Here is a 1,153,433-nt window from a genome sequence, read left to right on the forward strand (position 1 = left end):
AAGACATTCCCAGGAGAATCACTTTATTGTGTCTATCTTGAATTATGGTGGCAACTATCATGATTTTTCTAGTGTTTGAGTGTTCATTGATAATAGAATATCGTCTTTCCTGATGGCTTGGGTCACACACATTAACTCCCAGGGTAGCAATGAATATCTCAGATTGGCACAGTTGGTTTTGCCAGCTCGTGAAAGTATTTAATCCTGTCTTGAATTAAGGCCATGAATATGTTCTCTGTGAATAAATAGGTTCCCTGTTCAATAGTTTCTTTCATCTGAGGCCTATTTCCTGGGGGTGAAAGTGGAGGGTGTTTTAACCAATCAATATCTGTCTGTGATTGCTTAATTGTACCCAGTAATATTTTCTGGTCCTCTTGCATAATTTCCATTTGGTTAAAAGACACATGTTCAAATGAACTAATATATTCTATAGCAAATTGGAGAGGAGAGGGTTTCCTTCACACAATACTAATTCCTACCAATTTAACATTAGATTATCTAGCAATCATCACATTTTGTCACATTCTCATTATTGTATTACCTAATATTTGTATTGGGTTTTATAACTTTATAAAAGCCTTTCATTTGTTTTGTTCCTTATTCATTCATTCACGCATTTGACAAACATTTATGGCATTCCTATAGTGTACTAGGCACTGTGCTGATGTCCAGCAGGAAGCCAGGAACACATAATCTCTGCCCGCCTGGAGTTCATGGACTGTCAGAGAAGACCTTAAATAAGTAATCACTGTAAATAAATCATGGTGAGGGTTATGAGGGGAATTAGAGAAAGCTCTGGGATCTTCTAGCAGGGAGAGGAGTTCTAGATCAGGAGAGGCTTATTTGAGGAAATAACATTTGAGCGGAGGCCAGAGGGAAGCTAGTAGGCAAGCAACACAGACAAGAGTGTGCTGAGCAGAGGAAAGAGCCCACCTGAGGGCTCACAGTCAGAGAGAGCAGGGTGCACTAGAGCAACAGAAAACCGTCTAGGGAGAAGGGAGAGTGCCAGAAATGGCAATAATAGCCAGTGCTTAAATACTGCTTAATTATGGCCAGGCCCTGTCCCAATGCTTTATATATATATATTAACTCTTAATTCCCATAACAACTCTAAGAGGTAGGTACTATAATTTTCCCTATTTTACAGACAAGAAAACTGAGGCACAGTGTAAGCTAGCCTAGGTCAAAGAGGCAGAGCTGGGATTCAAACTGAAGTAGGTAGTGTTCCATGAGAGGGCCCTATATGCAAAGTGGCCCCCAAATGCCAGAGGAGCCAAGACACCAAAGGATGAGGCAGACAAATCCAGTTTCTTGGTAAGGGTGTTTTACTGTGGGAATTTACAGACAGAAATGTGGACTTGGGTGGCAGATTTCTGTACATGTAAGCTCCACACTCACAGTTTATATACTGTAGGGAAAGAGTCAAACTGCTGTGTACAAGACAATTAAAGGTAGCCCTCCAGAACAGGCAAGAATGCTACATGTGTAATAGATAATAATTTGTGCAATAACATCAAGGTTGACATGTTCTTACACTAGGGACAGTAAATAAAGTAGGAATCAGGAGATATTCACAGGACTGGGGCTAATCAGAAGTCAACATTGCAGATTAGCATACCAGATGCAGTCACTTTTGTCCCCCAAGTTGTATGCAGGGTCTATTGTGCCCTTAACTATTGAGCTATATTGCCAAAAGATGAAGCTGGAAATTTCTCCCCATACTTATGTGTGTTTGCATATCCATATAAAATTTGCATATAATTTCAGGTGGTTTATAGACACATTGGAGCCATTAATGGAATCCAGATTAAAAACAATTGATTACCTCTACTGAAAAATTAGCCAGGCATGATGGTACACATCTGTAGTCCCAGCTCTTTAGGAGGCTGAGGTGGGAGGATTGTTTGAGTCAGGAGTTGGAGGCTGCAGTGAGCTAGAATTGTGCCACTGCACTCCAGCCTGGGTGGCAGAGCAAAAACCTATCTAAAAGCAGAGGGAAGCCTTGAGGAACCCTAACATTATGAAATGTGTAGAGGGAGGGGAGCCCAAAAATTGACTGAGAAACAGCCAGAGAGGTTCTAGATGAATCAGACAGGGTTCAGTCGGAAGTGAGAAACTACACAACAACTTGAACAGGGAAAGTTTAACATAAAAAAATTATTAACTATAATGGGATTGGAATAATGAGGAACTGGATAGTATAGGTGCTGTTATACTTCTGAAAAGAAAAATAAATATTTTATGCTCTGAGGAGGATTTGGTCTCTGTTGCAGCTACTCGACTCTGCTGTTGTAAATGTGAAAGCAGCCATAGACAATATTTGAACAAATGTGTTCAAATGTTATTGTGTTTACTGTTCAAATGTTACTGTGTTCCAATGAAACTTTATTTACAAAAACAAACAGTGGGCTGCATTTGGCCTGTGGGTCATGGTTTGCCAACCTGTGTGCTAGTAAGAAGAAAAGAGAACTCTAAAGAAGATAAAAGGGCCAGGCACGTTGGCTCACGCCTGTAATCCCAGCACTTTGGGAGGCTGAAGTGGATGTATCACCTGAGGTCAGGAGTTTGAGACCAGCCTGCCTAACATGATTCATCATCTCTACTAAAAATGCAAAAAAATTAGCTGGGCGTGGTGGCAGGCACCTGTAATCCCAGCTACTTGGGAGGCTGAGGCAGGAGGATCGCTTGAACCCGGGAGGCAGAGGTTCAGTGAGCCAAGATCGCGCCATTGCACTACAGCCTGGGCGACAAGAGCAAGACTCCATCTCAGAAAAAAAAAAAAAAGATAAAAGGCTGGATGTGGTGGCTCATCCCTGTAATCCCAACACTGGAAGGCAGGAGGATCACTTGAGCCCAGAAGTTGGAGACCAGCCTGGGCAATCTAATGAGTCCCTGTCTCAACCAAAAATTTAAAAAATAAATGAATAAATAAACAAAAATAAAAATAAAAAAATAGGCAGTGTACTGGTGTGTGCCTTTGGTCCCAGCTACTCTGGAGGCTCAGGTGGGAGGATTTCTTGAGCCTGCCAGGTTGAGGCTGCAGTGAGCTGTGATTGTGCCACTGCACTCCAGCCTGGAAGACAGAGCAAGACCCTATCTCAAAAAAAAAAAAAAAAAAAAAATACAAGAGAGAGAGAGGAAGAGAGAAAGGTATGTGGATGTAAAAAATCTTCACCTTTTTAAAGCTTTTTTTAAAAAAGTGATCAAAACACAGTAAGTCACAGGAATTACCTTGATAAAACATTAAGAAAAATTTTAGGATAGTTACTAAAAAGTAAAGAAAAACCTTTTGTAATATGATTGTTTTTCTTTATTGGAACTCTATTTAGATAACCTGGAAGACAAACTCAATGAAAAGAATACTTGGATTTAGGCTGGGCACGGTGGCTCACGCCTGTAATCCCAGCACTTTAGGAGGCCGAGGTGGGCGGATCATGAGGTCAAGACATCGAGACCATCCTGGCCAACATGATGAAACCCCGTCTCTACTAAAAATACAAAAATTAGCTGGGTGTGGTGATGCGCACCTGTAGTGCCAGCTCCTTGGGAGGCGGAGGCAGGAGAATCGCTTGAACCTGGGAGGCAGAAGTTGCAGTGAGCTGAGGTGGTGCCACTGTACTGCAGCCTGGAGACAGAGCGAGAAAAAAAAAAAAAAAAAGGGTACTTGGATTTAATTAAAATACAGGAAGAGTGTGTCCAGGGTTATGAGTGTACACTATATTTTTGAGGAAAGTAAACAAGGAAACTTGTATCTTAAGCAGGACAATAAATATATCTTAGTAACAGCATCAAAATTTCCTAAATTATAGGAAATAATTTAGATATATCGAGAAAAGCCAAGACTACAGAATCAAGTTATATTGGAGGAAAATGGTTTTGTTCCAGACCTTTAAGATAAACATTTTAGCATCAGGCCACACCAGAGTTAGAACCAGAGAAAAAGATTACAGAAGGCCGGGCACAGTAGCTCACACCTGTAATCCCAGCACTTTGGGAGGCCGAGGCGGGCAGATCACGAGGTCAGGAGATCGAGACCATCGTGGCTAACACAATGAAACCCCGTCTCTACGAAAAATACAAAAAATTAGCCGGGCGTGGTGGCGGGCGCCTGTAGTCCCAGCTACTCGGGAGGCTGAGGCAGGAGAATGGCGTGAACCTGGGAGGTGGAGCTTGCAGTGAGCCTAGATCGCGGCACTGCACTCCAGCCTGGGTGACAGAGCGAGACTCCGTCTCAAAAAAAAAAAAAAAAAAAAAAAATTACAGAAGTTGGTTGGGCATGGTGACTCATGTCTGCAATCCCAGCACTTTGGGAGACCGAGGTGGGTGGATCAGCTGAGGTCAGAAGTTTAAGACCAGGCTGGCTAGAATGATGAAACTCTGTCTTTACTAAAAATACAAAAATTAGCTGGGCACGGTGGCGGATGTCTCTAATCCCAGCTACTCAGAGGCTGAGGCAGGAGAATCGCTTGAACCTGGGAGGCTGAGGTTGCAGTAAGCCGAGATCGCGCCACTGCACTCCAGCCTGGGTGACAAGCAAAATTTCATCTCAAAAAAAAAAAAAAAAAAAAACCTCAAAGATTACAGAAGTTGACAAAAAGGTTGAAGGAGAGGATTATCATTTCAACCAAGAAAAAGATGTATCTTTTTAAGGGTACAAAGAACGAACAACAATGATTCATGACTTGGGAATCATGTGCAGCGAGGTATAGCACAAGTAGAATTTTTTGAGATATAAATTTGAGAAGTTTTAGAAAAGAAATAGATTGTAGAATTTAAAATCAAAACCTCTTGTAATTCACTAAGAGCAAATTTATACTTTAAGACAATGTTATTTTAACATAGAGGACCAAAATCTCAATCTTCAGAAATACTTATAACTTCTTTTTGATTATAGCCAACTTAATCACATATAAATTTTAAAAAATTTTAAAGAACTTTATTATAATTTCTTTTTTTTTTTTTTTTTGAGACGGAGTCTGTTGCCCAGGCTGGAGTACAGTGTCACACTATCTTGGCTCACTGCAAACTCCGCCTTCCGGATTCAAGCGATTCTCCCGCCTCAGCCTCCCAAGTAGCTGGGACTACAGACATGTGCCACCATGCCCGGCTACTTTATGTATTTTTAGTAGAGACGAGGTTTCACCATTTTGGCCTTGCTGGTCTTGAACTCCTGACCTTGTGATCCACCCACCTCGGCCTCCCAAAGTGCTGGGATTACAGGTGTGAGTCACCACGCCAGGCCTATTATGATTTCTGTAGACTATTTATGATGTGTTTGAACTTTTGTTTTGCCCTACACTTTCTCTTTTATAATTAACCTGTCATTTTACTTTAGGAAAATAATTTACCATGTAATAAATTATCATGCAGTGGCATGATCAGCTCATCGTAACCTCAACTCCTGGGCACAAGCAATCCTCCCTTCTCAGCTTCCTGAGTGGCTAGGACTACAGGTAAGTGCCACCATGGCAGACTAATTCTCAAAATTTTTGTAGAGACAGTGTCTCACGGTGTTGTAGAGACAGTGTCTCACTATGTTGCTTAGGCTCGTCTTGAACTCCTGGTCTCAAATGATCCACCTGCCTTGGCCTCCTAAAGCATTAGGATAACAAGCATGAACCACTGTGCCCAGCTTTTAAAAAAATTTAATATGTATATATATATTTTTAAAATGGAGATGAGATCTCATTATGTTGCCCAGGCTGGTCTCAAACTCCTGAGCTCAAGTGATTCTCCCACCTTAGCCTCCCAAAGTGCTAGGATTACACACATGAGCCACCATGCCTGGCCTGTGCTCAGTTTTTTAAGTTTTTTTCCATTAACCATTTTTATAGCCTGTGAATGTCAGATATTTACCTAAGCAAGAAATTTAAAGTTAAATACATGGGTATTTTGTTGATAACTCAGAAGGTTTAGCTGTATTTCTTAAACCAACAATATTAAATTAGTCTTACTTATAAAAAAATCACACAAAGATTATTTTGGTTTTGGCTGGGTTCGTAGTTTTATACCTTGGTGCCAAATCCTGACCCTGTAAAATATTTAATAAGACAAGTATAAAGCTGACCATAAATCTAGGCAAATATGTATGTTGACAATTTTGAAGACATTTTAATATTTAATTTACTAATAATTTTAAAGCCAGTTTATTTATTAAAGAATTACTTAAGTCATGTGAACTTGGAAAACCTTTGGGCTTACTAATTTATGAGTGCTCATATATTTATAAGTCAATTGGGTATCATGTAGATACAACATATAGCATATTACATGTATATATGTAAACACATCTAAACACACATGTATATGCACAAATAGAGATCTTATACCTTTTTTTTTTATTTGTTTTTTGAAACAGGGTCTCACTCTGTTGCCCAGGGTAGAGAGCAGTGGTGTGACCGTGGCTCACTGCAGCCGTGACCTCCCAGGCTCAAGTGCTTCTCCCACCACAGCCTCCTGAGTACCTGGGACTACAGGTGCATGCCGCCATGCCCATCTAACTTAAAAACGTTTTTTTTGTACAGTCAGAGTCTCACTATGTTGCCAAGGCTGGTCTTGAGCTCCTGGGCGCAAGTGACCCTCCTACCTTGGCCTCCCAAAGTGCTGGGACTGCTGGCATGAGTCACCTCACCTGGCCCTTATAGTTTTCATTTTAGAATTTTAGTCATGAGATAGTAATACAAACTCACCAGTTTATAAAAGATAGTTGGATCTAAATTATTTTTGGAAAAAAATTAGTTCACATGGCTAAATTTTATTTGTCCCAATAGGTAATCTAATGAAGGCTGTGAGCCAAAATTTTTGGGTAAGGTAGTTTGATGGCAGTTTTATTTTAAAAATCTCTTTTATCCTTTTATTCAGTTTCAAATGAGTTTAGAATTAGATTTTTAATGTTAACATTTTAGCTTGAACTGGCTGAATTATAAAAGAAAAACAAAACTTCTAAGTCTTCTTAAGTTAGTAATACCATAAACAGTGAGCTTTATCTCAACACAAGTAGAAAAGTCAGTAGTTTCAAAGTAGGCAGAAAAATTATATAGAGGTAGACAGAGAACTTAGAAGATCCTACATGTTGACTCTATAGTTCTGGGTGGACCACTTGAGTTCTAATCTGTCTATTACTTTAAGATGTGCACAACAATGGGCCACAATATGTACCTAGCTGGAGTCTCAGAAAACCCAGTATGTCTTTTTTTATTTTTCCGAGACAGAGTCTCACTCTGTTACCCAGGCTGGAGTGCAGTGGCATGATCACAGCTCATTGCAACCTTTCCCTCCTGGTCTCAAGTGATCCCCCCACCTCAGCATCCCTAATAGCTGGGACTACAGGTGCATACCACCGGGCTTGGCTAATTTTTGCCTTTTTTGGGTAGAGATGGGGTTTTGCCATGTTGCCCAGGCTGGTCTCGAACTCCTAGACTTAGGTGTTCTTCCCACCTCAGCATCCCAAAGTGCTGGGATTACAGGCGTGAGCCACTGTGCTTGGCCTGGCATGTCTTAATGTTTGAGAATCTCATTTTTAAAATATTAATCTCTCAGTTTAGAAAAAACCGGTGGATTCGTATTTTTATGATCTCAGTAGCTCTATTTTCATTCTGCAGTTGTTTTGTTTGTTCCGCTTGTTTTAAGTTTAAATATATTTCTCCCTTTTGAGGGAAGGAAATGTGTGTATTGTGAAATTCTAAAAAAATCCATGCCTAAGAGGTGTATGGGAGCCAGGAGAACAAACAGGAAGAGCTGAGTTCTGATCGCGGGGGTGGAAGGAGGAGGAGCAGCCGGAGGCAAAAAGGAGAAAGCCTCCCAAATCATTAAAATTTACTAATCGTTTCACATATCTTTTTTACCTCTTGAATTGAGGCATTTTTAAAATAATTTTTTTAGAAGCTTGTAGGTGTTATCGGAAGTAAATCTTCCATTCAATTTGTCTGGATCTAAAACCAGCTTTTTTTCAATTGTGTGTGCAAATAAATTATCTTAGGCATTTTCGGAACAGCTCCATTTTGGCCACTGCTGCTTATAACCATCCTGGGTTAGGGGATCTACTACTTATCTAGGCACTTGCAAGTGGAAGGATGGTAAGTATTATACGTAAAACTCAGCAGGTGTCTTAGAGTGCACTTCCCATCTTAGCTTTGTGTGAAGACAAGTTATGGAGTAGAGTAAGAGTGCCCTCACGTGACTGGAAAAGGAAAAAGCTAAGGAAAGGTCTCACCCCAAATCACCAGGGAAACAATTTACAAAGCTTCTATTTTACCCTGCCCTAGTATTCAACAAAAGCCCTTATGTTGAATTTGTAGCAGTAGCTCTCGTTCTGAGACAGTCATTGTACCACGTAGCCAAGGAGGAAACCAGCTTTAATAAACCAGAACATCAACCAAGACAGGAACTTCATTGATTGCAGGAGGAACTCATCTGTAGCACTCAGCAGGGGCATCTAAGTCCAGGAAAACAATGGATTTTGTTTTGGCACATGCACAAAGGTTGGAAGCAGGTCTAGGTAGTCCAGGGAGGTCACTCTGAAATTCTGTCAGCTATGCCATTTTGTTGATGGAAATTAAGGCTGTTGAGGCAGAAATAAATTGATAATGGTTTATTGGAAGCCAAATGTGAGGATCAATCTGGGAAGACACGCCAATAAAGCTGGATGTATTCCAAAGTCTGTCGTTACAAGTTGGAATGATTTTATAGGAAAGTTTTGGAGAAGGGATGGGGACTCTTCATATGGAGTTGTCCTTTTTCATTGAATGACACAATACAGAGGTTACAGTCATTGGCTACAGATGACAACATACAAGTTAAAATGTCCATGTTTAAGACAATCAGTAACACTTCATGATTCAGAAACAAATCAGTGTCCTTTTCAGTGTCAGTAGGTTACATATTAATGTGTACATCAACAGTTTGAGAAACTTTCAATAAGATTTGAGAGACTCATCGTAAGATTCTTTACTCGGAAATGGGATGTAAGCCATGAATCATAAGACTTGCCCCAGGTAGGCTAATTTGGAAGACTGCCAAACGTGACCTGTAGGTTATCACAACTAAATGCAATATGGGGTCCTGAATTCAATCCTGGACCAGAAATAGGACATTAGTGAGAAAACTGGTGAAATTAGAACAAAGCCATTAGTTTAGTTAGTGGTGGTGTACCAATGTTAATTTCCTGGTTTTGATCATTGTTCTAAGGTTATTTAAAATGTTGACATTTGGGGAAGCTAAGTGAAAAGTATGCAGGAATTTTTTTGTATTATTTTTGCAACTTTTTGTAGTATTTCAAAATAAGATGTTTTAAAAGACACATTTGATCAACCATGACAGAGGAAAGGCTGAATTATCTTTTTATTTTCCCTATGGAAAATTATATTTACAAAATAATTTTTATAGGAGAAGGCCCTCAAAAAGTATGCAGCCAAAAATATAAGAAAAAAAATCATTAACTATGTCAAGCAGTTAATTAATAAAGATATCAGGTGCAGTGGTGTGTGCCTATAGTTCCAGTTACTTGGGAGGATGAGGTGGAAAGATCCCTTTAGCCTAGACATTCTGGGCTTGTAGTGTGTTGTGCCAATCAGGTGTCCACATTAAGTTCAGTATCAATATAGTGACCTCCTGGGAGCAGGGGACCACCAGGTTACCTAAGAAGGAGAGAACTGGCCCAGGTCAGAAACAGAGCAAGTCAAAATACAGGTGCTGATCAGTCGCAAGATAGTGCCTATGAACAGCCACTGCACTCCAGCCTGGGCAACATAGCAATGCACATCTCTAATTTTAAAAATAAAATAAAAATATAATGTCATTTTCTGGATTTTGTGATATTTGTAGTGTGAACCCAGAAAATTTGTGACAGGTCTCAGTTAATTTAGAAAGTTTATTTTGCCAAGGTTGAGGACATGTCCCCATGACACAGCCTTCGGAGGGCCTGACAACATATGTCCAAGGTGGTCAGAGCACAGTTTGGTTTTATACATTCTAGGGAGACATGAGACATTAATCAACATATGGAAAATGAACACCGGTTTGGTCTGGAAAGGAGGGACAACTCGAAGCATGGAATGGGCTTCAAGGTCACAGGAAGATGAGACACAAACAGCTGCATTCTTTTGAGTTTCTGTTTAGCCTTTTCAAAGGAGGCAATCAGATATGCATTTATCTTAGTGAGCAGAGGGATGACTTTGAATAGAATGGGAAGCAGGTTTGCCCTAAACAGTTCCCAGCTTGAATTTTCCCTTTAGCTTTGTGATTTTGGGAGCCCGAGATCTTTTCCTTTCACATTTTCTCCACCCTTTAAAAAAAATCTTCTGGAGAAAGCATTTTAGAAGCAAATGAGTCTCTGGTCCCAGCTTTTGTCTAATCTCTCGTGGTTAGGATGGTTTGTTCCTAGACAGGTAGGTCCTAAGTTATTAGCAAAGCTCATTTTTAGAAGGTTGTGAAGTCTCATGTCCTATGCAGAGAAATTAGGGGGAGGAAGGGATACAAACAAAAATAAACAAAAGAAAAATCCTGGAAAATTGATATAGGCCACATTACTCTGTAGTCCATACATCAGTGGGCAGGTATGAAAGTGGTTTATGTATGTAAATAGGTTGCTGTTATTTTCTTCTGAAGTTAAGTTGTCTAGCTTCAGTTTGCAGAGCTTTACGAAGGCACATCTTAGTTTTTTAGTGACTCCAAATTAGGAAAAATGGGGAAAAAAGAAGGAAAAAAATTGAAAACATTATTTTGAAGACTTGTAGCCAAGAAAAATTAGAATTCAGTCCAAACTGTAGAAAACAATAAAAATTGCAAAACATTAGGCAAGACTAAAATCTAACAATAGGTGTACTATACTTTTTGAAACAATTTTTTCTGTCTCCAGTTTCCCATTTTTACTGAAGACAAATTATGGTAGGACTTGTTTGCTTTATTATACTTGGCCTAATTATTTGTATACAGAGCAGCAAGAATATATATGTATTTTTTTGAGATGGAGTCTCACTCTGTTGCCCAGGCTGGAGTGCAGTGGCGTGATCTCGGCTCACTTCAACCTCCACCTCCTGGGTTCAAGTGAGTCTCCTGCCTCAGCTTCCCAAGTAGCTGAGATTACAGGTATGTGCTTTCACACCCAGCTAATTTTTGTATTTTTAGTAGAGATGGGATTTCACCATGTTGGCCAGGCTGGTAAGAATAATTATTTTTTAATAGGCTTTTAAATTGGCTTTGATGAAACTGTGTTGTATACAAAGAATCTCAGATAAGACTTCTTTAAAGCTGAGCCCAGCTGTGGATTTGTGCCATCAAATACCTATGAATTGAGTTAACCTCTCCTCCTGAGGTTCCAAGGTAAACTTAGGGCTCCTGGGCCTGTCAGAAAGTGACATTCTTTACCTACCACAGATCAGGAACCCTGTACAGGGTCTGTGTAGATAAAGGTAAGAGGCCAATTTTTCCAAGGGGCTATCTTGGCTCCGTAAGTCAAGTTTGATTCCAAGGGAAAGCACACCATTCCAGTCAAAGTCTTGATAAAATAACCAGTTTCTCCAGGTGTGTCCTGTTACAAATGGAAACAGATTCTTCCTGCACTTATGTAAATAGCTGTATTGTTATAAGTTACAAATACTCACAAATAATTTCCAAATTCTGGAGAAATTAGGCAGAGAGACACAAATATGCCCCAAGTTTTGTTCATGGGAGTATACTTTACTCAATTGCTAAAAGCTGTAAATAGCTTAAAAGAAAAGTTTTCTTGACTCTGAAAAACAACAAAAAGGATCAGCAACATTTTAAGCAAAAAGTTAAAAAGATTACTTTAGTCTTCTATCAGTTTCGTTTATGCAGTTAAGTCCTGTTCTGCTTGATATTCGTGAACACTTCAGCTCTCCATGAGAGTCCTGAAAGTTTTTTCCTCTATTCTCAGGTTATGATCTCCAAAGTTATCAGAAACCTGCCTTTAAGAACAGCTGTTAGAGTTCTATAGCTGATTATAAAACCACCTTCTAACAAGGACCAAAACAAGACAACAATTGTCTGTGGATGATGAAAGGTTTTAGGGCAGCCATAAAGAAACAATTGACAAGGAAATTTGTTATCTCTGTGGCATATGATAATTTAACATAACAATTATAATTATTACTGATAATGAACACTAAGTCATATCAAAATTATAGGAGTTTCCCATGATTTTGGAACACATACCAGTAACATATTTATACAAATATAGCCCAAAGAAAACCAAACACCATTTCATATTTGACTATGCTTCCTGTATAATTTTTATACCAAATAAGCCAAATATGTCATTTTTGGACTCTAGGGAACCTATTAATAATATGTTCTTTTTTTTTTTGAGAGGGAGTCTCATTCTGTTGCCAAGCTGGAGTGCAGTGGTGCAATCTTGGCTCACGGCAACCTCTGCCGCTCTGGTTCAAGTGATTCTCCTGCCTCAGCCTCACAAGTAGCTGGGACTACAGGCACACGCCACCACACCCAGCTAATTTTTGTATTTTTGGTAAAGATGGGGTTTCACCATGTTGGCCAGGATGGTCTCGATCTTTTGACCTTGTGATCCACTGGCCTTGGCTTCCCAGAGTGCTGGGATTACAGTTGTGAGCCGCTGTGCCAGGCCCAACAATATCTTGAAGGATTAATTAGGTCAGAAAAAGACATAATTTATCATTTGATTTTGGAAAGTTTGTCAAACATCAAAGGTTTAAAACACTTGATATCACAAAATAGAATTAATAGGTCATTGTGAAATAAGTTATTCATTTAACCAAAGTGATAACTCAAGAATTTCCCAAAAAAAGGTGAAAACCTTCATTCTTTGAGAGAGGAGACTTAATTTTCCAAACAATAAGCCCTAATAAAAACAGCATGAAGCCAATTAAATTCATTTTTCAAAATTTTATAAACAATCTATAAATTTTAATCTTGACCATAAGATATAACTTTCATAAGCCTTTCATAACCTTTATAACCTTTAGGAGCTGGTTAATGCTTCAAGAAAACCTTGTTAATTTGACACAGGGGCCCATATGCTGGTCTTGCATCAGTGTGCCTTTGACATTAATGATTAACATGTAGAGAAACAGAACTTATTCTATCTCTTAAAATTGGCCCTCACAATCTCACATGCCCATCTCTTCTGTGATAGTCCCTGGGCCTTGAGGAGTTTAATAGCTTTAATTTCTGGCCCTGTGTTTCAGGAATACAGTTTATTTTGATTGGCATCTTCTACCAGGCCCGAAGATGGGGCTTTAATGGCTGTCAGTGTTTAAAAAATTAGCAGGACTTTGATGTCCTTTTTAGACCAAGGTGTCAAAGCCCTGTAACTCAATGTCACAAGTACTTTAAAAGAGCATAAAGAGTGTGAAAGGAAAATATCTTGGGCCCCCAAAATCACTAAGGAAATCTCAAGCTGGGAACTGCTTAGGGCAAACCTGCCTTCCATTCTATTCAGTCACTCCTCTGCTCACTGAGATAGATACATATCTGATTTGCCTCCTTTGGAAAGGCTAATCAGAAACTCAAAAGAATGTAACCGTTTGTTTACCATCTATTTGTGACCTGGAAGCTCCCTCCCCACTTAGAGTCTTCGTGCCTTTGTTTTAAGTTGTTCCACCTTTCCAGACTGAACCAATGTACTCCTTACATATATTGATTGATGTCTCATGTCCCCCTAAATGTATAAAACCAAGCTGTGCCCTGACCACTTTGGGCACATGTCATCAGGACTTCCTGAGGCTGTGTCACAGGCATGTCCTCAAACTTGCCAAAATAAACTTTCTAAGTTAACTGAGATCTGTCTGAGATTTTCTGGGTTCACAAGAGAGATACACAGATGTAATAACCTTAATTTAAAAAAAGTTTTAATTTTTTTTCCTAAGCAAACCAAAACTTAATAATAATATGACAACTTGATCATATAAAAGTTTTTGGTTTTGTTTGTTTTATAAATCCTCTTATTGTGACTTACATAGACTGTTTGTGACATGCTTGGACTTTCCAGTTTGCCTTGAACATCCCTCCTTCTTAAATAACCAGTCATATCATTTTACTCTAGAACTAAATTTACCACACAATATTCTTTTTCATATGAAATTATTTCCCTTTAAGCTTTCTTACAAAAAAATCTTTATTTTTATAACTTTCTTTACATCTCTTTTATTTCCTGGTTCCTTTTACCTTGTTTTATACATGATCTTTAAATAAGCTTTGAATTAGACAAAAATTTTTCACTTTTTTTTAAAGGACACACTTTTTTTTAGAAAGAATGTTTTCCTACAAATATATTTTTATTAGAAAATACCCACATAAATAAATATCTATTATTTAATTTAATATAACTTTAGATTCTAAATTATGATGAATGTGTCTACAAGTATTTTTTCTATTACATTTACCTAATTATTTTATTTTAATTGTTTACCTAGATTATTTATGAAAACTGTGATAGTCATCATTTAAAGTTACGGAACCACCATTGCAAAATTATAACTGAGACAGTGAAAAAGATTTAACTTAACTGGCCCCATCTTGCTTTTAACCTTCAAGCTGTCCTTGTTCATTCCTGGGCATAGGCCAAACAAATTTTGGGAGGAACTTAGTTTATAGTTTAGCTTTGAAACAAAGATGATAACAAACCTTACTTCCTGTGGACTAGACCGCCTAAAGCCACAAAATTAAAGTTATGGTAATCTTACTAAATTTAAGATTTAGCTATTTTTGTTAAACCAATGTCAATGTCTTATTTATTAAAGATTACACAAGCAGATATCATTCTGTTTTGGTCTGAGTTTATAGTTTTCTAATCCCTATGCCAAATTTTGATACCTTATAGTGTTTGGCAGTGATAAGTATGAAATTGCTTGATTAATAAATGCAAACAAAAATGTATGCTGGCAATTCTTAAGACATTTCTAATATTACTTTACCAATAATTTTAAAGCTAGCTTATTTATTAAATATTTTACTTAAGTTACATAAACTTGAAAAAGCATTTGACTAGTCTTCTTTTTTCCGATAAAGTCTTTGATGATTTAAGTGCTTTTATTTTTCTTTAAGCCAATTAATTAGAGCTCTTTTATATATTTTCAGTAGTGAAACGTTGTGTACACAACACATAAATGCATTGACATATTAGTCATGCCAATAGAAGTACATCTTATAGATTCATAAAGACCTTTTTTCTTTCCTATCTTAGACTTCCAGATTCTTGATAACCTGTTTCACAGCCCTAAGCAGTTCTCAGCTAAATAGCCTTAAATTTTCATATTAAAGGAAACAACTCAGGTGAAAAATCAAATAGCAAAATTTACACTATAAGGACAAAGAGAAAAAGTCTGATGGTGCTAGAGGGAGATTGAAGATGGATGTCAAATCAAATGCAAAATTACAGAAATCTATCATAGGATTGTATAAGGAGACAAATTTTATTTAGATAGGGACTACCTATCTTTTTTTTTGAGATGGAGTTTTGCTCTTGTTGCCCAGGCTGGAGTGCAATGGTGCGATCTAGGCTCACTGCAACCTCCTCCTCCCAGGTTCAAGTGATTCTCATGCCTCAGCCTCCTGAGTAGTTGGGATTACAGACATGTGCCACCACACCCAGCTAATTTTTGTATTTTTAGTAGCGACAGGGTTTCACCTTGTTGGCCAGGCTGGTCTTGAACTCCTGACCTCACGTGATCCACACACCTTGGCCTCCCAAAGTGCTGGGATTACAGGCATGAACCACTGCACCCGGCCTGGGACTACCTGTCTTTTAACTGGATCTCTGAGATCTGGGAGGAGCCCACACTGAATCCTGGGTCTCCAAAAAGGGAGAATTATTTTGAGGTTAAACCATGTGATGCTTTTATAGTGCACTTAAAAGATTTTTTGTTGTTGTTATTGTTTTTTGTTTTTTAATAAAGACATTTCTAAGTGTCTAAACTACATTCTTCCTTAAAAATCCCAGAGTGGCCTCTGTTGCAATAGCTATTAATGAAGAAAACAGAATACAGTCAACTGAGAAGAAAAAACTTGCAAAAAAAAAAAGACAATGTCCTGGGGGAGAAAAAAACAAAACAAAAACATGAAGGCCTTTTAAATACAAACACATCTTGGATGTCAGCTTTTAATTAAGCTGAATTTTAACCATTGAGCTCCTTTTAAAAAATCTTTCAAAATCTCATTACTATATTTCATCTAGGACAAATTGCTGCTATTTCAGAAGTACCAAGTATCAAACCAGAAAGGGTTTGATTTAGGAACCAAACCTAGGCTGTTGTGATAGGGAAAAAAAGAAGGCAGAACTTTAGCTATTGAACTGCAGGGTGAGGTGACAGCCATTGCTTTCAGTTGGCCTGGCTAGCAAAAAGGTGGCCTTGTTATGAAAATAAAGCCCCTTTAGTAATCAAAATAAAAAATGTTCAGTTCTCTTTTTTTTTTTCTTTTGCTGGCCATTTTTCTCTCACGCCACCCTTTTTTTGTGTGTGGGAATTTAACCACTTCAGAGGCCTTATTCCCCATAATTTGGAACTTTCCTTTGGATTTGATCAAGTTGGATAGAGTTGATGAAAACCAACAGGAAAAAGACTGAAACAACAACAAAAACAGAAACAAACAACGGCACAACTTATATGATCACTGAGCACTCTAATGGTAAGCAGAAATTAAAACCAGCTTTTTGTTAACTTTAGCCAAGACAAAACCCCAATTCAGCTACATACCTAGGGATGGGTCACAGGCTGAAAACAGCTCTCTACCATCCTAGAAGCAGGAAACAACAACAACAACAACAGCAACAACAACAAAACCTCATCTTCCCTATTGGAAGTGAGCTCAAACTCCACAAAGGAGTTACCTGCTTTCCATCGTCATGGAAGCAGAAAAACTTGCCTTTCTTGTTGAAAGCAAGTAAAACTCCAGGAAAAAAAAAAAAAAGAGGAGATGTACAGCAAAATAAACTTTAGATCTTGACCACATTTCGGGACATCAGGGATTCTCTGGAGGGGATATTCCCAGACGTCAGCAAATTGTCCTTTTGGTTTGAGCCATAAAGTTAGCTCATGCTGGTACCAGGCACTGATACGAGATTTGTCAAATGTCGGGGGCATCTCCATTGAGAATCCTTTTGTGGTTACCAAAATGTAAACCCAGAAAATTTGAGACAGGTCTCAGTTAATTTGTAAAGTTTATTTTGCCAAGGGTGAGGGCGCGTACCTAAGACAGAGCCTCAGGAGGTCCTGACGACATGTGTCCAGGGTGGTCAGAGCACAGTTTGGTTTTATACATTCTAGGGACACGTGAGATATCAATCAACACGTGTAAAATGAACATCGGTTTGGTCTGGAAAGGAGGGACAACTCAAAGCAGGCAGGGGGCTTCCAAGTCACAGGTAGGTGAGAGAAAAACAGCTGCATTCTTTTGAGTTTCTGTTTAGCCTTTTCAAAGAGGCAATCAGATATGCATTTATCTTAGTGAGGAGAGGGATGACTTTGAATAGAATGGGAGGCAGGTTTGCCCTAAACAGTTCCCAGCTTGATTTTTCCCTTTAGCTTAGTGATTTTGGGGGCCCAAAATGTTTTCCTTTCACAGTAGCAACTATTAGATTTAAAAAAATTGTAATTTCCTATTTACTTTTTTCTTGTAATTAACTTCTTGCTTTACTTTTGAGACAGGGTCTTGCTCCGTCTCCCAGGCTGGAGTGCAGTGGTGTGATCACAGATCCCTGCAGCCTCCACCTTCAGGGCTCAAGCTCTCCTCCTGCCTCAGCCTCTCGAGCAGCAGGGACTGTGGGAGTGCACTCCATGCCCAGCTAATTTTTTTTTTCATTTTTTTAGTAGAGCTGAGATCTGATTATGTTGCTCTTGGTCTCAAACTCCTTGCCTCAATCAATCCTCCTGCCTCGGCCTCCCAAAATGCTGGGATTACAGGTGTGAGCCTCTGTGCCCAGCTTTGTTTTATTTTTGTACCTAATATTTACTCATAGTTTTATATTCTTTTTATTAAAAAGAGCTCCCTAGCCTTTCAGAAGGAACTGCCGTCTTCCAGTAATTCTCCAAAATGAGGAACACTAAGGGAAAGAGGAGGGACACCAATATATGTTCTCTAGGCCTTTTAGAAAACACAGAGTTGTTCCTTTGGCCACAATCATGCAAATCTACAAGAAAGGTTATGTTGTAGACATCAAGGGAATGGGAACTGTTCAAAAATGCCCCACACATGTTACCATGGCACTGGGGACTGAAATGGGATATAAAGTTGAAAAGAAACTAAAGGATTTTTGAAATTAAATGTTAGGGAATTTTTTTAAATAAAAAAAGGCCAATAAGCCCAGGCCTTACACCTGCACTGTGGTGAGGTGCTCAAGATGGCAGAGGCAAAGCGGTGCAAAGCTTCTGCCAACTCAAGGCATTCACTGAATGCCCCACACATGTTACCACAGCAAAACTGGAAGAGCCTATCAACAGTGTTCTTGGACACAAACAAGTTAAAGGCAAGATTCTTGCTGAGAGAATTCATGTGTTTATTGAGCATATTAAGCAGTCTAAGGGCCAAAATAGCTTCCTGAAGCATGTAAAGGAAAAGGATCAGAAAAAGAAGGAAGCAAAAGAGAAAAGTACCTGAAGTGCCAGCCTTCTCCACTTTGTGAAGCTCACTTTGTGAGAACCAACGGAAAGAAGCCTAAGTTGCTTGGAACCTATTCCCTACGAATTCATAGCAAAATAGCCGTAAAAAAAAAAAAGGGGGGGAGCCCCCTAAATTGAATAGACTTCAGGCCCTACAATATCCAGATGTACTTCTGATGATGTTTTATTTCATAAGCTGGGCAGTAAGTCATGCTGAGTATTCTTTAAATGATTCTCTATACTATTTGGTTTACTCCAAACAGAAAACAGCAAAACATTTTGTCTAAGAGGCATTTCTTTATCTGTCCTTGTCCTGATGTTGGATGCCTATGACTTCACCGATTGCTGTAAGCCCTTGAGTTGGCAGAAGCTTTGCACAGCTTTGCCCCCAGCCGTCCTGAGCACCTCACCACAGTGCAGGCGTAAGGCCTGGGCTTATTGGCCCTCTTTTATTTAAAAAAATTTCCCAACATTTAATTGCAAAAATCCCTTAGCTTCATTTCTACTTTACTCTACTCTATTTCAGTCCCCAATGCCAAGTTTGTTCCTTTTGTAAGTATCTTCTGAAGGAGTGACTCACCATTCACTTCTATTGGAATCCAAATTTTGCAATACTCACAAAGTTGCAAATAATTAAATTAGGATATCTTAGAATCTCATAACCAGGGAGAGATTACTATAAACTCAACCATATTCACCACTATTTATTGCATGTCTGCTTCATGCAAACCTTGGTTCCATGTGCTGGGGGAACACAAATGTAGACCTTATTTCTGTCCCTGAGCTGGTGAGAGAAGAAGCCTAGAGGCCGGGGGCAGTGGCTCACGCCTGTAATCCCAGCACTTTGGGAGGCCGAGGCGGGCAGATCACGAGGTCAAGAGATAGAGACCATCCTGGCGAACACGGTGAAACCCCGTCTCTACTAAAAATACAAAAAAATTAGCCGGGCGTGGTAGCGGGTGCCTGTAGTCCCAGCTACTCTGGAGACTGAGGCAGGAGAATGGCATGAACCTGGGAGGCGGAGCTTGCAGTGAGCCGAGATTGTGCCACTGCACTCCAGCCTGGGCGACAGAGTGAGACTTCGTCTCAAAAAAAAAAAAAGAAAAAAGAAATTGCCTAAGTTATAAGTCAAACCGTTGTGACTGCTGTACAGAAAAGGTAAATATAGTGTATGGGAGCAAGAGAAGTGAATGGCTGATTAGGATAGGTGAAAGCTGCAGAGAGGAGATATATTTAAGTTGGACCTTAAACACAATAAAATATTTCTTCAGCTGAAAAAAAAATTCCCTTTATGTTAGAAAGTTTTTTAAAAAGTGAATATGGCAATTTATAACAAATTTTCATTTTGAAATGTTATGCTTCTTGATTTTCCATGACAGAAAGTGTGTGCACACACATGTGTTTGTGTGTGTGTCTGCATGTGTACTTCCATTACATTTTAATCTGAACATTTTCAAACATTTATAATAGTTTGAAGAATTTTACAGGCTGAGTGTGGTGGCTCACACTTGTAATCTCAGCACTTTGGGAGGCCAAGGCCAGCATATCACTTGAGGCCAGGAATTTGAGACCAGCCTGGTTAACATGGTGAAACCCCATCTCTACTGAAAATACAAAAATTAGCCAGATGTGGTGGCAGGCACCTGTGGGTCCAGCTATTCAGGAGGCTGAGGCAGGAGAATTGCTTGGGCCCGGGAGGTGGAGTTTGCAGTGAGCCAATATCACGCCACTGCACTCCAGCCTGAGTGACAGAGTGAGTCTCTGTCAAAAAAAAAAAAAAAAGAATTTTAAAATAAACATCCATATATCCATAACCTAGATTCTACATTAACATTTTACTATACCAGTTTTATCACATATATAAAACAAATAAAGTGAAATGCCTGTTTTACTTCCTTCTATCAAACTATTTTATTTTATTAACATACTTCAAAGTAAATTACAGACATTGGTACCCTTCGCCTTTAAAAACTTCAGCCTGTATATATATCATTCATTAACTAGAGTTCAATATTTATTAGTTTTTTTTTCCTTTGGATGTAAAATTTATATACAGTGAAATGCACAAGTATTAAGTATATATTTGCTGTTTTGACAAAGGCATAGACTCATGTAACCCAAAGTCCTGTTGAGAGATAGAACATTTCCATCACCTCAGAAAGCCACTCAGTGGAGTTGTGTTTTTGAAGTATATGTGCACACAGATCCCAGCCATTGTAGACTAATAGAGTGATTAGAGGTAAACAGAATTAAGCTGGGAGAAGGTAAAGTTTCTAAGGACAAAAGGATTAGTAGATGGCCAGCGTCCCAGGCCCTGAGAGGATATTAATAACTTACTGTGGACAGTAAGCAGGTTAGCTTGGCTACAGCTGAGTGAAAGGCATGGGATACTAAATAAAACATTACTGTCCTCTAATCCTTTTCAATACTACATACACCAGGGTTATCCTGTAGGCCTACATTCTGGAGGGCAGTGGTTCCCAAACGGGGGTGATTTTGCCCCATAGTGAACAGTTGGCAATGCCTGGAGACATTTTTGGTTGTCACAAGGGGATAGTAGTGCTCCAGGCATCTTAGTGGGTAGAGGCCAGGGATGCTGCTAAACATCCTCCTTTACTCGGAACAGCCACTCACAGGAAAGAATTATAAGGCTCGAAATGTCAATAGGCTGGGTGTGGTGGCTCATGCCTATAATCCCAGCACTTTGAGAGACCAAGGTGGAAGGATCACATGAGCCTAGGAATTCAAGACCAGCATGGGCAACATAGTGAGACCCTGTCTCTATTTTTTTTTTAATGTCAATAGTGCCTGCTGTGAGTTAAGAGTAAGGGTTGCTGATCTTGAAAAATCAACGGAAGTTACATACTAGCAGCAAAAATTCTTTTTCTTTGAGAAAGACAGTGTGTTTATTTTAGCTTTTAAAATCAAGAAAAAGGAACAACAAGTCATTATTATTGGTTAAAACAAATACAAAAAAATGTGCTTCCATTTTGGTTTGCTGTTTGGGGTCGGGGCATGGGAAGAGGCAGCAGCAAGTTCCTCATGGCTGGAAATGGAAATAACTGTGGTGCTGTACGGGCTCCTTAGGGAAGCTGGGCAAGGGCTGCAGTAGAAAGATGGAATCTGTCATCTTCCACCTGTCTCACCTGGCTTCCAAAATATGTGATTTGAAGAATAGGGAAGAGGAGAAGGAGGAAGGGAGGAAGAAAAAGAAAGGTTTACAGTTTGCCCTCTCACTCTATTTTGTAAAAGGCTCTATTCTTAGTAAGGTATCCAGGACAGGGATAACCAGGAGACCAGTACAGTATGAGCTGCTAGATGATTTATGACCAAAGATCAAATCAGCAAGCAGCTTCCCAGCTCTGCTTCACAGCAGGTGATCTCCATACATCCCTGCCTCAGTGTCAGCCCTGGGAGGATGGCTGACCTGTGATTCACTCACGGTGAGGCTAGAAGACGATCCTTCTCAAAGGTGTTGCAAGTGATGAGTGCTCTGTCATCACTGAATTTCAAGCCTATTCCTACACTGGTTCCGCTGGTGTTTTCATCTCTTTCTCTCTGTGACTTATGTCTATATCTGTCTCAGATTGAACATCCCTAAAGAGCAGGTATCCTATTGGTCCCTGGCTTTTTTGATGTTGATTACAATGATGAAGTGGGTGATGATTATGGCTTTGCTTATGTGCCAAAGCATGTTTAAGAATGTCTCAACACCAGTTTGAGAAATTGCTTTATTTGTGATACTGCAATGATTAATTTAACAAAGATAAATATGTAAGTTGTTGCAAAATGATACGGTTTTCAACAGAAATTAAGGCCATTGGGGCAGAGATAAATTGGTAAAAGTTTATTGGAAGCCAAATGTGAGAATTTATCCAGTAAGATACACCAACAAAGGTGGACATGTTCCAACATCTGTTACAAGTTGGAATGCTTTTATAAGACTGTTTAGGAGAAGGAAGGGGGACTCCTCAAATCGGAGTTATCCTTTTCCATTGGAGGGTACAATACAGAGGTTACAATCATTGCCTATGGATGACAGCGTACAGGCTAAAATGTTTTATGCACAAGACAATCAGTAAAAACAAATCAGCAGAGCTTTATGATTTAGAAAGAAAACAATGTCCCTTTCAATGTCGGTATTAATCAGTAACCTGACAATTAATCAATACATAGTTTGAGGAACTCGCAATAGAATTTGAGTGCCTCATGATAAGATTCTTTACTCAGAGACAGGATGTAAGCCATCAGTCTTAAGACCTTTTCCAAGCAGTTCCTTTGGAAGCCTGTGAAATGTGTCCTGTAGGTTATCAGGGTCTCTTTGCTGAAAACTTTATTTATTGTTTCTTTTCTTTTTTTTAGAGATAGGGTCTTGCTCTGTTGCCCGGGCTGGAGTGTAGTGGCATGATCATGGCTCAGTGCAGCCTCAACATCCTGGGCTCAAGTGATCCTCCTGCCTCAGCCTCCCAAGTAGCTGGGACCACAGGTGTGTGCCACCAGGCCAGCTAATTTTTAGTTTTCCTTTTTGTAGAGATGGGGTCTCACTATGTTGCCCAGGATGGTCTTGAACTTCTGGTCTCATGTGATCCTCCTGCCTCGGTCTCCCAAAGTGCAGGAATTACAGATGTAAGCCACAGTGTCCAACCAAAATTTAATGTTTATTTAAGTTATTTATTTATTCTGTTTCTTAATTATTTATTCTTTTTTTTACAGCTGTATACTATCTATTATGTGGCTTTACATTGATGGACATTTAGGAGGTTTCCAAACTTCTGCTATTATGTACAATGCTATAATGGTAACCTTATAAATACATAGAAGTTGAATGTTCAGGTGAATGAGTGCATGCACAGCTTTACTAGACATTACAACACTTCTCTCTATGGAGGCTGTAACAATGTACTCTCCCACGAGCAATGCATCAGCATTATTTCTTCACATGCTTGCCAGTGGATCATACTACAATCTTTCTGACCATTGGCAATCTGATAAGTGAAAAGTGGCTCCCAGTATAATTTTAATTTGCATCTCTCATATGAGTGAGGGTGAAGAGCCACTTGTATTTCCTTTTTTGTAAACTGCTATTTCAATTGGGTTGTTATTCCTTTTCTTATTGATTTGTAAGAGTTCTTTATCTACTAAATCAATTAGTCTCTTGTGTTCAAAGCCTGTTATGAATATTTCCCCCCAGTTTCTCATTTATCTTGCCTTGTGTATGATGGTTTTTGTCATGCTCATTTTTTAAATTTTAGTTTTTGGTTTCCTGTCTTACTAGAAAGGTCTTACCACTCTAAAAATGTGTCCAGTGGTTCTTCTTAATACTTCAGTGGTTTCATTTCTCATACTTATATCTTTGAGCTATTAGAATTTTGGAAGGATCAAATTTGCTTTTTCCCAGCTGGATACCTAGGTGCCACAATACTTTGTTAATTAATTCATCTGTCCCTTCCACTGATTTGAAATGGAATTTTCATCATATCTAAATCCCCATGTGTATTTGGGTCTATTTCTTGCCTTTCCATTCTGTTCTATTGATTTGTCTGCCTATTCACCTACCTGTACTTAGTAGTATGGTTTAGCATTTTGGTACAACTTATCAATGATATGATGGTGGTCTTTGGATTATAATATTTAACATTTTATTTTAGCAAAGTGTTTGTGTATTTTCATAATTCTAGATGCCTTATGGTCCTTCTAATATCTTCTCTCCAGAGGACTATATGCTGTTCTTAAGGACTCTCTGCTTCCTGGACAAGCTCAAGATAAGGTGAGTACCATCTTCATAAATGCAAGGATCTTAGATTTGAGTCAAGAAGTGTCTGCTGGGAATGATCTGATCACTCCTTGTTCTGTTGGTCAGGTCCATGGGTTTCCCCAGGGGCAGAAACTGTGTCTTCCTAGTATGTTGCACAATTCCTGGTGCAGGGAAACACTCAGTAAGTGTGTGTTGAGGATGAATTGACGAATGAGGACATGAACACCTGCCTGCCACTGAAGTCTTTCATGCATGGGTATTCCTGGAGGCTCCTCTGGCTTCACAGGAAGGGACAGAACTGGGAAATTATTCCTGGGGTCCTGTCCCAGCTCCTTGCCTATTCATCTGTCCAAGAGAGGAACACAGAGCAAGGAAGGGCAATGAATCCCACTTACCCTTCTCCCATCTCATACACATCCAGAGGCACGATCCTAGCTCACTTCAACCTTGACCTCTGAGCTCAAGTGATCCTCCCTACTCAGCCTCCCGAGTAGCTAGGATTACAGGCACGCACCACCATGCCCAGCTGATTTTTTGTAGAGACAGGGTCTCACTAAGTTGCCTAAGCTGGGTCTTGAACTCCTAGCCTCAAGTGATCCCCCTACCTTGGGCTCTCTACCAGCATTTTCTTGTGTTTCTCCTCATCTTCAATAGCATTCAACTGAAACATCACCCACGTTCATCATCTCTCCCTTTTCTACACCATGGTCTTGAGTAAAGCAAGTGAGGTAGCAAGAGAGATAGGAATCAGAACAGCTAACCGTAACAGCTGACCCTTATACACTGTTTAGCATATGCCAGTTTCGTTTTCCACCAATGTAATAATTGAACACTTAAAACAAGTGGGGATATATATATATAAAACATATATATATATATAACACACACATATATATATAACACACATATATATAACATACATATATAACATATATATAACATACATATATAACATATATATAACATACATATATATATATATAAAATCATGCCCATTGTACAAGTGAGAAAACTGAGTTAACAGAGAGGTTTAGTAACTTGCCCAGGGCCATGGAGCTTTTAAATAGATTCAGAGCTAGAGTCCATGCACTTAAACACCATACCCTTTCCTTGTAATACGCATGTGCGTGTGTTAACTTCATTGAAGTATAATATAAAATGCAGAAAAGTGCACAAGTCGAAAGCATATGACTCAGCAGATTTTCACAAAGTGAGCACACCTGTGTAGTAGCACCCAGATGAAAGAACAGAGCACTCTCAGCCCTCCAGGAGTTCCAGTCATCTCCCTCCCAGTCACTGCCCCCTCCTCCCTGAGGTTAACCGCTCTTCTGACGTCTCTCTCCATTTTTCTGGGAGTTTCCTTCCTGTCCTATTTTAATCCACTCATATTTTAAGCATCATGGGGTTTGTGGCTAAAGTTAGAAATATTCTATATATTCCGTCTTGCAGTAGAGGTGGAGTGGTTGGGAGAACACATTTCCTAGAGAAGAGAAACAATTGAGGATGGGGGGTTTAGGCGGTACTTGCTTTAGTTTCCCCACATTCTCTTAGCCAGTAAACTAAGTAAGCTTCTAACCTTGACTCCATCCCCTCCCCACCAGGACTACATCTCCCAGCAGGCTGTGCTCTGACAGCTCTCGGATTTAAATAGGATTCTGGGCTCTGCTCGGAGTCAGACTGCTGCTGAGCACCCAGGACGGAGAGGAGCAGAAAAGCAGCAGAAGCAGCGAAGAGCTGGAGCCAGACCAGGAACCTGAGCCAGAGCTGGGGTTGAACAACGCTGGAGCAGCAGCAAAAGCAACAGCAGCTACAGAAGTTGGGACGATGCTGGTCACCTTGGGACTGCTCACCTCCTTCTTCTCATTCCTGTATATGGTAGCTCCATCCATCAGGTTTGTCTTAATTCAGCAACTCAAACAATCGTTTACAAAGACCTGCACTGGAAGCCGGTTCTCAGCTGCTGAAAGAAGAGAAAGGGAAGGAGGCTGACAGAGAGAAAGTCAGGGCAGGAAAAGCAGGAAGGAAGGGGTTGTTGTGGATACCATGGTGGAAAACCAGAAGGAAGCATCTGCGGCCGGGTAGAGGTGGGGCTGAGTTCTGGCCCCACCTGAGCTCTGGGGAGAGTTCTACTGCCAGCAGAAGGCTGCATGGATGACTCTGTCAAGTAGCTCAACAAACACCTTAGGTGGGAGTCCTTGCTTTTTCATTTTATTCCTTTGGGTGTCTCTGAAGAACTCAGAGACTCTGTCCCTATTCAAGCTGGCCCTGCTGGCTTGTCATGCTGTTAAGTACCAGGTAGTTTGGGAAAGAAACAAACTCTCTTGCCTTTGAGACTACCCTCAATTAATGTTTTGGGATGGCTCTTTTGCTGTGGGATTTCTAGAGGCGTCAAATAAATGTGTGTTCTGAGTGGAGAATTTTAAAATTTCTCTTTTTAAATTTTTGCCCTGTCACCCCAGGGTGGAGTGCATTGGTATGGTCATAGCTCACTGCAACCTTGAACTCTTGGGCTCAAGCAACCCTCCTGCCTCAGCCTCCCAAGTAGCTGGGAATATAGGCATGTGCCACTACACCCAGCTACTTTTAAATTTTTTGTGGAGATGGGGGTCTCACTATGTTGCCCAGGCTTCTCTCAAACTCCTGGGCTTAAGCGACCATCCCACGTTGGCCTCCCAAGATGTTGGGATTACAGGCATGAGCCACTGGGCTCAGCCTAAAAAATTTCTGATGATAAAGGAGGTTAAATGGACCTACCAAGCACAGTGTTATTCTAGGTTCTTCATAGAGATCTGGGTTCAAGTCCCACTTCTGCCACCACTATGTGACATGAACCTCCCTGAGCCTCAGTTTTCTCTACTGTAATGTGGAAATAATACTGGAGAAGTTGAGAGGATTAAAATAAATTACATATGGAAAGTGCCTAGCCTAGTAATTGGCAGTCAGATGATATGCAGGAAATGTTAGTTCTGTCCCTCTGTATTCTGTTTTAGGACCTGTGAAGTCTACTTCATGTAAAAGAGTGCTCTCTGCACAGAGGTCTGAACAAAGGAGGTTTTCTCTCTGTTTGCCATCGCCAGAATGAAATCTCTAATACAGTGGCTGAAAGCCTCGGAAATGACCCACTCCCTAAAACTGGAGAGGCAGCCTAAGATCAGTACCTGTGTATGCCATCCCCCAGAGTGCTAAGAGCAGTACCTGTGTGTGCCACCCCCCACAGAGTGCTGTTCACCAGTTACTCATGATGATGGTTACTGAATATTGACTCCGCTAATGTTTATCATGCATATGTTTTGAATGTAGGTTAGAGGGGAAAGCTTTCCTCTAGAACCTCTAGAGATAAGAGCTAGATGTATTTATTATCTAACAAGGAAAGTCTCCATTGGCCCTGACTCCAGCATTTACTCTGTTTGCTAATATGATTATTTGTGGCTTCTGGGCAAGTGATCTTCCCACCTGCACTGATGAACAGGCGACTACCTTGCCCCATGGAAAAATGTTGTCCCATGAAGATTAGCTTTTACGAGTCTCCTGACTGCAACTTAAAGATACCCTTCTTTGAGGCTGGATAGAGTTTTTTTTTTTTTTAACGTATCTTAGTGTGAGCTAGTGAAGGATGGTACGTGATGCTCTTGTTTCCGTTGCCGATAGGAAGTTCTTTGCTGGTGGCGTATGTAGAACAAATGTGCAGCTTCCTGGGAAGGTAGTGGTGATCACTGGCGCCAACACGGGCATTGGCAAGGAGACGGCCAGAGAGCTCGCTAGCCGAGGTAAGTGTTTCCCCTTTAGTCTCCAAAGGGCCATGCCTCCCACCCTTCTTCCCACTGGGGCCTCTGTCCATATTTCTTTGTGTTTCCTCCTAGGCTTGGGGGCTCTGACTAGAAATTCAGGGAACCTGGGATTCAAGTCCAACTGTGACACCAACTTACACTGTGGCCTTCAATAAACTGCTTCTTCCCTATTCCTTCTCTATTAAATAAAATAAGGAAAACAATGATGTCTGTGTATAGCCAAGTCAGTTATTCTAAAAGGAGATACTAAGCGACATTAAATATCAGAATGTAAAACCTGGGAACCAGGTTCCCAGCCTGGGATTAAACTGAGAGCAAGAAGACTGAACAGTACTACTGTGAAAAGCCCAAAGTGGCAATATGTTCACTCTACCGTTGAGGGATGGCTGGGAGAATGAATGCTCTGTCCACCAGTCCCAAGCTCACTTACTATACCTCCCTTACAGCCTAGGATATGAACATACTGCTCTTTTTTTGTCTTGGACCCAGGAGCCCGAGTCTATATTGCCTGCAGAGATGTACTGAAGGGGGAGTCTGCTGCCAGTGAAATCCGAGTGGATACAAAGAACTCCCAGGTGCTGGTGCGGAAATTGGACCTATCCGACACCAAATCTATCCGAGCCTTTGCTGAGGGCTTTCTGGCAGGTGAGGTCCTGATGGGTAGGTAGAAAAGCAGGAAATTGGGTATGGGAGTGGCTGCTCCACCCTGGACCATCTATGGCCCTTACATCAGAACCATCATCCACCCCACTAGACAGGTTCTGCCACATAAACCAGCGGGACAGGGAATTGGCAAGAGGATGGTGGGTAGATAGACGGGGCAGGATCCTTATCATCTTTTTGCCTCAGCAATGGGAATGTCGGAGGTGCCAGCTCCCTGTCTGGGCTTGCACCTTGGCATCAAGGTGTGGCCACAATGCCACTCTCTTCTTTCATCCTGAGAATCAACCTTGTGTGGCCATAGGCATGAGATGAAGTTGTGCTGCTGGCAAGTTCTTCTGGATCTTGGAAAATGACCAGCTTCTACCAAGGACTATGAAATCCATGAGGGACATCCTGGGACCATGTCTGGCTTATGTTACCACTGGATTCCTAGTGCCCAGTAGAGTGCATCTGGCCCAGAGTTGGTAGTTAGTACACATTTGCTGAATAAATGAATGAACAATGTCCAGGAAGATATGAGTAACTAAAATTACTCATTAGAAACTCAGTGACAATGCTTATTGGATGTCACTGAGATAGGTCCAAATGAAGGATAGTTACTGACTGCTGAGGCAATACCTTGTTTTAAAAGGAAGGGGCAGAGCAAGTGACTATCAAAATCTTACCCCAACAAAGACAACTAATGAACAAAGGGAAAGGGCAATTATGCAGGTCTGTTACAGGCAGCCAGGGGACTCCTTGCTAACCCATAGGATCTCTTTGGTTGTGCCCTATAGAGGAAAAGCAGCTCCATATTCTGATCAACAATGCGGGAGTAATGATGTGTCCATATTCCAAGACAGCTGATGGCTTTGAAACCCACCTGGGAGTCAACCACCTGGGTAAGTATCTTTGGGTGACTAAAAAATGAGGAACACCCACTATCTTTTCTTTAGGAAGAGGACACTGTATAAATGTGTAGAATGTCCAGGGGCCTTCATAGAGCCTAGGAATTCCAATAGACTGGACCCATTGGCTTGTTGTTCACTGTACCTCTCCTGATCAGTCTAAAAAAGTGAGATCCTCCTACCCACACCATTAAGAAGCCCCAAATTTCAGGAAATACCAGGGAGAAGAATGTCATTCTTGGATGGGGCAGTGGCAGTACGAGGCTTGCCAGGCAGGGCCAGGCCTGGGGGTATGCAGGCATCTGGGCTTGGGTGGAGGGGTCACATCTATGTGATGGCCAACCAAGCCATGGGTTGGTCCATGGAGGTGGGCAATCCTTGAGAACTTGAGGTACGAGGCAGGGTGGGGTTCAGTGTTCAAGGTGAAGACTTTAGGGAGGAGAGCATGGAACATGTTTTCTGATCCTAAGCAAATGTTATCTTCCCTGACTGTTCTATCCTTCTGTCTACACACAAGTGTACCTGGGTCCCTAGTTATGCGATCATGGGCAGAGTGGGAGTTGGAAGCCAGCAGGTGGGTCAAGGGCAGAGGTACAAAGCAATATAAATTAAGTATGATTGCCTTACTTGTAGTCTAGCTCTGGCTCTTGCTTTGAGGAATCCACAAACTCAGACCAAACTGACCATTAGAGTTACTCATGGCATCAAAATTGGTTCACACCCAGAAGATAGTGAGCTAACACTGAAGTCCTCTTGGCTCCCACATGCTGAGCCTGGGCTGCCATTCCACTTTCAATCTTCCCTGCTGGCTCTCCTCACAGGCCACTTTCTCCTCACCTACCTGCTCCTGGAGCGGCTAAAGGTGTCTGCCCCTGCACGGGTGGTTAATGTGTCCTCGGTGGCTCACCACATTGGCAAGATTCCCTTCCACGACCTCCAGAGCGAGAAGCGCTACAGCAGGGGTTTTGCCTATTGCCACAGCAAGCTGGCCAATGTACTTTTTACTCGTGAGCTGGCCAAGAGGCTCCAAGGTAAGTCTGGAGAAAGAGGAATAGCAAAAATGGTCCTCAGACCAGATTAGAGGTCCACAGCAACTTGGGAAGTCAGGCTGTCAAACATGCACGTGTCAGTAATATCTCTGTGGACTAAGGAGAATGAAGTTATGAATGGAATAAAAACAGAGTCCTTGCCCCCAGGGAGCTTAAAATCAAACAGGGGTTAAGAACCTCATAAAGTTACCTTGTATTTATGTCACATCTTATCTCTCATCTCATTTGATTTTCACAATAGCTTTTTGCAACAGGCAGAGGCTTTTTGTTTTTTTGTTTGTTTTGTTTTGTTTTTTTTTTGAGACTTGAGTTTCGCTCTTGTAGCCCGGGCTGGGGTGCATTAATGCGATCTTGGCTCACTGCGACCTCTGCCTCCTGGGTTCAAGTGATTCTCCTGCATCAGCCTCTTGAGTAGTTGGGATTACAAGCACGCAATATCACGCCTGGCTAATTTTGTATTTTTAGAAGAGATGAGATTTCACCGTGTTGTCCAGGTTGGTCTCAAACTCCTGACCTCAGGTGATCTGGCAGCAGAGGCCTTTGGTAACAGGTATTATTACTCCTAGTTTATAGAGCAGAACTGAGGTCCAAGGAAATGGCCAGCTAAAGAGTATATGGCAGGTGAGGGCATCAGAACCGGAATGTGGCTGCTCAGCTTTAAACCTAGGGTGCTTCCTTCTGGGTGCCATTTGCTGAGGTCCACATGGTGATCTGAGCTACAGAGCTGCCACTGCCTGGACTCAGGGAGTTAGGGCTGGATTTCAGACCCCTGGGTCCAAGTTCTTGCTCTACCACATGCTAGCCCCATGTGAATGTGGACGTGCCCCTTTAACCTCCCCTGACTTCATCTTCTCAGCTGTAAAATCAGGTCAGGCCAGTTCTTATTCCTTAATGATTCTGTGCTCTCCTGGAGCATTGGGTGAGCTGCTGGCTCTGACATCTGCGGATCTAGGGGCCCATTTGTTACAGTGAATAAGCCAGAGTTTGGGAACAATGATCTTTACTTCCAGAATGCCTACAGTAGAAGAAGACAGTAATCATAAAAATAAATAATAACAATTACAATAATAATTGAGAGGTTTATGTGTGCCATGTACTACACATCTTAACTCATTTAATACTTGCAACATTCCTGTGAGGTGGGTGCTATTATTTTCCCCCACTCTAAATATGAAAAGACAGGCACTGACAGATTAAGACATTTGCCCAAGGAAGGTTCCTAGCTGAGCCAGGATTCAAATGCAGACAGTCCATTCCATGTTTTTAACTTTACATCAGAGTTCAGACCTTGGCCCTGTACCCTGCCAGGTATAACCTTAGGCAATTTACTTAAAATTTCTGTGACTTAGTTTTCTTTGCTGTAAATGGGCATCATAATATTCTATTTCACAAGCCTCTTTAAGAATTAAATGAAATAATACATTTAAAGCATGTTTTATAGCCCTGGCACATAATTGGTACTGAAAAATAGTGATGGCACCAGGGATATCTTGGGGGGGGTGTTAATCCCCCATAATCTGCATCACCATCCCTCAATCTATACCTCATAAAATGTGCTTGCCAGGCAAATGCAGCTCAAAATAAAGTCCTACCCACCACCTTCCAATCAGATTGCTACCCCTAAACTCCTCCTGTAGAAATGATAAAGATACCACTGTCAATAATTGGTACTACTCACTACATGTTGTCATGTTTATTAGTAGTACTAAAGCCACAGTATAAAAACGACATTGAAATAGAAGGACCTTGAACCAGGCACTCCTTTTGGAACATAGAAGGCTGAGAAGGCTATAGATCTTTCTGAAAGATCAATTCATTCCTGTTCAAATTCCGCCTGGCCAGGAGTGGTACCTGCTGAATCCTGGGGTTATGTTTCCTGAGTCCCTCCTTCTCACTTGTGTATTTTGCTGCAGGAGATAAGCTGTTTTCCTGGACTCAGAGTGTGTCCCTGATCTAATTGTGCCCTCTTTGTCCTAGGCACCGGGGTCACCACCTACGCAGTGCACCCAGGCGTCGTCCGCTCTGAGCTGGTCCGGCACTCCTCCCTGCTCTGCCTGCTCTGGCGGCTCTTCTCCCCCTTTGTCAAGACGGCACGGGAGGGGGCGCAGACCAGCCTGCACTGCGCCCTGGCTGAGGGCCTGGAGCCCCTGAGTGGCAAGTACTTCAGGTGTGTGAAGGCAGTGCGGTTCTCTCCACTACCTGTGTGCATGGGAGGTGCCGGACTCGCTGGGCTGTGCATCGTGAGCAGCTGAGTTTGTGCCTGATGATGCAATCCAGGTTTGGGTTGGGCCTGCAAACAGAATGCCGTTGCTTTGTTAAGGAAACTTACGGTACAAACTTATGTGTTGGGAAGAGTTGCTTTTCTAGCTCTATTTTATACCCGTGTGCCGCTTTATTTACCATGTAAACTTCGCAGCTTTCTGAAAGCTTTTAAAGAAGACTGTCGCTGTTGATTATGCCATGGAGAAAATGTTAGCAGGCCCCCTGGATCCTTTTTCTCCTTCTTTAAGCTTTTGGCTCACTTGATTCATGAATTTTTTAATACCAATTAGCACAAAGTGCTAGGGGACTGTCCTCTCTCTTCGGTGTGAACTCTGTCCCTCAATGCTGCCAAGATTGGCACTATCTGTTGAAATATACAAGTAGAAATTTTAGTGCTGAATCTTATCATGAACTCAATGAGCAACTAGAGTCTGGGAGTAAAGGGAAGCCCAGGGAGAAATCTCTTTCCCATTCCATGACAGAATCCAGCCCTGTCTGCTCTGTTGTCCCGCTTTGTTCAAGGCTTTTCATCAGTGCAGTGTTTATTCCGTGAAGCATTGGAAATAATCTTAGTGTCTGATGAGAGGGGAATGGATAAGTGATAATAGCTAATGTTGCTTGGGTTTTTATAATGTGTTTGGTACTCAGTTCTGAGTGTGTAATGTGTATTAATTCGTATAATCATCACAACCCTGCGAGGCAGGTAATATTACCCCAAGTTTTCACATGAAACTGAGGCACCAGATAATTAAGAAACTTGCTCAAAGTCATATAGCTTATAAGTGGTAGATCTGGGATTTACACCCTGGCAATCTGGCTCTAGAGCTGTGCCATTCAGTATGGTAGCCACTAGCCACATGTTGCTATTGAGCACTTGAAATACGGCTAGTCCAGATTGAGATGCACTGTAAGTATACCAGATTTTTGAAGACATACAGGTTCAGCATCACAAATCTGAAAATTCGGAGTCCGGAATATTTCAGTAAGCATTTCCTTTGAGTTGCATGTTGCTGCTAAAAATGTTTTGGATTTCAGAGTATTTTGGGTTTTAGATTTTTGGGGTTTGAGATGCTCAGCTGGTAAGTACAATGCAAATATTTCATAATTCAAATAAATGTAAAATCCTAAATACTTCTGATCCCAAGCATTTTTTTTTTTTTTTGAGATGGATTTTCACTCTTGTCACTCAGGCTGGAGGGCATGATCTTGGTTCACTGCAACTTCAGCCTCCTGGGTTCAAGCAATTCTCCTGGCTCAGCCTCCTGAGTAGCTGGGATTACAGGTGCCTGCCACCACACCTGACTAATTTTTGTATTTTTAGTCGAGATGGGCTTTCACCATGTTGGTCAGGCTGGTCTTGAACTCCTGACGTCAGGTGATCCACCTGCCTTGGCCTCCTAAAGTGCTGGGATTACAGGCGTGAGCCACCGCACCCAGCCCCAAGCATTTCTGATAAGGGATGCTCAACCTATAGTATAAAAAAAGAAGTGTAAATTATCTCATTTTATATTTTTAAATGAGATAAAAGGTATCTCATTTTTTATATTGATTGCATGCTAAAATGATTTTGCTATTTGTGGGTTAAATAAAGTACATATTTATTAACTCAATAAATTAATGTATAATTAAATGTTACTAAATAAATTTCACCAATTTCTTTTTACATTTTAAATGTAGCTGCTAGAAAATTCAAAATTACATATGTGGCTCACAATTGTGTTTCTCATCATATTTCTTTCTTTCTTTCTTTCTTTGGTTTTGAGACATAGTCTCACTCTGTTGCCCAGGCTGGAGTACAAGGGCATGATCTTGGCTCACTGCAACCTCCACCTCCTGGGTTCAAGGGATCCTCCTGCCTCAGCCTCCCGAGTAGCTGGGATTACAGGTGCAAGCCACCACGCCCAGCTAGTTTTTGTATTTCTAGTAGAGATGGAGTTTTGCCATGTTGACCAGGCTGGTCTTGAACTCCTGACCTCAAGTGATCCACCCACCTCAGCCTCCCAAAGTGCTGGGATTACAGGCGTGAGCCACTGCGCCTGGCCTTCCCATCATATTTCTATTGGACAGTTGCTACTCTAGAGTCTGAGTGTTTAACATTGCTGCCTTAAATATGTAATAAAATATACAGTCATTAAATATCATATTTTTATATAATATGTAATTAATAGAAAAAATGTTAGTGATATAATGTTGTAAGGAAAAAACTAGAATACAAAACTATATGATTATTTATACATAGAGAACAGTCTGGAGGGATACCCAGCCACTGAGCAGTAGTTGTTACTTCCAGGGAGTTTTACGGAGAGCCAAGCAGAGTGTGAAGGGTGATTTTTATCTTTTTATTCTAGGTGTTTTTTTATTATTTAAAAATTTTGCCAGGCGCAGTGGCTCATGCCTGTAATCCCAGCACTTTGGGAGGCTGAGGTGGGTGGATCACTTGAGGTCAGGAGTTGAGACCAGCCTGGCCAACGTGGTGAAATCCCATCTCTACTAAAAATACAAAAAATTAGCTGGTCATGGTGGTGGATGCCTGTAATCCCAGCCACTCAGGAGGCTGAGGCAGGAGAATCACTTGAACTTGGGAGGTGGAGGCTGCAGTAAGCCGAGATCGCTCCACTGCACTCCAGCCTGGGCAACAGAATGAGACTCTGTCTCAAAAAAAAAAAAAAAAAAAAAAAATTAAGGCTGGGTGTGGCGGCTCATGCCTGTAGTCCCAGTACTTTGGGAAGCCAAGGCAGGAGGATTGCTTGAGCTCAGGAATTCCACACCAGCCTGGGCAACAAAGTGAGACCCCCATCTCTACTAAAAATCAAAAAATTAGCCCAGCATTATGGTGCATGCCTGTAGTCCCAGCTACTCAGGAGGCTAAGGTGGGAGGATGGCTTCAGCCTGGGAGGTCAAGGCTGCATGATAGAGCCACTGCACTCCAGCCTGGGTGACAAAGTGAGACCCTATCTCAAAAAAAAAAATCCTCCTCAAACTAGATACAGTATGATCCCGGTTTTATGTAAGAGAGAAAGAGAGAGACTACATCTCTATTTATATCCAAACAAAGCAAAAAAAAGACTGTACAGAAAGCAACTAAATGATAGACTTTTCTTTTCTTTGAGACGGAGTTTCGCTCTTGCCGCCCAGGTTGAGTGCAGTGGCGTGATCTCCACTCACTGCAACCTCTGCCTCCTGGGTTCAAGCCATTCTCCTGCCTCAGCCTCCCAAGTAGCTGGAATTACGGGTGCCCACCACCACACCTGGCTAATTGTTTTTTGTATTTTTAGTAGAGGCAGGGTTTCGCCATGTTGGCCAGGCTGGTCTTGAACTCCTGACCTCAGGTGATCCACCCACCTCAGCCTCCCAAAGTGCTGGGATTATAGGTGTGAGCCACCGTGCCCAGCCATGATAGGCTTTTCTTCTTTTATCAGCACTGCATGTTCCGAATGTTTTACAGGACTTTTATAATTAGGAAAAAGGAACATTAAAAACAAAAAACATGAGGAGAACTGTGTTCTGCTCCCACCCCATATCCCTCTAGTCCTCAGGGCCCCTGCTCATTCCAAAGCAAATCTGGAGGGCTTGGTCTGGGGTTCATAGTATGCAAGTGTGTCTGTCCACAGAATTCAAGGGGCCTGTGAACTTGGATGGGAAAATAACTTCATCTTTAATTTAACCTCCAACTGAGATTTGGCATTTTCTTCAATTACGAATGTAGGCACTGAACTGTAGTAGTAGTAGTGATACCTGTGACTGTCACCAACAGAATTATAAATATTTTCATATCACATTGCAGTTGTAGCAGATATCCTAGAATGTCACTTCTGCTCACCACTACTTTGAAATCCTTTGATTATTAGACCTGGTACTAGATCTTGTTATAGAATATATTAATAAATAAGCCTGTGTATTACTATATCACAGATTTGTTTTTAAAATATTTTTAGAGTACATTTTATATAATTAGTTTCTTTGAGTCTGGCATATATTGTATTTTATACATTTAGAAACATTCTGAGAAAGGGACCATAAAGATTTCCAGACTGCTAATTCCCATTCCTGGAATTTAGTGTCTTTCTCTGCCCTCCAGTGACTGCAAGAGGACCTGGGTGTCTCCAAGGGCCCGAAATAACAAAACAGCTGAGCGCCTATGGAATGTCAGCTGTGAGCTTCTAGGAATCCGGTGGGAGTAGCTGGTGGAAGAGCTGCAGCTTTATCAGGCCCAATCCATGCCATAATGAACAGGGACCAAGGAGAAGGCCAACCCTAAAGGATTGTCCTCTTGGCCAGCTGGTGCTGCGAATCCTGCCTGCTCTGATCCTTTTGACCCTTCTGGGAATGTTTGCACACCTCACACTCTTGTAGGACTGGCTTATGGCATGAGTTGTGGACACCTATAGAGTGTTCTTCTCTGAGACCTGGAAGGTCAGCAAACCTCTGGGGTAGCAGGACTGGGCAGATCCCAGGCTGGGCATGGGGGTGGCAGAAGAGCCTGAGAAATTGGGTCAGTTCCCTTATCAGCACCAGATGCTCAGCTGAGGCAAGAAGAGCATCATCACTGCCTATTTCTAGGGGCTATACACTCCGACTCTTCGTTGATCTCTTTTCTTTTTAAAAATATTTGCCACCACCCTGGAGTCTGGACCAACACACAAAGATCCTGGCTAACCCTGGCCTAGTTAGATTCCTTCCTCTCACCTGGACCTTCCCATTTCAATCATGCAGATGGTTTCTTTTTGTAAAGAGTTCCCTTTACCTTTCAATTTTTAGAGAAAATAAAGACTGCATTCATCTTATTGTCTTATTTATTTTCTCAGTGCAGCAAGGGAGAGAAATGGAACAAATCAGGGAAACCAACCTGCTAGTTTAGTGAGTAGCATTTCACCCTACCCAGCCACGGGAACTGGGGAATAGAAAGGGAGCAGACCTAGGCCTAGAACTCAGGGCAAAGACAGCAGCTGGAATGTAAGATCCTCGGAGTGTGTAGCTGCTGGGAGGAATCCATCTGAGTTAGGTAGACAGAGAAAAAGCAGTTTCAGTGAGAATCTGGCACCCAAAAGGAAAGGATTTTACTCCCCCATGGCCTAACTGCCTTAGGAAATTTGAGTGCTGACGGAGACACTCTTCCCCTTGAGTTTTAGGAAAGGGGTGCTATTCTCTGCGTTATCCCCATCTCTTTCCTTCCTGAAGGAGGCTCCACTTGCAGAACGCATCATTTCCTGCCATCCTCAGCAAGGATCACAGCTTGGCCAGCTCACAGTGGTACAGGGCTGGGAGTGGATACTCCTAACCGCAATGCTGTACTGCCTCTCATTTAAAGACATTTTGTTAAATATCTGGCTAGAGAAAATATTTTAAATCTGAAAGTTTCCATCATATCCCAAATTATTAGATGCACTTACAACCAACAGCAAATGACACCAAATATCGGGAAGCTGAGCAGCAAAAAATGCAAAAGAAAACAATGATAGGCATGGGTATTGATTCGACATGTTGTTGGCATTTTCAGAATATTAAGCCATAGTTGTTCCCCTTGTTCAGATTCCAGACTCCATCATTTCTCGTGGTGTTCAGGTGCTTCCACAAGACAGCCTCCCTCAGCACTACTTCTTCAGAATCGCCTCATGCTCAGGCTACATCTCACCTCTCTGTAGTGTCTCATCCAACACCAAAAGGACCATCTAATCTGCTCAGCCTGGGCAAGGAACATGTGCCAGTCTTGGCCTCTTGTCATGTTTCCAGAAAAGACTCGCCCCAAGTTAACATCTGAGCAAGTGAAAGGCCTTGACTCTGCACAAACAATGCTGGGGGATTGGTGGCTGAGACACCGTTCGACCTTCCCATCTTGGCTCCCTGAATTCCCCTGCAACCATTGGGGCTGTTTTTCTGCTATTGACTTGTGCTTGGATATGGATATGGCTTCCTGCCTTGGCAGAGTGCCCCTTAACATACAGGAAACAAGATCCTGGATGAGAAGGGCTCAGGGATTTCAGTTGTTCCAGACTTCCCTCCTAGGTGCTTCTCTAACTGCCCCAGTTCCACTGCCTTCACTATTCCTGGCTTCTCTTAGCCTCTGACACCCTTAGCTAATCTAGCCTGGGGTGGAAAATCTTTTTCTTTTGGCTTGGCTGAGACTGTCCTAATTTCCTAAAAATAACAGTTCAATGGGAAACTAAAGGAAAAGGAAATCAAAGAGACATATGAAACTCAAGAAACAAACAGTTTCAGAGCACCTATTTCCTAGGTGGTGACTAGCTGCCACAGATTACCTTGGTTGGCACTTGGCCCTTGTCCAACTCAACTTCGTATACAATGTCGCCATGCGTCCCAAGCCCAGGAGGATATACCCTGTGTATTTGGTCTCTTTTAGTTATAAGATGGACACTCAATTGGAGCAAGCTTAAGTCCCAAACCATGGAATATTTTGCTCATAAACTCAAGGAAGGGTTGAAACTGGAAAGTGGGAGTGGGCAGAGATGTATCTTAGAAATAACTAGAACTCAAGCGCCAAGCAACACCAGACTCCTCTCCCTCTACCATTGAAGAGTTCCTGCAGCCATTTCCTATTTTTAGAATTTAAAAAATTCCAGGTTTGGCTTGGGTCAAATGCTCACTGTGAAGCATTCAACTGTAGTTGGGTATTGGGTATTGAAACGCCTCTTCTACGGCTATCATATTCTCATATATGCTATTTTGATATCGCTATCATATTCTCATATTGTAGAAGAGGCATTTCAAATCAGTCAGAAAAACATAGACAATGTCATAAGTGGTGCTGGACAAATAACTATCCAAATGAAACATAAAGTTAGATTCTTTGCCTCACACCATTCATACAAATGAGTACTATGTGGATTAAAAGGCAAAAAAAGTTGTGAAAGTATTAGAAAAAAATATAGAAGAATATCTTTATGCCCTTGGAAGAGGGATAGCATTCTTAAGACATGAAAAGCAAAAAGCATATGGGAAAAGAGGAATACATCTAAAAAGCATACCACAAATAAAGTTCAAAGTCAAGTGATAATAGCGAACATGTTTGAAATGGTTTTAGGTTAGGTATTCTAGAAAACGGACTTTGAGATACAGACATTTGCACATAGCAAATTTATTAAGAGGACTGTTAGGATTGGTATCTATAGGGGAGTGAGAGAAGCGGGACAGGGCAGAGGGTGAAGTTGATCTGCAATGCAGTCACACTAAAGGATTAGGTGATCCTGTTCCACAGGGAGCTCTGGAGCTGAGCTGTCTTGAATTGAGGAAAGGAGGTTGGTCTTTAAACACCCGCAGTGACCAGTAATTGGGTGTGGGCAGCTTCCAGGGAGGGGGCATGACCTGAGTGAGGGCAAGTTCTAGATAAAAACTCAGCTGAGAGTTGGCAGCTGTGTACATTTCCAGCATCTGGGAGAATAAGTGCTCCATTTCCTTTTCTTTTCTTTTTTTTTTTCGGTAGAGACAGGGTCTCTCTCTGTTGCCCATGCTGGCCTTGAATTCCTGGGCTCAAGCAATCTTCCTGTCTTGGCCTCTCCAAGTGCTGGGATTACAAGCATGAGCCACTATGCCTAGCTGTATGCTTCATTTCTAAAGGGAGTATATTAGTCCATTCTCACACTGCTATAAAGATCCTACCCAAGACCGGGTAATTTATAAAGAAAAAAGGTTTAATTGACTCATACTTCCACATGGCCGGGGAGGCCTCAGGAAACTTACAATCATGGTGGAAGGTGAAAGGGAAGCAAGGCACGTCTTCATAAGGTGGCAGGAGACAGAGAGAGTGCAGGGGAAACTGCCACTTTTAAAACCGTCACGTCTCATGAGAACGCTCTCACTATCACGAGAAGACAATGGGGGAAACCACCCTCATGATTCAATCAACTCCCACCAGGTCCCTCCCTCAACACGTGGGGATTACAATTTGAGATGAGATTTGGGTGGGTACACAGAACCAAACCATAGGAGGGAATCTGGGTGGTGCACCACAGCATCTGCTGCAGATGTATATGTATATATGACCTATCTTATATTTATATAGATAATATGTATCACACAAAAGAGTAGTACCCATATTTTTATTCATTTTTCTTTGGATTTGGGGTCTCGCTTTATTGCCCAGACTGATCTCAAACTCCTGGACTCAAGTGATCCTCCCACCTTGGCCTCCCAAAGTGCTGGGATGACAGGTGTGAGCCACCACTCTCAACCTATTATCATATAAAGAACTTCTACTTCTCAATAAGAACAAGACACAGAACCAAACAGAGAACTTTGCAAAAGTTATAAATACGAAATTTTCAGAAGAAATGCAAATGACCAATGTACCTAAGTCAAGATATTTAACCTGACCAGTGATCAGAGAACTGCAAATTAAAACAAGATGCCATTATACCATTTTAAACCATCAGATTGTCAAAAATTTGAAAGCTTAGCAAATACTGGCAAAAATATAGAAAAACATATTTTTATACACTGCTGCTATGAGTGGAAGAAATGGTGAAGCCATTTCTACCAGCAATTCAGCTTCTTAATATCTGCAGTAACATTAGCCTATGTATGTAAAGAGGAAGCATTGTTCATATTAGCAAAAAAATGGAAATAGCCTAAAAGTCCATCAGTTGGTGAAAAACTAATCTCTGGTATGATTATACAATCTGACATGATTATATAATAATTATATACTAATATACTTACATATAGTAATATACTTATAAATATATACTTACAAAATATATACTTATAGAAATATACTTATATACTTATAAATAATTATATACTAATCTCTGTATGATTATACAATGAAATAATTATTTTGGAGTAGTTATTCCAAAAATCATTAGATTTAAAAAATAATTATACACTTACATACTTGGATAAATCACACTGAATTTCAGAATGATGTGTTCTGTGTAGTAAGACTTATATTTTGAAATTACACACATGTAATATATATTTTCTATGAGTACATATATAGGTATGTAAAAGCACAGAAAAAGATATAAAACAATATAATGAATGTGTAAGAGAGGTTATCCTGGGGAAGGATTAATGGGAAATGATTTTTCAATATTTTAAGAGCAGAATATTCTTATATCTTACTTGAAAATTAAACATTAATAACTTCAGCAGACACTGTTAGCTGTCACCCAGTAGTCATTCCCTACTCTGACTTTGTTCCAGTGTCTACCTCTGCTTTCTGTGAATGATTAACTGATCACAGTTGTCCTCAACTCTGGCTGTGTATTTTTAAATATTTAAGATGCCAAAGCCCAGGCCTCACCACAGAGATCCATATTTAATTGTTCTCACCTTGGGAAAATGTTTTTGAAAGCAACCCAGGTGATTCTGATGGGCTGCCGGGGCTGTGAACCACTGGCCCAAGACAACCGTGCGGATCACATTCTCTTGCAAGTGACAGTGATGGAAAAGTCATGTGGCTCAATCATGGCCGGTGGGATGTGGAAGGAGCCTCTTCGGTAGCTTCTAGGAAAGGCTTCCTCATTGGTTAAAACATGAGGCACAGGAAGAAGTTTTCTGTCTCGTGTTGGATGCTGTCATGGCTAAACGTGACACCTGAATCTGCCACAATCATCTTGAGACCGTGAGTGAAGCTGGCTGGCCCAAAAAGTAGCTCACATGCCGAGGGTGGTGAAAGGAAAGATAGAGAGAATTTGGGTTGCTGATGACATGGTGGTGAGTCACTGAATTAACCAAGACTGGAGCTGTGCTTCCTTGGGACTTCTTGTTACACAACATAATAAATTGACCTTATTAAGTCTGTGTCCTACTGATGCTATCGTATTATGTTGAACCCTATAAAGTTGCTGACATTCTACCATTTTTAACCTTTTTAATTTTTTTTTTTTTACTTTTTTTCTTACCATTACTGCTAGTCCAAGGCAAATATCTTCCTGACCTACTTTTATCACCCTCAATTTCCTCATCTGCCAAGTGAATATTTGACAACTTTTTCATTACATTTTTCTCCACCCCCAAGTTCTGTCATCTTCCATTGATTTCTGAATATGACAGATATCCATGGAGAAAACTGACCTAATATCCTAGCACAGAGAATCCTAATAGTCCTGGCACACCCTCACAGGAGTTCACCCAAGTTTTAACCTATATGTACAATCTATTTTTTCTACATATGGATATATAATCTATATTAGCCAAAATGATCAGCTAAGAAAATCTCAGGAGATGAGGTACAACTTGCTCTGATAGGAGGAGATTAATTGCTGTAACAAACAATGTTAACTTTAGTGGTACAACATAATAAAAGTTTATTTCTCGCTCATGTCACATTCCAATGCAGGAATGGGGGTGGGAGGGTGGTTCTGCTCCCCATGGCCAAGAAAAAAATCAATGGTTCCATTATTTCCCAGGGCCTCAGTGTTCTCTATTGGATCCCCTGTATCCAGCTGCCAGATGATGCAAAAGAGTGCATCCAGCTATATCCAGCTATTCCATTTCTTGGCCAGGGATGTACAGTAATAAAAGCCCATAAAATTTGTTTTTCCTGTTTTCATCTTAATAAAATCACTATGTTGTTATAGTCATCTAATAATTTATGTTCCAATGACAGCAGTTACTTAAAGGATTAAACCAACATAATTGTATTGAAAGTATACACAATTTAATATATTCTCATAAAAATGGAAATCAAAGAAATGCAAAAATAAAAATTATTTTTAAAATGTTTTAGGTTATTTTTCTTTTAAAATATTTAAATTATCTATTATAATTAAAAGACAAATTATAATTTTGAGTATCAACATTTTAAATCCAAATTATTTAAATAATGTGGAATATTTTTATTTTTTGAAAATTTAGTTAATTCTATGATTTTTGTAAAATAAAACAATTCACAATTCTGACGTTCATTGTCCATTTAGTTGCTAATGTAAACAATGGATATCATACTTCATGCATGTTTCCTTTACACCTATACGCCTACCAATTTAAAAGTGCCAGGCACCGTGGCTCATGCCTGTAATCCCAGCACTTTGGGAGGCCAAGGTGGGTGGATCACGAGATCAGGAGTTCGAGACCAGCCTGGCCAAGATGGTGAAACCCCTATCTCTACTAAAAATACAAAAATTAGCCAGGCACGGTGGCAGGCGCCTGTAATCCCAGCTACTCGGGAGGCTGAGGCAGGAGAATCATTTGAACCTAGCGGGGCAGAAGTTGCAGTGAGCCGAGATCGCACCACTGCACTCCAGCCTGGGTGACACAGTAAGACTCCGTCTCAAAAAAAAAAAAAGTAATATGAGTTGTTTAATATTGCAAATTTTTAAAGACTCCATAGACAAGTGTTGCAAACACACATTGGAATATGAAGAAGGACAAGAATATAGACCCTTCGACTACTGAAAATGATACCCGTTTTAATGCAAGTATTTATTATACTCATGCTGGGGAAGAATTTGACAAGTTAATGAATTTGTCTTTTCTCTTCCCCAACTGCTTCCTTTATTCCAATCCTCCCTATGCTCAGAAGCAGAAGCACAATCTGCACACCTTCAAAGCCTTTGGATGCAGTTAAGAAGAGTTTTCCTGGCACCTAAACAGTGTTAATCATGAGAGTAAATGTTTAGGGTATCAGGTTGTGTTATGTCAGCACTGAGTTCCAGAGCCTCATGTATTTGTAAATACGCTTATTATTTTCTTGTGCATTCTGGTGAAATATAAGGCTTTTAAAATGGCTGGCCAAGGGAAGGAGCCCTTCTTGCCTGGGTCTAAGGGCAATACTATTCATGTAGTTCATATTCACGTAGTCTTCACATGTCCACTGGGGGCCTAACCCTAGGAATTCTCAGAGAAGAGGGACCTTTGACGTGCCAGATAGAAATATGGTAGACGCCAGACCCTAACTAGCATCTGCCATAGACGTTTAATGTCAATCTGGCATAAAAGACCAAGTGTTTATTGAACATATGAGAATTTTGCCTTATAAAGTATCTGAGAAAGTATGATTAAAGAGTAAACAACTCACCTCAAATAACAACATGGTACTGAAGGAACACCGAGTGAATGGTGTGATAACTGTGATACACATGGGTTGCCCAAAGCACTACTATTTGAAAACATGACACATATTCACTCAGACTCAGTTCCCTGACCTTCTCCTAATCACTGACTCCTAACCACTGACTTCTACTCTTCTTCAGTCCTCAATTCCCATGACAAAGACCACACCTGGACATCTTGCCATCACATGAACTTTCTGCTCTCCAGATAACTTTTAACATCCCACTCTAGCCACAACCTCCTATTCTTCCAACTTCCTTCCTTGCTGATTCACTTGCCCCATTATCATCCCTGTCTAGTGAAGGACAAGCACCCACGGAGCGGTCCATCTCTCTGATTTCTATATACCAAGAGTATGGCTGGAGAAAATCACTCAGTCTCACAGATTGGAGCTTCCATGAATCACTGGTCACCAACATCAACTGGGGTTTCCATTATGCTAAGTGAAATAAACAAGACACAAAAGGACAAATACTGTACGATTCCACTTGCCTGAGGTACCTAGAGTAGTCAAATTCACAGACAAAAAATACAGTAGAGGTTACCAGGGGCTGTGAGGAAGAGTAAATGGGGAATTAGTGTTCAATGGGTGCAGAGTTTCAGTTGGAGGATGAAAAAGTTCTGGAGATGGATGGTGGTGATGGTTGCACAACAATGCAAATGTACTTAATGCCACTGAAGTGTACACTTAAAAGTGGTTAAAATGGTAAATTTTATGTCATGTATATTTTAGCACAATAAAAAATATCAAGTCTTTCAAGGATCCTAGGCTCTGTATCCGCTTAGATTCTCCATACCTCAATATTATAGAGAAGTCCTTTGATTCTTCTAGAATTATTATTTGTTCATATGGAGTTGGTAGAAGGTGCAACTCTAGGGTGAATGTTTGAGATGAAGAGGCTTCTGCAAGTCAGGGGAGGAGGTGATAATGATCTGAACTACAGTGATGAAGTAGAAGGGACAGGCTGGGAAGGTAGGATGATAGGATTTGGGTTTGGACATAGCTTGGACATAGCTTGATGCATGGCAGGTACTTGAATGTTTTCAAATGAGGAGGTGGGGGAAAAAACAGTCAGCACAGAGTTCCTTCCTTCCTTCCTTCCTTCTTTCCTTCCTTCCTTCCTTCCTTCTTTCCTTTCTTCTTTCTTTCTTTTTTTTTTTTTTTGTTTCAGGGTCTTACTCTGTCTCCCAGGCTGGAATGCAGTGGCACAATCTTGGATCACAGCAGCCTCTAACTCCTGGGCTCAAGCGATCCTCCCACCTCAGCCTCCCGAGTACTGGTACTGCAGGTGCCCACCACTATGCCTGGCTAATTTTCTTATTTTTTGTAGTGAGGGTCTCATTATGTTGGCCAGGCTGGTCTTGAACTCCTGGGCTCAAGTGATCCTTCCACCTCAGCCTTCCAAAGTGTTGGGTTACAGGCATGAGCCACTGTGCCTGGCCGGCATAGAGGTTTCTAACCAGGCAGCATGCACAATAGTAATAATAACACTCCTTAATACTATATATTAACAGCTGGGTGCAGTGGCTCACACCTGTAATCCCGGCACCTTGGGGGGCCAAGATGGGCCGATTGCTTGAGCTCAGGAGTTTGAGACCAGCCTGAGCAACATGGCGAACAAACCCTGTCTCTACAAAAAATACAAAAAGTAGCCCGGCCTTGTGGTGCACACCTGTAGCCTCAGCTACTCAGGAGGCTGAGGTGGGAGGATGGCTTGAGCCCAGGAGGCAGAGGTTGCAGTGAACTGTGATCACACCACTGCACTCCAGCCTGAGTGACAGAGCCAGACCCTGTCTCAGTAAAATAATAAAATAAAATAAAACAAAACTATATATTCACGGAAGAAGGAAGTTCAGGTTTGTGGGTAGAATTGAACGCATTCCATTTTGGACATGCTAATATTTTTAGATGCATGTCAGCCTTGTGGTGAGTTCCAGGAGGTAGTCAAAAGGCAGATCTGGTGTGGGAAAGAGTTAAGGGGGGCAGTCAAGATGACTGCTGAAGCTAAGGGATTATATGGGAGAGTATGAGTGTCAAGAGGTAATGGCTAGAACCTTGAGGAATTTGTCTTTAAGTGGGATGAAGAGAAAGCATAGGCAGAGAAGCGAATAATCTGTACAGGAGATGGCACTCGATGCAGGACTGAGGGAAGAGGTTTGACAATGGTAGACTGGAGGGTAGGGTAGAGGAGGTGCTGAAGGAAGAGCTCCAAGCAGAAATAACAACATGCAGAATTAGCGAGCAGGAAAGCATTCCACCAAAGAATGCTTTGAATTCAATATCAGTGACCAGATATTGAATGAATTTGTTGTGGAAGAACTGAAAATTTCAGGGATAGGTCAGTCAACATTATCACTGTGGAAGAAGAGATGAAGGCCAGGAAAAGGCCATTTCCTCTGGGGTTATTGTGACTATCGATATTTGGTTGCTTGGGTATTCAAAGAGTCTAATAGCCTTTGATCTACTTTGCTTAAGCTCCAGCCAAAGATATCTGGTAACCTTGGAGTGTCTCAGGTTTCTAAACATAGCAGTCATCTGTCCTAGGTTTAGAGTGAGTGTTCCAACTTTCTCTGTTGTGACATATCTTTGTGCTATGTCCACTACCAGGTGGTTTTCAGGTCTACTTTAATCATTGCTGTTGTTTGTTTTTAGAGCTTTTTTAATTTTTAAATTTATTATTTATTTTACTTTAAGTTCTGAGATAATGTGCAGAACGTGCAGGTTTGTTATATAGGTATACATGTGCCATGGTGGTCTGCTGCACCTATCAACTCGTCAACTAGGTTTTAAGCCCTGCACACATTAGGTATTTGTCCTAATGCTCTCCCTTCTCTTTCCCACCACCCCATGACAGGCCCCAGTGTGTGATGTTCCCCTCCCTGTCTCCATGTGTTATCATTGTTCAACTTCCACTTATGAGTGAGAACATGCGATGTTTCGTTTTCTGTTCCTGTGTTAGTTTGCTGAGAATGATGGCTTCCAGCTTCATCCATGTCCCTGCCAAGGACATGAACTCATCCTTTTTTATGGCTGCATAGTATTCCATGGTATATATGTGCCACATTTTCTTTATCCATTCTACCACTGATGGGCATTTGGGTTGGTTCCAAGTCTTTGCTATTATAAATAATGCTGCAATAAATATACGTGTGCATGTCTCTTTATAGTAGAATGATTCATAATCCTTTGGGTATATACCCAGTAATGAGATTGCTGGGTCAAATGGTATTTCTGGTTCTAGGTCCTTAAGGAATCACCACACTGTCTTCCACAATGGTTGAACTAATTTACACTCCCACCAACAGTGTAAAACCATTCCTATTTCTCCACAGCCTCGCCAGCATCTGTCGTTTCCTGGCTTTTTAATAATTGCCATTCTAACTGGCATGAGATGGCATCTCATTGTGGTTCTGATTTGCATTTCTCTAATGACGAGTGATGATGAGATTTTTTCATGTTTGTTGGCTGCATAAATGTCTTCTTTTGAGAAGTATTCGTTCATATCCTTTGCCCACTTTTTGATGGGATTGTTTTTTCCTTGTAAATTTATTTAAGTTCCTTGTAGATTCTGGATATTAGACCTTTGTCAGATGGATACATTAAAAAAATTTCTCCCATTCTGTAGGTTGCCTGTTCAGTCTGATAGTGTCTTTTGCTGTGCAGAAGCTCTTTAGTCCGTACTCTACACATTCAGAGAAACTTTTCTAGTAATGAACTATAGAAATGATCCCTGAAAGTATAGTCTTTTTTTTTTTTTTTTTTTTTTTTTTCACATGAGAAATTGGATGAGATCATGTTTCCGGGGAAAGGAGATAATGAGCAGTGATGCGACTGTCCATGGCTCAAGTATCATACTGCAAACATATGCCTGAAGTGGGTGGCAAGAAAACAGTTTAAGCTAAGGTTGAGTTCTGCTTTCCCCAAAGACCCTACACCTGGTTTCAAAGATTGACAATTTGGTTGATATTGAAAAGATATGTAGAGCTTTTAAAATGACAACAGCTTTTTAAAGCGTTTTAGAGGGCTGGGGCACAGGGCCAGGGGAAGTGGCCCTGTAATTCTAGCACTTTGGGAGGATGAGGAAGGATTGCTTAAGCCCAGAAGTTCAAGACCAGCCTGGGCAACATAGTGAGATACTGTCTCTACAAAAAATAAAAAAAAAATTAGCCAGGCGACTGCACTCCAGCCTGGGTGACAGAGCTAGACCCTGTCTCAAAAAAAAAAAAAAAAAAAAAAAAAAAAAAAAATCACTAAAGAAGAAACTTTACACCCATCGGACTAGCAAAGATCCAGAATATTTGGTAATGGTTGGGGCAAGGGTGTGGGAAAGCAGGTACTCTCTACAATGCTGGTGGGAGAATTAATTGCTACAACCTCTTCGGAAGGTAACTGGCAATATTTGTTAAATGCACTTATTCTCTGACCCACCAATTCTGGACAAGATAATTCAATGCAGCATAATCTGTAGCGGCGAAAGATGGCAACAACATAAAATGTCCATCATTAGAAACTGGTTAAATAATAGTGGTATATCTTCACAGTGGAACACTTGAGTCATTAATACTTGTTTATGCATGAGTAGCTCTGGAACTATACGCTAGATACTGATAACAATGGCCTCTGGGAGGGGACTGGGCTGGGTGGACAGGGTGGAAGGGACTTTTCACTTACCTTTTGCACCTTATAAATGTATTACCTATCTCTACCTATCCCCCAGCTGAAGCAAAAAAAAAAAAGTTTTCTGGTGGTAGAGGGTGCACTAATAGTGTTAACATACGGGAAATGAGATAAATCCTAAGCAGAGTCATTAGTCATTACAGGGATTGTTTAGACTAAGTCTGAATTGAAGGCCATCTGATCTTCCCCACCCACCTTTTCTTTCCACAAGGAAAAAGGATGGGAAGGGTAGGAGCAAGACAGCACAAAGAAGTTATGAAGCCAAGAAACATGTTGATAGACACTTTATTGTGGCTTGTTTGTAGTAAAACATTCAACCCCTCAACATGGATATCTGTTTTGGTGGTGTTTTTCTGTTGGAGACTACAGGGTGGTGTTCAAAGGCTTTTAGCCTCATCTTATATCAGTCTAGTCAGTGGTTGCCTATAATTTGATAGTTCAATGAGTTAGAGGAAAATGTCAGGAAAATCTGGTCTTATCCCAAATTAAGGGCTGCAAGATTTGTGATCCATTAGTATAAAGTGCTTATGTTCAGTGCAAAAAAGGCAGACTCAGAAGGGCAAGCAGATGCCAGAGAAGGACATTTCCTGGGAGATGGATACGTTCTATGACTCAAGGAAGGAAAAGCCAAACTTTAGCCCAAATGGGTCTAGTAGTTTCATTACAGTCTTTCTCCTCTCTAACAGGACCAAAACTTCTCATCTGACAGATGTCCATGAGTTGTTTATTTTACTACTAAAAATCTTGGTTCAGAGGGAAATCCACAGGGTTTCTAAGCACCAGAGAGACACTGACTTCAGCTTCCAGTTTCTGTTTGTCTCAGCATCATGGATGGGACCAATAGGCTGAGCTCTGGCCAGTGAGAGGTTCAGAGCTGCAGAGCTTTCTTTAGGCCCCTCATTTGCAAATTGAAGTCACTGAGTATGACACACCTTTTCTCAAACATTGTCACATCTTGCGTGGGGACACAAGACAGTGCATATTAAAGAAGCACTTCACCTAGTTTTCCACCAACCGGATGTGACCTATTCATTATCCCCTCATTCTGACTCTGTCCAGAGGCCCAATTCCAAAGCCAACCCTTGACTCCCTTTTCTAAGACAGAGAAAAGAAGCGCACTCCCTTTCCAATGACCCCACATGCCTACATATCCATCCTGTGGTCCTGAAGAGACTGAAGGGAAGCAGGAGGGAAAAGGAAGCAGCTTCCTAACCAATTCAAGGAGCGCAAACAGGACTGCAGCTCAAATAGGTAAAATCGAGTCATTCAGTCCTAGGATCCTGGCCACCATTTCTCTCCCCAGACTCTCAAAGAGGAAGTCCCATTCTCTCACCCACCAACTTTGCAGCAGGGACATTCACAACAGGCAGCTCTGTGCTTGTGAGCATCCGCTCCCCCCCCACCCCCCCACCGCCACCTCCCTTGTATCCCTGTTTGGATGTTAGCCTTTCTTTCCCTCTAGCCTCACAGACCTGATCATCTATACACATACCCACAGCTCTCAGATGCCTGCACCTGAAAACCCTTCTATTCAGACTACCTTCCAAAGACTCCAGGACTTCTTGTGCTTGGGAGAAAAGACACCTGGAAAACAGGTTTATTCCACAGGTAGCACTTGCCCCAAAGCCATCTCTGAATTTTGGAATGGGAAGGAAGGAAAAGAGGCAATCCTTTTGGTGTTGCTCTAATTCTCTGTAAAAGCCCTCTAGGTAAGAGGAGCTACTAAAGCACGTCCACAGGGAGGGGACTGTACAAACAGGACAACCCGGGTCAAGAACCAAAACGCAGGGAAGGTTTTCAGAGCGGCAAGTCTAAAGTGCCTCTTTTCAATGGAGAAGAGTTTCATTTGTTCAGAAATGCTTGGGCGTAAACATCAGTGCACAGGAACATGCACGTGTGCGCACACACTCACTCACTCACTCTGAGGTAGAAAGAACTGGCCATCTCCAGACAAACACACATAGATTCCACAATTTTAGAGAAACATGGCACTTGCGTGAAAGGTCCTATCCTTGCCCGGGAAGGCAAGTAGGGTCCAATCCAGCTCTTTCCAACCTAGGGCAGAGCCAGAGAAGTCCCACTCCACAGGAGGAAAGAGGTGGAGGGCATCGCCATCACTGCTGTTGCCCAGCTCTCAGGCCACGTGTTCCTAGCCCCACTGTCCAAGGTCACTTCCTGGAGCCTGAGCCATGGGCACCCCGGGGGTGGCTTGTCAGAAGCCATTGGGCACAGATGTCTTGCACTACTGCATCCCCGCTGCTCTTGGCGGCCTGCTGCACCTGCTGGACGAGGGCTGTGGCCCGTGAGTGTTCTTGCTTCACAGCAATCAAGTAGGCAGAACGCAGTTTGCAACATATCAGGTAGGCCCGAACCTGGCAGTCAGTTATAAAAGAGACAGCGGAAAGGCATCCATCACTGACAAATCAAGTATACAGAGCTGCAGCAGAAAGCTCGGGCAGACAGATACCACGTCTCACCTGCCACGTTCATAACGGGATTCGTGCATTTTATGGTATTATAACAACTCTTTCAATATTCTGGACATACGCTATAACACTGTGTTATTTCATAGTGTAAAAAGTTATTACAAACAAGCTAAGAATTTAAAAAAGAAGGCAGGCCAGCAGGCAGTCTGGCCTCTGTCCACTCCCTCTGACACTCTCCTCCTCACTCTCCCCCTCACTCTCCCAGGCTCTCCAGCATCTTCTGGGGTTCAGGATCAGCATTGCTCTTGCCCAGAGTTGTGATTTTGTAGTTACTTGGGTGATTATTTGATTGATGCCTGTCTCCTTGACCAGACTTTAAGCTTCATGAGGGCAAGAGTAGTGTCTGTTTTTTCTACTCCTGTAGTATTCCTGGCACCTAGCACGGGGCCTGGCATGTAGTAGATGTTCAATGAATATGTATTACAGGAATGAATAAACCATCAGAACCCTCCTAGAATGGACACATAGATCCTCCTCTATTTTTCTGTTTTCAGCCTGCTGAATCTAAAGTTTTTTCAATAAATACAGGAAATCTGGGGAGGAAGACACACACACACGATTGGAAAAAGTCGAATTAAGGTCTAACTCCACTTAGACTTGATTTGACTCTGCCTGTTTGGACCAAAGGCAGCTGTTGCAGGATGTGCGTATGTGTCTATGTCCCAGGATCGCTATCTCATGAATCCCCAGCTTGGTGGAGACAAGAGTCCCTTCCTTCCCGGCCCTGGTCTCCCCAGCACCCCCTGGTTAAACAGTGCTCTAGGCTGGTGAGCAGAGAGGCCTTCATAAGCTGCCACAGAGCTTCTGCCAGCAGCTGACTTTCTGCTGCAATAATCCCTGTTGGTTAGTGGAGGGGACTCGCCTTGCTTCCTGTGTCAATGCTCCATCTGTTATTTGTTTTGGTCACTAAAGTGTTTCTTTCCTCTCTAAGCTGAATTATAAATAATCTCCTACAGCTAGATGATGTCTGGCTTGTTCTGAGGTCACTAAAGTGATCCAGTCCTGTGCTGCTTGGGTATCCGCTTGCTGCCCTAGGATGTTAGCTCTCCCCAGGCCTTCAGCTCCCCTTAGCATCTACGTACGCTAAGCGAAATATATATCACAAGTTGGCAGGCAAAATTCCTACCAAGAGAAGAAGGGCATTTTGCCAGAGAGTCTGGAATGGAGTTGAATGAAGCTGTTTTTTGGCAAGCCCTCATGGACTAAGATCATTTAACTCCGTTAGACAGCTGCTGAGAACAAAATACCTGAAAAAGTAATAAGGACTGTCTCTATTTTAGTGCATGTCTTTCCCAGAAATAGAGTCTCTGTCCTGCTGAGTGGGAGGCTCAGTGAAGGCTTGAGAAAGAACTGCAGTCTGGGAATCAGAGGACCTGGGCGACTGTCCTGGCTGTTAGGTTCTCAATCTGACTCTAGAAAAGTAATTCTCTACATTTCAGGATGTCAGAATTTCATCCTTTCCAAGGAGCTCATAATGATGTTACAGAAATAAATGAAGAAATGTTTAGAACTTGTTCTCCTTAACCCTGGAGACTGAAAAATGCCCATTAAGTTCAGTCCCGGATTAGCAATACTGTCATGGGGAGCGTGTAAGAAGCTCTTTGCCTGACATCAGTTTTCGTCACAGAGGACTCAGCTGTCAGATAATTTTTCTGCCACTGGCTTTCTCATGCCCCTCCTGGCCTGGGGCCCTTCCTGCAGATGGCAGAAGGATCAATCCAGGGGTCAGCCACAAATGGGGGCATCTGGGAAGATTTTTATTCTGACTGGCACTCCTCCCAAAGGCAACGGGAAGCAAAGGTTCACCAATTTCCCAAACAGGGATGAGTTCTTTGGCCCCTGAGGAGAGGTTCATTCTGGAGACCCAGACATTGGTGGACATTGTTGGTCAAAGTGTGGGGTGGGTTTTTTTTCTTACTGTACCTTTTTCCCTCTAGGATAAAGAGATACCTGCTTACTCTGGGAACCTCAATCCATCAGTCCACCCAAAGATGGAGGTGAGGTGAGGGATTTCCTAGGGCTTTCTGAGAGAAGACACCAGTATAAAATAGAGATTCAAGAGCAGCCTAGGACATGTTTGTCTTGGGGATAAAGACTTGGGAAGGCAAAGACTCATGCAGTCCATGTTCACCTGCTCCTCATCTATTCCTTCCTTTCTACACCCCTATCCAAGCCTCAGCTCCACCTCTGATAGTAAAGAAGCTGAGATACGGGTTGTATGGAGCTATTGTGGGGAGCGAGGGATAAAGGTGACAAGGCAAGCCTGAGACACTATTCATTGGCATCACCAGGGTTTGGAGACAATTCCGCTCACCTTGTTGTCATCATTGTGTATTGCCTGGATCAGGCCCTCCAGCTCCTGTGCAGAACAGAAAGAGCACTGTGAGAGGGAGAAGAGTCCCGCAGTCTGGGAGCCAGGGCCCAACCCAGCCTCAGCCCAACCATTCTGACTTCAGAATGAAAATGTCTGCCTGACTTTTTTTTTCTCAAAGACATGGGGTCTCACTATGTTGCCCATGCTGGAGTGCAGTGGCTTCTCACAGGCATGATCCCACTGTTGATAGCACAGGAATTTTAACCTGCTTCATTTCCAATCTGGGCCAGTTCACCCTTCCTTAGGCAACCTGGTGGTCCCCTGCTCCTGGGAGGTCACCAAATTGATCATGAACTAAGTGCAGGCACTAAGTTCTAACACTAAGTATGTATCGGCATAATACACTATAGTCCAGAACTCCTGGGCTCAAGTGATCCTCCCGCCTCAGCCTCTAGAACAGCTGGGATTACAGACATGTGCCACCACATCCGGCTGACTCTTCTTTTTAAACTCAACTCCTGCTTTAAGAACAAGAAAGAAGGCCGGGTGCGGTGGCTCACGCCTGTAATCCCAGCACTTTGGGAGGCCGAGGCGGGCAGATCATGAGGTCAGGAGACGGAGACCATCCTGGCTAACATGGTGAAACCCATCTCTACTAAAAATACAAAAAATTAGCCGGGCATGATGGTGGGTGCCTGTAGTCCCAGCTACTCAGGAGGCTGAGGCAGGAGAATGGCGTGAACCCAGGAGGCAGAGCTTGCAGCGAGATACTCCAGCCTGGGCGACAAAGTGAGACTCTGTCTCAAAAAAAAAAAAAAAAAAAAAAAACCAAGAAAGAAAATTTAACCATAACACTAAGCTTCAGAATTTAGGGAGAAGGAACAGTTCCCAAGAGGCCTGTCCTCGGCCTTCACAAATGGATGTGGCTCTGTTCACTCCAAAAACCCACCATGGGAGGACAATTCCGCAGGTAATAGGCTCAAAGTTCATCTGCTGGCCCACCCTGACCTCCTCTAGAATTGCAGGAAGAAGCTCAACTCCATAGACACATCCAGGTGCAAACAAATTTACACAATGGGATGCTGAGGTCCACTCTGGGTATAGACATCATCTCCATAAATTTTCTTTACAGGGAAGGGTCAGTTGTGGTGAGGCCATTATTGCAGAGGGGTTCAGAATGATAAAAGGATCTTGTAGAGTTTCAGGCACATTATAGGAAACAGAATAAAGATGGGGATGTGAAGACACTGAAATTGATGGAGGAGCCAAGAGGTACGGGAGGGAGTGTACCTGGGGTGGAATTCTCTTGAACGCTTCCAGGCAGTTGAGGAGGATGGTGTCCCCGTCACTTTTGGCTGCCACGCCTGACTCACTGACACATTTGAGCAGTTGCTGGATCTCACTGTACTTCTCTTTCTCCACCAACTGGCGGGCAGCTCTGCAGTAGGTCATGGCAGCATCCAGCTGGAAGTCCTAGAACAGAACACAAGACGATGGGCTTAGGAGCAGGAAACGTTAACAGTGGGGAGGGAGGCAGCATTTAAAAGCTCTCGCTATGCTTGGTATAGATAAGCCATATTGATTGTGGTCACAGTAGAAAACATAAATATACCAAACAAAAAGCAAGCGTCAATTCCTCTTTGGAGTTAGGTAGACCTTTAGGAGGCATCCACAAAAACTGCAGCTGTAGTATCTAAAATGGTACATTTCACTTGCTGCGGTGGCACTCACTGAAAATATTCTTATCAAAATCCGAAGACTAGTTCATTTTCTAATAAGTCTGCTTTTTCTTGAGAAATCGGCATTGGGGGCTGGTATTTGCTGCCCTGGACACCTGGTGCTCTGTTAAGAGGCAGATGACTTAGTGTTCAGAAACAGGCCCATTCACTGAAAGACTCATTTGCTGAAAACTGCCAGATAAACACCTTAAACCTGGTTTAGGAGAACCTTTATGCCACAGAGCCTGGGTGGAGCTGCCCCTCTGCCTGCCTACCAGGGTATCTGTGTGTGGTGAGCTCTGTCCAACACCGAAAATAGATGGGAAGAAAAACACCTGACTAATCATGTATGAAGCCACTGATCACTGACACACGCACAATGCATAAATACCCTGCCTGCCCTAAGCTGCCTGCTCTCAGCTCCTGGGGTATCTGCATGGAGCTGTGTGGTGGTGGGCAGGTCTGTAGAGACTCTGCCCTTCATGGTCTCAGTGCCCTGCTCCAGCCCCTGCTCCAGTGCCACAGCCCCACCTGTGTCCTTTTATCACAAGCAATAGGAAACATATTCCTCCAGCCAGCTCCTGTACAGACCAAGGATGGGGAACAGCCCTTGTGGCCAGTGGAAAGCCCCTGGCCACCCCTCCAGCCATGCTCCCTGTGAGAACCAGCAGTGTTTCTCAGGGAAACAGCCATGGGGAACTGTCTGAGACCTGGCTCCTGGTATTTATTTGGTAGCTTTTGATGAATTTGTCATGGGTTACTTGGCTTCTGGCGAAGTGGCCTAGAGTCCTGAATTTGACCCAGTTCTATAACAGTCACCTCCTTGATTTCATCCCTAATGTGCATGTAAATCTACTTTTCTTGGGATAAGAATTTCCTAAAGAATAATCTCTCCCGGAACTGTGGTCAGGTGCTGATTGCCCTCAGTATGATTTGAATGATCCAAGTCATACCTGCAGAACACGGAAAGCAATTCCAAAACCATCTTCTACATTTTTCCCTCCCAGCATGACCTGAAAAGGAAAGGGAATCATGCTTAAAAACATGACAATTACTACAGAATCCTCTTGACCAAGAACGAAGGCCTCTATTCAATTATTCAACAAATATTTGTTGAGACCCTGCTAAGTGCCAGGCACTAGGGATACAAGAATGATCAAAATGGACCTGATCACCAGTCTTCGGTGGCTTATATTCCAGTGGGGAGGCAACCATCAAACAACTGAAATGATCACTAGACAACTGCAATTATGATAAGTGTTCTAAAAGATGACAATAGTCTGCCAGAGGTCTGAAACGCTGCATGTACCTTGCAGGCAACATCCATTTTCATGTGGTTATTTCCAAACAGGGTTGGCAGAGGCAAAGTGGTGATTTGAGAGGTCCCAGCACTTTCACACCGATGCAAGAACCTGGTCACTTCCATCTGCAGCTGAAGTGTGTTCATGTGCCTGTGGTGACAGAATATGCACAGTCCAGCCTCATGAGGGGCCCCAGGAGTGAGGTGACTGAGGCCAGGAGACTGAGAAGTCGAATAATACGGCAATGAAAAAGAGAAAACAAATGATGCAGTGGGAAAAGAGACCTCAAATACCTTGTAAGCAGTTATGACAAGACCAAAAAAATGGTGATCTCGTGTCCTGCACAGACTCACAATATTACGGTGCACTGTGGAACCAGATAGGGTCCAGTCATTTAATCGATAAGCATTTATTGAGCACCTATGTGCCAGGTACAATCACAGAGGTCAAGAGAGATGAGCCCTGCCCTCAGAGTTTATAGGCTAGAAGAGAAATGAATAGTAAACAAAACACATAGAATAGTTAGCAATTAAGCCTCTGGAGGCAATAAATGGTAGTGGTAGAGCATTTACTCCAGATGTTGTGTTCTATGTAGAGGGACTGGCAAGTATAAAAGCTGAGAGGAATTAAGGACTTGGTGTGTTGAGGAGCCCTGAGGAGGCCAGGGATCGATGCTTAGCAAGAAGAGAGTAGCAGGAGATAAAGATGGTGACATCAGCAGGGGCCAGAACATGCAGGAGCCTTTTTGCCTACTGTAAGGAGTATGGAGTGTAGTCTGATTGTAGCCTGTGATGCTAATCCTCCTTCCAGTCCCACTCCCCCTGCCAGCTCCTCTGTAGGCTTTCCAGGCTTGTACTAGACACTGTCATCCAGGGACGATTCCCTTTAGATTTTTTTTCAGGATTCGGGGAATGGACAAGGGTAGCTTCATCACCAACAGACAACTGCTCCCACCCTTTCTGCCCCACACCAATGGTCCCCTGAACCTCCAGCTACCTTGACACATCAGCTGCAGTCATCTTCTTTCTGAAGAATGTGGTTTTCTTCCTTCCAGAGCTGCGGGATGTTTCTTGGAGGTAGATCTTCAGGTGGTCCTTGGCCTTAAGTAGCCATGAGAGCTTCTCTCCCAGTTCTGTATATGACTTTGCTTTGTGACTGAAGAACCGAATACAGGTCATGGCGGCCCGAACTTGGTCCTAGAAGAGGAAAATAAATGTTCAGGTCAAAGTAGATCAGGGTTTTGGAGGGTGGGGTGTGATGAGAATTCTCATCTGATTTCTGCCTATGAGAACTCGTTTCCAGCACCCACTCCCACCACCAGCTGAACTGCTATTTTGAGCCCGTCACCCCAAGGTCCAAGAGATCCTGAAGTGCACTGACTGGTGGAGATCTTGGGTAGGACATTATTCCACCACCAAAGAGATGCTAAAAGAAGATATTTCTGATTCTCCACTCAAATTGGCTTTACCTGTACTTTGGCATTAAATAATTCAATTTAGTAGTGACAATCCCCAGGCAGATTGGGAGGAACGTGTTCCTTCTCCCTTCACATATTTTCTCTAAAAACACTAACTTTTCCATCATTCCTTATGAATTCTACATTCATGCCTCATGCTTATCTTGAAACTACCATTCATTTCTTTTTTTTACCTGTCCATTTCTTGCTTTCTGAAGAATGCAGTTATTGACAGGATTAAAGTCTGCCCCCAAACTCAGGATGGAAATCCTAATATTATTTAACAATGCTGGAGAGCAACATGGATTTGCTCTAGGGTCAGCCAAATAGCAAGGCCAGGGACCAATGACAGCCTCATTCCCTCATCGTGTACTGCCTTTCCTGCAGGGTGGGGCACCATTAACAGAGGTAGAAGGCAGGAAGGGGCTGACATTACCTTCATAAACTGCTGCAGCTCATACAGAATGTGGTAGTAGTTCTTCTTCTGTAAATGTTGGCAGGCAGCAATCAAGTACTTTCCCCAGCTCTCCAAGGTTGGATCAATGGATTCTAGCAAGTTCTCCAAAGTGTGTAGCTTCCCACTTTTATAACTTGGCTGGAAAATGCCTTCTATAAAAACTTCTGGAGGACTCTCCTGGAGCAGGGCAGGGCGAGAAGTCAGAAGTCTTGAGCCTGGTTCTGGCACTGTCTGGGATCCACTCTGAATTTCCTTCTATTGATGGACCTTCAGCATCCTCCCAATGCAGTGCTTCTTAATCTTTTATGTATCACAGATACCTTTGAGAATCTCACTCTAGCGACTGCTTCACTTCTCTCCTTCCTTTTACAGAGAAGCCCCTAGACAGGGTTATCTACCCTCACTGTGTCCAATTCTCTCCTGTGATTTTTCTCTTGAACCCACTCTAATCTAGCTCTGTACTCAAAACTCCCATTGAAACTGCCCTTAGGTCACCAGTGACCACTAAACTCTAAATCTAACAGTTAATTCTTGATCCTCATTTTCTATCTGATCAATCAGCAGCTTTTGACAGAGATGGCTTCTTCCTCCTTGAAAAGCCTTTTTAAAATAATTGAGAAAAAACTCTCCTCAGTTGGCCTCCAGCACACTATCCTCTCCAGATTTTCTGTCTATGTCTCTGGCTGCTTCTTCTCAATTTTCTTAGCTGATCCCTCCCAATCTCCCCAGGGCTTAGGAGGAACCTACACTCTTTTCTATTTATACTCACTCTCTTGGTGATTTCATCCAGGCTCATTGTTTAATATACTGTTGATTTGCTGATGATGCCTAAATCCCCATCTCCAGATTGTTCATTCCTCCTGAACTCCAGAACTGTACATCCAACTTATATCCAATTGTCCACTCAACATATCCACTTGGAGATCTAACTGAATACATCTACAACTACATTCCTGCTTGTTTCTTGAAACCTGCTCTTTCCACAGTCTTCCCTTTCTCAGTCTGTGTCTCCATTCTTTTAGTTGTACAGGTCAGAAACCTTAGTCATCTTTTCCCTCACACTCCTTCATCAACTCCATCAGCAAATCCTATTGGCTCCACCATCACCATTACAGCACACAGAATCTGGCCACTTCCCACCACCTCCCCTGGACCACACTGGATCCCAACATCATCGTTTGTCTGGATTATTGCAACAGACTCCTCCCTGGTCTATCAGCTTCCATTCTTACCTCTTGTCAGTCTAACGCCCACAAATGAGCCCAAGTGACTGTTGAAACTGAAGCCAGATCACGTTACTCCTCTGCTCACAGTCTCCCAGGGGTTTCCCTTCTCATCCCTCACAATGTCCACAAGGTCCTGCGTGATTTGGCCTGTGACCTTTCTGACCTTATCTGATAGTACCCTGGCCCAGCAGACTCTGCTCTAGCCACCCTGGCCTTTGCCCTCATCACACCCTCTGCCTTCCCTATAAATCTGCATGATTCACTCCTTGTGTTCTTTGGCGCTTTACTCAGATGTCACCTTCCCTGGGCACCCAGTCTAAAATTATACAAGCCACCCCTTCCTCCTCCCTGTTTTATTTTTCTTCTTCTTATTCATCATCTACAATATCTACTTTATTTCTCATGTTTACTATCTCTCTTCCTACTATGGGGGCAGATATTTTTGTCTTTCTTTCTTTCTTTCTTTTTTTAAGACAGAATCTCACTCTGTAACCCAGGCTGGAGTGCAGTGGTGCAATCTCAGCTCACTGCAACCTCCGCCTCCTGGGTTCAAGCGATTCTCCTGCCTCAGCCTCCTGAGTAGCTGGGAATACAGGCTCGTGCCACCATGCCCAGCTAGTTTTTGTATTTTTAGTAGAGACAGGGTTTCATCATGTTGGCCAGGCTGGCTCAAATTCCTGACCTCAAGTGATCCACCCGCCTCAGCCTCCCAGAGTGTTGGGATTATAGGCATGAGCCACTGTGCCCAGCCTTTTGTCTGTTTTTTTACTACTGTATCCTTAGTGCCCAGAATAGTCCTTGGCTATTTAATAATCATCTTGGCATTAGACTTGAGGTTAGGAGTAATTAACGGAGAGTCAAGGATGACTATAAAGTCACAGTGGTATACCATGCTAGCATAGTGGCACTGGGCACAAGCTGTTTGGAAGCAGAATGGATCTGGGCTTTGAGAACATTCATAGTGGGTGAGGGTTAGGGGCTTCTTTCCTGATTCAGGTTGTTCCTAACAGAGAAAACCAGACCTAATCTAAAAGTTGTAGGCCACATTTTAAGAAGCAGGGGCATTAGCTCTCTAGGAGAGATAGAACACCTCAGAAGGGCAGCCCCTCAAGAACTTCCATGCCATCCATTCATCTATCCACTCACTCATTCATAATTGGTACTAGGTCAGGTGCCTGAATATACAGATAAGTAAAATATGGGCCTTCTTGGTCCAGATGGAAAGACTCAATTGTAAACAAACAGTTGCAATCCAGTAGGATAAATGCAGTACCAGGGGCAATGGTGGCTAATGCTGCTTGAGTGTTCTGTGAATGCTCAACAGAGAGGGCCTGAAAGGATACTAAAAGGATAAATAGAATTTTATTTATTTATTTATTTATTTTGAGACGGAGTCTTACTCTGTCGCCCAGGCTGGAGTGCAGTGGCGCAATCTTGGCTCACTGCAACCTCTGCCACCCAGGTTCAAGCAATTCTCCTGCCTCAGCCTCCCGAGTAGCTGGGATTACAGGCACCTGCCACCCCACCCAGCTAATTTTTGTAGTTTTTAGTAAAGACAAGGTTTCACCATCTTGGTCAGGCTGGTCTTGAACTCCTGACCTAGTGATCCACCCGCCTCAGCCTCCCAATGTGCTGGGATTATAGGTGTGAGCCACTACTTCCGACAAATGAATTTTTTAAGAAAACAGGCTGGGCACGGTGGCTTATGCCTCTAATCCCAGCACTTTGGGAGGCCAAGGCGGGCAGATCACGAGGTCAGGAGATCGAGACCATCCTGGCTAACATGGTGAAACCCTGTCTCTACTAAAAAAAATAAAAAAAATTAGCCAGGTATGGTGGTGGGCACTTGTAGTCCCAGCTACTCGGGAGGCTGAGGCAGGAGAAGGGCGTGAACCCAGGAGGCGGAGCTTGCAGTGAGCCAAGATTGTGCCACTGCACTCCAGCCTGGGCGACAGAGCCAGACTCTGTCTCAAAAAAAAAAAAAAAAAAAAGGAAAACACGGAGAGGCAGGGGGCACTCTAGGTAGAGGAAATAGCACATAAAGACTCGTGGACATAAGACAGTGCATGGTGGCCAGGCGCGGTGGCTCACGCTTATAATCCCAGCACTTTGGAAGCCCAGGCAGACAGATCACAAGGTCAAGAGATCGAGACCATCCTGGCCAACATGGTGAAACCCCGTCTCTACTAAAAATACAAAAATTAGCCAGGCTGGTAGCATGCGCCTGTAATCCCAGCTACTTGGGAGTCTGAGGCAGAAGAATCGTTTGAACCTGGGAAGCGGAGGTTGTAGTGAGCTGAGATCTCGCCACCACACTCCAGCCTGGCAACAGAGCAAGACTGTGGCTCAAAAAAAAAAAAAAAAAGACAGTGCGTGGTAAATCAGGAAAATTTAAGTAATTTAATGAGTCTGGAATGTAAGGTACAGATAGGATTTGTGGTGAAAATAAATTAGAGAAATAAGGAGGCCTGATCCTGGTGAGTTCTGTAGCATGCTAAGGAATCTGGAGTTCTTCCTGTGGCCATGGAGATCCTCTGAAGGCCTTTTAGGGAGGGGAATAACATGAGTCTATTTATGTTTCAGAAAGCTCAGTCTTTGGGCAGAGTGGGCAAAGGGACAAAATACACAGGGAAAAGGCTAGGGACAGAATGTCTTCCATGCTCCAGGCATTCAGGTGTAATTTTCACAATGTCTTTTCTCCTCTCCCTACCTGCTTGAGAATAAATGTAAGATATTTCAGTTCAAGGGTAATTATGATTACAGCAGAAAAAAAGAAGGCTTATTTCCTAGCTCTGACAAATATAAAGCAAGGGCACTGCTGTCGTCAGCTTATACCAAGCTAAGGAAGTAAGCAGCTTAGCTCTCTGGATTACAGCTGTCAGAGGGAACGGAACTAGGTGATTTCCATTCTCAATTTGTGCCTGGGAAAAGCATCTTTACTGCTAAACTCGTCTGGAAACTGAGGAAAAGGAAAAAAGTTGGCAACTCAACTCCATATAACATGACTTCTACGTTGTTCTTAAGACCTGGTTAGTAGCTAAGAATAGTCAGTAGCTAAGCACTGGTAAAAACACCCCCTTTCACTGTCCTGTAGGGGTATAGTCATAATAACTTTGTGAACTGCTGATTTCACTTGGATCAATCTTAGAAAATATGTCTATCTGTACATTTGCATTGGCTGCTGTTTTGAATTAGGGTGGCAGAGTGAAATTAAAGTCTGCTTTGAGCTCCTTCAATTTCCTACAAAATTTGGTACATCTCAGCCAATTTCTCCAAAAGTTATTATGGAACATTCAGATAAAAAAAGGAAGGTAGCTGGGTGCAGTGCATGTGCCTGTAGTCCCAGCTACTCAGTAGGATGAGGTTGGAGGATTTCTTGAGCCTAGGAGGTCAAGGGTGCAGTGAGCTGTGATCGTGCCACTGCCTTCTAGCCTGGGCAACATAGTGAGTCCCCATCTCGAAAAAACAAAAACAAACAAAATGGGTCACGGTAAAATGAAGTCCTGATTGCTTATCAAGGGCTCCAAAGATATAATGTTCTTCAGTGGTGCCTTTGCTTCCAGTGGGAGGGGGGCAGAGGATGGGAGAAGAAAAAAAGAAGAGCATACTCTCCTTTCATCATCTATTTGGGGTTCAACTATAGGATTGGCGCCATGGGTGCTTCCTGGCCCTTGTAGTAACAACTCTGAATGGACCAGCAGCTGGGTCAGAAGCTGGACACCATCCCAGGCCAGGTAGGGAGGCGTGTGGAAGCAGACTGTAAGCAATATGCCCAAGGCCACACAAGACTCACACTGAGCATCTCATTCCAGAGACCATGCTCTTAACCACTATCCGATTCTGCTGCATGTTGTGGGAGAAGGAATGAAACGTGCCTTTGCTGGTGAGGGCAGTGATTTGGGACCTAGGCTAAGACTTTTCACACTCACTGAATAACAGTTGTGCAGAGTCCTCTGTTTTGACCTGACTCTGCTAGAGATGGCCCCATAGCTCAACACAGGGTTAAGTGTCAGGGGGTTATTGTCCCCCTTAAGGCTGAGTGGTCCAAGCCACAGGAGTAAGGCAGGCACTGCCTTTTTGAGCTGTGTCCATGTCTCACCTTGTTGAGAAGGTGCAGAAGAGCTTCCCGCAGGCAGCTGTGCCTCACATAGAAGCTGATGATGGCCAGGTTGGTGCTATAGTTGTGCAGGTAGAAGAGGCATTCCTGGTAGTAGGTGTTGTTCATGATTTTCCCTTCAGGAATCACTGCCAGAGAAAGGCTCTGCGTCCGAAGGGTAGCTTCCAGTTCCCTCAGGGTGGCAAAGTAATCGTCATCTTGCTGACAGCACAGGAGAGGGAGAGAGAAAAATGAAACTCAAAAAGTTCTCAGCAGACACTGAAAATATTGCTTGCAAAGAATATTTAACAATGTGCACACCAACATGGCACATGTATACATATGTAACAAACCTGCACGTTGTGCACATGTACCCTAGAACTTAAAGTATAATAAAAAAATAAAAATAAAGAAAGAAAGAATATTTAACAATGTGGAAAAATGTTCACAATTTTTCACAGTGTCAAAGGTAGAACAGGCAGGATACACAATTCTATATATTATGATATGGTACAACCCCTGTTTCATTAAATAACGTAACATAGAAAATTCACCAGAATCTTAACACTAATCAGTCTGTGTATGTATGGGATTATATGTCATATGTCATTTTTATCTTTTTAAAAATTGTTTCCTTTTTTTTAAAAAAAAATTGCATCTATTACTTATCTAACCATGTATGGTTACTTATCTAACTATATGTGATGGAAAAAAAAATTTTAACCTGGTCGATGCTGAGCCAGGACTGACACTGTTAGCTGAATTTCCACTGATTCTTTTCCCAGGTGATTGCTATTCCTGGGCCTCCCTCCCTGAGCCAGGCACTCTTCCTGCTTTGCTCTTACCAAGGATACAAGGGGCCTCACTGTGGACTCTAGGTACTCGACCACATCCTGCACCAGCCTTGAGCCATGATTCAGCTGATTGAGGTCAAACGGGGGCTTCAGACAGCGACTAAACTTCTCCCGTGCAGCAGTGAGGTTCCCGGCTTTGAGGCAGGCCATGCCCCAAGCATGCCATGCCCCGGTGGTATCAAGCCCAGTCTTTGTGGAGACCTGGGAGAAAAATTGCCCCTTTTAGTGAGTGGTAGCTACATCCAGGCCTAAATGTCCCAAAGACCTATTCTATTCCCAAGTTGCCAACCACCTCATCCCCACTATCTGCCATTACTTCTCTGCTGGCAAACTAGTCATGCTCCCGATTCTACCCCATGGGCAGGACAACTGAGAGACAGCAATACCTGTTTGCAAGGCTAAGCAAAAGCAACTTGCTACAGTGGGGTGGAAGTAAGCTTTGTCTTTGTCTCACCTCAACGCCCAGTTGGTAGTACTCGGCTTCCAAAAGCTGGTTCCTTAGCCTGGTTACCGCAGCTGGCTGCAAGATCTGATCCAAAGATGGCACGTGGCGATAGGCAGCAGCAACTAAAATATTCAGCACGTCTACCTTGCTGATGTAGCTACAAGGAGGAAAAGGGCAAGGCCATGAGGCTCCCCAGAGTCTTACTAAGAGTAGCCGCTTAAAGGTTTCCTATTCCATTTTCTTTTTTCTGTTTGTTTTGAAACAGAGTCTCGCTCTGTCACCCAGGCTGGAGTGCAGTGGTCCAATCTTGGCTCACTGCAACCACCACCTCCTGGGTTCAAACCATTCTTCTGTCTCAGCCTTTCCAGTATCTGGGATTACAGGCGCCTGGCACCTCGCCCAGCTAGTTTTTATATTTTTTTAACAGAGACAGGGTTTCACCATGTTGGCCAGGCTGCTCTCGAACTCCTGACATCAGGTGATCTGCCCACCTCGGCCTCCCAAAGTGCTGGGATTACAGGCCTACTCCATTTTCAATGTGAAAGTGATCATGAGAATTGAGAGTTGCATAGCATAGATGCCATGAGTGAAAGCCCTGGAGTCACACTGAATTCTGGCTCTATTACTTAGTAGCTCTATGACCTGGGGCAAGTTAGTTAACCTTTCTCTGCCTTAATTTACTCATCCGTAAAATGGATATACAGTCATGTGCCACATAATGACGTTTCAGTTAGCAATGAACTGCATATACAATGGTGGCCACATAGGATCATAATATCATATTTTTACTATACTTTTTCTATATTTAGATACACAAATACCATAGTGTTACAATTGCCTACAGTATTCAGTACAGTAACATATTGTACAGGTTTGTAGCCTAGGAACAATAGGTCATAACCTAGGTGGGTAGAAGGCTATACCCTCTGGGTTTGTGCAAGTGCACTCCATGGTGTTTGCACAATGACGAAATCACCTGACAATGCATTTCTCAGTACATACTCCTGTCGTTAAGTAATGCATGACGTGACAGTGGAGTTTTAAGGATAAAATGAAATAACCCAAGTAAATGAGCTTAGGATAATGTCTGGAACTTTTCTGGCACTCAATGAATGTTAGATATTAATGTTTGGAGTGGGGATGCTCAGGAGTATTTGAGGCAAGGCCTTTACACTGTGTGTTGGGGGCTTACAAGTGACCCATCTGCTTTTTGGTCCTTTTGAACCCTCCTTCATGAGTGAGAGAGCACAGATTCAGTATCAATGGCCTGTACTCCTGGTCAGTGCACAGGCCACATCACTACCATTCCCTGGAGATGCTGCTGGGTGGAGGCATCCTGGTCCTTCACTCTTATTCTAGACTTGACATCCTCACCCTGGGTTAAGGATGGGCCCTCATTATAGCCTAGTAGGGCTGCCTTCTGTGATCTCACCTGATGCTTGTAAAAACCTTATAAGGATAGAAAGCCCAGAGGGCTGGATTATACTGTCTAGTGCTGCTGAGACAAGCCTACATTCAAGGTTCCTGAATCTCGTCTCATAACTGCAGCAAAAACCTCTGTGGATCCTGACTTATCCACTAATTAACTAGAGAGGGATTCTGTACGTCAGTGATTCTTAACAATGTAGGGATGGGGGAGAGGAAAGTATAGTGTATAAGAGTATCGGCACTCATTTTTTTTTGCATATTTGGGAAATGAAAACATTTGTAGTAGGTGGTGAGTTTATTTTTATGTTTTTAGAGACAGGGTCTCACTACATTGCCCAGGCTGGTCTCGAACTCCTGGCCTCGGGATCCTCTTCCGTCAGCCTCCTGAGTAGCTGCAATTACAGACAAGAGCCACTGCACCCAGCTGAGTTTTGTTTTTAAGCCTATATTTATTTATTTGTTTGTCTATCAGAAGGGGGTATGAGTTAAAAACATTAGAAAAATACTCTGAAAACCAAGAGTTTGTAAGTGATTTGCATGGCAACACGTGAGCAATGAATCCACTCCCATCAACAAACTGGTGCAAAGGGAAAGATTCTTAGAGTGGGAGTGTCTGAATGCAGGATCAGAGAAAAGATTGTTTAAATAGAAACCATTGCTGTAAACTGTCAAAGACGCGCAAGACACCTTGGGGTGGGTGAGAATCCTAGTAAAGTGAGGACTTCCTTACTTTCTGCTGCCCTGAGCCTAAAAATGGATATTTCCTTCATCTGTATTACATTTTAAAGGAAATACAGGACTTGATGTGAAGTTTGTTTTCCCCCCAATCTAAATATCTTTTCCTTTTTTCATTTACATTACTGATATTTGAGATACATTTGAATATATTTTCACTTTTGCCTTAAGTCTTTTTTCATGTTTCCTTTGTTTTCCATCTTTTTTTTCCTCCTCCTGTCCTTTTCTCATAATTAGGTAGATTTTTTATTCTTTTCATGGTTATTTCAAAAATTTAACACATATCTGTTTCTTCATTTATCAACTTGAAAAATTATGTAGAATCTATTAGCTCTTGATATAAAGGAATCAGATTAGTTCCTTTTCACTTCCTTCTACTTTGTTTCACCTCCTCCTGCTTTTCTCAACCTTCTAGTTTTTGTTATTAACAATAATAAAAATTACTAACATTTTCGGAATACACAGTATATACCAGGCTTAGTTCTTCACCATTTACATGGATGATCTCATTTTATCCTCGTAACAGCCCCATGAGATCAGTATTGCCACCCCATTTTATAGAGGAGGAGACTGAGGCCTAGAGGGGTTAACAGAGCTAGGAAGTCGTGAAGCTGGGATTTGCTGTGCTCCATGCTGGCTGCTGAGTTTGTAGGCAAGTATTCCAAGCAAATGTCTGAGGGAGGCAATGATACTGCAAAGAAAATTATGCTCCCTTCTCCCAAATCTGGTTAGGACTGAGTGCTGGGAACACACAATCTGAGTCACGCATCTGAGTGGATAAGCAGGGAATTAGGAGTCACTGTCAGGTTAATGGATGGAGTCAAAACCGGTTGTACAGGAACCTGAGGGAGGTCTAATCATACCTCTTCCATACACACTTCTACTTTATGACCCCGGTTCCTACCTGGGACACAGGAATAGACCAATTCCCAGAGTGCTTTTTAAAATCTATTATCCAGAACTCACTGAAGTCACAGTTTGAATTTGGTCAGGATTGGAGTAGAGTTTTGTTCAAGGCTAATCACTGGACATTCAAGGAGGACACATTTTCTTTAAAAGCCAGAAAGTCCCACAGAGACTAAGGGTGCTTCCCTACATTGACTTTAATGACAAATCAACTAATGAAAGTCTTTACTCTCTTTCTGACTGGTATAGCTAGAGTAAACTCTGCTTTGAGGATCTGCTCTGAAAAAGAAAAGGACACAGGGTGTCAGGTAGGATGGAGAAGAACACTTGAGATCTGGCAACACTGTTTCATCAACATTACAGAGATGAAAAATCTTTCAGCATGTCTTGTCAGAGAGGATGGTGAGATAAAAAAATCATAGTGGGGTCAGAAAAAGAAGCTGGCTAGAAACTGCTCCTATGTAAAAGAATAGAGACCCATTGCCCTCTACCTGTCACAAAGAGCCAAGTCTTGGCTCTGGCCGGCTTTGACGAACATCATCTTGGCGCTGAACAGCAGCTGCTTCATGATGTCTGTGAGCAGCCCGGCATCCACCTCTGGGTTGGTGAGGCCCTTGGAGAGCCTGCAGCAGTGCTCAATCAGCTGGTGACCACAGGCAATGCTGTCCCGGTGCAGATTCAGGATGGCAATGCACAAGGAGGCGCTGGGGGCCTGGCCGGGGTGGAAGAAGGGAGAACACACGGTGAGTCCAGGGGCCAGAACATTCTCCAAAGGCAGCTGGGTGGCAGAAATTATCCTTCCCCTTTCAAAAGGCTGAAAGACCCTGGAAGAAGGAACCAGATTCCACAAGAAAGCAGAAGTGGAACTAAACAAATTTCAGATGTTCTAAGTAGCACTGCCAAAACTCTGGCTTTTAAGTTATGTCATTTTACTGGGAAGAAGGGCACTGTGTCCACTTCTTACCTACTTCTTTATTTTTTTGAAACAGGGTCTCACTCTGTTGCCCAGGCTGGAGTGCAGTGGTGCGATCTCAGCTCACTGCAACCTCTGCCTCCCAGGCTCAAGCAATCCTTCCACCTCAGCCTCCCGAGTAGTGGGGACCACAGCTTTGTGCCACCATGCCCGGCTAATTTTTGTATTTTTTTTTTTTGTAGAGATGGGGATTTCACCATGTTGCCCAGGCTGGTCTCAAACTCCTGGGCTCAAGTGATTCACCCACCTCAGACTCTCAGAGTGCTGGGATTACAGGTGGGCACCACTGCGCCCAGCCTTGTTACCTACTTCTTGACAATGTCCATAGGTCCCCTCCTTTCTCTGGTCCACTAGTGCAAGTCCTTATTGCTGACTTGGACAACAATGGTCAGCTCACTTGTCTGACCACCTAGAGGAGTTTCTGCTTTAAGCCATGGACACACTGCTGCTAAATTAATATTCCTAAAGCACACTTGGAAACCTTTCATAGGCCCTTGATACCTATCAAGTAGATAGTCCTTACTACAGAATGCAAGGCCCTATATATAAATAATCCTTTTCAAGCTTACCTTTTATCAGCTCTCTATTAACCCTATTGACTCTATGTTCCCTTCAAATTAAACAGCTTCCACTTCTCCATTCATGCCTGGCAATTTTGGACATGGTGTCTTTGCTCGGATGTTTTAATTTTGTATTCTTTGTCCTTCCCCATCCCCACTTTCCTCACAACCCCGAGCTTTCTGCTTGTCACACTCCTACCATTCTTCCAAAGCTCATCTTAAATGCTGCCTCTTCCAGGAAGCCTTTCCTGGTCTCCCCTTGTACAATTCCCAAGATGTTCATTATTTTCTGCCTTAATGGATTTACTGGTTTAGCTCCCATATTATTGCACTATAAACAAGTAAAGGCCAGGTGTGTTCACCTACCTCTGTATTTCTCGTCATACTGCTACACATCATAAAGAAACTTAAGTGACCACTGCATTTTATTGCTATTACCTGCTCATAGTAAAATTCACTCCGCACCAGCTCATTTTCCTCCTCTTTGAGATCCAAAATCCATTCCACCTCATCTGCTTTGGGGACTCTCACCACAAATGAGTATGGAGGGCTTTCACTCTTGGAGCTGTCTAGAGCTGAGAAGAGAAATGCCATTCATGTGTCATTCACTGGCTGCCAGTTCAGTCTAACCCAGTCCAGTAAGCTGGCATGAGTTGCAGGTAGACACTTGCCTGCTATCTCAGGGCCCCTTTCTTTCTCGTTGGTTCTTTTTGTTTGCTTTAGGACACCCCACTAAGCACCTCAAACCGTCTTCTCCAGGCGTAGACCTGGGGTGAGTGTTACAGTATTTGTCACGTAACCTTCTTGCTTCACACAAGAAACCTTAAAAGGGGCATGTTTCTCAAATAGATGGCTGAGCCACTGGATACTCTAAAAACTAACCTGTTGTGGACAGATACAGGCCAAACTATTAACAGGGATTACCTAGGGGTAAGGAGGGAGCATGGGAAGGTAGGATGCTAAAGGGAAACTTAAGAAAAACTAAAATAAAATCACCTACTAAAAGTTAAGAACCAAATTATTTGGTTGCTGGCCTTCTCAACGCTGTAAGCTAATGGGCCAGTGTAATAGGTTAATATGATGAACTTCAGAGGAAACAGGCTGATACAAATGCCAAGAATTTGCTTTGGCAAACAAGTTGGATGGAGTGCATAAGTTGGACAAGTATATCAGTCACAGCTGATATGCTGAAGATAGAGTCAACGTAAGTACACAAATGAAGAGTCACAGAGAACGAGATTTGGCCTTACCTTCTGGTTTTCCTGAAGGCTCCTCTGGTACACTGAAAACAGAGAAAGAAAAATTATTAAATAAATGCCTGAGTCACTTCTTTGTTTTGAGCTTAGTAGACAGCATCAACTTACGGTGTCTCCCTGGTACAATGGAGGGCTCTTTGAGGGTAGAATTTTTGAATGAAAGAGTCCCCCATCAATACTAACTGCCCATTTCAAATCTCAGCAGTATGGTGTGTGGGTAATTCCTCCAGGAGTGAGGGAGGCAGTGGTATGCTAGGGTCACGGAAACTGTAGAATAAATATGGTGTGTCTTCCTTCCTATGAGATCAGTAATCATTATGGTAAATAATGACCAAAAATGTTCATATCAGGACAAACACAATAATGCTATGGAGGAGAATATAAACTCTATTTAAGTTTGTAAATAAAACATGCAGAATTCAAAGTAACTGGTTTTGGATGGTTGCTTTGGCCCATATTCCTAGATGCTCTGGGAGTCTTAGGTTCATGCTTCTTTGCTACTAGAAGTAGTGGAAACAATTGGGCAACACTGAGCCAACAAACAAAGTCTTGATCTGTCTCGCCAGAGGTATGGGCAGTTTCTGAAATTTGTTACAAGGTGAACTCTGTGTAGGCAAGTATGGAGGCTCTTCTAATTACGGATTACAAGCAAGAATGACTACCTAGATCAGAGTTGATATAAGCGATGCCCAACCATTCAGCAGGTGTGAACATGTCCATTTGAGTCCAGCTGAGACCAGTTGAAGCAAGAGAGGCTAGAAAATAGGTGAGTTGGTGAACTAAGCTCAATGGCCTCTGTCTGGGGAAGGGCTAAGGAACCAATGTCCTGATTTCAGAGAGAACATCATGTAAGAGCCTTGAACACCTCTTCCTCTCACCCTACTTTCTCTCTTAGTGGTTTCTCTGACCAAGGTCAGTGTACAAACACTTCAGTGTAGAGTTAATGGCATTTCAGTGTGAATGTTAAACATTTCTGGACTTGAAATGCTCTCCATAATGAGACTCCTAGGAGTGTAGGGACCTGGGGGAGGGTGCAGCGGTCAATAATAGCAACAGCCCTGCTGTAGGACACTCACTCTTTGTTGCAGTAACTATAGCACTGATCACACACACGAGCAGGGTTCTCTCTGCAGCCTTCAACCACCATTTTCTTAGTGGAGCAGGAGCTGCACACTAGCCGGCCACAGCGGCGACAATGATGACGCCTGTTAAACTGAGGAATGCCATCAGGAGGAGAAGAAAGAGGGAGGAGAGAAGGGGAGATTGCCATCAATCCATTTATACATGGTATTAACTACCAGTGGCTTACTTACTAAGAACACCAACTGCTTGGGTCTCTATTGGAAAAGGACACACCAGTCCTTGCCCTCAAAAATCGAACATTTAAAAATATCTGTCAGCTGATGGGCAAAGGTGCCAAGTCGTGGAGCTTTGCAATAGCTCCTGACAAGTTCTACTTGTGTATGGAGGCAACATGTGGAGAAACAAGAAAAAGTAGTGGGGAAGAAGTCACTTTCTGAGCCAGTGCAGATCACATTTCTACTGGTATTGATGACAATGATTAAAAAGTATCCCTTTCAAAATGCCTTTATTTGTTTTCCCCAAGGTTATTTTAGCAGGTGCCATTTGTAACACATGATAAACATGAAGCAAGACTTTTAGGCTGGGCGTGGTGGTTCACGCCTGTAATCCCAGCAGTTTGGGAGGCAGAGGTGAGTGGATCACCTGAAGTCAGGAATTCGAAACCAGCCTCGCCATGGCGAAACCCCATCTCTACTAAAACTACAAAAATTAGCCAGGTGTGGTGGTGGGAGGCTGTACTCCCAGCTACTTGGGAGGCTGAGACAGAAGAATCGCTTGAATCCAGGAAGCAGAGGTTGCAGTGAGCAGAGATCACACCACTGCACTCTAGCATGGGTGACAGAGCAAGACTCTGTCTCAAAAGAAAAAAAAAAAAGACTTTAAAAATATAAACACTTAGGTATAATTTAATTTTACACACAAATTCTTAATTTGTATCAGTCAATTCAGAATTTCTCATCAGTCTTCTCCAAATTATATACCTTCTCTATACATCCATATTCTGATGTGTGTAATACAGTAATAATATTACCAAGCTCATCAGGTTATTGTAAAATTTAAGAGAGATAACTTAAGCAAAGCACTTAGTATCATGCTTGGAACATATACAGTAGGCAGTCAATAAAGGCCAACTGTTATCATTATTAGAATTTAAAGATTAGAAACTCTTTCTATAGTCTACCCTATATGTAAGTAAACCTTCTATATGGTGGTTTCAAAGCTAGAGAGCAGCCTGTCATGCAAAACTCCTTTTGGTGGCTTGTCATATGTCTCAACAAGCCACAACCAATTGTCCTCCTTGAAGACTTGTAAGTTTAAATAAGGAAAATATCTGACTTTGCTTTCCTAATATCTTTTTTTTTTTTAAATCAACTTTTATTTTAGGTTCAGGGGTACACGTGCAGGTTTGTTACATAGGTAAACTCGTGACTCAGGGGTTTAGTGTACAGATTATTTTGTCACCTGGGTACTAAGCATGGTACCTAGCAGTTTTTCTTCCCTGAACTTCTCCCTCCTTCCACCCTCTTCTCTCTCAAGCACACTCCGTGTCTGTTGTTCCCCTTTTTCTGTCCATGTGTTCTCAGTATTTTGCTCCCACTTAAAATTGAAAACATGTGGTATTTGGTTTTCCATTCCTGTGTTAGTTTGCTAAGGATAATGACCTCTGGTTCCATCCATGTTCCTGCAAAAGACATGATCTTGTTCTTTTTTATGGCTGCATAGTATTCCATGGTGTATACGTACCACTTTCCTTTATCCGGTCTACAGTGGATGGGCATCAAAGTGACTTTAAAGTACTGCTTCATTTCATTCTAATAGAAATATTACACCTCTTTTATAGATGAGGAGGAAACAGACACAGAGCAATTACATCACCATCATTTTCATCAGCATTGAGGTGATGTGGCATACTGGGCAGGTACTGCGTTAAATATGGTGACACATATTATCATATTTAATCCTAACAGCTCCATGAGCCTAAGAATATATCATCCTTAGTTTACAAGTAGGCACATGAGACCAAAATAGTGTACAGTCACACTGTCATTAAGAGGCAGAGCCAGGATTAGAACTCAGGCCCTCTGTCTCCTGAGTCAGTGCATATAACCACTGCTAGGTCACCAGTCTTACTGTCAAAGACATGGGAGCTGGAAACAAGATCCACTGACACCTGGTGACTCCTCCTGCCTCTTTTTTATTATCTCATGACAATGGCAAAGATTTTAGAATTTATGGCTGTTTGAGGGTGTCTACTGCCTGTCGGAATCCAGAAAATACATTCTGATCAGGTCAAAAATAAACCCAAAGTCTTAGATTTGGCAGTTCTGAAAATATCGATATTCTCTTGGGGACAGGCGGTGACTGTAAACTCAGGCTCATGAACTAGAATTCTCCTTTACCTTCTCCTGAGGGTGACAGTAGAGACCAATGCTGCTTACCATGGTGAAGTGCTCCCTGCAGCAGACCATGCAGATACTCTCAGTCTCATCCGGTACCCACTGGTGCCTGGCAGGGGGTGTCGCTGGGGGCACAAATTCCTGTGGGGGCTGGGTTGGTGGGAAACTCCTTTCTCTTAGACTAGGGGAATGTACACTGGAGATACCTGGGAGGCAGAGCCAGAGGTCAGAGTAAAAGCTAATCAATATACCAGCTTATAGATGAAGAGAGAATGATAGAATTTCACCATTTTACAAACCGTTATTGAAAGAATAGATCCAGTTAATGATCATCAGTGGCTGTTTGTGTCATAAAAGAGAGACAACTGAACATTGTGTGCCTCCTGATGGACGTGCACACCACCTGCTATCAAGTATACTTACTAAAAAATATTAAGCCTGAATCAAGTCCAGCTTCTAGATCTAACTACAAGTGTCCTGGAAATTCTGGGGATGAAGACGCAGATTGCCACAGGAAGGCAGTCACCAAATTCCAGCATGTGGGAAGCTTCAGGGAACAAATGACTAGTCTCCTTCACAAATAAAAAAGAGGTAGGGGGGATAAACAAGAAAAGAGGCAGGGAACCTATTGATTAAAGGTGCTTTAAGAGGCCGGTGCAGTGGCTCATGCCAGTAATCCCAGCACTTTGGGAGGCTGAGGCAGGAGAATCACTTGAGGCCAGGAGTTCAAAACCAGCCTGGGCAACTAGGCTGGCTCCATAGATGGATAGCAAGACTCCATCTATACAAAAGAAAAAAATACAGAAGTTAGCCAGACATGGTGGTGTGTGCATGTAGTCCCAACTACTAGGGAGGCTGAGGCAGGAGGATTGCCTCTGCCCAGGAGCTCAAGGTTATAGTAGCCATGATCATACTATTGCATTCTGGCCTGGATGACAGAGGGAGACTCTCTTAAAAAAGAAAAAGAAAAAAAGAATTAAGAGATATTTCGCCAAATGCCATGCCATGTATGGACATTATTTAGATCTTGAGTCTGGAAAAAACAACTATAAAAAAATCTTGATGAGACAGCTGGAGAAATTTGAATACTGACTTGACATTTGAGAATAATAAGGAATTATTATGAATTTGTTTCTAGATGTGATCATGGTATTATGGCTTTGTTTTATGAAAGTCCTTACCTTTCAGAGATTTATACTGAAATATTTATAAATGAAATGATATGGTATCTGGGATTTGCAAATTTTGCATAATAAAAAGCTCATATAGGCTGGGTGCAGATTATGCCTGTAATCCCAGCACTTTGGGAGGCCAAGGTGGGAGGATCACATGAGTTCAAGAGTTCGAGACCAGCCTAGGCAACAAAGCAAGATCTTGTCTCTACAAAAAATAAAATAATTAACCAGGCAATGGTGGTGTGTGCCTGTAGTCCTAGCTACTTGGGAAGCTGGGGCAGGAGGAACCGACCCGCAGTGAGCTCTGATGGCACCACTGCACTCTAGCCTGGGCAACAGAGTGAGATCCTGTCTCCAAAAAAAAAAAAAAAAAAAAGGCTCACACACACACACACACACACACACACACATATCAAAGCTGCTCAGGCTGCCATTTATTCAGATGCATGAAGCTGCTCATATACTTGCAAGGCTGAGCCCTCTCCTCAGCTCGGCTGGTTACCATGAAGCATGGCTAATTCTCAAAGTATGGCCAGAAAATGCCACAGTCTGCTTTATGATATGTAAAGAGATTTCTTATCATTTAGCAGAGCAACATTGGCTGGTCACAGAAAAAGAGAGATGTAAAACATAGTGACTCTTAGTAGCACTCAGAAGAAGAGACCTTAGAATCCTGCTCCTTTGACCATTTGGCAAAACAAAACACTTGGCTGAGCTTCTTTTGAGAGTAGGCCATTGTGTCGGGGCTGGAGACCGGGGGACTGGAGAGGTGGTGAAAAGGGTGACCAAGACATGGCTGAGGGCTTCAAGGAGCTTGTGCTTTGTGTGTGACAGTATGAACTTGAGGGCTAAGTACAGTCAATCCTCATTAATACCAGATTGCATATTTGTGAAGTGCTTGTTTGTTAACATTTGTAACCTCAAAAACAATATTCATCTTGCTTTTGTGGTCATTTGCAAACACATGCGGTCATGAAAGTTTTGAGTCACCCAATACTCAACACTCAGATTCCCAGCTGAGGTTGTTTCAACCTCTATACAACAGTGACTTGGCTGGGTGTGGTGGCTCATGCCTATAATCCCAGCATTTTGGGAGGCCAAGGCAGGTGGATCACCTGTGGTTCGAGACCAGTTTGGCCAACATGGTAAAACCCCATCTCTACTAAAAACACAAAAATTAGCTGGGTGTCGTGGCACACGCCTTTAATCCCAGCTACTCGGGAGACTGAGGCAGGAGAATTGCTTGAATCCAGGAGGCGGAGGTTGCAGTGAGCCATGATCGTGCCACTGCACTCCACCCTGAGCGACAGAGCAAGACTCCGTCTCAAAAAAAAAACAGTGACCAGAAGATGGAGATGGTAGTGGACAGTGTGGGGTAGTGCCAGAAGCTCAGTGCTGGGGCTAGTTGAATGGGATTTGAATCCCAATTCTGGGACCTGTTAGTGGGGGTGGCCTCAGGCAAGTCACTTAACGCTTCTGAATCTCCTTTGTAGAAAAAAGGAAATAGAGTAGAATCGTCTAGGAAGAGTTGTTTTTAGGATTTAAGATGACCAACTATGTGAGATACGTGTATACATGTACATATTTCCCTTAGGAACAAGAGTTCTGGATTTGCTAGTTCAGTGTGGAGACTTTATAGACATACTGCCACGAATAACAATAGTTGACTGTATGTTGAATCTTTTGAGATATATACAAATCTGGAACGAACCAAGATAAACAATTAATAATGTTGTAACTGGCAATGAAAAAAAGAAGCAAAAAAAAAAAATTCTGAAGGACAGAATAAGGCAAGACTAAACTGAAAAATTTTAGTGAATAATCAGAGCCAGTTCTTACCAGGAGGAGCAGCAGGAGAGAACTCTGCTGATGGTGATCTAGGGAGGGTCTCGGGATCTGCAGCCTGGTGGACAATTTCTTGGAGGTGAATCACAGAATCTGTAGAGAGGGAAAATGCTGACAAAATATGGTTCTACCATAAGTATCTTGATTCACCACCCTAGGCATTTAGAACAAAGCTCTGTTGGCTTCTCTGATTGTCATTCCATGACTCTACTAGGTATTAAGAGAATGGAGGAGGTACCTCTAAGCCCACAGCACGCATGTTTCTTAAATGCCTCGAAAAACAAACCATGTTTAGGCATATGAGATAATGAAATGGACACTAGGATTCTACAAAATAAATAAAAAAATGCCCAGAGGGAAGTGGAAGACATTGAAATGATGCCCCTGGAGGGTAAGGAGTAAGAAAAAAGAGCTGGCTGGGAACATCAGTCCTTACTTATTTCAGTTTCTTCAATGCAGAAGAGGCTGAGTCAGCTCACATACAAGTGATATCTGATGTGATCCTGGGAATAAGGCATACTCTCAGTACCAAATGATGGCACTAAAGAGCCCGCTATATCAAGGCCAGACAGAGACCATTTCCAGCATATTTTGCTTTCCAAACCTTTATGTTATTATGCGCATGCAGTGGTTATCTACCACCTTTTAATTCTGCTCATTATTCTACTTCCTCCAAGACCAAGATCTCTCCTATATAATAAAGAGATAGCTCTCCTGAAGTGTATTCATTCACTCTAGATCAACCCAAAATATTAAAAGGGGAGAAAATTGAAACTAAGAATGAGCATGGCATTTCTTCCTCCATGTAGAATCCCCTTCTAGGATGCTAGCAGTTACCTGATCGTTTCTCCCTCTGAGGGTATGGAAAGTCCAGGGCTTTCTCTGCGTATCTGGAAAGCAGTGAGTCCACCTCGTCCATAGTGAAGCCAATCTCCTGTCCAACCAGCAGCTGCTGCAGAGTCTGAACAGCCACAGTGGCCCAATCCACCTTCATGTTCATAAGCAGCTGCTCCAGCATGAGCAGGGGATTAGAGGACAAGTGGGAATAGCTGGCCCGGTGCTGCTCAGGCAGGGTCAGCAGAATCTGTTTGTGGGGTAGATCCATAGAGTAAAGAAAATAGTACACAAATTTCAGAAAAAACTCAAGATTCTCACTGGAAGGGTGCATGAGAACAAAAGGCGCATAGCCAGCTACTGAAACAGACTCTCAGTCTTTTAGGAAGGCTGAGCTCCCCACTAAATTCTGCAGATGGTAATTGAGAAGTACTCCAAGTACCTTCACCAGATGAGGGGTTAGTAAACTTTTTCTATAAAGGATCAGAGAGTAAATATTTCAGGCTTCATGGTCCATAATGTCTGTCTCAAACATTCAGCTCTGCACATGTACCTTGAAAGCAGCCATAGGTAAAATGATAGTTGCACGTGTGTTCCAATAACACTTGCTTTACAAACGCAGGCTGGGGACTGGATTTGGCCCACAGGTGGTAGTCTGCTCACCCCTGGCCTGGACCCTCCAGGTATGACTGAGGTCTTCCTGACCCTTAATGCCACCATTCTGTTTATTTGAGGCTTTACTCAGAATGAGAAATACAAGGTGGTGTCAATGGTCTGATGAAACCTGGCACCTCCTATGTCCCACAGGTAAATGATGAATCTAAGTTCTCCTTAGAAGTCACGATCACTAGGCTTGAAATATGTTCACTGACCCTGTTCACTGCCAGTTTTCAAGGGTTCCCCTACTCAGCTACAGCGCATTGGGTGTATCTTCTTAAGGAACATGTTATGTAGTTTAACTCTTAGTAAGTGGGTCAGTGGTTATATTTATGGCTCTCCTAGCACTCGTTCTATTTGTGGGGTAGTATATAGGACTGCCAGGCAGAATAATTAGAAGAATGCCAGAGGGTCCTAGCTCTCTTCAAACTCTGCTTCACTGGATTACTTTTTCTAGCTGGCGGTTTCTTCTACTAATGTCTCCAAGGTTATACATCAAAGGTAAGAACTTATCTCATCTAATTACATAGGCAACTAACCCTCTTCCATTAGCACAGACAAGTTTATCAAGCAGTCGTTTTAAATCCTCACATCAGAAGCCCTTTGGAAGATGTCCAGTCCCTATCCCAAGATCAGTTTTACTTGATCTGGGGTAGAGGTGAATAACCTGGAATTTTTTTTTTAAGTCCAGGTGATTCTAATATATTGTCAGAATTGAGAAGCATTGATATAGCAGATGCCATGGAAACCATAAAAGCAACTTAAGAGGACCAGGTAGAATTCACTATGGAGGCAGGACAGGAAGAGAATGACAAGTCCTAGGAGACTCAACTAGGATACAGCGGGCTTCTAGGGTAAAGATTTCATATAGCACAGGCCAGGGATGGCAGGTGCCTGGCAAAAGAGCCATTGAAAAGGCAAGTTCTGAAGAAGAGCTAGGCTCGCAGTCTCTCCCTCAGGTATGCCTTCCCAACACCTCCTTTTCCTCCTTACCTTGGATCCCACATACAGCGCCTGGATTTCACGGTGTCGGATAGCAGTCAGTTGTCCATAGAAGTGGGTGGTGAGGTAGTTGGCCAAGAAGTGAGAAGTGGCCAAGCTAGTGTGCTGGTCGAGGGATTGCTCTGTCACTTCAAGGCACATGTTGGGGTCAGGGATTCTTCGCAGGAGCTATTGTCAAAGGGTAGAGGAGGAAGGTGAGGCCTGCAGAAGAGCTCTTAGACCAGCTTTGTTTTGTTTGAGAATAGAATATTTAGGTTTACTCATTTTGGACTAACGCTTTCTCTATACTCATTTCTTTTTTTAACCACCTCTGTAGTTTCCCAAATGCCATGGCTTTGACAGGACCAGAATTCAGCAGAATTCTGTACCCAGCCACCCCATCTGGCACCTAATGCAAGGCTGGGCCCCTTCTGCTCAAGATGACTATAACCAGCTCCTGAAAGATTGGAAGAGGCATAGCTGAGATTGCATGGGATTCAACATGAAAATAAAGCCATCTGATTTGACTAAACTTCTTGTCCCACCCCAGAAGAAAAATGGAAAGAACTGGGGGCTTACTTGCAGAGCCTTGTCATGATCTCTTCTTTCTAGAAGGTGGAGAAGATGCTTTTGATGAAGGCTGATTAAATGTTCTCTTGGAATGGGGTACAGGCAGCCCCACTCTTCACACAGTTCATACTCCTGGAAGGAAACACACATGCTTTCAACCCCTGTACATGACTGCCTGATTCTTCTCAGCAGTCTTGAGTCTACAAAGCCCCAGGAATGTTTATAAGTGCTGATGGGAACTTCACTATGATGAAAATGATTGAAGCAGGCTTGCTGTTCATATCACTTTCCTCTTAGCACTACCATAAAAAAAAGCAGATGACATGTGGCAACAGACACTTGGTGTCAACCCTGGGGAGATTCTAAGGAAGTAGGAAAGACTGAAAAGACTGTTTAAAGGACATAGCCACTCATGCTATAAGAATGGGCAGGTCCAATGTTGTCAGACTTTTAAGTTACAAAACTTTTTAAAAATCATAAAATTTCTGTATTTTAAAATTTTGGCAATAGAGTCAATACGAAAAAATAAAAATTCTGTAGACCAATATTACAAAGGCCAAATAAACATATTGGTGGTTAGATTCTACCCATGTTCCCCCTCACAACCCCCCAACCCCAACTTGTGAACTGTAGATGAAGTTTGAGAGAACAGAATTCCTAGGGCTTTGTTCAAATATTCCCACATGTTAGTATCTGGAATGTCCTCCCCACAACTCTGCCTAGGACTGCCTTCTTCAGGATGCTTCCTTGTTTCTCAGGCTATGTTAGGTGCCCTGCCTGTGCTCCCACAATCTGAGCTTACTTCTGTCATTTGTATATTATGTTGCAGTCACCTGGGGATGCATCTTACATCACCCACTCTCCAAAATGTGAGCCACTCCAGGTCAAGGACAGCTTAATAATTTTTGTTTCACCACCATCTACCACAGTGATTGGCAAATAATAGGCATGCAATAAGTACTTCCTGAATGAACAAACATTTGAATGAGCATCTACAGTCAGCTTCTTAAAAGGTAGACAAAATCCTACTTAGCACTCGGAAGTCTAATAAACATATGAACAGATATTCAAATTTATTAGTAATCATGTAAATTAAAACAACAATGAGATAGCATCTTATTGCAAACAGTGAAAAGTTGGACAATATAAAAAGGTAACAAGGGGCCGGGCACGGTAGCTCATGCCTGTAATCTCAGCACCTTGGGAGGCCAAGGTGGGCAGATCACTTGAGGTCAGGAGTTCAAAACCAGCCTGGCCAACATGGCAAAACCCTGTCTCTATTAAAAATGCAAAAAAAAATAGCTGGGCATGGCGGTGGGTGCCTGTAATCCAAGCTACTTGGGAGCCTGAGGCAAAAGAATCATCTGAACCCAGGAGGCTGAAGTTGCAGTGAGCCAAGATTGCACCACTGCACTCCAGCCTAGGTGAAAGAGCAAGACTCTGTCTCAAAAATAATAATAAAGATAAATAAAAAGGTGACATGGTTATGGAATAATGGGAACTGCGAGTGGGAGTGTAACTGGGGTGAGTGTTTTGAAGAGTGAGTTGGTAATATTCTAGCAAAGGTGAGGACGCTCATGACCAATGACCCAGCAAGTCCACTTCAAGAAATACATTCTGTACCTAATGTACACAATGTAGAAAATCTCAGGTATGAACACAGGGTGATAATACAAAAGAGTCAATTGTATTATTCTCTATACTTATCTGGATTTTGGCAAATTTCACAATAAAAAAGAATGTGGTATAGTTATTTTATTTTATTTTATTTTTTGAGATGGAGTCTTGCTCTGTCACCCAGGCTGGAGTGCAGTGGCACGATCTCAGCTCACTGCAAGCTCTGCCTCCCGGGTTCACGCCATTCTCCTGCCTCAGCCTCCGGAGTAGCTGGGACTACAGGCGCCCGCCACCACGCCCAGCTAATTTTTTGTATTTTTAGTAGAGATGGGGTTTCACAGTGGTCTCGATCTCCTGACCTTGTGATCCGCCCGCCTCGGCCAGAATGTGGTATGGTTATTTTTTAAAAAAGTGAACATTGATATGCAGAAAGGGGCTTATACAGCCAGCTAAGGGGTTGCAACTCTGAAAGGAGGATGAAGGGGAACAACACCCAGGAAAATGTTACCTGTGCTTCTAGAATCATGTTCATGACAGTTGATGGGTCCTCAACACAACAGCTCCTCAAGGTCTGCCAGTCACACCACACTGGGGGAGACTGCAAACCCAGAATCTAAGGAAAGACAGGAAAATCCGTCAAACCACACTGCAGCTTCTCCCTCCATGAACAAGTCACTGGGCATGCCCACAGATGGGCCATCCCTAGATCTCTGCCCCAAAGTCAGGCTGTCAGAACTTGCCAGAAAAGACAGCAAATTGGGCAAAGATTATTTAGAGAGCAGAGTGAACCTATCCAGGAAGAAGAAGCAGGGAGTGAAGGCTGAATATGGAGGCCAGGACTGGGGCCTTTCACTAGTGAAGACAGTGCTCTCATGCTTCCCAGATTGTTCTGGGGTCACCTGTCGCATGTTCCTCTACCCCAAACTCCACCCAAGATATTCTTCTGGCTTGAATGCTCTGTGGGATCACCTTTCATATATTTTAGCTCTGCATGAAAACTGCCAAGGAAGAATAAAAAGAAACCTTTTTTCACCTGCCATTTTCACTGCCCCTGGTAGGGTTCCTGGACTCTGTCTGCTCCAAGGATATGTTGGAAAATTAGCATCTATTTTACACTTGTTATGTAGCCGTGCTTCCTAAATTTGTCTCCCTAAGCCTCTTGAGCTTGAACATAACAAATATCCCACAAGAATCTTTTACTTTTGAAATTATCACCTTCATGCATCTTTTCAAAATAGCTCTTGAAATTTTGCTGAAATTTAAAACAAGCTTTATAGAAGACATAATATACAAAAACATACACAAAGCTCAAAAAGACATGTGAAAAAGCCTTTTTGGACTGTAATACACCATTCCAATGTTAATTTTGTTATTTTTACCCTCACTTCATGCAAATGTATTTAAAATTATAGGAATAAGTAACACAGGAACCAGCTAGGAGGCCTCCCTGCTGTTCACCTAAGAACTGAAGCCAGATGCAAAGCAAAACCCAGACCTATATTTTCTGTTTCTTAAAGTCCCCCATCATATGAGAATAGGTTGGGGTTGATCATAGAGTGAGAAGCCTGTTCCCTTTCTCTTGATGCAAGGGCCCATACCTTCTGATACACCTGCAGCTCCGCCAGCTTCCTCTGTAGCTCACACTTTAGTCCTTCTTGGACAGCCGTGTCTGAAATGCAGTAGGCCAGAATCTCCAGGCATGACTCCAGGGGCCACCTGTCCACAAACTGTAGGGCCAGCTGACTTCTCAGAGATGCATCCTTCACGGGAAACAGGTATTGCCAACCTTCTTTGTCTATAAGACAAAAAAGATGCTCAGAGGCAGCAGGCGTGGGACCAGAAGAGTTCAAGAGTCCAGGTTACTTCTTGAGAAAGGGCTTTCTTCAATTTCGTAAAAGAGGAGCTTGGAGGATCCTTAAGATGCATGTGATCTTAACTAGTTTTTACACTTGGAACCATTATATGACAAGGAAAATGCTGTATCTCTACCCTATGTTTATCTTTAGGTAAACCTGATAATAGTCATGAGACTTTCAGAAGGAAGAGAGGGAAAGAGAAAGGAAGAAAGGATGAAGGAGGGACAGAAGAGATGAAGCTCTCCATGTTTTGGCATCCTGAACATATAGGACTGTTTCAGACTCACCTTGTCAGTGAAACTTTCCTTTTCCCTGTAATTTCCACCCTGTGCCATACATAACCACTTGAAAGTTATTCCAGGTAGACTAGTTTCACTCCCTGACTTAGATCTCTCTCTTCCACACCCATTTCAGAGATCTGATCTTGGAGATACAAAAAACAGACTCCAAGCAATTAAGACCACACAGCCAGTCGGTGGATTTCTCCACCTTTTCAAGGATGGATTTTCTCCTTTCCAAAGGGAGCCAAGCCTCCTACCCAAAAGTCATTCCCTACATCACACCCAACTCTTGCTGCAACACTGCTAGGAAATCCTAGCAGTGTTACAGCTCATTGGCTTTCCACTCCGGTTACACGTCAAAATTTCCTGGGGAGCTTTCAAAGCAGTGGCCATCAAACAGACCCACAATCTGCTTTTATAATACAGTTTTATTAGACTATAGCCATGCTCATTTCTTTATATATTGACTCTGGCTGCTTTCATGCTGTACTGGAGGGGCTGGGTAGTTATGAGCGAGACTGTGGCTTACAAAGTCCTTTATAGAAAAAATGTGCTGATCCCTATTTTAAAGTAAACACTTGCCTGAGCTCCATCCTGGGCCTCTGGGGAAGGGACCCAAACATTTGTAGTCTGTAGAATTTCACAAGAATTGCCATATACAGTATTGAGAATACTGGTTATGAGTGGCTGTTTAAAGTCAGATGGACTTGGGTTCTAAGCTCTACTCTACCACTTACCACCCTGAGTAAGTTTCCTAACCCCTCTGAGATCTGGTCTCCTCTTAATAACATGAGATTATAGTGGGGCTTCTCTCTAGAGTTACCGTGAGGATTAAATGTGATAATATAACCGGTGAATACCAAATATTACCACTAGTGAAAAAGGGAGGCATAGCATTCTGCTCACCACATGCCACAGCACAGCTCAGGACTGCATCCTTTATGCTGCTCAAATCGTCCACATCTCGCCCGTACACTTCAGTGAGCTGAAGGGCCCGGGACCAATCTCTGGCCACCAAGGATTCCTCAAAAGCCTCACTCAGTACATCTAGGGCAATGGGAGAATGTAGGCCCAGGAGAACGGTAGAAAGACTGGCCCAGCCACAGAGATTCACTGCCAGACTCTGCCCCTGCTGCAAAGACCCTTGCAGGGGCTCCCAGGCAGCAAGGAGGAAGGCCTCAAACAGAGGGAATTGTTCCAGAAGGCGCTCACACTCCCGGGCTACCTGCTCTGCAGCCAGAGGCACCTCCCTGCAGCCACGAAGTTCCTTCCATGACAAGCTGGGCTTGCCGACCTTTAACCTCGGGGAAGCCCCCAGGCAGGCCACCGTAGCTAGGAGCTTTGAGCGTGACTTAAGAAAGGCCAAGGCAGAGGAGGTGAGGGCTGGGAGTGATGAGTCCCTTGGGGAGGAGTAGGGCTTTCTTTCCAATGTGGGGTTCTCAGTTGGCCTCGGGGAGCTCGGTGTAGAAAGTGGGAGGTCATCCAGGCAGTGGGAGGCGTGTAGCTGGGCCAGAGTACCCAGACGAGTCAGGAGGGAGGAGGTCTGCTGGCTTTGCCGGGATGAGCAAAGAGCAAGGGGCTCACAGCAGCAGCTGACGATGACCTGCGGCACACTTAGGCTGAGATTCTCTTGGGCCAGAAGGGCTGCCAGTCTGGAAGGAGAGAAGCAGAAAGCATACAAGGCCTGAATACACAGGCACCATTACCCAGTCTTACAATTTCTTTATGCTTACATGAGCAAATGTAAATAAAAGTTCCTAATCGTCACACTATTTTTTTTAAAACACAAAAAGTAGCCTATTAGACATATTGCTCTGCCCTTTGTGTTTTCACTGAACACGTCTGCGAGATCTATCCATATCCCTCTATGGAGAGGATCCTCTTTAGTTTTTGCAGTTACATAGTATTCCATTACATAAATGAACCATAACTAGGCTCCTGTTAGTGGACAATGAATTTTCTGATTTGTTGGTACTATATACAAGATTGCAATGAAATGATTTTGCACATAAATCATTTATGTATAATAAAGCTGTAGGATAAATTATCCAAAATGGTTTGCTAAATCAAAGGGCATATGAATTTGCAATTTTAATAAATATTGACAAACTGCCTTCCGACAGAGGCTGTACAAATTTATGTCCCACTTGCATTCGCTGAGAATGCTGTTTTCCTACAGTCTAATCAACTATCATGTTATTGAATTTTTAGATTTTTGCCTATTTTTAAAGTACAGAGTCACCCATTGATTTCATACTTAACAATATACATGCTAAAGGTATCAAGAGAGAAAGGAGGAAACAAGGCACATTAAATTTTCAGTTATATAAGGATAAAAAATTCCGTCAGGAAGAAATCCCCACTCTCTGTGCTAACCCCAAGCACCACCGCACTGAGCCCTTGGCTATATTGATGAAATCATCCGGAGGCCCATGGCTGACTTGCATGGAGGTGGCTCCTACCTCTCTGGGGGAACTTGTCTCTCAAACAGGAGATGTGACACCAGTTGGGAAGAGCTCTGTTGCAGCAGAACAAAGGGATTTCCTACCTTGACCTCCACATGATCTGCAAAGGTAAAGAACAGGATCTGTTTGCACCACTGACTGCAAGAGTTCAGAGCCCTGTTTCCCAGAACTGAGAAAAAAAGTACAGTGTTAAGATGAAGACAATATTGAGAGCCTGCTGTTAATTCATTCTAGGTAAAGGGTATTCTCAACATGAACCTGATCACAAGTTTTATCTATATCTTAGCACTGCTCTAAAGACTTCCAACCCCAGACGAACTTCAGTGGGCAGGTCTAGCCACGGACAGCCAACTCCTGCTCTCTTCAAGCTGACTGAAGTGCATGTAGTACTCACTCTGTGGACTTAAGAATCTGGTACTCATATCAGAGACTTGATTCCTCTGCTGGCTCCTCAAATCCACAATGGACCACAGGTCTGACAGAGATATTTTTGAGTCGCTAATTCCAAGAAAATTAATTGAGTACTCCCATGTGCTATACAGCTATACTAGCACAAAGATGAATAAAATAGCCAGAGATGAATAAGAGAGGACAACCTTACAAATCCAGTGTTCTTGGCTACTGCTGTATCCAGAGCCTTTTAATCGTGCATCTTTTCTCTTCCTTGCCCTGAACACTTGCAGGTCTTCCATGAATCTATTGCCTCTTTCTTGCTACCTACCAGGCTCAGAGCTCAAACTTTGCAGGAGAACTGCAGCAAGGGTGCTGCAGTAACTGAAGAAGGTGCCCAAGTAGTCCATCTGCCTGCTGCCTGATGGGGTCTGTTTGCCCAGGTTCTTCTGGAGGAGCTGAGTCTGGATCTGCACAGGGTGGGCCTCTGCCTCTGGAGCTTTCTGGGCTGCCTGCTCCACCAGGGAAGAGAGTGGAGAAGTCCTGGGCTCTGAGAGGAGGATGGCAGGAGAAAGGACACAGGCTTCAGTCTGTGAGTCCAGCTTTGGGTCAATTTCTGACTGGATATGTGAACTGCACCTCCTATACACTGCCTGGGGCATCTGATGGCCTGGGCACTACACTTACAAGGCAAATATAAAATCCTAAGTCAGTCATTTGGACAAGTGATTCTCAGCCAGGAAAAGCTTTGAGTCTGGAGTGTATAAAATTACTCTCATGTGTATAGTTCTATTTTTATCCTTGTTTCTGGGGTGGAACAACTTTATGAAGAACACAGCAATCTTTTGGGGAGGGTTCATCAATATTTACTGAGCACCTGCTGGCTGTATTTCTCATTCATCATGAGAAAATGTATCAGCTAATGAAGTGTTCACCATTCTTTCAATTGAGAGGCGGGAAAACAGGTGAAGTTAAGTTACGAGACATTGAGACATGCCCTGGCTAACTAAAGGGCTGATAGAGCCCAGTTCTGGAGTCCCAAGCCTCTTCTCCAAAGTGCTTCGTTACTCTCAGCTGTTTCCTCTCCCAAGTTCGGCTTTTATTTGTTCCCAAGCAGACAGCCTTATACCTGCCAGCTCTAGTGCCTCTCTCAGTGACTGAAGGACCTGATCTAGCTGCTGGGAGAGGGTGGTGTGGCTGGCAACACAGTCCTCGGTTAGGCTGGGCCAGCACATCTGAAGCAGTTCAGTGATGCTGCACCGTGGAGGGCCTCCTCCCTTTTCTTCCACACTGTCTATGGAAAGCAAATGAGAAAGAAAAAGTAAAGTCGGTTGCTGGCCTAATGTTCCAAGTCCAGGAGAAGAAAAGAGAAAAAAGCAACTCACCTGATTTGGTTTGACTGGCTGACATAAGCAGATAATTGAGACTCTTACTGATTTGCTGAAGAACAACTGGAAAACCTCGAATGCCATCAGCATTTAGGAGTACGTGGTCTATCCGTCGACCTGGAAATAGATGAAGGAAGAGGGAATGCAAAAAAAAAAAAAAAAAATTGAAGTGTTTTCAGAGATTGGCACTCAGTCCTGTATTTACCTGTGAAATTTTATCCTCTCCAATATTAAGGAGGAAATATATGCTGTGCCATTTTGGGTGACAACCAGCATACTTGGCTTATTTCATGCCTGAGATTCTAGGACTGCCTCTGGCAAGATGCCTCAGCTGTCAACAACATCAGCAGATTCAGAATCTCTGGCACTCCTATGGAATTGTTGTCCCAAGCCAAATAGATTTGCCTTGGTACTGCCTTCAGTTGTACTCAACTTGAGCGGAGATCATATGTCTTCTTTAATTGCTTTAAGTGGTATCTTGATACTCCAACTAGACTATAAACAACTTTATGGACACAGATTATTCCTTACATCTCTGCTATACTCCCATATGCTCAGGATAATCTGGAAACACAGTCGTCACTAAATTCCTAAATCAGTATATTGAAGAGATATTTGCACTCCCATGTTTCTTGCAGCACTGTTCACAATAGCCAAGATTTTGAAGCAACCTCAGTGTCCATCAGCAGATGAATGGATAAAGAAAATATGGTACATATGCACTATGGAGTACTATTCAGTCACAGAAAAGAATGAGATCCAATCATTAGCAACAACTTGGATAGAACTGAAGATCATTGTGTTAAGTGAAATAAGCCAGGCACAGAAAGACAAACACCACATGTTCTCACTTACGTGTGGGATCCAAAAATCAAAATAACTGAATTCATGGAGATAGAGAATAGAAGGATGGTTACCAGAGGCTGGGAAGGTAGTAAGGGGTGGGGGAAGATGGAGATGGTTAATGAGTATAAAAAATAGTTACAGGCTGGGTGTGGTGGCTCACACCTGTAATCCCAGGACTTTGGGAGGCCGAGGTGGGTGGATGGTGAAACCCCTTCTCTACTAAAGATACAAAAATTAGCTGGGTGTGGTGGCACACACCTGTCATTCTAGCTACTGAGGGGTTGTGGGGGAGGGCTGAGACAGGAGTATCACCTGAACCCAGGAGGCAAAGGCTGCAGTGAGCCGAGATGGCACCACTGCACTCCAGCCTGGGTGACAGAGTGAGACTCTGTCTCAGAAAAAAAAAAGTTAGAAACAATGAATAAGGCCTAGTATTTAATAGCATAGCATGGGGGCTACAGTGAATAATAATTCAATTGCACATTTAACAATAACTAAAAGAGTGTAACTAGCTTGTTTGTAACACAAAGGATAAATGCTTGAGGGGATGGATACTCAATTTTCCATGATGTGATTGTTAAGCATTGCGTGCCTATACCAAAAAATCTCATATACTCCATAAATATATACACCAACTATGCACCCCCCCACACACACAAATTCCTCATTGATTGACCTGAAATTGTTTCAGTGATTAAGAGCTTGAATAACATTTTATTTTAGGATATAAGTATAAGATGAGGGGAAGGGCAGATCACTGGACAAAAACAGCATTGTATAAGCCACTGTGTACTTTCTTTGAAGGACTATGTAAACATTAAAGGACATTTTAACCAACAGCTCAGAGGTGATTTGGAGGGGTGTATAGAAAAGAGTTAAACAGCAGGCTTGACACTGCTATCCTTGGAACATCTGCTTGCAAGGTTGGCCCTTGGCTGGCACTGTGGACTTGACTGGTAAGAAGTTTCCTATGCTTATATACTTTCCCTAAATAATGACAGTGGCTCACTGGCCCTAAACTCTTTGTACAATGTGGTTTATGCTGTACACCTGCTTTCCTTTTGGGAATCTGGAATTTGCTACATGCTAAGCAGAGGGTGTTTTTGTCACCAGTCCTCAAAAAAAAAAAAAAAAAAAAACCTTGGGCGGCTGGGCGCGGTGGCTCATGCTTGTAATCCCAGGACTTTGGGAGGCTGAGGCAGGCGGATCATGATGTCAGGAGTTCGAGATCAGCCTGACCAACATGGTGAAACCTAGTCTCTATTAAATATACAAAAATTAGCCAGGCGTGGTGGCATGTGCCTGAAATCCCAGTTACTCGGGAGGCTGAGGCAGGAGAATCGCTTGAACCCGGGAGGTGGAAGTTGCAGTGAGCAGTGAGCCGAGATTGTGCCACTGCACTCCAGCCTGGGGGACAGAGCGAGATTCCATCTCAAAAACACAAACAAACAAACAAACCTCGGGCCTTGAGTCTCTAATGAGCTTCCCTTTATACAACACCTTGCAACTGCTGGCACAACTCATTGCTGGAGAAATAGGCATAGGCATGCCCTGTGTAGCCACAGGGAGAGGACTCCTGGAAGCTTGCACCTGGTTTCCTCCAGATTTTATCCTATGAGCCTTTTTACTTTGCTGATTTTTCTTTGTATCCATTTGCTGAAATAAATCTTAGCAATATGACAATACGCTGATTCTTGAGAGTTCTCCCAGAGAATCACTGAACCTGGGGGTGGACTTGGGGACCCCAGGACACAAGGGGCTACTCATATCATAACCTATTCACCACTCCTCCTTCTACATTACTAAGGCAGAACAGGTTCCTTTCTCCTCCACTGCTCAGTCCTTCCAATGTTTGGTGCCAGTAGCAAGGGCAGGTGTGGGGAGTAGAACGTTGCTTAATTCTACCTTCATATCCGATGCCTTCACATACCTGATTTCTCTAAGAATTCCATATGCATATTCTGCACTGTTATTCACCTCAAGGTATGATCATCCCTCCAACTGTGACTCATTAAGTTTTCCCTTACACCTGGCTTACAAATTCAAGATGCTCTCAGGTTTTAGGTTAAGTGAAGTTCACCAAGGAGAGGGCATGGAGTCTTAAGGCTCGAATTCCATTGATACCATTTTAAAATGTATATTTCTTCTTTGAATTCACCTATAATTCAATAAAGAATTTCCCCAAATTGCTATGTCTATTTTGTCTCTCAACAGACTGTATTTATGCCATCAGATTGTATGTGACAAAATTTCATAATCCATTCACCATCTGCCTTCTCCAATAACTGCTTTCTTCCTGGACAATTTATCAAGACTCTCAGAAACCCATCTCACTTGAGAATGAAGGGATACAGCTAACACAGCACACTCACCCCGCCTTTCAAGGCTACTATTCAAACGTCGTTCAGCCGTCTCCAAAAGCTGCTTGCAGGTTTTCCAGAGCTGGCACTGAGAGCAAGCTAGGTCAAACGCAGCCATGGCAGGAGGACTGAGGTCTTCCAGAACCTCTCTCAGAGGAGCAGTGGGCTCCACTAGAGCCGTGCTTATCCAAAAGTCCTCCTGGAGCGTGGGGATGGGGTCTCCAGAGGTGTTGAGCAGCTTGTCGGTCACATCAGAGATAGAGTAAAACACCATTCCTGGACGCCCAGCAGAGGAATAAAAAGCAAGGGGTTAAAAGGATTCTTACTACAACTTTTATTAGGTAAAGTAGTTACTTTCAAAATGTTTGAGGTTCATCTGCACAGGGTATCTTCTATGTATATTAGCACTATCATTATGGCCCACTCTTATAGCTTCAAAACAGTGGCATGAAAGGAAGACCAAGAGAAGCTCAGAGTGGTCCAGATGAGGGACAGCTTCTTCCAAATGGAGTCTCAAAGTAGGTTCAGAAAGAATGACTCCATTTTTCCAAATGGAGTCTCAAAGTAGGTTTAGTAGATCTGTGTGTGCTAATCAGAAAAGATCTCTAGAACGCATCGCTAAAAAGCAAGGTAGACTATAGTATTGTCCTAAGAACCTATTTATATTAAAAACAGAAAGGATGTGTGTATGTTCTTGTGAATAGGCATAGAAAATTTCTGGGATAATATGTAGGAAGCAATATGTGATGGTATCATGGTATGTAGGGCCTAGGTCAGTAAGAGTTGTGAAAATGTGGAACAAGATTCCAACTTCAAGAAGTAACGAAAGGATGGGCTCTTTTGCAGTGCATCCAAGGTTGGGAAATTGAGACCTGTGAATTCTAGGCCTTAAATTTTAATACCCAACTGCACTTTATAGAACAGTAAAACAATATGCTTTATCCCTGAGTAATTACATGGGAAGGAAATAAACTCCTAAGCATTTCCTGAAGCCAGAGACAGTGGCCATCAAAACACAGGTTAAAAACAGCATTCACAGTCTTCATTTAAATCACACAGGATAAGCTTAATGCAGTAGGTCGAGTGGTGGTATCTGAACAGCCTGGGCAAGGAGGATGGGCACAGCTGGAAAACTGGATGTATCAGGTTTGCTGTTTTTCAAGGCAGGTGTCCTGTATTGAATTTCTGCTCACCCTCATGAGGAGCCTAGGATTTTAGTGGTTTCTCCCCTTTTACCCCCTCTCCCAGCCATCTCACCACTTATGGTGTTAGCAGGGAAGCCTGACCTGCTGCCGCAGCGCTGCCAATGGCCTGTAGAGTTGAGCGGCCACTGCCAGTTCTCCGAATGGTGCTGCTACCCCCATCTGAGTTCTGGTTTTCAATCTTGTGCTCTACTTGGGCCAGTTCTTGGATCACTTCCTGGTAGCGCTCCATGAACATCAGTTCCCCTGAACTGGGTGAGGACTTCAGGTTGAACGTGAACAGCACCTGTCATAGGAGAGGGAGAGTGTGGGCCCTGGTGGTTCCACTGATTCAGGGAATGTCCACGGATGGGATATCTTGCCAACCATTAGACTGTGGCCCTAAGATGTCTTTGTGCTTTGTAGGGGCAGAAGAGCACTGAATGTTAGAAGAGCAGGTCAACTATAAAAAATAATTCATAAAAGTAAGAAAACCACCAAAGCCTCAGTAGAAAATAGGCAAAAGATGTGGACAATTTCAGAGGAAATATATATGACTAATATATAAATGAGAAAATATTTTTTCCCTTGTCAGTAATCTAGGAATTTAAGTAACAATAACATTTTGCATCTATCACAATAACAAAGTGCAAAAATAAATCCTCAGGAGATGGTGTAACATTAAGTGTCACAACTTTTTTTGAAAAGCAATTTGGCAATCCATAGAGCTTTAAAAATGTTTACATCTTTTGACTCAGTAGTTTTTATGAGGAACTTTCTTAAAAAAATAATTCAAAAGGCTTAATGCCTAAATGTAATCACCTTGGCAGTATATATTACAACTATTACAAGGTTAAAAATAATCTAAATCTTGAGCAGCAGGGAAATGGTTAAATGCAGCTACTTGATCAGACTATTGTAAGGTCACTAAAATCAAGGTTAAAAGACAAATGCTAATATTAAAATGTAAAAATGCATGATATAAAGTTTTAGATTTGAAATAATCTCAGCTATATAAAAGTCATACATATTTTGGAGAAATATTGGCCAAAAAAGTAAATTTTTAATATTGGTTGTTCCATACTATAGGGTTAAAAGTAATTTTATTTTCTTGTTAATATTTTCTGATATTGTCTTATATGTACAACTTATTCTGTCTGTATCCAGGTCAAAAAATAAAAGTTTTTATTGAAAAAAAAAAAAAAAGACCACGGCTCAAGAAAAGGAGGAGAAGTGGAGGACATTTAGGGGTAAAATATCATGGGACTCCTAGCTAAATTCCTCTGGATTTGAGCATTAGAAAGGCTGGGGAGGGGCTGGCGTGGTGGCTCGTGCCTGTAATCCCAGCACTTCAAGAGGCCAAGGAGGGTGGATCATTTGAGGTCAGGAGTTCGAAACCAGCCTGGCCAACATGGTGAAACCCCGTCTCTACTAAAAATATAAAAATTAGCCAGGAGTGGTGGTGTGCACCTGTAGTCCCAGCTACTCGGGAGGCTGAGGCAGGAGAATTGCTTGATCCCGGGAGGCAAAGACTGCAGTGAGCCGAGATCGAGCCACCGTACTCCAGCCTAAGTGAGAAAGTGAGACTCTGCCTCAAAAAAAAAAAAGAAAAAGAAAGGCTGGGGCTGGGGAGGGTCCTATCCTCCTCCAAGGATCATAATTATCATTATCATTACAGTATAAGATCTAAAATGATCAGAGAAGGTTAAGTAAAAATTGTCCTATTACCTAGAGTTCCCTAGATTTATTCCTCAACAACTGAACTCACATGAAAGAACAATTCTGACCTACATGTTAAGTAGATAAACTACCAAATACGTTACTACCAGTAAAAGTATCATTAATATGCCAAGAGGGTTTTGAAAATTAGAAGAGTACTATTTTATGTTATTAAGTTTAATCAACAGTAGAGGATTTTTATATTTCTCACAGCTAGAACATAATCCTCTTAACATTCCTATGAGGTAGAAAAACCAGGTATTACATTTAACTCCAATTTTCTTTTTTTTTTACTTATTCATTTTTTATTTATTTATTATTATTATACTTTAGGTTTTATGGTACATGTGTGCAATGTGCAGGTTAGTTACATATGTATACATGTGCCATGCTGGTGTGCTGCACCCACTAACTCGTCATCTAGCATTAGGTATATCTCCCAATGCTATCCCTCCCCCCTCCCCCCACCCCACAACAGTCCCCAGAGTGTGATGTTCCCCTTCCTGTGTCCATGTGTTCTCATTGTTCAATTCCCACCTATGAGTGAGAATATGCGGTGTTTGGTTTTTTGTTCTGGCGATAGTTTACTGAGAATGATGATTTCCAATTTCATCCATGTCCCTACAAAGGACATGAACTCATCATTTTTTATGGCTGCATAGTATTCCATGGTGTATATGTGCCACATTTACTTAATCCAGTCTATCATTGTTGGACATTTGGGTTGGTTCCAAGTCTTTGCTATTGTGAATAATGCCGCAATAAACATACGTGTGCATGTGTCTTTATAGCAGCATGATTTATAGTCCTTTGGGTATATACCCAGTAATGGGATGGCTGGGTCACATGGTATTTCTAGTTCTAGATCCCTGAGGAATCGCCACACTGACTTCCACAATGGTTGAACTAGTTTACAGTCCCACCAACAGTGTAAAAGCGTTCCTATTTCTCCATATCCTCTCCAGCACCTGTTGTTTCCTGACTTTTCAATGATTGCCATTCTAACTGGTGTGAGATGGTATCTCATTGTGGTTTTGATTTGCATTTCTCTGATGGCCAGTGATGATGAGCATTTTTTCATGTGTTTTTTGGCTGCATAAATGTCTTCTTTTAGAAGTGTCTGTTCATGTCCTTCGCCCACTTTTTGATGGGGTTGTTAGTTTTTTTCTCGTAAATTTGTTTGAGTTCATTGTAGATTCTGGATATTAGCCCTTTGTCAGATGAGTAGGTTGTGAAAATTTTCTCCCATTTTGTAGGTTGCCTGTTCACTCTGCTGATAGTTTCTTTGCTGTGCAGAAGCTCTTTAGTTTAATTAGATCCCATTTGTCAATTTTGGCTTTTGTTGTCATTGCTTTTGGTGTTTTAGACATGAAGTCCTTGCCCATGCCTATGTCCTGAATGGTAATGCCTAGGTTTTCTTCTAGGGTTTTTATGGTTTTAGGTCTAACGTTTAAGTCTTTAATCCATCTTGAATTGATTTTTGTATAAGGTGTAAGGAAGGGATCCAGTTTCAGCTTTCTACATATGGCTAGCCAGTTTTCCCAGCACCATTTATTAAATAGGGAATCCTTTCCCCATTGCTTGTTTTTCTCAGGTTTGTCAAAGATCAGATAGTTGTAGATATGTGGCGTTATTTCTGAGGGCTCTGTTCTGTTCCATTGATCTATATCTCTGTTTTGGTACCAGTACCATGCTGTTTTGGTTACCGTAGCCTTGTAGTATAGTTTGAAGTCAGGTAGCGTGATGCCTCCAGCTTTGTTCTTTTGGCTTAGGATTGACTTGGCGATGAGGGCTCTTTTTTGGTTCCATATGAACTTTAAAGTAGTTTTTTCCAATTCTGTGAAGAAAGTCATTGGTAGCTTGATGGGGATGGCATTGAATCTGCAAATTACCTTGGGCAGTATGGCCATTTTCATGATATTGATTCTTCCTACCCATGAGCATGGAATGTTCTTCCATTTGTTTGTATCCTCTTTTATTTCATTGAGCAGTGGTTTATAGTTCTCCTTGAAGAGGTCCTTCATGTCCCTTGTAAGTTGGATTCCTAGGTATTTTATTCTCTTTGAAGCAATTGTGAATGGGAGTTCACTTATGATTTGGCTCTCTGTCTGTTGTTGGTGTATAAGAATGCTTGTGATTTTTGTACATTGATTTTGTATCCTGAGACTTTGCTGAAGTTGCTTATCAGCTTAAGGAGATTTTGGGCTGAGACAATGGGGTTTTCTAGATATACAATCATGTCATCTGCAAACAGGGACAATTTGACTTCCTTTTTTCCTAACTGAATACCCATTATTTCCTTCTCCTGCCTAATTGCCCTGGCCAGAACTTCCAACACTATGTTGAATAGGAGTGGTGAGAGAGGGCATCCCTGTCTTGTGCCAGTTTTCAAAGGGAATGCTTCCAGTTTTTGCCCATTCAGTATGTTATTGGCTGTGGGTTTGTCATAGATAGCTCTTATTATTTTGAGATACATCCCGTCAATACCTAATTTATTGAGAGTTTTTAGCATGAAGGGTTGTTGAATTTTGTCAACGGCCTTTTCTAAATCTGTTGAGATAATCATGTGGTTTTTGTCTTTGGTTCTGTTTATATGCTGGATTACATTTATTGATTTGCGTATATTGAACCAGCCTTGCATCCCAGGGATGAAGCCCACTTGATCATGGTGGATAAGCTTTTTGATGTGCTGCTGGATTCTGTTTGCCAGTATTTTATTGAGGATTTTTGCATCAATGTTCATCAAGGATATTGGTCTAAAATTCTCTTTTTTGGTTGTGTCTCTGCCAGGCTTTGGTATCAGGATGATGCTGGCCTCATAAAATGAGTTAGGGAGGATTCCCTCTTTTTCTATTGATTGGAATAGTTTCAGAAGGAATGGTACCAGTTCCTCCTTGTACCTCTGGTAGAATTCAGCTGTGAATCCATCTGGTCCTGGACTTTTTTTGGTTGGTAAGCTATTGATTATTGCCACAATTTCAGCTTCTATTATTGGTCTATTCAGAGATTCATCTTCTTCCTGGTTTAGTCTTGGGAGAGTGTATGTGTCGAGGAATTTATCCATTTCTTCTAGATTTTCTAGTTTATTTGCATAGAGGTGTTTTTAGTATTCTCTGATGGTAGTTTGTACTTCTGTGGGATCGGTGGTGATATCGCCTTTATCATTTTTTATTGCATCTATTTGATTCTTCTCTCTTTTTTTCTTTATTAGTCTTGCTAGCTGTCTATCAATTTTGTTGATCCTTTCAAAAAACCAGCTCCTGGATTCATTAATTTTTTGAAGGGTTTTTTGTGTCTCTATTTCCTTCAGTTCTGCTCTGATTTTAGTTATTTCTTGCCTTCTGCTAGCTTTTGAATGTGTTTGCTCTTGCTTTTCTAGTTCTTTTAATTGTGATGTTAGGGTGTCAATTTTGGACCTTTCCTGCTTTCTCTTGTGGGCATTTAGTGCTATAAATTTCCCTCTACACGCTGCTTTGAATGCATCCCAGAGATTCTGGTGTGTTGTGTCTTGGTTCTCGTTGGTTTCAAAGAACATCTTTATTTCTGCCTTCATTTCGTTATGTACCCAGTAGTCAGTCAGGAGCAGGTTGTTCAGTTTCCATGTAGTTGAGCGGTTTTGAGTGAGATTCTTAATCCTGAGTTATAGCTTGATTGCACTGTGATCTGAGAGATAGTTTGTTATAATTTCTGATCTTTGACATTTGCTGAGGAGAGCTTTACTTCCAACTATGTGGTCAATTTTGGAATAGGTGTGGTGTGGTGCTGAAAAAAATGTATATTCTGTTGATTTGGGGTGGAGAGTTCTGTAGATGTCTATTAGGTCTGCTTGGTGCAGAGCTGAGTTCAATTCCTGGGTATCCTTGTTAACTTTCAAATGAGGAAACCAAAGCTCAGAGAGGTTCAGAGTCTTTCTGATTACCATTCCAGTGCTATTTTCTCTCTACAATACAAATATTCTAGTCTGCTAGCTCTCCATACTTCTTGTATATTGAACTGGCATTCTATTTATTATTGGGACTGGGAGCAATGGCTCATGCCTGTAATCCCAGCATTTTGGGATGCCGAGGTGGGTGGATCTCCCGAGGTCAGGAGTTTGAGACCAGCCTGACAAACACTGTAAAACCTCATCTCTACTAAAAATACAAAAGTTAGCCAGATATGGTGGTGCATGCCTGTAATCCTAACTACTTGGGAGGCTGAGGCAGGAGAATCGGTTGAACATGGGAGGTGGAGGTTGCAGTGAGCTGAGATCGCGCCACTGCACTCCAGCAGCCTGGGTGACAAGAGCAAATCTCTATCTCAAAAAAAAAAAAGAAAAGGAAATTGTATTATAATTTTTAACTAGATAAAAACATGGGCTGGGTGTGGTGGCTCATGCATGTAATCCCAGCATTTTGGGAGGCTGAGGCAGGTAGATCACTCGAGGTCAGGAGTTCAAGACCAGCCTGGCCAACATAGCAAAATCCTGTCTCTACTAAAAATACAAAAATTAGCCTGGTGTGGTGGGCACCTGTAATCCCAGCTGCTCAGGAGGCTTAGGCAGGAGAATTGATTGAACCTGGGAGGTGGAGGGTGCAGTGAGCAGAAATCATGCCACTGTACTCCAGCCTAGGCAACAGAGCAAGACTCCATCTCAAACAAACAAACAAACAAAAACCCATGTATATGTGCAGAGAAGGAGTCAAGGAGAGAAACAAAAGTTTCCATGTTTTTAAGTGGTGGGAGTGTGGCTGAATATTTTCTGTCACCTTTTAAAAACACTGCTTATGTTAAGAACCACAAACAATTCAATATCTTTCAATCCGCCCTGCTGAAGACTGGGCCTGGGCACATGGAAATCCCCTCTTGCTTCTGCTTCTTCTGCTTGATGTGGACCCCTGAGTGCTCCCAGGTGGTTCTGGTTGTACATGCTCCGAGCCTTACCTGATGCTAAGTCATTCAGGGGCTGAAAAGGTATGGCCTAGGCTCCCCTCACCTGATGGGCTTCTGCGAAGTTCCCACGAAGGATGCAGGATGCCAGCAGTGACTCAGGTGGGGAGAACATCATGGGGATGAGTGAACTTTGAGGATGGGGGTGCAATCTACTGTCCAGCTCATTCCGGCCGGACACGGCACTCAGACTTCCCTCTATTGAGACACAAGAATGTGTGGGGCCAGAGAAGCAAGAGGAATTGAGGAAATGCTATATTGCTGCCACCTCCCACCAAACTTTTATCTCCTCAATGTCCTTCTGTAAAAGGTCTGTAAATAGGTCTTAATTTTTCCTCAAATGAAAGGCAAACCTATGCTACCGTCTTTGAATACAAGATGCTAAGTGCCAACTACCTTCTTTGGGTATTTACCTCTATTTCTCTCTGTTGCTGGATAACTAAATTGAGAATGAAACAGTCCTTTCCCTTCTCCCAGCTAAAATCTGGCCATCTGCCAACCTTGAATAACAACCTTGACTGCTCAATCCTGGCTTTACACCATGGTGTATGGCAACTCTATATCAGGGCAAAGCTGCTCAAAGTTGGCAACTGGTGGAAATTTGCATACCTGACGTACTTGTGCTCAGCTCGCTACTTGTACTTTCCAGGGATGGGTTTGAACCTCTGTCTCGGCCATCTACAGGTATTGGGAAGAAGAGAGAAAGTCGATCATCAGCTCCTTACAGAGGAGGAAGTGTGAAGTTGGCTTGACAGCCAAGAACTGTGTAGTTAGAGACAGTGGATAATAAATAACTATGACACCTGCTGCTCCTTCTACAGTAAAACACAAGCTCCTATAGACCAAAGGCAAAGGGTGGGCTGAATATGGCAACAGGGTTCACCTGGGTAATAGCCTATACCAGTGGTTCCCAATCTGTGGGTCTCAGAGCCCCAGGAACTTTCAAGTGATTTTTAAGGGTCAGTGATCAGCACCTGCTCAGTAAGCACTGGCAGTATTCTGAAAAAATAAAAGCACAACTGTTATGACCAGGAAGTAGTAGGGACACAATATTTCCTGACATAGAAAAAGGTATCTTCATACTTGAAAAGGCAGACAACTGGCTGGGTGCAGTGGTTTACACCTGGAATCCCAGCACTTTGGGAGGCCATTGTAGCAGGATAGCTTGAGGTCAGGAGTTTGAGACCAGCCTGGGCAACACTGCAAGACCCTGTCTACACAAAAAATTAAAAACAAATTAGTTGGGCAAGGTGGCATGCACCTGTAGTCCCAGCTACCCAGAAGGTTGTGGCATGAAGGATTGTTTGAGCCCAGGAGTTCAAGGTTACAGTGAGGTATGATTGTGCCACTGCACTTCAGCCTGGGTGACAGAGCAAGACCCTATCTCTATTAAAAAAAAATGTAGGGAACCAAAGTCTAAGACCTGGCTGGCCAAAGACCATGATATTCAAAGTCTCAGAGAAAAAGCTTCTTCTCTTCTCAACACCAGGCTTCCTAACATGCTAGAGCTTTCTAACAGAGGCTCGCTATTCCTTAGCCTGGTCATTCGAGGGGCTGTCTCAGCCTCATGCAAGGGAGGCACCTCAGTTCACTGTCTGGAAGCCCTTTAGAAGGAACAGCTGTAGAAAAGAGATGATGGGTTGTACATTCTTGTGCTGAATGGGTCAAGTGGATGCAAACTCTGCCTTCTGACCCAAACCAATTAATGTAGCAGCTTAAGGGACTTAGCAACTCAACCTTGAAGCTTTCTCTCATGGCATCCTCCACCCCACCCAGTATGCTCACCTTTCATGTTGCCACTTAGCTAGAGCCTACTCATTCTCTGGAGCTTGGTTCAAGAGTCAACTCCTTCATGAAATCTGTTGCCCTGACATCTGCAGGTCATGCTGATATCCTCTTTTAAGACATTTCTTCTGTTTTCAGGCAGGGTCTCAGGTCACTTTAAATTTTCCATGTATACTGTCTAAGCAGGTACATTACAAATTGTTCGAAGTCAAAAGCCTAGCTTGTGCTCATTTACCTCCCTCAGGATACCTAGTATTGTTTAGCCCATAGGAAATCCTCATGAATTCCTTTTAATTTTTAAAAGATCAACACCAAAAGCCATAATGAAAACTTGATTCTCTAAAAATTTAATACTCCTGCATAATGCGCCTGTATTAACTTCCCTAAGGAAAGCCTATAAGTGGAATCAAAAGGCAAAATAGAGAAAAAATAATAGCACATGATGAGAAAATATTTTCTGTAATGTATAAAGAGCTTTGTAAAATTCAACATAAAAGAGCTTCCTAAGAGAAAAATGGACCTTAGACATTAGGCAGTTTACAGAAAAATATAAACAGCCAATAAATATATGAAAAGATATTCAATCTCAAACTAAAAAAATACTGCTAAAGCAATGAAACATCATTATTATATTAAACATATTGGTGAAGGTTTTAAAAAATCTAATACTACTGACTGATGAGAGTATGTGCAAACAGGCAATCACATACAGCTTGCAGAACTACAAATAATAGCAGGGAGAGAAGGATGGGGAGAGGGTGATTAATGAATATAAAATCAGAGCTGGGTAGGAGGGATCAGTTCTGCTGTTCTGTAGCACTGCAGGATGAATATGGTTAACTATAATCTATTATATATTCTCAAAAACCTAGAAGAAAGGATTTTTTTTTTTTTTTTTTTTTTTTTTTAGATGGATTCTCACTCTGTCACTCAGGCTAGAGTACAGTGGCACAATCTCAGCTCACCGCAACCTCTGCCTCCCAGGTTCAAGTGATTCTCATGCCTCAGCCTCCCGAGCTGGGCACCCACCAATACACCCAGCTAACTTTCATATTTTTAGTACAGACAGGGTTTCACTATGTTAGCCAGGCTGGTCTTGAACTCCTTACCTCAAGTGATCCATCTGCCTCGGCCTCCCAGAATGCTGGGATTACAGGTGTGAGCCACCGTGCCCGGCCGAAGAAAGGATTTTGAATGTTCACAACAAAAAGAAATGACAAATGTTTGAGGTGATAGATATTACTCCAATTTGGTCATTACACATTTTATAAACATATTGAAATATCACTGTGTATCCCTTAAATATGTACAATTATTATATGCCAACTAAAAATAAAAGGGAGGCTGGGCCTGGTGACTCACGCCTGTAATTCCAGCACTTTGGGAAGCTGAGGCGGGCAGATCACTTCAGGTCAGGAGTTCAAGATCAGCCTGGCCAACATGACAAAACCCCATCTCTACTAAAAATACAAACATTAGCCGGGCACGGTAGCGCACACCTGTAATCCCAGCTACTCAGGAGGCTGAGGCACAAGAATCGCTTGAACCCAGGAGGCAGAGGTTGCGTTGAGCTGAGATTGCACTACTGCACTCCAGCCTGGGCAACAGAATGAGATGCCATCTCAAAAAGAAAAAAAAAGGAAATAAAAATAAAAGGGGAAAAATAATAAGACCTACTTCATAGTATTGTGAGGATTAAATAAGTTAACAATTATAAATATAAGGAATGTAGAGCAGCATCTGGCATACAATGAATACTTAGTATTAATTCTTATAGAAAAAAGAAATACATATTGGTCTACCTTATTTTTAAGGCAACTGGGTAATATCTATATATTATATCCATATACATGTGACCTAGTAATTCTGCTGCTAGGAGCTTATCCTGTATTTACACAAGTATGCATAGACATGTACAAGGTTGTTTACTACAGCACTGTTTATAATAGTAAACAACTGGAAACTTAAATGTCTATGAACAGGGTGTTTCTGACAATGGAATACTAAGCAGTATTTAAAATGGTAAGTGAAAAAAGTTCTCAATTAATAGTATAATACATCTGTATATATAAAAGGATATAAATGAAAAAAGCAAGCTGCAGTTCTTAATATATAGTATAATGTATGTGTATATATAAAAGGATATACATGTTTATATCACATGGAAAATTTCTGGAAGGATACATAGGAAACTATTAACAACGGTTACCTTGAGGGAGTGGGAATAGGATAATTTTACAACGCTTTTGTTGTTTTTGACCATGTGCTGTTTCTTAAAGAGTATTAGACAAGCAGCATTACACCACTTGCGTAGTGCATGGGAATGAGCTCTTCAGATTACCTGCCTGGCTCCTTCTTGTCCGATGACCCCGGCAGAGACTGGGATGACGTGTGGTAGGCTGGTATCTTCGGGAAGGTTGCTCTTCTGAAAGAGCAAACCCAATGGAACATAAAGGAGAGTGATCAACTTTGATTTGGCCCTTTCTTGGCGTAACAGGTTGGGGAAGATTTGCACTGAGCTCTGAGACATGGAGCATACCCCAGTGTTCTGACACTGGTTGTCATGGTGATGATATGCCCTGAGTTATGGGGTGACTCCCATGTACTCCTAGCTCTCTCCCATATTCCCGGGATCTTTCTCCCTCCCCACCTTCTGGTCCCACCAGTTCCACCCTTCTCTCACCTGAACGATGGTTGCTTGTCACCACCTTGTGTCTCCACTGGGCCTCAGAGACAACCTTGGAAAGTCGATGCAGGCGGCTCTGCAGTCCATCTCTGCTTCCTGAGCAGCTCTGACCTTCTTGCTTTGGCTTCTCAGGGGGGCTGCGGCTACTGATCTCATCCAGTTGCTCTTGGAGAAGCCTGAGGAAGGCCCCTATTGCAAATTCATCAGCCAGAAATCCACTGATACCACTAGTAAAGTGTTTTAAGTCCAAAAAGCTGTGCCTATGAGGCCCTGGGTAACTGTCTTTTGGCTCTGCCTTCACACGGCTTGGCATTGTATAAGCAAGGGTCTTTGGGACTCCCAGGGAACCCCGTTCTGACTTCCTTTCAGGATGTGCTATGTGCTGAGGGCTCTCTGATGGGGACCTCAAACCTGAGGGGCTCTTCCCCTCAATGTCATCATCCTCAGCATAGTCCTCAGGCAAGTGAGGCTCTGGGTGAAGATCAGCAGAGGTGATGAGAAGCAATGAGAAGATGTTTTCCAGAAGCTCCAGGCACAGGGAGTCAGGAATACTGCACAGATACTGTTGACACCTGGCCAGGTAAGTTGAGAAGAGATTTGCAGCACCTACAAAAACATGTACAAGAGAAGAGGCCAGAGAAAGAGAAGACAGAGAATGCAAACATTAGAAACGTTACCTCCCAGCGTCAAACATTCTCGCAACTTTAGCTCATTTATTTATTTTTTAATTATAAGGGAACTGAGGTTACAGTGAGAAGAATAAGAGACTTCTTAGGATGTCTTTTCATGATTTGCAGAAAGATTTTGCTATTTTAAAAGTACAGCTGGCCGGGTCCCGCCCCGAGGCCGACGGGCCGCCTGGGCCTCTCCAGCCTTTTGGCCACCAGGCCCCGCGCCCGGGGAGCGCGCTGAGCTCCGCTTAGCGCCTCTGATCTTTATTTCTTGCGCCGCGGTTTCGGTGGGAGGGGCGGGGGTGATTTACGGATACTCTCTGCCCTCAGATCCTGGGAAAAGTCTATTCCGTTCTCAGTGACAAAGAACAGAGAGCAGTGTACGATGAGCAGGGAACAGTGGACGAGGACTCTCCTGTGCTCACCCAAGACCTAGACTAGGAGGCGTACTGGCGGCTACTCTTTAAAAAGATATCTTTAGAGGACATTCAGTCTTTTGAAAAGACATACAAAGGTTCAGAAGAAGAGCTGGCTGATATTAAACAGGCCTATCTGGACTTCAAGGGTGACATGGATCAGATCATGGAGTCTGTGCTTTGCGTGCAGTACACAGAGGAACCCAGGATAAGGAATATCGTTCAGCAAGCTATTGACGCCAGAGGGGTCCAATCCTATAAGGCCTTTGTCAAAGAATCGAAACAAAAGATGAATGCAAGGAAAAGGAGGGCTCAGGAAGAGGCCAAAGAAGCAGAAACGAGCAGAAAGGAGTTGGGGCTTGATGAAGGCGTGGATAACGTGAAGGCAGCCATTCAGAGCAGACAAAAGGAGCGGCAAAAGGAAATGGACAGTTTTCTGGCTCAGATGGAAGCAAAGTACTGCAAGTATTGCAAGTACTGCAAGGAGGAGGGAAAAATCTGCTCTCAAGAAATAAAAGAAATAATAGAATTTTTCTCTTCAAATAATAGAATTTTTCTCTTCAAAGGTCCTTAGGTGTAAATTGATGCCATGGTAGGCAAGGTGCAGGCAAGATTTGAAGGCAAAAGTCAACTCAACTCTTGAGAAAAGATGTCTTTCCAGCCTGAATTTTTCAGATTGACTAGACTAAGCAGAATCTCTCAACCTGATCTTAGTATTTCCTAGAAAGCACTTGACATTGTGTGAGGTCTCACCTGAAGGAACTTGGTGGTGACAACTGGGAGGGTGGAGGGAGGCAGTGTCTTTCCTGACAGCACTTGCCTCCATGGGTCTTCTGTGCACAGAACTCTATCTAGGATGTGGTTCTGTTCATGCTGTTTTCTGTGATGTGTGTTGTCTGTTAGAATAGGCTCTCTACCCAGCTAGAACACCTTCCAAACACTTGCTGGACAGCTATCTTCCACATCCCTCCCAGTTTACATTTGGTCTTAATGATTTTGAATAGACCCTCTCTTCATTTTACTCAGCCAGGTTTTGTACTGATGTACAGGTATTAAATTACTTCAAGCATTTTTGTAAGAGTTGTATATGATTAAATAAAAAAAGTAAAATGTGATGGTTAAGTTCTGGGGGCTTTGTAAATGATCCCAGTAAAATGTGACCTAGAAAAAATGTGAATGGTGTTTAGGATGAGAGAAAAGGGGAAAACAATAGCCCTGGTCAGCTTTATAATAGACAGCCTGGTTTCCCTAGCATAAAGAGATGTATGTTATAGTCCTGCCACTAATTGCTGAAGGTCTTTAGTTGGGTCACTGAGCTTGTCTGAATCTGTTTCCTTTTATAAAAGAGTTATTACATCAAAACAAAGAGTGAAATCCAAATTTTCAAACTGTATGTATTAAATATGTCCAGTTTTTTGGTTAAAAAATACTTGCATTGGCTTTGAGAGAAAACACACAGGGTGAGGGAATTGGGCTAAATGACTTCTTAGAGGCCCATTTCTGACTGTTTAACTTTGAAAGGCAAGCCATATTGATCCAGTTGTTATAGTGAACTCATAGTAATGGTTTGTGAGAACAATACAGAGATTTTCATTTCTATGTAGATGAGTTGGTATGAGAATATATAGAATTTTTTTAGGGACTGTTTGAATCTTTGATTTGTAGACTATTAAATATACCATATGCATAAAGTAAGCCTTTAGCTCTAAGGTAGAGATGACACATTTTCAGTTTGTGGCTACAAATAGGTTAAACATAGTTTTTAATTGTATTAAAAATGTAATTTAATGCAGGTTGTTTGAAGCATCTGTCTTCATATGATGGCATTAGAACACCTTGGTATAATAAAAAGTTACCATAAAAATAAATAAATAAATAAAAGTACAGCTGGCCATGGGCAGTGGCTCATTCCTGTAATCCCAGCAGTTTGGGAGGCCGAAGTGGGCACATCACCTGAGGTCAGGAGTTCGACACCAGCCTGGCCAACTGGTGAAACACCATCTCTGCTAAAATACAAAAATTAGCCGGGCCTGGTGGTGGGAGCCTATAATCCCAGCTACTCAGGAGGCTGAGGCAGGAGAATCACTTGAACCCAGGAGGCGGAGGTTGCAGTGAGCCGAGATCACACCACTGCACTCCAGCCTGGGCATCAGAGCAAGACTCTGTCTCAAAGAAAAAAAAAAAAAGTACAGCTTACTGAAAACTAAAACTCATTATTTTGTATCTGCTTTGTAAATGTTACATTTTTCCTCATCCCTGATAAGGACTCTATATTTCAGTTCCAGGAATGAAGGTAACATGCAGACCCTTTACTCCTCAATTCTATTTCCACTTATTTTTACACTAAAGATGATCATGCCTACTTAGATCTCTTAAGAAATCCTTAATAGGCAAAAATGACCATGCTAAGAGGTAAAGATCTATTCCAAAGCTAGGAGAGAGGGAAAACTGACCACTAGTCACAGAAGGCAAGTTAAATTATTCAGAAAAATGAGAGAAGATAGGACGATTAGGTTGGTACTTTTCACACTGTAGGCTGTGACCTATGAAATTGCCTTAGAAGGCTACATTTAAAAAGATGAAATAGGAAAGAAAAATAATCAGGAGTGTGCTCTATGAAGTAAGCATTGTTTTTAAAACTTAGTTTATATATCACATATATACACATACATATGTAAACACACAAATTATATACCTAGGTGCAAACTGGAGTAGGATGTAAAATGCCATTCCTACCGTGAAATATAGTTTTTAAAAAAAGCATTTAGAAAACACCATACTAGGTGATCAGACTCTGTTAAAACTTAGGCAATCACTTGCTTTTTCCATGTCCCTTTGATTCAGAGGCTGACAGATGGATGAAACTATCCCTGGGTGAAATAAAACCAAGGCCATCACCCCACTTCCAATCTTGGTAGAAGAGGGTAAATACACGAAGCACCCACTGGCATAGGTTGTTACCAGCTTATCTCAGGGATGGAGGGAAGTGCCGTACCTGGGGAGGAGAGAGAGTCATTCGCTGGCTCTGCAGCTGAGGCCAGGTCCTCAGAGAGGCTGTCTTTGCAGTCCTGGCACTGGGAGTGCTGGTGTGAGTTTACACAGAGGGCATAGATGGCATACTTCATGGCACAGAAGCCCTGGTAGAGTGTCAGGTTCTGACACTGGCTCAGGTGCTCAGGGACTGGAGCATCAACTGCATCTGAATTACAAAGAGAAACAGGCTGAACTTGAGAGTTAATTAATTCAGGCTGCAAGTATGGGTGAAGCAAAGAGATGCTGTGCCGTACTTAGAGGTCCACTTGTAGGTTCTTACCCTCTCTCCTTTCTGTCGGTCTGATCTGTGTCACTTCTAGGGCTTTTCCTCTAGTCAGTATCAACTTTCAGTTCCCTGCACTTCCTTTCCCCCACTCACCTCCCTTCTACATATCCCATGACTTCTACATGGCATTATTGCCCAGGGCCAGGACTTGCACCTGACAGTGAGTGCCTCCTTAAATTTTGCACCTTAAATGTCTCTCTTGCCTCACCCTAGTTGCAGCCTTATTATTACCTCTTTTTTGCCTTTTTGAAGTGTGCCCCAGTGGGTCCAGGGATCAGATTTAAAATACTGTATTTCTTTGGAAGGCCTGTATACTTACGTGTAGGAGCAGAGTTCCCATTCCTACAGGAAATCTGCTAAACAAGCTGCCTATCTTTCCAGACAAAAAAAAAAAAAAAACATGGAATGTAATAACACTGGTTCTCCAATTAGTAGTAGGTTCTTTTGAAAAGTAAAGCAACATCCAGGCTGGGAAATCTCAAATGCCATAAAAGAAAGTTTGTGTCTCTCAAAGGTAAGTGTCTCTGACCTGTGTGGCAGATTGTGACTATACAATGATACGTTTCTTAAGAACAAAAAGAAACGTATACATTCCACAATGTATATATGCATCAACACATCACTTGTATTCCCAAAATAGACACAATTATTATTAGTCAATTAAAAATAGGGTAAAACTATATGGGGTATAGTGATAAGTGCCTGTAGTCCCACCTACTGGGGAGGCTGAGACAGGAGGATCACTTGATCCCAAGAGTTTGAGACTAGCCTGGGCAACATAGCAAGGCTCCTTCTCAAAAACAAACAAATGAACAAAAAACCTTGGTGAGAATTCATCTGAGAGGGGAGGGAAATAAGATAAAACTTAAAGAAAAAGAGCTTTTTAATGGGGTCTTGAATTTAAGCAAAGATTTTAGGTTAAAAAAAGGCTTTGTTCCTGTTTCAGACAAGTCTTCTTCTTTTTTTGAGACGGAGTCTCCCTCTGTCCCCCAGGCTGGAGTGCACTGGCACCATCTTCGCTCACTGCAACCTCCACCTCCCAGGTTCAAGTGATTCTCCTGCCTCAGCCTCCCGCGTAGCTGGGATTACAGGCGCCCACCACCACACTCGGCTTATTTTTTATATTTTTGGTAGAGATGGGGTTTCACCATGTTGGCCAGGCTGGTCTTGAACTCCTGACCTCAAGCGATCCACCTGCCTCGGCCTCCCAAAGTGCTGGGATTACAGGCATGAGCCACTGCGCCCAGCCCAGGCAAGTCTTTCTTCTAAACCTCCTGATCTGTTATATGGAGTATGAAGTGGAAATGGGAGAAAAGGCACAAAACATGCTATCAGAAAGCTTATAAAACATGAAGCCACTCACTAAGAATTTGCACAAACACTGACTAACAACGCTGTGTATTCAGAAGGCAGTTTCTAATTCTGTTTCACTGGAATGAGGCTGTAGTAGTGGTTCCTGTGATGGTTCCACAAGGACAAAGAATGCAGGATCATACTCACAGGATTCCCTACACCTCACCAAGAAAGAGGAGGAATGCCCTATATCCCATAAACTGATTAGGACAAACAGCGCTCATTTACAGGAGACTTCCTCACCACCCTCTTGAAATATCTCAGCAATCACATCTGGATAAATCTCATGCTGGAAGAAATGTGTAAGAATGTCCTAAGAGGAACTCCTGGCCAGGTCATTCCATCCCAACTCACCAGGCTCTTGCTGGGGTTCCTTGGCTGGCACTTTCTGTAAGAGCTTGAGAACATCTTCCTCCCTGAGGGCTGGAAGGTTTGTAAGGTGATGGATAGTGTAGAGTACTGAGTGGCTGTCTCCACCGTGTAAATGACACAACAGATCTCTCTTTGGTATGGGGTTGCTGAATGGAAAAGTTGGGAGGATGGAAGAGAGGCAGTTTATATTATTGCTCGAAGAAAGATCAATCTCCATTCCCTCTTGTTCTTCCTCTCTGGACCATAACGCCACAGGTTTCACTTCCCTACAAACTAAATTTTAGTTGGTTTGGGACTGAGCATTAACATTTATTTACCCTCAGGGAAGTACATCTATCAAACCAGCTCTAGTTGTCTAGAAAGGGCCTAGAAAGGGCCTTTCAGATCAGTAGGGTCTAGAAAGGTCCTACAGATTGAATTTTCTAATTTCTACACCCTCTCTAGCTTCAAATGAACACAAGTTTCTTTGACTATACTTTAAGTAAGAGCCCCTTGCTACTTCCCCCTCTGCCCACTCTACTTCAGAAAGTGCTGGTGAAGTGGGTGAAGAACAAGATAGAAACCTAGGTCCAGGCTAAGTTACCAGAGAAACACAGGGCCTCATGCACAGTTCAATAAGCATTTGTTGAATAAAAGTGTGATCCAGGATAACACAAGACCAAGAATGTGGATGACATTATGAGCTGTGTGACTTTGGACAAGTTATTTTATACCTATGGGCTTCAGTTGCCTGACTTTTATAATGAAGATAATATTGGTATCTACCCATAGGATTATTGTGAGGCTTAACTGAAATCATCCATGTAAACGGCTTACAACAATGCCTGGCTTATGATAAGCGCACTGGAAATGTGAGCTATTGTTCTTTTTATTGCTGTCTTCCTAAAATTATCCTCTAGTTATGACCTGGTGGTCATGGTGAAGGTAATAATTACTTGTGTTTCTTTCTTGGTTTAATAGCTGGAACAATTTTTAGTAGCTGGTCAACATTGCCAACTCAAAACATTTATGTGGAAAACGCCTTGAAATGGCCACACATGCGGAACACAGGGTCAGCTGTGCCCTGTGGTGGGCAGGCACTGACTGCACAGGGCCATACCTGCTATGCTGTATGCACCACTCCAGGACCTCCAGGTGAGCCCACAACCCATCACAGGCATCCCTGAGGAGCTCATCACAGCCTGGGTCCTATGTTGATATGGGAGAAGAAAGAGATGCTGACTCAGGCATCTGGGGTTACAGATTATGACTGATTTTAGGGCTTTGCATTCAGCCTAAGCCCAAAGCCCCATGGCTCTCACTTCCAGAGCAGCCTGGGATGCTGAGTGAGAGTTACCTGGGTCCTGTGCAGGGTCTGGAGCAGCCTCTTGGCTGACTCTAGGCTCTGGCAGTGTGTCCAGCCCAGGAGCACAAGCAGGCAACTAAGAGGCCTGAATTCTCTATCAAGTAGGCAGCCAAGATTTGGGAAGTCTTCTTCTTTCAACAATGTTAGTGCTGTTACCTGTAAGTCAAAGAAAGCTGTTATAGGAAGCTATGTGGATGAGACAGAATGGGTTCTAGCTTACTGCTCTTTAGAGAAAGAAGTATTTGAGTACAGCAGGGAGATTTCTGACAATAACAGGAGTGGTTGGCTGGGCGTAGTGGCTCACACCCGTAATCCCAGCACTTTGGGAGGCCAAAGCAGGTGGATCACTTGAGGTCAGGAGTTTGAGACCAGCCTGGCCAACATGATGAAACCCTATCCCTACTAAAAATAGAAAATTAGCTGGCATGGTGGCACATGCCTGTAATCCCAGCTACTTGGGAGGCTGAGGCAGGAGAATCGCTTGAACCCAGGAGGCGGAGGTTGCAATGAGCCGAGATCGCGCCACTCCACTCCAGCCTGGGTGACGATTGAAACTCTGTCTCAGAAACAAAAAAACAGAAGTGGTGAATTGAGTAAAATAAATGTTTATGAAAATACAGACTGTGAGCTCCCTGAAGGCAGAGACTGACTTCTGTTGTAACTCCAGCTCCTATTACAGTACATGGCACACAGGATGAGATTAATAAATATCTGCTGAATTAAACTGAAGCTCAGTTGCAATCTGGAAGGAAAAGGTTAAAGTAATTAAATTCTTCTGTCAGCTAGGCAACATATTGTTGCCACTGCCTTTTCTTTCTTGCATCCTCCAGAAAGCACACACATATACAACATTTTAGTTTCTGCCAAAGGACCGACGTAAAATGACTGCAACTGTAAGTATGAATGGTACTGATTCTCAGAGTCTCCTTTCCCATGGGACTGTGGGAGGGACAAAACCAAATGACTCAACACTAATTAGACTGCTTTATGGTGGCTAAATGAGTGGGAGAGAAATGAGGAATGAAAACGTCTGGGGAGAATCCCTGGGTACCTCTGTGATGAACAATTAAGCTTGACTTACCAGAATCTGCTCGAGGAAGTGTTTGTTGTTGCTCAGGCAGTAGAAGTAGGCCACTTTCCAAGCCTCGGCTGGGTCGGGATTGGAGAACAGGGCTAGCATTGCCCGCTCAGGATCGAGATGATCTGGTGAGACTGAACATCAAACAAGATGGTTATCAGGAAACCAAGAGCTCTTCTTTTCTAAGCTAGAGCCCATTTGAACAACCAAGTGATGTAAGAGTTTGCTCTTTTAAAAACTTAGGCTGGGTTTTCCGTACTTTATCTTAAAGAATCTTTACTTCCCTTGGGAGCTTCTGAAAAGCTGTTTCCTGCTATTGCCATTACTTTATTTTTTTTCCTCCCAGCACCTCTATCTTACACTAGAAAACCTATACTTTTATTTATTTATTTATTTTGAGATAAGGTCTCACTCTGTCATGCAGGCTAGAATACAGCGGTGCAAACACGGCTCACTGCAGCCTCGACCTCCTGGGCTCAGTGATCTTCCTGCCTCAGCCTCCTGAGTAGCTTGGACCACAGGTGTGTGCCACCACGCCTAGCTAATTTCTAAATTTTTTTTGTAGAGATGGGAACTCACTATGTTGCAGAGGCTTATCTTGAACTCCTAGCCTCACATGATCCTCCTTGCCTTGGCCTCCCAAAGTACTAGGATTACAGGCCTGAGCCACCATGCCAGGCCTGTACTTTTACAAAAGAGCATCATACCCACTTTTGCTTAGCCTCCCCTATTAGATGTCCTGAGCCACACGGAAGGCACCAGTCTAGAGCCTCCAGCAAGGCTAGGCATACTGGAATTACTGAAACTAAAGGAGCAGCAGCAAAGGGAACACACCTTTTCCCGAGGCTGTAGCCCTCAGTGGCTTTTCTGTGACCTTCTCTGCATAGGTATGGCCATACAGGGACAGCAGGCCCCGGCTGGCCTTGTGCAGCAGGCAGCTGAGCAGCTGCTCCTCCCGCAGGGGATTCCCCTCGGTCCTGCAGGCCTCTAATAGTTCCTCACACAGGAGACGCAACTCAACTCCAGGTGGTTCTGCAGGGCAACGCAGAGTCCGCAGGGCTCCATAGATGGCATCGACTACCCCAGGGGGCACCGAATCAGGGCCCTGCAAAGCCCGCAATGCCTTTCGAATGAGGTCCACCAGTGCATTTTGCAGAGGCCAGTGACAGAGGCCAGTGCCGTCATCCTCCCCAAGCAGGAGCTCCAGCAGGGCCTGTGCTGGCTGGGGAGACTGCCTCAGGAGATCCCAGAGCACAGAGACAGCTTCGGAGCTGAGACAAGGAGTCCAGCTCTCCCTCCTTGGATTTCCGTCAGGCACGTGGCCTACTGCACCCTGTGTTAAGGTCTCATACAGCTCCTAAATAGAGGATGAAGAAAGGGTGGATTTCCGTCAGGCACGTGGCCTACTGCACCCTGTGTTAAGGTCTCATACAGCTCCTAAATAGAGGATGAAGAAAGGGATGGGTGGTGGGCATGCCTGGAATGGTATCACTTGTGTGCCTTCATGCTTTCCTCTTTTTCAGTTTACTTACGTAATAGTAGCAGTAGCAAATACTTATGTCTTAGTTACTATGTGTTAGACATTGTTCTAAGGCCCTTGACACAGAAAAATCAAATTAATCCTTACAACAGTCTTCAGAGGAAGACACTACTATTACTCCTATTTTATAAATGAGGAGTTGGAGGCTGGAAGAGATGAACTCAATTGCCCAGGGCCTCCATGATCCAGCTAGTCCCACCTCACTGCCTCCAAAATGTGTACTGGTGATGTGAATCAAGGTCTGCCAGCTCACAGACCAGGTAAGACATTATGCCCATCTAAAGGCATTTACATTCAATTTTTAAAAGAATGTCAGTTTTTAACCCTTGATCTAAATCCCAACCATGCTTTCAGTCCATTCTTTATCCTTCCATAAAAAACTTCTCCAATACCTCCAACCCATACAACTTCAATGTACTTAAAATTAGTACCATATGATTTAATACATAATAGTGTGTGTTTTAGTCCTTCTTCCTCAGTCACCTAAAAGCAAGAACCTCTAGAGCCTATCCTCTGTTTGCAGGGTGAGGGTACAGGGAGAGAAGGGGGTGAGAAGTAGGTTATTTCCCACACTTAAGCATCATGCCTATAGATGATGCTCAATGATGCCTCTTCATTAACTGCCTTAGAGATGGACTGCAAGACCATGAGTCCTTTACCTAATACAAGTGAAAGTCCCGCTCTTAAATCCTACTGTAAATATGTCTTTAATTAACTGGTGTCAGGGTCATTAAAAAAATAAGTATTGGGCCTCAGAGCATATCTCAGGCACTAAAGTAGTAACTGATACATGCTATAACAATATAATTAAGACTTAATTTGAATCTACCCCCAGAAGGTTGTTATGAGAATTAACTCTAACACATTCAGTGACCCTGTTATAGAAAAGATAGTCAACGAATACTAGTTCCTTGTCCCCTTCATATTCCCTGCTATCTACTAATAAATCTTTAATTCCCAGTTATACTTGGTACTTCTGGAGAACCACCTCAAAAATTCTAAAATCATATAAGTTTACCCTAACTCTAAACTCTCCTCAAAGGAGCTTCTGTGTTGCTTTGCCTGAGAACAAAGTATGGGCAACATCTTGGAGACCTCTCTCTTCTGCGTCCCTGGAAGCTAAGCTGCTTGAGTGACTGTCAACCCTGGGCAGATGGCACCAGGGCCCTCTCTCACCTCGAGGATGTTCTCTGGAATGTCACCTTGGAGGTCTTCTGACAATAAAAGAAACTCAAGCTTTCTCCGGAAAACAACTGGGAGTAACTTCTAGAAGAATCAAAAGAAGGAGGCATAGAGATGAGATATATGTTTTAGTTGACAAATTATAATTAAATATTTCTGTCCAGTTGTCCAGTTAGTCTTATTTCTGCTATTTCTCTAAGATAAAGCACTCTTTTTTTTTTTTTTTTTTGAGACAGAGTCTTGCTCTGTTCCCCAGGCTGGAATACCGTGGCATGATTTTAGCTTACTGCAACCTCCACCTCCCAGCTTCAAGCGATTCTCGGGCCTCAGCCTCCCAAGTAGCTGGGATTAGAGGTGTGCACCACCATGCCCAGCTAATTTTTATATTTTTAGTAGAGACAGGGTGTCACCATTTGGCCAAGCTAGTCTGGAACTCCTGACCTCAAGTGATCCACTCACCTCAGCCTCCCAAAGTGCTGGGATTACAGATGTGAGCTACCACGCCTGGCCTGTCTAAGATAAAGTATTTTAAACACAACATTCCTGGATATGTTTTCAGTACTATTCTTTTTTTTTTTTTTTTGAGATAGAGTCTTGCTCTGTCGCCCAGGCTGGAGTGCAGTGGCACAATCTCAGCTCACTGCAACCTCCGCCTCCTGGGTTCAAGCGATTCTCCTGCCTCAGGCTCCCGAGAAGCTGGGACTATAGGCGCGTGCCACCACATCTTGCTAATTTTGTGTATTTTTAGTAGAGATGGGGTTTCACCATGTTAGCCAGGATGGTCTTGATCTCCTGACCTCGTGATCCGCCTGCCTTGGCCTTCCAAAGTGCTGGGATTACAGGCATGAGCCACCGTGCCTGGCACAGATACTATTCTTTATAAACAAAAATAGCTAAACTTGGACCTACACTTCTCTTAAAAACTAATACTTAAAGCCCACACTGATCAGCCGTAAGTTCCAAGGTTTGTTCATTTCATTAACCTTTTTTGTCACTTGAGGTCTTTCCCCAAGAATCTCTCTTGCTGTGTTCAAAACACCCAGTTATGGGTAAGCCTGGGAGGGTATGGCCCACATGATCCTCTTTTGGTCCAAACCTCTGTTTTTGTCATTCACTATCCTTTGCATAGCAGTGAAAGAAGAACAGTATAAGGGGAGAAATCCAATGTTTATTAAACACTTATTATATGCCAGTACCTCACAGGTACTGTGTGCCATATTTTATTCTTAACACATTTAATTTCCAAATCAAACAAAACTGTGGCACATACTTATATATTTTTTACAAATAATCTTTACTAGAGATAAATTGGTTAGAAAGCATTTTTCCCAATTTTTTCAAACAAAAAGGAAAAGGTGATCCCAGTGTTTGTTAATGACATGTGCCATCAGAGAGGTCTAATGTATAGAGAGAAAGGCTCTGACTCTTCCTGTGCCTGCTTGTTTCACAATAACTTACCTTCACCTGGTTCCTAACGCTCAAATTGGAGTCTCCCCTTTTCCAGACACAAATAAAAATACCAAGAGTCTGAGACTTATCTTGATAAACACTACCTTAAATATGAGACATCTGTCAATCTTGCCTCTGGTTAAAGCTTCCCAAAGATAAGTTTTATTGGAAGGCAAGGAACACCTGCAGGGATATGTGTGTGTGTCTGTGTGTGTGTACACCTGCAGGTGTGTGTGTGTGTGTACATGCGTGAAGAGAGTTTAGAGCACAAGACCTAACTATCTCCATTCATGTACCATTCATCACATCAGAGGCTAACATGATCTAACGTGTTCTTGGTCCAAAATCTTATTTCTTCTAACCGTGTACTTCCCTAATATGTGCATCAAGGCCATGTGAATGCTTGTATAATGCCTGTGATTGGAAGCTGGTGGATAAAATTCATGCTGGGAAGCTGAGGATTAGTGCTTCTATTGAAGACTAACAGAAAAGAATAGATAAGATGTCTAGGACAGCAGACCTTTAATAGTCTGGCTAAGATTTTATTTAGAATCCTAAAGACTGAGTAGATTATACTTATTTTACTGCTGAAACTACTTTAAACATATTCAGGGTCATAATTGACTAACATTTATCTTCCTAAAATAGGCAAGAACTTGCTCAGCATTTCTAAACAGGGATGTCATGCAAAAGTGGAACTAAAGACAAAATTAATTTTGGTGACCAAGAGGAGCAAAAATTTAAAAAACTGGCAAAATTATAGACATCTTAAAAGTAGAATTTGTGGTTTCTTAGTTTTAAGTCCATCTGGGCTAAAAAAGTAGTGTTAAGGTGGAAAAAGCAGAGGATTGAGGTCAGAAGATTTTGGTTTCAGCACCAGTTCTGTCAAATAACTTTAGGGTTATAAGAGCAAGGCATGTTCAATGTAGAAAAATTGAATATACAAATAAGTAAACTAAAATATGTTATATATATATATATAAAACATATGTATGTCCAGTTAGTCTTATTTCTGCTATTTCTCTAAGATAAAGTGTTTTATCCTAGAGAGAGATATATAACATATATGTTATATTTTAGAGTGCAATATAATATATATAACATATGTTAGTCTGCTTATTTGTATATTTAATTTGGTAATTTTACAAATTTAACTTGTGTATTTAGTTACATATGAAATATATAATATATAACATGTATGAAATTTATGATATATAACATGTATTATATATGAAATATATTACATATAATATATATTATACATGAAATATATGTTTTATGTATATTCTTACTGAAGGAGAACAATTATGGAAACTGTGGTCTAAGGCCATTCATTCAGACCATTTGCTATGCACATCTCTATGCATGTATACCAAATGTACTTTTTTCTGAACTGCCTTTTTTCCCATACAGCAGACCATGAGCCCTCTATGTTAGTGAAAACTCATTTGCCAAATACTTTTGAATAGTGGTACAGTATTTTACATATAGATATACTTCCATTTATTAACCTGTCCTATACTGTGGACATGGGAGTTGTTTCAGTTTTCCTCTAATAGAAGTAGCATAGACGTGAACATTTCTGCAGCTAAATCTTCGTATAAATGCTTACACATGTAGAGATACATCTCTGCAAGATTAAAAGGCAGAAGGCAAAAATGAATGGAGGAAAGGGAAAATAGAATCACTATTTCATCTAATAATTAAAAGGGAAGCTTTTGGCAAAAGGTGGGAGCCTGGAAAAGGACAGGCAGCCAGTAAATTCCTAGATGATGAAGGCACCTTCAGGATAATGACTGGACTTGGAAAACTACCCCAAGAATTCACTGGATGCCATGGTGCTTATATAGTTTTAAAATTCTATGAGGAACTAAAATAGTCCCACAACTGTTTAAATAAGCAAGTCATTGAAGCTTTAAAGACCAAATAATCTATCTGTGAAGCTGGGAAAAACAAGAACGGGAAGTGGAATCCATCTCCTGACATAGTTGAGCAACTGTCTAGAAAATAAGCAACCATTCAGACATAAAGTAAGCAAATAGTCTCTACTGAGGGGAAAGTTAATTTGATTTGACAAATTCCATGTTTGTACTAGAGAGATCCTTAATCAGTAACAATAGTTCTTTTTCTCTTTGAAGATACTATTGTAACTATAGGTTACTATTTTAGCTCAAGTTTTCTCTTTTAAATCTGAAACCATAGCCAACTTTTAATTATGCTGGGTTTCATTATTTTTCAATCTTGTTTTTCTTTCTTCTCACTCCTACTAGTCTTTCTGTCATTTTTCTTTCCTAAACAACTGGCTAAATCCTGGATAAGAGATACATTCAGATTAGCAATTTCTGTTACTTTTTGACAGCTCTGTGAGGAACGATAAATATCATGCAAAAGTGGAACTAAAGACAAAATTAATTCTGGTGACCAAGAGGAGCAAAAATTTAAAAAACTGGCGAAATTATAGACATTTTAAAAGTAGAATTTGTGGTTTCTTAGTTTTAAGTCCATCTGGGCTAAAAAAGTAGTGTTAAGGTGGAAAAAGCAGAGGATTGAAGTCAGAAGATCTTGGTTTCAGCACCAGCTCTGTCAAATAACTTTACGGTGTGTCCTTGGGCCAGTCATTTCTAAGTTAGAGGTTCTTCACTTAAATCTCAAAGTCTGAGGTTCAATATGAAAATGTCTCAGAGTAATTCTTTTATAGATATAAATTTCTGATAATTAACACATACTTCTAAAAGGACTCTTAATGGGAGTTTATCTTTAAAAAAGGTAATTCCTTACTAGGTTTTTTTTTTTCAATATTAATTTGCTTACTTGTTTTTATATCTGGTAATTTTCTGTTCAATTCATGTGAATTATTAAACTACAAATTAATGGAATTTGAATCTATGAGATGTCATGGAATTAGGCTAGTTAAAATATGATTTTTGGAAGAAAAATCAAGTTTCAGCTCAGCCCATTCTCTATTGCTTAAATGTTGAATAGATCCAAATGTTACAGATTCATATTTTATTTGCTATTTTGTTACTTTCACTGAGTTTCCAAAAGTTTTCTTTAGGCACAAGACTCATGGTGGTATTTAACAAACGGTAATATATGCCAATATATATTAGTGCATTAATGAATGAATTTAGGTAAGGAGAGAGCAATAAAAATTTAAGCCATTCTCTGAGAACGAGTATGATGAATTTAATGATAAAGGAAGTAACAGACAGAAGGGAAATCCCACAACTACTTTCAAGTTCTTCTCAGTCCTGGCCTTGGGGGAAAATTTAATATAAACCTACTTACCTTTTCCCGGGCCAACCATTTCTCCAGTACAAGAAGCCAGACCCAGGCTAATCTTTGAGGGTTGATGTCCTGCCCACATCTGAAAAAGGTAAAAAGAAAGACTTGTAAAAAAGAGTTTCTACTGATCTTTCATCTTTTGTCATCCCAGACAGATTTCATTGCTCATTCTGTTTTAAACCCGAACAGGCAAGACACTGCCCTAATGAGATATTTTTAAATATATATGACAGTTCAATAAAACATTGGAACCAGGCCAGGCAAGGTGGCTCACACCAGTAATCTCAGCACTTTGGGAGGCTGAGGTGGGTGAATCACCTGTGGTCATGAGTTCGAGACCAACCTTGCCAACATAATGAAACCCCATCTCTACTAAAAATACAAAAACTGGCCAAGTGTGGTGGCAGGCGCCTGTAGTCCCAGCTACTCGGGAGGCTGAGGCAGGAGAATCTCTTGAACCTGGGAGGTGGAGGTTGCAGTGAGCCTAGATCATGCACTGCACTCCAGCCTGGGTGACAGAGCAAGACTCTGTCTCCAAAACAAACAAACAAACAAACAAACAAATTAGAACCAGAACAGAGCTAGCAGCTTTCATAAAAAGCCTTAATCTCACCTCCACCTCCCTTAGTTTAAAACAAAATAATATTGCAGAGAAAACCATAATAGCTAATACTATCTAAAGCATATTTTTAATACAGAAAGTGAATAAGATAGTCTTAAAAAAGGAACTTCATACAAATTTATTTTTAACTATATGCTAAAAACAGGACTTTAGGAATTCATAAGCCTTTCTTTGAAGTTAGGAATTTAGACGGTAACTGGCTAGATCTCAAATTAAAGGAGAAAAAGAAAAGGAAGGGATCACTTAAGTTTCTCCATTGTATATGTGCTAATACAATATGTAAACAGTATAGCATAACAGTCAAAGGAAGGAAAACCCAAGGAAAGACTTAAAACAGTACATTTGACTCCTACATCACCAGTGGTTACTAGCATCACCAGGAGGAACTTCATTGAAAATCGAGGATGGAGAACTGTGGTTGCCAGGGAACAAGGAGGGGTTGTTGTATAAATACAACGAGGTAGCACCAAGGAGTGGGGGAGTTCTTTTGTGGTAATGGAACAGTTCTGATCCTTATTACAGTGGGATTACATGAATCTATATATGGATAAAACTGCATAAACTACAAATGAAAAAATGAAGGCAGATTAAGAAAATGCTGGAAACCAAATAAACTCTGTAGTGTCATTAAAAGTAATGTACCCATGTCAATTTCATGGTTTTGCTATTGTACTACAGCTGTATGAGACGTCGCAATTGGGGGAAACTGGGAAAAGGATACGCTGGACTCTATTATTTTTGCAGCTTCTTGTGAGACTAATTATTTCGAAATAAAAAGTTTTAAGTAAAGCGACAACAATACCTTCAATCTCATAAGCAAGAAGAGAGCAGGGTTTGCTTTTTTGGAGGCAAAGAAAATAGTTTTCAATGCAGTTCCACCATCTATGTTAACGAGGATAAACAAGAAATGGCAGTTTCAGGCACACTTTGGTAGCCAGGCTTACATTCAGTTGCAGATGATAATCAAAAGCCAATATTGACTAAGTAATGGATGTATACTATAGAGGTAAAATTTCAGAGCATGTGAAATACACTGTGCCTCTGCTTATTCTTCAGAGGGTAGCTGAGTGGGGGCACATTGACCAATGCCGAAATATTGAACCACATGTCTCTCATCCTGGGACTGTCTGGTAGGAAAAGAGATCCCTTACCTCAGCAGATTTGGACACACCACCAATGCCTGAAGTATGTCTTCTACACTCTTTGGGATATCCCCTTGTCCCTCCTGTAGCTGAGGTACACATGCCTGTGCCAGCTCCCATTCTCCCCTTCGCAGGCATTCGCAGAAAAATCCAAAAAGCTGCTTCTGCGAAGCAGCTTCCTCTTTTCCAAATGGATGATTCATTTTCCCAGCACAGAGTGCAGGGAGATACAAAGAAATGAGTTATGCCGAACACATTCTCAATGTTCTCATTCGCGGAGTACCTCCTAGAAACAACACAACGCCAGTGAGAAGAAACAGAAGGCACTGTATTAAGACAAAGCAGCAACTACTGGTCCGCCTGGGAAAGGCGGGACTTGCTTGCCTAAGTATCGTTTTAAGTTTAATTTCCCACGTTACTTTTTGAAAACACTTTCTTCAAGGGGTGGATCCCATCTCTTCACGCGGATTCCTATATTTTATAATGTTAATAGTCATATTTGCTCCGGGCGCAGACCCATAACTCTACGTCCGTATTCCCTACTGAACGTTATGCCAAGTATTGACTCCAAATCCCCAGGTGGTCGCCTCCTCAAGAATGAGAAATTCAGCAGGAACCTCCCTAGTTTGAGCCCTCTGTTAAGGCAGAGGATTGACGATCAGGAGACGAATCTGTATCATAAGTGGAAAGCAGTGTGGGGGTGGGCCGCAGGGACGCTCTTTGCGGGGGTCCTGGAGAGGGGCCCCTTCCTCTCAGGGCTGTCTTACACTCACCTGCTCCCGGCGCCCAAAGCAATAGAGCTCTCAGCGCAGCCATGTTTGAGCCGAGTCAGGTGACAGAACCCACTCCGAACAGCAGTGGTGGGGGTGGTGACAAAGACTGAAAGCCCCACTCCTATTGGCTCAAGGCAGGGAAGATGAAAATTAAGTGCCATATTTGTTTGAGTCACGTGACGCCACCTCTCCGGGAGTAGGGAAAGCTAGAAAGCTCTGAAAGAGGAAATCAGCTACCTGGCTGCGGACCATCTCCCTCAATTGTGACAGCTCCGGCGCTCGATACTTTCAGTTCTGCATTCGGCCGAGCAGGTGGCAGGAAGAACTGTGACCCTGGATTTTTTTTTTCTTCCACTCTCTTATCTCCTTAACATGTGAAGTCAACATTTATTGAACGCCAACCAGTGATGGTGTTTTGCCAGGCGCGGGGGATACCCGGAGCTAGGAGAACTGGGTTCTCCTCCATTATTATTCTATCTACTGGGCTCTTTTGTTCCGGAACTCTGCGGTCTGAATTTCCATATTCTTCTGCTTCACTCCATTCATTTATTTGCACATTTACCCTACAACTGTTAATTGAACGGTGTGCTAGGCTTTATTTTATTTTTTTAGAGACAGAGTCTCTCTCTGTCGCTGGAGTGCGGTGGTGTGATCTCGGCTCATGGCAGCCTCGAACTTCCTGGATCAAGTAATCCTTCAGCCTCAGCCTTCCTGTAGTAGCTGGGACTAGAGGCGTGTGCCACTACACCGGGCTTAGTCCCTATTCTCTAAGTTGAGTAAATGGAGGTCCTTCTTCTCAAGGGAGATGCAGGCCAAAAATTAGGATACGGTGGGCTAAATTATAAGACAGAAGTATGCATAAGAGATCAGAGAGCAAAGAATGAGCAAAGGCTTTTTCGCAAACATAATAATCTGAAACCAAGCCTTTTTTTTTGAGACAGTCTCCCTCTGTCGCCCAGGCTGGAGTGCAATGGAGCTATCTCGGCTCACTGCAACCTCCGCCTCCTGGGTTTAAGCGATTCTCCTGCCTCAGCCTCACTGAGTAGCTGGGATTTACAGGCGCGTGCCACCACACCCGGCTAATTTTTGTATTTTTAATAGAGACAGGGTTTTACCATGTTGGCCAGGCTGGGCTCGAACTCCTGACCTCAGGTGATCCGCCCACCTCGGCCTCCCAAAGTGCTGGGATTACAGGCGTGAGCCACCGTTCCCGGCCTGAAACCAACTATTAAAGTTACGGCTTACTAGGTTTCCTCACCACAGCTGCCTTATACCAAGCCTTTTGTTTGGTTTCCCTGGTGTGCTTTCAATCACAGACTCTCAGCTTTCCTCAGTATGTGTGTTTCAGGTTTAGTAATTTCATTCAGCATTTCCCAAACTATTTAATCACCAAAGGGTAGTGAAAAGAGCAAATTAAAACAAACAGAACGTTTTCTTCCAACGTTCGATTGTCCTCAATTCCTGAGAAAACTAACATGCCTCTCTGGCCTATTAAGGTTTTTTTTTTTTTGAGGCAATGTGTGGCTCCTCTCACCTCAGCCTCCCAAGCAGCTGGGATCATAGGTGCCTGCCACCACGTCCGGCTAATTTTTGTATGTTTAGTAGAGGCGGGGTTTCGCCATGTTGGCCAGGCTGGTTTCAAAATCCTGAGCTCAAGTGATCTGCCCGCCTCAGCATCCCAAATTGAAACCTCCTTTGCAAAATTATAACTGAGGAAATTATGACAGTGAAAGAAATCAGACCTAATCGACTCTATGTTGCTTCTAACCGTTAAGCCGTCCTTGTTCATTCCTAGGCATAGGCTGAACTAACTTTGGGAAGGAATTCAGTTTATGGTTTGACTCTGAAACAAAATTGATAACAGCCCTTTCTGAAAAGACCCACTTCTGCCTGGGGACCAATCTGCCTTTGCAGGACAAACAAATTAGCTACAAGATTAGAAATTACAGTTTAGGGGTTATGCAGCCTCTGGCTCCAAGAGTCTGAACCTCCCCAAATTGCTTCTGGGGGTGACATCACTATTGTAAGCCCTAAGATCAGTGCTTGAGATATTTTGCAGACCCTGCACTCGATGGATCAGCTGACTCCACTCAGACCAGTAATCTGGCCCAACCAGTTTTGCCATCACACCCAGGAACAGAAAACATTAAGAAAACCTCACTTCGACCCCTTATGATTCCGCCTCCAACCTGACCAATCAGCACTCCCCACTTCCTAAGCCCCTACCAGCCCAATTATTGGTAAAAACTCCGATCCCCAAATGCTCGGGACAACTGATTTGAGTAATAATAAAACTCTAGTCTTCCGCACAGCTGGCTCTGCTTGAATTACTCTTTCTCCATTGCAATTCCCCTGTCCTGATAAATCGGTTCTGTCTAGGCAGCCGGCAAGGTGAACCCACCGGGCAGTTTCAAAAGTGCTGGGATTACAGGCATGAGCCACCGCGCCCGGCCTATTTTTTGTATTTTTTGTAGAGGCGGAGGGGTGGGGGAGAGTGTCTCACTATACTGCCAAGGCTGGTCTCGAACTCCCGGGCTCAAGTGATCCTCCCGCCTCGGTCTCCCAAAGTGCTGAAATTACAGGCTTAAGCCACTGCGCCTGACCCCTTTAAGCCATTTTGAAAAGTGATGATACACGAAAAAAATATTTCTAGGGCCGAGAGCGGTGGCTCACGCCTGTAATCCCAGAGCTTTGGGAGGCGGGCGGATCACGAGGTCAGGAAATCGAGACCATCCTGGCTAACACGGTGAAACCCCGTCTCTACTAAAAATATAAAGAAATTAGCCGGGCGTGGTGGTGGGCGCCTGTAGTCCCAGCTACTAGGGAGGTTGAGGCAGGAGAATGGCGTGAACCCGGGAGGTGGAGCTTGCAGTGAGCCGAGATCGCGCCACTGCGCTCCAGCCTGGGCGACAGAGCGAGACCCCGTCTCAAAAAAAAAAAAAGAAAAATTTCCAAACAGGGTGTTCCCTTGTTTCACATTCTCTTTGGTAATGATCCTCCAACATATTTTGATAATCACTATATTGAGAAACTGCTTCAGATTCGATCTGTTAGGCTGATCACCATATTAACTACAATTCCCAGCAAGCCGCGGAGCCAACCTGGGCCTCTGCCGGCCTCTGACTGGATACAGTAGCCATAACGACGACCCAATCAGTGCTTCGGTTGTTGCTTTGCGGCGTTTTCCGCGGGGAAACTGTGTAAAGGGTGGGGAAACTTGAAAGTTGGATGCTGCAGACCCGGTACTGGAAAGTTTCATGTGGGGTGCCGTTGTGGGCAAGTGGGGTTCGCTCATTATTTCTTGCTCCTTCCCTAGGCCCGTGGGTTTCGATATTGGGGGAGCGGAGATTTTCTCTTGGGTGCTGGTCACGCCCCCTTAAGACGGGATCGTCACTAAGAACCCCGCTGTGAATTGGGGGAGCTTCGGGCCTTCTTTTGGTGGTGAATGCTTGGAAGCTGCTCATTGTTGGAAAAAGCTTTTTTTAGGGGATTCTGGGTGATGTTTCCGCCTGTTGATGCCCATCTTCCTCCCCAGCCCCTTCCCGCTTCAGGCAGTCTGTCATTAGGGGAAGTTGAGGGACTGTCCCACTTCAGGTGGTGTTGGAGAGCGTGGAATCTGGAGTCCGGTCCCTGGATTCGAATGCGAGCTTCACACCAATTGTCAGCTGTTTAACTTTGCCCAAGTTTCTCAACTAGTTGCCTCAGTATCCTTATCTGTAAAGTGAGGTAAAATATCCGAAGCCTTTGGAACAGTGTGGCACGTAATAAGGGCTCAATAAATATTAGCTAATATTGTTCCTAAACAGTTGTTGAACATCTAACATGAAGAATTTTCTTTTCTTGGTGGTAAGGAGGACAGGTTCATTCTCCAGGGTTGACCGTCTCCCCTCATGTGCAATACACATACGTGCGTTCGCGCACACATACGCCACAGGAATTTACGTGCTCCGGTGGCGGCAAACAAACTTGCAAGCCATAATAGTATTTTGATAAGATTATCGAATAGATATGTACGAAGTTGATGAGAACATTGGAGAGGAAAAGACTTGACTCTGGGGAAGGTTTTGTGGAGGGAAGTCAGGGAGACAGGATGCGTGACCTACCAATACACATACCATGTGGCTGGAGGGCAGATCGTGAGAGTCACTACATGATGATTGCTGACCTTAAGTACTATGTGCCAGGCACTCCCCGAGTCCTTTAACCTCCACTACAGTCATATGAAGTAGTAAATTCATATGACTGTAAAACAAGGGTTTTAAGGAAATTAAGACACTGAGAGGTGAAGTAACTGCCAGGAAGGATAGGAACTGAACGTTGCAATGTGATGTATGAGTGAGAAGGAAGCGAGGGACCAATTTTTGATGTTTCTCTATGCTACCCTAAGAAGTTTGGAATTTATCCTGTGGTCGACCAGTCCCATGGGAAGTGTTAAAGGATAAGCGTGACTTTTTAGGAAGCTACTCAGGGCAGGATTGTGACACTGATCTGACTTTTGCAGGCGAATTTGGGGCTTCTTCCTGTCTGCTCCCATAGCACTTTTAAATAGCAATTTTAATACTTACTGCATGGCTGTAGTTATTTGTGTGTACCACTCTTTTCATCTCGACTATGAGTATTCAAAGGGGAGGGAATATGCTTTAATGATTCTTGTACCCCAGACCTCAGCAGGGTGTGTATTTAAATGCCTGTGGAAAGAGTAAATTAAGGAACAAATGAATGGAGTGGTCAGAAACAATATGCAATAGTCCAGGCAAGTGATGGGAGTGGCCCTATAAGGCAGAAATGGCAGAATTGGTTGTTGTTAAAGTCCCTGTAGTTTAGAATTTATAGTTTTTTGTTTGTTTGTTTTTTGTTTTTGATAGGGTCTCAGTCTGTTCCCCAGGCTAGAGTGCAGTGGCATGATCACAGCTCACTGCAGGCTCGACCTCCTGGGCTCAGGTGATCCTCTCATCTCAGCCTCCTGGGTAGCTAGGACTACTACAGGTGTGCAGCACAATGCCCAGCTAATTTTTGTATTTTTTTGTAGAGACAGGTTCTCTCTATGTTGCCCAGGCTGGTCGCAAACTCCTGGGCTCAAGCAATTTGCCTGCCTTGTCCTCCCAAAGTGCTGGGATTATAGGCGTGAGCCACCTCGTGTGGCCTATAGTTCTTTTCTTTCTTCTTCTTCTTTTTTTTTTAAATTGAATTTATCAGTCTAAATGATGTCATTACCTGAAACTACCTGATCTGAAAAGACACTAGGCAATGTTATAGCAGGTATCACTTGGTTTTCTACCGGGGGAAACAAGTCAATGCTAACAAATTCCCATAGAGAGAAATAAGGAGGATGTATTTTGTGTTTGTGAGAGGTGTGTATGTATGTATATTGTGTGTGTGTGAGAGAGAGAGAGATTGATTCAGTCTGATTCAGAGAATTTAAGTGTTAAATAGAAATTTGGGCCATGGTATTGGAAATAAACAGATATGTACATTGTCAGTATACATATATTTTCATTCCAAAATGTTACTTCTTTTCTGATAACTATATTACTTTATTCCTTGGATCCATGAAGAGTTCCTGTTTCAGTTCTTTCCAGAGGATACTTCTTTACCATCTCAATGAGATATACAGCTTCTCCTGTGTGTGTATTAAGAGACTCACAGTAATTCTTTTTTAGCTCTGTGAAGATAAATTTTTCATGAGCCTCACTTACCCCTAGCAACGTACAATAGTAAAATTTAACTGCTTGTGAGAATATAAGCAACTAGTGTAATAAAGAACATTTTGGGCTGGGCCTGATCGCTCATGCCTGTAATCTCAGCACTTTAGGAGGTCAAGGCGAGAGGATCATTTGAGCCCAGGAGTTCGAGACCAGCTTGGGCAACATGGCAAAACCCTGTCTCCACAAAAAATACAAAAATTGGACAGGCATGGTGGCAACCCTGTCTCTACAAAAAATACAAAAATTAGCCAGACATGGTGGTGCACACTTGCGGTCCCAGCTACTTGGGAGGCTGAGGTAGGAGGATTGCTTGAGCCCAGGAGAGGGAGGTTGCAGTGAGCCGAGATCGAGCCACTGCACTCCAGCTGGGGTGACACAGCCAGACCTCTCTCTGTCTCTCTCTCTCTCTCTCTACATATATATATATATATTTAAAAAGAACATTTTAATACTGCAGTGATAAAATCTCATTTGATTCAGAAGGTGTGTTCTGACTCCTAGAAAAAGGAAGAGTTAAACATGATTATGGACTTGCAGTAGAGTATAATGGTTAAGAGGATAGGTTTCAGAATCAGACTGCCTGGGTTCAAATTCTGGATCAGTCATTTATGTTTTCTGGTGACAATGGACTAGCTAACTTTTCCAGGCTTTAGTTTTCTCATATGTAGAAAAGGGGCTAATAATCTACTTTCCTTCTAGGGCTATTGAGAAGATTAAATGTGATAATTTAGATAAGTTTTGGAACAGTGCCTGGTATGTGGTAGGTGCTCAATAAATATACTTATTGCTGTTACAGTGCAATGTAAATTGTTACAGTGCAATAGACTTTCTAGTAGTTCTGTTTGGAAATATGCCTTGAAAGTTAATTACATTTCCAAATAAAATTTAGACATGCATTGAACATTTTAAGGTGCTCTACAAATGTGAAGTGGTACTATATTCATGTAGTAAATATCAAATAATTGTGTGAAATTATATTTGAGGTTGCCTTGTTTCTCTGTGTGCCTGTTTGACGAACAAATGTCTCTCCTATTTAAAACATTTAAAAAGGTTCTATAGCATTCCTTTATCAGTAATATTTTTAACACAATATGTTTCATTTTGCATATGGAGAAACTTGAGGAATTTTTAATTTTGTTTTGGATAGCCTATTCACTATCACTTATGTTATATTCTGTTGTTTTTTTCATGGTTCTTCTTTTCTTTGCTGGATCTGGAGGCATGGGTAGCAAGAAACTAAAACGAGTGGGTTTATCACAAGAGCTGTGTGACCGTCTGAGTAGACATCAGATCCTTACCTGTCAGGTAAATTTTATTTAACATTTTTATTGAGAAGTTTTATGCACAAGTTAACTTTATACCTTAATACCTCTTAAACTTGAAATATGAAAATGTAGGCTTACAAAAAAAAAAGATAAATGCTGGTGCTTTTCCATAGGCTAATTGTAAATATCAAGCCTCCTTGGATGCATTTCCAATTGCGATTTCATTTACCCAAATTTAGTATTTTTGCATTTTGAGGGGAGAGTGGTCATGGCATAAGGTGAAGTAACAGCTTTACTGTTTTATAGTTACATGAGAAATATGACTCAAATGAGGAGATACTATTCAACATGTATCATTTCTCTTAAAAGCAAAAGAAATTAATAGACCATTTTCTTGTTGATGGAGCATGAGAAATATATAGAGCAGATCTTGCATTTTTAAGCAAGGTGCTGAAGCAAGTCCTCCTTAGCAGGGTAAATAAGATTTAAAGGTTTTGGTTGGTTGTTTTTGTTCTTTGTTGTTTTTGAGACTAGGTTCTCATGTTGCCCCAGCTGATCTTAAACTCCTGGCCTTAAGCAATCCTCCAGCCTCAACTCCCAGCTAGCTGAGATTACAGGCACACACCACTGTGCCTGGCTAGATTTAAGGTTTTATCTTAGGATTTTATCCTTTTTTTGTTTGTTTGTTTAGAGTCAGTGTCTCACTCTGTTGCCCAGGCTGGAGTACAGTGGTGCCATCTCGGCTCACTGCAACCTCCTCCTCCCCAGTTCAAGTGATTCTCCTGCTTCCACCTCCTGAGTAGCTGGGTTTACAGGCACATGCCACCACGCCTGGCTAATTTTTGGATTTTTAGTAGAAACGGGGTTTCACCATGTTGGCCAGGCTAGTCTCAAATTCCTGATCTCAAGTGATCTGCCTCCCTCAGCCTCCCAAAGTGCTGGCATTACAGACATGAGCCACCATGCCTGGCCTGATTTTATCTTTAATAAGACATGTTCACAGAGCATTCTGCAATTTTTTTTTTTTGAATTGCTTTCTGTGTTAAAGATAACATCGGTTCCTTTGTTATACATTTAATTATTCGCATATTTATACTCGGAAACATTCTTAAAAGTATGAAATTTGTTATTTGATCCTATAGTCAGTTTCATTCTTTTTCAACTATGAAATATTATCTCTGAGTGAACTTCTAGCTTAGAAAGAAACTCTTTCGGCTGGGCACGATGGCTCACACCTGTAATCCCAGCACTTTGGGAGGCCGAGGTGGGCAGATCATGAGGTCAGGAGTTCGAGACCAGCCTGGCTAATAGGTGAAATCCTGTTTCTACTAAAAATGAAAAAAAATTAGCCAGGCATGGTAGTGAGTGCCTGTAGTCCCAGCTACTCAGGAGTCTGAGGCAGTAGAATCGCTTGAACCCGGAAGGTGGAGGTTGCAGTGAGCCGAGATCGTGCCACTGCACTCCAGCCTGGGTGACAGAGCAAAACTCTTGTCTCAAAAAAAAAAAAAAAAGAAAGAAACTCTTTCAACCTGACACTTTCTGGGCATATATTTATACCCAGATTCTTTTTGGCACAAGTGTAGCGCTCATACACACCTGGATTGGATGCTGGTGCTATGTGATATTATTTGGTGTATCCTCTGGTATATGCCAACTAAACAGGATAATTAGAAGATAAGTTTGTGTCATTACAACTTTTAGTTAAGGCATATTTATGGGGAAAATACTACAATGAATGTATAAATCTTTGATCTGCGATAAATTGTACTTTTGTCTACATAGGCAGTATCAATTGAAGGTTTCCTTTTAACTCTAGTATCTTTGTTACACATATATGTTTAAAATACTCTCTTTATGTTTCTTTAGGACTTTTTATGTCTTTCCCCACTGGAGCTTATGAGGGTGACTGGTCTGAGTTATCGAGGTGTCCATGAACTTCTATGTATGGTCAGCAGGGCCTGTGCCCCAAAGATGCAAACGGTATATTTATATTTTATTATGATTTGATTATGAATGATTCCTCATCTCATTAAACATGTTTTTTTAGGGATGAGGCACATGCAGAAATAGAGATGAGTACCTCAAAAATACTGAGTTTTCTACCATAGAAGTTAGTTCTCTAAGGAAAATACATGTGAAATTTTTTTTTTTTCTTTTTTGAGACGCTCTGTTGCCCAGGCTGGAGTGCAGTTGCACGATCTCGGCTCACTGTAGCCTCTGCCTCCTGGGTTCAAGTGATTCTCCTGCCTCAGCCTCCTGAGTAGCTAGGATTACAGGCACGGTGCCACCAAGCCAGCTTATTTTTATATTATTAGTAGAGATGGGATTTCACCTTATTGGCCAGGCTGGTCTCAAACTTCTGACCTCAAGTGATCTGCTCACGTCAAACTCCCAAAGTCCTGGGATTACAGGCGTGAGCCACCGTGCCTAGCCTATATGTGAAAAATTTATGTAGTTTATAAACTCATGGGAGATAATTTCTAAATATAGGAATTAGGGAGCAACAGAAAGTTTTTATTTTTTTTCTGTAGCCAATAGCAGTAGTTCAAAAGATCATCTTTCTCTGATTGATTAGGTAGTATTTGAGGGCCTCATTGTTAACTTATAATCTTAATTTTAGAATGCCCCTTTCTTTGATATACTGACCTTTACCATCATCACTTGCTCTAGATCATAAAGTACACATAATTGTACTTATACTTGCTTATTGATTGTATAAAAGGTAATTAAAAATTTATCCTTTTAAGAAAATTTGAAGTCTTTTACAAAACCCCTCATCAAATTGTGCATTTTTTCAGACTTTTTGTCATGACTGTAGCTTTTCAAAATGTAGATTTGGAGCATGATAGAAATATCTTGTTTTCTCACAGTAAGAGTTTCCTAAAATTCTGTTCAGTGCTTTGCAAATGTATTTATTTATGTGGACTGTAAGTTTCTTACCTTACTACCTTATATTGAAATTTACTGAACACTGAACAATGAAGTACAATTCTCTGAAGAAGGGGAGAAGGAAGGAATGTTAGTGTCATTGGAAACTTCTAAAAACAATGAACAGATATTTGAACAACAGATATTTTCTTTCTTTCTTTTTTTTTTTTGAGATGAGGTCTGGCTCTATTGCTCTGGCTGGGATATAGTGGTATGATCTCGACTCAGTGCAGCCTCTGCCTCCTGGGCTCAGGCCATCCTCCCACCTCAGCCTCCCGAGTGGCTGGGACTGCAGGTGCACACCACCATCCCCAACTAAGTTTTGTGTTTTTTGTAGAGATGGGGTTTTGCCACATAGCCTAGACTGTTCTTGAACTTATGAGCTCAGGTGATCCTCCCGCCTCGGCCTCTCCAAGTGCTGGGATTACAGGCATCAGCCACTGTGCCCGGCCAAACAACAGATATTTTCTTTTGTTCAGATTTAGCTTGTGATCTGAGGAAAATATTTTAAAGACAGGGTAGTCAGAAGGAGAATCAGAATTGGAGTTAGAAATTGGCATTAGTCTTATCTTTATCATTGATTTCATTGCTTGAACAGCTTTCTTTGTTTTATGGGAGAAAACAGAAGTTAAAATACTATGCAATGATTCTGTGACTAGATTCAAATTAACTTATTATTTTGAAGGTTGTAAAGCACCAGAAAAACCTTTAATTTGTCATCTGTCATTCTAATTGGTCAATATCCATGGCATATTTCCCATTAATAAATAGAGAGCATGGTCCCGAAATTCAACTTTAATTTCTACTTCCATCACTACCTTCAGCTGCCATCTTAATACAATTCCAAATACAGTTCAAGAAGCCATCTTTCTCCTATGGTTTACATTCATTCTTGTAGCATTCCTTATATTTCAGCACTGCCTTAAACACTGGCTTAGTTTTTTTTTTTTTTCCAACTTTTATTGTAAGTTCCAGGGTACATGTGCAGGATGGGCAGGTTTGTTACATAGGTAAATGTGTGCCATGGTGGTTTGCTGTACAGATCATCCTATCACCTAGGTATTAAGCTCAGCATCCGTTAGCTATTCTTCCTGAAGCTCTCCCTCTCCCCCACAACCTCCAACAGGCCCCAGTGTGTGTTGTTCCCTTCCATGTGTCCATGTGTTCTCATCGTTCAGCTCCCGCTTATAAGTGAGAACACACAGTTTTTGGTTTTCTGTTCTTGCATTAATTTGCTGAGGATGATGGCTTCCAGCTCCATCCATGTCCCTGCAAAGGACATAATCTCATTCCTTTTTATGGCTGCATAGTATTCCATCGGGTATACGTACCACATTTTCTTTATTCAGTCTATCATTGATGGGCATTTGGGTTGATTTCATGTCTTTGCTATTGTGAATAGTGCTGCAATGAACATATGTGTGCATGTATATTTATAATAGAATGATTTGTATTCCTTTGGGTATATACCCAGTAATGGCATTGCTGGGTCAAATGGTATTTCTGCCTCTAGGTCTTTGAGGAATTGCCACACTGTCTTCCACGATGGTTGAATTAATTTACACTCCCACCAACAGTGTAAAAGCATTCCTGTTAGTCTGCAACCTTGCCAGCATCTGTTGTTTCTTGACTTTTTAGTAATTGCCATTCTGATTGGTGTGAGATGGTATCTCATTGTGGTTTTGATGTGCATTTCTCTAATGATCAGTGATGTTGAGCTCTTTTTTTTTGTTTGTTGGCTGCATGAATGTCTTCTTTTGAAAAGTATCTGTTCGTGTTCTTAGCACACTTTTTAATGGGGTTTTTTTTTTTTTTTTCCTTGTAAATTTGTTTAAGTTCCTTATAGAGTCTGGATATTAGACCTTTGTCAGATGGATAGATCGAAAAAATTTTCTCCCATTTTCTACCATGATAGTTTCTTTTGCTATGCAGAAGCTCTTTAGTTTAATTAGATCCCATTTGTCAATTTTGCTTTTGTTCCAATTGCTTTTGGCATTTTCGTCATGATATCTTTGCTTGTGCCTATGTTCTGAATGGTATTGCCTAGATTTTCTTCTAGGTTTTGTTTTTTTCCCCTATAGTTTTGGGTTTTACATTCAAGTCTTTAATCCATTTTGAGTCAATTGTTGTGTAAAGTATAAGGAAGGGGTCCAGTTTCAGTTTCCTGCATATGGCTAGCCAGTTCTCCCAGCATCATTTGTTAAAGAGGGAATCCTTTCCCCATTGCTTGTTTTTGTCAGGTTTGTTGAAGATCAGATGGTTGTAGGTGTGCGGTCTTACTTCTGAGTTCTTTATTCTGTTCCATTGGTCTATGTGTCTGTTTTTGTATCAGTACCATGCTGTTTTGGTTACTAGAGTCTTGTAGTATAGTTTGAAATTGGGTAGCATGATGCCTGCAGCTTCATTCTTTTTGCTTAGGATTGTCTTGGCTATACAGGCTCCTTTTTGGTTTCATATGAATTTTAAAATAGCTTTTTAAAATTCTATGAAGAATGTCAATGGTAGTTTAATGGGAATAGCATTGAATCTATAAATTACTTTGGGCAATATGGCCATTTTCATGATATTGATTCTTCCTATCCATGAGTGTGGAATGTTTTTCCATTTGTTTGTGTCCTCTCTGATTTCTTGGAGCAGTGGTTTGTAGTTCTCCTTGAAGAGGTCCTTCACGTCCTTTGTTAGCTGTATTGCTAGGTACTTTCTTCTCTTTTTTTTTTTTTTTTTTGAGACAGAGTCTTGCTCTGTCGCCGAGGCTGGAGTGCAGTGGCGCAGTCTCGGCTCACTGCAAGCTCCGCCTCCCGGGTTCACGCCATTCTCCTGCCTCAGCCTCCCGAGTTGCTGGGACTACAGGCGCCCGCCTCCATGCCCGGCTAATTTTTTTGTATTTTTAGTAGAGACGGGGTTTCACCGTGTTAGCCAGGATGGTCTCAATCTCCTGACCTCATGATCCGCTTGCCTCGGCCTCCCAAAGTGCTGGGATTACAGGCGTGAGCCACCGCGCCCGGCCCGGTATTTTATTTTCTTTGTAGCAATTGTAAATGGGAGTTCATTCATAATTTTGCTCTCTGCTTGCCTGTTGTTGGTGCATTGGCTTAGTTTTAGTTCATTTCTTCAGGAAATTTTTTTTTGCTCATTTATTCAATCTTTATTCTTTTGACCTGTATTTACTGAATGTCAAGCATGTATTAGGTACTTTGTCAGGCACTGAGGCTATCATGGTGAACAAGTTTATACAGTCCAGCCCTCTTGTAGTTTACAGTCTAGTGGGGGAAGCCAGACATGAAAATATTAATTCAGAAATAATTAGTTAATTATAATAGTGCTAAATCCTATCAAGGAAAAGCATAAGGGACTTTGAAACTTTATGATAAGGGACATTACTTAGTTTGGAGGTCAGGATGGCCCTTCCAAGGAAGCAATACTTTAGCTAAAACATGAAAGATGAATTGGTGAGAGATAGGCAAAGGAGCTGGGAAGGGAAATGGGCAGGGAAGAGTTATTGGGCATTGGGTATAACAGATGCAAAGGCCCTGGGAAGAGAAGGAGAATGGGGCTTGCATGAGTGGAACATAACAGCGAAGAAGAGAGTGGTAAGAGATGAAGCCAGAGAAGTAAGCAGCAGTCAGATTATTAGGCTTTGATTTGGACTTTATTCCAAGAGCAATGGAAACTCATAAAAGGGTATACTGTAATGTGTGTATTAAAAAAAATCAGTCTTGGACATGGACAAGTGATTGAAAAGAAGCAAGAAAATATTCATGAAGATTAGTTAGGTACCTATTACTGTATTCCAAACAAAAAGTGATGGTGACTTATATTATTAATGCAGACTTATATTATTGTGTTGATTAATATGAGAGATATTTAGGAGGGATAATTATTTAGGAGGGATAATTTTTTTTTTTCAGATAGAGTCTCGCTCTATTGCCCAGGCTGGAGTGCAGTGGTGCGATCTTGGCTCACTGCAGTCTCCACCTTCTGGGTTCCAGCAATTCTTGTGCCTAAGTCTCCTCAGTAGCTGGGACTACAGACACGCACCATCACACCCGGCTAATTTTTGTATTTTTAGTAGAGATGGGGTTTTGCCATTGTCCAGGCTGGTCTCAAACTGCTGGCCTCAAGCAATCCACCCACCTCAGCCTCCCAATGTGCCGGGATTACAGATGTGAGCCACTGTGCTGAGCCTAGGAGAGAGAATTAATGGGATTTGGTGATTGTTTGGCTGAGGTGGTGGTGAAGTATAGCAAAATGTCAGAGATGATTCCCTGACTTTTGCTTTGAGAAACTGAGTGGTACCATTTCCTGAGATCAGGAATACTGGAAGAGGAGCAGGTTTGAGGGAGGCAGATCATACATTCAATTTAGTACTTGTGTAATTTTTTTTTTTTTTTTTGAGATGGAGTTTTGCTCTTGTCACCCAGGCTGGAGTGCAATGGCGAGATCTTGGCTCAGGCTCCCAGGTTCAAGTGATTCTCCTGCGTTAGCCTCCCGAGTAGCTGAGATTACAGGCACCCACCACCATGCCCAGTTAATTTTTTATATTTTTAGTAGAGACAGGGTTTCAGCATGTTGGCCAGGCTGGTCTCGAACTCATGACCTCAGGTGATCCACCTGCCTCAGCCTCCCAAAGTGCTGGGATTACAGGCGTGAACCACCACCCCCGGCCAGTACTTGTCTAATTTAAGATGTTTATAAAACATTTAGTGAAGATGGGAAGTAGGCAGTTAAATATATGGACCTGGACCTTGAAGGCGAGGCATGCACGTGGGAGTCATTGGTGTAAATATGATAGTTAAAGCTATCGGAATGGATGAGTGATTGCCTATAAAGTGCATACAGTAAGACGATAAGTGTACTTAGCCTGAAACCTGAGTGATGCCAACAGTTACAGGTCAGATTAGATGATAATGAGTCTGAGAAGAAGCAGCCACCAAAGTAGAAGAAAAATTGATAGTGTCATATCACAAAACTCTTCTTTGTCTCATTTATATACATACTACTTTTCTGAAGTTTTGTTCTGTTAGTTCATTTTATTCCTTTTTTTGAGACGGAGTTTTGCTCTTGTTGCCCAGGCTGGAGTGCAGTGGCACGATCTTGGCTCACTGCAACCTCCACCTCCCGGGTTCAAGTGATGATCCTGCCTCAGCCTCCTGAGTAGCTGGGATTACAGGCATGTGCTACCATGCCCGGCTAATTTATTTTTTTTTGTATTTTTAGTAGAAATGGGGTTTCTCCATGTTCGTCAGGCTGGTCTTGAACTCTCGACCTCAGGTGATATGCCCGCCTCGGCCTCCCAAAATGCTGGGATTACAGGCGTGAGCCACCGCGGCCAGCCGATTATTCTTTTTTTGACTTACCGAATCTATTATTCTAGAAATTACACTTAAAATTGCAAGTGAAGTGCTTTAATTTTGACAGATTGGGCTGCCTTTGCATGTTTGAGAAAGTATCCCCACATGCGTCCACGTTGCCTGATGATAGGTTATAGACAAAAATGTCTATGTAAGGATGCCGACTAAAATATTTCTTATATCAAAAAATTGGAAACAATAATAATAGTAAGGAAGGAGATAAATTGTATTACATTTATGTTAGGGAATATTACGTAGGCACTAAAATCTTTGAAAAATATTTATTTATGTATTTATTTTTATAGAGACAGGGTCTTGCTGTGATGCCCAGGCTGGTCTTGAAATCCTGGCTGCAAGTGATCCTCCTGCCTTAGCCTCCCAAAGTGCTGGGATTACAGGCATGAGCCATCATGCCCAGCCAATAATTTTTAATAACAGGAGAAATGCCCAGGATATAAATGCTTAGTGAAAAAAGCAGGCTACAAAATTGTATATAGTATACATGCCAATTTTATTAAAATGACCGTTATAAAGGTATTTGGTGTATATTGTTAATAATGGTTATCTCAGGATTGTGGAATTTTTTACTGACTTCTGTTTTCTTTAACTTTTTTTTTTTCTTTCCAAATTTGCTTTAGGTAAGTTATGTTCTTTAGGAAAAAAGCAACAACAGTTCTTGTTTGTCCCCTTGCAGTAATATCTGGCAAATCTCTAAGTCTCAGTATTTTTACCATTTGCGAAATGGAGATAATTATACCTGTGTGTAAATGAAATAATGTATGTAAAGTACTTAATACAGCACATAGTAGACGTGCAACAAATGTTCATTAGCTTCCTATCCTTGCCTTTTCCTTACTGTTCGTGATTCCTGAAACGCAGCAATATCTAAGAGGGGCTGATGTTATTTGCTCCATATCCTAGCATAGCGATTGGACAGTGCTCTGGAGCAGGCAAAACTAAACTGAAATGTAAAGCAGACCATTAACAAAGGGAGGTTGTCAAAAGCCCTTAAAAGAATAAAAGGAACATTAGAAAATAAACATCTTTTAAAAATCAGGTAAAATTTTAATAGTCCAGAAGATTAATAAAAGTAATTTAGAAAACAATTTTCCTTATAGAGTATTAACTTTTGTAGTTCTAAATACATCCGAATGATCAAAACCAACAAATGAAATCACCAGAATTCTTTGTATAATTTCTTGTGGACAAACACAACACCAAGGATAAGAAAGGAGAATTTCGGGCCAGGTGCAGTGGCTCACACCTGTAATCCCAGCACTTTGGGAGGCCGAGGCGGTCAGGTCACTTGAGGGCGGGAGTTCGAGACCAGCCTGGCCAACATGGCAAAACCCCATCTCTACTAAAAATGCAAAAATTAGCCGGGTATGGTGGCAGGCACCTGTAATCCCAGTTACTTGGGAGGCTGAGGCAGGAGAATTGCTTTAACCCAGGAAGTGGAGGTTGTAGTGAGCTGAGATCGCATCACTGCACTCCAGCCCGGGTGACAGAGTGAGACTCTGTCTTGAACAAAGAAAAGGAGAATTTCAGAACTGTATTATATTGGAAAAACTTCAGATATGTAGTGTTTCTCCCCTTGTTCACAGGGAATATGTTTCAAGACCCTCAGTGGATGTTTGAAAATTTGGATAGTACTGAACTATATGTATACTACGTTTTTTGGATCTGATAACTGAGATGATAACTGAGATACTGACTAATGGGCAGGGAGTGTCTACGGTGTGTATACACTTGGCAAAGGGATGATTCACATCCAGGTGGGATGATGTGAGATTTCACCATGCTACTCAGAGCTGTGTGCAATTTAAAACTTACGAATTATTTCTGGAATTATCCATTTAATATTTTCAGATCAATGTTGACCAGGGGTAACTGAAACATGGGAAGTGAAACCGTGGATAAGGGGGACTGTTGTACTGTGTACCTGGCTTTAGATATAGTTGCTAGTACCAAAAGTTTTTATCCCCACTACTGTTACCTTCTTCTAGCTACCATTATTTTTCTTTGGAATGACTGTAATGTCTTCCTGACAGATCTCCCAGCTTCAAGCTGTTCTTCACAAACTAATCTGAGTATGTCTTTGAAATTATAATTTGTTGTATTAGTTTCCTGTGGCAGTTCTAATACAAATCACACCCTGGGTGGCTTCAGACAACAGAAATTTATTCTCTTACAGTTTTGGAGTTCAGAGGTTCAAAATTAAGGTGTAGGCAGAGCTGCATTCTCTCCAGAGGTTCTAGGGGATTATCCGTTCCTTTCCTCTTTCAGCTTTTGGTGGCCATTAGCATTCCTTGGCTTGTGGCTGCTTCTCTCTCTATACCATCTTCACATAACCTTTTCCTGTGTGTATTGAATTCCCTCTGCCTCTCTTTTATTAGTGTGGGTATTTAGGGTCCATCTGGATAATCCATGATTATCCCTTCATCTCAAGGTCTTTAAGTTAATCACATCTGCAAACACCCATTTTGCAAATAATGTAATATTCACAGACAGGTTCTGGAGATTTGATTTGGATATCCAGGGGTGGGGATGGGGGGTCATTTCTCAGCCTATCACACCTTCCTTCACACTGTTCTTCACAAACGAACCCAAGTTTGAAATAACTTGTTCATGCCACTCCTTTTTGCATCTTCAACAGGGCTGTTTATGGTTAGGCCCCTACTTACTTCTCTAGCCTCATTGCTTGCTGTGCTGCACCCACACTCCATCTTTCAGCCATTCTAAATGAACTGTATATTTACAGTTTGTGTTAGTCCCTGTTTCCTCTCTTGCTTCTTGACCTTTCTTTGTACATTTTGTCCTCTTTGGCAGGAATAGTCACATTTCCTTTGCTTACCTAACAGCTCTTTCAGATTTTAGCTCAGGCATCCAGCAATTCCATTAAGTTTCCAAAATCTGTATCAGTTATACTTTCCCTATTACAATATCTCTTATTAATTGTGTTGTAATTGCCTGGTTTCTAGTCCTAATTTCATAGTCCCTGGTTGACTTCACAAGACTGTGAGGGCAGCGTCTCTTTCTGTTAGGTCATATCCCCGTAATCTAGCACAGTCCCTGGCACAGAGTAAATATTTGTTGAACAAATAAATAATAGAAGGGAAAAGGATGGATTAGGGTTAAAGTTGCTAAAATTTAGAGAATTAAAGTTGGTTTATGTTTTTGAATATATATAGAGGTTGAAAAAAAACTTAATCATTTTCTTGTTCAGGCTTATGGGATAAAAGCACAAAGGGCTGCTGATTTCTCACCAGCGTTCTTATCTACTACCCTTTCTGCTTTGGACGAAGCCCTGCATGGTGGTGTGGCTTGTGGATCCCTCACAGAGGTAAAGGAAAAATTTTTCATACCTTCTTCCATTGACCTATAATCTTCAGAGCTAGGGAAAAAGTTTAGTTAAAAAACATAAATTATTTCTGGAACAGTAATCTGAAATAAATTATAAGTACTTCAAGGATATGGTTCTCCACTCAGTACTTAGTGTGGTTGTTCTGCAAACAGAGATGTTAAAAACAAAATCCTTGCTGACTGATTAAAATCTACTTAGGTTGCTATTTCATTGAATTAACTTAGAAAGTGATAAATATTGCTGGGTGTGTTTATATATGTGTTTTATATATAATGCATACGTATATGTTATATATACATATATACATGCATACATATATTTATATGTACACACATGTCACATATGTAATATATACACATGTCATATATGTAATATGTATGCATGTAAATAACATTATACATTTTTTATATATGATTATATCATGCCTATAATCCCAGCACTTTGAGCAACAAGGCAAGACCCTGTCTTTACCCAAAAAAAAAAAAAAAACGAAAAAACAAACAAACCAGAAACCATTTAGCCATATGTGGTGGTGCATGCTTATGGTCCTAGCTACTCAGGAGGCTGACCTTGAGCCAGGGAGGTCAAGGCTGCAGTGAGCTATGGTCACACCACTGCATTCCAGCCTGGGTGACAGAGCAAGACCCTGTCTCAAAAAAAAGAAAGTGGTAAATATTATGAAATAATATTATGAAACAATTGGGGGAATTAAAAAAGGATCACTCCTTATAAATTAGGAAGGACAATTTAAACTTTTATTAACATATGGAAAAATTATAGTATTAAACTAAAGTGAGCTGTTTTTACTTTCTGTTATAGATAAAATTTCTTCTAGGAAGTGATAGGTTATTGGATTAGTTAATACTGTTGCATAACAAATTATCCCAAAACTAAGTGGCTTAAAACAATAAACATTGGTTATTTCTTAGTTTCTTTGCGAGTGGCTTAGCTCAGCATTGTTGGTGAGGGATGCAGTCATCTGAAGCTTGGTAGGGGCTGTAGGATCTGTTTCTGAGGGGCCCACTTACATGACTGGCAAATGAGTGCTGGTGGTTGGCAGGAGGCCACAGTGCTTCCCCAGGTAGGCTCTCCACAGGCTTCTTGAGTCTTATGACATGATGGCTGACTTCTCCCAGGTGAGTGGTCTCGAAGAAGGCAAGATGGAAGTGGTGATATCTTTGGCAACCTCGCTGTGGAAGTTACACACCACTACTTCTGCCACTTTTCGTCATTAGAAGTGAGTCATTAAGTCAAGCCTACATTTAAGGAAAGGGAAATTAGCCTCTACTTTTTTTTTTTTTTTTTTGAGACAGAGTCTTGCTCTGTTGCCCAGGCTGAAGTGCAGTGGCACAATCTTGGCTTACTGCAACCTCTGCCTCCCAGGTTCAGGTGAGTAGCTGGGATTGCAGGCACACATCACCATACCTGGCTAATTTTTTGTATTTTTACTAGAGATGGGGCTTCACCATGTTGTCCAGGCTAGTCTCGAACTCCTGACCTCAGGTGATCCACCCATCTGGGCCTCCCAAAGTGCTGGGATTACAGGTGTGAGCCACTACACCTGGCCAACCTTTTGAAGGAAGAAGTGTCAGGAATTTGAGGGCATTTTAAAGCCACTGCAGTTATTTTCCTTGAAAACTGCTTGCAATGTGGTGACTTGATAGACAATGTTTATCAGTGCACTCCTGAGGACCTCTTGCTTGAAAGTTCTAGGGGCATAAATACTTTCAGGAAACTTCTAAACAAGAACAGATTATTTTCTTACATTCTGATAGTCATAATTTGACTGGATTTTTTTTCCTTGGAGATAGAGACCCTGTTTTAGGTACTATATTTTATTTCCTGTCTTCCAAGAGAGATTTAAAGATTTATATGAAGTACGCCTAGCAGATGCCTATTAAATAGTTGGTAAATAAACGAGTGAATTTGTTATTAATAAAAATGCACACACACACACACACACACACACACACACACACACACACACACACACACACACACACACACACACACACACACACACACACACACACACACACACACACACACACACACACACACACACACACACACACACACCCCTTCTTTTGGAATATACTGCCACCAGGTGGTGCCAGAATCATATGATTTTACATAAACTTTTTGGGCTGAAGTTCCACTTGCTTAAATGAGGTTTATTACAATGTGATCCACAGTCGTAAACTTACTTATTTAAATAGCAAAAACATTGAACTTAAGGAAGATTAACTGGGAAATTCTTTTTACTTTTTAAATTTTAGAATAATTTTTAATACTTTTTCACTTAGCTTTTATTAATTATTTTTTAAAATCCAAACAGAAGTTACAAGCCTTTTAGGTGTTTTGTTGTTATCTAATTGGCTGACTTGGAATAGGAATATAAATACTTTGACTCTTTAGTGGGGGCAAATTCTCTCCTTTCTATTCTAGCTACAGGTAGCTTCTTCAATCTTTTTTGTTTTTTGTTTTTCAACTGAGTACAGGGAGTATATCAATTTATCTTCAAACAAAGAGTTTTTTTTTGCTTTTATTACAATTTTTAATTGATACAATAATTGTATATATTTATGGGGTACAGTTTGATATTTTGATATGTGTGTACAATGTATAATGATCAAATCAGGGTAATCGGCATATCCATCACTTCAAGCATTTATCATTTTTTTTGTGTGTTGGGAACATCCAAAAGCCCCTCTTCTAGCTATTTGAAAATATATAATAAATTGTTGTAAATTATAGTTTCCCTAAAGTGCTATAGAAAACTAAGACTTATTCCTCCTATCTTGCTATAATTTATAACTGCTAACCAACCTTTCGCTGTCTCCCTCTAACCATCTCAGCCTCTAGTAACCACTATTCTACTCTCCACTTCTATGAGATCAATTTTTTTAGCTTCTACATATGAGTGAGAACATACAAGGTTTGTCTTTCTGTGTCTGACATTTTACTCAACATAATGACCTTCAATTCCATCCATGTTGTTGCAGATGACGGAATCTCATTCTTTTTTATGGCTGAAATAGTACTCCATTGCGTGTATGTACCACATACTTATCCATTTGTCTGTTGATGGACACTTAGGTTGATTCCATCTCTTGGGTACTGTGAATAGTGCTGCAATAAAAATGGGAGTGTAGATTGACATACTGATTTCATACTGTGTATCATACATGCACATGCACATACACACATGTGGAGGTAAGAGAGAGCTAGCAAAACGATAAAGTAAATTGGGCAAAATGTTAACAGTGGGTGGATGTGGGAAAAGAATGCATATATATATTCTGTATTTTGTTTTTATTTATTTTTAATTTATTTTTATTTTAAATTAAAAAAAAAGATACATGGTCTAGCTGTGTCACCTAGGCTGGAGTGCAGTGGCACAACCATAGCTCACTGCAGCTTCAAACTCCTGGGCTGAAATGATCCTCCTTCCTCAGCCTCCCAAGTAGCTAGGACTACAGGTGTGCACCACCATGCCTGGCTAATTTTTTAAATCTTTTGTAGAGAGGAGGGCTTGCTATGTTGCCCAGACTGGTCTTGAACTCCTGACCTCAAGTGATCCCTTCTGCCCTGGCCTCCCAAAGTGTTGGGGTTACAGGTGTGAGCTACTGCGCCTGGCCTTCTGTTTTTATTAATACCATTTTCCTGTAAGTTTAAAATTATTTCTAGATAAAAAAGTAAAAAAAAGAACCTGTGATGTTTGCTGTAAGTAGATATCCTTGATCAGAAATAAGGAACTGTCCTTCATTTCCTAGCTAAAATACTAATTTGGTGTTACATTTTATCAAAAACTTTTTTTCTGCATTGATTGAAATGATTGTATTATTTCTTCTTTGGTCTAATAGCGTGGTGAGAAACATTTAACAGATTTTTCTGATGTTAAACTACTATTGCATTTTTGGAACAAGTTCAAGTTGGTCATGATATATTATCTTTTTTTATAAACTGTTGGATTCAGTTTGTTAATATTTAAGATTTTTCAATATTTAGGATGGATATTGAGCTGTAATTTTCCTTTTAGTAGTGTCTTTGTCTGAATTAGTATTTATCTTATACTAGTTTGGTAGAATGGATTATGGAATATCTCTTTTTTTAATATTCTGCAATAGTTTGCATATGATGGGAATTATTTGTTCCTTGAAGATTTGGTAGAACTTTTCTGAAAAATTGTCTGGTCTTGATATTTTTCATTCTGAGAAGATTTTTTAAAAATTCAATTCCTTTAATGATTATAGGACTAATCAGGTTTTCTATTTCTTCTTGATTAGTTTCAGTGAATGAGATTTTTAGGAATTTGTCCATTTTCTTTATGTTTTCAAATTTATTATAATAAAGTTATTCATTATAATCTTCCAGCTCTTAAATCTGGTTTTACATGTGGTTTTTGTCCCCCTTTCCATTTCTGATATTACTTACTTTGTTTTATTTCTCCCTCTCTTTTAAAAAAAATCTTGTCAGAAGTTTGAGTATGTATGTCATCGTTTTAAAGAACTCTGCATTTTGTTGTTCTTTGTTGGTCCTCTCTATTATTTCTTCATCTTCTACCTCCTTTATTTCTGCCATTTTCTTATTATCTCCTTTTATTTAATTTTTTTGTGGGGTTATTCTTTTTTTCTAACTTCTTAAATTAGATATTTAATCTATTAATTTTCAGTTTTTCTTTTTACTCTGACCTTTTAAGACTGAATTTTTCTTGAAGTATTCTATTTTGATATATAGTATTTACATTCTGTTCTAAAAGTATTTAAACATTCCCATCACAATTGCTTCTTTGACTCATGTATCATTTGGAATTTTAAAATATCGAAATTACTTAATTAAAAATATTTATTTTAATTACATTATTAATCTAATTGCATTTTTGTCAGATAACTTTGCATGATATTGATTCTTTGAAGTTCCCTGAGACATCTTTTAAGGTTAAATATGTGATCAACTTTGATAAATGTTGCACGTGTGCTTGAAAAGAATGATTATTCTCTAATAATTGGGTGCCCTATCTTATTTTAGGTTCAGGGGGTATATGTACAGGTTTGTTACATTGGTATATTGCGTGATGCTGAGGTTTGGGGTACGATTTATACCATCTCTCAGGTACTGAACATAGTCCCCAATAGGTAGTTTTTTTAGCCTTTTTCCCTGCTCCCTTCTTCCTCCTTCTAATAATCTCCAGTGTTGATTGTTCCCATCTTTGTGTCCATGTATACCCAATATTTAGCTCCCACTTATAAGTGAGAACATGCAGTCTTTGGTTTTCTGTTCCTGTGTTAATTCACTTAGGATAATGACCAAGAGCTGCATCCATGTTGCTGCAAAGGACATGATTTTGTTCTTTTTATGGCTGTGTAGTAGTCCATGGTATATATTTACCACATTTTCTTTATCTACTCTACCACGGATGGGCACTTAGGTTGATTCCATGTCTTTGCTATTGTGGATACTGTGGCAGTGAACATACTAGTGCATATGTCTTTTTGGTAGAGTGATTTATTTTCCTTTGGGTATATATCCAGCAATGAGATTGCTGGGTCAAATGGTAGCTCTGTTTTAAGTTCTTTGGGAGATCTCCAAACTCCTTTTCACAGTGGTTGAACTAATTTATATTTCCACCTACAGTGTATAAGCATTCCATTTTCTCTGCTGCCTTGCCAGCATTTATTATTTTTTGACTTTTTTTTTTTTTTTTTTTTGGGACAGAGTCTCATTCTGTTGCCCAGGCTGGAGGGCAGTGGCACTTTCGGCTCACTGCATCCTCTGCCTCCCAGGTTCAAGCGATTCTCGTGCCTCAGCCTCCTGAGTAGCTGGGATTACAGGTGTCTGCCACCATGCCCAGCTAATTTTTCTTTTTATTTTTTAGTAGAGATGGGGTTTCACCATGTTGGCCAGGCTGGTCTCAAACTCCTGGCCTCAAATGATCCGCCCACCTCAGCCTCCCAAATTGCTGAGATTATAGGCATGAGCCACTGTGCCTGGCCATTTTGACTTCTTAATAATAGCCATTCTGGCTGGTGTGAGATGGTATCTCATTGTGGTTTTGATTTGCATTTCTCTAATGATTAGGGATGTTGAGCATTTTTTCATATATTTGATGGCCACGTGTATGTCTTCTTTTGAGAAGTGTCTGTTCATGTCCTTTGCCCACTTTTAATGGGGTCGTTTTTTGCTTGTTGATTTGTTTAAGTTCCTTATAGAATCTGGATATTAGACCTTTGTCACATGCCTAGTTTGTGAATACTTTCTCCTATTCTGTAGGGTGTCCATTTATTCTGTTGATAGTTTCTTTTGCTGTGCAGAAGCTCTTTAGTTAGGTACCACTTGACAATTTTTGTTTCTGTTAGAATATTTTTCAGGTCTTAGCCATTAGTTCTTTGCCAAGGCTGATGTCCAGAATGGATTTTCCTTGGTTTTCTTCTAGGATTTTTATGGATTGGGTCTTACATTTAAATTGTTGATCCATCTTGAGTTAATTTTTGTATATGATAAAAGGTAGGGGTCCAGTTTAATTATTCTGCATATGGCTAGCTGGTAATCTCAGTAGCATTTGTTGAATAGGGAGTCCTTTCCCCATTTTTTATTTTTGTTGACTTTGTCAAAGATCAGAGGTTGTAAGTGTGTGGTTTCATTTCTGGGTTCTCTATTCTGTTCCATTGACCACTGTGTCTGTTTTTGTACTAGTACCATGCCGTTTTGGTTGCTATAGTTTGAAGTCAGGTAGTGTGATGCCTCTAGCTTTGTTCTCTTTGCTTAGGATTGCTTTGGCTTTTCAGACTCTAACTTCCCATATGAATGTTAGAATAGTTTTTTCTAACTCTGTGAAATGACATTGGTAATTTGAATCTGTACATTGCTTTGGGAAATATGCCATTTTAACGGTATTGATTCTTCAAATCCCTGAATATGGAATGTTTTTTCATTTGTTTGTATCATCTATGATTTCTTGTAGCAGTGTTTTGTAGTTCTCCTTCCAGAGATCATTCACCTCCTTGGTTAGATGTATTCCTAGATATTTTATTTTTTTGTGTAGCTATTGTAAATGGGATTATATTTTTGACTTGGCTCTCAGCTGGAATGTTATTGGTGTATAGAAAAGCCACTGATTTTTGTGCATTGATTTTGTAGCCTTCAACTTTACTAAAGTCATTTATCAGTTCTGGGAGCCTTTTGGAGCAGTCTTTAGGGTTTTCTAGGTATAGAATCATATTGTCAGTGAAGAGAGATGATTTTACTTTTTCTTTTTCTATTTTGATGCCTTTTATTTCTTTCCTTTTTTTTTTTCCTTTTTGAGATGAAGTCTCACTCTGTCACCTAGGCTGGAGTGCAGTGGCACGATCTTGGTTCACTGCAACCTCACCTCCTCACCTTCTCTTGTCTCAGCCTTTCAAGTAGCTGGGACTATAGGCTTGCACCACCACTCCCAGCTAATTTTTATATTTTTAGTAGAGATGGGGTTTCACCATATTGGCCAAGCTGGTCTTGAACTCCTGACCTCAAGTGATCTGCCCGTCTAGGCCTCCCAAAATTCTGGGATTACAGGCATGTGCCACCGTGCCCAGCCTTATTTCTTTCTCTTGCCTGATTGCTCTGGCTAGGACTTCCTGTACTATGTTGAATAGGAGTGGTGAGACTGGGCATCCTTGTCTTGTTCTAGTTTTCCCAGATTTTGCCTGTTTAGAATGATGTTGGCTGTGAATTTGTCATAAATGGGTCTTAGTATTTTGAGGTATGTTCATTTCGATGCCTAGTCTGTTGAGGGTTTTTATCATGAAGGGGTGTTGGATTATGTTGACAGCTTTTTCTGTGTCTATGGAGATGATCATATGGTTTTTGCTTTAAATCTGTTTATGTTGTGAATAACATTTATTGATTTGCATATGTTGAACTAGCCCTGCATCTCAGGAATAAAGCTTACTTAATCATGATGTATTAACTTTTTGATGTGTTGCTGGATTCAGTTTGCTCATATTTTCTTGCAGATTTTTGCATCCATGTTCATCAGTGATATTGACCTGACGCTTTCTTTTTTTAAAAAATTTTATTATTATTATACTTTAAGTTTTAGGGTACATGTGCACAACGTGCAGGTTTGTTACATATGTATACATGTGCCATGTTGGTGTGCTGCACCCATTAACTCGTCATTTAGCATTAGGTATATCTCCTAATGCTATCCCTCCCCCCTCGCCCACAATACTTTCTTTTACATTGTGTCTCTGCCAGATTTTGGTGTCAGGCTGATACTGGTCTTATAGAATGAGTTATTGAGGAGTCCCTCTTTCTCAGTTTTTTGGAACATTGTCAGTAGGAATGGTATAAGCGCTTCTTTATACATCTGGTAGAATTAGGCCGTGAACATGTCTGGTCCTGGGATTTTTCTGCTTGGTAGGCTTTTTGTTACTTAATTCAATTTCGGACCTCATTATTGGTCTGTTCGTTAGTTTAATTTCTTTCTGGTTCAATCTTGGGAGGTTGCATGTTTCCAGGAATTTATGCATTTCTTCTAGGTTTTCTAGTTGGTGTACATAGAGGTGTTTGTAGTAGTTCTCTGAGGGTTTTTTGTATTTCTGTGGGGTCGATGGAATATCACCTTTGTCATTTCTGATTGTTTATTTGGATCTTTTTTTTTTCTTATTAGTCTAGCTAGCAGTATATCTTATATATTCTTTCAAGGAACAAACTCCTTGATTCTTTGATCTTTTTAATTATTATTATTATTTTTTTTGCATCTCAGTGTTGTTCAGTTCAGCTCTGATTTTGGTTATTTCTTATCTTCTGCTAGCTTTGGGGTTGGTTTGCTCTTGCTTCTCTGTTTCCTCTAGGTGAGATGTTAGGTTATTCACTTGAGAACTTTTGAACTTTCTGATATGGGCTTTTAACAGTATAAACTTTCCTCTTAACACTGCTGTAGCTGTGTCCCAGAGATTCTGGTATGTTGTATCTTTATTCTCGTTAGTTTCAAAGAATTTCTTGATTTCTGCCTTAATTCCATTGTTTACCCGAAAGTCACTCAGGAGCAGGTTGTTTATTTCCATGTAATTGTATGGTTTTAAGTGATTTTCTTAGTATTGATTTCTATTTTTATTGTGCTGTGGTCCAAGAGTGTGACTGGTATGATTGCAGTTTTTTTTTTAATTTGTTGACGATTGTTTTATGGTTGATCGTGTGGTCAGTGTTAGAACATGTGCCCTGTACAGATGAAAATAATGTATATTCTGCTGTTTTTGGGTGGAGAGTTCTGTAGATGTCTACTAGGTTCATTTGATCAAGTGTTGAGTTCAGGTCTTGAATTTATTAGTTTTCTGTCTTAATGATCTGTCTTATAATGTCAGTGGGGTGTTGAAATCTCACACTATTACTATGCAGTCTCTTCATAAGTCTTTAAGAACTTGCTTTACGAACCTGGGTGCTCCTATGTTTGCTGCATATATAGGATAATTAGGTCTTTTTGTTGAATTGAATGCTTTACCATTATGTAGTGCCCTTCTTTGTCTTATATATATATATAATATATATATTTTTTATTATAGTTTAAGTTCTAGGGTACATGTGCACAACGTGCAGGTTTGTTACATATGTATACATGTGCCATGTTGGTGTGCTGCACCCGTTAACTCGTCATTTACATTAGGTATATCTCCTAATGCTATCCCTCCCCCTTCCCCCACCCCACAACAGGCCCCAGTGTGTGATGTTCCCCTTCAAAAATGATGAGTTCATGTCCTTTATAGGGACATGGGTGAAGCTGGAAACCATTTTTGTCTTTTTTTATCTTTAGTGGTTTAAAGTCGGCTTTGTCTGTTATAATAGCAACCCCTACTTTTTTTCTATTTTCTGTTTGCTTGGTAGATTTTTCTCCATCCCTTTATTTTGAGCTTATGGGTGTCATTGCATGTGAGATGGGTCTCTTGAAGATAGCACACCATTGGGTGTTGACTCTTTGTCCAACTTGCCACTCTGCGCCTTTTCATTGGGGCATTTAGCCTGTTTACATTCAACGTTAATATTGACATGTGGATTTGATATTGTCATTATGTTGTTAGCTGGTTATTATGCAGACTTGTTTGTGTTGTTGCTTTATAGTGGCAATGGTCTATGTACTTAAGTGTGTTTTGTTTATTTATTTTTTCATGAAGCTGGTACATTCTTTTTTTTCTTTTTTTTTTAAATTAAGTATTTATTGATCATTCTTGGGTGTTTCTCGGAGAGGGGGATATGGCAGGGTCATAGGATAATAGTGGAGAGAAGGTCAGCAGATAAACACATGAACAAAGGTCTCTGGTTTTCCTAGGCAGAGGTCCCTGCGGCCTTCTGCAGTGTTTGTGTCCCTGGGTACTTGAGATTAGGGAGTGGTGATGACTCTTAACGAGCATGCTGCCTTCAAGCATCTGTTTAACAAAGCACATCTTGCACCGCCCTTAATCCATTTAACCCTGAGTTGACACAGCACATGTTTCAGAGAGCAGGGGGCTGGGGGAAAGGCCATAGATCAACAGCATCCCAAGGCAGAAGAATTTCTCCTAGTCAGAACAAAATGGAGTCTCCTATGCCCACCTCTTTCTACACAGACACAGCAACAGTCTGATCTCTCCTTCCTTTCCCCACACTTCCACCCTTCTTTTCAACAAAACCGCCATCATCCTCATGGCCCACTCCCGATGGTCGCTGTCTCTTCGGAGCTGTTGGGTACACCTCCCAGACAGGGTGGCCGGGCAGAGGCGCTCCTCACCTCCCAGACAGGGCAGCCGGGCAGAGGCGCTCCTCACCTCCCAGACGGGGCGGCCGGGCAGAGGCGCTCCTCACCTCCCAGACGGGGCGGCCGGGCAGAGGCGCTCCTCTCTTCCTCCCAAACGGGGTGGCAGCCAGGCAGAGGCGCTCCTCACCTCCTAGACGGGGCGGCCGGGCAGAGGGGCTCCTCACCTCCCAGACGGGGTGGCCGGGCAGAGGCGCTCCTCACCTCCCAGATGGGGCGGCCGGGCAGAGGCGCTCCTCACCTCCCAGATGGGGCGGCCGGGCAGAGGTCCTCCTCACTTCCCAGATGGGGCGGCCGGGCAGAGGCGCTGCTCACCTCCCAGATGATGGGCGGCCGGGCAGAGGCGCTCATCACTTCCCAGATGGGGCGGCCGGGCAGAGACGCTCCTCACTTCTTCCCAGACGGGGCGGCCAGGCAGAGGCGCTCCTCACTTCCTCCCAGACGGGGTGGCAGCCAGGCAGAGGCACTCCTCACCTCCCAGACGGGGCAGCCGGGCAGAGGCGCTCCTCACTTCCCAGACGGGGCGGCTGGGCAGAGGCGCTCCTCACCTCCCAGACGATGGGTGGCCAGGCAGAGGCGCTCCTCACTTCCCAGACGATGGGTGGCCGGGCAGAGGCGCTCCTCACTTCCCAGACGGGGCGGCCGGGCAGAGGCGCTCCTCACTTCCCAGAGGGGGCGGCCGGGCAGAGGCGCTCCTCACTTCCCAGAGGGGGCGGCCGGGCAGAGGCGCTCCTCACTTCCCAGAGGGGGCGGCCGGGCAGAGGCGCTCCTCACTTCCCAGATGGAGCGGCCGGGTAGAGGTGCTCCTCACTTCCCAGATGGGGCGGCTGGGCAGAGGCGCTCCTCACTTCCTCCCAGATGGGGTGGCCGGGCAGAGGCGCTCCTCACTTCCTCCCAGACGGGGTGGCGGCCGGGCAGAGGCGCTCCTCACCTCCCAGACGGGGCGGCCGGGCAGAGGCGCTCCTCACCTCCCAGACGGGGCGGCCGGGCAGAGGCGCTCCTCACCTCCCAGACGGGGCGGCCGGGCAGAGGCGCTCCTCACCTCCCAGACGGGGTGGCGGCTGGGCAGAGGCGCTCTTCACCTCCCAGACGCGGCGGCCGGGCAGAGGCGCTCCTCACCTCCCAGACGGGGTGGCGGCCGGGCAGAGGCGCTCCTCACCTCCCAGACGGGGCGGCTGGGCAGAGGCGCTCCTCACTTTCCAGACGGGGCAGCCGGGCAGAGGCGCTCCTCACCTCCCAGACGGGGTGGCGGCCGGGCAGAGGCGCTCCTCACCTCCCAGAGGGGGCGGCCGGGCAGAGGCGCTCCTCACTTCCCAGAGGGGGCGGCCGGGCAGAGGCGCTCCTCACTTCCCAGATGGAGCGGCCGGGTAGAGGTGCTCCTCACTTCCCAGATGGGGCAGCTGGGCAGAGGCGCTCCTCACTTCCTCCCAGATGGGGTGGCCGGGCAGAGGCGCTCCTCACTTCCTCCCAGACGGGGTGGCGGCCGGGCAGAGGCGCTCCTCACCTCCCAGACGGGGCGGCCGGGCAGAGGCGCTCCTCACCTCCCAGACGGGGCGGCCGGGCAGAGGCGCTCCTCACCTCCCAGACGGGGCGGCCGGGCAGAGGCGCTCCTCACCTCCCAGACGGGGTGGCGGCTGGGCAGAGGCGCTCTTCACCTCCCAGACGGGGCGGCCGGGCAGAGGCGCTCCTCACCTCCCAGACGGGGTGGCGGCCGGGCAGAGGCGCTCCTCACCTCCCAGACGGGGCGGCTGGGCAGAGGCGCTCCTCACTTTCCAGACGGGGCAGCCGGGCAGAGGCGCTCCTCACCTCCCAGACGGGGTGGCGGCCGGGCAGAGGCGCTCCTCACCTCCCAGACGGGGCGGCTGGGCAGAGGCGCTCCTCACTTTCCAGACGGGGCGGCCGGGCAGAGGCGCTCCTCACTTCCCAGACGATGGGCAGCCAGGCAGAGGCGCTCCTCACCTCCCAGATGGGGTGGCCGGGCAGAGGCGCTCCTCACTTCCCAGACGGGGTGGCGGCCGGGCAGAGGCGCTCCTCATCTCCCAGACGGGGCGGCCGGGCAGAGGCTCTCCTCACTTCCCAGATGGGGAGGCTGGGCAGAGGCACTCCTCACTTCCTCCCAGACGGGGTGGTGGCCAGGCAGAGGCGCTCCTCACTTCCCAGATGGGGCGGTCGGGCAGAGGTGCTCCTCATCTCCCAGACGGGGCGGCCAGGCAGAGGCTGTAATCTTAGCACTTTAGGAGGCCAAGGCAGGCGGTTGGGAGGTGGAGGTTGTAGCGAGTGGAGATCACGCCACTGCACTCCAGCCTGAGCAACATTGAGCATTGAGTGAACGAGACTCCGTCTGCAATCCCAGCACCTCGGGAGGCTGAGGCGGGCAGATCACTCGAGGCCAGGAGCTGGAGACCAGCCCGGTCAACAGGGCGAAACCCCATCTCCACCAAAAATGCAAAAACCAGTCAGGCGTGGTGGCGCGCACCGGCAATCCCAGGCACTCGGCAGACTGAGGCAGGAGAATCACAGGAGCCCGAGGCAGGGAGGTTGCAGCGAGCCGAGATCATGGCAGTACAGTCCAGCTTTGGCAACAGAGGGAGACCGAAGAAAGGGGAGAGGAAAAAAGAAGGAGAGGGAGACCGAAGAAAGGGGAGACGGAGAGGGAGAGGGGGAAGGGGAGGGAGAGAGGGAAGGGGAGGGAGAGGGGGAAGGGGAGGGGGAGGGGGAGGCAGAGGGAGAGGGAGAGTTAAGTGTGTTTTTGTAGTGACTGGTGATGGTCTTTCCTTTTTATATTTAACACTCCCTTCAGGACCTCTCATAAGGCAGGTCTAATGGTAACAAATTCCCTGAGCATTTGTTTGTCTGAAAAGGATCTTATTTCTCCTTTGCTTTGTTTGGCTGCATATGAAATTCTTGGTTGGGGCTGGGTGTGGTGGCTCACACCTGTAATCCTAGCACTTTGGGAGGCTGAGGCAGGTGGATCGCTTGAGCCCAGGAGTTTGAGACCAGCTGGGGCAACATGATGAAACCCTGTCACTACAAAAAATGCTAAAATTAGCTGGGCATGGTGGCATGTGCCTCTAGTCCCAGCTACTCATGAGGCTGAGGTGGGAGGACTGCTTGGGCCCAGGAGATCATTGCTGCAGTGAGCCGTGATCATGCCACTGCACTCCAGCCTGGGTGACAGAGTGAAACCCTGTCACATATACACACACACACAAAACACACACACGAAATTCATGACTGGAATTTCTTTTCCTTAAGAATGTTGAATATAGTCCTCCAATCTCTTCCAGCTTGCAGAGTTTCTGCTGAAAGGTTCACTGTTCGCCTGATGGAGTTCCCTTTGTGGTGACTTGCCCCTTCTCTCTAGCTGCCTTTAACATTTTTTTCCTTCATTTTGACTTTGATGAATCTGATGACTGTGTCTTGGGGATGATCATCTTGGATAGTATCTCACAGAAGTTCTCTGCTTTTCTTGAATTTGAATTCAGGCCCCTAGCTTTGTTCTCTGGGCCCTTGAGGTTAGGAACCTTCTGTGCTGGAGGGGCCCAGGTGTTCTTGGATCTCTGGCCACAACACTGATGGGTCGTGCCAGCCAAAATGCATTGTTGGGGTGGTGGCAGTGGGATCTGTGCTTGTTCACATGTACCAACAGCAGCTGCATTATGGTGGGATGCACACTCCGTGGCTTGGACGGGGTGCTGGTGGGTGCGGGGCTGCCAGCCTCTGTGTGCATACTCACACTGGTGGCGGTGTTGGCGCATGGGGTAGTGTGGTGCTGGCAGGTACAGGGCTGCCAGTCTCCATGTGTGTGTTCGTGCTGGTGGCAGTGTAGGGGGTGGCGTGTGGGTTGCTGTCCTCCATATGCGCGTTTGCAGTGGCAATGGCCACGCAGTGGTGGGGTTACACTCTACACCACAGCTGTGGCACAGTGGGATGCATGTGCACATGGGTGCCGGTGATGGAGGGGAGGTGAGGTCTACCCACACATGTGCCAGTAAAACGGTAGGGCGGGTGGGGGCGTGGCCATGTGCATGTTCCTGCTGGCAAAGCAGCACAGAGGAGGCTGCAGTCAGTGGAGGGTGTGGGTGGTCTGGTGTGCCTCAGTGGAGGCTGCTCTACTGGAGCTCTTGACGGTCAGCACTATCTGCCAGTGAAGGAGCTATGATGTAGGCCCCCTGGAGGCACCTCAGTTGGGCATCCGAGGGTACACTGCAAGTGTGCTCCACCAGGTTGGGACCCTGGGAGAGGCCAGCAGACAAGGGGTGCTTCGATTGGACTGGCCCCATTTCACATGCAAGACCACCATGATCTGTTCACATTTGACAATTGCCCTAAGGCTAAAGTCTCCTAGGAGAGCATGGTGAGCCTTGGGAGATGGACAACCCTGGTTGTGCTCCACTGCAGACATTACTGCACCAAACCCTCTGGGTTCTGCACTGCATTCCTACCCCTACCACCTCTCTAAGCACCTCTCCCAGCCAGCTCAGGTGTCCACACCCTGGGGTCATGGGGTCTCCTGCTGCTAGAATTTCAGAGGTTTGTGGTGAGAGGGGTTTGTTTTTCACCTCTTCAACTCACCCCTTCCTCAGGAGTCCTTGGGGGCCAGAAGTAAGTCTTAGTGTGTGATAGCCCAATGCAGGGTTCCCAGTTTCTTCTTTCTTCAGCCCAACATCTGTATCCTCCCTCCATCCATTCTCATTGCCTTACCTCCAAAGATCTCAGAATGTGCCAGTCTTCCCAAAGTCCCAGTCACTTGGTGGCATGTGTTCCTCCTGGCTGCATCTAGTTGGCCATCTTGCCCCAGAGTCTTCTCTCTAATTATAGGCATTTATTTTCTTCTGGTAGTTTTGGGGTTGGTTTGTTCTTCTTCTGTTTTTTTTTTTCTAATTCCATTAGGTGCAAAGTTAAATTGTTAATTTGAAATCTTTCTAACCTCTTGATGAAGAAATTTAGTGTTATAAACTTTCCTCTTAATACTGCTTTAGCTGCCTCCCAGAGATTTTGGGAAGTTGTGTTCCTGTTTTCATTAATATCAAATAATTTTTTGACTTCCGCCTTAATTTCGTGTTTACCCAGGAGTTATTCAGGAGCAAGTTGTGTCCTTTCCATATTTGCGTAGTTTTGAGAGATCTTCTTGATATTCATTTTTATTTTTTTGGCACTGTGGTCTGATAGTGTGCTTGGTATGATTTCGATTTTTAAAAAAATTTATTGACACTTATTTTATGACCAAATGTGGTTGCTCTTAGAGTATGTTCCTTGTACAGATGAGAAGAATGTATATTCTATGGTTGGTGTGTGGATCGTTCTGTAGATATCTGTTAGGTTTAATTGGTCAAGTGTCAAGTTTAAGTCCAGAGTTTCTTTGTTATTTTTCTGCCTTGATGATCTTTCTGTCACTGTCAGTGGGGTGTTGAAGCCCCCCCATTTTTGTGTGGCTAAGTCTTTTTATCAGTCAAGAAGAACTTGTTTTATGAATCCGGGTGCTCCAATGTTTGATGGGTATATATTTAGGATAGTTAAGTCTTCCTGTTGGATTGTACACTTTTTTGTTGTTGTTGTTAAGACGGAGTCTCGGTCTGTCACCAGGCTGTAGTGCAGTGGCACGATCTCTGTTCACTCCAACCTCCGACTTCTTGGTTCAAGTGATTCTCCTGCCTCAGCCTCCTGAGTAGCTGGGATTACAGGCACATGCCACCACACCCAACTAATTTTTGTATTTTTAGTAGAGATGGGGTTTCACCATGTTGGCCAGGATGGTCTCAATCTCCTGACCTCATGATCTCCCTGCTTCGGCCTCCCAAAGTGCTGGGATTACAGGCGTGAGCCACCATGCCTGGCCGGATTGTACCCTTTATCACTGTGTAATACCCTTCTATGTCTTTCTTAGTTGTTATGGTTTAAAGTCTGTTTTATCTGGTATAAGAATAGTGACTTCTGCTTGTTTTCCATTTGCCTGCTAGCTCTTTCTTCATCCCTTTTTACTTTGAGCCTGTGGGATTACATGTGAGATGGGTCTCTTGAAGACAGCAGATGGTTAAGTCTCGTCTTTTTTTTCTAGCTTACCATTCTGTGTTTTTTAAGTGGGGTGTTTAGACCATTTACGTTGAAGTTTAATAATGACATGTGAGACTTTGATCCTGTCATTGTGTTGTTGGCTGGTTGTTATGTAGACTTGATTGCGTAGTTACTTTATAGTGTCTGTGGGCTATATACTTAAGTGTGTTTTTGTGGTAGCAGGTGTTGTTCTTACCATTCCATGTTTAGCATTTCCTTAAGGACCTCTTATAAGGCTGTTCTAGTTGAAACAAATTCCCTCAGTGTTTTCTTGTCTGAGAAGACAAGAAATAAATTTATTTATTTTTCACTTATGAAGCTTAGTTTGTGGGATAAGAAATTATTTGTTGGTATTTCTTTTCTACACTGAAAATAGGTCCCCACTCTCTTCTGGCTTGCAAGGTTTCTGCTGAGATGTCTGGTGCTAGCCTGATGGGGTTCCTTCTGTCCATGCATTACCATTCTCTCTTGCTGCCTTTAAGACTTTTTTCTTTTGCATTGACCTTGTTGAATGTCTGTGTGCCTTTGGGATCATTATGTTGTCTGGATTTCTTGTACCTGGATATCTACATCTCTAGCAAGATTAGGGAAATTTTCTTGAATTATTCCATCAAGTATGTTTTCCAGGTTGTCAACTTTTTTTCTCCTTCTCTCTCAGGAATGCCAGTATTTCATAGGTTTGGTTGCTTTACATAATCTCACACTTCTCAAAGACTTTGTTCATTTTATAAAATTCTTTATTCTTTCTTTCTTTTTTTTCTTTTTCCTTTGAGATGGAGTTTTGCTCTTGTTGCCCAGGCTGGAGTGCAATGGCGCAAACTCGACTCACTGCAACCTTCACCTCCTGGGTTCAAGCAGTTCTCCTGCCTCAGCCTCCCGAGTAGCTGGGATTACAGGCATGCGCCACCACACCCAGCTAATTTTGTATTATTTTAGTAGAGACAGGTTTTCACCATGTTGGTCAGGCTAATCTCAAACTCCTGATCTCAGGTGATCCTCCCACCTCGGCCTCCCAAAGTATTGGGATTACAGGCGTGAGCCACTGCACCTGGCCTAAAATTCTTTTTTCTTGACTTTTGTCTATATGTGTTAGTTTGAAATATCAGTCGTAATTCTTTTTTCTGCTTGGTCTAGTCTATTGATAAAGCTTTCAACAGCTTGACAATCATAAAGTGAAGTTTTCAGTTCCAGAAGCTCTAATTGATTCCTTTTTATCTCTTTTTTCATTTCCTGGATTGTTTTAGTAGGTTCTTTGTGTTGATTTTCAGTCTTTTGCTTTATATCTTTGAGTTTCTTTCAATCCATGCTTTGAATTATTTATCTGACATTTCTGAGTTTCCATTTTGGTTGGGGACCTTTTCTAGAGAGCTACTGTGATTCTTTGGTGGTGTTACAAAAATTGGATTTTTCTGGTGCCAGCATTCGTATGTTGCTTCCTTCTCATTTGTAGGTGTTGGCACTTCTAAATTTTTGTTTTTTGAGACAGGTTCTCACTCTTTTGCATAGGCTGAAGTGCAGTGAATCATGTCCTACTGCAGCCTTGACCTCCCAGGCTGAAGCAATCCTCCCACCTCAGCCTTCTAAGTAGCTGGGACTATAGGCGTGTGCCATCGTGCCTGGCTAATTTTTTAATTATTTGTATAGACAGTGTCCCACCATGGTCTTGAACTCCTGGGCTCAAGCAATCCTCCTGCTTTGGCCTCCAGGATTGGAGTGCTGCGATGGATTACAGACATGAGTCACCATGCCTGACTGGCACTTCAAATTTTTGTAGATATTTTCATGCAGGTAGATATTTTGTAGATATTTTCTTGTATTATTATTGTTTTTTCCCCCTTTCCTTCCCCTACTCACTAAAGGGTGTGACTTAAGAGTATGTCGAGTAGGATCTTTTGTCTTTGTTTCCATGGCCTTATGTTCTGTCAGCAGGTTGTATATTGGGCTGTGGAGTTCAACCTATGGGCCAGTAGATGATGCTTATGGGTGAGAGTCAGCTGTGGTGGAAGCAGACAGTTATGTACTTGATATTTGTTTACTGTGAAGAACTCTCTGTTGTTTCAGGTGATAGGCTAGACTGTGGAGGGCTCCATACCATGTACTTCCTCTTTTATGGGAGTGCTAGGGACATAGCTGGGTAGAGCTGGATCCCCTGGCTTGTCCACAAATACCCCTATGTCAAACGTAGAAGTGTAGTCCCCAACCCTGATGAGGGTGGCTAGGAAAAGCTCCCAGTGAATTGTGCCACAGTCTCTGTGGGGGTTTGGGGTGCTACACAAAGCCCTTCTGGATAGACTGGAATGTAGATTGTTGCCCAGTCACACCCGTGTTCTAGAGCTCTTGACTCCTGGATCAGACACACACTGCAGCCTATCTCCAGACCACCATGTGGTTGAGAGCCTTAGGAAATGTCTAATTTTTGACTCTCCAGGGGAGTGGTTTTTGGGGCAGAACTTCATCACTTAGCTTAATATAGGTAGCCGTGTGGCTCCTCTGCTCTCCGATGTGATGACTCTTCTTCATTTAAGAGTGGGGTTGGGGGACTCCTTCTTTGGGCCTCTGCAGGGGTGTGTTGGTTGTGGTGGTGTTGGCTGGTTGTGTCGGTTCAACCTCAGGCAATGGGAGATGTGGTAAAGTACTAGCAAAATTGGAATAGGGTAGGGAGATCTGTAACTCCCTAGTTAGTCCCTAGATGGCCGGCTGGATTTCCTCTATGAGTCTTGATGGGGCTGGATTGTTGGGGAGCCTCAGGTCCTGGCTGTGATAGGAAGGGGTGAGGGCTGATATCTGGGTGAGAGGCTAAACTCTCAGGCAGGGCACTTAGGCGGTGGGAGCCCCAGGGAAGATCACAGGTCTATGGGGGTAAGGTTTTTGACAGGGCTTTGGGCCATGACTGAAATGCTCATGTGGGGGTGGGGTATGTGCAGTAGAAGCCAGAAGGCAGCAGCTCTGGTTTGGGAGTGGGCAGTGGAGGAAGGGGGTCATGTGGAAAGCATCCTGGCCACCTCTCTGAAGGGTAGCTGCTGGCCCTGGAGTTTCTCTCCCCAGCCTGGGGGCAGCAGGGGTGGCCACGGCAGAGGACATGTTCAGTTGCCTTTGGGAGTGATGGTGATGGGGGATGTACCTGGGAAGAGGGAATGGGGAGCAGGTTGGGTACTCCTCTCTGCTGATGGAGGTGCTTGAAAGCACCTTTGTTCCCTCCCTAGCCTAGAAGTAGCAAGGGTGGGTACTGCAGCAGCTGCAGTGGCAGAGGGCCTGTCAGTTGCCTTTGGAAGCTCCACCCTAGAGAAACAGAGCTGCTGCTCACTGAAGTGATCATGTGGGGGTAGGGGTGGCTGTGCTGGCGGCCCAAGTCAGGAGGCCCTGCCCTGTGAGGAGCAGCAGGGGGCTGGGCCTCTGAGACCAAAGAGTCTGGCCACCTTTCCTGAAGGCAGCTGCATCCTGCTGGAGGTCTACTTACTCTCAGGCTCTTCACTCCATCCCCAGCCTGAGGGCCTCAGGAGCAAGGACCTGGCAGAGGCAGTTGCAGTGGGCCTGTCAGTTACCTCCGGGAGCTCTGACCCAGTGAAATACAGAGCCAGAGCCGTGACCGACTGACCGGAGTGCTCAGTTGGTGGTGGAGTGGGCGTGCTGGGGGGCCAGGCCAGTGGCCTTGCCTGGCAAGGAACAGCAGAGGCAGGGCCTGCAGTCTGACTGCTCCTAAACTCCATGGATATGGCTTCTATCCTAGAGCTACGCGAAAAAACATAGCCTCCCTTGGTGGGGCTATAACAGCTGGTACCAGGGAACTCGGGGATCCAAGGTTGGTGGGGATCTCCGACTCCATGTGGGGTTGAGCTTCCAAGAAGGCTTCCTTACATGGCTTATATGGCTGGGAAGCTGGTCCTGGCTGTTGGCAGTTCTTTGCGGTGTGAACCTTTCCATAGGACTGCTTGAGTGTCTTCATGACACAACAGCTGACTTTCTGCAGAGTATGTGATCCAAGAGTACAGGGTAGAAATGACAATTTCTTTTTAAGACAAAGCCTTGGAAGTTACATACCATCATTTCTGCTGTATTCTATTAGTCACAGACAAACCTGATACAATGTGGGAGGAGACTACAGAAAGGCATGGATAACAAAGGTGAGCATCATGAGTCTTAGAGGCCACCTACCACTAATATATGCATGTGTGTAAACATATGTACTTATGCATATGTGTATGTGTATAATTAAAAAAAAACTTTATGACCATTCTAATCTCAGAAATGTTGTAGTAGGCAGAATTTCTTAAATGGCCTCTCAAAGATGTTCTGCCCTAATCCCTGGAACCTTAGAATATGATGAGATGTCATTCCCATGATTATTATATGTTATATGGCATAGTTGACTTTAAGATGGGGAGATTATTTGGATCTAATCATATGAGCCCTTAGAAGTAGTGAGCTTTCTCTGGCTGTTAAAAAGGGGAAGGAAGAAAAGTTTAAAACCCAAGAAGGACTCAGGATGCCATTGCTGCCTTGAAGATGGAAGGGCCATGATTGAAGGAATGTAGGCAGCCTCTAGAAGCAGTGAGTGGCCCTGATATAAGAGCAAGAAAGGGACCTCAGACCTAGAGCTGCAGAGAAATAGATTTTTGCCAACAGCTTGAATGAACTTGGAAGTTGATTCTTACTCCCAACCTCCAGATAAGAGTCCAGCTCAGCTGAGATCTTGATTTCAACCTTGTAAGACCTTAAGCAGAGAACCTAGCCAACCCTATCTGGACTTCTGACCTGATTGTCTCTGATTTCTCCTCTGCTGCTTCTGCTTTAGGAATGAATAGCAATTCTCTCTTCCACTTTTCATCTTGGTGTTGTAACTGAATATGTAAGTATACCCAGATTCAGTGACATTCATGTAAGTCAAAACTGACTTACAGTGACATAATAAATGGATGCTGTTCAAGCTGCCAAGTTTGTGGTAATTTGTTATGAAGCAGTAAAGAACTAATAAAATACAGGTGTCAATGAAGGTGCCTAATTAACTGCATTGCACGGTCTTTGTTTCTGGTAAAAAGGTCAAGCCTAGTGTCCTAGATAGATGTCAGATAGATCTGGTGGATGGGTGGGGTAAGGCAACTGATTGAATGAACTTAGAGTGGATCTGGAGATTGAGAGAGTAAGAATCAACCTGGAATATTTTGCTGTCATTTTTATAGTTGCTCTTTCCTGACTTTAACTTAAAAATTTCCTAGGTTATTTATCATCAGTTTTGACTTACGTGAATGTCACTGAATCTGTGTATGCTTACGTATTCAGTTACAACACCAAGATGAAAAGTGGAAGTAGAGAAGTGCTATTCATTCTTAAAGCAGAAGCAGCAGAGGAGAAATCAGAGACACCAGCTCTGCTGACCTGCTGAAGGAAGTGAACTACAGGGCATTGTTCCGTTCCCTGAGAACAGCAAACTCCTTAAAGTTTGTATTATGTGGAGATCAAATCAGTTTGGTAGCCTTCTCATATGAGATAATATAGATCAGTGTTCCTCATTCATTTTTTCATTATTGTCTCCTAAGAAGCCTTTTTAACAATTTTTTCTTAACCACACCCTCCAATGAAATTTTTCTACCACACATATACTGTATATCTGTTTTTGTACTGTATAAATATCTGTGCTTTATACATAAAAGAGTAAAATCTTCCCCTTCCTCCAAAACCAACTTTTACCCTTGGGGTTAATATCGCCCATGCTGAGAATGCATAAGATAGATGCTATTGTGAATAGGTAAAATTAAAGTTGTATTTAAAGATACAGTTGAGGTGCAGTGGCTCACGCCTGTAATCCCAGCACTTTGGGAGGCCGAGATGGGCAGATCAGTTGAGGCCAGGAGTTCGAGACCAGCCTGCCCAACATGATAAAACCCCATCTTTACCAAAAATACAAAAATTAGCTGGGTGTGGTGGCATGCACCTGTTATCCCAGCTACTTGGGAGGCTGAGGCATGAGAATCACTTGAACCCAGGAGGCAGAAGTTGCAGTGAGCTAAGATTGCACCACTGCACTCCAGCCTGGGCAACAGAGTAAGGCTCCATCTCAAAAAAAAAAAAAAAAGAAGTATTCAAAGATATCATCAAAAAAGGTATTTTCAGCTAGGTGTGGTGGCTCGTGCCTGTAATCCCAGCACTTTGGGAGGCTGAAGCAGAAGGATCGCTTGAGGCCAGGAGTTTGAGACCAGCCTGAGTAACATAGCAAGACCCTAGCTCTACAAAAAGTAAAAAAAAAAAAAAAAAATTAGTTAAGTGTGGTGGTGCATGCCTATACTCCCAGCTACTTAGGAGACTGAGGCAGGAGGATCACTTGAGCCAGGAGTTCAAACCTGCAGTGGGCTATGCTTGTGCCACTGCACTTCAGCCTGGGGTGAGATCCTGTATCTTAAACAAATGTTATTTTCATACTGTAATATAATCTAGAGTACAGGACCAGAGAACTCAGTTCAACACAGAGAGATGTAATATCTGCATAGTTCAACTCATGAGTACCTCCAGGATAGTAAAACGGAAGCACTGCTAAATCTGTGCAATGCTAAGAGTGATGATTACATCTGGATCCTTGCTCTAAGTAATGAGAAGTGACATAGCACATTTCTGCATTAATTGTATTTCTGGAGTCATTTCTATGCTTTGTTCATGATTTTGGGAGGTGAGGTATCTGCTTTTAGTGGAGCAGTTTGGCTTTGGAAGTGACTCCCCTACTATTCCCAAATGTTAGAGACAGGATGCCAGAGTTCTGTTTTAGCATCTTAGTTTTTTTTTCCTTTTTCTTTTTTTTTAAGACAGAGTCTGTCTTTGTCGCCCAGGCTGGAGTGCAGTTGTGCGATCTTGGCTCACTGCAAGCTCCGCCTCCTGGGTTCACGCCATTCTCCTGCCTCAGCCTCCTGAGTAGCTGAGACTACAGGTGCCCGCCACCATGCCCGGCAAAGTTTTTGTATTTTTAGTAGAGATGTTAGCCAGGATGGTCTCGATTTCCTGACCTCATGATCCACCTGCCTCAGCCTCCCAAAGTGCTGGGATTACAGGCGTGAGCCACCGCGCCTGGCCAGCATCTTAGTTTTTTCTTGGAACAATTACTATTATAGTTCTTTTTTTTTTTTTTTTTTTTTTTTTTTTTGATACAGAGTCTTGTTCTGTCACTCAGGCGGGAGTGCAGTGGCGCGATCTCGGCTCACTTAAGCTCCGCCTCCCGGGTTCATGCCATTCTCCTGCCTCAGCCTCCCCAGCAGCTGGGACTACAGGCGCCCGCCACCAAACCTGGCTAATTTTTTTTGTATTTTTAGTAGAGATGGGGTTTTACCGTGTTAGCCAGGATGGTCTGGATCTCCTGACCTCGTGATTTGCCCGCCTCAGCCTCCCGAAGTGCTGGGATTACAGGTGTGAGCCACCGCACCCAGCCTATTATAGTTCTTTTTATAATTGGCAGGATTAGCTGTGGCCTACATGACCACAGGAAATAATAAGGCAGGGGTTGTAAACTCAAATGCCTATAAGCACGAGCCATGTAACAGAAGTACATGAAACAGTTAAGTGTAAGACATAGATATTTATTAGTTGATTTTAGCTGCTGACAACAGCAGCAAACATTTATTTTTTTGCTCATGGGTCTCCAGGTCTGCAAAGGTGGATCCTGTCTTCTTCAGGCTGCAGTGAGGTTCATATGTGCCCCACAAGTTGTAACAGCAGCAGGAAAACCAGAGAGAGATTTCATATGGATGTTCCTTGAGTACAGTCTGCTGACATTCTTTTATCCTGCCCTGTGTTTTGAGAGGCAGATAACTAGGCCTCTGTTCTAATACAGGCGTTTAGCATATGCAGTTGATTGGACCATTGTTCCCAATTCTTCACTTACTCTCTAATTTAGAAATAAACATTCTGCTCTGTAATGGTTTACTGGAGTCTTTTATGTGGCACATGTTCAATAACTGCTGTTAAATGAATGATTATATCCCTTAATACTGTTTGATTTTTGTTAATGGTGGAACTTGGGGTACTTGTCATTTCCATTCCCTCCTGCTTTTTCTGCGCTTTTCTCATCCCTACTCTTCCTCTCTCCCTTCCCATTTTCTTCCCAAACAGCAGCTATCAATATGAAAAAGGAGGGAGTGGTAGAGAGAATCCAAGACATAAACTCTTCCACATGTTGGTGTAAAGTAATTTAAGATCAAGGTTTCTTTCACAAGGCAAAATGCAATGCAACCTGGCCTTTCTGAGTTTCTTTTTTTTTTTTTTTTTCCTTTTTTATGGTTTTGGCTTTAGGATTTAGAATGTTAGTTATTTTAAAAATGAATTTTATAGGTCTGAAGACCTACTCATATTTCTACATAATTGTTGAGCAAATGGAGACAAGTAGTTAGATGCTGGAGGTCATTAAAAAAATATTTTTTTAATGAAGCGTTTTTAAAACGTGATCACTGGTTTCAGATCAGAGCCAGGCATCCTTAAATTGTCTTCTGCTAGGTCTTGGCTTGGCAGATTACCCTGTCCAGTTGCCCTCATCTTGAATGTGAGGAGAGTTAACTTGATAAGATTTTAGGTCCTAACTGGACCAGATTTTACATTCCTCTCAGCCATGAAAAGTTTAAGATGAGGAGGCTTCATTTTTACTTTAGTACAATTAGACCTTTTCTTGGGAACAATTCTCTTTCCTCTTCAAACCAATTATTAACATTTGCTTCCTTGCTGATATTTGAGTGATGTTCACTACTGACTTTTTTTTTTTTTTTAGTTCTTTTACGTTTCTCAAGCAGGTTGTTGAAACTTTGGCTCTAACTATATGAAGTGAATTGTTTTTTTACGGTGTTTTCGGTGTGTAAATATTGTATTCAGTCTGAGTTTCCAAGAAGCAAATAACTTAGCCTATTCTGGTTTGGCATGTTTTCTCTTTCTAACCACCACTGGGGCTGAAGCTGAGAACTGAACACAACTTGAAATTTTGTGGTTTGGGTGCTAGAATTCAGAGCTAGACTATCTGAAGCTAAAAATTATTAATGTTGAAATGTTTTCACCCACTAAATAAACCTGAAAAAAAATGAAATTTAACTCCAGGCAGCCCATAAAATCGCATATGGTATAATTTTTTTGTGTCTAGGAAGAGAGGAAAAAAATTTGTGAGCAGGATCTGAGATTGCTAAAAAGATTAGAAATTGTTTATTATAGTTTAAAGTAAATACTACTATCCAAACTCTAATCCAAACTCAACAAACAAACCCAGAAATCTCTTACTCTTATTCACATGATGTTTTATTTTCTCCAAGACTATACTGAATCAGTACATTAAAATAATGAAGTAGGGAAAATGCCAGTTGCCCTTGTTTAACTTTTCAGCTATTTTTTACATGTTTTCTTTAAATATGGAATAGTAAAGTAATACTTTACATTTTCAAAGTATTTGATACTTCACTGAATATTTCCAAATATATCCTCTTAATTAAAATAATGGCTTGTTTCACCCTTTTAAAAATCACAAAGCATTGAACAATTTTAAGCTCATTAAATCTGAGAACATATCCAAAACCTGGCACATGGATAGTATGTATAGAAAGGCTGGTCCTTTGTTCCTCTGCTAGTTAGCACTCTAATGATATTAATGATGGAAGATTTTTCTCAGCCCCTTTGCTGGACTTATGACGGGGTACCCCATTTACTCGGCCTGCCATGCTCAACCCCTTGCGGGAGGGAGCACGTGAGTGAGCGAGTGCGGGATCTGGCTGGCTGTTCCAGGCACTTGTAGGAGCAGGCTTCATGTGCTGGTGTGAGTGAGCAAGTGCGGGATCTGGCCAGCACAGCTTCGAGTGCCAGCAGGAGCAAGCTCTGTGTGGGGTCCGCGGCCAGACCAGGCATGAGCTAGCGAGTGTGAGATCCGGCCAGCCACTCTGGGAGCTGCCAGGAGCAAGCTCCATGAAGGTCCCGTGGAGGCACCCAGGTAAGGGTTCCTGTGACCCCAAATCCCCAGAGTGGGTGTTACAGTACTCTCTTAGTTCTGCCCTCTGCAGACGGTGGTGTGTTAACAGCTCAGTTGGCCCCTTACCTTGTTATGTGGGGCAGTTGCCCTCTGCTGGTGAGGGCAAAGGGCCAGCGTGACAGCCTTCTGGGTACCCGCACTTGGTGGGTCCCTGTCTGGCATCCAAGAAGAAAGAGGTCAGTTGGACAATTGAAGGATGGTGAAGGCAGATAATTTTATTGAGCGATGAAAATGACTCTCCGTGGAGAGGATAGCTAGAGAGGGGACAGGAAGGGCAGGTCATCTTCCCCAAAGTCGGGTCATCTCTTCCCCGAAGTCCAGCTATCTTACCCAAAGTCTGGCCATCTCCCTTAAATTCCGGCTGTCTCCTGTACTGATTAAGTTTGGGTTCTTTATAGGCACAGAATGGGGAGTGCATGCTGATTGGTTTGTAATTATGCAAAAAATTTTAAAGCAAAGACACCACTCAAAGGTGGGCAAGACAGTGTAGAAAACAAATTAGGAAAGGGTAGGTATATGTAAAATAGGTGAAGGGTGAGGATAGTCCAGAGGAAAGTGTGCCAAACAGGAAGACAAGTTCTCACTCTGGTCCGGGGATTTAACATGTAGCTTGGCTTTCAGGCTTTGAACTGTATCTGGCTTGGAGGTGGGGTTTCACCAGATACCTGGCCCTACCCTATCTGCCTAGGCATTTCACTGCCTCCTGTCCCTATCATTAGTAAGCATAAGCATTTCTTTATTTCAAGATCCACTTTCAACTTTTAATGACAGAAGTTTCCCTTGCTCTGATATCTGGTGACTAATTTGATCCATGTTGTTTTTGAAAATGAAGAAAGTTCCATAAAAAATGTTTAGAGCTCTGAATTTAGACTAGCATTCTCCAAAGCAGGGTATGTAAAATGTTTCATTAGGTTGTGGGAAGAAAATATTAAAACTTTTATTGTTTCAATCGAAGAAATGAAATTTACCTTAATTAACATTTAATCAGTGGATTAACACTGACATCCTTACTTGGTCTGGGTGTCAGACTGTTGGGTATCAGTTATAGTGCATGAGGAAAGCATGCAGGGGTTGACAAAGGCCCCTTGCTTGTACCTTTATTTTCAACATACTGGGATGAATTATAAGTCTGCATATATCTAGTTAGGTGGATTTATGGATTTAACGAAATCAAAGCTCACAAAACAGATAAATGGCAAGAAAGATTCCTGCAAAGAAACTGTAAATTGTGTGCAATACTAATAATGAGAGTGGAAGTGAGCCACACACATGTATAGGTCAGAGCAGATGCTTCTCCTATGAGACATTATTAATGTTGAAGTAAAAATCAACAGCAATCTAATCTCAGCTGAGAAGATGTCCAGAAAAAGTGAAATTATAAGCAAGACAATTATTTGATAGATGGAATTATATCCACTATTGTTAATAAAGAAATACTTTCTGATATTTTATTCCCTTGAAATACTGGCTAACAATAGTAGGAAGCCATCATAATTAACGAACATGTAGGACAGGAAGTTAAACTGACAAAAGTTTTTCCATGACATTTAAAGTTATGTGACACATAACTCAGTATCTAGAAAAATGTCATTAAAATTAATGATAGATATTTAAAAGCCTCTTTTGTGCTTTCTTAACAGCAAAAGACCAAATACAGTACATTATTAGTAATATTAGGGACACGCTTGTTCATAAAATGGATGAAATAAAACATGGGAAACAATATGGCAACAACTTAAATGAATTTTTTTTTTTTGAGCGAGTTTTGCTCTTGTTGCCCAGGCTGGAGTGCAATGGCGTGATCTCGGCTCACTGCAACCTCCACCACCCAGGTTCGAGCGATTCTCCTGTCTCAGCCTCCCGAGGAGCTGGGATTACAGTCATGCGCCACCATGCCTGGCTAATTTTTTGTATTTTCGGTAGAGACGAGGTTTCTCCATGTTGGTCAGGCTGGTCTCAAACTTCTGACCTCAGATGATCTGCCCACCTCGGCCTCCCAAAGTGCTGGGATTACAAGCATGAGTCACCGCACCCGGCCTTAAATGAATTCTTTCATGAACAAATACTTTCAGAAGTTGCAAAGAAATCTTTGAAGATTATTTGAATCATTGAGAACTTAAATTATTTAATGTGAGAGAATGCTATATATTTGAAGTACAGATGTTTCTAACAAGGCTCAGATTATCATAGTAGCTATATTTTGTTTCAATAATGAAATACATGAAGAACAAATTTCATTTTGTGCCATTAAAATAAAGATGTATCAGGGAAGATAAATTCTTGAAAATAGTGACTTTATGAATACAAAACAATGTATATGAGAGAATTTCCTGGGATAATGATAGTGTTTTGACTTTGTAAGAGTTTAGGTTGCATACATGTATGCACTTGTTCAAGTTTATGAAATGGTAGACTTATAATTTGCACATTTCATTGCATGTAAAATTTACTGCAAAAGGAAAAAAAGGAATAATACATGTTAAATTCTAGTTAATGCTGTGCATGCTGGACCATTGGGGGAAACTATATTAATGTGTTTGACTTACTTTGAAATGCATTATAAAAACCCTAAGATGGAGCGAGATCGAGCCAAGATGGCCGAATAGGAACAGCTCCAGTCTACAGCTCCCAGCGCGAGCGACGCAGAAGACGGGTGATTTCTGCATTTCCATCTGAGCTTTGAAGAGAGCAGTGGTTCTCCCAGCATGCAGCTAGAGATCTGAGAACGGGCAGACTGCCTCCTCAAGTGGGTCCCTGACCCCTGACCCCCGAGCAGCCTAACTGGGAGGCACCCCCCAGTAGGGGCAGACTGACACCTCACACGGCCGGGTACTCCTCTGAGACAAAACTTCCAGAGGAACGATCAGACAGCAGCATTCGCGGTTCACGAAAATCCGCTATACTGCAGCCACCACTGCTGGTACCCAGGCAAACAGGGTCTGGAGTGGACCTCTAGCAAACTCCAACAGACCTGCAGCTGAGGGTCCTGTCTGTTAGAAGGAAAACTAACAAACAGAAAGGACATCCACACCAAAAACACATCTGTACATCACCATCATCAAAAACCAAAAGTAGATGAAACCACAAAGATGGGGAAAAAACAGAGCAGAAAAACTGGAAACTCTAAAAAGCAGAGTGCCTCTCCTCCTCCAAAGGAATGCAGTTCCTCACCAGCAATGGAACAAAGCTGGATGGAGAATGACTTCGACGAGTTGAGAGAAGAAGGCTTCAGATGATCAAACTACTCCGAGCTACAGGAGGAAATTCAAACCAAAGGCAAAGAAGTTGAAAACTTTGAAAAAAATTTAGACAAATGTATAACTAGAATAACCAATACAGAGAAGTGCTTAAAGGAGCTGATGGAGCTGAAAGCCAAGGCTCGAGAACTACGTGAAGAATGCAGAAGCCTCAGGAGCCGATGTGATCAACTGAAAGAAAGGGTATCAGTGATGGAAGATGAAATGAATGAAATGAAGCGAGAAGGGAAGTTTAGAGAAAAAAGAATAAAAAGAAATGAACAAAGCCTCAAAGAAATATGGGACTATGTGAAAAGACCAAATCTACGTCTGATTGGTGAACCTGAAAGTGACGGGGAGAATGGAACCAAGTTGGAAAACACTCTGCAGGGTATTATCCAGGAGAACTTCCCCAATCTAGCAAGGCAGGCCAACATTCAGATTCAGGAAATACAGAGAACGTCACAAAGATACTCCTCGAGAAGAGCAACTCCAAGACACATGATTGTCAGATTCACCAAAGTTGAAATGAAGGAAAAAATATAAGGGCAGCCAGAGAGAAAGGTCGGGTTACCCACAAAGGGAAGCCCATCAGACTAACAACGGATCTCTCGGCAGAAACTCTACAAGCCAGAAGAGAGTGAGGGCCAATATTCAACATTCTTAAAGAAAAGAATTTTCAACCCAGAATTTCATATCCAGCCAAACTAAGCTTCATAAGTGAAGGAGGAATAAAATACTTTACAGACAAGCAAATGCTGAGAGATTTTGTCACCACCAGGCCTGCCCTAAAAGAGCTCCTGAAGGAAACACTAAACATGGAAAGGAACAACCGGTACCAGCCACTGCAAAATCATGCCAAATTGTAAAGACCATCGACATGAGGAAGAAACTGCATCAACTAACAAACAAAATTACCGGCTAACATCATAATGACAGGATCAAATTTGCACATAACAATATTAACTTTAAATGTAAATGGACTAAATGCTCCAATTAAAAGACACAGACTGGCAAATTGGATCAAGAGTCAAGACCCATCAGTGTGCTGTATTCAGGAAACCCATCTCATGTGCAGAGACACACATAGGCTCAAAATAAAAGGATGGAGGAAGATCTGCCAAGCAAATGGAAAACAAAAAAAGGCAGGGGTTGCAATCCTAGTCTCTGATAAAACAGACTTTAAACCAACAAAGATCAAAAGAGACAAAGAAGGCCATTACATAATGGTAAAGGGATCAATTCAAGAAGAAGAGCTAACTATCCTAAATATATATGCAGCCAATACAGGAGCACCCAGATTCATAAAGCAAGTCCTGAGTGGCCTACAAAGAGACTTAGACTCCCACACAATAATAATGGGAGACTTTAACACCCCACTGTCAACATTAGACAGATCAACGAGACAGAAAGTTAACAAGGATACCCAGGAATTGAACTCAGCTTTGCACCAAGCGGACATCTACAGAACTCTCCACCCCAAATCAACAGAATATACATTTTTTTCAGCACCACACCACACCTATTCCAAAATTGACCACATAGTTGGAAGTAAAGCTCTCCTCAGCAAATGTAAAAGATCAGAAATTATAACAAACTGTCTCTCAGACCACAGTGCAATCAAACTAGAACTCAGGATTAAGAAACTCACTCAAAACCGCTCAACTACATGGAAACTGAACAACCTGCTCCTGAATGACTACTAGGTACATAACGAAATGAAGGCAGAAATAAAGATGTTCTTTGAAACCAACGAGAACAAGGACACAACATACCAGAATCTCTGGGATGCATTCAAAGCAGTGTGTAGAGGGAAATTTATAGCACTAAATGCCCACAAGAGAAAGCAGGAAAGATCCAAAATTGATACCCTAACATCACAATTAAAAGAACTAGAAAAGCAAGAGCAAACACATTCAAAAGCTAGCAGAAGGCAAGAAATAACTAAAATCAGAGCAGAACTGAAGGAAATAGAGACACAAAAAAGCCTTCAAAAAATTAATGAATCCAGGAGCTGGTTTTTTGAAAGGATCGACAAAATTGATAGACCTCTAGCAAGACTAATAAATAAGAAAAGAGAGAAGAATCAAATAGACGCAATAAAAAATGATAAAGGGGATATCACCACCGATCCCACAGAAGTACAAACTACCATCAGAGAATACTACAAACACCTCTACGCAAATAAACTAGAAAATCTAGAAGAAATGGATAAATTCCTAGACACGTACACCCTCCCAAGACTAAACCAGGAAGAAGTTGACTCTCTGAATAGACCAATAACAGGCTCTGAAATTGTGGCAGTAATCAATAGCTTACCAACCAAAAAGAGTCCAGGACCAGATGGATTCACAGCCGAATTCTACCAGAGGTACAAGGAGGAACTGGTACCATTCCTTCTGAAACTATTCCAATCAATAGAAAAAGAGGGAATCCTCCCTAACTCATTTTATGAGGCCAGCATCATCCTGATACCAAAGCCGGGCAGAGACACAACCAAAAAAGAGAATTTTAGACCAGTATCCTTGATGAACATTGATGCAAAAATCCTCAATAAAATACTGGCAAACTGAATCCAGCAGCACATCAAAAAGCTTATCCACCATGATCAAGTGGGCTTCATCCCTAGGATGCAAGGCTGGTTCAATATATGCAAATCAATAAATGTAATCCAGCATATAAACAGAACCAAAGACAAAAACCACATGATTATCTCAACAGATTTAGAAAAGGCCTTTGACAAAATTCAAGAATCTTTCATGCTAAAAACTCTCAATAAATTAGGTATTGATGGGACGTATCTCAAAATAATAAGAGCTATCTATGACAAACCCACAGCCAATATCATACTGAATGGGCAAAAACTGGAAGCATTCCTTTTGAAAACTGGCACAAGACAGGGATGCCCTCTCTCACCACTCCTATTCAACATAGTGTTGGAAGTTCTGGCCAGGGCAATTAGGCAGGAGAAGGAAATAAAGGGTATTCAATTAGGAAAAGAAGAAGTCAAATTGTCCCTGTTTGCAGATGACATGATTGTATATCTAGAAAACCCCATTGTCTCAGCCCAAAATCTCCTTAAGCTGATAAGCAACTTCAGCAAAGTCTCAGGATACAAAATCAATGTACAAAAATCACAAGCATTCTTATACACCAATAACAGACAAACAGAGAGCCAAATCATGAGTGAACTCCCATTCACAATTGCTTCAAAGAGAATAAAATACCTAGGAATCCAACTTACAAGGGACGTGAAGGACCTCTTCAAGGAGAACTACAAACCACTGCTCAATGAAATAAAAGAGGACACAAACAAATGGAAGAACATTCCATGTTCATGGGTAGGAAGAATAAATATCATGAAAATGGCCATACTGCCCAAGGTAATTTAGAGATTCAATGCCATCCCCATCAAGCTACCAATGACTTTCTTCACAGAATTGGAAAAAACTACTTTAAAGTTCATATGGAACCAAAAAAGAGCCCTCATCGCCAAGTCAATCCTAAGCCAAAAGAACAAAGCTGGAGGCATCACGCTACCCGACTTCTAACTATACTACAAGGCTACGGTAACCAAAACAGCATGGTACTGGTACCAAAACAGAGATATAGATCAATGGAACAGAACAGAGCCCTCAGAAATAATGCTGCATATCTACAACTATCTGATCTTTGACAAACCTGAGAAAAACAAGCAATGGGGAAAGGATTCCCTATTAAATAAATGGTGCTGGGAAAACTGGCTAGCCATATGTAGAAAGCTGAAACTGGATCCCTTCCTTACATCTTGTACAAAAATTAATTCAAGATGGATTAAAGACTTAAACGTTAGACCTAAAACCATAAAAACCCTAGAAGAAAACCTAGGCATTACCTTTCAGGACATAGGCACGGGCAAAGACTTCATGTCTAAAACACCAAAAGCAATGGCAACAAAAGCCAAAATTGACAAATGGGATCTAATTAAACTGAAGAGCTTCTGCACAGCAAAAGAAACTACCATCAGAGTGAACAGGCAACCTACAAAATGGGAGAGAATTTTCTCAACCTACTTATCTGACAAAGGGCTAATATCCAGAATCTACAATGAACGCAAACAAATTTACAAGAAAAAACCAAACAACCCCATCAAAAAGTGGGCGAAGGACATCAACAGACACTTCTCAAAAGAAGACATTTATGCAGCCAAAAAACACATGAAAAAATGCTCACCATCACTGGGCATCAGAGAAATGCAAATCAAAACCACAATGAGATACCATCTCACACCAGTTAGAATGGCAATCATTAAAAAGTCAGGAAACAACAGGTGCTGGAGAGGATATGGAGAAATAGGAACGCTTTTACACTGTTGGTGGGACTGTAAACTAGTTCAACCCTCGGATGTGATTTGTGTACTTTTCTGGCTGATGGTCATACTTCAATAAAAATAAATAAATGTAATCAAAAAAAAAAGTTTCAGTGGGTTTTTAAACCAGTTGTTAAAAATGTTAAAATGTGACATGTTTTGATTCGTCTGCAAGAGCAATCAATTGACGTGAAGGAAGATCAATAAAAACTTTTGCATAATTGATGGAAGGTATTGAAAAATGCAAGTAGTAATTTAGTTAAGTCCAACAAATGATGTATTTCTTTAATTTCAATGCTTGCATCTTTGTAATTATCCCCTTCTTAGCTTACAATTAAGTACTGAAGTAAGTGGAACTTAGGACCTGACATTTCAATCACTGAATCACAAAATATTTACATTATTATTTTTAAAAAATACAATTTGGTTTCTTATTATTTTCATTATTATCATTGCTCTACTAAAAATGGTAAGCTTTTATGAGAGCAAAAAGATCTTTTATATAAGTAATAAATATTATAAAATGATTTTTAATGTTTATAATTTTTAATTCATACTTTGTGTTTTATACTGTATAGGACATATTAGTAAAATAGTATGTTTATAATAAATATGCATATATTGGAGGGCTGTACTAAATTTTGTTTTGATTTTTTTTTTGGCTGGTTTGTTGGGGCATGTGGTCATTTAAGTTTGGAGAACTCTCTTTACTGATCACTCATAATCTGGCAAGCTATTATTGACAGGAGTAATTATTTATTCTTAAAGTCTAAATGATCATTGTAAAGATTATAAACCAGCACATAGTTTTAAATATGGGATTTTTTTTTTTTTTTTTTTTTGAGACATGGTCTTGCTTTGTTGCCCTGGCTGGTCTAGAACTCCTGGGCTCAAGTGATTCTCTTGCCTTAGCCTCTGGTGTAGCTGGGATTACAGGCGTGTGCTAAACATTTGTGTTTTAAGGTTGAACTTTGATAAATGAAGTTTACCTTTAGACTAAATTTGGAAACAGTGGTTCTGAAAGTATATAATAACATCAGCATTACCTGGGAACTTACTAGCGATGTAAATTCTCAGGCCATAACCCAGACCTACTGAACCAGAAATGCTGGTTAACAAGCTTTCCAGGTGATTCTGATGCTCACTCAAATCTGAGAACCACAGATCTAGATGATTTAGACTCATGAATAATTCCTACTTATTTCTTCCTACTTCATAAGGTATCTGAGACAGTTTCTTTATTGTATGTCTCAGTTTTAGCCCAGACTTTTTTCCCTCTCTTAGATTTTTTTTTCTTTTCCCTTCCTCTCCTCTCCCCTTCCTCTCAATGTTAAAAAAAAAAGTTCTTTAGTGTTATTTTCAGAAAGAGTGCATTGGTTCTAAAAATTTGGCTGCCACAACTAATGTGACAAATAGCATGTGTTTAAAGGAGATATTTCTAAATATTTTCAAATTAATTTTGTTAACTACTGTATTAGTTCTTTCTCACATTGCTATAAAGAACTACCTGAGACTGGGTAATTTATGAAGAAGAGAGGTGTAATCGACTCACAGTTCTGCAGGCTTAACAGGAGGCATGGTTGGGAGGCCTCAGGAAACCTACAGGGGAAGCAAGCACATCTTATTATGGCAGAACAGGAGAGAGAGAGAGAGAGAGACAGAGACATCTTACTGTGGCGAAACAGGAGAGAGAGAGAGAGAGAGAGAGACAGAGACATCTTACTATGGCGGAACAGGAGAGAGAGAGACATCTTACTATGGCAGAACAGGCGAGAGAGAGAGAGAAAGAGAAAGTGCCACACACTTTTAAACTATCAGATCTTGTGAGAACTCACTATCATGAGAACAGCAAGAGGGAAACTGCCACCATGATCTATCTAATCACCTCCCACCAGGCCCCCTCCTCCAGTACTGGGGATTACAATTCAACCTGAGATTTGGATGGGGACACAGAGCCAAACTACTTCTAGTTACACTTGAATATGGATATAATTAATTTCCTATTATTTCCTGTCTATACTCTTTTGATTTCAACTTTTATAATCTCTAAATAGTTTTCTGCCAATGAAGATTTCAAAACAGACATTTCAAAGTAGGAATCACCTAAACTCAACAGTTGTTTATAAAGCAATAAATTTGCTTTATTTCTCTTTCTACACACATATGTGCACACATATACACATTTTTATTTGCTGAACTGTTTGAAAGTAAATTGTATACATCAGTACCCTTCACCCCTAAATACTCTTAAAAATATGGATTAAAGTAGCCCTTAATGGGACTAGTACAACATTGTTTTGAAATGCTAATTTTTAACAAATGCTCAACCATTTATTAAAGACTCTTAAATATTTTAAGGTCCTATTATAAATATCTTCATGAGGAAAAGGTATAGAATGCCAAGTTATGATGGTATAAATGAGTGAATGTTTCAGCCTTTCTCAACTGAAAGTTTCTCATCTGAACTACAAAATACAGTGGATGATTTGAGTGACTATTTTCTCAATTCCTCCAAAGATGGTACATAACTAGTGCCAATTCAGATGCAGAGGGGAGAAGTTAATTCATTCCGTACAATGGATGTCTTGGGCTTAATTCTCTCCTGGGAACCCAGGTTAGTTGGACTGCATATATGGCAAAGTCTTAAAAGGATTTTGCTTTGACTGGCTTGTGATGTTTATCCAAATAACATTTTTTTTTTTTTTTTTTTTTTTAGGTTACAGGTCCACCAGGTTGTGGAAAAACTCAGTTTTGTATAATGATGAGCATTTTGGCTACATTACCCACCAACATGGGAGGATTAGAAGGAGCTGTGGTGTACATTGACACAGAGTCTGCATTTAGTGCTGAAAGGTATGAGATTTTATTTTCTATTATAATGTTTTACTTTTGTAACTTATATACAGCATGAAACATTTACACATAGGTTAACATTTACCACCCCCCTGCCCCCGCCTTTTTTTTGTTTGAGATGGAGTCTTGCTCTGTTGCCAGGCTGGAGTGCAGTGGCACAATCTGGGCTCATGGCAATCTCCGCCTCCTGGGTTCAAGCGATTCTCCTGCCTCAGCCTTCCTGAGTAGCTGGGACTACAGGTATGCGCCACCACGCCTGGCTAATTTTTGTATTTTTAGTACAGACAGGGTTTCACCATGTTGGCCAAGCTGGTATTGAACTTCTGACCTCAAGTGATCCGCCCACCTCGGCCTCCCAAAGTGCTGGGATTATAGGCGTGAGCCACTGTGCCTGGCTTTTTTTTTTTGAGATAGAGTCTCTCTCTGTCACCCAGGGTGGAGTGCAGTGGCGTGATCTCGGCTCACTACAACCTCTGCCTCCTGAGTTCAAGTGATTCTCCTGTCTCAGCCTCCCGAGTAGCTGGGATTACAGGCGCCCTGTCACCAGGCCTAGCTAATTTTTGTGTTTTTAGTAGAGACAGTGTTTCACCTTATTGGCTAGACTGGTCTCGAACTCCTGACCTTGTGATTCGCCTGCCTTGGCCTCCTAAAGTGCTGGGATTACAGGTGTGAGCCACTGCGCCTGGCCTAAATTGGTCTTTTTATAAATGTATCCCAGTAGTAAATGAATAAGGAATGATAGAATATCACCAAATTACAAACTCTGACAATCTAATGGATCTAGGCATTTAACATCACAAAAAGATGACGAGTCACTGGGGTACTTTCTGATGGAAGAACAATCAAATTTGAATGTGATCAAGGCTTCAGATCCAGCCACCAATTTACAACCTAGCTAGAGAAGAGAGGAACACATCAAACTGCTCTAGAAAATGCAATTAGCAGAATCCAAACTGTGGGAAATAACAGAACAAACAACTTGGTTTCTGTAACAAATAAATTGTAAGATTAAAAAATAGTTGGAAGGGGAACCTTTGGATTAAAACAGGTTTAAAAGCCTTATTGATCAATTGCTGTATGATTAACTTATTTGGATCTTGACTTAAATAAATGGTTAAAAAAAAAGAACAGAAGAATAAACATTGAGACTACTGGAAATTTGAACATGAAAATATATTTGAGATTAAAGCTGATAAAGACAGTGGTTCACTCAAATTGTCCAAGTACTCTTTAAAATGCCAATGACTAGCCTTTGGCTAACAAGCCAAGTAGGTATTAAATAGCCAGTTATGTCATAAATAGCTAATGTGCAAATAGCTCTTACAAAGGTCCTGGGGAATTTGGGTAAAGAATTCAAAGATTAAGATTATTTTTATAACAGCAGTTCAGTTCACTGTAATGGATTTCTGCTTTCTTTGCACCACATACCAAACAGAGTTTAGGATGTCTTCTTAAGGAGGAAACTGTTGCATGATAGTTTATTACCAGTATTAGAGTTCAGAGCAGTGTAAAAACCTTATCAACGAATTGGGTGATATCAGCATACATACAGAAGACTAGCAGGTGACTTGTCTGCATTTTCCAAATGAATTTGTGGAGAGTCTTATGTTTTTTGTCTTTGCATAGAGCCTTGATTATTTACTTTTTGAATCCTCCATATTTACTTATTTCTCCTTCATATCTTTTTCTGCCAATGTGCATGTTGGTATTTACATCAGAGGCAGGTTGGAAAATGAAGAGGTAAGATTTTAGCTCCTTTGTTGGAATTACATTGCATAGTTCACAAGGAGCTCTTATGAAGGTCATTTGAGAATAGGGGTTGAACTTTATATTGTATTTGGTTTTTTATTCCATTCTCCACAAGTCTTCAAATGAGTGATCATCTGGCTCACACATGGAATGGATTTTGAGGTCTGGTGATAGGGCCAGGTAGAATAAAAAATATGAATGCTCTTTAATATATATGCCAGATTTGGCATTCTTATACTACCTTCTAGTTTGTCATGGTGGGTCATAGAATGGAGCTGTCCCTGTAGTGTCTGATCACATTTCATTCATTCTGTTACAGGACAGCTTAACCCCTATTTGGAATTATCAGGAAAGGTTGGTCAATCGGTTAGGAAAGCTTACTGCTGCAGATAACTGACTATCCAAAGAACAGTGGCTTAAACAAAAAGAGGTTTATTTCTCTCATATAACAAGACCTGAGTAGGTGGTTGCTGGCACTGGGTCACTCAGGTTTCAGTAATGACAGAGAGAACTAGGGCATGTACATTTTCAGACATTGGATTCATTCTGTGCGCAAGTCAATGGGAAGGAAAAGGGCCAACTATATCTTTTATCAGGAAAGTGTACTTTTATTCATAATATCTGCCTCCTCACATCTGTGGATTTCCTTTTTGTTGCCTGTAGTCCTCTTGTAGATTTCTCACTGAGTCACCTCTATATGTAAAAAGAGGCTGGGAAAGTGAGGGGAGAAGATCGTCGTAACAATTACGATGAGTTGTCTGGTTAATATTGCTGCCTGAATAAAACTGGGGCTCTCATAGCGAAGAAGAAGTGGAAATGGATATTGGATTGTAATTAACAGTTTCTGTCCCAGCCCCAGCTGTTTCTGGACTTAGAGAAGAGGTAAGGCAGGGAAATAGGAGACTCAAAAAGGACTATGTTGTAGCTCTGTATGTGTTCACATTGTCTCCACTTTGTGCTTACAAAGCTAGCTGGCTAACCAGCACAAATGAGAAAGTGTTTAAAGGATTCACATATATAGAATTTAGGGTAAGTGAGAAAAAGTTGAAAATAATTTCTTCCTATAAATATCTAGATATCTTTTTACTAAGAAGGAGAGAGAAATCAAAGGAGGAATAAATACAAACTACTTAAGTTTAAAATGTATTAAAGAAAACAAGAAAAAAACCCTGCAGATGATATACTTAAAAGCACTTTGGAAAGGTCAGTTCTATTTTTAGAAGCAATGCACTAACCAATTTATTTTACATGTCTTTTAGAAGATAGTAATCTAAAATAGTTGTTAATCATGCTTGTTCATCATAGACTGCAATTGTATCTCCAGACTATTTAACAATTAGAACAGGTTTGTCCAACCCACAGCCCGTGGGCTGCATACAGCCCAGGATGGCTTTGAATGTGGCCCAACAAATTCATAAACTTTCTTAAAGCATTATGACTTTTTTTGTGATTTTTTTTTTTTTTTAAAGCCCATCAGCTGTCATTAGTGTTAGTGTATTTTATATGTGGCCCTAGACAATTCTTTTTCTTCCTCTGGGGCCCAAGGATATCAAAGTTGGACACCCCTGAATTAGATAATTGTGTAGCCTGGCACTAACCAGACTGAGTTACAGAGACTGCCTTGGGGAGAGGGGAATGCTATTCAGGCAAAGATCTAGATCCTCTTCTGATTGATCCAGAGAAGAACTGCTGTTTTTTGTTTGTTTTGTTTAACCTACTGGACTTCTGCTTGAGATCTGATGTAGTCTTAGGCACCATATGCTTGTATATACCTTGAGAATGTAGATAAATAGATTAATCCAGTGACACATCCCCATATTCTAGTCTATGAAAATTTTGGCAACCATGAGAATTCCAGTTTACACGAACTGAGTTAACAATATATTTTCCATATTAGAGACAGTTACAAAAAGATGGAACTGTGGGTTAAGAATAAAAAATGAAGGTAATATGGATGGCAAATAGTAATAGAGGTATTGAAATAATGCTTTTGGAGAAATAAAATGGATAAAGGAAAATAAAGTTGGGTCTTAGAACTGCAAATTGAAGGGGATCAATAAGTATGTGAGAAAAACTGAGGGATGTAGGGAAGTAAGAGATGAGAGCCAGGACTCTGGAAGGTGGGGACCTGAGGAGGTAGGATATACGACTAGAATTTTAGGAGGTAGAAGTGGATATTCCTGAGTTGTAATGAAATCAGAAAAGCTTTGAAAATTGAGAAGACAATTAGTCCAGCAAGGGAGGAAGACATTAATCAAATAATCACTAAAATGCGAAACTGTAAATATTATAACTTAGTATACAAAGGAGAGGTACTTGTATTGGTAGTGTGTGGGAGCAATGGCTAAGCTTAGATCTGAGGACGCTGCTGTATTTGGTGTGCATGTCACCTCTCAGGGTGCCAAGTTCCCCACAGATAGTTATCTTTAATACCTAACAAACTACAGTCATGTGCTACATAACAACATTTCAGTCGAGGATGGATTGCATATAAGGTGGTGGTTGCCTAAGATTATAATACCATAATTTTTCTGTATCTTATTAAAGTTTATATACAAAGATATTTGTCACTGTGTTACAATTGCCCACAATATTCAGTAAGTAACACTCTGCACAGGTTTGTAGCCTAGGAGCAATAGGCTATACCATATAGCCTCAGTGTGTAGTAGGCTATACTATCTAGGTTTGTAGAAGTACACTTTATGATGTTTGCACAATAGTGAAATTGCCTAATGACACATTTCTCAGTACATGTCCCCATTATTATGCACCATACAGCTGTATTTAGAGTGTCATTCTTTCTGGATTTGTATATAAAATTGGAGGCATGGCAGGGAGTGGTAGTGGCCAGCCATGACTCGGGCTGATTCTGAAGGTAATACCAGTGTAGTCTTAAGACCATTGACATATTGACATATTTGCTTGTTGGTATAAATTTGGAATCTTTGACCCAGAAAGAAACAATAGGGGAGATAAATTTCCTCTTAATCATTTTTTTGAGATGGTTTCATGACACTGGGTAGGTTTTCCTCATTTCAGTTCCAGCTGCCTTATCATTTGTGAATCTAGGTGAATTAATGGGGAGGGAGATCCTGAAAAGTTTCTAGGATAGAAATAGAATTAGTCATAAGTACTTATTACTGTAACAAAGGTTTGGAATATTCTGGAATCTGTAATGAATTAATAGATTCATATCATTATATTCAGTAATACATATTGAATGAATGAACAGAGATACAGTATGTATGTACAAGAAGCTTTGAGAAGCAATAAGCCTACATTTTAGCACATTTATGATGCTATATTTTAACTAGGATTTTGGAAAACTTTTTACATTAAGCGTATGTTTTATTTCAAGTTGGCATGTGGTCACTAATGAAAAGCTTTTATTTTTCCTTTTATATAAGAGCTATGAAGTCACATAGGGAACTAATAATTTTGTACATGGTTTTGCTCCTTAATTGACATATGCCTTTTGATTCTGGAACTGATTCAGAAAGAAGTCTATCTGTATCCATGAGCAGTTAACTCTTTCCAGAATTGGAATCTTTAAAGTGCATTGTAGCTGTCAGGTCCAAATTAAGGCATAGATAGTCACTTGCAAGGTGAGATTTGATGGCAAAAGAACAACTAAAATGTGGCCTAGAACTTCTTTTTCTTTTAAAAGAGGGGCACTTCTAACCATTTTCTGAGGCGTTCTACCACAGTAAATCCTTTGATTGTGGGATTGATAGTTAGCATTATTTGGCTATCAGAAATGAGTGGTTCTGGGCAGTGGGACATTGAGGGTGGATGTAGGGTTAGGCTAAGTTAGATGATATGGAAGGGGAAGTTGGGAAGTCGGTGGTGTTTTACCTCAGGACATCTCCACTAGCAATTGATATGCAAATGATTCATCCAGGGAGGAAGGAGATTTTAGAAATAAAGCTCTTAATAGGTTTTCAGGGATATTGTTTTGGGGTTTGATGGACTAAGAGTATAAAGGTAGCTTTTCTGACAGCATGGCCCTTTAGAATGGTACTACCTCCATTTTATAAATTAGTAGTTCTCAGTTGGGGGAGTAAGGCAGACAGTTTCCCCTTTAGTAGGTACTTTGGGAATTTGTAGGGGGGTGCAAGAATAAATTTTTTTTTTTACAGTAATAAATAGATGTGGTCCAGGGATGCTAGCCATTCTGTAATGTGAGGGTCATTAAGACTGATAATGCTATAAATAATATTTTATAAATTAGAGCATATTGCAGCATGATATAATTGACATTTATCTCAGTTGATGCATACAACAGCACTGTCAGGTAAGGAGCGGGGTATTATGATCTTCATTTTAGAAATAAGGAAAATGGGACTCAGAAACCATGTGATTTGCCCAAGATCGTATGGCTAGTAAGATAGCTGAGAGGTGAACTCATATCCTCTTTCCACTGAACTGTGGTTGGAAAAAATGATTGACTCCGAGAAAGGATCCAAGTAGTGTTTTCATTCATTCATTCAATAATACCTGTTTGACATTTGGGCTTTCTGTCTATGAATCTATCTTTATCCCATTTCTCATTGGGCTTCCAGTCTTTTTATTCTTGATTTGTAGAAGCTTTTTGTGTGTCTTCTAGATATTAACTGTTTGTCAGTTTTACACATTGAAAATATCTCCTCCTGCTCTGTTATCTGTCATCTTTGTAGTGTCCTTTGTTGAAGATAAATTTATAATTTAAAAAAATTTATTAGAGACGAGGTTTCACTGAGGCTAGAGTGCAGTGGCACAATCATAGCTCACTGCTGTCTCGACTTACTGGGCACAAGAGATCCCCTTGCTTTAGCTTCCCAAATAGCTGGGACTATAGACGTGTGCTATCACGCCTGGCTAATTAAAAAAATTTTTTTGTAGAGCTGGGGTCTCACCATCTTGCCCAAACTGGTCTCGAACTCCTGGGCTCAAGCAGCCCTCCTGCTTCCGCCTCCCAAAGTGCTTGAATTCCAAGCATGAGCCACCATGCCTGGCCAGAAATTTGTTAATTTGAAGTTGTTGCCTAATGGTATTGGTTTTCAGATCTTAATTAACAAGTTTTCCCGCACTATTAGTTATCAAAGATATTGTCTTACAGTTTTTTCCTAATATAGTTATAGTTTTATGTTTTATGTCAATATCTTTAATCCATCAGAAATCCATTAAGGATATATTTTAAATTTTTGTATAAACTGCCACATTCTCTTCTAGAAATATTGTACATAATTGTATCTCAACCAACAGTACTTTGAGAGCCTTCATCACTGTTTTTAGTTTCTTTAATTTTGTCGTAATTACGGGAAAAAAGTGATAGCTCATTGTTTTAACTATTGTGAACCAACATCTTTTCATATATTCATTGTCCATTTATATTTCTTTGGCAAATTACCTAGAAATACGCTTTGTCCATTTTTTCTTATTGATATATATAAATACTTTGTGTATTATGGATATTTATGTTTATATGATTTTTTTTCCTAGGCTATAATTCTATAATTTATCTTTCAACTTTGGTTATGCTATCTTTTGTTATCTATGATTTCTTTGGTGGTTGATCTTTCAGATTTTGCTTTATGGCTGTAGTTTTTAAAGTTTTAATTTTCAGGGCCCTTAAACTCTTTAGGTGGATTATATCAATTGATATTTATCATATTAGGAATTTAAACTGGATAATTTAAAGAATATTTAACTATTATCTATTATGCAGTAAGTCCATTACATGGTGTGTGTTTTTTTGTTTGTTTGTTTTTGTTTTTGAGATGGAGTCTCACTGTCGCCCGGGCTTGAGTGCAGTGGTGTGATCTTGGTTCACTGTAACCTCCACTTCCTGGGTACAAGCGATTCTCCTTACTCAGCCTCCCGAATAGTTGCGATTACAGGTGCCCACCAGTGTGCCTGCCACCATGCCTGGCTAATTTTTGAATTTTTAAATTAAAGATGGGGTTTTGCCATGTTGGCCAGGCTGGTCTCAAACTCCTGACCTCGAGTGATCTGTTCATCTCGGCCTCCCAAAGTCCTGGGATTACAGGTGTGAGCCACTGTGCCTGGCCATTACATGTTAGCATATTGTACCAAACAGGGCTCCATTAGAAAAATAGAACCAGTAGAACACATATATTAAGACAGTTATTGCAAAGAATTGACATATGCAGATGTGGAGTTGTCTGAAATCCATAGGGCAGGCTGTTGGAAAGGGCAGGTTAGAACTCTCAGGCAAGGGCCTAAGCTGTAGTCCATAGGTGGAATTTCGTCTTTTTAAAGGAAGTCTCAGTTCTGCTGTTAAGGCTTGTCAAGTGATTGAATTAGCCCACCCAGATTATGTAGGATAATCTCTTGTACTTAAAGTCATCTGTTTATGGACATTAATGACATCTACAAAATCCTTTCATAACAATGCATAGATTAGTGTTCGATTGAATAACAGGAGACTGCGGACTAGCCAAGTTGACACAAAACTGACCGTCATATATTTTTTGTTTGTTTTTTGTTTTTTTTTTAAGAGACAGGACCTCGCTCTGTCACCCAGGCTGGAGTGCAGTGACATGATCATAGTTCACTGTAACCTCCAGCTCCTGGACTTAAGAGAGCCTCCTGCCTCAGCCTCCTGAGTAGCTGGGACTACAGATGTGAGCCACTGCACCTGGCCTTTACATGTATTTTTTATGGAAAATAAATACATTTTTGACTAAAAAAAGTGAGAAAAGAGTCGCGTTGTTTTATGTTTTTGCAAATCTCTTTAGTGTCTGACTTAATAGACGACAGCCTGATTCTAATATCTGCTTCTGCATTCAGTCTGTTGCAATCTGTTGTTTTGGTTGAGATATGAAGATCTGACCTTATACTGGTTATAGTTGGAAAGAGAGGAATATTTTAATAGTCTCTTCAGATAATTAAAGATATGCTTCTTTGATACTACACCAGGAATTGAGTAATAGTTGCTTAGAGGTTAGTTGTGATATAGAATCTGAAACCGTATTATTGCATTTTTTCTACAGTTACATTAAAATCTATTCATCTGTCTTAGGCTCTTAATGGATATTTACCTATGCATGATTTTGTAGTATTATACATTTATCACTCAGAAAATATTGGTTCACTGTCTTATGGAGTTCTTCTAAATGTTGACACATTTTATTACTCAATATAAAAAAATTTCATTAGTATCTCCACTGATCTGAACAAAAAGTATTTAAGTATTGGGATGCAGTCAAACTCATGGTAGCAGATGTAAGTTTTTTAGAAATCTGATTTTTCATTAAAAGCTTGAATTTTATCATTGGCAATAAATATTGCCACTTGTTTTTCTTGAAGTGTCGGGCTTACTTTGCTCATTTTGAGAAAACGTCTGGCAAATACTTAAGTCAGAAAAACCGTAACTTATCTGTCAATCATTCTTTCAAGTAAAAATGGTCTCCCATGGAAAAAGTGACTTCTTAGGCTGAGAACCCACTTGTACAGGTGTTTTTCCTTGAGACAATGGTTGTACTTCAGAATGTAGTAGAAGCACTTCTATTTTGTCAAACAGAATATTAAAAATACATCTGTGTTCTAATAAAACTCTATTGACAAAAACAGGCAATAGGCCAGGCAAGGGCCATAGTGCACACTTTGACAACCCCTGCTTTATTTACCTCCTTGAGCAAATGTAGAAGATTAATAATAGCCATTTTGAGGTTTTTATCTATGAATGCCATCATATATATAATTTTTTAAATCTGTTTTTATTGACTGATTTTTCTCCTGGTTATGGATCTTTTCCTCTTCTTTACTTGTCTGGTAGTTTTTAAATTTGATGTTAAACATTGTAAATTTTACGTTGTTGGTGGGTGCTGGATTTTAACATGTCTTTAAAGAGTGTTAGGTTTTGTTTTAAGGTACATTTTAGTATTAGTTTGATCCTTTTGCAGGTTGCTTTTCTATGTTGTTATGGAAAAATCCCAGGCACAGACATGCTTCGCTTAACAATGGGGATATGTTCTGAGAAATGCATTGTTAGGCAATTTCGTTGTTGTATTAACACCATACAGTGTACTTACATGAACCTAGATGGTATACCTACTGCACACCTAGACTATATGGTATAGCCTATTGCTTCTAGGCTATAAACCTGTACAGCATGTTACTGTATTGAATAGGCAATTACAACACAATGGTAAGTATTTGTGTAGCTAAACAAAGGAAAGGTATTGTAAAAATATACTATATGAGCTTATGGGACCACGGTTGTATTAAGTGATGCATCATTGACTGAAATGTCGTTATGCAGCACATGACTGTGATTTTTTGTTCTGAAACTTATTTAGCTTCACTACTAAGGTAAAATCCTTCTGAAAATTCTGCCCAATGCCCAGTGTATAATAAGGTCTCTTTATTCTTCATCTTGTGTAAACCCGAACTGTTCCCACCCTGTGTGGGCACTAGGAGCTGTTCAGTCTGATATTTTCTGGTGGTTCTTTCCTCAACCTCAGGTAGTTTCCCTTCACACATGTGCAGATTAGTTCTCAAGTGGCCGTCTCTGCAGATCTTTGCAGTGCTCACTCTGCACACCTGCTTCCTCTCTGGTACTCTGCCCCATAAGTTCTAGCCACCTTAGCTTTCCCAAACTCCGATCCCCATCTCCTCAACTCAGGTTGTCTACCAGGCTGTGTTTGCTTTCCCTTTCTTGTGTTGCAGCCTGGAAACTGCCTGTGGAGCAAACTGAGGTGATTGTAAGCTCATTGTGTTTGTTTCCTTTCTCTCAAGAATTACAGTCTCAAGCTTTCTATTGTTCAGTACTTGAAAACTGTTATTTCATGTATTCTGTCTGATTTTCTACTTATTATTTTAGTGCAATTCGTGTACCAGTTAATCCTTTGTGGGCTAAAGTGGAAATCCCTTCTTTCATTCTCTCTTGAGTTCACTCTATCCAGGCTTTAGTTCCCAGCTCTATAAAGCAACTGATTTAAAAAATTTTATCCAACCCAATAGCAGCATTCGAAAGAGTTGATCACTCTCTTTTTCTTGAAAAGCTTTCCTCCCTTGACTTTTTATTTTTTTAGACAGGGTCTCACCTAACTCTGTCACCCAGGCTGGAGTACAGTGGTGCTATCATGGTTCACTGCAGCTTTGACCCCTCAGACTCAAGCAATCCTCTCACCTCAGCCTCTCGAGTAGCTGGGACCACAGGCATATGCCACCATGCCCAGCTAATTTTTTAATTTTTAGTACAGATAAGGTTTTGGTATATTGCCCTGGTTGGTCTTAAACTTCAGGGCTCAAGAGATCCTCCTGCCTTGGCCTCCTAAAGTGTTGGGATTATAGGCTTGAGCCACCATGCCCAGCCCACTTGGCTTCTTGGAACCATTCTCTCTTATTTTACACCCACATTCTTGGTCACTTCCTCCTCTCAGTCCCTTTTGCTGGATCCTTCTCATCATTTTAACTTCTAGGCTTTGGGGAATCCCAGAACTTAGTCCTAGGACCTTTTCTCTTCTATATCTGTACTCAATCCCTAATATCATCTAGTCTTATGATCTTTAAAATCTTTTATAGGCTGTAACTCCTATTGATATCTGAATTCTGAGCTTTCCCATGAACTTCAGATTCATATTCATTTGCGTAATGACATGGAACTTGGATAGGTTTACATACATGGATTTCCTGATACGTCCAAAACTGCATTTTTGATTCCCCCATGAAGGAAATAAAACTTGCAAATAGCACCAATAACCAAAACCTTTATCTGAATCTTGTCTTTTCTGCTTCAATAAAGTTGTGATTCCATTCTTCTAGACACTCACCTAATTAGTCAAGAAATTCTTTCTTTTTTTTTGAGACGGAGCCTCACTCTGTCACCTAGGCTGAGTGCAGTGGTGTGATCTTGGCTCACCGCAACCTCCATCTCCCAGATTCAAGTGATTCTCTTGCTTCAGCCTCCTGAGTAGCTGGGATTACAGGCGCCCGTCACCATACCTGGCTAATTTTTGTATTTTTAGTAGAGATGGGGTTTTGCCATGTTGGCCAGGCTGGTCTTGAACTCCTGACCTCAGGTGATCCGCCTGCCTTGGCCTCCCAGGGTGCTGGGATTGCAGGCGTGAGCCACCGCACCCGGCCAAGAAATTCTTTCAGCTCTTCTTTTGAACTATATCTTGAGTCTAGTTACTTCTCATCACTTGACCTGTTACTTCCCTGGGTGAGGTCACTACCAGCTCTTATCTGTGCTAGCTGATCTCCTTGCTTTCATTCTTGCCCAAGCCTCTTCTCCGTTGGGCAGTTAGAGCAGTCCTTTTAAAAAAAAGAAGTCAGATCATGTTGTTCCTGCTTCTAGGCTTCCTATTTTGCTAAATAAAAGCTAAAAAAAAAAAATACCACTTTAGCAAAAAAAAAAAAAAAATACCACAGACCTAAAGGTCTTATGTGATCTTGGCCTTGGCTAGCTCTTTGTTTTCTATTATTCTCCCTCTTACTCCCTGTGTTCCAGATACTTTAGTCCCTTTCTTGTTTCTCAGACACACCAGGCATCTTTCCACATGTAAAGTTTTGCACTTGTTATAATTCTCTATTCTTGTGTGCTGTTTCACTGGGTATCCACATGGTTCATTTTCTTATCTCTTTTAAGCTTTTGCTCAAATGTCACCTTATTAATGAGGCTTTGTCAGTTCACCTGACATAAAATATAAAATAGCACTAGCCCCACCTGTCACATTCTATTCTCTCATCCTGCTTCATTTTCCTCTAGAGCCTTATTACCTCGTATATAATATATATTTATTTGTTTGTCTTCCTCAGTAGAATGTAAACCCCATGAGGGAAGGGCTTTTCTTTTTCTTTTGGTAGTGGTGGTTGTTCATTGCCATATTCTCAGCACCCAGAACAGTGCCTGGCATATAGTAGGTCCTCAATAAATATTTGTTGAATGAATGGATCTTAGTGCTCATTTTGAAAAGAATGCTTTTTATAAAAAGATATCCACTAGATGGCATTATTTTCAAACTTTATGTAATTAATGTCTGGGAGCAAATGATAGGTTATTTTCTGTTTTTTGCCCTAAACAAAAATGATCTTTGCGATGAAGATTGTCGCAAGAAGTTACTAGGATGAATGTGAGGCATGTCGAATACAGCATTTATATTTGGTTTTTGATTTATATATTTTTAGATGTTTATTATAAAATAAAAAACATTTAGAGAAACATAGAAAATTACAGCATATTGGTGTGTAAATGATCCATTTAATACAGTTATTTAGCATGGTAACTGTGAACAAATGTTGTTCATGTCTATCCATTGACCACCATTCCTTTTGTGAGGCCTTCAGCAATGGGAAAGCAGCAATAAGTTCCAGAGCCTTTCACTACTCAAGCCACTAGTGGAAATCCAGAAAATTGTCAGCTGTTCAGTTCTTGTTGCTAATGAGCTAGGTACTCTCAATCTGGTTCCTAATCAACTTGGGCATTCAAATTTTGAAAAACTTCCATGTTTCTAGAAGATGTTGCCAGACCTATCCTGTTAAAAACTGGTAGGTTCTAAGTGCCAGAGGTTTTTAGCTGACTTCTCTGACCAGCATTAAACTCAGCAAATAGTTTCCCTAATCAAACATTTACACTTTTCCCCCAAACCCTCAGGATTTGGCTGCTCTGCCTGTGCCAATGCCATCTCATTTCTTGATTTCCTCACTTACCTCATTTCCTTCTTCCATTTCAATCCCTGTGCCTCTCTTAAGCTCTTTTCCTGGATGGTTATTTGATCCATTTTATTCTCACTCTTCACACCTCTTTTGGTACTATTCCTTACTCATGAAGTATTTTTTCCTCTTCCTGTTCAACTTAGCTATGTATATTTTTCTTTTCAAATTGTTCAAAAATATACTTAAAAACAGTTGTTGAAGTTCTCTCTTCTCTTTTCCTGTTTTGGGTTTTTCTCTTTTATTTCTGATCATAGCAAATGTAAGGACTTGTTTTGGTTATCTTTTTAAAGTTCCCGGCCTCTTCTCAGAACTCTAACTGTTTAGAAATGAAAACACTGTTCTTTTGTACTTTTGAGTCTCTAAATGGAACACAAAATATAGGATGGTTTTCGAGTTTACAGCCTCTCCTCCCAGTTCCCCTGGGATGGCTAAGTTCTAGGGCTGATAAAATGTCATTTCATTTAAAATGAAATGTGATGGTTAAACTCAAAACATTTAAAATGAAAAGAGATGGTTAAACTCAAAGACTTATATTTTTAACATTTTTAACCATAAATATGAGAAATTTCTAGTAATGCTTTCCATATCTTGTAATATGAATGATGGCATTTTAACTTGTCACTCTCTTGTGTTTGGCCTACTGCATATATTAAACTGGCTTTGAGGCCAGAATTCAGTGTTTAGAAAATCATTTTTTGTTTACTAAGAAAGTGTTGGAACATTAATTTATTTGGGCCATAATTTTCTGTTTACCAAGGAATTATTGCATAGCATTAATTTGCATGAATTGTTTCAATTGAGAAAGTGTATTTTTCTGGAATGAGACATGAAGACTTACTGATATCTATTATAATACAATATACCATATTTGTTCAAATATACTTATTTCATTCAAGAAAATGAAAGCATTCTTATTTAGTAAACATATCTTATAGCTGCTCCTCTAAATATCACTTACAAAAAACATATTTAATCCCAGAAAGATAAATCTCAAGAGACATTGTTGTTTGCTCAAGATTAGATGAGATCCAACAGCCCTTGCTGGTTGCATGCTCTGACTGCTAACCTCTGTTAGTGCTTACAAAAGAGAGCTTAATTCTAAACCTGTATATTAAGCCATTTTGCTTATACCTGCTCTATTGATAAGGCTTAGGAGTTTCTCAGGTAAAATTAAGTAGAGATTCAGCAATGTGGCTTTAAATGGAATTGACTATTTTCGTTTGTGCAATTTTTTTCACCCACAGACTGGTTGAGATAGCAAAATCCCGTTTTCCCAGCTATTTTAACACTGAAGAAAAGTTACTTTTGACAAGTAGTAAAGTTCATCTTTATCGGGAACTCACCTGTGATGAAGTTCTACAAAGGTATGCTGCTTTCGATTTTGATTTTTTAGTAATGCGTTGAAGGTTTATGTTTTATCTTTTATGTTTCAGCTTCTAAGTGAAAAAAGTCTTTATAGGTTAGAATTATGTGGAGTAACTTTTTCAGTGTTCTTCTTTGTTATAGCCTTTTGGTTGAAGTCTTTCTTGAAAAACAAAAAAAATTAAATGAATAAAATGTTTTATATTTAATTAATTAAGTGGTGTATTACTTATCTATTATTTCATTAACAAATTGTCTCACAGTTTAGTAGCTTAAAACAGCAAATACATATTATTTCACATAGTTTCTGAGGGTTAAGTGTCTGGGAGTAGCTTAGCTGGGTGTTTCTGGCTCAATGTCTCTCAAGAGGTTATAGTCAAGCTGGTGGCCAGGGCTGCAGTTATCTTAAGGCTTGGCTGGAGCTGGAGTACCTGCTTCCAAGCTCCCTAATGTAGTCGTTGGGAGGCCTCTGTTTCTTGCTGGCAGTGGGCAAGAGGCCTTTGTTCCTTACCATCTGGGCCTCTCCATAAATCACAACATAGCAAGTTGCTTCCCTCAGAGTAAGTGACCTGAGAGACTGGGCAAGTGAAAGAGTACCCAAGATGGAAGCTGTAGTCTTTTATAACCCACACTCAGAAATAAGGTACCATGATTTTGTCATATGCTTGTGGTCACACAGATCAAGTCTGGCACACTGTGGGAGGGACCTATACAAGGATGCGAAATACCAAGAGGAGGGAGTAAGTGGGGGCCGTTTTGTAGACTGGCTACCACAAGTAGTTTTACCCCAGAATTGGAGCGTTAACATTATCTTAGGAGAATCAAGGAATTCTGAAACTACACAGAAACAGTTTGCTCTGTTTCCAGAAAAGTATGATATGTCTACAAGTTAGGTTTACTGAATTCTTGCAAATCATTACTGTAACTTAGGAAAGAATAGTTTGTTATTGTTTTTAAGTTGCTTAGCCTTTGCAATACCTTTATTTATTTATTTTATCTTAAATTTATTGACTATTTTATAAATTCTTCTTTTATAGGATTGAATCTTTGGAAGAAGAAATTATCTCAAAAGGAATTAAACTTGTGATTCTTGACTCTGTTGCTTCTGTGGTCAGAAAGGAGTTTGATACACAACTTCAAGGCAATCTTAAAGAAAGAAACAAGTTCTTGGCAAGAGAAGCATCCTCCTTGAAGTATTTGGCTGAGGAGTTTTCAATCCCAGTAAGTTTTTCCTTTTTTCTCTTTTTTCTTTTCCTTTCTTTTGTTTCTTTTATATTACATTCACTGACTTATAGTATCAAATAATAAAATTAGAGGAAGATGTAAAACAGATGACTTTTTAAAGGTAGTACAGTCTAATTGCTATAGCAAACATCACCATCATCTTAAATTAGCTCATCTGCTGAGATTATTTTATTCTTTTAATAATTTGAGCCTGGAGTAGATTTAAATGATGTTTTTAAAAGTTCCTTTAGTCCCTCCTTTTCTTCCTTCTCATTGTTTACTCTTTGTGTATGCTTTGTATCACATTTCTCACATTGCAGTAAATATAAAGTAGTAAAACTTCATGAAATTGCCTAGATCTATTTCTATATAATTAAAAAAAATACTGCAGTTGTTGGTAGTTTTGTTTTAAGTATTTTAGGTTTAGATACTGTGTTATTGTGTTCAGTGCTGTTTTGTGTACAATAGGATTTGGTTTGCTTCAAACGGTCAGAGGTCAACCATTAAGGGATGTTGGAATGATAGTAATGAAAGTGTCAGTAAGAAAACCTTGAAAGATTATTTGTGGCATGGCTTTTTGTAGCGGGCATTGTGATCAGAAATCTGAAGATGACAGGATATTGCAAGGGCTTGTGATGTGTAACCTGCAAGACATAAGTGTGTACTAAGTTATACTCCCATCTGCAGTGTGTCAGGGAGTTTTAGTTGTTGTTCCACTGCCTCATCAACATTCAGGCTTCTCAATTTTAGTCATGCTTCATCTCAAGAAAAGACAGTTCCTTAAACTGAGATAAAATTTGGTTATGATTTTATAATTTTTAGATTTGTTTTTGGAAAATTAAAATCTTGGATCTTTGCAACATAAAGAATATGTATAAGTAATATAAACTACCACACAGCCTTTGAGATTTATAAAACCGAGGAAGAAGTCAAGGGAGAAAATATGACATTCAAAAAGTTCTGCATACTTTAATAACTTTTTAGTTTATATTTTGAATTAAAGTCAAGTGCTGCTAAGTTTATCTTGGGTGATGTTCATCTTTTACATTTTATTGTAGTTGGTTAAAATGATAAATTCAAATTCATATTTTTCCTGGTCAAGGAGAATAAGGGAACTTTGAAATACTGTATAAAGATACTTGATTGAATAGAAATTTATGTGTATAGTTGGCCCTCTGTATCTGTGGGTTCTGCATCCATGGATTCAACCAACTAAGGATAGGAGATATTTGAAAAAGCAATGGGTGTGGTAGTGTGCGCCTGCAGTCTCAGCTACTCAAGAGGCTGAGGTGGGAGGATCACTTGGGCGCAGGAGGTTGAGGTTGCATTGAGCCATGTTCATGTCACTGCACTTCAGCCTGGGAGACAGTGAGACCCTCTCTCTAAAAATATATATATATATATTTGAAAAAAAAGAAAAGGATTGTTGTCTTTGTACTGAACATGTACAGACTTTTTTCTTGTCATGATTCCCTATAGTTTAGCAGAGATTTACGTAGTGTGTACATTGTATTGGGTATTATAAATAATGTAAAGTTGATTTAAAGTATACAAGAGAATGTACATAGATTATATGCAAACACTGCACCATTTTATATGAGGGACTTGAGCATCCATGGATTATGGTATCTGCAGAGGAGTCCTGGAACCAATCCCCCATGGATACAGGGGGATGACTATATATTCTTATTTTATTATTAATTCATACTGTTGCTTGACTTAATTCCGTGCAAAATAAAATTCACTTTTTAAAAGTTGTGTTTATTTGCTTTTAAGTAGTAACTGTAGGCTAATGCTTTTCAGTTTTTCCTAAGGTGATTTATTTTCCCAAGTGAGAAAGGGGCACTGCTTTTCTTTGTTTTTAATAGAACCCTCTGAAAAAATAGGTACTAAATATCCCATTTCTCTGCCTTTGGCTTTGTTTCTCTATTTAGAGATAAATGCAGATTATACTATGTACTTATATAACTGTGATATCTGTTTTTTGTGACAATTAAGATTGTAAGATTGGTTTTAAAAGGATTTTGAAAAATATTTTCTTTAGAAAATGTTGGAATTTTCCTAGCTAAATTGATACATTTAAATGCAAAATCTCACACAGGTCTGAGATTTAATTAAAAAAAAAAAGGGGAAATCATGAACTTTTACACATTTATACTATACTTTGAACAGGCACCATAGTACTGTTCAAATTAATTATGTCAATTTAATATGTTATATATGATAATTTGCTAAATTAAATTATTGCTTGCTATATATATAAGCTTATCTCACAGATTGTCTTGAAATATATATAAATGTAAATATATAAAAATAAAAATATATAAATAAAAAATATATAAAATCTGATTATTCAGCTTTTCCCCCTTTCTCTATTTGAACTAGTACTAAAAAACCTTTGTCTTTTGGGAAGGGTGACATTTGGCCCTCATGTGGGCATGAATGCGTTTAAGTTTTAAGTATGCTGTTGCTTTTTTCTACGTTAGTCCCTGAGAATTAAAGAGGAATTAATCGATATCACTTGATTGAAAACAGATGTATTAATATCGTTCGGAAGTTTTCAATTATAAGATGGCTTTACTAATATTTTGAGGCTATCACTGAAATGAAAACATAAAATTAAAAAATTTTCACAGAGAATTTTATAGACCTTTGAATATGTTCAGACTGCAGTTTTGAGAAACAGTTGTAGAAGTCTGGTAGAATCTTTTTTCCTGAAGTTTATGGAGGAGGTGTAAGTGATACTCTGCTATTGGGATGGAAGATGCGGAACCTTTGTCTTTTTAAAGTGTTCACACTAGTATTGAAAAAACAGTAGGCTCTGAAGCTGTTTAGAGATACTTGATAAAAGTAACCGAAAAAAATTTAAATACTGCTTTATAAAATAAATTGTGGTTATGGCTATTTATGTTGACTTTATCATTGACCTCTAATTACCACATACAGAATAGTTATTACACATATTGTAAATTATGTATCAGATTAAAATAATAGGATGTTTTGGCCAGAAAGGACCTTAAAGAAAATTTAGTTTGGCGCCTTCATTTTGCAGATGACAATGAGTCCGAAAAGTGACCTGATTTGCTCCAGGACACTCAGCATAGGAAAGGACAAGCAGTGGGTAGAATGAGAGATCTTTTAGCTGCCAGTTAGGGGATTTTTTTTTTTCCACAGCAGAATTTTCTTTTTTTCTGAGACATACAGAATTATGGTGGACTGTAAACTTAATGACAGGATTATAATTTCTGTTTCTCTGATTTCCAAGACCTAGCACTGTGGATAACTAATATTTAGGAGGTAACAGCTAATGAAAGTACAATTAAGGTTTATGAAAATAGTCTTACCATATGTATGTCATATTTATATTCATTGGAATATTTTTCTTTATCTTTTAAAACATAATTTGAATTTTTTTATGCTTGCTGCTGAAATTCTTGTTATGTTTTTGTTTTTAAATTGACCTTTGTAGTATGCCATCTTAGTTGTATTCTTTTTATTTATTTTCCATTCCAGAGTTTTATAAGTTGTTGGAATAAAAGATAATGAAAATGCATTGCTTAGATAACAGGACTTTCACCTTTTGAAAATTCTTTGGAAATGCTTTTTACTGGTATTTCCAAGGTCTACATTTTTACTTTTTCAGAGAATTCAACAAATCTATTTCAGTTGTTATATGAATAATATTGAACTTTTTTGTCTCCCCTTAATCTTCTTCTACTTCCTTCATTTCTTGATATTGTACAAATGTTTTCTGTTGTAAGGGGAGGAGTACCAGTTAACACCATTTACAAAAGAGGTATATGGAGATAAATTTGGATATATTATTAAATATTCTAAGAGGGAAATGCCTTATTTTCATTGAAAGTTGTTGTTAAAATCCAAGTTATTTTACTAAGATGTGCTTATAATCCGTTTTTCTGTGGCCATCTGTGTTCTTGATTACATGCCTTTTGAGAATATCCATTGCTCTAATTTATTGCTTATTAAGGTTTTTGGAATATTAATGATTATTTTTATGTTTAAAGCTGCTTAGAAAAATGAATCAAAATATGTACATTTTTAATTTTGCTATTTTAAAGACAGTTTTAAATCATTAACAAATGGAAAGAATTTGTTCTGGTTTTAAAGTGGACATATAACAAGGTTAAATTTTTTATTATTATTTGAGACAAGCATAAATTTTTTTTTTCTCTTTTTAATGGTGAACTTCATGTGGGCCTGGATTTATTTATTTATTTATTTATTTTACACCATGAGCTGTTCCATTATGCCAAGTGGGTTTAATTTATGTAGGATTATACCTTGTCTTAGATACTAATAAATATTGAAAATAGAAAGATAAGAAACTAGGCTACTTCATTTAAAATAATTAAGGTTTTATTAATTATAAATTGGGAATATTGTGTTTATAACTGATGAGATAAGAGGAAAAAGAATGTATGTCCCCAGTTTCAACATTTATTTTTATCTTAAACATAAATATTCAGAACTGTCACTTTTGTGAAAGCCTGATGAAGTTACTCTGATTGTAAAGTAGGAATCCTAGACCCTTGATGTAGACATAGATATACCATTAAAACTGCAGTCCTATTTTGCTGTGTGTAACATTGTTGTATCACTTTTCTAGAAATGTAATTTTTGGTTTACTCTTATTACTTTCATATTTTTACTGAAAACAAGCACCATAGGACTTCTGAGGTAAGAAAAGTCCTTTACAGTGTTTTTCTTTTCCATAAATGCCTACTGTTGGCTCACTCACATTTGAAATTAGATTGTTCTTAAACCTATCCTATGTTCATTCAGGTCCCTGAAACTCACAGTCTAGACTAAACCTTTATCAGTTAGTGAAAATAATTATAGAAAAAGTGTATCTTTCTTTTATGTAGCTCTTTATGACTTCTGAAACTTTGTTTTTATTGTTTCTAGCAAAAACCTAGAAACAACTTAAAAGTTAGTAAGTAGGTGATTGGCTAAATTAATGTTGATATATCCATACAATATTATATTGTACCACTGTTACAATGAATGGGTTAGCCCAGAAATGGATTCATAGGTTATGCAGGCAAGGGTTAATTCAGCTGGCATGGGTTACTCATATCCAGCCATTCCCAAAAAAGGCCTCTTTTCAGGACTGCCCTTGACTGGCTCCTGGGAGATGAGTGCTGGGCCCTGGGAATATTCTGCCCAGTAAGAGTGTTATATGCTTGAGGACTTGAGCCACAGGTACTGGTTTGATCAGATAGTTTATGCAAACAGTGTGATTTATGGTGAAGCCTATTTTTCTCTGGGGATCTGGGGACTACAATCTAAATAGCTGAGGTCATTCGCATGCAGGCATTGCATGCCTAGTGACTGACCCTCATTAAAAATGCCAGACATTAAGGCTTGAGTGAACTTTCCTGGTTGACATTACTTTGCATGTGTTGTCACACATTGTTGCTAGGACAATTAAGCACATGCATACAACTCCACTGGGAGAGGACACCTGGAATCTTGCACCTGGTTTCTCCTGGACTTTGCTTATGCTCCTTTTCTGTTTGCTCATTTTGATCTGTATCCTTTTGCTGTAATAAGCCATAACTGTGAATATAACAGCTTTTCTGAGTCCTGTGAGTCCTTCTAGTAAATCATTGAGCCAGAAGGTAATCATGGGGAACCTTGACATGCAGGGGTGCTAATAGATACGTACAAGAGTATCTATGGCAGCTTAATTTCTAATTGCTCAAACTGGCAAGATGTATTGTAGTTAATAGTATTGCATCACCCTTAATACATTGGCTTTGATAATTGTATTATGGTATGTAAGATGGTGATATTAGGGGAAGCTGGGTGAAGGGCATTTGGGAACTCTACCCTTTCTGCAACTTTTTGGTAAATCTAAAATTGTTTCAAAATAAAAAGTTAAAAAAAAAAAGGAGGTCAGGTGTGCTGGATCACACCTGAAATCCCAGCATTTGGGAAGCTAAGGCAGGAGGATCACTTGGCCAGGAGCTAGAGACCAGCCTGTGCAACACAGCAAGACCTCGTCTTCACACACACACACACACACACACAAAACAATTAGCTGGGTGTGGTGCTGCACACCTGTAGTCACAGCTACTTGGGAGGCTGGGGCGGGAGGATGGCTTGAACCCAGGAGTTCAAGGCTGCAGTGAGCTATGAACATGCCACTGCATTCCAGCCTGGGCGACAGAGCAAGACCCTGTCTCAAAAAAAAAAAAAAAATAAATAAATAAAATAAATAAATGAAAAGGAGAGTAGGGCGGGTTTTATGAGTAGAAGTTGGCTCTGGGTAGTCATAAAGAAATGGCACTGGCTGTATTTGGAGAAGGGGACTTGATTTTGATGCACTGGTTCTCTTCCATTTAGTCATCTGGTCCCATACATATTATCTAATACCTCTTCAATTTAAATCCTGCTCTTCATCTTTCAGGACATCCTCTTGGCTCCACTTTCAAAATACATTCAGTATCTGATTACTTTCTACCACCTTCATTGCCATCATCTTGGTTCCTGGAGGCTAAAAGTACTGGCTTTGGAGTTAGATGTTGGTTTGAATCTTAGCTCCACTATTTGCTAATTTTATGACCTTGAATAAGTATTTATCCCAGCTCTAACCTTTCGTTTCCATGTTTGAAAAATGAGGATAACAATATCTGACTCATAGGGCTGTGAGTATTAAATGAGATAATGTCTGTAATGTTCTTCACAATGTTTGGCATATTCAGTAAAAAGTAGCCTTTAATTATTAATTTTACTAGTTACCTCATTCCAGATGCCTGGTGTATTTTATCTCTTTCCTCCTAAAATATTTTTTAACAAGGCTGCAAGTGCCTCAGAAGGAAAGATCATGTCTTATTCACTATTATATCCCCCTCTGTCTGTCTCATTGGTGGATGCTGTTACTGCCTGAACCCTCCTTTATCTGGTTAACTTACACTTATTTTTTGGATCTCAGACTCTTTTTGTCTTTCCTTTTCGATTCCACCTTCAGCACTTGTGTCCAAAACTCCATGCTAGGAACAATGGGATAATAAAGATGAATAAAACATAGTATTTGCCCTTAAGGCTTCTACAAATAAGGTAATTGTAGAGACAAATCGCTCTCTGTGATATAATGGAGAATAAAATAAGTATCTTGTCTACTGTTCCTTTTCTGTTTCTTAAAATATGTAAGTAGCTTGTAAGTAACTTCTCTGTCTGTCCTTTGTTTGGGACTATAGATTACACAGAGGGAATTAAAGGGAGGTAGTAGAGACCTTCATAGTCTCTTGGGTAAACGCTTTATCATGTCTAGCTTTGGTCCTTAAATGTCCCATTCTTTTTTTCTTTTTATTTTTTGAGACAAGGTCTCTCTGTGTTTCCCAGGCAGGAGTGCAATGGCTTGGTCATAGCTTACTGCAGGTATGCCGAGTTCTAGTGATCCTCTTGCGTCAACCTCCCAAATAGCTGGGACTACGGGCATGTACCACCACATGGTACATGCTAATTTTTTTGATTTTTAGTAGAGACAGCTACTAATTTTTTTGATTTTTAGTAGAGAAAGATCTTGCTATGTTGCCCAGCTAATTTTTTTGATTTTTAGTAGAGACAGGTCTTGCTATGTTGCCCAGGCTGGTCTTGAACTCCTGGGCTGAAGCAGTCTGCCCACTGTGGCCTCCTGAAGTGCTAGGATTACAGGCATGAGCCACTGTGCCTGGCCAGGGTTCCATTCTTATTTAGAAAGTGAGTGTTCTTTTGGAGACTGATAGGTAGTGGTTAAATTCATAAAGCACATGCATAATTCCAAAGTTGTATTGCTAAGAAAACATTGGAAAGGAAGGCCAGTTGTAGCTCTTAGTCTTTAGCGTTACTTTACGTATGTTATACAGTACCTTGATTTGTTTTAGAATTTTCTAATTGAAGATCTTAAGGTTGTAGCTGAGTGGCAATCTTGTTTTCCAATGAGTACAGGGATGCAGAGAATGAGGTGATTTATCTAAGATTGCTTAAGGAGTCATTTGGATAATTGAATAATATCACTTGCCACTTCCATCCTGGGTTGTTATTGTAGTATCTTAATGGGTCTGCTTCTCTCTTTTCTGTATCGGTAATAGTACATATGGGTACATACCATTGCTACATCATTTCCCAAAGTGTATCTCTAGTCACATCCCTCCTATGCTCAGAAGCATTGTATGGTACCATGATGCTTATAGAATTAAGCTACTAGACTATAAGCACTGTGGGGGCAGAGAAACTATTTGTTTTGTCCACAGTTGTATCCTTTGCAGCTAGGACAATGTATGGCACATAATATATGCTCTAATTAATATTTATTGCATGATTAAGGCTTAGTTTAGGATATGATGTAATATTTAAAGTTCTCTTCCTTCTGGCTCCAACCTACTCCTCCCATGTTGTCATTTCTCTTCTGTGCAGACTGCTGGTCTACTACCCCGAGACCTCTCTGTGGCTTTTTAGCTGTGGATGTCCTCCTTGTTCATATCTTCCTTTCTAAATTTTTTTCTTTCCTATCTGAGCTCTCAAGTTCTGTCTGTCCTCTGAGATTTTTGTATCACTGTTTTAGCCCCAGTTAATTCTACTTTCTTTTGTAATACACATGGTCTTAACTTCTAATCGGAACTTTAATTATGTATTTGCCTTGCAGTGTCGCTTAAATATTTGCGTGTATATATCTGAGCTCCTCAGTTGTATTATAAAGCCCCCTGAAAACAGAATTATGTTCTTATGCATCCTCCATAGCTGCCTATATTGAATAGTGTCATATATTGAGTAGGTGTCCAATACATATTTGTAGAATGATGTATCACACTTTTTCTAGTTAGGCAATTTTTGAAATGCATGTCTAATTAGATGCCTACTTCAATTCTTACACTACTTAAAGGGAAAACATCCTAACATTCATTCTAAAAATTGAAAAGATACTGGGAAACTAAAACTTAAGTGTCTCCCCTGCACCCCTTTAAAACTGAATATAGAAGATATGTTGATAATTTGACAGCTCTGTACCTTTAATTTAGTGTGATGCATGAACTTCTGTGAGACATCAACCAAGATTTTATACAAAGAGCTGTGATCATCAAGGTGGGAATTTAACATTGGTGCTCTGTCCACATAATATTACTGTAATGCCTTCTTTAGAAGTTTAACAATGTCAGATGATATTCTATGTTATGATTTTTAACTTATCAAAGGAAAGCATTGTAGAGAAATTAGATCATCTCTTGAATAGAGTCTGATAACCCCTCACTGTTTAATTAAATTCAAATAAACAGTTTGAAGTAGAATATTGGCTGTATGAGAGTTTGGTCAAAGGATATTTTCTTGTGTTTTTCAAAGACAAAATTTGTTTTTTTTGGTTGATATTGTTACATATCCTTTGCGTTTCTTGAATGTAGTTCATTTAGTTAATACAGTACAGTTAATACAGTTACCTTCCAAGTAAAGCTGGAGGGGAAATACTTTCTGATAACAAAATATATTTCAAATAATAAAACAGAATGATACTAGCATAAAACAGATATACAGACCAACGGAACAGAATAGAGAGCCCAGAAATAAAGCTACGCATGTGTGGTCAATTGATCTTTGACACAGGTATCAAGAATACACAAGGGGAAAAGGACAGCCTCTTCAATAAATGGTGTTAGGAAAACTGGATATTCACATGCACAAGAATGAGATTGGGCCCTTATTTTATACCATACACAAAAAATAAATTCAAATGGACTAAAGACTTAAACATAAGACCTAAAAACTAAAAACTCTTAGAAGAGAACATAGAGGAAAAGCTTTGTGACAGCAGCCTTGGCAATGATTTATTGGATATGACAACAAATGTACAGGTAACAAAAGCAAAAATAGACAAATGGAACTATGCCAAACTTAAAAGCTTCTGCATAGCAAAGGAAATAAGAAAACGAACAAACAACTCACGAAATAGGAGAAAATATTTGGAAACCATAAATCTGATAAAGGGTTAATATCCAAAATATATAAATAACTCCAAAACTCAATAGTAAAACAAAAACAAGCAAGCAAACAAGAGACAATACAATTAAAAAATGGGCAAAAGAACTGAATATAAATTTCTCAAAAGAAGACATACATATGGTTCACAGGTATAAGAAAAGATTCACAAAATTACTCACTAATCATAAGGGAAATGGAAATCAAAACCACAATAAGATAACACTCACATCTCTTAATATGGTTATTATTTAAAAACCCGCAAAAGATAGTAGGAGTCAGCAGGATGTGAAGAAAAGAGAACCCTTGTTCACTTTTTTTTTTTTTTTGAGATGGAGTTTCGCTCTTACTGCCCAATCTGGAGTGCAATGGCGCCATCTCAGCTCACTGCAACCTCTGCCTCCTGGGTTCAAGTGATTCTCCTGTCTCAGTCTCCCAAGTACCTGGGATTACAGGCATGTGTCACCACGCCCAGCTAATTTTTTTGTATTTTTAGTAGAGATGAGGTTTCACCATGTTGGTCAGGCTGATCTCGAACTCCTGACCTCAGGTGATCCATCCACCTCGGCCTCCCAAAGTGCTGGGATTATAGGCGTGAGCCACCGTGCCTGGCCCCTTGTTCACTTTCGGTGGGAATGTAAATTGGTGTAGCTACCTGCTATGGAAAACAGTTTGGAGGTTCCTCAAAACATTAAAGATAGGACTACCATATGATCCAGCAGTCTTGCTTCTGGCCATATATCCAAAGGAATTAAAATCAGGATCTCAAATAAATATCTGAATTCCTATGTTCATTGTAGGATTATTCCCAATAGCTAAGTCATGGAAGCAATCTAAATGTCCATCCATGGATGAATGGAAAAAGAAAATGTCATATATATACACAATAATATATTATTTAGCCTTAAATAAAAAAGAAGGAAATACTACCATCTGTGACAACATGGATGAACCTGGAAGACATTATGCTAAATGAGATAAGCCAGACAGAGAAGAACAAAGAATACATGATCCCACTTTTACTAGTATATGGAATCTTAAAATAGTCAAACTCATAGAGCAAAGAGTAGAATGGTGATTTCCAGGGGCTGGGAGGAGGAGGAAACAGGGAGGTATTGGTGAAAGCGTAAAAGTTTTAGTTACACAAGATGATAAGTCCTGGAGACACAGTGCCTATAGTGAACAGTATTGTATTCTTAAGCATTTGTTGAAAGGTAGATCTTACATTGTGTTCTTATCCCATACACTACATAAATAAAGAGCACAGGTGGAAACTTTTAGAGGTAATGGATGTGTTTATGGCATTGACCGCAGTGATAGTTTCACAGTGTACATTCTCCAAGTTGTATACATTAAACGTACACAGTTTTGTATATGTCAAACAAATAAAAAGCCAGAAAACAACTTTAATTTTCCTAGTTAGAATGTTTTCCCTTTATTGAATATAAGAATTCAAGAGGCACTTAATTAACTTTGTAAGATTAAAAATATTTCCCAAACATTTAAGAATCTATGTAAAACATAACAGCTGTGGTTTAAAGGTTTTATTATCTTCCAATACAAGTAACAAAATGTAAATTAGAGGATATTAAAAATTATGTATTGTTCACTTGAACATTGTTTCCTACCCCTTTTTTGACTTCTGTTTATCTTTGATATTGAAAGATAAATATTCTTGTTGATTTTACATGTCTATTAATTTAGATTCTTTTTTTTTTTTTTAGAGTCAGAGTTTTGCTCTGTCGCCCAGGCTGGAGTGTAGTGGCACGATCTCGGCTAACTGCAACCTCCGCCTCCCGTGTTCATGCCATTCTCCTGCCTCAGCCTCCCGAGTAGCTGGGACTACAGGCATACGCCACCACGCCTGGCTAATTTTTTTTTTTTTGTATTTTTAGTAGAGACGGGGTTTCACCATGTTAGCCAGGATGGTCTCGATCTCCTGACCTCGTGATCTGCCCGCCTTGGCCTCCCAAAGTGCTGGGATTACAGGTGTGAGCCACTGCACCTGGCCTAGATTATTTTAATGTTGACTCAGTTTCTGCAGGGAAATATCTTCTTAAAAGTGAAACATTTGCATTAGATTATAGCTTTTTTAACCTTAAGGCTGTTTTGATGGTTATAGGAGAGAAAAGTATGTATGGCTAGACAGAGCAATAGTTCTTTTTGTATTACCATTAATGGTTTGAACCTAAGCGCCTTTTAAGATTAAATTTTGATTATAAACATTTGGGCTTTGAAGTCCCTTTTAAGATCAGCGTCCTTATTTATTGTCTCAGAGTTTGTGTTAATTGTTTTACTGGAAAAAATAAGTAGTCATTGATATTGAAAAAAATTCTACAGGTTTGAAATGCTGTTAAGAAGAAATAGCTACACCTTATTGATAACTACTTTTTTTGTTTCAGGTTCTGTAGTGAGTACATTTCAAACATTTTCCATTTCATATTCTAAATAAGTTTGTGAGGTAGGTTATATTATTCCCTTTTTATAGTTGAAGAAATTGAGGCTTATAGAGGTTAAATAACTTTACCAGAGTCACATGGCTAGTAAGTGGAAGGGCTCGAGTTTGAATCCAGATATGTGTGATTACAATGCATGTGTTCTTATTCATAATGGAATACTGCCTCCTAATGCAGTAGTCAAAATTATTCTATTCCCTTGCTGCTTATCATACTAAAAACTTTTCAATACTTATTGTTTCCTCTAAGCCTTTTTCAATGGAAAGTCTCTAATTTTGCTTTATGCTTTGATTGCTGCTTATAAGTGTAACCACAGTGTTGCTTCTGTATTAGTGTTATCAGTATTTAAAGTAAGAGAAATATTTGATTACTTGCAGCTTTGATTGCTTTTTCACAAACATGCAAATCACACATGTAATGTTAAGAGTATAATTAATGCCTTTTATGTGCCAGTGAATATACTGAAGACTTTTAGGTTTTCTGAACAATATTCTCAGAATTGGCAAACTTGTAGCTTAAGTCTTGTAATAAGGATGCTGTCTTAGGAAAATAATTTCAAAATACTTGCACTTTAGACCTCTCTTGGGGAACACATGAAGTAAGACTGCCTCCTAAGATTCTGCTTTGAGGTTTTATGAAGACACAATACATGCTGTTACTGGACAGAAGACATTTTAGTTTCATGACATTGCCAAATGTATCTCATAAAATTCACTGTTCATGAATTTAATTAAAAGTTCTTAGGAGCTTAAAACTTAAAGTAGGTATTATAGACTCATGACTCAAAGGATCTTTCAGTTTGTGTGTGTGTGTCATACATACACACACACACACACACACATAAATATATGTATTTGAAGGAGATACAGTTCTAAACTAAACTGGAATAAAGTAATGCCCATAGTTATAAGTACTAAAGTACAGTATTTTAAAGAAATGTTGAAATTGTTATAATATGAAGTTTCTTAGTGCCCCTAGCTTACAGCCACTAAAGTTAGTTTTATTTCTGACACCATATTGTAATGAATTTACTTTTTTGTTCTGTATGATCTTTAGCTTAGTTTACTGGGTTGCCCGATAACATGGGATCAGCCTGCCTGCTAACCTTGTGTTGGAGTCTGCTTAGTCCCTAGTTCAGCTAGGTCCAAGTTTTTGTCCCATGACCAAGAAGAATAAGGCTTGCAGCCACTGGAGAGTAAATAGAGTAGAATTTATTAAGCAAAAGGAAAGCTCTCAGCAAAGAGAGGGGACCTGAAAGCAGATTGCCAGAAATGGGACTGAGTTCTGGGTCTTTTATGTGGCAAGAGCAAGGAAGACTTCTGTGGGTTCTGCCCAAAATGGGATAGCTAAAGTTCCCTCCTAAGGATGTTGCATCTGTGCATGCCTGGGGTTGACTTCATCTTAGTTATTACCCCTGAGTGCCTAAGCGAAAGCCACAGGGGTACTAAAACCACAATGCTAATGTCATGTTAATGGAATTATAATGAGTTGGGCCAAGTTAAGGACATTTAGATTGACTTATTGCGCCTGCGCCTAAGTTGGGATGGTCCCTTCTGAGCAACATCCTGGCATAAGGGTAAGTTCTTAATCATATTTCTTCTCATTAGCTACAGGGACAGTGCAGGTGCAGTCCTGTGGGTATTTTTCCACTCCGAAGACCCTCCCTCTCTATCTGCCTAAACTGCCTCCTCTGTCACTTGGAAATGGCAGTTTACTGTTGAACAATAGACCTCTCCTTATGCTTTTCTCTTCCAGTCTTTGGGAGTCACACTCTGAAGATTAAACATTTCATTGAGACAGCATGATGCAGTAGAAGGTACCCAGAATTACAATACAGTTCACAGTAACAAAGATATGGCATCAACCAAAGTGGATGATTGGATGAGGAAAATGTAGTATATATACACAATGAAATACTATTCAGCCATAAAAAGAATGAAATAATGTCTTTTGCAGCAACATGGATCAAACTGGAGGCCATTATCTTATGTGAAATAAGCCAGACACAAAAAGACAAATACCACATATAAGTGGGAGTGAAATAATGTGTACTCATGGATGTAGAATGTGGAATGATAGACAATGGAGACTGGGAAGGGTGGGAGGGGGTTGGATGATGAGAAATTACTTAATTGGTACAATGTATGTTATTCCAGTGATGGATACCTGGAAAGTCCTGACTTCATCATTATGCAATGTATCCATGTAACAAAATTACACTGTATCTCATACATTTATATAAATGAAATGAAAAATGAAAGAAAACAGGAGTTTAAGTACCATATGTATTACAACTAGCTGTGCAATCCTGGACGAGTCAGTTCTCATTTCTGAGCCTCAGTATCCCTATCTGTAGAAAGTGGCTAAAAGTTGCCACCTCATAAGGCTTAATATTATTACTAATAATATTAATAGATGAATAGTAATATATTTCTGATTACTAAACTTTATAGAGGTTTTTATAATTTATAAGCACTTTCATATGTAATAATTTTATAGGGATGTATATTTATCTATATTTCTGAAAAGACTTTGTAAATTCTGAAGCACTATGTAACTTGTTAGTTGATAGTTCCATATCCAGCTAAATCTGATTTAGTGACTGTTTTTATCCTTAGTTATTTGAACAATGAATCAGAGTTTTCTAAGCTCAGATAATGCACTTAACTCAATTTGTTCAGCTAAAATAAAAGTTTTAGAATGTTTTTTAACTAGTGTTAAGATTTATTTTAAAATTAGATTGTAATGACATCTGGCTTTTATATTATTATTTAAAGATGTAGAAATGGTGATGCAGTAAAAATCATGAGTGGTTAGTAGTTGGGGGCTAGTGTCATTTTTAGGAGTTGCAGTGATGAACTCTGTCCACTAAATTTAGTGATGAATCAGTGTAGTTGTTTTAAAATAAATATTTAGTACTTTATGTTTACAGAGGACCCTGCAATTATTAGTTAGCTTATACCAATATTTATTGCTATATAAAGGGCTGGGCAAGTGCCTATAATGGCCACCTTTGGAGAGGATTTACAGGCAACTTTGAGAAAACTTCTTTTTTTTTTGAAGATGGAGTCTTGCTCTGTTGCCCAGGCTGGAGTGCAGTGGTGTGATCTCGGCTCACTGTGACCTCCACCTCCTGGATTCAAGCAATTCTCTTGCCTAAGCCTCCTGAGTAGCTGGGATTACAGGTGCCCACCACCACGCCCTTTTTAACAGCTAATTTTTGTATTTTTAGGAGAGATAGGGTTTCACCATGTTGGCCAGGCTGGTTTCAAACTCCTGACCTCAAATGATCTGCCCGCCTCTGCCTCCCAAAGTGCTGGGATTACAGGCGTGAGCCACCGCGCCTGGCCTGAGAAAACTTCTAACTCTGGGTTTAGTTGGTTTGTCTGTATACTGTCAGGAATCTACAAAGCTTATTTGATCGTTTATTTGTACCAGCATTTTCCCTGAGAAGTTATTCTGAAAAATACTCTCTCTCAAAATCATAAAAACCTTTTCTGTGCATTTGTTTCAGAATCTTACCGCTTCTAGGACCTAGAACTTCTTTCTGAAGTGTAACCTAAATATTTCCCTTAAGAAGTTAAATAACTAATATTTTTAGTGTAACCACCATTTAAGGCATTTAAAAAAAATGAAATAGCTTTCAAGACTCTTGTTTCTATTATGGATATAAAACATATTTTTAAAAAGATCAACATTATAAGGTAGTAGATAGTAAGTACTAATTAGGTGTTTGTGGCAGATACTGTTAGTTGCCTACCCAAAACTTATTTCCGTTTTCACCTTGTTAATAGAACCCTAATCGTGTTTTGGTAGCTGTGTGTCCAGCCTCGGTTCATGACAGTCGTGTTTTCTGATTTCCCAACTTCTTCTACAACTGAGGATAGCCATGTGATCGAGTTCTGGACAGTGTTACCTGTTTAGCTCTCCGTTTTTTTTTCTTTCCAACTTTTATTTTAGGTTCGGGGGTACATGTGCAGGTTAGTTATGTGGGTAAATTGCATGTTGTGGGGGTTTGGTGTTCAGATTATTTCATTACCCAGGAAATAAGCATAGTACCCAGTAGGTAGTTTTTCAGTGCATACCCTCCTCCCACCAGACACCCTCAAGTAGGCCCCAGTATCTATTGTTTCCTTGTTTGTATTCATGAGGACTCAGTGTTAAGCTTCTACTTACAAGTGAAGACATGCAGTATTTGGTTTTCAGTTCCTGCATTAATTAGCCTAGGATAATGGCCTCCAGCTCCATCCATGTTGCTGCAAAGGACATGATTTATTCTTTTTTAATGGCTGCATAGTATTTCATGGTATATATGTACCACATTTTCTTTATCTCGTTCACCATTAGTGGGCATTTAGGTTGATTCCTTGTCTTTGCTATTGTGAATAGTGCTGTGATGGACATATGTGTGCTTGTGTCTTTATGGTAGAATCTTTATATTCCTTTGGTTATATACCTAGTAGTAGGATTGCTAGGTTGAGTGATAGTTCTAAGTTCTTCGAAAAATTGCCAAACTACTTTCCACAATGGCTAAACTTATTAACATTCCTACCAACAGTGTATAAGCATTCCCTTTTCTCTGCAACCTCGCTAGCATCTATTATTTTTTGAGTTTTTAATAATAGCTATTCTGACTGGTGTGAGATGGTATCTCATTGTAGTTTTAGTATACATTTCTCTAATGATAGGGATGTTGACTTTTTTTTTTTTTTTTTGAGATGGAGTCTTGCTCTGTTGCCAGGCTGGCGTGCAGAGGTGCCATCTCGGCTCACTGCAATCTCCGCCTCCTAGGTTCAAGTGATTCTTCTGCCTCAGGCTCCCACGTAGCTGCCAAGCACGCCACCACACCCAGCTAATTTTTGTATTTTTTTCATATGCTTTTTGGCTGTTCTTTTGAGAAGTGTCTGTTTATGTTCTTTGCCCATTTTTAATGGATCTGTTTGTTTTTACTTGTTAATTTCTTCAAATTCTCTATAGATTCTGGATATTAGACCTCTGTTAGATACATAGTTTGCAAATATTTTCTCCCTTTCTTTAGGTTATCTGTTTATAGTTTCTTTTGTTGTAACAGATCTTTTTCGTTTAACTAGATTCTATTTGTCAGTTTTTTTTTTTTAATTGCTTTTGGAGCCTTTGTCATGAAATCTCTGCCATCACCTATGTCCAAAATAGTGTTTCCTAGGTTTTCTTCTATGGTTTTTGTAGTTTTAAGTTTTATATTTAAGTCTTTAGGCCATCTTGAGTTGGTTTCTGTATATGGTAAAAGGAAGGAATCCAATTTCAGTCTTCTGCATATGGCTAGCCAGTTATCCCAGCACCATTTATTTAATAGAGAATTCAGTAAATGCTGCTGGGATTACTTGTTTTCATAAACTTTATCAAAGGTCAGATGGTTGTAGGTATGTGGCTTTATTTCTGGGTTTTCTAACTTGTTCTGTTGTTCTGTGTGTCTGCTTTGTACCAGTACCATGCTGTTTTGGTTACTGTAGTCTTGTAATATACTTTGAAGTTGGGTAGTGTGATGCTTCTGACTGTGTTATAATATTTTTGCTTAGGATTGCTTTGGCTTTTCAGGTTCTATATGAATTTTAGAATAGGTTTTTTTCTAATTCTGTGAAAAATATTGGTAGTTTGATAGAAATAGCATTGAATCTGTAAATTGCTTTGGGCAGTATAGCCATTTTAACAATATTGATTCTTTGAATCCATGAGCATGGAATGTTTTTCCATTTGTTTGTGTCATCTCTGATTTCTTTCAGCAGTGTTTTGTAATTATTGTTGTAGAGATCTTTCACCTCCCTGGTTAGCTGTGTTCCTAGGTACTTTGCGTGTGTGTGTGTGTGTGTGTGTGTGTGTGTGTCGCTATTGTTAATAGGATTGCATTATTGATTTGGCTCTCAGCTTGGCTGTTGTTGGTGTATAGAAATGCTACTGATTTTTGTACATTGATTTTGTATTCTGAAACTTTGCTCAAGTCATTTATCAGATCTAGGAACCTTTGGGCAGAGATTATAAGGCTTTCTAGGTGTAAAATCATATCACCTGCAAAGAGAGATTTCCTCTCTTCCTGTCTGGATGCTGTTTATTTCTTTATCTTGTCTAATTGCTCTGGCTAGAACTTCCAGTATAGGAATGGTAAGTGTGGGCATCCTTGCTTTGTTCCAGGTCTCAAGGGGAATGCTTCAAGCTTTTGATTATTTGGTAGGATATTAGCTGTGGGTTTGTCATAGATGAGTCTTATTATTCTGTGGTATGTTTCTTCAGTACCTAGTTTATTGAGGGTTTTTAGCACAAAAGGATGTTGAATTTTATTGAAAGCCTTTTCTGTGTCTATTGAGTTGATCATGTGGTTTTTGTTTTTAGTTTCGTTTATGTGATGAACCGCGTTTATTGATTTGCATGTGTTGAGCCAACCTTGCATCTCAGGAATAAAGCCTGGTTGATTAGGTAGATGAGCTTTTTGATTTGCTGCTGGATTTGATTTGCTTGTATTTTGTTGAGGATTTTTGCATCTATGTTTATCAGGGATATTGGCCTGAAGCTTTCTTTTTTCATTGTGTCTCTGCCAGGTATTGGTATCAGCATGATGCTTGCCTCATACAGTGAGTTAGGAGGGAGTCCTTCCTTCTGGATTTTTGGGAATAGTTTCAGTAGGATTGGTATCAGCTCATTTTTTATACATCAGGTGGGCTTTGGATTGAATCAATCTGGTCCAGGGTTTTTTCTGGTTGGTAGGCTTTTTATTACTGATTCAATTTTGCAGTTTGTTAGTTATCTGTTTAGGGTTTCAATTTCTTCCTGGTTCAATCTTGGGTTGTTTTATATTTTCAGGAAATTATCCATTTCTTCTAGGTTTTTTAGTTTGTGCACATAGTGATATTTGTAATAATCTCTGAGGGTTTTGTGTATTTCTGTGGGGTTGCTGGTAATGTCCCCGTTGTCTGTTGTGATTGTGTTTATTTGAATATTCTCTCTTCTTTCCCTTCCTTCCTTCCTTCCTTCTTTCTTTTTCTTTTTCTTTTTTGATGAAGTTTCGCTCTTGTTGCCCAGGCTGGAGTGCAATGGCACCATCTCAGCTCACCACAACCTCTGCCTCCTGGGTTCAAGTGATTCTCCTGCCTCAGCCTCATGAGTAGCTAGGATTATAGGCATGTGCTACCATACCCGGCTAATTTTGTATTTTTGGTAAAGACAGGGTTTCTCCATGTTGGTCAGGCTGGTCTCGAAGTCCCGACCTGAGGTGATCCACCCGTCTTGGCCTCCCAAAGTTCTGGGATTACAGGCGTGAGCCACTGTGCCTGGCCCTGGATCTCTCTCTTTTACTTATTAGTCTACCTGGTGGTCTATCAATCTTACTCATTTTTTTCAAAGGACCAACTTTTGGTTTTGTTGATCTTTTGTATGGTTTTTTGTGACTCAATTTCATTCAATTCAGCTCTGATTTCGGTTATTTCTTGTCTTCTGCTAGCTTCGGAGTTGGTTTGCTCTTGTTTTTTTGGTTTCTCTAGGTGTGATGTTAGGTGGTTAATTTGAGATTTTTCTATGTTTTAGTTCTCTACTGCTACTTAATATTTTGTTATAAAATATAGTACCTTAAAACAACAATTATAATTTATTATCTCTCATGGTTTGTGTGGGTGAGTAATTCAGATAAGGACTTGTTTCTGCTCCATGATGTCTGAGGCCTCAGCTAGAAGACTCAAAGACCGAGGCTGGAGTCATATGAAAGCTTGTTCATGCCATTTTTTAGTTAATGCTTGTGCCTGCTGGGGGTCCAGCTGGAACATTCACATGTGGTTTTAATATTATCACTGGGTTTTTTTATGACCCTGCCTCCGGAGTTATTTAGCATCACTTCTGCTGTACTCTATTAGACAAGACTGTTAAAAATCTCCTCCTAGACTTACAGGGAGAGAATATGTCCCCTTCTGTCAGTTAGAGGAGCATCTATCACGTTGTAGAAAGAAAGTATTAAACAGAATAAATATATTGAGGTGGCCATCTTTAGAAAATACAGCTTACTACAGCATTTAAGGGAAGGTTTATTGTTGGGGGCTGTGGCACTGTTGGGCAGTGATGTTTTAGGCATGATCCTTTGTTGCTTATTCCTTCTTCATGCCTCAAAGGAGCAGCAACCATCTTGTGCCCATAAGGTGATAAATCAACCTGCTAAGGATTTTGACATCATTGGAAGTCAGTCCTGGATGATCCATTTCCAGGCTTCTTTTTTTCCTGTGTGGAAAAAAATACCTGTTTGTTTAAATTACTATATTAAGGATTTTGTTTTTTATAACCAATCATAATCCCCAAATGTCATGGTTGTCAACTTTGAGCATACATAGGAATCGCCTGTGGGGCTTATTAAAATACAGATTGCTTGGCCCCATCTTAGAGTTTCTGATTCACTAGGTCTGGCATAGGCTGAAGAAGTTGGATTTGTAACAGGCTCTCTGGTATTGTCAATGCTATGGTCTTGGGACTGAGGTATGGGCTTTGAGACTTCAGAGAAGAGTGGGTGGCTAGGGATGACCTTAAGGGAAAGATGGAATTTGGGATAAATAGATGAGATTTAGACAGGATTAGGGAAGCAATTCCAAGTATTACAAATGGTATCAACAAAAACCATGAAAGCAGAAAAAGTGTACTTTTTTGTTTTTTAGGATTTCTGTGAGTAAATTAGCTTACTTGGAGCAGGAGTTTTTTTTTTTTTTTTTTTTTTTACTGAGGATGGGAGATTAGGTTAAAGGCAAAATAAGGACTGGATTAAGGTCCTTGGAAGCCAGAGAGACATTTGTTTTTTTATTTTGTAGCTAGTTAGGAACTGTTAGAAGTTTTCATAGAGAGTAATGTGGCCAGAGCAGTATGTTAGGAGACACCTATGTTTGGTGGTGATATGTTTCGTGGTGGTAGTGGAGTGCATTTAGTTATTAAACAAATTTAAACAAATGGTTCTTGAGCATTTGTGATGTCTTGGACTCAGTTCTATGAACTGGGAATACAAAGGTAAATAAGACATGGATCCTGCCATCAAAAAGCACGGTCTAGTGCAGGAATTCTCAGAGTGTGGGTGAGTACCCCTGGGGGTCCCTGAGACCTTTTCAAGGAGAAAAGGTTAAAAGTATTTTCGTAATAATATTAATAATTCTAAGAATTCTGAGACACTGTTTACTCTTTTGTCATTCTCTTTCATTAGGGTACAAGTTTTTCAGAGGCTTTGTAACATAGGGATGTGATCATTGCTCATATAGCTAATGGAATACATGCTTGTGTATTAAGACTTTTGTTTTAATTTCTTAATTATATCTTGGTAAATACTGATAGACAAACCCCCTAAACAAAAGCTCTTTGGAATCTTCAGTAATTTTTTTAAGAGGTAGAGTCGTGAAGCCATAAAGTTTGAAAACTGCTGTTCCAGAGAATAGATTGGAGGAGAAAACACATGAAAAACAAAAGACTAACAATCTAGATGTGAGGTAATAGGAGCTTAAACTAGAGTTATAACAAATGAAAAGTGGAGGAAGAGATATTTGGTAGACACTGAAGAGTGGAAAAATTGATAATACCTAGTGTAAATTATGATGTGGGTAAATGGATACTGCTAGTGAATATGTAAATTAGTACCAGCCTTTTGGAGGAACAATTTGACAAAACTTATTACAGACTTTAAAAATGAATCCTTCCAGTGACTTATTCTGTACTTATCATAAGGAAACAAATAAGAATATATCTTTGTGGTTTGGTTTGTAGTATCAGTAAAAATTTATAAGAAGCCTAAGTATTTATCAGAGGAGTTTGATTAAATAAATTATTACATCAATTCAATAAAATGCTGTGTAGTCACTAAAAATAATGATGTGGGTGAATATTTAATGTAAAAAATTATATACTTTTTTGTTGCTGTTTTGTTTTGGATTTTTTGAGAGAGGGTCTCTGTTGCACAGGCTGGAGTAGCGTAGCACGAACATGGCTCACTGCAGCCTTGACCTCCTGAGCTTAAGCCAGGGACTACAGGCACACGCCACCAAACCTGGCTAACTTTTTTAAAAAAGTTTTTTTTTAAAGATGCGGGCTCACCATATTGTCCGGGCTGGTCTTGAACTCCTGGGCTCAAGCCATCCTCCCATCTTGGCCTTCCAAAGTGTTGGGATTACAGGCATGAGCCACCACACCTGGCTAAAAAATACTTTTTATAAATACCTCAGTTGCGTAATGTTTTCTCCATTATCAACTTGACAGGCCTTGGTTTAAGGTTTACGGTTATAAGTACTTATTTGTGTAAAATTTAAGATCTGTCAATATGTATAATTTTTCGGAAATTTTTTTCTTCAACATTTTAGCCTTTGGCCCATTTTCAAATTGTATGTAGGCCAAGGCATACACAGTGGACATTGTGCAGCTGTGTATACGAATATAGCCAACACTAAGAGGTCCCTTGCAATAATGCTGTTTCTGAAAGGATGTTTACTGTTCTTTTGAACATAGTTTTCTTGTTTCTGCTTTAATTTATAAATATTTAAATAAAAATAATGTTTCATTGAAGAAATTGTAAAAGTGAGCTATATGTTAAAAATAATCTAGGAAACTAAATTACTGCTATTCCACTTTGCAGTTTGATATTGCTCATTTTTCAACTCCTAAAGTCAGTGTCGATGCCTTTTAACTTTTTAAAAAAATTTTACTGGATTTATATTGTACCATATTTGTGCAGTGACTTTGATTAGGTACCAATTGAATTCAGATTGAAAAGCATAAACCTACATCTGAAGGTAGCCTAGTATAATTTATATTGTGCATGGTTCTGATTTTGAAATAATAATTCTTCCTTTACAAAGTTAGTGCTGAATAAAAGATAGAATCCTTATGAAATAGTGAGCCCAATGTCATTTTTTTTTTTTTTTTTTTGAGTCAGAGTCTTGCTCTGTTGCCCAGACTGTAGTGCAGTGACACAATCTTGGCTCACTGCAACCTCCGCCTCCCAGGTTCAAGCATTTCTCTTGCCTCAGCCTCCTGAGTAGCTGGGACCACAGGCATGCTTCACCACACCCGGCTAATTTTTGTATATATATTTTTAGTTAAGATGGGGTGTCACCGTGTTGTCCAGGCTGGTCTCAAACTCCTGGCCTCAAGTGATCCACCCACCTGTGCCTCCCAAAGTTCTGGGATTACAGATGTGAGCCACCGTGCCCAGCCCCAATCTCATTTTGGACATAGAGCAGAGACAGATGGAAAACTGTTAGCCCTTGGTGATGTTATTGAGCAGTGTTATCTGTGGGTTTCCAGATGTGTTAATATATGTATTTTCTTATTAAGTCCGTTGCATTGAAATGGTGGTGCATGGACTGGCAGCATTAGCATTACCTATGAGTTTGTTGGAAATGAGGAATTTTAGACTGTACCCTAGTTCAATTGACTCAAAATCCATTTTAATAGGATCCCCAGATAAGTCATATGCACACAAAAGCTGGAGAAGTATTATTTTAGGCCACTTTGAGTTGGATTTTTATTTACTTGCAACTGGATGCATCCTGATATGACATTCTAGAGTTGTTTGTTTTCTTGTTTGTTTTTCCTGAAAAGGTACAACCTTCTCCAGCCATGCTATTGTGAATATTGGAGGGGTGCCATTTCTGATTATAATAGAAACAGCATTTGTTGAGTCATGATACAGTTTAAATAGTTCTTATTATACTTTGATATAATTTTTTTCATTTTTTTAAATGGTTATTTTTAGATGAAACCTAAAACTGTACTCTTTACTACTTGTGGTAAAAAAGACCCTACTGTTATTTTTGGCAAGTCAGGAGATGTAACCTTAGCTGTGCTGGTTAAAAGCCAGCTTTGAGAGTTGCATTTTACCTCCCTTAGAATTACTCCTTCCCATTCTTTCCTCAGCTCCGTTCCTATTTCAACTAGATAGTTTTGTACTGGACCTGTATTCCAGAACCATTACTGTCTGGGGAGCGACTCTATAAACTACTGCCTTTTAGACCAGATGTGTGTTTCAGTTACATGAATAGAGAAAAGAATGTCATCCCCCAGCTACATCTGTGTATATGATAGCATGAAGAAATTAAATCCACCAGCAATCCAGGAATTTTCAGAAAATTTATTTTCTTCTACTCTTTATACAAAGCCAGGTGCCACATTCCATAAAAAGCAAAGCATATTTTAAAATTGTATTTCTTGTTTGTCCATTTATTTAGAGGGCTTAGTGAGTCTGCAGCCAGATATTTTGGATGATTCAATTCACAAACTAGATTATCGTTCTGTAATTAACTGAGAATGATCTCTCTGTGGTGTGCTTTATAGTGAGAATTACCAAAGGTCTGTATTCACTCAGAAAGGTCTTAGCTTTAAAAGCAGTCCTTTTAAAGGAAATGTAACTATGCTGATTGATTTCGTTATTGTTATCCTTTGAGTTGTTATGGTACACTAGGCATTATGCTAGGTACCATGAACATATGTCTCTAATCCCTGTTTTAGACATGATAACATTGAGGCTAGAGAGATTATGTAACATGCAGAAAATTGTATAGTTATACGAACCCATGGCTGTTGCTCCCAAAACTCATTCATCACCTTGAGGAGTTCAGATTCTACTGATTGGGAGAGAAAGAGCTCACTATAATAGAATGCAAAAGTAGTAAAAATTTTAAATGAAGTAAATTCTAAAAGTAGAGATACAAACAATTTAGTGAGAACACAGCGGAAGAAGGGATTAATTATGATTAGGAGGATCAGGAAAAAATAATTTATCTTCCCTCCTACTTCTGTAGGTTTTTTTTGTTTTTGTTTTTGTTTTTGTTTTGAGATGGAGTCTTGCTCTGTTGCCCAGGCTAGAGTGCAGTGGCGCGATCTCGGCTCACTGCAACCTCTGCCTCCCAGGTTCAAGCGATTCTCCTGCCTCAGCCTCCCAAGTAGCTGGGACTACAGGTGCCTGCCACCATGCCCGGCTAATTTTTGTATTTTTAGTAGAGACTGGGTTTCACCATATTGGCCAGGCTGGTCTCGAACTCCTGACCTTGTAATCTACCCAACTTGGCCTCCAAAAATGCTGGGATTACAGGCATGAGCCACTGCACCTGGCCTTACTTCTCTAGGTTTTTAAGCTCCTCCTGACTTCTTAATCTTTTAATGGTATCATAAGTTTTTCAGTAATCAAGATTTAAATCTTTGACTGTTTGTCTTCATATTCTTACATTTCATCAATCTGTAATGCCGTTTAGTTCTTACTGAATACAGTTTCTTGGTAGTTATCCCCTACTATTTCCACTGCTGTCACCCTAGTTTTACTTATCACTGTATCATCTAGGCCAGTGATTATCAACCTTTGATGGACATAAGAATCATCTAATGGTGCTTTGTCAAGGTATAAAGAGATTTTGACTTATTAGTTTAAGGTTATGGATGATTCATCAAAGTTGAGAAATACTTATCTAGGGCAGTGATCTTCAAAATGTGATCCTGGGACTGCTGGGTGTCTCTGGCACTTTATCAGGTATCTGCAAAGTTAAAACTATTTTCGTAGTTAGACTAAGATGTCATTTACTTTTTTCATTGTGTTGACATTTGCACTGATGGTGAAGAAAATAGTGATAGATAAAACTTGTAGTGCCTTAGCTCAAATTAAGACAGTGGTACCAAAACAAATTAGTAATCAATGCATTCTTCACTGCCACATACCAGTTTTGCTTAATAATGTCTTTAATGAATCAGTTAAAATATTATTATTAATTTTTTTATTTTTAATTTTTGTGGGTACATAGTAGGTATGTATATTTGTGGGGCAGATCGGCTATTTTGATACAGGCATACAGTGTGTAATAATCACATCAAGGTAAGTGGGGTATCTGTCACCTTAAGCATTTATCCTTTGTGTTACAAAAAATCCAGTTATACTGTTTTAGTTATTTTTAAAGTACAATTAAATTATTATTGACTATAGTCACCTGTTGTGCTATAAAATTCACTTTCTGTTGTTTTGCACCCATAAACCATCCCCACTTCTCTGCCCCACTCTCCACTACTCTTCCCAACCTCTGGTAACCATCATTTTACTCTCTATCTCCATGAGTTCAATTTTTTTTTTTTTTTTTGAGATGGCTTCTCGCTCTTTCACCCAGGCTGGAGTACAGTGGGTGATCTCGACTCACTGCAACCTCCACCTCCCATTTTCAAGCGATTCTTTTGCCTCAGCCTCCAGAGTAGCTGGGATTATAGGTGCATACCACCACGCTTGGCTAATTTTTGTATTTTTAGTAAAGACAGGGTTTCACCATATTAGTCAGGCTGGTCTTGAACTCCTAACCTCAAGTGATCCACCCACCTTGCCCTCCCAAAGTGTTAGGATTATAGACATGAGCCACTGTGCCCGGCCAAGTGTTTTAATTTTTAGTTCCCATAAATAAGTGAGAACATATGAAGTTTGTCTTTCTGTGTCCGACTTATTTTACACAACACAGTGACCTTCAGTTCCATCCATGTTGTTGCAAATGACAAGTTCTCATTGTTTTTTTATGGATGAATAGTATTCCATTGAGTATATGTACCACATTTCTTTATCCATTCATCTGCTGATGGATACTTAGGTTGTTTCTTTTCTCTTGTTGCTTTTAAGATCTTTTTGCACTTTTTTGCCGTGCATAAATTTTTATGTAGTAAAATATATTTATATTTTATTTTATTATGTCTAAATTTTGAGTCATAGTTGGAAAGCCTTTCATTGCACTGAGGTTAGAGAGGAAGACACTCATATTTTCTGCAATTATGCATATACAGTTGATCCTCATTTCTTGTAGACTTGGTGTTTGTGTATTTGCCTCCTTGTCAGAGTTTATTTGTAACACCCAAATTAATGATCTTGTTGCTTTCATGGTCATTTGCAGACATGTGCAGAGCAGTAAAATATGGAGTCACCAATGTGCATGTTCCCATCTGAGGCTGAATAAGGTGATATCTACCTTCTTGTTTTAGCTGTCATATTGTAAACAAGTGTTCTTTTTGTCGGGGATGCCACCCCTCCCAAAACACATGGTCTGAGAGTGTGGAGGAATAGTTTTCCAAAAGAAATAGGGTATATCAAATACTACATGTTCTTACTTCTAAGTGAGAGCTAAATATTGGGTATTCATGGACATAAAGATGGGAACAGTAGACACTGGGGACAACTACAGGGGGAAGTTAGAGGGTGGGCAAGGGTTGAAAAACTAACTACTGGGTACCATGCTCACTATCTGCATGATGGGATTATTCGTATTCTAAACCTCAGCATCATGCAACATACTCTTGTAACAAACCTGTGCATATATACCCCCAAATCTAAAACAAAAGTTGAAATTATGTTTTATAAACGAAATGGAGTATGTTTATCAGAAGAAGGGGGGGATTAGGTGTCAGTCAGAAACAACTGTTTACTGTAATACCTGAGTAAGCTTTTATTGGATAGATTTGAATTGGTGAATGAATAAATTGGGTCTTGGAGAAAGGAAAGGGCTTGAATGAGTTCTTTCAGAATAGGCCTTTTCTTTTCTCAAAAGTACCAGCAATAGCTTCCCATTTTTTCAGAACTGATACCTCTAGCTTTATTGGCTTTTATCATCTTTGCTGGAGGGAAATGATGTTGGGTTAAGTATTGAGTGTGAAGGAAGATAGCATGAGGATCTTGTTTGCCTGCAGCTTTATTCCTGCCTGCTAGACCTACTGCCCTTTAAAGACACTTGAAAGGCCTTGCCCCAGCTTTCCTCTTGACTTTAGGGGGCAAAAGTATGTCATTCTTATATAAGAGTTGGATTTATAAGATTGTATATCAAGTTACATACTCAAGAGTTGGATTTTGTTTGTTAGTATTGTCTAAAGTTACAACATGTGAATAGTCTGTGTCCTTACTTTCTAAGCCTGCCATTATAAAAAAAAAAATTTCCTATTAGAGCCTGAAGCTTTTTTCCTCCCTAGCTTTTATTTAGGGAGAATATATAATTTAAATGTTTGAATAGGAATAGAGGAAGTACCCAAACACTTTTCAATAGTCCAGCTAAAATACGCAATAGCGCATGTTTAAAGTAAATCTTTGGAAGAAAGATTGGAAGATCCTGGATAAGATAATATATCATGTACCACAAAGGCATGCCCTGCTAAGTAAAAGTGGGAAGAAGCAGTACATATTCTATTAGGGGGTCAGAGATCTTTAAATAGAAGTTTCTCTGGCAATCTGGTTCCCATATAGATAGTTGAAGGCTCAAAGAAATTTCCAAGCTTGCTAGAAATTTCCATCTGCTGGCTTTTGTGTTGAGTTAAATGCCATCATATTTTATTGCCTCATACATTTACATTAACACTTTCCCTTTAAATTTACACAAAGGATTTTTTGTTTTGTTTTGTTTTTGTTTTTTTTGAGACTGGTCTCACTTTGTCACTCAGGTTGGAGTGTAGTGGAGCTCACAGTTTACTTCAGCCTTCTGAGTACCTGGGACTACAGGTGCATGCCACCATGCCTGGCTAATTTTTGTATTTTTTGTGGAGACGGGTTTCACCATGTTGCCCAGGCTGGTCTCAAACTCCTGGCCTCAAGTGATCCTCCTTTCCTTGGCCTTCCAAAGTGCTGGGATCGCAGACGTGAGCCACAGTGCCTGGCAGTAATATTTTTTTTATTAGACACATAAGAACCCACCTCAAAGCTTGGGCTTGGAAGTCTGTGGAGGCTTTATTCATTTTAGCCACAGACATGGATAAGAGGCAATCTAAGTTAAATGTGTGCACTTTGGTACCAGGCCAACCTGAGTTCTAACCAAATTTTTAATGTTTTAGATGTGAGACAAGTTGATCTTCTAGGCCTTACTTCCTTCATGTATAAAGTAGTTATTATTAATTAATTCAATAAATATTATTAGTCACTCTTCTATGTGTTGGGGTATTCCAGTGAATAAAATAATGACAGTCTTTCCCTTTGTGCAGTTTCCATTCTAATGGTAGAAGAGGGAGGATGGGGGAGGCAATAAAAAGGAATTGTATGTTAAAAATAATAATTGCTGTAAGCAGAGAGGAAGTAGAGCAGGGTAAGGGAGATACTGAATACGGAAGAAAGGAGGTGCAGAATTAGGGTAGTCAGGGTTGGCATCATTGAGCCAGTGACATTTGAGCAAAGACTTGAATGAAGTTTTAAAAGGCTTGCTCTGGTATTGCTGAGTTGAGAATAGACTGTAGGGCGTTAAGGATAAAAGAAGGGAGAATCATTAGGAGGTTTTCCTAGTAACCTAGGCAACAGATTTTGTTAGGCTGTTCTTGCGTTGCTGTAAAGGAATACCTGAGACTGGGTAATTTATAAAGAAAAGAGGTTTCATTGGCTCATGATTCTGCAGGCTGTACAGGAAGCATGGCACCAGCATCTGCTCAGCTTCCGCGGAGACCTCAGGGGAGCTTTTACTTATGGTGGATGGCGAAGTGGGAACAGGCCCGTCACATGACAAAAGCAAGAGCAAGAGAGAGAGTAGAGGGTGGGGTGCCCAACACTTTTAAACCACCAGATCTCTTGAGAACTCACTAGCGTGAAGACAGCAGCAAGCCATGAGGGATCTGCCCTATGTGACCCAAGCACCTTCCATTAGGCCCCATTTCCCATGTTGGGGATTAAAATTCAACATGAGATTTGGGTGGGAGAGTATTTAAACCATATCACAGATGATGATAACTTAACAAGTATTATCAGTGAAGATGGTGAGGAATGATTGAATTTTGTATATATTTTTGAGATTGAGACAACAGGATTTCCTGACGATTTGAGTATGTTATGTGAAACAAAAAGGATCCTATGTTTTTGGCTCAGGAACTGAATGGATGGAGCTGTTATCAACTGACAAGAGGAACACTGGGGACAGAGCGGATTTTAGGGGGAAGATCAGGAGTTCAGTACTATATATATATTGAGTCTGAGATGTCTGTTTGGCATTCTTGCAGAGATAATGACATCTACCAGTGGGTTGGTTGTGATGATTAAATATGGTGAATGTAAATTACTGAGCACAGAATCTGACGTAATTATCTCTGTGAGATCAGAGAATAAGTTGCTATATGAAACAAGAATGAGAGATTGCAAAAGGGAGATACTTAGGGAAAAAGAAGCTCACAGAATGTGATAGAAGAAAATTTTAAAATGATGGATGGGAAGATAAGATTGAAGAAATCTCCCAGAATATAAAAGCCAAAGAGATGTAAGAATATTACAGAAATATTAAAAATAATGGAGAATCTACTCGGTAGGCCCATCTCCTTTCTAAAAAGACTTTCAGAGAAAGAGAGAGATCAAAGAAAAGGGAAGGGAAATAATTTTATTTATTTATTTATTTGAGATGGAGTCTGACTCTGTTGCCCAGGCCGGAGTGCAGTGGCATGATCCTGGCTCACTGCAACCCCCACCTCCCGGGTTCAAGCAATTCTTCTGCCTCAGCCTCCCGAGTAGCTGGGATTGCGGGCATGCACCACCACACCCGGCTAATTTTTGTATTTTTAGTAGAGACGGGGTTTCACCATGTTGGCCAGGCTAGTCTCGTACTCCTGACCTCAGGTGATTCGTCCTCCTCGGCCTCCCAAAATGCTGGGATTACAGGCATGAGCCACTGTGCCCAGCCAAGGGAAATAATTATCAGTGAAACAATGCAAGAAAAATTTCCAGAACTGAAGGACATCTGTTTCTAAATTGAAAGTGCTCAGCACCATTAATGAGGGGGAAAAAGACATATTACCAAGACATTTCAGAGCGCCAGAGAGTAAAAACAAGTCACAAGGAAAGGAATAGGGATTAGTGGAGTGTCAGACTTAACTCAAAAGTAACACTGGAAGCTAGTAGACAAGGAAGCAATACCTTCAAAGTGCTGAGGGAAAATTATGACAAACATAGATTTCTAATGCCAATCAAATAGTCAATCAATTATGAGGATAGCCTAAAGTTTTTTTTAGCATGCAAGGTACCAAAAAATTTATCTCCTACGCATCTCCCCACAGGAAGCTATTGAAGTATATGAAAGAAGGCATGACATCTAGGAAAATGGGGAATGTAACACTGGAGAGAGAGGAAATTTACAAGATGATGGTGAACAAAAGTCCAGGATGACAGCTGAGTAGCAAGCCTAGAGATGACTAGTACAGATTGGAGCAGGAAGGTGGAAACTCCAGGGAAGATGTCTGTACAAACCAAATTAAACTGATGCATGTGTTTGATTATTCTGAAAGAGTTTCATAGTTTGTTCAGACAGTTAGGGAATAAACTGTCCCTAACTTAAGGGAGCTTACACTGTAATAAGGGGTACATGCAAGTAGGCAGGCAATTATAATATTCTGTGAAGGTTTGTAAAGTTTAGTACTGTAGGAAACCAGAATATGGCTCTCCAAAATATGAAGGATTCTCGAGCTGAAGACAGTTAAGATGCAGTAGAGCTCTCTGCCTAAAAGCAGGACACAGATTTCCAGAGAAAAAAGTCTTGCTGTCTTCCCTCCTCCCTTTCTCCCCTAAAGACAGGATGTTAATTCTTTACTGGAAAAAAACCCTTTGTCATCTCAGAGACGGCGCCAGAGGAATCTGCAAGCTGACTTTACTCCATTAGTGCCTTCCATATATTTACCTTTCCACGGTTTCCCGCCTCTGGAAGTCTGGGACTGCTTTCCTTTGCCTTGTCACTTCTCTAAAATTTATTGTTCTTTGTTGGATATACTATATAAGCCAGACTCATAAACCACTGTCTTGAGTTACTTTTCACCTAGGGCTTTTCCTGTGTGATATGCACTGCACACGTTAATAAACCTATCTGTTTTTCTCTTGTTAATCTGCCTTCTGTTATAGAAGTCTGTGCTAAGTACATACTTATGAGGGTTGAGGAAAAAATACTTTTTCTCCCCTTCAGTTCTCTGCTGCTAGATCACCCATAGTTGGAATGGAGGCTCAGAAACCTAGTATTTAGCTCCTTTGAGCATCTGTAATTGAACTGGCAAACCAAGAGCTTGGGGCTGACTGTTGGGTTAGCTGAAGAATAGTTTCTGTCACATTCTAGAAAAGAAAGCTTTTTTTTTCTTTTTCTTTTTCTCCAGGGAATGAGTGGGGTTATCCATTTATTTTAGTTTAAAGGATTTAAAGTCCATCTGTATATTGATAAGCATTCATCAATTTTTATTTTAGTATATATGGTGCTATCACATTTATAAGAATATTTTGTTTTTAAAATAACTAGAGCGGTACAAAGGAAAAAACTTTAGTTGTTAATTTTAGATGAAAAGCAACTGAATTTCTTAGGTAATAATTACTTTACCCTCCCAAGATACGTTTTCTATACTCCATTGACTTATGCCAATAAAGTAATGTTCTTTCAATTTAATAATGGATTTTTCTTCTTGTTGAATTTTTTTCAACTCTAACATTATTTTGTTGTTGGAGATTGATTAAAAAATACAAATTTTACTGTTTAAAAAATGTTGCCTAATTAGTTATAAATCTATTTCATCTTTGCATTTTTTCTTTTATATACTCATATAAAGTGTAGCAGTTTGTATCACATCAGTATTTCTCTTATATAAATATGGTTTATGGTTATGTCTAATCTCATTTCTCATTTGGCCATTTAATATATGCACAGATAAATGGCCCATAAAGAAAAACTTCAAGAGGAGAAAAAGGTAATCTAAATGCATATTATTATTTTAAAGTTCTAATACTGTGTACGATTTTATGAAGTTAAGTTTCTGTAATATGTGGTCACCCAGGGGTCTGAGAACATTAGTTAATCCAGTCAACAAACATTGATGGAATATGTGCTGTATGACAGGCTCTGTGCTTGGTCTTAGGAATATAAGACAAGTTAGGGCATCATTCCCACCCTCCAATAATGCTTAGTCCCCAGGAAAAAAAATTGACATATAAACAAGTAGAGGTGGTAAACAGAAGATTAAAGGTCCTATAGATGATATTTACCAATGAATAAAGAGAGAAGGCTATCTTAAGAAAAATATGTAGTAAGAAGAAAGAAATGGAGATAGAGAACATTTGAGGAAATGGCAGACATTTATTTGTATTTAGTTGTAGCGTAGAGTAATGGGGAAGACCGGGGAAACATTGAGAACCATCTCATAGAGCAAGCATGCTACATGCTGGAGTTTAGTCAGTTTCTCCTGGAACAGTATTTCTCAAATATGTGGGATCATATGAATCACTGAGAAAGTTTGTAAACAAACAAAAACAACCCCAACAGATTCCTGAATTTCACTCCAGACCTGGAAAATCAGAGTCCTTAGAGGAGGGCTAGGAATCTATGTTTTGTTATGTCATGTTATGTCAGACAGGGTCTCTCTGTTGTCCAGGCTGGAGTTCAGTGGTACAGTCATAGCTTACTGCAGCCCTGAACTCCTGGGCTCAAGTGATCCTCCTGCCTCAGCCTCCAGAGTAGCTGAGATTACAGGCATGAGCCACTGTGCCTGGTGGAATCTATATTTTTAACAAGAGCTCTGGTAATTATTATTGTAACCAATTTATTTTTAACAAGAGCTCTGGTAATTATTATTGTAACCAATTTATTGAACAAGTACAACCTATTAGGGTATAAGCAAATATTTTTCCTTCAAATGTTCTAGTTGATGTGAGACTTTCCTTTGGCATGTATTAATGAAAGCAGGGACATAACCCACAAGTTTCCTATGTGCATGTGCATATGTGCACATCATACACACACACACACACACACACACATATATATATTTTGTTGTTACTAAACAGTCCAGGCCAAGACAAAATTTAGGGAATTACAGCAGGTCCTCAAATATTGTTGTTTTGGTATAACGTTGATGACTGAAAAAACAAAAAACAAAAAAAACCCAAAAAAATCCCAGTTCCCAACTGGTGCCACTCTCTCTGTGGAATTTGCACATTCTCCCCATGTCTGCATGGGTTTTCTCCTGATACTTCAGTTTCCTCCCCTGTCCCAAAGATGTGTGCATTGGGTGAATTAGCGTGGCCCCTGTTTGTGTGTTTATGGGTGTGTGTGTGTTAGTGTGCTGTTCGATGGGATGGCATCCCCTCCATGGTCAGTTCCTGCCGTGTGCTCTGACTACCAGGATAGGCTTTGCTTTCAGAAATCTCCAGATAATTAGCTTCATATATTTCTGTGTTCAGATGCTTTCAGTTTCTGCAGCTCAGCAAGCGGCCAGCTTTGGATCAAGTTGCCAGTGTGTCCTTCTTGCAGATATCTTCACCTTGCAATCTGTATGACCAATTATTTTGAAGTGCCAGCTTAATGAATGACCCTTCATGGTGCCAGACTCCCAAGCTCTCCCTTGCCTTCTCTTAGTTCTCTCTTTGGGAGAGTTGGTTGAATGCACCAGTGAGTTTGTTACTTCTCAGCAAACCTTGGGGGAGATATCTGAACCTAATTGTTGGTGTTCTCCCTCAGATTTGGGCTTTATTGCCTCTTGCTATGAGCTGTGGGCTCTAGTTACTGATTCTGGAAAAAGTGGAAAAATACCCCTTAACATCTTGTTAGATTATGAATAGTTAAGTTTAGGAAATATTGCAGGTAGAAGAAAACCTAACAGGTTTTTATTTTCTAATGTTTAAAGATACATTTAAGTAAAAGATCTCAATGGAATTATACCTTTCTTTTTGTTGTTGTTGTTGCAGATAGTATGTACTTAAATTTTTTTTAAAAATTTCAATAGGTTTTTCAGGAAGAGGTGGTATTTGGTTACATGGATAAGTTCCTTAGTGGTGATTTCTGAGATTTTGGTGCACCCATCACCCAAGCAGTGTACACTGTACCCAATATGTAGTCTTTTTTTTTTTTTTTTTTTGAGATGGAGTCTTGCTCTGTCGCCCAGCCTGGAGTGCAGTGGCATGATCTGGGCTCACTACAAGCTCCACCTCCTGGGTTCAAGTGATTCTCCTGCCTCAGCCTCCCAAGTAGCTGGGATTATAGGTACCTGCCACCACGCCTGGCTAATTTTTGTATTTTTAGTAGAGACGAGGTTTCGCCATGTTGGCAGGCTGGTCTCAAGCTCCTGACCTCAGGTGATCCACCTACCTCAGCCTCCCAAAGTGCTGGGATTACAGGCATGGGCCACTGCGCCCAGCCATAATATGTAGTCTTTTTTCCCTCACCTGCCTCCTGCCCTTCCCCTTAAGTCCCCACAGTTCATTTTATCATTCTTATGCCTCTGAGTTCTCATAGCTTAGCTTTTACCTGTAAGTAAGAACATACAATATTTGGTTTTCCATTCCTGAGTTACTTTGCTTAGAGTAATGGTCTCCAGTTCTATCTAGGTTGCTGTGAATGCCATTGTTTCATTTGTTTTTACGGCTGAGTAGTATTCCATAGTGTGTATGGGGTGTGTGTGTGTGTGTGTGTGTATATATATCACAATTTCTTTCTTTCTTTTTCTTTTTCTTTTTTTTTTTTTGAGATGGAGTTTCACTCTTGTTGCCCAGGCTGGAATGCAATGGTGCGATCTCGGCTTACCACAACCTCTGCCTCCCGGGTTCAAGCAATTCTCCTGCCTCAGTCTCCCAAGCAGCTGGGATTACAGTCATGTGCCACCACGCCTGGCTAATTTTGTATTTTTAGTAGAGACGGGGTTTCTCCATGTTGTTCAGGCTGGTCTTGAACTCCCGACCTCAGGTGATCCACCCGCCTCGGCCTCCCAAAGTGCTGGGATTACAGGCATGAGCCACTGTGCCCGGCAATATATCACATTTTCTTTATTCACTCGTTATTGATGGGCATTTGGGCTGGTTTCATATTTTTGCAATTGCAAATTGTGCTGCTGTAAACGTGTGTGCAAGTGTCTTTTTCATGTAATGACTTCTTTTCCTCTGGTTAGATACCCAGTAGTGGGATTGCTGGATCAAATGGTAGATCTACTTTTAGTTCTTTAAGGAATCTCCACATTGTTTTCCATAGAGGTTATACTAGTTTACATTTCTACCAGCAGTGTAAAAGTGTTCCCTTTTCACCATATTCACCCCAATATCTATTATACTTTGATTTTTAAATTATGGCCATTCTTGCAGGAATAAGGTGGTATCACATTGTCGTTTGGATTTGCATTTCCCTGATTATTAGTGATGTTGAGCATTTTTTCATATGCTTGTTGGCCATTTGTATATCTTCTTTTGAGAATTGCTTATTCATGTCTTTAGCCCACTTTTTTGATGGGATTATTTGTTTTTTCTTGCTGATTTGTTTGATTTCCTTGTGGATTCTGGATATTAGTCATTTGTTGGATGCATAGTTTGCTAATATTTCCTCCTGTTTTGTGGGTTGTCTGTTCACTCTGCTGATTATTTCTTTTGCTGTGCAGAGGCTTTTTAGTTTAATTACGTCCCATCTATTTATCCTTGTTTTTGTTGCATTTATTTTTGGGTTCTTGGTCATGAAAACTTTGCTTAAGCCAATGTCTAGAAGGGGTTTTCCAATGTTATCTTCTAGAATTTTTATGTTTGGGTCTTAGATTTAAGTCTTTGATCCATTTTGACCTGATTTTTGTATAAAGTGTGTCTTAGTCCATTTTTACGCTGCTGATAAAGAGATACCTGAGACTGGGCAATTTACAAAATAAAGAGGTTTAATTGGACTTATAGTTCCACATGGCTGGGGAAGCTGCACAATCATGGCAGAAGGCAAGGAGGAGCAAGTCGTGTCTTACATGGAATGGTAGCAGGCAAAGAGTTTGTGCAGGGAACCTCCCGTTCTTAAAACCATCAGATCTCATGAGACTCATTCACTATCATGAGAACAGCACAGGAAAGATCCACCCCCGTAATTCAGTCACCTCCCACTGGGTCTCTGTCACAACATGTGGGAATTCAAGATGAAATTTGGTGAGGACACAGCAAAACTGTATCATTCCACCCCTGGAGCCTCCCAAATCTCATATCCTCAAAACCAATCATGCCTTCCCAACAGTTCCCCAAAGTCTCAACTCATTTCAGCATTAACTCAAAAGTTCACAGTCCAGCATCTCATCAGAGACAAGGCCAGTCCCTTCCACCTATGAGCCTGTAAAATCAAAAGCAAGTTAGTTACTTCCTACATACAGTGGGGTACAGGCATTGGGTAAATACAGCCATTCCAAATGGGAGAAATTGGCCAAAACAAAGGGGCTCCAGGCCCCATGCAAGTCAAAAATCCAGCAGGGCAGTCAAATCTTAAAGCTCCAAAATGATCTCCTTTGACTCCATGTCTGACATCCAGGTCACGCTGATGCAAGAAGTGGGTTCCCATGGTCTTGGGCAGCTATGCCTCTGTGGCTTTGCAGGGTACAGCCCCCCTCCTAGCTGCCTTCACGGGCTGGCATTGAGTGTCTGCAGCTTTTCTAGGTGAATGGTGCAAGCTGTTGGTGGATTTACCATTCTTTTTTTTTTTTTTTTGAGACAGAGTCTCGCTCTGTCACCAGGCTGGAGTGCAGTGGTGTGTGATCTCGGCTCACTGTACCCTCTGCCTCCTGAGTTCAAGCAATTCTTCTGCCTCAGCCTCCCGAGTAGCCAGGACTACAGGTGCCTGCCACCACGTCTGGCTAATTTTTGTATTTTTAGTAGAGATGGGGTTTCACCATATTGGCCAGGTTGGTCTCGAACTCCTGACCTTGTGATCTGCCTGCCTCAGCCTCCCAAAGTGCTGGGATTACAGGCATGAGCCACTGTGCTTGACCTGGATCTACCATTCTGGGGTCTGGAGGATGGTGGCCATCTTCCCGCAGCTACACTAGGCTGTGCTCCCCAGTAGGGACTCTGTATGCGGGCTCTGACTCCACATTTCCTTTCCGCAGAGGTTCTTCTCCATAAGAGTCCCACCCCTGCATCGAACTTCTGCCTGGGCATCCAGGTGTTTCCATACATCTTCTGAAATCTAGGCGGAGGTTCCCAAACCCCAATTCTTGACTTCTGTGCACTGGCAGGCTTAACACTGCATGGAAGCTGCCAAGGCTTACAGCTTGCACCCTCTGAAGCCATGGCTTGATCTCTCCTTGACTCCTTTCAGCCATGGCTGGAGTGGCTGGAATGCAGGGCACCAAGACCCTGGGCTGCACATAGCACAGGGACCCTGGGCCCAGCCCATGAAACCACTTTTTCCTCCTAGGCCTCCTGGCCTGGGGTAGGAGGGGCTCCCATGAAGACCTCTGACATGCCTTAGAGACATTTTTTTCCATTGTCTTGGGGATTAACATTTGGCCCCTTATTACTTATGCAACTTTCTGCAGCCAGCTTGGTTTTCTCCTCAGAAAATGGGTTTTCTTTTCTATCGCATTGCCAGGCTGCACATTTTTCTAAACTTTTATATTCTGCTTCCCTTATAAAACTGAATGCCTTTAACAGCACCCAAGTCACCTCTTGAATACTTTGCTGCTTAGAAATTTTTTACATCAGATACCCAAAATCATCTCTCTTAAGTTCAAAGTTCCACAAATCTCTAGGGCAGGGGCAAAATGCTGCCAGTCTGTTTGCTAAAACATAGCAAGAGTCACCTTTACTCCAGTTAACAAGTTCCTCATCTTTATCTGAGACCACCTCAGCCTGGACCTTATTGCTCATGTCACTGTCAACATTTTTGTCAAAGCCATTCAACAAGTCCTTTTTTCTCTTTTAAAATAGACAGATCATGCCAGTGTTGAAGGGATATGTTTCCCTTTTTTTTTTTTTTTTTGAGACTGAGTCTCGCTGTGTCGCCACACTGGAGTGCAGTGGTGCGATCTTGGCTCACTGCAGCCTCCGCCTCCTGGGTTCAGGCGATTCTCCTGCCTCAGCCTCCCAAGTAGCTGGGACAACAGGTGTGTGCCACCACACCCAGCTAATTTTTGTGTTTTTAGCAGGGGTGGGGTTTCACCATGTTGGCCAGGCTGGTCTCGAACTCCCAACTTTGTGATCTGCCCACCTTGGCCTCCCAGAGTGCTGGAATTACAGATGTGAGCCACCACGCCTGGCTGAGATATCTTTTCTTAACACTGGACAAAGAATCTCAGTTTATATAGCTCACTGGACAATTTATAGATCCTGAGATCAGGGATAATAGTAAGTATGGATTGTGAAAACCTTCAGTAACTCGTAGATTTTAGCCAATGACATGTTACAAAGTATTTTATACTGTGATATTATTTCCTATGAGTCATCCCATTCCTGTTATTTAAGCAGGGCTCAAGATCACTATGGTTCATATCCATGAATGTATTTCAGGGTAGAATAATTCTTGAATCTTATTTATAAGATATACTGTTGACTTTAAATGAAAGCTACTCATTTAAATAGGACACTTTATATACCTTGGACATGGATATTTGTTTTTTTTCTCTTTAATTGTCATATTTTATATATTTATGGAGTTCATGTGAGAGTTTGCTGCATGCATAGAATGTGTAATGATCAAGTCTCCGTCATCATGAGTGCTTATCATTTTTATGTGGTATCATTTCAAGTCCTCTTTTCTAGTTATTCTGACATATACATAATATTGTTACTAAGTGTAGTCACTCTGGTCTGCTATCAAACATTAGATCTTGTTTCTTCTATCTAACTATGTGTTTGTACCCATAACCAACTTCTCCTGTCCTCTCCCCTTGAACCACCCTTCCGAGTCTCTGGTTATCTGTTGATCTATTCTCTATGTCCATGAGATGAAGTTTTTTAGCTTCCACATGTGAATGAGAACATGTGATATTTGTCTTTCTGTGCTGGGCTTATTTTGCTTAACATAATGACCTCCAGTTCCATCCATATTACTTCAAATTACATGATTTCATTCTTTTTTATGGCTGAATAGTATTTCATTGTGTGTGTGTGTGTATGTATATATATGTATATATATAATATAATATATTCATTGTGTGTGTATATATATTATATAATATACACACATATATAATGTGTATATATATAATATACACACACACACATATATATACACATTGTATTTCATTGTATATCTATATCACATTTTCTTTATCCACTCATCCCTTGGTGAGCACTTAGGTTGATTCCATACCTTGGCTATTGTGAACAATGTTGTGATAAACATGTGAATTCAGGAATCCCTTTGATATGCTGATTTCTTTTCCTTTGGATAGATTCCCAGTACTGATATTGTTGGATTGTATGGTAGTTTTAGTTTTAGTTTTCTGAGAAAACTTCATACTGTTTTTCCATAGCAGTTACTAATTTGCATTTCCACCAACAGTATATAAGAGTTCCCTTTTCTCTGAATCCTCATCAGCATCTGTTGTTTTTTATATTTTCAATAATACCCAGTCTAATTGGGGTGCTTTGATATCTCATTGTGGTTTAATTTGCATTTCCCTGATGGTTAGTGATGTTGAGCATTTTTATCCCTATTGGCCATTTGTATGTATTCATACATTTTTGAGAAGTGTCTATTCATATCCTTTGTCCCCCCACCCCCCCGGCTTTTTTTTTGAGACAAGGTCCTGCTCTGTCAGCCAGGCTGGCTGGAGTGCTGTGGCATGTTCATAGCTCATTACAACCTCGAACTTCTGGACTTAAGTGATCCCCCCTGCTTAAGCCTCCTGAGTAGCTGGGACTACCTGTAGGTGCATGCCCCCATGCCCAGCTAATTTTTTTATTTTTCTTTTTGTACAGACGGGTTCTTTCTGTGTTGCCTAGCTGGTCTCAAACTCCTGACCTCAAGTGATACTCCTGCCTTGGCCTCCCAAAGCACTGGAATTATAGGCGTAAGCCACTGAGCCCAGGCCCTTTGCTCATTTTTAAATGATATTATCATATTTTTACTGTTGAGTTGTTTGAGTTCCTTGTATATTCTGGATATTAGTCCTCTGTCAGATGAGTAATTTGCAAATATACTCTCCCAGTCATGAGGTTGTCTCTTTGCTCTATCTATTCTTTTACTATGCAGAAGTTTCTTAGTTTAATATAGTCTCATTTGTCTATTTTTGTTTTTGTTGCCTGTGCTTTTGAGATCTTAGTTGTAAAATCTTTGCCCAGACAAATGTCCTGAAAAGTTTTCTCTATGCTTTCTTCTAGTAGCTTTATATTTTTGGATCTTATGTTTAAGTCCTTAATCCATCTTGAGTTAGCTTTTTTTTTTTTTTTTTTTTTTTGAGACGGAGTCTTGCTCTGTCACCCAGGTTGGAGTGCAGTGGCACAATCTCGGCTCACAGCAAGCTCCACCTCCCGGGTTCACACCATTCTCCTGCCTCAGCCTCCTGAGTAGCTGGGACTACAGGCGCCCGCCGCCACGCCCAGCTAATTTTTTGTATTTTTAGTAGAGATGGGGTTTCACCGTATTAGCCAGGATGGTCTCGATCTCCTGACCTTGTGACCTGCCGGCCTCGGCCTCCCAAAGTGCTGGGATTACAGGCATGAGCCACCGCGCCTGGCTTGAATTAGCTTTTGTATGTGGTGAGAGATAGGGGTCTAGTTTCATTCTTCTGAATAAATATATATATAATATATTCAGTTTTCCCAGCATCATTTATTGAAGAGGGTGTCCTTTCCCCAATGTATGTTCTTGGGGGCTTTGTCAAAGATCAGTGGGCTGTAAATATGTGGATTTAATTCTGGGTTCTCTATTCTGTCTTATTGGTCTCTGTGTCTGTTTTTACACTAATACTATGGTATTTTGGTTACTATAGCTTTGTAATATGTTTTGAAATCAGATGGTGTGTGTGATACCTCCAGCTTTGTTCTTTTGGCTCAGGATTGCTTTGGCTATTCAGGGTCTTTTATGGTTCCATACAAATTTTAGGATTTTTTTTCTATTCCTGGGAAAAATGACATTGACATTTTGATAGAGATTGCATTGAATCTTTACATTGTTTTGGGCAGTATGGTCATTTTAACAATATTAATTCTTCTGATCCGTGAGCGTGGGTTGTCTTTCCATTTGTTTGTGTCCTCTTCAGTTTCTTTCATCAGCGTTCAGAAGTTTGATTTTTTCTGGAGATCTTTCACCTCCGTGGTTAAATTTATTTGTAGGTACTATATGTATTTTCGTATTTTTTGTAAATGGGATTGCCATCTTCCTTTGTTTTTTGACTATTTCATTATTGTTGTCTAGAAATGCTACTGATTTTTGTGTGTTTATTTTGTATCCTGTAACTTTACAGAATTTATCCATTCTATGAGTTTTTTGTGGAGTCTTTTGGTTTTCCTAAAATATAAGATCATGTCATCTGCAAAGAGGGACAATTTGATTTCCTCTTTTCTAATTTGGATGCCTTTTATTTCTTTCACTTGCCTATTCCTCTGTCTAGGACTTTAAGTACTATGGTGAATAGGAGTGGTTAAAGTGGGTATCCTTATCTTGTTCTGGTTCATAGAGGAAAGAGTTTCAACTTTTCCCCATTCAGTGTGATGTTAACTGTGGAGTTGTCATATATAGCCTTCATTATTTTGAGGTATGGTTCTTTTATGCCTGGTTTGTTGAGACTTTTTGTCATGAAGAGGTATTGAATATTGTCAAATGCTTTTTCTGCATTTATTGAGATGGTTATATGATTTTTGTCCTTCATTCAGTTGATGTGATGTATCATGTTTATTGATTTGCATATATATTGCTTTTTTTTTTTTTTTTTTTTTTTTTTTGAGGCAGGGTCTTGCTCTGTTGCCCAAGCTGGAGTGCAGTGGTGTGATCATGTCTCACTGCAGCCTCGACTTCCTGGCCTCAAGCAACCCTCCCACCTCAGGCTGCTGAGTAGCTGGGACCACAGGTGTGTGGCACCGTACCCAGCTAATTTTAAAATTTTTCTGTAGAGACAGAGTCTCCCTGTGTTACTCAGGCTGGTCTTGAATCTTGGGCCCCAGCAATCCTCTGGCCCTGACCTCCCAAAATGCTGGGATTATTGGTATAAGCCACCATACTTGGCCTATTTGTGTATTTTGAACCACCTTATATCCTTTGGATGAATCCCACTTGATCATGGTATGTTATCTTTTGGGTGTGCTGTTGGATCTAGTTTGGTAGTATTTTGTTGAAGACTTTTCCATTTATCTTCATCAGGGTTATTGGTCTGTATTTTTTTTTGTTGTAGCTTTGTCTGGTTTTGGTATCAGGGTAATGCCGGCCTCATAGAATGAGTTAGGGAGAATTTCCTTCTCTTAACTTTTTGGAATAGCTTGAGGAGGACTAATAGGAGTTTTTCTTTATACGTTTGGTAGAATTCAGCAGTGCCTTTATTCAGTACTGGGCTTTTTTTCTTGAGAGACTTTTTGTTCCTGGTTCAATCTTGATACTCATTATGTTCAGATTTTATTTTTCCCGATTCAATCTTATTGGATTGTATTGATATGGCTCCAATGAATGGAGGAACACCGGGGTCCTTGGTCTTGTGCTGATTTAGATAAAATGACATGGACACATGTGGAGTGGTTTTAAGGAGCGGACAGTTTAATAGGCAAGAAAGAAGGAAGAAGCTCCCCCATACAGAGACAGAGGGAGGAGGGCTCTGAGAGAGAAACCATGTGTGCGGTGGCAAAGTAGTTAGTTATATTAGCAGGCTGGAGGAGGCGGTGTCTGATTTGCATACAGCCCAGGGATTAGTTTTACCAGATGTGTCATTCATGTGGCCCGTGAAAAACCTGGCCCTCCCACCTTAGTCCTTTAATATGCAAATGCGGGTCACCATGATGTCCTGAACACGTGTGAGTTATCTGGAGGCGGCCATGACACTTGGTACTTGTGGTGACAAGGAGAAGAGGGCGGGAATCACCATGTTGGCCATGTTGGCTGTGTTGGCCATGTTGGGTGGACCTAGTTTCTAATCGCCAGAATTTGCATATCAAAGCTTGCCGTCTTTAAGCCGTCTTTTCTGTTAGAAAAGAAATGGTTTGGGGGTTGCTTCTTACAGGAAAATTTCCACCGAGAACCTTTACCCTTTCTACCTGCCTAAAAATTATTTCTTAGTAGCTCCTGTATTAATATGTTTCCAGGAATTTCTCCATTTTCTCTAGGTTTTTCACTTTGCTAGCATATAGTTCATAATAGTCTCTGATGATCTTTTGTACTTCTGGTGTCAGCTGCAATGTCTCCTTTTTCATTTCTGAGTTTGCTTATTTGGGACATCTTTTTTCGGTTAGTCAAGGTAGCAGTTTATCAATTTTGTTTATCTTTTCCAATGATCAACGTTTTGTATTGTATTTTTAGTCTCTATTTCATTTAGTTCTGCTCTGATCTTTATTATTTCTTTTCTTCCGCTAATTTTTGGTTTGCTTTGTTCTTGCTTTTTAGTTTTTTGAGGTACATGGTTAGATTGTTCATTTGAAATCTTTCTGTTTTTCTGATGTAGGTGTTTATTGCTATAAACTCCCCTCTTAACATACTTTTGCTATGTCTCACAGGTTTTGGTATGTTGTGTTTCCATTTTCTTTGTTTCAAGAAATTTAAAAAATTTTTATCTTGATTCTTTCATTGACCCAATGGTCACTCAGGAGCATGTTGCTTAATTTCCATGTATTTGTATAGTTTTCAGAGTTCCTCTTGGCATTGATTTCTAGTTTTATTCCATTGTGATCTAAGATACTTGATATGATTTTAGCTTTGTAAAGATTAGTTTTATAGCCTAACATATGGTAAATCCTGGAGAATTTTCTATGTGCAGATGAGAAAAATGTGTATTCTACAGATGTTAGGTAACATTTTCTGTACATGTCTGTTAGGTCCATTTGGTCTAAAGTCCTGTTTAAGTCCAATGTTTCTTTATTTTCTGTCTAGATGATCTCTTAAATGCTGAGATTGGGATGTTGAAGTCCCTCACTATTATTGTATTAGAGCCTGTCTTTTTCTTTAGATCTAGTAATACTTGCTTTATGCATATCCTCTTGCTGGATTGATCCCTTTGTCATTATATAATGACCTTGTCTTTCTGTGTCTTTTTTTTTTTTTAAGAGATGGGGTCTCAGTATGTTTTCTAGGCTAGTCTTGAGCTCCTGGCGTCAAGTGATCCTCCCACCTCTGCCTTCTGAGTAGCTGAGATTACAGGCAGGAGCCATCGTGCCCAGCTTTGTTGTCTTTTATTATTGTTTTTGACTTAATGTCTGTTTTATCTGATGTAAGTGTAGGTATTTCTGCTCACTTTTGGTTTCCGTTTGTGTGAAATATCTTTTTTCATTTATTTACTTTGAGTCTATATGTATCTTCACAGGTAAAGTGCACTAATTGTAGGCAGCATATAGTTAGATCATTTTTTAAAAAATCAATTCAGAGAGTCTGTATCTTTTAAGTGGAGAATTTAATCCATTAATATTCAAGGTTATTATTGAGGTTTTTTTCCTTCATATTGTTAATTGTTTGCTGGTTTTCTATGGTGGTATCACTTGAATTTTTTGGCTTTTTCACTTGTATATTGCTTTACCAGTTAGTTTTATATTTTTGTGTGTATATTTTGTGTGTGTGTGTTTTTTTTTTTTCACTCCCTTGAGCATTTCTTGAAGAGCTAGTCTAGTGGTGATGAATTTCATCTGCTTTTGCTTGCTTAGAAAAGACTTTATTTCTTCTTTATTTATGAAGAATAATTTTGCTGGATATAGTATCCTTGGGTGGCATTTTTTTTTCTTTCAGCACTTTGAATATATAATCCCATTCTTTCCTAGCCTGTAAGGTTTTTGCTGAGAAGTCTGCTGTTGATGTAGTCTCCTTTATAGGTGACTAGACATTTCCTTTTGCTGCTTTAAGACTTTTCTCCTTGTCGTTGACTTTATACAACTTGAATACAATATGTGTCATGGAGAAGACCTTTCCATTGGATCACTGGTCTTCCTGTACCTGGATGTCTAAATCTCTTGGTAGACTTGGGAAAATTTCATCTAGTATTTCATTAAATAGGTTTTTGAGCGTTTTTGTTCTCTGTTTCCCTTTGAGGATACTGATAATTTATATGTTTGGTTGCTTTATGGTTTCGTATGTATCATGAAGACTTTGTTCATTCTTTTTTATTCTTTATTCAATTTTTTTTTTTTTTGGTCTGGCTGGGTTATTTCTTTTTTTTCTTTTTTTTTCTTTTTTTTTGAGACGGAGTCTCGCTCTGTTGCCCAGTTTGGAGTGCAGTGGTGCGATCTCAGCTCACTGCAAGCTCCGCCTCCCACGTTCATGCCGTTCTCCTGCCTCAGCCTCCCAAGTAGCTGGGACTATAGGTGCCTGCCACCACGCCCGGCTAATTTTTTTGTATTTTTATTAGAGACAGGGTTTCACCGTGTTAGCCAGGATGGTCTCCATCTCCTGACCTCGTGATCCGCCCGCCTCGGCCTCCCAAAGTGCTGGGATTACAGGCATGAGCCACCACATCCGGCCTGGCTAGGTTATTTCAAAAGGCCCATCTTCAGGTTCTGAGACTCTTTCTTTTGCTTGGTTTAGTCTATTGTTGATGCTTTTGAGTGTACTTTGTATTTTTTCAAGGACTTCTTCAGTTCCAAAATTTTGGTTTGTTTCTTTTTTATTCTATCACTGTGGTAAACTGCTCCTTTATTTCCTGAATTGTTTTTCTGATTTCTTTGTATTGTTTTTTGAAATTCTCTTGTATCTCATTGGGCTTCTTTAGTATCATAATTTTGAATTCTTTTTCTGGGATTTCTTTTTTTTTTTTTTTGAGACAGAGTTTTGCTCTCGTTGCCCAGGCTGGAGGGCAATGGCACAACCTTAGCTCACTGTAACCTCTGCCTCCCGGGTTCAAGCAATTCTCCTGCCTCAGCCTCCTGAGTAGCTGGGATTACAGGTGCCCACCACCACGCCTGGCTAATTTTTTGTATTTTTAGTAGAGATGGGGTTTCACCATGTTGGCCAGGCTGGTCTCAAACTCTTGACCTCAGGTGATCCACCTGCCTTGGCCTCCCAAAGTGCTGGGATTATAGGCGTGAATCACAGTGCCTGGCCCAGCATTTCTTGAATTTCTTTTTATTGGGATATGTTGCTGGAGAATTATTATGTTCCTTTGGAGGTGTCATAGTTCTTTGCTTTTTCATGTTTTCTATGTCCTTGTGTTGACATCTGCACACCTGGTATAATAGTTGCTTCTTCAAATTTTTTATTTTTTTATTTTTAACTTTTCTTCAACTTTTGTTTTAGATTCCAGGGGTACATGTTCAGGTTTGTTACAAAGTTATATTATGTGATGCTGGAGTTTGGAATACGATTGAACATGTCACCCAGGAAGTGAGCACAGTATTCAATAAGTAGTTTTCAATCTTTGTCTTCCTCCCTCCCTCCTACCTCATGTATTTTCCAGCATCTGTTGTTCCCATCTTTATGTCCATGTGTACCCAATGTTTAGTTCCTGCTTTTGGATTTTCTTTCATAGGAGATGTATCAATGGTGCTAGTTGGGTGGGCTCTTTGGCTTTGATTCTGGGTGCATTCAGTTGTGTAGTCTCTGTATGATTTCTTTAGCTATAAACAGTATCTGTGTTATCTGTGATTTCCTCCATGGTTTATGGTGTGGTTATTAGTGGAGCTTATAGTGAAGTTTGGTGGGATAGGGATGCTAGGCAGGCCACTTTTTGGGCCCTATTGGTAGCAGCGGTGGGCTGATCATACTTGTTCTTAGGCCCCAGGACAGTGTGCAGTGGCACTAGTTTTAGTGGGACCAAGAGGTTCAATTCTTGGCTCCCCAGGTGGCTTGCTTAGATGCTGAGGTGGTGGTGGCAGAGGTGGGCTGGGCAGGTGAGCAAGTTCTCAGGTCCCTGAGAATTTGGTATGGTGTGGGCAGTGGCAGCAGCAGTGAGGAGAAGACCCTCTGGGTCCCAAGCAGTATGCGCTAATGTTGATGGTGGCTGTGATGCAGGGTCACTATCCACAGCCCCAGACACACAGCTCTTAGACTTGTCCACTCTTGGCGGCAACAGTACTGTACTGCTATGCCGAGGAGGGGAGGGGCCCCATGTTCACGTACGAGTCTAAGCATGGAGGCCACACCACCAGTGGGGGCACAGTTACTACTTACAGCCCCAGACAGGCAGCCCTCTGGCTTGTCCACCCCGGACCCTGGCAATAGCAGCAGTGGCAGCGGCTGTAGTGGTGTGCAGAGGAGGAGAGAGGCTCCTGTTGTATATGTGTAAACCTGAGCACAGAGGCCACTCCATTGGTGCAGGCAGGGTCACTGCTTCCAGCTCCAGACAGCTATCATGCTTACCCATCTGGGCTCCTAGTGACAGCTACTGCTATAGCAATATGCAGAGAAGGGGAGGAGATCTTCCCACTTGTGAGCTTGAGCACAGAATTTGTGCTGCCTTTCCGGTAGAAAGCACCTTTGGTACCCTGTAACTTTTTGGTACACTGCACCATTCCCTGAGCAGTAGTGTTTTCCATGGGCTAGAATACTGGGGACCCTGAGCACCTTTGAGTCCAGCCAGCGCTATGCTGCTGTAGCCATTTGGGTCAATACTGGGGTTGTTAGTGGGAGATCCCAGAATGTGGAGATATGGGGCCTCTGATTTCCAGGTCAGGATGCAGTCCTATGACAGCTGTGCTCTCACAGTGGTGCTCTGCGGTAGCAGCTTAGGCCTTGGAGGTGTGACTGACGCAGCATGAGTTGCTTGTCTGGTGCAATGCCCTTGTGGGTCTCCAGATCACCACACTTGCTAGTATCAGGGTTTGTGTGGATAGAGGAGCTCTCCCATGGTTTGGATTGCTGCAGTCCACAGTGGGGACACGGATTGTTAAGGTTCTTTCACTTACCCTTTCCTGTGATAGTGAGTCCTTTGGGGCTGATAGCTGATCTTGGCTGAGTTGATCACTTGCTTCCTTCTCCTTCTTCGCCTCAGGTGTTTCCTGTGACTAGAGCCTGTTGGACACTAGTGTTCTCTTTTAGATGTTCTATTTGAGGTGTGATTATTTTGATTACATATTGGTAATTTTGGTTCTTTCTGGAAGAGGGTGAGTGTCCAATCTCTCTAGTCATCCACCTTGAATACATCTCTGCTGAGGAGTTCAGGAAGAGCAGGAGCTACCTCTATGCTCCTGCCGAGTCAGGCAATGCCTATACCTTTAATTCTACCAGAATTGAAGTAACAAATTTGTCTACTTTAGGGCAATAAATAAAGTCAATATACACCTGACTACAAAGCTTCATAGACTATCAACATCAGTTACTTCTGACAGCTTGGTTGTAGATGTGAAAGGAAATGGGTTCATTGTATCTGATGCTGCCGTTAGACCAAGCTGGCACCATAGAAGACCTGGAATTTGTTAATACTGCTTAACTTTCATGTTTCCTGGTACAATCAGGATGGAGGGAACTGTAACCACTAGGTGGCACCTTTTAATTAGAAAACGTGAATACTCCATTGCTCACTAGGATCCTTGTGGCCTACTTAGCAAAGCAATTGCCCGTGAGAGCAGCTGGTGGCAGTCTTTAAGATGCAGATTTCAAATAGGAGAGAAAGGAAGAGATTAAAGATAAAAAGAGAGGAAAGAAGTGGGAGGGCAAGAGAAGAGAAAAGGAGAAAGTAAACAGGCGTACTGTGAAGGAAGTAGTAAAATGCCATCAATAATTAGCTCAGGAAAGTGGTATTTATGGCATTTGTTGCTTACCATTGTTTCATTTCTTTATTTATTTGACACCTATTTAATAGGAATTAGGAATTCTGGCTGAGGATACAAGATGCTGTTTCTGCCCTCAGAGAGTTGATAGCTAAAGGGAGTTTAAAATATCTCAACTTAAAATCTTGACCCCCTTCCTGTAGAGTATGTTAAATAATACGTGGAAGAATACCTTTTATTTTTAGTTTTATTTGTTTTGTATTCTCTATTTCATTCCCCTATCAGAGAAAAGAGTTTCTGGAGTACTCTAGTTGACATACTCTGAAAATTAGCCCCTTGAGGGCAGGGAGTGTATATTATTGAGGAATCTGGAGCATGTTGTTCAATCCCTGACTCTTATTGATGGGGGGAAATATCCATACTTTGAATGAATGGTAGGATCAGATGAGAAACCTCAGCAAGGTGTCTCCTGGTTATAGTATACAGCCTTCCTGGCTCTTTGTAGAATTTAGGCTTCTGACTTTGAATGCTTTCCTGACAGCACCATACTCTCCTCTGCTATATAGCACACCATCATATTGCCTGTTTACAAGGCATTTGTGTTTCTCCATAGTGATGAATTCTTTTATGGTAGGGTCTGTTTCTAATTTAATTTATTTATGTAGTTTCAGTGTTTAGCAGGTGGTGAGTGCTCAATAAATTTTGGTTAAATGAATGAATAAATCTGACTAATTATAGTGTACTTGGTATAAGATAAATTTGTATAGGAATCCTTTCGGAGAGAGTTAATTTTTGGATATGCCAGGAAGACCATCCTTTAACATTTTTTTACATATGTGAGGATGATTAGGCAATTACTTTGAGTGTAAGATATGGTGCACTTTCAAAGATAACCAGAAGATTTATCAGTTGTATGCTAGAGATGGATTTGTAGTGCCAATTCTACAAATACAACTCTTCAAAAAATTTTTTTTCGGAGACAGTCTTGCTCTGTTGCCCAAATGGGAGTGCAATGGCTCGATTATAGCTCACTGCAGCTTTCATCCCCTGGGGATGGGTGATTTTCCTGCCTCAGCATCCCATGTAGCTAGGACTACAGGTACATACCATCATGCCATGCTAATTTTAAAATTTTTTTGTAGAGATGGGGGTCTTGCTGTGTTGCCCAGGCTAGTTGTAAATCCCTGGCCTCAAGGGATCCTCCTGCTTTGGCCTCCCAAAGTGTTGGGATTATAGGTGTGAGCCACTGCCCCTGGCCAACTTTTAAATTTTAAAGTGGATTCTGTTGCATTGTCTTAGATAAATAGCCCAGCTGCAGTCTTCTTGTTTCTTATTTCTAAAATAATAGGCACTGATGACATCTATTATTTGCTCCTTCAGGATCTAGGGCCTGCTGAGGACTTCATCTTATAAAGATGAGCATGAGAACTAAGACAAGGTCAGGTAGAGTAGTAAAAGGTGGGCAGAGAGGGATTTCACTATGGCGGAATTCTACTACACCAGAGGATAATGTCAGTAGGCCAGCGTCTGTTTGTTGAATGCCAGAACTGTCGTATTCAAGAATACGTATTAGAAAATAGATGTCATTTTATTAATAGACCTTTTTAGAAAGGTCTATTTGATAAAGAACACATTATAAAAGGCCTTCAAAAAACAAAAAATTTAACAGCTTTTTGAGATATGATTTACATACCATACAGTTCACCCTTTTAAAGTATACAATTTAGGGTTCTTTTTTTAGCATATTGACAGATTGCGCAACGATCACCACAGTCTAATTCCAAAACATTTCACCACCCCAAGAAGAAACCCTGTACCCAGTAGCAGCCACTCTCTCACTCTGCATTTCCACCTTCCCTAAGCCCTTGGAAATCTCTATTTTCTATCTCTATAGATTTGCCTGTTCTGGACATTTCATGAAAGTGGAGTCATATAATATGTGTTCTTTTGTGACTGACTTCTTTCATATAGCGTAAAGTTTTCAAAATTAGTGTTGCAGCATGTTATCAGTATTCTTCATTCCTTTTTATTGCCGAATAATATACTGTTGCATAAATAGAACTCATTTTGTTTATCCATTTATCAGTTGATGGACATTTGGTTTATTTTCACATTTTGGGTATTATGAATAATGCAGTAATAAGCATCCATGTACAAGCTTTTGTTTGGACATATGTTTTTATTTCTCTTGGTTATCTCCCCAGGAGTAGAATTGCTGGATCATATGGCAGCTCTGTGTTTAATAATTTGAGGAACTGTGAAGCCACTTTTCCAAAGTCCTACCAGCGGCGAGTTAGGGTTCCAGTTTCTCCACATCCTCACTAATACTTGTCATCTTTTTCTTTAAAATTACAATAATCCTTGTAGTGCTTGTGAAGTGGTTATGTCATTGTGGTTTTTGTTCGCATTTTCTAATGGCTGATGATGTTGAGAATTTTCAAGTGTTTATTGACCATTTGTATATCTCTTTTGGAGAAATGTCTATTTAAATCTCTTGCCCAGTTGTAATTGGATTGTCTTTTTATTATTGCGTTTTAAAGTGCTCATTTTATATGTTGGATACAAGACCCTTAATAGATATTTGATTTTCAAATATTTTCTCCCATTCTGCCCTTTTACTTTCTTGATGGTCTTCCTTGTAGCAGAAATATGTTATATACGCATATATGTAAATGTAATATTTATAGCATAATGAAATAAAGTAGTTTAGAAGTATTTGCAGTAGGTTGCCATGAAGAGGATAACAGTTGTCTTTATTGAAATTCAAAGCTGAGCCCTAAATCCATATGTAATACAATTATGGGAAGCCAAAAAAGAACAGAAGCTGCTCAGAGTGAAACATAATGTCCTACAACACATGACACACCTTCTTCTTTCTGTCTTTGTGATATCCTAGTTACAAGCTAGTTAGAGAAATGATAGGGATTGGGGTAGTGAGAAAAGAATAGTTGTTTCATTTGGTGTCTCAGGTAAGATATACTGTTAGAGATATAGCTAAAAATAAAACCAACTGGTTCTAGCAGAGATGACGATAATTCTACTTTTGTCAAATCACCACCAGACAAATCTCTCAGTTGATTAACATCACATGCTGCAAGATGTTCTCTTTCTTTTACTTTAGGTATAGTGGGAGTAACCCATTGGCAAGAAAAACTCATATTTAGGTGGTAAGGGGAAGGTAGGTAGAGAAAATGAAGTGTGTCTTTGACACAGTATGAATGGAGGTGCTCCCCATTAGGAATTGAGCAGGTAGACTGTGTTGATGAACATGGAGTAACACACTGGGATGGTTGTGGCCACTTGTCTGTCTCATTGGTCCATCTCTCCCAGTATTCCATTTCAGATCCTTCTTCAGCCCCTTACTACAGCTTCAGGTTGATATTGAAATACAATGGTAATAGTGAGGGTATTTTAAAAGTGGACTTTAAAGCTGAGTTACATTAAGAAATGGGCATATCTGGCAAGTTACAGGCACAGGTAAGTAACTTTTTTTTTTCTTTTTTTGCATTAGGGGTTTGAAATAGTGCACTGATGGCCTTCTGAGAAAGGTGTCTACCTTCTCAAGGTTTTTCTATAGAATGACTTATCAAAACCCATATGGATTCTTGACCGAGGCTTTTCAGCTGGATTATGTGAAAAGGTGTGAGTTTTGTAAAGAAGCCTGGCAATGTGATCCAGTGTGTTTCAGTTTTTAAATTTTCATTTTTTACAGTGTGAGAACTAATTCCAGACTAATAACATTTATGTGAATAGTTCTCTCAGCTTTGCTTCCTAAAGTGTAACTGTTAAGCCTTCTGGAATAACAATGCAGTTGTCCTTTCAGAAAGATTCTTTATGTTGATGTCTTGTGACTGGCTTAAATTGTTCAGGCACTTTCTCTCCTGGTTCCTGTCCACACCCAGAGAGAGATTTTAGATAATCTTGTGCATTGAGCAGAATCAAGAGATGAGTCAGGAAAGTTTTCTAACAAACAATACTTTTGACAGAGGCCATACAACTTAATTTCGATTTTGAAGTGACAGTAACTGTCAGTATTGCTCCTTCAAGTGGATGGACTAATTTGTAATCATGAGCATATTGCATAATGGTGACATAATTGAGGGCGTAGGCCTATCCTTTAGAACATAGCCCCCAAGAGAATTGTGTTCAGTACATAATGTAAAGATATGTTAAGGTGGTTGTGAAACTCCTTGCTGTCAAATAGTAGGGGCTTCTCCATCATTTTGTGTATAATTTGCTTTGTAGATGATGCTGTATTTCAGTAGAAAACAGTTGATGTCTCAATGTCATATTGGCATCTGTGGTTGAGAATAGCTCAAATACTATTGAATTAAACTTGTGTGTGTGATAGTGTGCTTGCCCAGACGGACTCCTTAGCACTGTATGACTCTTGAGAAAATGGTCTCACTTGACAATTTCATTGCTACCTAAGATTTTTATTTAGTGGCTGAGGAAGTGAAGTAGTGACTTACACTGATTTGCCATCTAGGGAGATAATTGGTAAACTTGGGCCTGAGAAAGGAAGAGATCTGTTATGTAAGAAAAATACTGATCAAAAGAACAATATTTGTTGTTGTTGTTGACCAGCTCTGACTGTGAAACATTTAAAGCGTCTGGGCTCTAATTTGAGAGACTAGTTGAAAAATAATCATTTGACATTTAGCACTCTGCTAGGTACCGGGAAATTAGAGTAAGTAAGAAATAATTTCATATCTTGAGGTACTTATATTAGGGGGAAGACAGACATACAGGCAGATATTTTTTTCTGATATATTAGATAAAGGCTTTACTCTTCCCCGCCCCGCCCCCCCCCACGTGGAAACACACACAAACAGGAACAAAAAAGGGAATACCAAATTCATTTTAAATACTTGTAGGTACCCAATATGTAATATGTGTCATCTTACTCTAGGATGTGAGCTTTAAAAAGGTGGAAGCCAAATTGTGCATGCTTTTGTATAGATCCTTGCATAAACTGGATAGTATATAGAAAATTGACAGTAGTAAGTGAAATACTTAATTCCTTTAAGAAAGAAAACTCCAACAGTTATGTTAAGAACTTCTTTAAAAAAAGGCAAGAGTGAAAAAAATGCACAATTCAGAATAGTGATGATCATTGCAGGGAGGCAGGTAGATGGCTTTTGGTAGGGGCCCATGTATAGCTTCACTGGGATTGTGTTTTAGTTAGCTTGGGCTGCTGTAGCAAATTACCATAGATTAGGTAGCTCAAATAACAAACATTTATTTCTCACAGTTCTGAAGGCTGGAAGTCTGAGATCAGGGTGGAAGCATGGTTGGGTGCCCTCTTCCTGATTATGTCTTCACATGGCTGTTCCCATCATAGGGACTCCAACTTTAAGACTTAATCGAACCCTAATTACCTCCCTAAAGGCCCTAGGTCTAAATGCCATTACATTGGGGATTAGGGTTTTAATACATTAATTTTGGGAGGACACAAACATTTAGTCCATTTAGTCCATATTTCATTCAAAATATTTATGAATTAAATTTTTAATTCAAAATATTATGAATTAAATATTTTAATTCAAAATATTTTGAATTAAATATTTAATTCAAAATATTATGAATTAAATATTTTAATTCAAAATATTTATGAATTAAATATTTTAATTCAAAATATTTATGAATTAAATATTTTAATTCAAAATATTTATGAATTAAATATTTTAATTCAAAATATTTATGAATTAAATATTTTAATTCATAAATTAGGTGTTGGGTTCATTAGGTATATATTCTGTAATTATGCCTCATAACATACATTATATATATATAAAATAAAAAGTATATATATAAAACTGTAACATTTGATAGATGCATATATATATATATATATTTATTTATTTATTTATTTTTTTGAGATGGAATCTCACTGTGTTGCCCAGGCTGGAGTGCAATGGCGCGATCTCAGCTCACTGCAACCTCCGCCTCCCAGGTTCAAGCTATTCTCATGTCTCAGCCTCCCAAGTAGCTGGGATCATAGGCACCTGCCACTGCACCTGGGTAATTTTTGTATTTTTAGTAGAGATGGGGTTTCGCCATGTTGGTCAGGTTGGTCTTGAACTCCTGACCTCGGGTGATCCACCACCTGCCTTGGCCTCCCAAAAGTGCTGGGATTACAGGCGTGAGCCACCGCGCCCAGCCTTCCCAGTCTGAATTTCTTAAAAGCTTTTGCTTAGGTTAAGTTGTGGGAGAAAAACTGAACTCACCCAGCTAGCCAGACTATCTCTCTGCTGTCTTTCTACTTTATCCATCTATTTTTTACTTTTTTTGGAAACACAATAACAATAGTGTAGAAGTCTTTTCACATTGCCTGACTCTCCTGTTTGTGTCCCATAAGGTTCCATGTACTCTGTCCAGACCTCAGCTTATATGTCAAAGGATTCTGTCTGGACTGGTCAGTCAGAGATATAAGTTCTCATTACCTCGGTGTGTGTGTTTGTATCTGTATTTAATGATGTTTGTGCTTGGCTTAGGCTGGGGATTTTGAAATCTTTGCAGAGTTTCCCAATTTGCTGGGCAGTTTTAGAAATGAGAGTATCAGTAGGAAAAAAAAAAAACCACAGAAAAATACAATTTCCTCTTTCATCTATGTCCCATATTATACAAGTGTTCGCTGAAAGCACCAATTTTCTGGGAAGGGTTTTGACTCAGACTTTTTTCACCCTTTACCTCTACTCTCCAATTCATGTTTCCTTCTTACAATGTGGTCATGTGCTTGCCCAGGCCTGGCTTATGAACCATGCAGAATATTTGTGGGGTTTGTTTTTTAAGCCCTAAACTGTGCACATGATGCAGTATTTAATTTGGAATGAGCTCTAAGTTTAGTCACATGTGCTTCTTGTGGTGTTTATCTTGGAATCCACAAGTAGGAGGGAAGTATTTTTGCATTTTATACATCTGGACATTGTTCATGGTCTTTCTGTAACTTGGGAATTCTGTGTGAGGCAAAATCCAAAGAAACAGCATTAAAAATAACATGGAGTTATAATGACATCTGAGTCAAAACCCTTGAGAATACCCTTCTGATCCCAGCAGAGTTTGTTTTTGAGGTAGTGAACTTTTTCAATTGTGTGTGGTTTACTGCTGGCCTGAGGAGAATGCTGGGATTATAAGGTTACGTGACACCCTTGCATGTAGACTAATGGGTTTCCAGACATTCTGAAAGTCTATTGCAGATTTGGCATAGGGGGAAGATTTTGCTTTTTGGCTTAGGGGGAGGATTTTGCTCTAATTTTGCATGGGGTAAAATAGGTGAAGTGAATTCTGCTCACTGTTGCTATGCCTCTGCCACAAGCATTCTAAGAGACCTGTGAGACTGTCTCTATTTCTCTCTTAAACTTGCCTAATTACAGCCAGCTTAGAGCTAAAGTTGACTCTGAGAATGCCTTGGGCTCTGTGTCAGGACTGGGGGTTTAGTAACCTTATCCTTCCCCTGATTTCACATGAGAAGTTGTTTTAAACAGGATTGGACATACAGATATAGCACAGTACCTCCTCCTTTTGGCTAGGGGTCTGCTAAAATGGAAAAAGTGGGAAAGGATGTACAGAAACTCTTGCTCTTTGAGTGAGTTTGCATATGGACAGTATTGCTTTTTGGCCCCAGCCTAGTTTTCTTTCATTCCCATGTCTCATCTTTTATGCAGCTGCAGAGAGCAGGCTGCGAAAGCAGAATGAAAGCTTCAAACAGATTTGCACTTGAATAAAAGAAAGAGTGATTTCTCTTGTTCAGAGTACAGACCAGTTTGGGTAGAAAACTGTTTGCTTTTTTACTTTCTGGGTAAGGACTGTTTGCTTTTCTCTCTTTAAATGTAGTAAAGAGAGGAAAAGCTAATAAAGTAGTTGGACCTGCTGGTTAAAATTCATAGAGAATTTTCAAATGTGTTCAATAAAGTCTCTCATATAATTATAACAGAAATAAGTAATTGGAGGGGAAAGGTTAAAATCCTGTAGAGGTTTAAGAATCAGTTAAATATGAGGCAGTGTGCTTGGATGAGACAACCAACTAGGAGCTGCTTCTCTTTGCTGATTTCTCTGACCTTTCCTTTGAGATTTTTTTCCTCTTTACTTTCGTAATGCATTTTGCAACTTTCATTAAAAAAATCCATCAATGTTTAAACTTCTAGCAAATAAACACATCCTAGTCCTATTATGGAAATCACAATGTAGCAGAGAATAGCTTGACTTCAGCTGGAGAGAGGTTAATGATAGGAACCCTAAGGATTGATACCAAGATCATGCTTGTTTAGTGTTTTAATGACTCCAGAAGGAAATGGTGAAATCTGCTGATGACACCAAATTGTTTTTGCTGATCCAAACAAGGATTTCTGGGAAGCTTCTTCAGAGTATTTGGAATAGTAGAAGAATTGAGCAATATGGTGGCAGACACACTGAACTTAAAGTGAAGGTTTACGTGAAGTAGCAGGAGTAACGTTAATACGTTGAAGTTACAAAGCCTGCCAAATCTTCCAAAAGAAGATTACGGAGTCTCTATAGTTTCATGAAAGGAAGACTTAAGACAAAGAACATTTATATGTATAGCAAAAGAAAACTATTATGGGAATAGTTGCAATTATAAAGTTCAGTGACTTAAAAATATGATGTCTGAATTTCTTTTTAAATGTCAGCAGTAGTATATCTAAATAGGTGTTGTTTCTCTCGAAATGGTCATAGAAGATTATATACCCATTTTATGCATGCTCCTTTCTTGGTACGTTCTTTTGTTGGTTTTCTGTGGTGGCAGGTCTTTATTTTGCAGGCTGTTTTGAATTTTGAAACAGTCAACTGTCATTTAAAGCCAAGTGTGATAAATAAGACAGGTGGTCAAACTAAGTAATAGATTTAAATATATTAAATGAAATATAAAGTAGTAAAACTTATTTTCTTTTATTGCTTTCAAAAGTGATTCTAAACGACATTACCAATGAGAAATTGCAAAAATGTTTGTGTGCTAGTAGTGTTAGATTAAGTTCTTGGTTGATACATTTCACAAACATCACTTATTTAGATATGTAAGTTACGGGGCTTGTACTAATATGTATTTTATTATATTGGAGACAAACCATGTTTATAAGTGACCTTTTAAAAATTTTTTCCTTATGCTCCCTAAATATACAGTTAGGGAGGAAGAAGGAGGTTTTGAATGAACTGGAGATTTCCCTAATGTGTTGAATTTTCTGGCTAAAGCCTACATTTTTGTAATGAAAAAGACTCTGTGGGATAAAAAATATGATAGGCACTATCACAGGAGCTGTGGGCTGGCCATCTATATCCATCCATCTATCTATTATTCCACCCATCCCTCCCTCCATCCATCCATTTATTTAATTAAATTATTTTTAATGGTTGGCTCTGGAGTTGACATTCATTTATTTTAAAAGAACAGTGAATCACAGCTCTTTTCCTCAAGATGCTTGCTTTTATTTGCATGGTGGCATATTGATTAAGTACTCAGAACACTATTTGACATATGGTAAGCCCTCAATAAAAGTTTGTTATTATTATGACTGTACCTCTTCCCTCTAACGTATAGAGGTAAACATTTTGGTTCCTATTGTGATACGTGGGTTTTAATGAGTTAGGGCCTACTTAAGAAGAAAGTGGAAAGAAAGCGGGTAAAATTGTTGCTCAGATACTAGCATGTGGGTGGAGATATAGATATAGATATAGGTATAGGTATAGATATAGGTAGTGTAGGTATTTACATCTAAGTATATTGTATAAACTGACGGATTCTAAATTTGCTACGTTTCTCATTTCTTCAGCACTCTGGGATAAAACCAGCAAAAATGATGTGATCTGAACAGACACAGTAGATGGCGCCGTAGGACTTAGTTTTTAAAGAAAACAGTACAGGCAGGGGGAGTGGGGGCATGGAGGGGGAAGAAAACTAAAGCACATTTTAATGGGCTCTTTTGTACCACCAAGACAATTTCATCTTAGAGTACGTGCCCCTAAGAAGTAAAGATTTTTTTTTTTTTGACAGAGCTGGAGAATAATTTTAGGAAAACTAAATCTCCCAGTTGCTATGTTTGTGCCAGCTTTGTCACTTGGAAAGTATTAGTTGTGTTTTAAGCCACAAATATATAAGGAAGTTATTTTCTTTCAAAACATTGCCTTATTTATGAGGGTTTTTTTTGTTTGTTTCTTTTAGCTGTCTTTGTCTCTGTATTTTAATATTTTTGCTCCTAGCTTTTTTGGCCCTTTGTTGTTTTGTAAAAATGTGGTTGTAAAGTTAATTTGAACCATATCAATGTGACTATAATGTCATATTTTAAAATTCAGCTATATTTTAATAGGCCTTAAAAATATAGGTTTACATTAAAGAGTAACATAGTGTTTTTGATACTACTGTAATGTGTTTATGTACTTGATCTTATTTAATCTTAGTACTAATTGTATGAATATTATTATTCACTTTTCTAGGTAAATAAACTATCTCAGAGATACTTAGTGACTTGCCACGCTCACATACGTAGCGGCTGAACTAGTAGTTGCTGCAAGAGTTTCGCCAGCATATTAAAGTTGTATTTTTTGAGCACTTACTGTAACCACTGGAAATACTATAGTGACCAAAGCTGACCTGGACCCTGCCTTTATGGACCTTACAGTTATTAAATACCCAATAGACATTTTTTGAAACCTGCTGGATTGAGAGTGGGTCAAGAAGATGAATTTGAATCATTGTGATTGTTGGATAAGCCAGAGAGCCCTTTCACCAAAAAGAAAGTAAGAATCATACCTACCTTGAATGTATTACTGTATTAAAATATTTGTTTTAGTTGTACTCCCTGTAGCCAAGGGAAAGGCAAGACCTCCCTTGTCTACAATGAGTAACTAAACTGTCTTCTAGATAAGAATCAGGAAGAGTAAGGAAAATCTGGCTATACTATAATGTCAAAGTTTTCCACTGATTAAATGGTATTAAAATATCTAAAGCAAGAAGGTGTTAGTTAGCAGTGGAAGTCTGAGAGATTAATGTGGTTTGTGCACAGCCTAAGACCATGTTAACTTCTAGTTGGCTTCTCTAGTGCCATTTGGTGAGATCTTTTAGAGTACAGCCAGCTTAGTGATACCCTAAATTGCCAAGTACCCCTTTCATCTTGGGACATTAATTGTCAAAAATCTTTGAATTGATTTTTCTTCAAAAAGCTTCACTTTATTATTTTCACACGATACCAAGCTCTCGTGATATTGAAAGGTATGTGATTGGTGAAGAAACAGACCAAGAGTTGTTTTTTGTTTGTTTGTGACCAAGTGTCGCTTTGTCGCCCAGACTGGAATGCAGTGGCATGATCTCTCCTCCCGGGTTCAAGCGATTCTCGTGCCTTAGCCTCCCGAATAGCTGGGATTACAGGCACACGCCACCACGCCCAGCTCATTTTTGTATTTTTAGTAGAGATGGGATTTCGCCATGTTGGCCAGGCTGGTTTCGAACTCCTGACCTCAGTTGATCCACCCACCTCGGCCTCCCAAAGTGCTGGGATTACAGGCATGAGCTACCATGCCCAGCCCAGACCAGGAGTTTTAAATTGAGGTCCATGATTGGGTTTTAGTAAGTGTATGGAATGTCTAAAATTATATAAAATTTTATGTGTATGTACTTCGAATTATTCTGGGAAGAAAGTCCATAGCCTGCACAAGTTTCTCAGTGAGTTTCATAACCCTTAAAAGGTTAAAAGTGGTTGTAACTAGACTTTATCGAAAGGGGTGTTCAAAAGTCATTCCAGTTCAGGAATGTGGAAAGATAACTGTCTTCTCAAACAGGCATCTTAGAGGAAGGGCTATTTGGGTTCCTTTTAAGAACTGTAATCTTGAGATGTGGAATGAATTTTGGATTTGAAAATCCCAAAATAGAGTTTTGGAACTCTCAGCTCTTAGTGATACATTCTGTTTTGAAATGAGGGATACCTTTTGGGGAATTTGAAAATACTTTTTTCTAATTCAGCTTTTAATCAGATAAATGATTATTTTTGAAAAATGAAATAGAAAGGAATAGGAAAGGGGGAAAAGTTGTTATGTCTCTTCGTGGAATAAATAGCTAAAGAAATTAATTTCTAAATTTTAAATTTCATCCCTGGTTAAAATAGTTCCTCTTTTTTTTTTGTTGTTGTTGTTGTTGTTTTTTGTTTTGAGATGGAGTCTCGCTCTGTTACCCAGGCTGGAGTGCAGTGGTGCAATCTCGGCTCACTGCAACCTCTGCCTCCCCGGTTCAAGCAGTTCTCTGCTTCAGCCTCTCAAGTAGCTGGGGCTACAGGCACTTGCCACCATGCCCAGCTAATTTTTGTATTTTTAGTAGAGACATGGGTTCACCATCTTGGCCAGGCTGGTCTTGAACTCCTGACCTTGTGATCCACCCGCCTCGGCCTCCCAAAGTGTTGGGATTACAGGCGTGAGCCACCGCACCCAGCCAAAAGAGTTCTTTTAGAGAAAACAAAAGTCTTTGATATAAGCAATATGATCATACAAATGGGTATGGTGCTTTTTTAAAACAAACAAACAAAACACACAGGTTTAAGGAGAGAAGGGATGGATATACTACTTCTGTCTTCCCTATCTTCTGCCATATTCTAAGCTTTGCATATATTCTCCTGAGGAACAGGATAGTTATAACTTGCATTTATATATTTCTGATTAAGTTGTTAACTATGGTTCTAGATAGAAGAATAAAGAAGTAAAATTAGATTTCTTAATTTGATATATTTAAGTCCCTTATTTTGATCTAATATATTTGATAAAAAAATAATCTTTTAATAGTAGCCCTGTTACACATAATAATAATACCTATCAGATAGGGTTGTGGTGAGGATTAGACCAAATAGTAAATGTAATGTGTGTAGTGCTGTGCCCTGAACTTAACACGTGCTTATTAAATATTAACTATTGCTATTACCATTATCATCATCATTAATAAACATCTATATTTTATATCGCCATGACTTAATGTACAGTATAAAGCATAAATAGTAAAATTACCCGAAGACAAAGAGGAATGGGAAGGTCCAGTTGATTAGCCTCTTGTTTAGAGAAGCAGATTATTCCGGGGGTTAGGAAATAGTTTCCTGTAAGGCATGTTTAGCTTTCATTCATGGATTGATGGCAATATAAATAGCTCCTTTGATGTGAGAAAAATGTAATAATGGCATTACATCAATTATAAATTTCATGAGGGTGGGGACTGTGTTCGGTTTACCTTGTGTCCTTAGCTCCCATTTTAATGTCTGGCCCATGGAAGGCATTCCATTAAATATTTGTTGTCATCTGTCTATGTTTTCTTCTTTGTCTTTCTTTAGCTTCCAAAAAGAGTTGTTTTCATATTCATAATTTCTTATTTCATCAGTAATATGACTCCCCTAGAAGTATTGGTTAAAATACAGATCTTTCTTGGAAGGAGACTGTTTTGTTTGAAGCAAATGACTTGGGAGATGACTTAAGAACGTTCAGGCTTGAGGTGTTTTTGTAGAAAGACTAATATTTGGTCCTAAAAAACAAAAATACTTATCTTCATCTGTCAGAAAATTCCTAATGTTTAACACTTAAGTTGCTTTGCGTTCTGATGTATATATTATAATGGAAAAATCTGCACCCTAAAAGGCAGTGTTTTCAGTTAGATATTTAAGAAACACTTTCTACTCTCCTATTTTAGAGGAAAACTTTACATAGCCCATTTATCTTCATGTCTTCTTGAGTCAGCAAAACATTTACAACTATAGGAAAGAAGATGTTTTTCAGAAATGAATGCTGATCAAAAAGAAGTATAGCTACTGTGGCAAAATTAGATAAATAGTTCTATTTGTTAAGGAAAAAATCTGTCTTGTGGAGTTGTATATAAAGTACTAAATTGAATATATAGTTATAAGTTAGTGTTCCTATTGCATACTAGAGTCTGGATATACATAGGCTCAGAGTAATTTGTTATGGTCCACAGGAATATATATTTTAAGATGGATTCTCCTAAGAGTGAGAGGTGATCCTACAGCCAGTGGCTTGCTTGGTTGTAGGATCAGATGTGATTAAGTTCAGATAGGAGACATTTTGAACTTCTCTGGTCATAGAAATGCTGCCTCCCTGTTTCCTACAAATATAGAGTGAACTCTGGATGTCTTCTGGGACAGAGTAGAAATACTTGCAACAGGAATTGGGGTCTGGAGATATATGCAACCCAGCAGCACTGTTGTAAGTATTTTGATTTTGGTAGCAAATTTGCTTACAGTATACAGCCATACGTTGTAGATATTGTGGGTTCGGTGTCAGACCATCACAATAAAGTAACTATTGCAATAATGTGAGTGATACCTTTTTTTTGGTTTCCCAGTTCATATAAAAGTTATGTTTGTACTACACTGTAGTCTATTAAGTGTGCAATAATATTATGTCTAAAAAAGCAATGTACAGGCCGGGCATGGTGGCTCACTCCTGTAATCCCAGCACTTTGGGAGGTCGAGGCAGGCAGATCACGAGGTCAGGAGATCGAGACCATCCTGGCTAACACGGTGAGACCCCTTTTCTACTAAAAATAAAAAAAAATTAGCCGGGCGTGGTTGTGGGCACCTGTAGTCCCAGCTACTCGGGAGGCTGAGGCAGGAGAATGGCGTGAACCCGGAAGGCGGAGCTTGCGGTGAGCTGAGATCACGCCACTGCATTCCAGCCTGGGTGACAGAGCGAGACTCTGTCTCAAAAAAAAAAAAAAAAAGCAATGTACATACCTTAATTTAAAAGTTTTTATTACTAAAAATGCTAATGATCATCTGAGCCTTCAGTGAGTCATAAGCTTTTTGCTGGTGGAGGGTCCTCTCTTAATGTTGAGAGCTGCTGACTGATCACGGTGGTGGTTGCTAAAAGTTGGGGTGGCTGTATCAATTTATTAAAATAAGACAACAATAAAGTTCAATGAATGACGCTTGAATCAATTGACTCTTCCTTTCATGAAAGATTTCTCTGTAGCATATCATACACTTGATAGCATTTTACTCACAGTAGAACTTCTTTTAAAATTGGGATCAGTCCTCTGAAACCCTGCCACTGCTTTATCAACTAAGTTTATGAAATATTCTAAATCCTTTGTTGTCATTTCAACAATGTTCTTAGCATTGTCACCCGGAATAGTTTCCATCTCAAGAAAATAATTTCTTTGCTCATACCTTATCCCTCATCTGTTCAAGTTTGGTCATGAGATTGTAACAATTCAGTCACATCTTTAGGCTCCACTTCTAATTCGAGTTCTCTTGCTATTTGTATCACATCTACAGTTACTTCCTACACTGAAGTCTTAAAACCTTCAAAGTAGTCCATGAGGGTTGGAATCTTCGTTGCTCCTGTCAATGTTGGTATTTTGACCTCCTACCATAAATCAGAAATACTCTCAATGGCATCCAGAATGGTAAATTCTTTCCAGAAGAATTTTAATTTTCTTTATCCAGATCCATCAGAGGAATCACAATCTATGGCAGAAATAGGCTTACGAAATGTATGTCTTAAATAGTGGAACTTAAAAGTTGAAATTATTCCTTGATCCATGGGCTGCAGAATGGATGGCTGTGTTAAGAGGCATGAAAACAACATTAATCTCCTTGTGCATCTCTAGCAGAGCTCTTGGGTGGCCAGGGGCATTGTCAATGAATTCTTTTCAAAATATTTTGAAAAGAATCTTTTCTTCTGAGCAGTAGGTCTTAACAGCAGGCTTAAAATATTCAGTAAACCATGCTATAAACAGATGTCCTGTCATCCAGACCTTATTGTTCCATTTCTAGACCACAGGCAGAGTAGATTTAGTGTAACTTTTGAGGGCCCTAGGATTTTCAGAGAATGGCCGGGGAGTACTGGCTTCAGCTTAGAAAGTTGCCAACTGCATTAGCCCCTACCGAGAGAGTCAGCCTGTCCTTTGAAGTTTTGAAACCAGGCACTGACTTCTGCTCTCCAACTATGAAAGTCTGAGGTGGCGTTTTCCCCCCACCTAGTGTGAGGCTGTTTTATCTGTATGGAAAATCTGTTGTTCAGGATAGCCACCTTCATCAGTGATCTTAGGGAGATCTTCTGGATAACTTGCTGCAGCATCTACATCCACACTTGGTGCTTTGCTTGCACTTTTACGGAATGGCTTCTTTCCTTATACCTCATGAAGCAACCTTTGCTAGCTTCCAACTTTTCTTCTACAGCTTTCTCTCCTCTCTCAGCCTTCACAGAATTGAAGAGAGTTAGGGCCTTGCTCTGGATTAGGCTTTGGCCTTAAGGTAATGTTGTGGCTCGTTTGGTCTTCTATCCAGACATTTGGTCTCCTCATCAGCAATAAAGCTGTTTTGCTTTGTTAGCATTTGTGTGTTCACTGGGGTAGCAGCAACATTTAATTTCCTTCAAGAATTTTTTTATTTGTATTCACAGCTTGGCTATTTGGTGCAAGAGGCCTAGTTTTTGCCCTGATTCAGCTTTTTGATACGTCTTCCTCATTAATCTTAATTATTTCTAGCTTTTGATTTAAAGTGAGAGATGTGTGACTGTTCCTCTTTCTTGAACATTTAGGGGCCATTGTGTGGTTATTTCATTTTTTTTCCGTTCTTTTGTCTAACCTGATTCAGAGAAATGTAGAGTTATTAAATGGACTAATTTTCATATTTTTATGTCTCAGGGAATAGGGAGCCCAAAGGCAGGCAGCAAGACAAGGGAATGGCTGTCCTGGTGGAACAGTCAGAACACATAGACTTATCTATTAGGTTTGACATCTTACAGGAGTGTGGTTGGTGGTACCTTAATAGTAATATCAAAGATTGCTGATCACAGATCATCATAACAGGTATGATAATAATGAAAAAGTTTGAAATATTGTGAAAATAAGCAAAATGTTACACGGACATGAAATGAGCACATGCTATTGGAAAAATGGCACTCATAGACTTGCTCAGTGCATGGTTGCCACAAACCCTGAATGTGTAAAAGACCACAATATATGTGAAGTACAGGTAAGGTATGCCTGTACGTAGTTGGTGCCTGTGGTTTTGTATCCACTGAAATATACTGTCACTCATTGGGTCTGCAATTGGGTGTAATAATAATATCATTTTATTGTTAATGGGCTTTGAGTCTTCCTCTTTCTTCTGTGATAGTTTGCCATTGTCAAGTTAAATTTTTATGAGCTTTTTCAGAGCAGAAATTGAACATTAAATGGTTTATTAACTAAAATAAGGCAACTGCCTTCAGACTTTAATGTAGTACCCATTTTTTTCCTACAGCTTATCGTCTTCCCAGTTTAAAAGGCTTAAGCAGAAGAGTAACAGTATGGTTAAAAGTCTTTAAGTTAGAAAGTTGGAACTTGCCTTTTTTTGATTATATGATCCCAAGAGTCACAAGAGAGTAGGCAGAAAGATTACTGCTTTATCAATAGGTGAAAGTTCAGGTTTATCTGAATTTAGAATATTAAATTGTACTTTAACCATACCGCATGTTTTTATAACATATAAATCATAACTGACTTCATACTATTCTGTTGTTTTATGAGGTGATCTGATGTGGCTGCAAAGTTGTTGAAGTTAACCTTGAAGAAACCTCCTATAGCTTAGTGTTTATTTGCAAAATCAATCACATTTTTTCCTTCTGCCTTATTAGACTGATGAAATCATTTTCTAGCATATGGAAACATTCCTGGACCTCCTGTTCTTTTGCGTAAATAACCCCATGTGACTCACAAATGTTGAAAAAGCAGTAGATATTTCCAAATGCTATTAGAACCATCAAACTAATATATCCTACAGGTACTGAACAAAAAATTCTTCAGTGGGACAAATGAAGACCAGAATGAAGTCTAATTTACTGTTTCCAGTGAAGATTAGTCACTCTTTCCACTCTAATTCCAGAATTTCTTTAATTTGTGTTGCTTATATTAGCAACAGTATTGTCACAAAAGATTCAACAGTCATCTCCTCAGGTAACCAATTGTTACATAAACCATACGTAGAAAATGCTCCCTGGCTTCATTTATAGAAAAAAAAAAAGATAACTGGAAGTTAGAAACAGTTGTCCAAACTTTTGAACTATAATAAGCTATTTTGAAGTATCATTATCAATACAAAGTACATACCAGTGTGAGATTTTAAGCAGTAATAAAATCTATGTGTGGAAGAGTAAATGAAGCGTTTCTGCAATATTAATGAACGGACAGATATATGGGAAGAAGTGATATTAAACCTTGCCATACATTCTGACAATGTACATGAACAGAGCCAGATTGCTTGTAAAGATTAGTAACATATCATTGCAATAGATGTGCATCCTATGGTCTAAACTTGTTCCTAAATGACATCTTGAAGTTTGGCCTGTCCAAAAACATCTTTTGAGGAGGGACAGATGCTATAGCTGCTTTCTTCAAGGAAAAAAAAGTAAGTGACATCACACCTTGTTTTAAACTTAATGAGGTGAAGTAAGGATGTCTTCTGAAAAATTGGCTGAAAGTAGGAGTAGTAGGAGGGGGAGGAAAAGGAGAAGGAAGAGGGAAAGAAGCTCTTTAAGAAATAGAAATAGTTGAAAATATTGGTATCTAATATTGTCAGGAGCACAACATATAAGAGATTATTGGCAGAGGGCAACTTCAGAACTCTTAGAGGATTCTAAAAGCAAGGGAAAAAAGTTTTTTTGGTTTTGTTTGTTTGTTTGTTTGTTTTTATAAATGCTTACTACTTCTGAATCAGACATTCTTTGGCATCTTAAACTGAATGCCTGTAATTACACTAGCTGTTTTGTGAGACTTATATATATTCTAGTCCTGTCTAGTATAGAACACTATGCTAAGTATTGCAGAAAAAGCAAAATGGATAAGATGTTACTTCTGTCCTCAGAGAACTTATCTAGGAAGAGGTAGAATATAAATGTTCAAACATCTATAGAAAAAGCAGAATCAACCATCTAAGAGGACTGTGTAGACAAGACAGATCTAATCTTTTTATTAACATAAGTGCTTCATGAAGGAGGTAGATGTGAACTGGACATTATGGTATGTGTTGAATTTGGACAGATTAAGATGGGATTGGGGTAGGAGTTAGGCTTTTGACAAAGAAAATAGCATGGGCAAAGATGGAACAGAGGTGGGGATGTAGGGGATATTTGGGAACAGGAAGCCTGATTTAGGGTGAAGTATAACTTCTATAGAAGAGAATGGTGGGAGATAAAATAACAAGTAAAGCTTAGAGCCAGGTCATGGAGGGTTTTAAAAATGAGAATGAAGATTTGAACCTTATTCTCTAGCAGTGGGGAGTCCATGAAGGCTTTTTAGCAAGGGCATGGTAGGAGCTAGTAGCTGTGCTTTAGAATGATTAATGGAAATGATATAGTGGAGTCGGGAGAGGTTAGAATCAAGAATTAAAATTAAGGGGCCATTGCAGAGGCCCAGGTGAGAGAGAATAAGGCCTAACATAAGGTGTGGCAGTGGAGATGGAAAAGAAAAGTGAAGCATCTGGTAGACAGAATTGGTAGAACTGAGCCATGATTGTATGTGGGAAGTGAGGGATAAGAGAATTGGAACAGTATTTGCATCTGAGTAACTAGGGCACTGATTGTACCATTAACAGAAAGAAGAAAATTAGGAAGAGGAGATGATTTGGGGAATTAAGAAGATGTATTAAGTGTTTGAGATGAATGTGTAGGGGCCTATGAGAATTGCAAAGAAGAGAAAGGGACAGAAAGAAAAGACTGAAAAGAAATGTGTGCTTTGAGAAATACACACATTTTTGAGTTTGAATAGAAGAAAAGAAGGTGGCAAAAGTGGTCAAATCGGGGAGAAAGAAATCAGGACAGCATATTATTAGGAAGCCTCTCTTAAGGTTTGTGACCCTGTTTTACTCCAACTACTGTGGTTTTCATTGTCCTTGCAGACTCTTCTGTACTCCATGGTTATAGTAACGCTCTAACTCAAATTAATTCCATTGTTCTTTCTATTGAATCATCACAGAAGCTGTTAGGACTGATAATCCACAGAATGATATGAGGGATCAGAGGCTTACATTCTCAATGCCAAGATTATATATACTATTCCTGACCTTACCAGATAGGTAAGATTCTTTGTGCTTAATTCCCCACTCAGGACAGACTCGGTGAGTCTGTTGCTTATTTTCCTGTATCTTATGAGTGAGGGAAATAATGTTAGCCATTTTGTAGGTTTGGATGCTGGCTCTCATGTTTGCTTTCTAAATCAGCACCTGATCTGGAAACCAAGAGATCAAAGAATTTCAGTGAGAGGCTAGTCAGAGCATCATATGGTCCACTCTCCGGAGGAGAAGACAGATGAAGATTAAGAAAAGACTCCACTAGGTTTGGTGGTTTTGAGGTCACTGATGGCCTTTAAGAAGATAGTTTTAATACTATGATGTGGGTGAACGAATCCAGGAAGTTAAAGAATAGGTACATTTTAAAGAATAAACTTTCCAACCTAGACTACTCTTTCAAGGATTTAGGAGATGAATGGGAGGATAGAGATGAAATGTTAGCTATAGGATCACTAGGGTCAAGGGAAGACTTTTTTCTTTTCTCTTTAAATTGAAAAAAATAAGCATAGTTGTAGGCAGAGGTAAAGGAGTATTTGGAGAAGAAGAGAAAGAAGGTACTGGGGAGTAGGGGGTTAATTGTTGGCTGATAGATCTTGGAGGAATCTGGAACAAATGATATATAGGTTTGAGTTATTGACCTTGGGAAGGAATGTTTAGAAATCAGAGGAGTAAGAGGACAGGAGATGGGTGGAGGTATAGGGAGAGGACAGATGCTGAGGGAGGATATACCAGACCTCAGGCATCTCATTAAAAAAGATAAGGCCATTGGTCAAGAATGAGGAAAAAGGAGATAGAAGAAAAGGTGTAGAATAGTTGCAGTGGGAAATAATTAAAATGAGGTAAACTGCTGAGTGTTAGTGAGGACTCAGCTGAGGACAGATAGTTGATTTTATTTCTTGCCTTTCTCTAGTAAAATTCAGTTTTAATAGAATTTGTTTTTGCTTAAGAAAGTTCCATGAAAGGCTGCATTAAGAAATATGAAGAATTTTATTGTCAGCTAATTCATGCTGATGTACGTATCTTAGATCCAGAAATATAAATGATGATAGTACTATTACTACTTAGGGCTGGATCGCAAAAAGCCAATATGCACTTAGGATTTGAAGGTACTTTCAAATGTTATAAGGAAACAGTTTCATCAGGGAGTAGTTCTAGGAATGTAGTTTGGGATTTTGTCAAGCATATCTTTTCTGTCAGTCAAAGGCATGGTTTTGTATGACACAGTGTCTGACTCTTGCTTCTGATTATATGAAAGATATTTCTCTAGGTTTGGAAGTATACCAAATTACATGCCTAATGTGTAAAAGATGTTTGACTTAATTCGAGAAGACCTTAATTTTCAGAACTGGTGATGATAAAAATGAAATACTACATACATCAATTGCTGATAGTTCAGAAAAATAAAACATATTAGATTCTATGTAGCTAAAATTAATTGTATTTAATGAACTTGACAAACACTATAGAACAAAGCAGAATTTGCCAGCTTAGAGGACTGTGTAGACAAGACAGATCCAATCATTTTGTTAACATGAATGTGTCATTAAGAAGGAACATGTGAATTGGACGTTGAAGTACATGTAAAATTTGGACAGATGAAGATGGGATTGGGGTAGGAGTTTGGCTTTTAGCAATGAAAATAGTGTGGGCAAAGATGGAACAGAGGTGGAGATGTAGGAGATATTTGGGAACATTCTTTCCTTAGTTCCTTTCCTGAAAGTAAGGACTTTAGGTAGCTGCTTGACACTGTGGTGGATACTCAGTTCAGGTAACATCTTTTTTTGTTTTACTTTAACTTGGTTGTCTGTTTTTTAGTTTTCACTTGTTATACTTAAACTGGGAAGAAAATTTAAAAAACAGAGACACCAGATTCTTTAAATTTTAAGAGTCAGTATTCCCCTTCAGTTTAACTGAATGTTAAATGTTTTAAAATGTTAAGTATCTGGCCAGGTGTGGTGGCTCACGCCTGTAATCCCAGCACTTTGGGAGGCTGAGGTGGGTGAATCACTTGAGGTCAGGAGTTTGAGGCCAGCCTGGCCAACATCCCTACTAAAAATACAAAAATTAGCCAAGTGTGGTGGCGGGCACCTGTAATCCCAGCTACTTGAGCGGCTGAGGCAGGAGAATCGCTTGAACCTGGGAGGTAGAGATTGCAGTGAGCCAAGATCATGCCAATGCACCCCAGCCTGGGTGACAGAGCGACTCTGTCTAAAGTACAATATGATAGGATACGATACGATACGATATGATACGATATGATACGATACGATACAATACGATACAATGTTATGTGTCTACTATATATAAGATGATAAGCAAGATAAAATTCCTTTTTTCGAAAAGTATGTACTCTGTTAAGAGACATTTCATGTAGGAAATTTGAATTATTTCAGTAAACTATACTTTAAAGGGCAATCAATATATTAAACAATATAATCAAACCAAATCATGCATAATATCTTATATTCCTGTTGTAGCTGTAGAGTTGCACTGTCCAATATGTTAACCACTAACTGTATGTGGCTATTAAAATGAATGAAAAATAAAATTGAAAATTTAGTTTCACTAGTTACATTTCAAGCATTCAGTAGCTACATGTGACTAGTGGCTAGTGTAGTGGACAGCATAGATAGTGAGCATTTCCATTATTGTAGAAAGTTTTGTTGGGTAGTGCAGCTCTAGAGCTATAGAACATATTTTAATTGTTTTGGACAGGCCTGTTCTTCATCTCTTCAACAAACCTTCATTAAATGCCTACCATATGCCAGGTGTTGTGATAGAGCGAGATGATAAAGTCCTAGTTCCTCCTTACACAAACTTTTCAGTCTTGTGGGACATGAAGTCAGTGAATGGGCGAATAAGATAGAATGTGATAAGCATCACTATAAGAGGAGAAATACAAGAGGATGTGAAAATACACAAGGAAAAATACAGAAGCAACACTTAAGGTTTCCTTTTGTAGAAAAGTGAGTAGGTGTTGGCATGGTTAAGTTGGAGATAAAGCAGAATCCAACTACAGGAAATGCTTGAATGTGAAAGAACATGACACATTTGAGGGACTGAAAGTTGTTGACTGTATCTGGAGCCCAGATAACCTCTAAGGTCTCTTAATTCACAGTCATTATTAGGATACATCTAAACTATTTAAAAAACAGACTCCTTCCTTTTTCAAAACCAAAGGGACAAAGATCCCCATGTACCTTCCATCTATTTGGGGAGCTTCTTATTTTTATATCTGTGGATCCTACAGTCAAAGGAGGGCAAGAGAAAGTGAAAAGAAAATAAATTTGAAAAAGAAGGACCAAAGAGATGAAGATGGCCAGAGGAAGTTTTAGAGAAGTAGAACAGGTAACATTTGATGGAGAATGATAGTACCATTTATAACACTTGGATCCCTGTCTCCAATCAGAAGTTAACACCAACCATTCCAAAAACTAGTGACCCCAAATAGTTTACTTGGTATGTGAAGTATAATATGTGAGAATATTTTTTGATATGGGATTTAAAAATTGAATTTCTGCCCTGGTTCATTTCAGCAGAAATCATACTAGAATTTGCTTTACTGTATTTTCATGAATCTATACCTTTGTAGTGTATGCAATATGGAAGAAATTTACATTCTATTATTTTGTTTTTATAGAATACAAAATAGTCACTGTCAGGTTAAAACTTACATGAGAAGTCAGAGAGAGTAGGATCAGGAAACAAAAGAATTGTACGTTCATTCAGTCCTCACCAATTACAGAGAATATTATATGTATTATACAAAATACATTGCACATAATAAATCTCTCACATTTTGTAAATATTTAGCTGTTGTTGATTTATTTCTGGGCTAGTGGCAGCCGTCATGTCTCTGGTCTGTGTTGGGAATGTCTGTTTATATGTCTGTGTCACATCATCTGCTCTAGCATGGAGGCTTCATGGAAGACAGGAACCATGTCTGTTTATTTTGTGTGATAGTAACATAGAGCTCTATATATGAAGCTTTATTTTTATTTGATGATGATGATGGTAATGATTTTCTGTATGAATTTTTCCTGGCTTCAGATTGATTGAATCTTCTGATCACTATTAATCCAGTAGAACTCAGAAGTGGAATTTACTTTTGAGTGCTTAGCCTGGCTGGGCAGCAGGCTTTCGCAAACACAGCTATATGAGATCTTATGCCACCACAAAGAGGCACCCTCTTGAAAAAAGATGAAAAATACAGAGAAGCCACCCACATTGGTTTTCATCAAGGAAAAGTTTGGTGTCTAGTCTTACCACCAAGTGCTTGTCAAATAAACTTGGTTTGAAGTCAAGACTGAATACAGTAAACAAAAAACTCAGATAAAAGCTATAGTAAAAAACTATTTTTCTTTATTTTCATTCCTTTTCTTATTTGGGACAACCTTTTGAATAGTGTGGGATGATTGAATGTAAATTTGATGAGGTGAAACTGTAGCCAAGTGAATAAGGTCTCAGTGCCTTTTAAAGATGCTCTAGCTCTAAACAAATTTTACTATTGTGTCCTATCTGTAAAACGTTTGTCTTTGTAAACTTGCATCACTAAATTATAAAACTGGGCATCCAAAGTCATTCATGTGGACACAACTATTAAGTTTAGTTTTATTTGTTAGAATGTTCAAGATACTACTGATAAGGACGCTTTTAAAATTTCCTTGAAAACCTTTCTTTCCCCTTTCACCTTACCTCTACTGCCCTTTCTCTAGATCGATGATGAATTGTTCTATTATATTTCAAAGAATCTTTAGGGTTTACTTGCCACATCTTCTATTGGAGTCCATTTTTCACATCATATTTTTTTGTATTAACCCATTATAAATGATACTACTTCTTGTATTATTTGATTTCTATATTCATTTTTATGTTTTATTCTATAACCTATTGAGGTTTATACATATAAAATAATAATCACCTGCTAGTGTTACCAATGCTGATTATGATTTTTGAATTTTTAGAATGTTTGTGTTTGATTCTCCTGTATTCCTTTGGTCAATACTTTTTTTTTTTTTTTTTGAGATGGAGTCTTGCTCTGTCACCCAGGCTGGAGTGCAGTGGTGCGATCTTGGCTCACTGCAAGCTCCGCCTCCTGGGTTCACGCCATTCTCCTGCCTCAGCCTCCCGAGTAGCTGGGACTACAGGTGCCCGCCACCACGCCTGGCTAATGTTTTTGTATTTTTAGTAGAGACGGGGTTTCACCGTGTTAGCCAGGATGGTCTCGATCTCCTGACCTTGTGATCCTCCTGCCTCAGCCTCCCAAAGTGATAGGATTACAGGCGTGAGCCACCACAGCCGGCCAATACTTTCTTTTGAAATTTATGTTAGCCTTGAAAAATAATGATAAGCCAGGTATAAATATGCTGATCTATAAGTGTTATTAGTTGACATAGTTAAAGTTGATAAAACAGTCAAAATTTACCATGCTGTCTTCTTTCTAGTATATCTATATTTTGACAATGAAAACAGTTCTTTATTAATTATCTATTTGCTTATTCCTGCCAATAATAAGACAATCTTTGTAAAAGCACTTTAAAACTTTATAGAAATATGACCGGGCGCAGTGGCTCATCCCTGTAACCCTAGCACTTTGGGAGGCCAAGGCAGGTGGATCACTTGCAGCCAGGAGTTTGAAACTATCCTGGCCAACATGGTGAAACCCTGTCTCTACTAAAAATACAAAAAAATTAGCTGGCCATGGTGGTGGTGGGTGCCTGTAATCTCAGCTGCTTGGGAGGCTGAGGCAGGAGAATTGCTTGAACCTGGGAGGCGGAGGTTGCAATGACCTGAGATCGCGCCACTGCACTACAGCCTGGGCAACAGAGCGAGACTCCATCTCAAAAAAAAAAAAAGAAGTGTGTGTGTATGTTTGTGTGTGTGTGTATAATAGAAATATGCAAACATAATGTTCTATGTTAAGTGTATAAATATACTACTTGACAGAAATAATACTGTTTCTGTTGAGCAGATGCAGAATCAAGTTCAGAGAAGTTGAATTGCTTGTTCAAAGTCATGTAATAGTAGGAGCGGAGCCTCAACTTTATAAATGGTTTGACACTACTTTACTTGATCTTTCTATAACATCATTTCATCTCTTCCTTTAAAAATTCAGAATTGTTATGATTGTTCCTTTGTCACCTTTATTTTCTTAGTCATCAAGAAGACTCTTGTTGTTTTCAGCTCAGCACTTCAGGAGAGCCTATAGTTTTTATCTTTCACTTTAGAAAAATAGATTTTTGTTCTAGGACCCTGTCCGAAGATTTTAGGAATTTGATAGCATCAACATGAGTTTAGATATAGCAATTTACCCACAGTGTATCTAGGAGAAAATAAATTTAAGATAAATATATTTGCAAGAACACTGGATAGAACTTAGATATATTAATTAACAATTTGCCACACTCAGAGGAATTGCCTTTTTTCTTTCTTTCTTTTTCTTTTTTTAGAGACAGGGTCTAGCTCTCTTGCTCAGGCTAGTGTGCAGTCTTGCAGTCATAGCTCACTGCAGCCTCAAATTACTGGGCTCAAGCAATCCTCCAACCTCCGCCTCCCAAGTAGCTGGAACAACAGGCACCTGCCTTTATGCCTGGCTAATTTTTTAATTTTTTGTAGAGACAGGGTCTGACTTTGTGGCCCAGGCTGGTCTGGAACTCTTGGTCTCAAGCAGTCCTCCCTTCTTGGTTCCCCCAAAATGTTGGGATTACAGGCATGAGCCACTGTGCCTGGCCACAGAATTTCCTAAGTTATTATTTGTTCGTTTGTTCATTCATTCATTCATTCATTCATTTATTCAAGACAGGGCCTCGTTCTGTTGTTCAGGCTGGGTGCAGTGGCATGATCATGGCTTACTGCAGCCTTGACTTCCTGGGCTCAAGTGATTCTCCCACCTCAGCCTCCCGAGTAGCTGGGGCCACAGGTGTGCACCACCACACCTGGCTAATTTTTTTATTTTTGTAGAGGCAGAGTCTCACTGTGTTGCCCAGGCTGGTCTCAAACTTCTGGGCTCAAGCAATCCTCCTACCTCTGCTTCCCAAACTGTTGGGATTACAGACAGAAGCCACCATGCCCGGTTGGAATTTCCTTTTTTCGATACAGTTTTGATGAAGAAATTTTCTGAGGGCTATACTTGCTAAAGCTTGAAATAGAAGAACAAAATTTGTCACTAAGAAAGTAGGAGAGGTTTTCATTCATATCCACTGTGTATCTGTGTCTCAGACAAAGATTATATGCTGGCTATCAGAATGCTGACACTGCTTACTTTCTTATTTTTCAAAGACAACACCATACACATAGCTTGAGGAAGGATATTATTCTTGTATACATTTTACATGACTGACATAAAGATGTTTAGTCCTTGGCTGGATATTTCAGTTCTCTGAAAATGTGTAGCTATCCTGTGATAAGCAAACATCCTGGAAACAGTATAGTATAGTTGAAGGCAACAGTCCTACCAACTGACTTGCTTAGACAAATCATTTCATCTCTTCTCTTCTCAGTATTTTTTTTTTCTGGAAATGTACTCTTTTTCTAGAAATATATATACAACATTTACATTTGCATGTGTCTGTCAACATCTGTGTGTAAACATATTATGTTCACTATGAAAAAATTTAGGAAATTCAGATAGGCAAAAAGGAAAAGAGATCGCTGACTACAGCAGAAAACTATAACATTCTGATAAAGTAGATAAAAGCCTTTTGGGCTTTTATAGTACATGTATATGCACATATACACATAGACTCACACACATACGTGTACCTACAAATAACATCTTAAAATGAGTTCATATTGTTAAAAAGTGAGTTTATATAGCTAAGGAAACACATCTGAGGACAAGAACACCTCTATTGCAAAACTAATAGATGATATAGAACTAGTATGGAATAGAATAGAGGTGACTAAAAATTTAATGGTTTGGAGTGAAAGCTTGGAATAATCACAGTAAACACAAGAGTAAGACACAAAGATGAAAGCAATTTGGTTAACAATGATCTGATATGAAGTTGAAAGGATTACTGGTGTCTTTGAGGAAGTGGACCCAACAAATCAAACTAAAAAAGTATTTGGAGAAGTGATATAGCAAAACTTCACTGAAATGAGGAACTGAACCTGCAGATCAAAAGATACATTGAATCCTGAACACTGGTAGAGAAGGTTCAACATCAAGTCATATCCTGATTGTTGCCAAACAGGAGAAAGGTTTCTTCAGTCATGTAAGCAAAAGCAAAAGTTATCTACAAGGAAGAAGTTTAGACTGGCCTCAGACTTCACAACAATGTGCAATACTACAGGAGCTATGTCAACACAGTTCTGATAAAAGAAATTATGGCCCAAGAACAGTGTACCCAGCCAAGTTGTTGTTGAGGTGTAAAGGCCACAGGCGTATGCTCTCAAATGTGAAAGAACCCAGAGAATATAGCGTCTGTGAGACTTTTCTGAAAAAGAACTAATTGTTAAAATTTAGCCAACCAAGAGAGGAATCAAACCAAAAACGGGTTGTGATATTAAATACCTTCATATATATATATGTAAGATTTAGATACTGTAGAAAGTGTGGCAGTACAAGAGACTGTCAACACTCTACATCATGGCAAAGTAAAACAAATATATACAATAAAAATTGGAAGGTAGGTAGAAGGGAAATGGGAATAAGAGATTATTAATCTTATTCATAGCAGCAATTCAATCCGAACTGTCTCAAATGTAAAGTAGTTTAAAAGTGATGTTAATCTGTTCTTTGTGGTTTTGATCATTTTTCTTAAAGTTAGGGGACTTTTTCACAATTAATGTTTCCTGAGTGAAGAAACATTTGTCTAAGATTTAAAATTTCTTCAGTTTCATTTCGGCTTCTGTTAATTGCAGGTAAAATTAGAATTGATATTTTTTATTTTTAACTGTGACTATAATCTCATCCCAGAAAGAATATATTTATTTCTGTCCATCCATTATCTATGTGTATATGTGTATCTATGTGTATAGAATTGATATTTTTTATTTTTAACTGTGACTATAATCTCTTCCCAGAAAGAATACATTTATTTCTGTGCATCCATTATCTATGTGTATATTCCAGTTGCCTGGAATAATGTCACTAAATGCTAATCTAATACCTAATGTTTCTCAATGGTGAGATTTTGGATGATTTAATGCATCTTTTCTGTGTATTTTTTGTAGTATTTGAATTATGAGAATATTTGAAGTATGAGAATATTTTAAAGAAAGTGATACAATGAATTTATTGCTCTGAAAAATGAATAAATACTTATGCAGTTTTATAGCCTCATTTCTTTTTTAACTTATCTTGACCCCTTTTCTCTTACCATCATTTTAAATAGTAGCACAGTATTTTATGGATGTGTTATATTTCTTCTTTCATTCCTGATCTCAGTTTCTTCATCTATAATGACAGAGCTGAACTAGATTAGCCGGTTGCAATCTTTCTCTTTAAACTGTGGAATCCTTCCAAGAAATAAACAGTTTATAACTCTTGGCTTAGGCATTTCCCATAGAATGTAGTTTCAAAGCTGTACAGATTAGATAATTTGTGAGGCTCATTTCATTTTACCACCAAAAATTAGGGTTTTTCTTTTTTTTAGGATTTGTTTTTTGAGTGACTTTTTCATGTGTTTAAAAAAATCGGTAATAGACATAATCTTATGAATCAGAATTTTAAAGTGAAAGGGATTTTGAAAACCATCTAGTATATTTGCCTAACTTTTATACATAGGGAAACCAAATTTAAGTTTTTAAACTAACGTCATACAGCCAACTGAAATGAATGAGACTTGAGTGCACATCTCCTGACTTTCTATGCTGTTCTTTTCCCTACAGTACACATAAATATATATACATATATATTTATACAATGATGGGCAAAGAAGATGACAATTTTATTGTATTCATGTCACATTTAAACCATCATGTAAATGTCAGGAAATATACTTAATTTATAGTGTATTTATTTTCTTGTTCATGAAAAGAGATCAGTACTGCAGCCATTATTGAACTCCTAGAGTTAGAAAGGAAAGTGAGTGGGATTCTGGCGAGAAAGAAAGCGTTTACTTGTCAAAGATTTGGAATTTACTGTGGTTACCAAGATTAAAATAAAACTAAAACTTGACTTGGCAGAAGATTAAAAACAAAGCAGCTCCAAAGTGTGTGCACATCATGGAGAAGATGCCATTATTCCTTCAGGCAGCCAAAGGGGAAGGGAATATTGTTTCTTTGTGTTGCCAGAGCTGATTTATTTAGTTATGATTTCAACATGCCTACAGGGCAAACCCCAGAAAACATTGCACAACAACATTAACCGGAACAAATGGTGCTTTTTTTTTCTGTACCTCCCCCTAAGGTTTTTTAACAGCAGTGAGGTTTTTTCTTTTTCTTTTTTCCCCCCATATTGTTAAAATGGCTCTGATTATGTTTGACTATTGGGTGTGGCAGGTTTTAGAATGTTAAGTGGTAGTACAGGTTCCTGAACAAGAAAGAGAATTAGAGGTGATGTGACTTGATTATTGGAATGTGTAGAACGTAAAGTTGTGAGACATACAACGGTCTACCGCCGGTTGCTCTTAGTAATGGACCTTCTTGTTAAAAGCCCTGTTATTATTGGGAATTTGTTTTGGAAACTACTAAAGAAGAAATTTGACAGAAAAGTAAAACAAACCACCTTGTCTGATATTTCCTTTCTACACAGGCACTTTGAAGAGATATCTTAAATATTGTCAAGTCTCAATTATCCTGGCACACGTTAGCATTATCACCATTCTCACAAACTTGAATTAAATGCACATGGTATTGCAGTAGGTGCAGCACAGAGAAAATTAGCAAACAAGATCCGTATCCTTTTGGAGCTCAGTAAGGGTTGCTATCCTAGTAAGTAGTTCAACCAATCCCAAACTCATTTTTCCAGATACACTCCAAACACCCTCCCTCCCTTCCTATATTCTCTGTCTTCATTAATGGCCTCTCCATCCTCTCAGCTGGAAACCTCACATTCATCTTGAGTCTTTATGTTCCCTTGGTCGTCACAACCAATCTATCAACAAGTCCTGTCTCTTCTATCACTAAAATTGCTTTTTGACTTTATTGGTACTCTTCCCTCCATTCTCCTAGCCATTGCCCTGTTTAGGCCCTTTTCATCTTCCATTTCAGTTCTTTGGAGAGCTGCTTATCTACTTTTAACCTTTCCATTTTCTAATCCATCCTCCATACTCTTGTCAAATCTCTTTCTTTAGAGACAGCTTTAATCATATCACTCTCTGGTTTAAAAACCTTTGATGGGTCCCCATTAACACGCAAGGGATAAAGTCTAAACTCCTTAGCTTGTCATGCCAGGGTTTCAGAGTCTGGCTCTGATCTACTTATTCTCATCTCATTACCTGCCATAATTTCCCCCTTACCCTATTTCCCATTGCCAGACACACACACACGTACATTTACTCCAGTCCCACAAGCTTCCTCATAATTCTCCGAGCTTGCTATGTAATTGTGCTTTTGATTGTGCCTTTCCTTGCCCCATACACACAGAACACTCTTCCCTGACAAACTCCTGCTTGTATAGAGGAACTGAGGAAGCCAAGATTTTACAAAGAGTACTCTTGACAAAAGAAATAAACCACGTGCATAGAGCAAGCAGTAGGGCCACAGTTAGAGCAGAGTTCAGACTAGTGGCTGCCGACTAGTTTCTCTTGGGCAAACCAGGAAGAAGGACTCGATCCCAGAAGGTACTGGCATTATAGCAGTGATGAAACTGGTTTGTAATAATATTAAATGAATGCCTCCTTCCTGTTTATACAGCCAAGAGTTAGCATTTACTTTTATAGCTAAAGGATAGAGGAAAATAGCCACAGTAGATTTCTGGCATAGTAGTTAATTTCAAGAATTAAAAGAAAACTCATTACCCTCATCTACCTACTACTCCTACCTTATCTCATGTTCCAAAGGTGTAAAGAATGGCTAGGAACTCACAGGACCACGAGCCTTCACACTCACATTGGTGCTTTTTAAAAATCACCAGGATAGAGCCAGAGATGATGGGTTTAAGGAGTAAATTGAAGGAGGGAAATAGCAGCTCTTTACCTCAAGTTACTGAGGAAGTGGAGGCCTTTTTCATGCTCTGCCTAGTCATGCTTCTCCCTAACCATTGCATCTTTCTGCTCAACCTTTGTCCTTTTTATCCACATATGATTCTTTTAAAAAATTAGTTCTTACTATATAAGTAATGTATTAACATATTATCTTCAAAACGTGGAATGTTTGTAAAGGCTTCTCTGACATTCTCTCACCACCATCATCCCCAATCCCAGCTGCCTACCCACCAATGCCAGAAAATGACAACTATTTTCAGTTTGGTTTTCTGTTGCTTCAGACCTTTTTCTATGCATTGACTTAGAGATACATGTTGTGGATAGATAAATAGACTTATGAAGTATAGTATTGCTGTGTGTATGTTTGTGTGTGTATGTGTGTGCTAGCCTTCCTCACAGAATCAGTATCATACTTACTCTGCCTCTCAGTTTACAAACTTGCTTTTTTGACTCTGCCAGTAGATCTTGGATATCTTTCCTATTAGTACATAGAGATAATTTATCACAGTTTTTTCAACTTCTTACATACAGTATTATATTTAGTTCTAGCTTAACCCTTTCCTCTTCTCATAGCAATCTGATATGGACAATTAGAAGAGAAAAAAATTTTAGTAATTGTGTTAGTTTGTTTTCACGCAGCTGATAAAGACATACCCGAGACTGGGAAGAAAAAGAGGTTTAATTCGACTTACAGTTCCACTTGGCTGGGGAGGCCTCAGAATCATGGTGGGAGGCGAAAGGCACTTCTTCCGTGGTGCCAGCAAGAGGAAAAATGAGGAGGATGCAAAAGTGGAAACCCCCGATAAAACCATCAGATCTTGTGAGACTTATTCACTACCACGAAAACAGTGTGGGGAATACTGCCCCCATGATTCAAACTATCTTCCACCAGGTCCCTCCCACAACACATGGGAATTATGGGAGTACAATTCAAGATGAGATTTGGGTGGGGACACAGAGCCAAACCTTACTCAGCCTCTGGCCCCCTCAGATCTCATGTCCTCACATTTCAAAACCAATCATGGCTTCCTTATAGTCCCGCAAAGTCTTAACTCATTTCAGCGTTAACTCAAAAGTCCACAGTCCAAAGTGTCATTTGAGACAAGGCAAGTCCGTTTCATCTGTGAGACTGCAAAATCAAAAGCAAGCTAGTTGCTTCCTGGATACAATAAGGGTACAGGCATTGGGTAAATACAGCCATTTCAGATGGGAGAAATTGGCTAAAACAAAGGGGCTACAGGGCCCATGCAAGTACAAAATCCAGTGGGGCAAATTCTAAAGCTCCAAAAGGATCTCCTTTGACTCAATGTCTCACATCCAAGTCATGCTGATGTAAGAGGTAGGTTCCCACAGTCTTGGGCAGCTCTGCGCCTGTGGCTTTGCAGGGTATAGCCCCCCTCCTGGCTGCTTTCACAGGCTGGTGTTGAGTGTCCGTGGCTTTTCCAGGTGCAAGGTGCAAGCTGTCGGTGGATCTACCATTCTAGGGTCTGGAGGACGGTGGCCCTCTTCTCACAGCTCCACTAGGCAGTGTCCCAGTAGGGACTCTGTGTGGGGGCTCCAAACCCATATTTCCCTTCCACACTGCCCTAGCAGAGATTCTCCATGAGGGCCCTGCCCCTGCAGCAAACTTTTGCCTGGGCATCCAGGTGTTTCCATACTTCTTCTGAAATCTAGGTGGAGGTTCCCAAACCTCAATTCTTGACTTCTGTGCACCTGCAGGCTCAACACCACATAGAAGCTGCCAAGGTTTGGAGCTTGTACCCTCTGAAACCATGGGCCGAGCTGTACCTTGACCCCTTTTAGCAATGGCTGGAGTGCCTGGGATGCAGGGCACCGAGTCCCTAGGCTGCACATAGCATGGGGACCCTGGGCCCAGCCCATGAAACCATTTTTTCCTCCTAGGCTTCTGGGTCTGTGATGGGAGGGGCTGCCATGAAGACCTATGACATGCTCTGGAGACATTTTCCCCGTTGTCTTGGGGATTAGCATTCAGCTCCTTCTTGTGCAAATTTCTGCAGCCAGCTTGAACTTCTCCTCAAAAAATGGGTTTTTCTTTTCTACTGCATCATCAGGCTGCAAATTTTCTGAAGTTTTATGCTCTGTTTCCTTTTAAAAATGGAATGCTTTTAACAGCACCCAAGTCACCTTTTGAATGCTTTGCTGCTTAGAAATTTCTTCTACCAGATACCCTCAATCATCTCTCTCAAGTTCAAATTTCCACAAATCTCAAGGGCAGGGACAAAATGCTGCCATTCTCTTTGCTAAAACATAACAAGAGTTACCTTTGCTTCAGTTCCAACAGGTCCCTCATCTCCATCTGAGACCACCTCAGCCTGGACTTAATTGTCCATGTCACTATCAGCATTTTTGTCAAAGCCATTCAACAAGTCTCTAGGAGGTTCCAAACCTTCCCACATTTTCTTGTCTTCTTCTGAGCCCTTCAAACTGTTCCAACCTCTGCCTGATACTGACTTCCGAAGTTGCTTCCACATTTTCAGGTATCTTTATAGCAACGCCCTACTCCACTGGTACCAATTTACTGTGTTAGTCTGTTTTCACACAGCTGATAAAGACATACCTGAGACTGGGAAGAAAAAGAGGTTTAATTGGACTTACAGTTCCACTTGGCTAGGGAGGCCTGAGAATCATGGTGGGAGGTGAAAGGCACTTCTTACATGGTGGTGGCAAGAGAAAAAAATGAGAGGATGCAAAAGTGGAAGCCCCTGATAAACCCATCAGATCTCATGAGACTTACTCACTATCACGAGAGCAGTATGGGGGAAACTGCCCCCATGATTCAAACCATCTCCCACTGGGTCTCTCCCACAACGTGTAGGAATTATGGGAGTGCAATTCAAGATGAGATTTGGGTGGGGACACAGAACCAAACCATATCAGTAAGCAAGTACTGGTTCTGATTAAATGCAAAAAATGTTGCAATTGCTGGTTTCAGGAGGAGTGTTATCGTTAAAAATTAGACTGTCTTAGAAACACTTGTTGGACCCAGTTCAAAGGACTTCACTAGCATTAACACTCTCTCTCCTTTCTTTCTCCTTAACCCACTTCTACCCAATTACTGACATTGATGGGAATTAAATGTAACCAGGCCTCTTTGTTTATATATACATCTGGTTTTCCCTGTTCCGTATGCCTAAGTCCTCCCTCCATTGCTTCTGTTTAGCATTTAATGTAAATTTCCAAGTTAATTCAAGAAGAAAATTTGAAATATATAAGATGAGGGCATTAGGTGATCTCTGAGGGCTTTATAGCTCTAGGATTCTATTAGGTTATTAATAATTTATTTCCAGAGGATACATTCTGATAAACTAAGAAGTTTTCTGTGCTTGCTTTAGGTTTTACTTAATTAGGAATATAAATAACTAAATAATATTTAAATAGATAAAACTTACGCTATTTGTCACTTTTTCTTGAAGCATATTTATAATGATCATTTAATGTTCAAAGTAAACCTCCAAAAGGACTTGGTAACTGCCAAATATTACCACCAAACTGTAGACTAATCAATTAGACCACTAGTATTTGAATTTTTTTCTTTTACTATATAAAACTAAGAAACATAGGACTGAATCAAAGTGAATGGGAGCTTTGGATAAAATATTGGTAAGATGTTTGCACTTACTGTCTGCTTTTGAATGTTCAGATATTTAAGAGGGACTATCATATACCACGAACAAAAGGTTGGGAGTCAGGAATCAGGGAATTAGTCCCAGCTCATCACTGTCTCATTTTGTGATTGCAGGTCATGCTTTGCCCTTAAATTTTCCCATCTTTAGCATGTAGTAGATTATTTCTGACCCTTAACTTACTCAGGGATGTTTTGTGAAATAATAAAGATAACCACTGCCAGTTATTTTGTGCTGCTCAGTAAAGATTCTACACAAATTAATGGTAGCAGTAGGGTGGTTATTTCATTATTTAAGAAAGTTCTTCAAAGTGAGAGAACTACCCAGCGTAGGTCATTTGGAATTGCTATTTATTATTTCTTTTAGGCCAGCAAAAAGTGTTCTATGTTAGGTAGAACAGTGCTAAAAACTTACATAAAAGCAAAGGTTTTGTAAGTTGTAGGAGCCAGTCCATGGTGGATCTAGTTCTTTCCAACTCTTGTTTTTAGTCATCTGCTTTTATAAAAGTGAGTGGTCTTACCTTTTAGTTTTTTTTTTCCTAAGGTAGATTTTTATTTTTATGTTTATTCAAATATTCTGTATGAGTTCTGTCATCTTGATAAACCTTGGAATAGAAAGTCATATGTAAAATTTGCCACTTTACTTGAATTCTAACACTTTCTGTGATGTTAGCCTGTTAGACTGTCATTCTAAATTCCACTTCTCACCTTCTTGTGATTGGTTGCTGTTTGTTAGGAAAACATGTAACAGATTCTTACCCTCTGTGAAAAATCACTGTTATTCTTTTTGTTGATGCAGAACAGCAGTAATTTATTTTTTCTCTTTAAAGGAAAAACAATTTAGACAAAGGAGATACTTGAGAAAAGAGTTTAAAGAAATTTACTGTTTCTTCAGTGTACTTCTTTTCAAAATGATGTCACCCCAAGTGTTGTAATTCTTTCAAAGCTTAGTGTCCAACTGGTGAACAAAACTAACACTTAATTGCCTCAAGTTCAGCAGTGTTTGCTGTATATTTTCTACATCTGTGGACTATTCTGTTATGACGTAAAAGCTATTAAAGATTATAATTTTTAAACTATATATTTCAGTAAGTACTTATAAACACATATGAAACTCGTTCTAAGTATAACCTGTACTGAAATGAACTGTTCATGTTTATGACTCAGTAGGTAAATTGCTCTGGAGTGCTTCAGACCAGGCTCAGATGAAGCAAAGCATTTTGAATTGATATTGTTAGGAAAGGTTTGTTTCCTTATTCAACAGTTACATGCGAATTTTAAAAGATTACTTGTGTTTGATTAGTTCTAAATTTAAATTTGTTACACTTCTTATACTAGTAGAATGTTTCCTTTCTATCTGGGGATTTGAGAGTTGGTCTTGGAATATGGCTTTGCAGATTAAAAAAAGGTTACTTTTAAAATTCCTCTTAAACTTTCTAATTCAAATCGGTCAAGTAACCAAGAAGAGAAATTAGAGAGGATACCATTGACTTGCTTTGTATCTGTTGTTTTTCCTTTCCTTGTCTGCAAAGGTAAACTGAATTGCAGCTTTGTACTTAGAAGTAAATTACTATTAAAATAAAGACAGTTTAATAGTATTTTAGAAAATGTGGAAAATGGAAAGATGGGAATGAAGTATAAAAGACAGAATTTGAGCTGAGTCTTGAAGAATACATAGTTCTTGATGTATTCCAGACTTCCCTTTAGATGTTTTTTATTCTTTGTGACTGTTGTGTGTTATATGACTGCTTAGGTCATCCTCCCTCAGGGGGAATAGTTGAATGTTTATTCTCCAACTACTATGTAAGCACCATCTTAATATTTGCCCTTGGATGAGTCACATCACTCTGCTTTGCCTTAATTTCTCCATCTGTAAAATGATAATGGCTATATAATTTTAGATTTATTGAGTTCAGTGGAGGCAAACCTTTAAAGTATAGAGATGGCTTTCACTGTGAATGAATTTAAGATAGAAGATAGCATTACCACAATAGTGCATTTTTCTACCTTTAACACATATGTTAACCACATTTTGGGGGGGCACAAAAATAAGGATTTGGCATACAAGATAAGTTGAGTGCTTTGTACGTGTTCTAGCTGGCAATAATCCTAACCCTTGTACTCAGCATCTGGTTTATTCATGAGATCCCCTGTAATTAACCAGTAGTACTTCTCGGTCTTGTCTTTTAGGAAGATTTATGGTATACCTCAGGTGGTGTCAGATAGCAGGCAGAAGACAGATGAGTAGCTAGTTCTCTTTATTTAGAAAAAAATTCTGTCTCCTTGACACCAATGTTGTTAAATAAGATATGATTTCTAAAAAGCCATTTTCCCTGTTTATTTGACATGATTGGCAGCTCTACTATCTGAACAACCTAAGAAGTTTAAGTTTCTTAGGTGTGGTTTTAGAGTCTTAGGAAAGCTGGGAAGGGCCTAGACTTTAGAGGGGACAGGCTTATGGTGTGTCCTGGAGTGTTACACAAGGAAGAATTATTAGGGCCAGGTGCCTTTCATGTCTATATCTGCCAAAGTAAAAAATGCAGGGCAAGAGTTTGTCTCAGTAATAGTTTCATACATTATCTACACAGAGAAAAGTGACTTTTTAATACTGGCAAGAATTCAAATACTTTCTATGTAATCAATATCAAAAGAGGGTAAGTTTGTTTTTTGATTGGTTATCAAGTTGATATACAGTCCTATTGCTGTGGTCTGCTTAACCTGTAATTATCAGAGAAATCTTGTCAAACAAGATTTTCTGAAATGAAGCCTGTTAATTATATCAGATCCTTTGGTTTTATGTGGAACTATTATCATGTCATGAATTGGGAACTGTTTGAACAAAATACTCATTTGGAAAACTCTTTATCTCAAATTTTGCTTAAAACCCATGACATCTAATGGAAAGGGCATGGTGAGAGGCAAAACTAAATTTTTAAGCTGAACTCTTTTCCTAAACATCCCTCAGTGATCATTCTCTTGTATGAGTAGATCCCAACAAGGGTAGGGATTGGTTAGTTTCAGGGCATCTTATCTAAACATTCTTCTAGAGGCAGGTCTATGCTGGTTAGACATATAGAAATCAAAATTATCAACACAGTGATGACAATGTAATTAGCCATATCTATCAGCAACTTATAATCAACCATATCTAAGGCTGCTGAAAAGTACACCCTGGTAAAAATTCTGGCTCTACCTTTGACTTTCATTAATGACCCTAAGGATTTTGGACTTAAGTCTGTAAGTGAGCTTGAATTCAACCTGGAATCTGCTTTGACCTTGTAGGTAAATAGTGTGCAAAGTTAGGAAATTAGAACAAAATGAAATTTACTTTACAGATAGGATAAATTGTGATAAAATGAGAAATTGGCAGCAAGAAGTTTTAGTGAATAGGACCCTCAAAGGAAACTTAAACAATGTTTAAGTGATGTTTGCTGCCATCAGACTTAAAACACACACACACAAAAAACTTTGTCTAAACTGTTAAAGTGGATTTTATGTAAATTATTCATGATAAACATTTGCATTATATATTCCTATTCCTTTGTACTTCCCATTTGATGAAGTTTTCAAACTGTGGTTTGCTGGAGGGGAAAAAGAAAACCCAAATCCAAACCACATAGGACAAATTGAATTACAAACCTGGTGTGGTCCCTTAACTCAATTACACCTAATTTGTGTTATTTTAGTCATCCTGGGTGGCAGCTGTTCTTAGTAAATGCCCACAAACATTTTCAATGTAAGAATTTGTCCTGATTACAGCTCTTTAAGATCAGTAGTAGCCTATTTATATTTTAAGTGGCAAAGTTTTAGATTAATTTGGTGTATCAGGACCATTTTAAAAATTGAAAATTTAGTTGTTTCACAAATAGACATTTAAAAAGCAAGCATCCAATGTTTATTTTAAATGTTAATTTTTGTAACTTCACCTCATTTTCTTATTTCTTATGTTTCTACTTATGTTTCTTCTAAACATAGCCATTTAATTACTTTATTCAGGCAATTATCAACTTGCATACACAAGGGAATATGGAATTTTAGATTCAGATAAATATATTGACATTCCAAGTCAAAATTTGAGATGATCTGGGAAGAAAAACATGAAATAATATGGGTTCGGGATTGCTCAGTTCAATATAATTGAAACGGAGGTTTGTGTTAGAACTAAGTTAAGATTGAATATTAAATACAAAAGAAATGAAGACCTTGAAACTCATGAAAGTCTTGTGGAAGGACCTTGACTAGTGTTCTAAGGTAGACAAATGGGACCAGGCTAAATTTTAGGGATGCAATGAAGAGATACTGTCCAGCAGAGACAGAAATGAAAGAAAACTCCTAATACTTCAAAAATGTTAGATGGTTCATGAATATGTTTAGAAAGCCATTGTTTTTCTACTAAATTCAGTAACTTTCAGTTAGCAACTGAATATCTTTTATGGACTAGATATTGATCTATGTACTGAGACTTCAAAGATAATAAACTAAAGGTTCCTACTTTGGAGGAACTTATACTGTAGTTAGGATGGGGAACATGTAAATAATTTATAGCAACATATGGTAGGTGATATGATAAAGGTTTGAATAAATTCAAAGCTTTTTCTTTTGTTATAAGGAGGGTATAAGCCTAAAGTTAGGGTATTAGATCAAAACAAGTGAATTTTTTGTTTAAACTTACTACAGTACATGAGACTTATACTTCACTAAATATTTAATCGGTTAATGGTCGACCCATAGACTTAGGAATAGAAATTGTTTAAATTTGAGGTGTTTATCAGTTGTGTATACTTTTTCCCTACTCATTCTCTTTTTAAGGAAAAAACAATTTGGTAATCAGTTATGGTATGTATTTTCTTGTATATCTCTTAATTTTTAATTAGTTGTGAACTGTATCAACTTTAATAACATTTTAAAAAATGTTCATCATCCTATATTCCTCTTTTATATCTGATACTGACTACCAATCTACTATTTATTTTTGAAACTTTTTTATTTTTGGTCTGCAGTTGTAGTGTGCTTTTTTTGGTTTCTCTCCTGCTTTTGGAGATTTGGTATCTCCTTTGCTGGCTTCACATCTGTATTAGTTATCAATTGCCATAACAAATTACCCTAAAACTTAACTGCTTTAAACAATGAACATTTATTACCTAATGGTTTCTGTGGGCTAGTAATATCATATCTGTCTTATTCACGTGTGAATGATGAACATTCAGACATCCGATAAATATTATTGAATGGTGCACAAATGAATGCTGTTATTCAAGTTGAGGTTCTTATCACTTAGCACCTAATGGGCTCCACCATCTTCTTTGCTGGCTTCCAATCCTTACCCCCATGCTGTTTGTAAAACCACCCTTTCAAAAGAAATTTATGCTGCTGCTTCCCTTATTAGTAACCAGTTGTGACTCTCATTGGCCTAATCAAATTTCTGTTGGTCTCCTTGGCATTCAAAGCCTTCCATAAAACAGCCTCATCATATTTATTCAACCATAAACCTTAACAGATACACCTATTTTACTTAAACTGGTTGTTTATACTTTAGACCTGTTAAAAGACAATCCTTAACCAAATTAAATATAACAGAGTTTAATTGAGCAAATCGGGCAGCTTCTTAAACCAGAGTAGTCTCAGAGAGACTCCATTGCAGCCACGTGCTGGAAGATTTATGGACAGAAAAAGGAAAGTGACATACAGAAAACAAAATAGAGGTACAGAAACAGCTGGATTGGTTACATCTCCGCATTTGCCTTATTTGAACATAGTTTGAACAGTTGGCCCCCTTTGGCCAAAACTCAGTGATTGTCACAAGAGCAGGTTACAGTCTGTTTACACATCCTTTTAGATTATAGTTCACACTGTATAGAGAAACCTTTAGGCTGAACTTAAAATATGTAAGGAGGCAGCTTTAGGATAAACTTGATTTAACAGACCAAACCTTATCCCCATCCCTAATACCATGTTCAGTTTTACTTTCTTACCTTTATTAATGCTTTATTCCCTCATCTGTAATGCTTATATTCCTTGCTTTTTCAAATCTTATTGATTCTTGTTCTCCACTCAAATCTCTTTATGTTCCTTCCACCTCTTTCATAAACCCAGTTTGGACTTTTCTGGCCCACTCCAGTTGTTTTTGTTTTCACTGATTTTTTTTTTTTTTTTTGGTTGTTGTTGTTTATGTTTTGAGACAAGGTCTCACTCTGCTGCCCAGGCTGGAGTGCAGTGGCATGATTATGGCTCACTGCAGCTTGGACCTCCTGGGCTCAAGCAGTCCTCGTGCCTCAGCCTCCTGAGTAGCTGGGACCACAGATGCATGCTACCTTGCCCAGATAATTTTTAAAAATTTTTGTAGTGATAGGGTCTCCCTATGTTGCCCAGGCTGGTCTTGAGCTCCTGAGCTCAAGCGATCCTCCCATGTTGGCCTCCCAGCGTGCTGGAATTACAGGTGTGAGCCACTCCACTTTGCTCAACTCTAGTTTTTTTTTTTTTAAATTTTATTTTATATATTTATTATTATTATTATACTTTAAGTTTTAGGATACATGTGCACAATGTGCAGGTTTGTTACATATACATGTGCCATGTTGGTGTGCTGCACCCATTAACTCATCGGATTAAAGACTTACATGTTAGACCTAAAACCATAAAAACCCTAGAAGAAAACCTAGGCAATACCATTCAGGACATAAGGCATGGGCAAGGACTTCATGTCTAAGACACCAAAAGCAATGGCAACAAAAGCCAAAATTGACAAATGGGATCTAATTAAACTAAAGAGCTTCTGCACAGCAAAAGAAACCACCATCAGAGTGAACAGGCAACCTACAGAATGGGAGAAAATTTTTGCAACCTATTTATCTGACAAAAGGCTAATATCCAGAATCTACAATGAGCTCAAACAAATTTACAAGAAAAAAACAAACAACCCCATCAAAAAGTGGGTGAAGGATATGAACAGACACTTCTCAAAAGAAGACATTTATGCAGTCAAAAAAACACATGAAAAAATGCTCATCATCACTGGCCGTCAGAGAAATGCAAATCAAAACCATAATGAGATACCATCTCACACCAGTTAGAATGACAATCATTAAAAAGTCAGGAATCAACTCTAGTTTTTAATCTTTGAATTCTCTTTGCATTAACACTCAGTACCAAACAGTGCCTTTCTTTATTTTTAATTAGTTTAAGTGGGTGAATATGTCTTTCCAACTAGAATTCCATTTTTCTGACAGCAAAATCCTTTTACTTCTCGCATCTTTATTGTAGTGTGCTATGAGTGTATGCTGGTTGATTGAAAAACTAGAAATGTTGATTCAGCTGTATGTAAAAAACCCTTTTTGAGTAAATTTTGACTGCTAGAGACATTCCTGAGGATGAACTGGGACTGCAGGACAGTTTGGAACTACATTTTATTATTTTCCTGAAGAAACATTGCTGTATGAAGAGATTAACTTTAAAAACTTCCCTCTGGCCGACTATCAGAATTGGCTTTTAGCCTTGAACTATCAAAGCAAAACTTTCAGTGTTGCCTAGAGCAGAACAGGTATTAAGTAGCAAGCAATTCAAGGTCTCTGATCCCTAGCCTGCTTCAGCTATGGGCCTGGCCAAGCCCTTTGGCAAAGATAAGTTGAATAAGGAATTTACTTTTATCTTCTCCCTCTTGGAAGTTTTATGGATTTGATTCACAAAGAAAGGGCAATAATTGAAATTTTGTGTTAGCGTCTTCTTGTTATTCACTAAGAAAAGTTAAAGTCAGGTAATGATATCAATCAAAATGTAAGTCCACCTACTGCCTAAAAATAACATTGTGGTTAATTGTGTTCCATAATATTCTTGGCATACTTTGCACAAGCCCTGGAGAACGAAGCCTGAGAGCCCATGGGAAATAAAGCTCCAGTTCTTTCGGCCACTTTAAATTTAGTTCTGTGATCTTGATAAGATATCACTGTATTTACATTGTTAGTTTCTACCAACATTCCCTTGTATCTTCTTTTATGGCTTTTTCTATTTCTGTGCCTTTTTGTTCCTCTTCCTTATTTTCCCCCTAAAGCCATAGGTAGCAGTGAGCTCATGTCTCATCTTGAAGGTCAAGTTCCCGGGAAGCAGCTCCTGAGATGGAAATCTGCATGTGGGTGGTTTTCCAGGTAGTGCTCTTAGGATCTTGGAGGAGTCAGGGAAGCAGGCTCAGGCAGTTGCAATAGAGGCCTTGACCAGTCCTATCAGCAGCTGGGCCAGCCCTTAGGACATGTCACAGCCTGAGACAGGGAGGTCACGCCTCTGTACTCTGCAATGATCAGACTTTGGAGTGGTTGCCCACAGGAGAGATGTTATTAATATCTTGGGTGAAGCAGCCCCTTTAAGCTGGTGCCTTGATCTGGGTGATGGCTTTGAATGTTTGGTTTTAGAATTTTATAAGAGGAGTATTTGACTTTTCCTTATAGCGATCTCGAATTTCATTAAGTTTGTGTTTTAGGATGATTTATAATATCAGTCTATGATTTGGGCTATTATTTGCACATTTTTGGCTTTCCTGTGGCTAAATTACTGGTGTTTATACAAAAAAGATTTTTTCTTTTTATTTATGCATGTAGGGGTTTCAGCCAAGATTCCTGTCTTTAGTACTGGAATATTTGAATTAGAGAAATTAAGAAAGTGAAAAAGGCTAAAGTTCTTGATTCTTACCTTTCATCCTTATAGGTAATGACTTATAAATATATTTCTTTGGGAAAATAAATAATATCAATTGACTATCACCTCAGTTAATCCCTCCAGCCTCTGCGTTTTTTCCTCTAGATGACCTGTAAGGGCCTGCTCAATAAAGCCAGTGTGATGATGTTAGCTTTGTTGCATCTTTTAGTTTTTTTCTTTACTCATCCCACACTTCCCGTACATATCCCACTTCCCTTCCCTGGTGTGTTTAAAGGTAAAAGAAGTAAAGAAGTGGGAGAAGAGACAGTGTGAAGGAGGTGCAGAGGCAGACATGAAAAAGTGTCAGGAAGAAGTCTGAGTGTAGCCCTTAAAAGACTATTGCTTTCTCTAGCCACTGCCCTATTCTACTTTGTTCCTGTTGCCACTACTTTAATATTTCTAAAAGGAGTTTAAAATAAAAATGAAATCCATTTGAATTTCAGTCTTGAACACTCAAATAAAAGTGCTTTTCTGAAAATCTACAATGATGTTTTTAAAACACCTTCCTTGATCACCCTGCTGCATTTTATGCAAAGATGAGCATTTCCTTCTTGAAAAAAGGAAAACACTTATTGACTAACTTTTGCCACATGAAACTGTCTAATCAACCTCATTTGAAAGTGCACGTTTCATTTGATGGCATTTGCAAATTGTTCCTTCCCCCCACCACCAGAACTTGCAATGTGAAAATGCTTCCATATGCTAAAAGCTAGTCTACTAATTTTACTGAAGGAGAAGAAAAGAAAGTATGGCTAGCCATTTTCTAAACATGAAGCTACAGTGTGGGCAGATTTGGCAATGGGAGCCCCTCAGAGTTCACTGTAAACAACTCTGCAACCCCCAGGCCTCACTACTGTTCAAGATGAGTGTAGAAAGTTGTTTTTGCCCCACAAAGTAAATTTTTAAAAATGCAATTGTAATGTATATATGGTTTTAAAATATCTAAATGCAGTTAAAATATAGTATTAAACTCTGATTTCTAATAGATTTGAACATTTTAAGTGAAGAAATACTTTTGCTTTCAGATTCTTTGTGTATCTCAAGACATTTTAATAGTTTTCAAGACATTTAAACTGAGTTTTCACTCTGGTTGGTGGGCCTCCAACCCCTAATGCGTGGATTATAGCAATAGTTTTCTCCCTGATTTTCCTAATATTAGTCATTCTCCCTTTTAACACTGCGCTACTTGGTGCTACTAGGATAATCTTTCATAAATAACATTATGCCTTTTCCTGTCAACTGATCTCATTTACCCTAATCTCACCAATATTTCTCCCAAATCTGATTTATAATTTTCTTTAAGGAGTCTTCGTGGTAATCCCATCTGGCCCCATTTTTCAACAGTACTTTTGAACTAAGCTTCTACTATTATTATTTTCATGTTGATTTATTGAAGTTTTTAAAAAAATTGTATTATGTCTGTTCTTTTTTTCCCAAGTAGATATCAGTGTGATAGAAACACTATCTTCTATTTCTTTTGACTGGAGTCTTTTATACTTCTGAGTACATAATAGATGTTAAATATATACTCTGTTAATACATATTAGCAAGTTTAAAATGGTGGCTGTTTGTTTAAGTCACATAAATTATCAAACAAAAGAGCTGAGTGATGGTACCTGCACAATGCTTAATATATAGTAGAGATGATAAAATAAATTCTACTGAAGTCTGTACTTTGTCTTTTTAAAAGATTTATTGCTTAGCTTTTAGAATTAATGGTTTTATCTTTGAAATAGAGAAACAAGTCTAGGGTTCATGCAGTTATAAATAAAAATTCCTTAATTTTATTTCTATTACTGTAGCATCTTATGCCAAAAAAAAATATCGTAAAGAGGAAGAAGTGGCCAGGCATGGTGGCTCACGCCTGTAATAACAGCACTTTGGGAGGCTGAGGCAGGTGGATCACCTGAGATCAGGAGTTTGAGACCAGCCTTACTAACATGGCAAATTCCTGTCTCTACTAAAAGTACAAAAATTGCTGGGCGTGGTGGCAGGCGCCTGTAATCCCAGTTATGGGAAGGCTGAGGCAGGAGAATCTCTTGGACCCGGGAGGCAGAGGTTGTAGTGAGCCGAGATCGCGCCATTGCCCTCCAGCTGGGCAACAAGAACGAAAGTCTGTCTTAAAAAAAAAAAAAAAAAGTGGAAAAAGTTAGAGGACTAACATTACCTGATTTTAAGACTTATAAAGCTAGAGCAATCAAGGCAGGGTATTGGCATAAAGATAGAGAAACAGATCAGTGGGAAAGAATGGAAAGTCCAGAAACAGATTCATATGTACATGGGCAACTGAGTTTTCACAAAGGTATAAAGGCAATTCACGGGTGAAGGGCCAAATTTTTTAACAGATGGTGCTAAAACAATTGGATATTCATGTGAAAAAATTATTTATATCACATACCATATAAAAACTAACTCAAAACAGATCATAGACTAAAATGTAAAACCTAAAACTATAAAACTCCTTAAAGAATACATAGGGAGAAAATCTTTGTTATCTTGAGATAGGAAAAGATTTTTTTCTATATGCCTCCGAAAGCACAACTCATAAAAGAACAAATTGATAAGTTGAACATCATCAAAATTTAAAATTTCTGCTCTTGAAAAGAGAATGAGAAGGCAAGCCACAGATTTGTGGAGATGATATTTGCAAAACATATTATGATAAAGGACTTATATTCAAAATATATAAGGAACTCTCAAAATTCGATAAAAAATCAAACAACCCAACAACAACAAAAAGTAGACATCAGATAGACCATGGTGGATTACATCTGTAATCCCAGCACTTTGGGAAGCCGAGGTGAGAGGATTGCCTGAGCCCAGAAGTTCGAGACCATAAGCACATGAAAAGCTCAATGTCATTAATTGTTAGGGAAATGAAAAGTATACTGCAATACCACACCAAATATTACTTCCTTTTCTATAAATATGTATAATTATTATGTGTCAACTGAAAATAAAAGGAAAAAAATAAAATTAAGAAGACTAACCATATGAAATGTTGGTGAATATGTGGAGGAGCTAAGTCTTATACCCTGTGGGTGGGAATGTAAAATGGTACAACCACTTTAAAAAATAGTTTGGCAGTTTCTTAAAATGTTAACCATGTACCCACCATATTCTTCCGCCATTTCAGTTAGCTTTTTACCCAAAATAATTGAAAGCATATGTCCATGCAAGGGCTGGTACATAAATGTCATAGCAGCCTTATTTATAATAGCCAAAAATGAAGTCACCCACATGTCCATCAACAAGTGAATGGATAAACAAACTATAGTATATCCATATAATGGAATACTATTTACAATAAAAATGAATGAATTATTGGTACATGTAACAACATGGATGGCACTTAAAATAATCATGCTGAGAGAAATAAGTCAGTCAAAAAAGACTACATGCTGTTTGATTTCACTTGTATAATATTCTAAAAAATGAAAAATAATTCATACTGATAGCAGATGAGTGGCTACCTAGAGATGGGGAATAGAGGAGGAGAAAGGAATTACAAAGAGGCACAAAGAAACTTCAGGAAGTTAAAGAAGTTTTTGCTATCATCTTAACTGTGATGATAGTTTTGCAGGTATATACATGATTCAAAGGTTATCCAATTGTACACTTTATTTATTTATTTATTTATTTATTTTTGAGATGGAGTCTCACATTGTCACTCAGGCTGTAATGCAGTGGCGCAGTCTGGGCTCACTGCAGCCTCTGTCTCCCAGGTTCAAGCAATTCTCCTGCCTCAGCCTCCCAAGTAGCTGGGATTACAGGCACACACCACTATGCCTGGCTGTTTTGTATTTTTGGTAGAGACGGGGTTTCACCATGTTGGCCAGACTGGTCTTGAACTCCTGACCTCAGGTGATTCACCTGCCTTGGCCTCCCAAAGTGCTGGGATTACAGGCATAGGCCACCATGACTGGCCCCAGTTGTACACTTTAAATATGTGCAGCTTTTTATAGCTTAGCAAAATTATACCTCAATTTAAAAAAAGAAAAAATTGTAAAGAGGTGTTAAACATGCAGTTCACCATCGAAAGCAATATTATTTAACATATGCACTAGTGTATTGTAAGTATAATAAATGTAAATATAATTTATGTATTTATAAACATAAATATAACAATGAACATATACATTATTGAAGAGTCCCATATGTCACCTTCCATCTTGGGTTTTATAGAGTTACTAAAATGTTATCAAAGGAGAAGACCATTTCATAAAGGAAATTATTACACCTTGACCATCCAATACTTCAGTCTTTCATTTTGCATGGAAGTTCTCTATCAGCTACCATAGTCATTTTTAAAAAATAAGAGCAATCTTCGTTTTTTGAAAAACTATCATGGGCCATCTCAATCTTTATCTATCAATATTTTCCTTCTTTCACTTTCTTGATAAAGCCCCATATTTTGCTTCTGCTTCTGTGTTTTTTTTTTTTTAAACCAAATGATTACTAAACAGGGAGTCCAGGTGTGGTGGCTTATGCCTTTAATCCCAGGATTAATCTTTGGGAGGCTGAGGCAGGAGGATCACTTGAGCCCAGGAGTTTGAGACCAGCCCAGGCAACATAGTGAGACACAGTATCTACAAAAATTTAAAAAATTAGCCAGGCATGGTGGCACGAGCCTGTAGTCTCAGCACTTTGGAGGCACAGGTGAGAATTGCTTGAGCCCAGGAATTTGAGGCTGCAGTGAGCTATTACTACATCATTGCACTCTAGCCTGGGTGACAGAGGGAGAAAGACCCTGTCTCTTAATCTGTAGAAACTGTGTAATACTATTACTACTGTATTAGTTAAATGACTCATTTACAACATAATTTGGGAAAGGAAATTCTTGGATTTTATCCCAAGTGAGGACTCAGAACCAAGTGATATAGTGGTTAAAATAAGAGTCTCAGCCAACTAGAGGGTTAGAATTTTCTTGGTATTTAATGTATTGTGCTTAATTTATCTATTATGTAAGTAAGCTCAAATCTCATTGGTCTTTTTATATAAAAAGGAAAAAAAGGAAAAAGAGCAGAAAAGATAAAGCCCCATATTTTGCTGCTTCTGTTTTGTTGCTATTGACATAAGAAGGCCTATGTAGTTCTATGTAGGTCTTTTTATGTCAATATCAGTCTGAGTAAAAGCAAATAATGAATTTATGCTGAGGTACAAAGATACCATTTGGACAGCTTTATATTAACATGTGACGATGTACAAAAGTTATACAAATTTGTTAGCATTTTCTCACTGCAAAATATTATCCAATTAGGAAATAGCAGACACTAAGGATGGTTTTTACTATATATAATGATGTTTAAGAGATACTTAAACTTGATTTAAAAGCTCTGCAGTGATTTATCTAAGATGAGCCTGAAGAGCTAATAGTCTAGTTTTTTTTTTTTTTAATTTTCATTTGTAGCAACAAGCACATTAACCATTTGATTTTTTTTATATTTTGGGAGAAAGTTGTGACCATGTGGCAGTTTGGATTTGAAATAATAATGGCAAATAAGTGGCCTGTGCTGAAAATTGTTAGGCATATCTCTTTATGGAAAACTACTTTGGTGATATAAAACCACCCAGGTCTATAGTTATATAATTTAGGCAAGTAGAAAAATCAGACAGGGCTGTTTTTTTTTTCTTTCTTTTTTTTTTCTTGACAGTGTCTTGCTCTGTTGCCAGGCTAGAGTGCAGTGGTGTGATCTTGGCTCACTGCAACCTCTGCCTCCCAGGTTCAAGTGATTCTCCTGCCGCAGCCTCCCGAGTAGCTGGGACTACAGGGGTGCGCCACCACACCCAGCTAATATTTGTATTGTTAGTAGAGACAGGGTTTCACCATCTTGGCCAGGCTGGTCTCGATCTCTTGACCTCGTGATCTGCCTGCCTCTGCCTCCCAAAGTGCTGGGATTACAGGTGTGAGCCACCATGCCTGGCCAGGGCTGGGTTTTTATTAAAGATTTAGTTTCATTCTTAGAAGTTATGTCAATTTCTGATGAGTAATCTACTAATAATCTGTCTTTCTGAATTAATTCTGCAAAACACTACCACATACTGATTATTGTAAACATTGTTGGTTTCAAGACAGTTTCTTATTTTAACCCTCCTAACCTTTCAAAGATTCCTCATTACTTATGGTTTAAGTCATTCCTCCTTGTTTTTTATATTCAAGACCTTTCACAGTTGATCACTGAGCTATCCTTTAATCCTCTGTGTCACTGCTTTTCAGTATGAATTGCCAAAGTTTCTATGATTTTTCTGTTTCTTTGCCGTTTGTCAATCTTTGTTCAGTCTGGACTCTCTGCCTTTCTCTCATCTCTACCTACTCTTCTAAGCCCTAGAATGCTTCAGGTACCACATAAACCACATCAGCATAAAACCTTCCATGACATTCTATTCATACATATTATAAATGCCTCTTTTGTGCTGAGCTGTCAGTGATCACCAAGGTAAGGACAGGAGCAAAGGATGCTCCATGGTACTCCACTCTGATGCAAGAGGAAAAATGATAAATTTACAAATATTTTTATCTCATCCTATATACATTTTACTTTTTATTTGTGTCTTATAATGTAAGCAATCAATTGGTACCCAAATAGAAAGGGTAAAATAATTAAAATACATATGTTGAGGGAGTGCATGCCCAAAATGTTTTACTGATGGGGTATAGAACAAAAAGTTAAGAAACCACCGATCTAATTGTCAGGTCTGTTTCCGCATTTGTAAAGTTAGGTCGAGGATTGGACTAGATAATTTCCAAGGTCTTTTTTAAGCTTAAATGTTCATGGAGTTAAAAAAATTATTTTGAAAAACTTTAAGTATACAGAAGAGTTGCCAGTGTAGTACAGTCAGCTCCCATAAGCCATTCATGTGATTTTATCCATGGTTAACATTTTGCCATGTTTCCTCCTTGTCTTCTAATACACATATATACATATTACTATACTTTTGTTATGGACCATTTGCTAGTAAATTGCAGAGGTTGCAACCGTTTAAGCTAAGTAGTTTAGTATGTGTCCTTTAAGAACAAAAATATTATCTTGTAAGATGTTATGTAAGAGACTCAGCACAAAAGAGGCATATGTAACATGTATGAAGAGAATAACAATAATTGATCAAGTTCAATATACCATAATCTAACATAGAGTCCACGTTCAAATTTTGCCTATTGTCCCTTTATGACCTTTATAGCAGTTTTTTCACTAATCTAAGGATTGGAATAGGAATTTTCTTGCCATGTCTATTTAGTTTCCTTTAATACAGCAGCTTTTTAGCTTTTCGTTGTCTTTTGTGACACAGACAGCTTTGAAAAGTAAAGGCCCAACCAGAAACAGTGGCTCATGCTTGTAGTCCTAGCACTCTGGGAAACCAAGGTGGGGTAGATCGCTTGCGTTCCAGACCAGCCTGGGCAACATGATGAAACCACATCTCTACAAAAAAAAAAAAAAATTCAAAAATTAGCTAGGTGTGGTAGTGCGTCCCTGTAGTCCCAGCTACTTGGGAGGCTGAGGCGGGAGAATGGCTTGAGCTCAGGAGGTGGAGGTTGTGGTGAGCCGAGGTCGTGCCACTGCACTCCAGCCTGGGCAGTAGAGCCAGAACTTGTCTTAAATAAATAAATAATAAAAAAGAAATAAAGAAAAGTAAAGGCCCTTAATTTTGTAAAATGGCTCATTTGGGTTTGCATAAGTGCTTCCACTGTACCTTGATTTTTGTGTGTGTGTGTGTAGTTTAATTCTGTGTGTGTATGTGCATTTGGGTGCACACAGTGTATGCCTATGTGCTATGGTGCTGTGTGCACATGTTGAGTCCTCTTTTCCAAAATAGATTGTAAATTGCTTATAGACAGAGATGATTTATCTTGGTAATTTTTATTCCCCACACTTCTAAGCACGTATGATACTTAGTCTATGATTCAAATTAAAAATATTCATAAGTCAAAAGTTCTTACATATCCCACGGGTTAAGGAGATGATTTAAAACAAACAGGGAAGAACATATCAGATTAATTAACTCTCAGTGATTGAGGATGTCAAAGAATACCATGGTAACAATAGAAGCATTATGTTTTATTTTATTGAATCTTGAAGGAAATTGGATACTCCAAAGTAAAATATAATATGGAACGTGCACTGTGAATACTGTACTAGTTGACATGTGTGATTTCTTTTCATCATTTCTCTGTGGAAACCCTTTGCAATAACATTTGACCTTTTTTCCATATACAGAGTCCCAAAATAGTATTTTCATCTGACGTGTATTTTAGTGGGTAGTTAGCACGAAAGATCTTTGTCTTTTAAAAATATGTTTCTCAAGATTGGAAATATCTTAGGTTGTCAGTAAAAGATCTCTTATTATCCTTTTATTATCAAATAAGCATAGTTGTAAGACAGTGACTCATCCAAAGATTTGTTATGGCTCCTTCTATCTATGGTTTTTTTTGAGATGGAGTTTCGCTCTGTTGCCCAGGCTGGAGTTCAGTGGCGTGATCTTGACTCACTACAACCTCTGCTTCCCAGGTTCAAGTGATTCTCATGTCTCGGCCTCCTGAGTAGCTGTGACTACAGGCATGCACCACCATGCCCAGCTAATTTTTGTATTTTTAGTAGAGATGGGGTTTTACCATGTTGGCCAGGCTGGTCTCAAACTCCCGACCTCAGGTGATCCACCCGCCTTGGCCTCCGAATGTGCTGGGTTTACAGATGTGAGCCACCACGCCTGGCCCCCTTCAGTCTATTTTTTATTTTTGTGGGTACATAGTCAGCGTATATAGTTACGGGGTACGTGGTATGTTTTCATACAAGTATATAGTGTGTAATAATCACATCATGGAGAATGGGGTATCTATCCCCTCAAGCATTTATCCTTTGTATTACAAACAATACAATTAAACTCTTAGTTATTTTGAAATGTACAATTAAGTTATTATTGAGTATCGTTACCCTGTTTTGCTATCAAGTAGTAGGTCTTATTCATTTCTAATTATTATTATTTTTGTACTCATTAACCATTTCCACCTCCCGCTAAGTCCCCACTACCCTTCCCAGCCTCTGGTAACCACCATTCTACTCTCTATGTCCATGAGTTCAATTGTTTTGATTTTAATGGTTAGTACAACTAAGAAGTTTTTCATTTTAAAGTCAGCATCTGAAAAGATACATTGTAGCCTTTAGAGGCTCTGATTTCCTTGAAGCCTGTTACTTATTTGTAAAGGTCCATAGTCAGATTGAACTTACTACTTGGAATTTTAAATTGGTAGCTTCAAGAACTCTTAGAAGATCTTTTTTTTTTCCTATTTTAATAAAGAACATTTAATATACAGGTTTTCTTAGTATTGACTTTCATAAGTATTATCTGGGGCAATTACTATCTCAGTTGATTATCTCTGAAGGCCTATTTTAACTCTACATTTATCTGAACTTAACTGAATAACTCCTCATTACTCAGCACATATTTTAGTGAAGAGATTCTTAGGAGTAACGGCTGACATTCACCATATTGTGGTTTGTCTGTGTGTATGTTCCTGTGGATAACTTGGCAATCGCTTCCTCAGCAAAATAACAGCCAGTGTGGTTCAGCCAAAGTTTAGAGGAATAAAATAACTGAAGTGGGAGGTTTTTCTGTAATGCCGAGTGATTTTATTCTTGGTTCTTTCTTTTTGAATTGCTCAGGTAGTGTTTGCCGTGGTAGGTATTAAAACCAAAACCAAGCAAACAAACAAACAGTAAAAACCCAATAACAACCAACAAACAGGAAATACCAGGTAATTCAGATTATCTAGTTATGTGCCATAGTATGAACCCAAGAACTCTTCCTATAACTCAAAAATAAATGTATGCTTAGGTCAGAATCTGATTTAGAAATGAAAAACAAGGCCGGGTGCGGTGGTTCACGGCTGTAATCCCAGCACTTTCGGAGGTTGAGGCGAGCGGATCATGAGGTCAGGAGTTCGAGACCAGCCTGGCCAACATAGTGAAAGCCTGTCTCTACTAAAAATACAAAAATTAGCCAGGTGTGGTGGCGGGCGCCTGTAGTCCCAGCTACTTGGGAGGCTGAGGCAGGAGAATTGCTTGAACATGGTAAGCGGAAGTTGCAGTGAGCCAAGATTTCGCCACTGCACTGCAGCCTAGGCAACAGAGCAACACTCCGTCTCAAAAAATAAATAAATAAATAAATAAATAAATAATAAAAGAGAAATGAAAAACAACATCTTGTCTATTTTTTCCAGGATCAGGTTTAATAGGAAACTGGTGATGCACTAAGTTTTTCACAGACATGGCTTGAGAATATTTTCTGTTTTATATGCTTGTTAATTTTTTTAAAATAGGATTGTTTGGGAGCTTATTTCCATTGCAGCAGGAAGAGGCACTGTGATTCACTGAATTGTGTGGATTAAAGGCATGATCAAGGAACAGGCCATTGAAAATGATGGCCCTGCAGTATTAAAAGTGCTTTGATCTTCGTTTTGACACATTGAATTTATCTTTAATTATATGTGATGACATTTGATTACTATACACTTAGACTATTATAATGTGGTTTGTAAAATATAGTTTGTAATGTATAATAACTTCAACACCGATATTTCTATAGATACGAATTTACAGAGTCATGTTTTAGTTTTGTTTAAGAGGAAACTATTAGACTTCTGAATTAACAGACTTTTAAAAGGTAAATATTTAGTAGTCAGGCAAAGTATGATTCCTATACAATAAGTATTAGGACTGTACCCTGTGGGACTCAGTGCCTTATTTTAATAGAGGTAATAGAATTCTATGTGGTGATTTCCTGATCTATCCGCTACTGGCTGCTTCACTACAGGTAAATCACTTAATTCTCTGAGCCTTTGAAAAATGAAAGCCTTAGACTACATGATATTCAAGATTTCAATTCTGAAATTCTTTGAATCTACTATTCTATGATGTCTTTGATGGACATAATATAGAATTCCATGGAAATTACTGACACATTTTCTAAAAGAAAGATATTTTTAAAATATTGAGTGAATTAATGGGTTTTGACCTTGCATTTAAATATGAAAATGAGGCCAGGTGCGGTGGCTCATGCCTGTAATCCCAGCACTTTGGGAGGCCAAGGCAGGTGGATCACCTGAGGTCGGGAGTTCAAGACCAGCCTGACCAACATGGAGAAACCCCATCTCTACTAAAAATACAAAAAAATTAGCTGGGCATGGTGGTGCATGCCAGTAATCCCAGCTACTCAGGAGGCTGAGGCAGGAGAATCACTTGAACCTGGGAGGTGTTGTGGTGACCCAAGATCACGCCATTGCACTCCAGGCTGGGCAACAAGAGCGAAACTCTGTCTCAAAAAAAAAAAAAAAAAAAGAAAAAAGAAATACTTTAAAAATGCACTATGGGACAGTGGGTTGGGGGGCAACCCCCCTATAGGCCACAATTGTAGAGAGAACTTTCATTCAGAATTTCCTTTACTATGCCAGTACCTTAGCCTTGAGGGTATGAGTCTGTCTTTGAAATTATCTGCTTTGCTTGCAGACAACCCTGGATATTTCCCAATTTAGGGAGTTTTATTCCCCAGCAATGAGAGTCCTTAAGAGTTTGAACCTGATCCTAATTCTCTAGGGGAAATTACAAATTATTCTTTCTTTTCAAATGGTAGCCATATACAGTGATTTTACTTTTAACATCTTTTTTTTTTGTTTTTTTGTTTTTGAGACAGAGTCTCGTTCTGTCACCAGGCTGGAGTGCAGTGGTACAATCTTGGCTCACTGCAACCTCTACCTCCTGTGTTCAAGCTATTCTCCTGCCTCAGCCTCCCGAGTAACTGGGACTACAGGTGCATGCCACCATGCCCAGCTAATTGTTGTATTTTTAGTAGAGATGGGGTCTCACTATGTTGGCCAGGATGGTCTTGATCTCTTGACCTTGTAATCCACCCGCCTCACCTCTGAAAGTGCTGGGATTACAGGCGTGAGCCACCACGCCTGGCCATTAACATCATTTAATCAATTTTGTCAATGTCCCTAATGGGATAGTCAGGCAAAAACAAAAGCAAAAACAAACCAACAAAATTCTATAAGAAAAGTGGCTAATTATACATTATCATTAGGAAGTGTAATATTTCATTTGTTTTTATCCTGAATTTTGTTTCTTTTTGCCATCCAACCCGTTCCTTACTTTGTAGGGAGGACTTTTATTGTAAAATAAGATCTGCCCCACACAATTATTGGTTATGACTATTTATCGCCTAAGAACTAAACAGTGGTGCTTTGATTTGAGTTTGTTTAATCGAGAGGCAGAGTATGTTTTATCTGTAAGTACTTTGGGATTTCTTTTGAACTAAAAATATACAAATACAATTATTGGTTATGACTATTTATTGCCTAAGAACTAAACGGTGGTGCTTTGATTTTAGTTTGTTTACTAGAGAGGCATAGTATGTTTTATCTGTAAGTACTTTGGGATTTTTTTTTAACTAAAAATATACAAATATGTATAGTTTGTGGTAAGTAGGTGACAGTGTGAAAACCAAAACTGGAAAGCTATGATCCTACAGATACATATCAAGCTACACTTTTTTTCTCACAGACTATTGCTGTGTTAAGATTTTATTATAGCATTTGTTTCTTTTTAGAGAGGGTAGAAGGGTGAAGCCTTACTGGAAACCATTTCAGAGTAGTTAACTCCAGACTATATACTAATGGAGAAGAAGAGTAATACAGATAAGTTAAAACATTAGATAATGATTGCTCTTTATTGCTTTAAAAAAACATAGGGAAGAGCAGTTGGGAATAGGACCCAGGTACTTAAATCTGGGAAACTCATTTTTGGTCTTTTTTTCCCACTGCTTCAGCAGCTTGGGCAGTATCCCTAGAGACACAGCCTTCAGGCAGGAAGATGGAGGAGAGAAAGCAGATCACAGACTCTAAACTAATTTGTAGGTTCTGTCTCTTTCTTGTTCCCTACAGCTGGTGAATCTGAATTGAATCCTTAGTAAAGTTTCATATTAGGTGATTTAGTAGATGCTGGTTAAGGAAAAATGATGATCTCTAAGAATTAGCCTGATTTTATAAAAAAAACTTTATGGAGATTAACCTAATTTCCTTCTTCTTAGGAAGGCTATTAGACTGTTGATCACAGCAGACAGGGGTCTGAATTTCATGAAGCTTTTTGACGTGGTCTATCATGATATCACTGTGGGCAGGATGGATGAGAAGGATATGATATAATAATACAGTTATGTTGTTATACAGCTGGCTGAACAGCCATCTGAAAGAGTGATATTTAATGGTCTGTGTTAACCTGGAAGGAGAACTCTGGGATACCATAGGAATCTGTCTTCACCTTCATTATATATATCAACAAAGAGTTAAAAGAAATATAGCTGACATACTAATTAAATTTGTAGATAATATACAGTTGAGGAAGGATGGCTAAATTATTGGGTGATATAGACAGGAGTCAAAATTATTGGATGATATAGACAGTCCCAATAAATATAGGAGTGCAGATACCTCTTTGATATAGACAGGAGTCAAAAAAGCTCTAAAAATATCAGGATGATAGGCTTAACCAGTAAGATAAAATTTAGAGAACAAGTTTATAATATAATATATAATGCTATGTATTACAGAATAGAGGAGAAATGGCTTAGATGTAGGGGTAGAAAAAAAGGCTTAACATTCCTAAGTTAACAGAAAACTTAATATGGGCAACTTTGTCATGTTTCTTTCAAAAAATGCATTGTGATTTTAGGAATGTCTAGAACATTAATAGAATGTCTAGAATAAGATTAGTAGTAGTCCTGCTTTATTCTATGCATTGGACTATTTTGTTCTGATTATCACAGTCTGAGAGTGATGAGCTTCAAGCACATCCAGAAGAAAATGGCTAAAGTTTTTCACATAACAAAGCTACAAAAAGAAGCCTATAAGGAGTCATAATAGCTATCTCCTAATATTTGATGGGCAACCCTTTGGAAGGAAGGTTAGAATGAGACTGTGAAGCTCCAGAAGGTAAAGTGACAACCAATTGTTACATGAAGATGGATTTTGACTCCATATAAAGAATAGTTGTCTGATCCTTAAAGCTGTCCAAAAAATGAAATAGACTGTGCTGGGAGTTAAGTAGTGAATTTTCCATGGTGTTGCCAAACTACCTTCCGGGTATGTGGTAATAGAAGAAATTTATTCATCAGAAAGGGGGTAAAACTAGTTGATGTTTAGATTCAGTCTACTCTTTTTGGTGGTGTGTTTCCTACTTGTTTATACCAATTTACTCTCTGTCGTTTGGCTGAGAGGCAGAGAATGTCTTTGACCATAAATTGATAAACAGGATTCATCTGTATATGTTATTATCAAAACATGCCTGTTACTTTTCCAAGAAGCTATATTGTTATCTACTCCTAAAATATCTTTATGAAGTTAAAAGGACTTAAGTATTTAGAAGGAAAAATTTTTTTTTTTCTAGGAAGCATTATTTATATTTGGCACTTTTTTATTAGTGTCAAAAACAATGTGATCACACTGCAGCTATAAGAAGATAGTGCTATGAAATGAATATGTGCAGATACATCAGAGTAACCGGGTTCATTGGTTTGTTCACTCATTTGTTTTTTCCTCATTCATTAATTTATAAATATTTTTTCGGATACCTGGTAAGTGCTGGTCGCTCTGCTAGGTACTAGGAAGTTGATATATACTACAGTTTCTCTGACCATTTACCTAAACATCTGTTAATAGGCTCCATTTCTTCTAATCTTCCAAGAAACATTTTTTTTTAATTTTTAATTTTTGTGGTACATAGTAGTTCTATGTATTTATGGACTACATGAGATATTTTGATACAGATACACAATGTATAATAATCACATCAGGGTAATCATGCTTGAGGGTATGGATACCCCATCTTTTAGTTATTTTAAAATGTACAAAAAATTATTGTGAACTATACTCACCCTGTTGTGCTATTTAGCCCAATATTTTATTAATTCTATCTAATTATATTTTTGTAGCCACTAACTATCCCACCCTCCTTCCATCCCGCTACCCTCCCCACCCTCTGGTCACCATCATTCTACTCTCTATTTCCATGAGTTCAATTATTTTAATTTTTAGCTCCCACAAACAAGTGATAACATGTGAAGTTTGTATTTCTGCATCTGGCTTATTTCACTTAACATAATGACCACCAGTTCCATTTATGTTGTCACAAATGACCGGATCTCATTCTTTTTTATGGCTGAATAGTACTCCATTTTGTGTATGTACCACATTTTCTTTGTCCATTCATGTGTTGATGGACACTTAAGTTGCTTCCAAATCTTGGCTATTGTGACTAGGTCTCCAATAAACATGGGAGTGCAGATATCTCTTTGATATACTGATTTCCTTTTTGTGGATGTATACCTAGCAGTGGGATTGCCAGATCATCATATTGTAACTCTATTTTTAGTGTTTTTAGGACCCTCCAAACTGTTCTCCATAGTGGTGGTAATAATTTACATTCTGTCAACAGTGTATGAGGGTTCTCTAGTAAACAATTATTACTTTGTTTTTTATGACGTAACCTCTAAAGACAAGTATAAAAGAAACACTGGAAAATACTGATTTTTAACACTGTATGCTAGCTATTCTAACAACTATATGTTAATAACTTAATATATAACTATTAGTATATATAATAACATCTGTATTATAACTATTAGGTATCCATAAAAATATCATGCCTTTATGTACTTTAATATTAATATTGCTTTGACTCTGAATGCTGAGGTAGAATTTGTTTTTTCAGGTTTCTGTTCATTTACTGTTAGAGTTTTCTATATTTTATTCCTTTTCCTTTTTTGGACTGTTGTTAATTTCCATATTGCTTTTTGAAAGGAGAAATAAGATATTGTTAAGGGGCTCAAAAATATACACTAACCACTGTTTTTTTCAAGAAGAAAAGCCATTTTTGTTCTCTTGGATAAATATTTTTTAGCTGGTTTTAATTTTAATGTGCATCATTGGTAGGTAGGCAAGAATGATCTTGAAAAAGGAAGCTTTTGTAATATTAAGCCAACAAAGACACTGACTGCAGGATAAATGAATAGTTGAGCATATTCACTGGTTACATAGTCAAGTTTTATCTTTAACTTATTTTAATATAAGATGGTTACTATGTTTCATATTAAGGGTATACCCTTTTAACAGTACCTTATAAATAATTCTTAAGCCCAGGTAGGGTAAGTTAGAAGTATCTAGTTTTACAATTAGAAATATGAAATGAGAAATCAGTGCTCCTTTGTATGACTAAGCTCAAGCAGAATTTAAGGCAGGGAGGGGTCCCCACTGATTGATCTTCAAATCTTACCATGTCTAAGACAGTTGCTGCTGCCATTTGTCTTTCTCTGGTTTTCTAGGATTCTTTGGCAAGATGTTAGCTCCTTTTCATCAATCTTCCCATCTGCAACTGATGATTTTCTCTAGCATTTCCCATAATCATCTCAAGATTGCAGAGAAATAGAAGAGATATTTCTACACTCATGTTTATAGCGGTGTTAGACACAATAACTAAAAGGTGGAAGCAACCCAAATGTCATCAGTAGATGAATGAATAAACAAAATGTGGTGTATAAATATAATTGAATATTCAGCTTTTAAAAGGAAAAAAAAATTCTGACACATATACAACATGATGACCTTGAGGACGTTATGCTAAGTGAAATAAGCCAGTCACAAAAAGACTAATAATGTATGATTCCATTTATATGTGGTACCTAGACTGCTTAGCAGATTAAGGGATCTTCAGGATTTGGAGTATAAGACACACTTGGCTGGGCACTGTTGCTCACACCTGTAATCCCAGCACTTTGGGAGGCCGAGGTGGGTGGATCATAAGGTCAAGAGATCGAGACCATCCTGGCCAACATGGTGAAACTCCATCTCTATTAAAAATACAAAAATTAGCTGGGCGTAGGTGGTGCGCACCTGTAGTCCCAGCTACTCGGGAGGCTGAGGCAGGAGAATTGCTTGAACCCGGGAGGCAGAGGTTGCAGTGAGCTGAGATCATGCCACTGTACTCCAGTCTGGCAACAGAGCGAGACTCCGTCTCAAAAACAACCACAACAACAACAACAACAACAAAAAGAACACACTCACAATAGGATATAACTAAGTCATCTACTCCACATGTCCAAAACTGTGAACTTAGGATCTTTTTCTCACAAATTTATCCTTGCTCCTTCCATCCCAAGTTAGAAATACGGATGTCAACCCATACTGCTTTTATTCCCCCTCTGAATACTATTGGAGACCAAGCCCTGCTGATTTTATATTCTTCTTCTTCTTCTTTTTTTTTTTTAAACGGAGTCTCGCTCTGTCACCCAGGCTGGATGGAGTGCAGTGGTGCAATCTCAGCTCACTGCAAGCTCCACCTCCCGGGTTCACGCCATTCTCCTGCCTCAGCCTCCCGAGTAGCTGGGACTACAGGTGCCCGCCACCACGCCCGGCTAATTTTTTGTATTTTTAGTAAAGACGAGGTTTCACCGTGTTAACCAGGATGGTCTCGATCTCCTGACCTCGTGATCTGCCCGCCTTGGCCTCCCAAAGTGCTGGGATTACAGGCGTGAGCCACCGCGCCCGGCCTATATTCTTCATTTTTAAAAAAACTGCCTTCTCTACATTACTGGTACAATTTATTCATTCAAGGAGTACTTAATTATATAGCATTCCAGATGGTGTCAGTGCTGTGAAAAAAGAAAAAGTAGGGTGGGATGGGAGTTTGGGAGTGTGGGAGGTGGGGAGAGAGTTGCAATTTTAAAAAATGGTGGTAATGGTGGTCCAGGCTTGGTGCGGTGGTTCATGCCGGTAATCTCAGCACTTTGGGAGGCCGAGGTGGGAGGATCGCTTGAGCCCAGGAGCTCAAGTCCAGCCTGGGCAACAAAGTGAGACCCGGCCTCTGCACAAAATTAAAACATTAGCTGGGTGTGATGGTGTGCGCCTTTGGTCCCAGCTACATGGGAGCCCGAGGCAGGAAGATTATTTGAGACCAGGAGGTCGAGGCTGCAGTGAGCCAAGATCGTGACACTGCACTCCAGCCTGTGTTGACAGAGTGAGATTCTTTCTAAAAAAAAAATAATAATAATAATAATAATAAATAAATAAATAAAAGATGGTCCATAACGATGAAATCTCAGCAAAACCTGAAGGAAGTAAGCCATGAGAATATTTGGAAAAAAGGCTTGCCAGATAGAGAGAACAGTCAGTGCAAAGGCTGCAAGATGAGAGCATGCTTGGTGAGTTCAAGGAACTCCAAGGAAGCCAATAGATCTGAAGTGGAGAGAGGAAGAAGAAGAGCCGTGGGAAATGAGGTCTTAGAGGTAGCAATGGTCTGCTTATGGAGAGCTTTTGTGAGGCACTGAATGGATGGATGCATTGGGCAGAGGAGAGACACCTAATTTATATTTTTAAAAGATCACTGGCTGCTGGTTGATACTAGGTTGTATGAGCAAGGGATGAATTAGACAAGCTAGGAGGTTGTTGGAATATTTCAATCAAGAGGTGAAGGTAGCTTAGACAGAGTGGTCAGTGAACGTGGAGGCAGTGAGCTGTGGATTCTAGAATTTGGAAGATAGAGCCAGCATGAGTTTCTAATAGATTAGACGTAGGATATAAGAGAAAGAGTTAAGATAAATCTACATTTTTTTGTTTGTTTGTTTTTTCCTGTGTAAGTGCATTTTACATCAACTTAGATGGGAAGGAAGGCTGTAGGTAGAACAGGTTTAGAGGGGAAGAACAGGACTTGTTAACTTTGAGGTGTATGTTAGGTATCTAAGTGGAGATATTGAGTAGAAAGTCAGATATATGAGTTCAGAATTTCATTGGAAGTTAATTTGGGAATCGTATGAAAATACATAGTATTTGAAACAAAAAACTAGATACAATCCCCAAGAGAATGAATAGACAGAGAAAAGGAACAAGAACTTAGCCCAGGACATTTCCACATTAAGAAATACGGATTCAGGCAGAGTAGGGGAAAAGAGGGAACCAACAAAGGAAACTGAGAAGAAGCAACCAATGAGATAAGGGATGAAATCAAGAGTATAGTATTCTGGAAGCCAAGTGAATGAAGAGTATCAAGGAGGAGAGAGTGATGCATTATTGCCTTAGTTTAGGTCTTAGTCACAGTCACTTCCTAAATTATGACAGTTTACTTTGGTCTTTCGGCCTCTAGCTGCCTCCAACCCCTTCTCTATACCTCATCTTTTTCCTATTGTCTGTGATCAAAATGTTCTTTAAAACGAACACAGAAGGCACAAAAACACATAGAAAATGTGATTCTGTAATTAAAAATTTGTCAAGTATTCCCAGTTATCTATGAAATCCATATTCTTTTTTATGATGTGGATCTTCATGATTTACCATCTCTGTTTTTCTAGTCTCTTTCTTTTCTATCTTCTGGTTCCACCTTATTGAATTATTTACTGACTTTCATACTATCTCATGCCTATTCTCTCCTTCTGGAATTGTGTTTGCTATTATTTACCTGTCTGTATACCTCATAAGTTTTTTGAAGGCAAGTATTATTCCTAGTTCATTTCTATATCCCTGCACAATATGTGAAACATAGTTGTACAGGTTGTACATCCTTAATCTGGAAATCTAAAATATAAAATGTTTATAAAATCAAAGAGAGACTTCTAGGACAAAAACCATTGTTAATGAGTCATATGACTTTGGGGGAGATATTTTAAAAAGCCATGCAACAGAATACTCTCTCCTCCCTGTGAGGAACACTCCCTGGTCCCTTAACTGCTTCTGATGTTTCTTCTCACCTAAAAAAATAAAATACAGTGTACAGTAATAACCTTTTAATCAGAACACAATATCCCATGTGGAGACCAAAATCCTACCATTGTTTGTTGTTGCTGTTGCTCAACAGTTATACAAGTATTCTGGTGATGCTACTGTGCTGCTTAGTTGCTCTGAACACATTATTTTTCAATGTATATCTCATTTTTTACTGTTAAGTATTTATGTGTGAATAAGTGTAAGGAAATGATTCCTTATTGATTGCATATAAATTCAATCAGGAATGATGACAATGGCAAATAACAACAGATTGTCCACATGAGTGGCTGAGATTGAATGTACACATACTTTGTTTTATGCACACAATTATTTAAACTATTGTATATAACTACCTTTAGCCTATATATATAAGGTATGTATGAAACATAAATGAATTTTGTGTTTAGACTTGGATCTCATCCCAGAGAGATCTTATTGTGTATATGCACATTTTTCAAGATCAAAAGAAGTTCAAAATCCAAAATACTTCTAATTCCAAGCATTTCAGATAAGGACTACTCAAGCTTTACCAAACAAATGCTTGTTAAAAGATTTTTTGTTGCCCAGGCTGAAATAAGCTTCCTGGGCTCAAGCTGTCTTCCCTCCTGAGCATCTGAGTTGCTGGGACTACACACGTGTTCTACCATGCCCAGCTAAACTCTGTTATCTTTAAAGGAATTAAATAAATGAGGGAAAAAGTCTTTGATATTTAATTTAATACCAGGTACTAATATTTCAATTTAAGTTAAATGTATTAAATTAAAATTAATTTCAAAATATATAATACAATATTAAATATAAATAAAATAATTTATAAATAATAATCATAGATAAATATTAAATATTTAAACTAAATATCGATGTTAAATGCCACATATTTACCATTCTGGTATTTTCATTACTTTATGTAGATCCAGGCTTTCATCTGGTATCATTTAACTTCATCTTGAAGAACATTCTTTATATTTCTTATGTTGCAGATGTGCTTGCAGTGAATTCTTTCAGCCTTTGGTTTTCTGAAAGTTTTTATTTAGCCTTTATTTTTGAAGCACATATTTGCTAGAAATAGAATTCTAGGTTGACAGTGTTTTTTTTGTTTTTTGTACTTTTAAGGTTGTCATTCCATTGTATTCTGGTTTGCATTGTTTCTGATGAGAAGTCATGATATTCTTAGCTATGTTCTATTCTATATAATGCCATTTTTTCTTCTACTGATTTTATACTTTTTCCTTTTTTCTTTATAACTTGTTTGTTTTTAGCATTTTGATTATGATGTGTGTGGTTTTCTTTGTATTTATCCTGTTTGTCATTTGTTGAGATGCTTTTACCTGTTTTTTGATATTTTGTCAAATATGGTAAATTTTTGGCCATTAATTTTTCATATACTGTCCTGCCCCTCTCAGCCTACCCATGGTACTGTATTTACATGTAAGTTCAACCAGTTAATACTGTTCCACAGATCAGTGAATCTTTGCTAATTTTATTTGTCTTTTTTCTTTCTGTGCCTCAGTGTGGATATTATTGTTGTGCTTCAAGTTCATTATCTTTCTCATGCCAAATCTGCTATTAATCCCATTATTAATACTAATATGGAAATTGTGAATGTGATGCTGATGAATGCAGAACTCTACTGTCTTTCTATAAAGAACGTTGAGCTTTCTTCTAGGAAGTAGTTTGAGTGAATTGTGGATCAGTACAACCCTTTTGACACTTGTTAGAGTTTGTCCAGAGTTGTTTTTATTCTAGGGCAGTGGCTCTCAAAGTGTGGTACCTGGACTAACAGTGTCAATGTCACCTTGGAGTGATGCTTAGCAATCTGTGTTTTAATACATCTCTAAGAGGTGTGATGTACTCTTAACTTTTAACCTTTTTCCCCTTTAGAAAAAAAAAGTGCAGCTTACTGCCAGTGCTTTTTTAACGTTACGTAAACATGGTCTTTGAGGCTGAAGCAGATCTGACTGATTTTCAATGTGGAAATAAAATATAAAAACTGTTCTTAGAGTTATTTTTAAACTGAACTAACATCAGAATCACCTGAATCATCAGAATCGTCTGTTTCGGAAAAATTAGATTCAGCCAATAACTGTTTGAGAACTGTGTTAACATCATGTGTAGGAATGCTATGTTTTCTAGGATTTGACATTTTTAGTGATCGAGAATTACTACACTTTGTAAATGGATATATCACTACTAAAAACAGAATGGTACAAATAGAATGATGTATTTTGTTTCCAAAGTTGATATACTAGAGCAATGTGAAAGTAATAATTAAAACGAGATATTACATGGCAAAGTTATCTCAGGGTAAACGCTGCAGCCTCAAGTGCCACTGGCGAGTATTCTCCGGGCAAATGGGAAAAGGATCAAGAACCACTACTCTGGAGCTAGTTCGGCCTTACTACTAGGATGTAACCCTTCTGGAGTCTCTGTGCAGTGCTCTAGATATTCAATGAGGTCTCTCTCCTTTACCTTGTCAAAATGTCTCGCAGTCTTATATGAGTACTGGAAATTATTTAGATTAACATTCATGGTACTTTGTTCTTATGGAATTTACTGTATGTATGTGCAGCTTAATTTTCAGTCATAGTCTCAAGGGGAACCCTGTGTAGATTTCCTGAGCTCTTCTCTGCATAGCTCTTCCTCTTTAGCACTCTGCCCTGAGGAGTCCATCTCTTTCCTCCTCTTTAAACTCTGAACTCTGTCACCCTAACTTAGTAAGACCTCTGTACTCTGCTTGGGGTTATCATTCCTTGTGGTGCATTCCAGAAAGTGCTTCCAGACAGACATCAGGGCGACCTTGTTCATTTTCCTTTTCTCAGGGATCACAGTCTTAACACTAACTTTTGTCTGAGGTGTGACAGTAACTTTTTTGTATATTTTTCCAGTTTTTTCAGTGTTTACAGTAGGACAGATCTGGTACCAGTTATTCTGTTATAGGTGGAAGTCCAGGTACTTATTTTTTTATGGTCACGAGGCTACATAGAAGCTAGTTATATGAGGAAAATTAATGATGTACTAATTTCTTCACATGATTTCAGGCAGCACTAGAGTGCTAAATGATACATATTAGGCACTGTGCTAGCATAGGAGGATTAAAACCCAAATGGGATAGTGCCTTTGTCTTCAAAGATCTCATGACCTACAAGAGTGGACTGGTATATAAACAACACATTCCAAGTCACTTTGTGATAAAGGCAGCATGAAATTATATAAAGGCCGTAGACTTTGAAATCAGATAGGCTTTGGTTAAATCCCAACTCCATGACTTACTATTGTATTATGCAACCTCTCACATCTTTAGTTTTCCATCTGCCGAATGGAGATAATAGTACGTTATAGGACTTTTGAGAAGGTTAAATTAAAATTCTTTTATAAAGCACTTGGCATATCATAGAGGTTCATTAAGTATTAGGTTTATTTCCCGTTAGAATAAACATAGGATAGAGGAGCAGTTAATTTTTATTATTACTATAGAATTCTTCAGGGAGGAAATGATATTTAAATTGTGCCTTGAAGGTTGAGTAGGGTTTTGATATGTGTTAGATGGGTTCCAAGGACATTCTACTTTTAAGGAACTAAATGAACAAGGGCTCAAAGGTGTAAAATGTGGGAAAGCCTGTAAATACACTTATGAATGTCAGCGTAGTCCAGAACATTAGGAAAGGCAGTTTGGGTCTTAAAAACAAACAAACAAACAAAAAAACAACAAAAAACTAGTAGTAGGAATGTAAAAATAAAGAAAAAAGAACAAACAAAGTCTAACCCCATAGTAAAAGTATACTTCCTTAGGCCATTCCTATTTATTGCCATGACTAATAAATTTGGGAATGCCTGTGGAAAATTCCTGTGGGCTGATCTTTTCTTAACCACTATTCAAGACTGCTTTACGTTGATAGTCTAAGCCGATCATTTCATTAATATTAAACTCCAGAGCTCATTCCCGAGTTTCCAAGAATTTGCTGAATTGCTTTTCTCTGTTATCTGCTTCTTTGGGTAACTTCCATATTTTTCTTTCTTGCCCTGTAAAAATTGATTTCCTAGGTTTTCCAAGTGATTGATAATGTGACAGTACTATAAAGACTTTTCTTAGACTCTGGTATGTTCGCATTTAGTACAAATACTGTCAAGGGTTTTATAAAGTGTATAACTAATATACTTTCTACATATCTTTTACCAGGGAATTCTAAGCTTAAGTATTTTATTTCATTGAGGTTAAAATATGTCCTGTTAAGATTTTTTTTCTCTTTTAAATTATTAGTGTTTTGCATTGTTAAAAATCAGCTGGCTTCTTGGATTGAGTTTACTTCACTTTTCCAGTGGGTAACTTTTATCTGACCTTTAGGTCTGTAACTGTTTGGTTTGTTTTCTGAAGCTATGGAATGTTTTGGAAAAAAATAAGCCTCATGGAGAAGGGCTATTATCCCTGAAAGTGATGAGACCAGAAATGAGAAAAGCAAAAATCAGATATCACCCTTGACATGTGGATTTCAGTTTTTAAAAAGTCTTTATCCTCTGTCTCTGAAAACCATAATTTGGAAGACTGTTTCTCTGCTTCTCTGTGATAAGTTCTCACCAAAGATACTCTTGTGTTTTTATTAGAATTACATTGAATTCATAAATTGGGGAGAATTTACGTATTTATAATATTGAATCTTTTCATTTATGAAAATGGTTTATTTCTCTATTTAGGTATTCTATAATATTATAGAGTTTTGTCCTCAAAGATCTTACAAATCATACTTTGGTTAGATTTATTCATGGGTTTTTAATAGTTTTTAAAAAATGGGATCTGTTTTTATTATGTAATCAAATCAGTTCTTGGATCAGAAAATTGATTTTTATATTTAAAGTCCAGCAAACCTGCTTTGCATGCTTATTAAAATGGCTTGCAAACTATCTTATATTTTCTATGGAATCATATATGCAGTAGCAGTTTTTCTTCTGTTCCAAACCTCCTACTTCTTTATTCTTGAATAGAAGTGTCATAGTGAGATTTTTTCTTGTTCCTGATTTCCGGAGACTCCTAATATATCATTTTTCATTTTAGAAAGTTTATTTTTCTTGCTATATTGGTGGAAGCTTTTTTCTTAAGTGATGAATCAATGTAAAATTTTATACTTTTTTATTTTGGAAATTTCTAGTTTATTAGGATCCTCTTTTAATGGACAAGGCAGTAGAGACTCAAAAAGGTAATGGAGTTTATTTATTTATTTATTTATTTGATTTTCAACTTTTAAGCTCAGGGGTGCATGTGCAGGATGTGCAGGTTTGTTGCATAGGCAAATGCATGCCATGGTGGTTTGCTGCATAGATCATCTGATTACCTAGGTATTAAGCCCAGCATCTGTTAGCTATTCTTCCTGATGCTCTCCCTCTTCCCATCCCCCACCATCCAAGGCCCCACTATGTATTGTTCCCCTCCATGTGTCCCTGTGTTCTCATCGTCCAGCTCCTACTTATAAGTGAGAACATGTGGCGTTTGGTTTTCTGTTCCTACATTAGTTTGCCGAGGATAATGGCCTCCAGTTCCATCCATGTCCCTGCAAAGGACATGGTCTCATTTTTTTTATGACTGCATAGTATTCCATGGTGTATATGTACCACATTTTCTTAATCCAGTCTATCACTGATGGACATTTAGGTTGATTCCATGTCTTTGCTATTGTGTATAGTGGTGCAATGATCATATGTATGTATGTATCTTTATAATAGAATGATTTATATTCCTTTGGGTATATACCCAGTAATGGGATTGCTGGGTCAAATGGTATTTCTGCCTCTAGGTCTTTGAGGAATCGCCATACTGTCTTCTACAATGGCTGAACTAATTTACACTCCCACCAACAGTGTAAAAGTGTTCCTTTTTCCCTGCAACCTCGCCAGCATCTGTTGTTTTTTGACTTTTTAATAATAGTCATTCTGACTGCTGTGAGCCATTGTGGTTTTGATTTGCATTTCTCTAATGATCAATGATGTGGAGCTTTTTGTCATATATTTGTTGGCTGCATGTATATCTTCTTTTGAGAAGTGTCTGTTCATGTCCTTTGCCTACTTTTTAATGTTTGTTTTTTTTTCCCTTTTAAATTTGTTTAAGTTCCTTGTAGATGCTGGATGTTAGACCTTTGTCAGATGGATATATTGCAAAAATTTTCTGCTATTCTATTAGAAACTATCATCAGTTTGATGATAGTTTCTTTTGCTGTGCAGAAGCTCTTTAGTTTAATTAGATCTCATTTGTCAAGTTTTGCTTTTGTTGCAATTGCTTTTGGCATCTTCATCATGAAATCTTTGCCTGTGCCTATCTGCTGAATGGTATTGCCAAGATTTTCTTCTTGGGTTTTTATAGTCAGGGTTTTACGTTTAAGTCTTTAATTAATCTCGAGTTGATTTTTGTATATAGTGTAAGGAAGGAGTCCAGTTTCAGTTTTCTGCATGTGGCTAGCTAGTTTTCCCAGCACCACTTATTAAATAGGGACTCCTTTTCCCATTGCTTGTTTTTGTCAGATTTCTTGAAGATCAGATGGTTATAGGCATGTGGTCTTATTTCTGGGTTCTCTATTCTGCTCCATTGGTCTATGTGTCTGTTCTTGTACCAGTACCATGCTGTTTTACTTACTGTTGCCTTGTAATATAGTTTGAAGTCAGGTAGTGTGATGTCTCCAGCTTTGTTCTTTTTGCTTAGGATTGTCTTGGGTATTCAGGCTCTTTTTTGGTTCCATATGAATTTTTAAATAGTGTTTTCTAATTCTGTGAAGGATGTCAATGGTAGTTTAATGGGAACAGCATTGAATCTGTAAATTGCTTTGGACAGTATGGTCATTTACATGATATTGATTCTTCCTATCCATGAGCATGGGATATGTTTCCATTTGTTTGTGTCATCTGTGATTTCTTTGAGCAGTGGTTTATAGTTCTCCTTGAAGAGGTCCTTCACTTCCCTTGTTAGCCTAGGTATTTTATTTTCTTTGTAGCAATTGTGAATGGGAGTTCATTCATGATTTGGCTCTTGATTGCCTGTTTGTATATAGGAATACTAGCAATTTTTGCACATTGATTTTTATATCCTGAGACTTTGCTGAAGTTGCTTATCAGCATAAGAAGCTTTTGGGTTGAGAGGATGGTGTTTTCTAGATATAGGATCATGCCATTTGCAAACAAAGATAGTTTGACTTCCTCTCTTCCTATTCGAATATCCTTTATTTCTTTCTCTTGCCTGTTTCCCTGGCCAGAACTTCCAGTACTACATTGAATAGGAAAGGTGAGAGAGGGCATCCTTGTCTTGTGGCAGTTTTCAAGGGGAATGCTTCCAGGTTTTGCCCATTCAGTATGATATTGGCTGTGGGTTTGTCATACATGGCTTTTATTATTTTGAGGTATGTTTCTTCAATACCTAGTTTATTGAGAGTTTTAACATGAAAGGATGTTGAATTTTATTGAAGGCCTTTTCTGCATCTGTTGAGATAATCGTGGTTTTTGTCTAGTTCTATTTATGTGATGAATTACATTTATTGATTTGCATATGTCGAACCAACTTTGCATCCCACAGATGAAGCCTACTTGATTGTGGTGGATAAACTTTTTGATGTGCTGCTGGATTCAGTTTGCCAGTAAAATTTTATAATTTTTTATATCTACTAAGATAAATCATATGGCTTTTTTATCCCGTTAATGTGGTAAATTATGTTAATGGCTTTTGTAGTGTTAAATCATCCTTGCATTGCCAAATAAACTATACTTAGTTATTTAAAAAGAATATATTGCTGTAATCCCAGCACTTTGGGAGGCCGAGGTGGGCGGATCACAAGGTCTGGAGATCAAGAACATCCTGGCTGACACGGTGAAACCCCATCTCTACTAAAAATACAAAAAGAAATTAGCCGGGTGTGGTGGCGGGTGCCTATAGTCCCAGCTACTTGGGAGGCTGAGGCAGGAGAATGGCGTGAACTTGGGAGGTGGAGGTTGCAGTGAGCCGAGATCGTGCCACTGCACTCCAGCCTCGGCAACAGAGCGAGACTCTGTCTCAAAAAAAAAAAAAAAAAAAAAAAAAGAATATATTGGTGGATTTTTTTGTTACTATTTTGTTTAAGAATTCCTTGTAGTTTTTGTTTGTAGTACCAATTTTTCTTTCTAGATTATAGAAGAAGCTCAGCAGCTTTCTTCATTTTCTATTCTCTGGAAAAATTTTTATAACGTAGGATTTTCTCATCATGAAGATATGGTAAAACTTATTTCCACATCCTACATACTTGGTGGGGTTTCTAAGTAGGAGGGCTTTTAAAAATAATTTATAAATTGAAATATAATGTATTTATGGGAAAATTGCACAAGTGATAAATGTACAGCTCAATGAATTTTCACAAACTGAACAATCTCATGTAACCAGAATCCAGATCAAGAAACAAAAAATTACCAATGTCCCAGAAGCCCCCACTGTGTGCCCTTTCAGCCACTGCCTTTTCTGAGGGTGACCACCTACTCCAGTTTCTAAACCGTATATTTTAGGGGGATTTGGTTCGTTTTTGAACTGTATACAGATGAAATTATACAGAATGCTTTTTTTTTTGGCATATGGCCTTTTTCACTCCGTAGTATATTTGTGAGATTCATCATGTTGTATTGTGTAGTTGTGGTTCATTCTGTTTGCTGTGTAGTGTACTATTTTGTGATTATTCATACAATAGAATATATTACATATTTATGTATCCATTCTACCATTCTACTGTGTGTTGTTTTTGTTTTTGTTTTTTTTTTGTTTTTTTTTTTTGAGACAGTGTCTCTCTCTGTTGCCCAGGCTGGAGTGCAATGGCATGATCTCAGCTCACTGCAACCTCCACATCCCAGGTTCAAGCGATTCTCCTGCCTCAGCCTCCTGGGCAGCTGGGATTACAGGTGCACGCCACCACGCCCAGCTAATTTTTGTATTTTTAGTTGAGGCGGGGTTTCACCATGTTAGTCAGGCTGGTCTCGAACTCCTGACCTCGTGATCTGCCCGCCTCGGCCTCCCAAAGTGCTGGGATTACAGGCGTGAGCCACCACGCCCAGCTTATTCTACTGATAATGGAGTTTTGCATGCCTTCTAGTTTTAGCCTAGTGTAAATAGGGCTGCTATGGACATTTTGGTGGACTTATTTGCACATTTCTTTCAACCTAGGAGTTGAATTATTGGGTCATCAGTTATGCATGTATTTAGCTTAGTGATGTTGCCGAACAGTTAAGTTGTTGAACTAATTTATATTCTTACCAGCAGTGTTGGAGTACTGGTTGCTGCACATTCTTGTTGGGCTTGATATTTAACTACTAGATTTTAGCTACTCTAGTGGGTATATTGAATAACATATAGTATGCTGTTAACTTGCCTTTCTTTGATGATTAAGCACATTAAACACTTTTTTCATATACTTATTGGTCATTTGTATAATTTTGGTGAAGTGATGTATTGCTTCTCGACATGCTATAAAGAAATACCTAATACTGGGTAATTTATAAAGAAAAGAAGTTTAACTGGCTCATGGTTCCATAGGCTGTACGGGAAGCATAACAGCTTCTGGGGAGGCCTCAGGAAACTTTGAATCATGGCAAAAGACAAAGGGGAAGCAGGTGCATCTTACATGGCAGGTGGAAGAGAGAGAGGGGGGATGTGCTCTACACTTTTAGCAGGAAGAAGAGAGAGAGGAAGGAGGTGATAGCACTTTTAAACAACCAGGTGTCGTGAGAACTCTATGAGGAGAACAGCACCAAAGTGATGGTGCTAAACCATTTATGAAGGATCCACCTCCATGATTCAAACACCTCCCACCAGGCCCCACCTCCAACATTGGGGATTATACTTGAACATAAGATTTGGGTGGGACACAGATCCAAACCATACCAAGTGCCTACTCAAGTTTTTGTCCATTTGAGTTGTCTGCCTTTTTCTTAATGACATGCAGAAGTTCTTTATATATTATTAATACCAATTCTTTATTGATTTTATGTACTACAACTAGCTTCTCTATGGGTATATTTTTATTAGTTACTCAATTTTTAAATAGTTATCCAAACTTTCTATTTCCTTTTGAGATCTTTTTAATAACATTTTTCCAGAAAGTTGTTGATTTATCTTAATTTGTAAACCTACTGATAAAAAGTTGTTTAATCTATTTTTGGTATCCTTTCAATTATTCTTCTAGAAAATTATTAGTTGCTATCACTTTAAATATTGCATATACAAGAATATATGAGTGTGTGTGTATATTTTTAATATAACTGGTAGCATGCTTTACATACTGTTTTGTACCTTATTTTCTTCACTTAATATTTCTTGGAAATCCTTGCATTTCATTACATAAGGAGTGCATCATTTAAAAAATACTTTCATAGTATTTAATGATATTATGTGATAATATATTTACCCAATTTTTTATTGATAGGAATTTGAATAACTGCTAGTCTTTTGCTGTACCAAGCAAAGTGGAAATTAGGATGAATACATAAAGTGGAATTTCTGGTCTTTAAACTCCTGTGCTGATGATAGAGTATTAACTTTTATGTTTATGTTCCATTTTTAATGTTTTAAGTCTTTTAGAAATTGAGATATAAATGACATGCAATAAAATTCACCATTTTAAAGTGTACAGTTGAGTGGTTTTTACTTTATTCATGGAGTTGTGCGACCACTACCAGTATATAACTCCAGAACATTTTCATCATCCCAGAAAAAGACCCTTAGTAGTCACTCCAGATTCCTGCCTTCCCCCAGCTCCTGGCAACCTCTAATCTATTAGTTTTCTGTCACTGTGTATTCATCTATTCTGGACCTTTCATATAAATATAGTCATACAAATGTGATCTTTTGTGTTTGGTTTCTTTTACTTAGTATAATGTTTTCAAGGCTCATCTATATTATAACATGTATTTATGCTTAGTTTCTTTTACGTATGGTCAAATAATATTTCAGTGTATGGATATACCACATTTTATTTGATGGTTATTTGACTCATTTTTACTTTTTGTCTATTATCAGTAGTGCTGCTATGAATACTTTTATCTACGTTTTGTTTGGACATGTGCTTTTAATTCTCTTGACTCTATATCTGGGAGTAGAATTGCTGGGTTCTATAGTAATTCTATGTTTAACTATTTGAGGAACTGCCAAACTGTTTTTCTCAGTAGCTGCACCATTAGCACTGTGTGAGGTTCCAATTTCTTCACATTTTTATTAACCCTTTTTATTTTCCTTACAAATTAAGAAAAAATTATACCTGCTATTCTAACGAGTATGAAGTTCTATCTCATGGTTTTGATTTTCATTTTCCTAATGTCTAATGATGTTGAGCAGATTTTCATGTGCTAATTGGATATTTACATCTCTTCTTTGGCAAACTGTCTTTTCAGAGCGTTTGCCTCTTGTTTAATTGGGTAATTTGTCTTTTTATTGTTGAGTTGTAAGAGTTCTTTATGGAGATACTTGTATTATGTGTGTTGATAAAGGGCAAATATCTCCATATGAAGTGTTCCTTTATGTTAATGAGAGAAAAAATGCTAACTTCCAAATAGAAAAATGACCAAATAATACAAAAAGGAATTCATAGAGGAAGAAAAGCAAGTAGCTAATAGTAAAAAAAAAAAAGAAAAAAGAAATTACATTAATGAAATAAATGCAAATTGGAATGATGACTTTTTTGCCTATTATATTTTTAAAAATATGATTTTTTTTGCAGGTGAGTACGGGGTGAAACTCTCAGGTAACATAAGAAATGTAAATTGATTACCTTTGTAGAGGATATTTGGCAACATTATAAAATTTTATAGAATATGTCTATATAATTTGAATCAGTTTTACTTCTTGGAATTTATTCTGAGAAAATAATCATTATTTTTTATATAGATTACATACAGTGATACTCATGCCAGTATCATCTTTAATGGCATAAATTTATAATCAGCAAGAGGATGGTTAATTACATATAGTACAATATTTTACCATTGTTAAAATTTATATTTTAAAATATAGACAAATTGATTTTCATATAAATGTTAAGTGAAAAGTAGTAAGATACAAAGCTGTGTAAAATGTATGATAACAATTCATAAAAAGCAACATTCACCCACACAAAAACCTCCACCACCACACATACACAGAAATAAGAGTGGAAACAAACATTCCATCGTACTGACAGTGATTATCTTTGGGTGGTGTAATTAAGGTTGATATTTATTTTCTCCTTTATGTAGTTCTGAATTTCCCAGATTTTTAAGATTAAATATGTATTGCTGTCTAATTAGGGAAAGAAGTAAAATAATTATAAATAAGATAGATTAAATGGATTATTATGGTGGGGTGAGACCTTTTCCCATTGGCCCTGGGATTTTCTTCCTTTGGTTTATGAGTTTAAAGTGTTGACGGTTGTGAACTAGTTTGCTAAGTGATAGGAAGCAGTGTTGAAATGAAGTACTTTAAATCCTGAAGATTTATAAGGAAGAAAATACTTGGGCAAATAGTGTCAATGAGTCCTGATATGTATTGCTAACTTGTCACTAGTTCACTTTACATCTGTGTAGTGATAACTTTGTTTTTTCCTCCCTCATTGATTATAGTCTCTCATCCCACCATTTGCCAAGGCCATGTAAATAGTTTGCTGTTGTAGAGATAAGCAGCAGGCCCATTTGAGTAGTTCTCTTTCACTCTGATCTCCTTAGAAACCTATCACTTTTACCTTTAAATGATACATTTTTAAAAAACTCTTGTTGTCGTTGAATGGGATTTCCCTAAATAAGAAGAGCCATCTCCCTAGTTTCAGGATTGTGGCTTCTTTAATTGTAGTGGAGTTTTAATATTATATCTACCGTGGAAATCAGAGTCAATTCAATCTTATTTTGCATCCTCTGTATGCTATCATACTGATTAGGGGTATAACAAAGAATGGACTGTGATCTTTGCCATTTTGTGGTTTTCACTGGAGATTTTATAGTACAGAGGGAGAGAATGGCATAGTAAATGAAAGAATGAGCTTAGAAGTGAGACTTCATGGGTTTAAATACCTGCTCTTTAATTTATCAGTTTGTATTTAACTTCTCAATATCCTTATCTGTAAAGTAGAAATAACAGCACTATCATCCATCACCTTCTATTTCCTTATCTTTTTGCCTTTTCTTCATGGAAGTTTTCACTTCCAAGACATTATGTTTTTGTTCATTTATTTATAGTATTGTAAAATCCTGGAATACATGTACCTTTTTGGTTCACTCATGTATTTTTAGTGTCTAGTGTATGGTTTGCTACATAATAGCTCCTAATATTCGTTCCTTCTTCTGGGAACTTCTTCCAACATGAATATCCATATAGCTTATCCCCATGCTTTATTTAGTTCCCTGCTCAAGCATCACCTCACTAGACAGAACTTGCTAGATGACCTCTTCTATAAAATGCACCCTTTAGTTTTCTCTATTTTTTCCTGCTTTATTTTTCTTCATAATACTTTACTGATTGCTAAATAGTAACATCGATTTATTTTTATATTTTTGAGTGCCTTGCAAAAATTAGGGTCCTCATAAATGTTTGTTTAACTGAAATTAATTATCTTAGACTATTCTATCTTATTCTCATATGTAATAAATTACCAGCTTGTGACTGTTTATTTCTAGGCTCCTTCAACCTATTCATTTGTTTCTATGCTTATTTCCACTTCTTTTTTCACTACACTAATTCAGTTAACTGCCACCTGTTTTGTGAACAATTGAGTAGTTTCTCAATTTCGTTTTGTTTTCCTCCAGTTCCTCAACCTGCACAAAACATCTAGCTTACTGCTCTTCAAATATGCTATTATCATTTCATTCTTTTTCAATGGCTTGCCATAATCCATTGAATTAAATGATATTCAAATCTCTTTATATCTAATTGGAACCTACCTTTCCATAGCACTAAGGAGAGTTGTAAGGAGGTGAGTACTTGCTATAAAAATTGCTTATAGATGTAGTTAGCTTGCTGTGAGATTAAAACAATTTTTAAAATACAGAGAAAAATAAGAAATGACTTTAATGCAAATCAGTATATAATCAACTGATTATATGTGATTTAGTCCACAGATTTATAGAAATTCAGATAAAAAGATCATTGAAACCTTGGCTCATCAGAGAGAGCTTCATTAGAAAAACTGGTAGTTGTTTGGGATCCTGTATCATTTATTCATTTTATTTATTCAGACCCAATTTCTCCCTGTTTTTCTAATACAAATATATAAGATTTTAGAGTAATGGATTCTGTTTTGTTAATATAAAAATATTTCTTGTGTCAGAAGAATTCAGATGCTTATAGATATTCTTGTAAAATGTTATTATTTTTAATGAGATTGGGTCTTATTCCATTACTTTGAAAATGTATACAACTGAGCTGTTTCTTCTGATCAGCTTGTACTATGGACACTTAGTTTGAAGTCATATTGGGATAATTTGGAGAAAGGTAGAATTTAGCAGATATTATAGAATTTAGGTATCTATTGTAAAATTTAGGTTTTATATAGGGCATGGTATTTTTTAAGCCAATTTATAATAAATAGAGCTTTTTCAATTATACAGTAATGTAGGTTCCAAAGTGCTATTTTGTGGGTTTTCTGTGTGTTTAGCTGTTTTGTCTGTACTTATATTTGTATTTGTATTGTACAGAGGATATAAGTTTCTTTGTAGTTTGGATAATCTTTTGGATGAAAGAAAGGTAGTGAGTCATACAAAATAGTGAAAAAAATCAGATATTTTGAAATAATACTTCTAATTTTCCAAGGATTTACCAAAATAGAGGATGTTAATTTTTAGTATGAATTTTTAATGATTGGATTGGTTTTCTGATGACTGTTTTAACTAGTTCTTCAGGGCAACCCATTTCTATCAACATAGTGTGTGCAACACCTTATTTACCAGTAATCAACTCATATCTACTCTCAGTCTGTAAAGAGGGGTGTATATGAACCTTTACTTGTTATTTTTTACTTACTTAAATTTATTTACTTTTACATTCCTGGTCAAAGTGAATAAACATTTTTTATACACATGAGTTCATTTCCTCACTCCCATATCCATTCCAGTTTCTAAGAGCCTTCTGATTTACAGGCTCCCAAAAATTTTTCCCTTCCAATTTGAATTTAAGTAATTAGCTTTTTCCTAATTTGGAACCTTGGTTTGAAAACACATTTGTTTGATTTGTCATTAGTTGGGGCATCTTACTTCAAATGAGGTCATGTAGCTTTGAGTTTAGATGATCACAGAAGTGTTCACTGAGCAGCATCTTCGTAGCTTTGAGGAAACAGAAAAACAACTTTTTTCTACTTTGATTATGATTCTTTTTGACAGTTGCTTTAACTACAGTTAGGTACTGGCTGTACCAGTTCCAGTTTAAATAACTGGACTCTGAACCTGTTTTTGTTCTGATTAAGAAGTTTATTTATATGTTCAGGAATACAGAGGCACAACCTGTTAACAGCTGTAAATTTGCTTGATTAAGCTGTGTGTAGACAAATTTACTAGAGGCAACTGTTCCCTAAAAATTCCAGTTCACTTACATATGAAGTTAGTCTGGCTGTTTCTCACCAGTTTCCATCATTTCCTGCCAAGAATAATAAACATTTTCTTGCAAAGCATCGACACTAAAGGTTAGAAGTGTTCAGTGTTTTATCAATCACACTGGGCTGTCATGAATCTCAGTAAACAAACACAGAGATATCTGTGTGGATGCCTGGAGAAGCAGTTAGACCCTAGAAAAATAATTTCTTTCAGACAGTATTCTAGACCTTTTCAAAGTAGATATATGTCAATTATGAAGAGACATTTATTGTAATGGAAATAATGGATTATTGGGTCTAGATTTTCGTTTACTGACCTAGTTCAGGGAAGCTTGTACTTTTAGTGGATAATAATAAGCTAGAGCAAGAAAGTGTGTTTTCTTAATTTCATATAACTGTAGATGCTATTATGAGTATTATAATAAAGATGGGTTTATTAATTTAAACTTACCGTATTAACATTTCTCTACCATGGTCTGTCAGGCAAACTATGGCTCACGACTGGTCCACAGCATGTTATTGTAGCACTCACAAGTTAAGAATGGGTTTACAGTTTTAAGTGATTGTAACAAACATAAAACAAAGAATTATATATATATATATATCTAGAGAGAGAGAGGAGAGAGAGCCCTCAAAGTCAAAAATATTTATTATCTGGCCTTTTAAGATAAAGTTTGCCAAACCCTGGTCTATATTAGTAGTAATAGTTTACTACCAGCATTGAAAAAGTGCCAGCAACAAAGCAGGATGAAATTATAGTCTTAGTGTTAGGGTACTTTATTTCTTATTTAGTGGTTAGGATATTTTATTTCTTATTTGCATGTGGTATATAAAATAAAAATATAACAGTATCCTTATAGGGTTATTGGGAGCATTAAATCGTGACTTTTGGTGGTGCTTCTTACACATGGAGGACAATAACTGTTGTGTTAGCTGTTGCTGTTGTTATATGTCAGATGCCTGACAGTTGTTTCAACTTTGTTTTATGTGTGTATCTTCTGTTTATTCTCTGCTCTATTTGCATTATGTTTAATTTTGTAAGTCTTCTAAAAATCTTTTTGATTTTAGTTGCAATGCAAATTTTAAAAGTATAGCAGTTTTATTGTTTCCATTCCTGTGGCTGTGTAACAGATTACGCCACAACTTAGTGACACAAAACAATCAGTTATTATGCTCACAGATTCTGTGGGTCAGGAATTCGTACAGGGCACAGCAGGAATGGCTTCTCTTAGTTCCACAGTGTTTGAGGCTGGAACCTCAAAGGCTAGGCACTATAATCATTCATTCATTTATATGTCTGGCAGATGTCACTGGCTGTTGGCCCCAGTTCCTCTCCACATGGGTCTTTCCATGTGACGTCTCCAAATGAACTAGTTTGGGCTTCCTTAAGTAGAGTGTCTGGGTTCCTCAGAGCAAATATTTCAAAAAGAGAAAGGCAGAAGCTATATCTTTTTTATGACATAGCCTTGGAAGTCACAGAACATTATTTCTATTTTGCTCTGTTGGCCAGAATAATTAGAAATCCCCCTAGGTTCAAGAGGAGAGAAATAGACTCTACCATGTGATGGGTGGGGGTGGCAAGATTCTGAAAGAGCATGCTGGACCAGAAATATGGCTGAAGCCGTTTTTGGAAATATGATCTACCACAATGATGTTACTTTATTTAATAATTGCTTATGTAGCATTTAATCTATATGCTAGGGACTACTGTAAATACTAAACAAATATCAATTCATTTAATCCATAACAGTCTTATTTTACAGATGAGGAAACTAAATCAGAATATCGTATTACCTAGAATATAACTTTCTCTGCTCTTGATGGACAACAAATAATTTACTGTGATTTTAAAAACTTGTCTAGTATTATTTAAACATTAAATATTTCGGATGCAAATGTGCATTTCCTGCATGCATCATATTAGAATAGATTTGAGAGGTGCAGTTTCTATTAAGTAATGTCTTAAATGAGTGCAAAGGTCAGGCATCGAGGAGTTCATCCTTCCATATTCTTAGAATTGGGATGTGGTAAATAAGTCAGAATTTTTTCATGAAGCAGCGCCCAGATGAGTACATAAGTTATCAAATATTTTATTTGATAATAATCCAGGACTGACTGACCAAACTTGATTTATAAATTAGTTCCATGTCCTTTTAGAAGAATAAATACAATATCTTGGTCTTGTGATAATATTACCTAATGGCTATGTTTTCCTTCATTGGTATTGAAATCAGAACTGATTTTTGGTAGGGTTAGTAATTTGCATTATTTTTAAATCTCCATTATTATTAAGATATTTTATCAGGGACAAAGATTGCCTTTTCTCTCTCCCTCTCCTTTTCTTTTCTTTCTTTTTTTTTTCTTTTTTTTCCATTAACAGCTGATGGAGAAAGGTAACTTTTTATGAGTGATTGTTGGACATGCAAGCCCTGTTTTTTTACATTTGTTGATTCTGCTTTGGAGATTTATCAGTCTCTGAGCAAGTTGCTTTGAAGCATTTCAGTCTTTGTCTCTCAGAACCCAGTAGTGCTATCTTCAGGATGTGTCAGAGTGACTTTTACCCTGGTACATTTGTGACACAGTTACACCGTATCTCTTAGTCTCTACTCATCACTGTATAGCAAGTACAAGTTACCAGATGGAAGCATATTCTTGTTGGATTATCAAAACTCAGGTGGAGTGTTTAACATCTTTTTTGAATATTTAAATAGTGTTTTTCTTTCTAATTGGCAAATTTGGGGCATTCTTTAAAAACGATATTTGATTAGGAGATCATGGAGAAATTTGTATGGTCAAAACTTGCCAAATTTGAGACTCACTTATTTGTTTAAATTTAAGGATCAGTAAAAATAAATAAATAAATAAATGTAGGAATCTAAGAGACCTGTACTATTCTGAATGTGAATGAACTGATTACATTGATTGGAATACGTAATTTAGGAGCATTCATTATTACTTTTTGACTTGGAAACAATATAAGAATTAATGCAAAAAAAAAAAAAAAAGGAGCATGTGGATTCATTGCTATCTTGTTTACTGCTCAATCACTTATTTGAGAGTGCCAAACCCTACCCACTAAGGCTACCCGGGATGCTTTGTTCATTTGAGAGGGGGTGTGGAGGCATGGTGAAGGGCAAGAGCTCCAGAGTTAGGCTGACTGGGTTTTAAACCCAGCCCTCCTGCCGTCTGTGCAATCTTGGTCCAGTTACTTAAAACACTCTGTGATTCAGTCTGCTTTTCTGTAAAATGGCTGAGTTTTCTTATTGGTAGAAATGGCATCTACTTCATGGTGTTGTAAACATTAAATGATTAGATATATGTAAAGTGCTTAGGGTAGTGCTTAGCACATCATAAGCTCATAAATGTGAGCTCCTATTCATTAAACATTCTTTCATTCACTTATTAAAAGCATGACATTTATTTAACACCTACTATGATGGGGATACAAAGGTGACTACTCAGGAGATATGAATAGTATAATGGGGGGAGGCAGAGGTATATTATAGTCATTACAACATACGATGGTGTATTAGTCTGTTCTCATTTTGCTAATAAAGACATACCTAAGACTGGGTAATTTATAAAGGAAAGAGGTTTAATGATTCACAGTTCCACATGGCTGGGAGGCTTCATAATCATGGTGGAAGGTGAAGGAGGAGCAAAGTCATGTCTTACATGGCCACAGAGAAGAGGGCGTGTACGGAAGAACTGCTCTTTATAAAACCATCAGATCTCAGGAGACTTATTCACTATCATGAGAACAGCATGGGAAAAAACCTGTCCCCGTGATTCAGTTACCTCCCACTGGGTCCCTCCCACGACACGTGGGGATTATGGGAGCTACAATTCAAGATGAGATTTGGATGGGGACACAGCCAAACCATATCAGATGGAGAGTGATATATGTTATAAAACAAATATGTCAAAGTGCCATGAAAAGAAGAGGACAAAATTTTTGATAGCCTTAAACAATCGTTTCACTTTTCTCTGACACCATTTATTCATTTATAAATGCCTTACCTTTTATGGAACTTTTACAGTTCTTCAGCAGGAAATAATCTCTCCTTTATTGGCATCCCTATATCATTTTGCCTTATGGCAATTATTATTTTCTATCTTTCTTTTGGCAACTGTTGATAGTGATCATTTTGTATCTTGTTAAATCATTATTTGTTCCTATCTTGTCCATTTTACTTGAAGACAGTTCACAGTCACTCAACACAGTACTTATCAAAAATGCTTCAAAAATATTTACTGAGTGAGTCAGGTAACAAAACGATTAAAATGCTTAGCCATCAGCCTATGCCTCTATTTTTAAAGGGCTTTTTATAAGCAAGTATGGGTAGAAAAACATTGGCAGTTTGAGAGTAAAATAAACATATATAACTCACCAACTGACTGATCAGGATAATTATCTGGGAGTCTCTGGGGGTAAAAAGCCCCAATTTGTTCCATTTTACAACTCCCACCATGGCCTCAGTCAGGCCACCAACATGATACAACTAGATATGGAGTTTGGAAGAGGTGTGCACTGGAACACCATCACATAGTAATCCTGCCAACTGGATACAATAGTGTAAGCAACCCCAAGAGCACAGATAATAGAAATGTCCAACATATTTAACAAATGAGGTGTTTTGAGTATTTATTATCTTTGTTTTAATATAATTTTTATTTATTTGTACATTTATAACATTTAGCTTTAAATGATGGCTGTGTTTAACAACTGGCTTAGAAAATTCCTGAAAATTTAGTAGTCAGCTCTTGTGAAAGAGTAAAAGCCAACTCACATACACTTTTACCCAGGCTCTGCTGACTGTGTAACTTTTGCTAGTAATTTCACTCCTAGAATCTGTGCTAAGGAAATTATCTGTGAATTGGAAAAAGCACAAAGATGTTTATCATAGCATTAGTAGTAATAGCAAAAAGTTGGAAGCAACCTAATTGTTTAAAGTGAGCTGTGGTTAAGTAAATTCATTGGAATGTTTTCTGGAATTAAGTGACTTCTTTGAAGACTTTATAACAACAAGGGAAAATGCCATAAAGTTAAATGAAAAAGAAGAAAGAAAGAATGCTAAATACCTAATTTATATAGAATGATCAAAATTTAAAAATATAGAAATATGCTAATGGAAGAAGGAAATGTCAGTGTTTGGAGCTGATAAGGACATGGCTTTTTTTCTTTAACCCTTTCTTCATTTTCCAAATTTCTAATAATGAGTATATTTTATAATTATAATGAAAACATATATTATTTTGTCACAAAACCAAATTCTAATATATAGCTCTAGTTTTTTTGTTGAATTACAAGGCATTGTCAAAATAAATCTTTTTTATTTTATTTTATTTTTTTGAGATGGAGTCTCATTCTGTTACCCAGACTGGAATGCAGTGGAGTGATCTCAGCTCACTGCATCCTCCACCTCCTAGGTTCAAGTTACTCTTCTGCCTCAGCCTCCTGACTAGCTGGGACTACAGGCACGTGCCACCATACCCGGCTAAATTTTTGTATTTTAGTAGAGACAGGGTTTCACCATGTTACCTAGGGTGGTCTTGAACTCCAAAGCTCAGGCAGCCTGCCCACCTTGGCCTCCCAAAGTGCTAGGATTACAGGCGTAAGCCACCACACCCAGCCTATCTTTTTTATCTTAGAAATTTAATATTTTCCTCTAACAACCAATTGAGCATATACCAATTGAGTTTGTTTTTTAGAGATCAATGCTGAATTCATTTTGCCCCTAGATTTTATTTACAGTCTATCATAGATTTTCATGGAGGATTTTGATTTTTGAATTTTTCAAAAGTATCCTACATTACAAAATAAATTTTACGCCAGGCGTGGTGGCTCATGCCTGTAATCTCAGCACTTTGGGAGGCCAAGGCAGGCAGATCACGAGGTCAAGAGATTGAGACCATCCTGGCCAACTTGGTGAAACCCCGTCTCCACTAAAAATACAAAAATTAGCTGAGCGTGGTGGCGCGCACCTGTAGTCCCAGCTACTCGGGAGGCTGAGGCAGGAGAATCACTTGAACCCGGGAGGCGGGTATTGCAGTGAGCTGAGATCGTGTCACTGCACTCCAGCCTAGTGACAGAGCAAGACTCCGTCTCAAATAAATAAATAAATAAATAAATAAATAAATAAATAAATTTTAACTGCAGAATTACCTATTTAAAAAGCTGCTTAGTAGTTAAGTAGCTAATTGTCCCTTTAAAACAATTGATAGTTATATTGTTCTAAAATTGAGTCTGGGTCTGTGTGTCCCACATTCGTGTCTAAGCTATGCATTGTTAAAATTTTATTTGACCATTTATATCTTGTCTCACTTTGTGAAGGAATTTTTCAGACCTTTTCAAAATACATTCAAATATAAGCAGATAATCTAATTTTACACACTTTCTGTCCCTTTTTAATCAGTAATTGGTTAACTTTAATAGACAATTTAGACAAGCTAAGCTTCTGTGTAATTTTTCTCCCTAAAGATTAAGATGTGATGAAATAAATCATCTGTAGTGTACCTTGTAGAAGGAAAATGCTTTGCTAATTACTTTTTAAAGGTACTAATTTAACTGTCAAAGCAAGTTCTGTTAAGGTTTTACTTCTATTTTAAGGTTGTAATATCTGTTACCACTCTATCTACTTGGTGTGGGTGAGTTTCAACAAGGATTAGATTTTTAAAATTAATTCTCTATATTTTTATGGGGGAGAAATTGAAGCATTCCATTATATTGTAGGAATTCCCAGAACTTCTTAGTATTCCTTTTCTACCTTGTTAAACCATTAATTTGTTTCTATCTTATTCATTTTACTTGAAGACTTAAACATTTCTGTATCACTGACAGCCACTCAAAACAGTACTCATAAAAAATGTGTCATAAACATGTACTGAGTCAAGTAGCAAAACCTTTTAAATTATTCAGCTTTTTATGTGTCTGGATTTTGAGTCATAGACTTGTGTGTGCCATGGGGTATAATGAATGGGTAATGGACTTTGGAGTAAATAAGCCTAAGTTCAAAGTCTGATTCTTCCATTTACCAGCTATGAAAACTTGGGTAATTATTCTTTGGGCCTCAGACCCATCTCTGAAATGAATATAATAATCCCTAGCTTGTGGAGTTGCTGAGAGGATTAGAGATAACATATGTAATGTTCCTTGCATATAGTAAGCATTCAATACATGGTTAGTTATTAGGCATTCAGTAATAATTGAGTGGATGACTGCTTCAGGGAAAATTTGGTGGCTGATTTACTGAAACACCCAGTAAACATATATGAAAAAAAAAAAACCACACCAAAACTGACTTTTAGTTAGAACAGTTTAGAGAAACTGACAGTCAGTTTATAAAGGAGCCTTGCAATGAGACTGAAAAGGTGAAATAGATGGGAACAAAACCTACAGAGTACCACTGCAGTGGAGAAAAGAAGTTCCAGAATGCTAGAATGGTGGCAGTGGCAAATTCTTTAGTGAATTCAAACAAGAAGGTCGAGAATTGGTCAACTTTGGATTTGGTCACCTTTGTTATTTCCCAATTTCTGTAGTATTCTTTTTATGATCATGGTTGACAAAAGTATAGTGCTGAACATAAGACATGCTAGGAAGGAAAATGATTTAGAAGGTACAGTTGATTCTTGAAAATCATGGGTTTAACTGCATGGGTCCAATTATATGTAGATTTTTTTCAAGCAAATTTCCATTGCAAATACAGTATTTATGAGACGCAAAACCTGCATGTATGGAGGGCTGACATTTCATATATGTGAGTTCCAGAGGGTGGACTTTGGAACTTGAATGTGTGTGGATTTTGGTATATGTGGTGCAGCAGTGGCCCTGGATCCAATTCCCAGTATATGCCAAGGGATGACTGTAATTTTATCAGTTAAGATTAGGATGACTGCATATAACAAAAAAAGAGACATCTATCTTATTTCTTGTTCATTCTTACCGTATTGCCACATTGTCCAATATGGCTGCTAGAGATTCAGCCATTGCATCAGTATTACAGCTGGCAAGAGGAGAAAAGACCAAGAAGAATGTGCCCCTTCCCTGGAAGGACACTTCTGGGAAGTTACACATTGCACTTTCTCTTTGGCTAAAATTTAGTTCTATGGCCACAACTAACTGCAAGAATGACAACCAGAAATATTGTCTTTTGGCTGAGCATCAGTGTACCCAGCTAAGCTTTGGGGTTCTTATTTTTAGGAAGCAGGGGAAAGTTACCAGATCATAACAAGGTGATGAGCATGGCTTCTAATCCTGCTTTTCTTTTCTTTCTTTTTCTTTAATGGGGTCTCACTATCTCACCTAGACTGGAGTACAATGGTGCAATCTCAGCTCACTGCAACCTCTGTCTCCCGGGCTCAAGCAATCCTCCCAGCTCAGCCTCCTGAGTAGCTGGGACCACAGGCACGTGCCACCATGCCTGGCTAATTTTTTATATTTTTGGTAGAGACAGGGTTTCGCTATTTGCCCAGGCTGGTCTTGAACTCCTGAGCTCAAGCAGTCTGCCCATCTCAGCCTCCCAGAATGCTAGGATTACAGGTGTGAGCCATTGCACCAGCCTCTTTGCTTTTTTAATGGTTTAACTCTCAGCATCTTTTAAAAATGTCACTTAAAGTTACTTTAAAATTACACTAGAAATACACTTCCTTTTAGAAAAAATTCGGAAATATAGAAGACTAAAAAGTAGGAAAAAACTACCTAAAATTGTCCACTATTAACATTTTTGGTGTATATCTGTTCAGACTTTTTTTGTTAATATGTAAATATTCATATTACTTATGTATATAGAGTTTCAGTTTGGGATGATGAAAAGGTTCTGGAGATGGATGTTGATGGTTGCACAAGACTGTGAATATAGGTAATGCTACTCAACTGTACACTTGAAAATGGTTTAAATGGTAAATTTTATGTATACTTTACTGCAATTTAAAAAACATTGATTGTTTACAAAAAGGAGATCAAACTCAACATATTGTTTTCTAATCTGCTTTTTAGAGTTAAGAGAATTTTACCTTTCCATGTAAAAATATATATACTTGCAGCATGATTTTTGTGGCTGAATATTTATTTTATCCTTTAGGTGTACCACCTTTTATTGACAAGAGTGTTGAAGCAAATAAACAGGAGGGTTAGCTCTTTCTTTGTTAAGTGGATTCACAGAGAGCTTTGTGATGCATGACAGAGGGCCTGGGGAAATAACCAGATGATGGAAACTGAATTACCCCGTGGGACCTTACACTGTGTCTGCCTTTTTCAAGTGACTCTCTAAATAAACAGTTTTACTGCTCTGAGGACAATATAGTACCCTTTTGTTTTTTTCACATATAATTATTATTTTTAGTTCGTCTAAAAGAATGTCCCAACTAAGTTAATGTTCTATTAGAGGAGTCAGGGCAAAAGAGAGGGATAAAGGGAGAACATTGCCTCCTGAGAAACAATGCCTTCACACGAGGATCAGATGCCAGTGATGGCAGCAATGTCTGAAATTTCGATATTGCTAAGCCACTCTCAGGAAGGTTTTTCCTGATTGGAGGTCTGGCTCTCCCGTGAGATGCTGTTTCTCTTACAGCCAGGATGTTTGTCATTTTCCCATATCTTCACTGTCACAGGGTCATTGTCCTTCTAAGTCTTCCCTGCCACTTTTAGACCATCATTTTTTCACCTACTATAAAATACTCTGCCTCTTTGTTACATGGGTAAACAAATTGCTACCTAGCTAAACTAAGTGTTATTTCTTTTCTGTGCTGTTATTGACATTTGTCCCCCAACTCTCTTCCACTTTACTCTTCATCTTATTTACAGGCATACCTTGGAGATATTGTGGGTTCAGTTCCAGACTGCTGCAATAAAGCAGTTATAGCAATAAAGTGGGCAACACAAAATTTTTTGTTTCCTAATGCATATAAAACTTATGTTTGCACTGTACTGTAGTCTACTAAGTGTATCATAGCATTATGTCTAAAAAATGTACAAGCCTTATTTTAAAAATATGGTTAAAAAATGCTAACAATCATCTGAGCCTTCAATGAGTTGTAATCTTTTTGCTGGTGGAGGGTCTTGCCTTGATGTTGATGGCTTCCAACTAAACAGGCTGGTGGTTGGTGAAGGTAGGGTAGCTGTGGCAATTTCTTAAAATAAGACAACAATGAAGTTTGTTGATTGACTCTTGAATCAGTTTATTTGCTTGATAATAAGAATAGTACCCAATAGGTAGTTTTTCAACCTATACTCCTCTCCATTCCTCCCACCTCTAGTAGTCCACAGTGTCTATTGTTCCCATGTTTATGTTCATGTGTAGTCAATGTTTAGCTCCCATTTATAAGTGAGAACATGTGTTGTTTGGTTTTCTGTTCCTGCATTAATTTGTTTGGGATTATGGCCTCCAGCTTTCTCCATGTTGCTGCAAAGGACATGATTTTGTTCTTTTACATGGCTGTATAGTATTCCATGGTATATATGTACCACATTTTCTTTATCTGATCCATTATTGATGGGCACCTAGGTTGACACTATATCTTTGCTATTGTGAGTATCCTGGTGATGAACATATGAGTGCCTGTGTCTTTTTGGTAGAATGATTTTTTTTTTTGGGTATATCCCCAGTATTGGGATGGATGGGTCAAATGGTAGCTCTGTTTTAAGTTCTTTGAGAAATAGCCATCTGTTGTTTTTTGACTTTTAGTAATAGCCATTCTGACTGGTGTGAGATGGTAGCTCATTGTGGTTTTGATTTACATTTTTCTGACTTTTAGTGTTGATGAGCATTTTTTCATGTTTGTTGGCTGCTTGTCTTTTTTTTTTTTCTTCCAACTCTTACTTTAAGTTCAAGGGGTACATGTGCACATTCATTACATGGGTAAATTGCATGTTGTGGGGGTTTGGTGTCTAGATAATTTTGTCACCCAGGTAATCAGCATAATACCTAATAGGTAGATTTTCAGTCCTCACCCTTCTCCCACCCTCCACCCTCAAGTGGACCCTATTGTCTATTGTTTTCTTCTTTACGTCCTGATGTACTCAATATTTCGCTCGTACTTATATGTGAGAACTTGCGGTATTTGGGTTTTTGTTTCTGCATTAATTTGCTTAGGATATGGTCTCTAACTCCATCCATGTTGCCCCATTATGCCTGGCTAATTTTTGTATTTTTAGTAGAGATGGGGTTTCACCATGTTGTCCAGGCTGGTCCTGAACACCTGACCTCAAGTGATCTGCCTGCCTCTGTCTCCCAAAGTGCTAGGATTACTGGTGTGAGACACCGCACCTGACCTATTTTTTGGTATGTCTTCTTTTGAGAAGTGTTTGTTCATGTCCTTTGCCCATTTTTTAATGGGGTTGTTTTTTGCTTGTTGAATTGTTTAAGTTCCTTATAGATTCTGGATATTAGACCTCTGTTGGATGCATAGTTTGTGAATACTCTCTCCCATTCTGTGGGTTTTCTGTTTACTCTGTTGTTAGTTTCTTTTGCTATGCGGAAGTTCCTTACTTTAATTAGGTCCCACTTGTCAATTTTTGTTGTTGTTGTTGCAGTTGCTTTTGGGGACTTAGCTAAAACTTCTTTGCCCAGGTTGATATCAAGAAAGTTATTTTCTGGGTTTTCTTCTAAGATGTTTATAGTTTGAGGTCTTACACTTAAATATTTAATCTACCCTAAGTTAATTTTTGTATATGGGGAAAATTAGGAGTTCAATTTCATTTTTCTCCATATGGCTAGCCAGCTATCCCAGCACCATTTATTGAATAGAGAGGTCTTTTCCTATTGCTTGTTGTCAGCCTTGTCAAAGATCAGATGATTGAATGTGTGGCTTTATTTCTGAGTTTTCTATTCTGCTGTATTGATCTATGTGTTTTTGTACCAGTACCATGCTGTTTTGATTATTGTAGCCGTATAGTACAGTTTGAAGTTGATTAGTGTAATGCTTCCAGCTTTGTTCTTTTTGCTTGGTATTGCTTTGGCTATTTGGGCTCTAAAATTCTATATGAATTTTAGAATAGTTTTTTCCTAATTCTTTGAAAATGACATTGGTAGTTTGATAGGAATAGCACTGAATCTGCAGATTGCTTTGGGCAGTGTGGCCATTTTAATTATATTGATTCTTCCAATTCATGAGCATGGAATAATGTTTCTTCATTTATTTGTGTCATCTCTGATTTTTTCAGCAGTGTTTTGTAGCTGTCCTTATAGAGATCTTTCCCCTCCTTGGTTTGATGTATTCTTAGGTATTTTATTTACTTTGTGGCTATTGTAAATGGGATTGTGTTCTTGATTTGATTCTCAGCTTGGATGTTATGGGTGTATAGAAATGCTACTGATTTTTATACATTGATTTTTAAAAAAATCCTGAAACTTTACTAAAACTGTTTATTAGCCCTAGGAGGCTTTTGGCAGAGTCTTCAGGGTTTTGTAGGTATGAAATCATATTGTCAGTGAAGAGAGATAGTTTGACTTCTTCTTTTCCTATTTGGATGCCTTTTTATTTATTTTTTATTTTTTTGCCTGATTGCTGTGGCTAGGATTTCCAGTAGTATGTTGAATAGTAGTGGCGAGATTAGGCACCTTTTTCTTGTTCCAGTTCTCAAGGGGAATTGTTTCAGCTCATGCTCATTCAGTATGACATTGGCTGTGGGTTTGTCATAGCTCTTATTTTGAAGTATATTCCTTTGGTGCCTACTCTGTTGAGGATTTTTTTAATCACAAAGGGATGTTGGATTTTATTGAAAGCTTTTTCTGCATCTATTATGATCATATTTTTGCTTTTAATTCTGTTTATGTTGTGAATCACATTGATTGATTTGCATATGCTGAGCCAGCCTTGCATCTCAGGAATGAAGCCTACTTGATCATGGTGTATTAAATTTTTGATATGCTGCTGGATTCAGTTTGCTAGTATTTTGTTGAGGATTTTTACACCTATGTTTATCAGGGATATTGGCCTGAAGTTTGCTATGTTTATTATGTCTCTGCCAGATTCTGGTATCAGGTAATGCCGGCTTCATAGAATGAGTTATGGAGGAGCCCCTCTTCCTCAATTGTCTGGAATAGTTTTAGTAGGATTGGTACCAGTTCTTCTTTGTATGTCTGGTAGAATTGGCTGTGAATGCATCTGGTCTAGGCTTTTTTTTTTGGTTGGTTGGTAGGGTTTTTATTATTATTATTATTACTGATTTAATTTCAGAACTCAGTATTGGTCTACTGAGGGTTTCAATCTCTTTCTGATTCAATCTTGGGAGACTGTGTGTTTCCAGGAATTTATCCACTTTCTCTAGATCTTCTAATTAGTATGCATAGAGTTGTTCAAAGTAGTCTCTGAGGATCTTTTGTTTTTCTGTGGGATCAGTTGTAATGTCATCTTTGTTATTTGTTTACTAATTTGATCTCTCTCTTTTTTGTTAATTTAGCTAGCAGTCTATCAGTGTTGTTGATTCTTTCAAAGAACCAGCTGTTGGTTTTATTGATCTTTTGTATGGATTTTTATGTCTCAATTTCATTCAGTTTTTCTCTAATTTTAGTTATTTCTTTTTTTCTGCTAGCTTTGAGGGTGTGTTTTTTTCTAATTCTGTTAGTTGTAAAGTTGGATTGTTAATTTGAGATATTTCTAACTTCTTGATGAAGGAATTTCATGTTATAAGCTTTCCTCTTAATGCTGTTTTAGCTGCATCCCAGAGGTTTTTGGAAGTTATATTTCTATTTTCATTATTCTCATTTTTTAAATTTCTGCCTTAATTTTGATGTTCACCCAGGACTTATTCAGGAGCAAGTTGTGTAATTTCCATGTATTTGTGTAATTTTGAGAGATGTTGTTGATATTGATTTCTGTTTTTATTGCACTGTGGTCCAAGAGTGTGCTTGATATGATTTTGAATTTTTTGAATTTATTGATACTTGCTTTATGATTAAACATATGGTTGATCTTAGAATATATTCCATGTGGAGATGAGAAGAATATATATTCTGTGGTTATTGGGTAGAGTGTTCTATAGATGTCTATTAGGTCTAATTGGTCTAGTGTCGAATCTAAGTCTAGAATTTCTTTATTAGTTTTCTGCCTCAATGATCTTTCTAATGCTGTCAGTGGGGCATTGAAGTCCCCCTCTATTTTTGTGTAGCTGTCTAAGTCTTTTCACTGGTCAAGAAGAACTTGTTTTATGAATCTCGGTGCTCTAGTGTTGGGTGGGTATATATTTAGGATAGTTAAGTCTTCTTGTTGATGTGTACCCTTTATCATTATGTAATGCCCTTCTTTGTTCTTCTTTGTTATTGTTTTGAAGTCTGTTCTATCTGATATAAGAATAGTAACTCCTGCTTGTTTTTATTTTCCATTTGCATGCTAGATCTTTCTTTATCTCTTTACTTGGAGCCTGTGGGTTTCATTACATGTGAAATGAATCTCTTAACAGCAGACGGTTGAGTCTTGTTTTTATATTTAGCTTTCCACTCTGTGTGTTTTACGTGGGACGTTCAGCCCATTTACATTCAGGGTTAGTATTGATATGTGAGATTTTGATCCCGTCATCATATTGTTGTCTGGTTTTCATGTAAGACTTCATTGTGTAGTTGCTTTATAGTGTATGTAGGCACCATGCTTAAGGGTGTTTTGTGGTAACAGGTGTCATTCTCTTGATTCCATGTTTAGCACTCACTTATAGGCCTCTTATAAGGCTTCTCTAGTTGAAATGGATTCCCTCAGCCTTTGCTTATATGAGAAGGATTTTATTTTTCCTTAATTTATGAAGCTTAGTTTGGTGGGATATGAAATTCTTGGTTGAATTTCTTTTCTTTAAGGATGCTGATAGTAGGTCCTCACTCTCTTCTGGCTTGTAAGGTTTCTGCTTAGAGGTTCCCTGCTAGCCTGATAGGGTTTTCTCTGTACGTGTCCTGACCCTTCTCTCTAGCTGCCTTTACAATTTGTGTCTTTTACATTGACTTTGGTGAATCTGATGTCTGTGTGCCTTGGGGATGGTAATCTTGTATGGTATCTAGCTGAGCTTCTCTGTATTTCTTGAATTTACATGTCAACGTGAGATTAGGGAAATTTTCGTGGACTGTATCCTCAAAAATATTTTCCAAGTTTCTTACTCTCTTTTTTTCTCACTCAGGAATGCTAGTGAGTCATAGATTTTATCTCTTTACATACGCTCATATTTCTTGAATATTTTGTTCATTTTTAAAAATTCTTTTTTCTTTGTGTCTGACTGAGTTGATTCAAAGAACTGGTCTTTGAGCTCTGGGATTCTTTCCTCAGTGTGGTCTATTCCACTGTTAATACTTCTGATTATTCCAATTATGAAATTCTAGTAGTGAATTTTTCAGCTCTAGAATTTCAGTTTGGTTCTTTCTGAAAATGGCTATTTTGTCTTTCAGCTCTTGGATCATTTTACTGGATTTCTTGGTTGAGGTTTCAACTTTCTGCTGAATCTAGATGAGCTTCCTTGCCATCTAGATTCTGAATTTTATATCTGTCATTTCAGAGTGATTAAGAACCATTGTTGGGGAGCTAGAGGACTCATTTGTAGTTAAGTGGACACTGGCTTTTTGAACTGCCAGAATTCTTGCACTGATTTTTTTCTCATCTGGGAAGTTTGGTGTTTCTTTATCTGTGATGCAGGTTGAGTATAGTCAGTTGGTGTCATTTCTGGGTATTTTCAGAGGGTCAGGACTCTGTACAGGGTCTTTGTGGCTGAATTCTTGCCCCTGGTTTCATGGAGTTAGGGGGGCATATTACCAAAATATTTTTGGTGGTGTACTTCAGGCTGTCATCTGGTAGATGGCGCTTAAGAGTAATGATCAGTAGCTAGGCTTTTATTCATCTGTGTGTCTTCTTTGTATTTCCTCATGTTGCAGACATGCCCTCTCTCACCAGTACGTTGGGGAGAGAGATGACCTTTCCACCAGGTTTGCTTCTGGCCTTGGGGGAGCCCCCTCTGATCACTGTTACCATGCCTGCCTTTCTTTTGCTAGGTGTTCTGGGCCATGAGGCTCCCTTGGGCAGAAACCATGGCAGGGAGATAGGTCACACTCTTTCTATATTGACCTTGCAGAGGGATGCATACCCCGCTTTCATGCCAACCCACAAACCCACACATCTCACCCCCTCAGTGCTCTGTGAGTATGGGCTCCTCCTCTGCTCCAGTGCCAGCCACATAACTCGACTTGGCACTCCTGAGCTGTCCACCACAGCCCTGGGGTGCCGGGACTAACTTGGGGCTCATCTGCTGGACCCTCAGGGTTGAGTTTTGGATATTTTGGGGGATCTGAAGTGCTCCCAGGCTGCTGGAAATGTACTCAAGAGGAGCAGAGCATCCAGGCTGGACAGGAGAGGCTGCCCTGCACACATGCTCTTGCGGTGGGGGGTCAGGGAGGGGCCCTGGAAGGAGATGGCAGGCAAGTGGTCCTGTAGCACAGATGTGCCCCCATGCTGGCCCTACTTTCTCTTGCCTCAGCTGTCAGCTGGGTTAGAGCTTCTTGGAGGGAGATGGGGAGCCCTGGGAGATGAGTGTCTATGACTGTGCTCTGCTGACCTCTCCCATGCACAGAGGTTGAAGCCCTGATTCTGTCTACTCTCTGGGCATATCCCTTTGCCAGCTGAAACATCCATGGTGGATGTGGGTTCCCCTGTAGCTAGGATTCCAGAGGTCCACAGTGATAGTGTGCAGTCCCACAGTCTCTTCATTAACCTTCTCCCCTGGAGCTGTTCAGGGCTGGGAAGTAGCCCTAGGCTTTGGGTAGCTCACACAGGGTTCCCAGCTTCCTGACTCTTCAGTCTCAGTATCTCTGTCACATCTCCATCTACTTTCAGTGTTTCTTCTCTGAAGATCTGTTCAAATTGTGTTGGTTTACTTGAAATTTTGGTCTCTCTTAAGGGGAGCAGTGCTTCTTGGCTTCATCTAGTCAGCCATCTTGTCCTTTTTCAAACTTTTTTTAAAATTTGGGTCGTCCTCTGAAAACCTGCCACTGCTTTATCAACTAAGTTTATGGAATATTCTAAATCTTTTGTTGTCATTTCAACAGTGTTCACAGCTTCTTCGCCAGGAGTAGTTTCCATCTCAAGAAAAAGAGTGTTTTCCATAAGATAGATCCATAACTCTTTTTGGTAATCCATAAGAAATAAATGCTTTTCTCTCTTTTGTTCAAGTTTTATGATGAGATTGCAACAATTCAATCATATCTTCAGGCTCCACTTCTCATTCTAGTTCTTTTGCTGTTTTTCCTGCATCTGCAGTTACTTCCTTCGCTGGAGTCTTAAACTCCTCAAAGTAATGCATGACAGCTGGAATCTTCTTCACTCCTGTGCATGTTGCTATTTTGACCTTTTCCAGTGAATCAGGAATGTTCTGAATAGCATCTAGAATGGTGAATCCTTCCCAGAAAGTTTTCAATTTGCTTTACCCAGATCCATCAGACGAATCCGTATCTATGGCACCTACAGCCTCTTGAATTGTGTTTCTTAAGTAATAAGACTTGAAAGTTGAAATTAATCCTTGATCTATGGGTTACAGAATGGGTCTTGTGTTAGCAGTCATGAAACTGCTATTAATCCCCTGGTACATCTCTATTAGAGTTCTTGGTTGACTGGGTACATTGTCAATAAGCAGTACTATTTTGAAATGAATCTTTCTTCTGAGCAGTAAGTCTCAACACTGGACTTAAAATATTCAGTGAACCACACTGTAACCAGAGGTGCTGTGATCTAGGTTTTTTTGTTCTATTTCCAGAGCATAGGCAGAGTAGTTTAGCATAATTCTTAGGGGCCTCGGATTTTTCGAATGACAAATGAGCATTGGTTTCAACTTAAAGCCACCAGCTGCATTGGCCCATTTAAAAAAAAGTCAGCCTGTCTTTTGTAGTTTTGTAGCCAGGCACTGACTTTTCCTCTCAAGCTGTGAAAGTCTGAGATGGCATCTTCTTCCAAAAGAAGGCTGTTTTGTTTACATGAAAACTCTGTTGTTTAGTATAGCCACCTTCATTAATGATCTTAGCTAGATTTTCTGGATAACTTTCTGCAGCTTTTATATCAGTACTTCCTGCTCCACCTTGTACTTCTATAATATGTTATGGAATGGAATGGCTTCTTTCCTTAAACCTCATGAAGCAACCTCTGCTATCTCCCTACATTTCTTCTGCAGCTTCCTCACCTCTCTCAGCCTTCATAGAATTGAAGACAGTTATGGACTTGCTCTGAATTAGGCTTTGGTTTAAGGTAGTGTTGTGGCTGGTTTCCTCCTCTATCAGATCACCAGAACTCTCCATATCAGCAATATGGCTGTTTCACTTTGTATTATTTATTTGTTCACTGGAGTAGCAGATTTAATTTCCCCTAAGAACTTTTCATTTGCATTCACAGCTTGGCTAACTGTTTGGTGCAGGAAGCCTAGCTTTCAGCCTATCTTGGCTTTCAACATGCTTTCCTCACTAAGCTTAATTTAAAGTAAGAGACGGGCAACTCTTCCTTTAATGTGAACACCTAGAGGCCACTGTAGGGTTATTAACTGGCCTAATTTCAATATTGTTGTGTCTCAGGGAATAGGGAGGCCTGAGGAGAGGGAGAGAGATGAAGGAATGGCCAGCTGGTAAAGCAGTCAGAACTCGCACAACATTTATCAATTAAGTTTACTGTCTTATAAGGTGTGTTTGATAGTGCCTCCAAACAATTACAAGATTACATCTGTATTAGTCCATTTTCACACTGCTGATAAAGACATACCTGAGACTGGGCAATTTACAAAAGAAAGAGGTTTATTGGACTTACAGTTCCATGTGGCTGGGGAAGCCTCACAATCACAGTGGAAGGCAAGGAGGAGCAGCAAGTCATGTCTTACATGGATGGCAAGCAGGCAAAAAGAGAATGGGAATCAAGTGAAATGAGTTTCCCCTTATCAAACCATCAGATCTTATTCACTACCATGAGAACAGTATAGGAGAAACCACCCCCATGATTCAATTATCTCCACCTGGCCCTGCCCTTGATACCTGGGGATGATTACAATTCAAGGTGAGATTTGGGTGGGGACAGAGCCAAATCATATCAACATCAAAGATCACTGATCTTAAATCACCATAACAGATAAAACAATGAAAAATTTGAAATATTGTGAAAATTACCAGAATGTTACAAAAACACATGAAGTGAGCACATGCTGTTGGAAACATGGTGCTAATAGAGTTGTTCAGTTCAGTGTTGCCACAAACCTTTAATTTGTTAAAATATCAGGGAGGCTGAGGTGGGAAGATCACTTGAGGTTAGGAGTTTAAGACCAGTCTGAGCAACATGAAGAAACCCTGGTATCTTAAAAAAAAAAATTGTTCAATGAATGAATGAATGAATGGCAGTTTCAGATATTTTCCACTCTTCTCAAACATCTTACATGACAGTTCTATCTTGATCCTCAGCAAATAACTATTTCCAAGTCAATGGTAAGAATAGAAATCTGAGATGGAAAATTTCTTCCTCATCTACCATGAAAACTACAAATATTCTCCTATGATTATTTTCCTCGGTTGCTTGTGCTCTGGATGATATGACTTTTTTTCATTTCCTAAAGCCCTAGGTTCCATCCACATTCACCTTAGAAGGATTTTGATTTTTCTCTGATTCTGTCTTTCTCCCAAATTTTGTATGTAGCCTAGTGATTATGAGCATGGACTTTACAATCAGGCATACTTTGATTCAAATTTGTGTCTGTTACTATGAAATCTTGGGCAAATTATGTGTCTGTCAGCCTCAGTTTTCTTGTGTGTTGAAGATAATAATACCTAGGTCATGGAGCTGTCGTGAAGATCAAAAGTGATGTCTTTAAAGTGCTAAGCATAGCAGATACACAGTAAGCATGCAAAATAAAGGTCCTTGCATTATTTTTACCTCCCTTTCTAGTGGCCCCTAACCTTATTAAGAGTCCTTGTCTTAAGAAATTGTTCTACTACTTCAGTATTTAGCACTCTCTCTCTCTCTTCACCATCACAGCTATTCTCCACTTTTTATCTCCTATTTATTTTGGCTCTCACATCAGCCTGGCTTCCCAAACATTTCAAATTTTATTTTTCATCTTATTTCTTTTCCACCCCTTTCTCTCCAAATTTGCTCTGCTTCCAATAAGTTCATCTATCATGGCTCAAATCAGAAAAATAGGAGATGCCCTTGCTCTTTTGCCCTCTCTACACTTAATCATCAAACAGAGTTCTGATAATTCTACTGCGTAAATAGTTCCTAAATTTTTTTACATCTCTTCTTTGGGTGCTACCATTTCAGTCTAAGGCACTATCATCTCACACAGTACTGTGACAATAGCCTTCTACTATTCTCCCTTTTGCCACACTATTCCATACTCCACACTGTAGATAGAGTGGTAACAAGATAATGTTATTTCCCTTTATAAACATTCTAATGAGTTTTCTTGCTCTTAGGGCAGAGCCCTTCTTGATCAGGTCTTATTTATCTCTTCTTTCAGCTCTATCTTACACCAGTATTACCCTGTGCATGCCCTAGCTCTGATGAGTTTCTTTCAGTTTCATTCAGATCTCTCTTATTTCAGCTTTTCCACATAGTGTTCCTCTGCTGCCTTCCTGATCCTTCTTGGGGATCATTGCTACTTGGCTTCTGGTTTCAACCTAAACTTTACTTCCTCAAGTGACCTTCGCTTAGGCTAGGTACTTCTGTGGTCTGTTCTTTATTACTGTATCATCATGGTGCTTATGACACTTTACTGTTCTTTATCTCCCCCCAAGATTCCAGAAGGCAGGAGCCGTGTCTTTTTCATTCTCGACCACAATGCCTGGCCTATAGTAGACACCCATTAAAATTTTGTTAAATGTTGTTAAATAATTAAAGCAAGAGAAAAATCATCCTATATAACATGTTAGGGTTTAGAGCTACATATGGTATTCCTGTATTTAACTTTGAATATTTCTTTAAACACAAGTAAATGTGGAAAATAATAATGCTGCTTTTCAACACATGTTTTTATTTTTCTATCTTCACACATTCCCTAATTTTAAAATCTCTTAATGTTTGTTTTTATTCCAGACTACAAACATCAAATCTTTTTTTTTTTTCTATTTGGATGCTTCTAAGTATAAAGTGTCACTTAATATCAGCACTTCTGCCAACTCTCATTCATTTTTCCAGCTATATTTGGACAACATTTACATAGATAATTTTTTGAAATTTTCAACTAGAAGTTGAGATAAATCATGCAGTTTTCAATTCACTGTATCCTGAAAGATAACAAAACTCACTGAGCTGCCTGGTTTTCCAACAAGCTACATAGAAAGCATGAGGAGGGCAGAAGGCTATGGCTTCCACTGTTTTGACCACTTCACAGCCCTTCCCGCAGACTGCTTGAAGATGGCTCAAGTGGAACCTGTTGATAAATTAATGATCCTCTTTTCCCCAGTCACCACTGAGCCAAAGTAGGCTATGGGGCTGAATCATCCCAGACAGGGATGAATGAATGTTCTGAAAAGACCTGAGTAAACATAAACTGTCAGTTAAGATGCATTTTCTTCAAGTTTATTTGTGACAGATGATGGAAGGTAGTTGATATTGACTGAGTTTGATTGTTTCTTAGGAACAATCACAGTCATTTGATTGTTGTTCCTAAGAAAGTAGTCTTTTTAAAAAAACAAAATCTGAGATAAAAATGAATCACTATATGTTAGTTTTCCTTGCCCTTCTTAGGTGACCACTGACTATATTTTACCAGTTGTTAATGTAGCTTTGGGGGGGATTTTGTTCATTTTTTTGGTGCACCTTGGATAAAAAATAATTGGAAATATTTCTCATTTTGCAATTACTGACTTTTCATACTACTGGAATATAGGATTTGTCAGAGTTCTTATCTGACCCAGAATAGATTAGACATGTTTTAAGATCAGTAAGAATCATCTGCTTTTTTTTTTTGGTGGGGGGGGTGGGAACATGGTCTTGCTCTATTACCCAGGTTGGAGTGCAGTGGTACACTCACAGCTCACTGCAGCCTCTACCTCCTGGGCTCAAGCAGTCCTCCTACTTCAGGCTCCTGAGTAGCTGGGACTACAGGTGCTTGCCACCATGCCCAGTTAATTTTGTATTTTGTGGAGTCAGAGTCTCACTGTGTTTCCAAGACTGGTCTTGAACTCTTGGGCTCAAGTGATCCTCATGCCTTGGCCTCCCAAAGTACAAGTATTGCAAATGTGAGCCATTGTGTCCAGCCTATTTGTCTTCTTAAGCCTACAATAAGAATGTTGAAAAGATAGTTTATTTATATAACCCCATTTGATACAAAATTCACATCAAATAGAGTTAATTAAATAATGGATGTCCCTTCTTCATCATTTCAGGCAGATACAAATACCACTTTTAGCAAAAAAGGTAAATCTCTTGTTTTAAGTTACCCAGACGAAGATTATATAGAAAGTTAGGGTAATGACGTTCCCAAAGCAAAAGTTCTTTAGGGAAAAATAGTAAGCCATTTCAGTTTCTCAATTTCTGGAGGGCTTATCTGAAGGGATTGGGATGTCTAATATTGCAAATTAGGCAAATTGTGCACATTTATCACCATGCACCTTGGATTTCAAGCACAAATAAGAGGAGGATTTGACTGAAGGGAATTAACTTTCGTCATCCAAACTTAAATATATACCAGATGTGTACTGTGGAAAGATCTTCCTGGTTACAATATAATCTCTGGTTCTTTTGGACTCTTGCTAACTTAATTTACCCAGTTCTTTTCCCTTAGAGAAATTAAACTGCGAATTATTTCTGTGGATTATACTCATGGATTTCTGTGGATTATACTCACAGATTTTATTGTTTTATCTTATTTACAGATTCTTTTTTCTTTTCTTTCTCTTTTTAAAAATAACTTAAGATGTTTGTTTGGAAGATTGGCAGGATGTTCGTTTTACAGTGTTTAAAAATGAGTTGTTTGTGTTTTATGTATATGCCCAAATACTCTGTGAAAACATAAACTGATAAAAGGAAAATTAATTCCTATCTTTACAAAGTGAAGAATTAGTTTTTTTCTTTCTTTCTTCTTTTTTTTTTTTTTTTTTTTTTACAAATTAACGTATCCTGAGTTGCATTCTTGAGTGAGATATGAGAATTTCCCCCCAGTTTTGAGTGCTAATATGCAAGGAAAGGCTTTCCTCATTACTGTTTTACAACTTTTATGCGCCATAAGGTTGATTCTCGGTGCTAGTTCTCTTTCAGAGAGAAGATTCAGTAAAAAACACTGTATACCAGTCCTTAATAACTTAAATGCAAATACTGGCGTATATCCAGAAGCTAAGGTTCAATTAGGTGTAGTTGTTTCATCTTACAAAATTATTTTCCCAGCAAGAAATCTTGGCAGTTATATTGATGACTTCTCATGAAAGAGGCAAATGGGACAATAAAGAGGCCTGAAGACTATTTTTTAATACTAATTTTCTAATTCCTCATTTTTTTTTTAAATGTCAGAAGCCAGGCCTTGGAAATCAAGCAACTGAATTTTCCTCTGATTTTCTAATCATTACTGTGGTTATTCTAGTTGTCTCTTATCTGTTCAGAAGTCATAATGTGTAATGATGGCATAAGTGAATGTTAAAGAAGTGGAAATTTGATATGATCTAGATGGCAGTTTATTGGTTTAGTTTCAAAGACAATTTTACCTGGAAAATAAATAAGAAAGCTTATCAGGCTTTTCCCTGTGATCCATGGTTTATCTGTTCCTTGTGTTTCATCTTGACCACCACTGGTCTTCCAGAAATCGCTAAAATCTCTCCTGCCTATGTCATTTTTTTTTCCTTACAAGGTCAAAGCTTTTATGAGCATTATTTATTGTAGCCTCACAATATTCTAGAGAGCAAAGTAGAGGTTATGTGTCTCCATCTTTATTTTTAAAGCCAAGTGAGGAACAGATAAATCTCTTCGCTAACGTTACAAAATGAAGCAGTGGTAGAGGCAGAAATAAACTCCTTAGTCAGAAACATCTCCTAATTCTGGCCCTTACGTCTAAGATGCAGTAGACTGTTTGGCCTTTCTCTAAACAGGCCTTTGACATTAGGGTGTGTGGAAAGTATGTGCTCCCGTCAGAGTTTCGCTGTTTAGTTATTCTTTGCCTGTTAAAGTAATGACTAGAAGACTGGAGAAAGCAGAAAGAACATCCAAGTCTTATTTCAGCCTCTGCGTTTAGTACATGTGAGCTTTGGACAGAGAGTGCCTTTATTTCCTGGGAATTACTTTTCTCTCTTTATACTTAGAAGGAATTTTTCTTTGGGGCACTGCTGATATTGAGAATTTGGGGGAAATTATTATTTTTTTCATTCAAGTTTTATGTGTGAAAACATATATTCCAATACTAGACCACACTGAGAGGATTTGGGGAGATGATGGCAAAGTTTTACATTTTAAAATATAGGTTTAGTGCCTTTTTTTTAAACCTGAAAGTCATTGCAAAAATGGATTAAATTTTAAAATTGACTTAATTCATCAATCTATATTGCTATAAGGTTTTTAAAAAACTAACAACTTGTTTGCCCTATGACAAATATTTTTAAAAATAATTTTCAACTGTATTTTTATTTCAATATTTATCACTCTGTGGTTATTTTATTTTATGATTTTAGCTGTTTCACTTTTTTTTTTCTTTAGTATCCATAATTGCTGATTGGGAATTCTTAACACAAGACAGGAATTGTTACCCTCCCTCCCCTCCTCCGTCCCTTCCTTCCTTCCTCCCTCCCTTCCTTTCTCCTTTCTCCTTTCTCCTTCCCCTCCCCTCCCCTCCCCTCCCCTCCCCTCCCCTCCCCTCTCCTCTCCTCTCCTCTCCTCTCTTCTTTTCTTTTTTCCCTTTCTTTGTCTCGCTCTGTCACCAGGTTGGGGTGCAGTGGCACAATCTCGCTCACTGCAACCTCTGCCTCCTGGGTTCAAGCAATTTTTGTGCCTCAGCCTCCTGAGTAGCTGGGATTACAGGCACGTGCTGCCACACCCAGCTAATTTTTATATTTTTAGTAGAGACAGGGTTTTACCATGTTGGCCAGGATGGTCTCAATCTTCTGACCTCGTGATCTGCCTGCCTTGACATCCCAAAGTGCTGGAATTACAGGTGTGAGCCACCGTGCTCGGCTACCTCTTTCTTTTTTTAAAGGGCTGCTTTTCATATTGACCTACATGACTAAACCTGAGTTATAATTCAGAAGGAACAGTTGAACTATTGTGTGCCATCTTGTCATAAAGCGCAGGTTAACACAAATGTCCTGCCAATGTGTTAAACGTTGCAATTTTTGTAAAATCTTCCATGTGCCTCCAGCATCTCCAGTTGGTGAACAAATCTCACCGTATTTATCCCTGTTGTGTTCTTCCACATGTTTGTTTTGCAGCATAATAACACTTGACAGTTGTAAATTTTTCCGTATGTTCCATTTTGTAGAGATAAACAATGTATGTGCTGTGTATTTCCCTGAGCTTTGAAGACTTAACTTTTGAAATAAACAATTCCATAGGATTTTATAGGAGGCCTTGGTACGTTATTCACACAAACGATTCTCTATGAAAGGGAAGGTAGTTGAATGTTCATCCTTTTGATACAAACTGGTTAACTGAACTTTTCCAAGGGATCAAGCACAACTTAACTGCTTTTAGCTTTTCAACCAGGGCAATGCAGACCAGTGTTTGAAAGTCTTTAAAAGTATTAGTTGACATCATAAATGACCATTTTGTGGAATAAGCTCTCTAATTCTCTGAGTGGTTTACTTCAGTTAGAGGGATTAGTGAATTAGCTTTGGATTTGCTTATAATTTCCTCTTTCATCTTTTACAAATTAAAAAGTTGGTATCGGCATGTAATGATAGCATCTAAAACATTTCTGTTGTGGTGGTTGTCTCATAGAAAACATTCTTTAGGATTCAGTTATAAGCAGCCTCCTTCCATTAGCATGTCAAGTTTTTCTGAGCAGTTTTATTTGTGAAAAATCAGTACAGATATTTTTATTCATAGCTTGATATCCTTTTTTTTTTTTCTTACTCAAATGAATATCTGTTTCCTACCTTTCTCCCTCAAGATGCAGTGGTGCTTTTATTATTTGATTTTGTAAAGCCTGAAGGGCAGAAATATTCCTTAAGTTTTCCATTGTTAACCACAAACTTGGCTATATAAAATATACAAACCATAATATCTGTATGGTTATTTTTATTGTCATTTAACACACAAAATTTATCACATTTATGCAAGAATTTTTTAACTTAGAAAACTCAAAATTGATAGGTAAATCGGGTAGTAGCAACAATGTGTGGGATGTGGTACGTGGCCAGTGATGTGTTGGAGGCAGCCCCCACCAACTCCCAAGATCTAGTGATTAAATTTTCAGAAATTTTGTGAGCCAGTTATCAGTAAAAATTAAACTATATAAACTTACAATTAAATAAATTATTTAAAAACAAAGATAATACTCAAAACTCAGTAATTATGTTTTACTACATTTTATTATCTGTGCTCTTGAGGTTATTTGTGTCTCTTGTATCTGTATTGGAAATACTATATAATGGTGTATACTATTGTATATCTCTTCACAGCTTCATGTTCATTAACATCATGTTGATAGCTTCAAATTAGCCGTGGTAGAAGTATTAACACCATGGAAATCAGCAAATGCAACCAGTCGGGCTGATTTATTGTTTTGCTGATTGTCTAGACTTAAGAAAGTGATGGAAAAATTGTTAATGACACATATTAAACTTAAAAGTGTGTTATATCTGGCCGGGTGTGGTGGCTCATGCTGTAATCCTAGCACTTTGGGAGGCCGAGGCGGGCAGATCACAAGGTCAGGAGATCGAGACCATCCTGGCCAACATGGTGAAACCCCATCTGTACTAAAAATAAAAAATTTTCCGGGTGTGGTGGCGCATGCCTGTAATCCCAGCTACTTAGGAGGCTGAGGCAGGAGAATTGCTTGAACCTGAGAGGCGGAGGTTGCTGTGAGCCAATATTGCGCCACTGCACTCCAGCCTGGTGACAGAGTGAGACTTCGTTCCAAAAAAAAAAAAAATAAAAGTGTGTTATGTAACTATTATACTATGAATAGCACCAAAAACTTGAGAAAATATTCTTTCAGGACAATATTTGAAAACTATTATCTAATTCATTGGAGAAGTGGTTCACGTCACAGACAAATGAATGACTGAAGTTTGGCCGTATGCGTGTGTTTATCTTTTATTTATTAACTAAACAAACCCATCAGCCTTCTACGGCAAAATTGTAAGAATGAGATGTTGCTTCAAGTACATCAGACATTAGATGCTACGTACATCAGGAAGCCTTTTATAGTTCTCTTTTGAAAACTGTACTACTCATAATATGCTGTTTCCTACTCATCTATGACCCTAGACTTCCTGTTTGCTCTAATGGTTGCTGTTAAAGGTATGACAGATTCAGCTGTAAAGTGTTCAGTTATCCACATCCATCTCTTTGACCACAAATTACCTAAGAATGGTGTTACACTACTTTTATGGGAAAAGAGAAACATCGTAATACTGGATACGTAAAATCATAGCTTTTCCTTTCCTTGGGGGAATAATTCTGTTATCTACCCACTGTTGGGAGGTAGTTTAGGTTGGTTAATTTAAGTATCAAGGGGGAAAATGGCTGTATTCAACAGAATTTGTTTCCCTTAATCTTATGGATAGCTTCACAATTCATGATAACATAGTTATGCAGTATACATGAATAAGGATGAAGATGAGTATCATTTGATTAAAGTACAGCTTCTAAGACTTAAATGACCAGAAAGAATTGAAATGCATTTAAACTCTACCACACACCTGCTCCTTATAGTAGGATAATCTGATCAAGCCCTTGACTTCAAGGAGCTTGCTAACCCTGATATTAATTGATGTTTCCCCAACTTTAGTCAACTGAGTATCATCCTCACCATATTTGTTCTTTCTCTGTACCGCTTGTACTTTTATTTACTTTGTAATTTTTAAAATTAACTTTTTCTTTTAAACTTAGCTTTATCTTAAGTGATAATACTCATGAAATCTTGGGTTTAAGGTAATAGTTATGTTTTTTCTAATATCTATTAACATATTGCCTAACAATTACAATTTTAAAAAGATTTTTCTTTTTACCACCAATGGTATGTCTATTATGCTTTGGGAACTATAGTGCTAGTGATGATAATAGCTAGGCATTAAGTTAAATTGTCTTGTTTGTTCCTCACATCAATGTGATAAGCATTGCTCTTAAAAAAAATCAGAGAAGTTCAACAACTTGTCCAGGGTCATGAGGCAAGCCAGAACTTAGCTGGGTAAGGTCCATATGGACCCTTGGTCCTCACAGCATTCTTAGAGCATCACCCGGGAGCTTTTTGAAAATGCAAAATCTCTGGCCTCACTCCAGACCTCCTGAATCAGAATCTGCATTTGAACAAGATCCTCCAGGTGATTCTCATGCACATTAAAGTTTGAGAAGCACTGAGCTTAACATCTGGGTATGCTGCCTCCCATAGGAGAAGATGGGTGACTGGGTCATTAGTTTGGTTGTTCTGTGATCTGGTTTGGCTCTGTGTGCCCACCCAAATCTCATGTTGAATTGTAATTCCCAGTGTTGTGGGAGGGACCTGGTGGGAAGTGATTGGATCATGGGGGTGAATTTCCCTTTTGCTGTTCTTGTGATAGTGAGTGAGTTCTCATGAGATCTGGTTGTTTAAAAGTGTATAGCCCTTTCCCCCTTTGTTCTCTCTCCTGTTCTGCCATGTGAAGATGTGCAGGCATCCCCTTCGCCTCCTGCCACGATTGTAAGTTTCCTGAGGCCTCCTTAGCCATGCTTCCTTAACAGCCTGTGGAACCGTGAGCCAACTAAACCTCTTTCTTTATAAATTACCCAGTCTCAGGTAGTTCTTTATAGCAGTGTGAGAATGCACTAATACAGTCTCCTTGTCTCTCTGTAGTGTTTTCTTCATGCCATGCTATTCTGAGCTGCAACTATTTTTGAGCATTGTGGTATTGATGCTAAGGTAGAAGATAATATTCTCAATCCTTTTGATTATTTTTTCTCTCCTAAAGTCATAATTTGTCTACTTTCCTTCCTTCCTTAATTGGAGTACCAGGACTAGCCTGAGGGTCAACATTTATACTCTCTCTTTTTTTTTAATTCTTGTTTTCTTCCCCAGCAGCCACAGGTCAAGTTCTTGCCCCTTGTAATGGTCTGGTCATTTCTTTTCCTGTCTGCCTGAAACTGGCAGACCCTGAGAACTGTCTACAGGCCTATAGCTAATTCTCAGTTTTTCCTGGATAGTTTTAATAGTATGGATGTCTTCCTGACTCTTAGCTTCTTTTCCTTCTCCCACCAGTTCTCTGCCACTCAGCTATTTTACTGCTGCTTTTCTTTTTACTAAGATGTGCCTATCTCTGCATCCATGAGGCCTCTGTTTCCATTCTACCTTGCAGCCATCTGCTTCTCACTTTTGCTATTGTTGCTCGTAATTGTAAGTTTAATATAAGCAGCAGCCTCAGGAGACCCCATGAAAGCAATCTTCTGGAAACAGTCAAAGTGCTGGGAATTCGATAGTTGGATCTGGGAATATCAATAATGTCTACAACTGATGAATGTAGCTGGCTATAGATTCTGAAGTACTCTAGTGCGTCATCAGCATTTCATGAGTATACTGTCTTTGTGATTTTTTCACAGTTTCCCTTTGAATTTTATGTCTGCAGAGTTTCTAAACACTGCACCTGGCTCATACAGTTACAAGCCTTCTTTCTTGGTATTTATATAGTTGTTTATTCAGTCTCCAAGATGATTAGTTATTTGAGATGAGTAGAAGTTGCATCTATTCATGTAATCAGAGCTTGTTTTCTTGCTCAGTGGTGGCCAGATACAGGTCATAATAGTATTTTATTTTCTTAACTTTGAATAGTGTTAAAGGGGAGTGGACTCATTTGAATTACAGGAGGTACTGAAAGAAAACTATATTATTCATTACATTTTGTAAAGCAAGAAACAAAGAGGAATAGTTGTTTTCTACCATGGTAATTTCAGACTCTGAAATATCTGTTTATAAGCCAAATGTAGACATACCTATCCCTAACCCAGATTTTTTTATGGTCTTCAATTTTGTAATTATTTAGAATTGAAGGGTTTTTTTTCCTTTCTGCCACATACTTTTGTACACACCCTTTCTCCCTCCCCTTTCCCATGCTTTTGTTTCCTTGAGAAAAGGAGAGTCCCTCTTAGAGAATAGAATAAACATTCTTTGTGAAGTGTGACTTATTTATGCTTCAGGGGTTGTCAGTGTATACACAATAGAGAAGGTGATGGAGGCTCCGAGGCATGCCAAGTCAGCACTTTGTGCATGTTGAGGCCAAAGAGCATGTTAAGCAGGCTTAAAAAATTTTAACAAGTCAGAACATTTTACAATTTCCATATTTATCAAACATGTCAGGGGATGGGATCACAAAGCCTTCCAGGGATTAACTGCCTCTCTGACTTGAACTGTTTTATTAAGATGGAGGAAGCCAAGTTCTCAACACCCCGTGATTTGCTCTAATAACCACAAGAATCAGAATGTAGGTGATCCTTGCTGAATGAAAGCAATCCTAAGGCTAAATGCTCTTTGAATGGAAAAAAAAAGTCTCTCAACAGATGAACTATGTGTGAAACTTTCTAACAGAGCTTAGGAGTTTGAAGTTTATTTACCTAGAGCTTCAGTTTTATTAATTCTCTGGTTGGTGGTTCTTGACCTTTGACACCCAAGGACTTAGACTATGAAGCCTAAATAGAAGGCATTCAGAAACCTGAAGACATTCTCAAAGAGGGGTGGCCATTGGCTTTTTTGGGGTTGGCAAAACATCCTAGAGTTATTATTTGTTTTTACATGTTTGGGGTTTGGCAGATCCTAAGATGCATTTTGCCAAGCACTTTCCTTTGAATTTTAGTACAGGAATATCTTCGGTGGAATTTAATTGGTGATTCATTTGCATTATACTGATCAGAATGCTGTTTTGGAAAAGATATCTGATGACTGAGAAATATTAGGAGATTTACAATTTTTAAGTACCAACTTTTTCTTAGATGGGAAGAAAAATGGAATTCAAGCCCCAGTTATTTTCAGTGAGATTTGGAACTTGGAATCTTGAACTAAGTAGTAGTTTCCAAATGTGTCTGTATCACTTTCTCTACAAAAGCGAACCAGACTACTTCCCTGGCTTGATCTGCAAATCTTTAGAAAAGTTACAGAGCTGATATGCAACCTTGGGACGGTATTTAATTTGAAAACTAATATTAAAAAGGCTTTCTGATAAGTAAGTAGGGAGAGTAACCCTCTTCTGAAGAAATAGATTGGAATTAAAAAACAAACTAAGACTAAGCATAAGTGAGATCTTGGGTTTGAAAGCCAAATTGCCAAAGATGGCAAAACCCCTGGAGGGCTAAAGTTATGTGAAGTGCTATGAGATAGCTTTTCCATTACTGTTTGCAGAAAAGGTTGTAAAAGAAGGAACTGTGCTGAAACTTTACAAAGGAGTACCAAACCATAAACTTTTTAAAGAACAGGGAAAGCACATAGCTAAATATGGTACCCAACATTATTGCCCATCAGGCTGCAACAAACATGATGACAAAAACAGGTTTTTTCGTGTCTACTGTCAGCTTCCTTTTGTTTGTAACTGGCCCAGGAAAAGCAGTGCCAGCAACTCAAATGACTGCTCTCACTGTCTTCTTGAGAAAACAGCCGTGCAAGCAAGCATCCATCAGGAAAAGAAAGAAGCATTTTAAACAAATTTACATAGATATCTTTAGGTTCAAATTATTTTGAAACCAAAGGATATGAAGTGTTGGGAATTCTAGTTCTGAATTCTATAAATCAGTGTAAGGAGAATGACAGTGTGATAGAGACTCTTTTATTTGCTTCAAATAGTGGGGTGAATAAGTTATAAGGGTATCACTGGGCCAGTGTTGATGATTTTCTTTTCTCTCTTGTTCCCCATGTTTTTCAAACTGCTTGAAAGTCAAAACACAAGAGGTATTTTGAGTTCTTGACCTTATCCTGGCCCTGACTTAGCTCGTCAGAATATTAGGTTGTCTACAGAGATCCACCCTGGTTTCCATCTAAATTTTTTTAGATTTTGGTCAACTTTCTATATCTTTCTTTAAATAACTGTAAGTATTCCTTTCAGTATAATAAAAATTTATGTTTTTCTTCTTCTTGAACTTTGGTCCTTGTCCTTGTTACTTTAAAACAGAGAACTTAGTAAAGATAACTTTTTCTTTTATTTCTCATTTTTATCTTTCTCTCTCTATACCCCTCTTTGCTTGCCCCCGCCCCCAACCTTGTCTCTTTCTTACTGGCTATAATCTAATTAGTGCATGCTTATCAATGACCAATGAGAACGTTGTCACATTTTACATTTTGCTTGTTACCTAACTGTAATCTCTGTTGCAGAAAGCAGGATTTTTGTGAGGTTGAAAGGAAAGTGTGGCATCCCATGAGTCTGATGCTATTACGTTTTAGAAAATTGAAATGACTGGCCAGGCGTGGTGGCTCACGCCTGTAATCCCAGCACTTTGGGAGGCCAAGGCGGGCGGATCACCTGAGGTCAGGAGTTTGAGACCAGCCTCATCATGGAGAAACCTCGTCTCTACTAAAAATACAAAATTAGCCGGGCATGGTGGTGCATGCCTGTAATCCCAGCTACTCGGGAGGCTGAGGCAGAAGAATTGCTTGAACCTGGGAGGCAGAGGTTGTAGTGAGCCAAGATCGCGCCATTGCACTCCAGCCTGGGCAACAAGAGCGAAACTCTGTCTCAAAAAGAAAAAAAAAAAGAAAATTGAAATGACTTACTACATTATTGAGAGCATATCTTAGCCTTGGTTAATAAAGAATATAGGTAAACATTTTAAGAGCAGCTCTTGTTTCATACTTCTTATCTCACACACAGTGCCTTTTACACAATAAGGGCTGAATAAAATTGTTACCCATTTTAGTTCAGTTAATTTTTTAATGTGAGGGCAGATCATTTAATTCCGTAACTTAATATATAATCCAGGACTGGTGAATAATACTTCCTGCCAAAAATCCATTAACCTTACAGGAAACAAAACCCAGTGAGGATCACAGAAGTAAAAATAACTTAATTTAGATTTCATAAGTTGTTTTTTTTTAGAGAAAAGCATAAAATGTTCTGTACCTCCACATTTGAAAATAAAATCAAGAAGCAAAACATTCTCATGAGTAAGAATATGAAACAATAATTTGAAAATACCAAAACTCAGTATTTATTACTGTTCTACAGTAGATATTAGTGACTAGGGAAAGGACAAGGTGGCTATGGGGTAGTAGAAAAGGGAGCAAGATATGCAAACCTTTGGGGATGATGATTTAACTGCTTCATGACAGTTAAGAAAAGCTTTATTTTTTTTAGGGTTTACAATTACTATATTTAAAAATATATGAATATTTGAGTTTTTTCCTCAAGTCTGGAAGCAGAAGCATTCCTCAGTCTTTCTCTCCTTCGACATGGCAGCAACAGCAACAGCAACAGCAGCAGCAGCCACTGCCGCTGCCACCGCCCTGGCTCCACCTAGGGAAAGTGCAGAAGACCCTATCTCATTCTAGTGAGGAAGGTTCTGTGAAGTAGATAGTTCATCTTGTAGACTTTTTAGACCATTGCTGTAAAAGACTGTTTTTATTTTTTTATTTTTTGAGACAAGGTCTCACTCTGTCACCCAGGCTGGAGTGCAGTGGCACAATCATGGCTCACTGCAGCCTTGATCTTTCGGGCTCAAGCAGTCCTCTCACCTCAGCCTCCCAAGTAGCTGGGACTACAGGCACATGCCACTATGTCAGCTAATTCTTTTTGTAGAGACAAAGTCTCACTTTGTTGCCCAAGCTGATCTTGAACTCCTGGGCTTAAGTGATCCTCCTGCCTTGGTCTCTGAAAGTTCTGGGATTATAGATGTGAGCCACCATGCTTGGCCCTAAAACTTTTAGAGCCATCTTCAAATGTTGTGATTGTCTAGCTGGACATGGTGGCTCATGCCTGCAATCCCAGCACTTTGGGAGGCTGAGGCTGGTGGATTGCTTGAACCCAGGAGTTTGAGGCCAGCCTGGGCAACATGGTGAAACCCTGTCTCTGCAAAAAATTTAAAATAGTTGGGGATGGTGGCTCAGCGTATAGTCCCAACTACTCCGGAGGCTGAGGTGGGAGGATCGCTCGAGCCCAGCAGGCTGAGGCTGCAGTGAGCTGTGATCATGCCACTGCACTCCAACCTGGGCGACAGAGTGAGACCCTGTCTCGAAACCACCCCACCCCCCAAAAATGCTGTGGTTTTCTGTATAAAATGGGACTAACTATTGACACTTCTTTATAAATCAGATAAAATTATATTGAAGTCCAGTTTAAGCTCATTGGATGAAGGATATTGCATTTCAGTGTAGTGTTTATAAGAAGTCTACTTTAAAAATATTTTTTTAAAAATGATTCTAGGATCCTGTTTTTTTTTTGTTTTGTTTTTTGCTTTTTGTTTTTTTTTTATTCTAACATTTCCTATGTTCCCACAATATTAAGAGACCATTTCACATCACAGTCTCACTGCTGGAGACTTTTACTATAATATATATTTATCTCAATAAGGTTTTATTTATTTGTAGCTACATAAATAAGGTTTCTACTTAGAAGGAAGCCTCTTGAGAGCCTATATTTGTTTTTTGTACATTTTAAACTCCTATTCTTTAACACCAGAAAGCAAAAGAATGAATAGCAGGTGGACAACTCTAAAGAAGTAGAGATAACAAGTAGAAGGAAAATAAAGTTTATGAAAAGAAAAGTGGTCTTGTTATTGAGGGAGCCAAGCTGCTAAACAGAGTGGGAAGAGAACATTTGTTCAGTCTCTACTTGCTGGGGCAATAAAGCCTTCTATCTGCCCCTGTTCTGTGTAAAATCCTGTTAATATTAGATATTTTAAATTTATGATGATAAAAGAAATGTGCACCTTTTGTGGGAAATTTGAAAAGAATGAGGAAAAATAAAGAAGAGCAACCACCTCTAACACCACCACCCAGAAATAATGACAGCTTTCTAGTGCGTTTCTTTCTAATCTTTTCTGTGTAATTTAACATAATTGAAATCATACGGAATAAACAGTTTCTTGGCCTGCTATTGTTTTCATGGACTACAATTTTGTACTCTCATTTTGAGTAATTATAATGTGCCAGGCACTGTGTTAAACATTTTACAAATATTAATATTATCTCCTCTCAGCACTATGAGGGTGGTATTGTTATACCTTGAGCTTATATTTCAGGGAATGTCTACAAATGAGTCTACTGCTTTAAGTTGGCTTCACTGTATGAAGAAAATGCAGACAACAGAAAAGAAAGCTAGATGTTTTTCATGGATGTTTCTTTCTTTCTTTTTCTTTTTTTTAGGTTTTATTTTGGAGGGAAGGAAGAGGAACCTGTCCTCTTTAAAAAAAGAAATATTTTTAACCGAAATCTTATCTAGTGTTTAGTGTGTCAACAAGTTCTAAATTGTGGAAAAGTCTTATCAGAAGAAAGGCTGCTTTGAAAACGATACGGAAATATTTGTTGGGTGTTCACTCCTTCAATGTCTAAATGAAATATACCAGGGAGTACTGAATTTTACAGTATTTAGATAGCTACATAGTGAGCAATCAAAACATTCTTTAAGTATTTAATAAGAGGTTAAGATCGGCCCGCCTAAAGCTTATATAATAGAAGTGAGTCAGTGATGATGAGCATTTTTTCATGTGTCTGTTGGATGCATAAATGTCTTCTTTTGAGAAATGTCTGTTCATATCCTTCGCCCACTTTTTGATGGAGTTGTTTTTTTCTTGTAAATTTGTTTGAGTTATTTGTAGATTCTGGATATTAGCCCTTTGTCAGATGAGTAGATTGCAAAAATTTTCTCCCGTTCTGTAAGTTGCCTGTTCACTCTGATGGTAGTTTCTTTTGCTGTGCAGAGCTCTTTAGTTTAATTAGATCCCATTTGTCAATTTTGGCTTTTGTGGCCATTACTTTTGGTGTTTTAGACATGAAGTCCTTGCCCATGCCTATGTCCTGAATGGTATTGCTTAGGTTTTCTTCTAGGGTTTTTATGGTTTTAGGTCTAACATTTAAGTCTTTAATCTATCTTGATAATTTTTGTATAAGGCAATCAGAGAAATGCAAATCAAAACCACAATGAGATATCATCTCACACCAGTTAGAATGGCGATCATTAAAAAGTCAGAAAACAACAGGTGCTGGAGAGGATGTGGAGAAATAGGAACACTTTTACACTGTTGGTGGGACTGTAAACTAATTCAACCATTGTGGAAGTCGGTGTGGTGATTCCTCAGGGATCTAGAACTAGAAATACCATTTGACCCAGCCATCCCATTACTGGATATATACCCAAAGGAATATAAATCATGCTGCTATAAAGACACATGCACACATACGTTTATTGCAGCATTATTCACAATAGCAAAGACTTGGAACCAACCCAAATGTCCAACAATGATAGACTGGATTAAGAAAATGTGGCACATATACATCATGGAATACTATGCAGCCATAAAAAATGATGAGTTCATGTCCTTTGTAGGGACATGGATGAAGCTGGAAACCATCATTCTCAGCAAACTACTGCAATGACAAAAAACCAAACACTGCATGTTCTCACTCATAGGTGGGAATTGAACAATGAGAACACTTGGACCAGGAAGGGGAATATCACACCCCGGAGCCTGTTGTGGGGTGGGAGGAGGGGGGGAGGGATAGCATTAGGACATATACCTAATGTAAATGACGAGTTAATGGGTGTAGCACACCAACATGGCACATGTATACATATGTAACAAACCTGCACGTTGTGCACATGTACCCTAGAACTTAAAGTATAATAAAATATATATATACATATATATAAAGTAATAGAAATGAGTCCAGGAATCAGTAACTTGGATACTTTGTTAGCTGTTCGAGACCCTGGGCCAGGCCAACACTTCCTAAAGGTGCCAGAGCACATCAGAGAGCATAGAGATGTACTGATTGCAAACCTATCCAAGGGCCCCAGCTCCTCTGCTAACACCCAAGGCCTCTCCACCTGTTTTTCTCCGAGTTGCTCATCACCCTGTCCTTTACCTTCTAGATTCCCCAGGGCTCCTGGTCTCCTTGGAATTACTATTAAGACTTTGAGATTTGTAGTAAGAGTTTCCAAACAATTCTTCACAATATCTCTTGGGTTTGTCCTTGTTTATCCAGGCCTTCGTTACTCCCACAGCCTCCTTGTCAGCCTTTTTGATGCTTCCTTTGCTGCTCACCGCCTTATATACCCATGCCATCTCCAGGTCTGTATTTCTAAAACATTTCTCTTGTGTCATTCCTCTGCTCCAAGAAGGCCTTGAATGTCAAGCCTGTTTTTCAGCTTGTCTTTTGAGGTCTTCTGTAATCTGGCTGTACACAACCTTACAGTTTTATTTCCTGCTCCAACGTAAAGCTTCCTATGCAGTCCAGTGGTGTGAATTTCAGCTTGTATACCTTGATTGTATTTTTCACAGGTCTAGAAAATCTTTACTTTACAATTTATTTAAATCTTTCTAATCTTAAGTCTTATTCTTTCTATGAAGTATTCCCTGATTCAGTCTTCCTAGGTCTTTTCTTTCTCTGTACTTCTCTTACAGGCAATATCATAAAGATGAAGTCATGTTTTTATGGAAGCCATTTTTCCCCAAAGAGATTATAGCTGTGATGGTAAAGCTGGTACCCTTTAAAAGCTTATTCCTTTCCTTTCCCTTTCCGTTTCTTCTGTTTTCTCTTTTCTCTTTTCTTTTCTACCTCTGTCCTCTTTCCCATCACCCCCTTGATAATTAACATCATTGCACTGTATATCCTTTTCCTCCCATCATCTTTCATTTTCTCCTGACTCATCAATATACCAGCATAACATAGCGTGTATCATTTTTTAGTCTACAACAAAAAGATATTATTTTTTTCTTCATAGCATTGCATAATATATTTTCATGTAATACAGTTTTGAATCCTACAGAAAAATATGAAGAAATAAAAATACCTGAAGAGCCATCACTGCGAGTAGTCCACCATCAAAATTTTGATAACTGTCTTTTTAGGCATCTCTATTCACACGCATGCATGTGTGCTCACACATCGACTTGAGTACCATACTGCTTTCTCATGAATGTCTTTTTTAAAATGCAGATTTTTTTTGGAGAAGGAAGTTTACCTGCCCTCTTTTCCTCCCCCTCTCCCCACCATTTCTTAACACACTTATGTTAACAAGCTGTGTGTTTTTGCATTCATCAAAACCATTTTATTATATACAAATACATTATATATAATGGTATAAATGGGGAGGGGGAGTGTGTTTTGCCAAAATGGGATCACCTTATATACAGTTATTTGGATCTTGCTTTTTTTTTAAATTTATTTAAACCTATATGTTAAGAAAATCCTTCTAAGAAAACATTTTATATCCAACTACAGGAGAAATATTAAAAAGGGAAAAATTTGATTGGATGAGCAGATATTAAATATATATATGGCAGTAAGATTTTCTCTGTACCATTAAATAACCAACTTAAAAAAATAAAGAATAATTGTCATTCATAGCAGCGTCAAAAATCTTTAAAATGCCCAAGAATAAACTAAAAGGGAAAGTTACCAGATTTCTAGAATCCTGATTTTCTTAAAAACTGGATAAAATAATGTTAAAATTTATATAGAAAAATTAATATTTGAAAAGAACCAAGAAATTCATGAAAAAGATTATCTACTTAAATTTAAATAAAAACATATATTGCATGTTTTCTTGGCAGTACTAAATTATTCTACAACATGACTTAATGACTGCAGAGTATTTCAACATTGGAATGTACTCTCATTTATTTTACTAGTCTACTTTTGAAATTTAGGTTGTTTCTTTGTTTTCAACATATATATTTTTGCTATATAAATATGCTGTAGGGAATAGCCTTATGGACAAATTCTTATATACAACCCTGGTTGTTTTTATAAAATAAAAACCTAGAAGTGAAATTGCTAGGTGAATTTTCACATTTTTAAAACTTTTGCCACAGGAGTGCTCATTATTGCACTTTGCTAATAATAGAGTTTGTTAATCTAATTTTTTTTTTAAGAATCAGGATCTTGCTTTATTGCCCAGGCTGGAGTATAGTATAAGCATGATCATAGCTCACTGTAACCTCAGACTCCTGGGCTCAAGCAATCCTTCCCCTTCAGCCTCCCAAGTAGCTAGGACTACAGGTGCACATGACCATGCCTGGCTAATTTTTTTCATGTAATTTTGTAGAGATGGGGTCTCACTGTATTGTCCAGGCTGGTCTTGAACTCCTGGCCTCAAGTGATTCTCCCGTACGCATATATATCCTCCCACGTGTGTGTGTGTGTGTGTGTGTGTGTGTGTAAAATGCAGTGTTTTTAGGAAAAATATAAAGAGGTCAACTTACTAGCTTTCAAAACTAAGAAGAAAAGAAGAAAACTCCCTTGAGGTTTAAGGCATTTTGACATGTAAATGGTACACCAATAGATAGGCAAATTACATGTAATAACCAGACTATAGACTCTTAATTTTGTTGAACATGCCCAAAAGCTCTGGTGTGTCTTTATCTCAGTCTGCTTCCGCCACTAGGGCAATGAGGACATTAACTATCATATCTTGAAGTAACTTACAAACAACACTTTGACATTTGGAGCATTTTATACCAGAAATCTCTTAAATTACAATTTGTTTCTTAGGTCTAGCATGAGTAACATCATCAAAGTGTATTTCTTTAGCTCCTGCTATAATCAACAATAACAGTAATAATAACTAACATTTAATATATACAACAAATGCTGTGTCAGGCACTGTGCACTGTAACTGAGGTGGTATATTTACTTTTTTTTTTTTCTTTTTTTAACTGATGAGGAAACTTACCCGTAAGAGCATTTAACTAATTTGCCAAGCCAGCAAGTGAGGATAGAGCCCTGGAGTTGGTCCCATTACCACTATAATCACTTCCTCTAGTCATTCTTTCCTTACTCCAAAGTTTACTTCATCATCTCTAGCCATTTCTAGATACCTTTATTCTTTTCTTTTCTTGATGTCTTCCTTTTATCTGTCTCACTTCCATGACTACTTCTTCTTCTTCTTCTTCTTCTTCTTTTTTTTTTTTTTGGGGATAAGGTCTCACTCTGTTGCCCAGGCTGGAGTGCAATGGTGCCATCATAGCTCACTGCAACCTCTGCCTCCCAGGCTCCAGCGATCCTCCCACCTCAGCCTCCAGAGTAGCTGGGACTACGGGTGTGTGCCACCATGCCTGGCTATTTTTGTGTGTGTGTTTTTTTTTTCTTTCATAGAGACAGGTTTCACCACGTTGGCCAGCCTGGTCTTAAACTCCTGAGCTCAAGTGATCTGCCTGCCTTGGGCTCCCAAAATGCTGAGATTACAAACGTGAGCCACCGTGTCTGGCCAATTTCTTGTACGGATACCAAACTGTGTCTTATCCTGCCTCTTTTAGTTCTATGTCTTATCACCCATTAGTTTTACAGGTAGCCATATTTATATTTAACCTACGCAAACTTGATCTTCATCTGCAGAAAAAGGGAATCAAATCTACTGCTCATTTCATTGGAAAGAATATTTATTTATCTTGATGTTTAATCGAGCTGTGGGCTCTGCCTTTTAAATACTGATTAGTTCTCCAATAGAACAGTTCTTTCAGGAACTGGGAAGCTTTTATTTTAGACCTTTAGAGTATAGTTTTGAATTAAAGGCTATTTTTCCATAAGCAGTTCTGAAAGGTTAAGTTTTGTATGAAAGAATGGGCTCTAGAAATTTATTTTGGAACTTAGATCACTTCATTGGGAATGCCTAAGTCAATCTTTGACATAAGTTGTCCAGGTGTCTTTGCTTTATTCTTTGGAATGAAAAAATGTATGGGTCAAAGAGAACCCATCTGTTTGGAATATCTTTAGTATCCAGACTCTGACCTCCATGTTTTTGGATTGTGAGAATGTCAGCATAGGACCTGGCTTCTAGAAAATGCTCAATAAATATAAATTGCCTGGGTGAATAACTGAATTAATGAGTGACTTAATGATAGAGACTGAGAATGAGAAGATAGAATGGTTGTTCTGGAAGTGATTGCTTCTCTCCAGCTAAGCCTTTAACTCTGGGCTGTACCGTCAGTAGTCCTTGCATACTGAAGTCAGAGTTTTCTGGTCAAGAAGAACCTTTTAGGTTCTTGATAAAATACCTTTTATTCTTAATTTTCCTGTAAGTACCTGAATGTATTATCTTGAATAACTCCAGTTCAGGTCCTTAGATTCCTCACGTTACTTGAAATTCTTTGTTTCCTCTAACAGTTCACTGTATCTCACAAATATCCTGATATAATTCTGTTGGTAAATATTGATCTCACTTTGCTCTGAGATCAGGCTGATGTATATGTGTGATAGGTAGTAATCCCTATTTAGGCTGATACATTCTTCACATATGCACATATTATAATACACACAAACATACAGAAATACACACTTTTTCCCTCTGAATTTTTGGAATTGAAGACATGATACCCTTTTATCCTTAAATGTTTCCATGCATGTTTCCTGAAAACAAGGACAGTCTCTTATACAAACATGATGTAATTATTAAAACCAGGAAATTAACATTGATATAATACTATTATCTAGTCTGCAGACTGGATTTGGGTTTTTCCAGTTGTTCCAGTAATGGCCTTTATAACAAGTTAAAATCCCTGAGCATGTGTTGCATTCACTTGTCGTGCCTCTTAATCTTTAGTCTGGAACAATTTATTCTTTGTCCCCTACAACTTGACATTTTTTATGAGTGTAGGCTTTTTATGTTATAAAAGGCTCTTCTTTTGATTTTCTCTAATGAGTTCCTATTATTAGATTCAGGTTATGAATTTGGGGAAGTAACACCACAGAACTGAGATTTTGTTTTTATCTGTTGTTATGTAAAACTATGAATTCATATTGATAACTACAATTTCCATTCAGCATCACACCGTTCATTCTGTCATTCCTCCCTTCCATGTTTTTAGCTTCCTTCTTCAACAGCAAGAAGCCTGGTTCCATTACCCTCAATAAATTTACTTATTTACTCAATCCTAGATATGAAAAAGCAACTTCAGAATTGCTAACCCATACGTCTTTAAAAAGGAATCCTGTTAACTAGTATTCAGTATTTGTTTAGGGTGCTTTTTGGTTTTAGTCTGAGGACATATAGTGTAAATACTATCTTTAAATAAAGTTACTTGGGTTAGTTTTTCGTTCTCTGTTCTACCCCCAACTCTGTCAGTTGGAAGCATAGGCAAGACAACCTGGGGCTTGTGATTGATCATCAGAAGTTTGGCGGGGGTGGTTGGTCTTGGGGACTGAGCCCTCAAACTATGGGATCTGACACTATCTCCAGGTAGTGTCAGAATTAAGCTGAAGTAGTGGACACCCAGGTGGTGTCTACCAAAGAACTGATTGCTTGCTTGGTGTGTGGGGGGAAAATCCCCACACATTTGGTCACAGAAGTCTTCAGTGTTGATTGTGGTGTGAAAACAGAAGAAAAACAGTTTGTGTTTTTCCACTCAGTGTATTATAATAATCCCCCTTAACAATTTAGGAATAAACTGATATTCCTGACAAGCAAAAATAACTTACCTAAACATATAATCATTTGGGCTTTAGTTTTCACATTCATAAAAATGAAGGCATTGGTCTAGGTGATCTGTAATGTCCTTTCCATCCTTAATATTTTTTAAAAAATATCTGTGACATGTTCAGTATAGCTAATTTTGACTAAATAAACATATTTTAAACCTATTTTTAGAACGAGTTTTGGGGAGAATTTTTGCCTTTAGTGATAGAGAATTTTTCCCTTAATGTAGGTAGTAAATGTTATAAGATTATATTGTTTATCTACAAATCAGCAAGTATAACCAGGGTTCTGAATTCTCATGTCATATGTAAATCAATAACTTTTCAGAGATTAAGTGAGAGCAATCATGTGATAGCAGCAAAAGATCAATATGCAATGCTAGATACAGAAATCTTCTTGTATCTTTAATATGTATCTTAATTTTAGTCCTTGTATTATTTATCTTGTGCCATGTAACAAATTAACTCAAAACATAGTGACTAAAAACAACAGTAATATGTATGAGCACTCATAGTTTCTGGCTGGGTACTTCTAGCATTGGATCTCTCATGAGGTTTCAGTTAGATATAGGTTAATGAAACACGCTTCTGACAGCTTGACTGAGCATGGAAGATCTTCTGTGTTGGTCACTTGTAGGCTGGCATGTTGATGCTTATTCTTAATGCTGGCTCTACACAGTGAGCAAAGAGATCTAGTGTTAGAAGTCACAAAACATAAGTTTTATATTCCATTGGTCATACTGACCAACTCCAATTCAATATGGAAGAAAAACTACCCAAGAGCATGAGCATCACTGGGAGTCATCTTGGAGGCTGGGTTTTAGTGTCTGTCCTTGCTTTTGTTTTCAGTAGAAGAAATGACTTTTTTAGTGCCCTTGAAATAATTGCTAAAATGGTCCTCAATGAGATATAATCCTTTTGCACAGATAATGGTACATTTTTTTCTTACTAGAAACTAGAGCTTACTTACTATACTTACTTACTAGTACTAGAGCTCAGTGTGATTTGCTAAAGAAAAGTTTTGTTTTGTTTTTGAGACAGGGTCTCGCTTTGTCACCCAGGTTGGAGTGTAGTGGCAAGATCTTGTCTCACTGTAAACTCTGCCTCCCAGGCTCAAGTGATCCTCCCACCTCAGCCTCCCAAGTAGCAGGGATGCCACCATGCCTGGCTAATTTTTTGTATTTTTAGTAGAGATGAGTTTTTGTCATGTTGGTCAGGCTGGTCTCTAACTCCTGAGCTCAGGTGATCCCCCCACCTCGGCCTCCCAAAGTGCTGGGATTACAGGTGTGAGCCACCACACCAGGACTTAAAGAAATATTTGTGGGGCTGGGCGCAGTGGCTCATGCCTGTAGTTCCAGCACCTTGGGAGGCTGAGGCAGGCAGATTGCCTGAGCTCAGGAGTTCGAGACCAGCCTGGGCAACACGGTGAAACCCCGTCTCTACTAAAATACAAAAAATTAGCCGGACGTGGTGATGTGTGCCTGTAGTCCCAGCTACTCGGGAGGCTGAGGCAGGAGAATACCTTGAATCCGGGAGGCGGAGGTTGCAGTGAGCCGAGATCACACCACCGCACTCCAGCCTTGGTGACAGACCGAGACTCCGTCTCAAAAATAAATAAATAAATAAATAAATAAATAAATAAATAAATAAAAATAAGAAATAAAATAAGAAATATTTATGGCCAGGCGTGGTGGCTCACACCTGTAATCCCAACACTTTGGGAAGCTGAGGCGGGTGGATCACCTGAGGTCAAGAGTTCGAGACCAGCCTGGCCAACATGGCGAACATGGTGAAACCCTGTCTCTGCTAAAATTAAAAAAATTAGCCCACCATAGTAGCGAATGTCTATAATCCCAGCTACTCAGGAGGCTGAGGCAGAATTGCTTGAACCTGGGAGGCAGAGGTTGCAGTGAGCCGAGGTTGTGTCATTGCACTCCAGCCTGGACAACAAGAGTGAAACTCCGTCTCAAAAAAAAAAAAGAAAGGAAGAAGGAAATATTTATTGGGTTGGGTGGAGTAGGCTCAGAGCCATGAATGCTCCAAATGACAGTAAAATTGGATCCCAGCTTCCTATTTTATGGCAGATGAGGTGATTACCGGTAAAATAAATGAATAAATAAAAAATAATAAAAATAAAGCCTTTAAAGAGAAAATGTAATAGTTCTTTCCAATGATCTTTAGATTTTTTACCATAATCATCAGAATTATCTTTGATGGTTTCTAAAATGTGTTGTATTAATGTATAATGTAAACTTTAATAAATATGCTTTTAAATGCCAGTTGCTGACATTAAAATATACTTATATCTATAATGAAGTTCAAAGATAAATGGAACTTTCTGAAAGCTCTTTTGCAAGTTAATTTAGATATAGGAGGTAGGATTTGAAAACAGGATCATATTATAAACTCAATAGTCCTAGAATTATTTAATATATAAAATATATCAAAATGCATTTGTAAACATTTGAAAGATAACAGAATTGGAAAATTATTGTTCATTTAATACAAAAATGCTTTCAGAATCTCTTAGCTTTTTTTGTCATTTACTAGAAAAATTGCTGGTTTCTGTATTTTTTCTTTTTCTTCTTCTAACTTTTTAATTTATTATACATCACTGTACTAACAGTAAAGAAAATTTAAATGATGAAAATGAAATCTGCCATCTTATCAAGTTCAATGTGACTGTAACCTTTTAGTTCTTTGTGTGTGTGTGTGTGTGTGTGTGTGTGTGTGTGTGTTTGGTTGGCTTTTATTGATATATATAAAAAGATTACAGACAGCAAGAGAAGAAAATCAGAGACCTTTTCGTTCTTATCAAGTTAAGTTGCTTTATAGTTGTATTTTTCTTTTATATTTTAATATGCATTTGTAATTGATAGAGGAAAGAATTTGTCTTTCCTCTATCTCCTCTAATTTTGTGCCAAGGAAAATCTGGCACAGAATTAATCAAATTTTTGCCTAATTTTTATCACGATATAATTAAAAAATTGAGTATATGATACTCAATTTTATCTTTATTGTGTTTTAGCAAGGGCTTATTTATTAATGTATACCAGGTTTTGGAGAATGACTCTCAAGTATAATCTGTTTATTTATTCACAATTGGTTTACCAGTTTCCTGATGTTTCTGTCCCTTTGCATTTTTGGTCACGTACCTTTGACCCTTTTTGGCCTTTCCAGTAGAGGGCAACTATAGATGGAGAAAAAATTCAATTCATCATTTGCCTTCCAATTTAATTAGTAGAGTAGGCAATACATGTACATTTTTTGTTTGTTTTTTAAAAGTCTCTCTGCCATGACATTTCCAATCCCCTAGCTCCCTCTTTACCACTGTTATCAGTCTCAGAATTATACTTCCAAAGATAATCTGTGCACAAACAAGCATGTGTAGGCATATCTATTTTTCCTTTACACAGTTAGTTGCATATCATACATACTCTTGTGCACCTCACTTTTTTTACTTATAAATCTGACTCATTTTTTAAGGTTGTATAGTATACCATCATATCTCTTTGGTATCATTTCTTTAACCAAACATTATTGCTGGACATTTAAGTTATGTTTTGATTGTTAGTGAACAATGCAGTATGTATATCCTTTTAAATTCTTAGTGTATATATGTGAGATTATCTGTGAGATGAACTCTGAAAAACGTAATTTCTAGTCAAAGAACAGTGCATATTTAAAATTTTGTTAGATTCTATGAAATTGCCTAAGAAGTTGAACCAATTTATATTTCCACCAATAACACATAGGCATATTCTTTTGCCAACACCTGCCAGTTGAAGATATTTCAAGGGCCAGCATTTAATGTCATACAAGAGACATCAAATATACCACTTAGTGAAAAATACTTTGTTCTATCCCAAAGAAAACTATTGATAACCCCTCTATTGATAACCCCTCCACCCTCCTAACTTTTTATTCTTTCATGGGTTATTCATGGCTAGTGTCCTCTTTCAGCAAGCTTAAGCCCCCAAATCAGTCCCTTTGTTCCCTTTCTTTTGTCCTCCACATCACTTATGCGTGATCCCAATTGGATTTCACCTCTGCATTTAGTACCTCCTTTCCATTTCCACTACCACTGCCCTAATTCTGGCCTACTTATAACATCTTTGGATTATTACAAAGCCAACTAATCTTCCATTAAAAAAATTCTCCCTGCTGTAATTCCGTCTCCCAAGTGCTGTAGTTATCTTCACAAGATCTGAGTATGTAACTGCATTACTTTTTAACTATTTCTTACCCACGCCTAGAGTTTTCACGTTGACCTTCAAGACACAATGGCCTGGCCTTACCTTTCCTTTTCAATTTTATTACCCACTACTCTCTCTCATGTCTTCCTTGCATGCACACATAGCTGCAGTTATTCTGGATTTTTCATCATTTCCTGGATAACCCTCCATTTTCCTGCATGATTCCTTTGCTTTTGTTATTTGTAACATATGCCCGTAATATGCCCTTTTGCATTTCTGCTAGGTGAAATTCTACTTTTTAAAACTTAGGTCATATACAACTCCTTCCATGACATCCTGTTTCCCTGGCCAAAAGTAGTCTTTTCTATATGTGTCATAATAATGTATTTTGAGATATTGCTAGTATCAAACATATTTTATTATGTATTTTAGTTGTACATGTCTTTTTCCCTCAGGAGATTACAATCACTTTGAGAGCAGCGGCAATATCATATCCATTTTGGTATACTTCTCTATCCCACACATAATATATGTTTCTAGTAAACTGAATTATAAATCCTGTATTTAAAATTTTTTATTTTATAGTGATTTTAGAGTTTTCCTCTTTGTTACAGTTTTTAGAATGCTGTAAAAGATTTAAAAGTGTAGTATGTGCAGAGAAGAATGTCTGAATTAAAACTTGAAATAGCTTTCAGATTCAGTGCCAGAAAGGCAGTGTGATGCCAGAGGAAGAATAAGGTCTTGGAAGTCATGTATGTTTAGACAAGAGTCCCAGTGCCATGACCACTTTTTAGCTATGATTATATAAAAACCTGAACCTTTTTCCTTGTCTTTAAAATAAGGTGACTGGAGTAGGTCAGTGTTTCTTAATACATTTCTGTTATAAAGCATATGCCAGATTATATGTATGCACATGTTCCCATCAGCATACTTAGATTTTGATAGAAGATAAAAGAATTAAAATGTTTTAATTTTAATTGGATTTTGTAGTTACCACAACTATTTCTGCTATACTTGGTATAGCAGTAAGTGGCCAACTTCAGAATGCAGCACAGGAAAGATAGGTTGCTATTTATATGTGAGCCTCTCTCTTGCTTCCCAGTGAGCTGCAGCTACTTTCTCAGAATGCAAGTGGGTTAGTGAGGTTGTTATAGGAATAACTTTGAATGTAATCTAAGTTATGCAGACATTAATCAAAACAGTCATAGTATTTTAATTATTTATAGGAATAAATTACTTCTTACAGTTGATCTTGGCTCCTGATCTTGTTACATTGTTATGAGCTGCTGAACAAGAAGATCTTGAAATTTTCTTCCAACTTTCCAATTCTGATTGTTTATTCTCGTTTCCAAAGTATAGTTGGGAATAAGAAGACATTGAAGTTTTCAGCAGTTCTTTTTGACCTGGGCTTATGGTAATGTAATAGGGTAAAAAATGCTTTCAGTTAAAGTAATTGGACATCTAATTAGCATTTCCTATTGAAGGTTAAATATTAAATATTTTTCCCAGCACCATTTATTGAGAAGACAATTCTTTTCCCAATGTGTGTTTTTAGTGCCTTTGTTAGAAATTAGTTGGCTATAAATATGTGGATTTATTTCTGGGTTCTCTATTCTCTTGCATTGGTCTGGGTCTGTTTTTGTGTCAGTACCATGCTGTCTTGGTTATACAGCTATATTTTAAGTAAGGTAGCATGATGCCTCAAGCTTTGTTCTTTCTGCTCAGAATTGCTTTAAGTATTTGAGGTCTTTTTTTTTTTTCTTTTCTTTTGAGATACAGTCTTGCTCTGTCACCCAGGCTGGAGTGTAGTCTCTCAATCTCGGCTCACTGCAACCTTTGCCTCCCGGGTTTGAGTGATTCTCATGCCCCAGCCTCACCAGTAGCTGGGATTACAGGCATGCAGCACCATGCCCAGCTAATTTTTTGTATTTTTATTATAGATGGGGTTTCACTATGTTGGCCAGGCTGGTCTCAAACTCCTGGCCTCAAATGATCCACCCACCTTGGCCTCCCAAAGTGCTGTGCTGACAGGTGTGAGCCACCACACCCAGCTATTTGAGATCTTTTGGGGTTCCATACAAATTTGAGGATTGTTTTTGTCTAATTTTGTGAAAAGTGTCGTTAGTATTTTGAGGGGGATCACACTGAATCTGTAGATTGCTTTGGGTAATATGGTCATTTTAATATTTTTTAGTCTGTCAATTATGAATATGGGCCGCCTTTTCATTTTTTTGTGTTCTCTTCAATTTCTTTCATCAGTGTTTTATAGTTTCCATTGTTGAGATTTTTTTCACCTCCTTTGTTAAGTTTATTCCTAGGTATTTTATTTTATTTTATTTTATTTTATAGCTACTGTAAATGGGATTGCTTTCTTGATTTCTTTTTCAGCTAGTTTGTTATTGGTGTAGAGAAACACTCCTGAGTTTTGTATGTTGATTTTGTATACTGCAACTTTACTGAATTTGTCTATTCGTTCTAAGAGGTTTTTTGATGGAGTATTTAGGTTTTTCTATATGTTAAATTATGTCTTTTGCAAACAGGGACAATTTGACTTTCTCCTTTTTGATTTGGATGCCTTTTATTTCTTTCTTTTGCCTGATTGCTCTGGCTAGGACTTCTAGTACTAAATTGAATAAAAGTGGTGAATGTGAGCATCTTTGTCTTGTTCTAGTTCTTAGAGGGAGAACATTCAACTTTTTCACCATAAGGTATGATGTTGGCTGTGGATTTGTCAGATATGGCCTTTATTTTGCTTAGGTACATTCCTTCTATACTGAATTCATTGACAGTTTTTACTATAAAGGGATGTTGAATTTTATCAAATGCCTTTTCTGCATCTATTGAGATGATCTTTTTTTGTTATTTATTCTGTTGATATGAGGTGTCATGTTTATTGATTTGCATATGTTGAACCATCCTTGCATCCATGGAATAAATCCCAGTTGATCATGATGCATAACCTTTTCGATGTGCTGCTGGATTTAATTTGTTAGTATTTTATTGAGGATTTTTACATCTGTGTTTATCAGGACTATTGGCCTGTAGTTTTCTCTTTTGGTTGTGTCCTTGTCTGGTTTTGGTATCAGGGTAATGCTGGACTTATAGAATGAGTTTTAAAGAATTCCCTTCCCTTCAGTTTCTTGGAGTAGTTTCAGAAGAATTGGTGGTAGTTCATCGTTAAAAGTTTGGTAGAATTCAGCAGTGGAGGCTAGGTGCGGTGGCTCATGCCTGTAATCCCAGCACTTTGGGAGGGTAAGGCAGGCGGATCACTTGAGGTCAGGAGTTCGAGACCAGCCTGGCCAATATGGTGAAATCCCGTCTCTACTAAAAAAACAACAACAAAATACAAAAAATTAACTGGTCGTGGTGACAGGCACCTGTAATCCAAGCTACTCAGGAGGCTGAGACATGAGAATCACTTGAACCTAGGGGGTGGAGGTTGCAGTTAGCTGAGATTGTACCACTGCACTCCAGCCTGCCAGCCTGGGCAAGAGTGAGACTCTGTGTCAAAAAAAAAAAAAAAAAAAAAAAAAAGAATTCAGCCTTGAAGCCATCTGGTCCTGGGCTTTTCTTTGTTGGGAGACTTTTTATTGCTGATTCAATTTTATTACTCGTCATTGGTCTGTTCATGTTTTCCATTTATTTCTGGTTCAATCTTGGTAGATCATATGTGCCAGAAGTTGATCCATTTCCTCTAGGTTTTTAATTTGTTAGTATATAGTTGTTCATGATTGTCTCTAATAATCCTTTACATTTCTTCTGTATTAGTTGTAATGTCTCCTTCATTTTTTATTTTATTTTAGGGGGTTTTCTTTCTCTCTTTTTTGGCTAGCTAAACGGTTTGTTGATTTTGTTTATCTTTTTGAAAATGCAACTTTCCATCTTGGTCTTTTGGTTTTTTAAGTCTCTATTTTGTTTATTTTTGCTCTAATCTTTATTATTTCTTTCTAATATGATTTACATATTTATTCTTGGCCAAATCTCATGTTGAATTGTAATCCCCAGTGTTGGAGGTGGCGCCCACTGGAAGGTGATTGGATAATGGGGGTGAATTTCTCATGAATGGTTTAGTATCATCACTTTGTTGGTGTTCTCATGACAGTGAGTGAATTTTTGGGAGATCTGGTCATTTAAAAATGTATGGGGGCTGGGCGCAGTGGCTCATACCTGTAATCCCAGCACTTTGGGAGGCCGAAACAGGCGGAAATCATGAGGTCAAGAGATTGAGACCATCCTGGCCAACATGGTGAAACCCTGTCTCTACTAAAAATACAAAAATTAGCTGGGCGTGGTGATGCACGCCTGTGGTCCAGCTACTCAGGAGGCTGAGGCAGGAGAATCACTTGAACCCAGGAGGCAGAGGTTGCAGTGAGCCAAGATCGTGCCACAGCACTCCAGCCTGGTGACAGAATGAGACTCCATCTCAAAAAGATAAATAAATAAATAAATAAAAAGGTGTCGGGCACCTCCTCTTGTAGGAAGCATACAGTCGGGTCTTGTTTTATTATACATTCCACCAGTTCATATCTTTTAGATGGGGAATTTAATCCTTTTACATTCAAGGTTATTATTCACAGGTGAGAACTTACTCTTGTCATTTTGTTATTTGTTTTCTGCTGTTTTGTATGTCCTTTTTGTTTTTTTCCTTTTTCTTAATTGTTTATCTTGCAGTTTGGTGGTTTTTTGAAGTGATATGGTTTGATTCCTTTTCCTTTCTCATTTGTGTATCTGCACTATCAGTGTTTTATGCTTCCCCATGTTTTCATGATGGTAGTTATCATTCTTTTGCTTACAGATGTAGGACTCCCTTAATCATTTCTTGTAGTGCCAGCCTAGTGGTGATGAATTCTCTCAGTGTTTGCTTTCCTAGGAAAGACTTTATTTCTTCCTTATTTCTAAAGAATAGCTTTGATCAGTATAGTATTCATGGCTAGCAATTTTTTTCTTTCAGTGCTGTGAACATATGATTTTATTCTCTCCTGGCCTGTAAGGTTTCTACTGAGGAATCTCTTCTTAGTCTAATGGGTATTCCCTAATATGTGACCTGATGCTTTTCCTATGCTGTTTTACAATTCTTTCTTTGTCTTTGACTTTTGACAGTTTGACTATAATGTGCCTCAGAGAGGACCTTATTGGTTTGAAATTTTCTGGATTTTTGAGCTTCCTGGATTTAGATGTCCATATCTCTCCCAAGATTTGGGTAGTTCTCAGCTATTATTTTATTAAATAGTTTTTCTAGGCCCTTTTCCGTGTTTTCTTTTTCTGGGATTCTCATAATATTAATATTTGTTCACTTAATGGTGTCCCAAAGTCTTGTAGGCTTTCTGTGTTCTTTTTTATTCCCTTTTCTTTTCTTCCTGTTTTTTCACTTTTATTCTTTTGTCTGAGTTATTTCAAAAACTTGTTTTGAAAGTCAGGGATTCTTTTTTCTGCTTTATCTAATCTGTTATTGAGATTTTTCTGTTCTATTTTTATTTCATCCGCTGAATTCTTCAGCTCCAAGTTTTCTGCTTGGTTCTCTTTTTACTATATCTATCCCTGCATTGAATTTCTCATTGAGATAATGATTTTTTTCCATTTTATTGAATTGTCTATTTGTATTATTTTGTATTTTGCTGAGTTTAAGATTTTTGCTTTGATTTCCTTTTTTGGCAATTTATAAATTTTCATTTTGGTGGGTCAATTACTGGGGAATTGTGTCTCATTGGTAGTGTCATGTTTCATTGCTTTTCATCTTGGATCCCTGTGTTGATATCTGTGCATCTGGTGGAACAGTTGCCTATTCCAATTTTGTAGAGGGGCTTTCGTTGGGGAAGACTTTCACCTGCAGATGTGTTTTAGGGTCTCAGTTGGGTGGGGTATGTTGCTTTGTTCTGAAGGGGTAGCATAGTGTAGTCTCCATGCAGTTTCTTCAGCTGTAGTCAGTGTTGGCAAATGCCTGCAAGTGTCTCAGAGGCTTAAGCTGCAGAGTTGTGTGAGGCTGGCCTACCTACTCAGGGTCTACTCCCTTGAGAGTGGGGCACTTGGTTTGTTAATGCTCCAGGGAAGTGTGGGGCTGCTGCTCCCCTGGGGCCATATGGTGGCCTGGTCTCTGCTCAGGGAAAACGTGGAAATGGTTGGCCTACCTCTTGGCTTGGGCACTGCTTCCCTAGGGGTGAGGTGTCAGGCTAGTCCATTCTCCAAGGGAGTGCAGGGCTGATTGGCCATCGGAATGGCTTGCATGCTGCTCGCCTAGGGGCGGGACACCAGGGTGGTCCGCACTCCAGGAAAGCAGGGAGCTAGCTGGATGGTGGTTCTGCTTGGATGCCAGTCCCCTGTGGGCAGGGCACTTGGACCAAAGGTGTTCTTGTGGATTTAGGTTCTGAGTGGCTGGGATTGAGGTGCTGCAACCCTTGGGATGGGGAATATGGAGCACCCTGGGCAGCTTGTTTTCAGGAGTTTGGAAGCTGTATCATCTCAGCTTGGTACACACTTAAAATTTAGGTTTTGTGTTTTGGTTATGTTTAGACATAATGCCTAGTACTGTATATGATATGGGAACTCTCATATACTTCTGGTTGGGAATATAAAATGATACAACTTTACTGGAATGTAACTTGGTGTTATAATATCAGAAGCTTTACATTGTCTCATATATCTTCTTTTACTTCATAATTATTTGATTAGAAAATATGTCTTGATGGAATAATTATATATGTATATAAATATTTATCTGCAAATATATTTATTGCATTATTATTTATGATTAATAATGTAAAACAACCCAAATATTCAACAGTGATTAAATATTATTTTATATTTATACAGTATAGTCTTATGAAGTCATTAAATTATTTACAAAACATTTTAATGATGTTGGAAAACACTTATGTTGTAATAGTAATTAAATAAGGCAGGATAATAAAACTGTAAAGAACATGATTTCATACATTTGAGAGAGAAGAGAGAGAATTTGAAAGATTGTGTTTGAGTGTAATGGGGGAATTGGTAAAATTTTTTAAAAAGATTCTGATTTAGTTTTCTTTTCTATTTTCTGTTTTAAAATTTTTTTCCTCTAAAGTCCATGTACAATTTTCATAATAAGAAAAGCTAATGCATCCTGTTTTTAAACTAATATTATTAGAATTAGGGAGAAGATGGTTCATTTATAGGAAAGGATATCATGTTTGCAAGAAAATTTGTAATGGCATGAGGAAACATAATAAAGGGAGAAATCTAAAAAAGTATTAATAATGCATTGAAAAAAGTATAGAAGGGAATACAGAGACATATTAGTCTTTCTTCTGGTTCTATAACATGATAAAAACATTTATAAAGCTGGGCATGCTGGTATACACCTATGGTCTCAACTACTTGGGAGACTGAGGCAGGAGGATTTCTTGTGCCCAGGAGTTTGAGTCTAGCCTGGGCAATGCAGTGAGACCTTATCTCTAAAATATAAAACAATAAAAATATAAAATTTAAAAAATTTTTCTGCTTTTCAGTTTTTCTGGAAAGAAATATATCTTAATTAAAGGAAAAGAATTTAAAAGCAGGCTGATACTCGAGCATTTTGAGGTCATATTTGATGTGAAATGACATTCAAAATTTCAGGGAATTAATTTTTTTCTAGCAGCGCATTGAATGATGCTAAAAGGAAACAAAATGGGAAAAAATGGAAAGAGCATTAGACTGTTGCACAACGTTGATTTAGTATATTTTGTTTATTCATATGGAAGGGCAAACTCATTCAGCAAACTTTATAAGAGTACCTTGTAGGTACAGAGAAAAGTACTGCTCACTTACGGAATGAAGTGGGAAAAAAGTAAAAACATTTTTACTTTTCCATTTTTCTGGAAAGAAATACATAATGTTTTGGCTGGTCACGGTGGCTCATGCCTGTAATCCCAGCACTTTGGGAGGCCGAGGCGGGCAGATCACCTGAGGTCAGGAGTTTGAGAGCAGCCTGGCCAACATGGTGAAACCCCATTTTCTACTAAAAATATAAAAATTAGCCAGGCGTGGTGGCAGGCTCCTGTAATCCCAGCTACTCAGGAGGCTGAGGCAGCAGAATTGCTTGAACCCAAGAGGTGGAGGTTGCAGTGAGCCGAGATTGTGCCACTGCACTCCAACCTGGGCAACAGAGCAAGACTCCATCTCGGGAAAAAAAAAAAAACAGGAAAAGAAAAAGAAATACATCATGTTTTAATTAAAGGAAAAGTATTGAAAAGCACACTGATACTAGAGAATTTTGAAGTCACATTTGATTATGCACAAAGAAGGCATGATCCTTGTTCTCAAGGGTCTTACTATTCAGTTGGAAGATAAAAGGTATTCACAAAGAACTAATAAAGTTAACGTATTTAAAGTGACATATTTGGGTGGCCAAGGATTGCTTGAGGCCAAGAGTTTGAGACCATCATGGGCAACACAGCAAGACCCCATCTTTACAAAAAATACAAAAAAATTAGCCAGGCTTGGTGGTATGCACCTACAGTCCTAGCTACTAGGGAGGCTGAGGCAGGAGAATCCCTTGAACCCAGGAGGCAGAGGTTGCAGTGAGTCGTGATCATGCCACTGCACTCCAGTCTGTCTGACAGAGCGAGATTCCATCTCAAAAACAAAAACAAAAACAAAAACAAAAAAAAAAGAAGGACACTATGGAAAGAGTGGTATTTGAATGAGCTCTTAGAGAATGGGTCTGATTTCAACAGTTTTTCATGAAGACGATGTGCATTCCAGGTAGAGGAAAGATATGATCAGAGAAACAAAGGTGACAAGGTATGGGAGCAATTTTTAGATCAATGAACACTCTTTTAAAAACCAGCTTTTAAATAATACTTTCAACGTACAATTTAGTGGTTTTTTAGTATATTTAAAGAATTGTGCAACCATCACCAATACCTAATTGTAGAATATCTTCATCACTTTAAAAAGAACTCTGTACCATTAATAGTCACTCTGCATTTCTTCTTCTGTCTCACCCCTGGCAACCACAAATCCATTTTCTTTCCCTGTGGATTTGCCTATTCTTGACATTTCATAGAACTCTATCATACAAACTGTGGCCTTTTGTGACTAGCCTCTTTTCTCTTTGTAGAATGTTCACTCATGTTTTAGTATTTATCAGCACTTTATTTTTATGACTTCACTGCCAAATAATATTCCACAATATGGATATACCACATCCATTTGTTTCCCTTTTCATCAATTGATAGAAATTTGGGGTGTTTCAACTTTGTGGCTGTTATGAATAATGCTGCTCTGGATATTTGTTTTAAAGTTTTATATGGACATGTTTTCAATTCTCTTGGGTGTATAGCTGGGTGTTTACTTCCTAGGTCATATGTTAATTTTTTGTTTAAATTTTTGCGGAACTGTTAAATTGGTTTCCAGAGTGGTGGTAACATTTTACATCCTCACCAGCATGCATGAAGATTCTGATTCCTTCACATCCACACTGATACTTATTATTGTATATCTGCCATGGTTACATGACTGTTGGTTTTCTAGTGTACCTTGGAGTTGGAGAATGGAAGATGGGAATAGAGAAAATTAAAATGCCATAGAGCTCTCTATTCTTAGCAAGATTCACTCATTTTTCTTGAATAAACACTTTTCGATTATTGCAAGTCTTTGGTTAATTTCCAGAGCTCCAGAAGAATTGATTCTGACAATTTTGCTGGTGTTCTTGTTGTTTTTACGGAACAGCAGATTTTCTAAGATTCTTACACCACCATTCTAAAGTTGCTTTAGTATTCTTCTAAAGTTGAATACTCCTTTTTGTTCGTTTTTATGCCAAAGGTAGGTTGATGCCAGACATTGATGAGAATTGCTCTTTCTTTTTAGGCTACTGAGCAGGGGTATGACCTGCTATGCCTTGATCAGAGCTATGGTTTATAAATTGGAGCAAGGAATAAAGGCCTCTGTATATTTAGGAGTGCTTTGGTTTTTGTTGTTGGTTTTTTTCCTTTCCAACTTTTGTTTTAGTTTCCAGGTATACATGTGCAGGTTTGTTACATGGGTAAATTGTGTGTGTGTCACAGGGGTTTTGTGTACAAATAATTGTGTCACCTGAATAATCAGCATAATACCCAATTAAGTAGTTTTTAAAATCCTCACCATCCTCCCACTCTCCACCTTCAAGTAGGTCCCAGTGTCTGTTGTTCCCGTTTTTGAGTCCATGTGTGCTGAATATTTAGCCCCCACTTATAAGTGAGAACATGCAGAACCAAATACTGTTTTTCTTCATTATATCTTAGGATTATGACCTCCAGCTCCACCCATGTTCCTGCAAAATGACATGATCTCACTTTTTTAATAGCTGCATAGTATTCCATGGTATATATGTACCATATTTTCTTTGTCTAATCTACCATTGCTGGGCATCTAGGTTGATTCCATGTCTTTGCTATTGTGAATAGTGCTGTGATGAACATATGCATACATGTGTCTTTATGGTAGAATGATTTATTAATACATTTCTTTGGGTGTATACCAGTAATGGGATTGCTGGGTTAAAAGGTAATTCTATGTTAAATTCTTTGAGAAGTCTCCAAACTTTCTACAGTGGCTGAACTAATCTACATTCTCACCAGCAGTGTACAAGCATTCCCTTTTCTCTGTAACCTCACCAGCATTTTTTTGGATTTTTAATAATGTTTAATAATGTTCTGTTTATATGATTAATCACATTTATTGATTTGTGTGTGTTAAACCAACCTTGCATCCCAGGAATAAAGCCTACTTGATTGTGATGGATTAGCTTTTTGAGGGATGTGCTGCTGGATTGAGTTTACTAGTTTAATAATATTTTTTGAGTTTTTAATAATGGCCAATCTGACTGATGTGGAATGGTATTTCACTGTGGTTTTGATTTGCATTTCCCTAATGATTAGTGTTATTGAGCATTTTTTTCATGTGCTTGTTGGCCATGTGTATGTTTTTTGAGAAGTGTCTGTTCATGTACTTTGCCCGTTTTTTAATGAAGTTTCTCATTTTTGGCTTGTTGATTTGTTTGAGTTTCTTATATATTCTGGATATTAGACCTTGGTTGGATGCATAGTTTGCAAATATTTTCTCCCATTCTGTAGGATGTCTGTTTACTCTGTTTATAGTTTCTTGCCATTCAGAAGCTCTTTAGTTTAATTAGGTCTTACTTGTCAATTTTTGTTTTTGTTGCAGCTGCTTTTGGAGTCTTTGTCTTGAAGTTTGTCTTTGCATGGGCTGATATCCAGAATGGTATTTCCTAGATTTTCTTTTAGGGTCTTTATACTTTTAGGTTTTACATTTAAGTCTTTAATCCATCTTGAGTTGATTTTGGTACACAGTGAAAGGTAAGGATCCAGTTTCAATTATTTGCATATGGCTAGCCAGTTATCCCCAAAACATTTATTGAATAGGGAGTACTTTCCCCATTGCTTGTTTTTATTGACTGTGTTGAAGATCAGCTAGTTGTAGGTGTGTGGCTTTATTTCTGGATTCTCTAACATGTTCCATTTGCCTGTGTGTCTGTTTTTGTAACAGTACCATGCTGTTTTAGTTACTGTAGCCTTGTAGTATTGTTTGAAGTCAGGTAGTGTGATGCCTCCAGCTTTGTTCTTTTTGCTTAGGATTGCTTTGGCTATTCAGGCTCTTTTTTGGTTCCAATTGAATTTTAGTGCTTTTTTTTTTCTAATTATGTGAAAAATGTTGTTGGTTGTTTGATAGGAACAGCATTGAATCTGTGTATTGCTTTTGGCAATATGGCCATTTTAACAATATTGATTCTTCTTATCGATGAGGATGGAATGTTTTTCCATTTGTTTGTGTCATCTCTGATTTCTCTTAGCAGTGTTGTGCAATTCTTGTTGAGAGATCTTTCACTTCCATGATTAGGTGTATTCCTAGGTATTTTGTTTTTTTTGTGGCTGTTGTGAATGGGATTGCTTTCTTGATTTGGCTCTCAGCTTGGATATTGTTGATGTATGGAAATGACATTGATTTTGTATCCTGAAACTTTGCCGAAGTTATTTATCAGATCTAGGAGCCTTTGGGCAGAGACTGGAGTTTCCCAGGTATAGTATCATATTGTCTATGAAGAGAGATAGTTTGACTTCCTTTCTTCCTATGTGGATGCCTTTTATTTGTGTATCTTGCCTAATTGCTTTAACTAGGACTTCCTGTACTGTACTGAATAGGAGCAGTGAGAGTGAGCATCCTTGTCTTGTTCTGGTTCTCAGGGGGAATGCTTCTAGTTTTTGCCCCTTCATATGATGTTGGATGTGGATTTGTTGTAAATGGTGCTTCTTATTTTGAAGTATATACCTTTGATGCCTAGTTTGTTTTTAGCACGAAAGGATGTTGAATTTTATATAAAGCCTTTCTTGCGGCTATTGAGATAATCATGTGGCTTTTGCTTTTAGTTCTGTTTATATGATTAATCACATTTATTGATTTGTGTATGTTAAACCAACCTTGCACCCCAGGAATAAAGCCTACTTGATTGTGATGGATTAGCTTTTTGAGGGATGTGCTGCTGGATTGAGTTTACTAGTATTTTGTTGAGGATTTTTTACGTCTATGTTCATCAGGAATATTGGCCTGAAGATTTCTTTTTTCATTTCGTCTCTTCCAGGTATTGGTATTAGGATGATGCTGGCCTCATAGAATGAGTAAGGGAGGAGTCTCTTCTCCCCAGTTTTCTGGATAGGTTTAATAGGATAGGTAGAACTCTTCTTTATCTGGTAGGATTCTGCTGTGAATCTATCTGGTCCAGGGCTTTTTCTGGTTGGTAGTTTTTGTATTACCGATTCAATTTTGGAACTCATTATTGGTCTGTTCAGAGATTCAATTTCTTTCTGCTTCAATCTTGGGATGTTGTATGTTTCCAGGAATTTACCCATTTCTTCTAGGTTTTCTAGTTTGTGTGCACAGAGATATTCATAATAGTCTCTGAGGGTTTTTTGTTTTTCTGCAGTGTTGGTGGTAACGTCCCTGATATATATATATAAAATAAACTCCTATATATATATATAATGCTTAATAAACTGTATATATAGGAGTTTATTAAGTATTATATATATATATGAGTTTATTAAGTATTAACTTACATTATCACAAGGTCCCGCAATAGGCTGTCTGCAAGCTGAGGAGCAAGGAGAGTGAGTCCAAGTCCCAAAACTGAAGAACTTGAAGTCTACTGTTTGAGGGCAGGAAGCATCCAGCATGGGAGAAAGATGTAGACTGGGAGGCTAGGCTCATCTCGTCACTTCATGTTTTCTGCTTTACATTCGCTGGCAGCTGATTAGATGGTGCCCACGCGATTAAGAGTGGGTCTGCCTTCCCCAGCCCTCTGACTCAGATGTTAATCTCCTTTGGCAACACCCTCACAAACACACCCAGGATCAATATTGCATCCTTCAATCCAATCAAGTTGACACTCAGTATTAACCATCACAGGTGCTATAAACTTTCCTCTTAATACTGCTTTAGTTCTGTCCCAGAGATTCTGCTATGTTGTATCTTGTTTTGATTAGTTTCAAATAATTTCTTGATTCCTGCCTTAATTTCATTGTTTACCCTAAAGTCATTCAGGAGCAGATTGTTTAATTTCCATTTAATTGTATGGTTCTGAGAGATTTTCTTGGTATTGGTTTCTGTTTTTATTGTGCTGTGGTCTGAGAATGTGGTTGGTATAATTTCGGTTTTGAAAAATTTGTTGAGAATTGCTTTGTGTTCTAGTGTGTGTTCAATTTTACAGTATCTGCCATGTGCAGATCAGAAGGATGTATATGCTGTTTTTGTTGGGTGCAGTGTTCTTTAGATGTCTGTTTAGTGTATTTGGTCAACTGTCAAGTTTAAGTCCCCAATATTCTGCCTCGATGGTTTGTCCAATACTGTCAGTGGGGTGTTGGAAGTTTCCCACTATTATCATGTGGTTATCTATGTCTTTTCGTAAGTCTCTAGGAATTCATGTTATGAATCTAGGTGCTCCAGTGTTGGGTGCATATATATTTAGGATTGTTAAGCCTTCTTGTTGATTTGAACCCTTTATGATTATGTAATGCCCTTCTTTGTCCTTTTTGATCATTGTTGGTTTAAAGTCAGTTTTGTCTGAAATAAGAATAGCAACCCCTGCTCTTTTTTATTTTATGTTTGCTTGTTGGATCTTTCTCCATCCCTTTACTTTGAGCCTTTACTTTCCCACTGTAGTGAGATGGGTCTCCTGAAGACATTATAGCGTTAGGTCTTGCTTATTTATTCAGCTTGCCACTTTGTGCCTTTTAGGTGGCGTGCTTAACCTGTTTTTCTTCATGGTTAATATTGATATGTACAGATTTGATCCTGTCATCATGTTGTTGGCTGGTTGTTATGTGGACTTGTTTGTGTATTTGCTTTATACTGTTGATGGTCTTTGTATTTGAGTATATTTTTGTAGTGGTCAGTAATTGTCCTTCATTTCCATAGTACTCCCTTAAGGACGCAAGGACTTCTTGTAAGGCACATCACTAGATAATAGGTAATAAATTATCTTAGCATTTGCTTGCCTGAAAAGGGTCTTATTTCTCCTGAAGCTAGTTTGGCTGGATATGAAATTCTTGGTTTCAATTTATTTTCCTTAAGGTTGCTGAATATAGGCCCCCATACTCTTCTGGCTTGTAAGGTTTCTGTTGAAAAGTCCACTGTTAGCTTGATGTGGTTGCCTTTGTAAGTGACCTGACCCTTCTCTCTAGGTGCCTTTAATATTTTTTCTCTCACATTGATGTTGGAGGGTTTGATGACTGGGTGCTTTGGGGATGGTCATCTTGTATAGTAGCTCACAGCGGTTCTTTGAATTTTCTGAATTTGTATGTCAACCTCTCTAGTGAGGTTGGGAAAATTTTTGTTGACAATATTCTCAAATGTGTTTTTCAAGTTGCTTGCTCTCTCTTTCTCTCTTTCAGGGATGCCAATAAGTTGTTGATTTGGTCTCTTTACATAATTCCATATTTCACGGAGACTTTGTTCAGTTTTTTAAAATTCTTTTTTCTTTATTTTTGTCTGAGTTAATTTGAAGAACTAGTCTTTGAACTCTGAGATTCTTCTCTCAGCCTTGTCTACTCTGCTGTTAATACTTCCCTTTGTGTTATGAAAATTTTGTAGTGAGTTTTTCAGCTTTATCATCTCAGTTTGGTTCTTTCTTAAATTGAGTGTTTTGTCTTTCATTCTCTTGAATCATTTGATTGGATTCGTCAGATTCGTTGGAATAGGTTTCAGTTTTCTGCTGAATCTTGATTAATTTCATTGCCATCCAGATTCTGAATTCTACGTCTGTCATTTTGGCCATTTCCTTCTGATTAAGAACCATTGCTGGGGAGATGTTGTAGTCATTTGGAGGTAAGGGAGACACTCTGGCTTTTAGAGTTGTCAGAGTTCTTGCGTTGGTTCTTTCTCATATGTGTGGGCTGATGTTCCTTTAACTGCGATGTAATTTGAGTGTAGTCAGTTGACTTCATTTCTGGATGTTTTTAGAGGGCCGAGGCTTTGTGCAGAGTTTGTATTTGTGCCTGAATTCTTGTCCTTGGTTCCCCAGAAGCGTATATTAGCAAAGTATTTTTGGTGTTGATGTTTGGGCTATGATCCAGTAGACGGTGCTTAAGCATAATGTCCTGTAGGTAGGTTCTTGCTCAGCCTTGTGGCTCCTCTGCATTTCCTTGCATGTGCAGCTGTGCTCCCTTTCAGTGGTCTGAGAATGTCAGCTCCTCTCACACTTGAGTGCTGGCTGCAGATCTGTTTGGCAGTCTTGTGCTATATACTGTAGCCCTAGATGGAGCTCAGGCTTTGTGCTCCCTCTCAAGCTTGGAACCTTGGCAGTGGCAATGGCAGAGAGCCTTTCACTTGTTTCTTGAGGCTCCACCCCAGAGAAACACAAAGCTGCCTGACAATCAGAACAATCAGCCTGAGGTAGGGTGGGTGCCTTGTAGGCCCAAGCCAGGAAGGCTTGCCTGGCGACAAACAGAGGGGAGTGAGAGATTCACAGGGAAGACAGACAGGCCTCTTCCTTGTAGGGTGGCTGTGGCATACTGGAGGTATGAGTAAAGTACTCAGGGTCTTTATTTCTTTCCCAGTCTGAGGGCAGCAAGGGTAGTGCCACTGCAATGGTACTGGCGGAGGGGCTTTCAGTTGCCTCTGGGAGCTCCACCCCAGAAAAACAGAGCTGTTGCCAGTGGGAATGTTCAGCTGGGAGTAGGATGCCTATGCTGCGGGACCAAGCCAAGGGCCCTGCCTGGTGAAGACTAGGGAGGTGGAGGCTGACAGGGAAGAGAGACTGGGCTCCCCTCCACATGGTGGCTGCGGTGTGCTGGAGGCACAAGTCAAGCACTCATGTCTTTGTTCCTTCCTCAGTCTGAGAGCAGTAAGGGCAGTACCACTGCAGTGGCAGTGGCAGAGGGGTTGGCAGCTGCCTTTGGGAGCCTCACGCCTGGGAAATACAGAGCCATTGCCAGTGGGAATTTTCAGCCAGGGGTAGGATAGCTGCTTTGTGGGTCTGAGCCAGGGGCGCTGCCTGGTAAAGAGTAGGGGGTGAGGGCTCACAGGGAACGGAGACTGGGCTCCTCTCTGTATGGAGGCTGTGGTCTGCCAGCAAAGCAAACAGGCAAGGCCCTTTGTTCCTTCCCCAGCCTAGAGCAGTAAGGGCAGTCCTGCTGCAGCTGCAATGGCAGGGGGGCTGTGGGTTGTCTCTAGGATGTTTTCTCCAGAGAGATGCAGAGTTGCTACTGACCGAATTGTTCAGGCCAGGCCGAGAGGCCCTGCCCACTGAGGAGTAACATGGGCAGGGTTTAGGGCTACTTTCTACAGACTAATGAAAATCATTTCATGGGGAAATCATGGCTCTATGACACACTGGATGGACCTGGGGTTAAGAAAGGAAATACTGAGGAGAGTGTCAAGCTTTACTATTGCTTGTTTGGAATTGGGCTTCTATGTGTCAGTTTCCTAACTGGGATGATTTTACCTCTCCATCCAGAAATATTCTGTGGGCCTAGAGAAACTTTTTCAATGCCTTGTCTTCACAGATGGAGGAGCTATAAGTAGAGTTTTCTTTAGTAATCACATCTCAGTAACCATGTGCAGAAATCAATTATCTTAATATATACCTTATCAAGTTAATTTTTCAAGTACAGGTAAGAATGAATGAGCTTAGAAAGTTTAATTGGGAAAAGAGTGAATATAAGAAGGTGATAGGATACTTCCTTCAAAAGGCTAAAAGATTAGCACATGGAAAGTAAAAGAAACTTATTTAAATTTCTGTAGAAGATAGAAGTAGCACCAGTGGATCAAAGTTACAGGAAGACGGATTTTTAGATCTATCTAAAAAAGGACCAAGAAATTAGAACTGGCTTCTTCTGTTCAAATAGTTATCAGTGTGAGTCACTTAGGGAGGTTGTCAAAGAAATTCCTGATTGGGAGTTGTTTGAACTAACACACCAAAGGACCTTTCTTACTTGAAGAATATGTATGATATTTTACATGTGTTGAAACAGCTGTAAAGAGAAATGACTCGCCACAATTTATTGCTTAAAGCTTTAATTCATTTCTGCTATTTATTACCCAAAAGTGAAATTTTCATTTAAAAATATAAGAAACGGTACATCTCAGAATTCAAGGAGATATTGTATAGATAGGCCTTAAAAAAGGAGGGACCAGTATGGTTCTGAGAAACTCAGCCGAACCTTTCTTTTAATGCTCTGCCACTGAGATGTTTAGCTTCCAGTTGACAGTCTATGTGCCTTTAAATTCAAATTCTCAAATGAGATACTCTAATTTATTTAGTTTAAGTTATAAGTCTACCCTTGATTCAATCATCTGTAGCCAAAGGAGTAAGGGTCATATAACAGCAACAGGGTTAAAATGGTGGTAGGGATGGGCTTTTTTTCTCTGGATGGTGGTCAGTTGCTGCTCTAAGTGGAGAGTTGAAGTAAGTCATGGGCTAGATATCTCATAAGATATTTATTAGATTTCCAAAAATGTTAATGGTAGAAGTAAGACTATGATTTAGACTGTTTGTTGTCGATTTCAGACAACCAGTATTTATCATATGTCTACTATGTGTAAGGCACCATGCTGGATGATTGCCAGAATGTAGAATACAAGATGTTGTCCCTGCCCCAAGGTATTTATAAGCACTCTGTCCAGTAGACTGGTCATTATTTAATAAATCATCCTGCTTAGGTTTTACTTTGGAAGGGCTAGCCTACTGATTATGTAGAAAGGTGTCTTATTAACTTTTGAAAAAGTTTTAAGTTGAATATTAAAGCTGTTTGCCTTTTCTAAGCATACACACATTTAATGTTTGTGTAGACCAAGCCTAAAAGACCATCACAAGCTCATACTCCAAGAACAAAACCCCAATCCATTCTCCCCAAACAAACAAAAATATGAGTTGAATATCTTATTTGCTAGCAGTATGTTACATTAAAATTTGTGCTTGGCCAGGAGTGGTGGCTCATGCCTGTAATCCCAGCACTTTGGGAGGCCAAGGTGGGCGGATCACCTGAGATCAGGAGTTTGAGACCAACCTGGCCAACATGGTGTAAACCCTGTCTCTACTAAAAGTAGAAAAACTAGCCGGGTGTCGTGGCGCACGCCTGTAATCCCAGCTACTGGGGTGGCTGAGGCAGGAGAATCGCTTGAACCTGGGAGGTGGAGGTTGCAGTGAGCCAAGATTGCGCCACTGCACTCCATTCTGGGTGACAGTCAGACTCTGTCTCAAAAATATAAAAAATAAAAAATGTGTTCTTGTTCTTATATGTACATAAGGTGGAAGATAAACATTTTAAGTGTCTGTGAGCTACCTAGTATTCTAGGCATGTCATATATGTAACATGCATATAATATGCAGATACACTATCCAATTATAGTCTTTATTTTCATTATCTTAAGGATATTTATATGGTTCAATTGAGTCACTAGGAAATAAAAAAAAGTTTTTTAGGGGTGGGGCCTTGCTATGTTTTCCTGGCTGGTCTTGAACTCTGGACCTCAAGTCATCCTTTTGCCTCAGCCTCCCAAGTAGCTGGGACTACAGGTATGCACCACTGTGCCTGGCCAAGAATATTTCTTTATTTCCTGTTTCTGCTTTTAAGCTGCATTTAGTTTTGCAGTGTTTGAAAGGTATCATTTCTGGTTTACATTCAGCTCTTGTCCTTTCTACCAGCTGAGCGACTTACGAACAGAAAATTATAGAGTAAAAATAATGTGACATATATGTTAGGCTCTAAGCCCTTCACCTTTTTTTTTCTTTCCAAATAAAGATGAAGCAGCTTGTCTAGGTGCAATGCCATGTTAATATCCTGTAAAGATAATTAGTAGCTGACTTAGCAAATTGCTTGGAGATTTCCTAAGAGACCAACTTTAGCTATGATGCAAGAGATATTTGATTTCTATTACTACTTGAATAAGTCATTGGTTTTATCAAGATCCTATATTTAATTATAACTTGGGGCTGGACACGGTGGCTCATGCCTGTAGTCCCAGCCCTTTGGGAGGCCAAAGTTCTGGAAGGATTGCTTGAGCCCAAGGGTTCCAGACCAGCCTGTGCAAAAGAGGGAGCCCCTGTCTCTACAAAAAAATAAAAAATTAGTCGGGTATGATAGCTTGTGCCTGTAGTCCCAGCTATTCAGGAGGTTGTAGTGGGGGAATTGCTTGAGCCTGGGAGATTGAGGCTTCAGTGAGCCATGATGGTGCCACTGCACTCCCGCCTGGGCAATAGAGCCAAGACCCTGTCTCTAAATAAATAAATAAATCCTGGTCTATTTAAAACCCTGGATTTGTTTTAAATAGCCATCTAATTTTTATGCTACAAAAGAGTTAACATACTTTCTTGTTTTTGGAATCTCTCTGACCTTAGAACCATACTAACTTTGCCATGGATATTTCTTGGGGCCTATTTTTCCAAAATAATCATTCTGTTTTTTAGCGTCTACTGTGCATTTTAATTAAATTGTTTCCCACTCTGCTGGTATGATTTCAGGAAAGGAGCGTTTAAGTCATATGTTCAATCAAAACTTCTGCAGGTAAATTATTACTTACTTTTCTTTTTTATTTCACGTGGTCTTGGCAAATCATGTTTTAATTGTGGTCAAAATCTGCATAGAAACATATTGTTTCATTGATTTGCATAATATTTTGGGGCATTTAAAAAATATACATCAATCCCCAGAGATCTTAAGCTCTACTTGACAGTATTTAGCATTTACTTCTGCTTAAACTCTGATATATTTGAGAAAGCAGAAGGTACCATAGTATAATAGTATTTTTCCCTTTATTATTAGTTGTAGTATATAATATTACTAGCAGTATTGGTAAATATTTTAGAATTTGAATGAGCCTGCCTCTCTCAATGAAATCTAAATCTTTCTGTTGATTTTTATTTGATTACTACTGCATCCAGTGTTATCTGAATATTTAAAGTATATTAAAAACATTAAAGACAAAAAGACAAAAGTTTTTTAAAGTATGTATTTTTTTCTCACTGCATAGGATATTAGATTACATACGTACCATCTATTTTAAAACTAATTTCATTCATCACCATCTGTTTTCAAGAAAGATTTAAGGTGGCGTATGTGCGCTCTTGTACTTGGTCTCACAGGCTCTGTCTCTCTAACATACAAATCTCCTGGAAGTCAAAGGTCATGTCTTTTCTTCTTTCTCCTCCATCTTTTACATCTGGCTAAAATTATATCCTGTATGCATGATAATGATAATTACATATTACCTGGTAGTTATCAGATAGTTCACAAATTTCCTGGAGAAGACATAGGAACAAAACAGGGCCTTCTGTGATGAAGAAAGATGAGAACAGTGGAGTATGACATCAGGACACTTAGCCTTAGTGTTCTTACTTGTTACTTTTGTAAACCTGTAACATTTTTTTCCCATGCTGTTCCTTTTCTGCTTCATGTCTTGATTTTCCCATTTGCAAAATAAGGATGGAAACAGTTGCTTCCTGTTTATTTGATGGGGAATTTAAGGATGAATGGGCTAGTGTTTCCTTCCCCAGATGTATCAACTTAATCTTATTTATTTTCTGTCCATGCTTCTGATTCCATAATGTCCAATTGTATATGTGTTTTTTATTCTTTTATTTACATTCTTTTTCTTTTCTGGGATTCTTCAAAATCAAAGCATGTTAATCACATTTCATAGTGCACTTGAGTACCCAAGATACTCTTCAGATATGGGCTAACGTTTGAAAAGCTCTATTTGCTTTTGAGTGTCTATCAAAACCCAGGCCCCAGACCATCAAAGCATGTGATATGAGAGGTGTCCCCAGCCTGAAATGCAGATCAGTTTCCAAGGTGTTAAAGCTTTTTCTGAAAGCCTCACTCTGGTCTGCTCAGATGCCTTCTTTTCTTTTAACCTAGATGAGCAGTTATGAACCAATGCCATGATGAACAGTTGGGTTTGATCAGTGCAGGGGTCTCTTCAGGAGCATTAACCGAAAAGTCTACTTTCTCATCTGAAAAACAGATGTTTTACCGTGATCCTCAACATGTATGTGCCTGGCCTCTCTGATACTGATTGGGAAAAAGAAAAACAGTTTAGTAGTCAATATCTGGGGTCTTCATCAGCTCCAAATAAACTATTAACAGTTAAATTTCAACATAAGAAAAAATAGAGGGCACTGGGACTTTGAAACAAACCACTCATTGATAGAATTTCACTGAAGATCAGAGCCAAAATAATGCCTAACCATTTACAAGGCTGTGCAGGGGAAGAAAACTGGTCCTGATCTGATATAGGGAGTCCAGTGAGAGCAAGCACTTAGTTGGAGACTCAAAGTTCTGTAGCATGGCCTGGAAGAAATTAGCTTGTCCTAGAAGATTTTGAAGTTAGGCGCTAACAATTATAAGCATCTATCACTTTGATATGGCTCTCAAATAATTAAAGAAATTTTGTCCTATAATGAGGTGCCTAAAGGATATAATTGTTTAGTAATATTTGAGTCCTATAGAATGTCTTCCAGAGAGCATAGTTGGGTTGCCATAACTGATACTGAGTTGTTTTTTGTTTTTCTGTCTGAAGTGGCCAGAGATTCAAATGCCTCTTGAGACTCCTCCTAGCATGTGCAAGTAGGACTGTGGTCCCGGCCCACAGGAGCCTCTTCAGCTTTCCTCCAGCTGTGGCACAGGACATGTGTTCGGTTCACTCGATCACATTATTAAGTAACATAGGTATTATTTAAAAGGAGAAGAGTGAGGGCGGAGTCCTATTTTATGGCATTTAAGTTTGGAACCACTTATGTCAAAACTTATTTTTGTGTTTATATGTACTTCCTAATTTATTTATAATAAGCATGTTGAATTATGAAGGAGAATGTTATTTCAAAATTCTATTGGAGGCTACTTGGAGGCTGTGGTGACATTGAATGAGAGCTCTGAAGGAAATCATAGTGAAACAGGAAAAGTTCCCTTGTCCCCGTCGCAGGGCATGTGACAAGGTGGAGTGGCTTGCTTCTTCAGTGCCCCACTACTCAAACCTCTAGGGGAGCACACAGGCAGGCTGTGGGGCTCTGACCCCACGGCAGCGTCTAGGGGTAAATGTTTACAGCTGAAGCCACAGTGAATGTTGAGGAATACACTTTGACCTACATATTGACAGAATTTACTGAGTTATAGAGTGATAAATACTTATTTTTTTTTCCTAACAAACAATTTATGTGATGTTTTGGCAAATAATATTTCTTTTTTCTTTTTTTTTTTGAGACAGAGTCTTGCTCTGTTGCCCAGACTGGAGTGCAGTGGTGCGATCTCGGCTCACTGCAACCTCCACCTTCTGGATTCAAGTGATTCTCCTGCCTCAGCCTCCTGAGTAGCTAGGACTACAAGTGCATGCCACCACACCTGGCTAATTTTTTGTGGTTTTATTAGAGATGGGGTTTCTCCATGTTAGCCAGGATGGTCTCGATCTCCTGACCTCGTGATCTGCCCGCCTCGGCCTCCCAAAGTGCTGGGATTATAGATGTGAGCCACTGCGCCCGGTCGCAAATAATATTTCTTAATTTCAGTTGCGTTTATTTTTAAATAGGAAATACATTCACCTGGTTCAGAATTTCAGAGGTTACAGAGCTGTACGTAGGAAGTTTTTTTTTCTCCCAATTCCCCAAGCCATCTGATTAGCCTCCTTGAAGGTAGCTTAAGTTACTAGTTTCTTTTATTTCCCTCCATAAATATTTGATATGCAGAGGAGAAAGATATATGTATATATGTATTTATGTATGTATATATGTATATGTATATGAGAATGAATGGATAAATAAACATTCCTCTTTCATACAGTTACTTGCTTACCATACCTGCTGTTCTAAACCTTGCTTAATTTCACTTAACACTATATCTTGGAATTCATTCCATGTTAGTACATAAAATGCTTCTTTTTTCTTTCTTGTGGTTTTGTGGTATCTATTGTATAGCTGTATTATAATTTTTTTTAACTAGGCCCCTACTGATGGACATTTATGTTGTTGCCAGTCTTTTCATTACAATGACTAATGTTGTTTTCTTAGTTTTCACTTTTCAATTCATTTCCTAATTTAGTCTGAGCCTACATATTAGTGCCAAGAACTGAGGTATTTATTGTGTTCTGACACATCTGAGGTATTTGCATATAGACATCTGGGTACATATGCACACTGCTGAACTGTCTAATAACAGTCTCTTTCCCCAGGACACTCTCCTAAGGTAAAACCTATATATTGGAATTCTTATGCTGTACCTATATGCTGGATCACAATTCTTCCTGTCAGACTAGAGAGTTTCAACTTTTAACCTGTGATTTCAGTTATTGTGACATATCCTATGTTTCAATTAGAAGAGACAAACTTTATTTGGTGAGATTCAAATAGCGTTAATGAAAACTGTATCTTTTAATAAAGTGAGGTTAAAAAAATGGGAACCACCTAAGATCTTAGAGTGAGAGGAGTAGAGATTATGAAGCAGTTTTACTTTTTGATTTTAGGGTCTTTCTATATAATTTCAGCCTGTGTCAGATAATTCTGTTTAGGACACAGCTGGTACATTTAATGATCACAAACTCTGAAGGTAGTAACTGGATGCAATAATCAGACAACAAAGTCATTGAGTAGGTTTGTTGACTTATGTCAGATTACTCTAAATCTTGATGATATTGCCTGGAGCACAAAAAAGGAATATTGTCACAGCAAGCAATGGCGGTTTTGATACTCGATCACTGGAATATTCTTTTCCCCTAAATTTTGCGCTCATTGTATCATAACTGCTGGTTTCTTAGCCTACTCTGATGTTGTGCAGAAAATTGTACAATACTTAAAAACGTGATATCTAGGAAAGAAAATTAGTAGAAAAAAACCATTAGAACTGATATATATTAGCATTGGTTTGGTGGTTACTTATTAAAGATAAAAATGGAGAATATTTCATATTTCTTGATAGAAAAAAGTAAGTTGCCATTCCTGCAAGTAAATCATATTAATTTAGATTTTTGGCATTTTTTTTTTGTTTTCTGAGAGAAACATGAAGAATTCTGCTTATTTATTTTTTATCTTGAGAATGGGAACACATTAACAAGTACAACCAACAATAAAACTTACTCCATAACTACATTATGAACTATATTAACTTACTCTACAACTCGATAACCAACATTATGGTTGGTTAAATAAAGAGAGTGAAAAAGACAGAGAGGGAACGTGAGAAAGAAACAATCTTTTTGTTTCCCAAAGCTGTAAGAAGCAATGATAAGACATTGAGTGTGTACGTGTGTGCATGTTGGGGTATTTTAGTATTGTGTTTATTTTTGTTGGGAGTGAGCAGAAAAAGAATGAAGCCTTCAGTAAAGAAATTAATAAATCTTATTAGAACTTGTTGTAAACATTTTTTAAATTCCTAAAGTTGGAACACTAAGGCATTATTTAAACTTTATCTCTGTTTTTTAAAATCTGAGAAACCCATTAACTTTTACCCTAGAAAATGGAAAGTGTCATATCTCATTTTACAGAGGAAGTTAACAGGTTTATTGTCTTGTTGTAACACCCTAATCCTGTGACATTTTGAAATAGTGCTTTTGGTAGTGCCTTGCTTTTGAAACTATAGACCTCTGGGGCACTATTGACATTTTGTACTAGATAATTCCTTGTCACTGGGGGCTGTTCTGTACATTGTAGGATATTTAGCAGCATCTCTGACTTCTACCCACTAGATGCCAGTAGCAGCACTCCCTTGGGGGACAAAATTGTCCCCAGTTCAGAAGAACTGCTGTGGACATACATGGTGGTCCTACACAACTGGAGTTTAAATATGGATCCTGAACAGCTTTCATCAGTCTGAGGCACTGCCCCAATATTTGTAATCATGAGGAGCAGAGCAAAACAAAAGCATAAATGTTGGGGTAATATTTTGTTTTCCAAAGACCACCGCTCAATTTGGGGGAGATTTTTGAAGAAACAGCAAAGGTAACCCTTGGAGTCTGGATTGGTTGGTTGGTTGATTGATTCATTCATTCAACAAAAATATATTGAACCCCTGCTATATATATGCCTGCCTCAATACTGATGACTTATACGCTGCTGTGTGTTTCTTATGGCAGTATGTTAAAAAAAATCAGTGGATAATAAGTCTGATGGTAGACCAGTTAAGAAGCTGCTGGCTGTGACATTGGTGAGAAATGATGGTTGCCTGGGTTTTGGTAGTGACAGTGGAATTATAAGAAATTTTATACAGAGATATTTAGAAGGTAAAACATTAGGATTTGGTGATTAACTGGAGAAAGGAAGGAGTCAAGAATAATTTCCAGGCTTTCATTAAGATGAGGACTAGAGTAGGAAAAACTGTCCTTTCTTTTGGAATAGGAGCAGATAATTGACTTCAGCTTTTGACATTTCCAATTGGAGGTGCCTTTGAGACATCCACAAGGAAGAGTTAGACAGTGAACTTGGGAAATAAATGGATTGTGTCTGTTTTGTTCCTTATTGTACCCCCTGTTCTTTAGACAGTGTCTGCATTTCTAGAGACACAGAGAGATTTAGGCTGGATGTATAGATTGGGTGTTCTTCAGGGTATATAGCTAGTTTAATTGAAATCAAGGAAGTAGATAACATTATCCAAGGAGAATACATAGAGAAGAGGGCCTAGTATAGCAACATTATGAGCAGCTTATTCAAGGAACTGAAGAGAGGAGGGACTGGAGAAATATGAGGAAAATCAGGAGCGTATAGTTAAGGAAGCCAAAGGAAGAGAGAGTTTGAAAAAGAAGGGAGTGTTTTATTGTTCTGAATTCAGCTAAGAGTTCAAGTAAAATACAAAAAGATTGTTTAAATAAAAAAAGCCATTGGATTTTGTAACTAAAAAGCATCAGTGGCCTTTTAGAAGCCTTTTTGGTAGTCTGGTAGTTTCAGGAGTTCAGTAAATTTGGTTAAAGAGTAAGTGGGAGGTGACTGGATAGGATCATGGGAGGTGGGAGGTCATATTTCACGCATTCTGTTTACAAAGAAGAGACTGAAGATGGTATGTGAAGGTGGTATTGAAATGGGAAAACTTCCCCTGTCCCCCTTGCAGGGCGTGCCACAGTGGGGAGTGGCCCGCTTCTTCAGTGTCCTGCTGCTTAAACCTCTACGGGAGGCTAGATGGGCAGGCTGTAGGGCTCTGACCCCATGGCAGCCTCTAGGGGTGAATGTTTACAGCTGAAGCCCCAGTGGGCGTGTGTCACAGAGTGCTCTTTTAGTTTTGCTGTCTGTAGGCGGCTTGTGTTAGCTCAGTTAGACTCCCTTCCTTATCTCAAGGACAGAGGGCTTTCTGTATCCCAGAGTTCTTGCCTTGGTGTAATGGAATAATTGAATCACTCGTGGGCTTGGAGAATGAGTGCAAGGTTTTGAGTGGAGGTAGCTCTCAGCAGATGGGGGAAGCCAGAAGGAGGATGGAGTGGGAAGGTTTTACCCTGGAGTTGGGCGGCCCGGAGGCCCGGGCTCTCCAACTACTGCCCCAGCCAAACTCCGCGTTGTTGGCTTGCCGGTGTGCCGGTGCCTGTTGGTGCATTCCTCTCGCTGTCCGGCTGCCCGTGTGTTCCTCGGCTCGTGTGCTCCTCTCAACGTCCAGCCACCTGTGTGTCCGCCTGCTAGGGTCTCGGGGTTTTTATAGGCACAGGATGGGGGCGTGATGGGCCAGGGCGGTATTGGGAAATACAACATTTGGGCACCAAGGCAGAGTAGTAAATAATAGTTAGTGAGCATTTATTGTTAGAATTTATTGTTAGAATTCCAGATCACAGTCAAGGATCTCATTTCTCCATGAATCTAAGAGCTGTTATTGGTGATGTCTTTGGTGTAAGTTTTTGTAAGGACAAAGGTTTTGTTACAATCCTGGCCCTACTAAAACATCTTTTATTGACCTGCATGCTATCATAGTAAATAGAGAGAAAAGAGATAAAATTCTGGACTTTTTAAGGTATATGGAAATAAATCAAATTTACTTATTTACTTTTTTACCATGACCAATTTGGATCACTGTCATTTTCCATGAATGTGTCTCAGTTAGGTTGTTGTTTTTTTAATAGAGAGAGTTAGCTGTTTCAACCTCTCTTTCTTTTGTCTAATAACTCCTCATTTTTTTCTCCCTCTTTTTTCTTCTTCTTCCTTTCTTTCAGATTATTGGAAACTTTCTCATGTTGCAGCATTTGCTGCTATCAATTATGCCAGGAAAGCTTTCTGTGTACTAGCAGTGTTATGGGATCGTGTGTGTGTGTGTGTGTGTGTGTGACAGAGAGAGAGAGAGACAGAGAGAGAGGTGGGGGGAGATTGAGATGGAAAGAGTGGTGGGGGATGAAGGAAGTGGGGGAGAGAAATAAATGGTGTCTGGGATAATTGTGCTGGTGTTTTTTCCTGCATGAGAGAAGCTTCAGATGTCTGTCTGGCTTTGGCTCAGTTGCTGTATGGGCGTAACTGAAGAAGGAGGTTGGGGTAGGGGAGAAGGCAATTAAAACTTTGAACACCTTAAATGCCCTTCCTAATTAAATGGTGAGGATGGAAAATGAAATACCTTCTTATGCTTCATTTCTGTTCTCCGTTTAAAAGTCTGTGGAGGGATCAGAGTTCATGTCCTTAGAAAGGACAGAACTTTCAAAATAATCACTCTGAAAAGCAAGTTTAAAAAAAATTTCTCATCATTTTCTGCTTTTCATGAACTTTTCATATAAAGCCATCATTTTTTTTTTTCCTGGGCCCCCTTACCTATATCCTCTCCCCACTCTCACTAGTCACTCCAACTTTGAAGCACCCAGTTCTCTGGAGTATTAATGGAGACAGTTCAAGTATCTAACTGCTGTTTCCTTTGTTCAAGTTGCTTTTGGTCCTTGCTGGGAAATGCTGTGAAAACTGAACCAGCTACTGAACACAAAGGCTGACGGTGTTGTCCCTCCTGGTAATGTACTGTGTGATTTGTTCCCCTCTCCTGTTCACGACTCATTAGTTCCTAAGTACAGAAAAGGTTGCTCCTCTGGAATAAAGGGAACGGACCCAGCTCGGAGTCCTTTTTCGCCTTTTCCTGTGTTTTATTTGGGTGCACTCACAGTTCTCCATCTTCATTAGTGACCCAGCAGGGGGCTGGCACAGGGTTGAGACTAGCTTTTGCTGGTTCCCTGGGGTGTATCAGAGACCTCAGAACTCAATACCCTACTATAAAAATAAAATACTGTGCTTCAAACGACCTTTTGATGGAACAAAGCCATACATCCCAATCTGCCTGGGCCTCTCAAATTGAGACCATGCCAAGTGCCAGATTTGCATTTTGCACATGCCCTCCCATCCCCTTTCCCCGCTCCTCTAAATGTGGTTCTTTTGGTAGTCTCAGTGTCAGGTAAATGTTTATGTGTGTGTGAAAATGCGGACTTTGGCAAAGACCTTTTGTATTTAAATTACACTTCAAGATAGTAGTTTCTTGTAAGAGATGTAGGCAGCAGATATTTGTGGGCTTTTATGCCCTAAATGATATCATTTTAGATTTATATATGTGGGCTTTTATGCCCTAAATTATATTATTTTAGATTTATATATAAAGTTTAGGAAAGTAAGCGGAAACTAGAGGTGCTATAAAAAACTGAGTTACATATTTAAAATTCAAGTTATTTTTTCTGGTTTTCCAGAGCGGCCAAATTATTTTCTTATTTAAAACCTAGGCACTCTAGAGCCATGTGTGTGCATGTGAACTCTACTAAAGTGAGACACTGACATGAACATAGAGTCCATCAGACCTTTATATCAAGAGCTTGGAGTATTCAGAGCATCGCATCTCGTTAATCTTCCAGCATTGATGTGCTTTAGCTCTTGGGAACAGATTACTATACTTATTTTAAAGCAACATGGGCAAATAAAAATAGAGATCTTTTGGTAATGAATGACCAGCATAACTTTAGAAAATCCAACTCTCTTATCCTTCATTTTTACATCATAGTTACAGTAACAGGTTAAGATTAGCTTTTAATAGATTGTTCTAAATTTCTTTAGGTTTCAAAACATATTGCTATGACATTTAAGTAATACTTTTAAGACTGTATGAGACTTAGGGTCTTGGTTTGTAGAGAATATTCAGTTATTTAAGAAAAGTTCACTTTGATTCTATAGTAAAATAATATACAGGTGCAAATGTGTGACGTTATTTTTGGTTTGTACTTCAGGTTTGCAAACATGCCCTAATTTTTTACAGAAAGTATATGGTAGACTCTTTATTTTAAAAAATGTTCATAGTCTGGGTCTGTATGATTTTTTTAAATTTATTTTTATTTATTTATTTATTTTTTTATTATTATTATACTTTAAGTTTTAGGGTACATGTGCAGAACGTGCAGGTTTGTTACATATGTATACATGTGTTAAGTTGGTGTGCTGCACCCGTGTCATTTAGCATTAGGTATATCTCCCAATGCTATCCCTCCCCGCTCCCACCACCCCACAACAGCCCCTGGTGTGTGATGTTCCCCTTCCTGTGTCCATGTGTTCTCATTGTTCAATTCCCACCTATGAGTGAGAACATGCGGTGTTTGGTTTTTTGTCCTTGCGATAGTTTGCTGAGAATGATGGTTTCCAGCTTCATCCATGTCCCTACAAAGGACATGAAATCATCATTTTTTATGGCTGCATAGTATTCCATGATGTATATGTGCCACATTTTCTTAATCCAGTCTATCATTGTTGGACGTTTGGGTTGGTTCCAAGTCTTTGCTATTGTAAATAGTGCCTCAATAAAGGTATGTGTGCATGTGTCTTTATAGCAGCATGTTTTATAATCCTTTGGGTATATACCCAGTAATGGGATGGCTGGGTCAAATGGTATTTCTACTTCTAGATCGCTGAGGAATCGCCACACCGACTTCCACAATGGTTGAACTAGTTTATAGTCCCACCAACAGTGTAAAAGTGTTCCTATTTCTCCACATCCTCTCCAGCACCTGTTGTTTCCTGACTTTTTAATGATCGCCGTACTAACTGGTGTGAGATGGTATCTCATTGTGGTTTTGATTTGCATTTCTCTGATGCCCAGTGATGATGAGCATTTTTTCATGTGTTTTTTGGCTACATAAATGTCTTCTTTTGAGAAGTGTCTGTTCATATCCTTCACCCACTTTTTGATGGGGTTGTTTTTTTCTTGTAAATTTGTTTGAGTTCATTGTAGATTGTGGATATTAGCCCTTTGTCAGATGAGTAGATTGCAAAAATTTTCTCCCATTTTGTAGGTTGCCTGTTCACTCTGATGGTAGTTTCTTTTGCTGTGCAGAAGCTCTTTAGTTTAATTAGATCCCATTTATCAATTTTGGCTTTTGTGGCCATTGCTTTTGGTGTTTTAGACATGAAGTCCTTGCCCATGCCTATGTCCTGAATGGTATTGCCTAGGTTTTCTTCTAGGGTTTTTATGGTTTTAGGTCTAACATTTAAGTCTTTAATCCATCTTGAATTAATTTTTGTATAAGGTGTAAGGAAGGGATGCACTTTCAGCTTTCTCCACATGGCTAGCCAGTTTTCCCAGCACCATTTATTAAATAGGGAATCCTTTCCCCATTGCTTGTTTTTGTCAGGTTTGTCAAAGATCAGATAGTTGTAGATATGTGGCGTTATTTCTGAGGGCTCTGTTCTGTTCCATTGGTCATATCTCTGTTTTGGCACCAGTACCATGCTGTTTTGGTTACTGTAGCCTTGTAGCATAGTTTGAAGTCAGGTAGCATGATGCCTCCAGCTTTGTTCTTTTGGCTTAGGATTGGCTTGGCAATGTGGGCGCTTTTTTGGTTCCATATGAACTTTAAAGTAGTTTTTTCCAATTCTGTGAAGAAAGTCATTGGTAGCTTGATGGGGATGGCATTGAATGTATAAATTACCTTGGGCAGTATGGCCATTTTCATGATATTGATTCTTCCTACCCATGAGCACGGAATGTTCTTCCATTTGTTTGTATCCTCTTTTATTTCATTGAGCAGTGGTTTGTAGTTCTCCTTGAAGAGGTCCTTCACATGCCTTGTAAGTTGGACTCCTAGGTGTTTTATTCTCTTTGAAGCAATTGTGAATGGGAGTTCACTCATGATTTGGCTCTCTGTTTGTCTGTTATTGGTGTATAAGAATGCTTGTGATTTTTGTACGTTGATTTTGTATCCTGAGACTTTGCTGAAGTTGCTTATCAGCTTAAGGAGATTTTGGGCTGCGACGATGGGGTTTTCTAGATATACAATCATGTCCTCTGCAAACAGGGACAATTTGACTTCTTCTTTTCCTAATTGAATACCCTTTATTTCCTTCTCCTGCCTGATTGCCCTGGCCAGGACTTCCAACACTATGCTGAATAGGAGTGCTGAGAGAGGGCATCCCTGTCTTGTGCCAGTTTTCAAAGGGAATGCTTCCAGTTTTTGCCCATTCAGTATGATATTGGCTGTGGGTTGGTCATAGATAGCTCTTATTATTTTGAGATACATCCCATCAATACCTAATTTATTGAGAATTTTTAGCATGAAGGTTGTTGAATTTTTTCAAAGGCTTTTTCTGCATCTATTGAGATAATCATGTGGTTTTTGTCTTTGGTTCTGTTTATATGCTGGATTACGTTTATTGATTTGCATATATTGAACCAGCCTTGCATCCCAGGGATGAAGCCCACTTGATCATGGTGGATAAGCTTTTTGATGTGTTGCTGGATTCGGTTTGCCAGTATTTTATTGAAGATTTTTGCATCAATGCTCATCAAGGATATTGGTCTAAAATTCTCTTTTTTGGTTGTGTCTCTGCCAGGCTTTGGTATCAGGATGATGCTGGCCTCATAAAATGAGTTAGGGAGGATTCCCTCTTTTTCTATTGATTGGAATAGTTTCAGAAGGAATGGTACCAGCTCCTCCTTGTATCCCTGGTAGAATTCGGCTGTGAATCCATCTGGTCCTGGACTCTTTTTTGTTGGTAAGCTATTAATTATTGCCTCAATTTCAGAGCCTGTTATTGGTCTATTCAGAGATTCATCTTCTTCCTGGTTTAGTCTTGGGAGGGAGTATGTGTCGTGGAATTTATCCATTTCTTCTAGATTTTCTAGTTTATTTGCATAGAGGTGTTTATAGTATTCTCTGATGGTAGTTTGTATTTCTGTGGGATCTGTGGTGATATGCCCTTTATCATTTTCTATTGCGTCTATTTGATTCTTCTCTCTTTTCTTCTTTATTAGTCTTGCTAGCGGTCTATCAGTTTTGTTGATCTTTTCAAAAAACCAGCTCCTGGATTCATTAATTTTTTGAAGGGTGTTTTGTGTCTCTATTTCCTTCAGTTCTGCTCTGATCTTAGTTATTTCTTGCCTTCTGCTAGCTTTTGAATGTGTTTGCTCTTGCTTCTATATTGCATTTACAAAAAAGTAGATTGTCTCTTCCTCCTTGCTACTGCAAACAATGATGTGAGGAACATCCTGGTACTCTCCAGGGTATGTACTGAGGGGTAGGATTGTAGGGTCATCAAGCATACACATCCTGAAGGTCACTAAATCCTGCCAAATTTCTTCCTGGAATGGCTGCACCAGTCTGCAGCCCACCAGTTGTGTAAGAACACTCCTGCTGCCCTACTTCTTTGCCAACATTTTATATGTTTAGACTTTCTCTTTTTTCCAAACTAATGGGTGTAAAGTGGTATTTAATTTTAAGTTGCATTTCCCTGATTACTAATGAAATTGAGTACCTCTTTATATTACTAGTTAGTTATTTGGCTTTTTATTGTTGTGACTTGATTTAAGATTTCATGTTGATGTAGATCTTAATTTTCAGTTGGTCAAACATATCACTTGTTAAAATCTTATACTTTATAATTTTAGGGCCCAGGGCCACAGAGTTATTTTCTGACATTTTTTTTTCTGTTAGTCACATTTACATTCAGGCCTTGATTCATCTTGAGGTCACCTTTGGTTATAGCAGCATTGTTTGAGGTAGCACATTCAGACTCTCAAATACAGTGTGATAGTTTGGTATGGACTAGAGGGCCGTACTGTATCATGGATTCATTTTGAAAGAGTATTTAATGAAAAATATAAAAGAAGGCTATTCATAGCATATTGCCATTTATGAAAATTTAAAACACACACACGTACATGTAAAACAACACTTAATGTTTTTCAAAGAAATACTCCATATCCAAAGACAGATGCCAGACAATTAAGTTTTTGCTTACGAAGGCTTAGGAGAAAATGGGGGAGTAGTGATAAAGGGGGTAAAAAAATAAAATAAGCCAACAGAGGTCTTGGACAGACTGATAATAATAGTATACCCTGGATTGAGGAGTATGATTACCCCCACAGTCAGGGTGAATATAATTTAGGAGAGATGACCAGAAAATAGGTTAGTGATGAGCAAAGCTGGAAAAAGTTAATTGAAGAAAAGTAGAAATCAAATATTTCAATTGTTCTGATTCATCAGTAAGATGCCTATAAGGAAGAAAAATGCTCCTAAATGACTACATCTGGTCATGCTTTCTTAGCTTTTAAAGTATTTTGTGATAAACAGGAATTTATGTTTTTTTCCTGAGGTGAAGCTCTCTATAAGAAGGAAAGCAGATGTTTCTTTTCAAGTGCTTGTATACACCTGCCACAAGGCAGATTGAGTAGTTTCTATGGAGAGCAGGCTCCGGTTATTTTTTATGTTGCTTGTGAAATTAAAATTCTTTTCCTGGCAAGCATAGGTTTATAATTAAGTAATTTATCATAAGAGTTCTTTTAGCTATATCAAAAATTTGATGATATACAGAAGCAATATGTGAGTGGTTACTTAGAAATTAGATGAATGAGTTATTTCATTGGCATTTATCATTTGATGTGTAGGTTTTTCCTATTTATAACAAACATTGAACACTGACTAATTACCTGCAACTGAAAGAAGGTTAAAAAAAAAAAAGTCTTAGTTGAGAACTGTATTCTCAACTTATTTTCAACCCACCAGTGCTCTTGAAGAGTATGATGCACTCCAATTAATAGAAGTTGTGCTCTCTTGAGATCATACTTAATTGTGTTACAATATAAAGAAGTCTTCCTCCCTGGTATTTATGGGTATGAAAAAAGAGAAGTCTTTGTTTGCCAGATATGGATTCTGTACTTCCCTCCCTTCAATTTCATGTATACTGTTTTTTGTTTTTATTTTTCTGATTAGTTCCCTTGGTATCTGCCCTGCCCCATCCCCATTCATTTTGGTATTCACATACCCAACACCATAGTAGCACTTTATATTGACTTTGTTTACTCCTAATTACAACCTGCATATTGTAGATAAAACAAACAGACTTGGCCAGGAACGGTGGCTCACGCCTGTAATCCCAGCACTTCGGGAGGCCGAGGCGGGTGGATCACGAAGTCAGGAGATGGAGACCATCCTGGCTAACAAGGTGAAACCCCATCTCTACTAAAAATACAAAAAAATTAGCCAGGCGTGGTGACGGGTGCCTGTAGTCCCAGCTACTTGGGAGGGTGAGGCAGGAGAATGGCGTGAACCAGGGAAGCAGAGCTTGCAGTGAGCCAAGATCGCGCCACTCCTCTCCAGCCTGGGTGACAGAGTGAGACTCCATCTCAAAAAAAAAAAAAAAAAAGAAAGAAACAGACTCAGAAAGGTTAAGTGATTTTTCGAGAGTCATAGAGTAATAAGTAGCAGAACCAGAAGTGAAGCCAAGCCTAACTCTAAAGCTCATCTTTTTCATACTTGACTATCCTATATTTTTCATGGATATTCTACAAAATCCATATTTTTGTAGAGTATGATGTCTTCATTAGGCTCCTTAATCTTTGAAGAGGATTTTAGCCCTGCTCTTTGGTTCAGCTATTGCTGAATATGGACACCTTTAAGCTGCACCATAGAAAATTTGTATTCAGGCTCCTTTTAGAGATGAGTACTTTGAACTCTCTGCTATCCAGTTGCTCAAATTCTGTTTCCAAATGTATTTATAGAACATTGTGTGAATGATTTATTCTCCATCCCTTTTTCTGGATTGTCTGCATTTTAGTTTCAGGCCAAGTCGTACCATCCAAGAGCTATGTGCTTAACTCAGCTGCTTTTACCTCTTGCAGAGGTACTTTCTTCCTTCCTCCTACTCCTTTTCGATATTAAATCACTGGCCTTCAATGATGGATGTTATAGCAAACAGCTGAATAAAATTCAGTATTCTTTCTGTGGTTGAGCTTTCATTGAGGAGCCCACCTAGTATACCACATCCCATCGTTTTTGAAAGGACTTACAGATGAAATTCTTCTCAGATCTCAAGGTCAGGAAACAACATGCTTATTATGAATCTTATATTTGATTGTATTTTCCTCTTTACTTTGGTTGCTAGGAAGATTAGAGCCAAATTTGCAAGATCATCTCTAATAGCTGCAAAGGAATAAATGATATGTGTGTGTGTGTGCCAGTCTTACTCCTGGCATTATTTTCTTATCTATGTTCCTGTTTGATTTCATCTTTCTTAATTATTTATTTTGTCAGTAATGAATGAATTGTCATAAACTGCCACAAATCATTATGCTGGTGATGGATGCAAATATACAAATAACATGTGTAAGGACAGTTAAGCTTTCCTGACTTGATAGTTAAATCTCTTTCCTCCTAGGAGTATCACATGTATACATCCATCTTCCTCATTTGTTTTCCTCCTTTATTTTACTTCCTACACATTTTCAGTTGTTTATTATGGATTTCTCTCTTGATGAATGCATTAATACAATTTTAGAATTGTTGAGTATCAATATAAAAAGGTATTTTTTCTGAAAATTAGTCTCCTTATAATTTGTATTTTTCTTAAGTTCACATTTTTTAGTAAAAGTGTAAATTTCATAATTTTTATGAAAACATTTGCCTCCCTAAAGAAATTTAACTAGTTTTTTTTAATCTGAGAATAGGAGTAGAGAAATTTGGAGTCTCTAAGGAATGCCATGTAGAAGTTTTTGAACGTTTATATAGAATGGATTGACTTTCTCTGCTTGTTCTTCTGTATGTTGCCTAGTAGATGTCTCTAACTGGATATTCAAATGATACTTCATACCATCTGAAACTTCACATATTATTTCCCTCCCAAGTAAACTAGTCACCCAAACCGTATACACAACAGTCAGACTCATTTGCTCACAGCTTTAAAGCAGGTTCTTTTCCATTTCTACTGCTATTACCTATTCCAAGTGCCTTGCACAACTTTGCCTAAGGAGACACTAAGAATTCTTCATTGAAGAAAAGAAGAAATGAATGAATACAGGGATGGGTTTTCTTCATTTCATTGCTTCTGTCTAGACCACTGGAAAAAGTGTCTTCCTTTATTCTGACCTCTTCTAATTCATGTTCTACAAAGTTATCAAAATGTTATTCTTAAAATGCAAATCATTCTTAAAATGATATACAAACACACATCATTCCAGGATTCATTTAGTTTAGTGCCAAGGCCTTTCATGCTAAGTTCCCTGCATCTTTCTGGTCTTACCTCCCACCATGTCTCTCTACTGACTTTGTTGCATCATCACGTGGCTGCATGCTCCATTTCCTCCCATGTGCTGTTCATTCTGCAGAGCACCTCACTGAAGCTTCACCTGGAGAACTCTACTCACTTTGCCTGTCGGATTCAGATGTCTTTCCTCCTTGTTTCATAGCCATTTATGCACAGTCTCGTGACTCTTTTCATATTAAACTGTTATCATGACTGACTTACTTATCTAGGGGCTTTCTCTTAATCAACACAAGTTCTTTATTCCTGGATGGTATCCAACATTCCATGAATAACCAGTGATTGTTTATTGGCTGTTTGACTGAATACAGCATAGAATAAGTCTGTAGCTTATAGTCCATTCTAACCACTCATTCTTTTCATAACTTTTATTGAGTACTTACTATGTGCCAGCTTTTGTTTAAGAGATTGGCAATACTATAGTGAACAAAATAGCACCTGCCCAGGCAATTAAAAAGTAAGCAATTAGACATACAGTGTTGGGTAGCATTATGTGTATATTAGTCCAGTTTCACTCTGCTGATAAAGACATACCTGAGACTGGGTAGAAAAAGAGGTTTAATTGGACTTACAGTTCTACATGGCTTGGGAGGCCTAAGAATCATGGCGGGAGATGAAAGGCACTTCTTACATGGCAGTGGCAAGAGGAAAAATGAGGATGATGCAAAAGTGGAAACCCCTGATAAACCCATCAGATCTTGCGAGACTTATTCACTACCATGAGAACAGTATGGGGGAAACTGCCCCAATGGATTCAAATTATCTCCCACCAGGTCCCTCCCACACACATGGGAATTATGGGAGTACAATTCAAGATGAGATTTGGGTGGGGACACAGAGCTAAACCATATCACAGTGTTAGGAAGAAAATAAAGAGGGATAAGGAAATTCTAGAGCATATGCTCAAGCAAGGCATATCTAAAGAGGGAGCCTTTGAGCAGAGACCTGAATGCAATGAGAGACGAGTTGTGTCCATGGTGGTGTTGCTGGGGAGGTGGTTCTGGGCAGAGAGAACAGCATTTCTGTGCTCCTATTATGTACCAGGCTCTGTTCTAGGGGTTCTGGAGACAGCAATGGACAAGGTTGATAAACATCAGCATTGTTTATTATTTAACCATGCAGTCTGTTCTTTTTCAATATTATGTCATAGTTCAAAAGTCCTCCTTTCTTTAATTGCTAGATTTAACGAAGTGAAAAACCCTAACTTGTGAAAGTCTCTTTGTTTTCCCCAGCTGCTAATCACTTCCTACTCTTTGTTGTGAAAGAGAACCCATAAAGTCTTATTATTTAGAGGCCCCTAACACAATAGGATCCTGGTCCTGGGGACAGATCCCCAACTATCTGAATTTAATCATGATGCTCAGGGATGTGTGAAAGTGTCTTAGGTGTTCATGTCTTTGACGTTTGACCTAGGTTATAGATGTCTGTGAAATTCTCTCACCATAATTAGATATAGATACTACTGATTTCCTTTTCCCAGTCTTCCAACCCAGCCTATGACCCTGAGTAAAGCCTTCTTAAATTCTTTTACTTCAGTAGCACACAAAAAATCATAATTTTGGATCCTGTTCCTTGCTCTGTCACCTGCTTGCTGCAGTTAAGTCTGCTCTGTGGCAGTTTTCCATTTGCAAGCAGGGCACCCTTCCAGTTAAGTTGTAAAAATTTATGTTTAAGTAAGCCCCTGTGCCCTTGAAGAATAGGAGCTACAGGAATGTAGAGTCCAAAGAGAAAAAAAAAGAAAGAGCATTCCTAAGAAAACTGTGTAAATTTGCAAATTCGTTTTCCTCTGGTGGCAGCTGACAGGTGGAATGACAACCCAACCAAGTAACACTAGGCCCTTGTGATAGGAGGGAACTTAATGCTGCGGTTGTTCTGCTTAGATGGAATTGTGTGGGGCTGTGCCAACGCCTGTATTGAGAAAGCCCAGTTGAGCAGAAGAGTTTTTGGTTTCTGCATTTAGAACTGCCAAACAACTGAGGAAAACCGATTAAATCTGGAAGGTGGCCGCTCACTCGACAGGCTTCTCCAGGCACCTTTGAGGAGAATCAAAGATAAATAAACACATTTTATGAGAGGAGTATGGGGTGAGAGGGAGTGTTCGGACAAGAGTTAAAATTTCAAAGGGAGGGGGAAGTTCTTTTTGACTTTTCTCCTGATTAGACTCTTGTCTTATGTCTTTGTTCATGTGCAGATTAGAGTTTGTCTCTGTCAACATGGGTAAGCTTGATGGGAAAGGAAGAAGATAGAAGTGTATTTTCAAAGACCTCAACTATAGAAGGTAGAAGGAAACTGATCAAATATGAATTTCTTTATTAGAAAAAAGTGACTTTAAAACTATTTTATAAGTCATATTGGATACTCATGTGCCTGTGGAACATGCAAAAACTCTGGCCTGTTGCACAGAGGTTTAATTTTGAAACTGTCTAATTTTATTTATTTAAATTTTTTTAGAGACAGGGTCTCACTGTGTTGCCCAGGCTCTTGTCTCAGCCTCCCAAAGTGCTGAGATTACAGGCATGAGCCACTGCACCTGGCCCAAAGTCTGTAATTTTTTCCAGTAAAGATTGATGGACTTTCATTACGGCTCTGTCTAGTGTGCAGTGAGTTGCCTTGAGGTCAGGTGGTACTTGACACCTCTTATTTACTGGGTATGCACGCTGTTCTCTCATCCTTCCATTGTGCTTTACTCTTTTTTTCTCCATGAACAATTTTTACTTGAGCTTGACTTACCTCAAAGGGGCTATGAATATTGAATTGGTTAAAAATAATTCATAACATTCTAGATATATGGAGCCTTAGAGATCATTTCCCTCTTCCCCATTTTGCAAAGAGTAAATAAAGTGAAGCCCAGAAGCATTAAATTGCTGCTGGTTTAGGGGCATTCAGCTACCAAATATGTATGCAGGAACTCCACCCAGATCCTGACCACTCTATTAGTCTGTTCTCACCTGCTAATGAAGACATACCTGAGACTGGCAATTTATAAAGGAAAGAGGTTTAATTGACTCACAGTTCTGCAGGGCTGTGGAGGCCTCAGGAAACTTAGAATCATGGCAGAAGGGGAAGCAAATATGTCCTTCTTCACATGGTGGCAGGAGAGAGAAGAATGAGCTAAATGGGGAAAAGCCCCTTATAAAACCATCAGATCTTGTGACAACTCACTCAGTATCACAAGAACAGCAGCATGGGGTAACCACCTCCAAGATTCAATTACCTCCCACCAGGTCCCTCTCATGACACATGGGGATAAGGGGAACTGTAATTCAAGATAAGATTTGGGTGGGGCATGGCCAAAACTATATCATTCCACCCCTGGCCCTTCCCAAATCTCATGCCCTCACACTTCAAAACACAATCATGCCATTCCAAAAGTCTGGCAAAATCTTAACTCATTCCAGCATTAACTCAAAAGTCCAAGTCCAAAGTCTCATCCGAGACAAAGTAAGTCCCTTCTGCCTAAGCCTGTAAAATCAAAAACAAGTTAGTTACTTCCTAGATACAATGTGGGTACAGGCATTGGGTAAATACACCCATTCCAGATGGGAGAAATTGGCTAAAATAAAGGGGCTACAGGCCCCATGCAAGTCCAAAATCCAGTAAGACAGTCAAATCTTAAAGTTCTGAAATGATCTCCTTTGACTCCGTGTCTCATGTCTAGGTCACACTGATGCAAGAGGTGGGCTTCCATGGCCTTGGGCAGCTCCACCCCTGTGGCTTTACAGGGTACAGCCTCCCTCCCAGGTGTTTTCACAGGCTGGCGTTGAGTGTCTGTGGCTTTTCCAGGTGCACGGTGCAAGCTGTCAGTGGATCTGCCATTCTCAGGTCTGGAGACAGTGGCCCTCTTCTCACAGCTTCACCAGGCAGTGCCCCAGTAGGGACTCTATGAGGGGGCTCCAACCCCACATTTCCCTTCTGCACTGCCCTAGCAGAGGTTCTTTATGAGGGCTCCACCTCTACATTAGACTTCTGCCTGGACATCCAAGTGTTTCCATACATCCTCTGAAATCTAAGTGGAGGTTCCCAAACCCCAATTCGTATCTTCTGTGCATCCATAGGACCAACACCACATGGAAGCTGCCAAGGCTTGGGACTTGCACTCTCTGAAGCAATGGCCTGAAATGTACCTTGGCCCCTTTTAACCATGGCTGGAGCGAAGCAGCTGGGACACAGGGCACCATGTCCCAAGGCTGCATAGAGCAAGGAGGCCCTGGGCTTGGGCCACAAAACCATTTTTCCCTCCTAGGCCTCTGGGCCTGTGATGGGTGGGGCTGCCATGAAGACCTCTGATATGCCCTGGAGACATTTTCTCCATTGTCTTGGCAAGTAACATTTGACTTCTTGCTACTTATGCAAATTTCTGCAGTCTGCTTGAATTTCTCCTCAGAAAATGGGTTTTTCTTTTCTATTGCAATTTTTAAAAACTTTTATGCTCTGCATCCCTTTTAAACATAAATTCCAATTCCAAACCATCTCTGTCAAGTTCAGGGTTCCCCAGATCTCTAGGGCAGGGGCAAAATTCTGCCAGTCTGTTTTCTAAAGCATAACAAGAGTCAACTTTGCTCCAGTTCCCAAAAGTTCCTCATCTTTGTCTGAGACCACCTCTACCTGGACTTCATTGTCCATATCACTATCAGCATTTTGGTCAAAGCCATTCAACAAGTCTCTAGGAAGTTTCAAACTTTCCCACATCTTCCTGTCTTCTGAGCCCTCTAAGTCTCTAGGAAGTTCCAAAATATCCCACATTTTTCTGTCTTCTTCTGAGCCCTCCAAACTGTTCCAAACCCTGCCTGTTACCACTTCCAAAGTTGCTTCCACATTCTTGGGCATCCTTATAGCAGCACCCCACTCTACTGGTACCAGTTTACTATATTAGTCTGTTCTTATGCTGCTAATAAAGACATACCCAAGAGTGGGTAATTTATGAAGGAAAGAGGTTTAGTTGACTCACAGTTCCACAGGGCTGTGGAGGCCTCAGGAAATCATGACAGAAGGGGAAGCAAACATGTCCTTCTTCACATGGCAGCAGAAGAGACAAGAATGAACAAAAAGGGGAAAAAGCCCCTTATAAAACCATCAGATCATGTGAGAACTCACTATCACAAGAACAACATGGGGGTAACCACCCCCATTATGCAGTTACCTCCCACTGGATCCCTCCCATGACACATGGGGATTATGTGAACTACAAGAAAAGATTTGGGTGGGCACACAGCCAAACCAGTCAACCCCCACACCAGTGCATGTCTTTTGAGTTTCTTAGAGCTCAATATTGCATAAGTGGACTATAGCAGTTTGCTTTATTGACTTATAAAACATAATTAATAAAATAATTAAATGTATTCCCTGTGTAATTCAAAACCTCAGGAGTTATCATAATAGTTTCAATCTCTTTTTCTATCACACCTCTTATGAGAAACTAGAAAATAAATTACCACATTGAGTTTCAGTTTGTGTTTATTTTCTTGCCATGAAGAGTATGATGATAAAAAAACATAAAATGAATTGGCTCAGAGGCAGGCAACCAGAAGATGAGGAACAAAACCAAAAGTAATAGATTATTAGATGCCAGTAACTAAGATTCTAAATTATTACTCTTACGAATATAGTGTGGGTTGCTTTAACTATTTCGTTATAATGTTTATGTCTGCACCCATTTCTCATTTCTTTTTCCTAGTGTGCAAAGTTAATTTAAAGTGTTAGTACAAATTGAGGAAGGGAAGTCTCTCCAGATTTCATTAGAGGATAGATTGAATAAGAACATGTCCTACCCGCAAGGACAAAGGAGAAGAAAATATATTCTTGACTGTTTCAGACCACTTCAGATAAGGAGGAGACAATTTAAAAAATTAATTTAAAAAAATACATTAGGATCAAATAACCTCTCCAAAGAAAGGTGTTCTATGGATGAGAAATGAATTACTCCTGTAAAAATGTAGGGAATTTTGCACGTTCAATGTATTTTGTCTCCTATTAGAAGCACTAGTTGGCATTTTTCAGTATTAGGGTTCTGGCTTGCCAGGCCCACCCTCCTGCTGTGTTTGTTTCAGGGAATAGAACTTACCCAGTCGCAGGTTTCAGAAGAGCTGAGGTAACCTCCTTCAATGTGACACAAGTACTGTTTATGTTGGAGACAAATCCCAGAAACTCAAGGTAACAACGTACATAGAGTGAGAGAGTGTATGCAAGAGATTTTTATTTGGCATTTTTACTGCCAACAGTCTACAGAAATTTTAGTATTTAGTGCCAGTTCAGGCTTAAGGGGCAGTTTCTATTTCTGTGTGATTTTGAAAGGTTTAAAGAATCAGCAGATTATTATATAATAGATAATAAAGAATAAAGATTCCAGCTTCTATGGAAGCTTTCAAATATGTGAGGGAGGGCAAACAACTGCTTCTACGTGTTTTGTTTTCTTTTAAGAACTCAAAAAAGCATGGTAGGTTCTTTGAGCAAGGCCTTTGTTGTCAAAAGTTGCTGAAGCCCTCAAACCAATAAATAGTATTATTACTAATTAAAAGAGCAGATAAACTGAGAAACAAAGCACTTAGACCTAGGGTGACATGGTGAGACCAAAACTGAATTCTGTGTCTTAAAATTCAGTTATCTAATCTCCCCACTTCATTGCATATTCTACTAGCAGTCATTCAGTGAAGTACCTTTCATCACTGCAGGAGTCTCTCTGAACACAGTGGCTTTGGAATAGGGTTATCTCCAGACACTGTTGACATCGTGTCTCTGCTCACATACCAATTGGGTGAATATTGGCCCACATGATTCTTGTAAGTGGATTACAAGAAATCCATGATAGACTTCATTCACTTTTGATGAAACCAAGAACTTTCCCTCTTGAGCTACTTAATGAGATACTGTTATTTGTTTATTATGCAGGGTACAGGTTGGGGCTTGTTAGCTCTCTGAATTCTTAAGCGCTCAACTGAGAAAATCAAATGCATGATTTTACTATGCCTGCACAGGAGTTGGAGAAATTCATAAAGTTTATACTTTATTTTTACTAGTTTTCTTAAGAATACAGATGTAAATAGGCTGTTAAGTCTGCCCAAGCAGAACTGTTGTTTCAGATGAAACTTAATGACCACACACCCTCCCACCCCAATGGAGATTGAAACAGTTGGAGAAACTTTAGTTTGAAACATATTTACTTTAAACTAAACTCTAGGAATCTTTTTTTTTTTTTCCTGTGTGAAAAAGATATTCTCAGGTCTATTCGGAGATAGCAATATCTTTAAAATCATGCAAGAAACAAAATTTCGGAGCTTCTCAGTGATTAGGAATAGCTTCGGACAATTTACCTAATTGGGCTTCAGTTTCCTGACCTGTATAAAACAAGAGGATTGGTAAATGCTCTCCAACATTGCTTGAAGCTCCTAGGTTCTCTAGTTACTTTGTTATTGTCATAAAATGATAATTTAAAAATTTATGTATATGCATGATTTTATGTATGTATATTATATATGTATGATTGATTATACTTGCCTATGTATGGAAAATTTCAGGTTGTTAATAAGCAACTCGTTTCTTTTGGGGAGGAGGACTATGGGCCTGGGGGTCAGGATGGGAGAATTTTACATTATTTCATACTGTTTGTTTGCTTGTTTTTTTACTAAGTATGCATTGTTTAAAGATTTTAAAAATAGATTGGTTTTGTTATTATTTTAAAAGGATGAAAGGAAGACTCAAATTATTGTAAAATGCATACCAGGATAACAATAATTGGAATTTCATTTCAGACTCCAAGTTTAAAGTATTTGTAATTATAAGTAGACTTTTGCTTTTATTATAGTAAGAAAGGTCTTTTAAATTCTCTTCTTCAATGAAAGCAACCACTTTTGTTTGGTGAAACAAGCAGCATTTACAAGCACAGAAACAAGGTTTAGCAATATTAGTGACAGGATTATATACCTTCTATTTATTGGGTCCTCTAAAATATCATCTTCCTTTGATTTGCAACTATGGGAATGAAATAGAAGTGGGAAAAATTAGCTTTTAAACCAATTAGTTAGTAATGACTAGTGTCAAGTTTAAAGTGTTTCAGAGTCTTATTGCCATGTTTTAAATGTAAAACACTAGCTCCCTCTTAATCTTTTTAGAAGATAAAACTGCAGGAAATGAAAAAGCGGTCAGTTGAAACAGCAGAAGGCATTTTAGAGGCTGCATGTAGTAACTGGATTTGAATTTTTGTTTGAGCATTCGTTTTGTTCTATTTTCCTATTTTTACAAATATTTGTATTAGGTTTTGGGAAACTATAAGAACCCAGAAACTAGATGTTTCTAGCTTGACATATTTGTGGGGTTCTTTTTATTTTTATCATTTCTACTTTTGTTTCTTACTTAAAAAAATGAACTTAAGGAAATATACAGAAAAAATAACTCAACAATCATTTCATTAAAAAACATTAGAGTACTTTCTAGCATGGTTAATATATTATTATAATCAATATGAAGTAGATGTGGTAGGTTTTTTTATTTCCAGTTGTTCTGTCAAAGCTTGAACATTTTGCCCTATCTGGCACAATGTTTTCTAGCCTTTTCCATATTCAACAATATCAAGTAAGTAAAAGTTAATTTAAAATGAACTTCAGTGTTTGTGTCACATTGGAGTTGTTAAAGTTCTCCTTTGTTCTTTCCAGGTTTGCATTGCCTCTGGCTAAATTTATTTGTATTTCCATTCCATGCAGGATATGGCAGCACTGTGATTCAGCTTACTTAGTACTTCATTGGAACATTGGGTTATTTATGCTAAAGTCAATAATCTCATGGTGATGATGATGATGATAACCATTGCTGTCACTTATTGAGTCCTTACTTTTGGTAGATACTACATTAGACTTTTTAAAAACTCATTTAACGGGTATTCATTGAGCACCTTTTATGCCCCAGGCATTGATTTAGGAGCCAAATACATAATAGTTAACAAGACAAAGTCCTGGCCCATAAATATATTGTTTCTAATCCACATAAAACCTTGCAAGGCAGATATTGTCTTAATTTTATAGATGAGAAAACTGAGGCTACAGAAGGAGAACAAATTTTTCAGCATTTTATAGCCTGTGAGTGACCAGTCTATTTGATTCCAGTCTGTACTTTGCTGTTCTCCTGCCTCAAGATAGATCAGTATTATTTCCCTCTTCATTAAGATGTTTATAAACATTCAGGACTGGTATAAACATGCTTGGCTATGACATAGTTAAGCTGACAGGGATATAGCATAGGATGTGAAGTCTATAAACAATTATTCCTTTTTTACCTTAGTGCTCCATGAGAGCTAGAAGAGATGCCAAAACCTGGTACTTTGCACATCAAAAAACGTAAAATACTAAGGAATAAATTGAACCCCCAAAAGTATAAGATTTGCACACTGAAAATTATAAAACATTGTTGAAAGAAATTAAAGAAGCCTAAATAAATGGAAAGATGTCCTATATTCATGAATCAGGAGACTTAATATTGTTAAGATGGAAATATTATCTACATGAATCTACATATTCAACAAAATTCCTATCAAAACCTTAACCAATACTAAAATTCACTGGGATCCAGAATAGCCATAACAATCTTAAAACAATCTTTTAAAGAAAAAGAAAGTTGGAAGACTCACATTTTCCAGTTTTAATACTCAGTATAAAACTATAGTAATCCAAACAGTGTGGTCCTAGCATAGGATAAAAATACAGATCCATGAATTATAAATGAGAGTTGGGAAGTAAACTCTTTCATTTTTGATTAATTGAATTTTTACAAGGGTGCCAAGACAATTCACTGGAGAGTAGTCTCTTCAACACATAATACTGGGACAATTTACAGCCACATACAAAAGAATGAAGTTGAATTGGTACTTTACAGAACACATCAAATGGATCAGACACCTAAATGTATGATCTAAAACTATAAAACTCTTAGAAAGAGGCCATAGAGCACAATCTTTGTGACCTTGAAAGACAGTGCACAGAAAAGAAGAAAGTAATTGCAAATCTTACATATGATAAGGGTCTAGTATCCAGAAAATATGGAGAACCCTTATAACATACCAATAAAAAGACAAATAATTAAAAGTAGATAAATAATTTTAACAGATTTTTTCCAAAGATGATGTGCAAATGGCCAATAAGCACATGAAAAGATGCTCAACAGCATTAGTCATTGATGGAATACAAGTCAAAACCATAATAAGCTACCACTTTTTACCACTAGGATGGCTATGATAAAAAAGATAGACAATAACAAGTGTTGGTAAGGATATAAAAAAAATGGGAACTCACATTCCTCAAAAAGTTAAACATAGAGTTACCATAGGACCCGGCAATTCCACACCTAGGTATATACCCAAGAGAACTGAAAATATGTTTACACAAAACTTTGTACATAAATATCCATAGCAGCATTATTCATAATAAAAAGTGGAAACACCTAAATGTCTCTCAACTGATGAATGGATAAACAAAATGTGGTATATTTGTACAGTGAAATATTATTTAGTAGTGAAAGGAATAAAGTAGTGATACATGTGTCAACATGGATGAACATTCTGTTAAGTGACAGAGGCTAATCACAAATAGCTAGATGTTGTATAATTCCTTTTATACAAAATGTTCAGAATAGGCAAATTCATAGAGACAGAAGAGAGATAAGTGATTGTCAGGATCTAGAGAGAGGGAGGAATGGGAAGGGAGAGTGACTACTAATGATTATCAGGTTTCTTTTCAGAGTAATGAAAATATTCTGGAATTAGATATTGGTGATGGTTATAAAACTCTGTGAGTACACTAAAAACACTGAATTATATACTTTAAAAGGGCGAATTTTATGATATGTGAGTAATATCTCAATAAAATTGTTACATATATATTTTTTAAACCTATTAATTTGGCTTTGGTGGTTTGGATTTAGTCCACCACTTCAATTATCTGTTTGTGTCTGGGTTATTGCAATTCAAGTACAATGTAGTCTCAACCTTTATTGTCTGTGAGGATCTTCAATTTTCATTATTTTATCAATCTGCTTGTCTATTGCCTTACTTTATACCAGCTAGCCTTATTATATACAGGCAAAAACTGATACAGAGCAATATGATATATTTTCTTCTTGATTCCTTTTTTTAAAAACTTAATGTTATATTACTTTTCAAACCAAGAGTGGCATATTTTTGTAATTATATCATTTAAAAATGTGTTTATTTTCAAGAGTATGGATTTGATTTAGAAACTGCTTTTCCTGCATTCTCTGTTATTCATGGCATTTGATGGCCACACACTTGAAATGCTCCCTGGCCAGAGCATAAGAGTCTTGGGGGTGGGGTCAGTGTAGAAATGATTAATGGTTTGATAAAATGCAGGCAAGTTTAATATGACTTTTATAATGTGGCTGTGAGACCAGCTTATGGTATGAATTCATACATGTCTCTCTCTTTTGTAAACATGGTATCGAAGTAGGTTTTATTTCTTGAATGCTCTGGCCTGGTGCTAATGAGATGTGTGAGTGTCCTACCCAAAGCATTATGTAACAGGAAGCAAAGTTTTCTGAGGGAAATAAGAAGCTTACTAGAAAGAGAAGATAAAATCTTTGCTGGGGTATGGTTCTTTTCCATTAGCATTCCCAGTGCATTTCTCCAGAAGTGTGCCTAGGAATCCTCTGCTGTAGTTGCTAGATAATATTCCCTCTTTTTCAGGGTGATTGGAGAAAGAAAGCAGTTATTTGGGGCCTGGAGTATATAGATAGCAAGGAGCCATGGTTCTGAATGTGGTGATTGGTGATTGGCCCAGGCATTCTTGCTAGTGATGGAAATAGAGGGCTGGACAGGAAAGAGTGGCAGCAGTACTTGGTAACATGAGGCACTGGTAATACCAACTTCATGTTTGGTCTTCCCATTTAAAATGGATTATATTTTAGCCTCTCGTCAGATTGAATGCTAAGTATCCCTACAGTCAATGCCTGCCAAATCTTTGGCATACTTACTTCAACCAAAACTTAAACTCAAAGAGGAATATAGTGTAAACTTTGGTTGAACTGAACATAGAAAGATCACACAGAGAGCCCTGGCTTTATTGCTTGGAAAGATGATGAGATGTAAGTACTGTCAATAGATTGGAGACTCTAGGCCCAAATTTCACTGAAGTTCATAAATGTTTGCTAATTTCAGGGACCATCATACTTAGGAGCTAGTATACTAAGAAATTGGAAAGTAAGTTTACCATGTCTTTTGTGAAAGGTGGAAATTTAAGATAGGGACACAGCTGTCTGCAAGGGACAGTAGGCTTGTTCTTTGAGGCACTCTGTGGCGTTCAAGATCCTAGGGGATTTGAAACTCAGAGAATGGTACCGTGAACATAAGAGGGGTGGAAAAAAGTGGAGGATGAAGTGGTTATGTGTGTCGAAAGAAACTGAAAGGTGTTCATACTGTTCCACAATCCCCTCTTCTTACCATTATTATTTAGGTAAAGAGACAAAACTGAATGGCTTCCCTTTCTCCGTCTGTCTCAAGATTATTTCCTGCCTTGGTTGAAAGGAAAAGAGGGAGGGAGCAAAGTGGCATTACTTACTTTGGTCTCTCTTTTTAGATCTTTGGGTCCCAAAAGTCTTATTGGTGAGAATATCTGGTTTCATAAGCAGAAGTGGGAAAATAATTATTACTATTTATTGAACATAAGAACTGTGCTAAACACCCTAATAACATTATTTAATCCATACAACTTTATTGTATAAGCATTTATCTATAAGTTAATACATGTGAAGCACTTAGAACTTAGAACGAGAGCCCATTAAATGTTAATACCCATTTTGGAGATAAGAGAACTATACCTTAGCATTGGTAGAATTTTAATCCATGATTATTAAACTCAAAACCCCATGATCTATTATGCGATATTGTGGCTCTCTTCTTTAAGAACTCAGCTTCCTTTACAAAAATCTTCCCGGATATTCTCCTATATATGCATTTAGAATCATACCTGTTTTTCAATTCTATATTTTGACTAATTCCAGGTTGTGAGTCCTAAATCCTCTTACTCTCCCTGCACTTATCCCTGAGGAAGTTCATTCTTCAGATTATCAAGGCCTGGACCAAATTTATTTAGTGAGAATGTGGAATTTTTCTTACAAGATTTTAAAGTGACAAGTAAAATAATTACATGAAAGGATCTGTTTAGGCTCTTTTTGCATTGTAGGGGGTGGACCAAGTAACCTTTGGATCACTTCCACTTGTATAATTCACCATTTCGGCAGGACAGCAACATTTCAGGCCAAAGTTCAACTTTTTTTTATTATTAAATTCTTTTATTGTCGCCAGGAAACTAGAGAAAATGAATTCTTCACAGTATGCTTGTGCATGCAACTTGAAACGGTTTGCACACTAAATGAAATTAAATGAAAGACAGCTGTTTGAGAAAGAGCTGTCAGAAACTGATTGGGTTCTATTAGAGAAGAATAGAGGCCAGGAATAAGTTTTTAGAAACAGGATATCAGTGGTTTTAAAAGCAAGCAAATTTATACACACAAAAGCTCTCATGTGGTTGTGCTGTTACATGTCTTTTCAGTTCATCCATCTTAAATTATTTGCTTTTGGTGAGTAGGTGTCTGCTTTCAAGGCTTTCTTTCACATATTGAATGTGTGGCAGTTCTCTCTTTTCTGAGAAGTAAATACAACACAACCCCACTACAATACCATCCTACGTACTTTGGTTTTGGGTAAACTGAAAATCCAGTAATGTTCACCAAACTACTTCCTTTGTCCAGTACCTCTCTGTTCCTGCCAAAATACAAAGGGAAAGGACCATCTTGGGCAGGTTGCCAGAAGTGCCACCTGGGTCTCCTGAAATGGCGTCAGCAAGAAGGGAGCAACTACATCCCATAACAGACTCAAAGCAGATGGTCACCTGCGGTGATAAGTATTACATTATTAAGCCTTTGATTTGTGATTGTACTTTGTGCTTTCCAGGCACTGAAGTTATGTTACTTGTGCGATGTTCCTCTCTGTTGCCCTAGACCTCATTGCTCGTTGTTTGGCCATGTGTTCCCATGGCTTATCCTCCAAAAAGCTTTACTCTGCAATCTTCTAACTCTCCTGCAAGAGGCTAGCTCATAGTAGGATCTCTGCCAGGCCCTCCAGCAGTAGGTATGGTGTTATTACATGGAATTGCCTTTAAAGGAATTTTTAAAAGCCTTTGGGGCTTTACTGTGGAAGCATAACTTAGTCACAGTATAACCTCATATGTGAAATTCAGTTAGCGTTCAGAGTTAGGAGTCCTAGTATAACATTGCATTCATTGATATTTAGTCTCTGGAGTCTCTTCTTCCATTGAATTTTTATGTTTTCAGCCCTATTTAACAATGGTCTTCCATAATGCATTGAGGCTCAATCTCAACTGTCCTCCTTTGAGATCTCGCTTGCCATCCCCTCCACACCTTTTTTATTTTCTGAAGATTTAGAATACAAATTTATAGTCTCTCCTATAGCTGAAGTTAGGAGTCACTTGATTCATAGGGTGCCTAGCTCCCTGGACTAAGATAGATGGCAGAATGTGCATAGAGATACATGATGACACAGTCACAAATCTAATTCTTTATGCAGCTAGTCTTTCAGAATTCTTAGCAAATTTTAATTTTTAATATTGTGAGCCTCAGCTGTAGTAATTCAGATTTAATTATCATGTGATCATGCTGGGGTGATTGTTTTTAGTGCAGCCATAGGAAAGCAAAGTTGGCAGCTGGGCTGCAGCTGTGCCCCAGCTGGTTTTATCTGAGTTGAATTCAGAGGGAAAAGTGGCAGCATGCTCACCAGCTCCAGAAGATAGTCTTCTTTGGTCATACAAAGCAATACTTGCTAGATGTTTTTTGAGCTAGTGCAATTAATACCCAATTAGTGAGACTTCACTATAAAGGTATTAAGAACATAGTCCATGTGTAGTGGACATGTCATCATTGTTTCTTTACAAATTAAATAAACTTGCTACATAGAAAATTTACTTTATATAATTAGACAGTGTTTTCCCTAAAGTACAAAAACATGCTCTTAAATTTGGCTGTCTTAAAGTTCTCTGAACTTGTAAGATTTTGACCTACCATATCTGATTTTTGCCTGAAAATATTTTATAGATGCTGAGTACAATAGCATATTTATGTTTAAAAATACTAAGTTGGTTTATTGATTTTTTAAATTAATTTTTACTAGAATTTCCATCAGCTACTTTTGGCTTTCCTATAGGAAAAGAATTCTTGCAGCTTAGATTAATCAATATTGTCCCTATTGTAAAAGACACTATATTGAAAGCTGTAATACAATTTTCACCATGCATAATAACAAAGTGTCTAACATCCATAATTATTAAGAATTTTACCCATCAAAGTAAAATTATGAGTAATTTTACTCATAAGAAAAATAGCTAAGAGTTTTGAACAAGTAGTTCATAGATGAAGAATTATAATTTGCAAATCATAAAGTCACTAATATTTAAAGAAATGCACATTTTAATATGTTCTACAAGAAGGCTCTTCCTCATGCATTAAACTCTCAATGTAAATGTGATACTTAGTGAGGCTGGTGCAAATAAGGAAAGGTTCCCTCATGCCAGGCATTCCTAAAATTCTCTTGGGAATGAGTTCTCACAGTACGACTTCTGGTTGAAGGCTTTCCCATATACAACATATTCATATGATCTGTGCAACATGAATTCTCTGCTTTATGATTAGATCTGATTGAATGCTCTGATGCATACTGAGAACTGATTATCTGGATACCAGGGTAACTGAATGGAGCCCTTATCACAGTCACTGCATTGATAGGCTTTATCTTAAGTATGAGCATTCTGGGTTTCTTCATATTTGACATTTGAAGGCTTCCTCACAGTTAGTTCACATATAGGTTTCTCTCCTGTATGAATTTAGTGACGTAGTTGAAGATGTGATTTCTTAGCAAAAGACTTCTCACAGATGCTGCATTCATGAGGTTTCTCTGAAGTATGAATCTTCTGATGAGTAGGCAACTCTGATATCTGTCTGAAAGCCCACCAACATTCCGTACAAACAAAGAGTTTTTCTCTAGTATGAATATTTTCTGGGATGAAAGAAGACTTAATCTTTTGGTGAGAGTTTTCCACACTGAATACATATATATGGTTTTTCTCCTGTGTGAACTCAACAGTGCCCTAGGAATTGTGGTATCTGGCTTGTTTTCTTATTTTATTCTAAATACTTGGGATCATTGCTAGTGACAGCCTCCTAGTCCTGAGCCACAGCCAACCCTTCAGCCTCACTGAACAATGTGATTGGTACCAGATTATATATATTTTTGTTTTATATCTGAATACATTAAGGTGAAGTTGGATTATTTTCTGTCACATAATTGAAATGGTTCCACATTACATTATTGGAAAATCATTTGTTTTATATTGACCCATTATCTGATATTTTACCATTGAATGGCATTTTTATTATCTTTGTGTGATTGTCTTTCAATTGAAGTTTTTGAGGGATATATGCAGCATTTTGTCATTAAATTTGTGCAGATACATATGATGGTTTCTCTGTTATATTTTATAATATATAAAACATGCTAAAATTGTTACAGCAAGAATATTTGTTTTCTTAATCTTGTTACTCTCATTGTGATAAGTTTCTTATTATCAAAAATGGCCCAAATAGTTATCAACTTGTGTTTCATTGTCATGGGTTTAATGTACAAATAGAGATATTATTAATAGTATTTCCCAAGTCTTTAATATTTCATTTTTATTGGATGTGAGATCATCTGCCAGAGTTAATTATTAATTTCATATTATTTGTGTAAGTATCATTTCTTGAGTGTTTATACATAACAGATACTGTGAAGAATATTTTATGTACCATCTCATTTAATCATCTTAGTAATTTTTAGTATGAAACTAGGTTTTCAAGTTGGTAATGGTTTCAGACTGGCTATGTAAAGCGTAAGTAGCGTGGTTTGAAGTGATTCATTCAAAAAATGTATAAAATCAGAATAATAGAAGCTAAATTACTCAAATCTTGCTCAGATATAAGATTTTTTTTCAGCTTTCATAGGAATCTGCCCTTTGATTAGTGAGAAAATACAGTCTTCTGTTGAAGCAGAGAATTTGACAGTCATGACATTATATTGTGAACTTTTAAGTTTTACTGCTTTATTTTCTATAAATTACTGCATTTCTCTAGTAATTTCGCAGTGTAAATGCTGAATGAATGTGATTAGCAGGCTTAGAGCATCTGTGAATACTGCCTGGTTTTTGGTTAGTTGTGTTTATTCCTAGTTCTGTGTTCTATTGAATTGGACTTTGCTTATATAAAGAAAAGTCTATAAAGCTACAGGTAAGAAAAGTTGGAATTTCTTCCTTGGGGAAATCTCAAATGTAGAGTTATAAGTAAATATTAAGGTTCAAAATGGGCAATATAATGAGCACATTCAAGGAATTTGTAAGTATTTATGTAACACTTCATGTTTACAAAATGTTTTACAGCCATATTCATTAATTTACATAAGTCCCTTGGAAGGTAACAATGTTATTACATGTGTTTTATTAAGCAAGACAGGTAAAATATAGGCAAATTAAGTGGCAGAAAGGAAGAGACATTAAAACATTTATTCTGTGACTTGCGCCTATATCCTAGAGCGTGCTGCTGCATTAAGGAAATAAAGAAATAAAATGCTTCTGTTTTGTTATAGACTTGATCATGGTGCCTATTTGGGTAATTGTTTATATATATTAATATAGTTTTATATATTTTTTATTTTTTGATTATGAGACACAAAGGCCTTCCAACACAAATTTCAATGTATGAAATATCTCAACTTAATAACTGAAGGATAAGATCCTGGGTTATAAATTCTCCATTAAATGTTGCAGTTATCATGATCAACAGATTGGTGAATATGTCTGGTGCCTGCTCAGTATTGGTCTAGATAGAATATACCATGGGACCAAAAAAGATATGACCCTGGAGAGCTCACTTTGGTGGCCACACACTGCCTGCAGGCTGCTTGTTCTCTGCCACTCTGTTTTTTTGGGAGGACTTTCTTTTCCCTCTCATAGAATAGCAAATTTCTGCTAAAAAGTAATAAATTTGCTCAAAATATCAAAAAGGTACGATTAGAATATCTTCCATAGTAAAAGAGATTAAAAATAACCTAGACTCTTTCATTAGAAAGCAGAGGGAGACATGACAAATTATTGCATTCAATTAACTTTTCTTTTACTTACTGAGTGCCCAGAAATTGCTTTAACACCCTGAGGTGTGACCATAAGGTAATGAGGAGTGATTTTTAAAAATAAATATACCATAAGGTACACTGTTTAAATGAGTGCTATTCTTCAATGTAGCCACTCTTTACACTAATCCAACGATGCTGTCATTGCAAGAAATATTTTTAGAACTTGTCCTTTTTAATTGCCGTTGGAAGCCATTTATGGACTGTAGAAGAAAACAGTCTCACATTGACTTAAAGTCACACCATATTTTTTAAATCAACCCCTCCCCTGCAAAGAAATTTATTACCCAAATAGATTACTGACCTTTTCACTAACCTTTGTTCTGCATTTTTTTCTTTTCAAAATCAGTTCTATAATTTAAAAAATAACAATTTGCCATCAACAAGGATATTTATTTCCTTTTTATTTTGAAAAAAGTTATTAAAAAATCTATATCACAAAACAGTAGACAAAATAGTAGTTTCCATATATCCTTCACCCAGCTCCCTCTAATGTTAACATCTAACATAAGTATAGTACGGTTACCAAAATCAGGAAATTAACACCAATAAAATACTATTTGGTAATCGGTAGACATCATTTAAATTTCTCCAATTTTCCCCACTAATGTCCTTTTTCTGCTTCAGGATCTGATCCAGCATCCCGCATTGCATTTAGTTGTCATGACTCCTTATGCTGTTCCAACCTGTGACAGTTCCTAATGAGGACATTTAAAGGAAGTGTGCCCCTCCCCCACCAAAAGGGAGAAAGAGCCATAGACTCTGAATGTAATTCCAAAAATATCTTTGTCTCTGTAGCTGTCTTGTCAATTACTTTCTTTTATTTATTGGATTTTTTGTAACCTGTGTACCAAATTTATGCATATTGCAGCAATGAGAAGAACGGTAAGATATGCTTGGGCACAAAGGAGTTGTGAGGACAACACATCTGTCCATAGCCATGGTGCAGGTGTATTTTGAGCTCTGCGGATTTTTTTATAATGCTTTCACATTTGGTTCAAAATAGTTTTAAATCTTCATTATGATTTCTCATTTGACTTGATCCTCATTTATAATAGCTCTTGTGTGTGTTGTGTGCGTGTGTATGTGTGTGCGCGTGCGTGTGTGTGTGTGTGTTCATTCATTTCAGGAACTTTATCTGTTAAAATTCTTTGAGGCCAGTGTTTAAAGTATGTTCTTCAAGGGAAGATTCCTATTTGCTCCCATCAGATGCTTGTGAACACTTCAAATGCAGGGAACTGCCAAACCAGTTCTTTTTTTTTTTTAATTGAGACAAGGTCTCTGTCACCCAGGCTGGAGTGCAGTGTGCGATCGTGGCTCACTACAGCCTCGACCTCCCTGGCCTCAGGTAATCCTCCCACCTCAGTCTCCCCAAGTACAGGCATGTGCCACCCACTAATTTTTCTAATTTTTTCTGTAGAGACAGGGTGTCACCATGTTGTCCATGTAGCTGAGACTGTAGGCACGTGCCACTGTACTCAACTAATTTTTCCAGTTTTTTTTGTAGAGACAGGGTCTCACCATGTTGTCCAGGCTGCAGTTGTTGATGTTAATTTCTAAGCTGCAGGTTTTTAGGCCATATAAGTGGTTTAAGTTTCTAGCCCTAAATCACATTAGGCAGGTTTTAGATAGAAATTCTCATTAGGGCAGAGATCTTTGTTACCCAGTGCCTGGAAAGGTGCCTGACAAAAACAGGCCCTCAATACATATTCATTGAATGAAAAAATGAATGAATGGGGAAGACCCTTGTTCCCTGCCCCTTTTTTCCGGATATATCCAGAGCCACATCTGAGAAGGGCAGGTCTGCTGCTTCAAGGTGGGTTTTTTGTGGGTTTTTTTTCTTAGTTTGCCCACTGAGGGTGTCACCCTTTGGGAGCCTGGAAGTCTCAACTTTAAGTAAGGGTCCTCATTTAATGTCTTATCCTGCTTGGGCCCAGGCTCTGTCTGCTATCCTCCCAACTCTCTTGCCATGTGCCCATTTAGAACCCAGGCTCTAGTTCATTAAGGATTGGCAACTGCTCTCAGGAAAGAATCCTCCCAAGTTTTTTTCCTTTTGAGAAATGTTATTTTTTTCAGTTGTTTCTGGCTTACATTTATTTCTGTTACTCTCCAGCTGAACCATGCTTAAAAAGACATATTTTATGTTTTAGATGTGATGTACTAGTCTTCTATCATATTGCTAGGAGTGTGATTCTCTGTAACAATTTCTTTAGAGAAGGTATAATGTGAAGTAAAAATTAATATGGAGGAATGGGTTATAGGGAAGTTAGTGTCCCTGAGTTCATGAGATTATCTCTTTACGCCCTGGAAGTTATTTTTTTCTCTTGTGTTTCAAGTTAGAACTTTTTATTATCTCATAGATTAATCACACAGCTGTCACTTATTGAATGACTCTTGTGCATCAGGCATTTTACATATATTATTTCTAATCATTATAACAGCTTTGCAACCAGGCTTTAGCAGCTTTATTGTAAAAGTGAAGAACCTAAAGCCAGAGCATTTATGAAACTTTTCCAATGATTCCAGGCAGTGAGAAATTGTAGTAGACATGTTTTATGGCACCTGCTTACCATGCTTCTAAGAGGCGTTATTCCTCCTTGTTGAGGAGTAACAGCCCTGGTTTGTACCATATGACCCCATCCCCATCTCCTAGTCAAGTGATCTAAGGATCCACAATCCTTAGCTTGGTAAGTGCCCTCTTGCTAACCTAAAAATGAAAAAGTCAGCACCTTGCTTTATAGGGAATTCCAGAAGCATTTCCATAAACTTATTAAGCCAATGATCACCTTTATTCCTACTATCATTTAGTATTGTTATAGTAGCACTAGACAAAGGAGTCTTACAAGAAAAAGAAATTAGAAATAAAAAACTAGAAAGGAGGCATATTAACCATACCTTCTAAGTAATATGATTGTATATTTGGAAAAACCAAGTGATTCAACTAAAAAATTTACAAAAATAAAAGAATTCATAATGACAGATTCTGAGAAAGAAGAACATTGAGGTGGGACTAGACCAATTTTTGTAAAATGTATTAAGCTACAATAACTTAAAGACTGTGGTGCTGGTATAGATAGTTAAATGGAAAAAAATGGGACATCCAAAAATAAATTTGGAAGGAGTATAAGATATATATACATATCTTATATATATATTTCACATAAGATAATGTTGGCATTGCATATCACAATAAACACTGGAGCATTCAATAAATCTTACCATTAGGCAAAGAAATGGAGTTGAATTTATATCTTAAGCCTTATCCAAAAATAAATCCTTGGGTAGAACAATGATTTAAATGTGAAAAATAAAATCAAAAAAGTATTGGAAGACTATCTAAGGTTATTTAAGATAATTTCTACATTAGAAAGTCTTTTCAAGTATAATATAAAGCACAGAAGCCATAAAATAACTAACTTTGAATACTAAAAAACAAAGTTTATGCATAACAAGAAAATCCATTATAAGCAAAGTCAAATGACAAATGAAAATCTGGAGAAGATATTTCACATGTATCACGGACCAAGACTATTTTCCCTATTGAATAGAGAGCATCTACAAATAAACAAGAAAGCAATGACCAGCGATGGGTAAAGGATAAGGACAGATCACAGAAAAGTAAGCACAAGTGCTTTTAAAATTTAAGAAAAAGATATCAGACTTCACTCATGATGAAAATTAAATGGAAAACATGACATATCATATTATTGAAGATAAAGAAGCTTAATCAAAACTGGCTATAAAGGGTTTGAGAAAGCAGTTGGTTTTATACTTTTTGGTGGAATGATAAATTGATAGATACAACTTCTGTGAAGGCCAATCTATTAAAAAAAACTTAAATGCATGTATCCTTTGACTAAGCAATTCCACTTAAGGAATTTTCCTACATTTGTATTTTTCATTTGAGCAAAATGACTGACATAAGTATAGTTATTGCATCAATACTTGTAATAGCAGAGGACTGGAAACAATTGTCATCAATAGGGGACTGAATTAGTATATTATGGTACTCCATGGAATATACTGTGCAACTTGTTAAAAGAATGAGGAAGTTCTGCAGTGGTAATGGAACAAAATCCAAGATGCATTATTAAATAAAGCAAAATGAGAACAGTATGTCTAACATGCTCTCCTTTGTATAAAACACACACACACACACACACACACACACACACACACACACAAATGCATAGCTTATCTTTGTTGTAAGGTTGTTTCCAGGGAGGGGTTTTGCTGTGTGAGAAACAGGAAAAAGAGACTTTCTTTTCAGTGCAAATCCTTTTATATTTTATCATTTTCAGGCTTTGCCTGTTCCATAAAAATAAAATTAACCATATAAATGTCAGGAATGATCTTTTCTTTTCTTTTTTTTTTTCTGAGACAGAGTCTTGCTCTCTCCTCCAGGCTGGAGTGCGGTGGCATGATCATGGCTTACTCCTCAACCTCTCAGGCTCACGTGATCCTCCCACCTCAGCCTCCTGAGTAGCTGGGATCATAAGCGTGTACCACCATACCTGACTAATTTTCTTCTTGATTTTTAGTAGAGTCAGAATCTCACTATGTTGCCCAGGCTGGTCTTGAATTCCTGGGCTCAAGCAATCTTCCCACCTTGGCCTCCCAAAGAGTTGAGATCGCAGGCATGAGCTACCATACCTGGACAGGAACTTAGTCTTTTAAAAAGTTAGATGATATCAGCTGGGCATGGTGGCTCACGCCTGTAATCCCAGCACTTTGGAAGGCCGAGCCGGGTGGATCACTTGAGGTCAGGAGTTCAAGAGCAGTCTGGCCAACGTGGTGAAACCCCATCTCTACTAAAAATACAAAAATTAGCTGGGCATGGTGGCGCATGCCTGTAGTCCCAGCTATTCGGGAGGCTGAGGTGGGAGAATTGCTTCAATCCGGGAGGTGGAGGTTGCAGTGAGCCGAGATTGCACCATTGCACCCCAGTCTGGGCAACAGAGGGAGACTCCGTCTCAAAAAAACAAAACAAAACAAACAAGCAAAAAAAAAACTGTTGGTTGCATTTCAAAAATCTAATTGAAAAGACTTTGTGCACAAGCAACTGCATGGAATTTCATTTATCCGTCTTGGATAAAAAGCCTAGTTGGTCCTGCTATGATTTGACTCTGTGTTTCTTCAGGCTCTAAGTATTCCAAAATGATGCATTAGCTCCCTGGACTCTGTGCATCAGAGACCTATGATGTGCTATTTAAATCATCTGGCAAATTGATGTCTGGGGGAATGGAATTCTTTCCCCCATTTTTTTAAAAAATTAAATTTTGTAATGGTGACACATTGTATAATAAGGACATATGAAGATTGGAGCTATCATTTTGGAAATGTCCTTAAATGGAAGGAGGAAATGATAGACTCATAGTACCATCCAACAGTGTGGGTTCAGCCTATTTTCCATTCCTACCACAGAGCTGCTGGGTGACTCTGAGTAAGCAGTTTCATCCAATTTTACTGTAAGCCTTTCCATTCCTAATAGAGGTGCAATAGTATTGGTACCTGTCTTATTCAGAGAGTGGCAGATTAAGAAGACTTTGGGTGATTTCTAACTTCTAGCAGCCGTACACACAAAAAAATCTGTACAATATAGTGTGTTTTTGTACTTAGATATTTCGTGTGATGGCTCTATTTTTTGAAGCCATAGAATAATTCTTCCTTAAGTGAAACAGTGAACTAGCTCCTTGATGTCACTGAGTTTGTGAATTATTTTCATTCATTTTGATTAATACAGAGGCCTCACAAGCTATTAAGGAGAAAAAAAGAAGACAGGTTTTCTTATTCTTATTTTAATGATGAGATATATACAGTTGAAAGGAATTATGTAAGGCTGGGTGTGGTGGCTCACACCTGTAATCTCAGCATTTTGGGTGGCCGAGGTGGGTGGATCATGAGGTCAGGAGTTCGAGACCAGCCTGGCCAACATGGTGAAACCCTATCTCTACTAAAAATACAAAAATTAGCTGGGCATTGTGGTGGGCACCTGTAATCCCAGCTACTTGGGAGGCTGAGGCAGGAGAATCACTTGAACCTGGGAGGTGGAGGTTGTAGTGAGCCGAGATTGTGCCGTTGCACTCCAGCCTGGGTGACAGAGCAAGACTCTGACTCAAAAAAAAAAAAAAAAAAAAAAAGATTATGTAGCTTTCTCAAGCTCTCATGAGAAACAGGTGACAAAGTGAAATTTTCCTGCATAATGTCACATTGGATGAGAAATGTATCCTCCTTATTTAAAATGTTACATCAGGGAGTCATATGCTTCATGGTGCACTCATGCCAGCAGTAACATTATTGAGCTCCATATGAGACACACAGCAAAGTGGTTTAAAAATTGCATAGGGCTGTAGCATTCATTTACACAACATTCAAAACAAAACAATTACTGAATCAAGCAAGTGGAAATGCAGAATCTAAGGGGGTGAAAAAAAAGATTGTCTTGTGTTTATTTCTTTTTTAATTCTCTCATTGTCTTTAGTTGATATTCCTCTCAGATGCCAGATACCCGTCATTGTTGCCAGATGACTGGGCTGTGCTGGCTCATCAAGGGGCTGTGGCAGTGCTTGTTCCATGAGAGCTGGAAGAAAAACTGCAATGGAAAAGCACACGCAGTCGTTTGTAAGTAGCTGGCTATGCAATTCTCAGTGCCCTGTGTTCATCTGAATGCGAACTTAATCTGATATTGCTTAGAACTGGGGCTTCATCAGTGCAAATGACTGTGCTTGCACGCTGAACTTCAATATTTGTGAGCAGTGGCAGGGCACTTTGGTTAATGTGTACATATCCAGGTTTGTAGAAAAAAAAATCTGTGCAATTTGACTGTGGTCAGTTTAGTTGCCAGGAGAATTGGATATTCCTGGGAAAAGAAAAAAAGTGTCTCACTTCTGGAGCCATTGTAACCATGTAGGTATTTAAGAGTTTTTTTTTTTTTCTTTTAAAATATATAAATCCCTTTTTGGATGATTAGTCAGTTGATCTTAAATATCATGTAATCTGCCATGAAAATTGATGGAAGGCTCTGTTCTTAGAACTGTAGCTCCATTGAAACTCATTCTCATGGTGTCATTTAGAAAGCACCAACGTCCCATAGGACCACATGAAAACCGAGTTTATAAAGGAGTTATCAAAATGATACCTAAGAAGTTGAAGCAAGTCATCCCATACCTGATCTTCATGATGACTATCAACACTTATGTTAGATGGGTACTCTCATTAATCCTGGTGTTTTCCCATGATTTCTCTGGTGCTAGATCTGATATGAATAACTTGGTTGCAATAATTATAATATAAGGGAGATTGAATTATATACATCTTTGTTTTATAGCTATATGGTTTTTTTGTGCTAATAATTTTTTACCATAGTAACAACAAAAATCATTCTTTTATCAGTTTTTAAATATTCATATTCATACTTAGCGCTTTCCTTAGTTTATGTAGCCTTGTTTCCTGAGCATGTTTGCTGCCTTGATTCTATTGTTGTGCATGCTCTTGTTCTGGGGGAGCCATTTAGGTTTTGTGTATGCCAAAAAAAAGTCTCATACACAGCAGTTACAAAATTACTTTCCGCCTTTATGGATTATTTTATATTCAAGTCTTCTAGTCCTAAGTCGTTGTCAGCAAAGATTGGAATCAGCAGTCAGAAGTGTTCTACTCCTTTGAATAACTGCATAAAACTATAGCCCCTCACCAAAGAAAATGGGTTTGCATGTATGACACATTGATCAGCATGAGATTGCTGCTGAGCTGGAGAAGAGACTGTGCAGTGACTTACTTGACAGCAGAGGTGCTTTTTACTTCCTTAGTGCTTAAACTGCAGCATCTGTTCCATACCACAAGTGAGCAGCTTGTTTTCCAATCAAAATGGATTCTTCTGCAATTCGACCTTTTTTGGAAATTAGGTACACTTTCCAACATATATGTTTTGAGGCCCTTGAGTATTTGAAACATTTCCTAGTCTACTTTCCCAGACTTAAAAGATATCATGTGTGAAATATGTGGAATGAGAATCTCAAGGTGTTTGGGTGGATTCCTTCTATGGAGAATATATTTGCTTATTGCAGTTTCTCAATAAAGACTTTAAAGTAGCTAAGGGAAAATCTAAAAGCACCTCTTCAGAACTGAAATAATTTATGTCTGCTGGTATAAATACAACCTTCCAGAGTATAAGCTAATGAGCCACCTCAGATACCACCTCCTTTGTGAAGCCTTCTCCACCACCCTTAAAAGAAAGTAGTCATCCTCTGCTCTGCTTTTCCAAAGCACTTTGACCCTCTGTAAAAGGGCTTATCTCATATATGTGCCTCAAATTATATTTTTTCATCTCTCTCCCTATTTACCATGGAAATCAGGATGGAGATTTTGTCTTATTTATTTTTGTATTTCCCAAACTACTCCACCCAGACCATTGAATGTAGCTATAGATCAGGCAACCACCCCAACCCACCTGGTTTCCTCCTGAGTGGTCTGTTGACTCCCTGTGCTCTGCTAGGATTATATGCTCTTAAAAGCACTATTCACATACCGTTTCAACGATTTGTTTATATAGCTGTCTCTTCTATTAGACTGCAAATTCCATGGGGATAGGACTAAGTCCTCCATCTGTATTAGCCCAGGGCCTAGCATAATGCTGCAACACAGAGTACTCATTAATTTGTATTGAATGAATGTTGGATTTATTCAGTGAATGGTGGCCTTGAGTATATGAATGGGAAATATAGGGGCTCATTTTCCAAAGTTAGCGGTACTGTATAGTGATAATTCATAAATAACAATTGTACATTGTAACACACACACACACACACACACACACACTATAATGCTTTTTGTCCCTGTAGAACCACAAGTAACAGTGAAGTATTCTGCTTTATTATGTTGATATCATCATGATAGGAAGGATATGTTGCTTATTCACTCTTTTTTTTTTTTTCTTTTTTCTTTTTTTTTTGTTGAGACAGAGTCTCTCCCTGTCGCCCAGGCTGGAGTGCAGTGGCGCGATCTCGGCTCACTGCAAGCTCTGCCTCCCGGGTTCACGCCATTCTCCTGCCTCAGCCTCCCGAGTAGCTAGGACTACAGGCGCCCGCCACCACGCCCAGCTAATTTTTTTTTTGTATTTTTAGTAAAACCCAGAGATGGTATTCTGTCATTTCTTAGAAGGTTAAGTAGAATTTATCTGTTATCAGATAGAATTAAATTTTAGAGTTTTCATTGTATCTCATGATGGAATTGCCTGTTAGTTTGTGTCCCCCAGGAATGTAAATTCCCTGTGAGTAGGTGCTATACCTTCTATGCTGAGGTTCCTAGCATAGGGCTTGGAGAGCATGGTAGATGATCAACAAATATCTGTTGAATGGAATATAAAAATGAATGTATGGTACAATTAGAAAAACCCATAAAAATTCGTTAACTTTAAAGTGAAAATTCTTTTTACCGCTTGGGAAGTATCACTGGGACCAAATGGCTTTTAAGATAAATGTAGAAACCTTCTGAACATGGCAGTATTTAGAAGCTAGAATATGGGTTTGGTTTTGATTGTTCCAAGTTCTTCCTTTGGAAGATCAAACTTCATTCCTTTAGAAGCTTAATCCTTTTTGTGTCTCTATCTTTAGCTTAGATTCTCACCCAGAGAAATAGACCTTCAGAAAAGTGAATGTGAAGAGAAGTCAATTAGATCGTAAGAGTAAAGTTTCTTTGCAATCAAATTACCTGTAATTTTCAGGTCAAACCTGACAGAGTGTAGGTTTCATTAAAAAGGGGCTTACAGGCCAGGCACCAGTGGCTCACTCGTATAATCCCAGCACTTAGTGAGGCCAAGGTGGATGGATCACTTGAGGTCAGGAGTTCGAAACTAGCCTGGCCAACATGGTGAAACCCCGTCTCTACCAGAAAATACAAAAAATAGCTGGGTGTGGTGTTACACGCCTGTAGCCCCAGCTACTCTTGAGGCTGAGGTGGGAGAACCACTTGAACCCGGGAGGCAGAGGTTGCAGTGAGCCAAAATCATGCTGCTGCACTTCAGCCTAGGTGACAGAGTGAGACCTTGTCTCAAAAAACACTTGAGTGGGAGGGCTTATAGATACTGCTCTGTATCTCTGCTCTCAAATGATATGAACTTGGTAACAAATACATAGCTCTTACTAAGTTAGCATTCATAATTTTAATTTAAACTCTCAAGCTAGTTTTGGTAGCTCTCTATTTTAAAAGAGTTAATATGTAGTTTTTCATTGAAATTAATTTTTCTTTACTCTGAAAGGTAATTTCCTAGAGATGAGAAGGTATCTAGCCTTTTCCTCTTCTTAGGAGACACAAACTAAGCCAGTTGCAGTATCATTTACTACTTTGTATCTTGCTCTTTTTTGTCATCAAGGGCACTGGTCTTGCTTCTGGAAGAATGCACTGTGAATGAGAAAGCCACAGAAGGATTTAGCTGTAGGAGATCCTTTACTTAGAGGCTTTTATTTTACAGGTGAGGAAATCGGCTCTGAGATGTTAACTTACTTGTTTAAGGTTACACAGCAAGTCCATAGTAGAGCCTAAACTAGAACCTAGGTCTCTTGGCTGCTTGTTCAAGCCTCTTTCTACTATCCCTTATGAGTTTTCTTTGTATACTGAGGTAGGATGCTCACTTCCAGGCAAACACTGATTGCTGAAACTGAGAAACTGAGAACTCTATGAGTTTAGAGTTTGGGCTGACAACACAGCTAAAACTTAAAGACTTACATATGTCACATTATTCTTTAACTAGAGAATAATTTAGTTTAACATCAATTTGGTAGTTTAACTACAACTACTACATTATACCTAGTGTCTGGTTCAATGTAGATACCACAGGGCAACAGCAGTGAGGTGCCTGTCACTTAAAAGGGGAAATTAGATTTTTCCCTAGAGTTAAACTAGAAATCGATAAGCACAGGATCACAGTGGAAATTTACACAATTTTCTTAAATACTATGATCTTGAAAGAATAAAAGACTTGACTGCAACACTAAATAACAGATATTAGTCAGAAAAGATGTTGGTCATCTATAGAAGCATGGACAAGATTAAATCGCAAAGTAAAGGTTGCCTGTGCCTACAAGCAGAGTGTACTTCAGTGGTTCTCAAACTTTAGTATATACTTTAGAATTAACTGGAGGCCTTGTTAAAGTACCAATTGCTAGGCCCTATCCCCAGATTCTTATGGCCCAAGAATTTGCATTTCTAACAAGTTCCTAGATGATAGTGATGCTGGTTGGGGAACAACATTTTGAGAATCATTGGTCTGTAGGTGTGTTAGTTTTCTACTGCAGTGTAACCACAAAATTAACAGCTTAAAACAACAGCCATTTATTAGCTCACATTTCTGTAGACAGAAATCCAGGACAGTATGGCTGAGTTTCATATTCAGGCTGAAATGAAATCAAGGTGTTTGTTGGCAATGTTCTTACCTGGAGCTCATGGTCCTCTTCCAAGATCATTCCTTTTATTGGCGGATTTCATTCCTTTGCAGCTATAGAACTGAAGTCTTGTTTTCTTGGTATCAGCCAGGGACTGCTCTCAACTCCTAGAGGTTGTTCTCTGGTCCATAGAGGGTGCCTTCAGAGGAGAAAATACACTAGTGTGGCTGACTCAAGTGTTCCTGGTCTATGTAGCAATTGATTTTCTCTGAGGAGATTAATAAATCAACATTCTGATTATATACATCAGCCTCTGTGAATCTGCTTAATGTGGGTCTCCTCTTGCTGTGTTTAAAGATTGGGTTTTGAAACTGATTAGCTGAGATTTAGATCCTGGAATGAAGATAAATTCACCAAGATGAAAACCAATGTTGGGGAACAAACTGGGCAGCCAGCCCTCCCTTTTAGGAATCATCTCTCTATTGATTTACAACTGTATTTGTTCTTCAAACTTCTCATTGTATAGCATATCTTGGATTAAAGCCATGGTTAAAATTAAAATGGAAAAGAACTCAGAAATTCAAACAAAATATCTAATAATTTTTCTTTAGCCAATCTCCTCTAACTCTTTTTTTGTAGAAGTTGATTCTTTTACTGAAGCCTTGAGATCTCTGAGCATTATAAACTTTCTGAACTAAAGTAAGAATCCTGAAAATAAAATTTTAAAGGTGAAACGGTGGCAACTTCACTTCCTATGGAAATTCCTGTAAATATCAGATAAAAGTGCTTGGCAGTCACAAATTGTTGAGAGTTATCAAGTAAGCCTCCATAATCTACTAGTTCTTAATGCCTGATCTATATGGCTGATTTTGTGTGTGTGTGTGTGTGTGTGTTTGTGTGTGTGTGTGTGTGTGTGTGTCTTCTATTTACCAAATTTTGTTTTTTCATCCCTTAGGAAAAGTCTGGCTCTATTTGAGTATCAGTGGCTCAGAGGTTCTTTTATACAGATGTATTTAGCTAATTACTTTATGTGACTCAAATATCCAAATTTAGAATTATTAAATTCCTTTAGAGCAGATTGATAAACAGGATTATTGTTATTTTATTCTGTTGTCACATTGTTAGAGAATAAAACTCAATCTGTATTTGTAAAGTCAGTGACAACCATATCATTACATTGGCAAATTTTGTAGACTTAACTGAAACCACATCAAGCCTAAAAGGCTGCAGTGTCACTTAGAATTTTAAAAGTAAACTGCATACTATACAGCTGAAAATATTTAATTTTATAGAAGTTAATATAAAATGACTTAAGATTTTAGTTGTCTATAAACTCAAAATCTGCCTCAGTGTCATGTGCTTGTGATATGGGCTTTGGAGCTGCATTAACAAAAGTATATGTCAAGATCAAAGACGGACACATTCGCCAGGTGCGGTGGCTCACGCCTGTAATCCCTGCACTTTGAGAGGCCAAGGTGGGCGGATCACCCGAGGTCAGGAGTTCGAGACCAGCCTGACCAACATGGTGAAACCCTGCCTCCACTAAAAATACAAAAATTAGCCAGGCATGGTGTCGTACGTCTATAATCCCAGCCACTTGGGAGGCTGAGGCAGGAAAATCACTTGAACCCAGTGGGCGGAGGTTGCAGTGAGCCGAGATCTTGCCACTTCACTCCAGCCTAGGTGACAAAGCAAAATTCTGTCTCAAAAAGAATAATAAAAAAAAAAAGATCGACATATTCTTCCTATCTCTCTCTGTTCTGGTCAGACCACCTTTTGTTTGACTGCCATGTGTTCACAAAGATTTTTGATAAATGTTCATTTAGGAAGGAACCAATCAGATTATAGATTGGAAATCAAGTCACCTGAAGTACAGTTCAACAAGCTGAGATTACTTAGCCTAAAAAAGAGAAAACTTTGGGGATATGTTTAAGATAGACTTGTTTAATTATATAAACTAACCAGTTAATAGCATTTCTTATTGGAAGGATATTAAAGAGTTTACAGAGTCCAAGAGAAGGAGGAAGAATCAGGCTCAGAAAGGACAGGGAAAGAACAGCTTAAGAGGGCTCAGTAAACCTGGCAGTCACATTCTTCTGGGCTTCACTGCCAAAGTTATCACACTCCAGCAACTTTCAGTGTTTTTGTTAAGATTCAAAACTAGGGGATCTGGCTTGGGTCATATGTTCACTCTTTGGCTAAAGAATGGCAGGGAGTCTTGATCCCATTAGGCTGCATTCAGTGGGGTAGAGGTAATTTCCCTCAAAGAATTGGGGTGCTATTATCAAAATAGTAAGGAAATATATGCTGTACAGACAAAAAGTAATGAATATCCACAAAGGTTATGTGATCATCATCTTTGAATATTGGAAAGAGGAGGATGAACCTTGGTAAGGATGTAAGGCAATGGTTGGAATATCCATGGAGGCATATGTGTTTCAACATCAGGAAGAACATTCTAACAATTAGAGCTCTTAACAGGCTGTATTGTGAGTTATGGACTTCTTATTCATAGTAGGATATTCTTTTCATTGCATGTGGTGGAAACGTGACTTGAATGAACTAGCTTGGTAAAAAGAGGAAATTAGTGGAAAGATATTAGGAATGTCTCATGTGAACAAAGAAAGGATTGAACAGCCAAACTGTGGAGAGGGCAGACATCCCACTGGGCCCCAGAAACATCTAGAACCAGAGACTCAAATGCAGCTTTCCTTATTTCTCTTTCTTTCATCTCTGCTTCTCTCAGAGTATTAGCTCATTTTTCCTCTGCAGACTTTCTCTCTCATGCACATTATGTGAAACATGATTGCTAAACATGCCTGGGTTATACATCTCCCAGCAATGAAGAGAAACTCTCTCTAGCACATTTAGTGAGAAAAACCTTGGAAAAATTCTCTGGTCCTGGTTGGGCCAAGTGCCCAATTCTGAGCAAATCAACCAAGGCCAAGGGGCAGGACCCCTAGTTTGGTTCCAGTGCCTTCTCTGGACTGATCTCGGGATGGAAAAAATTGGCTCTTAGGAGAACTATAATTGAGAAAAGCAGTTCACAGAAAAAAGAAGGATGCTTTTTCCAGAAAAGAATGTGGTGGGCAGGCAATATAGTAACTGCATGTATTCAAAGGTTAGCTCAATCAGAAATATTAGAGAAATGAATCTTATGTTGGTGGGAATTTGAACTGGAAGAACTTGAAGTTCTTTCCAACTCAGAGATGATGTGATTCTAGTTGTTTTTCAGGTAAGGCAGGCACATATTGGTTTATATTTGGAATTTTCTTTTTCCACGTATTTCAACTCAAGGATTACTCTGTTTGGAAACTGAGGAATATTTATTCAGCTGTTTTTGAATTTGAGGATAGAGGAAAATGTTTTATTTTCTAAAAATGAATGTCTGGTAGAAGAGGAGTCATGTATGCTTTTTAAAAAATGGAACCTGTGGATTTAAAGTCACATTACCTTCAGAGACAGTACTCTTAAATCTGAATGATTTTTTTTTTTCTTTTTGAGACGAAGTCTCACTGTCGCCCAGGTTGGAGTGCAGTGGCGTGATCTCGGCTTACTGCAACCTCCACTTCCCGGGTTCAGGCGATTCTTCTGCCTCGGCCTCCTGAGTAGCTGGGACTACAGGCGCACACCACCACGCCCAGCTAATTTTTGTATTTTTTTAGGAGAGATGGAGTTTCACCATATTGGCCGGGCTGGTCTCGAACTCCTGACCTCGTGATCCTCCCGCCTCAGCCTCCCAAAGTGCTGGGATTACAGGCGTGAGCCACCATGCCTGGCCAAATCTGAATGATTTTTTTAAGATTATTTTGGCTTGTTAAGAAAACTTTTTTTTTGAAATAATTATATATTCATAGCAAGGTACAAAGAAATGTACAGCGAGGTCATATATATCCTTCACTCAGCCTTCCCCAGTGTTGACTTATTTCGTGGCTCAAGTACAATATCAAAACCTGGAAACCAATATGGGCACAACCCATAAAACTTATTTCACCAGTAATGCATGCATTCATTTTTGTGTGTCATCATGCGTAGCTTTGAATAACCACTAGCATCCATCAAAATGCCTCACTGTATTATCAGAAGCCTCTCATGCCACATCCTGCTAGCCACACCCACCCCATCTCATATTCCCTAACCTCTGGTAACCGTGAATCTGTTCTCCATCTCTGTAATCATGTCATTTCACAAATATTATATAAATGAAATTATACAGTATGTAGCCTTTTGTGATTGGCTTTTTCCACTTTTCTTATGGTTCATCCAAGTTGTTATGTGTATATAGAATTCATTTATTTTTATTGCTGAGTAGTATTTTGTTGTATGGATGTACCATAGTTTGTTTAACTGTTCACCCTTTTAAGGATATTTGGATAGTTTTCAGTTTGGGACTATTACGAATAAAGCTGCTATGAACCTTCATGTAAAATTTCTATGAGAAAAGTTTTCATTTCTCTGGGATATGTATCAAAGAGTACAGTCCTGGGTTGTATAGTAAATCTATTTTTAGTTTTAAAAGGAATTATCAGACTGTTTTCCAGAATGGTGATTCCATTTTACATTTCCACCAGCAGTGTATGAGTGATCCAAAATCATTTAGTGTTATCATTAATTTTTAAATGCCATTTTTGATAGGTGATAGTAATATTGTGATTTTAATTTACATTTTTCTAATGACTAATTGATGTTAAACATATTTTCATGTGTTTACTTGCCATCTATATATCCCGCTTGAGTGAAAGGTTGTCTGTGTATATTTTTTGCTAATTTTCTAATTGGATTATTTGATTTTTTAATGTTGAATTTTGGGAATTCTCTTCGCATTCTAGATACAAGTTCTTTGTTTGATATATGGTTTACAAATATTTGTCTCCCATTCTGTAAACTACCTTTTCATCCTGTTAACAGGGTTTTTCCAGAGCAAAGGTTTTACATTTTGATGAAGATGATTTTATGTTATTTTTATGATTAATATTTTAAGGAATGAAGTATACATTTTGCATACTTTTTATTGATCTTAAGAATTTTAAATTGCCAAATTACCTGCTCTACCTTCTTTTTCAGCTCAGATGTGTTACCAATGCGGATGCAGTTAAATTTTAAGATGAGTAAAACCTTTCAGTACATAGTGTTTAAGTGTAGTGGAATGTCTGTGTGTTCTACTCTATTCTAATATCTGCTTTTCTCTGGTGTTTTAATTAATGTGGCAAAGGAAAATCTCACTTTCTGAGGTAGTTTCATTTTGAGTTTCAGCAAGATTTAGTAACAGACTGGAAAGAGGACATGTGATTCTACTTGTACAATGGATTATTGTAAATAAACACCTCATATTACTAATATTTTTCTTTCTACACAACCCCAACCATATTAGACAGTGCAGCAACATCCCATGTTGCTTTGTTTATATAAATTTAGCCTTTAGCTTTTCCTTTTGGCAGCCCATTTGTTCATTCCAGAAATACTGCACACCTACCAGCTTTGTCAAGATTGTGCTGGGTTCAGGGTTATAATGGGGAATAGTATACACATAGACATAGGTTCTGCCCTCATGGAGCTTACAATTTGGTTCTCATTTCTTATTATGATAAGCTTGTGTTGCCTGTCAGTATTTCATTGATTTGATTGAATATCCTTACTTCCCATCTTCTGTCACAGAATCTTCCTCATTCATCCAAAATGCAGTATGTCCAAATCTTAGTGAATGCTTTCAGTGCTTTGGGAGTGGTTACATTCCATTAAGATTAAATCCAAGCCAAGCAAGTAATACTTACAAGCATGCACAGGAGAATATGAGATGAGGAGAGAAATCCTCATACTTAGTTAATTTCTTGCCGAGTAGAGAAATTTTCAGTAGAGCCTTAAGTTACCTCAGGGATGGCTGAAGATTCTAAATATGAGATTCCAAAGTCCACCATTCAGCATATTCTATAAAAAGAGACTCAGCCATTTGAACAAGCTAGCTAATCAAATGCCCTCTGCATAGTTCATATTTTTAAAAATCTTGGTCCTGTTATATTATTTATAAAAAAAGTGACTCTATATTAGTTTTAAGGTATAAATGAGACAGTTTTCCTATCTGTAAACTAGCTGATCTGTTTGTAGTCTGGCTTAAAATGTGACTTGCCCAAACATAGGAAAATCTTCCAAAACAGGATCTAGACTGTGCAGTTAAAAATCAAAATTAGTTAAGAATCAAACGTCTGAATTGAAAATTTAATTTTTAGTTAAATTATTTGCTATCCAGTCATCTTTAATATTTTGTTTTGCTGTGAGCAGGGTCACATATGACAAATTAAAGGTGGATCAGGCCGGGCACAGTGGCTCACACCTGTAATCCCAGCACTTTGGGAGGCCAAGGTGGGTGGGTGGATCACGAAGTCAAGAGATCGAGACCATCCTGTCCAACATGGTGAAACCCCATCTCTACTAAAAATACAAAAATTAGCTGAGCATGGTGGCACACGCCTGTAGTCCCAGCTACTCGGGAGGCTGAGGCAGGAGAATCGCTTGAACCCGGGAGGCAGAGGTTGCAGTGAGCTGAGATCACACCACCGCAACTGTAGCATGGTGACAGATGAGGCTCCATCTCAAAAAAAAAAAAAAAAGTAGACCAGCCATACTTTTAAAAGCTTATTGTAACAAACACATACTGCTTATTCCATGCTGGTGTGTTTTATGTTCTTTGCAAATGTTAACTAATTAAATCCTGACAATAAACCTTTATAAGATAGATATTATTAACCTCATTTTACAGATGATGAAACTGAGACAGAGGGAGACTAGATAACATGCCCAAAGTCATACAGTTAATAAGTGGCAGAACCAGGGTTCAAAACCAGTCCAGAGGCTATGCTCTTAACCACTATACAATGGTCCCATATTGTGGTTAATCAGGTATTTTTCCATATAACACAATAAAAGCATTGAACTCGGATTTTCATATATTTGAGAAAACAGTATGGAAAGGACAGATGGAGGTATAGAAGTTTTTGATAAGCTAGGCATGTTGGCTCATGCCTGTAATCCCAGCACTTTGGGAGGCCGAGGAGGGTAGATCACTTAAGGTCAGGAGTTCGAGACCAGCCTAGCCAACATGGTAAAATTCTGTCTCTACTAAAAATACAAAAATTGGCCTGGCGTGATGGCACACGCTTATAATCCCAGCTAGTCGGGAGGCTGAGGCAGGAGAATCACATGAACCCGGGAGGTGGAGGTTGCAGTGAGCCGAGACAACGCCACTGCACTCCTGATAGAAGGAAAATTGGACCTAAGGATTTGAGTTTTGACATTACTAGTACAAGCTGTGTGTAACTTTGGGGAAGGCTGCTACATTAGTTTCAGTTTCCTATTGCTATGGTAAGAAATTACCACAGATTTAAGTTACATAAAACAACCCAAATTTATTATTTTACAGTTCTTGAAAATTTTAAAATCAAAGTGTTGGGAGGGCTGTGTTCCTTCTGGAAGCTTCAGAGGAGAATCCATTTTCTTGCCTTTCCAGCTTCCAGAGGCCACCCGCATTCCTTGGCTCACGGCTTCCTGTTCCATCTTCAGAGCACATCACTCCAATATCTGGTTCCACTGCTACATTTCTTTTTTGTTTTTGACACTCTTGCCTCCCTTTTATAAGGTCCCTTATAATTACATTGAGTCTGTCTGGAAAGTCCAAGATAATCTCCTTATCACAAAATGTTTAATTTAATCACATCTGCAAAGTTCCTATCTCCATGTAAGACAGTATATTCACAGGTTAGAGATTAGGGCATTAACATCTTTGGGGGACTGTTCTTTTACCACAGTTACTTTATCTTTTTGGACCTCAGTTTCCTCGATTGCAAAATGAAGGGGCTAAGTAGCCGATCTTTGAGGATCCTTCCAATTCTAAGAACTCTGAAACTTCCAATCCTACCTTTGAATTCTTCTCGCTTTTATCAAAAGGAAAAAAGCTTTTGCTATTGAAATCCTATTTGCAAAGTATTTTTTCATATTGTATTTTAAACTTAAATTTCTCAGACTAAAAGTGTCAGGATAAACAGAAATTAGTAACAGAGGGGAAAAAACTAAGATGCTCACATCTGTGAGAGACAATACTCTTTAGCTGAGGTTTAAATGTAAGAGGTTTTGTTGTAGCCAAACTTGTGGACCTGCATTAAAGTGGAGAGTCATTTTGGATTTTTAGCAGTACATTGACTGATTTAGAACTCTTTTATTAGAGAGAAATAGAGAAGTATAAATAAAGCTCTATTATTAGTTTGCATCTGGCTATGAATTATAAAAACTTCAACTCCAGTGGCTTAAACAATAGGTACATTTAACATCCTATTATCTCACATAATGAGGATACAGGGCTGGTAACAGTTCAGTAGCTCAGTGATTTCTTTAAGAGCTCATATCCCTTCCATTACTCTGCTCTGCCATTTTTAGTGGGTAGGCTCTACTGTTAAACTGGGTCTCCTCATGTTTGCAAGATGGCCCCAACATTTCCATCACATCCTGAACTAACATTATCCAAAGGCAGAAGAGACAACATCTGCTATGTGATATTTTTAGGCATAAGGAAACCTTGCCCAGAAGCTACTTAACAGACTTCCCTATGTTCTATTGACCCGAGTTCTGCTGCATGCCCATTTTAAAATCAATTTCAGGTAAGGAGAATGAGATTACTGTTGTTTGACTGGACCTCGCACTGTAACTTTTTGTAGTGATGGAAATGTTCTATATCCATGCTGTCCAATACAGTAGCCATTAGCTCCATGTGGCAATTATGGAACAATTGAAATATAGCTAGTGCAATTGAGGAACTGCATTTTTAAAATTAACTTAAATGTATATAACCATGTATGGCTAGTAGCTACCATATTTGATCACATAGGACTAGATAAATCATCTGGGACAGAATGCATGTTGGGTGGTCAACTACCGTGTTCATTACATCTTTAAATAAAACAGTGAATAAGTGATGCATTTGTGTTTAGAACTTTATTCTAGTTACTGACTCACCTGGGAGGGTCTTTTGGGGACAAACCAACCAACCAACCAACCACTTGGGTAAAACCAACGTGCATGCTTACAAGGACTAACAGTGACAACATCTCCTAAGTGAAGGGAGAGGGTGGGAGATGATGACAGTCAACATGCGCCAGCATGTGGCATGGCTAAACTAATAGTGGAGGTTTGATTGGGATTTTATTAGCTGGGGAGGGACCCTGCTGGTAAGAGAGAGTCTGCTCTTTTCCATTAGGAAGCTGGTTTGTTTTGCAGTATTGTAGACAGGGAATGACACCTCCAAAGCCTGCCTGACCTGGAGGTCATAGAGCTAGGGAAATACACAGATGGCATCTGGTAGGATTTATTCATCCAGTTAATGTTTACAAATCACTTTCTATGAGCCAGGTACTGTTCTAGGAACTGAAAAGATAGTAAACAAGACAAAGTTCCTGTCCTCATGGAACTTAGAATTGTTACAAGCAAGTAAATAATACAATTTTGAATTGAGATAAGTGTTGAGAGGAAAATAAAGCAGGTAACAGAATAGAGTCAATGAAGTAAACCTTAACAAATGCCTAGATCTGTGACTTTCTTGTCACTCAGGTGATTTTTTTCCTTGGTGAAGGAGACATTTAGTTTATAGGCTTATTTAGATTCACAGCCAAAAAAATAAAAGGGCTCTGTTTAGATTTGCTATTTGCCAAAAGAAAGAAAAGTTAAATTAGTCCCTGAGTTAGCAATATATTTTTCTGCCACTTGAAAATTATATTTTGCCTGTGATACTGTGGCAAGCCTTGCATGGCCCAACAATAGGATGAAATTTATTTCTAGTTTGATTGTGTTTGTCTATGTCCTTTGCCTTATCTGGAGAACTTTGGCTATCTAAAGTAAACTTCTGGGCTCCAGCTTTCTCAACCATAAAATGGAATTATTAATAATAATCACAAGTCAGTTGGGTTCTCAAAAGATTTGCCATTAATCAAAATAATTATGAAATGATCCACAAAGTTGTGGGCCAAAGGGAACATTAAACATTTTTTATTAAAATTGGGCCAGTCATTTAACCTCTCTGGGCCTGACATTTTTCAGGTTACAATAGTTGTACTGTTGTCAAGAAGATTAGGAAACAGATCTTTTCTTTCAGTGATGGTAGAAATAGACGTTGGTATAACCCTTCTGGAGAGCCATTTGGCAGAACAACTATAAGTTCTTTAAAATGTGCATACCTTTTTGCCCCAATGAATAAAATTGAACAAGTATTCAAAGGCACATATTTAGGGATGTTCATCATAATATTGTTTACAATGGCAAAAGACAGTAAACAAATGTTCAACATAAGATTTTGATTCATTTGTGGTGCATTCCATGTGGAGTTCTGTGCAACTATTAAAGATAATGATGGTATTAATAGAATTGGAAAGAAGTTAACAGTGTATTAGCTTTTGTAGTGATCTGTGTCTCTTTATTTTGGGCTACTACAGCCAGGTGTGGTAATTATAATCACTTTTAAAAAATCTAGGATGAATAGCCTATTGAGCACTATGGTGTCCTAGGCACTATGCCTAAGCTTTGTTCGTATGTTATCTCATTGAAATTTCATATTAACTTCACTGAGTAGGAACAATTTGGAACCTTGTTTTGCAGATGAAGAAACCAAGGCTCAGAGGAATGAAGTAACTTGTCCAAGAACTTAAATTCAGAGATGGCAGAGTTAGAATTTATACTCACCCATTTGACTGAGCCTACATTTTGAAACCATGGGCTAGACCGCCTCTCTGTGACTATCTTTAGGTGCTAGATGGGATAGTCATCACAGGTATATTGTAGAAACTCCTTCACATCCTTTTCTGTAACTGCATTCTTATTTAAGAGTACTTTGACCCAGGTATATAGCAGGGGAAGAGGTAGTCCAGTCTTTAATACAGAGATCAGCAAAACCATGGGCCAAAACCAGCTCAGATATCACATGGCACACAAAGCCTAAAATTTTTATTATCTGGTCTTTTGCAGAAAAAGTTTGCTGATCCCTGCCTTAATACATTAGAAATCTGGAAGGATGTGTGTCTTATTACAATGACCACTTTTCTTTCCTTAAAGAGAATAATGAAAAACAAGCCAACAAACCAGTTTAAGGGTTACTGTCCTGCAGTACTACAGTCCACAGGTGTCTATGCAGTTGCCGAGGGTTTTCTGAGAAGGTGAACAAGAGCAGTCTATTTCAAAACTACTGAAGCCCTTTGTGCATGACTGACTGGCATTCCCTAACTGGGCCTTCTTCGTTGCCCTGACACTGCCTGTTGCTGCTCCTCTGAGAAGGAATGTGTATTCACAGATGAGGCGCTCCATTAGTCATGGTGCATTTCCTGGGCCCTGGAGACATGGGCATGACATCACCAAGGGCCAACGAGAAAGGATTCTCTGTAGCAAGCTCTCAAAACTCTTTAGAGGATTGTAGACTGTGTGTTCTGTTCCTAGCCCTCAGGGTGTGATTTGAGCTTGCCTTGCTCATCCAGCCATAGTCTGGGCACAAAAGTCTAGCTTACAGACCCAAGAAGCCAGGACAAGCTTGAAAATCTGCAGAGCTGCAGGCAGATTCCCATTTAGTATTTTTTTTTCCAGGGCTCAGGTTTTTATTCCCAGAGTTTTCTACTCCTAATGATGTTGTTACTTCATGTGGTAATGGGTGGGTGGTGAAAGATGAAGTCTGCATTAGATAAAAGACATTTGGCAGTTAAAATTTCTGGGTAAGTATAGGTTGGTAGCATAACAAAATCAGAAGTGTATTTTACCGTTTTGTTACATTGCTTTTGTGTGTGGTTTCACATAATAAAACAACATCTTTTAACAGCAAAGGCTCCTAGCAAAATGAGTGTGGCTTAAAATAGGGCAATTACCAAAGAACTTTACTGAGGGGATTAGTAACTCATTAAATCTTTTCTCTTCAAGGAGAAAAGAAACTTAAAAAAAAAAATTCTCTTTTCTTGGGTTTTAAGCATTTTGGATAAAAACTTTTCTGTCTTTCTCTGTGTCTGTCTCTCTCTCTGCCCCCTAATTTATGTATTTATTTATGAAAATAATTTGTGGAATTTAGTCAGGGATAACTTTGTTAATTCTGCGTACCAGGAAGTCTATTGAAAGACTTATTTCCTAATTGGCCCGATCTTTTGCTAACAAGGTATAATTGTAAAATTATCTTTTTAAAAAATATTCAAGGAAATCAAGGCTCAAAACTCAATGTGAGCTTACACTGAACAGACTTTTATAGCTTAACTCAGTAGTTGAACCTAAGAGCTGTGCTTTTCTATCTTCATTCAATCTATGATTGAATGAGAATGGTTCTTTTAGTATTTTTTCATGTTTGATTCCTTTTTGATGAAGTCAAAGAGAAATTGGGAAAAGTAGCCATTTTTATTAGTGTGTTATCTGTGGCTGCCATATACTATGGAAGAACCTGTCTCTACCACTTTTTAAAAAATGTTTCTGCAAGATAAAGATGATTTTTTTTTTGTAATTATAGTGGCTTTTATTTTTAAAAATCACTTGAAACCGCATGAATTTATCCTTATTTCCTAACATATATACCAGTAATTAAAGGACTTTCCTCTAGAACTGTAATATACTATAAGACAGGGCACTTTTTAACACTTCAGAGATCCTCCTTCAAAGATTTCTGTGCAATTCAAAACATTTATTACTAAAATTTCAAAACATCTCTGAAGATATTCTAAGTGGTTTTTTTTTTGGCTTGTATAGATGAGAAAGTTGAGGTGCAGAAAGATTGAACCTTGTACTTTGTGTCAGTCATAGAAGCAGATACTGAATGCATAAATCATTCTTTTATCAAAACTCTTAAGAGGACAGTTCTTTGTGTCTGTGTAAAATTGTTCTTGTTTTCCTTTGACAGCTTCAGGCTTTGCCTTATTAACAGCAGTGCTTATTTTTCAAAACCCTTTGATTGAGACAAAAAAAAAGCAGGTTCATCTAGCCTAGGCAGAACTGGAAGAAGCCCTGAAAGGGATAAATTACCTAAGGGTGGCAGTGTGGGGCATGGGAGCGCTCCCACTGCCTCACTCTTAGCAGAGTACTTGATTCTTCTCAATCCCGTCCCACAATTTCTCCCACCTGAACCAATATTTGCCAGTTTTCTACTCAGAGGGTTGTCATGACTACTGATGAGTTAATATTGGTAAAACCCTTTAAGCCTTTGGAAGAAAGGTCTCATAAAAGTGTACAGTTGGCACTGGCCCTGATAGCAGTCACAGGCTTTTTGAGTGGACACTAGGCGCCCTCAGATAAGGTTAACCAGATCTCTGTTTTTGGCGAGGACAGGCTCTAGAATGAGGTCTGCTGCTGCCATCTTGAGAGAACACATCTGGTTTGAAACGTTGAAAGCCAGGTGACCCTTGAAGCAACCACGCAGTAATGTCTCCTCACTGCTTCTGCTTCCTGCTGATTTGGGGAGCAGCAGGTGCCTCCCTCAGAAACCCTGCCAGCGAGTTGACTTGCCATGCTGATCGTCTCATTAAGCCCTAAACTTTTTCTACAGAAGAAAACTCTCAAAAGGCGATTCCAGAATATGACAGAGAGAGGTCATGACAGATAATCAGATCGGTTTATAAAAAATTAAGGATGAGTCATGTCACTCCTAAAGGAGCTGGCATCAATTTATTACACAAGACCAAACACTGAAGGAAGAAAAGCCTTTAGTCTCATTAAGGAGCCCAGACAAAAATCCCACTTAATTCATCTTGCTTTTCCTTTTCCTCCAACTCAGCTGGTGTGCAGGTGTAGGGCAGCTTGGCAGAAGATTTGAACGTTTGGAAAAGGGAGTCATTACTGAAAGTCACTGACACACACTTCCCTTGGAATGCTGCTGATGTCATGGAAAACCAGGACCTTAGCAATAACCCCTAACAACCAGAGCTACACTAAACAGTAAATGTTACCTCCACCAAGGCATTGGTTTTTAAAGAGTTTTAACAGGCCAGGGCTTGCCAGCCACCACTCATAAAAATGTTCTTATAATTTTACCCTACTCTCTAAAAGTGCTGGATAACTGCTGAGGTTTCTCTGCCACTCGGGATGCAAAGCCAAATTCACGTCACTTTCAAGGTTCACTAATCAGAATTTACAGCATTTCTTTTGCAGTCCTCTTCATACCCCCTGCCATGCTCACAGAGTTAGGTTTGGTAGATTTCATACTTTTTCAAAGAAGTCTCTTGTCTTACTGAGTTGTCTCAATTTCTGGTGATGGTGTGAATTAATGTGCCAGGTTTTGACTAGTATTTTATTAGTCTAGAGGTTAAGCAAATCTGGTTAATTGATAGCACTCAATCCATAGGTTATATTCCGATCAATTTGAGACAACCGGGCAAAGTGGCACTCTGTAGTTCAAACTCTGAACTAGGTATTGTCAAGGTGACCATATAATTTATCATCAAAACTAGAATATTTTTGAAAGTAAAGGGGCTGTATTAATAATTACTCTGAGATAACAGCAATAAACCGGGACTGTCGAAGCAAGTTGAGCATAGGGTCACCCTTGTTATTGTGCCAAGAGTCACCATTTAGCTGTCATTTATTAAGTCAGACATTGAAGAAACTTGCAAGAATGCAGAACAGTGCCACTCTTCTCATGAACATTTTTTGTTTTAGAAAATCTAGTCATTCTCATAAAAATATGTTATTTATGATAAGATGTTATGAGTTTATTAGTGTTAGTTTTAAATAAATTAAATAAATGCTTTAAAATTCATCTATTTTAATTTCTAATATGGTAAATATAACCCTCCCAAGTAAAAGCTCTATAGGTCTTCAATAATTTTTATATTCTTAAAGGGAACCCAAGACTAAAAGTTTTGAGAATTGCTGCTTTTTCTCTGCATGGGAAAGAATATACTACTAAAGCAAAATGATAAATTCCCTGGCAAGAGAGACCAGCTTAATCATGACTGCATCTGCCACAGCACTAGCAAAATGTCTTGCATATAGTTAGTGTTCTATAATACATAAATATGAGTAGACAAAGCTCATGTGACAGCTGAAAAGTTGCTGTGTTTTCTGATGTTTGGGTATTACATTAACATTATTATTTGGTTTAAGTCTTCGTTTTTTGATATTCAGTATGTTTGGTACTCTTTGTTAATCTTATTTTGACACAACAATGATGATGTCATTTTTCCTTTGAAAGTTTTATGGGATAGATCAAATTTCCTATGAAGTGAGTATGTTAGATAAGAAAACATAAAGCATAATAGAAGTAGGACTGCTTTCTTTTAACCTGCCTAACTGATGTTTATCCTTTATCTCAGGTGTAATCTTCTTCATCTGGCATTCCTAGACCTTCCCAGGCTGGTCTGCAGCCCCTCCCATGTGCTTGCAAAGTACCTTTTATCACAAGACTTACGACTCAGGGTCATTCCATTCATATGTTGGTTTCCCCAGTTAATTTTGAGTGCTTTTATTGTCAGAAGCATCCTTTAATTTCCTTATTCCCAGAATTAAATGTTGCTTGGTAAAGCTATTAAAGACTATCTGCTACACTGAAATGAATATAAAGAAGGAAAAACTAGTTACTTTAACTTTTACTAGTTAATGAAGTGTTTTTTTTTTTTAAATGTCATATGACATGATTTCTATAGTACGGACAGAAAAAATTTTTTTAGAGTAAAGGAAACCACAGTTTGAGGAAAGAAGATAGATTGCTTTGTTATGACCTTACATGCAGATTGATTTATATCTACCTACCTCTCCACTCTCAAACTCCTTTTCAGAGTTAGACTCTTTTAAGCCCTTTAAGGATTACGTATTTCTGAGTATGTGATTTCTGTCAACATCAGAAATTATCTCCATTGGCAAAAAAAGTTATGAAATGATTTCTATAATACAGGTTTACTTTTGTTGCAAGTAACTTTTCATTCTTTATGTTTTTCTTTCTTTCAAATGAAAATATTATCTTCTGTATTTAAATTTGTTCCTTGAGTTAGAAATACAATATTTTAAATCCATGCTTAATTTAATTTAGAAGATATCTCCAAGGTCTAAAATTGACTTGCTGTTTTGTAAATCAACATGACAGGATAAACAGAGGCCATAGTTTATTTGGGAAGCAGCATGATCATCATGATTTAATAATAGTGATAATTATATATAATAAGTAAAAGTAGGAATCTAAGTTTTTTGAAGATAGTTTTTAATGCCATGTGTTTTGCTTGGTTTTAATTTGGGTCTTTTCTCTGAGTGCTGTTCTGTGCCTCCACATTTGTTTCTCTTTTTGGAGACCACACATTTTGGATAATTACTTACCAAACTTATGTGCAAATTATTGATCAGAGTCAGAACACATCACAGTTTTTATCAAGTCTCCACTAAAAAAGGGGTTGGGGGCTTGCAGTGAGCTGAGATGACGCCACTGCACTCCAGCCTGGGCGACAGAGCAAGACTCTGTCTCAAAGGAAAAAAAAAGTGCGGGGGGTGGGGGGTTGGGGGAGAATTATTATGCTGTCTGAGATGGAGTCCTAAAGGAACACTGTGATTTCTCTGGACAGGTGACTGGCTGGATGGGGATGAGAGAGCTGGGTACTTGCCCAACTTTGCCACTGTCTAAGTTTTAGTGTGTTTTTAGTATGTCACCTTACTTCTCTTAGCTGCTATTGGTGTCCCCATCTGTAAAATCAGCCTGATCAAGCTGGGTTAGATGATCTCCAAGGTCTTTTACAAATCATCTAATTCTATAGCTTGTTTAGTCCTGTGTCAGGATTTCTTGTTCTTGAAGTCCCTAGTTGACAGATAATGGTGTAGAAGGAAATGATACATGGCAGAGTCCTGAATGACCAAAATGGACTTTGTCCACACTTATGTGCTAATCCCCAAAGAAGAAGAAAATACAAATGGGCCAGCGGCCAAAATGAAAATGGTGACAGTGAGCAAAACATTGAAGCAGACAGCTGAAAGCTTCATTTCCTGGCCCGGCTGCCATGAGAAAGGCTGTGCTTGCCAAACCCTTCAGGCCGTCAAGGCCAGAACTTTGGCTAGGTCTTAATTTGAGCACCCCCCACACCACACACACAAACCACACAGGAAAATTGTCTCTCTCCCTTTATATTTGTGCCTTTTGGCTACACTTCTATTTATGCCAAGTCCTTGCCTAATCTCCTTCCTTCCAGCTGTCACTATACTCTGCCTGTTGCTTTCTGGGGGCTTTGAAAAGCAGCTGCAACCTTCAGAGGAAGCGCAGGGTGGTTGGCATTGGTGGAAGGGTATTGTAAGTGTGTGTGGACTCTATCAGAAACAACAGTCACTTTTACCTGGTTTATGGACAATCCAAATTCTCACTCTCTTTCCTCGGCAAATGTTAGAACTGATGGCTTTAATTTTTTCTTCCTCCCTTCATCTTCAGGGATTTTTTTTCCTCCTCTACATTACTCAGCCTTTTTGTCTGTGAACATCCTGTGGAAGATTTCATTTGTCTTAGGTTCTTTGGCCAGGCTGCTCATCATCTTTTTTTTCCACATAAAACATATTTACCTAATGAGAGAACTTAAGATGGATAACCAGAGCCTCTGTACTCTCTCACAAGCCTAGAAATTTGACCCTTTCTCAATTCTGACAGTTCATCCCAAACCATTGGCCTCCTAAGGCCCAGAGAGCTCTTGGTCATTTGCTGTCTGTCTAGCCCCAGCTGTTGGAGAACTAGTTTTGGTGTACTTTCACCCCTGGCCTGTGTTGTTTCCCCACAGAGCTTGTCTGCATATGTCTCATATTGGCTCTTAGTGATGGCGGCTGAGCAAAGAGGCACTTGGTTGTCATCATTTTAGAAAATCAAGGAAGAATCTCAGGAAGCCCGATTGAAGAATCTTGGCTCAATATAGGGAAACACCATGTACTATGAAGGTTTTAAATTATTGCACTGTGCACAGACTGACTTTGTGGCCTGAAGACGGAAAGCAAAACAAGATTAAAATCTCACACAGTCATTGTCTTTTGTAGTAAAGCATTGTCTTTCCTTAATGAGTAGAGCTTTTTGAGATACAATGAGTTGTTCTCTGCTGCTCTTTCTGGAAACTTCATTAACTATCTTGCCCTATACCTGACAGTGCCAACCCACATTTCTGTTTATATAAAAGGAACTCCATATCCTCTTCAGAAGCTAGTAAACAAAAAAACCTCAAAGCATATCTGTGTTGGGGTTTGTCTATGTTTTCTCATGTCTGTATTTTGTGTTTTATTTAAAATAATTCAAATGTTAATTGATTTTAACTTCAAACAGGTGAATTTGTTTGCTAAAATTCTTTTTTTGATAGGATCTTGTTTACCTTTTTGTATATTATATAAAGTCTTTTTTATTCATATTGGGAAGATAACACTACAAAGCCATTTTTTTTCCATTTCTGCCTGTATAATTTCCTCCATCTTTGACTTGCTTGGCTATATTGTTTCAAATACCCAGTTAACCTTTTTATTACTCATTTCCTTATTACATGCTTTTGCATTGTCTACAATTCATAGAATCAGTATGGTAAAACATTAGAGCTGGAAGAGCCATTAAATATTAACTATCCAAACTTCCTATTTTGTATTAATAGATGAGAAAAAGCCTGCAGAAGGAACATGATTAGACCAAGGTCACACACATGCCACAGCCAGGCTCACAAGTCTTCTGACCCATTATCTAGTGGTTTTCCATTATAACACCTGTGTTCCATGTGTCAGGAATTTTCCAAAGCACTAGTGGGAACTCCATCAGAGACTGCATCCTACTGGAAAGAGCACAGGCTTTGGAGCTGGATAGATCTGGGTTTGAATATCTTGTTCTGCCATCTACTGGCGGGGTAAATTAGGCAAGGAACCAAAGCTTTTGGGGACTTGTTTTTTCCTCTGTTATATGGCAAAAGTAACAAGAATACTTTATGGTTATTGTGGATATTAAATTATATAACCTACATTAAAGTACCTGTTACACATATTATGTTTAATAAGTTATTATAAAAATCTGCTGGTCACAGAAAAATGTGATATGTGTAAATAATAACTTAAAATAGATATTTCATAATTGGTTATTCTGAGCCTCTCTTGTTCAGTAGTATTTTCCTGAAGTCAGTGTTAATGTGTGAATTGAGTGAATTGTCTGGAAATGAATTACTGAAAGTTATTTATATCTTGATTGTGATTCGTACATTTCCCTTTTCTTTATGGCTTTCCTCTGTACTTAGCTGCAGTGCATCTGCATCCTATCCAAGAACTTTTGTACAAGTTGAACTCACCCAAAGAAGACGTTTGGAGAGTACTTGGGTTTGGCCCCTGCCTTTCATCTGGCTAAACACTATTAGATAAATCTAGAATATATAGTCTATGTAGAATATTATGTTTACATTTTTAGAAACTTTGGATATTTAGTGTTTTTCTGAAACTTACTGAACTACATGATGAACAGCTTCAATGTGAAATTATATGTACTTGGTCTGGGTATAGGTAGAAGTTATGTTCAATATAAAGGGGCCCAGGACTGTTCTGTTAAAAAGGAATAAGGACTACATTATTTAACTAGTAGTGTGGGGAGATGGAATGAGTTAGGAAACAAAAGCTAAGATGGATTTAGCAAAGGCCAGAGCAAGAAAAGAAAGTTTAGGCTGGGCGTGGTGGCACATGCCTATAATCCTAGCGCTTTGGGAGGCCTTGGTGGGTGGAATGCCTGAGCTCAGGAGTTCAAGACCAGCTTGGGCAACGTGGTGAAACCCCTTCTCTACTAAAAATACAAAAAATTAGTGGATGTGATGACGTGCACCTGTAGTCCCAGCTACTCGGGAGGCTGAGGCAGGAGAATTGCTTGAACCAAGATGGCGCCACTGCACTCCAGCCTGGGCAACAGACTGAGACTCTGTCTCCCCGCCATGGCCCCCTCACCCCCAAAAAAGTTTAGACTCTTCACAGGAGGTGACTCAGGGGAATTTCAGTTAAGGGCCTCTCAGATTGCTTGGGTGTTGTTGGCTTACTGGAATGCCTTAAGTTTGAATTAGAGGGAAGGACCTTAAGGAACTAGACAGAATTTTGCTTCTCTATTAGAGGGCCCTGGCTTAGGTTTTAAACAGAAGTTAAGTGCAATTAGAAAGAGGCACTATGTACCTAACACATAGTGGATCCTTCATATGAAACCATTAATTGTCAGGGGACTTTCAGGCTCATATGATTTGGCTCATAACTATGGCTAGATAAGTAAAAGCTGTGAACACTCTTAGGGTTTTTTTTTAAATTGTTTTTTCAGTAAAGGTGAAAGTATAGCAGTGTTGGGAGGGGGTGTTCCTTGTCCCTATTTGTACACAATGTCTTAGATTAGATTAAGAGCCTTAGGCCAATGTTTGCTTAAAGATAAAAAGCAGGCATGATTCTGGAGGGATATTGGATAATCAAATATGACCAGGAAATAGAAGGTCCTATTTTGCTGTATTTTGGGTTCATCCAGATGGGATCAGACCAGAGGAATTTGGCAAGCATTGAGACTCGCCACTTAGAACCACACTGAAATAGTTGTGGTGGCAAAAGAATTTATCCAGGAGTCTTATTCCACTTGAGGCATAACAGCCAGAGATTCCTGGCCTTTGAGGGGAGAGTGCCAAAGTTGATGTATTTCAAAAACATCAACTGAGATCTATAAACCTAGGAGAAATAGTTGAATTGGATGACACTGGGACTATGTGTTTCTGTACTTTTCTTACAGAAGACATACTATGAGTAAATGTGTCCTGGAATCTACTTTTAAAAATTAGTTCTATGCTCATCTCATGTCCTCACATTGAGATTTAATGTATTGCAGTTTAATAAATAAGAACATATAAAATAATTTAACTGTAAGGACCTGTCTATGGGAACTTCTATATTCTGCTTGAAATTCTGACACATTAACCTGGCCATTTCCAAAAACTTTCTGGCAAGAGCTCTTCATGGACCTAATATTTGCTTTACTGTTTAATCATTCCCTGAGCCTTTTTATACTCTAGTAAACTACATCTGTCACTAGATTTCATCACCATCTGTATTATTTATCCCTTGTAATCTGATATCTATCTCTATAATGCCCAATTGTATCCCCTTCAAGAGGCCACTTCATTGGCTTTTATACATTAGGTTTTCAATAAATATTTTTATATAATGGTAAATGAAGAAGTTGTTCTTTATATTTTAAACAACTCTTATGAAAGGAGATTACAACACAGCTGGAAGGAATTATTGTGAGAGTGAAACATGGAACCAAAAAAGATAAAGCAAGGGAAATTAAAAAAAAAAAGAGCTTTATTGAGTTATAACTGACATCCAATAAACAGCACATATTTAGTCCAATTTGATGTTTTAACATATTTACATACCCATTAGATCATCACCACACTCAAGATAATTAACATGTCTTTTATCCTTAAATGTTTCTACATGACCTTTGCAATCCATATCTCTTACCCTTCCCTACCTCACCCTCATAAGCAAAACACTGATCTGTTTTTGTCACAATAGATTATATTACATTTTCTAGAGTTCCTTATTAATGGATCATACAGTATAAACTCATTTTGGTCTTGCTTTTTTACTCCAATTTATTTTGAGATTCATCCATGTCGTTGCATGTATCAGTACTTCATTACTTTTTACTGCAAAGTAGTTTTCCACTGTATGTATATACTACATTTGCTTATCCATTCATCTGTTGATGGACATTTTGGGTACTTTCTAGTTTATGGCTATTACAAATAAATCTACTACGAACATTTGACTACAAATTTTTGAAAAGAGGTATGCTTTCTTTTTTATTGGGCAAATACCTAGGAGTGGAATCACTAGATTATAGGATTGCTGTATGTTCAGCTTTGTAAGAAACTGCCAAACTGTCTGTACCATTTTGCTTTCTCACCAGCAATGAATGAGAGTTCCTGTTGCTTCACATCCTTGCCAGCATTTGATGATGCCATTGCTTTGGATTTTAGTCATTCTGATACAAATGTTCCCCAACTTACAATGGTTTGACTTACACTTTTTTGATTTTTCAGTGATGCGAAAGTGATATGCATGCAGTAGAAACTATACTTTAAATTTTGAATGTTGATCTTTTCCTGGGCTAATGATATGTGTTACGATACTCTCTCATGATACTGTGCAGTAACAGTAAGCCACAAGTCCCAGTTAGCCATGTGGTCAAAGGGTAAACCATCAGTACTGTGCAGTGTACTGTTCAATAAATTGTATGAGTTATTTGGCACTTTATTATAACATAGGCTTTGTGTTAGATGATTTTGTCCAACTGTAGGCTAATGGAAGTGTTCTGAGCATGTTTAAGATAGGGTAAGCCAAGTAAGGTATGATGTTCTGTAGGTTAGGTATATTAAATGCATTTTTGACTTATGAGTTTTCAATTTACAATGAATTTATTGAGTCATAACCCCACTGTAAGTTAAGGAGGATCTGTAGGTGTGTAGTGGTATCTGCATATCTTCTTTGAAGAAGTGTCTGTTCAGCTCTTTTACTCATTTTTAAAATCAGATTGTTTGTTTTCTTATTGCTGTTTTAAGAGTCCTGTGGATGCAAGTCCTTTATCAGATAGGTGTTTTGTAAAAATTTTCTCCTAATTTTTGGTTTGTCTATTCATTATCTTAACAGTGTCTTTGTCAGAGCAGAAGCTTTTAATTTTAATGAAGCCTAACTTATCAATTTTTTTTCATGGATTGTGCTTTAGGTGTTATATTCAAACTCATTGCCAAGCCCAAGATCACCTAGATTTTTTTCTTTGTTATCGTCTGGAATTTTTATAGTTTGCGTTGTATATTTACTTCTATGATCCATTTTGAGTTAATCTTTGTGAAAGGTATAAAGTCAGTGTTTAGATTGATGTGAATGACTATTTGGTCCAGCACCATTTGTTGAAAAGACTATCCTTCTGCATTGAATTGACTTTGCTTCTTTGTCAAGGCTCATTTAACTATATTTATGTGAGTCTGTTTCTGGGCTCTGTTTTGTTCTGTTGATCTAGTTATCTATATTTTCACCAATATCACATTGTCTTGATTACTGTAGCTTTGTGAATGTATGCATGTATTCATTTAAGAGATGAGGTCCCACTATGTGGCTCAGGATGGAGTGCAGTGGCTATTCATGGGCGTGATCCCACTTCTGATCAGCATGGGAGTTTTGGAGTGGTCCAGTTCCAATCTAGGCCAGTTTATTCCTCCTTAGGCAACCTGGTTGGTTCCCTGCTTTCAGCATATTGATGCTGAACTGAATGTGGACACCCAATTGGCATAGCACACAACAACCCAGAACTCCTGTATTCAAGCAATCTTTCTGCTTTAGCCTCCCAATAGCTGGGACTACAAGTGCATGCCATCATGCCTGTCAGATTACTATAGCTTTATAGTAAGTCTTGAAGTTGAAGCCTTTTTTTTTTTTTTTTGAGACAGAGTTTCACTCTTGTTATCCATGCTGGAGTGCAATGGTGCAATCTCAGCTCACTGCAACCTCCACCTCCCAGGTTCAAGCGATTCTCCTGCCTCAGCCTCCCAAGTAGTTGGGATTACAGGCATGTGCCACCATGCCCAGCTAATTTTGTATTTTTAATAGAGACAGGGTTTCACCATGTTGGTCAGGCTGGTCTCAAACTCCTGACTCAGGTGATCCACCCACCTTGGCCTCACAAAGTGTTGGGATTACTAGCATGAGCCACCGTGCCCTGCCTGAAGACTTTTATTTCTCCAACTTTGTTTTTCTTTGTCAGTATTATGTTGGCTATTAGTTTGTTTCCTTTCTACATAAACTTTAGAATTTGTCCATATCCATAAAGTAACTTGTTTGGATTTTGATTGAGATTGCACCAAATTTATGGATTAGGTTGGGAAGAACTAACTTCTTAACAATATTGAGTCTTCTTATCCATGAACATAGAATATCTCTCCACTTATTTAGATCTTCTTTGATTTCTTTCATGAAAGTTTTATAATTTTCTTACATAGATCTTGTACATATTTTGTTTGGTTTATACCTAAGTATTTCCCTTTTGTTGATGCTAGTCTAAATGGTATTGTGTTTTTAATTTCAAATTCCAATTGCTCATTGCTGATATATAAGTAAGCAATTGACTTATGTACATTAACCTTATATCTTATTTGTTTTTGGATTAGTGTTTTTATGATTCCATTTACCTCTACTATTGTCCTATTAGCTGTAACTCTTTGTGTAATTATTTTAGTGATGGCTGTAGGATTTGACAGTATATATCTTTAACTTATCACAGTCTATCTTGAAGTGATATTATACCACTTTACATACAGTATAAGAACCTTACGATAGTCTTAAAGTAGTTGTCATACATTTTACTTACACATAAATATACTTTAGTTATAAATCCCACACTGAGTTTTATTTTAGTCAATTATCTATAAAATATATTTTGATAATAAGAAAATAAATTTAATAAGTATATATTACCCAGTGGTTACCATTGCCTGTGATCTTTCCTTTGTATAGACTGATTTACTGAATGAGATTTACCTGAAGAATTTGCTCTATCAGGTCTTGTAGTGTAGGTCTCCTTGTGATGAATTATTTTAGCTTTTGTTTATCTGAGAGGTCTTTATTTTACCTTTGTTTTTGAAAGATATCTTTGTTGGGTATAGAATTCTAGGTTGATAGATTTTTTTTCTTTTAGCTTTTTGTAGTTATTGCTTTATTGTATTTTGACTTTTATTGTTTCTGACTAGAAACTGTGCTTATCCTTATCTTTGTTCCTCTGCATATATATATAATTTTTTTTAATCTTGTTGTTTTTGAGATTTTCTTTTCTCTTCGATTTTGAGAAATTGATTGTGATGTGCCTTTGTGTCCTTTTCTTTGCTTTTTATGCTTGGGGTTTTCTTGAGCTTTTTTTGATATGTGTGTTTAGCATTTTCATCAAGTTTGGAAAAATCTTGGCCACTATGTTTTCAAATATTTTTCTTCTCTCTCTACCTTCTCATCTTTGGGGTCTCTTACTACACATATATTAAGCGAATTGAAATTGTCCCACAGCTCACTAATGTCCCACAGCTCCATTCATTTTTGTTGGTTTTTGTGTGTGTGTGTGTGTTTCAGTTTGCATAGTTTCTATTGTTATGCCTTCAAGTTCTCTAATCATCTCTTTTGCCATGTTTAATCTCCCATTAATTCTATCTAGTGTATTTGTCACCTCAGACATTGTAGTGTTTACCACTAGAAATTTGATTTGGGTATTTTTAGTATTTCTATTGACTTTTCAAACATGGACTATAGTTATAAAGACTTTTTTTTTTTTCCTTTTTTTGAGACGGAGTTTCACTCTTGTTGCCCAGGCTGGAGTGCAATGGCATGATCTTGTCTCACCACAACCTCTGCCTCCTGGGTTCAAGTGATTCTCCTGCCCCAGCCTCCTGAGTAGCTGGGATTACAGGCATGCGCCACCATGCCTGGCTAATTTTTTTGTATTTTTAGTAGAGACAGGGTTTCTCCATTTGGTCAGGCTGGTTTCGAACTCCAGACCTCAGGTGATCCGCCCACCTCGGCCTCCCAAAGTGCTGGGATTACAGGCGTGAACCACCATGCCCAGCCGTAAAGACTATTTTAATGTTCTTGTGTTATGTAGCTTTGAAATGATTCCAGATACATAATTTGCTGCATGAATGATAAAAGTTTTGCTGTGGTAAGAACACAGAGTGTAATCTTCCTCCCCACAGAAATGTTATATCACACCTTATCAGACCACATATATGAACTCATATATGAGTAGTTGTCCTCAACTGCTGGATTCTAAAACACATATAAACCCAAGATTTTGACAGATACGTTGAGAACGTAGGCTGTGGCAGGGCTACTCTCTGTTAGCCTTTGAGTTATTCTCTTGAGCCTGGCCAGCCAACACCAGCACTACTTGCTAGTGTTGAGGGACTTTTCATGTTGTTGTGGATCCCCATTGTGTTGGTCAAACCATCACTCCCTAGAATCTCTTGTAAAAGATATGCCTCAGATGTTGTTTTTTGTTTGTTTTTGCTTTTTTAACTTAACAAATTGGTAATTGTTTTAACTTTTATATTAGGTTCAGGGGTACATGTGCAGGTTTGTTATATAGGGAAATTCGTGTCACAAGGTTGGTTGTACAGATTATTTCATTACCTAGGTATTAAGCTTAGTACCCAATCATTTTTTTTTTTTTTTAGCTCTTCCCTCCTCCCACTCTCTTCCTTCAAGTAGGCTCCAGTGTCTCTTGTTCTCCTCTTTGTGTCCATCAGTTTTCATCATTTAGCTCCTACTGATAAGTGAGAACATGTGATTTGATTTTCTTTTTCTGTGTTAGTTCACTAAGGATAATGGCCTCCAGCTCCATCCATGGTCCCACAAAAGACATGATTTCATTCCTTTTTATGGCTGCATAGTATTCCATAGTGTATATATATATATCTCATTTTCTTTTTCCAGTCTGCCATTTATGGGCATTTAGGTTGATTCCATGTCTTTGCTATTATGAATAGTGCTGCAATGAACATACATGTGCTATGTCTTTATGGTAGAATGATTTATATTCCTTTGGGTAGATACACAGTAGTAGTATTGCTGGGTCAATATTTTTAAGTGTTACTGTGCCACTTTATGTATAGTATAAGAACCTTAACAATACTCTTACAGTACTTGTCATACATTTAAATATACATTAGTTATAAATCCCACACTCAATTTTGTTTTAGTCAATTATCTGTAAAATATATTTTGATAATAAGAAATAAATATAATAAATAAATTTGAATTATCCAGTGGTTATCCTTTCCAGCGATCTTTCCTTTGTACGCATTGATTTACTGAATGGTAGTGCTATTTTTAGCTCTTTGAGGAATTTTCACACTGCTTTACACAATGGTTGAACTAATTTACATTCCCACCAGCAGTGTATAAGTGTTCCCTGTTCTCCTCAACCTCTCCAGCATCTGTTATTTTTTGACTTTATAATAATAGCCATTCTGACTTGTGTGAGATATTATCTCATTGTGGTTTTGATTTGCATTTCTCTGATCATCAGTGATATTGAGCTTTTTTCATATGCTTGTTGGCCATATATATGTCTTTTTTTGAAAAGTGTCTATTCATGTCCTTTTTAATGGGGTTGTTTTTTTCTTGTAAATTCATTTACATTTCTTATATATGCCGGATATTAGACATTTGTCAGATGCATAGTTTTATGCCTCAAACTTTGACTAGACTTTGCATTCATGGAGGCCTACTTCCACCCTAATTGAGCAAATAGACTTTAATAATTAGAGTCTAAATGAAATGGAAACTCACACACTATGAGGTTAGTGTATCTCATTTATTGAGTGTATTCCCTGAGAGGTTTGTTCTCATTATTCTCCACCTGTTTAAGCATTGTGGGGGAAAAAAGAATCTCTTTGTCAATAAGCCATGTGATTCATGAGTCATATTTTAATCATCTTCTTATTTTAACTATACAAAGCACCTTGTCTGCTAATTCTAGTATCTGTGTCAGTTCTGAGTTAATTTCAATTGGTTGATTTTTCTCCTCACTATGAGTCGTATTTTCTTGCTTGTTTTGCATGCCTGGTTATCTTTGATTAGATACCAGACATTGTGAATTTCACCTTTTTGGGTGCAAGATATTTGTATTCCTATAAATTTTAAACTTTGTTTTGGGATGCAGTTAAGTTACTTGGAAACACATCCTTTTGGATCTTGCTTTCAGGATTTGTTTAGGCAGAACCATTTAATTTAAAGCTAATCATTCCCCACCATCAAGGCAAGACCCGTCTGAGTATTCTACCCAATGCTTCATGCATTATGAAGTTTTCCATTCTTATTGGTAAAAATAGGCATTATTCTTGGTCCTGTGTGAGTGCCAGGCACTCTACCCTCTACTCCTCTCAGATCATTCTTTCTCTAACCTCAGGTAGTTTCCTTACATGCATGCACTAATCAGTACTCTGATCAATATTTAAGGGGGACCCTCTAAGCTCTCTTCTGTGAACTTTAGCTGTCTTCTTTTCTCTGGATTTTCAGCTCCTTCTCCTCACTTCAGGGAGCCTGTTGGATTCCACCTGTGTTCCCTCTTCATGCAACACAACCTAGAAATTCTCTTAAGGTAGTGGCCTGAGGAAATTGTAGAACTTTCCTTTTTTTTTTTTTCCCCTCATCTCTTACCAGATGTCCAGTGTCTTGAAAAGAGGTTGTTCCATGTGTTTTGTTTCTTGAAAAGTATTGTTGGTTGTTTTAGGTGGTAGGGTAAATCTGGTCCCTGTTACTTAATCTTTGTCAAAAGCAAAAGTGCTCAGAGATCTTCCTTTAAGTTTTCAATGGTAGTTCTAGAAATGACCAGTCACAAAACAGGGAATCTCTAACTGAAAGATCCATGACATTTCATTATAGAGAGTTAGGAAAGAGAATTAATCTGAGAATTACCATTATCTAGTCTTCCTCCCATTCATATTCTTCACAAATATTTGCATAACACAATTTTTTTGTACCATTGTTGACCATATCAATGGGTAGATTACTGAATTTTAGGGGGAAAGACATGCACAAGCTACTAGAATGATAAGTTTTATTGAACATGTTATATAAATGGAAATTATGCAAGAGGAGCTGGGTTGGTATAGTATAGTATTATATTTCTTTTCTTTTTTTTTTTTTTTGAGATGGAGTCTCACTCTGTCTCCCAGGCTGGAGTGCAGTGGTGCGATCTCAGCTCACTGCAAGCTCCGCCTCCCAGGTTCACGCCATTCTCTTGCCTCAGCCTCCCGAGTAGCTGGGACTACAGGCGCCTGCCACCATGCCCGGCTGATTTTTTGTATTTTTTAGTAGAGATGGGGTTTCACCATGTTGGCCAGGATGGTCTCGATCTCTTGACCTCATGATCCACCTGCCTCGGCCTCCCAAAGTGCTGAGATTACAGGCATGAGCCACCGCACCCAGCCTATATTTCTTTATAGAGGTAAAATAGGTGTGAGATTTTTGTTTTTACTTATTTTGCTTTGTTATTTGGGCTTCACTGGGGAACCAAGTGGTTTTTGGCAAGAGAAGAAGCACAAAAAATACAGAAAAGCCGCTTCTTATGGTTCCTATAATGGCAACCAAGTCAATAAATTGTTGCAAAATTCAACTAGATTGCGATAGGGTAGTTACTGCAACTGCTTTATCCTTTTATAAATAGTCAGTTTGAAAAGTAGAAAAGTTCATGGGTAAAGAGCAGTAGCTAGAATGCAAATGTGAATCCAGGATGCAATATACAAAGGTTTTTGCAGTTTTCAGCAAGTGTGAATTTCTGATTGACGAGACCCTCAGAGCAGAAAGAGACCCTCCTCTGTCTGTGTGTAGGATTAGTAACATACAGAGACGTGGTGTTCATCTGCCCAGTTTATGTGGCTAATTAGCATTTAGAGTTTCTTCAATAGAAGCTAGTGAAGTAAGAACTAGATAATATCTTGGAAGATCTTTTTGTTTCTTCTGTCTTGCACTTCGAAGAGGGGCTCAGACTGTTGAATTGGAACAGAACAATTAAACAGACTGTAAAATGAAGTCCTGACATGCTGGTTGCTTTGCCTGCTGTGTCAGAGCAAAGCTGACACTGGTTCCAGGGAGAGAGAATACTAGTTTTGTTTATTTGTTTGTTTCCAGACAATTTCCTATGTCATCACTTTTTGTGTGTGTGTGTGCGCCAAGTGTTTGAGGTTGATAATGTTGACGGAGGCCTTGCAGAATGGAAGTTCATCTCCACAGGGAAAGCCTTTGTATTTCAAGTTTTAAAATTCCAAAATATTTTGCTATAACATTGTTATTCCTAGTTTTTTATGCCTTTTTGTGTGGAAGGTTGGTTTCTCCTTTATCTAGTTACCAGCTTTTAGGGGAATCCCTTTGTAAGTCAAGAAAGCACTTTAGAAAATTTCTGTCTCTCTCTCTCTCTCTCTGCCTTTATGAAACTGACAGTAGCATATCTTGCTATTCTTGGGTCTTAGTTTGGAATTAAGTTGTGCATGCAGTATGCCCAGAAGCCTCAGTTTTTAAAAAATTTCTGTGTTTATTCATATTTAACTTCATTCTAACAGGGTCATGCACACTGTGATATTTATTCATGAAATATTTAGGAAAAGATAAAATGTTTGAACTATAATGAATTATGATTTTATTATCCTTTTATTAATGATAATACACCCAACGCTATTCTTGAAAGTTTGAAAATGGAAACCTTGGTAAATTTTTTTTCTTTTGGCAGAATTTTGAACTTTTTTACATAAAAATGTAAACCTTTGGTATTATGGGTCACCTGGTTCCGTAGCATCTCTTTGATTTAAAGAGGATATCATCCATTTAAAAAGGACTCACAGCCAGGCATGGTGCCTCATGCCTATAATCCCAGCATTTTGGGAGGCTGAAGTAGGCAGATGCTTGAGCTCAGGAGTTTGAGACCAGCCTGGGCAACATGGCAAAACCCTGTCTCTACAAAAAATACAAAAATTAGCGAGGTGTGGTGGCATGCACCTGTGGTCCAAGCTACCTGGGAGACTGAGGTGGGAAGACTGCTTGAGCCTGGGTGGTTGAGTCAGCAGTGAACCGTGATTACACCACTGCACTCCAGCCTAGGTGACAGAGCAAGAACCTATCTCAAAAACAAAATAAGCAAAAGGGACTTACTTTGGGGATTTGGGGAACTAGAAAATATTATTATTCATATTAACCTACACCCATAAAAGAGTGCTATTAAAAGTTCACTTAATACAAGGACTTCTTTTTCTTTGCTTTGGATTTAAGCAAAAATCCAAAGCAAAAAAATCCAAAGCAAAAAAAAAGGAGATTTGATTAACATACTTAAGCATGTTATATGAAAGGGATGACATTGTGAAAGATGGGGATACTATATAGAAGTAATAAAATAAAAGGTATGGAATTAGGTAGTGTAAGAATTTCAGAACTAAAATAGTCTTAGAAATCATTTGGAACATGGATTTCTTTTGATAGAAAACTTCTGTCCTGCAGTATATCAGCCTTGTCCAGCAGAGCTAGTTAGTGCAGATAGAAGAACCTAGGTTACTTAACTACCAGTTCACTGTCCTTTCTATTATATTGTAATTCTGTTTTCTGTTTTATTTTAGAAGCAGCAATCCAGATGAGCTCTATATCCTGAATAAAAACAATAATAATGGCAATAACAAACTATTATTTTTTTGAGAAATATGACTTAAACCTATTTGTTTTTATTTATTTGGTTTGTTTGTTTATTTGTATGTAGTTTGTCAGAAAGCCATAGGAGTCAGGCGTTGGGTAGCTCGTGGTCACTAGTATTATTTTCAAAGTCAGAAATCATTGGAGAAGAATCCCCTTCTAATGTAAATTTTTAAACTATTCATTTGAGTGTTTAGGAAGCTGTGATCTCTGCTGTGATAATCCTGGAAGACATTGCTCAAGCCACAGCTGGCTATTATTGAGACTATGGGAAGAAAAAGAGCTTTTTGCCCTGATTTATCCCATAAAATGAATAATAGGCCACATTCAGGGAGACCTAGCTCATGGCAGACTATTCTCACCACACCCTTCACACAGCCCTTTTTTTTCTTCTCCCATTCCAAGCCACCATCCCAACCTGCCTTGACTAAACTCAATGAACAGGAACCATTGTATGAATCGGAAGGAAAATGTCTTAAATATATGAAGTTATAATGAGTTGGTAAGTGCTGTAAAAATACTCTGTAACTTAGTTGGAAGTTGCATCATCCATGCCTGTGGCACTATGGACTGGACCCAAATGGTATAATTCTTCAGTGTAACACTGAAGTAATTTTTGCATCTGCCAAGTAAATGGTTTAGATTTCAAACCTATGAAATGCCAAACTGTAATTGTTCAATTCTAGTGAACCACAGATGTGTTTAATTTCCTTCCTTTACTTTTTGCTGTCTTCTTTAGGTAAGCTGAACCAAATAAAGAGTGGCCTTATGTAAATCTACAAAGTGAACTTTAACGTCAGTCAGTTAATATACTTAATGCCTAAATGTTATATAACACTGCTCTATATAGCACTTTTAAGTGTATAAAATTTTTGATAGAGGATAAGTCCATTTCATTTAGGGAAAACAATTGTTTCAACCACATATATTATAATAGGAGTAGAAGTGGCATATCGTAATGAAAGAACATGGGAAGTCAGAAAACCTGGATTTATTTTTGCCTCTCCTGTTGATTCTTCATTTGATCTGGCCTGAATAATTTCCTTTTTCTTTAATTTCCATATCTGCTGAAGGTGAATAATAATACTTTCATTGGCCACATAGAGGTGCTGGGAGAATGAAAGATAAATTCTCCCAAAGCACTTTGAACTGCCTAGAAGAAAGACTTATTTAAATAAAAGTTGATTCTATTTTCTATCTTTTTATTTCTTACAAGCAGACACCACAGTAAGTGTTAGAAGAGCCTCAAAGATTTGTTTTTTTTTTTTTTTTTGCAACTTTTATTGTAGGTGAGAAGGTTAATATAATTGCCTTCACTTTATAAACAGAGAAACTAATGCCCCCAAAAGGTTTGTTTTGGGGCTTAAAATGAGTAGCCTTGTATGGGAATAGGGGAAATTGGTGGGGGTATAGATGTAATAACATCAGCCATGAGTTGATAATTATTAAAGCTGGTAATGGGTGTGTCTGTTTGGGGGGCGGTTATCATGAATACTATCATGTCTACCTTTGAAATTTTGTATAAAAAAGTTAAAATTTAAAAAATTGATTAAAAAATATCTCATTTTCATTTGCAAGGTTCTTTTAAAAATGCTATTGAGGCTGGTCATGGTGGCTCACGCCTGTAATCCCAGCACTTTGGGAGGCTGCGGTGGGTGGATCATGAGGTCAGGAGTTCGAGACCAGCCTGACCAACATGGTGAAACCCCGTCTCTACTAAAAATACAAAAATTAGCCAGCCATGATGGCGTGTGCCTGTAATCCCAGCTACTCGAGAGGCTGAGGCAGAAGAATCTCTTGAACCTGGGAGGCGGAGGTTGCAGTGAGCTGAGATCGCACCACTGCGCTCCAGCCTGGGTGACAGAGCAAGACTCCATCTCAAAAAAAAAAAAAAAGACAAAGTATATGCTTGGACCCTGAACACAGACATTTTAGTTTTTTGTACTTAGTTTTTACATTCTATTTCCAATGCTTTCTAACCATTTACTACTTTTAACATATTATGCTATTTCTTTAGTGTTAATATATTACACTTTTTTCTTATTCCCGTTCCAGATGTTTGTCATGTGCTTTGTTGTCAATTTTAGATTTTCATTTTCCTATTTTCGGGAATTATAAACAGTCACTTATTAACCCAATTACTTTCTGCTTCAATGGGCTTGTCATTGGGTAGCCATGTGAATTATTTCAGCTTTTAGAGACACAGATCAACCTGCTACCCTATACCCACAACAGAAAACTGCCGACTTCCCCATTGTAGGAACTTACAATCAAATGGCATTTGAAACATGTGAGAACACTCCTATTATTAAAAAAAAATCACCCTCAACCTGGGTTGTTTTCACTGATAGACTTGCATGGTTAAAGCTTGCTATTTGATGAGCTCCCAGATGACGCGAATGCTGGGAAATGCAACATACTCACTGTGATTTGTTTTTAGACATCAAAAGAAATCCATTTTACAAAGGAATCATATAACTTTAGAGCTAAGAAAGATCTTAATAATCATCTGGTATAGACCTTTCCGTTTATTTATGCCAGAACCTAAAATTAGAAAGGCCAGGTAATTTGCTCAGTGTTACATACCTTAGTATGGCAGAGCTGGAACTTGAACCTGAGTTCCCTAGCTTTTAATTCAGAGTTCTTAACTAGGTTGCCACTCAAGTGCATTCAGGTCTTTGATGCTATTTGTGAACACTAAATATGTCTCTGCTTCTTACAACTTAGAAATCTTACTCTATTTTGCAATGCCCTGCCAAGTCATATTGGATCCTGAGGCAAAATGAAAGACCAATGGCACTGATCCTGTCTTTATTTAAAATTCTGATATTTTCTTCACTATGGATTTGTGGGATTAATTTTGATTTTTTAAAATATTGCATTAAGATATTATATCTTGACTACTGAGTTTTTTAGTAGCTCCTAAAATTTTGCATTTGAAGTGGGTGCCTCGCTTGATTCACCCTAGTCCCAATCCTATTATTTTTGCTTTAATCTATTAAATCCCTTTTTCAGCCTTCTGGCAATAAAATAAAATCAACCTATGGAACCTTTATAAGCAAACCCTTACTATTGGCCACTTACAAACAATGGTGGCAAACAAACCAGAATCTGCAAGTGCTTTTCATTGGCTTGATTGTTGGTAACATTGCATAGTAATTACATAGTCATTTTTGGCTCCATGAATTGAAACTTTCTTGGAATGTCTAGCAGTTTATTGAAAAGAGCTCAAAGCCAAGACGTGAGTTCTTTTGTTTGATCCTTCACATTATTGTGTTTTAGGCTCTTATATCGTTGTGTTTGTTTTGATTTCTATAAATTGGGACTCAAGGGAAGGAAGCTCTTTATAGGCCTATTATTTTCATTTTACTTGGTCCTCTCAACACCTGTTTGAGATAGGTACTTCATAGGATAAAATCAACTCACACTGACTTAAGTTAAAAGAGAATTCACTAGCTAACATAATTGAAAAATCTAAGGAGTAGATCTGACTTCGGGTATTACACATCATTTTGTCAGGGCTTTCTCTCTCTTGTTTTCTACTGGGTTGGCTTTATTATTATTCAGGTTTTTCTTATGTAGTAGCACCAGGTGTATACTCTACTAGCTTAGCAACCTTAGTAGAAAGGGAATGAATCTTTCCTGATTGCTTGAGCCAGAGTCTCAGAATTGAGTATAATTGGCCCAGCATAGGTCACATGTACATCCCTGCACTAGGCATAAAGGCCTGGCGAATGCAATTAAATCACCGGCTGAACCTGGTTCATGTGTTCAGCCCTGGGTCAGGGACTGGATTGAGAGTAGAAGAGATCTGTTTCCTCTAAAGGAAGAGACGACTTTTTAAGTCTTTTCCCCCCAAAAGGGATTCTGGACAGGGAAAGACAAATGTCAACTAAAATGTTACTATTCTCACTTCATTTATGAGGAAGTTGAGGATTAATTAAGTGAATTTTCACGAGGCTATATAGCTAATGAGTGATAGGATCTTAACTTTGACCCAAATCTGCCTAAATCTAAAGCCCATTCTCTTTTTTCCACACCTTGTGTCCCTAAAACACCATGCTCCTTCCTCCTTCTCCTTAATGTGAAACCATGATGGTTGCCATCACTTTACAGCAGTATTCTTCAAAAAGGAGGGATTTTGCCCCCAGAGGAAATTTGGTAATTTCTGGAGACATTTTTTTTATTGTCACAACTGTGCACAGAGGTGAGTGTGGTGCTACTGCATAGAGGCTAGGATGCCTATACCTCCTATAGTGCACAGAACAATTCCTCACAACAAAGAATTACCCAGCCTAAAATGTCAGTAGTGGTAAGGTTAAGAAACCCTGCTTTTTAGGTTCAATTTCTCGGCTGTCACTATTAACATCAGTTTTGACAGAAATAAGTAATAGAGAGCAGGATTGAAATAATTCAAACGTAGGTATAATTAAGTTGTCTCTTAATTCGGGGAAACTTCCTTTAATTTCCATAGAAGCTAACTTTAGAATATTGAATTATCTTGGTTAGTGGGTAAATTGCAATAGAACATAAATTCCTTTTTAAAATATTGTTTTATGCAAGTTTAAGCTAACTTCCCAGACATAATTTTTATTCTAAAATAAATCCTATAATTTTTTCTTAAAATATAAATCTAGGGATATTTTAAATCGAATACCGAATGTTTTTAAAGGAAATATATAAGTTTATCTCAAAAGCCTTTTAATATTTCATATAGAAGGTTCTATAACAGGGGAAATAATTATTTTTTAAAATCCGAGCTGCCAGGCGCAGTGGCTCATGCCTGTAATACCAGCACTTTGGGAGGCGGAGGCAGGCGAATCATGAGGTCAGGAGATCGAGACCATCCTGGCTAACATGGTGAAACCCCGTCTTGACTAAAAATACAAAAAATTAGCCGGGTGTGGTGGCAGGCACCTGTAGTCCCAGCTACTCGGGAGGCTGAGGCAGGAGAATGGTGTGAACCCAGGAGGCAGAGGTTGCAGTGAGCCAAGATTGTGCCACTGTACTCCAGCCTGGATGACAGAGCGAGAATCCGTCTCAAAAAACAAAAAACAAAAAACAACTGAGCCAAAGCATTTCTAAAACCTCGGATGATAATAAGAGATTTAATGTACTAAAAAGCATACAGAAATTTTCTTCCTGTAAGCAAGTGCTTTATGAAAGAATAATGAAAGCAGAAGAATGCGTTAAATGTATTATAGTTGCTAGTTATTGGGTTTGACACTTCAGAGAAATCAACCTTCTTGTTAAATGACATGAAAATAGTTTGTACTGTCTGACTCCTTGAGACTTGCAAGTCGTTTCTGAATTGTGCATATCTGAATGAATCCAAGGAAAGCTGTGCTTCTGTAGTCAAACCACAGATAATATTCTACTAGAAGAGCTGAATGAGTAGAGTGATACTACAGATGGATTTCATATAAGAAATCTTTTACAATCCAGCAAGTCAAATTTATTGTTGGAGTTGGAAGATTTGAGGCTTAGCATTTTCTCATTTTGCTCGTTTTATACAAATAATTCTTCTTGTTTTCCAAATTCTCATGACTGTGTGCAGCATGGAATTACAAGTCCATTCCTTTCTCTGGTTCTTTTTAACCTTATCAGACCCAACCCAGATCAATGAACATTCCTCTGATTTCAACTGAATAATTCTGATTTGCTTTGATATCTCACATGGATGACTTTCTTCCCATCTCTCCTGTCCCCCAATGGTCCTCCAGTTCATGCCTGTCGTGCCCATTTTTTTGGCCTCACTTCTTTACCTAATCTCAGGAATACTCATTGCTTTTTCTATTTCTTCTATTTTTCTTTGGCCTCTCTTTCCTCTCCCGTATTAAATTTCCTCCTTGGCTATAATGCCTGCCTTCTTCTGTTTCCCAAGTCCTATTTACTGGCTCTGTATCCTTAGACTCACTTGTTTCTTAATTCATATCCTCATCTACTAAGGTGCCTAATGGCCACCCACCTAGCATATTTTAGTAAGGCATGTGTGTACAGACAGGTCACCTATTTGTTGTTAATAGAATTCAATTTGCAGTTTCCTTGGAAATAAGGCAGTTGCTGATCTTCAAATCACCCAAGTTCTTACTCGTTAGAATGCAGGTTCCTTTGTCACATTAGGAAGGACAGTAATATTTACTTATGAAAAAGTTGGAAAAATACTGTAATAAATGGTGCTGAGTTAATTAATATATTATTAATATAGTCGTACTATTTTTCTTGAGAAGAAATGTTCTTGAAGATTTGAAATTTCTTATCTGTTTACAAACATTTTCCTGGTGCCATCAGCAGTTTATTCCTCTTTACTGCTTTGTGATAGGGCTTGGTATTCCCAATTTTACAGAGCAGAGATGAGAGGTCACTTGACTAAACAAATGACTTATTTAGAATTTCACAGGAAAGTAATTACAGAGCCCTTGAATTTCCTGTTTCTTACTTCTATGATATAAAACAATTTACTTTGCATTGCTTATTTATATAAATGCCTTAGAGCATTCCTTTCCTTTAATAAAATCATGAAGACTATCACCTGGTAATGAAATTGTTAGGATAGAAGAGAAATGAACTAGGCACTGTGTACCTGAATTTGATTATTGCCTTTTCAACTGTCTAATAATGGGAGCTGTGGGCTCATAGGCTCTCCTTTTGAATTGTGAAAACTATACTTGTTTTATCCTACATTGGTGAAGTTCCCTGAAGTCCTTAAAAAACAAACAGGATTTAAAGTGCAAAATGTTATTGTTAAAATGACCCTTGTGTGTTTGCAAAGCTCCGCGGGCTTTCTGGGGCTAGTGATCCCCTTGGTGAGCATTGTGGAGTGTGGTGGGAACCAGCCATGTTTTGGTGATTTCTTTTAGATTTCTGAAACTGTTTTTCTGTTGGGTTGAAGTGGGAAAACAGCTTTGGAACTGCTTTTGGTGCTGCTCTGAGTGTGTTTGGGAGTGCATTCCAATAGTTTGTGAGGGGATGTTAGCTGTTCAGGAAAAATAACCCTTACCAAAGGTAATGTTTCCCACTAGCATTTTCAGTAACATGTACCAGATGTGGGTAGTTAATTATTCTCAGATCTGATAAATACCTGCCAGCCAAGCCTAATTTTATTTTCAGTAAACAGTGGCCAAAGGTCCTAGCTGTTCATTTGATAGGATGGGCCTGTTTGCACTTATCTGTTAATAAAAGCACAACACTCCTTTAGTTTTCCTTTCCCAGGGCCAGATAAAACATTTTAGACACTCATGTATTTGTCTTAGTAAATCAGACAAAGTAAACAAATCTGGTAGATTAACTTGGTAAATAGAGTGTGGTTAAGTGTTACCTTTGGAGTTGAACTCAATGCCATATAAATAGCATTAATCGCATGGTATTTTCAATAATCTTTATGGAGTAAAACAGAGGGTTGTTTTTTTTCTTTCAACCAACAGGGACTTAAGTATATTTCTTAAGTACTTTCAGATGTCCTTCTGTACGGAGATTTTAAAATCACTTTAAAATGAAATTTATTCTTTTGTCCCATTAGTAACTTGTTGGGAACTTGGTACTAGTTAACATTATGTTTAAAAACCTGGAAACCTCTATAGTTCATCTCAGAAGAAAAATAGGACTACACAGTGGCATGCAAGCTTTGCCAGACAGAGATAATGGTCATCTAGAGGTTACTGATTTGGGTGGAACAGTGAAAACGGGGCCTGCTTTTATGGGGAAGACAGTGGCTGGTAGGCAGAAATTCACTTTATTCATATGCATTTTTTTTTCCTCTTGGGTAAAAAGTTCTATTAGGGTCAGAAGTACTATTTATTTTTGTGAGGTAGATTCTTGTCTTGTGAGAACTGACATGAAACAGACTCATTATTTCACACTAGCCAACAAAACAGTATTTTATCAAAGTAACTTCTAGTCAGTCCAAGACTGGACTGGATTTGTACTGGTAACCTGGTGGTGCACGGCTGTAAATCTCATGCCAGATCTTGTCTCCCTCATTAAACTTCCTTTTTTAGTAATGATTAAAAACAGCTCTCTTTACTACAATATATTTTCTCATTGGCTTTATACTCGAAGTTGCAAGTACTTTATACAATTATTTTTAGTTTTGCATGCTGTATAATAATCCATCTAATTTGGTAAGCATAGTACATAAAAGAAATAGCTGAAAGGCTTTAGAGAAAGTTCCCTACTCACACCTCCCCTTTTACAATGATCTCAGCATTAATATCTTATGCCATAAGAGGGTGGCCTGGCACAGTACCATGAATATAGTGCCGATACCCGGTGGTAACATACCAACGATTGTTATGGAAATGATGGTGATGATAGTGTAGGGGAGAGAGTGTAAACCAAAAATTTAGAGATCTGTATTCTGTTTTCAGCTTCATTTTAATGGCCTACTGGGAGACCAGGTACATTATTTCTGCTCTTTTTTTTTTTTTTTTTTTTTTAGTTTCTCCAGCTATACATGAAGAAAAAAGTCCTAATCCACTAGCCAACCTGACAGGCATGTTGTGAAAACTAATGAAAGTATAAAGTTCTTATAGTCCGAAGGATAAAAGGTGCTGTAACCAATAGGTACAAAATGCTAATTATTATTTTTACAGTTCAGCATAGTAAACCTTTGGAGTAAATTTTTTTCTATTATATTTACTAGTCTTTCCTTTAAGAATTATTTGCCAAATTTAACTCTTTTTCTCTTTTAATTAGACCCAGAGTATAGTAAAAAATTGATGGTTTGGCTTTCAGAAAGAGTTATTTTGTTATCTGTACCAAATTTTCAATTAAACATTTTTAGCTGTGAATCAAGTTTCATCTTCAAAGTGTCTTCAATTTTAAATAATCTGAGAATACTTACCTGGTTAGTAGGCTAACTAACGTAGTAGGGAAGAGAGTGTTAGAAAAGTGCTGTTGAATTCATCATTCCCATTAGCACCAGTCTACGGATTCCCAAACATATATTTCTAGGCTCAGATATTTTTCCTGATCCCCAAACTTATTAATCCAGGAACTAGTCAACTTCTTTAGCTGGATGCCCTGTAATGATTTGTAGCACAACATACATAAAACAATATTCTGTTCCTGAATTTGCTCTCTCTGTGAATGGAATGTCTAGCCACCCCATCTCTCAAGCTGAAAAACCCTCACCCCATTTCCTCAACATCTGTAGATTTGACTGCCTTAATACTTTATGCCCCTTATCTCCATCCCCCGATTACTACCTTAATTCGGCTCTTGCTCTTCTGTCACCGGGCAGCTGCAATTGTCTTCCTGCCACCAGTCTGGTCTCATTAGTCTACTCTCGATACCATTTCCAGATTAACCTTTACAAAATGCAAATCATAAAATATTACTGTCTCATTTTAAAAATATTTAGTGGTTTCTTGTGTGCTATAAGACAAGGTTTACACTCTTTATATTGGTTATTGAGGTCTTAATGATCTTTACCTTGTTTCTAGTCTTGAATCCTCTTATGACCTCTGTTCTAGCCACACTGAAAGTTTGTGGGTTCCAAAACATGCCATGTTGTTGGACATTCTACATTCTCTCCACCCACTTCTTTAATTGCCAACACCTGTTTTATATTTTAAAACCTAATTCCAGTGTGAAGTCTTTTGTAACTCCCTCATTGTATCTCATCATACCCTGTATATACTTCTTACATAGTTCTTATAAAACCTATAGCACGTATTTTGTGTATATCCTTCCCTTCCTGCTTTATTGTATGAGAGATTATGTCTTATTTATTTTTGCCTTTCAACGTCCAGCTCAGTGGTTGGTACAGAGGTAGCACTTGGTAGATTGATTAGATAGAGGGTGGAGTAAAATTCTATGACCATATTTTCCTCCTCAAGTTCTACTCCCTTTTCAGTGTTTCATGGAAATGGCTTTTTAAAGTACTCAGATTAAGATTTGATGGGTAGACGAGGTCTTTACTTAATTGGTATGATTGATGGGACAACAGGAATACTCCTGTGACCACTATACCTACCCAAAGATTTCGTAGACAGTCTGACATTTCCCCATGAAAAGTCATTTATTAGAGTTCTGATATTCTACTTATTATACTCCCTGCCCTCTTTAGCACTTTATAGGTACAAAATCCTCCCATAAACATTATCTTATTTAATTTTTAAAACAACCTTATGAGATGGATTTTATTGTATATATTTTAGAGATAAACTATATACAATATAATTTGCACCCTTAGGCAGATCTGTGAATTGCTTTGAAGAATAACTTGCTATTCTTTTTCATGATTTGGACTACTCTGATAGTGACACTGTTTTGCTAGGCTGTGAGAGTTTGAAAGTGTCTCCCATAATTTTGACACTAGATTTTATTGGGTACAGCACAAATATCACTCCTTGGGGTGGGCCACATAGTCATGGACCCACAGACACTCAGATAGGAAGAGGCTCTAAAGGACATTTTCTCTTTGTATATGGAATTGTATGAAATTTAATAGAAATGGATCTCTAGAATTTTACTCCTTTTAATCACGACAAAACTACAAAGCAAAACTTTTGTACACTGCCTAGCATGGTGCTCAGTTCTGCAAAGGTCTTTTATGTCTTTGATAGTGATGGTGGTGATGATTTAGAAGCAGTTTTTGCCCATATACATATACCATGGTAAAGCAGTTTTCTCGTTTACCAACGGTCTATGAGGAGCATTATTTTTATAGATCTTAGATATAAATTCTCTCCTTCAGACTGTTTGCCTGAACCTTAAAATGTAGCATGATTACACAAGCACTCTGGAATTTAGATTAAACAGCATTCAATTTGAAAATCTAATCATATCATCTAAATATCATTAAGTAATAATAGGCTGATTGATAGGGACCAAAGCTGTTTTGGCCTGGTGTTGCATGCCTTTCACTCAGCCAGCCTTTTCAAACCAAGATGTTGATAAAGGCGTCTATAAATCTTAATAGTTGGAGACAGTTTAAAAGCATAGTTCACTGGATAAGGTCACACCCACTTAAGTGACCTATTTTGTATACTTTTCAAAAATAGGTTAATTAACTTAATAGAAATAATAGGACTCTCATATTGATGTGCAATTACTACTAAAACAGCTTTTTTTTTTTTCTTTCCAAGTGAACATGATGTTCATGAAATGGAGGGCATAATAGCCATGACAAGGACCAGGCTTAGCAAGGCAGGTCATGTTCAGCGAGTACATTTCAGACTTGCCCTTTAAAATCCTCTTTTATTCCAGGTCCTAGGACATAAGCATACACCTCCATCAGAGCAGTTTGTTCCTGGCCCTCTCCTATTTCAGTTTTTAGGAGGGATTATTCTAGCTGTTGTTGTTTTCCTAATCACTATAACAGCACTTTATATAGTTTCTGATCCCTGAAGACTCCAGCTTGCATAGTAAGCTCAGTGAATTTTGGTCTCTTTTTCTTTTAATCTGAGGCTTTCTTCATTTTTCTAACAGATGCATGATTCATTTGCTACCCTGGGAGAAGATGGTTTCAGAGGAGGATACAGTATAAAAGGGCAAGGGAGTAGCCAGACCAGAGTCATATTGTAGTTATATTCTCCTCAAGCAGCCTGCTTTCATTTGTTGTTGTCGTTTAGTGCCCATTTCAAATTTTCTGCTCCTAAAACATTTTATCTACTCTTAGTCTTCTTATTGATGATTATAACCTTCTTAGTCTATTATTGGTCACTAATTTTGCATAATTTGATTTTCCCATTCATCTATTCCTTAACATATAATCCCTTAATGTTTTACATTGTAAGTTGAGTACATGGGCATTTATTATTCTTTGAACTTTTAAATATATTTTAAATAACATATACATTTAGAAAAGTTAGCCTCCTCCCCCAATCTGATATCTCGTATCACAAATAACTCTCTGTGTAGATGTTGCTGAGTCCTGCTGGCTCGAATTTTCCTGTGGCCAGATGGTCTGAGAGGCAGTTAGTGATGCACATTCATGGAAGGGTGGGTTCTTGCAAGGTAGCCATGATGGATGTATTTGAATTTATGGATATATGTTGATCTGATGGGCGTATTTGGAATTAGAGGTTCTAATATATATATTAGAGGTTCCAGATAACCTCTTTGTTCACCTTACAGTAGTGTCATTTCTCTGCTTGTTTGCACTGCCCTTACAACAAAGCCTTTTCTAAATTAAACAAGTCTTGTTTATATGTTTTGTGTATGTGCTCACAAAAAATAGCAAAGAATACTGTTCTATGGACTCTTAGCTGTGGTGGAAAGAACCATTTAAACTCTCTCAGCTTTTGGCTCTTCGTTAGGAAGATGCCTTTCTTACTGAGGGTTGTAATGATTGTGAAGTCCAGTTTTCTGACTTATCCATTAGGGAATAAGAGAACTCTTTGATTTTAAATTGAATGATGGAGTGATTCACTCTCCAGTGTAGGAGGGAACCTACTCTACTTGAATTTGCTATATTTCTTTATTTCCTAGGAAAATGTTGGTGGTTTTCCCTCCCAAGCATTCTCTCTAGAGTTTAGCAGCATCCTTTCCTTGAAAGCAAAGACCTCATTTCCTATTTCTTTCATATCCTTTAATTTGCCTAGTACAGGGTCCATTTCAGAGTAAGCATTCATTAAAAACATTTTAGTTAATTAACTACAAAATGTCTGGCTCAGGTTTAGGAGAGAATGAAAGATTGGGCAGGGGAAGTACTGGCACACAGGAGAATTAAAATCAGAGGATATCCTTTTTATTACTAATTTTTTTCCAATAATAAAAGTACTCTATTTTCCTTATTTAAGAAAGCTATCATTTAAAAAATTAGCCTTCTAAAACCACACCCTGAAATGACTACTGTTAACATTTTGTCATATTTCTTACTAGTCTTATTTTATACACATTTAAAATTTTTACATAGTTTAGCTTATATTTTACGGTTTTTATATAGTATTTTTTACTTATTTTATCATCTCACCCCATTAAAAACTCTTTTGTCAAAAGAATTTTAATGGCAGCAGAATTGTTTATTTCACAACTGTAGCATGAATTCTATAATCATTCTAGATGTTGGACATTTAGGCTGAATCTATTTTTTCATGATTATAATGAGCAAGTTGCCTTTTGGAAAGGCTATACAACTTTTTATTCTCATTTCTGAACATAAAATGTTGATGAAAAAAGTGTATTGGGAATGGTGACTTCACTGAGTTTTAGACCAGGGTTTCCAGAAGTAAAATCTTCATGTCTTGGTTTTGACCTTTGGGTAGAAAAAAGTAAGTTTTTACCAGGAGTCCCTGAAAGGGAAGGCCCTGCTGGCCAGGGGTTTTAGGCTCCTCCTCCATAACCCATCAAGTGGCCAAAGTCTTGATTTTCTGTGTAAACAGGTAGACAGCTTCTCAGCCTGATCGAGTTCATGTATTTATAGAAGAGGTTCTCTTTTTCTTGAAGAATTTCTAACTTACTTGATCTGTCATCATTGTCTCGTATTTGTAACTTTAGAGCCTGACAGAACAAAAAAGAAGCCATTTCTGTAGCAGAATCTTATTTGGAGAAAAGGATTCAAGACTACAGTGTCCTGTTTTTTTTTTTTTTTTTTTTTTTGAGACGGAGTTTCACTCCTGTTGCCCAGTCTGGAGTGCAATGGCGGCAATCTCAGCTCACTGCAACCTCTGCCTCCCGGGTTCAAGCGATTCTCCTGCCTCAGCCTCCCAAGTAGCTGGGATTACAGGTGCCCACCACCACGCCCAGCTAATTTTTTGTATTTTTAGTAGAGACAGTGTTTCACCATGTTGGCCAGGCTCGTCTCAAACTCCTGACCTCAGGTGATCCACCCACCTCGGCCTCCCAAAGTGCTGGGATTACAGGCATGAGAACTGCACCCGGCCTACAGTGTCTTTTACTAGAAATTGTAATGTTATTAGTTTCTAAAGAAAATATTAAATGCAGTGTTTTGTAGGCAGTGATTACCTTTCATCTTGTTTGTCATATTTCTCATTCTTCTTTTTTTTATGTGTGACGGAGTCTCGCTCTGTCGCCCAGGCTGGAGTGCGATGGGGCGATCTTGGCTCACTGTAACCTCTGCCTCCGGGGTTCAAGAGATTCTCCTGCCTCAGCCTCCCAAGTAACTGGGATTGCAGGTGCCCACCACCACGCCCTGCTAATTTTTATATTTTTAGTAGAGACAAGGCTTCACCATGTTGGCCAGCCTGGTTTCGAACTCCTGACCTCAAGTGATCCACCCGCCTCAGCCTCCCAAAGTGCTGGGATTACAGGTGTGAGCCACCACACCCAGCCATATTTCTCATTCTTATTTTAGGCTGATGAAAATACTCAGTATTTTCATCAATAGGACACTGTACTTACTATTTTAACACCTTTGTATCATAGCCATGTTTAAATGTGCATATCCACCAGTCAATTTTAATACATTCCTTTCCAGTACATTCGGTTAGGTCTTCAGTTCAACTGTACCTCCCTCAATGTCACTTTTTACCTTCCCTCCTCCCTTAAATCGCCTAGTTCTCATTTTGAGAAGGTAGAGAAATCCTTTGTCAGTAGTTAAGAGGAGGATGTGTATCCTGTATGATTTTCTGTCATTACATTCTTAATCTATTACATGTGTATTTGTCCCGTCCTTACTGACTTAACCTCTGACCACGTTGCAAAATGCAAACAGAGCCAGATACTGACGGGTTTGTCCCTTCATTAGCCAGGGCCCAATTCATAATTTCTATTTTCTAATTTTGGAGAATAAGAAGCTTAGCTAGATTAAGAGGCTTTCCTAAGTCACATAACCATTTGCAAGTAGCTAAGAACAGGATTGTGAACTCTTGCCAAACTCCTCCATAAAATTCCATAAGCTTGTGGGAGCTCATTTATACAATATATAAGAGGTTATGTAGGCAAGGAGAATAATTGAATTTCTGTATATTTAGATTGACTGATATCTCCCAAACTTCAAGTGGAAAAAAAAAGCCCTTAAAGAAAGAACTTGAGAGAATTAAAATGATGTGACCCGAACCATGGTTCCTTTCTCATTCAATTATTTTCTTTTAACCACTGATGGCTTTTTGTGCTTGGCTGGGTAAGTTTCTAGCTAGTCAAGCCTATGTTATGAAAGAGAAATAAGACACTTAATCCTGTGAATGATTAACTAGTATTGGCCTCCCTTCCCAGTAGTTTGCCCTTCCTGTATTGTAGTCTGTTTACTCATTTCTGAGCCAAATCTCCAAGGTCTCTTATTATTGAGTGTAGGGACACCTGGATTACAGGGAGTTAGGCCTTTGTTTTAGTCTGAAGATGATGTGGCTAATTATACAGCTCCAGGCATTTGCATTTTTTAAAGGCATTTTAAAGTTTATTGCTTGTGAAAACCTAGTTAGTAAAGTATCATTTTTAAATTTTACAGGTGAAGAAGTAGAACTCAGAGAAGTTTTACTTGCCAAAAGTTCCGCAGCAAGTCAGTGGCAAATTAAAATGAGTGTACACTCATGTATACTTAGCTCAGTGTTTAAGTCATGGAGGTATTGTTTTGTTTCCTATTTATAAAGCCAAGTAGCGCTGGCTAGAGCCATTTGTAGTTAATACATTTTGGTCTTTGATCTTTTTCCACATAAGGTCAGACTTCAAGATAGAAAAATATTGTTTATATTCTTTGCAAAGAGCTGATTGCCATCTTTCTATACTGTCTGTGGGAACACTCTGGCCTTAGAATCCAAGATTTTATTATCCAAGACAGCAGCCAGTAAGTACAGTGAGATCTAAGTGGGGAATTAACTTTTGGGCTGTAGATTTTGAATGAGAAGTCCTACTCAGGATCTGAGAGGTGACAAGAACAGGTGACTACTTATTGATTTGGATTCCTGGGTCTTGGCACCTTCTGTGGGATAAGAATCACTTGCAATATGAGTAATTTTGTGGAAAGGTCTTGGTCCTGGTTCATAGACTGCCTCAGTTCCTCGATAGAGAGAACTTAGAGGAGAAATGACTCCCTTGTTGTCATATTGAAGCAGCAGCAGACTATTAGGGAGTACCCATGTTCCTGGCTTCTTTCCTTGGGCTGGAACCATTCAACTGCACAGATAAATATTTACTCAAGGAAGAATGCATAGCTTTGAAACAGTCTTAAGATGAGTAAAAGTCTTAAGATCAGTAAAATATACAAACTACTCCTATGTAGGTCATTATATTAACATCTGTGGCCACATATTGGTCCATGAAAGGGATACTTCTAGCCACTGAAATCTTAACCACTAGAAACTTACTCTGCAGGGCATCTTTGTAATTATGGCACTGACTAGCCCAAGTCTTAGATTATTCATTGTGATGTTTCCAGTGTACCATCAACTGTATATGTGATTAGCATTTGCCTATTAATTCCTTCTTCCTCTCTTATCTTCTTAATGACTCTTACACATTTTGTTATCTTTTCTTACTCTCCATGTACTAGTTCTTACTCTGCATGTTCAGACTCTAGTGGAGGTGCTAGGAAGTTCCACTTTCTGGTAGATTATTTAGAGTACAGGATAGTCAAGGGAATAAGGATGGTGCTAAGGCAGGCTGTGGTGGTTTAAGCCTATAGTGCCAGCTACTCAGGTGGGAGGATCCCTGGAGCCCAGGAGTTCCAGGGTGTAGTGGAGCTGTGATTGCATCACTGCATTCTAGCTTGGGCAAAAAAGTGAGACCATGTCTCTAAAAAAAAAGAAAAGAAAAGTGGTTATAAGAACCAAAGGAAAGAGAACAACATCATTTTGACTAATACAAAGGTATAACCTTGACAGATCTCAGTGTCTCCAGGCTAAGAGAAGAGCAACTTAGATATAGTACCTTGAGCCTTTCAATGATTGCTATTTAAAAAGTATATGACTATAGGATAGGATACATTGGAAATACTGAACAATGCTGGAGGAAAGCCAACAGCATGTGGATAAGTCCATCCCATGGGGCCAAGATGAGGGGGCAGTGGATTGAATCAAGGTTAATGACTAAAATGCTCTGCTTCTAATATATGCATGACTAACTCCCTTACTCACTTCAAGCCTTTGCTAAAATGTTATCTTCTCAACGGGTCTGCAAACCTATTCTGACCTACCTATTTAAACTTGGAATTAATTGAATGAATTAATGGAAGCCTCATGTTGATTAATCCTCTTTTCAAGGACTGAACTGCATTACATAAGAAAATTTAATTCTATTAATGGTGAGCTCAGTGGCACAATCCACATCTAAGTTTTTAGCTTTATCCTCCTTGCAAATAATGATATTAAGTTAGTGTAAATATTAATAATATTTGCCCATGAGAAAGGAACAGAATGTTCTCTACCTTTCTCCAGCCATACTTTGAATCCTGGGGAATCAGCATTTGCCAGAAAGATCAAACTATCGATGACATAAAGCAACAGATTGATTCCATTGATGATCTTTTTATAATACTGACGTACCACATTCTTCCCCATGGCTTTTGCATTTCTAGTTTTCCATCTGAGACTTACAACTTCAAACTCCATTTTCCATCCTTTTGCTGGCATGAAGAAGGAAAAAAGAAATCATGGTGCATTTACTGGCCTTAAAGAAAGTTGGTATGTTTATAAAAGAAATAAAGCCTACTAAAGAGGAACAGTATTTGAGTTTCATCAGTTAAGCAGAGCAATTTAAGTACTGAATGCTTCATACTGACCATTTCCATTTTATTCATTGTAGGCAGGTTTATAAAGATGGCTAGGTGCACTTGTTCATGGTTCTCCCACCCGTGTTTGGGATGTGCTACCTCACAAGCATAGCTGGCTGGGGATAGTCTTTAGGTGGAAAATAGCTAAGAAACACCTATTTTTGGTTGTATTACATGAGCTATGGCTGACATAATCTGTGATTCATTTCTTTCTAAATGAGTGCTGGGGCATGATACTAAGTGTGCCAATGTCTCACTGGTCTTGGGTTCTTCTATGGTTCCCCAGCCAAATTCAAGTTGAATTATGGTGTCTGTTTAACTTGCAGGTGTCTGAGATAAGTTGTCAGTTAACATTTATACATGAGATCACCATCTCCTAGTAAGTACAGAGTACTGGTAGAAAATGTGTGGCTCAGTCTGACTTGGGTTCAAATCACTCTACTACCTCTTATTACATGAATTCCATCAAGTGAACCTCTCTCAGCCTCCATTTCCTCATCAGTAAAGTCTGACAGTTCCAAGCCAATGGCTTAATGATTTCTCTACTATATATGCACTTCCTAGAATAGTTGCATTCAAATTTGCAATATCTTTCATCAAAATGTTGCCTCTCTTTCCGTCTCTTTCTCTTCCATCACAGTAAGTGATATAGAAACCTGCTTGCTGTACTCATAAATAAATTGCCAGACATGTGCTATAATAGGCAGGATCCTCCTGCTGAGCCTGGACTCCATTTGGATGCTGTGTTCGTTAGTTGGAGTCTCAGAGTATGTGCCAACTCACCAATCTAGCTAATCCTTAAATATCCCTAGGAGATGATGAGGAGGCAGATTTTATCTCTTAGGCATGCATCTTGGAAAACATACCAAGTAACATGTATCTATTTTTCTGGGGCTTTGTATGGATGGGTGGCAAGTGAGGCACAGAGAGGTTAAGAAACTTATCCAAGATTCACAATAGTAAATAGTAGAACTGGGATTCAAACCCAGGTCCAACTAATTCCAAAACCTGTACTCTTAATCAGTATGCTGTTCTCAAAGACTTAGCTCTTAAATCCTTAGTCATTTCTCAAAATAAGATAATACATCCTAGTGCTGAAATAGTGGGTCAGAAAATTTAGAGTTTACTTCTCAGCTTTACCAGTGACTTCACCTCAGGCAACTCAATCATCATTAGATGATTTCTCTACAAGGAAATGAGGATCATGATGTCTGTCACTCAGGGATAGAATGAGCATTAAAAACTAAAACAATAGCCTCTGTAAAAGCCCTTTGGTCTCCAGAATTGATGAACATTGCATTAATCTACAGCATTAATATTTTATATTGAAGACTTCTGAGCAGGTCATTTTGAACACAAAAATGGTAAACTTTGGATCATGTATTCCCTGATTCTAGAAATTAAAGGTAACCAACCTTGAAATAAATAGTTATAGCAGTGCCAAAAGAGGATAGGATTATGGAACAATATCACCCAGGTATCTTACACAGAAGGCTTCTGGATTGTTTCAGTTAGCAGCAAGAGTATGTATTTCATGGACCTGGGGCATATTAATCAACTGCACTATGACAAGATGGAGTTCTGTTTTTTACTAGAGATCTGTTCTAAATCACTCTGTTCATAATATTGTCATCAAATTTGCCATCCACAATTGAGACATGTCACAAAATGAGCAAAGGAGTCCTTTTCTCTAGAGTGTAACTACCAGAATGGGCCAAGAAAGGTGATATTGGACTAAGACTTGCTTCTGAGAAAAGTTTTTCTTCCAGATTCGAGACTGACACTGAGTGTACAATGGCACATTGACTTCCAATGGCAAACAGCACATAATTCTGTACACAAACACTTAGTGATGTTTTCCTTTAAAACTTTTAAAAGCACCATCTTTTTCTGGGTGCCAGAAAGGCACTCAGCCCAACAGTATATGCCTATGACTGCTCAAGCACACATGTGTGCGTGCACTTGGGTGTGCGTGTGTGTGTGTGTGTGTTTACACAGGTAGGCACCTAGGTGTTTTGTTCTCAATTTTTAGAATGATCTTTGTTGCTGGCCAGTACCAGAGTAATCTAATTATACATGCTTTACTGATTTCCATCTACCAAAATTCATGTTTCAAGTTTAACTAGATATCCTTAGTGGATGTTTCCTTAAAAACATGCGATCACATGTGCTTATCTTTTTTCTCACTAGGTTAGAGCTTAAGTCCACTTATAAGGAGAAAATATATAAAAGCAACTCTAAATTGGTGAGGGCGAAGGAGGGGGGCAGTGGGGAGTGAGAGAAAGGGAAAAAATGAAAATAAGAAGCAATTAAGTTTTTTTTTTTTTTAATTAGCCTAAGCTCCTGGAAACACATATAAATAAATTTAAGAAAGCCTTCCAAAAGTCAAAAGAATTTAACTCTCCAGCCGAGATGTTCAAGCTTTCTGGCATTTGACTAATGTTTTATGCTCTCTTGTCTATTGATCACTGAGCCACTGTTGAGATGACCAGATGACCAGGTGCTAAGCATACTTTAAGGAAAGTTACCTTGCCTGAAGACATTTTCCTACTCAGATATCTTTAACAGCTCAATGCACATGACCTTGGCATTGCTTCAAAGGTGGCAGCTCATCCAAGTAGGCAGAATACCTGGTCTCTCAGCACTGCTTTTATAATGCCCTTTTTCTAACGTTGAGCTGGTGACCATGCTGCCCTCTTCATTTTGCAGTAATCAGGGTTGTCTTCTTTTTTCATATCCCTTTCCTGCCTGAGGCTGCTTCAACAAACAGCAAGTATAAACTGAAACCCTATCTCTTTGCGGATCAAACACACAGCTTGAATACATTGATAAGTAACTTTTTAAAAAAATAGTTTAGCCTGTGGACCTATTTATCAGAATGCTATATAAAATTATTGTTTTCCAGTGACCCAATTAGTTGAAATATTTTTTCTGAAGCTATGGGAAAAAGACTTATTATTGTTTGATATGATTTTATCATTTGTTTAGTTATGTATCACTTCCCACTTTACAGTGTGTTATGCATACTTTCTTTTTTTCTGTCATCCTTCCCCCATGTCTCTACTCTTCAGTCTTATGCATAAAGAAACAGGGTTCCCTACTTGACAGTAACCACATGAGGAGTTGACATTGGAAACTGGTTTAAGACTTCGATCATAAGTCATCTAAGTAATTGGGCTATGCATATCCTGTTGAATGACATTCCTTCTCAAATCCTTCTTTGTTAAAAGTTTGAAGCCCAGGCCTTTCAATTTTCTCTTATCCCTTTAAGTCCACAAAGGAATTTTTAGGCTGTTTCTGGAGGGTTGTAACTTCTCCCCAGTGCTGTCCAATAGCTGGCATATTGGAAACTGGCAGAATGTGGGTGCAAGAGAGAAGGGAGTTCTCAGTAAAGCACCATTAGAATTCTCCCACAGTTTGACACATTCATTTCATTGCCCCTGTTTTGTGTGGCTAGCAACTGATGTTGTTTGGCTGTGACATGCATAAACAGATGTTGTAAAAAACCTGAAAAACAAAAAATCATCTTTCTCTACTTTTTCAGGCAGACTGAAGACAGCATCCTTTTTTGGTTATCTTGAAGAGGCTGAAATAGGAAACACTTTGAAGTGTAGATAAAATTTCTGCTCTGGTCACAGTGGATGCCAAGTGTTATAAAATGATTGTGGGAGTGTGTTTCTATATTGGCATTTTGATATAGAGGCAGGTGAGAGCAATGCCACCTTCCTGCAGAGTACTCTAAAACCCTTTCTTCCTTCATTTTTTTCCTTTGAAGATAAAGGAACTGCTTTCATTATGTGTGAAGCATTCCTTTTACAGTTAAATTACTGTTTATTGGTGCATGGTTTCCTTGCTGCGCTAGTATGCGGCAGATGTTTCTCATGTATCTCTAGGTTTTCAGGCTTTTTCTTTTCAGGATTAGGCTCTGTTGCCTTTTCTTTTTTTCTTTCTTGGCAAGAATCTGATTGGGGATAAAACACATTTTATGCAGCAAATTAAAAATACGTATTTAAATTTTACCTTTTATTTTTTACCTAAAAAGATCACAAACTACTTGTAGCTATTATTACTCTGAGGTCATTCCTCTGATACAAATGTATTTATTATTTTATTTCTGAGCTACAGATAGAAAATCTAAATACAGAATATTAAAAGCATGTAGTGTAACATGACTTGTACTTAGTAGGTACTCCGTAAATGTTTGGAACTTATGAATTGCAGGTTTCTTTCTGATCTTAGTCTAGAACAGTGCTTCACAGCCTTTCTTATGTCATAATACACATAGAAATTGATAATATTTATATGTCATATGGAATTTTTTTCAAAGAACATCTCTAGTAATAACATAATACAGAGAGGGATACAAGTTGAAAAATGCTCTTCTATGTTGTTATTGTAACTGTTAGGAGTAAGACTACCATAGAAAGCATGCATTAGAATGCTAGGCTATGACATGGGTAAATAGATGTTACATCTTTCAGGGCATCACACCATAAGAGTGGTATGCCTTACATCACATAGGAGATGTGAATGGCTTATAAGGAGCCCCAAACACTAGGACGCCAGCCAGTTGAGGTCTGACTTCAAGACAGTTGGGTCTTGCACAGATGGTAGAATGTATATTTGTGTGTGGGGGGAGAGGGTGCCCTGTATTCCACCCTTTATTCCCACCTTGCATTCTGAGACTAGAGCTTGGTCTATGGCACCGACAATTCCTCAGTCCTGAATAACATGTATATGCTAGAGCATTGCCTAGTTCCATAAGTCACCCTAATGGTTAAAGTTTTGCCACCTGTCACCTTAAAATACCCCAACTTTGAATGGATTCCGAACCATAGCCTACGTGTTTAGAATGTCTAGTTTGATGGAGCACAGATGGTTTGGGGAGCGCTATCATTCATCTTTACTTTGCCTTCATCTATTATTTTGCCCAAACCTGTTTATCCTACAGCCTGCTTACTAATGGCTCAGTTTGCTCTAGCTAGTTGTGGTTTGGGAGTAGGAGGCCACTCTGCCCACTGTTAGATGAGGGGGTTGTAAATGTTAGAGAGGGCCGGGGTAGAGGAGTACTCTTTTTAAGAAAAGTAGTTGACTTTGATAATGAAAAAGTATCATCATGATTATCATCATGCTGTTGAGTGCTTTACTACACTTCAGGCACTATAAGGTTATATATTTAATACTTACAACTTTATGAGCAGCTGTCATCATTATCGCCACTTCACAAATATGGAAACCCAGGCAAAAAGAGGCTAAGTAACTTTGCCAAGGTCTCACAGGTAGCAAATTGCAGAGCCAGAATGCAAAAGCTACTGCCTTATGATCTGCTTCTCTAAGTAGCTGGGAATGGAGAAAGACAGCGAGCAGATGTATAGAATGCACTGATTAGGGTGGCTGGGTGAGCTCTGTGCTGAGTTATACTTCAAGATGTATAGGACAGAGTTAGGGAAATGTGAGAAGACCAAGGGCTTTTCTGGGCAGGAACAACCATACTGGCTGCTGTGGCAAGGTTAGAACCTGCCAGGTAACTACAGTGAGACTTCCTTTTCATACAGATTGGGGAAACTAGCAAGACAAGCTATCATCACCTCCACATAGCAGGTGAAGGAAGGGAAGCAACAGCAGAGGCATTGGTGTTTTGTATTTAGAAGAGCACATAGCCCAATGCTGAAACTCACCCATTAGTTACACCAACGTTTGGATGCTCTTCAAAAGACTTCTCAGGAGAGGTGTGAGAATGATTTGATTTGAAGGTGGGTTTTAGTCTTGACCGTGTGCCACAGCAAACAAAATGAAACTCCCCTTGAGCTAAAGGTAATCAAGATGAAGGTGTATTTACAAAGATGAGCAGTGGGATTTATCCAGTGACTCTGGAAGGTAATCCCCAGATTTAGTGCTCCATGAATACCATGCCGTGTTCCTAAGCTGGTAAATTACTCTGAGTTTTAATGAGAGCGGATTGTGGGAAGCATCTAGATGAAATTCAGCCTGTTTCACCTCGAGTCCAGGGCTCACTAATGCACCCCAGGTGTGCAGACTGCCCAGGCTTTCTGCCTTGGAAGCCTCAAGGAACTTTCATCCCAAAGGGAAGCTTTGAAGAATACCAAGGGCCTTTCTAGCTGTCCTTGATTTTTTGTCATTTTTCTGCCCACATTTGGTAATTGGAGATATTTGTGGTGTTAAAGCCGGACTTGTTCCTTCTCAGCCTGCCCCCTCCAGTAGTGAAATTTTAAGCCTGTGGCTTTGATTGTGCAAAGCAGTGATTTCTCTGCAGTGTCCCTCAGATGTAAAAGGAGAATGACTGAAATACTAGAAAGGAGGTTATGGGAAATCACCAAACAACAATTTTCCATGTCTACAGATCCTTTCATCTGAGGGCAAAAGAAGCTGGAGAGGGTGCCTCCAAAGGTGGGGGTTTGGAGGAGCACAATTTAAAATTCTCTGGGTTGTAGGCTAAGGATCAAAGGGTTATGTCCTCAGAATTACATGGTGAGTCACTGGAAAAACTCTGAGTAAAAGTCAGGCATCCTGTTTTCCAATCTTATATGCCTAATAATTTCAACTGGCTTTAAAACAGTACATTTATGTATATTTTTCATTTAGATCCATTGCCACCTAAAGAATATAATGATATATGCATTATATAGATTATGGTTTGCATGCCCTAGAGCATCATGAGGTGTTTTGCCATGAGAATACAGTGGGTTAGGTGAAGAGGTGCTTGAGAAGCCTTGGTGTCTAATGTGTGTTCTCAGTACTCCTGTGGAATCTCCTCCTCCCTTACAAACCACTGCCTCTATTCAAGCCATCTTGTGCTTCAATTTAGAAGTTCTCCTTTAAGAGAGTTTTCCAAAGCTAAATTAACAGCTATGCAGTGTACTGAGTAACTCTGTGATTTACCTTTTCCAATTTTGACTGCTGTAAGCATTTCAGTTTGTTTCCCACTAGTTTGGATCAACATGTTGGTTTTAACTTTATCTCCAAATGTAATGATTTTACATATTATAGACAAATGTGTTTGCACAGTTAAGGGCAGCAGGATTTGCTTGAACAGAGAATATGTGAGTTCTGTAACTTTTAATATTCAATTCAATTTAAATTCTTTTTCATATGTCCTTTTATATATTCCAGTTTCTGATTATGGGTAGCCTGACTTGAAGGTCAGACCATCTGAAGTGAAGATGGTTAAATTGTGTGTGTTTGCACACGCATACACGTGTGTGTGTGTGTGCATGCATCCACGTACACATGGGTGTTCATGTGGTAAAGGAGAGCCAGAGAGATGTTTAATTTCCTCGCTACATTGCAGAAACTGGAAGAGACATGTACTGCAGAAACAAATTCTGAGATACCTTTGCTAACCACTTTTTTAGGTTTCACCTTCTGGGGAAAATGTTAAGGCATTTGCAAGCATGCCTAGTTTCTTAGCGATTTAAGGGGCATAGACTCTCTGTGACTACACCTAGAGAGATAAGACATGGAAAAGAACATAAGCTTTGAGCCACCTGGATTAGGGGCTTAATCTGGCCGCACCACTTTTTAGATGTATAACTTCAGGTTGATTACTGGACCTGTATTCCTTTCCTTTCCTTGGTTGACACTTGTTCCAACTTATGATGTTGTTTATGATTTTAATTTTAGTTTGGTTAACTTCTTATTTGGGGGATTTTGACTGACTGAATTTGTTCTCATCTTGTATTAGGGTTCTCTAGAGGGGCAGAACTAACAGGATAGATGAATATATGAAGGGAAATTTATTAAGTAGTATTGACTCACATGATCACAAGGTGAGGTCCCACAATAGGCTCTCTGCAAGCTGAGGAGCAAGGAAGCCAGTCCGAGTCCCAAGACCTCAAAAGTAGGGAAACCAACAGTGAAGCTTTCAGTCTGTGTCCAAAGGCCCAAGAGCCCCTGGCAAATCACTGGTGTAAGTCAAGAGTCTAAAAGCTGAGGAATTTGGAGTCTGATGTTCAAGCGCAGGAAGCATACAGCACAGGAGAAAGATGAAAGCCTATAGACTCAGCAAGTCAAGTCCTTCCAACTTCTTCCTGCTTCTTTCTAGCCGCACTGGCAGCTGATTAGATGGTGTCCACCAAGATTGAGGGTGGGTCTGCTTCTCCAAGTCCTCTGACTCAAATGTTTAACTTTTTGGCAACATCCTCACAGACACACCCAGGAATAATACTTTGCATCCTTCAATCCAATCAGGTTGACACTCAGTATTATAACCGTCACACATCTGTTATCCTATTGATCCTGATTCTTGACCTCTAGCCGCAGTTCCATTCAGAGAAGATTAGAATTGTTTCAGAGTTGGGCTAGACACAGTGGTTCACACCTGTAATCCCAGCACGTTGAAAGCCCAAGGCAGGAGGATTGCTTGAGCTCAGGAGTTTGAGACCAGCGTGGGCAATATAGTGAGACCCCATCACTACAAAAATTTTTAAAAATTACCTCGGTAAGGCCGGGCGTGGTGGCTCACGCCTGTAATCCCAGCACTTTGGGAGGCCGAGGCAGGCTGATCACGAGATCAGGAAATTGAGACCATCCTGGCTAACATGGTGAAACCCCGTCGCTATTAAAAATACAAAAAATTAGGCGGGCGTGGTGGCAAGCGCCTGTAGTCCCAGCTACTCGGGAGGCTGAGGCAGGAGAATGGCATGAACCCAGGAGACAGAGCTTGCAGTGAGCGGAGATCACACCACTGCACTCCAGCCTGGGCGACAGAGCAAGACTCCATCTCAAAAAAAAAAAAAGAAAAAGAAAAAGAAAAAAATTACCCGGGTATGGTGGCATGCACCTGTAGTCCCAGCTACTTGGGAGGCTGATGTGGGAGGATCACTTGAACCCAAGAGTGCAAGGTTATAGTGAGCTTTAAAAAAAAAGTTATTTTTTGAGACAGGATCTCACTGTGTCATCCAGGCTGGAGTGCAGTGGTGCAATCACAGCTCACTACAACCTCTGCCTCCTGGGCTCAAGCAATCCTTCCATCTCAGCCTCCTGAGTAGCTGGGACTACAGGTGCATACCACCATGCCTGGCTAGTTTTTTGTATTCTTTTTTCTTTTGTAGAGACAGGGTTTTGCCATGTTACCCAGGCTGGTCTTAAACTCCTGGACTCAAGCAATCCACCTGCCTCATCTTCCCAAAGTGCTGGGATTACAGGCATGAGCCACTGTGCCTTACTGCTTAGAGTGAGTTTGCTACTGCACCACTCCAGCCAGCCAGGGTGATAGAGCGAGACCCTGTCTAAAAAGAAAAAAAAGAAGAAGAAGAAGAAGGAGAAGGAGAACAATTGTTTCAGAGTTAAAAAGAATCTTAAAAATCATTGTGTTTGACAACAATTTTTATGCTGCAGGTGCTTCTCTCCAAAGACCATTGGTAAGTTTACCTGTAAATGGAAACAAAATATGAACAATCCCCAAATCTGTGTTTCTGAAGATTTATTCTTTCTAATGCTTGAGCATTTTGAAAGAGAGACAGATTAATAAGAAGGAAGAAGCTTCCTAGTATGAGGGAAAGTGTTCATGAGTTTCAGTCCTAGCTTTGACTCTCATTACACATGTGAAAATTTTCTCATCTTTAAACAGGCTTAAATACAAAGAATAACTGAAAATATTGGAAACCTAAGTGGTTATAATGTTGTATCTAGTAGTGGGACTAGGAATGATTCTTTGTTTGGTTTGGTTCTGTTTTTATTTCCAAATTTTATGCACTGGGAGTGCACTCCTTTCATATTTACTACTTCACCCCCACCAGCCAAAATGTCTTAAAATGTAAAATCATGAAAAATAAAAGGGTAGGGATGATTTTCAGCCCCACTACCTCATAGGGTTTCTATGAAAATCAGATGAAACAGTGTAAGAGTGCGCATTGAAAAATAAATAATAACTACATAATAAAGTATTGCCAACATGTTAGATTTAGCCTTAAAGAAATTCAGTTTCTGTATAGGGCAAGTGGAATGGCATGCAAATTCTTGAATCTCTTGAATTCATCATTTCAGCTTGCTATTCCTGCAAGAGGAAAGAATTTCATAGATCCAAAATGCATATCTATTTGTTGCAAAGACACTGACTAAAGATTATTTGCTGCTACTACAGACTGATAGCAAATTTATCAGCATTAAAATAATTATTTTAAAGGCTACAGGAAAAACATGATCATGGCAAGGAATTATATCATGTTCTTGAGTAGATTAGGGAGAAAGAATAGAATTCAGGCAGACGAGGCTTGCCTATGGTCCCCAACCTTTTTTTGACACCAGGGACCAGTTTTGTGGAAGATAATTTTTCCATGGATGGGGGCGGGAGTGGTGGTTTCAGGATGAAACTGTTCCACTTCAGATCATCAGGCATTAAATTCTCACAAAGAGCACACAACCTAGATCCCTCGAATGTGCAGTTCACAATAGGATTCGTGCTCCTATGAGAATCTAACTCTGCCACTGATCTGACAGGAGGTGAAGTTCACCTCCTGCTGTGTGGCCCAGTTCCTGACAGGCCACAGATCAGTGTTGGTCCATGGCCCGGGGGTACCCCTGCACAAATCTAAAAACTCTCCCTTTGAGGCATCACATTACCCAACTGGAAACTATAGTATAAGGCTGCAGTAAGCAAAACAGCATGGTACTGGTACAGAAGCAGACACATTAACCAATGGAACAGAATAGAGAACCCTGAAATAAAGCCACACACCTACAGATGTCTAATCTTCAACAAAGCTGACAAAAATAAGCAATGGGGAAAGGACTCGCTGGTCAATAAATACTGCTGGGGTAGTTGGCTAGCCATATGCAGAAGAATGAAACCAGACCCCTACCTTTCACCATATGCAAAAATTGACTCAAGATGGATTAAAGATTTAAATGTAAGACCTTGAAATATAAGAATCCTAGAAGAAAATCTAGGAAATACCATTCTGGACATGGGCTTTGGTAAAGAATTTATGACTAAGTTCTCAAAAGCAATTGGAACAAAAACAAAAATTGACAGGTGGGACCTAATTAAACTAAAAATCTTCTGCACAGCAAAAGAAACTATCAACAGAGTAAACAGACAACCTACAGATAGGGAGAAAATATTCACAAACTATGCATCTGACAAAGGTGTAATATTGAAATTCTATTAGGAACTTATTGAACAGTTGAACAGCAAAACCCAAATAACCCTATTAAAAGATGGGCAAAAGACATGAGAAGACACTTCTCAAAAGAAGACATACAAGCAACCAACAAACATATGAAAAATACTTATTATCACTAATCATCAGAGAAATGCAAATCAAAACCACAATGAGATACCATCTTACACCAGTCAGAATGGCTGCTATTAAAAAGCCAAAAAACAACAGTTGGCAGGACTGCAGAGAAAAGGGAATGCATGTACACTGCTGGTGGGAATGTAAATTATTTCAGCCACTGTGGAAAGCAGTTTGGAGATTTCTCAAAGAACCTAAAACAGAATTATCATTTGACCCAGCAATTCCATTACTGGGTATATATCCAATAGAAAACAAATTTTTCTACGAAAAAGACACATACACATACTCACATGTTCATCGCAGCACTATTCACGATAGCAAAGACATGGAATCAGCCTAGGTGCCCATCTGATAAAGAAAATATGGTACATATGGATCATGGAATACTATGCAGCCATAAAAACAATGAAGTCATGTCCTTTGCAGCAACATGGATGCAGCTGGAGGCCATTATCCTAAGTGAATTAAGGCAGGAACAGGAAACCAAATACTGCACATTCTCACTTATAAGTGGAAGCTAAACATTAAGTACTCGAGAACATAAAGATGGCAACAGTCAACACTGGGAACTACTAGAGAAGGGAGGGAGGAATTGGGGAGAAGGGTTGAAAAACTAACTGTTGAGTACTGTTCTCAGTACCTAAATAAGGGGATCATTCATACCCCAAACCCCAGCATCACACAATATATCCAGGTAACAAACTTGCACATGTATCCCCTGAATCTAAAATAAAAGTTGAAAAAGAAAAAAAAAAAGAACTCTCCCTTTGGGATGTTATGTTGACCACATAGAAATGTGGGAAACCTGCTTGTTAGTGGTGACACCCACATGGAAGTGCTTATTTTACTTATCCAACTTCCCACAACCTTTGTGATTATGGGCCACCATCAAGAGATCTCATTTAAATTACATTTATCCTTCATATGCTTTTATGTTTGTAAAAGTAATACATACTCATAAAATTCACACCTTTCAGAGATACATTATGGAGGAAGGGAAAAAGTTCCCCATAATCTTAGACTTAACTGATATTAGCATGTTTGTATACAGTCCTTCAAATTTTTTCAATGCGTATATTAACATATTTAGTATTCATTAGCTTCACAAAGAATGTGTTTATATATTATATACTGTTTTGCATCTTTTTCTCTTACTACATCTTGGACATATTTTTATTTTATTTGTTTATTTTTCTTTGTTTTTTGAGGTGGAGTCTTGCTCTGTCACCCAGGCTGGAGTGCAGTGGCACAATCTCGGCTCACTGCAACTTCTGCCTCCTGGGTCAAAGCTATTCTCCTGCCTCAGCCTCCTGAGTAGTTGATATTACAGGTGCACGCCACCATGGCCAGCTAATTTTTGTATTTTTAGTAGAGATGGGGTTTCACCATGTTAACCAAGCCTGTCTCGAACTCCTGACCTCAAGTCATCCTCCCACCTCGGCCTCCCAAAGTGCTGGGATTACAGGCCTGAGCCACCACTCCCAGCCTGGACATATTTTATAAAACCCTTTGTAATACCAGTTGTCTTAATTTTTCATATTCTTTCAGAGTCATTTAGTCCCTGATTTCAGTGGTACATACCTTACAAAGTTAAAAAGGAGAGCTGGATAGTGATTTCTTTTTTTTTTTTCTTTGTTGTTCTTTTTTCTTTTTCCTTCTTCCCTTCTTCCTTTTTTTCTTCCTCCTCCTCCCTCCATTACCTCCTCCCTTTTCTCTCTCCTCCCCCCTCCTCCTTTCTCCCCTTCTCTCCTTGTTTCTCCCTCCTCCCCCTTCCCTTTCTCCCATCTTTCTTCTTTCTCCTCTTCTTTCTTCCCCTTTTAGGTAAGAAAGGGCTTTTTAGAATGATCATTCAGAAGCAGTTGCTATAGGCAACAGTGTTAGGTTTGTCTGTGGCTCTACTTTTGTATTAGCCAATCCATTACTTGTGATTGTTGTATTGATAGTGGGAATTGTGAATTGATTACTTCATCAAAGCAATTTTTTCCACACTGACATTCTTTCTAGCAATGTGAAATCAAATGGAATTTAGAGGTGATGCTCCTCTGTTTTGGAAAGGTGGAATGAGTTATCTACCTAGAAACAAATCTGATCTAGTCACCCTCCTATTTAGAGACCTCTTTTGACTTCTTCTCTAAAGAATAGAATCCAAATTTATTCTCTTAGTTTGTAAGATTTTCTTGGGTCACCTCTCTAGCCGTGTATGTGCTTCAGACACACTGATTTCTTGCTGTTCCTCACCTTTGTGTTTTGCATCGACTTTTCTTCCACTAGGATGCTTTTTGCCAGCTTCTCTGCTTGGTGAAACTCGTATGTTTATAGCTCTTTGATAAGGCTTTTCTCCTCCCCCTAGGCACAGCTCCTCCTCCTTGTTCTCTACTTCTATTGTAGTGGTTCTGCTGCTATAGTTTAACTTACCTTACCAGTCCTAATCTTTCTTTTAATTTTTTATTGTGTAATTTATTGTTGCATATGTATTATATTTTACAATAATTAATGTTATATATTTGTTACTATATAATTTACATATCATAAAGTACACAAATCTTAAGTATACAGTTGATGTATTTGCCAGGTCTGAATTTGTACCTGGACTGTGAGCCTTCAGAGGGTAGGAACAATATTTTAGTCATTCTTATATCACCAGAGGTACTCAATAAGTACTTGAATGAATATGAATGACCACTACATAAATTCCTCAGTTCATCTAGTGTCTATTTCTTTATGGAAAGGGGACATTCACAGGTATTTTTTTGTAGAAGTTTCAAACCAAGTAATATTTGTTCACTGTCTTGCTACTAATCTCAAAAGTTGAGAGATTCAACCTAAAATATTGATTTCCTAGTGGCAATTATAGATCAGTGACTACAAACAAATTTCATCTATTTTTCTACTCACTTGATAATGTTTTATTAGAAACTATAAATCTTAAGACTTGAGGTATTAAACAGCAGAGAGATATGGTTAGGATCAAACTTCCTTTTCCTCACTATTTATTCCTTATAGAAAAGAAGCAACTACACCTTCCCTTAAATTTATTATTATTATTATTATTATTTGAGATGGAGTTTCACTCTGTCACCCAGGCTGGAATGTTGTGGCGTGATCTCAGCTCACTACAACCTCTACCTCAGGGTTCAAGCGATTCTCCTGTCTCAGCCTCCTGAGTAACTGGGATTACAGGCACCCACCAACATACCCGACTAATTTTTGTATTTTTAGTAGAGATTAGATTTCACCATGTTGATCAGGCTGGCCTTGAACTCCTGGCCTCAGATGATCCACCTGCCTTGGCCTCCCAAAGTGCTGGGATTACAGGCATGAGCCACTGCACCTGGCCTCCCTTAAATTTAAATTCCCTTAAATATTCCTTTTGAAAGATGCTTTTTACCATTGCTAAAGAAGTGGAATGATGTTTAATTTCAAAAGTCTCCCACTAAAAGTTGCTGACATATTAAAGGAAATGATATTTATGCATGTTTTCTAAAAGCTAGATGTCAGAAAACTTGCTCAGAGTAATTTGATTCAACAAAAGAGTTTAGTAGTTTTCCTTGAAAGATAATCCTGAAATTAATACCTTTAATTTACATTAGGCACTCAAAGGAAATAAACACATTTCCCTACTTAAAAGGCTGGTCCAGATACTTTTTTTTTGTGCTAGAAAATCAAGGCTGAAATATCTTTACTTTGTATTGATTCAGATTTTAAATTGTTCTTTGAAAAGTATATATGGAAACAGATTTTTAAAAATGTATAAATAGATAAAACATGTATAAGCAGAGTTTTAAATGTATAGAAAAACAGATTTAAAAAACATGTCCACCAAATGGACATTTTTTTCCTGCTATATTCAGTAACCTAAATGACCCTATCCCTTCTCAGCTTATCTTAATTTTAGCATACAGTTGCCCTTCTTCCATTAATTAATCAACTAACTCATTCATTCACATAATCAGTCATTGTTGATGCCTGTTATATCCAAGGCACTCTATATTCTATATGCTTTATATTCTATGTACTCTATATTCTGGAGACATCAAGATGAAAAGTTCAGATTAAAACATTTCTTGACTCTATTTTTAAAAAGTTAGTTGTTACTTTTATGGTTAATTGGCTCAATTTAACAAGTGTCCATTTAGGATGTAATCTATGCTCAGTACTGTTGAACATCATAATCCATAATCTCTCTAGAAGCTAGCATTTTATCCTATTGATTTAAATAATGTCTAATGAATTTTAAGTTCTTCATGTGGTTAGTGTTTTACATTTTATGAGTAATAATGAAATGGAAGATTCAAGCAAACTCCTTTTTCCTGAGAAATATGCATCTCCTTATTTCCCAATGTTAATTATCTAAATGCTATTAGTTAATGCTATATTACTACAGGCTTTAAAAAAAAAGACAATATCCTTTCTTAAAAGAATGTTATAAATATAAAAAAGTACTTGCGTTAAATAAATGTTACTGTTCTTTTTTAGAGAAATTGAGTGTTTTCTTGGCAGAGATGGGAGAAGAAATGTAATTGCTTAAATAATTAAGTATTCATGCTTGGAAACCCAACTTCTGTTGCAGAGTTAACATATGAACTGGTGATAAACCGACAAAAGTTAAGCATATGTGTTTGGATCGTGGTTTCTGTGGAGGCCATAGATTTGCTTTATGGAAACTTGAGCTTCTGTATAACAGAGTTTGAAACAATTACATGATCAGGTCATTTAGTAGGACAACCCAATAAAAGGTAACTTGAGGCCCCATGATAAGAAAGTGTCTAAGAACTAAGTGATATGGTTACTTACCAATTAAAATGAGAAAAGTCATACTCTTAGTTTTCATCTGTTGTGGTCATGGGGAAAATAGTTCTTAGAATTCGGTCCTGAACCCATCTGAGACTTGGGGGACATTAGCAGCTTCTCAGTGCATACTTTCTAGGGAAGGAGATAATGGAAGACCCTTTCTTCCTGTCTTCTGTGGTCTCTCTTGGGAGCCCAGGTCTTACTCAGAATAGGTTCTCATACTTAGAGGAAACTCAGATTGCTTTGGTCTTAGCCTGTAAATCAAAGGGTGAAGCCTTTTTCTGTTTTCCTTAAGAGAGTTCTGCCCTCAGTACAGGGCAGAGAAATAATATGTGTCATTAATCACTTGAGAATTGTTTACAACTATAATCTAGAGAGCACTTACTTGCCCATGGCAGGCAGTAAAGTTACCTTGGTTGTGTAAGAATAACCTGAGTGGTTTACTCAGACTGTTCACAAATGTTTGGACATCATTCAAGGGCTGTCCAAGTCTGACCAGTTAGCTTTATGATACACTCAGATACACTCAGATTCACCTTTATACCATCCAATCACATTGAAAGGAGGGTGTTTCCTGAAATTGCAACATTACTGACTTCCCAGCCATGTGACATAGCTTTTCAGACTCTAAGTTAAATTTTAACCCAGACATCCCTCTTCAATTCAGGTCACCTACAGGCCAGACAAAGCCAAGGTCATGTATTGAGTGAATATAAGGAGTTTTGTTGGTTCTAATAACTGTAATGTTATTCACTGGTTGAAATACTATACCATGGTTAATCATAAGTTGCAGCTGTTGTGTCCTTTTATTTATGAACTCTTAATCAAGAGGACACAGCAAGAGTCACTGTTTGAAAGGAGCCTTTCATGAGGTCTTCTCTTTGGGTGCTCTTTCCTCTATCATTGTGAAAGAAGAGAAGTTTATATTGACTTGCAAAAGTTATTAAATAGTATATGTTGGCTTCTCTGAAAACAGATTTTTCTATTCCAAATTTGAAAGATCAAATTATAATCTTTATATTTCAGCTGATGATAATAGAAACACTAAGCCTGTGCTCTCCAAACAATGTCTTTTAATTGGTGCCAAGTTTGATTGAATCTCAATGTCAGCCATCAAAAGTTACATGTTGGCTCTCTGAAAACAGACTTTCCTATCCAGAATTCAGGTTTTCTATTTGTGACAATATGTCTCTGCTGATGTTAAGGTAAACAGACCAGAGCTCCTTGTGCAGCCCTTTTTACTGGTCCTAAACCTGATGAATGAGATTTTAAATGTAAGTCAATCTCTCTCTCCTTTTTTAACTTTTTGGTTTTATATCCTCCCTTATTTTATGAGAATTCATCTTGTGAGTTACCCTTGTTACAATATTGGCATATCCAGGAGTTTGAATAGGGTCATTTTCTGAATGGATTTTGGAATAATTATGTAAACGGATTTTTCTGATCAAGGAATTTAGTGATAGGTTATATTTTCAAACGTGTTGATTGTCAGCTTCATCCTAAATTGCATATGTAACACAAAAGCTGGTACACAGCTCTTTTTTTTGAGACACTCAAAATGTTTCCAAACTTTAAATTTATACTTTTTACTGATAACATTTTTGTAGATCTCATTCAGGTAAACTTTTCTTCTTCACTTGTTGATCCCGCGTGACCCCTCTGCTCTAGCCACACAGGTTTCATGTGCTTCCCTGAATACAGCATACACTTAGCACCCTTTATAGCCTGGATAGTGTTGTTACCCCAGACTAGAATTCTTTCCTCATCTCCATTACAATACTTGACATCCTTCAAGACAACACTCAAATGCTACTTATATCATTAAATTTCCTCCCTGATTTCTACTTGGACTTAAATATTGCTCTTTGTACCACTTTATTTGACCTGTTGCTGAAGCACTTAGTTCACTGTACCTTTTGTTTTAATTGATTTTGTATATTTTTTTCCCTCAACAAGAAGCAAACTTACTGAGGTCTGGGACCATATCTTCAAGCAGCCTCCAGATAATTGGCTTGGCACAAAGTTGCATGCATCTCGTTTTCTCATAACTGGTTGGAAACAATGATATTTAGATTTATCAAAACTGCTACAAAGGGCTAAAGGGATGCAAAAACACTTGGTAAAATTCAAAATTCTCTTTAAAGTAGTCAGTATTTTTCTCAAAACAATTATATCAAACTTTTAGTGACTGAAGTGTTGTAACCATTTGTGATTTTCAAAGATACTCAAAATTTAAGATGAACAGTGAGCCAGAACACAAGATGATATACCTAATCTCATACACCAGTCTGTTTTGACCAAGTCAAGTTGAGGCAAGAATGCTGAGAACAAGCTTTTCTGATTGAACGTGTTAATTTAGGCCGCCTCCAAACTTCTTAACCAATGGCTTCCACTCTACCACCTTTCAACACTTTTTTTGTGTAAGATGGCATGTTATCTGTTAGAAATAATGGGGATTACATTCATTATACCAGCAGTAGTCTCTCTGTGGTCACACTCATTGGACTGTTTACTACCACGAACTCTGGGAGAAATGGCCTGGGACATTAAAAGAAACAAACAAGCTAAGAGGGCTGTCTAGGACCAATGACAGTTATTGGATTTGTTTTAGGAATTAAGCTTATGAGTTACACTTTTTTCCTTTGCAGCATAGATGAAAATCATCACTTGAGGAACATTTCAACATCATAGTTGCAAGTATAACTTACAATGGAAAATGTTTTTCATTTTGAAAAGAGGCAATTGCTATTTTGTAATGGAAGGCAAGGACTGCTGGAGATAAAACTTGCATGCAAGACCAATACAGCTTGATGAAGGGAGCAGAGTCTAGTTTAACCTCTAAATTAGGAGATGTTTGTTTTAATTTTACTGCTAGTCCAGGCAAGAAATATTAAGTGTCTGCTCTGTTCAGGACTGCTAAACATTATGGACAATACAGTAATAGTAGAAGACATGGTGTCTGCCCTTGAGGGAGTGAAAATTGAATAGACAACTCTTAACTATCAGGATCAACAAAAAAATGGTGTTAGTTAGGGAGTAATAAAAGTGCCACACGGCTAACTACAAACCAGAAGGCCAGGGACGGATTGCTGTGAACTCTGCTGCTGTGTAGCTTTGGGTTTCTTGAATATTATCCATGACCCATTTATTTTGTTTTAAATAGAGAATTATATCTGCCCTCTACCAAATACACAGGAATAATCTGAGAAATGTTTATAACTGTGATCTAAGAACTTTTTGAGTCTTTTGCAAATCTGTAAACAGAGTGAGAATGAGATATGACAGTGTGGTAAAAGAGTACTTTTGAGATTTATTAATATTTAGAAGTAAAAGGGGGAAGAATACTTTTATAGTATGATTATAATGTTAAAGATATTCTTCCTTTAGTTTTATAAAATGTGGCTTTTGATCAGTAAGTGGCAACTTCCAAGAAAAGTCTATCCTAAGTTGATTTGCTATTCCTTGACCTTAAGAACTATAGAACACTTTATTTTCTCCTAAGACTACTTTTTTATTTTTATTTTACTCCATTCATTAATTCACTCAGCACATAATAACGAAGTATGTACTTGGTGACAAGCCCTGTGGTAGGACCTGGGGATATGAAGTTGAAGAAGACCTGGGCCATATCTCTAAAAACCTTGTGAGGGGAAACCAAGGGGGAAAAAAGTTTCTACTATTTTAAATAATTAGAATAGATTTTATTTTATAGTTAAATTTGAAGAAAACTACAATTTTAGTTAGATTTACTATGCCGTCTTTACTCATTTATTCACTCCCATTTGTTCATTTTTCAAGTTAATGGGTGCTGGAAACCTGAGTCATCCTTGACATGTCCCTTTCATTTGCCCTCCAAATACAAACAACCACCTGTTGTTTCAGTCCTTTCAAATGTCTGTCTCCAGAATGAGCATTAAATCTGTCAACATATTTACCATCTCAACTTCTCCAGTCACCTCCTAACTGCTCTCCCAGTTTCCACTCTTACTTCCCTCTAATTAACAGCTTTCAGACTTTTATGAGGATGACCTACAATAAAAAATACATTCATGATACTCCCAGTACACATACTTGTGTTGCTATGTATCTATAAGCAAATCCAAAATCAAAGATTCACAGAATAATATGTATCTTTTCTCTGTATCATCCATTTTGATATTTTTAAAAATTATATTCCTGGCCGGGCATGGTGGCTCACACCTGTAATCCCAGCAGTTTGGGAGGCCTAGGCAGGTGGATCACCTGAGGTCAGGAGTTCGAGACCAGCCTGACCAGCAGGGAGAAACCCTGTCCCTAACGAAAAATACAAAATTAGCCAGGCATGGTGGCACATGCCTGTAAACCCAGCTACTCAGGAGGCTGAGGCAGGAGAATCCCTTGAACCCAGGAGGCAGAGGTTGTGGTGAGCCGAGATCACGCCATTGCACTCCAGCCTGGGCCACCAGAGCAGAGCTCTGTTTCAAAAAAAAAAAAAAAAAAATTTAGGGGCCAGGCGTGGTGGCTCACACCTGTAATCCCAGCACTTGGGGAGGCCAAGGCGGGTGGATCACGAGGTCAGGAGATCGAGACCATCCTGGCTGACAAGGTGAAACGCTGTCTCTACTAAAAATGCAAAAAGATTAGCTGGGCGTGGTGGCAGGTGCCTGTAGTCCCGGCTACTTGGGAGGCTGAGGCAGGAGAATCGCGTGGAGCTTGCAGTGAGCAGAGATCGCGCCACTGCACTCCAGCCTGGGCGACAGAGTGAGACTCCGTCTCAAAAAAAAAAAAAAAAAAAAAAAAATTATGTTCCTTTGTTGCTTTCTTGCTGGGCATGATTAATTAAATTCACTTTATGATCCATTAATGATTTGAAATGTACTGTTCTAATCCTTTTAAACACAGCAACCATGGTGTTAGGTTTATATTATTTCCCTGCTTAAAATGTTTCATTGGCTTCTGGTTGTACTTTTAGAATTCAACGTAGAAATCATTGTATGGCCTACAAAGTCCTGCATGGTCCCACTCTGCCTCCTCTTCACTCTTTCCTACTTCTCCACATCTTCACACAGGTTCTTTCCTCTCCATGGAATAATAGTCTTCCTTCCCCAATCTTCACCTGGCCAATTGCTGTTATCCTATGGGTCTCTGTGTAAAAATCACTCCTTTAAGAAAATTAGATCTCTCCTTATAATTCCTCTTCCTCCTCTTTTTATTCACTGTATTTATTATAATTGTATAGTTATATATTTATTTGTATGACTTTTTTATTTAATATTAGTGGCCTGCACTAGATTACAGGTTCCCCGATATCTAAGACCAGGTCCGTTTTGTTTATTGCTATATCTACAGTACCTAGTATAGTCCTAGCATAGTCAGCAAATATTCTTGGTGTGAACTTTGGATCAAATGCTATGCTTGCCTCACAAAGGTGAATAAGACATAGACTTTATTCTCGAGGAGTTCTACTCTTCTGACATGGAGTATACTTTGTTTGAAGACAGGTATCTAAAAGACAAAACAGGTTAATAAACATCTTAGAAAGGGTATTAGAATGCTGGAAATCTATAAACAATGGCTTCTTTAGTTTAAGACTAACTGGAGGGAAGTTTTCCTTATTTACTCATGATACTAACTCAAGGAACTGCAATGATTTTTTTTAAGGAAGCAGAGATATTATTCTTTTATTGAGGTAAAATTTCTAGAGAGTGAAATGCACAGATCTTAAGTGGACAATTCAATGAGCTTTGAAAAAAAAATTTTCTTGTGTTCCCTTCCAGTCAATCTCAAGCCTCCTTAGGCAATCACTCTTCTGATTTCTATCACTATAGATTAGTTTTTCCTGTGCTTGAAACTCACATACGTAGAAATCAAGCACTGATATCTGGCTTCTTTCAGACGGCATTGCTTTTTAGATTTATCCATGTTTTGTGTGTATTTTTTGTTAATTCCTTTTTTAGTACTGAGTAGTATGCCATTGTAAAAATATAAGACAATTACTTTTTAGCCATTCTCTTAGGGATAGATATGTGGGTAATTTTCACTTTAGGGTTATTATGAATAATGCCATTATGAATATGCTTATAGAAGTTCTGTTTTTGAAATTGGTGGGTCAGAGGGTAGACGAATGTTTAACTCTAAAAGAAAGTGCCAAACTGTTTCCAGAGTAGGTTATACAAATTTTACATTACCAATAGAAATACAAAATAATTATGTTTGTTCTACAATTTCACTAAGAGCTTTTTTCTTTAATTTTAGACATTCCAGTAAGCTTGAAACAGTCTTGCACTGTGATTTTAATTTTGATTTCACTGATGACTAATGATATTGAGTACCTTTTCATGTGCTTATTAAGCACTCACATACTCTTTTGTGAAGTGTTTCTTCAATCTTTTGATCAGTTTTATTGGCTGTTTGTCTTTGTATTGTTGGTTTTGGAGGTTTTTAAAAATATATATATTCTGAATATAAGTCCTTTTTCAGATATATGTACTATAACTATGTCCTCTCAATCCGTGGCTTGTCTTTTTACATTCTTACTGGTGTCTTTTCTATTGAGCAAGTTTTAATTAAAATGGTTAGTTCTTTTTATAGCCTTTTTAAGAAATCTTTGTCAACCGCATGGTTGCAGCAATCTTCTTCTACACCTTTTTCTAGAAGCTTTATTGTTTCATCTCTTATGTTTATGATCAATCCTGAATTAATCTCTATGTGTGTCATGAGGTAGCTATCAAGATTCATTTTTTTCCCATATATTTTTCCAGCATTCTCTAGCTATCTTTTGAAGGGTTTTCTCTTTTTATTAAATTATCTTGGAGCCTTTGTAAAAATTATCAATTTACTGCATATGCTTTACTTTAACTGGACTCTCCATTTTGTTCCACAGCAGGATTTGCTATCTTTACACCACTCCTATGTTGCTTAGGCTCTGAGGCTTTATACTAAGTCTTCATATCAGGTAGTGCGAGTTCTCTGACTTTGTGAGTTTTTTAAAAAATCAATTTTTTTGGTATAAATCTTTTGCACTTCGTATAAATTTTAGATTCAGCCTGAAAATTTTGAGAAAAAACTGTTGAAGTTTTCACTGGGATTGTAATGAATCTGTGTTGAGCTCAAGGTGAATTGACATCTTTAATAATATGGAGTTTTCCATGACCATGATCATGTTTTCTCTCCCAATTTATTAGGTCTCCTTTAATTTCACTCAGAAATATCTTATGGTTCTCAGTGCAGAGGATTGCAATGGTATTTTGAATGACTATGAACAAATTTTTGGCTGATATATTAAGCCAATAATAGATGCCTTTGATTTTTATTGTTATTTCTATATTGTTATGCAATTCTCAGCCTCAAAGTTTGAAAGACTTTAATAAGACATTGACACCAGTCTCCCACTTAATGCTGGAATGCTCAATTACAACATCCCTGGCAAATGTTCATTAGACTTTGAACTCTTCCAATGCTGGAGAAATAACTGTTACACAAAACACTCTATTCCATTTGGGGACAGTTTGAATTGTTGGAAACGTTCTTTTTATATTGAGCTAGTTTTCTGCCTGTTTGTCTACCCTTTGGAGTCATGGAGATAAGTTTGCCCTCTCTCCTACAGAGTACTCTCCAGCTATTCGTAGATAGCTAATCTGCCTAATGAATTCTTTTTTCTCGTTGAAACAATTCTAGTTTCTCTACTTATTCCTCGCATGACATGATTTTTGTATCTTTTCTCTTCCTCTGACTCTTTTGACATGCTCCAGTTTTCTGTATTTTCTTTAACTCTTGGCATCCAGAATAGAAGCAACACTCCAACTGTGTCCAGACCAGTGCAGAGCACAGAAATACTATTTTTTTTCCTTACTCTGAATACTATACTTCTGCTAATCTGGCCTTAAATATCATCGGGGTTTTCAGCAGCCAAGTCACACGGTTGGCTCATGTAATGTTCACTGTCAACTAAAACCCCTAGATCTTTTTCACATGAACTCTTATTCAGACTGGCCATTCTTTCATCCTGAACTTAGGCCTGTAATAGTTTTCTTTCTTGTATTCCTGTAATAGAGTTTACATTTATTCCCATTCAGTCTCAGAACTTCAGACCAATCTTCTAGTCAGTCTTTTGTGGAGTCTATAGGCTTGACAAAAGAAAAAACTCAGACTCCAGTGAATACCACAAACAGTTATTTGCTTTAGGTTCAGGAAATGAAAACGTGCTAGTTTTAAGTTTCTGAAGTTGCCTCCCTCCTTCATCTCATGCCGTCCTCCCCCTTCAGTTCTTTGGTCCGAGGCCCAGTAGAGGATGTCTACAGCCAGTCTCTCTTTAGGGAGGGCCTGGCTCTCATCTTCCACCCACTGCCATTCAGTAATAGCTTGGGTCTGTCTTGGCTAAACCAAGGGAACGGGAACATCCAGCTTCACTGAGAAAACCTTTGCTGCCTGGTGATACGCCACCTACTTGCACTGTAGCGTTGTCTGGCAGGTTTGGCCCATTGTCTCCCAGAGGAAACAGAAAACAACTCCCCAGCAACCCCCCAATCTCTTTTGTCCCCACAGTCGAGCTCTGGAAAATATCTGAATGCCGCAGAAGTGGGAGTACCCTTTGATGTTTATATTGGCTGGCTCCTTTTCCTTTTTCCTTTTTTTTTCTTGTTTAATAATCAGGGTAGTAGAAAATGCGGAGAATTAACCGCATGACAGCAGCAGAGGAATTCATTAGAGAAACGGAGATGAATTCTGCTCAGATTTCAAGCTCTCAGGCAGGAGACACAAAGGAGTAATCGTCTTCTAGTTGTTTTTAATCATTTCTTTTGTGGCACCTTCCTTGTCCATGAAGGCAATCTCAGCATCTGGAATGGGGGAGCCCAAGAACATAGGCAGTGCAAATGGTGGTTTTGATTTGGGGATTATTACAGCAATATTAACCACTTCCTTCTTACCTCTCTTTGGTAAGATGGAGCTTGTCATTCTTGGAGAAGGCAGTGAACAGTGCTATGTTATTGCTTTTATTTAAAGTATTACCCACTAAAACTTCATTTTAAAATTGGGAAAAATGTGCATAACATTTTACTATGGAAAATTCTTGAATAGAGCAAAAAATGCTGAGGAGTATAATTTTGCAAATGTGTTCTCTTCTAACTTAATATCCTCAGAGACCCTTCCTTTTATGAGCCTCAAAGACAGCTTTAGTGATGGCTTACACAAAACTGAGTAAATTTACGCATACAATTTTACTCGAAGGAAGTTGGTAAAATAAATTAATAATTTTTTTTTCTTCTTGAGACAGAGTATCACTCTGTCACCCAGGCTGGAGTGCAGTGGTGTGATCATGGCTCACTGTAGCCTCAACCTTGCAGGTTCAAGTGATCCTCCCACCTCAGCCTCCCAAGTAACTGGGATCACAGGCATGTGCCACTATGCCTAGCTAATTTTTTTTTATTTTTAGTAGAGATGAGGTCTCGCTATGTTGTCCAGGCCGGTCTCAAACTCCTGGGCTCAAGCAATCCTCCCGCCTTGGCCTCCCAAAGTGGGATTACAGGTGTAAGCTACCATGCCCATCTAAATGGTTTTTTCTATAATTGTACAAAGGCAGCAGCTGGATCCCCAGAAGCTACTGGTAATACTAAGATTTCCCTCCCAAAGTCGAAAGTAGTCCTGATTGCTTTGCTTAAGTAGTAGAGTTTCATTACTGTTTTAATTCCTCATGAATTTTTTAAAAAATACAAATCATATTAGGAGTTTCATATTGAAATTATTTAAGGGAAAATTTTTTTCTCAAGTACTGTTACACACTTTAAAAGCGCGTATGTAATTTATTGATTTTATAAATATAAATGATTTGCATCTTATTAGAGCAAGTTCTATAAAGCTCTTTCTTGGTTACAATTTTTAGCATAGTTTTATTTTTAAGTAAACATATCTACCTGAAAGCAATGAAAAGAACAGTTTTGAATCTTAGTGATATTTCTGGAAAGAGAACTCATTAACCTGAAGTACTCATGCATATAATTAATTTAAAAACCATTTGGTTTTAACCTTAAGCTAATCCAATCAACTTGTGCTTTCATCAAACATTTAAGGCTTAACAGGGACAGGTCTGGTATCACAAAAACTTTCCCAGGGAATACTCTTCTTATGATTCATCTTAGGACATAAGCTGTAGAACTATGTCCTAGAACCAGACCATTAGCAAGTAAGTCACCTTTTCATACCATGTTTCTCCTACCTGTCAAGCGAAGATGCAGGCACTTGCCACCTGTCAATGGGGGGAAATACTGTATATCAATCTTTTTTATATCAGTGATAAGGAGGAAGGATAGTGATGACTGTGGCCTGTAGAGGATATAGGGAAGGCTCTGTGGAAGAGGAGAGATTTGAATAAGGCTTAAAAGAATATGTAGGGTGTTAGTCAATGACCGTTTTTTGAGACTATTGATAAAAAGGCATTTAAGATATGTTGCCTGCTTCTGATTTGGATTGGCATAGAGAAGGCATGAAGACAACATCAGAAAGGGAGTAAAAGCATAGGAGTGTCAAAGCGCATGCAGGCATATCTTGGAGATATTAAGGGATTGGTTCCAGACCAACACAATAAAGTGAATATGGAGAAAAAGTGAATATTGTAATAAAGGTACTCACACAGTTTTTTCGGTTTCCTAGTGCATATCAAAGTTATGTTAATGCTATACTGTAGACTCTTAAGTGTACAGTACCATTATGTCTAAAAAACCAATGTGTATACTTTAATTAAAAATAATTTATTGCTAAAAAATGCTAATAATCATCTGCGCCTTCAGCAAGTCGTAATCTTTTTGCTGGTGGAGTGTTTTGCCTGGATATTAGTGGCTGCTGTCTGATCACGGTGGTGGTTACTGAAGGTTGGAGTGGATGTGCCACTTTCTCAAAACAAGTCAACAGTGAAGTTTACTGCATTAATAGACTCTTCCTTTCATGAAATATTGCCCTATAGCATGTCATAATGTTTGATAGCACTTAACCCATAGTAGAACTTTCAAAATTTGAGTCATTCCTCTCAAACCCTACTGTTGCTTTATCAACTACGTTTATATAATATTCTGAATCCTTTGTTGTCATTTCAGCAATGTTCACAGCACCTTCACCAGGAGTAGATCCCATTTCAAGAAACTACTTTCTTTGTCCATTCATATGAAGCAACGTCTTTTTTTTTTTTTTTTTTTTTTTTGAGACGGAGTTTTGCTCTTGTTGCCCAGGCTGGAGTGCAATGGCGTGATCTTGGTTCACTGCAACCTCTGCTTCCTGGGTTAAAGTGATTCTCCTGCCTCAGCCTCCTGAGTAGCTGGGATTACAGGCATGTGCCTCCACGCCTAGCTAATTTTGTATTTTTAGTAGAGACGGGGTTTCTCCATGTTAGTCAGGCTGGTCTTGAACTCCCGACCTCAGGTGATCCGCCTCACAAAGGCTCACAAAGTGCTGGGATTACAAGCATGAGCCACTGCGCCCAGCCATGAATCAACTGCTCATCAGATTTTATCACGAGATTGCAGCAAATCAGTCACAGCTTCAGGCTCTACTTCTAATTCTAGTTCTTTTACTATTTCCTTCACATCTGCAGTGACTTCATCCAGTCTTAAATCCCTCAGAGTCATCCCTGAGGGTTGGAATCAGTTTCTTCCAAACTCCTGTTTATACTGATATTTTGACCTCCTCCCATGAATCATGAATGTTCTTAATGGCACCTAGAATTGTGAATCTTTTCCAGAAGGTTCCCAATTTATATATTTTGTGAAGATCCATCAGAGGAATCACTATCTGTGGCAGCTATAACCTTACAAAAATTTATTTTTTAAATATTAAGACTTGAATGTTGAAATTATTCTTCAACACATGGGATACAGAATCAGGCATGAAAACAACCTTAATCTTATGTATCTCCATCAGAGCTCTTGAGTGACTAGGAACATTGTCAATGAGCAGTACTATTTTGAAATAAATCTTTTTCTCTGAGCAGTAGGTCTCAACAGTGTGTTTAAAATATTCAGTAAGACATACTGTAAACAGATGTGCTGTCGTCCAGACTTTGTCGTTCCATTTCTAGAGCACAGGCAAAGTAGCTTTTGCATAATTCTTAGGGACTGTAGGTTTTCAGAATGGTAAATGATCATTGGCTTCAAGTTAGAGTCATCAGCTGCATTAGCCCCTATCAAGAGAATCAGCCTGTCTTTTGAAGCTCTGAAGCTAGGCATTGACTTCTGCTCTTGAGCTTTGACAGTCTGAGATGGCATCTTCTTCCAATATGAGGCTATTTTGTCTACATGAAAAATCTGTTGTTTAGTTGAGTCACCTTCATCAATGATCTTAGCTAGATCTTCTGGATAAATTTCTGCAGCTTCTGCATCAGTGCTTGCTGCTTCACTTTGTATTTGTGTGTTACAGAGGTGGCCTCTTTCCTTAAACAACTCATGAAGCAACCCCTGCTAACTTCCAACTTTTCTTCTGCAGCTTTCTGATCTCTTTCAGCCTTTGTAGAATTGAAGAGAGTTAAGCCCTTGCTCTGGATTAGACTTTGGCTTAAGGGAATGTTGTGGCTGGTTTGGTCTTCTAGCTAAACTGCTAAAACTCTCCCTATCAGCAATAAGGTTGTTTTGCCTCCTTATCATTCATGTGTTCATTGGAGTAGCACTTCTAATTTCCTTCATGAACTTTTGCTTTGCATTCATAACTTGGCCAACTGTTTGGCACAAGAGGCCTAGCTTCCTGCCTGATTCGGCTTTTGACTTTCCTCCCTCACTAAGCTAAATTATCTCTAACTTTTGATTTAAAATGAGAGAGGTGTGATTCTTTCTTTCACTTGAACACTTAGAGGCTACTGTAAGGTTATTAATTGAACTAATTTCAATATTGGTATTGTCTCAGGGAATAGAGAGGCCCAAGGAGAGGGAAAAAGATGGGGAAATGGCTGGCCAGTGGAGCAGTCAGAATACACATATTTATCAATTAAATTTGCTGTCATATATGAGTGTAGTTCATGGCACTCACAAACAATTACAAGAATAGTATCAAAGATCACTGATCACAGGTCACCATAATAACATAATCATAATTTAAAAAGTTAGAAATATTGTGAGAATTACCAAATATCACACAGAGACATGCATGAGCACATGCTATTGGAAAAATGGCACTAATAGACTTGTTCGATGCAGAGTTGCCACAACCTTCAATTTGTAAAAGTTGCAGTATCTGTGAAGCATGATAAAGTGGAGTACAATAAAGTGAGGTATGTTTCTAGTGTGTTTGTGTACATTAAGTGGTGGAAGATGTGATTTAATTTTTTAAAAAATAGCCATTTACCCTAGATAAATCAGTAAGAGATGAGTACAAGTATGTATCTACAAATTATTTTTATTTGTGCTCTTTATAAGAATTAAAAATTGAAAAACTCCCAAATAATTAATGAATTAAATTATATTTCAAGTATATACTGTATTATTCTATAGCTATTAAAAATCATATTGTATAAAAATATTTATTCAAATGGGGAAATACTCATGATATAGGAAGAAGTGAAAAGTAGGTTATAAAACAGAATGTATAGTATGGTCCCCATTTTGTAAAATATATTTACACTTATGACAATAAAAAAATCAGAGGATACATAATGAGTTGTTAGCAGTGGTTATATATACTCTGAGACCGTGAGTTATTTTGATTTTTGAGATGTGAGTGTGCTCTTTGGTGTTTTCAACTCTTTCCTACCATAAAATGTATTAATTCACTATTCAATTTTTTTAAGTTCTAAGAAGTTAGCCACTTATTTATTTTAGGTGTTATACAGTCCATAGTGGAAATTTGAGATGAGTGACAGAATGAAAATAATATGGTTGCAGACAAATGTGATAAATATGTGTAAGATGTTTTTGAATAGACAAAGCCTATTTTAGGAGTGATGAATTGTAGCAATAATTTATTGTAAAATGATAGATGTTTGAAATAGGGTGGGAGTGGTAGGAATTCGAAGGAAGGGATAGATGTGAAACATTATGAAGGATGAATAGGCAGTATGTGGTGAAATGGCTCTCAGAGGTGAGAGAGAGAAGACTCTTGAGGACAAGTGCAATGTTTCAACCTGCTTAGGATAATAAAGCCAATAAAAGATAGAGACAGCTTGTTTGGGGGCTGAGATAAAGGGTTTCAATCCAGGCTTTTTTGGTTGTTTTTGGTGTTGTTTTCATTTTTTTTTTTTTACTTTTTATTTGGAAGTAAGAAAAGTTGCAAGAATGAAAACAGTCCACATAACAGTCAAATACCTTTACCCATAGTCACCTGTTGCTAATATTTTACCATATTTGCTTTATAATTTACTCTATCTACATATGCATATATATGTATAATATTTTTCTGAGCCATTTGAGGCTAAATTACTTTCATCATGATTCTATACCCCCAAATACTTCGGTGTGGTATTTCCAAGAAAGGGGATATTCTGTTATATAACCTTAGTAGAGTTATCAACTTTGGTAAATTTGATTAAATACTTCTATCTAATCTACCATTTATATGCCAGTTTTGTCAGTTGGCTCAAAGATACGATAGTGTTGTTTATAGCACTTTTTCCCTCCAGCATAGGATCCAGCATAGGATTAGGTATTGCCTTTAGTTGTCATGTTCCTTTAGTTTCCTTTAATCTGGAACATGTCTACAGCCTTTGTCTTTTATGACTTTGACAGTTTTAAAGAATTTAAGCCCCCCCTCCCCCTTGCTTTTTAAAAATTTGTCTGTTGTTCCTTATGATCAGAATCAGGTTATGCCTTGTCATCCAGGTGATGTTTTGTCCTTGAGTTATCATATCTGCAGGCACATAATGTCCATCTCCCACTCATGGTGATGTAAATTTTGAACTCCAGGTCAAAGCATTGTCTAATTTTTCCTTTGTATAGGTACTGTTTTTCCTTTAAAAGCACTGAGTAATCAGTGGGAAACAAACAGCTTGCTCTTCATCACTACCCCCAAATTTATTATCTATTAATGATTCTTATATAGTCCAAACTTTATGACTGAAAAATCATGATTTTCCATCTTTGACATTCCTTCCACATTCGCCTGTCAACAGTAGACATTTTCTAATAAGCAGGAGCTTTTTCTTCTCTCCATCCAAACATGCATCTCTTACCAGTTTGTACTGGTCGTGGAATCCACTGTTCTTTTCAGTGGTTGATACTGTACCAAATCATTTTGGTATATAAACTGTCTCAGATTTAGCCAGTATGTTCTTGTATCATATCTCCACCATCTTTTTTTTTTTTTTTTTAACACTTCCTTGATTTTTGGCATAAGTTATTCTAGGCACACCTTGTACCTATTCTGCCTAAGCTCTGAAATCACCCATTTTCCCAAGAAACCCAGTTCTTTTTTTTTTTTTTTTTTTTTTGAGACGGAGTCTCACTCTGTCGCCCAGGCGGGAGTTCAGTGGCGCGATCTCGGCTCACTGCAAGCCCCGCCTCCCGGGTTCACGCCATTCTCCTGCCTCAGCCTCCTGAGCAGCTGGGACTACAGGCGCCCGCTAACATGCCCGGCTAATTTTTTTGTATTTTTAGTAGAGACGGGGTTTCACCGTGTTAGCCAGGATGGTCTCGATCTCCTGACCTCATGATCCGCCCGCCTCGGCCTCCCAAAGTGCTGGGATTACAGGCTTGAGCCACCACACCCGGCCACCCCAGTTCTTTTTTGGTGGAAATAGTATTAAAGACCAAGTTCTGGGCATAGGTGTGCTCATTACTATTGAGGTATCTTGCTTGGCTCTTGGCTCTTTCAGTGAAGTGAACTTGGGGAAAAATACACACATACACACACACACACACACACACATATATATATACACACACACATACACCTACATATGCATATATGCATATTTTAGAAATCATGAATTGATTCATTGATATCTCCAATTTTAATTCATTCCCACAGGTTTCTTACTTGCTCAATTCAGTTTTACATGGCTTCTGAATTTGAAATAATAAGGCAAAATGGTAGAGATGTTCAGCTTGCAGTGGGGGAAGATAGAAAATTGAAATTCACATGACAGGGTGAAGCATAGTGATTAAGATTAGGAAGTCATCCACACAGAGATAGGAGAAAATACATCTAGAGTTTGCCAAATCCAAAGGCAAGACTGTAAGAAAAAGATACTAAAAGAGAAAAGAGCAGAGGATGGCTCTGCATTTTGTGATACATTAAAAAGTTATGGTAGGAGAAGAAGGAGATAAATTAAGAATAGCCTGGGGAAAGAGATGTAGAGAATGAAGTCAAAGAAGCAGGGGAGCCAGTACTAGGTAGAGTCATGGTGGTCAGGATTAGAAAGAATTCCAGCAGTCCAATATTGCAGAGTGGTCAAGGAAAATTGAAGACCGAGACTGGGCCTTTGGATTTGATATTTGGTTACCAAAGGTTTTTAAATCTGGATTTAGGAACTCATTTGAGATTTTTTTTTTGAGAATATAACTTTAAAATAACAAGTCAGCTCACATTAATGTTTAATGTTTTGGGGACATTTACATTTAGTTTTTCTTAACCTTTTAAATGTGTTCACTAAATATTATTTTATTTCTAATTGCAGGCTAAGCAAGTTATACTATGTGTATAAAGTGCCCAAGTCTAAGAGGCATTGTAGACAGGCTATTTTTAGGGGAACTCATGTTTTTCTTTAAAAGTTCAGCTAGCATTTGGAATCAATATACAGTATAATATTTAAAAGAAAAACAACATATTTCTTCATCCCCCAAGAGGTTTCTTAAAATAGCATGTAATCTTACCTACAGTGGGGAAAGCCTCAAATTTTATAAATTGGGTTGGATCTAACCCAGATTACCTGACCAAGAGAGTCCCCAAGAAAAACAAGGTGTAGTAAAGGTTATAGTAATGGTAATTAAGAAAGTCGTGTTGTGCCTGCTGGGCCTCATTAAAAGCAATGACCCAGCCTGTGGCTACTGGCATCATTTTGACTGCTGAGACATGCTTTCTTTTGGAGAGAAGTCCAAACCAAATCTTTGCCCACTTTGAAAGCCAAGATATTCTCATTCCTTTCAGCCACAGAAAGGGCTGGTTTTTCTAACAGGATCATGTCCGTGTGACCTTCTGATCTATCAACTTGTTTTCTATGCAGTATATAAACAATAAAGGGTTTAATTTTAGTTGCTTTTCTTCACAGAGTCATGGAGTATTACGAATGTTAGAAGCTAGAGAGGATCTTTGAGTTTATCTGCTTTAAGCCCCTTACTTTCCACAGGAAAACACCAAGGCTCAGAGAGATAAAATAATGTGTCCATGCTGGACACAGCTGGAAAATGATAGAGCTTGAACTCAGGTTAACTGACCCTCCGTGCAGGTCTGTAGCTGCACCATACATTACAGCATCTCTATTCAACAGTAAAACTCATTGGGGTTATATATTATACCCTAGTGGATATCACATCTGTGGGATGACAAGCTGCATTATGATAGGGTTGCACTGTGCTCAGCGGCAGTTGAGTAGCCAGCACCCACAGGCAACTTCTATGGGCAATCCGAAAGTAAAATCTTTACTGAATTGAATGGAATCTGTGGAGATTGTTGATAGTCTCCCCTTGAGGTGAAATCTTGTTTTGTTGTGTAGTTTAAGATGTTTTCTAGGGTGTAGCACTTTGCAGAAGTGCTTTCCTCTTTCATGATAGGTGACCCAGTTTGAAGATCAGGAAGATTTTGTCATCCTTCACATTGCAAGACTTGAAGACTTGCAACTCAAAATAGTATATTTTTTTCTTTTCTTCCAATAGAGAACAATTCCACTCTAGCACTCAAGTATCTAATACTTTTGGGACATGTTGAACCTGTTTCCATTTCATCTGATCTCATTCAGCAATTATTTATAGATAATTGCTTTCTAAGTTGAGGCAGTGACAGAGGGCACAGCAGCCATTGCTAATGGTCCTTGCTGCAGCCTTGTTGGGTGACACCTCTGGCTTCCAGGACCTCATATTTTCAGAGCTTCACTGATAACTCTCTGAGAGGAATTGTCCCTCCCACTAAGATTCCCTTCTAGAAGATGAGTTTTTCCATGAGCATTTTAAAATTTTCTTTGTTGCCTTGTTCACTTTTTTTTTTTTTCAACATTTAAAAGAGCAGAAGTGAGGGCAAGGAGAAAGGAGAATATTTAGATCTGACAAATGCACCAGTCCACTTTAAATCTACTTTTGGGAAGATGATTGTAAGATATTCTTTACCCATTTAGGGATCTCCTGCCCTTCGGATGCACATGCCTTAACTACCATCTTGCTAGAATAGAAGGTACTGTGTTTAGGCATCAAAGAAAGGAATTACACTGAGAAATTTTAGTGATAATTCTTTTATTGTAATCTTGATTTTCTTCCTCCTGCTAATCTTTTTAAGTGGTATTAAAGGAAGCTTCTTGCCAGGCAGTAATATTCCTCCACAAGCACACGATCTTTTTCCTTATTTGGCGCTGGAATTCCATCAGGCTGTATTAGTCTGAGTGAAACACACTCTAGGAATATCTTTTTTTTTTTTGAGACAGAGTCTTACTCTGTCACCCAGGCTGGAGTGCAGTGGCGCCGTCTCAGCTCACCGCAACCTCTGCCACCCGGGTTCAAGTGATTTTCCTGCCTCAGCTTCCTGAGTAGCTAGGACAACAGGCGTACGCCACCACGCCCAGCTAATTTTTGTATTTTTAGTAGAGACAGGATTTCACCATGTTGGCCAGGCTGGTCTCTAACTCCTGACCTGAGGTGATCACCCGCCTCAGCCTCCCAAAGTGCTAGGATTACAGGTGTGAGCCACCGCACCCAGCCAGGAATATCTTTAGAATAGTTCTATAGTTAGGAATGTTGAGACCAGGTAACAAGGGATTTATTCAATGGGATGACAATTTTTATACCCCTTGCCTGAAACAAATAAAGGTGATCAGTATTTACGTTGCAGTGTTCAAATACTCTGGAGCCAAATAGATAGGACTACCTTAAAAATGTTCTTGTACATGTGGGTTTGATCTTAAAGATATTAGGGATGGTAACATACCATTCTATGTATATACATGACCAGGCCTTAGGTTACTTAAGGGTAATGGAATGACCATTGTGTGTGTCTTGTGTCTTGGTGGCCTTCAGTGAATTCTGGGTGAGCTGTAGTAGTAACTGCCACTGCTGTAGTATCATGGAAAAAACACTGAACTTAAAATAGTTTCCTTACCTGTAACAAAATGGACAACAATCTCAGAGTCTGTGTGAGAATTAAAGGAGAAAATACTTGGGAAGAAGTGCTTTGAAATCTCCATAGCACTCTGCAAAAGCAAGGAAATGCGCTTGTGATCAGTATCATGTTGACGTGGAGTGAGTTGCTCCCCAGCTGTTCACAGTACACTCGCCCACAAAGAGCAAGTAGGTCACTTCACCAAACAGAATTCTGTATGTATTACAGAAACTCCCAGGCTGAGTCACCAAGTAAAATGAAGGGCAGTGTGCTCTATTTAAAGTGTTCATTTCATTTTCGCGTTCCATTCTTTACTAACAGAATGGTTTCACTTCATTTCCAGTCACTTTCATTTTCAGGTTGTCAAGCTTCACTTAGTGTCAGTTGTGTTCCCACACTCAAACATGTGCCTTGTCTTCCTTGATCTTCTCTCTGAGGTTGTTTCTCTGACTAATGTGCTGTGGTCAGAACAAGAGCATTGCTACATGGTGCATTTCCTAGGTAGGCATGTCTAAAATCATTAAGTGGCCTAGCTCAGAACATTCTTTGTGACCTTTTCCCCTCCGCACCCAGTGCCTAGTGACTGATTTATCTGAATATAAGGCTACTTCCACTTTTAGTTCAAGGGCCTTGCTCCCTGCGTGAAAGAATCTCTCTAATCACAATGTTTGGAGAAGATAGAAGAATGAAAAGAACATCTCAGGTCCTGTTTTTGTACCACCTTCACTATTGTAGCACCTCTTTTGTGTTGCCAACTGAATATGGTATACATGGCTTTAAGGGGGAACAAAGAAAAATAAAACATAAGAAAGTAGGAGAGCTCCTAACTTTCTTAAATGAATTAAAGGCCTTAGGCCAGAGTGAATTATATTGTAGATTGTAGACTAGATACGGTGGGGAAGGTTACTCAACAACTTGGTTGGGAAATAAATTAATATATAAAACCATCAGATATCAGAGCATAGTTGTGGAAAGTAACCTAAGGAAAGTCATTGTCTCTAGGCCAAAGACTGGCCTACATGTAAGTAATGCACCAGTGTGTCAGAAAGGGGATTGGTCGACATCAGAAGCACCCAGAGGTAAACACTGGTTGTGCCCTCTGCCCACAGTAACTGTCCATAGAAATGTGAATGTTGGCAGTCTTCAAAGTTTCAGTGTCACTGCCAACAGTCTTTCTTTGTTGGACATTCAATTTAACATTCAAGTTCTGTAGCAAATGCCTCCTATTCTGATGTCTTGTGTTTACAGTTTGCCTCTGTAAGTAGAACCCTCCAAAGGGAAAAATGCTGTGGTCAGATTGTTATGGTCTGTATGACAGATACATAACTGTTGTAAATCAACACATTGGCATTCTCGTTTGCTCCACCAGTTTATTGTGAACTTTGTCAGGGGAAGGCATCATGCCTAAGTCTATTCAACTCTGGGATACTGACAAGGTCAAGTTTCTGTGCCTGCAAGGCTGGGACTGGACCCAAGCTGTACAGTTCATACAACGAAATAGTGCCATTTAGTAAAAAAGGGAGATAATATGGCACTTGGTTGGAAGTTTGGGCTCTAGAATCTGATTGAACTGGGTTTGAATACTGGGTCAGCCACTTACATGCTGTATGACCTAAGCCCCCCCTCTAAAAAGGATATTATCATAACACTAACCTCAGAGGGTTGTTCTGAGAATTAAATTAGACAATCCATGTAAAATACTTGACTCAGAGCCTTACATAGAGCTGTTAGCAGCAGCAACAACAGCAGCACCAGCAGCAAGGTAAATACCACCATGTGTGTCCTTTGGATGGTCAGCAATTTGCTGAACAATTTGGACTGGTTTAGAACCCTCCTAACTCACTACTGGGGACTTTCCATTGGAACCACAGCACTGGGCAGTGACAGAATTTGCCAGTGTAATCACATCATTTATGAGAAATGATAGCAATAGGGTTTGGTGTCATAGTAATGGAAAATGGCACTGGACACTATCCTAATTTTGAAAAAATGGAGTGAAGAAGAAGATATGTTCCAGAATGTGCAGGACATTGATCTTCAGCAAATTTTTAGAGTGGATCACTGAGTGATTACATGTGAGAAAAATGTGATCATTAGGAGTCAATATGAGCTCATTGAAAACAAAACATTCCTATTTCTAACATCCTTAAAGTCTTTCACAGTTTGTCTTATTGGTTATGGAAATGTCAAGGGATAGATTTTTATTTCTGGAAGGAGTTTGGCTAAGATTTTTATGATACTCTTGTTGTCTTGTTGAGGTTAAGTAGATTCATAGCTGGTTGAACAAATGTCCACTGGCAGTTTTGAGCTGATGGATGGACTAATGTCCATCTGGAGAGGGGTCCTCAGGGTAAGCCTCAGGAACCTGTCTACTGATGCTGTTCTGTCCACTTTTCTCATTAAAAATTTCTGACGAAACACAAATAATGTGCTTTTGCAACAAGTAAGATAGGATTTTTTAAAGATCTGTGTAGGTTGATGGGTGGATTTGCTAATAACCATACGTAGCATCTATTGAGTACTTACTGTGTGCCAGGCAAAATGCTAAATGTATTGTATGACTTCTCTCATTTAATCCTCACAGTGACCCTCCGAGGTATATACTAGTAATATTCCATTCTATAGATAGCTGTAGAGGCACAGATATACTAAGTCATTTACTCAAGTCCCACAGCCAATAAGAGGCACAGATGGCACAGGAACCATTTGTCTATCACCAAAGCTCATGCTCTTAACCACTGTATTATGCTACTAGAACCAGTGAGTCAGAATTTTACACAGATTAATGTGAAGTCCTAAGCTAAGGTTAACAAAGTAGTATGTTAAGTCTTGAAGGAGGAAGCTTGGGTTGATAGCAAGTAATGAGGAAAAGGTTAGGGACATTAGTGGGTAGGAAACTCAATGTGATTCAATACTAACGTATACCTACTTTTAAAAAAGAACAACTAATAGGAGGGTGCATTATTAGAATATAACATCATGGATCATGGTGGCAGTAGTTCTTCTTCTCTAAGAGTCCATGTCCAGAGTACTAGGTCAGGTCCATCATTAAGGGGGTCCTTGACCATTATAATCAAGAGAATAAGAGGTCTGGATTTACATCCTAAGAGGAAAAATTGTGAACTAATGTCAGCCTGGAAAAGAGAAAAACCAAAGAGGAATATGAAGACAACCTTTAAATATTAACATAGTTATATGATGAGAAAGAGTAGATGCCATTAGGGTCTAAGAGAGTAAAAAATCACTTCTCATTCCCTGTTGAGAAATGGACTCTGGCATCAGATTGATGGAGAACAAAATGTCAGCTTTATTCCAGTAAAACCATATTAGAGAATGTGGCCTGATCTGTGGCTACAATCAGGCCTTTTATACCCTTCCCTAAACACACTCTCAGAATCAGGTAAGGCCCTGGACACCTGTTCTTTGCAGGAGGAGGGTAGTTCCTGTGTGAAGGAGAAGGAGAAAGTGTGCATCCAGAAGCCAGGGGTGCACCTGACTTCTCGACTGTGAATGAGAGAGGAGGAAACCTAGTTCATATCTGCACAAAAATTCTTTTTGGTGTCCTTGAAGTGGGCTGAAAAAAAAAATGATCAAAATGTTACTCTAGCAGGAGGCCACTCATGGAAACCTTAGGCAGGGGAATTGTGTTACCCCTGGTACTTATCAGCTTTAACTTCAGTGGGGCAATGAAGCCAGTGGAGCACTCTTATCCCTGAAATATTTGGCCTCTGTACAGAATGATGTGAAAAAGAATCTTCTAGCATGGGGAGGTGGGGGGAGGGATGTCTAGATTACTTCTACGGCCCCCACTGCCTAAGATTCTTTTGAAATCAGTTAAGACATGCATAAATAACAAAAACTCCAAGTAAAGCACATCAGTATTTTAAAGGCTTATTTGTTTGAGCAATGAGAGATGATCAGTGTTCTAAGCGCTATGGTTCATCGTGTTCTGGAGTTGGCTTTGTTCCAACTGTTTGTTCACGAGTGTTTTGAGTTAAAGGGAATTACGGTCTACAAATTTATGCACATGGCACTTCACAGAATAGAAGAGGCCAACTTCTGGCCTCTTATATCCACATGCAACAAATATAGCTCGTGTCCTTCCCCCAGGACTCAATTTGTAAGCCTCTTTATTGCATTGTGCTGTAGTAAAAAATTCCCAGTTTTGTGGGCAATCTGTGAAACCAGCCTTCCTTTATTTCAACTTTGTTGTTTTGCCTTTATACTGTGAATTAAATGAATCCTTGGGGGTTCTAATTATATTATGGAAAAAAAAACTTGATATTCTGAGAAGCCGAAGAACAATTTGTTTTCCTCAGCTAGGTGTTTAAGACTTTTAGGATTTAGTTATCATTTTCAAAAAACTTGAAGAAGATTAATTATCCCCATTGCCTCAAATGACAAAGATAGTATATTCAATTCTCTCCTGAGTTATCATCATAATAACCCTATATTCTTAATATGGCCTTTTATATTTTACAAAGTTTCTCAATAGGGAATGAGAAGAAAGTGATTTTTTAATCTCTTAGACACCAATGGCATCTACTCTGTCTCATCATATAACTGTCTTAATATTTGAAGGTTGTCTTCATCTTCCTCTTCAGTTTTTCTCTTTTACCACAATAATCATCACAAATAATCCTGTTTGGAAGGTAGAGAAGAGGAAGCAAGACAGATATTATTGTACCCATTTCAGAAATAAGGAGAATGGAACTCAAAGAGCGGTGGTGGGAACAATTAACAAATGTTTTCTGAGCACCAATCTGTTCTAACTACCTGCAGTAGTGCATTTAATCCTTATAATAGTTCCGGGAGTTAGGTGCCATTATCCCCATTTTGAGATGAGGAAACTGTGGCTCAAAGTGTTACTTGCCCAAGGTCATGCAGTATTAAATAGAAGAACCAAAATTAGACCCAGACTTTCTGGTTCTGAAATCCATACTCTTAAGCACTAGGTTATTACCACTGGAGAGATTATGAACCTGCCCAAAGGCACTGGCTGCCTAGTAGCTGAGGCAGGGCCAGAACCTGTCTTTAGACTGCTTAGCACATCTTCTAGATCCTGTAGCTGCTTCACTGGTTTTCATTAACTTTGGAGTTTTTCAGTACAAAAAGAGGAAACAAATGAGAGCTGAGCCAAATTTTGCTTTTGTAACATAGAGGAACTTACTCAGTACAAAGGATAATCTGAGGCTCTTATGGGATTTTTTTGAGTGCCCAGTGTTGTTTCATATTCTGTTTATTCTTCACCACCACCACCAGTAAATGCAGGTGGTTCTTATCTCATAGTGATTCACATGTGGGTTTATGCCAGGTACACCTATTTTACTACTTTTGGCATTTATAAGGGCAATATGTTTCTCAACTAATTTGGGGAAAATAAGTTCTTAAATTAACTGTAGCAGAAAAACAAATGGGAAAGTCAGTGAGGTTCAATGCAAAGAGCTCAGACCAACCTTTGGCATCAGCCCAAGCAGAGTTAGAAATCCCAGCTCAGTCTCTTCCTAAAAGAGGGACTTTAAGTGAATTACTGAAGCTCTCTGAAAACCTATTTCTTCATTTTAAACTGGAGATAACACTTGACTCATGCGTTTGTTAGAGAGAACAAATGAAAAAGGTGGTTAAGTGTTTATTGGCAGTGAACTGTATGGTAGGTGCTGTGCTTGTGTTTGCTTCACTTAATCCTCATGACAGCCCTAGGAGATAGGTATTATTATCACCTCCTGACAGTTAAGGAAATTGAATCTTAAGGACATGTGATAACTTTCCTAAAGTGAACTCTACCTTAATGTGTTGGAAAAGAGTGTAACAAATCAAATATATCATTTCAGTTTCTCCAAAGCCATGAAATATCTTTAAGTCTCCCTGAAAGATTTCCCAAATAAGGCTGTCAAGGTCTTCTTAAAGAACCCCATCTAAGTTCTATTATCCCAGTGGTTCTTTTATCTTTTTATTTCTTGCCATAAAATTAAATCTAGAATTACGAAAAGTATTTCAAAGTATATATAATATTTCTCTGTTTTATGGATTTACATATCACCTCTTCCATCAGCAGGGATTAAGAGGGGTGTAAATACTTGGATAGGGCTCTTTTCCTTGGACTTCCTCACCTGCATCAACAGGGGTCAAGAGGAGCCTGGACAGTAATCCCTCTCCGACCCCTCTCTCAGCCTAATCACCACTATTTGCCTCAAACAATCTTATTTCATGAGGCCTTTGATCAATGTTGAGATTAGTCACTGTAAGAAGCCTGACTTGTAGGAAACCTTTTACCTCCCAAACTCTAATTCTTCTATTCCGTTTCTCCCCAAGTCCTGTGTCCTCTGGAATTCAGAATCTGTCATTGGCAAGATCTCCTGTGTTCTCAACCCCTTCTCAGAACAGTCCTTTCACCTTCCCACTCTAAACTGAACTGTGGCTGTCGCCTAAGGATGCTGCCTCCCCTGCTGCTCTCCTAAGTGGTGGTAGTGTTATCTTCCCCAGTCTCCTATGACAAGGCCTGGAGGTGGGCTAGGTGTCCTCTTTCTTGTTCCCCACTGCTGCTTTCAGACCATTCTTCATCTCCTCTTTTCTAAATCCAGCCCCCCTCCCACGTAAAATCTCATGTTATCAGTTATGTATAGACCTCTGTGAGCTTAATCCTACACAACGTAAAGGCATATCTTTCTGGCCAATCAATATGGAGTTTATGGCTCTTCTATAAAGAAAGTGGATAATGGCCTCTTGATGAAGAACATAACTGCTATTTTCATTAGTCGGTACTGTATGATGCGGGTACGCGGTCCAGGGGAAGTGGGTTCAGGCCCATCAGACTGACTGAGAGTTGAGTTCTTCACCCACTCAGAGTCAAGAATTGTGGTATGGGGGGAAGCACTGTGTGAAGCATCCTACAGGGGTCTGTTCTGAACACTGAAAATGTACAGTCCCTGTCCCCGAGTGGCATTCTCGAGATTTTTTTCTTGATGGGACTTGTGTGGCTATGGGCCAAATTAAATTTAATATAAGCCCGACTTTCATAGCCTTTATAGAGGAATGAAACCAGAAGAATTTGGAGCAGAGAGTTGGGCACTCATGTAGAATATTTTTCTAAAACAGAGGAAGTCATGGAAGACTCAGGGTCTAGAGTATAAAGTGTTTGTTACTTAACTTTGAAAGGACAACTTTGTATAATTTAGCAAAGCCTTCTTGTTTAAGATTAGTCTCTAATAAGTAAGAGGGCCTTGCTGGATTTCTTCATAATTCTCAGTAGTTACCAGAAGTCAGAACTATTCCTTATCTGTAAGTAACAGGTCTTTAGATTATAGACCTAGTGGGGATATAACTTTAATGTTGTACAGTTAAATCAACTTCACACTATTTACAAGACATGTCATACAACACTGAAAACAAGAAATTAGAGTATGTGGAAACTATGCTACTAAAATTAAGCAGCATAAGGAAAATTAATGTAAGCCTATAAGTCACAGCTTGACTTCTGTTTCAGCAGCTGACCCAGAGGCAATGAAGCCAAAAACAATTTTAAGACCTGTTCTGTTCTGACTTGTAAAGATTATTTGATGTTAACCCCATACCCTTATCCCCTTTCCAAGTAAGTACCAGGGGTTAGGAAAAAGATATAATATTGCCTGGCTCATTTCTGATCAAACTTTAATTCTGGCTTCAGCAAGGCGAGATGCCTACTTTTTGTAAATATCACTGGCAGTTGGCAGTACATGTCATTAACAGTTTATGTGGCTATCAGTAGTATTTTTGATACTCTGAGGATGGGCACTAGAGAAATATGTGCTTGTTGAAAAGCCTGCTAATCTCTATGTGATAACTTAATTTTGCTATTACCTGAATGTAAGTGCTATTGATGTGGCATTAGCATTGATTTCATAGCTAATCAAGAGACAGAAACTTCAAATGCATAATTATGATATCAATATATAAATCTTTCTTTAGAGATGAAAAACACATAGTTAAAAACTGTGAAAAACTGCCTTGCTTATATCAGAAAACTTATACTTCTCTGTTGAAAAAATAGGCAACTAAAATAGTTTACAACATAATCTAAAAGGATAAATTTGTGGAATTTTCAGTATGACTGGAAGGTATGATGTGTTAGTTAGTGGGGAGAGTGTATATATATTATCAAGCCACAACATTACAACCTGACACTATTAGATATAATAGATTATGCAGCCAAAAATGTGGTCATGGGCAGTGATAGGGGAGCAGAAATGGTTCGGTAAAGTACCAAGTCTGGTGACAGGACAATGGGAAAATTTCTGCAGCCTGATGGTCTGGGTAGTTGGATATAAGTCTGACAGCAGAGATACTTTCATATTTAGGGAAAACCTGCAAAATACTGAAAAGATTAATAAAGAGAAAGGGAACTTCTAAATAGCTAAAACTCCCGGCAGAGCAGCGTAGCTGACAGAGCACCATAATCTTGCATATCAAAGCTTCTCAGTTCCTTTGGAACAGGAGAATTTGATAATTTTTTTCTCCCATGAGGATGCACTATGAAGGAAACCACTAGGAAACTGGAATTATTTTAAAGTGATTACTTTAACATTAACTTGGTAGACTTCATCTATTCCATAGCATTTCTTTTCTTTTATCCCATTCAATTGCATCCTCTCTATAGGATTAATGCCCTCTTGAAAGTGTCACCTTCTAGCCAGTGGCCAACTAACACAAAACCAATGCACTAAACAAAAACACAACCAAGAACCCTCACAGAGTCCACTTCACTCCCTGCTACCTCCACTGGAGCAGGTACTGGTATCCTCGGCTGCAAGACCTGAAGACAGATCACATCACAGGATGCTTTGCAGACACTCGCCAGTACCAACCCAGAGCCCAAGAGCTCCACTAGATGGCTAGGCCCAGAAGAGCCAAAACAATCACTAGAGTTTGGCTCTCAGGAAGCCCCATTCCCAGGGGAGCACCACCTCAAGGGAGCACCCCGTGTGACCAAAGAATCTGAACAGCAGCCCTTGAATTCCAGATCTTACCTCTGACATCGTCTACCCAAATGAGAAGGAACTAGAAAAACAATTCTGGTAATATGACAAAATGAGGTTCTTTAACACCCCCAAAAGATCATACTGGCTCACCGGCAATTAATTCAAACCAAGATGAAATCTCTGAATTGCCAGAATAATGACTATAATAATTCAGAAAGTGAATTATTAAGCTAATCAAGGAGGCACCAGGGAAAGGTGAAGTCCAACTTAAAGAAATCAAAAACATGATACAGGATATAAAAGGAAAATTTTTCAGTGAAATAAATAGCATAAATAAAAAACTCTCACAACATCTGGAAATCAACAATTAGAGAAATGAAGTCCCAGCAATAGAATCAAACAAGCAGTAAAAAGAACTTCAGAGCTCAAAGACAAGGTTTTCAAATTAACCCAATCCATCAAAGACAAAGAAAAAAGAATTTTTAAAAATGAACAAAGCCTCCAAGAAATTTGGTACTATGCTAAGCATCCAAACCTAAGAATAATTGGTGTTCCCAAGAAAGAAGAGAAATCTGAAAGTTTAGAAAGCATATTTGAGGGAATAATTGAAGATTAAGTGGGTTTCAGATGCAGAGATGGTTTAACATATGTCAGTCAATAAATGTGATATACCACATAAACAGAATTAAAATTAAAAATCACATGATCACCTCAAGAGACACAGAAAAAGCATTTGACAAAATCCAGCATCCCTTTATGATTAATACCCTCAGCAAAATCGGCATAGAAGGGACACACCTTAAGGTAATATAAGCCATCTATGACACACGCACAGCCAACGTTATACTGAACAGGGATAAGTTGAAAGCATCCCTCATGAGAACTGGAACAAGACAAAGATGCCCACTTTCACCGCTTCTATTCAACATAGTACTGGAAGTCCTAGCCAGAGCAGTTAGACAAATAAATGTCATCCAAATCAGTAAAGAGGAAGTTAAACCATGGCTATTTGCCAATGGTATGATGATGTACCTAGAAAACCCAAAAAGATTCATCCAAAAAGCTCTTAGAACTGATAAATGAATTCAGCAAAGTTTCAAGACACAAAATTAACATACACAGATCAGTAGCTCTGCTATACACCAACAGCAGCCAAGCTGAGAATCAAATCAAGAACTCAACCCTGGCCAGGCATGGTGGCTCACGCCTGTAATCCCAGCACTTTGGGAGGCCAAGAGGGGCAGATCATGAGGTCAGGAGATCAAGACCATCCTGGCCAACATGGTGAAACCCCGTCTTTACTGAAAATACAAAAATTAGCTGGGCGTGGTGGCACACACCTGTAGTCCCAGCTACTCAGGAGGCTGAGGCAGGAGAATCACTTGAACCTGGGAGGCAGAGGTAGTGAGCTGAGATCACGCCACTGCACTCAATATGTGAAAATGACCATACTGCCAAAAGCCCTCTGCAAATTAAATGCAATTCCCATTAAAATACCACCAACATTCTTCACAGAACTAGAAAAAACAATCCTGAAATTCACATGGAACCAAAAAAGAGCCTGTGAGTCAAAGCAATACTAAGCAAAAAGAACAAATCTGGAGGCATCACATTACCCAACTTCAAACTATATTATAAGGGCATAGTCGCCAAGACACCATGGTACTGGTATAAAAATAGACACATAGACCAATGGAACAGAATAGAGAACCCAGAAATGAAGACAAATACTTACAGCCAACTGATCTTTGACAAAGCAAACAAAAACATAAAGTGGGAAAAGGACACCCTATTCAACAAATGGTGCTGGGATAATTGGCAAGCCACATGTAGGAGAATGAAACTGGATCCTCGTCTCTAACCTTATATAAAAATCAACTGAAAATGGATCAAAGACTTAAAGACCTGAAACCATAAAGATTCTAGAAGATAACATCAGAAAAACCCTTCTAGACACTGGCTTAGGCAACGACTTCATGTCCAAGAACCCAAAAGCAAATGCAACAAAAACAAAGACAAATAGATGGGACTCAAACTAAAAACCTTCTTCACAGCAAAAGAAATAATCAACAGAGTTAACAAACAACCCACAGAGTGGGAGAAAATCTTTACAAAATCTATACATCTGACAAAGGACTAATATCCAGAATCTAAAAAGAACTCAAAGAAATCATCAAGAAAAAACAAAGAATTCCATCAAAAAGTGGGCTAAGGACATGAATAGACAATTCTGAAAAGAAGATATGCAAATGGCCAACAAGCATATGGAAAAAATGCTCAACATCACTAATTATCAGGGAAATGCAAATCAAAACCACAATGTGATACCACCTCACTCCTGTAAGAATGACCATAATCAAAAAATAAAAAAATAATAGATGTTGGCATGGATGCAGTGAAAAGGGAACACTTTTACACTGTTGGTTGGAATGTAAAATAATGCAACCACTAGGGAAAACAATGTGGAGATTCCTTAAAGAATTAAAAGTAGATCTACCATTTGATCCAGCAGTCCCACTACTAGGTATCTACCCAAGGAAAAGAAGTCATTATATGAAAAAGATACTTGCACATGTGTGTTTATGGCAGCACAGTTTGCAATTGCAAAAATATGGAACCAGGTAAAATGCCCGTCAGTCAATGAGTATACAAGGAAATGCGGTATATGTATATACCATGGAGTACTACTCAGCCATAAGAAGGAATGAAATAATGGCATTCACAGCAACCTCGATGAAATTGGAGACTATTATTTTAAGGGAAGTAACTCAGGAATGGAAAACCAAACATTCAATGTTCTCACTCATATGTGGGAGCTAAGCTAGGAGGACACAAAGGCATAAGAATGATACATGGGACTTTGGGGACTTGGAAAAGTTTGGGGTGGCGAGAGATAAGAGTTCACATTAGGTACAGTGTACACTGCTTGGGTGATGGGTGCACCAAAATTTCAGAAATCACCACCAAAGAACTTACTCATGTAACCAAACACGTCTGTTCCCCAAAAACCTATTGAAATAAAAAAATAAAAATAAATAAATAAACGTTTGTGTTATTCAAATACCCATAGGAGAAGTAATCTCCTTGAGACTGGAACTCCATTTTCTTCACCTTTCTATGCCTGGAAATACCTCACAAAATGACTACAGAGTAGTTACCCAAGAGGTATTTGTTGAATCGTTATCTCTTACAGAATTTTAGATACCATCTATACTTCTTCTCTTACTGTACATTTTCCCTGGGTGAGCTCTCATTTATTCCTGTGGATGCACACATACCCTGACCAGTCACAGATCTCTACCTCCAGCTCAGGTTCTTCTCCTGGGCTCCAGCCCCATGTGTCCAAGTGTCTGCTGGGAATCTCCTACTAGATGTTGTGGGCTAACTCCAACTCAGAATGCCCATGTCTGAACTGTTAGTATTTCTTTCCAAAATGGCCATTTCTTACACTTCCCCTACCTTGGCTAATAGGAAAATCGTTATCTACGCAGTTGCCTAAATCACAGTTTTGAGGCGTAGAAACTTTCCCTCGTCCTTTTCTCCCATTTTTAATCAAACATGTTTACATTCTTCTTTTTCCTTCTGGTTTAGGATCTCCTCCAAGATGGTTTCTGTCTCATTACTTATTAGCCTTGCCTAGGCCAAGGCTTGATTTAGGATATGTATGTTTTTAATACATGTCTAATGAATGGGAATTTTTTGTAGCTTTTAGATTTTCTGTTGAGAAACACACATAAACACATACTCACAAACACATGTGTGTGCCTGGAAGCACATACATGTAGTATTCACCCAAGTCGTCCAAGTTCACTGAGTCCTGTCTAGACCTTTAATTCTCTCCGTTTATTTGTGAGATTGTTGTATGGCACAAGCCTGCAGGCATGTGTAATTGTTAAGGGAATATGGATTGAGAATTCTGCCATGATAACTCATAGCTCCTTCTGGCTAGTTAAGCCTCACATCCCATTCTGCCAAACCCTTCTCAGACATTCAACCATTTTCTTTCTCCCTTGTTAACAAATTTTTTAAAATATTTTTTAAAAGGAAAGAAAAAAAAATCCTACCTTATGAAATTATCTTGGCCTTGATGAGAATCTTGGCCTTGATGAGCTCAGATTCTCAGTTGACTATTTTCCATTCTGTCACTAAGATGTATTTGGAAAACAACAAATAACCCCTGAGCCCTGCTATTGTTTCTTTAGGGTTTATGTTTCATGCTCTGCTGCTTAGCCAGCAGGGAGGGAGGCTTAACTGACAAACCCAGTTTTTGTAGCTGTGCTGATATCATCCACAATTCAAAGCCACAGTGAAAAATTACAAATCAGCCTCAGCCACATTTTTTTGTTGTTCTTCTTACTGAGAAACACACATGCACAGACAAAGAAGTTCCATGTTTGCTGAGTGGGACCAAACAATCTTGGTGTAGAATGAAGAAAAAATGGTGAAACTATGGAGGGTGAAATTATTTAAACTATAAAAAGCAAATGACTTTGTTTTCCGGATCTTTTATACCACCTCCTTTGATGCAGCCTGCTTCCTGCATGAAGCCTGTTTTGTTTGTTTCTTGTTTTCTTATCCTGAGATTGCACTAAAATTGCATGACTCTGTTACAATTCTTGGATAACTTTTCAAGAAGCACTTTGGAAAAATTATTGTACAATAGTGTCTCTCTGGAATCCAGTTTTATTCTCTCCCAGTCACTTACTTTGCCAATGGCCCATTAGCTGTGTAAGTGATGTAGCTCTTCCTTTTTTCACTGATGGATTACTTCTGCTTGGCATATCTTCTTTCACCTTGAGCAGCAGTCAAAATTTTACTTATTTCTTAATATTCAACTTAAATATCACCTTTGTGAAAAGCCTTTCTGGTTCATATTATTATGATCTATTCATATTTATTCAGTTCTCTAGTATGTACTGTATGCATAAGTAGGTGTCTGATAAATATTTATTAAGTTGATATTAACATATGGCTTAAGAAATTGCTAGTTTTATAATACAGTAGTTTTATTTTTTATGCAAACAACAAAAGACATCTTAAAAAGCTATTCTTTTTTTTTTGTTTTTGAGAAGGAGAGTCTCTCTGTGTTGCCCAGGCTGGAGTGCAGTGGCGCAGTCTTGGCTCACTGCAACCTCCACCTCCCGGGTTCAAGCAATTCTCTGCCTCAGCCTCCCGAGTAGCTGGGATTACAGGTGTTTGCTGCCACGCCCAGCTAATTTCATATTTTTAGTAGAGACAGGGTTTCACCATCTTGGCCAGGCTGGTCTTGAACTCCTGACCTTGTGATCCACCAACCTCGGCCTCCCAAAGTGCTGGGATTACAGATGTGAGCCACTGCGCCCGGCCCAAAAAGCTATTTTCTTTTTAAGCCTCAACAACACATATTAAAAAGTACAAGAGAAAGAATGTTTGTTAAGAAAAATATTTAGACATATACAATTGTGCAATTTAGAGAAACTTTTTTTCTAAAATATTATAAATTTAGAAAAATTTTGCAAACAAACAGAAAACACTGTAGGGACAATATATGATAAGTAAATTGTGCTTCAGCAACACATTGCTTCTTAGATACCACTGAATTATTTGCACTAATGGAGGAACATTGTTATACCAACCTGCTTATATTTGATCCACATTTTAGGATTCCTGTTCAGCTTATTTACTTTCTTACTTATGTCTTATCTGGATTCTTATTAAAGTTAGTTCTCCCTTACTTGCTTGGAGGAGAAATCATTAGAAACATGCTGAGAACTGGGAGATGGCCACTTCAAGTTTAAATTTGCTATGAAGAAGCTACCAATAACCTACTTTCAGTCTAAATTAAGGTGGCCTGTAGTTTTACAACCCAAAGCATGATCGTGGGATGCTAATTTAGGGAACTATTCTGCAGAAACCATGACACAATCAGCTTGCTGGTCCACATTTAGAACCATACTTGGAAATTGTGCTCAGGTCTGCAATTTGTAATTCACGGGTAGGGGTTGAATCCAGAGGTGGCTGAGAGTTCAGCCACAAAGTTGATAAAAGGATTGGGAAAGAACTATGAAGGAATTTAAAGAAACTGGGATTAGCTTGGAAAGAGAGAAAGATAAAGAACAATTTAATAGCAATCTTTATGTACATAGAGAAGCTTAGCGGAACGTAGTGACCAGTGTTTTCTGCCTCACCTGAGGACAACACAAGAGGCTTAAACTGCAGTATGAGGGATTTGGGATAGGCATAAGGAAGTATCTACTAACAAGCAAAATTGGAGTAGACTACTGAGAAATATGGTAGAATTTCCATCTCTGAGGATTGAAAATGTATATATTCTATTCCCTTTGAGTGTTTTAATGTGAATCTTGCTCAAAGATGTTGGCCTGAACTTGATGGCTTCCTGGAAATCCATTCATTGTGTGACATTACTGTTTTTAGAAGTTTCTTCATAGATGGCAGGGAGGAACAAGTACACCAATCAAGTCACGGGCAGTGTGATATGGAGAAAAGGGCTCCAGGCTGAGAGGCAAGGGAACTTGATTGCTGTCTCTGATGTACTGCAATTAGTTGAGTGTTCTTATACTTGTCACTTAACTCCTCTGTGCTTTGGTTTTCTAATCTATAAAATGAGGGAGCCAACCTAAATGGCTCAAAAAGGAGTTTAAAAGTAAGAAAGCATAATATTCAGTAAACATAAGCTAAAAGCCTTTCCCAGGCCAGCCACTGAGCAAGACTTCTTCACATATTACCTTATAGAGCATCTCCTCTGATATGGTTTGATTGTTTCCCCACCCAAATCTCACCTTGAATTGTAGCTCCCATAATTCCCATGTGTTGTGAGAGGGACCGGTGGGAGGTAATTGAATCATGGGGGTGGGTCTTTCCTGTGCTGTTTTCATGATAGTAAATAAGTCTCACAAGATCTGATGGTTTTATAAAGGGGAGTTCCCCTACATAAGCTCTCTTGCCTGGTGCCGTGTAAGACGTAACTTTGCTCCTGCTTCCCTTCTGCCATGATTGTGCGGCTTCCCCAGCCATGTGGAACTGCAGGTCCATTAAACCTCCTTTTGTTTATAAATTACCCAGTCTCGGGTATGTCTTTATTAGCACATGAGAACATACTAATACATCCTCCAACCCATTTTACAGATGAGCAAACTGAGGGCCAAAGAGACTAAGTGACTTGCCAGTTTTACATAGCTAGTTTCAGTTCTGGATAGAATCCAAATCTCCTGACTCCTAGGCCAGGACTCATTTATTTTACTGAGCTAGGTCTTTGATAATCATGCTTTGATACAGTCTTTGAGAATCCATTCTAGTTTTTCTTTACTTCGTTTCTTTTTTTCTTCCAGAAATGTTTATTGTGCCCTACTAAATGATAGGCACTGTGTTAGGTGCAGAATGGAACTCTGATGGACTCTTCCAGGATTTTAAACTCAAAACTCAAGTGTTTCAGTTAGTGAAGGAGGCTTCTGGATCTTTCCAGGCATGTAGATGTCTTTAAGGATGCCATCAGGCCTCCTAGTCACAAGTGTGTGGCCAGAGGTGGAGAAACAAGAGATTGAGATAAGTATCCTCCAAGGTTTGGGGTCACTCTGGCTTTGCCTAAGAAGGCAGTAGGGCACTCTTGCCTTTCTTCAAATAGTCTCTTCCCTTTCTCTCCCTCCAGGCCCCAGATATGGATGCTCAGCATGACTTAGGTGAAACTTTTCCAACTCCCACAACTGCACCCCTGTTCTCTCCTTGGGGTCCAAGGCCAGTCATTCAGTTTGAAGACTGCCTGGGTTTAAATCCTACTTTCCCACATACCAGCTGTTGACCTTAGATTAGTTACTTATGCATTCTGTGAAATGGCAGTAATATTGATATCCACCTCAGAGGGTTGTTATAAGAATTAAATAAAACAATTCCAGTAGAGCTGTGATTCTTACTAAAAAAGTAATAAGTGTTAGCACTCAATAAGTTTTAGCAATTTATATTAATATTTCCAATGTAGCAATAATACTGTCCTCCTCAGCAATGGTCCCTTCAGCCCAGTTTTGAGACCAAACCCCTCCCAGGTCTTTTTAAACTGTGCTTTTTTCTTGATGGTCTGTCAACTGGGGTATATTTCTGTTTGGAGAAGTGTACAGACACTTACATATTCAGGTTCTATAGTCTGACCATCCTAAGTTCAAATCCCTGCTCTAATATATAATTGGAGGAAACCTTCCTGTAAGTATGATGGGCATGCCTACGTAACGGCTTTGAAATACATGTGCTGGCCATTCATGTATTTAATTTTGTTCCTTTAGAACTGTTTGACAGAGCATATTATTATGCTATTAATTATTATTAGTAGTAATAATAATGATAGTCATAATGTATTAAGGGCCTACTCTGTGCCAGCACTGTGCTAAATGTTTTGCATATATTATATCTAACTTTCACAATAACCCTCTAAAGTAAGTCGTTTCATCCCCCTTTTATACCTGAAAAAATTGAGACTAAGGAAGGTAAATAAATTGTCCAAGGTTACAAGCTAGTAAGAATTTAGACTGAAAATCAGGTTTCTGTAGCTCCAAAGCCCATGATCACTATAACTCCTTCCTTACCATCTGAGATGGTAAGGACAAGGCATCTTACCTCTAGGTTGGGAGCTAAAGATCATAATGGTTTCCTGGCCTTACTAGTATGATTAGCTTAGTGAAAATATGATTCACTTAGTGAAAATATTTATCAGCTTAATGAAATTTTATTAGCTTAATGAAACTTTCATTAGCTTAATGAAAAGATTTTCTCTTGCTGGCAAAATAATTCATGTACTGCTTAATCAATGTTGAATCATTATTCTTACTAGATTTATACAACCTATTTCATTGTCTCGCGTTTAACACCGTATGAAAATTTGCTGAAAAACTGAGAGATGTCATTTTTAGAAACCAACATCTTTTATTTTTTTTTTTAAAGAACTTAGTTCTATTCATCATTTTGGGTCCATACCTAAAACAGCTCTTGGTGTGTAAGACATGCTTTATAAATTTGTGTTGAATGACATGAATGAATGAGAATTCAGTCTGGTTAAAAACAGCTTTATTTTAAAGCACTTGATACAGTGAAATGAGCTGTGGACACAAGTCAAATAATCTGTACTCTAGATTTAGCCTGGCCCTGACCCGCTGTGTGACTTACGTCAAGTCACTACTTCTTGACTGGCCCTCACATGCAATTTATCCTTTGCAAAATGATGGGATTTAATCTAAATGATTGCTAAGGTTCCTTCCAGGTCTCAGCTTTTGCAGCTTCCTATAGACTGTGAACATGGGAATACAGTCTAATTTTCTCAGTGACTCATCTGGGACTCTAGAAACTGGCAGATTGGGAAAGAAAACTAATATTCTCTAAAACTGAATTTCTTAACTTACAGATGATAAAAGTCTACTTTTTACCATGTCTAAAAAGGCAGTATTCATGGAACAGCTGATACTATCTTTTGCTGATGGGAGAAGTTAACAGGCATGTTTGAGACCTAGCTTCATATCTATGAAAATTCATTAAGTTGAAAGTTCATTTGTAAACAAGCTTCTCTAGACAGCTGAGAAGTGATTGTTCTATCTTGCATTGTATATATTTTAATCTTTTGTATTGACCTGTAGTCATCTCACTGGTCAAGCTAACATGTTTTTGATAGCCAAGAGCTGGAAAACCTGGTCACTATTGGCCTAATTGTACTCTTGGACCACCCATGGAACTCTTGGCAATTAGATTTTGTTATAAAACTCTTTCCTAGAGGGCCCTTGGTGGATAAGATGAGCCTCACATTGCATTTTAGAATAGTATGTGCTAAGAAGCAGTGCAAGTAAAAGTGTGACAAGATGCCTCTGGCATACTCATCTTCATTATGACAGGAATTTGCCATTGTCAATGTCTTATATGTTGTAGAATGAGAAAGAAATGACTATTTGGAGTAGATATCTGCAATAAAATCTGGATTGATCTACTTACAGTCAGTTTCAAAGTAGGCAGTCTCCAGGGCGCTGGGAGTAACTAGACCCTGGTCTCCAGGCCTAGGTTCAGCTACATTCCCTACAAGGCCTTTGGCGTGTACCTGTTCAGTGCTACCTGTTCAGTTGGTCAGTCACCCTGTTTCCAAACAAAGGGCATGGCCCTGAAAACTATAAACAATGGGGCAAGATCCTGGCTCTAGTTTGGGATTCATCATGTCTTTTTAGTTAGGCAAGCCTTCAATTTAGGGGACAGGATCAGAGCTGTGTCATAGATCTCTTATATCTTTGTGCGCTATCTAGCCCTCAAGACTGCCTCATCTCTTTGATTAGTTCCTGATGCTGTCATGGGCTAGGCCACCTTCCTCATTTCCTACTAAAATTTTCACTTTAACTAGGTTGAAGCAACTCATATCATTTCTAGCATGTCACTGAATTCTACCCCTGCTCTTCAGAATCAGTTACACTTTTTCAACTAGGTATCCAGCACTGAGAAGGCACAGAGAAGACCAGGCCTGTAGCCAGTTGAGAGGTTACAAAAAGCATCAAATTGTAGGACAGTCTTATACAGGTGACTTTCTCATTCAGTGTAATGTGGATTATATAATTTGAGGCTTTTTGATTGCAAGCAATATAAATTACTTTGGCTAACTGAAAGGAAAAAAGAGTAATTTTTGAAGGTATAGAGAGTGTGTCATAGAATTGAAGGAAAAGTAGAACAGATTTTCAGAGTAGGACATCTGTGGGAGTAGAGGAAACAGAAACTAATGGTCACATCAAGGTACCACCACTGGAATGAGTTCACTCCAGACATTTTCTGTTAAACATCTTTATTGTTTGACTAGTCATTCAGATTCCCAGCAGAGAATCTGACTTGCTTGGATTATAAGCCTACCCCTTAGCCAGGGAAGGCCCTGCACCTTAGATGACAGTCCTACCAGCACTGCCCATAATAAAGGTCAGGGGTGGTTACCCAAAGCCAAGCAGTTTTGGTGTTCCTACCAAAAAAAGGACATTCAAAGGCAACAGATGTCTACTACAAAATCTGTTCTATGGCATCTACAGTGAGGGAATAGATTCAGCCTTACAGCTGAAGAAACGGACTGCTATGCAGAGATTTCTGCTTCTTAGGAGTTGCCAAAAAGACCCTTATCCGGCTTAGGAGTTCTTGGCTGTGATTTTAGTGTTCTTTTGTTTCCCAAGTACTTTTAAAATGTAAATCAATAACTAGCCAGAGGGAACTTTGGTCATTGTAGTTGCTTGGAGTAGAATAAATTTTAAAAATTCTTTGATGTGAGAAAAATTACTATCATCATTATCACACATGGAAGGTCAACATTAGGGCCAGTCATTGGAGTTAAACTGTCAGAAGAACATCCCAGTTACTTTCTCACTTTTGAGTTGTGTAGACTGACAGGATTTGAGTCTTTGAGGGCTTTTACTAGGGTAACTGACTTCAAACAAATAGCAAGAGGGATATTTCTGCTTCTATCCGCTGAGCGATTTGTAGCAAGAAGCCATATTGTGGATGGTATATTATAATAACAAAGGGGATTTTAAAAGGAGGATGACACATTGATTTGGAATGTTTTCTCAACTGTATTTACTTATTCTTAAATATTTTCCTTCATGCTTTCTTTCTCAAGTGGATGACCAGCTGGTTGCCACCTTTTTGTTCTCTCTTTGCCTCTGTTCCTAATTTTTTTCTTATCCTTAACCACTCTCCTTCCTCCAATCTTGTTTTCTCTCTAAATCTTTCCTCCAACCTTATTGAATCTCTCCCCTTCTTTTTGTTATCTGGTCATTTGACCTATAATTTCTATTCCTTTTCCTGAAATTCCCTCCTTTTTCCTTTTCCCCTAAACCATCATTCTAGTCCTCCCCACACCCAAGCTTCTTATCTCTTTGCTGTTAATCTCCAATGTGTTTACTGACTTGTGTGCCAAAAGGCAAAATCCCCAGCCCCCTCCCAACCATGCCAGTGCATTGAAAAGCAGCAGCTGTCATTGCTCAACAAGTTCCTTGTGATCTACAAACAAATGGATAAGAATTCTCACAGTGAAAGTTTACATGTATATATTTGTATGTATATATGAGACATGTGACCATGTTTAATGAGTGGAAAAGGACTTGGATCTTTTCTAGTAGAGAAGAGAAGAAGAAAGCTTTGCCTAACCCTATTTCTTTACTAAGTTAGTGAAAAAATTATACAGGGAAAATAAATGATGTTAATGAGAGAAACAGGGACAGGAGACCAATAAACAATCATCAGGCATGAGAATATCTTGCTGAACTTATTATTGATAGTAGACACAGGAATGTATTATAAATGCAGTGATGGAACAGAAAGCAGACCCAGGAGAGAAAGAGATGGTAATAAATGGTAATAAAATCCAAGTGATTCATATGCTCAAGTGAAAGAAAGAAGAAAGAGGGCAGTGTACACAAAGTAAAAGGGCAAGAAAATGGAAGTAGAGTCATCGCTGGTAGAGATAAATAGTTGGGAAATATGAGAAGCCTTCCTGACAGTAAAATATTACATGTTAAACAGCAAACAAAAGACAACAACAGTGTCTGTAGTACTTTTGGAATATAAAAGTTAGATAATACTAGAGTAGTATCTTTAAAATAAGCAACTTCAGAAATCAAGTCCCCAGTAAAGGGAATTGGAAGAATTTGAATAGATGAAATAAGGAGCAGTGGCAAGTGATACAAACCTTAAGCAGGAAAAGTGATTTTAAATGGTATTGGCAGGTTAACAACTGGCAAAAAGAAAAAAAAAAGAAAAGAAAAGAAAAGCAAGATGGTGCTATATCCCCTGGGTGCTGGGAAACCAACCTGGCCTAAAAAAGGAGCAGACCCACCTAACTCTTTGTCAAGCACTGTGCTAGGTGCATTATACACTTTTAATTTAAGCCTCGCTGTACATAAAAGTGAAGCCAAGGTCTGAGAATGATATCCATTGGGAGGAAAAAACAGGAAAATTTTCTGAGCCAGTTCCAAAGTCATAAGGCTCAGGGGGAATAACTTTGACTTTGTCAAGTCAGAGTGAACAGCCAGAGGCAGCAGACATAAGATATTGTCAGAGGTAAATCACCAGCTTGGTCTGGTCTGTCTTATTGCAAGGTCAGAGGACCATAGCAAGCCAGCCAAATGTTTTCAACCATGGAAATCCCCTAACTTTCCAACTGCTGCAGTCCCACAGCTCTGAGCTTTTACTCACAGGATGGCTCCCTTCCAGCTTTCAAATCTCTCCAAGTTGATTAATCATTTTCTTGTTCTGACTCATTCAGGCCTCTAGAAAAATAGCTGTAGGTACTGGAAGGGCTATGTAGATCAAGGAGGTCAGATAAATTGGCTTGATGTTGGTCTATAGAAAAATCTAGAAGATATTGCCAAAAGCTTTTAAGCATATCGTCTTCAGATGCTGGGATGTGGGCTATATCCACAGGCCATTGGCTCATTCATGTGTTTGAAGCAGAATATTTTTGTGTGCGTTAGGAGACTTGGGTATGTTCATTTCTTAATGTAATGTTAGATATTGTAGGCTGGTTGTTTAGACAGAATTTCATTGTGACCACTTATTTTTATATCTATTTAGATGGAGTACAGGCCAGATTATAACCCCCTAACAAGAATAGCAACAGTAAACACACAGACAGTGCTTATTATTAGTTAAGCATGGTACTAATATTTTCCCTAAGAGGCCACATTCACAGGACTGAAATGTCAGTTCTGGTTGTCTGAGCCAAGGGCATATATGCTGATTACATTATTTTGTCTGGCTAATATACTTTATCATGAAGCTTATTTTAGAGGAAATGTTCATTTTTAGATTTCTGTTTATATATTTAGGTCATACTATAAGGTCCATTCTCTTGCTTTTATAATAATTTAGTCTTCTGGTTTATTCATTCAGTTCATGAACATTCATTAAGTACCTGAGTATGCTAGTCGTTGGAGATGCAGTTGTAACTAAGGCATCACCCCAGACCTGAAGTTTTATATTGTGTTTTGTGCTTAGTGCTTGGCATAAGTAAAATACTTGAGGAAACACAGAAGCAGCAGCAAATATTTCTGCAAAGAAGAGAAAATATTTGAGTTGAAACTTCAAGAATATATCAACATTTTCCAGTTTGACAAGGGTGGGAGGAGCCCCATCAATACAGGGAACAGCATGTGGAAATGCAAAGAGGTGTGAAAGAGCATAGTATATTCAGGGTGAAAAAATACATTTTTTATGAATTGTAGTAGAAAATGAGCCTAAACAGGTTAAGTTGAGGTAAGATTGTGATGGGTCTTATAGCATACTAAGGCATTATCCTGTAAGTAATAGAAGGGCTTATGGAGGTTTTAAAGAAAGAGAGTAACTTCATTTGATGTCTTTTTTCAGGAAGAGAATTCTGACGATAGTGTAGGGTGGAAAAAAAGGGGTAACAAAGGAACCAGTGGGAAAGCTGCTGCATAGTCTGGAAGTGGTAGCAGTAAGAGGAGAGGTGAAGGGACAGATTTGAGATGCATATCAGAAGTCAAATGAGCAGACTACAGTGACTGGTTGGATACAGGGGTGGGTGTTTGAGTGGGACCTCCAGTTAGGAACACGGATGTCTGGATGGGTCTTGCTGCCTTCAACAAGAAATTCGGAGGAAAAGCAGCCTTGGGGAATGATGAGGTCATTTTGTAACATGTTGAGTTTAAATTAAGGCACTAATGAGAAGAGACATTCAGGTGGAGAAGTCCAATGAACGACAATAGTATGGGTCAAGAAAGAAAGCTGAGAAGCACCTGAATTACAATTATGCATCACTTAATGATGGGAATGTGTTCTGAGAAATGAGTTATTAGGTGATTTCAACATTATGCAAACATCATCAAGTGCACTTACAAAAACCTAGATGGTATAGCCTGCTATACACCTTGGCTGGATGGTACAGCCTGTTGTTCCTGGGCAGCAAACCTGTAGAGCATGTTATTGTACTGAATACTATAGACAATTGGAACACAATGGCAAGTGTTTGTGTATCTAAACATAGAAATTAAACAGTAATTATATGGTATAAGAGATCAAAAATGGTACACCTATGAAGGTACTTACCATGAATGGAGCTTGCAGGACTGCAAGCTGCTCTGGGTGAGTCAGTGAGTGCACGGTAAGTAAATGTAAAGGCCTAGGATATTACTGTACACTACTGTAGATTTTATAAACACTACACATAGGCTACACTAAATTTATTTTACAAATTTTCAATAATAAATTAAATGTAATTACTGTAACTGTTTGACTTTATAAACTTTTAATTATTTTTAACTTTTTGACTCTTTTGTAGTAAAACTTAAATCAAGCACAAGAGAAAACGATATACAATCAAGAGGTAAACAGGAGATATATGAGGCTGCTGCTGCTGTTACATATAATATTGTTTTACAGTAAAATATTTTTAATATGTAGAAAGAGTACACTGTAAAATAATGATAAAAGTATAGCAGAGTAAAAACAAACCACTAACATAGTCATTTATTATCATTATCAGGTATTATGTGCTGTACATTATTCTATGTGCCGTGCTTTTATATGACGAAAAATACAGTAGGTTTGTTTACACCGGCATCACCACAACCACGTGAGTAATATCTTGCACTGTGCCATTAGGACAGCTACAGTGTCACTACACGATAGGAATTTTTCAGCTCCGTTATATTGTTGACCACGTAGCACACAACTGTACTTGAAGCCAAGACAGCCGATTAAATCAAGCAGAAGAGGAGGGGGCCAAGGACAGTGGAGGGTGTATTCTGTTTTGCTTTTTTTCCTCTAAGAGCTGAGGTCTTACCTGCGTGCATGTGTTCATTGTAGCACTATTCACAATAGCAAAGACAAGGAATTAACCTAAATGCTCATCAGTGGTAGACTGGATAAAGAAAATGTGGTATATATACACCATAGAATACTACACAATCATAAAAAATAATGAGATCATGTTCTTTGCAGCAACATGGATGGAGCTGGAGGCCATTATCCTAAGTGAACTAACACATGAACAGAAAACCAAGCCATGTGTTCTTACTTATAAGTGAGAGCTAAACATTGAGCTAAACATACAGACACAAAGAAGGGAATAACAGACACCAGGGCCTACTTGAGGGTGGAGGAAGGGAGGAGGGTGATGATAGAAAAACTTCCTATCAGATACTATGCTTATTACCTGGGTGGCAAAATAATCTGTGCACCAAACTCCCATGACAGGCAATTTACCTATATAACAAACTTGTATATGTACCCCTGAACCTAAAATAAAAGTTTAAAAATTAATTAATTAAACAAATAAGAGAGGAGGTCTTGCCATGTTGCCCAGGCTGGAGTGTAGTGGCCATTTGCAGGTGCATTTCCACTACTGATCAGCATAGGAGTTTGATGTGCTCTGTTTCCAAATTGGGTGAGTTCATCCCTCCTTAGGCAACCTGGTGGTCCCCTGTTACTGTAAGGTCACCATATTGATGTCAAATTTAGTGAGGATACCTGATCAGCATTGTGCTCTACAGCCCAGAACTCCTGGGCTCAAGGAATCCTCCTGCCTCAGCCTCTCTGGGAGCTGGGACTATAGGTGCCACCACCATGCCTGGTGAGAGTGTATTCTATCCTGATTGTGTATCAAGGAATTTATTCATGCTATATAGAGTTTTAGGAGTTCACTAACAGGGTTTTACAACCATGTTTGTTGTTTTTATGGCAGAACACACTTTGGATTCTGTTCTTCTTCTACATATGACTAACAGACTTTTTAATGAGGTTTGATACCTCAATCAAAGGTTAGTAAGACACTGACCCCTTCTAGGCCATTATCTTCGTGTCTATTTGGGGAGGAGTTGGGGAGTTGTTCTCTGAAACGCAAACATGTGCTCCTGCTCAGCTTTCCCTGGCTGACCTGGATTCCAAATGACTGCTGCCTCCTCTGTATAGATTTGCAGACATCCACACAAAGGAGTGTCATTTGTATGCAGCCCCTTAACTAATTGTAACAGTCTGTTCCTTAAGTCTCTGAGAAAGCACACAAATTGATTCCCCAGCACTTGCCTATTTTTGAGGACACCTGTATGACCCTTCATCAAACCAGCTGACACACTCTGCCTGCCTTTGTTCACCTGCTATTTCAATTATGTGAGCAGTGATATATCTGTCTCAAAAATCTCTGTCCTGGGAAATTTCTTCAGAAGAGAATTATTGGAAAAAAAATTTTTGCTGTGGAGCCAACTCAGGGCTTTAAATCTTTTCCAGCCTACATAGCACCTGGATTCAAGTGTCTATTCCCTCCTGACTCTGGAAGAATGAGTTGCATCTTGAATTGATGATCATAAGCACATTGAGAAACTATGAGTTTCTTTCTTCCTGCTGTTAACTGAAGCAATGAAAAATAAACAAATCTAGATAGCCCAGAGCCGGTTTTAAGTATAACAAGATGGGGCCTAGCAATGTACTAGAACTCAGGAGCCTTGGTTTCAAAATATTTTTAAAAGCTTATTGAAACATAGTCCACATACCATCAAATTTACCTATTTAAAATGTCCAATTGAGTAATTTTTGTGTATTCCCTGAGTTGTGTAACTGTTGTCATTATCAAGTTTGAGAACATTTTTACTCCCAAAAGAAATCTTGTACCCATTAGCAGTCACTCTGCATTTCTTCTCCTTACTCCCCATCCCAGCCCTAGGCAAACACTGCTTTCTGTCTATGGATATGAGATTTTTTTCTGCTTTTTAGCTATTATAAATAATGCTGCTGTGAACATTTACGTGCAGAGTTTTGCATGGGCATGTGTTTTCATTTCTCTCTTTTTTTTTTTTGAGATGGAGTCTTGCTCTGTCGCCAGGCCGGAGCGCAGTGGTGCAATCTCAGCTCACTGCAACCTCTGCCTCCCGGTTCAAGTGATTCCCCTGTCTCAGCCTCCCAAGTAGCTGGGATTACAGGCATGCACCACCACGCCTGGCTGATCTTTTGTATTTTAGTAGAGATGGTGTTTCACCGTGTTGGCCAAGATGGTCTCGATCTCCTGACTTTGTGAGCCGCCCACCTTGGCCTCCCAAAGTGCCTCGGCCTCCCAAGCATTTATCATATGAATATATCTCTGAGTAGAATTGCTGCATTATATGTTAACTCTGTTTTCTTTTAACATTTTGAGGAGCTGCCAAATCATTTTCCAAAGTGACCACACCATTTTACATTCCCACCATCAATATATTGAGGGTTCTAGTTTCTCCACATCCTTGCCAACACTTTTTATTGTCAGTCTTATGGCCATCCTAGTAGTTGTGAAATGGTATTTCATGGTCAGAAACATTTTTCACAAAATAGAATTCCTTAGTTTAGTTTTGTTTTGTTTTGTTGTTTTTTTTGTTTTTTAAGATGAGGTCTTGCTCTGTCGCCCCAGCTGGAGTACAGTGGCACAATCATAGCTCACTGCAGCCTTGAACTTCTGGGCTCAAGCAGTTCTCTCACCTCAGCCTCCCAGGTAGCTAGGACTACAGGTATGTACCACTGTGCCCAGCTAATTTTTAAAAAATTTTTTGTAGAGACAAAGATCTCACTACATTGCCCAGGCTGATCTCAAATTCCTGCCCTCAAGCAATCCCCCTGCCTTGGCCTCCCAAAATGCTAGGATTACAGGCATGAGCCACTGTGCCCAACCATATTTATTGCTTTTTACAAGAAAAAGTTATTGATAGGTTATGCTAGCCCTTACTCATCACTGTGACACTCAGCTTGGTCTCAACTCTTAAAACCAGACCATATAATGTAATACAATGTATCCCTGCGTTGTGGTCTGTGGAACACCTGCAATTAATTCTATCAGTTTGGGGTTGATGTGATACTGGTTAACAATTCAGATTCCTGCATTCCACCAGGGATCAGAATATCTGAGGATGTAGTGTGACCTTGGGCAAGATGTGTTGCTCCTCTTAGCCTGTTTCTGGATCTACATCAGAGAACTGGTCATGATGATATCTCTGTCCTTTTCAGCTGTGATGTTCTGTAGCATTTTGTGAACCACTATGAGAAGACACTAGTTCTACAGAAATCTTGGCACCTTAACAACAACAACAAAATGACAAATATTTATCAAATAGTCACAGCATATAATGCGCTATACTGGTTACCAAGTTCACATAGATAACTAAGCTGTGGCCCTTGTCCTTGTAGAAATACAGCCTCCTGGGGCCCAGATAAGACAACTGTTATCTGAGGAAAATGCCTCCGCTCCCTCCTCACTTCCCTCCTGGGCACCTGGAGGGATGTGGTTAGACACCTGTCCTTCCTACGGCATTTCTCCTGCTTATTCACCCCTTCTCTGACTGCCTTTCTCAAGGTGTCACCAATACCACCACAGCCACTCTTGGTGGTATTGAGTTTACCAAACACTGAGAAATCTTAAGTGTGTCAAGTCAGCCCAAGAACACTTACAACCCTGCTTTCTGCCTGACATGGATTTCACAACTGCTTTCTCATCACATGCTGATCCTCCAGAGAGGGAAGCAGTCATCCTGCTTCAGCCTCAGCCTCTACTTCCCAAAAAGCTGTCCTTCTCCACAGTCTTTTTTTAAAATTTTTTTAACTGGGCACCAGGACTCCATTCTAGTGCCTGAGTTTGATATGTTTTCTTCAACTCACTGCTCTCTTCTTTTGTTCATTGTTCTCTGTCTTCTTCCACTCACCTATCTCATCAGCCCAGCCCTGTGGTACTGCCCCAGTTCTGAGACCCTGGAGTTTCCTTTATAATCTCCACCAGCCAAAAGAACCAAATGAGGCCTCTTTACCTAGCAGACTCTGATATAACTATCAGATATTCCAACAATCTCGTTTCAGATACTTTCCATTGTCCCTTTAAGTATACATTGCTGACAAGAGCTCTGGTTTTTAGTTGAGAAAATCAGGCCAGTATAACTGTAATTTAATATCTAAATTAAAAAATGAAAGGTCTTAGGTTGGATATGAAAAAGCTACATTAGTCACATTGTTTTGGGCCACAACTGTTCCTTATTTTTACACAGTCTGTCCATCCAGAAGGCCACTGTCTATCCATGAGAACATCCACGAAGGCATCAGAGCCAAGACACCTTCTCACTAAGTGTGACACTGACACTTTCCAGGAGCCGCAGCCTCACTCTATCAGCAGCTGAGGTTTTTATAGGGTGCCCCTATTACCCTGGGTGTTATATCTACAATGGTAAAGACTGCCTTGGATCTCTAGTGTTTTTTCATCTCAGAACAGACCTCATTGTGTCTGTTTGGAGCCCCAGCCCATGCCTGTTTTGTGTGTAATAAGTGCAATGACTTAGAACAGCGCCTTTCACCCCAGGAGCTGGAAACCTTTAACAGCCTCAATTCCACTTCCTTATACAGCCACTTAGGGAAGGACAGACAATAAACAGGAACTTCTGGGGATTGTCTGTTCAGGAAAAGCAGAGAGAAAAAGAAGATACATTTTTTACTTACCTAAGATTTCATTAGAGGTGCCTTACTAATCAATTGCCAGGCAGTTAAAGGTGATAAAGGATGATTATTTATCTAATGAAAGAGAAGCCAACTGAAGGTTCAGCTGGCTCAGAAACTTGCTTTTCATGGTGAATTGCTAGTAAAGTAAGATAAAGCGTCCAGAGTACAAAATGCCTCTTGTTTTCATGTGGCCTGACATTTGTTCATATCCCTGCCCTTGTTTACTTCTCAAAGAAACAGGTTCTATTCCCGTAGTCGTCCCAACTCACTCATAGGTAATGCCAGACTTAAAGACATTAGGCCAAGGAAATTTGCCTTGATGTTTTTCTTCCTGAAGAAATATTGGACTGTTTTATATTTCTTCAAGTTATGCTATCAAAGAAAGAAAAATTATCTTACCCTTTTGTTGGGTAGGTAGGGAAGAAGCTGAGAAGGAAAACAAAAGGAACTGGCATATGCTTTGCCTCATGTACTGGGCTAGGCACTTTACCTACATTATCTTATTAAGCTAAAATAAAACCAAATTCATGTGACAAGTCTGCAAAGCAAAGCAATTTTAGTGAGCTTGCCATCTGTGCTTGTTTATCGGTTGTTAACCAGTAGCTGTTTGGATGTTATCATAGCTTTCACCCCAGATATCTACCTGGGCCTAGTCTATGACTTTTTCTTGTCTTTCCCTTTAAAATGTGGCTCTGGTATGTGGAAAAACCCAAAGTGCGTATTCTTTCCTATTGGAAGTTGCTATACATGGTTAGAACCTAGAATCTAAAAACTTCTTCTCTTTTCTTTTTTCTCTTCTTTCTTCCTTTGTTATGAGAAAAACCTATTCTCTTTTTAAATTGTCAATCAGGCGGGCATGGTGGCTCACGCCTGTAATCCCAGCACTTCGGGAGGCCGAGGCAGGTGGATCATGAGGTCAGGAGATCGAGACCATCCTGGCTAACATGGTGAAACACCATCTCTACTAAAAATACAAAAAATTAGCCGGGTATGGTGGTGGGTGCCTGTGGTCCCAGCTGCTCGGGAGGCTGAGGCAGGAGAATGGTATGAACCCAGGAGGCGGAGCTTGCAGTGAGCCGAGATCGTGCCACGGCACTCCAGCCTGGGCAACAGAGTGAGACTGCGTCTCAAAAAATAAAAAATAAATAAAAATAAATTGTCAATCATGGTGTCATGATAAAATATTTGGCTTCATCATTTTGGCTAAGTCTAATTAATATAGGTTCCATTTAAATTTAAAATTTTTTAGTTCTCAGGTTTTATTTTTTTTTAAATAGTTAAAAAGTAGTTTCTGCCCATCTCCCTGCCCTCTCCCTGCAAGCAGTCCAGCTCATGTATGTTTTGTCTACCATTCCCAAGACCATCAAATGAATCTCCTGCCCAGTCATGTCTCCCTTCATGAATTCTGGTGCCACACTGAGTTTCTATCCTACTCCTATCTCTTTTGAGCTGTGCGACCTTGGGCCTACCCTCAGTTTCCCCATCTGAGGATACTTATTGGGTTGTTATGAGGATTAAATGACTCTGGCAGTGTCTGCCTGGTCTTCAGACTTCCCCTGCTCATGTTGACCCTGTACACAGCTGCCAGATCAGTTTATCTCAGCCTGGCTATACCTCAGCTCTGAAGCTTCTCTGGTTTCTGCCACCTGTGCCTTGCTATCTGAGCCCCTTCCAGGCTACTCCACACTACCCTTTCCAGATTTGTCTCTCACTAATCTTCAGCATAAACCCTTGTCCTCCAGCCAGCCTGGACTAGTAGGATTTCTGTAAAGATGCATTTGCTTTCTTCACTTTAGACTTGGCTCAGTCCATCCTGTTTGCCCAGAATGAATTCTTTTCTTATCACACCTCAAGGTACCCTCCGTAGCTGTCCTACCCAGGGAGTGGTTGGAGGTGACTGCCAACCTCTGAACCCCCAGATAGTCTATACGTGGATAGCACTTATCACAGATTGCCTGGAAATAGAAGCTACTAACACATCTTGTTTCCCTGTGCAGGTTGTAGACCCCCTGAAGGTAGAAAGTCTAGTTTTTCTTACTTATCAGTGCATAATAAAAATTTGTTGAACAAATAAAGCTTCTTTTTTCACCTTTTCATCTCCTCATTTTGAATTCAATAGTCTCCTCTAACGTTCAAACAGAGGAAGGTAGGGTACATAGCAATCAGGACTTTGCCTTACTTCATCAACATATACTTTTCAAGTACCTGCTAAGTGTTTAAAACTGTGCTAATTGCTGGGGTTAAGAATAATATTATAGCCACAATTTACTGAGCCCTTCCTAGGTGCTAAACGCCATGCTAAATAAGTACTTTTCACACATTATCTCTTTTAATATTTGTGACAACCACATGAGGAAGATACTATTATTATCAGTATATTATTATGTAAGCTCTAGGTCAGAGAAGTTAGTAACTTACTCGAGATCACCCACCTAGTTAGTGGTAGAGCCTCTTAATTATGGGATATGATCTACTCCTGGACATGATCTTGGGCATGGAAGCCCTAGAAAGCTTAAGCTCACTCTAAAGGAGCTGATGCTAGAGGCTGTCTGCTGATCATACTCCCCATAGGAAGACAGCAAGTGCTTCCTTGAAGGAGGCTCTTGGCACCACATTTTAATGTATACTATACTACTAATAATACCATAAGTAGTGTGTGCCTCGTGTATTATTTATTACTGTTATTAAGATGTGCTCTCCAGAATTAATTTACATCTAAAACCTGGGACTATTTAGAACAGAAATTTTAAAGGAAATCAATACCTGTTGCCTTCAGATTGCTCATTGCTTTGATTCAGATATGATAATTAATGATATTTCTCTTTTTTCTAGCTAGGGAAATATTTTCAAGATGATTAAATTTTTTAAACTTGCGAAGGTTAAAAAATAAAGCATTATTCATATTTTTCCCTATTGTAAACTTTTTTATATTATGCACACTTTTAGGCAGAAACAACTTTCTGCATGTTAATATTTCTAATAGTTTATCTTTTTAGTTAAGTCATCCAGCTTGTAAGAATTATTGAGTAACATCACTATTAAATTGTCATGGTTGATGTTATTTTATATTTTCTGAGATCTAGACCTTGCTGATTTTTTGATCCAGGCTTTTCCTTCCTTAGGGAATTTAGTTTCCCTTTGTTCACTTATTTATAGCTCTGCTGTGGGTATGGTTTGGAGCCTTGGTTTTTATTGCTTTAATTGCTTGGTAGTAATTGACACACTGTACACATTCCAGGCCCCATGTTCCCTTTACATATGAACTCACACTACTTGATGACTCAGATAGACTATAATGAATCCCCTTTATTCTGGGATATCTTTGAGATTCTGGGTTACCGTGTTGGTCTGTTTCCTTTAAACATGGTTCTGGCAGCGTTGCCCTACTGGAAACAACTGACTTTTCATTTCTGCTGGTATTTCATCATTATGGGTGCATCCCAATCTAATTATATGTTGATTTGTAATGAACAGAGGCTTCCTCTCATTTAATTTTCTGTTGACTTTATATTCCCTCTGTTTGGAAACCTCCAAGATTATTGTATCAGTTTCAATTTTGTTAAACTGATGTCTTTTTGTGATGACCTGCTTCCAGTGTATTATTTTTCTATTCAGTGATTCTGTCAACTAGTGTTATCTGTTAAAAAAACAAACAAACAAACAAAAACAACCATTGATATGCTGGTGGGCTCTATGCTGCCATCTAAAATGTTATAGAAAGATCTATTAGTATTGTTATTGTTGCTGTGAATTAGTCCAATGGCCTACGTACTAGGTAAGATATATTTGACCTTAGGAGTGAAAAAAAAAAATCTTAACCGGAATCCTCACTGAAGTCTGATTTGGGTACAATAAGAATTCATCAAAACATAGAAGCTGCATTTCCTAGGAAATCGAGGCTTTTTCCTGTATTTGGGAGTGGTGAAGGATACGCCCAAGAACTTGGAACAGATAAAGCATTGGCAGACAAACAAAAGATCTGTAGGGCAGGACTTCCTTTTTATTCTCCTGAGCTCTCTCTCCCATTGTTTCAGAGAAGATGGAGCAAACACCCAGACAGAAGCTGCTTCAGTATTGTCTTCTCTTGATAGGCTGCTTGTGTTCAGTAATTCCTCTGGCCCATAGAGTCTGCTGGACAGTTGGAGGCTTTTTGAAGCCATTGTATTGTTAGAGAATAATTAGAGTGAATGAAACAGTGGGTAGGGGTTAACAACAATTCTTTGTTGCAAGCAATTGGTAGTCTTGGCATCAGTATTGGTAACAAGGCCAATCTACTGGAAGGAATCGAAACAAAAGATGGAAAAGTTGTGGTTGGTTTGTCTGATCCATCCAGCAAATCCACCCATGCATGGCCATTGTGTCCTGTGAGCTCTCTGGAAATGCCTTTGGTCACACTGCATTCCAAGCCACTGGGTGGGTAATCTCTGGGTAGTCTTGTACATGGATTTCCTAGACTTTCCCATAACAAAAATGGTAAGGCACAGGTGTTGTCTTGGCAATTAATCATACACTTCATAAAGAAAACAATGTCCTAACATTTGGGTAGATGAATGGCATGGTAGAAAAGGCCCATGATGTTTCTTTTGGAAGGAGGGTTAAAGAATGCTGTAACACTAACTAGCTCAGATGTGTCGACTGATACCAAGGTGAAAACATCTAGGCAAAACTATAATCTATGTCCTCATTGTCTCCTCCATCTCCTCCAGACCAGTTAGGCCCTGTCCTGGTCCTAGGAATTTATATTGTGATCTAGAGGAGGCCCAGCCAGGGTGGGGTTTAACAAATTGGGGTGGGTATAAATTTAGTACTTCAAAGATAGTGGTTCTTATTGGAAAACTTTATAAGCTGAATGCCTATCTCTTCCTCACTAATTTGGGGAACTGCAGCTGCTGCTAAATTCTGAGTCAAATAGACTTGCAACTATGGTTGATCAGATTCGTGATGTATTAGTAATACATGGAAGTGGTGCCTTATGTCGGGGCCCTGGGTTCCTACTGGAAACCCGTCACTTAGATTTGTATGATATTCTTATGATCTGCTAGTGTGTGATGCTTTGTTACATCCTCTTTTCAAGTCAGCTTTCCACCAGAACTTCCCAAGAACAGAGAGCCCTGCCTCAAATATTTGGTTCAAATCATGCAACATAAGTTACCTTATATCTCTTTTCCTGTTGCTTATCTAAAAGGACAGAGACTCAGAGGCAGTTTAAAAGTGGAGGTGGGCATGTCTCCAAGGCAATTTATGACTTTAGACACATATCCCTAAAAGGCGAATTCCTGCTCTCACAAGTTGAATAGGGCTCTAATCCCACAATCTGATTTAGGCCAAGAATGACTTACATTTGAAATCCCAAACCAAGACTGTTCAAGATCGGTATTAAAGTCTGAGCAATGAGGTGTAGGTAGTGTTCACCTTCACATTATTCTGAGAACGGGCCTGACCCTCATGGATCTGTGTGTGTGAGGAGTGGTGGTTGTCAGGAGCAGGGGAAGGTAGTGCGGGGAGTGAAGGAGGGGAGACAGCAGTGTGCTTATTTTCAGTTTGTCAGCTGCTCTGGAAAATGGCCAAAATGAATGAGATACAACAAGCCTTCAGGGCTGCTGTAAGCCAAGGAGAGACAAGGCCCCTCCTTTTAAAAAGCCCTGTGGAATTTAGACTTAAAGTTTTATATGTTAGTTTGTTTAGGGTAAATGTGAAATCCCTAAACATTCCCCAGGAAATGTTAGCTCCCAGGAACACACAGTGGGCCCTAACTCCCTGGACAGAAGTACGTCTTGAGGGAGAAAAAAGAATTCAGCACCATTCCATGTAGCCTCCTGGCTCTGTTTGGCCAGGGGAGAAAGATTGATGAGAACCATGATTAGATCTGTCTCTGTGGCCTCCAGCAGATTATTGGAAAGCCTTGAAAAAAAAAATCTTTTTGACAAAAAAGGGTAGAAGTTCCAGTAGACAGGGGAAAGAAAAGGGCTAAATCTTCCAGGCCAAAATATGCCAGGGTTTGTATAAACCAGGGAGATGGAGCAAAGCTGAGCACTTTTATGAGAAGAGGCACTGGCATCAATCTAAAGGAGAGAGAATCTGGGACATTTAAGAAAAGGGGGCTTCCATATGGGAAGAAGGGCTTGTGAACCCAGTGTGGTTTTGAATTCTGTAACAGAAGTCACCAGCTGGGCTTTTTCTAGGCATGAGTTATCTTCTTTACTGGCAATCATGTTCCAAGTTTAATCTCTCCTCAGTGTGACTTTGGTCTCACGTTCACATCTTGAAAACTCCAGGCTGTTTTTTGCTATACTCCTGAGTAATGTTGACATTTCTAAGGAGAGAGGAAATCTGGATAAATAGAGTTCTTTTCTTGGCATTGTTAAAAATATTACTAAAAAGAGCAAAGGGTGTTTTCAGAGCTAAGTGGAAGTAAAGCCTTTCTTTGCAATTTTGAAAGGCCAGGTAGGTGGCTGGGTACACACTTTCTTGTAGCCTGTTTGTTTTAGCCCACAGTAGTTTCTGAGCAGCTCTAAGTTCTGATAAAGGACACAAACACACCCATGCTACAGTGGCCATCTCGCCTAATGCTGTCTTTTCTATCCTGTGACTGAAAATTTATATAACTTGTAGGACATTTCTGAAAATTACATTATAGCTAGTCTATCACGGATTTTGAATTGTCTTTACATTTTGCTATCAAAAGCAGAACAACAACTTGTCATCATAGAACTGGAAGGCATGGTTATTTTGTTTACCTCTTACTTTTTGCCCATTTGGAAACTGAAATTGCTTAAAGTTACATAGCTAGTTAGTGCAGGAACGGAAATGAAAAACTATTTCCTGATGCCTGGTTTATCACAATGGAAGGCTCTGCCCACAAGAAGGAAAGTTCAGTTCAGATTCCCTGTAATTTTAAGAACTTTCATGAATATACTAATTTTAGTAGAAACAACTAACCAAGATGGCTTATCATTCTCAACGGAACATAATTTTAAGGAGAAACACTTGGAATAATCTAATTTTAAACTGTAATGCTAATTCTTTATTAGTCTATTTGGGGGATTTTTTTATATGTTGCATGACATACTTGCACATTTTCCTATTTAATACTTTTTTTAATCCTGAAAGCACTTATTTAAGAATGATCACTAGCACTCCAGGACAAGTTAAATACAGAAAGCCATATACGTATAAATGGCAGACGTAGCCGCAAAAAGAGAATAATATAGTGAGGGAAATGGTCTTCAGGGTGCTGCAAAGTGCTTTATAGTTACAAAATGCCTTCATGTACGTTTCTAATTGATCCTCAGGACAGTGTTGTAAAAGGAGGAAGAATGTATGTGTAAGTGTACAGCTGTTTTCCAGAACACCAAATCGAAGCTCAGAGATACTGCACAACTCACCAGCACAGCGAGGAAGCTACTGAATTGGGACTTACACTCAGACCTTCACCCCAAGCCCATAGCTCATTTTATTACTTCATGATGCGTTAGTTGCAGAAGTAATAATACTTTAAAAAGCAATCCACATTTTTTCTGTTTACTCTTTCCTCTCTTCTTCAGGACAGAAACTGTAGCTTTCCTTGTCCAGTTCCAGTTTGTATTATTGTATTCACGGTATTTACCTTACTTGGAGGTAATAGGCCTTTTAAATATCATTAAAATTGGGTTTTTGAGGTTATGTTCTTTTCTCCTTCACATCCTAAACTTCAGACCTCATGCTCTTTGGCCTTCCATTCAATTCAAATGAGAAGGGCTGTTGTAATTGTTGGCAATGCCTCCCCAGGCCGCCACTGTACGTGAAGGATCTTCATGTTTGGAAAGAAAAAAAAAAAAAGCAATTTAGTGAAGTTCATGATTCTACTTTTACTCTTCTAACATAGCCTGTTGTTTTTTTTTTTTTTAATTTATTTGTTTGTTTTTACATGTAACACTAGGTGGCAGAATAACTACACCACAAAGCACCACATCCTTTGTTTCTCACTACTCTGGGGAGTGGGGATCTGAATAGTGAGGCATAAAACCATCTGTGGCTACATGAGATTGGACCAACCAACAAGACCAATATTTTCTTGACAGGGAACTGGCTGCAGTGATTCTAAAACATATGCTTCCAAGATACCGTCTTTAAGATTTCCATCTTTCTTTTTTCCCCAGCTCCCCTGGATTTTAATTTCTCTGCCCCATTGCACTCTGCTAGCAGAGGGCGGACACAGCCTGCAGGCAGCAGCTTTGAAATGGCAGATTGGGATGGATGTGCCCATTGGTGCTGGCACCCTCGCCTTTGTGTGCCAGTGGGTCATGAAGGGTCTGGGGGTAAGGCACCTGAGTCCTTGCCCGAATGGCACCAGGCCCTCTGGCAGAGGGGCAGCAGTGGCTGGACTGAGTCAGTTGGAAGATGCTGCCCTCACTAACTCAGGTTTACAGAACAGGTGTTTTTAAAGAGCAGTCTGATCCTGGTTCAGCTCTGTCACCGGCTTGGAAATGCTACCGCGCAGTCGGTGGGGCACTGCCTCTCAGTTTCTCCCTAACAATTTGCTGGTGTCTGCTACCCTGGATGCCTCACATGCCACAGGACACACTAAGCTAAATAAAGCAGAGCAAGTTCTGTCTTTCATGTTGTGAAGAGTATGAACTTGGGCTATGGAAATACTTCTTTGGATTTTTGCTGAAAAAGAAAAGAATAGCATTAAAATAAAACAATACTTACCAACTAGTAATAATACTCTAAGTATACCCTACATTAAGAAACTCCAATAAAACCAAGTCTGAATGTGTAAAATTGATCAAACAAAAAGATTGTATTTTAATTACAAAAGCATTCTTTATAACTGGAACCACAATCAGATTTCATTAAATAGTGAGCTTCTTATGTGAATTGTAAATGTTTTCATCTACAAAAAAAAGTACTTAAATCTTGACTTTTCAGGAACCCAGTTGTTATATAAAACAAAAACCAACTGGACTATAGTTTTACACACATACTTACATCACACCCTCACCACTTTCCGACTGGGAATCCTAGAGTATTTTTTAGTGTTTAGCTGGATGTCCAGGTAGTGTCCTAATTTTGCACACACACCCTGGTGACATGAAAGGGCATTGTTGAAATGACCAAGGTGAGTCATGGTAATCAGGGCAATCCTGTAGGTTAGAGATATGGGGGTCTTGTTTATTTGTTTGCCTGCTAGAGCTGCAATTCTTTCATAAACTACATGACTTTTGAAAATACCTCAAACAACATATATAAATCAGACCAAGGATATTAATCGCAGGCCACCGCCATAGTGAGGCTTTGAAGCCAGGGGAAGGTGGTGAGACCTTCTTGTTTGTTAAGGAAGAAATGTCATAAAAATTCCAAAGCAGGACTCAAATTTCCAGGGGAGATGGCCTCTTTATTGTTTCCTCTAATAGCTGCTTTGGCGCTTTAGTGAATAAATGTGTTGCACAAAGTAACCCTAGATGCATCTGAACTTTAGTCTGGCTTGGCTCCCACTTTTGTATTTAGCATCCATTCTGAATTATTTATTTATGATATTTTTGCTGTTGTTTGTCACTCCTTCTTCCTGTCTCCCTACCAGCCCCTCTCATTTGTCCTGTCTTTATTTTCACACTTCTCTAATTAATTGATATCTTCTGCTCTTAGCACTGCAGCAAATGTGCCTGCATTTTTATGTGGATCTTCACTATGCAGTCTATGCTTTTAAGTTTCTGGAATAGAATGATGGTAAAAATGAGTCACGGCTTGTTTCTATATTTGTTTCTGAGTCAAGAAGCTTAATTTTCTTACTTTAATGCCGGAGATATCAAGCTATACAGTTTACTTTTAAGGGAAACAATCACAATTTCATCAATTCCTTTAAGTAGATGTTTTCAAATATTATAGAATTCTTTGGATTTGTGTTTCCAAAATGAACAACACGATGGTAGTGCTATTATTGTTTTAAGGAGGAAAAGAAGCATATCCAAAATAGGTAAAATCTTCCCCTAAATCCCCTGGGAACAGGCCTATGGGTGTTGCCCCGGCCTGCTCACAGCCCCAGGACAACCGGCATTAATTCACTGAGGGCCTCATACCTACATCTCAATGACTGCTCAAACCAGATACCTGAGGGTCTGGGGTCTAACAGAAGAAAATAGGAGAGTAGAGCTGAGGGTTATGGAACATTCCCAGGAAGGGAGAGAATATCAGAAAATGCAATGACTGCCCCAGTGCAGCAGCAGTGATGCAGCCAGGGGTTACCAGAAATTCTGGCACCTTCACCTTCATGGACACAAGCTGTATATATCAGTTTACCATGGTTTTCAGCATAAAAAAGCCAACTTACGTCCTTCAGTGTCAGTTTATTGAGCTCTTCAGTGCAGCCTCATAACTTATATTAATTGGGAGGAAAATGCTTCCAGAGAAAGGAGAGATGCTGGACAAAACAACTTTGTCTTTGACTAGTTGTCAAGGCCCTGCTGTTTGGAGTCATTGACAAGTCCTTGATTCTTGTATGACAGATCCAGGGGAAAAAAAGAAGTGATTCATCTTCTTCTGTTGCACCTTTCAAGGAGGAATTAAAAAAAAAAAAAAAAAGATTTTGTTTATGGACTTAACATCACTGGCAGCAGTGAGTGGGCTCTGACTCTTTGCAAGGTATAATTTACCATTGTGCTCCTCCCTCCTGAGTTTATGCACCTCGATGAGCCCCGGCCCATTAAAATTCCTTCTTAAAAGCAGGAGGTGAAAAGAGCCAAGCGTGTGTTTTTTTTAGAGGGGAGTGTAGCTATACAAGGAAAGAGGTCCCAGTCCTTTTTCTATTTTAAATGCTGGTAAACAACTTGAAACCTGTTAAAGCTTTTGAAGGAATGTGGAGGAGTTGTCCTTTTGACTCTAATGTTGGGGAAAACAAAATAAAGGAAATAATTTTAAGAAAAGAGACTTTCCCATGATGAGCTTTAGTCTGAAGCATCCTGCAGGTGTCACATCTGTTCCTCTAGGTGTGCAGATTAATTTCAGTTGCCTCCATGTCTGCTGGGTCCATTATCTTTGCTCTGCTGGGTCCAACATCTTTGCTCATTTCTCTACTGAACTTTTTCCAACTTTTAGTGCTGTACTTTTTCAGCTCAACCCTTGTCAAAGTATGAAATACCATTTGTTTGATGGTGAGACAGAATAGTGTTGTTTAAAGATGACATGCTAATATAGTTATGTAAAAATTCTCCATTTTGTAATGCTACAGGAAAAACACCAGTGTCCGTTATGACTGAATGAAGTTATCACTCAGCCATGTTATCTCAGTCGTGCACATCAAGATTGACCTGTCTGCCATTTGAGGAAGCCTTCATAACTTGTAAGGTGCAGGAAGGAACTAGTTTTAATTGAGATTTAAGAGGAATGTCTTTCACAGCCAATAGCCTTTCTTTTTGAGTCCCTTATTTCTAAAGGGTCTTTTGCAACTTGTACAAAAGAGCAAGATCCCTCATTCCTCTTTTAATCCTACAGCCTGCAGGAGTTGAGTATACGTATAACCAGGCAGCTAAATTTTGAAAACAAGGTGGTGAAGTTTAAAATTACATTTTAGCTGTGGAAATTTGAGCTTTAGAGAATGATTAGGTTCTGATTTTCTTGGAAATATTCTCTGTATAGAGACTCAAATGTGGGTCTTCCCTATTATTTATCCCAACCTCTTCAGAAATTATATGAATGGAAGAGGGAGAAATAAGAGCCATCTAAAATTATGTAAATTTAGCTGGGATGTGTATTTTTGAATTGACATTTAAATATGGTTCTAGCTTATATTCTGGAAATTCAATACACTCCTCCAAGCCTTACTTTATTCCCTACTTCTTCACCACACTTCCGTCCATCACTCATACACACATGTATGTGCACACACATGTCTTTTGGCAAACAGTAGAGAAACATACATGGTATTTTAATAGGGTCACACTTATATAAACTGTTTTGCAACTTGTTTCTTTTTGTATAACAACATTGCAGGAAAAAATACACTTTATTCTTTTTTAACAGCTGCCTATTAAGTCATACTGAATATATACATACAAACCCATTTGTTATTGATGGATATTTAGGTGGTGTCTAATTTTTCACTATTTCAAGCAATGTTTCACTATTTCAAGCAATATGTTCTTTTTTTCTATTAAAAAGGAATGTAGCCAGGTGCGGTGACTCACTCCTGTAATCCTAGCACTTTGGGAGGCCAAGGCAGGCAGATCACCTGAGGTCAGGAGTTCGAGACCAGCCTGGCCAACATCGTGAAACCCCGACTCTACTAAAAGTACAAAAAAATTAACCAGGCATGGTGGTGTGTGCCTGTAATCTCAGCTACTCAGGAGGCTGAGGCAGGAGAATCACTTGAACCTGGGCGGCGGAGGTTGCAGTGAGCCAAGATTGCGCCACTGCACTCTAGCCTGGGCAACAGAACAGGACTCCGTCAAAAAAAAAAAAAAAAGAATGTTCCTCATTGTAAATTTGTTCAAATTCTCCATTCCAAAAGGCAGAAAAATATAAAGAAGAAAATAAAAATCACTTAGTCATAATTGTCTATCCAGAGATACCTTTAATACTGTAGTATATTTATTTCCAGATTTTTTCAGTGTATTTGTATATTAACAAAATTGATATCATGCCATCTGTAGCTTTTTTTTTTTTTTCATGTAACATTATACCTAAGGTATTTTCTCACATCCTTCAACCTTTCTTTTGGAAAAATTTTTCTGTATGTTGTATTTTGTCTTTTGTGAATGTTTGTTTAATTTAGTTTTCTGTTCACGTTTCTATTGGAATGTTAATGTGTGTTTTTGTATTGGCTTATACAGTAAGGCTATTAACCTTTTGTCTCATATTTGTTTCAGTTATTTTTCCCAGTTTCTCATTTGCCTTTTAATTTTGTTTATGGAATTATTTATATGCAAAAGTCTTACATTTTTTGTATAATCAAATATGTCAGCGTTTTTCTTTATAATTTCTTTTAAGCAAAACACATTTCTTTAAAACACGTAAAATGGTAGCTAATAAGTGATTTTGAAAAGTTTCCATTATTATTACTACAGCTTATAAATCTGTATTTATTTATGCTTTACAGTAACCCCCCTGTGGGGTGGGTAATGTTATCTCCGTTTCACTGATAGGAAGTTGAGGCACAGAGAGTAATACAGATAGCAGTGACATAAATGAGATTAAACTCAGGGTTGTGAACAGTACTCTTACTCACTAAATATATTGCTATATATTTTACTGTTATAATTGGCCTCAAGTATTATCCTGCTCTGTCTTAACAATTACTAAAAACAAGAAAAATATGCATCATTTCTTCTAGTTTTTCAAATAGTTTTATAATTAACTCTATTTTGTCTGGATCTTATCTTGATGTGTGGTGTTAGGTGAAGCTTATATTTAATTTTTCAATTTGTCAGTGTCCCCAATATATTAGTACTTCTTTAGGAACTTGGAAAGGACTTGCCTTCTCTAAGAAGCCTTTGTAATTAGTGCCACTTCATGTTACTTGTTTCTGCAATTATTTATTTCTTCAGAATTGTTGGTTCTCAGCAGCTTTGATCTGAATGATTTTGTGGAATCTCATGTTGCTCCTAGATTAAAAGATTTATTTTAAAAGATGAGGTGCTATCTCTTCAAGTTGTTTGATTCTTTACATAAGAATAGGATAGGAGGTTCTTATCCTAGTTAGCATCAGCCCCTCTCCCCCAACCCTCCAAATTCAGGAGATCCATGAACTTAGATGAGAAGAAAGCTACATCTCCATTTTCACTAACCTTTGACTGAAATTGATTATTTCCTTCAATTTTGATTGTGGGCAAAAAACCACAGTAGTATTAGCTGTTCCTGGGACTTTAAACCACAGATCAGATAGTTAATCTTGTATTTCAGTTGTTCCAGGTACCTTTAAATATTCTTTATACGCATTACTACTTTGACAATATTGTAGTTGATCCACCACTAGATTTTGCCATTAATGCATTAAGAAGCACATTCATTAATATTTCAAATATTCAAAGCTATTTTGGAAACTGTATTTCTATAAAATTGGTTTTCTTTGTAATCCTATATGTTTTATTTACTTAAAAGTGTATATATTTTATGCACTTAGAAACATTTTTCTGAGAAGGGCTTATAGGTTTTACCAAATCACCAAAGGGATCCATGATAAACACTGTGAAGAGTTCTTGTCTGTTTGAATACAAGGCATACCATTGGGCCTTGTAAATTACCCACTGGGTACTGAGTAATCAAGAGGCAATTTAGGAGGAGCTGGAAAATAGTCCAATATATTCCTCTCTAGTGCTTTGATTCTTTCACTTCTGGAATAATTCTCTTTATAGTCCTAAAGAGAACTATGTATTCTCTTTTTCTCCATCTCCTTTGCCTTTCATCCTCCCCCTTCCCCTTTTTCACTTAGTATTTTCTTTCTTTCATGTGCTCCCTTTTTTTTATTTCTTTCTTATTCTCTTCTTCCTTGACTTTGCTCTTTTTCCCTTTTCTTCCTCTTCCTTTTCCTCTCTCCCCACTAAAAACATTAATATCTTACGGAGTTTGTGTTTCAACTATTTTCAGAAAACTTTTTCTCTTTGTGGTCTAAGAAAGAGTTCAAAGACAGAGATAAACAAAAAGAGTTGACGGAAAGAGTTAATAATATCAACAAGAAGTTGAAAGCAAGATTTGTCAAAGATAAACGTAAGGTAATTACCTGGAAATAGTTGACCTTAGAGGTCACCTGCCTGGTTTGCTGGTCTGACCCCTGGGAAAGCCCTTGTACCCTGGTTCTGGTTCCATCATTCCAAGTCCTACTTTCATACCTTAGTTACCTAATTCCTTTTATAAGACAATCATTCACACTAATTTTCAAAGTCCCACAAGGAGGGACTTCTTTTGAGACAATGAGGCAATTAGACTGTATTGTTGAGTTACAATCATTTCTTTGGGATTAGTTCGAAAGTACATATATTTATGGACAAAAGTTATCACATAACTTTCTCACCTAAAATGGAACTTTTGATACCTGTAATAAGTTAGTAGTTTCTCAACTGCCCATACCATGATCTCACCTATCTGCTGCAATGTAATAGTCATTGTTCATGGATGCCTATTTATACAATGTGTATGGCTACAGAGCTTTTCCTTCTTAAAGTAATTTCTGTGTCTGGGATGATGCCATTTTTCTACACTAAAAACATTAGCTCGTCTTACAGCTAATATAAGCTGAAAATTAGAGGTGCCTGGGGGAGGGAAATGAGGCAGATGGATTGTTTACATGAGTGCTATAGTTTCACTTTTTATGCAACAGTCACCTTGGAAGAATTAATGCCCTGTAAGTTTGCCAATCAGATTGCTCCAGTCATCTCTAAACATTCCATTTGGTTTATTAGAATAATAAATACTGTGCAAAAAAAGTTCATCTGGATCCAGGATATTATACTGTGGTCAGTGGAAGAAATATGTGCTGCACCTTACCTCTGACTAGATTTGGTCAGGTGACACAGTGAGCTTGACAAAGGGATACAGATTTACCCTATTTGGGTGTTGAATCTGAGGACTAGTCACTGGAGTTACAGCCCTTAGAAATCTTTGTCACCTGTCCAGGGCTGGTGCTGGTGGCCCCTTCACTGGCCATTTCTGTCATGCACCTGACCATCTAATGTCTGCTGAGTGGTCTATTAAGAAAGGATTAAAGGATCTCTCTTCATCCTTCCAGGTGAATTCGGGTGTCTGTAGTCACCCAGAAAAGACTTACTGGAAAGTCCATTAAAGGTGTCATCTAATTTGATGACGATGACTCTGAATTAATTTCAGTTGGGGAAGCTTCAATTTTTATGTCTGGCTTTTAGGTCCTTCCATGATATGTCCCTTCTTGTCTCATCAGACTCATTCCAGTGGATCCCCAGGAACAGCTCTACTGCTCTCAGTGAAAGAGGCCTGAAGTCACACTGCTTGGTTGATCTGTCATGACACCCTAGTATTTTCTCTCAAACTGTTTTCGTCCTGTGTAAACTTTGCTTTTTCTCTGAGGCCTATCCTACTGTATTTCCAAGGCCCCAGGTTAAATCCCACCTCCTTCCTGAGCCTTTCCTGTTGTCTTACTCACTTCACCAATCTCTCTTGCCCCTAACTTTCTACAGATCTAACACCCGATACAAAAAGAAAAACTTTTGGCACAGGAAGCAATTGAATAGAATCAGATAAATACTAAAGTCATAAACATAAAATCTGGATTTACTCATATAAGGGATATTAAAATTAAAGAGATCATACGTAAGTATATTTCAAGAGCAGAGCTCATATTTTAACATTTTATTGCTGGAGTATAGGTTCCAGGAAAAAGGAATAAAATCTGTAATTTTAAAAAAGGCAATTACAGAATGTCCCCTGCACTAATCAAATTAATTGCAGTGTTAAAACATGGATGGACTTTGAAAACATGCTGAGTGAAATAAATCAGACATTGAAGGATAAATGTTGTATGATTCCACTTATATGAGTATCTGGAATAGGCAAATTCATAGATACAGAAAGTAGAATAGAGGTTTCCAGGAGCTTGGGGAAGGATGAATGGGGAGCTGTTTCTTAGTGAGTACAGAATTTATGTTGGGAATAAGAAAACATTTTGAGTAGATAATGGTAATAGTTATGTAATGTTATGAATTAATTTAATGTCACTGAATTATGTACTCATACATTGTTAAAATTATAAGCATTATGCTACATATTTTACCACAATTAAAAAAGCAATGGAACAAAAAATTAAAAATTAAAATAAAATTAATTGCACCATTATTTGTAAAGGGAAAAAACTCCTTCAATGTCTAAAAATGGAAGAATTAAACTGTGACATGTATAGTATACTGTTTAGGCTTAATTGATAATTTAAAATTAAATGATTTTGTATATTAATAAGAATTTTTACATAATAAGCAATTAAAAACAAAATATAAAATTATTAAATGTGTATATATGGAGCAAGATGAGAAGGGAACATGAAGGAGTGAAAAGAGTTTTTGCTAAGATTGCAGGATTGAGAAATTCTTTAATTGAAAGATTTCTCTCTTAACAGTATTATAAAACTCCAAAGTTTGTTATATAAGTATGTTAGGTTTCATAATGTTGTTCTCTGTGATTGTTTTTGACATCTTAACTCAATTGTAAACTTTATAGAAGTGGAGTCCATGTCATTTATTTCTTCCATAACCCATGCTTTTAAAATGGTAGAGAACCACAATAGATTATTAATGTTTTTAATTAATGGATAGATTTATTAGTTATGGAGAAAGTAAGTCAAACTGGAGCATAGGAACTGACATTTTTTGAACACTTACTAAGTGCCAAACATTATGCTAGATGTTTAGTATAGTTTGTTTAATTAGAATATTCATAAAACCCTGAGAGAAATGTATTACTAATCACCTTCTAATGATGAGGTATCTGAGATTCAGAAACATAAGTGAGCTGTGTGAGTGATATGATTAGTCAAATTTGAGACCAGGTGAGTAATCCCAGCACTTTGGGAGGCCAAGGTGGGAGGATGACTTGAGGCCAGGAGTTTGAGACCAGCCTGGGCAATATAGTGAGACCCTGTCGCCACGAACAGTAAAACATTAGCCGGGCATGGTGGTGTTCACTTATAGTCCCAGCTACTCAAGAGGCTGAGGTGGGAGGATTGCTTGAGCCTGCAAGGTTGAGGTTGTAGTGAGCCGTGATTGCACATGCCAGTGTACTCTAGCCTGGGAGACCCTGTCTCTATACACACACACACACACACACACACACACACACACACACACTCACACAATTTGAAACCAAGTTTTTATTGTTTTGGTTGATTTTTCTTATTCCAGAAACATATCTCTTTAACTAGTAAAATGTTAGTGTAACCGTGGAACATTGTGATGGTTTTTGTGTCTTAATAAAACTTGAAGATGCTGGGTTCATGGCTAATAAAACAGGGTGTGTGTGTGTGCATATGTAAGGTATCAAACAATGAACACTAATGAACACTGCACCTTTTCCAACATTGCCACTCAAGGACTTCCCACAGACTGCCTGTTATTTGGGGGCAGGTCATGACCATCCCCATGAGATAGTTTACTAGAGAGCATTATTCTTCCTCTGTCACACATTGGTATTAACTTAGACTTCTGAGGTCTTAAGGAATAAACACCCACTCAAGCCAGCTCAGATGACAAGAAAGTTACTGCAAAGAAAGAAGAATCTTCTAGAATATCAAGAGCAGGAGCCTTCCTGTGTAAAAATTCTGGAGCCTCCACTGCCAGTGGCCTAAGTAGTCATTTTTCAGACCAGAGTGACCTGTCCCTAGTCAAGGTTAACTAGACTAGAATTAAGCAACTGAGTCAAGGGCAGAAACTAAGGAGAGAATTTGCCAGTGGCAGGTGGGCTTGAAAGAAGCTGCTCAGACATATTTGTGAGACATGTCAGTGAATGAGGGTCTGCAAATTCCTGCTGCTGAAGTCCAGCCTCCAGTTCCAGCTTCTACAAAGCTCTGCCCTGTCATGGCCCCCGTTCTTGAACGAAATGCAAAGCAAGGGAGGATGATTTAAAAGCTCCCATTGTTCAATTCTCACCTATGAGTGAAGACACAGGAAGGGGAACATCACACACCGGGGACTGTTGTGGGGTGGGGGGAGCGGGGAGGGATAGCATTAGGAGATATACCTAATGCTAAATGACGAGTTAATGGGTGCAGCACACCAACATGGCACATGTATACATATGTAACAAACCTGCATGTTGTGCACATGTACCCTAGAACTTAAAGTATAATAATAATAAATTAAAATAAAAAATAAAAGCTCTCAGAGCACAAATAGAGTACTCAGAAGTTTTTGCTAGGTTATCATATGTAATTTAACAAGATGGCATTTATCTTTTTTTAGAGACTGAAGAAGAATTAGACAAGGTTAGCTGTGTAAAGCCAGTGGTAATCTGCCACATGTGGTTATAAATGGCCATAATTTCGTATGATCCCAAAGCAAGATAGATAGCAGATTAAGGGTCAGCACAGATCTGCAAGTTGAGCTCATGATGCTTTATTTCCCACCCTAGCCCCTTTTCTAGTGCTTAGGTAGCAGATACCAGTTAAGCATGGTGTCTTGACCATGATACTGTGGACCAAGCAGCGATATGGTTATGGCTATGGCTATATCACTGTTTTGCCTGAGAGTCATTTATTCCCTCATTATATATTTATTGGGCATCTACTCTGGGCCAGGCATGTGTTGGGCATTGAGAAAGTGGTGAAAAAGACAGAGGTCCTGTCCTCAAGGAGCTTTCATTCCAGTGGAAGAATTCAGATAATACACAAAATAACAAATATATAAGGTATTTTTGGGTGGTGATATATTTGACCAGGGAAATAAAACTAAGGAAAGTGATAATGGGGGGGTGTGGAGACTGGCTGCTATAAAATGGGTGATCAGAGGAGGCCTCTATGAGGAGGAGTTGCATTAGCTGAGACCTAAGTCATGAGAAGCATGGGTCTTGGGAAAAGTGAGGAAAACATATTCAAATAGAAAGAAATATCTGGTGCAAAGGCTCTGGGATAGGAGCAAGCTTAGAGTGTCCCAGAACAAAAAGAGGGCCAGTGTGGCTGAGAGACTGTGTGTGTGTGTGTGTGTGTGTGTGTGTGTGTGTGTGTGTTTGTGTGTGTATGTGGGGAGAGGGGAAGATAGCGGGGGTAGAGATACTAGGGGAGTAATGTCTTTACCTCACAAGTTTCATGGCTGACACCTCTATAACAAAGGAGATTAACAAGAGAAAAGCATAGCACATTTATTTAACCAAAGTTTTACATGATGCAGGAGCCTTCAGAAATCAAGATCCAGACCCAAGGAAAGCTGTATTTTTATGGTTAGGTTTGATGAAGCATGGACAGTCATGTAGAAGTATAGTTGGACAAAAAGCAGGTAAGACCTAATGATGATAAACTAGGGGGATCTTAGCAAAGCCTGTTTGTTTAGTTTCTTCTTGGCCTCTGTGTTTAACATTCCATCCGTCTGGGTATAGTACAAGACACCCGTCTCATGAGGGTCTTCAAGAGAGAAGGTCAGAGACATCTTTTTGCTTCTGCAGTTTTCTTAACTTCCTTCAGCTTAATACTCAGTGTGCTAAGGTTCCATATTTGGGGGTAGCGTTTTCTGCACTCCATCATGCTATAAGCTGATTTTCTCACATTTAGAGGAACATTCAACAGCTAACGTAAACAATTACCTGATGCCATATTTGAAGATATACTTAGATAATAAGGTCTTAAAAAACAGTAAGTACATTAAGTACATTCACAACAATTGTTAATCTTCCATTAGTTCTGAAATGCCTAATCTAACCTTTGTTTTATCTCAGACTTGGGCTAGAATGCTCCTTTTAATTCATTGTGCGTGATTTCATAGAATCAATTTTTTCTTAAGGTCTCATATCCTTCAAAGACTTTAAGGCAATTGGTCACGAAGACCCTTGCACCTCCTCAAGGCTGTGTGCTGTGGATGTTGCAGCTTAAGGAAGCATTTTGAAATTGGGCATCTTTCACAGCCTAGTGTAGAAGTTATTGGCCTGCAGTTTTTACCGGCTTTCTCTTTCAGAAATCTTCTTTTGTTCCTGCCACAAGGCAAAAACAGGAAAAGAGATCTGTGTGAAAGAATGCTCTCCCTTTTCCTTTTGTGGTGATTGTGTATCTTAAGAGAAGGCCTCAAAGGTTCCCGGAGCTGTCTGTCTTTTCATGTAAATGGAGCCCTTAAGCCTATTTAGAAGTGTGCGAAAAGACTGTGGGAGTTGAGGTGAAAGATACAGAAGAGTAGCATCAGCGCCCGTTTAATGTATTCAGGTTCAACTATGCACTCTCTCTTTCTTGTATATAATTAAAAATACTGCAGAATCGTATTTTGCACTTGTACTTTTAATTATATGCTATTCATATCACTATATACCCATATACTGTGCAGCGTTGCAACTACAAAACCATATATTTTGTATTGGGAGGTTTAAGGGATTTTCCAGGGTAATTTTGACTATGTAAAATTTGCCTTACATGCCAACTGCAGAATACAATCCCCATGTAAGATGTAACCCTCTATATGAGGTATTTTTAAATCCCTGCTTATCCCAAAGTGAGCAGAACTGGGACTCATATTCACCCCTCGCCTCCAAACCAGTAACAGGTATAGGATTGTTACTGAATTTTGTGAGAAGAAAAGAGGTGAGACAGAAGGAACTTGTGAGGTTTGACAGAGGAGCAAGGAAATCTGCGGCAGGGCACAGTAGGCCAGGGACGCTGGGTCAGGTAGGGAAGAGGGTGAGAGAGAGTTCCTGGGTGAGACTGTTTGCACTAGTAAATGCAGGGCTCAAAGCCATACTAGCCATGGGGTTGGTAGAGTTTGTAAATAGGAGTAACCCCTACTGGATGGATAATAGCCCTTTTTCCCTAGAGTACCTTCACCTTATAGGAACGTTTACTGTGTATTGTTCCATGTGAATGTTGTAGCATGTGTGTGTGTGCACACACGTGTATTTGTGATGTTGTAGACAGAATAGGAGGAAAGAGTAGCAGTGTGGAAAGAGGAGAAGGCATGAGGATTTAGCATCCAAGGTTTAAGAACAAGGTCTGCCTTTTGTTGTTTTGTGGCTGGGGCAGTATCATTCAATGGCTGAGGGGACCTGAGATATTGGCATGAGAGAGGGAAGGTCACCCTTGTAGCCCCTGTCACCTGCTACCTTAGGAGGCATTCCCTTCCCCTCTTCTCACCCACCCTACCACCCCAAGGCAGAGTTTGTTTAATCAGATGCAGAAAATGTTCTGATTTGGTAGTAAAGAAAGGTAAACAACACATCCCCATGCGGTACTTAAGGTTTTTACCAGGTGCAGTTGAAATTTGTATTCATGGATGTGGGATTTTCACCTGCCCCCTGACCCAGTTTGTTTAGGAGGTTAATAGAATTCCAAGTCACATCTCCCTGGGTTGGAATTTTCTCTACAACTCTTGGTAGTGATGGGGTTCAGGACACACTACCCCACAATATGAAGCCTGGCATTTGTGAAAATTGCAGAAGCAGGAAGGTCATTCTCTTACTTTCCCCCTGCCCTTCTCTCCTGAAGCTAAGGAGTGTCCTTATCTCTGAAGACACAGGGACTCAGAGAGGAGTTTGAACAAACAGGCCTTGCTAAATTCCCTCTTGTTTATTGCCATTAGGTTATATCCCCTTTTTCCAATCATACTTCTATACAACTATCCATCTCTTCATCAAACCTAAGTGTAAAAATACTTAAGTTTACTTGTTTCTTTGGATCTTGATTTCTGAAGCCTCCTGTGTCACATAAAATTTATAAATAAATTTGTTATGCTTTTCTCTTGGTAATATGGCTTTTATTATAGAGGCTCAGCCATGGAAAAATAAATCTTTTCCTCTCCCACAGTAGCTGTTTGTCTTTTGAGCAAGTCTCTTAGCCTCAGTTTCCTCCTTTACATCAGAGATGATACCGACCACCCTGATGCTTTGTGAGGGCTGAAAGGAACAGGATACCTGCAAGCATTTTCCCACAACTTTTGCAGATGACCTGTGAACAAACTGCTAACCGGCGAGAGAGTTTGAATACGAAAAATTCTAATGCTTAATACAACATTTTACTCAAGACTCTGTTACATATGACAAAAACTCAGTTCTAAGAAGCTTATGTAAAAAGCAGAATTTCTTGTTTTATAGAAGCCGGGGAAGACCTGAGGAGTGAAAACGGAAAATCACCACGTATAAGGGATGAGGCAGGTGAGGGCTCCCAGGACAGACAGTCCCAGTGATGTTAGCAACATATTGGCAACAAAAAATTAAACAAGGTCTTAGAACTTAAATCTGATTTCATAATAATATTCTTTATCAATACTTAATTCTAATTTTACATTTTTAGATTTATGTAATTAACATTAGTTACCTATACAGTAAAGATAAGTATATTTCATAATGCTTTTTTTCTGACATTAGTTCTTGTTTGAACACACAAAGCTACACTTTTCTATAAGTAAAAATGAATATGTCAGACTTTCAATTCGGAAACTTGAGTCAAATCAGCAGTCTCTGGGAAGAGGAAAGTTGTAAGGCCTATGTTCTTTCATAATGGCCTAGCCCTTCCACCTCATCTGACATTTTCTTGTGGAAAACATCTGGTTTAAATAAACACTAACAGCAACCTTGATCATCAGAAACTAGAATGCAGAAATCACGAACAATGTATAGTAGGTTAAAGGGATGCCAAAAAGCAGTATGCAAAGAGGAGTCAACAGCAAATTTATTTTATATGTAAATTTCACCATTTTGGTGCTTGTCTTCTAACTGCCTTACACTTTTCTCTTCTGGGAATGGCCAAGGCCCCCAAAACACAAAAATGAACTATCATCCCACTTTGCCAGACTCTTGAGATGGCTCTGTAAACATACCCTCTAATCTATGGTCCTTCCTTCCCACTTCCTCAGAATTCACTGAAAACAATAGAGCTCTAGGAACTCCTATTGCTTAAAACAGGGGTGAGGATCGTGTTTATTCAGGACTATGGCTGTTAAATTAGCAGGACTGTTTTGACTAGCTGGTACTCAGGGGTAGGGTTGTCATGTTGGTCAACATGCCTATCCCATTTGGGACTACTCTAAAGGAAATAGGAATGCCTAAAAAGTTTCTAGACTTCTAAGAATTCTATGACTGGGGTTAGGGATGACTTATAGGCAGGAATGGAGCCAGACTCCTGACGGTATCCAAGGTTTATAAGCTTGGTGATGGAATTTACCAGAGTAGAAGAGAAAGTTTTCTGAGTAGCTAGTGTTTTGAATGGCCTGGGGTTTGTGACAAGATTTGGGGTAAGCCAGTGAGAGATGCTTTGGAGTTATCTGGGACCTCATTTATTTTGGTGGAATGCCAGAAGTACAGGAGGCATCTCCTAGGGTATTTAGTTTTTTAGAGGCTAGGAAAGGTAGTAAAGGTAAAGTAGATACAAATTTGTTACTATGACTTTTATGGAGCCTTGAGATAGTTATACGGAGTAGGACGTTGAGCAGGGATTATTTTAATCGGAAAAGAGATTAGTAGAAACTCATTTAGGGGGATTAGAGAGTGCTGAATGAGATGTCAGAAGCTTTTAGGATCTAAGAAAAGTGGATGGCAGAGAGTGAGAGAGAGGGGTCAGCATTGTGTTTAATTTCCTTCTTCACCATTTCTCATCTGCCTTTCCTGGATATTACCTATTCCAAACTAAAGGGAAATGCATGGAGGCTGCATTGTGTAGTAGAAAAACATGGAATAGGGAACTGTGCCTCTGAAATAGCGTATAATACTTCCCATAGGGTTTAATGTGAAATAAATGGTATAATCTAGGTCAAGTGGCTTAGGTAGAATACTGATCAAGTGACCAGATGTCTTGGAATGAGTAGGATAATCTTAGATTTTGGCTTCCTATCCTGTATCCAATTCACTTTACCATTAGGGCTTACTATTACCTTGATGTCTGGAGTGAATAGACCCTTACCAACCTATGATAAACATTTATCAGTAGTTCAGACAGAATTCTTAAACTGGATTCAGAGCTAGAATTATAATAGCAGAGTTACTGTATGTTTCAGACAGTGATTTGGCCTTAGTAAAGTTTGGTCTCTTAAGATTTATTACTCATTTATGGCTAAGTATATCACAAATAAATGTTAGGTCCCCTAGAGTATTCAGCAATCATTTCCTCAGGATCTAAGGCGTACCAAGTGCTATGCTCAAAATGAATGGGACATGGTTCTTGTTTTTAAGATGCTCCCAGACCAGTGGGGCAGACTGGTATAAAAATAACTGACTGTCGGCCAGGCGCGGTGGCTCACACCTGTAATCCTAGCACTTTGGGAGGCTGAGGCAGGTGGAACACCTGAGGTCAGGAGTTCAAGACCAGCCTGGCCAATACAGTAAAACCCCATTTCTACTAAAAATACAAAAATTAGCTGGGCGTGGTGGCACGTGCCTGTAATCCCAGCTACTCGGGAGGCTGAGGCAGGAGAATCACTTGAACCCAGGAGGCGGAGGTTGCAATGAGCCGAGATCGCATACCACTGCACTCCTGCCTGGGCAACAGAGTGAGACTCTGTCTCAAAAAATAAAAAATAAAAATAACATAACTAAATGTATAATATAATAATATGATAAATGCTATTCTGTTGGTATGAATCAAGTAGCACAGAGGAAGAAAACAATTCACTCTAGTAGATGGTTGGCATTTTGAGAGAGAGATAAATATAATTGTGCTCATTTATAACATGAATTATAAATGTAGCCGTGTTGGAAATGCACATTTAATAAGATGTAGCACTATTAAATTGGATTAAGTGCATGCACTGGGTTTATAGATGGATGTTCCCATCAAATTTGTTCTTTATTTGTATCCCTACCCCTGAGCAGTCCTTGCCTGGCAAGTGATTGGTGTTTGCACTGTTGGGGGCAGGCTTTAGGTTCCTGTTTGGGCACCAGGAACTGTAGGGTTAGAAGAAGTAATGTCTTTTTCTCACCTATTGCAAGGTTCATTACTGAACCCTATAGCAAAGGCAGAGTAACAAGCAAAAAGCATAACAAATTTATTTAACAGAGTTTTATGTGACACTGAAGCCCTTAGAAATGACCCAAAGACCCAGGGAAAACTGTGTATTTATATGGCTAGTCATACAGAAGTGTGATTGGAGGACCACAGAGTATGATCTAATGGTAATCAACTAGGGAGAACTTTGCAAGGCCTGTTTGTTTGGATGGCTTCCAAGTATAGGGTAGGACCCCTCTGGAATGAAGATCTTTTTTTTTTTTTTTTTTTTTGATTATTACAAAAGTTTATTTAACAAAAAGTCTAATATGAAAATGTACATGACCTAATTTTTACATCAGGCCCTATGGAGAGAGGACGTGGGTTTCTTTGCTGAACAGCCATTATTTATACTCGTTCCAAGGCTTCTAACATCATGATACTATTTCCTCATATTACCACCATTCCAATATTGTTCTGTTGTCCGCTAGTCGCCATCTCCACACATTCATCTATCACGAGGTTCATAAAGGGATCAAATCCCTGCAATATTCCTTGGACATGTCTGCCACCATTTAATTTCAATGATAACTTCTTGTGCATAAATTTTTTCAACTCGGGAGGGTGAGCTTTGCTCATGGTGTATACTCCGCGGGCTCACAGATCTGGAATGAAGATCTTAAGACCTACTTTTAGGGAAGGTAGGTCAGAAAATTATTTTATGGCCTGCTTCAGAGGGAAAGGCAAGAGAAGGTCAGAGAGTGACCTTCCTGCTTCTGTGGTTTTCCAATGTCCTTTAGCTTAAAATGCTTGGTATGCCAGGGTGCCATATTTAGGGGTATCCTGTTCTGAGTCCCAACATTTCCCTGGAAGGGCGATGGCTTTTTGAGCTAAGCAAAGTTATCACAGGGAATGAGGTACAAATGAATAGAGGACAGACTATGAGATCAAATTCTGACTCTACTACTTAAGAGCTGAGTGTCTTTTGACAAATTACATGTATTCCTGGTGACTCTGACATCTCTATAAAATAGGGATGATAGTAGTACCAGCCTTACAAGGCTGTGCCTCAAATGTATAATAAATATGAAAACACTTTGTAAAGTGCTGTAAAAATATATAAACATTATTGTTTTATCAAAAATATCAGCACACCAATTATTTATGTAGTTCTATACATTACGCAAAAAGTTACAGAGATGTAGGGCTCATCTTCTAGGAAAACAGAATCAGAATTCCGAATCAGCTCTAAAGTCGGAGACCAAACCTTGAGCTCTCTCTAGGTGCTGTTTCTCCTGAAAAGTTGACTTGTAAGTCTAACCCAGTGCATTGCCTCTGATGGCCTGGTGTTCTTCAGATAGGTAAAAAGCAACTTGAAAAGGGGAAGAGTATTGTGCTTTCCGCAAAGACAATACTTTTTTTGCTTTTTGGAAATTCTTGCTCTTTTGGTTTTGAGCTCTGAAGTTGAACAATCCAGCTGATTCAAATCCCCAGAGTAGCCCTAATAATAGGAAAACCATGACAACCGCAGATATTAAAAACATACCTCAATTTGCACAACTGGGGTAAGACAAATACGTATGGTATTATATGAAAAAAATTCCTTTATGCAAATCTAGAAACATACTTTAATGTCATTGCATTTAACATCAAAGAGATGATGTCAAAGAGAACATGTTTACCACTGGGAGATTCAAATGAAAGAATTAGTCTTCTAGAATTCTTTCAAATGAAAGAATTTGTGTGTAAGGTTTGATTGGTTATTTGGCAAACACTAATATTAATAAAAAGACCAGTACTTCTAGATATGGGCCACTTTGTAGAGGGATTATGCCAGAACTCCCATAGTATGTATAGAGACCCTTGAAGGACAGTCCTCAAACCCGTAAGGGAACTTATTTTCAAAATATTTTGCTTATGGGCCCATAACTTCATTTTGTGTCTCTCTAGCTGACAATAGAGGATTATAATCTATTGGGTTGATATATCTGAGTTAACATCAGATTAATCATATCACTTTGTGTATGGATATCATATAAAAATGTTAGTGGCTGCTGTTTTCACCATGCTCTGTCATAATTAAACAATTTATTTCACGCTGAAGCTTCCCTGTCCTGATTCTGGGATTGTCAGTTTTATGGTTCTCATTTTACACAGATAAAACCAAAGTTTTCAGATGTCAAATAATGTGCTGCAGACTTCCATGCAGTTCTCAGCTGCAGTTATAAATCACTGTTGTTTTAAGTAAGTGACCTAAATGCCATTTTTATTAGAAATAGAGTTGCTAGGAGAGACTAACATAAAGCCTCTGATGGAGTTCTAACATTTCTCCTTGAGCAGCAGGAAGAGAATTGCATTTCCTGCTGGCTAGAGAAGCCAGGTCAATTTTGTCCTACCATTCTGGGAACTGTCACTTCGGACACCTAACATATCCAGGTCCTGCTTATTTTTCTTGAATGAGCTATTAAAATGCATATATGTGTGCACATACACCCATACATACACATCATGCAGCCATTTGCCTCTGTGTATACATATATATCATTGTGTAGATTGCACTTTTTCAGAAAAGACAACTGATCACCAGCACGTCACTCTCACTTCCTCCCATGTACATTTTGTATCTTCCCCACAGGGAAGTGAAACTGGTGGTGGGTTGGAAGAGATTGAATTTGCTGAAGTGGATTCTGCCAAGTGGCTGTTTGTGGATGACCTTTGTCTTATTGGGGGTAATAGTGGGAGTTACGGATTCCTGGCAAAATGTTTGTTCACATCTCATCACAATTAGAATCATAAACTATGGGCTTTGTGGATTTGTTCACCTGAGATAGTGATGAACTAGGAATCAAAAGATCTGGGTTTTAGCGCTCTCTCTAAATATCTACATATATGTGAAGATAGCTGTGTGTACCACTGTGGATATTTTCCCTCTTTTGTCTTATCTTCTGCATGAGACTTTCAAATCCTCAAAGGCACAGAGCATCTTTAATTTACACAGCATTCACTTTTTCATCTTTGTTTGTTCCTAGACTGCATTTAGTAGAGATGTAATAAGTACTTACTGACTGATAGAATGAGACCACATCCTGCCTTAGATGAACTGGAATTCTGTTTGAAAGTGTTTCCAACCAGAAATATTCTGCTTTGGTGCCACTGCTACTGTTCAGATTCAACTGTAGCAGCCACAGTGTGATCAGACACCTTCTCCCCTCAGGCGCCACCCTTGGCCACGCTGAGAAGACGGGCCACCCTGCCAGCATGTCTTTGGGGCCCAGTGTTTCTGTCTCTCTGCTTCTCCCAACCCTCAGTGGCCTGAAGAAGAAGAGCTTTGGTGTATAATTTCTTTCCCCCCCACCAGCCAAGAGGGACTGAGCACTCATGAATATTTTAAGCGTGTTACAAAGAACACAAAAGCTGTGCCTTCGTGGGAGGATTAAATGTTGGTGTTTGACTCCTCACAATCAGCACATTTTAAAACATAAACCAGATCATGTCAGTCTCCTGCTTCAGAGCCACCAGTGGTCTCCCACACTCTTGCAACCAAACCCAAGGCTGGGTGCCAGCCTCCAAGGCACTGCCTGGCTCAGCCCTGCCCACTGCTCTGACCACCTCTTGTAGTAACTCCAGCCATGCTGATCTACTCTGGGTTCCCAGGGCATCGTAAGCATCTTTCTCTTTAGGACCTTTCTACTCATCTCCCCTGCCTGGGACTCTGCCCTGAACTCTGTGCTACCCCAGGATCGTCACTCAGATCTCAGCCTGAATGTCCTGTCTCAGACAGGACTCCCCTGACTGTCCTGTCGGTATCTATACCCAATATTTTATTTCCTCACATCACTCATCATATCTGAAACTGCCTTGCTCATTTCCTGGTTTTCTTGTTTACTGTTGGACCCTGACTAGGGGTTCTCACTCTACAAGGGCAGAAAGAGGTTGTCTTAGTCCTGTTCTCCGTTGTTACCCAGAAGCTGGAACAACGCCTGTTCCCCAGTGGTTGCTCAGTAAACATATGTGGACTCAATGAGGGATTGAATTGGAAGTTATTTACCTCTCTCCTGGCTTTTGCTTCCCTCTCTTCCTTTGTCTCTCTTTGGTGGAATCTGTACCATGAAAAGGGCTGTTGTCCAGTAGTGGAACACAGGCCTTGGATTGAGGTCCTGGTTGACTCACTTGATCTGAAGCTTCTGGTCATGCACAACTGCTAATTGGAAACAGCTACTATAGAACCACTCTCTTTTTCCAAAGGGTCAACAAGGAAATCAAAAATAGAAATAAATTTCAGATAGTCATGTAATACTTTACTAATACTAACCCTAGGAATAACTTTGCGATAACTTTGCAACCTTAACTTCCATTATTCTCACTAGGCAGTTCTGCTTCTTCAATTCCTTTAGTTTGTTACATGCCCTGCGATCCAGCCCAAAACAGGAGAAGCGCTATAGAATATATGTTGCTGTATCCTCAGATATGGCCAATAAAATTTGTTTGTGACCTGTAAGGAGCAGATGGTTCACTGAAGGCCATTCATAGAGGAGGCAAAGCACCAAAATTCAGTGTCTAGCCTTAATTTTTCCTTATTAGAAAGTCTGGAATAGAGGGATACATTTTCAGGATCTTTCCTAATAGAGGAGTTCTTTTTTTATTTGGATGAAGAGATTATTTCTGTAATTTCCCACAATCTTAGGCTGAACTCTCCAAGTAATGAACTTTTACTCAGAATAGTCTAGGCTTTGTGTACTCGTGGAAAGTGTAATATAGCTTGCCTTGTTGGTTTTTCTGGAGATAGCACGTTTGGGTCACAGGGGTTCAGCCAGTCTTTGGCTGTTATGCAGTGTAATTTTATGGGAATAGTTTTATAATGTTAACATCTGTAGACTGAGAGCTTGATGAAGACATCACCCAGATTGCCTGGGAAAGGCTACTGACCTTGGGAGCTAATTCTTGATAGGTAAAATATTTAGCTCTCTCTCTCTCTCTTTTTTTTCTTTGCCTAGATACAGCTACCAACCTTACCATTTCCATCTTTTATGGCAGATGAGCTATGTGTGTATTTTTTTTTTATCTCCTTGCAGTATGCATTTTTGCAAGTTAGGGGACAAAGCCCAGGCCCTTGGCTTTTTAACTTTTCTGCTTCCTTCATATTTGTACATGAGATAAGATGTTAAAGGATTTCTCTTTACAAATTTCTGTTGAAGAGATATAGAACTGACTGGATATTCATATGCGTGCTGTCCTCTGCTTCGTTAACTCTATGTTCATATTTCTTTTTCCCATGAAGCCTCTGCCGCCCACTTTGTTTAAAATTGCAACCTATTCCCACACCTTAAGCTAAATCTCCCTTACCCTAGTTTGTTTCCCATAGTAATGATCACTTTCTGACATAGTGCATCATTTGTCATTTATTACGTTTATTGTCTGCCTCCCACCACTAGAATGTGAACTACAGGAAAGGATTTCTGTCTGTTTTATTCACATTGTATCCCAATTGCCTACAGCAGTGCTTGGTGCATAGTAAGGCTTTGATAAATATTTATTAATTGAACTCACTGACATCCCAGTGAAAAGACAGATACTGTAGTGTAGTGATGAAAAGCTTGGGCTTTGGAGTAAAACGAGCCTGGGTTTGAATCCCAGCTTTGCTGCTTACCAGCTGTGTGTCTTTAGAAAGTGATTTAACCTCTCTGAGACTCATTTTTCTCATCTATAAAATGAATATTATAGCACCTTGAAAGTGTGTTGTGAAGATAAAAAAAAAAAAAAAGATAAATAGGCAATACAGCATGGTAGGTAAGAAGCAAGGCTTTATCGTCCAATGGATATTGGTTCTGGGCTTTAACTTCAAGTTATGGCTCTCCCATTACCTTATACAATTTTTATAAGCCCTCTAAGCTCATTTTCTTTACCTGTCCAATGGATATAAAATACTATGGCCTGCCTCACAGGAGAATGGCCAGGATTAAAGGAGGTAATCTCTGCGTAGTGCTTAGCAGACTGATCAACTCATAACAAGAGACTAACTAATTGAAGATGACGATGATGATAATGTTTGAAAGGTGCTTAGCTTTATTGCTCACACATCATAGTAATTGCTCAATAAATGGTAGCCTTGATAATAAATGAAGGACAACTTTATTAGAACTCTGGGAACCTCCTAAATTTACCATTTTCCTTGTGTTCTCCTTTCTCCAGGGGGAAGTAAGGCAAATGCTTGAAATTATCTTTGTGAGATACTTGTTTCAACTCGAAAATGAAACAGCAAGCAATTTTTATGTGCCACACTTTTTGCCCTGTCACCGACAGTTCTGTTATGATTTCAGAACTTAATTTCTAATTTTTGGATGCAGTTGCACAGAGCCATTTCTTCACCAGGTGATCACTGTGGGGGCTTAATATAACTCGAGCATTTGCTCAGCTGGTTTGGAGCTAATGGAATTGGCTGTAGTGGCTGTAGTTAGGGGAGATTATTATGTCTCAAGGGTTTCATTGCCTTCCACTTCCTTCTGCAGACTTGTAGTAAAAGACAAGAGATGCCTCTTCCTGGCTCTACTTCTCATTTGCTGTGTGAGTCTCAGCAAGACACTTCACTGCTGCTGAGAACCACACCCACTAAGTGGACAACCCAGTTGTGAATCCTTGCTCCATTCTGCTGTATGACCCTGACCAAATTATTCAATATTGCCATATCTTATTTTCCACCTTTGTAAATAAATAAATATATATGACAAATAGAATGATCCTATACCATAGGGCTTTGTGAAGATTAAATGAGATACTACATTTAAAGAGCACTTTGGAAGTACTCAATAATACTTATTATTATGTTTTCTTTATAAAAAAATTGAAATGTTCTATTACCATGGTATTTTAAGTTTATAAACACTTTATATATATATATATATATTTTTTTTTTTTTCTTTTGAGATGGAGTCTCTCTCTGTCACCCAGGCTGTAGTGCAGTGGCATGATCTCGGCTTACTGCAGGCTCCGCCTCCCAGGTTCACACCATTCTCCTGCCTCAGCCTCCCCAGTAGCTGGGACTACAGGCGCCCGCCACCTTGCCTAGCTTTTTTTTTGTATTTTTAGTAGAGACGGGGTTTCACCATGTTAGCCAGGATGGTCTCGATCTCCTGACCTCGTGATCCGCCCGCCTCGGCCTCCCAAAGTGCTGGGATTACAGGCGTGAGCCACTGCGCCCGGCCCAACACTTTCTATATTTTAAAAGTTCTAGAACTTCAGCTTCTGCCCATGATGTCCTGTGGGGTCCTGAAAGCAACTGTTGAAGAATATCTTTGCTTGAAAGAGCCACGAGTGACCACTGTGTCTTCCTAAAAGTGGTCAGACACAATTGTCTCTCAATTATTTAGTGTAATGTAGGGAAATAACTGAGATTACCTGGTGGTTATGATTTTGCTTAAGGTAGCGTGATGAGGACACTAAGGTTAGGGCAGCTCCTGAGCAGGAGGAGGCTGCTATCCAGAGTCAGGAAGTCTCCCAAGGTGTTTTTTGCCTGATGATCAGCTTTTGGCCAAAAGCCTATTACTCTCAGGTGAACCTGGCCCTGTTCTTGGTCCCAAAGCTCCCGGACCAGGCTGAGCTATAGAAATAGAATGCCAAATTATTGATCCTACAGTGCAAAATTAAGCTGTTCTGTGCACTGGATAGGCTTGCCTAAGTTCCCCTTTAAGGCAAATTAAGTGACAAATCAAATTATTGGACAGTTGCTTGGTAAGTAGATAATTGATATGAGGGGAGTTAAGTGATTCAGATGCTTATGTTATCAGGCCCTGTTAGCCTGCTGTTCCACCTCCACAGTGCAGATCTGTCTGTTAGATGACCACTTGAGTGGTCACACAGGGCTTCCTGGTGACCCTGGTTAGGTTTGGAAAAAGCACTGCCATCATTTTTCTTTTTTTTCTTAGAGATGTGCTCTCACTCTGTCATACAGAGCTGGAGTATAGTGGTGCAATTATAGCTCACTGCAGCCTTGAACTCCTGGGCTCAAGCGATCCTCTCCCATCAGCATCCTGAGTAGTTGGGATTACTGGTGTGAGCCTCCATGCCAGGCTATACTTTATATATAATTTTTTAGCTGACGGACTTCCTCCCCATATCCTGTTATACATATTATTTTTTATTTAAATTTTATTTTTCATCAGAATAAAACATGTATATTGTTTTACAAATCTAGTAGTAGTATGGATTTGTACTGAAAACCAGTTTCCTGCCCCAATTTCCCCACTCTCCTTTGCTTCTTACGCTTTGGGAGCAGCCACTTTCAAATCTCTTGTTGTTGATTCTACTAGTGACCCCCACATTTCTAACTGATATGCTTGAATTGCTGTTTCTTAATTTTTCTATTTTAGACATTATCTCATGTTTTCTATGGACGATGACCATAGGATACTTACACCATTCTCTCCTTCCGTTTCACTCTTCCCCTTTTTTTTCCAGTATGATTATATCATAATATTCAGTTAATATTTACATTACTGTGACAATGTAAGCATTCATGGCAGAGCTACAAAATGTACCATGATTACATTTACTTCCTTCCTTCCTTCCTTTCTTGTTTGCATTTTTAAATTTCTCTCTGGAACACACATTTCTCTACCCACATCTCCTATCTTTAAATCGATAAGGGCATATGAAACCATAATGCCTTGCCTTTACTACACCTAACAAAATTAACAATTCATTAATATCATCTAATACCCAGCCCATAATCAGATTTCCCTGATTGTCTCAAAGATATCCTTTTACAGTTGATTAGTTTAAATAAGGACCTAAATAAGGTCCATAAATTGCATTTGGTTGTTATATCCTTTTACTTTCTTTTGTTCTGGAGTACTTCCCAGAATAAAATAATAAATGTCACAAATAATGTCACAAATAATTCATAATTAATGTCAGAAATACTTCCTTACTCTCCTTTTATTTGTGACATTAATTATTTGGAGAAATTGGATATCAAATGCCCTACATTCTAGATTTGGCTGATGGCTTCTTCACCATGTCCTTTTAACTTGTTCTTCTAGATCTTATATTTCCCATAAACTGGTAGTTGCTGCTAAGGTTTGATTAGATTAGGGTTTAGAGGGTTTTGTTTTGTTTTGTTTTGTTTTTTCTTTTTAGGCAAAAACACTCTATAGGTGGTGCCAGTACTTCCTATTTTATCATGTCACAAGGCAATAATGTCTGACTATATCACCTTTAATGGTGATTAAGTTGATCAGTGGTTTGGGATAGTGGCAGTCTGATCTTCCCATGACCAAGATTTCTGTCAACTTTTCACCTGCTGGTTTTAGCACCCATTATGAGACACATATTCTGTCCTTTCATTCTGTATTGATTAAAATTTTTATTTGAACCTTTAGTTGAGCTTTGCTGTTGGCTTTGAAAACATAATGGAAAAGTGGAAAGCATTCTTGTCAGTCATGTTGAAAAGTAACTGGCAGAAGAAGTGGACTTAAGAAAAAAAGTAGTGGAACAAATAAGGGGACTCTGCTTTGGTTTATAATGCCTCCTTTCTCTAGGGTAGGAAAATTTTGAAGTCCAGTGGGGTCTCTCCTGCCTGCGAGGGAATTGGCGAGAAGCTATCAGGATACGCATGGATGACACACAGTCACACAGTCATTTGAGGACTTCTTGGTTGCTGTTTTGTTTTAGTGTTTACCCCCTTAGAGAAGTCTTTCATAAAAATTTTTCCTAAACCCTGTTGCATGCAAATTAGGGCTTTTCCTTTCCTCTGTAATGGGACCTGATATTCTTTGATGTGTTGTAGCAGAATTTAGCTTCTAAATACAGTTTGAAACTTAGCTCTCCACACAAACACACACACACACACACACACCCTTGAATTCTCAGCTGACATGTTATTTCTATTTTTTTGTCTTTACTGCAAGAACCTGTCCTGTAGGAACCAAGTTCAGTGGTAGGAGGAGATTATGTAGACATCTTGCCTCTACTTCCCATAAAGTTGGGTCATGCAGACATGAGATGCAGGTGAACAGGAGAAGGAAGTCCTCTCCAGTGTCTCCCAGCTGGGAGCCTGTTTTCATGCTTTTCAAAGAGCTCCTTTTTTGAGACAGATGAATCCCTGGTATAAATACCTGTGCTGTTATTATAGGAAGAGACAGATTGGTCACCTTGTTAATGACTTCCAGTATTCCAGAGTTCCTCCTCTGAAATACTCTGCAGATCCAAATTATCATAATATAGGGGCCTCTTCTGCCATTTAGAATGACCTTCCACATAACTCTCAATGTCCAAACTGGGCCCTTCTTTCAAGGCCCAGATCAAATGACTCCTCCCCTGAGTCTCTCATTGAGAAGTCATACCTTCCCATCTCCTAGCTTCCCATCCATCCTCTTTTCATGGGTTACTTGCTACGTTTCATTTTAGCTCATTTGCATACTCATTTTACTTCTTTTTTTTAACAGAAAAATATCAGTCTTATCTTTGTTTTAACCATGATTTGTATTTAATAAGTATTTTCATAACATTTTTAATTTTAATAATTACTTGAGTAATTTTATTTTCTGAGATATTCAGCTTTTATTTCAACTATGCTTCCAATATCTACAGGGGAGTCTGTCGGTCACATGTTGAGCCAGGTTTTCTATTTCAGAAGAGGAAGGAAAAGAATGTGTAGGGGAATTAGTATGGAACTGGAGTGAGAAGAACTAGATTCAAAACCCGTCTCCACCACTTCACAGCCGCTGCTTTAGTGCATTTGGTATGTCAGCAGGTGCCCTCCCTGAAAAATACACAGCTCTGTAGCAAAAGTCATCTGTAAGACGTATTTAAGACTTAGTTCATCAGAAAGAGGGAAGAAAGGACTGTGTAGATTTATGAGCAGTGGTGGATGGTACAAGGATGGGGTCTTGGGCCCTCAAAGCCCTCCGAGGTAGTACTGGCTACTGGGAAAAGGATATCGGGGAGCAGGTCCCACTTTTAGCTGCACTTGGAAAGATGAGTGTACAAAGCTTATGGAGTACTCAGGACAGAGAGAACATGGTGAGTGTTAGGGAAGGAGGCCTTAAATATAAACTTTACTCTTTAACCTCCTTGCAATCTCACCCTGAATCTCCTTAGTCCCAGGTATGGGTTTCTCTCACTTCTTACTTCCATAGTCCTCTCTTGGAAGCTCTTTGGCTGAATTAATGAAGGGGACCACTACTCATAAACCATAACCAGCACTTACAAGGAGCCTCACATTAGTAATGGACGACAACCCTCAGAGACAGCATAGGTCCTAATGCTATTATTACTAGTCAAACCTATATAGAGAAAAAGGAGAAGCCAAGATCCATTTCCACAGGACGTAACAATTCACAAGCAGCTCATCTTTATTTCAGAAAGCCATTAAGACCTAGCTTTCTCATGGAGGTTATTCTTTCACCATCAGTCTGCCTCTTTCTGGGAGGTGCCCGGGATCCCCTTCAGGATCAAGGAGTGTAAAGACCATGAGATATGGAGTCAGACTTGGGTTTAGGCCCATTTATATGCTGTAAACTTTAGGCAAGTCACTTTTTCTCTCTGATACGGAAAGAGATATAATGTATACCTTATTGATGTTGATAAAGATGTTCAGATGAAATTTTATATTCATATAAATGTGTATATTATATATATGGCCCCTTCATTATTTTAAAGCAATGTAAATAATTCTTATCTATTACCATAGTATTTCAAAGGCTACGTCTTGCCACAGGTGAGAATCAGAGGTATGTTGTGGGGGGTTTTTTTGTTTGTTTTTGAGACAGAGTCTCGCTTTGTCATCCAGGCTGGAGTATAGTGGCATGATCTCGGCTCACTGCAACCTCTGTTTCCCGGGTTCTAGCAATTCTCTCGTGTGCCTCAGCCTACCAAATAGCTGGGACTATAGGCGCGTGCCACCATGCCCAGCTAATTTTTGTATTTTTGGTAGAGACAGGGTTTTGCCACGTTGGCCAGGCTGGTCTTGAACTCCTGGACTAAAGTGATCTGCCCGTCTCGGCCTCCCAAAATGTTGGGATTACAGGCGTGAGCCACTGCGCCCAGCCAGAGACATGCTGTGTTCTATTGGCTCTTTTGCCTACCAGTACCAGAAAGTTCCTACACTTCTTGGCATCTTGCTTTTCTCTCCTATAAAATAGGCAATACTAGTTGCCCTAGAGAAAAAAATGTACAAGGTAGACACAGCTGGTGAGTTACCCTTATGCTATTTCCAGTACTACCAATTTCATTTCTTCCAGAAGGATTTAGAATGCCACATAGTAGTTTTCCTGGTGCCATGCTTGAAATGGTGAATCTATTTGAAAGAAGTGATTTTGTAGTCACATTGATGTTGCTGCTTGCTGCAAGCCAGGCAAGTCACTTAATATCTTTATCCTTAAAAGAGGAATAATGTCACCTACCTCATGGGGTTACGATGAGGATGAAAGGAGGTCTGTAACTAAGGCACTGAACATGGTGTTTGATACTCACTGGGTACCCAGTAAATGTTAGTTTTCTTTGCAGAATATGTAATGCTCTTCACTTTTCACCCTGATCAAACTGCATTTGTTAAAAATTCCAAGTAACACATGGCACTGGGTACTTTAAATAAAGGGGTGCTAAGGGAAGGTCAGCATGCGGTAGAGGGCTGAAAGAGCCAGTTACATTTGTTTGTTTGTTTGTTTGTTTTGTTTTGCAATAAACAACAGTGGCTTCTCATCTCCTTTCCCCAGTCCTGAGCCTGCTGAGTCACTGTTCCAGCCCTTGGGCCACATGATCTCAGGCTGTGTCTATGGAATACAGCAAAACCCACAAGAAACCAGCACTAATAGATGGCAGGTCATTTTGAGGGATTTTTGTTTGCGTTCCTGTGCTTGCTCTCCTGGTGAGATAGGAAACCTTTAATAAGACTTTTCCTAAATGATGTTGCATGTGAAATGCAGATTTTTTTTCTCTGTTCTCCTAACAAATGACCATTTCATGAGGTTTCTTTTCATTTTTTCTTCTTTCCTGCTTCTCAGTACATTCCACAAAGAGCTTATTCCTCTGCTGGTTAGTGATTGATGGTTCTACTCTGTATGCCCTTTAATTTTGCAATAAACCAACAAGGAGTTGAGACCACAAACTTAAAGAGAATTGACTTATTTGACTGGATTCACTGGAGCCAACAGGCAGATTTAGTCATTTCAGTGTGGTCCTGGGGAGGGCAGGAGGAGTCCACGAGAAGGAACACCGTGTTGTCAATAACCAGACAGAAAAAAGCTTGCTTGTCCTCTCATTCCAAAGCATGTGGGCATCTGTTCTCGGCAGTGATCCCTTTCCAGGCCTTGATGGAGACAGGACGGCTTCCACGAGATTTGCTCAGAACTCCAGGATTCTGAATTCAGTGGGACTTTAGGTATGTAGGATTGGTAGTCAGTGTTTCCAGCTTCTGTGTCCCTTTTTTCAAAGGGATCATGGTATACCTTGAAGGACTGCAGGAACAGCCATAAACCCTCCTCAGTTACCAGTCGTTAAACAGCCTGGCCTCTTGGCTAGATGACTTCAAAGACCAAAGACAAACCCCTGGCCCTACCACCTCTATCCTAGCTGTGTCTTTAACATAAGGCCAGGACCTCTGTCAGGTTATAGAGGCACTAATACACTTCATGAGCTGGTTCCCAAATATATTAAGAATTAATTATTTTTTTTCTTATTTAGCACTACCATTGTACAGAGTAACCCATCTGAAAAATAAATACAAATATCATTTCAAATAGGAAAAACAATAAAATATTTCTTAAACTAAAGACCTTTAATTTTAGAGGTATGCATTTGAAAACACAGATACTATCATCACATATATTTAAGACTGGTTCCAGACTCATGCTGCTCTCTGTGCGTTGAAGTGAAACTGAGAAGACAAATGCCCAAATGGAATTTCTCCCACCTGTGAACTCCTATTCCAGATCCCAGTGTTGTTTGTGGCTCTTCCACATTTAACCAGCTAACTGCCTGCTCTTATTCTGTTCTTATGTGACAACCAATCTTCTGAAACTCTCATCATCACATTTCAGCAGAAGTGAAAATATTAGCAGAGTGGTTGGTGGCCAAGACAGAAATAGAACCCAGGAGTCTGTGTCCTTTCCCTTGCCGGACCTACTGGAGCATAGTTCCTCCCGCCTGAAGACTCAGTGTTTCCAACTCTAACAAACAGAATTCTAACAGTTGACTGGTTTCTTCTTGCTACTCAAAATTTGTTTTATACTTAAACATTTTATACAGTTTTTTCTTTATGAATGATTTTGCATTAAACAAATGGGACTTGGTTAATCTGATATCAGTGAATGCCTTATTCTGAGGAAATTAATCCACAAATATCCATGGGACCATGAGTTTTCATATTGAGAACTTTTTATATGATAGACTAGAGAGCCAGGTAGACCTGGTCTGAGTCTGGTGCTCCCATGTGCCAGCTATTTGGTCTCAGGAAATGCCTCAACTTCTTGAACTTCAGTTTCCTCATCTTTACAACCAGGATGATAACGTTTACCTCACTGAGTTGTGAGGATAAAATAAGCCAACATATCTCAAGCAATTGGTAGGGATCTGACACATAGGAAATGCTTAGTGAACGTGAGTTTCCTCTCTTCCTCCTTCACTCCTTTAGAACAGGGTTAGAGATGTAGAAACACATAAAATCTCATGAAATGTGCACCGTAGAGAGAGAAGGATAACACAAATGACATAAAAAGTCTTGTACTAAGTTACTTGGTATTGATTCTAAAGTCAGGGTATTATCTAGGGCAAGGTGGCTCACACCTGTAAACCCAGCACTTTGGGAGGCCAAGGCAGGAGGATCACTTGACCCTTGGAGTTTGAGACCAGCCTGGGAACGTAGGGAAACTCCGTCTCTACAAAAAATAAAACATTAGCTGGGTGTGGTGGTGCATGCCTCTGTTCCCAGCTCCTCTTGTGTCTAAGGTGGGAGGAACGCTTGAGCTCAGGAGTTTAAGGCTGCAGTGAGCCGTGATTGCACTACTGCAGTTTAGTCTGGATAGCAGAGCAAGAACCTGCCTCAAAAAAAAAAAATAAAAAGAAAAGAAAAAGAAATAAAGTATGAGTATTAAGAAGTGAGAGAAAAGTTAGGGCTAGAATAGTTAGCAAAGATTTCATGGAAAAGGTGGGATTTGAACTGGCCCTTCAAAGATGGAAATTTACAGAGTAAAGGAGGCTGTTTCAGACTGGGGCATTTGGGGTGGGTAAACCATGAGAAATAGAGAAATTAGAACGAGAATGTTATAAGCCTTGGTTTTCCTATTGGAATAATTGAACGCAATAGAATAATAAGTAAAAGGATAATATTAATATGTGTTAGGCACTGTCTTAAGTGCTTTATATGCTAACTCATTTATCCTTAAATAGGTAAGATTGCTATGCCAATTATACAGCTGAAGAAAGTGAGGCACAGAGACATTAAATAATCTACCTGAGTAGGTGTGGAATAAATAATCTACAACTAGTAGGCAGTGGAGCTGAGATGGAAGCCCAGGGGATCTGACTCCAGAATCCACCCTCCTAACCCAGGACAGCTGCTTCAGTCACTTCCCAGCTCCCCTCACTCTGCATTGAGGATCAGCTAAGACCATTCTGTGAACATACCCTGAAAAGTACAAAGTACCATATACGTGTAAAATGACATGGTTATTCTTATTAATGATGTCATATGAGAGGCGACAAATAGCTACCTGAAAATGAGGGAGAAAAACTATAGTCTAGCACCCACATGCAGTTGTACTGGGCAGTTTAGCCAATGCGCAGCATATATGCCTCACCATCCTCTCTAGCGACTGAGTCCTGAAAGCTTCACGTTTCCCATTTGGACAGTGTTCCAGGAGGCCATTTCCAAGCCAGTATCAGAGACTAAAAACCTGTTTGGCATCTGGCAGTAGGGCTTGTGCCTCAAGTGTGATCTGCCTTTAGCCAGGACATCCTTTTTTTTTTTTTTTTTTCCTTTGAGATGGAGTTTTGCTCTTGTTGCCTAGGCTGGAGTGCAATGGCGTGATGATCTTAGCTCACTGTAACCGCCACCTCCCGGGTTCAAGCGATTCTCCTGCCTCAGCCTCCCGAGTAGCTGGGATTACAGGCGTGCACCACCACGCCTGACTAATTTTTTGTAGTTTTAGTAGAGACAGGGTTTCACCATGTTGGCCAGGCTGGTCTTGAACTCCTGACCTCAGGTGGTCCACCCGCCTCGGCCTCCCAAAGTGCTGGGATTACAGGCGTGCACCACCACGCCTGACTAATTTTTTGTAGTTTTAGTAGAGACAGGGTTTCACCATGTTGGCCAGGCTGGTCTTGAACTCCTGACCTCAGGTGGTCCACCCGCCTCGGCCTCCCAAAGTGCTGGGATTACAGGCGTGAGCCACCATGCCCAGCCTCAGGACATCCTTTTTAACGGGCTTGTACCACATGATTGGGAGTTTGAATGTTAGTAACCATGATAGAAGATCTCCACTCCAAGGGCATCACCGTGGGAGGAAGCCTGCCCCTACTTACCGTGTAAATATTTAGCCATTTCAATATATTTGTTCTGGACCTGTTCTTATGTGTCTCTCCTGTGTTGACTCTGTTTAATTGTAGGTTATTATTGTGTGTCTATATTGATGTCATTTCTTTAAGTACAGACACAGACAGCATTGCTCCAGCTGCCCCCACCCCTCCTTTTAAAAATAACACCTTACACAATATCCCTTCCTGAGGACATCAAATAAATAACTTTTGTTCAAGAGCATATCTGATGAGGTGGCTAACTTGGAAATTTGTTCCTAGGTAGACCTTGTGACCTCTGTTTGAACACATAGTGAGTGGCCTTTGCTCCCATTTTATGCTACAGATTCACTCTGGAGATAGAATTGGTTGTACCTCTCCAGGCACTGAGTTTGGAGAGCCCTTGGTGGTTAGGATGCCATTTGTGCTGGTGGCACAGAAATACAAGCAGTAAGCCCAGAGTTGCTTACTCTCCACTGGAGGTTTCTCAGAGGCTGGGGGGGACCTGAGACTCCTCTGCTTCAACTCCGCTCTACTGTATGCCACTGGAGGTATAGCTGAGGCTGAAGGGTATCAATGTTGGTATTTATCAGGTTGGACTCCCCCAAGTGCCCTATTTTCATACCTCCAAGGAGCAAGTGATTCAACAGAACTGTTCCCTTGGTCTCAAATGAGTCTAAGAAGGGGGAATCACTTAATACCAGCCGTCTGTGAGGGACTGATCACAAAGCTGTGTCTTTCTAATCCTCCTTGCAAATCAAAGGGAGGGGAATCCCCAGAACCCAGGAGTACACATGAATAGAAAGCACCACAAGTAATAAAAAGACCTAAAAAGGTCAGCAGAAACTCGGGGGGCTGCTGGAAATTCACCTCCTCTGCCTTTCTATGGGACTCAGTGGGCAGTGATCAGGTAGTAGGCAAGGATACCCAGCTACACGCCAGAGCAACTTGGCCACAGGACATGTACAGCGCAGCAGAAGGCTGGTAGGATAGTGTCTTCCACATCCATGTGAACCTCAGAGTCATCTGACCATTGGCCTTGTTCTCTTCCAGGTTCTAGCTGGCCAGAGACTTTTTTGGCCTCATGCTAACTGCAAAATTGCACACAGTTGGCGAATACACCATTGGAAGCCACTGTGGCTGCATTGTCACAGTTCACCAATTGTGCATGTTATTTCCTGCAGTGGGCCCAAGATCACTGACAGGATGCCGCCGGGGTTGGGCTGAAGGTGGAAACAGCACACTAGCTTGCTGTTTGTGGCCTCTTTACAACTGCCGGCCCCATCTGAGATCCGGAACCAACACGTGCTAACCTCAGCCCATTGGGGCCAGTGGGGCAGCCGGCAGTGGAACCATAGCTCTCCACACCTATGTCTATGGCACGGTAGCTGCCGGCCCACAGTTTCCACTGCATCCCCTTGCAAGTGCACCCCAAGAGAAGTAGGCCAAAGAGAAAGCTGCCTTAGGGAGCCACATGGTTATCTTGTGTGTTTACTTTTGCCAAATGGCAGACACAATTCTACTTCAATGCATTTTTTCTGAACTCAGGGGTCAAAAGTAGCACAGAAGCACTACTTGCGTCAGCCCCCTCTGTGATTGAGTGAGTGTGTGCTTGTGCAAAGCTGAGGAGATTTTTTTCACCTCCTCCTTCTCCGTTCCCTCAGACTGAGCCACTCTCTTCTTTAGGGGCTCCCCTACTAGGCAGTGTTTCTCTAGCTTTGCCTATGGATTTCACAGTGAAATCTACAGAAGAGGGTTTTCCTCAGGGCTGATAATAAGAGGTGTGAAGTTATTAAGATTGGAAGTATTCTCACCATAAACACAAATTATTTCAAGTTGCTCCTTCATCCCTTTTTCCATCCCCTTTTCCTTGGCCACTGCCAATTGGTTCTGTGTAGGATGGGTTTCTTAAGGTTGAAGATAAGCAATGCAAAGGTGGAATTTTGAGTACAGCACTCATCCTAATGTGAGTAAAATATATGAAACATTTATTCTAAGCAGGCTGCTACATTAACAGTTGTAATACATTCATTCTCTGCATATCTTTTTTGGACTCAACACTTTTAGGTACAGAGAGGTTAGGAGAATTTCCCAGAATTGCACAGCAGGTTAGTGACAGTGCCAGAAATAAAAGGCTGCCTGACTCCCACACCCATGTTTTCTTCAAGCCAAATTGAAGTTTGGCCTCTTCTCCACAAATATTTCACAAGAAAAATTCCCCACAGCCTTTCAGATTTTCCCAGAAAACAATTGTTGTGCAGTCCTTCAAGATGGAAATGGCAGGCTGGAATATTGAAACCTTATCAGCTTTTATTCTAGAAGTGACAGTTGATATTTTCTGAGCTGAAGCTAAGATAAAAGTTTGTTTTTTTGTTTTTTTGTTTTTAATCGTGGAATGATTTTTGATTTTCCAGAGCATGGCAAAACTAAGCCAGCAAATTCTAAAACCAGATTTGTTTTTGTGATGCTCAAACTCCGTAACAAATATTGGGTATCTCTTTACAAAGCTGGAAGTGGACAGGAGGGGTTTAGGATGGGGAGAGGCATGCGTCTGGGAGCGTGGCCTTTCTAGACCTACCCTGTTCTCACTCTCTTCCTTCTGCCTCTTGCCCTCATTGCTTTCCTTATTCTCTTTCTTCCTCTTGTCTCCTTCTCACCTCCAGCTCCTACCACAGCAGACAGGTTGGGGCAGACACCGTCATGGTTGGGGAGCAGGAGGACAGCATGGGGAAAACCACTCCAGGCCTTTCTGTCAAACCTTGGTGATGAAAGGACTCAGTGGACCTGAACAATTTCTCACAGGAAAGTTCCGGTCTCTGTCTCCTTAAAAGCAAGGCATTCAGTAACCCTTAACAGAGCCAGGATTAAAACTTGAATTTCTGACTTATCCCAGGCCTCTGTTTGGATAGAAAAGCTAGGTCACGGTCATATATGGCAATTAGGATCACTTCAGATACAAAAGTAACATTTTTAAAGCTGTGCTTTAAGCAGAGAGACCATTTTTAGTACAAAAAGGAAAAAAAGATTAACTGTGCCTTCAGAGCTGATGAAAGGCAGAGCCTCGTCACTTTGAAAGCATTGGATTTAGTGCCAGGCGGGTTGGTGAGTAGACTCAGCACCCACATTCTCTTCTTGCGTCTCTCTCTGGCCACCCAGATTATCCAGGGGCTGCTGTTTACTTGAGAGCTAGAAGTATCAGGACGGACTATCACTGCACCTCACCATCCTGGCCCAGTTAAAGTGATTTTGAAACTTCCTGATGTGTGTTAGATTGTGGCAGGTTTCTGCCAGGGAGTGGGTGGGAGGAGGAAGCAGGTGTTTTTATGGGCTAGAAATGCCTCTGAGATGCCTGAGGTTGCTTCGTGAATCCTCTAGCCCAGCCTACCCCTTCAACTCTGTTGCACAGAGACATGAGTTCCATGAAAAGTTTAGTTTCAAAACTTCCCATGGGCGTCGGAAATGATAACCACATGTTATCAAGAGCCACTGAAAACCACCAAAAATTTGTCAAAATTTATATAAGATTGCCTCACATACTTGACTTTCATAGAAGCGGAAGCCATTGACCTACTTGATTTATGGTATTTATTAGCAGAGTCTGAAAAGACTTTTATCACAAGATTGATCTTGTTACAGTGTAGCATCTTGACCATCTTTCAGTGTATTTCTGGATATTAGATTTCTTTGTTTATTACTTTTATAGGTGGAATTCTCTAGACCATGACATTAAGGCCTGGAGAAGTTACCTGTCAGTAGATCTGAGCTGAGAGTTTCTCTCTCTTCTCCTGTGTCCCATGTTGCCTTAGGAAGGAGGGCAGGCAGGGAAGCCTGCATGCCCTCATCTCATCTGTACTATTGGTCTTAGACAGGTGACTCCAGTTCACTTGGCGGAAAATGGGGATTACAAAATTTGCCTCTCAGCTGCCCCCACAGAAAGCTCAGTGATGACGTTTGTCAGATTCTTGGGTCCTTAAAAAATCTGACTTTTAAATATTGAATAATTATTTTGCTGATCATGGATATCCCTTCTGCTGACCAAACAGGACCAGATATCACATTCCAACCTATTCTATCCCTGGCTGACCACAAACTCCCTCTTCTTTGTCCCCCACCAAAAGTGAGGTAAAATGAGCTGTTTCTATCAAAGGCTGTGCCTTCAGGCCTGGCCATTTCCCACTCAGGTCTCCAGGGCTATCCAATTTTATCTTCACCTGTACATTCTAGTACTCATGGAAGCTCCAGTATACAAAATGGCTACTCATGGAGCCCCCTCCCCTTCCACCCCACCAAAGATATTTCTAACCTTCAATGTAGAGTAGGTTAGAATTGATGTATACATTGTCCCTTAAAGGCCAGGAAAAGCTTGAGCAGAGGGTAGGTGTAGCCTGGGTATAATCTAGTCATAGCCTAGCTAAAGAAAGATGAGTCAGCTGAAGGCAGAGGGTCTGCATTGGGCACATAGACTGGCAGAGAGTTGGGCTCAGTTGGCCCAATCCCCTGACTAATGACCAGTTAATTCTGCTTATTCTCTCTTAACTCAAGGTATTTGCTGCCTTAAGCTACTTTTTAAATACTTAGTGGAAATAAGTCATGTATTTTCGTTAGTGTGTGTGTTGGTTGGATTTTCCTGGCCAGGAGCCTCTGCCTTCTGACCAAAATGACATTGATTTCCCAGCCTTCTGCCTTAGCAGTTCATCCCATCTTTAACTGGCTCCCCTCTATCTCTTTTCTCTAGCTCATACGCCTTGCTGGCTGTGAAAGGAGGACCTGCTGGGTGGTTTATGAATCTATACCCTGTATTTCTTTTCTAAAGATCTTAATTTTTCTCTTAATCTGAGTGTGGATATTTGACTGAAGTACACAGAAGGGTTGAGTAAGATGCATTTAGAGAAACTATGTAATGCAAAGGAAAACTGGGAACCTGGGGCCATGGCTTTTGAAGGGAGAAATCTCTCCCCATTTTTCCTTGTGGGAAAACATTAAAAATGGGACTCAAGGTCTATGTGACACTATATAAGGGGCCATTTCCTATATAGGTGCACCTCTGTAAGCAACATACAGTTAAGAGGGCAATGCAAAGAAGCTTTGGGAGTAAGCATTCTCTCATATATAAAGTTGAGTTGAGACAGAAGTTATTTTATACAATTTATAGGGTTTCTTGTTTCTTCTAATAAGTGGATGGTATTCTTCTTCCTCAAGAGATGCTGATTAAGTTGGATTCTGTCTATTCCTGGCTTCAGACCTAATCATGACCATTAAAAATATCTATCTTTTCCTTTGTCCAAGAATCCCACTCTGGTCTTGCATTGTAATTGGTGGTGTTGGGGGTGTGTTGTGTGTTTTCAATAAGCCGTATTTTAGGGAAATAGCAAAAATAGCATATGTACTTTCAATTAAATTGTTATTGCTTTTGAACATATTGACAGCAAATATTTGTTATTTGTCAGCAGTGGGCTATATGCTGTATATAAGGGAATCAGGCATGGGTTTTATAGCTAAACAAGCAAGGTATAAATCAGCAAAGGATAATGAGTGACAGTGATGGGGTAACATTTTCCATAGGCCCGGTACTGTGCTAAGGACTTTCTATGCATTGTCCAGCTGAATCCTCAGAACCATGTGAGCTAAGTATTATTATACCCAGAGAGACTATGAAGCTTGCTCCATGTCACACAGTGAGTAAATGGTAGAGCCCAGGATCTAAGTTCAGGTCTGATTCCAAAGTCCTTGTCCTGAACACTGTGCAAATTGCTCTTACACAAATTTAGTACTGAGCATCAGAAGACTCAGTCTTTCCCATGGAGCAAAGCAGCAGGAAAACCCCATGAAGTGTCAGTTAGAAACCAGATTGTGTTAAGAGTCTGTTTATAAATTATAATAGTATTTCATATGTTATTTTAAGAGTATAGTTTTCAAGTCTCCTGATTGCCTCAGAGGAAAATATACCTATAGTCTTCTCCCCAAGTTGTGATGATTGTAATCAATGCTTTGGGAAATGTTTTCATTCTGTCCTTTTTGCTGAAAATAGATATAGAAAACTACAACAATTCAGTAAGATGGCATGATTAGCAAAGCCCTGAGTTTGGTTGCTATGTATCCCTTTGGTGATTTGGCTTTGAGACACGTAATTAAAAGGGAGAGGATTATTAGCAAAATCAGTTAGGAGCTTGTTCTTTTGCCATTGGGGAGTGAATATTTTCTCCCCCATCTACTCTTTCACCAGAAGTGGAAATGATGCTGGGTATCTTTTGAGGTACATCTGTAGTTCAGTTTTAGGTTCTGTAAGGTAGCATTTCATTAGTTCTGTACAATAAAACCATCATCTCAGTACAAGTTTCCATTACAGAACCAGTGAAGTGAGAATAAAATTGAGGAAAAGTGGTCTAAATATTTTAGTCAGTGCCTCGTCATTGAATTTGTAAGTTTCTAGTATAAGTACCTTTATATCTTGATTTCCCCCATGTATATGGTGACATGCTTTGCATGGTAGGTATTAAGTAAGAATTTTTTTCTCATTACTATTAACCGTATCATTGGAGTCCCAATCATTTTCACCAAGCCATCATTTTAAAAAATCACAAAAATATTAGAGCTGACATATTTAGATCTCTCAGAAGTTCCACATTTTTTTTAACTAAGATAAACAAATACATTATTCAGTTCATTGGTAGATAAAGCACATAGTATTTTCAGAGCAATGTCAGTATCTTATTGGCCTTGATTTAAATAATGACTATATTTTTCTTACTAAGATTTTTACACAAATTCTTTGCAATTAAATAAAATTTAGGAAGGACTAAAATAGGTAGAAATGATCAGGTACCAAAGTATATCCTGATAGAGAAAATTGTGATTTAGTGTTCTATTGTTAGAACCAACTGTCTGGAGCCTATGGCATATACTAATTTATTAACCTGTATATCCTCATTCTGAAGGAAATAATAACAATAACAACAATTGCTTCTATTTATTGAATATTTACTATGTGTCAGATACTCTAAGTATCTTACATTGATTGTCTCATTTAATTCTCATAAAAATTCTATGAGATAGATATTATTTTACCTATGAACAAATGAAGCTCAAAGGTACACAGGATCAAAATCGGAATTTGAACCCAGCTTTACTGAACTCCAAAGCTCATACCCTATATTATAAAAGAGAAATGGCCGGGCATGGTGGCTCATTCCTGTAATCCCAGCAGTCTGGGAGGCCGAGGTGGGTGGATCATTTTAGGTCAGGAGTTCTAGACCAGCCTGGCCAACATGGTGAAACGCCATCTCTACTAAAAATACAAAATTAGCCGGGCGTGGTGGCACAGGCCTGTAGTCCCAGCTACTTGGGAAGCTGATGCAGGAGAAATGCTTGAACCTGGGAGGCAGAGGTTGCAGTGAGCTGAGATCACGCTATTGCACTCCAGACTGGGCAACAGAGTGAGACCCTGTCTCAAAAAAAAAAAAAAAACAGAGAGAGCAATGAACACAGTTCCTTATTTATACTCATAGAGCTGAACAGTTGTTTCAAGGAGGCTACTTGACCATTTCCAGCCACTTTAATTGAAAACATATTTTAGGTGATTCTCACTGCTCTATGGAAAGTAGCAATACAAAAGAATATGAGAGATAAGATTAGTAAATACTGAGTGGAATCCTGCAATATCTGATTATTGCTGCAGAGTGACTGGAGACTCACAAGCCCAGTGGGCACACAGAACTTAAAAGGTTGTCTTTACTACTCGAGTACTTCATTTCTTTACCTGACCTTGCTGTCCCGGTCCCTCTCAGCCCTCATTTAAGCTGCCATTGATATAGGATTTATAATGTGTCACTGGTCCATTCAGGATACAGTGACAGAGGTGTGGCTGAAAAGCTAGATAATAAAAAATGGAGGCAACTTCCATTTCTGTTCAAATCAGGGTGGCAACAAAACCATAGCTGACCCTTGTTTCAGACCAGCACAGTCCGCTAGACAAATATTCCAAGCACTGAATTGTGCACTAAATGCCTAGTGCCCCTTTCAGAAGGGACTTTGCCTCTGAGTGACCAAGATGCTCATAGTTTCTTCCCACGATGAGAACATCTAAACCTTGGAAAATGATTGTGGTATTCATTATGTTATAATTTTCCAGAAAAGAATCTGTATTTATTCTTCCTCTAGGCTTCTAAACAATAAGGTAGGTTTTACAAATGAGGATCTTTTAGGAATAGTTTCTTAACTATACCAAATTTGAAAATTTGTGTGGCATTCGATCACATGAATTAGGTAGTATTAGAGTCCTTTCCAGGGATCTTAAATGTTATGAACTTTGTTTTGTAGAGGTAGGATTATGCTCATTTGTGTCTTAAATACATAGTGAGACTTTGGACTTTTTTTTGTTAGAATTTAATGTTAGAATTTAACTATTTAAAAGAGGAGTGTTATTTCTTTAGAGTCAAACTCATTCATTCCTATATCACAAATTTGGAAATAAAACTCTGACTTTTAATGATAACAAGCAAAGAAGCCACAGGCATCCAAATTTTATTTTATTTTATTTATTTATTTATTTGTTTGTTTGTTTGTTTGAGACAGAGTTTCGCTCTTGTTGCCCAGGCTGGAGTGCAATGGCACAATCTTGGCTCACTGCAACCTAGGCCTTGCAGGTTCAAGCAATTCTCCTGTCTCAGCCTCCTGAGTAGCTAGGACTACAGGCGCCTGCTACTATGCCTGGCTAATTTTTGGTATTTTTAGTAGAGACAGGGTTTCTCCATGTTGGCCAGGCTGGTCTCAAACTCCTGACCTCAGGCGATTCACCCACCTCAGCCTCCCAAAGTGCTGGGATTACAGGCATGAGCCACTGTGCCTGTCCCCAGATTTTAAATTATTAATTTTATTCAACACCAGTAATATCTTAGGTTGTGGTTGCAATTTTATTTTATTTTGTTTTTAATTTATTTTTATTTATTTATTTATTTTTGAGATGGAATTTCACTCTTGTTGCCCAGGCTGGAGTGCAATGGTGCAATCTCGGCTCACCACAACCTCCGCCTCTCGGGTTCAAGCGATTCTCCTGCCTCAGCCTCCCGAGTAGAGTAGCTGGGATTACAGGCATGTGCCACCATGCCTGACTAATTTTGTATTTTTAGTAGAGACTGGCCTTCTCCATTTGGTCAGGCTAGTCTCAAACTCCTGACCTCAGGTGATCCGCCCGCCTCAGCCTCCCAAAGTGCTGGGATTACAGGCATGAGCCACTGTGCCTGGCGGATATAATTTTAAAAATTAAAGTCTGATAAAATGTGTACATGTGCATTTAATTGTGGTTAGCTGCCTATTATTTAACCAATATGATAACACCCCTCAGTCCCAACTTACTCAGCATTTAGAATGAATTGATAGAGGTTTTACTCTGAAAAAAGTCAGTCTATTTCCTCAGTTTTCTGGGTTTTGAGTAACTGCTAGGCCTTGCCAGATATTCTGGGCTAAAGATAAAGCTGGTGAAAGTCAGGGTTGGGGTTTTGCTACCTGTGTATGTATCAGTCTTCTCCTAAACCATAGTCTGCCTTTTGATAGCTCTAATAATTAATTTGGTCTTCCGTGTCTTTCTTCTCCCTTGCCCCTACCCCTTCTCCCTGTCTGTTCACAGGTTATCTTGACGAATCAGGTTACAACCCATCTGAGTGGAGCCCTGGCTTCTCAGGCAGACCTGGTGTCTCCAGCTGATGATTTGTCCCTGTCTGAAGGTAAGGAATCTGTCCTGGAGAGGCTGAAACTTGACACTGACATACAGCCCCACTGCCTCTCCACCTCCTGTTGAGAGCTGGGAGATATGGCTAATAGGCCCTGGCCAGTGAACCCAGCTGGAGCCTGTTGATTTAGGTTTGGCCACCTTTCCTAGCATCTGATCTCTTATACTGGGGAGTCTCTTGCCCTGCCTCTATAAGGGAGCTCCATTTGGAGGCCAGTCACTCCTCTGTGTGCTATTTCAAGTCCTTAGTATGGGAGCTGATGAATTGTTAAATGACTTTGTTTTTGAGACTGATACTCAAAGGTTGGCTCTCCCAGTGGTCCCCTAGCAATTTAGCCTTTTGCTTGTGCTGAGTTCCTTTGGACTAAAAAGTGTACATCAGTTTCATGTGCCAGAGATATGACATTCCTGATCAGCTTTACAGAAGATTAAGAAAAAAATCTCCACGCTGGTAAATCTGCAAAATTTTCTCCACCCTCCCCTGCTAGCAAAGGTCAGGCTGGCTATGGTTTCGATGGCAATAAGCTTTACGTAGCTGTGGAAATAACACCAGTAAACCAGAGGGTGGTTTCTAGTTTTATTGAAAGTGCTTACTTGACATTTCTGATTTGTTATCCTTGTAGTCTAGTATCTTTCGTGCAGAATGCTGTGGGTCTGGGTAGACATGCATAGCTCTTCCAGACCCCTCCTCCCTTTCCACTTTCTGAGAATTGCTCATGAAGGGATACAGGAGACTTTTAGGCCTAGCAAGGCTCCTGACTGACTGCCCAGGTGGTCTTCTGCAGATCAGCTTTGCTTTATGGTCTTAGAAATTGCAAGAACCACACCTCTGCTTCTTAGTGGTGGCTTTAGGAGGGAAAACTAGTGGCTTATTTATGAAAACTGTACAGTGCTTTGTGTACCCTCCTTCCAAGTTCAGGGATACATCATCATAACCCCCATCAGCAAGGCTGAAAACCTGAATCATCGAGTATTCCTCCCTCCTGAAACTTTTGTCATCAAGTCAGCTTAGTACTTCTTTCCGCATGTATCTTTCCTTTGTCCCCTCTTTTTTGTAATGTGTGTTGTGATCAGCAGATTTACTAAACTCCCAATTGAATTATTTTAATAACATCCAGATTGGCCTTCCCAGCTCTAGCCTCTACAGTTTCCATTCTGCCAGTACCAAATTGAACTTCCCCCGTCTGGCCTCGTTCTGCTCTGTTGCTCTCCTACTCAGAAATCTTAGAATAGTTTTTTTTGTTTCTTTTTTGTTGTTTGTTTTGTTTTGTTTTGTTTTGTTTTTCTGAGAATGAGCTAAAATCAGTAAGCTGATTTTAACATATTTAGGGATTTGGGGTTTGTTAGCTTGAAATCAGCCATGGTGAAAGTATTTATACCATGGAAATCAGCAAATGCTGAAAATCAGGTGGCTTTTTTTTTATTTCCTCCCTTTGGGTAGACTGGTTTTCAAAACACCACTAGATAAAGTGAATGATTTTAACCCTTCATAATCTGTCATTTCCTTTCTATTCAAATTTAGTTCCTGCCGATATCTTAGGTGAAGCTCCTATGCCAAGTGTGCCGCTCTTGGCCTGCCCCTCCCCACTCCCAGCTCCAGGCCTGTGCAGAGACAGCTAGCTCACCCTAGAACAGTGCTTCCTTCTTTCACTTCTTCTGCTTCTCGTCCCACATCCACTCTTTCGAGGCTTATTTAAAGACTGCCTCTTTCACAGAACCTGCTTGCCTATGGTCTCACTCTCTTTTTCCTCTGTGGCCGCTCTATCTGCTCAACTGTATAAAGAAAAAGTCTAGAAAATTAATTTAACTTTTCATGTTTTTCTTCCTAAATTAGCAGATTTTAAAGACATGACCATGTCATATTCTTTTTGTATCCGTGTTGTTATCCAGTGACTCGCAAAGTTCTAGACACATACTAGGCAGTAAATAAATGCCGAATGAATATCACAGTAAATACTTCAGAAGAACAGTGACCATGAGAATCATATAAAGCACATATGAACATTGTTAAAAAATTGTTATAATTATTACACACACACATACACACATATACACACACACTTATTCAGCTCTGGGGAGACCAGAATAGAGTAAACTGCTTCCTAATTTGAAAATCAGTAAGTACTTTTATTTGTGTTGCCTTCCCAGTTTATCTTAAGCAAAGAAGAAGAGCAAAACACATAGAAAAGAAATTGCTTCGGGGCTGCAGTATAACTGCCACAAGAAACCCCTGACTTGTGTTCATAGCAAAGGAAGAGTTGCCAGCTTATCCTCCCAGAAATCCAAGAAAGAATGGAAATAATTGATTTTTCTAGATTTTTTTTTGTATAGCTGAGCAGATAAAGAGGCTATATAAATATATTCCTAAAGTCTATAATGAAGGTTTTTATTAGTGGATTAAAATGAACAATGTCTTAGAACATTTATAGCCATTCAAATATATTACAACAGATGTTAAGTTCCTGTGATTTACACACACACACACGTGCACACGCGTGTAGAAATTGCTCTGTTTTGCTTCAAGCATTCATTGTATCAGCTTTGCCATTGTGTTATTAACTGTGGTGTTAGGCAGGCCCTTTTGATGACTTTGGGTCTCAGTTTCTTCTGTTACATGACAGGTTGGAAGAATAGAAGATTGCTAAAGTGTTTTCCAGCTCTAGCACATAAGATCATGAGGTAGGTCTGAAGGTCAGGAGCATTCACCCACTGATGGGGTTTTAATTCTGACTTACAGAGTAGGAAGAATGGCCGTGTTGCTGATGTTGCCCTAGATTAAACACAATAAAAAGGATCTTTAATAAATCTTAGCACTGATACTTTGGCATACCTGCAGGAGCCTTTCCTCCCTGTATGTTTTCTCTTTGTCACTTTGGGTACACTTCTGGTCTTGTCTGTCTGTCTCTTGCTCTCTCTGCCTCTCCCCACACAAAGGTGTACAAAATCAGAAGTGTGTGCAAACCAGTGAGAATGAGAAACACACTGGGATGGGGTGACTGGTCAATTTGCATAAGTTCTGAAAGTTCCATTCTCCCAATAGTTTGTGAATGGGATAGTTTGTGAAAGGCAGGCTGCAAATTGACAAACACACTGCAAATATGAGGAGATATTTTAAGTAAATAGAGAAAATTCAGTTTGCCCTCTCATTCCTTCTCAAGGCACAAAGCTCAGGGGCAGGAGCAATGCCAGGAAAGTCCTTGGCCCTTGAGGTGTACTTCTCCCTTCTTTGGCTCTCCCACCTGGGAGCTGGATAACTCAACAGTGGAATGAAACCTCAATGAAGGGAATTATACCATGATGTCAAGCAGTGAACATGAGTCTACTTAATCCAAGCCAACAACTCAGCCACAAATTTAATAAGGGTGGTGGGGCGGGGAGACCCAGCAACACAAAAACAAAGAACTCTCAACTTTACAAACACTGGGAGGGCAACAGCTGGTCAGCCGAGATTAAAGGAGCGTGAGAGAGCACCTCCCATCTCCTGACTTCTCCTCCCCCATAGACGTCCCTGCAGCCAGCCAGGGCTCGCTTTTTACAGCCCTGTGCAGATGACCTTGTTCCAGCTAAGATAGGAGCTCTTTTGATCTCAGCAGGGGGATGCTCTGGGCCTGCAGCTGGCAGATATTAATAGTACAGGATCTGTTGGGGTGGAAGAGATCTCTCGGTTGGGCCAGGTCACTTGTATTCCCTCCTCTGCATCAGAGCAGAAGGGACTTCATTTCCCTGAATCAGCCCCTGCTGCGTACTACTCCTCTTAGGTCAACTCAGATCATTTTATCGCTGGCTGCTCTTGGCTGCTTGTTCTCACCTCACAACTGTTTTCAAGGGAGCACTGTTTAAGCAGTGTACTGTGCACTGCAGCTGAAATCTATTACAGGACAGGATAGACCTTGCCCCCTGCCCCCAAATCCCAGTGTGTTTCTCATACTCACTGATTTGCACACACTTCTGATTTTGTATACCTTTGTGTGGAGACAGGCAGAGAGAGCAAGAGACAAGATCTGAAGTGTACACAGAGTGAGAAAGAGACAGCAATACAGGAAGGGGAGACTGTTGCAGGTATGCCCGAGTACCAATGCTAAGATTTCTGAAGGTCCTTTTTATTGTGTTTAGGGCAACATCAACAACACAGTCATTTTTCCCACTCTGTAAATCAGAATTAAACCCTATCATTGGGTGAATGTTTCTGATCTTCAGACCGTCCTTATGATCTTAACTGTTAGAGCTGGAAAAGACTGTAGCAATCTTCTAGTATCCACTCTGTCATTCAACAGAAGAGATAGGGACAGAAATAAGGATTTTTTGGTTGTATATTCTACATTGTTCTAGACTAGGTACTTTGAGTCACAGTATTTTCTTCTTCAGATTTCACTTTGTTGACAGAAGTTCAGACATATAGGTTATTATAGAGTTCCGTGCTCAGTTATTGTGACTGTTGTGTGGCCAAGGACACGTTTCTTAGCCCTTGCCAATTCTTCCTTATGGTCATTGCAGATACTAAGAATTGTTGGACCTCAGTCATAGGTAACATCTCTTTCCCCCAGAGTGATTAATAGAGAAGGGATCTAACAGTCCAAATGGCCTAAGATGCCATATCCTGTTCCAAAGTCACCTGGGATTTGAGCAGAACTGGCTGAGTGCCCACCTACTGTGACACAGTTGGTAGGTGAGATTTGATGGATGATAACAGTGAGCCCTGTGCAAGATTGAAGCCATAGACCATTGGCTTGCTTTCTTCTGACGATTTAACAGAGTAGCAGTTACTTCATTATGGTGACATGGCCCACTTCAGGCGTTCCACATGGTGTTATGGAAAAGAAGACATTATTAGGCTGCCATCTTGGTATTCCCAGCATCTGGCATGTTGTATCCTGTTTTCTGCATTACTTGTTTTCGATAGATCATAGCACATGAAAACTAAAAATGTAAAATGTGTGGATAGGTCAAGGAAAGAACACAAGAGAAATAGCAGCACTTCCTAGAACCAAGAGTGGTTTCTAGTTTTATTGTTGGAAGGCTTTCTATTCTGATTGGAGTCAGGGGAATTGATGGCTGATTTCATGTGCAAGAGAAAGTATTTGGGGATTCATATTCCCTACCAAACCATCCCTGCAAAAAGCTGGAGTCCATTTGAAAGATTATATGCAAGTTTGTGGCTTGTGTTCTCTTTTAAAATAAGTTCAACAAGCAAGACAGCTCAGAATGGTTGGGACAAATCAGAGACTCATGGTTGTGAAAGAAGCAAACTTCAAAGCGTGGTATGAATTTTCAAGTCTTATTTCCACTCTTGCTTTCCAGCTGGATCTGCTCTGGATTTACTGCAGGATGTTTGAAAATGTGGCTCCCTGCTAATCTCAGACAGTTGCTATGATCAATGGTTTCTTTCATTTCCGATAAAAAACACTGGTGTTTCTACTTAAATTGTGTGTATTTTCAGTTTTATTATTATAGTTGTGATTTATTGTCCTGCATTACCCAAATTTGTAATCCATTAACCACAGACTTTGGGGTGGGTTGGTCAAGTTAGCAGAAATCTCTACATGCTTTAGCTCCAAGGCCCTTTGCAGCCCTATCTCAAACTAAATGTTCACTGGTTTGTGTAGGGCCATGTACCAACGGGTATGAGTGGAGTAGTTTTAAAAATCCACTCCTTGGGGGTATGGTGCAAGTTGGCTGTAATTAGTACTTTGAAAGCCTAAGGTGTCACCATGTGACTACAAAGTTAATATTAACAACTATGATCAACATTATTAACATTAGCTTTTCCATAGTATTTTTAGTTGTCTTAAAATGATGAATTTCTTAATCTACCTCAAGCAACTGAAGCATGAAGGAGAGAAGAGAATTGCTGAAAGGCCACACAGCGAGAGCTGGTGTGCTGGGAACAGAAGTCAGAGCCCCTCCCGTGAAGTTTTAAATTTGGTTACTGCTGCCTCTTAGGAATGAGTTTTGGATAAAAATGTTTAAGTGTCCTGGTGACCTTTCAGTTTTTGTTTCCAAAGCCACAGACTATATCAACACACACGATTTTACATGGTTCTATTCACAAGGGCACACGCCAGCCAGTGCTCTACTTCCCTGGTATTCAGGAGTCCATAGCACTTGACTGGGCATATGTCTTCCAGCAGCTGTTCAGATGCCATGAAAGCCCTGATTTATAGAAAAAGATTAAAAGCACCAAAAAATGTGTGGTATTCGGCTAAAGAAAGCTTAAATATTATGTGAGGTAGGGGAGGCTAGAGTTGAGAGGAGATGGGCACAGCCTACAAATGTCAGAAAAGCTGTAAATCCCAAAAGGGAGAGGAATGTGTTGAGGATTTTCAGCCTGGAGGCCAGGGGGCAATGTAACCTCAGCTGGGAGAACAAAAGGAGAAAGGGAACATTAAAGTCAACCACCAGGAAGTGCTTCTTGGTCAGGAGCTCTGTTTTGCTGGTGCTAGTTTGTCAAAAGGAGGCACATTTGAAGCACAAGATGCATTACAATCAAGTTAGATGACAGCCAGAGAGGTTTCTTTGGGGAGCAGTCCTTGAGGTAGTTTGTGTGAGAGTTGGGCTAGCTTTGAAAGTAGTTTCCCCTCACCCTCAAATCTTTTTACCGTCTAGAATTTACTGTCTAATTTCTCAAATCTGCACTGTTTCTGTTAAGGTCTCAATGTCAAGAAGGCTGGAGGGACAAAAACACCAAGTCATCTTTGTCAGTTGCCTCAGCTAGAGAGATGAAGACAGGGCCAAAAGCCGAGAGAATGGGATGCCAAGAGGTGGTGTGATCCCAGAGGCCTTCAAGTTAGAAGGACTTTCTGAGAAGAGATCCTTGTTTTCCATCACTGCAGAGAATGCTATACCAAGGGCCAGAGGCCTCTAGGTCAGAGATCATAAAGAAGAAAAGAATGGCTGGATTTTAGGGGTGGTGCCCAATGATTAGTTTGTGTTGTAATGTGGCATGAAGTATCTTCAGAATGCATTTGCGATTTTTACTAGGATTTGGAGAAGGATCGTAACAAGGTCTAGCAAGGCAGTCTAGTCCAAGGAGGGTCCAGTTGAGGTCCGACCTAGTTTCTGGTATCTATCCCTTCCAAAGCTGCATGTTTAATGACAGAACAGCCCTCCTCTATCTTCCCCAGATAGAGGAGGGCTGTTCTTCAGTCGAAGATATGGAGTGGTTGTGTTTCTTTTACCAAAACCTTTATTCCATTTTCTCAAATTTTAGCACACATCAGAATCACCTGGGGGGCACATTAATACACACATTATGGACCATAAACTGTATGCCTGGCATCATGTGTTTATTATCTCATTAGTCCTCACAACCACCCTCTGAGGATAGTGTAGTTGGCCCTCCTTATCCATGAGTTCTGCATCCATAGATTCAACCAACCATGAATCAAAAAATAGTAGGGGAAAAATGGATGATTGCGTCTGTGCTCAACACAGACCTTTTTCCTTGTCATTATTCCCTAAACAGTACAGTATAACAACTATCTACATAGCATTTACACTGTATTAGGTATTATAAATAATCTAGAGATTATTTAAAGTATCCAGGAGGACGTGTGTAGGTTATATGCAAATACAATGCCATTTTATATAAAGGACTTGAGCAACCATGGATTTTGGTGTCTGCAGGGGGCCCTGGAATTAATCCCCTGCAGATACTGAGGGACAACTGTATTAATTATCCCATTTTGTAGATGAAGGAACTGGGGCTTAGAAGGCAACACAATTAGTGGCAGAGTCAGGATTTCCACCTAGGGAGACTGGCTCCAGAGGTACATTTTTATCCACTAAGCTCTTTTGTAAGGATACAATTGAGATTATCGTGACTATGTATAAATAGGAACTAAAATACAGCCAGATCACATGGGTATTGGGAAGGTTGAAACTTAGGTTATTCTCTTCATTTATCTCATCTCTGTCTTGCCTTTCCATGACACTGACGCTGGACTTTATGATCTAATTGACCCATTTTATCTTTCACACCTGGTAATTGTGTTCATGGGTTGTCTTTTCATCCATTCAGCCATAACGGTAAAGAAGATGGCCAGTACACCTATCCTTTCAGCAGGATCCATTGATGGGGGGCATTTTCTTATAAGGGGCTATATATGAAGGACAGATTCCTTTTGAAGAGAGGTAAATACCCAAACATAACATCTAATAGAAGGACTTTGTCCAGCTGAGCAGATATTATAAGTCTGTTAAGGAGGACTGTGTAGCTCTATTGACCCCTTTAGTCATTTTCATTCTCAGCATCTTCTCCTTCTTCCATTTATTATTTATTTATTTATTTATTTATTTATTTATTTATTTATTTAGAGACAGGGTCTCACTCCATTGCCCTCACTGCAGCCTTGGCCTCCCAGGCTCCAGTGATCCTCCCACCTCAGCCTCCCAAGCAGCTGAGACTACAGGCATGCACCAGCATGCCTGGCTAATTTTTTCAGTTTTGTTTTGTAGAGACAGGGTCTTGCTATCCTGCCCAGGCTGGTCTCAAACTCCTGGCTTCAAGCGATCCTCCTGCCTCTACCTCCCAACATGCTGGGATTACAGGTGTGAGCCACCATGCCCAGCCCTCTCCTTTCAAATAAAAATTTTGATAGACGTTATCTATCACTAGTCCATGCCATCAAGCCAATATACTGTTTTAAAAATGAAATGTAAAAATATTTTCTTTTAGCCCCAGGTAACCTGGCTCCTCCTTGATCTAATTTTCTTTATACCAATAATCAGCCTTTGAATTTTTCTTCAAGAGGGGAGAGATGTCTCTTCTGTTTATCCAGAATCCACTTGCTACTCTAAACTATTATTATCTGGTGAGATATGAGGCCTAAATTTAACCATGTATAAGTTACCTCATATTCAGGGACATATAACAGAGGCACATTAGCACAGGCTGTCCCCATGGTCAGCCATGATCTATCCACTGCTTGAGCAAGAGAAGCCAGAGGAGACAAGAGGGCAGCTGGATAACTAAAATACGTACAGTGGAGAACTCTGTGTCTGTTAGATACATCCTTTCCATGATTTACAATATACAAGAGCAAAATTACTCTCTACCCTCAGGGGAGTGTCTGAGTTTTGTGGGTTAAATGCAAATGTATATGTGTATATGTGCAGTGTATGTGTGTGTGTTGAAGGTGGAGGTTCCTGTCTTTAATAGAAGGCCTTTTGAGGTTATGATGTTGATTTTTTTTAACCATACTTCCATCAATAGGCTCATCAAAGCAGCTAAGATAATCACGTTTCCTGGCACTGTCATCTCCAGCTATAGAGGATGAAAGAAATCCAGTGGACAGGTTTAAGGAGACAAACTTTTTTTTGTTTTAAAATATGATGTTTAGGTACATGAAGCTAGAAAAGCCTCAAAATAAATTCCTTCTGAGTAGGACTCTAGGCCAGAGATAGAATAAGCAATTGAAATCTTTCAATGTAGACCCCAGAAAACAAACAACAGTCAATAAGTGGCTACCAGAGACCAAGGGGTGGATCCAAGGCCAGCCAGGAAGAAGTTTCTTGCTCCTTCAGGGCCAAAACTAGAACTGAGGGAAATAGCTCTTGCCCTTTGACTGGATACTACAAAACTAAGGTAAACCAGCAGAAAGTCCTGTCTTAGGGTCATTAGAATGTGAGGTTTTTTTTGTTGTGGTTTTTTTTTTTTTTTTTTCTGAGACACAATTTTACTCTATCGCCCAGGCTGGAGAGCAGTGGCATGATCTCCACTCACTGCAACCTCCACCTCCCACACTCAAGCAATTCTCATGCCTCAGCCTCCTGAGTAGCTGGGATTACAGGCATACACCACCACGCCTGGCTAATTTTTTTGTATTTTTAGTAGAGATGGGGTTTTGCCATGTCAGCCAGGCTAGTCTCGAACTCCTGACCTCAAGTGATCCACCTGCCTCAGCCTCCCAAATTGGTGGGATTACAGGAGTGAACCACTGCTCTTGGCCAGAATGTAAGTTCTTGTGGGCAGGAATTTTTGTCACTTTTGTTCAGTGCTGGATCTCCACATCTTAGAAAAGTACTTGACAATAATAGTTAATAAATAATTGGTGATAATGAATACTATATGATGATGATGAATGGCAATAGACAATTCAGGGAAACATGTGAGAAAGGACAGAAGAACAGAAGCGGAACAGCTCAGCTTTTGAAGGAGAAATCTCCCACCTTCACACAAGGGTGGTGACTGAGTAGCTTAGTGTGATACACTATAATGATATTTATTAGCCGCCTACCGTCTGCTAGGTTATGTGTTAGACGGGTGCTTGGGACACATAGACAAATGCTGCAGTCCCTGCTCTATGGGAAGCTCACAGTCAGGGGAGGGGAAGGGGTGTGGCTATGATGGACGAGTAAGCAGGTTATATTTGGTGTCATGATGGCATTAGGTTTGGGATGTTTCTGGGGAAACAGATAGGAGTCCTGGCTTGGAGATGGAGGCTCTCTAGGAACTTTACAACAAGGAGGCACGTGAAGAATTAACAGCAGTTCTTAACAGGAGAGAGAGAAGGGGAAAGTGCACCTGGCAGAGGGAAAAGCCCCCGTCATGGAATCCAGGCAGGGTGTAGAGCCAGGCAGGGGCCGAATTGCCAAGACCAGCTCGGCTGGGGAGACCCTAACCCAGCGGCACTAGAGGAATTAAAGACTCACACAGAAATATAGAGGTGTGAAGTGGGAAATCAGGGGTCTCACAGCCTTCAGAGCTGAGAGCCCCGAACAGAGATTTACCCACGTATTTATTAACAGCAAGCCAGTCATTAGCATTGTTTCTATAGATATTAAATTAATTAAAAGTATCCCTTATGGGAAACGAAGGGATGGGCCAAATTAAAGGAATAGGTTGGGCTAGTTAACTGAAACAGGAGCATGTCCTTAAGGCACAGATCACTCATGCTATTGTTTGTGGCTTAAGAATGCCTTTAAGCGGTTTTCCGCCCTGGGCAGGCCAGGTGTTCTTGCCCTCGTTCTGGTAAATCCACAACCTTCCAGCGTGGGCATTATGGCCATCACGAACATGTCACAGTGCTGCAGAGATTTTATTTATGGCCAGTTTTGGGGCCAGTTTATGGCCAGATTTTGGGGGGCTTGCTCCCAACAGAAAGGTCTTATTCCTCAGGCTGATCAGTTTGAATTTTTTCCTGAGGGTAATAGGGAGCCATTGAAATAGGGAAGTATAAAGAAAATGTGGCACATACACACCGTGAAATACTATGCAGCCATAAAAAAGGATGAGCTCATGTCCTTTGCAGGGACATGGATGAAGCTGGAAACCATCATTCTCAGCAAACTAACACAAGAACAGAAAACCAAACACCGCATGTTCTCACTCATAAGTGGGAGCTGAACAATGAGAACACATGGACACGGGGAGGGGAACATCACACACCAGGTGGGGGGCTAGGGGAGGGATAGCATTAGGAGAAATACCTAATGTAGATGACAGGTTGATGGGTGCAGCAAACCACCATGGCACATGTATACCCATGCAACAAACCTGCACGTTCTGCACATGTATCCCAGAGTATAAAGTATAATTAAAAAAAAAAAAAAAAAGAAAAGAAAAAGAAATACGGAAGTGACAGAATCATTTTGTAGTTGGAAGCATTTTCTCAGGCAGCCATTTACAGGTTAGGGGGATGGAGATGAAACTATAGAACTTGGATTTTGATCTCTTTGAGGCAAGTCACTTTGGGGTGGGGTTAACCCTAAACTTCTTAAAGCAATGAGAACTTTAGAATAAGTTTTAACCTTTCTGAGATGTTGGGTGGCCAGGTCTGGTTCTAGCTTCCCACCTTACCAACCCAGGAGAGATTTCTTTGGTATACCAGTCTTCTGAATAACATCAGGTGAGCCCTCCATTTATCAAGGCACCTAATGGTTAGAAATGGTGTCAGGCTATCTATAACTCTGCTAGGATGTGAGAGAAAATAGCAAATGACTTGAAGTACTAAATGGAACTATGAGGGCTCTGTGTGGTGGCTCATACCTATAATCCCAGCACTTTGGGAGGCTGAGGTGGGCAGATCACTTGAGGCCAGGAGTTCAAGACCAGCCTGGCCAACATGGCGAAACACCATCTCTACGAAAAATACAAAAATTAGCTGGGTGTGATGGTGCATGCCTGTAATCCCAGCTACCCAGGAGGCTGAGGCACAAGAATCACTTGAGCCTGTGAGGCGGAGGTTGCAGTGAGCAGAGATGGCGCCACTGCACTCCAGCCTGGACAAGAGAGCAAGACTCTGTCTCAAAAAAAAAAGGCACTATGGAAATTAATACAAGTGTTATGTTCCTTTTGCTAATGATTTCAATAATAATATTGAGTGCCTACTATGCGTCAGGCACTATACTAAGCACATAAAAATGCAACAACTTAGTGGGGTTCAATTATCACCCTCAATTTAGAAACAAACTGAAGTATGAAGTATTTCCATAACTTGCTGATGATCGCATAACTAGTAATTAGTTGGCATTCAAACCTAGAGTCTTGCTCTAGAGTCTGTGCTCTTGACCAGTATACCATACTCAGCTCTTCAAGATGATCATACAACTACCTCAGCTAGAGCTTATGATCACATATTTCTGTCATTGTTAGAGTTGAGAGGTTTCCATGCATCACTATAATTGTAGCTGTTTCTTTATGTGTGCCCTGAAATCTCTATGCTGATAGTCAGTAGAAAAGCAGTGTGTTTTAACAGAAGCTGAAGCACTGCATTTAGAATTGGGAGGCTTGTATTCAAGGACCAGCTTTGCCACAAACCATCTGTACTATTTTGAGCAAGGCACTTAACTTCTCTGGACCTCAGTTCCCTCAGCTATACACATAAGAGCTTGCATTAGGTGAAGCCGGCAGGCCTTTCAGTTTGCTTCTTCTGTCACATTCTGTCTTTAGTGAGCAAATTGGTATGTTCAAGCCTCAGACAGGCTTTTCCTCTGTTCACCTCTTAAAGAAGGCTGGACCAACCCATCTATGAGCATTTTGTCACAGTTATTATATTGCATATCTAGAGCAGCAATCTTTTGAATCTATAACCCATCATTTTTTAGCATATTGCCCCAAAATATGGAAAATTGCTGCCGAAAACTATAGTGCTACTATATAAAGTTATATAAAACACACCAGAAATAGAATTTTTAAAATATGAAGTGGGTTCTAGTATTTTTTCCCTACATCCCATTGAGTCATTGTGATGTATTCCCACCACTTGGTATAGTTCAACTTTCTCCCTTCCTTGTTTTTACTGCAGAACTCTTTACTGTCCCAAGTAGAGTGAGACTGAAACCAAAATCTGAGCACTGTGTCCATTCATTCAATTGTTCTTTCATTTACATGTTAAGTATGAAGCATCTATAATGTGAAATGCTTGCTGAATTTTCAGGAGGCCATAAGAACAGTATCAGGCTTGGCCTCTCCCCTCTCAAACATAAAGGCTAATTCTAGTGTTTTTCAGTTTTATCTGGTTGGAACCCTAGAATTCCTGCATACTGTAATGAAGCTAAACTTTACATCTAAACTGGCTATATGTATCGCACTACAGTGCATAAGACAAGAAAAGTTACAAAAAGAAGGAAAATCTGGAACGTGAGGCCCACAGACATGAAACAGTTGAAGTCACACTGTAGTACAGCATCTAATGAATTGCCAGGATGAGAGAAGCAGATTTTTAATATCAGAGGCATTCACAGAAAGGAGAGGTCATCATGATCTTTGTGATGGAGGCTTGGACCACTGCCTTAGGATGTCAGGGCAGAACTAAGATGGGCCCCCTGGTTGGTGTGTCCTGACTCACTGTGTCTGCAGTGCCTGGATATCAGCCAGCAGACCACCTCCATCATTGAGTTAGACCCATTCACAAGGTGGCAGGCTATTAACCAGTCCCCTGTTCCACTGAGAACTTGCCAGGCTGGCCATCATAGCGTGGTATAGGTTGAAGTAGCTTAGTACTTGTGGTGGGTGACTGTTTTTCTTGGCCAGCTGTTTAATGAGCACCAAAGGAGGTAAAATGCTGCTTGGTTCCTCTCTTCTCTTCAGACACAAACAATTGAGCACATCCTAGTGGAAGGGCCGTGTTGGGGAACTGGCTTTCTTGTGCTGATCATCTTGGTTCCCACATCCATCCTTCCCCTCTGGGCTAGAGTTTGGAGGAGCTATTGAAGAACCTTGAGAAAACTGTTAACCTTGAAAGTTTAGTTATTCATCATCAAATATATTAACAAATGTTTGTAGCCAAAGCTTTACTGTCTATGGCAGTTTTAAATAATTATCAAAATTGTGATTTAATTAATTTCTCCCTCCATTTCGGGTTGGCTTAGAGAAGTAGGAGATTGCAATTCACCAGTCCTTTCTGGTCCTGTAACCAACTTACACTTTCAAGTTCAGGTAATCACCTTGTCCTTTTCAGTTTATTTACCCATGACTTAGGTTAAAGTTGCCCATACCTCTGGTGAAATACACAAATGAAACTTCACCTAGCTGGGTTTCATATTTGTAAGAAATCATTTTTTTTCTCCATGAGAATGTGCAGGTCAGCTGAGACCAGCATGATTAATTCTAGACATGAATTAGAACAAGCCCAAGCTGAACAGCTCTCTCAGAGTAAGTCATCTGAAATTGGTACGTGTGACCCAGTATATCTTTTGACCAATTTGCATTGGAAACCACAGTGAGCATGGAAGAAATATAACCTTGATCCTCTGGCCTAATAAACATTCTTGCAATTCTAAATGTACCTAGAGTTTGTGACAAGTGTGTATTGGAAAACTCGTTGAAAACACATGAGTTAGTAATGTTCTCTTTCAGAAGATGAACTTGCATGGCCGAAGTGAGATTCCAGTGGGAAAGACCTGGAAGAGAAAGAGTGGGAGAATGTGTTGACCTCTGGAGGGCAGATTATGTCATGCCAGGCAATGGGTTGTGCCATCAGGGAAGGAATCTAGAAAGACAAGGAGACTCATGAGAAAGGAGATGACTTCTGTTGACAGGTCATTGTTGTTCAGACTTAGTGCAGATGAAAAAGGAAATCCAGAAACCTACATGACAGCTCCTCTTGGATTGGATGAAAATATTGATTTTTTTTTTTTTTCCTAGCTGGAATTTGACAGGGTCAGTTCATGTCTGGGTTTTCAGCACTTAATACAGGGCGCTTTTGTCTTGGGAGGCGGCTGGACTGGTTTTTCCTCCAGGCAGGTGCACAGAGGGCGTTTATTGTAGCCTGAAACACAAACACCAAGCCCCTAGGCCCTGATCCACACACTCTCCAGTGCGGCTCAAGGAAATAAAGTGAACAATGTCTCTTGCAACAGGCGAGCACTGTAAATGCCACTTCTGAATGAAATATTTCTTAAAACTTTGTATCCGTAACCTGATCGTCTCTTAAAACTTAATTATATGTCAGAGAAAAGGAAGCTATTGGCTCCTCCAGCTGTCCAGGTTGAACGAGAGCGCACAATGGAGCATATCCGATTTGCAGCCTTACTTAGGTAATCAGATTAATATCTCCTGAATTGAATTTACCCTTTTGATATGGAGTCTTTCAGCTGCCTTGTTTCACATCTCAAATTCTGACAAAGCTGTGCGGCCTTTGAGTAATTTCCCTGAAATCTATATGCGGGAAGCCTGTACTCTTTCAAGCAGTTTTTGGGATTTGTACCAATTAAATCTGTCTCTGGCACACTTTTAATGGCATGCTTTCCCCTGAGTCAACAACTGCTCCAAAATCTGAAGTCATTTGTTTAATTTAAAAGCAAAGGTTATGGAACAACCATTTCAAGCTTCACCAGCCAAACTCCAGTGGCTTTGAAAAGGGAGATGAGGCAGAGGAAAGGCTAATAAACTGGATTTCTTATACACAAAATAAATTAATTACTGTGTTTCTGTAAGTTAGTATCAAATCAAGTTTGTTCACACCCTCTTTGCCAACCTAGCTCTCCCTTTCTCTTCAAACCCTCTCTGGGCTTTCATATTCACGATTGAGGCTCACCCTCGTACTGTTGTTCTTGCAACACAAACATCTGGACTGGATTTTTGTCAGCTGGAGTTGAGAGAGAACTGTAAATGATGCAGTGATTTTTTTTTCGTCCTTATTAAATTTATTTATAGCCAGTCTGAAGCCAGGAAACATGCTAGAGCCTTTGATTGGAGGTTCTCGAGGAATGTACAGTGGATGCTATTTTCCCCTGTTGTTTTCTAAATAATATCAAGGATAGAATTACATAACTCCCAACTTGAGTATTTTTTACCCTGAAGGACCCTTTATTACGACATTTTGTGCGTCAGAATTCTTCCATTATATTTGCTTATCCAATATGCCTTCCTTTCTGTCAGTGAGAGAAAAGGAAATGTACGTGACAAGTTATTTCTGAACAATTAGAAAGATGGAGAGTGAGTTTCTGGTTGTTTGGGACATGAACCAGTGGCATGAGTATTTTCTTTTGCCAGAGGAACACAACATGGATCCTATTTCTACCTCTTAACAACCTCTGCAATCTTAAAGCTGCCAAGTCTCAAAGAATTTCATTCATTTAGTCATTATTTAAGATAATAAAAGGCCCTACAAGCAGCTTACTAAAATAATTTGTAAAATATTTTTCTCTGCCCTTAGACTTTGTTAAATAACAATGCCTTGGTGTTTATAAAATTATTTAAGAAACAAAACTTTCTAGAGGAGGCTGAATCAGATGATGATTTCTTGAGGTCCCTTCCCAGTTCTATGATTTGAGATGATTCTTTAATTTTCCTTCACTGTCATATATCTGTGTCATTAAAAAAAAAAAAAAAAGGCTGTTTGGGAATGAGATTTGCTACACCCGTAGGCATTTTCTTCTTCAGAAAAGAGACTGTTTAGCTTTCTGCCACCCAAGTCAGTCATCCTCAGCCTGAACAATGGAGCTTAATGTTCTCCATCTTCCTAAGAGTTAGTGTCTGTTGTTATGAAAGTGAATTGAAACCAAATGTACTTTCTATTGGAAAAGCTGCCCTTGCTCTCAGCTCATGGACAAAACTGAGAGAGAAGGCTCTTACAAAACAGAGGGAAAAATCCTCGCTGTCATGTCATAATACCAGTTATTTCACTGTTAGACCTATGAACATATCTTTGATGGAACACTACACTATTTGATGACGTTTCTGTGTCACTTAAGATGGGTGTTTCGTATTTATCTCTTAGAAATGTTAGCAGATTTTTTTCACGAGTTATCTTGCTTATGGACTGGAAAAGCTATTCTTACAGTAAGACCCTTCATTAACTAAGAAGGCATAAAAGATAGCTCATGTTCTCCACCAAGAAAGGAAGCTCTGTTTCTATCTGTCTGATGGGAAGCATTTGAGACAGAGCAGCCTCACGAAGTGTGGGTGTCTGTTACCCACTTCCCAGTTTTTAAAGTAAAAGCCAAGTCAATGGCACTGGTATTGGCAGTGAAATGAGCCACAGAGGCATCATTACTCATCACCATCACGACTCAAGGATCAGCAAATGAGAGGCCTGAAGGTAAAGAATGTTTATTTTCAAGTAGAGAAGAAAGAAAAATCACAGAGAGGTAGAGAAAGGTGAAGGGCAAAGGAAGAATCCAGCAGACATTAAGCAACACTGTATCTTTCAAGATCATAAAGCCAAATAGTTCCTGCTAGATTTAACTTTTATTATTTTGGGAGATGAAAATCGCTGGGGCATGGAGTTCTCATTCTGCATTTAGGAACTTCCATAATATTTTAATAATAACAATAATGATAATAATGCCAATCACTTTAATTAAATCTCCCTAAATAAGCATCTTTTAATGCAGTGTTGTTTGCTGTAAAACATCCCAACTAATGATAGAGGCTGGATGTCTACCAAAGACATGGTGAGGGAACCGCCACAGAGCCGCTGGTATTGGACCCTGGCAGAGCTGGTTCCTCTAGCCAAAGGAAGTGAATAATCATGGGGAAGTGGTTATTCCAGCTGTGACACTCAGGAAATTTCAGTAGAATGTGATGGCCTTATATGTGGAATATTCTTAGACATACTAGGATGGTACATGTAAATTATCATGGGAAACATAATTTGAGGAATACAGAAGATTATAAGGTATTATTTGATTCAGTTTTTTTTTATGTTCATTTGGAGCCATTGTCAGGCATGGAAATACTTTCATTGATATTCCTGTCTTCTATAATTCAAGGCCTTAATAATAAATTGGTTTTGAATCAATCAGTTGTCTGATAGACGGCTCCTGGGAAGACTGGAGAGCCTTATGAGGGTGCCAGCCTCTCTCCTATGTAAAAGGCCCTTCACTCTGGCAGCTTCACTCTTGGGTGGTGTTGGGTAGAAGTAAGATCAGATACCCTGCTCACTGTAGGACGGAAGGGATCACATCAAAGGTCTGAGGGCTGTTTTCCCCTCAGGCATCCAAACCTGATTTCCTCTTATCACCTGATGAATTTTCGACTGTTTTACTTTTTCCTCCTCTGTGCTTGTGTTTTTTACAAAACCATGAAGCCTGTAAACCACACGGTAGATATGATCACAGCAATATTAGTGGAGAACCCCATGCTGTTGTCAGGATCACCATCATAGGTATGAGTGCTTGATGCAGGGTGTTGAGGGGGAAGGGGGCAGTCTTTTTAAAAAGCAGGTCACGGCTGGATGTGGTGGCTCACGCCTGTAATCCCAGCACTTTGGGAGGCTGAGGTGGGCAGATCACTTGAGGTCAGGAGTTCAAGACCAGCCTGACTAACATGGTGAAACCCGTCTCTATTAAAAATACAAAAATTAGCTGGGTGTGGTGGTGCACACCTGTAATCCCAGCTACTCGGGAGGCTAAGGCAGGAGAATCACTTAAACCCGGGAGGCAGAGGTTGCAGTAAGCAGAGATCATGCCACTGCACTCCAGCCTGGGCCACAGAGCAAGACTCCATCTCAAAAAATTAATTAATTAATTAATTAATTAAAAATTTAAAAGCAGATTACCTTTGAACCTGTTTAGATAGTGGTCTTCCATCCATCACCTCTTAACTCCTCATCTCCCATTTTCCCAACCCTACACACCTCATCTTTGCATGGATGAAGTGCAGTCTCTCCAGAACGTTTTTGTGAGTGGAGGGATGCAGAGTAGATTGTCGGTGCCATGTCTACGTTGTTAACTGCAGTCCAACATGTAATCTAGTTAAAAAAAGAAAGAAAAGAAAAACCCATAAAATAAATTTTAATAGACTACCCCTAGGCAACTTTGTCTAAAGAGGAAATCATTGCAAGAAAATGAGACTTACTAAATAGGCCATTTGGGAAGCAGGCAATGGCTATTTTAAAGGCTTGAAGTTTTAATGTATGTATATGCCTTTTTTCCCTCATCTCTTGCAAATAAATAATGGTTTACATCAGGAGACAATTCAGGAAAAAAGCCTTTTAAAAAATTTTCAGGAAATCTGGCCACCGTGTTTCTGCAGCCACTGATAAATGACAATGCCACCAGCAGTGACCTAGGACATCCTGAATTCTTGCTCTTCTGAAGAGCTGGCATTCTCTTTTCAAAGGGTATCCTGTTCCTATTGCAATCTTTAAGCTATCTCAGTTCAAGATCATCTTTTTTCCTTTTATTATCATACTTAAAACAGCACTAGTGCTGTTAAGAAGACTCCACCCATAGATGTTGATGTCATTTGTGAGGAGGACAAGATTTAAAGAGAAGGTAACTGGGCCAGGCGTGGTGGCTTACGCCTGTAATCCCAGCACTTTGGGAGGCCGAGGTGGGTGGATCACTAGGTCAGAAGTTCAAGACCAGCCTGGTCAACATGGTGAAACCCTGTCTCTACTAAAAATACAAAAATTAGCTAGGCATGGTGGCACGTGCCTGTAATCTCAGCTACTCGGGAGGCTGAGGCAGGAGAATTGCTTGAACTGGGACCTGGGAGGTGGAGGTTGCAGTGAGCCAAGATCACGCCACTGCATTCCAGCCTGGGCTACAGAGCGAGACTCCCTCTCAAAAATAAATAAATAAATAAATAAATAGAAGGTAACTGGATATTGGCCCCAAACATATTCTAATTCAGCAAACAGACCCATTGAAACTCAGCATTGTTATTTCAATTCATGTTGTACAAATCAACTAAATATAATTTTGTCCATTTTCAGGGATAACTGAGTGTTCTTCATCCACAAAGGCCCAAGTCCATGTAGGACAGTAGCACAATGGGGAAGAAATGTGTTTTTGTTTTGTTTTGTTTTGTTTTTTAGTGCTGATGAAAGGTGTTATATTCAAGGGTAAGTTATAAACAGAGAAGCTCTTTCTGATTATGAAGATTGACTCAGCCTGCACTGACACTTCTGAAAAGGTGGAAAGAGCAAAATCGCAGTTCCCTGGAGTCTCTCAGTTGTGTGATATCCGTGCATGTTCGGAGCAGAATGTAGAACGGATCCACCATTCTGCTTCTCTGCTGTCTTCTAGTTTAAAACATGTTGCAGGCTAAAATGCAGAGGGAGAAGATTCTATTGCTTTACTCATCCAGTTATTAAGACAAGGATGAGATGAAGGATCAGTCTTCACAGACCTGCAGATTCCCTCCAGTATTGACCCCGTTGTTGCCTGAGGGCAGCTGGGTCAACAGGTATAACCGCCCTTTTTTTCCCTGAACAAAGGCAGCTGGACTTTTCAAGGAAAAAAAAAATAGTCCAGCCCTGGTAATCACACAAATAGTTCTCAAAGCCCAATTAAACTAAAATGCCTTGTCTCAGTTTCTTTCCACAGTTTATAGATTTTGCCAGCATAATTATCAAACTTTAAATATTTCTCTCTTCCATTGTCTTGTTCTGTCTGGTTCACCTGGTGATGTTTGTTATAGCCTTTCTATTTGAGGAATTAGTGGAAGATCAAATGTTGCTAAGAGCAATTTTGTTAGTATTGAAAATAGTAGGAAAGAAATAGAAGGAGCAGCCGTTGTTAGCAAAATAGTCTGGTTATGTGTATTAAGCTTGGGAAAGAATTAAGGCCATTTGGGCTATTGATGCAAAATACCTTCGTTTTACTAACCACAGAAAAAGCCCTTGGTTGGGTTGTCTTGAGTAGTTAGAACTGGGGGTGGCCAAGATGACTGGTTACTGATTTCCAGCACTGTGCATCAACCACCAAATGATTTTAACTTTCAAAGTTTATGGGGAAAGGGTACGATATGAATTTTGAGGTTTTTGCTGCTTCTTATGCAAAACTTTATTTCGGTTTCAAGCAGCTGATCACAACTGCAACTGCTTATACCTGGTGAATTATAATATTCTCTATGGGAACTGCACTGCGTGTCTGTGGGGGCCGTCCCATCTGCCTCCTTTGTGAATCTCTTCTCCTTTCAGTGCCTCCTAACTTGGGCCCCAAAGAGAGGTACAGCAGCTGAATGTCATTCTCTTGGGCTGTGGCCCAGGCATGCATCTTTCTGGAAGGATGACTGAATCCCATTCTTAAATCTGAAGTTCCTCTTGATTAGCGGCTCCTTTTGTTTGTTGTTTTTAACGGCATCTCTGTCTTTCATGGGTAGCTTACAGGGATGTGTTTGAGAGCCCCTTCCAGCTGGGAAGCCGCCCAACTCCCACCAGCTGAGTCGGGGGATGGCTTCCCTTTAGTTCCGCTGCTGTCTATGGACTACAAGGACTCCACTTCCAGCCCCAGCCACAGTGGCCCTTGTCTGCTGTGCAAACTTGGCTCTCTTCGCTGGGTTTTCATTCTCCAGCCATCTGGGCATTTTGGGCACCACTCTTATCTTAGTACCTTGGCACTCAGGACCACATGTCATCCTATCATAGAGATGCAAACAAAGGAATCCTTCACCTCTAGCTTGCAGTTCCCCTGGAACCATCATAGATTGAGTAACAATCAGGGGGATGCGGGGTTGGGCATTGGTCTTGAGTGATATAAATGGTTTTTCTAATAGAAGGCATTTGGAATGGGCTGACAATAGCTAGGATTGTTCAGTACCAGGATTCTTAGTGCCTAGCTTCCTCCTTTTTCTCTGGCTATCTTGAAATCTAGGAGGAAGGAGCATAAAGACCCCTGTGGCCTCTGATTGCCATAGCCTCCCTAGGCCTAGAAGCTTCAGCTTAGGGGCTAGAAAACTGCTGTGTGCCAGAGCAGTTCATCTAGCTTCCTATTAAGAATTCTATGTGCATTACCCACTTTTAAAATTCCTCCTCCTACTTCCTCAACTTCTGGCTTGGGGAGGGTTTGATCAGAGTCATTCTCTCTTCAGAGAAGCATCTGGAAAGATTGGTCCAAGAGTGCTCATAGTAAGTTCACTATCATCGCCCTGCCTTGAGGAAAATAAGCATTCGATAAAAGGACACTTGCACTGCCCAGTTCACTCCTACTCCACTGAGTCTTCTCCTGTCCCTCCCCCACCCCTCTGACCCCTGCACTCATTTTCATCCCTCTTCCTGCCCGGATGTCTCTCAGTGGTCAGCAAGGCATGAGCTAGCCAAAGAAAATGCAACCAAATAGTGTTAATCACTTCCATTTAGACCTCAGTAGTCAGGTGGGGCTGCAGGTCTTTGAAAGGCCGACTTAAAATGCTTGCCTCTTTTCAGTGAATCTGATTTTACATTTGGCAGCTGATCATTCAGCCCCTGGCATTTGTTCGTACATTGGAAGCCCAAAGCTTCCACACAGTTGAGTCTACAGAGCAGAGTAATATTAACAAGACATATATTGGTTATGATGCCAAAACCATGGTGCCACTTCATTTCACACCAAAGTGGATGGATCTTATTTATTTTTTTTTAAGAGTTGAGGCAGCACAGAGAAGCTCAGAGATTCATTCAGGATCATCCACTGAGTCCAAGCTTTGATCCTCTGGCCGCTATGACAGGCAATGGTGGTTCAGAGTACAGACAGAGCTCCTGTAGAGCGTGCGACCAATTTAACTGGAACCATGGGTTCTTAATTACGACTTCCCCTCCCCACCCACTGCCACCACCATCCAGTTGCCAGAACCCAGTTGGTTTTCTGTGAAAAGGCAGCTAGTGACACTTTGCGTGGGTTCACCAGAAGGCCTTTCAGTCTTTGTCTCGTTTTAATTGTGTATCTCAACCAAGAAGATCAACTCTCCATATGTAAAATAACTCCCTTTAGTTTTCAAAGTTTCTTTCCAAGAACCACCTATTGTCAGTCCCTCATCCTGTGTCTGGCAAACTTAGAAGAAACAATGAAGTTCAGAGTACAGACTGAGCTCCCGAAGCACTGATCTTTTATGTATCTAAATGAGGGAAGAAGGAATGCATATTCTCTGGCACAAGCTGGCTCTACCACGTGATTTGAAGTAAATGGCCATTTTATTTCACATTAGGAGGAGAGACTTGGAGCAGTTTGGCAGCAGATCTGTAGCTGGGTAATTAATCTAAGAACTATAGTTTTCTTCTACATAAGAGATTAAATACCCATCTTTGGTCAGATCAAAGCAGGCCTCTTGGACTATCTGATCTTTGCAAAAGGCCCCATGTTGGGCCAGCAGAACAGTCTTTGCATGTATTGCTCCCTACGTTAAAAACAACAACAGCATCATCATTTTAGTATGTGTAAATAATAAGGTCTTCCAGCATTAGCAGCTCTCTAGGCCCAAAGTAAAACTTTAGGTTTTTTTTCTTTTCTTTTTCTTTTTTTCTTTTTTTTTTTTTTTTGAGATGGAGTCTCGCTCTATCGCCCAGGCTGGAGTGCAGTGGCATGATCTCCGCTCACTGCAAGCTCTGCCTCCCGGGTTCACACCATTCTCCTGCCTCAGCCTCCCGAGTAGCTAGGACTACAGGTGCCCGCCACCACGCCTGGCTAATTTTTTTGTATTTTTAGTAGAGATGGGGTTTCACCATGTTAGCCAGGATGGTCTCGATCTCCTGACCTCATGATCCGCCTGCCTTGGCCTCCCAAAGTGCTGGGATTACAGGCGTGAGCCACTGCACCCAGCCCCTAAAACTTTAGTTTTACTTGAACTGACTTTATATTAATTTTCTACTACTAAAACAAGTCACTGCCCCCCAGAGTTTGAAGAAATGTGAATATTAACTAGGGCTTGTCTGAATGAGAACAACAGCATTGCTCTTTTCGTAGTGTTGTAATAAATATCATCTTAGATTTGTACGGCATTTTCTTTAGGGCATTAATAGAGTTTATATAACCTATCATTCATTTACTTGATAGCTCATTGAGACAGTTTAGGTATTGATGCTATATTCTCCATCTATAAAATGGAAAGAATCAAAATATTACGTTCAACTTAAATGGGTTACAAGAAAGAATACAGACGTTTGTATGATCTGTGTCGCCAAGATACTGCCTAGGGCTTTTAAACTTTGTAAGTTCTGCATTTCACCTACCCAGGGGAGTCTAAGAGTGTGTAATTTGGGCCAGGGTACAACAGCCCTTGGCCAGGTTGAAGTGGACAAACAAATGGAATTGGTTCCAGTTTACCAACCTGGCATGAATTATGTGCTGGTCAAGGAAGTGTTTTTCAAATCATGGGGAGCCACTAGTGAAAATCTACTGGTGCTTTGATGGTGGCCTTTGGAGATACTTTTATAATTTGAAACCATTCCCATGGCAGGCCCAGGGAGAGGTCTTACTTTAGCCAACATGCAACATTAGGTAGAAGAAATGGGGCCTTTCTGGCTGGTTTGACCTGTGGGTGGGCCCTCTTCCACATGTTTCTAATTAGGATGCAAGAAAGAGTAGATATTCTGTGGCAACTCTCCTTTCCTTCTCGGCTGTGAGACAGAACAACAGCGCCTTTGTGATGACCTTTACAGGGCTGTTTACATTTGGTGACCTGCCTGAACACTCCTGCCACAGTGGACGCACCTCTTGGCTAATGAGGAACAGCCATGCTATCTTTTACTGTGGTAGACCTTAGAGGTTAAAATGAAAAATAAGAGGATCCTCTGTTGATGACTGGTCGAAGTTAATTTTCTTTACAGATTTATTGAGGTATAATTTACATACTATAAAATTCACCCATTGTAGGTATACAATTCAATGATTTTTAGTATAATAAATTTATGAAGTCTTGTCATCATATAATGCAGTCTTAGAACTTCAGTTGGAGTTATTTTGAAAACACCAAATAATGATCATAATTGGAATGTAGATCATGCTGAAGTGAAACAGAAATTTGTGAGGCTATCTTGGGTGAAGAAAGAGGGCCACCCAGGAAGCTATTTGAGACAATTAAGTCTCAAGCTTCTCAAAATACATGAAACCTTGAGATTAGCACTTATATTTCAGAACATTTTCCATATTTTTGCTTACCAAATGGTATGACCTACTTGAAAAAAAAGAGAAGCTGCTGCAGAACCTGCCTCAGATGTCAGCATCAATTAATGTTTCTTGGTTATAATGAGAAGGAGCAGAAGATGAGAATCTAAGCTCCCCTTAAAGGGCTTATAGTTCACTTTGAACATCTCATCACATATTTATTTACGTGCCCTCTCATTTTCAAGTACTGTGTTAGGTACTGCAGACACATGGATACTGAGACAATGTCTCTACCCTTAAGAACTAATAGTCCAGTGGTTTCTATGAAATTTCAATATGATGTCATAAATTCTGTGGTAGAGGTAAGTGCTGTGTGATGTCAGGAAGGTCATCAGTAAAGACTTTCTAGAGTTGATATTACTAAGAAATCAATGACATGGTTAATAAGCTCACTAGTCCTCCTTACACTGAGTCCCTACCCTCAGCTCCATTTGGATGAGGCTCTGTGAGATCCAGTCCCTGCCTTGGGGGCTTTGTCATTCATGAGAGAAACAAGTCCATCACTCCTTCCAGTTAGATATCTGTGAAAAGGTGGAAAAGGCAAAGAACACTTGGAATTTGGGAGAGACAGAGAGACCATTTGAGGGAAGAATTGCATTTGAGTTGAATTTTGAAAAAATTCAGATAGGCTTTTTCCCGGCGTGGGTAAAAGTGGGAAGCAGTCCAGAAGAAAGATGTGAGCAAAGGCTCAGGGACAGGAGAACTTGGGATGTGTTCTGAGAACAGTGAGTAATCCAAAATGGACTGATACATATATCACATAGTATAGCTATTTCTATATACTTATGTCAGAAACAAGGGAATTAAGGGAATCACAAGGCTCTGCTTTGCCTGTATCAAGGAAGGCTTCCTAGAGAAGCCATTAATTTCACTCTGTCTGTTATGCATGCTTTACACCAAGGTGATATGATTAGTTTTCTTCTTTCTGAATTCATCAGGTGGTCACACCTACTGGGCCACAGAAAGCACCGGTGGATTTTCACTAGTGATTCCTGTGATTAAAAAACATTTTTGACCAGCACATAATTTGTGCCAGATTTGTAAGCTAGAGTGAACTCTATTTTTGTCCAGTTCAACCTGGCCACAGGCTGCTGTAACCTGGCCCAAGAGCTTAATGTAATACTTTCAAGAAGATTAAAAATCCAACAATTCCTTGAAACATTGGTTGCTAACCTTTGAAAGAGTAGTCACTGCACCTGGGTAGCCTTAGGAAATGAATAGGAGGTCTGAGAAAAAGAAAAAAAAGAAGAATGGTACCATTTGCTTAAAATCCCTAGGGCCTTATAGGGTAAATCTATTTCTAAATTTAAGTTGCTAAGACCTTGAACCTGGGGTTGTTTGGGGATATTTTGGAAAGTAAGGAATATTATTGACTTTCCATCAGGATAGAAAGAACTCAGTTGTTTTTGATATTACTAAGAAAGAGTTTTGCATTTATTTGTTTGCATGGACGGTCTACCTACCGTGTGGCCTTGTTCATGACACGGCGGACCTCCCTCTCTGGGGTCAATGTGAATAGCCAGGCTGCAGCTGTAGCTAGAGACAATGGCCAGCACTGTTGGGCCTTGCCCCTTAAGCCCCGAAGGTTAATTTCCTAGTATTTAGTGGCATTGAACCTGCCAAAGAAAATCCTGTTTCATATGGGGGAACATAATTTCTGTATGTGTATTTTTTTCATGAAGAATAAAGAAGAGACATTTTTGGAAGAACATAACCTATTGGCCTTGGCTAGAAAAGCTAAAAAAGCAAGCGGTCAGTACTCTTACAAGTATCATGTCTTAAACGTCAGCCAACCAGTAATTATTTAGATGCCATCAGAGGGGAAGTCCCATCCCATTGTTATTTTTTCTCTAGACTATGAGGTGCTTTAAAAAAAACCTCTCTGTAAGGAAATGATCTTTAAAAAACAAACAAACAAAAAGCCTGAGAATTTAGTGCTGCATTTGTTGAGAAGTAACGGCCCTGGTAACGGAGGAGTTTTTGTTGTTGTTGTTTTGGTGACTGCTTTGCCACTCTGCATGTTAGAAAGGGCAAATTCTTGGCCACTGTTTAGGGTTCCCAGAAAATTCCAAGATGTCCAGTTAAATTAGAATTTTAGATAAACAACAATTTTTGTATAAGTACATCTAAAATATTGTACTGGGACCTACTCATACTTTAAAATTATTCATTATTTACCTGAAATTTAAATTTAACTGAGCCTTGTATTTCTTTTTGCCAAATCTGCAATGCTTCGTTACTTCAATAAAAAAGCTGTCCAAGGAGCCTGGGAGCTTTTATGATTATTGAAAATCACTATCAATTTTAAACCTAAACAAAACAATAGATACAGCTTTGAAAATAGAATCAAGTCCAGTCATACCAAGTGAAGGGAGTCCTTTCTCATTTTTTAAATCTTCTCGTAGCCAGCTCTGGGGATCCAATTCTATTGGGAATGGCTCACCTAGGTCTACTGTAGCTCAGAGTTATGCATTGTAGATCACTTGGATGCTTCTGTATTCCAGCTTTAACTCAGAGGATCAGGTCAGAATGGAGGCTCCCTTTGAAATCTAAAGTGCTTAGCTTCTTTAGGGTAGCTCCGCACCCTTTTTAATTCTTCTGTAAAATGTCTATCTAGCCTAAAGAAGTGGAGTCTCACTAGACATGGTTCTGAGAATAATAGCTATTATTGACTGAGTGCCTAATATGTGCCAGTGCCTTACCTGCATTACCTGCATGAGTTCATACTGCCTTCTAACAACCCTATGAGACAGATACTGTTATCTCCATTTTACAGATGGGGAAATAAAGACCCAGAGAGGTTTAGTAACTTTCTGCAGGTCACAGAGCCATTGAAAGGCAGAAGTGGGATAAGCACTCAAATCAGTCTGACTCCAAAACCCATTCAGTAACCACTGTACTACTGCATGTGGTGCCCTTAGATTCTCCACTTTTCTTCTCCCTCCCCAAGCCTCCAGTTTGGCTTGATATTGGAATCATCCCTTTCTCTCCTTGTGCTTTACTGGCTGGAATTAATAGAGTACTTTCGGTCTGAAACTGTCCTTAAAGAATCTTTGTCCATGTGTATCACACAGCAATGCAATAGACGCAGAAATCTGGGCACTAGAAGATGTTAACTTTGGATGCCTCCTGTTTTATATGCATATGATTAAACCAATGGGGAAAGAAAGCCCTGAAACTTTATTACAACATTTTTGTAATATTAAATTTGACACATTAAAATGTGTTATCATTTTAATATCTTTAAAGAGCCTGAGGAGACTTTCAAGCCTTAGACTGTAAATAGCTAACAGCTTTGAGATGAGCTTACATAGGAGTCAAATGATTGTTCCAAGATGGCTGTTCTAATTCTGCAGAGCTGCTGTAGTACTCAGCCTAGTGCCTGCCAAAGGCAAGGGGCCTTGCCCCTCACTTCCCCCTCCCTGCTTTCCTCTTGGTTAAGAAGTAACAAAAATATACTGCCCAACACCCACTTTCTTTTAGAACCAACACGTATTCCTCCTGGCTCACTCCCTCTATAAAATGATTTGTCAGCATTTTGATCTCATTAAATAAAAAGTTTTACTTGGTCCAACTGGGAAAGTTTATGAAATTAGCCCTTCCATCCCATCATCTGCTGTGGCCACAGTTGTTAAGTGTGAAATAGCTCTATGGGTGTGGTCTACCAAGTATCCCAATAGCATTTCTTACACTGTGGGCTATGGACCCAAAGGTCTGGAAGAGTTGTTTTCATAGGGTCACACTAGAACACTGGCTCTTTCTGGTTAAAAGCTTCCCTAGCCTTTCTCCTCCGACTCTCAACACATCTCTCATGTTTCTTTCCCCCCTGCAGAAGTATAGAAACCTCCTCTTTTCTTTTCCTCTGCACTCTCCTCATCTGTCTCCAAGTCCCCATTGTGCCACATTTCTCCTACTTCCTGTTTCCTTTAACCACTAACTTCTCACAATTTTTAAAATCAAGCCTATCCAATTCTAAAAGGAAATTGAAACCCTGCCCCCTAAAAAAGTAAAACTAGGGGGAAAAAGCCATAATAGGAGGTATAATGTTATGATCTTCTCTCTTAGCCCTACACATCTGTAAAAAGTAATCTTGCTCTGTACTGCAAGACTAGGGCAGCCCAGCCACCCACTCCCCTTTTATTCTCCCTCCTCACATTCCCCTGTCCTTTTCTAACCCACCTTCCCACTTAGGGTCTAATTTAGCCAATTTATACACTCGGCAAGCTTGCAAAGGTTTTGGTTCTCTCCTTTTGGGTGTGGAATGCTGGTGCCACGGGGGCTTTCAGAAACAATTTAGTAAGTGATAGACTTGGAAGAGTTCAAAAGCAGCTCTGGGAAGACATCACTGATGAGTCTCTGCTCTTAGCATTTTGTTGCCTCTTAGAGGCTTAGCAAATAGCAGCATTTGATCCATAATCTGCTCTTTCTTGGTACCCAGAGAGGCAGCACAAGGGTAGACCTTGAGCAAGTTACTTAAACTCTGAGCTTCTGTTGCCCTTTCTGTAAAAAAAGGCAAAATAATCATTCTGACCTCACATTGTTGCTATGAGGATTCAATTAGTTAATTTTTAAATTGTTTTAAATTAATATATTTATTTTTATGAGACAGGGTCTTGCTCTGTCATCCCGGCTGGAGTACAGTGCTGCGATCATGGCTCACTGCAGCCTCAATTTCCCAGGCCCCAGTTATCCTCCCACTTCAGCCTCCTGAGTAGCTGGGACCACACCTGGCTAATTTTTGTATTTTTGGTAGAGGTGGAGTTTCACCATGTTGCCCAGGCTGGTCTCAAACTCCTGAGCTCAGGGGATCTACCTGCCTCAGCCTCTAAAAGTGCTGGGATTACAGGCATAGCCACTGCGCCCAACACAATGACTTAATATTTATAATACACTTAGAACAGTGCTTAGCATGTAGTAAGCACTAGATTAAATAAATGTATAAAATGAAGGAAGAAATAGTAATAGTGTTTTTCTTTTAATTCATGCATGAAGAACTATGTTTGACTTCTGTATGGTATCTTGAAGGGGTCCAAAATAAATCTGACTGGCAGTTTGAAGAATACAAGAGAGCGTATTACGTAATTTCACTCAACGATTTTGACAATTAGTCCAGCTTGATGGATCTCTTCTCACCTGTATTTTGGCCAAACTGACAATTATTTCCCATTCCAACTGCCATCCAAATTTCCTTCCCCATCCCTTCCACATGTTTCAGTTGCTTTTGCTGCCTTTACTTCATATTGACTGTCAGGATGTGTGGCCCTATAATGCTGGATTTTTATTTAAAAACCTTTCTGTCATTCATAAGCTTCTTTTGAGGAGTGAGGCCTGCATTTCTGATGGTTGTGTATCATTCCCATGCCTTGTGCATAAGTGGTACTCTATCCATGTGTTTTGATTGGCTGATTTGAGCTTTTGCAGATGAGGAAATAGTTGGCCTAGAGCTAAGTGGCACCTGAGAGAATCTTGCCCTCCAGGCCTCACAGATGCACTCTGTGGAAAGGCCATTGTCTCCTTGCTTTGTGTTGGACTATTAGGAACCTAAAAGCTAGGGCAGGCCTGGGTAGAGATAGCCACCTTTAAGTTAGGGGAATGTTGGGGAGTCTACTGGGATTTGACTGTGAGGTGAAAGGAGGGCTGCCTACAAGCCAAAAGCTTAAGGCATTGGCTTTGTGTAATCACCAGGAATGCTTGTAGCTAGCACCTTGAACGACTGGTTAAAAAGGGACAGTTAGATGTTTGTTAGATGTGTGGTGTTAATAACCTTGACCAGTAGATTCATGACTATGAGAATTTCAAAAGGTGAAGCAAGAACACACACAGAGGGAAAACATCTCTTGTTTCTAGGGGCAGCCTTCCCAGCAGCACTCAGCCCAGAGCTGTTTTTCCCCCAAGGAAAACACAGGGACAAAATAAATATGCCTTCCTGACCCAAAGACAGGAGCGCCCAGGGAGACCATGGGATCTGGGAGTGAGAGCAGATTGTAGGGATGAAGTATCCAGGATGAGACTGGTATTAGCTGTAGGCTGGACAGTTAGTCTGTGGCAGCTAGGTACTGCTGCTAGTGGCTGAGGGCAGGGTTTCCTAGAGACCTGAAGATGTGAGCATTCATTTATTTGTTCCTTCATCATTCAGCACACCTTTACTCAGTGCTTATTATGTACTGGATACTGGGCTGAGCCCCCACTTGTGACCTCACTGGGCATTGAGTCTGAGGCCTTGGCAGCTAAGGATGGTGTTCCTTAGGGAACTGGGAGGCCATCCAGACAGGAGGCACAGTACAAACAAGAAAGAACTGGGGGCCAGGTATGGCGGCTCAGGCCTGTAATCCTAACACTTTGAGAGGCCAAGGCAGGTGGATCACTTGAGGTCAGGAGTTCAAAACCAGCCTGATCAAAATGGTGAAACCCTGTCTCTACTAGAAATACAAAAACAGTTAGCTGGGTGTGGTGGCAGGCACCTGTAATCCCAACTACTCAGGAAGCTGAAGCAGGAGAATCACATGAACCTGGGAGGCGGAGGTTACAGAGAGCTGAGATCGCACCACTGCACTCCAGCCTGGATGACAGAGTGAGACTCCTGGGGAAACCCAGCCCTGCATCAGAGAAAGTGATGCACCGATGCTTCCCACACAGAGAATGGAAGCGGGAGTGGAGGGATTTTTCTGGAGTTCAAGCTTCACCTTCGAGCATGATATTCAGATTCCATGAGAGCATGCAGAAAGAGCCCAGAGGACCTGTTGAACAGGGCGTACCATTGTGAGTCCTTAGAAGCTAAAAGACAGCCAAGAACAGCAGGAAAAGAAGCTGAGAATAAAAGCTAAGACAGGTACCTCCAGTCTCTGAAAAGTTAAACCTCTTAGAGGATCATAAATAAAGCCACACTCACAGGTGTACATGCTATAATTTATTTTATAAGTGCCTGGCATATTAATAAATGGTATGTAGTTTACTTACAGTGCTGTTTGGGTGGTTCTCAAATAATCTCTTGTTTTACATTCTGAAGTCCACTCAGTGTTAGAATGGACCGTTTGAGCCCAAGTAGATTCAACAAACCATCTATACCCAACCTGCACATCTGTGCAGGGATGACACTTTATGAGCCATCCAGGCCTCATCTCATAGACTCTATTCATCCCCTGCTGTCATGGGCACCAAAACATTTTATAGCAAATTGCACAGTAGTTTGTCTTTCCCGATAAACTGTATGCTTCTTGAGGGTAGATACCCTATCTCTTTATCTCTGACACCTGGCACACAGCCCAGCACATGACAAGATCAAGAACCAGGACTGGCCGGGGCTCAGTCTGCATGTGCTCTGGCTTTCAAGTGGCATCTTCTAAAGATCTGAAAGACCTCTCTAGAACTTTTTTCCTTTTATGTTATGTAAATAATATACTTAAGATAGAAACTTTTGTGTTTCATGTTGTATATTAATGTTGAATATAAAGTTTTTTTCTGGGGTGTGACTATTTTTTCACCTATTTCCTTCAAATTTTCATCCCTACCATTAGTTTTTCAAAGTCTCTGGATTCCTGTTCAAGTATCCTTTTCTCTGGAGGTTTATATCACATCCTAGGCTGCTTTTGACTTATCTACTCAGGCTTTACTTCGGTAGTGCTGATGCTCTCCCCCAGTTATTCCTTACCTGTACCATGTGGTATTATTAATGCAAATGAGGCTTTACCCGCCTATCCCCTCCCCTAGCATTTATGCATTCTTCAGGGAAAACTCTGTTCTATATGTCTCTGAGTCTCCCACAGCAACTAACACAGTGTCTTACACTCCATTAGCTACTCAACAAGTATGTTTTAATAAATTCCATTAGTGGAATGAGGTAGTTAGGAGCAGGTATGAGCTCAAGCCTTTGAGTGGGACAACCTGGGTCTAATGCTGGCTCCTTCACTACTTTTATATCTTGAGCAGTCTGCTAATCCTCCTTGTGTCCAACTTCTTAATGTTTAAAATGAGGATAATAGTAGTACCTATCTAATAAGGATTAAGTGAGTTAAGATATGTTTTTGAGGGTTAAATGCATTAAAATATGTAAAACACTTAGCACAATGCCTGGCCTGTAGCGAGAGCTATCATTATCAACAACCACCATCATAGGTACCCATTATCAGAAGTTGGGGGTTTGGATAAAGAAAGTAAGTTTCTCTAGGTTATATTTTTGTGAAGTCTGAACTGGAATGAACTTCTTCAGATTCCTCATAGAGTACTTCGTGCCCTGCCCTTTTATTGCATAGGGACTATATCTGCTTCAGTATTGTGTAGAACATCTTGATTAAGAGTATTTTTTTATCTTTAGTCCTTGACCTATACTTATCTTTTGGTGTGTAGGTATATTGTTTCATCACATTCTCATTTTTTATTTTTTTTAACAAAGAGTTGTTCCATTTCCTCTCTTTCTGTCTACTGCTTTCTCCTTCTACGCTTAGGCCAAGAGTATATTACACTTGGAGGCATCTAGCTAGCGTGGTGCTTCCCAAACCTTTCCATGACCCAAAATAGGCTAAATACCACACCAAGGGAGACATCGATGATGTTCTGTTAAGAAGAGTGAAAGGGAACCCAGGCATAAATGTACACTCAGTATACACAACTGTCACTACCCATAGCACTGACCATCCTATTGTACCTTAGAACTTAACACTGTAATTTATCTGAGTGTTTTTTAATGGCTCTCTACTAAGTGTCAAGCTCTGTGCTAGGTCTGGGGAATGGAAAAATGGTAAGACATGGTTCTTGCTGTTGAGGTGCTTAGTTGTAACAATTTATTTTCATCTTTTATTAAATACTAATTGAATAATGTTATTATTCTTTTTTTTTTTTTTTTGAGACGGAGTTTCACTCGTTTCCCAGGCTGGAGTGCAATGGCGCAATCTCGGCTCACTGCAACCTCCACCTCCCAGGTTCAAGCAATTCTCCTGTCTCAGCCTCCCGAGTAGCTGGTATTACAGGCATGTACCACCACACCCGGCTAATGCTGTATTTTTAATAGAGACGGGGTTTCTCCATGTTGGTCAGGCTGGTCTTGAACTCTTGACCTCAGGTGATCCACCTGCCTCAGCCTCCCAAAGTGCTAGGATTACAGGCATGAGCCACCAAGCCCGGCCAATGTTATTATTCTTTAAGTAAAACATGTTTCCCCAAGTAAACTTAGTGTGTGTTTAGTACCTTCCTGGACCCTCTTACTCACAGTGCTGTTTGCCCCACTACTACCCAGTAAAAAGAAAGGGTGACAGGTTGTAGGGACATGTAGGGTTTGAGGAAAGTTGGGCTTGTGTCAATGTAATAAAAGCCAAGTAGTTCTTGTTCCAGCCCAGTCTGTATCTATGACTAGATCATGAACAGAGAACTAAAGGCTTTTGATTATAAACCTCCTTATGCCTAGGCTTGGCCCACACTCAACTCTAATAAAAATAGTAGTAAATGTTAGGAGTAGACATAAAATGAGCACAGGTTGCCACTAGAACTTTTTCTATAACCTAACTACATTTTTTTCAACCTAAAATATTACATATTGTATCAGCCAGGATGCCATCAGGAAAGAGATGGTGCACTTTAGTATTCCTAGGCTAATTACAGTGGGGCTCCATTAGTGCCCCTAGACTGAGAAGGTGAGGGAACAGGCTGGTTTCTGGAAGCAAGGAGATAGAGGGGGCTATGTGGAAAAGACTTCCTAGCAGGATCTGAGACCTTCCATCAAGAGGCACAGCCAGTCCATAGCCCAACATCACTCTGCTCCTTCAAATCTCCTACTGGTGCACCCCAGTGGCCCAATCCAGGAGAGTCCTGTTGATGTGACACACACAGGCCAGGTCCCAGGGCAGACAGCAGGTGAAGAATGATGGTGAGTAAATCTAGAGGGGCACACAGGAAGATATCCAGCAAACATGTTTCACACTTGATTTTAGAGGTAAGGGTGTATATCTTAATTTTATCTGTTTTAGAAAACTAAAATTTTAATAGATTTAAAGTATTTCTGCCATAGTTCTTAAACCATCAATCTGATGATGTCAGATATTTTTCTCAGTGTCATTAGTTTGACCTCCCGCCACATTTTTTTGGTGGGGAGGGGTGAAGGATTGTGTATAAATTTCCTCCAGAGCACACAGAGAATAAAAATGCTATTCTTCAGATTTTTTTTTTTTTTTAACAAAGAGTTGTTCCATTTCCCCTTTTTCTGTCTACTGCTTTCTCCTTCTATGCTTAGGCCAAGAGTATATTACGCTTGGAGGCATCTAGCTAGCGTGGTACTTCCCAAACCTTTCTCAGCCAAAGTCTCCTCTGGGAATCCAACTAAATTTCCTGGTTCCCTTTTGCTTTTAATATCAATGACCATATTACCCAATGAGGTTATTTTTATTTCTTACAAATATTTTTATAATTAACTTAAGATTCAACAAGGAGCCAAAGGTAAACAGACTGTAATGATTTCAAATTCTAACCATTATGAGTAGGTATTAATCTTCGAGAAGGTATTATTAAAAAACAGCATATAATATTCATAAATTAAAGTCAACTTATAAGTACAAAGGAATATCTGTGACTATAAAAGGAAAAATAAACTAGAATTTAAAATTTAATCACTGTGCCTTAGTAAACACGATCCTGGTACATTTCAGCACAGTATTTGTGTTTCAGAATAGGATTTTGTCTTCTAGTTATTCACTAATATGTATTTATTTTACTGTCATTCAGCAAGAAACCCTTTAAATCACTGTCAAAAGGTAGGTGATTTACTGGAACAGCTAACCTACCTCTGCCTAGAGCCCCATAGGCACTCACTTCCCTATGGAACCCTCTGTCCCTTCTTCCCTTGCTATATACCTCAGGTACCTTTACGCAGCCTTGTTCTATGGCCACTCTGCCTGTTTTACTAAGCTGCCCTAAAGTCACTGCAAAATTTTGATCAGAACATTACTGAACCAGGACACAAAGAAATACTCATTACAGGCTTTAAATATATGCTTTTTCTTAGATCTATGGGAACAATTTCTCTAATTCTTAGGTTTTGCTCCCTGAAATTACACAGAAAGTGCTGTATCTTCTTAACCCTTTCTCCACCCCTCCTTTCATTTCAACCCAACAAACTTTTCTCCTGTGCATTGCTAGGCAGTGCTTCCATTGTCCTTAAGTGTTTGAGGTCTTGTGCTGGTAATGAGCCAGTGGTCACAAAGCTAGCCAGTGGATTTGTTCTTCAAGCCTTTAGTGATTCCATACTCCATATCACGGACTATACCATTTGTGGATTCCTTGACAGCCATGAGGAGACACTGACAGAGCTATGAATAGAAGAACCCTGTGTTCTCCCCTGTCCAGCTCCCCTGGCTTTTGGAAACAGAACTTCAATTTTTCTTCTCCATCTATGTGGTTCACATGGAACTGACCCCATCCTCCAGCTCTAGAGGTTGTCTCTGAACTTGGGTCAGACCAAACGAGTTTCAGTGCTTGGTTTAGAAATGAATATGTAACCGAAGCTGAGCATGTGAGAATCCAACCATAAGAATCTGGCCGACCCTTCTGGGGAAGAGGAGCCTCTGTAAGCTAGGGTCATTAAATTGGTACAGTGAAAGCCTGTAGCCACCACTTTGGAGAAGCCTGCCTAAGACTGCCAACACACTGCAAGGAAGAGCTGAAAGATGGAGAGAAACTGGTTCTCGTCATCATTTGACAACTCAAGTTCAGCTACCTTGGTCATACAACCTGTTAAATCTACCCCCAGCCCTACCAGTTATTTTGTTTATTATGTCACTTTTTATTTTTATTTATGTATATATTTTTTGAGACAGGGTCTTTTGTTGTTGCCCAGGCTGGAGTGCAGTGGCATGATCATAGTACACAATAACTTCACATTCCTAGGCTCAAGTGATCCTCCCACCTTAGCTTCCCAAGTAGCTAAGACAAGAGGTGTATGCCACCACATCCAGCTAATTTTTTATTTCTTATAGAGACGGGGTCTCACTATGTTGCCCAATCTGGTCTCAAACTCCTGGCCTCAAGCCATCCTTCTGCCTTAGCCTCCCAAAGTGCTGGGATTACAGGCATGAGCTACCACACCCAGGCTTATTATGTCAATTTGAATGTGCACTCTGTCACTTATAACCCAAACTCCGGAGTGAAATACCAACACATCTGAGAATTCAACAACTTCTGGGATCCACAGCCCCATGGAGGCTACAAGCTACTAAAAAGATACTAATGTCAGCTTCAGCTGAGAATTCCAGAAATCTACAGAAGGTACCTTTCCTTTTCTTTGGTTCCAGAGAGCATGATAATATACATACAGAATTCTGGAAACTTGGGACTGATAACAGGGTGTATTACCAACTGTGTGTGGTATCTGTAATTAAATATTGCTAAAACCCTGTAGAGGCTGGTTTTTACCTTTAGAAAGATCATCTTAAATAATCTGAGGATTTTTATTTTAAATAAGTTAATGTTAAAAATATTTTTTGGGTCGGACCCGGTGGCTCACGCCTATAATCCCAGCACTTTGGGAGGCCGAGGCAGGCGGATCACGAGGTCAGGAGATTGAGACCATCCTGGCCAACATGGTGAAACCCCGTCTCTACTAAAAGTACGAAAAAATTAGCTGGGCATGGCGCTGCGCACCTGTAGTCCCAGCTACTCGGGAGGCTGAGGCAGGAGAATGGCATGAGCCCGGGAGGCGGAGTTTGCAGTGAGCTGAGATCGTGCCACAGCACTCCAGCCTGGGCAACAGAGCGAGACTCCGTCTCAAAAAAAAAAAAAAAAATTGATAACATGAAAGTTTGAAGTAAAGAGTCAATTATGTTAAATAATAAAACACTCCAAAATCTAACATGATGCCAGGCTATGTTAACAAGAGCCTGGCGTTAAAAACTGAGTCACCATATTCAGCATTAATAAGATAGTAGCAAAGCTCTCATTCAGCTGCCATGCCTAGGTGGTGCTTCTGCATGTTCAGAGGATGTGGAAAGCAATTGAAATGATTAAAAGCATGGAAAATCAGATCTCTGAAGAGTGATGAAAGTAGGCTATTTAATTAAAAGAAAAAAAGATTGAAGGAAGAAAATAAATGGTGTTTAAGTACAGAAAGAGTTCTTATAAAGAAAAAGGTGTCCAGATGTTTCCCCCTTCCACTGAGTATATTAAGAGAAAATTGCCTTAGACATTTCATTTATACAAAGGAAGGATTTTTTTCAAGCAAATAGGATTCTTGTACTAGGTGTGACATTGGACTAGATGACCTTTAAGATTTTTCTTCACTAAGATTCTGTGATTACCAGATTGAGGATGTACTTATCAAACAAGTGTGGAACCACTTGCTGTATGTCTTAAAAGGTAAGATGAGGAAACACTGGCTGGTTTGCCTTAGGTGTCATTCTGCCCAGGAGTTACTTCCAACATTCATAACATGCCTTTGAAGAAGCAGATATTGTATATAGACAAACAGCATATCAGAAAAAAATCAAAACAAAAACAAAGGAATACTAGCATTAAAGTAATAATAAAATACAGGATTTCTATTTTCTCCTCTTTCAGTATAGCTATTAGCAATTCACAATTAGTTTCTTCATTAACTAGATATGATAGGTGAGGCAAATCATGGGACAGGTTAGTATTGGTGACAGTGTGTTTGGGGGGTAGAATTAAGTGTTCCATATTGAATCAGGAGCATTTAATGTCAGCCCTAGTATCTAGTAGGCATATTTCCTACTGCAACTTAATTGGCATAATTTTGGATCCAGAGAATATAAACCAAGACTCAGAAAACTATATTTTACTTTTAAAATATAGTTTTAAAAACAATTCTAGATTTATACATGGAAAAGCTATTCTAAAGAACAATAGCTGGCCAGGTGCGGTGGCTCACGCCTGTAATCCCAGCACTTTGGAAGGACAAGGCGGGTAGATCATAAGGTCAGGGGTTCAAGACCAGCCTGGCTAACACGGCGAAACCTCGTCTCTACTAAAAATACAAAAGTTAGCTGGGCATGGTGGCGCATGCCTGTAATCCTAGCTACTCAGGGGGCTGAGGCAGGAGAATTGCTTGAACCGGGACCCGGGAGGCGGAGGTTGCAATGAGCCAAGATCACGCCACTGCACTCCAGCCTGGGCTACCGAACAAGACTCTGTCTAAAAAAAAAAAAAAAAGAGCAATGGCATTGGCATTATTGTGGTTTCAATAATACTTATTTAATAATACTTATTTAAAACTTAAAGTTTAAAAAAAAACAAAGTCCATATGTTGCTCCACATCTTTCTGTACTACTTGGGCCATTTCATTGAGTTCTACTATGTGGCAAGTCAGGATGTTTTGTGTAAGTACAAGCTCCTGTGACTATAGTTTTCATGCATCCACATATCTACTAATTAGCTCCACAACTGGGTTCTGCAATTTCCTGGGCCACATCGCTGAGACAGATTCTGCATGTTCTGCACCAGCAGTCATTTCCCCTTCATGGAGCCCACATGGTCACTTAAAAGTAATTTATCCAGGAGGATTTCCAGCTTTTAAGTGAGTCTGCTAATAACAGAGGTTGTCTGACTTCACAATCAATTATCCTGCATAGATTCAAGTGATAATTTCTATATTTGTAGTTTTCAAGTTACAGGGAAAAACTGGGAAGAGAGAAGAATATCAATTCTGTAAACTGGTTATTGAAATTATTGGGGGAGTTTGCTGAATATGATGATTTTGATGGAAAGGAATCTTAACAATACCCCATTCATACCCATTTTCCAATTGAATTATCCAGGAAAAATTAACTTAGATACAAAACCAAGCAAGCAAGCAAACAAAAAGCCCCAAACAACAGCAGCAAAACCCGACTTCCAAAAAGAGTTCACATTATGGGCTTACTTTTAAAAACCGATCTAGAAACAAGAAGCTGGTTTCTAAGTTTATTTCCACACTTGCCCTCTGAACCCTGTCTTGTTGAAAGATTCAGGATATCAGATTCTCTCCCATAATTTCCTTTCAACAGAACTTACTGTATTACCCACCCATCCCCCAAATATAAATGGCTAAAACAGCTGGCTCTTTCACTCTTGGTATATACACACAAACACAAGTGAGATACACACACACACATATGTATATTATACATCTCTGCATATATAAACACATACTTTGGTCATTTATTTTTTTAACAGAATAAAGGTAATTAATCAAAATACAATTCATTTTAACAGTTGAGGCTTGACAGAGATCATTATTTCAAGAAAAGCCAAGGAGAATAAGCTCCCTTTCATAGTATTGTTTTCTTTCTAAACCTCTATAGGGTGCATGGCTCTTAACTACTGAGAAAGTTTGGGACAGCACCATGGAGCAGCCTCCTGCCTACATGTTAAAAGATCTAAGTTCTCTTGGGGAAGGAGCTTATAACTATGTATTCACTCATCCCACAGAAGAGAAGATTTTGCATCTGTTTTATTTCTAATTCTAGACTGTCTCTAGTTAGCCATAGGGCAAAAAAACCAAAACTGTTTCCCCCTCTTTCCCTGAAGAAAAAAACTGAAGTGCAGAGAGAGAAATAAAGATAAATATCTTTTTCTTATTCCAGTTCAATTTAGTTTCATCTGTTCTTTTCTTTAATATTTTGTGAGCTGAGAAGAAACATCTTTAAATCATCTCATCTATGTGAAACCTGTTTTTAGAGAGTCCAGACTTTTTCTCCTTCATTCTGTGATTCCATCAGTGATGCTCAAATGGCTGATTTATAATTCTCCTTCCTACTGACTGGGAAATAGAGGTGTATCATAGCGGAGGGACCAGGAAAATGGATAGGTAGATGAAAGAGAACCAGAGGACCCTGTCCACAACCCACCCACTCAGCTGAGGACTGTTAGCTGGTCCCTGAATAGAATGCTCTCACCCTTTCTGCCTCTGCATATACTGCTGTGCTACAGAGCCACTCAGCAGAGTGGTGTCCCCTTGACCCAGTTGGGGCCATCCCGGGACTCCTGTAACCTAGGACCTTCTAGCCTTAATCATATCATCATATGTAAAGAATGCCTACAAATCAGTAAGAAAAAAATAGAAAAATAGACAAGGGATATAAACTGGTGATTTTTAGAAGAAACCTGGGCATTCAACTTTACAAGTCATTAAGAAAATAAAAATTAATACAAAAATGAGATCCCACTCTTGCCATCAGTTTGGCAAAACAAAACAAAAACCCTAAATGTTGGTGAGCATATAAGAAAACAGGAACTCAAACTGCTAATGGAAGAGGAAACTGGTAAAGTCACTTTGAAGACCTATCTGCCAGCCTCTAGTCTGATGTGAACAGGCACAACAAGCGCTGCAGCCCAGCAACTACACTTCTAGCTGTGAGCCTTAGAGATACCTTTGCTTCACAGGTAAAATTATGTACAACAAAGGCTATATTTATTTTTATTTTTTAAAAAGGCCAGAAGGATGAACACCAATTTTTTTCTTTTTAAAATTAATAGATAACATTGTATGTTATAATCATATACAACGTGATGTTTTAAAGTACACATACATTGTAGAATGGTTAAATCTAGCTAATTAAACAAATGTATTGCTCACATAGTTACCATTTTGTGGTAAGAGCATATAACATCCACTCTCTACATTTTTCAAGAATGCAATATATTTTTAACCATAGACACCTTGCTCTATCATAGGTCTCTTGAAATTTATTCTTCCTGTCTCATTGCAATTGCGTATCCTTTGACCAACATCTTCCCATGCTCCTCTCCACCACACCCCAGCCTCTGGTAACCACCATTCTACTGTCTACTTCTATGTAATCAACTTTTTTGGATTCTACAAAGAAGTGAAATCATGTGGTATTTTGTTTTCTGTGCCTGGCTTATTTCATTTAACATAATGTCTTCCAGGTTCATCCATATTGTCACAAATGGTGGAATTTCATTCTTTTTTATGGCTGAATAGTAGAGTCAACCCTAGAAAAATGCAGAGATGAGGTGTGCTAACCCTCACACAGTCAGAAATTTACAAATACATTTTGGCTTCTCCAAAACTTTATTAGCCTACTGTTGATTGGAAGCCTTACTGATAACATAAACAGTCAACACATACTTTGTATATTATATATAATATATACTGTATTCTTACAGTAAGTAAGCTAGAGAAAAGAAAATGTTATTAAGAAAATCATAAGGAAGAGAAAACATATTTACCTTTCATTAAATGAAAGTGGATCTTTGTAAAATTCTTCACCCATATCGTCTACACATTGAGTAGGCTGAAGAACAGGAGGGGTTGGTCTTGCTGTCTCAGAGATGGCAGAGGAAGAAGAGGTGGAGGAGTGGAGTGGGAGGTAGGAGAGACAGGTTGGAGTAACTTTATTGAAAAAATCCACATGTAAGTGGACCTTGCAGTTCAAACCTGTGTTGTTCAAGCATCAGCTGTGTTCCATTATGCATATAGGCCACATTTTTTTTATCCATTCATCTGTTGATGGACTTTTAAGTTGATTCCATATCTTGGCCATTGTGAATAGTGCTTCCATAACATGGTAGCACAGATAACCTCTCCAAATTCTTGATTGTGGTTGTCACTGGAGGAAGAAATGTGATTGGCATACTTTACTTGATATATCAAGTGATATATATGATATATATCATATATAATGTGATAGATATATACACACACATATATATGTATTATATATGTATTTTTTATATATATATATATATATATATATATATATATATATATATATATACACAAAACAAACAAGAACTGAAGAAAATATAGAAAATATGTTGGCTGGGCACGGTGGCTCATGCCTGTAATCTCAGCACTTTGTGGGGCCGAGGCAGGCAGATCACTTGAGATCAGGAGTTTGAGACCAGCCTGGCCAACATAGTCAAACCCCATCTCTACTAAAAATACAAAAATTAGCTGGGCATGGTGGCGGGTGCTTGTAATTCCAGCTACTCCGGAGGCTGAGGCAGGAGTATCACTTGAATCCGGGAGGCGGAGGTTGTAGTGAGCCGAGATCGCACCACTGCACTCCAGCCTGGGCGACAGAGTGAGACCCTGTGTCAAAAAAAAAAAAAAAAAAGAAAATAGAAACAGAAAATATGTTATATTTTTCTCTGTACTTTCCTGCATTTACATTTTTCTCAAAATTAAAAAAGCAGATAGCCACTCTTTCTGTTGATTAGTACAATCAGCATACTTTAGTCTCTTAGTAATTTTCTGATTTGCATCTTTGCAGTCCCTAAACAGGCATTCCTCTGTGATACTAACAGGTTTCACTGCAACCAGCTCACCTTCCTGGATCTGGTTTTAAGCTTGGTGAAGGCAGTGCTGATAAGGTCTGACAATGTGGGGAGTGGTAGAAGAGGCTTGGAATCTTTTACTTTTTTTCATAGCATTTCACAGAGTTGGAAAATAGCTTCAGGGATCATCTAATAGAATTTATTTATTTAAATGAAGAAATTGTGGCCTTGAGAGCCTTGTTCAGATGCACCTGGCTAATTAAAGGTAGAGTTAGAATCTGTAACTACTGATTTTCTAGTAACAAGAGCAGAAAGTTCTACAGAGCCTTCCCCATGGACAATCAGGCACCCACCATGTGTCTGGTATTTTGGAAATAGCCATTAGGTTAGCAATACTTTAAGAGACTAGAAGGAGAGGTTAAAAGTCTCTGTGGTCACTACATTCAAGAAGCGGTATAGCATAAAGGCTGAGAGAAGGTTTATCAGAAGCCATGCTTGCATTGGTGTATATCTTGGCTCTGCCACTTCCAGCTGTTTTATCTTGGATAAGTTACTTAACCTGTCTGTGCCACAGTTTCTTTAATTGTAAAAGTAAGAATAATAATAGTACCTATTTCAGAGGTTATTCTGAGAGTTGAAAGAGTTAATAATATGTGAGAATGATGTCTGATATATAATGTATTCAACAAATGTTAGCTATTATTACATCATTTGGAGAACAAACTATTGAGGAAACTGAATGTTTAATTATGGTTCTGCCATCTTTTGCTTTAAACCACTTATCTCTCAAAACTGTCCTATCTTCCTTTGTATTTAACTTGGATGAGTCTTGGTTTTACAATAAAGAAAGCAGAATTCAAAAAGGTGAGATCATTTACTTGCCTAGAATGATGTCATAAATGTGTGGTAATGATTATATTTCCTTTTCATTATATTTCACTCAACACTTATTCATCCCTTTTGGTATACATGGGGGCTACCCATGGGAGATGTGAAGCAATCTAGTTGACAAAAGAAATAAAGGACTGAGTCCTTGGGGGTCTTACTGTCCAGTACATAGATTGCTATTTTGATGTACTCTGATCACTTACAAGCAAATTCTTCAAGTTTGTAAACAAATTACACTCCAAATTCCTACATTTTTGACAAAAGTTCTTTGAACCTTAATATAAAATGATGATAGAATTCTACTTGCCACCAATGCATCTATTAAACAGTGTAGGTTTCTAAGACCCAAATCAGATTTTCTTTCTCTGTATCAGTTTCTTGAAACTAATGCTATAATCCTGATGTGGCTTTTAGACACCAACCCATTCAGTGGTGGAGAATTTGTTCCCAGGGTTTGAGAGAGAGCTAACCATTTCTTTGTTTGTCCCCAATGCTTTTAACCAAATAATGTAGTTCTTAAAAGATGCATTTATATAGGGTAGAATACTCTACATTTCCTTTTTATGGTTGTTTAAAAATGTTTTTAACAAATATTACAGTAATTTTTCTCATCTACCTCAGAAAAGTTCCATGTTCTAACTGAGATGAATTCCTTTGTCAAACTAGTAAGAGGGTGATTTCATTTGTAGTTTACTTACTAATTTATTCCATAATTTGAGTGTTAATCTTGCTGTCAGATGAATACAATCAACTTTTGGACTCAATTTCTTCCTGTGCAGGGGAGAATTTCTGTGTACCAAATTCCCACATAATTGCCTCTTTTGCACACACCCACATCTTATTTTTGTTGGTGCCTATCCTAGCCCATCACAACCTATAATTGTCCAGCTAAATAATTTTTTAAGAAGATTTGATGCTTTCAGGTACCAAAATGATTCAGATTTAAAGCTGCAGTGGATAGGTTATTGATACATGAATTAAACCTGAAATACCCCCTCAGAACCTGAAATCTCTTTTCAAGACAGATGTCTAAAGTTGACCACAGTTTTTCAGTGTGAAAGTAGATGCTAAAATTAGCCATTGTAGCATGCAGCTTTGTGGAAGTGGCTGTACTCTTGCATCCTGTGGTTCTTTCTTCCCTATTGGCATGGTTATTTTGATCTGAAATGTCTAGCTTTCTGCTGTTTACCTATTGCCATTCCATGGGCCATAATTCTTAGGCGGAGGTTTTTAAAATTTTCCCTTGCCTAGGCTATATCCCAGACCAGCTGAATCAGAATCCCTGGGGACAGAGCAGGGGTATTTGTGTTTTTAAAACCTCTTCAGGGCATTCTGATGCTCAACCTGAATTAAGAACCACTCGCTTATTGCCTAGGTTAGAAATTTTTATTTGTTTTGTTTTGTTTTGTTTGACAGGATCTCACTCTGTCCCCCAGGCTGGAGTGCAGTGACATGATCACAACTCACTGCAGCCTCGACCTCCTTGGCTCAGGCAATCCTCCCACCTCAGCCTCCTTAGTAGCTGGGACTACAGGCATGTGCCACCACACTCAGCTAATTTTTTAGTTTTTGTGTTTTGCTTTGTTTTTTTAAGAGATGGGGTCTCACTATATTGCCCAGACTAGTCTTGAACTCCTGGGTTCAAGCAATCCTCCTGCCTCACACTCCGAAAGTGCTGGGATTATAGGCATGAGCCACCATGCCAGGCCCAAAAATCTTTTATTTGTAAATAACTGAAACCCACTCAAACTATCTTAACAGCAACAAAACATTTTGCCATAAGGAATCAGGAGACTCTCACAGAACCCAACAGCATGAAATACAACTGGACTTCATAAGAGACCAGAGCCTGGAACAGGAGCATTTACAAGGACCCAGGCAACTAGTCCCTGTTGCCCAGGTGTAGCTCTCTGTCTGCCTGGCTCCCTTCAGGGGCTCGTGGATTCAGATCTCTGCTTCTCTCTGTACATCTGCTTTCTTTCTTTTCTCTTTCTCAGCTAGCCACTTTCGCTGCTTGGTGAGCACATGGCCAAACATGGTGCATCCTCAGTAGCCACGTTTGTACGTCCTTAGTTCAACTTCCCAGCCCAGGGATACTAGCATCAATGAGTCTAAATTCCTGAGAGAGGATCTGATCAGTCTGGCACAGGTGATATGTCTGCCCTTAATCCAACCAGACAACATGGCTTAAACATGGCCGCCAAGGGACCACCCATGTGTAGGTTAAGATTGGAGGCTATTTAGCTATCTCAAAGTGTATCTTTATGCTTGCCATATTTTTTTTTCTTTTTTGAAGAAAATTTTGTATTATTTTAATTATTTTTATGGACAGAAAACTCAACAGTGTACATTTAACCCAGTTCAATGGCAAGTTCTTTAACCTTTGCCTTTTCAAGCTTGATAATGTGAGCTACAGACTTGAGATCCAGGACATTGCCTCCCCAGTGACAGTGGATCTCATCGTATCTGTCATAGTTGGTCCTGATAGCTTCCACCAGCTTAGCCAAAGCTCCTTTGTCTTCCGAGTTAACCTTTGTGAAGGCAACAGTGGTGCAGGTCTTCCTGTGGACTAGATGTCCCAGTCTTGCCTTCCCCTTGATAATGCAGTAAGGGACCCCCTTTTCACAACACTGGGCAGGCAGGCAGAAGACAGCCAGCTCAATGGGATCCACATCATGTGCAGTCATCGCCAGCTGAGCTTTCTTGTTCTCCACGAAGGTGGTGACCATGTTAACTCCTGCTCGAAGGACAGGTGGTCTCTTAGTGGGGATGTACCCTTTGCTGGTAGCTTTCTTCTTGGCCTGGGCCAACAGCCTCTGCTTCTTCTCTTGCTTTGTCTCTGGCCTGTACTTGTGGGCCAGCTTAAGCAGCTGAGTAGCTGTTTGGTGGTCCAGGGCCTGGGTGAACTGGTTAATGGCAGGAGGCACTTACATCCACTTATAGAGGATGGCTCTCTGCCGCTGCAACCTGATATAGTGGGGCCATTTTACAAAGTGGGTGAGGTCTCTTTGGGGCTGGATATCCTGTCCAATGCGAAAATTCTTAGGCCTTTTCTCAAACAGGGGATTCACCACTTTCTTGGCCCCCTGCTTCTTTATGACAGCAGGAGCTGGAGCCATTTTCTTCTCCTTGGCCTTCTTTCCTTTCAGCATCTTGGGTGGTGGGAGGAGAGACCTATGGTTGCCATATTTTTCATCTAGCATTATACCAAATAACTTTGTTTCTAATTTCAGTTTTATTGATGATATTTTCACCTTTAAAGAAGATGAAAAGCAACAATTTTCATATATCAGGGGTGATTTAACCTTACAGATGCCACTAAGATGCACATTGAATGTACTGTTCTCTCTCTAAGCCTAGTTCTTCCTCTTATAAATATGGATCAATCTAAATGTTGAGAAAATTAGAGGATTGGGAAATCTGCCTCTCCTAAGTAGTAAAAGTTGAAAAGTAGTACAGTAAGATAGCAATCTAATAGCATAGTCATTTTCTACAATGTATATAATTTTAATCATCACAATAAAGAATGTTTAAAGAAATTGAGGTAGTTTAATCATAGGCAGTGCTGAAATGTGACCATATAATGATCTTTTAGAGAGAAGGCTGCTACTTTTTCTTTTCTACACAAGGGTTAAAAAAAGAAGAAATGTTTTTAGGAGGAATGTAACATAGTGCCTGGCACATGGTTAGTATTCAATAGTATTTTACTAACAGTGTTTACTTAGAAATATTTATCAGAAATAACTTTAAGGTGTCTTTGGACCGATACAATGAGTTACCAAGGAAAGTAAATACATTTTTCCTTCTTCCTTTTTTTTACCATTAAAGGAAACCAAAATATTTTACCCTCAAATATACTTCTTTGACATACTTGAGATGGCTATTCAGAGAGCCTGCAGACAGGAATAGCCCTGTAAATCTACCTTTTGTGGAGGAGATTTACATCTGTAGAGAAAATCTACATTGCTGAAATAAACAGCCAGCCTTTCTGTGCTGTGACTTGTCTGGATCTAGGACAGATAGGCTCCTGGGAGAGAGAGACTGAGAGTTTGACACCTCTGGGGATCTAACAGAAACTTACTGTTTTGGAGGGCTGCTTGCTACCTGTGAGGTTTCATCTGCATTACAAGACTGCCTTTGCTAGCCATGCTTTTCTTCTCTTCCACCCATAACTGGTCTTGCCAGACTCTAAGCCTCTATTCCTTCTGTAACCTCAGGATGAAAACTTCAACTGTCTGACCCTTTCTTTGAGTTTTTCTTATTTTTTTATGACTCCTGTGCACATACATGCATATTATTATTTTTGTATGCCTTTTCTCCTATTAACCTGCCTTTTGTCGGTTGATTTTCAGTAAACACTCAGAGGTTGAAGGGGAGGTTTTCCCTAGGCTCCTATACCATCTTACATATTTGGGATATCCCAAGATATCCACGATGCTTGGCTCTCTAAGACATTGAAATCTGATTAGGGAAGTAAAATATGAAAGCAGTGGGGAACAGTCTGCCTTTGGCACTCAGAGATCTCTACATGTTTTTACTTGTCCCGTTTCATCCTTATAGGTTAAGAAGCAGGGAAATAGAGTTCATTACAATTTCAAATTATAATTTTGCTGATATTTTCCCCTTCAGGGAAGGTAAGAAGCAAGAATTTTCACATATCAAAGGTGATTTTACCTTGAAGATGCCACTAAGATGAGCTGGGCAGAGAGAATGTTAAGGCAAAGCACAATGTTAATGACTAAATTAGAACTGAAAATGAATTTAATCTCTTTAAAGGACAAGAATCAAGGTAACTGTATTTCGGTAAGGTGTAATGCAAAAAATCCATGATGAATAAAATACATCATAGAAATATGAAGGGTTGAGTTATATGCAAGTATATTATAGGAAAAATTAGTTGATCTGATACTGTATCAGAGTAGCTTCATCATTAAATGGCACTGTGTCATTTATGGAATCATTGGCAATTTCTAGAACATCTATTACGGCACTAAAGTGGTCAGGGTTTTCATAAAGTTTTGTGGAAGTCTGAACCTTATTTTCTTAGGTCAAAGGCATGGTAGAAGCAATTTATAAGTAATGTTTTATTAATAAAGTGATTTCTAAGTTTATGATAAATACAAGTGACAGACCCAGTGGAATTTATTGGCTAATGTAATTGCGAAGGCTAAGAAGTGGATCTAATGGGTTTCCAACAATGTCATCATCGTTTCTGCTGTAATTCCATCTCTCTGCTCTGCTTTCCTCCTGTTGGTTTCATTCGCAGCAGGTTTTGCCATATGGGAGGAGCAATGCAGCAGTCTCTGGTCCGTATCACTTAGGATCTCATAAGGCATAAGGTCCTTTTTCTCTCCAACTTTGTCAGTACCCTCAAAAAGAGTCCTATTGGCCCATTAGATCTTTTGTCTACCCCAGTGGCAGGAAGACAGGGCCCCAGAGGTAGGGCTGGAGCAGTTCAAAGGAAAGGAAGGTTTCAGTTATTAGAAAAGGGATGGAAAGAATATATGTCCACCAATATATCACACAACTGCATATAGTGCACTTTCACATCCTGTGGCAAACAAAAATCTTTCACTACTGGAAAGGAAATGTTGGCTTGAAATATTGTGTATAGTGTAAGAAAAAAAAATCCAGATGCTTTTTTCATATTCACTCTAATTCCCTGGGTTACAACTAATTAGTACTTCCTGTTTGCTCCCCATATAACTTGCTTACCCCTTGACTCTATCACGTGTTTATCTTCCTTCTGGAGGCCTATCTTACAGAAATAGAATGTGAACACTTGAAGATAGAACTTTGTCTTTTATCTCTTTATTTCCAGTGCCTAGTACAGTCCTTGGAACACAGAAGCCTCTTGATGCTTACTGAGTGGAATTAAATTCTATCCTATCTACTGCTTATGTTAGAAAAGAAAAAAAAATTTACTAGTCAGGGGCTTTAGGGGGAAAGTCTTTGTTCTCTAGGAGGAAGGATTTTCCCTAACTCACTCTTGGCCTTTCTGCTTCTTCATTGCTCCTCCTTAGGGAAAGTGGAATGGCTTATCTAACTGGTGAGTCTGAGATAAGGAAGCACTTCTCACATTCAGATACTGTCCTCCCCCAGCCATAGAGGGACGGGACAGGGGGCACTGCCTAACCCAGTTTTGGGGAAGCTCACTGTTGCTATGTACCCATGCCTTCTCTCTCTCTCTTTCTCTCTCTGTCCCTCTCTCTCTCTGTCTCTCTCTTTCTAATGAAGAGTTTAGCTTTGGAGAAAATGAGCAAAAGATTTCCTTACCATAAAGTGAAGCCCATCAAGTGAAAGCAAGTAGAAAGGCACAGAAAGGTTTATCCTTGTCACCATGTGGAAGGACACTTAGGGGAGCAGATCATTTGGTAACTGTTGGTACTTGTGGCCTCTACATCTTGTAAATTCATACATGTCCACGTTTGACCTAATTATATTTGTAGACTTTTTTGAAATTTTCAGTTTTAGGTGAATACCAATGAGTACCCAGAGTTTTCTGTCTTTGTTGTCCTCTGGATGCTGGTCCCAAATCCACTCAGGCAACAAATCCTGGAGTTACTGGCTCCTTATCTTTAAAGTATATGTAGCCCTTGGTCTCCATTTCTGCTGCCTTTTTTTTTTTAACTTATTTTTTAATTTAAAATTGACAAATACAGTTGCATGTATTTATGGGCACAATGTAATGTTATAATTAATGAATATAATATGGAATAATTAAATCAAACTAATTAAGATATCCATCACTTCAAATACTTACCAGTTTTGTGGTAAGCACGTTTGAAACTTACTCTCTTAACAATTTTCAAATGTACAGTACATAATTATTCACTATACTCACCACACAATTTGAGCTCTTTATATATTTTGGATATTAAACCCTAATCAGATGTATGCCTTGAAAATATTTTCTTACAATCCAAAGGTTGTCGCTTCATGCAGTTGTTTTCCTTGCGGTACAGGGGCTTTTTATTTTGATATAATCCCATTTTTCTATTTTTGCTTTTGTTGCATGAACTTTTAGGGTCAGGTCTAAAAAATCATTGCCCAGAATAATGTTGAGTAATTTTCCCCCTATCTCTTTTGACAGCCTACAATCAGATATATGAGCAAAGAAATGATTTTAAGTTGGAACTTACATTTAAAAGGGAAGCAGAGTGTAAAATTTTGGATAATTTGCAGCCTGGCTATGTGGCAGAGAAAGAAAAAGCATTTTTCGGAGAGGAATACAAGCAGGCTGAGGAACAACCACTTGCTTAGAAAGATTAGCGTGACTAAAAGGGAGCCAAGTGCTAATTTCCAAGACAATGGGGAAAAGGCATATCAGAGATCTTGGAGACAGACTCTGCTATCAGACCCAGAGCATTATAAGGAAATAATGGTTTCAAGGACCAGGCCTGGGCCGTTGCCCGGCTCAGACTTGAGACACTGCTGTCTGCATGTGGGCTGCTTCAGCTCCATCTCTAGCTCCAGCTCAAAGGGCCCCAGGTACAGCTTGGGCTGCTGGCTCTGGAGAGCACAAGCTGTGAGCTTTAGTGGCTTCCATGTGGTATTAAGCCTGCAGGTGCACAGAATGCAAAAGTGAAGGGAACTTCGCAGATTCCCCTAGATTTCAGAGGATGTATTGGAAATCCTGGGAGCCCAGGCAGTAGTCTGCTGCAGAGGTGGAGCCCTTACAGAGAAGCTCTACTAGAGCCGTGTGGAGAGGAAATGTGGAGTTGGAGCCCCCCACGTAGAGTCCTCACCAGGGCACTGCCTTGTGGAGTGATAGGAAGAGGGCCACCACCCCCTCCACATCCCAGAATTGTAGAGCCATGGGCAGCTTGTATCCTGAGCTTGGAAAAGCTGCAGGCACTCAACTCCAACCCATGAGAGCAGTCATGGGGTCTGCATCCTGCAAAGCCACAGGGACAGCACTGCCCATGCACCAGTGTGTCCTGGATGTCAAAGGAGAAGATTATTTTGGAGATTTAAGACTTAATGACTGCCGCCGAGCGCAGTGGCTCACTCCTGTAATCCAGCACTTTGGGAGGCCGAAGTGGGTGGATCACGAGGTCAGGAGATCGAGACCATCCTGGCTAACACAGTGAAACCCCGTCTCTACTAAAAGTACAAAAAATTAGCGGGGTGTGGTGGCGGGTGCCTGTAGTCCCAGCTACTCGGGAAGCTGAGGCAGGAGAATGGTGTGAACCCGGGAGGCAGAGCTTGCAGTGAGCAAAGATCACGCCGCTGCACACCAGCCTGGGCGACAGAGCGAGACTCCGTCTCAAAAATAAATAAATAAATAAATAGCCTGGGTGCGGTGGTTCACGCCTGTAATCCCAGCACTTTGGGATGCCAAGGCAGGCGGGTCATGAGGTCAGGAGTTCGAGACCAGTCTGGCCAACATGATGAAATCCAGTCTCTACTAAAAATACAAAAAATTAGCCAGGCATGGTGGCGGGCGCCTGTAGTCCCATCTACTCGGGAGCCTGAGGCAGGAGAATGGCATGAACCCAGGAGGTGGAGCTTGCAGTGAGCCGAGATCACGCCACTGCACTCCAGCCTGGGCAACAGTGCAAGACTCAGTCTCAAAAAAAAAAAAAAAAAATATTTAATGACTGCCCTTCTGGGTTTCAGACCTGCATGGGAACTGTAGCCCCTTTCTTTTGGCTAGTTTTTCCCTTTGGAATGGGAATATTTACCCAATGCCCATATTACCATTGTATCTCGGAAATAAATAATTTGTTTTTGATCTTACAGGCTCATAGGTGGAAGGAACTCATCTCCAGATGAAACTTTGGACTTTAGACTTGGGACTTTTGATTGAGCTGGAATTGGAACAAATTAAGACTTGGGAGAACTATTGAGAAAGGATGATTATATTTTGCAATGTGAGAAGGACATGAGATTTGGGGAGCTAGAGGCATAATGATATAGTTTAGATGTTTGTCCCCTCCAAATCTCATGTTAAAATCCCCAGTGTTGGAGGTGGGGCTTGGTGGGAGGTGTTCTGATTATGGGGACAGATCCTTCCTGAATGGCTTAGTACCATCCGTTTGGTGATGAATGAGTTCTTGCTCTGGTGGTTAACATGAAATGTGGTTATTTAAAGAGTGTGGCACCTCCCCCCACTCTTGTTCCTACTCTCAACTTGCGACATGCTAGCTTCCCTTCGCTTCCCACCATGACTATAAGCTTCCTGAGGCCTTACCAGAAGCTGAGCAGATGCCAGCACCATGATTTCTGTAGAGCCTGCAGAGCTGTGAGCCAATTAAGCTCAGTGTCAGGTGTTTTTTTTTTTTTTTTTTTCTTTTTTTTTTTGAGACAGAATATTGCTCTGTTGCCTAGGCTGGAGTGCCTGGAGGCACAATCTCGGCTCACTGCAACCTCCCTCCACCTCCTGGGTTCAAGAGCGACTCTCATGCTTCAGCCACCCAAGGAGCTGGGATTACAGGAGTGTGCTACCATGCCCAGCTAATTTTTGTATTTTAGTGGAGATGGGGTTTCACCATGTTGGCCAGGCTGGCCTCGAACTGCTGACCTCAAGTGATTCACCCACCTTGGCCTCCAAAAGTGCATGAGGCGGGAGCCACTGCGCCTGGGCAGTTATTTGTTTATAGTGATGCAAGAACAGACTAACACAAATGGGTTCAGAATTCAGTTGTGGAAAAGGTGTATAATTTAATAGTCCCCTGAAACCTCACAGAAGAATTTCAGAAAGATCCTATATTTGTTTTTGGATACGTGCAGAGAATAGATTAAAATATAAATGTCTTGATGTTTTTTATATTACATATTTATATCCCATCTTTTTCCAAAACAGATTTAAAGTGGCTTCATCTTTGACATGGTAATCTAACCCATGACATTCAAAAGCCACAAGGACAGAAAAAGAATTTTCTAAGACTGCCTGAAGTGCAACTTCATTTGATATGATTTCCTAGCCTAGAATATAATCAGGAAGGCACTGATTTCTTTCTGTTACTGTTGTTTTTAAGCAAAAAAGATCCTGTTCCTCCTCTTCTACTTCTTTGCATGGTGAATAGCTCCACTAGTTACCCAGCCACCAAACAACAACCTGGGAATCAACTTCCTCTCTGTTCTGTTGCCCCTTCCCCTAAACAACCACTTGATCATCAAGATTTCTTCCTCGATTTCATATTCAGCTCTACATCCAGGGTCTAAATTCACACCTTGGATTTCTGCTGCCTGGACTAATCCAGCAGTCTCACTCTGTAGCCCCTCAGTCCCTCTTCTGTACTATGTCCAAAGTGTTCTTTCTAGCAGAACAATGTGATTGTGTTACTCTTGTACTTGAAATCCCTCAATGTCTTTTTCACTGTCTCTGGGATTTATTCCAGACTCCTTAGCATACACACAGGGACCTCAAGATCTGGCAGCTGCTCAGTTCTCCAGCCGTATATCTCTGAATGGTTTCTCTCTCGGCCTCATTTCTCCATCACCCCTCCTCCCACTAAACACATACACTAGAACCATTGTGAATTTCTCAGAGTACTTCTTATGGTCTAGGATAGTTTACATTTTTAGGTCCCTTTTGCTCCTCCTCTGCCTATAATTTATCCCTTCCCCTCTTGCCTTCCCTCTACCCCCCAAGGCTGGCTCAGCTTTTAAGACTCAGTCGAAGTGCCACCACCTCTCTGAATCCTTTTTCATACTTCACCGTTAGGAAGAATGAAGCATCTTCTTCCTCTTCTTCCCTTCCATGTCTGTAATCCTCAACACATTTTTTTTTTCATGAATTGTTTGCGACACTGTTTGCTTTCGCTAGACTGAAAGATCTTAGGGACAAAGTGCAAGGTATGCTCCTTCTGCTGTCTCTAATATCTAGCATCATTCCTGACATTTTAGCAGTATTTCATAAATGTTTATTGACTAAATGCATATTTACCTGTGCATGAAAGAGTAACAGTTTCAGAGTTTTTGTTAGCTGCATTCCTTTACTTCCTATTAGTTTGGGGAAATAGATTTAGCACCCACAAAATGATTGGGGGGTCCCCTGTACTGCAAAGATTTGACTTTAAGAAGTAGGTGGCTGGGTACGATAGCTCATGCTTATAATCCCAACATATTGGGAGGCCAAGGCAGAAGGATCGCTTAAGCCCAGGAGTTTGAGACCAGCCTGAACGATGTAGTAAGGACCCATTCTCTATGAAAAACCATATATATTAGCCAGGCATGGTGGCGTGTGCCTCCCGAATTGGCTGAAGTGGGAGGATTGCTTGAGCCTGGGAGGTCAAGGCTGTAGTGAGCCATGATTGTGCCACTGCACTCTAGCCTGGATGACAGAGACCCTGTCTCAAAATAATAATAATAAATAAAGAAGCAGGCCCGTGAACAGCATCAGCAGTTTCAGCTACTAATAGTAGCAGTCTTTGTTCCTCTTAGAATGCAGAAGGCTGCTGGTTACATTTGATCTTTATTAAAACACCCATACACAGTAAGATTGCTTGGGAATCCAAGGCAGAATATATCTGTGTGGTTTGAGAGAGGACTTTAAAGTGTTAGAGAGTCTATAATCTTTTTAGAGCACACTAAAAAGAGAGTAGATACACTACCCCGGGGCAGGGATGAAATAATGAATTTGCTGAATATTCCATGTGGGCCCTGAACATCAACAGGGCAAGAGAGAAGTCAAGAAATGAAAAGTGCTGGTAAGGTCAGCAAGTACCTATCTTGGCACCCAGTGGTACCAACTGACCATTGCATGGACCATGCTCTGGGAGGGCATGAGAAAAATTAAGGGCAAAGGACATTCCCTCAAAGAGTTTACCAGTTTAAAGCTTTAATGTCACTGAAACTAATATGTCTTCTGTGACAAGCTTTGATGATAAATGTAGACTAAGTTTTTTAAAATTACATAAAAATTTAAAATACTTTGCAAAGCACAAACAATTTTCTTAGGCCTGCCTTGGTAGCAAGAACAGTTTGTAATGACTGAAAAGTGAAGAATCTATGGTTTATTCATGGTCTAAATCAGATATTGCAAGCTGGTGCCCTCTGGGCTGGAGTCATACAATATTTTCAAATTTAGGAAATTTTAAATAAAAATTAAGATTTCTTACTTGTGATTTCCTTGTGCTCTCTGGTCAAAATGGTTTATGCAAGACTTGATGGTTTGAAATAAAATTGTACAAAGGCGTTCCACTTTGGCTAAATGGATTCTGGTATAAATGCGAAGGATATTTAACTTACTTGGGAGCTCATAGGCATAATGCATATGTTTGTTTAAAAACAAAAGAAGCAATCGAAGATTAACATTGACTTTGTCTCGCCTGGTGCGGTGGCTCACGCCTGTAATCCCAGCACTTTGGGAGGCCGAGGTGGGCGGATCATGAGGTCAGGAGATCGAGACCATCCTGGTTAACAGGGTGAAACCCCGTCTCTACTAAAATACAAAAAAATTAGCCAGGCGTGGTGGGGGGCGCCTGTAGTCCCAGCTACTGGGAAGGCTGAGGCAGGAGAATGGCATGAACCCGGGAGGCAGAGCTTGCAGTGAGCCAAGATCCTGCCACTGCACTCCAGCCTGGGCGATACTGACTTTGTCTCATAGTTTAGATCTGGGATAAACAAACCTTTTCTGTAAAGGCCCAGAATATTTTAGGCCTTTATTTATTTTAGGTTTTGCAGGTCCTATGATCTCTGTTGCAGCTAAACAGCTCTGCCACTGTAGTGTGAAGTCACCATAGACGATACCTGGACAAATGAGCATGGCTGTGTTCAATAAAACTTTGTTTATGAACACTGAAATTTGAAATTTATATAATTTCTACATGTCACAAAATTTCTTTTTGTCTTTTTTTCAGCTATTTAAAACTGTAATAACTATTCTGAGCTCATGGGCCATATAAAAACAAGAGATGGACCTCATTTGACATATAGGCCGAACGGACATTGGCCTGAGTGTCATGGTAAAATCTTGGTCTTAGGCTTTTTAGACCTGATTAGCCTAAAAGAAACAAACTAGGATGTTCTGTTCTCTTTGCAGGACAAAGGAATTTTCCTTTCCCTACTTTTTATTTTATTTTATTTATTTTTTTTTTTGGATGGAGTCTTACTCTGTCACCCAGGCTGGAGTGCAGTGGCACCATCTTGGCTCACTGCAACCTCCGCCTCCCAGGTTCAAGCAATTCTTCTACCTCACCCTCCCTAGAAGCTGGGATTACAGGTGCGTGCCCCACGCCCAGCTAATTTCTGTATTTTTAGTAGAGATGGGATTTCACCATGTTGGCCAGGCTGGTCTCGAACTCCAGACCTCAGGTGATCCACCCGTCTTAGCCTCCCAAAGTGCTGGGATTACAGGCATGAGCCACCACACCTGGTTTCCCTACTTTTTTATATCCATGGGGAGCTTGGTTGATATCCTGCTTGAACATGGAAGACCCAAGTTGCTCACCCTGTGTTTTCCAAAGCCTTAAAGGCTAGTCTATATTTCAGACAGCCCAGGTGATGAGGGAGCCTTGTGTTTTCTGTGAGGAACTTTATCCCTTAAGCATCTATATCCCAGTCATACTTATGCATGGAAAGGCTAAGTAAAATCTATTAATATCCTAGCTAGAAAGAAAACTATAAAATTACACATAGATGCAAGCTTGTGTGTATTCTGCAGTTCAAAGTGTAGTCAGCAAAAAAAGCATACACGCTATCGCACTGGGAGGAAATCGGTGTCTTTGAAATCAAATACCCTGCCATTGGCATATCCAGGCTTGAAACTCGGCTGCAGCTTTTAGCTTCCACCACATGTTTACATTGGAAATCTCTCTGTGCACATATAGAGTTTGTTCTCTTATGAAATCATGTCTCTAGGGAAGGATAATTTAAAGCCATTTCCGTTTGTTATGTCTGAGCTGAACTAGACTATTAGGGCTTGTTAACGCTGGATAAACTTGAGCCCTATAACTGCCTTCATCTGCAGATTATAGAATCTGTCCAACAAATTGCATTCTGATGTTTTCAGAATGATGGCTAAGCAAGCAAGGGCCTTTTAATTTATATTCTATCACCATGGTTGTCAGGAATCACAGTTTTGACTTTCATGCTTACTTGGTATAGCAGCGATGATATGACTCTTGAATGGACCAAATCCAGAAGTAATTGAGACACTAAACTGCATCTGCATGTTACTATAGTAGAGCGAGCAAAGGCTGACAGTCAGAAAATTGCTGGTGAAGCATCTTTCTTCAGAGTGCCTCCCTTCCCCGCGTCTTAGCATAAATCAGTGTTAGGTCCACTGAAATATCGTGTGTGGTCTGCATTTAGAAATTTTATTTGAAAATGAGACAGATGGATAAATGAAAACAAGTTTTCTTTAGGCTAGTGTTAAGTAAATAGAATTAAGTGAAGATAGACAGTTTCCCTGATTTAGTGGAGGGGAGATGGTGGTTGCCCCAGGATATCTAACTCCCTCTGCCTCTATTCATCAAATCCACTGAACATATTTGCCTTCAGTTTGGCTTAATATCATTCGCCATTTTAGATAGTGGGATACTGGAAGGTAGAAATTACATCTGTTTGACTTCTTTTGTGAACCAGTGTAGCAGAACTACCAGTACAACTTCAGTGAAATCACAAATAGGATGGCACCAGGCAATAGTGTGACTATCCAACATGGCATCCCCTAACTGGGAAAGGAATCCTTTCTTCATGGCTCTGGGCTCTTATTGTCAGTAGCCCCACTGAATTCACTTCTTTTCAATAAACTTGTAGAAGGTACTGCCCTAAGCCCTGAGGTTGGGGACAGTGGTGTGGTAGGATACAGAGACAAATAAGACATAGACCCTGCCCAAAAGGTGACTGTATACATAAAGCACCCTAATCCAGACCAGACTCAAAGAATGCTAGAAATGAAGGGCAGACATAGGACAGTGGCATTTTGAGTAAGAAATAGGGTTTTAACTGGTGGGAGAGAGAAGAACCTGCTAGACTAAGGGAACAGCATGAACTAAAGACCAGAGGTAGAAAAGTACTACTTTTTGTACCAAAAGTAGAAAAGACCAAAAGTGTTGAGGGAGAATGGGAATAATTCCTCTCTCTCTCTCTTTCCTTTTTTCCCTTTATTCTTTACTCAATAATTATTTGATGAATGTTTATGATAAACCGAACAGACACAGCTCCTGCCCACACAAAGCTTGCAGTCTAGAGGAGGAACAACCATGAATCAAAGAAGCCCAAAGTAAATAACAAATTACAGCCCTGACCCTTACCTCAAAGGAGAGGGGTACATTGACTAAGAGACCACATTACAGGAGAGTGGAACATACTTCACAAGCCTTTACTGGAGAGATGTCCTGCAACCTGAAGAGAGAGGAGGCATTGATTAGAGGAGAGCGCTCTATGGAGAGGAGTCAGCGTGGACACTGAGACTGCAAGAGTGAGGGAATGTGTGGGATTAGACCACAGTCAGGGAGCAGAACACAGTGGGGTTTTTGGTCTTTATTCTAAGAGCAAAGAAAAGCTATTGACCTGTTTCTAGCAAAAGATGGGGTAAGGTAATGAGATTTGCTAGTTGGAAAGATCCCACTAGCTGCAGTGTAGAGAATGAATTAGATGCGTGGAGAGGGACCCCTGCCAGGAGGCAGATACAATTGTCCATGGGGGATATTCTGGTTTCTTTGCACTGGAGTAATGAGGATGGGGATGAAAAGAAGGGAATATGTTTAAGAGCTGATAATAGGCTTGGCCTTGGAAACACTTGAGTTTGATGCACCTTTGAGACACTAAGGAGACATACCAGGGAGATATAGGTGTACTGGAGCTCAGTGAAGAGGTCTGGGCTGGAGATAAACAATTGAGTCATCTCCTTATAGGTGATAATTGAGCCATAAAAGTGGATAAATAAATATTAGTTGAATGAATGATAGAATTAATGAATAGATGGTATTGGGTGAGGAAAGAGCACAGAGTAACAAGAGGGCTTAAACAACTTTGTGGTGCTGTATTTCTGTAACTATTACTTATCAGTTGTGAGACTGGACAAAGTCATTTTCCTCTGGCCAGGTCTGATGCCGCCTATGGACACATTCTGAAAGCCAGCAGGAACCTAGAAAGTGACCAGGCCACCCCCTTGCCCACATAGAAACATGTCTCCTAACTCTTCCACCTTACCAATAGGTGGACTCTAAGAGTTCACATAAAAGGTGGTTGTTTGGATTGTAGAAGTCTCTTCCGAAAAGAAGCTCCTACTTTCCTAGGGAGATGCCACCATAGACTCTAATTAACCAAGGCCCTTTCTGTGAGACATTATGTTCAATAGGACCTTGAGGTGTTACAAACTATTTCCTCACAGATGCCTGGACATAGGCCTGGACTCTTCCCCAGACTCCTCCCATCCCACTTGCCAGGCACTGAGAAACAGGACTTTCCACTTGTTTGTCACTGGCAAGGACTTCATGGCTTCAGAGAGGGAGCTCCAGGGGTTTCTGGGACACTTACCAGTATAAATTCCCTGAGGTTCTTCTAAGTCTGTGCTTGAATTCATTCATTCATTCCCTTCTTATCTTTTCTGAGAACCCCAAGAATTGGCCTGCCTGTGTCCTTTGCTTTTACTTTCAGCAGGTGGGGGTCTGACACAGTTGGGGGAAGGGTTTTGATGGGAAAAGTGAGGTTGGTACTATTTTTCCTCCCATGTTTAGCCTATAGAGTATAGTCATAAAACTTTTCCTCAACGTTTCAGTCCTGAAGCAAGCACACAGCTCATTGGAAGTTTCTAAGGATTTTTATTATTAGCAATGTCAGAAAGCAAGTTGAAAGCAAAACAGCCCCCTCTGGGCCTCTTCCCTAGCCTTTCCTTATTTTGTGTTGTTTTCCTCACGCCCAGGAGGAACACATATCCCAATTCCTGAGGACAGTCCTGATTTGCAACTGGCATCTTGGCACAACTGCCAATAGTACCACCTTTAAAAAGTTTAGACACTGAGTTATGGTCATGCTACTTAACCCCATAAAGAAAAATAAAGTAATGCATTGGTGGTAATAGTGGATTCACAAAAGACTACAATAATCTCGATCTGCATTTTAGCGAGAGGATATGAGCCACAGAGTGATTTCTTTGGTATTTTGTCCCAACAGCTGGACTGGGCCTCTATGTGTGTAAGTGAGGGATGGGGTACAGAGGGGAGGACTTGTGGGAAGTGCTGGAATATCAGGGCTAGAATATTGCCACAGAAATGTGTCTATCTTTTCTCCTGTCTCTTTCTCAGTAACCAGATCTACCATGGAAGACTCAGACTGGCACTTTGGCAAGGTGAGATGAAAGATCAGGGCTGAGGAAGGTGCATTTGCAGGCACTGTGGGGTCCACAGCAGAGAGGATAAAAACGTGGAGGCAGAGGTGCATCCGAGTCATAACAGCACAGAGCCGGGTGTTGGGGTTGGGGCCTGAGCCATTGTTGTCTGGCTGTCGCAGCAGGGGGAAAGGAGGACAGAAGTGTCAATGTTTCGTTTAGAATTTTTCTAAAAAGTTGCCACTTTGGATGAAGTGCTCAGTAAGACCTTCCCCTCCACATAACTATGCTTCTATTAGAAGTATCTGAGCAGTTCAGGCCATCCACGTGGTAGAACTGTGTGGGGTACCCTCAAGCCCACGGGTCTCTAGGGGTTGTGCCTAAGTCAAATGTATACATTCCACCTGTGATGTTAGGCAAGCAAGCATATGATCCTTTCTCATCACCACTTCCATGAAACAAAGACATTTTAGAACTGTTGACGATAGCAGCAATGTTTTCTTGACAAAGATATTACTTGTAAAGTAGTAAAGAACATTAGAAAAAGGAGCTATAGTCATGTGGTCCCTGCTCTTTGTGGTGCTACATAGGTGGTGTGTCTATTATAAGAACTTTTGTGTCTTCCAGTAATGTTTTTTGGTTTTTTGGTTTTGTTTTGTTTTTTTTTTTTTTTTTTTTTGAGACAGAGTCTCGCTCTGTTGCCAGTCTGGAGTGCAAGGGTGCAATTTCGGCTCACGGCAACCTTCGCCTCCCAGGTTCAAGCAATTTTCCTGCCTCAGCCTCCAGAGTAGCTGGGACTACAGGCACACGCCACCACGCCCGGCTAATTTTTACTTTTAGTAGAGACGGGGTTTCACCATGTTAGCCAGGATGGTCTCGATCCCTTGACCTCGTGATCTACCCACCTCAGCCTCCCAAAGTGTTGGGATTACAGGCGTGAGCCACCGCGCCTGGCCCCAATAATGTTTTAAACGAGTAAAATGAAGTTTGTCACTTCTGCGTGCTTACAAGCTTAAACATCAAAAGAATTGGCCAGGTGTGGCTCACACCTGTAATCCCAGAACTTTAGGAGACCACGTTGGGAAGATGACTTGAGCCTGGGAGTCCAAGACCAGCCCGGGCAACAAAGCAAGATCCTGTCTCTACAAAAGATTTATTTATTTATTTATTTTTTTATTATTAAGAATCCAAAGAGTTTATACATTTAGGTGGGGAAGGTAACCCTTGGGAAGCCCTGGGCTAGCCTCTCGGCTTGCTCATGATTCAAGTAGCAAAAAGAAGAAGTAGTGGACTCAGGACAAAATTTTGACGTGGGAGCCCCATTTCAAGCTCTGAGGTCTGAAATGCCAAGTTTAAGCCTCTTGGCCTCATTGTGACTCGATTTCCCTTTCTGTGAAATGAGAAGATAATCCCAGTATTAGGGTACTATCCGAGTACCTTCAGGCTTTTTAGGAAGAACTCTAGTGAGTAAGCTCTCTGGCTGTAGAGGGGACCATGATGCACAGTAAAAAGAACCCCATCTTTTCACTGGAAGGGTATAGTCAGCCATCCAATGGGAGCTCCCAAACTGTAGAGATGGCACTCTTGCTTTTGTGGGACTAGTACAGATGTATTTTTCGTGTCCCATTTCTTATGTTGCCTATTTTTGGAGACATATTTGTTTGTTAACTCTTTGAGTTTCATAAAGAAAACATTAATACAAATTTTATTGAGTGGTAGGTTAGCTCCAATATCCTCAAAATAGATTGAGCATTTTAGAATTTACCTTAACATTACCTGGAACCCAAAAAGATTTGCCTAAAACGTTTAGCTCCTCATTTTGTTACTGGCTTCATTCTGATTTTGGAAACAACAGAAAGTAAAGTGGAACTGGGGTTTGTGGGTCTATTAGATTCTCCAATTTAATCTCGCCCACCTATTCCTGATATTAATAAACTCTTTCTAATATCAGTTGGCCATGGTTGGCATTCTGGTAAATACCTCCCTGGAACCGGACTGAATAAAATTCATGAGACTTGCTGGTCACAGTTGGAGATAGGTTCAGTGGTTTGGGTTTTTTTTTCTACCAAAGTGAAAATAGAATTATTGTTATTATTGTTTTCTAGTTTTAAAATGACTAAAAGTACAAAGGAAAAATGGAAAAGTCAATTTAAATCCTGCTGCTGAGAGAAATAACATTTTGGTGAGCAACTCTCCAGATCACTCTCAGAATGTGCATATTATACTTCCATGTGCCATTGTTAGAAAACAAGATCATCCTGTACTTTCTCATTGTGGACAACTGTATGACCATAAATAATGACACCATTAATTATAGTGACAGTATATAATATTCCATTAAACAGCTGTGCTCTTATCCATTTATGCATTTCCCAATTATTATTCATTTAGGTTTTTTTATATTGCTTACTATCATTTAAAAATTGCAGTAAACATCCTTTTACATCCAGATTTCCAAATTTGTCTAATTATCTCCCAGGTTATATAGCCATATCTTGAGGATATTGTAGACATGGTTCCAGACCATTGCAATAAAGTAAATATTGCAATAAAGTGAAACACATTTTTTGGTTTCCCAGTGCATATAAAAGTTATGTTGGCCGGGCGCAGTGGCTCACGCCTGAAATCCCAGCACTTTAGGAGGCCGAGGCGGGCGGATCACGAGGTCAGGAGATCGAGACTATCCTGGCTAACAGGGTGAAACCCTGTCTCTACTAAATAAATACAAAACAATTAGCCGGGCGCGGTGGCGGACGCCTGTGGTCCCAGCTACTCTGGAGGCTAAGGCGGGAGAATGGCGTGAACCCAGGAGGCGGAGCTTGCAGTGAGCCAAGGTTGTGTCACTGCACTCCAACCTCGGCGACAGAGCGAGACTCCGTCTCAAAAAAAAATAAAAAAATAAAATAAAATAAAAAAGTTATGTTTACACTATATTAAAAGTGTGCAATAGTATTATATCTTTTAAAAACAATATAGATTACCTAAATTTAAAATACTTAATTGCTAAAAAAAAATGCTAGGGATCATTGGAGCCTTCAGTGAGTTATAATCTTGCTGGTGAAGGGTCTTGCCTTAGTGTTGAAGGTTGCTGACTGATCGGGGGGTGGTTGCTGAAGGTTGGAGTGGCTGTAGTAATTTCTTAAAAAATGACAATAATGAAGTTTGCCTTATGGATTGACTCTTTCTTATGAAAGATTGCTCTGTAGCATGTCATGCTGTTTGATAACATTTTATCCATGGTAGAACTTCTTTCAAAATTGGAGTCAATCCTTTCAAACCCTGCCACTGCTTTGTCAACTAAGTTTCTGTGATATTCTAAATCCCTTGTTGTCATTTCAGCATTGTTCATAGCATCCTCACCAGTAGATTCCATCTCAAGAGACCACTTTCTTTGCTCATCCAAAAGAAGCAACTCCTCATCATGTTTTGTCATGAGATTGCAGCAATTCAGTCACATATTTGGGCTCCATTTCTAATTCTAATTCCTTGCAATTTCTGCCACATTTGCAGTAACTTCTTCCAATGAAGTCTTGAACCCCTCAAAGTCATTCATGAAGGTTAGAATCTTATTCCAAGCTCCTATTAAGGATGGTATTTTGACCTCCTCCTATAGAACACGAATCTTCTGAATGGCATCTAGAATGCTGAATCCTTTCTAGAAGATTTTCAGCTTACTTTGCCCAGATCTATAAGAGGAATCACTATCTATGCAGCTATAGCCTTACAAATTGTATTTCTTAAATAATAAGACTTAAAAGTCGAAATTACTCCTTGATCCATGGGCCACAGCAGGCATGAAAACAACATTAACCTTGTACATCTTCATTAGAGCTCTTCGGTGACCAGCTTACGTTGTTAATGAGTAGTACTATTTTGAAAGAGATCTCTTTTTTCTGAGCACTAAGTCTCAATGGTGGGCTTAAAATATTCAGGAAACCATGCTACAAACAGATGTGCTGCCATCCATTCCTTGTTGTTCCATTTCTAGAGCACAGACAGCCATTTTCAACATGCCTTCCTCACTAAGCTTAATCATTTCTAGCTTTAAAATGAGAAATATGTGACTCTTCCTTTCACTTGAACACTTAGAGGCCATTGTAGGGTTAATTGGCCTAATTTCAATGTTCTTGGCCTAATTTCAATGTTGTTGTGTCTCAGGGAATAGAGAGGCCTGAGAAGAGGAAAAGATGGGGAAGGGCTGGTTGTTGGAAAGTCAGAATACACATTTATTAAGTTTGCTGTCTTACAGAGGTGTGGTTGATGGTGCCCAAAACAATTACAAGAGTAACATAAAAGATCACTGATCATAGATCCCCATAACAGATATAATTATAATGAAAAAGTTTGAAATAGTGCGAGAATGACCAAAACATAACACAGACATGAAGTAAGCACATGCTGTTGGAAAAAGGGTGCCTAAAGACTTGTCAACGTGGTTGCCACAAATGTTCAATTTGTAGAAAAACATAGCATCTGCAAAGTGCAATACAGCGACACACAATAAAGCTAGGCATGCCTGTACTCCTGAAGTGATGTTGATGATTGATGGGTCCGAGGCATGTTTCAGTTTTTGTATGTATTGCCAAACTACCTGTCAGAAATGGGCATCAGTTTGCATGCCCATCAGCAGTGTTTGTGAATTATTGGTCCCCCACACTATTGCCTACACTGCAGCTAATTTTTTTTTCTCAATCTTTGCGAGTCTCGTGAGTGAAACAATATCTTACTGTCATTTACGTTTGCTTTACTTTGATTACTAGTGAGATGAGGCATCTTTTTGTATGTTTATTGCCCACTTGTATATTATTTCTCCTATTATGAAACAGAATAGGTCCTGTGCGAAAACTCTAGGAAGGTTATGGTCTGGTTGGTCCATGGAATGCAGGATCTGGACTGTAAATTATTCTTCAGTCAGATTGTGTGATATAAAAGCCTATGGTAAAGAAATTATTAAAAATTATTTGAAAAATATTTTAAGAATATCTTGTTTTATGATTATATCACGGAGTTTGAGTATCCTTAACAAAAGAAGAAATTCACCATGCTTATTGGAGACATGTAATCCTAGAGAAGGTGGGACTGGGCCATGCCCCTCTGTTGCAGTACCAGCACAGGATGACAGAATTGTTGGAAACCTCTCCTAATTCAGACCACCCCACAGAGGAGCAGCTGCCACAGTGGAGCACACCCCACCTGCTTGGAGGTGCCATAGACCAGCCTCTCTGAGTTTTATGGTGCATCTGAAATGGAGTTTTACTGCATCCTCCCACCACCTTACGAAAAACCACGGGGGAGGAAAGAAAAACAGAACCCACCAAGAGGAACAAGCAGACCTGTCCAAGGGTGGAGGATTGGCTACTCCATAAGGCAGCAGGAGAGTAAACTACAAAAGACATAAAGCACACCTTGCTTTAATCCCTTCCATCCGCCCAGAGCCCCCAGAAAGCTCATAAAGTCTCCCTTTCTGGGTGATTGGGTTCCTTTAGCTCAGGGGCAAGTAGGGCATTTTTTTCGTTTTGTTTTGGAAGAGGGCTGGGTAAAGAAGAATGGTAATCACTGGGGTTGGAGGAGGGAGAATGAAAACGGGAGCAATCACTGGGGTTGGGGGAGTCCCTTCTCTTTTTGCTTTGAGGTAGTGAGTGGTAAACGCAAACAGCTGCTGCCTGAAATCACAGCGCGTGGGTACTGGGCAGCCAGACCCGATCAGCGGCCATTAAGCAGGGCCCACAGTTCCTATGTCCGTTACCTCTCTCAGAAGCCAGGCAGAGCTGTGAGTTCTTTCACCTTTTGAGGGCTCCTCTTGGCTACCTCAAAGGAATCATTTGGAATGCTGCTGGCAAAAACGTTGCTGAAAGTTGTGTGTTGTGGGGGGTGTGTTTTTTCTCTCTCTAAAAAGAGTGGTGGTGGTTCTTTGCCAGGATTTAGAAGCTGGAACTGTCTGTCCTTTTTGTTTGAAATAGAGACTTTAGAGACTAGTCTTTTCATATACTGAAAGAAGGAGAAAGAAAGGAAAAAAATTTTGTCTACTTTGCCTTTGGTCGGGTACTTTCCACTTGTTTGCTTTTAACCTTTCTCAGTGTTTGCGGGGTGCAGGGAAACGGCCTTGTCAGCCTGGGCTAGGCTCCTTGAGTCTTGAACAGCAAACACTTAAAATAATCAAAATGATATATTTGGCAGTTAAAAGAAGAATCTCCTAAAACTGTGTCTAGTCTTATTTGTTTGTGAACTCGTGGTGGAGGCGGGGAGACCATGTTCTCCATTCTGTGGCGTAGCCGCTCTTCCGGGCCTTCTCTTGTTCCTCTTCACTCCCTCTTCCCCAGATGTACTCCTAGACTGAGCTGCTTCCCAGCTCAGAGCCCACCACGTGCCTTTGCAGCTTCTGTGCCTTTGCAGATGCCGCTCTCTCTCCTGGAATGCCTTCTCCCCACCCTTCCCTGGCGAAAGTCCTCCTGGCCATAAAAGGCTGCCCTAAATGCACTGAGCTTCCTCGCTAGGCACATCTTAATCATCGTTATTTCTGTAATTCTTCCTTTCATTGGCTGACATCCGTGACAGCAGGGCCCAACCTTAGGTGGCTAGCACAATGCCTGTGGCAGTAGTGGCAGCGGTAGTCTTCGTGTTACCAGCAGCAGCAGTAATGACCCTTACTGGGCATGTGCCATGTACTAGGTCTTTTTCATACTCATCTCTAATCCTCCCAACAACTCTACATCATATATGATATTGTCTCCTTTTTAGAGATGAGGAAATTTGGACTTATATGGGGTGGAAACATGTGATACCTTTCCTCACTCATCATGAGGGTCACAGCTGACACCCCTTTGACAAAAGACAGGTTGATGAGAAAAGCATAACAAATGTATTTCATCAAAGTTTTACATGACAAGGGAGTCTTCAGAAATGGAGACCCAAAGGCCCAGGGAAGATGGTCTGTTTCTATGCTTTGGTTTGAGAAGAATGGGCAGCTGTGTAGAAATGTGATTGGACAAAAAAGGGTCTGATCTAATGATGAGAGACTGAGGGGGCAGACACAGCAAGGCCTGTCTGTTCAGAATCTTCTTGGCCTCCCTATAGCATTCCTTCCTCCAGGTAGGGGGTAGGACCCCTCTGAAATGAGGGGTTTTAGGGAGAAGGGAGAGAATGACCTTTCTAGGTTTTATGGATTGCTTTGGGGGAGAGGGGTTCTAGATTCTATGACCTGTCTTGAGGAAGAGGAATTCTGGTTTCTGTGATTCCCTTCAGGGGAGATGGGAGACAAGGAGGGCAGGAGAAGGTCAGAGAAAGACTTTGCTTCTGAGGCAGCTCTGAGGCTACCCAATATCCTTTAGTTCAGAATACTCAGCCTGCCAAAGCACCATAGTTTGGGATATTGTTTTCTGAGCCCTGGCACTTACAAGTTAAGCAACTCACCCAGGGTCATAGAGCTAACAGATGGCTGGACCAAAGTTAGAAGCCAGGTCTTACTCATTTCCACCCTGTTTCAAGGACTCTGATTAGATGCTCAATAAGTACCTACTGAGTGAATGAGCGGCCTTGAAATTGTTTTCTGAGGCTGGGGAACTCTTGCCAGGAATTTCAAGAGCCACTGCTTTTACAGTTGGCCACTTAACTTTGCTCCCTAGAGCTTTAGTTTCTCTTCTTCTACACCCAATATCATCATGTCTACTACTTTCTTCCCGAGTCATATCCTCTCATTATGTTTTAGCTATGGGGGGTAAGGATGGAGAAAGGGGGGAGTCTTCTGGTGCTTGTTTCACGTATCTTATTCCCTTGACCTGGTCCTTGTTCCCTTGAAGTCTTTTGTTTGTCTGTTTGTTTTTGAGACAGGGTTTCACTCTGTCGCCCAGGCTGGAGTATGGTGGCATGATCTCAGCTCACTGCAACCTCCACGTCCCAGGTTCAAAAGATTCTTCTGCCGCAGCTTCCCGGGTAGCTGGGATTACAGGCACCTGCCACCATATTCAGCTAATTTTTGTATTTTTAGTAGAGACAGGGTTTCACCACGTTAGCCAGGCTGGTCTCAAACTCCTGACCTCAAGCGATCCTCCCGCCTCAGCCTCCCAAAGTGCTAGGATTACAGGCATGAGCCACTGCACCTGGCCCCTTGAAGTCTTTATAGTCACCCCAAAGAAATTAGGCTAAACTAAAGAAGTCACTGCTTCTGTAGATCTAAGGTGGCTGAATATCAGCCATAGCATACAGTTCAAACTAATGCAGTGCGTCTATTAAAGGTTATAAGAAGATACCTACAAACTTCCTTCATGGGATTGTTGTGAGAATTAAATACATATAATACATATGAAGGACCTCTGGTGCCTAACACATAGTGAGCTCTCAAAAAAATATAAATGTTAGCTCTTGTCATGATTTTTATTAATCCTTGACTGGGGTACTAAAATTCCTAAATGAGAGTAAGCCAAGAAAAATATGTTAGTTTTTACAGCAACTAATATTTATTACTATGCACCAAGCCATTGTTGTAAGGATTTTTCATATATTAAATCATTATTAACTAATTTTCATAGCAATCTGATGATGTAAGTGTTATCAGCCCCATTTTACAGATAAGAAGGTAAGGACAGAGAGGTGAAGTTGGGGAGCTTGGGTTCAAGTTTCTGGTTCTAGAGCCTATGTTCTTTCATAATCATCACTGCTCTGAAAAAGAGTAAGCACCAGACCTAAAAGAAACATAACAGAGGCCGGGCACGGTGGCTCATGCCTGTAATCCCAGCACTTTGGGAGGCCAAAGTGGGCGGATCACGAGATCAGGAGATCGAGACCATCCTGGCTAACAGGGTGAAACCCTGTCTCTACTAAAAATACAAAAAATTAGCCGGGCATGGTGGCGGGCGCCTGTAGTCCCAGCTACTCAGGAGGCTGAGGCAAGAGAATCGCTTGAACCTGGGAGGCAGAGGTTGCAGTGAACCGAGATTGCACCACTGCACTCCAGCCTGGGTGACAGAGATTCCATCTCAAAAAAAAAAGAAAAGAAACATAACAGAAATGTTGTTAGCTCCTTCTCACTCTTATCTCTAGTTTGAATAAGTGTGTTTGTGAAAGGCAAATGCCTCTGGGGTTCTTGCACAGTCCTGGGCACCACTGGGAGGAGAGAGGGCAACCTAGAGACATTTGTGTTCCTGGTAAACAACTGAAAATAGGCAGAGCCTTTGTGCACTGAACCCAGCTACTTTCAAATTGCAGTACCTCCCAACTGCAAACTTGGTGCAAAAACCTACATTTGCCACAGTTGAGACTTTCATGAGGAAAGATTTTTGGTACAAGATAGTTTTTCATACCACTTTTCTTACCCCTGAGACTGCAAAGTACCATGTCTCCTTGTTTTATAGAAGCCAAAACAAATTCTATCGATAAACAGAATTTTTGAAACTCTGGTATTTTCAGAAATTTATACTGTGCATAAAGTAATGGTTTGGTGAATTAACATAGGTGATTAAACAATAAAGTGATGCATACCCATTTCCATAGAAAATATATGCATATAAAAAAGGAATTTTACAGATAAACTGTATGATATATATGTGTATATATGTTAATATTTCAAGTTTTATTTTCAGTGTTTTTGTGTATTCTCAGTGTCCCCCAGTATGGAGACAGGCTCATCTCCAGGTGTGCAGGCTCTGAGTGAAGGGGGCCTCCTCATTCGAGTGTGCAGGGCTCTCCTGCGGCGGCGCCCACTCTCTGTCCTCCTTCCCCGGTTTTGTTTGCCACCTTGTGGTTAACATAGCTCTGCGGCTCAAGGAGGAGGGCTGGGCCGGTATCATCTCTGAAGGTAAAATGCATACATGCGATGCTGTAACACAGTCTTTCTCCCGGCGGGGCGTGGGAGTGTGTGTGCGCACGCGTGTGTGGGTGCAGTGAAGGTGGAGTTGCCCACTTAGTGAGACTCAGAGTCTACCCTCAACCACTGTGCTTCTGTGTGCTCCCGTGTAGGCTGGAAGTCACATCAGCCGCTCCATTGCACAGAGATCGCAGAGAAGGGGCCACATCGGTCAGTGTTAGCGTCCACAGGAGGAAGTTGTGTGGTGGGAAGGCCGCTTCTGGCTGGACTGCAGGCTTGTTTGCCCATACGCGCCCCAGTGAGAGCGAGGCCTCCACGGGCTTCCTTCTCCAGTGCGAGGAGTGTGTGGCGAAGGAAGTGTCTGCTGCTGAGCTCAGCTTTGCTTCGCCATGTTCCTTCCCGATCTGCTCATCCTAACCCTCTCTCCTTCCGCCTCCATCCTCCCTGCTCTCCGATTGCCCCAGTGTGTGTGTCCCTTCCCCCAGCCACGCCTCTGATCCCCGACTACCCTCTTCTCCCTCCCTCCCTCTGCGCCCACTCCTCATCGCGGGCCTTGGGGGAGCCCTGTCTCCACTCAAGACACCCGTGAAACAGAGGGAGACACTAGCAGTCAGCGGGCACTTTGTGGGGAGGGCCAATTTAGAGGACAGATTGACCAGGGCGAGCAGCAGGACATCTAGAAAGACGCTTTGCTTCTAGGGAGCGGGAGCCTAATCCCGTTACAGGCTGGAGGGAGACTCCTGGGGCCGGCAAGCCTCCTTCCCGCTGTGCCTGGAGAGATATCATTGGAGAACCGCCGCGCGCGGTGGAGGGCTCCGCTCGCCAGCAGCCCCCTCCCCCAGCCCCTTCCACTCTCTTTTCTTTTGCAGTGACACATACTGCAGTGCCTCTGAGGTCATTTGTTTCCCACAGCCTCACAGGGCGCTGTGGCAACAAGGGGGACAATGATCTCTCACAGGAATGATGGGAGGCCTTGTTTTGCCTTAAATAAGCCCCTTCAAGGGAGCAGTAAGGTCTGTTGTGTGTGTGGTTTGTTTTTTCAGAAAATCCTCTTGCACGTAGTCCCAGTGTGAAGTACTCTGGCAACTTCAATTGAAGACATAAAGAATCTTATGTGTGCGTGTGAGGGTTTAATTTTATTTTTATTGCTGCTTTGAGACCAGGATTGTGTTTTCCCTTCTGCCAGTTACCCTTTTCCCTCTCAAGCTCCCTGGACCTCAGCATTCTTTCAATAGTTTTAGGGCAGGAATTGGCAGGTGTTAGGGGCAGAGAGATGCCCATGTCTGGGTGCTGGCTTCTGACTGCCCTTAGCTTTGGTGAGGGAGCGAAGGTTAGCATGGCAGGAATGTAGTGCTTCTACACATTTCTCATCCTATCCTGGGTCTGAGGAAAGCACAGGGCACTAGGTGATAGGGCTGGGATTCGCAGCAAAGTGACAGTGGAGGCTGAGGGAGAAGTACTTTATGGGCCACCTCGGAATAGACCATCAGCTTTAATGCCAGAGCTTCAGGGTCATGTGCAGAAAGAAAAAGGCCTATAAGGAGAATAAAGAGGAGGCAGGTTCTGTGCCTGATTCGGCTGTCCAGTGAGGAAAGATGTAAAGTGATCTCTACCCACACCCTGGTAACACCACTGGAAGACAAAGAACTGTCCTGTTTGTCTTAGTGCTCTGTCCTGTGTTTTAAAATCTTCAAGCTGCCGAAGGCAGTCCCACCTTAGAGCTTACATGCATAAACATTATTATCTGTAAAGGCTTCCTATTTGATGAATCATGCTGTATCATACAATCTAGATATTTCATCTGGAGAAACTGAGATGAGGCAGATTAAAGTCTTTTCCGAAACCACATGAGGAATTAATTTCAAAGCTTGAGATTAAAACGTAGATCTTGTAGTTTCAGATTAACTTACCAGTGTGATCTATAAGTTCTTTCTCCATGTTCTAAAAAACAAAATTTTTAAGGCAATCAAGACATTTTCATTCTCTCATCTGAGCAGTATGTATCAGAAAAATTCATCTGTATAAACTGTATGGCGGTCTAAATTATATTTTTAACCTGTCTTTTCTTTTTTTACTTTTTATAAATCATATCTTCCACTGTTTACAAATTTTGTTATGTCTTTCACATATCAGACTCAAAAACTGTTAGCTTTATGATTGGGCCACTAGAAGAAATATAATATTTTTTCACTTACCTTTTCATTTCCTGACTTTTTTTAGTGATAATCTGAAAATATTTGTGAAATATTTAGGCAGGTGAGTTTTCCAGATGTTTTTGTTGATCATTGCAAACACAGAGCAATTCAAAGACTAGTGTCGCTTTTTGGTAAATTAAAGTTACTTTTTTGATAACTAGTTATTCTTGACTTTAATAAACATTCCTAAGATTAACTCTTCTCTTAACAACCTTAGTGTAATTTTAATTTTTCACAGATTCTGAAGTGGGAGTACTGGAATTTTGGAGAAATAAATTAACATGTTGCCTTATTTCTCTGGACCATCTGTTAATGCTTATTCTCAACTAAAGTACTGTTCATCAGCTTCAGGTAACAAACATGCCATAGTCAATTTTAACAAATAGCCTATGTCTGTGACAGTGATAAGACATTGGCCAAATCATCCTCTCTCTGACCGTGACAAAAGTGTACCAGTCGTAGCTAAAGCAAGACTGAATCTATTTAGTATTCATTGTAAAGGAAACAACAACAACAAAAATAACTAATAAAGGTCTGAGACAAGATGATGGATGGCAAAAGAAACCCCCTATGGTCATAAATAAGCTAACTTTGGAAACGTTTGACTTAAGGAAATACAGACTATGCTTAGTCTGCCTCGTGTCCCTGGACTAAAGCAGCCTTGAAGGCTCATCTGAACATTTCCCCAGGGGTTTCTTGCCTATTGACAAATCCCATCACATCTTCCAGATGCACAGAAGAAAGTTCCGTTAAATCCAAAATGGTAACCAAAAATGTTGAATAGCAAGAAACTGGCAGGGGTGGCTTTGGGAACTGGTAAATAAATAACAGGCTTCTTGTCCCACACCCTAGTTTAATGTTCTCAAGAGGTTCTTATGTTGCTCGCATTAGTGGGCATGTAAATGAAACCCCTGTTGGCCTTGGCAGATATTGGCCTCTTCCGTGACCTTGTTTGACTGAAACAAAAAGTCATTGGTGGAACAAAAATTCAGAGCCCTGAACTTGGTTGAAAGAAAAGGGCAATTCTCTGAATTGGGTAATTGGATCACCCTCCCAAGTGCCCTAGGGCTTATATCAAACATATAAGAAGGGGATTAATAACTTCAGTGTATAAATGAGCTTCAGGCAGCTTCCAACTGTAACATTTCACTCTCAGGAGCTTTAGGACATAACAGATTTTTTTCAGAGCATTTTGAAGTGCCCTTTATAAAATGCAGGAAGGGACTGCAGACTACTGTGGAATCCTTGTAATTGTACATGGTCCAGTCTGACAGGCAGGCAACCTGAAGGCCTCTGCAAAATGGCCACTTAATAAAACTGTTCATGAAATATACCATTTTGGGACTGAAAGATGATGACAATGATATGTTTTCAAACTGTACTTGATATTCACTTCCTTGGTCATAATTTTATGATCTAGACTAAATTAGATGTATCGCTGAGTGTGAGGATTCCAAGACTTGAGACCCACTTACATATCTATGTGTGAGTTGTAAGGGACCACTGGAAAAGCTGAGAATTTTAAAATTCATTTATATTAATTAATTTGTTCACTCAGTATTTATTCAATGCCTACTACATATCGGACTTGAGGATATAAAAAAGTATAAAGTAGAACAAGGTTGACAGACATTTGAAAGGCAGGTTCATGAGGATTGAAGGAACATGTGGGAAGGGAGCCATTACTTCTTAGGAGTGGGGAAAATCCAGAGGAGACTAGAGGAGATAACGAGAGATGAGTCGACAGCACAGAAAAATAGAGAAGAGTATTCCAGGCGGAGGATACAACACTTGAAACAGTTACCCGGAAAAGCTGGCCTGGTGATTAATCAGCCTAGATAAAAGAGGTAGGCTAACACTGTTATTCTTCTTTTAAAGGAAAAGGATCAAGAAGCAGTTCTGTTGGGTCCTGAGGAAATGGGATTATTAGTGATGGACACAAAGTGCTGGTGTCACAGCTGTGGTAGAAAAAGGGAAACAAGAGAAAGCATCTGAAAAAAATGTTTTGACAACTATTTTTATGGCTATGGACATCCTGAGACCTCTGACAATCACATAGAAAAGAGAGCCTGTGGGGAACATTTTAGAATTGATTCTTATCTTAATAGCTATCTTTTTGGCCTGTCTGGTTGCCAGAAAGAATTAGCAGAATTCTGCTGTTTATGTATTGCTGAATCAGTTTACAGGTGATGTTTTATTACTAGGGAAATATTACTAAAGCTAGGTAGAGGTGCTTCTAAGAACTAAAACACCAGAAACCTAACTGGGAAAGGAATGAACTTTAGTCATGTACATATTTTCATTTTTCTCCTTTAATTTTTATATTAACAGAAACCCTGTGAGGCAGGTGTTTTACCTACATTTTCACAAATGAGCACACAGCCTCGAACAAGTTAATTCCTCAGAATCCCACAGCCAGTGCATGCTAAGGCCCAAGTCCCCTTCATCCTCCATTCTTCCACCGGTCATAAGTCTTCAAGCTAATGTTCACCTGCCAGAGTTAAGGCAGAATATTTGAATTCTCTTGTATTTGTTTTAGTTTAGTTATTGACTTTGTTTTTCTTCCTATAAAGTAAATGTGTTTCATTCTTTTTGCCCTAGTTTCCCTATAATGCCTGGGTGCTTCTAGCTAGAGAGGGCAAATTGATTTCATCTTCCATTCAACTCCAGAAGGTCTATAGTGGCCGCTTGGACTGCTGTAATGGAATTGCTCAGCAGCCACTCCCATATGCTCTATGATGGTGCAGTGGTGGTACAAGTACTGCATCCCTGCTACCGAGGCTGCTGCTTTAGTATCTACTCCACTCTTAAAGTGGGGAATGAGAGAAATTGTCTAAAGTTCTAACACAAGACAGCCATACCTACTTCCCAAAGTAGTAAACACTCTGCTGCTGCGTATAGAATGAAATAGAGCAGTGAAATTATAAAGGAGATTTGCAGTCTAATAATTGGGAGGGAAAATGCAGTATAAGGCTAAATGAAGTAGACTACAAACACCTGAAGCACGACTGCAAAATCAAGTTGACATTTTGTGGCTCATTTTCAGGGTAGCTGCCGGAATCTGGTTATGGTCGTTGTTTTATTTTTTAGGGTTTTCCCCCATCTGTGTACAGTGAGATAGCAACCACAAAAAACTAACAGCCTTCCTGAGTCTCTTGGCTGTAGAGTACCCAGCTCTTTTCCCTGAAGCTTGCCCTGAAGAGGCCTGGTGATACATCCCTCTTGGGAGATGTGACATGGTTCCATCTTGACATTACCCACTGGGCTCATTGCTTGAGTCTCAAGGTTGTTTATGTATTTGATGTTTCATTTAAAAATAAAAGTTACTTAAGGCAAAAATAGCCTAGTACCAGTTGGTTTGGCTATTTGTAAAATTTAGAGACCCATTTAGGAAACCACTATCAGGATCTTGTTGGTGCTTTATCAGCTTGGGCATATTGCCCTTCAGCACACCGGCTCTTGCACAGATTGCGTCCACTGAGTTGAATTATGGAAACCTTCCGTGAGAAAATGAGAGCACTCAGGAAGTAGTATTGGTGATCCACAAAGCATTGCTGTGTCCTCTAAGGTTCTTTCGTGGTCTCATACCATGATTTCTTCTTGGGTAAAAAGTGAAACTGGGGTTCTTCCTTTCTCAAGGGAAAACGTGTTTGCTGCTTGGCTTTGGAATTTTAGGGCAACTCAGTCAGTGACATTTCTCTTTCACAAACTCCTCCTGTTCTTTCAAATAGGTGCCACACCTTTCACTTTCCCTATCAATACTTCATATGTTATGCCTGGCTGCTAGGTTTCATTCCAGAGCCTCTTGTGTTTAAGTAATGAATGGACTAATCATAATGACTAGCTCAGTACAGGTTGCTGAGTTGGAGACCGTAGCCTAGTTATTTCTCTGATCATACAGAAGTCATTTCTGGACAAAAAGTGCTACATACTATATATCTATATCTGTCTATATATATTTTTTCTTGATCTTTCTTCTATTTTGTGCTGCAAAAACAAACTTCGTGGGGATGATTCTCTCACAGGATATGGAAATGGCCTTGGACAATGTCCAGGGTTAGTGGCACAGCTGCTGTTTCCTGCAAGGGACATCTCACATCCAGAAGGGAAAAAAGACAAAGTTAAATATATAGCAGGAGGATAATGACTGAACCTATTAACCCATTTATGCCTAGTGTTCCATTATTGGAACACTAAGCTTGTGGGAGTTATTTATATCCTCATGCTCAAGCTCATCCCCAAGGTCTGATTTTTCCACACAAAAAATTTGCAACCTCTGGCATAAATGGGTTAACAAGAAGGAAAGGATTTGCCTGTTACAAGATCTGTCTGTAATCACATGTAGCCATTGGTAGAAATTACAGTTTACATTTAGAAGACATGTTTAAAACTCTTTACCAAAGGGCAACTGATCCAATAATAATGATAGCAACAACAATAACATCTACTTATGGCACCTAATAATTTTAAAGTTCCTTTGTGTATGTAGTTTTGTATTCACAGCAACCTAATAAGGCCTGTAAGTTGACTGGAGAGGGCTAAGGTATGTAAAACTAGGTAAAGAACTTGGATTTTATCCTAAGCATAATGCAAAGTTTTCAGCCAGGGATGGACATGACTTGATTAACATTTTAGGAAGATTATTTGGCCTGCTCTGTAGGAGTATAGACTGTAAGGGGGCCACATGAAAGCCAGGAGACAAGTCAGGAAACATAACACTAATCCAGGAGAGAGATTATGGTGGCTCAGACTGGGGGGTGTGGTATAGGGGATGGCAAGTGGTCAGATTCAAGATAAATATGAAGACATTCCTTACAAAATCTGCAAACAGATTGAATGTGAAGTGTATTTTAAAAAATGAAGAATTGGCCGGCCACAGTGGCTCACGCCTGTAATCCCAGCACTTTGGGAGGCTGAGGCGAGCAGATCACGAGGTCAGGAGTTCGACCCAATATGGTAAAACCCCATCTCTACTAAAAATACAAAAAAAAATTAGCCGGACGTGGTGGCACATGCCTGTAGTCCCAGCTACTCAGGAGGTGGAGGCTGGAGAATCACTTGAACCTGGGAGGTGGAGGCTGCAGTGAGCCGAGATTGTGCTGCTGCACTCCAGCCTGGGTGACAGAGCAAGACTCTGTCTCAAAAAAAAAAAGAAAGAAAATTAAAAAAAAGAATTATCGGTGTATTTTTTATCTTAAATAACTGAGAATGGTGTCATTTTTTCCATTCCTAGAGAGTAAAAAGAGAACATGTAGTAATGCTGGAGAGGAAAGGATAGGTAACCATTGGTAAAAGACCTCAAAGGTATTGGAAGGGATTGAGATGCTCGTCCAAGTGTATGGGCTGGCCTTAGGCTGAAGCAAGACTGCTTCAAGAGATACAAAAGCAAATTCATTACCCTAAGAATGGAGTACATCACAGCAGGATTCCTGGAGAGAAACAGAAAAGAGGGTCATTAAAAACTTATGTCACCACTTTAAAGAGGGAAGAAAGTTCTGTTTGGCTCTTTTGGGGACTCCAGAAGAAAAGTAAAGGTATACTCATAAGCCCAACTTTTTAACTTTCTAGTTACCAGAACACCAAACAAAGATCTTAGAATATCAGATTTTCAATTAACCCCAGAAAACTAACAGCATTTGAGTAGAATTCAAATATATGTGAGAGAACATAATACACAAATACCATCTAGGAAGTTCTCTAATCAACATTCTCCTTCCCTAGCACTCACTGTTGGGTCTGTAGTACATGCATATGTGAGTGAAGAGCTCTTTCACAAATATGAAAGAAGCATAATATGGCTGTAGGGTGATGATTTACTTAGTGTGGTAAGTGTCTATCTTCTTTGAGAGTGGCTTTGTGTGTGTGTCCCCATTATTTGCTAATTTGCTATTTCCCACTGCTTACTGATTACCCTGAGTATGTTGCATTTATTGTCCTATTTAATCCTCTAAACTCTATCATTGCCATTTTACAGAAGAAAACAGAGGCCAGAGAGGTTTAAATGGCTTGTTCAAGGCCACATATCTAGGAAGTGGGAGAGTCAAGATTCTAAGTTCAGTGCCCATCAATGATAGACTGGATAAAGAAAATGTGGCACATATACACTATGGAATACTATGCAGCCATAAAAAAGTGAGTTTATGTCCTTTGCAGGGACATGGATGAAGCTGGAAACCATCATTCTCAGCAAACTAACGCAGGAACAGAAAACCAAACACTGCATGTTCTTACTCATAAGTGGGATTTAATGATGAGAACACATGGACACAGGGAGGGGAACTTCACACACCGGGGCCTGTTGGTGAGTGGGGGGCAAGGGGAGCATTAGGACAAATACCTAATTCATGCAGGGCTTAAAACCTAGATGATGGGTTGATGGGTGCAGCAAACCACCATGGCACAAGTATACCTATGTAACAAACCTGCACGTTCTGCACATGTATCCCATAACTTAAAGTATAATAAATAAGAATTTTTTTAAAAGATTGTAAGCTCAGTCTTTGTTTCCAAAGCCAGAGATCTTTCCACTATACCACACTGCCTCTTATGTAGTCAGTGATAATAATAGCTTGGTCATTTGCATTTGTGAAGCACCTTTTACTCGAAGAGCTGAAACTCTGTAAGCCTTATCTTTGTAATCTGGAGAGAGGAAGAAAAGAACCGACATTTATTGGGCACCTTATATTTGTGTGTGATGTAATTTTAGGCACTTTCATACCAGACATGTTATATTATCTTCATTTTACAGATGAGGGAATGAAACTCAACAAAGAAATTAAGTAAATTGCCCAATATCACACAACTCCCATATAGTCAATCCTGGCACTTTCCCTCAGCAGATTCTAAGCACTGTTGGAGCAGAGAGCAAGTCTGTTTTTAATCATTCTGATTTTCCTAGTGCCTAGTACAGGGTCTCACTCTGGCACATAATAGGTGCTCCGAAAAAAAATGATTGAATGAATAATGAGCAAATGTGCTGTAAGCTGAACTGGAATGCACTGAGCCTTGTGTTGTATTTCCTGGTATCTTCCAATGGATGTCAACATGATATAATGAGAAGATTCTGAGAAGGAATCTGTGAATGCATGCATGTTCCTGACTGCAAAACTTTTGCTCTTCTCACGGCTATACAACCTAGGTGATAGACTTCCTTTTCTTTCATTGGGAAAACTGAGGCAAAGTTTCCTTGGCAAAGATTTTGCAAGTCAGTGGACAATTTGCGGCACAACTGAAATCTTGAGATTCTCACCTTTATAGCCCTAACCACTTAACAACCCTGTGGTCCTGGTGGGGTTATAGCTTTCCATAAATCTGGTACTTAATCATTTAAAGAGATGGCAATTTATCTTAAATACACGCCTCATTATAGATGTGTCACACTTAGCACAGATGGTCTCAGAAGTTTTTCCTGGCTTCCCATACCCTAACAGTATCTAGTATGTTAATGTCAATATTAGCTTTACTGTTTTAGGTAACTTTGGTATGCTTCTCATTAGCTGAAACCGTAAAGAGCTCAGTTTTACCTGCGCTGAGGGATCGCTAAATTCCTATTGGCATCTGAATGCACAGTCCCATGTCGAAAGTGAGGTCATGTTTCTCCTGGATTGTGCCTGTATCTGATGAGCCTCGGCTGGCGTGAATCCGAGACAATGAAATAATCACACCCATTAGCTCACCAGGGCCCTATTAAGATGTGGCCTGGCTTTCCATCCATTTCTCCTGCTTGGAAAAACTGACACAGTCATGGTTTGTAAAGCTTAGTGCAGATGGAACTGCTTCAACAACCAAAACTTAGCGTTACCCTATTTAAACTTGGGAAGGGTCTGCTGCTTAATCTTAAGAAATAGCACTTCAGGAGCCAGGGTGCAAGGATGTCGTTTAATCTCTTTGTATGTGATGGTAAAGTTGAATTTTCCTAACACCCTCCTTCCCCACTCTCAGCTTCAGTGGCTGGGGTGGGTGAGGTGGGGGCGCTCTGGAGCTGTGGTTTCCATACTTTCTACTTTTTATTCTATTTTTCTTTAGAGAGCCCAGGTTTTGAAGGCTTGAGTCTAGTAAACAAACTGTAATGGTTAAATCACGATTTTATTTTCTCATTGACACCTAGTGTGTGTCATCTGCTGCGTCCTCTGCCTCATGTCATTCTCCAATATGCTTTCTCAGGGCTACTTTCCCAGTCCCTATGCCTTCTCATGGGTTGTAGCTAACAGTTACACTTCCAGAGTATGCTGTCCCTCACCCACAGAGCTCTTCTCACAACTGTAACTAACTGATTATTTGTGTAACTGTTTGCGTGTTTAGGCTGTAAGGATGCAGACCGTGTCTGTCTTGCTCACGGCTGTTTCTCTAGTGCCTAAGTCTTTGCTTGATACATAGTGGGCACTTGACAAACATTTGTTGAATGAATTAATGAATTAGCTTATTTAATTCTAGTGAAAAATATAAAGAAATATGCCCCTTATATTGGCTTGGGAGCCTTATTCTGGGTACATTTGATAGGATTTTTGAAATGTTGTCAACAGCTTGAATGAAAATCACCAAGTTTAAAATGAAGGTTCACTCTGGGCAGGAGAGAAGATGATGCTATTGGAGAAGGATTACACAAGAGGCTTCTGGAATATTGATAATATTCTATTTATTAAGCTGGAGGACTCCTAGGGACCCAGGGGCCTCAGACTTACTCCTGAACTGGAGGGACATGCCAAGTAAGCCACCTGCTATTTATTTCACGCACACCCAAGGCAAAGCTGTTGGGGCCACTTAAGGATTTTGTAAAACGTGAGCGTGTTATTAAAGTGGTCTTATTATTTTACAGCTCTTATGATTGTTCACCTAACTACCTTGAACAATACTGTAAGTATTTTTCTCTGCTCACATATTTGGAGACATGCAGAGCCACTTCAAACAAACCATCCTGCCTTCCCATTTGTATCTACGACCTCATGAACCCATCTCAATCCCCTAAACCACACACTGAAACTAAGCCAAATTAAAAACAAAAAACAACCCACCACCCAGCAGTGTTTAGTTGAGCACCTACTGTTTGCTTTGTATTATAAGCTGTAAGTACAACACCTTGAGTCTTGTCCTCAGCTTCCTGAAATCTCCCAGTGGATGGCATCATGGAAGAATGAGAAAGTTATCCAAGAATGAATGGTCTGATGTCAAGGAAGCTTTTCAGCCTTTCCTAATGGTCTGATGCCAAGGAAGCTTTTCAGCCTTTCCTAATGGTCTGATGCCCTCTGTGTGGGTTACAATCTTTGGAAGTATAAGATTTCTTGTAAAAGTCACAGCACCTGCCAACACAGTTGGGCAGGGACCCAAGTGGGGTGACTTATGCCGCATTCCTCCCTGATATTCAGAGACCACATAGTACCAGAATCTTGCTAGGCCCAGCTCCTGGGGAGTGTCAGAGGAACAGGCCCAGGCAGTCTTCTCCTCAGATTGCAATCAAAAGTTGCTTGATAAATCAGTAAGATTGAAAATACTCTTGGCAGTTTACACAGGCAATGGTAAGAACATGTGTTTTGTAGTTACAATGAGTCCATTATACAAGGGCCGGAAGTGACCAAAATCATTGATTGGCTAATTAGACATAACTCAAGGGTCATAATGCTTCAGTCATTATGTGGGAATATTCATAAAGCACTTGAGTTCAGCTCCAATAAAGGGGAAATGTACCCAGGGAAATTGCAGGGTAAAAGTCTGGGAATGTAGATAGTATAGGATGTTACAGGTCTGAAATGGAAGGGTTTACTATATTATTGAGTTTTGCAAACAGATTCTTGGAAAACAGATTCCTCAAGTCTTTCCCAGCTTTCAGATGGGATATGAAAGTAGAGGCTTTAGCCTTTACTTGTGGTTGTCTAAAAATCCACCCTATTTTTCTTAGGAAGGGAAGCAGTTGCCTTAACACCCTGGCCAGATTCCCAACATGTACAGGGTGGCCCATTTAAAACAGGCCTGTGGATGCTTCAGAGTGAGCGAAGGGGTTTGTTGTAAAGCACCATGTGTATGTGGGTGTTTAATGAATATGAGCTGATTAAATTGGCCACCCTGAATTATAACCTCATACCTTCTCTAGTTCCTCTCCAGTTTTTAGCTCAGGACCATATTCTTCCTACTTTCTGCTCAAACTTGTTAGGAAGAAATGTTCCCACTATTAAAACTGCCAGTGTTTTCCACCCAGTGTTTCTTTGTTTCAACGATGAGCAGAAGAATCCAGCCTGGGAAATACCTTTCTTTCAAATTGCTTGTCCAGCTGCAATGACGTCTGCATCAGCCACACCCACATCACTTCCCCTTCAAACCTTCTCGCCTCCATCTGCTTCCCTGTCTCTGGTGTAGGACAATACCAGTATCTGTCTGGAGCAGATAGTGAACTCTGCCACAAACAGAGGAGGCCTTGTGTGAAGAAGGAAAAAGCTCTGCTTTCGAAATCAAGCAGACTGGGCTTGTGCCCCGTTTTTGCTAATAGCCATCTGTGTGGCTTAGGGAGTCACTCTCTTCACAGGCCCGAGTTCCTTCATCTATAAAGGGAAGGAGCGAGACAAAATCAGCACTTCTCAAATTGGGAGCTGTAGATTCTTGAGGTCTGCAAGTTTAATGAGATTTTAAACTTTTTATGAAGTTTTTTTTTAAAATCATAAAGACAATACTTTGCAATTAAAAGTCATTTAAAAAAATAAGTCTTAAGTTTCTTAAGCTGGTGATTCTGAAACTTAATCTAAGGTCTCCTAGAGATTTTTTAACAGTTTTGCAAGTCTCAATTTTTCCCCTTTAAAAGGACTCCACATATCACTCCAGTTTGAGAAACACTGAACTCTTTTCATCTACTCAGAAACTGAATCTGGAGGTAGGATAAAACATTAGCTTTAACTTTCTTATCCTTACCCTACTCAACCTAATTACTTTTGGCCCACTTCAATATGTTTAAGTCTTTCAGCACATGGGCTCCTTTTGTTTTCATAACTGAAGTATTTCCTGTTTTCAATCACTATATGTTAAATTATAAAAAGCATATTTCTCCCAATAGCTCTTTCCCTTTCCCTTTAAGACTCAGATCATTTAATTTATTAGTGCCCAACCTGGTTAATTGAGACCACCTTCCTCTATTAACGTTTCTTTGTTGGTTGAAGTGAAGAGATGTATGGTCCGTTCCTAAGTACCCAGGAGGGATTGGTTCAAGGACTCAGCCCCATACTAAAATCCTCAGATGCCCAAGTCCCTTATATAAAATCGCATAATGTTTGCATATAACCTATGCACATCCTCCCATATACTTCAATCTCTAGATTACTTATAATACCTCATACAATGTAAATGCTATTTAAATAGTTATTATGCTGTATTTTAAATTTGTATTATTTTTATTGTTATATTGTTATTTTTCATTGCCTTTTTTTTTCAAATATTTTCAATCCACATTGGTTGAATCTACAGATGGGGAACCCCTAGATATGGAGGGCTGACTATACTGCTTTTATCTGTGATCTCAAGATTGAATAATCACAGTAGTTTATGTATGCATTCTGCTTTCATAATTTGCAGAATGCTTTCATGTACATTATCTCTTTTGATTTTCTCTGCAGTCTTGTCTAATAGATGATGTAGGTAGCATGATCCCCATTTTACAGATGAGACACTCAGGCCCAGAAATTTTGCTTCATATCTTCTGATTCGGTCTGCTTGTTCTTCCCAGCAATGCTTCTTCATCCAATTACAGCAACAAATACATACTAGGTACCTGTTATTTGCCGTATGTGCTGCTTTATTGTTATTTGTTCTGGGAAATAACAAGTGGAGCTTCTCATTCAAGGATAAACTGATATTGCCAGGCCTTGCTCAGCCTGACATAAGTCTCATGCCGTTATTTACTAAAATACCTAGCTACTCTCACCCAGTCCAGTTCCTGGTACATAAAGGAACTCAATAAATATTTATTGGATGATTGAGTGAATGAATAAATCTAAAATAAATTATATCATTAATTAAAATTTATATATTGGAGATAATTTTTGCTAATAGATTTTTGCCAACATTTTTTCAGGTTCCGAGTCAATAGGATTTACTCAGAGACTGCCAAGTGCTTTAAGGGGAAAACAGAGGGACTGCTGGGAGAGGGGGGTGCACTGGTAGACAAGTAGAGGAAATCCCCTTTCTGGCTTCATTCATCTTCCTGTCTATGATCGGTGTCCTAGGCCTCAGAGTGGACATGGAGAATGGTACCACTTTGTCTGCCTGCAGTTGACCAAAATACTTACTCCCACCATAGGGAGAAGAGAGGAATGACAAAGGTGTGTGAAGATTAAGTAGAAAGGCAGACAAATGTAATCACATTAGAAGATAGAATGGGGGGTAGAAAAGTTGGTGGGAAGACAATTTCTGTGGTCAGGATACATCTGAATGGAAAGGGGAGAGAGATTTTGTCCATTCCTCCCATAGTATGGTTTGGCTACTTTCCCTCTACTTCCCAAGAGAATTATTAGTGACCAGGGACATCACATTTTAATCAAAGCAACTGTTGCTGGGCTGGTAAGCAAGGCTCCCATGGGTGTGGTGAAGTTAGCAGGGTGAAGAGTGAGGCTGCTAGTCACAAAGGGATCACTCACCCTCTTCCGCTGTTGGCGGCTGCTGTGGTATCTATAAACATAGAGTGTGTACTCACATACTCATAAATGCTAGTTATTGTCATACGATTGCATTGTGTATAAAAGTAGATTGCCTGGAAAAAATGATTCCACTTCATTTTTATATACACATTGTTCCTGGAACCACTTCCTGAAATTCCAGGCTTTTATTTTGCTGTCATTCTCTTAAATTGCCTCTTTCTCAAAGCATCCAGGTTCTGGAGATGTTCTTGTGCTTAAAGTGTGTTTCTAAGTAGCTTCTGGGAACCATGTAAAATCGTCTGGCTCCACTTGGCCAATGAGGAGCTTACTTTTCCTCCCAATTATTCCTCTCTGACAGAGGCCGTTGGTCATCTTGAAAAGCTAAGAATGTTTGATGGGACCAAAGTAAAATTGCAAAGCCTATTCACCCAGCCAAACTGAAACACCTGATTAACTGACCACACACATGGTCTCAGAATGACATCTCACTTGGGGAGTAAAAGCCAACAGTTGTGGTTAGTGCCCCAGCAGGCCCCAGATGGTTAGAATTAATATACACCTATGTTTTCTGCCAGGTAGTTTTCATCAGTTTCCTCAGGATGTCAGTGTGTGTGTATAATTAAGAGTATTTAATCATATTATAATTCCCCACAGAGAGATGGAGTGGGGGATGAAGGATCGCTGGCTTTTACAGTCTCAGCAAGAGTCATCAGTGGAAAAAAATAAAAACAGAAAAATGCCAAGTCTCTGGGCTGTGCCTGTGCCATAACTCACTCAGAAGTCTGGCTGGCACCACCACCTCAGTGTCATTTCAGTGAAGATGTAATCCCAAATCTTTTGTTGCAATCTCAGAGTTCTCACTATTATAATATTAGCTTAGAACATGTGGATTGCAAAGGAAAACTGTGTTCTAATTCCCTGTTCATCAAGGCTGTGATTTGTGTACACCCACATAAGGCAACCTTCAGTTTATAAGAGTGATGACTTCAGTCTTGTAAAAATAAATGAGATGGGCACTTCAAATATTTTAAGTTAGATCAATCAGTAGGGTGAGCACAGTTTAATTGGCATCTATTGATACGTTTCTAAATTAAAAGAGCAGAATATAGAGCCATCAATCTTAGACATGAAATCATGTTCACATTTATTACAAATCCATCATTCTTTCCTATTTCCCCATATATCCTGTTTTCTTTGTCCTGTCAATTGTCAAATTTAGCTGCTGGAAATGATCTCTTATTTTGGATTAGGAAACCAAGTCCTAATGACCGTAAGTGACTTTTCAGAGTCACACAGCTAGTTAGCTAGTTAGAATCTGACTCACCAGAATTCCAGTCTTTCCACTTTGCCAGATAGTCTTTACTGAGAAATACATTTTTACCTGTTTCTTAGAAGAGTTTACTTATGTGAGCTTCACTTAAAGCAATATTGGTCTATTTCCTAGTTCCCTTAAACTGATCATGGTGCATTTCTGTTAAAAAAGCCATAGAGTTGGCCGGGCGCGGTGGCTCACACCTGTAATCCCAGCACTTTGGGAGGCCGAGGCAGGCAGATCACAAGGTCAGGAGATCAAGACCATCCTGGCTAACATGGTGAAACCTCGTCTCTACCGAAAATACAAAAAAATTAACCAGGCATGGTGGCGGGTGCCTGTAGTCCCAGCTACTCGGGAGGCTGAGGCAGGAGAATGGCGTGAACCCGGGAGGCAGAGCTTGCAGTGAGCCGAGATTGCGCCACTGCACTCCAGCCTGGGCAACAGAGCAAGACTCCGTCTCAAAATAAATAAATAAATAAAAAGCCATAGAGTTTCTTTATAATTAGGTTCTAACACTACTTCTTCCTATTAGTCAATAACAGTGCCACAATAAGTGGATTGGGTTAAAATGAAAATCACCAATTGAGTCTCTACCCAAAACCCCTTCCAGTTGCTCTTATTTAGGAGGAAAGAGCTTCTGCTCTGTTTCTGTCCACTTACAAGACCTCTCCTGCATGGAACCCTGTCCACAGTTTCTATCACTCCATCTTGTGCTTACTTCAGATTATCTCTGAAACAATCAGATGTAATGGCCAGTGGATGCAAAATACATATAAAGTAAGATTTGGGATTAGGAGGCTTAAGGGGGATGGATATGTAGAGAAAAGACCTAGGAAGAACAAGAACAGGGACTGGCAGAAAACACGTTCTGAGACAAAGTCCATTTATTTAGCTCTGGCCAGTTGGTTTATCTAGCCTGACATTTCTCAACCTGGGCACTATTGGCATTTTGTGCCAAATTATTCTAGATTGTAGAGAGCTATCCTGTGCATTATGGTATGTTTAGTAGCATTTCTGCCTCTTCCCATTGGGTAGATGCCAATGGCATCCCTTCATTTGTGACAACCAAAAATGTCTCCAGACATTAGCAAATACCCTGGGGAGGGGGAAAGGGAGAGAGAGGAAGAATTGTCTCTGGATGAGAATCACTGATCTCACTCAAGGTTTTATCTTTGACATCAGTGCCATAAGATATTTTGTGAGAGGACAGAGTGGCCTTTCTAATTCTTAAACTCAAAAGTTAGGGCCCTACTCCAGACATTCCTTATCTACTGCAAATACAAATTATTTATTTGTTCATTCATTCAAATAACAGTTACTACAGATGACACTATGTCAGGCTCTCTGCTAAGTCTAGGTGAAAAGACAGAACCTCCCCACAAAGACTTAGAACTTAATACTCTTGAAAATCCTACTCAATGTAGTTGATTTGCTCACCAATGCTAACGAAGTTAAGACTTTGAGGTTGTATTCCCTTATCTGGCTTTAACTCAGACCAACCATTTCACTGATTGGACCAGCACAAATGTATCCTGGCTACTCTAAAAATCACTTTAAAAAACATATCCTACTGGTGGTATGTTGATAGTTTCCTGGGATATGAAGGTGGACATGGTTAAAGATGAAAGGACTCTTCGCGACAAGTGAAAAAAACCTCTTTGGTAAATCACTAGCATAGTATTACATGGCTTTTTTTTTTTTTTGGCCCAGCTGGGTGCAGCCCCCTTTAGACTCAAACCACTGTTCTTCCTGATAACACATGGCCTTATTTATGTTCATTGTATTTATTCAGCTTATTTTGATTCCTCTTTCTACATAAGAAACCACAACTGGAAAAATCAATTAATTCTTAATTTGCTCATAAATTTCTACCCATTAGAAGGAACCAAGGACTCTTGTAATTTGGTACACATTTCCTTTCAGTATTTTTAATCTCTTTGGATATGTGTGAGTTGAATTCTCATTAAACAACATGAAAATATATGTTAATTATATAACTTTTAAAAGTATCAAAGAGAAGATTCTAACATCCCTCACTGAAGCTTTTCCAGAATTTACCATGTGTACCAGTGTACCAGTTGTTCTCAACCCAGGGCAGTATTGCCCCCAGAGGACTTTTGACAATGTCACAGATGTGGAGGGATGCTACTGGTGTCTACCCAGGGATAATGCTAAGCATCCTACAATAAACAGGATAGTCCCTCCAACCAAGGCTTATCCAGCCCAAAGCGACAAGGTGCTGAGGTTGAGAAACCATGTGGTATATAACACAGATGTACACCCTGGAGGAAACGTCACTGAAGTAGATGCTGGTCACTTACCAGTTTCACTCCTTCAGGATATCCTCTTCTTTAAACGAGGAGGTTGTGACTAGTTACTTCCCATGAAAGGCAGCTGACCCTTAGGGTTGAAAAGTATGTTTATTCCCAATAGCAGTGAATGAAAAAAAAAAAAAACCATAATGAATTTCTACTTGCAAGAATGCCATCTGTGGTTTTCTCCAAGTGTTGCTCTCAGCACTCAGTGTTCAAGGTCTTCTTCACCTGTGCATTCTGCTGCCCTGCATTATCAGAGTTAGAATCAGGGTGGAATATAAATATTTCCCCAGGCATCATTTGGTCCACAGCTGATGCTGCCAGCTAGTAAGCTGTGGAGTCACTCTTACACCTGATCAACACTTGTTATTTTCTCCTTTTGATTACAGCCTGTTTTACTGTACTACTATGTGTCAATCCCAAGGACCTATTCTAGAGAGACAGAGTGAGCAGGTTGCCCCTGAGAGGGTCACTGGGTAGGGAAGCTTGGGAGTGTGGGTGCAAGTGGGGAGTACACTTTCCACTCACAGGCTTCTTTGTCAAGATACATGTTCTATTTGTTCTGCTGAGTGATTCAGTAACCACTGAAGTTTCTTCTGAAGTCAGCTTTTCACTTTGTGAAAGCAAAATCCATTTGCATCAATGAAGTTTATTTTAATTCTTTTCTTATGATCTCAGAATGAAATAACAAGAAAGAATGAGGGAAAAAGTAAACCTTTTAACAAAATGCATAAATCAGGGATTTTTTTTAACCTTCTTTTCTTCCAGAAAATCTTGTTGTTTATGTGGTTGGAACTTTATTATTACACAGATTATTATAAAAATGAACCAACATTCAAAAGTACAAGGCAGGATTTCCCACAATGGCTATGTCCTGGCTGGCCTTGTTGCTAGCTGGCACAGTAATATGCCACCTGGAAGCAATGACCATTGGAAAAGAAGCCAGAAAAAAACCTTATGAGAGGCACAGGGCAGTAGATAATTTGCGAAGCGGTCGTTTGCCTCCCAGAGTGGCAAGGCTGGCATGTCTGGCCTAAGTGTACACTCACGTCATTTATCACATCTTCTGGTAGCAGCGCCTCTCTCCACTGCCTGTGAAGGAAACTGTTGCACAATCCTGAAGATCTGACTGAAGGAAACTTGTCTTGGGATCAGAATTAAGGTTCCTTTTTCTTGTTTTCATTTCCAAGTTGCAAGTTATGCCCCTTTTTAGCGTTCCCATACCCAGCTGTCTACATTTTAAGCAATCGTTATATGGAATTATGTCTTAAATGTAAAATAACAAGAATTCATTTAAAATAACTGCTTTCCCTCCAGAACCAGAGGTATCTCACCAAAGCTGTCTGAAAGACCTCCTCCCCACCAGTATACTCCAATTGTGGGTGACAATTGTGTTTAGAAAGTAGTGTTATAGCTCGTTTTATGTAGGATGATTACTCTGTGGCCATGACCTTCTGGGATGAACGGAAAGGGCTGGACAGAGTTACATAGCACGAGGACAGAGGAGAAGCTTGTGGAAGTGCATTGCAAACAGAGATGGGCAAGTTAAGTTACTCAATTGCCATCTGCCTCTGTTTTGCTAACTCATTAGTTCGGACACCACATTGTGTTAATCCCCACTTCCCCTGGCTCTGAGCTTGGTCCAGGTCTCGGGGGAACAGTGAGACTGCTCAGCTCGACCCTCCTGTCAGCTGGGCCGCAGCTTCTCTGCATCGACAGCGTGCCAGGCCTGCCACCTTCGCCGCCACATCACATCAAGGTGAAGTTTTCTCCCCAGCTCCTGGCAACAGAAATTGAAGCCTTTGGACTTAGCTCATTCTTCCAAAAGACTTTTCTAGGCAGTGGGATAGATTTTCGCCTTTCACCCTCTAGCACTGTCTTCCCTTCCAGCACCCCTTCAAGGCAACTGCAATTTCAAGCTGACCATCTTGGAAGTTTGATGGCACTGAGTACCACCAGCCAAATGCTCTCACATTTTCTGTGCCTCTCAGAAGAAGAGCCCGTCTGGCAGCTACGAACCAATGAGTGAGGCCTAATTTGTCCCCCAAGACTATAACAGAAGGGCAGTCTTACTTCTGGACCTAATCTAGCATTACGAGCATCCAGTGATGACCCTTATAGTACTTTCTGAGAGTAGTTGCTCATAATCATCATTGTCTCTGCTGGTGAGCTGACTGGGATACGCAAATTGTTCCTATCAATTTATTTTGACCGCTCTGGACTTCAGTATTCTATCTGTGAAAGGGTATTTTCTGCGAATGATTAGATAATTTGTGATGTCTTTTTCAGCTTTAAGTATGAAAATGATATGCTAATTTCATATGTTGTCAGACACTACTCTAGGCATTTAACATATACAAACCCATTTATTGGTACCCAGGAAGTAGACACTATTACATCTCTGATTTGCAGATGAAAAACTCAGGCACTGAGAGGTTGTTTGTTCAAAGGCAAAGGTAATAAGTGACAGCCCAGAGATTGGCTCCCGAGTCTGTGCTCTTAGCCACTTGTGGTCACTTAAGATGGTCCCTTAATCACTTCATTGCTTTATTTCCCGTCTCCTTTCCAAAGTCTGTGGGTTCTCAAATGTGATCTCATCAACATTTAGGGCAGTATCCTTTGGAGGTTATTGTTGCCCCCTTTTTTACAAATGGGCACTTTGAGATAAAAGCAGGCCACATATAAGCTATTGGCAGAACCCAGGAGTCCAGCTTTTGTGCTGGGGGTTCCATCTGCTATGTGTCTCTCCCAGTCATAATTAGGATGATTAGAAAATTCAGATATAACCTGCTTACCCCTTTCAACCAGGGCAAATCAGAAACAGCTCCATAGACAATTGGGTTAAGTTTCCAACTCAAATGTTGAATGATCTATGCAGAATATAAAGGTGTTTACAAGCCAATGACTGATACAGATGTAGCAATAACATACCTTTCCCCAGTCCTCTCTTTGCTGTAAGGCACCTGCTGAGTATCTTACACCTCTCTGGATAGCAGGAGTTACAGCAAATTCTGCAGATGCCCTCCCACATTTAGCACATGCAGGGCTCATCCAAGAATTTTAGCAGCAGGGGATGATAGAGTTTGTTCTCCGGTTCTTTCTGACTGTCTCTGCCCTGATACTGCCTAGTACCTGAGTGGCCCTTCCTCTCTCCTCTAATCCCACTGGATTACACGTGCCTTTTAGCACTGGAGGTTCTGAAAGCCAAGCAAGAACTCCTCCTAATGGCATTCAGTATCTCTTTCTTCCCAGTCCCAGGAGGGGTTTCCCATCAAACAGAGGGAAGGTGATTGTTTCTGCCTCTCATTTAGTCCTTCCTTTCCAACTTGATGGTATACCACCTGCAGAGCTATCCCAGAAACAGATGAAATTTAGGATGCCCGAAGACTGGTTTGTGACGTAGAAAAATTGGAATTGAAATGAAACTGCACATTCATTGATATCACCTCTCCTTTACGAGTCTGGACCTAATAGAGTGGAATGAACAACAATACTGAAATACCAAACTTATTTATGTATTTAAGTCACCAAGTGATTTGGGTTTTTGTATCAGGGATGGCTGTTGCTTTTCCCTCAGCAAAGTTAAACTACTGACCCATTTCCTCTCAAATTCCAGTTCCATGTTTAACTGAAGACACAGAGAAATAAATGTGTGTTGGCAGAAAGACAAACCCTGAGATGAAGCAGGAGGTATGTTGGCTGATAGAAAGGCTGTTATTTTAATTTCTTTTACATTGCAGCAGTCTCAGATGGATAGTATCCAGGTAACTTGTAGCGCCTGCATCTTATTAAACTCCTGTTTGATTCAGAATTTACAGCTAAAATGCACCTGGAATACTTAAAGTAGGAACTAGACTTTGGTTCATTTGTTCTCAAAAGGGATGTACAAATTGATTGCACAACCTAAAGCAAGTGGCATAAAAACCTTCAGGATAAGATGATGGCACATTTTTGTTAATAACTATATTTCTTGATTTATAAATTCAACAATGCTAAGTTAGTGTTTACTGTTTGACAGACATTGTGCTTCTAAAGCAGGATGAACTCACAGGCATGTTTTCTGTACATCTGTCTCTTTTTATTGCATGTGACAGAAACCATACTCAAAGTAGCTGAAGCAGAAAGTAAAATTATCACAAGGATACTGGCATATCTATAGAAACTAAGGACTAGGATGCAGCTGACTCAAAGAAGAGATGGAATCAGTGTTAAATACCATCAAGTTAGTTGGTCTCACACTCTTACACACACACTGTCTCTTACACACACACACACTACCACTACAACCACCAAATAGCTGTCCTCCTAGACCTGCACTGTTGCTACATAGCCACCACCCACATGTAGCTGCTGAGCACATGAAAGGTGCCATAAGTGTAAAATATGCACTGGATTTCAAGGACAGTATGAGGGAAAAAAACATAAAGTGTCTTAATTTTCATATTGAGTACACATTGAAATGATAATGTTTTGGATATATTGTGCCAACTAAATATATTTGACATTTATTTTACCAATTTCTATTTTTTTCATGTGCCTACTGGAAAATTTTAACTTACATATGTGACTTGCATTGTGTGTGTATATATATATATATATATATATATATTTTTTTTTTTTTTTTTTTTTTAATTGAGGCAGCCTCTCTCTGTCACCCAGGCTGGAGTGCAGTGGCACAATCTCAGCTCACTGCAACCTCTGCCTCCCTGGTTCAAGCGATTCTCCCACCTCAGCCTCCCGAGTAGCTGAGCTTGCAGGCGTGCACCATCATGCCCAGCTAATTTTTGTAGTTTTACTAAAGACGGGGTTTCTTTTGCTGTATTGACCAGGTTGGTCTCGAACTCCTGACCTCAAGTGATCTACCCACCTTGGCCTCCCAAAGTGCCGGGATTACAGTGTTGTTCTTCCAGTTGGTTTTCCTAAATATCTACAGCAACATAAATCTCCCCATGCCTTAGCCTGACTTAGTTGAGGAACACTGAAGGGACAATCAGAGACATATATCACCAATCAAGTATATATCATTCTATTTCATCCTTTTCTCTCTCCTTTACTGTCCCTCATAATTTCTACATGAGCTGAACACACACACTTCTTTTTGAAAGTGAATGTATATATTCACTCACTTCAAAAATACTTATTGAACCCCAATTCTATGCTAGGTCTTACATCAGGCGGTGAGGATACAAAGTCCCTGCCCTCACAGAGCTTCCTTTCTAGCAGCCTCAGCCACTTTTAGCTTGTTTTCATGAATGGACCCCTGATGTGGGAAGTGCACCTCCCAGCGTGTCTGCATCTGGTCCAGGCTGAATGATTAACCCTTATAATGAGTCTGAGTTGAATGAAAACTTGGATTTTCAGAGTCGCCATTAATACCATGTTGTCAAGGGAGATGGCAAACGATGTTGTTATTCACAAGTCGGGAGCCTTCAGTGATATAAATTTGTATTTCTCTTCCCATTTTTATGGAGCCATATTTCAGAATTCAGAAATGGAACTATGGAAATATGGCTCTCCCTGCCCCCAAAAAGAGTCCTTCCTCTAGACTTCCTGACAAATATGTGTGAGGAAGCCTCTGGATTCAGTTGTTTTGTTTTTTTAAGTAACTTTTTAAATGAAGTATAATATGTAAACAAAAAAGTGTGTACATCGTAGTGTATAGCTCCATGAACTTTCTCACTGAGCACACATGTAACCAGCACCCAGATTAAGAAACATAACATTAATAGCACCCGTGGAAGCTCCCCCTTCCTGTCATGACCCATCCCACCCCTCCACCCTCATCCCAAAGGTAACTAACTACTATCTGGACTTCTACAACCATGGATTAGTTTTGCCTGTTTTTGAACTTTATATAAATGGAGTATATAGCAGGTTCTCTTTGGTACTGTTTTCTTTTACTCAATATTATGTTTATGAAGTTTATTCATGTTGTTTTATTAACCAATAGAAAATATAGATAGCTCCCAAGAAGAAACATAAAAATTATAATCCTACTACATTAAGATAATATGTCAGTGTTTGTCCTTCTAGCCACTTTTCTATGTATATACTTTTGTTAACTTTTTTCCAAAATTAGACCATAGTGTGCATACTACTTTGTGATTTGCTTTGTTGTTTAATATATCAGATCTACCAATGTGTTCTAAATGTTGGTCTGTTGTAACGAAGCTGTATTCTGAACTGACTAATAGGTAATATAGAAAAGTAGAAAATTATTTTTTAAGTACCCATGAGTATTTATATTAATCATTTTGTCAGATGTAGATTTGATCCGTCTCGGTCAGGCTTCCAAAAGACTTCCAAATAAAGGTAGCAAACAAATGGATCACTGATTGCTAGGGAAATCTGGTAATCAAGACCAAGTTGGGCCTCTTGTTTCTCAATTAATCTTCTAAATTACTCTCTACTGTTTTAAACCTAGGTATTCTGTGAATATGTGACAGATTAGGAACTGAATAATTCTGAGAATGGCTTGTTAGAGTCTCTGTTCAACTCCTGGCTTACTCTATAATCTGAGACAAGTCTGTAAAATGTTCCTTATTTCTCAGATGAAGAGCCTCATCTCCACATCTGTTTGGGATCATAAGAAATAATACTTACATAACATTTTGGAATCCTTGAATGAAAAGTTTTTTGGAGTTGCTGACTGTTCCTAAAATTTCCTCAACTAACATTGTGGAAATCCATTGTTGTGGATATAGTTGCTGAGCTAGGTCATAACTAGATTGCAAATCTTGAGTAGTGGAAAAATCTACGCCTCGAAGTTCTGGTCATTTATTTTAAAAGCTATTCATTTATTCCTAGATGTTCGTACTGTGAGCTTAGCCTGTTATCACTTTGGTTTACTTGCTAAATATTCACATTTGGGGTCTTCATCCTTACCCATTTAGGACTGTATCTATCAGCATATGCCATTGGATTTTTCTGAGTGAGGTCACCTGGAACACTAGTGTTCTGACATTGAGTTTACACTGCAGGGGTGAGAGAAGTAAAAATTCAAGTAAAGCTTGAATTTATAGCCTGAGACTCCTCAGACACTGACTGTCTGGGACCCTTGGAGACAGACCAGCATTGAATGAAACTGAAAGGTAGAGAATATACTGTGGCTGGGAAAAGTGCTGGAGCAAATCTGTACAGAGATACAATAGTAGGATATTTAAGAGTTGGAAGGGATATTAGAGGCCCTGTGGTCATACTTTATTTTTCAGTTGGGGAAACTGAGGCTTAAGGAGGTCACAGAATGAGTTAGTCACAGAGCTGGGTTAGAAGCTTACTTTAGTGTTTCACCAACTACTAAGATGTCTGCACTACTGAGATATATACAGAAAGAGTGTCAGAGGAAGGATTAGGGTGTCCCCTAGACCCCATTACACTAATGCAGTCCCTGGTAGGATCTAAAGACGTACTTGTCTCCAAGACACCTGACAAGCTGAGAGTATTGATTCATTCTTCCCCAATTTGGGATTGCAATGGTGAAAGGAATTTGGCATCTTATCTAATCAGCATTGGAAGCTTGGCTTTCTTTTGGAGAATTCAAAAGTTCAGTTTAGGATATGTTCACAAGATACTTTCCTCCAGAATTAGGTGGGAGATGAATTATTAAATTTATGAGACTTGTCTTCTTTCTTTCTTTCTTTCTCTCTCTCTCTCTTTCTTTCTTTTCTTTCTCTCTGTCTCTTTCCTTTCTTCTTTCTTCTCATGTAGCATTTCTTTTTCACATTGTTTCTGATGACCCTTAACCCCTGCTTTTTAAATTCAGTTTCATTTGTGTTGTCACATATATATCAGTTGTTGAGTCTTTAGTATGCGGAGATGCTGAGCTTGCCCTTCCAAGATGTTGGAAGGTCAACTCACATTATGGTCTAGGTCCAGGAAACGAGAATATTTCCAACTCACTGGGGACCATCTTGGCCTTGAGCAGAAATGGGATCTGAATTATTACCTAAGAGACCTTTGTAGATTGTCACAGTTGGCAGCCTCAGGACTTGAGCTAATCCTGGAAATTCTTTAACTTCCCAGAAAGAAGGTTCCACAAGGGCAGGCTGAGGTCCTCAGAGAGAGCAGATGGAATAGAGCTTACAACCAGTTGCCTTTACAACTGGACTTGGAGATAAATAATAACATTATACCCATTTTTTTTTATCATGAAGCCTTTGACTTTCAGGGGATATCTATTCTTTATTCCTTTTACCCTGTATGTGGAAAAAATATGCTCTGTATGAAAGAAAAGCAAACTTGTTGACTCAGTTCCCATGGTGAATGGAAGGCAGACCAGGCCAATAGAAACAACTCAGATATTACAAAAATGTGTTTCTTTCTGGCGGCTGCACAGTCAGTCCTTTATATCCAGTCACTGCAATCGCCCCATCACACAAAACCATTTCCAAGGTCATTATTCTGGTTGCGGGGGCTGCTTCCCCTACAAATAAATGTTGGTTTTACTAAATGTCCTCTCTCTCCAACTCACTTTATGGCAAATGAGGAGTAGCAAAGCATCATTTAGGAAGAGAAAGTGTAGAAAATCAGAGAGATGAAATACTACAGGTTTTCTAAAGGCTCAGGTTTATCTGGCTCAAGCAATACAAATTATAAACTATGGCACCACCTGTATAATCTGGTTTTAATTAACTTGAGGAAGGTACATCAATGTTATTTCATTAAAATCAAATTCTGTTTAAATGGAAAACTGCCACTACAGGGTACATTGGGGCATTGTTCACTTGGGTTTTGGGGTTGGCAAGTAAATCCTGTATTTAGAAAAACCCAAGCAAACCCTGTTTTTTTGGAATCTTCTTATGCTTTGGAAGGCTTGTCATAGGTTCCTTGGAATGTAGGGAGTGCGCTGGTGAGGACCAAGACACAGCTCAAGATGTTGTTCACCATTTCTTCCTTTTATGACCCTTCCGGTCTTCTGTCTTCCTGCTCCCTGCCTGTCTCCATATCTCTTTAGTGCTTGGCCTTGATGCCCTATAGGACACTGTCTCCCATTTGCCACTTTGAACTGAATGATTTGATCCCCACTGGGTGGACAGTGGATGACATAGAGCACTCTATAAACAAAGATGCTATTTCAGGCTTACAAGAGGAATGAGGCCCAAGTGATCACAAGGGGCTGGTGAAAAATAGAACCCTCTTTTGAAACTCTCACTTCACCAATTACCTAAGAGCTGGGAGGAACCTGAAAGATCCTATAATCTACACACCTCCTTTTCCGAGGAAGAAGGACACTGAGATTTGGAGGTAAAGAAACTGGTCCATACTAGTGAAGGCTGTTTGAGTGGGGCCTCCCCATTTCGATTCATGCCCTTTCCCCTCCAGCCTGGTGCCCCAGTTCTGCGGACCTGTTGATTACAACACAGCCCACGCCGAGAAAATCCTGCCCTGTCAGCAGAACAGCTTTACAAGCTGACATAGGACATGTGTGCGTTTGGAGTCAGGAGAATGGCTGAGTTTTAGTTCCAGTTCTGCCCCTGCTTTGCTGGCTTCAGCGAGTCACTTCTCCTTCCTTTGTCTATTTCCCCTATTGGGAAGGAGAAGATAATGAACCTTTCCACCTATCAGGCTCACTTGAGTGTTATAAAGAATAATGAGGTGATATTTGTAAAGTGCTTTGAGCTGCTGGGAAAGAGGAGGGGGTGAGCTCCGTGGAAAGCATTATTAGCTGGAAGCACTTATCAATTGAGCTATTTAACAATAGCGGAGAGTAAGGATACTCAGAAATGAATTCCAGGGACTAGCCCTGCTTTGAATTTAGAAGGAGGATTAGTGGGAACCTAATAGGTATTCCGCTTCTCCAGTTTCTTCTGTGCACTGTCAAACTAGGAAAGGTAATTACATTCTTCTGTGTCGGATTCAGCCCGGAGTTTCAATTGGGATGTCAAAGTGTGCTTGTCTTCTATTCTCATACTGAGGCTGTGTTATGTTGTGATTGTTAAAGCCTTGGGCATCTTCTATCCCCTGGGGTAATTTCACTTAGGAGCTATACAAAGTAATTTCTATGCAGTGGCTGGGCTGCTGTTTATAAGGTTGATTAGTACAGCTTCTAAATCTAAAGCGCCTGGGGAGCAATTTGGTTGAAGCAGGGAAATAAAAGCCAAGGTCTTTATCATGGTTGATCTTTTTTTATTGAGCCGCTCCATGGGAATTTTCTCAGTGACTCAGATGCATCTACAGTGCAAAACGTGGGGCGTGGTGGCTCTTTGACATGGCAATGGAGGCCTAGCCCCAGGTAAAGGTGAACTTGCCAGGTCACTAAATATATTTAGGGCCCCCTTTCAACTTCCTTTACTCTCACAGAGGGTGATGTTTATGGGGGCCTGAAATGTGTAGGAATGTTTCCAAAAGATTGTTCTGATGAGGGATCTGTTTCTGCAAACTCCTGCCCCACTGTTTGAAAGACCATCTGCCCCAAATTGAGGTCTCTCTCATTTTTAGGGCCAGGGAAGAAGAGAGAGGAAGAGAAGAACTGGGGGAATTTTGTTTTGAACTTGGGCAGTCTCTGTGGGCTGACTGAACAGTGAGCCAGGCAGAAGGTGGCTCCCTCTTTAGTCGGCAGGAGCAGGGCTGAATTTTATCAACATCTTCTGCAGGTGTAGGAGAGGTCAAGGTGTCATTTGGAACGATAATTTTTCTGATCAAAGTTAAGTTAAGGAAATTACAGTGATTGCATCTTTGTCCCCTAAAGTTTATGAGCCTCTTTGTAATCGCTGCTTCCGCAAACCCTTCCCCGCCTTCCCAAGTTCTCAGTCCTCCATCTGCAGGGGCTGCTGGGCTTTTCCCTCCAGGAAGGACAGGCTCGCCAGCTGGCCAGAGGTTCCTGTATTAGTGCTGCCCTGTACTGACTTGTGAGTCTCCAGTAACAATCCTCCAGTGTGGCACAGCTACAAGCAATGACCAGGGAGTCCCACCTTGAATCCTGTACCTCTTTGGGGGCTGACTCAGTCCTCTGAAACTGACTCTTGGATTCCTTCCTGGGTCTGCCACCAACTCATTTTTGTTTTTCTCAGCAAATCACTTCTCTGCCTTGAGACTCCATGAAATAATATAAGATTTCCTTGGCAGGATTCTCTGACCTTTTTCAGAGACCCAGATTTCTTGTTTATTGTAATTTGAATGTCTCAATCCTCTGAAAGCATTTGGAATATTTTCTTCATTTCCCTCTCCCAAGGTATCTACTTTATCCCAGACAGGCCTCCCCCAGTGGGTTTTGAGGGGAAGGATGCTGAGGCTTTGGGCCCTGGCTCCTGTCCTTTACTTCACCTCTGCCAGGGCAAAGACCAGCACTGGGCTGAGCTCCCCGGGCTGGGCCAAAAGAGAGGGTTGTGGAAGCCGCACGTCTCCGATGCTGCCCACTGTCCTTTCCCTCTGCAGCCACAGCTGCCTCCCGCCCCCCTCACCCCCGCCTGCTCTTTTTCTCAGTGAGCCTCAGCGCCAGTGCCCCAATGAGCTGCTGGGAACAGAGGTCCGTCCCCTGCACTGGCCTCGGCTCCCCGCACCAGAACATTCAGGCATCAATGGGAAACAGCAAGATCTGTCGGCATCGCCCCTTTCTTCAGGCTTTGAGGGCCACATTCTCCACGGCCATCTGTTCCCTTTCACCTCTCTGGACAATGTTGCTTTTTAAAGCCTGCGATTCTTCCTCCTTTATCCCCTCCTCTCCCGCCTCCCCTTCTTCTGTGCTCCCACCCTTTCTACCTCTCCTCTCTTTGCCTGATTCCTATGAAATTAGCCTCTCTTAAGATAAGATTTGCCCTTCCTCCATACAAAGCTGTTTTGCAAACACTATGGGTTTTTGAATTTTTATTTTTACATTTTGTTTGAAGTGAGGGCTTGCTACTTTTAAAGTTTGTGATTGTCTTGTGGAGGGGGTAGCCTTTTGATAGGGATAGGAAGGGGGAGGATAGAAAAACTTTTTAGTCATGAAAAAATAAAATACAGAATAATAATGAGTTTTAGGTTCCTGCTGGCAGGCACTTGCCTCTTTAAAGAAGGAATCCTCCCTTTCCTTTCTCTGATGATCAGTTTAAGGAAATTTTTATGCTCTCGAGGTCTTCCCACCTTTTATTTTATTACTATTTTGTTGTTGCTGCAATGTTGTTGTTGTGCTGTTTTTAATTTAGAGCCAGGGCTTCTGTGGATCTGGGACAGCAGATTCCTTTGTCTTGGGCAGAGCCATATACAACTCCAGAGGTTCCTGGATTCAAGCAGAGTGTCCATGGTACCTTCTAGATGAAGCAATCATCCTGACTCAAGGGCTGGACATCAAGGGGTGTTTGCCCCAGGACTGACCAGTGACTAAGTGTGTGACCTTGGGCACATCACTTTCTTTAAGAATAATGATGACAGAATCATTTACTTCAAAAAATTCTTAACACATGATTCTTTTGTTTGTACCATTACTTGGTTTCACAAGCAAGACGAGTCCGTGGTAATGTCATGAAAACTTATGGGTTATCTTTGGGTAAGGATGTACCAAGAATCCACTGTTAGGGTCTAGTTCAGCAGCAGACACGGGAAATATGTAAAACAAGGACTCCTGGCTGTGGCTGCCTGTCAGGATCACAGAGCGGGGACACGGGCACCGCCAGAGTTGGGCTGACAGATTGAATCCTGTCTCTCCTGCTTACTAGCTATACAGATATCAGTAACGTTTTGTCATCTATAAAATAGGGGCAACACTAGAGATATACTTCATATGGTTGTTGAGACAATTAAGAGATTTTTATCATGTAAAGCACTTGGAATAGTTTCTGGAACCTGGTCGGTACTATGTCATTATCCCTCTTCCCATCCCACATCCATATTACAGATGAAAACATGGGCTAACGGGTTTTCTGCAGGGCTCTTCTTAGTCTTTCACATTCACCTTCTGCTGCTTCATTTTTTCATTGCAGAGTGAACACTGATAAAAGAAATAATGTAATTATCAGATTATAATGATGATTAACACAGCAATTCTATTTAGAAATGTCATAAAATAGTGAAACATCCTAAGATACAAAAAGATACATGATCATGTACTTCTGGCAAAGAAGGTGAACCAGATGTGGAGATGATAGTCATAGAAGGAAAGCCAGTCATGATTTTGGCAACTGGGATCACCTTACATATTTTCAGTTGGAGAAAACCTGGAGATTTATTTTTCTTTTGGTATCAATTTCTAGAAACCTATCATATGACTAAGAGTTTCCCAACAATAGGGAGAGAACATTATTAAAATATGCTTTTCTAGAAAGGCCCAAATGAGACTCTGAATAAGAAACTGAATATTATAATTTAATGAGGAAAAGAAAATGAATGGGATGTCCAGAAAATTGGGGCGGGGGGTGGGGTGGTTTCCATGCGTTTTCCCTCCTAGAAAGGGAGATTAATGGCCATTCTTGTAATATCTAAATGGCCAAAAGAAACAATGAAAAGAAAAATAATGAATCAGACTCTGGGGTTTAAATCCTGACTCTGCCACTTGCCAGGCGGCCTTGGGCAAATCACTTTCTTTGTAGCGCAGCTTCCTTCACTAGAAAATTGGTATAATGGTACCTCCCTCACAGAGATAATGTATGTAAGGTGTTTAGCCTGGAAAACAATAATTATCCCAAAATGTTACCTCATAATTCTTTACTGTAATTCTTATATCAACTGACATCTGAGATGTGGGACACATTACCCAAAGTTGGTAGCCTTGATCACTTTGCTGATGCTGGTCGTTTGCAGTAAACTCATAGTTCTGTCTCATTTCTGGATAAGCATTGGCCTTCGAGGAAGAAGGAAATTGGTTTGCTTAAGAATTCATATTTTGCAGATGTGAACTGACTGGCTACTGCCACCAAAACCAGTTCCCCCAATTAAAATAACCCTGCTAGCCTCAGCACATTTTGTTCATGAGCTCCCTCTCCTGCCATGAGGTGGCTGCCTGAAAGTACTTGACTGCCCTATCCTCTACTCCCCAGGGATTGGGACATGCTTGTGAAGAGATACTTGAGGACGTTAAAGCAAGGTCATCTCCATTGCCTAAGCCCCACACCCTGGTAAACTCTACACTGTTTGGACCTTGAAACTTGTAAGCTGCAAATTCCTGTCACAAATGGAGTTTTCCTCCCTCTTGTGGCCCCAGTTTGTGGTGAGCCTTGTGTTGGCATGGTGGCCATGGGGACACCCCTCGTGTGTGTGTGTAGGCCCCCAAAAGGAGAAGTGCAGCAGCTTCCCTCAGCCTTGCCTCAGAAAGCCGGGTCCAGATGGCCAACGAAGCATGCTGCATTGAAGGAACTCGGCAGCCAGAGTGAATTTACCAGTGTGGGAAACAAAAACCTTCGGGTTCTTGTCTAAAACTCTGGGGGCAAAGGACACTGGGATTGCCTCCACCAAATGTCAACATTTTACTTCTTCCCCTACCCCCTTCTCAGAGCCTCGAGGGCAGCAAACATATGTGAGGCCAGCATTCCATTCCCTCCCACGCAGGAACATATGCTGATTCCTATCAGGATCCTCTGCTTCCCAAAGAGGCTGATGGAGATGGGGAGGGAGGAAAGCATAACCATAAATCCTCACACTGTGGGCAAGGTGATAATTGAAAGCATTCTCCACCATGACGTGCTCTCCAGTGCCAGGGCGGCAGGCGGCTGGGACAGCTAAAGCTGGAGAAGGCCTGGGCCGGGGCCCAGCTCTCTCTCTGACCAGGTGAATTTTGGTGATCAAGTCACTTCTCTGCCTATGAAATGGGAATAAGGATTGTATCCATGTTGTGGGATCAAAGGAAGCACTTTAAGTCAAATTCATCAGATGCACTTAGGCACTCTGGAGTTTTCAAAGCACCTCAGCATTTCTGTCTTGTCTCACTTGATTCTTTTTGCTCCCCTACTTGCACTCTGTTCCTGCTGTCACTGAGGAAACACAGGAGAGTGTGAACTCTGAAAGCTGACCCTTGTTTGGTGTCTTGAAGCAATGCAGGTTAAGGAGCATGACTGAGGAGGGGCCTTAATGAGGGTCTCTGAGTGAGGACCTGGGCCTGGTAACCAGCCCTGGCCTGTTTCATGCCCAGGCTATCGGCCGCCCCTCCTACCAAGTCTCTCTGAATTAGTATTTTGGGTGTCTCCTCGGACAACAGCTCCAAGCAGATGAATTATGGCAGTTCTAAAGGGTATTTACATCTCTTCTTTCTATTCCTCTTGGGAAGCAGGGTGGGGGATTAAGTCAGTCTTAAAAACTGGCTAAAGGGCATTCTCCAGAATGATGTCTTCCGAGATTAAAAGGACACAGAGCCACTTCACAAGACAGTAGGTGGAGATTTTCTAATACAAATGCATGCACGATGGTACATGGACTGTCTGCGGGATCTGAGGAGTCTGTAATTGCAGGCAAAACAGCAAATGCCTAATACATGATTTTTTTCAAATGTTAGCATATATTAGGATCATCTGAGAGAGGTTTTTGAAAATATGGACTCTTGGGCATCACCTCCAGAGATTCTGATTCATCAGGTTTGGGATGGGGCCTAGGATTCTGCATTTTAAAAAGTTAACAGATGATTCTGATGTATAGAAACATATGAATGCCCTAGTAATTTCTCCAGAGATCCAATCCCATGTCTTGATTTTATATCAGTGACCAAGTAATCTCTCTGGAAAGGCCAACCTACATTTTCCCACTAATTTTTTTTGGGGGGAAGGAGAGTTCAAACCTACAGAAAAGTTCCAAGAAAAGTATATTGAACTCCCCATGTACCCTTTACCTGATTTTTTTTTTTTTTTTTTTTTGAGATGGAGTCTTGCTGTGTCGCCCAGGCTGGAGTGCAGTGGCGCAATCTTGGCTCACTGCAAACTCCGCCTCCTGGGTTCACACCATTCTCCTGCCTCAGCCTCCCGAGTAGCTGGGACTACAGGTGCCCGCCACAATGCCCGGCTAATTTTTTAGTAGTTTTGGTAGAGATGGGGTTTTACCGTGTTAGCCAGGATGGCCTCGAGCTCCTGACCTCATGATCCACCCACCTCGGCCTCCCAAAGTGCTGGGATTACAGGCGTGAGCCACCACGCCCAGCTCTTCACCTGATTTTTAACATTTTGCCTCATTTATTTTTATCTCTTGTATATTAGTTACCAATTTATTTTATAATATTGTTAATTTATTATAATTATCTTTGCTGAACCATCTGAGGGCAAGTTACAGATATCATATCCTTTCATCCCCAAATACTTCAGCATTTATCTCCTAAGAACAAGAACTTCTCTTACATAACCACAGTACAATGATCTCACCCAGGAAATTAGTATTGATACAATACTATTATCTAATATACTGGCAATATTCAAACTTTGCCAGGTGTCCCAATAATGTACTCTCTGGCAGTTTTTTCCAGGATGCAGTCCAGGATTAGACATGGCATTTTAGTTGAAATGTCTTTTTGCATTAATGGTTTTTAAAGCCATTGATGTTCTCCCAGAAAAATTTTTCTTCAAGAACATATTTCCTAATAAACAAATCATATTTCTTTTCTCTTCTGTTCTTACGCTTGCAAAGAGCCAGTGATCCAAAGTGGGCCTGAAGCAACAGCAGGCTTACCCAGGCCTGATTCTTCACAAGCTAAGGCCTGGGCAAAGGACCCTTTCCCAGTCCTGGGTTTGCCTTGTGAGCTGATTTCCTGAAGGCAAACCACATGACTGCTAGTGTGTCCCCTTGCTGTTCAGTCAAGTGGGTGGCCACCTGGCTTTCTCCTTGTCCCAAAGTACTTTGTTGGATATGTAAAGCGACCAAATGTTACTTCACTGTAGTTTGAATCTTACCCAGAAAGAGTGACTGGTAAAGGACATGCCACTTTGCACCCTTCCCAGCTCTCTCCAAAGGCAGCTGGCTGAATGCACACTTCTGAGGGTGATGTTTTTTCCAGCACTCAGGGATATACCCAGTGTGAGATCAGAATCAGCAGCTGTATTCATTTTGCCTCAGCCAGTGCCACCTGAAACAAATATCAAGTGGTCAAAAAATGAGATGGTGACCATGTATAATACATAAGACTTATTAGAATTCAACTCTGGTATCCTCCTGCTGCCTCTGACTCTATAATGGGAGCAGGAAAGCAAAGCTCATACCAGGACAGCTGAAAGGTGTGGTCTGAGGATTATGTGGTGAACAGATAGAACACACTGTAGGGGAAAAAAAAAACAAACGTATTTTATGCAAGCATCTTTCTGGCTTGTCTTGAATGAAGCTAAATTTAAAGAGAAAGTGCCACAGATTTCTTTAAATGGTTAGGTTTTTGTTTTCTTTGTTTTATTTTGCCAGTATTTACTTAAGGGTAATATGTGTTTTCTGTAATGAGTGAATTTATTTTTAATTAAAAACTTATTTGCAAAGGTCAAGAGATTTAACTACAAGTCACCATTCAGGATTTTTTTTTTCTTTCCTTAAGTAGAAGGTAGCAAGAGGAAAGCTGTATTGGAGAAAAGGTTCAGGGGCATGGCCTCCTGGAGAATGTTGGGAGTTGAGCTGATGGGAGGAGATTGCTTCTTTTTATTCAGACAATCTAGTTCTGTTCTTCTTATGCCTACTATTGTTTTCCTTGCCATCTTTGAGACCTTGAGGATTGACACTGCAGACACAGCAGAGAAGCCTAGTACAGCATCCCCTGCTTCCAGACTGAAGCATTTCGTATAAAGTGAGCATGCTCACTGTGATTCTGGACAGTTCCTACATGGTATCTCTGTAGGATAACATATGTCTTGGTTTTCTCAAGGCAAGCTCAGTTTATCTCTGTTATCCCAGTATAACTATTAAAATGTCCCCGTTTCATTTTCAAAAATGTCCTGGTTGGATAAGAACTTAAAGTATTTTGTTAAGACTCTGGGAAACTGAAGGTATTTTCTCCCTATCCATGAGCCAATGGAGTTGTTGAGTGATTTGTGCTGGTGCATACCAGTCTCTAGCTTAGTGGATGGCTCACCCCCACTTCTGCCCTACCTTGTGCTATGGAGGATCCATCCCTAACTCCTGCATTCCAGAGGTTCTGATTGCCTCACTTCTTCCTGTCTTCTGCTTCACATTTCTTACCTTTCTCAGTAACGAGTTTTGCTGAGACTTGGATCAGCCTAGGTATGTTGTGCAAGTAAAGCCTCTGGACTGCATTCACTCCTTTCACCTCCAGCCAAGAGACATCAGGAATGAAATTTTCTGCTTTACTAAAGTGAAGCAGCCCATTCTTTACCAGCCAAATGCCTTCCTCGGTGGGTAAATTGTATTAGTTGAAGCAGTTATTACATAGTTTTATGCCTCAGATCCTGTATTTATAAATCTGAAAGACGACTAATAGCTTTAAAGTATTTTGAGAATCTCAAAGCTCAGAAGATTATAAATAACAAAAGATATATTTTTTCGTATCTAAAATGGTAGCACAAATACTGCGGTTGCTTACTTAATAGATAGCGTGTGGTCCCTGAGCCATTGCAGCTGATGGGTTTTTTCCAGTGCTCTATTTATAGAGCTAGGTCAGAAATATCACTTCCGTTGGAACCTGACCTATAGACCATTGTCAGTTTTAGAGACCCAAGGAAGTAGAATGTACCCTAAATACAGCTGGTTCACAGATTCAGTTAGTGAACCACAAGCCCCCAAGGAAATTAATTTTGCTGGAAGATAAATGTCTGAGCCTATCCCAGTCTCTTTTCTTTGACACCTTTGTCCTGTGGTCTCACAGAGCTTGTAGGTCATCTTGAATCTTTATTCTAAAAATAGCCTATTATAGGCAGTTTCCCTGCTTTAATAACTTATTCATCCTCTTCACCTTTTGTTGCTGAAATTCTGCATTGTATGGAACAAGAACTGATGACCTGCCAAGAGAGGTAACCAAGATTCTCAGTCCCTTCCCCAGTTCAAATGGATGATCCAATAAAGAACCATGCTCAGCAAGTGCCAGGGGCCTAGTTTTAAACAGGAGAAGCTGAATTGAATGGATGATGAATTGAGTGAATGAATTGAATCCTTCTGATTCCTAGTCTTGCACTCAGACTCCCGTCTTTAAGCTTTGTTACTATGAAGTTGTGTTTACTGGGACTTGGCCACTGGTCAGCACAGGTTTACCCATTATAAAGTCTCACTAAGTAGGGTAGACTAGGAAAATCTCTAGTTTGGAGAGAAATCTGCTATCAGCAAAAGAACCCATGCCTGTGCTCTTTTCAAGCATAAACAGATGCTGGGTAGGGCACAGCGATTCAAAGACAGCGCATGGAGTGGCGCATTCTCAAACTTCCTGGAACAAGTGAGGTTCTCAATGAGGAACTCATTCATATCATCAAAATACCAAAGATTCAAAGTTTTTTAATAAGGCAGGAACTTTTGAGGTCATTTACCCCTTCTTGTCATGGATGAGGAAACTGAGGCTTAGTGAGGTTAGGTAACTGCTCATTACCAAGGCCTACTCTGAGGTTCTTTGTTACACCAGTCTCCTTCTCCCACCGGGTCTCATCAAAAGCCCAGACGGAGTCAGAAATAGAACTACAGGGTCCTGCTTTCTAGCCAGCAGCTGGCCACAGGCTATCATGCATTACATGGAATGTGCTTCAGGACGTGAGGACAAGAGATAAGAACGAGAATGCAGTTCCAGTGGTAACATACCATCTTCTTCCCTGGATTTATTTCAATCCTGAAAACGTTTGTAGGTATTGTTATTCCTTTATTTTTTTCAATTTCCTCTTTCTACTCTAAATAAATGGGCTTTCATCTGCAGGGACTGGAGGGACCAAATATCCAGAATATCCAGTCCGCTAAGGCCATGAACTTTTCCTTCCCCTCTGTTCCTATTTTGGGAGTCATTGCTTTGTTTTTTTGACTTTTTTTTTTTTTAACATGGAAAAGCATTCTTTTAAAGTTGACCCTTTTGCTGCAGGGCAAACGCTTTTCTGTTATATACTAGAGATTCAGTTTGATCTCCTAGAAATGCTTAGCACAGGAGTCATAAATTGAAATGTTTTCAGAGAAGGAGCTTTCTCATTAAGAGCTTTCCAACAGGCCTCTTCTAAATACTGACACGGGTTGGTACCAGAAGCCCATCACCTTTTTGGAAATCAAGGCTACATAGCAACCTGGTTATCCTCCTCCAGTCTGATTGCACGAGGGCTACACCCCATGTATACAGAGCAGAGAGACAGCTCCTTGCCTTGTGAGAAATTCGTCTTCATAACCAACTCCCACACCAAATGAGTAAGGAATTGGATCCAAAATATAGTCCTGAAAGATATTCCAGAATCCAAATCATGTGTTTTAACCACTTTGCAACTAAGATTTACTATCTTGCCTCATTGTTAACACGATAAAAAATGCAGGAGATAATGATTAAACTTCTTTCCTCCCTAGAATTTCATCTTCAGTGTTTGATCATCATTGTTCCTATCACTTATACATATCAAGTATCTTCATCTACGGGTCACCAAGAACCTCTGGTTGCCTGGAGGCCAGAATTATTATTCACATTTTACAGATGGGTTAGCAATCACAGAAAGAGAACATGCTTTGACTTACCTAAAAGAGTCTCTGAGAGAGTGGAGAATGAATGTTCCCACAGTCTTTTATAGAGCCCTGACTTCAGTGTGAATAGATTAGATTTGCTTACACAGAGCTTACACAGAGACTTCTACAGGCTCAATCCCGTGACAATGAAAATCCTCAAAAATGAAAATATTTTCAAAGCTCAGTTCACGTATTTGATTTTTGTATTTGCATTGGAATTAACCAAATTCCAGACAATGAAGTTATACTGCTTTGGCAGGTCTAAATATCACAATCATCAAAAAGGAGAGAGAGGGAGTGAGCACCTCAGTTTTTAGAACTTCCTCTTAAAGTGAACATAGAGAAGGTTCACTTATCTGTTTCCTAACCAATTAGGTCATCTCGCAGGAAATCACCTTTTCTTAAAAGCCAGTAGGCAGATTCCTCCTACTTTAAATTTCCCATCAACAGCATTAACAATCATTTATGCCAGCCCTCTCACAGGAATGCTTGAAAGTCAAAAGACATAAGGGACCACTAAGTTTTCTAGTTTAAAATAAGGTCACAACTTTATAGTAACTTACAGTTTCCCTACCTCCCTCTCTCAAGTGATTCTATCACTGCAATCACCCTTCAATTGCTTTCCTATACTTGAGGCCCTATTAAGTGAACTATCTTTCCAATCCTTGCCAGATTTTTAATTCTACAACCAGAGAGGATCAGTTCCAGGCCACCTGACTTGCATGAATCCGGCTGCTGGGCCAGTTGAGTGAGATTAAGTAACTTGCTGAGCCAGAGTATATGCTGTCTTTCTGGAAACCCCTTGCCCTGGGTTATCACTGTACATCAGAACAGAGGAAGCCGAGTATGGAGCCTGAGTGACATGCAGAGCTCAGATGAGTGATAAGATCCTCATGACACACTTTCATTGGTGTCCTCCCAGAGATGGGCCTTTGAGCTCTCAAGGCCCTTGTGGGCTGGCAGAATAACACGTTATTTGACATGAGAGACATGATAAGCCCAGAGAAAGCTAATTGGAGTAGTGGTGAAGACTCAGTTGGCCTGGTTTCGAACCCTGGCTGTGTTAGTAACTAACCATGTGAACTGGAGTGACTTAGTTTCTCATAGCCTCATTCTGTCAATAGGGATGTTAATATTACTCACTTCATAAGATTGTTGTAAGGATCAAAAGAGATGTAACTAAGATATGAAGCTCTACAAGATTTAAGCTTACATAATGCCTAGCGCATAGTACCTTAAAAAATATTGCCTTTCCACCTTGGGCAACATAGTGAGACCCTGTCTCTACAAAAAAATAAAAATAAGTTAGCCAATCATGGTGGCATGTGCCTGTGGTCCCAGCTACTCAGTAGGCTGAGGTGGGAGGATTGCTTGAGCATGGGAATTCAAGGTTACAGTGAGCTATGATCATACTACTGCATTCCAGCCTGGGCAACAAGGGAGACCCTGTCTCAAAAAAAAAATTTTTTAATTGCCTTTCATTATCATTAACTTTCAAGGCCTTACTGTTATTACTTTTATGGTGGATTAATGTTTGTAAGCACTCCTAAAAATACAAATGGATATTTTTAAAGTCTATAGTAGACTACAGTCAAGCTTGCTCACTCAGGGTTTCCTTTGGAAACTTTTCTGTGGTCATCTGTACTCATGGCCTTTACTTCAGACTTGGGTTTACCTGTCCAGAAAACAACCAAATACATGGGTACTTTTTAAATACTATTCTTATTGGTTTAACGACGTGGAGTCCTTTAAATAGTTGCTCCTGGCCCAAATGTGGCTCCAATCTCTGAAGACATCCTGTGTCTTCCTTTAGACCCGAGAAACTCCTACAGTTTATCACCAAAAAAAAAAAAAAAAAAAAAAATTTGAGTGCTTAACTAGCAACTCCTAATTATTCACATGTAGCTTTTTCTTGACAAACTTTAGAGCTCAGCCTCCCTTGATCTCATCACTTAGCAGGCATCTAAGCAACTAACTTCTAGAGTTTACTTGAAAAATGTAAACCTATTAATTTTAGCTAAGCAAGATAGAATTAAGGATGTAAATCTGCTGCCAAAACAAGGATACAATATGATTCAAAATTTAGTGGAAATAACTTTTTAATTAGTCATTTAGTCAGTATTATAAGCATCCTCTCTGTCTCAGACCTTGTGTTAAGTAACTCAGGCATGCTGACATACATCAGGCGTGGGTTTGGCCTCTTTATAATATACAGTCATATGTCACTTAACAATGGAGATGGGTTCTGAGAAATGCATCATTAAGCAATTTTGACATTGTGTGAACATCATAGAATGTATTTACACAAACTGAGATGGTATAGCCTACTACAAACCCAGGCTGTATGGTATAGCCCATTGCTCCTAGTCTACAGACCCATTCAGCATGTTGCTGCACTGAATACTATAGGCAATTGGAATACAATAGTAAGTATTTGTGTATCTAAACACATCTAAGCAGAAAAGGTACAATAAAAATGGTAAAAGGATTAAAAATGGTACACCTATGTAGGGTACTTACTATGACTGGAGCTTATAGGACTGGAGTTGCTCTGGGTCCATTGGCGAGTGCACCTGCTGATGAGTGAACATGAAGGCCTAGGACACTGCTGTACACTACTGTAGACTTCATAAACCCCGTATCCTTAGGCTACATTCATTGATAGAGACATTTTTCTTTCTTCAATAATAAATTAACCTTTGATTACTATCACTTTTTTACTTTATAAATGTTCTAATTTTTTTAACTTTTTGATCTTTCAGTAACATAACTGAAAATACAAACATTGCATAGCTGTTCAAAAACATTTTCTTTATATCCTTATTCTATAAGCTTGTTTCTGTTTTTCAGATTTTTTTACCTTTTTAAACTTTTTTGTTAAAAATTAAGACACAGACACACACAATAGCCTAGGACTACACAGGATCAATATCATCAATATCACTGTCTTCCACCCCCCCATCTTGTCTCACTGGAAAGTCTTCAGGGGCAATAACAAGCATGAAGCTGTCATCTCCTATGATAACAATGCCTTCTTCTGCAATACCTCCTGAAGGATCTACCTGAGGCTGTTTTACAGTTAACTTCTTAAAATAAGTAGAATATAGTCTAAAATCATGATTAAAAGTATAGTAAATACATTAAAAGTATAGTAAATACATAAACTACATAAAAGTATATATGGTAAATACATCAATATAGGTATGATAAAAAGTATAGTAAATACATAAAAGTGTAGTAACTACATAACTGGTTTTTGTATTTACTAAACTGGTTATTATAAGTAGAATAGACTCTAAAATATTGATAAAAAGTATAGTAAATACATATAATAAGATCAAGTATTATATACTATACATAATTGTATGTGCTATACTTTTATACAGCTGACATTATAGTAGGTTTATTTACCCTGCATCACCACAAGCATGTGAGTATGCATTGTGCTATGATGTTACCACTGCTGTGACATCACTAGATGATAGGAATTTATCAGCTGCATGATAATGTTATGGGGCCACTGTCATATTTGCAGTCTGTCATTTGCTGAAACATCATTATGCAGAGCACGACTCTGTATTAAAGGTGATAAGAAAAGCACACAAATAATATACCACAAGTAGAAAATGATTGTAATATGAGGCAGTAAAGTATTATAGAAGTTTACAGGAGGAAGACATTATTTCTGTGAAGATTAGAGAAATTGGCACATAGGAAGTAGCATTGAAGGCAGAGTAGATTTGGGACATGGGAACATAGGGGAGTTCCAGATGAGGGAGGGACATGGGAAATAAGTGATTAAGTAAGAACACAGATGTGGGAAATGGAGCAGGGGGAAGAAGTCTGGAAGGGCAGGTGGGCACAGGGTAGAAAGTCCTTGAATGCCAGTGTTAGGAATTTAGAATTCTCTGAAGGCACTTGGGAGCCACTGAAAGGTTTTGAGCCTGCTGGTTGTAAATGGGAGGGTGGTGTGCTTAGGTGTGTGCTTGGAGGAGGTTAATCAGGTAGTAAAACAGAGGATGGCTTTAGTAGGGAGAAAGTGACAGCAGCACGGACAACAGGCAACTATAAGCAGTCACGCCAGGTGAAAGCTAATGTGGGTCTAAGGTTGAGTTAGGAGGAATGGAGAGTTAGGAATGGATCTGAGGGTGAGGTAGGAGAAGTGAATGGATGGATAGAGGTAGGATTTTACAGTTAAATCAGTAAGACCTCTCAATTTATTGCAAGTGAGAAGCATGAGAGAAGGAAACATTTTGAAAATGGAGCTGAGGTTTTAAACCAGATTAATTGGAGGGTCAAAGGAAGGAACAGAGATGGAGGAGTAGATTTATATGGGAAAATATGAGCTTGCTTTGATGATACTGAATTTGCAGTGCTAAAATTTATGATGTAGGCTTGCAGTTCTTGTGGTTAAAAGTGGAAGACAAGTGTTGAGACAAGCCAAAGGTTGCGACAAAGGTGTAGAAACCATCCACCTTGTCAAATGGGCTCTCATCCTTTTCAAAGTGGAGCCATGCCATGTAGAGCAGACACTGCAAGCTTGATGGGAATGAGGCATATCTGGCTCAAAAGCATGTTTATTTGTGTGTTTTTAAAAGTGTAAATATTGAACCAACATTTTAAAATCAGGAAATTGTACTTAAAGCATTGATTTCTGGCTTCCGTTTTAAAAATCAAAATTGCGCTTTGAAGTTAGCGCAATTAAAAAATCATATCACTATGATTTTTAAAAATCAAGAGATGTGATTATAAAAGTTTTTTACAATTTTAAAATAAATAAATAAATAAGATGTGACTATGAACTCACATTGCCACATGACAACAACAGCTAGAGCTGAACAGAGACTGCCCCCTTGAGATCCTGGATGAATTCTCGAACTCACCACAGTACTCACCACTTCCCCTCATCTCCTAAGGCTTTAATTGAAAGTCAGTTACTAAATCTATAGAGAAAAAAAAAATAGGTTAATGGTTGCCAAGAGCTGGAGATGGGCAGGGAATGGGGTGTTCTGATGGCCAGTGGGTGTGGGATTTCTTTTTAGGGGTTTGAAATGTTCTAAAGTTAATTGTGGTGATGGCTGAACATCTCTGTGAATATAGAAAAAGCCGCTGAACTGTACACTTGAAATCGGAGCATGTATGATAGCAAATTATCTCAATAGAGCTGTTTTTCTAAAATGCAAATGTAGTTGCTATTGCCCTTGCAGTGTTGGTTTTCTTATAGTAGAAAATATTTTTCTATAAGTCTATTTCTATCAAAAAGGGGAAAATGAAAAGTTAGACTGAGAGGGTTGTGAATTTCAAGAAAAATGGTAAAGACTATATCTCTTAGTGGGGGTAAATAATTTCTACATGTTAATATGCAAGCACCTGGCCTCTTTACTAATGTACATTATTTTCCTGGGTACTGAAAGCATTTGGTATTAGACAAGAAAAAATGTGGTCATGCCCCACTCCCTAAGGTCCACCCACAACTAAGAAGAAAGAGAAAACAAAGGCAGAGAAAGGAAAGGAGTAATCAACATGGTAAAAGGAGAAGCAGAAGAGGCCAGTAGATTGGATGCCAAGGAAAGGGGAAGCTTTATCAACTGCTGACAAGAGGTCAAGGAGGATGAGGCCAGGGAAGTCAGGAGGTCATGGGAGACCGTCCAGTGAGGGGGCTGAGAGAGGTGAAGCCAGAGAGAGATGCAGAGGCAGCTGACAAAGTGCTCAGAGTGCATTGTTTAGGAGACAGTATTTAATCTCAGGCATGAAGGACTACTGAAGGCGTTTTAAGTAGGGGAATGATGTGATCAGATCGGAACAATCTAGATTATTTGTTTTCACATTAATTTGTGCATATTTTGAATTGTGGGCATGATGAACTGAGGTTACCCCAAATTTTATTCTTTCTTACACTAAATTCTCTTTCAATCTGATATCCCCAGGCTTGTTGAGACCCTGGTTATTGATTTCCATCTCATTCATTCCTGTTCCTGCTTGAACCAGGAAATATATATATATGGTTGGTGTTATCTGACCCAGGGGTTCTCAACTTCAGCACTGCTGTATTTTGGGCTGGATAATTCTTTGTTGTAGGATGCTGTCCTATGCATTATAAAATGGTTAGCAGCATCACCAGCCTCTACCCTCTAGATGCCAGTAACACTGCGAGTTAGACATTGCCAATAAAATCACCCTCCAGCCAAGAATCACTGAACTACATTTGTCTGTTGTAGCATTTGGGCCCAGGTGCTTAAGGCCATGTGCAGTTAGTAGACCACCCTGAAAGGTGTCTGCCCTGGAAAAAAAAGACCAATTCCTACTCCACACTGAGGCATACAAATCAGATGATGTAGTAAGGGGACAACAGATGACACACTCAAGGCCTCATTTTGTTTTAGCTAATTCAGTGGACTTCAACCTGTATGTAGTCTCCTCATAGATAAAAGATCATATCTGGAGGCTACAAGGCACACTAAATATCCAACTGTGCCCTCCTAAGGTTAGGATTCCTGTCATGGCCCAGGGCCAAAGTGGGTTCAGAGGAGGCCTTGGGCACAGGGCACAGGGGTTCAGAGGAGGCCTTGGGATATGCTGGACATGATAGTGGGAGCTGGCTTCTATGCAGCAGGACTTGTTGGCTTGCCTTCAAGGGGGAAGGAGCGGGTAGGGAGCAGAAAGCGTTTTCTCATGGTGATGTCAAGAAGGGTCAGTAAAGCTTTGGAGATGTAAGATGCAACTTGGAGGAAGCTAGGAACTCAGATAGAGTTTACTTCAGACCCTCCTCCTTATAGGAAAGTCTTAGAAGGTAAAGGAATGTTTCTCTTGGAATAGGGATGTCTAAAACAGCTTACCTATGAAATGTTGAGATCTTCCAGATTCCTTTTTTGGGTGTGTGTATAGGTGTGTGTATACAGGGGGGTGGGAGGACCAGGGAATTTTACATGTATATGCCACCATTTCTATATTGATAAGGAAAATTGAGTTAAGACTCTTGTCAAGCTAAACATGTCTAACTATTTCATAACTGGTTCTTATTCTGTGGAGTAGCATTATGCCTTGGATATTGAATGGCTAGATTTACTAGTAGCAATGGCTCTGAGCTGTCTTGCAATGCAACCTCTTTTTGATATATAACCCTGTTATTATTTGGCCCAGTGGTGGTCACTTTCACCAAGGCTGAAGGAAACCCCTGCTGGTTTTTAGTCTCATATTCCTTAACCCCTCTCCTACTTCACTGATTCCTCAAGTTCTGTGGTAATGAACTGAGCCTCCAAGTACTCTTTGGACTACTGGCAATGAGTAATGTCTGGACTTCATGTGAAATGCCATCTCAAGAAAGGGCATCTGAAAGCATGCTTTTACCATTTCATTTCAGGCACTTCTGGATCCAGCTGTGTGATAGCCGCACTAGGAAATACCTGGAGTCACAGTGTGAATACCCGGCTGATTCTCCAGTACCTTGATTCAGAGAGAAGACAGGTGGGTGCTTGGACAGTATTCTCTGACTATGAAGGTCAGGGAATGAGATATACCGAGCAATCTGAGCATCTTCTGAAAATGCTGGCCGCATTGTCTGTCCTGAGCCAGCACCAGCTAGTAGGGCATAAAGAAGCCAGCATTTCTGCTTGTCCCAACAGCAGTTATAATAAAGTGGGGAGACAAGTCACACACAGGAAAAAACATAAGAATTGATCCCACAGAGTCAGCATTTCTCTGATATTTGTAAGTGACCAAGGACCACACCTCTAAGGGTATCCAATTCTCTATCTCTAAATGATCATTTCACTAAGATTGTATTTTTTGAGGACTAATTTGTATATGAATTAAATAATGATGATGCTTTTTCTTGAAGTATGTGTACTTTGAAAATCTTAGGCCAGCAGATGCTGCCAAGTGAATAAATTATTCCCCAGATACTAGGTACTTTTACATTAACGCATACACCTGTAGTGTAAAGTACTGAATGATGCTAGAGAGACCTCCAAATGGTTGGTCACTTTCTCAGAGTTCCCTATTTGTGGTTTCTATCCTGGCCAAAATTGAAAATCCTTCCCTTACATCCAGAAAGTTCACTTTCTACCTCCTTTTAAGTCTTCTGTCTTCATTCTTCATTCCAAAGAAAAGGTCACCACTGTCTGACCTCTTTGGTAAAGCTTTGGTAAAATGTTTCATAATAAAAACCTCCTTTTTCCTAATGACTAACCTCAACTTTATCCTGCTGTGTGACCAGATTCAATCTAGTTTCTCCTAAAAGCAGGAGGAAGAAGAAGACGGGTGATTATTTTGATTTTTTGGATAGGACAGAATTCAGAAGCCAGATTTGCCCACCTTGCTAAATATATATCAAATCCAGGCTATTTAGATACAGAGGCATGAAATGTCACACTGGTGATCCTTTCTGGAGAAGATGTCAGAAAAGGTGTTGTTGCCTTTACCTGCATTAGGTAAACTGGCTCTTTTTCAAGGAAGCAGGAATCATCAAAAACAGGCGTGAGCTATTGCCTGTTCTAGACATAATTTTCCAAACCAGAGAATTCTTCTTGGTTTGCTTTGGACTATGTAAATAATATTCCAGCTTGGTGATCAAGTCAGCCATGTCCTGAGAAGATAGAGCTGCTTGTTTCTATTCAGGGAAACATTCTTGAGTTTTCACGCCCTGGACTACTATTACCTTAATGGCACCTTTTTCCTGAAGAGTCTGGTATCCTAGGTTCTGAAGCTATTATTTCTCTTTTTAGTGGAACACATTCCAAAATATTCCTGGAGAATCTAATGACCTTTGGTAGTAAATCATGTTAAATAGCTGTGTTGCAGCTTTCAGGGATATCATTAAGGATTGTCGAACACACCTATGTAAACTTTATCAGAGGAAGCAAAATTCCTTGTGAATCAATGTTGAGTCATTCGTTTTCATGGATCCTTGATCCCACTCCTTGGAAACTTGTAGTTTATCTCTGTTTCAGGTTTTAGATTTTAGAAGCCATTCTTACTGTTACACACGGAATTTATGATTTCATCTATTATATATGGTATCATGGGTTCAAGGCTCCCAAATCCTAGTTTTACTAATTCCAGTTAGAATTTATAAGTGAATAAAGAAGTTAGAGCCATATTTTTATTTTTCTTTTGTTTTAATAAATTAACCAGTCAATGTCAACAGGAAGCAGCTGGTAGGACAAATGCTATTTTTTTAACGTCTCTTTGGTGACTGGAGGATGTTGGTGGCTCTTGGCTTTTGGTTAATAAGGTCAAATGCAGGCCAGTGGTCATAAGGAGAACCAGGAGCAAAGTGTAGATGGATCAGTGACAGTTCATCAACTCCCATCCCATTAGATGGGTCAGTCATGTCATCTTAATTTACAAAAGACAACTTGTTACTATCATTACTAATCAATAAGGAGCAGACTTAAATGCCTTGGAATCATGTTCTCAAACAATAATTAGAAATTAATGTAAAATATGGCCAGTGTTAAAATGGCCAACCCAGGCAAAGAACATACATTTAATTAATCTATAGAAATATGCATGCCTTTGGGGACCAGTTGTTAAATTTGTGACCTAATGACTAGAATAAATTTTGATATAGAAAAAACATGTCTCTGTCTAGTGACCTTATCTTGCCTTAGCAGAGGGTGTGCTTAGTGATTCCCTGAGTCTTTTCTGTGGTCTTATTTTATGAAAAACCATAGAAGCCATACGAAGCGAAGGCTTTCCTGGGATATGTGCATAAAACAGTACTTTAAAGCTAACCTTTAAGGTAATTGCACCAAGTAGTACTTTCTTATAACACCATTTAGTAGCAGAACGTGCCTGGATAATTCTAGGGTAGTAAGACCTCTGGGACACCAGCCACTTAGAGAAGATAACAGGTATAGTTTTTTGTGTTTTAGGGTTTTTTTTCAATGCCCAAGCAGAGGCCACTACACCCAGGGATCAAGGTTATGGGATGAGGATTATATTTTATCCCGTTTCTATGACATTGAGCGCTACACCAGGGCTCTTGAATGTGAGGCTTAGTTTCAGATTACAGGCCTGGAAGGGGGTCAGGTCAAGCTGAGCAGACCTTCAAGCCGATTAACCCAAGAGCTGAATTGTGTTGTCTGAGGGAAGGAGTCCTCCCTGGCTGATTATTTTCTTTACACCCTGGAAACTTTGCAAAATTTTATAACCAAGAAAGAAATCTCCTTATCAGGGCCACAAGCCAAGTTAATTTTCTTGCTTATTCTGCTTCAGTGTTTGCAAAAACTCTCTTAAGAAGCTGGAAAACATTTTCTTTTGGACTAATTTAGCTTTTTTTCCATTTGACTTTTATTTACTCTTCTCTTACTCTGCTTCAATCCTGCCCCACCCTTTTTGCAACATTTTTATTCTTACCAAAGACATGTTCTTAGAGTAGAATTAAAATGGCCTCTCCTACTTTTTGTAGTTGTTGTTGTTTTAAACCATCAAAAATATGTTTTGGTCTACCCTGTGCATGGTATGGGAATATAAAGAAGCAGGAGACTAGTTACTGCCCTCGAGGTCCAAACAAACTAATACTGAGGTACTGTCACAAGGCAGTGTTTGATTTGTTGTCTAATGAGTGCTTAAAACAGTAACTGCTTTGAATCTAAAGGAAGGTAACATCATCAGAGGCATATTAAGTCTTTTCAGGAAAAGGTGAGACTTGAGTATTACCTTAAAATCAGTGATTCTCGGCAGGACGCAGTAGCTCATGCCTGTAATCCCAGCACTTTTGGGAGGCCAAGGTGGGTGAATTGCCTCAGGTCAGGAGTTCGAGACCAGCCTGACCAACATAGTAAAACCTCATCTCTACTAAAAATACAAAAAAAAAAAAAAAAAAAAAAAAAAAAGCCAGGTGTGGTGGCGCATACCTGTAGTCCCAGCTACCCAGGAGGCTGAGGTAGGAGAATCACTTGAACCCAGGAGGCAAAGGTTACAGTGAGTAGAGATTGTGCCACTGCACTCAAGCCCGGGTGACAGAGCAAGACTCTGTCTCAAAAAAAAAAAAAAAAAATTCAGTGGTTCTCAAACCTGGCTGCACTTAAGGCTCATCACAGGAGCATTTATACCAATGCCAATGCCCCACCCTGACCAGTTAAGTCAAAATCTCTGGCAGTAGAGCTGAGCATCAGTGTTTATTTGTAAAGCTCCCCCATGTGATTCTAATGTGCAGCCTAGGTTGGGAACCTCTGCCTTAAATAATAGATAAAATTCAGGTAGTCAGAAAGGGGAGGTGCTGGGGTAGAGTGAGCCGCAGCTGAAGAACAGGAGGATAGGCTGCATCGTCAGAGGACACAGGCTGGGTTTTGCCTTGTAACAAGAGCAGAGGGTTTGGGCGCTCATTCATTTGACAAACCTTTATTTAATCACCTCTTCTCTGCTAGTCACTGTGTAACTAGTTGCGCTGGAGATTCAAAAAAACAAAAACAGGTAAGAGATGGTTGATACCCTCTGGTTGTTCACAGTCTACTTGAGGAAACAGATAAGCATGTAAACTGGACTTGCAGTAAGAGCACAGTGAATGAAGTAAGTCTAGAGGAGATGGGGGGTCCTGCCACTAAGGAAGGTTCTCTAGCGATTAATGAGGCAGAGCATGCAAAGAGGAGTGGCCGAGGCCTTCACTTGGGAAACTCTTGCCCTTACAAACTGCCTTCTAGCGAGGGCTGGAAAAGCTAGAGTAAGGCTGGTTATACTTGATAGAAGGAAGAAAAGCTCGATAAAAACATTCACATTTATACAATTTCTCCTCAAATCCTCATGAAGTCTGGTCTTACAAACTACAAATGGGATTATATAAATTTTCAAGTGCCCTAGAAAGAGTAATGAAGTAAATGAATCCTGACTAAGCCTCACACCCCCTTGATGAAATAAATATTATGACTCTCTTATTTCAACAAATTGGAAAGAGGTCTTTTTTTTCATATAGGAGGTTTATTGAAATGAACTTTCTAATAATATTTTCATTTCTATTTAGGAGGCACCCTGAAATTATGGGATGCTTGAGGGGCGAGCCTAAAGTACCTAGTAAATTGTTGACAGAACCAATATCACTCAAGCTGCTGATCCACACTTGAATCTGCAGGCTTTTCTCAAAGTCCTAGTTTTGCATCTTAGAAGTATTGCATCTTGGAAGTATTTCTTTGCATCTTGGAAATATTCAGTGTTTCCTTTCTGGTGATAGGATTCTAAGTGTCCATTTTATATTTTCGAAGACTCAAATATCATCACTGTGAAGACTTCCCTGACACCAGCTGTGATCCGTCCCTCTTCCCTCTGGCCCACACTTGCACCTGGCGCTTGTCTCTATTCTTAGACTTCTGAGCCCTGAATTATGAGCCCCTTGAGGTCTGTAACTGAATTTATCTGCATACCCTCAAATGTAAGGGCAGTGCTTGACACCTACACAGTAGATACATTTATTTTGAAAGAGAGAGAGAAAGCAAGAAAAAGAAACGCACTCCCTGTAGCTACTCGTGAACCCAGTCTGAAGGACGAAGGACTGCTTATTTAGAATCATTCTTCCGCATAGAAATTGGGTTTTACAATTTAACCATTCCTTTAAAATGTTAGTAATTGTCGGTTTAAAATGTTAGCATCAAACCTTGACAATTATAAGCAGATACCTAAATAGAAATACTGTAAGAATACTGAAGATAGGAATACTTTTTGCAGAACCAGCCTGCTGGAGTCTATGGGAGGATGGGAGTCAGGCTTCCCCTGGAATCTTATGGGATAGCCTTTGTGTAAGCAAGCCAGAACCCTAAACACAGACCCAGGCTGAGGGAGACAAGGGTTCTGCAGCTGCTTTCAGGGACCAGATAGCATAAGGAGGGTAGGAAATCTTTGTTGCTATCTTCTACGAGTCTTAACTTCTCCTCTCTGTGGTTGGACAGGCTTAATGAAAGACTGAATAACTAAAGAAAAGTTAATAAATTTTTTTCCCAGATAAGCTAAAGGGTAGATTTGGGGCAGCATGTCAGGCTTATATTCATATTCACCCAAAGAAAGATATTGAGGGTGATGTTTTACCTGGTGTAAGTCATAGTTGTATATCTCCCTACTCCTAGATTCCTCCAAAGAAGGATTCAGGCTTAGTTGCCCTAACTCAAAAGGAACCTCTTTCCCTTGGTGGCATGGTTCCAGGTCGCTGTACTTGTCTTGTTTTCTACTCCAGCTCACCTGCTGTTTTTAGGCAAGGAGAATTATGTGAGTATGTGTGTGTGTGACTAGATCCCGCCAGAGGAGGAGTTCAGCTGTGCTGCAGGGGTAGATGAAAACTCTTTTTAAGCATAAATACCTACAGAAATAGCAAAGGGAACATAAAATCCAGTCCAGTACATTGTCTTGGGTATAAATGTCTCCTCCCTTTCCAGAGCTGCTCAAGTGTGAAATCCAAGCCCCTGCCCACACTCTTCCAACAGAAGTGCTCTAACAGATATTAAGTGGATTTGGGAAATAAATAAAAGGGGAACCCAGAATGGTGGCATTAAAAGAATCCCCTTTTTCAGGCAATGTATTGGCACTGGGCACTAGGCAAATGTATTAAAATCTGAGGAAATCCTACGGAAAGTGTGTGGTCCCAGTGAATGAATACAATGAGCTGCTACTCACAGTGCAGGGACTGAGAAAGGGCAACACAGACACCCAAGTGGACATCTCCCATTTCCGTCTCCATATTTGAGATAAGAATACCTGTATCTCTCCTACCACCCACAAACAAACAAGCAAACCATGGGAGTCCCTTTGAATAAAGTCAATATATCTAAGAAATCACTATTTCTGAATGAGCTCAAGTAGAGAGAACTTTCTCTTAAGAGGGTTCTGTTGGAAATTGCCAGCTGAAAATACACAGGTACAATGACTCCCACGCTGAAGATGAAGGGTCCCCTTTCCCATGCTTTGACCACGATAGACCATGTACCTTTGCTGAGGGGGAGAGTCAGTCTTTCCTAGGAGATTTTGAGCCAAATAAAATAAAAACAAAACAAGGGTGAGAGAACCACCATGATGTTTTAAACATCATTTTTTATCGAATATAGTGATAAAATTAACCGTTACCACCATTTCAAAAAGGTAAAGGCACTTTAACACCAAAAAGTAGAAAGGACATATTTAGAAGAAAGAATACATGTATTAATATATTTAAACTGAAAACATTTCTTTTTATGGCAGACTTAGCACATGTCCTTACTTCTCTCTTTGAGGCGCATGAGCTCCGACCATCACGGGACAAATGACTGGTCCTCTTACAGAGCGTGTAGGTGGTTTACCCTTTAATGAGCCACTCATTTCACTAGCATTTTATCACCTCTGTTATTCTCCTCCAGCTCTGACTTATTTTATTTTTATATGCTGTTTGTCTGGTACCAATTCCCCTTGTGCAGTGACCCTGCCTGCTCTAACTTGCTAAGTAAACTAGGCCAAATAGCTGGGCAAGAGATTTCTAGAGAAATCTGAGCAGTTGCAGGAAGTAGAAGAGACACAGGGCTTTGGAACCAAATTGAAGACCCTGTTGTCTGGCTTGGGAAGAAAAATATTTTCAGTTGGGAAACAACATCGGAAACAGCTATGAGATCTCTTGGACAAGGCGCTGCCCTGAAAGTCAAGGACCCTGAAATTTATTTGGCTCATTTGAGAATGAAGATTGGACAGGATGTTGTATTTTAGCCTTAGCTGGTTAGCTGTGAGTGAGAAGAAAATGGGCAACCTCATTGGCTAGGGAAAGTAAAAAGGAAAGAAGGGTTCAATAACTGCCTAAACTATGAACTGATTTACAAATGAATCAGCACTTTCACTAGAACAAAAAGCATTTAGAATATGACAGTGCCCATCTGAGATACAGTCTAGAGATCATCTTCTCCAGTGAGTCTCAAGTACAGTAAATTTAAAAATCCCAGGTGTTTGTGAACAATGAAGATCCCAGGCCCCATCCCCAGTGCTGGATTCAGTGAGGGCAGTGCCAAGCCTAGGATCTGCGGTTTTTAGCAAGCACTTCGGGTGATTCTTACATGGGTGTTCTTCAGTCTCATACTCCATTCTAGCCCCTTTGTTTTACAGATGGCGGTAAGCAATTGATATTAACTAATTTATTCAGGGTCACACAACTAGTAGGTAGCAGAAATGGAACAGAAATTCAATTCTTTCAATTCTGAATGTGTTGCTATTTTCACTTTACTCTGGTGACTTTTAGTAGATAGATCTAGGCAAAAAAGTCCCCAAACCCAATCAGATTATTGGGTTTGCAGGTGATACATTTATATATCTCATGACTTTCAGTGGTTTATAAAGAGATCCTAAAGAACTGTGCAGGAAAAAAAAAAATTAAGCACCATCTCACCCCACATTGCAATCAATTACAAGATAAAAGTTGTCTTTTAAATTCTTGAGCCCAAATCTGAATATGTGACTTTTTCCAAGTTAAACTTCACAGTGAGCATGAACTCCCCAGTCAAGTGACTTTCCTTATAGACAACATCCTGCCACAGGGCTAGCTATGCTACCGCTCTCCTACAGACGACCATTTGTGCTCATGGATGTCCCCCTTAAATCCTGGCTTCCTAGTCTCCATCTTCATAGGCTAAAGGTGTGCAATGGGAGAACCAACTTTGTCTGATCTTGCGAGCATGGGAGAAGCTTTTTGGTTATCACATTTTTGAGTCAATCAATCTTTATTTTGAAAAAGCAGGGCAGGACAGAAGGAGGAAGAGAGGCTGAGGGCAGGCAGCAGCCTGTGTGGGAACCCATTTCCTGCCATCCCAGGGTCCCATAGTCGATAATGGACAGCATCCTTGCTCGGTTCCTGTGCACCAGGTGATACTAATTTAAATTCCTCTTTATTTTTTAGTGATGGAAAGGAGTTAGCCTTTACTGAGTACCTATGAGTTCGCAGGGATCATTTTTGACCGTTTGTGTTTTATTTCCATCAATTCCTCCAATAAACCTTCAGCATATATCTGATCATCTCTATTTTTACAAATAGAAGAACTTAGCTAATAACATAAATAACTCATATTCAGTGATAGCATCAATATTTGAAACCAAGTTTGTATAGTTCCAGACCCTCAGTTCTTTTTCCTGTACCATGTGCTCTGAGATGTAAGGTGGTGGTTGTGTTACCAGAAAGGGATCCCAATCCAGACCCCAAGAGAGGGTTCTTGGACCTCATGCAAGAAGGAATTTGGGGTGAGTCCATAAAGAGTCTACTTTGTGCCAGAGTTCATAGAGTAAAGTGAAAGCAAGTTTATTAAGAAAGTAAAGGAATAAAATATGGCTACTCCACGGCAGAGCAACCCCAAGAGCTGCTGGCTCGCTATTTTTATGGGTTTTTTTAATTATATGCTAAGCAAGAGGAGGATTATTCATGAGTTTTCCTGTAAAGAGGTGGGCACTTCCCAGAACTGAGGGTTCCTCCCCTTTTTAGACCATATACGGTAACTTCCTGATGTTGTCATGGCATTTGTAAACTATCATGATGTTGGTGGGAGTGTCTTTTAACATGCTAATGCATTATAATTAGCGTATAATGAGCAGTGAGGACACCAGAGATCATGTTCATCGTCATCTTGGATTGGTGGGCTTTGGCCAACTTCTTTACTGCAACCTGCTTTATCAGCAATGTCTTTGTGACCTGTATCTTTTCTGACCTCCTATCTCATGCTGTGACTTGGAATGCCTAACCTCCTGGGAATACAGACCAATAGGTCTCAGCCTTATTTTTACAGCTCATTTTCAAGACAGTCACTCTGGTTCAAATGCCTCTGACAGTTATCACTGTTTTAATTTAGGAATAAAATGAGGTGCTGGAAAAGGAGGCCTTGACTTGGTGATGATTCTGCTGGGTTGCAGTGAATGGTCCTTATTATCTTCCTCTCTGACCTTCCTGAACGATGATTAGACCTAGAATGTCGTTTGGTTTACCTGTAAAACTTAGTGAGTTATGTGTTGGAATAGCACCTCCCACCCTGGGGCAAGAACATGAAAGCAAGGAGATGAGCTTCTTCTTGCTTTTTTTCTCTTGCTGTAGGCATTATTTGACTTTGAAATACTCCTGGCATTTGCCTGTGATTCTGAAATGCCCCTTCCTCTGCCTGTGTGTGTAAGATTTGAAAGCTTATCACACATGTGGCCAAAGCAGGTCCAGCTTGGAGCATTCGTCTTCTGGCTGCTGTTCTGGCTGCTGTTGCTGGGGGAGTATCCCTGCTGTGAGATGCTACACTGCCTGAGCCTGTGGCCTCTGCTTCTCTCCTGGGGTAGCTGTGGCTGTGAGGTGCACAGCATGGTACAAGGCTAGTTTTCATTTCAAGTCCTTTCTTGATGTCACTGATGGGTGCAATGAGTGAGTGGGGGGACCTCAGGCCCTTCCAAATTCTTTTTTGTTGTTGTTGTTATTTAGTTTTTATTTCATAATCATAAACTTAACTCTGCAATCCAGCTAGGCATGGGAGGGAACAAGGACAACATGGAACCCAAAGGGAACTGCAGCGAGAGCACAAAGATTCTAGGATACTGCGAGCAAATGGGGTGGAGGGGTGCTCTCCTGAGCTATGGAAGCAATGGTCTGATGGTTAAGATAAAACACAAGTCAAACTTATTTGAGTTGTCCACAGTCAGCAATGGTGATCTTCTTGCTGGTCTTGCCATTCCTGGACCCAAATCGCTCCATGGCCTCCACAATATTCATGCCTTCTTTCACTTTGCCAAAGAGCACATGCTTGCCATCCAACCACTCAGTCTTGGCAGTGCAGATGAAAAACTGAGAACCATTTGTGTTGAGTCCAGCATTTGCCATGGACAAGATGCCAGGACCTGTATGCTTTAGGATGAAGTTCTCATCTTCAAATTTCTCCCTATAGATGGACTTGCCACCAGTGCCATTATGGCGTGTGAAGTCACCACCCTGACACATAAACCCTGGAATAATTCTGTGAAAGCAGGAACCCTTATAACCAAATCCTTTCTCTCCAGTGCTCAGAGCACGAAAATTTTCTGCTGTCTTTGGGACCTTGTCTGCAAACAGCTCGAAGGAGACGCGGCCCAAGGGCTCGCCATCGACGGCAATGTCAAAGAACACGGTGGGGTTGACCATGGCTAATAGTACACGGTTTTCTTCGGTGACAGCATCTGCAAAGCGCCCAAATTCTTAATAGCTTATAAAATTAGGGGTAGAGGAGGCTAGGTGTGGTGGCTCACGTCTGTAATCCCAGCACTTTGGGAGGCCGAGGCAGGTGGATCACGAGGTCAGGAGTTTGAGCCCAGCCTGGCCAAGATGATGAAACCCCGTCTCTACTAAAGATACAAAAATTAGCTGAGTGCGGTGGCAGACACCTGTAATCCCAGCTACTCGGGAGGCTGAGGCAGGGAACTGCTTGAACCTGGGAGGTGGAAGTTGCAGTGAGCCAAGATCACGCCACTGCACTCCAGCCTGGGTGACATGGCGAGACTCCATCTCAAAAAAGAAAAATAAAATAAAAATTAGGGGTAGAGGAATGGGAAGCTGACAAAAGGTTTACATTGTGGAGGTTTTAGGAGAAATTAATCAAATAAGTCTCTAGCATTCTGTTTGAATTTATGTTAGTCTGATTATGTTACCATAACATTTTATGATATGCTACACATTATCTGATGGGTGATTAATTTTCAAATGTAACACAAATCATTGAGCTTTCCTGATTTCTGCCGCTGTAAATAATTTGGAATTTTCAGTTACTGCAAAGTTGACATAGTCACTCCTTCCTTCCCATAACCTTCACCTTACCTTGTTGTCCCCTCCCTGCCCCCAAGCTTCCCTGGATTTTTAAATCAGCCAGTGGCTCCTTGCAACTGTCTTAGAATGCTTGAAGCCGAGGTTTTTTTTCACTGAGGGTCTCTTTCTGGAAGTTTCTCTTCTTACCTTGGCAGAGCTTAAGAGTTCTTGCATCTCAGACAGAGACAGTGTGTGCTTCACTGTTGGACTCTCATTTTATTGTTACAAAGGGACCATGATTTTGAGAACACCTTTGGAAGCCCAGCTCCCATGGTTGTATCCCACTGCCCATTTTCTGAATCCTCAACTCAGAATTGGCAATGAAAGATTGAGCTGGGATTATGATCTGCGATTCTCTAACAGAATTCTCTGAGAGTCAAACTCCAGAAAGAGGCTCATCTTTACAAACCTTAGAGAATTAGAGCTAAGGCACCTGGTATGTCCGGGAGGGATTGAAAACAATCCCCCCAAAGCCCCGGCGGCCCTGGCTCTCTGGTTGCTATGCTGAGTTGATTCAGCATAGCTGTGCCAGTTATTCTGCTAAGTACTTTGTGGGCATTTTCTTTTTCAAGCCTCACGAAAACTCTGAGGTGTGTATTACTATATATACTTTACAATTGGAGCACATTGAACTTCATGGAGTTTGAAAATTTTGCTCTAAATCACATGGCTTCTAAGGGGCAAAGCCACAACTTTCCTTTTCCTTTGCCTCTCCCTCCCCCATCACATACATATACTCCCTCTTTAAATCCCTAGGTTCTTAACCTTTATTCTACAACGAGTACCATGTTCATGTGAGATTATTCATGCATGTTACTTGGAATTAATTGCAGAACAATTTTTTTTCAACCCCTGTGGTGTGGTCACCTTCAGTGCTTATACTTGGTGGAATACTCCCTTCAAAGAGTGGAATGATCCATTGCTTCGAGAGAACTTTTTCGATCTCTGTTAAGTAATGATTAGTTATTTCCTTATAACTGTGTGGCTCTGTGTGGCAACAGAACACTTTTGAGGAAGAATAAACTCTACAGGACATGGTCTTCTGAATCTCACCATCCAATCAGGTGAAATTCTGGTTCTTCCTCTCTGTTCCAAGTACTAGCCTTTCCAGCCAGCGCCTTTTCTGTGCTCTGGGTTTGGCTTCAGTGTTCTGTCATTTATTGTCAAAGAAGAAAGAGAAGTCTGTGGCATCTTGCCCACAGTGGGGACGGACCTGTACTCACCTCTCTCCTCCAGTAAGAACCTAAGGGCCCAGGAGGTATAGTGGTGCCTCCCGTAGATACTTCCCTTCCTCATGGATGATACAGAATGACATATAAATGATATCTATTTCTTCATTTTTTTTCCTTACAAAGTCACTTTTCCACACAGTAATCCATTTCACAGTTTATCTTTAAATCCTTTCTCAGTTGTCTATTCTTCTCTGAAAGTATTATCCCAGCATCCTAATGAAGGTTCCATCAATGTCTAGTAAAATGAGAAAACTCTCTAGCAGTACTATGTTTTGTTTTTGTTTTTAGTTTGTTTGTTTTGTTTACTGGTGCCTCTTTATAATAAAAAGATTTGGTGGCTCCAGCACGGCTTCTGACCCTTCAACAACTGTGCCTATACCAAGCTGTTCTCTCTTATTTGTAACTATTTATGCAGTGTTCTCTCCAGGTATACTGTTCCATACTGACCTGCATTGGAATGTTAGGCTCTTCTTTGTGACTGATATCTGTTTCCTACTTGTGACTCCATTCTGACACTAGCTTTGCCTTTTTATACCATCCTCCCTACTTTTCTCATGTAGATTTGCTAAAAGATCCCCATGACTCCAAGATCCCTGTAACTGGCTCTGCTGAGTCCGTCAGCATTTGATCCCTTTGACTTGAGGCAGCCAGTCCTTCTCAGGAACCACCTGTAATCTCTTTTTTTCCTTAGAGACAGGGTCTTGCTGTGTCACCCAGGCTGGAGTACAGTGGCATGATCACAGCTCACTGCAGCCTTGAACTCCTGAGCTCAAGCAATTCTTCCACCTTAGCCTCCCAAGTAGCTGGGACTACAGGCACATACCACCACACCTGGCTATTTTTTAAATTTTATGTAGAGATGGGGTCTTGCTGTGTTGCCCAGGCGGGGCTTGAACTCCTGGTTTCATGTAATCCTCCTGCCTCGGTCATCCAAAGGGCTGAGATTACAGGCATGAGCCATAGCACCTGGCCTATACCTATAATCTCAGTTTGAATTAAACAATAGGCTCTAGGACCCCTCTGTGTAGGGGATCTTGTTACATGTTGTGGTTGTTCAAAGGCCAAGTATTTTCAAAGAAAACCCACTGAGATAAGTTGGATGAGTGACTGCCATAGCAGTCAGTATGACACCTTTGTCACTTTTTTTCATATCCTAATAATCTAATATTTTTCCTCAAGAAAAGGTGTATGCTGTGGTTTGAATGTATCCCCAAAACAGCATACGTTAAGTAGTAGTTTACTTAATGGCCATTATAAACTATTAAAAGGTAGGACCTGTAAGAGGTGATCAGCCCATGAGGGCCCTGCCCTCATGAATGGATTAATGCCATTATCAAGAGAAGTGGGTTTGTTATTGCAGGAGTAGGTTCTTTATAAGAAGACAAGTTCAGCCCCCATTTGTCTCTCTGTCACCCTCTCTTTGCCCTTCCACCATGCAATGATGCAGCAGGAAGGCCCTCACCAGCTGCTGGCCCCTTGATTTTGGACTTCTCAGCCTCCAGAACTGTGAAAAATAAATTTCTGTTCATTGTAAGTTATCTAGTCTGTGATATTTGGTTATACCAGGGCAAAATGGACTAAGACAGAAAATTGGTACTAGGAGTGTGGTGATTGTTATAATAAATACCTGAAAATATGGAAGTGGCTTTGGTATTGGGTGATGGGTAAAGGCTGGAAGAATCTGGAGTAGCAGGCTAACAAAAGCCTAGATTGCTATAAATGGAATATTAACAGTAATTCTGGAGGACTCCGAAGAAGAGAATGAGAAACTTCCTAGAGATTACATAAGTGATTGTGATCAGAATGTTAGTAGAAATAGAGACAGTAAAGGCCTTTCTTTCTTTCTTTCTCTTTCTTTCTTTCTTTCTTTCTTTCTTTCTTTCTTTCTGTCTGTCTGTCTGTCTTTCTTTTTTCTGTTTTTGAGACAGAGTTTCACTCTTGTTGCCTGGGCTGGAGTGCAATGGCACGATCTCGGCTCACCGCAATCTCCGCCTCCCAGGCTCAAGCGATTCTCCCACCTCAGCCTCCCGAGTAGCTGGGATTACAGGCACCCGCCACCACACCCGGCTAATTTTGTACCTTTTTTTTTTTTTTTTTAGTAGAGACGGGGTTTCTCTATGTTGGTCAGGCTGGTTTCGAACTCCCGACCTCAGGTGATCCACCCACCTCGGCCTCCCAAAGTGCTGGGATTACAGGCGTGGCCTGGCCAGTAAAGGCCATTCTGATGAGGTATCAGACAGAAAAGATGAATATCTTATTGGAAACTGAAGTAAAGGCCATGATTGTTATGAAGTGCCAAACAACTTGGTTGAATTGCATCCATGCCTTGAGGCCTTATGAAAAGCAGAATTTAAGAGCAATGAACTAGGATATCTGGTAGAAGAAATTTTAAACCAAAACATCAAAGAACTGTGCAGCTTCTTTTAACTGCATACAGTAAAATGAGAGAAGAGAGAAATAATTTAAAGATGGGATCTATAATTAAAAGGGATCTGAAGGATTCTCAGCCTGGTTGTGTGGTAGAGAAAGAAAGAGAGCATTTTCTGGAGAGGAAATGTGTGGCTAAGCAACCATTCGATAAGGAGATTAGTATGAATAGAAGAAAGCCAGATACTATTCATCAAGACAATGGGAGAATGACCCTGAGGGGATTTTGGAGATTTTTGAGGCTGCCCCTCTCATCACAATCCCAGAGCTCTAGGAGGGCAGATGGTTTCCAGGGACAGACCCAGGGTACCATTCACAGGCTGACTTTCCAGGGCTACCTCAGGACTCTACCTTCTGCATCCCAGAGGAGCATTTCTCTGCCACCCAGTCATAGCTCAAGCAGGCCCAGGTGTGACTCATGTTGCCACTCTAGAGGGTACAAGTAGTAAGCCTTGGTCGTGCCCACATAGTGCTAATTCTGCAGGCATGCAGAATGTATGAGCTCTTAGGCCATGGTAGCCTCCATCTAGATTTGTAAGGATGTATTGGATAGCCTGGACATCCAGGCAGAAATTTATCACAGGGGCAGAGCCATGGCAGAGAGCCCCAACTAGGGCAATGCTCACTGGAACTGTGGGGTTGCAGCTGCCACAGAGAGTCCCCTCTACACCTAGTATAGGTGTCATGGCAGCGTCACTTGAGACTCCAGAACTGCAGAGCAACCAATGTGCAACCCCAGCCTTGGATAGCTGCAGCAGCAAGACTAACCCATAAGAGCTGCTGTGAGGGCCGAAACTAGCAAAGCCATGGGGTTGGAGCTTCCCAAGGTCTTCTGGGTACAACCCCTGCCCTAGTGTGAACAGAAGGTGGAAATGGAGTAAAAGGAGGTTATTCTGGAGCCTTATTTGAGGTTGTTTTCCCTGTTGAGTTTTGGACTAACTTGGGATCAGTTACTCCTTTCTTCTTTTTTATTTCTCCCTTTTGGAATGGGAATGTCTATCCTATGCCTTTCCTATCATTGTATTTTGGAGGCACATAACTTGTTTAATTTTATAGGCTCACAACTAACAGGGAATTTGCTTTAGGATGAATCATGCCTTGAGTCTCACTCATATATGATTTAGATGAGACTCTGGACTTTGGACTTTTAAGTTGATGCTAGAATGAGTTAACACATTGCGGCTATAGGGATGGAATAATGTATTTATATGTGAGAAGGATATGAATTTGAGGGGCTGGGGCCAGAATGCTATGGTTTGAACATGTCCCAGAAAATACATGTGTTGGAAACTTAATGATCATTGTGATAGTATTAAGAGGTGGGATCTTTAAGAATTGATTTAGGCCATAAGAGCTCATCTGTCATGAATGGATTAATGCTGTTATTGTGAAAGTGAGTTTGTTATCACAGGAGTGAGTTCCTTATAAAAATTTGAGTTTTGTCTATCTTTCACCTTCTCTTTGCCCTTCCACCATGGGATGATGCAGCAAAAAAGCCATGGCAAAATGATGGCCTCTCAGTCTTGGACTTTCCAGCATACAGGACTATGAGAAATAAATTTTTGTTCATTATAAATTACCCAGTCTCTGGTATTCAGTTATAGCAGCACAAAATGGACTAAGACAGTATGTATTACAGCTTAAAATCTTTAGTAATAAATCTTCTAGAGACTGTAATTGTAATAATAATCCTTTGTGTGTCCTCTAGCCACAGACACAATCCTCTTCTAACTCTTCCAATTTTTTTGCATTTTTAATTTTTTTTTTAATTTTTATTTTTTATTGTGGTAAGACCACTTAACATGAGATCTATCCTTTTGACAAACAGTCTAAGAACACAATACTATATTAACTGTATGTACATTGTCATACAGCAGATGTCTGGAACTTATTCACATTGCATAACTGAAACAGTGTATCCACTGAAAGAGAACTCCCTATTTTCCACTTCTCCCAATCCCTGGAAATCATCATTCTACTCTGTTTCTATCTTTTTGACTATTTTAGATACCTCATAAGTGGACTCATATAATATTTGTTTTCTATGACTGGCTTATGTCACTTATCATAATGTCCACCAGGTTCATCCATGTTGCATATGGCAGGATTTTCTTTATATATATATATATATATATATATATATATATATATATATATGTATTTTTTTATTATACTTTAAGTTCCAGGGTACATGTGCACAACGTGCAGGTTTGTTACATATGTATACATGTGCCATGTTGGTGCGCTGCACCCATTAACTCATCATTTACATTAGGTATATCTCCTAATGCTATCCCTCCCCCCCTCCCCCCACCCCAGGACAGGCCCCAGTGTGTGATGTTCCGCTTCCTATGTCCAAGTGTTCTCATTATTCAATTCCCACTATGAGTGAGAACATGCAGTGTTTGGTTTTTTGTCCTTGTGATAGTTTGCTGAGAATGATGGTTTCCAGCTTCATCCATGTCCCTACAAAGGAAATGAACTCATCCTTTTTTATGGCTGCATAGTATTCCATGGTGTGTATGTGCCACATTTTCTTAATCTAGTCTATCATTGATGGACGTTTGGGTTGGTTCCAAGTCTTTGCTATTCTGTATAGTGCTGCAATAAACGTGGTTTATAATCCTTTGCAGCATGATTTATAATCCTTTGGGTATGTACCTAGTAATGGGATGGCTGGGTCAAATGGTATTTCTAGTTCTAGATCCCTGAGGAATCACCACACTGACTTCCACAATGGTTGAACTAGTTTACAGCCCCACCAACAGTGTAAAAGTGTTCCTATTTCTCCACATCCTCTCCAGCACCTGTTGTTTCCTGACTTTTTAATGATCGCGATTCTAACTGGTGTGAGATGGTATCTCATTGTGGTTTTGATTTGCATTTCTCTGATGGCCAGTGGTGATGAGCATTTTTTCACGTGTCTGTTGGCTGCATAAATGTTTTCTTTTGAGAAGTGCCTGTTTATATCCTTCGCCCACTTTTTGATGGGGTTGTTTGGTTTTTTCTTGTAAATTTGTTTGAGTTCTTTGTAAATTCTAGATATTAGCCCTTTGTCAGATGGGTAGATTGCAAAAATTTTCTCCCATTCTGTAGGTTGCCTGTTCACTCTGTTGGTAGTTTCTTTTGCTGTACAGAAGCTCTTTAGTTTAATTAGATTCCATTTGTCAATTTTGGCTTTTGTTGCCATTGCTTTTGGTGTTTTAGACATGAAGTCCTTGCCCATGTCTATGTCCTGAATGGTATTGCCTAGGTTTTCTTCTAGGGTATTCATGGTTTTAGGTCTAACATTTAAGTCTTTAATCCATCTTGAATTAATTTTTGTATAAGATATAAGGAAGGGGGTCCAGTTTCAGCTTTCTACATATGGCTACCCAGTTTTCCCAGCACCATTTATTAAATAGGGAATCCTTTCCCCATTTCCGGTTTTTGTCAGGTTTGTCAAAGATAAGATGGTTGTAGATGTGTGGTAGTATTTCTGAGGGCTCTGTTCTGTTCCATTGGTCTATCTCTCTGTTTTGGTACCAGTACCATGCTGTTTTGGTTACTGTAGCTTTGTAGTATAGTTGAAGTCAGGTAGGGTGATGCCTCCAGCTTTGTTCTTTTGGCTTAGGATTGTCTTGGCAATGTGGGCTCTTTTTTGGTTCCATATGAACTTTAAAGTAGTTTTTTCCAATTCTGTGAAGAAAGTCATTGGTAGCTTGATGGGGATGGCATTGAATCTCTAAATTACCTTGGGCAGTATGGCCATTTTGATGATATTGATTCTTCCTATCCATGAGCGTGGAATGTTCTTCCATTTGTTTGTGTCCTCTTTTATTTCATTGAGCAGTGGTTTGTAGTTCTCCTTGAAGAGGTCCTTCACATCCCTTGTAAGTTGGATTCCTAGGTATTTTATTCTCTTTGAAGCAATCGTGAATGGGAATTCACTCAGGATTTGACTCTCAGTTTGTCTGTTATTGGTGTATAGGAATGCTTGTGATTTTTGCACATTGATTTTTTATCCTGAGACTTTGCTGAAGTTGCTTATCAGCTTAAGGAGATTTTAGGCTGAGACAATGGGGTTTTCTAAATATACAATCATGTCATCTGCAAACAGGGACAATTTGACTTCCTCTTTTCCTAATTGAATACCCTTTATTTCTTTCTCCTGCCTGATTGCCCTGGCCAGAACTCCAACACTATGTTGAATAGGAGTGGTGAGAGAGGGCATCCCTGTCTTGTGCCAGTTTTCAAAGGGAATGCTTCCAGTTTTTGCTCATTCCGTTTGATATTGGCTGTGGGTTTGTCATAAATAGCTCTTATTATTTTGAGATACGTCCCATCAATACCTAATTTATTGAGAGTTTTTAGCATGAAGGGCTGTTGAATTTTGTCAAAGGCCTTTCCGCATCTATTGATATAATCATGTGGTTTTTGTCTTTGGTTCTGTTTATATGCTGGATTACATTTATTGATTTTCATATGTTGAACCAGCCTTGCATCCCAGGGATGAAGCCCACTTGATCATGGTGGATAACCTTTTTGATGTGCTGCTGGATTCGGATTGCCAGTATTTTATTGAGGATTTTTGCATTGATGTTCATCAGGGATATTGGTCTGAAATTCTCTTTTTTTGTTGTGTCTCTGCCAGGCTTTGGTATGTGGATGATGCTGGCCTCATAAAATGAGTTAGGGAGGATTCCCTCTTTTTCTGTTGATTGGAATAGTTTCAGAAGGAATGGTATCAGCTCCTCCTTGTACCTCTGGTAGAATTCAGCTGGGAATCCATCTGGTCCTGGACTTTTTTTGGTTGGTAGGCTATTAATTATTGCCTCAATTTCAGAGCCTGTTATTGGTCTATTCAGGGATTCAACTTCTTCCTGGTTTAGTGTTGGGAGGGTGTATATGTACAGAAATTTATCCATTTCTCCTAGATTTTCTAGTTTATTTGCATAGAGGTGTTTATAGTATTCTCTGATGGTAGTTTGTATTTCTATGGGATCGGTGGTGATATCCCCTTTATCATTTTTTATTGCGTCTGTTTGATTCTTCTCTCTTTTCTTATTTATTAGTCTTGCTAGTGGTCTATCAATTTTGTTGATCTTTTCAAAAAACCAGCTCCTGGATTCATTAATTTTTTGAAGGGTTTTTTGTGTCTCTATCTCTTTCAGTTCTGCTCCGATTTTAGTTATTTCTTGCCTTCTGCTAGTTTTTGAATGTGTTTGTTCTTGCTTCTCTAGTTCTTTTAATTGTGATGTTAGGGTGTCAATTTTAGATCTTTCCTGCTTTCTCTTGTGGGCATTTAGTGCTATAAATTTCCCTCTACACCCTGCTTTAAATGTGTCCCAGAGATTCTGGTATGTTGTGTCTTTGTTCTCACTGGTTTCAATGAACATCTTTATTTCTGCCTTCATTTTGTTATGTACCCAGTAGTCATTCAGGAGCAGGTTGTTCAGTTTCCATGCAGTTGAGCGGTTTTGAGTGAGTTTCTTAATCCTGAGTTCTAGTTTGATTGCACTGTGGTCTGAGAAACAGTTTGTTATAATTTCTGTTCTTTTACATTTGCTGAGGAGAGCTTTACTTCCAACTATGTGGTCAATTTTGGAGTAGGTGTGGTGTGATGCTGAAAAAAATGTATATTCTGTTGATTTCGGGTGGTGAGTTCTGTAGATGTCCACTTGGTGCAGAGCTGAGTTCAATTCCTGGGTATCCTTGTTAACTTTCTGTCTCGTTGATCTGTCTAATGTTGACAGTGGGGTGTTAAAGTCTCCCATTATTATTGTGTGGGAGTCTAAGTCTCTTTGTAGGTCACTCAGGACTTGCTTTATGAATCTGGGTGCTCCTGTATTGGCTGCATATATATTTAGGATAGTTAGCTCTTCTTGTTGAATTGATCCCTTTACCATTATGTAATGGCCTTCTTTGTCTCTTTTGATCTTTGTTGGTTTAAAGTCAGTTTTATCAGAGACTAGGATTGCAACCCCTGCTTTTTTTTGTTTTCCGTTTGCTTGGAAGATCTTCCTCCATCCCTTTATTTTGAGCCTGTGTGTGTCTCTGCACGTGAGATGGGTCTCCTGAATACAGCACACTGATGGGTCTTGACTCTTTATCCAATTTTCCAGTCTGTGTCTTTTAATTGGAGCATTTAGCCCATTTACATTTAAGGTTAATATTGTTATGTGTGAATTTGATCTTGTCATTATGATGTTAGCTGGTTATTTTGCTCATTAGTTGATGCAGTTTCTTCCTAGCATCGATGGTCTTTACAATTTGGCATGTTTTTGCAGTGGCTGATACCGGTTATTCCTTTCCATGTTTAGTGCTTCCTTCAGGAGCTCTTGTAGGGCAGGCCTGGTGTTGACAAAATCTCTCAGCATTTGCTTGTCTGTAAAATATTTTATTTCTCCTTCACTTATGAAGCTTAGTTTGGCTGGATATGAAATTCTGGGTTGAAAATTCTTTTCTTTAAGAATGTTGAATATTGGCCCCCACTCTCTTCTGGCTTGTAGGGTTTCTGCCGAAAGGTCAGCTGTTAGTTTGATGGGCTTCCCTTTGTGGGTAACCCGACCTTTCTCTCTGGCTGCCCTTAACATTTTTTCCTTCATTTCAACTTTGGTGAATCTGACAATTATGTGTCTTGGAGTTGCTCTTCTTGAGGAGTATCTTTGTGGCGTTCTCTGTATTTCCTGAATTTCAATGTTGGCCTGCCTTGCTAGGTTGGAGAAGTTCCCCTGGGTAATATCCTGCAGAGTGTTTTCCAACTTGGTTCCATTCTCCCCATCACTTTCAGGTACACCAGTCAGACGTAGATTTGGTCTTTTCACATAGTCCCATATTTCTTGGAGGCTTTGTTCGTTTCTTTTTACTCTTTTTTCTCTAAACTTCTCTTCTCGCTTTATTTCATTCATTTGATCTTCAATCACTGATACCCTTTCTTCCAGTTGATCGAATCAGCTACTGAAGCTTGTGCATTCATCACGTAATTCTCATGCCATGGTTTTCAGCTCCATCAGGTCATTTAAGGACTTCTCTACACTGGTTATTCTAGTTAGCCATTCGTCTAATCTTTTTTCAAGGTTTTTAGCTTCTTTGCGATGGGTTCAAACTTCCTCCTTTAGCTCGGAGAAGTTTGATCATCTGAAGCCTTCTTCTCTCAACTCATCAAAGTCATTCTCCATCCAGCTGTGTTCCATTGCTGGCAAGGAGCTGCGTTCCTTTGGAGGGGGGAGAGGCGCTCTGATTTTTAGAATTTTCAGCTTTTCTGCTCTGTTTTTCCCCCTTCTTTGTGGTTTTGTATACCTTTGGTCTTTGATGATGGTGACATACAGATGGGGTTTTGGTGTGGATGTCCTTTCTGTTTGTTAGTTTTCCTTCAAACAGTCAGGACCCTCAGCTGCAGGTTTGTTGGTGTTTGCTGGATATCCACTCCAGACCCTGTTTGCCTGGATATCTGCAGTGGAGGCTGCAGAACAGTGAATATTGCTAAACAGCAAATGTTGCTGCCTGATCGTTCTTCTGGAAGCTTCATCTCACGGGGGTACCCGGCCGTGTGAGGTGTCAGTCTGCCCCTACTGGGGGGTACCTCCCAGTTAAGATACTCGGGGGTCAGGGACCCACTTGAGGAGGCAGTCTGTCTGTTCTCAGATCTCAAACTCTGTGCTGGGAGAACCACTACTCTCTTCAAAGCTGTCAGACAGGGACATTTAAGTCTGCAGAGGTTTCTGCTGCCTTTTGTTCAGGTATGCCCTGCCCCCAGAGGTGGAGTCTACCGAGGCAGGCAGGCCTCCTTGAGCTGCTGTGGGCGCTACCCAGTTTGAGCTTCCCAGCCGCTTTGTTTACCTACTCAAGCCTCAGCAATGGCAGGCGCCTCTCCCCCAGCCTCACTGCTGCCTTGCAGTTCAATCTCAGACTGCTGTGCTAGCAATGAGCGAGGCTCCATGGGCGTGGGATCCTCCAAGCCAGGCGTGGGATATAATCTCCTGGTATGCCATTTGCTAAGACTGTTGGAAAAGCGCAGTATTAGGGTGGGAGTGACCTGATTTTCCAGGTGCCGTCTGTCGCAGCTTGCCTTGGCTAGGAAAGAGAATTCCCTGACCCCTTGCGCTTCCCTGATGAGGCAATGCCTCGCCCTGCTTCAGCTCATGCTCGGTGGGCTGCACCCACTGTCCGACAAGCCCCAGTGAGATGAACCCGGTACCTCAGTTGGAAATGCATCGCTCACGTTGGGAGCTGTAGACTGGACCTGTTCCTATTCAGCCATCTTGGAACCACCCCTACCACATTTTCTTTATCCATTTATTTGTTGATACACCTTTAGATTGTTTCCATATCTTTGCTATTGTAAATAATGCTACAATGAACATGAGTGTGCTGATATCTCTTTGGGATAAGTTTACAAGTTTTAAAATATAATTTCAACTTTTATTTTAGATTCAGGAACATATGTGCAGGTTTGTTACATGGGTATGTTATGAGATGCTGAAGTTTGAGGTGCGAATAATCCCACCACCCGGGTAGTAAGCACAGTACCCCATAGGTATTGTTTTAAACCCTTTCCCCCATCCTCCTCTTCCCCATCTAGTTCCCAGTGTCTATTATTCTCATCTTTATGTCCATGGGTACCCTGTACTTAGCTCCCACTTATAAGTGAGAACATGTGGTATTTGGTTTTCTGTTCCTATGTTAGTTCACTTAGGATAATGGCCTCCAGCTGCATCCATGTTGCTGCAAAGGATATGATTTCATTCTTTTTTATGGCTGTATATGTACCACATTTTCTTTATCGAGTCCACCATTGATGGGCACCTAGGTTGATTCCATGTCTTTACTATTGTGAATAGTGCTGCAATGAACATCCAAGTACACGTGGTTTATTTTTTTGGTAGAACAATTTATTTTCCTTTGGGTATATACCCAGCAATGGGATTGCTAAGTCAAATGATAGTTTTTAAGTTCTTTGCAAAATCTCCAAACTGCTTTCTACAGTGGCTGAACTATCTACATTCCCACCAACAGTGTATGAGCATTTTCTTTTCTACACAGCCTCACCAGCATCTGTTGCTTTTTAACTTTTTAATAAAGCCATTCTGACTGGTGTGAGATGGTATCTCATTGCGGTTTTGATTTACATTTCTCTGATGATTAGTAATGTTGAGCATTTTTTCATATATTTGTTGGCTACCTGTGTGTCTTCTTTTGGGAACTGTCTGTTCATGTATTTTGCCCATTTTTTTAATGGGGTTATTTATTTTTTGCTTGTTGAATTGTTTAAGTTCCTTATAGATTCTGGATATTAGACCTTTGTCAGATGCATAGTTTGTAAATATTTTCTCCAGTTCTGTAGGTTGTCTGTTTACGTTGTTGTTAGTTTCTTTTGCTGTGCAGAAGCTCTTTAATTAGGTTTTGTTTGTCAATTTTTGTTTTTGTTCCAATTGCTTTTGAGGGCTTAGTCATAAATTCTTTCTCAAGGCCAACATCAGAATGGTATTTCCTAGATTTTCTTCTAGGATTCTTATAGTTTGAGGGCCTACATTTAAGTATTTAATCTACCTTGAGTTAATTTTTATATATGGTAAAATGTAGGGGTCTAGTTTTATTCTTCTGCATATGGCTAGCCAGCTATCCCAGCACCGTGTATTGACTAGGGAGTCTTTTCCCCATTGCATATTTTTCTCAACTTTGTTGAAGATCAGATGACTGTAGGTGTGCAGCTTTATTTCTGAATAGGTGTGCAGCTTTATTTCTGAATTCTCTATTCTGTTCCATTGGTCTGTATGTCTATTTTTGTAGCAGTAGCATGGCGTTTGGGTTACTGTAGCGTTATAGCATAGTTTAAAGTCAGGTAATGTGATGCTTCTGGCTTTGTTATTTCTGCTTAGGATTGCTTTGGCTATTCAGGCTGCTTTTTGGTTCCATGTGAATTTTAGAACAATTTTTTGTAATTCTGTGAAGAATTATGTTGGTAGTTTGATAGGAATTGTGTTGAATCTGTAGGTTTCTTTGCACAGTATGGCCATTTTAATGATATTGATTATTCTAATCCATGAACATGGGATGTGTTTTTGGGGGGGATCCTCTCTGATTTCTTTTAGCAGTTACTTGTAGTTCTCCTTGTTGAGATATTTCACTTCCCTAGTTTGATGTATTCCTAGGTGTTTTTTGTTGTTGTGACTACTGTAAATGGGATTGTGTTCTTGATTTGGCTCTGAGCTTGAACATTATTGGTGTATAGGAATGCTACTAATTTTCTGTACATTGATTTTGTATCCTGAAACTTACTGAAGTCATTTATCAGTTTTAGGAGGCTTTAGTGGAGTCTTTAGGGTTTTCTCAGTATATGATCATATTGTCAGTAAAGAGGGATAATTTGACTTATTGTTTTCTTACTTGGATCCCTATTATTTCTTTCTCTTGCCTGACTGCTCTGGCTAGGACTTCCAGTATTATGTTGAATAGGAGTGGTGAGAGTGGGCATCTTTGTCTTATTCCTGTTCTTAAAGAGAATGCTTCTAGCTTTTGCCCATTCAGTATGATGTTGGCTGTGGGTTTGTTATAGATTACTCTTAATTATTTTGAGGTATGTTACTTTTATGCCTAATTTGTTGAGGATTTTTTCATGAAGGAATATGGATTTTCTCAGAATCTTCTGCATCTGTTGAGATGATCATATGGTTTTTCTCTTTAATTCTGTTTATGTGATGAATCATATGATTTTCATATGTTGGACCAACCTTGCACCTCAGAAATGATGCTTACTTGATCGTGGTGAATTAACTTTTTTATGTACTGCTGGATTTCGTTTCCTACTATTTTGTTGAGGATTTTTACACATATGTCCATCAGGGCCTGAAGTTTTCCTTTTTCATTGTGTCTTTGCCAGATTTTGGTTTCAGGCTGATGCTAGCTTTGTAGAACGTAACTCTTCTATTTTTATCTAGACAACTAAGTGTTCTTTATGTTGAATACCTTCCCTTTCCCTTCATTCCTGCCTCATTTTTTCATCCTTCATATCCTTTCTGGGTACATATGTGTGCCAAATGCTGGGAAAATTAAGTCAAATAAAGCTCAGTTTCCTGCTATGAAGAACCATAGTAGTAGAGGAGAATACCCAGTGTTAATAGAGGGAAGCATACAGGCAAATAAATATAAGAAGGAATTGAGGGAATTGTGGAAGAGGACAGTGTAGCCATCGTTGTTGGGATGGTCAGAACACTCACAAGGAAGTGATGGCCAGAGAAGGATTCAGAAGAGGGTGTGATACTGGAAACAAAACTTGAAAAGTGCATTGGTATTTGCTTGATAGATGAGGTAGGAGACTGAGGAAGATGTCTGAACAAAGGCTCTGAGGCAGAAACTACAAATGGTCCTTCTTTAGTGCTACAGGGGAGGGTATGTGTCTGTACAATGGGTAGGGATCGGGGAGGATGGGGCCTGTATGTAGTTAAAGATAAAGTAAGGAAAGCAAGGACAAACCAGACTCAGTCCTGCAGGTTTTCAGAAGCCCCACTAAGGAACTTCCAGCAAGCCTGCGACATCAGATTTGTACCTTCCAAGTCTCCCTTTGGCAAGAGTTTTCCATACAGATTTGGAGGGATTTGAAATAAGATGCAAAGAAATGAAGGCCTGAACCAAGACAGTAGATATTGAGAGGGAAAAGAGCGAAGAGTTATGAGATGGTTAGGAGGCAGGATCCACAGCATTTAAGCACAAAGAGGAGATCTGGAAGGGTGTGGGAAGGGGGTTGTTCCTGAGGCAAATGAGTGAGTGGATGAGGTTTTACTCACTGAAACAGGCTGGTAAAGGAGAAAAAGGAGGCCTGGGAAGGAGGCAAGAGCTGGCCCTGCTTGGAACATGCATTGTTTCCTGCTTACGTGGATAGTGTATGGCTGCTTCCATTCTTCCATCCAGGCCTCAATGACTGCCATCAAGAATTAGGTTGGAGATCAGAAATGATTTCTTATAATTGCACAGAACCTTTAGTCAACATTTTGTCTTCCCCTGCCTCCCACCACTGTTTACAGCACATCACGTCATCTCCACTCTCAATGCCATTTCCTTATTTCGGATCCCTGGCTTCTATATAGAGACAATGGTTATCAGAATGTGGGAAAAATGAAAAGTTAAGAGACGCCTTCTGCAGAAAGGGAAGGTGCAAACTATTTTCAGTAAAGCCCCTGAGCTCAGGGAGGAGAAGGCCCTATGGAGAGCTATGTCTCCCTCTCCACTGAATTCTAGCAAATGTAAAGTCCAGGGGTGTGGCATCAGTAGCTAATTTGCAGAAATACCAGTTCAGGCTTCAAAGTTTTCTGAAAGACCCACATCTACAAACTGGGAATCAGGAATCCTTGCCTTCATGGGTCATGCCAGTCAGTAGATTGTTTGCTCTCAGATCCGCTCCCTGCCCTTCCCCTGCTCTACTTGATACCACAGGGAACTGACCTTTACAATTTGCATTTCCCAGTCTCCCTTTCCATTGAGACTGGTTAGTTTGGGGAGGAAGGAGGAAGGGCAGAAGTATGAGAGAAGCCATGTAGTTTTGTACACACACACACACACACACACACACTCTTACACACACTCATTCCTCTGCCCTGCTTCCAGTGGTGTCACAGGCAGTGACATTAGTTCCTCTCCACGATCCCTTTGCTGTCCCAACTCTAGTTGGGCAGCTCCAGCCTCTGGGCTCTAGTAACAGCACCTCATCCTTGATTCCTCCAGCCCTGGGGATGGTGGTAGCTTCTTGTTGTTGCTAATCTCTGGGTTGACTCATTGTCCCCTATTTTCATTTCAGCTGTTCCAACACATTTGTAACTAATTCCCCAAATTAAATGCTCTCTCTTGAACTACTGGGATATATCCCGTTTTACTGATGGACCTTGACAGATACAGGTCTACATAAGCTCCACGTACATAGTACGTGGTTAATATAAGACCCCCAATCTCTTCTCCATTGTCCCTGTTCCCCCAAAGGACTCTTCTGTCTACCATGGTTCTCCATCCCTGAGAGTTGGGCTCCTGGCCTGGACTGTCTTGAAGGGCAAACATTTGTGCTGTGCTTCCTGAATGGCATGAGAAAAGGAGCTTTTTTGGCCTAGCCTCCTTCCTGTAGGATTTTCCAAAACTTTCCAGATGTATCTAAGCTCAGGAAACATTTTAATGGCTGGAAATAATGTCTCATGGGGGTTGGGGGTTTGAAACCAACAGAACCTTCTCTAAAAGAGGTGTATTGAAATGTTCCAGGGTCTGTATGCACACATCCAAACCCTGCCTCTCCCCTGTTGAAAGCATGGCAGGCTCCCACCCTTTAATTGGTTCATGTCATAGAAGAGGAGTTGGCATTCTCTGAATGCCCTAAATGACATGGAGCAGAAGAACAGCTCCAAAGGCCAGAACTCTCTCTAGGAGGGAAAGGATTATTAAGCGGTTAGTGATGTATTTGGATTCTAATTCAGATTCCACCTCAGACTCTGTAAAGAGACTTCTATAACCCTCTTCTTTTGGCCTTATTTGGCTAGTAATAATGGTTGTAAGATTGATCTAAATCATAATAAATCTTGTCTAAGGCTGCTGTTACTGACTTAATGAATTGGAGCATTCTGAGTTTTTTGTGAGGATAGGCATTATCCAACTGCGTAATACACTATTGATTCTTTTTCAAACAGGCTGTGGCTTTTACTTTGCAATGTTGCCCACATTTCACGACAACTTTCAGAACAAACTCTGTTGAGGGATGAAGATTATTGCTATCTGAATGCATTCATCAAAGAAAAGTAGAAGTGGAAGAACTATACTTGTGCCTTCTCATATTCTTCAGCATTGGGCCAAGAGTAGAAAGTAACCATCATTTCAGCCAGGTGCAGTGGCTCACGCTTGTAATCCCAGCACTTTGGGAGGCCAATCCCAGCACTTTGGGAGGCGAGTGGATCACCTGAGGTCACGAGTTCAAGACCAGCCTGGCCAACATGGTGAAACCCCGTCTCTACTAAAAAATACAAAAATTAGTTGGGCATGGTGACGGACACCTGTAATCCCAGCTACTTGGGAGGCTGAGGCAAGAGGATCGCTGGAACCTGGGAGGTGGAGGTTGCAATGAGGCAAGATCGTGCCATTGCATTCCAGCCTGGGCAACAAGAGCGAAACTCCGTCTCAAAAAAAAAGGAAGAAAAAGAAAGTAACCATCATTTCTAGTCTGTGGGGATCAAACTCCAGAAATTGCTAAGAGGTTATTACATGTTCTAATACTACAGGGAACAGCTGAAACCTCATCCTTTTAAGACTTGAATCCAAGCCAATATTGGTTTATTTGGGATGCGTCTTGCAAGTCCACAAATGCTTTAACACAGTAATCACTAACCAGGATACTTAGGTAGTTGTTTGATGACTCATAGAACTTTATAGACCTTGGGGTCAGATATATGTTTTATATGAAAAGAGCAGGATTTTAATGAAAAGGAAGTAGGTCATGTGCAACAATGTAACTACAGTTTCTGTGTCTGAAGTGTTCAGCCTTGTATGACATTGTTAGTTCTTTCTTCTGACCAAGTTTCCTTCATTAGCCTACAAGGGAGCCTATGAAGTGAATTCATAGCACCAGAAATAACATGAGAAGACCATGATTTTTTAATTACTTCAGAGATTAAGATTAATTTAGGCCGGGCATGGTGGCTCACGCCTGTAATCCCAGCACTTTGGGAGGCCAAGGCGGGTGGATCACGAGGTCAGGAGATCAAGACCATCCTAGCTAACACGGTGAAACCCCATCTCTACTAAAAATACAAAAAATTAGCCGGGCATGGTGGCAGGCACCTGTAGTCCCAGCTACTCGGGAGGCTGAGGCAGGAGAATGGCGTGAACCCGGGAGGCGGAGCTTGCAGTGAGCCGAGATTGTGCCACTGCACTCCAGCCCAGGTGACAGAGCAAGACTCCGTCTCAAAAAAAAAAGATTAATTTATGGATTCTAGTATATAACATACATACATAAACTACTGTCTTCATATGTGGGTACCTGGAAAAATTTTTCCCTTGCAAAAAGATAACGTTATTTAAAGTAAAGTTCTAGCTCTGTCTGTAATTAGATATGTGATCTTGGACAAATGACTCTGAGTCACAGGTTCCTCTTCTATAAGAGAATGTCATGATCTAGAAGATGATTTCACTTTCTGGTTCTATGAAGAAGAAGCAATGCCATGCTATACCTCACTTACTATTTTGTACAGTGGGAAAAGTCTCATTATCAACAGGCACTGGCCACATTGTTTGTGCTAAACCATAGGATATAACCCTAACACTCTGCTCAGTTATTTATTTGGCTGATGACTTCCTCTTGTAATACTTCTTGCCACGTGGTCAGAGGAATACCTCTTGGAATCCACTCGCAGAGCTTGTTATAAATTCAGATTCCTGGACTTCCCAGACTAAATCAGCAGCTTTAGGGGTGGGTTTAGAAATCTGCATTTCTACATTGCTGGGCAATTCTTAAAGACACAAAGCCTGAGATCCATGGCCAGTCAACAGCACATAGTGTTAATATATTCTATGATGTGAATTACTTTAACTCTCTTTACTCTGCGTCCAGTCTGCAGGGTCCTAGCCCAGGCCCTACTACTGACTGGATGATTTGGTCACAACCTTTCTCTCTCTAGGACTGTTTTCTTATTTATGAAATATGGGGTCTGGAGTATTAGTCTCTAAGGAATCTTTGTGTTCTAACAGTTCATGAAAATAGTTCTCTAGCAGCATCTGAGAGAGTTACTGAAACTACCTTAACAAATCCTATTTCTTGAGTGCCTACTATGTAGTAGGCATTGTGCTTTTTTTTTTTTTTTTTTTTTTTTTTGTTGAGATGGAGTCTCGCTCTGTCACTAGGCTGGAGTGCAGAGGCACGATCTCAGCTCACTGCAACCTCCGCCTCCTGGGTTCAAGCTATTCTCCTACCTCAGCCTCCCAAGTAGCTGGGACTACAGGTGCATGCCACCACACCCAGCTAATTTTTGTATTTTTAGTAGACATGAGGTTTCACCATGTTGGCCAGGATGGTCTCAATCTCTTGACCTCGTGATCCGCCCGCCTCGGCCTCCCAGAGTGCTGGGATTACAGGCTTCAGCCACTACACCCGGCCGGTGCAGCTTTTATGTATGTTTCATTTATTCTTTATGCTAACCTGTGATATTATTATTATTATTATTATTATTATTATTATTATTATTATTATTCACACTTAACACTTAGGGAAGTGGAGTCTATGAAAAATTAAGTAACTTGTCCAAGTCGACTTAATCAATAAGAGGAGCTGCAGTGAAGTGGAATGAAACTGGGGCTGTGAACACCTAAAGAATGGCCCAGGTTGTTGCTCTCCCTGAAGCTTCACAAGGTCTGGGCCTCATCCAGTGCACTGCTCATTCACCCTGTGTTCCACTCTCCCAGCAAAGGAGTCCTGGTTTTGGTTTCTTTCGATGTTTACTTGGCCTCTTGCTTAAGCATTTGCCTTTCCTCCTCAATAACAGTGAAAGGACCGAAAAATAATAAAATAAAGAAAAGAAAATCCCAGGGCTGGAAACATTTTGTTTCCTACAAAAAGAATATTTTGCGGCCAGCTCTGTGGTTGAAAGTATTTTTCCTGTGGTCTAGGGATGAGTTGGATCCCATCTCTTCTTGGCCAGGGTCTGAGAACTTAGCCTGTGGCTTCCCATCAAGTCAGCACATAGCATGCTGTTTTTTGAACGAGTGTCTGATGATGTTGAATGTGTTCACGAGTGGACGAATAGGTCTGTTTGGGTGTATAAGAAATGTGTGCATGTGCCTCTCGCTCTTCCAGGGGAGAGGGAACTTGGGAGTGGTTTTCCACATGCTGTACATATCAACATAGCTTTTAAGTTTTCATCACTCACACGATGACCAAAAAAATGCAGATGCTGACAAATGAGAGGAGGGGGATGTGTGAGCCTTATGTGAATTTGCAAGTAATCAGAAAGCCAGGGAATCTAAGATTCCGTATCACATTTCTTTCCATTTTCAAATGGAAAATGTCACATTTCTTTCCATTTTTCAAATGCTCAAAACCAAGACATGGGGTTGGTTTTATTATGGCAGGGTGGACTGATGGTAATGCAGAAGATGGGAATTCTGAGAGCTGCCCCAGCTTGGCCACCTTCAGCCTTCGCAACACCAACTTTGCCTAGCCTTGGATAAGTCACTTTGTCTCAAGGACTGCATTTTCCTATATGAAAACATAAATTTGTGTTAAAAAAAAGAAAAAAAACTTTGTGCTCTCAAGAATAAAAGCTTCTCTAGTGAGGGATGAATTTTGAGTATTCAAACTGAATTCATGGATAAGAAATAGTAGTGCTAGGTAGCTTTTCTTTACTCATAAAGCATTATGTACTCATATTTGTATGCTTCCAGTATGACTTTGAAGTGTATATTAGTGCCTAGAACTTTCCAGCCGGTTCTCCATGGCATGGCCGTCATGATTCCATCTCTTACATTCTTGTAAAGAATGAAGAACAGGTGTTCTCTGGACTCTCATTGCACATGGTTCTATGTTCAGTTACCTGCTGACTGCCTCCCTGTCATGCTAGCTGCAAGTCACAGCACAGTGCCTGGCACAGAGCAGATGCCCAGCTTGTATTTGTTGACTTAAATAAAACTTCTCCAAAGATGACAAGCTACTGTTTGTAACTTCAGTATTCTCTTGTGAGAAGTCCTCTACATAGCTCTCCATTCGAGGACATTTCTAGAACTCAAATCATCATGACTTCCAGGAAGAAAAGTTGTAGTCACTGGATTAGGGGGCATTGTTTGAGGAAATAAGCAAATTCCACAGGTGGAAAGAATTGTGAATTGTGTGTGTGTGTGTGTGTGTTTTGAGGTGAAAGAGGTTTAGGGAAAATTTGAAAAGCTATTGGAATGGAAATTAAACCATCCAGAGTGTTTTATTTTAGAGGGATAGGGATTAAGATAGACTCAGCAGTGGTGGCATTGGCCACAGGGCTGCACCTACCCTGGGATGCAGAAACTGGCTCATCCAAGTCAGCTCCATGGGAAAGAATGACCACAAAGTGATCAGGGGTCACCAGTGGGAAAAATTGGCATTTGCTGTATTTTGTCACACAGGACAGTAGAACTGTTCTCACAGTAGGAGCTGGGATGGGGTGGAGGTAGCGGTGGTGATTTTAGTAAACCAGTTTTCTGGTGATGGGGGGGCATGTTTCTGTTTTTACCCCTTAACAATGAGAGAGCAACCCAAATAACAGATCCCTCAGTACACTGAAATGCCAAGGCTAAATGAACTGGTGGAACTTTGTGGCTTTGGCTCTTGGCTCACAGGCATATCCGTGCATTAGAGCCATGGCTTGGCAGTAGACAAAGCAGCTGTGTGGGTCCTCGGGGAGCTCTCTGGCTCTGTGGCTTTCTTTGATATACAACTGAACTTTGGCAAATTTTTCCTCTCATGGCACTGTTTATGAGGTCCAGAGACCTTCATTATGGAACCCAATGCCAACAGCAAACTAGAACTACAGGATGTTTTCCCACATTCACACTCTGCTTGCAGGCTGAAGAGTTAGCCCACAAGGCTTTCAACAAAGGGACAATTTAGGGGAAGAGACTGCAGAATTCTCTTCTCAGCTTCACATGGCTGTAAATCTGTAGGACTGGCCAGACCTCTTAAACTTTCTTTCCTTCAGAAGGAAAAGATCTCTTACTTAAAAATGATTCTGTATAAGATTACTAATTTACTGATTTCCAATTCAATAGTATTTAAAAACAACAACAGTAACAATAATAGCTAGCATTCATCAAGTACTTGACCATTTGCTAAGTACTAAAGTGCTATGCATGTATTAATAATAATGCATTTATTATCAACATCTTTGTAAGGTAAGTACTATTATCCCCATTTTATACATGAGGAAACTCAATCTCAAAGACGTTAATTGTTAGTTGTTGTTGGTCTTAATAATTATTCACCAATTTAAGGTATAATCCTGCAGATATATCTTATAATTGACTGGCTTTCCTGAACCCCACCTTCCTCAGTCTATGACACTGGGCCACAGATACTAAAATAATTAAAATTAGCATTCTTAATTGTTAACCCACCTCAAACTGTAACTGGGTCTTGACGAGTTTCAAGTAATATCATTCTTATATTGGGAAATCTATAATTAAGACTTTTCTAAAGTCATGAGCAGGTATACAGAAAGTGATTGACTTGGTGAATGAGAGGGATCAACCATCCTACAGAGCTTGTACAGTAGAGTGGAAACAAATATGGTGTTGGACTGAGAACGGTTTAAGGTATTGGAGGCAATGATTCTGTTCAAGTGCCAAGATTAAACCAATAGACTCTAGAGGGGCTCAAAAGTGAGGCTACATATGATGGTTTGACGTCTAAGTTACAGCTATGCAACTTTCTTTCCTACCCATTTCTACTGTATCCTCAGTGCTTTCTATAATAGCTGCCCCAGGGAATGCTGATAATAACATTATCAGCTGCCATTTTTATGCCAGGCACATGATAAGAGCTGTACAAACATCATCTTTACAATATGCTGTGAGGTGGGTTTTCACAATAACACTGTGAAGTGGGTATTACTACCTTGAATTTACAGATGGAAGAAATGGGCTATGGAGATTATGAAGTGCTCTGAAGTTAAAACAACTAGTAAATGGTAGAAAAGAGACTCTGAAGTGACTTGTAGCTACTAGTTTGTCTTGCCTCATAAACAGTGTGATAGACATCTGGTATTTCTGCTTGCCCTTGATCTCTTACCCCTTCTCTCATACCTACACCATGATTTTCCTGTAAGGAAACATGCCTCTTCAATTTTTTTCAGCCTATGTTGTCTAGTTAGGGCTGATTGTACCCACTGGGTTCATGTCTGACCAATGGAAGGATCACATTTCCTTTCTACAGAGATTGGTTTGCAATAGTTGGTTAACCCAAGCTAAGTTGAATAGAGTAAGCCCAGAATTTTGCTGAACAATAAGAGTTGCTAAATTGGTAGGATATAAGCCTGGAGCTCCTTGTGGCTGTCTTTGCCACCATATGAAGGAACCCACTTCAGAATGACAATAAATCAACCTAGAGAAAAACAAAAGGATTGAGAGAACGTTCCAGGTGGAAGGAGGAATTGAATAATTGAATTAATATAAGATTATGAGGCCATCATCTGAGGCCCTGGATCCAACTGTGCCTAAGGTCAGTTACTCCTGACATTCCAGTTAAGTGAGCCAATAAATTCCCTTTTTTGTTTGGTCTCAATCACATCTCTGTTACTTGCAAAAGAAAGAATGCTAAATAATACACATATTAAGCTGGGTGCAGTGGCTCACGCCTGTAATCCCAGCACTTTAGGAGGCCGAGGCGGGTGGATCACCTGCAGTCAGGAGTTCAAGACCAGCCTGACCAACATGGTCTACTAAACCCATCTCTACTAAAAATACAAAATTAGCCGGCCGTGGTGGCACATGCCTGTAATCCCAGCTACTCGGGAGGCTGAGGCAGGAGAATCACTTGACCCAGGAGGCAGAGGTTGTGGTGAGCCAGGATTGTACCACTGCACTCCAGCCTGGGCAACAAGAGTGAAACTCCATCTCAATAATAATAATAATAATAATACACATATTAGATACTCATAGTTACATACAAATGTGGGCCAGAAAATTCTAATAATGAGAACCTGTATTGTTAAGTTAAAGAGTTTATTCCCCCATAAAGTAGAGATAATTGCTGATTACACAGGTCTACTTTCCTGGTTCCTATATTATTCCATTCCTTTTCCTTTCCTCTTCCATCTTATGCATTTGCTGTTCTTCTTCCTGGTTTCCTTTTGGCCTTTTTATTATTCACCTCCACCACAGTAGAGAGGAAAAAAAAGCATGAAACTTACAATAAACAGCTTTTCTGGCTTATAAGCCTCTTTGAAAAGTTTCAGATGAAGAGTAAGTTAAAAAATATTAACTTAAAAGCAATTACGAAATCATTTTGGGGTTTTAGTTAGCCATTCTATCCATGACCTTTTTTTTTTTTTTAAACCACATATTAAGCTTGATGAAAGTCCTTGATGTCATTGCTTCCACGACAAAAATACAACTTTTTCTGGGTTAGTTTCCCTTAATCATTAATGATGAGCTGTAAGATATTCTTTCCAGTTCAAAAGTGGCATCAAATAAGTAACTAAGATGAAATTACTAATAATTTTGGAAATGTGGTCATTTAGCAAGCTGATATTTACTGAACATCTACTGTGTACTAGGTTAGGCTCTGGAAAAAGCAAAGATGAATAAAACATAATTTTCAAAATCTAACTGGATCGGCAAGTCTGAATTGGGAGTGAGCAGGAGGGGCAGAGGTGAGGGCTGAGCCTGGAGCAGCCAACTGGCCCATACTGCGGAGGACCTACTGAAGGCTTTGGAAAGTAGATACTATAGGGAGCTGAGGATGGTCTTCAAGAAGTGAAAAATGTGCTAATCCACTGGGGAGAGCTTGTGGATTATATACAAGGGTGTTAGTTGTCTGACAGAGAAAACTCACTTTAAGATTACGTGAATATATGATCCATATAGTCTACCAGGACATCTCTTTTGTATATTGATCAGAATAATCTGAGAAAGCTGGAAGTATAGGCATTTAAGCCACCAAAGCTGTGGACTACAGTTCACCCTAAGCAAGGAAGCAAGTGTTTTTTAACATGTCATCTCCTGGATTCCCGAGGCTTTCTGGGTTAGCTCAAACCTGGGCCATTTAGCTTCTTATGGGCAGGGACCTCATCATGTTCATCTTTGCTTTCCCTAATGTCTAACCCGGTACTTGGAACATAGGAGGTACTCAGTAAATATTTGTTGAATTAATATAACATTAAATAAATCATTCAGTTCTGAGTAGTCATTGTTTATACTTGCTGTAAATATGGTTTTCTGTAATTTCCAAGTGTGTCTGCCCTTTTTAGGTCCTGTGTTTTCATTTTGGCCTAGTCTGCTTTCAGTGGCACCCAGCTAGAATTTGCCTGCTAAACAGAAAATCTCTGGTGACACCAAATTGCATATCCTGGCTTGATTGCTGATGGAGAATGGCAGAGCACATACGCTTATCTTTAACTTGACTTTCCATGTATAAGAGAGGGGATGTTTTTGTTTGTTTATTCTGAAATGGAAAACAAAAAAGTAATGCATGCTAGTTGTGAAAAAAAAAAAATCAAACAATATAGTAAGAGGGAAAATCCTCAATGGTATATAATCTTCTAGGCTTTTTCTATGCATATATCAAAATATTTATGTACTCACCATATATAATGTTATATAAACTACTTTAAAATTAATCAACACATTATGGATAATTTTTCATGTAAATATATTACTAACCGTTTTTCATGGCAGCATAGTATTCATGGTATGGATATACACGAATGCAGTTAAGAGGATAACATAAAAATGAATGAAATGTTGTGTTCCTTAAAAACTCATGTCAGGAAAATCTAAAGTATTTTCATTTTTAATTATTTTTAAAAAACAACAAAACTTTGATTCAAACCAAAGAGATAGCAATATAGCTTCATTTCAGAAATCGCTAACTTAGTGCATGAATATTGTAGCCGTGCTTTGCTTCATCATTAACCTTCTCTAATTCTTCTACCTAGGGACCCCAAAGAGCATGGTAAATATTTTACAAAGTCTCCTTAAAGATGCTGGTCTGGACTGAATGGATCTTTAAATCTAGTTGTTTTTAAATGTCTTTTAGTAAGGCCCACCTTAATTGAGCCTTTTTCTTAAGATCCTGATTTTGAAGGGGTAGATGGCTCAGAACAACTGCTCCAGATCACCAAATAAAATATCAAGTTCGGATCAGTGAGACACCTTTAGGCCCATCCCCCCAGCTGTCCCCAAGATCACACTCCTTCATCATGTGTCTCCTGAGAGTCCGAGATCCTGCAGCTGTGCCTGAGGAGGACTGAGATCTCCAGGCTCTTGTGTTGCTAAACCTAATTTTTGTTTTTGTTTTGTTTCCATTCTCTTTTTTCTTGCCTTTTTTTTCCTCTGTGGTGTCTCATTTCTCCTAGAGTCCTGGCTGACTCCCCTGGGGATGAATCTGCCTGCCTGTGCACACAGGAATCCACAGTGTCATTAGGGTAGTTATCTCTAATTTATTCTTCCTCCTTGTGATTAGAAGAACTCAGTCTGAATATTGAAGAAAACTCATGTGGGCTCTTGTCTTTGTGATAAAAGCTTCTGTCCCATAGTAATTAGGCAGAGCTCTAGTTTACTTCTAAAACATGATTAACTCCTTGGAAAGGAGGGAAAAAACGGAAAGTTATTTAAGATGGGTACCCTAGGGGAACAAAGGAGAGGCTTTTCCCATTGTTATGCCTCCTAATTAGGCCAAGCCCAAGGTTGCTGTGTGTCATTCCAGGAGGCAGTTACCTGCCTTGTAGGTGGATAGGAGCAGAGGGGTGACAGAATGAAGCTGACATCAGAAAGGCCCAAAAAGAGCTTAGGCCTTTTTTTTTTTAGGATGGAGTTTCACTCTTGTTACCCAGACTGGAGTGCAATGGTACCATCTCTGCTCACTGCAACCTCCACCTCCCGGGTTCAAACTTTTCTTCTGCCTCAGCATCTCGAGTAGCTGGGAATACCCAAGTGTGCCACCACGCCCGGCTAATTTTTGTATTTTTAGTAGAGACGGGGTTTCACCCTGTTGACCAGGCTGGTCTCGAACTCCTGACCTCAGGTGATTCACCAGCCTTGGCCGCCTGAAGTGCTGGGATTATAGGCATGAACCACCACGCCTGGCCAGGACTTTTTAAAAGACTATATCTTCTGGACTTGCCTCCTGTTCCACCTCTGAAGGGCCCTCAGGGAGAGAGGGAGCTTAGATACCACACTCTGTTCTGTAGTTCCTCACATAGTTTTTCTCACTCAGAACCACTGAAAGAGGTTGGGTTGCTTTATTCCTCATGACTCTCTGTTTTGCTTGACTTGTTTATGGTGAACATGTGGTATTTATATAATCAGAAAAACATAAAGCCATATTCATAGTGTACCAACGGGGAAAGAGAGAGAAAAATTAATTGTTTGTTGGGACTGGCATATAGTCTCACAGTGTAGTCAAGCCAGCATTAACAGTAAGAAGGGTGTATGGGATTATGAAACTGTAAAAGGCCCCTGAGGATTCTGAGCAGAGTTCATTCTTAGCATGACTGTGGGGGCTCAGTGCCAGGCCATGCTGCACCCCACAGAGGGCCCTGTCCAGACTTCTCAGCACAGGGAATGCCTCTTATTGGACAGTTTTTGACTCCTGTGATGGTCAGTATTCTCAGCTTCAGGGCCCTCTGTTTCAGGCAAGATAACTTATTCACTCATTCTATAGAATGCTCAGCCCGATGGTATGTGTGTTAAGTAGGTAGACTGCCTGGAGACACAGATTGAGCACCAACAAGTGATTCTAATGAGAATTTTAGAATTTTAAACTCCTTATATATCCAGTCTGGTTGCTATCAAGCTCTTCTTACCAAGTTCTTTCTGAGATCCTTCTGGTGCCTATACCTGTTTCTTGAATTATTTCAGTCTGTGAGCTTATTTCTATGAATTAAAGATACCTTAATTCCCTTATAATAGTTGATAAGTGAGTCATTCTATGGTTATATATAGTGTGAGATTTAGAAACAGTCACATTAAAAATATTGAAAATGCAAAAGGCGAAGCTGACAGGTTCCTGGTTATAACCTGACAGCACTGGAGAGAGTTATTGTATAAAGTTCTAGCTCTCCTCCATCTTACTGAAACTAGATTTAGTTTGTGCTTAAAGGAAAAGACAGGAAGGGTGCCCTGTTGTCCCTCTGTTACACTCTTCAACTCATCTGAAATCCTGTCTTGTGTTTTCTTCTTGTCCTTTGCCCTTGCATTTGCTGGAGGAGGACTTTAGGGAAATAGTAAGAATGCTGCGGTAACAGAGAGAATTAATTTGACCGTGCTCTGAAGAAACAGCATGTTGATTTCTCACTAGAATTGGTTCCTCCACCCATCAGAGCAGGGCCAGGGATGTGGTACATTACACAAACCAGTCCCATTTGACCAGCTGTTTTTGGATGTGTCAAGCCCAGATTTCAGCCTCTTTACATAGAAACATGTTGCCTTCCTTGAATCGGTTCCTGTGAGACTAAAGAAAGTCCCGTGTGGCCCAAGCATGATGTAACAGGGATGTGTGCTTCAGAATTCAAGACACACCCTCTGAGTTCCTGGCATCTTTTTACTATAATAATCACACAGCCACAGTCTTCCTTCTGTGACCCCTGAAGGCCAGAGCTGCCTTGCCTCTGCTGCATTTTCTAATGGGCCTGGACAGGAGGACCCAGCTCTGTTTCTTATGGGTCTTGTGGATGGCGCTGGGAAATCAGGCTTGCCTAACTGGATATCCAGAGCTTAGCATTAATAGCTGGACAGAGCTCTTGTGCATCTTGTTTTTTTTGGTTATGTAAATACTCCTGATTTAGGGTGGAGAAAGGGAATGGATTTCTGTTGCTTGAAATTCCTTGTGACAGTATTTGTTTGCTTTAATTGGCGCTAGATTGAAGTTTCCAAATTCAGATGATGATGAAACCAGTTCACACTTATTTGAAAATTGAAATTGGTGATACTTACGTTAACTTTTGATTTTTAAAAAAACCAATAAAAAATAAAATTTAAATGTAGTATTTGATGGCGATGAACTCACTGACAATAAAGTCAATTCTCACTTCCTTCAGCGTACCCAATGGTAATATTAACAAACGGTAACATTAACAATTTTAGAAATGGTTAGAAATATGTACAGTTCTGTAGCCTGTGTGTGAAGTTGTACATTAGCCTTGCACACATAGGCACTCTTCATATGGACAGCAAGGAAAGGCAGACCATTGAACTAACTCTTTAGCCTTTAAAATGGAGCAAGTTACTAACTTTTCTGCGTTTTTTATCCCCATAAGATTCTCTCATCATAGTGGAAAGAAACTAATATTTCTCAGGTTCCTGTGATGTACCACATTTTTCACTAATTTCTTTCATCTCTTTAATCCTCACAATAAGCCTATGAGATGAGTGCTATTGTGTTCATTTTAGAGATGAGGAAAGTAAGTCTTGAAGAGGTTAGAGTACCCAAAATCATATAGCCAAGATTTGAAGCCATGTTTGACCAAATCTAAGGTGTGTTACATTTTGTAATAATGATGATTGTACTTGACCCCAAGCCTCCTTTTTTAGCCCCCTATAACCATGATTTGATAATGGTTAAAAAATTGTATTGAGTAGCCTTAAGAGGAGCTATTTGGTACATATTTACATGTGGGATGTGTGTGTGTGCACACATGCGTGTACATGTATAACCCTCAAACTGATATTAAGATAATGCTACTAAATCACTACCTAATTGAAGATAGAAAAACTAAAGTTCACAAAGAGTGCCTGCACTTTAATGTGGAGGTTTGACCACATATGTATATTCTTTCTCATGATTCATTTGAAATTATTTCTGTGTGATAAACTAATAAAGTTAATCCAGAAAGACAAAGAGAGGGTGAATCTTTTTGAGATATCAATAGGCTTTAGCAAATAATAGAACACATGAAGTGATACAAGATTGGCGAGAAAGAACAGAGACACTTTTGTGCCTTCAAAGTAGTGTAGCAGTAGAACACTTGAGAGATTTCTTCAGGACTTAGAAGAACCAGATATCATAGAAGACAGAAAAGACAAAAACGGCAGATTGGTTTAAAATTGTAAATGAAATATATGAAGTAGCTGAACCCCCTTTTTCACCCTGGAAAGCTAAGTGACAAGTCTCCAACCCAGGATAAAAGCCAAAATTTATCTTTGGAGAAAGACTTGGGACTCTAGACAAAGCATAGGACAAAAATGGGCATTTTGTTAAAACAGGGGATTATGCCTGCCAGATGGTGAGTCTACAGCCCCTTTCTCTGCCCTGCTTCTAGAATGTAGCAACCAAACAAGAGATTTTTGTAAATATCAATCCACCTCTGAGAAGGTATCTCCATTTATTGACTCTACAGTGGATCCCACCGTTTACAAATGCTGTGTATATACATGGTGCTTTTAACTGTATTTTTAGTACAAAAATATTTTATGTTTTAAATATGATTGAAAACCAATGATCACCAGACTTTGGAAAATGCCTCTCATAGCAAGGAGAGAAGAAAATAGAGATAGTGTGAGATTCAAAAGAAAACTTAAAGTATAATTAATTTCCTCAGAGAGTTAAAGATGACATAAAAACAAGAATAGGAAGCACTGAATTAGAAGTGGTCAGAAGACAAGGAAGAGCACCTGGAAATTAATAATATAATAGGTGACAGATTCAATTAAAGAGCTAGAAGATAATATAAAAGTGAAATCATTTGCTATTTTCAATTATGTGTAAGCATTAAGTTGATTAAAAAATCAGTTGTCTAGTGCTGTGAAAACTTTTAAAACAGAAAAAGGGGGAGTCAAAATTGAATAGGGGGAGATAACCAAGATAGATACTGAATCAGGGTGTTTACATTTTGGCTTAGGAGACTCAATTTTCAGCATAGTGGAATAAGGCACTCCCAAACTCTACACCTCCATAAAAGTAACAAGAACATTGACAAAAACTTAAAATAAACTTCTTCAGAATTCTGGAAATTAAATACAGGCTCACAACAGTCTGAGGAGTGTTTATTTGAGGAAAAAAACAAGTGACTCTCAGGAAGAACAGCAAGACTTGTGGAATTTTAACTTGCCCTAATTCCATTCTCCTTTCATCAGTGCTACAGTAACCTTGCACACCAACAATCTTTATTTGTGGCATCTTTGAAAGCCAGCATGGTAGCAGCCGCTGAAGAGGATAGAACAGGTTTGGAGCACCTTAAAAACCCCATCCCAGAGAATTGCTATTAATTGACCTGTCCAACAGCATGCTAAAAAGCTCCATTCTCAGGGCTTGTCTTTATTTGACTTAGATTCAGAACTTGGCCTGTGTGAACAGCACTACCCACAGAGCATTTGTCAAAAATAGCCGGTGGTAATTGCTCACCATCATGGCTGCCCAAGGCTCCATTACCAGGTAGTGCCAACAAGAGGCTGACCAAAAAATACAAAAGGAAAATCTGGGGGGATGAGATAGCTACAGTGGGTTTTATAAAGCTCCTGCATACACCAGGAATCTAGAGGGCCACATACATATCCAGGGCTTTGTAAGAGCTGAGAAAACCTGAAGATCTCACTTCCGGCTGACCTTGAGGCTGTGTGCAAGAAGGAAGTGAAGAATGAAACAGAGTTATATGGCTTGATGGAGTATTGAATGCATACCCCAACATACACACACACAGGCTGAAAGATTTACGGATTCACAGCATTTAAGGAAGTCTGTCATGTCATTAGTGGACCACGAAGTGGCTTCATGTATAACGGACCTTCAATAAAATTAACTGACTGACTTCTCATCAGAAACCACAGAAGCCAGAAGGTAATTGAATAACATATTCAAACTGTTGAAACAAAAAGATTGTCAATCCAGAATTCTATATCCAGCAATATTATCCTTCAAAACTGAAAGAGAAATTAAGACATTTCCAGAGAAAATAAAATCTAAGAGAAACACCTGCCATACAGAAAATACTAAAAAGAATTCTTCAGGCTGAAATGAAAGGACATTAGAGAGTAACTGGAATCAATATGAACAAGTAAAGTGTGTAGCTGGGTGTGGTGGCTCACACCTGTAATCCCAGCACTTTGGGATCCACCAAGACAGGTGGATCACGAGGTCAGGAGTTCAAGACCATCCTGGCTAACATGGTGAAACCCCGTCTCTACTAAAAATACAAAAAAAAATTAGCTGGACGTGGTGGCGGGCGCCTGTAGTCCCAGCTACTCAGGAGGCTGAGGCAGGACAATGGTGTGAACCCAGGAGGCAGAGGTTGCAGTGAGCCAAGATTGCACCACTGCACTCCAGCCTGGGTGACAGAGCGAGACTCTGTCTCAAAAAACTTAAAAAAAAAATAAAAAAATAAAGTGTGTTGGTAAAGATAAATATGTAGGTAAATGCAAAAGACAATAGAATGTATTTTCATTTGTAATTCTTTTCCTCTCCCATCTGATTTGAAAGATAACTGCAAAAAGCAAGAATTATAAAACTGTGTAGATGGGCTTATAATGTATAAAGATGTAATTTGTATGACAATAGTACAAGGAAGGGGAAGAGAATAGAGCTATATTGATGCACATTTTTTGCAAACAATTGAAATTAAGGTGGTATCAATCTGAACTAGTTTTAAGTTAAAATATTAATGACAATCCTCAGGGCAGCCTCTAAGAAAATAACTCAAAAATGCATAGTGGAAGAAACAACAAGAGAGTTAAAATTGTATACTAGAAAAATACCTAACACAAAGAATGCAGTAATGACAGAAGATAGTAATGGCAAAACAGAGGAACAAAAAGGAAATACACACAGAAAACAAATAGCAAAATGGCAGGCATATATCCTACTTTATCAGTAATTACATTAAACGTGAGTTGATTAATGCTCCAACCAAAAGGCAGAGATTGACAGAATAATTTTTTTTAAAAACAACATGATCCAACTATATGCTGTCTACAGGAGACACACTTTGAGTCAGACACAAATAGGTTGAAAGTAAAAAGATGGAAAAATACATGTCATGCAAACAGTAAAGAAAGCTGGAATGGCTATGCTACTAGCAGACAGAATAGACTGTAAGACAAAAATCATTACTGGAAACAAAAAAAGAGACATTTTATAATTATAAAAGGATTGCTCCATCAGGAAGACGTAACTATAAATGTATGTGCACCTAACAGCTATGCCCCAAGATACATGAAGCAAAAACTAATAGAATTGAAGGGAGAAATAGAAATTCAATGATAATAGCTGGAGGCTTCAATACCCCACTTTCAATAATGGATAGGACAACTAGAGAGAAGTTCAACAAAGAAATAGAAGACTCAAACAACACTCTACGTCAACTAGACCTCAAAGTCATCTATAGAACTCTCTAAACAATAGCAGATACATGTTCTTCTCAAGTATAAATTAGACTACAAATTGAGCCTCAATAAATTTAAAAGATTGAAATCATACAAACTTCTCCAATCACAATGGAATGATTTTTTTTTTTTTTTTTTTTTTGAGACAGAGTCTCACTCTGTCACCCAGGCTGGAGTGCAGTAGCACGATCTTGGCTCACTGCAACCTCTGCCTCCCAGGTTCAAGCGATTCTTGTGCCTCAGCCACCTGAGTAGCTGGGATTACAGGCATGCACCACCACACCCAACTAATTTTTGTATGTTTAGTAGAGACAGGGTTTTGCCATGTTGGTCAGGCTGGTCTTGAACTCCTGGCCTCAAGTGATCTGCCCACCTCGGCCTCCGAAAGTGCTGGTATTATAGGTGTGAGTCAACACGCCCAGCCCTGGGGTGAAATCAATAATCAGTAACAAAAGGAAAATTTGGAAATTCTCAGTTGTGTGCAAATTTAAAAACACACACAGACACACCCCTAAATAAGCAATAGTTCAAAGAATAAATCACAAGAGAAATTAGAAATGAATGAAAATGAAAACAAAAATACAACATATCAAAGCTTATGTGGTGTAGTTAAAGCAGTGGTCATAGGGAAATATACAGTTTAAATGCTTATGTTAAAAAATAATTTTATTGCATGTATATTATACCTAAATAAAGCTGATATTAATGTAGAAAGAATTGGTAGCCCATATTTTTGACTGTATAAATTTGCATACTACCATATATTTGTAGTTGATAAGTTTTCTCTTTTTGTGGTGTAATTCAGGAAGAATTACTAATACTTTCTTTTTTTTTTTTTTTTTTTTGAGATGGAGTCTAGCTTTGTTGCCAGGCTGGAGTGCAGTGACACAATCTCAGCTCACTGCAACCTCCACCTCCCGGGTTCAAGTGATTGTCCTGCCTCAACCTCCCGAGTAGCTGGGATTACAGGCATGTGCCACCACGCCCAGCTAATTTTTTTTTTTTTTTTTTTTTTTTTTTTAGTAGAGACAGGGTTTCACTATGTTACCCAGGATGGTCTCAATCTCCTGACCTCGTGATACGCCCACCTCAGCCTCCCAAAGTTCTGGGATTACAGGCGTGAGCCACCGCGCCCAGCCCTAGGAATTATTAACACTTTCAAACCACATGTAAAGTTCACTGAAAAAAAAAAACCAACATGGTTTTTAAATTGTGTTAATATTAAGCTTGTAGTTAATTATATGCATGCTAAAGTAGTTAGAGAAAAGTGTACTGATGTTTGCAATTTACTTTGAAATGTAATAACAACCAGAACAAAAAATAAGATGGGTTGACAGATAAGTAGATATGTGATAAAAAACAAGTGTAATAAAATTATTTTGGTCTTTTTGCTTCTGTTTTTTGTGACAGGGCCTTGGTCTGTCCCCCAGGCTAGAGAGCTAATTATAGCTCATTACAACCTCAAATTCCTGGGTTCAAGTAATAAAATGTTAATGGTAGAACCAGTTGATATGTTTATGGGTATTCACTATAAAATTATTTCACTTTTGTTGTAAGTTTGAAAAGTTTCATAATAAAATGTTGAGGAAAAAACAGTAAACTCAAAATGTCATTCTGACCCTGAACTATTTACTATTCCATAATTTACCAAGTTAACATCCTACTGATCAGAAAAAATTAATATTTTCTTTAAGGAGCCCTAGCTCTTTTCTAGGCAATACTTTCTTATACTCTGGGAACTTGATGTGTTATATTATAGGTAAACATTTTGAAAACAATCACCAGAGAGGTGTTATACAAGAGCGTAATGATATTCTATGAGGAAATAGGATCTTATAACCTCAGAGTCAAAATTCCTAAGAGACTCTTCCCAGAGACTAGAATTATATTATTTATATATCATATTATTATATTGTATATTATTATTTATATTATATTTTTTAGGGATTCAGATCAGCTTACTTTATGTCCCCTAATTTCTGTAGAAAAACTTGGGAAGTAGGCCACATGTAGACAAATTAATAAATTCATGCCTGCTCAAATACAGTTCATTTTTCCATCCTGCCATTTTCCAGCACTATATTACTTCTACAGATCTTGCTCTTCTATTTTGAGAAGGCAGTTTAGATGCCGCTAAACTCATTCTCTGCTCTCCCCGCATAATCCTGCAAAGCGGCTGGTGTTGAGGCTTCAGTGTTCCATGCAGAGTGATTTTCCAAGTGATGAAGCAGATTCTAATCAGTCTAAGATCCAAATACAGACTGGGAGTTGGACCTCTGCCACCTTTCCCTCCAGCTCTCGCAACACAATGGGGAATTCCTGTGAGGATCACTGGGTACGCTTCAAGCTACCCTGATCCTATGGCCTCATTCCAGTCACAGATCTTCCTGTCTGGAGCATTTCCGGCCCTTCTGTCCTTTGGCTTGGAGAGTTCAGCTCAACCTGGGAAGGGACAGAAGACTTTGGGGTTATCAAAAGCCTGTTGAATTATCTGATGCAAGGCTAACTGGTTTGTTTGCCTCCCTGGCTCTCTTCCTGAGCTTCAAAGCAGCTGAGAAAACAACTTTTTTCTAAGTCTTGGACAAGGAGGAAAACCCTGGCATGAAGGATTTCTGTCGCAGACACTTGGCATAGCTAGAGGAAAGGTTTGTTTAACTTACCAATGGGTTTTATTAGCCTAGGACTCCAGTTGAAGTGAGATAATAAGGTCCCTGTAGAAGGACGTTTCAGTCAGTGGGCTTCCTCCCTAATTTCTCGACAGGACCCTTGCATGAAGATGAAAAGCATCAGATACATTCAACAAGGAAATCCCCGCTGAATTTATCAACGACCACATAATCTTGCTGATCATGAGGGAGACTGAGACAGGATTAAAAAACTAGCAGGACAGGAAATTGTGGATGGATGCAAAGTCATATTTGGGAGCTATCTACTTCAATTGCTTCTTGCTGTACTTCTCTTTGCTGAATGTATTACATTGTCTCTGGGCCCCACATCTTATAGCAGATAGCAGGGACAGAAAGAAAGCCACTCCTACCACCTGTCCTTACAGGAAGAAACTCTTCTGCTTATAATTTTCCTCTGCCAGGTCATTTCACTCTTCCTTTCATCCCCCAACTAATGTGAGATTTGGGGTTGGGGTGGGAAGAGGAAGGAAATAGAAGACAGGAAGAATTCATGACTGGTGTACAGGAAGCCTTCCTGGCACAGGAATTAGAGAAGAGAAAGTAGAAGAATCAGTGCCAGCTTACCCTCAGCCTCATGGCTGCCTATTCGTGTCTGCTTTCCTGGGCCACAAAGGCAAAACTCACTTTTTCCTAAGGTTGGGGCTGTATTGCAGGAACTCATGTAAACTGCCAGGACCAGAACTCTATAAAAGCAGCCTCCAGGCCGGGCACAGTGGCTCACACCTATAATCCCAGCACTTTGGGAGGCTGAAGCGGGTAGATCACCTGAGGTCAGGAGTTCGAGACCAGCCTGGCCAACATGGTGAAATCTGGTCTCTACTAAAAATACAAAAAATTAGCTGGGTGTGGTGGCAGGTGCCTGTAATCCCAGCTACTCGGGAGGCTGAGGCAGGAGAATCACCTGAACCCGGGAGGCAGAGGTTGCAGTGAGCCAAGATCACACCACTGCACTCCAACCTGAGCAACAAGAGCAAGACTCCATCTGAAAAAAAAAAAAAAAAAGCAGCCTCCAGGGTAGCCTGTGCCCAAGGTTCCTGACATCTCTGTGCTGCCTGCTCCACACTGGCCTTCCTAGCCACCCATGAAGAAGGGCTGGGCTGGGTTGCCTCAGATGAGGGCCACACCTATACTTTAAAAAGGAGGACCCAGACACTATCCCTAGAAGGTGTCGCCATCCTGGAGAAGGCCTGGGGTTACTATGCCCAGCACTTTCTGTTCTGTGGCTCCTTTTCCACTTTCTGAGCCTCTTGGAAGTGGGATCAGGCCAGGAAAAACATGTGATGCTATAGCAAGCTGAAACCAAAGACTTGACTTTGGGCCTGGCCAAGCTGAGAATCTTGGCAGTGATTGACTGGGAAGCCTGCTGTTTTCTATGGCATTTTCTGAGTCCCCTAACTCTGGGAAGAGGGAACCAGATAAGTCCTAAAAATGGATATGAATCAGTAGAGCTTCTGTGGGTCATCAATTTGTGCATTTATTCACTCATTCATTCTTGTATTTCATAATGAAGCTTCTCTTACGTATATAGCACCACACTAGAGGTTTGTGGGACCAGAAGCAGCAACAACAAGAATGGTCAAATAGATTATGTTAAATTGAGGTAACCACTAACCATAAAACAGTAAAGAAAACTAATAATTAGAGAGTACAGATAAAGTATGAAGAGATTAGAGAGAGATGACTTTAGGCTGGAGAAATCGGCTGAAGCTTCTGGAAGAGGTGACATTTGTATTTAGACTTTCAGGGATGAAGGGCAGAAGGAAGACTGCCAGTGTGGAAGCTCGCGAACAGCTGAGGCAGCCCGCACGGATACCCTGTCCAGCTCCCTTCTTTGTCTTGAATCATGCAATATCCATGCAGGGAAAAAAAAAAAAAAAAAAAAAAAAGCCCTTATTTGCTGTTATGTATCCTGCCTCATTTAATTTATTATCCCAGAAAAGTAGATTGAGTTGTATGTGGCAGATTGGGAGCTGCCATCGTGGTGGTTAAAAGTACAGACCAGGTAGTACAGAACCAGGTAGCCTGGGTTGGAACCCAGCTTCAGTACTTATAAGCTACCTACCTTTGAGGATTATTGTGAAGATTAATGTCCGTTGGTTGTTGTTGTTCTCATCAGCATTATTACTGTAGGAACCCTGGAAGTCTCCCCTACCCACCCCAGTCCTATTGTACTTTCTATCATTACAGACCATTTCTCTTTTTTGAGAGTCTTATATTACAATGCAGACACACCTGAGAGGGCTAATGCGGGAAGGTTTACCAGCCCTCACTTTATGGGTAGAGAGAATTAGCTGACAGCTTATTTACTGAGAGCAAAATAGAAACTTGGGGAGAGGGACATAAAAGAAGGAGGAGAGAGTTTACAAGGAGAAGCCCATGGGCCCCAATGACCAATTTTCCTTGCACACTTTATTTAGAGTACATAGGCCTCTGTGTTTCTACTTGTCATTGGAGAGAAACCTCCACACACCAGCATAGGGATGAAGTGAAGAACAGTGAGGAAGATGCCTGCCCATCATTCTAGGAGCCCTCAGCTGAAAAGCACCATATTGGGCCCTAGAGAAGGGAACAGAGTGAGATTACAGAAAATGCCCGAGATCTGCTGAGTCCCACTGAAAATTCAGAGCTTGCCTCTAAAAAATAAACTGAGGTAGAAACAGGTAGCACTATTTTAATAAGTGCACATTTACAGAGTGTAAATTGAATCTGCCTGGCCCAGAGTGTGGTACTCAATAAATGCTTGTTGATGGATGGATTGAATGCCCTAGAGTGAGGAGCACATAGTAGAATGTCACAGTGGAAAAAGCCCAAAGGCTTCCCTGTATTGTCTGTCTTCCGCCACCAGAATGTCAGCTCCATGAGATCACGGACCTCTCTGTCTTGTTCCCTGCTCTATCCCCTGCACCTAGAACAGTGCCAAGCACAAAGAAAAGAGCCCAGTAAATATTTGTGGATTGAAAAAGTGCATGGATGGGTGGGTGGATGGCACAAATAACGAAAATTGCTTCCAGATGGTAGTGGGATTGGGGATCCAGCATCGAGTACATATTGGATATACCTTAAATGTTCCTCCAAAGAATTGATGGATAGTTGGATCAATTAATCAAAACAGAGTCTCACGATGTTTCCCAGGCTGGTCTCAAACTCCTGGCCTCCAGCAGTCCTCCTGCCTCAACCTCCCAAAGTGCTGAGATTACAGGCCTGACCCCTCCGAAGAATTTTAAAATATGGGTGACCACTTTCCTTGCAAGGATAGGTAAAGAGAGGAGAAAGTGTATTTGTTAGAGTGCAGTTAAAGCCGAGCTGGTCTGATATGAAGGAAATATTCAAGAAGAAACAATTTGGCTATTTGTGGGAGATGGGATTAGCTGCCCACATACCACATACCTACCACAAGGAGCCCCAGGCTTTCTGAGCCACATATGTCTACACTCATTCTTGCTCAGTTACATATTTCTTTGAACCCTCAGACTTACAAAGCAAACTTTCACACATTGCACACAGGTTTGAGTGCGATCAGAATTTTTCACTAGGGCCCTGTTGTTTTATTAAGTACCTAGGCCTCCCTGCAGGGCATCGTGTACTGAAGAAGACAGAATGATATTTGAAAACCACCTAAGTCAGACAATGGTTAGAACTCCCCAGATTTATGGGATGGATGAACATCTGAATCAGCACAGCCTAAATTATCTGCTGGGGGGTTGTCTACTTTGGAAGAGGTTAGTTTATAGTTTGAATGGCAGAAGGGTCATGGGGCATTAATTCAGATCAAAAAAAGGGAGGAATCTATATGTATCCACAAAGATACATGGCAAGCGTCGCTTTTTTTCCTGAAATATACTGGGCTAGAAAGCTAATTTACGCTTCCTCTCACTAATATATAATACTACAGAATCTTCAGGTTAGAAAACTCAAAAGCAATATGCATCTTCATATAGTATATAATAGTATATAATACTAGTATATAATATTACAGAATCTTCAGGTTAGAAAACTCATAGTAAAAGCAATATGCATCTTCACATAGTATATAGTAGTATATAATACTAGCATATAATATTACAGAATCTTCAGGTTAGAAAACTCATAGTGAAAGCAATATGCATCTTCACATAGTATGTACTAGTGTATAATACTAGCATATAACAAAATCTTCAGGTTAGAAAACTCATAGTAAAAGCAATATGCATCTTCACATAGTATATACTGGTGTATAATACTAGCATATAACAGAATCTTCAGGTTAGAAAACTCATAGTAAAAGCAATATGCATCTTCACATAGTATATACTAGTATATAATATTATAGAATCTTCAGGTTAAAAAACCCATAGAAAAGCAATATGCATTTTCACTCCAGTCCTCTTACCATGATGTTTGCATTGAAGTGTTTGTGGTCATGGATTGCTTTGGGCCTCCAACCATCTTCTTGTTTGTCATTTTTTCTTTTGAATTTTGGCCCCAGTCCAAACACATTGCATCAGGCATGGTTTCCTGGGTGAGGAGGAGAGCAGGACTATCACCTCCCTTGTTCCACATACTATATCTCCATTGATATAACCTGAGAACTTGCTAGATTTTTGAGAATTACATCTCACAGCTGACTAATATTGAACTATAGTTAACCAACATTCCATTTTCTGAATGCTGAATCTCATTTTGCCTGTTCCATAATGAATCATTGGTGCTCTGTTCTCAAGGACAAGGCCTTTCATTTAGTTCAATAAAATTGCATCCCAAACAATGTGTAGGATTTGTTCCAACATTCTAACCAAATTGAGATTTGTTTTGATATCATGTTTATCTAATCTAATATATGACCTCTTTCTCTAAATTTTTTGTCTTCTGTTCCTTCCCATCAATTCAACATCTCATCAATGGGTTTAGTTACATGATTCACAAGTCCAAATGTCCCTCTTCAGTGAGATCTCATGATACTCTATTCAAAATTGATGCCCCCACCTCCAATCCAATACACTTCCTATATTCTTTATCTGTTCTTTTCATCCATTGCACATATACTCATCGAATATAACATATTTTATTTATTTTGTACTTCTTATCTTTCTTTAGAATGTAGGCTCTATTAGAGGAGCAATTTTTGTCAGTTCTATTCCTGCTGGATTTCATATTTGTTGTACGGGTGTCACTGAATACATCAGCAATATCATTCAAGTCAGTAAGACCAAGCTATAATTCAGTACATTCTGCTAGAGGTTGCTGCCCCTCACCAGGTTACTACTGACCTTTTGGTCACTCACAAGTCCACTTAATGGTATTAGCACCCAGCTCAACTTATCTTCACTTTATCCAGAAGGCTATCAAGAGAGTTTGTCACATTTTTTGCTGAAATCAGATATTTTTTGTTGGTGGTAGCCCTCTGATCTATCAATCTGGAAGTTCTTTTCCGAAGAAAGGAAATGGAATTCATCTGACATAACTTATCACTTCCTTTTTTCTAACTGCACACAGATCATCCTTATGATGACTCCTTTTAAATCCTGCTCCAGAAGGACAGTGCATTAATCAGTGACCTGTCCAAACTCTTTGATTTCCAGCAGGGAGGTCCCTCCAGGTGTGAGATCCTTTTGGCTGGGGTTCAGGGCTTGCTCATAGACTGGCTATTAGGAGGTGCAGTTAGCACCACAGAGTTGGAAGGCTTAGGCTCAGATGCCATTCTTGTGTCGCATTGAAATATTACATTCTTTTTTTCTGGGTCTCAGTTTCTGCAATGCATAAAATAAAAATGGTAATATTTTTAAAAATATAGCATGATACTTTATTTATTGCTATTTACACCCTTTTGGTTTCATGTCTAGTTGCTACATACAGACAACAAAGATCTGAGTTTTTTTATATGTTTAGTTTATTTTTACTGCTATTTGATCTAAAGGATTTACGTTTATCTTATCCATTTCCTTTTTTACCACTCTTTCTGGCACAGCTATAGTTTAGGCCCTTATCATCTCATCACTGAATTATTGGAGTCACCTCCTAACTGGCCCCACATCTCCCATCTCTTGCTTCTCCATCTTAGACTCTTCAATCAGGCTAATTGCCTAGAACCTGGCTACTAAAAATGTGGTCTGTGAACCACAGCATCCTCGTCTCTTGGGAGCCTGTTAGAAATGCAGACTCTCTCAGGCTCCACTCAAAACCTACAGAATCAGAATGTGTAGGTCAACAGTACCCACAGGTGATGCAAACCCACATTAAAATCAAGAACCACTGTTTTTTCTTCTACCATGCCATTCCCCTTCTAAGGGATACCCTTAAAATTCACATTGAGCCGGGCTGGGCGTGGTGGCTCACGCCTGTAATCCCAGCACTTTGGGAGGCCAAGGCCGGCAGATCACGAGGTCAGGAGATCGAGACCATCCTGGCTAACACAGTGAAACCCTGTCTCCACTAAAAATACAAAAAATTAGCTGGGCGTGGTGGCAGGCGCCTATAGTCCCAGCTACTCAGGAGGCTGAGGCAGGAGAATGGTGTGAAGCCGGGAGGCGGAGCTTGCAGTGAGCCAAGATTGCACCACTGCACTCCAGCCTGGGCGACAGAGCTAGACTCCATCTCAAAAAAATAAAAAATAAATAAATAAATAAATAAATTCACATTGAACCATCTCCAAACTGTCTCAGGCAGAAAGCGATCTACCTTAATTTTCAAATGAGATATTTTTGACATGGAAGTGTAAATGCCCATCTATATACTTTCTTCTCATTGGTTCTGAGAATGATGAACTAGTTTATCTAAATAACTTTAGAACATTTGTAAAAATTACTGCAACTCAACTGGAGACTTTCTTCTGGTAGAAGCCAAGTGTATTGTTATTTGGTGAGTGAGGGTTAAGGGAACCATATGTGATGGGTTAGTTGGAAATGTTCCTATTATTTATTATGAACTTATTTTGTGTTTGACACAGTGACAGGTATTTTGTATACTTAATTTAATCCTCATAATAATGCCACTTAGGAAGGTGTTTTTATCACCATTTTACATGTGGGGAAACTGAGACTTAACAAGTTTAGGTTGTCCAGAGTCACAGTTTTGGTTAGAATTCAGGTTGCACTGTAGTAACAAAGATGTCAAAATACAGTGGTTGAGACAAGTGGCTCTGCCCTGAGAGGACTGGTGACCCCGAGTGGGAGACACTGATGCTCTCTGAAGCCACCCAGCTTCCCTCTCTCATGCTGCCTTGTCATCCCCAGAGTGTTGTCCACACCCATTTGCTTGGATCTGGTTCCTGCCTTGGGAAGAGTGAAAGAGAAAGTGAAGAGCACGCAGTTTTCTTATGAAAACATAATCCAGAAGTTCTACCTGTGATTTGTACTCACATTCTGCTAGTCAAAGCTTGGTCACATAGCCACACCTACTTGCAAAAGAAGCAGAGAAATGTGGAAACTTGGGGAGTTATTTACTAAAGGGAAGAAGGGGAATGGCTGCTAGAGGAAAATTGTAGGCTCTGCCATAGGCTCCTAGCTGATCAGTGGAAGAGCTAGATTCCAAGCCTATGACTAAAACCTGTGATCTTTTCATCACATTTTTCCACCACTTCTCATAGTTGACAGCAAATATTTGTTGAATTGAGATAGGCCAAGATATTATATATAAGCCTTTTGATTATTTGAAATTGTTTCTTCTTTCTCTCTTGCCTCCCTGATTACCTACATGGTTCAGAGTTCAAACTGTCTTTGTTTCTGATAATGTTGTTTTAATGTGTAAAACAGGAAACTGATAATAATCTTCCTTCAGTAGAAATCCTATAATAAAATAATCCACCAAGTATTAGAGGTTCTGTAGAACTATGTGAGATGTGATAATGGCTTAATGATACTGATTTTTTTAAATGATCAAATAACCATCTCCTTTAAAGTAAGTGTTGTCTTAGGAAAATGCCATTGCTGAAAACATTTTTTGATATTTTGGCTGGTATATCAGTTAACTCTTGCTGCACTAATGCTTCATGACTCCACTACCAAAATCTCAGAGGCATATAGTGATATTTAACTTGTGTATCTGTGGGTCTCTAGGGGTCAACTCTTTAGCCTGAGCCTTCCTGGCCAGCTCTGTTTCAGGTATCTATTGCCCTCCTTCTGAGATAGCAGACTAGCATGGACATATTTTTCTCTGACGATGGCACAAACGTTAAGAGAACAACTAGAAATACTTGAGGCTTTTTGAGGCCTTGGCTGGGAACTGGCACAACCTGTGTCGTGCCACCTGGCAAGTCATATACCCAAACCCACAATCAAGGGCCATGGGAAATGCTCTACACCTTAAGTAAGAGAAAATGTAGTCACGTAGTAAAGGGTTTGGTGAAGGACCAGGGCCAACAAAGAAACCTTCAATTGCTTTGCCTTTTGCAAGCTATTTTGAATATTTGCAGTGATAGTAAATCTTTTAAAGGTATCTTTGAATTTTTTTAGTAAAACAGCTAAGTTTATAAATAAAATTAGAGAATCAAGCTAGGTTTATTTTTGGGCAGAAAGGTAGCTATTTAAGCATGTGTTATAAAATAATGAGACTTATTTCTAGAAGAATTGATTCAAGAATATGGCATTTGATGACAGAATAGTTGGAATAAGTGTACAACCTTTTAAGGTGCCCACTTTGAAAGGATAACACTCATTTAAACATTGGGTTATAAAATTTTTTTTTAAAAAAATAAGCCTTGTGACTTACAGTCCTGTGTTGCCACTTTGTCTCAAAGTGGGAAGGGGAGTGAATAGAGGCCCATCCCTGATCCTTTGACTAACCCTAGAAAAATGTGCTTTATGTGCAGATTCTTATTGCCAAGTCCCCTCTGGCTCCCTTCACCTCATTTGTCTACACCATCGAGGAGGAAGGCCTGGTTCTTCAAGGTAAGATCCTTGGATTAAGCCATTTCTTTAAGCTTATGCTCAGTGCTGCCCATTGCTAGTGGTAATTACTGCTATGGTTCTGATAGAAGCTAGCTCCAGACAGAATCAAAAGCCAAGATGCATTGGCCAGTGATATGTCTCCTAATGAGAGCAAGAGAGTGACAGTTGTGGCAAGAATTTGACAGAGAAGATTGAGGTAGGGCTGAAGGAGACCTACAGAATTTCCTAACAGAATGAGACAAACAAAACATGAGGATCAAACCAAGAAAGCTCGGAATTGCTACCACCCCATTCCTCTTTGCAGATCCTATGGCATGAAGTGGGCAATGGTTCTGACACCAGTGTGGAGGTGAGGAGCCAATGCTGCCCCAGAGCCTTCTTGCTTAACAAGCTAAAGAACCATCTGGGTTGGCAGCCTCTGGGGCACAATGTCATGGCTCCATGAGCCCTACTTCCCTGACTCCTTCTGGTTATCTTGTTTCCTTTTCCTGTCCTGTCCTGACATGGTCTTCCTTCTGGGGACCAGACCTTTAGGACCTGCACCTTGTGACATGAGCCCAGGACTTAGAAGGAGCTGAGTTCTTGCTTAGGGTAGAGCACCCTGAGGCCACGTCCTGGAACTCACTGATCTACAATGGTGGTTCATTCTCAGATGCTAGATACGCCGGTGGTTAGGAAAGGCACCCGATTACAGGTCTTTCCAGAAAACAATTAACATGAAGGGGTAAATTCAAGCACTGTTAGAAGAGTCAGCCTACAAGGTCAGATGTACAAAACTGCTTTGTGGTTGAGGAAGGATCCGCACAGAAGTGCTCAGGATACACATCTGTCCCCTGCTGTCAGGCAGGAGACCCCACCCACAGAGATGCTTAGGTGAATATCTGGCCTGACCCTAGAGGAGCATATTGTCACTGCTGTCCATGGGAGAAGTCCTGCCCTGAAGGATTTATAAGTTAAATATTTTTCCCAGGTTTATGAAACAGAGCAGTCCCTGTAATTTCCCCATGGAGACACAATGCAGTGCAAAGACCTAGCAGGGATTATGTAGGGCAGGCTGGAGAGTTCATGCATCTAACTAAGGAAAAGGCTGCAGCCTTCCCTTTCCTTCCCCTTCTAAAATGTCTGCTTCTTAATGGACTCACAAAGCAGCATGTTTGTTTGGTGCAGCTGAGCTCCACAGCGGGGACTCTCAGGTCCACGAAATTTGGGGTGAGAACTACGACCTTTGGCTCTTAGCCTTTGACTTATGCTATCCAAGTTCCTTGGTAAATATTTTTTTTTACAATTGCAAATAGTGTTTTCTGACAAAAGAGCAGAGATTTTAAGACCAGATTAAGCAAAGCAAACAGCAGGCCTCTTTGTTACATACTCTCTAAGGGTGTATAACTAATAAGCAATCAGAAAGCTGGACTTTTATTTACCCAGTACACAGGGTGGCATTCAGCTCTTCATTTTTAGAGGCCTTCTTAAAAGATTAAAAGTATAGTAAGTAGCAAATTTCGATGAAGATTTCAAGAAATTCTATGGAAGATTACAAGATAATTTCAGGAGGAAAAAAGTTTGTTCTGCTCAGATGACGTGTGTGAAGAGGCTTGATGTGATACACGCACCCTGATCACTAGGCATTTTGTTAAATAGCATTTCTAAGCCTGGTCAAATTTGCATAACTTTTGGGATAACATTTGTGAGAAGAAGAGTCACTGAGTTGCCTCTCTGATGCTCATTGCTAAGATCATGATTTTAAGAGGGAAGAGAAAGTTATTTAGAGAAAGTAGAGCCTGGAAATACAATGAATTGGTAGAGGTTAAAAAACTGCAAGGAATGACTTTTCGAAAAAGTTGGAAAACTGGAGAAAGTGGATCACTAAAGGAGGCTGACCTGGAGCTGTGTCTAGGAAAGAGAAAATTTCAGGAAAATGTCTTATAATTCAAGAACAACAACCACTAAATAAAATGCTTGGTTAGGAGACCTCAGAACCTCAACTGGTTGCTTTCTAAGTTGTTTTCTCTATCCCACTCCCCCAAGCTACACATCCCTCTCTGAGGTTTCCCAGAAGCAGTGGAATACCTCTGCTTTTACCAGCAATGCCCCTGAAAACAAACCTCTTGGCACGCCCTGCCTTCTTGCTGTGTGCTCCCAAAGACTTTGGGAAAACAAAAAATGCAGGTCCCCAGAAAATGCAGGCCCCTCATTTACTAGAAAGAACCTTTGGATTTTACCTTCAGCTTTGGTATAATCTTGAGAAAATCTCTGGGCCTTGATTTTATCAGCTGGAAAATGAAAACATTAACCTTGATTCAAGACTTTGAAAACTGTCGTAACCCATTGATGGGTCATGAAGTGAAATTGATAAATCACAAGCAGCATTTGAAAACAGAGAGAGAGGGAAGACAGAAGAAAGAGAGAAGAAAAAATATCAGATTATATCACACATATTGTATCATTTCATAAAATATTTCTTGTGTGATTGTGTGTTTGTGAATGTCCACACACATTATGAGTTTGTGTGGGGGCCACAGCATAAAACGTTTTTCTTACGTGGATTGTTGTAACCATCCTGCGGGATATCTAACAGCCTTGTCACATCAGCTTTGTCCGATCCTCCTAGGAGAGGATGTACTCATCATTCCCTTAGCTCAGCCCAGTTGTACCCTTGAGATCTCCACATACTGTAACATCAAAGCTAATTTTTCCCCCTTCTTACCAGATGACCAAACTAAAAGACACCTGCACGATTCCCCAGGTTTAAAGCAAAGAAACCCTTGGTCCTGGGTGGAAAACTTGGAAAGGTACCATCAGTCAAGGCCAAGTAGCTTTCCTTACATGAGGAGCTGCACTGGCAGGTGAGCCCCGAGTTGGTGTGGAGGTTGGCACCTGGAGCTCTGGGTGGGATGTGCAGCCCATGTCCAGGGACTTAGAGACAGACAGGGCACCTCCTGTGCTGCCAACTAGAAGGGAGGCCGCCAGCCACTGTGGCCGACATTCGGTCTTCAGTAGAGCCGCCTGGATGGTGGAAACAAGCCAACCACACCGGCTACCCGTGGGGGTAGGGAATGATCCCTTAGTGCCTTTTATCCCTTAGCAAGCCCCAAGATGCCTACTGGCCTGCTAGCCCGGAGATTTTATAATACCTGAAGAACTCCTGAGTGCTCAAGCAGAGGGAGGGAATAAAAGGTGAGGGCAGAATTGGATTTACCAGCTCCACAGGCCATTTCCCTCACCGGTTCTCAAGGATTAGGATGCTGAGAACAGTCAGCAACTGGGGGCCTTCTACCCTTCCCTCCCCTTTGTTCACTGGGATGGGAAGGACAATAAAGCGGCAGGCTGGAGAGACTGAGGGGTTGGTTAGAGATTTCTCAGGCTGCTTTTTGAAACACTTGAAGGAGCCGGTCCATGCTATTGTTGTAGTAAAATAGAAAGCGGAACTATTCTCCTTTTGCAAAAAAAAAAAAAAAAAAAGAAGAAAAAGTAAATGAAAGAACCCCCCTCCTCCCAGCATCTTCAGGAGGCCTCAACTCAGGCCATTAACATGGTAATACCATCCTGTTTGCATCTCCTTTGTCTGTCCAGCGTTTGTCTGGGATCCTGGCCTCTGGATGCTGGAAATACTTAGGCCCCAAAGGAGAGGGAGCTTACAGCCACCAATTTCCTGAGGGTTTGGACTCTGAGAGGAAGCTAGATCCCAGGCAGAGAGAGAGTTGAGCCTCTCTGTGCAATGAAGTGGGAAAGGTGGGGGTAGGAGGGGATCTCATGAATCCATTTTTCCTTTGGTCCCCAGAGTTCACCATGCAAGTCTCAGTGCCCACTAAGTGAAAAAGCTCAGCAGTTTGGCTAGCCTCTTAGAGTGATGCTCTGGTGTGCTGGGGCCTAGTGGAGAGGGAAGAGCAGGAGTTGGTTCTGGGAATCAGCTTTAATGGTGTGTGCCCACAGAAGCACCTGGCAGCAGAAAGGAAAGGGAGTTTACAGTGAGCTCCAGGTTGGCCCATGTCTCCTCTGGTCATGTCCTTTGTTCCCTTAGCAAGCCCCAAATGTTGTGCCACCCAGAACACAGCTGGGACTCAAGGCCAAGAATAAAGATTCTGTCACTGAAAGCAGCTGGGCTGTGTTGCTGGCGCTGCAGGAGGCCTAGAGGAAAACCCAGGTCCCAGCTCTCCGGGAGCCCTCCTAGTTTTCAGTTGCCTCATAGGCACAAACACCTGCGGACTTGGTGAAACAGAACCTAAGGAAGGGGAGGTCCAGGGGAATGAAGGGTTGATCTAGCACAGCCTCCCCTTTACTCCTTTCCTCAGGGATCTGGGGAGGATTTGTAAAAGAGAAGCCAGATTGTTTGGAACAGGACAGAAGATAGTGGCTTAGTTCCTCAGTAAGACAGAAGTGTGTTTTTTATATCATTTTTGCAAAATCAAACTCAGGTATGACAGGTTGAATTTGGATCCTGGGGCTGTCGTCTATTAGTGTAGGTTTGAATGAGCAGCATAAACCATGGAGCGGGAGCTGGGGAGACCAGGGCACCCTGAGACAGGTCTGGAGAAGGTGCTGGAGATGAAATTAGTTTCCCGTATCTCCAACCACTTGGCATAGGGTGGCAGAAGAAAACAGAAAACAAAGCAACAGCGATTTTTTTTAGAGCTGGAAAGCTATGTGCCTCATCTTTCTTGCTTTACTTTTGCAATCAAGAACGGTTTGATCACCTTTTGAAATGTATCAGGAAAGGCATTAATCTCTTCTGTTTGTTCCCTTGTCACAAACTTGCATTAAGTTTTCCCACCCCATTTTTTTAGTCACTGAGCCAACTAGATGATTTATTGAAAAAAATTTCCCCCAAATACCACCAGTTGAGTTCATCAAGATTTCAGTTTGAATCAGTAACCTATCAAAATGTTTTATGCTGCTGGACTCAAAGTGACCCAGAAGATTCTCAATTTATTTCCATCCAGGTACAGAGGTGTCTGCATGGTAAATACCACCTCCGCACCTGGCACAGCCTGGCATCCTTGTGGGAACCTGGGCAAAGAGCCCTGGAACTCAATGGAGCAAAGAGAATGAACTCCTCTCCCAGAGGTCATGGAGAAGAAGGCAAAGCAGGCCTGTCACATTGTCCCCAGCCTGCCAGGTGCCACTGCAGCCTCGGAAAGTTTGTCTAGGCCAAGGCGCTGTCCTTTGCTGCTTCTGCCTGCCTCTTAGTGTGGGACCTCCCGGGGAGTTGAGAAAGGAGAGGAAGGACTCCTATCTGCTCAGTTCTTTTCTCCCCTGTGCACATTCACTTTACATCCCCTCCCTCCATGACATCTTCTCACACAGGATCTCTGCTTTGTTTACTTTTTTTTTTTCTGGCAATTAGCCTTGAAGAGAGATTTTACAATATTGGGAAATATTTTATAATATATGAAAAAATATTTTAAATACAGAACAGTACAGAAAATCATAAAAGAAAACAGGTGAATCTAACACCCCAAATAAACAAATACTAAAATATTGTCCCGTTTGTTTCAGATTTTTTTTTTTTATTTACAGGAATGAAACTTGACAAACTTTAGGACACCTTTGTACCTATTCCTGGTCCATTCCCTCCTTATCCCACATTCCTCCACAAAAGTGGAAACTCTCCAGAGTTTGGTCTACATCTTTCCTCTCCATTCTAAAAACTTTTCTACATATATGTGAATCCACACATAGTATAATGATTGATTTTGAGTGCATTCTGAAATTTGCATAAATGGTTTATTGTACATGATTTCACAACTCGCTTTTGTTGCTTAACACTGTTTTTGTAATATAGCCATGTGATACACAGGTCACATGATACACAGGCCATGTGATACACAGGTCACATTCTTTCACCTTAGATATCCACATCCATTCAGTGCGTGAATGTACCACGTGCTACCCACTCCCCTACTTATGGAAATTTGATTATTTGTAACAATTTTATTACCTGTGTTTCTTGATGTTTAGGTATGAGAGTTTCACTAGGTATATATAAAAAATGGAATGGCTGGTCAGAGTATCTGCACGTTTCCATTTTTACTATATCTTCCCAAATTGCTCTCCAAAGACTTTTACCAATTTATACTCGTTCTGGAGATAGTAGACCAATTTCTCTGCAGCCTCGTATAATCTTAAGTTTGTTGTCATCTTTCCACAGGCAGTCTTCTCATGCCTTCTTTAGGGATGCACCGCACTCTAGCCTGAGTGACAGAGCAAAACCCCATCTGTCTCTCTCTTAAAAAAATTCTTCATTTCCCTAAAGTTAACTATATAATACTTCCCAGAAAGCGAGCTTTTAATCTCATCCATCACCCTGATTCTCACTTGAGGAAACTGAGTTCCAGAAAGGTAAAGTAATGTTCACTGCCTCAAAATTGGGTTTGTAGCCCTTTCTAAGCCCTCAGCCTGGGCTCCTAAGATTTTAGAATATCTGAAGTGGGTTTGGGCCCTCTCATCTTCCATCATGGAAGCCCCTGTGGCAACTTACCTCTCAGGCTTCATGAGCCTCTGTTGAGATACTTCAGGCCTGTCCTGAAATTTGAATCTGGAAATTCTAAGCTAAAATGGATTGGTCATACTGATACAATAATCCTTCAATGAAGTCCCTGAGTGCAGTTCGATTATAAGTTTGGCCAGGTGTAACTATAACCTAAACTAACAGTGGTATACATGATAGAGATGTACTGCTTCCTCATGTAATGCCGAGGAGGAATGCAGTCCAGAGCTGGTTTGGCAGCTTAGCTCTACATGTCTATCGAAGAGCCCAGGCCATTGACTTTTTGCTCTGTCACACCTAGGATGTTGCTGTTACCATGATCCAGAATGGTTCAGCATCATGCCCTCCATCCCAGTAGCAGGATGTGCATGAGATAGAGAATGGTGGTGGGAGGGAAAGCATCCCCCTTCCCTTAAGGACATTAACCAGAAGTTATACACATTATTTCTGTTCATATGATGTTGGCCAGTCTGTAAATATATGATCAGAAAGGCTAAAAATGTAGTCATTAATCTGGGTGGCCATATACTCAGCTAAATTTTGGGAGTTCTGTTATCATGAGAAAAGAAAACGAATATTCGGTGACACAGCCCTTTCTGAGGAGCCCAGTTGCAGAGATGAGGTGCAATAGTACAGACTTAAGGGCTGGGCTTGTTGCATAATAGAGTTATACTCTTCAAATGCAGCATAAATATCGTATGTATTGAAAAGTGCCATCAGGACCCTCTTTGGTTCCAGACTCTAAAGCAGAAGAGAAAGGGTATCACTTCACCAAGGATCAGCACCCAAAAATCTTGTTCTGCCCACCCAAAACAGAATCTCCTTCAGGAAGGAAATTTAGTATGTATTTTGCTTTTATGCAGTATCCAAGTAAGAAATTTCAGTGAGAGCTACTATTGCTTATAGCACAAGGCAGGGCATGAACTTGGGTCCAAAGTCATAGACCAAACACTTTTTTTTTTTTCCAAAATGTTTTTTCCTTTCTCTACTTTTTAAAAAAAATATGAAACAAAATATCAGTTGGAATAACGTTATAGAGAAAAACTTTATTCCAAGGCCTGGACTATAGTTAGACTGGATTTACATTCCTCTTTTAGAACCTGGAAGCCACTGGCTATCTTTGCAGAGTTAACAATTTGCATTTGCAAAAATGGCCAGGTAACAGTACCAAAATATGTTAAATCAATTCAGGTTGTTGATTTTCTTTGAAAGTCTCTTCCAAAGAACTTCATGTTCTTTCTGGAATATGATTTAAGCTGCATTTCAGTGAGTTCAGTTCAGCAAATATTTGTTGAGCATCTATTGTTCACAAAGCATGGTGCTCAGGGGTCAAGGGATATAAGGCTGAAAAAAAAAAAAAGATCCCTTCCTTTTAGTAGCCCAGAATCTAGTTAGGAGAGATGTAGTTAAATAAGTTTAATCAAAAGCAAGCTGTGATACCTACTACCAAGGTTCAAACAGTGGAATATAGAATGATAAGGGGAGTAGACTTATTCCAAGTAGGATGACTGAGGTAGGTTCCTGAGAGTACGTGGGACTTGGACTGGATTTCAGCTTGTGAATACTGACAAAAACCGCATTCCATTGTCTCTTGACAGAAGCCAATTTCTTTTGCTATTTGAGGATAGATTCAGGGACACTGGGGAATGCTGATTAGTTCCATCACTAATGCTGATTAGTGGTGAATGTTGAATCATGCTGACTAATGTGTTCTAAATGGATTGACTCAACAATAAAGGGAACGTTGAGAGTCAAGAGTTCAGATCCTGAATTTCACCGATGAAGTATAAAGCATTTCGCCACTTAGTGCTTAATTTTTTTGTCAATTAAAATGTGCTCGTGGGTGAGAATCCAATAAGTCATCTTGACCCATGAGGGCTTTACAAACTTCAAGGATAACAGACAGCTTAACAGCAACTACCAGGACAGGCTTATGCAACCTTGGGTTATTCATAGTGCACACAGAGTCAGAACACCCATCACATGCTGCTCGCCAGCCATGCGAAACTTCTGTTTCCTCACACATGCCATGAGAACTGACAAACAGTGCACTGAACTCACAAAACCCGACAAATAGAGGAGCTTTTGAAAAATCTTCCCATCTACCTACTGGGGTGTCTGTGTCTTTCTACAACAAATGTCGCCACAGAACTAAGGGCTTGCATTGCAGACACAGCTCTTTCTCTCTTTTGACATCTCCCCAGCTAGACTGCTTGAGAACCTGGCCTTCCATGTCCAGATGTTTACTGAATTCTGAAGGCCTCCCAGAGAGCCCAGGTTCTTTTGTTGCTCTCCAAATCATTTCCCACAGAGGCTGACCGATGTCCTGAAGGAGCCCTTCAATAGGGAGGATAAATGAAGGCAGATGAAGACATGACCCCCTGAGGCTTGCCCACATCCACTCGAACAAAGGGTGTGAGGCACAACCTTGTAAGGAGTGTTTTGGTCAGCCGCGTCCCTATGCGAGGCCAAGTCTCCCCCACAGGGCTGCTTTCAATGGCTACCATCATAGTGGAAGTACTGGGCATTTGTTAAGGACTGTGGTGTGCTAGGTATAGCACAAAACATCTAAATCATGGTTCCCTGCCTTTGTGAGGGCTTCCTCGCTACAGATGGCAGCTGGCTTTCTCAGGGGAAACTTGGGGGTCATAGAGAAAGCTGAAGAGGGTGCTTGCTTCTGTGGATGACCTCTTCCCACCCAGTGCAGCGACACTCCCCTTTTGTCTATAGCTATCCTTAGTCAAGCCAGGGCTGCGGGACCCTAACCCACACTTCCGCTGTGTTTCTGGATCTCTGGTTTGTGAGGCCAGGTGGCTCTGTGGGCAATAGGTGTGAAAGAGGACTGCTGCTGGAGGAAAGTTCCATTTAGGTTGCTGGTGGGAAGTTAGTGCATTTCATAACAATTTTTTTTTCAAACTTTCTCTCCTTTTTTTTTTTTTTTTTTTTCTCCTTTAGGCCTACAGAGGCCATAGGGATACTGTGACCTTTGTCTAGAGTTGATGGGGGTGTGATTTGTGAAATAAAACAGGACCGTACTGCTTGGAAGAAGGAAACGGAAGCTGACATAATGGGGATTAATTAGTTGATTGCTGTTGAGATGGTAACAGATTTGCTCCTAAACCATTGAGCTAGTGATTTCAGACCTAGCAGGGAAGGTGAAGATGAAGAAGCCTTTGTTCAGGTCTCTAGATGTGTAGGGCTGAGGGCTTTGCCGCCATGGGATGTCAACAGCCATAATAATAATTTGCACTTATATAGCACCTTTCAATCAGGCACCTCAAAGCGGTTTAACCACATTAATTAATTAAAGCCCACAATCCCCCTGGGGAGAGGAGGAGGATGACTAACAAGATTTGTAATTACAGGAGGGAACATTTCCGAATAAAGTATTGTCTACCAAATAAAAAGAGTGGGTGTAAAGGAATTGGGGTCTCCAAATAGTAACTGATTCAGAAATGAAATCATGGAATGATGTGGGAGGCTGGGGGCGGGCATGGGCAAGGGGGTCGACTTTGTGTCAGAGGGAGGTCGATGGGCTCAGAATTCACTGACAGGTTCAGATCCAGCCGAGAAGTGGAGCATGTATGGTATTAGTGGCATTTGAAGGTCATTAGTGGCATAACTATTGTAGTGTAAATTCAAGTTTCATTGGTATATTGTGTATAGCCCTGCAGAACAAAGACTGAGACTCATGCAGTATTTAATAAAGGATGAAATGATTTCTTTGGATTTAAAGCCCAAAGCTGGGCCAGTCAATTAGCAAATAACTCAATTGGTGACCCATAGGATAATTTAGTCGTTTCCAGTAGAACACCCAGCCTACACGCTCCTACTGCCATGAGGCTCTGATTGAAGCATCAGGCTGGGTTCAGGGCAAGGTCTGGGGGCTTTAGCCCCTTCGAAGCCAGGCATTAAATCTTCCCAGCCTTTGGCCTTGTGACCTATCTTACCCAGGTTGTTAGTGACCTCAAGCTGTCCTCTGTAGAATCACTTTGTACCTGCTCCTCCATCAGAGATTTTTAGTGCATTGAGGGCTAGAATCAAGTCTCATCCTATTTCATGTCTCCTATGAGTGCCCAGCAGAGTGCTGTGCACCAAGTAGGTGCAGATTGATGAAGATTGATGAAGAACAACTGAGTCCTTTAACGACTCAGTATTTGTTGAGCACATACCAAGTGCTCAGGTAAAGCTTGAAAACAAAGCTCAGTGTGTGCCTGCCCTCCAAAAATGTACTCCAAGGAATGGGAAAAGACTTACAAACTATTAACTATAATATAAAGCAGAATCACATCCAAGCCCCGGGCAGCAAGGGCAATAGGAAGAGCATCTTATTCAGCTGGAGTGAATCAGGGAAGGTACTGGTGTGCTGCACATGGGAAGGCAAGAAGGATTTGGGTAGACCTGGAAGAGGCAGAGCAGGCAGATGTCCCAGGCTGTGACCATGTGTCTCCCTCTGAGTGAGGTACATTTTGAGAACTTGGGATGTTCAATAGAATGTTGGTGAAAACCAAGGTGAGTTTTCGCATTTAATCAGGAAATGTACATTTCCTGTGGATTCTTATGACATGAATTGGTTAATTTCAAACATCAAGGGACTATTTGAGAAGTTGGAGGTGGGGTTCAGGATACACTACACCAAAATCCGGCACCTTGGCCTTGAAAAAACAGCAGAGGCAGGAAGGCCATTGTCACCTTCCCCTCACTCCTCCTCTCCTGAAGCAGGTTGTAAAATGTTCATTCCTGAAGTGTTCACTCTCTACCCAGAGGAAAGGAATGTCCTTATCTCTGAAGACACAGGGACAGAGAAGAATCTGAACAAACAGGCCTTGCTAAATTTCCCCCAGTTTATTCCCATTAGATCATACTCTTTAGTCCTCCAATCATACTTCTGCCTGACTATCTACTCTTCATCAAACTTAAGCATAAACATACACAGATTTCCCTGGTTTGGGAGGTGGTCTTTCTCCTTTTTTTTTTTTTTTTTTTTTTTTTTTTTGCCAGAGTCTCACTCTGTCTCCCAGTCTGGAGTACAGCAGTGCAATCATAGCTCACTGCAGCCTCAACCTCCCAGGCTCAAGCGATACTCCAACCTCAGCCTCCCAAGTAGCTGGGACCACAGATGGGCATCACCACACCTGGCTAATTTTTTATTTTTTGTAGAGACAGAGTCTCTACTGTGTTGCCCAGGCTGGTCTTGAACTCCGGGCTCAAGTGATCCTCCAGGCTCAAGCCACCTTCCCAGCTTAGCCTCCTAAAGTTCTGGGATTACAGGCATGAGCCACCGCACCCAGCCAGGTCTTCATTTCTAAAGGTTCTCATGTCACATAAAACTTACGTTAAATAAATTTTTATGCTTTTCTCTTGTAAATCTTGTTGTTGTTGTTGTTGTTATTGTTGTTTGAGATGGAGTCTTGGTCTGTCACCCAGGTTGGAGTGCAGTGGCATGATCTTGGCCCACTGCAACCTCTGCCTCCCAGGTTCAAGCAATTCTCCTGCCTCAGCCTCCCATGTAGCCAGGATTACAGACATGTGCCACCATGCCCAGTTAACTTTTGTACTTTTTTTTAGTAGAGATGGAGTTTCACCATGTTGGCCAGGCTGGTCTCGAACTCCTGCCCTCAGGAGATCTGCCCTCCTCGGCCTCCCAAAGTGCTGGGATTACAGGTGTGAGCCCGGCCTTCTCTTGTAAATCTGTCTTTTGTTATGGGGGCCTTGGCCATGAGCCTTGTGATGGGTTCATGCAAGATATTACTTTTTCTCCCCTACAGTTTCTGGTGCCCAGTATGGGGTGACTGAGACACCCCACTCATTCTGGATGTTGCAGATGAGATCCTGGGGCAACTGACAAAAAGCTGGAAAAATTAGAATTCTTATCAAAGTCAGCTCTCCCAGATCTCTGTCTGTAGTGCTTGGTCGAGAGAGAAGGTAGAAATTTCTCCATCTGTAGTGCTTGGTCGAGAGAGAAGGTAGAAATTTCTCCTTGTCCCTTCCTTCCCAAATTCAGATTAGCAGGAAAAGAAAAATGTCTATATGTGACTCTCTGACTAAATCTGGCTTTAAGGTACTTGTTTGTCATTGATCCTTTCCCTCCCAGGGACTGCTGTCTCTTTCCTTGTTTGTCTCAATTTCTGTCCTGATAACTCAGTTTGATTTTCTCCCTGTTGGGGCATACAAGCTGTCTTGAGTTCCCCAACCAACTTCAGGGGAGAGAACTCAAGAATACGGCTGGACAGAAATGTGGGTTGCACCCTATTTCCAGCTATCCTACCAACTATTGCCAGCTCTTGGGGGGTTTATTTGTATCTTTCTTTTGACTCTCTTTGGGGGTGGTTCTGGATTTGGGAGGGCTGCACTCTCTTTTGAGAACCCCTTCTTAGTCCATGGTGAAGTCATAAAAGGCTCTTTGGTTTGGGTTGAGTCACTTAGTAGGTACTTTCAGTTTAAAAGAAGAAAAAGGTAAATGTATATGTTTTTCTCTTGTTAATCTGTGTTTTCTTATAGCGCTCTCAGCCACGAACCTTGAGATAGGTGAGGAAAATAGATTACTTTTCCTCCCTTACATTGAGCAAGATGCTGTCTGTTCTCTGCAACTCCTAATTGTTCTCTCTTCACTTCCATTGTCTGCCAAGAAAAAAAAAATGCTACATTGTTCACACATTAAAATGGATCACTCAAAAGTGTCTGAAAAAAGCAAGAGGAAGACATCCTAATCCCAAATGTCACAAATTAAGTGGCTCCTCCTTGAAACTACCTTTTTGACCCCAAGAAATACTAAGAGAGTGCCCTATACCCAGTGTTTGACAAACCAATACAGTACTTTCCTGCCCAAGGCCCTCCAGGCCTTCACCACAAACCATGCTGCAGGGACAGGATGTAAGCACTGCCTCTGATATGGAGCACTTGGCTGCGTGTCTGACACACACTTTACATTTCTCTAATGTAATTTCTCTAATTACAATTTCTCTAATGCTTCTAGTAATCTTACAGGTAGAATTTTGTATTATTCCTTCTCTACAGATGAGGAACTGAAGCAAGAGAGGTTCAGTCTGTCACTGGAAAGGATGAAATGTGGATTTGAACTCAGGCAGTTCTACTCTCTTTTCTCTCTCATCGCTTGCCCTGTAATATTTCTGTTCACAACTCTTATTCATCCTCAGTTCACTAAAGTACTCAGCACAATACTACACACACAATAGTAAAGAACTCAGTGAATATTTTCTAAATAAAAGAATCACCAGGAACAATGCTAGTAGTTTGATCTTCTACTCTGGGCAGTGATGCTCAGAATATAGTAGAGGTTCCATCACTGCCTTCTCCTGTCACCATTTTTAAGGATCAGGAGACATGCACAGGAAAGTTGCCCCAGGAAATGTTCACAGGAAAGAAGGACACAGGTAGCATTTTTCCCTGTGAGCTGATAATCTGCCAAGCTGGTACCACCCATGAGATGCTAGTGTGGCATCTTGTATCATTAATTACTTTTACTGAAAGTAATTAATGATGCAATTCAGAGATATTTTAGGGGTGTGTGTGTGTGTGTGTGTGTGTGTGTGTGTGTATCAAAGTTCAACTGTGTCTCCCTAATCCTGCTAGCCTTCTGGCTATTCTATTAAGGTATTGCAGTCCTGGTGAAGATTCAGAAATGTGTGGTCCCTGTCAGCCTACAGGGTGAACATTTTGGATTAACCCAGAGAGCCTTGAACTCTGTGCATAATGTCTTTTAGGTTGTGTGTTGTGAACAAAGCAAAATGACTGCTCAGAGACAGGGTTGTAAAAGTTTGTCCAGCAAAACCAGGATTGCCAAATGAGAATTCTGGAAAGGGAGGATAAGGATTAGGTAATGGGAGAAAAGTGAGTGAAGGCAAGGAGAAGTGCAAAATATCTGATTCTAGCCTAAAAACTGGTCTTGGAACCATTTGGAAGGGTCATTTTTTCCAAGTTTTATTTTCAATATCATCACCATCACTTTTATCCTGTGGCTGTGAAAGGACTTTCTTCATTCCACTCCAGAATTCAAAGAGGCTTCTTTTGCACAAATGGAGGGAAGGCACTCACCACACTTCTCAGCCAAACATCCTAAGTGTGAGAGAAAACACACTGCCTACTTCTGAACTTCAGTGAGGGCCGGGTTCAGATGGAACACATATTTTCCAAAACTCCAAATAGATCTGGGAGGAGAAGAAACCAATAAATCACTAGACATAAGTCAGGACACATTTGGTTTTTTTTCCCTATCAAACAGTCCCCCCAAATCTCAGTGACTTGCAAAATCCATGCATGTCTGAGACTCTCCAGACAAGCTCTCCATGTGTGACTCAATATTGCACTTCAGTATCAACATGCACTGCCACAGTTGCCACAGTAGGGGAAGGGAGAGGTGGATGGGGGAGAGAGAGAGAGAAGAAAGTAAGAAAGAAAGACAGAGAGAGATTGAGCACTGATAATTAAGTCCTTCCCTCAAAAAATGATATACATGCCTTCCACCCGCCAGGCCATGCAGCCATGCAGCCACTCCTAACTTCCAGGAGGCAGGAAGGTAGCACTTCTTCCATGTTCTGAAGGAAAGGGGAACTGGATATTGGCGAACACCCGTGACGTTTGGCATGCACAGCTACACCCAGTGGGCTTGAAATGTCTCCTTCTTCCATATTCACGCTTATATATACCTTTCCCTCAGATTACCTGGCATACATCAAAGATTTATGGGGTAGTGTTAAGGAAGACCAAACAGTTTTGCAGCCTATTTTAGTCCACAGGTGACCTTTTGAAATAGAGGGGTAGCCAGGAAAGACCAGTTAACTCTGGGTACTTTTCCTCTAGAGCTTTCGGACACAAGTAACTCTGGGAAGGGATAGTGGGTTCAAGGGAGCCATGGCCTGATTTCAGTGACACATTTAAGATAGAACAACTAGTTTGAGTGACCCCAGACCATCACGCCTTGTGTGAAATGACTTTTGGAAATGTGCCCTTCCATTTCCATTCTGCCACTTGTTGCCAGACATGATGCACGTTCCTTCAAAGCCCTGTGACTTTTCCAGAAAGCAGCTCTCCCTGCAAGAGAGAAACTTTCCCTTATTATTCTTTCAATAATGAATTCCTGCTCTGAATGGGCTGCCTCCATGTGTTTTCAGTCAAGTGCTGATGGCAGCCTTGCCTGGGGGCATTTCCAAAGCTGAGGACATAAGAGATGAAGGAGGTCTCATATTGACAAGAGCTGCTTTTGGTTTTCCTTCCAGTTTAGCCCTCCTGAGCCTTGATATGGGAGATAACAAATGATTCATCAGTTCTTATTGGTGAACCAACATGACCACCACACCTCTTTGCTCCTTTCAACCAATGAAAAAATCATGGTTTTAAAGCTTTCCTCAGAGAGATTTGTGAACCTGGATTTTGGTGACTTAACAGGGATTTAACTTTCTCAGACCAAACCAATATTTTGTAGATGCCAAGACTTCCTTTCTTCAGGTCTCAAACATAGACTTCGCGTACCCTGAGGTGATAAGAACAAAGGAGAAATTAGGTCACACTATTTCCTGCCTAAAACCTAATCTCAAGTACACAAGCTGCTTCCAAGTAAGCTGTGGTGGTAGGCCATGTTTGCTGAGAGCCAGCCGACTCACTCTCCCTAAAGCAAATGTCTTCAGACAATAATTCAGCTTTCAACCTACCTACATGAAACTTGTACAAACTTTTAGTTATAGTTGGGCTATTTTCTTTTTTTTTTTTCTTTCTTTTTTTTTTTTTTTTTTTGAGACAGAGTTTTGCTCTGTTGCCCAGGCTGGAGTGCAGTGGCGCGATCTCGGCTCACTGCAACCTCCGCCTCCCGGGTTCACGTTATTCTCCTGCCTCAGCCTCCCGAGTAGCTGGGACTACAGGCGCCCGCCACCACGCCCGGCTAATTTTTTGTATTTTTAGTAGAGACGGAGTTTCACCGTGTTAGCCAGGACGGTCTCGATCTCCTGACCTCGTGATCCACCTGCCTCAGCCTCCCAAAGTGCTGGGATTACAGGCGTGAGCCACCGCGCCCGGCCCAGTTGGGCTATTTTCATTGGGAAGAGGAGTCTCAATTATCTCCGGTAAAAGGGGACACATACTGTTAAGGATATAGGTGGTGCAGAATTGGAAAGCCTTCTGGAGGGGAGGCAGCCCTGGGAATTCATTATCCTGGGGTCTCTGCTTTTCTCTACATGTCTGCCCAGGGCTACTCTCACTCTCCCAGCAGATTGTGTCCTGCATACTATAGTTTATTTACTCAAAACTTCAGTTTGCACATGGCTCACCCTGTGTTTCTCCCTTAGCCTTTCAACTTCAGTTCCCATTGGCTTTTTTCCTTGGTTAAAATTCTGAAGAGAGAATCTGATTAGCTCGGACTTATCTTAGTGTTTTGTCTCAGACAACATCATTGGTCACTAGCTAACCAAACCCTTGTTGGCTAAGGAAGTCGCTGAAAACATGGCTGCCCAAGCAGCAGGAGGTGTGGGGAGGCCAGCTTTTTGTAGAGGGGCTGTGAGCGGGCAAGACAGTGATGAACTCCAGGGCATGCTTTACACCCTCTAGCTGGACTACTGCAAGCATACTCATTCCCACTTGCTTCTTGCTCATAACTGTAGACCTGGTCCTCTTACACCCTCACAGCCTAGGCATCTCCTTTCACTGCTCACCTCCAGCCCCTGACTCCAGGACCTTACTTCTCACCCTGTTAAAGTGCCCAGTCACAGAGGTATAGGACTAGTGAGTGGGAAGGAAGAGCTGTTGAGATTTATTTAAGAACATACAGAAGATTGGGGAAGGTGTGTAATGAAAAGATGAATGAAAATAAAATCCCTCTCTCAGCTAAAGAAAACTGTGTTCCCACCATGGGACCCAGCTACCTTTCCTCCTTCCACCAGTCTTTGGAGTTACTTCCTTTTCCCAAAAAACAGACATTAGCAGAAGCAAGAGGAACTTCCATTGAGGAACCCTGACCAAGCAAGTGGGAAGATATTCCCTCTTCATTAACCCCCAAGGTCTTCTCTGCCCCCTGCAAGGATCCCTTGTCCCTATCCCTGATCCTTGCCTTTCTCCAGCCCCCACCCTCAGGTCTTGTAAAGTCCAGATTCTTAACTAAGAAGTCCCAAATAACTTTCAAACTAAGATTTTAAAACACAAGTGAAGGACTCGGTTTGGATCAAGTTTTTGCCAGTTGTGTTTTCAGTGCCCAAAACTCTTTATTGGAAGTTATTCACAAATCTTCATGATGGTTTTTGGACGACTAGTCGTGTGTGGTGTTTCCCTATTTCAAATGAGTCAGAGAAATTGTGCTTTATATGAATTCATGCATCAACCAGAGGATTAGGGGGAAATCACAATTAGGAATTGTGATAGTATGCTTTACCATTTATTCATTAGATACCATTACTTTTGTACCTCATCAGATGGCTAAAAGCCAACCCAAACCAAATGCATTCAAATTTCAGTCTGCCCATATTATTTTTAGTGGACGTGAGTCTAGGAGTGAAGGAGAGGCTGGTCTAAATGTGTTTCCTTGCCCTTTATTGAGCTCCGAGTATGTCAAAGGTGATTAAATCATCGGTCAAAGTTTGTCCTGTGACTGACACTTTTATCTAGTGACTAGAATTGCAACATTTCCGTAGGAGCCTATGATAGTGTTTCCAAACCTGCTACTGTGGGGTTCTAGTCAGTTCCTCCGGAGCACCTCCAGATCCCTGCCCATTCTATTTAGAATCGGAGGTTTAAGTCTATTGCCACTGGCTGTCCTCTGGGGCCCGGAAGCCTATATGGGGTTTGTCCAGCCTCTCATCCCAACGCCATCGTCCAAACCCCACAGTCATTACCAATCTAACAGCTTGAAAGTTGATACAAAGATGAAGCAGAAGCCAGTATGGCTTTCTCCCAGTTCTCTATGCCCTTCCGGAGTTAATCAACAACCACCTATCTTTGTGTCAATAATGTAAGCCTCTCTAGCTAGAATACCTGGTGAAAAGCTGGAGGAAAGCTTAAAATGAAGCAAATTTTGCAGTGATTATTCTGACCCTCACTGTTTAAGTTGGACTCAGGATCTCCAAACAAAAACTGCTTGTTAAACCCAAATAGCTGGATGAACCTTAAGCCACCTTGGGTTTTGCTAATATTTTTCATGCCCACACCTCACCTCCAAAGTCTGTAAACTTTGAGCATCAACTCCCCATTTCAAGCACACAGGGTTTAGTGAGATGGCCTGAGTTCATCTCCCTGGTAGAATTCTTTAGTGGCATCTCCTCATCCCTTTCCCACCCTCAAAGCCCATCCTGATGGTGCGGTCACACCACTGGAGAAACCATAGACCTTCTTAACTGGGATTACCAACACCTTCTCTTAGTACCTATTCACATGACCTTGGATGTTAGGTGACTGCCTGTTCAGGGAAAGTGGGGAGGGTGAAAGGGAGTGAAAAGGCAGAGGGCGCATGGACAGCAGTTCCTTGCTGTATTCGTCTGCTCAGGCTGCATAAAAGAATACCACAAACTGCATGGCTTAAAGATCAGAAATGTATTTTCTCACAGTTCTGGAGACTGGAAATCCACAATCCAGGCTCCAGCAGGTTTGGTTTCTCCGGAGGCCTCTCCCCTTGGCTTGCAGGTGGACATCATCTCTCTGTGTCCTCACATGGCTTGTTCTCTGTGTATGAGCTCCTAGTGTCTCATTCACTTCTTACAAAGACACTAGTTCTATTGGATTAGAACTGTATCTTCTTGCTTTTTATTTTCTGTATGTCCATTGTATGTTTTTTGGTTTGAGGTCACCATGAGGCTAGGACCTCATATTTATGACCTTGTTTAACCTTAATTACATCCTTTTATTTTATTTTCGGTTGCTGACCATGATGTGCAATTCATTACTTTTTTTTTTTTTTTTTTTTTGAGTTAAGTCTCACTCTGTTGCCCAGGCTGGGGTGCAGTGGCACAATCTTGACTCACTGCAGTCTCCACCTCCCAGGTTCAAGCAATTCTCCTGCCTCAGCCTCCCGAGTAGCTGGGACTACAAGCATGTGCCACCACACCTGGTTAATTTTTGTATTTTTAGTAGAGACGGGGCTTCGCCATGTTAGCCAGGCTGGTCTTGAACTCCTGACCAGAGGTAATCTGCCTGACTGGGCCTCTCAAAGTGTTGGATTACAGGTGTGAGCCACCACGCCTGGTCATTAATTACCTTCTTTTAAAGGCCGTATCTCCAAATACAATCTCATTGGAGGTTAGCACTTCACATATGAATTTTGAGGGGACACAGGTCAGTTCATAACACCTACCATAACTGTTTTCCTCACAGAACATCCCTTATCCTCTGATCTTGCCCTTCTTATCTGATTGGGAAAAAAGTAGATGCTGGCCAAGAAATGCAAGTATGACTATACAGTTTGAGAATTGCTAAGCTAGGTGGGGAGGGTGCATGAGACAGGAAGAATGAAAATGTGGGTGGATGGATACATGAATGGATGGTTATTACATGGAAAGACAAATGAATGAATAAATGGCTTTGGCAGTGTGTTGATGGCGCTAGGACAGAAATTACATTCTGTTTCTTTAGGGTTTGTCTTTTTTTTTTTTTTTTTCAATAATACAGGGGTTACAAACTCAAATGTCCATGGTAGACAGGTAAAAAGAGTTGCAAAAAGAGGCCAGGTGCAATAATATGCAGTTGTAGGGACTGACAGATTAGAGAGAGCCTACCATATATAAAGGGGCAGCAGTTACTGACAAAGACTCTCATTCTGACCAAACTTGAGTCAGGCTCCTCTGAGTCCTCTTTCTGACTAGGCCCCAACCTTGGGCTCTGTCCTTGGCTTTCTTAGTCCAGTTTTAGCAGGAATCCTGCTAAGTCAATTGAGTGAAAATTCCCCACCTTTTGTATTTGATCACCCTTAGTACCTAATCAAACTCCTCAGCCCCCACCCTTAATATCCTATCACCCTTGCTTGCCTTCAGTAGGAATCCTGCCATGTCAGTTTAGCCAGAATCCCCCTAGCCTTGGTGTTTCTTCTTAGTAATTTTTTATCCACTGACATCCACCCTACTCTTTGGCTATACATTACCACTTTTCCTTGTTGTGTTCAGAGTTGAGCCCATCTCTCTCCACGGCTGCAAAACCCCATTGCAGTGTTCCTTCTTGAATAATGTCTTACTTAAAGTCTTTAACAACTGTCATGAAAAATTTCTCTTTCACAATCTCAGCTTCAGCCAATTGTTATCTTGTGGGATGCTGGCCTCATGTTGCCAGAATGTCAGATTTTACAAGGGAAGCCAGAAATCTGGGTTTTCAGATAAATGTTTTCACTATTTTTATTTTATTTATTTATGTTTTGAGACGGAGTTTCGCTCTTGTTGTGCAAGGCGGAGTGCAATGGCACCATCTCGGCTCACCGCAACTCCACCTCCCAGGTTCAAGCGATTCTCCTGCCTCAGCCTCCCAAGTAGCTGGGATTACAGGCGCATGCCACCATGCCTGGCTAACTTTTTTTTTTGTATTAAATTTTTCTTTAAATAAATCTTGAAATTCAAAAATTATAAAATACTGTATAAGCCAAATGAATGCTTTTGTAGTCCGAATGCACCCTGGAGGCTGCCAGATTTCCACTCTTGGAATGCTAGAAAGGCATCTGTAGTGTTATCACATGAGGATGTAGATGCTTGTGAGTTTAGGCTCGTGAGTAGGCTGCCTGGGTTCATACTGCAATCCACCACTTACTAGCTTTGTGATCTCAGGCAATTATGCACATAATTCTTAGAGTTATTGTAAGGTTAAAATTATTTAATGCATGTAAGTACCTAGAACAATGCCTGCTGCCTAGTAAGAAAGCAGTAACTGTGAGCTGGTATTATTAGCTAGTGTCATGAAACCTCTTGGTTCCAATAATACCATTTCTGTAAAATAGGGGAAACCCACTTGCCTTTTTTACCCCCTAAAGGCTTGTTGTGCAAGTAAAAGAAGAACAACTGTGAAAGAGCTTGAAAAAGTGGACACACTACTAAGAAATACACCAGGCATTTCTATGTTCCTATTCCCACAGATGAGGCACAGCCTTTCCCAGTGCAGGGCTGGGACTCTGTAGGAAGAGGAAAATAGCAGTAACTAGAACCGGCCCTTTCTTCTCAGGGTCATTTGCTGTTTTGTTGTTCTTAGAATTTGGTGAGTTTTTCTTTTTCTTTCTTTTTTCATTATGAAAAATTTCAACATTCAGAAAAGTAAAGAAAATAATATAATGAACACCCAAATGCCCTTATCTAGATGTTCTAATTATTACATTTGGCAGATGTGCTTCACTTGGTGAGTTTTCCTGGCAGATATATGTGAATGGAACATGCAGAGATGTGGTAGGGAAGTGGGGAGAATTGCAGAATAAAGACAGACTGGGAAGCTGAGAGCCGTAACTACCCCAGCCTGTACTTATTTTTTAAACTTGTAAGATCCAATCAAGTGTGGATGGTTGCCTTTTGGATAGGACCCTGGAGAAGGGACTTCTGTGCAGAATGGTTTGTTATGGAGAATACATTGTTAGCACCTTAAAGAAAGTAATATAAATGGGATAACAAAAATGATTTTATTATTTATGTGATTTTAATTTATTTTTAAAGTATCAATTTTTTTGCAAAGAGAATATATTCATGTATTGCTTATGTCATTGAAAATTAAAAATTTCTAGAGAGACTCTCAATGTGGAAATGTCTCTGCCATGAAGAACTCAGGGGTTGAAACTTGTGGATCTGAGAGAAGTCTGATAAAATCAGTGATTTAAAAAATGTTGGTCACTAAAATTGAAAGGTTTTAAAGGCAGAAACACTCCGATTCAAAGAAAGTATATGCTAATTATAAGTGATTCGTTTCTGGTAGATTACTGAAAAGATTCTCTAAGACATATTGCCCTATTTCTCAACATCAACTATTATTGCATTTAAATACTAACTCTTCTCTCTGGAAAGGATGTCTTAACAACATGAAAGCAACTAAACTTTGCTTTAAAATTCTATTATTCAGACTCCTCATTAATTTAAGCTGACACTCCTTCTCAATTGGAGCAAATCATCAAAGCTTTATTGTATTGAGAACCTTGAATTCAGCAACAAAGAGCATTGGGTATGGAGGGAAAACATTGGGAGGGGAAGGGTGGAGAGCTCCCAAGGCCAAAAGAAGGGAGGGGCAGGGAGGAACGCTGCAGGAAGGACAGCAGAGAGAAAGATGGACCATGGATGAGGCCAAGGGGAGAGCGGGGAGTTAGAAAAAGGCTGAGATAAGCGATGGGAGGCCTCCTCAGAGGGACCTTACACTGTCAAACTGCCCTTGGAGCCTCTGCTCATTAACATGGTAGAAGCAAAACCAGCCTACAACTTTGTAGTCACAAATTTTTCTCCAGAGTTAAGGATAAAAAGGGAGCTAGGAGATAGGGAAAGGGAAAACATTCCCTTTCTTCCTACATTCGGATGCCTCTCCAATGTCCTTCCTGTGGCACCCTGCCCAGTGGCCAGTGCCTGCCAGTAGGCCCGCTCCACAGACCCTGAGGCCTGGAGCCCCAGCCCTGGTCATGGATTAGTGCCTGGCCAAGTTGCATCCCCACCCCAGGCCCGCAGCAGCCCTTCCTCTTCCTTTCTGTTGTGATTGACTCTGAGATACATGATGTGGGATGTACTAGGTGCGACGCATCATGTTTGTTATTGAGGCATAAGGTAAGGAAGGATCTTTTGAAATGTGAGGACATCATCCACAAGCTGTCACTGACCATTTGCGATTTATAACTAGAATGTAATCAGATTTATACGATGCACTTTAAAGCCTAAAGGAAAACTGAGTTTTTTCAACGTGTAACAACATGTAATGAATATTAATTTCAAAAACCAAAGTAGTCCCAGTTGGTCTTTTCTCTGCACCAAAACAATCCTCAAGGATGCATGAAAGCCCGTGGACACTGTGGAGCAGACAGCTCCTAGTGTCCAGAAACCCATCTTAGTCCAAGTGGGGGGGCACTGCAAGAATTCAGTCCCCAGCCTACCACCTTCCAGCTCTGGGCCCTCAGAGAACGCCCATAGCCTTCCTGAGTCCCAATTCCCCAGTTTGTAAAATGGGAATAGAAATAATCTGCCTAATCTTCATGCCAGGGGGCCTGTGAAGATGACAGGGTAGATAAATGATTGGTTTTCCAACCTTCATGGAAGGCCTAAGCCTGAGTTTATGACCTCCTCTCCAGTTTTAAGACATAAATCAGATCATGCCATTCGTCTGCTCAAAACTCTCAAGTAACCTTTTTCACTCAGACTGAAAGCGGAGTCCTTCCACAGGGCTAGAAAGCCCCACCAATTCCAGCGGCATCTGCTTCCCCGCCTCTCACAGCTCCTCGCTTGCTCACCTGTTGCAGCCACACTGCCTCCTAGCTGAATCCTCTCACAGGCAGTCTTTCACCTTAGGGCCTTTGCACTTCTGAACCCTTTGCTGGAACCCTTTTCCCCAGAGTACCATAGCTGACTCCCTCACCTCCTTTCCTCACATAATAGATGACTCCTTCACCTTTAAGTTTTTGCTAAAATATCACCTTCTCTATGAGACTGACCCACTTAGAATTGCAACCCGCTCTGCTTACCCCCATCCTGCTCTACTTATATTTTCCCAAAGCACTTATCGCTATACAAGGTAATAAATAATCAATAGCTCACAATGTTTACCCTTCGTTCTGTGTCTTCTCTGCTACCATATAAGCCCTGGAGGGCAGGCGTCTTTGATTTATTCATTGAGTTTTTTCTTAAGCACCTAGAGCAGTGTCAGGTATATTAATGACCTGCAATAAATAGATTGGATCTTTCTTAGAAGTCCAGGATATAACATCAATAAAAGAAGGGCTGTTACAACTGAAGGGATTTGTGAGCTCAAAATCCCTCCTGCTATCTCTCTATGAGCAAGTGCAAAAACTGCTGACATTTGTTCTCGTGTGTGAAACCAGTTTTGAAGTTACAAATTGCTACTTGATGTCAGGTCCAAGGGCCTACACAATAGCTTGCACATAGCAGGTGCCCAGTGGTACAGATTATAAGGGGAAGGGAAGTAACATTTGTTGAGCAGCTACCAAATGATAGGCAGTGTCTGTGCCTAGTGAACTATAGAAATGATTTCATGAAACTGTCAACCCTTCTACCATTGTCTCTCCAGGACCTCATACCAAGTCTGGCATGTATTAGGTACTCAGTAAATGCCTGCATATTTCCCTAACAACCCTCTGAGGCAAGTACCATTATCCCCATCTTGGAAGGGCCCAAGATTCAGATTTAGATAGCTTGCTTAATGTCATACAGCTCGTGAGTATCAGAACCAGGATTTAAATTCTTCTCAGACAAGCTGCAGCCTCTCTGATTCTTTGAGAGAATGTACATTAGACCATCCCGCGGAGCTTCCCTGAAGCAGAGCTGTCTCCCAGTGACACCAGAGATGAGGGGAGGGGTCTCTTTCTCCACCTGGACTCACTTCCTCCCTTTGTGCATTTGGCTCACCTGGAGGGGTCCCCTGCTACCTTTTGATTAATGGGTCTGCCCTTCCCATCCCCCCTGGCTGAATGACCCCAGAGTTAGCTGCAGTTCATCTTGAATCATAAATCAAGTTCTCAAAGACATTGCAGCTTTGTGCTCAAAATCTCACTAGAATTCAAATTCTTTGTGAAAGGCATTTGCTTGTGAGTAGAATGATGGATTCATCAAGTCTCTCCTTTTAAGACAAATCTGGATGGTATCTGCTGGTTTCTCCCTGCTCCCTCCAAGAAAAAAACAGCCCTAGTTAGTCAATTTCATGCAGTTAGAATTCCCCCAAGGACCTCATACTCAGCTTCCACCCTGGCCATACTAAAGAAGAGCCCCAGTCATGTTGCCATTTTACATAGATAGAAATCATTTGCAACTTGCACATTTGTTGTGCTTTCCATATACCCATGATTAGCTCGGATTTTATTTTTTAGCCATTGCTGAAGTGTCACGCGCCAGCTATTTACTCGTATAGGGACAAAACAACCTAATGTATGTCCCAGACCTATTTTATAGAAGCCGAGAGGCAGCCTCTAAGTCTCCAGTTCCCAGAACTCTAGCCCTGGGAGAAACCATCTCCATAAATCTCCCGATGCTTTATGCCAGGTTAGAATTTCTCTTGGGAATTTTGGAGTTTGTATAAGAGTTGCCTTTAAAGGCAATTGATGAACTATAGATGTCAGGCGGGTTTTCATTTTCTGTGTGCTTTTTATTTCATCTAGAACCAACAGTGGCCTTTAGAATTGGATTCTTTTCAGAGACTCTCTCTATAGGTTTCATGTTCAAAGGCTCCAGGTTGGAGGAGCTCGAGGTTCAGCTGAGTGTCAGAAATGACCAATTCTGGCTGGACGCAGTGGTTCATGCCTGTAATGCCAGCACTGTGGGAGGCCGAGGCAGGCGGATCACTTGAGGTCAGGAGTTTGAGACCAGCCTGGCCAACATGGTGAAACCCCGTCTCTACTAAAAATACAAAAAAAAAAAAATTATCTGGGCATGGTGGCACATGCCTGTAATCCCAGCTACTCAGGAGACTGAGGCAGGAGAATCCCTTGAACCTGGGAGGCAGAGGTTGTAGTGAGCTGAGGTCACTCTATTGCACTCCAGCCTGGGCGACAGAGTGAGACTCCGTCTCAAAAAAAAAAAAAAAAAAAAAAAAAAAAGACCAATTTCACCAGTACTGCTCTATTAGAAAAAGGGTGGGGGTAGTTCTTCGGTTGTGTGACTATCCTGTGTACTGGAGGACATTTGTACTTGCAGCCTCATCCAGAAAATGCCAGGAGCATTCCCTAAGGCACTGTAACAGTCAGAGGTATCTGTGGGCAATACTCCAAGCACCCCCAGTTGAAAACACCAACAAGGCTATCTCTGAAAGATGGTGAACTGGGGCAGCACCACTAAGTTTCACCATCAGTGAGGGGTAAGTCTAGATGGGCACTTTCTTCCCACTGTAAGCTGCTTCCTATTCTTGTTGCTTTTGATGATCTTTGTTTGCCTTCAAGTCGGGTTTGTTACATTTGTTTTGATCTCCGATTCCTGCCATATAAAAATGAGGGCAATGAGAAAGAGAAAGGAAATACTGAAATTTTCCGTCGGACTATAGCCTCCCAAGAAGGGTCGTGTTCTCTGGAATGACTTTTAACTCTTTATCCAGTTAATGATCGGGAGAGTTTACTAGATGTAGCTTCCCAAGCCCAGCAAGCAGAGTATGGGATAAGAGATAGAAACAGGGACAGAAAAAAATGGATCCATCAGGACCCAGACATTGGGGTGCAACCAGTGGGTCTTCTCCAGCTCCACAGTGCATCAGTTCTGACTTGCTTGTAGATTCCTGAGTACTGCTCATCTGCCCTACGAGGCATAGTGGGTTTTCTCTGATTTCTAGAAATGTCAGCATTCTCTGCAAGGTGAATGGCCAGAGTCGGGATCTTCTATTTGGGCAGAGATTATGTAACTCCCTGGGCCCTGGAAGAGCATGACTGTCTACCAGGAACCATCCAGAGAGGCTGTCAGATGAATCAGCATCTGTTCATGCCCTGCCTTGCTTCTTCTGGGCATGACTGCCTCACATGCCAACGCCCAGGCTTACAGGTCAACTATTCCAACCCTGCATCCTGCCCACCCCGCTCGCTGGGGAGTGCTCTCTACAGCTCTCAGTGCATCCTGTTTGTTCAGACCCCTTTGTCTTCCACTGGCGCAACTGAGAGAGGATTCCTCCAAGCCCCTTTGCTTTTGGCTTTGAAATCAGATCCTGGCACACCTGATTACACTCAATAGCTGGAAATGGTAAGGATGTCCGATGGCAGAGAGCTCTTGTTTTAAGTTCTGCGTGCCAGGAAGGCAGGGGGCTGGGTCTGCTTCTCAGGGCTATGCTGGAGGGGGCAGGATGCTCTAGCGGAGGAAGCAGTGTTAACTTGAAGGGAAATGCACTTGAAAAGGAACTTGGAGCACGGGCTGCCAAGCCGCGTAGAAGTGGTACTGAGGACACACTGTGGGGTTCAGACCCCTTCCTCTCTGCTCATATACCCCTAGATGGGAAACATTCAGTTCCTGCCCAAGGGAACCAGGAGAATCAAACCTGTCTGTCCTGCTTTTTCTGTAGAAGTGTCAGCTCTGAGGCCTTGACTAGGTGGAATAAATAGTGACTTAACCTCTTAACCATGGTGAAAAACCCATCAAGCATTTGGATATTAAGGGCTGCCCCTGTGTTCTTAAGGGACCCTCAGCCTCAGACACTGCCTTCTTTCAGGAAAAGATGCTCCCCTAACACGCAAGTCCAGTGGCTTTAAGAGTCATTATGAAAATTTCACACAAACAAAAAGGCACAAAGAGCATCCATGTACCCAAACCCAGCTTAAGAAATGAAACGTTACTGATACAATTTAAGCCACCTTTGTCCTTTTGGTCCCATCCTTCCATCCTGGCTTCCCCCAGCAGTAACCACTCAGTCATTGACAAGCAGTTTCTCGTATGTTCCAGTGATGTGTGCATCCCTCTTTGGAATTACTTAACCTTTTTGAACTTCAGTGTATTCATCGGTAAAAGGGGGCTACTGACAGGATGAAGGAAAATGATTTATGAGAAATATTTGGCTGTTGGTCCTATGGAAAGGAAAAAGTCAGCAGAAAAAATGGGTCAAATGTAAGACCCTTTCCAGCCTGGCCCCAACTTGCCCCGACAGCCTCCTCTCCTCTTGTAGCGATGTTCCCTCCTCTCCTCTCTGCAGCAGTGTTCCCCAGATATGCCACCTGTGTCCATGCCTCTGGGCCAATGTGGATGCTGTGCTTACTTGCCTGCAATGCTGGTCTCCTGTCACCATCTTCCTTTAACACTGGGTTCCACTGTCCCCAACTCTGACGGGGCCCAGGTGCAGTGACTCCTTGGTGCTCCCAAGGCCTGATACCTCTGTCTGAGCACTTGCCATATGGCTGTGATGTTCCTGGTATGTCTCCCTGGCTTTTTCTCTGAGCTGCTTATGCAGCAAGGCAGGGACGGGGTCTTCTCCAGCCAGTGGCCTGGCCTATTGCCTTCTGGCGCATGGCAGGACCATATGCAGTGAATGAATGAATTCCATTAAGAACATTCGTGATTCATAGGAGGAGGTCAAAATATCAACATTAACAGGAGTTTGGAAGAAGTTGATTTCCACCCTCATGAATGACTTCAAGGGTTCAGGTGCATGAGTGAATGACAGTTCCATCAACAAACTACAACTTTCTGCCCTAGTTAACACAGGGCATCTCCATGTCCCCAGTTCTCCCTATGGGCATTTTTCTCTTTGAAGTGCCAAATCTTTTCTGTTCTAGAAGCACAAAACTACAAGTTCTCTCCCAACTCTTCAAATGAGGTTGGAACAAACAGAATGGGGGCATGAACTTTTTTCCCCATAACTTCAATAAACAACAGTTTTAGCCTCAGTAGGTTTTATGCAAGCCTTCAACATCTTTTTCTAGGTATCTTGACAGTCATGTTCTTTTTCTTCTTGCAGCCTATGGAAATTCCTAGAGACAGAGAAATGTGCAAACCTGTTCATCTTGCCAAGAAAAATCCGCTTTTCTGCCACAGAAACAAAATATTGGGAAAGAGTCTTGTGGTGAAACACCCATTGTTCTCTGCTAAAACGTTTGTTTGCTACTGTGTAGACTCAGCTTTAGTCATGGAATTCTAGAGGATGTATCTCACAAGTGGGATCAAGAACAAGCCCAACAGTAATCTGCACCATAAGCTGATTTGATACCATGGCACTGACAATGGGCACACAGGGAACGGGAAGTGGGAATGAGAGCAAGGGTTGGGTTGTGTTCGTGGAACACACAGGTATTTTTTTTTTTTAACTTTCTCTTTCTAAAATATTTCATTTTTATGGAGGTGAAATTTATATAAGATGAAATTAACCATTTTAAAGTAAACAATTCTGTGGCAACTAGACATCATGATGTGCAACCAGCATCTCTGTCTAGTTCCAAATGTTTTTGTCACCCCAAAAGCAAGACCCATAACCATTATGCAAGTGTTCCTATTTCCCCCTCCTCCCAGCTCCTGGAAACCCACCAATCTACTTTGTTGCTATGGATTTACCTATTCTGGATATTTCATATAAATGGAATCATATAGTATGTGACCTTTTGTGTCTCTCTTCTTTCACTAGTATGTTTTCAAGGTTCCTCCATGGTGTAGTGTGCATCAGTACTTCATTCTTTTTATGGCTGAATAATATTCCATTGTCAGGATGTACTGCATTTTGTTCATTCATTCATCCGTCAGTGGTCATTTGGGCTGGTTCCACCCTTCAACTATTGTGAATATTGTGCTGCTATGAACTTGCGTACACATGTATTTATTTGAATACCTATTTTCAATTTTTTAAGGTATGTACCTAGGAGTGGATTTACTAGTCATATGGTGATTCTATGTTTAACTTTTTGAAGAACTGCAATACTATTCTCCACATGGCTGAACCATTTTGTATTTCCATCAGGAATGTATGAGCACAGGTCAGATTTTTTGGGAGTCACATTTTAAAGTGGCACAAGACCCTTCTAGAGGGCTCTGTTCCATGCACACAAAAACTCATAGTCTCCATGTGAAGACACAAATTTTGCACAAACATGCAGGCAGAGAGAGGAGAGAAAGTGGACCCACCCTCAGTAGACAAGTTGAAGGATGGTTCAGAGAAGCAGTGGACTTCACCCATCATCTTGCTGCGCTCTCCATAGCTAAGCAAGGGGCAGACTGGAGATTCCACTGGCTACTTTGTCTTATTTTCACTTCTTTCCAGTTAGTCCCCACTACTCTGTCCTTTCCACAGGACTGTAGGGTTATGGTGACTTTCCTACCCCTAGCCAGGTTCCAGTGGTGGGGGACTCCGTGAATATATCTAGTGTTCAGAGCTCCCAGATTTGTGCAGACTGAACTCTACACATGCTACTTGTCAACATCTGTGAGCCAGAAATAGGAGGAACACCTTTAAAAAGAAACCTGCAAACACAAAGTTATTCATAGACACTCTTGAAGGGCAAAGCAGGGCCACCACCAGAGCCCCATGCAATTAGACTCATCAGAGGGAAAGGGCATAACACTGGCTTTTTTCTTAAAACCACCTGGAAGGAGCTGAGACCTATACTAAATTTATATAGAAGTATTATTTGATTGGAAGAAACAAAAAATGCATTGTATTATAATCTGTCTTCCCTTGCAGTCTGGTAGCTTAACTGTCAGCAATTTTGGAGGAAAGGCCTTCCCAACAGGGGACTGGGAACCCCTAGGCAATGTCTTTCCTACGAGACATGGCTCTCTATGGTTGAATAAGGGGCTGAAGGAGGAAATAGACAACAGGGGTCAGAGAGCAAGGCCAGAGGAGGCCTTTGAGAAAAGAGAGTTGTGCCCCCTTTTCAGTGAGTGTGGTGCCTCCGGAGGCTGGCAAGAAGAGGAGAAGGTGAAGGGTTTGAGCACTGAGAGAATGATGTTTCTGGTGGGGCTTTGCCAGAAGGGGGCTCATCACACGTGAGTTTTTGCACTCGTAAGCCTAAGGGGCACAATGGGTTTTGAAATCCCAACATATCCAACTAAGAACAGGAAGCCCTGGGATTCAGCACAGACTTGAGTCCCCCATTGGATGCAATGTTTCTTACTAAGCGGAAAGAACTTGTTTTCACTCCCTGCCAATGAGTAAAGAGTGAAGAGCTAGATTTTTCTTTGAAGGTGGTGGATCATGACCCCTCCTTGAGACTAAGCAGAGAAGCAGTGATGTTACCATGGAGAGGAGTGAGCCCCTCACCCACCCCAGGTGAGAGGTCTTATCCTGACTTTTTAGTCATAATCCAGTGTGATATTTTGCAGGGTTAGTGGATGCAGTAGGTTAAATGGTGGCTCCCAAAAAGATATGTCCATGTCCTTACCCCCAGAACGTGCAAATATGGCCCGATTTGTATAAAGGGTCTTTGCAGAGGTAATTAAGGATGTTGAGATGAGAGCATCCTGAACTACCCAGGTGGGCCCTAAATCTAATGACAAGCATCCTGATAAGAGACACGGAGGGGGACAGTCACAAAGAGGAGGCGGCAGTGTGACCACTGAGGCAGAGACTGGAGTTAAGCAGCCCCAAGCCAAGGAACACCTGGAGCCACTGGAAGCTGAAAGAGGTGAGGAAGAGGTCTCCCCGAGAGCCTTCAGAGGGAGCCTGGCCCTGCAGACACCTTGATGTGGGGCTTCTGGCTGCCAGGACTATAGAGAATACATTTCTGTGGTTTTAGGCCACTCTGTTCCTGACACTTTGTTGCTGCAGCTCTAGAAAACTAATGCAGAGGGGTTGCCCAGAGAGACGAAATGACTGGAGAGAGAGAGAATCTGGTCGTCTAGAAAACTGAGTTCAGCCCCTGGACGTGCTGCTGGGGTCTGAGGTGAACTTTCCTGAACGTTGTGCTAGTGGAGTCTCTTCCCTCTTGCGTTCCTCATACATTAACTTCTCATGGCAGAGATCGGAGCTCATGGTTCACCTGAGGACACTACTAAGGACCAAGGAAGTTCGATCAGATCCTCACATCTATTTGAAATAGTGGTAGTAATAATGACCACACTCTATAGAATGTTTAACATGTGCTGAGTATGTCACATAGATTATCTCATTTAATCCTCAAAACAATCCTACATGGTTGCTATTCTCATCCCCATCTTACAGATCAGGAAACTGAGGCTCTGGGAGGTCATGTAATCTGCTCAAGGTCCTTTGGCAAATGCTGATGGAGCCAGACCTTGACCCCAGGTTTGCCTGTGCTTGAGCCACAGTATTACAAAAGGCTCAAGCCCCACAGAGATAGTCGGGCCAGCAGCCCGTAGCACCCAGCTGTCAGATGAGAAGGGATGTATTTATTTATGTATGTATTTTACTAGCAGCACTGGCATTAGAGTTTCTTTGTCAGTGAGGGTTGGAGTGATGGGTTGATTGAAATGAAGGTTGCTGAGATGACCTGGTGGGTCCTGCTAACAGCAGATGGATGTCAAAACATTTGCATTCAGGGGGAGATAAAGTCAAAACTGGGACAAATCAACTTTCTCTCAGCTCCAGGGCTCTGAGGTCCTTTCCTGGCTCTCAGCCTTGTTGGGAAAAGAGAAGAACCCCCTGCCACATGGTCTCTCTGGTGTGAGAAGCTGACAGTCCACTGCTGAGCTTTCCCTGCTTTGCCACAAACACAGGGCCCCTCCCCACACAACTCCCTCTCCTGCCGAAATGGGAAGAGAGGACACTGGCTGTTAAGAAAAGCTCTGGTGTGCTCCTGTCCTGGGGCAAACTCAGTTTCTGGAGTCCCCTCTTATAGGGCTAAACCCAGGTGGGCTCTGACTGTTGGGGGTCCCTGTGCCTCTCACAGTCATGTTTTCAGAGTTTTGGGAGATCTGGGCTGGTTTCCCTCTTGCCATGGTTCATGCTGGGGTGTGGCCAACATGGCAGCATCTCCCCTGCCATCCCAGATTTCAGGTTGGAGGGAGTTCAGCTTCAGACAGACAATCCACAGGCCTGCAGATTTCCTCCCATGCAGACCTCAGTGCAAGATAAAGTCAGGCAAGGCTGTGCCACAGCACAACAGCATAATAAATCCCCCTCGGGCCTCCTCCCAGACTTATTGTTCTATTGCAGTTGTTTTGAATATGATCAAAAGGAAGGAAGAGACTGTGCTATCAGACTGAGGAAGAAGGATGCTCTCCTGACCGCTCCTGTTGCCCTTGGCCACCTTATTTTAAATATGAGGAAACCAAAGGGCAACGTGCAGCCTAACCCCATCCACATCATGAGGAGTGACGAGCTGCAGCCGAGGCCCCATGGAGATTTGGTGAGGCAGCAACCCCTGTGCAAACTCGCTGACAGCTACCTTAGACGTCCAGCCCTGTCCTTTTACACGCCATGGGGGGCTGGGAGGCCCAAGCACAGGGTCAGCAGCACTTTGAGGCTGGAGCCGGAAGTAGGCCCTGGAGCAGCTGAGGTAGCTGTTGTTAACCCCTTGGACTGAGAACTAAGGCTGTAAGGCCACAACTATTGGAAATAATGGGCCAGAACAGGAACTCCCCAAGCTCAACTGGCCCGGTGCCCACTTCTCAAGATAGTGAATGGCTCAAGTTCTTTGGAAATGTTGTCAATGTCAGGGCTTTCGCCTTGCCTATTTCCAGCCCAGGTTCAGGCACAGGCATGCGGTGGGGTGTGACATCGGCCACCACTGCTGGATTCCTGCAAGGAACTAGAGCAGAAAGCAGCGACTTGCCTTAGCCTTCAAAGGTAGAAAGGGCGGAGCCGAGTGTTCCTCTTCACAGACTGGCAGGCTCACACAGTCCTCTGCCCTCACGGAGGGACATCTGCCCTGCCCAATGCCCAGATGCTGATTCGCCAGGTGCCTGGCTGCCGCAGCCCGGTCACCTTTGTCTGGGCTGGAAGGCCATGTCTGAGCCATCAAAGGAGCCTCAATGGGAGAGGACGTCAATGTGCTTCCTCAACCAGAAAGGTGGTTTGAGTTTGGCCAAAGCAGCCCAACCAAATAAGTAAAAGCCTGTCAATGGAAAGTTGGGGGCTGCTGGGAGATCGCACGACAACAAAATGAGAACCATTATCAGTCTCATCCCAGCCTGAAGGAGGGAGAGCCTTTGAAGCCACAGACAGGCCGAACAGAACTTTCCACCTGAGAGACGCTGGAGATGGGAGGTCAGGCTGCACTCAGCCCCCACGAAAACTGATCAAAGCCTGCTGCAGAAGGGAGGGGGCACACAGCTGCAGCTCCGACTCCCCCCACGGCCTGCCCGGGACTTTCTGAAGGCAGCAGGGCTGCCTTTGCAGGGGCCTGTGGGAAAACCCAACACAGATGCACATTGCAGCCAAACCCCCGAGCACTGCTGGGAGAGGGAAAAATAAACCCCTCAATAGTCCTGAAAAGAAAAGGGAGGGAATCAAAGCACACAAAAAAAATGCAAAGACCACCCACCTGATGAGTGCCCACCTTTTGGAAACAAATAACTCCTGGCTTCCAAGGTGCACTTCTAAAAGAGCAGACGGACTGAACACTGCCTCAAAGCTGCATGCACCAGGGGATTTGTGGGAAGCTGTGGCCCCTTCTAAGCATTGGAAGCTTAATTTAAAGTGTGTTGGCCTCTGTGGTGCCTATTCAAGGGCTCCCTTGCATCCGCTGTCCTCCCTGGGAACCCGGGAGACAAGAATCCTCATTTAGAAAAGCACAGGATCCTGTGTGGACTCCTTTATCGTGGTTCTCTCAGACAGGACAGCCATATCTGCCAGGGAACATTCTAGGGGGCATCTTTCAGGCTAGATCCAGGGTGATGTGGGCCCCTGCGAGCGCACCTTGGAAGGCTGTGTTGGTTCTGCCTGGACAGGTCCCTCTGGGACAGCCTCAGCCTACCCTGCCTGGCCTCACCCCTCCTCCCTCTGACCTGAAGCTCCTTTGGAGGACTGACACTTCATGGAGTCTGCAGTTTGATCTTTTCTGAAGTGGAGACAACAAAGCAAAGCCACTTCCACTGCGTGCTCTCTCAAAAGAATAGGAAAGCTCTTCTCTCCTCCTTGGGAATGGGTTTGGAGGGAGGGTGGAGGGCGTAATGATGGGCAGGCCTTGGAGGTATTTTGGTGGAGGAGGGTGTGTGTGGAGGAAATGAGCCCCCCAGGAACACAGGAGAAATTGACATGAGAACATTTCAGAAGCACTGGTTTAACCGGCTGACATTCTTTCCAAAATGGATGGACAAGCCTTTAGGAGTAGACAGAGGGCCTCAGGGAGGAGAAACAGAGCTGAGGAAGAGGCATCTCCCTTCCCCCTCCTCCAGAGGCTGATGCTAGAGAGAAGGTGGCAAGGCCTCACTGAGCGCCTACCCACCACTCACTAGATTTCTATCTTTTTATTATCTTACCCTGGGAGATGAATGGGGTTATCTCCGTTTTCCAGGTGACAAACAGAGATTCAGAGACGTGAGGAGAGGCTCTCCAAGGACCCGTATGGAAGTGTCAGCTGGAATTCAACCCTCAGGCAGCCTGGCTCCAAAGTTCACAACCTTTCTTACTTGTTTCAGCCCTGCCCTGCCTCTCAGGGCTAAGAAGATGTTAGTAGATGTTCCATAAATATTTATTAAATTGAACTGAACTCAGCAGCTGAACACACGTAGGCCTCTTCCACCCTGACCAAGAGGAATCCTTTGAGGGTCTGCAGTATGGAAAGAAATTCTCTGAGGCGCTAAATAAAATCCTGCTCTGAGGTGCAAGGAGGACTTTTTTGAAATTAATAGCTAATAAAGTTTATGCAGACCCCAAAAGGAAAAACAGAAAGGAATTGGAACCATTTTAAAAACAGAGTCCGTAGATAATAAAACTTCACGGTGGTGTTGTTGTCTTTCATCAAGAAGCACAAAGTGCTCACAGGCTTTAATTACATCTTCATCCCTACGGCCCCTTCTGAAGTTGGTAGATGCACGTTAATAGTACCTTTCGTTTTAGGCATGGACACATTCCAGTACCAGAAGCTTTAGCAATTCTCCCCAGGGCAAGCAGAGTACAGAGCCAGATCGGGGCACAATGACTCTCCAGGCCGGCATTCCATGCTACCTCCAGTTGTATTTCCTGACTCCGCAGCTGAAACCAAGGACTTCATTGACATATTTAGGGATGGGGGATCTGAAGGTCTAGGAAAGAAGGTGGGCAAAACCAAGGAATTAGGCCTCCACTTTGGCCTGCACACCATATAAATCCCCTCTTTGTTCACCCATATGCACATTCTTTAATTTAGGCATGGTTTTCATTTGTGTACATCAATGAGTTTGCTCAGTCACAAGGGTGCCGAAGCCTAAGCCGGACCACTCACTTTAGGTAATGCCACAGCAGACAATCAGTACCTCTGATCATGAAGACTGGAAAAAGGTGTCTGGGCTGGGCCCATCCGTGATGCTTGGGAGGGAAACTCTCCCAGTGGACTCTGGGGCTGGGATGTGGAAGCTCAGACAGCTAGAGATGGGAAAGGGAACTTAAATTGCAAAGGAGTAATCCTGTTTTTTTTGTTGTTTTTTGTTTTTTGTTTTTTTTTTTGCTAGTTCATTTTCAATCATTCATTTCCTGGCTTAAAAAATAATTAATAGTAATAATCGCATATGGCTTTTTAATGGCTCTCCATTGCCAAATACTATTTAAGCACAAATTTCTTCACTAGACACTGGAGCCCAGTCTACACACTTGATGGTGTGGCTCCATCTGGGAACCCAGTCTCGTTTCTTGTTCTTAATTTCTGTACAGTTATTCCTAATTTGTGAACTGCAGACCTGCAAGAGGCCAGGGCGTTTCAGCAAGGGGTCCATAACTCTTAGTGCCACACCAAACATGGGCAGCAGCTGAAATCGATAGTATGTAAAACTCAGGTGAATTTGAAAGGCCGTTAAATTCTTAGCAGCTCTTTGTCATTACGTGTTTTCTTGGGTACAAAGTTTGACAACTGTTACAAGAAGGGGCCTGCATTGTGATAAAGGTTTTCAACCTGGGATCCACGGAACCCCTCAGAGATTCCCTGAAGTATAGATGGAGGGAGCACGAGTATGGAGCAGGAGCAGATGGGGACACCCCATCCCCGCACACACACAGCTAACTCATCCCTGTAACCAGAGAGACTGTTTTGATCAGTTTTGTACACTGGGCTTTCTAGTAAGATTCTATTTGAAGAAAGGACTCTGCCACAGAGGTGAGTGGGGTAGAGTTTGCAAGCAATGGCTGCAGACAAAGTACATGTATTTCTAGCCAGTCCCTTGCCACAGTTCAGGGGGGCACAGTGAGAAATCTGTCAGCTGCCCCCTCTGTCCAGATCCACACAGTAAGAACTCTGGGTTTGTGAGTGTCTTAGATGCATTAAGTCCCATCTGGCTCTTAGAAATAGCAAGTGAGCTTGTAGATTAACCAATCTTTTTTTTTTTTTTTTTTTTTTTTGAGACGGAGTCTCGTTCTGTTGCCCAGGCTGGAGGGCAGCGGCATGATCTCGGCTCACTGCAACATCTGCCTCCCTGGTTCAAGCAATTCCCCTGCCTCAGCCTTCCGAGTAGCTGGGATTACAGGCGTGCACCACCATGCCTGGCTAATTTTTCTGTATTTTTAATAGAGATGGGGTTTCACCATGTTGGCCAGACTGGTCTCGAACTCCCAACCTCAGGAGATCCGCCCGCCTCAGCCTCCCAAAGTGTTGGGATTTCAGGCGTGAGCGACCGCGCCCAGCCAGATTAGCCAATCTTATTGTCAATGCAAAGACAGTATCCACTTTGCATATGTACTGCTGAGGGAATCATTAGAACATTCACTGCTGCTGAGGGTCAGGTGGGGAATTCTTTATATACCAGCTTTTCTTGTGGGCCAAAATCCCTAGAGGGATAGTGGCCACTTGGGGTCCATTTTTATCTCCTTCAGTTTCTACCCAAATTTGTCTTTGCTTATGTGGCTGGGGCCTGCCACTCAGGCTTTCAGGACACAGTGTGCCCCCAGGCAGCCTGGGCCTAGAACAGTTGTAGTAATAAGAGGTGACAAAGCAGGACCTTGAGACAGAACTTCCAGAAATTCTTTAGCTGAGCCTCCATCCTCCTAGCCGGGTTTCAGACAGGGCGACACATAAAGAAATCTCCGAACAATCCAGAGCAGTGCACATTAGCAAGTGAAGCTCAGGCAGGAGATGGGAAGGAATGCCTTTGTCTCTGCTTTCCACCCCCATAGCTCATTCTCAAAAGCCACCTCCGCAACACTCAGGCTCGGGGTAAATGCTACAAAACGGTGGAAACCTCTGATGACCTCCTCTCTGTTGCATGAACGCCTGTTAGAGGTGAAGGAAAACAATGGCAAACAGACCCAGGCCTGTCACAGCTGTGCTGGGGCCAGCTGGAATGTGGCTGTGCGTGCGCGTGCATGTGCACGTGCACGCCGGTGCACACGTGGGAATATAAACATCCTTGGCTCCCCAGCTCCTGTGTGCTGGATCGTGCTGAGTGGGCGCAAAGTTCTGCGTGTGTCCGAGGCGGGGAGGGGCAGCACCAGCACACCTAAGCGCTCTCGTTTATACATTGAAAGGCGAGTGGGGGGACAAAGGAGAAGGTTTGGGAACGGCTGGCTGTGTGCCCTTGTATGTATATGGGCACATCTCATTGTTGATGTGTCTTGGGGGAAATTGAGGGAAATTTTGTGCTTGGGTATGTGTGCACGCATGGTAGGCGCCCACACTTAAGTATGCAGAGGGGGAAGCTGAAAGAAAGTTTCGAGATTCTGTGAACATTCTCAGTTAGAAAAAAATCTGGCAACTCCCCATACCACAGGTGGGTACACATTCAATGCTTGTGAAGTTCATTTCCTGTACTAGTTACCAGCCCTTGTTTATACAGGACACAAGATGTGATTGGTAGCAAAAGCTCTAGGTCTCCGGGGTGAGTTGAGGGAGAGTGTGTATGTGGAGGGGGTTGGGAGGGAGTGTGGGCATCACTGCCCAGGTGCTCTTGAAGTACACGTGAAATCAATTTTCAACATTAATCCGTAATTCCACCCATATATGTTCAGAGGGGAGAGAAAGTAGAGCTCTAATTTTAGAATGACCCCCTCCTTCATTGCTCCAGTGCCGTTTTAGCACCCAGTCCGCTCGGGCCAGTGGCAACTCGGGTGTCCTCGTGTGTGTTTATGGGTTTGAAACGCATCTGGCTTGTTCTGCTTTGAGCTTTACTTTGTGAGCCCAGCCCCAGGAAGTGTTTATGAGCTTTTTCATTTTGCTTTATTCTGGCTCGGCTTTGTTTCGTAGCACAGAAGGGTAGAGTTTGACATAAATACTCTGTTCTTTGTGTGAGGGCTTCAGATTGCAGAGGGTCCTAGGACTGGCATTCCATAGGAAAGTTGAGGAGTTTGACCCAACCCCATGATCACACACCTGTAAGCAAACATTCTGCACACCTCAATATGGGAAGAAACCACTCTCTAAACAAACTCCTGGGCACGTGACCTCCTCAGAGTCTACTTGCCAGTTTGTTCATCCAGATGGTGACCAGCTCACAATAGACACTCAGTGACTGCTAATTAACTCAGTGACTGCTAATTAACCATGGAATATTCCATTCCACTGCATTACCAAAGTGCCAGCATCACTTCTCAGCATAGCTCAGGACCTTGTCCAATCAGCTGTCCTGAACACCCACTTTGGTCCACGGTTCACGTTCATGTTATAGTCATGAGCCCCTGCTCTTCCGCCAGTCTAGACTCAAGGAAGCAGTGGCAGAAATCTCCTGGCTGTTGGGTTCCATGGAGCAGAGAGCCTGAACCCACCTGGAAACCAAGTCTAGACAAAACAGAGCTTTGAGGTTTACACCCGCAACCTTTGTGCTGTCGGAAGCAGAGGGTGCCAGGGGATCCACTAGACGCTCCCTGGGAAGCAGAAGCCAGAGGTGCCGTGCTATTTCTCCATCTGGCCAAGGGTTTAACCCTGCTGAAGACTATTTCTGAGGGGAGTCTCCATGATGAGGGGACCCAAAGATGCTGATGGGGTCGTTTCCCAGGCTCTGTTCTAGTCCAGTGCAGGGCTCCAGTTGTTGATGATGATGGAAGTTTGTTTTATACTTGGTCCCTGCTCAGTTGGAGTCCTCCGCCACCCTCTGGCAATTCGCAACCTCTAGTCACTTGGAGACCTCTGAACAATAGCAGGACTCTAAAGACTGGGACCCATGGCTCCTCGGTGAATTCTGAAACTGCTTTGAGGTGCTGCCTAAAGTTCAAGGAGAAGCTTACCAAGGAACGGGGACCTGGGGATAGCAATGGAAATAGAGACAGTGAGGTACAGGCCACTCGCTATCCTTTGTAGGAACTTTCAGCTCCTGTTAGCTAGAGACCGTTGCAGAGTCAACATTCTACGCAAGCCAGCGTGGCACCCTGCTGGTCTATGATTCTGTTCAAGGCCCAGACATAACCAGCCTTCATGGGCTTCCAGACCACTGAGATTGCAGCCTGGGGTGACCTCCTACCCTGGCTGGAAGGGTCTCCACCCCAGGCCTGGTCCTGCAGGAAATGGTTCCCGTGGGGAGAACTCCTACTGCTCCAAGGCAGCAGCTTCCTTGGTGTCATCAGTTTACCTGCCAGTCTCATCTCTGAGAGGGTACCAGTTTCTCTGGCTTCCCTGCCTGTCCCCAGAATGATCCCAACACTTTTTTAGCCCCTGAAAGCCTTGGAAGGGTGCCCACTTGCATTTCTAGTGAATAGCATTTCCACTGGAGGCCCTTCACCCAGGGTTCCCTACAAAGGGGTTTGCTTTTAGGGAAGGGCAAGGTGACCCTGCTTTGTCCTCCTGAAGCACCACCTGTGGCTCTCCATCACTGTGCCTGCCATGCAATCATAATCCTCCCCTTCCTGTCTCTGCCCCGCTAGCCTAGAAGCACCAGAAGGCAAGAGCTGTCTTATAGGCACACCGGGAAAATAGGGGGCCCTTGGTCCTGATTGAGTGAGGGCCTGGATAGGGCCAGAGGGCCTGGGTTCACCAGCCACTGGGCCTGGATAAAGGTGGTTTTCAAGGGGTGAGTGTAGTCTGGCCTGTCTGATTCTCATCCCCACTCCCTGATAGTGCTATATTTTTCACCTTGAAAATGAAGACACACTACCCTGAGCCCTTCACTGGGTTGTCAAGTGGTCATGTGGCACACGTAAGGGAGCATTGCTATGTTAAAGCTCCCCAGCTCCCTTCATTACAGCCATCCCATGGACAGAGGACCATGCTGTGACTCAGAGGCCCAGCTCTTCCTAGCTGTGCTGTTCCCTGAGTGAACTTCAGTGAGTTGCTTTATCTCAGTGACTGTTTCATCTGTGAAATGGGAGTGTCGGGTTGTCAGGGCAAGTACTTGGAACCTTCACTGAGTGGTATGGTTGTGGGCATTCCTTCTTATTGTCATTGCTTAAATAAGCATGAAGATACTTTCCTGAAGAATGATGTTTGGAAGGAAGGAACCTAGACTTTGTTATGGGGTGGGAATGGAGTAAATCCTAAATCTATCCCTTGTTAACAGGCTTGTAAGTGGAATTCTTGCCTAGCGAGATCTAGGATAGTTCTCTAGCTCAGGAGTCGGCAAATGTTTACTGTAAAGGGGCAGATAGTACTATTTTTGGCCTTGCAGGCCACAGGGTCTCTACCACAACTGCAAGGCAGCCATGGACAATACGTAAACAAATGGACATGGCCTTGTTCCAGGAGGACTTTATTTACATTGGGCTGCAGGCCGGATTTGACCAGTCGGCCATGGTTTGCTTACCCCTGCTTTAGCTTATGGGGGGGTGCCCCACAAGCACTTGGGAAATTAATTTGTTGAAGATGGGTGAGTAGAGGCCTCTGCTAGTCCAGGTCCTCGGTTTTAGTTCTGTTTACACAGGACCAGGTTCTGTGTTCTTGCCACTGAGTCACAGCTGCAAGACCCTCACCTCCCCCTAGCCCCACTCCCCCAGCTTTGAGTGATCCCAGGCTCCTTCAAGCCCACTGCTGAGTGGGGAGCAGTTTCTGTGCCTTCCAGGATCTGTCTTCCCTACTGCCACTCCCCATCCAGGGCCTTTTCCCTCCATCCTGAGTTTGTGGGACACGCAATTTGTAATCTCCTTAAAACTGAAGAAGCGAGGTCTCTGATTGATGTAGATTAAAATCAGCTGCAACCTATTAATGGCCCAGGGCCCAAGACAGATTTTAGGAAACAAAAACACTGGACCAAATTAGACTGAGCCGAACTCTGTCTCCAGGGAAGGGAGGTAGAGTAGGAGGCTGGGGGCGGGGGAGTGGCCATGTGGTTTTCATTACTTTGGATTCTCTTCCTGAAGCCAAGTCACCCAACACAAAGCGTATGGAGCACCAAGGCAGCGGCCAGCCTCTGGAGCCCGACTCTCCCTGGTAGAAGCCCTGGGTCCTGTTGGGGGGCTCTGGCTGGTTGTATGTCTGTAATTAACAGGTTTCAAAGTGGTTATTTTGGAAAAGAGAATTTCAGTGGCGCGTTAAAATCCTTTCATCAGCCATCAGCTGCCGTCCCAAGGCCTTCAGCAAGGCCTGAGCCACTTAAGGCTTCTGAGAGCTTTAAATTCCCAGGGTCCTGTTTGAGAATGTGGAGGCTTTTGCTATGGGTTTTATTGGGCTGATGGTTGCCATGATTTTCATTATGTTGTTTGGTTCCTGGGATCATAAAAATGTGTGCCTCTTCCTAGAGTACCTAGGATCGTTAAAAAGAAAAGGGGAAAAAAAAGCCCCTGCATTTGTAGCTGCTACATAGCATACAAACCATGGCTTCCTTGTGGGAAAAGGGCCAGCTCCGGCTCTGGGCTAGGGAAAATCATCAACCTGGAAGGGACAGGACAAGCAGCCACACCCAGTCTCCACCTCCCTCCCATCCAAGGACACTGAGGCCCAGAGAGATGCTCATCTAAAGCCGGCCTGGAATCCTGGTCCCACTCTCGGTCAGGTGCTCTTTCTCTTCCTGGTGACTTGAGGCTGTGAGTAGAGTTGGGAAAGGTAGAGGAGTCTGAATTCTGCTGGACTAGTGGGGACACCTCTAGGAGTGGAAGAAATGGTCAGGATTTACAGGCAGCATAAAGTGAAATGCTGAAGTGGACAGAGGAACGATCCGGGCCAGCCTGGGCATTCCCATGGCCTACAGGACAGAGAGGGTTACTGCAGCCTTCACTTGGCACCCACAGCCCTGAGACATGGAAAGAAGGGAAACAGGTACCAAATCCCACAAGCCTCAGAGATGATTTCTCACCGCTTTGAATATGAAACCTCTGAAATCTGGTCAAGCTCCCAGAATCACCCTAGGGGGTGACAGGAATTTTGGTTAAACCCGTATTATCTGATAAGTGGAATAGTAACCTGGCTTTACTTCCTATTTTGATGATGGCTACCTTCCAGAACCTTCTTTCATGGAAAACATGAAAAATATTCTGGGAGAATTGCTATTAAATAACCTCTGCTGCTTAAAAACAAGGCCAGACCAGCAGACCTTGCTCTCAGCAGGACACATGTAAGAACTAGTCTACAATAAAGAAGCTATTAAGGCGTGTTCAGAGAATTAGAGAGTGTTGGAGCTGGGAGGGAAATTGGAGTTCAGCTAGGCCAGGCTTTCATTTTACAGATAGGGAAACTGAGGCCTCAGGGCATATCCAAAGTGATCTAGGGGGCATAGGGAGTCCAGGATTTGCTTGACTATCCCATTCTTCATGAGGCCACTGTTCCCCTTTTGGGTTGATATTGTCATTCATTCATTCATTCATTCATTCATTCAGTTTTTACTACCTCCTGTGTGTCAGATGCTTCTAGGCACTGCTAATTTTGTTTCTTTGAAGTTTCTAGAGGTGGAATAAAACAGACACATTTCTGTGGACTACATTAAAGAAGGAAAGGACTTTTTCCCCCAAAATCTAGGTTTGGGGAAAGTCTGGTGACTTTTGTGAGCCTGGGGCATCTTTGGGAAACCCCTGCCCTCTTGAGTGTGTCTTTCAGATGAGTGCGAAATATCATTGTCAGGTAAAGGGGTGACTTGCCTAGGCTGCCCCCACTTGCAGTGACCCCCGCTCCCAACAGCCACCTGGCACAGTGTGGCCCAAAGGAATCTGGAAGTGAACATCAGCAGAGATTCTCTGGATCCAAATTTGAGTGAGGGCTGGCGGCAACCCAGACTAGCTGGAGGCTGCAGATTGCATGGGTCTCTCCGTCTGTTTCTCATCATTCTCCTCCTACGGTTTGCTTGTCAGTCCTTTGCTCTTGTTTACCTCTATGTGGATAATTCCTCGATTATAAATCAGAGAACTTGGCACTGAGTTCTGGATTATCTGTGATCTTTAACTTTCCCAGGGCAAAAGAAATTAAACCAGCAAATCTCTTTGTTTCTCATGGTTCAGCATCTAAATCATGGAAGTGCGGGTCTGTGTAGAGTGAGACAGCCTCAGCCCACCTCTGCCCCGGCCCCCACGCTCTAGGTGAGCAGTCATGCATGCATGCATTCATTTATTCACTCAACAGATATTCAGTGAGCACCCATGTGGCAGCCTCTCTTCTAGAAACTGGAGATACAGGGTTAAAAAAAGGACACTGTTCCTTCTTACCCTGTTTGCATCTTAGTATGGGTGACAGTAAGCAGACAAACCAACAAACATACATACTAGTGATAAATGCCTTGAGAAAGTAAGCAGGTTAAGAGATGGCAGTGAGGAGTGCACTATTTTACACACAGTGGGGTCAAGAAGACCTCTCTGAAGAGGTGACATTTAGCAGAGTTTGGATGAAGAGAGAGTAAGCAATGTTCAATCCAGAAAGAACATTTCAAGTAGAAGGAATAGCAAGTGCAAAGGCCTGGGACAGGAGCAAGTGTGATGTGTTTGGGGAACAGTAAGGAAGCCAGAGACTGGAGTAGAGTGAAAAAAGGGGACAACTATGATACATTAGGTCAGAGCAGTGGACAGGGGCCAGCCATGGAAGTGGTGACTTTGGGTTTTGTTCTGAGCTTCACAGGATGTCCTTGGAGGTTTTGGAGGAGAGTGATGCAGCAAAGATGAACATTCAGAGGCTATAGAGAGGCTCATGGAACAACAATGGGCCAGCTTGGGTTAAACATTGGCATTCAGACACATGGCAGTGGTAGCTGCACCTCATGGGTGGTGCTTCCAGTGGGAACTGTTGAGAGCTACATGTTTCGACAGGGTGAGGCTGGGCCTGGGAGCTCACTACCTCTACCAATTAGTGTTAAGCCCAGAAAAAGGAAATGCTGCTGTTTAAATTGTAGGGTTGGAACCTGTGAGTCATAGAACCCCCAGCCAAATGGGCCATGGTGGGCTCTGGGAAGTTACTGGTGCAGAGTCTGAAGCCCCCAGCTGGGCTGTTTGGCCACCCATGGGGGCTTCCAGACACATTCGGAAGAAGCAGACTCAAATACAGGCCCCATCTTTGGGGGCTCTGGCTTTATTTTTGGCTGACTGTATACTGTCTGGTCAGTTTCCTTCCCAGTGTCTTTTACTTTGGAAAAGGCAGGCCACCTCACAGGGGAGCAGAGAGAAAAGGGGAAACACATGGATTTGGGGCTCAATCAGCCCCACAACACAACCCTCACCTCATCACTTTGCTGGATTTTGGAAAAGCTACTGAACCTCCTAGAGCTGCCAGCCACATGTGGCTGTTTACATTTAAATCAATTTAAGTGAAATAAAATTTAAAAATTTTGTTCCTCAATTTCACTTACCACATTTCAAGGGCTGAATAGCAATATGGGGCTTGTGGCTACCTATTGGACAGTGAGATGTAGAAGATTTCCCTCATGGCAGGAAGCTCTGTTGAACAGTTTCATTTCTTTAAAAAGGAAGCAATCCATGAGAACTTAACAAGTTAACACACACAAAGCACAAGGTGTTTGCCTGTCTCACTACAGGTGCTCAGCAAATGGTAGTCACTGTGATTGATCATGTGAATCTCCATCCTCGCTCTGCTACTGACTAGCTATGTGGCAAGTCATTCAACGTCTCTGAGCCTCTGTTTTCTGATATGTAAAATGGGAATAAAAAGTACCAGGGAGCACATTTCCACAGCATAACATGATCCTTGTTTTTCTCAGTTCTCTCTGGACCCATGAGAACTTCCTTACCAACCCTCAGCTGACTTATCTAGACCAGAGCTTGGAAACTCCAGTCTTGTAGCACTTAGCAGGAAGCAGGACCTACTGTGGCCCAATAATGCAGTCTGGAGATTTTGGCCATTTTGAAGGATTTGACCATGGCTAGTGGTGTGGAGTTCCAATGAAACAAGTGGACAAATCTGATCAAGAAAAATAATCATTTGACTCAAGTCAGATATTTACCCTGCTCTGACGCTCTGAAAGACATCATGCCTTGGGTTCCCCAGCTCCAGGCCCCGGCTTCCCTGGCTAAACGTTCCTCCTGTGGGCGCAGCTCTCAGAGAGGGGCTCCCAGGCAGCCCTTCTAGTATCTCGGCCTCGAATCAGTCTTCCATTTTCCTCTTGGGGTTTTTGTTGTTGCTTAAACGTTTATTAACTACAGGCATTTGGCGGGTGGAAGTCGGGATTTGCCTGGGGCTGGAAGGAAGTTATTTGCCAGGCCAGGATAAGGTGTGGTTTCAGAGTTGAAACTGGAATCCCCTTCACCTGCTTAATGCATTTCAGGGGAGATTTGTTTTCAACTCCCAAATTACCTGCTAGGAATTCTAGACCTGAGATCCTATCTCACTGGCTGTTTTCTTTCATTTCCGATAAGAAATACAAAGAAAAAAGAGTGAAAGGCTCAAACACGACATTCTTGCACTCTCTTAAATAAAATTACATACAGTGAGTGATTTTCTTCCCTGTCTTCTACAAAGCAGGTAATGGGAGGGCCTGACCTAGCCCAGAAAACCTCTGCTCCTGGGGAGGTGTGGCTGGGAGCTGCAGAGAGCAGGTGATACTAAAGATATTTTTTAAGTGCTTGTTGGCCATTTGTGTATCTTATTGAAATATAATTTATTTTCAAATATTAATTTTATGTCCAGCAATCTTACTAACCTTTCCTTTAGTTTAATAATTTATTTGTAATTTTGGGGATATTTTCTAGTACAAATCATACAAAGGTTATGGGGAGTGTTAAAACTCATAAGGGAGTCTCCAGTAAACTCAAGTTCAGAAGAAACAGAGCTAGAAGGACCTGTGTCCAAGCTTGTGGAGCGTAAGTGAGCAAGAAGTTGCCTAAATGATGGTCTAACTATGAGCAACAGGACAAAGATAGACAGCAAAGACATTTCAGACATATGGACCAATAATTTCTTTTCTTCCTTTCTTTCTTCTTCTTTTTTTTTTTTTTTTTTTTAGAGAGACAGGGTCTCCCTCTGTCATCCAGGCTGGAGTGCAGTGTGCAGTCACAATTCACTGTAGCCTCAGCCTCCTGGGATTAAGTGATCTTTCAGCCTCAGTCTCTCAAGTTGCTAGGACTACAGGTGTGCACCACCATTCCTGGCTATTTTTTTTTCTTTTAGAGATGGGGTCTCACTATGTTGCCCAGGCTTGTCTCAAACTCCTGGCCTCAAGTGATCATCTCACCTCAGCCTCCCAAAGTGATGGGATTACAGGTATGAGCCACCCAGGTGGACCAATTTCTTTCTTTCTTTCTTTTCTTTTCTTTTTTTTTTTTTGAGATGGAGTCTTACTCTGTCGCCCAGGCTGGAGTGCAGTGGCATGATCTCGGCTCACTGCAAGCTCTGCCTCCCGTGTTCACGCCATTCTCCTGCCTCAGGCTCCCAAGTAGCTGGGACCACAGGTGCCCGCCACCATGCCCGGCTAATTTTTTGTATTTTTAGTAGAGACGGGGTTTCACCATGTTAGCCAGGATGGTCTCGATCTCCTGACCTTGTGGTCCACCTGCCTTGGCCTCCCAAAGTGCTGGGATTACAGGCATGAGCCACCACGCCCTGCCCGGAAGCTGGACCCATTTCTTTAGGCTGGCAACTCAAGTGATTATTGTTGTTTTAAGCCACTAGGTTTTAGGATACTTTGCTATACAGCAATAGATAATTAAATAATTTACCATATTAAAAACTAAAACCAAAAATAATATTTGTTCATTTAATATTTATTAATTGTTAATGAATAAATTAACATTTAGTAATTTATTAAAATGCATATATTCATTAATCCATTTAAATGTTAAAAATAACATTTTATTATAAAAATAACTGTTTTTTAAAAAATCCAAGTGAGAACAGTGACAGTGTTTTACGTTTTTGCAAATCTCTTGACTGTCTGGCTTAATAGAAGACAGCTGGATTCTCATATCGGCTTCTGCATTCAATCAGCTGTGATAATGTTGTTTTGGTTGAAGTATGCGAAGGAAACCCAGCCTCACATAGTTATTTTGTTGGAAAAGGGACGAATATTTTAATAGTCTTTTCAGATAATTGTGAATATTCTTCTTTGACATTATACCAAAACTCAACCAATAGTAGATTACTAAGGTTAGTTACAATGTGGAATCTGAAACTATATCAATGAACTTTTTGTGCTCAGTTATGTTAAAATTCAGTTATCTGGCTTGTACTCTGAATAGATCTTTTGCTCATGCATGATTTTGAAATAATATGCATGGGTCATTTGGAAAATATTGCTTCACTAAGTCATGCAGATTTTTCAAATTTAATATACTTCTTGATGAAAACTAAAAGTTCTTATTTGTTAATATCATCACTGATCTCATCAAAAACCTCTGTAAGTGTTGGGAAGGTGTTAAGTTCACTATGGCAGATACAGGCTTTAAAAAATTCTAATTTTTGCTTTATACTTCTATTTTGGCAGAAAATACTGTTAATTATTGTCTTTCTTGAAGTGATGAGCTCAGTTTGTTTATTTTTGAGAAAATGCCTGTCAAATAACCAAATCTGAATAACTGTGGTTATTTGGTCCTTTTGAGTAAACATTGTGTTCCATGAAAGTGACTAGTGCAGATCACAACTCAGGACACTCACACAAGTGCTTTTCCTTCAGATGACCATCATACTTCAGGATGCACCAGAAATGCTTGATACTTTGTTTCCAAGTCATCGCACAAAGAAAAGAAAGGGAAGGGAAGGGAAGGGAAAGCAAGGAAAAGAAAGGGAAGGGGAAGGGGAAGGGAAAGGGAAAGGGAGGGGAGGAGGGGAGGGGAGAAAAAATACACTTTTGGGCAAGGTTTTATAAAATTAATAATTTTTACTGTCTAATTTAGGACATTCTTCGGTGAAACTGGCATTTTTTCCCCCTGTGAGTTTGTAGCAGTGAAGAATGCCGTGACTGCCAGCATAGTCTAGCACCAGCAATTTTACCTAGATGTCAACACAGTGAAGAAGGCAAATAACATCTTGGTATTATTATGAAAATAGTTTTGAGCTTGCAGACACCCTGATAGGGTCTCAGGGATCCCAGGGGACTGCAGACCTCACTTGGAGAATCAGTGCTTTAGGGAGATGGCTGCCATTCTGCTACTTGTAGCATTTACAGGTAAATGTGCTACATGCTAAGACGTATATGTACCAGGTCTTTGTGCAAAATTGTAATCACCACCATTTATTGCATAAACTAGAAAACATATCATTAGGTATCAGCTTATTCTTGTAGATGGACTAGATATGAGACAGGCGTTTTATTTAAGGGAGATATTTTTATGCTTTTATTTGTCCCACTTGTCAAAGGTATATGGATGGTGGTGAGGAAGCTAGGCTCTAAGCCATTTCTGAAACTATCAGTGTTGAATAAATAAGGTACATAAGGAAGCTAACACTTGCACCCCTTCCTTTGTAACTCTTCTACCGCCTTGATCCAGTGAGCCCTGAAAGCTCAGTGGGCTGAGGAAAACATCCTTTTTAGAGTAGCAGGGTGCCCTCAACTCCAGTCTAGAAGTGGGCAAAGTTCTCACATTGGCAGTACCTGCAGTGTGGGACAAGAGAAGCAGCTGGCCCAGAAGGCAGCGTTTGTTCAAATGGTCATGGCACCTGTGAGCATTTTATTGCTGTGGAAGATCTCAAGTCATTGCTTCTGCTAAAGTGCCTCTGAGTTCCTACATAGTGGACTTAGAGCATGACAGGGCGGGGATATGGTTGTTTTCCATTCTTGTTCAGCTAGGCTTACACATCCTCTCACTCCCAAAAGGCAGAGTAGGCTTGCACCCCACACCTGACTGGGCTCAGCTCTTTGGTAAGTGATTGCGTAGCTGTTCTGCCTGTGACTGCAGGCCCCAGTCTGCAGGAGGGAAACAACAGGCAGTTGTGTCCTGAGCCCTGGGAACTGGAGATCTTTCCACATCTGTTTGCTTAGTCGGGGGGCGGGAGGAAATCACCAGAACCTTCAAACATGGGGCCAGAGCAGGAAGACAAAGGGGAAGCCTTAAGCCGATGGCGACCCCGGGTCATATGAGCCCCCCCCAGGCCTCCCCCATCCCCTTTCATCCCCTCAGGTCCCCGACACTCAGCCTTTTCATCCTTCTCCAGGTCAGCAGGATCAGGTTAATGTGAGTTGACCAGAAAGCTTATCTAATGAAGGCAGAGACAGGTGTTTGAAACCCCTTCCCTGCTGAAAGCTGGGTTGAACAAGGTTAGCAGTGTAGCTGAAGCCAACATCATACACTAATTGCATTTTCTTTCCTGGAGCTCCTTCTCTTCCCCTTCTTCGTTCTCTGGCTTGGAACCCCTCAAGGTCTCTGAGAGCCAGTAACCAAAACAAACCATTCAAAAAACGAAGGATTTAGGGAAAAAAAATTAGGGGATGTGACATTCTGGACCGAACAGTGGCCCTTCTATGCCAGAGCCTAGGAACCAGTATTTAGAGGCATCCGGCCACTTCCACCCAGTGGGCATGCTGAAATCAGTTACTATGGGCTTATCAGAACTGATTGCACAGAACATTTCCCAACTTCACAATCATGATGTCGTATTTGTAGCTTGAGTTGACCAAGGTGGGAATATTTATACCACAGAAATCAGCAAGCTACAAACCAGGCTTTTCCACCTCCAGGGCCCGTTGTTAAACATTTACTGGCACACCAGTGCCTCCACTGTAGCTATTGTCACTCAAAGTATGATTCTCAGACCAATTACATAGGAATTTCCTAGAGATCAGAAATGAGGTGGGGCAGGAGGGTTGCCATTTAACGTGCAGATTTCCTGGCCAACCTGAATTAACTGAATCAGATTCTCTGGAGGTAGAGCCTGGGGAAATGCTTTTTAGCAAGTCCCTAAGGTTATTAATAAATTCAATAAAGTTTGAGACTTCAGCCTTAGGGAATAGGAGAAAAGAGTGGGTGTGCATCTGACTCTTGGCATCTGGAAGGAACAGCTGGCTTCAGTCCCAGTTGGCCTAAGAATGGACAGCTGTTTTCTCTCGAGATAGAAACTTCATGACAGGGAAAAGAGCTGGGAATTTTGGGGTCTCAGCTACCCACTGACAACATGACTGGTTCTGCCTTGGATCTCAGGATGAATCCATTTTCCAACTTGAGACTTTGACCCAAGACAGCATGAGCAAATGCCCAGATGTATGTACAACGTAGAGAAAGTCACCATCATTTGCATCATTGGTGGGGCCAGTGGAGCCCAGGGAAAGCCCAGAGTCAGTTTTCCATATTAGATTGCCCAGGACAGCATTTTTCTTTCAGATTTATCTAGACATTTTCAGGAGCTTTCCCAATCAGGCATGATTTGTAAAGCAAAGACCTTGTTCACTTCATCCCACTGAGCTGGAAGAGAAGGTCTTTTAAGGCAGAAAGAAAAAGAGAAGAAAAGGAGAAGAGAGAAAGTTTCTTTGCCTAGAGACAGAAAGTTCATAAGGAGCTTAACTCTGCTTTCGACTTGTTTTGCACCTGCCTGAGGGAGTGGTTTAGACGGGGACAGGTAGTGTGAAAACAGAGCTAGTTAGTAAATGCAAGAGCTGGGGTTTGGACCCCAATTTTTACAGCCAAAACAAAACAAACAAACAAACAAAAAAGACCAATGCACTTTCCTCCCAAGCGCAATGCGGTATTTTTTCCACATGCAGTTGGAACCCAGAGGAATCCTTAATGTGCAACTGGGGTAGTGACATAGGACATATACGCTCAAAGTACTGTGAATTCCTAAACCATCAGAGCCCCCATACCCTGATGCAAATTCCAAAACATAATCCAGAGCCACATGTAAAACTTGTGGGGTTATAGGCAAGTAAATTATGAACTATTAGATTGTTGGCTATTAGATTATCCACTGGAATGGATAATTGGGAGTCAACCATATTGATACATATCATTTAGGCACTCCCCATATTAGACAGTTAAGCTTGTGGCAGTTTGCTAAGTTCATGATCATGTGATCATTTCCTATACATTTGTTCTAACTGTTCAGGGCTTTAATTAAACATAAAACTTCATCAAATGGGAGGAGGAAGAAACCAAATGGCCCCTCAGGAAAACAAGATATGAGCTCATATGTATTTTTTGCCAGGTTTCATGGCCTTTCTTTGTGCCCAGAAACTCTTCCTCACCCCAGGACCCATCTTCACTTTAATACTATCCATTCAACAAATACATAGTGAGGACCTACTGTGTGCCAGTTAGGGTGTGGGGAAGAGCAGGAGACAAACCACCTGGTCTCATTCTCATGAATTTTACAGTCTATTGGGAAACAGGTATTACACAAGTCAGTTTAAAAATAAATAAGTGATTATACATTGTCCTAAGGGCTGTGAAAGAAAAGTACAAGGTACAAAGAGAAACGTCAATAGTCCTGAAAGATTGACTGCATCAAGAACATGTCCATGGAGACCAGGCTGATGGGGTTTTTGTTTGGATTGTTTTGGGTGGCAGGGGGTAGGGGTAAGGGCACATGGAGCGTTCTGTTTGAGGTACTTGAAAGGGAGATGTCAAGTAGGCAACTGAATATCCAAATCGACAGAGTCTGTAGTGGAGCGGTGACTCAAGCCCGCACCTGGATGAGGTCATAGGGATGGAATGTCCGAGGAGAGGCAACAGCTGGGGCCTGCTCTCTGGGCCACCCATATGCAGAGCTCACGAAGGAGGCACTCCCAGAGAGGAGGGAGTCCCAGAAGCCATTTACAAAGGGTATTTTATGAGTGGGCAACGTGAAAGTACCCACATCAGACAAGCACCTCAGGACCTCCAGGACACACCTGACTCCCCACTTCTCCCTTCTCATGAGCCAGGCAGGCTGTCTGCAGGCCAGCCAGTGAATTGAACTGGGGCTGTCAGAGTATGAACAGCTGGCCGTGTCTTGGACAGTGCTTCATGACTCTAAGTTATTACTTTCTGTTCCTTTCCTAGTCCCTAACTCAGACCCAAGCTCTTTGCTCCCCGGAGCTTCTAAGTGTGTAAGTATTAGGAAGAGAGTAAATAAACCAGTTCACACAGATGTATGAATAATGTTTAACCAGCCAGTTCTCTTTGAGATATATTGTTGTAAAGAAGCAAAACTAAATCTCTAATCTGTGGAATTTCAGGTAACCTTTTACATTTCAGGTGGTACCCTCGAGAGGGAAGACCTTTTGAGCTGGGGCTGCCACCCTGTTCCCTTCTAGCTTCCCTGCACTGTTCCTGCAGCAGCTTCTTTTCTTCCTCCATTTCTGAATCCCCAGAGTCTTGAAAACCTCCAGAATTTTCAGAGTGGTTCCTTTGGCACCAGTGGCCATGCCTCTGACAATTACAGTAGCTAACATTTATATGTAATTGCTGGCTCCTCATATTAAACCTATGTTAACCCTATGTTAAATGAAGTTAACCATAACGTAGGGTTGCTGTGACTTCACAGCAAACTTCAACCCTGTGTTAACTGACTTCACAGCAACGCTATAAGGTTGGGTCGGTTACTCTTCTTCTCTGGGTGAGGCTGTGGCTGGATGAGAGATGTTTGTTAGCTGCCTGTGGACACACAGCTGGCAGGCTGAAATTTGAAGCAGGGTCTTGCTCCCAATCCACACTCAGGGCCGCGTGAGTGGGATGTGAGCCTGTGTCTGCCCCCGCTTGGGTTTGCTGTCCTGAGAGAACAACAGCAAATCCGTGTTCTGTTTCTCTGAGGTAGCTCTTACTAGACCTGGCTCAGTTTGACCCCTCTCTGCGGCTGGAAAGGAGGACAGCCCAGGGCAAGGCCCTGGTTGCTGATTACAGACAAGATGGGAGTCATGTGGGGTGTCAGCTTCTGTCTCCTGAGAGAGAAAACCGAAAAATGCTACCTGAATTTCCAGGATGAGGTTGAAGGCACAATCTTTTCAGGCCAAATCTCTTGGGCAGAATTGAAGAGACTGCAAAAAAAATATGGAAGTTTCCCTCACCGTTTCTGGGATGTCTGAATTCCTCCCTCTCTGGAATGGAGCTGCAGGAAGGCTCCATAATCCTCCCTCTCCTGGCTCAGAGGCCCAGCTACACTTTCTAAAACAACCCAGAGCCATCTGATTTCAAGCATGTACCGGCTCGTGTGTGGAAGACAGTAATTACCTCCATTCCAGTTAGGAAAGCTGAAACCTGCCTTTTTCATGCCTCAAACAATTATCGAAGTGCCTTTTGAAGCTCTGGATAGAAGAGAAAAGCAAAACAAACCAAAGAGCCAATTACAGCCTGGGATTTGAGGGTGGCTTAGTTTTGTGCAGTGGGACTTGGGAGAAACTGTGGGAGAGGGTCAGAGGTCACCCCAAACCTCCAGCTGCCAACCAACTTTGCCTGTGCCAAAAGAACATTATTTTGCATTTAAAATCAAGCCCCTCTCCCTGACTCAGGAACGATTTGCAGGAACAACCTCTGCATCAGCTGTGAAGAGGGCTCCCTGATTAAATAAGGCCTGGAATGCATTTGATGTTGAACAAAACAGTTCTCTGACAGCTTTTCTTACTTGCCATTAGAATGTTTCCCCTTCAGCTGAAACTTGGTAAGATAAAATGAATCCCCGGGGACCCTTTTGTTTTGGTGTACATATTTGAGGAATTTTTGTGGCCTGTGTTCCATTTGGAGTTAAGGTTCTTGGTCCCTGAAGTTCTTCCAGGCTTGGTGGTAGAATCTGGCCATTCAGAGGCAGGCTGTGATGAGAGTGGAAAGCAGATACCAGGCATGAGGGCAGAGGACAGCAAGTGGCCCTGCCGTGGGATGGGGAGCCTGAGGGCTTTTTTACAGTCCCCAAGGAGAGTTCCCTGACATTCAACCCTGCCACAAGGCGCAGAGTGGAAAGTGGAGTTGGGGCATGGTGGGGTTTAAGCTGGATTAGAATGGACTTGGCCAAGATCTGTTCATGATGTCTGGGGTGGCCTTTTGGATTAACAGGATTTGATTGACTGTCAGGGCAACGTAGCACTGTCTGGGAGGTTCCCTTTTGAGTTTGGGTGAGAATCAGGAAGACAGCCAGCACCAAAGAGCCCTGAAAGAACCCACTATGCCTTATTTACATCCCTAACCCAAGCTGGATAGAGGAGCTTTCTCTTGGCCCTGGCATAAGTACCCAGCTTTCCATCTGCCTATCATTTACCCCCTCAACAGTGGGCTTTGATGTTTACCCTCCACTACAAGAAAAAGCATTTGTAGGAATGCCTCTTGGTATATGTGGAGGACTGCCCCTTAGTATAGGGAAAGTTGTCCTCCATACACAAAGGTTTTGTATCCTGCAAGTGCTGTATTTTCTATCTGTGTTTTGTTGAAAAAAAAAACTACATATAAGTAGACCTAGGCAGTTCAAGTCCATGTTGTTCAAGGGTCAACTGTATTCCTATAAAGCAAAACAAAGAAGCATATTGCTTAGGAATGTGTCTGTCATGCTCAAAATGGAGTGAATATCAATTGTCTGGTGGCATCAAAATGGCCAGTTCTGTGACAGTAAAAGAGGTTCGTGTCTTAATCTTTTGATAATAATAACAGCTATGGTGTATCACAGCTTTACCAAGTACCAGACACCGTTCTAAGGGCTTTGCATGGTTCACTCACTCCTTACTTCATCCCTCGGTGGCAGGTGCTGTAATTATCCTTATATTGCAGACAAGGACATTGAGACAGAGGTCAAGCCACCTTCCCAAGGGCACACATGGCGTCTGCACTGCTCCTGACCGACCAACAGAGAGAGCTGCTGTCATGATCCTCAAATGAGCTATGCATGTCAAAAGTTTAAAAATAAAAAAGATAAAAAGATGCATAACATTTAAAAAGTAAACCATTTCAGGCTGGACAGACTAAAACTGAGAGATGGCCAGAGCAGAGTATGAAAGATAAATCTATGGACAGAGTAAACCCTGACTGGCTTGAAATTAGGGCCCTTACTCCTCCACACTCCTGACAGGGGTTGGTTCAAGACCAAGAAATAGAAGCACATTGTGAGTTCTACACATGCTGCCCTGGGACACACACAGGCTAAACACACCCACAGGCTCAAGCTGGCTTTGAAGTTGTGCCTAACAGATCCGAGATGCATGATGAAGGAATGTTCTGGATGCGTTCTTCTGAGATTTTAGAACTGAGTTAACTCACGTTCTCCTACAAACTGTCCCTTGTAGTCACTGTTCAGAAGGATTCCAGGCTGCCTGTGTCAATGATTTGACCCCACAGGATGGTTCTTTTTTAGGTTCTGACAGGGAGCAGAAATGAGTTTTTTGACTCAAGAAGATGGACGAATCTGTAGTTCTTTAAAAACCATTTATGTGATTTCCAGTCTTTTCTCTGAGGCAGGTCTCCAACGATTTCTCTCCAGCATGTGGCAGAGACCACCAGCTGCTTAGCAGGCCCTCAACTGGGCCAAGAATGTTCATTATAGGGGTTTCCACTCTTTCCATCTGTGGCCTGTGATAGGCAGAGTAATGGCCTCCCAACGACGTCCAAGTCCTGATCCTTTGAACCTGTGTGTATGTTACATGGTGAGGGAGAATTAAGGAAGCAAAAAAGGTGCTAATCAGTTGACTTTGGGATAGAAAGCTTGTTCTTGGCCCAGCATAATCACAAGGGTCCCAATATGTGGAAGAGAGAGGCAGAAAACTCAATGTCAGTAAAGCAATGTAAGAAAGACTCAGTGGGCCATTATCAGCTTTGGAGATGGAAGGGGCCATAAGCCGAGGACTGAGGGCCACCTCTAGAAGCTGGAAAAGGCAAGCAAATGGATGTTCCTCTAGGAACATCACCTTCCAGATGTCTTAATTTTAGCCCAGTGAGACCCGTGTCAGACTTTTGGCCTCCAGAATTATAAGATAAATTTTCCTTGCTTTAAGCCATTCCATTAGTGGTAACTTTTACAACAGCAATAAGAAAGTAATTCAAAGTTATCATGGTTTTCAACCCCCAGGTTGTAGGACCTGGAGGACATTGTCCCATGAGCTGGGAAGTGAAAACCATGGTGGTCACCTTGGCATCTTCCCACTGACCATCTGGGAATTCTCATGGTTCTCCTGGCTAAGCCCCATCTACATGTGAGCACTTCAGCCATCAGAGTTTCCCTGCAATGGGGTCTCTTCTTGACGAGTGATGTTCCATTTCTTAGCAGTGTTGCCAGGGCCTCTCGTTAGTGTGGTCCAGACATAGTGTGGTCCTATAGCATTACAACAAGCTGCTTTTCACACCCTCACTCGCCCAAAATGCCAAACACTTCCAGCCAGCACAGGGTCTGGGGGATTTTTCTTCCCTTCCAGATAGCCAGCCACAACTTCTATGAGCTCCAGAATATGGAATTAGCGTGATAGAACCATGACATGCCAAGCGCCGGGAGCCAACCTGAGCCATTCTTGGGTTTGAGAAGTTATCAACTGGGAAATACTTGTGATTTACAATTTTCTTCCGTCCTCCACCATTCCATCACATGAACATCCAAGTCAAACTTCTGAGCTGGGTTAAGAAATTGGAATTCCTGGGGCTCTGGTTCAGGTTCTTACTACCTCGGTGACATTGGGAAAGTTGGTTACCATCACTGCGCTTCAGTTTTCTTATCTGTAAAATAGGGAAAATACGTGAGTTAATATATGTCAAGTGCTTAGTGAACTGTCTGGGTCATGTTCAGTGCTATAAAAGTGTTCATTGTTGTTGCTGTTGTTCCTATTGTTGTTATTTATTAAATGGGTCCCAAATCTTGAGGCAAGTCATTTGGAAAACCAGCTTGTTCATGGTTTGCCACATATAGTCATGTGCCACATAACAATGTTTTGGTCAACAACTGACCACATATAGGACTATATAGCCTAGGTGTGTGGTAGACTATACCATCTAGGTTGTGTAAGTATACTGGACGATGTTTGCACAGCAACAAACCCACCTAATGATATATTTCTCAGAACGTGTCGTTAAGCGACATGTGACCGTATTGTACTTCCAGCAATTGAGATGAATTACCATTGCACACAGTGCTGAAGCTCAGGTGTGGACACCCTCTTTTAAAATATTTTTCCCGTGAACATATCCTCCAGGAAGCAGGCTCTGGTGTGTCACAGCCAGATGAGTGATTGTTAGGGAAGACAAAGCCTGTGTTTAGAGTTATGCAAGTGTACTGGGGAGAGGGCATCTTATTGCTGACTCACGCCCACTGGCAACCCAGCCTGATTCATCTAGACTGCTGCAGAGCACTCTGCGTGGAAGACCTCTGCTCAGAGGATCTCAGCCCACTGCATGGCCCACCAAGAGCCTCTGATATTCAGGCCTCTTTCTTCTTCTGGATTCAGTTCTTAGGTCCCCGAAAGTGGTAAAGGAGAGAGGAGAAGACTAGCTCATTTTCAGCCAGGAATGGCCCCTGGCACACGGGACACTGCTTGCGTTGGACAGAGGCCACTCACAACAGGCTTCCCCTTCTGGGTGTGGTGGCCAGCCTGCCCTGACAACAGTGCGGCCTGAATCTGTGACTCTTAGTGGCTGCTTGGGACTGCTGCAAGACTCTTTGGTCTGTGACTTGCCCAAGAGAGAAGTTTCTGGGCAGAACGGGGAGCTCAGGAGAGAAGAAAGTTACATCCGCACTAAGTTTCAATTATAAAGCCCAATAATAATGATGACCAAAACAAAACCAAACGAAAAAGCCTACATGCTCTTTGGTATTATTGGGACTGAAAACAATGGAACTGAGTTTCTTGACTTTTTCTTAACCTTATCCCCATGAAAGAGGTTTGAATTACAATATTTTATCAAAGTAAAAGCCATCTGAACAGCTGCCTGAACTAACCTGGGAGCCTAGACAGTTTTGCTTCTTGACCTCTGGCATGTTGGCGAAGGGGACAAAAGGAAAGAGAGAGTAGGGGAGGAGCGAGCTCCTTCTGTTTTCTGGGCTGGCCATTTGAGGCCCATGAACCAACTGAGCTGATGTCAGACTCTGGCACTCCCACTTCCAGGAGTCACAACAAAGTGGCAGGGATCAGGGGCACGCCTGGGTCTCAGAGAAGTCACACATTGTAGGAGAAAGAGAATATGCTGCGCAGACACACCCAGATTTGTGTTTTGCTGCTCCTTTCACTCCATGTGATTTAGACAAATTACATAACCTCTCTGCAAATAGGGAAAACTTCCTTGTGCCTGTTGGTCTTGGAAGGACTGGGACTACATAATGCACCAATGGAGTGTCTGGAGCACATCAGATGTACAATATATGAGCAGTAGCTATTTTTATTATTAAACACAACAACCACTTGGGCCAAAGGCTACCTAATTTGTAGAATCATTGAGCCAGAAAGAATTGCAACAAGTCAGCTCATAAAGTATGCATAGAAAGAAGCCTGGAAGGAAGTTTACTAAATATTAACAATGATTATTTCTGAGCAGTAGAATTGTAAGGATATTTGTGTTTTCTTCTTTATACTCTTTCGAATTTTCCAAATCTTCTTTAGTAAATGTGTATTTTTTTATACTGAAAAACTTTAAAACGTTATTTTTTTTTAAAGTCTTCCATCTCAGTTTGTGGGCTCCAGTCAGATTGCACTAAGCTATCTAAAACCACAGTCGTCCAACCTGTTGCTAAAGCCATGAGAAAAGGCTGGCACCAACCAGTAAAGAATTCCTTCCATTCTTCCGTACCATACATCCTGAATGGAGCATAATCCCTGCATGGTTTCTAGCCCATCATAACCTTGCTACACTGTTTCATAGAAAAACTTCAGCCATTGAGAATGATGTCATTCATCATTTTTCCTTCTTACTTTGCCTTTTGCTGCCAGGAAGCCTTAAACAAATTTAATACTCAATTATAGTAACAATTAACTCAGATTTTGGGCATAATTATTTTCCCTTCTTCCTCTATGGTTTAATTTTCCCTTTTTTATTCAACCAACTTATTGCATATGTGACTTTCATTGTAAACTACCTCAAGTACACTTTAAAAGTTGGACATAAATCATAAAGTATAAATAAATGAAGTTTTATCTGATCTCTTCTAAAAACCCATGATCAGCCTGTTAAAATTCATATTACTAAACATCTTGACCAGTAAATGTCAGGAGGGTGGCATGAAGAGCAAGAAAGAGAAAGCTCTGAGTCAAGGTCCATATTTAGTGGGAAAAAAAAATCCTGACAAATATAGATTTGTTCAGAACTAATTATTTACCTTTTAAAATGGTTACTTAATACTTATTCTAATATGTCCTGTGAGCATCTGTTGGGTGTCAGGCACAGTTTTAAATGTTATTTCATTAATTTTGTGAGGTAGGTATTATCATGTCTAGCTGAAGAATAAGAAAACTAAGACTCAAACAAGTTAGATAACTTGCTCCCAGTCTCCCAGTTAGTAAGTGATAAGTCTGCAGAAGAAACCCTGGTCCGTCCAACTCCAAGGAATTCGCAGCCCTATTCTGTTTCATCAAATACAGGTTTTCTTTCTCTAGGTGGATTATGTTGAAATGGTGAACCAGGCTGAAGCCACAGGTTGGCTGAGTTCTAAATTCAGAAGCACAGCTAGAGGCTCCTGTGGAGTGAGAGGGACTAAAATTGCTTCAAGTGCAGTGGATTACTGGGGTTAGGCTCACTTCTAAAAATGAAACACTGAAGTGGGGCTTTCTTTTTTTGTTTGTTTTTGAGACAGGATCTCACTCTATCACCCAGGCTGGAGTGCAGTGGCACAATCTTGGCTCACTGCAACTTCTTCCTCCTGGGTTCAAGCAATTCTCTCACATCAGCCTCCCCAGTAGCTGGGACTACAGGTGCGTGCCACCACACCAGGCTAATTTTTGTATTTTTTGGTAGAGACAGGGTTTTGCCATGTTGGCCAGGCTGGTCTCGAACTCTTGACCTCAGGTGATCTGTAAGGTGGAGCTTACTAGGAAAGAAAGTTGAAAAACAGCTGCTGATGATATATCTGAGACTATTTCTTATAGGAAACTGTAGGTCTATGGAGGCAGGAGAAATAATCACAGCCCAGCAACCAGAAATTAGGATGCTTTCACTACTAAGGGAGTGATCACTAACACCATGGCTGGGAAAGATCTTAAATCATCACTTGATTGTGAACCAGAGACCTCTACAAAACCTCTAGGATAGAAGAAAATGAGGAGAAAGAAGAAAGAAGACCTCACTCTCAAAATTAGTATCCAAGCAAAAATATTCAACACTAAGAAAACCAGTCAACAAAATCAACATTTGTTAGACTAATTTTGTCCAAAAGAAATTAAAATAACAGAACAATCTGACTAAAACTTTAAACTAAATTTATCTAAATACTCAAAGAGAAATAACTTTAAAGAGGATATTGTGAAATAAAACAGGCAGAAATAAGAAATGGCAAATATGAAAAAGAATGAATTAAAAAGATAAAATATACAGATAGAATAAATTCTAGACATGAAATAGATGAAGAGAAAATTAGTGAATAGGAAGATAGTATTTAAGAAGCCACCCACCAAAATGTAGCCCAAGTCAGAGTTAAGGGCATGAAGATATACTGAGAAGCTCCAATTTTTATACGTACATATGAGATAGTAAACCTATCTACCTCAAGGATAAAAATGATAGTATTAAAAGTTGTGGCTGGGCACAGTGGCTCACACTTGTAATCTCAGCACTTTGGGAGGCAGAGGCAGGAGGATCTCTTGAGCCCAGGAGTTCAAGACTAGCCTGGGCAACATGGCGAGACCCCATCTCTACAAAAAATTTAAAAAAAAATGCAAGTCATAATGGCATGCACCTATAGTCCCAGCTTCTTTGAGGGCTGGTATGGGAGGATTGCTGGAGCCCAGAAGGTCAAGGCTACAGTGAGCCATGATTGTGCCGCTACACTCCAGCCTGGGCAACAGAGAAAGACCCTGTCTCCAAAAAAAAAAAAAAAAAAAAGGAGACAAAAGAAAGAAAAAAAGAAAGTTACCTGGGAGAAAAGAGAGTTATTTATAAAGGAATGGTAGCTACATTGATAATAGACATCTTATTAACAACAATAGATTCCAGCAGACAGTAGAGTACTATCTTCAAATATCTGAAGGGGGAAAAAAATCACCTGTAAATCTAGAGTTTTATACCTAGCTAAACTAGCTTTCAAGAGCCAATTTAAAAGAAAGGCAGTTTTAGGATTTTTTTTTAAAATGAAGTTTATATCAGTCTTGAGTCTTAAAAGAACCATTAAAAGATGTATTATATCAAAAAAACTCAGTTTCAAGGTAGGACATAGAAATCAAGAAAATATAGTGTGCACAGAAATAAATAAATTAAATTAGACTTACTTCAACTGACTATAAAATAACTAAATCTAGAGTTTAAAATAAAAGTTAAATAAAAAAATATGTTGAGATAATATGTTAGTAGAAAGAGTATTTACGGGTAAAGCGTGCTAAGAGTCTTGCCTTGTTCAGGGAGGAGGATAAGATATTGAAAATTTTAGACTTTGAAACATATATAATTAAATGTGTATGGTAAAACTTTAAGGTAATTATGAATAGAAAAGAACATCAATCTATAGTTTCTAAATCAACAAAGGAGAAAGTAGAATATAGAAAATCTCACCAACCTAAGAGAAGACAGGAAAGACAAAAAAAATGAAAGAAGACAGGAAAGAAGAAAAAACCTAAGAGAAGATAAGAAAGAAAGAAAATAAATAGAAAACTAAATAAAATGGAAGAAGTAAGTCAAATATGATGGTAACTACAATAAATGTAAGCTCATTAAATGTATCTATTAAAAATTGGAGAATATCAGATTAGAATTTTTAAAGTATTCAGTTATAGGCTATTTTCAAGAGACCTACTTAGGCCAAACCACACAAATAAAGAGATGACAAAAGACATACCACAAAATGCTAACCAAAAGAAAGGTGGGCGGTGTCACAGTAAGGCAAATGGAATCTAGGGAAATATATATTAATAGGGATAGAGAGATATAATGATATAAGAAAAGATAATATTCATGAACCTATATGCCCCTAAAAACACAACCTTGAAAGTCAAAACATGTAAAGCAAAAACTAAGAAAATGTAAAAATGTAAAATTGCGGTAGATTTAAATTTATTTTTACAGAAATTTATTAAAAATATAAAAGATATAACCACAAACTGATATATCCTTTACTCAAATTCCAACGATAGGCCAGGCATGGCAGCTCACACTTATAATCCTAGCACTTTGGGAGGCCAAGGCAGGAGAATCACTTGAGTTCAGGAGTTTGAGACCAGCCTAGACAAGACAGGAAGACCCTGTCACTACAAAAAAAAAATTTAGAAATTAGCCAGATGTGGTGGCTACTCTGGAGGCTGAGGAGGGAGAATTGCTTGAGCCTGGGAGGTTGAAGCTACAGTAAGACAAGGTGACATGCCACTGCCGTCCAACCTGGGTGACAGAGCGAGACCCTGTCTCAAAAACAAATAAAAACCAAAGTCCAACAATAGAAAATATATGTTGTTTTTCGAAAATATGTTGAACATTTACATAAATTGACATAACAGGCCACACAAAGGAAGGTCTCAACAAATTTATAAGAATTGATAACTTATAGACATATTTTCTGACCACAGTGGAATGTGATTTTTAAAACTCAATAAAAGATGTGTTTAAATCTAGAAGCAAGGAAAACAATAGATTAAGCCTGAAAAAAGCAGAACAAAATAAAACTATCAGAAATTGATGGAAAAGAAACAACAACAAAAGAATGAACAAATCCAGAAGTTGATTATTCAAAATTACTAGTAAAATAGATAAAACCCTAGCAGGGCTGCTCCAGAAAAAACGAAAATGCAATAAATAATATCAAGAATTAAAAAGAGAACATAATTTATAATGATAGACACAATTGGAATGAAAAAATCATAAAAAATAGAATGAGCAAATCTATGAACAACTTAATACTAGTAGCAGAAGTTAATGATTTTTTTAGAAAAGTAAATTTTGAAAGTTGAATCAAGAATAATTAATTAGAAAATCCAAATCAACCAATAACCCATGTAGGAAATGAATTGCTACCACAAATCAAAGGCTTCTACCCAAAAGACATTGGGCCTAGGTGGATTTCTGGGATGTTTGGCCAACCTGTCAAGGAACAGCTAACCCTTATGTTATAGAAACTGTTTTAGAGTGTAGAATAAAAGGGAAAGTGACTCACCTTATTAGGCACTTGATACCAAACCTAAGAATACAAGTATAGACTAATCCATTATAAACATAGATGAAATTTTTCTAAATAAAATATTACCAGAGATGACATGTCTTAATATAGATGCAGAAAAAAATTATTTTCTAGAATTCAAAGTTCTTTTATTACATAAACTCTTAGCAAAGTAAGAATAGGCAGGAACTTCCTTAACTTGATAAAGAACATATAACCAATACCTTTATAGACAACACACTCAATGGTAAAACTTCAGAAAAAAGATGATACCTACTATCACCCTTATTATTCAATATCATTCTGGAAGTCCTACCAGTGCAATGAGAAAAGAAAGAGAACTGAGGTATAAGAATTGAAAAGAAAACAGACAAACCTATCTTTCTTTAAAGATAATATGATTATTTACACAGAAAATCCATTGAATCCATTGTGTAGGAAAATTATTGTAAATAATAAGAGATTTCATTGAGTTTGCTGAATACAACATCCATATACAAAAGTCAACAGCATTCTGTAGGCACTAGGTAAAACTAACTGGAGGGGAGACAGAGACTGAGATTGTAGCTGGAGGGGAATGTATCAAAGTAGGATTTTTAAAGATGGGAGATTCCTGAGCACTTTGTTTGCTGTTGAGAATAATCCAGTAGAGTGAAAGAAGTTGATTGTGCAGAAAATAGAGGTGGATGACTTAGGAATAAGTCCTGGAGACATCAAGAAAGGATGGGATGCAAAGCACAAGTAGAGGTGTTTGCCTTTAAGAGGAACAGAGCTACTTCTTCCATTGTAATGAGAAGGAAGACAATTCCTATGCCAGTAGTTGTATAGATGTCACAGTGGAGGGATGAGGGAGTTTCTGTCTGATTATTTCTGTTTTCTCAGTAAGACATGAATTGAGATCATCAGTTGAGAGGGGATGATCATTGGAGGTCTAAGGGGAGAGGAGATAAATAGTGACCTCAGAAAAGTTAAAATAAACTTCCTGTGGAAAAAAAATGTAGCCTTTCTGAGCAATGTTGAGTACTCATTTGAGGACTGCAGTCATAGATTTAAAGTGTAATCAGTCAACTCAGTGGAATTACTTTCTCCATTAATCTTAAATTGCTTCAGGACTGTTTCAGCCTAAAGCAATAGCTGGGTTTAACCAAATTTGAAGATTTTTCTAGGAGAGTTTGGCACGAGGAGAGAGGGGCAAAGGCGTATAAGGCAGTGTTTATAATAGTGGACCATGGAATTGATCATGGGTAAAGAGAAAACAAGGACATGCGAGGAGGTGATAAATAGAACAAAACAAAGCAAAACAAAACAAACAATAAAAACAGACAAGCAAGTGAGCTTAACTGATTGGAGGTCTTACTGAGGTCAAAAAATTATTAGAGTAGAAATACTACAGAAGGCTGGCTGGAAGGATGAAAATGGTGGTCGGCATATAACAATTGAAATCTAGACTTGAAAGGTGGTGATGACAAGGCTAGGCTATGGCCATTTTAATGTAGCTGAAGAAAGTGGAAGAATAGATCACTGGAAGTGAGGTCAGGAACTCAGAGACCAAGGATGTTAAAGTCGCCAAGAACGATGACAAAAATAGGGGTGAAAGGGAGGAGTTATGTGCTCAAGTGTTTAATAAATGAATAATAGGTTATTGATGACAGCAATTCAGTGGGAGAAGGGTTATATAATGTGAAGGAATGAGCATCCAAATAGCTGTGGTTTTTAAAGGATAAAGGAGGAGAAAGGGTTTGGAAGTAGCAGTGGAAAGCAAGGAAGCCCATTTCCCTATCTACAGGCTCTGGGATATGGGACAGTGAGATAAAAAACATCCACACTTTTGGGTGCTATGGGGAAAAACCACATCCTCAGGGCCAATCAGGTTTCAGTGAAGGCACGAAGATGAACAGAATGTTCAAAGAAGAAGATAAAAATTTAGAGGATTTCCAGAAAGCCGAGTGGAGTGGGTGGATATTGGGTCAGATATTAATAACAGTACCAACATACCTTATCATCTGTCCTCCCGCTCCCACCCCCACTAGATTGTAAATTCCGCAAGGGTAGAGATCTTTGCCTATTTTGTTCATTGATCTATCCCAAGGACTAAAACAGTGCCTGGAACATTGTGGATGCTCAATACATATTTGTTGATTGATTGATTAATAGTAGCTAATATTTATTGAGCACTAACGTGCCAAGGGTACTAGTAAGTGCTTTATATGTATTATTATTATTATTACTACCCCCATTTTATAGATGAGAACATTGAGGCACAGAAAGGTTAAGTAGCTTGCCTAAGTTCATGGGACTAGCAAGTTGTAGAGCCAAAGTTCAAACACACTCTAGCTCTGGTTTGGTTCTGGAGCCTCTGTATTCTTAAATTCCAAATTACCTCACCTTCCTATGGTTGGTGGATGTACAGAACAATCTCAAAGTAGAAGCCCAGGTAATAGTAAAAGACCAAGGAGGCTAGACCTCTAGTGGTGACTGAGGTTGAAAGTTAAACAATAAATATGAACACTGATTTCAAAAGTTAGTCTAAAAGCTAGCCTAGGGCATTTGCTGCCTCTAATGTCCTATACTCTTGTTCATCTCTTATTTTGATTGTGATCAAGGCACCTTCTACTATCAGTTCCCAGATCTTTGTATTTCCCACCCCACCCCTCACCCCCCACATACTGCCTTTCTTCATTATTTTTAGTTTCTGCATATTCCCATTCCGACACCTGGCAAACCTGCCACTCTTTTCCACTGACTTCTCTTAAGGGCAGTCAGGTGCATTGGGACCTAATTTCTAAGCATGTGATAGTGACACGTCGAGCTTACAGCAGGCCTTAGGATCACCAGGCTGACTCACTGTCATACAGATTCCAACTACAAAAATCATCTGGGAGCGCCCTCCGAAGTGCTAGGATTCTGCTGGCTGTTTTATGAACAGCTCATACTATGAAGTGGAAAAGTAAAGGAACATTCCAACATTTCAGGAAAACTAAGGAAAAAAATGAATATGTGTAACTGGATGGAGGAAGCCTGGGATAGTACCACTATTTCTGTGTGAAGCCTCTCCTAACCCTCAGTGAGATACATGCTCACGAGGGTCAGGCACACAAAAGGTCTCTAGGAGCACTTGGTGATTTGGACCAGAGATCAGGACCCACAGTGCACTGGTACTCTTGTATGTGCTAAGGTTCTTTGGGTGCGTGCAACAGAAATACTTCTGGTTAACGTAAGCCAGAGTTTAAAAGAAGGATATAGGGGTCCCACAGGATTGAGGGAAGGCTGAAGAAGCATTCTTAGAAATGGGTAAGAAGCAGGCAAATTCCAGAAACTAGGAAGGAGGAAACACAAGGCTCATAAGAGTCCCACAGGTCTGGTCAGGACACTCCACTTGGATGGGATGAAACTCCTGACATCTCCATTCTCTTTGTCCCTCTGTTCAAAATTCATCTTCCATTGAAGGGAGCATCTGATTGGCCCAACTTGGGTCAAAAACCTCCTGATTGCCAGCAATATCCACAGACTGTATCCTACTGGGAAAAGGTAATCCTCCAAAAGGAAATTAGATTGTTATTAGGAAAGGGAGATGAGTGCTAGGCGCTCTGGCAGCCACCATTCCCAACCCCTCCCTGGATGTTTAAGAACATATAAAACATTTCAACTTGAGAAAGCTGATTGAATTTTTTTAGAAAAGAATATATAAAACTGTATTTCTTCTCCAGCTGTACTTTCAGAGCCCTACATTGGTCTAAATGGAAGGATATCTTTCAGTACCAGCCCAGTCATGCTTTTGCATGATTATCTCTATCAAACTCTATTTCTTTGGAAGGAACTCTTAAATTTACTGTCACATAAATGTTTCCTGGTAGCTCAAGTTATCCTTTGTAAAATTCTGTCTACCTCTATGGCTTGAAGTTAATTTTCCTTAAGTCTTTAAAAATAAAAGTTCAGTCTTGTTATTGATTTAGATCCTTGTGGAAATTTTTTAGTATTTCCTTACTCTTTTAAATAGTTTTTTTTCACCCTTTTGCTGCTTTTCCTATTGGTTTTCTTTCATTAAAAATTGAGACCCAGCCAGTCGCAGTGGCTCATGCCTGTAATCCCAGCACTTTGGGAGGCCAAGGTGGAAGGATCCCTTGAGCCCAGGAGTTTAGGACCAGCCTGGAAACAGAGATGCTGTCTCTACAAAAAAAAAAAAAAAAAATTGAAAAAATTAGCTGGGTGTGGTGGTGAGCATCTATAGTCCCTGCTACTCGGGAGGCTGAGGTGGGAGGATCACTTGAGCATGGGAGGTAGAAGCTGCAGTGAGCCATGGAGTGATCCATGACTGCACCACTGCACTCCAGCCTGGGCGACAGAGTGAGATCCTGTCTCAAAAAAAAAAAAAAAGGCACCCAAAATTTTTAGAATGACCGTCACAATAATAGCACATGTCCCTAAATAGAGCTCCTACCTTAATGTCGGTTAAAGGGGGTTGCTCTTAAAAAGGAACTATGGCTGGGCACGGTGGCTCACGGCTGTAATCCCAGCACTTTGGGAGGCCGAGGCGGGCGGATCACGAGGCCAGGAGATCGAGACCATCCTGGCTAACACGGTGAAACCCCGTCTCTACTAAAAATACAACAAAAATTAGCCAGGCGTGGCGGCGGGCGCCTGTAGTCCCAGCTACTCAGGAGGCTGAGGCAGGAGAATGGGGTGAACCCGGGAGGCAGAGCTTGCAGTGAGCTGAGATTGCGCCACTGCACTCCAGCCTGGGCGACAGAGCAAGACTCCGTCTCCAAGAGAAAAAGGAGCCATGAATCACTGAAACAGGTTTTACTTTTGTTTTTGTTTTATTTACCTCTGCAATATCCTTTTAAGATCAGTATGATAGGAGACCCATCCTAAGGGATTGTTGGAAAAGAGGAAAAACCCTTAGTGAAAAGTACTATCATTTTAATTCTTCTAGATTTAGCCCATATCTTGAGATTAAAAAGACAATTAATGGGATATTTTGAGTGAGACCTTCACATATATGCTCCCTTTGATAAAATTTGTGTCTTTGGCAGTTTTTTTCTTAATCGGCCTTTTCATTTCTTTATTTATTAGTTTAAAATATTTTCATGTGTAATCTCATTTTAGTTTTCAAATGAATTGGTTAGAAGAGGTATTTTGACCCCATTTTAATTATGTAGAAACTGGTTCACGAAAAGATGATGATTTACCCAAGCTCATGTAGCTAATTAGTCAAAAAACCAGGCTGAGCATCAAAATGTCTTCATTTCTGGGTGTTTATTTAAGTCAGCAATCTCAAACTGGGGCCAGTAACACGCTTAGGTCTTGCTAGGAGGGGACCCTGACTTGGACCCCACACTTCAAAGAGCCTAGCTCTGGCTCTTTCCAGTCCCATGGGCCAAAGAGCCAAGACACCTCACATTCTGGGTCCCAGGTTCCCAGACTCCTGTCAAATGTCACCAAATCCATTTGAGTCTGTCCTCCTAAGGGCAGTCTTCACCTTTGATGTGAGCAACATTAAGCCAGAGGGACAGCCAAGGGGAGACTGTTTGAGGAATCAGGGGATAGACAGAGCTTGACTCCCACAGGTGTGCAGGCTGGAGCTGGGGTGAGAAGCGGAGGGCCAGGGGCCAGGAGCCAGCTCTTCTCTGCTGCCCCATGTCTGTGTGCAACTCCAAGATGTCCCAGGACTCTGAATTCTCACACCTGGCTGCCAGGTCTTTAGGAAGGCATATTTTTTCATTGTAGGCAGACAGAATATATTTTGTTTAACAGTTAGTGAGCCTGATTTATACTTTTAAATATTTAGACATATGATATGGGGGCCTCCATTTGTACTCCTGCTCCAGGCCCTGCAAATGTTAGGGGTGGGCTTGCAGAACGCCAACATAGTTTGTTTGGCTAGCACACTGCTTTTTTTTTTTTTTTCTTTTTTAACATCTTGAATTCATTTCTAACATTAACAATTGGGAGATTTTGTATAAGAATAGAGATTTCTGATTTCTCTTTTTTAAAATTACAGAAAATCATTGGCCTGCCTACTTGTATGGCAAAAAAGAGCTGGGGCTGAGGAGGATCAGCCTGCCCTGGGTGGGGCTGGGCCAGTGTTTTCTAATTGGCCACAGTTCCCACCTGTTTCCCTTCTCTCATTTCGGTGACCTCTGATCTCTCTGGCCCCTTAGGGCATTTGAGTTTGTCACCCTTGATTTACATCCTTCTTTAGATATGTCCTTTCTATATAAAGCCACCATGCCATCACATTTAACACATTGTTTTTGCCTCTTTTCTACAACTTCCCTCAAAGAAAGTTTTTTTCCCCATTAGCTAAGTGTAAATCCCTACATTTTAGTATGGATAAATGCCTATAATTTTGCCATCTTTTTCCCTAACTTCTGAATCTTGGGAAATCATTAAAACAACAGCTAGGAACTTCAAGAGAGCAGTCTCTCTCCACAGGGATCCCCCCCTTTCTCCATGCCATGCGAACTGGAAACCCAGTGCAATGGATTTTCTCACTTTGACCCCAGTGAGGGAGAGAGATTTTTGATAACTGACAAAGAGCTTTTGTTCAGGTTTGCAACAGGATGGATCAGTCAGCCCCACCTCATGGCCCCATGCTTCTTCCAGGTTCATCTTCCCCTTCTGCCCCAGAAAAGCCCCAGCCACAGCCTCCTTGCCTCCAAGTCGCCAGCACTCCACCCCCTCCTCCTCCTGCCTCTCAGTCTGGAAAACAGCTTTGCACGTTAACCTCCAGGGGCATTCACTGGGTTTCCAGAGGGGTCCCCAGCCCCACAGGCTGCCAAAATAGGCTCTTTACACTCCATAGATGGGAGAGAAAAATCTGCTTGTTCGGTTGCAACTGTCAAGCAAAGGACGTGCTGAGCTCAGATAGAAATAGCAGCAGGGTCAGGGCAGGGCAAGGCCCCAGCATTTCATTAGCTCGGCCCAGCTAAGGGTGATTGAATGCACACAGTGGCCCATGAATGGGGCCATGGAGGGCAGCCACACAGTGCAGCACAGAAAAATGGGGCCATGGAGGGCAGCCACACAGTGCAGCACAGAAAAATCATTCTTTGGCCGCTGTCAGCTGGCTGAATGGGACTTAATTATTGGGATAATGAGAACTGATTTTCATTGTTTTAATTTTGGGGAAGGGGTGAGAAAGAAGGGACTTTTCTTCCTCATCTGGGTGAAAGAATGCTAAACTGTGGCCTCTAACGGGCCCATATCCTCCAGGCTGCTGTTGGCTCCGGTGTTTGCTGTTCTTTATCAGTGCTGTAAGAGAGTGTTAGGATGATCATCTATGTCAGTGTCTCCTTTAGGGCCTATAAACCTGGCAGGATGTGTCCTCAGAAGAGCATTTCTGTGCTGGCATCCACTGTGAGCAGCTGTACCAAAGCATTAGAGGGACAGAGAGAAGCCACTGGATAGAGCTGCCTGTGCTCAGCCCCTTCCAAATGCCTCCAGGACATGAGGGAATCCTACCCTGCTCCTTTTTTTTTTTTTTTTTAAATACAGGATCTAGAGAATTCAAATGATCTGCTCGGGGCAAACATAGGATCGTCTGAGTTCCTTGCACCCTGTTCAAGGTTCAGGAGCCTGGGACTGTACTGCCGACCACACCACAACACTGCTGGATCATCAGACCTCTTCTAGCTACAAATCCTTGACAACTGAGATAAGCTCCACTTACATGAACCCTGAAAGTCATTACATATGACTTATTCAGCCCTCCCTTATTCAATTTGATTCACTTGCCACCTTCCCAAGATCTTACTCTTCGTGTGGAAATGAGAGACTTATTTATTATTCAGCTTGTTCCCTCATTTCTCTATGTAACATGTACTACTAGTGGGATCATCAAACAATAAGTATTTGCAAAACTGGGCTTAGCGTCATTCTAGGTGCTATGCAAATATATAATGACACCCCCCAACCCAAAGAAAGTCAGCTGGGGAGACCTGAAACAATTAGAGAAACAGACAAGGGGACCTTAATTGAATGTGAATCTCTCTAGCCAACCAGAAGAAAGAGAGGGTGGGTTTAGGGGTAGTGAGGGACACTTTGTGAAGAAATGACAGCTTGTGAGGACTCCAAGGTTGAGTAGAATTTCAACAAAGAGCAAAGAATGGAATTGGATTGTGTGTTCAAGAGAAGGAAACAGACATTATTGGAATAAAGATTCCATGTAGGGAAGAAGGTTGAGTTAAGAGCGGGGCCAGATGACGTGAAGTTTAGAAAGACAGGCAGGGCATGCTTTCTTCACCCACAACTATAATACATCTTTGACCATAAAAAGTGGTTGTTATTGCTATCATTTGTTTTTGTTTTCACTTTGCCCCTTCAAGTTCTTGAAAAAGGCAGAAAAGAAGAGGGTATGCCCTCATTCATGGAGCACAGAGAAGGAAGCCCTCTGTGATGTTTCCAGATGTGTAGGTTTAGGCTCTAGACCAGTGCTGGTGCCTTCCTGGGACTGCCCAAGCCAATCCCCAGGGAGAGGCTGCAGATCCTGTCTCTGCTCAGCTCCGTTCAGGCTCCTCTTTTCTTGAAGATTTGACAGATATTGGTTAAGTTCTTCAAATCTGACAACTGGGTTCTTTGTGGCAAAGAATAGGTGGCTAAGGAGAACTGGCTCTAACAGGCTAATAGCCTACCTGGCCCCTTTCCAGCAGGAGAAATGCCGTAGTCCTTCCCAGAAGCCACATCTTATATGCACAGTCCTCACAGAGTGTGTCTGTGCGTCAGAATCAATTAATCATGCCTGCCAGGAGGGGGACTGGCCCCTCTGGCTGAAACAGTGGAAGGAGCCCTCGTGATTGAAGACCCCTTTGCCTTGGAAACTCATGCAGGTCAGAGGGGAAAGTTGAGTCTAGATGGCATGCAGTATTCCTTGGGTGTGTTTTCTCATCCCTGAAATTTGCCCATGTCACCCAACTAACTGCTTGTAGCAAAGCTGTATTGTCAGTGCAATCCTTTGGGGCCTTGTTTGGGCCTGAAGAAGCCATTCATTTCTTAAAGAAGAAAGAGCTGGCAAAGTGGAATTTGTAGTAATAGCTGTTAGTATTTACAACTTTTGTTTCAAGATCTTCGGGCACTTAAAAATGGCTTTAAATGGCCACTCTGCAAGAGTCTATCTTTTACATGGCAGCCTGTGAGATCTTTCTCAAAACAAGCCTTATCTCATCTCCTCTTTTATTGAGATCCCCACTGGTCCTCTATTTTGTATAGAAGTGGTTCCAAAACTTTTTTGATTTAACACCCCATCAGTAAACAATTTTGAATAGGTACTCCCAATATACATATATTTATTTTTATATTATACACATGTATTACTTTCCTAATATATTATGTACATTATAAAACATACACAAAAGTAATTTTTTAAAGACTGAGATAAAGATGAAGTAAGCAATAGTTTAAAATGTCTTGTCAATTATGATGGCTTCATACTGTCATTAGCTAATATGTCAAAGCACAATAAATATGTCAGGGGAGTTCCATCACAAATGATAGTTCATTTATATCATTTGAATGATATAAATCCTTATATCTAATAGTTTTCATGGAAATTTCTAACTGTTTTGGCTTGACTTCTTGTTACATGCAAATATTTGGTCATTGTCTTCACTTTGTAATATGGCTGAAGAAAACTTGTTCTAAGGACAGTGTCAATGCTATTATTCTTATTATTTACTTGTGCTTATATACTAATATTATCTTTGATCCATTGTTTCCATGCAGGAATATTTTAATCCACTTGTCCATTTTGTGTGTGTTAGGTTAAATTTGATAATATCCATAATCCAATGAGTCAGGAATGTGCAAGCTATAGTGATTCATATGTCATCGAAAGCCCCAGGGGAGTGAGGACTGAGGACACCATTGGCCCCCTCTGCAATGTGCAGGTCCTAATCTTGCCACAGGATAGCTCGTGAACAATTCATGACACATAACAATGGCTGTGAGGAGCCCATTGTCAATATTTATATCAAATATTATAAGACTGTGTTTTTTATTTCCTAGAAAAAAATAAGTTCAAATTCTAGTACTTTCTGACTACTAAATTCTAATGGATCATCTTGTGTATCTCTGGGGCATGCATCCTATTTGGAGACCAAATGTCTACAGGATGGATTTCAAACCCATTAGCCTTGACTTACAGGGTCCTTCTCTGTCCAAACTCAGCCCATCTTTCCAGCCTCATCTCCCATTGTTCCCTGTCTTATATCGAGGAGACATTCCATTGCTTTTTAAATATGAAATATTCTTTAATAACTCCATTCTTTTGTGCTTACTCTTCCAGCCAACTGGAATGCCTTTCTCCCATTCTCTAACCCAAGTTAAATCTTTGTAAGATTTCTGATTCCCTTAGAGCAGAGGTCAGCAACCTTTCTGTAAAAGGCCAGTGGTAAATATTTCAAGCTTTGCAAGACATATTATCTCTGCCAACTACTCAATTTTATCATTGTAGTTCAAAAACAGCCATAGGCAATATGTAAACAAATAAGCATGGTTGTGTTCTAAAAAAAATTTCTTTACCAAAATAGGTAGTGGGCTGGTTGGTCCTTGGGCTGTAGTTTGCCAACCCCTGCCTTAGAGAACCTGTCACTCTTCTACTACTGCCATCCTAGCTTTTTCTCCATGATTATCTGTTTACAAGCACAGTTTGCCAAAATACTAAATTCTTTGAAGTCAACACTTTTATTCCTATTCCCTAAAAGCTAGAAATCTGGAACTAGAAATGATTCAATAAAGACATATTATTGAATATCAAGAATTATCATTATGTTCCTGGTGGAAGAAAGTGGAGAAAAATTCTTCGGTTGGGTACAAGATTAAATGGCTTACTTCTAAGATTTATCTAAAATAAAAGATTATATAAAAATACAAATTAATGAGATGGAAGGATTTGTCTTGAGTTGGAACTAGGTCTTCTAAAAGGGCAGTCATCAGTGTCCTGCTCTTCTGATCACCCACGTTCATATTCCTGCCACATTGTTTTCGCCCACAGCTTCGATGAGACCTAGAGAATCACTTCCTTTTCAACCACACAGCCACCGCTGGGGCCAACCACTCCCTACATTTGTATAATGCTGTATGGTTTTCAAAGCAAGTAGCACAATTCCTATTTTGTAGATAAGGCAATTGAGGCATATTAAATGACTTGCCCTATGAATGATATAACTGGGACTTCTGATTCCTAATTTAGGACTCTTTTTGTTACACCAGGCAGCCTCTCAGGAAATTAGAACAAAAAAATGACATATTGCAAAATTAAGTCAAAGAATAAATTAACCCCATTTGAAAGTCCAAGGAGACCTTCAGACAAATGTGTATCAGAATTTCAATGGTATTTGGTGGAGTTGGCCTAATGGAAGTGTGCACACCCTGCCAACTTTGCATAAGATACATAAATCTCAAAATCAATTTAACTAACTTTCATTTATCTTGGAAACACAAAAATTTAGACTAGAACTTGGCAGGAATAAAGAGATTTACACCAAGCCTGCATCCCCACTACTCTTGTAAACTGTTTCATGAACCCCAGTGTTGAAGACCTCACTGTTTTGTTTGACTGTGCAGGCCGCCTACGCATACTTGCTGCTGGAGGAAGGTTAATACTGACTCAGAAGCAAGAGGACCACTGACTGAATCACCACCACTTACTACAGTCCTCTGCTCTGTGTTCCTTGGAAATCTCTTGCCTCAGCTTGGGCTTAACCCAACCCACTTAGAAGGAGAGAACAATTTTACAGCCCCACATGGAGTGACTCCAACCCAATCGTATCTGTTTCCAAGTGATCTGACGCAGCAAGCAGATTGTATTTCCTTTGGAGGCTTGGCTGAGAATTGTTGGGTTGGCGACACTGAACCAGAGTGAATAAAATAAGACTGTCAAGAAAAATCTGAAATGGCCCCTAAAGAGATAGGACTAATGAAATGCTCAGGTCAGGGGTGGGGTGCTTTCTGGGCAGACTGAAAAAAGAAAGGAGGACTAGGTGACCATGTGTGAAATTCAAGAGTCAACAATGATCTAGGTAAGCCAGGCAGATTGGCACATGCCCAGTACTTTTCTGAGAGCAGGCATCAAGCCTAAAAAAATGCACAAAATCTACCTCTTATTTTTATTCTTACCTTTAATCAGATTTTTTATTGAAGTTTTTTCATGGTTGGTTACCTATCCACCTTCCTCCCATCTTGCCAAAGAAGGCAGGGACTCCGAATGCATTTGCCAAAAACCAACAGACCCCTGTGTTCAATTATTGTGGGCTTAGGGAATAGTGATTAAGGAGTTCCAGGGACGGGATGTGGGAGCAGCAAAGGAGTTAGGTTTCACTTAAGGTCCTTGGGAATAAATAAATATTCTGTCACTAGGATGAATGGGGTTGGTTCTTCACAGATCATGTAAAGGGACAAGCTTAGCCCTAGAACCAACTCATGATCCAGATGAGTTTCTATTCAGATGGATAAGGGCATATCTTTGAGCACCAGATTTCATGGGCACATATCTGGTTCATTATTCTTTGCTTTGCGTATGCAAAATTATTTTCAAAGGCAAAGACACTGGGACAAAGTTGGGCTCTTTGAGGCTGTTCCTTGAGCAAAGAGGTGTCTGCCTCTGGCTGCCCACTTGGCAGTGGATATCTTCATGCTTCTTTTTTCCACCCAAATATTATGGCCACTGGAGTATTTGTAGGAAACAGTCTTAAAAAAGACAACACTCACTTCCCCTTGCTTCAGGCTCTTCACAGTCAACTCCACTGGCATGTTTCAGGCACCTGCTGTGTGCCAGGCATTTTTTTTCAGAATGGAACAATATTGCCCTTGTCCTTAATGCCTTAACTGTCTAGCAGGAAAGACATTATTATGAGTACCTGGGGCAGAAACAGTGTGAGAAACATTTTGGAGACCCAAAGGAAGGGGCCATTGTAAAGAAGTTTCACCAGAGTAGAGGTAAGACAGGGGAGAGGGCATGCCTATAGATACCTATCCATCATTCGCTTGTCCACACACTGATTTTCCTAAATATTCATTATCTGCTTGTTATTTGCCAAGAGTGAAGGGCTTGGGATTCGCAGATGAATAGGACATGGAACACAGAGTAGGGGGTTGGGCAGAAGAAGGTAGTGGTGGGAGAGGGAGTTGAAAAATAGATTGGGCCACATTAGTAAGACTTTTGCTTGCCAAGTTGAGTCTGAACTTTGTTCTGTAGGTAATGAGGAGCCTCTGAAGGTCTTTCTACAAGGGGTGGCACAGATACCCGCCCCGCCCCATTATTTCCTACCCTGCAACTTAGAAGTATTTTATTCATGTATCTGTTTTTTAGCTTGTTTCTTGTTTGATTCCCTAACTGGGATGTGAGTTCCACGAGGACAGGGACCCTACTGCATCCACCACTGTATTCCCAGTTCTGGGCACAAAGTCTGGCACACAGTGGGTCACCAGCAAATATTTTACTTACTGAATAATCAGATCTGTGTTTAGACAGTTGTCTCCAGTTGATACCGTGGAGGGAGATCCAAGGTTGGGAGATCCTGGAGGAAGGACTTGTAGCAGCAGAGAGGTGCTGAGAACCTAATCCGGGGCCATGGTGGCATAGACGGGACGGTGAGAGATTTAGAGGACTCATCAGAGTTAACATTGTCAGGCCTTGGTCAGGGAGAGGGAGGGTCCAGAGGTTTCCATGTGGATGTCTGAGTAGCTGGTGATATCACTGACTGAGAGAGAGGAGACAGGGTAGGAACCTTCAGGTGAAGAGGGGCTTGTCATGGGAAACAAGGGAGCATAGATAGTGAGATCAGTCTTGGACGTGTGTGATTTGAGACAACCATAGAATGTTCAACTAGAGATTTCCAGTAGACAGTTGGAAATATATGTGGGCAATTCTGGAAGATAGCTGGAGCTGAGGTCACAGGCTTTTGGTGATAAACGAAGCCAACGAAGAGTAAAGTCACTCAAGGAGAGCAAACAGAGTTGGAAGAAAAAATAGAAGCCCCCAAACTGGAGGAATACCATTGGAGGGTGGGAAAGAGGAGCCGGGGAGAGGAGACAGAGGTGTGCTCCGAGAGGTGGGAGGAGAAGAGAAGAGGACTTCTGGCTACTGTGGGACAGCATGGGCCCTACCTTGGACAGGGCAGAGGTCAGTGGGAATGGGAGCTGTTATCTCGGGCGACCAACTTCACTCAGTTCTTACCATGTTAATGTTAATGGCAAACTCTTGGCAATTCTGGGCAAGTAAGAAGAGCAGAAACACCTCTGCAGTTTATCAGGACTTTCTCCTTCTAGCACACCCTGAGGGTGAGGCCAGAATTAGTCATGTGCTGAATGGTATGCCTATTTCATGACGTCCTCAGCTTGGAAACATTTTTTTTGTGCAACTCCAACTCAAGCACCAGCAAATCCAGCCTCTCCTCACCTCCTGTTACAAATGGCTGTCATGGACTAGATCGGTGCCTAACAAACAGCCCACACTTTGGGATCTGGGTTCAGGTTCTGGCAGGACTAGTGCAGGTGGCTTCTGGCTCTAAATCTCTCAGAGGAGACGTCTTCTTCTGGGGGCTGGTTCACACGTGAGTGCTGATCGTGACCTTGTGTCGGGATTAACCTCCTTTCTCAGCATCTCCTGCTACATTCCATCTGTTTCTAAAGACACCTCATTCTGCCTTCCTTCCAGCCACCCACTGTTACCTTTAACTTCCTGTTGGCTCGTACAGGCCAGTGACTTTACTCAAGTCACTGAACATTTTGGGGAAATGAAATGAAAACATAAAGAGAAGCCAGTCCACAAAACAGCTCAAAAATGGAGATGCTCTGGCTGAAGGAAGGAGTGTTGGGGTCCAGGAGCCCCACTCACTGCTCAGCACCCGGGAGCATCATGGAATCTATGGTGAACCTCCGGGGCAGGAGACACAGCACTGGCCTTAGAGTCCGCAAGCCCGGGTTCCTTGGCCCCTGTCTCTTTCCCTCTCTCTGTTGTCTGTAGCTCCCTCCTAGCTCTGAAACTCCAAGTACAAGTGAGCAGGTCATGAGTCACCAAGCCTCTTTTCCTGGGCGTTTTTCCTTCTGGGGAGAGAACAGCCAGGCTTGGACAAAAAGTGTTGGGACACACTGAAGCAGAACACACTCCCTGTCATTCCTGGCCTCAGTCTCCTCCAGAACGAAAGCACCCAGACCTGCAGGCCTTTTTTAGGAATGAAGTCACTGGTCTGTGTAGGTTGACAGAGCGTCCATGGAAAAGGCTGCTTGGGAAGGAAACTCACAAGGCATGGGTATCCCCACTGGAAGAATCCAGAGCAAAACCCTTCTGGAAATCCCCCACCCCACATACACACGAGGAAACTCCATGGAAGGCATCCTGTCTTGGAGGCCTCAGTGGGTTCCTCCTGGAGAGTTTAAGGGGAGGGAGGCAGAGGAGGAAGGAGAGAAACCTAAAGTCAGCAGGATATTCTCATGTTCTCTCTCTGTTAATTGCCTCCTCTCACTCTTTTTCTAAGAAGGCTGAGATACCGAGGCTTCCTCACCCACCACCCCTTCCTCTACCTCCCCTTAGTGCTGGGTGAGTTCATCCATCAGGACCCCTGCCTGGGACTGTCCTCACTCTCCTGCTGTGTCTCACTCGCCCCCAGGGCCCATCCCAGCCCAGCCCAGCCCTGCCCAGCCCAGCCGGCTGTATGCTTCCACCCAGGCTCCCACTCAGGCTCGTGCGTCACCGCTATTCATCTTGTTTAGTGCTTGGCTTGGCTGCAGATGCTGTAAATATGGTAATTTTAGACTCCCTGATTGGAAAGGATTGCAGAGCGGGTTGTGGGGGAGGAGGGCAGTTTGATTTACTCCTCAGGAGCTGGTTCCGAGATGGCTCTCCACTCTCTGTGCACGCCTCATCTCCAAGCTGTGCCCCATTGGGCCCCACACTTAGTGTTGAGTCCTGACTTCTTGGGGTCTTGGGAGAAATGAGAGGGACAGAGTGGATGTCTCTGGGTTCTGGGCCTGAAGAATTGCTGGTTAGCACAGAGCATCACATGCAAGGAGGCCGGAAGTGTAGTCAGTGATACGCAGGGTGGGGGTCCTGACACTGCTAAGACAATGCCCAAGGCTGATGACCCAGGATTATCCCCCCACCCAGGGCACACTGGGGATGAAGCGGGGGCTGCCCGAGGCCTCTGACCCCTTCTGAGCTCTCTCCCTTTTCTCTTCTCCTTTCTTTCCTGACCTTCCTCCATGGGGGGCCATCAGTCCCCAGGGCCTTCTGCCAGGCACTCACAGAGTTGTCAGCAAATCCCTCCTCCCACCCCTTTGTTGAATAAAGACCTAATTTGCATTTGATTACAGGACCCCTGAGTGGGTAGGGGTGTAGTCAGATCCCCAGGGAGTGACTGTGAGGCTGGCATTTCAGGCCCTGGGAGTCAGGGTGGGAGCTGAGGGTTTTGAGCCCAAGGAGTAGGTCAGGTTCTTCAAAAGCCACCAGATAGTCTCCCAGCTGTCTGTCTTATCTCCTCAGGACAACTCTAACTCCAAGGCTGGTGACTGAGTCAGACTTGGAACATCCCCGTTTTTGAGCCACAGTCTGTAGTCACAGAATGTTCCAGGGGGAGGGTTGGGGGGAGAAAAGGAGGGCACAGCTGACATTTCTTTGAGCCCCAAACTTCATTTGACCAATGAGGAGTGGCTTGCACCAAATCATCGGTGCAGCTAACCACAAGAATGTTAGCTCTTTTCTGGTGCTTCTTCCATGCCCTGGACACATTTTTATAGAAAGATCCAGACGAAGGGAAAAAGAAGTCTGATAGGTATTTCTTTTTACTAAGTCCTGTGGGAAGCTACAGTGGAATCCTGCCACTCTCTGCTGACTGATGGTGAGCTTAAGTTTGGTGACAGGAAACTTGCCATCTACAAGGCAGGCTCTTAAAACTTCGGTCAGCTCTGACCGTTGTCTAATAATTCTTCATTGCTGCAAGTTTTCCAGCTGTTCCCTCACATCTGTTTTAGCGGTGGTGGAGGATTGGGGGACTCAGAAGGAGGGCGTAGATTGTCCTGCTACAGAAAAAGAACTAGCAGGACTCCTCTGAGGGAGCAACATGGAGAGACTTTCTCACCCCTCTGCAGACAGGCTCTGCCCGCTTTCACTCACTGGAGTGCTCACTTCCTGTACACATGGTGCGCCGTGCTCCCTCCTGGCCCATGAGGTGCCAGTCACCACACACTTGGATTTGTTTACTTTTCCTCCTGGAAATGTGGACACGAGGGCATTATACTCACTTTTCAAAGCAAAGGATTCTTTCCTGGAGGAGTTAATAGTCCTTAGGTGTAAGTACCCCTCCAATGGTTGTATAGCAGTTGTCTGTTGGGGGACCTTAAGTGATTATTCATGGAATCTTTCATGCTAAAGATGCATTGCAGCGAAATGTCATTGGTTTGGACCAAATCCAGTTATGGTCTGAAGAACCTCAGGTATGGGACATCCCCAGCAAAGCAGTCTTATTACTCTTTGTCCTGCAGAGTCACAGCTTACAGAATCTTCCCTAGGAGAGGTGTGCCTGGTGTACTTTTAAAAATAGATGCGCCTCTTGTGTAAACAGCATTTTGCCTGTTGGAATGTAAATGAATGTTGTTGGAGTGCTTGGAGACAGTTTGTTCTTTTAGTGGATTAGCAATTTCCCCTGCAAATGTTGTTTCACGATATTTGCTAAGCACATCCTTCCTTCGTATGCAATATGGAATTCCATATCAACCAGCCTAGATGGGTGAAAACTCTGGAAGTTCTGCTGTACCCAATCCATCAATAACCCTAGCAGTGATCTGTGTTCTGGAAAGGCAGGGGTGAGGGATGAGTCCAGGTTTTCTAGAGACATTGAGAAATAACAGCAAATTTGCCAGAGAAGGAGTTGCTTCCAAAAATTTAAAAAATAGTTAAAGAGAGGCATTTATAACCCTGAGGAGTAGTTGACAGAGAAAACAAACATGCCAGTGAATGAACAACCTAGCAGAGGGTGGAGAAAGCAAGCCAGAATAGCGTGGAGGGGGTACAAAAGTTTCAAATTATCTTCCCTATATAAAATTCCCATGATCCCCCAGGCAGTCAGTTTTAACTGCATACCCCAGCACTCCCAAATTCCATTCTTCTGGAGGCCTGGCAAAGCACCTCCTCAGCACTCCCTACCCAGTCCCAGGCCTCAGGCGTGCTCTCCCCACACGGCTACTGTCCCCATCTCCACTTCCACATCATCCTTGGATCCTAGATCACTGTCCCTACAGCTCACTTCCTTGTTTCCACTCCCTGTCCACACATTAAATATCCATGCTCTGGCCTGGCAGTCAGCAGCCCCATGACCTGGCTCCAGGATCCCTTCAGCCCCAAGTCGCGTCCCTCGCAGGTTTGATGCCGAAGCAGCAGATTTCTCCCCGACAGAGGCCTCAGAGAGTGCCTGGCTGTGATAAGCACGTGTTACTGTGATTTTGTCATCTGTCTCCTTGCTTTTGCTTAGGCTGTTCCCCTGCCTTCCTCTCTGCCTGGCAGGATTCTCCCCTTCCCAAGAAGTGCCTGCTTCTGGTCTCCAGTAAGTGTCTGACGTCAGTCATATTCTTAAATCTGACCAGCTCACAGTATTTACATCTAGGATTTCTCTCTTTTTCTAGAATGAAAACACCTCCAGGTCCAGGGCTTTCTCTCACACTTATTTACAACCCCTCAGCACGTAGCACTGAGTGCTATACACAGCAGATGCTTATTTTAGATTGTGATATCCTTAATAATAATAATAGCTCTGCTTTATTAATCATTTTCCAGGTGCAGGCACTGGGGGTCTCTCCCCAGATGCATCTTCAGCACAAACCAAAGAGTGTTACCATCAGGTCCATTTTATGGAGGAGGAAAGTGAGGTTCAGAGTATTTTCACTTGCCAAGAGCGTAGGTAATAAATGACAGAGCTGCGATTTGAACCCATATTTGTCCCCTCTAGGACTTGCATTTGAATTCATAAGGGTGCTGTTCTATTACTCTCATGAAGACAGGGAGCGTGTCTTTACCTAAGGCAGGGTTGCAAGTGGAGACTGAAGGCCAGATCTGGCCCATAGATATGTTTTGTTTGGCCCATTCTGTGTGTGTTTGTTTGTTTCTTTAATCAGGAAATTTTACATCCACATCTAGATTTCTGGCTTTGCTGGGAAGCCCGGGAGATACAGTAACCCTGGATTTAAGCGTAGTGATGCTGGCCAGTGCTCGAAACAGCTGTCCCCACTTCACCACAGCCTCTGCTTGCCTGGCCTGGGGGTAGAGGAGCATTAGAGTTTGCATCTTCCACACTGTACTGTCTGGTTCCATGTTTCACCTCCCAGGCATTGGGATTGGGGTGGGTCCATTCTTGGTTATATAGGACTGCCCCATATATTGCAGGGTGTGTGGCAACCCTGGCCCTCACCCGCTAAATCAACAGCACCTTTCCTTCAGTCATGTTGACAATCAAAAACTCCCCCAAACATTTGCAAAGCCCCTAGTGAGGGATGCTGCCCCATTCCTGTTTGAGATACAATGGCAGATAACCCCTTGTCTCACCAGTGGTGGCACACAGTAGGGCCTCCACTAAATAGATTTAAAAGACCTAAAATGCAACATCCATTACCAAATAGTTCCTTCCCATGTTAAAAGTTCCCATGAAAGGAGAAGCAGAAAAATGCAATAATCACAGTATTTTTTAAAAAATAAATTATCTGGAGCAAATTTAGTGCATTCCCTTAAACACCTGTCCCATGATGGAAAAAAAAAAAAGTTAGTGATAACACGTTTCTGTGGAGGCATTTCCATTCTCCACGCCTCAGTTCCCACTGTAATGTTAATTGGTTATGGTTTTCCTTGCTTCTAGTCCTTACATGTGCAGCTGTCAACCAGGCACCACCCCAGGAAACGCTGCATTTAAAGGGATAAGTAAGAGGAACTGAATCACATGCAGCTTTTCTAAGAAGAAATGGTATTGTTAATATTTTTGCTTGTTGTTCTAATTATAAAAATACTATGTGCTTATAGTAGAAATTTCAAAGTACTAAGAATAAGTAAAAATCCCTCATACTCTCATCATCAGAAGATAATCACTGTTTTTATTTTTATATATTTCCTTCCAGTCTTTCTTCCCCTATCGCACATATTTGTGTTTGTTGTTGCTGATTTCATTTTGCTTCTAAGAAAATTGGGATTGTACTATTGACAAAGCCCTCCTTGCCACTGCATGGCTGTACCATGATCAGTTTAGCCAGTCCCCTTTCGTTGAACATATGGTAGCTTCCCAGTTTATGCTGTGATCAACAGGACAGCAATCACCTTCTTTATTCATAAATTTTTTGGGATCACCTGGATTATTTCTATAGAAAGAGTAATATGGTAAGCAGTGTAGAAAGAAACCATCCTCTCCACAAGAGAGACGTTATTGGCTCTGGCCCTAGAAGAGATGGGCAGAGCCAAGGGTAGACTGAGGTCTGGTTAAGGAATTTCCAGGCAGGAAGAAGTTTATGTTGTTGAGCTGGCTCCTCTAGTGCAGCTGAAGACAAGCCATCTGCTGCGAGCAAAGGGAGGCGAGGTGGGGCTGGGGACTTGGGGAGGGTGGAGTTGGTTTGGAGCTCCCAGAGCAGGAAGCAAACAAGGGCTTAACCAAAGGATGAAAATTGTTTGGCAGCATTGAGCGCCTAGGTCACACTGTATGATTTAGGAATAGAGGCCATTAGCACAGACGTGCAGCTCTCTCCAGTGAGGCAGAGAGACAAAAGCAGAGGTGGGGTGGAGGTGGGGGGTGGAGGGTAGGGATAGTAGGATCATCTCAGGTTCGGGAAATGGCCTGACAGATCCAGCCAAAGGTCAGAGGGGCTGGTGAGAGCCTCATGAAATCTTTTCCCACCCAAAATAATAAGATAACCATAACACATAAGTAAAAATCGTCTCTGCAACCTAGCAAACAGAGCTAAGAAATGAGCTTTGTCTACTAAAATGGCTTTACAGACCCAACACGAGCTGACATAGACCCTGTGTTACTTTTATGGTATAATAATAACAACAATGAACACTTTCTATAGCAGAACACAGTTACAGAGTGCTTTATACAATACATGAGTCCAATCTCATAGGGTATTACTAAGTGGGTCCCCCATTTTCAAAGGAGAAAACTGAGGCTTAGAAAGGGTGATGATATGTATAAGTGTAAATAGGTAGTTGACTGTAGAGTCAGGCTTCAGACCAGCTCCAAGGACAGATTTGTGATAATTAATCTATTAATGTGACCATCTCTTCTGTCCTTGCAAGATGGCTTTTGTTGGAAAACAAAAGTCTCAAAACAAGAGTCACACCTGTGACCTTGACCTCCTAAGCAAGACAATTAACCAAGCAAGCTAGCAGGAAAAGCCAGTTCTTCCTAAGTGTAAAGAGTGGTCTCAATGTCCTACCTACCAGGCTGGTCTCCTTGCTGTTCTTTGAACAGACCTCACACAGTCCTCCTGCCGGAGGTTTCCCTTGGTGAGTGGTTTCTACACCTGGACTCCTCTCTCCCACGTGCCAACACAGCTGATTCTCTAACCTCTTCAAGTCTTTGCTTCAATGTCACCTTCCCAGTGGTGCCTTCCCTGGCTCCTCTACCTTAATGGCACCCCCCACCCCACTGCCAACTCCCTCCACCAGCACTTCTTGTCTTCCTTTCCTGCTCTTTATTTTCTTCCATAGCATTTATCACCTTCTAATATACTAGTATTTCATTCATTTTCTTGTTTCTTTTTGTTTTCTCCACCATAATGTCAGTGTGACTGTGCAGAATTTTTGTCTGTTTTGTTCCCTGCTGTTTCCCCATGCCTAGAAGATGTCCAGAATATAGTAGGTACTTAAAAAGTAATTGTTGAATGAATAGCAGCCGAGGTATTAGGAAAAATTAAAAAGTATTTTTTTTTTGAGTCTGAGTCTTACTCTGTTGCCCAGGCTGGAGTGCAGTGGCATAATCTCAGCTCACTGCAGCCTCCACCTCCAGGGTTCAAGTGAGTCTCCTGCCTCAGCTCCCTGAGTAGCTAGAACTATAGGCACCTGCCACCACACCCGACTATTTTTATATTTTTAGTAGAGACAAAGTTTCACTATGTTGGCCAGGCTAGTCTCCAACTCCTGACCTCATGATCCACCCGCCTCAGCCTCCCAAAGTGCTGGGATTACAGGCGTGAGCTACCGTGGCCAGCCAAAAAAGTATTCTTAAGAAGAACACTAGCACAGTGACTCACTCATAATAGGACATCCGTATGTGCTGGTTCCTTCTCTCTTACCCCTTGTTCTGTGTTAAATGTTACGTGCTCAGCACATCCATCTTTGGAATTAAAGTATTTCTGGGAAAGATAACACATTAAGCCTTAACATCCAGTCCATGAAGCTGATATCACAGGGGAGAAAACCCACACTGGCTCTTAAGGAAGTAGGTGAGTCGTACATGAAATGAGCCAGGGTGTCCCTGTCTGTCTAATGGGGTGGGACACGTGATCTTGGAGGGTATTTCCAGTGCTGTCTATGATTCCACCCAGCTGTGAATCAGGGTGGGCAGAAACTGGAAACAGGCATATGGGACCCAGGTGGATCACAGTCTCCCCTCTTCCACCTGCTGGCATTCCTGCCTTTGGGGACAGCAGGGCAGGTGAACCCTGGGCTGTTTGCTCACTGACAGCCATGGGGTTGCAAAGGATCCCTTCTCTTCAGCCGGGGCACTGCTGAGTTACTTACTCACCCATCCCAACATTCATATCTTCAGTAGAAACATATTAGATGTCGCCGGTGTGCTCAGTGCTGAGCTGAATAAAACAGACAAGACCCTGATTGACAGCTGGGCGAAATCATAGACAGCACTGGAAATACCCTCGACATCCCACCCCTGCACCATTAGACACACAGGGAGACCCTGGCTTGTCCTGTGTACAACTCACTCACTTCCTTGAGAGCCAGTGTGGGTTTTTTCCCCTGTGATATCTGCTTCATGGACTGGATGTTAAGGCTCAATGTGTGCTATCTTTTCTGAAAAGAATTCTAAAGGTGGATGTGCTGAGCACAAAACATTTGACGTAGAAGAAGGGAAGAGAGGAAGGGAATCGGCACAGTGAGTTCCTATTATGAGCCAAGTCACTGTACTAGTGTTCTTCTTAAGAGTACTTTTTTATTTCTTCTAATACCTCAGCTGCTATTCACTCAATGGTTACTTTTTTAAGTACCTACTATATTCTGGACATCTAGGCATGAGGAAACAGCAGGGAACAACACATGGCCCCACAGTCAGGCAAGGGGGACAGACCTCAAACGTGAAAACCCACCCAAACCAGAGCCATCCTTGGGCACCCTGATGCCTGTTGGACTTTCCTATCCTACTTTGGGACTCTCTTCCTTCCCAAGGCCTTGCTCAGGCCCCTCCCTGGAACCAACAGCCTCCAGCTGCTCTCCTTGTCTGAAGCGTCCTCAGCGTGCCCTTCCTCCCTGCAGATCGCTCCCAGATGGCGCCTAAAGCCATCAGGTGGAGTTCAGCCCAGGCTACTCAGAGGACGAGTGAGGAGACCCCTGGGGGATGGGGAGAGAGCAGCCTGAGAAAAGGAGGTGGCTAGAAAGAGAAAGGGAGGAAGAACAAGACTGAGGAGTCTTTTAAGAGTGTGAAACCTGAGGACCAAATGTCCCAGAAGGTTTGAAGAAAGGTTCACTGGAAAATGCACTGCAGGAAACCCCTGCATGGCCTCTCAGGAAACCCTATCATGGAGATCACATTAGGCCTGAAAGTGTTTGCAGTTACATATGTTTCTTTGAATGCAAGACCAAGTGGAGGCCATCTTCCAGGGAGGGCTGGTCACGCCAACTGCAAGCACAATTTTAATCTGTCATCCACGAAGCATCCCAGAGGATGGCGCCTGCATACCCTTCCTGCCTTGTTTCCTACCAACCCATCCCACCTTCTCCACACACCCTGAGTTTCTCAGTGTTCCTGAATAAGCCTCCTCACACCCCATTCCATGGCGTCCTCAGGAGTCCCTGGCATTGAAGCACTGCCGTTTCTCCTTCCTGTGTTCCCCAGCCCTACCTAGCCTTCAAGCCTCAGCTCAGAGCCTTCACCTCTTCCAAGAAGCTTTGGCTGGCCACCTGGAAGCATCTTCGGCTCCTTTCTACACTTTCAGGAGAACACTTTTTATAAACTCCCTTGTATGGGGTCATTATTTTATGTACATGGTTAGCTGTTGCACCAACTACAGATGAATCTCCACTCACAATAAGGTTAAGTTCCAATAAACCCATCGAAAGTTGAAAATATTGTGAGTTGAAAATGCATTTAATTCACCCAACCTACCAAACCTCCATAGCTTAGCCTCGCCTACCGTACACATGCTCAGAGCACTTACTTTAACCTACAATGGGCAAAATCATCTAACACAAAGCCTACTTTATAATAAAGTAGTGAATATCTCATGTTTATTGAATACCATACACTGTGTTAAAATTGGAAGCTTCACACCATCATAAAGTCAAGAAATCATTTAGTTGAATCATTATAAGTCTAGGACTGTCTGTAGATGTAAATTTGTTAAAAATTAGGACTCAAGAATAGAATTCCTTTAATCCACATAGACTTACAATGGTGCTGTGCACATGGAGCCCCTAAATCATTGCTGACTGAGTAGATTTCCCAGGGCAAGCCCAAGAAGTTACTCCTAGAAGGGGCTGGTAGGGGAAACAGCCAACATCCCACATGCCTGCCCACTTTGGGTCTGGTCCCAAGAAACAAACTCCAGTGGCCTTGAAAATTTAATATTGCTGTCAGAAGGGCCTCCCCTTCAAAGGAACAGGTCCTGATAGCTCTTGTTATATGCAAAGTGGAAAGGTAACGTGACTGTTCTCTGCATTTCCTGCCTTTCAATTGAGTGAAGACAGACAGATGATTTATTGGGCATTTCATAGCCTCCCCTTCACCATAGGAAACCAGACTGAAAAAAAGGTGCAAATTTTAAAAAGATGTGTGAGTGTTTTGAGGGGGCTGGGGGAGAATTCCTGTGTACCATTAAAGCAAAAAAAGAAAACTCTCTAACAGCAGGACCTCTGATCTGGAGGCATACTGACCGTAAATTTACGCCACCCCGTGAGAGCTCAAAGGCTGTGCCGTTCTCGTCCTCTCTCAGTCCCCATTTCCAGGTGATCAAGCTTGGGCTTAGGGTAGTGGCAGTGTGGCTTTAGCTATCAGCCATCACCATGGAAGAGCAGGAGGTTTAGGGGCCTTCATAACCTTTCAAGTGTTGGTTTCCGTTGGAAATAGTTGAATATCTCCACCCCACCCCTGCCCCTGAGAGAGAGCCGGGAAGAGGGGCCACCATCGGGGGCTCAGCAGCTGCAAGCCCAATGCTGACATGGAGGCTTCGCTTCATTCCATTTGGCCACGAGAGCTATACTCGCTCCCTAGGGCTGCCCTAGCCAAGCGGGTACTTTACTGAGTGGCTGAAAACAACAGAAATTGATTGCATCGTTGTTCTGGAGGCGAGAAGTGTGACATCAAGGTTTCGGCAGGGCCATGTTCCTCCTAAAGGCTGTGGGGAAGGGTCCTTCCTTGCCTCTTCTCAGCTTCTGGTGGTGGCCGGCACTCCTCCACATTCCTTGGCTTGTAGCTGCCCCACTCCCGTCACTGCTGTCGTCTTCACATGGCCCTTCCCTATGCGTCTGTGTCTTCACACGGTGGTCTCCTTGTGGATGACAGTCTCTGTCTCTGTTCCTTTCCCCTCTTCTTATAAGGACACCAGTCGTATTGAATTGAGGGTCCACCCTACTCCAGAATAATCTCATCTCCACCTGCATCGTAATTACATCTGCAAATATATTTTTATTTCAAAAATAAGGTCATATTCACAGGTACCAGGGTTAGGACTTCAGTATATCTTTTGGGGGTGACACAATCCAGTCCACCACGGGAGACACATGCTTTTTGTCCATGGCCTTGTAGGGAATCCTTGGGTGACTCCGTATCTGTGTGTAAGTATATGCCTGTGATTTGTATTCATATAGTGTCACACACACACAAATACCTATATATTTACATGTATATGTATACAAATGTCTATATGATATTTACTAATACATATCTCTAATAGGTATTTGTAATATATATATATAAATACCTGTGATTTGTATTGATATAGTGTTGTATATATGTGTGCATATATATATATATACACACACACAAAAAAACCTGCCCATATATATGTGTCTATAGAGACAAATACCTATAAAATAGTAGGTAATTACCTATGTATACTTATAATAGATATTTTTAATAAATATACAAATATCTATACAAACACCTGTAATTTGTATTCATGTAGTGTCATACATGTAATATAAATATATCTAAATATAATCTGTCATACATATGACACTATATGACTTTGTAAGTCATTAACCTGTGATTAATACGAATCCCAAGAGCATTTTTTTTTTTGAGATGGAGTCTTGCTCTGTCACCTAGGCTGCAGTGCAGTGGCATGATCTTGGCTCACTGCAACCTCTGCCTCCCAGGTTCAAGCGACTCTCCTGCCTCAGCCTCCCAAGCAGCTGGAATTACAGGTGCCCTCCACCACACCTGGCTAATTTTTGCCTTTTTGGTAGAGATGAGTGTCACCATGTTGGCCAGGCTGGTCTTGAACTCCTGACCTCAGGTGACCCACCTGCCTCGGCCTCCCAAAATACTGGGATTACATGCGTGAGCCACCGTGCCTGGCCCCAGGAGCAATTCTGAGTAATGCCCTGATTTCATTAATCAAAGGAAGACTGCAGAGGTGTTTGTAGTCCTTTTTCTGTGATTTTCCCACTAAAGCAATGGCAGGAAAGGTCTGTCATCTTGACCACAGACACACATGCTTGCTGGGGCTGCACCCCGAGCAGGACTCCAGCGTGTGGAATGGGCAGAAGGCAGAAGCCCTATGTCTGCCCTGGGGTCCCCAGTGCTGAAGGCAGCAGCTCTAGCTCTGCTGGCTGCGCAGCTCTTCCCTACCTTGTTTTGGATGAGAAGACCCAGACCCAGAGTCCTGAAGTGGCTTGTCCAAGTCCACGTGGACACAAACATTTCTAGAAGTCACACTGCCACATACCCAGCAGAGCTACTTCTCTTCTCTGCCTCCTCTTTGCCCCATTTTCCCAACTAATAATCAGATTTTTCCTCGGAGTGACTTCTGACGAGCATACTCACATGTTACAGGTAGTCACAAAAATAGCACCCTTTTCCCATCATATGGGCTGAGAAACAATTTTTCACGGAGGTCTTGCCACATGCAAAGGTTAAAGTACTTTGTGTTCTGTTGTTTTGGAGCTGTTGGAGAGGCGGGAAAAAAAAATTCTTTTTCAGTTTTATAAAGGATTTTTGTTTTCATTTTCTCAGATTCCAAACTGACTCACCAAAATGTTCTTCTCATATTCGGCACACAGCGGCCCACCTGGGAGGTCTTTTATTAATGAGTCTGGGGACTTGGGGGCTGCGGCTCCCTTAAATCTACTTGAAAGTGACCTTCAGAGCTGGGCGCGGTGGCTCATGCCTGTAATCCCAACACTTTGGGAGGCTGAGGTGGGCGGATCACCTGAGGTCAGGAGTTCAAGACCAGCCTGGCCAACATAGTGAAACCCCATCTCTACTAAAAATACAAAAATTAGCCGGGCATGGTGGTGGGCGCCTGTAATCCCAGCTACTCAGGAGGGTGAGGCAGGAGAATCAGTTGAACCTGGGAGGCGGAGGTTGCAGTGAGCCGAGATCGCGCCACTGTATTCCAGCCTGGGCGACAAAAGCAAGACTCCATCTCAAAAACAAAAAGTGACCTTCAGAAGCACTGACCTGGCCTCCTCCCGCCCCACACACACTTCTGCCCTGGGATGCCACCCTCTCTCCGTCTCCACCCTGCTCTGTCCACACTACAAGGCTACTTGACTTCGCTTCTGGAAGCCCTAGGGTCTGATTCTCTCTCCCTCATGCTCACTGGGATCATCCGGCAGGGAACAAAAGGGATACTGCTTCCGGGCAGAAAATGGGCCAGATTCAGGAACGCCTGAAATGGGGCTCTGGAAGCCTTTTGCTTGGAACTTTCTTGGAGCATGTTTTTGCCAGGGCCATCACCCATCTAGGAGTTCCAAACGGTTTGGCAGAAATATTGCCCTTTCTCCTACACCTTCCCCTGCCACTCCTGACTTCCTTTCACCCCAGCCTCCCCATCTGAGAACTCCCATGCCGGTTCCCAAATACACAACAGGCTCTTCGCATGGTGCCCACTTCCACAACGTCTGGTGATCAACGTATCCTAATTCATTGGAAAGCCTTAATTGTGGACCTCAAACTTAAGGATCGTTTAGGGGGCTTATTAAAAATATCAGTTTCTAACCCCACCACTCAAAGTCTTATTGAGGTCTGTGGCAGAGCCTGGGAATCTGCATTCTTAGAGCACCCCAGGGGATTCTGAGGTTGGGCATCTAGAGGGCCCCCTTGGAGAAATACAGCTTAATTCTACAGCAGACATGCTCACCTGGGGCCTCTGCTCTGCAAAGCACTGCTGGGGACACTTAGGGGAGGTGACCAGGAAGAAGAAAAGAATAGCAGTGTGAGGATTCAGGCTGAGGTATAAATATAAACCAGGTAGGCCAGGACCTGGGCCTGGGAGGAGGGCAGAGGAAAGCAAGTTTCCCGTGTGGCTTCTCAGGGACCAGCAGTGGGAGGGTTCCACATGGCATGGCAACGCTGCTGGAGAGATGTTTACATCTGGGCACTGGCAGAGCCTTCTGGACAGGCCATCAAGCCAGAGGGAGCAGGCCTTCGAGCTAAATGGCATCATTCTCAGACGGGAGCTCCTTCAGCTTTGTCCTCAAAGGCACTGCAGCTTGGTGAATGAACATACGGGCTTTAGAGTCACACTGGTGGCCCGACTTGTCTGGTCTCTGTAGTTTCCTCTGCTGGAAAAGGAGGACAACAGTCTTCCATGCAGAGGGTGAGTGAGAGGATGAAATGAGGTCATGTGTGCAAAGTTCTCAGCATGGTCCTTGTGGCAGCAATGTACACGAGCTATTGTCTCTGTCCTCAGAGCTGCTCCTGTCTGCCTCACAGCACATCTCTGAAGCTGTCTTTGCAGAATTAGACCACATGAATAATTTGAAGAGTCCATAACTGTCCTAGAAAGCTTTTGGTTTGTCCTTTTTCTCCCTGTGAAAGCCCTCGTCACCCTGGAAATGCCAGTTCTGAATAGGCAACACTTACAACAGCATCAATTTTTCTCTCCAAGTGACCCCGCCTCATGGGACATTTGCAGCCCTTCCAGCGATACTGAAAGAACCACTCAACAGATGGGGGCCAGATCTTTGCAACGGAAAATGCCACTTTTGAACTCCAAACCTCTGCCTGACGAAGGCTATGTGATCTACAGGGTGAGACAGGGAGTTTAAGGTGGGAACCAAAGGCTCTTGAGCAAATGCAGAAAGGAAATGGACTTACGCAGAGGCCCATACAGCCCCCAGTCAGCCCTGCCTTTGCCAAGTCAGCTGTGGGGGCTTTTGTGCTAGTCTCAGCCTCTGAGCGCTCTCTGCCTCAGTTTCCCTCTGCAGGGTGGAGCCAGCACCCACAGCCATGTTTTGGCACATGGCAATCTAACTCCTTTTGTGTGCTGTGCAGTCTTAGGAGTAATGAGGCAGCAATATTATTGTTAGTTCTCTGTTCTAATGATCAGCTGTGAGGACCTAAGCAAATGAGAGTTGCTATAGTGTTATGAAGACAAGACCCTGACTTGTTAGAGTGGCCATTTGTTTCCCCACAGCTATTCATCTCCCTGGTGCCCTCATCACCAGGGCATATCTAAAAGATGCCCTGCTAGATACCCATCCAGGGTATGGTACAGACATCACAAGGTAAGTATTCCAAGGCCAGAGAAGTGAAAATGTTCACAGCAGCTCTGGAAGAGAGGAACTCAGAAACCTCTGGGCACCTTCTGGATGAAGCCCATTGCCTCCACATCCAAACATGGACCAAACAAAGGAAGCAATACTGTGCTCCACGGAAGGCCCGGGCTGCTGCCAGTCCCTCCAGAGTTCACGGCTGGGCATGATGAGACCAACCTCTCTCACCCTGGCTGCTTCCCTAGCCAGTGGGACGGCAGAGGCTGGCAGAAAAGCCTCCGTCTGCCTTGTTGACTCTGCCGGGTTCAGAGAGGGCTGCACATTTGACTTGGCGAAGGAGAGAAGTTCTTTATTTCCCTCAGCCTCAGGTCTGCCAAGCCCAAGGCTGAGGTGAGCAGTTTTCTCCTCCGTCTCTCATTCCCACATCATTACCTGCAGAGTTCAATGAAAAGCCCCATCCAGAATGGGCCAAGCCGAGCCTGCAATGGGCTTGTTCTCTCCTCGGGGCGTGCTCCTTCTTCCCCTCCAGCTCAGCCTGCCAGGCCTTCCCAGTGATACTGCGAGCTGCGTTTTTCTTTCTTCCCACCCCCCAAGTCCAGAGCCCAGTTATTTACCCAAAGAAAACAGGGAAGTGACAAGGTAACAGAGTACACATGTTGTGAAAATATGCAGGCTGGGGCTGAAGAAAAGAAAACATTCTTCCATAAGTAGCTGCCTTGTTAATTCATTTTTTTCTCCAGATTAGAACCAGCCATTTCTTGTGTGCCTTCAAGCACCTTCTGTGGTTTCCTGACAGCTGCCTGCAAGGGGTGAGATTTGGCTTGAAAAATGGGCCATCGGTCATGCTTCGGGGGAAGGGCAGAAACCAAAATTCCCAGATTGCTCAAATTCACTGCTCCTTTTCTAAATGGGAACGAAAGAGGGAGAGGTGGTGGGGAGAGGACTGTATAAACTCTGAGGCATAACCTGATTTTCCATAAGAAACGACAGCTCGGTAATGAGCAGTCCTTGGAACGTGCTTTTTTACCTCCTCTTGAAGTTGGTTTCCGATGCCTGGCAAGCCTGTGCTCTGCAGCCTTGAGTAACGGCCACAGGCCGATTCTCGGCAATTAAAAATAATATTGGCCCTGATAGAGAACTCTTGGGTGCTCCCCCACACATACACACCCTTTTCATTATGTGCCAAAGATCACTTTCCCAAACCTGTTTCGGAACAGCTGGCCGCACTAGAGGGCCTGCATGGGCCGGGGGAGGCTGGGGTTATTCATAGCATTTGCTCTGCCCGGTGTTTGGGGCAGGAAAGGGGTGATTTGTGTCTTTTTGGAAGGCTAGGCCCTCATCAGTTTGGGCCTGATTTTTCTGCACTGGATCCTTTAAACCTCAGGGCCTACCAATAATGGTTGAGAAAGCCTGAAGAGAGGCTCTCTGTGGCCAATATCCCTTCGGTACAAATCTTCGTGCTTCTCATTATTTCCCTCGTCAACAGTCCCCGTCTCCTTTGCAGCCTGTGGGTATTGGCCCGCAGCTTGGCTGGGCTCCTTTTGGGAGAGGTCATGCCGCAGAGGCCTGGCCCGCCCCTGTTGGCATTGCTGTGGTGCTTTCTGTTAAGGAGAGGCCACTGAAGCTGGGCAATGCCTCCCAGCAGGGGACGGGCTTGTGAGAAGGAGCTGCTTGTTGTTGCCCTTCCCCAGAGAGGAAGCCGAGTGCAGGCCTGAGCAGGCAGCTGGGGTTGGAGGAGCTTCATGATCCCTTACTTATGGCCACAGAGTTCATCAGCTTCCCACAACCAGCACCCACAGCCTTAACCCTGGGATGGGTGGAAACTTTGCTGTCTCCTCACAGGGCTCCCCACCACCACAAGGGCACCTTCCCAAGAGCCCAGGAGAGGGCTGGCTTTCAGGCCTGGCGTGGTGTTGATGATCAGGTCGGGTTGAGCTGAAATGGAAAACCTTGAGAGTGAGGCGGATGGTGGGCTCCAGGCTGGCGTCTCCCACTGAAAGAACCAGGTCGCAGAGACACACTCAACGAGTGCCAGTGGCCTGGCTGGCTGAGGAGACTTCAGAGCACCAGTGTTTGGGACCCGGGCTGGGAAGGCCCTGCCATCCACCCTAGTGACATCCTTCACGTGGGCCACCAGGTTCCCACTGGGTGAACATAGCCTCTCCCCTCACTGGGCCAGATTCCAGCCTCTGGCCATAGGTGAAAGACAATTTCCGATTATTGTTTTCAAACATTCTACATCCAGTGCATAAAAACACAATAGTGACAGGAAAAATACACACACACACACACACACACACCCCCCACATGCACACAACACAAAGGTTTAAGCGCTCACTATAAGAAGGTCAGGGGACCCTTTTCTCATTCCAGTCCTTGATGTAGATCCAAGGGAAGCAGTGCCTTTGAAGTCAGCAGCAACCGCAGCAGGCTCAGCTGTGAGGGTGTGGACAGGGAGGCAGACAGGATGTGCTGCCTTATCAGGGCCCAATCTAAGGCCCTCCTGTAAGGACCAAGCTTCCTCCAGCAAAAGGTGACTTAGAGGTGTTTGTTCAATAATGCAAGGAGACTCATTACAACCCTGGGACACTTGGGATCTGGCTCTCTCAGAGCCAAGCCTTTCTGTTTGGAGTTTTGCACAGCCCTTTAAGAGGAGACCTCAGAGTGAGACTCTGTCTCAAAAAAAAGAAGTTCTTTCTTACATTGAGGTGGAATCTGCCACTCCATGACTTTGATTCATTGACCCAGTTTTGCAGTAATTCTCAAGAGCTGGGCAGAAGTATAGCCAGATTCCAATACCAGGGAGAGCAGGCAGAGAGAGAGAGCTAATCTCCTTTACCCCGTCCTTGCTGCTGTCTCTGTCTCATGGTTGATTATTAATATATTGATTACATTTTGAACAGACTGACCCTTGCTTTCACCCTAATGTATTTTCATGAAATACTTAACATGTTCATGTCAATATTATCTTATAAAACACTGCTGAAAAGGTGCATGTTGGAGAATGGTGTCTCACTCCATCCAGTTCTCCCAGTGCAACTGGGGAGGGTATCTGGATCTTTTCCCTGGAGGTGTCTGGCCACTCTCATCCGTCCCTGGCTCCAATGTGGCCACAAGCCACTCTCGCTGAAGGAAGTGTGTCTGCTTTTATACCTTGGGTATGTTGGGGTAGAAAGTTTTAGGACCATTCTTCTAGAATAAGGTAAACTTGCTCCCTCTTCTTGGTGCCAAGCCACCTCACTTCCCTGAGCCTTGTCACTCTTCACCCTCTCTCCTGATTTCTCCAGGTTAAGCAGTTGCAGGACTCATCTTTCTCTGTACCTGATGAGAAACTAACTTTACCTGGCTTTTTACTAGAATGTTTGCTCTGTGACGTTGGGGAGTGTGTCTGTTTTCTTTGCTGCTCTGTCCTCAGAGTCTATAAGTATTTGCTGAATGACTGCTGACTGGTTTCCCAGGTGTAGCTGACAAAACCCTATCTTCAGCTCTTACACTCTGTGATGAAGATCTGGAGAATTAATAAGAAGGTGAACCTGGTCTATTTCCCATAGAATTGTCTGATTCATCACCTTTGTTAGTAATTAGAAGAACAACATCAAGGCCAAATTTCAAACAGCAAGTCAGCAGCAAATCCAGGCAAACCCCTCAAACTTGAGCACTGCTTGTCTCGTATGCCCTGTTATGCCAGCTTCATTCAAATTGTGACCTTGATCCAACTGAGGAAGCTCGTACTCAGGAAGCACTATAGGATCTCATCCCCACTGCCAGATTGACCACTGTCTTCTACAGCTCTGTTCATGGACAGTCCAGGGCTCACAGCATACACCTACCAAGCTGGGAGAAACTCCCCAGTGCCTCAATGACTGGGGGCATGTTTGGATTGCTTTTCTCTCTGAAGTCTCATCAAATCCCACTTTCATGATGTCACTTCTCAGCCCTAGAAGCTACAAGACTTCCTTGCGTTCTCCAACACCAAATCCCAACTTCTCTGCTTGGCTTTCAAGATTCTTCATTATCTGGCCCCAACTTGCCTATCAAACCTTCTTTCTTATTACTCTTCAATGCATTCTCCCTTCTACCAGCAATGGCCAGGCCATGGGTTTATTGCCTTCCCTGTGTATTTTGCTTGCTTCTTTTTCAATATGCTTGTTTTGTTAATATCCCAAATAGGCTCATACCTTCTTTTTTAAAAATTCAACTTTACTGGCCAGCACGGTGGCTCACGCCTATAATCCCAGCACTTTGGGAGGCCGAGGCGGGTGGATCACGAGGTCAGGAGTTCCAGACCAGCCTGGCCGAGATGATGAAACCCGGTCTCTACTAAAAATACAAAAAATTAGCTGGGCGCAGTGGCAGGTGCCTGTAATCCCAGCTACTCGGGAGGCTGAGGCAGGAGAATCGCCTGAACTTGGACGGCAGAGGTTGCAGTGAGCCAGGATCGCGCCACTGCACTCCAGCCTGGGTGACAGAGTAAGACTCCGTCTCAGAAAGAAAAAAAAAAAATTCAACTTTATTTTTTAGAGTAGTTTTACGTTCATAGCAAAATAGAGCAGAAAGCACAGAGAGTTCTCATATACCCCTGTCCCCCAACATGTACAGCCTTTTCCACTATCAGTATCCCACACCAGAGTGGTACATTTGTTACAACTGATGAACCTACACTGACATCATTGTCATCCAGAGTCCATGGTTTACATTAGGGTTCACACTTAGTGTTGTATATTCTATGGGTTTGTTACCATATATTTATATGGTAACACCATGTATCCACCACTACAGTATCATAAAGAGTAGTTTTTCACTGCCCTAAAAATCCTCTGTGTTCTGTGTATACCTCCTTTTTATCATCTGTTTTCTACCCCAGTCATCATGGACAATGCAAGTTCTACCTTCCTCACGAAGTCTTTCCCAATGACTGTAATCTGCATAGATCTCCCTCTTCCCAGGATCCTTGCTGTACCCACAAGAAGAACACCCTTGGCTGTGCCATTATTGTCTCCTCCTTTCATATTAGCCCCGTCTCTGTAAGTAGATTTTAAGCTCCTGGTACTTGGATTCTACCATAGTGCCTGGCCTGTGGCAGGAGTTCCATATGCAGGGCTGACATATTGCATAGTTCCAGGGTTCTCATTCACATGATATGAATGGGGCCCCTGGAGTTACACAAGTTATAGCCCTGTCCACAAGTCCTTGGTGATTGAATAAAACTCATTCCAGGACCTGAAAAAGAAACAATTATTGTGATCATGATTCAGTTCAAATCTTCAGGTGATTATTGAACAGCTACTATGTACTAACCACCAATGATACAAGAAATGAATAAAATGGCTGTTCTTACCCTCTGAGAAACTGTAGTCTTGCAACACAGAAAGGTAAGCAAACAGATCACCATAATACAATGTGAAAAGTGCTAAGATAGAAACATGGGTAAAGGAGATGGCACTTGATATGTAGCCTGAAGGATTCATAGGAATTTGCCAGGTAGGTGAGTGGGTGGAGGATATTCCAGCAAGAAGGGACATCATTGGCAAAATGAAAGTACATGGTACATTCAGAGAGCTGCAACTGGTACAGCTTATTTTCTGATGATAAAACCAGAAGCCCAATGGTTAAATTGCCTGTGGTCCCCAAGCAAACCTGTACCAGACCATTGGCACAATAGTGTATCACCTGCACTTACTGCTTCTGGAATCAAAAAGAAAGAATAGAGCCCTATCTTTCCTGGCCATCCCTTGCTCTTCCAAGGGCTGGGTGGAGTTAAGACACAGAACTTCCTTGTATTTTTTTCATATACACTACCCTGTGTTGCTCTGTGCACAATAGGGTGTACCATTCAAGCAGTGGAATTGGATCCCTCTAGAACCCTCACTGGGCAACCTCAGGAATGGGCAGCCATTTTCAACAAGCTTTCCTTCAAAGCTTGCACTATTTGGCCTACCTCATAAGTTCTTCTTCTTCCTCGTCCTCCCTTTCTTCTTCCTCTGCCCTCTCTTTGCCTTCTTTCTCATCTTCTTCTGATATTTTGGATGCAAGAAGTCTGGTTAATTAGATAAAACCCAGTGTGGGCAAAAATAGAGTTGTTTCTTCCCCCTGCATGGCTTCCTCTCCCCAACCCAGTTGCTAAGTGGTCATTGGCCACCATATTGGAATATAGATGTGGCTGGGCTTCCGCAACGCATGGTCCAATCTCAGAGTGTGTTAAAGGGCTTTGGGGTCTGGTTGGATAAAACAGCTGAGGCCCAATGTTGTGGTTCTTGGCACCTCTCATTTCCCCTTTCTGTATTTCCCTTCTGCATCATCAGCAGGATTTTGTTTAAGGCTTCTGGAGCTTGTCTTTGTTTCACCTGGGAAAGTCCCTGCAGGGAGAGCTAAGATCTCCCCAGAGGAATGGGCCAGAGCCCTGACCTCTGTCACCCGAATTGTTTAGGAGAAGCAGCCCCCATAGGGGTTAGGGGGTGATCAATTGGCAACTTAAGGAGTAAAGGCCTCTCTCTCCCTCTTCTCCCTCTGCTTATTGTGCTCAGAAGGGCAACAGGGTCAGCAGCAGCAAACTGAGGGGCCAACTCACCACGCCTTGAAAGAGGCTCGTTTTGTGTTTCAGTAATGAGCACTCTTTCTCCCCTTGGATGCACTCAAATTTCACAAGTTACAGGGAACCTGTCAACTGCTGTTTTCATTGTATGGGGCTCACAGGGAACTTGGATATAGGGCAAGCTTGTTTCAAAGAAAGCAGGGGAAAGAAAAGTCCTGAATAGCTGCAATGTGCTGTCATATGCAGATCACAGCCCCAGTTGCTATGGGACACCTCTGCCCGCAGAGAGGGCAAGATGCCGAACGTCCCTTATTGATGTGATTGCCTCCTTGGAGATGGGAATGCCCCTCTAAAAGGGCCAGGCTAGGAGCCGACAACACCGCGGGCTCTCGGGTTTGCCATGGAACCGGGCCTGAAGCAGCCTGCATCCCAACAGCCTCTGCCTTCCCACTGGCTGTTCAGTAGGGAGCCCCCCAACCCAGGGGCTGAGGGAACAGGCCAAGCTAACCCTGGAAAAGTGAGGAGAGGCAGGTGGGAAGGGTTCCTTTTTGCGGGGCACAGGCCTTTGCTCATAGAAGGGCTGCTGGAGGGCATGGTTGTGAACCAGGCCTGATGTTAAAGACAGGTTTCACCTTCTTTGTTTGTCTTGCCCTCTGAGAACACTTGGCAATAACATTCCTTTCCTGACAGGCTCATTTTGTAGCTGACAGACATTGTTTTCTTTCCCCTGTTTACCTAATGTGGCCCAGAGTGACAGAACAGGCTGTGCCAGCGAGAGAGAAGAGTGAGCCTCCCCGGTAGCCCCTGGGTCCCCATACCCAGGTCCCTCTGCCCTGAGCTCCTTGTCTTGCATCTGTTTGCCCCACCTGTGGGAACAGGGAGTACCCAGAGGGCAGTCCTGCCTGGAGTCAAGCACTGGCTGGACCTGGGTGGGGGGAGCCTGCGATTAGGAGAGGGCCCAGAATTATGACTCTCTCCCAAGGGTCATTTGACTGCGATGTTAGAAGGCCTGAGATCAAACATAGCTATGAGAAACCAGCCTTGTCACTTTGTATAGGATAGACCAGTGGGAGCCAAGATTGGAGGCATCTGAAGGTCACTGTAGGACCTTAAAAATACCGGGGGAGGGTACTGTGAGAAACAGATTCCCATCAACTGTTTACTAAACACTCTACGCTATTTAAAGGGACAAAAGCATGGCCAGGTCCTATCATCAGGGAGTCTAAATCTGGGGGCTGCAGCTGAGCCAGGAGGGGGGTCCAGTGCCCTCGGCAGCCTGCTGTATAACCTTCTGACCCTCTTGTCTCCAGCCCCCATCCCCATTTTTACCTCCAGCCAAGCTTCTCCCTATGGGGGTTAACAGGGTAAATACTGAAGTCCAGGCCCTTCCCTCAAAGAAGCTGCAAATCTAGTAAGAGAATAATATGTGCATATATGAAACTATAATTTAAGACACTGTGATCAATAACCCAAAGGGAAGGGCTCTGAGGACATCCAGGGGCCTTGGGCTCAAACACTGGAGCGCCACACACACACACACACGCACACACTCACACACACATATCAAATCACATATTACCTCATGTCTTCATGAGCTTTCCAGTTTGCAAACCACTCACACATACAGCATTTCCTTTAAACTTCACATCGGCCAGTGAAGGGGCTTTGTAAGCCTGACATGTAAACTGTATAATCCTGGAGGTCAGAAGTCCAAAATGGTTCTCACTGAGCTAAAATCAGTGTCATCAAGGCAGTGTTCCCTTCTGGAGGCTGCAGGAGAGAAAGTGTTGTCTTGTTTTTTCCAGCTTCTAGAGGCCACCCACATTCCTTGATTCATGGCCCCCTTTCTCCATCTTCAGAGCCAGCAACATCACAGCTCTCCGACCAATCATTCTTCCATTGCCACTTCTCCCTCTGACTTGGATTCCTCTTCTGCCTCCCTCTTCTTCTTTTAGGACCCTTGTGATTACATTGGGCCAGGACAGTGTGCCTGTTTTAAGGTTAGCTAATTAATAGCCTTAATTCCCTTTTTCCTGTCAGGGAACATGTTTATAGGCTTCAGGAATTAGGCCGTGGACACTTTTGAGGGGCCATTATTCTCCATATCACATATAGTTAGTTGGTTGATTGTTAGTTGTTCAGTTATTGGTTGGTTGGTGTTGGATGACTGTTTTTTGTTTATTTGTTTGTTTGTTTTTCTGAGAATCTCCTTGGCTCAGGTCCTTACCTGAGAGCCAGATAATCACGTCTGTTAAAAGAAGAGAAAAAATGAGAGTGAGCAGCAGCTAAGGGGAAGAAGGAGCTACAAGAGGCGGCACAGAAAGTGAGCATCGATTTTATTTCATTGTCCATCATTATCAATCTATAAAGCACAATCCCCAAAACTAGAGCACATGCCATTCTGGGGAAATTTGTTAGCTCACGGACCCCCACAGACCCCAGTGCGTGGCTGTTTCATACTCCATGCAAACAGGCCCTTGGACTCTGTCTCATGTCTTCTGGCTTAGAAGCAGGGATGTTTGTAATCTACAAACAAAAGGTTGTCTGGCCAACCTTTTGAGATGTAATCTCGAATCCAGATATACTAGTGGGTTCTGCTAAGTGTCTATTGGTCCCCTAGTGTCTCTCAAACCCACAGCGGGCTTCAGTCTCTCTCCCAGGCATCAGCCCTAACCCTGTGGCATGGGCCCTGCCCAGCTGCCTCCTAGACGTCACATCTCGCAGGCTGGACTGTGTCAGCAGCTGCCTTGCTTTCCTTGCTGGAAACCTAAACTTGCTTTTTAAGGAGGCCCTCAAAACTCTTGAAATAAGATGTGGGCATTGCTCACTTGCCCTGAGCTGCCCCTTGCAGCTGGGGGGCTCCTTGGTTTGCTCTCTTGGCAAAGCCCCTTGTTTTTACTCTGCCTGGGGCCCAACTCCTTCCTTCTTTGTTCCTTGCCTGGGGCTTCTGATTCCAGTAAGCCACCCCAATAACTCCTGGGGTGCCCCCACGGCTCACCTGCCAAGGCCACTCCCACCTGACCCCAGACTATCCACTCATTCCTGGCCTGTGGCTTGTCCTGACCTCCCAGTGTGTCCTGGCTTCTATCACTGACCTTCCAGGTGGTGACTTCAATCTTGATATGCTCTGCCCCTGCTGACCTTGACTTCCCATCTCCAAACTGCCAGTGTCGTATCAACAGCATCACAGCATAATGGCTAATGCTTCTGAGCTCTTACTACACCTCAGGTACTGTACATGTTTTCGCTCATTTAATCCTCATCACAACCCTAGAAAGAGCCCTATGAAGAATGGGTACTAGCCCATCTTACGCGTGAGGAGACAAAAGCACAGAGAGATGAAACAGCCTACCCATGGTGCCACAGGTCGTATGTGATGGAGTCGGGGAATCAAACCCAGGCTGGGGAGTGTCATCATCCCTCACATCTGGATTTCTGCTACAGTTACCTCATACTACTCTATCTTATTTCCAGTCAACTCCCAGCAGCCAGGGTGAACTGTATGTACAATGGAGCATGCCCTCCACTGCTCAGAGCCTTCCAGCAGTTCTCACCTCACTCAGAGCCTTCCAGCAGCTCTCACCTCACTCAGTAAAAGCCAGAGGCTCATGTGGCCCACAGGCCCACGTGGTCGAGCCCTGCTCCTTCTCTACCTCACCTCCTGCTGTGCCCCCTCGCACTCTCCTCCACTCGGCTGCACTGGACTCCTTACTGTTTCTCAGAGAAACCAAGCACACCCCTGCCTCAGTGTCCCTGTACTTGCTATTCCTTCCACCTGGATTGCTCCCTGCCTCCTCACTGCCCATACTTGGCCCATTCCTTTCTTAGGGAGAGCTTTGCTGATCTTCTACATTTAAGAAAATTAAGACCTACATTTGCCGACATCCCTACCCAAAGTCTTCCTATCCCCCTTACCTGGCTTTATTTTTCTCCATATATTTGTCACCAAATAACACATGAGAGCTACCTGTGTTGTTTATTATCTGTCTCTCCCATGGGGAATAAAGCTTCAGGAGGGCAGCACCCTTGCCCACTGCTACGTATCCAGCACTGTGTAGCGCCTAGCAGGTCTTTGTTAAATGAGTGGATGAAGCCTCAGGACTCCCCTCAGGAGCCTAAGGTTCTGGGAGGCTCCAGGCCACCATCCAACCTATATCTGTTCCTGGGCCACCAAGGGGGCAGACCTTCCATTCAGCCCGCAGATGAAGACTTTAGCTTCACTTTGGTGCTCTGTTCCCTCTACAGAGCCCGGCAACAAGAGCATGCAGCACATGCATATGGGCTGAGCTTGAGCTTTTGTTCTCATTGACTGCTGTGTGTGTGGGGGTGTGGGTGTGGGTGTGGGTGTTGGTGTGTGTACGTGTGTGTGTGTGCACTCACTCACATGTTAAAGGAACTCCATTGCTCTCCCCTCCACCCCCAGCCCTACTCCAGCAAGCTGAGGGTGAGAAATAGCTACTTTTTGTTTGTTTGTTTGTTTTTGTTTTGTTTGAGACAGGGTCTCACTCTGTCACCCAGGCTGGAGTGCAGTGGCACAACCTTGGCTCGCTGCAGCTTCAAACTCCCAGTCTCAAGCAATACTGCCGCCTCAGCCTCCCCAGTAGCTGGAACTACTACTGGCTTTTATTGGCTGCACGCACCAGCATCTCACTGTGTTGCCCAGGCTGTTCTCGAACTCCTGGGCTCAAGCAATCCTCCCGCCTTGGCCTCCCAAAATGCTAGGATTACAGGTGTGAGCCAATGCGCCCAGCCACAGCTACTCCGTTCACTATCAGCACCACAGAACACATAGGTCTTAATTCTCAGCCCTTAAAACCCAGTCCAGCCCACCAGACATTATTTAAAAATAATCCAACTGAGACATCTTTGTGGATCTCTACCAAAAAGATAGCTTTGTCCTCCCACCCATTGCTTTAGCAGCCTGTATAGGGGCACCCAGAGGGCCAGCCCACCACACCTGGGGCCTCCACTTTGAATCCACTAGGCCCACTCTAATGGGACAGGGACCTTGGGCCAGCGAAGCAGAAATGTATTACTGCAACAGCCCCGTGGTTTAAGATCCTTGCAGTAGCAGGTTCTGGGCATGTGTCCCCATCACCCTTCTCCAACAGAGAATAGTTTATTTTTATTTTTTCATGGCTGGCAGCAAGGCAGCACCTGTGGTAACCTCGTTAGTCAATTCCAAGAGCTCCTCAGAGAAGAGGGAAAGCCTGCCAATTAGCAAGGATTTTTGGTCTCCAGTAGCTATGGAGGGTGCGGGGGGATTGGGGAAATAAGCCCAGGAGCAAGAGAGGTTGGGGATGAGCAGTCTTCTCATCCAAATCCACTCCGAGGTTAGAGAACAGGAAAGCACGTCATTGACTGGTTTTCTGATTGCCTTCATACATCCAAGTAGGTTCTCTACAATGACTTTTTCTCTAGTGGGAAGCCATGGAGATGGACTTAGATAATACCAAGTACCATTTCCTGCACGCCTTTTGCAGGCCAGGCATTGTGCCAAGCCCTTCAGATGGTGCTCCTCAGTGGGAGCTTCTCAGCCAGGGTTTTCTGTCAAAGATACTGACTCGGCAATCCTAGAGGATATTTATTCCCAACTGGAAAGTGAGGGACTTAAGTCTCTGAGGGGTTAGGTGACTTTCCCAAGTTCTCATAGCTTCTAAATGGTTGGACCAGAATTCAAACGCTGTCTGATGCCAAGGCTTACATGACAAGCTCCCTCCCTGCTCCCTGCTCCCCCTGCCCCTCATTTCTCTGAATGTCACCAGATTTTATTTTCCCCAGGATGAGACTCTGTAAAGGTTTGGGGTCTGGCTGATTTGGACTGAAATGGACTCTGTGGCCACTACCCTGCGTCTTAGGCCCCATTTGAAAAATTGAAGTGGACCATTGAATCCCAGAGCCTTGCAGCATGGTAGATTGTAAAACAATTCCATCTCCTCCCCTCTCCCTCCCCAACACCACACACCCATGGTGAACGGGGATTCTCCCAATGAGGAAGGCTCAGCAACTCCCAGGGCCCCTGACCTGTTCATTCTAGAAGCTTCAGCAGCAGCAGTCCCTGCACCCAGGCTCATGCCCCAGTTGGCAGCCAAGTTCATCCTCTGGACACCAACATAGCTTCAAAAGAGTCAGTGTCAGAAAGCCTCATACTTACCTTACTGTTTAGGGTAGTTTTTATTTTGAAATACATATAGAAAGATATATTAATCAGGGTCCCAACAAGAAACAGAATTCTTTTCAAAAGGATTTGACTGAGAAGAATGTAGTGAAGGCACAACTTATAGATGGACGGGCAGGGTTCAGGGCAGCAACAGGAATGTTGAGGCACCCAGGAACTAGCAATAGCGGGAAGATGGTACCAGCCCTCAGCCAAAGGAGCAAAGAAAGGAAATAGTGTGACTGGGGCCTGGTGAGTCTTGGAAGCATAGAGGTGGCCACCTGGTGGGAGCAGTGGTCCCAAGGGCCACAGCCCCTGCCATAGCCAAGCACCAGAGCAAAGAGGGAGCAGGGGAAGAGACACCCTCCTGACCTCCAGTCTCCTGCCTGTACCTCACATTGGCCAGACACAAAAGGAAGCTAGAGGCAAAGGAAGCTGGTGATTCAGCTCCTAGCGCTCAGCCCCAGGGGTCACAGAGCAGGGCAGCAAAGGGAAGAGAATGAACCTGAAGGGAGAAGGCAAATGGAGAAAAATAAGCACAGGGGACACCTTCCTCCTTTTCGTGATTAGGATTGTTACCATTGCAGACCTGCCTGCCACCCCCAACCCAGAGGACCTTGAGGCTTTGGGGAATGAGAAGTAAAGCCCCCCACTAGAAGGTTGAGGATGCATAAAGCTTAAAACCCTTGTTCTAGGGAAAGAGTCTTGGCAGCCTTTCCATGGCACTTAGTGAGGAATGAGTCTTGTTTCCAGATGGAGATGCTAAAGCATCCAGGCATGCCAGCCCTGGGGGATGCAGGGAAAGATTCTTAGGGATGGACCCAGGGCTTGGTACTTTAGAGCTTCTAGGGTAGGAGTCATCTTTGCCTCTTAACAATCAGATCAGTGGTACCCTTCTGACCTCTGTCATTTGGCTGCACTGGAGGCAAGAAATGGTTTGGACTCACGCAGGGGCATGAAATAAGTAAGGAAGGAGTCAGAGGTGAACCTAGCTTGGATGCTCCACCTCTTGACTCAGAGTCTCTGCTCTTTGATGAACTTTCCGTTACTTTGGGATCTTCTACAGCAGGTCCTGGTGTGCAAATATTTCAAGATCAAGATAAAATATTTCATTGTGTTTTATTTAGGAAAAAAATGGTAGATAAAAGCGGAACCAACAGGGGCATTCCGTTTGTGGTTTGCTGAGATTCCCTGGAAAGCAAGCTTGAGAGGCCAGGGTCTGTCAGAATACAAGACCAATGTCTTCTCCAAAACTTGGATGAACAGAAGGTGCTTACAAGCTGACAGGGAGTTATGGAGAAGGAAGCAGAATTTCCAGTTTGGTTCCAAGTCTTTTCTGGTCTTGACCTTTAGCCTAAAAACAGAGCGCCCAGTTGTTCTCCATTATTACTGTAACTCAAAAGGAGACACATGGGTCCGGGAGAGAGTTGGGAGGCAACACTAGTTTGCATGTTCTGAGATCATGGAAACCCAAGGAACTGCCCCTCCCTAGGATAACTAGAGCCAAGCCACTGGACCCTTCTCATCCTGTGGCCTTGTCTACAATTTTAATCATTTTGAAGATGAAGGTTTTGAAGATGAAGGCCCAGCCTCAAAAAGGAATAACCAAGAACAACCCTCTCTGCCTCCTTTAGTTTAGCTGCTTCCACAGTCAAATGTAAAATTATTATTCATGTGCTTTTACTCATTATTCATCTGATTTTACGTAAAAAGAAAAAAAAATTGAATCCTAGGCTGGTCATTGCATGGTGTTCTCAATCACAAGCCATGAGCCAGGGTTCAACATGCACCCTTCATTTCAGACCTTCCTCACAACTGAGCCTGGATCCCACTCTGGACCTCGTGATCCACCCACCACGGCCTCCCAGAGCACCCAGCCCCTGCTTTATTTTTCTATATAGCACTTATTGTTACCAGATACATTTGTGTTTATCACCTCTCTCATCACACACACACACACAGTTAAAGGCAGAGACTTGGTCTATTTTCTCAAAGTTGTATCCCCAGCACTTAGAATCCTGCCTGCCATGCTGTACGTGCTCAATAAGTACTTATTAAATAAATGAATGGAGTCAGACATGTCCTCAAGGGTAGGTTCAAATCAGGGAGAATGGTGGGTGTCCTTACTGCTTTATAGGATTTCAAGCTGGCCCCAGACTTGAGTCATTTCCATCAGGCAAATTCCTGAAATACTTACTGGTCTTCCTGATTCTGTGGTGTGTGCTTGTCAACAGCACATTGTGGAACACGTTGCTGCCTACACAACACTATGTGGCAATGGCTGTTGGAACTCGATGCTAACAGAAGTGAAAGCAAAGAAAAGCAAAGATAACGTAATGGCTGGGCGCGGTGGCTCATGCCTGTAATCTCAGCACTTTGGGAGGCTGAGGTGGGCAGATCACTTGAAGTCAGGAGTTCGAGACCAACCTGGCTAACATGGTGAAACCCCTTTTCTATTAAAAATACAAAAAATTGGCCAGGCGTGGTGGCATGCACCTGTAATCCCAGCTACTCGGGAGGCTGAGGCAGGAGAATCGCTTGAACCCGGGAGGCGGAGGTTGCAGTGAACGCAGATTGCACCATTGCACTCCAGCTTGGGCAACAAGAGGGAAACTCCATCTCAAAACAACAAAAACAAAAAAAAGGAGAAAGAAAGTAATTTTCCCGCCATGGATGATATGACATGGCAGCTTTCATGGAGGTTTCAGAATCTGCTGGCCCACCTCACACATGACTTCCTATGCAATTAGTGTAAAGCAAAGAGGCAACAGACAACACTTCACACCTGAGCCCCAGGTCCTGAATGTCTTTGGATAACCTCTCTCCTTGAAGGATATATTGACTCAGAGGCAAAGGGCCCTTATAATGACATAAAGGAGACCAAGTCGGAAGGAATAGATCACAGGAGGCTGAAGCCCAAAATCCAGAAGGGAATTTAAGGGAAAGTGGTCTGGGCTCAGGTACCCTGCCCAGATCCATGTGCCTTCCAACACGTGGCAGACAGAGAGGTGACAAGACAAAGGAGGAGAGCATGCTCAAGGGATAGCTAATAGGTGTGTCATTCGACCTTCCCAAGACCTAGCTCTCTGGAAGTATCAAGGTTCAGGGGGCTGGGTCATAGGCTTGCTTTCCCTCTAGCTCACTGTGTGGACCTGGATAAGTTGCTTGGCCTTACCCATCCACCTTGGTAGCCTCTTCTCTGGCCCCTTCCATGGTTCTGTGCAGAGTAAAGAGGTAGGACACACAGTAGGGCCCAGAAGGGTCTCCTGGCGGTCACTGATGCCAGATTCAGCTCTCTTGACTCTGCATGTTGGTGAGGCCACCACCAATTTTCCTTTGCACACATGGCCTCACCTTGAAAATTCAAGGGTCTATAGGCAAGTCACTTCTGCTTCTAGGGACCTCCCAGAAGCACCTGGTATTCTGTTTCAAGTCCTTTGTCCAGCTGCTTTCAAATCACCAAACTCCTCTCTCCCTCCCCTCCATTACTACCCATGGAGATCCAGAGGAGGGACTTCTTAACTTCTCAGACAGTGAATTGAGGAAGCTCAGAGATTTCTTTTATTCCGGGAGCACAGAATGTAATGTAGGTGCACCAGATCAAAGGCATAGCACCAGCCTGAGCTTCTCTTTGACCAAGTCCTGGGAGGCAGGCTGGGTGTTTGTGTTTGAGGATAGAGTGTCAGATGTTGCAAATAAACATAGAAAACACTCATTTAAATTTAAATTTCAGGTGAACAATGAATACTTTTTTAGTATAAGTATGTTTTATAAAATATTTGAGCCATATGTATACTGAAAAATGATTCCTTGCTTGTCTGAAATCCAGATTGTGTTGGGTGGTCTATATTTTACCTGGCAGCCCATTTGCATGTTTCCTAAACACACCAGCAGCTTCCAAATCAGCCTGGAGAGAGCTGGGCCTGGTGCGTGGGGCACACCTTACAACCCCAGTTTCTGTTCCCCACCCATGTTCTTTCCAAGGAGGCTGGCTGCCCCACTGTCAGAGTGTCCAGGAAAGAAAATAGAAGAGAGAAAATGGTCACGGGGTTCATGGGCATTGTGCCCCCAATGTCGGCTGCAGCAGGGACTCAGCGTGGCAAATGCCTCCACGTCTCCAGCCCAGGCCCAGTCAAGCAAGGGCCCTGAGATCTGCCCAGAAGGAGAAGGCGTGGGAGGGGGTGGTGCCCGCAAGTGGAGGTGGGGGACAGAAAAGGGAAGGGCCCGCAATGCCAGCATGGAGCTTTGAAGGGGGCTTTGAAAGGTGCTGCCTGTGAAGCACTGCTTTCCTCCAGAGCAGCCATCCTCCCTACCCACCCTGAGACCCCCGCTGGCTCCCACTATCCCAGCACAAAACAGGGCCTGGGCTCCCAGCTCCCCCTCATTTCCTCTTTCAGTGTATTTTCTCTCCTCCATGTTCTGGAAGTTTCTCTCAGTGTAAGCCTTGTCAGGGAGGCCTGCCACTCTGCCCCACCTCCTCGCCTCCTGCTTGCCCCGCAGCCAGCTGTGGTTTGGCCTGATCTCAGAGCTTAGCACACAGAAGGTCTCTCAGGGTTGGAGGTCCGTCCTGCCTTTGAGTAGCTGTGTGACCTTGGAGGAGGCCTGTCCTACCTTAGAGTAGCTGTGTGACCTTGGACTGCTTAGTGCTCAGCACCTCCGCTTCCTCATCTGCAAATGGGCACTCTGGGCAAGATGAAGTGAGTCACTGAGTGGGAAGTGTTTGGGACAGTGACCCGCGTGGAAGAGACACTGTTATACACGTGGGCTTTATTCCACCCCAGCTGCTCCACTCAGCTGTTCCTCAGTCACCTCCACTGATTTTGTTCTTAGCTGTAGCCCTTCTTGAACCCCCGCCGTCCTAGGTGCACACGCCTGCCCCACACCTCCCACTGTCCCCTCCCTGGGTGCCCATGACTCTTCTTCCCTTTCAGTTATTTTCCTCTCTCAGACCCATCCAACCAGCCCCATTTCCCCAAGGTTCTGTTCTAACCTCTCTTTAATCCTTTTTCCCTTGGAGATCTCAAGGAACAGATGGGAGCCTCAGCACAGTATAGCCTTGTATGTGCATAGGCCATTTCCACACGGGGTGGGGACGTGGCAGCTGTGCTTTGGCGGTCGTCTCTGGAGAAGAGCGGCTGGGGCTCAGGAGGCTGAGGGAGCTCCTGCTTTTCACTTTCTTCCCTCCTGTGAGATTCAGTTTTTTTCATAAGCATTAATTACTTTTATTAATATAGTAGAATTGCAACTGTAATGTAGGATTTTTTTAGGAGAAGGGATAGATTACCTTTGACCAGGCTCTCAGGGTTTCTTTATTAAGTAATCTGCCTTTAAGACGGGATAGGAGGAGGGCATTCAAAGTAAAGACGGTCTCCTAGTTGTGATTTTTCGACTTTCTGATGGTGCAAAAGTGATAGGCACTCAGTAGAAAGTGGCACCACACTCACCCATGATGCTGGGCGGTGGTGTGAGCCATGGCTCCCGGTCAGCCAGCAGGTTGGGAGGGTAAAGGGCCAATGCCCTACAGTGTGCTGTGCCGCTAGGTGATGTTGCCCAGCTCTGGGCTGTGGAAGCGTTCTGAGTACACTGAAGGTGGGCTAGGCTCAGCTGTGATGCTCAGGAGGTTAGGTGGATCCAGTGCATTTTCACTGGTATTTCCAGCTCACCCTGCATTTATCTGGATGTAATCTCATCGTAAGTCAAGGAGCATCTGTACAACAAGCAGTCTGAGGGAAGGCACAGAGGAGAGGCTTTGGCACCTGGAAAGAAATGTTGGGCCTCATACTGCCCAAAGTAATTTGTAGATTCAATGCTGTCCCCATCCAGCTACCATTGACTTTCTTCACAAAATTAGAAAAAAACTACTTTAAATTTCATATGGAACCAAAAAAGAGCCCGTGTAGCCAAGACAATCCTAAGCAAAAAGAACAAACCTGGAGGCATCACACTACCTGACTTCAAACTGTACTACAAGCTTACAGTAACCAAAACAGCATGGTACTGGTACCAAAACAGATATATAGACAAATGGAACAGAACAGAGGCCTCAGAAATAACACTACACATCTACAATCTCTGATCTTTGACAAACTTGACAAAAGCAGGCAATGGGAAAAGGATTCCCTATTTAATAAATGGTGTTGGGAAAACTGGCTAGCCATATGCAGGAAACTGAAACTGGACCCCTTCCTTACACCTTATACAAAAATTAACTCAAGATGGATTAAAGACTTAAATGTAACATCTGAAACCATAAAAAACCCTAGAAGAAAACCTAGGCAATACCATTCAGGACATAAGCATGGGCAAAGACTTCATGACTAAAACACCAAAAGCAATGGCAACAAAAGTCAAAATTGACAAATGGGATCTAATTAAACTAAAGAGTTTCTGCACAGCAAAAGAAACTATCGTAAGAGTGAACAGGCAACCTACAGAACGGGAGAACATTTTTGCAATCTATCCATCTGACAAAGGGCTAATATCCAGAATCTACAAAGAACTTAAACTAATTTACAAGAAAAAAACAAACGACTCCATCAAAAAGTGGTCAAAGGATATGAACAGACACTTCTCAAAAGAAGACATTTATGCGGCCAACAAACATATGGAAAAAAGCTCATCATCATTGGTCATTAGAGAAATGCAAATCAAAACCACACTGAGATACCATCTCATGCCAGTAAGAATGGCAATCATTAAAAAGTCAGGAAACAACAGATGCTGGAGAGGATGTGGAGAAATAGGAACGCTTTTACACTGTTGGTGGGAGTATAAATTAGTCCAACCATTGTGAAAGACAGTGTGGCAATTCCTCAAGGATCTAGAACCATAAATACCATTTGACCCAGCAATCCCATTACTGGGTATATACCCAAAGGATTATAAATCATTCTGCTATAAAGACACATGCACACGTATGTTTATTGTGGCACTGTTCACAATAGCAAAGACTTGGAATCAACCCAAATGCCCATCAATGATAGACTGGATAAAGAAAATATGGCACATATACACCATGGAATACTATGCAGCCATAAAAAAGGATGAGTTCATGTCCTTTGCAGGGACATGGATGAAGCTGGAAACCATCATTCTCAGCAAAGTGACACAAGAAGAGAAAACCAAACACCACATGTTCTCACTCATAAGCAGGAGTTGAACAATAACACATGGACACAGGGAGGGGAACATCACACACCAGGGCCTGTAAGGGGGTGGGGGGTAGGGGAGGGACAGCATTAGGAGAAAAACCTAATGTTGATAACAGGTTGATGGGTGCAGCAAACAACCATGGCATGTGTATACCAGTGTAACAAATCTGTACGTTCTGCACATGTATCCCAGAACTTAAAGTATAATAAAAAATAAAAAAAATTAAAAAAGAAATGTCCGACCTCAGCTGGTGGTGGCAGGTGCTGTGGCTCACTAAGGTCTGAGGTCCACTGGCTTTACCTGACAGGTTTGTCTACAGCACCTGCAGACCTGCCAGGAGGGGGTGACACTCTTCGGAGACAGGGTGATCCCCTAATAGTGATGTAAGTGGGAGGAGAAGCTGTAAAATGAGTTTAGGAAATAGAGACTCCCCCACATACTTTTGGGGGTCCAGGTAAGGGTACAATGTAGACCAGCTTTCATATGTCCAAATACTTGAAAGTTACAATCAAGCTAACAAACTATTACATAGAATATGTTCTCTCCTCTTGCCTTGACAAATGCACCTTCCTGATATGGTGAAGGCCAAGCTTGAATTTAAAACCCGTGGACCCCTCAGAGTTCCACACTGGAATGTGGTGGCCTGGGGGGAGCCCGCCTGGGCTGGTTTCAGACCCTGGCTCCATTTAGCACTAGGAAGGGCCTTGAGCACACATGTGTGGGCACTCAGCTCACATGTCCAAGCTCCGCAGTGCCCTCAAGCCACCCCTGGTCACCACCTGAGGCCTATGGGTGTGCACACCAGTAATGTGGTCCACCCACAACTTGTCCTTGGGCTTAGGCTCAGGGAATTGGCCAGGGAACTCCAGGATCAGAGTGCACAAGGCACAGTCCAACGTCCAGCAGCACGGCATACGTGGGTCCTGGGGGCCATGTTCCTTTAACCTTTGGACATTTCACCCGCGGCTGGAGGTGAGCCAGAGCAGACTCCCTAATATGTGGGCCACAGCACCGGCCACTCCAGTCACCAGATGAGGGCCTGGTGGGGGTGAGCTTAGCCAATGAAAACCGGAGGAAGGAGCTTTAGAGGTTTCCTAGAAGAGTCCTCCAGATGCCCAGGTGCCCCCCCACCCCCCATGCTGGGGCTGGGTTTCTCCCCAACACCTCGTGCCTCAGGGTCATTCAGGTGTCACTGTCTCATGCTCCTGACACAGTGAAGAGCTTGTTTTCCTCCTCTCACACTCCCTGACTCTAACCCCCACCAACCTGTGCCACTTGGCTGGCCTCCTTGGCAGAAAGGTGACAAAAGGACACATCTCTGGAGAGTCAGATCCCTCAGCTGCCAGAACCTAGGACCTCCTTGGGGCCACATAAGCCAATGGCTGAGGGTCCTGATCTTGTTACTGATCTGGTTTCCTTCCACCTCTTATAGCCAGGGTGTTGGTGGGAGTCACTCAAAGCAAATTCATTAATCTTAAGGAAGCGGGAGCTATTACAATCGAGCAAGCCTCTTTGCTTCTCTCTAACGCTCATGCTCCCGTAGCATTGCCCTCCCGCCCCGATCAGCCTTCCCTATAGAACCTTACCTCCCAATGTTTCCTCACCTCCAGCCAGCTCACCTCTGCCACTGCGCTCCTTGCCTGCTCCCAACATCTGCTCATCTGCACCTACCCAGCTGTTCTTATTTCTATCCAAATCGCTTTTGTCCTTCAAGGTGACTTGAGATTTCATCTCCATAAAAGGTTCCCAACACTTCCATCGATTCTTCTCCTGCTTTATCACCTGTATTGTTTACCACCTGGACCCAACATTTGGCCCATGAATTATGTTCATGTTAGTACTTTATACCATATGGCATTTTTATTCTTCCATGTTATGTAGAAATCATAGAACTAGAAGAGATCTTAAAGACTACCTAGTCCCATCCTCATTTTCAGAAGATGAGGAAACCGAGAGAGAAGAAGGTTTTGTAACTTGCCAGGCAGAGCCCTCAGGGTTTCGCAGAGCTGGGCGTTACCTCAAATTACACTCAACACTCTTAGCCCAATCCAGGACTTGCCACAAGCTCTTGATGCCTCTCTACATAGAAGTCTGCTTCACCCATAGGATGCGGTGGTCAGGAAGGGCAGTTTCGGGATATACTCAACTGGGCAAATGGGGCCTTCCCATTTTCTGGCAGAACACAGCCCAGAGAGGTGCATCCCACCTCTGTATACTCTATTATTTAAGTTATTTGCATTTTAATAACCAGCAGGCAAAAAAGGCGGTGGTCACCTAGATTTTCTCAGACCAGCCTTGATTCCCTGCTGTCTCCCGTGGGGAATTTCAGGAACTCCCTTTTCTTCAGAGGGAATAAGCCCAATTCCTGCTTCACCATGGCAGGGAGGCCGGCTCCTTTTGCTGCCAATCCCCATCATCCCTCCCATTTCCATTGTGGAAGTGCAGAGAGCCTCTTAGCGAGTCTCCCCTCCGACTTTCCCAGGGGCTGACGAGGAGCCCCAGGCGGGAGGCTGATGGGCTAAACAAGCAACCAAAGATTAGCCAAACAGGCTCTAAGTTAGAGCCTATCTTTAACAAAGGTGGGATAAAGGCAGCAACAAACTAGAGGGCAGAAGGGTAGGGAGGGACTGGGAACAGGATGACCTGTCCCAGGTAAGGCCCCTAAATGCTAAGTAAATTCCCCAAGTCAAAATCAGCTGGAACAGGGCAGAGCAAACATTTTTTTTTCTCCCCCCGCTCTCTCTCTCTGGTTGTCCTGCTCACTGCAAGGAAGAAAAACAGAATAATGAGCCACGTTGGAGAGTGTCACTCGAGCAGCTCCGGAAAGACGTGGGCAGACGCCTGGCTGGGCGGCTGACTTTCTCTGTTTCTGGTAGAGATTTTATAAATATTCGGGGAGTTTGATCTGAGGCTGTTGGTGGGGAGGCAAGGAGAGCTGCAGAGGGGGGAGATAACTCAGCCCACGGGGGTTCTTGGACCTCTCTGAAGCCTGCTTTTCATTAGCGTCGCCAAGGCAACGGCTCATCTGCTGCAGATCTCATCAAGGCCCTGCAAAGCATCCACGGCACGTTACGCTTTGCGTTTCATAGTGAATCGGCTGCAATCAGTCTTCCTCCAGCCCCCCCCTTACCCCCATCACCTCCTAGCCTATGGAAGAGAAGATAATTAAAGGGGGGTGAAAAACTGCAATCAGAACTCTCCGAGGCCGGCACGGAGAGGCAGAGCTGCGATAGTCCTGTTCCGACGGCAGTGATTCGCCCCGAGGACTATTCAAAGCTGGGCAGTGATGAGCCTCAAGTAACCAGATGGACCTGTAGCAACTCCCCAGCTCAGTCTTCTTCCATGGTGCACACTCAGCCTTGATTCTTGTCTCCTCCCTGCCTGACCTAACCTTTCCCCTCCACACACCTTTATTTTTTACCAAGGCAAACATTTGCGGCGCGCCCAAGAACCTCACCAGCCCTTGTGCCGATCGGTTCCAGATGCCCGTGGAAATGCAAGCCCATGTGTTTCTCTGGTTTTAACCAAAGTGTCCAATGGGTTCTAAGGGTGATGTCAGGGGAGGTGGGGGCAGGCCAGGGAGTAAAGGGAGACCCATGTTGGCAAAGCAGTGTGAGAGCAGGTGAGTGGGCCCAAAGAGGAGGGCCAGGTGTTATGATCAGCACAGCCAGGTAGGGAATGTGCACAGAACACGTTAATTCGGCTTCACAGACACTCCCATTCTCAGCATGTACCCCATGGAAATCCAGTCACCCCCTTTAAAAGTTGGCTCCTTCCATGGCCGGGCATGGTGTTTCACCCCTGTAATCCCAGCACTTGGGGAGGCTGAGGGGGGTGGATCATCTGAGGTCAGGAGTTTGAGACCAGCCTAGCTAACATGGTGAAACCCCATCTCCACTAAAAATACAAAAATTAGCTGGGCGTGGTGGCGTGTGCCTGTAATCCCAGCTACTTGGGAGGCTGAGGCAGGAGAATCACTTGAACCCAGGAGGCAGAGGTTGCAGTGAGCCGAGATCGCGCCATTGTACTCCAGCCTGGACGACAAGAGCAAAAATTCTGTCTCAAAAAAAAAGTTGGCTCCTTCCAGCTTTGAGCTCCTGGGGCCAGCAGCCAGGGATCCTGCTCTCTGCTATATGTCAGTGTCCGGCACAGTGCCTGCGCATAAGAGGCCCTCAGTAGTGTCCCGAAAGAAGGAACCCCTCTGTCCACGCAAAAGAGGGGGAGAGTGGTCAGGGCACTGCAGAGGTTGGGGTTGGGCTTTCTGGTTGTCTTTGTAGCTTGTCTTTGTGCTGGAAAGCAAACCTGAGCTCCAGCCTCTCCCAGCCCCTCCTTTCTGTGGAATGCAGATCACCCCAGCCCTCCTGAAAGATTTGTACTCAGAGCCTTTGAGCAAGCCCTGGGAAAATGCAGAATCTCAGGCTGTAACTATGAGCTGGAGAAGATCCCTCCCCCAGCTATAAATGGAGCAGAACTAGGAACCCAAGACAGCTGGGCTCACACAAAGGCAGCCCCTTGCTTTCTTGCTTGCTCCTACTTTTCCCACTGAGCTTGGCCCTGGAGAAGCAAACCCCTAATTCCTCTGCCGGTCTGAGCAGGAAATTCCCATCAGCTTGTGGGAGAGGCCATATGAGAGCGATTTCAGCACATCCATCCCCGCTGAGATCCAGAACTGTATCAAGTCCTACCCCAGTCCCGCAGAGCAGCTTCCTCCTCCATAGCTTCTGAGCTGCACCGAAGCAGGCCTCCACCAGCCTTTGTTACCCAAAGCTGATGTTGGGTTTTTAACACTCAGCCAAGTCATAGGGAAGAGTAAGATTTACAATAATTGGGTACATAGCATAGCTGACTGGGCTGCACAGTGTGGCTTTTGGTCAGTTCTGGCATTCTGGTGGGAAAGCTGCACTGAAGAGGCAGAGAAGTGCCAGCCCAGATGGCAGACGTGGTGCATTTAAAAAGGCAGTGTGGTATAGATCCTCGCTCCTCAAAGTGTGGGCCTAGAACCTGCAGCAGGAGCATCACCTGGGAGCTTGTTACAGAAGCAGAATCTCAGGCCCTACTGAATCAGAGAATGGGTTTTAACAAGCTGGCCAGCGGACACAGGCACATTCGAGCTTGAGGCAGAGTGGAGCACAGGAAAGAATATATGGGTGCGTTCATCCCAGCCTTGTGGATTCCTAATGCCAGCTTTGTCACTCAGTAGTGTGTGACTTTGGGTAAGTTAAGCTCTCTCTCTGAGCTTCAGTTTCCTCCCCTTTACAGCAGAGATGATGTAACCTATTATAAAGGGCTGATGTGAGGCTCGACCTGGTACCAGCAGGCTCCTACCCTAGTCAATGTTAGCAGCACAGAGATGATTGCTCAGGGAACATCAAAATCCTTCATTTCCCCAAGGCAACTACCTAGGAGATGCAGCATCATTCCGTCCTCTTGCTATTTCACTTTTTTATTTTCTGGGGGGACTTATAGTCCCTGACCATGAACTTCAGAGCCAACAGTGGTAAGCTTTTCATTCCAGCTACCCCCGTGTGAAATTAAGATCCAGAGTGCCCCCAGAGGGACCAAGCTTTCTCGTGTAGAATAGATCGCTGTGGGTGAAGGAACTGAATGAATGCGGTCTGGCAGGGTCAAGTCTGGGGACAGGGGAGTTCCAGGAAGAGGAGATACAACACGTAACTTTCATAATGGATAAATGGCTCCTTGGCGGTTCCCCACAAGCGAGTAGTATCGAGTCTGGATTTCATTTCTTTCACCGTCTGTGAGTTTCCTTGAGAGACAGTAGGATTCTCTTGCTGTCATGGGGGTTGGAGTTTTAACCCACTTTTCTTTGTTTGGTGTTGGTGTGTTCTGTCACTACAGTCCCCTCCTGCTTTCCCAACCTAATGTAATGGAACACAGGGATGGACAAGCCACGAGGGTCTTCAGGGACCTCAACGTCTCCATAAATGCTGGGCTGATTTTGCAAAGCTGCTTTCCCAACGGGGCTTGGCTAAAGCTGCTTTTCAAGTTAGTTTTGTAGAGGAAAGGAGGGCAGGTCAGCTCCCAGGTACCGGTTGGGTGACCTGGGGCGAGTCCCTTAACCTCTCTAAGCCTCAGTTTCCTCCTAGGATGATAATGCTAATAAGAGAACCTCCTTGAAGACAGCCATGCATGTCTCCACCCATTCTGGGGATAACAGAATTACTGGCGGATTAAGTAACATGATACTTACAAGGAACATGGTACACAGAGTGGAATATGGTCAATAAATGGTAGCTGCCATTTTTGTAGTCATTAGAAGAGGCGAGCCTTGAACAGCTGGCTTCTGTTGAAAATTACAAACGAGAGAGTGGCCTACATTTACAAACAGTGAGCATAGCCACCCATTCCTTTGCAGGTCAGCAACTGACCCTCCCTTCCCCTGCCTTCACTTTTTTTTTCTTTAGCTGCCAGAGTTGAGACATGTGGCTCACCAGGCTACCTCAGTGAGTTAAAGCTTTAAATAAATACACACTCAAAACGGCTATCACATCACTGCCCCCATGACTGCCACAAGCCCCTCCCAACCTGCGAATGTCTCTTCTTCCCTCTCCCTTTCTCTGCTGCTAGAAGCCCGGCCTTGGCTGAGCCCTGGAGAGGGTATCTCCTTTGCACACATGCTGGTCCCAGGGGCCCTGCACAGGGCAGATGAGGGTAGTCCTGATCCCGTACAGACTCTCCTCTTCCTGGGTTTGTTAGAAGCCTGGCCAGGCCCCTAGTCTTACGACTTCAACAGATGTTTCTGCTTAAGGAGCCCTGGCATCTTTATGGCCTGTTTTTTCCATTCTTGCCTCTCTTCCTCTGTCCCAGCAACCCTGAATGCAATTTGGACTTTATTTTCTTTCTAATGGTTACAGGGATAGAAAGGGCTTCCCCCCCCCTCTCCCATTTTCAGTTTTTGGCTTTTTTGTTAGCTCATCAAGCTGGGTATGTCTGTGTTAGCTCACACAGACATATACACACACAAACACACACATTCCATATGCATTCAGATCTGTACCTGTGGTGTGTATTTCTTAATGTTGCACTGACATTTATTGCCACTTCAGACCCAGCCATTTCAAAGCCTTCCTCCCTGCCTCCACCCCACACTTCACATTCATCCTCTGCCTAGCCTCACACAGGTCACCCTGAGCAGCCGACTGGGGTGTCACCCAGATGCTGATTCCAAAAACTAGTGCTGGCCTCTGCCTCCAGCAAGATGTGAAGAGCCTCAGTAACTCACCAGTCTGCCTCTGTGCTTCCAAGGAGTCTTGGGCTGACTGATGGAGTGAAAGCTGAGACTGCATTTGCCATGCATCTCTTCAAGCTCTGCCTGGCCAGCCAGTCTGCCCAGGCTCAGGGGGCCAAGTTGACAGCTGTTAAAAAAAAAGAACCAGTTTTTCATGAGCAGGCTTGAAACCAGTCTGGCCACCCCTCGGATCTACACCTGTAACTGCCCCCAGCTTGCCAGCATGGCAGGGTGTTCCCAGTCACCTCCCCCGCAGCGTTGGGGGTTGCCTGTCCCATCAGTCTGGTTCCCAGAGCAAAGGAAACCTGGCGATGTCAGGTCTTCAGCTTTTAGTCTATCTATGGCAAAGGTGCCTGGGGCTGGGACCTCTTTATTACCTCCTAAGCCTGAGGACTGGAACTGAACTTCTCACTGCAGGTATAAATAAATCTACCTGGAATCTTAAATGTTGACACCACCTGGCTGCCTTACCTGGAGTTAGACCCATTACCCACAAGAGGCCATCTAACCTCAAATTCTCTGTGTCTCTGCAGCCCTTCTTCCTAGGAGGGCAATGATACCGAATCACCTGTTACGGCATTTTCATAATTCAGCTGACCGTTCACTACTCTATCTGCCCATGATCCACCCAATGCTGACCATGGGTGGCGGGGCAGAGTGGCCTCTCTAGAATGTCTCCCCTTTAACACCCTCACCATGAAGGGGCCTTTACAGATGGCCCCATGAAGTTCTCACTAGGCAACTGCTCCTACCTGAGATGAGCCAGGCAGCAATGGAGCCCTCCACTCCCCTCCCGTTCCTGCCCTGCCCAACCTCATTCTGATGGTTTGGCCTTGTGCATCTCACTAGTGACTCTTTTCTTCCCTCCTTCCTATTTAAACAAATTAAAACTCCAGTTTTTCTTCGTTTATGTTTTGGTGGCTGAGGTGGAGCATCTTTCCACCAGTGGGTTAAGGGAGGCTGGTTGGAGAAGACAGCAACAGTAGAGTGAGTTGGGTCCCCAGTGGCATAGTGACATACACAGGGACAGTGGGAAATGGAAGCTGGAAGAAGTCCCAGAAGTAGGAGCAAGAAGAGTGACTGTCCTCCATGCTGGGTTCTGCCAGGGACTCTGGATGCACTGAACAACAGCCATGCTAGAGATTTGAGGACGCCTCTTCTGTTTGCTTTACTCGTCACAGATTCATGTATAAAGACAAACAAGGGAGCCATCTTATTGGCTTTTCCATCTCTAAATAAATCCCTTCTGAATACACACCCCCAACGTGGATGCTATGGATGCTTCTCAAGAAACAACCATACGATGCTATGATAATCGATGTCCTTCCAATGACTCAAATCAAATCAACTTGAGGGGCCCGATGGGTCTGATGCTCTTCTTCCCTGGGCCTCTGCACCCAGCCAGAGCCAGGCCCCCTGTGTGTGTATGGCCGGTGGGGTGGGGGAGTTGCTTCTTTTCATTTTTGTGAGTGAAAATGAAAGGGTTCCCCACAACCAGCTGCAACAAGGATCTCTCACCCTGTTGCTAAGGAGTGGTGGGGTCCTGCTACCATGTGGCACTCTGGCAGGCCTGGGGAGATCTTTAGGGATCTGGAGCAGCCACTGAATGTGCAGTCCTAGCCCCTGGGATGTGGAAGTGATTGGCTGGCCACCTGGATGGGCCTCACAGTCCTACTGTCACTCCTCTTCTCTCCTTTCACTTCTGGATCCTGCTGGAGAAATGGAGCCCTGGGAAACTGTCTCACCACCTATGACTGTGTGGAGCTGGGCACAAACTCAGGAGGCAGGTGACTTCCAGATGGTCAAAGAGAAGCTCACACTCCTTGTCCTCTGATAGTCCTACTCCCTGAAGGATCTGGTCAAGCCATTCCTTCCAGATGGCCGTGATACTGTGTCCCCTCAATATTAGGAGGGGGGGATTGGATGTTTTCCATGAATGAAAGCTCCTAAACCCCTCCCCTGCAGCTAGGGCTGATGGGGAATGGCTAAACCCCAGATGTCTTCATTGCACCTTAAATGTGAGCAGGGAGGTGCAAAGGTGTATGCAATGGTGTGTGTGTGTGTGTATGTGTGTGTATCAAAGAGAGGAGTCTGTCACAGGAAAAATACTGAGTGGCCCCAAATGTTGTAAGCATATGCACCCCAGTTTTAAAATAATAACGATCATAATACTAATTATTTTGCTATCATTTGTTGAGATCTTTTTCTGGGCCAGGTACAGTACTTTGCACATATTATCTCATAATTCTCAAAATCTCTGTGAGGTACAAGTATCACTATGCAACTTTTCAAATGGGAAAACAAGCATGGAAAAAAAGTTGGTTCAGTTGCCAAAGATCATAGATCTGAGAAGTGGCAGGGCCAGGATTAGAATCCTAGAGCTCAAAGTTCTTCTGCCATATATCATAGAAGCGACCACTACATCGATAATGGTAACTGCCAACCCTCACTGTTCACTGGCCACATGCCAGACACATAGATTCACTTAATTCATTCTTACAAAACTCTGGATATATTCTTATTGCCTGATTGTATAGATGAGGAAACTGAGGCACAGAGGATTTTGGCATTGATTCCCTTCGGCAAATGTGATTTGAACAGCTCCTGTGTGTGTGCGGGGCACCGTGCTCTTGGCTCTGCGTGGGATATGGGACTGAGTGATACGTCATTCTTATGGTCTGAGATCTATCAGCAAGGTCCATGGCCATGGCCATCAGAATGGGCTCAGGGTGGGATTCCAGAACTTGAAATGAGGGACCCTGCATCCTAGGGTATCCTAGAAAGTGGAACATACCAGGTCTCTAGAGAAGGAACCTAGGCACAGAAGCAAGACAGAGTCCTGTTGACAGACTGAGGCCCCAGGTCAGAACTGGGCCAGCAGCAAGGGCTGGCGGAACTGGAACTGATTTGTTCCCACCTGCAGCATGGCCTCGAGGGCAGGACTCCAGAGCTAGGCTGCTAAGTTCAGATCTTCCATTCTTTAGCTGTGAGACCTTGGGCAAGTTAATGAACCTCTCTGGGTTTCAGTAGCCTCATCTAGAAAACAGGAATAATAACTGCTCACCTCATGGAGTTGTTCTAAGGACTAATGAGTTAATATGTGAGAGGCCCTTGGAACAGGGCCGGGCCCATGGTGGGCTCTCTGGTGGGCTCTCAAGCTCTCACCAGCTGATGATCATTGGGCCCTTTGATGCTGAGTGGGCAGAAGCTGCAGGTAGGGGCCAAGTTGTCCCAGTGGCAGAGAGAAGAAAATTGTAGTAGGAACTGCTTAGGGCCTGTCTCTGTAGGTGGTTTGATGGGGAGGGAGAGATGAAATCCAATGGGACAAGAGGGAATTCACATCATTAGTATAAAAGGTTGGCAAGTGGGCATGAGACCCTTCCTTCTTAGTCTCCAGAGGCCAAGATGCAGGTGCTTGGCACCTGGGCTGGCTGGAAGTGGGGAATGTATCAGGGCTGGCATTTATAGTGATGCCACTATTGTCTAATTATGGGCACAAAGAGAGGCTCCCACTGTCTGTGCAGCCCCTCAGTCACCCAGGGAAGAAATACTGATCTATTCCCAGCATTCCCTCTGTCAACTCCCCACCCTCAGTCTCTGGCTTGGAAGAAAGACGGCTGGGGAGGGGGATGGAAGGCAGCCATGCTCTGTTGCAGTAAATCTTTCCTAGAGGAGGAGACGGCTGAGCTCATAGCCAGTGCCGGATCAGCTCAGAAAGAATCCTTTCCAACTCCCAGAAGACCCCTCAGTGGCTTGGGAAAGGAATGGCTCACTGGGGTACTTTGTTTGTGTATGTGGGCCTGTCAGGCTGGGCAGGGGTGTCTGATGACACATTAGGACAGCTGAAAAGAGAGGTGGGACAAAAATGTTTGCCCAAGGGCAGTCTTGTGATTCCCCCACCCCCCGTGCTCCCCACCCCCACACACTTTTGAGGGCTTGTTCCAGGACTTTTCATATGCATTTGAGACCACAATTTCCTCTCCCAGAAACCCCATTAAGCTATGAGTGAGTAAGGCGGTGGGGGAGAGAGAGAGGGAAAGGGAAAGAGAGACAGAGCAAGAGAGAGAGAGTTTGTGTGTGCACACACAAATACTTCTTCCCCACCCACATTCTTTTGCACATGTCTACCGTTATGTGCATTCCTATGCCATACCCCTTAAACTCTCTCTCCATCAGGTCTTCCTCAACCATCCTCTTCAGGAAGCGTCAGGGCCTCAGAGAAAGGCGAAAGGGCCTAGGCTTTGACTTTCTTTTTTTTCTCTCTCTCTTAGAGACAACATTTTGCTCTGTCACCCAAGCTGAACTGAACTGGGCTCCAGCAATCCTCCCACCTCAGCCTCCTGAGCAGCTAGGACTACAGGTGTGCCACCATACCCAGCTAATTTTTTAATTTTTTGTAGAGGTGGGGTCTCATTACGTTGCTCAAGCTGATCTCAAACTCCTGGCCTCCAGAGATCCACCCACCTCAGCCTCCCAAAGTGCTAGGATTACAGGTATGAGACTTTGCCATTCCAATGAGAATTTTGTCCTTAGCAATCTCATCCAATGGCCGCTGGAGATGTGTGCAGGGCCACAAGAATGAGAAAGGGGGCAATGGAGTGACAGGTGACCTGCTCAGGTGCCCCTCCCCAGACCAAATGTCCCAGGCACACAGCCCATGCCCTCCACCATGGAGTACATTTTCTCCCTGGCTTGCGGCTGAGCTAAAGGACCAGGGATGTGGAAACAGGAGGTGAACTAAGGCACCCTGCCACCCACTGTGGCAGCCGGAGTTTCTTGAGGCTGAGACAAACTAGGATCCAGTACCCTAGATTTTGCCCCAGTTTCTCCACTGAGTATTTACTCAGTGCTCCTGAGCTGATGCCTTCCCCTCTGCCTAGATGAACCACAGCATTTCGGTAAATGCCTCAGCATGTTAGGAGTGCTGGAACATTTATTCTCTTACCTCCCAATTATCCACTCTAATGGAGCAGAACACTTACATGGAAAATCCTAAACATGGAAGATGATTTAAAAATGATTCACCCTGGAACACATGCTTCCAGTTGCTTCTACAGGTTTACCTTGCTAAAGGCGTTTGGCTTCCTTTGCTGTTACAATAAGCTTGCCTGCCTTGAAGAAAAGGTGGCCAGGGCCAAAGGGAAATCAGTCAAGGGAGCCTGTTTTGTCTGAAATAATGCCTCTATGAACAAATGAATTGAGTATAACTGTCTTTTTACATCAGTGTTTCCGTGGAGTTAAGAGAACATCCAAGGCCACTCCTAGCTTGAATATATTAAATTTGTCCTTGTGTTTGGAGCAAGAGTTGTGAAGTCTGTCTGGCCCATCAAATGACCAATGGCTTTTAAGGAAGGACTAAGTGACTTATGACCAGAACAAGGGAGCAGCCTGAGTCAGTCTCCCCAATGTCTACATCGTGTTATTTATACTAGCAAAAAAATAGACACAACCTAAATGTTCGACCATATGGTATTAGGTAAATTAACATCTATATGATGGAATACTATGTAGTCATTAAAATTATGTGTCAGAAGAAGGCTTAATCTCATGGGAAAATGTTCACACCATATTATTCGAGAGAAAAAACAGATTATAAAGCAATATGCATACAATGTAGTAGTTCTGTAAGAAAAAAGTATTATGTGCATTTTAACTGGAAAAATACGTATAAAAATGTTAACAGTGCAATCTCTGGGCAATAAGATTATACTTGACTTTTATTTCTTTTTTGGAATTGTCTTTTTTTTTTTTTCAGGTTTCTTCCCATTAACGTGCATTTTCCCAAATCAGGGGAAAGATACATTAAGAAGAAAAGATTATCTGAGAGACCAGCAGATGTGTTTCCTGTTTCTTATCCCATGTCTATTCTCCATTTTATTTTGGAGATTCAAATTCTTCAGCCCTTTCCACTACAGATGCTTCTGGGGCAAGAGGCACAGAATATCTGATACCCTAAACAACATCACCAGGGGGAATTTCTCACCGACAGTAACAGCTTTGGAAAGGTTTTGTTTCTACCTGGCACTGGGAATTAATCGTATCCAAACTTTTTTTTTTCTAATCAGTAATGACCATCTCCAAGGGGTCCTAGAAGAGTTCCAGGGGTTCATGGAGGACAATTATAAACCTTGACAGCTGCTCAGTGGGTTTTCAACCATGGGGGTGATTCATCCCTTCTTGTAAGCCTTTTCACAGCACCCTAAGCTCAGAGTTTTGAAAATGTGACGAGAAAGAAAGGGGCTGGGGAGAACAATGGCCCTTCTCCTTTTATGGAAGGATGATGAAGGGAATTGGGAGGAACAAAACTAAGGGACTAAGACAATTCAGCTTTTTTTGTCTGGTTCATAGGACCGTGTTCCCCATAGAGTAATGCCCAATGAGTGGACGAAGGGAATAATAAATGAGTTCATAGAAGGAGACAGCTGGGCTGCTGTAAAAGCTCCTGCAAAACAGATAGGCCTGGCACACGCCATTTCTGTCACAGGTTTTAAAGAACCTATATAGCTTTCAGCTACACCTCCTCATCACCACCTCCTACAGAAGCAGAGTCAAGATCATGTCTCTTCCCATCATAAGGAAACAGCACTGTGAATGTTCCAGCTGTCCTGAAGTCACTAATCCTGTCAGGGGCAGACGTTGGCAACACACCCAGAAGGTGGTGGGGAGTGCAGCTGTCCTCCTGGCTGACTGTTCCAGCTGGTCACCTCTGCTGCTCCAAGGGTGCCACGTTACCTAATTCTGGTTCACAGTCAGATGGCGGCTTTTCTTGGCCAGCTTGTCCTTAGAAAATTCGTTCCCTTGTTGTATTGGAAAATTCCTCTTGTGCCTGTCATTGCACACATCAGGAGACCAAGGTTTCCATTTTCTCAGAAGAAATTAGCCAGCTCCTGTCATTGACATGAAGCCTGTTCCTGGAATTTTTTACTCCTCCTCTTAAAGGCATATTCTGGAAGAGGCAATCTGAGAATGGGGCCCGTGCTCTCCCACAGCGGAGAAATAAACTGAGACTAGGCCAGGAGCTGTGCACTGTCTGGGAGAACCATACCCAGTAGGGAGTGGCCAGATCAGTCCCAACACTGAAATTGTTTACTGTCATCCACTCCTGGTTGTTAGGGGACATTGAGGATGACAGGATAGAGAGTAGGGAAGGAAGAACCAGCCAAGGAACATTTTCCCTATAAAATGAGACTCCCACTACTCCTGCCCTTGTTAAGACTTCATACACTATTCCATAGTGTATGCAGCCATAAAAAAGAACAAGATCATGTCTCTTGTAGGAACATGGTTGGAGCTGGAGGCCATTATCCTTATGAAACTAATGCAAGAACAGAAAACCAAATACCACATGTTCTTACTTGTAAGTGGGAGTTAAATGATAAGAACTTATGAACACAAAGAAGGAAACATCAAACACTAGGGTCTACTCACGGGTGGAGGTAGAAGAGGAGGGAGAGGAGCAGAAAAGATAACTATTGGGTACTGGACTTAATACCTGGGTGATGAAATACTCTGTTCAGCAAACCCCTGTAACACAAGTTTACCTATGTAACAAACCGTCACATGTACCCTCCAAACCTAAAATAAAAGTAAAAAAAAAAAGGACACAGATGTAAATTGACCCTGATGGAGAGAACTCTACTCTATCCTTGCCAGGTCATAAAAAGGTGAGATATTTACTTTTCAAATGATTGATGCTGAAATGGAAAGGACTGTATCTCGGGGGCACAAACCCAACAGAGTAAATGAAGATCCTACTGCTTCAGCTCCCGGGATTTGCTAAAGTGGGGACCAGCTTAGAAAAATAGACGGCCATCCTGGAGACCCATGGCGGGCTCGGTCTGATTTTAAATCTAAATTCTGAAGTACAAGTAGCTTCCCAAGAAGAGAAAGCTACTTCTACATAAAGAGTTGGTATCAGTAGGAACTCCTTAAGCCTTACCTTTTTATTATTGATGATGATGAAGTGAAGCTTCCTGTTGATATCATTGTCAGACCAAGCACAGCACACCAACTCAAACCTCATTCATTCATTCATTCATGTGTCCTTTTAACAGATGTCTACTAGACACCTTGTATGTCCATGAACCAAATACCATGCTTAAGACCAAGGATTCAGAAATGTCTTAGCTGTTATTCCCCCTCCAGGAACTCACAGCCAGGAGGAGATGTACTCAGGGAAAAGGAGAAATCACAGTATAACCATTGTAAAATCCTTTCTGATAAAATCACAGTGTCTGATACCCCTGTTCCACATACATATAAAGAAACTAAAGTGTGGAGAAGAGAGGCAAGTCCCGAATTTAGTGTGTAGCGGATCTAGGAGTACAATAAGCATTCCTTGGTCTGGGGTAAATCCCACCAGGACTGTGTTGAGACCCAAATTCCTCTGAGTCCATGGGCCCCTTCAAGTCAGATGAAATTCCAAACAAGCCAGAGCCTAGCTGAACAGTTCCACGGTGCCGGGCTCCAGTGTGTTCTGGAAGGTTCTCGGCTGTGCCTCCAGAAGACGGAGGTGGGGAGGAGCCCCACAGGCCCAGGGCAGTGTCAGGTTCCCTCTTGTCTGTCAGCAGGCATGGAATAGCCTTTAAGAAAATGGAGTATTATTATTATTTGTTTGTTTTTACAGTGACTCAGTCTGTAGTAACTGGGTTAAAGTCCGCTTTGAGAAAAGGAGAACAAAAGACCTCCTGTTAGTGCTGGAAGTTTGCCTTTTAAGATATCACTGAGAGGAACTGGGAAGAAAAAAAAATCCCCAGCAGGGCAGAGGAAGCTGCAGGCCTTCAGGAACACAGCAGCACTTTGGAAAGGAAAACACGGCCGACTTTCATCTCCTGCGCCCTATCTGAGCTGGCCGCTCCCTTTGCCGCTGCTTTATGGCCCACTGCGGTGCTGACCGTCAGACATCAGCCGGTACCCTATTCCCACACTCTTTGAACACAGGGGGCTGCCAGGAGTTGTGGTAGTGTGGGCATATCTCCATAGCCAACCAGCCCCAGGCTGAGGAGGAGGGAAAGGATGTTGCCATACGAAACATACTACGTGCTGGACGTTATTCTAACATTACATATCATAACTCATTTCATAAACACCAAGGAGGCTAGCATCCTCCTTCTCCAGCCACAGCAGAAGTTGCACAAGGTGGAAATCTGGCCCTGCCCTGTTTAGGAAACTCATTGCAAGTAGAGGAACCATGGGGTAAGTAGGCTCCCAAATGGGTAGGACCAGATTGCTAGGTGGTCTCTTCCAGGTTGCAGACTCAGGCCATCTGACTCTAAGACCTGAGAACTTAATCCTACTCTCTTCAAATGAAAACAGAAAGTCAGAGGAAGACAAGAAAGGTTTTCTTCTCACGACCTCCCGTCAGATCAGCCCCATCTACATTAAACTTGTACCCGTGTCCTTCATCAGTCAGCTCAGTGGAAATGTTATTCTCACCCATGGCCACCCAGATCAGGAAATCGGTCTGGACCATGAGTGACATGCTGGTGTTGGCCTTCTTCACTATAATTATGAGAAGCTGGAATGTTCCCCTCCAAGCCTATGAAAGAAGGATGGAGACAAGAAGGAAAAGACAGAAGTTCTGTGAAAGTCTCAGGTCCTTCCTCCTTTCAGAACCACTTCACATAATCCTCTTCCTCCCCAGGGGCTCCCGAAAGATTAGGCTTCACTTGCAGGTCCCAGGCCCTGGCCCTGGAGAGTGGTTGGGCCTTTGGGGTCTCTCAAAGAGCCTAATCATTCTGTTTTCTGAACAAGTCATAGTTTTGCTGACTTCTGACCAAACACCCATTGAAACCCAAGAATGGAAGTGTGATTGTGGTCATCTATACCCTGTCCCACTACAGGACTCCCTGTCCCACGGGATGCGGCAGGCAGGTGTGGGAAAGCCTACCTGAGGAGATGGCCGAGATCATTAAGCAGCGGCCCTCTGATTTTCTGTACAGCCACTCAGTGACTTGGAAGGGATTCTTTGCACTAACAAGCAATGCCTCCACAAACAATGAGTTGAGGGGAAAGACTCAAAAGAGGCCGAAACAATGCTGTTTGGGATGCTTTTCCCTTTGGCTGGCCTCAGGGGACTGGGCCCCTCATGTAATCACGGGAGATTTAGGGCCTAATTAAACTCTGGCATTGGGCCAGCATGCTGGTGGCCCCTTGAGTTTCCCATGTCCACCCATGTCTAGGGTATTAAACTCTAGATTGGGAATGTGTACTGCCTAACTGATCCCACAGGAGCCAGCCCTCATTATCCAACAGGCTGGGTATTGGCAGCCCACAGGGCTAGGCATTGGCAGGTGCAGTCCTGGGGAGGACTGCGTGCCTTTAGGTTAATGGTCCCTACATCTGCACCCTCTGGGGCCACAGTAGAGGGCTTTGTGGATCACCTCTGCCATTGGGACCCCTGGCATTTCCTTCCTTTCATGGCCTGATAAAACACAAGCTCTGAGAGTTAGCAAGCTGATACCCTTTAATCATGCCTTATATTTATAAAGGCCTTTGTCCAGAGAACTCCAAGTGCTCAAAAATGTCAGTTAATTCACTCTCCCAGCCTCCTTTAGGGAAAAGCTGGTGGCAGGTGTCATCATCACCACCAGAGGTGGCCAAAGCATCTTCTTAGTGGGCTGTCCTGGATATTCTTTGCGTTTAAAGAGCATTTTGCTTCTGAGCGCATGTTTGGGTTTTGCACAGCCTGAAGCATAAGGATTGAGGTATTTCCTTACTTTACAGCTCTAGAGAATTCTTGTGTGCGGGTACCGGTGAAACACAAACTGAGTGACTGCATGCTTTCTTGAGTTTGGAAATTTTGTTATTGTTTGGTCTCAGCATTTGCTGGTAGTAAATAAGTAAGCAGAAGTAAGCTGCTTAAGTTCCCATGTAGTCCAAGACAGAGCAGACAAAAGACCTGGTCCCCAAGCCCCACACCTGGCCCCAAGATCCCTCTGGGATTATCTTGTGGCCACTCTCTGAAGCCTCGGACCCTGTAGTTGATCTCATAGCCAAGTCTCACCAGCAACTTTTGGAGGGGGGGGGTCCTGGCAAGAGATGGGTGATGTAGGAATGGCCTATCTGCAGAAGGAGGACAGCCAGGTAGGACATCTGCCTGGCTCTCCTCCTTCCTGGCCACAGACTAGCTTTGTGACCTTGGCTGGCAGCGTCATTTTCATGTCGGCCACAGTTTCCATGCCTATAAACACAATGATGATACCTGCCACCAACTTTTCCCTAAAGGGGGCTGGGAGAGTGCATTAATTAATGTTTTTGAGCACTTGGAGTTCTTTGGAGAAAGGCCTTTATAAATATAAGGCATGATTAAAGGATATCAGTTTGCTAACTCTCAGAGGAAGTACTTAATGGGATCAGGCCTGCATATGTTGATGACTGAGTTTCATTCTTCATTCAGATCTGCACAGGGCTCCCTTCACTCAGCTCTGCCGCCATTCATGTGGTATTCTCCTGTTCTTTCATTTCTATATACTCATAGTAGGGGGCCCACAAATGCTGCCCTCCACATGCAGGCCCACTACCTCCCCTCCCTCTTGTCAAACCCAGTGGCTTTTCCTCACTCTGCATTTTCCTTGTCCTTTCTAGAACATGACACTGGTCACTACCCCTCCTCATCCTTGAAAGTCTTATTCTGTGGTTCCCACAAGCCCAACAGGTCTAAACTGAAGTCATCATTGACCCCAAACCAATTCCCATCCTTACTGCCCTATTTCTCTTCACCATTCTCATGGGCCTGGATTCCAGGTCTTCCTCTCCACTGCCGCCCCCTCTGTGCAAGCCTTATTGTCCCAACCTGCTTGATCCTTTGAAAAGCCCATCCCTGGGCAGAAATGGCAACTGTATGTCCCTAAACTGCCCCCAAAGACCTCTCTGCACCACATTTGACCTCTGGCCCTCCTGTTCCCTAACTGGCCTTGGTCTCCTGCTCCCTTCCGTGGGCCGCTCCAGCTCTGCCCACCACGTGACCTGCCTTCCCGCTTGTCTACCTTCCTGTCTGGTCCCCAGACTCAGCTTGTACTCTTCCTCCCAGCAAGCTGTCTCAACTGCCTGGATTCCCCACAGGACACAGATACTCATATAGATAAACACACACACTAACACACAGACTCATGTAGACATGCACCAACAAACAGACACTCAGACACAGACATACTCATGTGGATATACAGACAGGCACACACATGCAAATACACACAAAGACATACAGACAGGTACATATACACAGATACACACACAGACACACACAGATACACAGGCACAGAGACACATATACTGGCATAAGCATACATACACTGACACACACAAATGCACAAACATACACACACAGTTATGATGTTCACACAAACATAGACATACGTTCACATACCCCTCCCAGCATCCTGACTGGCCCAGCTGACCTCCCTCACCCGCTCTGAACAACCAGCTCTCCCCCCTCCTGCCTTTGTCCAGTCCCATCTCTATTACTCAGGGCTCTCCAGAGAAACAGAACCAACAGGGTTTGATGCGGATAGATGGGTGGGTGGATGGATGATGGATGGATGGATAGATAGATAGAAAGATAGATAGATAGATAGACAGATGGATAGATGATGCATGATAGGTTGATATTAGATGATAGAAAAGCAAATAGAGTTTAAGAAATTGGTTTATGCAATTGTGGAGGCTGGTAAATCTGAAATCTGACCTCAGTCTTTTCTCTTAAGGCCTTTGACTGATTGGATAAGGCCCACCCACATTGCAGAAGGTAATTTCATTACTCAAAGTCTACTGATGGAAATGTTAATGTCATCTAAAGAATACCTTCACAGCAACACCTAGCCTAATATTTGACCAGATATCCGGGTACTATGACCTAGGCAAGTCAACACATAACATTACCCATCATGCTTTTCATCTGGTCAGCAGTGCTCGTATAAATCTCCTGAAACGTTGCTCTCACCACAATGCTTCCCTGCTCCAAAACCTAAACACCCATATGCCTGACATGCAATAGGGACAGATACATATTTGTTGAGTGAATAAATGATGAGGAGCCTTTGGGATGGGCTACACTCTGCTCAATGCAGCAAACCATTTTGAGGGCCCAATGTCTGGAGCTGAGGATATGACTATCAAAGCTGCTCTTACATGTTCCTCTCCCCTCCCTCTAGTATCTCAAGGCCAGAGTCCGACCCTCAGACATCTCTAATCCCCCATAGTACCCAATGGAGTGCCTTATATGGATTAGGCCCTTAATCACTTGTGGGTTAATTTTATTCTCTTTATTGATCCCTATATTAAATTTATCTGAAATATTATAGGTTTTTAGGGCCTCACTTATGAAATCATAAACTGTAGTGCCAAATCTGCTTCCACTTTTGTTTTTAAGGCACACATGCAAAGAGCTATTTCCACAATCAGGAAGGGTGGAAATAGCTCAGAACACTGACAGTGGTCTGTAGGGATGGGTGGCTTCTACGGGATTTTTTATACTTTTCTGTGTCTTCCAAATTGTCCTCTGTGACCACGTGTTGCTTTTACAACCATAAAACAAGTTATCTGTTTTTTTCATTTATCTTTTCGATTTGGGGGTCTGTTCTCAGCTCTTTTTTGGGGTCCCCATCATGCCTTCTGGCTTCCTTTTGAAAATAAGACTACCCGAGACTTCCTTGTAAAAATCTGTGAGGTCATAAAAGGCCAAGTTAACTGCAAATGGTTGTTCTGTTTTAATTCTGTTGAAGTGTCAGGTAACATGGACTTATAATAAAAGCACTTGGGGAGTTAATGATTACTGCTGTTGTCAAGCTGTCCCAAAGACAGAGAGGGAGCCTGGGCATGCCGCGTCTTGCCTTGGGCCGCTCCTTCAGTGTGTCCAGCCCTGCGGCCGCCCTGGCCCCCTGTCCGCATGCTGTCAGGCTGCCTCCGTGCCAGACGACCAACACCCAGCCACAGTGGAAACGACTGTTCCTTCAACTTTCTTCAGCCCCTGCCTGCTGGGGTCTCCGGAGGGAAGCGTTCACTCTAGCCCAAATGAAACAGAGCTCCAGAAAAAACACAGTGGAGGCCACAGCCGCCTCAGGCCCTGAACTTTGTATTTCTTAGCCCGCCAGGATTGCTGGCTGCTGGGTGTCATGTAACTCCCAAAAATGTGAAGGGAAAAACCAAAGAGCCTGAGAAGCGCAGACGTCTCCTGGCTGGAGAGTTCGTCTAGAAAGTCGCCTTTCATGGTGAGGCCAGGTGCACACGAGAGTGGCTGGAGAAGGTGGGGTGAGCCCAGAACAGGGAGGCCCGGCCCACTCCCAGGCTGAAACTCCAAGAAACTCCCCCTGCACAAGGCCACGCCAGTGAAGTCCCCTTCCTTCTGGAAAGGGTCCTACACAAATTGCTAGGGGTTCCAGTGTGATATTTGACAAGTGCAAAGGGCTGGAAATATTCTAGAGATTTTTCAGCTTCGTACAATTATTGGTGGCCACTGAGCCCATCTCACCTCCTGCGGTGTCCCGCCAGTGGCTGCACCGGCCAGGCGGGGCTGCCTTTTGTCCCTGATCCTGTCAGCCCTCCAGTAAAGTGTGCTTCACCAGGTGCCCCAGGAGAGCAGGGGGCCAGCTCCATGTCCTCATGGGTGTGCAGCCCCTCAGCCCTTCCTCGGCCCTGCCCGTTAACAGCTGTGACCACAGAAAATGCCCCAGCGGCAGCACCATGGTCTCTGGGGCTGCCCTCCTGCCTCCCTCTAAGTCATCGAATGTCAAGGTTGGAGAAATCTTCGTGCCCATGGGCCCTCCTCCTCATTGATGAGCAGAGCACTGGCTCAGGCTCCCTGAGGACAGGGCCAGGCTGCTCTGGTCTCATGTACTTTTGTGTTCTGGGAGCCTAGCACATGGTAGGGCTCCCTGAGTGGGTGGTCAGCGAGTGAGTGAGTGAATGAATGAGTGAGTGAACTAGCTCCTGTGTTCTCGTCTTTTCTTCAGAGAGTCACACTTTGGACAGGTCATATTTACTCCATCCCCTCAGCTTTTCAGTAAAATGAGCCCACCAGTGTTCATTTCCTTCATATAACCGCTGGCATCAAGCCAGCAACATTGTGGCTCCTCAGACACCCACCAGTGTGGCCAGGGTGGTGCTGCAGCCTCCCTCGCTCCAGCCCTCAAGGGAGGCCTCACTGACATCAGCCTCTGCATTAGTTTCTTATAGGGCTGACCTGGTCAAGTTTTACTTAAAATAACAGAAATTCACTCTTTCACATTTCTGGATCCGAGAAGTCCAAAATTAAGGTGTCACAGCAGGGCGAGTTCCTTCTGGGTGCACTGAGGGAGAGCCTGTGTTATATGTAAAACATTTATTTAGAAACAGAATGCTTGTTCCCTGGTGCTGCAAAGAAATGGCACTCGAACATAAATTTAATTCTCTCAGCAAGGCCAATTTTAGTTTCTGCAGAAAGGGTGCTCATCGCAGATGGAACAATGGCAAGAGCACACTCGAACAAAGGAGGGAATCAATTTTTATTCCTTACACAGTTTGTCCCTGCTACTGTGTCTTGTCTCCATTGGCTGGAGCCAGACCTCACAATCTAAACTAAAACCCGACTGGCTAACAGTTTAACAAGAAGGGAAACTTTGAAGAGGAAGTTTTACTTTCTACAGCCTGTCCCAGGCCTCCTTTAGCCCCTGGTGTGCTTGGGCGTGCACCTCCATCGGCACATATGCTCTCTCTCTCTTCTCATAAGGACAGTAGTCAGATTGGACAAACGGCCTACCCCACTCCTGTGTCTTAACTAATTACATCTACAGCGACCGTATTTACAAATAAGGTCACGTTCTGAGGCTCTGGAAAGCACATGAATTTGGGGGGACTCTATCCAACACAGTACAGCCTTTCTGCCCCCCTGCAAAGTTTCATCTTGCTCTCCACCTGCCCCTAACTTCTGCACCCTTTCTTTAGCTGGGGGTGGGCTTCTGGAATGCAGTCTCATTTGCCCGCTAGTCTAAATGTGGTTGGTAGGGGACATGCTGTCTGTGCCACTGTTTCCCGCCAGGGACATAGACACTCTCAGGATCCCTGAACTCTGAAGTCTAAACTGTCAGTCAGTGTCCCCAGCGGAAGCTGCACTTGAGAATCACCGGGGAGCTTTTAAAACACAGTGTGCCCTAACCACACTCCCAGGAACTCTGGTGCACTTGGGCCGGGTGGGACTCTGGCATGAGTATTGTTTGAAAGTTCATCAGGTGATTCTCATGTGCAGCCTAGGACCGGAACAACTGCGTAAGATGCTGTGAAAACAGCTCCATCTCACCTTCACCAGGAATATGGGCAGCTCACTGCCTAGTGAGGCTCAAATACCCATTAGGAAGAGCCAAGCCAGGCTTCTCAGGGTGGGTTCCCTGGCAACACTTCCCAAACTCTCCCACCAAGCTCCCAGAAGGCAGGAGGGAGCAAACACATACTCTGCAGAACCGGAAACAGATGGCAGTAAGCACCACATGTCCTTGAAGTTTTCTGTTTTGCTTTTAAAATTGGAATTTTTGCATCTTCTTCTACAATATCACCATCTTGTTTTACAACCTAAAAAAAGATTTCATTATGTTGACTTTTTTTCCTCCAAAAATATCTGAGTGTAGAAATGAGGCTCCGGAAAGGTATGCCATGTTTAAACTGTGGTTTTGTATGGTCCTTGACACACCATTGGGTTCCCTGGGGTTGCTGACTTTGAAAAACCCAGCCACAAAGGGTTAAAGAGGGTGGGAGCCAATCTGTTTAACCTTTGGAAGGAATCACATCTTAGACGAAAACCTAGGCACAGAGAAGTTAAGCAGCTCATTCAAGATGACACAGTTTGTTACTAACTGAGTCGGAACTGTACCTCAGGACCCACCTTTCCCACTGCACTGATCTGGGGCAACTGCTAATTTGCTGTGTGACCTTATATAGGTGTCTTTACTTCTCTGTGTCAGTTTTCCTACCCATAAGATGATGATAACATCTGATCCACCCAACTCCTTTAGTAGTTGAGGAGGCTCCGGTGTGTAGAGGCATGTTGAAATTAGGGAGTGTCACATGCAAACTGTGGCATGTCATATGCAAATTATGGAGTGTCATATGTAAATTATAAAGTGTCACATGTAAAGACAAGGCGCCATAATTTAAGTCCAGCCTCACACTTCTAGGTGAGGCACAGTGATTGCAGCAAGAGTGACTTTTCCAGGGTCATGCGGGCGGGCCACTGAGGGAAACACAGTGTAGTGCACCCAGCCCCTCTGAGCCCATGGAGAGGCTTAAGTGAGCTCCAGTGTTCCAGTTCCAGGGAAGGCTGAGGCCGGGAGCTCATGCCAGCACTTCTCTTTGCTCTCCATTGGTCCCAGCTTTTATCTGCCCAGCACCAGTTTGAAAACAACCTTCTTGTCCCAATCCTGAGAGTATCCTTTCGAAAGAGTAAGTAATGGAAAAATGCGTGGCAAACAACAACAATGCCAGCACCTTCTTTCTCCTTTCACAAGGCCACAGAGACCCTCCCCCACAGCCCATCTCTTCCAGAGGAAGTCTGCGGCCAGCCCTGCTCCAGACCCCTCCCTTGCCAGCCCAGGCCCATGAGGCTCCTCAGCCCACGTCCGCCCTTTTCTGTTTACACTGGGAGATGAGCTTCTGCCGAGCTTAAGTGCAGTTCTGGCCCTTTTGTTTGTTTTTAAGTCAAGTTACAACTTTGCTCCTGGATTTATTGCAAATTCCATTTATCTTCTTCTTCCCGGGGTCTCTGCACAAAGCCTTTGTGCCTTCCTCTTCTGCTGTGGACAAATACCATGGGGCACCAGGAAAGGACGGGGAGCACACAGCCCCGGGGAGGTGCACTCTAAGGGGGGCCAAAGCCATCCTGTGGGGTGCTGGGGAGGAAGAAGGGGGCTGGCAATGTAGGAGGAGGGGCTGTCAATTGCCCAGGAGGACAGGCCCGGCCCTACCTCCTGCCCCTTCTCACACAGGCCTCCAGAGGAAAGAAGAGCCAGGCCAAAAGGCAAAGAAATCCCAGACCTCAGGGGAAGGAATCAAGAAAGGAAGGTTCTGGTTTGAGTGGAAGGAGCCCGTGGCAGTTTCTAGCCAGGGTGGTATGAGGCCAAAGGTCCTGAGAGGCCTAAGAAAGGACACCGAGGTCTGATGAGGGTGGTAGGCCTGAGGGCTGGGCACGGCACATGCCATGGGAGACCACCCCAGGTGCAGCTGGGCACCAGCACAGCCTCTCAGCTTCCCTGCCGTTCTCTTAGGCCTCCCCAACCCTCTCCAAACACCACATTTCCAGAAACTGCTGATGAAGAGCAAACAACTCCAAACTGAAGCTCACCAGGGAGAGAAAGAGAATCAAACTGAGCTGAACAAATTGCAAGTGGGGCGTCCAGCTGTGCTGTTGGCTTGTCTCTCTAAGAGGGGAAGTGCTGAGGGCCTGTCCCCCACCGCCACCCCGAGTCCTTCCCTGGTGCGAGTTCCCTGGCTTGTGAGCACGCAGGAGATGCTCGGCTTCAGAGGGGCCTTGCTTGAGCGTGGTGAGGAAGTCCCGGGTCTGTGAAAGAGGAACTGCTGGACTCTCCCTGCCTAAGGGCCTGACCTAGAATGGGGCTTTAACCTCCTTGGAGGAGGAGAGCAGCTGCAGGTAGCTGGCAGCTGCAGGTAGCTGGCGGCTGCAGAGTACTCCTGGGCAGGCTGCAGGGCCGTGGGTCAGCAGCTGAAGGAGCCACCTTTCATACCCTCCCCTCAGCATCACAGTTCCCGGGCACGAAACTCAGGCATCAGCACCTCAGCCCAGGCCCTCAAGGAGTGGGGTTAAGTGAGCATCAACAGAGCAGGCCCCCTTTGCCTCTGGGAGCCTCCTGGCTTCCCAACAAGTGCTGTTGCTGAATGAAGAGGAGGGCTGTCCACAGCAGTTTCCCCAGCCAAGGCTCTGGGCTCCAGCCCTGCTGGTCCCTCTTCCTCTGTCACCCATCAGCTCTGCAGCCAGCCCGGATACTCCCTTCTCCATGCTGTGGCCCCTCCTCCGGGGCCCCCACTTCTCAACCTCTGCACTGGTCTATCTGTCACTTACCTGCCTGGCTCCCTCAGACACCTCCAGCCATCTACCCTGAGACCTTGGCTGCTGATGTCCACTCTCTGGCCGCAGCTTCCTCCCCTCACCTGTCCCTTCTCCTGCGCTCACCCTGGCTCTTGTGCCCCCACCTCTCCCCCTAGAAGCTTCCCTGTGCTCCCTTGCCCGCCTGATCTCAGGCATTCAGCACTCTCACTCTCGACTTTCCCCAGGCCTGCCCCGAGGGCCCCTCATGGCCATCCACTCCATTCACTCCAAACCTTCGGCTGCCAGGCCCCAGAGGAGGTGCGGCTGCAGGCCCAGCACAGGCTGAGTCTGGCTCTCCCCTCAGGCCACTGTCAGTTGGCCACTGTCACTCTCCTCAGATGCCCCAGATCCCCACTTCTACCTTCTACCTGCAGAATCTCTCAGCACCCCCCTTACTGAGCAGGTCCAGGCCTTCCCACAGGGCCCCTGGAGTCTCCTCTCACCCCCCTCAGAGCTCTCTCACTCACACCACTACCCTTCCTTCCCTCGAGAGCAGAGGATGTCCCCACCTCCTTTGCAAAACTAACTTCCATACCTGGGTCCAAATGCAACAGCTCCTGTGTCTTCCACACCAAGTGGCCGCCGTCCTCAGCCTGGACCGGAAGCTGCGTGGCAGCAGGATCTCCAGTGCTTCCAGTGCACAGCCACAAGCATGGCGTCCTCTTCCTTGTCCTAAAAGGGCTTCCCTTAGACGGCTTTCTCTCAGCACACCATCTCTGCTCTTGTCCCCTTTATCACACACTTCTCATTGTGTCCTTTCACCTTCTTCTTCTCCAGCCCTGGCCATCGGCTGCTACTGAAGGCCATTCTCAGTGGCCTCCTCACGACAGTGGCCCAGGAGCCAACCCCCTAGCTGCCTCCTGAGAGTTTCTGGGCTTTCCACCCACCCTTTGCCTCCCCTCCATGGGTTCTCCTGGTGACTTCCTGCCAAGCTTCCATTTTCTTTCCATCCCCGTGCTTTTTACTTGCTCCTCTGCCCGCTGGGCCTCCCCTCCCAGCACATTGCTTCTATCTCCTCCGCGTCCACATCTTCAGCCAGTGCTTCCATGAGCCCCCGATTTCCAGCTCCCCAAATCCCCACATTTCTACCGGCCTACTCTGCTGGTCGTCTCTGCTTAGACACCCTGCAGAACTTCTCACGAAATTGAACTGATATCTCCTCCCCAAACCTCTCCTTCAGGCTACTTGTCTCTTCTGTATTTCTACCCTCCCCACTGCCCAGGCTCAAAACCCAACATTCTCTTCATCTCTTTCTTCTCTGTCTCCCTGCATGTCTGATCAGCCTTCAGATGCCTGAAGGAGCTTCTGCACTATTTTTCAGATCCCTCCCACTCCGGTGTTGCTATCTGAATTCAAACCCTTTCCTTCTCCTCCCTGGACCTTACCTCTCAGTCTTTGGGCCTCCCCTCCCATGGTTTCCCTCTCCTTGGACACAGAGCCCCTCAGAGTGGCCCATCTCCCTTTTAGAAACCCATTATGAGCTCCACATGTATGTGGCTCCCCTGCCAGGAACAGGCCTCCCGTGTCTTCCAGTACAACCTCACTGCCACCACCGTCACTCAGCAGATGTTGCCTGAGTCCCTGCTATGTGATATGTACCTGTGCTCACACCATAGCCACCTGCTGCTCACTCCCAGAGCTGCCCCTCTGCACCTGCCCAGTCTTCTGGTCCCTCTTTTGGTTCGCCTGTTTTATCTTCCAGAGACACCTCCTCTTCTTTACATCCATTTCCACCCATCAGCACCTTATTCAACCATACTCAAGGCCTACCTCCTCCAAAGGTGAAACCAATTTCTCTCCTGCCTCATTTTCCCTTAAAATACTGTTCGTTCCCTATTACAACCACATCTGAATGTGTGTGTGTGTGTGTGTGTGTGTGTGTGTGTGTGTGTGTCATCTCCCTAGTTGTGTAAGCCTGCAGGCCATGAACAGTTATTATTCAATGTTGTTTCCTACACATCTTTAATAAAAGTTTGTTGCATTTAAATCAGATCTTATTCTCTCATTTCTTTTTTTTTATTTATTTTTCTTTTATTATTATTATTATTATTATACTTTAGGCTCTATGGTACATGTGCGCAACGTGCAGGTAAGTTACATATGTATACATGTGCCATGCTGGTGCGCTGCACCCACCAACTCGTCATCTAGCATTAGGTATATCTCCCAATGCTATCCCTCCCCCCTCCCCCCACCCCACAACAGTCCCCGAAGTGTGATGTTCCCCTTCCTGTGTCCATGTGTTCTCATTGTTCAATTCCCACCTATGAGTGAGATTACTCTCTCATTTCACAGTTGTTAGAACTGTGGCCAGAGTCAGCCCCAGGTCAGAATGCTGATCAGCAGCAGACTCACATCCCAGCCCTACCTTCCTGATACCTGATGCGGTGCTCAGAAAAACAAGGAATCTCAGGCTGTTACCCAGTGTCTCCATGTGCCCTCCACGGATGCACTCAACTGTCCTTTCTTCTGCTCTTCCTCCTACAAACTGGGCAACTGGAATCAGAACAGAGACTTTGGATGAGCATCCAGTGTTACCCAGCCTAGTTTTTCACCACAACTTCCAGATCTACATTTAACATCCAACAGCAACTATAATTCTACTTTCTGAACCTCCAGGGAAATTGCTTCCTTGTCCCTTTCAGCAAAGGATGTCATGGTTTTACAATGTCTCCAGTGAAAAACTTCTTCTCTACATCTTCCTCCCACTCCTACAACCCTTGATCCCCACGTGAGCGCTCATTTCCTCCAGCTGGGTCTTCTGCAGAGTGATTAGAGCTTCTGCCCTCCCTGCAGCATCTCTATTGTAAAAGGATTGCTGAAGCTTATTAAGTCTTGCAGCTCCTAGGAGGAAAGGTACCACATAGAAATAAAACAAATCAACAAATAAGTGTGTTTTGTAGAAGTTGAATAGGACTCCACCTATCTGCATGAGCGTGCACACTGTGCAGTCACACAGGCAGTCTCAAATGGGAATTTGGAAAAAGCTAAGCTTTTTCACTTGAGAAAGGTTTACATATTCTTTGCACCTGGGCACAGACAGCACAGGCTGTTCTCAGGACTCCCACCAGATTAGGCCTGGGACATCACAGAGCCTGTCAGGTCCACATATGCTTTCTAGTCTCCTTGCTTCCAGTCTAGCTGTGGCCTGACTCCAAGTCCAGTGTAAGATTTTTTTTTTCAGCAATAAGGAATCGGTTCATTCACCTGTACAAAAACCAGTGGGAGGATCATGCATGAAGCTCATATCCTTGCTGTGAATTTCAAAGGACTGGCTAAGTAAATAAAATTATCATGACAACCTGAGCTGGCATAGATTGCATTGATTGCTGCTAATGGCCAAAATGGACATTTTAAAAGTGCTCCACACTGCATTCTACACAACTTGGGACAGAAAAATAGCTGTTGCTATTAAGGAGCTGATGGTCTCCTTCAAGGGTAAGCTGGAACAGGCTGACCCAGGAAAAGGCACTCCCAGTTGAATGCTTTCGCTTGCGTGGGAAGTCCAGCTGTCTCAATGGGGCCCAGGAGACAGACTGACGAGGGACGAATTCCTGTGTTTGGGACTGGGCTTGAAAAATCTCCTGTTTGTAACACTCAACTTGTAGAAGAGCAGAAAGAATTTCCAGCTGTCAACAGGATGAGGGGAGCCCTCCTGATTCTGTCTGGGGATGTGTTTGCACTCCAGAATCTGCTATCCTTCCTCTTGCTATCCTTCCCGGCTACCACATCAAACACCTGGTCCCATGGGCCAGCTCTGGAACAAGAGGACTCTTTGCCATCAAGGAATACAAGTGGCCAAAGGACAAATATTGTGTGATTCCACTTACATGAGGTACCTAGAGAAGTCAAATTCACAGAGACAGAAAGTAGAGTGGAGATTACCAGAAGCTGGGGTGGAGAGAGGGGAATGGGGAGTTAATGTTTTGTGGACACGAAGTTTCTGTTTTTCAAGACGAAGAAGTTGTGGAGATGGATAATGGTTATGGCTGGACATCAGTGAGAATGTACTTAACACCACTAAACGGTACAGTTAAAAATGGTTACAGCGATAAATTTTATGCTATGTATATTTGACGATAATTTAAAAAAAAGGAAGGAAAAAAGAAAAGAAGGAAGGGAGGAAGGAAGGGAGGAAGGAAGGGAGGGAAGGAGGGAGGGAGAGGGGGAGGGAGGAAGGGGAAGGGAGGAAGGGGGAGGGAGAGAGGGAGGAAGGAAATGCAAGTAGGAACTCAGCCCTGGTCACAGCACTGCTGGGAAAAGATAGGTGACTCTTCATCCTGCTGTAAAGAGAGGTGTGTGTGTGTGTGTGTGTGTGTCCCTGCAGGAGTGAAAATGGACCCACAAACCACATGGTTAATGAGGTGAGCATACTGAACCAAGCTATTTAATATCTGGGCCTGCCCCATGACTAATAGTCCAGGTCATTCTGCATAATGCAGACCAATATAAGATTGTTAGTGGAGGCCAGACGTGGTGGCTCACGCCTGTAATCCCAGCACTTTGGGAGGCCAAGGTGGGCAGATCACCTGAGGTCAGGAGTTCAAGACCAGCCTGCCAAACATGGTGAAACCCTGTCTATACCTGTCTATACTAATAATACAAAAAAATTAGCCGGGCATGGTGACTCACGCCTATAATCCCAGCTACTTGGGAGGCCGAGGCAGGAGAATTGCTTGAACCCAGGAAGTGGAGGTTGCAGTGAGCCAAGATCACACCATTGCACTCCAGCCTGGGCAACAAAAGCAAAACTCTGTCTCAAAAAAAAAAAAAAAGATTATTAGTGGAAGTTGTTCTTTTTTTTTTTTTTTTTATTTGAGATGGAGTCTCGCTCTGTCACCCAGGCTGGAGTGCAGTGGCACGATCTCAGCTCACTGCAAGTTCCGCCTCCCAGGTTCATGCCATTCTCCTGCCTCAGCTTCCTGAGTAGCTGGGACTACAGGAGACCACCACCACACCTGGCTAGTTTTTTAAATATTTTTAGTAGAGATGGGGTTTCACCGTGTTAGCCAGGATGGTCTCGATCTCCTGACCTCATAATCCGCCCGCCTCGACCTCCCAAAGTGCTGGGATTACAGATGTGAGCCACCACGCCCGGCCGGAAGTTGTTCCTTAAATGGCTAAGAGCCTTCATAATATTCTTGGGAGGGCGAGTGAGAGGCCATTTCTCCATAACTTGCTCAGAAGCACATTTTAGTTGTTCTAAGAATGACTCGATTTTTGGAGTCAGAGAGGTTGGGGCTAGAGTTTAGGGCCCGCTGTGAATGTGAACATACTTTTTTATAAACTGTAAAGTGCCTCGCTATGATCCTTTATTCTTTCAATTCAGCCTATGAGTGAAAGTTAGCAATAGACTTTAAAGAACTCATCTCCAGGAAAGTAAGCATAGATACTAAAATACAAAATTCAACCTCTACTCCCTGTTACATGATTTTTCAGGCCTCAGAGGCAGCCTGGTAGCAATCACAGCTAAGAACAAAGGTCCTAAGAGCTGGACTTTTTGAAAAAATAGACTCTGTAGCCTTTGTAGGGAGGAGTTGGTCTGAGTTGAACCATATTGCTGAGAAGAGCTTCTCATTAAGCCTTTATCAATTATCAACACTGGGGCATAAAATCATTTATACCAAATACTTATTTTTTTAATTGAGATATAATTGACATACCATAAAATTCACCCTCTTAAAGTGTACAATTCAATGATTTTTAGTATATTCACAAAATTGTGCAATTATCACCATTATCTAGTTCAGAATATTTTCATCACCCCCAAAAGAGACTCCATATGCATTGGCCGTCACTCCCCATTCCTCCTTCCCCTTTCCTCTGGCAACCACTATTCTACTGTCCATCTCTATAGATTTGCTTATTCTGGACATTTCATATAAATGGAATTATACAATATGTGACCTTTTGTATTTGGTTTCTTTCAATGAGCATACTGTTTTCAAGGTTCATCCATGTTGTAGCATGTATTGGAATGTCATTTGTTTTCATAGCTGAATAATATTCCATGGTATGGATAGACCACATTTTGTTTATCTGTTCATCAGTTGATGCACATTTGAGTTGTTTCCACTTTCTGGCTAAAATGAATAATGCTGCTATGAACATTCATATACAGTGTGTGTGGACATGGATTTTCAATGCTCTTGGGTACATACCTAGGAGTAGAAATGCTAGTCATATGAGCAATTGACCTAGCTTATATGTTTAACTTTTGGAGAAAACACCAAACTGTTTTCCAAAGCAGCTACACCACTTCACATTCTAACCAGTAACATATGAGGCTTCCAATCTGTCTACATTCTCAAAACACTTGCTATTGTCTCTTTATTTTTTATAGCCATCTTAGTGGGTGTGAAGTGGTATGTGCATCTCTTCATGTTCTTATTGGCCATTTGTGTGTCTTCTTTGGAAAAATGTCTATTCAAATCCTCTGCCTATTTAAAAAAATTGGTTGTCTTTTTATTGTTGCATTGTAAAAGTTCTTTATATATTCTTGATATAAGTCACTTATCATATATGTGATTGCAAATACTTTTCCCATTCCACAGGTTTTATTTTCACTTCATTTTTTATTTTAATGAAGTTCAATTTACCTATTTTTTTTAATATCATAGCTAAGACACCATCACCTAATTCAAGGTCATAAAGAATTACACCTATACTTCTAAAAGTTTTTCACTTTTAGCTCTTACATTTAAGTCTTTGATCCATTTTGAGTTAATTTTTGTATAAGCTGTGAGGTAAGATTCCAACTTCATTCTTTTACATATGACTATCCATGTGTTCCAGCACTACTTGTTGAGAGGACTATTCTATCCCTATCGACCTATCTTGGTAATCAAGTTAAAAATGGGCCTTTCTTCTTTTCTAATGTAAGCATTTACATTAGAATAAATAAAATTCCTTCTAAATGCTAAGTGAAATAAGCCAGACACAAAAGGCCACATAGTGTAGGATTCTACTTATATGAAATATCCAAAATGGGCAAATATGTAAAAACAGAAAGTAGATTCATGATTTACAAGGGATACAGGAAAGAGTTTGGACTGGCTGCTAATAGGTATAGCATTTCTTTTCAGGTGATGAAAATTTTCAGGAATTAGATAGTGGTGATTATTGTATAACATGGTGACTATAATAAAAACCACTGAATTGTACACTTTAAAATGGTGATGTCTTCATTTTCATTCAGTTCAAAATAATTTTAAATTATCTTTGCATTTTCTTCTTTGACCCATAGACTACGTAAAATATAATGTTTAACTTCCAAATATTTGTGTATGTTTCTGAACATTTTTCTGTGTTTTACTTCTAATTTAATTATTTTGTGGTGAGATTTCAAATTTTAAAAATTTGTTTAGTTTTTTTTTTATGGTCCAAATTATAGTCTATCTTGGTGACTGTTCCATGGAACTTTAGAATAAATATGTATTCTGCTATTGTTGGGTGGAGTCTTCTGGAAATGTCAGTTAGATCAAGTTGATTGATACTTTTATCTTTTTTTTTTTTTTGAGACAGAGTCTCACTCTGTCGCCAGGCTGGAGTGCACTGGCGTGATCTCAGCTCACTGCAACCTCCGCCTCCTGGGTTCAAGCGATTCTCCTGCCTCAGCCTCCCAAGTAGCTGGGACTACAGGTGCATGCCACCACGCCCAGGTAATTTTTGTATTTTTGGTAGAGATGGGATTTCACCATGTTGGCCAGGATGGTCTCGATCTCTTGACCTTGTGATCCACCCACCTTGGCCTCCCAAAGTGCTGGGATCTTCTATATCCTTACTGGTTTACTGATTTTTCTGACTATTTGTTTTATTAATTCTTGAGAGAGGAATGATGAAATATATATATTCAAACTATGACTGTGGATTTGTCTATTTCTTCTTTAAGTTTTGTCAGTTTTTGTTTCATATATTGTGAAGCTCTGTTAGCAGGTACACAAACATTTAGAATTGTTAAATCTTCTTAAATTTTTCTTTTTTTTTTTTTTTTGAGATGGAGTCTCGCTCTGTCACCCAGGCTGGAGTGCAGTGGCGTGATCTCTGCTCACTGCAAGCTCTGCCTCCCAGGTTCACACAATTCTCCTGCCTCAGCCTCCCAAGTAGCTGGGACTACAGGCGTCCGCCACCACGCCCAGCTAATTTTTTGTATTTTTATTAGAGACGGGGTTTCACTGTGTTAGCCAGGATGGTCTCGATGTCCTGACCTCGTGATTCGGCTGCCTCAGCCTCCCAAAGTGCTGGGATTACAGGCGTGAGCCACCGCACCTGGCTTAAATTTTCCTTTTTATCACTATGAAATTGTCTCTCTTTATCTATGGTGCTATTCCTTGTCTTAAAGTCTTCTTTTTTTATTATTAATATAGCTACTCCAGCTCTCTTGTGATAAGCATTGCACAGCATATCTTTTTTCATTCTTTTACTTTTAAACTATTTGTGTTTTTATATTTAAAATGAATTTCTTGCTTTTTAAATCCAGTCTGATAGTGCCTGACCTTTAATTGGGGTATTTGGACCATTTGCATTTAATTACAAGTACATGTAACATACATGTTTGGTTTAGGTATGTCATCTTACTATTTGTTTTCTCCTTGTCCCATCTGTTCTTTGTTACCTTTTGCATCTTTCCTTGCCTTCTTTTGAAGTGAGGGTTCTTTTTTGTTATTTCATTTTATCTAGACTATTGACTTTTAGCTACATACTCTTGTCCTTTGTGCTATTGCTGCTATAAATTTTATTTCTGCATATATTATGAACTCTACAGTACTTTATTATTTTTGCCTTAATATTTTAAAGACATTTTTAATGAAAATTTTTAATATTTATCCTCATGTTTCCCATTTCTGGTGCTCTTCATTCTTTTGTGTAGATCCAAGTATTATTTTCCTTCTTTGTAAAAAACTTATGTTAACATTTCTTTAGTGTAGATCTGCTGATGGCGAATCCTCTAAGCTTCCATTTATCTCAAAAAGTCTTCGTTATACCACTGGATACAGAATTTGATTTGTGTATCATTCAGTATATCAAAGAAAGTATTCCATTGTCTTCTGGCTTGCATAGTTTTGATCAGAAGTCTGCAGTATTTCCTGTGCGCTCTATGACACTATAAAATACAGCTTTTTTCAGACTACTTTAAAGATTTTCTCTTTATTACTAATTTTAGTAATTTTATTATGATGTACTTTGGTATGATGGTGTGATTTTCTTTGTTTATTTTGATTGGGGTTCATTGTGATTCCTGGATCTGTGGTATTTATAGTTTTTAACAAATTTGGAAAATTTTCAGCCTTGATTTTGTCAAAAATTTGTTCTCCCTCTTTTCTCTTTTTCAATTACACATATGTTAGACCACTTGATATTGCTCAAGGATTGATGGGACTTTGTTCATTTCTGTTTTGTTTTGTTTTGTTTTGTTTTGTTTTGTTTTGAAGTCTTCTTCCTCTTGGTGCTTCATTTTGGATAGTTCCTATTGCTGTTTTAAGTTTTACTTTTCTCCTTGTAGCATCCAGTTTGCTTTGAATTTCAGCCACTGACCTTTGATTTCAGATAGTCTTTTTCACCACAAGAAGTGCATTCTTTCCTCATTTTATGTATGTTTTTCTTAAAATCCTGGAGTATATTTTGCATAATTAAACAGCTGTTTTAACATGCCTGTCTGTTCATTCTGTCTTTTCAACTCTGTCATTTTCAGGCATGTTTCTATTAATTGACTTTTTTCCTGATATGGGTCACATTTTTCTGCTACCTGGTGAGTCTAGTAATTTTTGCTTAGATGTTGGATATTTTAAAGGTTACATTGTTGAATGTTTGTATATTTTTAAATCTTCCTTTAAGGAGTATTGAGTTTTTATCCAGCAGGCAGTTACTTTTGGATAAGATTATTCCTTTAGAGGCTTGTTTTTAGCTTTGTTAGAATGAACCTAACGTTTCTTTTATTCTAGGGATAGTTCAATCCTACTATCTGCATATGAACCTTATTGGATCTCTACTAAATGCCCCAGGTGATCAAGCTGGTTGATATTTTTACATCTCAGAGTCCCATGTGAACTCTGACATTTTCAGCTTATAGCTTCTGGTCATTCTTTGCCCAGACTTACAAATCTTCACTCTGGGTATGAACATTTTAGTATTAAGCACTCAACAGGGCACTTGTGCAGATTTCTGGAGCTTTGTTTACATGGTCCCCTCTTTTCTAGAATTCTGCCCCACAATTTCCAACTACAGTCTCCTTGACCTTCATTTCTGTATTTTAACTTAACAAGACTACCATACTGTGCTTGGGATATTGTTTCCCCTGCTGTAAAGTCCAGAATGTACCTCCAATCAGAAACTGTCATGATCATTTACCACATGTATTTTCTTTATCTCATGGGTCATAGTTCTGCACTGTGTGTTGTGCAATATCTGAAGCCATCAGTACATTTATTTTGTTGTTTTCTAGTTTTGGTAGAGACAGGATTTCACCATGTTGGCCAGGCCAACCTCTACATTTTTCATCCAGGCCTGTGGGGTCGTCCTCTTTGGCTTCAAATCCCAAGGGGTACAGGGGGAGGGTAAATCTGGATCCTGTTGCTTTGTCATGGCCAGAAGCAAAAATCTTAAGAACAGTTTTTGATAAAGAAATGGTGAATGGTAGCAGGCAGGCCCACAAACTAGACCTGATAACCTGGCTGGGGGTTCCAAGTTATAAGGAAGCAGCAGAAAAACTCTAGCATCTGCAAGCCATGCAGTAACAGGGATGGCAATGGAGACAGAAGCAAAAAATTTTGGAAATTACTACAAACAAATCTCATCTGTGTTCCCAAGTGGCTGGCTATCTTACATTTGCTCTCCAGATTCACTCGCCACCCTTTGACCTGTCGACCTGTCTAGACTGCATCAATGGGGCACCGTTGACCTCTAGTTTCTAGTTGTACTCAGGCAAAGAGAGACACAAACAGGAAACTACAAGACAGGAAAGGATGTTTATTCCCCTAGATCCTTTCCTGTCAAATCACTGTGGATTAGTTTTGCCCCTCTACCAAAAGTTGCACTGTCACCATCCTATCGGGAGGCCTTCTCCTTACAGGTACTCTCTGTGGATTCTCCTAACTATTCCTTCCTCTTGACCCTTTGGATTTAGGGAGGGTAATGCCTCTTCAAGGTGATTAAGCTTAAAGTATTGCACCTTCCTTTGTTAGTTCCCCTAAATCCTGTCCATAGCTTGATAAATAATCCCTTCATTAAATTCTCCTCTTTTTTTCCACCAGAATTCTGACTGATACTACAGGGTTGTTGATGCTGCCTCTAAATGTAAACCATCTACTGCCCAGTAATTGTAAGACCATAGGCAGATCACTTTACTGACTCTAGCCTCAGTTTGCCCTTAGACTAGCCCTGACAACTTGAGCCTAGCCCTGACTACTTGAGAAACTCAAATTCAGGAGGCTGTACCATAGCAGCAGATCTGAGGAAAGAAGTGCCCCCTCCACCTTCCCTACCTTTTTTTTTTCTTTTGTCCCCCATTCTTAGAATTCCTAGCTCAGCTGCTCTGCTTCACAGGCTAACCCAAGTCTTTTCCTCTAGGTCTTAGCCACAGATATAGCCTGGTCAGTGCTAAGAGAGCAGGAGGCCAGATAAAGACCACTCACGTAGAGACAACTATCATTTGGGGATCATGCTCAAGGTCAAGTTCACACAAGCAACTCAGCTTTTAACCCTAGCCAGTAGGGCTTAACACACAAGGGACTCTTTTCCCTCCTGATACATGCTCCCTGGAGAAGATTTTTTTTTTATTTTTTAACTAGAAAGACAGATCAATAGAATGAGTTAATTAAAAAGTTAAAAGGCCAGGCGCAGTGGCTCACGCCTGTAATCCCAGCACTTTGGGAGGCTGAGGTGGGTGGATCATGAGGTCCGGAGATCGAGACCATCCTCGCTAACGTGGTGAAACCCCGTCTCTACTAAAAATACAAAAAAATTAGCCAGGCGCCTGTAGTCCCTGCTACTCGGGAGGCTGAGGCAGGAGAATGGCGTGAACCCGGGAGGCAGAGCCTGCGGTGAGTGAGATCGCACCACTGCACTCTGGCCTGGGTGACAGAGTGAGACTCCATCTCAAAAAAAAAAAAAAAAAAAGAAAAACAAAAGTTAAAAGATAGAGATTTTAAATAAAGAAGGAAAAGTCATGAGTTTTAAAAGGTTAGTCCTGAGGTCAAGGAAGCAAATTAGACAGAGTCATTTACTGCAGCCTCCCCCAGGCTGAAGCACATTTAGAAATGGAAACCAAAGGTATGGTGGAAGGAATCCATGAGCAGGAGGAGTCAAAGAGTTGGTGACAGTCTACTCTGAAAGACATTAGGCCACAACGAACATATAACCTCTCAGGCAAACATCCCCAGATCCCTGTCCTAAGAAAGGAAAAATGAAATGGTCTCCCACCTTTCTGTGAAAACCCATTAAACCTACTTGCCTTCCTGAGGAGGTTATTTTCTGCATAGTGCACCTTTTTTGTCTTCTCCTTGATCAAAGGGACACTTAAGTCCCCTTCTGAGGCTTCTAATGTGGCAAGCCTATTCAGTCTCCAAGGTTGATGTTTTTCCTAGACTTTCACTTGATCCTTGCCCCAAATATAATGTACCTTTCCCCTACCCATGTTGTGACTCAGTACCAAAGCCTCCAGGGCCACTACCCCGGGGTTAGCCTCTCTCTCTCTCCCTTTCCTTCCAGGAGTCTTTCCAAGATCTGAGGTAAGATTGATGCTTCTCTGGGAATCAGACCTCCTTACCCTTCCTCTTGCATAGGCTTAAACATGATATTGCATCTTTCTTTTAGAGAAAAAGTCTATATTTTCTTGTTATTTATTATCATTAAAGTCAATACAGGCTTACCCAAGAACTACGCAGGTTGTTGGACTGGATCTACCCAGGAGTCCAGAGATTCCCAAGTGAGTCAGCAGATGCCTGAGGTAGTAGGGGCCTAAGAATAGCAACCTTCCCTATAGCCTCTGCGTGACCCCTTCTGACCTGTCCCCACCATGGGTAGCTGTTGTAATCTGACTCACCGTGTCCCTCCAGACAGCTCTGGTTTCTGATAAGAACCTTCCATGAAAGAAGAGCCTTGCTCACTTCTGCACTAGCTGCTCACATTATTGGTTCAAGGCTTAGAGAGTATAGTCCTTTGACCCCTAACCCTTGATCCTGGACCCAGTGAACTGTTCCTACTGGGCATAGGAAGAAAAGCCTATACTTGACATTTTTTACTGAAGGGAGAGCAGAGACAATCTACCCAATGATTTGCTATTGTTAATTAATACCCCAAATCCCTAAGTAGGAGTGACTGAAAGACTTAAGGTCCTTTAACTCTTCCTATTCTCAAGTGAATCTAAAGTTTATTTTCCCTATGTCCTCCAATCATGTTTCAGGTCCTCACCTGTCTGTCCACAGCCTGAATACAATTGGTCTGGGATGGGATTTGGAGAAAGCAGACACAATGCCTTGTAGTTGATGAGTGGCAGCTCGGGATCTTCTGTAAAGGAGAACCTATGGATGGAATGTTGGCTGATACAGGAGCCAGGGGGTTTTCATCAGGCTGTTTTGTATAGTAAACACTCTATTTTTCCACTTAGATTGCATGTTTATTTACTTAGAAAGACTTTAGGGGAAGCCAATGGAGACTGGAGGGGATGGGGCAAGGCCCTCCCAAACCACTCCTTGGCAATCCCTGCCTAAGATGGCTTAAACCCCTCATTGAATTCTCTCACTTCTCACTTATTTTTCCTTCCTTTATCACTCATTCAATCCCGGGAATCCCATGCTCATTGTTTCATTCATCCACCCACCCACCTGTCCACGCATCCATCCATCCATTCACATGGCAGCTCCTTCTCAATGGAAAGCAAAAGCCCCTTGCCAGAGAGAACCTCTGTATTTTTCATCCAGGCCTGCGGGGTCATCCTCTTTGGCTTCAAATCCCAAGTGATGCCCAAGGGTGCTGATGGTGTCGCTGCACTTCTCCACAGCCACCTTTCTTCTCTTGCCATTCTCTCCCACTCCTTTCTCCTCTACTCTTAAGTTCCTTTTTTCTCTCCTTTTCCTTTCTCCACTGTCTATGCTTTAGGCCTACCCAAGACAGCCACCATGGATATTTTGTAGCCATTCAAAACTAAAGAGGGCAGCTGAGCCCAATTCCAGAAGAGTTGATAGCTCCCGGCTCCCGGATCCTCCATGACTTCAGCCACCCGCTGTTTCCCTGGGGCAGAGCTAAGCTGGACTTCTCCTTACTGGCCCCCAGGGTCTGGGCTAAGGCCACATTGGGGCCCCAAGGACATCAAGTCTTCAGGCTGGGGCCCTAGGCTTTCTCCTACAGGAGAAAAAAATAAGCTCCGAAAGCAGAAAAAGTTGTCTTTCCTCCTGTTGCTATTGGAAACATAACAACAGAGCCAAGATGTAGTGGCTTAGCAAGAATAAAACAATGCTGTCAGCAACCAGGGCCCAGCTGATCTCCTCAGTGGTGACGTGGGTTCTGTGCACAGTGACAATGAGTGTAATTGAACCCACAGCTTTGGGGTGCAGGAGGCACGCCAAGCAGCCCCAACACCACTCCCCTTTCCCATGTCACTCATGCCTCTGGTTGGGGGTGGCAGATGGGTCAGCACAGGCCCACAGAGGGTTCCTCTTCATGTCTTTACTTCTTTCCTAAAGAGGGATAAGCCTGGAACCTGGGTACCTGGAATGATTGGGCAAGCATGCCTCTAACCTGGCCTCCATTCCTGAGCTCCAGTTACCCTGTTACCATCCAGGCCTCCAGAGCCCCATCTGTTCTAGAGTCACTGCCTTTAGGCTGGAGGGACCTTGGCAATCGTCTGGTCCTGGCTCTCTCAGGAGCAGAATCCTCACTTGGGATTAGACCCTTCACAGACGCCAGATGCTGTAAGCACGGGGGCCTCATGGAGGAGGAGCCATTCTGACTTCCAGTATACTCGATGAGGAACAACTGGTTCAGCCAACCCATATCATCTTGGGCCAGGATTGGTGCTGATTCATTTTGATTCCTGCAGGCATGGTCTCTCTCCTCCTGAAGCTGAGTCTAGTGGGGAAGACAAAAATGGATCAAGTAATTAAAGTGGGAGGCTGTTTACCAAAAGGGAGTTCTCAGGAGGTCACAAGTCTGGGAAGAGGGCGGTCATGGAAGGCCTTTCTGAGGAGATGGCATTTAAATTAAGGCAAGAGTGCATTTCTGTCACTCACTTCCTCACCCCCAGAGCCTAACACAGGGCTGGCACATGGTAGACACTCAGTTGTTTGATGAATGAATGAATGAATGAATGAATGGGCAATGAATAAATATCTCTACATTTCCTGAGAGCCCTTGGTGACTTACAGGATTTGATGCTGGGTCTATTAATGTATCCATTTACAAAAAAAAAAAAACAAAACAAAAAAACACAACTGGATGTCACGATTCCTCCTGAGGTCTATTTGTGTTATGGACATGCTATGTGCTGTTCATTCAATTTTAGAGGTGTTTATGCTGGGTCACAGATGGGGAAAACGATACCCCTGAGATCCCGCAGGGAGTCTTCTAGACTCGCCCCCTCCTGACACCCCCAGACCACACCATGGAGAACTCTGTAAATTAATTCATCAAAGTGAGGAAGGCCAGCCCCTTGACAGGTGACTGGATTTAGATCCGAAAGCGGAGACAGGTTAATACTTCCTGTGCCCAGATGTCCTAACCACAGACCGAAGCTCACGGGAGGCAAGGGGAGAATAGCACCACAGACCTACCTTCTTTTTCTCATAAGAGGGTGAAGGGTTCTTGGAAATTCCCCTAAAGCATTCAAATGAGCAAATCCAGGGCTGTTTGCTGTCAGGTTTCTTGGCAGGATTATAGGCAGACTGACCAGCTGTTCCCTCCCCCAGGACTGCCTTAATTTCCGAGCCCTACTTCTCAGTCCCAGGGAAAGTTGGCCCAGCTATAAAATGCCCTGAAAGTTTCCCAGACCTCAAAACATGCCCACAGTATGGTGTCACTCTTGGGGAACCTGTCCGTAACGAACAGCAACAAGCATCTTCTTTCCCTTCCCTCTCCAACACACACCTTTCCAAGAAGAGAAATGAGAGGAGCTAGTGACATTGAGTATAGGCAAGGCCACCAGGTATAGTTGCACAGGCTGTTCACTGCAAAAGGCCAACCTGCATAGAAGGCAGATGGGGGCTGAAATTCAGCCTGCACTCGTCCTGCCAAGCTGTGCCCTGGCATGGCTGTATCCACAAAGAGGAAGGGGTGCCTTTTTCTAACTTGTACATAGGTGCCATATGGGCTAGTAGTGACCCTGGGTGGAGAGCCCAAAGAATGACATCTGGGGAGGAAAATAAGCCAATCATTCCCTTGCTACCACCTAAACATTCTAGCCAGGTGTTCCTCAAGTGATCAGATATGCTAATAAGGCAGACTTCTTAGAAGGTAATAGAATATGATGGACAAACCGGTAGGGCCAGTAGGGCTTTGTGTTTTATTTTTCTATGTCTTGAATTCACATGACAGTGAAAATCAAACTACTGAGATGTGCTAGGGAAAGATCAAATGTCTTCTTTCTGTTAAACTACTTTTAGGGAGAGTAAAGATTTGCAGTGAGTATAACCCCTCTGGGTTGGAAACACCAGGAGTCTGGAATGTAGCCCAAACACTGGGCTCTAGCTTTGCTTACCTTGAGCCTTTTGGTCAGGAAGGGGGCCCCTGAAAAGATGAGGGGAAGTCGGCATTTTCTCAAGAGAACAACCTCCCCCGTGAAGGTCCAGGCATCTCACCAGAGAACACATCTCATACTCAGGATGATTAGCTCTTGGTTTCGTCTGAATGGTGACATAATGTAGATGTGTTGCTTAGAAAACAATCTGATTTCAGCACATGTTTGATGGGTGTAGAACCAAGGGCTGTGGTCCCCTTTGCCGATCGCTTTACATTGCAGGGATATTTGGAAAAGGCAACTCATACTTACGGGCAAGGGCAGTCACCCCCTCTCAGAAATGCGTCCCCAGCATGATATCCTTTGTTATCTGCCCGTATGCCCAGTCTAAAGGGGGCTATGGTTCTGGGGAAGCTAAGAGGCAAGATGGGCAGGGAGTGAGGCCTGCCAATCACAGCTCTCCTAGCACTTCCGGGCCCTCAATATGCCAGAGCATGAAGTGGGGTCGAGGGATGGAACTGAAATGCTTCCTGAGACTCTGGGATCCCCCTAACCGCAGTTCCCTACCCTCATAATTCCAAATCCTCTATGGCTCTTGGACCAGGCAATTACCTGGGAAGCACCTCTGGTCTGGCCAGAGGGAAGCCCAAGCTTCTCCTAAGTTTCAGGAAGAGAAGCCTAGGTTCTCGGTGCTGTTGAAACTCAGTGCATGCGTGGGCAGTTCAGGAAAGTCAGACCAATGTCATATGACTCCTGCGCGATCCTCTCAGGAAACAGGGCCCCAGGCAATTTCGTCCCTAAGTGAGACTTCTTCTTCCCTCATCATCCCTTTTGTTTTTTCTAAGCAAAAGTTACTTGGACCTTGTAGATAATTTCATATCCAGAGCCCTCCCATGCCTTGTGGGAGTACATAGGATAGGAGCCGGTGGTTCCGGAGGGCCTGCAGGTGCCACACGTGGAGCTAAGGGGTCATTTTGCCAGGAGGATCTTATGAAATCCTCAGACAACCCTGAGATGAAGAACTGTTACTGTTCTTATTTTTACTGATAAGACGCTAAGGGCTCAGAGAGTTTAAGTAGCTTGCACGAGGTCACACAGCCAATAAGTGGTGGAGCTGGGACCTGGACTAGATCATATGGCTCTAGTGCCCACACTCATACCACCTTATAGCATGAATTCCAGGTCTTTCACAAAGTTGGAAGACTGGGATATAATGAGGAGAGAAGGCCATAGCTCCCCTACACCCATGGTCAGCCAAGCTCTGCCCATGTCGTTAGATGTGTATCGGAGCTACAACTCCTCCAGGCATTTTACCTGAGAGCAGGGATTCTGTCTCCCTTGAACTTTTCTGCATACCCTGTGCCTCAAGCCAGGCCTGATTCACAAAATAATGTTTATTGGCAGAATGAAGGACCGCCTCCCAAGCTGCCCTCATCCTGCCTTTCTTCTCCCTCTCTCCTAAGTTCTGAGTAGACACTGGGTTCGCCAGGCTTTCTATTTTTATTTAGTTTTTATGAAACAGGGTCTCACTCTGTTGCCCAGGCTGTGGTGCAGTGGTGCAAACATGGCTCACTGCAGCCTCGACCTCCCAGACCTAAGCCATCTTCCCTCTTTGGCCTCCCGACTAGCTGGGCCCACAGAAGGCAGGGTTCCTGCACAGGCACCAGGTTCTACTCAAGCTGACCTATGTTCCCACTTCTGACTCTAGCATGTTAAACATCCATGTCCCTAGATGGGCAGTTGGGGGAGGTCTTGAACATGTGTCCTTCCTACAATAGGTTTTCAGCTGCTCCTGGTATCTCTATGAATGGGTTCTGAAGGTTTTCTCTCATCCACACAGTTTTAGCTCTTCTTTGGGTTTCCAAGGCTGCCCCCAAGAAGCAAATCTAAGCAAGAGGTTAGCAACTGCGTTCTTGGCCCTGGTCTCCTTCCCCTGAGTGGCCACAGTGTGGGTGAGGTTCAGACTCCCCCATGGTGTGGCTGGCTCCTGGGTGGGCCCAAATAGCATGTTCATCAGTTATCAAATGTCAAAGATCAGAAGCCAAGCCATATAAACACCTCAAGATGCTGTTCCAGCAGTCATCCCCCGTATTTATCCACTGGAACAGCTTGACAAATCTTTCAGTGCTAAGGAGGGTAGGAATCAAATCATATAGGTCCCTACCTTCAAGGTGTCCACCATCGGGCTGAGGAGGCTTGTATACATGGCACAGTTAGTGAGCAGTGCAATGTTTGTGTGGTGCAGTGTGCCAGGCACAGCTCAGAAAGCAGGGATGGTGTTGGTGGGATGCAGGGGCAAAAAATCCTGATAAATAAAGCCTTTCAAAGTAGCTGAGCTATCAGGAGGTCCTCTCCTATCTTCCATACCCCATCTAGCATTTCATTCCTCTTGAATTACCTACTGCTACACAACAGACACTCTAAAACTTAGTGTCTCAAAACAATGCATTTTTATCTCTCACATCTCTGTTGACTGGGCTCAGCTCACTCAGGATGTCTTGCAGTTGGAATGGCTAGGGCCGAAACCATCTGAAGGTTCTACTGAGCTGGACATCCAAGGTCACCATCACTCACTCACATGGCTGGCAGTGATGCTGAATGTTGGCTGAGAGCTCAGCTGGGGCTCTTGACTGCAGCAACTATTTCTGGCCTCGCTCTGTGGCTTGGACTTCTTACAGGACAGTGGCTGATTTCTAAAGCAAGTGTCCCATATTGAAGGTTCTAAGAGATCCAGGCAGATATTGCAAAGCTTCTTACAACCAAGCCTTGGAAGTTCCAGAATGTTGCTCCTAGCATATTCTGTTGGTCAAGCAAGTCACTATAGGTAGACCGGATTTAAGAGGTGAGAAGCAGCTCATGAATCTGAGGAGGGAAAGAACTAAAGGCTGCCATCTTGGAGACTCTCTATTACAGCTTCCTTTATATAAAGATAACATGCCTTTGTTGAACCGAGACAGAAAATGAACTCTCAACTGGGAAAGGAAAAAGAATCTGTCCCTGTGTCTAGAAGAAGGTACTTCTTCAAGCCCCACCCCAGCCTGTTTTCTTACCTCATACCCCAAGGTACATTCTTTGACTGTGTCCTAGGCCCAGAATTCTGGAGCCAGAATGCGGAAGAGAGTGGAAAAAACCACTTACATCATCCTAACTAACCAGCCCACATTTAAGAATGAGATTGCTACGTGACTGTTGCCACGAAATTGTTTATCTGCCCTTGCTGCAGTGTGGCCTTTAAGGGACACAATCTGGTGCCAATGATGTCCCAGCTGCAGTTGCCATGGAGATCTGGAGGTCAAGGTTGGTAAGGGAGCTTCTTGCCAAGATGATGTCACATAAAAATCCCTTTGCTTTCTTGTGACCACCAGGTAATTCAGCTATGAAGGAAAAAGAAAGCCATAAATTCCTCAGATGTGTGTCCACAGTTGGAGCAGGGTAGGCTACTGCAGAGTCCTAGCATACAAGTCACGAGACCTCCTTTGAGTCCTTGCACTCCCCCTGACTTGTCTGATGGAGGAGATCCATCTAACCTCACTGGACATGCTCCAGGAGCCGCGTTTGGAAGGCTGTGAAATCATCTGGTTGGGACTGCCTTTCTCACCCATCTGAATAATTCAAGCACAATAACTCACTTCTAAGCCTGCCGTTGGCTTCCCGCAGCCTCTGTCTGCCAGTCCCCATTACCTATGGGGTGCAATCACTGTCCATATAAAGCAGAACTGGGGTACTTTGCACATGCCACCTCCCCCCAACTCACTCCTAGTCTACCCTACTTGAGAAACCTTATCTCCTTCCCCAACAACACAATGTATTTAAATAGCTACTAATTTCCTCTTCTTTCTTTCTTTCTTCTGCATAAAATTTCATTAATTATACATTTCTTGGTTCATGACACAATCTCATCTTTGTACCATGCACACTTCACTTGTATTTAGCTATTTAGTTATTTTTTTAAATAAATAAACACCATCCAGTCAGCCCCCAACCCAAAACAAAAGCCAGGCCCTTGACAACAACTAGCATGTCTTCCAAATTCCAAGTGACAGTGAACAGTAAAATGAAAGAGCCGTTCACCCAGCATAAACAAGGCGGAAGAAGCCCACGCCTATCAAAAGGTTCCATCTTCTTCTAGCATCCGAAGATGGCATATCTTCCAAATGTCTTGATTTTTACATGACCCAAGTGTCCCAGTCTTTCCAGTCATTGAAAATTTGGGTTCTCAAGTGGTGTATCATTTTATCTTGAGCTGTGTGTCCTATAGAAACATGGAAGATGACTATTTCTTTTTTCAGCTAAACATGCAGTAGCCAGCAGACTAGAGCCAGCTTCTGCCTCGGGCCGTCCCGGGGCGCGGGGTGGGAAGGGGTTAACGCAGCGCCCCGCTTAACCTGGGATAAAAGCCGGCACGGAACCCGAGCTCGCAGGTCGCCGCGCGCATGCGCATTCTGCTGGCCCAGCGCAGTGCTCGGGGGCCGGCGGCTTCCAGCTCCCGGGCCGCCTTGCTGCACAAAGGCCTGCTTTGTTCTCTCGGCTCTGTTTTAAATATCTGACGAATATTCCCCCCATCCCTGCGCCAAATCCCCGGCCTGACGGCAGGCGCGGCACAAGGGCGCATTGTGGGGCCAAGCGAGGGGTGAAGGGGGCTGGGGGCGGCCGGCGCGATGGGAACGCTCCGGTTGCGCCAAGTTGACTCAGCCGTTTGGGTCACCTGGGCTAAGTCGCGGGCGTGGAGGCAGAGGGTAGGGGGTGAGGAGGTGTTTCTTGTCTTCTTCTTCCAATCTCAGAAGTAAAAATTGGAAAGTGGGGACCCCAGCAGTGAACAGACCATTTCCAAACCAGGCCTGTAAGGAGGAGCTGAGGTTTCAGCTGAGCCCCCACCCTCCCCCGACCGCACAGCCTCGAGCATGAACCCGCGAAGCCAGACGCTTAGTTGCTTATCAGGCCATCGCTGTACATATTTAGAAAGTGCCTATCACTCAGACACTTTGAAAAGCGTGGCATTCCAGCGCAAACCAACCCGAACGGGGTGGAAGGGGGGAGTCCTTTCTTCCCGCAAGTTCGGGGCTCGAGAAACGCTGCAGGAAGGCCATCACCCCTGGCTTCCTGCAGCCACAGCTTCCAGCCCCACACGATGCCCGACTTCGTTTTTGCGATGGCCCCTCGGGAAAATCACACCCTTCTTGGTTTTGTCCCTCCCGCCTGAGGCTGGGACATGGTTCAAACAAAAGTAAGCCTTCAGCTGACAGGGAAGCTGCCCCGCCTCTTCCCTGCCCTTGTCTTGCTGGCATTCATTAGGACTACCAGGTAGCTTTCCTTCTCAGCTCAGGTGTTTACCTGCTGCTGCAGAGGAGGAGTTTTTGCATTGTCTCCAGGGGGGTTTGCAAAATAAGAACCCCAAAACCCACCTCTCTTTCCCATTTTCTTCTTTAAAGGTAGAGAAAGCACTGCATTTCACATTGGGTCTTGGAAACCCAAAGCTAAACAGAAAATGTGGCCCGTAGCAGCTCTGAAAAGTGTGTGCTTGGTCTTATGTTTAATCTTAAAAAGGAGGTGTTCATACCCCAGCTTGCGAACAAAGCTTTCATACCCTCAGCATCTTGAAGGGAAATTGCCGCCCTTCCATCCAGGGCAGGTGAAGGAGGAACTGGCTTGGGAGGGTTGGATTCAGAAGCAAATAGCTTTATCGTTTTGTGATGCCTGTTTGAGGCCTGACTGGGAGCCCAGGAGTCCTCCTTCCGTGGTAGTTTGTTGTAAATCCCAGGGTCGGACTTACATTCCCCAGCTGCAAAAAGCATACATACCTCCTAAGATATTTATTTTTAATCATACTTTATAATTTTCACATTTCACATATTGTTACATTTCACCAATACTCTAATACTTGAGTATTAAAGCTAATCCATCATAGACCAACAGTCTTACTTTGCAAACGAAGGAACTTGTCCAGAGCCATTCAGAAAGACAGGGCAGAGGCGAGCCTGGAGGCCAAGTCTCCTGTCCCTATGACAGGGTTTGGTTCCTTCTAACATGCTAGTCATGAACTAAAAGACCAGGTTTCCTACCACTTCTCACAAAATTCTTACCACATCAGGGAGGATTCTGACTCCACAGTAAGAAGCTTTGGAGAAAGGTTTTTGGTATTCAGGTAGCTTTGAGGAGAGGGAGTCTCTTCTCAGTACAGCCCCTAGGAATGCTGAACTTGCCAGGACTGTGCTCACTACAAGCTTAAAGACGTAAGTCACGTTCCACTGCCTGGGTTGCTAAGTGGCAGAGAAATCCTGGGTGTTTGTTTCCAGGCACTCTTGAGCCTCCGGAGGAATTTCTTCAAGCAAAACTAAGTGTCCTTTCACCACTCTGTTGGCCAGTAAACCCCCTATCTCTGTGGATGACAGCAGCCCGCTCTTTCTCCCCCACTAGTCCCCCTGCAGCAGGTCAGCCTGGAGCCACATCTGGGAAGGTGTGACCTAGAACTTGACCTCCCTCCCTGATGAGTATGCAGAATCTTCCCAGCTATAAAATAGCATGGCAGTCACTACCCCACCCCCCATGCATCTCCGGACTTGGAGACGTTGGAAGGTTTACTTCAGCGCATTTGTGATGCAATACCAGCTGCTTGGAGAGAAACCTTCACCAGCAGCCTCATCCTATAGCAGTGCCTGCCCATCTGGGCAGGAGGTGCCAGGATTTGTACCCCCCTGAGCTTCAGAGGGTGGGATCGTTCTAGACAACCTTCGGCTGGTAACTTTTACTGGCGCATCCTTTTTTTCATATGTTCTACATTGACCCATACCACCACCACCATCATTCCAACCCCTTGAACCAACCCCTGGTTTCAAGCTCTCCCAGGCTGGCAGATGAAGGAACATTTCAAAGCCATCACATGGTAATGCTGCCTGCCGGCCAACAACTCCATTTCAACAGCGTCACCTTTGGACTGTTCAGCAGTGTTTGTGCAAGTATTTGAATATTTTCTGGCATTTTGGCCCTATTATTTTATAATAAAAAGTGGAAATGGAAAAATGAAGTGCTGATTCTCATGATAAGAAGGGCAGGCCTCACAGAGCTCGTATAATTGAGACAAAGATGGAAATCATTAGGCACGCTGAAAGTGGGATTATGTAGCCTCAATCAAATGCTCACTGGAGTTAAGCCTGTCAACTATGTGTCCAATTGTGAAAAAAAGAAAACAATTAGGGAGCATATATGAAATTCTGGATGTATATGGTCAAAGATTGTGTCTAAAAGGCGGGTGTAGTTGGGATTTACTGGATTCCCTCAATTCTAAAGCTGCATTGATTTAATAGCAGTTTTCCAGGACTGGGTTGGGGAGACGCTGTGAGACCAGAAATCAGGAAAATACAGTGATAATATTGTTTCACTTCCTGGGAACAGAACCGTGCCTCATAACATGCAAGTGTACTGCTTGCCTCTGGCATGGTGGACCAGAGGGTTTTCAGGACAGTATTAGGGTATGGGAGGAGGGAGTGGCCTGGAGACTGATCCCTTGGGGAGTCGCTACAGCTCGGAAGCCAGGGAAAGGCCTTTAGTTAATGTGCTAGAATGGATGGAACTTGATTCAAGAGAGGCCCTCATGCCACAAGGTTTTGAATCTCCCGTGTGCCCAGCGTATAGAAAATTTAGGGTGTTAAAAGCAGAGTATAAGGTGCACCTTTTCTTGTTTGGGCACTCGTCCCTTTACCACTGTCCCAGCTCTCCCTGGAGGCCATGCTGTCACTGGCAGCCTTTGCACGGTCTGTTCCCTCTGCTGGGAGTGTCTGTCCTACCTCCTTCGCTGCCTGGCCAGCTCTGGCTCACCCTTGAAGATGCCGCTCAGGCTCCTGCCTCCCCAGGCTCCAGTGTCTGTGTGTGCGCTGCGTGCTGGCCATCCACCTCAAATTCTTGCTCTGTCCACACTATATGACCATCACTGCCTGGCCTGGGAGAGTTTGAAGGTGAGATTTCTTATTCATTTTTCGATCCTCTGCATCCCAGGAGCCCTCAGTGAGGGTTTGCTAAGTGAAGCAGGCCAGGAAGGAATGCTGTGTTCTCGGGAAGACCTCTTCAGCAAAACACTATTGACCTTTGCCTTTGGATCATGCGCCAGGCATGACCTAGCACAGCCATTTTAAACCTCTTAGACACCAAGAAACTCTTTCTTTCTTCCGGAAGCCAAACCATTTGTTTCTAAATTCCACTCTCTTTGCCTCCAAGGCCCCTCATCTGGAGCCTTCTTGCCCATCTAGTGTCTGGAGCTTCACATCCTCCCGGAGGTTCTTTACTGATACTTTCAGTAAGTAGAGCCACTGACTTTTCCTTCAGCTGTGGGGTGCTCGCTGAATTCTTACCACTTCCTTCAGGCAAAAGCAACCTAGAAGCACTCTCTGATCCAAAGTGTTTCTCAGGGAGAGCGGCCAAGTGAGCACAGGAGCCGCTCGGCCGTCTGGGACTGTGATGTGATGTCTGAACAGCCTCTTTAGAAACACTGCAGCCTTTTCCAGGGATGCCATCCAGACGGGGACATCCCTCACAAGTTGTCTAGGGTCCTGGGGATGGAGGCCGGGAGCTCTGGATCGAGGGATTTAGCCTGACGGGGCCTGGTTGGCACCGCCAGGCCAGCTATGAATGAGGAGGGTGTCTGAGCTCTGTTTTGCACCCGTCCACTCACCAACTTGTTCTTGACCTAACACACCATGCCCCTGCTGCCCTTGGCTGTGATGATGGGAAGCAACTGTCCAAAAAGCCTGAGGGGAGCCAGCTCCAAGAAACCCACCATTGGCCCACCATGCCCACCCTACTCAGCGCAATGACCAGTGGGTCTTAATTTTTTACAGTCAGGGCCTTGCTCTGTTGCCCAGGCTGGAGTGCAGTGGTACGATCACAGCTCACTGCAGCCTTGACTACCCAGGCTCAAGTGATCCTCCCACCCCATCCTCCTGAGTAGCTGGTACTGTAAGCGCACACCACCATGCCAAGCTAATTTTTTCTTTTCTTTCTTTCTTTTTTCTTTTTTTTTTTTTTTTTTTTTTTTATAGAGAGGGGTTCTCACCATCTTGCCCAGGCTGGTCTTGAACACATGGGCTCAAGTGATCCTCCTGTTTTGGCCTCCCAAAGTGCTGAAGTGCTGGGATTATAGGCATGAGCCACCACACCCAGCCCTGGGCCTCTTTTTGAGGATACCAATGCCATTGCCTCCTGGCTAAACTGCTCTCCACACAAGTTAGTTCCACAGACTCTCCAGGTCCTTGGGACCCCATGAAACTCTCTGGGGCTGTGCCCAGAGTCCACTTGACAGAAACCTGATTCTTTTCCTGTGAGGCAAACAGCTGTGATCAGGACACGTCTGTCAGGGGATGATTTGGCAGAGCTACAACACCAAGGCTCAGATGCATATTTTGTATGTGATTTCCTAAAATTCAAGCAGGAGAATACGCCTTCCCCCAAACGGCTGGCTCCCCCACTGCATTCGCATTCCCCCCACGATGTATAACAGGAGTCCGCAGCCTGCCCCTGGAGAGGACAAGGCTGTAATTCAGCAAGGCCCCAGTGACATCCTGACCGTGAGAGTGCAGCTGGGGCAGTTTATGAACAGTGCTCTAGTCCCTGAGGGAAGTTAGCTCTGTTCTCCAGCCCACAAGAGTCTATTGTTCGCTTTCTTGTTTTTCTCCAAATGTTTAGATGTGCTCAGAGCACAGAAAAGCCCAAAACCCAGGCCACCAGCCAGGGCGATCCTGAAGCAGGGAAGCCTGTGTTCTGGAGCTCGTGGGGCCACCCCCACCCACACACACCCATTGTTGTTCCTACCTCGCCCTAAGATGTGACTGTCCTGGAGGACAGAGGTAAGGGAGTGGCCTCTTTTTGGCCAGGGCTGTTTGGACAACAGTGGGCTTGGATTGTTCCAGCAAATGAGGTATGAGACCACAGCTCAGGCTCACTTGGGTGGTAGCCAGAAGCAACTGCCCAAGTTACCTTGGGCCCATCCAAAATGTGCACAGAGAGAGTTTGGCAACTGTCTTCCAGTTGCTTGTCACTGACCAAGACTGCTGAAGTTTGACAGGAATAAGCAAGTTCTGGCCTCCTGTCTGCATCAAGAACCTGGGCACCAAGGTACAGCCTCTTGAGTTGGACTCCTGCCGTCAGCTCTTCCTAACTGTGCAAACTTGGGCAAGTTACTTAGCCTCTCTGAGCCTCAGTTTCCTCCTGGGTAAAATGGCACGTACCTCATAAAGGATTCATAGATACTGAGGATTCAACAAGGTAATCAAGGTAAGCGCTGGCACAGAATGAGCCCTCAATACATACTGGTTATTCTTTGTATTATTACAGTTATCAGTGATTACTAGTACACCATCCCAAAGTCACCCCCTCTGCTTAGAGCATCCATTTTTGTACCTAAACCGAATGCCTTCAACAGTCTCCAGTTGTGGGTCAGAGAACAGCTGTGCAAGAACGGCAATGCCAGAGGAATGAAGGATGAAGTGCCTTGTGATGTGGGCAGGAGAGAACGTGCTCAAAAGCCCGTCGCCTTCGCCTCCCACTCCCCTTAGCCCCAGATCCCTTTCTCCAGGGCTCATATTACCTGCCCTCCCCCAATGGCTGGGATTCTCAGCCTGCCACTGGCTCCACAGTCCCTACAGAGCCACCGAAACCCTCCCACCCTGCCTGGAAAATGCCTCTCCCCTGTATACCACCTTGGCGGCCACCACTGGTCAGCCAGTAATGGGGTGGGGGTGAGACGGAGGTGGAGCCTTTGGAAATGGTGCTAGATCAAGGGAGAAGGAGATCCAGGACCCCAACTCCGTAGGCCTGGGATGCTGAGTACAGTTTAGAAATTGGGGATCCATTTACACCAGCTTGGGGGGCTTTGGTGTGAAGGGAGATGGACAGAGTATGAGGGAAGAGGAAAAGGTAGAGGGTAGAGGAATGCATCCTGAATCCTAGTCCTTTCTGACTGGGACAGTTCACATCCCTAAATGAGGCTCTGGGGCCTCTGCCTCAAGAAACGGAACTATGATGATCCCCCTTTGGATGCATTAATCCTTTCAAAAATAAGACTCTGGGAGCCTCCGGTGACAGGGCCATATGGTTTCCTTATCTTCCTTATCTTCCAGCACTCACCTTCCATTTGGAATGTTTATCTCAAGATAATGATCAGATTCCACTTAGGGTGATTGAATGGGGGCCTCTGAGTATCCCCCCCCTCAATTTCAAATGAATGGGTGATCCGATCCAATAATAGATGAGCCTAACAGTCTCCTGCTAATGGATGGGGCTCCTCAGCCCCATGCCATGCACCCCCAACTTCCTTTTCCCGCAAATATCCACCCCCTTCAACCCGGGCAGCTCCACTTTTACCTGCTTTATATAGTGGAGGGTGCTCTGTGTAAAATTTCTAGTGAGAAAAATGGAACTGCTTTAAACTATGTTTTAAAAACCAGAGATGTGATGCTAACTCAGCGATTTTCAATAGAAATGTAATGCAAGCCACAAATGCAGGCTACACGTGTCATTTTAAATTTTCTGATAGCCACACATCTGTAAAAATAAACAGATGAAATCTAATTTATATCATAGTTATTTAATATAATTAATATATGCTATATTTTATTAAACCCCAAAATATTTTAACTTGTTACCAATATAAAAATTATTTGTGAGATATTTCACCTTCACTTCTTTGTACTTAGTCTTCAATATCCAGAGTGTACTATATACTTACAGTCTATACTGATTCTGACTAACCACATTTCAAATGCTCAATTACCCCTGGGCTAGTGGCTATTGTATTAGATAGGGCAGATCTAGACAGACCACACTAAGAACCTAGGGCAAGGACAAACTCTGATGGGCATAGTTGAGCTGGCTGCTAGAGAGAGACCCTTTGAGAAGAAGAGCAATTTACAACTTTGCTCTGAGTCTAAGTGGAGATCTAGCTGTCTTCTTGCTACCTCTCCTTGCCTTTCCCCTCCCAGGAAGGAAAACACATAGGACACAGCATTTTTTTTAAGTCATAGCAATTTTAATTGCTACTAATTTAATGGCAGTCATTTCACCTGCTAATAAAATTGTCCATTGAGGCCTCCAGCCATGGGTGCTTTTTTCCATGGACTGTTTAAAAGTGAAGCTAATGCTCATTGTCAACAAGCATCCATGTCATGGATCCACGGTACTTTGTCTGAAGAAGGGGAGGCCCGGCTGGGGTAGACAGAGTCTGCTTTGGGTGACCACTGCCAGTAGACACTCCCTGACTCCAGGGAAGAGGAGACACAATTCAGACTTTGACAGGACACTCAGATAAGTGTTCACTAGTCAATCAGATACCATATTTAAGGCTGGGCATGGTGGCTCACGCGTGTAATCTCAACACATTGGGAGGCTGAGGTGGGTGGATCATTTGAGGTCAGGTGATCCTGACCAATGATCAAGACCAATGATCAAGACCAGTGATCAAGACCAGCCTGGCCAACATGGTGAAACCACGTATCTACTAAAAATACAAAAATTAGCTGGGCATGGTGGCAGGCACCTGTAGTCCCAGCTACTCAGAAGGCTGAGGCAGAAGAATCACTTGAACCCAGGAGGCGGAGGTTGCAGTGAGCTGAGATTGTGCCATTGCACTCCAGCCTGGGCAACAGAGTGAGACTCAGTCTCCAAAAAAAAAAAAAAAAAAAAAAAAAAAAAGACCATATTTAAATGGCCATTTGTGTTCTGGACTAGGCATTGGAAAAGAACAGAGTTTGTGTTTGGGGGTTTGTATATGTGCTTGATGTCTCCCAGTCCTAGTGAGTCTTGAATGAGTTAATAATGTAACAGGTCTCCTGCTGAAGCAGACATGCCCAGCGCCTCCCTGATCTTCAAATCAAGATAAACACATACAAGAGCAGGCTGGGAGGGGAGTCCTCTGGCAAAACAGGAGGACGGTGGCCCCAAGCCCCGCATGAGGGAAGGTGGGGAAGTAGGTTCCAGGCCTCTTGGGAGAGCCCTTCGTCGACCACCTTGTGGAATAGTTGCTCTCTAGCCCCTCTCTCTGCTTTGATTTTCTTCAGAGCACTTACAATTCTTGACATTCTATTTGGTTTTTATTTGTTGACTGCTGTCCTCAGTTTTGTTTCTTGCTACTTCCCCAGTGCCTAGACAGAGTGCCTGTCACTCTTAACAAACTGTTTTCTTTTTTTCAGACAGGGTCTTGCTCCATTGCTCAGGCTAGAGTGCGAGTGCAGTGGTGCAATCATAGCTCACTGCAGCCTCAAACTCCTGGCCTCAAGTGATCCTCCCACCTCAGCCTCCAGAGTAGCTGGGACTATAACCATGGCCATCACACCTGGCTAATTTTTTTATTTTGTGTAGAGATGGGCTCTTGCTATGTTGTCCAGGCTGGTCTTGAACTCCTGGCCTCAAGCAATCCTCTCACTTTAGCCTCTCAAATTTCTGGGATTGCAAGCATGAGCCACCTCACTCAGCCTTCGTAAACATTTGCTGACTGAATAAATAGTATGAGGAGTTTGTTCCAGCCATCCTGGGCAGGCCTGAAAGATCTGTGAGCTTAGAAACAGCCAGAGGATGAGAACAAGCTGGTAGGAGAGGCAGAGCGAGATGGTGGTCTTTGTATGTGATTCCCCTAGTAATGGGGAGACAGAGAAGAATTTGCAGAAGTGAGGGAATGTGATTGCAGCACAAAGGCAGCAAGATTATTTTGTCAGCAACATTTGGATCCCATTGGTGATGAGAGACATGTGGGCCCGGCGAGGAGACAATTGTGGTAGTCAAGACAGGATGTGAATAAGACATAAAGAAGCGTTTCATCAGTGGGGATGGAAAAGAACCAGGGCTGTGGCGGCCGAGTTCAGGAGCAGGAAGGGTGGGCCAGGCGTTCATGAGGACCTCTTCACATATACATACACACAAACACACACACTTGCACACACAGGCAGCCTGCTGGGACCATTCATTTAGAGGCCCCCACAGCACATTTTAGCACAACTGCAAACCTCACCTTCTGCGTCAGGCTTTGGTCTTTGTCTTCTCTTTGCTTCTTACCATAGCCGGGAACATTGCCCTGTGAAGGGCAGGGCCCAGAAACTTTGGAGGAGACAGTTTCTTCAGTCACAGGTTTTCTCCTGGCTGGTTTGCAGAGGTAAGAGGCCTCAAAGTCACAATGTCCCTCGGGAGAGAAAGGAGAGAAGGCCAGTGAAGGAAGGCCTGGAAGAGGAGAGAAATCCTTTTTTGAACTGGGTCAAGGAGGGCAACTGTGAGCTGACATCCTAACTCACACGTTCACACATGTGTAGGCCACGTGAAGGGTCTGTAATTGAGACTGGGGGCCTGGAGGAGGCGAATGAGCTTCTTATTAGGAGTGGGTGGGGACGTTCTTGAGGATCCAGCTGAAACAGAACTTTATTTTTAAAGAGTTTTAGATTGATGTCCCTGCTAGCCTAAATATAACTGAGCAGCCAGCTTCTTGCGAGCCAGGCCAGGCTTCCAAGCAAGCTCCAAGACCCTGTTTTTAAGAAAGGAAAAAAAGAGAGAGAGGGAGAGGAATCCACAGATGGAAAAGGTCACACGGTTAGCCCTCTGAATGTGCTGGGAGGAGGGAGATGGATGAGCTGGTTGTGTACACTCTGCAGTCCCCTGGCCTCACCATCAAGGAAGAAAGATCAAGGGTTGCTGGGTGATGGGGGAGGGGATCTGGCATCCACTTTGTACCTGGGATCTGCCTGGCCCACTCGGGGACAACTAAGACCCAGGCTTGTGCTCAGAGAGCTGATGGTGCAGTGGGAGGGAAAGGGTGCCGAGCAAACCCGCGCAGCACTGCAGTGCAGCGCAACTGATCAATCCCAAGTGACGTACAAGCAGAGGGCTGTGAGCTTTCAGAGGGGCCATTCCGTGTGGCTGGGGGACCTGAACAGCCCATCTCAGAGAAGGAAGGGTTTCATATGGAGCTGGGGAGAAAACAACAGGAGGCAGAGACAGGAGTGGACAGGATGCATGTCGGGTACTCAAACTCATCAGATTTGACAGAAGTGCAAGAATGTAAGAGCAAGGGGGTTGGTGCTTGGAGCCTGAGGTCTTGTCCTTCAGCCTGGAGGTAAAGGGGAGGCACTGAAGAGTTGAGGGGGAAGGCAGCAACCCCAGGTAGACTGAAGGAAGGCTAACTTGGCAATGAGGTGTACGGTGGAGCTTCCTTGGGGGAGGGGAGAGCCCAAGAACACAAAGGTCAGCAAAGGGTCTGAGTTAGGTGAGGCGATGCTAGCTGCTGTAACAGACTCCAGAATCTCAGCTGTGTAAAACAATAGAGATTTGTTTCTTGCTCACGTAAAGCTAATTTGGCACAGGGCTGAGGAGTAGGGCTTTGCTTCTGGAGTAATTCAAGAATCCTGAGTGAGGGGGGCTCTGCTGTCTTCAACATGTGGCTCCAGGATCAGCCTGGAATTGACATTCATGTTGCCCAGGAGAATATGGAAGACCTGGCAGGAGGCTTTTATGAGCCAGGCATTCCACCAGCCAGAACTCAGTCACCTGGCCCCTCCTGCATGCAAGGGTGGCTGATGGGTAGTCCCTGGTGGGCTACACATATCTGGTGGTCATCTCTGCCACAGGACAGGGACAGGGACTGTGATCTGAAGGAATATGTCAGCAATAGGAATGAAAAGGGAAGAAGCAGGCAGAGCGTCTATATTTAGGAATTAGGAGGAAGAGAAGCCAGAGATCCAAAGCAAAATAAGGCAGCTTGAGGGAACAGAGAGAAAAAGACAGCGCTGCAGACACTTTGAGGAGGAGTGTACTGAGAAAGAACCTTTGGTTTGGCTGCCATAAGGCCTGTGGGAGAGGTGGGCAGAGCCAGGGTTTGGTTTTGGTTTTTTTTTTGTTTTGTTTTTGTTTTTGTTTTTGTTTTGTTTTGTTTTTGAGTCAGAGTCTCGCTTTGTTGTCCAGGCTGGAGTGCAGTGGCACAATCTCGGCTCACTGCTGCCTCCATCTCCCAGGTTCACACAATTCTCCTGAGTAGCTGGGACTACAGGCCTGCTGAGTAGCTGGGATTACAGGCATGTACCACCACGCCCAGCTAATTTTTGTATTTTCAGTGGAGATGGTGTTTCACCACGTTGGCCAGGCTGGTCTCGAACTGACCTCAAGTGATCCACCCGCCTCAGCCTCCCAAAGTGCTGGGATTATAGGAGTGAGCCACCATGCCCGGCCCAGGTTTTAAGGCTTTGGGAAGCAGCCAGCAATGATTCCCTAGTACTTTCCATAAGCACATCCATGCATTAGGCATGTGTGATAACATTAGCTTTACCTCCAAACACCCAAAGTGGCCCCAGAAGGCACCCCTTTCCAGGGACTCTCTGGGGTGCAGCAATGTGAATATGGGCTTTAGAGTCAGAAGATCTGGAATCCAGGAATAACCATGTCGACTTACAGCAAACACCTTAATTTCTGGGAGCCTTGGTTTCCCCATCTATTAAATGGGCAGACTGGTAGCTACTTTTCCATCTCATTGAAAGAGTTAGGAGTAATCCACTTTGTAAGGTGCTTAGCTCAGTGCCAGTACATAGTAATTCACGTAAGAAACATTTATTGTATATCTACTGAGGGCCAGGTGCCTTACTAGGTATTGGGGACTCAAAGGAACCAAAATTCCTGCTCTCAAGAAGCTTATGCTCTGGTAGGGCTGAAGACACAAAAGAAGCACACCCTTAAAACATAGCATGATAAATGCAATGATAGTGGTATTTTTAGAAGAGAGAGACTCAGCCCTAGTTTGTTGGAGGAGGTGACTTATAGTGGAGAAGAAGAGTTCACCAAGGGATGGGCTGAAGTATTCCACAACTAAGGAAATATCAAAGAAGCAGCAATGTGTAGCAACGAACAGCAACTGAACTTCTTGTGAGTTTTGCCAGATTGCATCCTTTAAGGAATTGGCCCATTTCATCTAGGTGTATGTTAGGGTGGGTGCTGGGAAATGGCTGAGCTGGGAATCTCACAGTTTAATATCTCTAACCATAAAGTTAAAGCAGAAGTGGCAGGAGGTGCAATGGAAAAGGTAGCCAGGATCCTGAATTTTGAAACGTTATCCATTGTGTTAATGGTCTTTACCCTGTGGGCAACGAGGAGCCCTTGAAGAGTTTTAAGCAAGAGACTGATTATGGTCATATTTGAACTCATCTTTTAATGAGTTCACCTTGGTTGCTATTTGGATAATTATTTAAGGAAAGAATAGAGGAAAGGAGGCCCAAGACACAGTTCAGATAGAAGATGATGAAGGTCTGCAGAGATTGTACTCATGTCTGCCGTGTTTTGCATGTGTACCATATGCCAGCCCTGTCCTACGGGATTTAATTTCAAATTCCAATTGTTCACTGTTGGTATATAGGAAAGTAATTGACATTTTTGTACTAACTTTGTATCCTGCAACCCTGCTATAATTGCTTGAAGTCCCAGGAGCTTAAGAAGTTAATCCTTTTGGATTTTCTACATGGATGTTCATGTCATTTACAACAAAGTTTTCTTTATTCCTTCTGAATCCGAACACTTTTTATTTCCTTTTCTTGTCTTATTGCATTATTTAGGACTTCCAGTATGATGTCGAAAAACTATAACAGGGGAAATCCTTGCTTTCTTCCTGATCTTAGTGGAAAAGCTTTGCATTTCTCACCATTAAGATGTTAGCTGTAGATTTTTTGTAGATATTCTTTATCATGTTGAGGAAATTCCCCTCTATTTCTAGTTTACTGAGAATTTTTTATCATGAATCGGTGTTGGATTTTGTCAAATGCTTTTTCTTAGTCCACTCAATAGAATCATATCTATTGATATGATCATGTGATTTAAAAAAAAATACAGAGACAGGGTTTCACTATTTTGCCCAAGCTTGTCTCCAACTCCTGGGTTCAAGTGATCCTCCTGCATCGGCTTCCTGAATTGCTGGGATTATAGGTGTGAGCCACCATGCCTGGCTGGGATTTTTTTTTTTTAAGCCTGTTGATGTGATGGATTACATTAACTGATTTTGGAATGTTGAACCAGCATTGCATACCTGAGGTAAATCCCATTTGATCATAGTGTATACTTCTTTTTATACATTATTGGATTGAATTTGCTAATATTTTGTTGAGGATTTTTACATCCATGTTTGTAAGAGATAATTGGTATGTAATTTTCTTTTCTTGTAATGTCTTTGTCCAGTTTTGTTATTAGGGTAATCCTGGCCTCATAGAATGAGTTAGGAGGTATGCCCTCTGCTTCTATCTTCTGAAAGAGATTATAGCAAATTGGTATAATTTCTTCCTTAAATATTTGATAAAACTCACCAATGAGCCCATCTGGGCCTGGTGCTTTCTATTTTGGGAGGCTATTAATTATTGATTCAATTTCTTTAATAGATATAGACCTATTCAGATTGTCTATTTCTTCTTGTATGAGTTTTGCCAGATTGTATCCTTTAAGGAATGAGTCCATTTCATCTAGGTTATCAAAATTTGTGGACATAGAGTTGTTTATAGCATTATTTCTTCATTATCCTTTTAATGTCCATGGGATCTGTAGTGATGTTCCCTCTTTCATTTCTGTTATTAATAACTTAGATATTAGTCCTCTCTCTTTTCTTAGCCTGGTTAAAGGTTTATTGTTCTTATTGGTGTTTTCAAAGGACAAGCTTTTGGTTTTATTCATTTTTATTTATTGATTTCCTGTTTGCAATTTCATTGATTTTTCCTTTGATTTGTGTTATTTCTTTTCTTCTGTTTACTTGGGATTTAATTTGCTCTTCTTTTTCTAGTTTCCCAGATGGAAGCTTAGGTGATTGATTTTAGATCTTTCTTCTAACGTATGCACTCAGTACTATAAATTTCCCCTAAGCCCTGCTTTTGCTGCATCCCACAAATTTTGTTAAGTTATATTTTCATTTTCACTTAAATCCAAGTATTTTTAAATTTCTTCTAAGATTTCTTTTTTTGACCCATATGTTATTTATAAGTGTGTGGCTTAGTCTCCAAGTATTTGGGGATTTTCCAGCTATCAGACTATTTCTAGTTTAATTCCATTGTAGTTTGAGAGAAGACATTGTATGATTTCTATTATTTTAAATATGTTTAGGTGTGTTTCATGGCCCATGGTCTGTCTTGGTGAATGTTCCATGTGTGCTTGAGAAGAATGTGTATTCTGTTATTGCATAAAGTAGTCTTTAGATTTCTATTAAATTTAGTTGATTGCTGGTGTTGTTGAGTTCAATAATGTTGCTACTAATTTTCTGCTGGCTGGATTTGTCCATTTCCGACAGAGGGGTATTGAAGTTTTTAACTGTAATAGTGGATTCATCTGTTTCTCCTTGAAGTTCTACCAGTTTTTGCCTCACACATTTGGACACTCTGTTGTCAGGTGCATACAAGTTAAGAATTATTATATCTTATTGGAGGACTGACCCCTAAATCATTATGGGATGCCCCTCTTATCTCTGATAACTTTCCTTGGTCTGAAGCCTGCTCTTTCTAAAATTAATATAGCTACTCCTGTTTTCTTTTGATTAGTGTTAGCATGGTATGTCTTTATCCATTCATTTACTTTTAATCTATGTGTGTTTTTATATTTAAAGTAGATTTCTTGTAGACAACATATAGTTGGGTCTTGTTTCTTGATCCACTCAGTCATTTAAGGAGACCAGAGGAGGATGGGAGTGGTGGGGGGATAAAGATCCAGATCCCTCTAAAATAAGCAAGTGCTTTAGCTAAACCATTCTACTCCTTATTTCAGAGGGGAGAAAAGAGCAGTCACAGATCCAAGATAAAATTCCTCCTCCCTGCTTTTTATTACTTTGTTTTATCCTACTCCTCTGATAAATGGATAGATATGTTCAGAACATATAACTCACTTAAAATAATATTAATGCTAAACATGTGCCAGGAAATCAGAGCAGCTCCTTGTGTTTTCCCCTTTTTAGGAGGTCTGGGAAGACCATCCACCCCTCCTAGAAGGCCCTGACTCAAACACTACAACATCAGATCCCAGCTTGCCCTTTGACAGAGTTTTGCAGGTTCCCAGGAGAGAGGAGTAGTCATGAAAGGGGGGTGGGGCCTCTCTCTGGATGGGAGAAGGCACTGGAACCAGTAAGCTATCATCTCTCAGATTCCGCTTTGGGTTTTGCCTTCCCCAGTAGCTGTCACCTGCCTTTCCCTTTGTTGTTGGGGCACTCTGCTACAACCTGCTTCATGCTCCCCACTTACTGCCTCCATTGTTTCCCTCCTACTCTGTGCAATAATTCCCTCTCCTCCCTTCTTCTTCCAGGGGCCTTGTTTTAGGCTTGACCTTGGCATTGCTGGCATCCTAATTCCTGCAACGAGCATTTACTTCTTCATCTAATTCATACAATGAGCACCTACTGAGCTCAGTAGTGAGTTCATCTAATTCATACAATGAGCTCAGACATGAAGCTGCCCCTATGGCCTCAGGGATCAAGGAGGGCTGTGTAGGGCCATGGTGTCTGCCCCCTTTCTGGTGCCCAGGCAGTGGCCCCTGACTCTTGCCATAAGTCCTGTTGCTAGTCACATGGCCACAGGCTCTACCTCTTTCTGCCACTTCTCTGCCCCTCTGAGGGACCCTGGAATCCATCAGTGGCTTTCAAACCCCCTGAGGCACACAGGACTCTGTGAGACCATCTGAGGACCATCTGCAGCATCTTTTCTCAAAGGCCTGAATGCCTTCCTGGGGCTCTGCGTAGAAGCAGGGCCCAGATTCCCACTGTTGCTTTTTGAAGCCCAAAAACCACACTGAACATTGTTCTCCGTCCTGAATCTCTGCCTAAAGATCAGGAATATATGAAAAGAAGTGGCATCTCTGCTCTGTTTAGTTTGGCCTTTCCTATGTATGTCATCAAATGTCAATAGTGCAGGTTTTGATCAGGCACTGGTTTGTCGTTTGCTTTTTTTTTTAATTAACTTCATCCCCACGAAAGTCTTATACACTCATCATAGGGAATTTAGATGACACAGAACTATATAAAGAAGAGAATAAAAATAACCTATAATATCAGTACTCAGGAAGAACCACTGTTAGCATTTTGTAAGTTACTCTCCTGCACATATTGTTTTATATACTTGAGATTATAACTTTGACCCTACTCAGTTTGTTGGTTTGTTTCATTTTTTTACTGTGTTAAAATACACATAACATAAAAGTCACCACCTAAACTATTTTTAAGTGTAGTCTTCAGTGGTACTAAGTACATTCATATTATTGTGCAACCATCACCACCATCCATCACTAGAGCATTTTGATCTTTCCAACCTGAAATTCTGTATCCATTAAATACTAATTCCCCATTCTCACCTCTCCCAAGCCCCTGGCAACCACCATTCTACTTTCTGTCTCTGTGATTTTGACTACTCTAAGTATCTCGTGAGTGGAATCATATAGCATTTGTCTTTTAGTGATTGGCTTATTTTACTTAGCATAATGTCCTTAAAGTTCAAGCATGTTGTAGCATGTACCAGAATTTCCTTCATTTTTAAGGGTGGATAATATTCTGTTGCGTGTATATACCACATTATGTTTATCCATTCATTCATCGACAGACAGGTTGCTTTCACATTTTAGCTATTATGAATAATGTTGCTATGAACACGGGTATACAAAAATTTCTTCAAGACCTTGCTTTCAGTTATTTTGGGTATGTACCCAGAAGTGGAATTGCTGGATTCTAATACGGTAATTCTATTTTTAGTGTTTTGGAAAACTGCCATACTGTTTTCCACAGTGGCTATACCATTTTACATTCCCACCAATAGTGTGCAACAGTTTCAATGTCTCTACAGTCTTACCAATACTTGTTATTTTCTCTTTTTCTAAATGATAGTCATCCTAATGGGTGTAAGATGCTTGCTTGGTTTTTTAAGTTTACATTATATTGCAAGCACTGTCATTAAAAACTCTCCAGACACACATCCCTCCTCCAATTCCTCTATTGTTGGAAATTTAGGATTTTTTTCTTTCAATATTTTTGCTATTATAAGTAAAATTGCAACAAAGATTTTGTGCATAAATTTCTGCTGCATTTTAGGTTATTTACATAGGCAAGGATTGCTAGATAAAATACAGGATGTCCAGTTAAATTTAGATTTCAAATAAACAATGAATAATTTGTTAGTGTCAGTACACTCAAAATATTCCCCGGGACAAATTTATTCTAAAACAGTATTCATCATATACCTGAAATTCAAAGTTTGCTAGGCATCTTTTTTTTTTTTTAATTTGCCAAATCTAGCAATCCAGCCATACGTACTATTCCCAGGAGTGAAATTAATGAGTTAAAGTTGATGAACATTTTCAAGGTTCTGGATGCATCTGGCCAAAGGGCTTTTCTGTAAACTAGTGCCAGTTTCTCTCCACTAACAGTAAGTAAGAATGCCTGTTTTCTCACAAAAGTGGCAGCTTTGAGTTATTTCATTTAAGAATAAACAAAAGTTTGCTTCTTTGACAGGTGGGAAATGATCATTTATAAAGTTTTGACTATGAATGAAACTGACCTTTCATTTCAAAGGTTGGTCTTTTGTATTTCCTTTTATGTAAACTACGTGTCTGTCCTTGGCTCATTTATCTTTTTGTGTTTCTTGTCAAGCCATAAGAACTCTTAAAGGATATTAGCTTTGTGGCTTTCACATTTTGTTGCAAATATTTCTCCCAGCTTATTGTCTGCCTTTTAATTTGGCTTATATTATTTGCCAAAGTAAAGGCATTTGATCGTCTTATGTATTCTAATCTCTAGGTCTTTCATGATTCTTCCATTGCTTTTAGTCCACAGCCCCTTCTTACTTAGATTAGATATATCTATTCACCTGTATTTGCTTCAAGAAATCTGTGTTGATTCTTTTTAGTGTTTTCTACATTTAACCGTCTAAACTATATGGAGTGTCTTTGGAAATGGTGTTCAATGAGTTTCTAAATTATTTCTTTTCTTCAGATCTCTAATTTGCTTCAGCTATATTTGATGAATAAAATCTCTTCCTTCACAGTGACTTGTGATGACACTTTAGCCTTATACATAAAGAAAAATCTATTTTCTTAAAAGTGAGCTTGTTTGTCATTTAATCTGTCTGGGTCTTGCTATATTAACTATACAATTAGGCTATTTTATAATTCTTTAATGTATTCAACAAATATTTATTGAGCATCTTCTGTGGGTCAGATATATATGTAAGATTTCTTAGCAGACTTAGCTGAGATTAAAGGAAAAATTAAAATAAAAACAAAGATTTCTTCCAGCATTAAAATTCTAAATATAAAAGAATTTCATTTATTCATCCTCAGATCACTGGAGGAAACTGACATAATTTGCTTCACCTCTTGATTTTTTTCATTGTCTTATATTAATCTATTCTACTAATTTTATTCAGATCTTCTCCAGAACTTTTACCTCTTATTGCTACTGCATGTCTTATTGCATTGGCAAAAACTTCAAAATAATTGTTACGTCATAAAACTATGTAATAAAAGTGATAGCTGACACCCTTGTTTTGTCTCTAAGGAGAATGCCTCCTATTTTGTGCCATTAAGAATTTCTTGACTTTTGGTTTAAGATAGAGGTATTTTTGTAGTTAGAAAGTAATAGTCTCTTCTTATTTTTCTAAGAGGTTTTTTTTAAGTCAGGAAATACTTGATTAATTTTATTAAATATAGTTTTAGAGCCTATTAAGGTTACTGTATCATTCTTCATGAGTTTTGCATTTTGAAGTACAAGTACTACTAACATAGTGGGACTACATGAGGCAGAATTAAGATGAATACACACAGTCCTCACCACATTATATGGTGCTTTTGTGAACAGCAATTCTAAACTTGAAGTACATGTTAAAGCCTTGATTGACTGATTAATTTGTTGTTGTTGTTGTTGCCCAGACCGGAGTGCAATGGCACAATCTTGGCTCACCGCAACCTCTGCCTCCCAGGTTCAAGCGATTCTCCTGCCTCAGCCTCCCAAGTAGCTGGAATTACAGGCATGTGCCACCATTCCTGGCTAATTTTGTATTTTTAGTAGAGACGGGGTTTCTCCATGTTGATCAGACTGGCCTCGAACTCCCGACCTTAGCGGATCCACCCGCCTCGGCCTCCCAAAGTGCTGGGATTACAGGCATGAGCCACTGCACCCAGCCACTCTGATTAGTTTTTTAAAAATTGAGCATATATATATATATATATATATATATATATATATATAAAAGTGAGAAATTCGAACACGTGTGTGTGTGAGAAATGAGTGTACAGATGTTGCACAAAACTCTGTATGTGCTCAAAGTAGAATGAACCCACAAATATCCCACTAATACTTAGCTTTTATATGGCTGGTTTCCAAAGTAGGGTGTGTGCAAGTTGATTTATTGAGGTAAGAGGAAGAGATTAGAATGTCTATTTTGTATCTCATCCTTTAAACTTTTAATTTGTTATGGTAAAAAAGACATTCTAATCTTTTCCCCTTACCCCAATAAATCAACTTGGACACACCCTACTTTGGAGACCAGCCATATAAAAGCTAAGTATTAGTGGGATATTTGTGGGTTCATTCTACCTTGGGCACATACAGAATTCTGTGCAGCATCTGCACACTCATTTGAATTTAAATATACAGAATTCAAAATGCCCTCTGAAGCTTAACGAAGAATTTTTAAACTAGTGGGACAAAGCTCAATAATGGTAAAAGCACACAAACCCACACACACACACACACACACACACAGAGAGAGAGGGAAAAACAAGTTATTCAACTTTGCCTGACTTGGGGTAAGTTGTGTAGCCTCCTTGGGACTCAGTTTCCTCATTACTAAAATGACAGTGTTGGGCCAGATGCTCAACAAGCCTCTTCCTGCACTGACATTTTGTGATGGCGATGACCCTGTGGGGAGTATCAGGTTATGGGAGAAACAGATCTACGTGTCAGTCAGCAGGGCAGCTCTGTTATTAGAAATCCAGCAGAGTGCAGTCCTAGGACTGATGACCAGGAGTCCAGTGTGCACAATCCTGGCTGTCTCCAGAGGCAACCCTCGCATGCCATAGCAATGGAACATGAAGAGGTGGAGATCTTTGGAGTGATCAGAGAAAGGATTAAAACATTTTAAAGTGGATCCTCTGGGGAAAAGTTACAGAAATGGGATTCCCTGGGCACATTAGGACACATTAAGATGGATTGAGCTCCCAGCTCCAAGCTCCGAGCTCTGAGTGTCTCGTAGTTGAGCAGCTTGCTTTATACTGATTGTGACAGTCTTGGGCAAAGCTCTTTTTGTTTCAAGGAACAGAAACCCACCCAAGCTAGCTCACAGAAATTCACAGCTAGGAACACAGGGGTAACTGGGACTCACAGGAATAGACACGCTATCAGGACCTCGGGCATCTCCTGGGGGCTTTATGTTCTAAGCATTCTCTGAGCCTCTGCTCCATTCTCCACTCCCCACTTTGTACTCTCAGTTTCCACTTCTCTGTAAGGTCAGCGCACAGATGGACATCATGGCCCCACTCCATACCTTGCATGACTTTTCAGCCTAACTGTCCATTGGCCATTAGCCCAGTCTTTCCATTTTCAAGTCTAGGTTCCCCTGAAATGATGTATTTATCTTACTTAACCTTAGCTTTTTGTGCCAAGCCACATCAATCATTGGTCATCGTTGGTTAGCCAATAGATGGGTCACCCTTGGGTCAAGTGCCCACCCCTGGTCCGGTCATGTGTGAAGAGGGGAGGTGAGTCACGTGCTCTCAGACAGGGCTGTATGGGGCAGATTTCTTCCAATCACTGGGGGAGCAGATTGGCCATGATGAACACCTTCAGCAAAGAGACCAACTGTCTTTTAACCTGATACTGATATGAGCACAAAATCAGTCTGACCCTGAGCCTTTATACAGGAGTAAGATGTAATAACACTTCTCAGGATACCCTTTGAAATAAGGTGAGACGCCTTCTGCCTTAAGACAGGCTGACCAAGGGCTGCCTCGCTATGGTGGTGGCCTGGGCTGCAGGGCTCCTGAGAGCCACCTGTTGGCCCATTGGTCTGGGAGACTCTAAAGTCACTCCCCCCGCAGAACCTAATTTCTCCATCAGAAATGTCTGATCTTTGCTGATGGGTGGTTAGCTATTTGAGATATTTACAAAGCACTAATTCTGATTGACCACAGAAAGATTTTCCCTGCTTAAGAAGATGCTAAAAACTACCCAAGGACCTCTGCACCCTCTTGGACTGGCTTGACCTATTTTCATCCATTTTGAATATTCAATTTCTACCTACTTCTCTGAACCAACTCACAACCCAGTGCCCTCTGAGTGACTGACTTTTCATTCCTTAATCCTACATGTGACTCTTCTGCTCAGCATCCTGCCTAGAATCCCCAGGATCTTATAGAACACAGAAAATGGGACATTAATGAACAAGCGGGCAGGGTGATTGTCTGTGGTCTTTTACCTGTGCTGGGTTTAATCACAGTACCAGCCTCACACATAGGTGGGCAGAAAACTCAATTTCCTCAAATGCAAGGGGTTTGAGAGCTTAGACTTCAAATTAGAGTGAGAATCTATCTACCCCAAACAAAGCTACTCAGACACCTCACTATCTAAAATCAGACCAGAACCTGGGGATGAGCCAAGAAATGTCTAAGCAGCCAACATTATCTACAGAGGCCCATACTGTTGTGTTTAAAGTAGCATCTAATTCAAAACAACTGGCTTCTCAGAGGGCTGGATGGCCTATCACCCTTTAAGAAAGCCTGGATGAATCCTCTCGAAATAGGAAAAGCTAGGTTCCTTACAACCTATTTACTTTTTGTTTACACAGAATTTTGGCATGTTTGCATATCTGGTTTCTCAACCCAGAACAGACTAAAAGAAAATGAGTCCTGAGGTTGCTACAGGTATGAAAATAGCATTCTCCCTCACAACAGGGAAAAGTAACCACTGCCAAAGGAAGAGATCAGAAAATGATACAAAGTAGACCCAAGAACCTCAAAAGCATAGCAATATGAAGAGATACAAATGGCCACACATATCTCAAAGGTTGGGGCACTACTGGGTTAACAGTATAGTAACTGAAGTTTCTAAATATGACCCTAAGTAGAACAGAAATGTGAAATTAAGATCTGTATATTCTATTTTAAAATCTGGTAGGCATATGACTTTTTTAAGAAAAACTTCCATCCTAAATGATGAAATGTTTACATGTGATGTTTATTTTGTTTCATTTTGAGATGAGGTCTTACTCTATCACCCATGCTGGAGTGCAATGGAACAATCATGGCTCACTGCAACCTCCGCTCCCCGGGGCTCAGGTGGTCCTCCCACCTCAACCTCCCAAGTAGCTGGGACTACAGGCGTGTGCCTCCATGCCTGCTAATTTTTGTATTTTTATGTAAAGACAAGGTTTTGCCATGTTGCCCAGGCTGGTCTCAAACTCAAGTAATCTGCCTGCCTTGGCCTCCTAAAGTGCTGGGATTACAGGCATGAGCCACCATGCCCAGCCACATGTGATGTTTAAAAGAACAAACCTTAAGCTAGCTGGAAAGCTCCTCTATCCAGAAGGATGGTTTTTGTTCTGGATAACTGAGGTTTTGCTATATTGCTGAAGTCGAACCCTCTAGACCACTTCTTAAAGGACATCAGGGAACCTTGTCAGCCAGGGAAATGCCATTGCTGTGACTTATATGCTATTTGGACGAAGCAAACAGGGGCTGAAGAAGGTTTGACTGTATTTGGTTGTAGGCTTCACTTGGCACCGTCTCTTTAAAAGGCTGCCTGCCTTTGAACTAATCCTCTATTTATAATCCAGCTGGAGAGAGGCCTCGGCAATGTATACAAATTCCTAGAATTTACAGAGTGCTGCTCACGTAAGCCCTGAGCCCCACTCCAGAGCCTCTGCCTGGGTCCTCACTTCTCCAGCAAGGACCCTGAATCATCCCGGAACCGTCTTGGTGCTGCGGTAGACAGGCCGCCTGGCACACCCAGTGCCCCACATTCTTGGTGGGGAGCACAGGGCGCATCTGGGAATGGGGGCATGAGTTGGATTAGGCTCAGTAAACACCATCACTCACTCCTGACGGCCTGCACTGCTCAGAGGCTCTTTCCTAGAGACCAAGGGTTGAGGCCTCAGGCACAGCTCATCTCTATCGGGCCGTTCCTTTCTTATAATTCATTCCCTCCCAACACGATGCCAACTTCACATTTTCCTTTCTTCCCCCCTTGCACAAATTATTGCAAGTCATGGCAATCTAAATATAGCCCGCAGTCTGTGCTCCAGATGCCGGGGCCATGCAGCCCCGACATTCTCCTGGTGTCTTTCCAGCCGCCTCTTGCTCTTGCTGTCCTTTCTCCTTTCTCACCCTTGCTTTCTCCCTGATACTCCTGCTCTCTGCCTCCCAGTCTCCCCAGGTCTTTCCTGTTTTTCCAGTTCAAAGGAAAGTTCTAAAAGCAAGGCCTGAAACTTGGATGGCCCCCTCCCCAGCCCTCCAACAGCACTAGCTGTGGGAAAGGGATCCCGTCTAGAAAAGAGGCAGAGGTGCAGCATCCTCTAGGACCCTCGGCCATGCGTGCTGTGGATTCTTGCCCAACCTTCACTTACTCGCTTTGTCCAGAAGTTGTTTATCCTCCTTCCTCCTCATCTGTTTCTTCTTGGATCCTGGACGCCAAAGAGTGACTGGCCACTCCTTCCATTTAATCACCTCCTGTGTTACTGGAAAATATCTATTAGGACACCCTCCAAGTCATTACTTTCTTGAAGTTAAACGATATCAATTCCTTTTGCCTTCCTTCCATGGGCCTAGGTATCCAGAACTTTCATCATCTGCATGGATTGTCTCTGTACCATCTCCAAGTTGGCCATATCCCCTGTAGGAAGTAGGGCCAGGCCTTGAGTCCTCTGTCCTGCTAAGGGTTTGACATCTGCTTTGTGAGCATAGTGGAGCAATTTACTGATACTTCTTAATCACAGGCCCCTAATTTAAAAAGAAGTGCTACAGTAATGATGTGTGTTCATACCTAACTTGAGGTCCAGTCTGATAATAGGCTGGTCCTTTTCTTCACTGAAAGCAAAGCATTTGATTCACATGCATGTTTTATTCTATCCTTGACAATATGCTTGTTCACTCACTATTAGTCAACTTTCTTAAGTTCTAACTTGGTGGGCTCACGGTGACCCACATCCCACAGGTGGAGAGTATACAACTATTAAGTCAGTCTGCTCATTTATTTATTCAAAAAGCAGTTATTGAAAGCTGGGTGCCTTGGCGCATGCCTGTAGTTTCAGCTACTCAGGAGGCTGAGACTGGAGGATGCCTTGAGGCCAGGAGTCGGAGACTGTAGCGTACTATGAGCATGACTGGGAATAGCGCACTATGAGCATGGCACCCCAGCCTGGGCAACATAGCAAGACCCTGTCTTCCAAAAAAACAAAACAAAAAACAGTTACAGTATACCTCTTTATACCTAGCCGTGGATATACAAATAAGAATTTGCCTCAGGAGACACACAGACTAGTCCAGGGTTTCTCAACCTCAGTACAACTCGCATCTGGGGCCACACCATTGTGTGGATGGCCCTGTGTATTGTAGGATGTCTAGCAGCATCCCCGGCCTCCACCCACAAGATGCCAGTAGCACCACCCCACACACAAATTGTGACAACCAAAAATGTTTCCAGCCATTGCCAAATGTCTCCTGGAGCCAAAATCATCCCAATTTGAGAACCACTGGTCTGATGAGATAGACAGATATGCAAATGATCATTACAGCTCAAAGAAGCCCTACCATGGAGACATGAACACAGGCCCATGCATAGAGGGCACTGGAGTTGAATTCTGAGGGATGGGTGCGATTTTTCCCTGTAGAGACTATGCTGGAGAGAGGATATTCTTGGCAGAGAAACAGCATGTGCAAAGGCACAGGGGTATCACAGAACAAGTCAGTTGCCTGACATGGCAGCTACTGGCCAGGAACAAAAGGAGATGAGGATGAATTGGGGCTGGACCCAGTGTCTAAAGGGCCTTGTGTGACTCGGATGCTTGCACTTGATCCTGAGGTTAGGGAAAGCAAGAAGGTTTGTAAGCTGGGAGCATGATTGTTGGCATGATGGCATGACGAAGAGAGGGAGCTCTGATGACACTCCAGGAAGAGATGATGTGGGCTTGAATGAAGGCATTGGTGCTTGGGAAGGGAACAGAAGGGCAGGATTTGAAAGCTCTTTCTGAGGCAGAACGTGCAGAATGTCTGAGTGGAGATGAAGACAGGGAATAAGCCCAGCGCTACAGAGCTGATGGAATCCTGGTGGGTCAGTCTTGGCATTAAGGCTTTTTTCTGTCCTGGAAGCATTCTGGAGTTTGGGCTGTGTTCACCTTGTCTGGGAAGATGAGGCTGTGGGGACACCTTTACATCAGGGTGTGTTTCTGCTCATCCCTCCTTGTTTGCTTTTAGATCAGGCTCATGGGAGATGTCTGGTGGACAGAATCCCCCACCCCCTTTAGGAATTGCATTAAGGACATGAGCTGCTACTTTTGTCGCTGTCAGTGCCTGGCAGGCAGATGGCCCTGAGCCTCAGTTTCTCCATTTGTGATGGGAAGAGAACTCCCTGCCCCATCTCCCAGGATGTGGTACGTGTGAACAGGGCTGTTTCTGTGGGTGGTTTAGACCCCCATGGGTGCTTGGCACTTCCTGCCTGCAGTTGGCGAGGATCGTGAGCGGTTGTAATCAGGCCTGATAGGAAGGCCCCCAACTCTACCGCGGTCTTGAGTGGCTGCCAGCTCCATGACCAGGCCTGCTTCGAAACTTGCCTGCAAGTTATTTTTTTCAGGGTGTCTGGTTCCTGTAAACAGGCTTTCCCAAACCCTCTCAGGCTCCAAGAACCCCCTTTGGCTGTGCATCCCACTGCCCTTCATGCTGCCCCGCCCAATGGAAAACCTCAAGACAATCCCACTCCATTTGGCTTCATGCAAGCCCTCCCCTCCAGCTCCTTCCCTGCCTTCCCAGGTAAGTTAGAGTGAAAGGAGAGAGTAGGAGGCTGGGATGGAGACACCTTAGAGAGAGGCTGGCCCCACCAGGCAGTCATGATGGTCTCAGGTCTGCTATGTAACACCTTTCCCAAGCACCTACACTGGGTGGGCTAGGTGAGTGGGTTGTGCCAGGAGGCAAATGGTGAGTGTGTGTGTGTGTGTGTGTGTGTGTGTGTGCCAGCTTGCTGCCCCCACTCTCAGGAGCCCGGTGCTGATGGTGATCTCTCTCTCAATGCAGGAACAAGGGGCTGCATTGTTAGCTAGCCTATCTCTTGGTTTCTGATTCACCCCGGGCCACGGCAGCCTGAGCAGGTTCACAGCTGCTCAGGGTTATACTTTCCAGCACATTTAGGACTTGGAACAGCCCCAGGTTTCAGGAACACATGGTGATGGGGGAGGGGAGGGGCTCAAATAGACTGGGGGTGTGGGGGAAGCGAGCTACTTCTTTCTTTCTTCAAGATGAATCTCCATTTTCATCATCTGATAGCAGGAACAGCATCTGAGGACGGCGGATGAATTCCAAACCTGCTCAGGTCGGGGGAGAGGGCAGGCATGTGGAGGAGATGGGCAGATTTAGTTCATCCTGGCTGAGGTCTTCTTGTGCAGCCGTGTACCCTCTGACACACAGCTCTTGCTCCAGTTACAGCCTCCGCCCAGCCGGGGCCTGCCAGGGACACCCACCCGCGGGGCACTCTGGCACACATCTCGGAAGTCAGCCCCCAGAGTGGGCCTCTGGCTTCCAGCAGCCATGGCCAAGAGGGCAGGGAGGAGCTGGAAACCGGCCCTAAGAGGTGGGACGTGAGGAGCACCAGCTTCCATCTTACAGATCAGCGGGGTCTTTTCTCTCTGTTGCTAGTGGCTGGTTAAGGAGGAAATCGAGACTGTAATTTCCCAGCCTCTACCATCTCCCTATTTTCTCTGAGACAGGTAACTGCCTCACAGCAGACAGGAGCCAGGTGACACTGCTATCCCAAGCATTCTGTCCACATTCAACCACAGCCATTCATCCATCCATCTGATATCTGCTGAGGGCCTTCTAAGAGCCAGGCATGGTCCAGGTGCTGGCTTTTAGCAAGGAGCAGAACACAGTCCCTGTCCTCCAGGAGCCAGGAGAACCCACAGGAATGGCAGGCCTTGACAGCACCATGTACAAGGGGCTCGGGCTGGGCAAAACCAGATTTGAGCACTGTCAGTGACTTTGAAAAGCCTGGACCCTGCTCACCTGGCAGCAGGCAGCCTCCTCCTCTGCTGCCATCTAGCTGGGCAATCTGGGGCAGGGTTCTCTTTGAGCCTGGTCATCTCAGCCCACCCACAGAGATGACTATAGGTATCCTGCCTACCTCCTAGGGCAGCTGAGAAACTCAGGTAAGATTTGTGCACGGAATCCCAAAATATAAAACCTTTGTCCAGCTCTCAGATTCTTCTCCCCCTTTTCTCGATGGGGTAACTGAGGACTGAGGCCTAACATGCAGGAGCCGGTATCAGAACAGGGAGTCTGCTGTGTGCTGCCAGAGCTTGCCACCCCTCCCGGCCTCTCTGGGCAGTGCTACACAGAGCTGGCCTCTGTGCGGGGTGCAGAGCAGCTCCGGGACTCCCACACAGAGCCCCTTTCTCCTGCGCTCTGGCCCAGAGCTCGCTCTCAGGGTCCTATTTAGCGGATCTGGTAATTGAAAAGGCAACCGCAGGCCGGCAGTGTGACCTTTGGGCCTGCCTGGGCGAGTGACTGAGTTAGGCCCCCAGGCCCCCACCCCTGAGAGGACCAGCCAGGCCCCAATTCTGCAGAGACACAGCAAGGAAGGTGCAGCATGGCAGGGAGGACCGGGCTGAGCTCCTGGCTCCCAGCCCCCATGGGTCACTTGTCCCCTCTGCTCCACACTGTTCCCATTCACTATGCGGGATCAAGAACTACCACCCTCTCTTTGAGGATAGACAGGGAGAGGGGACAGGGTGTGTGTCAGAGACTAGATGAGTTTGCAGCTGAATAAAAGGGTTTAAGCAGCCTGGTTAAAACAGGAAAGAGCCTCAGTACAACCTAGTCATAGTGCTGCCTTTGACTTTCTACATAGAACTTTCTACAAAGATGGAATGTTCTAGAGTTGCACTGTCCAATAGTACAGCCACTAGCCACATGTGACTATTGAGCACTGAGATGGAGCTGGTGTGACTGAGAAACAGAACCTTTACCTAAGTTTAAATAGCCACATGTGGCTAGTAATATCCATATTGGACGTTGTAGGTCTAGCGGTGGGGGGAATGCTGAGGCTTTGGAGCCACAGAGATCCAGGTTCAAATCCTGACGCTGCAGCTGAAACTTAGCACTTCATGGCTGGGGCATGCTGCTTGACCTCTTGAGACTCAGTTTCCTCATCATTTAACAAAATTTTTTTGTAAAGACAGGATCTCGCTATATTGCCCAGGCTGGTCTTGACCTCCTGGCTTCAAGCAATCCTCCCAGCTTGGCTTCCCAAAGTGCTGGGATTCCAGGTGTGAGCCACTGCACCTGCATCCCCATCATTAAATGTAGAGCTGAATAATATACTAGGTGAGCCTGGTGGGGGGCCAAGCCCCAGGGTCCAGCTCATAGGAGCTAATAGTTCATCTATTAGGACCGCTGCCTCAGCCCCTGCAGAGATCAGTCTGGGGGCTTCAGGCATCTGTGTCTAGGAGGGCTAGATTGATCCACGCTTTTTCTTCCTATGTGTGTACTGAAGGAAGCCTGCAGGCAGGAAAAGGTTGTTTCTCCTTAGTGTGTGGAGGATTTGACTGAGCAGGTCCAGAAGTGCCGGGACAGGTTGTCAGGCTTGAACCTTCTGCTCTGTGCTCACCAGCTTCATGCTTCATAAACAGACATCCCTAGATTCATTTGGTGAGCCTGGTGGACCCAGGCTGGACAAAGATGGGCTAAGAGGACATCTCCTGCCCTGGAGCTCAGCCGCCAGCTGTTTTCCTCCTAAGCTGCTGCCCATGAGCTGACTTTCTTCCTCCTACACCTGAATCAGAACTTACCTGTCCCACCTGGTAAGAATCTGCTCATTATTTGCCTGAGTGACAGCTCCTTGCCTTGGCCCAGGCACTGAGGTCTTCCTAAGATCTGGCCCTGCCCTTGCCAAGAAGCGCATCGCCACTGCACAACTCCGACAGGAGCACCAGGCACCATGAAAAAGAGGGAGCTCTGGGCTGGGTTGGCAAGTGAGATGGGGTGGGGAGAGTTCCCCAGCTGCTCTCTGAGGACAGCCACATCCCTGGCCTTGCTCTGTGGGAGCCTCTGAGCCAGCCACCCTGGAAACCTTGGTGCTACCGGTGCCATGTCAGTGGGGGCTGCCCGGACCGAGAATCTGGGGCCCACGACACTCAGCCCTGGGCAGCACTGACAGACCTGTCCTCATGGTGCATGACAACAGGGGCTCATCCAGATGATGAGGGCCACTGGCCCCTGCCCCCTGGTGACAATGGCCAGGCAGGAGAGCTGGCAAGTGCCAGGGCAGCCAAGAGTCACAGTGGAAAATGGCCCTCACAGTGCCAAGGATAGTGAAGCTTGGTTTCCCCATCACCCCTTCATCTCATCTGCACCAAGTGTAATCACTCAGCCCTACTTCACAATCCCTCTACAAGGAAGAGGACGGAATGAACTACACTCCATCCACAGAGGGAAAGATGGAGGTCCAGTCACCTAGAGAAAGTCACCTAGAGACTCTGCCTCAGGGTTCTCCCTGCCTTCTGCCCCACATCCCACCGGATCATCATCATCCTCATCCTCCTGATCATCAACACCATTATAATCACCATTTATTAAGTGCCTGGTTTTGTGTGGAGCATGCATTGTTACATCATTTCATCGTCACTACAACTCTGTGAAGCAGGTATATTTATCCCCAGTTTACAAAGGGAGAAACTGAGGACCCAAGAAGTTATTAATTTGTCTAAAGCCACACAGCTCCCTGGAGTAGGAGAGAGGCTGTACAGCCCAGGATGTCACCCCCTGCACAGCACAACCGCTCAGGAGAGAGGGGCGGGAGGGAGGAAAGGCTGGCGGGATGGTCTTTCCTCCATAACATGCCACCAAGCCCAAGACGAAGGTCTGCTGCTGGCAGGGGTGACCGTGTGGCCTGGAGGGAGGGCAGAGAGTGGACAGTGCTGGGGGAAAGCCCTGCAGAAGCATGCTAATCTGCACCCCTCCTCTCCACCCGCGGAGACTTTTCCTCCAGGCCAGTCTGTTCCACAGGAAAAACAATCTCCCCTGCCTGGGGACTTGAGGCCTTGGGGCCGGCTGGGCCACCTTCTGGTCTGTCTTCATTCAGATCCCATTTCTCTCCTCTCTGGAAGCTGGGGGAGGGAGTCACGCTGGGGAAGGCGAGGATGAGGCTAAAGTCTTCATCTGTCCCCCTTTAAGCCAAGCAAAGAAAAATAGCCCTTTGCCAAGATCTTTCATCTCAGTCATTTACTCTCGCAGATGTTTTCTGCAATATAAACAAGAAGCAAAGAATGTTGGGGAGGAGAAGAGGGCGGGAGGTGGGTAGGAGGGAAAGGAGGAGTGAATTGACAGCTTTGAAATCTGGGCCTGCAAAGGGCAGGAAACAGGACCTTGGGAGGGTCCCAACTGCCCTGAGAGCCTGGGCAACCTCAGGACACTGCAGGGCAAGCCGAGGGTCGCTTCCCAGGGTGTCTTTGAAAGGAGATTCTGGAGAGGCAGCCCAGCCCTTGAGTGGGTGGTCTCCCCAGATACCCTCCCTCTGCCTGGGAAGCGACACATGGACGGCAGCTGCTGGGGCCCTATGGGCCCAATCTGGAGCCATGCCCTGCCAGGGAACACACCTGCCCACCTTAGCACTCCCCAAAAGTTCTGGGGCAAGGACTCTCAGCCTTCTGCAGATGGAGGCATCAGTAGGACTGACAAGAGATGCTGACACCTGCAATGGGCATTAGGGTGCATGGGGGGAGAAAGAATCTTGAGCAGGAGGGGGTTGGCACATCCTACAGTGGGTCAAGAAATAAACCAAGGAAATCAGGTGTCTCTGAGTTCACTGTTCTGTGAGATTCCTATTGATGTCAGTAGCTTTTAAACGAATAAGCCATGTATTATGAACTCAAATGCCGATGGGGGCTGGCAGTAACCCACAGGAGCAAAGCCAGGTGAGCACTGCCCTGACTTGAAGAAAGCTGGCCCATCTAAAGGGGGCACCACCACTCAGTTTCGGCTGGGTATTTAAGACAGCCTAGAAATCCAGAGTTCTGTGTAAAGTATCCAGTTTTTAAAAGTATTTGCACTAATTAAAAACAAAAAACAGAAAAATACCGGGCTGGCCATGTGAGACGTGCTGCTGAGTAGCTTTTAGTTTGTGAATCATGGATTGGAGATTTTTGCAAAATATGCTGGTTGAATGAATAAATGCTTAGTCTTTCTGCTCTTGACTTTAAAAAGGGATTTGTGGGAAGCTTGGATAAGAATCCAAGAGCAAGCTTTTATGGGGCATCTACTATCTCCCCAAAATGGAGCTAAACATTCTGATGGATTCAGAGAATCAGAGGACCTGGCCTTGCCCTTGAGGATTTACACTGTAGTTGGGAGACAGAATCAGCTCCTGGTGCAGAGCCTGGGCAGACACGGAGTTCCAGAGCATGTGGCAACAGACACTGCTCCTGCCCTCAGAGGGCTACTGTTCTGATCTGTCTCCTGTTCTGTAAAGAGGGAACACACAGGAAATGAGACCAATCCTTGACAGTCCTTGGTTATGCGGCACAGAATGTTTAGGGGAAGGGGAGAAACTAGGCAATGCTCCCAGAGGGGGCGGTATTTGGGCTGAACCTTGAAAAATGAATGGGTAGGAAGAGCCACTTGTTTCCAGCTGATAAGTGAATTCTGAAACTGGCTGACTTCTCACCCAGCCAAAACATTGAGAACTCTGCAGGATCAAAACCCAGGACCACCAAAATGAGGGAGTCCTGCTTGCTAAGAAAGAATGGCTGTCCCACATCTGCCATCAACATGTCACCAAATTGTGTATAGCGTCTCCAGGGGAAAGTTCCCTACAGCCTTCAGGGGAAAGTCAGTGAATGGGTGGCTTGAGCGGAGCTGCCAGCCACAGAGGAAGGCCAGCCATTTAGGAAGCAGTGACAGGCAGGCCCGATGTTCAGCAACCTTTTTGAAAGGAAAGAGGGGGACAGATTTCACACAAGGGCCCTTGAGGGTTTCTGAGTATCTGTGGTTTCCCGTGAATGACTATAGTTTTGTGCTCCTTGCAAGGAAAGGAATGGAAAGGGAACCAACTCTGAGATTCCCACATATTCCACAAACACACTGCAGAACAGGAGAAATTATTCCCGCTTTACAGAACAGGAGACAGACCAGACCAGTAAGCCTCCTGAGGGCAGGAACCATGTCTGTTGCTGTTGCTGCATGCGCTGGAATCCCTGGTGCCTGCCAGGGGTCTGCACCAGGGGTTGATGATGCCAAATGTGACTTGTTTGAGATCTTACAGCCAGAAGTGGCCTGGGGGAAATTCAAACCCAGATCTGCCAGACCCCAAAGCCCTGGCTCCTTCTGTGATGCTGGGGAAATCTGCATCTCCATAGATTCCCAAAGGTCACTTAAAGGAGAATGCTGGATGCTCCAAAGTTTGAAAACTATGAGTGGATGCACTCCATCATGGGTCGGTATGCGCAAGGAAGTGTTAGCATGAAGGGGGCGTGGCATGCAAACATATTCATGTGCCCAGGCATTGGAATTCAACAGAGATCCTTTGAGACAACACGCCCTCCTTTTCATGCCAGGTAGAGGTCTCTTCTCCAACAGCCCTGGGTGCGAACATCTCTAGAGGAAGCCAACTCACCACCTCACGTCCCACTGTGACTGCCAGCAGGTTGTGCTCTAGGCTGGCCCAGTTAGCCATCACCCAGTGGTCTTTGTACTCTCTTTCTGTCCTCCACCAACGAGGCTCTTCAACATGACTACCTTCCAGACACTTGAGGACCTCTCTTTTATTTGCCAGCTCTCTTATTTATCTCTTCTGCTTTTCCTTCACACATTCTCGTGTGACACACTCTCAGTCCCCTCCCCCATCCCCATGGCTGTCAGCAAATGCGATCCATTGCATTTTGCTTCTCCTTTAAAAGCAGTGCGGTGGCATTCCGAGTGGGACAGGCCAGTAAAAAAGCCAGCAGGAGAAATACCTCCCTCATCCTCAACACTCTTCTTCAGTTAATGTCACCTAAGATGACACCAATTTTCTTGGTAATTGTTCAGGTTGATTCACGTCCACTTTACGGTCAACACACACCCCTGAGTCTTTCACACCTGCCCCATCCCGGGAATGTATAAAATTTCATTTGTTTAGCCCCAAGGTTCCAGATGTACATTAATCCTATTATATTTCATCTTGTTACATTCAGCCACCATGAATCCAAACTGTTTTGGGATCTTAGGAGATTCTAATTCTGTTATCCAAGATGTGAGCTGCCTCTGAAAGTTCTTCCTAGTCTCTGTTGAAAGAGAAGGGTCATGGGAGATTCTGGGACACGGATGGAACCACCCATCAGGCTGACATCCATCTGTTTGTTAGCAGCTTTAGGGCCACTCAGCACGTCCCCAGCTGTCCCAGTGACACCGTCTCCAGGCCTCCTTGTTCTCAAGAGAGCCATGAGCTGTCTGCTCTGCTGCCTACCACAATGCCATGTGCTACCAACTTAGGAATCCCATCTCCTCCCTCCAAAAAGTACAATGAGTAGTCATCTTTTTTCTTGGTAAATCTATGCTGACTCCTAACGATCATCACTTTCTTTCCTAAGCCTTCATAAGCCATCCCTTTCCTTGTAGATGAGAGAAATTAACCGTGAGTCCAAAGCAGAAGCCTTCAGACAGCTGTACGTGTTAACTCATTATGCTGGGCATCTCCATTGTCCCCTCCACAGCCACCCCATCCTCCTCCCCACTGCTCTGTGCCCCAGGAAGCTGACCTTGTGGACTGCATTACTGGGCACCCTTGCCCTCTGGCTTCAGTTGGGTTCTGCCAGTGGGAGGCACCAGCAAGAGATAGGAGGGTGGGGCCGGGCGTGGTGGCTCATGCCTGTAATCCCAGCACTTTGGGAGGCCAAGGTGGGTGGATCACCTGAGGTCAGGAGTTTGAGACCAGCCTGGCCAACATGGTGAGGTTCTATCTCTACTAAAAATACAAAAAATTAGCTAGGCGTGGTGGTGCGCACCTATAATCCCAGCTACTCAGGAGGCTGAGGCAGGAGAGTTGCTTGAAACCAGCAGGGTTGAGGTTGCAGTGAGTTGAGATCTAGCCACTGTGCTCCAGCCTGGGTGACAGAGTGAGACTCCATCTCAAAAACAGAGAGAGAGAGATGGGTGGGACAAGTTCAGGATATTTATTTATCCTCCTGGTTCTACTGTAATGGGCCCTTGCTTGGCTGTGTCTCTCCACTGCCCCTCCATCTAAGGCCATAGCCCCTGATGGATGGCTCTCTCCTCCAGATACTTTCTCTTTCACTTCGCCCCCTTTACCCTTCAGGCTGCCCCCGCTGCTAGCCCTGGAGGGCTTCACTTTGCCTCGTCAGCTTCCTTCAGCTTTACGCATAACTTGTAAGTAGTCACATTTCTAAATTCTGCTCAATTACCCCATTCGAGTGTTCCGTCTGTCTCCTGCCAGAACGCTGACCAATACACTCATATTTTGAGTCATTGCCTAAAGACTTAGGCCTAACAGTGCTAGATGTGGGAGGGAGTGTAGGTGTTGGTGAGAATAGCAACTGACCAGGATTGAATTTGATTTCCACCACTTTCCAGCTATAGTTACTGAACTTCTCTGAGCCTCTGCTTTCTCTTCTGTAAAGTGGGAGCAGTAGTCCCTTCTCACAAATTCTTTGTCAGGATTTTATGCGATTATATTTGTGAAACATTAAATTTAGCATCAGGTGCATTATACGCACTTGATAAATGTGTTATTCTGATTATTATTAAGACAGACTCTAACCATTGAGGGTATTGCTTTGGTGCTAGAATACGCTAGCGATAAGCTTCAAGGTTTTCTTGTTTATGTCCACCAGGGAATTTGGACCTCAGGTAATCTGCCCAAACCCTACAGGAGTAAGAAAAAATAAGCATTGTTGTTGCTGTTATTTTATTAGCTAGAGAGGCAGTCAATTCTATCACTTATTGTCAACATAATTTTTTAGTAAAGACTACTCTAGGAGGCTGTAGTTACATTCTTTCTGACACCTTTCCCCTATCTCTTTTCTACATAATCTTAGAGTCCCCCAACCACCAAGGACGATTCCTACTGATTCAAACTAAGAAAATGTGGCACCTTTTAACCTCTGCCCTTACAGAGCTTCTCCCCACCACATCCACCCCCGCCCACAATGATGTTCTTACCAAAATAAGCTCAGAAGAGAGTCTCTTAACTTTGTCCAAAAGCTAAATGTGAAAGAGGTTAAAGGTTCTCTGGTCAGTCGCATTTCACCCGACTATTTTTAGCTGATATAGGGCAAAACAAGGTTCCCCAAAGATCTGGGCCCTGTGAAAGCTGGAATTTCTGCCAAGATGGAGGAATACAGCTCTTCCTGTTGGAAAAGAGAGCACAATTCCCTCCTTCATCACCCCGGGATACCTATTTGCTGCCAGTGAATCTCCCACCTACTCTGTCATGCTAGCATTTGATCACATTGGGTTCATATGTGCTTATTTGCTGCTCCAACCCCAATCCTTACTCCTGAGCCTTTACCACTCAACTATCAATGTGTCCACTCATCCTCTGGGCCATCTTGTGCCCTCTTATCCTCTATCTCCTGGGTCAGAAGCTTGGCAGTTTTCTGGATGTGACTCCTAATGGAAATCCATGACAAAAATGCCCTGGATTCTCAACCAGGGAGACAAACTCCTCTTCTCAGCCTCTTCTGCCAATGTGCCCCACTCCTATTTCTCTCTCCTGAGAGCCCTAAGCCCTGCCATGTTCCTTCTGTCCTTTCAACCCCTTTCTTCCCCTACTCACATAATGCACCAAGGGTAAGCATCTTCCTGCCCAGATATATCTGCCCTTTCACATACTCCCATGTGACTCTTTGACCTCTGTTGTTGGAATCTCTTGAGTTAGAAAACCAGAGATGTTTCCATGACTTTTAAGGCTTTTGTTGGCAAGACAGCAAGGAGAATGGAGTGAGGGGCCAAGCTCAGGCTCTCTGCCTGGCCCCGGAGGGCAATGCCATGGGAAGGTGACCTCATCACAGGCCTGGGGGCTATCCCAGTGGGATGACACCATTGGGTACTCTATCTCAGGCTCCTCTGTTGCTCTGCCCTTCAGGCAGGATATTGAGTTTTAAGTTAAAAGACAAGGATCGAGCTTCATCTTATGATTTATGGTTTAGGCCAGGGTTTCCAAAACTGTATAAAAAGTTATTCCTGGCCAAGTTCCCTATTAGTCATATGTGTGAAGTGGAAACATCACTTTATCAGAAATATACTTCCCCCAACCCATCCCAAACTGTGTCTCTAATCAGGCTCTGGAGGGAAGACACTGGTATTAGAGCTGGTGTCGGGAGAAGAACTCTAGGGAAGACGCTTTACTAATAGGACTGTATGGCCCTGGCAGTGGTGATTATACCATACACATATGGAAAGGGATCCTGGGGCAGCCAAAAGAATGATGAAAACTTCACATTGGTACTGCTCCTAGAGGTGCTTTTCCACGAATGGCTAGATTATGAATATTTAATCTTTCTTATTTAAGTGACCTTACTCCATCAGCACCCATCCACTCTCTTCTGGTACCCATGCCCCATGTGGGATTCTTGGGGAATCCCACACCATGCCCTGCTCTCAGTCCCTGAGATTTCAGTGCAGCCATCTTTACCCCCAACTCAGGGTGAAGCACAGGACCCAGGCCTAAGCCAATCAGAGCATTAGATTCTCTTGGGCATAGTGATTGGTTTAGGAATGGACATCTGATCAATCAGAGCCAATGAGATACCTTAAGGTCTTCCCTAGGACTTCTGGGAAGGGGACTCACTCTTTCCCCCTTGAACCTGAAATCTGAGAGGTATAGAGCTGGAATTGCTGTCATTTTTCTGTCACATGAAACCCGACTCTGAAGCCAGCATAGCAGAGAGTAGAGCTGAGAGATTTTTCTGTCACATGAAACCTGACTCTGAAGCCAGCATAGCAGAGAGTAGAGCTGAGAGACGGAGAGTAACCAAGTCCTGATAACACATTATTTTATCCCTGAATCCATTTATATCAGATGCTGGCCCTAATTCTGGATCTTTTTGTTGCATGGGCCATTGGATTTCCCCTTTGCTAAAGCAGTTTGAGATGACTTTCTGTCCCTGGCAACCAAAGAGCCGTAGTTTACAGCTATTGTTTAAAAATACATTCCTAAGTGTAAATGGAACTAAGAGAAACGAGACAGGGCCAGCAATAGATCTGTACTTTGCAAGCACAATCTATTGCTCAGGGGCACAGACAGAGGCATATCACATACTTAAATGTGAGGAGAGCAGTACCGGGAGGTCCACAGACAGGAAGAGGGTGAACTCCAGGCAGGAAGTTCCATCAGCAAACATCATGTCTTTGGAAATGAAATTATTAAACAACCAGACCATTTCTATTGAGTTTAGTTTTTGTTACACCCCTCTTGGTATGCTTAACATAGTAATAAGTATTACTGCTATAGTGAAACTCCCTTATTTATATCATCACAATTTCTATTTCCCTATTATTTACTCCCTTTTCCTATGAAATAATAAAAATATTTACTCATCATGAAATTACTTTCTCTAATTTAATCTGCTTTTCCCCCAGTGTATTATAAAAGTTCTCCAGAGAAACAGAATCAATAGGATCTCCCTCTCTATATATAGATAGATTAGATATGGATATACATATGTAGATGTGGACAGAAGTGATGTCTGCCTCTTTCAGGGTTGGCCTTTTAAAGCAACTCAGCAACCCTCCAGCTCTCTCTTCCCTGATGACAGCAATCTTGAAGTCACGTGTTTCAGATGACATAACCACTGAGATGCAGAGGTTTATTTGCCACAGCAGCATAACCTTTCCCATTCTGACTAATGTAGATGTATCTAGAGAGATGTAGCTATAGACCAGATGGAGAGAGATGGATTTAAGGGAATTGATGTAAGTGATGGCAGTGGAGAGGGGTGGCAAATCTGAAATCTTGCAGGAAGTTAAGTGGACTGGTGAGCAAGTAAGAGTTGATGCTTCAGCCTTGAGTCCAAAGGCTGGAAACTCAGGCAGAATTTCTGAAACTCAGGCAGAATTTCTGTTGCAGTCTGGAGGCAGAATTCCTTCTTCTTCAGGAAACCTCAGCCTTTGCTCTTAAGGCCTTCAACTGATTAATGAAGTCCACACCTATTTTGGCAGTTTCTCTGCTTCGCTTAAAGTCAGCTGATTGTAAATGTTGACTTTATTGTAAATCAAACATAAAAAATACCTTCACAGAAACATCTAGACAAGTATTTGACCAAATAGCTGGGCACCGTAGCCTAGCCAAGTTGACACATAAAATTAACCATTACGTCCAGTTGGAGCCAATATTCCCCCATGCTCCTCCATATATTAGTGAGGGTTCAGCTTTGGATTCCCAGGCCAATACCAAGGTAGACACTGCAAATAGTGAACCCTTGACAAAGCTCTGTTAGTTCCCAGATGGAAGAAAATTAATGATGATTGCTCGATTCAGTCTGGACAGAATGCTTTACTATTTCTGTTGTGGTTAAAGTATATAAGTCAGCTCTTATTTATTATATCTCCTTTGGTTTACTTTTCACTGTTTGCGGAATTCTCCTCCCAGCTACCATGCCAGAAAAACACTTACACCCTGCCCCGTGGATCCCCAAAAGCTAAGGATGTATCCGCAGTCCTAACTGAAGGCAGATCAGCCTTCAATAAGGTAACTCCAGCAGGATAACGCATTTTCCCCGTTGTGAGGCCTGTAGGAGATCCTCATCTGGGGCAGATGTAAAGAAGCACTTCCCTGGCCTGGGTCTGCTGGGAAACAAGTGATTACCAGTCCTTGTGCTGTCCATGAAAGGGCCTCACCCCTGGCTGCTGAGGGTCTGGGAAATATCTGCTTCAATGAATAACCCAGGTGCTCATTTTTCTTCTCCCCAGTTACCTGCTAAAGGCTCCATCTTGACATCAACCCTGGGATCACCCTCCAGGATACTTCCTCGAAGCAGCCACATTCCTGGGGGCATCTCTGCCAGGAGGGGATGGTGGGATGGCAAATCAGCAAGTCCTGTCAGTCCTCAGCACCACTCTGTCCACAGCCTCATGAGAGTTTTGTCTGAGGACCTTCATTAGGCTTCAGGGCCTGTGGCTGATGACTCCAGGTCAAAGCCCCAGATGATACCTGCTCATCGAAAACCACGCATTCCACTCCGCTTCCCGGCCTCCCCTGCAGTTAGGTGGAGGCCATATGACTAGATCCTGGCCAAAGGGATGTGGACAGAGTCATGCTAGCCACTTTCAAGGCTTGCCTTTAAAAGCATCGCAGCAGCCCTCCAGCTCTGTCTGTGATGACAGCAATCTTGAAGCCACATTTCAGGTGGCATAACCATTGAGACATGGGGATCTATTTGTCACTACAGCAGTAGCCATTCCCATTCTGACTAAGGTAGAGCATAAAGGGGTTATGATCCATGGCTCCCCTCTGCCCCTCGAGTCATCTCACAGATGGCGGGCTGTTCTCCTGCACCCCCAGGCACGCTGATCCGTGACATCTCTCCCAATCGCTGGTTAAATGACCTCAGACACCTGCTGTGCTGAAGGTGACAGGTCAGGGGCAGCATCTGCATGTCTGAAGCAGCTCAGGATCTTCTCTGTGCCCAAATCCCCAAGAAAAGGCTAAAACTGGTAAAGTAATTGAACAGAGATGGGTTTTCCAGAAAGACCTTTTACAGCTTTGAGCTCATTAAGCAAAGAAAGAGGATTTCAAGACCTAAACAGTGCTGGATTCTTTCTATTTTAGTTGAAGTTGAAAAGACGATATCTTTGCTAGAGTCCAGAGTCTTATCTGTTGAAAACTCATGCAACTTAAAGTTCCTTCATCACAGAGAGCCTACCAGGCCTGCCACGTGGCATGACCCATGGATGTGGGTAGGACTGCTTGGTATTTTCAGACTGTTGGAAACAGTGGCCTCTTGATCTCAGAGAGAGCCAAATTAAGCTGATATCACTATTTATAATCTCTCCGGAAATAAGCAAAGAAGAGAAGTTTAATTGCAAACAGACTGAACTTTACATAGGAAATATGTAGGCCCCCTGAGGCACCTAGAAAGTGTCTAAAGCCCTAACTGCCTCCCTGCCTCCCCTGCTTCCCTCTCCAGAGCACGTAGGCCACATCTAGAGAGGCCTGAGGCTGCAGAATGGCCTTAGACTGGCCAAACCAGCCCAGCCAGCCCCTTGGGCCTAGGGGCAGGGACTTTTGGATGAGAAACAGGAAGACATTTGCCCACAGCTTGAACCATGGCTTTGGGAAGACTCTTTGTTCTTTCATCCCCATTATTTTGGGTTTCTAGTCTTTGTTCCGTGCTTGTCAAATTCCAGGCATGCAAGGCTTTCAAACACACTATCAAAACCGCCACTTACACACACACACACACACACACACACACACTCCCCACTCCCATTGCATTCCCATCACAATCGCGTTTGTAGCAGAGCCCTGGGATTTGTAACCAAGTAGGGCCCAGTAAGAGCTTTGTAACATTTCACATGGCCCCTGGCCTTCTGTAACAACTCCAGAGCTAAAGCCCCAGCCAGAACCCTGGGCCTTGCTGGCAGCTGTGCTGCCGGGTCACTGTGGGAGATGAGACAAGGACCTGCGACCTGCTGTGCCTCAGTTTCCCTGCCTGTCAGTTTGGACAACCATGACTGCAGCTGATTCTGAATTGTCTGCCTGCTGGTGGGACCAGGCCCTGGTGGGGGGGCTCAGATTAATGGCACGGAAGTCCCAGAATGAGTCAAAGAAGAGAGAGACCAAAATAGATCAGGAGCCAAGCGCCCAGAATGGCAGCCAGAGAAGATTAGACACGCTGCCGAGAGAACCATCCCGATGACTTTATTGAGGGCTCTTGCTCATAAACAGCCACTGTGTTATTGTAACTTCCACAGACCAGGCCGACCCTTCCTTGTGACGGGAAGTTTGGGATTGGAACCGTCCGTGGGCCCTGCTGTTGCAGAGGTCACCCTGGGAGCTGGGGCTCTTCCAAAGGAAATCAGCATGGGGCTCCGGGGCTTGGCGGAACAGTGGACAGATGGACAGTTTTTGAGTGAGAAAGTCATGGTTAGGAGTCAGGGAAGAGTGGCAAGTGCCCCCCGGCCCGCCCCGCTGCAGCTGAGCTGGTGGGACTAAGTCTTTCTTTATGGGCATTTCTGCTGAAAAGTCCTTCCTCCCTTACATTTGCTTCTTGGTCTCATGAATCCAAGGAGAGGGCACTAAGCCAGGGTGACAGATGTGGAAAAAACCCAGAACTGCTGCCATAGTTCCCATCCCTGGGAGCCTCCAGTCCCCAGCCATGCCCAGCAATGGCTTTTCCTCTCACATCCTGACCCCTCACATCCTCTGTCTTATTGCACAGCCCTTGCCCTCCTGGCCACTTGCTACTTTTAATCCTCCTCTCATATGGAGAGCAGCCCTGGCAGGTCCATCCACCCTCATCTTCCATTGGAGTGCTTCAGGCAACAATGGAAAAACTTAAGTTTGCCAGCAAAGTGGTCGAAGGCCAGAACTTGTCCATTTGAAGATCGAGACACAAATATCTCATTTCAGTACCAAAGACCCTTTCTTTCTTATCACTGCCAGCTCTCCACCACCCGTCCATCTCCTGCTCATCTCTGCTGGAAATGCTACTAGCCAAGGCGAGCCAAGCCAAACAGCTGTTTGCGGACTCACAGACCCTCCAAGGATAAGGATCTCTTCTGTGACGACCAGATTGCACCCTGATGCCAGCCAGCTCCTGGCGTCTGCTGCTGGCCCCCCTAAGATGGTAGCCTGGGGAGATATACCGCGAACGCTTGATCCAGTCTCTTCCCAGTCCAGCTCTGTTGGCAAAATGAAACTCCCTGCCAAGGGAAAGCCAGTTTGGACTGTCCAAGGGGCACCCATGATAACTGGGCAAAGCATCCATCCTGGGTTGGTCCGTGTGCTTTGAGACTTACACTAGGTGGGCCAGTTCAGGAAGGAGATAGGAGGAAGAAGTCCAAGGCAAGTGTCAGATTTTTAGACAAGCCACTGCTGGCAACGTGTCTTTATTTGGAAAATATTGCACAGGAACTTACAGTGAAAAAGAAGCTTTCAAAGCCCTACATAATGTAACCCTATCCTACCACCTCTCCAGTCTGCTGTACCATGCCCTCTCCTAAGTGAGTTCACCTTGGCCAGACATACAAACCCACCCCCATCCTCCTCCATCCCTGCTCTTTGTCCTTGCTCATTCCATTCCCTTTGCTTGAAATATCTGTCTGGACTGTGCCCATCTTCTAAGTGGTCCAGCTTCAACTCTGCCTTCTCCTCCAACACCCCCACCCCGACAACCTCTGGGGAGCATGGAGTTAGCATTCCCCCTCCTGTGCTCACTGCAATTTTTGCCTACCATAGACAGTTTAATTATTGAAAACCACCTTATATGTTCTGTTTCAGATATGTTGGCTTTAATGAATCTGTGTGTCCCCTAACCTTGTCTCAGAATTCTTTATATGCCCCAAGGATGCCTCCACAGTGCTCTGAACACTGTAGGGCCTTAGGAAATACTGATGGCTTTGACTGGTTATCAAAAAAAAAAAAATGTAAGTGATCAAAAAGATGCATAACCAGGAAGAACTATAATGTTCAGCAAAAACTGCGAGAGTGGTTCCAGGTGCTCCCTTCTTGGGGTCAGTGGTATAATGGGTTTTCCTTTCCAGACGGTCCCTTGATAGTCCTAGAATCCCACAGGACAGTCGGGTGGACAGTGTCCAGCAGGCAAACAAGACCATAAATGCAAAGCCAGAGAAGCTAAACAATGTTCGCTTTACAACTCCAGGTGATGATAATGGTATTTATAGACTCAGTGACATGTTTGAAGCTGTGAGTCCCAGAGGCTAATATTTTAAGCTGGATATCCTGAGACCCAGACGTTCTGTTTTTGTTCTCCTCCCCATCCTTCCCTCCTGTAACCCCTGGAACTTTCCATGCAATTTGGACAAAAGCATGAAACCTCTATTGTTTCTCAATCCTTACTAGTGCTAGGGAAGGATTTAAGAACTGCTTCATGGAAGGGTGATTTGTAATGAGTGGAAAACATTCTGAGGCCTTAAAATGACATTTGCCATTACACCAAAACTTCCATCAGAGAATTTCAAAATTCTAGGCAGAGACAAGGGCCTTTCTGCCATCAGAGAACTCCAATGGCAAAGGGGCTAGGGGTTGGAACAGTGAGGCCTTATTTATAGATGAACTCATCTTGACCAGAGGTTCTGGAGAGTCTAGGTCCACCTATTTAAGAACTTTCTTTCTCTCAGGTCCATTTTCATATTGGATAATCATTCCTGAGGCAAATCTATAAACAAAGGGTGGGAACCTAAAACTTGGCTATTTATATAGCCCAGAATAAAATGGGGAAATCAGTGTTTTCCTTCAAAGCAATCTAGAAAGCACTAGCCAAAGAACAAATTGCAAACAGCTACACAAGCATCAGGGAAATCCCATCGATCATAAGAGATGGAAAATAACCATGAGATCATTGTGCCCATCTCCCCTGGGGCCTGGACATCCAGGATGCAGCTTCACGGTGTCCCTTCAGAGGGTGTTACAGGCATTACCTTTCTCTAGCTTTGCACTGTGAATCGTGCTCCCGATTAGTCTCCAATACATCCCCCTGAAGACAGGCAGCAACCACAGAACACAGTACCTCATGCATGGGAATTAAGTCCAGAACATTCTCTACTAGGTGGGTTTTTTGCTGTTTGTAAACAACTCTAGATGTTCATCCACAGTTCACTCAACCGTGCTGACTGGTTTCACGCACTAGCCAGATCTGGTCAAACTTAAACATGCACAAAATCCTGTAGTCACTTTAGGCCCAAGTCCAACATTTAGAAGCTATCAACACAGGAAAAAAGTTGTACCTGTTTTCATGCAGAGAAAAGCAGATAGCTAATCTCTACCAGGAAAACAAACAAGAATAATGATCTGAAAATAACTTGGAAGTTTTTGTTTTCACCAAAGGAAGCATAAATAGTGAAACACATACACATAAGACATGCATGTACACACATATATATACATGCACACACATACACACATACACACATTGGATGCACACATATACATGCACACACATACATAAACACACTGTACACACAAATATATACATGCACACACATACACATACTGTATGCAAACATGTATACATGCACACACGTACACATAATGTATGCACACATATATACGTACACACATGCACATACTGTACGCACGTATGTATACATGCACACACATACACAAACATACTGTACATGCACATACGTACATGCACACACATACACACGTACACATACTGTGCACACGCATATGTATACATGCACACACATACACATACTGTACACACACATATGTATACATGCACACACATACACATACTGTACACACACATCTATACATGCACACACATACACATACTGTACACACATATAGATACATCCACACACGTACATATACACATGCTGTATGCACACATATATACATCCACACACATATACACATACATACACATACTGTACACAGATATACACACACTTGCATATATATACATGCACACACATACACACACATACACAATACTGTACACACATATATACACACACACATACTGCACACACATACATGCACATACACACATATACATACATCTATACATGTACACATGTACACACACGTACACATACTATATACACATGTATGCACACATTTACACATATACTTACATATACACATGTGTTTTCCTCCTAATTACAAAAACAAATACAGAAAAACACAACTAGAAAACATTTTATTGTGTTCCTTCCGGAATTTTTCTATGAATAGTCACCTGTATTCTAATGTAGCATACATATTATATGTTACATTATGTATCATATAATATATAAATGAGGAGGTATATAGAAGTCTTTTTAGATATATTTAATGAATATATATTTGTATATTTTAATTAAAATTTTACATAACATATAATGTTACCAATTTTATTTTTTTATTTCTATCCTAAGGTAACATATTAGTTGTAGAAAGTCAGAAAATGTGTATGAGCAAAAGAAAAAGTGAAAATCATGCATATTCTCAGCATTCAGAAAAGAGTACTTTCATTTGCTGTATGCCCCACTCACTTATTTAAATATACACCCCTAAGTATAAAATGGGAAGTCCCATTACACAGGGGTATGTGTGTAATGGGGTATATGTTCCATAAGTAGGCCAGGGGTATCACCAATGAGCGTCTTAAACCACTGTTCCCTCTTTCCCTTGCAAGGCATCCCATGCTATGGTTTCCCAGCCACAGACCCACTTCTCCCTGTGGAAGGGGACACCACCTGGATGATGGGCCGCTGCTCAACCTTGGGGGTCCATGCTAACCCTCTTGAGTTGCTAGAGGCTTTGTGGAAAGACTTCTAAATTTTAAAATCTTCCTTTAAAGTGCCAAGTCAGAGGGTCTGACAATGGGACTTTACCATAAGCCATAGTTCAGAAAAGACAGTCGATAGCCTAATAAAACTTCCCCTCAGATAGGAAGGGAAAGTAGACAGCTCTGCCCAGCCTGGAGGAGAAGCAAAGGAGAGAGAGGACAAAGGTAGCAGGTAGACAAGCAAGGCCTTTCCTGCCTCCCTTTCTTGGGATGATATCTCAGGGACTAGGGTGTCAGTAACAAACAGAGGGAGTTGGGGAGGGGTCTAAAAAGATCTGGGTTAGGGCCCTGCTTTTCTGAGACATAGTTTGAGGAGAATCCAAGTCTCCTGAACTTATCTGGCACAGATCCAACATGGTGCCACAGGATGGTTTAGGAATGACAGAGGGAAGTGACTCAGTGTCCAGGCAAATGGGCATGAGACGGCCCTCCTATTCTCACAGCTTGCTTAGGCATCTAGGATATGCCTGATTCCTTTTTGGCCCCCAACACAGTAACATAAAGTGCTAAGAGAAGGCCTGGAGTTGAACAGGCCACAGTTCTTCCCAACCTTCCATTCTAAGTCAAAGGAGAAGAAATATAGCTAATACACTCACTTTCCAATGCTGTTCAATTCCATTCGATGGAGTTCCCACCTGCCTTGAGGAATAAACTCTCTTTCAAGTTTAATTCATTCTATTCCATTGTGGTACACACATTATACACGTCAGATTAAGGTAGATACTGGGGGACTCCAGAGATGGGGACAGTTCCACAGACACTGTGCCATTGCCTTGGGCCTTCAGAGCTCTGAGAGGGTTAGCCCAGGCTTTGTTCTCGCATCCTATTTCTAATGGTCTTTATCTTCTCCCTGCTCCTCCAGCCCAGCCACATCCTCTTCTCAATCCTTCATCTCCACCTGCTTCATTCAACCTCTCTTCCATCCCCTGCTTCTGTGAGCCTTGGAGTGCTCATGGCAGTAGTCAACCTAGGGCAGATAGGGCCAGGCCTTGAGGCTATGGTGAGAAAGTCAGAAAAATGGAACTAGAATGATAATTGGGGTGGGACATGAATAATAATGCCTACTATCATTATTACTATTATGTCACTTATAATGATTCTTACTATGTGCCAGGCACTGGTTTAAGCATTTTACATGTATAGTATAAACTCATACACTTGTGTTAACTCATATAATTAACTCAACTCAAATGCATGAGTTCATATTGCATATGTTACAGCCTATGGGGTAAGTGCAACTGTGATCCCATTTTAGAGATGAGGAAACCTAGGCAGAGAGAGGTTAAAGTGACTTGCCCTGGGTCACTCAGCTGGTACATGGAAGCTAGAACCCCACCACAGCAAGCTGGCTATAGACCCTCATAGTAAGCCACAGTTGGGGACACCAAACAAGCTAGACCAAGGCAAGTGGCTGCATTTGGTTTGGGAATGCAAGCTGACCTACGGAGGTCCCACAGAATCAGAAACAATCCATAATAACTTTTAGGAGATTTGCTAGAAGGCAGGGAGTTTAGAGTGTCTATGGCTCCTGCTTTGTAGTTCTGGAAACTAAAGCTGGGGAGTTAGGGCTACGTGACATGCCTGCAGTTGCAAGAAGTAGCTGCAAGAGAGTGGAATTTGCATCTGCACTGCACACTAGGTGGGGCAGAGCCAACGTTCAGGAAGGTGTACATGTCTACACCTGCACAGGCGCTTCTGGAGGAGGCAGGCGTGGCAAGCCCCCTGCTGAGGAATCCAGCCAGGGAAGGCATCCTTTGTCTCGCTCTGGTGGCTTTCAAGCAAAGAGCCCAGTGTGTTTTGCAGGCATCCATTCATGTGCTTAGTGCCTGAGCTGCACTGACTGGATGACAGGCATCCCCGCCCAGCAGCCAGGGACTGTGCCTCCACATGCAGGCAGGGCCAGCGTGAGGTCAGGATTAACCAGAGAAGCTGTGCTCTTCTTGCAGGGCCACACTAGGCTGGGCGGCGGGGCCTGCTGAAGTGACTGGTCCTTGGAAGCACAAAGCGTGGAGCTCCCACAGCCAAAGGCCCCAGAGGTTCATCATGAGGGGCCTGTGAGGGGAGCCAGCTATGCTCCTCCCTGTCACAGATGAGGAAACTGAGGCTCAGAATTAAAGCTGGAAAATGATTTTTCTGGAACCTCAAATCAAGTCTACTGTCCCCTATTCCAGGTCTATCTTCCCATATACCATGCTGTTTTGGGTACCTATGCCATTTAAAATATCAAGCAGAATGGGGACTTCTTGAGCCTAAATCAGGCTCACCCTGGGGAACAAGTTCAGAGGACCCCATCAGTATCCAGGGCAGAATATTCATTTGCCCAGTGACAGATGCATTTGGGCCCTGCTTGGAGGTGGGAGAGAATCTTTGCGCACCCTGCAATTGCACTGCTGCTCCAGCCCGGGCCTCTTCACATTGGACATAACATTTTCATACGTGCTCCCTCCAGTATGCAGTGTCTCTTCTCTTCCAAGACCCTTTCCTTTAGATGCCCCCTAAAAACCCATCTCCTGTAATGAAACCACAACTATCTTCCTGGAAGGAAAATTACATCACCTCACCCATTTGCCCTTTTGCTCCTCCTTGGTTCTAAACCCTGTAGTTCTCAACTCAGGGTATCTTGTGAATCCTTGTGTTCTTTATTCTTGGGCATGGCTTCAGCATGGGTGTCCTCCCCCTGTATATACTGTCTTACGTGCTGAGGCACGTTTGTGGTTATTTTGCCCAAGGAAAGACACCATCCGTATAGTAAGGCATTGGCGTCATTGCAGTGGCTTCTAGATCTAGCTAGGGCCATGATGGTGTCAGTCCCCATGCCACAGCCAGGTCCTCTTGGGTAGGTGTTACTGCTGTAGGCCTCTTTGCAGGGCCCCATTGCAGGCTGATAAGATGCCATCTGGGTACACAGAGGTCTTCTGCAGGCTGGCCTTTTTCCCAGCTCTTCCAACTGTGTTTTTCCCTGTACCCAAATGCTCCAGCTCCACCTCCACCTCCACAGTGCCATGAATACTGGCTCCCTTTCCCGTGCCAGGCTCCATGCTAAGCACTTGCAATGCGTTATCTCGTTCACCTGCACTACAACTTTAAGAGGTGGATATTTTTGTCCACATTTTACAGATAAGGAAAATGAGACTCAGAGAGATAAAATAACTTGCCCAAGGTTACATAGCTAATAAATGGCGGGGCCTGGATTGGAACCACCACGTTCTTAACCACTGAGCTCCACCACCTCGTTCAGTCCGTGTCGGCTGGTCCATGGCCCATCCTCAGAGACACCTGTTTTTGCAGCGAACACCCCCTCAAGTCTTTGGCAACACCCTTACCTCCTCGGTTTACCCTTGTGGGCCCTGAGCCAAATCTGAACCTGTTGAGCTTGATCAAAGAATGAATTGTTATTTGAAAGAGAAAACAAAAGGTGAGGATGACTCACTTTACGCTCTTCTTTGAGCCACTATTTATTGAGAGCTTTCTGTGTCTCTAGCACTGTTCCAGGTCCCACATGAAATAAAAACCCCTGCCCTCACAGAGATTACAGTCTAGTGAATTAATAGCATGCCTAGTGCTGACAGGCTCTAAGAAGAAAGGCCCATCCAGAAGGAAGAGTGAGCGCCCTGGGAAGTAGGGGGGTGGCTGCCTCCCTGCCCTGGCAGCTGAGGGATGACCTGAGCCCTCAGCTTTTTATGGGGATGGGTCTTGTTCCAAGGCAGAGAGTGCTGGTGAGGCCGTGAGGGTTTCGGGGGCACAGAGGTCTCCAAGCCTTCTCATTTCTGCTGGTGGTGATATGGAGCCCTAGGTCTAGGCAGAGGCAGTCCATCTGGAACTCCAGCTTCTGTGGCATGAAATGGCCTTGTTGAACATGATAGTGTATACAGATTATCTCCAATTATCAGTGAGTGAAGGAGCCCTTTACAAAATTTTAATTCTTCCCTTGCCCAGATGCTCCAGCTCCACCTCCACCTTCACAGGAATCATAACCAGATTTCCTCTTCTGACCCACCTCTTCCCTTCTCCCTTCTCCCTCCTCCCTGCCCCTGCCCCCACCCCCTCAAATTGGTTTGGCCTAAGGCCATGCAGAGTAATTAACCTAAACCCAACAAATATAATTAGAAAAGTAAATATGTTAGCCAAGAGTCTTATACTGTATTTCAAAATCAAATGTAAGTAATGTAAGTACACGGTGGGAGGTGCAAAGACTTCCCGAGCACCAGGTCCTTTGCACCTATCATCTCCTTAAACTAACCCTCACTGCAAACTTATGATCTAGGCTTTATCATCCCCATTTTGTAAGTTTAAAAAAACAAACAAACAAACAAAAAACCCAAGGCTTAAAAAGGTAAAGTAACATTACCAACGTTACATAAAAGTCAAGGTTGAGTTTTTAACCAAAGTATGTCTGACCCCCAAGTCTGTGGTAGTTCGGTCCCCATCTAGTCCCAGGGTAGCCATTTATGCAGAAACAGTAACCTTGGGCAAACTACTTTACCTTCCGCTGCCTCAGTTTCACATCTATAAAATGGGCCCAATGCTGATAGCTAACTTTCCCCTCAACCTCAGTTCTGTTCTGGTGATCACATGAACTGGGGTCTAGGAAAGGCCAAGAACTTTCAGGTACTGTGAAAATACAGTATTAATCCTACCCTTGAATTCAGAAGTGATTATGGCTTTTCCACCATTTAACCTTGTTGGTATCCAGTGGCAGATTTCAGTTTAGCATATCTGGTTTATTTTTCACATTCCTGTTCTGAGGATAGTCTCTGGCTGCTGACTATAAAATCTGTGTTGCTCTCTCTCCAGGAATTAGCATCTCCTCTTCCACAGCTGTACCTCAGGCCCCTGATTGCCAAGTTGTAGGTGTTCTATAACGTTCTTTCTTCTGGAATCCCAAGGGAGTAGTCCATATGCACTTCTTTCCAGTAGTGTGCTGGTAAATGTTTAACAGCTAGCTTTCCGATTGTGAATCTGATGTGAATGTTGGTTAATAAGTACATCTACAATAATAAGTAAGACAAAAGTGAAACAACAAAGACGCATTTCAGAACTTCACTGTTTTTTTTCCATATGAGCCACTTTTTTGCTGAATCAGGTAATAGTTTTCAAAAACTAGAAAAATATTACCTCAATGTATTATGTGATTCACAATGTCACTGCTACAGACATGGCACACTTTTACATCTAATCTTACTGTATTAGCATTTTCTCTAGTACTTCCATAAGTCTAGATAATCAACACAACAATAAATCAAGCCCTGAGTATAGAGTGTGCCAATTTCTGTGGTGTAAATATTCTCACTACGGCCAATTTCAAGCTACCAGTGTGATGTTACTGACTGTGGAATTGGGAAAAGAGTCACAGTAGTATACTACACTATAGTCTTCCCACCATATGTGTAATAAACATAACTCAAGCACATAGATGATAGTAAACTGTAGTTTAAAAAAATTAGGATCTGATCTGTTGTATTTATTACCTTTTTAAGATATAATTAATTATATGTTTATATCATTTAATTTTTAACAATGGCTGTGTTCAACAACAAGCTTGCAAAATTCCTGAAAATTTACCAATCAGCTTTCACAAGCCAATGCAAGCTTCAGCACACCACCGTCCCGTTCCTCTTCCCGTTAGCCCAGATGGGTCCCATGCTATCTGATGGCCACACCCTTTGTTAAATAGCTCCAGTTAGTCCTGATCCACGCAAATCAAGAGAACATTAGTCAATGCTCAGCTTCTCCAAATAAACAATGTCAACAGCTTCAGTCCAGTGGAGTGACTTAATGATCTGTTTCCTTCAATAAACTGTGATTTCTGAACTCAATTCAGATACCTGAGCGTTGCAGTAAGCTGAGAGTGAGGCCCGGAGGCGTTCATAATGTAATATACTAAGTTTAAATTTGGCAAGCGGATGACATTGTGAGAAATGGCTTTTTTTAGGCCGATTTTGGGAGTTTGGGGTGTTTTTTTAAGAGTTAAGCCAAGGCAAAAAAATAACCCTTGCAACACATCACTTCACAGCTGGTCAGCCCGGGAGAGGCTATTCTGGGATATTCAAGCTAAAGAACCTCTTTTAAACTCCAGGCAAACTGGAATCAGGATGCAGGGTTTTTATTTCTGTCTGTCATGGATTTACTCTGTCCAGTAATCCTGTACAGTAATCTCTGTCCAGTTTGTTCCCTGGGTGGGCCTCAGTTTACCTTCTGGAGAAGTCAAGTCAACTGCCTTTACCTAGCACATTATTTGATTTTTGAATTGTGGAGACTGAAAAAAGATAGTTGCTAGGGTTTATCAGAGGGTTTGGAGTGTCTACTTGAGGTGTTCCTAATCAGTAGAGAGTTAGAGAGGGATGAAGTTGAAGTAGGATCTTATAAGAAATGACAAATGAACAAGATGTAACAGAGAAGAAGAGGAAGAGGAATAGGAAGGTGGAGGAGGAGCAAGGGCCTCCAAGCAATGTACCATGAAAACGTTGAGCAAGTGACTAAACTGCGTCCAGTGTTCACTTTGCTAAGATGGAGAGTGAGGGCATAAGATGATTTAGTTACAGAAGAAAAGGCAGGCAAGATGGAGCAGGCAGGTGCCTTTTGTCTGGGTTTAATAAGAGCGTTTCCTAGGTAGAGAAGGAATGTGATCAAACTTATGATTCTAAGACCTGCCTGGAAGATGACCAGGGAGTGGGCAAACTTGGAAGCAAAACCAGCCTCCCAAACACCCGTGTAATATCGTGTCCTGGGCCACTGTATAAATAACCTCCCTCCTGTTCATCAGTAGGCTTTGTAGTTCTCAGCCTCTCTCCTCTGTTGAAAGTGTGAGCCAGCCCTTTGCATGAAGAAGCATTAGAAGGGATCACTGCATACTTCTTTAATTGTCAAGAATGCATACATGCCATGCATATGAAAGATACAGTGGACTTTGGGGACTGGGGAGTGGAACAGGTTGGGAGTGGGGTGAGGGATAAAAGACTACACCTTGGGCACCACGTACACTGCTTGGGTGATGGGAGCACCAAAATCGCAGAACTCACCACTGAAGAACTTATCCATGTAACCAAAAACCACTCGTACCCCAAAAACTATTGACATTAAAAAAAAAGAATTCCCAGCATGCCTTAAACTTATGTCATCTCACTTTTTTTTGTCAGCAGCCTAGAGGGAAGGGGACACAATCCCAATTTTAACACCAGAGCAACTGAGACCTACAGATATTAAATGACTTGCTCCAGATTACAACTGAGACTCAAACCCATCGCCTGGCCACAAGTCTGGTGCCCTATCTACACCAGTCTGTCTCCGGTAAACCTAACCAGCTAGTCAGCTTTTCCCATCCATAGGCCAGACACCTTTTGAAATAACAAACCATCTGATCTCTAGAAAAACTGAAAGGCCAGTTCCAGTTGTCAGACATGCCAAGCTCGAGAGAGTCTCTCCCAAAAGTTCTCTGGAAAGCCCAGGGATTCCGAATTCCAAAGCCAGCCAAATTTGAATTTCCTCTATAAAGAGATAGTCCCTCCTGGTTTAGAACATAACCTTCCTCATTAGGCTGGTTCCATGTTTTGTAATAACTTTTGCTTACACCACAAAATTGTCATAGATTATGAAAACACAAAGGCCTTGGAAAAAAGGCCCGGAGCCCCCTGGAAGTCATTATTTCTTCCTTTAGCAATTGCTGAGTTAAGCACCATAAATATGGTTCCCATCCTGCTCCCCTTCCCCCGCCCTCCCTGCCCCCCACGATCTGCTGGACATATGTTAGGAAGAAAGCAGGGACGTGGGGGTGGAAGAAGATTCGCATGTCATGAATCTTGAGCACTGAAAAGAAAAAGTGGGGAGAGGCCGGGGAGTTTGCAGCCCTGGAAATGGAATCTCTGAAGGATTTATTGCCTTTGAGTACCTCACAAGGCAAGGCTTTTTTTTTTTTTTTTAATAAAAATCTGTAGCTTATGGCTTTTTTTTTTTTTTTTTGTATAGGGCAGTAAACAAGAGCTCTGAAAGGGGAAGGAAGCCAGGAGAAAGCCAGCTCCATTAGTCACGCAGCAGCATATCCTGTCACAAAGGACCCCAGTTGAGTAATCGCCCAAAATATGCCTGTTATTTTTTTCTGTCAGAAAAAAAATGGGGCCTGCCAAAATGTACTGTAAAAAAAAAAAAAATCTGGTGTCTTAGGCCCAGAGAGGGAAAAGAAAATAAAGAAGAAATAGTCATAACTTCACAGTGCTCTTCAAACCCTCTCCCCAGCTTACCTGGAAAAGAAAAAGCCTTCAGACTCTTCACCACGACAGAGCCTGCCAGACTTGAAGAAAGCTACAGCCTTGGGATGGTCCAGGTCTCAGAGTCTTCATAGTTACTTGTTGCCAAGAGCTTAAAAAGAGGAGGGGTGGTCGGGGAGAGTAGAAGGAGGACAGCACGGGGGGAGAGAAAAAATGAACAGAAAGGGACCCAGGATATTGAACAAGTCCTTTGACGAGCTTTAAATGGGTGAGGCATTGCTCATAGGGAACCCGCAGGAGCCCACACCAGTTCCATGAGTATTGCATGAGCCCAGTAGGGGCCAGTGACTTCCAGCCAATGGCCGAGCCTGCTTCGTAAGCTTTTCTGATGGCCCCAGCAAAACCAGCACTGTCTCAGGCCTCCACCATGCCCTGTGGGTGTTTGGGCCACAGACTGGACAACAAGGACTTGTGCGGAAGGACATCAGACTCTGGAGAGATCTGAAACAAAGGGTGGGGAGAGACAGGCTGGTCAGAGCTGCCTGCAACCTCCCGTATTCTCCTGGATTGGCTTTCCAAAACCCTGGCCGACAGGCTCTTGGTAGGAAAACAGGCCCAGCAAACAAAGGTGTTCTCAAGCCCAGTTCAGTCACTGCCTCTGTCCCATGCTCTTAGTCTCATGGCTCTCGGGACCAGGACACAAGAGACGGTTATGTCCAAGCACAGAACACTCTTGGAAAGCCATCCTTTCCCTTCGGCTGACATTCTGACCCCCTCAAGGGTTGTCCATGGGGAACAGGCTTTCTGCACCCAATTGACCAAAAAATAACAGAAGCCTTCTCCTTAAGAAAGAGAGCAGGCCAGACACAGTGGCTCACGCCTATAATCCCAGTGCTTTGGGAGGCTGAGGCGGGAGAATTGCTTGAGCCCAGGAGTTCAAGACCAGCCTGGGCAACACAATGAGACCTCGTCTCTACAAAAAAAAACTTAAAAATTAGCCAGGCATGGTCTCAGCTACTCAGGAAGCTGAGGTGGGAGGATTGCTTGAGCCCAGGAGGCTGAGGCTGCAGTGAGCTGTGATCATGCCACTGCACTCCAGCCTGGACATAAAGCAAAAGATCCTGTCTCAAAAAAGAAGAAAGAGAACAGAGCCCTACAGAGAAGGAAGAAGGCGGGCACACTGTCACTTTTGCTCTCAAGCTCTCCAGATCTCTCCTAGAGGAGAGACCCCCAAACCTGCCTGCACTCCGCAGGAGCCGGCTGGGGGAGGACCCTTTCCAGGGACACCTCCCTGGAGGTGCTCTGATATTTGGCTGCTTGGCCATTCTGGGCCAAGAAGACTCCTTCCCTAGCCCAGGACCATGAGTCTCCCTGATGATTGCTGCAGAAAGGCCCAATTTTCAGGCCCCTACCTAGCCCTTCAATACCTTTGAGCCTCCCATCTTGTCTGAGCCACAGTCCTAAAGCCAGTCCTGAGCTTCAAGACCCATGCTTGCCCTGGCCACTGCTTCCCCTGGGAGAGCTGACTGGCTTCCTGCAGAGAGCTAGCCTGCAAATTGGAAGGGCATATTCTCCTCCCGGCTTCCTGGCTATATTGCTATAGAATTTCAGGTCACTCAAGTGTACTTGCTGTGACTATTTTTTCCTCCCTTCAAGATTTATCAACTATTAATTGGAGCCTCTAGATGCCTGCAATGTGGAGGTCCTGAAAATTCAATACAGAATAATACAAATGCAGTTCTTCCTGTGAAGCCTGGACAGCCTTTCCCTTCCTTCCTTCTTTCCTTCCTTCCTTCCTTCCTTCTTTCTTGAGTTTCCTGATGCCAGCTCCTCGGATGGTGAGCCAGGGGTGGGAAGGTAGTGGTGGGGGTGATTATAAATACAATAAGAAATAAACCCACACACTGCAAAACTCCATGTTAATACTATTAATAGTATTTCCAAATTGCTTACAGGTAGAAGACAGTTCCTTAGCAACATGATCGTAATGAGAATTCCACAAGGGCATCTGGAATTTACTCTGTCAGACATTCCAGCTTATCAGGAAATGAAAAGGACCAAGACCATCATATAATATGCAAACTATGCTAATGACTATCACTAGTGTATATGAGACCCCAGTTACAGGACTGACCCGCGGGACTCCGCTTGTCTCAGCTTTAATCACGTGAAGTACCTGAGGCCTGTTGTCCTCCTCAGGGCTCAATGCCTTCTTGCAGCCAGGTCCTTCATATAATTCAAGAGTTGAAATCACTGTCAACACAGCCCTTTGACTAATGTTCCGGGGTGACAGGCCTGGCACGTGAACACATGAGTGATGCTATTATCCCCCAAATCACAGGTGAGTGAGGTCTCTAGAGATGTCCACCCCCACATGAATTTCCTTTTGTGGTAGCAGTAACATCTGAGTCACTAAGCATGGGGCCACAATTTAGGCTCACTCCCTCCCCTTCCTGTGCCCCAAAAGGGGGCTGAAGGCGGGTCCTCACAGCAGAAAAAGCTCCACTTCCTCCGAGCTCCAGACAGCACATCTCAGCTGTGTTGGGCCTTACAAGGCTGCGGTCAGCAGGCACCCAGGTGATGAGGTCTTTCTCAGCCTGTTGTTCTCTTGTTAGCCCTTTGATGTTTCAAAGCTGACGAGGTCAGCATCTTCCAGTCTGCAGGAAACATGCCTGCCAGGTATACCTTTCAAGCAGCTGATTAAAATGTCATGTGGTCTCTGGTCAGAGGAGAGTGTAAGGGCTGTTGAAATGACTCACCAGCTCAGCTCCCGTGTCTTTGGGAAACGCTACCCTGTCAGCAAGAGGCCTCCAGCTGAAGAGTAAAGACACAGATCTGAAAGGGTAAAGTTCTAGCGTCCAACAAACTATTATCCATCCTAAATGAAGTGAGAAATGGTAGACTCTTCACCTGCCAGGGCCTGGCGGGGCCTGTGTCCCAGGACTGCTTAGGAATCCAAGCCTAGGACTGTTTATCCATTATACTGATGAGAAGCCTGTGAGACAGGGAGCCTTGCTGGGCCTCCAAAGTCCACTTGCTGGCTTGTTACTTGGCACCATCAGATCTACGCTAGGGATGGTGTAACTAGAGCCTTTGAGTGCATGAAAAGTTTGTGGCCTGACAAAGCACTTACTGACCAAGGAAAATCAACTTCAGGTGTAGCAGGAAAGGTCTGGTACCCAGAATGTCTGGGGTTTTGAGACACTGGAAAAGATTGCCTAAGAATGTCATGGGCTCCCTTCCCTGGAAATAATCTGAAAATAGGATAAGTTCCCTCCAATCTTGGATGGGTCAACCTCGTCTTGAGGTAAGGAGACGGTTACATCAACCCATGGAGTGGGCCCGTCAGCAACTCTGAGTCTATTAGAGGGTATATTTTCACACACAAAAACCTTTTTATCCTGGTAAAATATACCTAACGTAAAAGCTACCATTTTAACCATGTTTAGTGTACAATTCAGTGGCATTAAGTACATTCACATTGTTGTATAAGCTTCACCGTCTTCTCTCTCCAGAACTTTTTCATCTTTCCAAACTGAAACTCTGTGCCCATTAAACACTGACTCCTCTTTCCCCTCCTCCCAGCCCCTGGCAACTACCATTCTACTTTTCATCTTTATGATTTTGACTACTCTAAGTACTTTGTGTAAGTGGAGTCACGCAGGGTTCTTGTGTGATGGGCTTGTTTCACTTAGCATAATGTCCTCAAGTTTCATCCATGTTGTAGCATGTGTCAAAATTTCATTCCTCTTGAAGGCTGAATACTATTCCATTATGTGTGCATGTGCAGGTGCATGTGTGTGTGTGTGTGCAGGTGCATGCATGCGTGTGTGTGTGTTTGTGCATGTAGCACGTTTTGTTCGTCCATTCATCTGTGATGGACACTTGGGTTGTTTTCGCCTTTTGGCTATTGTGGATAATGCTGCCGTGAACTTGGGGGTACAAATATCTGTCCCTCCTTTCAATTCTATATCCAGAAGTGGAACTGCACAAAGAAAACTTTAAAGACAAAAGCATTGTGCCCCCAGAAGAAGACATGTCGATGTCCTCACATCATGATTTCATATGGAGAAGAAACACCTAAAAAAAGTTGGGCGGGAGGCCAAGATGGGTGGATCACAAGGTCAGGAGATCGAAACCATCCCGGCTAACACAGTGAAACCCCGTCTCTACTAAAAATACAAAAAAATTAGCCGGGCATGGTGGCGGGCGCCTGTAGTCCCAGCTACTTGGGCGGCTGAGGCAGGAGAATGGCGTGAACCCGGGAGGTGGAGCTTGCAGTGAGCCAAGATCGCACCACTGCACTCCAGCCTGGGCAACAGAGCAAGACTCCATCTCAACAACAACAAAAAAACGTTGGGCTACAGTAAGACTTGGTAAGAGGGACCAAGGAAGCATGGAAGAAGGAGCTGGTTGGTTCCCAAAGCAACCAGAGAAGGCTTCACAGAGTTGAAATTGGAGCTGGATTCTGATGGGTAAGTAGGAGTTTGCCTGGTAGAAAAAAAAAAAAAATAGAGAAGGGCAGGAAAAGAAACAGCCCTTCTCAAAAAAGAGGAAACCAAACATTGCATGCACATATCCTTTGACTCGGCAATTGCACTGGCAGGAATTCTGCTGTTATCCTCACACACATACGGCTCCAGGCATATGTCTAAGGATCCTCATAGCAGCAATGTCTGCGAGACTTAGTCACTGGGAGTGGCCTGTGGTCCCTCACTAGGACACTGCTGAAATAAAATATGGTACAGCCATACTGTGAATTCCCACACAACCATTAAAAAGAATGAAGGAGGGCCAGCTGCAGTGGCTCATGCCTGTAATCCCAGCACTCTGGGAGGCCGAGCAGGTGAATCACCTGAGGTCAGGAGTTTGAGACCAGCCTGGCCAACATGATGAAACCCTGTCTTTACTAAAAATACAAAAAATTAGCCCGGTATGGTAGCAGGCGCTTGTAGTCCCAGCTACTGGGGAGGCTGAGGCAGGAGAATCACTTGAACCCTGGAGACGGAGGTTGCCGTGAGCAGAGATAGTGCCATTGACCTCCAGCCTGGGTGACAAGAGTGAGACTCTGTCTCAAGAAAAAAAAAAAAAAAAAGAATGGAAGCGATCGCCATGTGCTGATATGACAAGAATTCCAGACTTATTTTTAATTAAAAAAAGAAGATGTAACTATATGCCCAAGTTATTTCCCTGGAAGGAAAGAACACACAAGAAACTCTTAATAGTCATTACCTTTGAGAGGAGCAACTGTAACTTGAGGGGAGAGAAATTAAATTTTCATGTTATGCTTTCTAATGTGTATGTATCGCGTTTAAAAACAAAGTTAACAAAGCTGCCAGGGTGATGAGATTACAGTCCACTTTTATATTCTTTGTGCTTTTTTTAATTTAAAATTTTTTTTAAAGAAAAGCAGCTCCTTTTCTGGAATTGTTTAGTCCCAATGGCTCCTAAAGGCAGAGAGATGAGATGTTTACAGGGCCATCCTTTCGGAGTTTCTCTTACAGCTTCGCAAGGATTCCTTTCAAGACAGAATGGTATCCTCATCTCCTCAAGAGAAAAGTTTTGGGACCAAACAAGAATTCGGCCAAAAGCTTGGGGCCAGGCATGTGTGGTGCCAGGGCAGTGCGGGGGCTCCCACAGTGTCTGTCCAACTGTCCTGGGGACAGGACCCCTCTTCTGCACTTTTCTGTACCCCTCGTGGGGACTACATCTCTGGGACAAAAACCCAGCTACACAGGGTTAACCCCTGCGTTTTGCTTCACTGAGCATGGCTGAGGAGGGGGTGCGGTGAGAGCAGAGGCGGCTCCATCCCGCCCCAGCTCCAGGCAGCATTAATAAAATGCAGGTGTTTTGTGTATGTATAGCTGCTTGAGGGAGGAGGGAGAAAGAGCCCTGACTGCAGCAGCGCATAGAAACAAGAGCCGAGTGCGGTAGACGAAAATGTGCCTGCAAGTAATGAGAAAGCATTTTGCAAAGACAGCCTTGGCTTTAGGGTTGAGAAGAATGCAGCAGTTTCTGGCACAGGCCTACCCTGTAGCTCCCCCTGGGTGTGTGTGTATGTGTGCGTGTGTGTGGGTATCTGGACACAGGCTCCTATGCATGCATGTGCACATACCCACACCCCACCACCACCACCACCACCAATTTTTTTCCCAGCAACATCTCAGACAACCTAAGTTTGACCCTCACTTGCTTTGACCAGGAGTTGGTTCTGACACTCCCTTCCCTCCCTGCCAACTGCCCTCCGTCTTTTCTCTCCTGTCTTCCTCTCTCTGGACCCCACACCCTGCAATTCCTCCTTTCCCCCATCACTTCCTTCTCTCTGGGGCCTTGGGTTGATGGTATCTCCCCTTGGCCAGCCCCTTTTTCGTAATGCCCCTTGGTTCTGCTTTCAAGCAGGCACCTTGTGAACCCGACTCCCACCCTCCTTTCCAAAGCCCACCTCCCTTGCAGGCAGGAATGGGGCTCAGGAGGTTGGCCAGCCCCTGCTGCTTTAGCTCGATGACATGCTCCAGCGCTGTGGAGGTTCAAGGTGAGGGAGGAGTAAAGCACAGGGCAAGTCCCCTCCTCCTGGCCACCCCAAGTGCAGGAGAGCAAGGAGGAGGCATCAGAGATGACTGCAAAGTGGGCAGCAGCTCTGAGGGCCACTGGGCCCTGCTGAGGGTCCTCTGTCCCTGCCTCCCCACATCCCCCAGGGAGGTGGGAAGTGATAGCCCCCAACTTCTAGAGAGTCATCCTCCATTACCCCAAGTTAAAGAAGCCTAAAAGCAAGTGATTTCTGTGATTTATTTAGTTTGCCTCCTTGCCTGGGACCTGCTGACGAGTGCAATTGTAGGTGAGTTGTTCTGACACCGGAAAGGCTTCAGGAGACCAGGGTGACCCCTGAGGCCCTGCTCGGTCCCAGGCGGGCCAGGGTCTGCGTGGGAGTCACAAGTGGAGGTGAAGCTCCTCCAGAGGACATGGGCTCCTGATTCCATGAGGAGGGGGTAGGGAGAGGTGCTGGGGGGCTCAGGAAGGGCCCCTGTCACAGGCTACCAAGCTGATCCTGAGTGTTTGTGTCTGAAACCACCGAGCCAGAACCCATACCAGGCAAAGGCCAGCCCAACAGCATAGTAAATATGTTCCCCGGAATTTAGCACCCCCGAGTCAGAGGGGAGCAGGGGCTGGCAAGAACCCTCTCCTCTGGCCTGTCTAAAATGGGAGGACCAAGCTCTAGAGGATCAAGTTTTTACTTTCTCAACTCCTATCCTCTACTCCCTACCTGCCTCCCCATTCCCCTGCAAAAAAAAGACGGAGCAGGGGTGGACAGGCAGCAGCCCAACCATCCCCCCACTCATCCACTCATCCCTGCCCGCAGCTCACAGGCCGGCTGGCAGCAGCTGTGTCAGGAGGCAGGACCCACATTCGGAAACTCTGAAGGAATCTCCTTGGAGAGTAGTTACTGGGGCCACTTGTCCCAGACCCCGAATTGGAACACCGTCTCTGACAGCTCCAAGACTGGGACTTGTCACTTGTGGGAATAATGGGGAACCACCCTGGAAAATCCAGGATGCAGTGTCCCCTTACTAGCACAAAGCAGCCTTGGGGCCCCTGTGCCCCCACACCCGGCCCTTCCTCCCTTCTGGGAGTGGAACGGGGGAGAAAGCCTTGCATCCTCAGTGGCCCCCACCCTCTGAAAGGCGTGTAGTGGCCTTAAGGCCTTATTCCCCGCTCCACTCTGTTATATGGAGCCTATGAGGAGCAGATGTTTCTAATGAAGGGCCCAGGCCAGGGCTCTGGAGGTAACAGGCCCGCCGTAGAGCGCTGGCTCCCATGGAGGGGCCGCAGCCCCCAGACCTCTGAAAGCACAAGCCGCCCAGTGAATGGGACACACACTGTCTTGAATTCTCAGCTCCTTTCAGGAAATTGCCAAGTTAGCCCTTGGCTTTCTCCTTCCCAGTGCCCGCCCCGTTTCCATAGCAACCGCCTCCCCATCTTCCAGAGCCTCTCTCCGGTCCTGCCCGCCCCCTCCTCTCCACCACCCTCCGCGTCTCATCTGTCTGGGTGGGAACCGGGATTAGAGTTCATCAGGCCGGGATGCTTTTCCCAGGGCCGCTTTGCCTTCGTGATCCCTTTGCGGCAGCCCGGCCCCTGCCCCAGGCTTTTCAAGTCCCCCAGACTTAATGACCAGCCCTGGGTTTCCTCCTCTTCTCTTTCTCTGCCTCCAATAAAGCCGGAGAATTAACCCAGGTTTTAAGTGCCCTGGTTCCAAGCTGAATATCAAAGGGGGCTTCCCCAAGCTGCTTCTGCATTTCAAAGGGGCTGATTTATCACTTTCACTTAAACCGGCACATTTTGGGGAAAGAGTTTTACCCAGAGGTCAAACTCTGGAAAAACAAATGGATCCCCGTTCACCCCCTCCTGGGGTGCTGTGGGCTATTAGTGTATAAACTGCTGGCGGGTAGGTGGGAAACAGGCTACACGCACTCCTCAGCAGCCTGGGCCCAAACTGCTCCTGTCCCCCCGGGGCGATTGTGAGGAAGAGGGGGAAATGCATGGAACCATGGCTAAAGCTCCCACACTGCTCCTCCTGGTCTCTGTGTCTGGCACCTGGCGAGTCTTCAGCTCTGTTTCTGCTTCCTGGGCCTCTTGTGGAGGCCCTAACCTGAGCCTGCATTAACACTTCCAAGCTAAGGGTGCTCCCTGCCCCAGGGACTCTGTGCCTTCAATACAGCCTGGGCCTGTGAGTCTGGATTCTGCCTTTTCTTCCATTCTGCCTGCGAAGCCTTTGCAGGCACTTACTATTCAGGGGCTGCAGAGCTGGGCCCCTGAGTCATCCTCACTCCCCAGCTCTCTCCTGCCCTCAGTCAGGCCTTGTCCATACCCTTCTTTCCCACATTCCCTTCCCCACAAAACATGCACACACACATTCACCCACCCTCTCCCAGATCCCTGCCGCCGCCCCCAGTCTCCCTCTCATCCAACCTCAACCCAATAAATTATCTCTATTATTGCCCCTTCCTCAAGGACTTCCTCATACCCCTACAAAGAACGCTGGAACCCCGGACCCTGGAAACTTTTCTCCCTCTCTGTGAAGAATCTGTCTAGCTGCCCCCAAGCAGACTCCAGCCCCACTGCAGAGCGTGAGGTCCTTCGTCTGATTTAGCCCAGATCTGATTGATTCCCAGGCTTTCTCAGGCATTAACCCCCAACCACGTGTGCACATCCCTCTTTGAACTGACCAGAAAAGCCAGGAGCCAGCAGCCAACGAAGCAATCCTTGGAAGAGGCCAGGCAGACGGCACCGTGTTATCGAGAAACTTCTTAGCACCGAGGGGCAAAAGTGGGAGAGGCAGCACCCCAAAGCCAACTTCTGGAGAGGACATCCTGAATGAGGTCTTGAGAGGCGCCAATCACAAGGCAGGTTTTCCCTTAATGGACACATCTGTTTCCTTTTCTTACCCTGCCACCAGCTCATTCATTCTTTCACACATTCATTCACTCATAGGACCATTTACTGAGTGCCTATCTCGTGTCAGGGGCATTAGAGAGTAAGGCCACTGTTGATTACAGTGCAATGAGATAAACCCTCTCTCCCGTAAAGTGGCTGGCAACGTGCATGGCCTTTGCCTAACCCTCTCCATGGGGATCCGGGAAATACTCCAGACAGGGGGATTTGATTCCAGCTTGAAAAGATGGGCAGGAGTTTAGCAGAGACAAATATATTCCAGGCAGAGTGAGCAGCAGGTCCAGAGGCACCCAAGCCCACCGTAGGTGGTGACGATAGGCAGATATGTCTGGCACATAGGAATGTGGAGGGAGGTGCTAGGAGATGAGCCTGGAAGGGCATGTGAATGACATTGTGAATGGCAGGACAAGAAACCCACTGCCTCTGCCATGTCACCCAAGTTCAACCCCAACAAGATCAAAGTCGTATAGCTGAGGTGCACTAGTGGGGACGTCAGTACTACATCTGCTCTGGCTCCTAAGATCAGCCCCCTGGGTCTGTCTCCGAAAAAGGCCAATGAGGACATCACCAAGACAAGTGACTGGAAGGGCCAGAGGATCCCAGTGAAACTGACAGTACAGAACACACAGGCCAGATTCAAGTGGCATCTTCTGCCTCTGCTGTGATCGTGAAAGCCCTCGAGGAACCACCAAGAGACAGAAACAAGCAGAAAAACATTAAGTACAGTGGAAATATCGTTTGTGGTGAGATCATCAACATTGCCCAACAGATGCAGCACTGATCTTTAGCCAGAGAACTCTCTGGAATCATTAAAGAGATCGTGAGGACTGCCCAGTCTGCGGGCTGTAGTGTTGATGGCGCCACCCTCACGACATCACAGATGGCTTTGATAGTGGTGCGGGTGGAGTGGCCAGCTTGTTAAGGGCTACATACAGAAATATTTCAATAAAGGATCATTTGACGACCAAAAAAAATCTAAAGAGAGAACTGTACTGAAGAAGGTAGGGAATGACAGAGGGAGCCAGTCAGGGCCCGGGAACAAGAGCAAGTCAAAGGCTGTGTTCTAGCACTCGTCCCCCTGCTGACCCTCACCACGAGCTTCTTTGCTGCATGTGCTCAGATTCTGCCTCTGTTTACCCTTTCCACCTGGGGAAGCATGGAGCTCATTGACTCTTCTGCAGAAGCCCTTGCTGAAGAAATCATTTGTCATTCCATCTATCCCCTTAGATTAGCTGGGAGGGTCAGTAGAAACTGCAAGCTTCTCTCTCCCTGGAGGGAGGCAAGGGACACAGGGGAAATTTGGGACAACTACACAGGGCCTGGCAATATTTGCAGACAAGGGGATGGGAGGGAGCAGGGGTGGCAAAAGTGACAGCAATGCTCCCTGGGCCCCACACCAGCCACAACGCAGCCTTTGGAATTTTAGAGAAGGAGCTCCCAGGGGAGAGTTGGACTAGAGTTTCAGAGTCTCTCTCAGTGCCCACATTTTGTGATGCCACTGCTGACGCTCCAAAGCAGAGCTGCCCATCCAGTTGCATTTTTAGGCTGCTGCAACGCAGTAAACTTCCCTGGCCAAGCCTTGGCAAACCATCTGTAGCAGGACTCCCATTTCTTCCAGGCTGTCCGCAGAGCAGATTTTCCTGGGCATGGGACTTTGAAAGCCACAGAAGGAAATGGAGGACAAAACAAAGAGCAGGGCAGGGGAGCCAATGGTCCCCTGAGTCTTCATGTTAATGATGCTACTTGGGACCTAGGAGTTCAATAACCTGCCATCCACACATTTCACACAATACAATTGACTCCATGCAATAGATGTGTTCCCAGAAGCTGTCGGAACAGCTAAAATTTGAGTAATAATTTTATGTGGTGTTTTCATACAATTTGGATAATCTGGATAATTGTTACATATCATGGTTTGGCTTAAAGCCAGGGTTACCCCTAACAATAACAGAAGTGTTGACTGCTTGGGGCCTGGCACCTCCCACTTGGACCTGCAGTTTGTGAAAGGCTCCTCCTAGGTCTTGGCCCCCTACTTGTCTTCCCCGGAGTCTTCTGTCCTGGTGACTGCTCCAGAGTCATCCGCACAGCATCTTCCTCCACACCCTCTGTTGAGCACCCAAAGCTCAGGATGTGCCGCAGGAAGCAGGGAAAGAAGATGCCACCCTGCCTTCAAGGAGCTCCCCTGGGACCTGGGTCTCCCCAGCTGTATTTCTGGGGATGTCTGTGAAGCCCATAGCTGGGCAGCCCAGACCGCCCCACACAGGAGACACTGGGCTCACCAGCTAAGGGTGGGAGCTCCGCCAGGTCAGATCTTGCTGCAGGTCACTTTTAAGGTTGCAGTGCAGGCACTGGGCGCTGGCCTGCCTGAAGCCTGCCTTATCCAGGGACTCATTTCCTGGCTTTCTTCTCCTCTACCCAGCTTATGAGAGGAGCGCTAGGAGACGGAGAGAAAACAGAAATCTAAACTTGCCCAGGGGTCCTATTTTGTATCTTCCCTCTGAGCTTTCTTGGTTTCAACCAAAGCATATTCCCCCTCTTTTCTGTGGACTCAAAACCCATGACCCTCACTTGGACCAGGCCTTCCTCTTCCTGCTTTGTCCACCAGCCTCAAGTCCCGTGATAGAATCTCCTGGATAGTGTTTCTTTAACTGGGCTTGAGCCCCACAGTAAAGTCTTGGTCCTCCGCCGGCCAGAGCCCACATCTCTGATTCAGCAACAGGGGCAGGTGTTCGGGGCAATCTGGGTTAGGTCCACTGAAAACCAAAGGAAATAACATTGGTCTGATTCAAGGCCTTCAGAAATGAGTCAGCCCCCGAGCCCATCAACCATCACTGTTACCCAACATCACACCCACGTTATTCATGAAGTGTTGTCTTCAGCTTACTAGACAACAGAGCCCTACCAGACTCTGGGAGGCTGAGGGTGACTTATTGGTCTGCTGTGGGCTCAACATCAAATACATGCCTTACCTCTGTCCAAAAACTGGAGCGGAAGAGCGCTGAGTCAGGAAGGCTCATGCCCCGAGGCGTCTTCCCACAAGCTTCTGGTCACCCTGAACAGTCTGTTCTGGATTTCACACCTTGGAAAAAAGTCCTCTATGAGTACAATGAGTGGAAAGTGTCCTAGAGGAAGAGTTGAGGCCAGGTGGCCAGGTATGTGCAGCACCTCTGCCCAGCCCTCCTTGGCCCACAGTCTTAGGCTGGTAGCCTGCATCCTATGCAATAGCCAATGTTACTCTTGTTTTTCATTCCTTCTAAATGATCCAACTGAGGACCTGCCAAGTTGAAGTTGGATGTGACTTTCCTTCCTATGGGGCAGAGGGGGACTTTTCTGGGTGTAGTGGGAAAACACTGCAGCCAAACACGTGACTCTGGAGTCCCAGAGGCTTGGACTCAAAGTTCCAACCCTGCCATGTACCAGCTCAGCAAGTGACTTATCCTCTCAGCCTGTTTCCTCTTTGATAAAATGGGAATAATAACACTGTACATCTGTAAGACTGTTGTGAGTTTTCAATGTCATAGTGCACATAAATGCCTGGCACCTCGTGAGTGCTCCCTCAATGGCCCTGCCAGTGTTGTTGCCGCTGTTATTATTATTATAGTTAGTACCACTCTCACTACCATTCTCCCTAGGCCAGAGTCTTCTTTCACATGAGAACCCTTGTCTTCCTGATTCTGGCATCCTCAGCACACAGGCACAGTCTGGTTCAGTGAGTGGTAGTCCAACAGAACTTCTGAAGGGGAGGAGACCCAGAGAGAGGGAATGGCATGTTCAAAGGTGCTGTGGTGGGAAGGTGCATGGAAAATTTGAAGAAAATGGTATAGAAAAAAGTCCAATCATTAGTTCCAGGCCCCCAGCAGCTGCTTTAGCCAATCCTCCAACCTCCTCATTGGCATGGCAAGACCACAGAAGCCTGGAGCCCTGATACCTACTCCAGCCCTCTGCTCCTCTCACTGACCAGGAAACTTCCCTTAAGACAGAAGCCCTAAGGTCATCTGAACCCCAGAAGACCCAAGGAAGCAGAAGTATACCAAATGAAGATCCTGAGGCCTTTGTGTTTAGTTACCATAAAGAAATAATTCCCCAAACCTGGCTATTTGTACTTGGCATTGGATAATTCAAAGGTGGTTGAGGAAGGTACTGGGGAAGGAAGCCCAGGGAGGGGCTGTGGTTGCCAGGTAGGGAGGGAAGACTTTGTAAACTAACCCAAAAGCAAGCATGGGGTGCGTGCCTGTCTTCCATGTAGTTCCTAACCCCTTGCCCCCAACACGCCCATGATGCATGGGAGCAGCCCAGTGCCACCAGCCACACTGGAGGCTTATCCTCCACCCCATCCCACTCTTCTCCAACCTCCTAGAAAACTGTCTCTGTTCCCATTCTTCCTCTGCAAGAGCCTCCCTCAACTTAAGCTATTAGCCCTCCCAGGAGCACTTGCATTTCATAAAAACAAGGACCTTTACACTTCACAGGAGGAGCTTATTAATGGTTGCCTTTCTGGCTTTTGGAAACTGCAGGGAGCAAGATTTCTGTAGGAGTTGGCTGAGGCCTCAGGGATGGGAAGACAGGGTCTGATGAGGCAGAATGCCAATTAGGGACCAGGCCCAAGGTGGGTCTCCCCAACTCTGTCTTATGCCCTATAACCTAGCTACCCTCTGTTGGTGGTGGTGGTGGTACTGGTGGTGGTGGTCAGGTTTGTTGAAATTAAGTGTACATACAATGAAATTCATCCATTATCCATTTTAAAATACAGTTCTTTGAGTTTTAACAAATGCATGCAGTTGTGTAACCATCACCACAATCAAGATACAGAACAGTTCCATCACCCCCTAAAATTCTCCAGGGCTTCATTATAGTCAACCCCTTCCCCCAGCCCCAGCCATTAAAAACTACTCATCAGGTATTTTGTCCCATTAGTTTTGCCTTTTCCAAAAGGCCATATAAATGGAATCATAAGGTGCATAGCACGGAATCTGCCTTCTTTCATTTAGCCTAATGCACTTGAGATTCGTCCATGCTACATGTATCAGAAGTTTGTTTTCATCAACCCCATTAAATGCACTTGAGATTCGTCCATGCTACATGTATCAGAAGTTCGTTTTCATCAACTCCATTAAATAGTGGGCAAAGGACATGAACAGACACCTCTCAAGAGAAGGCATACATGTGGCCAACAAGCATATGAAAAAAAGCTCAACATCACTGGTCATTAGAGAAATGCAAATCAAAACCACAGTGAGATACCATCTCATGCCCATCAGAACAGCGATTATTAAAAAGTCAAAAACAACAGATTCTGGCAAGGTTGTGAAGGAAAAGGAACACTTTTACGCTTTTACACTGTTGGTGGGAGTGTAAATTAGTTCGACCATTGTGGAAGACAGTGTGGCAATTCCTCAAAGACCTAGAGGCAGGAATATCATTTGACCCAGCAATGCCATTACTGTGTATATACCAAAAAGAATATAAATCATCCTATTGTAAAGACACATGCACATGTACGTTCATTGCAGCACTATTCGCAATAGCAAAAACAAGGAATTAACCTAAATGCCCATCAACGATAGATAAAGAAAATGTGATACATATACACCGTGGAATTCTATGCAGCTATTAAAAAGGAACAAGATCACATCCTTTGCAGTTACATGAATGAAGCTGGAAGCCATTTTCCTCAGCAAATTAACGCAGGAACGGAAAACCAAACACTGCATGTTCTCACTTATAAGTGGGAACAGAACAGTGAGAACACATGGACACATCAGGGGGAACAACACACACTGGGGTCTGTCAGAGGTGGAGTTGGGGGAGGGAGAGCATCAGGAAGAATAGCTAATAGATGCTGGGCTTCATACCTAGGTGATGGGATTATCTGTGCAGCAAACCACCATGGCACATGGTTTGTTGTTGTTGTCATTGTTGTTTTGAGACAGAGTCTCACTCTATTGCTTAGGCTGGAGTGCAGTGGCGCGATCTTGGCTCACTGCAACCTCTGCCGCCTGGGTTCAAGTGATTCTCCTGCTTCAGCCTCCCGAGTAGCTGGGATTACAGGCGCCTGCCACCGCGCCTGGCTAATTTTTATATTTTTAGTAGAGACGGGGTTTCACCATCTTGGCCAGGCTGGTCTTGAACTCCTGACCTCATAATCCACCCGCCTCAGCCTCCCAAAGTGCTGGTATTACAGGCATGAGCCACTGTGCCCAGCCCATGGCACACATTTACCTATGTAACAAACCTGCACATCCTGCACATGAACTCCTGAACTTAAAATAAAAGTTGAAGAAAAAAAAAGAAGTTCGTTTTTGGCCGGGCATAGTGGCTCATGCCTGTAATCCCAGCACTTCGGGAGGCTGAGGCGGGCAGATTGCCTGAGGTCAATGGTTCAAGACCAGTCTGGCCAACATGGTGAAACCCCGTCTCTACTAAAAATACAAAAATATTAGCCGGGTGTGGTGGCGTGTGCCTGTAATCCCAGCTACTTGGAAGGCTAAGGCAGGGGAATTGCTTGAACCAGGGAGGTGGAGGTTGCAGTGAGCCAAGATCACGCCACTGCACTGCAGCCTGGGTGACAGAGTGAGACTCTGTCTCAGATAAAAAGAAGAAGTTCGTTTCCAATGATAAGTAGTGTTACAGTACATAGATGTATAACAGTTTATTCATTCAGTAATAGAAGGAGATTTGAGTTGTTCCCAGTTCTGGGCCATCATGAATAAAGCTACTATAAATATTTGTCTACAGGTTTTTTTGTGGACAGAAGTTTGTATTTCTCCAGTTAAATACCTAAAAGTGATATTCCTGACTTATATAATAAGTATATGCTTAACTTCATATCAAACTGCCAAATAGTTTTCCAAAGTGGCTGTTCCATTTTGCATTCTCACTAGCATGTCTGAGAGTTCCAGTAGCTCCACATCCCCCACCCCAGTACTTCATATTGTCAGTTTTGTGTTTTGAATGTTTTTTTTTATTTTAGCCATTCCAAAATAATAACAGTGGTTTCTCATTATGATTTAAATTTAGTGATTAATTATGTTAAACACCTTTCATGTGTTTATTTGCTATTCATATTTATTTTCTGGTGAAGTATATGTTCAGGTATTTTGCCATTTTTAAAAAATGGATTGTTTGTTTTCTTCTTACTGAGTTTTGAGAATTTTTAATATATTCTAGACACAAGTCCTCTGTCAGATAGAAATTTTGCAATATTCCTCCCAGTCTGCATACAAGATTTGTCTTCTTACTTTGTTATCAGTGCCATTCTAAAAACAGAAGGTTTTAATTTTGATGAAATCCAATTTATAAATTTTTCTTTTCTGGATTGTGTTTTCAATGTCATATCCAAGAAATCTTTGCCTAATCCAAATCAGAAAGATTTTCTCATGTTTTCTTCTTTTATGCTTTTAGGCTTTTTCTTTTGTACTTTCACTTATGTTTCTGTATTTCATATTTTAACATTTTACATTTAGGTCTATGATCCATTTTGAGTTATAGGTCAACATCTTTCTTTTTTCCTCTCTCTCCTCTTTTCTTTCTTTTCTTTTTTTCTTTTTTTGCATGGATGTCTAGATGCTCTAGCATCATTTTTTAAAGAGACTATCTGCCATGCTCTGAATGTATCCCCACAGAATTCATATGTTGAAACTTCATTACCAGTGTGATAGTATTAAGATTTATGGCCTAGGCCAGGCACAGTGGCTCATGCCTATAATCCCAGCACTTCAGGAGGCCAAGGCAAGTGGATCATTTGAGACCAGCCTGGCTGACATGGTGAAACCCTATCTCTAACAAAAAATACAAAAATTAGCCGGGCATAGTAGCACACACCTGTAATCCCAGCTACTTGGGAGGCTGAGGCAGGAGAATCACTTGAACCCAGGAAGTGGAGGTTGCAGTGAGCTGAGATCATGCCACTGCACTCCAGCTTGGGCAACAGAGTGAGACTCTATCTCAAATAAATAAATAAATAAATAAACAAAAGAGTTAGGGCCTTTAGGAGGTGATTAACTCATGAGAACAGAGCCCTCATGGATGGGATTAGCACCCTTACAACAGAGGTGTGAGGGAGCTGTTGGTCCCTGTTGCCATGTGAGGATGCATCAAGAAGCACCATCTTGGAAGTAGACAACAGTCCTTACCAGACACCAAACCCACCAGTGCCTTAATCTTGGACTTCCCAGCCTCCAGAACCATGAGAAAATAAATCACTGTTTCTTATAAATGACCCAGTCTCGGGTATTTTGTTATAGCAGCAGGAACAAACTAAGACCCCATCTGTCTTCAGTGAATTCCCTCTGTACTTTGTCGGAAATCAACTGACCATGCATGTGTATTTCTGCAGTCTCCATTCTGTTCTATTGTTACAAATGTGTATCCTTGCACCAATTCCACTGCCTTGTTCACTCTAGCTTTATAGTAACTCTTGAAACCAGGTAGTGCGTGTCCACCTGGTCTCACTGTTGTTAGCCCCTCCTCTATGAGGCTCTCCTCTTTCCTGTGGTCTTTCAGGCCAGGCGGCAGAGGCTGGACAAATCTCAGGGCCCTAGCATGGCCTTGCAGGCCCTTATGATGCAAACCTCGCCAGCTCATCTTCTGTCACACCTGCCTCCTAGGAATACTGATGTGCTGATAGTTCTCTGCTTTTGTCTAGCACCATCAGGCCTCCAAGCTTTTGCCTACCCTGTCACCTCTGCCTGGAAGGCCCCGTCTTTGGGCCCCACACCCCCTTTTTCTCTTCCTGGTTAGCTTGGATCATTCTTCAAGGCTCTAAAAAATAGATGCCTCATGAGAGACATCCAGGGGAACCTGTATGACCTTCTCAAAAGTGTCCTTACCCAGGCAATATAGTACAGTGGCCAGACAGCAGACCTGGAAACCAGCTGCCCAGGCCTGAACTCAGAGTGCCAGAACCCACTACTATCACTACTACTAGGGCAAGTTACTTCCCTTCTCTGAGCCTCAGTTTTGCATCTATAAAACAGGCATCATCAAAGTATCTCTTTTTTGGGGTGTGGTAGGGATTAAATGAGTCAATTTATGTATAAATAAATACATGTACTTAAACATAAACTTACTATAAATGAATATAATAGAGACCCAATAAACTTGGGTTGTTATCATTATTTTTTTTTTTTAAGATGAAGTCTCACTCTGTTGCCCAGGCTGGGGTGCGGTGGCGCGATCTTGGCTCACTGCAAGCTCCGCCTCCCGGGTTCACGCAATTCTCCTGCCTCAGCCTCCTGAGTAGCTGGGACTACAGGCACCCGCCACCACGCCTGGCTAATTTTTTGTATTTTTAGTAGAGACGGGGTTTCACTGTGTTAGCCAGGATGGTCTCCACCTCCTGACCTCATGATCTGTCCGCCTTGGCCTCCCAAAGTGCTGGGATTACAGGCGTGAGCCACCACGCCCAGCCGGGTTGTTAACATTATTTAAGGATTGAGACCCCTTTTGATGTTTGCTGCTGTCAAGAAAATATGTGAGCACAGCTTCTTCTCCCGCTTTGTCACCGCCCTACACACACTTGGGCAGGGGTCAAGGCCACCTGAGCAGCTAGATGCAGCCACTGCGGCCCCAGCCCCCATTGTAGAGCTGCTGCTTCTAGGAGCCACATGCTAGGGAGCAAGCAGCAGCCAGCACTGGAAACAGGCTATCCCAGCCTCAGTCTCCGTGGGTACCACTCAGGTGCCCAGCACTGTGGGAATCCCTGCCTGAGGCAGCCTAGGTTGGGAGTTCACATCTTGATGCCCCAGGGTCCTTGGATAGTGATGTGTCAGTAACACTTCAAGCAACCAGATGAGCTGCTCTGCAGGGAAGAAACCCACTTGCAAGGGAGCTGGACATTCCTCCAGCCCTGGGAAACACAGTCCTGCTTGCTCTTGAGGTTGGGTCCCCATAAGAAGGGGGTCAAGAAAGGACCAAGAGCATCACGGGTTTTTTCTAGAGCAGAGGAGAGCCCTTAAAGCAAAGAGACTATCTGCACACGAGAGCCACTGAAGTGCAGACGGAAGGCCAGGGGACGGGCATGGAGGCAGAGACAGGGGTTCAAGCCCCAGCTCCCTTTCACTGTGGGAGTTATTTAACTTTCCTGAGCTTCAGGCTCCTCCTCTCTCCTAAGAGGATAGTGCCACCTCCCTTAAGGGGTACCTGTGGCTGTACGGAGCAATGGGAGAGCCAAGAGGAAACCCTGGTGCATCCAGCCTTCCTTCAGAGATGGAAGCCACAGGCCCAGCCAGGAGATCTACCCAGGGTGGGCCAGCACATTCCTGGGAGTCCAAGTCAATGCAGGCAAAGGGCTCTCTAGGGAACAAAGAACTGAGAAGAGGAAAACCACCTCTGGTTCTTGGTGAGCCTGCCAACTTCCTGCAGCCCCCCATAGCCCAGGACCCCTGGAGGTGAGCCTGACTCTTAGCCCCGGCCCTGGAGAAACTCATTCCTCCTTGCCCTATTGGTCCTCATTTCCTTTTTCCTTGGGCCCCTCTTCTTCTAGCCTGGGCAGAGCTGAGGAGGGCAGTGGGGATTCAGGCCGCCACCAGGCTGGGGAGCTCCCTGCAGGGCTGGGAGAATAGGGTGGACAGCGTTTTGCCAGAGCCTTACAGGAAGCTTCCTTTCAGGCAGCTGAACCCATTTCAGGGGTAGGGAGCACCGATCAGGGGTTGGGACATTGCCCTGGGAGGAGGACAAGGACGTTTCCCGGCCTCGGCTGACTCATGGTAGTGAGTATTAGTCACTCCCTCACAAGAATCAGCCCACGTCCTCTAGTAGCCTCTTGTCTCCCAGAGGCCCCTGCTCCGTGTTTACCTGCCTGAAGCTCCTCTCCTGGCCGCCCCCACCCACATCTGCACAGTTTGGGCAGACACAAGAGCCCCACATCACTTTTCACTTGAGGCTCCTCTGCGACATCAGCTTCCTGCAGGAGAAATCTTCAGGGGGTTTCTCTTACAGATTTGGGAGTAAAAGACTGGGTTCCAATCTCAGCACTGCTGCCTTGTATCTCTGCTTGCTGGGCAAATTATGTCACCAATCTGGACTGTTGGGTTTCTTTTTTCTCCAAAGAGTAATAATAATACTATCTAGTAGGATTGTTGTGACAATGAAATCATATAAAGTGTGTGAAAGTTCCTGGCACAAAATAAGTGATCAATGCATGGTAATGAACACTATTATTATATACCAATAAAAGAAAAAAGGTCCCTTATATATAGCATTTTAAAAATAAGGTAACAAAACCCTTGGCCCCTTGTCCCTGTGAAACTGTGGGCTGACATGGAACAAAATAAAAGCAAGTAGAGGGCCAGGTGTGCTGCCTCACACCTGTAATCCCAGCATTTTGGGAGGCTGAGGTGGGAGGATCATTGGAGCTGAGGAGTTGGAGACCAGCCCGGGCAACATAGCAAGACTCTGTCTCTGCAAACAATTAAAAACTGAGCTTGGTGTGGTGGTGCACGCCTGCGTCTGTGGTCCCAGCTGCTCGGGGCTCTGAGGTAGGAGGATCACTTGAGCCCAGGAGTTCGAGGCTACAGTAAGCCCTGATCGCGCCATTGCACTCCAGCCTGGGTGACAGAGCAAAACTCCATCTCTATTTATAAAAAAATTAGGAGATGGGGGGGAGCAGGTAAAAGATTTCCTCTATTTTCATCCAATATCCCCTGGCTGTAGAAACTGCCCCCCCAGCCCCAACTGGGGAAGTCAGGATGGCGGTGAGCAGTGAGACCCGGCACACTCTGAGGAACTGTGGCTCCACAGGAGGAGCCTGGAAGGGCGGAGAGGCTGCAGATGTGCCCTGAGGATAACCATCCACTCAGATCAGGGAAGCCCACTTGAGCCCACCTCTCAAACATAAGGCCCCCATCCCGGCTGGCCCCATCCCTTCTCACTGAAGCACAGTTTCTCCACCTCAGCACTGCTGACACCTTGGATGAGGTATTTTTTGTTAAGGGGCTGTCCTGGCAATTGTAGGATGGCGAGCAGTGTCCTCAGCCTCTACGTACTAGATATCTGTAGCACTCCTTCCCCCTGCCAGTTGTGACAACCAAAGATGTCTCTGGACCTTGCCAAATGTCTCCCCCTACACCCCTACCATGAAGAACCACTGCTGTGGACAGTAGGTTGGTCCCTTGGTCTCCCCACCTTCATCCCCCACCTCTCCTGGGCCTTCTCCCCACCTCACCCCAGCCTCAGGCCTGGCTGAGATGTCTCCCCCAATACACACTAGAGGAGGCAGTGCCAACCAGCCACTGCATCTCAGGAAGGACGCTTGGCCCAGTTGCTGGGAATCAGAACGGAGAGGCTGGCTCTGTAAGCCAGGCCAGTGCTGAGTCAGGGAGCGATCAGTGGGGGAGTCTGGGGGGGTGAAGGAGGAATCAGTGCCTCAGAGAGGAGCCAGGAAAGGCGGAGCAAGGCTGAGACAAGGCCACAGGTGGTGGTGTGTGAATCCTGACCTGGGCACTTTCTGCTTGGTCAAACAGTGACCTGGGGAGGCCACCAGGAGCTGAAAGGGAGCTCAGAGCCCTAATGGCGTGGCGCTGCCTCCCAGCAACCCTGAAAAGTCCAGGCCCAGGCTCAGCCCCAAGAATTCAGGAGCCCCAGGCTGGATCAGGAAGGTGACAGGGACTGAGTTCAGAGTCTCGTGTGGATCTGGGGCCTCGGGCATCAAGCTCTCGGTGCAGTGGGTTACATAAGTGCTCTCTCTGCAGCAAAGAAACAGAAGAGAGCCATGAGAAGGAGGCATCAAAGGAGGAAACTGGCAAGCTTCACAGGGGAGGAGGCTTTGGAGCCAGTTTTGTCAGATGACAAGGAGTTCACCAGACAGAGAGGCAGGTGGAGGAAGGGCATTCCTGGGAAAGGGCGCTCACAGTCCACGTACAGGCAAAAGGTGCCCAAAGAACAAGGAAAGGTCAGCAGGTCCGCGTGACTGCTTCAGGAATCCTGGTTCAGCCCTTGAGTGACGGGGAGTGAGGGTGAAGTGGGTCTGTGTCCCATGGGAAAGTGACTGGCTGGCAGCATGAGAATAAACGGCCAGTTCACGCAATGTCTCCCCTCCCCATTCTCCCCATCAATGAAGTTCAGGTCACCTTGATGCAAGGTCAGCGTGTGCCGGGGTGAGCTAGCTAGCCATAGTTCCTGCAGGAGACCTAAGCCCAAGTATGTCTTGGCCTTGGTCAGTTTCTCAGGGAAGACACCGAAGCTCCCCTGCCTGCACAGTGACACTTGGTAGCAGTCGCTTGGCCCAAGACCTGCGGTCAGGAGGCCTGCAGTCATGTGTTTGAAATAGGGTCTGACTGCACTTCCTCGCCCTGAGTACCCATCATCCTGCCGGGGGGTTAACATTCTCCCTTCCCACAATGCACTGGTCCACTGGACCCACACCTTTCCTCCAGGTCACCCTGGAAAGTCACCATTGCTGTAAGCCCAGCCCTCAATCACCCTAGGGCAGGGAGAAGATCAGATCAAGCAAGAGTACCCAGAGCCAGGCCCTGGCTGGAGGAGACTCCGCCCCCCTGCCCTGCCCTGCCCCTGTGGGTCTGTCCCATCCCACCCAGTCCCAGGAAAGGGCTGGGACTGTTTCCATTTCCAACCTGTCTGGGCCGCTCCTTTCTTGCCCAGGTGGCTCTGCTGGGAAAGCCTGTAACAGCTGAGCGGGCTTTTCAGGATTGGCTTGATGCCAGGGCCAGGGTGAGGGATGAGCTGGCCACATAGCAGTAATCGCCTGTGCTGCTGAAGTGCTTTTCTTTAGAGGATCTCAAAATGTTTTACCAGAAATAGGAGTTGTCCCAGCTATGAAAGGACACAGAGAAGAAGGGTCACTCACTAAGCTGGTAACAGCTTTGGCAGTAGAAGGCTTCAAAAGACTGGCTCCAAGGGAAGTAAACAACAGAATCCAAGGCTAAAATTGTATCCTTAATAAATACTATCTGAAGTTAAAACAGGAGTTCACTATTTGTGGAAATCTATATAAACCTAATAAGCACAGAGTGGTGAATGTGTGTGCGTGTGTGTATTCAGGGAGGGAGTGGAATAGAACAAGATGTGGCACTCACTCTCTTCCTCCCTGTCCCTTCCTGTGGTCACACTTCTCAGGGTGCTCCTCACATGAGAGTCTTCCCTCTGAGATTCTGTACCCATGGTTGCCTTCTCCTCCTCTAGGCCCAGCAGGGCCCAGGTCTCCCACTTGTGAGGAGACAGCCACTGTAAGCCATCTGTCCTCTTGCAAGATGAGGCCATTCCTTTGGAATGTTCTTCTGGTCACCTTCCTCTCCCACTGCCACAGACCCTCACCACCTCATGCTCAGTTCCTCATACCTGCTCACTCATGCACTCTTCCTGCCAGTCTTACATGCCATCACCAGATTCAGCTTCCCAAAATCCTGCCAAAATTAGCCCCTCATCCTTGTCCAAAGGACATTGTCCAGATTCCCTAGCAGAACCTTCAAGACTCTTCCCCAGACTGATCTTCCACCTCCGGTCCTCCCCAGCATGAAGTCTCCTCAAGATATTTCATTGTCTGCTTGCTGGTCCCACATGTGCCTGGAGCCTTCCACCCTCTCTGCCCTTCCAGATCTTTCCCACCATCCTTAGGAACCAGCCCTGCCAGGAAGCCTTCCTATCACAAGGCCCCTTCCAAAGACTGTTACTCAGGAGATCGTGTTCCCTCCTTGGGTTCAAATCCAGAACTTCTCCTTCTCAAAAGCCCTCATTATCTTACTTCTTACTCTGCCCTTATGGACACGCTGCCTGGGTTATCAGCTGTCTTCCCAGAGAAATTAGGTTGCCAGATTTAGCAAATAGAAACACCAGACTTCCAGTTAAACTTGAATTTCAAATAAACAACAACAAAAAATAGTGTTAGTATATGCCATGTAATATTTGGAACCTACTTATATTAAGAATTGTTTATCTGAAACTCGAATTTAACTGGGGATCCTATATACTCTCTGGCAACCTTACAAAGAAAGCATAAGCATGAAGCTTTCCATCTCCCTCAGGCTCTGACACTCAGAGGAGTTCTCAGGACCTGTATCGTTGATTAATTATTTTTTTTGATTTAGCAAAGACTCTTTGGCTTTCATCTGCTCTTGGTCCCAAGACCCAGAGCCTACTTAAATCCCTTTGGTTCAGTTGAACCATCTGCAACAAACCCCTAATAGGCCATCTAAGAGAATATCTTCCTTTAGTACTTCATGTTCTCCTTAAACATTCATCCTCGAGACGCGCTAGCAGCAGATGGGTTTCAGGCAATAAAACCTCGAGTGTTTCTTGCTAACCAAACGAGGAAGGAGTTCTGGAGCCAGGGGGTTTCAAATCCCAAGTCAACCACATGTGGTCCTGAGGCCTCAAGCAAGAGATTTACATCTCTAGGTCTCAATTTCCCCATCTATAAACTGGCAATCATAGCAGGACCTACCTGACAGATTGTTGTGATAATTAAATGAGATAGTACATGGAAATTGGTGAATACATGACTCTTACGTGGAAAGCACTCAATAAATGGCACCTGACATTGTCAGTGATTTCCTAAGACTGCCAGTGGCTGCTGGCATGGGCACAATCTCCTTTTGGGATCTCTTTCGCTAGCTGCTCACCAAAATAGTGGTCATGTGTGAATCTCCATAAGCAACAGAGTTATGGCAGAGTCACAGAGGAGGGTCCCCTGGTGAAGGTTCTCCGTGGGGAACTCCCATCTCTAGGTGAGGCAAAGCAAGACATACAGGGACTTCCTCAAAAGTACGGTCTGTCCCTACTTCTCCAATTAAACTACAAATCATTGTCCTCCCTTTTCAAGTTCACATCTTTAAAAGACTGGTAAGAGCTGCTCTCCTTGATGAAATGGGTGGCCGGTTTCAGACCCAACTGGATGTGGACAGAGGAAAACCTACCACTGGCCTTCTTGGGACTCTGTGGGTGAACCTCGGGGATTCAGTGGAGAGAGATCCCATGCCCGGATCCTCCTGCATCCTACCAACCAATCCTCAGCCTCTGAGGCCACCAGGCAGCTCCTGAACCTTGGCATGGGTGGGGTGCCTTGGGCTTTTCAAGGAGACTCTTGGTCAAGTCAACAAAAGTTCAATTGCCAAAGGACCAATTTGCTAAATGGCAATTCTTTGAGTTCATGAAATTCACAAATTTCATAAGAATTATTTGAATATTCTCCATAAATATCTGTTTCTTAACAGCAATTCAAAGAATATTCAATTTGTCAAAAGCTCAGAGGCCTAGAATGGTTTAGTTTCCTTATAAATATGTTATTTTTGAATATATTTTTAATGTGTCATTTTAATGAAAATATTTTCTTTTTCTTATGAATATATTTGTAAGAAATATATTCATGAAAATATATTTAATCAAATAAGAATACATTCCTAATGCATAGTTACTAACACATTCAGGCAGAACACAATCAGATGTTCATGGAGAACATAGTCATTGAATATGTTTCAAAAAAATCATTGTTTCAAAACAAGGTTTTGGCATATTGGCAAATTCAAAGAACTGGTGAAATAACTCCTAAGTAAGTTGACTTTCAGAGAATTGGCTGCTTCTCATGAGGGAAAACCAATTTCTGCCTCTTGTTGTCATCTGTTTACAATTTGATTCTGAGAACTTCTAGAACAGTGGTTCTCAAACATGAACGTGCATTAGAATCACTGCAAAGCTTGGCTGAACTGCCAATTCTTGGATGATGCCCCAAAGGATTCTGGTTCTAGGTGGGGCGGAGCCCAGGAATCAGTGTGTTGAGTACAATTCCAAGGTCACTCAGACACCGCCAGGTCCCACACCTCACTTTGAGAACAAGTTGAGCGTAATGAAGAAAATGGTTAATCATGAGATGTTGCTATAATATTCTAAGGTAGGATTTTTTTCCTTCTCTTAGTGTGCTTGAAAATTACATCCAGCCTTAACACTAATATTGTAAGATAATAAAATTACCTACATCCCACCATTCTTTTTGTGTGTTTGAGAGAGGACCTCTCTATATCACCCAGGCTCTGTATCACAAGTATAGCTCACTGCAGCCTCAAACTCCTGGACTCAAGTAATCCTCCCACCTCAGCCTCCTGAGTAGCTACGACTACAAGCACACACCACAAATCCCACCTATTTTTCGTAGAGACAGATCTTGCTATATGGCCCAGGCCAGTCTCGCGCTTCTGGCCTCAAGTGATCCTCTTGCCTTGGCTTCCCAATGTGCTAGATTATAGGTGTGAGCTACCGTGCTTGGCACCTGTACCTCATTATCCTAACATAATTATCTTTTGCAAACAGCCTTCAATATGCATGCCAACTGATTGCCAAAGGTACCTACTGATTTATATTCTACCTTTTCTGTTTACTATGATATAAGAAACATCTTCTACTATGTGGCAAAAACATTGTCATTATCATTTCTAATGTTTAAATAATATACCACACACAGATTTCCTATAACTTGCACAATTAGTCCTCTAATATTTTATATCTTCTATGTGCTGTATCATTTCCAATTTTTAAGCACAGTGAACATCTTCAAACATGTAGTTTTTTGCTTCTGTTTAATAATTTTCATAGAATTCATTTCCAGAACTGGAATTAGTGGTGTGGTAGGAATCTACAGTGGTTCCCTACAGTGAGAGCACAGTAGAATAAGGACCAAAGACCATTCCTGGGATGACATGAAACATGAATATTGTAATCCCCTATTAAGCCACTTTCTTGAAGCTCTAGGATAAAGGTCACAGTTGGTTTTACAGATCAATTTAAGGTCAGGTCATTGAAGAAGTTAGACAAGCAGGAGTTATGAGCTTCTTATAGAATCATGATTTTAATGTAGCATGTAGGGAAGGCCTGAGACACTACAGGTACTTAATGTGTTCCAGTATTTGATGCATAATAAAGATACTGCACTTAGCTCATTAACAGCCTGGCATAATTGAATTGCATCATTAAATCATTAATACTCCTTGCCACACCACCCAACATGTCTGGGAACTATCCAGAGGCATCCCATTGAGTCCTAAGACCTTGGAAAGAGTAGAGCCAACTCCCCCAGTTCCCATCCTGCCCTTCCCCAGCTGCTCCACCAGTAGAAGAGGGAAGTGGAGGTCTGGATGTAAGGAAGACCATTAGCCAAGTCTCACCTCCTACCTAGGGCTGCAGTTGTGACAGTGTGCCGAGGAACCACAGAAAACCGGGAGGGAAAAAACTGGTTGCTCTCCAGATGTGTAATGTGAGGAAGTTATTCTGATCTCGCTTCCTCGAAGATGGGATTTTTGTCTTATTGACACCTCAGTAGGTGTTCCACAAATGGTTGTCCACAGAGTGAATGAATGGATGGCCTTTGCCTAGGCTCATACTGATACCCCAGGCTGCCTCTCCCTGATGTATTCTGTAGGGGGCACTCTCACTTCTGCCTTCACCGCAGCCACCGCTGGGGATGTAGGCACCTGTGTCTCCATCCTGAGCAGCGCCGGTCTTGGCTTTACTTATCTCCTGGATCTGGTGTTTTGAACCTGACAAAAGGCAGGCATGTGGGTACATTAAAGCACAAACAATGTGCAGTACGTTTATTTGCTGGATGACCATTCCAGCCATTCCAAAGTCCCACTTGAGTGGGGCATTACAGGAACATCCTCCGTCTAGAAATCTGAGCCCTGGTTCTTCTTCTTCAACTGTCTTCTCTATCTCATTCCACCCTGCTTGAGTTCTCCCGCCTGGCTGTGCAAGCCGCCTCTCCCTTCAGACCTCTACCTCCTCCTCTGAGATCCAGCTACCCCAGCTAGCAAGTCCGTTGCAAACCCAGAACCAAGGATGTTTTCCTTTTCCCTGTTTCCTGCTTTTCAACAATGCACAAAACCTCTTTGAGCCTCAGATTGGACTTCCCAAGACCCACCTCCTATGGCACCTAAATCTTCAGCTCTTATTCTCCAGCAATAAGAAATCAGTTCCATACACGTTAAGAGCTTTGGTCCCGGGCCTCAGACCAGATCATTGGTCCCATCAACCTCAGACCATATGTTCACATGGGGACAGCAGGTGGGAGTCCACCTGCCTTCCCCCCTCTGCTTGCCCTGCCTGGGATACTGAATCGCAGGTAAAAAGTGGAGAGGCGTCTTCCTGTCCCAGCCTAGCTGCTGAGAGATGAGCTAGAGAGGGCGGCCTCGATCCAATCGGCCCAGATTGAGGCCCAGACTCAGACACCTCCTGGTTCCCACGCTCAGGCAGTAGGCCTGAAGCAGAACTGGTTTCATAATCTCACCTCTGCCCAGTGCTTTTTGCAAAATGATCTGCCATTTGGTTCCCACATCACAATCATACTATTTATCTATGCAAAACAGCACCTCATTAAAAAAGGATGAAACACATCACCATTGGCCCAACCCCTCATTAAGGTATAACGCACAGGCCCTGGGCACACCCAGGGTGGAACCAGCACCCAGACTGGCCAGGGTGTTAGGCCCATGTCACTAGCTCTGTCCCCACCCTCACCCCATTCCTCCTAGGTGAGCTGTGCTGCTCCTCAAATCTGTGTGATGGGAGATGACAGAGAAGGAGTCCTTTGGAACTGAGAGATGGTTTCAGTGGGGGAGCCCCTCCTCCAAGGGGCCTTCTCCCCTGAACTATTATCTCTACTTAAACCTCTTCCTCTTGCCTTCAGCCCAGCTTCTACAATGATATTTGCTGACTACTCACATATTTTTACCTTTGTTTCTCAATAGAACGGAAGGGCCCTGAGCAGATGAACCGTATTATGTTTTTCAGGGCCTAAACCAGTGTTTGGCACATCGTAGACGTTCAGTAAATACTTGCAAAATGCTCAATTTAATTTTTGACTTCATGATAAGGAATTCCATGATTGTTTTTCTGCCAGATGGTTCCCCTCCCATTCTCACTGGAGATACACCACCCCTTTGGTTGTGTCAAGCAATGCTTTCAAACCCTTGACACCCAGGGTCTCAGGCATAAAAGTTGAAATGCTTTCATTTTGAATAATAATCTCATGCTTTTTGTATTATCTGAATGACTTTACTGTGCAAGATTTAGGACATACAGAAAAGAAATAAGAAAAATATCACAGCCATGTACTCACCACCCAACTTGAAAACACCCAAGGCATGATCACTACAACAGAAGACCCCAGGCAATTCTAATGCTAGGCACCTATCCCCCTTTCTCTCCTCCAGAGGAACCTATATCTCAAACCTGATGACCATCTGAATTTTTTACGGTTAACTTTTTAGTGTAATAGATATGAGGTTTGCCATCAGTGTGTCCTTCAGGCTGAAGTCAGACTGTGTTCTCAACCCAGCCCCGCCCGCACACCGCACCTGCTCTGTGCCCCAGTTTCTCTATCTGTAAAGTAGTGATAATAATACCTGTCTCTTCCCCACTTCTCTGAGTGTGCAGATGAGTGAGATAAATGTAAAGTGCTTGGAGCATCAGGAGAGAGAGGCTTTACACAACCCCAAGCGGGTAGGTAGTGCAGGAAGCGCCAGCAGGCCTCCACCACGGGTTTCTCATGGCCGAGAAGGGTGTGCTGATCTGCTCACCTGCCTGCGCCCCAACCCCGGACACCAGCTCATTCACACCAGCCAGCCAGCTCCGCCTTCCCTCTATGGGTAGCCCTTCTTTGGTGCTTCTGGGATCCCGGAGCTGAAACAGCCAGCAGCCCCCTCTGATCATAGAGGACCCATTTCAGCCACAGAATTGGCAACCTCGCACTGTGCTGCCTCACGGTCCTTCCTCTCTCCTTTCCTGTCTTTCTGTGTGCCAGAGTTGTGCTGTCTACACAGCAAGCTCCTAAGCTTGCTGGTAATGGTGGTGATCAGGCTATGCGTACTCCCGAAGAAATGGGGAAGAAAGGGTCAGCAGCCGTGTCTGAGGCTGGTGTGAATGTGCAGAGTAAACAGGCCAGCGAGATCTACAAAGTTTAAGACTCCCTGCTCCCAGGACCAAAAGAGACAAACAAGGATGAAAAGCACAAACTCAACATTTTTAAAAACCATAAAATGAGACAATTCCCACCTAAGGCCATCTCTCATATATTCACACCAGAGGGCTTCAAGTGTGGGAATTGTGTCAGGAGAAGCAGAGCAAAAGCTGGCTAGCCGGTCTACAAGGCTCAAGAGGGGGGACACGGAGGTAGGATGGTCAATGGACAGAGGCCAGAGGCTGAGGCTCATCCAAGACATCACTTGACTAAACCATTGGAGACTTCTGAAGCAGTACAACAGTGTGGTCAAAGAAAATGGCAAGCTTGGTAGGTAAAAGAGTTTGCTGACACAGATGTTATCTACAGCGGAGAAGTCACTGTCATTAGAAAATATTCCCCCATTTGCTAAATGCTTTTAGCACTCCAGCCGGAGAGGCGATTCAGAACGCTGATGTTGCAGATAAGTGCAAGGATGGGAGGAGCTGCGGCTCCCATCCTTCAGTCTCAAGAATCCTGCCAATTCCAAGCACCCATGCTGTGTCTACTGTTCAGGACAGCCCTGGAGGAAGATGGTGCTCCAAGAAAAATCCCAAAGAGGTGGTCCAGAAAGCTGGCCACCAACAAGGGGCACTGACGGGAGAACTGGAGGCTTGGATCTCTGACCCAGGATGTCAGGAGCTGCCACAGATAAGAACTGAGAGAGTCAGGGCTGGAAAGCAGGGCCATTACTGGGAAACTTCCAGTGGAAGAGAAAGAATCTTGAGTGATGGCTGAGGGAATTGAGTTCTAGACCTAGATCTGTGTGACCTTGAGTGAGTCATTTCATCTCTCTGGGCCTCAGTTTCCTCATTTGTAACATGAGGGGGTTGGGTTGGATTACGTCTAAGGTTCTATCACATTAACATCCTATGGATAGCATCAGAGAACAGGGGACCAACACTGGAATGTCCCTAAGTGTAATGCATTGGGCCACCAAAGCAGAACAGAGTGGAGAGTTGAAACTCATATTTGGAGCCCGGTGCAGTGGCTCACACCTGTAATCCCTGTCCCTTGGGAGATCAAGGCAGGAGGATCACTTGAGGCCAGGAGTTCAAGACCAGCCTGGGCAACATAGTGAGACCCTATCTCTACAAAAATAAAAAAATTATCCAGGTGTGGTGGTGCACACCTGTAATCCTAGCTACCCAGGGAGCTGAGGAGGGAGGATCACTTGAGCCCAGGAGTTTGAGTCTGCAGTGAGCTGTGATTTCACCACTGCACTTTCAGCTGGGCAACAGAGCAAGACCTTACCTCAAAAATATATTTAAAAAATAATAATAACTTAAAAATAAAGGAACTTGTATTTGGCAAGCATCAGAACAAGCTGTAAAGCTTTCCTAACCCTGCTTCCCACAGTCACACACAGCATCCTGACCTCCTTGTCCCATAATCAGAGTATGAGCCAGTGGGCTCCAAGTTGGGCAACCCAATTCTCAGTCCACTGCTTGTGCTAGCTGTGTGACTTCAGGCAAGGCAGTTATCTTTTTGCCTTGCCTGTTTCCTCATCTCTAAAATCTTCACCTCCTCCCTGCCCCATGAGGAGGCTGAGAGAATTCACTGAGTAATGTCCACTTAGCACTTAGCTTGCAAGGGGGGAAGAGTCCCACATAAATAGAAGATGACGAGGGTTATTGTGACAGCTGTTTGATTCCCTGAGCTCTTCCCCAGCCCTTCCTTTGCTGCTGATGGAAACTAACCTGTTGTGAGTCACTATTGTCTTGTTCTCAAAGTTCAGTTGAGAGAATTCCCCTTGAGCATCATGTTCCTATCTAGCCTCACTGCCAAATGAGGAGACATCAGAGAACAAGACTAAGAAAATATGATGCCACCACTTCCCTAACACCTGATTCCACTTTGCTTTTTACCCACTATACTGTACGCTTCATAAGTGCGGGGACATCTGGGCAACCATGTTGCACAACTGCAGGGGGCACCATCTGCCAGCATGTAATTGACACCCAATAAGCATTTGTTGAATGAATGACATAAACTGCCTAGCTAATATTTGGGTGCGAGGAAGAAAACTAATATTTTTTAATATCCACCATATGCCAAAAACATTTTCTATTTTATTCATTCCTCTTAGCAGTCTTATGGAATCAAAACTATTCTCCCAATTTATGGTTGGGTAAACTGAGACTCAAGAATTAAGTGATCACCGAGGTCTCATGCAATGTAAGCGGTAGAAAAAGACTTTGAACTCATGCCTGTTTCACTGGATTCCAGTCACAGTCTCATGAATGTGGGTAGGGGAAGGAGGAAAATACCTTAAACCAAGATAAGTTGAGACACTGTCTTCAACAAGGGTTTTTGCTGGACCAACAGGGTAATAGTGTCGGAAGGGTATGACCTGTTAGTGACAGAAAGGCCCCCTCAAACCAGGCCTTTAAATGGTAAGTGCTGGCTGAGAAAAAGCCCAAGTTTCAACAGGTTCTCAAACCCTTCAGGAGAGCCAAGAGAATCTGGGCCATCCCTTCTCCCTTCCTTTCTGCCTGTTTTTACCTCCACTACCTCACCCTCGTCACACACATGCACACACAATCCCTGCTACAAGGTCTCCCAACAAGTGTAAACACAGAGACACACAATGTCTGTTCCCCTCTCCCTGCAAAACCCCTCTGTTCCTAGAAGACCGGCGAGAGCTGACAAGCAGGAATGTGGACAACATGAATTACAGAAAGAACAAGAAAAGACTGGGCACAGTGGCTCATGCCTGTAATCCCAACACTTTGGGAGGCCAAGGCGAGTAGATCACTTGAGGTCAGGAGTTCAAGACCAGCCTGGCCAACATGGTGAAACCTTGTCTTTACAAAAAATACAAAAATTAGCCAGGCGTGGTGGTGCATGCCTGTAATCCCAGCTACTCGGGAGGCTGAGGCAGGAGAATCTCTTGAACCCGGGAAGTAGAGGTTGCAGTGAGCTGAGATCACGCCACTGCACTCCAGCCTTGCGACAGAGCAAGCCTCCATCTAAAAAACAAAAAACAAAAACAAAAACAAACAAACCAAAAAAAAAAAAAAACCACACAAAAACAAAGAACAAGAGGATTTCTTTGCCTCAACACTGCTAAAATTCAAGAGTATAGGAAGTAGCCTTTTTACTCCAGTCTCTGCCTGGGACATTTTCCTAGCATGAACAGTATGGGCAAGCCTCCCCCAGCACCACGGATGAACCCAGGTTCAACCCCTCCATTCCTGAGCTTTGTTGACCTTCATGAGTTCTTTGATATGGGAACAATCATCTCTGGTCTAATATCAGAAGGAACTGTGCTTTCAAACACCACAATGAGCCTTGTTTAAGAAGCAGTCCCGAGGAGAGCCCGCAGGGAGAAGTGCATATTTACTCAGGCCTATGGCACTTGGAATTATTGGCAGTTGAGAGGCGCTTCCAGCTGAATGTATATCCCAAGGCATGCTAGCTCCCCTCAACTGGGGCCTGATAAATGCCGGGTACCCTGTCAATTGGCTGATATCTCATGGCTTCCCCAGGTGCTGCCCCGAGTAAAGCAATGGGATTGAGCGAGTTCGTGGAATCCCTCTTATTCTTTCCAGAGATCCACCTTGCTCAGCTCTTTTTGGTTTTTATTTTTTAACAAAGTAGAGACAGGGATCTTGCTATGTTTCCCAGGCTGGTCTCGAACTCCTGGCCTCAAGTGATCCTCCTGCCTTGATCTCCCAAAGTGCTGGAATTACAGGTGTCACCCCTCCATGCCCGGCCCTTACTCGGCTCTTTCAACCCCCCAAAGATGAGAGTGTCTAACAGGAAACTGACCACAGCTTCACTTGCTAGAAGATAACGTCACTAAGCAGGGAACCCAGGACTGAAGGCTGGTTGTTGCACCTGTGAGCCTAAATCCCAGCTCTGCCAATACCTGCTGTATTTGTGTACTAGGGCTACTGCAACAAAATCCCACAGATGAGGTGGCTTAAACAATGTATCTTTTTCAGAAACTTATTATCTACCTCAGAAACATATTCTCACAGTTCTGGAGGCTTGAGGTCCAAGACCCACGGATAATGAATGTCAAAGACAGAGTAGCAAGTAGTAAAGAGGCACCACAGGCCATTCTTGGAAAGCTAGCTGCATTGACAGGAGATACTTGGACGGTGCACAGCTGGAGACCTTCCTGTCTTTGCAGTTCTCTCTGCTTACTTCCAAACAAGTTGTATATATAGATTTTGATTTAGACACTTTCAGGTGCACACAGGCCTCTGTCAGCAAAATAAAGAAAACAGGGCCGGGCCTGGTGGCTCACGCCTGTAATCCCAACACTTTGGGAGGCCGAGGCGGGTGGATCACCTGAGGTCAGGAGACCAGCCTGACCAATATGGTGAAACCCTGTCTCTACTAAAAATACAAAACTTAGCTGGGCGTGGTGGCGTGCACCTGTAGTCCCAGCTACTCGGGAGGCTGAGACAGGAGAATTACTTGAACCTGGGAGGCAGAGGTTGCAGTGAGCCGAGATTGTGTCACTGCACTCCAGCCTGGGCCACAGAGCGAAACTCCATCTGAAAAAAAAAGAAAAAGGAAAAAAAGAGAGAAAACAAATTCCTGTCTCCATAAAATATCTGATGCTGCTATTTTTTTATTCATTTTTTTCTGGGCTTCAGGGGTAAAGAGTTGAGTTAATCATCCTGTTTGATTCATGGCATCATCACACTCACTGCATTCCCCTCACTCTAGTAGTTGCTATACTCATGTGTTTCAAGGGATCCTTTGATAAGGATATATTCTTGTGAGATACATGGTATTATTTTGTAGGAGGATTGTATTTTTAATTCATAAATGGTATGCTGTAAATAGCATTTGGTTTCCTGCTCTTTTTTCCAGTTCTAAGGTATCACCATGTGATAGTATGTGCGTGTCATTCCCTGCTTCTAAGAGCCATGGTTATTCCATAGTGTGTGCCTACCAGTTAACCTATCCACACATGTGGTGATGCACAACTCAGCTGCCATGTACAAGGCAGCTGCAAGTGCCCTGGTGGCCGGCAAAAGAACTGCTCTGAGAAACCCAAAAGGGTTTCTGTGCCCCAGGTGGACACATCCTTACTGCACTGAACCCTTCCAGACTGCTTTGTGACCAAGCAGATCTATGTAATAAGGTGCTTGGTATAGTGCTTTTACCTTATCAGCTATTAACCAAAGAATCCTACACTGGGGCATCAGAGTTTAATCCAGCTCTGCCACGGGGTGGCTGTGGGATGTTACATAAGTCACATCATGTGTCTGGGTCTCAGGATCCTCTTCCACCAAGTGAGTATGCCTGACAAGGTCAACTCAAGGCCAACCCTAACCCCACTGGGAGTGCATCTGAGGGGCAGCACAAGATAATGAAGCAGAGACACCTTCAGATCCCAAGTCCTGGCTTTGGCGACTTTTGTGAATTGCGGAAGGAGCCCTTTGGGAATATATGTGTTATAGGAGTCCTTTGACAATTAAGTGAAATAATGGACATAAAGTACCTGGCACTTTGAGAAGTTGTTCAAACTGATATCCACTCTCTTTATTCCCAACCCATGCCCTTTCCCTGTTTTGTCATTTTCCATTGAAGAATTCTGAAATTTTTCAGATTCTAAATTCCGACAATTTACTGTTCATTCTCTGTCTTCTTAATGAGGTGTAAATACATACAGTAAGATCTAATAATCTTCTTTTAATAACAGCTTTATTGAAGTATTCACATTCCATAAAATTCACCCTTTAAAAGTATACAATTCAGCGGTTTTTATAATACGATATTCACAGAGAAATCTCATCACTACTTAAGAACATTTTCATCACCCCCCACCAAAAAAAAAAAAAACCCTCTCTCCATTTCATCCTCTCCAGCCCCTGGCAACCATTAGTCTACTTTCTGTCACTATTCTGAGCATCTCATACAAATGGAATCATTTACCATGTGGCCTTTTGTGACTGGCTTCTTTCACTTAGCATAACATGTTCAAGGTTCATTGTCAAATAATATTCCACTATATGGACACAGCACATTTTGTGTATTCATTTGTCAGTTGATGAACACTTGGGTTGCTACCACTTTTTGGCTATTATGAATAAAGCTTCTATGAACATTCATGTACAGATTTTCGAGCGGTCACATTTTCAATTATCTTGGGTATATACCTAGGAATGGAATTGCCAACCATATGGCATCTTAATGCTTAACTTTTAAGGAAGTACCAAAATGTTTTCTGAAACACCACTTTTCAGTCCCACAGCCATATACGAGGGCTCCAATTTCTCTACATTCTCGTCAGCTCTTATTATCGTCTTGTCTCTTTTGTTTTAGCCACCCTAGTGGGTGTGAAATGGTATCACTTTGTGGTTTTGAAGTGCACCAATCTGACATTAGCAGCTTGGTTTTTGCAAATGTGTGCACCTAAGATACATATACACAGATTTAAATATAGAACATTTCCCTCCTCCTGCCTCTGAGTAACTATCTTCCTACCCAAGGTAACCACTGTTCTGCAGCAACATTGCCTGATTTTCCTGTTCTTTAACTTTATTTAAATAACAACATAAAATATATACTCTTATGTCTAGCTTTTTTTCCCTCAAAAAATGTTGTGGTATCAGTGGTTTCAGGTGCTTGTTCTTTTTACTCCTATGTAGTATTTCATTATATGAGTATACTGCAATCTATTTATTCATTCTTTTATGAGTGGACATTTGTGTTGGTTCCACCTTGGGGTTATTATGAATAAAATTGCAAAAACACTCTTGTACCTTTCTTTTGGAAGAAATATGAACTCATTTCTCTTAGGTCTGTACCTAGGAATGGAATTACTGGATCACAGAGTAGCTTTAACTTTAGTAGAGGTTACCAAACAGTTTTCCAGAGTGGTTGTACCAATTTACATGCCCATCAGTAGTGTATGAGCATTTCAAGTTGTTCTATATCTTCTTTGGCACTTGAATAAATCAGTCTTTTTGTTTTTGTTTTTTAATTGAGACACGATCTCATTCTGTCATCCAGGCCGGAGTGCAGTGGCACGAACATGGCTCACTATAGCCTCAACCTCCCTGGGCTCAAGTGATCCTTGAGCCCACTCAAGGATCTCAGTCTCCCGAGTAGCTGGGATTACAGGCATTCACCACCATGCCTGGCTAATTTTTTAAATTTTTTAGAAATGGGGTCTCACTATCTTGCCCAGGCTAGTCTCGAACTCCTATCCTCAAATGATCCTCCCACCTCGGCCTCCCAAAATGCTGGGATTACAGATACGAGCTACCATGCTCAGCCTAAGTTTTTAAAGTTTTTCAAGTAAGTTTTAGTTTTGGTGTATAATGGTCTCACGCTATGGTTTTCATTTGTGTTTCTCTAGCAACGAATCATGTTGAGCACCTTTGTTCATTGCCTTCAGTCTGAAACTTAGCTGAAAGGATCTGACAAATAATACTCAACTGTCCCTGGTGGTTACCAGAAGAGCTAAAGATTAAGGTGCTCCAGGGGGCCCCATCAAGGGTGAAGTCTTTTATCCCAGATCGTTGATCACACTCTACTAATCGAACACTAATAAGAAATCCATTGCTAGGAGCATATTTATTCATTTTTGAATTAACAGTATTTTACTTTCAACTCCTAGAACTCTCCTTGCAACACATCCTTAACCCAATAAATAAAGAGATGGAGTATTAGTAAAGTAAGTGTAAAAAAAAAATTTACCAGTCAATCTTCAAGGCAAAGAATTGACTATACTAAACATAATAACTTTTCATTTAAAAGTTAAAGTCAGGTGAAGTTATAGTCTAGTGTATAAGGGATGTTTACATTCATGTTTCTCTTTTTGTTTGTTTGTTTTTTGAGACAGAGTCTCTCTCTGTCACCAAGGCTGGAGTGCAGATCTCGGCTCACTGCAACCTCCACCTCCCAGGTTCAAGAGATTCTCCCGCCTTAGCCTCCTGAGTAGCTGGGACCACAGGTGCATGCCACTAAGCCTGGCTAATTTTTGTATTTGTTGTAGAAATAAGGTTTCACCATGTTGGCCAGGCTGGTCTCGAACTTCTGATCTCAAGTAATCCGCCTGCCTTGGCATCCCAAAGTGCTGGGAGTACAGGTGTGAGCCACCACACACACTTTCTCTTTGTTTTTTTAATAGAAAGTTTATATTCTTTATGATAGCTTAATGGAAGGAGCATTTGAAGGAGGGTCAGTTACCTGCAAAGAAAGTGTACTCTGTCCTCAGGTTGGGAGAGATCATGTGTGAGGTAAGTGTTTCAGAAGGTCCCTTAGGGTAATCACATTATACAGGGGGTTTGTGCGGTGGACACGGAATTGCAGGGGACTGGGAGGATGCTACGAGAACTACCAAGGTGATTGGTGAAATGTCAGTCAGGCTCCAGACACCTCTGCTGCACCCACTAGGCAGGACTGGGGTAAAATGCCCAGGTCCTTTGGGCAGAGGAATTTCGGAAACAATGTGAGGCAAGATTTGGAGTTCCCAACACACCCATGACAGTCCCCATGTAAGCAAGCAGGACTTTCCCACCCAACAATAAACACCTCTCTCCCCTGCCCAATAAATATCACTGATGTGTTTATGTCTTGTTATGCCACTGGGGCAAAGTAGTAAGCCCCCTGTTAAAGTCAACAAAAGCAAAAATCATCCCACAGCTTTTATCGAATACTAAAACAATTTTCAATGTGGAAAATTTCTTCTTAATAGGGAAATGGAAAATTACAGATATAGAATCATCCAATCTTAGAGCTGGAAGGAACCTTGGAGGTCATCAGTTGAACCTCGAGCCCACTGCTGGAATTCTTATTACAACATCCCTGCTGTCCTCTGCTTGAACGGTCCTAAGCCTGGGCCCTTTCTCAGCACCTCTAAGTAAGTTTTCCACCCATTGTTGGGTGGTTGTTAGACAGTCATTTTTATGTTGAACCAAAATAGTCCTTCTGGAAACTTCACCCTTCAGGCACAGTTTGAATAAGTCTATTTCCTCTCCTCTGTGAGAGCTCTTTGAGTATTTTAAGGCTGTAAGCCTCATCCCCTCTGAGTCTTTTGTCCCCAGACCAAGCATTCCCACTGCCTCCAAATGTACAATGATCCATTCTAAAACCTGGCAAAGGACAGGCATCAAGTCACTGGTATGTGGTCTTCCTAATCCTTCTTTCCCTCATCTTGAAAACCAGATCCACAGCAGATATTGGAGCAGCCTACCCACTCTCAGGGATTGCCCGAAGCTACAGATGATGCTTCTGTGAAACCTTTGCAAGTTCAGCGGATGAGGGATGCAAGCCGTAAACTAACAGATGAGAGGTTGTTTTTTTTTTTTTTAAGTTTTTAACAAGCTTGGGTATTTTTAGGAAATAAAAGTGACACTGTTGACCCCAATCTGGAATGAGCCCAAGCAGTTTTCCCAGGAGATGGGTGGGTTCTTGCTAGTCCAGTTGCAAACTCTTAAGTATTTTCTAGGCACCCATAAGTATAGTACAGTATTATGTTCAGAAAACTGCTAGAGCTTCCTTAGTCTTGGTTTTATCCACAAGGGCATAGTGGCCCAACCAGGGCAGTGAGGACGAGTGCACGGATACTCGTACATGTACGATTCATGTTCAAGCCTTACCTGCTATGCTGGTGAACTAGCTGCTTCACCGTCCCACTCCCCACAGCCCAGACCCCAGTGGGTAGTAGTCTACTTGTGAGCAGGTGCACACACATGTATAGACACACATACAACCCTCCCAAGCACACGCATATCCTTGAGGCCTTTCCTATCAATACCCCCACTTGTATTCAGCTATCCATCAGGGGCGAAAAAAATAAACCAGGTCTCTCCCTGGAGGCACAATGATTTTATGGTAGAGGTTCTTTTGAGCGGCCAGCAAAACAAGACAAAGGTCTTATTTGGTTTATCAAGCCCAGGTTACACCCATTGTTCAGTGGGCCAGGCAGTGTTAATCAGTACCCAGGCCTTTGAATAAAATCTTTGCCAAATAGATCTGTGCAGATATTCTTGCTACATAATGATAAAAGCAATACTTCTGGTAGTGAGGCAAAACCACTAAGATTTTAGGCAATAATTTTTCCTTGCTTACAAAACAGGGAGAAATGCCTGCCCCAAAGATGTAAACAGTTTTTAATTCTTTGAAGGAGAATCTGTAACTTATGCTAAAACCAATTGTCAAAATATGCTAAATGGAGATTTCTGGAAAGAAGGCATTGTGAGTAAAAGTCCCAGAAGAAACCCTTCTCTCCAATTTCTTCTTACGTTCCTGTGCAAACCCACGAAGGAGGGAATTGCATGATTTTAAGACCAAAGTCCTCTGTTTTTAAAAATCATATATCAAAACTTGAGAATGCAAAAGAGTTCTAATTACAACACCCAGGGGAATGGTTATGAAATACCAATAATGGTTGATAAATGCTCAACCTATTCAATGAAACACATACACAAACCTTTGACCAGAAGCACGGACTTAGAAGGTCACCATCAGCGTGATGAAAGCCTTGGAACACGCCTCTGACAAGCAAGAAGGGCATTAGAGACCCAGGTGTTTCCCCTTTGATTAATGCACTCTCTGAGAAGCCCAGATTGAGAGGGAGCTATACATGACCAACCTTTGTTTTGGAAAGGGCTTTCCTTGATCTTCTTGGGTTATTGTGCAGCCCATTCTACAAGCCTCCTCCCGTCCTCCCTCCTGGTTGTCAAAACAAGTCTGTGGGAGAGGCATTCTCAGGAATGCACGATGCTCTGTTTAATATGGAAAATGATCCTTCCAAGGCAGGAGAAGAAATAAAGAAGCAGATTTCCTCCTCAGCCTTCACAATACAAACCCTCAAGGACACTGAGAAAAGGGTGGTTTAACAGGTGCATGAGGAAGATTTGAAAGTTGTGGCTCCTTCAGAAATTTGCTTCCCAGTTTAATTGTAGGCATCTAAAGGGTTAGGTCAACTCTAAGAATGATTCAAGTATTCCCTCTCCCTTTCTTTTCTTTCCTTTTTTTTTTTTTTTTTTTTGAGACGGAGTTTCACTCTTGTTGCCCAGGCTGGAGTGCAATGGCATGATCTCGGGTCACTGCAACCTCCGCCTCCTGGGTTCAAGTGATTCTCCTGCCTCAGCCTCCCAAGTATCTGGGATTACAGGCATGGGCCACCACGCCTGGCTAATTTTGTATTTTTAGTAGAGACAGGGTTTCTCCATGTCGGTCAGGCTGGCCTTGAACTCCCGACCTCAGGAGATCCGCCCACCTTGGCCTCCCAAAGTGCTGGGATTACAGGCTTGAGCCACCGGGCCCGGCCTAATTTTCTCCTTTTAAGTTTCTTAGAAAGAAAGATGAGAGGCCAGGCGCAGTGGCTCATGCCTGTAATCCCAGCACTTTGGGAGGCCGAGGCAGGTAGATCGCTTGAGGCCAAGAGTTCAAGACCAAGCTGGACAACATGGTGAAACCCTATCTCTAAAAAAAACAAAACAAAACAAAATACAAAAAATAGCCAGGCACAGGTGGTGTGTACCTGTGGTCCCAGCTACTCAGGAGGCTGAGGTGAGAGGAACACTTGAACCCAGGGGACGGAGATTGCAGTGGGCCGTGATGGTGCCACTGCACTCCAGCCTGGGCACAGAGCTTGTGACCGTGACCCTGTCTCAAAAGAAACACACACAAAAAAGTGAGAATTGTTTACCCCCTGCTTAGAGAAGGAAGGTTACTACTACTCTCAACGGGGATGGCTGAATTTTTTAAAGATTAGCATATGGTAAAACGAGTTGTACCTAATTAGGATTTTCTGAATCTCAGCCTGTAAACTTACTAACTGTGTGATCTTAATATTGCTGAATCTCCATTTCCTCATCTATAAAATGGGGCTGAAATCTTCCTCAGAATTGTTGCAAGGATTAAATTAGGTAAATGAAGCTCAGATTTAATTCTGATACTTGGCCCTTGGCATCCAGGAAACGGTAGCTATTATTAAGTAATTGACTGTTCTTTGCTGATTCATTCATAGACTACAGGGATTTTGTGCACAAGAATCAATATTATGAAAATTATTATTGTGTAGATAGGCAATGCTAGATATCCAAGCATAAACAATTTAGTAATAAAGTGCTGAAATCCATGTGACTCTTGAACAGATCACACTTTCACGAGATTCAACTGGTACATGTCTGCTGTGATATAACGGGAAGGGCCTGGGTTTCAAGTCTGACATACCTGACTTCCGGTTCCAGCAATGTTATCATGTAGCACAGAAACACGGAACCATGGGAAAGTTACTCAGAAAATAGCCTATAAAATTTAAAAAGCATTTACATGCTTTTATTATTTTACAATGCAATATTTTCTTTTTGTAGTCAGTTTTAATTGTGAAGCCTTGTATTTTTTTAAATGAAAATTTAAGCACTCTTTCAAATTCTTTATCTTTAGAGAACTATATTATATAAAGTTTGGAAAACAGGAAAGAGAGAATAAAAGTCATAATTCCGCCCTCCTAACACAACTACCATCTTCATTGTGTATTCTCTTGCACTGAAAGCATCCAGAAGACCACACTGCGATCCTTCTCACCTGCTGTATTAGTCCATTTTCATGCAGTTGATAAAGACACACCCAAAACTTGGAACAAAAAGAGGCTTAATTGGACTTACACTTCCACATAGCTGGGGTGGCCTCAGAATCACGGTGGGAGGCGAAAGCACTTCTTATATGGCAGTGGCAAGAGAAAAATGAGGAAGATGCAAAGGCGGAAACCTCTGATAAAACCATCAAATCTCATGAGACTTATTCACTACCAAGAGGACAGTATGGGAGAAACCGCCCCCAAGATTCAAATTATTTCCCACTGGGTCCCTTCCCACAACATGTGGGAATTATATCAAGACGAGATTTGGGTGGGGACACAGAGCCAAACCATATTACCTGCCTTCCCTCCACCATACTCTCAATTGTTTTACCAGATTTTTATCCGGCTAACAAAAACAAACAGGCAAAAAACAAAAACCACAACACCTACACATGCACACACACACACACACACACACACACACACATCACATCACATGAAACAGAAAAAGGCAAGATTTAGACTCCATATAGCAAATGGATTTATGCTATGGTGTGGCTTTTATCCATTGTGAATGTGCTTCCTAAACACTTGGTTCTTGACTAATGTGAGCGTTATCAGGACAGGACCTGGAAAACCCTCAGTGAGTTTTCCCCCACCGATATGGAATCCCCTTGGGCCATCACATCTGGATTGGTGGTCTGTTGGATGTTATTCAGTCATGAGTTCCTAACAAGAGACCTGAAAAAAGGCAGCCATAAAGAAGGGATGGAGGGATGAGTTGGCCAAAAAAAAATTGTCTGCTGTGTCCAGCATATTTCTGTTTGGGAAGCCCAATGCTGAGCATGGACCTCCATAGCATTAATGAGAAAACAACCCAGCAGAAATATATCGTTTTCTGAAATATGTGGGAAGGGGACACTTAGAAGAAGTGAAGACAAAGCATGACACTGCTTCACAAAGAGGATAATAAACCTTGAAGCTCTTTGCCCCAAGAGGTACTTCATATGGACAGAAAATAAAAACAAATTCAAAGAGCTTTGGGTGTTGAGGGCTGGGGATGTAAGAATGCCAGATAAAATATAGGACATCCGGTTAACTTTTCATTTCAGATGAATAATAAGTAATTTTTTTTTAGTTTAAGTATGTCCTATCTATTCTTTGTATACTATATCCTGTATTTTTTAAATGTGTGAAGTTTGGGGTATCTATTTTTTAAAATATCTTTATTGAGATATAATTCACAAATTTAAAAACGTACTCATTTAAAGTGTGATTGTGCCACTGCACTTCAGCCTGAGTTGATCTATTCCCTTCAAAAGCCTGACCCAGCATTCCTTTGTCATCTTCATTTTCCTTATAATGGGAACTCCATAGCTCTCTGGGTGTGGTAGCTCACAATTGTAGTCCCAGCTATTTGGGAGGCTGAAGTGGGAGGATCACTTGAGCTCAGGAATTTGAGGCCAGCCTGGGCAATATAGTGAGAGCCCATCTCTAAGAAAAAAAAAAAAACTTCTTAGTTTCCCTTTTCTCCTCTCTCTGCCCTCTTCCCCTTCCCCCTACACCTTGACCTGCATGACTTACTGATGAATGATGAATGGAGAGGGATGGAAATTTTGTTCATCAGCTCTCCCAACACTGCATGCTCTTCCAGGGCAAATGACCACGCTCACTTGTCTTTAAGTGCTTTTTGCCTCCCTGTACATATTCTGGCAACTTCTGTCTCTTTGGGGGTGAGGTTTTCCCCATGGAATTTCTGTGTGAGAAATCATGTTTAATGTGTGATTCTGTACAGATGGGTGTGTAGGAAATACAACCAGCATAGGCACTGATGTTGACCCATACAAGTCTAGGCATCTGTTAAGTGTTTGGCCCTGTCCAGGAAGTAGCCGGGCCATAAAATCTGATATGGGGAGGAAGCTTGACCATGGGAGGGGCCCCTTCACAATAGATTCTGCAGGGACAGTGGGGGGAGACAGGAATGCTAGCTAGGCTAAGCATCTGAGCAAATGTGGACAGCCAAAGGGAGCCTTGGCCAAAACTCTCTTTCCTCTGTCTCCAGGAATTGGAAGTGTCCCACTGAGGTGTCACCGTGAGTCCATCCAAACCTTATTGAATTACTACCTCCATTTTAAGGTGTAAGGTGTTCAGAGAATGTTTGTGATTCAATAGTTCTTACATTTTAGTTCCTCAATTGTAAGTGTGTCAGCTTACGAAATAAAACACATAGGTTAGCACATTGATTTTGGAAAATTTCCACTGATAGTTGTGAGGGCAGACACAGACGGTGAGATTATAAGATTCTTTTTATTCACAGGGACTTCTTAAAAATCTAGTGTGTTTTCCATTCTCCTTGATGCCTTGTTCATGACAGGTGCTTGGCAAATATTAGTTGAATGGCTGAATAAATATATGTATGAGTGAACAGCAGACATCAAAGTCTTCCTGAATGAGGTCAAGACCAGCCTGGGTAATGTAGCAAGACCCTGTCTATACCAAAAATTTTAAAAGGCATATCTGTGGTCCTAGCTAGCCTGTGGAGGCTGAGGCTAGAGATTGCTGAAGCCTGGGATCCTGGGAGGTTGAGAGGCTACAGTGAGCTGTGATTGCGGAAATGGACGGCAGCCTGGGCAACAGAGTGAGACCCTATCTCAACAAACAAACAAACAAACAAACAAACAAATCAAAAAAACGTTTCCAGATATTTGAGAATGGAATTTGAGATCAGGAAACAGGCCATCGTGTGAAAAGCCCCAGAGCAGTCATAGCTTTGCCACATAGAGTCTTGTAATTGGAACATGTCACTTAAACTCCATGACCTTCAGCTTCTGTGGCTGTAAATGGGAATCACCTCCTGCCATAAGTGGTTTTGAGAATCAAGTGAAATTTCAGATCTGAAAATGCTTCTCTCACTATAGGCTGCTGCATAGATTGAGGATAATCTGATAGCGTTCAAAACCCAGTGCTCACCACCTCCAAACTCGTGGTCTTGCTCAAGTCGGTTTTTTCATCTACAGAATGAGAATAATAATCACACCAACCTCACTGAATTGTCTTGAAACTTACATGAATTTATATGCACTCGAGAGCGCAGAGGTGAGCTCACGTGAGTTTCTCTTCCCTGGGTTGCCATTATCTGCGTATTTTCTTTTTTTCTTTTTTCTTTTTTTTTTTTTTTTTTGAGATGGAGTCTTACTCTGTCACCTATGCTGCAGTGCAGTGGCACAATCTCAGCTCACTGCAACCTCCGCCTCCCAGGTTCAAGTGATTCTCCTGCCTCAGCCTCCTGAATAGCTGGGATTACAGGCGTGCACCGCCACACCTGGTTAATTTTTTTTTTTTTTTTTTTTTTTTTGTATTTTTAGTAAAGACAGGGTTTCACCATGTTGGTCAGGCTGATCTCGAACTCCTGACCTTGTGATCCGCCCGGCTCAGCCTCCCAAAGTGCTGGGATTACAGGCGTGAGCCACTGCGCCCGGCCTCTCTGCATATTTTCTAAGTAGCTTGTTATTCTGCATTGTCCAGACTTGTTTCTCTGCCAACCCACCAGTCAGTAAGTAAATTAATTAGGTGATAAGTGATTCCTTGATCTTTTTATTATTACTATTTGGTTATGATGATTAAAGCAGATGGTCATCTGATTGGCCATAGGTCATGCATGCAAAGCAGCTGCAGTGGTATCTCAGGATTGTTTCCTTATCAGAGACCTACCATCCAGGTGTTTCCTCATCTTAGGAGCCGCCCTCTAGGTTTCCTCAAATTGTGTCTTTCAGATGAGACCCACCCATCGGAGCCAGGCTTTGAAGGAACTGACCGCAGTGTGCATGAGGAAGTACTTCACGGTGATGACCCTCGCCACCCTCTCAGGAAAACACAGTGACCTCTCCCCCAACACCCCCTTCCCACTCCCAGGTCCCCCGGCAAAAGCAGAAGAACCAAGCAAGCCCTTCCACCAAAGCGGCCATGAACCCCATTCTCATCCTTTCCGAGAACTCCCTGCTATACCAGATAGGGGTTTGGGGTTCTGTTTTCCATTTTTTAAAAAAATCATTTTAAGACTCTTGAATAGTGTGTCGGTTTACACTATTCTCTCTTCTTAAGCCACCATATCAACATATTCACTCTGCTTCCTTTCTTTTCATTTGGCAGATGCCACACTTTTAATGGCAGCAATAAAAGGTGCTTCTATCAATGCCAGGTGGGCAGCCCCGACCATCTAAAGCCTCAGAGAGGGTTATACCAAGTCTCCCATACACTTCCGTGCTAGTGACAACATGTGGGGACCTCTCATCCCAAAGTTTTGGGACAAAGTCTCCCGTCCCTTATCACCTGTTTTCACTGAGGCTAAATGTATCTGTTCAGTACATGGATAGATTTTTAAGCTCCTCTCACAAAGTCTTGTGCTTGAGACAAAACCAGCCCAGGTTCTGCACTTTGTCTGTATTTCAGCAACTCTCCTGCTTGATATTAAAAATAGCCTCGTCTAGTCCATCGAGATCAGACCCAGGAGACAGGCGCCTGCTATTCTAATCTCTGCTTCACAAATAGCTCTCTATGGGCTCAAGCATCTATCAACACTTCCAGGGGTCCCCAGTTATAAAACAGGGCGAGGTCTAGTCACCTATAAAGGTAGACTCTGCTTAACTCTCCTGAGCTGTCCATGAGGTTAGCATGAGGTCTACAACCATTACATTTCCACCATGGACCAGAGACTTCCAATGGTGACTCAAAACTGAGAAGCAGTTAAGAGCATCCCCCACACTCAGGGTATCCTGCATTTCCCAGGCCAGAACCTACAAAAGGTTCCCTTGAGACTCAAATTCAAACAGCACTGGTAAACAGGCTGCCCCTCCCCCCTTCTTCCCTCCTCCTGCAAACCACCCCCCATCCCTCACTTTCACTCCCTTCCTCCCCAAGCCCATCTTGTACTCTGTGAAAAACTGTAGTCCCCTCAGTTGCCAAGGGAACCAAGCCTTTTATTCCATCCGTGACTAGCTGGTTGGGCTGAGGAGTGGGGCAACAACTGGTACCCAGGCCTTTGGAAGCCCAAGCCCTCCCTTTTTCCCAAAGGAGGAGGGGTGGGCTGCACCCCCCGTTGCCTTTTCACCCAAATCCAGCTGGGTGGGACCGAGCCCTTGGGCTCTCAGGAGCTCCCTGGCTGTGGGCTCGGGAGATCAGTGCTCCCCAGGCCCTCCTCTGGCCCTGGCCCTTTCCAGAGGACAATAGCCTTCACGCAAGGGAAAATTCCATCGCCCAGGGTTCAAGTCTCCAAGGAGTTGCTGGGGCCTCTGTTTAGCCTGGAGTGGGCTCTGAGGAGCCGCTGCAGCTGCCCGGCTTGTTTTCCCCCTCGCTGTGTTTTATTTTTAACCCCTGAGCTGCCAAGGATTGTTTTTCCCCAACCAGTGCCTGGGAACTAAGGGAGGGAAGAAATAAGACTTTGTTCCCTTTGGGGAACTAATTGGGAAAGACAGGCAGTGTGGTCGGCTTGGCTCTATTAGGATGTGAGGCTCCCACCCCTCGCTGCACAACATCTTCACCCCAATCCATACCCAGGAGGCTGGGAGTGCAGAGATGCTCCCCAGGCTGCAACCAGAGGCCCGGGGGCTGGTGGGAACGCAAGTGCAGCTTCAAGACTGCAAAGGCAGCTCAGAGCCACTTTCTCGGGCTCTGAAGATATTCAGGAAATAAGATGTTGGGAGCTGGAAATGTCTATTTTTCCCATTTCAACCCCCCAAACTAACCCCTGCTTTTCTCCTGCTGCTGCTGGTGGTTGTTGTTTTCCAGACCTGCATAATGAACTTCGGAAGAAAAGTGAGGGAACTCAAAAAAGTAAGAAACCAGAAAATCAAGACATTATACTTTTAAACACTAGGCTAATCAATGGGAAACACCTAGCAACCCCACTTATAAGTTTACTCCGTAAAAAATATTCCTTATACTCAGAAATTTAATTTCATTGCCAATCAGCTAGAAATTAATGAAAAATTTGTTCCACTGCCATTTTATTTTAAGATCAAATGGACTCCAGATAGGGACCCATTAAGAATCTAAGGACCGTTTTGATCCCGTCTAGGAACAGAGCAAATTTCTAAGGAATCATCCACTTGCAGCAAGCCAGCACATTCAAGTTAGGGCTGTGGCATATGACACCCAGTGCGTTCAAGTAAGGACTGCTCATCTATTTACCAAGAATATTTGAGAAAAGAAAATACTCCTGCCTGGCGGACAATAGCACAAAGCATTTCTCTGTACCTGGGCACATCTGCTCCACTCGATAAAAGAGGACCCCTGACCCAGGTACACAGGCAGTTGGAGAAGAGGACAACTATGAACTGATACAAAGGCAAGAGGTTCCTGGTAGCATTGGAAGAACACAGATTGGTGCATAATGCATGGCATGTGCAATAAAAGTAAGTTGTATTAAAACTTCAGCCTTGTTAATGACTACAAAAAAAAAATTGTTAGAAAGAATGAATAAGATCTTGGCCAGGCACAGTGGCTTACGCCTGTAATCCCAGCATTTTGGGAGGCCGAGGCAGGCGGATCACCTGAGGTCAGGAGTTTGAGCCAGCCTGGCCAACATGGTGAAACCCCATCTCTACTAAAAATACAAAAAAATTAGCCAGACATGGTGGTGCACACCTGTAATCCCAGCTACTCGGGAGGCTGAGGCAGGAGAATCTCCTGAACCCAGGAGGCGGAGGTTGCAGTGAGCCAAGATCGAACCACTGCACTCCAGCCTGGGCGACAAGAGCGAAAAGAATGAATAAGATCTGATATTTGATAGCACAACAAGGTGACTATAGTCAATAATGGTTGAATTGTACATTTAAAAATAACGAAAGGGGTGTAATTGGATTGTTTGTAACACAAAGGATAAAAGCTTTAAGTGATGGAGACCCCATTTACCCTGATGCAATTACTACACATTGTATGCATGTATCAAAATATCTTTCATGCCCCATAAATTCACACACCTACTATGTCCCAACAAAAATTTTAAATTTTTTTTAATTTTTAAAAATTTGTTGAAAAACCATCAGCCCTGTTAAGTTGCTCACATGTGCTGTTGCAGCCCCGGCTCACCCGGTAGTAAATCCTGCTGACACAGGGTCCCCCACAGCTATGGGTCTATCCTTCCTCTGGTGTGGCAAGACTACATTTTCAGGAAGCTGCTGGGCAGAATGAAGCAACTCAAAGCTCAGGAGAAGTGTCTACGTGCCTTTTAGGGTTGGAGTTTAACCCGGCACCCAGGGATTTCCCAGCATGCAGACAAAGGCACTGAGAGTTACAGCAGAAGCTGGAAGGGTGAGTCAAGCCAGGACTCAGCACCCTTGAACCCATCCACAGCTCCCACTCACATCATCCCACACTCCCTTTTCACATTTACTCCAAGCATCTGGAGCCCCAAGCTCCTGTGCCTCAACCCATGCCCTCAGTAACAGTATCCATTTCCAAGCCAGAATTGACTCTGGGCCCACCGCGCCGCTCACTCAGAGTCTGTGAGGAGTGGGCACCGCACGCAGCTGTGAAACAGGCCAACTCTGAGGTGGGCTCCCCACTGCATGTCTTATCCTAAAAGACACCCCCCAGCTCCATCAGTGTTGACTTTGCATTGCGCCATCAGATTATTTCTTTCAGCTCTTCTTGAGACAAATGGCTGGCTGTTGGGAGACTGGCCAGGGTTAAGGTGGAGCTTCAATGTGGCCATTTTCACAGCCTGTGTTTGATGCCAAACCCCCCATTGAACTGAATAGAATGGAGGAAAGCTAACCAACCCACCAGAATAATAATCACTAATGCTACAGAGTGATCACACAGCAAGACTGTTCTAAGTGTTTTATGTGTATTCATTTATTTTTACCTCATCATAAGTACTATTATTTTTCTATTTTATAGATGAGAAAACTGAAACAAGGTCGCAAACCAGATGATCTAAAGGGTAGCCACTACTGCCTCCTAAAGAACCCCAGTCAGGAATCCCAGATTAATTTGCCCGGCATCCTGTTTGGAAACCACATGTCCACCCTGAAACTGCACCTGGCTTGTGTCCCACAAGGAGAAAGATGCAGGGACCTCCGGAAGCTAAGGAGGTAGACATAGGGTTTACTTGGGTTAATGTGGCCTGGGAGTCAGGAGACCTTGATTCCCGTTCTGGCTCTGCCCCTATCCGCATAAGGGTGGCCAACTGTTCCAACCATGGGTTCCACTCTCCTCATTGCTCAGCCACCAGGTTTCCAGGTCCCTCAGGCCCCTGCACATCCTCAGATCTCTGAAGAACAGTGATTGGTGTGACGACAGGGCCCCTTCACAGAGCGAACTTGACAAAGAACTACTCACCGCACACACGAGCCTTAGAATGCACGTGTCAGTGTTTTGGGAAATATGTGCTGTTTTGAAATGTGTCTGGGCCATAAGCAAGTTTGGGGGGAGATGGGATAGGAGCTTTTCTTCCAGTTAATGAAGTGAGGCTTCATGGAGGAAGAAGATTTTCTTAGTCACATTTCCTGTTTCACACTGACCTTTTAAAAGGAAACCCACAAGTGAACCTGTGCTAGGGCCTGCTTACAAAATCTACCCACAGGTATAATAAAGATGATCTAAATAAAGCCCAAGGTAGGCCAAGCTTAACCTGAATCAGTGGAAATAATAAGATCACTAAGAAGGGCTGATGGCCTGAGATAAGGGACATGGTGGTGCTCTGTATACTGTAAATAGAAGTGACACGTGAGAGATGTAATGATTATTAAACAGGAATCTAAGCAGAGAGGCAGAGATAAACCATGCAATCTTCTCATCAGTCTCTAGGTACTCAGGGCTTAGCCACTCGTTATAAAATGGAGACTCTAAAAAATTAGGAGAGATGGATGCAGTGATTTCAAAAGAAGTTGTGTTGATTGGGTTATAAAATTAATTACGGGAATTAAGATTACTTATCTGCAGAGGAAAAGACCAAGAGATAACTGAAGAACTTAAAGTTGGTAAGGGGCCGGGCTCGGTGGCTCATGCCTATAATCCCAACACCTCGGGAGCCTGAGACAAGAGGACTGCTTAAGCCCAGTCGTTCAAGGCTAGCCTGGGCAACACAGTGAGACCCCGCATTTACAAAAATAATTGTTTTGTCCCCAGATTTGGTAGTGTGTGCTTCTAGTCCCAGCTACTCAGGTGGCTAAGACAGGAGGATCGCTTGAGCCTGGGAGGTTGAGGCTGCAGTGTGCTGTGATCACACCACTGCACTCCAGTCTGGGTGACGGAGCAAAACTCCATCTCAGAAAAAAACCAAAAAGTTGGTAAGGGATCAATTATTGGATGACACATTGCCATATCTACTGACCAGAGAATGACAGGCCCAAACAACAGCAGACAGACATGGGATGCTCAAGGATGTCCCAGAGATGGCCAGGTATGGTGGCTCACGCCTGTAATCCCAGCACTTTGGGAAGCCAAGGCAGGCAGATCACTTGAGGTCAGGAGTTCGAGATCAGCCTGGCCAACGTGGTGAAATCCTGTCTCTACTAAAAATACAAAAATTAGCCAGGTGTGGTGGCGCATGCCTGTAGTCCCAGCTACTCTGGAGGCTGAAGCAGGAGAATCACTTGAACCTGGGAGGCAGAGGTTCCAGTGAGCTGAGATCACACCACTGCACTCCATCCTGGGCAACAGAGCGAGACTCCGACTCAAAAAAAAAAAAAAAAAAAAAAAAAAGAATGTCCCAGGGACACCTGCAGAACGGTCGCCAAGGCCACCCAAGGCCAGGGGAGCTTCACCATCAGGCAGCACCCATCGCCATGGCTGTTTACGTGGACTCAGGGAAGACGCCGCAGAAATGTTAAGTTTTGAAAGCTTTGTTTTGTTTTGTTTTATTACTTTTTTATTTTAAAAAATATGGAATGCTTCACAAATTTGCGTGTCATCCTTGCTCAGGGGCCATGCTAATCTCTGTACTGTTCCAATTTTAGTACATGCACTGCCAAAGCGAGCACTGTTTTGTTTTGTTTTAAACAAGGAGGCCTGGAATTGGGCTGAAGTTAAAAAAAAAAATCATACAAAGGAAACAGTAATTATGTTAACAAAAACAGAGTGGGGAATAGGGTTAGTCCATGACAGGCAATGATCCTAAGAGGTAGAGATCTCTCCCACTCCAACAGAGAGAGAGAGAGACACAGAGAGAGAGAGAGAGAGAGAGACAGAGACAGAGACAGAGACAGAGAGAGAGAACCCGAAGGTATTAATATTCCTGACTTGAATACGTCAGGCTCTTCCCAGCCAACTTCCATGTTGCTCTCCCATCCGTCTACACACCTAATTCTTCTACCAAACCCTTCTGTCCACCCCGGGAGATTGTCAACTCAGGCACCAAATCCAACAAGCTCCCCGAGGAACTTATAACAGTCTGTTTTACAGAGAAGTAAATGTTGCTGAGAGAGAAAATTGTCAGGCCTCGGTGTTCCAGAGCAAGAGGCATTCCTTCATTCCCAGAGAGGCCCTGGGCCTCAGCAAGCGAGCCTGACAAGCCCTCCGCAGCCAGAATCCAAGCTTTAGGCCACACCTCCCTCACTGCTGGGCCCTGGACAGCGAGGCTGTTGCTCAGAACCCCTCTCCTCAGGGGGACAATCCTCAGGGCTGCCCCACCCAACCTGTTCTCTCAGTCACTCAAGCCCTCCATCCTCTGTCACAGCCTGGTTCTGTCCCTTCCCATGCCCCAACCCCCAACCTCCCAGGACCCAGTGTCTCAAGGTTCCTGCCCTCCTCCAGCCCTGAGCAGCCTGGAAGCCAAGTGGCAAGGATGTGATCAGCCGGGTGGGCCCTGAGAGCCAGTAGAATGGTGTCCATGATGCAGGAAACAAGAGTGGGGGAGTAGGGAAGGTGAGGGGTACAGGGGTGGCTCTGCCAGGCCACCACTCCACAGCTCTGAGGTTAGTCCCTGACCCATACCCCTCTGGAGCCCACCCCAGCTGCTTCCTCTTCCTAGGGGTCTCCACCTACTGTTCTGTGACTCCCCTGAAAATCAACTTTTGAAAGGCAGACTGTGGTTATTGTGAACATGGGTTTAAGGTCAAGAGGCAACCCCACAGCCAGACTTCATCCTCCTCCAGGCCTCCATCCGGGGCTGCAGAAATAGCTAGCAACTGGCTGGCTAAGCAGGCAGTGGCTTATATGGAAAGAGGGGCCCCTCTGCAGCTGTCACCTGTGCTTGTGAATTTGTTTTTCCAGCGTCAGGAAGGAAAGGTGATTTGGGAGACACCAAGCAAAGAGCAGGAGGACCTTTTCTGTCCTCTGAAATTTAGGAGGGAGATGACCACACAGAGGCTGAGCCTTCCACCTCCACTGGGGCCTGATGCCCTCTCTCACCTGTGACTGCCACCCTGGGAGGCTCTTTAAGCCTCTGTGCACAGCTCCCCTGCACAGAGCGGAGGGCGCCTGCGTGTCATGAACACCCAGGTGCTGGAGTCCACAGGACAGGTAGAAGAGAAACGACTGTGGCCACTCAGCAACCGCTTATGCCACACACCCTTTTAATAGAATCACCTTCATCCAATCCTCACAGTCATCTCCTGAAATAGGTACTATTCCCATTTTGTAGACAAGGAAACTGAGACTCCAAGAGGTGAAAGTGCTTATGCAGATCATACTTATTAGGGACGGAGGCAGACACAGCCCCACAAACACAGGGGGCAGCTGCCAAGGGACCTCTTTTTCCATATAAGCCACCACCTTCTTACCCAGCCAATCTCTAGCTATTTCTGCAGCCCCAGGATTGAGGCCTGAAGAAGGATTGAGTCTACTGTGGTGTCACTTTCTGGCAAACTCTGAGAGGGACTGAGAAGGCCAAGTGGGGGCCTGCACCAGGCACCCCCAGCACCCAGGGCGCCCCTCCTCCCACTGAGCCACTCAGAGGCCAGGTGCTGGCAGGGTCCTCTCGCTTCACAGACCCTGCACCCCAGGCCAGACCCTGCATAAAAAGAGGTGTCCATAGTGCTCATATCCCACCAGACTCGGACATGGTAGCCCCAGGAAGTCACATCCATCTGGGATCTTCCCACCCCAGCCTTTTCAGGAATGTATTGTTATGGGGACAAACAACAATATTAACCATGAGCACTGCTAGGGTCACTGTTCACAAGCAGGCAGGAGGACCCCCAGTGCAAGGTCTTTCTGTGGGGCCACCTGGCATGCTGCATGCCCAGCACTGTAGGTAGACTGGAAGGTGGGGAAGGCCCCGTTGGAACCTCAACAGAATGAACTTCTGGGAAACTCAGCCACTCTAGTCCTGGTGTTCTTGGGTTGTATGTTTCAAAGCTGTCTTGGCTTAACTAGTTCTGTCTCATTTTAGGATCTTCCAAAAGAATTCATGAACCAAGGTGCTAAACAGCCAGATCCATTCGGCTCCTGAGCTCTGGAGGGATAGGATGCAGGGTAAATGGACCCAGGGTCCCAGCACCTTTTACCAGCTTTTGTAGCCTGGCCCTTGAGACCCTGTTTGACAGGATCCTGTCCACTGACCAGCCCATCTCAAGTCACCCTGCTTCTCCCTCTGTGCCCCAGCTTCAGCACCTCCAGTCCCTCTGTACCCTACCTTCAGTGCCTCCAAGCTCCGTCTCACCCACCCTGTGCCCTCTTGCTTGGGGATCAACCCCTCCTTTCCCCAGAGAACCCCTACTTCACCTAGCATGTTTCCATGTGAATTTCAAAGGCTAAGTGCAAGGATTAGGTTCCTCTGAACTGGTTGTGATCTTTCAGGATTCCTATCCATCCCCCAGTGTCCTGCCTATTTATCTCAATTTATGACACCCACACTTTCCCAATAATCCTGTTGTCTTTCTTAGTGCTTTTGTTGCTCCCTATAAATTGTCATTAAAGAGATTGGATAGGAATGAGCCTGCAGCCCACTACTAGAGACTTCTCTCCTGGAGGTTGACCTCTTCATGCTAATGACAGAAGGATTAGGTGGTTTTCTAGTTATTGATTACTATGGAACAAATGACTTCAAACATGCTATGAAAAACTGCCAACCATTTTCTTCTGCTCACAGATTCCTGAGTCAGGAATCTGGACAGAGCACAGCTGGGATGCCTCTTCTTTGGTCCACGTTTAGGACTTCTGCTGGGAAAAGCAGACACCAGGGGTGGGGGAATGAACTGAACGGTTAGGGGCTGGAATTATCTAGAGGCTTCTTCATTCCATGTCTGGCACCTACACTGGAAGGACTCAAAGACTGAGCTGAGTGGGGACTGTCACGTGTCGAATGACATGTGTCCTCTCCATATGGCTTGGGTTTCTCATAACATGGCAGCTGGGTCACAAGAGTGAGTGCTCCAGGAGAACCAGACAGAAGCTGTGGGGTCTTTTATGGCCAAGCCTCAGAAGTCAAAAAACATTACTTTCTCCATACCCTACTGATCAAAGCAGTCACAAGACTGTCCTGATTCAAGAGGAGGAGCATAGGTCCCACCGCTGGATGGAAGGAATGTCTAACAATTCTATAACAGCCACAGCAGCACTGGAAGCCTACACCCAGGTGCAGAATGACTTGGGAGTCCCTTTGAGTCAGGGCATAGGCCCCACCTGACAGGCTACTCAATGGCAATAAGTCATCAAGAATAAGCAGTGCTGAGAGGCCTCTGACATTCCTGTAGAGAGGCTGTGGTATAGGCCAGGCTACCATGATAAGGATTGTCTAACAGAATGAAGGCTCAAAGTGGATACTAGGTCTCCTGAAAAAGGCAGAACCCCTATTATCACAACTGGAGCACGCAGGATGTCAGACCAGCAGTGCGTGACATGATGCCATCACACAGGTTAGCTGAGCGCCTTCAATCCCTCCTCCTGCGATCACATGAGAGCTTGTCAAACGCCCATGCTGATATTAAGAAGTACTATATTTATAGCATATTCCTGATCCAACAATTCAGTCACTGCCTTTCAAATGTGTGTCTTTTTTTTTTTTTTTTTTTCTGAGTTTCGCTCTTGTTGCCCAGGCTGGAGTGCAATGGCGCGATCTTGGCTCACAGCAACCTCTGCCTCCCATGTTCAAGTGATTCTCCTGCCTCAGCCTCCCGAGTAGCTGGGATTACAGTCATGCACCACCACGCCCAGCTAATTTTGTTATTTTTAGTAGAGAAGAGGTTTCTCTATGCTAGTCAGGCTGGTCTCGAACTCCTGACCTCAGGTGATTCGCCCACCTCAGCCTCCCAAAGTGCTGGGATTACAGGCATGAGCCACAGCGCCTGGCCTCAAATGTGCATCTTTAATCGCCTGGACAGAAATATTTCCAGTGATGAATGTGGATCTCACCAAGCTGGGAAAGAAGTAGGAAGTATACACATCAAGAGGGAAACAGGAGAAAGCAAATGGAGGTAGACATTAGAATTATTCCTGAGTTCCTCTAGAGATGGTAGAAGGGAGGTGGGATTCCAGGGCCAAGTGGTTCCAGGTGGTCCCAGCCTACCAGCTTTCAGCTCTTCATTAGTGTCCCCTTCAAGGCAAGCCCCATCTCTTTCAGAGAGCAAACATTTACACTGATCTAGGGTCGCTGGAGGCCATTTTACCTTGGAAGTATCTGGGAGTTGGGAGTTGATGAAGGGCAGTACAGAAATAGCTCAGAGATGGTCTGGGAAAGAATGAAGAAAGTAAAATTGATATTTGGGGTGAGGGGTGCAGCTTTTCCTGTGGAAGCAGTGTGCAGTAACCCAGGGCACTATCACTGCTGTGAGTCATCAACTTCTGGGTCTCTGGCTCAGACAATCTTAGAAGGCCAGAGCAGGGGGGTGGGGGTGCCTGTTCCAAGGTCATCTAGTCCAACCCTCGCATTCGAGAGATGTGGAAACTGTTGCAGAGTCCATTTGTGCCCACTGAATATCCATGTGCTTCCCTGAATTTCCCAGCCTTCCTTGCAGTTAGGTGATTAATTCTAGCCAATGACACATGTCACTTTCAGGCCCAAACACTGAAGACAGTATGTGCCTCCTCCATCCCTCTTATCCCCTGCCACTGTGACCAGACAGTCCATGTACCCTAGATGGCATACCTACAAGATGGAAGAGGATCTGTCCATCCTCATCAGAGCAGGAAATACAAAGCTTCACTGTGTGAAGCCACTGAAAACTGGGGTCTTATTTGTCACTGCAGCATGGCCTGGCTTAGCCTGACTACTATGGAAATTGAGGCCTAGACAGGGGAAGTATGGATATGAGTAGCCCTGATAATGTATGTCAGATCCCCGCTCATTCAGGAAAGCAGATCAAAGCAGGTAACATGGTAGGATTTTCTGCTCTAGGGTGATGATCATGCAGCACTGACCCTCTTGCTGTCATGCTTTATAATTTACAAAATCTATTCATGACCAGGGTCATATAGTGAGGGAATAAGGGAGTCAAAAACTAAAATCCAGGGCTTCCCCCACACACTGCCTGATTGCCTATGCTTTTACAATACTGACATCTTTTTAAAAGGTTATAACTCTCTTTTATCCTCCCCTTTCCAAAAAAAAAAAAAAAAAAACAACTGATTGGCATAGGCTTATTTTTTCCCACAGGTTTATTTTCATAGAATATTTATTTCAATATTTAAATTTTGTCTAGAGAAGGTTCCAATAGCCTGGAGATCATTGGAGGTACCCGAGGAGTCACAGGTACCAGGGACTGGGAAACTCCACCCTCGGGGGGATCCCTGGCTGAGAGAATCCCCTTGGTCGGTCCCCACAGAGGTACAGCACCCACCATCCCACTCAGACCAGCAAATGAAGAAGTTGGATGAGACCACATCAAAGCAAGATTTCTTCAAAAAATCCAAATCAGATCCAGGTTCCTCTTCTTGAGACCACAGAGAGTGGGTGAAGGGTGCCTTCTGTGACTGCTTCCTCTTTCAACAAAAAGGGGAATGGCTGTAGGCCTGAGGGTGGCCATTTATGTCTGGGAGAAGGTGACAAGTTAAAGGCCAGGGTTGGGGACTCAGGCTCTCCAGGGCTCTGTGATATCCAAATTGCAGCCTCTACCACAGGGAGCCCCAGCTCTCCTGAGAGGCCCAACCCCTCTGTAGCCCCAACCCTGGCTGCCCAGCCAGGCCCACCTGATCTGGGATGTCACCTCTCACCTACACCTGCCCTCCCCTCCCTGTCAACACCCAGATGGGGAACCCACCCCTCAGGTCCCATTTCCCCTCTAGCTCCTTCCTCCTGGGGCTTCCATGGTCTGACTTCCATCTTTACCTTGATTCTAAAACTATTCCAACCAAGGATGTCACTGAGATGCTATTGCCGAACAGAAAGACCTTAAGTTCAACCAGGCCCCATCACTTGCAAGTTTGTAGCCCTCGTTCGGCAAGTTATTTTCCTTCTCTGGTCTCAGTTTCCTCACCTGTAAAATGAGAATGATAATAATAAGACTTACCTCATAAGGTTATTGTAAGGACTAAATGAGGTAATGGGAGTAAAGCACTTGGCAAAATGCCTGCTTCACATAGTCTATCATAGGATGAATATAAGTTAACAATCCTTCATCCAAAATCCCTGGGGCCAGAAGCCGGTTATTTTTTCTTCTTTTAGGAGGTAATATGGTGCATAGCCTGTCTTTAGTATATGTCCCCCAGTGGGTGCCAAGTCAGGGCCTCACAATCCGACACATTCATGATGCTGCAGTGACCATCTCAACTTTCACTTGGAGGGACTTCAGACTGCAAGTAGCCTCTCCAGTTCAGATCAGATTTTGCTGCTAAATGAGATTTGACACCAAATTGACAAAAACAAGAAACAAACAACAACAACAGCAAGAAAAACACACACACACACACACAAAAACCCTTTTCGTCCCTGGGATCTTGGGTTTCAGGCTTGCAGATAGGGAATTGTGAGTTTGTGTTAGTATTATTCCTATTTACACAACTAGATTTTTCTGTCACCTAGAACATAGAATGGACTCAATGACTCCTTCCTAGGAAGTCCTGACTCCAGAGGTCTTCCAGACTCTCTTCCACCCTAACTCTCTCCCTTTGGATCCTACAGCCCTGGAGCCAAGGTGATGCAACCGAAGATAGTTTTATACCGATATCTGCTGCAGAGCCCCATGTACCTTAGATAATCCTATGAGGGCAAGAATAGCATTTTCTACTTCTCTGACCTTCTTAGTGACAAGTAAAGAGCTGAGTACACAGTCAGTGCTTAATACATGCATCCTACAAGGACACTGCTGACCTCTCTATGCCTCTGTTCTAATCTTGGCTCACTTGGTGTTGGAAGAGGTAGCGCAGTGTACAGAAACCATGTAGCTTCTGGGTTCAGCCAAGCCTGAGTTTTAGCCTATTCAGGCACCTCACTGGCTTGTATGTTTCTGTCTGTCTAGAAGGCTCCACTTCACATCCATAAGATGAACATAGTAACCCAGTGTGCGGGGTTTTCCCCATAAGAAGCCATCTGTGTAATACACCTTGCCCAGGGCCTGGTGCTCAATGGGAAAATGATAAAACTTGAGTCATAGGGTCGTTGTGAGGATTACATGAATGAAAGTTTATGTAGGTCTTAAGAAAGATTTTAGCATGGTCTGCATGGTCAATTTTTTTTTTTGCTATATTTGAGCGTTATAATTTTGCCTCTTTTTTGTGATAAATATATATAACATAAAATGTGGCCAGGAATGGAGGCTCACACTTGTAATCCCAGCACTTTGGGAGGCCGAGGCGGGCAGATCATGAGGTCATGAGTTCGAGACCAGCCTGGCCAACATGGTGAAACTCCATCTCTACTAAAAATACAAAAATTAGCCAGGCATAGTGGTGGGCGCCTGTAATCCCAGCTACCTGGGAGGCTGAGGCAGGAGAATTGCTTGAGCCCAGGAGGCGGAGTTTACAGTAAGCCGAGACCGCGCCACTGCACTCCAGCCTCGGTGACAGAGTGAGACTTCACCCCCCACCTTCCAAGAAAAGTATCATTTACCCATTTTAAGTGCACAGTTCAAAGGCATTAAGGACATTCACACTGTGTGCAACCATCACCACTTTCTATTTTCAGAACTTTTCCATCTTCCCCAACTGAAGTTCTATATCCATTAACCAACAATTCCCTGTTCCTTCCTACCTCCTTCCCCCAGTTACGTCTAATCTACTTTCTGCGTCTATGAATTTTTCTGCTGTAGGTACCTCATATAAGTGGAATCATACAATATTTGTTCTTTTGTGACTGGCTTATTTCACTTTAACATAATGTTTTCAAGGTTCATCCATGTTGTAGCATGTATCAATGTTCTTCCCTTTTAAGAGCGAAACATTTAATTTGCTTATCCATTCATCCACAGGTGGAAACTTGAGTTTCTTCCACCTTTTGCCTATTGTGAATAGTGCTGCTAGGAACATGGCTGTACAAATACCAGTTCAAGTCCCTGTGTCAATTATTTTGGGTACGTACCTAGGAGATCATCTAGTAATTCCATGTTTAATTGTTTGAGGAACTGCAACACTATTTTTCACAGCAGCCTCAACGACACTTTACTTGTTATTTCTTCACCCATCCATTCATTCAACAAATAATCAATGAGTGTCAACTATACGCAGGCACCACACTAGGTTCTGGGGATACAGGGAAGTCCAGTGTGGCAGCACACAGTAGGCCCTCAGGGACCAGCAACAGCTACAGATGCACCCCTTGGGCTTCTCCCCTGCTTTGCTGCCTGGTTAATTTCAGCACCGTCTTCCCCATTTAATTCACCTTACCTGGTAACTCCTCCGTATCTTTCTTGGGGCTGTCCACCAATCTGAGGCTTCCTTCCCAGCATGTTTCCCATTTCACAGTTGTCTCTCCCACCACACTTCTAAAACTTCTTCCTGTGCCTGCAGGCTGAGAAAGAGCCCTTCTCAGACTCCCCTCGCTCATGCCTTTCTACCTCTTAAGGTTTCTTTGAACCAAATCACCCTCCCGAAGCTTGCAGAAGCTCTTGGCTATTATTGAGCTCTTCCTTGCTAATCTCAGGTTTTACCCTGTCTCCCACGTCATCGATCTTCATTACTGTCTAGTCCCCTAAGCGGGTTCCCCAGCATCCTCACATATCCCTCACCTTTCATTTGACCCTTTGTCACACATCTCCCCAGCTGCCCTGGAATCCCTGCCAGACCCAGCCTTCCTTGAAAGTGCAACAAAAGCTGGATTTTTTATCCAAACATATGAAACCCAAAGTCATGTTGTTTTGTGAAGCCTTTTGAGATGAATCCCTCAGAGCTTCAGGTACCCCCCTGTTTCACGAAATCAATTTGATTTTAACAGATTTCTGTTTGCGAATCCTCACCTGACTCATCTGATGTGAATCCTACCTCTGATTACCATGATAAATTGGAAAAAGGGTTTGAAAAAAATGAGCTCCTGGAAGGCCTCTCAGCGTCCTGCTGGGGTAGCTGTTCGACAGTGTTCCATGGGGCACCATGGCCTTTCGCTGTTGCCCGGTGCAGCCCTCTTTCTGCAAGGGTCTGCAGTAAGGGTCTGCTCAGCCTTCCAGAGGTGAGGAGCTGAGCCCCTGCCAGCAAAACCCTTCCTCCTCTTCTACTCTGTGGTGGAGAAATGTTCCTGATGCTTGCTGCTTTCAGCCCTTGTTAGGCCTACCTGCCTCTGGTGTCCCCTGAAGGCCTCCAGCTCACATCAGATCTCATGTTTCCTAAATCCCAGCCTTCTCCAGCTACGACAATGGGGAACTTTTGTCTTCCCTTCTTATCACCCCCTTGGTTCTCACAGCTTCCTTGCAGGTCCTCAACCCATAACTGTTTGGGAATTCACGCTTGGACAACCCGAAACATTAGCATGTCTAAAACTCACATTTACATTTTATTACTTTGTAGGAAAACAATTTACAATACAGCCTACAATACACTGGGGGAAAAGAGAAATTGACAGACAGAATTTCTCTTTGGTGGGGAGAGTAGGGGATACATACCTAAGTATTATGTTTTTACACTTGAGAAACCAGGCCTGTGGGATGCTAGCTGTCTTGTACCTCTGGTGTGTCTGCCTCATTTACCCAAATCCTTTTTTTTAACCAGAGGAATTTTTCCCCAATGGGAAATCCCTGATTTTGCATTCAGAGCTCTCCCAGTTTCATTCCTCCCCTCTTTTTGTTTGTGTGTTTATCTGTGAAACACAGCTAGGCTGAAGAGGTGCACCTTGGAGAACCAGGGTGGAATAGGTGCCAACTTCGGGCTGTGCATTTCTTAGATTCAAACCTTGAAAAAGTATAAATCACCCCCAAGGCCCTAACTGGCCAGTTTTGTGCATCAGAAATTCTGTAAGGAGCCTGGGCGATACCACAAGACCCCCATCTCTACAAAAAATATTTTAAATGATCTGGGTGTGGTGGTGGTCCCAGCTACGCAGGAGGCTGAGGCAGGAGGATTGCTTGAGTCCAGTACTTCGAGACTGCAGTGAGATATGATCACGCCACTGCACTCCGGCCTGGGCCACAGGGCAAGAACCTGTCTCTAAAAAAGAAAAAGAAGGCCCGGCATGGTGGCTCACGTCTGTAATCCCAGCACTTTGGGAGGCCAAGGCGGGTGGATCACGAGGTCAGGTGTTCAAGACCAGCCTGGCCAACATAGCGAAACCCCATCTCTACTAAAAATACAAAAAATTAGCCAGTCGTGGTGGCAGGTGCCTGTAATCCCAGCAACTCAAGAGGCTGAGGCAGGAGAATCACTTGAACCCGGGAGGCAGAGGTTGCAGTAAGCCAAGATCATGCCACTGCACTCCAGCCCAGGCGACAGTGCGAGACTCCATCTCAAAAAAAAAAAAGGAGAAAGAAATTCCGTGAGGTAAGTTTACATAAACTTGCTGGAATGGGGTTCATAGCCATTTTGTGGGTGGATACTATGTCTGTCACATGACAGCAGGAATGCTTTCTTAAATCCCCAGGGCTCCTGAAGAGCAAGTGCCAAACAAGCCTTTGAGAAAACGACCCTCAGTGGATGCAGCTCTCTCCTCACACTCAGCTCACAGCTTCACCAGGAACAAAGCCAAGGCTGAACCCCACCACCAGTGCCCCTCCTCTCAGCCTGCACCAATCGGCAAAGGCTGGTGACACCCGGAGGGACAGAATGCCCAGGAATGCCCTCCAGCCCTTGCAGCGTCCAGAGAAGAAGGTCGCCTCCCTCTCTTTGTGGCTCTGCTAAGATCTCAGAGAGGACAAGGGGAAAATCAAACTAGCACGCTCTGGAGGGACCTGACACTGAAAGCCTGTATACAACCGTGCCCGTGTCCAGGTGGCTGCATATAACTATGCCCATCTGCTGTCAGCCCATCTGCCATGTGCCTGTGGCCACGCACCTGTCTAAGGCCACCCTCACTCAACCTTGGATTCCAGCCCCTGGTGTAGCCCAAGGCCCTCACTCTGTGCTGGGTGCTGTCTCTGCCTGATTGGCTTCTCCTCTGCTGAGGCATTCCTCCCAGTGCACAAACATGTTTTACTACCTCCCTCTTAAAAAAGAAATCCCTTGGAACTAGATCGCCCTTGGCTATCACCCTACTTAGCTTCTTTCTTTTAGAGTCAAATTCCTCAAAAGAATTATTATCACAGTCACTACCTCCTCTCCTCCTATCTTTTCTTGAACCCTTGAAAATTGGGCTTTGCACTCCATGACCCCGCTAAAATGGCTCTCGTCAAGCGTCACAATGATACCACCAGTCAATCCTCAGTCAGTCCTCGTCCTCCCCCATCAGTCCGAAGCATTTGGCCAGGTGCTTGCTCCCTCCTTCTAGAAATACTTTCTTCTGTTGACTCTCTACCCCTCTAATGCCTGTTTTCAATCTCCTGGACTCCGTCCCCCTTAGCGCAGGAGCTCGCCCAGGCTGCAGCCTAGGGCCTCTTCTTTTCTCTGTCTGCACTCATGCAGGGGTGATCCCTTCCCCTCTCTGCTTTAAATACTGTCCATAGGCTGATGTGTTTGGATCCTGGCTAAGACTGTGCCTAGCAGGGTGATTGTGGACGGGTCATTTCACCCCTCAAATGTAAAATGGGGTTTCTAGTAGTACCCCGTCATAGAGTTATTAGGAGGATTAAGTGAGTTAGTATTTGTAAAGCATTAAAACAGTGGCTGCTGGGTTTATTAAATAAGTGCTCTTCCACACTTCTTTCCCTAGCCAACTTCAGCTCCCCCTGTAGACCTCGGTGTGCATGTTTCTTCTAGATATCTGCAGCACCTCCTCCATGGTTACGCTGAGAAGACTGTGGTCAGTGCATTATTACCTCTGTGACTGCTGACTTTCTCTCTCCACTGTGCATACGTTCCTGCAGAACAAGGACGAGGTCTCTCGTCATTCCTGCTCTGTCCCCTGCACCCAGGGTGATGGGGTCAGGGTAGCACCTCCATGAATAGTCACTGGACGAATGAATGACCAAATACCTGAATGGATGGGCTTTGCAGCGACTGCTGCATACTGGGGACTTAACAAAGGGCATGGGCCTCTCCCAAGGAAGAAGCTGCAGAAGGGTCTTGGGAAGGACACAGCCTGGGCCATGGAGGTGGCAGAGAAACACGTCACCCATGACCACAGCAGAGGCCGCTTTGTCCCTCTGTCCCTCCATGCCTGCTCCTGTGCCCTGGATGACATGACTTTATCCCACAGGAATGACTGGCGTTCCTGAGACACCTGACACTTGGTGGCTGAGCAGAGCCCCAAGCTAGCCTTCAAGGGGCAGGACCAGGGGTTACTGTTTATACTCAGATCTGGAACTCAATAATGAGCGGGCATTCCTTTCTGAAATGACCGACTCCAGGAAGCTTATGCCATGGAGGCGGCGAGTGGGACCAGAGCAAGGTGTGCCATCGGGCCAGCCTGGGTCTGAATCGTGACCCTACCGCTTGTCACCTGTAACCTCAGGAAGACATGGTTATAACTCTCTGATTCTTGAGTTGCAAAATAATATTCCTAGTGCTGTTGGGAAGGCAAAATGAGGCACTGTGCTTAGTATATTGTAGAAATGCAAATGTTTACTTCCCTACCTCTAACATGGACTGGAATTCTTCCACAGGTAATGAAAATGGCAGATATTAAGAATCTCTAGAAAGGAGTGAAGCTTTTACCTTTTGTCCTGTCATGAATTACACGTTTGACCTTGGATAGGATGAATACAAGCATGATTCAGTTCACTTCAACTCAACTCAAGGAAAAACTAGTTATATATATGTATGTATAGTTATACATATTTACATTTACTGCAGGCACAGATTCGTGCTACAGCCCAAGAAGAAGATGATGAAATTCCAATTTCATACCTCTCTCTTCTTCTTTCTCTAGAACTTTGTATATAAAGCAACAAAGCACTTCTTAAAGTCTTTAGAGTCCTGCTCTGCTAATCCTATGATTCAGATGGGACGAGCTTGCAGTGAGTAGGAAATTAATCTTGATGAGCACCAACACTGCCGGCGCCTTCACTTGCTTTCTGATGAAATCTCCACCCCCACCCTGTAATGCAGGTCTTCTGAACACGGAAACGAAGCCCCATCTCTAGAATCCCAGCAGACAGGGCCTCCATGAAGGACTGGAAAATTCCAGCGCCTCAGAGAACACTTAACCTGTCATGAGTGTGGGTGGAGGAGGCGGGAGGGGATGCTGGCAAATCTTTAGAAGTCCTCAGCTCTAAAGATATGGCATTGTCTGCAATGTGATTCAAGAGAAAAATATAACAGACTCATAAAATGCAAAACTTACATGTATGCTGAAGCTAAAATGGCTCCTTCTGGATATTTCTGAACACAAAATTCTGGATAATTTTATCAAAGGTGCATTTTCTCATTGCTCTGGAACCTCTGCTTTGCTGCTGCCCTAATGAGGCCCTTGGTCTGCCCACTGGACTAGCAGCAGCCAGCGTCTGCTGTGTTCCATGAGATTGAGGGGTAAGCGAGCTTAGGCAAGGCCAGCTACTTCCACAGTCTCCCTCATTCCCGCCACCGGATAAGGAGTTGATTTTCTCTAAACATTTCATACAGGCACCCCATATAAGCACTATTTACAGGGCATTCAGAGAATCAGAAAAACTGATGAGGCCCAGGAGATAACTAGATAGATAGATAGATAGATAGATAGATAGATAGATAGATAACTAGATAACTGTTTCAAGGGCACCGGGTGTGATTACATGTTCAAACCTGTCTTTGTTTATTTTTCCCCCTCACATGAAAAGAAAGACAGATGTGTAGCTTCTCTATGAGTTGGTGCAACGTCTGGGTTCAGGTAGAAAATCCTTGAATGTGCTCCCAGAACTCGGTGGGTTCCTTGGAAAATCTGTTGACAATTTCCTGTGATCTTGGATCCAAATGCTATTTTCCAAAAGGCCTTATGATCATGATTTTAAGTATCTCTGGAAACATATTGAAAGAACACTCTCAAAATAATATTCAGCCTCAACATCTTAACAAATTCAGGGCACAATGGCATAGTGCTCATTCTTGGCAAGGATGTGAGGAAATAGGAATTGTCATAAACTTTTGGAGGGAGTGTAGATTGATAGCTTTCTTTTTTAGAGCAACTTATAAAATCTATCAACATTTTAAATATATAAATATCACCTTAGGTTATTTCATGCCTAGAAATGTATCCTACAGAGATCCATTCACACAAGGGCTCAAAGATACATGAGCAAAGATATTCATTTGTAATCATGTTTATCACATTTTTTAAAACTGGAAATAACCAAAATGTCCACTAATGAGTTAAATAGTATATGGTGTATCTATTATGTGGTATAGTACGCAAGAGTTTTAAAAAGTAACATGAAAATCCGTGTACATGACCTGACATGAAAAGAAGCCCACAGTCATTCATTAAGTTAGAAACACAAGTTTTCAAACAGTATGAACTAAATCATGAGTGTGTTGGTTTTTTAAGTATTTATATATATGTTTGTCTAAGCATAGGAACATCCAGAAGAGATTATTCACTGCGGGGAGGGGATTTTCTTGATAGAAAAGAGGTAGACAGTTAGAGAACGGGAACTTTTACTTTTTATTCTTCTATATCAAATTTATAAATTTTCATATATGAAGCATATGTCAATTTCAAAATAAAGGTGGAGTTTTTTTGTTTGTTTGTTTGTTTGAGCCAGAGTCTCACTCTGTAGCACAGGCTGGAGTGCAGTGGCACGATCTCGGTTCACCGCAACCTCTGCCTCCCAGGTTCAAGCAATTCTCCTGCCTCAGCCTCCCAAGTAGCTGGGACAACAGGTATGTGCCACCACGCCCAGCTAATTTTTGTATTTTTAATGGAGATGGGGTTTCATCATGTGGCCCAGGCTGGTCTCAAACTCCTGACCTCAGGTGATCAGCCCACCTCAGCCTCCCAGAGTGCTGGGATTACAGGCATGAGCCACCGTGCCTGACCATTTTTTTTTTTAAGAATGTATGGAGGCCCTTGGCGATGGACCTTCTGAAGGTTTCTATCACCACCACATATGCCACAACTATTAGGTTGGTGCAAAAGTAATTGCGGTTTTTACCATCACTTAATGTCAAAACTGCAATTACTTTTGCACCAACCTAATAGTCATTGCCACCGTTTCAAGTTCCAGACTCCTCCAAGTATAACTGAAACTGCAGCCTTCAGAGACAGCATCATGATCGGCTGCTGCAGGTGAGCTCTGTCGGCTTGCTGGGGACAGAAAGAGCTTGGCAATTTACCGAGCGTCCTCACAATCTTGCCTTGCAGCAGACTTCAGGACTGGCAGGACAGTCTCGCAGGGAATTCTTATTCCCATTTCTCCACGGGAGGCTTGCACAGGTTGCCGACCTTGGTCCCAGTCGTGACTGGAAAGTCAGAGAGCCACAAGTGGATCTGGATAGAAGCAAGCTAAGCTGATGAGTTTGTCTCTACCACAGGGGTACCTGCCTTTCCCCAGGATCAGCCAGATGGCAATTCTGGGCCAAGCTCTCCCTCCTTGATCAGTTCCCAATGGAAACAGCCACATTGCCTCTCACTTTTACTTTTCAAGCTATCTGACAGTTAAATCAGACGTGTCAGGAACCCATTCCAACTCTTTAAGAGTCTGCACAGCTCTGTGTCCTACTATCGGTCACTTAGCAATGCATCGTTATAGGGTGACTGGAATCACCCAGAAAAGTCATATGTTGAAGTCCTAACCCCTAGTATCTCAAAATGTGACCTTCCTTGGAGATGGGGTCTTTAAAGAGGTAATTAAGTTAAAATGAGGTCATTGGGGTGGCCCTACAGCAGTATGACTGCTGTCTTTATAAGAAGATGAAATTTGGATGCAAATACATACAGAAGGAAGCCCGGGGGAAGACACAGGGCAAAGACCGCCATCTGCAAGCTAAGGAGGGAGGCTTGGAGCAGATCCTACTTCACAGCCCTCAGAAGGAACCAACCCTGCCAACACCTTGATCTCAGGCTTCTATCCTCCAGAACTGTAAGACGATGAATTTCTGCTTTTTAAGCCACCCAGGCTTGGAATTTTGTTATGATGGACCTACCAATTCTACATGCAGCTCTCAGCAGACAACTTTGTTTTCCTTATTTCCAACTTCTTGACACAGGGCCTCACTGTCCTGTACAAACTGTAATATCTAAAAAAAAATCCTCAAGAGAATGACATTAAGATAGTTCAGCTCTGCAAAATAAAGTGCTATCCCAGGCTAAGTATTCTTTTTATCTTAACCACCACTAACAGGGCTGAATGCACCTTCAGTAACTCCAGAAGCTTATCAAAGGTCTGTAGGTAAAGCTGAGTGTGAAGGCACTTCCAAAAGGGGTTTGGCCCATCTGAAGGTGAAGAGACCAGCCTCACTCTGCTTCAGGGTCCTTCAATCTCTTCAAAGAGAAAATGGAACCTTTCAGCATATAAATCCCAGGAAAGAGGGTGAACAAGCAAAAGCCCTAGAATTTGTTCCAAGGAGGATACTGTCTGTCTTAAAATTACAAGCCTATGGGTGTTTTGTTTGTTGTTTTTGTTTTTGAGACAGGGTGTCACTCTGTCACCCGGGCTGGAGTACAGTGACATAATCTCAGCTCACTGCAACCTCCGCCTTCTGCCTTAGCCTCCCTAGTAGCTGGGACTATAGGCATGAGCCACCATGCCCAGCTAATTTTTGCATTTTTTGTTAGAGACCCGGTTTTACCATATTGTCCAGGCTGGTGTCGAATTCTGGGGGTCAAGCGATCCACCCACCTTGGCCTCCTGAAATGCTAGGATTACAGGCATATGAGTTTTTATGATAAAAATAATGCTTGCTTTTAGAAATTTTGGAAAATATAGAAAATGCAGAAAAAAGAAGAAAATCGCCATAACTCTACCATGCTGAGACCACCTGTGTTTATATTTTTGTATATTTTTGCTTTGCTCTATATAGTTGTATTTCATAATTGGATGCAGTTATATACACAATTTTCATACTTTTTTAGTTATAAAGAATTCCTCCATGTTATTATAATCTCTCTTCAAACATCATTTTAAATGACTGTAAAATATCCCATCAAGTTGATCAGTTTTCTCAAATGTGAACTGCAGAACATCTGCATCAAAATTATATGCGGTATGTTAAAAATGCAGATTTTTGGATCTCACCCCAGATCCATTAAATCAAAATCTCTACGGGTGGAGGCTGGGAATCTTCATCTTAGTAAGTTTCTCAAGCAACTCATGAACTTACAAAAGGTTGAAAACCACTAAAATTAGTGCAACCGTGGTTGTACATAACCTTATATGAAATGCTGGACATTTCGGTTGTTTCCAGTGTATTCTTTTATAAATAACTGTGTGTAGAACATCTGTGTGCATAAAGCATCTTGTAAATTTTATAGCATTTCTTTAGGATGGTTTCCCAGAAGTGATATTATGATGTCAAAGGTGTGAACCTGTTAAAGATGCTTGATAAACACACAACACACCTGCACACATGTTTAACCACACAGTCTGCTCAGGTTCCAGGGAGAAGTGTGTTGCCAATTACTTATCTGTATAGCTCTTATTTTCCAGCTCTTTTCAACAGTGTTCTATCTTTATTGCTGAAAATAGTGAGTCGGGTCACAATAAAGTAGGTAAGGAATGAGCAGACAGTCAATAAAATGTCCTTTATTGATACAAGAAGACTCTGGCCTAACCCCATGCAAAACCAGGGCAGCAGATAGCCACAGGGACTCCAAGGACTCCAGACATCAAACAGAACTCCAAAGGACACAGCAGCACCCCATTGTACCCCTGTCCTACGTGCCACCAGGACAGTGCTCTCCTCAGTTCAAGGTCATCACCAACATTTGGAGGCAGCTGCACAGCAAGGATTCATGTGTAGGTAGGTGCTGGTCTCACCCTGCCCCATGTAGAGGGATCTTTTTTTTTTTTGAGACAGTCTCGCTCTGTTACCCAGGTTGGAGTGCAGTGGCAGTCTCGGCTCACTGCAACCTCTGCCTCCCGGATTCAAGTGATTCTCCTGCCACAGCCTCCCAAGTAGCTGGGATTACAGGAGCCCACCACCACGCCCGGCTAATTTTTGTGTTTTTAGTAGAGACAGGGTTTCGCCATGTTGACCTCAGATAACCAAGATCACAGCAGCAGACAGAATGTGGGGGCCCCAGAGAGGAAAATGGGCTCACAGAACCCTAATGTGCTCCGGGGAGGGCAGCTTCTAGATAGGGGGAGAGCTACAAAATGGAATGTTAAGTGCATAGCAAACACACTGTTCTTACTGTGTGCTGAAATGGCTTAGAGGAGAGGAAATCATATAGAGACATGGGCAACCAGTCTCCTTAGGGCAACCAGAACTCATTCATTTGTTTAAGCAGCATTTATACAGCATTTATTATGCACTAGGCAGTGGTCTAAAAGCTTTACAAATGTTAACTTATTCCATCCCCACAACCAACCTATAAAATATCATCACTCCCATTCTACAGATGAGGAAACTGAGACACAGAGAGTTTAAGTAACTTGCCCCAAGTTGCACAGCTAGGCCAGGTGCTGTGGCTCACGCCTGTAATTTCAGCACTTTGGGAGGCCGAGGCAGGTGGATCACTTGGGGCCAGGAGTTCCAGACCAGCCTGGGCAACACGGCAAAACCCCATCTCTACAAAAAAATGCAAAAATTAGCTGGGTGTGGTGGCACGAGCCTGTAGTCCCAGCTACTCTGGAGGCTGAGGCATGAGAATTGCTTGAACCCAGGAGGCAGAGGTTTCAGCGAGCCAAGATTACACCATTGCACTCTAGCCTGTGTGACAGAGTGAGACTCTGTCTCAAAACAAAACAAAAAAACAACCAAAGTTGCACAGCTAGTAAGTGGTGGAGCCAATATTTAAATCCAAGTAGCCTAGCTCCAGAGTCCATGATTTTAGCCTTGGAAGGAAGGACTGAGAAGCATGAGAAACCAATATACAGCAAGAAAGGTCAGTGGGTGACCCCTGGACAGATGTCATCAGCCATGTCATTGAGTCTATCCTTGGGGGACTTTCACTTCACGCTATTTTCAAGTCATGCATCCCAAGATTAGGACAGTTCATGAAACCAAAGTGGGTAAAGCTGAAGCCACAGAGTTTATTAAAGTGTCATTTAGAGCAGAGACTCTACCTGCTAACCCTTACGCACCAGTACATATTAGAAAAACGAAGTTGTTCATTACAAACCGTCTGTTCGACACTGGTCTCCACCTACCCCCCACCCCAGCTGAGTGGGCACTACATTAGTGTAGCTGGTGCATGCAGTGGGTTGGCTGAGCATCTGGTATCTTCTGGAGCAGCACGGTAGATCTGCCTGTGAGAAAGCCCCAGACACCTGCACGCTCCAGGAATACATGCATACATGCATGGCCTGTGTGCAGCACTCCCCACGCCTCCCCAACCATCTGGGACAGCAGGGGCCACCCCCTTGGTCACCCTGCCTGCTGGCTTGAGGCTGTGGTGCCTAAGCCCCTGGGGCGCCTTCTCCCTAGTACCACAACTCCTCCCTTGGAGAACACTTCTGCCTTTTATGTGAAGGACTGCAAAATCCATCATCAGAATCCATCATCCCTCGCCTCCAAGGCCTTCCACCACTGCAACTAATTATCTGTGTTGTAAACTGCCATGTGGAAACAATCTACAGGATTTTTCATCAGACCTGGCCAGCAGGCTAGCAGCTCACACGCCTGCCTGTAGACTGGAGCAAGCCAGCCTCCCCCTTTTAAACAAACACATTAAGTTAATAATAACACGGACCAAGTTTGACAGCCACATTTACTAATTAATTCTCATCTGCTCCTTCTGTTAGGAAGGCGGGTAGGATTTGCCTGGTTTACAGATGAATTAAGGCTCCAAACAGATTTCTCTTAAGGTGGCACCAAAAAATTTAACCTGGAGCCTTCCTCCCAGTCAGCCTTCTCTGCTTCCCTACCCCTTGGGTGATTCACTTTACCTAAGCTCCCCAAGGCAGTGTTCAGGATGGAGAAGATCCTAGTGGTGACCAGTCCCTGCCCCTTGACAGAGGTGTAGATGGCTCTTCACAGCACCCCCTTTCATTCACCTGGCCACGCAGATGCACACGGGGACCTCAGCCATCGCATCATTCCATTCTCACCACCCTCCTCCAGGAGAGTTGGTTATGATCCCCATCTCCCACAGGGGTAACCACAGCTGAGAGTTCAAATGACACATCAAGATCAGAGGGCTCAGAAGCAGAAGGCCAAAAGCCCATTGTCTGCGGACTTCCCCTTTACCTGGGGATGACTGGTTAGGAAATTTGTCCCAGGTGACGAAACAGCCAGCTTCAGGAAAACAGAATTCTCCATGCCTAGCCTTGGGCTCTGACCACAGAACCCACTCTGTCTCCTCACACCTGTCTATAAAGGCCTCTGAGCTCTGGGCCTGAAGGAGCTCACCTCACCTGCTTGTGGGCTTTGGTGGAAGGAGGGTGGATCCTTCTGGGAACCTGCTTCTACTCTGCAACTTCTATTCCCTTAATCCAAGTAAGAATGCTGTTGCCCAGGCTGGACAGCCCTGGACTAATGTCATCAGCCATGCCATTGAGTCTGTGCTTGGGGGACCTGCAGCCCATGCTATTTTCAGTTCATGCATTCCAAGATTAGGACAGCTTGTTGGGATGTTCTCTGTCCACATATCTTAAACTCACATCCTAACTTCTCTCCCTTCTATTTCACTTACTGAGCATTTTCTACCCACCAAATGTTCTACTAGGACCATCCATTAACATTTTAGATTATGTTTTGTTCTTGCAACAACCCTACAAGGCACGTATTATTCTTTTACAGTGCTGGTTTTACAGATGGGGAAGCAAAGGCATAGAGAGCTTTCATTCCTCCTAAGGATTACGTGGCTGGTGTGCAGCAGAAGTGCAATCCGCCTTCAGACTCTGAGTTTGAGGCTCTAGTCTCCAGCTGATAGGAGGCATCTTTGCTAAGCTCTGTAGCTCTTACCCTCCCACTGCAGAGGGTGCTGAACTCTTGGGGCTAATGGCCCCACAGTCACATTTTTTCAACGGGTAGTGGCCTGTACAGCTGGTGACAGCATGCGTCATTTCCCAAGAATACTCAGGGGTCTAGATGCAGAAACTGACACCCCCACCTCTACCCTGGCTACTGGGCAAGGGGCATCAGCTGACTCTGAGGGCTGAGAGCACCAGGCTTCTTGAGATTGTTCTAAAAAAAAGAAAAAAAAAAGGAAGTTCATTTGGCTTCCTGCTCAGTCTAGGACTGGCTAACCACATCCCGCCTGGGATCAGCATGGTGGCCAGGACTTCATGAGTAATAAATAACACCACCGGGCTCTTCTTGAACCTTAGATCCCCATAACCAACAAGAGCAGCTGGTGTTTTCTGAGGGCCTCCCTAAAGACCCACAGCTCTGTGATAGACAAGACCTCATGTATCCCCATGTGTCCTCGTGAGCCAGGGGAAGAGGGGTGGCCAAAGGGACTCTCCTCCTTATTTTAAAGATGGAGACACTGAATCACAGAGGGGAGCAGGGCTTGCCAGAAGTGAGTGGCAAGACTGAAACAGGTTGCATTATCTGCCAGGATACCACAAGACCTCTCCACTCCTCACCCGGGTCCATGAAAGAAAGAATACATTCCTAGGTCTCCCAAAGCAGCTGGACTGGAGCTAGCTCCACAGCAATTGTTTAAAGAAAAAGCAGTGGCCCTGATGGGAAGGAGCCCGATGGCCAGGGTGAACACAGTTTGGCCATTATCTGCAGGCCCGCCTCCCTGTGAGCTGCCCTGCACTGAGATAACACAGCAGGCTGCGCTGGACACAACTGGCTGCCTGTGGACTCCACCTTTCCCCCATGCTGGGTTCCAAACACAAGATAGCAAAGACACTGTTTGCCTGGAGAGCCTCGTTTTAACCCCATGCTAGCTATGGCAAGGCCCAGCTGGGGGATTTCTCTCCTTCCCTGCCTCAGGTGAGGAAGGTCCACTGAGCAGAGAGCTTGCCAGGTGAGGCTGCCAGGTAAGAAGGCTCATCTCCCTGAGCAGAGGGGTATAGCTGACTCCAGCCTCCTCAGAGGGTCTCCCCAGGCAGGACCTCGGGCTTAGGCTCTAGGAACCTCTTTGGAGATAGCCCGGATAGATGGGCAAGGTCCTGACAGGTTAGCCAGGCATCTCGATTCCCTCTTCCCTAATCCCAACTCCTAACTTCCAGTCCCTCCCCCTGACCCTTCCCCTCCACTGGCTTCTATCACCCCCAGCTCACCCACAGGGTCCCCTCGTTCAGACCCATGCAGGCAGGCCCTAGGCTTCACTTTCCAACAGTTTCTTCTAGCCCAGGCCTGGTGACTGGCTTCTGCAGAGAATGTTAGGGCTGAAAGGACCCTAAAGAGCCACCCCTCTGCATTTTACACATGAAGAAACCATGACCCAGAGAGACCGTGACAGATCCAGGGCTACCATTTGGTAATGGCAGAGACAGACTGGTTTCCAGGAATTCCGGAAATGTTTGCTCCACCAACCTGCACACAGAAAGTCAAATGAAGGTAAGTTCATCAATTTACAGATGAGCAAACTGATGCCCAGAGAGGTAAAGGGGCCCTCCCAAGGCTCACATTCACACTGTTTGTTAGTGTGATCTCTTAGATACAGACTAAATGGAGAGGCCCCTAATCCTATGGGTGACAGCTGATGCGCAGACAGCGTGATTTTGCAACCTCACTTAGTCACCTGTTAACAAGCAGCTCTGAAAATCCTTCTGTAGGGCTGCCCTAAGTCCCTCCCATCTACAGGATGCTGTTATTCCTTGGAGGGGTACTGCCCCCAGGAGAGCTTCTCTGCATGGAGATTAATGCCCAAGTCAGAAAAGAAGCCAATGAATCTGGAAAAGAAAGAGGGCCAGATAGTCTTTCTATTTTAACATTTTTTTTTAATGGAGGAAATTCTAAATTATTCTAGTACCCAAACCACTAGTTGCCTGGAAAATGCCTGCTGATCCTTCAGTTGCAGGTACCTTGGTACTAGAAGGCCAGGTTTGTGTTCCAGCTCAGCAGCTATAAGCATGTGGTCAAGTTTCTTCACCCCTTTGAACCTGCATTTCCTCATTTGTCAAATAGGAATATTAACTCCCTTTCCCTGCCTCTTGGTGAGGTTGAAATTAGAAAATGGATGTAAAAGAATGCTCTGATTTGAAAATGTTCTGAAGACATATGCGATTACTCATTATGAATACAATATTCTCCTTTCTGTATTTGAGAAAGGCCCTTTGTTGGCTGGGGGTGGCGGGGGACTTAGGTAACTCAGCCAGGTTGCTCCCACCAGCCTGATTTAATGGACTCCCCTCTTAATCACCACAGCTTCTCTCTTCTTGTGCCTGACTCTTTCTGAGCTTTCTGAACTTTGCAATCCCCAGCTCACCCCACCCACACACCCCACAGTCCTTCTCCCCAACAGTTGCTAGCCCACCCTGGCCATAAACGGGTAGAACCCACAAGGGCTCTCAGGAAACAGCTTCACCCTTGCCTTCTCCCACTCTCAGGTCCCCTCTGACCCTGGAGAAGCTCACATGGCCCCTTCTTTCCCCACAGTTGTGTCAGCAAAGTAAACTGAAGGCTGGTTGACCCCCAGTCTCTAAAGTAGGCCAGAGCCCCAGTGCTCTCAGGTGAATTCCAGGGCTTAGTATGGGAAGGCGGGAGGTGGGCTGGGGCCAACCTGGTGGTACCAGCCCCTGGGTACTTACCATCCTCTGAACCCCACACTGAATCAGAGAGAGAGGCTGGGAGCTGGCATTTATTAATCCTCTATTCTGTGCTGGGCACTTTGCCCACATTAGAGCTACTTCTCATAACCCATGGAGAGGGTTAGTATCCTTGTTTAACAGGTGAGGAGAAACAGGTTCCAAGATACTAAGAAACATACCCACAGTCACACAAGACTTCAGGGATGAACAGGAATCCAAATCCAGGGTTCTCACCTCTAGGCTTGGGCGTGGGCATAGATCCCACACCCACAGTCATTTATTGAGTCTATATATATAGCAGGTTTACTGGAGTAGATCAAAAGAAAAGAAAGCATACAAATTCCCTAGACTTCTGGATTTTTTTTAATCATGATCTCAAAATAAGTACTGGAAGTGAATATTAAAAATAAAAACAGTTGCTGTTAAGGTAGATATCTTTAATATTATTGTGTTACTTTCTCAAAAAAAAAAAGATTCCTTCCTAACCATTTCCTTTTCCCAAAGTGAACAGCTGATATATATAAACAGTAACCACTAGTATTCATTCACCACTCACTATGCACACAGACTTTTATGGGAATGCTCTCATTTAATCTGCCAACAGTCTAGGCGGTAGGTTCTACTGTTATCTATTTTATAGACAAGGAAACTGAGATGCAAAAATATGGAGAGATTTGCCCCAGGTCACTGAGTTACAGACTTTGAACCCTGATGTTAGAGCCTGTACCCTGACCCATTAAACTTAATATTCCCAGCTCTGGGATTTCCTGGACCAAGGTACGGAGCCTAACCCAATGAAGGTGTGTGTGCTAGTGCCAGAGAGTCAATACGCCTCAGTAACTATTGACTGGAATAGAGTGAAGGAAAGAATGAGTAGGGGGAAATGGATGACTTGCTGGGGGTCTTGGGAGTGACTCACACACTAGGAAGTGGGGTGGGCAGTGGGGGGAGGGTTGGCCTTAAGCAAGGAGTTCTGAATCCTTCTCACTGCCACCTAGGAGGGCACAATGGAGACGGGGGGCAGTTGTAGACAGCTTCAAGGGAGTCAGGCCCTCCCTGGACGAGCTGCAGCTTAGCCTCAACCCTCATCCCACCTGTCCTACCTGGGAGATGCTGACCTCCCAGGACAACACCTACAGGCTAGTGTCATCTCCACCCAACCAAGGCGGGGCTGGGAAACCAGAGGTGCCTGCCACAGGTGGGGCTGAGGCCACGAGGACACCCATGGGAGGGAACCCCAAACCCACAAGCGTTTGCTGAGCTTTGACACAGAAGGCAGCCAGGTGAGGCTGACAAGCTTCTGCTCCAGGAGTCACCATCTAAGAATACCCCAGAAAGGACCATGGCTCCCACTTTCCTGCAGAGGAAAGCTTCCTGGAGTCCTCCAGTCTGCCCATTCTTCTCCTCTCTCCAAGTCCCCTTTTGCCTTCCACTCCTACCCTCAACCATAATCTAGCCTCTGCCTACCTCCGCTCTGCCCCTTTCCTCCTCAGGGTCCCACGACACACTGCCACTTTCTTTTCCCCCCAAACACCCCGTCTCTTTTCCTTCTAAAATGCTTTTCCCTGCGGTGTTTTCTCTGCGTGGTATGCTCTTTCTCTATGCGTCTCTTGCGACTCTACTCAATCCTGCTTGTCTGTCAATCCTCTATTTTTATTTATTTATTATTTTTTGCCAGGAGGAGGGATGGAGTTTTGCTCTTGTCGCCCAAGCTGGGGTGCAATGGCATGATCTCAGCTCACTGCAACCTCCGCCTCTGGGGTTCAAGTGATTCTCCTGCCTCAGCCTCCCAGGTAGCTGGGATTACAGGCACACACCACCATGCCTGGCTAATTTTTGTATTTCTAGTAGAGACAGGATTTCACCATGTTGGCCAGGCTGGTCTCATACTTCTGACCTCAAGTGATCTGCCTGCCTCGGCCTCCCAAAGTGCTGGAATTACAGGCGTGAGCCACCGCGCCCGGCCCAATCCTCTGTTTAGATGCCATCCCTCCAAAAAGTCTTTCCCAACCAGCTGAGAGATTAGATCCCCTGCCACGTTTCCAGAGCATATGCTGCCTTGGCCATGATTCGTAGACTCACTTACCTGCTTTTAATGTCCACCAGGGCACAGACTGTGTCTCTTTGGTTCAGGACCTGACCCCTATTCCCTAGCACAGGACCTGGCACATGGCAGTTGCTCTTCCACAGCTTCCAGGGCCTCAGACACAGCACAAGTCTGACCCAATTTGTTGCAGGGAGGCTGAGGAATACAGTGCAGGGGATTCTTGAATTTGCTTGACTATATGACTATAAGGCTCTGTTGGAACTAGAAACCCTTTCTCAGATGCCCAGAGCCCCAGAGGCCGAGTGAGAGACACAGTTGCCATGTCCACTGCTTTTCAGGTAAAAGGCCCCCCAACTCCAAGTGTGGAAAGCCTTGCATTTCAGCTCACGCCTCCACTCAGCCAGCTTCTTGCAGGAAATCTGGGGGTGGGGATGGGGTGGGAGGTACAGGGAAGATCTCTAAGCCAAGCGGGACTTGGCCAGCTGAAACCAAGCCTCGGTCCAGAAACCCATACTGCCCTCCACCCACATAGCTCCTCCACCCCCCACACCCCGCCAGGGACCAGCCGGCAAGAACCTAAGCTTGTATAAACAAGGCCACAGGAAAGCAAGCCCCTTATCTGTTATCAGTTCTCTTTCTCCAGCTCAGCCACTTGGCTGGAACAGCAGCCGGGAGGTGGGAGCTGGCCAGACTCCTCCCCCTTCTCCTTTATCTTTCCTCCCTAGCCAGCTTCTCCTCCCCCGGAGGTGGCTCGGGCTCCCTGGGTCACTGCTTCCCGCCAGCTGGAGAAGGGAGGCAGCAGCTATCTTAACAACCCAAGTCAAGGCCGAGTCTCTGATTGTCTGTGCCGGGGAGGCTCCCTCCTCCACCCTTCCCTCCCTCCCTCCCTGGCTCCCTCGGGATGGAGTCACAGATGTGTTTATCTTGTTGGAGGAGGTAGGGAGGGATGGTGGGCCGCAGTCTGTAAGTCAGTTGAAGGGCGCAGAGTGCCCACTAGGGTCCCAGGCTTTAGCTTTGACATCTAGGACAGGAGGGTTGCATTTTGATCTTCATGATGTTCAGCTCTTTAGTTGGAACAAGATGGATGAGAGTTCATTAGGTGCAAGGTCTCCTCCTGCTCAAAAATTCTGTGACGACCAGATAGAAAGCTGCGGGGGAAGGTTATTGGCTGGGTGAGTCTGACTGTCTGACTTGTCTCCACTTTGGACTTCTAATTACATAAGCCTGGTACTGACCCAGAAAGAGGGGGCGGCTGGCTAATACTCCCCAGAATGTCACGTTACACCAGAAGCATTCCAGCCTGAAGGAAACCTGTGAGTCTAAGACATCAGTTTTAATAAAATGAAAATATCTGAGCCACATCCCTAAAAAAATAGATTTCTGTACTTCCCAGATCAACTGAACTGGGAAGATGGAGGAAGAGCCAAGTCTTCCTCCCTCACCCAGCCACATGCGCTTTCCTTCTCCCACCATATTCTAGGAGGTCCTTGGAGAAGGTCAAACAGGGAGAGTGGACTCCACTGTCATTGTCCCAAAGCAAGACAAATGAGGGCACCGTGGGGGTGGAGTACCTGGGATTTACAACAATATAGCAAGATTCAAAACCTGGCCGAGACCTGGAGCTGTGGCTCATGTCTATAATCCCAGCACTTTAGGAGGCCAAGGCAGGTGAATTGCCTGAGGTCAGGAGTTCAAGACCAGCCTGGCCAACATGGTGAAACCCTGCCTCTGCTAAAAATACAAAAATTAGCCAGGCATGGTGATGCATGCCTGTAATCCCAGTTAGTCTTCTCAAGACTCTTCCGTTGTGAAGCTTATATTGTATTTTGGGTTTTTTTTGTTTTGTTTTGCTTTTTATTTTGTTTTGTTTTGTTTTTAGAGAGACAGGGTCTTGTTCTGTCACCCAGGCTGGAGTGTGGTGCTGTGATCATAGTTCACTGCAGCCTCCACTTCCTGGGCTCAAGCGATCCTCCCACCTCAGCCTCCTGAGTAGCTGGGACTATAGGCATGCACCACCGTGCCTAGCTAATTTTTTAAAACTTGTTTTGTAGAGACGGGGTCTCATTATGCTTTCCAGGGTGGTCTCAAACTCCTGGGCTCAAGCAGTCTTCCCACCTCAGCTTCCCAAAGTGTTGAGATTACAGGCACGAGCCACCATGCCCAGCCATTATATTTTATTCTTATATTTGTTTATAACTCCATCTCAAGACAATTGTTCACCAACTGGATTTTGAGGTCTCTGTATCTTCCAAGAATTTAGGATCCCCTAGCCTAAAGCAGTGCTGACTTAAGGACCCTTTGTGTGGTAGACCTTACTATTGGATGAACATTGTACTTCCCTGCCCCAGGAGAGTTGAGGTTTGGCCATATGACTTGCTTTGGCCAATGAAATGTGAGCAGCAGTGACAGGCGTCACTTCTAGACAGAAGTTTTAAGAATTAGTGAGTGATTCCGTATGTCGATCTTTTTTCCCTCTGCTGTGAAACCATGAGTGCCCCAGATCCAGGAGTCCCAGTGTCACACCATCAGCCCAGGAGTGAAATCAACAGAGCAGTCCATGGCCAACTCGCAATGAACATGTATTACAAATGAAAAATAACCTTTCTTATTGTAAGCCACCAAGATTTTGTGATTGTTATCACAGCATAACCACACCCACCTTGATGTTATTTTTGTACACTAGTTGTGTCCAATAAAGTTGATTAGACAGGTTGTTTTCTATCTCCCTACTGACTTTTTTTTTTTTTGAGACAGGGCCTCCCTCTTTTGGCCCAAGCTGGAGAGCAGTGGCGCGATCCCAGCTCACTGCAGCCTCAACCTCCCGGGCTCAAGTGATCCTCCCACCTCAGCCTTTCAAGTAGCTGGGACCACAGGTGCATGCCACCACACCCGACTAATTTATTATATTTTTTGTAGAGATGAGGTTTCACCAAGTTGCCCAGGTTGGTCTCAAACTCCTGAGCTCAGGCGATCTGCCCGCTTCGACCTCACAAAGTACTGAGATTACAGGCGTGAGCCACCACGCCTGGCCTCCCTACTGACTTTTCACTGGGAAATGATCGACTGATTCCGGTAGATGACACTAAACCCTCCATAGACTACGTGTAGCTTCATTTGTTATATTCATGGCTCTCCTGCACTGTTCTTCCTGCCACTCCTAAAGGACAAGGCTTTATCATGGGTTGTAATGTCCCATTTTTTTAATTGGTGGGATCATCTAATTCATACTTTTATGTATCCTAGCCTGAACATTTGAGATGAGTCAACTGGTTATATCAAGGATACCCACATCCTCATCCTCTTCCCCCATTCTGAGTTCAGGGCATTCTGCATTGGCCCTCTTTGTCCAATGGCCCCATGGCAGCACCCTCCCCTGTGGCCAGCAATCCTTGCTCTTTACTGTGTCTCCCTGCATCCTTGCCAAAAGCATTTGCCTTTGGGGCTGCTGTGCACCTTTCCTCTTTCTGTTGTCTCCTGGCCAGCCCAGGACAGGCTGCAGATGTTGGAGTTTCTGAAGTTTGGAAAGATGGTATGCTCATAGAGAAATATTGAGTGTTGGCTGGACACGGTGGCTCATAGCTGTAATCCCAGCACTTTGGGAGGCTGAGGCAGGTAAGGTCAAGAGTTTGAGACCAGCCTGGCCAACATGGCAAAACCCTGTCTCTACTACAAATACAAAAAAATAGCTGGGCGTGGTGGCAGGTGCCTGTAATCACAGCTGCTTGGGAGGCTGAGGTAGGAGAATTGCTAGAATCCTGGGAGCAGAGGTTGCAGTGAGCCGAGATCGCGCCACTGCACTCCAGCCTGGGCCACAGAACAAGACTTCATCTCAAAAAAAAAAAAAAGAAAGAAAGAAAAAAAAAGAAATATTGAGGTTTATCCAGGCAGGGATTGAGGCTGCCATCTGTGCCATTTGGTAGGAAGGAGGCTGAGATGTGGGAGACATTTATTGACCTTTGCTTCGTATGGCAGATGGAGCCGTGGAGCAAGATGGAAAGCCAGGGGTGGACCCAGCAGATAAGACAGGGGAAGAAAGAAACAGGGGTTATTGTGATGCCAACAAAGTACCAGGAGCTCTGGTCCATCCCCCTCCTAGCCCAGAGCTCCTCCCTTCTAGGAGACACAGGAAGGGAAGTTCTATTTTCTTTGCCTTCTTGGAAACCCAGGTAAGCCAGGTATGTGTGTGCATGTCTGAGAAGAAGAGGGGCTCAGGACCACAAGAGAAGAGAGGGCTGCAGCGAGGAGCGCCCTTCTGAATCCTTAGCCTCTCCTCTCACCCTGCTCCGAGGCTGCACACAGCAGCAGATCCCGGTACAAGTTCTGAGTCCTGGAAATGGGGAGGAGAGAGACAAAGGGTCAAGGTGAAGGCCTTGGGAGTGTATGTGGGTGGAGGCAACCAAAATTCCTCAATCCTCTCCCTCTTCATGCGCTAATAAATGTGAAAGCCCTTTGTAAACTGTGAAACATCACTGAAATGTAGAGTAGTGCTGTGGTGGTTGTGATGATGATGATGACGATGATGATGATGATGATGATGATGATGATGATGATGATGATGATTTACTCTCCCTTTTGCCCCAGGAGTCTGCCCAGGTTCTCACCTGATGTCATTCCAGGAGAGTCTCAGAGTGACTCTGGCACCCAGCATGAGTCAACCCCAGGGCTCGATTTCTCTTAAGAGTACACGGCCTGGCCACGTCCCCCAGCTTGCAGGGAGCTCTGTGTTCTGTGGCATTTGGGGTGCCCTGTCTCCCCCTACCCTCCTGGCCAGGGACTCATCCTCTGGTTCCACCCACCCAAGCCCCCATCTCTCCCAAAACCACATTGCATTCACACTTCCCCTGCACCCCTTCCCATCCAGCTGGAGATTAGCAGAGGCCTGCCTAGGCTGAACCCCTCACTGATACAAAGACCGGGGCCATCTGGAGGGCTCTAGGGATGGCTGTCAACTCAGCTCTGAAGGAAGTCGATTGTCCCCCTTGCTCAGTAACTTCATGCCCCAGCCCTTTCTCCCCAGGCTACTACAGTGCCCTGGCTGCCCCCAGCATGGAACCCCACCACCCTGTCCCTACTGTGGAGCCTGCCTTCCTTAGGCAGCACCCCAAATTCCAGACCTTTCATGGCTTCTTCAGCACCTCCCAGTTTGGTGACCCATCCTACCAAGCTCGCTTTCCCCCTAGAGGCGGCCACCCAATTACTGTAAGGCCTCAGCAGATGCTTAAGAAGCACCCAGCACTGAGGTAAGTGACATGTGGATATCAAGCGGGATGGGCTCCTCACCTTCAGAGGAGTTAGGGAAATAAAATGAGTACCTGGAAGAAGACACACATTCAAGGCAGCCAAGGCCCTGAGCAGTGCTCTGTGTTCTATGGAGTTCAAGGAGTTTGGAGCTCCGTGGTGTCCAGAAGTGGGACCCAGTCCTTCACGGAAGACGAGCTTTGTCTGTGCAGAGAGAGCAGGGTAGACCTTGCTGCCCTAAGGCATTCCAGAGAGATGAAGCTCTATCCTGTTTGGAAAAGACCTCCACGGCTGGAGGCTTTGCTGCAGCCGGAACAATCCAGGCAGGTGGTTTTCCCCTTTGGCCCCTCTCAGACACAGTGTGTGTACTGTGGCATCAGTGCCTGCTTGTCCCCAGGAGATGGAGAACAGCCGGTCACCGGCCTCAGTGCAACAACCCTGACTGGCGCAGAAGATGGGTGGTCAGAGAGACCTGCCACTGCTGAGAACCAAGAAAACCAACCAAGAGGGGCCTTTTGGGAAAGGGCTGAGCAGACAACCTGCACCCGGCACCCACTACCAGCCCTTGGTCTCTCTGACTTACAGACACATAGTTAGCTACCAGTCCACAAGGGGTGGACGGGAGATGTTTGGGGCTCTGTGAGAGACAAGAAAATTCCAACTCTTCTGTGTGGTGGGGATGGTTAGGAATGAAAACGTGGCCCAGGTTGCGAGAGGAGGTGGCCCCACAATCCCAGAGCCAGCGAGTTTACTCCCAACCGAGGAGGCTGTGAAATGAGTGTGGTTCTGCTGTGTCTGGTGGTTACACATCTGCCCAGTGTGACTGACGGCCCAGCTGATGATGGCAAAGAAGCAGGGAGGGTGTCCCTGGGAGGGTTAGACCATGGGGAAGAGGAACCCACCTGGCCTCAAGGGCTGCTTACTACTGCAGGACTGGGTTTCCTTAGAGAAACACAGAAAGAGCCCAGTGGGCGAAGGAGGTCAACTTCCTTCTGTCCATTCCCCTTGGCCCTAACCACAGTCAGCCGCAATCATTGGAACGGCCAACATGTAGTGAGCACTTACCACGTGCTCCTCATAGTGCTGCGCAGTGTGCAGAGGTCTCATTCCATCCTCCCTTAACAGCAACTCTGAAACATGGGCTGGAAATATGCCCCCCCACTGGACACCTGAGCAGACCTGAGGCTCAGGAGGTTTGGCAATTTTTCCCAGGGCCCCACAGCAAGAAGTGCCCAGCTCTCCTCTCCAGGTTTCCCCCATCACCACATGACATAAGCTCTGAGGATAAGCACTTTTATTATTCATATGTCACAGATGAGAATATTGAGGCTTAACGAGGTTAAGTGACTTCCCCAAGTTTACGCAAGGAGCAGGGGGCAGCATCAGGAAAGAACTCCAGGCTTTTTGCTTCAGAGCCCATACTTGTAATCACCACTCTCTACTGCCTCTCTTCCGATCCCCTACCCGTCCCTCACACAAGGAGCAGAGTGCAGTTCAGCCTATTTCTTCCAGAAATAGTCCCTTTCTCCGAGAGTAATGCGATCTATAACATGAAGATGCACACAGGGGAAACACGCCCAGCATGAGGACAGGCTCCCCAGAGCCATGGAGGCACAGGTGTGACCATGACCAGTACAGAAAAGAGGGGGTCGTGCTGGGTAGCACCTCATCCCATACTTCTCAGCAGACCTAGCATTTCATCCGCTCTTTCTCTGCCCCTTAATCATTTTATTTTATAATAATAATAATTTTTTTTTGAGATGGAGTCTCGCTCTGTCTCCCAGGCTGGAGTGCAGTGGCACGATCTCAGCTCACTGCAACATCTGCCTTCTGGGTTCAAGCAATTCTCCTGCCTCAGCCTCCTGAGTAGCTGGGATTATAGGCATACACCACCACACCCAGCTAATTGTTTTATTTTTAGTAGAGACGGAGTTTCACCATGTTGGCCAGACTGGTCTCGAACTCCTGACCTCAGGTGATCTACCTGCCTCGGCTTCCCAAAGTGCTGGGATTACACGTGTGAGCCACCGCACCCGGCCTTTTTTTTATTGTTTTTGAGACAGGGTCTCATTCTGTCACCCTGGCTGGAGTGCAGTGGCACCATCACGGCTTATGGCAGCCTTGACCTCCCAGGCTCAGACCATCCTCCCACCTCAGCTTCTTGAGTAGCTGGGACTACAGACTTGTGCCACCAACCCCAGCTAATTCTTTGTATTTTTTTTTTGTAGGAACGGGGTTTCACCATGTTGCCCAGGCTGATCTCGAACTCCTGGATTCAAGTGATTCCCCCTGCCTCAGCTTCCCAAAGTGCTGGGATTACATTACAAGCGTGAGCCACTGCGCCTGCCTGTGCCCTTAATTTTAAAAACAGTTTCCTTAGTAATATCATGTGGGCCTGGAATATCGTTGAATGAGATATCATCATGTCGATGTCTTTTTTATTGCTTATCACGGGTTAATGGTGGGGAGAAAATGTGCCTCCTAGTAAGGCACAATGGCACAACTGCCAAGAGGCCATGTCCCCTAAACACCAGCTTACTGTCCCCCCACCCAGCCTCGGGGCTGTGGCTGACCTCAGCCCCGACAGCAGGCCTTGTGATGTAGGAGAAACTGCCTTCACCAAGAGAAGGCTCGGGAGATCCAGAACATGCCTGCATCTCAGAGAACGCAAGGCCTAGGGCTGGGGAATATGGGGAGGGCTTCATTTTCTCACCTGCCAGCCTCACACAACCTCCAAACTGTCCTGAAACTGTTTCTTCAAACCAGAAAGGTCACCCTGACTCAACTGAGAGGAGCCTCCAGAAGGATGAGATGGACTTGTGACTAAAGGCCAGTTCCTCTCCCACCCTGTCCTCGCTCCTGAAAAGGATTTAATTGAGCGTCTACACTCCCTCTCTCTGTGTGTCTGCAGCACATCAAATCAATGTGATTAGGGACACTGTGGCAAATTAGGGTTCTGGCTTGGCCTCAGGGCCCCGTGGAGACATGTCCAGCGGTGCTTCAGCCCTGGGCTCAAGCTGTGGCAGGGAGAGAGGCAGTCCAGCGGCAGCAAGGATGGGAAGAGCAGCTGGACACTCAGAGCATCGTCACCACAGCAGAAGGCAAACTCCAGCCCTGCCCCTCCCCTCTCCTCCACTTTGCTAAAACAAGCCAGAGAAGAACAGCAGGTCTTCCCGGAGGACCCTCACCTGCCAGCCTCTCTAGAAGTCTGAACGGAGGCCCCTCCCTGTCTACTTAGCCCTCTCCAGTGGTCTGGCACTACATTCCTCGCTCCATAATTTCTTCTACCTTGATCTTTAAGTGTTTTCTTGCCTGTGTAATCATTTCACCTTTCATGCCTGTTAGTGCTGTTTCTGAAAGAAAAGGGACTGTGTCACAGTCATAGCTGCACCCCCGGTAATATCCACAGACACAAAGTAGATCTCAGGAAATGCTTGTTCTGAGAGTGGCTGGGCAGGGTAAGTTAGAACCCACCTCGGTGCTCCCTGCTCTTTCCCCACGCTGCTACCAAAGCAGCAGCCCTTCCACCATCACCTTCTGTTTCCCTGCCTCTCTGCACTGAGAGTCCTGGAGTCAGCACTCCCATCCACTCACATTGGAATCCTCCTTGCCTAGCATGGTGGCTGGCACATAACTGCTATTGGTATTCACCCATTTCACATTTATTCCACGCCTTCCATCATGTATGTCTTAGAATGCTTTCTACACAATGTCTTTGATTTTTCAACGACAACTCCATAAGAGTCCATAAGGTGGGTATTCTCCTGTTTTACAGCTGGAAAAACTTGAGGCAAGCAGAAGTTAAATGCCTTGACCAAGACCAACCAGTGTGGCAAGATGTCTTGACCGAGGCCACCCAGTGTGGCAAGGAGAAGTTAAATGCCTTGACCGAGGCCACCCAGGCAGAGGCAAGATTCAAACCCAGGCCTCTCAGATACCCAAAACCAAGTTATCTCTTGTAGACCGGCTGCTTCTCTAGCCTCAGGGTGAAAGCTCCTCTCATCCAAACATTCAGACTGTGGGTTACAGCGTGTGTCACTTCAGTGGAAAGTCTGTTTCTCCTCGAACCCAGGGAGAGGTCTCGGGGAGTTCCAGCCTGGAGCTTTCTACCGCCCATGTTGGGAGCATGGGAAGCGGGTGTTTTTCTTCCTTGCGGCCTTGGTGGCCATTTCCTACAGTATATCCGCACTGGAGAATGACAGGAAGAAGTGGCTTCCGGCTGGTGCAGGGAGGAGCCTGCCTCTGCCTGCCCTACAGAGAAGGGATTTTTTTTGCTTCAAAGTAGCAACCACTCTGCCTTGCCCTTGGACAGGGAACACAGGAGAACTAGGAAATGATGAGTTTGGGGTAGTTATTACATTTGTTTTTAATACAATTGATTAAGTTTATATAATTTCGTCTTTAATAATGGCTGTGTTTAACCACTGATTTCCAAAATGCCTGAAAATTGAGCAATCAGTGCTCATGAACCAATATTATATAGGACCAATTACTTCTCAGGGCTGTTGTAAATCCAAATACCATAATGTCAGTGTTCACCAGCAGGTTGCTGGAACCAGCTGTGTGACCTTGGACAAGCTTCTTAACCAGCATATGCTTCAGGTCTTGCCCATCTATAAAATGAGACCATTGTGAAGATAATAGGAGATATATATAGGTAAAGAACCTAGCCAGGGTAGACTGGGTGAGGTGGCTCACACCTGTAATCTCAGCACTTTGGGAGGCCAAGGTGGGTGGATCGCTTGAACCCAGAGTTTGAGACCAGCCTGGGCAACATAGGGACACCCTGTCTCTAAAAAAGAAATAATAAAATAAAATAATAAAAAAGAACCTAGCCAGGGTGGGACCAGGGTGACAACGGCACTCACAAAGGACCAGGCACTCAGTCTCAGGGTCAGCAGCTGAATGCCTCCTTAAATTTTGTACACTAGGCCCCTCGCTTGCCTGACACTTTTCTGAGCCCCACTCTTGGCACATAGTAGGTACATGCTATTATTTACTACAAGAGCTTCAAGGAGGGTGTAACCTAATAGCAATGTAAAGATGACGAAAGTTATCTAATAATACATGAGAAAAACACCAGCATGGCACATTGTCCTGGGGCATATGGTAGATACCCAATGAGCTTTTCAGATAATGAGGGTTGTATTTCAGCAATTAAACCCACAGCCTGCTGAGGAGAGATCTCTAGAAGATTCAGGGCTCTCCCTGAAAACACCTGCAACAAGCAATAATTTCTTTGCATTGTTTTGAAAGATAAAAAATACTAATCTTCAAAATGTACTTCCTGCTGCATAGTAGGTAGATAGGCACTGTAAGATTGTTCTCCCCTAACAATGCTTCTAGTGAAATTAACAGCAGGGGATGATGGGCCTGTTGACCCTGTGGCTTCCCAAGTTCCCTGACTCAACACTGGGCACCCACCACCCAGAGTCGGTGGTTGGCGAGGAGGAAGATGCTAAAACACTGGCCCTATGTGGAGAGGGGAGGGCTGTATGGGCTGGAGGAGGTAAGCTGTCACTCATTGAGGATGTAGAGAAGGGGAATTGGGGTTGATGCCTTAAATAGGATGGCTGGAAAATTCTGAAAGTGTACATTTCAAAGGAGACAACCCTCAAATCTCTTTCCTAAATCATTTCCTTTTAATGCAATATTTGGGCAGATTGGGGATTAACAGTGAGGTATTGTGATAAGAGCATTGGATTTGAAATTAAAAAGCTTGGTTTCCGCTCCTTACTACTTCCATCACCTTGGGCAAATCATCTGACCTCCAGAAGCTTCACTTCTCTATTTGTAAAGCAGGAACCATTGTGAGGAACAGGTGAAATGAAAGGTTTTCACATAAATGTTCACAATGGCGGTGAACTGGTTGGCCATTTGAAGATCCCTAGTCAATGCTGCCAAGAGCCAGGAAGGAAGTTCCTTTGGCCTCCAAGATGCATCAGGAGCACCGCAGGTGAGGGCCATTCATGCAGATAGATCCAGACCTTGGGAGAACCCATGGACTTGCTCTTTTCCAAGCCTGATGATGCCGCAGGAACACAATGGGGTTTTACACAGCAGCAGGTAACTAAGAAAGAGAAGTGAAGTGAATGAGAAAAGGCCAGAGACCTTCGGGAGGCTGGCAGATCCACCTGAACATGAGCTGTGGGGCATTGGGGAGGTTAATGACCCAAAGGTGGAGGCATATACCCCAGGCAGCCCAAGGAACAGACCATGGCTGGACATCTCTCTCCCTCCCCACATCTCCACCGGAGCTATCACTCCACCCAAGGCAAACAGCAGAACCACATTGTCCAGTTTCAAAGCTCTTTTACTTGGCTTTTTGTAAGTGTATTTATTCTGTGTTTTATGTGGGGAGGGAAACTAATAACTCCTGATGATGCCACCTGCATTTGAAGTGGCTGCCATTTTCTTACACTCAAAAGTAAATTTCCTTTAAGGATTGATAAACCAAGGAAAGCAGTAATATCCTATGTGATACACACCTGGTTCTTTTCACAAAAATACCTTCTATTAAGGAAAAAAATTCTTATTAGATAAGCAAGTACAAATCTTTTAGAAAAAAATAAACTGCTAAATTCAAATTACATGTCTTTGACTCAACCTAACTCTCAGATTGGCTCTTTTCAGCTCTCCCCACCCACACACAAGCCTCAATAAGTAGAGGGATAATGTGTTATATCGCAGATGTCATTGCATTCTTATAGATGAACAAGGCCAGACACGGTGGCTCATCCCTGTAATCCCAGCACTTTGAGAGTCCAAGGTGGGTGGATCACCTGAGGTCAGGAGTTCGAGACCAGCCTGGCCAACATGGTGAAACGCTGACTCTACTAAAAATACAAAAATTAGCCAGATGGACGCCTGTAATTCCAGCTACTCAGGAGGCTGAGGTAGGAGAACCACTTGAACCTGGAAGGCAGAGGTTGCAGTGAGCCGAGATTGTGCCATTGCACTCCAGCCTGGACAACAGAGAAAGACTCTATCACCAAAAAAAAAAAAAAAAAAAAAAACCAAAGGAAAGGACAACATTTAACAGAAAGCCTAAGTGGAGAAGCTGCTGTAGGACAGAGACTTTCCCACACTCCAGCCACCAGCTTCTGACTCCTACTGTGCCTAAAATAGTAGAATAAACACTGGTTTTGATTGTCCACCAGATCACAAGATGCCTAAGGGCATAAGCATGTGGTAGACTATTTGCAAAAATGACTACAAGTGTTCCTCTTCCTGTATCTATCCTCCTAAATATGACTTTGTAGTTTCTCCCACAGAGAGATGGAGTCTATTCTTGAATCTGAGCTGGCCTTGTGATTTTCTTTGGCCAATGAAATGTAATGCAAGTAATGTTGTGCCAATTCCAAGTCTAGCCCTCTGGAGCCTTGCCTGCCCACACTCATTCTCTTGGAGTGCTGCTGCCACCATGAGAACAAGCCCCAGCTAGGGCGGTAGGATAAGAGACCACGTGGAGCACCAATAAACTGTCCTAGCTGAGACCATCTTAGACCACCAGCCCCCAGCCTACCTGCCAGGTGATCACAGATACATAAGTAAGCCCAGATGAGGCCAGAAGAACCACCTAGCTAAGCCCAGCTCAAATTTCCCACCCACTAAAGTGTGAGCTAAATAAGTGATTGTCATTTTAAGCATTAATTTTGGGGGTGATCTATTATGTAGCAAAAGCTAACAGACACAAGGCAGATATAGTACTTCTGTCAAGCCTCCTGGGCTCCAGTTGTGATGCTCAGCCTCTATGAACAGAAGAGGGGCTGCAGATGCTGTTGATGGCCCACCACATCCCTTCACCCTCACCATTTCAGTGCACGTCTGTCCAATTCCACCTGCCAGTCCCTGTACCTATGCCTGTGGGCTCCCTCTAGCCACCCTCACAGAAGGTCAGAAGTGTCAAGCAGCCCTCAACCCAGGACTGAGAGAGTTAGTGTATAAATACCCCAGCTCCCTCGCCCTTTGGATGTGCTGTCTCTGAGGCATGTGTCCTTCACTGGCTCCCCGATCTTCCCAGCAGCATCAAGGCCTAGACACCCAGAGTGATAACTAACTTGATACAAACCCTTTACTGGCTGCCTTCTCTTTCTGACTCACTTTCCCGCTCACCTAGTGGTGCTTCTTGAAATTACCTCTCAAACTACTTCCACTCAAATCCTTATCTTGGGATTTGCATCTAAGCAACTAAAGCAGATGGGCACCAGAGATGGGGCCACCACTCAAAGCCATTGCCGTCATCAAGCCCCTTATGACTGGGTTTCGCTACTTCTCCCACCTCAGTCAGGAAGCAGCTGCCCACTAACCCACTCCCACTGCTCCTGAGCACAAGCACCCCAGGACAGCCCACCACATGGTCCACAGAACTACTTCCTCCACCATCTGTCTTTGTAAACAGTTAATGCTTTGTCCTTCACTTTCCAGTCCCCTGGCTGTCTCATTTCATGGTCTGGAGGATGGAGAAGGAAAAACTTAGAAAAGAGGAAGACCCAGACTTGGAACAAAAAGGTGTGGAGCAAGCTGGGCTATCTCCTACCTGTCCCTTTTACCCTAACCAAATCTGGCAAAAGGCCCAACCTAAGCCCCCATCAGTACCTAAGCCCCTCTGTAGTACTCAGAGGAAAGAATTCAGCAAATATAGCCCCAGCCTCCCAGGGATCAGGGATTGTCTGCCCAGCACGTACATTCAAAGATACTTACTGAGTGCCTGTTACCTGCCAAGCACTGCTCTGGATGCTGGGAGACAGCAAGGAATGAAACAGACCAAAGCTCTGTTCTCATGTAGCTTATATTCTAGTGGGAGACACAATACACACATACACACAGACACTACACGTATGTATCAGCCCAGGCCAGGGGCATCTGTCTTACAGACTCATAGCACAGAGTGAGCAAAAGTGGGCATGGATTCTGAGGTCAGGCAGGCCTGCATTCAAATCCTGTCTCCGTCCTCAAGTAGCTGTGTGACCTTGGGCATGTTGGTTAACCTCTCTGCACCTGTTTCCTCCTCTGGGAGGCAGGAAATAATAGCAGTACCTACCTTACAGCACTGTTGGAAGGATTAATGAGGTAACACATGGCGCATATAAACCCTTAATACACCTCAACCATTAAGGCAATTCTTGAGGTGGTGCCTCTGTTATATAACCTGCCATGTTTCTCTCAAACTCATCTGGCACAGGAGCCCAGCGGTGAAAGACATGAGTGAAGCTGGTGGGCTCCATTCCTTCAACATAGCCACCCTTTTCTTGCATGAAGAAATAGTCTTTCCGCCAGGCTCGGTGGCTCATACCTGTAATCCCAGCACTTTGGGAGGCCAAGGTGGGCAGATCATGAGGTCAGGAGATCAAGACCATCCTGGCTAATATGGTGAAACCCCGTCTCTACTAAAAACACAAAAAATTAGCCAGACGTGGTGGTGGGCGCCTGTAGTCCCAGCTACTCGGGAGGCTGAGGCAGGAGAATGGTGTGAACCCGGGAGGCGGAGCTTGCAGTGAGCCAAGATCGCGCCACTGCGCTCCAGCCTGGGGACAGAGCGAGACTCCGTCTCAAAAAAAAAAAAAGAAAAAAGAAATAGTCTTTCCTATTGCCTGTTTTTTTTTAAACACACAGCCCTTGAGCTTTTATTTTTCATATTTTTTTATAGAGATATGGGTACAGAGAAAAATTTGTCTAACATTGGAGGAGAGAAATTTCAGGAGGTCCTGGGGACACATAGGGAGTGGTGGGGACTGGGGCAAACTGGAGAGCACTTTATAAAAAAAACAAACACAGATACTATTTACATCCACATGGCTGATGCCAAATGGGAATATGAGCTGTCTATGTCCAGATACCCCAGTTTTCCCAGAGATGCCAGAAATTAGAATAATTATTATTATTAAATCTTTTGATTTTTAAATGTTGGCTCAAAATATTTAGAAATATTGTATAAAGCACAGTACATTTTAATGGGTCTGTAGGCTGGCTCCACTGCATGGGCAGTGACCTTAAGACTACTCTCCTTTGCTCCTGTCTGCTAGGTCTCTGCAGTCTGAGTTCTTCTGATGCAGGGACACCAAGATACACAGCTCCAGGGAGCACCATTTACATTTAATTCCTTGAGTCTCTGTGACTCAGGGAAGTAAGCAGGGTTCCTCTGATACTCCCAGAGCCAGGCCAGTGTGGAGCTACAAGAGAACTTCTCTCCAAACCAGATGCTGCCAGGGACCCAGAGTATCACAAATTGTACTATCCTCTAATTATCTGCTCTCAAGTTAGTCTTTTATTGTATCCATATTTGTACAGATTATACAAATTTGTATGGATTGTATTGTATTGTATCCATTATTTGTATCCACAGGACAAAATCTGATCTGGTTAATTGATGGTTTCATTAGTTTATGTTTTGCCTCACCAACTAAAATGTAAACTCTATGCATGAGGACCACATTCTATGCCTTTTGGCATAGAATACATACATAGAATACATACATAAAATACATACAGCACCTTCTACATTGCATTAGTACCCAATGCTCATCTACGTGTTGACTGATTCATCACAGAGGTCATTCTGAATTGGTTGCTATTGTGTGTGGCATTTGGGTAACACTTTGGGATATAGAAAAGGAGAGCTCTTCCAGGAGCATGCAGAAAGAGGAAAATGTATTTCACAACAAAATTTACTTCACAACAAAAAAAATTAGCCATCTCTGTGCCTTCCACTTCAACACGCACCCACCATTCAGTGCCATCCTTTGCAAGGGTTGTTTTAATGCTGTTATTAAGAATAGCTTATTTTGTATTTTCTCACCGGTAAAATGGAAACATCCAGGCTTACTAGCCATCTCCTGGAGAGACCACAGAGAGAAGAAAGAAAGTATAAACTGATCCCATTTATAAAGTATATTTAAAATCAGAGAATAGTGGGTATGTTGCGGCTGAGCACACTATTAGATGGCTAAAACATATCAGGAAAGAAATCCTCAATTGTTCATTTGTGCCAGGGTTGAATGAGCTATATTTAACCTGATGATTATTTAATTAAATAGTCAGTTCCCTTGGAGTCTCTCTGTAGTCCTTATAATTTGTTATACAGAATACAATAGTAATTCATTTGCACTTGTGTAATATTTACTCTTTGCTTCCCAGGGCTACTTTTTTTTCAGTTTCAACAGGCCTAGAACCCCTAATAAAAGAGAGTTGAACAAACAGTTTGAGAACAGAGGAGTGAGTACAAACACAGAGTACTTGAATCACAAGATAGTCCAGCTGGAAGGAGCCTTGAAGATAACTGAATCCAACTCTCTCTTTTTACAAATGAAGCAATTGAGACCCAGAAAGGTCGGGTGACTCACCCCAGGACAAACAGCCAGAGAGGGGCCACATGTCCAATTCCTAATACGCACTCCACTACTCATTAACCTCAGGACACCACGGCTCCCTCAAACACCCACAGGCAGCTTTTGAAGGGCTAATCCCTTAGAATGGTGGGCTCTTAGAAGCTATGACACCTGTACGAATAGAAAAATCATCCGTTCAGTAGGTAAGTGCCTGCTGAGCACCAGGCATCAGCGTTGACATGAAATACAATGGTGAACAGGAGGCTGGGCGCAGTAGCTCATGCCTGTGATCCCAGCATTTTGGGAGGGTGAGACGGACAGATCACTTGAGGTCAGGAGTTCGAGATCAGCCTGGCCAACATGGTCAAACCCTGTCTCTACTAACAATACAAAACTTAGCCAGGTGTGGTGGCGCTCGCCTGTAGTCCCAGCTACTCAGGAGGCTGAGGCAGAAAAATCACTTGAACCCTGGAGGTGGAGGTTGCAGTGAACCGAGATCAAGCCACTGCACTCCAGCCTGCGTGACAGAGTGAGACTCTGCTTCAAAAAAACAAAACAAAAAAAATTAACAAGAGCAGAGGCTCCTGCCTCACTAGATTTACCTTCAAGCTGGATGAGATAATGACAGACAAGTCAAGAATTAAATGAACTTGGCACTGTTTGAGAGTAATAACTACTGAAATATTAAACCAGAATGGTAGATAGAGAGTGAGGAGGAGGGCGCTGCTTTGGATAGGATGTCAGAGAATCACTCTGCAATGTCCCTGACCCAGGAGAGGGAGAGTCGGGTAGGGGGAACACCTAGCTTTTGTTTGAACATTACTAACAACAGAACTCCACTACCTCCAAAGTCCAGCTCAGTGTCTTAAAAAGGTCTTCCTTGGACTGAGCCAAAGTCTGCCTTCCTGTAACTTCAAACTTCAGTAACTCATTCTCTGAGCATCACAAAAACCAGTCAGCTAATAAGTAGCATGTTCAAATGCAGAGCACATCCTAAATTAAGACAGTTGCTGCAGTGTTTCAATTTGAAATAGCGTGTTTGGGAAAATACAACATACCGGGAGAATGACTTACATGTTCTCATTCAGCCTACAGTTCATAAAAGTGTTTAAAACCAACACTTCAAAGGATGTTCCGACAGCCAGCTTCTAGAGTCCCAAACCCGTCTGTGTGAGTCACCTGACATCAGTGACAGGACATACCAACTCCCTTCCGTCTGTAACTCTAGTTGGGGTTTTATAGCAACAACACTGCCAGTTCCGTTGCCCTGTCATTCGGCATGGCAAAGGAAATTTGGCTCTGTACATTTTGCTTTCTAAGATATTCATGGAATCAAGAAACAAACTACTCTTTGGCCCCCACCCTCTATCTCACAGACAAGGAAATGGAAGCTGGAAATAGAAAGTGACCATCAAGTTTCATCAGCAAGCAATGGCCAGGGTAGGACTTGTTCCCTTCAGCCTCCAAACTGCTGGCAGCTGCAGCAATGCGTAACCCCCAGGTTTGCTTGTATGTGGGGATGGACTTCTAAGCCTCCAGAGATAGTTAGTGCATACTTATGAAGAGAAAGCCCAGCTCCCTAACCCCCTTTCATGTGAACCTGCACTCCAGCAATCTCCCCAGAATGTCCCCAGCACCACACGCTGCTGAAGGGGTTTCCATTCGAGTGTGGGCACATTGTTTGGGTTGCAGGTGTCATCCATTGTGTGGGAAGATGCAGCTCCTACTCCAAACCAATCCAAAAGCTACAGGATACACAGAGAGAAGCAGGGGTTAAGGACAACACCAAAGTTGGCACTATTTCAGCTTTTACCCAAGTCTAAGAGTCTGACTGAACCAACTGCCTGGCTGCTCCTAATGCCTCAGAGCCCTCTAGGCTGGCCCAGTAAAATGGTTAGTAACAAAGGAAGAACAACTCCTTAGGAGACAGGCCTTCCTGAACCAATGAAGGAAGCCTCAGAGCCCTGCCCTCCTTCCCCCAGCTTGAGGCAGCTGGGGAGGATCTGAGTGCTGGCTGTGCTGATCTGGCCCTGCCTCCTTCCTTCTCCCTTGCTGGCTTCTGCTGCTGGCTGGAGCTCTGAGAATCCACCATTTTTCCCCCTCTGAGCCCTACATTCGCAGGAATAAATGACTTCCTTGAATGGAGAGGAACTGCCAGAATGCAGTTTAATCATAATGGACGGTATCTCTCAGAAAACAAGGCACCAAAAGAGGGAACACCAATACCAGCAACCATGCTGGTGCCTTCTACAGCCGGCCCCAAGGTCACAAGTTTCAAGCAGACTATAAAGCTGTTTACTGATTAGAAAATAATCAGCTTAGCCCTTAGCAGGCTCCCTCCTGATCACACATCACGCAAGACAACACCCCTGTGAGTGATAAAATATGGTTTCCTCAACCCCAACCATGCAGCAGCACCACGGAGAGCGGGCGTGGCTTCAAAGCCACTGCTGCACCCAAAGGTGAGCCCAGCGCAGTTGCCAACACCACGTTGCACCTCAGCTCTTCGGTTTGTAAAGGAGGCAGAAAGCGAGCACAGCCTCTGCTCACTACCCCAGGCCCCTGGGCTGCAGAGAGGGTGACCACATGTGATGGAGACATCTCAGGAAAGGACGGGCTGAGAGGAGAAATTCTCCTATATGACTATGGGTCCCCAGGGGAGGGTGAACATCAGAACCTGGACCTGTTAAGTGACCCATGCCATTTGACATCTGCCTCCTTTTTACAAGTGGAGGCTGAGAGCTTGGGTGTTGCAGCCCAACAGACCTGGGTCCTGGCTCAGTGGTATACAGCTGTGCAATTAGGAATAGTGACTTCTCCCTGAGCCTGACCTTACCCATCTGTAAAATGGGGCTAATGACAGCACTGACTCACAGGTACTATCAAATGTAACCATGTGACAGAGGCCCAGCCCCCAGTGTGCATGGTAAGTCTTCACAAATGCTGGTTCATGTTATTATTTTTACTATATAAATTCAAGAGAACCGCCTATAACGCACGCACCATATGTGAGTTTGAGGCAGAAAATCGAGAGAGTGAGCCAAGGTGGCGAAGCACCACGTTTTGATACTAAAACATCTTTAGACAAGGGCTCTGTCATTCTGAGGACTGCAAGCTGCTCCCACACTCTCAATATGACCTTTGTCTAGGGTCTTATCATTTCCAGAGCTCCTTCCTCTCCATTTCTTCTGATCCTCACCACAGCCCTATAATGTGGGCACGGTGAGTATGCTTCCTGTACCCCATGCGTAGAGGAGAAAAACAAGTCTCAGAGAGGTTAAGCAACTTGCTCAAGATCAAACAGCTTGAAAGTGGCTGAGCAGCATCACAAATCCAGGGCTGCCTGACAGGGCTGGAATGAGAATAAAGCCTAGTGTGTGCAACTTCAGGAGGCACTCACTTGTAAGACCTTGAGAGTGAGTACCTCCTCAAATTTTGCCCTGCTGTCTTACCCCAAGCCTTGGGCCCTTCCTAGAGCACTGAGGCTGAGCTAATTGTACAGATGCTGCACAGAGGAGGTCAGCCCAGCAAGAACTCACTCCCAGCTCCTTGGGGTGGCTGGATCTACTGGCTGAGCTGAACATCTCCCTGTGGAGCTCCAAGGACCACTTCCCAAAAAAGTGGAATGGAACAGAGGGTGGAAGTGGTGCTGTGACAATCATACAAGGCTTCCGTGCACCCTTGAGCTTGAGGGCCAGTAAAGAGGGGCTGGGCCAGGCAGGCCTTCCCCAAGGCCCCTCTAAGCCGTTATCAGCCCAGGGGATGGATAGGCCAGGACAGGCAGGCAAGCAGCCCACAGGGGTGACTCCCAGGACAGTGGCTTCTGGATGCTGGCCCACCAGACAGTCAAGGTTCTCCACTCTCCGGCCGCTCAGAGCCCAGCTAGCTCCCAACTCGGCCTCCCTTTACCTCCCACAGGGCATGGGAGGTACTGACTAGCAAGGAGGCTTATTTTAAATCTGCAAAAAGAAAAACTTTTCTAATGTAGATGATTACACTTACTAATTAGTCAACTTGGTTGTGCCTGGATTACTGCAAATTTAGCTTTCCTGCAGAAACAGCACCTGTTCACTGAGGGACAGTATTAGGTAGTAGGAAACTCTGCAAGCTTGAGACCCATTGGGGTGGGATTCAAGCCCCACATCCCCTGGGCAGGTTACTCACCTGCTCTGAGACCATTCCCTCCTTCTATAAAAGGGGACTAGAATAGTACCTGCACTATCCAGTTGTTGCTATTACAAAGACCAGCCACAGTTTATTAAGTGCCTATAATGGGCCAGGTACTGAATTTCTTTTTCTTTTCCTTACACGTATTATTTAACACTCACGACAACTGTATAGGTTTGTCTTTTTGAAGTATAACTTACAGTGAAGTGCTCAAATCTTCAGTGCACAGGTCAATGAACTTTTACATGTATTCTCTATCCTCTAATCAAATATCAATCATCATAGATCACTTTTGCCTGTTCATGAACTTCATACAAATGGGCTCATGCAATATGTGCTCTGTTGTGGCTGGTTTCTTTCATTCAACTTTGTTTTTGCAATTAATCCACATTGTTGTGTACCAGTTATTTGTTCTTTTATATAGCTGCATAGTATTCCATGGTGTGACAATGCCACAGTTTGTTTGTCCATTGACCTAGGTGTCATTATCATCACATTATCACCATCATCCTATTTTACAAATGAGGAAACTGGGACCTGAACTTCTTACTAAGTGTTTAGCTTAAAGTCACAGAGTGACCTTGAGGCCGAACAGGGACTTGAACCCAGGTCCCTGTAACTCCAAAACCAGCTCCTTACCATGGACAATAGAGCCTCCCATAGCTCTGGAATACTGAGATTGGCAGAAATGAATGCTGACCTGTGTGGCCATGAGCTCCTTCTCCCTGAGGTACATTTGGAGTCAGGGGGAAGCTACCTGCCTGGCTCCAGGTGCTGAAAAAATTGCCTTAGTTTTGGCGATTGCTCATATTTATTTTCATTGCAACCTAAGCTGATAGCACAGGTACAGTCATCACTCACAGCCCTGTACTTTGAGACCTGGGCTTTGCCAACATTTCAAAACAACTGCAAACAGCCTCAATGTGGAGGAGGCATCCTTGTCCACTGACCAGCAGCTGGCTCTTATGGGCAGCCCCGGCCCTGGCTCCTCAGAGTCTAGTTTTCTACGACGGTAACTCAGCTGTAACCATCTGGGACTCCCACAGAAAGCATTGTAGGCCAGGTTTCTCAACACAAGCCTTACCTATCAAGAGGTGAGACCCCCAGTGCTGACCTTATTCAAGAAAAGGCTGAGATTTTGCCTTGCTCTCCAACCTTCAGAATCTCTGCCTGCTGCCCAGCAGGCAAGCAGCAGGCCTTAGAAGGGCCACCTGCAAGGCAGCAAGGGGGTGACCAGGGGCCTGGCTAACCTCCCCACCTCCTCCCCCTCTGAACTCAGGTAGCCTCCAGTCAGTCCAACCAGACATGATTAAATGGTTGGCTACACACAGGGATGGAAGACCCCGGGGGAAGAAGGGCATGGAGCCAACTCCCTGAGGCAGCCCTAGGGCACCCTTTGGTCTGTTGATCATTAACAGAAGCCACCTCATGGCAGGCAGAGAAGGGGAAAGTCCAAGGGGTGGCCTACCCCCTCCTCCCAGACTCCATCCTCCAAATGTGCCAATGCAGGGCCTCATGGGAGGTGAGGTCATGGCACTCAACGGAGGGGGTGTGTGCAGAATCATCTAATCCAACTGGTTGCCTCCTGTGTTCATGCAGAATCTCCACAAAAGGCCAAGGGAGAGGGCAACTAACACTGATTGATTTGCAGTTACTGTGTGCCAGGGACTGCTCCAGTGTCCCAGCCTACAACACTCTAGCATAGTGATGGAGCTCGCCTGCCTGGGTTCAAATCCTGACACTGTCTCCCTGTATGACAAATTAGTGAATTTCTCTGCACCCCAATTTCTCCATCTGCACAGAGGGAATAGTATAGAGCTTCCTCCGTGGGGTCATTATGATCATTCAATGAGTTAACACACAGAAGTTCTTAGAGGACTACCTAGCACTTACAAAGAGCTGTCATGACTAATGGCTCACTTGATCTCATAGTAACCCCTTGAGATACAGCTGAAAAATCCAAGGTTGAGTCATTTATCCAAAGCACAAGCTGCTAGAAGGGGAGCTGGGATTTGAACCCTGGTCCAAGGGCTCCATTCAACACCCCTTCTTCCTTCATGCCCTGGATCCTTCCCCTGCCATGACCCACTCACCCTCTTCAGTAACCAGTGCTTTGTGATCCAGTCGACTGGAAAACCCATCTTCAGACTAACCCACAATCTCAGTTGGCCCTCAAAGCCCTCCTTTCGTGAGTGTCACTGAACCATAGCAGGCCCCTAGCCTTCCTCCTGAGAATGATGCCTCCAGGCCAGGAAAGGCATTGCTCAGTGGCCAAAATAGCTCATTTCTTTGAGCTGCTCCAAGGGAAGATCTTCATCCAACAGCCAGAGAGTGGGTTGCAGGGCCAGTAGCCACAGAGGCCCCGCCCATCCATGGCAGACCTGGTGCAGGCCCCTAAACCCAGCCTTCAAGACACCCTGGCCTCCAGGGTAAGGAGAAGAAGGCTTTGTGCCCCAGGATTGGCCTGGCCTTTCCTGACCCACTTCCCTCGTGAAAGCCTTCCCTTCAACTCCCTCAGCATAGTTCCTATCCTTCCCAGCTGCAGAGGAGCTCAGAGATAGGGGTTTCTTGCCAGCTCTGGGCTCACACGTCCCTGGCCTCCCTGCTAGACTACAGCACGGGGCTGCTGCTGAGGCCTCTTCTTCTAACATCCTGGACAAATAATGGGCCTGAAAGATTCTGCTGTTTCCTTTCCCAAGGGCCATCTCCTCTAACTTTAAGGACTCGATGGGACACAACCAGGCTCTTGTGGCTACCACACATGGGCCTGGGTGACCTAAATCCCAGCCTGAGTGAGTTCCCCAGGGAGACACTTAGGTAGAGGTAAAGGGTTAAGGCCCAGGGACATGGAGCTTCCCCACATGATAAGGAGTCTCCCCTGGGCTTTACAGCCAACCCCCACCCTCCAGTGCCTCCAGTAGTCAATGTCTCTATCTTGGTTAGACAAAGTCGAAGGACTGACTCAGTCAAAGGACTGACTCCCCTAGAGGAAATTCAGGGCTGGCCAGGAGGTACGCCTGGGCCTCTAGGAACCTAACCAGCTCCACCATGAGAGGGGAAGTTAGAAAGGTGTCTGCCACATGCTCAGGTATGCCTGCAGGGAATGAGCTCAAGGTGAATGATTAAATGTCTTTTTTACTTTTACTCTGAAAGGAAGATCACATGCCACCACCACCAACCACCACCACCACCTCCACACACACACAAAGTTCATTTCCTCCTTAAGGGACAAGAGGCCTAGGAATGGCTAAGCAGTCCTAAGAAGGGCTGCTTTTCCCCTTCCTAAACCACCAGCCCCTGCCCTGGAACAGGTAATAGTCCCTATTTTTCCACCTCACTCCTGACCCCCAGTAGATATCTGATGACCAGGGAAATGAGTTGAGAGTAGAGGAAGTCTCAGGGACATCCCTGGCCTGCCCAATGTCTGCTGCAGACCTTCGGAAGAGGCCTGGTGGAATCATGGTGACTCAGCTGAACTCCCAAAACTTCCTGGGTGTAAAGGAATCAAAGGCAAGTGAGCTTCAAATAGCAATCTCTGCCTCTCCCCAAATAAATCCTCCCAGGGCTCAGTCAAGATTTTTAGAAAGTTCCAACTCCTCTGGCAGGTGAAATGCCACCTCTAAGTGGTCATCTAGCCTTGGTGGGGGTGCATCTAGCCAAGGAGACCCCACCTTTCCCAAGATAACACACCTAATTTCGCATAGCATCTGAGATTGTAACTAAGGTGGTGGGAACCCTTGGTGACTTGCTGTGTTGTATTGGCCAGTGTTAACACTCACTTCCCCTTAACAGCCCTCCAAACCCAAAAGGATATGTCAAACCCAGTCCCAGTCCCCAGTTCCTTGTGACTGAGCCCCTCACCCCGCTGGACGTTCCTCTCCAAGCAGGCAGTACTTCCTTATACCCTCCCCACACGGGTAGGTGTTGAGAGGCTAGGACTGAGGTAAATTTCTTGTGGGCAAAATGAGCCCAAGGCACCCCAATAAAAGAACTCACTCAAATCCAAGCCTGCAAGTGTGCCATGTGCTAGGTCCTCCTTTATCATTTTGGCACCCCAAACACCATCTAAAGGAATGAAGAGCACAGGATGGACAGGACGGACTGGAAGGCCCTGAGCCTTGACTGCCCAGAAGAACCGCAGAGGCCACACAAGTGTCAGCAAGGCTGGGCCCGTTGCTATTCGGCCAACAACTAACACACTGCACAGTCTTTTCAGAAGTAATACAGCAGGAAGTACACGCTCCTTTGCAGAAAACCTCCACCCCGTCCCGTCTAAGCTCAGCAAACTGCCAGCATCAAGGAAGGGAGCTATAGGCTTAGCTATAGGGATGAGAGATGCCGCCAACCACAGCCACAGCCCTCTCTCTCCGCCTCCCCCTCCCCAGGACTTGCAAGGTATACCAGGGGAGAACCTTACTGGCAAAGTCAAACCAAAACCAAGTAAAATCAGCTCCACCATCAATGTTTCTTGAAAAAACGGGGTTTATTGATTTTTAAACTGCAAATAGTCGTTACAAAAAGTTTTTTTTTCTTTTAAATAAATTCACACAAAGAAAGAGAAATAGAAAGCGACGGTAGTGACCAGCAAGAGGAATAATAATTACATTCATCTTAATGTGTGTGTGCCAGTTCTGTTTACATTAACATTGGAAAACTCCAGACCTGGAATCCAGAACCTCAAATCTGTGAGTGGAATGTCTTGAGATGGGCACGTGGAAGTCAAAGGGTTTCTCTTTTTTTTTTTTTCCCTTTTAGAAGCTATACATAAAAAGTTGTTTTCCTTCTGTACTGTCACAGAACTTTTACATACATTCTCAGTCCTAGTTGTGAAAGGCCTAAAGAGAAAGAAACTCAATTTGCAGTCCAACACAAAGGGGGGAATTTCTAAAATAAATAATCCAACAGTTTTTTGCATTTTTTTAAATTAATTTTTCATTTTTTTAAAATAAAATAACCAAAAAAGTGTAAAGTTACAAAAAATGTCGTTGAAGAATAATATATTAAAACTGTGGAAAAAAAGGAAAAAGACACGTCACAAAATTTTAAGATTAATATGAAGATCATAATTTAACATAAAAGAATATATTCTATGGATTTGTCATCCCGATAAATATGAACAAAATTAACAAAAAAAAAGCATAGTTTGGCAATAAATACGTTTTGATAAGTTAAATAAGCTTTTTTATATTGATGTGCAGTGACAAGCAAAATTTTTGCTCTCCAATTTCTGAAAGTTATATGAAGTTTAAAACCCAGGGAAGAAAGCATGGCGTGAGTGCTCTAAGGATAGACCTACGGTATTCTAGAGCAAAAACCATTAAAGCTACTTCTACAGGAAATCGTTTTACACAGATATTGTATGTGGAATGAATACCATTAACTGCTCACCCCTTACTTTTTTTTTTTTTAGCTTTTCTCTCATTTTTTTTTTTTGTTGTTATTTTTTTTAAAAAGATGTCACATATGAACTGGGGAACTTTAGCACCAAAATCAAGTCTCTCCTAGTCCATCTAGCTTCCCCTTCCTCCCCACTTAAAAAAAAGAAAAAATTAAATCACAAAGTCCCACTTAAGTCAAAATCTTCGTCCGCTTTTTCAGCCTTCCTTCCTGCAGACCTACACAAACCCAGGCAAGATTAGTCAACAGGGGTTCAGATCGGGAAGAAAAAGGTTTTGAATGTCAAGACAGGTTTCCCCCAAAACCCTGGTCTGGCAACAACTCTTCCAAGGGGCCGGGGGGTACAGGTGGAGAGGTGCCGCCGGGAAGAGGGGAGGAGGAATAAGTGTGCGGGAGACTGAAATGAGGGAAGGTGCAGTTGTGTCGCCAGTGGAGGGGGCTGCTGGTTCCGGGTCTCCACCCCCCCATGGGCAGAGGCTCCGGGAGGCCCACGGGTGCCCTCTGGCGCTGAAGAGGTAATGTAGTCACAGTGACAAAGTTAGATTACAAGGCACTAAGTTGCTTCTGTAAACTGTTACTGCTTTTTCTCTTGTGATTTGGCACTTAAGGCTTAAGCCGGAAAAAAAAAAAAGGCATCTACTGACAAAATAGGGGACTTGTCTGTTATGCATGGTAAGTGGGCTATAAAATCCAGGGAGGGGGTTTCAAGCCAGAAGAAGCTACTGACAAATTGACTTGTCCTTATGTTAGGTGGGGTTATGAGGGGGAGAGGGAGGGCACATTCTGAGGTGCTGGGGGAAAGGGGTTGAGCTTAACCTTGTTAATGTAGGGCCTGTGGGGAATTGGATGGGTAGGGAGAAGAGGGTATGGGATGTGGGTGCAGGGTAGGGGCTGGAGTAGGCAGGAGGTCCCTCCCTACCCTGTCTTAGTCATCTGAGATGGAAAGTCTGCTGAAGATGGGCAGGCGTCTTGAGTTGTCCAAGGTCGGGGAGTCTGAGCCACTGTGGCTGCTGCTGGAGCTGCTCAGGTAGCCCTCCTGGTCCGAGAGAGAATCCTGAGGGCTGGGGGGAGAGTCAAACATGTGAGGGGACTCGGACATGGGCCGGAAGAGGAAGGTGGTCGGGGAGCCACCCCCGGGCAGCCCCATGCTAGGGGCAAAGAGGCTTGCCAGCTCCTGGCTGGAGAAGGCAAAAGGGTTATTGGTGCCATCAGGCAGGGTAGGTGAGCCCAGGAGGTCATCGGCGCTCAGAATAGGGGGTGGGGTGATGGACGTGGGGCTGTCCAGCAGCCCGGTGGCAGCGGCGGTGGCAGCGGCACTAGGAAACCCAGCAAAGCTAAAGCTATGCTGGAGGCGGGGACGGTCAGCGGAGAGGTCCCGGGCCCCGGCCAGGGCACGGCGCTCTTCGGCGTTGTGGATGAAGTGGCAGCGGGGCCCGTAGGGGCAAAAGCCGATGGTGTGGAAGGTGCGGCACAGCTCCGTCTTGTACTTGGGGTGGCGGGTCAGGCTGCGGAGCTCGTGGATGCCGTGTGCGAACTGGCACTTGTCCCCGTACTTACAGGCACCGTTTTCCTCAAAGGGGCGGCACAGCTCCGTCTTGTAGCGGCTGGAGTTGACCTGGCCGCCCCCAGGCTGCTTCTGGGTGGGCAGCAGCCGCTCGCCCCCTTCCGAGAAGGAGCGGTCTCGGAAGCGGCTGTCTCGCGAGCTCAGAGCGGGGGCTGGCTCACCCTTGAGGCTGCTGATGAGCTGATTCTGGTGGAACTTGGAGCTGGGCAGGGTGACTGAGTGCCTCCGAGGGAAGCCCCCACCAGCAGGGGTGCCCACTGCCTTTCTGTCCAGCAGGCAGCCCCCTGCACTGGGAGCACTATAGTTGAGCATCTTGTTACCCTGAAGAGAGAAGAGAAAGGATGGTAAAGACGGAGGACATCCACCAGGATGTCCACTATGGGCAGCCCCCTACACAATCACAAACGCCCGCTCTTTCTCAAAGAACTCACCTCTACCTCTGCTCTAGCAAGCTCCCTTCCCTCTCTCCCTCCCATAGGCCATTCACCTGGGTTTATTTTGGCTCCATGCGTAAGAAACCACAAGATCCAAACTGTGTGACAAGCACCCTGCTCCATGCTGACTCCTGCAATGCAACCCCTATATCCTCTGTCCCCAAAGCTACCACTTTAATCTGTAAAGTTCAACTTCTTTACTAGTCAAACAGATTCTTCAACTCAAAATATCTCACACAACCCAGACCTCTCTAGATTACCGCACCCCGCCCCCGCCACCGCCCGCAACAAAAACAGGTAAACCTCAGAAAGGAGTCTATCATAGGCTAGGTTAGGTCCCCTTCCAATCAGTCTCTGCTTAATTGATACCCCCTCCTTCAAGACCTGGCCAAAGACTCTCAACTTCCTCCTTCAGAAGTGTTCCCTTCCTTTGGCAACAGGTTTTCAGACTGCCTTTGCTTTTTCTTGTGGGGAGGAGATTGGGGGCCTGGTCTGAGGTTGGGGGAGGCAGGGATGTGATTCCTGAAAATAAAACTCTTTGCCCTAAGTTCCCGGAAGAGATATTTTCTACAATAATCTCTCTCACCATTTCCACTCACCCCCAGCCCACCCCGCCCCCTTCACTGAGAAGATGCCTTTGCAATTAGTCTTTTGGCTGCAAGAGCAAGCTTGGATAAGAGCTCCAGTGTTTAATCTTTAACGCAAAGCTGCAGATGGAAAGGAAAAGGAAAGCACCAACCCCCCTATCCACCTCCTAGTCAATAGCGGATTGGGGGTGGTGGGGATGGGGGCAGAGCCACCAATGGCAGGTTTCTGTTCCAATAGGACCCTGGTCACCTGCCCAAATTGTACCCAAGATTTGGAAAGGGTGCAGGTCAGGGACCTAGGAGTTAGTTCCCAGCCCATGTGGGTGTCATTGTGCAAATTTTAATGTTGGTCCCTTAGGATCAGCAGGGGGGGACCGGGAATCTGTAACTGCAACCACCCCACCGAGAGGATTACAGGAACCCAGTCGAGAGCTGGTTCCCAACAATGAGGTTCATTTAAAAAGTCCTGAGGGGGGGGGGGGGGCCAAAGAAAGAAATAGATCAAAGAGCGGGAGAGTCGAGAAAAGAAGGAAGAAGTGTTGGGGAGCGCTGGCAGCCGGGCTGGCAAGTGGAGTTTGGGAATGTGCAGGGACGGAAGGAAGCTGAAAAATTCAAACTTTTTAAATGCTATTCTTCAGCTCCTCGGCGTCCCTGCACCCCAACCCTGCAGCCCTGGGGCGTTGGCAGCTGCACCAACAGGAGCAGCAAGCTGGGAAAACAGAGCAACATGACCCGACGTGTTAAGAGAAGGCAAAACACTTCAGCAATTAAAAAGTAGCCCAGCAGCTTTACCCTCTCAAATTGGGAGGGGGAGGTTGGAAAGAAATTTAACAACATGCATGGACTTTTGCTATGTACATTTAAACCGCAGTCCTGGAACATTCCGAGTTTAAAATTTGCTTTTTCAACACTGGCTGATAAGCAACAAGTTTCAAGGAGGCCCCCATTAAATCCTTACTCGCAGGGCTCTTGAGTTCAAGCCAGCATTTTGTCACCACCTCCCCCCCCAACCCCGCCCGCAATCGATGAGCCGCAATGCCTCGGCAACACAGGTAAGCGGGTCAATATGAATGCCTCTTTCACCCCAAAGTTTGCTGCACGATCGGCTATCGCGGGAAGAAGCCCAACGGAGCTAGCGCGGACTCAAGCCCCACTGCAAACTTCTCTGCAACATCTTTTTGAATCACAACTTGGCCTTTCTTCCTCGCATATCCCCAGCTCCCCCGCAAAGAGTGGAGGAAAACATCGTCCCGAGACTCACTTCCCCAAGGGACCTCCCACTCCCAACCCCACGGGTGGGTAATGCTCCTGGACAGACCTAGGGCACAGACTGGGAACCCGATCAGACCAGCGAACCTGGGATCCAGCAGCACGTTACGTAAAACAGAATCGCCCAAAACTTGTCCCAATCCCAGCCCTCCCCCCGAGGCCCCCGGGCTGCCCTGCCAGGCAAACTTCGCCCCTCGAAACCCTGGCCTCCAGATTCACATGTAATCCCCGCCAGGAACTGTTGAAACTCAAAGGGTGGGAAGGACGGGGCCAAATTCCTTCAAACTTGGGAGAAATGCGGGAGGAGAAAAGAATCATCTCGCTGCACCACCTTCCCCATTGCCTTCCAAGACCCCAACTTTTGGGGGTTCTTTTTTAAGGCAAAAGAAAAAGACTTTTTGAAAAGCAAATGCTCCGCCCCCCTTTACCTTGCATAAAACTTCGCTCAAGTCGAAGATGGTGGCAGACACGAGGGTGGTGGTCATCCTGTGCGCTCGCGCGGGCCAGGGGCGAGGATCTGGTGTGTCGCGAAGGTCCCGGTGCGGGGAAGGCGCAGCCTCTCCTGTCTGGAGTCCCACACGCCAGTTACCGGCGCCCCTCGCCTTTCTGACTCCGGGCTGGGGCGCGCAAAGCCCAATTTATAAAGTTTCAGATTTGGTGGGCCGGGGGGAGGAGGAGCTTTAAACTTATTTAAATGAGGAAGAGGAGGAAAAAGAAGTTGATTGACACTGGAGTTGAATCAGCCATGCGGTCAGGCGGGGAGGGGGGGCAGGGGGAGGAGAAGAAACTTTCAAAAGGAAGAAGGGGGAGGGGAGACGAGAAAAGAAGGCGGAAAAAAAAAAAACCCACTCCGAGCCGCGCACAACTTTTTTTTTTCTTAAAGAGGAAAAGTTTCGAGTCGGCTGACTTCCCTACCCGGCGCTTCAGGCGCCCCCTCTCCGGGGCCGCGCGGGCGCAGAGCGGGAGGGGCGCGCCCCCTCCTTTGTCAGCCTCAGAGCGCGGCTGTGACGTCACTCATTCCACTCCCTCCGGGGTTCTTGTTGTCGTGTTGTTGTTTTTTGTTGGGCAGGAAGGCGGGCTCGACTTTCTCTTTTTGCCAGCGGGAGCTGAAGCCCGTCCTTAGCGCCCGGGCGGCAGTTTCCATCTTGAGCTGGCGGTCCCCTTGAAACTTCCCCAACTGTCTGCACAACTTACCTTTTCCCGACTTCTCTTCGACACTCGGCTCCCTTCCGCAAACCGGGCAGGCCGAGGACATTAGAAATTTGGGACGCACAGAATGTTCAAGCCTAGGATTTTATGTTGCTGTTTTTTTTCCAGCGGGGCGTAGGGTGGGGCGCGGTGCTGGGGGGACTAGGGAAACTTTTTCCCCAGGAGAACATGGCCTGGCGGGGGCGAGCGCGGCACAATTTAGAGCGCCGCACGCGTCGACATTCGCGCTCGCTTTGCAGCCGGCGCTCTCCGGGTGTGGGCGGGTGGGGGGTGTCGCAAAAAAAGACTACAACTCGGGCCGATTGTTTGTTTTACTCGGCCTAGGCGTGGCGTTTCTTTTCACGCATCCAATCTTTAAACTTTTTAGTCAAGAAAACCCTAATCCTTCCTGAATGCCCCTTCCTCCCAGAAAAAGCCCACCGAGCAACTCACTACTTTCCACGCGCGCTCCGAATTCCGGGCGGCGCCACAACCCTCCCTCCTCTTCCATCCTCCCCACACACACCTCAAGACTCTAGAACAATGAAAAAAGGTTACTTTGGTAAGAATGAAGGTAAAGAGGTGGATGGAAGCGGCACTTTTATTGTTGCTTCTCGGTCGCCCCCACGGGAGTGGAACATATGGCTTGTCACGCTGCGCCGTTTTGGCGGGAGATGGAGAGGGGGGCATGGGAGCCACGAAACCAAAGGGCCCGCAATGGAGCATGACTCCCTTGAAAATGATAAAATACATAGTTAGGTTTGGATGTCACCCACCCAAATAAAAAGTTAACGTGTCCCCCACCCGCCCCCTGCGCCTTGGCCCGAGTGCTGGCGTGATGACCCAGGCGGAAGTCGCAGGGCTGCGCTTCTTTCCGATTTCCACTCGGACTCCGCCGCCCCCTCGGCCCTCGCACGTTTCTTCCCAGCACTCGAGGCCGCCGAGTCTGTTACGAAACCCGGTGCTGCGGAGTGGCTAAGATTGAGTTCCATTGCGATGTAATTAGGTCACCCCATTATGAGCACGTTTCTTTGGAAAGGACGGGGCGGGCCGAAGAGAGCGCATTCTCACCACCCCCAACACACACTTTTTTTAACAACTGCATTTCTTATTTATTCGTAAACATCTGGGCAAACCCAGCGAAACCTTCCAAATCACAACTGTTTGAGAAACCGGCTGTTTTTCAACTTTGCGAAACACAACTTTTGCTGCAGCCACGAACCTACGTGATCCCAGCGGGGTCGGCTTTCATTGTCTCTTCTGCCCGAAATGGATGGCCCCCACTTTAACCCGGCTGCTGCTCCTCGCTTGTTCTGCTGCTGCCCTCCAGCCGTCTGTTGCTTCCCTCCCCCTGCTCCCATTTTTCAGCTTTTCTTGAAATCTGGCAAGCGCCAGAAAGGGAAATAACTTCCATCCACCTTAATTTAAATCATTCAAGTGTAGGTTTCTTTCTTAGAGGGATGTTTGCTCGTTCCTTTCCCAAGTGGGTGTTGGGGCGGGGCGGGGGGGGGGTAGATTTCGTGCAGTTTCTTGGTGATGAGGTAATGAGTTCCAGATTTCAGGACAGAGCAGGGTGCGCGTTGAAACCACAAGGTTAGTCTGAGTTCTGATGTGAAGCTATTTCGGTTTTTTATTCCCCCGGCCTCCACCTATTCCCGCTCCCCCACCCCCCACCCCCCCAAAAAAAGGGGCCAGCTGGTCTTTAACTCCCAAGGGTTCGCGAAGCTCAGCTGGGGTGACCGGAGGAGGGGCTGGAAAAAAGCAAAGGGGAAAGGGACTGGGAGCGGGCGGGGCCCCCTTCCCGGCCCACGGCCTGTCCCCGCGGGGCACCGGCTGTGCCCCTGCTTCGGGCGGCGCCGCTTTCCCTCCAAGGCTGCGGGACCGGCCAGGAGCACCATCAGGCGCCCCAGAATGCCTACAAAGTGGGTTTTTCCAAAGAAAGCTGATTCCTCGAATTTCCTCGGCTTTTCCAACTCCCGGAGGCCCTCCCCTCCCCCTCTCCCCGGGGACGCGGGCTCCGCAAGGCTGCGGCTGGCCTAGCCCGCTCGCTCCCGAGTTGTTTACCGGCCCCGCCGACCGAGGGTTTGTTCCAGCTCCCAGAGCCTGTCTCTATAATTAAACTCTTTTTTAAATTGTCGGGTTGAAACGTCATTTCGGGGACTTTCCAAGGGTGAGGGAGCCGAGAGGAAGGAGCGAGTCCCTTAACCCTTCGCTGACCCGGCGTCCCCGCCGCGGCTGGCCGGGGTGGGGTGAGGGCCTGAGGGCGGGAGCCGACCCGCCCTCGCCCAGACGTGGTCAACAGGTGCCCGGGGTGGCGGGAGGACGGCCAGCCCCTATGGTGCAGGAAGGCCGAGGCGAGGCGTGCGTGGCAGTCCCCCGCCAACTTCGCGGTGCAGTCCGCCCTCCCGCTCCTTACCCGCGCGGTCCCCAGGCTGGCCGCCGCCTCACCTGCACTGCCGCTTCCGACCGGGAGGCGGTGGGTCGGCTCCTCTGTCCCGGGCCCGACTTCCGGGCCCTCCCCATTCGCCTGGAGCGCGTCCCTTCGTGGGGAGGGGCGGCCCAGGTATTTTAGCTTGGAGGTGGTGGTAGGGTGGGATGTTCGGTTTTGTGCAAGGGGGAAAGTGAAAGTCTTCGGAGTGAAGGAGCCGCTGCGGGTGTACTTATTCATCGGCCCAGGCGCACCTCAAGGCAGATGACAGTGTGCAGCACTGGGCCGCAGAACCCCAGACGGTTAGGCCTAGTCACAGGCGTCAGCAGGGTACCCCCTCCTGAGAGCCCTGCAGTGTTGCAGTTCCTCTCAGGCTTCAGGTCATTTGCAAAATCCCCCAGATTCTTCAGGTTGAAAGAGAGAGAGAGAGACACCTGGAGTCCCCTTGTTTAAAGTTTGGAATGCTGATTTCTCGGCCCAGATGGGGCCGGGGAATCTGCATTTTTGGTAAATTTCCATCTCACGACCCAAATACTAATGTTTGAGAATCAATGAGCCAGGACATTGAAGTTAGGCAATCCTGGATCCAAATCTTGGCCATTTTCTAGCTATGTGACTTTTCAAGTCACTGACCAAGGCCTCAGTTTCTTCATCTCTGAAATAGGAACCATGATAACTGCCTACATTTGGCCTATCAAGTGCCTAGAGTCATGTCTCGCTGAAACCGTCTATATGCCATGCTGTTGTATGTAAACTAAGCCATTTGGCAACTCTTATTACACCACAAAACAAATTCCGGGGCTATTCACTTGGCAAAGGATTATTCAGTGTAGACTTCCATTAAATGGTCAACTGACAACTTGTAAGTTTGATCTGTGTCACTCTCTAGCCTCCATCCCCAGCCCTGGATAAGGCAGGCCCTGAGGCCTGGAAATGCGGAGAGGCCCTGGGCTTGGAGCCTGGGGGAGAGTAAAGTGGTTCAGGGTAGGACGACGGGGATCTGTTGCCCATCTGAAAAATACCTGATTATTGACACAAGTATTTCTGAAAACAACTGCATCACTGGGGCCCTGTGGTAGTCTGTAAAAGCCAGACTATCTTATCTCTCAAAGTCCTCAAGCCCCTCAGAAAGCTTAGTGTATATTACTGAGCTGTCAATATTCTCCTGAACAAGGCAAAGGCCTCAGGAGAGGGCACTTTAGGGTCTATGGTAAATGCGGCACTGCAGGGTGTCTGGAATCTTTGGGTTTGGGAGCAGGTCGCCTCCTGCTAGGACTACTGAGAATCCAATCCCAGGTCCAGCATTGCCCCGGGGGGTCTGATTGCCCAGGTCTCTGCAAGATGTTCCAACTGTCAGTGAAGTTATCAGGCCAGCCCACAGCTACACCTCTCCACCCGCGCTAACCTAGGCCCCACCTAGAGCAGTCTGGTGTAATCTGACTCTCTTATTCCAGTTTAGATTTTTTTTCACTCCCCATGCACTTCTCCCACCCTCCAGGGCACTCCCTGTGCTCTAGTCCTTTTTAGATGAGAATGAGCCATCTTCCTCCTACTCCGGGGCCTTTGCACATGCAAATCCTTCTGTGCAAATCAACCTTCCTTTAGCCCAAGTAAATTCTAAATCATTTTTTAGAACCCAACTCAAGCCTCACTTCCTCAGGGAAAACATTCTTGATGCTTTCCTTTGTCACGAAACAGTGTCCCTCCTCTCTCTTAGGCTCTCACGGAATGTTCATTTCCTTCAAAGTAGTTATTTCAGTTTGTGAGTATACATTCATTCCTGTAACTTTTTTTTTTTACTTTTCAATTTAACATACAGTAAAATTGATCTTTATTTGGCATACAGTTCTATGAATTTTAACTTATGAATTGATTCATGTAACCACCACCATAATCAGGAAACAGAACAGTTCCATTACCCCTCAAAAACTCCCTCATACTATCCCTTTGCATTCAAACTTTCTCCATCTCTAGTCCCTGACAACCACTGATCTGTTCTCTATCATTGCAATTTTGTCTTTCCCAGAATGTCATACAAATGGAATCATATTGTATGTTTGATTTCATGCAGTATATGCCTTTGATATTTAACCATGTTGTTGCATGTATCAATAGTTCATTTCTTTTTATTGATAAATAGTATTTCACTGTGTGCTTATACAATAGTTTATCCATTTTCCATTGAAGGACACTGGATTATTTCCAGCTTTGGGCCATTATGAATAAAGTTTCAATAAACACTCATGTACAGGTTTTGGTGTGAACACAAGTTCTTATTTCTCTTTTTTTTTTTTTTCGAGTCTCGCTCTGTCGCCCAGGCTGGAATGCGGTGGCACAATCTTGGCTCACTTGCAAGCTCCGCCTCCCGGGTTCACGCCATTCTCCTGCCTCAACCTCTCGAGTAGCTGGGACTACAGGTGCCCGCCACTACGCCCAGCTAATTTTGTTTTTGTATTTTTAGTAGAGACGGGGTTTCACTGTGTCAGCCAGGATGGTCCCGATCTCCTGACCTCGGGATCCGCCCATCTCGGGATCCGCCCACCTCGGCCTCCCAGAGTGCTGGGATTACAGGCGTGAGCCACTGCACCTGGCCAAGTTCTTATTTCTCTAGGGTAAATAACTAGGAGTGAGATTTCTGAGTCATATGGTAACTGTATGTTGAAATTAATACAAAACTGCCAAATCATTTTCCAGAGTGGCTATACTATTTTGCATTTCCAACAACAACATATGAGTTTCCACTTGCTCCACATCCTCACCAGCACTTAACAGTATTACTGTTTTTTGTTTTAGTCATTCTAATAGGTATGTGGTAGTCTCACACTGTGGTTTTAGTTTGCATTCCTCTAATGGCTAATGATGTTGAACATCTTTTCATATGCTTATTTTCCATCGGCATATACTTTTTGGTGAAGCGTCTATTCAAACCTTTTGCCTATTTTTTAGTTGGGTCATTTAGTTGGTCATTTTCTTACTGTGGAGTTTTGAGAGTTCTTTACATATTCTGGATATATGAAGTTCCTTTGTTGCTTATGTGACATGCAAATATCTTCTCATGTCTGTACCTTATCTTTTAACTCTCCAAGCAAAGGATCTTTCACAGAGCAAAAGTTTTTCATTTTAATGAAGTCTAATTTATCAGTTTTACCTTTTGTGGGTCATGCTTTTGGTGTCACAGCTAAGAAATCTTTGCCTAACCCCAGGTCATTAAGATTTTTTGTTACCTTCTGAAAGTGTTATATTTTTCATGGTCTGTTGTTAGGTGCATAAATGTATATAACCATTCTATCTTCTTGCTATATTGAGCATTTTATTAATATATAATGTCCTTGTCTCTTGTAATCTTTTTTTTTTTTTTTTTTTTTGAGACGGAGTCTTGCTCTGGCACCAGGCTGGAGTGCAGTGGCGCGGTCTCGGCTCACTGCAACCCCCGCCTCCTGGGTTAAAGCGATTCTCCGGCCTCAGCCTCCCGAGTAGCTGGGATTACAGGCATGTGCCACCACGCTCAGCTAATTTTTGTATTTTTAGTAGAGACGGGGTTTCGCCATGTTGGCCAGGATGGTCTCGATCTCCTGACCTCGTGATCCACCCACCTCAGCCTCCCAAAGTGCTGGGATTACAGGCATGAGCCACCGTGCCTGGCCAGTTATAACCTTTTTTGATTTAAAGTCTACTTTGTCTAATATTAGTATAGCCATTCCTGCTCTCTTTTGGTTACTGTTTGCATGAAATATCTTTTTCTGTCCTTTTACTTTCTTTTTTTTTTATTCAATCATTTTAATTTTATTTTTATAAATTATTTAATTACCCTGAATTGTATGTGTATACACTGTAAGGTAAAAATTCAGATTTGTTTATTTCTAAGTTATTAGCCAAAAAACCCAATACATTTATTTTTATTTTTTTTTAGGCAAATTTATTTATTTATTTATTTTATTATTATTATACTTTAACTTTTAGGGTACATGTGCACAATGTGCAGGTTAGTTACATATGTATATATGTGCCATGCTGGTGTGCTGCACCCATTAACTCATCATTTAGCATTAGGTATATCTCCCAAAGCTATCCCTCCCCCCACCCCACCCCACAACAGTCCCCAGAGTGTGATGTTCCCCTTCCTGTGTCCATGTGTTCTCATTGTTCAGTTCCCACCTATGAGTGAGAATATGTGGTGTTTGGTTTTTTGTTCTTGCGATAGTTTACTGAGAATGATGATTTCCAATTTCATCCATGTCCCTACAAAGGACATGAACTCATCATTTTTTATGGCTGCATAGTATTCCATGGTGTATATGTGCCACATTTTCTTAATCCAGTCTATCATTGTTGGACATTTGGGTTGGTTCCAAGACTTTGCTATTGTGAATAGTGCCACAATAAACATACGTGTGCATGTGTCTTTATAGCAGCATGATTTATAGTCCTTTGGGTATATACCCAGTAATGGGATGGCTGGGTCAAATGGTATTTCTAGTTCTAGATCCCTGAGGAATCGCCACACTGACTTCCACAAGGGTTGAACTAGTTTACAGTCCCACCAACAGTGTAAAAGCGTTCCTATTTCTCCACATCCTCTCTAGCACCTGTTGTTTCCTGACTTTTTAATGATTGCCATTCTAACTGGTGTGAGATGGTATCTCATTGTGGTTTTGATTTGCATTTCTCTGATGGCCAGTGACGGTGAGCATTTTTTCATGTGTTTTTTGGCTACATAAATGTCTTCTTTTGAGAAGTGTCTGTTCATGTCCTTCACCCACTTTTTGATGGGGTTGTTTGTTTTTTTCTTGTAAATTTGAGTTCATTGTAGATTCTGGATATTAGCCCTTTGTCAGATGAGTAGGTTGCGAAAATTTTCTCCCATTTTGTAGGTTGCCTGTTCACTCTGATGGTAGTTTCTTTTGCTGTGCAGAAGCTCTTGAGTTTAATTAGATCCCATTTGTCAATTTTGGCTTTTGTTGCCATTGCTTTTGGTGTTTTAGACATGAAGTCCTTGCCCATGCCTATGTCCTGAATGGTAATGCCTAGGTTTTCTTCTAGGGTTTTTATGGTTTTAGGTCTCACGTTTAAGTCTTTAATCCATCTTGAATTAATTTTTGTATAAGGTGTAAGGAAGGGATCCAGTTTCAGCTTTCTACATATGGCTAGCCAGTTTTCCCAGCACCATTTATTAAATAGGGAATCCTTTCCCCATTGCTTGTTTTTCTCAGGTTTGTCAAAGATCAGATAGTTGTAGATATGCGGCATTATTTCTGAGGCTCTGTTCTGTTCCATTGATCTATATGTCTGTTTTGGTACCAGTACCATGCTGTTTTGGTTACCGTAGCCTTGTAGTATAGTTTGAAGTCAGGTAGCATGATGCCTCCAGCTTTGTTCTTTTGGCTTAGGATTGACTTGGCAATGCAGGCTCTTTTTTGGTTCCATATGAACTTTAAAGTAGTTTTTTCCAGTTCTGTGAAGAAAGTCATTGGTAGCTTGTCCTTTTACTTTCAATCTGTTTGTGTCTTTAGATCTAAAGTCAGTCTTTTGTAGACAACATATAGTTGGATCAGGTTTTTTGTTTATCCTTCTGCCAATCACTGTCTTTTGATTGGGGCATTTAATTAACATTTAAAGTAACTACTGATGAGAAGGGACTTAATTCTGTCATTCTGTTATTTGTTTTCTAGATGCCTTAGAGTTGTATTGTTCCTCATTTTTCTGCACTACTATCTTATTTTGTGTTACTTGGTTTTCCATAGTGAAACATTTAAATTCCTTTCTCATTTTCTTTGGTACATTTTCTTTCTATACTACAACTACAGTAGTCCTTCCTTTATCCACACAGGATATGTTCCAAGACCTCCAGTAGATGCTGGAAACCAGGGATAGTACTGAACCCTGCATATACTATGACATTTTTTTTCCTTCAGAATTTCATGGATAGAAGTTTCATTCATACTATAGATCTTGGCAATATAAGCATACAATTCTTCTTCCTTGTTGAGAATTTTCACTTTTTCACTTGAAGCAGTTTACTGCTTTGTTCTCTCCAAACTTCCTTTTCTTTGGCCTCTCCAAATTGCCAGCATCACTACTCTTGCATTTTGGGGCCATTATTAAGTAAAATTAAGATTCCTTGAACACAGATGCTGTGATACCACAGCAGTCAATTAGATAACCAAGATGGCTATCAAGTGACTGATGGGCAGGTAGCAGATATGGTGTGGATACACTGGACAAAGAGATGATTCATGTCCCAGGCAGGATGGAGCAGGATGGTATGAGATTTCATCATATTACTCAGAATGGCATGCAATTTAAAACTTACAAATTGTTTATTTCTGGAATTTTCCATTTAATATTTCCAGACTGTGGTCAATTGTGGATAACTGAAACTACAGAAAGTGAAACCACAGATAAGGGGGGACTACTGTATTTTCTTTGTGGTTACCATGGGGATTACATTTAACATCCTAAAGTTAAAACACTCTAATTTGAATTTATAACAGCTTAACTTCAAAAATATACAAAAATTCTGCTCCTTTACAGCTGCATCTGCATCCCTTTTGATTATTGATGTCACATAATTATGTCTTTATACATTTTGTGCCCAAAAATATAATTAATAATTATTTTAAGTGTTAGTCTTTTAAATCATGTAGAAAACAAATGTGGCATTACAATCCAAAGTTATAATAATTTTAGCTTTTAGACTAATCATTGTTTTTTAAAGTAGTCTCTTAAATTATGTCACAAAGTAAACTTACAAACTGTTGTTTCAATAATACTAGCTCTTATAATTGCCTTTATTGAGATCTTCATTTCTTCATATGGTTTCAAGTTACTATCTACTGTTCTTTATTTTACTTTGCAGGACACCCTTGGAGCATTTCTTATAGGACAAGTCTAGTGGTAGTGAATTCCCTCAGCTTTTGTTTATTTGGGAGTGTCATTTTCTCTATCACTTTTGAAGGTCAGTTTTTCCAGATACAGGATTCTTGTTTGATTTTTTTTTTCTTTTAACATTTTAAATATGTTGGCCCACTGCCTCTGGTCTCCAAAATTTCTGATGAGAAATTTGCTGATAATCTCATTAAGGATCCCTTGTAGCTGGATGCAGTGGCTCACACCTGAAATCCGAGCACTTTGGGAAGCCAAGGCAGGAGGATTGCTTGAGACCTGGAGTTCAAGATCAGCTTGGGCAACAAAGGAAGACCTTATGTCTTTAATTTTAAAAAAAAAAGAATCTATTTTATGTGAGTCACTTCTCTTTTGCTGCTTCAAGATTCTCTTTTTGTCTCTGACTTTTGAGAGTTTGATTATAATGTATCCTGGTGTGGGTTTCTTTATTTTACTTGAACTTCTTGGATGTTCATATTCATGTCTTTCATCAAATTTCAGAAGTTTTTAGCCATGTTTCAGATATTCTTTCCCCTTTTCTCTCTCTTATTCTTCTGGGACTCCCAGTATGCATATAATGGTGTTCCACAGGTCCTTTAAGCTCTGTTCACTTTCCTCAATCTTTTTCCTTTCTGTTCCTCACACTTGATTATTTCCAGTGTCCTATCTTCAAATTTGCTGATTATTTTGCCTGCTTCCTCAAAACTGTCTTTGAATCCTAAAGTGAATTTTTCATTTTAGTTATTGTACTTTTCAGCTCCAGAGTTTCTTTTTACTTTCACTTTAGGTTTGCTATCTCTTTATCGTTATTCCCATTTTGTTCATACATCTCTTTCTTGACTATCTTCATATCTTTATTTAGTTCTTTGAGCATCTTTAACACAGTTGTTTTAAAGTCTTTATCTAGTAGATCTTCCATCAGTTATTTTTCAGCAACAGTTTCTGTTGATTTATTTTTTGGATGTACCATGCTTTCCTGTTTCTTCGTATGTCTTGTAATTTTTGTTGTTGTTGAAAACTGGACATTTCAATCTAATAATGTGGTAATTCTGGAATTCAGATTCTCCCCCTTCACCAAGGTTTGCTGGGTTTGGTAAATTTTTTTTTAATTATTGTTGTAGGCTGTCTCTGTGCCAAGGATCAGCCTGAGGTATAAATGTGAGGTCTTCTGAGATCTATTGTGAGCCTGTGCCTTTCTCTGATCATGCGTGGGCATTCAGTTTCAAATTTTCCCTGTGTATGTAATTGTTTTTTAATGTCCTAGTCTTTTAATATCTGGTTCCAAAAAGGGGAAAAAGACAGAAATGAAGAGTTGATTTTTTTAAAGGGGGCTTTCATCCCTTTAAATGCCCTATAAGTTAGTTCAGCAGAAGAGGAGCTTGCAACAATGGGAAAAGGTGTTGGCCAGGTGTGGTGGCTTATGCCTATAATCCCAGCACTTTGGGAGGCCGAGGCTGGTGGGCCCAGCTTGGCTAAAGTGGTGAAACCCCGTCTCTACTAAAAATACAAAAATTAGCCAGGTGTGGCGGCAGGGGCCTGTAATCCCAGCTATTCCGGAGGCTGAGGCAGGAGAATCACTGGAACCCAGGAGGCAGAGGTTGCAGTGAGCCAAGATCACACCACTGCACTCCAGGCTGGGCAACAGAGCAAGACTCCATCTCAAAAAAATAAAAATAAAAATAAAATAAAAACAATGGGAGAAGGTGCAACAATGGCCACCTGCATCATTGCCTACATCTCTGTTATCAGAAGCAGTAATCAGAGCACAAATCCCTGATATTTGGAGGACAGGGTCCTTTTGGCCCACCCTAGCTCCTATAAGCTGTGTGCAAGCTACTCCAGAAACATATGCACAGCTGTCTGCCATAGGGTTGGAGGTGGGGGATGGGTAGCTGCTACTGTTCTAAGAGCTGATATTGACCAAAATTAAACACAAATTACTGTTCAAGCCTCCCCCTGGAATTTGCAAGCCTTCAATAGACTCCAGAGTTCCAAAATAGTTGTATCAGACAGATTCTGCCAGTGCAATTGTTTTCTAAGACGGGAAACATTCCTGGTGCTTTCTACTCTGCCATGTTCCTAGAATCCTCCCCTAAAAGTAGTTACTTCAGATCTGTAATCCATTTAGAGTTAGTTTTTATATAAGATGTAAAATTTAGATTGGGGTTCTTTTTTTGCCTGTGGATTTTCACTCGCAACACTATTTGTTGAAAAGACTGTCATTTTACCATTGAGTTGCCTTTACACCTTTCCAAAAATTTAATGGCCATATTTGTAAGGTCTCTTTATTTTGTTACACTGATCTGTGTCCACCCCTTCACCAATACTACATGATCAATTATTGTAGCTTTTTACTAAGTCTTAAGATGGTGTAATTCCTCCAACTTTTTTCTTATTTTTTGAAATTGTTTTAGCTATTCTAGTTCCTTTGCCTTTTCATATAAACTTCAGAATCAGCTTGTCTGTATCTAGAAAAAAAAACCCTACTGAGATTTTTATTGGCAATGCATTAAATCTATAGATCACTACAGGGAGAATTACTATGTTGAGTCTTCTAATTCACGCACATAGTATGTCTATTTAGGATTTATTTGATTTCTTTCATCAGTATTTTATAGTTTTAGTCTTTTTTTGAAATGCGGTCTTGCTATGCTGTCCAGGCTAGCCTCAAACTCCTGGGCTTAAGTGATCCTTCTGCCTCAGCCTCCCAAGTAGCTTGGACATGTGCTACCATGCCCAGCTGTTTTATAGTTTTTAGCACAGGGATTCTATATATGTTTCATTAGATTTATACCTAATATTTCCTATTTTTTAGAACTATTGTAATTTTTTTTTTTGAAATGGAGTTTTGCTCTTGTTGCCCAGGCTGGAGTGCAGTGGTGTGATCTCAGCTCACCGCAACCTCCGCCCCACTGGGTTCAAGCAATTCTCCTGCCTCAGCCTCCCGAGTAGCTGGGATTACACGCATGCACCACCGCACCTGGCTAATTTTGTATTTTTAGTAGAGACGAGGTTTCTCCATGTTGCTCAGGCTAGTCTTGAACTCCCAACCTCTGTTGACCTGCCCGCCTCAGCCTCCCAAAGTGTGGGATTATAGGCATGAGCCACCACACCCAGCGTTTTGAAATCTTGGTCTCCACTTGTGTATTAGTTCATAGAAATTCAGTTGATTTTTGTGTATTGACCTTGTCTCCTGTGATCTCACAAAATCACTTTAGTTGTAAGAGGATTTTTTTGATAGATTACTTGGGGTGTTTTTGTTTACTTATTTTTGTTTTGTTTTTGTTTTGAGATAGAGTCTCACCTTGTTACCCAGGCTGGAGTGCAGTGGTGCAATCATAGTTCACTGTAGCCTCAAATTCCTGAGCTCAAGCAGTCCTCCCATCTCAGCCTCCCAAGTAGCTGGAACTATAGGTACATGCCACCATTCCAGCTAGTTTAATTTTTTGTAGAGATAGGATCTCACTATGTTTCCCAGGCTGGTGTCTAACCTTTGTCCTCAAGCAATCCTCCTGCCTGGGCATCCCAAAGTGATGAGATTACAGACATAAGCCCCTATACCAGGCGTGTTTTTGTTTTTAATGTAGACAAGCACATATTGTCTATAAATAGGAATAATTTAATTTCTTCCTTTCCTAACATATGCATTGTATTTCATTTTCTTGCCTTATTGCTCTATCCAGGATTTGCAATACAGTGTTGAATAGGCATGGTAAGAGTAGATGCCCTGACCTTGTTCCTGATTTTAGGGGGAAAGCATTCAGTTTTTCTTTTTAAAATACAACATTCATTGCCAGTTTTTTTGTAGTCATTTAACTTTTTAACATTCCCTTCCCACTAGGATGTATGCTCCATCAAAGCAGGCTCTCTCTGCTCTCAGCTCAACTCCCAGTGCCTGGCTTAGTGCCTAGCAGAGAGTAGGCCCTCAAGTATTCGTGGAAAAAAAAAATGAAGATTTAGTACTTCCCTACTTCGCTAACTTAGCCAGCCACAATCAGTGTTCTGTATGACAGACAAGAGAGGGACTTGGCTGAATATGCACAGACATTAGAAGAATAATCTTACAATAAATACCCCAACAGATCCAACTAGGCATTGGCCCCATAGAGTTGACAATCTTAAGCTGCAGAGCATTTGTAGATCAGCTTTTCAGCAAGCTATACTGTGTCAAAGCATTTGTCTATGAGGAATAGATGACTACAGTATAATAATTATTTCAGATCGAGAGCATTCCATTCCGAAAAGGAATTTAAACAAAAAACTTTCAGCTCTGAAAAACAGGGGTTTTCAGGATAGAGAATCCCGTTGCTCTGAAATCTTAGGCCCTCAGATGGGTGGGGTTGTTTCGCTAAATTTATTTCAGCCACTTATAGAAACAGAAGGGGGAAGAAGGGGGTGGCTGCCTGCACACCAACCCTGGCTCTGTAGCATTAATATCTGCCAGGTTCAGGCTTTTATTTGGGTTTTGTTTTACGTTGCGGGGCTGGAGAGACAGGCAGGCAGCAGGAGTATCTCACAAATGCACGGCTTTCGAATTGCAGTTTCCTACCTTTCTCCGTGTACATTAGAGAGAGAGAGAGAGAGAGAGAATCTGTTTGCTTTCTTTCTGGCACAAGCGCAAGTGGAGGGAAACTGGGGTCTTTGTCCCTGGCCCCCATGAGAACCCCTACCCAATCCCACACACACATACCTCCAATGGCTCTATTACTTGAATTTTAGGGGTTGTTGGATATAAAATTCAGACCTTTTAAACCCTGTTTACCTCCTCCCCAGCTTCCCCAAAGCACTGAACACACATTCTCCTTAGTCCCCGATACCTGAACAATCTCTTCTGCCACCCAAACCCCTATAACTAGAAAAAGGATTTGAAATGATGTTGCTTTTTTGGCCTGGCGTGGTGGCTCACGCCTGTAATCCCAGCACTTTGGGAGGCTGAGGCAGGTGAATCATGAGGTCAGGAGTTCAAGACCAGCCTGGTCAAAATGGTGAAACCCTCTCTCTACTAAAAATACAAAAAATTAGCCAGTCGTGGTGGCAGGCACCTGTAATCCCAGCTACTTGGGAGGCTGAGGCAGAGAACTGCTTGAACCCGGGAGGCAGAGGTTGCAGTGAGCCGAGATAGCGCCATTGTACTCCAGCCTGGGCGACAGAGTAAGAGACTCCATCAAAAAAAAAAAAAAAAAAGAAATGATGTTGCTTTTTTCAAACTTGTTTTTTGCTAACTTTGAAATACTTTACAAAGCACAGGTTAATGACCTCCCACAGATGTAAGGGAAACTGAGGCACAGGAGCAGGAGGTGTCAGCAGGTGACCCGCACCTACTGCAGGTGGCTGAGATTGATGTCCAGTCCTTGGCTGGCTCTCAGAGGTTCCCGGCTGAACTCAGGACTAGAGAAAGCCTGGGCTCTGTATCTGGGGGCTTGCTGCTACATGGCTGCTGCTATTTGCTGGCAGAAAGAGGAGACATGCATGAGGAAGCTAAGAAATCTGCTGTGCCCAAGACTTGAATAACTACATGAGGACATGGGGAAGTACCATGCATGGTGCCCAGCCCATGGGAACCCAAGTGCCAGTTTGCTTCCTTGGCTGTGTCACCAAGGAAGGTGGGAGAAGGAGCATCTGTCCTCTCCTCTCTCTACCTCTGAGGCGGGAAGACTGGCAGGGACTGGTGGGAGGGAGGGTGGCCTGGGGCAGATGCTGGGGAGAGGCCTGATTTGCAGATAATCCAGGGGGGTCTTGCTCTAAACTGTGGGGTCATCTTCAGGGCAAATCAAGGGATTCACACTTACTAGTAAGCTGTAAAGTGTTCACAGGTAAACCAAGGTACTATTTTGTCCTAGCATCAGCGAGTTTGCTTTGGAATTATCCTCCACTACTCCCTAGCAAGGCCCTGGTATGGCCAACTCCACCCTGAGAGCTGTTCTTTTGAGAAACAGGAACCTCCCCAGCCAGAGCAGGGATCAGACAGCTCTTGGAGGGTCGCCATGTGGACAGCCAGCGGGGGAGAGAGAGACGGGTCTTTGCCACAGCCCTGCGACTTCTTTAGTGCTGAGTTTCTCCCACCAACTGCACCCTCCACCCTGGGGTACTGTGGGCCCCCAAACCAGGGCCTGCTCTTGTCTGACCAAAGGCAACCAGATCTGCTGCAGCTGCTGGGTGAGGAAACAAGCTCTCCCAGAGACCAGGGAAGCAGCTGGAGAAAGATTCCTGCCAGCCCCGGGGGTATAAATATTTATACAACGTGGTGCTGGTGCATGGGAAGAGGGAAGGCAGAGCGAGGTGGCAGGAATGAGGAGGCACTGACACAGACAGATTTAAGGAGGCTGCACTTGGGGCCCAGCTAGGAGTGAGGCGGCCCGGGCTGGAAGGAGCAGGAGGCTGCTGGGATCCTAATCCCCACCTGAATTCCTATGTCAAAGAGGCTGGGTCTTTGCCCCCAGCTCTCCTGCCAGAGTCGAGGGGAGCAACTTGGAAGAACATTCATCACCCATCCCCTAGTCATTCCTCCATTGATTATAGCCCTCTATATAAAGCAGGAGGCACTGCCTGGAATCAGAGATAAACCAAGTCCACAGGGCCTAGGAGTAAGGGCCTTTGGCCTCCTGAAGTTCATGCTTTTCGGGTCTTAAAGGATGCTGGACCCCGAGAGTTGGACTCCAGAGCTAAAGGCTTAGAAAATATAAACAAAATATAAAATGTAAGCAAAGAGTTGTCTCAAGCCTTTATATAACCAACAGCACTTCCCTCAAGTGACAGGGAACACTGTGCATTGATGAAGATGATGATGAAGGACAGATGGGACCCAGAAAGACAGCAAGGTGTGCCTATGGAAATGGCCCTCAACCACACTTGCCAGAGAAGCAGGTGGCCACCATCAGCACAGGGCCTAGAAAAGATAAGGCAGTTCAGTGGGTGTCTACCTGGAGCTCTTGAGCCCCCTCACCCCAGGATGCCGCTTAGCTCCGGGTGTGCCCAGGCAGAGCACTGATCCACCGGCCCCTCAGCCGCACCCGCTGAGGACTGATGCCCCAGGATGGGAAGCATGCCTGGACCTGTGGGGATAGCCAGATGGACTCCAGTTGATTTGCCTTGGACAGCTGGGGAGCAGGGCCCAGGATGCTCCCACCCTACCCCACCACTCCAGAGAGGGAGGGGTGTGGTTGCAATTTCTAGGATTTCTCTGCCACTATGCCCATCAAGAAGTGCCACCTGCCTTATCAGTACCAGGGCTGACCCTCAGAGCCTCCCACAGGTGGGGTTTGCCCAGCGGCCAGAGTCTTTAATACACCACACAATTACCAGCCTCTTCTAGCATTACCCCTGCACCCTCAAAATGACCACTGGCCAAGGGCGGGCACAGTGGGAAGAAAGGACTTTCCACTGGAAAACTGCCTCTGTCTCCCCAGCAGACACCTCAGGATGCCCAGGTCAACTTCAGCCACTGAGTCAGAATTGAAGGAAACCCAGACTTGGGTCCCAAGAGGCAGTCCCTATGCTGCAAATTCTTCAAACACAGCACCAAGTTTTGCAAGGAATACATTCCCAGTGGGTGCAACTCCATGGAGCTCCAGCCTTTCCTGGTCTAACCTGGTTAATCCTTCAACCCACAGCCCGAAGGGTGGATTCCGTTGCCTCCCCAAGCCATGAAGTCCCAGGCCCACACACTGTGGAGGAGACACCATCTGCCCCAACCCTCAGCCCAGGCCTGGCACACAACATCAACCCTAACAGGGAGAGCAGCACTGTCCCCATCCCCCTCCCCAGAAGGACACCAGGGCTGGGAGGAGAATCTTCAGGCGCCCAAGACCTCTTCTGCCGCCGTGGCTCTGCCTGCCGGCTGTGGCCTCCTCCTTGCCAGCTCTGCTTAAACAGATGAACAAGAATAAAAGCCGTGTGACCCAAGGAAAGCTTTAGGGAAAAGAACTGAAGCTGAAAGGGAAAAAAAAAAAAAAAAAAAAATCCCAAAAAACTCTAAGAAATGGGAGAGGATCAGAATTCAAGAAACAGACAAAATAAATCATCCAGGAATCCAGATGTAAAACAAGGCAGGCCAAAAGAAAATAAAAATTATGCTAAGAAGGCAGAGTGAGGTGGGGAAAGGAGCTGAGAATGATAAAGAGGGGGCCAGTTATAAATATTCTGAAAAGAGAGAAGAATGTCAAAGCAAACAACACCCGACAAAAATTTTTTAAAAAGACCCAGGAGAGAAAAGGAGGCAGCAGTGAATTTAAAACAACTGCCCTGATCCCCAACCAAATCCACTCAGTAATGTTCTGGGTGACTACAAGAGTCTTAGGACTTTTGTATATGTGTGGATTTCAGACTCTTCCTAACACTGAACAAGAACAGTCCTAGAAAAGCAAGCTTTCCTTCTCGCCTTTGTGTTTCCTAACTTTTCCCACCTCACCCCCGCTGTTAGTCTGTTGCAGAGAAAGGGCTAGTCTTCCTGGGACAAGGCCAAAAACCAGTCCAACTCACCCCAGAGTAGGGTGGCTGCCATCATGATACCCTATGGCTGGCTCACTGGAGAATTTGAGCAGAAGCCCTGTGCCAGGAGAACATCAGGTATGAGTAGAGCGGTGTGATCAGCTTTTCATCTAGAGAGAGGTCTGGCCCAGCCATCTTTCTGTGGATAAGGGCTCATCTAACTCACAGACACACCATTTCTAGAAAAACAGAGGTTCATGGCAGATTGGCATACCCACCTCTATGCAAAGCCAGAGAAATCCCAGCAAATGCAACTTTTGTTAACAACTAAAATGATTTAAATTAATTTCCAGGTGTTCCCAAGGGAGCCTAAAGACAGCCACAACCATTGTTATGGTTGGCAAACAGTGTCTTGAAGTTCAATGCGTCAATGCCTTGTGTCCATAAAGCCCATGAAAACTTACGGAAGATGCTAGTCCTTTGTCGGCTTGGCTTCTTTCAGCCTTCTAATTATTCTCTGTCTTCTGTAATTCTGTCAATGCCTCCCTTCTCCATGACTGCTTTGGTTTTTCCAATGTCCTTACTTAATCAACCCTCTGCCCACTCTTCATTTCCCTAAGGGAGCAGGAGTTAGGAGAAAGCTGAAGCAAACCCAGGCAAAATCCAGAAGCAAAGAAAGTAACACATGGGTGTTGGGTTTAGTGGCCAGCTGTGCAATGCCCAGGCTGTCCTCAGTGGGTGAGGCAGGATCCCCATAGACAGGCGGCTCACCAAGCACCTTATACTGCTCCTCCCAAGTTCAGCCACACCCTGAGTTCTCATCAGCTGGGACAAGGAAAATGGTACTCATGCCAGCCCATCTCCCTCCAAAAATTCTTACATACTTGACCCTGATACTTCTGTATATTCCAAAAGTAACATTTTTTTTCTATCAAAAACTGAGAGGTGACAAAAAGTGCAGAAGGATGAATGTCTAAGTTGTGGCCTTACACACTCAGCTTCCTGCCATCCCTCCTAACCTTCAACCTGTCACAGTCATATAATCTATGACTCAAACTATTCTTTAACCATGAAAAAAGACAAACCAGGAAATTATAGGCTGAAATACCTAAAATATATTCTATTCAACTGAATTAATCTCCTAATAAGTGTGTGTATATTGAGAAGTCATGCTCTGTTTTGAAAGACATGGAAATTTCAGGAAGAGTGCAAGGTGACAGCAGATCCCAGCTTGTCGAGATTTGTCCTCAAAAGGATAGGTGGCTGGTCTTGGGCCGAGTTGCCCAACAGTTTGTTAAAGGAGTCTTAAGAGCTGGGAACCAGTATGTTGCCATGGAGCACACCAACTCGATGTTCGGGCTGACCATATTCAAAATCTGGCACTGCCCCCTCCTAGGCAAGCAGAGGACTCACCTGCCTCCCTGTCTCCTCCTTTGTGAAATGGCAATGACAACAATACCCATCTCCTGGGGTTGCTGTGAGGACAGATGAGCAAAGCATTTGGCACACTCGAGTATGAGCGCCCCTCCAAAAAAAAGGAACCCAGTCAACTTTTGTTGTTAAGCAGCAATTGGCAAGACCAAGAAGAGCCCTGGAGGCCCCACAAAGTGGGATTCCATAGAGCCACTGGAGCATAGTCAAGTATCCCAAGCAAGAGAGAGGAGAGGGTCCCAGAGGAGGCCCAGGCAGCTGGCGGGTGGAGCACTGGCCGGGAAAGCCAAGGACAGGCACTCGCAGCCAGGGCGGCTGTGTGGGTGGGAGGACGCAGGGGGCTACGCTCCAGTCTCCCCTAATTAGCTCAACCTGGCTGCATCCTTACCATTGCATGTGTTCATCCTTATGTGAAACAGAGCCCATATTGACCTAGCACCCAGTATGTATGTGCAAGGCGCTGGCTGAATAGGGAGCTGCAGCAAGAGATTTCAGCGTGATCATCACCTCAGAGACTTAATAACTGGGTGTTTCCGCCCAGATTCAGAAGTCTGTCCTTTTGTGAGCTGGATTGTAAGGAGATGACCAAATGCTGAGAAATTTTTATTTGGAGGCTGATTTTTTTTTTTCTTTCAGTAAGTGGAAAAGCAAAGAATTTGAAAGTGTTTTGGGAAATCTGAACACCAGTTGAATCTTGGTAATGTTTAGGGGGTATTATTAATTTTTAGGTGGAATAATGATAATGTGGCTAAGTTTAACAAGAGTCTATTCTTTGGGGATAAAGAATGAACTTTTTTTTTTTTTTTTTTTTTGAGACAGAGTCTTGCTCTGTCGCCCAGGCTGCAGTGCAGTGGCACAATCTCGGCTCACTGTAACCTCCATCTCCTGGGTTAAAACAATTCACCTGCCTCCCAAATAGCTGGGACTACAGGCACACTCCACCACGCCCGGCTAATTTTTGTATTTTTAGTAGAGACAAGGTTTTACCATATTGGCCAGGCTGGTCTCAAACTCCTGACCTCAAGTGATCCGCCCACCTCGGCCTCCCAAAGTGCTGGGATTACAAGCATGATCCACCACACCCGGCCCAGAATGAACTATTGACAGATGAAATGATATGATGTGATATATAGGATATACTTCAGAATTGTATAGGAGGTAGGGCAGTGGATGGTGGCACTGATGAACAGGTTTGGCCATGAGTTGGTGATGCTGAGACTGGGTGGGTACATGGGGTTCATCATATTACTCTGTCTCCTTCTGCATATATTTGAAATTTTCCATAATAAAATGTTTTAAGTTCAGAAAAACTAAAAAAGTTTTAACTCAATGATTCTTGTCTTACTAGCTCTTGCAATACAGTATTTACTTCCTATAGACATGTGTTCTTGAACAAGAAATGAAGCTATGGAAAAACCTGTCAGGGAGGGCTGGAGAACAGATGGACACCCCCACCCAAGGTTAGAAAGGCAACCTACACAGCCCTCCCCACACTTATGTGGGGACCAAGAGTGGGGTCCTGTCCCTCTGGGCCTCTCGGGCTGGAAGAGTACAGGCAGAAGGACTGATGTCCATTTTGACACTGCTTTTAAGCTCAGTAAAAATTACTTTAAAATTGGTTTCAATGTATTTTTAAAGCACAATGAACTTTTTTTTTTTAATTTCCTCAGCAGAAAACCATCACAGCAGGGTAGGCAAGCTACCCAACCTTTCTAACCTTACTTTTCACAACAGGAAAATGGGGATACTTACATATCCCCCATTTCCCAGGGCGTGAGGGTGAATGAGATCAGCGTGTCGAGTGCCTAGCACAGTAAGAACTGTAACAGGGTGGGTCTAATACATGGCTTTTTTGTGGCTGTTAAGCCTCTGAGAGGACCACAGTAGAGCCACCCCATCGTGAACACTCTGAATTTGAATGCTTTTCTTAAACATTTAAATTAAATAAAAATCAATGCACACATCCTCTGAAACCCCTTTGGGCCAGGTACCCTGCTGGGTGTCAGCCCCTTCAAGTGTCACAGAAGCGATGGCTGTGCTCAGCGCCCCCCAGACAGAGGAGCTGCCCAGGCTCTGGAAAGAACAGGGCAGTTGGTATAGAGCCACCACAGCTCTCTCTAGTTGAAGAATTACTTGGAAAATGAAGAGTAAGGCACTGCCCACTCTGGTCCATGGCTTTGAATGTCAAAATGCACCCCCAGAAAGCAGACCTGCAGCAGACCAACCCTTCCCAAAGATGGGGTTCAGGATCCTCTAGACAGACAGCAGACCCTGGGCTTGGCAACATCTCCCAAAAAGGAGCTGAGTCTCAGGCAAGCGGTCCCTGAAGGCCTCTATACACCACAACATACCTTCACTGGTGCAAAGGCCCTGCCAAATGGCTGTGCAAAGGTGGCCAGGCAAGAGACACAGTTCTAAGAAGAAATCAAGGAGCCATGACACACAGGACTCCCAGGAGAGGCAGGTAGCCTGCACAGCCAGTTCACGCTCCAGGCTACTGTGTGGGTGGCCTCCTGCTGACAAGCTTCAGCCAGAAGAGGGTATTTGGGACTTTGGGTGACAAGACTGGAGGAGACAAGGGAACCTAAGCAGAAGGTCATCCAGACCACTGTCAGAGCAGCCACACCAAGTCTTTGGGTTCTTGCTCTAAGTCTGCCAGCCAGATGAAGGGATGGAGGATTCACATCCAGCCACATCTTGACCCTGCTGATCCTGGAGGAGAATGGATGGAGCCCTGCACTGGCTCCACCTGCTCCCTCTTCTCCCATAGGAGGAAACAAGAAAGGAGGCCGGAGAGCCCAAGACAAAGCTCAAGAATGTTCTTGAAAGGTCCTTGGGCTTTGAGACCTTCACAATGCATTCATAAGATTATCCTAAGCTTCTGAAAGCCCCCTGGCTCCAGAGAAGAGAGCAATCTCTGGCTGCTAAACCTTGAGTGCAAAGGCTAAGGGCACGCCGGGGCCAGAATGCCTGGGTTCAAATCCTAGCTCTGCTATGTATTAGCTCTATAACATTGGGCAAAGTACTTAACCCCTGTTTCCTCCTCTGTAAAATGAAGATAACTATGGCCCTATAGGGCAGAGTCGTTGCTTAGAACAGTAGAGAACTCAAAATTAATTTAGCAAGGGGCCCTCCTCTGCCCAATGGGATGTGCTACTATTGACCCCATGGGGTTCTGGAAGAAATCAACATGCTACTACAATGGAAGGCATTTGAAGGAAGTGGAAAGTTTTCACAGAAAGTAGCCCAGAGACATGCACTGAGTGCTGCTCTCAGCACAGACCAGAAACCCCAAAGATTTGTGCCTCTTTGTGTCAGAATGCAGCTTTCTGGAGCCCACCGGGCTATAGAAGCTGCATGGAGTCTGGAATGGGAATGGGTTGGCCTAGTCTTCCCCTGGAGGTGTGGAGAGGAAAGGTGATACTTTCAGGCTTTGTGCAGGACAAGCAGAAAATATCACTCAAATCCAAGCTGGCTGCCCTGTGGGGGACACAGGCCCATGCCGGCAGGCCTGGGTAGAGCCACCGCTTGATGAGGTTAGGCCAGCACCAGTGGGTGTGAGGAGCCCACCTCCAGTCTCAGAGAAGGTTGGGCTTCCCTGGATGGGGAGGAAAGGGTTAAGCCAGCTTGGGCTCTGGAGGGAAAGCACTCGGCAGCTATAAACAGAGAGCCCAGGGAGGGAGGGGGCTGACAGGATGTGGCCAGGGCTCGAGCTGTCTGATTATTAACTTCACTTTTATTTGGAGGGGGATTCGATTCTCTGTTTTACTTCCCATCAAGGAAGTGAAAGCCCAGGTCTCAGAGGGGCCTGGTTTCAAATTGTTTTGTCACAGCTCATTTATTTTTCCTTTTAAATAAATAAACAAAACCACCTCTTTGTTTTCCCCTTAATGAGCATTCAGCAAATCATCTGTGGGTGAGGCATGAACGGGGTTTTCTGGAGTCCTTCATGGGAGAACGTTTGGCTTATTATTTTAAAAGGAAAAAGCAAGGATCTCTCCTTTAGCTCCCAGGCTTCTCCAAGGCTGTCAAGGTACTCTCTCTTTTGCCTCCCCTGAAATATCGACCTAGACCAGCAAGGAGTCTGAAATCACAGCCTCAAGCCCGGCCAAGGCCCCAGGAGCTTCCTTAGTTGGACCTTGGGGCTGGACCCACAGCCTGCCATCCCATCTGACAGGCCCTGACCCTGAGGCCACGCAGAAGCAGCACCCAGCACGGGCTCAGTGGTTCGTCTTCTTGCTTGGGCTCAGACCCATGGCTTTTGTTCCTCCGACACCCTGACATTTCTACTAAAATAACAAAGCAATTAAACACACAAAAGGATTCCATGACAGCTTTAAAAAACACCATTACATGTTCCTTTACCCAAGGTTGAAAACATTTGGGAACTTGATTTCCAACATCAAAATCCAGATCAAAACCCATTCAACAATCCCATGATCCCCTTGCAACAACCCTTTCCTGGCCAGTATCACAGGGTGCCGACCCTCACAGGGTCTGACAATTCAACAACTCAGTGAGAGAGGATGCAGTAACAAAGACTGTAACGAAAAAACAGGAGAGTCTAGGGTCTCACATCAACAATTCAGTGAAAGAGGATGCACCAACAAAGACTGTAAGGAAAAAACAGGAGAGTCTACAGCTGCAGCTACTGCTACTCAAGGTGGGCAGAGAAGGGAAGAGACGGATTCTGTTGGAAACTAAGAGGAGAAATCCAGGAAGGCTTCCTGGTGGAGCTGATCTTTAAGCTGAACCTTGAAGGACTGATAAGATGAACGGATGTTCTGGAACCTGAGAAATACCCAAGTGCCAGAGAGACAGCATCCATGTGTGAACTAAGCTAGACAGAGGCAACAGGAGTGGTGGGGCCTGGGGCTCCTCAGAATGGCATCTCAAGTCCCCATGGTGGTCAGGGACTGGAATGCATCGGCCGCCTGGAGCCAGCTCCGCGGGGCCAGTCCCTGACCTCTGGCTCGGAGATTGGTGTGCCCGGTGAAGGAGTTGCCCAAGCATCTTAGGCAACCAGATACTACGCCTGGTCTTGGACCCTGCCACTTGCCTGCCCCACAAAAACCTGCTGACCGCTGTGACCTACTTTAACGGCCTCTGACTTTCCGCTCTTTGAATATGGGGCAAAAAGGAGGGCGACTGGCGCCACCCGATTCACTTGAGGCTCGGAGGCTCAGGCCTGCCTTCCCGGCGGCCACTGGGGTGGTGTTTCCCAGCACCCCCGGGAAGCTACCAAGGTCCAGGGCTCTCCTGGGCTTCTGCGACGCCCACGCACTCCCGCGGCCGAGCTTCGCGGTCGGGCTCTCCCGTCGCCACCCCGGCGTCCGCTCCGCCGCGAGCGAGCACCAAGCCGGGCCGGGCCCAGGGCCCGGGCGAGGCCGCCAAGATGGCCGACGCACTCTGCAGCGCGCGGATCACGCGGGAGGGCTGCCCTTGGCCTCCCGGGAAGCAGCCAAGGTTCCACCGCCCTCCTTGGCGCTCCGCCCTGGCCGGCCTGCCGGGATCTCCTCCCCGGCGCGGTCTGCGGCTCCCGGGGCCTCGCAAACCTTCCACGCCCGAGGCCATGCAGACGCGCACAACAGGCCCGGCCCGCGAGGGGAGCTGGAGGCGCGAGGCAGCCCGGGGGAGACACAGGGGCCGGGGCTGCGGCGGCTGAGCTCCCTGGGCGGCTCGGAACGCGAGAGGCCGGCGAGCCGACGCTGCTGCAGGAGGCTGCGGCGTGGGGCGAGATTCTCGCTACGGCTTCGTTCCAGGCCTCCCGCAGCCGCTCTCGCCCGGAAGCCCGCGGAGGCAGCCCGATGGACGTGGCCACACTGCCCTCCAGTGGCCAACCCGCCGAACAACACGTCTGGGCCCCGTTTGGGGGTCGGGGTGACGTGTCCACCCTCTGCCCTTTGCTACATTTGAAGGTGGGGTTTGCTCATCCATGGTTCCTCTTACAGGCCACCAAAGCTGCCACACTGCACAGTGACCCAACAGCAGGGGATTTGCCGCCTTCGGTGGTTCTCAAACTTTAGTGTGCACAGGAATCTCCCCCAGACAGTTCTTTCAAACCCGGATTGATGGGTCCCCCAACTAAGTCAGAATTTGCATTTCTAACAAGTCCTCAGGTGATGCTGAGCTGCTGGCCCGCTGGTCCTGGAGCCACACTTAGAGAACCACTGGCTCGGCTCACTCTTTCTCTCACGGGGTTTCTGTCATCTAGTCATTTAATACAGAATATGTCCTGCTAGGCCCGGAGGACGAGTGGACGGAACAACTTTCCCACCCCTCGCGGAGCTTAGTCTAACGGAGGAGACAGACTTGTTTCAACAAATCACCTAGAAAGAAACATAAGATTCCATTTGAAAAGACTTTCAAATTCCTATGAAGGAAAAGAATAAGGTGCTCAGAGAACATATATAAATGGGGCACTAATTTCGATTTGGGATGGGAAGGTTCTTGAGGAAGACCTCTCTGAGGAAACCCTTATACTGAGGCCAGGAGGAGGGATGAGGTCCTGAGGGGAATGAGGAGGGGACTGGAACTGGCAGGCCGAGCAGGTAAGACGCAGACCCTGGCTGTAGAAGCAGAGACTGGTAGGGGGCCAGGCAGGGGGTTAGAGCCTCCTAGGCCCATGCCTCGGGTACCCACAGAGCTGCCTCCTCAGAAGGGCAGCATCCAGGGGAGAAGACGGCCTGCCGGCATGCTGAGATCTAAGATACCCCTAAGGATGCTCCACCTTGAGGAACCCCAGCCAGGTGCCCACAGCCCACAAACTTCTCTTTGCCTGAGCAGATTTACGTAGGTGCCTTCTGTAAGGCCTGAAGGACAGTCACATTTGGTGGAACCAGGTCTGCTGAGTAATGATGAGTAAACATGATGTTACCATCTACCCATCAATGCCCTCAGTGTGCCATCTCCTCCCTCCTGCAGGTCCAGGATCCAGCTGTTTCTCCAATGAGCATTTTTAAGCACCTACTATGTGCTCTGCACTAGGGTCACTGCAATGCTCTGTGGGGCATGGCACAAAGAGGCCAGCCTGCCCTAGGAGGCTCCAAGCACGCTGGAGGGCAGGTAGGTGGAGTACACCCTCCCCGCCCCAGTCTCAGCTCCAGCCTGCTGTGTGCACCCCCACCACACCCAAACGTCCCTGGGGTCACTCATTGCAGGTGGGCCAGGCTGACAAATGGCAGCCAGGAATTCTAGTGTTCAAATGATTCTTACTTGGTATCAATGCCAGCTTGATGGCAGGGGCCGGGATGAACACCAACCACTGCCACTTTATCCTTCATGCTCTGACAAGGAGGTATCATCCCATTAATCCTGTCACCTTGCTCAGTCCCTTCTGTCCCCAGTTTTCACATCTGAAAAATGTGGGGTGGGGATGAGTTGTGTTAGATGATCTCTAAGGGTTTCTGGTCCACGCCTAGCCCACCAGTGCACTGTAGGAGAGATGGATGAGAACAGCCCTGCCCAATGACCCCATGACCCTAGCGTTATGCAAAGCAAGGACTTTGTCATTAACAGACTCCAGGTTAGGGGAAGGGAGGGGGGAGCAGCTGAAAAACTATGTGCAGCTTTAGAATCAATCAAATCAGTCCAACTCTACTCCTGACTCTGTGATAGCCAGTAAGTGGTTTAACTTCTCTGAGCCTGTTTCCTCATCTGAAAAATGGGAATAGCATGGTACCTACCTCATTGGGCTGTTCTGAAGATGACTGATAATAGCTACCACTTAGCAAGTGCTTGATCCGTGCCAGGCAGCACACTATAGGCTTCCCATCCACTCCATGAGGTCATGTGCAGAAGTGCCGGTCCCACGCCAGCAAGGAGTAGGGCTCCATCGCGGTTGTTAACGCATGACACCTCTACTGCTCTGCACACATATATTTATGTAGTCCTATGGCCCTACTGCTCTGCACACATATATTTAACAGGCGAAGGGGCTTAGCAAGCCCTTGGCACATAATAAGCACTCAATAAACGGTGGGCTTCATTATTAGCCAGAGAGAAGGGACTCTGTGAGGAGGTCCTCCAGAAGGAGAAATATGGAGAAGTGGGTGACCCAAGATGATGGCTCACACACCTCTCCCAGGAGGGCCAGCCCCATGCCTAGCTAGGCAGTTCCCTGGCTAGGACGTCAGCTCTTACTCACTCTTCCCAGAGAGCAGCTAATTAGCCTCCCAGCAGCCAGGAGCTCCCCAGATGAAAGGTGCTTAATACAAGCTCAAGGCGTAACCCCCATATTTATAACTAAGGTTCCCTGGGGTGAGGAAGGCCCCAGGGCGGAGAGACAGGCCAGATCAGGGCCTTGCCTTCTTTATGACGGAGTTTCCCAGGGAAGGGAGCCGGCTGGGGTGGCTGTGAGCCTGAGAAAGGGCTCGGGGTGGTGGGTGTGTGGCTTCAGAGGGAGCCCCTCCCTGGGAGTGGGTGGGGCCCGGTGGCTGAGGAGGCAGAGTGAATGCTTCAGGGCCCAAGCTACCTCCCAAAGTGGGAGCTCCAGGTCAGAAGACAGCTTAGAATAGGGTGGGTCAGAGCGAGGGCTCTGCTGCTGGGCTGCCAGGTCAGAATCCCAGCTCTGCTATGGCCATTCCATGTCCCAGAGCCTCAGCTTCCTCCTCTGTAAAATGGGGATAATGATAACATTGACCTCACTGCTATTTACTGACAGCACTTAGTACAGACAGGACCTGGCACCCAGTATGTAAAGAATGAGGATTTGTGCATTTGTTCATTTAACAGATATTTATTGAGTACCTGCTATGTGCCAGGCACTGGGTGTTAGAAATACAGTCATGAACAAAACAGATCCATTTTCCCTTGATTCTATAGGGAAGATAGACCACAGACCCCAGAACCAAGAGATCGGTAATACACTGCCTGGCAGTGACCTGCGCTGTGGGAATCGGGTATGAGGATGGGGTCAGGTGTCCAATACAGCGGCAGAAGAGCAGGTACGCAGGCAGATATGGGCAGATTAAGAAACGAACCGGGGTTGAAGGGCTAACCCAAAGTGCACAGCAAATCAGAGGTGGGAGCCTGGGCCTGCAGCCTCAGAATGTTCACCCACAGCTGCTGAAGCGGCCACAGCAGCTCCCTTCTGCCCCTGACTAAGGGGTGTGCCCAGCGAAGCCACCTGCCCTCACCTCCCCCTTGGCTCCCGCCCTGACTCCGGAAGTCTGGAGTCCAGCAAGGCAAGGGAACTGACACAGCCCCCAGGGTCACGACGGCTTCCATTCTTTTTTTTTTTTTTTAATTATACTTTAAGTTTTAGGGTACATGTGCACAATGTGCAGGTTAGTTACATATGTATACATGTGCCATGCTGGTGTGCTGCACCCATTAACTCGTCATTTAGCATTAGGTATATCTCCTAAAGCTATCCCTCCCCCCTCCCTCCACCCTGCTTCCATTCTTTGACATTCACCAGTGTCACTGGCTGAGCTCAGGCTACACGGCCATCTTCTCTCTGAAGCCTCCAAACCAGCTGGTGAAGTCAGTAGCACCCCTGTGTTTTTTATCAAGGTAAGGTTCACATAACATAAAATGAAGCATTTTAAAGTGAATACTTCAGTGGAATTTAGTATATTTACAGGGTTGTGGAACCTCCGCCTCTGTCTAGTTCCAAAACATTTTTATCACCCCAAAAGGAAACCCATACCCACTAAACAGTTGCTCTCCTTTCCCTCCTCCCCCAGCCCCTGGAAACCACCCTCTACTTCCTGTGGCTATGGGGTTGCCTATTCCGGATACTTCACCTATCCAGAGCTTTTGTGTCTGGCTTCTGTCACTTAGCATCATGTTTTCGAGGTTTATCCAGGTTGTAACATGTATTGTTATTGCACCTTGGTCTATGGCTAAATAATGTTCCATTGTCTGTAAGCACTCCCATCTTACAGATGAGGAAACAGTCCCAAGGCGCTGAGACTCCCAGCTTGAGTCCACGCTGGAGAGACATGGTCCGTGCAAGCCTGCTCCCCAGATGGCCCTATCCTGGCACTGCCGTCTGGGAGGAGGCTGCCCCTGGGGGCGATGCTGGTCCCTGAATGGTGACCTGACCCCTTCTGAGGTTCACTTCTCAGCGCAGGTTCACAGGCGTGGGTGCTCTGGCCTCCCAGTCACCCTGCTCCAGGCAAGACCATAGCGTGGCCTCAGGGGCCGCCTCCTTGGGGGAATTCCAGCCCCTGGCCAACCACAGACCATAGCACTCCTGGGGGTTGAACCGTTTCTCACAACTGGGTTGTGACAGCTGGGAGGTGCTCAACCCTGGGGGCCAGCCTGGTGGGCAGGCTGGGTTGGGAACACTGTTCCCAGCCAGCTTCCCTAGACAACATGGCCAGCCCCGTCCAGCAAGTGGACCACTCAGATGGCAGGCATGTACTGAACACCCACTGTATACCAGCCAGGCACCACGAGGCCTCCAAGGAGCTCCCTTTCTGATGAGGATGAGCCACCCCAGAACAGAAACTGGGTGCTGGGGCCGGGGGCAGGACAGAGGGGTGCTCCGGAGAACAAGCACCAGCACTGAGCCCGGGGAGTTCCCCGCTGGCAGCGCCTGACACAGCCCACACCGGGGATCCCTGGCCTCAGGAAAGCAGGGCTGTCACATCAAGAAGGCCATGACATGAGGGCTCCTACCAACATCCAGCCTTAGGTGGAGGGCACAGATATGGCAATACACAGGACCCTAGAATGCCTGCCTGGGGATGCCCACCTTGGCCCACTTGATGGCCAGTTGAGACTCATTGTGCACTGTCCACACACCCTGTTCTGACACTGACTGCCTAGTGTCCAATTATTCTTCCATTTCACTCATTCAGTGCCAGTTACTCTACTGAGCAATAAGGATATAACATTTTAAAAACAAAACAAACATGTTCCTGTCCTCTAGAAGCTTAAAATAGAGCAAACTGAGAAGGAAACTAATAATGACCACCTTGCCAGGGGCAAGGAGACCAGAGGCAGGGCCCTAGCCCACGGGCAGCTGCAGTTGGAATATATGAGACAGTGTGTGTGTGTGCTCACGTGTCCACAGCCGAGCTCACCTCCAGACAATTAGGCACCCCTACCGCTCACCCCATCCCACCTCATCCCCACCAAGGCAGGTCTACTCAGTAAGTCAGGCTGAAAACATGAGCCTGGGGAGTTGGGACTTCTTAACTGCCACCCCCACCTGCACCCCATACAGGATGAAAGAAGCATTATCCAGCAAGGACATGGCCACTGAAAGTGCCACCAAGGACCGGCCAAGGGGAGGGGAAGGGCTCCCTACAGCCCTTCCCCTGCTGGGCTGAGTTGAATGGCCGGGGACTTAGCGAGGCTGGTACAAAGCCACTGGCCCCAGGGCCATCCCCTTATAACACAGCACTTCCTGGGTGTCAGTGCATGCTGAGTATGTCACATGCATTTCTTAAACCACTAAGATTTTACCAGTGACTTACCCAAGGTCACCGGGCCAGTGTGTAGAAAATTTGCATTCTGGTGTGCGCCACTCCAAAGTCCACACCCACATTTCTACACGTCCCCTAACCAAAGCCAAGGGGCCCACAACACTCCCCTGTGCACCTCACACGGCTGCCTGTCTAGGGGAGATGAAGGAAATCCCTTCACACGGAGCCCCTGCCCCAGCCGTGCTCCAGTCCCTCTCTTTTCCCCTGCCCTAGCTGACCCCACAGCTAAGCCCACCTTTTGGCATTCAGGGTGCACCTCCTGCCCCAGGGAACTCCCAGATGAGCTGGAGGGAACAGTCTGCACTGGGGCTCTGGGTGGAAGGGAAGAGGATGGGGGCTAACTGGGTCCTGGGCACATAGGGCCTCATGTGGGAAGGAAAATGCTCCCTTAGAAGGTCAGATGCTCTCAGCCAGTTCCCACCCCCTGCTGCTGTCACAGAGAACTTCCTTGGCAGAGAGGGGAGAGAGCAAGCTAGATCTTGCTCCAGGTGTCTTGGCTGACCTGAAAACCCCAGGGCGCCCTGAGGGAAAGAAAGCCAGGGAAGGGATGCATGGGAAGCTGGGTGATTGTTGCTCTCCATTCCAGGGTTGGGGGTGGGGACCACCTGTCCAGGGAGCATAGCCTAGCTGAGGGGCAGGAATGGGCCCCTGCCTGTCCCAGGGTCAGCCCAAGGTCAGATGGGGCCAACTATAGTCCCCACGGCCAGGACATGGCTGCTGAGAGGCCCCATGACCACAGCTGTGTTCTCTGGGCTCTGGTTGAAGCACTTTGCATGCATTAATCCTAAAGCCGATCTTTACAGCCTCCCTGAAAGGAAGGTGCATGGGGTCCACGTTTTACAGATGAAGAAACTAAGGCTCAGAGATTGGAGAAATGTGCCCATGGCCAGATGGCCAGGAAACAGTACAGTCAGGATTCACATCCTTCTGATTCCAAAGGCTTTGCCCTTGACAACCGCTTAGAGCTTTTCTGCTGGCTGTGCCTAGCACCAGGCTGGTACCTCAGATGTTCAGGTATTCACTGGGATGAGGGAGGGGGTGGACAGGTAAGGGGATATGTGAAAGGATATGGGGATGAGTGGGAGGGCAAGTGAGTGTATAAGCGCTTGGGTGAGTGAGTGGTTGAGCAGTCAGTGGACACGCAGACTAGTAAAGGAATGTTGCGATGGTTAAAGGGCTGAGCTAGAGAGAGGAGTAATTGCTGCTCTGTCAAATGGCCTCTGGGAGTGAAGAGGGAATGTGGCTTTTGAGAAATTGGGTGGCCCACTGGGATCTGGCTTACCATGAATAATAGCCCCCAGGTGGTCTCCCTCCCTGGAAAGAACCCTACCTAGAAAAGGACTCTGGAGGCCACAGGGCTTCTGCTTGCCAGGCACACACACATTCCATGACCAAGTAATGGGGTGGCCAAGTCAATCATCTACAGGACTTTGGGAGCTCCATTGCTTAAGAGGAACCTGGGCCATGTATCGATCTGCCCACCCCTGCTGGGAGGAAAAGAGGAAAAAGAGATCCATTGGTTCTGCCCAAGGTGGAGGTGGGGGTGGGTGGCCAAGAGGCCCCAACTGCTGTCCTGGGAAGGCAGGTAGGCCTGGCCAGGACAGAACTCCTTTGCACTGGCTGTTGGGCCCTGGGGGTCACTGCCCGGGCCCTGTTTGCCCAAGGGGGTGGGTGCAAGGTGGTGTGGATGTGACTCAGCAAGGGGTCACTGCCATGGACAGGAAAGGCCAATGGGGTAAGGGGCAGGCTGGACTGGACCCAGGAGTCAGGATAACTTGGCAAAAAGGGGCTGTGGATCTTGGGGCTAAAGGCAGGGAAACTTAGGGATCTATAGCCCACCAACACCTTCCATGAGGCACAAGGGGAGAGTAACTGGACCAAGTCAAGGGCAACTCCATGAGTTAAAGGGCACACAGGGGAACTCTCCCATTCAGCCCTCAGCCAGTTCTCCAAGGAAGACTGGAGCAAGCCAGGGGCAGGTGCTGGCCAGCATGCTTCTGGAGAACAAGTCCCAGATGCTGCTCAACTTGGGGTCAGAGGAAGCCAAGAGGGGACCCCAGAGCCATGCCTGGTCAGGCACAGCCCCTCCCTAGTCGTGAGTTTGTACCTACTGCTCACTTCGGGAGTGGGGGCTTGTCATGAAATACAGTGAGCTAACAGAGGATATGAAGGGCCTCTTGGAGGGGGTGGGGTGCACAGGAAACTGCTCAACACCTTGGTGCCCTCCCCTGTGCACTCAGGTCTTGCATGAGCTGCCTGTCCTAGAGGAATCCTTGAAGGGGACAGACAGCACCATCCTCCCTCACCTTTCTGCACAGAGTCCCAGGAACCTAAGCAGGGCAAATGCTTTCACCACCCTGTTCTGAGAACAAACTTAGCAGTTCTATCAGCCCCATATTCCCACATGGGGTCCTGGAGACTACGCTCCATCCTGGAAAATGCCATAGAGGTCACTTTGGGCATGTGGCACAGCGGCTGTCCGAGGGGGTGTGTTTAGGGCTGGACACCTTCCGGTCCAGCACAGGCCATGAGGAGCAGGCGAGTGCCCTCTAGTGGCCTCTCCCGGCACGGGTTGCATAGAGCCCCACTTCCCAAAGACAGCTCGCCTAGGAGCACAGGGACAATCCCAGTCTCCTATAGGGTCTGGAAGCGCTGTGCAACTAACCCTCAATTTTTTCAAAAGAAAAAAGAAAGTGATAGATCTATGTCAGAAGGGCATTGCAAGATGGCAGAACAACATATACAGCCCTTTAGCATGGCTTTCTCCAAATATTAGTGATAATGACAACACCAACAAGAGTAAAAGTTATCTTAATCCTCACAATGACCCATGAGGTAGGTGTTACTATTTCTAGTTCACAAATGAAAAAGGGGTGGCCAGGCACGGTGGCTCACGCCTGTAATCCCAGCACTTTGGGAGGCCGAGGCGGGTGCATCACTTGAGACCAGGAGTTTGAGATCAGCCTGGTCAACATGGTGAAACCCCGTCTCTGCTAAAAATACAAAAATTAGCCAGGCATGCTGGCGGGCGCCTGTAATCCCAGCTACTTGGGAGGCTGAGGCATGAGAATAGCTTGAATCCATGAGCCAGAGGTTGCAGTGAGCTGAGATTGCACCACTGCACTCCAACCTGGGCAACAAAGCAAGACTCTGTCTCAAATAAAAACAAAACAAAACAAACAAAAAATACAAATGAAAAAGATACAGAACTTGGGTTTTTCAACTCAGCTGTGATGGCAAACTTGTGCTGGTGTTTAGGCACTCCACTTTAACTGCTCAGATTTTAACAAGAGGCTATTTCCAACCAAAAGCGTAGCCTTTTTTCTCCTGTCTCCTGCTCCCAAGAGAGACTGCACTGTTGAGGAGAAAGCAGGGAAATGGCTCTTTCTCCTCTCTATGGTAAAAAGGATCAATGATAAACTTTTCCTTATCTTGTTATACTTTACAAAGGACTTTCACCTGTGTTATCTCATTTGCACGTCACACCAGCCCTGTGAGGGAGGAAGTATTAGCCCCATCCAATATGTAACTCCAAAGGTGCTGTCCACTCAACTTCCAGCCCTGCAGCTCCACAAGCCCCATGAGACCAAACCAAATGGAGTCTCAATAAATTTTAAAAGATGACTGTCATATAAAGTATCTCCTCCGACCACAACAGGATGAAGTTAAAAATCAATAACAGAAATATAACCGAAGGCCAGTCGTGGTGGCTAACACCTGTAATCCCAGCAATATGGGAGGCGGAGGTGGGCAGATCACTTGAGCCCAGAGTTCGAGAACAGCCTGGGCAACATGCTGAAACCCCGTCTCTACAAAAAAAAAAATAATAATAATAATAAAAAATAAAAAATAGCCAGGCATGGTGGCGCACATCTGTAGTCCCAGCTACTCTTAGGGGCTGAGGTGGGAAGATCAGCTGAGCCTGGGAAGGTCGGGGCTGCAGTGAGCTGTGATCACACCACCGCACTCCAGCCTGGGCAACAGAGTGAGACCCTGTCTACAAAAAAAGAAAAGAAAAAGACATATAACTGGAAAATTCACAAATTTGTGAAAAAACAATGCACTCTTAACCAGTGGATCAAAGAAGACATCACAAAGGAAACTAGAAAATACCTAGAAATAAAAGAAAATGAAAACACAACAAAGCAAAACGTATGAGATACAACAAAAGCAGCGCTAAGGAGGAAATTTATAGCTATAAGTAACACAACATAGCAAAATGTATGACATACAATAAAAGCAATGCTAAGGTGGAAATTTATAGCTATAAGTGTTTACATTAAAAAACAAGAAAGATTTCAAATCAACAACCTAACTTTACAACTTAAGGAAGTATAAAGAGAAGACCAAACAACCCAATATTTAAATAAATTTAAAAAGATAACTGTCATATAAAGTATCTCCCTGGACCACAACAGGATGAAGTTAAAAATCAATAACAGAAATATAACTGGAGGCCAGTCGTGGTGGTCAAAATAAATATTAGCAATAAATGAAACTGAGAATAGAAACACAATAGAAAAGGCTGGGCACAGTTATTCACACCTGTAATCCCAGCACTCTGGAAGGCCAAGGCAGGCGGATCACTTGAGCTCAGGAGTTCAAGACCAGCATGGGCAACATGGCAAAACCCCACCTCTACCAAAAATACAAAAAATTAGCTGGGCATGGTGATGTGTGCCTGTAGTCCCAGCTACTCAGGAGGCTGAGATGGGCGGATCGCTTGAGCCTGGGAAGCAGAAGTTGCAGGGAGCCAAGATCATGCCACTGCACTCCAGCCTGGGCAACAGAGCAAGACCCCATCTCAAAAAAAGAAAAAGAAAAACAATAGAGATAAACCAGTGAAACCAAAAGTTGGTTTTTTGAAATGATCAACAAAATTGAAAAACCTTTAGCTAGATGGACTAATAGAGAGAGAGAGATGCCTCAAATTACTGAAATCAGAAATGAAAGTGGGGACATTTGACCAGGCACGGTGGCTCACTCCTGTAATCCCAGCACTTTGGGAGGCCAAGGCGGGTGTTATCACCTGATGTCAGGAGTTTGAGACCAGCCTGGCCAATATGGTGAAACCCTGTCTCTACTAAAAAAGTACAAAAATTAGCCAGGCGTGGTGGCACATGCCTGTAATCCCAGCTACTCGGGAGGCTGAGGCAGGAGAATCTCTTGAACCTGGTAGGCGGAGGTTGCAGTGAGCCAAGATCACGCCATTGCACTCCAGTCTGAGTGACAAGAGTGAGACTCCGTCTCAAAAGAAAAAAAAGAAAGAAAGTGGGGACATTTATTTCCAATTCTATGGAAATAAAAAGGATTCTAAGAGAGTACTATGAACAATTGTACACCAACAAATTGGATAGCCTAGGTGAAATAGACATATTCATAAAACCTGCCAAGACTAAATCAAGAAGAAATTGAAAATCTGAATAGACCTATAACTAGTAAAGAGATTGACTCAGTAATCAAAACCTTCCAATAAAGAAAAGCTCTAGACTTGATGGATTCACTGGTGAATCCTATCAAATATCTAAAGAACTAACACCTATTTTTTTCAAACGTTTTTTAAAATTAAAAAGGAGGGGTTGGGCAAAGTGGCTCATACCTGTAATCTCAGCACTTTGGGAAGCCAAGACAGGCAGATTGCTTGAGAGTTTGAGACCAGCCTGGGAAACATCGTGAGACCTTGTCCCTACAAGAAATACAAAAATTAGTCAAGCATCATGGTGCACACCTGTGGTCCCAGCTATGCTGGAGGCTGAAGCGAGAGAATCATTTGAGCCCAGGAAGTTGAGGCTGCAGTTAGCCATGATCGTGCTGTGCACTCCAGCCTAGGCAACAGAGCGAGACCCTATCTTAAAAAAAAAAAAAAAAAAAAGGAGAAAACACTTCCTAATTCATTCTATGAGGCCAGTATTACCCTGAAAGCAATGCTGGAAAGACATGCCAAGAAAACAATAGACCAATATCCCTTAAGAACATTGATGCAAAAACCTCAACAAAATACTGGCAAACCAAATTCAGCAGCATATTAAAAGGATTACATACATGACCAAGTGAAATTTATTCCCAAAAGGAAAAATGATCATCTCAATTGATGCAGAAAAAGCATTTGTCAAAATTCAATACCGTTTCATGATAAAAACACTCAACAAGTTAGGAATAGAATTCTAAATGTTCAACAACAGATGAATGGATAAAGAAAATGTGGTATAGATACACAATGGAATACTTTTTAGCTATTTAAAAAAGAATGAAATTCTGTCACTCTTGGCAACATGGGTGGAACTGGAGGACATTATATTAAGTGAAATAAGCCAGGAATGGAACACTGCATGTCTCATTCATATGTGGAAGTGAAAAATAAAAGTTGATCTCATAGAAAAAGTAGAACAGAGGATACTAGAGGCTGAGAAGGGTAAGGGGAAGAGAGAGTTAGAGAGAAATTTGTTAGAAGATATAATATTATAGCTAGATAGGAGGAATAAGTTCTGTGTTCTGTACCACTGTAGGGTGACTATAGTTAACAATAAAATATATAGTTTCAAATAGGTAGAAGGAGGATACTGACTGTTCCCAATATAAGAAATGATCAATGTTTGAGATGAGGGATATGCTAGTTACCTTGATCTGATCACTACATATTATATGTATAATCAAATCAGTAGGTAACCCATGAATATGTACAGTTATTATCTGTTGATTTTTAAAAAATAAAAGGAAATTACTTGAACATTAAAAAGCTGTATACAAAAAACCCACTGCAAATATCATACTCAATGGTGAAAAGTTGGAAGCTTTCCCTCTAGGATCAGGAACAAGGAAAGGATGCCTGCTTTCACCACTTCTATTCCACATAGTACTGGAAGTTCTCACTAGAGCAAGTCAATCTACAGATTCAACGCAATCCTTATCAAATCCCAATGACTTTTTTTTTGCAGAAAAGAAAAACGCATCCTAAAATTTATATTGAATTTCATGGTTCCCTAAGTAGCCAAAATGATCTTGAAAAAGAAGAACAAGGCTGGCCGGGCACGGTGGCTCACACCTGTAATCCCAGCACTTTGGGAGGCCGAGGTGGGTGGATCACGAGGTCAGGAGATGGAGACCATCCTGGCTAACACGGTGAAACCCCGTCTCAACTAAAAATACAAAAAAATTAGCCGGGCGTGATGGCGGGCGCCTGTAGTCCCAGCTAGTTGGGAGGCTGGGGAGAAGAATGGCGTGAACCCGGGAGGCGGAGCTTGCAGTGAGCCGAGATCGCGCCCCTGTGCTCCCACCTGGGCGACAGAGAGAGACTCCGTCTCAAAAAAAAGAAAAAGAAAAAGAACGAAGCTAAATGACTCACGTTTCCTGATTTCAAAACAAAGCTACAGTATTCAAAACAATGTGGAGCTGGCATAAAGACAGACATATAAACCAATGAAGTAGAAGACAGAGCCCAGAAACAAACCCTCACATATATGGTCAAATGATTTTTTTCCTTTACACATTTTATTTTATCTTAAGGTATGTTTATTTTTTATTGATACATAATAGATGTACATATTTTCAGGGTATATGTAATAATTTAATACATTCATATCATGTGTAAATATCAAATCATGATAACTGAGATATCCATCCCTTGAATATCTGTCTTTTCTTTATACTGGAAACATTCAAGTTATTCCCTTCTAGCTATTTTGAAATACATAATAGATTATTGTAAACTATTGCCTACAGATCTATAGAACAATAGATCTTACTTTTTCTGACTGTATATTTGTACCCATTAATCAACCTCTCTTCATCCCCTCAATTCCCTTTCCTTCCCAGCCTCTGAAAACCACAAATTTACATCTTCATGAGATCCAAGTTTTTAGCTCCCACATATAAGTGAGAACATGCAATATTTGTCTTTCTGTGCTTGGCTTATTTCACTTAACATGGTGACATCCACTTGCATCCATGTTGCTACAAATGACATGATTTTATTTTATTATGGCTGAATAATACTCCATTGAGTATATATACCACATCTTCTTTATCCATTCATCCATTGATGGACACTTAGGTTGATTCCATTTTTTGGCTATTGTGAATAGTGCTGTGATAAATATAGGAGTGCAGATATCTCTTTGATATATTGATTTCTTTTCTTTTGTATATATACCCAGTAGTGGATTGCTGGATAAAATGGTCATTCTCTTTTTAGTTTTTTGTGCTAAAAATAGCTCAAAAAGTGCTATTCATAGTGGTTGTACTAATTTACATTCCCACCAACAGTCTATGAGGGTTCTCCTTTCTCCATATCCTCAGCAGCATCCCTTTTTGATAAAAGCCATTTTAAGTGGAGATGATCTCACTGTTGTTTTGATTTGTATTTCTTTCTTTTCTTTTTTCTTTTTCTTTCTTTCTTTTTTTTTTTTTTTTGAGACAGAGTCTCACTCTGTCGCCCAGGCTGGAGTGCAGTGGCGTGATCTCGGCTCACTGCAACCTCCACCTCCCGGGTTCACGCCATTCTCCTGCCTCAGCCTCCCAAGTAGCTGGGACTACAGGTGCCTGCCACCACACCCAGCTAATTTTTTGTATTTTTAGTAGAGACGGGGTTTCACCATGTTAGCCAGGATGGTCTCAATCTCCTAACCTCGTTGATCTGCCCACCTTGGCCTCCCAAAGTGCTGGGATTATAGGCGTGAGCCACCACGCCCAGCCTTGATTTGTATTTCTTTGATGATTAGTGATGTGGAGCATTTTTTCATACACCATTTGTGTGTCTTCTTTTGAGAAATGTCTGTTCAGATGTTTTGCCCATTTTTAAATCAGATTTTCTTTTTTTGGCTATTAAGTTGTTTGAACTCCTTATATATTCAGTTATTAATCCCTTGTTGGATGAGTAGTTTGCAAATAGTTTCTCTCATTCTGGGGGTTACCTCTTTACTTTGTTTCTTTTCCTGTGCAGAAGCTTTTTAGCTAGCTGTAATCCTCTTTGTCTATTTTTGCTTTTATTGCCTGTGCTTTTGAGTCTTACACAAAAAATCTTTGCCCAGACCAATGTCCTGGAGTGTTTCCCAATGTTTTCTTCTAGTAGTTTCATAGTTTCAGGTCATAGACTTAAGTAATTAATCCATTTTTATATATGGTAAGAAATAGGGGTCTAGTTTTATTATTTTGCATATGGTTATCCAGTTTCCCCAGCACCATTTATTGAAAAGACTCTTCTTTCTCCAGTGTATATTCATGGCACTTTCATTGAAAATTAGTTGGCTATAAATGAATGGATTTTATATCTGAGTTCTCTGTTGTGTTCCCATTGATCTGTGTATGTGTTTTATGGCAGTACCATGCTGATTTGGTTATTACAACTTTGTAGTATATTTTGAAATCAGATAGTGGGATGTGATGCCACCAGCTTTGTGCTTTTTGCTCAGTATTGCTTTGGCTATTTGGGGTCTTTTGTGGTTCCATATAAATTTTAGGTGTTTTTTTCCTATTACTGTGAATAATATCATTAGTATTTTGAAAGGGCTTGTGTTCAAGCTATAAATTGCTTTGGGTAGTATTGCCATTATAACAATGTTAATTCTTCCAATTCATGAGCAGGGACCATCTTTTCCTTTTTTGTGTGTCCTCTTCAATTTCTTTTATCAAAGTTTTATAGTTTTCCATGTATAGATCTTTCACTTCTTTAGTTAAATTGATTCCTAGGGGCCAGGTACGGTGGCTCACGCTTTTAATCCCAGCACTTTGGGAGGCCGAGGTGGGTGGATCACGAGGTCAGGAGTTCGAGACCAGCCTGGCCAATATGGTGAAACTGCATCTCTACTAAAAATACAAACAACAACAAAAAATTAGCTGGGCATGGTGGCATGTGCCTGTAGTCCCAGCTACTCAGGAGGCTGAGGCAGAAGAATTGCTTGAACTTGGGAGGCTTGCAGTGAGCCAAGATTGAGCCACTGCACTCCAGCCTGGGTGACAGAACAAGACTCTGTCTAAAAAAAAAAAAAAAAAAATTGACTCCTAGGTATTTTATATTCTTTGCAGCTATTATAAATGGGATTGCTTTCTTGATTTCTTTTGCAGATTGTTTACTGTTGATGTATGTAAATGCTACTGATTTTTGTACATTGATTTTGCAACTTTACTGAATTCGTTTATCAGTTCTAACAGTTTTTTGGTGGAATCTGTAGATTTTTCTAAGTATAAAAGTATGTCATCTGTGAACAAAGCTAATTTGATTTCTTTCTTTCCAATCTGGATGCCCTTTATTTCTTTCTCTTTCCTACTTGCTCTGGCCAGTACTTCCAATATTATGTTGATTAAAAGGTTGAGAGTGGGCATTCTCGTCATGTTCCACATCTTAAAGAAAAGGCTTTCCATTTTTCCCTGTTCAGTATGATGTTAGCTGACAGTTTGTCAGATATGGCCTGTATTATTTTGAGATGTGTTCCTTCTCTACCCAATTTGTTGAGAGTTTTTATCATAAAGGGATGTTGAATTTTATTGAATACTTTTTCAGCCTTGATTGAAATGGTCTTATGGTTCTGTTAATGTGATGTATCACATTTATTGATTTGCAAATGTTGAACCATGCTTATGTCTCTAGGATGAATCCCACTTGGTCATGGCAAATGGTTTTTTTTTTGAGACGGAGCCTCACTCTGTCCCCAGGCTGGAGTGCAGTGGCGCAGTCTCGGCTCACTGCAACCTCTGCCTCCCAGGTTCAAGCGATTCTCCTGCCTCAGCCTCCCAAGTAGCTGGGACTACAGGCACGTGCCACTATGCCTAGCTAATTTTTGTATTTGTAGTAGAGACGGGGTTTCACCATGTTGGCCAGGATGGTCTCGATCTCCTGACCTCATGATCCCCCTCACTCAGCCTCCCAAAAATGCTGGGATTACAGGCGTGAGCCACTGTGCCCAGCTGCCAAATGGTCTTTTTAATGTGTTATTGAATTCAGTTTGCTAGTATTTTGTTGAGGGGTTTTGCATCTATTTTTATCAGTGATATCAGCCTGTTGTTTCTTTTCTTGTCATGTCCTTGTCTAGTTTTGGTATCAGGGTAATGACGACCTTGTAGAACAAGTTTGGAAGTATTCCCTCTTCTTCAGTTTTATTGAAGAGTTTGCATGGAATTGGTATTAATTCTTGTTTAAATGTTTGGTAGAATTCAGCAGTGAAGGTATCATGTCCTGGGCTTTTCTTGATGGGAGACTCTTTGTTACAGCTTCAATTTCATTAGTCATTATTGGCTTGTTCAGGTTTTCTATTTTCTTCATAGTTCAGTCTTGATAGGTGTATATGTTCAGGAATTTATCCATTTCTTCTAGGTTTTCCAATTTGTTGGCACATAGTTGTTTATAATAGTCTCTAATGATTCTTTGAACTTCTGTAGTCTCACTTATGTCTCCTTTTCAGTTTCTGATCTTGTTTACTTGGGTCTTTTCTCTTTTTTTCTTAGATAGTCTAGCTAAATGTTTGTTGATTTTATTTTTTCAAAAGAACCAATTTTTTGTTTCATTGATCTGTATTATTTGAATTCTCAATTTCATTTATTTCTGCTCTAATCTTTATTATTTATTTCCTTCTACTAATTTAGGGTTTGGTTTGTTATTGCTTTTCTGGTTTCTTGAGGTGCATCATTAGGTTATTTATTTGAAATATTTCCGCTTTTTTGATATAGTTCTTTGTTGTATACACTTCTTTCTTAGTATTGCCTTTGATGTATCCCACAGATTATGGTATATTTCCTTTTAATTTGTTTTGAGAGACTTTTTACATTTTTTTCTTAATTTATTCATTGTCCCATTCATCATTCAGGAGCATGTTGCTTAGTTTCGATATATTTGTGTAGTTTCTGAGGTTCTTCTTGTTATTGATTTCTAGTTTTATTCCATTGTAGCCAGAAAGGATACTTGATATTACTTATTCTTTTCTGAATTTGTTGAGACTTGTTTTGTGGCCTAAGACATGGTCTACTCTGGAGAATGTTCCATATACTGATGAAAAGAATGTGTATTCCGCAGCAGTTGGGTGAAATATTCTGTAAATATTAGTTAGGTCTACTTTGTCTAGTGTGTAGTTTAATGTTTCTTTGTTGATATTCTGTATGGATGTTCTGTGCATTACTGAGAGTAGAGTGTTGACATTCCCTACTATTATTATATTGTAGTCTATCTCTCCCTTTAGATAGATTTATGTTTGATTTATATATTTGGGAGCTCTAATGTTAGGTGCATAGATATTTATAATTGTTGTATCATCTTGCTGAATTGACCCCTTTATCATCATATAGTGACCTTCTTTGTCTCTTTTTATAGTTTTTGACTTGTAGTCTATTTTATCTGATATAAACATATCTACTTCCCTTTTTTGGTTTCCAGTTGCATAGTATATCTTATTTTAACTCGACACACTTCCAGTCTATGTGTATCTTTTTTTTTTTTTTTTTTTTGAGACAGTCTTGCTCTGTCGGCCAGGCTGCAGTGACATAATCTCGGCTCACTGCAATCTCCGCCTCCCAGGCTCAAGCAATTCCCCTGCCTCAGCCTCCTGAGTAGCTGGGATTACAGGCATATGCCACCACGCCTGGCTAATTTTTGTGTTTTTAGTAGAGACGGGGTTTCACCATGTTGGCCAGGCTGGTCTCGAACTCCTGACCTCAGGTAATCTGCCCACCTTGGCCTCCCAAAGTGCTGGGATTACAGGCATGAGCCACTGTGCTCAGCCCAGTCTATGTGTATCTCAAAAAAAGAAAAAAAGGTATCATTCTGTCTTCTAATCTGGAGTGCAGTGATATGATCATAGCTCACAGCAGCCTCAATCTCCTGGGCTCTATGTGTGTCTTTATAGGCGAAATGGGTGTTTTTGTAGGCAACATATAGTTGGGTCTTGTTTCTTTATCCATTTAGCCATTCTATGCCTTTTAATTGGAGAATTTAATTCATTTACATTCAGTGTTATTTTGATAAGTAAGAACTTACCACTGCCATTTTGTTGCTTGTTTTTTGGTTGTTTTGTAACTCCTCTCTTCCTTTCTCTCTTTCTTACTGTCTTCCTTTGCGGTCAAGTGGTTTTCTCTGGTAGTATGTTTTAATTCATTGCTTTTTATTTTCAGTGAATCTATTATAGGTTTTTGCATTGTGGTTACTATGAGGCTTACAGAAAACATCTTATAAATATAACAAGTCATTTTACAGAGGTGGCAACTTATCACAAAGTTCTAGATCACAAAGAAAATAATAGAAACAAAAATGAAAAAAATTCTACACTTGAACTTCATCCTTCCCACATTTTGTCTTTTTATTGTCTCAATTTACATATTTTTATACTGCCTATCTCTTACTAGGCTGCTGTAGCTATACTGTTTTTGATAGATTTGCTCTTTAGTTTTCATACTAGAGTTATGCATGAATTGCACACCACATTTACAATATTAGAATATTCTGGGTTTGTCCATGTATTTAATTTTACCAGTGGATTTTATACCTTCAAATGTTTTCTTTTTGCATGTTCATGGAGTGATTTTTTCCTTCCGGTTGAAGAACTCTCTTTAGCATTCCTTGTAAGATGAGTCTGGTGGTGGTGAATTCTCTGTGCTTTTGTTTGTCTGAAAAAGATACCATCTCTCCTTAATATTTAAAGGACAACTTTGCTGGATACAGTATTCCTGGATGGCAGGGTTATTTTGTTTTGTTTGGTTTTTTCCAGCACTTTGAAAATGTCATCCTACTCCCTCCTGGCCAGTGTGGTTTCCATTGAGCAGTCTACTGCCAGACAAATTGATGCTCCTTTATATGTTATTTGCTTTTCTCTTGTTGCTTTTAGTATCCTTTATTTATCTTAGACTTTTGAGAGAAAATTATTATATGCCTTGGGGTGCTCTTATTTCAGTAGAATCTGTTTGATGTTCTCTGACCTTCCTGTACTGGGTATTTATATATTTCTCAAGTTTTGGAAAGTTTTCTGGTATTATTTCTTTGAATAGGGTTTCTGCCCCTTGCACTTGTACATATCCCTCTTGAATAACAATAATTCTTAGATTTGGTGTTTAGAGGTAATTTTCTATATCTTGTAGATAATTTTCATTCCTTTTCATTCTTCTTTTTTCTTCTATGGCCGTATTTTTTATTAGCCTGTTTTCAAGCTCACTAATTATTTCCTCCACTCAACCCATTCTGCTGTTTAGAGCCTCTAGTGCATTTTTCTGTTTGGCAAATGTATTTCTCAGCCAAGATTTCTGTTTGTTTGATTTTTTTATTATTATTTCAATCTCTTTGTTAAGTTTTTCTTGGCCAGGCACAGTGGCTCACGCCTGTAATCCCAGCATTTTGGGAGGCTGAGGTGGGTGGATTGCCTGAGGTCAGGAATTCAAGACCAGCCTGACCAACATGGAGAAACCCTGTCTCTACTAAAAGTACAAAAATTAGTCTGACGTGGTGGCAGGCACCTGTAATCCCAGCTAATCAGAGGCTGAGGCAGGAGAATCACTTGAACCTGGGATATGGAGGTTGCAGTGAGCCAAGATCACGCCACTGCACTCCAGCCTGGGCAAAAGAGCGAAACTCCGTCTCAAAAAAAAAAAAAATTTCTCAAACATTTCTGAATTGATTTTATGTGTTATGTTGGAGATCACTGCGTTTCCTTAAAACTGCTGTTTTGAACTATTGGTCAAGGGGCTCATGTATCACTGTCTCATTAGAGTCAGTCACTGGTTCCTTGCTTTGTCCATTATAGAAGGTCATGGTTCCCTGTTTGCTGTTGTTTCTTGTGGATGTCTCCTTTGTTTTTGCATTGAATGATCAGTTATTTACTCTAGTCTTCTAGGTTGGAAGAGTTTGGAGGGCTCAGAAGAAGACAGGATGATGAGGGAAAATTTGGAGCTTTTTAGATACTGATTAAATGGTCGTTACCAAAATACTGAGAGATATAGCCAGTGAAGGCCAGGCTGATGAGGTTCAGATGGAAATGAGTAAGTTACTGAGAACTGGATTAAAGTCACTTGTGTTATGCCCTAGCATAGAACTTGGCTGCATTGTGTTCATTTCCTTAGAATCTATGGAAGTTTGAACATAAGAGTAATGACCTAGGGTATCAGATGGAAGAAATTTTTAAGCAGCAAAGCATTCAAGAAGTGGCATGTAGCCAGGCATGGTAGCTCACATCTGTAATCCCAGCACTTTGGGAGGCCAAGGCTGAAGTACTGCTTGAGCCCGGGAGTTCAGCCTGGGTAAATAGTGAGACCCCATCTCTACAAAAGATTTAAAAATTAGCCAGACATGGCAGTGCATGCCTGTGGTCCCAGTCACTCAGGAGACTGAGTGAGACAGGAGGATCACTTGAGCCTGGGAGGTCAAGGCTGCAGTGAGCCATGATCATTCCACTGCACTCCAGCCTGGGTGACAGAGCGAGACTCTGTCTCAAAAAAAAAAAAAATTTTTTTTTTAGGAAAAAATAAATATAGGAGTGATATGGCTGCTTCTAACAGTCTAAATCAGATGCAGGAGAAAAGGAATGACTTAAAGTTGGAACTTATATTTAAAAGGGAAGCAGAGCATGGAAGATTGGAAAATTTGCAAACTGGCCCTGTGGCAGATAAATAAAAATCATTTTCAGGCAAGAAATATAAGCAGGCTGCAGAGCAACCACTTGCTAGACAGATTGGCACAACTAAAAGGGAGCCAAGTGCTAATATCTAAGACAATGGGGAAAAGGCCTTGAAGGTATTTCAGAAATCTTGGAGAAACCCTCTCCTATTATAGACCCAGAGGCCTAGGAGGAAAGAATGGTTTTAGGGGGCAGGCCCAGAATGCAGCTGCCTTGCTCTGCCTCAGGAGGCTGCTCCCCGCATTCCAGTTGCTTCAGCTCCAGCCTCAACCCAGAGGAGCCCAGATACAGCTTGGGCTACCACTCCAGAGGGTGCAAGCTATAAGCCTTGGTGCTTCCATGTGGTGTTAAGCCTGCAGGCTCACAGAGTGCAAAAGTAAAGGAGGCTGCCAGCTTCCTGCTGGATTTCAGAGGATGTTCCAGAAAGCCTGAGTGTCCAGGCAAAAGCCTCCTGCAGGGGCAGAGCCCTTATGGAGAACCTCTACTAGGGCAGCACCAAGGGGAAAGGTGGGGTTGGAGCCCCACACAGAGTCCCTACCAGGGCACTGGCTAGTGGAGCTGTGGGAAGGGGTCTGCTGCCCTCCAGACCCCAGTATGGTAGAGACATGGGTAGCTTGCATCCTGAGTCTGGAAAAGCCACAGGCACTCAACCTCAATCTGTGAGAGCAGACACGGAGGCTGCACCCTGTAAAGCCACAGAGGCAAGGATGCTTGAGGCCTTGGGAGCCCACCCCTTGCACCAGTGTGTTCTGGATACAAGACATGGAGTCAAGGATCATTTGGGAACTTTGAGGTTTAATGTCTTCCCTGTTGAGTTTCAGACATGCATGGAGCCCTCAGCCTCTTTCTTTTGGCCAATTTCTCCCTTTTGGAATGACAATGTTTACCCAATGCCTGTACTGCCATTTTATCTTGGGAGTAAATAACTTGATTTGATTGTACAGCCAACGAGATGGAAGGAGATGAGACTCAGATGAGACAGGACTTTGGACTTCATGCTGGAATGAGTTAAGACTTTTGAAGACTACTGGCAGGGAATGATTGTATTTTGCAATGTGAGAAGAACATGATATTTAGGGGGCTGGGGTGGAATAATATGGTTTGGATGCCTGTCTCCTCCAAATCTCATGTTGAAGTGTAATCCCCAGTGTTGGAGGTGGGGCCTGGTGGGAGTCTACACCACTGTGTGGGGGTGGATCCGTCATAAGTGGCTTAGTGCCGTCTCCTTGGTGATAAGTGAGTCCTCACTCTGAGTTCCTATGAGATCTGGTTGTTTGAAAGTGTGTGACACCTCCACCCTCTCTCTCTTGCTCCACTTTCACCATGGAACATGCCTGCTCCCCCTTTACATTCCACCATGGTTGAAAGCTTCCTGAGGCCTCACTAGAAGCTGAGCAGATGCCAGTGCCATGCTTCCTGTACAGCCTGCAGAACAGTGAGCCAATTCAACCTCTTTCCTTTATAAATTGCCCAGGTTCAGGTATTTCTTTATAGCAATGCAATAACGGATGAACACACTAATTAGGGACATACAAATCAAAACTATAATGAGATACCACTCACACACATTAGGATGGTCACTATTTAAAAAAACAAAACAAAACAAAAAAACAGAAAATAACAAGCATTGCTGAAAACGTGGAGAAATTGGAACCTTTGTTCAATGTTGTTGGGAATGCAAAATGATGCATTTACTGTTTCTCAAAAAATTAAAAATAGAATTACTATATGATCCAGTAATTTCATTTCTGGGTATATACCCAAAAGAATTGAAAGAAGGGTCTCAGATGTTTGTACACCATGTTTATAGCATCATTATTCACAATAGCTAAAATGTGGAGGTAACCCTAATGTCCATCACTGGATGAATGGATAAGCATAATGTGGTATATACATGTAACAGAATGTTATTTAGCCTTGGCCAGGCACAGCAGCTCACGCCTGTAATTCCAGCACTTCGGGAGGCCAAGGCAGGTGGATCATTTGAGGTCAGGAGTTTGAGACCAGCCTGACCAACATGGAGAAACCCCACCTCTACTAAAAATACAAAGTTAGCCAGGTGTGGTGGCTCATGCCTGTAATCCCAGCTACTCGGGAGCTAAGGCAGGAGAATCTCTGAACCTGGGAGGTAGAGGTTGCAGTGAGCCAAGATTGTGCCATTGCACTCCAGCCTGAGCAACAAGAGCAAAACTCCATCTCAAAAAAAAAAAAAAGAAAAGAAAAAAACCAGAATATTATTTAGCCTTGAAAATTTAAAAAAAAAAAACAACAAAACCCTCAACATGCCACAACATGAATGAGGCTTGAGGACATTTTGCTACATGAAATAGGCCAGTCACAGAAGGACAAATAATGTGTGAGTCTATGAAGTACCTAGAGTAGTCAAAACCATGGAAACAAATTAGAATGTTGGTTTCCAGGGCCAGGACATGGAGGCATGGGGAATTATTGGTTAGTGAGTATAGAGTTTCAGTTTTACAAGATAAAAAGTGTTCTAGAGACAGATAGTGGTGATTGGTTGCACAACATTATGAATGCACTTAATACCACTAAACTGTGCACTTAAAAAATGATTAAGATGAGGCGGGCATGGTGGCCTCATCTTAACCTGTGATCCCAACAGTTTGAGAGGCTGAGGCAAGAGGATCAGTTGAGCTAGGAGTTCAAGACCAGCCTGGGCAACATAGGGAGACCCTGCCTCTACAAAAATAAAAATAAAGATAATTAGCCAGATGTGATAGTGCACACCTGTGTCCCAGCTGTTCAGCTACTTGGGAGGCTGGGCAGGAGGACTGCTTGAGCCCTAGAGGTCAAGGCTGCAGTGAGCCATGATCGTACCACTGCACTCCAGCCTGGGCAACAGAGTGAGATCCTGTTTCCAAAAAAAAAAAAAGAAAAAAAAGAAAATGGTTAAGTTGGTACATTTTATGTTATGTGTATATTACCGCAATTTTTAAAATGGAAAAAATAAGATCATCAGCATCGTTAGTCATCAGGGAAATAAAACCACAATGAAATATCCTGTACACCCACAGGAATGGCTAAAATTAAAATACCTGACAAAACTGGAACTTTCACACATTGTTGGTGTTACAGACTGATTGTTTGTGCCCTCCAAAATTCTTATCTTGAAACCCCCTGTGTGACAGTATTTGGTGATAGGACCATTAAAGTTAAGATTAAG

General features: G+C 41.8%; 6 protein-coding genes, 3 long non-coding RNA genes, 1 other non-coding gene and 3 pseudogenes across 32 annotated transcripts in view; 4 read left to right on the forward strand and 9 right to left on the reverse strand.

Moving 5' to 3' along the window:
* The first annotated feature begins 24,268 nt into the window (after positions 1-24,268).
* RDH12 (retinol dehydrogenase 12) lies at positions 24,269-37,778 on the forward strand. Its single transcript, XM_054530764.2, has 8 exons — positions 24,269-24,357; positions 25,947-26,237; positions 27,994-28,112; positions 28,623-28,778; positions 29,573-29,677; positions 30,505-30,714; positions 32,710-32,899; positions 37,073-37,778. Exons 2-8 carry the CDS (start codon positions 26,170-26,172, stop codon positions 37,173-37,175), a joined length of 951 nt encoding a protein of 316 aa, XP_054386739.1. The 5' UTR covers positions 24,269-24,357; positions 25,947-26,169; the 3' UTR covers positions 37,176-37,778.
* Positions 37,779-48,645: 10,867 nt separating this feature from the next.
* LOC112128966 (small nucleolar RNA U3) lies at positions 48,646-48,753 on the reverse strand (annotated as a pseudogene).
* Positions 48,754-49,955: 1,202 nt separating this feature from the next.
* Positions 49,956-123,569, reverse strand: ZFYVE26 (zinc finger FYVE-type containing 26). Of its 2 annotated transcripts, none has more exons than XM_009249178.4 (42): positions 123,487-123,569; positions 122,723-122,999; positions 120,953-121,031; positions 116,210-116,299; positions 114,328-114,850; positions 113,497-113,627; positions 112,407-112,571; positions 112,170-112,258; positions 111,053-111,216; positions 109,022-109,225; positions 104,937-105,545; positions 104,595-104,678; positions 101,078-101,146; positions 100,515-100,666; positions 93,926-94,127; positions 92,652-92,915; positions 89,431-89,550; positions 89,175-89,339; positions 88,377-88,595; positions 87,653-87,755; positions 86,097-86,842; positions 84,652-84,848; positions 83,562-83,666; positions 81,446-81,568; positions 80,879-81,055; positions 79,232-79,478; positions 78,389-78,487; positions 75,417-75,580; positions 72,972-73,108; positions 71,890-71,921; positions 71,078-71,214; positions 69,598-69,818; positions 66,047-66,194; positions 65,584-65,793; positions 64,742-64,960; positions 59,396-59,593; positions 58,500-58,699; positions 57,512-57,653; positions 57,156-57,215; positions 55,775-55,957; positions 54,485-54,529; positions 49,956-52,056 (listed from the first exon to the last, which is right to left on the reverse strand). In XM_009249178.4, exons 2-42 carry the CDS (start codon positions 122,914-122,916, stop codon positions 51,853-51,855), a joined length of 7,620 nt encoding a protein of 2,539 aa, XP_009247453.3. In that variant the 5' UTR covers positions 122,917-122,999; positions 123,487-123,569; the 3' UTR covers positions 49,956-51,852. The 2 variants fall into 2 exon arrangements, with proteins under 2 accessions (XP_009247453.3, XP_024087669.3); XM_024231901.3 differs by having other exon boundaries at positions 78,389-78,505.
* LOC112128803 (dnaJ homolog subfamily C member 9-like) lies at positions 105,917-106,600 on the forward strand (annotated as a pseudogene).
* Positions 123,570-126,624: 3,055 nt separating the features above from the next.
* On the forward strand, positions 126,625-926,060 carry RAD51B (RAD51 paralog B). Of its 20 annotated transcripts, none has more exons than XM_063715898.1 (12): positions 126,626-126,728; positions 130,411-130,496; positions 132,323-132,436; positions 141,962-142,078; positions 179,195-179,331; positions 193,989-194,108; positions 195,144-195,327; positions 603,479-603,575; positions 721,245-721,348; positions 777,740-777,818; positions 903,515-903,603; positions 904,999-906,864. In XM_063715898.1, exons 2-12 carry the CDS (start codon positions 130,413-130,415, stop codon positions 905,011-905,013), a joined length of 1,140 nt encoding a protein of 379 aa, XP_063571968.1. In that variant the 5' UTR covers positions 126,626-126,728; positions 130,411-130,412; the 3' UTR covers positions 905,014-906,864. The 20 variants fall into 20 exon arrangements, with proteins under 20 accessions (XP_054386741.2, XP_063571969.1, XP_063571972.1 ...); XM_054530771.2 differs by lacking the exon at positions 126,626-126,728 and adding an exon at positions 126,745-126,766; XM_054530766.2 differs by lacking the exons at positions 903,515-903,603; positions 904,999-906,864 and adding an exon at positions 925,834-926,060 and having other exon boundaries at positions 126,625-126,728.
* Positions 577,726-578,010, reverse strand: LOC112128764 (small nuclear ribonucleoprotein G-like). Its single transcript, XM_054530780.2, has one exon. The coding sequence runs from the start codon at positions 577,987-577,989 to the stop codon at positions 577,801-577,803; it is 189 nt and encodes a 62-aa protein (XP_054386755.2). The 5' UTR covers positions 577,990-578,010; the 3' UTR covers positions 577,726-577,800.
* Positions 650,287-651,087, reverse strand: LOC100447253 (large ribosomal subunit protein eL8-like; annotated as a pseudogene).
* Positions 731,435-732,314, reverse strand: LOC100446892 (peptidyl-prolyl cis-trans isomerase A). Its single transcript, XM_009249179.4, has one exon. The coding sequence runs from the start codon at positions 731,955-731,957 to the stop codon at positions 731,460-731,462; it is 498 nt and encodes a 165-aa protein (XP_009247454.2). The 5' UTR covers positions 731,958-732,314; the 3' UTR covers positions 731,435-731,459.
* A 59,251-nt stretch (positions 926,061-985,311) lies between the features above and the next one.
* On the reverse strand, positions 985,312-996,687 carry LOC112128765 (uncharacterized). 2 transcript variants are annotated; one of them, XR_002911233.3, is made up of 4 exons: positions 996,010-996,135; positions 993,867-994,334; positions 990,270-990,620; positions 985,312-989,461 (listed from the first exon to the last, which is right to left on the reverse strand). It is a non-coding gene; the product is annotated as an uncharacterized LOC112128765 (long non-coding RNA). The 2 variants fall into 2 exon arrangements; XR_008513328.2 differs by having other exon boundaries at positions 985,312-990,620; positions 996,010-996,687.
* LOC134760148 (uncharacterized) lies at positions 992,598-993,788 on the forward strand. The gene is made up of 2 exons (XR_010137065.1): positions 992,598-992,919; positions 993,595-993,788. It is a non-coding gene; the product is annotated as an uncharacterized LOC134760148 (long non-coding RNA).
* A 49,915-nt stretch (positions 996,688-1,046,602) lies between the features above and the next one.
* On the reverse strand, positions 1,046,603-1,046,706 carry LOC112128985 (U6 spliceosomal RNA). Its single transcript, XR_002911414.1, has one exon. It is a non-coding gene; the product is annotated as a U6 spliceosomal RNA (small nuclear RNA).
* Positions 1,046,707-1,098,084: 51,378 nt separating this feature from the next.
* On the reverse strand, positions 1,098,085-1,105,080 carry ZFP36L1 (ZFP36 ring finger protein like 1). Of its 2 annotated transcripts, none has more exons than XM_024231122.3 (2): positions 1,103,300-1,105,080; positions 1,098,085-1,100,902 (listed from the first exon to the last, which is right to left on the reverse strand). In XM_024231122.3, the coding sequence occupies exons 1-2, from the start codon at positions 1,103,354-1,103,356 to the stop codon at positions 1,099,943-1,099,945; spliced, it is 1,017 nt and encodes a 338-aa protein (XP_024086890.2). In that variant the 5' UTR covers positions 1,103,357-1,105,080; the 3' UTR covers positions 1,098,085-1,099,942.
* A 46,115-nt stretch (positions 1,105,081-1,151,195) lies between these two features.
* The window catches only part of LOC129049782 (uncharacterized), a 4,561-nt gene continuing 2,323 nt past the window's right edge, over positions 1,151,196-1,153,433 (reverse strand). Inside the window, exons 2-3 of the long non-coding RNA XR_008513096.2 lie at positions 1,152,998-1,153,121; positions 1,151,196-1,151,674 (exon numbers count right to left, since the gene is read on the reverse strand). This is a non-coding gene — a long non-coding RNA (uncharacterized LOC129049782). The remainder of the gene's footprint in view (positions 1,151,675-1,152,997; positions 1,153,122-1,153,433) is intronic.

This window comes from Pongo abelii, chromosome 15 (genome assembly GCF_028885655.2).
Source record: "Pongo abelii isolate AG06213 chromosome 15, NHGRI_mPonAbe1-v2.0_pri, whole genome shotgun sequence".
Lineage (NCBI taxonomy): Eukaryota > Metazoa > Chordata > Mammalia > Primates > Hominidae > Pongo > Pongo abelii.

Excerpts from the sequence above, each read along its gene's own strand:
- ZFP36L1 (XM_024231122.3), bottom strand. The coding sequence starts at position 1,103,356 with ATGACCACCACCCTCGTGTCTGCCACCATCTTCGACTTGAGCGAAGTT. Across the intron at positions 1,100,903-1,103,299 it reads TGAGCGAAGTTTTATGCAAG|GGTAACAAGATGCTCAACTA; the intron begins GTAAAGGGGGGC and ends TTCTCTCTTCAG.
- ZFYVE26 (XM_024231901.3), bottom strand. The coding sequence starts at position 122,916 with ATGAATCATCCATTTGGAAAAGAGGAAGCTGCTTCGCAGAAGCAGCTT. Across the intron at positions 113,628-114,327 it reads GGCTACAGCCTCGGGAAAAG|TCTCACCAGATCATCTCGAT; the intron begins GTGTGTTCCCTT and ends TTTGATGTTCAG. Across the intron at positions 69,819-71,077 it reads GTGAATTTTACTATGAGCAG|GCCCCCAGCGCCTCCTTGTG; the intron begins GTAATAGCAATA and ends CACCCCGGCCAG.
- RDH12 (XM_054530764.2), top strand. The coding sequence starts at position 26,170 with ATGCTGGTCACCTTGGGACTGCTCACCTCCTTCTTCTCATTCCTGTAT. Across the intron at positions 28,113-28,622 it reads CAGAGAGCTCGCTAGCCGAG|GAGCCCGAGTCTATATTGCC; the intron begins GTAAGTGTTTCC and ends TCTTGGACCCAG. Across the intron at positions 29,678-30,504 it reads CCTGGGAGTCAACCACCTGG|GCCACTTTCTCCTCACCTAC; the intron begins GTAAGTATCTTT and ends CTCTCCTCACAG.
- RAD51B (XM_054530766.2), top strand. The coding sequence starts at position 130,413 with ATGGGTAGCAAGAAACTAAAACGAGTGGGTTTATCACAAGAGCTGTGT. Across the intron at positions 179,332-193,988 it reads TCTGCATTTAGTGCTGAAAG|ACTGGTTGAGATAGCAAAAT; the intron begins GTATGAGATTTT and ends TTTCACCCACAG. Across the intron at positions 195,328-603,478 it reads CTGAGGAGTTTTCAATCCCA|GTTATCTTGACGAATCAGGT; the intron begins GTAAGTTTTTCC and ends GTCTGTTCACAG.
- LOC112128764 (XM_054530780.2), bottom strand. The coding sequence starts at position 577,989 with ATGAGCAAAGCTCACCCTCCCGAGTTGAAAAAATTTATGCACAAGAAG.
- LOC100446892 (XM_009249179.4), bottom strand. The coding sequence starts at position 731,957 with ATGGTCAACCCCACCGTGTTCTTTGACATTGCCGTCGATGGCGAGCCC.